Here is a 1,021,205-nt window from a genome sequence, read left to right as displayed (position 1 = left end):
TTGAGCTCCCTGACGGCGGATATTCTGTGCCTAGCCATCTCCTACCCTCATGCCAATCCAACGCCTGACACGCGATACACGTTTATTCAACTGAACTGCTATGTCCCCTCCAATAGACCTGCTTCTCGTTCCCCTAGATATAATTGTTCTTTCCTCTGGAGGTGCTCCCACAGCTCTTTGTAATGTTTCCGTCATAGGACTTGTCACATTCAGGTGTGATTACTTGTTTGTGTAACACTCACATGGATAGAATGTGGCTTAGTCTCCTTTATATCACACAGAGACACCCCCCCCCCTTTCCCTGCACTATGCCTGATAGGTAGCACTCTATAGATTCCTGTAAATGAATAAAAACAGTGTTTCAAATCCCCATTCTAGTTATACTCAGGATGGCCTGTGGCCTAGAAGTCCGGAGGAAAATTAGATTTGGTTATGGAATTCATCAATAGTTACTTCTAGTTCTTTCCTAGAACATGAGGTCCTTGGCTTCCCTCTCCTCTTAGGTCACAGTGCTGCTCCCTCACCACATGCTTGAGACAGTGATCAGTGGAGGCCCATCCCACCATCCCTGGGGCCTCTCTGACCCTCCCACCCCCACCCAGGGAACTTTTACGTGGCAGGCCCACAACACCCAGCAGTATTTTAAGTTTCTCTCAGTGAATAGAATGTGTCTAAAAAAACCATGGGTAGTGTGGGGGACTTGGACCAGATCATTGGTCACCCCATGTCCCTGGGGCCAGGACACTGGTAACTCCCCTAAGGTTGGCACATCAACTCTGAGAGGTGTTGAAACTGGGTGTGGAGCAACACGCAGCCTCCCTCAGATCTGCTCTGGCCTCTCCTTCAACCCCACTGCACAAGCCCAGCCCCTGCTTGCCACCCCCAGCCCACACCTCAGCCTTCTGGAGGCCACCGCCCACCTTGAGAATCTGATGAACGATCTGGATCCTCACTTCATAAATGTTCACCGTATGCTGTCTACGGGTGTCCGAGGGTCCCTAGTTTAAGAGCCTCTGATCGAATAGAAAGAGTATTCAGTTTGGAGTTATAAAGATTTAAATTCAAGGCTGGACGCTACCTCTTAGCCGTATTTTAAAAATGGTTAAAGAAGACAATTTAAGTGATATTGATGAGGGAGCAGAAAGGAAACTGAGGGCAAAGCACAATCTGACACCCCACAACAACCTCCCCCCTCCACACACACACTCCAGATGGGATCCGTGTGGCATTCCTCAGGCACTCCTGACTGCCCTAAAATTAAGGGAAGGAAAAAAACAAATGGTTAACTAAGAGTGATCACAGTCCTGCAAGACCTGAGTCTCTATCAGTTTACAAACGTCTTAGTGATTTACAAGAAAAAAGCATTCTTATGGGTCTCTGGAAGTTAGGTTATTGATAGACCCATAGATTCAATTTCCTGGAGCCCCAACATCACCCTCCGTGGGAAACAAAGGTAGAAACAAATGTAAATAAAATGGAGTTTCCTTACAACTTGCAGCCCATTGACAAGTACTTGAGACCAGCAGCGAAGAACCTTCCTCCAGGAAACTCCCAACTGTCTGAATGTTAATGCTTTGCTAGAGGAAAAAAAAAAAAAAACAACCCTAGCTGGACAATAGCAAGGCCTCCAGGATCCTGAGAGTCTTCTTTAGCGTATCAAAGTCCTTTTGGACACCTCCCTTTTTCCTTACCTCCCCCAACTCCCAAGTGTATCATCAGCCACACAAGCCCAGTGCAGCAACTCTTTCCGCCCAAGGGTCCTGTCCCCTCACTTTAATAAAATCACCTTTTTGCACCAAAGATGTCTCAAGAATTCTTTCTTGGCCCTCGGCTCCAGACCTCACCTACATTCCCAAACTACCTCAATATGAACAAATTACTTGTCCCATTCAACAACTGTAAAGTAGGGAGGAAGGTGGGAAGCATTTATAAGATAAATAATACAGAACAGGGAAGACAAAAACAGAAAATATCTGATTGGCTGGGGCTACACAGTTAACCTTGATTGGAGTGAGAAGGAGCAAAGAAATATGTATATGTGTAGAGCCCGAGTTGGCTTGGCATTTGGGGATTGGCCGACTCAATATACTGCGTTTCTGGTCAAGTGGAGCATTTATAGGGACACAAAAGTTATCTGAATTTTGGTTTACTGATGGTACACCCAGGGCAGGAGCAGATCCATCTTGGGCTTAGAAATTTGTTTTAATGCTAGCCTTATTTCCCACATCTGAAACTACGGGTTGTAAGGGGCCTGCCACCTAATAGGTCCTTGGTTCTAGGTTCCCCAGCCCAACATTTCAGGTATGCTGTAACCATTTTTAAGTGAATGGTGCTATCAGTTTGGCACGTGTAAGCAGCGAAGGATTGATGTTTTATTCGAAGTTCAGCTCTGCATACCTTCACTTAAAAACATTTGCTGGGCATTTACTAGATGCTATCCAGGAGGCTGGTGCTGGAGCACGCGGGTATGTGTGTGTCCACGTGTGTATGCACCTGCTCATGAAAGATGTTCAGAGTTGACTAATAATATGGGACCGCAGCTCACAGTATGATGACCTCGTGCCTCTCAATCCCTAGAATAGACTCTCTCTCAAAAATTTTAGCCCAAAATATTTTACCTAATTCACTCACTAAAAAGACCTGGTATGGGTGCCTCCAGCATTTTGGCCATGTGATCAAAGTCGGACCCTTGTTTGGTGCCCACCTCTGTCTGTGAGTACCTTCTCTTCCTTGACTCTTAAATTCAAAGCCAAGAGTCTCCATCAGGAATATTCTTACATAGTCAGAACTGAGGGAGATGTCTTTGGCCTAAATACACAGAATACGTGGTTTTTCGAAATTAGTTCAATGTGGTAGATATCAATGTTATCACTGACTGAATAAAATTGATTATAATATTCACTCTGCCCAGCTAAAGGCTATTAAAATGTGTTTTGCAGAGGACTGGTTTTGCATCACTGTAAAAAATCCATCTACTTTTTCTTTTTTAGAGCTGACAAGCTATTTTTCAATTTAAAATGCAGGCAGCTCACATACATACGGGCTTCTGGTCATTTGGACTCACTATTAAAAACATTTAGATGCCTCTACTCTCATGGGGTCTTCTTCAAGTCAGTCGATTTGCCAAAATTTACAAAGCTCCCACTTTGCCAAGCACTTGGCTTTTTGGTAACCTGGAGAGGTTACCGAAGACTTAAATAATTGTAATTTTCTGAAATGTCTTTCTGCTGGGTGTTGTTCCTACTGAGGTACCCCATGCTATTTAGTTTCTATAACTTTCATGTTAGATGAAAAAAAAATAGCATAATCTAGTCTAAATGTTGGGTTAATAGGTCTGCTTTAATTGGTCTCCTTTTCAAGTTTATTGAAAAATCATCTCTACCATCCACTCACATTTACTGAGCAGGCCCCATCTGGGGCTAGGAACTGTTGTGGGTATTAAGACATGACTTCTGTTTGCAAAGGTTTTTAAGTTAAATTGGGAAACTGGGATATAATAAGGAATATATTTGGTCTTTGTCCTTGATTCCTGGCATGGAGTCCCTAAAACCCTTGGAATTTCCCGAGTGATAAGTGTCTTTTATTACTCAAAGTGAGTCCCTTTAGCTTGAGTTTATGCTAATGAGGCGATTTAGAGTGGTCTCAGGATAGGGTTGATCTTCCAGCCTCATTCATTGACTTCAGGAAGGGGCAAGGGTCTGGAAATTACATTCTATAAAACCTCTGAAAAGAAGAAATTTGATGAGCTTCTGGGTTAGTGGATGCATTCACCTGCCGGGAGGGAGGGAGGGTGGTATAGCCTCACTCCACAGAGATGGACACTCCTGCACTCAGGACCGTCCTGGACCTTGCCCTATGTACCTCTTCATCTGGTGGTTTACTTTTATCCTTCATAATTTCCTTTAGAGTAAACCAATAAATGTAAGTGTTTCCCTGAGTTTTATCAGTTGTTGTAGCCAATTATGGAACCTGAGAAGTTGGTCAAGTTGTAGCCAAATCGGACATAAGTGTGGGGCCTCACTACTTGCAATTGACATCTGAAGCTGGAGGGCAGTCTTTTGGGACTGAGCCCTGAACCTATAGAGGTTTGTGCTGACTCTAGGTTAGGCACGGAATTGATTTGTTGACGTCAGCAGAAAATTGGCTGTTGGTGTTAGAAAACATCCCAGGAACACAGGATATATTTATTTAAAGATAAATAAGAATACCAAATAGCTCATGAGAAATGTGAATGAGTGGTGCCTCAGTCAGCTTATGCGAGGTTTTGCTACAGTAACATGAACTCTAAAATGTCAGTGGCTGATATACTTGTGTTTATTATTCTTTCTCATGACAGCTGAACTAGAGATCAACTGTGGATGCCACAGATCTTCATCTTTCTAGGACCCAGGTTGGAGGGAACAGCTTCTCTCTAAGCAGATGCCACTCGTGGCAGAGAAGAATGTGCAAGGGAAGGGCCGCGAGATCACTCTCAAAGCTCTACTTGGACGAGGAGGGGGGGCATATGTCACTTCTGCTCACGTTTTATTGGCCTTGCAGGTTATGAGGGTGATGTATAATCCTTCCACAGGCTTCGAATAACAGGGCCCAAGAAACCCATCTATCATAAATAGTGTAGGGAAAGAGCACTCCAGGAACGAAGAGGGGGTACGCTCTCTGGAAGAGTAGCTATGGCGGGCCCTTCAGTTGGAGCCACTGAAGGGGCCTTGAAGGATGGTTAGGATTTAGATAGATGGAGTGGTGCTGAGCCCTTAGATGCGGTGGCCAAGTGCCCAAGACATATTCAGATGACAAGAAATAGACCATTCAGAAAGAATAGGGTTGGAGGAGGCAGGTTGTTTAGGAGAAAGGTTGAACTACTTGAATCACTATATATAGATATATGATAGCAACTGCTATTTATTGAACTTTGCACTAGGAGTTTCGATAAACATACTCTTCTTTAATTCTACCATGAGATTTCTCCCCATTTTAGAGAAACCGTGAGTTCGAGAGGTCGAGCTCCTGGCCCGAAACCACAAAGCTGGTGAGCACAGAAGTCAGGATTCAAACCGAGACAGTCTGTTGCAGAAACACACAGTCTTCACTCCACCACTGCACGGAGCGCCTGCCCTATGCCCTATGCCAAACCAGTTGGTTTCTTAGCTGTAAACAATAGAAGCCCATTATGACTGATGTGGATAGATCTGGAACACTGGAAAGAACGCACAGGACATTCAGGACATTCACCTGGTATCTAAGCCAAGAAGCAGGAAGAAGCCTAGCCATCTCTTAGCAAGAACAGTCTTGTTAGAAGGCCACCACCACAGCTGAGGTACCTGCCAACCCTCCCTTTGTGTCTGTTATCTTCACTCAAGAGTCCAAATTCTAGGATGAGCTTCTGGCTACCAGCCTCTGGCCCTAGGCCTGTGCCCTGGCTGCCAGGGGTAGAGAGAGAAAGAGGGAGGATCTCTCTGCTTTGTCATCGGGAGTTGCCAACAAGGTAGCTTGACCCCACACCCCCAAATAGGAGGAGGGTTGAACACTGCAGAGTAGAAAATGACAAATGTCCACCACATTCTGTAACCCCGTGGGGGGGGGGGGACAATTTGGTTACATATACCATATATATCATATGCATATATATGCAAACATATGCATATATAACCTATGCAATGATAGAGGCAGGTGCTAGGATTGGAATTAATGTACAGGAGGGGAATTAATTATTTCTCAAGGGCTTGGGGTGTTGGGATTACAGTAGGCCTCAGGATGGGGTAGCCCCTCAAAGTTTTGAAGGATAAATGCATAAGAATCATCAAGCTGACCATAACAAGTCCAGGCTCCCATGAGCATGTAGGGAGGTACAGATGTGTGAAACAGAACCGACCGTGAAGTACCGGGAGTAGAACAAGGACTTGAGGCCGCCATGACAGTTGCTCTCAGCCAGCCCAGCTGGTTGCCCTGGGTGATGGAGAGGTACTCAACAGTTTCAAACAGAAGGGGCTCACATTTGCATTTTAGAAAGCTCACTCCGATCCCTGGTGGAGGGTGGACAGCAGGAATGGGTATGGGTTGGGGTTAAGCCTGGTAGGCCATGGGAGATTAGGTTTCTATTTCTGGCTCTTACACCAATTAACTGTGTGATTTGGCCTCCAACTTAGGCTTTGCGTGTTTAGGCCTCATTATTCTCATCTTTAAAATGCTTTGGACGGACAAGATAATTTTTTTAAAGATTTATTTATTTATTGGGGCACCTGGGTGGCTCAGTCATTAAGCATCTGCCTTCGGCTCAGGTCATGATCTCAGGGTCCTGGGATCGAGCCCCACATCGGGCTCCCTGCTCCGCGGGAAACCTGCTTCTCCCTCTCCCACTGCCCCTGCTTGTGTTCCCTCGCTCCCTATGTCTCTGTCTGTTAAATAAATAAATAAAATCTTTTTTAAAAATTTATTTATTTATTTTAAATGGGGGGCAGAGGGAGAGGGAGAGAGAGAGAATCTCAAGCAGACTCCCTGCTGAGTGCAGAGCCTGAGGCAGTGTTCGATCTCACGACCCTGACTGAGATATGACCTGAGCAGAAATCAAGAGTCCCACGCCTAAATGACTGAGCCACCCAGGCGCCCTGGATGGATAAGATAATCTGAACGTGGTCCATTCTCCCTTTAGAAGTGCAGGTTTAGTCATCCCAAAGGAAGATTGGAGTACAAGTATAAAAGGCCTTCAATTCCAGGGTAAGGTATTTGAACTACTTATTTACTTATTCAACAAATATTTATTGAGTTTTCTATGTCAAGCACTGTTCTAGGGACATAGCAGAGGACAAGAAAATTCTCCAGTACTGTGTGAGCTTTTTGGAATAAGAGCTTACATTCTAACAGGGTGGGAGGTCAACAATAAAGAGACATGTCTAATAATATAAGGTGGCAATATGTGCTATCAAGAAAAATAAAGCAATAGAAAAATAGAAGTTGGGGGGTTTGAGAGTGACAGGAGAGAGGCACTCCTTACATGCTGTGGCAGGGAAGGCTTCTCAAGGAAGCAAAAAAGATTTTGAGAAGATATATAAATGAAGGAGGGATCAAATGCCATGAAGACAGGTGGGAAGAATTTTCCCAGCAGAGTGAGTGAATAAATGGCAACTGCATTTGCAGCGACGTGAATGGAACTAGAGAGTATTATGCTAAGCGAAATAAGTCAGAGAAAGACAAATACCATGTGATTTCACTCACATGTGGAATTTAAGAAACAAAACAGATGGACATAGAGGAAGGGAAGGAAAAATAAAATAAGATAAAAAGAGAGGGAGGCAAACCATAAGAGACTCTAAGCTCTAGGTAATAAACTGAGGGTTGTTGGAGGGGAAGTGGGTAGGGGGATGGGGTAACTGAGCCACCCAGAGAAGGCACGTGACGTAATGAGCACTGGGTGTCACTTGCAACTGATGAATTGCTAAATTCTATCTCTGAAACTAAAAAGAATACAAAATAAAAAAATAAATGGCAACTGCAAAGGTGTCAGGGAGTTATGTTTAAGGGAGAGCAGGAAGGTCAATGAGGCAGAGCAGAGTTAAGGAAAGTTTCAGGTAAAGGGAAGACCGAAGGCAAAGGCTCTGAGTCATGTCTCAGGAAGGACAGGGCTATCAATTCGGAAGAACAGAGCAAGCCAGAAAAAGGGTTTCAGTAGATGACTTCAGAGAAGTGGCTATGGGCCAACCTTCCTCCATGACTTGTTTTTATTCCATTATTTCAGTGTGGTAGGCATGGGGCTAAGCTCTAGGAACACACCCATCAACTGGCCATACCTTCAAGGATCTTAAAATGCTTCTAATGCACTCACAGGTTGTCAAACACATTTTTAGTCATCGACCGTATTTTCCAGCACTTCATATCTTGCCAACTCAGTCAAACTCTTCTCATCTATCAGGTCTTCCTTAACATGTTTGCTTTGCCCAGCTTTGCCCTTATTATCAACCCACATATCTAAAGCTTTTTTGTCTTTAAGATAAGCTCAAATACCAGTTTCTTCAGGAAATGTCTTATAACCTAGGTTGGAAGAAATCACACTATCCATCGATTTATCCATCCATCCATCCATCCATCCATCCATGTGTCCATCCATAATCCTATTCTTTGATTCTTTTTCTTTCTAACAGGAAGCAGATCTGTGCTGGGCATTGTTGAAGCAGCAGTAAACAAAACACAATCCTGCTTTCAATTAAGTCAGAACATAATGGCAAAGTTTGACAAGAAAATCAACCATTGAAACACAGGAAACATTACAATTGATTGTTTTTTAATCAGGCACTTCCTGTTTGCCGAATGCCAATATTAAACACAATGAATAATAATAAAAAGTGAAATATCAAATCCCAACTTTAAGCATATCTCCTGTTTTACAAATAGAATTTGTAAATAATTTTTCAACGTAGAGAAAAGATATTAAATATATGTTGATTAAAGGCTTCATATAAAGTTCAAATAATAGAAATTCAATTGGATAATTTACTACGATGACAAAAATAAATACAGTTGACCCTTGAACAATGTAGGAGGCTAGGGGTACTGACCCTCCCACACACAGTTGAAAATCTGCGTAAAACATCTGACTCCCAAAAAACTCAACTACTAATAGCCTACTGTTGACCAGAAGCCTCACCGATAACATAAACAGTCAATTAAACCATATTTTGTATGTTATATATATTATATGTATAATATAATATATAATATATATATAATAAACCAAGCCAGAGAAAAGAAAATGTTAAGAAAATCATAAAGAAGAGAAAATACATTTACAGAACTGTACTGTATTTATCAATACTGTAACTTTACATCATGTTTACAAAATGAATCATCTGTCAGTACCTACCTCAATATTGTCTTATATGATACAAAAACACTGTAGATGTTAATACATATTAATAACACTAGACATCAACAAATGAAAATATAATGTAAAAAATTCATATTTATTTACAGGTATAATGATTCATGCATTGATAATGAAGAAGCAGCTAGATGATTGTTTTATGGTAGCCTAGTATATCCTGTATGATTACTTCACAGGAGCCTAGCCCACACGTTAATGAATGAATTGCTATAAAATTTTTATGGCACACAGCATTATAGTTATATTCATAACACAGTTACACAGTACTGAAAACACTGTTGCATTGTTTAAAATCACTTACCCATGATTGGCCAATATGTAATTTCTCCAATTATGAGAGAGAGGCGTACTGTACGGTGATGTAATTCTTTGAAAGCAAAGTTATAAAACAGTAAGAAAACTAAGACATTATTAATGTTATATTAAATACTACTCATGCTGTGCCTACATAAGGATAGGCCATCCATTTCCACACAAGTCTTGCTCACGGTATTCTATGCAGTGAATACCTATCCCACAGCAAGGATGATGACACAGGAACATCTCATACAGTTCTTGTCCTACTGATGTTAGATTTTCACAGACGTCACATATACATTCTTAATGGAATGGCGTGATAATGATATACTATTCATTAAGTGGAAGAGAGTCATCACAAAGGTCTCCATTCTCATCATCTTCACATCGAGTAGGCTGAGGAGAGGGACGAGGAAGCATTGGTCTTGCTGTCTCAGGGCGGACAGAGGAGGAAGGGGTAGAAGAGGTAGAAAGGGAAATCAAGAGAGGCAGGCACACTGGGTGTAAATTTATAGAAATATATTGTAATTTCTGCCTGACTTTTTTGCTTTTTCATTTCTCTAAAAGTGTTTCTATCGGGCTCCCTGCTCAGCAGGGAGTCTGCTTCTCCCTCTGACCCTCCCCCCTCTCATGCTCTCTGTATCTCATTCTCTCTCTCAAATAAATAAATAAAATTAAAAAAAAATAAAATAAAATAAAAGTGTTTCTATATGGTACCAATCTTTTTTCCACTGTTTCAGTTTCAGTGTCCGTATCATAGAAGGGTCCATGTCATTAAAAAAAAAAAAAGTCAAAAGCAGTCTTGAATGATCAGATTGTTTTCTGCCTGATTGTCCAATGACCATTTTTCGGGCACTGCCCTCCTGCATCTTCTCCCTCATGGTCTGGCATTGGTTTGGAAGAATTCATCTCCATCAGGTCATCTCCTAATTCCTCTGATGTGGCATCTATTCATTCTTGAATTTCTCTAAGACCCATATCTTGAAACCCTTCATTCCCTTACCTTTTCCTTCCATATCCATAATCTCTTTCCTGATTTCCTTGATTGGCTCTGTTGTAACTTGTGTGAAGCCACGCATAGCATCTGAGCAGGTTTCTCCAGCAGGAATTCATTGCAAAGGGCTTTGGCCTTCATGGCTTTTTCTATAACAACGTCTCCAATGATGTAATTCTTCCAGACTTTCATGATTTCTCTCTACTGGGGTTCTTTTATATAGCTTTGGCAATCCTTTCTATAGAGTAACGTGTGTAATGAGCCTTAAAAGTCCTTATGACCCCCAATCTAGAAGCTGAATTAGAGATGTTGTGCTTGGTGAAGTGTCTGCCTTCGGCTCAGGTCGTGATCCCAGGGTCCTAGGATGGAGTCCCGCATGGGACTCCCTGCTCAGCGGGAAGCCTGTTTCTACCTCTCCCACTCCCCCTGCTTGTGCTCTCTCTCTCTCTGTCTCTCTGACAAATACATAAATAAAATCTTTTAAAAAATTTAAAAAACCCATTCGGGAAGATCTTTGTCCTCAATGATTTTCTTAATGTGTCTGGGAACTTATCTGTTGCCTCTTGGTTAGCAGAAGCTGCTTCTCCTGTTATCTTGAGATGATTTAAGCCAAACCTCTTTCTAAAATCAAACCATCCTTTTCTGGCATTAAATTCTTCAGCTTTAGATCACTTGCCTTCCTTTTGCTTCAAGTTGTCATGTCAGGACTCACTTTGTCTTGAATCTTGTTAGAGGCTCTAGGTATGCCTTTCTTACAGCAATCCTGCACCCCGATAAAAGCTGCGTTCTCGGTGCCTGGGTGTTGCAGTCTGTTAAGAGTCTGACTCTTGATTTCGGCTCAGGTCATGATCTCAGGGGCATGGGATCAAGCCCCAGCGTGGAGCCTGCTTGAGATTCTCCCTCTCCCTCTGCCCCTCCCCCGCCCAACTTGCACATGCACACATGTTCAATATGAGATAAAGGATATTTAGCAAGGCGTGCAAGGTTTTCATGCCTGTTGGCATAGTGTGGCGATGGCGTCATGAATTTTCTTTTTTTTTTACAATGGTCCTTATGCTGGATTCATTTACTTGAAACCACAGGCAGTCACAAACTATAGATCACAATCTCCCGTACATATCAAGCAATTCAACTTTTTTCTTGTAAGGTCAGGACTTTTCTCTGCTTCTTGGGAGCACTTCCAGCATCACTAGTGGCCCTTCCTATGGATTCCATGGCATTCTATAGAATTTAAAGTAACTAAACTAAAGTAAAATAACATTCCATGTTATTTAAAGTATTGCACTAAACATGATGAAAAACACGCAAGACCTGTGAGTGATCACTTTTTACTGCGATGCACAGTTTACTGGAGAGATGAGTGGCCAACATGGAGATAATTAGCATTACAGGGCATTTTCAGAGGATACGTGCAAGAACAGCAAGAGGTGGCTACGGAATTATTAGTGTGGTGCAATATGTACTACAGTTAGTTTAATGCAGTTATGATTTAATACTGCCTCTCTATGTTTGTTTACATTTCTCACGACTGCAAATCGTGGCATGTAGAGTCTGTGTTTGTGCGTGTTTTGATCAATTGTGACTTTTTATAATAGATTTGTGTATATTCTATGGTAGCAAGTGATAAAATAGGCTAGTCTCTACATATATTTAATTCATTCATGACATAGCTTTTCCTGAATTTCTTCTATTCGTCTAGGCTATGTGGTTCGTCTATGAGTTTTTTCAAATTGCCACAACTCTCCAAATATCTTTCCAATATTTCATTGAAAAAATCCGTGCACAGGGGGGAGGGGGGATTGGTTAGCCTGGTGATGGGTATTAAGGAGGGCACGTACTGCATGGAGCACTGGGTGTTATATGAAAACAATGGATCATGGATTACCACATCAAAAACTAATGATGTATTGTATGGTGACTAACATAACATAATAAAATTTTAAAAAAATATTGCGAAACATTCTACCAACTAGACACTGTGGGAGAACCCCACTTAAGGTATTTATATTTATGTTTAACTGTGGGGATAAGACCCACACATATGAAAAAGTAGCTGCATTAAAAAAATAAGACGGTGAAGGATAGCAACCAAATTAGTAGTTTACAGAAAATAAGTGATATAAATTCAGAACAAGCATTGAGGAGGGAGGCTTTGAATTGGTCTTTCGCGATGAGCAAAATTCATAGTATGAATACGAGTGAAGGTGGAACCCCCATTTGGGGAAATAATGACAGCAAAGGCCTGTTTGAGATGGGAAAGTATTAAAAATCACAGGAAAGAGTGTGGAGCTCATTCAGACTTAGGGAGTTAGCGCTGGTCTGTGTTGTTCATCATCATCCCCAGCATATGGCCTGACATAAACGTATGTTGCATGCATGAATTTTAAAAAAATGAATGAATGAGCCATAGGAGCTACACAAATTCCTATTTAGGAAAATGACTTAAAGATAATGGTGCTTCTAGAAGATTCGCCTGCCACAGCAGAGTAGGAGAGAGTGAAGAGAGGGCCACCCTGGGAAGTGTAGCGTTACATGGAAGAGCCAAAAATCACACCAGAAAGAGCCCAAGATGACACCAGGGATCAGAGGGATGGCGGTGTGTTTGTAAGGGAGGAGGGTGTTTGAGGAGAGTCGTCCTAGGAGAAGGTGAAATTCGGGCGGGGGGGGGCGGCGAGCATGAGGATATAGAGCCCCCGGTCCAATTCCAGAGAAGAGCATTGAAGGTTCCTGCTCTCCTGTATGGAAATGGGCAGGCAGAATCCCATGGGAAATATTCCAGCTCAGCGTGCCCTCTTCCTTCAAGCTAATTTCCCCTGTAATTCTGTAGCAATACGAACTCTTTAAATAACGAAATCAGCAAAGCGTGCCGGTGATTTATTTCCATATGTGTTTGATATCTCCTTCATCTTATCTGATCCAGCAGACGAAAGCTATTATTTTATGTTTTGTGTTTGTTAAGTGGGGGGCAAGGGGTGCTTGCTTGCTTCTTGCTCTGCTGCTGTACCCAACCCCCAGGAAAGGCTGGGGTGATACAGCTAATAAAGGATGGGGTTAAAGCCTCTGCCGGCCTGTCTCTGGATCCCCCATCCATGGAGAGTTTTATAAATAGAGCAGAGTTTTGTCTGGACAAGCTTGAGACCTGTCCGAAGGCTGGTGTATATTTAGATGACTGCCCACTTGTATCCATCCTGCAGTTTTTGTGCTCTATTGAAACATATTTGTTAAATACAAATAAAAGTCATCTTACTGTAGAGTTCATTACGCATCCATTTCTTTGTCTCTGTCAGCAGGATAATAATGGTTCACAGAATTTCTGAGCGCCATGGCAGCACTACGTGGACCAACTGGGAACAGCCGTGCCAGTGACGGATGATGGTGGCTTCTACCAATGTGGCAGCAGGGATGGTGGAGAAATCTGGTATATCTGGAATATATTTTGCAGTAGAACCAATAAATCTTATTTCTTGGTTGGATGGGGTTGGGTGGTGGTATTGACAGGAGAAACAGAGGACTCCAGAATGACTAGGTTTTTTTGCCCTGAAAGACTGGTAGATCAGGGTGCCATTGGACTGAGAACCAGGAACCAGCTTGGGAAGAATGTAAAGAATTCTGCTCTGCAGATGTTAAGTTTGAGATGTCTGTTACCCACCTCAGTGAAGTTTCTGAGCAGGCAATCAGATATACACTCAGGGGAGTTCAGGGCTGGAGGTTCAAATTTGGGAGATGGATTTTTGCAAATCTCCTGCCTCTTCCTCAGATGTTAGAGGGGGGCTAGAGGGGGTAGAAATGCTTCTTGCTTCAGAGAAATGAATAACTGATGTCCATTTGCTCATTCATATTGTCATTCATTCCTCAAATTATTTATTCAGTTCTTTTCAGTGCTAGATACTGTGTTAAATTCTATGAGTACAATGGTGATTCAATGAGCACAGACAGACGCAATCCCCACCCTCATCGAGTCTGACATCTAGAACAGCACTGTGATATAATCTGAGCTTCCCGACGTAAGTTTAAATTTTCTAACAGCCACATTAAAAAAGTAAAAAGAAATAGATGAAATCATTTTAAGAATATACATTAAACTCAGTATGTCCCAAATAATGTCATTTTGACCCGTAATCAATATTAAAATGATTAATAAGATATCTTCCATTCTTTTTTTTTAAATTTGGTTTTCAAAATCCATTGTGCGTTTTATACATAGAGCACGTCCCAGTTCAGATGAACCCTGCACTTGAAGGACTCAGTAGCCACACACAGCCCAGATCTAGAGGGTGTTGTACAACTTTGCTCTTTGATGTCTAAACCCCTCCCTTCTTTCTTTTTTTTTTTTTAAAGATTTTATTTATTTATTCATGAGAGACAGAGAGAGAGAGAGAAGCAGAGGGAGAAGCAGGCTCCCAAGGAGCAGGGAGCCCGATGCAGGACTCGATCCCAGGACACCGGGATCATGACCTGAGCCGAAGGCAGGCGCTTAACCATCTGAGCCACCCAGGCACCCTAAACCCCTCCCTTCTGCCCGCTGGTCATCTCGGGACACTGGGGACCATTTGGAGCTCTAGGATGCTGTCAAATAGTGCGGCCGAAACTCTGAGGATCACAGTCCCAGAGCCTGCTCCCCGAAGGGCCGGCAATGGCAGCCTGATGGAACAGGTGCCATCGAGACACAGCCCAGTATCCAGCTATCCCCAGCCACACCCGGAGTAATTGTTGACCCACTGGAGGATAATTGCTGTGTGTTTTTAAAATGACACCATCACCACCAGGGTAAATACGTGTAATAGTAGGGTTAAAAAAAAAAAAGTTGATCTTCAGTAAATCAAGCTGTCTAAATCCCAGGGTCTCCCCCAGACAGCCCCCCTTGTCTTATTTCCTGGCCATGTGGTAGTGACTCCATTAGTCAGGCTGGGATGATCTGGGGCCCCTGAGAAGCAGTAGCCGAGGATTTGCTTCGGGAGCTGGAGAAGAGTGGGATTCCCGTCAGACTGTCCTGCAAGTGTGACCTTGAGTGAAGGAGGGGAAGGAAGGTGGAGTGGACACTTCCTCGGTTTTGGTGCAATCAAGAAAGTTGGGCAAGGCCCAAGGGCGTCCTGAGACAAAGTCACCAGTCAGACCAGTCCCACGGCTCCTAGGAAAGGGGCCCGTTCCCAGCACCTGCCACGTCAGTCATCAGTGGGGCACAGCCTGTGGGAAGCGTGGCCTCAGCAAGGCAGAGACGATTGCAGAGCAGAGTGCAGGGGCAGGTACCCTGGGCCAGTTGCAGCCCCGAGTAGTTGGAGGTCTGCATCCTCAGGGGCCCCCTGCAGGCCCACATCCAGGCTCTCTCTCAAACAAGCTGTGCGGGCCCAGCTTGGCTCGTACACAGAGCAAGTCCATGTGACATGGTGGAATGTGCCCGAAGAATTGGCATCGAGGTTCTGGGCAGTTGAGCCCAGAGTCCCTGATTGTCACTGGCCCTGTGACCTTAGATGAGTCACCTAACCTCTCGGAGCCTCGGTCTCTTGATTTTAAAGTAACACCTATCTCACAGTGTGGTGAGGAATGAAATGAGCACACATGGCATAGAGTGCTTTGTATGATGTTGATACGAATGCACATGTTGTAACAAAATCAACAAAGCGCAGTTATTAAAGACCGATGACAGAAAGTCTGGAATTTTGCCGTCAGAAAAGTCTGTGGCAATGATGGGGATTTGCCCATCTTTGTGGTCACATTTGTACAACACTGTGTCCTCTTCCAGGATTCAGATTCTAGAGGGTCTCATCACTTACTAGATGTCAATTTCTAGATTATGCTCTAGGCAGATATTTATTAAAAAATTTAAAAAGGCGCAGGGATTGAGGGGGGACAAAGAGTATTTGCAGAAAGATCTAACATTTTATAGAGGAGGGCTATTCTGCTGCTCCCAAATAATTCACGGTTGATGATAATTCATGGTAAGTCAGTGGTATCGGCTCACTGCTTCCCTGCTTTCCTTTTCTGCCTTCGAGGATCAGCAGCATTTTCCTGCTGATGCAAAGCTGTTTTAGTTAAAGGATGTCCCTCGGTTTATATTCTTGGCAAATACTGAGGTTTGAAAGGCAGGACAGACACCTCTTAGACGCTGCAGGGCATAAGATGACAGGCTAAGCAGTGGCTCTGAGACCTCATCCAGAGACTCAGATTCCAGATCACTCATTTTGTGAAGGATTCTAGAAGATGGAGTGTGGAAAGCTAGAAGAACAAAGCTGGAAAGACTCCATGGATTTATTTCTAAATAGTTGAAGGATTTAGAATGGTGTAGATTTCATTCTGGAAGAAAAGAGGGGGGTGGGGGGGGGCTTGAAGTAGCTAACCTGATGTTACACTCTAGGGTTCTAATGTTGGCTCTGGGGTTGTGGGTAAGTGAAATGAGATGTTGGACTGGTAGGAACCGGGTAGCCAAGGGTGGAGGCTGAACTGTCCCAAGTGATTCAGCCCAGTAATAATGTACTCAACTATGAAGAAACAGGTCACTCCACCCAAGGACACCCCCAGAGAGAAGACTCCCCAACCAGGCTGCTTGTCTCCCTGCTGATCTCAGTGAAGTGCTTTCATTCATTTTGCCACCACCCAGAGATTAAAGGCGGTGATTTCTCCTTCAAAGCCAGCCTTAAAGTTATGGCTTTCCCAACTTCTCCTTCCTTCTGGCCATGCTACTTCTTCTACTTTATGGCAGTCCTGCATCCATGGCCAGTTCAAAGGGCACATGACTACAGCAAGAGGGAATAAACTAGACCTGGACAGAGGGGGTCTGACTAAGCCAGAGCTTCTGAAAGTAAGGTCCACCGACCCCCTGCATCAGAGGCACCCGGAGAGCTCATTAAGGAGGCTTCATCACACTGGGTGTTGTATGTAAGTGACGAATCACTAAATTCTACTCCTGAAACCAATATTACACTACATGCTAACTAACTAGAATTTAAATAAAAATTTGGAGGAAAAAAAAAAAGAAAGCTTCCTAGGAGTTGCAAATAAGAAGCAAAATGAAAGAAAATGTCAATCAATCAACCAGCATCAAAGTCATTAGCTAACAATGGTAAAAATAAAAATAATATTACTATTGTTATCATTAAAAAAAGAGAAAAATTGCAAATCATGTATCTGATAAGGGGCTAATATTCAAAATACATGAAGAAATCACACAACTCGTTAGCAAAACAACAAGCAATTGATTAAAAACTGGGCAGAGGATCTGAATAGACATTTTTCCAAAGAAGACATACAGATGGCCAACAGGCACATGAAAAGATGCTCCATCGCTAATCATCAGCAAAATGCAAATCTGACTCTTAAATACAGAGAACAAATTGATGGTTGCCAGATGGAATGGGGGTGGGAGAATGGGTAAGATAGGTAAAGGAGATTAAGTACCAACTTCCAGTTATAAAATAAATAAGTCACAGAGATGACAAGTACAACATGGGGAATATAGTCAATAATACTCTAATAACACTGTATAGTAACAGATGGCAACTATACTTACCGTGGTGAGCACTGAATAATTTATAGAATTGTTGAATCGATATGTTGTGCACCTGAAACTAATATAACATTTTATGTTAATTATACTTCAATAAAAAAAAAAACACAATGAGGAAAAAAAGAAAGGAAGAAGAAGGAGGCTTCATCAGTCCCACCCAGACCTACTTATTCAGAATGCCTGGGTATGGAATGCAGATCTGTGTTGTTTCCACACATACACTAATTTGGACCCACACATACACTAATTTTCCCCCAAGTGATTCTTTGCACACACAAGTGTGAGTACCAATTAGATGATGTCTAAGCTCTCAGATCAAAAGATCCTGTGGCTTCATGACCCTGGTTTGAGAAAATTTATCTTGTTTTTCAGTTATTTACAGTTTTAAAGTTTTAAGCTCCTTTTTCCCTTGGGTATTTTCTCTGTGCCTTCTCTTTTATTAGTCAAAGATCTATTTTTTAAGTCTCAGCAAATTATTTTTAAAAAACATACATAGCACATTATATGCAAGATGCTATGTTTTGCATGGGGGATGGGATACTTGCAAAAATATATGAGGTGCCTGCCCTGAAGGTGCATATAGGCCAGAGAAGGAGCTAAGATCTTGTGGAACCAACTTCGTTGCACGGCTGAGGTCAATCCCCAGGCTGATAATTCAGGAGGCCCTCCCTTCTGATTTGTCAGTCCTTGGCCATGCCAACTGATAAATATTCTGAATATCCATCCTGGCAATAAGCACTATATAAATAGTAGAAATGAAGTTCTTCAAGATTTGAGAGGAGGAATATATTATGACCAGCTGGGGCAATGAGGAAGCTCCATAGAGAAAGAGGCAATTGAGGGAGACCCTTCTTCTTAACTGCCCCTACCTTCCTGTATAGTGGGTGGAGCACAGACATTGAGTCACGATTCTGACATTTACTACTTCTCTGATTTTGAGTTCTCTTATTTGTAAAATACCCGTCTCAAAATCCCAGATTGCTGTGAGGATTAGATATAATGAATAGACAAGGTGTGGCATGGTGCAAGGCACATAACAGGTGCATAATAAATAGGACCCACTGTGACGAGTGGTGTCATTTCTGCCTCTGTGCCTTTGTTCATGATCTTACCCACATATAAAATGCTTGTCCTTCCTATTGGTCTAACCTAACAGTTCTTAAAGGCCAAATCCCACCTTTATGAAACTCTGCTCTACTCCAGCAAGCACTGATCTCTCCCCTCTACAATTGTGAATACACTTTTTGTATACACGAGATGACCAGTATTATACACTATCTTATTCTCTAATGGTTTCCTGTAAATAAGACTCACATGTGACTTGTGCACTTGCTTGTATTTCTTCTGTTCTCATCTTCTTTCTGTTCCCATCTCAAAGTTCCTGGCAAAGTGTATGAAGTGATTTGTTAATTGATTGATTGAGAAATTTAAACATGAGGAGAAGCATGAGAGAAAAGAGAGCAAATTGGGCATTATCTTGCTTGATTTGATTTAGCAATCAATGATCTGTGTTTAGTTTATCCTATAAGATAAGGCCTGGACCGGGAGAGGTGGTTCAGAAAAAACAGTTGATAACAACTATGGTCCAGAGAAAGAGCAACAGTAGGTCTCTATATTACTGAGCTCTTACTTTGAAGAAATGACTTGAGATACATTTTCAGGGAATGGTAGTGAAAGAGACACAGATAAGAATGAGGATGAGTAGCCTGGAAGTAGTGAAAGGGGGATCCAAGACATTCATTTTTTTTTAATAACAGAAAAAAACAGGAAATACATTTCAACAGGAAACCCGGAAGTTATATTACAGAAGTAAGATAGTGACTGACCTCAAGAGTAAGAGGAGAAGCCTTAAATGAGCTCAGGGACTCAGTAAATTGGGTCATGGGAAGCCAGAAGCTTTGCCTAACTAGCTACTAATGAAGGAAATTATATAACCATATTATTTTGAAAGAAACCAGATTATGTTTATTGAGTGATCTGAAAGAAATGAAGGGGCTAGATATGGAGGCTTTGTGTTGGTTTCTGAGGCTGAGGCCCACCACAGAGCCATTTTGCCGTATTCGCGAAATTGCCAAAATGGGCAACGACCTTGACAAGCTTATGAGGTTTGACAGGAAGGACTGGCCACCATGGCTGAGCAGCAAAGATAAGTTGAAAGGAGAGAATGTGTTCATGACTTTGAACTCCCTTCTAATTCTGCTGTGGAGATGTAACTTGCATTCCTTAGAGTGAAGACAGAGTAAGTACCAGGAGTATCGTAAGTCACTCGTAAAGCACCGTCTTTGACTGTGCCACGTGGCAAAGCTGTTTACTCCCAAGACTGCAGTGCGTAAGTTCTTCAGCGTGAAGGAGAAGAGGAATGTGTCAGCCGGGTCTGCTAACTATCAAACCGTCCCAGAACTCCAGTGATTCGCCTCACATCCAATCACGTGGAAGGCATGTGGTCTTTCCCATGATCATTCAGGGACATGGCTTCTTTCATGCAGTTCCACTGTCAACATAGGATTTCAAGATTGTCCTGGTATCATCCAGTCAGCAGATGGGGGAGTGGGGCAGAACTTCCTCAGCCCCTCATGGCCAGTATCACTTCCACTATATTCCATTTATGAGCACTGGTTATACCACCTCATGCAGATGCTACGGTGATTGGGAAATTAATTCTACTGTGTTCTTAGGAGGATGAAAGAGGCTGGGTGAGTCAATCTCTTAGAGAAAAAATATAGTATTGGGTTGGGTAAAAAATAAATCCAGGTAATGATTCATATTTTTCTGCCCATCAGCATACCTATAAATGTGGGATGATTTAACTTTCTATTTCAAACAGATATTTTGAGCTATGAAAACCCAAAAAGCAGAGGGATCCCATATGCTTTTTGGTAAAAGCATCTGAGTAAATGAAGATTGCAAGAATTTATTTGTTGAATGCATGTGTTATTAAATCAGTGAATCTTCTATCGTGATACGGTGGAAGCTAATTTTGCCCCACCAAGAAACAAAGAAAACGTAAAACTCTAAGAAGCAGAAATGAGAACAGAGCTATGAAAATGAATCAGTTAGCCAACAATTAGAGCGTGTATCAAGAGACAAAAAGTATACAGCATTGAAATGTTTGAAATCTAGTGACTTTAATGTTCCATAATTGCATCGGGAGGGCATTTCATTTTAAAGGTTATTTTTCTTGTTTTAGGTCTCCAAAACACTTTTGGACTGAAGGAAATTATTATGATTTGCATGCAAGTATCTTAATGTACAAAGCTCAGGGAATTTTACAGAGGTGTCAAAGGTAGATTTGAAGGTAAAAACACCTGACCAGTATGATACAGCTTATAAAGATGGGAAAGGTCATTCTGAAGCAATAGCATGAGGGATAGGAGTTGGAAATAGACTAGAGCTGTTTATCTGCATTGATAATTTTCAGACTCTCCTGGAAGACACATAGATCTACTTAAAGAGTTAGTCCAAGAACCATGCTTTCTCCCCACAGAGTTCTCAGGTAACAGAAAAGATGTCTCAGCTCTAAACTCAGCATTTTATAGCAGAAAGAGGTCATCTAATTTAATGCCCATTTTAACTAGAAGGCAGTTTCCTCAGAGCGGGAAAATGATTTGTCCAACGTCACAGATGGAGTGGATAGTCTAATTCCATTCCAAAAGGACATAGGAGCAAACCCACGGTTGTGTTCAAATTGAGGCTATTTGGATGCAAAATATCATAGGTCCTTTGGCAAAATGGGTGATGGGGAATAAGAAAGAAGGAGGACCCTTGTTTTTGAAGCAGTGGGTAAAGAAAGTCTATAATCGGGTGGGTGAGGCCTGGAGCTGGGGGGGATGCAAGCAACCTTCAAGTGCTCAGAACTGCTCTCTGGAATCTGACTGTTTATAGCAGGAAATGACACTATGGGTCAGTTCGAGCCCCGGAGATGGGGCCACGCTGGGTGCCAAGGCCATTCAGAATAAGGCTGGCCTCCCCGTGGCCTAGAGACTAGAGAGGGCCATAGATCAGGCATGAGGAGGGAGTACCCAGCTGGAGATGAGTGCAGGGAAAGAGAGGGCTGGGGACTATGGGAAGTGCTTCTGGAAGCCGCCACGTCAGATAGACAGCAAGGTCCCTCGGAAGTCACCTGAGCCCAGATATTGTGGCCAGGCCACAGGACTGGGTCTGGGCTGGTGGCTTATTCTCAAGCTGCACTAGGTACGTGAGGAGGGTGGAGAACCTTATGTGTTGGGTCTGTGGCATTCGGGGCTGGCTCTGGGGCTGGGGGTATGAGAGGATTAGGAAGCTGGGAGGGGATTAGGAAGCAAGGGCCCCAGAAGCAGGGAAGATTAAATAGAAACGAAGAACAGACCCAGAGCTCTGTGTGTCCCAAAGGTCCTAGATTGGTCCTCTAAAGACCTTAGAATCGCAACTCAGTGCTATCACTTAGTAGTTTGCTTGACCTGGGCAAATTTTCTGTCCTCTCTAGGTTGTGGCTTCTTCCTTTTAAAGGGAGAAATAACATAGCTGGTAAGTAGGGACACTGAATCTCAGCAAGTTGGTGATGGCCCAAAATTCAGTCTGTTTCAGTGGCCCAGCGGCTAGAGCATCAAAGGGGCTGAGGCTCGGGGAAGTGCTCTCAGAGCTGGAAGGTGCTGGGCTGGTGGAGTGCTACCCTTCCCAGTCACCTCTCCTCTGGGGCAAAAACCTTCTCCCGGATTTTCCCTCACAGGTCCATTATTCATCTTCTCCTCAACTGATCAAGTCTGGGGTTGGACAAAGGCCGTGAAGAAAGAACCGCCTACCTAAATACTGTTATAGCCTATACCCATTTAGGGAACCTCACTACCAATGACCGTGTATTAAATCCTCCCATTGCCAGGTTCCATGTGAGATACATGTATCACCACCCTTAACAGCCCTGTCACATAGTTTCTGCTATTAGCCCCGACTGATGAATGATGTCACTGAGGTGCACACGGAAGTCGCCAAAGTGGTGGAATCACACCCAGAATTTGAACTCAGGCAGCCTATGCTTTTGAGCCACCAAACCACACAGTCTTTCTCTCTTAGATTAAAGCTGCTAGATCCTGAACAAGTAGCAACAGAGCATAGAGAAGGAATTTTCCATGGGAGGGACTGATAGCTGGAGATTTGGGGGAGAGGGAGAGGAAAAGAATTGAACTGGAGAGGAAAAATATCCGTGTGTGTGGGGGAAACAGAGAGTAAAATTTGTCTGGGGAATAAGATGAAAACGAAGCCTTCAAAGCTAGGTTTATTCATGCGCCGTCATATACCGATAAATTAAACCTTCATTGAATAGTTGGAAGGAAATGTGGTATCAGCCTTCAGGAGACTCACAGGCTAAAACCAAATGTTTGCACACCTCTGAAGTCTAGTTTGGTGACAAAAGAGATTTCTGACGGAGTATGGAAATCACTGCCTAAAATAGATCCTTGGGCCAAAGGTCACAGGAGAATTACAGGAGGGCTTCAGCAAAGATGCGGGGGGAGGGGGGGCGGGGGGAACCTGTCTCTCTCTCTCTCTCTCTCTCTCTCTCTCACTCAGAGGATCCCTCCTGTCTCTGCGCAGAGCAAGTGTGGAGGGGGGGTTTCTGTGTCATGATGAAGAAACTCAAACTCCATTCATCCAAGTCAGGCTCCCTCCCCTAATTTTGGCCAAGATCAGACAAGAATGAACAAAAACTTAGGGTCAGTGACTTGGGGCCGGAGAGGACATGTACAAATGAGGCCACTGGGGACCTTTTTTACATTGCAAAGCCCTGAAATTATTCTCAGTTTTGCTCTGTTGTAAGAGGAGCCAAAAATTAGCAACCGTTTCTTGGTGGAGAGGTGCAAAGCCTGGAAGTCTACTAACCTCTGCCCGATATTTTCAGATCAGCTCTGTGAGTCTCTAGAAGATGCATAATGTCCTATTGGAAGTAGGCAGAGGGACAAGACAATTATTCAAAAGTTATTGCAGACCTGTTTTTAAAGGAAGAAAATCCAGATACCAGAAAAGTGGAGCTCTTAGTCTTTTGAACACTGATGTAAACTATGATGGTGATGGACAAGAGTGAGCAGGATTAACAGGGTAACTGCGGTCCATGTGCTTCTAGAAGCCAGAAAGCCCAACACATAACAAGGAGAAGAGCAGGATGGTTGACTGAGCAGGAATGACAGGTCTCATTCCTTAAGTTTTGCACCCCACCCCATGTCCTTGCCCAGCATCACCAGACCTGCTCCTCTCTATGAGCGGATGAGTTTACACCAAGGGAGAAAACCCCATATTGAGCTAGTATTGTTTTTCATAATTGCTTCCCTTCTTCCACTTACATTTTTTCCCAAATATAAAAATAGCATACTTGGGGCGCCTGGGTGGCTCAGTCAGTTAAGTGTCTGCCTTCGGCTCAGGTCATGATCTCAGGGTCCTGAGATCAAGCCCCACGTCAGGCTCCTTGCTCAGTAGGGAGTCTGCTTCTCCCTCTGCCCCTCCCTCTGTTTGTGCTCTCTCTCTCTCTCAAATAAATAAATAAACTCTTTTTAAAAAATAACATACTCATTGAAAAGGATTCAGAAAATAGAGAAAGGGTCAAAACAGAAAATTCCTTGTAATCTCAATATCTGTTATCCTTTGCACTAAGAGTAAGGGGTCATTTGTCTTGTTTACCAAGTTCTATCCCCCAGATCCTAGAAGAGTAAGCGGCACACAGTAGGTGTCCATTATAACACCTTTTTTTGGTATGAATCAATCCATATTGATCCATTAAAACGAATCAATCAGTATACAGAGATTACATCTTAATATCTAATTAGATATTATCCAATATTTCAAAGCACACTTTTTTGGGTAAACTTGTACATATAATTTTTTTCTGTGCATTCTTATTGTGGTAAAATACACATAACATAAAATTTATGATTTTAACCATTTTCAAGTATACATTTCAGTGACAGGAAGTACTTTCGCAATTTGTACAACCATCACTGCTGTCCATTTCCAGAATTTTTTCATCATCCCAAACTGAAACTCTGTCCCAATTAAACACTAACTCCCCATTCCTTCCTCCCCCAGTGCCTGATAACCTCTTTTTGCTTTCTGCCTCTCTACATTTACACATTCTAGGTACCTCTTATAAATGGGATCTTACAGTATTTGTCCCTTTGCTTCTGACTTATTTCATTTAGCATAATATTTTCAATGTTCGTCCACACTGGAGCATGTTAAGGCTGAGTACTATTCCATTGTATGTATATTCTGCATTTTGTTTATCCATTCATCTATTGATGAACATTTAGGTTTTTCCAGTATTTACCATTTTGCAACTCCTTTTTTGCACTTTATAATTTCTACTCATGAGCATTCTCTATTTGTGTTATATATTTCTTGTTATATATATGCTATATATTATATATATTCAATATATTATATATACTCACAAACATTATAATTATATCACAAATTTGGTTATTATTGTCATATATAATTATCCATTTTATTATTTTATTTTGGGGGAGCACATTCTATCTGATTGAGTGACAATTTCCTTATGAGTGCACAAGAGATGACCTAGTCATTCTCCTATGTTTGAACATTTAGGTTACCTCCGACTTTTGCCATGGTAAGTAAGGCTGCCGCATCCTTGGACATAAAGCTCTGTCCGACTGTGTGATGGATAGTACTGTTTCCCAGTAATAGATTTCTGGAAGGTGCATTACTGTAACAATTATGTTATCTAAACTTCTCTTGATGTTTTCTTTCCAATTTGTTTCTCGTATGGTTTTCCAGAAAGGCGCATGGGTCTTCCACTTGTGCATGAGAAAGTTAATCGTATTCTCTCCACACTGAGTGTTATCATACGACATGTCTTTGCTGATTTGATTGACGAAAATGGTATCTTGTTGGCTGAAGTTGCATTTGGTGGGTTACTGGACCTCACTCGGACAATCTCTAATATGTCCATGTCGCTCACAGCAGCTCTCATGACATGGGCAGTGAAGAAGTCTGTAGCAATGGGGGTGGGGGCGGGCAGGGTGAAAGGAGAGGGAACAGGTGGAGGGTGGGGAGTGGGGACTAGTTAGCTGTAAGTATGACGATGTGGAGCTCTGATAAGTTAGACTCTACCTGCCTTTATAAGGTACTGAGTACTTAACTAAGCTCAGCCCTCTGCTACAACCTCGGTCATTACAAGCTGAGTCTCCTCAGTTTCTCAGGCTACGAGGCCGGCTGCAGTTTAACTGCGGTCCCAAATGATTTCTACACAGTTCCTTTGGCTTACCACCAATAGGTGTTATTATTTGCTTTTTGCAGATGAGAAAATCCAGCCTTTAATAGCTTAAGGAAGTTTTCAAGGAAACACAAGTGTTAAGTAGCCAATCTGGGATTTGAGCTACCTGACTATAAATCTATGCTTTTCCCCCTACATTCACTTTTTTTAAAAGATTTTTTATTTATTTGAGAGAGAGTGAAAGAGAGAGAAAGAGTACGAGCAGGGTGAGGGGCAGAGGCAGAAGCAGACTCCCCGCTAAGCAGGAAGCCGGGTGCAGGGCTCCATTCTGGGACTCCGGGATCATGACCTGAGCTAAAACTCAACTGACTGAGCCACCCAGGTGCCCCACCCCCGACATCCACTTTTAAAAAGCTTCACAAACTTGACAAGTGCTGTTAATTTATAGCAGGTACATAGAAAAGAATATTTATTTTTCATTTTACTTAGATGTACCTTTTTTATAGCATTTTTATATAGATCAGTGAGATTCCCAAGTGAATTGGTGTTAGAATTTTCTATTTTTAATCTTTGGATTTTAAAAGCACAGTAGAATGCAGCAAACACACCAGAATCTAATCCTGGCTCTTCTGCTTGCTGTTTGTGTTCGACTTCGATAGATCACTTAATCACTCCAAGCCTCAGCTGTAATGACATCCAATTCACGGAGTTGTCGTGACGATTCAATGTGACTATATATGTAACTGAATCTAGCAATGTAGGGGGCGTGCATTTGGTGGCCAATGAAAAATTTTAAAGGTCATGGTGAGATGGCAGTTGGCAAAAGGGAACAAATTGGGGACAATTCAGGGGCAAAGGAACCAATGTATTTATCGCTAGTCTATATCTCTAAGGGAAAGGAAGATACATTTTCTTTAACTTTTTATTGAAGTATAACACAAATACAGAAAAGTGAGCAAATCGTCGTATGGCTCAGTGAATTACCCCAAGGAATCACACTCATGTGATCACCTCCAGGACAAGAAATGGAACATTACCAGCAATGCAGAGCCCTCTTGGTTTCCTCTCCCAATCATTTTCCCTTCAGGCCTCCCCAGTGGTAACCAGCCACTTGCCTGTGGATGTTTAAACCAATGGACAGAGACCCCTATCTCAGACCATATATAAAACATAAAGCATCTAAAAAAGTATGGATGACTCTCACAAGCGCAATTTTCCGGGGGGCAGGGGAAGCCGTCCAGGGGAGAATATCATTTACATTAAGTTGAGTAACAAATTCTTAACGTAGCTATATTTGTCAATCTTTTCCCTTACAGTAATACTTTCTGTCTTGTCTAAGACTTCCTGTCAAACGATGATAAAGAAGAAGAGAATATATAATAGGAAAAAAAAGAGCCTCTTCAATAAATGGTGTCGGAAAAACTGGACAACTACATGCAAAAGATTGAAATTGGACCCCCATCTTACACTATCTACAAAAATAAATTTAAAATGGATGAAAGATTTGAATGTAAGACCTGAAACTATAAAACTCCTTAAAGAAAACATAGGCAGTAAGCTCTTTGACATCTGTCTTGGTGATGATTTTTTTTTAATTTCCAAAATAAAAAATTAACAAGTGGGACTACATCAAACTAAAAAGCCTCTGGACACCAAAGGAAACCATCAACAAAATGAAAAGGCAACCTACTGAGTGGGAGAAGATATTTGCAAATCATATCTGATAAGGGGTTAACATCCCAAATATATAAAGAACTCTTAAAACTCAATTCATTCCATTGAAGTAGCAAAACAATCTGATTAAAAAATGGACAGAAGAACTGAATAGACATTTTTCCAAAGAAGACATCCAGATGGCCAACAGATACATGAAAAGATGTTCAACATCCCTAATTATCAGGGAAATGTCAGTCAAAACCACAATGAGATATCACCTCACACCTGTTAGAATGGCTATCATCAAAAAGGCAAGAAATAACAGGCATTAGCAAACATGTGGAGGAAAGGGAAAGACCTAGTGCACTGGTGGTGGGAACGTTAATTGGTGCAGCCACTATGGACCCAGTATGGAGATTCCTCAAAAAGTCAAGAATAGAACATATGACCCAGGAATTCCACTTCTGGGTATTTATCCAAAGAAAACAAAAACACTAACTCCAAAAGATATCTGCGCCCCCATGTTCACTGCAGCATTATTTACAATAGCCAAGATGTGGAGACAACTTAAGTGCTTATTGATAGATGAATAAAGAAGAAAGATGGGGTAGATATATATGGAATGGAATATTACTCAGCCATAAATAAGAATGAGATCTTGCCATTTGCAACATCATGGATGGACCTTGAAGGCATTATGCTAAATGAAAGAAGTCAGATAAAGACAAATACCATATAATTTCACTTATATGTGGAATCTAAAACAAACAAACAAATCAAAACAAAACAAAGACGAACAAACAAAAATGCCAAGCTCATAAGTACAGAGAACAGATGGTGGTTGCCGGAAGAGAGGGGGAGTCGGGTGGGCAAAATGGATGGAGGGGGTCAAAAAGTACAAACTTCCAGTTATAAAATAAGTAAGTCATGGGATGTAATGTACAGCATAGTGACTATAATTAATAACATATTGCATAATTGAAAGTTGTTAAGAGAGTAAATCTTAGAAGTTCTCATCACAGGAAAAAAATGTAACTATGTATTGTGACTGATGGTAACTAGACATTGTAGTGATCTCTTTGTAGTGTATATACAAATATGAAATCATTATTTTTTTTAAATAGGAAAAGCATTTATTCGAACATTTTACTGTTGTCCTAAGAATTTCAAAAGTGGTTCATGCTTGTTGGAAAACAATTAGAATCATAAAGATGCATATAAAGTAGAAAGTGAAATTCCTTTTTCCTTCATCTCGTAATCCCTAGAGATGAACATTGTGAGTTTGGAGTTTTTTATCCTCCAAGAATTCTTGTAATCCTATATTATAGACTTCATTTTAATAATAGGAATCCATTATAATATAGTATTTTACAACTTAATTTTGTACTTAATAATATATTATGGCTATTTTTTTCCATGCTGATCTACCTAACAATGTATTTTATTTTTTCTTTTTTTAAATCATTACATTGCACACTTGAAATGTTAATTATGCCTCAATAATAAAACAATCAAAAATAAATAAAAATAAAAAACTTAATTTTTGCTTGTCGTTAGGCTAGATGGATACAATTGATTTTTGTATATTGGTATCCAATAACTTGGCTAACTAAACTCACTAATTAAATTTGATAATTTATCTGTAGATTTTTTGGGGTAGTCTATGTACATCACCAAATTGTGAATAGGAGCTGTTTTTATCCTTGTTTTCATATTCTTATACTTGCTTTCTTTATCTTGCTTATCAAATTGGCTAGGACATTTTTGTCTCACTCTCAATTCCAGAGGGAATGCTTTTAACATTTAATCATGCTTGTGTAAGATTTATAGGTGCATTTTATTAGATTCAGGCAATTGTATTTATATTTGCTAGAAGTTCTAATCATGAATATATATTGAGTTTTGTCAAGTTCTTTTTCAGCATTTATTTAGAAGGTAATATGATGTTTTCCCCTTCATTCTGTTAATGTGACAAATTTCATTTTTTTTCAAACATTAAACCATTCTCTCTTTCTTTGTTCCAAGCATGATGGATTTATTTTTTTTTTTAAGATTTTATTTATTTATTTGGGAGAGAGAGGGAGAGGGAACACAAGCTGGGGCAGGGGCAGAGGGAGAAGCAGACTCCCCACTGAGCAAGGAGCCCCATGTGAGGCTCAATCCCAGGATCCTGAGATCATGACCTGAGCCGAAGGCAGACCGACTGAGCCACCCAGGCGCCCCCATGGTGGATTTATTTCATTTTACTCTGCTGTAAAACCAAGGATTCCATTACAGCACAGAGACCATTATATTTCTAAAAGTCTTGAGAAAGTGGTGTGGCACATGCAAGACATGAAATACAGACTGGAGGATTGGGTCATTTCCCTTACAAGACGACACTACACCGTCACTGAGGCACGCATGTAAACTAACAGTGCAGCACCAGGCTGAAATGTACCACAAACATGACAACTTCCAGGCATGCCTTCAAGCACCGACCTTAGGATGGACTTCCAGTCTGTAGACTTCAGTGTGGGGAAGATTACCATTCTTTGGAAGAATAGAAAGTTCACACTTCTGAAATTGCACAGGAGAATTTTAAGGCCAAAACACAGCAGGTTCATGTCTCTTCATCTCCAGGGACAAAACTGATGCTTTACTCAAAACCACATTAAGCTTCTTCGTTCGAATCCCACCCCAACCTTGTGACCTCCTGCACTGATGTTCTTTTTAATCAGTTAAAGCTGATGGGGTTGGTTTGACGCCTGGTTGAAAGGTTGGAGTATAACCCAGTGCAATCAGGCTGGGATTATTTGTTTTAGCAGATAAAGGAGTTCTACAAGCCAGTGTGTAGTTAGCAGCAACGTCAAAACAGGTGTTAGTGCTAGCTATGTAAGCAAGGCTCATTGGTGGTCCAATCTTCTCATTTTAAGCCCCTGGTAGATAGAACCTCCCAGTTCAGGGCCATCATCTACTTGAGGGTGCAGCTGGAGGTCTGTAGCCTTGTAACCCAGGGCAAAATTATTCTGTGACTGTTTAGATTTGGCCCTGTCAAAACTCATCTGAGAGCCAGCAAGCCAACCTTCAAAGGCTAACACAACCCAATCATAAATGGTTGGTTCAGAAAAATCTATATCAACGTTACTGTTGAGACAGAAACAATCTTACTTATAGGGGACTTCAATTTCCCACTCTTCTTTCCTGTGTTCAGTACAGATATGGTATCAAGAGTCAGTTTCAACCCTTCAACCAACTTACTCTCCAAAGACATTTCTGCCCCAAGGGTGTTGTCTCCTTCATTTCTGGTTGAAAATAAGTCCCTCGTTACAGATCTTATATTTGGTCTCTAGGTTGTCTGACGCTTTCCCTGTATCTGTGGAAGCATGACTGGAAGTAGAAAATTCCACTCAGCTGCAAGATTGGGTTCTCAGATGTACTGACTATACTAACACAAATCCTCTGTTGAAGACATCCTTCACAACCATTTCTAGCTCACAGTAAGTCAGCGTGTCACATGTATCTCCAGCCAGAGGACCTCTCTCCATTCTGCCAGGGCAACCCAAGTGGTAAACCATTCTTGCCTTCCTGGAATAGTCCACTTTGGTCACAGTGTATTCACCAGACATTGCTGGATTTGTTTTGCTAATAGTTCACTTAATTTTTTTTTACATTTATGTAAAACATGTTATACTGGCCTATTATTTTCCTTTTTTATAATGTTCTCATCAGCTTTTGGTATCAAGGTAACACTGGCCTCAGAAGACAAAATGGAAAGTGTCTCACTTTTTCTATTCTCTGGAAAAGTTTATGTACAATTGGCATTATTTCTTTCTCAACTATTTGGTAAAACTCGCCAGTGAAGTCATCTGGATTTGGGGGGTTTTTTATGGAAAGTTTAAAATTATTCATTCCATTTCTTTCATTGTTACAAGCCTGTAGAGATTTTCTTGTGTCCATTTAGATAAACCGTGCTTTTCTAGAAAATTGTCCATTGGTAAAAAAAAAAAAAAAAAAAAAAAAAAATTCTAGTTATTTACATAACATTGGCTTTAATATCCTTACGATATTTCAAATATTTGTAGGATCTATAACAGTGTCCCCACTTCCATTCTTTTTTATAAAGATTTTATTTATTCATTTGACAGAAAGAGAGAGAGCATGAGAGCACAAGCAGGGGGAGCGGGAGAGAGAGAAGCAGGCTCTCCACTGAGCAGGCAGGGACCCTGACGATGGGCTCCATCCCAGGACCCTGGGATCATGACCTGAGCCAAAGGTAGATGCTTAACTGACTGAGCCACCCAGGTGCCCCATCTGCATTCCCATTCTTAACATGGGTTATTTTTACCTTTTTTCCCTTGATCTCACTAGGGAATTAGGACTTTATTAGTCTTTTCAAAGAACCAACTTCTAGTTTTGGTGAGCCTCTCTATTCTGTATCTTATATTCCATTCAGTTCTCCTCTTGTCTTTATGATTTCCTCCCTTCCACTTTGAGTTTGATATTTTTCCAACTTTTTGAGGTAGATGCTTAGATCACTGCCTTTTCAGCTTTTCTTCTTTTCTATTGTATGTGTTGTAAGTGTATAAATTTTCCTCTAAGTATGGCTTTAGCTGCAACCAACATGCTTTGCAATATTTTCATTATCATTCCAGTAAAATATTTTCTAGTTTCCATTGTTATTTCTTCATTGATTTATGGGTTATTTAAAGGATAATTCTTTCTTTTCTTTTTTTTCCTTTTAGTTAGAGAGAGAGCAAGCACGGAGGCTAGGGGCAGAGGGAGAGGGAGAGAGAGAATCTTATGCAGGCTCCACGCCCAGCGCAGAGCCCAATGTGATGCTCAAATTCATGACCCTGAGATCATGACCTGAACTGAAATCAAGAGTTGGTCACTTAACTGTCTAAGCCACTGAAGTGCCCCTTAAAGGATAATTCTTAATTTCCATACCTGGAGGGATCTTCAAATGATCTTTTTATAATTTATTTCTAATGTGATTCCACTACTGCCAGACAACAAACTGTATGATTTCAAACCTTTGTTTTTCATTGAGATTTGACTTAAATCTAGCATGTGGTAGTTTTTATAAATATTCCAAGTGTAATTTTAAAAAATGTAATCTACAGGGTTAGGTGAAATATTCTTTATATATCAATTAGGTCAGATTTGTTAATTGTGAAGTTCAAATCTATATTTTTTTGCCTCCTTAATGACAAAGGCATGTGAAAATTTTACACTATGATTGTAGATTTATCTATTTCCTCCTGTAGTTACGTTGATTTTTGCCCTACACATTTTGAGGCTATTTTATTAAATGCATACAGTTTTAGAATCATTACATATTTCTGGTAAATTAAATATTTATTATAAAATAGTCTATCAATAATTTTTTTCCTTGAAGTCCACTTTGTCTGATATTAGTATAATAACCCTCGCTTTTTTTGGTTGATGTTTACATGGTACATCTCTTTTTTATTCCCTTACTTTCAATATTTCCTTGTCCTTACCTTTGCAATGTGTTTCTTGTAAGCAGCATATAGTTGTTTTCTTAACCCAGATCTACCATCTTACCATTTGCTTTCAGTTGTCCCACCTATTCTATATTTCTTTTCTTACTTTTAAATTGATTGTTTCTGTTATTTCATTTTCCCATTTATTTTGGTATTAATACATTATTTTACTATTCTTTTAGTAGTTACCCTAGATATTATTACATACACCCTTTTTGAAAAAATTAACATCAAATACAAATACTTCTATCTCTTCCTGGACAATGCTAGGACCTTGTAGCACCTTAACTGTATATACCTTCTTACCCAAATTAGATGCTATTTTTTCCATATGTTTGTCAATTTAATTAACTTTATTAAGATGGAGTTGAAACTCCATAAAATGTTCCTGTTTTAGGCATATAGTTTGATGAGTTCTGACAAATGTATGCACCCATGAAACCAACATGATATAGAACATTTACTTTGCCCTGAAAAGTCATCTCATGCTCAGGTATTTATTGACCTGATTTTTGTTATTATAGGCTTGTTTTTGTAGTCTTTTGTGTTTGACTTCTTTAAGATCATCATGTTTTGAGATTCATTTATGCTTTTACAGATATCACTAGTTTACTGTTATGTATAGCTGAATGATATTCTACTGTGTTAATAGTCCACAATTTCTTTATACAGTTGCAATTTGATGGATATCGGAATTGCTAGGTCACATATAGTGTATGTTTAGTTTTTTTTCAGAAACTACTGAATTGTTTTCCAAAGTGGTTTTGCCATGTATTTAGATTTTTATATATTTCAACCCCATTAAATTTTATTACCATGATTGCAATCATCAATATTTATTTATATTTCTTTTTCTGTGCATCTTTTATTTTTCTCTTCATGCTTTTTTGCATCTCTGAACTGCTATCTGGAATCATTTTCTTTCTGACTAAAGAACACCTTTCAATCTTTTCATTAGTGTAGGTCTGTTGATGATGAATTCTCTCTATTTTTGTTTGTCTGAATGTCACTTAACATTTTTGAGGATATTTTGGCTTTTATCGTTTCTATTGGAAAAGAAACTGTCAGTCTTATTGTTACTATTTTGAAGGTAATTTTCTTCTTTCATTTGCTACTTTTAAGACCTTTTTTACCCTTCATTTACAGCATTTGTACTGTGGTGGGCTCAGGTGTAAACGTTTTTATAGTTACCATCTTGGTTCTATTGTGCTTCTTGAATCTGTAGTTTGATATCATCCATCCATTTTAGAAAATTCTCATTTGTTATCTTAGCAAATAGCAATACCGTCCAATTCTCTTCTTTCTTCTCCTTCTGGACAGCAATTATGCATATCATAAAAATTTTCTCTGTATCTTTTATGTTTCTTAGTCCTTTTCTGCATTTATTATTCTTTTGTTTCTCTGTGCTTTTATTTTGGATATTTATTACTGATCTTTCAGTTCCTTAGTTCTCTCTCCAGCTGTTAAACCCATTATGTTTTTTTCTGTTCTAGAAGTTTCATTTTTTTTTTAAGATTTTATTTATTTGAGAGAGAGAGAATGAGAGAGAGCGAGTACATGAGAGGGGGGAGGGTCAGAGGGAGAAGCAGACTCCCTGCCGAGCAGGGAGCCCGATGCGGGACTCGATCCAGGGACTCCAGGATCATGACCTGAGCCGAAGGCAGTCGCTTAACCAACTGAGCCACCCAGGCGCCCTAGAAGTTTCATTTTTAAAATAATTTCCATTTCTCTACAAAAATTCTCAATTATGTCTTTTATCTCTGTAAATATATTAGGTACAGTTATTTTGAGGTCTCTGATTATCCAGATAGCCGTAAGTCTATTTTTGTTGTGTTTCCCACTTTGGTTATCTATCACAGTAACTTGTCTCTTCATAGTCTTGAATATTTTAAAACAAATATTGGATATTGTATATGAAAAATTGTAGAGAAAAATTGAAGTTTGGGATGATAGTCTCTTTCAGTAGAGAGGATTTATGTTTTTCTTCTTGTTAATAGCTAAGGTTTCAAGCTATCCCAGATAACCTGAGTTCAGTCAAGGATTGGGATTATTTGAAGCTTCTTTAGTCCCTTTGAGATTAGGTTATTTATAGTTCACAGTTAGTCCCCAGGTGCAGCTGTGTAGCTTATCCAAAGCTTAGAGGGGTATTTGGATCCTCCTCTTTGGTAGCTTCTGAACTCCAGGTTTTTCTCCTTAACTTCTTGAATTTGTCACCCTCTGTTGAACTCCTAAGCCTCTCATCCACCTCTTCTGGAAGCTCCAGAGATCCAAATGCAATGCCCATCTCCCTGGGTTTCCTTCTTTTCTAAGATCTTGGCTCCCTGATTCTTCACTGACTTCTTAATTTCCTGATGCCTTCAAACACTTTTAAAAAAATAATTTTTCAGCTCTTCTAGTTCTTAGCAAAAAGAGTAATCTGAATTACTTAGATTACCCACAATCAGAAGGGGAACTCCCAGAACAAAAATCTTTAGGTATAAATGAAAAGAATCAGAGTGAAGAAAAAGGCAGGCTACAAAATATTAGAAATCATATGCATATGAACATACCTATGAAGAACATAAACAGTACAAGTGAAACATAGCTGTAGCTTCTCAGTAGTCTTCAATACCTCTGTTATCTTCTACATACTATCTTCTATATATTCTATCTCCTGTATATATTCTACCTTATGACTAATCACCTCCCTACTTTGGTACATTTGCCTGGGAAATGTAATGAAATTTGTTATATAAACCCCAATTTTCAATTATTAGTGAAAATATAGAAGAAACTGAGAGGGGGGAAAAATTAATGATATGTATTACAGTTACTTAGGTAATAAAATAAGATTATAAGATGCAAATGGTCAATCACTTATTAGGGACAAAACAATTGCCATTCAAAACATGAATTGATAAGAAGATGTGAGAATAGTAAAGATTTAAAATATAAAAATTAGGATAACTCTATGGTTGCTGTTAAGGGTAGGGAATAAAAGCCAAACTAAGAGCAAAGTAGTATTAATAAAACAAAAGCACAGTAGCATTTGAAAAAAAAAAAAAGAAATCAATCTTCAAAGAAGCTTTATCACCAACAAAAATAATAGAAAATGAAGTGGTGGTAAAATAAAAATTAAGGAAATAAAATTTCTTAAACAGAAAACTTTCAATATCAATTCTTGTTGAAAAATCAGTTTTCCATAGTTAATCTATTATTTTCTGCCTCAATAGTTACAATGCATATCATATATTTCAAGAATTTTTGTTGCTTTAGGACTCTATCATCAGTTTTTTAGGATTAGCACTTTGAATATAGTCTTTATTGAGCAGATGGAAATGTCAAATGTGTATGGGAATCAGAAGAATCTACACAGACCCAGTTGATCCTGAACAATGCTTTTGAATAAATTCCTGGTATAATTTGTGTTTTCCTTGTATTGGCTTCTTTTCCTTAAAAATCTGCTTACGAAAGGATTCCAGTGAAGTGGTTAAGCAATGACTTTAAAGGAAAGTACAACTTCCAGAGTTGCAGCAATTTAGCGCCACTGTTCCAAGTCAAAAGATGCACTTGTAAATGCGGGAGAGGAAAGGAATCAGAATTACTGAGGATGAAGGATGAGAAGCAGTCCAGCAAATATTTTAACTTAAAGTCATTCTTGGTTATGAGGACAAGAAAGTGTACTGAATGAGGTTGAAAGCCAAAGTAGCCAACTAAAGCCAGGACCTAAGAGCTTCGTGATCAGTTTACTTGAGAATGAAAGAGAACACCAAGTACAGCACAGCAGGTTCTCAAGCCTGGTACATTCTAGAAATCAACATGGAGCATATAAAGCTAGATAGACACAAGAATGTTCAGCTCTTTTAGTCTTGCTTTTATAACTGAAGAACAACTTGATAATATGGAGAGTATATTAGAGAACATATATAGTAATGCAGAATACAAATTTGGTGTTCGAAAGCTGAAAACTAGGTCCGGAAAGACTTCACACAAGCCATCAAAATATGAGGTCAGAATATGAGTGAAAATGCAAAGATTGTACTCTCAAAATAGGATATAATTCTCTTAACCTGAACTTCTGACTCGATGTTTCCTCTATGAGTTTCTTTTCACTTATTGTTATGAAGAGGTTTGATGAAACCATCCACTGTAGTGCCCCACAAATTCTCCTCTTGTTTTTGAGTTATCCTAAGTTGTCTTCAGTTGTTTCAAAGAATGGTATGAAATCCACAAACAAATGAACTAAGAGTTTTTTGGGGTTTTTTTAAAGATTTTATTTACTTGAGAGAGAGAACACAAGCAAGGGGAGCTACAGAGGGAGAGGAGGAGGCAGGCTCCCCACTGATCAGGGAGCCAGTGGGCTTCATCCCAGGACCCTGGCATCATGACCTGAGCCCAAGGCAGATGCCCAACTGACTGAGCCACCCAGATGCCCCAAATGAATTAATTGCTTTACTTTGCTTTAACTACAAACTAAATATATACCAGAAGGGATTTAAGGAGATCATGTGGAGTGTCATAAAACAAAATAACCCAAAGTACATCCTTTCTAAAAAGTGTGGTAATCACTGCATTATCTAGAGTGTATCTGAAAACACTATATAGTTACCATACAAGTGTCTTAAAATGATCTGAAGCTACAACATATTAAAAAAAAAACAAAACACTAATGAACTGAGCGAAAAAGGCTTGCTTCAGGGATACAGAATCAAAACAATTGATGGATTTATGCTTTTTTCTTTTCATCACGTTGAGTCATGTGCTACTTGTAAAACTATTGCCTCTCGGGTTCTGACTTACCTCCTACACTCCGCTTTGTAACGCGGGGGCTGGGACTCTACCCACCATTTTCTTGTGCCAGCTGGCTCCCCCGTGGAGTGCCAGTGAGGAACACTGGAGGAAGACTAGGAGGCAGGAGGAAGGAAAGGGACCTACTCCTTTTGGTAGCTCCCTGTTCTGGTCAGCGTCAGAAGCCCCGCTTTGTCCCCCCTGAAGCTGCACTTTGTTCCAGAGGGAGCGGTTTGCAGTCCTCCTAACCTTTGGAGCCCCTTCCTCATTGTCCCCTCAGAGAAGCCACCACTAGTTGCTGGCCTCTTGTCCTCAGAACTGGAGGTTTCTGCTCTGTGGGCCTTTTCTTTAAGCTCCTAAATTTTCAACATGCCAACAGCTTCCCTTTGTTGGAACCCTAGGGGGGCCCGCTGCTTCCTGTAGTTGCTAATTCAGTCTATAAAATGCGACACCTTAGTGTTCCATTTTTGCCTTGTTGGTTACTTTGATGGGCAGAATAACAGTCTCCCCCAAAGACATCCACAACCTAACCCCAAAACCTGTGAATATGTTACCTCACACGGCCAAAGGAATTTAGCAGTAAAAGATCTTGAGATGGAAAGGTTACCCGGGATTATCTGCATGGGCCAGTGTCGTCACAAGGGTCCTCACGAGAGAGAGGTAGAGGCTCTGAGTCAGAAAAGTGGGTGTGACAAAGGAAGTGGAGGTTGCAGTGATGGGAGGGCCACTGAGACAAGAAATGCAGGTGGCCTCTGGAAGCAGGAATAGGCAAGTAAGCATAGATTCGCTGGAGCCTCCAAAAGGAACACAATTCTGCTGACACCTTGATTTTAGCCCAGTGAAAATGATTTTGGGCTTCTGACTTCCAGAATTGTAAAGTAACAAATCTGTGTTGTCTCAAGCCACTCCATAGGAGGTAATTTGTTAATAGCGGTAATAGAAACCTACTGTAGTTACCTGGTTAATAACACTTCACATTAAATTCTGTCTGTTAGACCAACTGCTGTGGTGCGTATGTCCTGACCTCACCCTGACTGATTCAAGTAGAACTGCAGATCTAGTCCTGTATTATTAACAGCTTAAGTACCGCTCGGTTATTTTATTTGATTATTTATTTTATTAGAATCATCAGGTCTCAATTATCCTCCCCAAGGTTCCCATGTGCTTGTGATGACATACTGAGCATTGAATGTTTTAAAAATAGTCTTCCTATTTGTAAAATTTTGTCCTTCCTATCGAGGCCAACTTCACATTATAGAATAGAACGTGAAAACATATGAACTACATTAGAAATGAAAACAAAAGACACTTGCCAGTTTGTCAGGTTGTTGTGAACATCAGGAAAAACCAGCACAAGATCCATGGCACTCATTAACGTGGAAAGCAGAGAACACCTGGAGGCTGAGAGCAGGGGTCTGATTAATGAGGAAATGAGTGAACGTTACTTACCTGGACATGAAGGTACAATCCAGGAACTAGAAGTCCCGTAGACTGGGAGACGGTGTCAAGTGCAAATTCTAGGAATGTAGCAAAGGTATGAAGTCATAGCTGCACATAGTGCTTCGGGTGGTTGAACTGGATCCAACGTTCAGGAAATGCCCAGGGGACTAGAAGCAAGGCTGCCATCATGGTTGGTAGTAGACAAATCGAGTTCATAGTCCAGGGGTGTCTACAAAGGCAGTAACGAGCAAGTAGATCCACAAAAGGGTCTCTTTTTTTCTTTTAAAGATTTTATTTATTTATTTATTTATTTGTTTATTTATTTATTTGAAAGAGAGAGCATGAGCAGAGGGGAGGAGCAGAGGGAGAGGGAGAAGCAGACTCCCCATCAAGGAGGGAGCCCGATGATGTGGGGCTCGATCCCGGGACCCCGGGATCATGGGATCACGACCAGAGCCGAAGGCAGACGCTTAACTGACTAAGCCACCCAGGTGTCCCCACAAAAGGGTCTTTGATCTCTATTTCTCAAAGCAGATACATGGATATGTGTAGTTTTGACTCTGATTTCTGTAACATCTACCCCTCCGTGTGAAAATACGCAAGGACTCCAAGTCGATTTAGAGTTAAGTACATATACGTAAAATATATTTAATATATGATCTATGTAATATATTCATATTTCTACAAATTTATGTTTTATATATTTTTTACTTAACATTATGTTTATATTTATATATATAAAGAGATTTATTTTAAGGAATCAGAGCATGTAATTATGGAGGCTGGGAAGTCCAAAATCTGCAGGATGGGGTCGCAGTCTTGAGACACAGGAAGAGATGATGCTGCAATTCAAGTCCAGAGATCATCGGCTGGCAGAACTCCTTGCTCTGGGGAGATCAGTCGTTAATTCTATTAAGACCTTCAACTGATTATATGAGGTCCACCCACCTTATGGAAGTCAATCTGTTTTACTCAAAGTGCACTGATTCAGATGTAAATCTCATCCAGAAACACCCTCATAGAAACATCCAGATAGGGACGCCTGGGTAGCTCAGTTGGTTAAGCGTCTGCCTTTGGCTCAGGTCATGATCCCAGGGCCCTGGGCCTGAGCGTGCTTCTCCCTCTGCTGGCCGCTCCCCCTGCTTGTGCTCTCTCTCTGACAAATAAATAATAAATTAAAGAAAGGAAAAGAAACATCCAAATTAATGTTTGACCAAATATCTGGAAATCATGGCCCAGCCAAGTTAACACATAAAATTAATCATGACAACCCTCTTGCCTAGCTAATGTGGTAGAGGAAGATACTGTATTTTAAGAGTAGAGGATATTAACATAGCCCTGCTGTAAGTTTTTATTCTCTCCAATATCCTGAAGATAATAGAACAATTTGAGAACTAAGTTATGTAGTGCACTCTTCAAATGCTGGGTCCAGGTTAAACAAACCAAATTTATTTTGTTCCAAGGTTTTTAAAAAAGTACAATTATAGTAAAACATCACATATTTAAAAAGAAGTAATCTGAGAAACTTTTTCTTATATAATGTAATTACAAAAAGAGAAATAATCTTCTCCCTTTAAGGGAGGGTTAAGAAGCAAAAGTTTCTATAACACACATGCTTCTTCTTTTTTTTTTTTTTTTTGTCTAAAGGAAAAGCAATTGTATAAAACGTAAGACTACCAATTATAAGAGCAAGACACACTGAAGAAGTGGGAAGTGACACTTCATAGCTAAAAGAAACAATAACCCTGAGACTTCTGATTGCTTTCTACTTCTTCAACAATCGTGTGGGGGTCACTTAATGATTGAGTAAAGTAGTGCTATACATCCCAACAGCCCCTGAAGGTATTATAGTCCCAGAGCACACAATGATAATCAAGAAAAATAACTGAGTTATTAAATGGGCTTATATTCAGTACAACACTGAATCTGTAAGAAAGAATAGATATTGAATCGAGATAGAAAACTGAGGGCATGTTTCTACCCAAAACGTCCAGAAAAAAAAGACCTTAAAACATTTTTAAAAAATGAATTAAAAAGAGAGATTAAAAAATAGGAAGCACAACCAGAAAGCTTCAAACTTCGAGAAAATTCATGAATGATAAAAAGCAGATGGGATCCTATTAATGGAGGAAACTCTAATCCAAAACGCATGTAGGAGAGGGTAGCTATGGTGTCAAGGAGAACTTCTGGCAGAACTTCGAGCTCAGGGTCAAGGGAAGAAGGAGCAGAAGTAACTGAGTCAATAAGCAACTTGGCAACTTGAACAGCTGAGGAAAGTGGCTTCCTCCTCCTTCCCCTTCTCGTGCAGAGCAAGGGCATCAGCAGAGGTCAGCCCCGGTGACAGCAGGGCTGGTCGGGTGGAGCATAGTGGAGGACCCCGGGCCACTGCCCCCAAAGAGATCTGAGAAGTGCCTTAGATATCCAAGGGGGGTTTTCAAATCGGCAGGTGCGAATTTGCTTCTGGAACTCAGGGGAAAGGTAGGGACTGGAGAGACCAGCTTAGAGTCATCCTACACCTACAGATCTGACCTCCATGATGACCTCTGAGTGTGATTTCATCAAAGGAACCAGTAGGTTTCCTTGTACTGTAACAATACTCACATCCTCTTGGAATTCCAGTGTCTATTTAGATCTCAATGGAGTAGAGTACCTGACTGTTAGCCCTAGTTGATGGGAGCACCCATCGCTGCAAAGAAGAGGAAACAGACAAGAAATACATGCACAAGAAAAAAAAATGTATTGTGAAATACTTCCATGCCAATAAATATAGCTCTACCTTATAATTTTTTTATGACTTCAGAGATTTCCATTTTATAAATTTGTAACTCAGTTAACCCCATCTACATTCTTGGACATTGAATTTTTTCCTATCATAAACGTTGTACCCAGTTTCGAACTGCAGTTTGGTTATTTCTTGAGATAAATTCTTAGAAGGGAGTTTGGTAGATTACACAATATGCTTTTAATGGATTTTTGACATGTATTGCCAAAGTGCTCTTCAGAAATGTTGTACCAACATATACTCCTACTATCAGTGACCCCTTTTCCTACACCATTGCTAACTTAGGCATTATCATTCTTTGAAATCTTTGTCAATTATTTGGGTGAAAAAGGTAACTTATTGTGGTTAAAATTTACATTTCTTTGCTTACTTTTTTTTACATTTTTATTCAAGGCCAATTTATCAAGCTGTTAAAGATGCAACAAGAAAAATGCAACCTAGTGCTGCTTCTTTTTCCCAGAGTGACTTGTATGGTGGCAGATTTTATCCAACAGGCTTTCACAAGTATCTTTGGACCCAGACGTCTGAGCAGTCACACAGCAAGACACGGGGTCAGCTGAGAACTCTGAGCCTGTGTCCCAACCCTTTGCTTCTTGCACTGAAACAATGGTCTTTCACAAGACAGCAGAATAGTGTCTTAAGGCTGAGGAAATATATACCTCTTTTAAACAGAGTTCGCCTAATGATGAAAGACCTTTGTTGCCAGGGGAGGGTTGAAGGGGAAAAAAGAAAAAAAAAAAACTGCAGAAACCAGCTTCACAACTTCATGAAAAGCAGTTCCAACAGCAACAAGCCCTTTGCTTTCTGGGCCAAAGATCAATCAAGAGCCTACTCTTCACCCATCCCCTCTAACAATTTAGTAGGAAACTTCGTAACTCTAAGATGATTAAAAGGTTTCTTGTGCAGTGTCTGCAGTTTGGGTTGGTAGTTTAGTCCCGCTGCCTCCGTTACTGATGTCAAGTGGTGAGAGCTTTGGCTTCCCCACCGTTAGGGACCCAGGCTTGCTTACGTCAGTTGCAAAATGGGTTGAAGGCTTTTGAGGTTTTAGAGGATTACAAACGATACCCTGCCATGGCTACAAAATCATAAAGTGACATTTTATCACACAGTCCATGAAGTGCTTGGGTTTTCTCTATAAAAACAGAAATAAAAATAAGCATTGCATATGGTCACCTTTTCTTTAAAAAGGGAGAAAAAGACCTACCTCCAATTCAAGCAGGTATTGATTATTGCAGAGGAGTGAAGGCTTTTTGGAATGAATTGCTTGTATGGGGCAAGGGAATGCAGGCAAAATGCTGATGAAATTGAGAAACATACCTACTGAAGTGTGGAAAAAGTCTGGCGATGTTCAAACAATAAGGAGGCACTGCACTTATAACAAAAATGCGCTTCAGCCACCAGTGTTCAATGGTGTCCCCATCTGATGTCTTCTCTTCCCCAGCACTGGCCTCAGTGAATGCCCTCCCTTCTGGCCCTCCAACAACCCAGCAGGGACAGCCCCTTGGGACACTGGACAAAACCTGCGTCTTAGAGCCAGGAGGGACCTCAGAATGTGCCTAGTACAAATTCCTTGGAGCTTAATAGCCAGCCCAGAGGAGATACACTGGACATCTAACTGGGCCGTCCTCCTTCTGAGATGCTCTCCCTCCACCCACACCAGGCACCTCTCAAGCCCCTCTCCGATCAGCTGCTCCTCTATGGGAGTGGTAAGCATTCTCCATACGTGCTAAAATGATTTTGCAGATGAAATACAGAATGTCTTGGATTTCCAAGGATGGGGAGACCTTTGTAGGGACATAGATGAAACCAAGTTGGCTATGAGTTGGTCATTGTTCAAGCTGATCATGGACACATGGAGGTCATTATACTATTCTCTCTACTTTCACCTATGTTTGAAAACTTTCATAATAAAATACTTTTTAAAAATCATGAGATAGTAAAAAAACAAAAGAAAGAAAAAAGAAATCCTCTCTAAAACTCAGGGTGTGAGGAGCTAGGAGTAACTTATAGAGCATTGATCTGGTGTCCTACACATGGCTTTTGGTCAATAACTACAGACAACAGTGATAATGATCAGAACGATGACATGTGAAAAGATGGGTACAGAGAAACTCAGTAGATATGAAGGGAGTTCAGGACTCTACCTTCTAACAAGTGCTTCAGCTGATTCAAAGTAGGTAGCCCAAGGACCACAGTTGGAGAGACCCCTCACTCATGAGTTATGGAACATGGTCTGATTTCTAGCTTCCAGTTGGGCTAATTTCCTTTATTCTAGCAAGGCCACTCTAACAGTAGGATGTGAGCAATTAACTCAATTTATCTCAATAGCCCGAAGAGATCTAAAAAGTGTGATGATAGGTATTTCCTAAATACCACATACCTCATTACTCTCACCCCAACATATTTATTGACAGAAGAGCCTTCTGGAGCTCTTAAAAATCTTTGTGTATCAAACTAAAGAAGCACCACTGGGTGCTAACAACCATTTTACCAGGAGATTTAGTAGAAAAACTATTAATTATTGAAAAAAATTGGAAAATACTAAAAGTTCTTAGTATTCTTGAAGGTATTTGATTTAAAGAATTTTTAAAACTTATCATTTATTAGAAGAAAATAATATGCTAGCATTTCTTTGGCAGTTCTAGGGAGCCAGGTCATGTTCTGGAGAAGAGATAAATCAACAGTATTCCCCTCTAGAACACAATTGCTAATTTTGGATCAAGTTGTGTAATTTGTGAGTTATTTAAGAGCAGGGTTATAGGAAAACAGGATCTCTCATACCTTGTTTTAGGATTGCAGAATGCCACAACCCCAGTGGAGGGAAATTTAGCATATCTATCAAAATTACAGATGCATGTGCCATTTAACTCAGTAATCCTCTAGACACAACTTCACACATTTAAATGATACAGCCTTGCTGCATTTATTATAATAGCAAACAACTGGAATAACCCAATTGCCCATCAGTAGCAGAGTGGTTAAATAAGTCATAGTCGTCCAAACAATGGATGCTATGCAGCTGCTAAATAAGTAAGTAAGAAAGAGAGAGAGAGGGGAAAGGAGGGAGGGAGGGAAGGAAGGAAGGAAGGAAGGAAGGAAGGAAGGTAGGAAGGAAGAAGGAAGTGGACCACCTCTATGTCCTGTTACAGGGAAGTCTCCAAATCGTTAAGGAGAAAAACAAGATGCTGAAAAGAACATAAAAAAGAGGGGGAAATAGGAATATATATTCTTATTTACTTGATTCTGCATAAAGAAAAGTTTGAAGGAAGTAGTGAAAGTAGTTATTATAGATAGGGTAACCATATTATTTTTTGTCTAAGGAAATAAGGAAGAGGGAAAGGGATCACCATTTTGAAATGGAAAGGGATCACCATTAATATTTACACCAAGACAGTAGGTACAACTTGGGACTGTCCTAGACAAACCAGTCTGTAGGCTTACCCTACACCACCCTACCTACCTAGTGGGGAGGGGGAGAATGGGCATGGGGAACAGAGTAACTGGGGACAGGTGGGAGTAAGACTTCACAAAGTACCCCTTGTAACTTTGATTTAACTTTGGAATCATGCCTAAATATTATCTATTGGAAACAATGAGAAATAAGATTAAGAAAATATTTGTGAATACCACAATAATGTAAAGTTGACTACTGGATGTTAATGGTCTTTATGGTGGATAAGCATTTAATGATATATCAACTCCCTATTGGTGGTGTTTGAAGACAAGACCGGGGTATGCATGAATACAACTATGTTCTCACAGGTGAATTTCCCAATTAAGAGCAGAGGATAGCCAACCTTATTTATTCAGCCATCCATTCAGGCATCCATTCAGCTTTCCATCAATTTTAATTAAGCACCTTCTATGTGCTGGGCTAAGTGCTGAGGCAGGATAAATTCTGACCTCTTCATGGAGCTCTGGGTCTAGAGGAGGCTACAGATAGCACACAGGAAAAAAAGAACAGCATAACAAAGCACTGTGGCCAGCAAAATAGCAAAGCTGTGGGCTCATGAGCTTCCCTGAGGATATCCCTGACCAGCTGAATAAGTAAGTGAAAGAATGAATGAATGAAGGCAATAACATAAGATGACTTCTATCTCTTCCAAATCTGCAAATTGTTTGTTGCATGACACATAGAGCTATTAATATCTTGGAAGAACAAAAATGAGCAAACTCAAATTGTTCTCTTTGGTTGCCAAGAGGGTTTGGTAATATAGAATAGTCCAGAGTTCTGAGTTCTAGTCCTCACACTGGCTCGCTGTGAGACTTTAGAGACAGTAATAAGACTGTCTAAACGTTAGAAAATATAAAATAATGGTGTCTGGCAAATTGCTGCCCATGGGTCCATAATTCTCTGTCTGACTTGCAGATTTGTATCTCTATATTTCTTTCTACTTCAATAGCAGGCATGTCATTTTCTCCTCTCAGGACCTTTGCACATGCTGTTCCCTCTGTTTGGAATGGCCTTGCTCTTAGTCTTCACGTGACCAGCTCTCCTCATCTGTTAGAGCTCATTTTCCCCTTTTCAAAGGGGCTTTCCCTACTCTCTCTCTCTCTCTCCGTTCAATGCTCTTGTTATTTTCTGTTTCCTTCACAGTTCTTACCATACTTTCCAGGTATTTTATCTGAACCTGTAAGTTTTGTAAAGCAGGAATGGTGTCTGTCTTGTATCCCTAGAGTCTAGCCCCTGAGAAGTGGTACGTTCTCATAGGATATGTTGAATGAATTGGTTAAAAAGTCCTTTCATTCTGTCATATTCTAATTTCTTGAGTTGAGTGGGAGGTGGCATAGATCGTTTCTATAAGATGGCCATTTCCAGCTTAAACACAGCTGTGACTTGTCCAGACTTACCTGGCTTCCCTGCCACACACACTGTGGGGGTGGGGGCCTGCATTTGTGCTGTCGAAACACTTAAGTGATTGCAGGCTGTGGTGTAGGTTTTGGAGGTTGTTCATCCTGTTTCCACATCTGGATATTTCTGAGACAGCTCCCACAGGACACCAACTTTTTTGTCTGGATATAATTTTTACAAAACTGATCATTATTTATAGCCGTTTACACAACTGACATGCAATTCTGCTGGGACAAAAGTAGCATGGTTGACAAGAAGCCTGCCAATTATGTATTATTTTGGGCCCCTCGGCACAAATCTGTTCTCTAAGACAGACCAAAAATCATCTTCCTCTGGGCCTCTTCCTTTCTGTGATATTTTTTTTCCTCCATTTCTGCTTTTACATTGCACTTAAGAGGCTAAGGCTAGCTTAATTTAGTAGTTACCACTGAGGGCCTGTCACCCGACTCAACCCCTGACTCATCTCTCCATTCATTTTATCAATGACATCAGCCCAGGCTAGAAATAAATGCTGAGGAAAAGCCAGCTAAGGGGAACATACAAAGTTTTTCATTGGGCTCTGAGAATGAATAGTTATTTTGAAAACATTTTCACGGTCACCAATGAATCACATGTTCTCCCCTCTTGCCTTCCACGGATGTCTAGATCTCTGAGAACGCCACAGAACAATGGAAAATGAGTGGTAAAAGGGCTTGCGTTCTAGAATCTAGACTGAGTGTGGAGGTAGAGCCAATCTTCTTTCCTACTGTGTTGGGTGTAGTTGGTGAGAGAAAGGGAAGGGTCAAGAATGGCTCCAAGATTGGGGAGCCTGAGAAAATGGAAGGATGGACTTCCTGTCAACTACAAGGTAACAAGTTCAGTTCAGTCTGCTTATTAGACACCCAAGCGGAGGTGCCAGAGTGCTTGCTTGTAGGACGGGCCTGTAGGGACAGAACACACTTCTTAGGGGCCCACAGTCTGGTGTCTTCTCAGTATGGCACGGCTACTAATGGTAGCCCCGCTCCTTTCCCCAAATGAACCATAGTGTTCACCTCCCCTCCTCCCACTTACTCCTGCCTCTAAGAGTTCTTTGGTATTTTTCCTCTTTCCCGGAGAGTCATCTCAACTCACTTCTTCCTATCTAAATTCAAACCACCCTTCAATACAAACATTTACGGGCGCCTGGGTGGCTCAGTTGGTTAAGCGACTGCCTTCGGCTCGGGTCATGATCCTGGAGTCCCTGGATCGAGTCCCACATCGGGCTCCCTGCTCGGCAGGGAGTCTGCTTCTCCCTCTGACCCTCCCCCCTCTCATGTGCTGTCTCTCTCATTCTCTCTCTCTCAAATAAATAAATAAAATCTTTAAAAAAAAAAAAAATACAAACATTTACTCTGAGCCAGACAGTACATAGGATGAAGTTGGATGGGGTCCCTGCGCCTTGTGGGAGCCTTTCCCTTTGTCCGCACTACCTTCTCTGATCTCAACCACAGACTGAGGCCCTACTGCCTGGAGCCCTCCTTCTGACCCCCGGTCACACACAGCCCTGATTGTCATTTAACAATGTGGGGTGACTATCCTGCTCCCTAATGAAGATGGAAGCTGTCTGCATTGAGTCCTTGGTGCACATTCAGCGACTCCTTGTGGGATTGTATTCACAACTCTCGTTCATTTGTTTGGTCACTCTCTGGATGCACCTCCGGACCCAGCCCAAGCTCCCCCGACCTAGGGGTCTCCCAGATTGGTAAAGGAACAAGGAGGAGAGGAAGGTGAGGAGGGAAGGGAGGGTCTAAGTTGTCAGTATTGGACTCTTGGCTTTCATCTAATGGGCTTTGATTCTTCTGCTCTAGCACATAGCCCTACCCCCCTGAGCCAAGTTCATTAGCACTTCTCTGAGGAGGAGGCTGCGTGGTGTCATATAAACAGCATGGGCTTTGCTGTCATGATGACCTGGGCTTGAATTCTGCTCTGCTACCTGCTAGCGGGCAATATTAGCCAAGCCACTTAGCTTCTACCATCCTCCTCTTACTCACTTCTGTAATACATACCCTTCCTTCAAGGTTTTTGTGAGAATAAATATATATGTAAAGCAGATAGCACAGTGCCAGATAGATAGAACTGCCCAGAAAATAAACCCCATCTTTGAAGGGCCCACCAGGACCTTCTCTGATTCCTGTGCTGGACCATCCCAGTGCTGGTACGGTCAGTTCCTTGCCTGCTGGCTGTGGCCAATTCCAGAGGGCCATGTCCTGACAATACTCCGAAGTGAGTCCAGCTTGAGCAACCTGCTGCACAAGGATGGACAGTTGCTGTGTCCCTGGGACAACTCAAGATAAGAGAGAGTCCATATGGGGGAATCACAAAGGAGTTATGGGGATTCCATGTGAACCTCATTCCCTTCTCTTGGATCTCAACAACTTCCCTCACTCCTAGTTTGATATGACTTGATCCCAATAATTTTAGGTGCAGAGAGAGTGAGAGGAATTTTAGCCTTTCTCTAGTGCTCTGGGAGAGCAAGTGTGATTGGACATAGGTGAAGTGATCCTGGAACAGCAAAATTAGTCACAAGGCCCAGTGTACACAGGCCAAATCAAGTGGAGTACTCTCTCCTCAACTCAGTCAGGACTGTCTGAAGAGCTGAGAAAGAAGGAGGGGATTGTGGACTTAAATTATAGGGGAACAATTCTCTGCAGCTTCCTTCAATGCACTTGCAAAGGCATGATTCCATTTAATCCTTATCCCTTTCTGGGGTTTTGGCCCCAGGTCATAGATGAGGACATTGCTTGGAGGAATTACAAGGACAGAGTCATGTTCAGAACCCAGGTCTTCTGATCCCAAAACCGGTTTTCTTCCCTGTCCTCTATCCTGCCTCAGGTATGGGTCTCAATTCCCCTCTTCATGCACAATGAGCATACATGACAATCATCTGATTAAATCCCCACGTTTTCTGCCCTGCTGGACTTTTTAAAAGGAGGACATGCTACATTTTTAAAGTGCCCGTTTTCCTATGATTTGTGCATAACTTGAAGCTTGGTCGTGGAATAATCTATGTGAGGGCGATGACCTTCCTTTGCTTGAGCTATCCAATATGCTATCACCACATCCGGGTAAATACGACTGCTTTTCCCAAACTAGTAGGAGCAAGTCTGAAGCTCATCTCTTTACCCTTTCTTTCATTTGTGGTTTTTAGGTACAAGGGTGAAAAGTCTCCAGCTCTGCAGAATTGCTAACAGATAAATATTTAATAGAGAAGAGCACTGGGCTCAAAGTCAGGGCAACATTCTGCCTGGTCAGCAGCCCTCACCTTTGTCCCTGTAACCATCCTCTTTAAACATCCCAAATCTGCAGGCTCAACTTCAGTCTGGCCTCTGGGGCCAGTCCTATCCACAGCCCAGTGGGTTTAGCCCCACACTGATACCCTTTTCTGGCCCCTGCCTTGTATGCTCTTGCTTTACTCCCCAAAATGAACCCCATCTTTCACCTGATCTTTGGGTTCCTGCCCTATTTCTTAAACTTGAATATCCATGTTTGTCTCTTGTCAACCACTTCAGTCCCTGTGGGACTGAGTTTCTGAGTTTCTAGTGCCAGAAGCCCTCCCAGAGACAGAACACCTATTCCTGAAAATGGCCCAGTACCTGGGATCTGCTCCCTGCCACCAGGGCACCGAACACCACCTGCCTGCAAGATCTCCCAACATCACATGCTCCCAGCTTGTCCTTGGGTTCCAGCAGCTGTTGTTTATATCGTCTCTTTCTGTAGCCACAAACTTCAGAGACCTCATTGTTTACAGACTGTACCTGCTCTTAGCAAAGCTCTCTCAGTGTGTTCTCCAGGTCTCTGTCCCATTCTGGTAGGTATGCTTAGTCCCAGGTTCTGATCTTTGTAGTCTGTCCCATTTGAGAAGTAACAAGGTCATGCAAGCCACATCCTAAGACAGAGGAGTGCAGAGAAATGGTTCTAGTCTGGCCCTTTTACTAATTAGCTCGGTGGCCCCAGGCAAGTCAGATGACCTCCCTGCGCCTCCTCTCTTAACCTCAGAATGGTGAGTAGTAAAGGTGCTAAATGTGTGTGTATGGTGGGGAGAGGGGTGTCTAGAACTTTACTAGATCATCTGCAATTTGGGGATTTTGTGACCTCCACATTTACACAATTAATTTATATGATGAATAAAACGGAAGGCCATTGTGCTCAATACACAAACACACACTGTGATGGTTAACTTTATATGTCAACTTGACTAGGCTTAGGAATGCCCAGATGGCAGGCTTCTGGGTATGTCTCCAAGTGTGACTCCAGAGGACATTAGCATTTGACTAGGTAGATTGAGTAAAGAAGATTGCCCTCAGTAATGGGCATCAATCCAATCTGTTGAGGGCTCTCACAGAACAAAAAGGTGGAGGAAGGGCAAATAGGCTCTGTCTCTCTCATTGAGCTGGGACACCCATCTTCTGCCCTCAGACACTGGTACTCCTGGTTCTTGGGCCTTTGGACTCAGACCAAGATTTACACAAATGGCCCCTAATTCTCAGGCCAACTTTTCAGTTTCCATAACCACATAGGTCAATTCCTATAAGAAACTTCTCTGCCTCTGTCTCTCTCTGAGAGTGGTCTATATACTGTTGCAATTCTGGTGTGTCTAGAACAAAACAGGGAAGCTTGGTTGTCATTGACTGCCAGCCAGGATAATCTCAAGAGAGCTTGAGGCCCGAGAGAGAAGGGATGCAGCTATGTGGAGTGGGTGCTCATGACTCTCTGCCCCGGACCAGATCTTGCCTGAGACTCATTTTCAACATGGCACTCCAGACAGCCTGAATCAATTGACCACAAGTTAAAACTTACTGCTCTCCTTCCCTGGAACAAATCCCACTGTGTATAACCATTGCCCCCAGTATATTAACTTATGAAGTTCCATGCACAGGAGAGACATTGTGGAAGAGGGGGCTGGCATGGAAGGACTAGGTACTGCCTGGTGGTGGCCTGGGCAGAGAACAAGGGGTGCTTTGCCTTTCGTCCACCTCCTTCCCCAGGGCAGGACAAGTCTCCTACCCAATTCTACCTTATGCACATTTCAGGGCAAGGAGCGGCGATTCCTCATAAATGCATCTAAATTACCAATTCTGGACGTTCTTTTGAATTGATTTCACTCCTTATACCTGGATAATTTTATAGATTTTATAGACCAGAAGGAGACCTAGTTTCCTATCTGTAAAAACTAATAAAGTATGTCTGTTTATCAATATGTATTTCAATTTCTTTAACCACCTATCATATTTGTCATTTGTTCTCTGAATCCCAAGTGCTGAACTCATTTTTTCAAAATAAACAACAACAAAATCCTGCCCGTGCGTACCAGGGAGCTTGTGGAGGGCTGGATGGGTATAGGTGTTGGCAAGGTCGGGGAGGCTTCCTGCCTGCGTGCTCCCATTAAGTCCTTGAGTCTGTTTTGCCTTCGATGGTATGCACTACAAAGAAAAGGTTCCCATCGTTCAGAACAATCCTGTAAGGTAGTTCAGACAAGTGTTACTCTTATTTTGCAAATGAGGAAATTAGGCACCAGAGAGGTTAAAGGCCTGTCCAGGATCTCATGATTGGTTAGGATGAGAAACAGAGTGCTATCCCCTGACTTTTTCTGCCATTCTCGCTGGGCCCCGTAGCTATGACAGTTCTGCTATGATGTGGCTTGTGAGCCTTCTCTCCTTACCATCTCCACAGAGACGCATTTCCATGCACTGAACACTTCAACGCACACAAGGGAAACTTCCTGATCACCAGCCAACCCCAAATGAAACTGCTTTCTTAACTAAGTAATTCCCCAAGGAAACAGATACAGGGCCACAGTCACAGATAATGCAGGAGGGACATAGGGACAGTGTTGGAGGAGGTCACAGAGAAGATGTGACCACTGGTTGACCCATAAGCTGAACTCAAGCAACCAGAGGCTTCTCACCCCCTCCCCTGGCATGTTCTGCTTGCCTTCCCCATGCTAGCAATTTCCCCAAGAACATAGCCTTGATGTGCTGTTGAGACCATCTGGATGATAATTTTGACTGAACCCACTTAAGGCCTCTCTATAAACTTGTAAGATCTGCTAGCCAGGTATGGAGATCTACTGTTCCTGTGGCTGCCCAAGATGGTCCTTGTAAAGAAGTTCCCTTGCTTATTAAAACTGCCACCTACCAATCTGGAGTGTTTTGCTTCTTTCTTTGGTCTTTCCTTACCCTGTGAACTAACAGAGAGGTTCCCATCCTCCCTGTAGCTAGAACAGGCCTATATACAGAGGGACGAATCTAACCCAGCACTTCAGAGTTGAGGGAAATATTGCAAGTCCATTCAGATGCCCCCAGGTTCCCGGTTCCACAATCAATCTGGAAGATTTCTTATGTGCCACTCCTTGCTGAGTGACATGAGCAAATCTGTGAATCTTTCTACACCTCTGGGTGGGGGCCCCAGTCTGTAAAATGGAGAAAATAAGATAACTCACCTCCCAGGGTCATCATGAGGGTGAGTTGAGATCATTGTTTTGTAAACACTGAACTTCTAAAACAATGTCGCCATTGTGATTGTTATTATGTGGTTGGAGTGTGGAATATAGAAATAACAGATGGTCTTTGCTTCCTCTTCAAGAGATTGCCATCAAGGGGGAGCCTCCACTGTATTCACAAGTCAACTGCCTTCCTGACGAACTACATCATGCAAGACTCACCTAATTCAAGTATAATTTTTTTATAGTCAGAATCACAAAATGGGCCAGGAGATTGTGTTCTCGGAGCGTACAAATCCGTTACGAATAGTGGCATTTTTGTTTTAATGATGCTTTTTAAAAAAGTCCTAGCAACATCCCTTTTGTTTTGCTGTCTTTCCCCGAAATGAACATCACTGAAGTTCACGGCCACTGCCAGGTCTTCTTTATCTACTGCATCTGACCTCATTTCAACAGCACATTTGCAGCACGGCTACCTCATAGAAGTTTAGATGGTACAATCATAGGATAGAAAAGATGTCAAACTATTTAAACAATGCATGTTAAAGTAACTGCACTATCGTCACCAAAATCACCCACAACAGCCTCTGCCCCAGAGTCCCACCATGGCTCACCACGACGGTGACCAAGGCTCAGCGGGGGGGGGGGGGGGGAGGGGGGCATTTCTATTTACCACTAATGTAAGCGGCCACCAGACAAAGGATCAAAAGTGGTTTAAATTTCACTAAGTTGGTTCTCTGGCTCTGTTATGCCATTCTGGACAAATCATACACATTTGGAGGAATTTGCACTATTTTAAGTGTTGCCTGTTCAGTGATATCTTATGACTCTTTTACAGAGATTATTTAAAATTTACATAATTCCAGTATACACGAAATGGGGGTGCATGGTTCCAATGAGGACAACTTAGAGCAAATAACATCCAAGTGGCTTTTAAGCCCTGAGAATAAAGGTGGGAAGGATTGATGGGGAGGGGAGCTACTGGCTAATTGAGGAATACTTTTTGAAGAATGAACGTTTTGAATACACTGAATAAAAATACATTTTGAATATGCTTGAACAGAAAATAATTTGGAATGTGTTGAATAGAAGACATAGTCTAATGACTATAATATGCCAATTCCTTGTACCACTGGAAATAGCTCAATTTCAGAATCAATAGTTCTGATGGCTGCACTTTTGAAGGAACCTAGGATCCTTTCTATTTTGCAAATCCTTTGGGTTTCACTCAGCAGCAGGGTAAACACCCAGGGGCAGGGAAAGAAGCCACCCCCCAAAGGGTAGGGCCGCCTGAAATTCCTGGGGTGGGGAGTGGGGGCAGAATTCAAACTCACTTTGTCAAACAGAGCATGGGTCACCTAATATTTCTCAATAACTAAAATAACCACTAATATCTGCTTGAAAGAAGCTTAAGTGGGAGTTCTATCTTTGGTTGCCAAAGGATACATTAAATCCTTTTGGGTGTTTGTTTGAATAATAGAATAGATAGTTTAGGTTGCTTAGGGAAACACAAGGCATATTTTTATTTTGAATGGGCAATTAGATATCCTTACTTTAAAATAGCAACAAAATTCCTTCTTTGCTTGAATGAGCACATCAATCAGTTAATCAACAAATATTTATTAAGTTCCTGCAATTGGAACTTTGACTTCCTTGTTTAATTACACTTGACGAATTCTCTCATCTCCTGTCAAAGAAAATATTTCCTCTACCCAATCGTCTTAAAACATGTTTATTTTTCCATTTCATCTTTGGGCTAGCTAAAGGTGTTTTGTGGTGGTTGTCATGCATTTTTGCTTTTTTCCCCCCATAGAGATGGATTATTCAATCCTACGTCTCTTTCCAGTTCCAAATTCTACCACCTGAGGTCAAGAAAGGAAAACTATGTTTCCATGTTATAGAAGACAGACCAACTGGTTAAGGCCACCTACCTACCTCGTGCTGTAGTTCCCAGATCTGGCTGTGCATAAAGATCACATGGGGGACATCTAGATATGTATGTAATCCAAAGATAGTCAATGAGCCTTAATCCATAGAATTTCACTTGGAAACTACTGACTTCATTTTAAGGCAAGGAAATGGAAGGCACACGCTTTGCCACAGAGATGAGCCAACACCCCCCAGCCTCCTCCCAGCTCACATGCCTGCTTCAGATCCGCTTAAGCCCCCATTACATTCAGTAACCTCCAGGATTAAAGAGATGAGTATCTCTTAATGAAATCCTACATGCATTTTTGGACATATCAATTTTATTTCTTTCCCTTACATCTCCACTCTCTAGGAATATGTGGGGTCTCGAGCTCCTTAAGGGCAAGAACCTTTATTAAAAGTGACTGGATAACACATAATTGTATACTGGGTGTTTTTGAAAACCGACCACAAAGACTCCATTTCATCCCTTTAGATCAAATCAATCATTTAGCATTTACTGAAGGCTCACTAAGTGCATGGCTCTATGCTAGGCTCTCTGGGGATAGAGGATTAAAAAAAAAAAAGGTATTCCAAAGGAACTTGCAGAGTGCTGTCTTAGGGCACTCAAACGTACAGAAAGAAAATTAACCCAATTTGTGCAATTAGTTCTCCTCTAGGGTTTGTTAGGGTGGGTTAACTGCTGTAATATAAACTTCTAGTACATGGGCAGCTTTCCTTCAGCAGGTGATTCAAACACATGGTATGAGCTATCTGTTGCTAGTGCTTTAAAATGGTTAGAATCATAAAGCAAGACTGCCTCATGGTCTTCTCACTGAATCACTTATAAGGTGAGTCTTCTGCTTGGGATTCTCTTCAAGCATTTGGGAACTCCAGGCTGAGTGTCGCACCCAACCTTCACAACTGGGCAAGACCTCACCACAGGTGTCCTGGGCATGAATTTTCTCTTTGGTCTTCTCATCCTCTATTTTTATTTTCCCTTTTCTCTGACTTCTCTCCTTCCTTCTTTTTTTTTTTTTTAAATCTTACTAATGTATAAATTTTGGAAATGCAAAATTTATAAATTTTAATAAGTGGAACCAAATCCAAAAACTGTAAATGCTGTTATGTCACTTCAAAGCCTTTTCTAATGAAGTACAAATGCAAAAGTAAACACGTGAAAATAAAATGTACTGCCATTAGACAAGAAAAAGAAATAAAAGGCATCCAAATTGACAAGGAAGAAGTAAAACTTTCACTATTTATCGATGACATGATACCCTATATAGAAAACCCTAATGACACCACTGAAAACCTACTAGAATTGATAAATGAATTCAATAAGGTCACAGGATACAAAATCAATGTACAGAAATCCACTGCATTCCTATACACTAATAATGAAGCAGCAGAAAGTGAAATTAAGAAAACAATCCCCAAGGCGCCTGGGTGGCTCAGCTGGTTAAGCATCTGACTTAATTCTGGCTCAGGTCATAATCTCAAGGTCATGGGATCGAGCCCTATGTCAGGCTCTGTGCTCAGCGAGGAGTCTGCTTGATATTCTCCCTCTCCCTCTGCCCCCCCCCCGCTCATGCACGTGTGCATTCTCTCTCTCTAAAATAAATCTTTTTTTTTAGGATTTTATTTATTTGTCAGAGAGAGAGAGAGCAAGCGAGAGCACACAAGCAGAGGGAACAGCAGGGGGAGAGGGAGAAGCAGGCTCCCTGCTGAGCAAGGAGCCTGATGCGGGACTCGATCCCACTACCCTGGGATCATGACCTGAGCTGAAGGCAGACGCTTAACCGGCTGAGCCACCCAGGCACCCTAAATAGACAAATCTTTTAAAAAAATAAAACAATCCCATTTACAACTGCACCAAAAAGAATAAAATATCAAGGAATAAACTTAACCAAAAAAGACATACTCTGAAAACTATAAAACATTGATGAAAGAAGCTGAAGATGGCACAAAGAAATGGAAAGATTTTCTATGCTCATTGATTGGGAGAAAAATTATCATTAAATGTCCATACTACCCAAAGCAATCTACAGATTTAATGCAATCCCTATCAAAATACCAATAGAAGTTTTCACAGAACTATAACAAATAATACTAAAATTCATGTGGAACCCCAAAAGACCCCGAATAGCCAAAGCAATCTTGAAAAAGAATAAAACTGAAGGTATTACATTCCCAGATTTCAAGATACACTACTGTAGTAATCAAAACAGTAATCAAAAATAGACTCATAGATCAATAGAACAGAATAGAAAACCCAGAAATAAAGCCACGATTATATGGTCAATTAATCTTCAACAAAAGAGGAAAGAATATCCAATGGGAAAAAGACAGTCTCTTCAACAAATGGTGTTGGGAAACCTGGACAACTACATGCAAAAGAATGAAATTGGACCACTTTCTTACATCATACACAAAAATAAACTCAAAATGGATTAAAGACCTAAATGTGAGACCTGAAATAATAAAAATCCTAGAAGAGAGCACAGGGAGTAACTTCTTTGACATCAGCCATAACAACTTTTTTCTAGATAGATAGGTCTCCTGAGGCAAGGGAAACAAAAATAAACTACTGGAACCACATCAGAATTAAAAGCTTCTGTACAGCAAAGGAAACAATCAACAAAACAAAAGGCAACTTACTGAGTGGGAGAAGATATTTACAAATGACATATCCAATTAGGGTTAGTGTCCAAAATATATAAAGAACTTATACAACTTAACACTCCCCCCCCAAAAAAATCCAATTAAAAAATGGGCAGAAGACAAGAACAGACATTTCTCCAAAGGAGACATGCAGATGGCCAACAGATACATGAAAGATGCTCAACATTACTCGTCGTCAGGGAAATGCAAATCAAAACCACAATGAGGTATTAGCTCACACCTGTCAGAATGGCTAAAATGAAAAACATAAAACAACAGGTGTTGGTGAGGATGTAGAGGAAAAAAGAAATCTCTCACAGTGTTGGTGGGAGTGCAAACTGGTGCAACCACTATGGAAGACAGTAGGGAGTTTCCTCAAAAATTTAAAAAATAGAATTACCATATGATCCAGTAATTCCATTACTGGGTATTTACAAAAGAATATAAAAACACTAATTCAAAAAGATATATGCAGCCCTATGTTTATTGCTGCATTATTTACAATAGCCAAATTATGGAAGCAACACAAGGGGTCTAACAATAAATGAATGGATCAAGAAGGTGTGGCGTGGTGTGTGTGTGTGTGTGTGTGTGTGTGTGTGTGTGTGTGTGAGTTCGTTCAATGGAATATTACTCAGCCATAAAAAAGAATGAAATCTTGCCATTTGCAACATGGATGGAGCTAGAAGGTATAATGTTAAGTGAAATAAATAAGAGAAAGACAAATACCATATGATTTCTCTCTTATACAGAATTTAAGAAATCAGACAAACAAAGAAGAGACCAACAAAAAAACCAGACCCTTAATTCTAGAGAACAAACTGATATCTACCAGAGGGGAGGGGAGTGGGGGCGATGGGTGAAGTGGGTGAAGGGGATTGAGTACACCTATCATGATGAGCCCTGGATCATGTACAGAATTGATAAATCACTGTATTGTACACTTGAAACTAATATAACACTGTATGTTGACTATACTGGAATTAAAATTTTTTTAAAAAGAAGAAAGTATACTGCTATTGAATCCAAGAGAAGAACACAGCAACTTTGCCAGCCTCTTTGTTATGTGATTTTTTTTCTTATTCCAAAAGTATCAGTAGCTCAACACAGAACGTTAGGTTCTCTTCCTAGACTGTGTGGTGACTGCCTCCTCCCCATCTCTACAGCCCACAGAACCAGAGGGAACAGAGGTCTTAAAAGGGCTCCCCTTTGTGGTCACACAGTGGGATCCAGTCTTACCAACGGGAATCGCTTTTAACACAAAGAAACAATAGCAACAATAAAAATCTTCCTTTTTGTGGGAGGGGGAGGTACAGAGGTGGGATAATTGAGAAAGAAGAGGCACAAGAAAGCTCTTTTTAGCTCTTCCGTGGTCCCCACGATCCTGACATGAGCTACTCCTTAAGGCCAAGTGTAAGAATGTGACACTGGATACTTTTCTCTGGCCAGATGGTTCATGCTGGACAGATCACATGAGAATACAGAATACATATGTACTATGTACATGTACATATTATATAGATACACATATGTACATTAAGCTTTCACACACACATAGAAGGTGCTTTTTTCTGATTCTGCAGTATATGCTTACTGTAAACTTAAAAATTCATGAAAAATTTAGAAAAGAAGAAAAAAAAATCATTCCTCACCTCCATTGCCCAGAGGCAAACTCCATATTTATACATCCCTTTCATGTATATGTGTATATGTGTGAGACATATCTCACATCATTGGGGTTATGTTGTATATGCTGTTTTATAGTCTGTTTTGGGATTCAATGTTATATGATGAGATTTCTGTCTATCCCACTGAAAAATCTTTAAGGACATTATCAATAAAAGCTGATATGAGTGGACCATGATTTTCCCAATCACTTCCTATTATTGAACATTTCACCTGTTTCCAGTTTCAGGTATAACACAAGGGACAGTCATGTTTCTTCTGTGTCACTTGCTAAGTTTCTGCAGCATACCTAAAAGAAAGCATGTGCCTGGATACCCTGCTCTGATCCCTGTGGGGAACAGCTAGGGATGGATCCACTTTCAAATACTGCAAATCAGTGGCTGTGTGTTTGGTTTGAACCTGGTTTTAAAGAATGTTGTATCTCACTGCCTCTAGATAGGGATATGCTGTCTAGTTGGAGCAGGAGACTCCCTCCTCCCACACGCCTTATGTCTAGGAAGAGCATAGATCCTGAGTTACCTGAATGGTCCCAGTTTACGCCAGTTATCCCTGTGCAATTGGTAATAGCACCCTTTTTCACCCTTAAAGGTGTTTGCGTTTGGAAAATGATTCGGTCACCATTCGAGATCCTTCCTGCTTTGCTCATCTAACCTCCTGCCCTGGAGGCATGAGAGGTGACTGTGTGCTCCTGTCCACGTGGGGCAGTGGTTTCCAGGACCTGCAGAGATGAGGAGGAGGAGCAGGGCCTTCTGGGTTTCCCTAAAACTGCACCCCAAGGACATTATGCCCATGGGGTACATAAGACTTTCCATTCTCCAGACATCATATAGCATTTGATAGAAGAATTTCTATTAAAGTTGATGGAATCTGATGCTGGATCTTATATATATGGCATGGAGTTAGTCTGTTTTTTGTTATATTAACTCAAGAGTATAAATACATATCTATTTTATTTGTGGTTTCCTACACAACATGACACTCACAATGTCTATTAGATTAACGTGATGGATTCACTGTCTTTAATTAAGATTGACATCGAAAAATCTGAATAAAATTTGCAACAGCCCTGATGCCAAAAATGTTCCTGCTAGACAGAGCTAGAAGAAGGGACAGTTGAACCGGATCGCTGACAGTGGCTGCATTTTGAATGCAAGCCCTAAAATAGAATATTTTATTATTTTTTTATCTGAATAATCAACATGGCATTCGTTTTTTTAAAAATAGAAATAGTTCTATTTTTATCGGACAGTAAAGTAAATATCACCAGTAACTCCATCCTCCAAAGTAAGCACTGGAAGCATTTTGGTTCATATCTTTCCAGCCTATAAACTATAAACGCAGTTACCAAACAGATGTGAGATGGACACCCCTCCCCCACCACGTCTTCCCTGGGGGGCTGCATTCTCTTACTTAGAGAAGTAGTTGGAAATCTGACCACAGTTTCCCTCCTGCAAATGTCCCTGCTGGAGGTTCCCCTGCCATCATGGGCCACCACCTCTGCCCATGTTGCTGTGTGGGAGTCAGCTGTGGTCCCCTCCTGCCGGAGTCTGGGAGGAGGTGCTAGGACAAGGCTCCTTCCCCCCGCCCCCGTGCCCCCTGACTTTTTCCACCTCCACCAGAGTAGCATGACAGACTGCAAGGTGCAGGGAATTGTAATAAGGAATTACAATGACTTGCCTACCAATGTTCACAGCAGCATTATTCACAATAGCCAAAAGATGGAAATAGCCCAAGTGTCCGACAACAGGTGAATGGAGAAACAGAATGTGGTCTATCCCTACAGTGGAATATTATTGAACCTTAAAAAGGAAGGACGTTCTATCACATGCTACACCATGGATGTGCCTCGAAGACATTATGCTAAGTTAAAGAAGCCAGACACAAGAGGACAAATACCATATGATTCCATTTCTATGAGGTACTTGAAATCGGCAAATTCGTAGAGACAGGCAGTAGCATAGAGGTCCCCAGAGGGTGGGGGAAGGGGAAGTGGGGAGTTATTGTTTAGTGGGTGCAGAGTTTCTGCTTGGGATGGTGAAATAGTTCTGGAAATGGATGGCAGTGATGGAGGCACAACATTGTGAATGTACTTAATGCGACTAAATTCCACACTTAAAGTGGAGTAAAAGCGTACATTTTAGGTTATATATATTCCATATAAAAAAATCTAAAAAAAAAAGAAATTACAGTGTAAGACAGTGAGTGCTAAGGTTCTACTTAAAGACAGTCTTCCTCGTGGCCCTTCATGACCTAGTCTACCATGTCCTGGTGCCCGGGGACACGTCCTACCCCTCCAAGCCGGGCCCATGTCTCCCATCACTATTTATCCTCAGAGAAGCTGTCCGAAGGATATTGTTTCTTTCAGTGACTAAACTTTGAGCCAGATGATTTTGATAAAAACATCCTTCTGCTCTCTGCCCTTTATCCATACAAACAAACAAAAACAGAAGATAGTAACAGCAATAAGGCCTATGACAGGTCGAACCCCCACTCACCTACAAGGAGGAAGGTCTCCATCAACCCCTGGCCATTTCTATCCCTCAAATCACTGCCACCTGAACGCTACCTTCACAGGCTTAGCCTGACACAATTTGTCCTTTATGTTTGCCTCATTGGGTCATCCTGCCATTTCTTTGGGGAAATGAAGTGATGTTTCTCTCCTTACGTGCATTTGAACAAACAGCCCAAGGGGGAGAAATAGAATATTCTTAAACGGGGGAAATGGTACTTCCTCTCTCAAGCACCTCCAACACCGACTGCCTTCTGTGGTCAACCTGTAAGAATTTCCCATAAGTAGGAAGACACACAGGCACAGTGGTGTGGACAGACACCTTCAAATATGTCACACATGCTCTGCTCCCCTGTGGACTTATGCATTAAGTGTCACAAAGCATGACTTGTCCCCACATGGGTAAGGAAAAGGTTGAACACAAGCAACCAACAGTGCCCATCGTTGGCAAGAGGGAAGAGCAAAGAGGGCCTGATTTCTTCCCAGAATTTCATTGCTTGTCAACCAAGCTGTGGCTTCCTTGGTGTTTGTGGCTGGCACGAGACTGTGCCCATGGCAGGCCTAGCTAAATGATACAGTTTCTAGGAACTTCAGAGTACAGTACTGTGTTGATTTCTCAGCTCCCCGGGCCAATGCCAACACGAGGCCTCTCCTGTCTGGCTTCTGAAACTAGACTGACAGCCGGGGCCAGGAGGCTGGCCAGAGGGGTCACAGGAATAAGCCGTGAATGCAGGTGACATAAGCCCATGCACGTGGAGCCCATTTGGCAAGTATATCAGGGTCCCATTCCATTCTACCATTAAAGACCCCTGCCTTTGATGTGGGCTTAGAAGAGAGCATGATTTTCATCCATGTTGCAGCATCATATCTTTCATAATGACTGGGTTCCCAGATGCTCATGTCTCAGTGAAGTGGCCCTAATGTCTTAAAAATGTTTTCTTCCTCATTCTAGAGAAGATGTGGCTATAGGTACAAGAAATGTATCAAATGGGAGAAGTACCAGGGATATCCCCAAGAACTGAACAGCGGCATCTCATAGACTGTGTCAATAGAACTGGCTATAGAACTTATTCATTCATTGTTTTGTTTGTTTAAATTGTGATTGTGCATGTGCACGTGTGGATGTGGGTGTGTGTAAGGCACAGCATGCAAGGATGACTTCTCTCTGGCATGAGTATCTCAGTTTACCAGGCTTCTCGGGGCCACAAGGCTTTAAGTAGATGGATAGGTGGCCACTGGATTAAGGGGCTGCTTGAGGCATGTTTGTCATGTGAGCTGGAGAGAGGAACGGTTTGCTGAGTTCTCTTCAAGCACGGTCTTGGGTCATGGGTATATTAGGAGTGCACCTAGAATGGCAGAAGGAGAAGTTGTAGGGGCGCCTGGGTGGCTCAGTCGTTAACCCTCTGCCTTCGGCTCAGGTCATGATCTTAAGGTCCTGGGATCGAGCCCCGCATTGGGCTCCCTACTTGGCGGGAAGCCTGCTTCTCCCTCTCCCACTCCCCCTGCTTGTGTTCCCTCTCTCGCTGTCTCTCTACCTCTGTCAAATAAATAAATAAAATCCTTAATATATATATATATTAAAAAAAAAAGGAGAAGTTGTAGAAAGAGAGACAGAGCACCAGTGCCATGCGGAATGGAAAGCCGAGAGAAGAGAGTAGGTTTAAGAAGACTTTTGAAGGGATTTAGTGATTTGTGGGGCCATGTATGTCCAGAAACTTCCATGGAAAGTCCATGTGTATGACACTGTAACAGGACAGAAACAAGGGGATACAGACCATCTCCAATGTGGGGAGACAGGATAGACTCTACTCAAGAAGCAGCATTCAGATTTTATCTCAAAGGATGGGTGGGAATTTTCTAGAAAGAAAGAGATGGGTGGGGAAGTAGGTCTCAAAAGCAAGCCCAGGACAGATGCTGGTGATTCATTTTTCACTGGTCTGAGGGGAAATGAGAAAAGTAAGGGCAAGGTAGTATATCTTTCAAAAAGCTAGATTTAGTCCATTTAAAGGAACTTTGGTTTGAGATGATGTCCTTTCTACTTTGGGAGTGCTGCCATTTTTCTTTCTCTTATGAAATCAAGGTGCTAATAGCTGGTATTATTATAAGTTACAGTCTCTCTTACTTGGCCCAACACAAACAACATACACATTTCCCACACTTAAAAAAAATGTACTGACCTTTGAAATCCCATGGCCTGAGGACTGTAGGCAGCGCATTGAGGCTGAGGGAGCAGAGGATATGAAGACCCTCCTGCCCGGACAGGCCAGGGTGTACGCGGAGAACAGGGAGGAACCCCGTGTGTGGTAAGGATGGGGACAGAGCAGTGGTTTAGGGTTAGATGGGGAAGGGTCTTTCATAAGGAGCTCAGAATTTATCCTTGAGGAAACAGGAACCAGCAGGGGTTTATAAGTTGAGGAGAGAGCTGATTATATTTGTTTTTTTTGGGGGGGGGAGTTAACTTGGTGTCCAGTAGAGCAGATAAACTGGAGAAGAGATGAGACAAAAAGACCAGTGAGTAATGTTCTATGGATAGGATGGGAGATTATGAGCAGTAGCAGTAGAAATGAGCAAGTAGGAACAGAGCAAGACCCCAGAGACTATTCTAAGACAGCATTAGACTCAAAGACATTCAGTGGAAGGCTGTAAAGAATGCTTTAGGGCACTATCAACTAACAGAAACAACCAGTGAATTCCAGCATATCTGAGGATGTCTCAAAGCCGAATTGTAAAACCTGCAAACAGCTTATCAATCCTTTAGGCTCAAAAATCCCCATTCCCGAATTAACCTGAACAGAGAAGCACACTGGGATTACCACAAGTCCATTCCCCCTAAGGAATGGGTCTACTGGCCAGGACTTTAATCTGGTATTTTTGAGAATAAAAGATGACAGATTCAAAAGACTTTGAGGGGCAGGCGATTTAAGGGAGCAGAATAGATTTGCAGATGTGATGATAAACTGCAACGGATACTTGGCCTGTGCGAGAGGGCAACAATAGGGCATGGTGGGGACTGAGGCAGAGGGGAGTTTATGTGCCTTATCTCAGGGGTCGGCTGCCACTCTGCACCAGCCTATTGTTGCAATGAGAACAAAGAAGAACTTCTAATTTTTTTGGACAAAGCTGGAAAGCTGGATTTTTATTGTCAGCTAATTCAAATTTTAAAAACAACCACAAGGCTCTGAGAGTCCAAATCCATTTGTTTGCGAGCTGAATGGGTTCCACTGACCTCCCATCTGAGACTTTGGATCAGGGCTTAGATAACTATTGAGCCCGTCTATGTCCATAGCCAGATCTCATACAAGAAAAATATGAAGCCGTTGAGTGATACAGGTAAGATGTGAATCACCTGTGGAGGTTTCCAGAGGAGATAACACTGTATTCTGGAAACTTGTATCCTCCAAGCAATGCTACTGTTCTTACCACATTTGTTTTTCCCAACTGCTTTATGTGAAGAAGAACACTACCCTCGTTTGACTGATAAGACAAGTGAGGCAGGGTGAGGCCTGTCGTTTCCCTACAAATCCTTGTCTACTGTCACTATGCGGTCTACACAACCACCCCTGATGGGCTCCCCTGCTTTATGGGGATAACCAGGCTTATGCCCCACCCCCACACCCAGGAACAGAAAGTCTCCACAGCTGATGGTCTCTGAAAGTGGCTCAGACATTGGTGCAGGCAAGCTTGGTGGGGGAGAGGGTCCATACTTGACCGTTGCCCCAACAGAGGTAGGAACCGCTGAGAATCATCCAGGTGTGCACAGAGCAACCTCTTTGGTCTGCATAATCCCACAGGGGCTGCACTGGAGGATTTACTTTCCTCAGTCCTCTTAACCAGCAGAACGCCAAACAGGATTCCTTTTTCTTCATTGCTACCTTCCTACGAATTTGGGAAGGGCTGGATTTAGGACTGCTGGATTGTCTCTTGGTTCCTAAATCTGGGGTGGTTTATTTTGAAAGGCATTTCATTGGGGTCTATTTCAAAGTTCACATTCACTTCTGCAGACTGACATGAAAACATATGAGATACTTGGAAAATTTGCATGCGCTTAAGCAATGATTTTTAAATGTACGCTTGAATAAACTTGAATAGAATCTGAAAAATGAATGAGAAATCAAGGGGAGGAAATACAGTAGCTTAGAACAGGAATGCCAGAGCCAGGATGCTTGGGTTTAAGCCCTGGCTCTGCCATTTTCTAGTAGGATGAGTGTGGAAATGTCCCTCCACAAGCTTCTTAATAATAGTATCTACCTCATCATGTCAGTGGGAGAGCGCAATGAATGATGAACTGTTACCTGGGACACAGACTCTGAACGGAGTTGGGGGGGCTGGTCAGCATGTAGGACTTCTACTGGGGTTGCACTCACAATCAGGAAGACAAAGAAGCATGTTTAGACAGAGGGAGAAATTGGATTATAAGTGAGTCTCCTCAAAGGTCTCAGCCAACCCATGGGGAGCTCCGAAGCTGGTAGAACCTTTCAGAGTTATCCAGAGCTGGGGTAGAGGGACTAGATCTTTATACTATGCGATGGATCGGTTGCTGGATATGGGCTGCCCCTGGGAAGGCAGTATGCCTCAGGCAAAGTGGCTTTCTTCAGCCAAGAGCAACTCCCTGAGAGGGGCTGACGACGGCAGCTCTCTGCAGGCAAATACCCAGCAGTGGGCGGAGTTAAGTCCTTCACTCTGGGATGGAGAACCAGACAAGACATCGGAGCATCTACCACGATCCACCCATTGAGGCTAATTTTACATAGGCATGGAACACATAATAGAAGTGATCGATGTGATCATTTCAAGTATTGAGGTCACTTCCTTACTTTCAAACACAAACAAAAATAAATACATAATCAGAGAATACAGAATCACAGAAGCTGGGAAGCGTTTTAGGGTTTATCTCCTCCCACTGTGTTATTTACAAATAAAGCAAATTGAAGAATAGAGAGGTTTAATGACTGCCCTGGGTCATGGCATGAGTCTAGATTAAATTCACGTCACTGAACTTTAAGTTCAGTGCACCTGCCACCATATCACAATATGGCGCATTGTAACAGCCATGGCAAATAGATTTCATCTTTCATGCCAACTCTAATGAACTGGTAGTGGCTGCCGATATGAATATGTTGGGAAGGAGGCTCAAACTAGAGCCCCAGAAAGAATCATCTTACTGGAGACCTAGTCTGGGTTCTATAGCGTCCTTGACCTAGAGACGAACACGAAAATAACAAGCAAATTAAAAATGAGATTTATAGGGCGCCTGGGTGGCTCAGATGGTTAAGCGTCTGCCTTCGGCTCAGGTCATGATCTCAGGGTCCTGGGATCGAGTCCCGCATCGAGTTCCCTGCTCAATGCAGAGCCTGCTTCTCCCTCTCCCTCCGCCACTCCCTCTGCTTGTGCTCTTCTGTCTATCTCTCTGTCAAATAAATAAATAAAATCTTTAAAAAAAATGAGATTTATAGAGAAAAGTAGACTATTATCCTAGAAGAGAAAATGCCACACTTGGTTTATTTATAGCTTTAAGGTCTCTAGGTGGATTTATTTCCCCAGAAGATGCTGCCTTGAGTTATTTTTCCTTTTTCCTCATTTGCAAAGGAAGGGTGTTGGGCCACTAAATTCTGGAGGCTCCTTTCAGATATCCCTCAAGGGCTTCCAGAAATCTCTGTTGATGTTGGGTTGTCTCTTAGGACCACTGAGAAGGCTGAAGGCATTTCCAGCTCACCTCTCGTGACTGCATGAAGGTGAGCTAGAGTACACATCCTCATTCCTCAGAGTGGTAAGAGACTAGGGCTCGAGAGTCAAAGCTTATGGGAATTCAACTTAAAAAATATATATTTTTTTTTATCGTGGTACAATATGCGTACCATGCAAGTTAGCATTTTAACCATTTTCAAGTGTACAATTCAGTGGCAAGAAGCACATTCATAATGTTGCTCAACCTTCACTACCATGTGTCCAGAAGAGTTTCATCAGCCCACGCTGGAACTCTGTACCCATTAAACATTGACCTCCCCTGCCCTCCTCCCCCCAGTCCCTGGTAACCTCTGTTCTACTTTCTGTCTCCACACATTTGCCTATTCTAGGTACCTTATTTAGGTGGAGTCATGCAGTATTTGTACTTCAGTGCCTGGCTTATATCCCTTAGGATGATGTTTTCAAGATCCACACATGTTACCACCTGTATAAGTCATTCGTTCCTTTTTTGAGCCAAATGCCATCCCATTGTATGTATATATCACGCTTCGTTTATTTTGTTTGACGTAAATAATGCCGCCATGGGAGTAATACATTTTGTACCCAGTTCTTGCCTAAAACCTTAGAATCATGACATTGTTGGAGATCACCTTTTGTTCATGGTAGAGATGAAGAAACAACAGCCCAGAAAGACCAACCCCTCACCCATGGCAGCCTTAAGAGGAGGCACAAATACCATGAGGTGGAAAACCTGAGTTTCCTCCTTGGCAAAATCATGGTAAAATGAATACACCACTTTCTACAGTCTTTGTTCAGTTTATTTGTGGCAGATGAGGGGAGTACGATTTTAAAATAATATGCCTTACTCTAATAGCTATCCAGTACTTGTTAAACCAAGTGGTCCACTTATCTATTGTTCTATAATAAATTCTCCTAAGTTTAGCAGCACACTATTTTGTTATGTTCACAAATTCTTTGGGTTTGGAATTTAGACAGAGTGGGGATGGTCTGTGTCTGCTCCACGAAGACTTGTGCCTCAGGTGGAGAGATTCACATAGCTGGGAGCAGGCTGAACAGTAGGCCGCTAGAGTCATCCAGAGATGCCTTTATTCATATGCCTGATGCCTGGGCTGGATTGCCTTAAAGGCTGCCTCAGCTTAGACTGTTGATGAAGTACATCTATACCTGACCTCTCATGGGTCTTGAGCCTCCTCACCGCATGGTGGGACCAGGGCAATCATACTTCTTACATGGTGGCTCAAGGCTCTAAAAAGGAGTATTCCAGTCAACAAGGCAGAAACAGCATGCCTTTTTATGACCTAGCCTTGGCAAGCCCATGTCACTTTCACTATACTCTGCTGGTCAAAGAAGTACAAGCCTGCTCACTTTCACGGAAGGGGCACAAACCCCACCTTTCATGGGGAAAGGGTCAAAGAATGTGTGGCTTTGATTTAAAACCATTGCACCCGATGAATAGTGCCCCCTTCCAAGTGGACACCGAGCAAATGCTGTCTCCCTCAAAGCAGTCCCATTGGGATACCATGTGACTATCTCAAGGCTGCCATCCCTGCTTATGGCTTTCTGGGATGCCTTTTTGGAAACCCATCTAGATTCTACTGAATATACCTTTGACTTACTGGTGGTGGTGAATCTTTAAAGGTAAATTCGATCTGGGGGAAATCCTGGGATGGAGGTGAATGGATAACGGAACATTTATCAAACATTTGAGTGGACTACCAGTATGTGCAGTGTTTAGCAGCACACCATTTTGTTATGCTCACAAATTCTTTGGGTCTGGAGTTTAGACAGAGTGGGGACGGTCTGTCTCTGCAGCATGAAGACTTGTGCCTCAGCTGGAGACATTCACGTCTCCAGGGAGAGAGACACATCTATATCGAGTTTAATTTTTAGTTAAAAACAAACGAACGAACTTGGGGTGTGACCAAAAAGCCCTAATCAGATTGGCTGGCTTTTATGTCTAGCTATTTACCTGTGAAGGTCCAAAAGGAACACATGAAGCACCATTTCTATTTGGGGCAATAGTCCCCCCCACACTCTCCACATTGTCAAGGGAAATCCATTACATGGAATAAGTAAACCCAGTTTCGTACATCTTTAGACATTGAGCACAGAGCACAAACAGAAGCAAGGCCTATGTGCAAAGCAGACTGGTTAAACAATCTCAGTCCATTTATTTTGAGTCAGGTGAATCTATAACATGGTCTGAAAGATCTCAAGCAAATTATTTTCTTCATTAAAAAGAAAAAGCCCTATGTAATAAGATAAATAAAACCAGCCTCTTTGAATCCACCTGGGAATACAAATACCTCCTTAAGTCAAAAGAATCCTATCTGTTCCATGACTATAGAATAAAAAATTAAATTAAAAAAAATTTTAATTGGGGCACCTAGGTGGCTCAGTCAGTTAAGTGTCCTACTCTTGATATCAGCTCAGGTATCAATCTCAGGGTTGTGAGTTCAAGCCCCATATTGGGCTCCATGCTGGGCATGGAGCCTACTTTAAAAAAATTTTTTTTAATTTTTAAATTAAGTTTACTTATTATGCAATGTTCTTATGTACATTTTTCCTGTAAGGAAAGGCAAGGTGAAGCAAATAGATCGTTTGACCTGAGTCCAAGTGTTGGCTCCCAGAAGGATCAGTTGTGTGTATTTTGGCAAATTACATAACTCTTCAGAGATCTAAATCCTCTTATTCCTATATAACAGCTTTAATTGTGGTTATATGAGGCTGTAATTTTAAGGATTCCAGACATTGCTTCACCGCTAACAAATTTCAGAATCTCAGGTCAGCCATTTAACCTTTTGGTACTTTAGTTTCTCAACCTGTAAAAAGGAGAAATAACACCTACACTACCCATATTCTACAAGGATGTTAGTAAATATAATTAAGTAGGAGACCAAGAAGCAGACATGCTCTGAAGCTCAGGGGAGCCTTAATGCTACCAGCCTAGCATACAACACGAGACCACTTGCTCTCCTACAGTCCCAGAGGCTCAGGTCACCACTACCCCTCCCCCTTTTCCTCAGCACCTCTCCCCTATCCTCACTCCCAGCTGCCCGCCTTGCCTCCTATGTCACTGAGAATGTTGAGGTGATCAGAAAATAACGTCCACCACCAGAGCTATCCCCCGTAGCATCTGGACCCATGTGCTGTTACTGTCCATGCTCTATCTCCAACCAGCTTCTAGCTTCATTGATTTTCCCCCCACTGTTCGTCCATTTTCTATTTTGATTTCTGCTCTAATTTGAAATATTTCTTCTTTCTATTTAGTTTGGGTTTATTTGCTCTTCTTTGTCTAGCTTCATAAGGTAGAAGCTTACTTCATTTTCAGACCTTTCTTCTTTTCTAATATAAGCATTAAATTATACATTTCCTTCTAAATACTACTTTATCTGCATCTCACAAATTTAAATACCTAGTGCTTTTATTATCATTCAGCTCAAAATAGTTTTAAAATTTCCTTGTGCTTCTTTTTTGTTTTTTTTTTTTTGGCCCTTAGGTTATTTAGAAATGAGTTGCTTGATTTCCAAATATTTAGGGATGCCCCATATATCTTTTCATTACCAATTTCTAATTTAAATCCGGAGATTTGGTCAGAGAATATATTCTGTATGATTTCAATCCTTTTAAATTTATTGAGACTTGTTTTATGGCCCAGAATATGGTCTACATAGTAAATATTCCATGTTCACTTGAAAATAATATATTTTCTGCTGTTACTGGGAATATTAGTCTATAAATGCCAATTAAGACAAATTGGTTGATAGCACTTTTCAAATCTATGTCCTGATTTCATGTCTAATCGTAAGTAATAAGGTTATCAAGAAAGGAGTGTTGAAGTCTTTGACTGTAACTGAGCATGTGTTTATCTTTTCAGTTCCATCAGGTTTTGCTTCATGTGTTTTGAAACTCTGTTATTAGATACCTATGCATTTAGGATTATGTAGTGTCTTCTTGATAATCTGGCTTATTTGTCATTAGGAGATAATTCTCTTATTCTTGGCAATATTCTTTATCCTGGAGATGTCTGTCCTAAGATCATCAAGAGAGGAGTGTTGACATTCCTGGCCCTGAGTAAGGATTTGTTTCTTTATCTTTTCAACTCCATCAGTGTCTACTTCATGTATTTTGCAACTCTGATATTAGATGTCTTTGCATTTAGGATTGTGTATTGTTTTCTTTCTAAACTGATTTATTTATCCTTAGGACATATTTCCCTTATTCTTGGCAATATTCTTTACCCTGAAACCTACTTTGTAGGATGCTTATATAACCACTTTAACTTTTCTATGATTAGCATTTTCTTACCATGTCCTTTTGTACCCTTTTACTTTTCACTTGTTTATATCTGTATATTTAAAATGCATTTCTTATAGATAGCAGATAGCTGGATCTTGCTCTTCTATCTGACTGGAGTGCTCAGGCCATTTACATTTAATATAATTATCAGTATGATTGAGTTGGAATCTATCATCTTAATATTTGTTTTCTATTTGTTCCATCTGATCTTTGTTTGTTTTCCTTCTTCCAGATTAATTTAGTGTATTTTTTACTATTTTATCTTCTTTATTGACAATTACTTATACCTTCTTGGGTTTTTTTAAGTGTTTGTTCTAGGGTTTACAATAGTATTATACCACTTCATGTATAATGAAAGAAATTTCTAGGGGCACCTGGGTGGCTCAGTTGGTTAAACATCCGACTTTTGATCTCAGCTCAGATTTTGATATCATGGCCGTGAGTTAGGCCCTGAGTTGGGCTCTGTGCTGGGTGTGGAGCCTACTTAAAAATAAAATAAAATAAATATAAAAATAAATGTACAATAATGTATTTCCATTTTCCCTTTCCCTTCCTTTGTCAAACATTTTATTTCTACATATGTCATAAAGCTGTCATAAAGTAATACGTTATTATTTTTGTTTTAAACAATTATCTTTTAATAACAACTTTAAAACTGGAAGAAAATCTTTTATAATTTCTTACATGTTTACCATTTCTAGCACTCTTTTCCCTTCTATAGCACCAAATTTCTACCTGTTATCCCTTTCCTTTAGCCCAAAGGACATCTTTGAATATTTATTGCAGTATAAGTGTTCTGTTAACAAATCCTGTCAGCTTTTCCTTGTCTGTATGTGTTTTAATTTTGCCTTGTCTTTGAATGATATTTTCTCTGGATATAGAATTCAAGGTTGACAAGTTTTTTTCTTCTTCTTCTCTCAGCACCTAAAGATGTCATTCCATTGTCCTCTGACTTAGGTTGTTCCTGATAAGAAATCTGTTGAGTTCTTATGTCTGTTCTTCTGCATGCAACATGTTTTCTTCTCTGGCTACTTTTATACTTTTCTCTTTATCAGATATTTTCAATATTTAATTATGATGTGCCTTGGCCTGATTTTCTTTTTATTTATCCTGCTTGGGGTTAGTGGAGCTCTTTAAGTCTGTGGGTTTATAGTTTGTATTAAATTCAGAAATATTTCAGCCACTATTTCTTCAAATATTTTTGCACACCTATTTTTTCTGGGACTACTGTTACAAATATGTTAGACTGCTTGATATAGTCACACAGTCACTGAGGCTCTGTTCATTTCTTTTTTTCCAAATTAATTAATTAATTAATTAATCTATCTATCTGTGCTCCTGTTTGGATAGTTTCTATTGCTATGTCTTCAAATTAATCTTTCCTTTTATATAGTCTAATTTGCTACGAAGCCCATTCAGTGAACTTTTCATTCAAAATATTGTATATTTTTACCGCTAGAAGCTATAGTTATTTCTTTTTAAAAATATATCTATTTCTCTCACCATATTCATATTTTTCTTTAATTCTTGATCTTTTATAGTAGCTATTTTAATGTTCTTGTCTGCTAATTCCATCATTTCTGCCATTTCTCAGTTGTGATTATATCAATTTATTTTTCCCATGGTTATGGTCACAATATTCTACTTCTTCACCCGTCTAGTAATTTTTGATTGGGTTTTGTTTGTGTTGAGAGTATAGATTTTGTTGTCTTTTAAAAAAATAGTGTGGGAGTTTATTTTGGCAGTCAGTTAAGTTACTTGTTTGATCCTTTTATGTAATGCATTTAAGATCTGCTAGAACAAGTTTAGAGTAGCTTCCATTTAGGCCAGTTAGTGACTGAGGCTTGATAGTTGACCCTTACTATTAAGGTATGACCCTTCTGAGGCCTCTGTTGAATGCTCTGAGTTTTCAGAGAGGGCTTTCCACTCTAACTGGTCAGGATTCAAACATCTCTCAGTCCTGTATGAACTCTGAGAATTTTTCTATTCATTGTTCCCTCATAGTTATTCTTTGTCCAGTATTGTGGAGGTCCACACTGGGCATCCCCGGTTCAGTATTCAGCCAAAGATTCACCAGAATCCCTATGCAGATTTATAAAGCCCTTTATCTTCATGGTGTTCTCTCTCTGGTACTCCATCCTGCAAATTGTTCTAGATGCCTTGACCTCTTCAAACTCTGATCTCTATCTCCTCAACTGAGCAAGACTGCCCTACCTTGCTTGAGTTCTTCCCCCTTATCCTGCACACCAGAAAGTGCCACCAGGCAGACAGTCTAGGTAATTGTAGGGTTCACTCATTTACTTCCCTTTCTCAAATGTTACATTCTTTCCTAGTGTTCTAGCTCTTTAAGGAAATTCTAGTACCAATTACTCCTTCATGCCAGAAACTGAAGTCTTCTATGTAACTATCTAAAGCTAAAACCTCCTTTTGTGTACCAGATCCCATCTTTTTCACCTACTGGAGGATGTCTTTTTGGCAGTTCTTCCTTGATAATGTGTCTCCCACATTATCAAATTTTTATTCTCCACTGGATCATTCACCTACTGGAGAATGTCTTTTTAGTTCTTCCCTGCCTCACCCACGTTCTCAAATTTTTGTTCTCTATTGGATCATTCCCACCACACAAACATGCAGTAACTTTCTGCATATAAATAACAACAAAAATAAACAAACAAAAACGTTCTTTTAACCCAGCTTCCCCTGCCAACTATCACCCCATTAACCTGCTCCCCTTCATAGCAAAACTCCCTGGACCTGCACTCTCTTGGTTTCTTTTTCCCACCTCACTCATCACTCCCTTTTTAATATCCTTTGCAGGTTTCTCCTTCTCTCCCCAACTTCTTAACACTAGAGTATCCAAGAATCTTGGCTCTCCTTTTTTCTCTACCTACTCTCACTTTCTTGGTGATCTCATGTAATCCCATGGTTTTAAATACCATGTATTTATCCCATGCTGACAACATGCGCATTTATATCTCCAGTTCAGACCTCTCTCTTAAATGCCAAGCATGAATATACCCACTTGGATGTCTAAAAGAAGTTTCAAAGTTAACATATTTAACACTGCTTCTGCCTTCAGTACTCCCCATGTCAGTTGGTAGGCTGAAAACATTCCCAATTCCTTTATCTCACACATACCACCCAGCCATTAGGAAATTATGTTGGTTCTACCTTCAAAATATACCCAGAATCTAAACACTTCTCACTGTCTTCCTTGTTACCCCTCTAGTTCATGCTAACACCATCTCTGTCCTGGATCACTGTTAAACTCTCCTAATTGGGGTCCCTGCATCTATCCTTTAGTCCACTACCAATCCAGTTTATATTTATTTTCAATGTAAGTTAGATCATGTCACTTCTCTGTTCACAATTCACCAATGGCTCCCCATCTCATGCAGAAGAAAAGCTGAAGTCCTTAAATAGTAGCTTATAAGACCCTATGTGATCAGTTCCCATTATCTCCCTGACTTCGTCCCCTCCCATTGATATCCTCCTCACAGACTTCTCTCCACTCACACTAGTCTTACTGTCCCTAGAACATGCCCCTCCTTGCTACAGGGTAAGATGAGGCAGGGACCGTTGTGTGCTTTGTTCTCTGTAGTATCCCAAACATACAACAAAGCCTGGCACAATAGTAGATTCTGCAATAAATATTTGTTGAATGAATGATCACAGAATTACCAGGCATGCCCTGAAAAGAATGAAAGAAGGTAAACTTTCTCATCTCTTTGAATCCAAAAGAGGGGTGGGCAACATATGCCCTGCTGGCCAAAATCAAACCTACTACTTGTTTTTGTAAATAAAGGTTCATTTTAACCATGGCTAAACACATTTTTTTGCATGTTATCTGTGGCTACTTTTACACACGTATTATACCAGAAGAGTTGAGTAGTGGCCTCAGAAAATGTATGGTCCACAAATCCTAAAATATTTACCATCTTGTTCTTTATGGGAAAATTTTGTTGATCCCCCATCTAGAATTCAGAAAGGAAGAACTCAGCTAGTCCCTGTTGCTCCAAGAAACTCCAGCCACCAAACCCAAAGAAATGAAACACACTCAGATTTGGGCAGGTGAGCCTGTCCCTCAGTACCATGCAAAGATGCGACCACCTCACTCTGGGGGAAGAGTTAGCCTAGAAACTCTCTCATCCCATGCACAGGGGGTATTCTGTCCATGGAGGCAGCAAAAAGTAGCCGTATCTGCCCACACACATCACCAATGGGAAGATGAAGGAAGTTAGCTCTATTTTTTACATCTACATCAATTAATCTCTCAAGGGTTGAAAAATTTCCCCTAACTGCCTGTTCTTAATCATGTTACCATGGAAGGGTCGTTTATATCATATTCTGTGACCAAATGACGCATTCCAGTTCCTTAAAATAGAGTCAGCTCTCATCTATCTTGTAGAAAGGGCTTCTTAGAAACCTGACTGGTGCTGTGGGTGAGCTGGGGGGTTCAGCGGGTGCTTCTGCAGGATGCTAAAAACCTGTGCTTGAAAGAAGTGAGGGGTGGGCTGTGGGACCTCCTCCAAAATGAGCCTGTAGTGGGCAAGCAGGCCCTGGCTGGAGGGCTTCCCTAGGAAGTTGTCATGGCGCGCAGGATGACTCGGGGTTGGGACTTGCTTTGGACCTGTCGCAAATCCCAGCCTCCCTAGGGATTCCTTGGAATTGGAAGGACTCTGTATAATAGAGCCAACTGAGAGCCCTGCAGTCTAGATTTATACATCTGGTACTGGCTGGAATCAGACCAACTTCTTGAGTACTTGGTGACCCCGAACCCATGAAATGGGGAACTCTGCTGTCTTTGCTCTAGTCGCTGGGGGAAAATATTCCTACTTCTCCAGTTCTCAGGCAGAACTCTCCCTCTGGTTACATTCCCCATGGGCTCCTCCCTCAAGGAGAAAGAAAGAAAATTCTCTAAGGTGATGAAGTGAAGGCTACAAAGCATTATCAGTCAAATGGTCCCCAAAAGATGGTACCCAACCATCACTTTGTAAAACAAAACAAACCCACTAGACTTCAGTGCAAGGCAAGGACCTTAATTTGGAGATGAATTCCACCTGATAGCCACTGAAAATGCCAGAATAAAGACTGATCTGAGGAACATTCAAAAGTGTTTGCATACCAGAGAAGAAAGACAAACCTTGAATAATAGTTAACCACAGCAACTGATTTCCAAGTTCAGGTCTCTCTGGATGTCTATGGAATCCTTATTTTTTTGGAGAACTTTGGTGTATAACCTTACCCAAATCCAGACAGCTGGGTTGTAGAAACCCCTAAACTTTTCGTCTGACTCCATGTTTCCAGGAATGATTAAAGTAAAAGGACATTCAAGGAGGAAAACGAGGCAGAGGGCTATGGTAGATCTCTGGTCCCGGGGACCCCATGTGCTGCCCTGGGGCTGACGTCTCGCCAGGGTACAAATCAAGATGGGGCTTCTAGAGGTGAGTATTGCTATTGTTATCAATAGCAGTACTTACCAAAGACTGTTCATCTGCTAACGGGAATGTTGAGAACAAGAGAAGTTTCAGCAGAACACTGGACTTAGACTAGACCTCTGCTAGGTAGATGTCTCTTTTCCTTAGTTTGGATGAAAGGAGAGGAGTAGGGGAAACAGCTCAATGGATGACCTTGTGTTATCTGAAAGTCAAGAAGAGAATAATCCTGGGGGTGCGCTGATCTAACCGCTTTTCAGTCTCCTCCGTGAGATAGTAAGAATTCACAACCATCTACTAACTGATACACGGGAAAATTACCTGTTGCAAGCTTGGACTTAGCGTGTTAGGTAATAGAGTTAACAACCTTTACAGCATAGGTCACTGAACACTTCCAGGGAGGAAGGAGAAGACACCACAAGGGAATGCTCTCGGGGACACAAAGATGTTCTATTTTTAAAGAAGGTGGTGAAGTGCCAGTTACCTTGACCTCAGGATTCAGATTTAATGAGGTTCCAGAAGCTTACTCAAGGTCACCCAGTTAGTACCAGCTAGAACTGTTTCCAGAATAAGACTTCCAAATTCCCAGTCTGGTGCTTTTTCCAGTAAACCTTGTCGATTCCTTTTCTTTACAAATGGATTCTTCTGGGAACTCCTCAAAACATTAAGCATTCCCAGTGCTCTTGAAATGCCGGTAACACAGTTGTGTTCACATAGTGCTTCTGGAATATACATTTTGCATGAAGTGAAAAGAAAACTTACTTTTCTATTTAAGGTAATTCATGGGGACTAGATTAACTTTTTTTTATTCAGCACAGAAACTAGCTGATGACCGTGGGTATTCATCACTTCAAACAGCAGGTAACGGTCTCCATAATTTCCACACACAACAACTTCTCAAGGGCATCATGCTGAGTGAAAAAAATTAATCTCAAAAGGTCACGTACTTTATGATTCACTTTCTAGAATATTCTCAAAATGACACAATTATTGAGACAGGGAACAGATTGGTGGTTGCCATGGGTAAGGATGGGGGCAGGGAGCAGGAATAGGGATGACCACAAAGGAGAAGCACTAGGGGGATCTTTGTGGGGGGTGGGATAGTTCTAGATATTGGCTGGGGTGGTGGTTACGGGAGTCTGTGCATGTGATAAAATGGCCAACATGGTAACAATGTCAGTTTCTTGCTCCTGACCTTGTACAATAATTATGTAAGATGTAACTATAGGAGGAAACTGGTTGGAGGGTCCAAAGGACTACTTGGTCCCCTATCTTTGCAACTTCCTGTGACTGTAATTATTTCAAAATGCAAAGTCTATTCACACACACATATTTACACACACACATGCGTGCACACACATATATGATCCACACAGTAACATGGATGAATCTCAAATACATTATGCTAAGTGAAGGGAGGTAGGCACACAAGGCTGCATTCTGGATGATTTCATTTGTGTGACATTCCGGAAAAGACAAAACTTAGGGATGGAGAACAGACTGGTGGTTTCCCGTGATTATATATGAGGTCTCCACGACCCCAAGATCACTGCCCGGGCCAAAATCAAGAGTCAGACGCTCAACCAACTAAGCCACCCAGGCCCCCAATCTCACCTCTATTCCAAAAACTACTGTGATTACTTTTGCATAAATTACACATTTGGTTTTCACAATTGAAACGCCAATTGCGACACTATTCAAAGGGGGAAAACATTCCCTGAGATCGTGTGATTAAGTACAGGATTAATTTTACATTTAATCTCTTCAGTCTTTTAGATTAGGGCAGTACAAATGAGAAGCTGTGATGGCATTTGGTTTAGTGACCGTCCAGCTCAAAATGCAGCTGGGCGGTTACCAAAGCTGGAGTGATCGTACCATAAAATAAAAGTCCGAACAGATTATGGGAAAGCTAACATGAAACCAAAATAGGGTTTTGGCAAAAACAGAAAGAAAGAAAAAAAAAATCCGGGGAATCAATTCATTCCCTGTTTTCTTGAAAATGTCCTCAATCAGCTCTCACAGCAACTCAGGTGCATGCTCCCTATCTAGCCCTTAGTTCTTGGACTCAGTTGGAGTTTTAGAATGTGATATGTTTGCTCCCCATCCTACCCTACCCCACCCCCGAGAGCCTCTTTTAGCAGGTTTATTTATTAACTCTTAGCTTCTGTTGAATGCTTTCTCACCTGGGTATATCAACAATAGGATAAGACCAGCATTTATGCAACCATAAGCTGCAATCAGTGGGAGCAGGTGAAGAACAGGTCAACCACTTTGAATTTCAAGTCACCGCTCTCTTGCTAAATATTTTCTTTCTATTCTATTTCTTTCTATCTATTTTTGGCTTGGTTCCACATCAGAAAGTTTAAACTCTGAAGTTGTAAACATACAGCTGTTAAGAAAAATCAGCTCATCTTTTCACATCCATTTAATTGTTCAATCGGCTTTTCGTAGTCCTCAAAATCTCTTTCTCAGCATCCCTGCATATAAACATTAAACACCGAAATTCCAGGTGCCCGCTGGTGTTTAATCATCCATAAAGATGGAATCTCGGATCCGGCGTGTGCCTTCTCTGACCTCTGGGCTGGGGGGAGGCAGGGGGGTGCTTCCCCTCTGTCTGGGTCTATCACAGCACTAGTGCTAAGATTCACGTCCTTCCCACTTGAAGATGGAACTTTCTGGCTCTGAGCTTAAAGTGTCTCAAACGGTGTTGGCGGGAATCATGCTATAAAATATTTACCACTTGGTTTTATTTACGAGTTCAGAGAGGCATACCGCGTGGGCCTTTGGTGTTCCTTTGTATTTTTTACCTTAATTTTTATTAAAGTACTACAGCATGAATTTTAAGGAGCCAAAGAGTGCTACAATGTCTGTTATGATAAATAGTCCTGTCACCGCCCCCTCCCCACCTCTTCTCCAGAAGAACCACTTTTAAGCTTCTGAACCGATGCTTTTTGTATTGACCTCTCCACCTCTAAATGAAATACTTGTGCTGCTTTTGAAGGGTAGCAGGATATGCGACCGCAAGATAGGACTGCAGGAGTCTGGGACACACCACTCCAAATATGCTGCTTTGGTGTATTGACTATTTTGAGCTGTAGGCAAATGCAGGGAGAGGCTTTCTCTGAACTCCCCTCATCTGCCTAACGACATATCTTCCAAAAGAAACTCAAATTGTCATAAATTTCCTCCTGGGATGATGCTTGTCACAGGAGAGGAGCCCAGAAGTCAACCCCACAGCCAGACACACTTTGTCACAAATGATCAATACCTCCCACCTCTTCTTCCAAGGGCCCATGGATCTTTCCTAAAAATCCTTTCCTCTCCCCTAAGAGGCCTACATTCCTCTCCCCTTTCCCTATGAAGATGGCATTTAAGTTGGAATTCTTTTTTTTTTTAAGATTTTATTTATTTATTTATTTATTTGAGAGACAGAGCACAAGGCGGGGGCGGCGGGGGGGCCGAAGGAGAGGGAGAAGCGGACTCCCCGCTGAGCAGGGAGCCCGATGCGGGGCTCGATCCCAGGACCCTGAGATCATGACCTGAGCCGAAGGCAGACGCTTAACCAACTGAGCCACCCAGGTGCTCCTTAAGTTGGAATTCTTAAGCCACTGTGGGAGTTATTCATTTGTCTTCGGGTGTCTGCCATGTATCCATGACATATGCATGTGAATCAACTTTTCTTCTTCTCTCACTAATCCTTTATTCCAGTGGCCTCAGCTAAGAACTCAGAAGAGAAGAAGGAAACCTTTCCTCCTCTACAGTTTCCTTGATTTTTCACTTGTAGGCGTTAGCTACTGACTTACCACTTTGCAAGTTAGGGATTTGGCTCTCCTCCCTTTACCCCATGAAACACACACAACCTTTCCATCCTCTTATCCTTCCAAGACAGTTACATCATCAATTTTTGTTAGAGCTTTTCAGTAACTATAATTCATTATCATTACGACCATGTAAATGCTACTCTACTAAGCCACATAGTAAACTACAATGACTGACTATCCTGAATACCTTTTTATTTCCCTGGAGAGTAAGTCGAGTAGTAGTAGCACTTATCACGAATTCAAACACAAACTCTGATTCAATTATGTAAACATCCTCTCAAGACGTTTAGAGCAGCCCATGTTTTATCAATCTGACCTTGAAAAAATGCTTCCAGCTTCTCTGCCATGTTCCAGTCCGGATGTTTGTTCTCAACAACTGGGGTAGAAGTGTCATCCTGGGGTTGCCTTTCACCATTTTCCTGAGGATTCCCTTCACTTCTCTTGTGTGGGATCTCCTGTTTCCTGAATCTTGGGTCTTCTTTCTTGGTTTACTCCCTTGTTTGGTGAAGCATACCCTTTAGTAGTTTCCTGATAAAGGCACATGGGAAATACAATTTTTGAAACACTGCCTTTCTAAAATGTCTTTAGTCCATCCTCATATGTAATGGCTGTTCTGTGATTCTAACACAGGAGTGGTTTTTCCTCCAAGTGTCCAAGGTAGTGTTTCTCACTTCCCAGCCTCTGGTATTACTGATGACATTCTAATTTGATCCTTTGTGGGTTTTTTTCGCACTCCATTTTTTCTGTTCATGCTTTCCAAAATTCCTATTATTTAGATATTAAACCATGTGGATTCATCCTCTAGCTTTTTACTTTTTCTCTTTTACATCATTTGCTCTACTATCGGGGAGAGTTCTTCAATTTTATCCTCCAATTTATTAAATTTTTCAAAATTTCCGTTTTGTTTCTGAAGGCCTAAAGCTGCTTTTTCTTCAAAAGTTCTGTTTATCATTCTGTCACTATTTCAAGGTTGAAATATCTCTTCTTGTTTCACTGAAGATACTACTGATAGGCTTTTTTCTTTTCAATGTCTCTGTATTTCTCATGTTGCTTTTCTATGGTTGATTTGTCCTGGTCTGGATCTTTCACATTAGGGTTTCCTCACGTGTAAATCTTGATCCTATGCTCATAAGAATGAGTATGTACCTGGGGCTTTTCAACAGTGAACTTCACTCGAGGGTCAACTAGCTGAGCTGTTTCGTTGGGGAAGTCATAATCAGTATATGTAAGACTTTTTTCTCCAGAGGACTCTTCCAGTCTCTTACCTGAAAGACAATGGCCTGGCAGCCAGTCTTCTGGGAGCCAAGGAGATGGGGAGGACTGGGGTCTCAGAAGCCAATAAGACTGTAGTTACTCCGTCTCCCACCTCCATCCCTGCCTACTGTCTTCCAACCCAGAGACCTTCTGTTTTCCTCTGCAGACAATAATCATCTAATTCTGTGAGTGTGGAGGAGGCCAAGTGTCTGACTGCACAAATTGGAGAAGGTGGTCAGGGGATCAAATTGCTCCTTAAAAAGCTTTTGCCAAATCCTCCTTCTTTAGACCCCTCCCTTGACTCCCATTTCCAGAGGGGCTCAGTGTTACCAAGTCGTAGCCTTTGTAGGGAATCTGTGTGTCAATCCACTTTCCTCACTGCTGATTCAGGATTTAGCTTCCTTATATCTGCTGAAATCAGCACTCGTTTAGTTGCTTTCCAGATTCCAAAAGTTTGCTGTGATTTTCTCCTCTCCCACTCTCTCCTTGCCAGTAAAAATCTCTTCTGTTGTGGTTTCAGAGAGATGTCAGGAGAAAGGGATGTGAGAAGCAGTTCCACCTCCTACCTTTATGTGGAAGCCACCACATGACTAATGTTAGTTGCTTAAGAAAACAAAACAAAACACAGAAACAACCAGAATAATACAGAGCCCTGATGTAGGAAAAAATGTTTTGTTGATGTTGGAATATAAACTGAATCCTATTAAAACTTTAAAAGCTGTAAAGATAAACCTTCTGACCTTGAACCAATGAAACTTTCTTTGCACTTAGGGAGTAAACCAAGGAATTAAAATAAATGTATAAGGCATCTTGGTATGTAGTTTATTCCCCTTATGGTGTTTGTTAGGCCGTTCCCAAATGTTGAGGCTCTTCCTTATAGTTAATTCTCCCTGATGTTATCCTTCTCCTTCACTCCCTGGCCGCTCCCTGAAAACCACATCTGTGTGTCGCTCTCAATATCTTGGGCTGGGCTACATAGAATGTTCAAGGATACCTTCCCTTAACCTTAGTCCAGAACCAGCCCTTAATTGCCACTCCTTAGTTCCCTTTTCTCTGGGCCCAGTTACATTCTAGAATCAAGGATCTTCCAAACATAAGGAATATCAAGTCTTACAAGTATGATGGAATTAGCTGAGGCCTCCTTCACCACCCACCCACACAACCTGGATGGCTCAGGCATTTGCAGGGAAATTAATCCTAGGAAGGAGACAAGTGCTCCTTTGGCCCCATGATGTCAGGGGTTTTATTTTTGCAAGAAGTAGAGTCAAATTTACATTCATAGGAAGAACACGAATACTTCATTTAAGACTAGAGTGTTGATATTTGGAGGAAAATTCTTGCATATGTTGGTAAATTGTGCTTTCCATTAGGTAAATTAAGAAGGAAACCAGCCTCAGCTATTGTAGGTAGAAAGAAGACAAATTAGAGCCAAATTTTCTGCTATTTTCTCCACTTACGGGACAGGGGCACTCATATGCTTTCATTGCCAGCAGAAGCCTGCACAGAGGAAAATTCTCACTAAGATCTAGCCAAAGCCTGCCATAGCAGAGTGTGCAAGTCACAAGGTGACAGTGAGGAGCATGCCCCTTTACTTTGTGCAGAGGAGTGGACCTTTCCAGGGAAGGAGGGGTATAGAGGCTGGTTTGAGTAAGGCCTAAAGAAGACAACATGGAGGAGAAAGAGAGAGTTTAGGGGAGAAAAGGTTAAAGAAAGAAGGAATATCGACAAGGATACCCCCTTCCAACAGGGAATCCTGAGAGTAGAATGAGGCAATGAATTAACTTGCACCTCCCATCTCCCTCAAGTGAAATAATGACTTACATCATCAAGGTGCAGTATGGGTTCGATCACAGCATGTGAGTCCCCATGAAGAGGACATATGCACATGCATATACCTATGAAACCATCACCCAAATCAAGATAATAAATATATCCATCACCTTCAAGAGCCAGTTTTTGGCTATTCCAAGTAAGGCTACTGGGAACACTGGAGCACAAGTCCATACAAGACTATGGGTAGACATATGTTTTTATTTCTCTTGGATACATACCTAGAGGTAGAGGTAGAATGACTGGATTGGATGGTAGGTATATGTTTAACTTTTTAAGAAACTGCTAGACTATTTAACGAAGTGGCTGTAACATTTTATATTCCCACCAGCAGCGTAGGAGAGTCCCCACTGCTCCACATCATTGCCAACACCTAGTGTGATCAGTCTTTTTAATTTCAGCCATTATAACATGTGAAGTGGTATCTCATTGTGATTTTAATTGGCATTCCTATTGGTGAATATTGACAGTGAGCATCTTTTCATCATGGGTCTATTTACCACCCATATATCTTCTTGAAGTATCCTTTTAGCTCTTCTGCCCTTTTTTTTTCCCTTCACTGGGTTGTTTCTTTTCTTATTATTGAGTTTTGAGGGTTTGAGAAATATATTTGGGATATAATTGCTCTATTAGGTAAATGATTTGCAAATATTTTTCCCAGTGTGTAGCTGACCTATTCATTCTTTTACCAGTGTCTTTTGAAGACCAGAACTTTTAAATTTTGATGAATTTTAATTTATCAATTAGTTTTTTTATGGATTTTGCTTTTCCTACAATATCTCAAAAATCTTTACCTAGCGCAAAGTCACAAAAATTTTATCTCATATTTACTTCTAGAAATTTTATAGTTTTAGGTTTTACATTTACAGCTATCATCCATGTTGAGTTAATTTTTGTATATGGTATGAGGTAAGGGGCCAAGTTTATTCTTTCACATAAAGATATCCAGTTGTCTGAGCACCATTTGTTGAACAAAATTATCTTTTTGCCACTAAATTGCCTTTGAACCTCTGTCAAAAAGTCAGTTTTTGTGTGGGTCTGTTTCTTGTCTTTCTGCTCTATTCCACTGATCTTTCATCTCTCTCTACATCAATATTATAATTAATATAGCTTTATAATAAGTCTTGAAATCAGGTAGTGTTAGTACTTCAACTTTTGTTCTTTTTCAAAGTTATTCTTGCTATACTAGCCCTTTGCATTTCCATATGAATTTTAGAACCCATTTTTTATTCTGCACCAAAAAGTCTGCTATGATTTTATTAGAATTATGTTGAATCAACAGATCAATTTAGAGAACTGACATCCTAAATGGGTCTTTGGATCCATGAACATAGTATATCATTTTATTTATTTAGGTCTTCTCTAATTTTACTCAGCATTGTTTTTGTAGTTTTCCGTATACAGGTCTGGTCTTTCACATGTTTTTTTTTTTTTTCAGATTTATTCCTAATATTTCATATTTTTGATGCTATTGCTAACATATTTTTATTTAAATTTCCAATTGTTCATTGCTGGTATATAGAATACAAATGACTTTTGTATATTGATCCCATATCCTGCAAAACTCATCTTTTAATTCCAGTAGCTTTTTGTGGATTCCATCAGATTTTCTACATGAATGATCATGTTGTCTGAGAATAAATGTACCTTTATTTCTTCCATTCCAATCTGGCTGCTTTTTATTTCTTTTTCTTGCCTTATTGCACAAATTAGGAACCTCAACTGCAATGATAATAGAATAGAAATGGTGAGAACTGACTTCCTTGACTTGTTCATGATCCTCAAGAGGAAATCATTCAGTCTTCTGACATTATGATGTTAGTTGTAGTTTTTTCATAGATTCCATTTATCAGGTTAAGGAAGTTCCCTTCTGTTTCTAGTGTGCTGAGAGTTTTTATCAGGAAAGGATGATGGATCTTGTCAAATCTTTTTTTCTATATCTATTGAAATGATCGTGTGATTTTTCTTTTGTAGTTTATTAACATGATGAATTATATTCATTAATTTTCAAACATTAAACTAATCTTGAATTCCTGGGATAAACTCCACTTGGTCATAATGTATTATGTTTTATATATATATTGTTGGATTTGACTGCCTTGTGATTTTCATGTATCATCTTTGGCTGAGTTTGGTATAAGGGCAATGCTAGACTCAAGGAAAGAGTTGAGAAGTTTTCCACCTTTCCAATTTTCTGGAAGAGTTTCGATAGAATTGAAGTAGTTTCTTCCATAAATGTGTCATAAAATTAATCAATGAAGCCATCTTGCTTGGACTTTACTTTGTGGGTAGATTTTTTTTTTTTAAAGATTTTATTTATTTATTTGAGACAGCAAGAGAGAACACGCATGAGTAGGGAGGAGGGGCAGAGGGAGAGGAAGAAACTGACTCCCTGTTGAGCAGGGAGCCCAATGAGGAACTCGATCCCAGGACCCTGAGATCATGACCTGAGCCAAAGGCAGACGCTTAACCAACTGAGCCACACCGGTGCCCCTCTTTGTGGGAAGATTTTAATTACAAGTGCAATTGTTTAGTAACTATCAGGCTATCCAGGTTATTGATCTCTTATGAGTGAGCTTTTGTGGTCTGTGTCTTTCCAAGAATTTGTCCATTTCAACTAAGTTGTTGAATTTACTAACATTAAGTTATATACAATATTCTCTTATTATCCTTTTAATGTAGGGCTTCTCACTAGGAAAGTAGTGCTATTTCGGAGTGGATAAGCCTGTTGAGGGGGCATGTTCTGTGCATTGTGGGATGTTTAGCAACATCCCTGGTCTCTACCCACTGCATGCCAGGAGCATCGCCCCAGCTCCCCAGCTGTGATAATCAAAACTGTCTCCAGACATTGCTGAATATCCTCGGGGTGGGGGGTTGAATAACCCCCAGTAGAGAACCATTGTTTCAATATCTGTAGAATCTGTAATGCTGGATTCTCAATCTTGATATTGGTGATTTGTGTTGTCTCTCTTTTTGACCCCAATCTGTCTAGAGATTCTTAAATTTTATTGATCTTCTCAAAGGAAGGAGGAAGGGAGGGAGGGAGGCTATTTCAGTTGCTGACTTGGCAGAGTCCTTGCTTCGATTCAATTTCACCCCAGCTGGCATCAGTTTTTCACGTTATGCACAGCCTCCAAGAGGATTACCCCAAATATCACTCAAAAGGTACATAACAGAGAAATGAGCCCCAGATGTATTTGAGAAATGGTTTGTATGTGGCCTGTCAGCAGCTCTACAATGATCTACATTGGCCTGGAAGCACTCTTCAGACTATTTAAAGGCAATTTGTGAGTTACAGCTTGTTTTGCTACTGTGGGTGTTGCTGGTCTCAATTATTTCCTTCATGTCTTCCCACCCATCTGTCCTTCCCATCACAGAAACAAAGATGAGCCCGTGGGTGGAAAGGGGAGAGGCCACAGATCTCCTGAGGAGCTCAGTAGAACAGCCTCCTTTGCACCTGGCCCTGGTTCTGACACAAGAAAGTTCCCCCTTGATCTCCGCCCCCAATCCTGAGCCTTCTAACTCCCCCTCCACACTTCTTTTTCTTCCACCGTGGCTTTCCCACAGTCCCCACAGGGTAGGACCCAGACTCAATTACCATATCACAACCATACTCAGTGGTGCATGATTTTAGGCTCTCCCCAAACACTAACTTTCCTACTGTGTCTCTTACCCCCAGTTCACAATGAACTCATACTCTTGGGTAAGCATCTTCTGGAAAGGACCTGATGAACACGTTTGTACTTGAGTGACAGCATTTTAATGTGTTACCCTTCCTAGGGGTGTTTGCAGTTAATGGAGATCACTGAAATTGGTGCTCTTTTCATCTTTTCGTGATGTTAGAACAGAAATGGAAGATCTCTGCTATGAGAAGCAGTTTTCACACACTTGGTGGACTTCTGGATTAGATTGTGATTCCCAAATCAAATTGTACTACAGAGCAGAAAATTATTTTCTCTATTCAGAGACCCAAGAGTGAGGAAATGGGCAGTGGAAAGAGAGAATTTGAGGGGGAATCCTTGCCTTGAAATGGGGGTAGAAAAGGAGAGGGAGTGAAGTTGTATGAGGCCAAAACTCTAAGATGCCCTCAAAGTACTGCGCTTTGTGCTCCTACATCCTTAAATCAAAGAAATACAATCTTAATAGCAAAAACAAGCATTTGTGACAGTCTGGTGGAAAAATACTTTGTACGCAGCCCCACACCCCCAAGGGCCCTCATGTTAAGACCTGGTGAGGAACTGCCCAGTCCACCCACGTGTGAGTCTGTCCTTGGGCAGAGCCTCAGATTGGACAGGTTCATGGACCACAGGTCCCCTTTAGGGGACAAAGGCTCACAGCCAGGATGTTTAGGACTGTGAGGCAAGCTACCCATCTTAGGATGGGGCATGTACCAAAATTCCCAGAGCTCCAGTGAGGCAAGGAATTCAGGACTCCATGGGTTAGATTTTCAACCTCCCTAATCGTCTGTCCCTTAAATGAGAAGTGTGAGGATATATCATCATGAATATAAAGTGCTCAGCAAGCTAGCACGTCGTAAGTGTTGACTGCTAATATTTTTTTTACTAATTCAGCACCATTTGGGATTGAAATTTCAGGCTCAGGTGGTTTGCTTGATCTTTGTTCACCTGCCATGTGTATTCTTCAAGAGCAAGCATTTTATTGGGTTAATTTGTCACCTTTCCATTTGAAATACAGAATTGCTCCAAATCGTCTGGCACACAGCCAGGCTCTCCAGGGCCCATCTCAGCACGTGGTTGCCTCTGGCTTAAGTACGAAATCAACTGTGGCTGGAAGGGCATGTTTATGTCATGCTCCATATGTAACATTGGCCATGACAGCTTATGGAGCAAGTTTAGGCCCCATCCCTGGGAAGGGCGACAGGAAGAAGCCAAGGATATGGCAGGCACTGTGATGCACTAGATGGAACTGAAAAATCCACAAGACAGAAAGATGTCATTCGTAACCCGGAAGCGTCTACAGTCTAGCTGGACAAACAGTATACTAACAAGCCAACCAGAAAATTCTTTCCTTCCTTTCCACCTCCAAAAAAAACATTTATTCACTATCAATTTCTACTGAGTGTTAACTTCTGTGCTATATTCTAGGATGCAGATATGATCAAGACATAATTCCAATCCCTGCTTTTAACGAATTTACATTCCAGTAGAGGGGGCAGAAAAAGCACTGTGACACGTAGTGCCAAATGTTATTGTGGTTGGGGCGAAGAAGAGGACCCACATGGGGTGAGAGGATTCGAGTGTCTGAGGCACAGGAGAAGCTGGGGATGAGAGAAGCAGTATTTGGCCAGTGCAGGGGCAAGCACAGGCGGGGGAGATTATCCCAGAACTGGAGAACAGCAATAACAGAATCAAATCTTTAACACAAATGTGTGGTGTGTCCTTTCAAGTTGTCTAGGAAGAGGTGACGAAAAACAAAATTCAGGAGGGCTGGAGTGGCTAAGGAGAGAGAATTTGAGCTGGCCTCAAAACACAGAGGGGAGGTGTTTTTGGAGGAGAGGATCAAGGTAAGACTAAAATGCTATATCAGGAGTTGTCCACCACACCATGTATAGTAACAAGAACCAAGGCCACCCACGAGGATGGTTGTAATAAAAAAAATATACGGGCACCTGGGTGGCTCAGTCGGTTAAGCATCTGACTCTTGCTTTTGACTCAGGTCACGATCTCAGGGTCGTGAGACAGAACTCTGCGTCTCCACACTCAACGGGGAGTCTGCTGGGGATTCCTCTCCCTCCCCCTTTCCCTCTACCCCTCCCCCCAACTCACGTGTGTGCACACTCTCTCTCTCAAATAAATAAATAAATCTTAAAAAAAAAACAAAAGATGTACAATAACAAGTGTTGGAGAGGAGCTGGAGAAATTGGAACCCTCACACGTCAGTGGAAGGAATGTAAAATGGCTCCACTACCTTGAAAAACAGTTTGGTGATTCATCAAGAAGTTAAACATAGAGTCACTGTATGACCAAGCACATCCACTTCTACATATATGCCCAAGAACACTGAAACACAGGTCCATATAATGTGTACATAAGTACACAGAAGCATCATTCATAATTACCCAAAACTAAAAATGACCCAAATGTCCATGGATAAACAAAATGTAGTATATCCAAACTATGGGATATTATTTGGCCATAGAAAGGAATGAAGTGTTGATTCATGCTATCACATGGGTGGACCTTAAAAACACACTGAGTGAAAGCAACCAGACAGAAAGGGCCAAGTATTGCACGACCCCCTCATGTGAGTTGTCTAGAACAGACAAATGCACAGAGACAGAAAGTAGATTAGTGGTTGCTGGGAGGGGGGACTGGTGGAGGAGGGAATGGGGAGTGACTGGCGGTGTGGAGTTTCATTTTGGGGTAAAGGAAGTGTTTTGGAATTGGACACTGGGGATGGTTGCAGAACTTTGTGAATATACAGGCCTGGTCCTTCCCAGCAGAGCTTGAGCCATACTGAGCTAGACCATGGGGTCGCCCCCCTGGTTCACTACAGTATCCCCAATGCCCACTGTTGAGGTTTGGGGGGATCAGTAGATGACCCCTGCTCCTACCTGAGTTTAGAAGCAATTAAGAGAGACAAACACACTTCCCAGGCCTCTAGTAATCAAAATCGTGTTTCTCCCAGCGCACGTTGACTCTGCAGAACATGGTTCATATTGATAAGTAAGTTGCCTTCATAGTAGGGAATCCTAGAGTCTGATTCATCCACTTGGTCGAGAGCAGTCCTGGACAGATGCAGAGCTGCCCGAAGAGGCTGCACCCACCCCTGTCAGTGTGTGCTTCCCTGGGGAGGGGAGGCTGATCTGCTGGAGAGGCCAGGAATGGTACCTTGATAGAGTGCCCTCCACATGGGGTTTGTGCAGCATGGGGAATCTCTGCTCCCCAACACCTGGCACATAAGAGGTTCCCCACCAATGTTTGTTCAAGCAAATGAAACAAGTTAGCAAACGTTTGTTAGTTTTGAGCAGCCCCCAAATTTTTTATTTTTCACTTTTTAATTTTTTTGGCTACTGCCCCTTCCGCAACTGGTGGGGCCGTTAAACACACCCCCTTCTCCCACCACAGTCAGAGTCCCAGGGATGACTGTGGTCCCTCAGAGACAGGACGTCTCCTGGCTTCTGAGGTCACAGACGCCAGAGAGCAGGTGAGGCTGGAGCTCCATTGGCTGCCACTGCTGTCCTGGAGGAAGCCCCGGGAGCCCCAAGCAGGGGACGGAAGTTGAGAGGCCTCACACACCGTGCCCCTGGAACAGGAGCTTCCTTGGTTTGGTTTGGGCTAGATTTAGGTTTCAGTCACTTTCAACTACAAAGAGTCCCGACGAACAGGGAGAAACCATCATGATCTTTATTTTATAGCTGCAGAAAGGGAGGCTTCCCGCCTTGAATGAGCCGCATAGTGTCCGCACCTCCTCCTCCTCCTCCATAAAAGGGAGATGCTCCTAAGACCCAGGGTTCCCTAGAGAATCAGGCTGTTTGGGGCATTCAGTAGAATCATCTCCTGGGACCTGATACAGACAAAATGTTCAGTTAGAGCTCGTTATTGATACTATTGTCCAGTGCTTAAGAAACTTCCCCCTTCCCCACCCCGTGCCCGGCATACTGCAACTCAGTGGCAATGTCAGGATTTGAACCCAGACTGTTTGGCAGGATATGGCAGGAGAAGAGGAAGCATAGAAAACAGGACTGGAAAGGTCAGGTAGGATCAAAACTTGAGGGCCTTGGTTGCTGTACCAGGAGGTTGAGATTTTACTCTGCACATAATCAGAAACTTGGAAGTAAATCTGGAAGATTCTTCTGGCAGAGGCATGGAGAGGCTAGAGGTGAGACTGGGAGAAGGTGCCCTGGTAGAAGGTCTTGTGACAGTTGGGTGACACAGAAGCAAAAGTGTGACCTAAGGGAGAGGCAATGGGAAGGAAGACAGGGATGAAGATTCAGGACATGATCGCCAGGAGGATGTAAGACCTCGTGGCTGTGGACTGGGGACCATTCAGTCCCACACAGTTGAAATCACTGTGCTGCAAACAAATCTTCAGCTCACAGTTTGGACACCATTCTGTAATTTCCAGAAAGGCAGGGGCTCTAGGGCAGGTGATCTGTTTCTGATAAGACAGCGTCCCACCTTTGGGGAAAGAATGTGGAGCTGACCAACAAGGCCCCTCCTGATACCAGATCCTCAGCTGCCCCTGAGCTTGCAGACTCTAGAACAAAAGCAAGATTCCAACCCCCAGGTATCTGGGGGAGCTTTGGCCACTGAAACCCATAGCAACACGAGAGCACTGTGTGTCTAAGGAATACCACCTGCTAGGTTTGCTGCAGATTGCGTTTGTGATAGGAAGTTGGGATGCTCGGGCCTTCGCAGCCCCCAGCCAGAGGTGCCTGAGCAAAGGCATTCAATATTCCAGGTACTTTCTTAGCTTCACGACTGAACCCCCAGCAGTCTGCCTTCAGCTTCTAAAGGACCAAGAATTGCTTTCGGGAAACAGGCTGCCCAAATGTGTCAGTGAGGTGTTCAGTGGGAGATGAGGAGGGGCAAGGGGAGAAGGAGAAAACACCCAAAGATTCTGCCTGTTCACAGCTGTAGGAGAGAACATGACACCGCTCCCAGGAACGAGGCGCGGGTTTGGAAGCTCGCTTACTGGGTGACAATAGGCCCCTGGAGGGGGAACCTGATCCAGAGGCCCGGGTGGTCCGAGCTGGGGAGCTGGGCCCTCTTGGCATCAAGGGATCACTGAAGGTGGGTCTCCCCCAAGAGACAAGACCTGGGAGATTTCCTCAGAGGAATGCTGACGGCATGACATTGTCCCCAAGTAGCTCAATCCAGATGAAGACCTAGCACATCTCACACACGTGAAAAGATAAAGCAGACAGATTGACAAACACTGGGGCTCTGTGGCAGACACCTGCGTTCGTTCACAGCGCTACCATAGCAAACACCACACCCTGGGGGGCTTAACAACAGAAGTTGATCTGGAGCTTGGAAGTCCGAGAGCAAGGTGTCGGCTTGGTCGGTTTAACTAACATGTATTTTCTGGTACCAAGAAGAAGCCCTATCCTCTGTACCCTCACCCTTTTATCCAAATGAAAGGGAGTCCCTTGGAATAACTGGTACATAACTGGAGAAGAATATCCTAGAGTCTCAATCTTTTTAACCATATATTTTTTTCTTACATAGTTACATACATTTAAGATGCACCCACTGGAAACATCCATTTCTTTCCTTACACAAAATCTAAATATGATACAGCTTACTTACCTAAGCTATTTTTTATTTATCTTTCTTCTTTAGAAACTAGATATGACATCACCGAGAGGCAGGGAGGTTGCCGTGGCAGGAACAGGTGTTTGTATTTGCAAGAGCTGAGCGGAAGTCCCACTCCATTGAGTGACGCGGACACCATGGGATACAAGTGCAGGGCGAGAGTGGTCGTATTTGCACTAGAAGGATCTGCTGCTTGTTCCAAACCCTCTCTGTTCCAGGCTGCATTCCAGTTTCTGCATGGTACTTCTTGCTATTACTGTATTCCTCTTTTTGTTTGTTTACATGTTTATGGCTGCCTCCCCCTCTAGGTATAAACTCTAGGAGAGCAAAGCCCTTCTTGATCCTCCAGCTCCTTGAACATATAGTAGGTGCTCAGTAAATGTGTGTTGAATGAATGAATGAAGGTCTAAACCAACGCTCCCTTTGGTGTGGGTGCTAGCCCAGGTGCATCATAGCTCTTTTTTTTTAAAAAAGATTTTATTTATTTATTTGAGAGAGAGAGAATGAGAGAGAGCACATGAGAGGGGGGAGGGTCAGAGGGAGAAGCAGACTCCCCGCCGAGCCGGGAGCCCGATGCGGGACTCGATACAGGGACTCCAGGATCATGACCTGAGCTGAAGGCAGTCACTTAACCAACTGAGCCACCCAGGCGCCCTAGCCCAGGTGCATCATGATCACTTAAGATGTTTGTTGAAAGTGCAGGCTCTTGGCTTCGTCCGAACCCCCTAATCAGAATCTCTGGGTGGGGGGGAGTCCCAGGACATAGCATCACTCATTCTGGCCTGACTTGCTTCCAGAGAACTCCAACAGAGTGTGGGGTGTAGCTGGGTGCCCTCAGCAAACTCACCCTCTAATTGGCAAAGCAAGTAGCCAATGAGTCCAGAAAATGTATCACTATGAGCTCCGTGGCCGGGTGCCCATTCCAGGTGTAGAGGAAGTTTACCAAGGGTGGGCTCAGCCTGGGCTCATGGGGTTAAAGAAGCTTTCTGGGGAGACACGGTTCTGAGACAGTACGCAAAAGATGCGTTCATCTGTGAGATGCAAACAGGCCCATTTGCAGCCAGCAGGCTTTACGAAGATTGTGAGGTTGTTTATGAGGTTGGCAAAGTTGTACAAACCCAGAGAGGTTTGGTACCTACCGCTGATGAGAAGCACAACCTTGGAGGAAAAGCAGGGGCATGAGCTCTCATCTTGCTTGAGTCGCAGACTAATTTCAGAGCCCGGGCAGGTCATGTCTTCTCTCCGAGCTTTAATTTCTTCACTCAGAAAAGAGGGAGAATAATTTATGTCAACCTCTCCCGTAGGCCTAGGGTAAGGAGAAAAGGGAGCTAATAGCTGGGATAATAGTTGGGATAATAAGGAATAATGGGAAAAGTTGGTCATTGCTATTACCTCTATGATTTGGCAGCATACAGTTAGTAATCCCTCTGCATCCCATCACCAAGAAGCATCTCGAAGCTATGAATTCTCTGTGGGCACTTTATCTTGAAACACATCAGGTTTTATAGATACTAAAACCCAGTTTCCACAGTTTTATTTTCCACTATAAGCTTGCGTATTCCCTACATGCTTAAATCCCTGTATCTCCTTCCAAGTGGCTCCTGACTCACGATCGGGGTCACTCAGGCTTCCAGAATCGGGCCCCTAGAATGTGTGTTCTGACTTAAGCCACATAAAAATGGAACATATGGGGAGGGGGGTGGGAGGAGGGGTTAGCCTGGTGATGGGTATTGAGGAGGGCACGTTCTGCATGGAGCACTGGGTGTTACGCACAAACAATGAATCATGGAACACTACATCTAAAACTAATGATGTAATGTATGGGGATTAACATAACAATAAAAAAATTAAAAAAAAAAGAAATGAACTTCCAAGGGAACAGAGAAAGGGCAATTCTAATGTATAATTTACCTCACATAAAAAAAAAAATTGAACATATGACACACTTTATTTTTTTTTAAGACTTTATTTATTTTTCTTGAGAGAGAGATGGATAGAGCACAAGCTAGGGGAGCAGAAGGAGGGAGAGAAGCAGACTCTACACTGAGCAGGGAGCTGACTGGGGGCTCGATCCCAGGACCCTGGGATCATGACCTGAGCCGAAAGCTTAACCCACTAAGCCACCCAGGCGCCCCCATACAACACACTTTAAAATCAAACTTTCTCATATTTGGAGCCCCAGATCGCATCTGAATGGCGTTTTATAATTAGCCCAGGGCTCTGCGTTTCCTCCAGCACAAGGGCAGGGGGTGATGGAGAACCTGACACGGCCTGTCTTCCTTGGGCATCAGCTTTAGTGAATGTTAAGTCTCGTCATCACAGTACGTCAAACATGCTTCACTGGGTGTCTCTGATCACACAAGCTTGTGTGTAAAAAGAAAATTATAATTACCCCTAACGCCAAGATGTGGATGTCATGAGTTCACACCAGGCTGCGCTGGAATTTCCAAGAATTCCCAAGAGCGCTGCCTCACACTATTCCAGGACAGATCACCTTGCTCTTGCTGCCCTCTTTATCCTCTGAGGGGCTGCCATGATGCAGCCTTTGATCTCCACAGTCTCGTGAGATACCTGCCCATTGAGCCCCACTGTCTTTGGCCACCAATGCTACCCGCTGTCAGCCTCACGGGAGGGACAGTCAGCCTCCCCTCGTTCTCCGCAGCTCAAAGATGGTGCGCTGCCTCTCAACAGAGTGTCACTAGGGACTGGGGACAACTGAGGCACCACCCAGAGGGTGACAGTGCTGCACACCCAGAAGGGCACCCCACCCGGGCTCAGTCACCCTCGCGGTCACCCACACGGCCGTCAGTGGGCTTCCTGGGGGCACAGGGCGCCACATGGGCACCCACCGCCCAGCCGTGAGACTACCCAGGTGGCCCTGCACCACATAAGCGCCAAAAAGAAAAGTCCTACTTCTCCTAGTTTCTGTCCCCCCTCTTTCCGACTCTGGGATTAAACTCTTTTCAGGAAAGTGAACACCCATTTACTGAGAGGAACACATGCACTCCCACCCACAGGGCTGGTCACCACCAGTCGGCACCGGTCAGGGGAGTCACTGATGATGCATTCCACGGAGCCCAGCCTACTCAGACTCGGGTGCCAGCAAGAAATCAGTCCAGGAGGACAAATACTGTGTAATTCCCCTCATACGAGGTACCCAGAGTAGTCAGGTTCATTAGACGGGGAGTGGAACGGGGTTGCCCCAAGCAGAGGCGGCGGGCGACGCGGGGATGAAGAGGTAAGATTTAATGGGGACCAAGCGTCAGTTGCAGAGGTTGACAAAGGTTTGGAGATGGATGGTGGTGACGGCTGCACAGCAGTGTGAATGCATTTCACGCCATGCTTCAAAGGTTACGATGATACATTTTCTGTTAGGCATATTTTACCATAAAAGAAAAGAAAAGAAACAATCAGCCCAGGTCACACTGTGCCTGGGCTGGGCGGCTCTTGTCACCAGCTCGCTCCTGCGTGAGGCGACGCGGGACCAGGCCCTCCGGCAGCGTCCGGCACTCCTGAGAGCATGTTTGCCCCAAAAGGCACCGAACATTTCCTGAGAGCAATATATTTTTCTGCTCAGGCTAAATCCACATTGAGAAGGGGAAAAAAAAAAAAAAATTCTTCTAACTCTGCAGGGGTGCAGTGTGCTGGTACAAACAAGTGCCCTCAGGGGGTCAGGATCAAGCACGTGCTCCCCCTCTGACCTAAAGCCCCTTCCTGGACTATTTGCTCAAAACAAGAAGTCTCCCCGGGGCCTTGGGAGCGTCCACCTCCCCCATGCAGGAAAGTGCTGGGAACTTCTCAGTGGTAAAGGGGGAACCATCAGGCTCTACGAGCAGCGGGTTGCGCGTGGATAAAGCGTGGGCACCTTCAGGTCTGTGCGGATGTGGGAGATCAAACCTGAGTCCAAAGAACATCTCGTCTTTGCTCCAGCTACACCCAGTCCCCTTCCCAGTTACTTGCTGTCTCGCTCTCGGCCTTCAGCAGCATTCCGGTGGAAAGGATTGGGTGACCTGATCCAATGTCAACTATTGCCGACATCCCATGTTGGGAAAGGCTGGGGTTGTGTCCCTTCTGGTTGGAGGCCCCTCCCAGAAACTGGGAAATGCTCACTGTTGGACAGATCACTCTTCTCCACTCATGCACACTTCAAACACAGTGACTGGAAAGGGAGTTTGAGCAAGAGAAAGAAACAGAACCCACCTTATGTGCATCAGTGAGATCTCAGAAGGAGAAACCCCCACTATGATTTATAAACCCCAGGCAAACCCTACACACACCCTTCTTGGGCCTGGGAATGCTAGCACCCCCACCCCCACCCCAGCAAGCCTCAGTGTGGCCTCTGGGCTTCAACACACTCCCCGAAGAAAAAGAATTCCAAGAAGTCACTATGAATTGTCCTAAGGTGGTCATCAACAGCATCTGAGCATTTGTTAGGATGGGATTTTCTTTTTTTTTTTTTTAAGATTTTATTTATTTGAGAGAGAGAGAGAGAGTGTGAGAGCACAAGCAGAGGGGAGGGGCAGAGGGAGAGGGAGGAGCAGACTCCCGGCTGAGCAGGGAACCCCATGAGGGACTCCATCCCAGGATCCCCGGATCATGACCTGAGCAGAAGGCAGACGCTTAACCAACTGAGCCACCCAGGCGCCCTAGGATGGGATTTTCCAAAGCAGGAAAAAAAATCAAACCTGTACCCAAGTCATTAGATTTTGCTTACCACTATTAAACATATTTTCTGCTGCCCCAACTTTCTGAGAAGTTAATCTGAACGGAAATGATTCTTTTTGTTATGCTTTTTGGCCGCCCCACATCTAAACATCTTCATTTCAGGAATCCCGCCCACCTTATTGAGACAAAGCTTGCCTTATGCTCTAAAGGAAGAAAATGCCAGAGGCTCACCTTCCCAGACTCCCTTGCAGCTCAGGCAGTGACGCAGGCTCTGTCCATCAGGGTCCCAGCCCAAGCTTTCCACTGGAAGCAACCAATGTGAGGAAGCAGGGGCAGGGCAGTATCCATTTCGGTGCTGGGTGGTGGCAGCCACACGCTCTCTAGAAACACCTCGAGCCAGCACTGTTGGTAGTCTCTGGTCCCTGTAGGGACATGAGCGGTTCTGGGCAATGATTTTGGCAGTTGTTTCTGGCCACACGGTTCCCAAGCCTAACTGTCCAGTCCTTCTGGCAATTCTGTCAACTACCCAATATCCTTTCTCCTGTAGCCTCTTTCTTTTCAAGTAAACCAGAGTTGGTTTCTGTTGCTCAAAAATAAATTCCCAAATGAAGTCTTCTACTTGCATTATACCTAGCACCATGTACAAGAGAATTTGTATTTAGATTAAACCCTGACTTTGCAAAAAAATATCAAACATAGTAGGGTGCTTTAAAGTAATTTCCAACTCTCTAAAAACATCAGCAGTAAGTTCTTACTTCCTGAAGCACAGTCTTCGTGGAAGAGGCAGAGGAATGGACATTGTAAAGAATTTGCTGTATACCAAGTATTTCCCAGTGGGCTGAAGAATCAACGTACCCAGCTAAAGGATAGCTAAAATTCAGAGAGTGTCAGACTTGAGGAAGAGTCCAGAGCAGGGCACACAGGACCCAGAGGACAGGCTCGAGAAGGAAGGGGCCCCTGTTACTCCCCCTGTCTCCCTTATCCATCCCTCCCTCACTGTTCCTCATGCAGGCAGGCCCGGGCTGGGTCCAAGAGGGTCCTTGGGTTCGTGAAGGATGGAAATCAGATGCGAGCCAGCAGAGGTGACTGAAGATGTATATATATATAGAGAGAGATGGATGGAGCGTCCAGGAGACTCAGAAAGGAATGGAGCATGAGGCTCTTCTTTGCTTGAGATCTGGGGTTTTTATTGGAGATTGTGGTCTGGTGCACGTGTCCTCTTAGGCATCCAGGAACTGGGCTGAACAAGGACAGGGCCCAGGGGTCCTTCATAAGACACTTGTTCCCTGCACTCAGGGGTCTTGGCGTCAAGGTGTGTAGAGTCAGTGGTCTTGGAGAATGTTATGACAACCCCGCCCGGTCACTCCTTAGTTGTTACCTACTGTGCTGGAACACCCCAAAGACACCATGATCGCTTTGTCCCTTACAAGGGGGACATATGCCATTTGCATTACAAGGCACGTGTAGAGTGGGGTGGGGGTGCAGGCCCTAGCAAGGATAGATGCCTGAAAAGGAGCTAAGGAAAAAAAAACAAAAAACAAACCCCTTTTTAATGCAGTGCCCTCAGGTTCCCTGGGTCATTCCCAGGACTATATTAACCATCCGTGGAAGGAGAGAGGTGGGGCAGACAGCAGGTACGCTGGACTTGGATTCAAAAGGCTCTCCCTGCACAGGGCTGTTCCCCAGCTGTGAGCTGGCACCTGAGATTGGGCCATGCTTATGGTCCCTTGGACCCTCAGTTTCCCCACTGGTAAAACAGGCGAGAGGTGTGAATTATATCAGTTCGTTCTGAAATCCTAACGCAACAACTGGTACTGGACTGGGAAAAAGTTTTTGTTTTTCACGGGTCACCGTAGAAATGAGCAAACACCCCCCAAAAATGTAACGAGTTTTTCATAAAGCGAATTTATTTCTGTTAACACACTAAGTTATATTTTGTTGTAATTCACTTTAGATGTAATGTCATGGGGGTGATAGTGAATAACAGGTGCTTTAATTACTTTATCTGAGGGAATAACAAGTTGGCAAATTCTATATCGGTCTTCTATATCCTTTTGTGAAATTTTTATCAGTCTGTGAAATCCCCAAATCTGGAAACTGTTAGACGAACTAAACTCTAGTTTCCCTGGGTCTGCTCTACACTTCTTTGTGTCTATAGACTTGACCCGTTGGAAGTACCTGGAGAGTCTGTAAATAGTTGAGAGTCAGATTTTGATTTAACATTCAAAATTGTGCTTAATGCTTAAGCAGTAATATATTCTCATAGCATTGGTTGAATTTGATTGACATCCCGGTTCTACTCCCTACGGTCTCTTATAAATGGATTACAGCCAACACTGTGTACCTCCCTTTCGCCGCTGGGGAGAGTTAACTCTGATTTACCTAAGCCACACACGTTCTTTCAGAAAACCTTGAACAAAGGACATTACCCTCGTCTTTTACCTAGATAGCAGTCAGCATTTGCACTATTACTAAGTCTTGCGAGCATCCCAGGCTTGCCACACTGTCCCAGCTGGGCTCATAGTCCGCATGTGTCACCTGACTTCATTTCAGAGGTAGTTGGGGGGTGACTTCAACCGGCAGGACTCTAAGCAGATGAATTCATGCTTGGAGAACAGTAGGTTATTTCAAAGTCTCCATTTGTGAGTTGCTTATCGTGTTTATTTCCATTTACCATGTAAGGGCCTACTGGGGCTGGAAAAAGGACAGGAATCTTAATCTATGCTAATATTTAAATATCACTATACTGGAACACCCGGGTGGCTCAGTCGTTAAGCGTCTGCCTTCGGCTCAGGTCATGATCCCAGGGTCTTGGGATCGAGCCCCACGTCGGGCTCCTTGCTCGGCGGGAAGCCTGTTTCTCTCTCTCGCACTCCCCCTGCTTATGTTCCTACTCTCGCTATCTCTCTCTCTGTCAAATAAATAAATAAAATCTTTAAATAAATAAATAAATAATTATCACTATACTGAATATGAAGCTTTACTTATTTTTTTTAAAAGCTCCATTAATTAGTTTCTTGTTTTTGCCTGAGTATCCCAGTTTCCACTCAACGTATATGATCCAAACTCTTCCTGAGTTCTACTCTAAACTAGGTTTTTATAAAACTGTCCCTTTTATTCAGAGGACTTATCTCAATCTGTGATGGGATGTAATTACATATATTTATTTGCGTGATTATTTGAATAATAGCTGTCACTCCCTCCGGGTGCAAAATGCTAAGAGATCCAGGATCGGGTTTATCATTGTACGCCCAGCACCATATGCCCAGCACTCAGCAGGCTCCCGATACCAATGTTTACTGGTTGAATATGCAAGATGAAATCTCAGGGCACTTGTCTCTGCTTAAGGACAAGTTGTCAAAAAATACTGGCTCTTTCTCAACAACCACCTTCTGTTGCTCTGTGCCTTCAAGTCTAAAGGCTTGACATTCATACTAAGACCAAATCAAGGTGCTGATTCGAACCATTTGGAACTTGCCTATTGGGTAAAATCAACCGACAACCCTTTCTAGCTTTTTCTGAAATCCCTTTCCCGGATTGTTAACCTGTTAAAATAGTTCTACATCTGGCCTAATCTGCCCCAGGGCAGAGCGGGTCTTGGAAACAGGGTAAAAGTTATCCCAGGGCAGTGAGGAGGCAGATGCTAAACCAAGTCCTGGCACCAGTTCAGTCCGAGCAGGTGCCAGGCATGTGCAAGCTGAAGGAGATGATTTCTAGAGCCAAGAACCTTGGCCTCCAGGTCATGAGCACCTCAGGGCAGGCCATGACTCAGGCTGGGACTTAGCTTTCTTTCCAAGTTCTGATGCAAGGGGCACATTCCCGAACCCAAGGCAGAGAAGCTGCTGGGGGAGCACCTTGCCAAGGACCCTCTCCTTAGCTACCCATCTTCCTCCCCCATGTCCATGCCTCAGGACAGTATGGAGCCAGACCCACCCTTCTAGGCTTGAAACCCTTGAAGGAGCCTGGGGTCACCTTGGTGATGTGACATCGCTTATGGGACTTGGGAACATTCTCCTTGTCCCTGTGAACATCTTCCAAGCCCAGCACCTCCCAACCTGTCTTCCCCCGCCCCGCCCCACTAGTAATGGGGTTCAGCCCACAGGCTAAACCGTCGGGTAGTTTGATTCCCTTTGTCCTTGACGGTTGTGAGGGAGAGTGGAACTGACACTGGGTTCTCCCCCTGCCTCTCTCCCCACTTCTCGATGCTCTATCCTTTCCCCTATTTGTCACACAGAAAACTCAGATGCTTGGGACTTCCTCAGCGCCCCCCAGTCTGTAGTGGACCTGCCAGGGTTCCACCCCACGTTCCCCTTGGGCATCTGTCTTCCGACCAGTCCCCCGCAGGGCTCTGGATCTTTGTCCCAGATGCTGAGATTCCCTCCGGTCCAGGGCAAGCACCACCTGCCCCTCCCCTGTGCCCGCGGTGTCAGCGACCAAGCCCCTGCCCAGCCCCTCCTCTGCGTGCTCCTCTTAGGCATCCTCTCCCTGCCCCATGGACACGGGCGAGGCCTCTGGCACCTAGTGACCCCCCATCCCTAGCACATCCTGGAGGGGCTCAGCTTCTAGCCTCTCTATTCTTGAATCCGTTAGATTAAAAATTGCCAGGTTTTTTGGGTGTCTGAGTGGCTCAGTCGGTTGAGTGTCTGCCTTTGGCTCAGGTCATGATCCCAGGCCCCTGGGATCAAGTCCCGCATCGGGCTCCCTGCTCCGAGGGGAGCCTGCTTCTGCCTCTGCCTCTCTCTTTCTCTCTCTGTCTCTTATGAATAAACAAATTAAAATCTTTAAAAATATTAAGAAAAAAACCTGTTAGGTTTTTACATTAAAAACCATGGACAGCACCTACGGGGTCTTTCAGGGGCTTGTTAGAACTGCAGCCCGCCCCCCCCAATAAAGCACTATTCGGAGGTAGCCCTGGGGACTGTGCCTTCCGGCTGACATCCAGATGCCTGACCACATTCTGAATTCACGGTGCTAATCTGTCCAGGATGGCATGGTGACAGCGCACACTTTGGAGCCACACATGCCTCGGGTTCAGATCCCAGGTTGCTCACTTACTGGTTTTGCGACCTTTAACAAGTGATTTAACTTCTTGGTGCCTCAGTTTCCTCCCCCGTAAAATGGAGCTGGTGTGACGATTAAAACTCACAACGCATGCGAAGCATCGAAACCAGCCTAAGTACTACTAAAGGTTAAGATGTCCCCTCCCAATACACCAGCCACACACGGAATTTCATTCCAAAATACTCCTTTCACCAAGTCATTTTCTTTACTCAAAAATACCCAATGCTTACTTCCAAAGAGTAGAGTTTGGAGACCAGGGGAAAAAGGAACGATGGAGAAACCTGACAAACAGTACCTTGGCCAGGTGGTCAAGGATGCCGTCAACAGTGATAAGTCCTGTTGACCGTCTGTAGCCCCTGGTAGGGTGAGGTGAGCCGGGCACTTTACCCTGTGGTCTTCCTCCAAAAACCCACAACCCCAGTGCAACCTTGAGAAAAACAAGTTAAGGGATGGTCTACGGAACAGCTGACCACAATTCCTCAAAATTGTCCGCGTCATCAAACTGAAGGAAAGTGTGAGAAACTGTCCCAACTGAAGAGACTGGACAACTAGAGGTAATATATACTGGTGGACTCCTGGCATAGAAAAAGGATACCAAGTAACAATTAAGGAAACCGGAAGACAGTAGGGACTGCACTTAACAACATATCGATATTGGTTCACTAATTGTAACAAGTCTACCATACTAATGAAAGGTATTAATAAGAAGGAAAACTGAATGCCCAGTATATGGGAACTCTGTACTATCTTTGCAGTTTGGGATGGGTACAAATTTGTATGCATATTCTGGAGGAAATCCTGCAAGAGAAAAAGGACATCAGGGGAAATCTGAGTAAAGAATGGACTTCAGTTCATAATAATGTATCAATATTGGCTCACTAGTTGTGACAAACATGCCCTAGTAATAGAAGATCTTAACATCAGGGGAAACTGGGTGAGGGGTATGTGGGAACTCTTTGTATTATCTTTACAACCCTTTGGTAAATCTCAAACTATTCTAAAATAAAAAGGTTATTTAAGTTAAAAAGAAGAGTCCCAACAATTCCCACCATCTACACCACCCACTCATTCCTGTGACACCCAACCCACCTCCTTGCATCTCAGTGGGAACGCTCCACTCTACCTGGTGGGTCTTCCAGACCTCACCACCCCAGCCCCAGCAAGCATTCTGCTCTAAACCCCACATGCTCAGCTCTGCCTCCCTCCCACCTCCCTTCAAAACTCAAGATCCTGCCAGGCTGTTGGGGTGGAGGGACACTTCTTCCACAGTTTTCCTGCCATGACCCCTCAGACATCCTGACAGTGCCCTCCTCTGAATTCTTATACTAGTTCCCTTTCTCTCCTTTTGGATTTGCATTTTGTCAGTCAGTGTCATCGAATCCATCTCTCCCCCAGCAAAGCGTAAGCCACTCGAGGGCATTTCTCTGTGTCTCCACAACACTTACCGTGGTCCTCCCACTCTCCAGATCTCTTTCCTCTACCTAAGAGAGGCTTCGCAACTGGTTTTGAAATTGTGGTAAAATCTACACAGCATGAAATTTAGCATTTTAGCCATTTTTAAGTACATGGTTCTGTGGCATTAAGCACATTTGCGTCGTGCAACCATCAGCACCATCCATCTCTGGAAGGTGTTCATCTTCTCAAACTGAAACCCCATTCCATTCAACATGAGCTCCCCAGCTCCCTCCAACAACCACCATTCTGCTTTCTGTCTCTATGAATTTGACTGCTCTAAAGACCTCATATAAGTGCAATCATACAATCTTTGTCTTTTGTGACTAGCTTATTTTACTTAGCATGTCTTTGAGATTCATTCACGGTGTAGCACGTGTCAGAATTTCTTTCCTTTTTCAGGCTAAATAGGATTGTGTTGTATGTATAGACCACCCAAAGAAAACCTGTTTTTTAAACTTCCTAGAAGGATGACAGCTATCACAGGAAGACTCTAAGGAGGTCATGGGTGGAAATGTGCCAGACCGAATTCTTGGGTTCATCAACTTCTCCCTGCTCAAGACCACTTGGGTCAGAGTAACTGTGATGGACCGAATGTTTGTGTTCTAACCTAACCCCCAAGGTGATGGTATCAGCAGGCAGGGCCTCCGGGAGGTGATTAGGTCATGAGGGTGGGGTCCTTATGAATGAGGTTAGTGCCCTTTTAAAAGGGACACCAAGGAACTGTCTTGCCCTCCCTGCCATGTGGTGATACGATGAGAAACGGGTCATTTGCACCCTACAAGAGGGCCCTTCCCAGAACCTGACCATGCTGGCACCCTGGTCTCAGACTTCCCACCTTCAGAACTGTGCACTACAAATTCCTATTGTATAGAAGCTCCACGGTCTGTGAAGTTTTGTTACAGCAGCTCAAACAAAGCAAGACGTAGCCAAAATCAGCCTCTAGCCCACGCTCCTACCTCAGTCAGCATTGAGCAAGTGGGTGCCTTTATGTTGAATTTGCTAATATCCATTTACAGACATGAATAACACCAGTGTGGGGCGCCTGGGTGACTCCGTTGGTTAAGCGTCTGTCTGACTCTTGATCTCAACTTGGGTCTTGATCTCAGGGTCACGAGTTCAAGTCCTATACCGCGCTCCCTGCTGGGCATGGAGCCCACTTAAAAAATAAATAAATAAAATTGATAACACCAGCATCACAAATTAGATCACATTCCCATCAGGCCTTACATGGATTCATACATAAAGGTAACCACTGTGTCCACATCTTGTCCATCCTCTTCATGTAATTATAAACTTGCTCTTGGCCCCAAACAATTGCATCATCTGTTCTTCCCACTGGCCCCAAACCATAACAATTTCCAAGCTAACTGACTGAAATGCAACCATCAGTTTGCACCAATCCCTCCCTCTGAATACCTCATTTACTGGTAACAGTGATGCTGCTGTCATGTGTTAATAGAAGCTAACTTTTGATCATATTGCTCAGGAAAAATCCTGAAATCTCAGTGACTTCATAGATTAAGGCTGGTTTCTTGCCCCTGTCGGGCAGGTAGCTGTCCTGCGTGGTGGTGTGCCTCCACAGAGTAACTCAGAGCCACCTTCCTTCTTGCGATTTCACCACACCAGATGCCTTTCCTCCAGAGTGGGGGGGACAGAGAAAGCAGAAAAGCCACCCCTGTCTGAACAGGCTCAGACTGGAAATGACTTTTCACGTCTGTTGATAGTCACGTGACACCACCTAGATGCAAGGGGCAAATTCTCCCTTCCTGAGTGTCCAGAGAGAGGAGAAAATCACACAGTATGGTCTCTGCCACAGTATTGCCACGTATACCTCGAGCTCAGTGACCCTCCCTGAGAGCAGAAAGGTCTTTGGCTAATTCTCTGCAGAGTCTACAAGAGAGATTTGCCCAGAAAATTCGGTTGTCAGGCTTCATGGTAATAATAGCCATCATTTACTGCACGCTGACTGAAAATCAGATGTCAAGCCAAATGTTTTATGTGCATCATTTCATTTAATCCTCTTCACCACTTTATCAACAAATATAATTATTCTTTTTTTAAGATTTTTTTTATTTGAGAGAGAGAGAGAGAGCACGAGCAGGGGGAGGGGCAGAGGCAGAGGGAGAAGCAGACTCCCCGCTGAGCAGGGAACCAGATGCGGCACTCCTTGCCAGGACTCCAGGATCATGACCTGAGCTGAGGGCAAATGCTTAACCCACTGAGCCACCCAGGCATCCCTAATTATTCTTATTTTACAGATGAGAAAATACATCTGGTTCCCTGTACTGGTTAGGCTAGAGTTGCCATAACAAAGCACCACAGACTGGGCGGGGTGGGGGTGGGGGGGCGCTTAAACCACTGAAATTTATTTCTCATAGATCTGGAGGCTGGAAGTCTGAAATCAAGGTGTCAGCAGGATTCATTTCTTCTGAGGCTTGTCTCCTTAGCTTGGAGATGGTTGCCTTCTTCCTGTGCCTTCACCTGTTCTTTCCTCTGTGTGTGTACATATTTGTGTCCTGATTTCTTAGTATAAGGACACCAGTCACATTGGCATAGGGCTCATCCTAAATACCTTGTTTTAACTTAGTTCCCTCTTATCTCTAATGACATTTACATTTGAGGTACTAGAAATTAAGACTTCAACATATAAATTTTGGGGAGAACACAGTTCAGCCCATAACATCTCCCAACTTTTCTTTTGTGAATTTATCCTATAAAAGTAGTTAAGAATGTGTGCAAAGATTTCACCATTAGCTATTTATTGTTTAGAACCTTGCTTCTAATAACAAAAATATCTTTTAGGAATGAGTTCAGCAGCAATGGACAGAAAACCCAACTTCAAGTGATTTAACACTACCCAGGAGCTTGGGTGTAGGTGATTATTGGTATTGGGTCATTGGCTCTCTGAAAATTTCTTGCTGTTCTCTCATGCCCATCCCCTCATGGTCACATAATAGCTGCTGCAGCTCCAGACATCATGTCTTTGTTTAGGTAGGAAGAAGGAGACAAAAAGAAGTATTGCATTTTCTGCCTCTTTTTATGAGGAAAGAAAAACTTTTCCAGAAATCTCCACAGAAAACTTTCTGTAATGTCTTGGATTGGAACTGGGTCCCTAACCCAGCTCCAGCTGAACAACTGGGAAGTAGAGAACTTTAGGGTGAGTTTTAGGATGTATAAAGCTCTGGCGTACCAGGTGGGAGAGAAGGAAAATCTGTACAGAGGTCACTGAGGCTCTATTTTTAAAGATTAACATTACTAGAACATTCTGGGTGGATCAGGACTGCTCCAATTCACCCGAGAAGAAGTCAGGACTGGTGATGTGGGCTCCGCAAGTGGATCCAATCATTCAATGGTGAAGGGCGGACACTCACCTAGGGTGTGACTCAGGCAGCCCTCCCTTCCAGACTTAGCACACTTCTTTGGAGGCAAGGCTAAATTTATGAGTATAAGCTTAAAAAAAAAAAAAAAAGTAGTAGCCTTGGAAGTTCGGTTGTGGGCATCACTGTTACTTGTTTGGGAATCTGTTTGTTTGAATCTCTAAGATTCAAACCATTTTTCTACAAAGACACTCCAGCCAGTAAGAGAACAAGGCCAGTGGATCACCCAGGTGATCAGTTACACTCTCCAACAACCTCTCCATCGTATGTTTGGAATAAGAAACAAGGCTTCTGGGTCCTCAGGATTTTTAGGTAATTGAAGAGAAAGGTCGTCCAACTGCTGTGTGCAAGGACTCAGACAATTAACGGGAAAGATAGAAAGTGAGCCCACAAGTAGGTTGTAAACATGCCAAGTAACTTTTACTTTCTAAAACTTCTGCAATGAACATGTTTTAGCTTTGTAATAGGAAGCAAAACATAATATTTTTTAGGAATAAAGGTAATTATTATTGACAAAAAGAGAACAAGCCCAAATTTTCAATTATTGCCAGTTATACTTCTCATAGTAGCAAAAAAATTATAAACCATCCACATGCCCAACCTTTAGGGTATTGTTGTACATCCATTTGAGAGACTTTAGAGCCATGAAAATAATAAACATGTGGACTGTGTCAACACGTGGCAAGTGTGTATGAATAGAAAGAATAAAGACACACACATTCATTGATTGCTACCATGGAAAATCACGTTTAGACAATGATAAGAAGGAAAAATAAGAGAGTTAGGCAAACAGTTGGCATTTTCAAGCCTCTGCCGTGTGGCCGCATTTTCCCTCAGGTTCAAATCTTCAGGGCTGTCTTAGGCTGTCTTGCGCCAAAAAACATAAGAAGTAATTTCCTTTAAAAAAAAAAAAAAAAGAAGTAAGTTCCTCCTCCAATCTTCCTCCCCAGCTCTGCCCTTCCTAGAATCTCAGGACTCTGGGTCAGTCGTGGGTTAGTCTGTCTCCCTCGCCTTCCCACAGACGAGCACAGTGGACCCATTCTCCATAAACTTGCTCTCCGCTCCTTGGTAGTTAGCCAACGTGGATGAATTAATCTCCACTTTTATAATCAGTGGGGACATACCAGCGTCTGTTATCTTTTTTGGGAAATATTTTACTTTCTTATAAAATATTATTTTCTACTCCTCCTGTCCTCCAATTTGAAAAGTAACAGGTGCCAATTATAAAGAACTTCTAAATTTTGCAAATTACGTTGCCAAGCAATCTGTTATGTTGTGGGGGCCCACCGCGTTCACAGTCGTTCCTGGGGGATCCTTCCCCACCTTGTGCATGCCGCGCGCGTGCCTTGCGGCCCTGCCATTTAGCCAAGGCTGGCTGGACCAGGGTGGACACCTGCCACGAGGTTCAGACAAACCGTGAGCTGGCCATCATCTCTGCGGTGGGTTCTTGAGAAAGTCTGACTCCAGTGCTATTGTAGCTCACTGAGCCAACAAACAGATCTTCTCTCGTGGGGAACTTAAATGTGAGCCACGCAGCCTAAGGACATACAGTACAAAGGAAAGAAACAAAAGCTGGAAGATGCAGGAATCAGGCACACACAGAGGAGAACGAAGGGGAGTAGACGGAGCTCGGCTGGTGGTAGGAGAAGGGGGAAGGGACCACGTTTGTATTGTACCTGGAGATCAACAGTACCTGGCACACGGAAGCTACCCTATGGGAGTGAGAAGACAGCACACTCAAGTATTTTGCAGAAGTGGGGTGAGCAGGGACTGTTGTTGCCTTTATATCTCTCCCCCCTACACACACAGATTGGGTGACCACAGAACCAATCCACTCCCCTTCAGCTAAAGGGTCAGAAGGGGCTCCTGGGTGGCTCAGTCGGTTAAGCGTCTGCCTTCGGCTCAGGTCATGATCCCAGGGTCCTGGGATTGAGCCCAGCATCAGGCTCCCTGCTCCGCGGGGGAGTCTGCTTCTCCCTCTCCCTCTGCGGCTCCCCCTGCTTGTGTTCTCTCTCTCTCTCTGATAAATAAATCAAACCTTTAACAAAAATAGTGTCAGGAAAATCCTGGTCCACCAACTTCCATTCCTCCATCCCTAAAGCCAGAACACAGCACCCCCCAGCATCGTCCAGTTGTCGTGGGAACTGTTCTGTACATGAGTGTCCCCTCCACCAGCCACGCTGAGCTGAGTTCTTGAAATGCGGCTGGTGCAAATGAGGGACTGAATTTCAAATTTTTCTTTAAATGTTCAGTCTAAAGTCTTAAGTTAAAACTTAAAACAGCCACACAAGGCTAGCGGCGAGCCTACTGGACAGCACAGCTCTAGAACAAATCTGGTGCCCGAGGACAGGAGACGCAGAAGGGTCAGTAGCTGGGCGTCCCACGTCCGGGCAGGCCAGCTGTGGGGAGCACCCCAGTGCTGCAGCCCAGGCTCCGCCCCCCAGCATCAGGACACAGCCCCTCTGTCGGCCTTCCTGCTGCAGCACCTGCTCAAGGTCCCCTCCTGGTCCCCCGCCCTTGCCCCCACCCACCCATCTTGCTCCCTTCAGCCCTCTGGAGACCCATCCTGTCCTTGGCCCCCTTCACAGGCTGGACACCAGTGCTCCAGACACCACATTGCACTCACCTGGCATCGGCCTTCCCCTCCCTCCCTCCGAACCTTTCATCCCAAGCCTCAACGCTTATCTTTGAGAACTGACCTCACCCGTTGGGACCCCTCCTAAATGCCACATATGCCAGGTGTGTTGGAAAAGGCTGAGTGGACAGGGAGGAAGCGTTCGGAGAAAGAGCAACTACCGATTCAACCTTCCCCATTCCAACTGAAGCCAGCTCGGCTGGTTGCTAGGAGGAAGCAAAGGGAAATACGACAGAGGTTCCTGGATGGTCTGGTTTCAAAGGTACGCCTGACTCCTCTCCAGCTGGAAGTCCCCACAAGCACCTCCCCGGCCCACTCCCAGCCTGCCTCCACACCACGGGGCCTCCGTTCCGCAGCCCCGGGGTGACACAACCACAGCCCTAGGGAGACGTTGGCAGAGGTCCCCTTTCTGGCCCATCCAAAGTCAACACCTACCTTCCGAGCTTCGGTTTCCCAGTAGAGGATGTGGGTCTTCCCCGAAAACTGGGACACATGTGGCATTCACTGGGATGTGGATATGAGTGGAGACTGTTTGCTCACACTGCCTCCAGTCTCCCACCCTGTCTCTCCAGACGTGGCATTCCTGGTGAGCTGAGCGCTGGCAAGGATTCGGACAGGAGGCCTCTTGGTCCTTTGCGTCAAGGACATTTACGGCCTCTGAAGGGCAGGAAAGGAGATGACACATTTGTTGTCCAGGAGCAGTCTCCCAAAATGACGAGATCTTGGCAATGATCATAGGGTTAACATAGGTCATTGCTACTATGGCTAATGATGACAAAAAGCTGTTAGGGGAAGCCATATATTTGCAGTACGTATTTGGAACACAAGTGGTCAGGAGATACACGGCAACGTCATCGGGGGGTGCGGGGGGCACTCTTGTCCGTGTTCATTGCCCCGCCGACCAGCGCGCAGCTCCCGCCCTCAGGACACCCCTGAGAAAACCACTGTGCCTCTCCTGTTGTGTCCAGAAGACTGAAGAATAATGGGGGTGGGGAGGGCAGTAGTCTGGAAATTCTGGTGCTCCATTAAAAGGGGTTTCTAAATTACAGCCACAAAAGTATTGTGTGAGTCTATCATCTACCACCACCTTGTCCCTTGGCAACTCAGCATTTAGTGCCAGACCTTTGAAGCTAAAATGATTAGCTGAAATGTGGTTAAATATATAGGTGATACTTGTTTACATACTCTCCTGAGTCCCACTGCTGTCTGAAGACGTTTAATAATCAAACCATATTTCTTTTGCCTGTAAAACGTGGCATCTTCTATTTGGGTACATAATATGTCATAAAACCCGACTGGAGAACAGAAGGCTCTGACTGAGTTCACAGCCCGGTTATAGGACCCATAGTGGTCATCAGACACAGGCTGTGACCAGGAAAACTGAGGCCTGGAAGGATTCTTAGAAAAGGTTACCAATCTTCCACAAGCTGGAAGGCAAGAGGTGATGGTTTTGTCAAGGTTCCCTGGGTGTTGTTCGGCCTTCCTCTGATGAGTCAGGTCTGTGACTTCCCGGGGGTGCCGCGGGGACACCCGAAGGGCATCAGTCCTGGGCTGCGAAGACATGGGCGATTGTGCGGACCCCCCGTGGACGGACTCTAGAAACCCTTTGCATCGATCGGTCTCTGTCCCGTGCAGAGGGAGCCTATTTTGTGCACAGTATTTGGTTCCTCGAGCTGAAAACTTGGGATTTTAGCTGAAATGTTAGAGATGAGTCAAATGGCATGTCATCAGCCCCACGAAGCAAACGGTTAACAATGAACGTGTGAGCGTTCATCGTACTTTGTCATGCTCTGCACAGAGGTGTTCAGATCTGGTGAGCAGTTCACACTTGAAATAGCTCACGTGTCTTTTAAAAGGTCTGAGAGATTTAACTGATTGGGCGCATCACGAGAGCTTCAACTGGGCTCCAGTGCCCAACAATCTCCGCATCTCTCGCGGAGCCCCGCTGAGCTCCGTCTCTCTGCCTCCCCAGGGCCCCGGACACCCCGCCTGGGTCGTCCACGTGCCTCTCCAGCTCACAGCCTCCCCCCGGGCCTCTTCTCTCCCCCAGAAGCCTCTGCGCCATCCCGTGAGCTGGGAAACTCAGAGTCAACCCTCTTTGCTCTCCTTCATCCCCAGCCAACTGATCCCCAAGCCCCATGGGTGCTGGGTCAGAAATATCAGTCAGGTGTTACCCCTGACCATTTCAGGCTTCCTCCTACTCACCCAGGTTCCTGCAACAATCTACCCACCAACCTCCTGCCTCCAGGCTCCACCTCTTCCGCCCTCCACTCTGCCCCAGAGTCCTCCTTGACACCTGTTTAAAGGTTTTCAAAAGACGGAATTCAAGCTCTCCAGAGGAGGAGAGGACATCTTTGAGCATCTGGCCCCCAGGCTAACTTGGCTCCCCTTCTACCAGCCCTCACGCTCTCGATGCGCCAGCCCAGCTGAGCTGTGCTTCAGGCCCCGGCCACGTGCACACTTCACCCCTAGCACTTACCCACTGCCCACCTGCTCAATTCACTCACCCCTTGAGGCCCTCCTATAAAGCTCTCCCGACGCCCCCTAACAGCCACACCTCTCAGAGCCCTTATATAATGTTTCGTGTACGTGTGTGTGTGTGTGTATCTCCCGCCAGACTCTGAGCTCCTGGGGGATGGGCAGGGAGCTCATGCCCAGGGCACACCATCGAGCATAGTGTGGAAGTCACACATGTGGCCTGGCCCAATAAATCTGTTCTGTCCATGCGGATTTGACCAGTCACATTACGGTTGAGACAGGGGAGGAGAAGAGAGCCCCTGAATACAAGATGCCACTTAACTAAGCTTTTGTACCAGGAGTGAGACTCCGTGCCAGACACTTCCTATATCATCTCACTGGATCCTCACTACAAGCCTATGAAGATAGGAGTCCTGTCACATCTTACAGGAAACCAGATCCTACAGCGTCCTGAGCCTCAGAGAAGCCAAGTCTCGTGCCCAAAGTCCAAAGCCTGGACTCTCAGCTACTGCACTGGCAAAGCAAGTGTTCTAGAATGCATCCTCTTATATCCAACGGTGGTGGTGCGGACTCGGCTCAAGGCTAAGTGTCCTTGGGGAACTTGTCATAGTTTAGAGGTATCGGGGGGGTGGGGTGGGGGGGAGAAACATGCTGGCTGGGCAGGAACACTCAGGGAGCGGTCTTCACTTGAAATGGCATTCTGATTGGTTGAATGCAGTTTCTTCCCATCTAGGGTCTCATCTATTGATTACCAGGTGCCTTGTACATGCCCACAAAGTCTACTTACGAAGCAGAGACATCTAGGACCCTGGTGATCCAGCCAACTGACCAATTCTTAAGTTTGGGTTGACAGTGGGGGTGTGCCCTGGGCTGTGGCTGCCAGAAACTTCCCTAGAGACTTGGCATTAAGTGATAAAAATGGCTTTGGATGGTTTAGGTAGGACCCGTCCCAAAATACATACCATTCTGTTACTCTGCATCATCTGCAAAGGGCCCTCCCTTGATCTGGCCCAACGACGGACCCAAGTGTGGGGTTTGGGCAGCTTCTAGCTGGGTAGGCGCCAACTCGCCCTCTCTCCAGAGACCCCTCCTGCAGTTTAATCATGCTCCGGATCTATTCTGGGCCACGCTCATTTCCCATGGTGGAAATTAGGTTTTGACAGTGTTCCTTTCACATGTAATCTGTTCATTCTAATTACAGCCAGTCTCTTCAGCTCAGTGAGGACTCTTCCTGAATTAAATGGATGGTTCTGCCAGAACACAAGGCCCCTTCAGAAGCCTGTCCCTCACCCTCTTTTTGCACCTCCTCCTGAGGCAGGAAATCATGGGATTTGTAGCTGATCCTTGCCTTTTACCCACTGTCACTCCACAGAGGATGTGTAGGGAAGCCCCATTCTGGCTGCTGTTTGCTAGCCAGGGGGACACCTTGTGGTGAAAGGGATGAAATACAACAACAAGGGGTTCAGAATATTCTTTTTTTTTTTTTTTAAACAGCTTTATTGAAGTATGATGGATATACAACCACTTTATATGTTAAGGTATACATATACATTGTGAAACGATCACCGAATCAAGCTAATTAATATGTCCACTATCTCCACATAGCTACCTTTTCTTTTTGGGTTTCTGTGTGTGTGTGTGTGTTTGTGTGTGTGTGTGTGATGAGAAGACTTAATCCAAGATCTGCACTCTTAGCAAATCTCAAGTATACAAAAGAGTATTGTTAATGATAGTCACCTTGCTGTACATTAGATCCCCAGAACTATTTCATCCAGTGAAAGGAAAAATTTGTACCCTTGAGGTTAAGGATATTCTTTTGAGTCTCTCATTTGTCTTCATTTATTTTTCAAAGTTTGTAAATCATATCATTGAAGGTAGAATGCTGTATATTGGAACCTCGCTACATTTTTTTAACCTGGCATTTCTAGGGGGATTGGCCTCACTCCCCCTTTCAACTGCATTGGGGCCACGAGTGTATATCTAAAAACAAAACTCTTACTTTCAAAGTTCTTTATCATCATCCCTAAAAGTAATTTCAAGCATCTCTTAATTGGAGGAGCAGGGTTAGCATTTGGCAAAATAGAGGCAAGAAGAGGTAGGGGAAAGGGCCTCAGCCAGCAGGTGTGGGACAAGATTCTGGTCCCTGCTCTGCCCCATGGACCACGTCCATCAGGCAAGTCACTGACCTCTGAGCCTCAGTCTCCTGAGCTGACCAATGAAGATGATGAACTACAGGATCTTGAAGCTGTAAAACTGTATAAATATATGAGATGCAATGGACTATCATTTAGACCTCTTGGGGGCTTGAGAGGCTAAAGATGGAAAAAAATTAGAATCTGTGTGGGTAACCTTTCTGGTATGTGCACACTAGTTATGTGGGGCACAGGGAAATTGGCCCAAAGGTCCTCCCGTCCCATTTTGCAAGCTCATTTATGAATTATTCATGTCTTACACACAGCATGAAAAGGGGGAAGGTAATTGCTGGTTTGACCTCTGAGAGGAGATAAGCCTGGGGAAGGAATGTTGTTTGCCAGAGAGTATAGAACATGGGCTTTTCAGACGAAAAGGGCCTTTACAGATGATCCAGTCTGCACCCATCCACTTCCAGACAAAGGAAACAGCACGTATATTGATTTCAGAGATGGTATCCAGATCACACAGCTCACTTGTTGTAGAATCAGAACATCGCACCGCGAACAAACAAACTCGAGGTATGCATGACCCAGCCCATCCAGTGGTAGAGAGCCTGGTTTCCACATCAGTGTTCACAAAAGTCATAGACGACAGCACAAAACTGTGATGAATGTTAGAAGTCATTGCTCTGTGCTCGCCCCAGTCACAAGCAGACCCCAGATGTCCTTGAGAGAGGAGAGAGAGCTGGTCCCCAGGAAAAGGAAAGGACAACTCTGGGGAGGCTATTGATTTCTCAGGTACAGAGCCTGACCAGCGACGAAGACCCCATCTTCCTGAATCTTGGGTCAAGTAACAAAACGTTCCATTTAAAAATTTTCTAATGGGGGACGCCTGGGTGGCTCAGTTGGTTAAGCGTCTGCCTTCGGCTCAGGTCATGATGCCAGGGTCCTGGGATCGAGTCCCGCATCGGGCTCCCTGCTCAGCGGGGAGCCTGCTTCTCCCTCTGCCTCTGTCTCTCTCTCTCTCTCTGTCTCTCATGAATAAATACATAAAATCTTGGGGAAAAAAATTTTCTAATGGTGTTACTGAACACAAAGAATTACAATACCACTAAATTTTCTCCCCAAGTGTTGGCCTACTGAAGACAATTTTACCAGCTTCATATCTTTCTACTGTCCTGCTCCCTGAGCCCCCTCCAACCTCACTGCTGGTCCCCTTGCCGATCCCCGAACCTGGCGGTCCCCTTCCAGCCTCAGCACCTGCGCACGGGCAGCTCCTCAGCGCGGCATGCTTATCTGCTGGGATCCACCCGACTCTCTCCCCCGCCTCCTTCAAGTCTGCTCAAATGTCATCTTTGCAGGAGGCCTTCCCTGACCACCCTGTAATCTAGGGGACCATCCCACTCCTGGCCCCCTCACTTGCTCGCTTTTTCAGTAGAGCTCACCACCTCCAACCCCCATACTGTCCCTGTCTCCCCTCTAGTATGCAAGCTGCGTGAGGGCAAGGACTTTGATCTGTTGTGTTCTCTGTGGGGTCCTGGGGCCCGAGCACAGTGTCTGGCCCATAGGAAGGGCTGCGTAAATACTTTCTGAGTGTGTTCAAGCTTTGACTTGCTCCCCGTTTTTTGTCTCTGCTTTCCTCTGCTTCCAAACTGTCACCTCTCTCCCAGACCTGCTCAAGCCCCACTCCCAACCAGAAGTGGTTCGCCTGCCAAGCTGACAGGATCATCTCCAGCTGTCTGCTTTTCAACTGAGGAAGCTGAAAAGTTAAGTGAATTGTCCAAAGTCAAAGAGCCAGGACTTGAACTTGGATCTTTTGTTGACTCCCCTCCCAGACTCTTCCCCATAGCCCCAAGTTTCTCCGGGGGACAGCTCCCATCCTCACCTGGATCTGGATTTCTCTGCTCGTATGGAGCACGGCTCCCTCCAACTCATTTGAGCAATACTGCATTCTGATTCTGCCACTAGTTAGACATGTGGCTTTGGCCAAGTTACTTGACTTCTCTCTGTCTTGGACTTCCCATTCCTTAAGGGAAATATTTGCCTTACAGGATGTTCCAAAAGATTAACCAAGATGGGAAAGCACAGACCCTCCCCTAGTGTGAGCCTAGTGCCTGGTTGTTTCCTTCCCTTTTGCTGGCTTCTGAGGAAAAAGTAATAAAAAAAAAATTACATTTCTCAAAGTGTCCTTGTCTTCATCTCCACGGCTAAACTCCTAGCAGACACTAAAGAAATACTTAAGGAGTAAAAGCAAATTTAAAGCGGAGGTGAGGGGCGCCAGGGTGGCTCAGTCGGCTAAGCATCTGCCTTCAGCTCAGGTCATGAATCCTGGGGACCTGGGATTGAGGCGTCCTGGGATTGAGCCCCGAGGCTTCGGCATCAGCATCCCGCTCCCTGCTCAGCATGGAGCCTGCTTCTCCCTCTGCCCCTCCCCTCCACTCAAGCTAGCTAGAGATCCTGCTATTTCCACTCAAAGAAAGAAACCGGCATGGATTGTAACCATTGAGGCAGACTCTCCAGAGACAAAGAATGAAAAATGCATGAGTGTGTATGTTGTAGGAGTGATGGTGACAGCACTGAGAGATGTAGATGTACTCTTGCCCAAAGTGGATGAATAGTACCGCCCCGCCCCCGACCCCAGCCTTCTCCTGCCCTCACATGTTCTTGGGAATAGTTCATCACCAGCCGAGTCTGCGTCCGCCGTGGGCCGCACACCTGGATTCACGGTGAGAGGCTAGACGATGGCCTACAGAGATACCCCTGTTGCAATTCCCAGAACTTGTCAATGTCACTTCCTACAGCAAAGGGGACTTTGTAGGTGTTTAGGTGAAGGGTTTTGAGGTGGGGAGATTATCCTGGACTGGGGGGGGCCCTACATGCAATCACAAGGATCCTTCCAAGAGGAAGACGGAGGGAAATTTGGCTCCAGAGGGGAGAAGGCTCTGTGCTAACGGAAGGTACAGGAAGAAGCCTCAAGTCATGGAGGACACGTGGCCACTAGAAGCTGGAAAAGCCAAGGAAACAGATTCTCCCTGGAGCATCCAGAAGGAACCAGGCCTGTCCGCATCTCACGTAGGCCGGGGAAACCGATTCTGGACTTCCGATCTCTAGAACTTGTGTTCTTTGAAGCCACTACATTTACGGTGATTTATTCCAGCAGCACTAAAAAATCAACACATCCACTTCGATGAGGACATCCCGGTTCGCTGTGGGAAGGCTGTGCCGCCCAGATTGAGGTGAGCTCTGAGGACGGCCCGCCGGGTGGTGTGACAGGTCAGGTGTGTGGCTCAGTCACCCCACACGGCTGGCAGCCACCCAGAGCTCTCCTCCGAGCATCGCCCCCTGACACAGTTTCGTGGCGAAGGCACTGAGCTTCCCTGTTCGGAGATAAGGACATCCTGGCCCCCTGCGGAGTCGGTAATTTGTCCCTCTTGCAAGAAGTAGCCTGTGATGGATCTGTGACACCGCACCTTCCCTGTGCCACCTTCAGTGATGGTTTTCCTTGGCAGAATCACAGTTTAGCCACCGGGCAAAATTCAAGTCTAGCAAGTTAGGTCTGCCTGGAACGAGCTACACTTGCTTATGAAGTGTTTCAACATTTCCAGCCTGTATTTGCTCCCACATGCTCTGGAACGCTTTTTGACATCCTGATCGCTCCCTCACGGCCGGCACAGGGGCTTCATCAGGGAGCAGCCCCCAGATCAAACCTGAGGCCTGGGAAGTTATCTCAGCTGGAACCATCGAAGCATGACGCGAGTCAGAACAAATTTCTTACCGGTCAAGGCCGCTGAAGCCTTAGCCGCTAGTTTGTTCACTGAAGAGTGGGTCTGGGGCAACATTTCACTAAGTGGCAGAAGTCCGCTCCGCCATACCATTGCTGTAGGCTGCTTGGCTTCACTGTGACTTCCCGAAGCGGGTGCTGGAGGGGACGGCACGGTGGCTGAGGGGACCCTCTGTGAGGCCACCCCGCTACCAAACCGACCGAGCCGCAGCTTGACTGCTCCCAGCACCACACAAGCCCCCAGCGCTATAAACGGGTTCGAACGACATGTGAAAAGTCACCCAGACCCCCCAGCTTTAGTCCCCTCACCAGAAGGGAGACATGACAAAGGGTAAAGAATGTGGGATGGGACGCTGCCGCCATCGCCCGCGGGACACCATTTCAGCCTGTTTTTTGCTCCTCTTTCAGGATGGACACATGCACAAGACCCGACAGGCTGTGCAGGGATAAGGGACCCACCTGCCACAGGACCCCGGCGCTGGGCCCGGGTGCCTGAGGGTGTTGAGTTGTACAACTGACACCTCTTAACTCAGCAGCTCGAGACTTGGTTTCCAAAGCCCTGGAATGCTCTTCCCGTCAAAACAGATCGCCTCCAGGGACCAAGCTTCCTTCCATCTCCTGGCTCCACATCCTCCACACTGGGCCCCAAGGTTGCCTTGGGGCTTGTCTCCATTGGAGCCGGTCAAAGAGGGACATGGAAGGAGTAGCAGGGGAAGTTTTGTGGGCCAGGCCTCTCAAGTGACCCACAGTCCTTTGGCCAGAACCCAGCCTATACACCCACCTGCAAGGGAGGCTGGCCAGTTAACACCTAGCATTCCCTACCACCCCCCATCAAAAGACTTAATAGGACAGGATGACATTGCCTTCAAAAAAACCCCACCTGAATTAGGTTTTGGTTTCTAGTTGAGTTTTAGTTTCTCCCTAGCCATGGCCCACTCAAAGTTCAATACATTCCAGGGATTTCTGGATATAGATATGCTCTGGGGAACGAGAATCCCCTATTTATCTCAAATTACAAATGTTCACGCTTTCTCAAGTGTCCAGGATTTTATAAATGACAAGTTGGATTTTCTCTCTTGCAATCACACATTTTCAGTTTAATCCACCACCTTTTGATATCCCCGGATTCACAGATTTGTTAAAATAGGTCATCAAATGAGTAGCTGGGTATTTTGTGCAAAAGAAAAAGACTTTCAGAATCTAAAATGTGAAACACGCAAGAAATTGACATTCAGCCAGCAGGCTACAAAGTGGCTGCTGTGGAACATCTACTTTTTAAATTACAGCAAAAGTTCTTAATTATCACCAGAACTATAAAACAGACTTAAAAGCTGGTAAAACTCTCAAAAGCACCACAATTCATTCGTGACTTTTCAAACCGCTGTATTTTTTTGTATTTTTATAAATGCTTAAATTTTTAAAAATGCTAACGTTTTGGTTTCTAACGGAGCAATAAGGATATATAGATTTGGTCGTGGTTTGCAGAAAGCTTCCACGTGAATGGGTAAAACGTTTCAGAGTGGTGATGACCAAAGGTATTACTACAAAAGACGGTCTGTCTGATGAATGCCTCAAATTTAATATATCCACACCATTAAGTACAAAAGTGTGAATGAAGAAGTAAAATGGTAAGATAATTTTTTTTAGAAGTTGAAATATGGGTAGAATAAAAAATAAGCCAAGAAGCAACAGGAAAAATTATATAATATACCAAAATTCGGCTATTACTGGCTAGAAATTAACAGTGAACTTTATAGAGTATTTAAGAAATTTGAAGAACGGTCTTAAAACTGCTTGAGAAAAGTTAGTCAAACCAAAATCTAACAGAAAAGTTTCCATATAAAACCCTGAAATCAGGGGTTCCTAGTGGTAAAATATGCTTTACCAGATCCTAAATATATTTATTCATAAGAGGGCTATAATGATCTATGATTGTTAGCTTTCTGGAAATTGAATCTTACTTCAATACTGTTAGGCTGAAAACCAGTTAACTAAATCTTTCCAGGAAACTGTTTGCTATTAAATAACAACTCTTTGCTATTAAAGTAATTCCCATTCAATACGAATGACAAATTTAGTAAATCAGCAAATGTGGTAAATTCAATGAATTCATCATTAGGCAAGTTTTATTTCCACAGAATCAAATTTTGGCAAATCAATTTTCAATGCATTTACCTAAAATCAACCAACATCTGCTCCATCCCTTCACAAATGAAAGGCACCTGATTATGGGGCAGGGGGGTGGGGGAGACCAGTCATATTTTGTATGAATTACCGTTGTCCCCGTTTCAGCCTTGAGCTCTGCTGCTTAGTTTACAAATGCCTCCTTTAAAGGAGGGGATGGTGGCTGAACCTACCAAAATGCAAACGGGACACTGATGCCAATGAGGCCAAAAATGAGCCCATGTGTCACCCTTATTAGAAGCAGCATGTAGCCTCAGACATTTCCTGCCTTCATTAGCTCCCAGGACTGCTGTAATGAATTACCATAACCTGGGTAAGACAACAGAAATGTATTCTTTCATAGTTCTGGAGGCTAGAAGTCCAAAGTCAAGATGTCAGAAGGGCTGGGCTCTATAATCTGTCCTATGACTTTCTCTTGGCTTCTAGTCCTGCCGGCAGTCCTTGGCATGACTTGGCTTGAGGTTGCATAACTCCAATCTCTGCCTGTGTTACATGGTGTCCTCTCTGTGTCCTTACATCATCTTTTTTATATAATATATATATATATATATATTTTAGATTTATTTATATCAGAGAGAGAGAGAGCGGGGGGAGCGACAGAGAGAGAATCCTCAAGCAGACTCCCCACTGAGCAGGGAGCCTGAGGAGGGGCTCAATCTCACAACCCTGAGATCATGACCTGAGCTGAAACCAAGGGTCAGATGCTTAATCAACTGAGCCACCCAGATGCCCCATCATCTTATAAGACAATAGTCATTGGATTAAGGGCCCTCATCTTAACTGATTATATCTGCAATGACCATATTTCCAAATAACGTTAGGACTTAGGGTTTAGGACTTGAACAAATCTTTTTGGAGGACACAATTCAACCCCTAACACCACCTTTGCCCTCGCTTCCCAAACACTGATGGTCAATGACCACTATTTTAAGCAATCACTCTCATGCCCTTTGTCATTTCTCTTTTTTTAATTTGTTTGAACAATAATTTTAAATGATAAGTCATACATACCAGCACACTTGACTGATACAAAAACAGCTTTGGCTGAATTAAACTTTGTAAAATCTCTTGCCAAAACCCTGGCTAAAATAGAACATACAATTTTCTCCTTTTCTCATCTTATTTTTTCTGCAATAGCTTCACTTGACCTAGCAACTTGCAGTTCATATTTTCTAGAACAATTCCAATTTAGTGTCATTTTATCCTTTTTCGGTAAAATTAGTATCGAGATCACTTAAATGCACTGTAACTGTCATGTTTCTTAAGGCTTTTTGAGCAAATAAATTCACAAGTAAAAAAATCTACGTCAAGAGTCCCAATTTGAAGATCAGAAAATTTGTCACTAACTGATGTTGATTTAAGAGTCTGGTAGTGACTGGGTGGCTCAGTCAGTTAAGCATCCGACTCTTGGTTTTGGCTTAGGTTGTGATCTCAGGGTCGTGAGATCAAGGTCTACGTCAGGCTCTGAGCTCAGCATGGAGTCTGCTTGGGATTCTTCCCCCTTCCCTTTGCTCCTCCTTCCCCCACTCACACGCTCTCTCTCTTAAATAAATAAATAAATAAATTCTTCCAAAAAAATAAGATTCTGGTGAAACCTGGGGCAGGAGGGTATGTAGGAGGACACTGACTTCTAGAGAAAAGTCCAGGATGTGAGAGTGAAAGCCAGGATGGGCCCATGGAACATCTAACTTCTTTCCCTGTGGGTGCCATACCACTGACAGGAAGGACACCATGATTTTATAATTTAGTTCTTAGTGGAAAATGTCCCTTCTCCTATTCTTCCTGGTAATTAAGAATCTGAGGAAGGAACTTGAAACCAAGACTAGAACAGGAAATAGCACAAGAGTTAACACTGGCTAACAAAAGGCCTATCAGCTGAGAAGAAGCCAGCAAGAGGGGCAAAGCCAGGCCAGAAATTGTGCACAATCCTGGTGGCAGGTTCATCTTCTGACCCACCACAAGAGCTAGGGCCTGGCCAGAGGGTTTCAGAGTCTATTTTCACAGGACAAGCTAGGATACAGAATGAAGAAAAATTCAAGATACGCCACGAGAGAAGAGAAGCTTTCTCTCAACAGAAAGAATGGAGGAAAGAAACCTAAGTGACAAAGAAAGAAAAAGGGAGAAAAACAGATCTGTGACATGAGACAGCCATTCTGGGTCCCTGTATTTGTAATAGAAAAAGAAGGAACAGCTACCAAGGAATTTAGGGGTCAAGATAATCCAAGCAAATATCTACTGAGCACTAGCGAGGTACCAGGAAATGTGTTGGAAACTCAGGATATGAATAGGAGCAGATGTAGTATCTGGAGTTTGTCAGACTTACAAACAAGTGATGATACTATAAGATAATTACTATATTGGAGGTATGATGAAAGGGAAGTGAGAGAGGTATGTCACATATCGCCTTGGTGTCTCTCAGGAGGCATGTCTGAGCAGTTTTTATGGAAGAAAAAGCATTTGCTAGAGGGACAGAGAAGGGAGGGGTGTTCTCAGTAGAGAGCATGACAACCAGGGCAGTGTTACTGGAGCACAGACTGCAAGATTGAGAGCAGCTCAGCAGGGCCTCTGTGAAGGCCTTGGGCACTACGGGAGGGATTTTAGGCTTTGTCCTAGAGCCAGTTGGGAGCCATCGGTAAATTCCGGTGAGGAAAGCAACATCACCTGATTTGTGGAACAGAAAGATCTTTCTGGGAAAACTTCCAAATTCATCCTCCAAGGGCAGCATTACTCTCATACCAAAACCAGACAAAGACACCAAACACACACACAAAAAAAACCACAAAAAAACCTGCAGGCCAATATCACTGATGAACATAGATGCAAAAATCCTCAACAAATTATTAACAAACCAAATTCAGCAATACATTAAAAGGATCATTCACTACGTACCTGGGGGGCTGTCAGTTAGGTGTCCGACTCTTGATTTCAGTTCAGGTCATGATCTCAGGGGTGTGAGATCAACCTCCATGTCAGGCTCCACACTGGGCATGGAGCCTGCTTAAGATTCTCTCTCCCTGCTCCTCTGCCCTTCATCCCTACCCACACACTTGCTCTCTCTCACTGTCCCGCTCTCTAAAAAAACAAGATCATTCACCATGATCAGGTGGGACTTATTCTAGGGATTCAAGGATGGTTCAATATTTGCAAATCAGTCAATATGATACATCACATTAGCAAGTAAAAAATCATATGATCATCTCAATAGATGCAGAAAAAGCATTTGATGAAATACAACATCAATTCATGATAAACTCTCAACAAAGTGGGTTTAGAGGGAACATACCTCAACATAACAAAAAGGCCATATATGAAAAACCCACAGCTAACATCATACTCAATGGTGAAAAACTGAAAGCTTTTCCTCTAAAATCAGGAACAAGACAAAGATGTCCACTCTGACCACTTTTGCTCAACATAGCATTAGAAGTCTTAGCCAGAGCAATCAGACAAGAAAAAGAAATAAAAGCCATCCAAATTGGCAAGGAAAAAGTAAAACTGTCTTTATTTGCAGATGACATGATATTATACATCTCTACCAAAAAACTATTAGAACTGATAAATGAATTCAGTAAAGTTGCAGGATACAAAATTAATACCCGGAAATTGGTAACACTTCTATATACCAATAATGAAGTAGCATAAAGACAAATTAGGAAAATAATCCCATTTACAATTGCACCAAAAAGAATAAAATACCTAGGAATAAGTTTAGAGAAAGAGGTGAAAGACCTAGGCTCTGAAAGTTATAAAACACTGATGAAGGAAATTCAAGATGATACAAACAAATAGAAAGATATACCATGCTCATGGATTGGAAGAATTCATATTGTTAAAATATCCAAACTACCCAAAGCAATCTATAGATTCAATGCAGTTCCTATCAAAATATCAATAGCATTTTTCACAGAACTAGAAAGAATAATACTAAAATTTGTATAGAACCACAAAAGACCTCAAATAGCCAAATCTGTATGGTGACAGACAGTGACTACATTCATCATGGTGAGCACTGAGTTATGTATAGAGTTGTCAATTCACTGTGATGTTCTTGAGAGAGAAGAACAAAGCTAGAAGTATCACAGTCCCAAATTTCAAGACATACTACAACACTGTATAATCAAAACAATATAGAACTGACACAAAAATAGATATAGCTCAAGGGATCAGGATAGAAAGCCCAGAAATAAACCTATGCATATATAGTCAATTAATCTATGAAAAAGGAGGCAAGAATATAAAATGGGGAAAATACAGTCTGTTCAATAAATGGTGCTGGGAAAACTGGATAGCTACATGCAAAAGAATGACCACTTTCTCACACCATCCACAAAAATAAACTCAAAATGGATTAAAGACCTAAATGTGAAACCTGAAACCATAAATTCCTAAAAGGAAACATAGGCAGTAATCTCTTGGACATTGGCCTTAGCAACATACTTATGGATAGGGTCTCCTTATACAAGGGAAACAAAAGCAAAAATAAACTGTTGGGACTACACCAAAATAAAAAGCTTCTGCACAGCAAAAGAAATTATCAACAAAACTAAAAGGCAGCTTACTGAATGGGAGAAAATATTTACAAATAATATATCTGATAAGAGGTTAATGTCCAAAATATGTAAAGAACTCATACAACCCAACACCAAAGAAACACAACAATCCAATTTAAAAAAGTGCAGAGGACCCAAATAGACATTTTTGCAAAGAAAACATACCGATGGCCAACAGATACATGAAAAGATACTCAACATTACTAATCATCAGGGAAGTGCAGATCAAAACCACAGTGAGCTATCACTTTACTTTAGTCAGAATGGCTAGTATCAGAAAGAGAAGAAACAGGGACGCCTGGGTGGTTCAGTCGGCTAAGCGTCTGCCCTCAGCTCAGGTCATGATCCCAGGGTCCTGGGATCGAGTCCCACATCGGGCTCCTTGCTCAGTGGGGAGTCTGCTTCTCCCTCTGCCTGCCACTCCCCCTGCTTGTGTGCTCTCTCTCTCTTTCTCTGATAAATAAATAAATAAAATCTTAAAAAAAAAAAAAGAAGAAACAAGTGTTGGTGAGGATGGAGAGAGAAATCTTGCAAATGCAAGATTTCATTTTTTTATGACTGATATTCCATTGTGTGTGTATGTGTGTGTGTGTATATATATATATATATATATATCCCACCAACCTCATGCACTGTTGGTGGGATATATATATATATATATATACACACACACACACACATACACACACAATGGAATATCAGTCATAAAAAAATGAAATCTTGCATTTGCAACAACCTGGATGAACCTGAAGGGTATTATGCTAAGTGAAATAAGACACTTATTGGAATCGAAAAAACAAACAAAAATAAACAGACTCTTAAATACAGAGAACAAACTGGTGGTTGCCAGAGGGGAAGCGGGTAAGAGGATGGGTGAAATAGGTGATGGAGATTAAGAGGTACAAACTTCCAGTTATAAAATAAAATCATGGAGATGAGAAGTACAGCATAGGGAATATAGTCATTAATACTATAATAACACAGTATGGCGACAGACAGTGACTATGCTTATCGTGGTGAGCACCGAGTTACGTACAGAATTGCCAGATCACTATGTTGTACACCTGAAACTAGTATGCCATTGTATGTCAATTATACTTCAAGAATAATTTTTTTAAAAGATCTTTCTAGACCATTTTTGGAGGTTGGCATAGAGGGAGAGAGAATGGAAGCAGAAATGCTTAAAATAAGGCTATTTCATCTGAACAAGGTTTTGGCAGTGGGATGGGGGGGTGGGGGGCGGGGGGGTGGTGAGGGCTGGTTAAAGGGCAGAGGTGAATAGATTTAAGAAAAATCATGAACAGTGCTTGGGAAGTGGGGAAAGGAAGCCCTGCAACAATGCTCCGAACTGTTTGGGCAGCTATGTGTGGTGACAGTTCCCTGACACAAGAAACAGAGGACAGGAATACTGGAATGCATTCATGCATGTTGAGGATGGGTCCAGTCCTGAAATGCCGAGTGTAACTGATCTGCCCAAGCGCCATCTAGGTAGAGAGACACATCGGGGTACAGGAGAAAAGTCTCTAGAGAAAAGAGAGAGAGATTTTAGCTTAATGAACCTGTGGGTACAGTTGAAAACATGGTTGTGAGTGAAATCACTCAAGCTGAGTAAGAAGGGTAAGGAAAAGCCTACATAGCAGGGGAGAGAATCCAGGGAACATTCATATTTAAAGGACTGGCAGAGGTAAAAAGAAAAATCCACAGAGGAGATTGAGGAGAGTTCAGAAATCACAGGAAGACCAGGAGAGCAGTGTCACAAAAACCAAGTGAGGAAGGAGCTTTGGGAAGGAGGGTGTCACCTGAACCAAATGCCAAAAGAAGTCAAATGCCCATCGGATTTGAGCACAAAGACACATAGGACAGTTTGACTGGGGCAGTGAATAAGGAAGCTGAATTTTGGGGGATGGGGGCTGGTTGCAAGTGAAAAGGAAGAAGAGACAGTGAGTGGAGCCCATTCTTATTAGATGCTTGGCTAAGAATTGGAGAGAAAGAGAGCTAGAAAGGAAAACAGAGGCAGGAGAGTTTTTATTGTTGCTGTTTGTTTCAGGACATGGACATTTTGAGTAGGTTTATATGCTAAGGGGAAGGAGCTAGGAAATGGAGATGGATGACACGGAAAAAGAAGGGGTGGCCCATGGAGCAAGTTCCTAGAGGCAGGAAGTGGCTGGGATCCAGAAAACAGGGGCCAGGCGAGAGGCAAGGGAGGAGAAGCTAGCCCCTGAGAGGAGGAGGGGCTCCTTCTTGCAGGGGTGGGGAGGGGTAAGAAGGAATGTAACCCAGGAGGGGTGTGGGTAGAGAGGAGGGACAGAGAGTTCACCTTAGCAGTAACTACTTTCTTTGTGAAGTAAGACACCAAGACATCTTCACCCAATCTTGTCTGATCTCGGAAGCTAAGCAGGGTCAGGCCTGGTTAGTACTTGGATGGGAGACCAAGATATCTCCAGAGAAGAGGGTTGAGCAAGTCTGGAATTACGACCCAGGAGACTAGGACATGGGTGTGAGCACAGCTAAGCAGTCCTCAGGGTACATTCGGGGCTGGACGTCCTCAAAATGGGGGGTAGGGGAGGACACCCATTCATGCTGCTTTGTGAGTATCCACATTATTCAGGAGCCCAGCTTAACAGAAGAGAGATGTAAAGCTGAATTGACCCCATGCTTGTCAGTCTGCCAAAGGCAAGGGGCCAGGTGCTGGGAGAGCCAGTAAGAGAGGACTTGAATGATGTAGCATGGGAAACAAGTGGGGATAAGCAGGGGCTTGTCATGCCTGGAGAATGTAGGGGAGAACGGTGAAGAGAATGGGATGGGTAGCAGGGCTTTTCTTCACAACATTTGCCGCAGTTAACAATGAAGTCCTTATTTGCTTGTTGTTCTCTTGCAGCTGGTACGGGTTCTAAGCGAGGAGGGACCATGTCTCTTTGGCCTGCCCTCCACCGCATCTCAGAGCCTTGCAGAGTCCCTAGAGCATAGCAGGTGCTGATTAAATCTTTGTGGAATGTGGAAGGAGAGAGCTGGAAGGTCTAGGAGAGACTGGATGAGGGTCAGAGAGGCACTTGGACTCTCTCGCGGGTGGAATATTCCCCAGGGATAACGGGACCCAAGGTGGAGCAGCTTTGGCTGCGGCTGAAGCAGAGTGGAGAGAGAGAACCGTGGAGGTAAAGAGGTGAACACACACACACACTGAGCCTGGGTCACAGTTATGGTGGTCTGGAAGTGGAACTGTGGAGCTAAGAGAAGGTGGTCCCCTCGTGGCCCCGTGATATGGGAGTCGTGGGACAGAAGAGAATGAGCAACTCAATAGGAGGTGGTCTCTTCGGACAAGAGCAAAAGTGTGACATGCAGTGGAAAAGGGCAGCATGGAAAATGGTGGTGGGAAAGTCAACAGGGCCACAGTGACCTACCGGGAGGCACAGAGCAGAAGGGAGAAGGGAGAATGAAGGGGTGGAGGTGATGGGAGATGAAGGGGATGACAAGCCAAAATTAACTCGGCTCACATTGCTGACCAGAACTCTATCCAGAAGGGAGCTGAGTGTTGAGATTGACGGGGGAGGCTTGAACAGCTGCTTGCATCTGGCTCTCGTACTGGCTAAAACCAGGAGCAATCAATGGGAGTGGCCACCCAGGCCAATGGGATCACCATGAAGAGAAAGATTCTGTTCGTGGGCACATCTCAATTTTAGGCAGAAATTAACTGAAAATCAGTTAGGACACAACTGTTTCATCTTTTCAAAATTCCTCTGCAAATACTTTTCTTTCCATACAAGTGTTCTGCATCAGATCCACCTTTGCTATCAGCACATAAATAATCAAGGTTATGGTCTAACCGGTCCAATCACTGCAAACATCTGGGTAAAAAGGCGGGCATCGTAGCATTATTTTTATTAAGCCTGTGACCCAATTGGTTGTAAGCATTTTATTCTCATGATTATTCCTTGATTCTCATTGCAGATAATTTTTATTTTTTCTAGATTGATTCTAAGGATTTGTTGTTGTTGTTTTTTTTACCAAAGAACCAGCTTTTGGATTTGGCACCACCTTTTCCTGAATGAATTTCTGCTTTTTAACTGTGTTTCATTTCTTACTTCTGCTTTTCTTTGGCTTCTTTTCTTGTTCTCTACTGTTCAATTTTTTGAGTTGAATATTTAATTCACTTCTTTCTCTTTTTTTGATTGATTTAGGTTCCCAGAAATTTTACAATTTTGATTTCTATATCTTCTTTATGCCAAGAACGTTTAATAAAGTACTTTTTAAATTCTTTTGTGGAAAATTCCAAACATACACAGAAGTAGAGAGAATAGTATAATGAATTCTTATGTACCCGTCACCCAGCTTCAACAATGGTCAATATTTGACCAATCTTGGCTCGTCCTAACCCCAACCCCAGACATCTTATCAATTCCTCTTTAAATATTTCAATATGTAAATAGAGAGATTTTTAATCTCCCAGTGGAAGAGACATTTTGTTTCTGGCTTTATCATTAACGTCTGATTTTATTGCATGATGATCACTGAATATTTTCTGTATTGTTTATAATCTTGGAATATCTGTAATTCACAAACATCACACAGGCACTTAGGAAGAAGGGATATTCAGGGCGCCTGGGTGGCTCAGTTGGTTAAGCGACTGCCTTCGGCTCAGGAAGAAGGGATATTCTCTATTTCCAAGATAAGAGTTCAATCTCCAGGATAAAGAAGATGTGATATATATATATATATATATATATATATATATACACATATATATATATATATATACACACAATGGAATATTATGCAGCCATCAAAAAATGAAATCTTGCCATTTGCAACGACGTGGATGGAACTAGAGGGTATTATGCTAAGCGAAATAAGTCAATCAGAGAAAGACAAGTATCATGTGATCTCACTGATATGAGGAATTTGAGAAACAAGACAGAGGATCATAGGGGAAGGGAGGGAAAAATGAAACAAGACGAAATCAGAGAGGGAGACAAATCATAAGAGACTATTAATCTCAGGAAACAAACTGAGAGTTGCTGGAGTGGTGGGGGTGGGAGGGATGGGGTGGCTGGGTGATGGACACTGGGGAAGGTATGTGCTATAGTGAGCGCTGTGAATTGTGTAAGACTGATGAATCACAGACCTGTACCCCTGAAACAAATAATACATTATATGTTAATAAAAATTTAAATTAAATTAAATTAAAATTAAAATTAAAAAAAAGAGTTCAATCTCCATCAATCAGCTCTGCCTAACTCTATGTCATGGACTAGAAGTACTAAACGTAGACTTCTCTTGATATCGCTTGTAATTCCTACTTTACAAACAGAGCTGCTAGAGTATTCAGTTTACAAATCCCCCTTGTTATTTTATCTTCTTATAATTGCACCTATTAGTATGAGAAAGTGCCTTTTGGGAAGGGGGAGGGCCTGAATTCCATTCCATCTGATACTAAGACTGAGCTCTCTACTTTCTTTCTATTTGTATTTGCTTATTATACCGTAGCCTGTCCTTGGTTTTCAGTTTTGATCACACGGTTCTTCCAAACACCTTAGACCTTATCATATTAGACCTAAGCAGTCCCATCAGTCAAGGTTTTTAATTGCAAGCAACAGACTCCACTAGAGTGTTTAAACAGAAAATAAATTTGTCGGGCGCCTGGGTTTCTCAGTCGTTAAGCGTCTGCCTTCGGCTCAGGTCATGATCTCAGGGTCCTGGGATTGAGCCCCACGTCGGGCTCCCTGCTCAGTGGGGAGTCTGCTTCTCCCTCTCCCACTCCCCCTGCCTGTACTCTCTCTCTCTCAAATAAAAAAATGAAGTCTTAAAAAAAAAAAAAATCTATAACCAGATATCCTCCTGATACCACGTTGGATGTAGTTGGTTTTTTTAAAAAATATTTTATTTATTTATTCGACAGATAGAGACACAGTGAGAGAGGGAACACAAGCAGGTGCGAGGGTGCCTAATGCTCTGAGGACAAGCTGCAGGTGCTTTAACACCGGACTGTAGGCTGCCTGAAATAACGCAGCAGGAGAACACTGGTATCTTAGAGCAAGATAGGACACATTGAGGAGTTGGAATACTTTTCTTAAAGCCAATGGGAGGCAACTGAAGGCTTTTCTGCATTTTAGAGAGATCGCCCTAGCAACAGTATACATAGAATGGACTGGAGGAGCTTGCTGGTGGCAAGCAAAAAGTCCAGAGGCTATCGCCAAAACCCGAGAGGAACCCATGGGGCAGTAATGATGGTGTCTGCGGGGGTCCTGAGAGGGACAGCCGGGACAGGCATCCAGATGGAACCAACAGAACTTAGCGGCTGTGGGAGCAAAGCTAGAGTCACAGATGACCCCCCCTTTTCTGTGTTCCTTGAGCGACGGAATTCTAAAGCGAGGCTATGAGAAGAGGTGCAAATTTAGGGAAAGAGGGTAGCGTGTTGTTTTGAGTATCCCAAGTTTGGGACAGCCGAGGAGTGATGGAACAAGAATCTGGAAGCCGGGAGATGCCTGATGAGCAGGACTTCTCAACCCTGGGCACACACCACCAACACCTGGAAAGCTTTGAAAAATACTGATGCCTGGGCCCTGGGCCCAGAGCTTCTGATGTAACAGCCCTGGGGCGCGATAAAGCAGCGCAGGTGATTCCGATGGGCAGCCAGGGTTGAGACCTTCTGGCACAGAGAGGAGGGTGCAGGGCCTGCAGGGTGGCCCTCCCCTCGCTACCCCTTATGAGCCAGGTGACCATGGGCAGGTCATTAGTCTTTCCCCTCCTGAGTTTCCTCCTCCAGAAAATGAAGATTGTCACACTTCCAAGAACTGAAACTATTAAATCAAATAATACGTGTAAAGTGCCTAACCCCGTTCCCGGGACATGCGACAGCCCAGACAGGGATTCACTGCAGGCCCGAGTCTGGGGAAGGGCAGAGCTCTCGGCCAGTGCTCCTGAAGAGATTGGGGCTTTCTGTGTGCTGGGAAGGGAGAGGAGGAATCTCCCCAGCCTGTGACGGACGGACAGGAGGACACCCGCTGTGTGCTCACAATCTGGTGGCTCACGCCACAGTCTTTGGGACTTACCGCAAGACACGGGAGGCAGCCGAAGGCCTCCCCACTCGAAGCAGGGCACCAGCGGCCAGGACCCCATTAGGGTACCACCCTGGAAGTGCGACACATCCACGCCCTCGCGTGGGCGCTGGGCAAATCTGCAGGAAGCACCGCCGTGTGCCAGGCAGGTGTTCAAGTTCATTCTGTAACCAACGTGACGGAGTCCCTACTGTGTGCCAGAGGCCACGCTAAGTTCTGGGGAAATCATAAACCCGAAAGAGATGGTCTGGAGCCCTGCAGCCAACAGGCCCTTCTCGACACCTGTCTCGTCTGTCCCCGCTCCGGCATGCCCACAGCCCCTGCCATCGACACCCCGTCATTTCTCTCCTGGGTTTCGGCAGGAGCCCCTCACTCTTTGGCCCATCACCGGCAGCAAGCTCCTCCAGTTCACTCGACACTCAGATTACAGGTTATTTATCAAATAATCACTCAACAACTGTTCAATAACTGTGCGATTACGTGTCACAACACGAGTACACGAGGCCGGGACGATATATTGGGGGCTTCCCTGAGGACGTGCCCACCAAACTGAGAGAGGCGGGCCGAGGAGACCTCTCCGGCTTGCCCACCCTCCCCGGGGCTCCTCCGTGCCCTGCTTCACAGCCTCCCTCAGCCTCGACTGCCCGGCCGCCTGGGCCCGACCTGCGCCACTCGACCCCCGCCAACCCCAACCCACGTCCTCCTCGGGGTCTCTCCTGCCCGCAGCCTGCCCCCCAGCCCCCACTGTCCACCATCGCGGGGCTATCATCGGACCTCTGATTCCTCACTGCGAGGGACACTGCAGGGGGCCGAGCCTCCAGGTCTGTTTCCCACTGTACCCAGCAGCTAACACGATTCTGAGAGTACGGGTCAGGGTTCAGAGAAACAGAACCAATAGGATGTGTGTGTGTGTGTGTGTGTGTGTGTGTGTGTGTGTGTGTGTACAGGGAGGAGGAGAGACAGAGAAAGGTTTGTAAGGCTTTGGCACGTGCAATCATGGAGGCTGACAAGTCCCAGCCCGGCGAGGAGTGGAGAGCCGGAACCAGAGCCCCGGTCTCGTGGCAGGAGGGCTCTGCCAGGAGCCGTGCCCAAACACTGCAGGGAGGGCTGGCTGGGAAGTCATAAAAGGCCCCTTGCAGGAGAACTTACTGCCCTGCAAGCTGCACTTCAGAGAAACCATGTCCCACTCCAGCAGGCAGAAGAAACCCCACTGATGCTGGAAGGCAAAGCATTCAGAAGGCTTCCAAGCCGCTGGTGTCAGGATCCAGGTACTTGCTCCTCCTCCGGGCAGCGTGGGACCTACCGCAGCCGTGCTGTCACCTCTCGGTCATGTTTCCGACGGGAGCGGTGCGGTGCTAAGCTCCACTTTGCAAGACTTAATCTTGACCTTCCACCTCTTGAGCAAAGAGAAGCAAGTTCACCAAGCTGCCTTTCTTCCTTTTGCCCTCCCTGCTTTCAATATTTATTTGAATACTTTCTCCATGCCAGACCTTAAGGACACAAAGACGACTAAGCCAGGGTCCCAAGCTCAGAGAACTCACATTTCAGCCTGGGGCATGGCGGGGCTGTGACAGCGCGCCCCGTGCTGGGCGTACCTGCCCCCTTGCTTACACTTCACATGTGACCGGTCTCCCTGGGCAGCCCTTTGTACGTGCAGACTGCTGTTCACTAATATCCTGTCCACCCCTTCCAATTTATACAGGAAAATACCGTAGCCAGAGATGAGGCACCCTGGCAAGACGTGGCTGGTATCCAAACAGCAAGTCCAAGGCAGACAGACAAGCCCACGTGGGTCAACACATCTGAGAAGTTGTTGCATCGTTCCAACCACTAGAGGGCACCAGCCAACCCCTGATCGGTCCAAACCTGCCCAGCCCCAGGTCACTGTGCTCCCAGATCCGTAATACTAATTAATACTGTTTATCTTTTCTCAAAACGAGTCTTGCAAATCAAGCAAGCTTTAAACTGACCACACAGACTTTACTCTTGAGCCAATAAGAGGGTAAGGGGCGAGGGAATCAGCTGGCCTAAAACAAAGAAGAAAGGCCACAGATGAGGAATGGATCAGAACCAATGACAAGGCATTTTTTATTTATTTATTTTTAAAGATTTTATTTATTTATTTGAGAGAGAGAGAGAGAATGAGAGAGAGAGAGAGCATGAGGAAGGGAGGGTCAGAGGGAGAAGCAGACTCCCCGCCGAGCAGGGAGCCCGATGTGGGACTCGATCCCGGGACTCCAGGATTATGACCTGAGCCGAAGGCAGTCGCTTAACCAACTGAGCCACCCAGGCACCCGACAAGGCATTTTTTAAAAACCTATGCTCATTATCCCACCCAGCTGCCAACAGGTAACCACAACATAACCTCACGTTATTGACAAGCCATTGTATAACAATGGTATCCAAATAAATGCCAGGTTAGGGACCACTGCCTCAGAATCAAAGATACAGATCCAAGGACCACACCATGGGAAATTTTTTTTTTTTTTTAAGCAGGCTCACACCCACCACGGAGCCCAACACGGGGCTTGAACTCACGACCCTGAGATTAAGACTTGAGCTGAGATCAAGAGTCACCCAGGCGCCCCAGATATTCCTCTTAAGAAGCCTGGAATGGGACCCCCCGATGTGTATTGTCCAAAAGCCTCTGTATAAAAGAGCTTAGGAGCTATTGTTATATAACTGGAGTATCGGAAACGTGGACATCAAGAGTGAGAGAGAAAACTGAATTCAAACATCTGAGGATTGTGGGTAACTTGCACCTTTGGGGGCTGTAGGAGGGAGAATAAATCTACAGGGTCACTGGGCATATTGAGAACTGCCTTCCTGCTTTGGGAAGTAGCAGCTACATTTGGTTGTTGGAAGGTGGGTGTGAGTTATTAGCTGAGAAGTCTTCTTCCGTGACTTCTGATCTCAAAGGGATCAAGGCTACAAGCTGGAAAGGGGACTGGTGTTGGAGTTAGGTCGGCCTCATTTGTAGTCAGCTCTACCATTTAATGGTTTTATGCCCTTGGGTCAAGTGTCCTTGAATTGCCCACACCTCTCGTAATATAAACATGATACTCACCTCATTGTGGGGATTAAATGAGCAAAGATCTGTAAAGCACTTAGTGCAAGGGAGGGGAGGGATCCTGGCTCTGTGCTGACCACTGTTATTACTAGCCCAGGAGAAAGAGCGGGACACCACCCACCACCGCCCTCTGCAGGGCGCCAGTGGCCTAGGCTCCGTGTAGGTCTGTGCAGCACACATACACCTCATCGCCCCGGCGGGTAGTTTACGGGGAGGACGGTCTTTTCCGGCATGTGGTCTGAATTCATCACCTAATAGCCTCACAACGCTCCTTTTCTGAGTATCTCCTTCTGGAACCATCTGCACCCTGGCTCCTAGGAATCCTAGCAGCTTTGAGAGCTCTTCTCCTTCCCCTCCGATGACCCCCTTCCTTGTTGGCGGCCTTCTCCCTCTCTCTTTGCCCGTGGGCATCCCCCAGGATTCTGTCCTTGGCCCCCTCCCCTTCTCTTTGAAGCTCTTCTTAAGTGACTTCATCCACTGTCATGGTCGTGGATCCCTGTACACGGACAATGACCTTTTTATCTCGGACCTGCAGTTTCATATCTTACCCGTCTTCCGGGCACCCAGTTACGGGTGTTCATGAGCTTTAGCATTTTCAGGCCCCAAATTAAATCAGTCATCTCCTACACCTCCTGCGCCATATCCATGCCCCCCTTACATTTTCCTCTTATTGCTAATCTCAGTGGGGTCACCGTGTAGTCAATTCCCCAAACCGGAAATCCAACAATGATCTTCCCCATTCTTCTCCTGCCACGCTGAATCCTTCCCCAGGTCCTGCTGATTTTCTCTCTCCATGATGTTCAGCCATCTCTAACTCTCATGCAGGACCTCGGCATCTTTACCTCAACCTGTGACAGAAGTTAAACTGCTTTGTGCCAAGCCTGCCCCCCATCCATGACTCATTCCCTCCCTCCATCCTCCTCGCAATTCCTGGTCTAGTAAGACTACATTGTGGTTTCCCCAAAACCAGAAAGCCATTCCGTGCCCTTGTGCCTCTCTGTGCCACCCCCTTTACTACTGAGAGCACTCCTCCCACCTGGCTTTGCTCGGCTACCTCTTACTCACTGTGGTGGGTTGAATGGTGGCTTCTCAAAAGTTATGTCCATCCAGACTTGTGGTTGTTCCATTATTTGGCAAAAGGGTCTTTGCACATGTAATTAAGTTAAGGATCTCGAGATGAGATCATCCTGGATTATCCAGGTGGGCTCTAAGTCCAATGACAAATATGACAAATGTCCTTATAATGTCACGCGGACAGCCATGTGAAGACAGAGGCAGAGACCGGAATTATGCTGCCCCAAACAACGGACTGCCTGTGCCACACAGAGCCGGAAAAGCCAAGGAACCAAATCTCCCCCAGAGTCTTCAGAGGGCCCACGGCCCCGCTGACACCTCCATTCTGGATTCCAGCTTCCAAAACAAGAAAATTCATTTCCATTGTTTGAAGTTACCACGTTTGTGGCAGCCCTAGGAAATGATACACTCAGTCACCGTTGAGAACTCAGTTCACTCATCATCTCCTCCAGGAAGTCCTCCCTGAGCTCCTCTCACCACCTGCCTCCTGCTAGCTTGTGTCAGATTCCCTTCCCGGGTCTGCCTCGCTCAGTAAACTCCTGAGAGGCAGCGACGGGGTTCTGATCCCCATTGTCACATGAGGTGTCAGCACTGTTCCAGGAAGATAGCAGGTGCTCCCTACCAGGATTAACCCATGAGGAGGGCAGCCCCTGCACACCTCCCAGGGGCCAGGCGTTGTGGCAGGAACTTCACAAATGTGACCTCACTGAGTCATCTCGATAAGCCTAGGAAGGGGGTTATCAGCTCTGCTTCATGGATGCAGAAACTGAGGTGCAGCGGCTTGCCCGGGACCTTCGCACAAGCAGAGTTAGGATTCACATCCAGATCTCCTTGAATCACAGGTCCTGGTGAGCGTGAGCACGGCATTGTCAAAAGACCTGTGGCCAATTAGAAGCAGGATGCTGGAGAAGGGTGGGGAAAAGAAAGACTGAGTCTTAGTTAGCTAGGTTTGAGACAGAGCCATTGCACGTGTGTGTGTGTGTGCGCGGTAACAAAGGCATGGGTTATAAACTAACTCACCATGCAGCATAAATATATCAGAGCATCTTTAATCCTGAGGCCTGGGAGCAAGGAGTCTTGTGATAGAAAAGGGATAAGAAAGGATGAAGAGGGAGAAGGGAAAAGGGAAGGAAGACAGGAAGGAGGAGGGGTAGCTCTGCTAAGTTTGGAAACAGAGCATGCTTTTCTTTTCTCCACCACCCCACTCCCTCTGGCCCACCCCTTGGCCCCTTCTAGCCGCCTGGCTCTCAGGGCCTCAGTGCAGATGCTGTCTGAGCTCCCGCTACGGTACTTCACCAGGGATGGGAGGCTAAATAACGGCCCCCCAAAGACATCCATGTCCTAATTCCTGGAGCCGGTGAATGTTACAAATGTACCCCCCTAAAAAAGGATTTTGCATATTTGATTAAGCTAAGAATCCTAAGGTAGGGAGACTGACCAGGTGGGTCTGAAATACAGCCACAAGTATCCTTGGGAGAGAGGGGCAGGTGGGGAAGAGAAGGTGGTCTGACCCTGGAGGCACAGATTGGGGTAATACAAACACAAGCCCAGGAGTGTTGGAGCCATGAAGCTGGAAAGGCTTCTGGTCCTAGAAGCAGATCCCGCTTTAGGCCCTCCAGAGGGAGCGTGGCCCTGCTGACACTGATTTACGCCCCTGTGCTACTGATTTCAGACTTTTGGTCTCCAGGCTGCGAGAGAATAAATTTCTCTTGTTTTTTAAGTTTATGGTAATTTGTTTATGGTGATTTGTTACAGGAGCCACGGGAAGGGAATACACCAGGTCTTCCAAAATTATACTCAATTTCAATCAAAACTTATTTTCTTGACAGCATCCTTTAATTTGGTGTTACGGAGGGCCAAAATCAAGTTGTACCAATTCACGCTAAGGAGAGTCCCTAATGCTCTAAGAGGTGATGAAATTTTTAAAGGAGGGGATTTAAAATTCCTCAAATTCTTTTTTTCCTCATTAAACTTTTGTTTTAATGAGTCTCAAAATTCTGTGACAGATTTTTGGTCAAATCATTTCCATTAAAAAGGACTGATTTTTGGGGGCGCCTGGGTGGCTCAGTTGGTTAAGCAACTGCCTTTGGCTCAGGTCATGGTCCTGGAGTCCCTGGATCGAGTCCCGCATCGGGCCCCCTGCTCGGCAGGGAGTCTGCTTCTCCCTCTGACCCTCCCCCTCTCATGCTCTCTTTCTCACGTAAATAAATAAAATCCTAAAAAAAAAAAAAAAGAGGACTGATTTTTAAAAACTAATAACTTAAAACTGCCACACACACAGAAACACAAATGGTCCATAAAACATTCTCCTTTCCTTCTGAAGGTTTTACAATGCATTGTTATCACTAACCAGTCTTTTACTATTCAACTTAAATGGCCAATGACTTTGGAGGGGCGTCTAGGTGGCTCAGTCGTTGAGCGTCTGCCTTGGGCTCAGGTCATGATCCCAGAGTCCTGGGATCAAGCCCCGCATCAGGTTCGCTGCTCGGCGGGAAGCCTGCTTCTCCCTCTCCCACTCCCCCCTGCTTGTGTTCACTCTCTTGCTGTGTCTCTGTCAAATAAATAAAATCTTAAAAAAAAAAATGGCCAATTGACACAAACAGTTCTGAGACCGTTCTTCCACCACTCATTAAGAGTGGGTGGCAGGTATTGGGGCTAATAGTCACTTAGCCTTCTGAGCTTTCTGGGCAGACTTGGTGACCTTGTCTGCTCCAGCTGACTTCTTGTCCACTGCTTTGAGGGCACCCACAGCAACCGTCTGTCTCATGTCATGAACAGCAATCCGGCCCAGAGGAGGAGAGTCAGAGAAGCTCTCAACACACACAGGCTTGCCAGGAACCACATCAATGATGGCAGCATCACCAGGTTTCAAGAACTTGGGACCATCTTGCAGCTTTTCTCCAGAACGATGATCTATCTTCTCCTTCGGCTCAGCAAACTTGCAAGCAATGTGAGCTGCGTGACCATCCAGCCAAGGTGCATATCCAGCACTGATCTGGCCTGGATGGTTCAGGATAATCACCTGAGCTGGAAGCCAGCTGCTTCCATGGGTGGGTCATTTTTGCTGTCACCAGCCACACTGCCACGACGAACATCTTTGACAGATACATTCTTGACATTGAAGCCCATGCTGTCCCCAGGAAGAGCCTCCCTCAAAGTTTCATGGTACATTTCCACAGACTTTACTTCAGTTGTAACATTGACTGGAGCAAAGGTGACCACCATGCCGGGTTTAAGAACACCAGTCTTCACTTGGTCCACAGGGACAGCACCAACACCACCCATTTTGTAGACGTCCTGGAGTTGGTGGCAGAGATGCAATCCAGAGCTTCGGGCAGTGTGGTTCCAATGGCAACCCCATCTTTATGGGTGACTTTCCATCCCTCGAACCAAGACATGTTAGCATTTGGCTCCAGCATGTTGTCACCATTCCAATCAGAAATTGGCACAAATGCTAACTGTGTCAGGGTTGTAGCCAATTTTCTTAATGTAGGTGCTGACTTCCTTAACGATTTCCTCATGTCTCTTCTGGCTGTAGGATAACTCAGTGGAATCCCTTTTGTGAACACCAACAATTAGTTGTTTCACACCCAGTGTGGAAGCCAGAAGGGCTTGCTCACAGGTCTGCCCATTCTTGGAGCTCCCTGCTTCAAATTCACCAACACCAGCAGCAACAATCAGGACAGCACAGTCAGCCTGAGATGTGCCTGTAGTCATGTTTTTGATAAAGTCTCTGTGTCCTGGGGCATCAATGATGGTCACATAGTACTTGCTGGTCTCGAATGTCCACAGGGAGATATCAGTGGTGATACCACATTCACATTCGGCTTTTAGTTTATCCGAGACCCAGGCATACTCGAAGGAGCCCTTGCCCATCTCAGCAGCCTCCTTCTCAAATTTTTCGATAGTTCTTTTGCTGATCCCACCACATTGGTAGATCAGATGACCAACAGAGGTAGACTTGCCCGAATCTACGTGTCCAGTGACGACAATGTTGATGTGATTATTTTCCTTTCCCATTTTGGTTTAGGTTGAGCTGTGGTTTTCATGACACCTGTGTTCTGGCTGCAAACCCACTGCGAAAAAGCTAAAATTCCTCAAATTCATGTCTCATTGGTAAGATTAATGTAAAGAAATAGAGTGGACTGAAACTGTAATCAGTGGAGTACAAACTGGGGGATGGGGGGCAACAAACAGGCAAATTACGAATGAGGGTCTGCCCTTAAGGGCTATTCCTTAGTAGGGTGCTTCTTTTGACACGTGAGAACTTACAGATTCTTCAAACACCCTACATTTGTTCTCAGTGGCTACGATGTCATCCCGTCCAATGCTTGGCATACAGTGAATGCTGGATCTGGTGGTGAATGAGTGAAGGGGACAGGGAGGAAGGGGAGGAGCCAGGCTGTCACCTGCAGGCAAGGATGGGATCAGGTGACCCACCCTCAGACCTTGGGGTTACAGCCCATACAATGGAACTGCTATTAACATTCCTATAATGTACATTTCTCCCCAACCTGAATCTTTTCCCCAAGTTCTCGGTCATGTATTGTAATTTACAATAATTTCTTATTTTCAGTAGCATATACCTCTAGTTTTCTGGGCACATTTACCCCGTAGAGCACATGAAATCTTCATGCTATAGAAAGAGCCAATGCTATGAGCCAAAACTCTTCAGGGATAACTTCTGGATGGCCACTCAAGTTAACCAAGAGTGAAAAGCTATAATTATCAACCTAAAAGAAAGCTAGTTGCCTAGAATAATCAAAGTCCATAAGGGACACCATTCACGGCATCTGCAACATACTTTCCTAAGCAACGTTAACATCAAAATATGGACAGCAACAGCCTCATCTCTCCTGCAATCTCCCTAAAATTACTATTTCTCAGTAGTTATATTTATATTCCCCCTAGTTCTTGGACTTCTTTTTAAAGTCCAAAAATAAATGGTAAAATAGGACAACATGGGGTCCTGTGAGAGACTGCCTATTGAATTAGCTCGAGCATGGATGCCAAAATAATCCTCAGGGCTCCAATCCCAGTTTTTGCTTCATTCAACAAAACAATGTTGAAAAACTACATTTGAGAGCATCTATTACTTTCAAGTACTACATAGACAAGTAGGAAATAAATCATTGCGTATAGGAGACAGTACTTAAGGGAAGTACTGCAAATGCATTATAGAATATTTGGACAAGCAGAGCTACAAAGCCCTCTTTGTTCGTGGGAAGCCTTTCAATCTATGCAATTAATTCGTACCACCTAGGATAGCCTGGAAGTCTCCTCTACCTTTGCTCTCCTGCTGCCGCCCACCCGGGGTGGCCGTTCCTACCTGGGATTTGCCCATCAAATGGTGGCCTCCAACTTCAGCTAGAGCAGTGCTTCTGGAACTCTGAAGGACACTGGAGTCCACAGAGGATCTTGTTCAAATGCAGATTCAGATTCAGTTAGGTCAGGGGCGGAGCCTGAGGTTCTGCATTCCTAATGAGCTCCCAGGTGGTGAGGACAGGGCCAGTCTGAGAAGTCCATTGGAATAGCAAGGGATTAGAGCACTTTGTTTTTTCCTTAAAACAAAACAAACCAACTTCTGAAGGTGTCAGATTCTAGCAGCAGGCGTGACGTGTCAAGATTTCCATAAGGGTAGAGAAGCTGAAAAGCATTTGGATAAAGGGTGGTGCTAAGTAGCAAGTGTGGTTTCAGAGGGGCCCCGTTCAGCAAAGACTGTCAGGTACTGTCCTGGTCACATACTTCCTGTTGATCCCATCATTGAGTTGAGAATACTACTGGTGATCAGAGGGGGGTGGTGAGGAATCGGGATGCTGAGTAAGTAAGCTAAAGTCCAGAGAATTGGCCAGCCCAAGAGGATACCCAATGCACGTCTGCTAGAATAGGCATCGGGAGTGACCGTTGTGTTGAGGCTACTGGACTGGGGCCATCAATAGAATATTTTCTCCTTTCTTAGAGTACCAGCCCATGGGCCATGTCCTTTTCTGCTGGGTATTCCCAGCTTCTGGCTCCTATCAGGGCTCACAACATGCTGTCATCATAGGACTTGTGAGAAGTAGGAGCACGTAAAGGAGGCTCAAGGATGCAGCTGATGCCTCGGACAACAGTCACGCCAGCCAAAGGTAGCAGGATGTCCCCGACCAGACTCTCCTGCACAGTAACAGAGAGGACGCTGGAGCAGTCAGCCTGGAGGTCAGCAAATCCACCGACAGGGGAACACTTTGAGGAAGCAGCCTACCGCGCACCACCGACAGTATCGGGTCTCCTGCTTGCCCCTCAGACTCTCCCGCAGTACAAGGGTGTGCTGGACGGGACAGTCTTTAGGCTTCTCTCACAGGAACGATCCCGCCGTCCCACATTCCGTGATGCCACTCGCTTCAGAAAGAGCCTAGGAATGCGACTCCCTTCAGCCCTTGTCTTGCTGGTACCTCACATTTCCTCACTTGATTAAATCCCCAGTCCCATTAATGAAACTAGAAAAACCTGCTCCGTGTATTCGAGGTGAGCGTTGGAGGGAGAGATTTGAAATCACCCAGAATATTTTGTCTTAGAGCAATTTGGCTGAAATTACCAAATACTCACTCTATTTTCCTTGTTCTATTCATTTCCTCTTCCCCTTCCCAAATCCATAAATCCTCAGTTTCTAGAATTGGGGAGAAACCCAAAAGAATCCATCTTTTCAGTGTTTGGAAGCTACAGGTCATCTCTATAAAGAAAAAAAAAAGCAATATTCACAACCATAACATACATAGTCGGCTTGTGGTTGCGGTATTCTCCAACAAAGGTCTTCAGATACTAGGAGTCTAAGTGCGGACTAATATTTAATTAGCATTGCCTAATTTCTAAGTAGTCTTCCTAGTTTTGCTTTGAGGCTAGTGTTTGAATCATTTGAAATGACTCTGATATCAAGAAGCTTCTGCATTCAGAGCCTTTTTCAGTCTCCCACACACAGAGAGGACCCCACTGGCCAGCAAGCCCCAGGTGAAGTCACCTGCAAGAGGGGGCATCTACGCCCCGATCATTTGTTCCAGTTTGGGTCAATTTAACAAACCTCAGGAGAAAGTACTGTGGCCTTTTCAGGAGAGGGAAGCTTTCTTAGAGATGAAAAAAAAAAAAAAAAAACATGAAATGGATGAAAATATCACACAAGGGCGCAGACCCCACAAAACACTACCACATGAGAGCCACTGCAGAAGAGATTTCTGGGCAAAATGAAGCTATGAATTGAGTACTTCAGTCTTATTTTAGGTGCCTTGCTTATATTTACTTAGTTCATTTCAGTGGCCACCTTGTGACCTAGTAAGTACACTCATTGTTTCCATTTTACAGAAGAGGACACTGAGGCCCGGCCCAAAGTCTGGCCTGGCTGGTGAGGGGCGGGGGGAGCTAGGATGTGAACGCCTGTTGGGCTCCAGCACCCACAGTTCATGACTCTGCTTGGTTCTGGGTGGGAACTAGGTCAAGATCAGGGAACGCTTTATCACCATCCTGCCGAGGAGGATTCGAGGGAAGATGGCCATGAGGGTCCTGGTGGCCCACTTTTTGGCAGTGTGATTGGAGCCTTCCGGCTGGGACTGAATACAGTCCTTGCCTCGCTGGAACCGGGTGGGGCGGTCCCCCTCTCCCAGAAAGGGCTGCAGCCACTGGAGGACATGGTGAGCAAGCCTGGGAGTTCATGGTGAGGAAGCAAGTGCCTGCCCCCCACCTCCACCCTCCACCCACCTACCTACTATGAACCCCGGCCAAGCCACACGTGGGTACTTACAGCCCTGGGCAGGCCCCGGAGCCCAGCTCGGGGAGCAAACACGAACAATTCAACAGTTTGCACGGAATGAAATTTGGCCGGCGCAAGGTGCCTGCAGCTGGTGGTTAACACCGGCAGTAAGAGGATCAACGCCTAGTCCAGGGCTTAAAAGGGGAGAGTGGGGTGGGGTGAGAAGCGTGCGCACTCCCTTTTACCCATTCACGTTAGTTAATTTGGATGATAAGGGTTCGTGTTTAATCCCTTTGTGTGCGAGTGAATATACTGAAATGGACAACCCCTGAGAGGGCACCCGCGGCTGGCAGAGCGACCTGCGGGAGGGTGCAGGTCGTGTCCAATCTGGCGTGATGTAGAAAAGAAACGTCCTGACCAGACCGAAAGCAAGACGGAGAGGGACAGCCTAGGGGTGCGTGGTGCCCACCGAGCCGCACACCTCCCAGGCCACGGCGGGTGGGCCGCTCTCTTCCCCAAGGCCCAGCACCCCAGGCCCGCCTCTGCGCCCTAGGAGCCCCCTAGGTCCCACCAGCGAGCGGGTCTCCTCCTTAGCCACCTCTGCCGAGGACAAACGACACCCAAAGGGAGAGTCCGGGCCCTGCCACGGCCCAGTACAGTAGAGAGAATTTAGGCGAGGTGGGGGGGGGCAGAAAAGGAGGGAAAGATATCTAAGGAGAGGTCTCGGTTGTTCTCAGATGGAACAGATCAGAAAAAGGTGAGAGCTCAGTGGCTCTAGAGCAGGTTGTAAAACAAAAACCATTTTTATAGTTTCCATCTGCAAGAAAGCTCACACCCTAGCTATACCCCGCACGCCCGGAGCCCCCGGAGTGCGGGACCGAGGCAGCAAACGGGAGCGAGCCCTGCGGGTGGGGGAGGAGGCCCCCCGGCCGCTAGCCAGGCTGCCCGCAGGGGCGCAGGAGGCGGCGAGAGTTCCCAGCCGCCGCCGCCCCCCTCCTTCCCCTCGGGCCCGTCCAGCAAATTTCTTCCCTGGTTTCTGTTCGTGCCTTCCCTCCCTCCTCCTCCCCCGATATATTCGCTCTCTAAAACCATAAAAAAGAGATCAACTTCCCTAACTTCACGGAGCCCTTTTCAGTGACAAATATTGACGCCCAAAGTGTCTGCGCTCTCCCGCCCCCAAACGTTAAGAAAAGGCGCCCGCGAAAGGGGGACATAAAAAGTTAACAATGCTGTGAAAATATGTTTGCAGAAAATAGACAATCGTTGGATTAAACGTATTCAAGTATGAAATAATGCCTTTTTGTGTCAAAACTTGGGCGATGGGCGGGTACAAAAGTTCCCTGTGGCAGCTACTTGCTCCCTTTGTGAGCCGTGCGCTTTGGCGTCTCCACTTGGGCGCATTACTCAGAGCACTCTAAGCGCGATTGTTTCTCCCTTTCTAATGACATTTACCGGATCAAAACATGCTGTTAATTCGATCAGAAGGCTTCACCCTCCCTGACAAAGCCACAATAATTTCTCCTGAAGTTTGTTAAATTGACCAAAATTAGGCAAATGAATAGGGGTCTGTAGGCGCCCCCTCTCGCAGGTGACGTCGTATAATGCTCGCCTGGGCCAGCTGCATTCCCCCTTTTCTTCTCGGCCCACTCTTCTCCGTGTTGCCCCCCAATCCTCCCAACTCCCCCCCCCCCCCCCCCCCGCTCACTCTCTCTCTCTCTCTCTCTCTCTCTCTCACACACACACACACACACACACACACACACACACATGCCTGCCTGGCTCTCCTCCCCCACCCTCTGGCATTATTAAAATTTAGCCCAATGAAACTATTCATACTTTTCAATGGACATTTTCCTATAGGATAATAGGCTACAAATTGAGCCTCTTCCCCCCGCGAAGAGAGAGCCCGAGGGGGGAGAAAAGAAAGCAAGCGACGTGGTCAGGAGTAGGGGGGAGCGTCGCGTGCCAAAGACCGGAGGGAGGGGCGAGGCGAGGCGGGAGCCTCGTGTGCCAGCCGCAGCCCCACACCTGCCGGGATGTCCGGACAAATAAAGCGGTGTAAACAAAAAGGGGGGAGATGGACGTGTCACCAAGTCGTGTGAGAAAAGCCTGGGAACAAACGGGGCGCCTCCGTCTCCAAGAGCTCTCCCTTGAACCCGGCGGAACAGCCTATTAAAGGCTTACTTAATTACTTTAATGACTCTGGACAGGCTTTAAAACGCACTCGGCGCTGGGACTGCGGGCTTGCTGGGATTTGTAAACAGGCAGTCGTGTGAGACTCAGCGGTGGGACTAAAGGAGGCGACACTGTTTTGTGAGGGTCCTCGCCCCCCGGTGCCCGCGGCCGCTGCGCCCCGGCGCTCTGCGCCTGCTGCGGGCGCTCCCTCGCCCGCCACCCCAAGTTTACCGCCTCCTTTTCCCGCCGGGGCTGTTGCCATGCAAATGTTAGTCCCCCGCCGATCACGTGTCCTTTGAAGGGCCACGTGGATTAACAAAGCTGATCTGCCCCCAGCTCGCCCCCCTCGGCTGCTAATTTTTTTTTTCTTAACTTCTTTAAAACTGATCTTGAATGCATACATCCCCCAAACGCAGCTCCCCTAATCCTATGGAATAATTCAACTCGTGAATGCACTTGGAGCCCTAGATGACCGCTTTATAAGGCAGTCCCTGGGAGTTGGGAGGCTGCAGTCTACCTGGGACACTCGAGGAGGCACACGAGGCGGAAAGTGGACGGGTGACTCGCGCCACCTCCTCTCCCGAGGGCGCGTACTGACCAGGATGTCAGACAAGCTCAAGGAACGCAGAGTGAGTCGGCTGAGCCCAGACAGCCCTTGCGCCCTGATGGTGGGGGCGTCCGAACTCCCCGAGCCGCCACCTGGCTGGACCGACGGCAGGGACGCGGCACACGGGACTCTCGTGCGGAGGAATCTTGAGTGGTCCGGCGGGGGGGAATGAGGTTAGAGAGGGGAGACTCCTTAGCTCGGGAGGAGCCCACGCCCGAGACTGGTGGCCACCTCCCCAGTGCCCCGGCGCTCAGCTTGACGGCGTGGCCGGAGCGGGTAGGGCTGCTGGAAGAGGAGCGCACCAGCCTGGGCGTGAGAGGGCAGAGCTCATTTGACTCTTGTGTGGAGGGGCAGGGACCCCTTCCGGGGGAAGTCCCTGGGCAGCGTTGGGGGTTTGGGAAGACGGTTGACACGCAGCTACAGCCATGGCTTTGACGACTCCCTGGGCAACACTATCCTAAACGTACAAACCTCTGTTCGCAGAGAACCCCCGTTTCCCACAAAGTGATAGAAAAGCGGAGGAGGGACCGGATTAACCGCTGCTTGAACGAGCTGGGCAAGACCGTGCCCATGGCCCTGGCGAAGCAGGTAACGTCAGAGGCCGAGCTTACAGAGCCAGGCGCTGGGGCTCCTCCGCTGCCACTCTCGGCAGGGATGCAGGGAGTCTGGAGACGGAGAGGGCCTTTCCCGTGGGCTCTTCTCCCTGGGGGCCCGAGCGCCGAGCGAGCCCCAGGCGGCCCTCTGCGCAGATCCACTGCAGCGCCCTGCTCGCTGCTCCAGATAAATCCGTGCACCCAGCCTGCCGGGGTTGGCTTGCGCCCGTTGGGTCGCTGCGAGGAGCCCTTCCTCCTTTTGCAGAGTTCCGGGAAGCTGGAGAAGGCGGAGATCCTCGAGATGACCGTTCAGTACCTGAGAGCCCTGCACTCCGCTGATTTTCCCCGGGGAAGGGAAAAAGGTGGGCTTGGGTTGGGCAAAGGGGAACTGGGCAGGGAGCATTCGCCTCATAGAGACTTGGGGGTGGGAGTAGGAGTGAAGGCCTTCACGAGAGGTCTCCACTCTGGATGCGGCCGAAGCGGGGGGAGGCGAGGTTCTACGTAAGCAAGGGGGACGGGGGACAGGTTTCTGGGGATGCTGGTTCCGTCGCCTCCTCTCAGGTGGGGAAGGGTGGGGTCTGGCTCTTAAGGAAAAGGGGGTCGTTTGCTTGCGCTTTCCGGTCTCCAGAATGGGGTAGGAGAGGACAGGCCTCGAATGGGAACTCTGGCCAGAAACATGATGGGAGGGAGGTGCCCGATACCCGCCTCGGGCTCCCGATGGGCAAGGGGATTGCTCATGGCTTTTGCTCCTTTCTGCGGGTTTACTCGCCCCTCCAGCAGAACTGCTAGCGGAGTTTGCCAACTACTTCCACTACGGCTACCACGAGTGCATGAAGAACCTGGTGCATTACCTCACCACCGTGGAGCGGATGGAGACCAAGGACACCAAGTACGCGCGCATCCTCGCCTTCTTGCAGTCCAAGGCCCGCTTGGGCGCCGAGCCCGCCTTCCAGACGCTAGGTTCGCTCCCGGAGCCGGATTTCTCCTATCAGCTACACCCAGCGGGGCCCGAGCTCGCGGGCCACAGCCCCGGGGAGGCCTCCGTTTTCCCGCAGGGCGCTGCCCCCGCGCCCTTCCCCTGGCCGCACGGCCCGGCCCGCAGCCCGGCGCTGCCCTACCTGCCCAGCGCGCCCGTGCCGCTCCCGAGCCCCGCGCAACCGCACAGCCCCTTCCTGGCGCCCGTGCAGGGGCTGGACCGGCACTACCTCAACCTGATCGGCCACGCCCACCCCAACGCCCTCAACCTGCACCCCTCCCAGCACCCCCCGGTGCTCTGACGCTGCCTCGCCCGCCAGATTTCTCCGAGCGTCGGGCGCTGCTTAGGAGAAATACTGTATATTGTACAGGTGTAAATATTGTGCCAACAAAAAACTGGGTGGGGGGAAGGCCAAGAGCGAATTAGTCTCCTGAAGGATCTCCCCCCTGGCAATAAACGATTTCTGATAAAGACCCAAGAGATGGATTTCTTTGTTACCTCCCGCTCCTCCACAACCACGTTTGGAGGTGCCGAGGGCGCCAGTCTGACAGGGCCAAGGTGATGATCTTCAGTACTTGGGGGCGGGGGGCGCCGCAGGGGCTGAGGAGGAGGGAGGAAAGCCTAAATGGAGCCTCGCTTCGGGGCCGGAAGTCGTGGCTCCCTCGGGGCTCCAGACCCTCACCCGACAGGTGCGCACCTTGGGCATTTGCCTCGGAGCAGGGCGCGCGCGAAGAACTGGGCCCTTGACTCTCAGAAAATGCAAATCGAGGACCCGCCCCGAACTGGCTTTAGCGGACTCTTACCAGCTCCGAGCCGGGCGCCCTCCCTACTGCGACACGAGGCCGGGAATCGCGCGCGCACCACGCGCCGGCTGGCCTGGACAGCGGCGCAACTCAGGCCGGCGAGATGCAGGACTAAGTTTACAGCTTTAACACGTCTCTGGGAAGAAAAAAAAATAGAGAGAGGAAGTAACTTCTGAGTTACGGCTCAAAAACAACGTACGAGGAAGTTTGTTACTTTTGGATGACGACTACTCAGCGCCGCCGGAGGGTTCAGGGAAGCTGGCCTGGCCTTTTTGCGCACAGATCCCCTCAGCTTCAGGGACGCTAGGCAACCGGGTGAGCACCGGCAACGACCAGGTCGAGAGACGCGCTCCCCAGGGGGCTGTGCCCTCTGCAGATCCCCACCATCCGCCACTGGCGCGGGGTCCAGACGCGGGGCCCAGACGCGGGGCAGTCTGTCCAGGTTCTCAGGCCGCTGAGAAAAAGCCTCCCTTTCCCGCTTTCCCGGGAGAGAGAGGCTGGATTTTAACCTTCTGCTCAACCCAGAACGTCGTGAGGAAAGTTTTCAGGGCCCAGGGGAGACTTGGCCAGCGATCTTTAGGAGATTAGGGTTTTCAATTCCAACTGGATCTGCACCCCACCCACAACACAGCGATACGCTTAAAATGGCAAACAAAAATCATGTTTTTCTAAAGTCCCAAATAGCAAAATGAGCCTGCTATTGTTTTATGTAAACCGGTAAAATGAACAAGGTATCCAAACGGCTCATGTTGTTTGTGGCGATTTAAATTGTTTTCCTTCATTGCTTTTTTTCCTTTGTTCCTATATTTCCTTTTTTGTTCCCTAGCTCTGATACCCTTTAAATAAATAATTTGAAATTATGTAGCAGGTTTTCCTGTTTCCAGAGGCCATTCAACCAAACTACAATTATTTGTCTTCTCCCAGATTAGCTGGAGGACAATAAATTAACTTATTCCATTTCTGTGGACAGGGTTTAAGGGAGCTCTGACCTAGACTATTTACTGAGGTCATGGAATAGGATGACCTGCAATTTGTAAACCATCAAACTCGATTTAATCAGAGACAGGCGGAAAAAAAAAAAAAAAAGAAAAAGGAAAGAAAAGATAAGGAAAAAAAAAAACAAAAAATAAACCCTCTTCATTACATTGCCCATAAAGTGAAATTTAAATGTGGAAGGAGGGGGCAGGAGAAATCTATAAACTTTAGAAAAGGTCTTGCAAGTAAGGAGTTCTTGCCCAACATATACTCCATGTCACTACAATACTTATCTATAAAATGTGAGATGCAAATACCTCCTCCCCTTATGAACTGATATAGCTGGAGCCTGAAAGCAAATGTCAGGCCAGGAGGCCTTCCGGATCACAAATATACATTGCACAGTATGGAATGGAAGTGAATTATGCAGAAATGGGAGAATGCATGGTGCCTATTATTGGAACACATGTCTTACACCCATTTTCATCAGCGCTGGATACAGAATATGAAGAAGGCCTTTCAGGCTTTTTTTTCTCTGAGCATTAAGCCAATCTGAATTCCCTTTGGCAGTGAAGCATTAAAGATACAGTGTTACCCTGGAAATATAAATTATTAATATATTCAGCATTTTTGTCACTTCTCAACTGTTAACCAAATTAGACAAAACTTTCTTTTACTAAGTAGATTTTCTCTTTGGGATTAGCTTTGGGAATGCACAGGGCCACCACAGTAAAAACTGTGGTCATTTACATATAATTTTGCAAACTTCCACTGGTCCATGACAGTCTTTGTACCTCAAATGTTGGTATTCTTGATTTTTTTTTTTCTTTCTCATTTAACTGTGGAGGATAAAACCCTGCTTTGGGTTTACAATGACTTTAGGATAAAAGTCTCCCTCCCCTTTCTCTTCCTCCCTCTTCTGTGTGTGTGTGTGTGTGTGTGTGTGTGTGTGTGTGTGTGTGTGTGTTGTGTCTTTTTCAGAAACCTTCATTCCAAAGTTCCAATTCTCCAGGCTTGGCCAAAAGTCAAACTTGGAATAGTCTGACTTTGCAAAAGATTAAAAATGTCACTACAAAATGGAATTGATTCGGATCAGATTGTGACTTTAAAGTGTTCTTTCCTGCACTTTCTCTGACAACACATTCCTCCCAGCCTTGCTGTCCCAAACCCCCACCTCCTCCCCGCCTCTGTCTGAGTCTCTTAGGCCCAATCCCTCCACTCTTTCTTTTAAGTAAGTTGTATAGTAATGGTTTCCAAGAGAGGCTCAACCAAACCCAGAAATAACAAAAAACAAAACGCAGTGGGTTTGGCTGGAGGTGACCCATTGTGACGCCCCTGAAAGGGGCAACCCCTTGTTTCTTGGGCTTCATCCTTGAGTGGGCAAGAATAAAAATAATCATCCCCATGAAATCAAAGGTTTTCTCCAGAGGCTTGAGGGACAAAGCTGATGGCTGGTGCTTTGGGTCGGTCCCTGTGGCTCTGTAGGGCTAGAAGTAGGCGGTTCCGGGCTCTCCGGCTGCCCCTGCCGAAAGGGTGGTAATACAGAGCTCACTGGTGCTTCCAAGCGTTATTGAACAAACACAGCCCATGTATCAGTGGGGGCCCTCCAGTCTGGGCTGCTACATACCAGGCAAGGAAGCTGGAGGAGCAGCTATGTAAGGGCTTCATGGACCCCACAAAAGTATGGCATTCCTAGGAACCTGGTAATGGGTATCTGCATACAGTAACACACCAAGAAAAAGAAGGCAACATTTAGTAGGTGCTCAATAAACATTTGTGGAATGACTAAATGAACTGCCCAACAGTGCTGAGCCTCTTGGAATTCTGCATCTCCCCTAGACTTCTTGTTTCTGGCCCTCAGATCCCTCCTCACTTCAGCAGAGACCAAAACGTACCGGTAATACCCAACTTTGCCTAGAAATTCTACCTTGTGGTCTGGCAGCGGGAGACAGTGCTTGGCCTGCTGGGTGAAGGCAGTTAACTCTTGCTGAGGGCCCAGCTAAATGCAGACCCCAAGTCCAAGATTTGAATTCTGAACTCACCTGATGGAGGTTCTGCTCCTTTCACATGAGAAAGATCCAAGACTGGGCTGAGCCAGATTCTACCTTCTCTTCTGCACCATTAGTTGTTCAGAGTGGGGCTTCTGGAGCCAAACTACCTGGATTTGCATTCCAGCTCTGCTGCGTACTAGCTGTGTGCCTCTGGACAAGTTGCTAAGCCTCTCTGTGTCTGTTTCATCATCTGTAAAACAGGGATATTAAAAGTGCCTGTACCTCATGGGGGTTGCTAGGAGGATTAAGCGAATTGGTACACTCAAAGCACTCTAGACAGTGTCTGGCCCATAGTGAATGTTCAATAGATGTTAGCTATTATAATAATAATTATCTAGTACTCCCTCCTTTCTCCTAAAGAGTCAGACCCTTGCGGCCACCTCAAAGAAAAAAGTAAAATGTCAAGGCAATCATTAAAAAAAATCTGAACCTTCCCCGCCCCCCAAAACAAATCTTAAACCCCAAGGCTTGTTCTGGAACAAGGCAATATTCTCCATTTAGGGCAAGTGGGGCTAAGGAGCTCTAATTCCAGCACATGGTCAATCTGGGGGCTGTGAGCCCTTCTCCCAGTTGTGACTGATAATCCGAGCCCCCCTGATAACCCTGGCGTACCATCTCTCGCACTCTCCCCTTACGGCCTTACGTTATCCTGCAACAGCTCTTACACCTACATTCCCACATTCTCTCTCCAATTACACATCAATGCCTGTTAACATACAAATCTTGGCTGTTGCAAATTCTCTTTCGGAACATGGGGTACACGAATAAACAAATTCAATATTCCTTAAGTACACTTTTTATGGCAGCTTTATGTTCTTGTCAGCATCTCCCTCCACCCCTGCGCTTTTCCTATGCAAGCCTTTCACCTGTCTTCACCTGTCCGCCCCACCGCTGGCTCCAGACTCAAGCCTTGAGGCAGGTAAAGGCTGTGCCCTGGAGAGACCCTGTCCCAAGTGCTCACTCCCGTGCTCGCTTGGTCTTCAGTCCTCATTCTCCTCACCTGTCGGATTGCTTGGCTCCTGCTATCTGCTTCTCCATGTGTCAGGGGCCTGGCATAAGAGTGTATCTGTGTGTGTTCCCCGTGTGGAGGGGGGATCCCTGGAGTAATCCTTCTGACACTCCTGATATCCCTTCCTGGTCTGCAGCTATCAAGGGCGGTGCTCAGGAGGTGGGCCCAGGCACCCAGCTGGCCACAGAAGCCCTTTCTCTCTCTGGCTGCCAACCTGCCCACAGGAAGCGAGCAAGCATCCCTACTAGGCTGGTTGGCAGATTTCCAGTCTTCCTATACTTCTTCGGGGTAAGTTTAAGGTCAAGTGTTGCAAGCCCCCCTCTCTCCACCCACAGAAGGCGCATCCTCTGATCAGTAGCAAAAGAGACATTTTTATCTCCACCTGACACCTACATCTACATCTCAGATGATTTGGAGCACAGAGAGGAGAAAAAAAAAAAAAAGACTAACTAATCAGATAGCCTGAAACCCGAGAACCTGGGGGCCTCCGTGTGTGTAGCTAGGAAGGTAGACACACATATTGGGTGGGCAAACTGCAGCCAGAGGAAAGAGCCACCCACTGAAGACAATGGCTAGGTTAGAACTTGAGGGACCCAGCTATTTCTGGTTGGCTTGGAAGATAAGCAGCAATCATGATGAAGGTCTGCAAATCTGTCCCATGATCATCTTGGACAAACCCTCTGTTCAGTGGGAAGAGCTGAAGCAAAGCAGCAAAGAGGCAGTAGGCGGTGTGATGCCGAGTGGGGGCCTGGGGGAGAGCTGTATTCTATCCCACCGAAGCCACAGAAAAAGGGGGGATGGGAGATGGAGCAGGAATGCTGGGCTGAGCTATAGAGCAAAAAGGACCCCAACAGAGCTGGGACCCTGAGCACTTTTTAATCTGTCTATTCCTGACTGGCCTCATTTATAATGTGTAGCTTAGAAGCAAGAGTCAATAAAAATCCATTAGTTAAAACTTTATAAATATGATGAAACTTTTTAAATACAATATTTCTAGGAGACCTTTTGCAAGGTTTGACAAAATGAAAGTCCATCCCCTCTATCCCTGTTTTGTTATAGGTCGGTCCATCGGTAGAGGTCTTTTTTTTTAAGATTTTATTTTTTTATTTGAGAGAGTGAGTGAGCGAGCGAGCGAGAGCATGAGCAGGGGAAGAAGCAGAAGGAGAGGGAGAAGCAAACTCCCCGCTGAGTGAGGAGCTTGATGTAGGGCTCAATCCAGGGACCCCAGGATCACAACCTGAGCCGAAGGTGGACGCTTAACAGACTGAGCCACCCAGGCGCCCCTAGAGGTCTTCCACAATAAAAGAGTTTCATTTCTATGCACTAAACACCAGGACTTCATTTTCTACATAAACATGATTCCTATTTTATATCTATGTCAGAATATAAACCTGTGACCTAGCCCTGTTGCTCTTTTGAAATACAACCTAAAGTGTACTTAGCAGAGAAAAACAAGTGCTAGAAGGTAGCCATGGGGAGAATGCGCACAAGCCTCCGGACTATAAGGTACAACGCCGCTCTGAGCTTCTGGGATGTAGTCTATCCCACTCAGGTGGCAAAGCCATGACTGCAACCCCCTACATCCTCAGCAAACCTGGGGGAAGTCGGGGGAGCCAATTCCGGACACTTAGAGAAGTTGTTCTGGAAAAAGTCAAATTGCAGGGAGGGTCATTTGCAAATTGTATATTCTGGCCATAAGCCACAAACAATAAATTTGTGAAAGCGTGAAGAGTCCCTGGTCTCACAAACCCTTCCTCCTCTAACATCCAGTAAAGCGGCAGAGATGAATACAATGGAACCTCATCTGAATTATATTACAACTCAGTCAAAAGGACCCGAGCACCATGGGTATTGTCAAATTAGAGCTGAATTATACCTGTTCTGACCCCGAGCCCCTGGCTGATGATGGCCCAAACATATGTGCTGAGGGGAGGCTCCGGGCTGGGGGTTGGGGGGAGGCATTTCATGGCTGCATCAGTAATTTCAAAGGGACAACGTTGTTTCAGAGTGAAACATTTCTTAGAATGCAATTAAAAACTGAAAGAGAAATTTTAGAAATTCTAAAACTACTGAAAGTAGGATTGTGTTACCTGCTTTCTTGGTATGAAAAGAACATTTATCAGTGAGACAACATTTTCAAATCTGTTCAATTATGAATTAGAGAGAGAGACACCAGCAAAGCTGAATATGCTTTGGAGGATGATGGATTTTAGGAAACAAGTGAGTCCCAAGAAGCATCGAATGACTTCCTATGAGGACAGTCCTGTGGGTAATAACAAAGGGATGCGGAGAATGAGAATATATGATGAATGTATGTTGCACCTGATGGTGGTTTGGGAGCATGAGGTGTTTGCTGTGGTTTGCAAGCTTCTTCCAAAAAGGAGTTTGTGGTGTGTTTTTACATCTAATGTCTGGTCATACTTTGCCAGGACACGATGAACCTCATCCTCATTAAGGAGGAAGCTGCAGAGCCGAAGTACTGACCTGAATTCTGGGAGGGAAACTATCAACATCCAGCTTCTTAAAAAGCCCTCTGTAGGGTCTTCTAGTCACCCTGCAGCTACAGGAGAGAAAATCATTGGACAAATAAACTCTTTCTCCCCAAATATATAAATATATCAAAACATAAATGTTTCCTCCCTTCTCTTCACCCCTTCTTTCTCTACCCACCCCTTCTTGTCCCCATCACCAACTTTTTGTCTTATTGGGTAGGACCACATATCCTGAGGGTTTCTTTGGAGTTCCTTAATGTAGGCAGAGATATCCTACGCTACAGAAGGGAAAGTGCTTCCGTTTTCTTTTCAGATCTCCTTACCTCCAGGGAGACTCACCATCTGCCTCCCCCTGATCCACCACTGTCCCTTGGTCTGTCCCTCTCCCTTCTCCTGAACTCCACATTCAAACAGTCATCATGTCTGGTTGATTTTACCTCCCACGTCTTGAATCTGCTCACTTCTGTCTCCTCTGCCACAGCCAGAGCCCAGCCCAACAACGTCCCCCTCCAGCTTCCCGCCCCTTGTCCCAGCTTCCCTGGTGGCTTCCTCGAATTCATTGTCAACATGGCCGCCAGAGTGATTTCTTTCTAACATACAGATCCCAAACTCCCCTGTTCAGCCTTATTCGATGCCTTCCCAGGGCTCTTAGGATAAAGTCCAAGTTCCCTGTTCAGGTCTTCCTACTGCGGCCCCCACATACTTCTCGGGCCTCTCTGCTTGATACTAACCCAGACTCAACATCAGGCACGCTGACTTCCTCCATTGCTCAGGAGTACAGAGGTCTCTCTCATGCCAGGCTCTCGCAAATGCCACATTTCAGAGGCAAAGAAAAGTTCAGAGTACCTTATTCCCTAGGCGACTGGTCAGCCTGCTCAGAACTACCTACTCTTCTCTAATGGGATGTTGATCTTGACTCACCTCAGGTGAAGGGGGATGCTTACTTGCAGCAACACTGTGCCCACTCACTCCTACAAATCTATCTCTGAAATGGCTTCAGAAACATTGACAAAATCATATGAAAATGATGCTCTGGTCTATATGTTTTTTCTGGACTTTTAAAATAAGTCAAACAGCATCATTATTTGAGGCATTAAATATACTCACTTAGAGGCATGGTGATTAAGAACATTGGCTCTGGAGCTGAACTGCTTGGGTTGGAGTCCTGGCTCCACCATGTCCTAGCTGTATGACCTTGAACAAATTATTTAACAGCTCTGAGCCTCAGTTCCCTAGTTAAATGGACTGATAGTACCTACCCCATAGGGAGGATGGGAGAATAGTTACCACAGCAGTGCCTGGCCAATGGTCTACCCAGGAACCTAGCTATCATGGCTGAAGTCTGCATGGGATTGTTATGTAGACTAAAACAATTTCCTTTGAGATTGATGACCTATTAATAATATTGAATTTTGGGGGAAAAAGTTTATCCTTTCAATTCGCTGTCTCTTTCTTCTTGAACCAGTCTTAATGTTCATGTTTTCCTCTCTGCATCAGAAGACATCAAGAATGGAAGAAAGGAAGAGATCTCTTGTTAGGACTTGCCAGGTGCCAGGCACAGGGGCAGCTCCAGAAGTTCTAGAGAGAGTTCAGAGAAGCTTGGAGTAGGGCTAGGGGATGTGTCTTAAAACTGCGACCACACTACCACACCGTTCAGGGTGGCCTTAGCTGAGCTGATGACGATTGAGAGCTCAGTCCCCCAAAGGCACTCCTTGCTGTCTTCTCTGACCTGGCACAGCGCTGGGCGCTTTCCCAAGCTGTTGCGCTGTTGCCCCATTTCATCTCCACAGTCACCCTCAAGTTTCAGATGAGAGCTAACTCAGAGACTCGTCCTGAGTCACCCAAAGTCTCTTTGTGGCAGAGCTGGGATTTGAACTACAGTATGTTTGCCTCCCAGCCCCGCTCCTTTTCCTCCCTGCAGTGGCTGCCACCATCAGGAACATTTTCCCACTTTCTTACAAGAGTAGGGTTTGGATCTAAGCTTGGGAATACTCTTCTTGTGTAAAGTTGTGGTCCTCCAGGACTTCAGAATTGGGCAGTTGGCTGTCCCAATGTACAGTCTCTAAAATGCAGGTTTCAAAAAATAATATAACATTAAAAGACTAATTACAAAAGCAATCGATGCTCATTGCAGAAGGCTGTAAACACATTCGAAAGTATAAGGAAAATACAAAAACACCTATAATCCTACCATCCAGTTATAAGCACTAACATTTTTTATAGGTTTCCTTAAAACCTTACTGTGCACACACTAATTTTAAAATAAGTTTTAAATAACAAATACATTTATATGAAATAAAATGTTAAAAGTACAAAAGGGCAAACAGTGAAAAGTCAGTGTCCCTCCCCCCTTTGCCCTCAGCCATCCTGTGCTTCTCCTGGGAAGAGATCACTATTACCAGTTTTTATGTATCCTTTAAAAGATAGTCCATGCATACACACAAACTGAGTCATTTTACAATTCTCTTTATTTTATAAAATGGTACGTTTAAAAATTTATTTATTTTATGAGAGAGATAGAGAGCAGGGGAGGGTCAGAGGGAGAGAAAGAGACAGAATCCTCAAGTAGACTCCCACTGAACACAGAGCCCGACATGGGGCTCAATCCCATGACCCTGGGATCATGACCTGAGATGAAATCAAGAGCTGGATGCTTAACCGACTGAGCCACCCAGGTGCCCCAAAATGGTACATTCTTTTATGAGTAAATACAAACAGTACTTCGTTCTTTAGACCCGACTCACCTTCCATCTCCTTTAGTGTCACGTCTCCTTCCCAGCATTTCACACTCATATTCATTCAGGAGGTTGCACAAGCCAGTCAAAATCACCTTAAAATCTGCCTTCCTGGTAAATCCAGTGTGAGAGGGACCAAATTCTTGAAACTTCTTCCTGAGATCATCCGGTAACTATCGCACCTAAGAGACAGGAACCAGAAACCCATCACATGGAGCATCTCTTCAGCAGGGCGCCACACAGACCAGGGTGTGTGATGTTCTATCACAGCTCTCTGAACAACGTCCTTCTCATAAATTAAGTCTTTCTGAATAGGAAGGGTCACTGGGTCTAAACAACTTGCCTGTTCTACCTGTTACAATTCTGGCTTCCAAACTTCTTGGAGCTTCCTGAACTAGTCAAGCCCTCTCCTGCCTTTGCAAACGCTCTTGGCCCTTTCGTCTAGAAAGTTGTTCCACCACCATCCCAACCTCCTCAGCTCCCTTCTTTACCTTGGGTACTCCAGCCTCCCCTTCGAGAGGGCACCACCAGCTCTTCTGGAGAGCTTTCTCTGATGTCCCACCTCCCACTGTCATTAGGCACTTCTGTGTGTTACTCATTCCACTGCCAAAGCCCCCTCTGTGCCGGTTAAGTGCCCACGCCAGGGACTGAGGAAATGGGGAGTAAGGCAAGTGATGGCCTGAGGGCAGTTATATAGCCTAATGGGGAAGAAATTAGGTAAGCCAACTATTCAAGTGTGATAAATGCTAAAAAGGAACATTCAGGGTTGCTGGGGTGGTGGTGGGGGGCAGTGTCCAGAGCAAAAGCTCCCAACCCAAATGGAAAAGAGAAAGGGACATACCAGCTGATGCCTGAAGGAAGTATAAGAAGTGAGTTGGGGAAGTAAAGGAAGAGGGTTTCAGGTAGAAAGAACATCTTGTGTGAAAGCTCAGAAGCGTGAAAGAGGAACTTCTAAGGAGTTCACGGTTGCCCATATGGCTAGTGAATTGTCTTAAGATTTTACCGGATATGCCTTTTAAAAAGATCACTCTACAACCTAGTGGTTGCCAGAAAGGAGAGGGGTGGGGGAAGGGCAAAATGGGTGGAGGGGGAAGGGAGGTACAGGCTTCCGGTTATGGAATGAATATCGAATGAGCGGCACCGCATAGAGAATGTATGGTGACGGATGGGAGCTACACTTCTGGTGAGCATAGGGCATAACGCACAGAGTTGAATCACCATGCCGTACACCTGAAACTAATCCAACGTTGGGTGTCAACTACACTTCAATAAAAAGAATTTTTTAAATAAGTAAAAAGATCACTCTGATTTCTGTGTGGACTGAGTCTCTCGTGCAAAAATGGAGATGGAGGGACCAGTGTTTGTAGCATTGACACAGGATTTCTCTCTACAGAGTTGAAGCCCAATATCAGTTTATTCAAGTTTATAATTCTGCATAAATTTTGATGATTGATTGTTTCTGAACCTTTTAAAAGGGCACTAGATTAAATAATAAATAAATAAAAGGGCAAAAGATTACATTCCTCTCTTTAGCACCAGAATCTAGCAGAGGTTAGCACAGAGTAAGGGCTCAAGAAAGGTCTATAAAGGACAGATGGCAGTCCCTCCTCAGAGTAACTGAAGCTTGAAGATTAGGCTCATTTCTTGATTAAACTGAAAAGAGCAAGAATGCAACACAACATGGAGTCTCCTACTATTCCTATTAAAATATACTATCAAATTAAAACAATATTGTCTTTATTAAGCTAACCCCAATTTCCAAACTAGACAACAAGTGACAAGCAATACCTACAGTCGTGGAAGCAACCCAAAGGTCGAACCACAAGCAAGCCACCAAAATAGATCCTTATGAAGGCGACACAGAAACGAGTAACAGTGGTTTCGGGAACGTGAATTACCTGCGCACAAGAATAAAACTCCAAGGGAAACATGGCCGAATCGCACTGTGGTGATGGTGAGAGCATCATGAATGTTGGGGAAGAGACAAAAGATAATAAAATGCCTAATAAGAACTAAACACCTTTTAATCTTTTTTATTGCAAAATTAAATAAAGATGCAGAAAACCACATAAAACAATGATTGGTTGAATGGTGTATTTTAAGGTGGATACACTTAACCACCACGCAGGTCAAAAAACAGAACTCTGCCATCTCCATGTCACCCAGTTCCAAGCCCTCGCTCCCCAACGACGTACCCGCTGTTCTGACTTTTGCAGCAATCACTTGCTTGGATGTTTCAAGATTTTATTTATTTGAGAAAGAGACAGAGCGAGAAAGAGCATGAGCAGGGAGGAGAGGGAGAGGCAGGCTCCGTGCTGAGCAGGGAGTCCAACTGGGGGCTCCATCCCAGGACCCTGAGATCATGACCTGAGTCGAAGGCAGATGCTTAACCGACTGAGCCACCCAGGCGCCCCTACTTGGATGTTTAAAAATAGCTTTATCGGGGTGCCTGGGTGGCTCAGTCGCTGGGCGTCTGCCTTCGGCTCGGGACGTGATCCCAGGGTCCTGGGATCGAGCCCCGCATCGGGCTCCTTGCTCAGTGGGAAGCCTGCTTCTCCCCCTCCCACTCCCCCTGCTTGTGTTCCCTCTCTCACTGTGTCTCTCTCTGTCAAATAAATAAATCTTTAAAAAAAAAAAAATAGCTTTATCACCCAAATGTGCATCCCTGGACAATAATACAGTTTAGTTCCTATCCTGCTCATCTGAAAATCTTTGATATGCCTTTTAAATCTCTTTTAATCTATAGAACCTCCCCTCCACCCCGTTCAATTGCTTACAATTTCTCTGTTGGAAAGCGCAAACCATTTGTCCTGCAGGGTGTCTCTGAGGCTGGATTTTGCTGGTGATCAACTCGGGGGCAACTCCCCACGTTCCTCTTTCATTTCCTGCTGCTGGATCCAGAGGCTGGAACAGACTCAGGGTTGAGTCCTTTGCCAAAACGAAGCACTTCATTTTTGCTACACTGGAACGAGCCATTAGTAAGCCTCGCATTTCCCCTGGGGCTCCTTCGGTGTTGCTCCCGCTCGGGCCTGCTCTGCCCTCTGCCGCATCCTGCTCTCGGCTGGCTCTCGGCCATGGAGGTGCCCGCCCTGTCCGTGCACACCCCCCTTTGGGCCCTGAGAGTTCGCTGGCCTGATCACTCTTCTGACACGGAGGAAAGCACAGTCCCTCACTGCTTTAGGTAGACGCTGGCCTGGCCTACCGAGTTTATTCACTGACACCACACCTACGAAGCTCCATGGAATGGACACCTTCTCTCCTCTTCCACTCGAATACACTGGCCTCCTCCCTGCTTGCTTCCCAGATACTACTTACAGTCATATTGAAGGGGAAAAAAAAAAAAGGGCTTTAAAGCTTCAGACTGTTCTAGTGACCTCACTGAAAATTCTGCAATGTAGCTTTACGTCACCTTTTATCTTCTGAATGCACTTTTGGCCCAGCAGCGTTTAAAAGAGCACAGGCAGTTACCCATCACTGTCCTCATCATTTCCTAGCATCCAGTTAGTCAGAAATTAGGTTTGATCTTGGTAATGGATGGCTCAGAACGGGCATGCTAATAACCAAAATGTATGGAGCGCTGTTCTCTGAAGAATTAAAAGTACCTTAGCAGTTCATTTTTCCTGAGGAAGAATAAATAGATCCTATTTTTCCAATCAGGCTGAGTCACGCGCCACTGAAGCGTCCCATGGCAAGGACAGGCCGCTTAACCAGGGAGTCGTCCTCGGCACCCCCCCGACCTGTGCGTACAGTCCTTCACCTCATCTTACCCCTCCGCGCGCACAGGTCCTCCCGAGCTGGCAGAGCCCCAGCCACACGCTGCACAGCCTCCCGGGACTCGCAGGCCACGCTTCCGGCTCCTCAAAATCTGCTCTCCACGCAGCGCTCGGAGCGGCCTGTTTACGTGGAGTTTGGATCCTATTTTCCTCTCCTCCCCCACTAATGACTTCAGTAACATCTCGCCGCTGCAGTTCCCGCGGCCTGCCCCACGCCCCAGCCCATCACCGCTGTTCTCCCCACGGGTCTCCCTGTGCCGCCCACCTGCCCGCTCTTCCCTGCCCCTCCGCATGGGGCCTTCGCACCTTCTCCCTCTCTCCCCCTCTCCCTTTCCCTGCCGGTGTCAGCAAGCCTTCCTGGACCATCTACTAAACCTAACTGCCCCTCACTTAGCCACTAAAAATCCAGTAGGAGAAACCTGTTGCTTTTTTCCCTTCAAATTACTTATCATGATTCTTTTAAATTGTGGTCAATAGACCTAACAGAAAATTTGCCAATTTAACCATTTCTACGTGTACAGTTCCGTGGCATTCGGTACATTCACACGGCTGGGCAGCTATCACCAACCGTCCGTCCGCAGAACCTTTTCGGCTTCCCTTACTGAAACTCTGTATCCCTCAAACCACCACTCCCCCATTCCTCCCTCCCCTACTGCCTGGCAACCACCGTTCTCCTGTCTCTGAATTTGGCTGCTATTCGTATCTCACCTAAGTGGAATCAGTCAACATTTGTCCTTTGGGGTCTGCCTTAGTTCACTTGACCAATAATGTCTTCAAGGTTCACCTGTGTTCTCACATGTGTCAGAATCGCCTTCCTCTTTAAGGCTGAATACTATTCCCGTCTAGGTACGGACCACATTCTGTGTGTCCATTCATCTGTCCATGGACCCTTGGGTTGCTCCCACCTGTTGGCGACTGTGAATAATGCTGCTGTGGACGTGGGGGTACAAATATCTCTTCGAGCCCCGCTTTCAGTTCTTCCGGGTATATACCCAGGAGGGGAATTGCTGGATCATAGGGTAATTCTATTTTTAATTTTATAAGGAACCACATACTGTCTTCCACAGTGACTGCACCACCGGCAGTGCGCAGAGTTGCCAATTTCTCCACATCCTTAGCAACATTTGTTATTTTCTGGTTTGTTTTTATACTTGCCATCCTAAAGGGGGTGAAGTGGCATTTCATTGTGGTTTTGATGTGCATTTCTCTAATGATAAATGTCCAGCGTCTTTTCATATGTTTATTGTCCATTTGCATATCTTTGGAAAAAATGTCTATTCAAGTTCTTTGCGTATTTTTTTTAAAGATTTTATTTATTTATTTGACACAGAGAAAGAGATAGCGAGAGCAGGGACACAAGCAGGGGGAGTGGGAGAGGGAGAAGCAGGCTTCCTGCGGAGCAGGGAGCCCGATGTGGGACTCGGTCCCAGGACGCTGGGATCATGACCTGAGCCGAAGGCAGACGCTTAACGACTGAGCCACCCAGGCGCCCCAAGTTCTTTGCCTATTTTTAAATTGGGTTGGTTTTTTGCTGTTGAGTTGTAGGAGTTATGTATGTATTCTGGATATTAACCTTTTATCAGATATATCATTTGCAAGTATATTCTCCCATTCTTGGGTTGTCTTTTCATTCTGTTGATAGTGTCCCTTCAGGCACAAAAGTTTTAAATTTTGATAAAGCCCAAATTACCTATTTTTTCATCTTGTTGCTTTGCTTTGGGTGTCATATCCAACAGATCACTCATAATTTTTAATTGTGTTTTATCTGAATTTTTATTTCATGAATGCCTACCCCAATAGACTATGCATTATACAAAGGCAGAAACCTGTTTCGCTCACCATCCTATCGATGACTAGCAGGTGTTCCAATATATATATTTGTAGTCTGATGAATGCATATCTTCTGATGTTTTTAATTTGTGATATAGCATGGTACCCTATTAGCTTGCACATTTATAAGAAAAATATTGATTGACAAATGCGATTTGTGTGCTATTTAATTATCTTTAGCTTGAAAAGTCACACTAGGTGCATACATTTAAATCAAACCACAAGTTTCAAGAAGTGTTGGGGAAAAAATTAAACACAACAGAAATCATATCAGTGGCTTATTTTAAAAACATTTTCCCCCAAACCTTTATAGATCAAATAGGAAATGACTAAAAACACATCTCCCGGGTGCAGCCCATCCATTTCAGACATGAGGTGACCTAATTATGTATTTCTTCATTCTTCGTTGGCAGTTTTTCAAAAGTGGTGTAGACCTGTCTCCTAGCTTCAGAGACAGCCCGGATAAAATGTTAAAAGAGCCTCCCTTTCCTTTCTGATTTGGTAAGTTTTCAGGAGAAAGTTAAAAAGCATTTTCTGCCTCTTGGATCAAGCAAACCCAGAAAGGGCTCTCCAATTCTTTCACTTACTTGCCTCCGGGATTTAAAACTGAATGGGGCTTGTATTGTCAGCTGCGAAACAGCAGGGGGAGCTCATGAGGTTTTTAAGTCAGCTATTACCAGTCACTGCCCCCTCCAAAAAACCATCATCACAGTAAGTATAAACTGAACAGTACCAAGGTCAAACCCAAAGGAGAAAAGGAAGCAACAAAAATAAAAGTCTCCTAATGAGAGGTGAAAATGGCCAAAATCAATTTCATAATAAAAGACTGATACAAACCAACACTTAATCCAGGCCCACAAATCCAACTATCCTTACTTAACCATAATAAGCCAATGTACCCCGAGTGCCCAAGACTCCATCACTGCCCCAAACCCTTAATCATCTTTCTCATGTGTCAAAATTAAGTGACTAGGCAGCTGGCTTAAAAACGATTATGCTTAAATTGTCTAAATATGTTTTTTAAATATTCAGTGAATTTCTCTTTGGGGAGCAGCTTCTATTGTGTAAAAAAAAAAGAAAAAGAAAAAGAAAAAGTGGGTTGTAAACAACAGAATTGTGAAAGACTATATGAAATACAGCCCGTATTCACTGTAAAGAGTGAGGGGAACCAGAAGCTACATAGTGAGCTTTAGAGTTGGGATTAGAGTCACTCCCTGTGAGGACAGGAGTGGTGTTGACAGATATGAACAGTGGAGCATTTGTTATTTGGGGAGAAATCCTAACAAGTGACACTGGTACTCGCTGCCATGCTGTCCTTTGAACCTCAGCCTGGGAGACCAGAATCCGTTGGTTAGTCATGAGCAGCTTTCATCCTGAGGCCTAACAGCAAATGGAGCTGGGAAGCCTGGACAAGAGTAGACAGAGGCTCAGGCCACTCACAGGCCTCACCAGGACTAGGTGGGGATGTGATGTCTACTTTTGCTCGTACTCTATCAACAAGTATGTCTGCATCACAGCTGAGTATCTTGGAACACATCTTAAGTAGCTGTCACCTCTTCTCGGGAGGCTAATTTTGGCATTGGGAAAATGGACAGATCTTGGTGAGTGACCAGAATGTCTTACAAACTCCATGAAGTTCAGTCTTGTCTTGGTTTGTGATCAGCGTTTCCCAAAGAGTACAGATCTCTCCTCGTGTTACTTCAGGATGAATATCAAACCTTTAAATAAAATACTGTGAGTTGTAATTGTACTGGGACAATGAGAGATCTAATTTTGAAATCAACTAGGATAAATGTATGTGTAGAAATACAGCCCAGCTCAGTTTTAGGCTACTGAGGGTTTACAGAAAAGCAAGCTGCTTATAATAAAGTTGATGCTTTCAATAAACTCCATCAAATGAAAGCATGCACGAATCATGCATAATTATGAATTACGACAATTTAATTTTCTTAAAAAGATCATTAACCATTCTCCAAAACTAGGTTAGAATTTATTCTTGGGTGAAAATATACATTCAGAAAGGAAATGAAACCACAGGGAAAAAGGTAAGTGCAACAGTGTGACCTTAAAAAAGAGCCTCTTTAAACAATATGATAAAGCTTCTTACCTCTTTAAAATAATGTATGTGTTTTCCTGCACTAGGCACCCGAGGTTTGCTTCATCTAAATCTTCAAATCCTTCTTCTATGATAGTGTTTGGAAACCCAGTTTTTAATTATCTTAAATAACTTTTGGAAGAAAAAAGAAAAGAATAAAGGAAGCTTTGTTTTCTAAATACTAATTTAATTCAACTGCCACAAGAGGAAACTCAGAACTAAAGAACTAAATTCCAATTTTTATTTAGGTTACATAAAACATTAAAATTCACCAGAAACTTCCAATTATAGTTATCTTGAGGAATCACAGAGAAACACCACAAAAAGTCCCTTGGTGACAGAAATTCACTTCACAGCAGCATATACAAGATCAATAAAACAAGTAGTAAACTCATAAGAAGGAAAAGCAGTCCTTGAATTTACAAGTTTAATAAGCCGCACACTTACCAGGTAGACGGCTGTCTCCTGCCATACAGCTCAGTGACTGGCAATATATCTGATCAAGACGGCCTCTGGCAGGCTTTTCTCGTATGCTAAGTACTGACTATTCCAACCACCTGTTGAATAACAAACCCAATGGTTATCCCAGTTATTGTTTCCCTCATTTCTGACCACCCTACACATAGATGAGAAGGCTATCAGAGTGATTCCTCCACTGGTCAGGCAGGACAGGTCCATGGACATGCGTACCACTCCCTTGTCACTAGGGAAATGAGATCCAGAAGAGGACCTCTACGTTCAGATGAGAATGGAGGTGAAGCTGGCCTCTAGAAGGAGCTTAGGATCTTTCCCACTCATCCCCCGCTTTGTTCCACAGTAGGGATGGGTCAATCAGGACATTGCCTTTCACTCCTCCTCACAAGGCCAAGGACATTTTATTGTTTGCTTTAAGAGTGAATGAGATATCCATCAAAGAGTGAATGAGATATTCCTTCTGTTGAGTTCCTTCTGTAAGTTTTGTCTGAATGGGTGTTCACTGACTACGATAAATGTTGAGGTGTTGGGATCTGACTAAGGAATGCTATGAGAAATAAGAATATCCTAACCCTGCTTCAGACCACCCATTTTCAAGGGATTCTGAGGGAGCAGTAGACAAAGATGATGAGACACGGCAAATAAACACTTCTAACAAGCAAAAAATTCTACCCTCACCACTAAACAGAGCTTGATTGAGCAAGACTGAACTTGAAGAATTTCCTATCCCCAGGTTTGATCAGTATAAACAGCAGAACCAAAGTAGGTTGTAAAAACAGTCCAACCTGCTTTCATTGGGGCTCATACCCAAGTGCCACATCTGTATTCTGGAGTACGAAACCAGAACACATGGGGCCATTTCCAAAGAAGCAGAGTAAAGAGGGAATGACACTGAAGAAGTATAAAAGAGGCTGGACTGGAGGTGCCTGGGTGGCTGAGTCTGTCAAGCATCTGCCTTCGGCTCAGGTCATGATCCCAGGGTCCTGAGATCGAGTCCTGCATTGAGCCCCGCATCAGGCTCTCCACTCAGCGGGGAGTCTGCTTCTCCCCCTGTGCATGTGCTCTCTCTCTCCACCTTATTCCATAAATTAGAAATGTGCATCACTTTCCAAATAAGAAAGAACTCCAGCTGCTGTTATGGCTTAGTGTGTGATGTGTTTGTAGCAGTTCTGCCGTTCCGGAGGCATCTGTCCACTGCAGTCTTCTTTCTGGGAATGAGAACTCTCCTGGTTTTATCGTAAATTGCTCTTCACAAAGCTCAGAAACATCCACTGGAGATTTCTCATCGAAATGACTGGATATCCCTCCCCTGAAAAGAAAAGATACAACCCTTTCTCCTTAGTAATATACAATGCTGATTGCCCCAATGTTCCCAGCATTAACTGTGGGAAAACAATAAACATTGAACACCAACTCATGATGCAATCATTTTGAAGGTATATTTTCTCTTCGCTGTTAACATCCCCAGATATGGATCTTTTAGAGGATGAAATTTTTTAAAAACAGTTTCAGAGACGACACAGACTGATATAAATTCATGACTTCAGTGCCCGCTGCTTTGAAGGTTTATCTGAGCTGGAAAACTGTCACCACACAAAATGTCACTGTGGTCAGTGTTCATCTTCCTGTGCGTTACGCACACCAGTGTGCTCTTCCAGAGCTTTCTGAGCTCAGGGGTTTCACTGAAAAGGTATCCTGACTTCATCTGGAGCCAAGATTATTTACCTTTTTAGGATTCAGATGATGGAACTGAATTCTTGAAGGGCTCTAACAGTTCAGCCTAGGTAATCTGCCCTTCTGGAAGATTGAGAAATGTACCCAAATATATCAAAATCCATTCTTAAAACTGTACCACATAAAAGGAAATATATAAGGAGATTATAAAACTTGTGCAGATTTCCACATGAGCTGTGGAGGCTACATTTTCAAATTTTCATACAGTGGTACAATTTTCATTAATATCTTCCTTAAGTACTCAAGAGACTCACTGTCACTAAAAAGTAACAACTGTAAGACCCCACATAACACAGCAAGGTTTATTCCATGGTCCAGAAGAAAGGAGAAGAAAAATTACAAAGAAGGGTGCCTGGCTGGTTCAGTCGGTAGAGTATGTGACTCCTGATCTTAGGGTTGTGAGTTCGAGCCCCACGCTGGGTATAGAGACTACTTAATATAAAATCTTTAAAAAAAAATTACAACGAAAATCTTGAAAATCCCCAGGTCTTGACACTTAAAAATCATGGAAAGCTTTTTCAGAAATGTTGAAGGATACTGAACAATTAAAGAGTCTGAATTTTTCAATAAATCAAAATTTGGTCATCATTAATTAAAGGCTATTATTTGCCCCCTCGGGAGGGGAGAGAATGACTGGTGAGTGGGCAGTGGTGACCCCAGGTGAGGCCCAGGGGGCCTCAGTTACAGGCAGTTAGGGCCCAGCCCAGACGTGGGGCTCAGAGACTTGTGAATTAGACAGGACTCCTGCCTCTGGGCCCACAGCCTAAACGGAATGTGCAGCCTGAATATGAGGAACTGGCTGCAACCTTCTGGCCATTGAAAAAGAAAAGAAAGGGCACCTGGGTGGCTCAGTCATTAAGCGTCTGCCTTTCGCTCAGGTCATGATCCCAGGGTCCTGGGATTGAGCCCCACATCGGGCTCCCTGCTAGGCGGGAAGCCTGCTTCTCCCTCTCTTGCTCCCCCTGCTTGTGTTCCTGCTCTTGTTATGTCTCTCTCTGTAAAATAAATAAATAAAATATTTTAAAAAAAGAAAAAGAAAAGAGAAAAAGCAGCGCCCCCAATCCCCACCTCCCCGGTGAAGGCCAGCATGTTTCCCTAAAGACCCTGTAACAAACAGCCTGGGCATCGGAGTGGGTGGGCGCCGAGGCCTGGTGCTCTCTCTGACGGGGCGCCTAGCGGGGCTAAGGAGCCTGGGAGACCAGACATACACACACCCAAGTGCATGGGTAGAGAAGCCACGAAAACACGGTACCCCCTAACGAGCGGCTTTTGCACGTGGGTGAAGGAAGCTAGTGACAGAAATCTTCCAGGCTTTTGTGTGGGGAAAGGGCAGGCGCTGTCCATCCTTTTTTGGGGGGTGCTACAAAGAAGGACTTTCGGAGTCTTCACGAGAGATGTGGATTTTAAGGGCAACCTTGGGTCATACAGAACTAATCAAGCGAAAACAATAAGAAAATGAGCCTGACGGTCAGCAAGTATCTGAGGACTTTATCAAAAAGAATTAGAAATGGACAGATTCACTGGGAGCTGCAAAGGATCAAATCTGCAAGGTGGCATTGTGTGGTCTGGATTAAATTATGTATTCATTGTTAATTTATTTATTTATGTATGTGCAAATGATCTTGCTGCTGCAGGTGCTAAGGGGCCTCTGAAAAGGCTGGGTTTTTCGATCTAGGCCTAGAATATTGGTCCATTTAACTCATTCTTTCCTTAAGGCGATCAGCACTGACTTTTATCTAAGGAGACAGAGGAGGAAAAACCATATGTGTGCAGGGAATGATGCAGGACTTGAGCAGCCCTGAGGACCCAAGAATTTCAGCTCCATTCAAGATTCTGGGGAAGGCTCCATGCAGTTTAATGTCCGAGAAATTAGCAAATGAATGCTTATGTCAATATGCGAAAAATCCCTGTTAGTTTAAACAGATAAAAAGCCTGTGGGGAAACCCCAGAAAATGCAGGCTCTTTTTCTTTCCCTTTTAGTTAATTTAATTTTTAAAAGAGGGCACAGCACTTCTGGAGTTCTATGGAAACCCACAGAAGTCACAAAAAATAAAAAAGGTCTAGTGGATGCTTGATCTTGTACATGCTTGAAATAGTCTCAGTGTGCCTACTGGAAGAAACAAGCAGATTCTATCAGCCATTCTTTGTACCGTGTTCATTATTCAGTAATGTCCTGCCCAAACTGAAAAGCAGAGAATCCATCTTTACCTCTTACACATGCCTCCAGAACGAAAACAAGTAATTACTCTGTAGGTATAGCGACAGTTTATAGGGGAACCGGAGGGTGTAATCAATAGGGACATTACTTTCTCTAAGTTTAGGCGAATAATGATGAACAAAAATGGTCACCCTGTGTTCCTGCTGGCCCAGCACAGTGGGGACACTGTGTGGACATGACCTTTGGAGGAAGAGCATACAGGAGCTCAGCGTGGGGGACTCAGACAAGAAGCCGGACCTACTGAAGCCAGCGACCTTATGCCAGTGAGTCCTCCTTAGGGAGAAAAGCCCGCTTACTTTGTGAAAGAGATACATGACAGCCAAAGATCCCTGAGGGAGAATCCTTGTACTAGGTCAGCAAGGGATGCTAACCAAATGATCTGACTCGGGAAACACTGCCTTTCAGAATATATAGCTGTCTCTCAAGGTGAATTAGAAACCTCTCTTGAGCTATAAAGAGGAGGCGGGGGGGGGGGGGGGGGGCGGAGAGGGGGGAGGGGGATTGGAAGAAAAGCAGAAAAAAAAAGAAAAGAAAAACCAAAGGAAATCTCTTTATTTATTTTTTTTAAAAGATTTATTCGAGAGAGAGCTAGCAAGCATAGGAGCACAAGGGTGGGGGGGAGAGGCAGAGGGAGAAGCAGACTCCCCACTGAGCAGGGAGCCCTATACGGGCTCCATCCCAAGGGTCCTGGGATCATGACCTGAGCCGAAGGCAGACACTTAACCAACTGAGCCACCCAGGCGCCCCGGAAATACCTTTAAATACAGATTTTGTTTTACATATTCAGTTGTTCTTGGTCCCTAAAATATAACAGGTTAGTACCCAACAAACTATTAAGTTCTAAAGGAGAAAAGGAACATTACAGAGGACTTTTCCACATTGCAAGTTAATTTATTCTCCACTATTTTGCAAGTTACAGGTATTTTAATGCTAAATGCCAAACTGCCTCAAGAATAAAAACTTCAAAATAATTTCTCCCCTCATAAGCTTCTTAGACTTACCGGACAATAAAGCAATAGTCAGCCTAAAACCAATAACAGTTATAATTCAAAGCCTCACAAAACTATGAATTCCTTAGATATATTTTCAACTTCCGAATATCATAATTCATTTTTTTTTTAAGATTGTATTTATTTGACAGAAAGAGAGAGAGCACAAGTAGGCAGAGTGGCAGGCAGAGGGAGAGGGAGAAGCAGACTCACCGCTGAGCAGGGAGCCCGATGCGGGGCTCGATCCCAGGACCCCAGCCAAAGGCAGACGCTTAACTGACTGAGCCACCCAGGTGGCCCCCATAATTCATTTTCATATGTTAAAGTTCTAATTGGTTTGTGGCACATCACAATTTAATATATGCCTGTTCTGAACAGGAATTTTAAAAGCTTTATTTCTAGGTAGGTTTTCATTTGTCATATGGATAGTAAGGTATCCGAAGTAATGAAGCAGCACATTACAATTTTTCCCCATAATGAATAGATGAGCCTTCTTTCCCATTTCCCAAATTAAGGAGGATTTTTATTTTATTTTATTTTTTGGATTTTTATTTTAATAACAATAAAAGAGTAAAAGTGAAGATCCATTCCAAGGTAGTTTATAAAAACAACTAACTACAAAAAAAAGCAGTTTCTCATTCCTAGAAGAAGACAGAACATGTCATTTAAAAAAAAAAAAAAACAGGCACCTGGGTGGCTCAGTAGGTTAAGCGACCAACTCTTGATTTCAGCTCAGGTCAGGATCTCAGGGTCGTGAGATTGAGCCCCACTTTGGGCTCCACGCTGGGCATGGAGCCTGCTTAAGATTCTCTCTCTCTTTCTCTCTCTGCCCCTCCACTCCCCCACTTGCACTCTCTCTCAAAAGAAAAACCATTTAAAAACTGTAAAAAAAACAACCCTGACATTCATGTATTAATTTATGCTCTGTAAGTGATTTACAATTGAGTAATAACTTTTGAAGAGTTAAGAGTTGCAATCTTTCAATAATGAAATGTTTTGTGGAGGGGAGAAGAGAAGAATCTCCATCTTTTTTTTTTTACTTTCTTTTTATCTGTGAAGTTTGATTTTTTAGAAACTATCAGGGCAGAAATTATCATGTATCACCAAAATAGACTCATTTTAAAAACGAGCACCGTTAAGATTGCTCAGGGAGTAGACTGTGCTCAGAAAAGAGTTAGCTGAAAAAAAAAATCATAAAATTTTTAAGTCCCAATTTTTCCAATTAATTCTCTTCAGCAATATCCAGTTCGCCAAACGTTGTTTGTAAGCTTGAAATGTCAAAATAATCATTCAGAAATAAACACAGATTGAGTACTGAACTTACTACAATATTTTGCTTTTTCATTGAAGTACCTGGAGATCTTTTTGTTGGTAACTGCTCATGCAGAACATGAGCAGATGCTCTGGGTTGGTGAGGGCATCACAGGATGCTGCTCCCTAGGATGATTTGGAATTGGCCAAGAAATTCAAAAATTGTCCTTTTTAAACCCTGAAGTCATACAGAGCAATTAAAGCAAAAAAAAGAAAAAAAAATCAATATTTAATATTTTACTGTGCTCACTCTTTTCAAGTCATACATAGATATTCTCTCTTTTTATTTTATTTTTTTTTTTTTAAAGATTTTATTTATTCATTCGACAGAGAGACACAGAGAGAGAGGGAACACAAGCGGGGAAGCGGGAGAGGGAGAAGCAGGCTTCCCACAGAGCAGGGAGCCCAATGCAGGGCTCGATCCCAGGACCCTGGGATCATGACCTGAGCCGAAGGCAGACGCTTAACCGACTGAGCCACTCAGGTGCCCCATCATTCTCTCTTTTTATAACAGCAATAAGCAACAGCAACATGTGCTGGTTAGATGCTGTAGAATGTTCTAGGCATTGTGCTAAGCAATTACCATAGATGATTTCATTTCAGACTCAAAATAACCCATGAGGTAGGTATTATTATTTCCATTTTTCCCCTATTTTCCATTATTTCCATTCATCAACAAGGTTAAGTAACTTGTCCCAGGTCAGACAATAGTAAATGGCAGAGCTGGACTGGAACTTGCGCCAGTCTGATTTCAGAGCCTGAGCTTTTAGATACAATGTTTCTGCCTCTTTTAAGCATCTTTTGCTTTTTTGGTTGTTTGTTTTTTTTTTTTCTTTACATGACTAAAAGTTATCACTGATTTTCATTAAAAATTTTGCCTTGTATTTATCATTAAACAGGCCATAACAGTGTGCTTTCTTCAGTGTCATTTAATTTGTCCCTGAAAACAGACAGCACTCTGGGAGGGCACTGGTGGCTGTTTGCTGCCCTTTCTCCGGGGCCTCTGGCTCTTCTCTGATGTCAGTGATGCTGCTCACCAGCCCTCCTGCTCCCTGTCTCCTGGCTGCCCTCATGAGAACCACCATTCTCTTCTCTATGCATTTTTTGCTCTATCTCCTCTCTAGTCATCTAGTACTTAATAGTGCCTGATAATAACAACACACATTTATATGTAGCACTTCTATGTGTGAGGCACTGATCTAAACATTTTACATATACTAAGAGTTATATCCTCATAACAACACTACTAGGCAAGCATAATCATTAATCCCCATTTATAGATACGGAACAGAGTCACAGGTCAAGTAACTTAACAAAGATCACACTAGGAAATGGTACAGTTCATGATCTAGCCAATTCAACGATATTGTGTGATAGCACCTTGAATTATTTACTTACATCTTTATTGTCTGCCTCCTACTTCTACTATGAAACAGGAGAAGAATTTCTGTTTTACCCATCAATGGATCTAGAGCACTTAGAACAGTGCCCAGCATTCAGTAGGTGCTCAATAAATATGTTGGCTGACTGAACAGCCACCTTTCAGCTTTCAAGGGCATTTCCCTGACCCTATAGATATTGCCAGATAACACAAGCACCTCTTTAATTTCATATGACATACAGGTCATTCATAGAATATCAGGTGCAATCTTTGGGTCTTTTGTTCTTTTCAATTTTTTTTTTTTGGGGGGGAAGCAGAATTGGGCTATCTGCTATGAAAATCAAGGGCATCATAGCCTCAAAGCTTGCAGGTCTCTGAGATGGAAGAAAGAGACCACAGAGACACTTCTCTGTCTTGCTCCGTGCCCTAGGAAGTTGCCCTCTCCCTACAAGCTGCTTTACTTCACTCCTTGTGCTGACTGGGTTTGTCCAGAGAGAGACAGCTCAGGGGATGGAAGGCGGGAGGAAGTTCTCTCCCTGCTGCTTCTCCGCCTTGGTGCCAGGGACCTGCCAGTGGCTCTATGCTGTCAGCTGGCTGTCAGCTCCTACTGGGTGGTCCCCCTTGGAGCGGTTGACGACTCCTCTTCCCCAGCTCCCCGGGGCACCCTCCGACAGCACTTCCCTTGGCTACTTCCAGCCCGATGGGAAGGCCTTCCCACTGTGCTGGTTCTCGGGTGCCTCAACATCCTTTGCGGACTCCCTCAATTTTGCACACACCTCTGAAAATGGTTCCTTCATGAAATACTCTTCGAAATGCCAGCTGAAAGCTCCTCCTTCTTCCAGCTGGGATGCTAATACAGAGACCCCTGGCCCAAGGTCCCATCTACTGCAACATTCCCCTCCACAAAATCCCTAGCTTCTATTTGCCCATTTCCAGCATTCGAAGGAGTCTCCTTCATTTTTAGACTGCCCTATTTATTAAAAATGTTATTCCTTTTCCAGAGGCAGGAAAGATCTGCTTCCCCTGAAATCCTATTTCTATCTTCTGGAACACACAGAATAAGCCTTCTCCTTCCTCCCCCTACAGCCCTGTAATAAACACAGCTGGCGTGCCCTCCCCCAAATCTTCTCTTCCCCAGGCTAAAGGCATTCAATTTATTTTCCATCTTTATCTCTCCATGCCCCATCTAAGCACCTGAAAACAAGGGAGTGAAGAAATAGGAGAATAAATTCATAATAATTGATAGGTGTGAGTGCTAAGATCAGAGAACCAGGAAGGAAGCAGAATCTGTCTACTTCTGACCTTACCCCTGGGGCTGATGTGTCAACTTCTTGTCATACATTTTTTATTATTACCACTTAAACTTATATATCACTTCACCCATTCCCTTTTTCTGCAGTTTTTATATTGGTAAAACATTCATAATATGAAATTTAACATTTTAACCATTTTTAAGTATATGGTTCAGTGTCATTATGGCTATTGTGCAACCACGTGGCTATTGTGCAACCATCACCACAATCCATTTCCAGAACTTTTACATCACCCAAATCTGTACCCATTAAACATTAACTCCCCATCCCTTTCTCCCCCTGTCCTTAGTAACCTCTATTCTATTTTCTATCTCTATGATTCACCTATTCTAGGTAACTCATGTAAGCAGAATCACACACAATTTGTCCTTTTGTGTGTAGTTTATTTCACGGAGCATAACGTCTTTTGGATTCGTCCATGCTGTAGTACGTGCCAGAACTTCATTCCCTTGCCAGGCTGAATGAGATTCCACTGTAGGGACAGACCACATTCTGTGTATCCATTCATCTGTTGATGGACACCTGGGCTGTGTCCACCTTCTGGCTTTTGTGAATAATGCTGCTGTGAACACTGGTGTATATACATCTGTTTGAGTGCCTGCTTCCAATTCCTGGGATATATACCTAGGAGTAGAACCGCTGGATCACATGGTGATTCCACGTTTAACTTTTTGAGGAACCTCCGAACTTTTTTAAAGTGGCTATGCCTGTTTACATTCCCATCAGCAATGCACCATTGCCCCATCCTTGCCAACACTTGTCATTTTCTGGTTTTTTTATAACAGCCATCCTAGTGGCTTTTTTAACCAAGCGTCATTGATATAATTGATATACAATAAATAGTACATATTTAAAGCGTATATCTAAGTTTTGACATATGTATACACTTGTGAAACCATCACCATGCTCAAGATTATTGCCATATCTGTTATTTCAAAAGTTTCCTCAGGCCTCTTTATAATCCCTCCCTTCTACTCCTCCCCCTTCCCAGGAAACTTCATCCATTTTTTTAACCCTACATATTTTGGTTCCCCTATCCTGCTTATTCCCTTCCATCTGTGAAGCTGATCTCTTGGATCAGAAAATGAAAGCAAAATTGCTTAGCAGAGGGGCACCCGAGTGGCTCAGTCGGGTTGAGCATCTGCCTTCGGCTCGGGTCAGATCGTGCCCCACATCGGGGGGGGGGGTCCCTGCTCAGCAGGGAGTCTGCTTCTCCCTCTGTCTACCCCTCCCCCCGTTCATGCTCTCTCTCTCCCTCTCTCAAAATAAATAAAATCTTTTTTAAAAATTGCTTAACAGATATATTCAATAGCTTTTACACATACCAAGTCCACCCCTCCCAGAAAGCCAGAACAAAAACAAGTGTCAAGAACAGAATTTCTTGGGACTTGCAGTCTCTGCTTATACGTCCCTCTTTCCCAAACAGATACAGAGAAATCAGATTTAAATTAGAGTTGCCTTTGACGTAAGAATTATTACTCCAATTTTATAGACAAAAGAACGGAGGCTTGCTCAAAGTCCCATGACTCAACACCAAAAGCATAAACCATAGAAGAAAAACTACTAAGTTGGACTACATCAAAATTTAGAACTTCTGCACTTTAAAAGATACCATTAAAAAAATAAAAACACAAGTCACAGGCTAGGACAAATTATGTACAAATCATATATCTGATAGAAGGCTTGCATCAGAATATATAGAAAGCACTGGGGGCAGAGGGCAAAAAAAAAAAAAAGAATATATAGAGAGCATTTACAATGACTAATATATAGAGTGCTTGAAAACTGACCAAATTTTTTAAATGGGCAGAAGATTTCCAAAGAAGATATACTTATGTCTAAGAAGCACATGAAAAGAATGGCCAAAATCATTAGTCACTAAGGAAATGCAAATTAAAACCACAAGGAGATACCACTAGACACCCAGCAGGACAGTTATAATTAAAAAGGCAGGCAATAACAAGTGCTTCTGAGGGAATGGAGAAACTGAAACCCTCATGTTAGTGGGAATATAAAATAGTACAACCACTTTGGAATATAGTTTGTCAGTTTCTTAAAAAGTTACACATAAACTTATAAGACAATCCAGCCATCCCACTCCTAGGAATCTATCAGAGAAAACACGTGTCCACACAAAGATACGTACGTATGTACACAGAGGTTCATGGCACGAATATTCATAAAGTCAAAAACTAGAAACATTCTAAATGTCCATCAACAATGAATGGGTAAACAAAATGTGGTATATCCATACAATGGAATACTCTCTGGCAACTGGAAGGAACGAATTCCCGACACATGCTACAACATGGATAAACCTTGATGACATTATGCTAACTGAGAGAAGCTAGACACAAAATACATATTGCATGATTCCATTTCTAAAAGATGTCTAGAAAAAAACAAATGTATAGAGACAGAAAGCAGATGGAAATGTTCTAAAACTGGCTAATGGTGATGGTTCCACAACACTATAAATTTACATGGATCATTGAGTTGTATACTTACAGTGGGTAAATCTTATGGGATGTAAATTATACCCCAATATACCGGTTTTTAAAAATCACACAAATGGTAAATGGTAGTACAAAATATCAAGGGAAGTTATCTTGAAGGATTTATGATTAAGGAATCTATGCAAAGAAAGGGGCAGGAAATAGAATATTAAGTTTCCTCAGCCTCCCTAAAAATTCACAAAAGCTTATTTAGGGGGTATAGTAAGCAACCATACTGTAAATGATTCTTTCATAAGAAACCATTAATTATTTTTACAGCCTTTTACTGTGTTTTGGATGTCTCGCAGTTTTTCTTCAGTCTGTCATATTCCCCAAGAATCTGTTAAATTCTATATGGGGTGAATAAGTTTTTGTGATTTTGTTTTAAACTTTGTTTCAGTTGAATTCCTGTAACTGAAAGCATTCTAGTAAAGAGCAAATAGTTACTGTGAATGTACTCCTCTGGCCCAAAAACAATCCCTGAGCTTCTCTGAGGACATCTAAAACTGCTTTATACTAAGCTAATTGTGCCAACCATGTATCCACAGTTATTATTTCTGTAAAACAGTGGCCATTACTTATGAGCAGTTAAGGCTTCATGGATATAGACAGAATATTCCACCAAAATTATCTGTGGCAGAAACTTAGTTATCTGCCATAACACCCAGCTGCCCTCCCTTCCCCCCTCTCCCTTCCTAGCTGGGCACATTGCTACTCAAAATAAAAGACTACATTTCCCAGCCACCCTTGCAGCTGGATTTATCCATATGCCTAAATTCTGGGCCACATGTTATAAGCAGAAGTATTGTGTGAGATTTCTGGAAATGGTGCTTAAAGTGAACAGACTCAGCTGAAAGAAACCCCCTTTTGGCCTTCTGCCTTGTCCCCTTCTTCAGGCCTGCCACTGGAGCCTGAAGGGCAGAACTTCAACAGTCATTAGGATGAGGAGGTGACCTTTAAAGGATGAACAACAAGCTTTAGGATGGTAGGGCAGCCTGGGTCCCTGATAATACCCTGAAGCTAACAGATAATATCCGTTCTGGGCTGTCTGCCTCCATTCTTCTTTTAGGGGATGGGAAAATACCTCTATTTTGTTTAACAGACAGGAGCCCCATTTCTTTTACTCACACAGAACCTCCTCCTAACTGACACACTGTCTAACAGAAAAAGAATCCACTGGGATTATTTCTGTAAGGAATGAGAGAGAGGAGAGCAAGAAGTCAAGTCCGAATGCTGCCAGCAGTGTGTTCGGGAGGCCTCAGCAGAGGGCATACAGTGATACTCAGTAGCCATGGTTACAACGACCACAGCTGCTATACTGGAAGTCATCTCAATAATAGGATTTATAGAACGATAATGATGGCTGCCCGGTGAGGCAGCAAATGGTAAACACTCACACATATCACATTTTCATTTCCTAAATCTGGTTTATCTTTTCCAAAGATTGGAGAATTATCATAAGGTGAAAGCAAAGTCCACCACCAGGAGTCCCTAAAATGCTGATCTAATCAGAACATTCCCTCAAAACACAGAAGTCTCCAACTATTTGCAGTTTCTTAAAATTCTTTTTTTTCTTTAAGATTTTATTTATTTATTTGAGAGAGAGAACAAGCAGGGGTGGAAGGGTAGAGGGGGAGAGAGAGAGAGAGAGAGAAGCAGACTCCCTGCTGAGCAGGGAACCTGACGTGGGACTCGATCCCAGGACCCTGGGATCATGACCTGAGCTGAAGGCAGACGCTTAACCAACCGAGCCACCCAGGCGCCCCTCTTAAAATTCTTAAGAATACAGTACTTGTTGACCGGATAGAAGGTGAATATATTATCTAGTGGTCTTCTATGTGCATTTATTAGGCACATAAATCACGTACATTCAGACTTAGCGTGGCCAGGTGTGGAGTCCCACTGTACTTGGCACTCTCAAGCGTTCTTTAATGAACATAATATGGTGGCTATCTTTGTGCTTTGTGCAGATAAATGTTTAATGAGTATTTCAGATGAGACCAAATTTCATGATTTTTATACCCACAACAGTGGTGAGATAATGTGCATGCCCACGTCCTCAGTGAAGAACTGTTAAGAGATAGAGGTTTTAATGACGGTGGAATAAATGTACGTTGGTAGTTCCAGCCCTGGTACAGATGTACGTGTTACTAATTTAGGCTTAGAAATATTAAATGACTAAGAAAAGTACTTAGACACACATAAAAATTAATTTCTGAAATTAATCTTTCTTCCAGAGGCCTCAGGAAGTCATCTTTTTGAGTCTCAGATTCCTTCCCTGTACCAGAAATAAGATGGACAGTATGACCTCTAAGCTTCTTTTAAGGGCTAGCTTCCTACGAACATGAATTTTCTCCTGGAAGTAGCACAAAACAAAAACATAAAGAAGTAAATGAGTAAATTGCATTGTTTTCTAATTTGCTGACAGGAAAATTTTCTGGGAATAAACCAACCCACATCCCAATGTAGTTAAGTGTAAATGATTTGGATACTGTGACAAATGAACTTTCTTTTAACATTTCAAGTTACTAGTTATTTTAGACTATTAAAGTTACACAGTAGTATGTTAAAACTAAAAATACATGGTACTATCAAAATCAAAAGGGACTTGGCATGTAACTACTTGTCCTTTCCTAATACTTTTATTTTTTAAATATTTTTTAAAGATTTTATTTATTTGAGAGAGAGAGAATGAGCAGGGGATGAGGGGAAGAGAGAGAGGGAGAAGCAGGCTCCCCACTGAGTAGGGAGCCTGACGTGGGGCTCGATCCCAGGACCCCGGGATCATGACCTGAGCTGAAGGCAGATGCTTAACCGACTGAGCCACCCAGGCGCCCCTTTCCTAATACTTTTAATAGGTATACTTGACATACATACCCTTAGATACCTGCTCTGGCTGAGAGAAACACATTCCAAGCTTATCCAGTGGGGTGCATTTGCATGTGGGAAAGAAAGCACTCACAAAATCCTTCTGTTTTGGGGTTGTTTAGATATCTTCTCTAGAGTTTAAAATTCAGGATGTGATCAGTCTGGTCAGCACACCAAACCTGCCCAAGCTGAAGCAACCTTCAGGGGTCTGGAAATTAGAAAATGTGGCTGAGGGGCGCCTGGGTGGCTCAGTCGTTGGGTGTCTGCCTTCGGCTCAGGTCATGATCCCAGGGTCCTGGGATCGAGCCCCGCATCAGGCTCCCTGCTTCTCCCTCTCCCACTCCCCCTGTTTGTGTTCTCTCTCTCACTGTGTCTCTCTCTGTCAAATAAATAAAATCTTTAAAAAAAAAAAAAAAGAAAATGTGGCTGACAAGTCAAAGGAGAGCTCTATTTACTTTGATGTTTGGAGAACCTAAAGTCCTCTCACAAAACATATTGTGTGGCACCTGAGCACTTTGGCTCAGGTCATGATCTCGGTGTTCTGGGATCAAGTCCCGTGTCAAGGAGTCTGCTTGTCCCTCTACCCCTCCCCCTGCTCGTGCTCTAATAAACAAATAAAACCTTTAAAAAAAAAAAAAAGGACATATTTTAAGTTGTGGGAATTTTAAATCTCTCTGAAGTCCCTTCAGTTCATCAGTAAGAGCTAACCGGGCAGACGTTAACAAAAGTTGCATAGTTAGAAGCGACTCCCACCAAACAGCCTGCGACTGCTCCCCCTTTAATTAATCATTCCATATTAATCTGTACACTAAGATATTCTTATTGCTAAAATCATACAGACCAATTCTGGAGTCGGTAAATTATGGGAAAAGAGAACAGATCAGTGGTAGCCTTGGGCTCAGGGAGGGGAGCGAAAATAAAGCGTGCAGGCAATGTGGTGGGTCTTAATTGTGATGGTGGCATCCATTTATCAGAATCCACTGAACTGTGTACCTAAAAGGGGTGAATTTTATTGTATGTAAATGACACCTCAAGTTACCAGAGTTAAAAAATAAAAATAAAATCACACATTGAAAGACACAAACCTAATAATCATAATTAATCCAATTCTCTGGGAATTCTAAATACACACACACATACATACATAAACCCTGGCAAGAGTCAGTACCTTGACTGCTCACATAAATATTAGACCAGAAGGACCTTAGCAGGCACCATATAACATTTGGAAAAGGTGTGGCCATGAATTATCACTTAGAAAATAAAACAATAGTTTATCATCAACTATATGGAAAATATTCAGTAGTAGGTAGGTAATATAAGGAATTAGACCAGAACACTCCATCATAATTACCCGGAACTCTGATGTGGAATCCGAGCACATAGTCACTAAATCTCCAGCACTTATTTTTCCCTGTTCTTCTGTCACAAACGAGTGACAGGATGCATTCATGACATGCATTTATTTATTTAGGCACTTTATTTTTTTAAGCACTTTGATGACTGCCTCAATAACATTTTCTTAATTTTATTGTGATCATTCATTCCAATAATTTTTTTTCTGTGTATAGTAATATATCAAAACTTTCCAGTTGCATCAGACAGATTTTTACCAGGCTTTTCCACGTCAGAACTGCTAAAGGGATGAAGATGAACTACTCACTGACTGGTTAAATTCATTAATGAGTGTCAATGTTCAGGCGATGTAACATGTTCTGGAAGAAACATCCCTAGATTGTGGCATCGTTCCTTACACTGAAAAGGAAAACTGTATTGCTAAAATGAAAGCACATGACCAATTTTCTAAAATGCTTTTCCTAGATAATTTCATTGAACAAATGTGATTAAATCTGAGAAAATGAAGGAGAAAGTGGGACTAGTAGCTAATCTCAATCAATAAAGCTATTCTCTAAACTGAGAGTTCTGTTTAAACATAAAGATTAAATACATGAGTTTACTTCCACTGTTTCCTAAAACCCTTCTAAAATGACAGTAAAGGAATAAAAATGCTATAAACTCACAAGGACAAAGCACAACAGTAAAGACAACATGATATAAGAGATGTCAACAAAATTTTGATGCCAAAAAGCACACGGATGAATGGTAACTGCAAAGCAGAGCTGAAGCCTCAGTCCATGAAGAGGGGCATGCAGACAAGAAGGAAATGGATTCCTAGCACACAGCCGGAGACAGGCTCAGAATCTGGAGGCATGAGGGACCTACGAAGGCGAGGATAAGGAGAGGCCCCGGAAAAAGAAAAAAGGTAGAAAGTTTGACTAAAGAGCCATTAGACCCCATGCAACAAGGCAACAACTCCTCCCTCTCCCCGCCAACAGAAGAGAAAATTGATCTTTAGAGAAACTGACCCAGCAAGGTTCTAGTTCAGAGACTTCAGGGAAATGAAGCCCAGGGTCAAGTGTCACACTGAACCCAAGAAGTGGAAGTCTACACATTCAATAGTTTAACCCCTGAATACTTTATCCCATTTGGCCCCCAGAATACTGGTTGCCAGGGTCTTATTCCCAAGGCAGAAGATGAGAATATTCTCTATCAAGGAAGTGACACAAGAGAAAAGACATCGAAATGGACATTTGGAAGTCACTAAATGAAATGACTGGAAAACTTCAACAATCACTATCTTTCCACCAACACCCAGTGAGCATTCTATTGACTTGAATATAAATGAACATAGAAAGATCACTAAAGGGGTGCCTGGGTGGCTCAGTTGGTTAGGTGTCTTTTGATCTCAGCTCAGGTCTTGATCTCAGGGTTGCGAGTTCAAGCCCCATGCTGGGCTCCACGCTGGGTGTGGAGCCTACTTAAAAAACAAAAACAAAAACAAAAAAAGATCACTAAACATTTAGGAAAGTCTCTAACATGAAAGACAGAGATAATAAAAAATAAAATAAAATAAATTGAAATAAAATAAAATGGCAAAAAAAGGAAAAGAAGGAAGACCATAGAGACAACGTAGGCAGCAGAAAATCTAAAACCACCTCCTATAATTAATATCCTCCGAGGATAAGAGAATTCATTCGTCATTCATTTAACAAAGATTTATTGAGCATCTGGTGTATGTAAGTATTGTTCTCATTTCTGAGGATGTTGAGGTTTAAAAAAGACACAAAAGGGGCACCTGGGTGGCTCAGTTGGTTAAGCGTCTGCCTTCGCCTCAGGTCATGGTCCCAGGGTCCTGGGATCGAGCCCCGCATCGGGCTCCCTGCTCGGTGGGAAGCCTGCTTCTCCCTCTCCCACTCCCCCTGCTTGTGTTCCCTCTCTCTCTGTGTCTCTCTCTGTCAAATAAATAAATAAAATCTTTAGAAAATAAAATAAAATAAACACAAAAATTCCTGCCTTCGTGTAGCTTATATTCTGGTGTATCATGTATTTATGAAACTAGACAGAATGCTCTATGAGGAATAATCACCTAATTCTTGTTAAAAAGAGCTCGAATAAATTCAGAACTACTATAACCATCTCCATTCCTACTGCTCCAGTTCAGCCCCCTGGATTTTTACAACAGCTTGTAAGAGGTCTCCTTGCATCAGATCTTACCACCACTGCCCCAATCCATCTTTTTCATAGCTGCTAGAATGATTTTTATTCAACCAATGCATCTTGATCAGGTTACTCCTCTTCCTACAATCCTTTAATGGTACTTAATTACCTTTGGGAGAAAATCCAAGCTACTCAGTGAGTCATTAAGGCTCTCCATGACCTGCTTCCTCCTTAGCTCTTCAGCAGCACCACCTATACGCCACCCGTATTCCAGCCATACGGAATTACTGCGTATAATTCTGTAAATCTATAATGCTTCCTCTTATGCCTCCAGACCAATGGTTTCAAAAACTTATTTCAACCAACAGTAAGCAATGCATTTTACACTGTAACCCAGTGCAGTGTCCCCCCACCCACCCCACTCCCCCGGCCCCATCAAACACACACACACACACACACACACACACACAAATGGGAGGGGGGTTCATGAAAGAGTGCTTATCCATACTGTGTGAGGTGTACTCTGATATTTTCTGTTTTTTTTGTTTTGTTTTTTTATCCTGGTCATGACACATTAAATTGTTTTCATGACCCGCTAATGGGTCCAATTCAAACGTCTGAAAAACATTGCTTTAGGTCTTTGCATATTTTAATGTCTCTGCTTGGAACACCATCACCTTTTCTTCTTCTGGCTAATTCTCTTGTGTCTTCAAGACCCAGTTTAAAGTGCTCACCCCTCTCCTCGCTGCCTGGATTAGGTATCCCTCTGTGTTTCTGTGGCCCTTCATGTACATCTGCCACTCCCTATTGCCATGGTCTCTTCATTGGTTTGTTTCCCCTACTTGACTGTGAGCTTCTAGAAGGCAGTAATAGAGTTGCTCATATGTGACCCCCTACTGCCTGGGAAACAGTGCCCAGCACAGAGAAGACCCTCAATGAATACTGGCGTACGAATTCATCCGGAAATTCCATTCTTGAGTCGGGTAAATGGAAATGTCTAAAATCACAGAGCTCCCAATCCTTATTTTTTTCCTATTTGAATGAAGCAAGCTATCTTCAGGGATCTCTCACACATTTCTATAACAGAGCCACCTAGAAGCTTCTAGCTTTAGGCAAGAGCATTTCTCTTCTCATTATGGTTTAGAACAGCAATTTTTAAACTTTCATTCCAAGAGCCCCTCTACACTCTTAAAATCAGTGAGGGTCCGAAAGAGTTTAAATCTGAGATTATATATATATTTAATATTTTAATATTAATTTAAAATATAAAATACAAAAATATTTTAGTATTTAATAAATATTTTAAATATATATTTATATTTATCACACACATCATGTAAGCCTCTGGCAACTCCACTCTACACTTGTCAGAATGAGAGTGAAAACCGCAAAGAACATCTTAGGATTATTAGGAAAACAGTTTGACCTCCCCACCCCACCCCACCCCACCCCACCCCAGTCTCTGAAAGGGTCTCAAGGACTCCCACAGGTCCTCAGACCACAGTTTGAGAACCACTAACACAGAGTACCTAAGCCATAGATATTGTTGCTTAAGGGGAAGGGGGGTCAATAAATAACACCTCTCCTTGTAGCACCTGAGCCTCGAACTAACTGAGAGATGAGAGTGTCATATGGATCAGTTTTATTATTGACAGAACCCTTGGATAATGGCAACGATGATCTTTCTAGCACTGTACCCCAAACTTACCACCTAATCATAGTGCTATAACTGCAGCTTCCCCCTGGAAGAGGAGATTCCCATAAAACTCCTGGCACGGAACAGTCCAATATGCACGCACCCCGTGGACAGTGGCTCTTCCCACACCAAATCTGAAAAGTCATTCTTCTACTTCTGGGGAGTAGAAAATAAGGAGGGCAGAGAAAAGCTGAGAATGTTGTCAGTGGAGCTCCCTCCGCACGGAAAGAAACATCAGGAACGAGGAGGAAGTATTACCCCGTAATGCTGAGCATCAGCTCTGTGGTAGCGCACCAAAATGTCCTATCTTAACAATATGCCAAGTTTACAAAATTCCCCTATTACCACCAAAATTCTGCCTAATCGGCTAACCTCTTTATAACATTTAATGAGTGAACCACTGACATGTGATTTACAGTCACAGAAGTGGGTACCACATTTTCATACACTAACATTTGCCTATGTTAATTTCTCTGCTTGGAACACCATTCACTCTTTCTTCTCTTGGCTAATTCTTAACCTTCTACAAATCCTTTCCTAACATCTTAAATCATTTTTAAAAAATTACTTTTATTATTATTTTAAATCCATGTTAGGAATAATGTGCCTTTTATTTATTTTTTTTAAAGATTTTATTTATTTATTTATTTGAGAGAGAGAGAGAGAAACAGCATGAGAGGGGATAGGGTCAGAGGGAGAAGCAGGCTCCCCGCCGAGCCGGGAGCCCGATGTGGGACTTGATCCCAGGACTCCAGGATCATGACCTGAGCCGAAGGCAGTTGCTTAACCAACTGAGCCACCCAGGCGCCCAATAATGTGCCTTTTAAAAAGAACTCTAAGTTTCGGAATGTCTACTTGAATTCCTGCTGTTCAACAAAGACAAATTCCAGAATGGGGGTGGACGTGGTGGTCCGTGCCTTTTTGCAACTACCAATTCTTCTACTAGAACTGGGGAGCACCGTGAACAAAGATCAGAACTGGATTGTTTTCCATAGTTAGAAAGTACTATGGAAAGTACTCCCAGGCTTCCTGTTCCTCAAACACTGCATACGAGATTAAGCAGCATTATACATAAACAATATCCCCTGAGAATATGTGTTAATAACATAGAGATCTAAATTCAAGTCTCTGATGAGCGCAGCCAAACCTTTCCTGACAAATATGAATGATTTTGTTGAATGGATACTCTTGGCCTAAGGAAGTACCTGAACTGTTCCTTTATTTTTCCATCTGTCCAAGAGGTAAAAGTTCCTACACTTAACTGTGTTTCAGGCAGGAAGGCTTATATAATTTCCATTCCAATAAATGACTCTTAAAGAGGAGAGCTGTTGATAACATTAGAATTATAGCACAGTTTGGATGTCAACACCAGAGAAAAAGGGACAGATGGGGAAAGAGGGTTGTATTGTTAAGCAAGGTATAAAAAAGTAAATTTTGCCATGTACTTTAGAGAAAAGAATTCTTTTGGAAATGAGAATTAAGGACATTTTGATTTAAAGGCAATAGTCTGAATATTTTTATAGATTCCTCTGAAAAACTTAGGATAATTAAATGAATTTTTATGTTTTTATAAAAATAATGTTACAGTGTTTTTTAAATGAAGCAATGAGATAAAAATGTAAGACTAAAACCTTCAGAATAATGGTTTCTGAGTAAATCAAGGCAGAACTTCATTTAATTTGCAATAAAAGTGTGATTATTAAAGTATAAAACAAGAACCGTAACTGTAGGCTTCATTTTACTTTTTACATTTTCCTCTGCCAAATAAATAAGGGTATGTTTTCTCCTTGTCCTTTACTGAGGGGGTGATCTTTATGAAATGAAATGAAATGAAATGTGCCCTGAAGGCTGTATCCACTCTTCCTTGTCTTCTACCACCTGCACTTTCCCCAAATGGGATTCACTCGATTATTTTCTTCTGCCCAATCCTTAATATCTCGGTGCATTTACTGAGGTTTCAAGCTTCTGCTTTTGGATTTCTCTCAGTGCTCAGTTCCACTGGATGCAGACGTTTCTTAGCAGCAATAATATTAATGAAGTTAAACTCCATTGTTTATTGACTGTGTATATAATTTCCTACTCAAATACAAATTTCAAAGTTAAGTGTCTTCACCAGATAAACTGCAACCCTGGACAGTTGAGAGACACAAGCATGCCTCATGTTGCCAAAGAACATAAGAAAGACCTGACAGACTACAGCCTGAGCATTAGACAGACACATAGAATCAATGTGCTTTTTCTCATGCAAAGAAAAAAATTAGATGCAAACTTTACATTTAAAACTGCATTGTTCCCCTTTAATCTGGCCACCATCCGAGTGGTGATCTGGATGTTAGAGAAGAGATGAATGGGAGACACTGGCAGGGATTGAAGCTTGGGGATGAATGTGGAAATGTAGAATGGATGTTTCTTTTTTCAGGCTTTGAGTTGACTGTTGTTTCTGTCTGTTTTTTAGAACTGATCCGAGAGGACAGGGAAGTCAGTGTGGGCGGCTCTAAGGAGCCTCCCTCTCTACAGCTGCGGCTCAGAGGATTACGGCGCTTCATCCACAAGGCAACATAGCACAAGTAGGCTTTGAACAAAAGTCATGGATACTATTAATGATATGGTAATCCTTAATCGAGCTACCTCCCAGTAGTGATTATACTGACATGGGAAGAATATCTAAGTCGTGGAGGCAGCCCACAACAACACTGTGTCATTGTTCACCCCAGGCTTGACCAGGACTAACTTCTACCAGCATCTCTAACGTCACCTTTCCCTCTGGAGCCTCCCCCCAACCCCTGGCCCTAGCTCCCACTCCCACCCCATCATGGTAAAAAAGTGGCAAAGAAAACCCTGATCCTAAATCTTTTTTTTGATTTGTTTTTGCAAGTTCCCACACACATTTAGTGTCGTCTCAAAATTCATGCTGTCAACTGTCTCTAGGAACCATTTCCATCTGAGAACAAGACCACACAAAGGTTAGCTCGGTAGGTCTCAGGGAAGATGTTTTAATTGTCTGACAATAGATTCTTCTACCGTTTGACTTGCAAATACTGTCCTCTTGCTCTCAGATAACACAGTCAGAACTAGAGAATTTGTCGACAAATTTCCAGAATCTCCTTAATTATGATACTAAGATACCAGTGGTTTCCCCATTTGACTCGACTCAAATACTCTCCTGACTCACTCTCCAGCAGAGAAAATCTTATGACTCACTATACTGTGGGATTCCCCTAAGGGTCGAACCTAATTCACTCATAGATAATTCCCCTTAGTATAAGGAAAGTGACTTTTATGAAGAAGAAATATAATTTTTGTGTAATTTAAGTGTGGGATAAACATGTCTACGTTAACACTTCAAATGACTTGAGGTGAAAGAACTAATGATGGTAAAGAAATTATACTCTAACCATGATCCTGACCTAATTGTGTCTTTTCCATGGATCATTAATATTTTAAAGTAACGCGATTTCTCTGCCTTCCAAAACAAATCTCAACAAAACCAATAGCCACTATAATTTTATGGACACTCTCCCATATGCACAAGACGACATAGATAATCTTTCTAAACCATATAAGCCATGCTCAGCGCACAATGAAGTTGTGATACTGAAAAAAATTGAATTGTTCTAACAATATTTCTGAAGAAGATCACTGTTCTAAATCACTTTTTCTTTAGTCTTTGCAAAAAAAAAAATTCTTTTGGAAATCACACATAATTTTAGTAGAATTGCCATCCTTAATATATATGAGATATATACATTCAGCCAATATATGGCTATAAAGGACAAACAACAAATTGTATACATACAGTATTTTTAAAGGATATTTTCTATTCAATATAAAGGTTCATATTGAACACTATGCCAATTTATGAAAAATTTAGAACCATGAAATTAATGTGAGTGCTGACTTCTTCCATGTTAAAATTAATAATCAACTGGTTATTTTTGGAGCTGGATTGGGGGGAAGATTGTAAGGGCACCACCATCTCTTCTTTTGACTTTGTACACGCTTCTATAGCCTTTTTCTAACTTAAAAAAATAATAATAAGTGGTCCCAAAACATGGATTTCTTACAATGTCTGAACCTCTTATTTTCTTTAAGTAGCTATATTTTGTGAACTTACTCACATGAAGGTGCCTTCATAATCTCTGCAAACTGCAGACTCAAGGCTCCAAAATTCTGGTGTACGTCAAAATTGGCTACACACATTCATACATCACATCAAAGAAAAGCACAGAGGTTTTAACCTCTTCTTGTTTACCTACTTCCCTCTTCCACCCCTGAGGGGAATCACAGCTAAACACTGCCACATCTAAAAATTAAGTATAATTTTCATTACCTGGGAAGTATAATGAGAAAAATATTGACCTTAAAGCCAAGAATGCCAGATATGCATCTTAACCTCTCTGAGTCCGTTTTTAAATCTGTAAAAGGGAGAGAACACCACCTGCCCTTGCCAGCTCATAGACCTACACTAAAGGAAATGGTCATTGTTAAAATACATCCGTACAGCCGGAAATGACAGCGAACCTCCACACCACACAAATATTTTGTGTATCTGGAGTTCAAAGTTAGCACATCAATTTGCTAAAAGACAATAAGTAAATACTTCAGACTCACATTGAATCTAGATTAGCTATTTATTTATATTATTCCTGCTTTGCTGGATAATTATCTAGTCTTGCGTAAACATCGGGTAAAATGACCCGATGTTTAATTACTTTTGCTCAATTTGTTAATGAAATTATATTTGTGAGGAAAGTTTAGGTTTTCTATCACATTTACAAATAGAGAAACTAAGCACAGTCTTTAAGAACTGACTTACCTGTGGTCAGCCAATGACTCAAATAATTCCTTCTTTCCATTGTGCTGCCTACTCGAATTAGAAAGATTTGCTGTCTAATTCAGCACTGTCCAAGAGGAATACCACAGAAGTAATTGCAAAGTATGTGCAGAAAGAGTAATTTAAAATTTTCTAGTACCTTTAAAAGATTTAATAAAAAGGTAAAATTAATTTTAATATTTTATGTACCCTGATACATGCCAAATATTATTTCAACATGTAATCAAATATAAAAATCATTAATGAGATTCTTTAACTTTTTTCTTAAATACTAAGTCTTATAAATCTGGTGTTTCACACTTACATAACTTTGATTCAAGCCTACATAATAGTAAGAATAGCCAGACAACATGACCTCCTTGGAATCTCTGATTCTTCTATTTCATGTGCTTCAGCAGCCACATGACACCCGACTGATTAGCACAGATAGAACTGCTCTTACTTTCTGTGCAGAGGAGGGTAGTATTAGATATATGGGCTCTGGGATCAGCCAGTGTGGGTTTGTGCCCTGGGCTGTGGTTCCACCACTAACTGAGTGACAGTGGGCAACTCACTTTCTGTGCCGTACGTTTCTTACACGTCAAACCTTTAATAGAGTTGGTGTAAGAATGAAATGAGCTAACATTTAGTGCGTGACAAGTACTAGGCACTAAGTGTTAACTATTGTTATTGCCGTTGTCAGACGACACACAGGAACAAACTCTTATTTGTATCCTCCCCCCAGTGAAACTTAGAAGAAACCGAACACATTAAATCCATGACAGGGTTTGTTATGTGTTGAACTGCATCCCCCCATAAGATATACTGAAGTCCTTATCCTCCCATAGCTCAGAATAGGACCTTATTTGGAAATAGGGTAGTTGGAGACATAAATAGCTAAAACGAGGTCATACTGGCTTTTTATATGTTGGTCCTTAATCCATTAGGACTTGTATCCTTACAAGAGGAAGAAAATCTGGAAACAGAGACATACAGGGAGAACAACAGGTGACCAGAGAGCCAAGACTGGGGTGATGCAGCTGTAAGACAAGGAAAGTCAAGGACTGCCAGTCACCCTCAGAAGCTACGAAGAAGCAAGGCAGGATTCTACCCAGAGTCTCCGAGAAAGCGTGTCCCTACTGATACCACGATGCTGAACTTCCAGCTTTCAGAACTATGAGAGAACAAATTTTTGTTGTTTTAAGTCACCCAGTTTGAGGTACTTTGTTATGGCAGCCCCGGGAAACTAATATAGGTTCTTCACCCCAAAGGAAGCGCTCTGTCTTACAAACAGCCAAGGGTTGGAGGACTGACAACCTGGCAATCACAAAGTCTCCCAGAGTCAATGGAGGCTTTTATAAAGTCTGGACGGTCCCATCTCTCAAGGGCTCTTAGGTTGGTCCTTAACTCCACACATATACTTCGGAAGGAGAATCCTGCCCTTGGAGATGGTATCCCGGTAGGACAGCTGCCTGTGAAATGACTGAGCTAAGTCACAAGCCTAGAGAGACAACTCCGCTGGTTCTCTAGCAATGGAACCAAGCAAGAAATACCATCATCCTGTCCGACACAGATGAGGTGGACAGTTAGCAATGAATCAGTGAATTTAAGCAGAATTTGGAACACCAGTCTTTACCATGAAATGAAATAATGCATGTAAAGCTCTTAGCATGATGTGGGTCCATTTCCAACACTGTTAGATGGAACTACCCTTGCTTTGTATAATTCAGAGCTGCAATTCAGAGTGGTGGAAAGCCTGTGGACTTTCAAATCAGACGGACCTGGGTTCCACTGGCAGGGCTCACTCACAGGCTTACGTAATCTGGGCAAGTCACTTATTCTCCACATCTGTTTTCTCACAAGTGAAATGGAAATAATAAAGAGATAAGGCATGTCAGATATCAGATACACAGAGGTATTTGTTAATATTAACAATGAAGTGACAGGGGCGCCTGGGTGGCTCAGTCGTTAAGCGTCTGCCTTCAGCTCAGGTCATGATCCCAGAGTCCTGGGATCGAGCCCCGCATCGGGCTCCCTGCTCGGCGGGAAGCCTGCTTCTCCCTCTCCCACTCCCCCTGCTTGTGTTCCCTCCCTCACTGTGTCTCTCTCTGTCAAATAAATAAATAAAAAATCTTATAATGAAGTGACAGTCTATTATCTGGTATCCTGAATCAAGAATATGAAGAATTACAAGAGCTGTCTCCTGTCATTACATATCCACCTACAATGGAAGGGAGTAGGCCAGGCTCACGTCAACTCTCTCTTTTCGCCACCTCACCCCGTCCCTCTGGCTTTGCCGAGTCAGCCTAAGTGCCCTTACACTGCCGCCTTCTGGGTGTTCAGGAAACCCCCCCGCCGCACCCTGTTTGTGTCTCTATTTCTCTACAGGCTCCCCTGTTTTTAAAAACTCTCCCTTCCTTCACTTGGTTCTCTCAAACAGCTGATCTTAACTTTATAAGGTAAAGAATACTTAGCAAGATTAACTTTTCTAACTAAGGTAGTATTCCCAAATCATTTTCTGTGGAACACCAGCCTCTAAGGTGCCCCAAGAAAGAAGGTCAAGTAAGTTTGAGAAGTGCTATAGAAATCCCGCTCCCGCCGATGCCCACTTTTGGATAAGGCCCACCAGCATCTCCTCAGCACTCCTGCTTTTACACGGAGGGCTTTCTCGTGCACGCGCCTCAGCCACAGGACATTCTGACCGGGGGCTCGCTCCACCGGCCTCTGTGCACAGCCAGGGTGTTTGCGCTGCCAAGGGTAGCCCTCGACCCATGGCAGGTGGGAGCTGATGGGTACATCTCCTCCAGCTTCCTTGTCCTCAACTGGCACAGCCCTGAGATGGGTTCTGAGCAGTTTTCCAGAGGTCCTTGGTGGGAGAGCGCCCCAGATGCCCAGACCAATGACTCGCTCATTAATGCCTCCTATCTGTGTTGGCTTTCTCCCCTTCTGGGTCTCATGTCCCTGATACCTCACAGGTACTTCATGGGACCATCTTTGAAAGAAACTACTTGTTTTAGGATCTGTTTTTCTTTCCTTGAAATTTATGGCACACACTAGCAATATTAAAGGCCATGTGAAATCCTTCGGGAAAGGGATTCATTTAACTTTATTTAATCAGAAACTTGATTTAATGAGTTTCCCAAACTTATTTGGCCATGGGAACCTTTTCTCTTTTTTAAATTTTATTTATTTATTTGAGAGAGTGAGTGAGTGAGAGAGAGCACAAGCCAGGGGGGAGAGGCAGAGGGAGAGGGAGAAGCAGACTCTGTGCTGAGCAGGGAGCCCGATGCGGGGCTCCATCCCAGGACCCCAGGATCATGAGCTGAGCCGGAGGCAGCCGCTTAACTGACTGAGCCACCCAGGTGCCCCTGGCCATGGGAACTTTTTTAAAGATAAGAGTTTTGATCCTATGAAACTAGTGTTTCTCTTTGAAAAGTACTTTGGGAAATGCTGAATGAAGCATTAATGACCCACAAACTAAAGCATTATCCCTCTCAGAGATATCATTGTCTTAATAGCTTCTGCAAATCAGTACTTTCTGACTCAAAGAACTGGGTCCCTTTGAATGAGGAGTTCAGGCTCTACAGTAAATGTGATGGAAAATAATTTGGGAAGGGTGTGTCTTGTCAAGTCTTTTAAATCAAATCAGGCTGGTAAGTGTCTGTCTACTCTGCTGTCAAGAACTAACAGGAACTTATGGATGAGTTTCTTGGCTCGAGAGTATAGTCCTGAGACTGGAGGACAGTGCAGGAGGTGTATGGGATGAAGAGAGTTATTTCCTAAAACTGCTCTGGAGAAAATAACTCTCTTTAGGAAGAAGGAGCCCATTTTTCAGTGGTCTCAGCCCAAAACATCAGATGCCTAGGACTGCAATATCCCTTAAGATATTTCAGGAATAAAATGGTCAATATTGATCAGAATTTGAAATACTTAAGCCTTGAACTACTCTGTAAACTCCATAAAAAGGGGTTCCATGATAGAGAAATACAGACTGGGAATATTCTGGAAAGCAGTCTTGCTCTGATTTTAATACAACCATTGGCAACAGCCATGTACTCACTCTACTGTCCAGGCTGGACCCCACTGGAAGGAAGTGATAAGAAGCCTTGTGAATGGACAGTACTTGGGAGGTGAGTGAGGGGATAAAAGGTCAGTGGGTGCGGGAGCGTGTTTAGCACAAGTTGGGATAGTTCATCTCCAGGGCCTGACTTCTGCCACTTATAGCCGTTCTCTTCCTGACTCTGCAACACGATTTACACTATCTCTTTTGTCATTGCAGTCACATTACCCCCTCTCGTGGCTATTTTCCAGATGTTGAGATATTAAACATTTTAAAATGAACTGCCATGGATCAATGTTAAAACATGCCACATTTTTTGGTCAACACTGCTATTTTGAAAATCTCTCTCACTTATAAAACATTAATAAATGAGCTACAAATCAGTAAAGAGAAATTTCAAATAATCCTAATTCTTCTAGGGGTGCATTCTCTGTATTAAAAACAACAAGAACAGAATACTGCACAGTGAGAAAATGTGGAAAAGGAGTACCGAGAATCCAACATGGCCATGAATTGGAGGTATCTGACATTTCCATCTTCATCAAGGGGGATTCTGTCAAGTAGCAACTCAAACTCCTCACCAGTAATCTCCACACCAAACCTGAAACAAATAGCAGTTAGCATCAGTCACCCCCCAAGTTCACATCTGGGTCACCCGTACCCACAATACCCGAAGCATATGGCTGCCATTACCGCTTTGTTACTGCTGCAGTCCTCAAGATCAAGAGCACCACGTGAATATCAGAGGTTAATCAGGGTATTGATCGCTTCAGCTTTCTCAAAGAAAGGGATTCTACCACAGAATCCCTGCATTGGTGGTGCACAGAAATAGAAATACCGGCATGTTGAATTGTGTGTGATTGTCCTCTATAAAAAGTTATTCATTACACTAAAACACTGGTATTGCTTAAACAAGTTAACTCTGAAAGGCCTTTCAATTGGACTGCTTAGCATGAAAGAAAAGGTAGAGAAAAAAGTGCCTTTCGAAAACCAGCTTCCTAATGCTCTGGCAAAGCATTTCATAATGGCTTTAAAGACATTTTGCATACAAATATTTAAAAAGTGGCAGTGTTTATTCATCAGCAAGAAAGTGTTTTCATCTCTCAAGAACAATCAAAACATAATCCTTGAGTTACTGGCATAAATAAGAATGACTTAAGCAATAATAATGAACAAGGCATTCATTCATCATTTTGCAAAGCTGGTAAGACCCAGCTGACTTTTGGAAAAGAGGGGGGATAGATTTTCTTTTGGCAATGCAATGAAAGAATAACATGAGAAAGGGTTTTTTCACCCCCATTTTCATTAATACTTCCTTGATAATTATAAAATAAAACATTAACACCACCAAGAATAACACAACAAACAAAAATGGCTTTTCAGAGGCTATAAAGAATTAAGTTATCACATATGTGTTTCATAAGTACTTGAATGTGAATAGTGAGGCTTTGCAGTTGGATGTCCTTTTTTCACTTGCATAAAATTAGGGGAAAAAAAGGATAGAATCAATTATTTAATGAGACACATAACACTTTTCCTCTTATTCCCTGTTATTCTCTTTTCTTTTACATTTCCTAGCAATGAAGTTACCGGTACTAATGAATAAATCTTTGGCATTTTCCTGAGAAGTTAAAACTAATTCTCAGGTTTTATTTGCACTTAAATTCTTAAACTCAGTACTTAAAAAAGAAAATAAACAGGTTTTTCCCAGGCATACAGGAAAAAATACCAGACCGAAAGCCAAGTGAACCGAATCCAGTTTGTATCTACCACTATACAGCAAAGTAATCATGGCAAAATCATTTGATCGTCAGATTTCAGTTTTCTCAATTCTCAAGTGGTCTCTAAGTTCTCTGTATCTTAGTAGTTATAGAATTATGAGAGAATGAAAATAAAAGTGCCTTGAAAAACAGGAGAATATCATAAAAATATTGTGTATTGTGAAAAAAATACTGTGTACTGTGTATTATTGTTATTATTGATATAGAGTACAGCTTCAATAATATTCAAAAAGGGGCTCCTGGGTGGCGCAGCCGGTTAAGCATCCGACCAAGCATCTTGGTTTCGGCTCAGGTTGTGAGATCCAGTCCCACATGGGGCTCTGCTCTCAGCAGGGAGTCTGCCTGAGGTTCTCTCTCCCTTTCCCTCTGCGCCTCCTGCTCGTGTTCTCTCTCTCTCCAAGTAAATAAATCTTTAAAAAAATCTTCAAAAAAATACTAGAATTTATTGCTTAAACCTAACACTGGCACAAGTAGCCCTTTCTCTCCAGAGGCCTTCTTCTTGAGGGGAATATGACATCGTGGAGAAAGCATGGGCTTCAGATTAACTGGACCAACATTTGAACCCCGGCTCTGCCATTTAGCTATATGTGGCCTTAGGCAATTTACTTTATTCCCAGAGCCTCAGTTTCTGTGTCCATAAAAAGAAAGGCTACTCAGAAAACTTAAAAAGTTAATACCTATAATATGCAGATACTCTCTTTAATGGGAAATGTATTTGTGGGGGGGGAATGTATTTTCTTAACAGTTAAACCACCTTCCTTTTATTGATGGGTAAAATGAGGCTTTCTCTAACCACTTTACTTCACTCCCACCTCAGTGACCTAGTTACTATATCATGCTATTTTTATTATCATTTTCCTTATCATTGGAAATTACTCTTACTGCTTTACTGACTCCTAGGTGTTGTCTGTCCTGTGTCCGCACTTCTCAAGTCAGCTACATGAAAATAGTTACCTTGCCTGTCATGCTCACCGCTGTATCCCTAGAACTTACAGCAATGACCAGAAAGTGCTCAACATGTCATAAATGAATGAGTAACTCATGTCTCTTATGAGGTGATATGTATTCATAGAAAGAGGAACTTTTAAAAGCTACCATTCCATTATCCATTCTAATAAAAGGTAGCTGGATGACCCAAACAGTGAAAAATTAAAGTCAGACATGTTTGCTTTGGAAAACATTTTACACTTCGAATTAAGCGTGGATATCCTATATTCACAAATTTAACCAGACTTCTAATAAAATAATAAAGCTACATTTATTCATCCTTCTGGCTATTCAACAAATATTTAGAGACCACCTACTATGTGTCAGGCAGTATGTTAAATGCTTGGAATACAGTGATAAGATACACCTTCCAGTACAACAAGGAAGACAATAAACGAGAAATTGCAATAAAATGGGAAGAATATTATGACAGAAGACATACAGGATTTTAAGGAAGCTTTTAACTACATGACCTAACTCAGACTAAAAGTGAGGAAAGGCATCTTAAGAAAAGGATGAGCTGTGAGTTTCCTAGGTAGAGAAGAAAAGAGAAAGAGCATTATAGGTAGAGAACAGGCACATTCTGGAAATGAAAGGATCTCAATCTTACTACAGCACAGAGTTCAAGTGACAGAGGGGAGAGAGACCAGGTTTGACAGAAAGATGAATGCCAAGTTGTACAGGCATTACGGTAGACCCCTCTAATCTGCCGGAGACACATTCCACGATCCCCAGTGGACAGGCGAAATGGCAGATAGTACTGAACCCTATATACACTGTTTTTTCCCATACATACATACCTACGATAAAGTTTAACTTATAAATAAGACACAGTAAGAGATTAACAATAATAAAATAGAACGATTATAATAATATGCTGTAATAAAAGTTATGTGTATGTGGTCTCGCTCTCAGAATATCTTATCGTACTGTACTCACCCTTCTTTCTACTTCTCATGATGCTGTGAGCTGGTAAGAAGCCTACGTGCTGAGATGACCTGAGGTGAGCGATGTAAGCACTGTGACAAGGTGTTAGGCTCCTACAAACCAGACAATAGGGCAGAAGGAGGATTACCTGATTCTGGACCGTGGTTGACACCTGGTAATTGAAACCAGGGAAAGTGAAGCCACAGATAAGGGGAGACTACTGTATACGCAGCCACTTTTAACAAGTATGGGCTGTATTTGAAAGGTGAGAAGGCCACTTGTGATGGCCTTTCTGATGTGTCAACGTGGCTAGGCTAAGAGTCCCCAGTTACTCAATTAAACACTAATCTAAGTGTTGCTATGAAGGTATTTTGAAAATATGACTAAAGTTCATAATCAATTGACTTTAAGTAAAGGAGATTATCCTAGATAATCTGGCTGGGCTTGACTTAATCAGTTGAAAGACCTTAAAAGCAGAACCAGGTATTCCCTGAAGAAGAAATTCTGCCTATATACTGCAACTTCAGCCCATGCCTGAGAATTCCAGCCTGCCCTTCCTGAGAGCCCGCCCTATGGCAGTTACACTCACCTCAACCAGTGTAAACCAATTCCTTGCAACAAATCTCTTGGTATATATCTACTGGTGCTGTTTCTCTGGTTAAACCCTAACTAAAATACTATTAAAGGATTTAAAGCATACAGTGACAACCAAATTTGTGTTTTTAAAAGCACTGAGTTGAGAGGGATTTGAGGGAGAGCAATACTTAGACACTTCAGAAAGAGGCTGTTGAAATAATTCACGTTAGAGAGCATGGTAGCTTGATTAAGACAGTAAAAGTATGAATGAGAGACACAATGGGCCGGGGGTACTTTGGAAGTAAAAGATACAAGACTTGATTTTTCAGTTGGATGTAGAAAGTGAAGGAGAAGTCAAGGATAATTCCTAGGTTTCTGGCTTGGATGACTGGGTAGTGGGGGGTGTCATTAACTGAGATGAAGGAACACTGGAAGAGAAAAGGTTGTGAGGGTGCAAGTAAAGATTCTGAGTTCAGTTTTAAACATGTTGAATTTGGGCTGTAAGATATCCAAGAGGAGGCGTCCAATGAGCAGTCAGAGATATGGGTCTGAAGCTCAGGAGAGCCACTGGCTGTAGATACAAATGTGGGGGTCACTGCTATATAAAGGGGATCTGAGACTACAGGATTAGATGAGATTATAAAGGAAAATACATCCAATGAGTTGAGAAGAGGACACAGGACAAAGACCTACTTGAGGGATGAACAGAGGAAGAGGTGCTGGCCAGAGAACCTAAGAAGTCGCGAAAGAAAAAAAAATGGCAGAAAGGAAGCCAAGAGAAATGGTAACAGGAGCCAAGAAAATGGAGGGCTGTGAAAAGGAGTCAGGGGTCAGTCATTTCAAAGCAGTCAAGAGGTCAAGCACACTATGAATTTCTATTGAATTTAGAAATAAGAAGCCAGGATGCCTGGGTGGCTCAGTCGGTTGGGCGTCTGCCTTTGGCTCAGATCATGAGCCCACGGTCCTGGGATCGAGTTCCACATTGGGCTCCCTGCTCAGGGGGGAGCCTGCTTCTCCCTCTGCCTGCCACTCCCCCTGCTTGTGCTCTCACTCTCTCTCTCTGACAAATAAATAAAATCTTTTTAAAAAAACAGAAATAAGCCAATGACCCTCATGAGAGTTCTGGTAGAGTGATGGGGTCCACAACCATATTGTAGTGGGTTGAGGAGTGGAACTGGAGGAGCTTCCTTTCAAGAAGCTTAGATAGGAAGGGAAAAGGAAAAAGAAGGCAAACAGGAAGGAAAGGTGGAGTCAAGGAAGCTACTTGTTTTTTTAAAGATGCATAATATCTTTATTATTTTTTTTATTATTTTTTTTATTTTATTTTAGCTATATGTGGCCTTAGGCAATTTACTTTATTATATTTATATAATTTACTTTAGTCCCAGAGCCTCAGTTTCTGTGTCCATAAAAAGAAAGGCTACTCAGAAAACTTAAAAAGTTAATACCTATAATATGCAGATACTCTCTTTAATGGGAAATGTATTTGTGGGGGGGGGGGAATGTATTTTCTTAACAGTTAAACCACCTTCCTTTTATTGATGGGTAAAATGAGGCTTTCTCTAACCACTTTACTTCACTCCCACCTCAGTGACCTAGTTACTATATCATGCTATTTTTATTATCATTTTCCTTATCATTATATTACAAATATATAAATTTTTTTTTACATTTTTTACATTTTTACATTTTTTACATTACAAATATATAAATATTATATTTATATAATTATATGGCTACTTTATTATATTTTATTATATATATTATAGAGATATCTTTAATATCTCTATTTAAAGATGAATAATATGAGCCCTGTTAAATACTGACGGGGGCAGTATTAAGGCAGAGGTTGATAACAGAAAAAGAGAGGGAATTACTAATCGATCCTATGAAAGAAGGATCAAGGGGCACCTGGGTGGCACAGTCAGCTGGGCATCCGACTCTTGGTTCTGGCTCGGGTCATGATCTCAGGGCCGTGAGATCGAGCCCTGCATTGGGCTCTACACTCAGCACGGAGTCTGTTTCAGATTCTCCCTCTCTCTCCCTCTGCCCCTCCCACTCGTGCTCTCTCTCTCTAAAATAAATAAATCTTAAAAAAAAAAAAAAAGAGCATACTTAGATGGGAGAAAGAATACCTTCCACTGAAACGGGGAAATAAGGAAACAATGGGTTTATAGGATTTGAAATATCAGGAACTCCCCTTTTCTAATTTTACTATGAAGATGAAAGCCTATTTTACTGAGAGTGGGGAAGAGGAGGAAGGTAAGTGAGAGGGCATGTGTTTTGAAGAAACTGAAACAGGTGTGAAATATGCAGAGTGGAGACGGGGATACAGAGTTGACTGAGAGAACACATTAGGGAGTGAAAGAAAAAGTTGAGAGCCCAGTTGAGGTTGGTGACAATGAATTTATAGTGATATAAATCTATTCAGTAGTCTGATTTTTCTCAGTAACCTGGTACAGGTGAAGACAAGATGGACAGTTGGACTTATCCATGTTTGGGAATCTGCCACACAGATGTGAATAAAAGAAACAAAGCAAGATAGTTTATGATATTGACAAGAAAATGTCTAACGTGGGAGAATAGATTCTAAGCTGTGCTCTAGCTCAGAGAAGGGGGATGGTCAATGGACTAGAACAGATAGAAGATGCTAGTCAGAAATAGGCTAACAATATGTGTAAAATAGGGTAAAAGTAGGTGTAGTTATTTTTGGATAGTGACACACACTTTTGGGAGTCAGGTAGACATAAGAATAAAAACTAATATTTACTGAGAATTTAATATGTTCTTAGCACTGTGCTGAGCATTTTACATGCATTGTCCCCATATATTCCCTACAACTATCAATTAAGTATTATCATCACCAACACTGTCCTGAGAGTATCAGTGAGATCTCTGAGGTACCTAAAGAGGGTGGGAGAGAAATGGTCTGGAAATGACACTGAAGAGTGAGGACAATGAGCTCTTCTTCTTTTTTTTTTTTGAGATTTTATTTATTTGAGAGAGAGAGAAAGCACAAGCGGGGGGAGGGGCAGAGGGAGAAGCTGACTTCCCACTGGGCAGGGAGCCTGACATGACGTGACATGGGGCTCGATCCCAGGACCCTGGGGTCATGACCTAAGCTGAGGGCAGAGGCTTAACCGACTGAGCCACCCAGGCGTCCCAGACAATGAGCTCCTGAAAGGGCTTCTGGGGAAGCAATGTCCTTAATGGAGAGCCAGATTTGGTTAAACTAGATTGTAACATTTTGAAGACGTCAAGAACATAGTAAATTCCTCCTGCATTGGAACTTCTGCCAGGCACAGTGGGAGGATGTCAGAAGGAGAGGAGTGAAAGTATGAAAGAGGGAAGAAGCCCAGATAAACATTAGGATAGGAGAACACTGAGAGGGTACATAGGTTAGACAGTTGAGGGGTTTACATCATGGGTAGTATAACAAGGAAAATGGGTGTGAGGCCATATGGATTCGGACTCTATTAGAAACCTTTAAACATAACCATCAAGCCCCTATTTTTTTTTCTTTAAGATTTTAATTTTAAGTAAGCATTACACCAAACGTGGGGCTTGAACTCACAACCCTGAGATCAAGAGTCACATGCTCTACTGACTGAGCAGGCCAGACACCCTTACAATCCCTATTTTCATTTCATCACTCATTCTGTCCCTACAGGCAATGGGTAAGTAGCTTAAATTCTCAGACTGTAGTAGGAGCCAATATTTATTGACCACTTACTCCATGTCAGATGTTACATGTATTAATTTCTTCAATCCTAATATTATCATCTCCATTGTACAGTGAAACCTTAAATCGCTAGTATCTGATAGAGCTTCAACTTGAACCCTGCTAACTGCCTCTGGAGCCTTAAAGCTGGCCATTTGGCTATTCTTACTATTTGAATAGGGCTGTCATTTCTCTCCCTATAATTGTCTTTCCTACATTGTACACTTTCTCTAGCAGAAGAAGGTCCCCCCACAATCCTTCCAGAAAAACTTAAATGTTAATGTATGATATGATTATGATGTCAATACATCCATAGTTAACCTTTAACACTATACTCTGTACGTGGATCTTGAAATAAGGAGAGTTCATCTTGGACTTTATGTAAGAGAACTTACATTCTTAAGTACCCAAAAGACCTCCTTTACTTAGAAGGTAGTCTTGGGACACCTGGGTGGCTCAGTCAGTTAAGTATCCGACTCTTGGTTTCAGCTCAGGTCATGATCTCAGGGTTGTGGGACTGAGCCCCGCATCTGGCTCTGCGCTCAGCATGGAGTCTGCTGGAGACTACCTCCCTCTCCCTCTTTCTCTCTCTCCCTCTCTGTTCCCCCCCTGCTCCCACATGTGTACCCACGAACTCTAAAATATATAAATAAAATATTTTTTAAAAAGAAGGTAGTGTTGGGCGCCTGGGTGGCTCAGTCTGGTGGGCGTCTGCCTTCAGCTCAGGTCATGATCTTGGGGTCCTGGGATTGAGTCCCACATCAGGTTCCTTGCTCAGCAGGGAGTCTGCTTCTCCCTCTGCTCCTCCCCCCAGCTTGTGCTTTCTCTCTCTTGCTCTGTTCTCTCTCTCAAATAAAATAATTAATTTAAAAAAGAGAGAAAGTAGTCTTAAGGCATATAGCCCAAAGATAGTATTTTAGTACCAATCTACTGTGTTTAAAAAAATCTTCTGTCACACAATAGCTTTATTCTGTCCTCAGGGTGGAAACCAGTCTCTGGTATTTCTCCCTGAGGACAAAAAACAAGTTATTATCAGGCTTATTACTTTCAATTCCATAACAGACAATATCTCAGGAATTTTTTTAGCTCCATACATTTTTCTGTATATAATAAACAAGGAAAGTGGCTTTCACACATATAAAGTAAGCAGAAATCCCATTATAGAAATTCCCCTTTTCTGTTACTTAATGGTTTTAAAATATCAAAGCACAGTATTTGTATATAGAGTGCAAGAAGTAATAAAAAATAAAAACACAGCAAAGAAACAAGCCATAGTCGGATTCTATTTTAATATCGGTTTAGCAATCAGATTTTGCTTTTAATGGGTGATATTTAAAAAAAAAACCTAAAAGACTTAAATAAAAAAGATGTGGTATAAGACCTCACATTAAATGAAGGTCTTTTATTTACTCCAACATGTAACAACAATGAGAAGGCTTAAGGTTGAAGTGTTTATATATCGATTATTTTTGAGCTCTTCACTAAGGACTTCATAAATGGTATTCTTCAGAAGCAAAAAAAAAAAAAAAAAACCACAATGTATATTAGCTAAATACATTTCATAATAGAAATAATACTATGTCTGCTATTATAAATTTGGGTTTGTTTCATTGTATTTTAGCGTTGATTCTTCAGCCAAATCCCTGGAGATAGGACCATATATTTTCCTGATCAATCTATGTTTAACTTGATACTTCCATTATTTTAGTGTGTTATTAAATCATATTTAACATTCAAAAAGTATTTAAAGATGATCTCTTTCCTCTAAAGAAGTACTTGGGGCTTGTTTTAGGACTTTAATTTCTTATATTAAGCTTTTTTCCAACTAGACCACTTTATTTTTAAAATATAGACAAGGATATACAGTGCAGGAAAAACACTATTTTCCACCACCTCTGTTCCCTTCATTATTGTAGAAATCTTTACTACTATGCTCTCTCAGAAAACATCTGGGTACTATTACAAAATAAATTCTCAGGCTCTGAAAAAAGTATCTTCCACCTTTATTTCAAAATGGAGAAATAACTTAAGCTAATGTTTTAGGACTATGCTTTTCTAACATTGTTAGATGTTAAAAGAAAAGCACAGTATCAAAAAACACTGATCAAATCCAGGGTGATGGAAAACCCACTAGCCCAGATCACATATGCCAGATTTCTTCGCATATGACAAACCTGCTACCTGTCCTGAGTAATATATCTTGTCTTTTCTCTCTCCTGTGGGCCAAAGTCAGGCAGAAATTACCCTTGGAACAAGCCGTAGTTCCCAAAGTCAATCAACCTCATGCTAGGCAATCTAGGGAGAACATCTGCTCAGCATCAAACCTGTTTGATCAAATTGGCCCAGGTGGAACCAAGCCTGAGAAGAGAATTGCTAGTGTAACCTGGTATGATGAACCACGAAGTAGTCCAGGGTCCCTCCCAGAGGACCTCCCAGCTGCCTCTAGGACTACATCACCTTGAGATAAATATATATATATTTATATTATTTATATTTATATATAGAGGTAAGGATATAGAAGCACACACATGCATACACATATATGTGTATGTGTATATACATATAGGGCATCTTTTTTGTTATTTTTTAATTAGTTACCCTTAAAAAGAGAAGGATATTTGATATTATAGGGTAGTCCTTTTCTTATGTTAACCAAAAGGAACACAAGCAAAGGGCTTTGAATAACGGCTTTTTTTTTTTTTTTTTTTAAGACTCTCTTAGCATGGGTAATAAAGTGGGAAGTCCTGGGTTTGAGCCCTCACTTCTGCCACTTACTAGATATAAGACTTTGGCAAGTCTCTTAATTTCTCACAGATTGTTTCTTCATCTATAAAACCAAACAGATAATCACACTTAACCTACAAAACTACAGGATTATTTCTAGGATCGAGTTGCTTAATTACCATATAAACTACTACATATAAATTCTAAGGCAGCCTCTTGATGTCAGACCCTAGTAATACTAACAACACTATTGGGTAAAGTTTGCATCCACTGGAAAAAAAGTGGGTGGCTAGCTTCCTCCCACTCCCTTCGCATTCTTTGCTCCTCCAGACATGGGAAACTCAGTTTTTGTAGAATATGATTTAATTTCAGTTAGTGGGAAACAAAGAAATTAGATAATGAATAACAGCCCAGACAGGATACAGCTGAAGATTTGTGCAAAAGAATGAGGAGGACAGGTTCGATGCTGAGCAGATGTTATCCCTAGATTGCCTAGCATGAGGTTGATTGACTTCGGAAACTACGGCTTGTTCCCAGGTGGGTAAGCCGTAGGGCCACTGGTTTTTCGAGATTTGGAAGGACCCATGAGATCCCTTCGGAGGAGGGTAGGGGGATTTTCCAAGCATTAAGGTGGAGATCTTACCTTGAAAAATTCTTGTTACTGCACACAAGCCCCCTCCCTATCTCGGGGTAAGAGACACCGGCGGGTGCCTGAGCTGCCCGGGGATTGTGAACCGCACAGGCCTCTGGGAGAGCCCGCTGCGGATGTGGCAGCGGAGCATGCCGGGATGGGGAGGGGCATGCCGGGATGGGGAGGGGCATGCCGGGATGGGGAGGGGCATGCCGGGATGGGGAGGGGCATGCCGGGATGGGGAGGGGCATGCCGGGAAGTCAGCACAGAAGGAGGGAACGTGGGGCCCTGGGGCCTTCAGAGGAGAGAGATGGCCCCAGATACATGTGTTCAGTTATCTCAGAAGTGAAATTGCCCTGGTAGTGTCCATTTTAGAGCTGTTCTTGTAAGACAAGACAGCTTGGATTGTTTACAACCAGCATCTCTTCTCTAGTCAAAGATGTGTTTCCCCCATTGGGTTGCCCAAAGTACCTCAGCTTGGTCCAGATGGTCTGAAGGGGACGGTTTCCTGGGGCCTCTTCCCACGTTCCCCAGTGTTAACGATCCCCACCTGTACTGACTTCCTCATCCTGGCCTTTAAGTCGTCTCTGTCTGGGCTCTAACTTTTTACAGCACTGCAGGGAGAAAGGCCTCTGAAGATTTTCTTCCACCTGATGCAAATAATACAGGCCCTCAAAAAGTTTCCAAAATCATATTTCAAATCCCAGTGTTAACGGTTTTTTCACCTTAGAGAAATTCATTTGATGCCTGCGTTAATTTGGGACGGAGCCCCAGCCCTAGGTGAGTGGATTACCGATGAAGTCCTATTAAATAGAACTCTCACCTGCCCGCAACACACAAATCGCAATATAGCTTCTGTGTCATTTTGAACACAGCAAAGAATTTACGCTTTTTCTTCCGTCTCTCTCTCTCATACTCTTTTTGGTATGACGGGCTGAGATTTGACGATGCCCTAGATAGATTGTTGGTCTGATTTCACACTGGAGGTTTTCCCAAATGATAAGTGGCAGAATATCTCAACTCCCAGGTGAAATTATCATCGTTACTCTGTTTTTCATATGTAACCTAATCTAGCCAGTTCAAAATTTAGGGCAGTTAGGTCCATCTGTGCAAACTATTACTTCCAAACTATCAGCTTCCAAATCCTGCTATTTTCTAAAAGTCTGATTTTAAATATTCTGTTAAGCGTACTTTAGTATATTTGAAATTTTCTCCTTCTCCCCTTCCTGTTAGTGCTTTGTGATTCTCTTGTGGGAAGGACCATCTGTAAATCAAAAGCAATTAGAGTTGCCTTATGAGATTTACAAAATAGAAGAGCTGAAGGGAATAATTCTAGTTAATCAAAAGAAAATATTTAGTTGTTGAAAAAATATTAATTTTTAAATTAATAATAGGTACATAATGCTATTATGGATCATGTTTAATATTCTATTTTAGAACAAATACACTATAATACAGAACACATTTATGACCATAATCATCACCTGTTAAGTCTGTCGCTTGTGTCATTTTAAACTAACGTTTTTAAATGAAATTAAAACTTTTACTTTGGGATCACAGCTTCATAAAGTCAGAGGTATAGGTAGACGTACAGATTTAGGTACAGACATAGACTTAGTTCTGTATGAAGTAGGTTTCAATGCAAATAAATTTTTCTTTTTTCAACTTTTTGTGTATTGTTTCTTCTTGACAATATAACTTATTTCTATACTTGTTATTGACTTTTTCCCCTTAAAACACAATGGACATTATATGAGTTTTACAGAAATGTTTTGAATAGCATAAAAATATGTAATATAAAACATAACCCCCTTCCACAATAACTGCCCCCTCCATCCCCCCAAAATAACTACCTTTGGCTGCTTGATGCTTCATCCTTTCGATTTTTTTCATACGCACGTATACTAACATATATTATTATTTTACAATAAAAGTATATTTGAACAATTATTCTGTCATTTTGTTTTTTCACAAGTTGACCTTAGATATGCTGTGCTAATATTTGTGTACTTAATTCTTTTTAAAAAGCGATATGGTATTCCACCGTGTGGATGTCCCATCATTTATATCACCAACCCCTTACCAATGTATATATTGGTTTGTCTAATTTCTCCTTACAGGTTTGCTTCTTGAACTGTTTTTTTCTTTTTTTTACTTTTCATTGCCTCTCTACCACTCCCACCACCAGCAATTTGGTGTTCTCTAGTGACCCAGGGCCACTTTACTCTTTTTTCATTTAGCCTGTTTTCCGAAATGTTTTTCTGACTTTTAAGTCTTGTCTTTTCCTTTTGAATGTTCTCTTTTCATTCTCTTATTTTTTTCACATTAAGGACAAAGGTCTTCTTACACAAAATCTCTCCTCTCTGGTACAAGTGTGAGCTCCTCACACTCTTTCCAACCCCCCCGCGGTGAAGAGAAAGAGGCAGTGAGTGTTACGTTTCCGATAAGATACAAGAGACAGACTGCTACTGGCAGGGAGTCTTGTCAAGATCTCCCTCATTCGGAGCACTCCATTCCCACGTGAACAACAATGAATGGAGATTTCACCCGCCCACCCCACATTGTTCACGTTGTCCTTTGCCCTTTCTGTCAAATCTTGGCACCCAGGAGACAGCAGAACATGTTCTGAATTCAACCCTGGGGAGCCACCGATCAATATCACTTGACTCTTCTTACCCATTAGTTGTTCTCTTTCTATGCCTGACGTGGAGTGATGCCTACGCTATTCTTTGTCATGGCCCCTTCTCAGTTGGCCCAGCTAACCCCTATAGGGTGGGATGGCTCTCTCCATCCCCTAGGCAGAGTGCCACAGGCGGGGAGCAGAGCATGGACAAAGTGCGAGGCCGAGTCTCAGGACATAGGTTCTCTGACTGCTTCAGCTGCAGGCTCAGAGGCCGTGGAGAAAGTTAGTATAGCTTACCTCTTTGCGATCTTAATTACCAAATACCAAGAATATTAACTGTCCACTTGACTCATGGAATACTATAAAAATGAAATTTTATAAAATGCTTTGAAAGTCAGATTCTGCACTAAAAAAAAAAGAGGACCTGTCTGCATCTTCACAAAAAAAAAAAAAGAAAAAGAATGTCAGATTCCAAAGAAACAGAGTTTACTGTTTTACATGTCTCTTCTCCCTTTTTTGGTGCGTATATTTCAATGACTTCCCTTTTCTTCCTTTTTCTGGTTTTGTCTGCCATACCTACCTACCCCTTCCCAGGAGTTAGTTCTTATTTATGGAGCACATACAATATATATTTGTCTTCAGTGAGACCTTCTTTCAGCAGAGTTGGTTTTTTTTGTTGCTGTTGTTTTGTTTTGTTTTGTTTTGAGGGGGTGGGGTGGGTTCAGAGAGGAAGAAAGACATGACTATTGTCATTTTTTTAATCCTAATTTTTTTTTATGTCACTCAAATTTCTTTTGTACCTGAAACATTCTCTGGAATGTTTTTATGATTATTAAGGCCTTCATTCTAAGTGGCAACATTCAAATAAGCAGAAAAACTTTAAAGGGAGACTAAATTCCTGTCTGATTTTAAGTGCTTAGAAAGTTAGGGTGATTTCTTCCAAGCCATAGATAAATTGGTCAGGAAAACCAAATCAAATCCCTAAACCAACTCAGTGTTTGACTCTGACCAATGTCTTAATCTATCTGTATTTGAATCTTCCAGTTTTAATATCAGTGGGACTTTGATGCCAAATGCCAATTATCTTCTAATAATTAGATAGCAGATTATGGGTTGATTAAAACAAATCTAAGCATGACACTGAACTCCTCAGGAGAAAGGTGTTTTAGAGATTTTTCGGTTTAAAACTAAGAAATATTTTAGGAGCTTAAATTGGACAAAATTTCAGAAAATTGCAAATCTCATCTCCTGTCATAGTTTATGGCAAAAGAAAAGCCTAAGAAATTCTATTTTAAATGGCCGTGAAAATATTTTTTTCAATTATAAAAACAGCCTTCACCTATGTATAAAAGTTCTTTTTCTCTTTGTTGAAAATGGCCCATATCTAAGCACATCTTACTATCCCTTCCTCTCCAATTTAGTTCTTCCTTCCCAAATGCATTTTAATACCGTACCAATGAATTCCAAAACTAAATTATTGTTTTGGCCCTTGGTCCTTGAAGAAGGGAAAGAAATGCAAATTTCTCTTTTTATTAATAAGTGCATAACTTCTAGTAGATTATATACAATCTCATAACTCATGTCAGCCTGAATATTCAGCATCATTTTGATTTTCAAATACAACACTTAACTGTAATAAAAGAAAGCCTGAAGACTCAGAATTCAGTAGAATTATACAACAGTGGGCAAAAAAACCCTGATTGAAGTGATTATAATGTAATGATCTCACTGAGTATTTCCTCTTTGCTGTACAAAGGACAGAGATTCAGGCCATCAAGTGGAAGGAAAGACCTCAGAATGTGTGACTAGTAATGGGAGACTGCCAATGTCCCAAGCTTACAGCCTAAGTTAACTAAAGGCACTTCACACCCGCCAAGTTGGAAAATAAGTGTGTTAAAGATTTCAGAAGGGAGTTGAGTGTAAACAGTATTAATCACCGGGATAAAGTTTCAAATAACTACATGGCTTTAATGAGGAGATCTGACATAAGTAGTACCAACAAAAGTATTGATTACATGTAAAATTATAGATCAAGCCTTCACATAATTGAGGTTTGAGGAAGTCATTCTAAAATTTTTTTAACAAAAGGAGGATCTTATAAAATGCTGGCAGAAGCATGGGGTAAGCCAAATGGCCTGCTAACTGGTTAGATTATCCAACTTGTATTTATGTTGGTCCATTTCAGCTTGGTTACCCTGGACCCTCTATAAAGTTACCCAGTTTGTATAGGGGATTAGGAACCAAAAGCATGAACAACCAGTGCCAAAAGAAGTCCCAGACCTAATCTCTTTCCCCCATGCCCTTCCCCCAGCCCCTGCTCTCTCCACAACCTGCCAAAATCTATATTGAATATATCTAAAATCAGATGAGTCCAGAACATGGACAGAGAATTACTGAAGAGCATGAGTTTTGGAGTTAGACAAACCTAGCTTAGAAGCCCAGCTCAGCCACTTACTAGCTATGGGATCTTGGTCAAGATATTTAATTTCTCTGAACCTCACTTTCTTCATCTAAATACTTGAATAATGAATATCTGAATAATGAATGAAAATATCTACTTCACAGCGTCACCGTGAGGATTAAATATTTTTAGCCCAGGGTCTGAATATAGCACCCAGAAGAAAGTACCAGTAATATTACTGTTAAGTTTCCTGAATAGTCTCTCTGTCTGCTATGTCAAGAAAAAACAAAATAGAAGGTACAATTAATACCTAATTCTCAGAAAATTACCACCCTTCCCACCAAAGAAGGACTTTGTTGATGATGACATATGAGATACTGCATAATATTACTATTAAAACCACCTTACTTCATTTTAGAAAAAGGCTTTGTGAGTGGAGACTGCCCCAAAATTCATTGGTTGCCAGTTGGATAACATTTGTAGAATTTGGAGATGGCAGCAAAATAGCCATAAACTGTTGGAGTTCACAGCGCAGTTTAAAATGTGTTCTTCTCAGATTCATGAAAATTAAAACTTCTACTTTTCGAAAGGTATCTTAAGAAATGAAAAAGCAAACCACAAACATACATGTTTGCAAAAGGACTTATATTAAAAATACGTAAAGAAGTCTTATACCTCAATAAGGACAATCCAAATAAAAATGGGCAAAAGATTTGATCAAATTCACAAAAGAAGACATACAAATGGCCAATAAACTTGTGAGAAGATATTCAACTTCCTAAATCATCAGGAAAATGCAAATTAAAAACACAGTGAGTAACAACTCTACACAACAATTAAAATGGCTAAAATTAGAAAGACTGACAATAACAACTGTTGGAGAGGCCGTGAAGCAATTGGATTCTCATCCACTGCTGGTAGGAATACAAAATATTACAACCATTCTGGAAAACAGCTTGGCAGTTTCTTATAAAGTCTCATCCAACCCAACAATTCCTCTCCTAGGTATTTACCCAAAAGATAGGAAAAAAATGTCTACAAAGAGGCCTATATACACAAAGACCAGCAGCTTTGTCCACATAGCCCCAAACTGAAGACAACCCAAGTGTTCGTCAGCAGGTGAATGGGTAGACAAATTATGACATATGCATAGAGTGAAATACTACTCAGCACCAACAAACTACTGACACGATATGGGTAAATCTCAAAAACATGCTGAGTGAAAGAAGACAGACACCAAATAAAACATACTGTATGTTTCCATATATATGTATGAAATGCTAAAAACAGGAAATCAGCTGGGGGAATAGAGGGAATTGACTGCAAGGGAACATGAGGGAACTTTCTAGAGAGACGGAAATGCCCTGTATCTCGACTGTGGTGGTAGTTATACTGATGTACACATTTGTCAAAATTCATTGAGCTATAGGGGCGCCTGGGTGGCTCAGTCGTTAAGCGTCTGCCTTCGGCTCAGGTCATGATCCCAGCGTCCTGGGATCGGGTCCCACATTGGGCTCCCTGCTCAGCGGGAAGCCTGCTTCTCCCTTGCCCATTCCCCCTGCTTGTGTTCCTGCTCTCGCTATCTCTGTCTCTGTCAAATAAATAAATAAAATCTTTAAAAAAAAAAAAAGAAAAAAGTTAAAAAAAAAATTCATTGAGCTATATACTTCAAATGGGTGCATTTTATTGTATATATGTGTATCTGTGTAGTAAAGAATTTAACTTCACCAAAAAAGGGGTCTGGCCTTTTCTTTCAGCTTCTGGGAGGTAACCTCTAAGCCCTTGGAATATCATGTATGATAGGAGTGTTTTGTTTACATGGGGGCCTTGGATTATGTTCATACTCTAACAGTGTGATATAGGGTTGGAGCTGGCCACATCAGATAGCATTTAGGGTGGCAGCTGATCACACCAGAGAGACCAACGTTTTGAAGTAGGGTGGGGGCTTTGGGTCACACAGTATCACCTTAACCAAAGGGGCTGGAGCCTAGAGAATGAAATTAGCACACAGGCAACCACTCATGCCGACAAAATGGAACCTCAATGAAACTCTGAACCTGAAGGTGCAGGTGAAGGTGAACTTCCCTAGTTGTCAATATTCCATGTATTAGACACAGATATGAGGAAAATAACACATCCAAGACTCCGTGGGGAGAGGACAATGGAAGTTACCCATTTAGTTCTTTTCCTGGATTCTGCTCTGTGCTGTTCTTCCCTTGGCTGACTGTAATCTGTATCCTTTCCCATAATAGAGCATAACTATGAGTATAACAGCATTCAGTATGTTCTGTGAGTCTGCTAGCAAATTATCAAACCTGCAATTGGTGTCAGAAGCGAGGGTGGGCTTATGGAGAACAGTTTTCCCATTAACTTCACAGTTTCCTAAACTCCTTGGGACTTAGCTCTAAACTTTAGCAATATCACATCTCAATAAATACAATTTTTTAACGTATGTATGTACCTATGTTTATGTGTATATAAACATACATCCCCAATGAAGCACTGCTTTAAATGCTAGGAAAGAAAGAATCTCTTAAAAATTTTGAAAGTGCCTTAATATTTTGTGCTCCAAATTTTAAAGGCATAGCTAGATCTTTATAAACTTAGAAAAAATATGGAAGAATGAACCTCAACTCACAGAAGTTATCTGGGCAAAGTGGGAAGAGATAAGCAAACAGGGGTTGTTATTTATTTTTCTCTATACATATTATTCAAGTGGTACAATTAAGGGTCATTTTTGTCTCTTACTATTTTTCGAGATTTTTCAAATTAATGAAAAAATAAATGTATATTGGGCAAATTTATAAACACATAGTAATACATATAAGAAATTCAGAAATATGAAAATTTGACACTTAGAACCTATGGTCACTGGAAATACAAAACATCTAATTTCATTTATACACAGACTCTTGTTGCAGAGAAGAAGAATAATGTGGTCAAAGTGTTTAAGCATAAAACATTTTATATTAGTGTAAAATTCTGTAGAGGAAATAAAACGGAAAATAAGATGTCACAGAGAAAAAGGAGTGATTAAAGTATCCAATGTAGAAGATGAGCTGGTTTTGGAATTTTTAAAAATAGCTGATGGTTGCTATCAAATCCCTATGGTATTCTGCATTCAATTAGATTCACTTAAATGAGTGAGATAATAATTTTATTTTACAATTTCACTATTTATAGTATGCCAGAAGTTACATCTCTTCAGTTACTTAAACTTTTGTTGAATAATTTTATACAAAAACCTAAAAGTTTGTGGCTCGTGTGTATTGTTTCAGAATTATTTTAGGGGTACATGAGTAAAAGGTTTGAAGGCCACTCACATTCGCTGTAAACTACATTTGGCAATCGGTGGAAAAATCTAAAATTCGGTCTAAGCCAAGGACACTCTGCCACCTGGTGGCTTAGAAATTTTCACGGTCACTAAACAGAAATAAAAACCTCTTCTCAAATCAGGTGTGGTGATAAACTAATTCATGATATATAGAATCAGGGATGTGAATTATTTGATTACAAGGCTTATGGATACAGAGGAAGAAATAAAATGGTTAATTCTGAATATTATCATGCAAATCCAGGAAATTATCATTGGTAGTTTTTTACTGGGTAGGAAAAAATCTAAAATTTCTCACCTAAGTCAACTAATTTCAGAAACTCTTAAAATGCTAGTCATGTAGTTTTTTTTTCTGAATTTAAAAGCAACTTTTACTTGTCATTTTATTGTGGAAAAAAAGAAAAAAAATTTTTGATGGACTATACGCACTGTGTAAAAGTGAAATCACCAAAGATTCCATCATGCATAGTACTTTATTGAAAAAGCTCGTATGTAAATCCTTATTACCTGCTTTCAATGACTGTCTGAAATTCCTGTGGACTAATGATGTTTTCTTTTAATTTGTCAATCTTTCTGTCAAAAAATAAGCAAAAAATAAGAAAATGTGCACCTTGTCATAGTAAAGCCAGGAGCTATATTTCTAACTTTCTGAAAATCATTCAGCAACTCCTCAAACTTATAACGTAATAAAACTTAAAGACAGTCCCATTTCTAGGATGTGTGATTTGAAATTATATGTGTCTTCTTCTACCACATTCTCTAGATAACTTGGAAAAGACAGAAGAGAAAATATATTTTCAGGATGCAGTTTCACAATCTTCAGAGTTATTGATAACAAATCATACTGCTGCTGATTTCGGAACTCTCAGTCCCTTTCATAGAGGTGCCAATCGAAGTGTATTTCTCTCATATCCCTGTCCAAAAACATTTTCAGTGTAATAGGTGCCGTAAATAATGGCTGGCTTTGTAATTCCCTTAAGAGGAGAAAGTAACCAATTGAGAAACAAAGATAAAAACAAAAGGGGAATATCCACCTTGATTAAAATCTTACTTGAAAGTGGTCAAGAGTAAGAGAAAATCAAATTGAAACAAATTTGCCAATTTGACTTCAATTCCAATTAAAGTGGAGCTGATTCTTCTCTAGTCACAAATCTATAAAAAAAAAATGTAACATAAAAATTATCATAATGTCTTAGGTTGAAAAGAGGATATGGTGTCAGGAATCCAGTGTCAGTCAGCTTTTTTCTCTGTTACCCTAATTTAAAACTTTGCCTTTCCCTTTCTTTTCTTTTTCTTTCTTTCTTTCTTTTTCTTTCTTTCTTTCTTTCCTTCTTTCTTTCTTTCCTTCCTTCTTTCTTTTCTTTCTTTCTTTCTTTCTTTCTTTCTTTCTTTCTTTTCTTTCTTTCTTTCTTTCTTTTTCTTCTCTTTTTCTTTCTTTCTTTCTTCTTTCTCTTTCTTTCTTTCTTCTTTCTCTTTCTTTCTCTCTCTCTCTCTTTCTTTCTTTTCCTTCCTTCCTTCCTTCCCTCCTTTGTGTGGTTCCTTGTTTTACTTTGATTAATTTTCCCACTGTTTGGATTTCTTAATGAAAACAAGAATTCTCTTCTAGAAGTTGGAGGGGTTATTTTGTTTGATTGGTTGGTTTTGTTTTTGGCTTGCATTATGGATGATCCTTAAAAGAAAAGGTCCAATTTATTTACATATATTATGTTAATAAAATGACATTAATGTACGTGTATATGGGGGGTGGGGGGTATAACAACCTGCATCCAAAGCAGGGCTAATGTTGCTATTAGCCACTTTATATTAACATCAGCTATAAGACAGTCTACCCAAGGAAAGTGTCGTGTCTTTTTTGGTTTGCTATTCTTACTAAGCCTGCTGCCACACCTTGAATTTAGTAGGTACTCAAAAAACAAATCTACCTAATAAAATGAATGAATAAGATTATGCCCAAACTAGCTGAAGAAGCAATTATATTTCATTTTGGTTGCTCTTGGTTAATGTTCACATTATCCAACAAAATTTTAGATAGAGCTTCTTCTGAGCTGTCTTGCCTTCTAGCTATCTATTTTGCTTATCATTTGGTTTAGTCAACTGAAAATGATAGTTTATAGTAAAAACATACAAAGTAATTTAAATATAATAATTTTTAATGGTTAATTCAGAGTCCACAAACTAGTAGCCTATGGGTGACGTCTGGCCTGCAGATGTGTTTAATATTAACTTTTTTTTAATGAACAGATGCAGGTACTTTTAAAAATTTTTTTTAAAGACTTTATTTATTTCTTTTCAGAGAGAGAGAGAGAGCACATCAACAGGGGGATCAGCAGGCAGAGGGAGAAGCAGACTCCCCACTGAGCAAGGGGCCTGAGGCAGGACTCGATCCCAGGACCCTGGGATCATGACCTGAGCCAAAGGCAGATGCTTAATGGACTGAGCCACCCAGGCGTCCCTAATGAACTCTTTTCTTAAGTATAATAGGCAAGTTTTGGATGGCAGCAAAATTGGACTGATATCTTCAGTTAGTCACAAATTGGGTATGGCTTTGACCAAGAACTTAATTTTACAGATAAAGGGACTGAAATAGAATGATGACAAGTGAGGAGAGAATCCTAAAGGGCTCTTCCCCTCAACAAAAAGCAAAACCAAACCCTCCTCAAAACCTTCCATTAATAATAAGAAAATTTCATATAAAATCTGGCTTCCTGGCTCTTCTGTAGAAGTCAGAAGATGTGTCAATATCCGTATATCCTTAGTAACAACAATTGGCTATGGGTGCGTGGCCCCTGCTCTCTCGAGAAGAAGCATATCGGCCACAATCCCCACTATTCTTTCCCTAAAACGGAGGCCAGTTTTCAGGGGCCACTTACCATCCACGTAGTAGCAGAGAAATATTTCCCTGCTGCCATTTTTCTATCAAAAGTGATTAAAAGGACCACAGAGTTCAAGGAAAAAAAATGGGTGAAAGATTATTTCTTTGAGAAAATTAAGAATATCCCGGCCTGTTTAATCTTTGAACCATAGCCTCTTCATTTACAGGACTTGCCTGGCGCATGTGGGCATTTGAATTTGTGACCCCCTGAGATAGCTCATAAACGGAGCTCTGTCAACGTGCCAAGCCCATAATTCTAGATGAATGTGTAAATATGAACATAAACAAGATTTATTTCAAGGCATAGCTCAGCTCGAAATGCAGGTCACATTACACAAATACAATTGCAAAAACAATTAAGCAGGTTTTGAAGGGTAGTGACGACGACTGCCCTACCCCACAGTGAAACATAAAATTACAGTAATTAAAAGTGTCATACTGCACGTGACTAGCCGCCTCAGCAACTCCAGAAATAGAGTGCAGTACCTGTGGAGTTTAGACTATGATACAGTTGGCATTGTTGAGTGAAAAAAACAAAGTGCAGGGGCGCCTGGGTGCTCAGTTGGTTAAGCAGCTGACTCTTGGTTTTGGCTCAGGTCGTGATCTTGGGGTCCTGGGATCGAGCCCCATGTGGCACTCCGTGCTCAGCAGGGAGTCTGCAGGAGATTCTCTCTCTCCTCTCCCTCAGCCCTTCCCCCTGCTTGCACTCTCTCCCCCCGCCAAATAAATAATCTTAAAAAAAAAAAAAAGCAAAATGCAATAAAATGTATTAGCACTGACCATTTGTGTATGTGTTGCTATATACAGGGGATAATATTTTAAAATTATGGGTGGACTTTTCTCTTTTATGTTTCTGAGTACAAGCCTTGAGCACTTAAGGCATCTATCCGCCAAAGGAGAAAGACTGGAGTGTGTTTCATGTGGTAGATGCTATTGCTTACTCAGTCAATAACCCTTAATTCCTCCTTCTTCCACATAAAACAGATATTCCCACAAAAGATGCTGGGGAAACGCCTGACACCTTCCTTCCTGGTCTTCCTTCCTGACCCATGTGACATGGGTATGGATAACATGAAAACCAGAGAAATCTGTTGGGATGGCTCCTGAAGAGATTTCTCACCCTGATAAAAAGGACAGAGACGTGAGATGTCTCTCCACCCCAAAAGCTCCCCTTCAGGGTCAGCCTTTGAACTTTGAACTTTGATGCCCAGAGCAGCCGTGACCCTGAGGTCATGAGACGGAAGATGACGAGTCTTCCTGCACATGGCGGAGCACAAGGGTCTGGGGCCCTGGGACCATTGTAGCTTCTACATTACAGAAAGAACGTCTGAAGGAGGTCTGAGGTAATATCTGGTAACTAATATATAAGAGCAGTGTTACACAGAAAAGAATATTCAAAGTCCTGTCTGCCCCTTGAGTATATCAGCATCCAAGCCCAGAGAACCCACGCTCACTGGGTTCCCTCACTGAGTAAAGAAGATGGCAGCTCTGTCGGTGACAGCTGTGTTGTGTTTGTCTTTCGATATGTGACATCTGGTGGGGGAGCAGGTAACCGAGGACAGAGGAAAAAGTGGACCCCCTCCACAACTGCTCTGTCTGGGTTCTGGGAGGGTGCACCCAATAGGGGCAGGATCGACTGTGCATCATGGTCAGGTGGAAGGTTTACCCCAAGGTTTAGCTTTCGTAAGCTACATGTGCTGGGGCTCACGTGTTGACAGGCCCCAGAAGTAACTAAGAACCCCGGCGAGGAAGTTCACCAGAGGCCGTTGCAAACTGGCTCTGTGGAGAAAGGAAAAAAGACCTGGCATGCAAAACCACAAGGACTTAACTTTACTCTTAAGTCAGGGGGGAATGACAGATTGTACCCAGGAGAGTGACATCATGACATTTGCAGTTTAGAAGGGTCATCCCTGGGGGCGCCTGGGTGGCTCAGTCCGTTAAGTGTTTGCTTTCGGCTCAGGTCATGATCCCAGGGTCCTGGGATCGAGCCCCGCATTGGGCTCCCCGTTCAGCGGGAAGCCTGCTTCTCCCTCTCCCACTCCCCCTGCTTGTGTTCCCTCTCTCACTGTCTCTCTCTGTCAAATACATAAATAAAATCTTAAAAAAAAAAAAAAAAGAAGAAGAAGAAGAAGAAGAAGGGTCATCCCTGCAGCAGCGTGTGTGGGTCGGGAAGGGGTGGGCAGCCTGGAGGAGGTAGACCAGCTCGGAGGACCCGCTGCAGTCTGGGCGAAGGGAAACAGCCCCCCATCCCAGGCAGAGAGGGTGGAGAAGATGGGAGAGACAGTCAGGAAGTAGCCTCCTCTACACTCTTTAAGTGTGAGACGAGAAAGAATGGGAGTCTTGGATGCTTTTTTTTTTTTTTAGGATGGATAGCATTTCTTTTTATTCTTGGTTCCATATTTAAAAAATAACATTGTCTGCGTTTTGAATTAAGTGGAAGGGTTCAGAAAGGTCACTTTTTCTGCCTTATAATCGCAAAAACAAACCAACTTTTAGTCTGCAAGTTTTAGATACAATAATAGCCCTGATATCACCATGACATAACTGAAAACAATTCTGCCAGATTACAGATAGAGAGGAAAGGAAAAACTAGGACTATCAGAAAGCAGCAATATTAGAAATAACAGGTAACTTTGGGAAGTTATCAGCTACGAGTTTTAAAACCACAGAACTTCGGATATAAGGAAGGCGTGCATGCGTGGCGGACAGACAAAGTGAAGAAAAGCCGCTAGCAATGCAGAGTGGCAAGTCGACCCATTCCCTGAGTGAACTAAAAGGTCTAACAGCCATATATTTTAATGAAGTTACTCAAGATTCCCCCTTTCTTAAAGCAGTCCAGGAATCAGATGGGGGAAGATGGGCTAACATCATCTTTATCAAATATCTGCAAAGGTTACAAAGATAGCCAGGAAAGCCTCTGTGTGGTGAATGGAAGAGATAGCACAGAAACGAGTATTTGATTCTCCTAATATTTGGATCTTGAATTAGGTTAGATCTTGACCTGCTTCTAGCCAGTTGATCTCTGTGCAATACGTTTTTGATTCTTCTATAACGTTCTTCGTGCATTCCTCTAGATTTCACATATACTTGATTTCTTTAAAGATCACTGCTTTTCCTCTGGAATAAGCCAATGTGGATAAGGGAGACAAAAAGGGAATTAATAAATGTTAAGATAGCATGGTTTTAAGGTTTTGATACATAACTTGAAGAAATTTTCACAGAGCACACTGCTCTAAAGTTACGGTTAGAGTGAAACATTCCATTTGGATAATGCAGAGGATGACATTCTTCCAGGGAAAAATGAGAACATTAAGCTTCCCTCTACTAGGCATCTTCCTTCAGGCACTGAGACTGCAGCCATCCAATAAACGGGGATGGGAAGAAAGAAGAGACTTCAAAAGTCACAGATACACTTTGATAGCTAATTTTTGGCAAGTCTGGCAATGAGAGCTTTCCATTCTCCTCTTTTCTTTGTGATGTATGTAGGAGTGAGTAGCTGCAATAGTGATTCTGGCTGTTGCCTAAAGAAGTTCTGACACAAGGCCTCAGTGTTACAAATCACATACATCCGACAGTCATAGCTGTTTTGTTGAGCAGGGGCTTTCTCTTCCACAAAGGCCAGTTTGTCTCCTTTTCTGCCTAAGAAAGCTTCCAGTTTCTCCGCTACCTGCTTTGCACGGACTGAGTTGCTTCTGCTATGGGAATCATAGTGAAATCAACAAACTCCAATGGGTTCCCCCAGCTGCCTCGTTGGAATTATCACTGATGGCTAAAAATACAACTCTCTTGTTGGGGAGGTCTAGGGGTTCAAGGAACATGGCAATCTCTGCTCGGTTGCTAGTGCACTTGATGAACTGACTACCTTCGGGGCTGATGAAGCAGACATGGTCAGAACAGTCATGAAACTGACTGTTGGCAAAGTACTCAAAGGCAAATCCAATGATATGGTCATTGAGCCAGCTTGGAGGATCCAACAGTGAGACATCTGATTGCCGCAGTAGACTGTCCATATAACTCAAGACTACGGGGTCCATCTTGTACTGACCAGGGTTGATTAGAAAATCCAGAAGCTGCCTCGGGCCTCACCACCCTAACCAGCCTTCAGGCACCTCTGTATTGGCCGGAAAGCGAGAGCTACAGTCCTCAGACGCTTTTTAGTTATCTGATCTGGACAGAGGCTGAGAGACAGGAGACCTGGGAGGTGGGGCAGGCGTTGAACATGGTAAGTCTGAGGTGGAGCTTATACACGGATGCATCTGACGCTCGAGCAAAAGAGGTATGAGCTGGACATGTAGGTATGAGAGTCATCACCACGGAAGTGATGTGTAAGCTATGCATGTGTATGAAAGTGACTCTAAGAACATATAAATGAGAATAGCATCTGGGCAGCGTTGCACCTAAGGAATGAGAAGCTGGAACCCACCAAGGAACTCATAAAGGAACAGCCAGAGAGAAGAGTGGAAAACCAAAAGAATGTGACGTCATATAATAAAGCCAAGCATAAATACAGATTTAGGAAGCAGTGGGTGTTCAGTAGGTCTAAATGTTCCAGAGAAGTCATATAAACCAAGGACTGGAGAACATGCATTTTTTTTGGCAACGTGGAGGTCCCAAGAGGCCTCAGCAAGAGTAACTTCAAAGGGAAGGAGAGCCAAAGCCGGGGACTGCGGTGTGCACGAGAGAGTGGGAAAAGCAAAGTACACTTCAGAAAGGGTTTGCCAGGAAAGCAGAAGGTAGAAAGATGCCAGAAAAGAATACAAGTTTGCAGGAGAGGTTTTTGCGATGTTTACCCAGAACTCCGGCACATAAGCAAACACAACATGGTGCAATCACAGAAGTAAATTATGTTGAAATTGACTTCTGACTTAAAATTGAGAGGCTGAAAGTCAATGCCGGTCAAGGCCCTCACTCCTTTGAGGTCATCAATCAGAAATATTGGACGACTCATTCGTCTTCCGGGGACCCTTACGAAAAGAGCCTCCGTCATTCATCTCCAGACCTCTTGCTCATCCACTGAAACTTGGTTGGTTGATTTTTCACCGAAGGTGCCTGAGTGGGTTTCCTACTCTCCGTGTTGTAAGTGAGAAGTCCATGTCAGCTTATATCTCTGGAGAGAGGACAGTCCAGCAAACAGGCACCTGATGTGTACTTGATGTGGTATGAAATCCATCTGATGACAGCAAGACTGAGAAACACAGGACTTCTGATCATCTATGTTTCAGGAAGCAACACACAGAAAATCTCTGCCCAGTGGAAAAGAACATTTTAGGTGATCCTGAACCTAAGTCTGTTGTGGGATTGTGGAAGGTGACAGGGACGAAGCAGCACCAAGCCCTGTCTATGGCTGGCATTACTTTAAGTACCTAAATCTATAGTTCTAGTCACAAGACAACATCTAGCAAATGTTACAGTATGCATTTCCTTAAATTAATTTACATAAACATATTCTACATTACTATGCCTATTCTGCATTATAGCTATAGCTTGGGGTAATTTTTTTGTTCAAAGAATAGTATTATTTGGTCTCCCGGAACACTACAGAACAAGGTATCATAATGATATAATTTTTTCCTACATTTCAAAGAAATGCAATTATTTACTTACACATATATTCACTAAGTTTCACATCAGGAGTATAAACTTATGAAGTCATAAAGTAGTACAAAGTGCTAAGCATTCTATCATTTAATAAAAATTCCTAAAGTTATTTTCACAGTGTTTTAGAGTACTCTAAGGGCGAATCAACAGTGAAACATTTGGGAGTCTCTTTCCCCTCAAATCCTAACATAAAATGTGGTGTTTATGTTAGAAAGACTGCCAAAACGGACTGCAACCCCACACTTAGACATAAATGAACTTCTATCTTCCAGTCATAAACAAAACGGAAAGCACCGAGCAAATGATCCCTCCCAAAGCAGGTTTTAGTCATTCTTTCCCATAAAGCAACACACATACATTATATATCACAGGGCCCAGTCTCAGCTGGGGTTTGGAATTTCCTTTCTTGGTTCTATCTATTGGAGGGAAGAAAAATAACCCCTTCAGTGTTGGAACACACCGTCAAGCTATTCTAAATCACTGTGGGCTAGAAATCTCCCGGGTTTTCTCCTCATGATTCAAAAACCAGTGCAGATATTAAGACAAGGCTGAAAATCATGTTGACAAGTAAATTAGGAAAAAAGAAAATGTTAATAAAGAGCAAGCTGAGTGAGAGTCTCTGTGTCCAGGAGGTTGTGATGTCCTCCTTGGCCTGGAGGTCAGAGGCGGGCATCCCAAAATCTAGTGTGCTACTCACTAGCTGTTTGACTCTGGGTCGCTCTCTGAGCTTCAGTCTCTCACATATAAAATGAAGGGATTTGACCACAGGATTGCTAAGAACCCTTCCCCTTAACTTGGAAAGTCACTGACTCTTTCTTTTTTTTTCCATCAGGAAATACATGTCTTAAACGTGTCTCTACATAACAAGGCACAGAGCAGACTCAAAAATACATGTGAACTAATGAACTAGTTTGGCCACTGAGAACAAGAAGATCTTTAGCAATTATTTGAGAAATTGTAGTTTATGAGATCTCCTTTGAGTAGGAAGAGAGAATGCTACACAGTAGCAAGCAGCTGGACTAAAAATATTTCTGGTTCCTGTCCCGTGACTCCAGCCCTGTTACATTTGCATGGCTCAAAAATCAAAATCTTTCAGAAACCTGAAGAATCCTTTTATTCTTCATGTCTACAGGATCCCCATGCCCAGAATGCAAAATCTGAACCACCTGGGGAATGCATTTTACAGAAAAAAAATTGCAGAAGTACAATTCCTAACAGAGAACTTCAGTGTACCTTCTGAACAAAGAAATAACCTATGCAGGTGATTTTCATTTCAGATAGGAAATGGAATAATAGAAAATAAAGTTATATTTAAACAGCTAACGTTGAGCAGAAAATAAAAGCATAGAACGTGCTGTAGACTGTGTAAAGAACTAAATACCTTTATTACTTATTTTTATCTTTGTGGAGCTCAATTTCGTCATTATTAAACCTTTAACCTTGGACAAGTTAATTTTCTATTTTTGGCTTTCTCATCTAGAACTAAGTGAAGTTTGAGGTGGGGGAAATTGGTCCGCATAAATTCTAGAGTCACCTCAAGCTCCTATGATTCTAAATGATACTACTTTTCTAGTTACAGAGGTCACAGAGTTCATATCACAAATTTGTTTTAACATGGGTGAACCTCGAGGACATTATACTAAGCACAAGCCTGTCACCAAAGGACAAATAACTGTATGATTCCTCTCATATGAAGCATCTAAAATCATAGAAACAAAAAGTAGAAAAGTGATTACCAAGGCTGGTGGAAAAAGGGAGGAGAATCAGTGCTTAGTGGATACAGAGTTTCAGTTTTGCAAGATGAGAATGTTCTAGAGATCAGTTGCACAGCAATGCACATATACTTAATATTACTGAATTGTACACTTAAAACTGGTTAAGATGGCAAATGTAATGTTATGGATTTTGTTTTTTACCACAATAAAATATAATTTTGTCTTAGTTTGACAAGAAAGAGGAAATTTAAAGCCACCCCAAATTCAACGAAAATTTCTCTCAACCAGCTTGTCTACCAGATATGTTTACTATTTATTTTTCAACAGTTAGTGAGTGCCCACCCTGTGGTGCTGTCTGCTGGAGACAAAATAATGGACATGACAGAGACCCAGCTCTCCCGGGGAAGGGAAGTAGCAATTACATCAAAGGGAAGTAAGTTCTACGAGAAGGGGACATACAGAGAGTAATGGAAGCGTAGAGAAGGAGCAAGCAAGCCAGGGTAGGGATGAGGAAAAGCTTCCCAGCTGAGATGTAAAGGATGAGAAGATATCAAGGGAAAAAAGAAGGCAACAACCTTCTAGTCAGCGGGCACAGATGTCGAAGTCTCATCAATGTCAAGAACTGTGCTGGAGACGGGGGGGGGGGGGGGGGGGGGGGGGGGGGGAAGAGAGGTCCCAGAGAGGAGGTGCGGAAGGCACCAGGGGCGGGGTTACCAAGGGCTCTGGACCCCGTGTTCATGAGCCCGGACATTTCCTAAAGGTTCCACTCGTTGGAGAGTGTCAAGTGTGGAACGGACAAGATTAGATTTGAATTTTGAAAGACCTCTCTGGCTCTGATGCAGAGAATGGGTTGTAGGGGTTATGCCCGGTGGACGGAGCCCATTAGGGGGCTGTTGAGCAAGCATGGTGACAAAGCTCATGCTGCATTTGTAGTTTGGGACTCAAGTTTTCTCACCTAATATCCCATAATTAGCATTTGCCCATTTCAATAAAAAAATCTGTGGTAATCCTTTCTGATGGTGGCATGGAAATTCCATGATTGGTCTAACTACTCTTCTATATTTGAATGCTGTTTCCAAGCTTTTGTTATTCTTTTTTTTTTTTTTAATATTTTATTTATTTATTTGAGAGAGACAGAGATAGTGAGAGAGAGCTCAAGCAGGAAGGAGGGGGAGAAGCAGGCTTCCCGCGGAGCAGGGAGCCCGATGCGGGGCTCGATCCCAGGACCCCGGGATCATGACCTGAGCCGAAGGCAGAGGCTTAACCATCTGAGCCACCCAGGCGCCCCCAAGCTTTTGTTATTCTAAAACAAGTGGGATGATTATTTTGGTACAAGATCCTTATCTACATTTTTAAAATATTTTCATCAAGGGGTGCCTGGGTGGCTCAGTCAGTTGAGCATCTGGCTCTCGATTTTGGCTCAGGTCATGATCTCAGGGTCCTGGGATCGAGCCCCGCATCAGGCTCCCTGCTCATCGGGGAGCCTGCTTCTCTCTCTCCCTCTGCCCCACCCCTTACTTGTGTGCATGTGTGTAAGCATGCACGCACGTGTGCTCTCTCTCTCTCAAATAAATAAATAGATCTTTAAAAAAATATCTTCATTAATGTTAAGATGATACTAATCTCTTGCAGCAGATGGCAGAAAAGATGTAAAAGAAATGACTATAATCCAGGCATGCAAGGCAATGTTACAAAAAGGGTGTGTATGTGTGTGTGTGTGTGTCTGTGTGTTTGTGTGTGCGTGCACATGTGTGTGCGCGTGGGCATATACACAGTTTTACTTTATCTTAAAAAGACCATTCTGGATTCCAGATCTTCCAGAGAAGGTATAATCTAACATTCCCTGTGTTGCACAAGACAGGGGAGGCTGTGGGTTTGAGCTCCACAGTACATTGCTCTATCCGGGCAAAAGGTCAAGTGCTGCAGAAGGCCAAAGCTAAAAATAAAGTGTGGCACTGGGAACATTAAGGAGTTGTTTGGAACATTAAGGGGGAAGTGAGTCACACTAAATTAGCACTTCGGTATCCTCCCAAGACACTGTGTAACCTACTCAGCCAGGGAAGGTAGACTGATTCTTACATGAAAGTAATTTTATTTTCTTTTTCTTTATTTTTTGAAAGTCGTGTTAATAATAATTCTAATAATTTTATTAACAACCTCAGAGTGGTTTCGTTCCTGTAGCACTTTTGTTCCCAAAGGCCAAGTTCTCATGGACCATCTACGGATCAAGCTGCCCCATGTCCATTACCACAGGTCTCCAGAGAGGCAGAGCACAACAAAGGTGAGGAATCTGAGTCTCCCTGCAAGTTGATCAATGGCTAGTGGATTAGAATAGCATAGCAATGTGGAGGGTCTGTACGGCATGGATGTGGAGAGGATTTTGTGCACGGACCCTTCATCACTGCAATCCTGGAAATTTCTCAGGAGATTCAAATAATTACTGCTGATTGGACTGCTTATAAGATTGCATCTCTTCAGGAAATCATCAAAAGATTCCTCCTCCAGGGGCGCTTGCATGGCTCAGTTGGTTAAGCGTCTGCCTTTGTCTCAGGTCCTGATCTCAGGGTCCTGGGATTGAGCCCACATCCGGCTCCCTGCTCAGTGGGGAGCCTGCTTCTCCCTCTCCCACTCCATCATTGTGCTCGTTCTCTCTCTCTCTCAAATAAATAAATAATCTAAAAAAATAATAAAAATAAAATTTTATAAAATTATATCATTCATAAAATGATAAAAGAATATATAAAAACAAATGCTTCACACTTAGATCAAGTATCTTTTCTAATTAGATAACTTAATCTATAGGTTCATTCTCAGTCTTCATTTAACTCAGCTTATTCATCCCTTTGAACTAAAAACCAAAGCGAATTAGGTTGATTTAGTATTTTGCTTACACTGTGTCCCCACCTTGCCTAGATACACTGGAATTTCTAAGAATCCAGGAAATGCTCTGCAGAGACTCATAGCAAAAGAAGCAGAAAAGCAGAAAGTTTTGATAAACTGCAAACTGGATAATTGAGTCAGGGAATCATTTACATGAGTGACAACTATGGTAGCTGATGAATCTTGAAATTAATAAAAACAACTTTAAAAATAAGAGCCCTAACCAAGCAAAGCCCATAGAACCTACCGGCCTTTGTCTTCAAGTTGGTTTTAAAAAATGCAATTCAAATGTTAAGTATTTACTAAACGCCAACTAGCGTTTCCCAGTGGGGATTACACAGATTAGTAAAACAAAGGCCCTAACTTCAAGAACTAGTGTCCAGTAGGGAAAATAGACATGCCGATACAGGTCAAATGAGACAATATCATTTACAAACATTCAATTGATGTTTTTTTAAAGATTTTATTTATTTATTTGACAGAGAGAGAGACAGCGAGAGAGGGAACACAAGCAGGGGGAGTGGGAGAGGGAGAAGCAGGCCTCCCGCTGACCTAATGAACAAATCGGTGCATGCGTTTAATTAGTATGTGCACGCAAACTCAGAATGCCCAAGAGCTAATATTGGAATTTATAGGGTTAATTGTTTTACAGGAGGCGTTTGTCTTGGACATGCATGGTTTTATAGGTTATATTCTCCTTTCACATTAATAACCCAAATAATACAATTCAAGGGATCAAGTCAGTGGGAATCTATTCATAGATATCTGTAGTGGAATATAAGTCACATTTTAGCCAATCTATTGTTCTTTTTATTAAAAACAGGTTCCTGGATCTCACACCATGGAAAAACACAGAAGATGAAAGAACAATACTCTGGCCAGAATTTAAGGAAATTCTTAACAAATTAGGTTTTCATGTGAAGGAAATGGGGTTTGAAAACTTTGGCAATGGTAACTTTCATCTCAAGTAAATTTCACTTACCACAGAACAAATACTGATCCATACCTCTTGGAACTGCAAAGAAAAGGTGTGATATTATTATCCATGAAAACACATCTCTGTATCTTGAATTTGCTGGGCTTTGAATTTCAAGCCAGATGGGTAGTGATAGGGAGGGTCTAGGGGTAGGGGGCTTCCCACCCTCTGCTCTCATCCCTTGTTCCCTTCTCATTTTGGACTCCAGTGCCCAGCATGGGACCTGGCATATGATGGACACTCATTTATTAATGCTCGTTTCTTAAAAAAAATTATTTTTAAAAATTTTATATTTTAATCCTTTTTTTTTTTCAGTAAATGTGTGTTGAACAGAAGAGTCCTAGCCCTACTTTGTAATTTTCCCTCAGCTTTTGCCTCTGTCAGCCATGCCCCAGCCCCTGTGTTAGACTCGGCTTTGAATTATGGTCAGCTATGGAATAGGTCCAACTTGGCCATCATGAAGGCCATTTGTTGGGGGCCTATTAATTGCTGCACAGTGTACTAGGCTCTTTATCCAAAATAACATTTACTTTCTCTTTTTTTCTTCTTTAGAGAGAGGAAGAGGAGAGGAGGGGCCGTGGGAGAGGGAGAGAGAGAACTCAAGCAGACTCCACGCTGAGTGCAGAGCCCCATGTGGGGCTTGATCCCATGACCCTGAGATCATGACCTGAGCCGAAACCAAGAGTCGGACGCCTAACCAGCTGAGCCACCCAGGTGTCCCTCATTTACTTCTTAACAACCCTGTGAGGGAGGTATCACGTTCTCCATTTTATAAGAATCTGAGACTCAGAGAGAAAATTAGAAGAACTTACAAACTGCAGAGTTAGGATATAGATTTGGAGCGTACTCGGTGCTGAACTCCAGAGCCTGTGCTATTGAGCCGTCATATTTGTGCTGCTTCACTGTGTTCTTCATGTCCGATCTTCACCTCAAATTGCAAATGATGCATATCTATTGGATATCAGGAAGGGCAGAAGGAACCGGTTAATAAGCCAAAGGTCCATGGTCATTCTCTGAGGGCAAAGCATCGGCCATTAGATGATGCATTTCTCCATAATTACGTATGTAGGAGTATACGTGGTGTGCATAGAGTGATAATATTTTTTTTTAACTCAAAATCAGGACACGTGGGCTGGTATAGAATTTTTAGAGAACTGTTCATTTTAAAAATGAAAAGAATGGACATATCTATTATGTATGTGTATATGTACACACACATATATATAAATAAATATATTTTTTATATAAATAAAAAAATTTGCCATTGCCAGATGTCTGGTAGAAGTTGAGAAAATTTTTGAAGCTGAGCCTAGGCTTAACAAAAAGAACACTGTGATTAATAGTGTTGTTTGGTTTAGACCCACGGGGGAAATGGGTGGCCCAAGTCTCTCACATTTGCCATCTTGAGATAACGTACTTACAGTTTCATAAAACTTATATATGAAATTGCATGAATCACTTCTACTAATGCAGGTATGATGAGAACGGAACAGGTGTTCTCAAACGATATGTGACTCTTAAAAACTTGGGGATTGAGGATCACAATGGGTCATCAAAAACCACAAAAGTTTCAGGTAAGAACTCCACAGATGAAGAAAGCCACCTATGTTTATACTTTGACATTGTAAAGTATGTGCATATAACAATAGTCACCTTTCTTCCTAGAACAAAACCAGAGCGTCCAGGGTGAATACTGGAAAGAGAATCTTCTGGTTGAGTCAGAGTCAGCTAGACTAGAAAATCCCCCCTCTGTTCCCCTGAGATGCACTTTTGCCCTGGAACCTCATTAATTCTTGCTGCCACCACCACACCAGCAGAAGGACTGCTCCCGCAGTGGTGGCCTCATGGTCCTCCTATGATTGTGGCACCACCAAGACCAAAGAGGCTGTCCAGGGAGACCTCCCCAAAGGCCAGTGGATTAAAACTGGAAATTAAAAGAGATGCCATTATTTGCGTATGCCTTAGCAGATAGGGCTTCTCCCAGGAGGGCACAGGCCCCATTCGTCTCCACATGGAGTGTTGGGAAAATGGAGAAGCCTCTCCTGCCACTGTTCTGACTTCTAGCCTGCCTCCGATGAGGGCGAAGATTAGCTTCATCTACACTGTTTGGAGGTGTCTTCGCTGACAGCTAAACCAACTGAGAGCACCTGCGTTTCCTGACGTGCCACAAACCAGGATTCTTCCACGATGACATGCGTTTTCCCTTCTGGATTGATACGGGGAGTGGCCTTGCCAGGGTAATCACATCTCAACCTAGTAATGCAACAGCCACCAAATACACATGACAGCAGGTAAGGGTTCGTTGTGACCAGGGGATCATTTACAAATTGCAGGTAGCCTAGAAACTAGGAAAGATACCAGTAGCTTTGGTTTATATATAAAATAATTCTCAGGACGTAGGTAAAATAAGAAGGAATAGCAACATTCTCTGACTCAAGAAGTAATCTTCTAATTTTTACTTATACCTTGCATTGAATTTAAATGGAATCTTTGAATGATTTTTCATTGATCTTTCTTGGGTTGAAGAAAGGGTGACCACCTATCCCAGTTTTTTGTCCAAGACTGAGGAGTTCCTAGGACTCAGGGCTTCCTGTGCTAAAAGCAACGGTTCTGGGTAAGCCAGGATGGTTTTCACCCTAGTTACAGACCCGAATGAGAACCTAATTTAACTGTGAACTCTCTTTCCAGGAAGATCCACACGCACTTGATATTTTGCATACAATTTCATGAATTGAAACTTGAAATACATTTGTGAGTCCCAGATGTTCATGGACCCTGGGTTAAAAAATTCTGACCCAAATGAATACATTTTGGATTTTTATGTAAGCTTATTTAAATCTTTATTTCCTGAAGTAAAATGATACTTTATGCCAAGAGTCAAGCCTAATTACCTTTTGGAGATTTTATGTAATTGAAAACATTTACTCTTGAAGTATAGTTGACATACAATGGTAAATTAGTTTCAAGTGTACAACGTAGTGATTGAACAATTCTATACCTTATTGCTCACCATGATAAGTGTAGTTACCATCAGTCACCATACAACATTATTACAATGTTATTGACTATATTCCTTATGCTGTACTTTTTATCTTAATGACTTATTTATTTCATGACTGGAAGTTCGTACCTCTTAATTCCTTTCACCTATTTTGCCCATCCCCCCCACTCCCTTCCTTTCTGGCAACCACCAGTTCATTCTCTGTATTTAAGAGTCTGTTTGTTTATTCTCCTGTTTTGTTTTTTAGATTCCACATATAAGTGAAATCATATGATATTTGTCTTTCTCTGTCTCTGTCTTAGTTTAATACTTTCTAGGTCGATCCATGTTGTTGCAAATGGCAAGATTTCATTCTTTTTTATGGCTGAGTAATATTCCATTGTGTATATATGCATATATGCAATACACACACACACACACACACACACACACTACCTCTTCTTTATCCATTCATCTATGAATGGACACTTGGGTTGCTTCCTTATCTTGGCCATTGTACATAATGCTGCAATAAACATAGGGGTGCATATATCTTTTTTAATCAGTGTTTTCAATTTCCTTGGGTAAAAACCCAGTAGTGGAATTACTGGATCGTATAATATCTCTATTTTTAATTTTTTGAGGACCTTCATACTGTTTCCACAGTGGTTGCACCAATTTCATTTCCACCAGTAGCACACAAGGTTTCCCTTTTCTCCACATTCTTGCCAACACTTGTTACTTTTTGTCTTATTGATACTAGCCATTCTGACTGGGGTGTGATTATATCTTATTGTGGTTTTGATTTGCGTTTTCCTAATGATTAGTGATGTTGACCGTCTTCTCATGTGTCTGTTGGCCGTCTGTATGTCTTCATCGGAAAAATGTCTATTCTGGTCCTCTGCCCATTTTTAATAAAATTATTATTTTTTTGGTGTTGTAAAGTTCTTTATATATTTTTAATATTAACCCCTTATTGGATATATCCAATATTTGCAAATTATCTTCTCCCATTCACTAGGTTGCCTTTTCATTTTGTTCAGGGTTTCCTTCACTGTGCTAAAGCTTTTTATTTTGGTGTAGTCCCAATAGTTTATTTTTGCCTTTGTTTCCCTTGCCTGAGGAGACAAATCCATAAATAAGTTGCTTAGGCCAATGCACAAGAGTTTCATGGTTTCAGGTCTCACAGTTAGGTCTTTACTCCATTTAGTGTTTATTTTTGTATATGGTGAGAAAAGGTTTTTTTGCATGTAGCTGTCCAGTTTTCCCAGCACCATTTATTGAAAAGATTGTCTTTTTCATGTTGTATATTCTTGCCTTCTTTGCCATAGATTAATTGACCACATATACATGGGTTCATTTCTGGGCTCTCTATTCTGTTCTCTTGACCTATGTGTCTATTTTTGTGCCAATACCATACTGTTTTGCTTACAATAGCTTTATAGCATATCTTGAAATCTGGAATTGTGGTATCTCCATCTTTGTTTTCTTTCTCAAGGTTTCTTGGCTATCTGGGGTCTTTTGTGGTTCCATATACATTTTAGGATTGTTTGTTCTAGTTCCATGAAAAATACTACTGATATTTTGATAGGGATTGCATTGAATCTGTAGATTGATTTGGGTAGTATGGACATTTTAACAATATGAATTTTTGCAATCCACAAGCATGGTATATCTTTCTATTTGTTCGTGTCATCATCATTTCTTTCATCAGTGTTTTATAGTTTTCAAGGTACAGGTCTTTTGTCTCCTTGTTTAAACTCATTCCCAAGTATTTCATTCTTTTTGGTGCAATTATAAATGGGATTATTTTGTTAATTTCTCTTTCTGCTACTTTGTTGTTAGTGTATAGAATTGCATTTCTGTACATTAATTTTGTATCTTACAACTGTAATCAAGATTTACTTTGGTGTTTTTCCTTTTCAGTAATATCTGGAAGCCGTGTCAGAAAAATATAAAGAATAGAGGAAGAACAAGAAGATTTACTTGATGCAGAGAAGTAGCTGAAAGGCAGGTTCAGAGGGGGATTCAGTAACATGAGAGAATTTGAAAAATATGATCCAGAAAAAATAGGCAAGGTAAGTGTATTTTAAGAATCATACCAGGCCCAAGGCACCTGGGTAGCTCAGTTGGTTAAGCATCTGACTCTTGATTTTGGCTCAGGTTGTGATCTCACTCAGGGTGGTGGGATTAAGCTCCACGTTGAGCTCAGTGCAGAGTCTGCTTGGGATTCTCTCCCTCTCCCTCTGCCCCTCGCCACCCCTTGCATGCACCTACTCTCTCTCTCAAAAAAAGAATCATACTAGGCCCTCATTTAATTATTTTACACTTAAAGATTTTTCAAAATAAAAAATAATACATATTCATTATATAAAAATTAGGATCTACAGAAAAATATACCCAAGAAAATGTAAATCACTGAATAATCACTTGGAGATCATCACTATGATCATGTTGATATATTTCTATCTAGTCTTTTAAAAATTAAATAAAAAATTGGGGTCATCCTCAATTATTTTTATTTTGTGTACATAACTGTAATTATATTGTGAATGTTCCAACAAATCATTAGAACTTTAACATGAATTTTGATGTCTGCTTAAGATTTTATCAAAAAATATACCATAATTTAACCACTCCCAAAAGGAAAAATTTCATTTTTTCGACTTTACCCTCAACATTCTCCACTCCATACTTCACTTCCTGTCACCAAACACATATGGGTTTTTCCCACACCAAGCAATTCTCCAGTTCTCTGTAGGCACCACCAACTGGGTGTCCTACCATTTAATTCAATTTTCCTGCCTGGAGTTAACATCGGGGTCTCACAGGTTAAGGCGTCAGTCCCACAAGACTCACCCCCCAACTCCAGACGCCAACCACAGGTTATCACCTCTTCTTTCTGATCAACCAACTATAACTCATAGGTTTTCATGACCCCTCCTTGGGTTCAGTAATTTGCTAGAATGGCTCACAGACCTCGGGAAAACAGTTTACTTACCAGATTGCTGGTTTATTATAAAAGGATACAACGTAGGAACAGGCAGATGGAAGAAATGCATAAGACAAGGAATGGGGAGAAAGGATGCAGAGCTTCCATGCTTTGTCTGGGCATGCCACCCTCCCAGCACCTCCACATGTCTACCCACTCAGAGGCTCTCCAAAACCCATACTTTAGGAATTTTTATGGAGGCTTCATCATATGGGCATGATAGATTAACTCAATCTCCAGGCCCTAGCCCAAGATGGGAAGGGGGGCTGAACATTCCAAGCTTCTAACCATGGCTTGGCCTCTCTGGTGACCAGCCCCCCATCCTGAAGCTGTCCAGGAGCCCACCAAGAGTTACCTCATTAGAAGAGGAGACACTGTATCACCCAGAAAACTTTAAGGGATTTTGGAGCTCTATGTCAGGAACTGGAGTCAAAGACCCAATATTAGGACAGAAGATTCTCCTAGAACCTTTATCACTTAGGAAATTCTAAAGTTTTAGGAGCTCTGGCCAGGAGCCAGGGTTAAAGACTAAAATATATATTTCTTATTATATCACAATATCACAATTCCCCAATCAGTGTTGGGCATGTAAGTTGTTACCAGTTATTCCCTATGATATTTGTTACATTTAATACTTTAAGGAACATATCTCAATTTTTGTGCACTTACTTTCCTAGGGCAAAAAAATTTTTTTAAATATCTTCAAGGATATTGCTTTCAAGAAATTTATACCAATTCACATTCTTACTAACACTGTATATGTACACAGCATTAGTTTTCACTCTGACCTACATTGGGTGTATTAGTTATCTATTGCGGGCTAACAAAGTGGCCCTTAAAATTTGTCAGCTGAAAACAATAAGCATTTATTTTCTCACAGTTTCTGTTGATCAGGGATCCGAGCTGGGTGTTCCTGGCTCAGGGGCTCTTATGAGATTGCAGTTCAGCTCTTGGCCAGGACTGATGAATCAAGGCTCAACTTGGGGAGGATCCACTTCCAAGTTCACTCACTGGCTGGTGGCCAGACACATTTGTTCCTTGTCACGTGGGCCACTTTATAGGGCAGTTCACAACACAGCAAGCAGCCGGCTTCCCTCAGAGCAAGTAAGCAAGAGAAAGAAAGTGCCCAAGAAGGAAGCCTCAGTCTTTTTATAACCTCATTTTCTTTAAAAGTTTAGGCTCCATGCCCAACATGGAGCTCAGTGCAGGGCTTGAACTCACAACCCCGAAATCAAGACATGATATGAGATCAAGAGTCAGATGCTTAACCGACTGAGCCACCCATGTGCCCCTATAACTACATTTTGAAAGTAATGTCCCATCATGTTGCCATATTCTGTTTGTTAGAGCAAGTTACTAGGTCCAGGCCACACTCAAGGGGAGGGCGTCATTCAAGGGCATACACACCAAGATCTAGAGACTGCCCTATCACAGTATATTGCCTTTCATAGTATTTTCATTTTAAGATAAAGCTTGGCCAAAAATAACCACTCAATTTTATTTTGCTGTGTTTACATTTATATTACTTGTATAGTTAAACATGTGTTTATTTACTAAGTTAATATTTTATCCAGTAAGCTAATATGTATTGAGCATTTACTATGAGCCAGACACCGAGCTAAGCATTTTCTCATGTAGTCTTCCCAACAATTCAGTAAGGCAGGTACTATTATTAACCTCATTTTACAGATGAGGAAACTGAGGCACAGAGAGATTGAAGTTATCAAAGGTTATATAACTGGTAAGCAAGGGGGCTCCACAGACCATGCTCCTAACCACAATCTTATCTTATACGCCTCTCATGCCCATGTTATGTATTTGTACTTTAAGCATATATATATATCCCTAAACAATATATAAGACACTGTTTTAAAATTACACACAACTGATGTTATGCCTACAAATATTTTTGCAATATTCTTTTTTTCACTGAACACCAGCTTGGAGATTTCTCCATGTTGATATATGCACACACGTAAATTCAGGCATTTTAACTACTCTGTAGTATTCCGTTGCATGAATGAAATAAACCAGTTTCTTTTCCTACTAAAAAGGGTTATTTGGTTTCACCTTCTTCACAGTTAAAGGTCACGCTACACCAAACAGCCTTCTATATGTTTTCTTGGGCACATTTGCGAGACTTTCTCTAGCGTAGACACCGCAGATGAAAGTGTTGGCTCCCAGGGCTCACGCCTCTCCACAGTTGTGGCAGTCTCTTTGCCAGCAATGTAGAACAATTTCCACTGTGCCTTTATCTTTGCTGTGTGAGCTTGCGAGGGCTGCCTTTACTGAGTAACAGACGGGGCGGCCTAAACAACAGAAATTTATTTTCTCATAGTTCTGAAGATAAGAAGTTCAAGATCAAAGTGTTGGTAGGTTGGTTTCGTCTGAGGTCTCTCTCCCCGGCTGATAGATGGCTGTTTCCTCCCTGTGTCCTCACGTGGTCTTCCCTCTGTGTCTGTGTCCTGATCGCCTCTTCTCATAAGGACACCAGTCCTACTGGATTAGGGCCCACCCATATGACCTCTTTTTACCTTCATTACCTTTTTAAAGGTCCTGTTTTCAAATACGGTCCCATTCTGAGGTCCTGGGGGTTAGGACATCAATATATGAATTTTGGGGGGACACAATTCGGCCTCTGATACTTACCAACACTTGGGTTTATCAGTCTGGATGGTTTTATTATTTTTTTTTTTTTTTTTTTAAGATTTTATTTATTTGACAGAGAGAGACACAGCGAGAGAGAGAACACAAGCAGGGGGAGTGGGAGAGGGAGAAGCAGGCTCCCCGCTGAGCAGGGAGCCCAATGTGGGGCTTGATCCCAGGACCCTGGGATCATGACCTGAGCCGAAGGCAGACGCTTAACGACTGAGCCACCCAGGCACCCCCAGTCTGGATGGTTTTAAAAATCAATTGAGGGGCGCCTGGGTGGCTCAGTCGTTAAGCGTCTGCCTTCGGCTCAGGTCATGATCCCGAGGTCCTGGGATCGAGCCCCGCATCGGGCTCCCTGCCCCGCGGGAAGCCTGCTTCTCCCTCTCCCACTCCCCCTGCTTGTGTTCCCTCTCTCGCTGTCTCTCTCTCTGTCAAATAAATAAATAAAATCTTAAAAAAAAAAAAAAGATGCTGTCTTGAATTTTACAAGTTTATTCAAGGGGATGTGGAACAGAATTAGTAATCTAAATTAAAAGGAAGACAGCAGACTTTGAAACAAGGGTTACCAGTCATAAAGCAAGTCTTCATAAATATACGTTGTGTGTATATGTGTGTGTGCGAGGGAGGAAAAGAAGACAGAGAGAGAGAAAGAGAGAGAGGACCGATTGTAATCCTGCTTGCCTATACGGCAGGGTTGGGTTTTGTGTTGTACTGTGGTAGAAGTCAGATTGTAGAAGACAGAAGGAAAGACTGACAGCAGGGAAACATTCTTAATTCCTCTGATGCCTGACCTGCCGGCTGAACCACCCCCCAACTCCACAGCCCTCAGCCCTCAGTCCGCCCTTCCTGTGCTCCTACTTCGTGTGGACTGAGTGACTTACGCTAGTCGAAAGGCCCCGTGCCAGGTGACATACCTGTGCAGGGGTTGTTAATGCTGCTTGGGACTGATATATCTTCTCAGAAATTTAGACAACACCATGAGAAGCCCATCTCTATGAGAATTCAAGGATCCACAGGAACAAAAACAAGATACAGTGATAAGAAAAGAAGAAAGGTTGGCCCTATTGGTCATTGATGGTACTAGGGGTTGTTTCTATCCTAGAAATGGTATGACCTTCAACCTTGGTCATCTTTCCTCCCTCTTCTCCTTCCGGATCCTGTTTAATTAATTCACAAATTCAATAAAAAGTTATTGAGAACTGAACACTTAACCAAACACTGGGATCCAAAGGTCATGAAGACATGGTCTCTGCTACCACAAATGCTGGTCTAGTTGGGGACAGCCAAGTATATCATGATTAGTGCAGAGTACAGAAGCTAGAAGGACCCTAATACAGCCACTTGAAGCAGAATGAAGGCTGAGACACAGGATGAAGAATGTGTATCAGGGAAGGTTACCTAGAAAGGACAAGGCTTGGGGTGAATTTTGAAGGATGAGCAACCACTGAGTGGGCAAAAAGTGTGTGTGTGTGTGTGTGTGTGTGTGTGTGTGAATGAGAGTGAGCAGGGGGTGAGGCATTGGACAGAAGCCATATAAGGAAACAGCTGAAGAAGAAGGTGAGAGAAAGCTAGATGTGTGCGGAGTATTGCAGGTGGATCATAGGGCTGGGGTGACAGATGCGCAGAGGTGCGGAGGCGTGGAGAGAGACTGGAAAGAGAGGAGGCCAGAGAGGTGGGTGGGGTCAGGTTGCAAGAGACCTCAAGTAGCAGCGGCAGGAACAGGAACAGGTAAGGAACTGCTTTCTACCCCGAAAGCTGTAGAGTACCATGGGAGGACAGTAAGCAGAGGAGGAGAAAAATCAGATGGATGTTATGGAATGATTGCTTTGGCCGCAATGAAGTCACTGGCCTAGCAAAGGGCCAGACCAGAGGCAGGGTAAAGAGTTGAGAGTTACTGATGGAACCCAGGTGACAGCCTGACGAGTGGTAGTGTAGAAAGGAGGGGATGGGCGTAAGCAGGGCTAAGTAAACATATTTAAGAATTTCTCTCCACCCTCCTTCATGGAGCCCAGCTACCTCCAGCGCAGTCAAGGAACCCTGGCCCTTTTAGAGTCTGAGAAATACACTCTGCAAACAGAGTGGGGCAATGTACCCTAAATTCTTGAGTGTGACTTCAACTCCTGTTTTTGTTGGTTTGTTTTTTTAATTTTTTTTTAAATGATCAACATTAAATCCTCTCCAGGTTTCCACTCCAGCCCCTCTACTCACCTCAGGAGGCTAGTCATCTTTCCTGGCCTAAGAGCCAGGAGGACCTAGTCTGAGTCTTTAATGCTGAGTACTTCCTGGGACACTACAGAGATAGGCCCCAGCCCTTTATGCTATATATGATTTTGGAAGTGATTTCTCCTAGCCAGGCCCAGACACCATAGGTAATCCTTATGGAAAAATGGTAACATTTAAAAAATAAAAACCAATTTAATTAAAAGAAAAAAGTAATTAATATCATTACGCTGCCCAAAGACAATCGCTCCTAACATTTTGCTGTTCGACATTCGTGTTCTTTTTCTGTGTGTATTATTAACATAGATGAGATTATTATTATATAGTTTTATACAGACAGATAGATCCTAATACCTTGTTCTTTTCACCTCACCTTATTATATGAACATTACTCATGTTATTACAAACTTTTGGGGAAGGGTTATTTTACTGGCTGTGTGATATTCCATCGTGTGTGTGATGTTTACTTAGCCATTTCCCTAATGGTGGTTATTAGATTCATTCCAAGTTCTATTATAAATAACTCTCTAATGAAGATTTTTATGCAACCAGCTTTGCTCTGCATTTTCAATGATTTTCTTGAAGTAACTTTCCATTAGAATAACTGAGTCAAAGAAAATAAATATTTAACCTTCTTAATACAATTACCTCCATCAAGTCTACAAATGGGTACTCTCTCCATCAATGGATAAAAGTGTGAAGATATGAGTTTGAAGCCAATTCTACTTCTTTTTTTTTTAAGATTTTATTTATTTATTTGACAGAGAGAGAGAGAGAGAGAGAGAGAGAGAGAGAGCCCAAGCAGGGGGAGGAACAGAGGGAGAGGGAGAAGCAGGCTCCCCACTGAGCAAGGAGCCTGATGTGGGGCTTGATCCCAGGACCCTGAGATCATGACCTGAGCCAAAGGCAGATGCTTAACTGACTGAGCCACCCAGGTGCCCTGAAGCTAATTCCATTGCTTATTGACTGAATTATTTGGGGCAAGTTGTTTAACCTCTCTGAGTCTAAGCTTCATTATCTGTAAAATGGAGATGCCTACCTCACAGAATCATGAAATTTAAAAGATGTAGCATGTAATTGGGCACAAGGTCTGGTGCACAGTAAGCGTTCAACCTAAATATTGGTTCCTTCTTCCCTTCTGCTGTTCCTTTTTCCATTGTTGGGTAAAAATGAAATGACCTTCAGGTTTGTTCCATTTCCTATTAGTCAGGCATTTAGATCATGGTTGCAACATCTTAACCACAAGGCATGTGAAGTAGATAACTGCACAATAAGGGCACACTGTTTGTATTTGGCTTATAGAACCTTCTCGATAATAGGGGCACACTGTTTGTATTTGGCTTATAGAACCTTCTTGATACTACGTAATTGAATTGCTAATAAATACTTGGTACATTTGTTACTGTTACTGCATTTCTGAACAGAGCTAGTGTTTTATATATTTTTCTATTTTATCCTTATGCAAATTATTTACCAGCTCTGGTCTCAGCTTCCCCACCAGAAAAAATAAGGATAATACCTGTCCTTTTTGTGGAATGAGCATTTCTTGCTAACTATGGAGCTTTTTACTCACAGACCAACGACCCACACACTGAACGAGATACAGATAGGATTAGCCACACAAGTCAGAGAGACACAAAAGGAAGAGGAAAGAAGAAACTAACCTTTATCCAAAGTTTGTATTTTATGAATATTAATCACACACACAAACACACACACACACACACACACAATCATGAGAGGTGCTTCACAGGTACTCAGATTTAACAGACAGGGAAACTGAAATCCAGCAAGGTTAAGCAACTTTCTCAAGTTGCCAAGACACAACACTAAACCGTATCCCGAAATGCAGAAGGGCACGTTTCTGTTAATGTTGGCTTAGTCATTATTAACACTATCGTGGAGTTGAACAATTCATTGTTTTACTAACTTGCACGTTATTGCTTAGAGAGAAAAGCACAAGGTAAATTCATCTGGGAAATTTATTTTCTTAGTTCCGCTCAAAGGACCCCTTTAAAGGAAGCCGCATTGATAACTACAGTACATCAGTGACACTAGGGGAAACTGATGTGTGTGTGGTGAGGGGAAGGAAGAGTGAAAGCGATTTCACGATCCCTTAGTTTCATTTGTTTTCACATTATAAAATATATAAATTGGAAGACAGTTCAGAAAGGAGAGGCACAGAAGGAAAAGGCTTCTTCTATTCCTGAGAGCTCCTTTCACAGAAATATTCTTAGGACCAGTCAGAGTGATACCCCCATGCTACCCCCAAAAGGAATAAAGATGCAGGCAAAAAATTGGCCAAGAGTGTAAACTAAAAAACAAATATTTCTATCAGGTAAAACTACATGAAATTGCAGTTTTGTAGGCCTAAATCAGTCAAATACCATCATTTTCATGTTTCCACCTATATATGTGACATTGTTCCCTAAGTCTAGAGAGAGTTGTTTCTGGGAACTGACTTCAAAAGTGCCGCTTGGTAGTTAGGGTTTTGGTGAGCTATTGCCTTTAAGTTCTATTCATCACTTTTAAAATGGAACTCGGAAATATTTTGACAGATATTTCAAACCACGTAAAAGAAAAATAACTTAATTACAACTGAATCTGTTTTCCAAGTCCCGTGCTTCTTTCATTTCTTCACCTGAAAAATCACACATAGAATAGGTAGAGTAGCTTTGCATATAATTTGGTGGCTAAATGCATAATACTGTATAGGAATATCTACATTACTCCAGCTATGGGAGGGGGTATTAAATAAGGGACTAGAAGCTCTGCTGCCCACTAGTTGTGTGCAAAGCTTGAGCAAAGCCACTCACCTTTCTGGACTTCAGTTTACATCTATATAAAATAAAGATAATAACTTGCCTCGTGGAGTAATTTGTGAGTATGACATGAAACGTTATAAAGAGGGAGACCTTTATAATTATGAAGTTGTTATAAACTTACAAGAGCTGGTTATTGTATGTTAATAAAGAGCAATGCTGTGGATCACTGAGCATTATATCTCTGGTTTGAAAGAAGCTTTGATTGTTTTCAGTTACCTCTTGCAGGGTAAGGAGAGAGCCATCTACAAAGACAGGCTTCGCTTGATCCCAACGCAACACCAAAGACAACGTGTCTGTGCTCTTGTTGACCAGTGAATGTGTTCAGTGTAGACAGACCCATCTGTCGGGGCCCTATAAGATTACTCTGTGGGCTTAACGGATGTAAATAGGCTTCACAAGGGGATCAGATCGACTGGGCAATTACGAAGTGCCCATTTTATGATTCCAGTTGTGTGGAGAGACGGTTGAAGACCACCTGGCTTCCTAGATTTTACCTATTTGCATATTCAGTGCATTCAGACAACGTCACCTCAGCAAGTAGTCAGCGAGCATTCTTAGAAGATCTGCTTGTGCCCGGCGCCAAGACAAAGACCTGGCCACTGCCCTCTAGGGCCTCCCACCTGAGCCTGGGGGCCAGATAGGTGACTTATAACCAGGCTGTGGTAGCCAGCAGAGAAGACTAAAAAAGCTGTAGGGAAAGGGAGGAGGGAGAGAGCAATTCTAGCAGAAACCATTTATCAGGAAGCTTTGTTGAGAAGGAGGAATTAAGTCAAAGTGGGTGGCTAGGAAGGGAAGGAATTCAAGTAGATGGATTGTTTGATACAAGAAACCAGGAGGCTAGGTGGCCGGTCACCTGCCAGCTAAAGGGGGAATATGACTGGAGATTGGGGGGTGGTGGTGCTGAGAGGGCTTTGAAGGCCAGCGAGGAACTGAGGCATTAGGACTTTATTCTGTAGGAAGCAGGGAGACATCCTAAAGGCCTCCAAGCAGGCACGTAAAGCAAACCAAGATGGAGGTCAGGTCTCTCATTTGAGGGTAGGGGGGGGGATTAAGGAATCTTTCGCTTCCCAGTGACGCAGGAGCCCTGAAAGGCAGACATCCCTCAGAGGAGACAACTTGACCTGAACCGTAAGTTCCTTGAAGGCAGGGTCAGGGTCTTAGTCACGTTTGTTTCCTTGCTGTCAAGCACAATGCCTGGTGATTAAAAAAGAAAGAGACAGGAAGGAGGGAGGGAGAGGAAGAACATTTGCTGAATGAATCAAATTCAGGCAGAGGTATGAATGCACTGGGGTGCAGGCTGAGCCCGGGCCCCACAGGGCGAGTGTCTCAGGGTCCAGCCCCAGCTTGGAGAGGTCGGGCAAGAGCCTCCCACCAACCTGGAGAAAGTTGCTCTCAAAATAGAGGTCGTAGCGCCTACCTCAGTTCCGCAGGAAGAACTAACCGTGACCACGGACGTGAAGGGCTTAGTCCAGGGAGCCGCACAAAGCGGTCACTGAATGAAGTTTGGGGGAGATCAGTGTCCTGCAGGGTGGTAGGCACAGTGAAGGAAGCTCTGGGGCCGCTGAAGGCCCGGAGGACGCTGGGCTTAGCGAGGAGGGGAGGCTCGTGTTCCCGCGTCGCACGCGAGCAGGACAAGCCCCCCCCCCGCCCCGGAGCCGGAGCGGACCCCCCGCCGCCCGCGCGCCCACTCACCTGCGGGCCGGCTCCCGCGGGCTCCGCTTGGGCCGGGCCCGAGCCCTGCGGGGCTCCCCCGCGGCACCGTCTCCCCCGACGGCCGCGAAGCGGGGCCGGAGCCCGGGTGTCCGCCGCCCCGCGACCGCGCCGCGCGCTCGCAGGCGCTCCGGCCGCCGCTGGGGGTCGGGGGGTCGCCCTGCTTTCGGGGTTTCTGCGGCGGCGGTTTGGGGAGCCGCGGGTTGAGAAGGGGGCACCAAGAATGCAGAGGGCTCCGATGAGCGCCCGCTCCCTTCCGGCCTCCCCTCCACGGCCGCCGCCGCCCCGAGATCACGCCCCTCGTCGCGCAGCCTCGGCGGCCGTCCCCGGAGTCCCCGGTTTCTGTCCCGGAGGAGGCGCGAGGCGCAGGGCCGGCTGGAGGTTGGCACCGGCCGCGGCCCCAGCGCGCAGCACGCCTTCCGCACGGCGCTTCTCCGGAAGCCGAGGGAAGAGCCTAGAGCGCGGAACCGACCCCAGCCGCACCCCGGGGGGTGTCTGCCGCCCCCGGGCCCGAGCTGCCCCCCGGAGGCGCCCGGGGGCGGAGTGCGGGCGCCTGCCTGGCCCTCCCGGCGCAGGGATCTGGTCGCGCCGCGAGGTCGGTGGCCCGGGTGGGGGCACGGGTGTTGGGGTCCTCTGAACCCCAGGCATGGGCCGGGCACGAGAAGGTAACTGCAAGAAAGGGGTTAATCTGAAAATAGCTCCATTCTTTGTTCTTTCTATATTAAGCAAATCATCCCGCTCACCTCTGGATAAATCAGAAAACAGCCAAGATTTACCGAGTTAGGCAGCAGGTCCTACTTCAGAAACCCTTTCTACCGCCTCCCTAGCTCTCTGTTTTCTCAAAACAACTACTACTAGCTGTGTACCTCTCTACACAGCTTCTCCGGGAAGGTTAGAATAATTAAACAGATCTTCTCCTTACCAGGACGTTCTATTAGCATTCCATGTTCTTTGCATTTCCACGTCAATTTTAGAATCAGTTTGTCAACTTCTACCCCCAAAAGAGCTTGCAGGGATTTTGATCAGGGTTGCATTGGATCTGTTTTGTCAAATTTATTCCTAAATATTTCATATTTTTTATGCTATTGTAAATGTTATTTTTAAAAATATTTTATTTATTTAATTTAGAGAGAGAGCGCGCGCGAGCGAGCGAGCAGGGGGAAGGGCAAAGGGAGAGGGAAAGAATCCCAAATAGGCTCCCCGCTGAGCAGGGAGCCCGACCTGGGGCTGGATCTCAGGACCAGGACATCCTGACCTGAGCGGAATCAAGAGGCGGTGGCTTAACCACTGAGCCACCCAGGTGCCCTGTAAAAGTTACTTCTTAATTGAATTTCCAAGTGTTTAATGCTAGTATATAGAAATACAGTTGATTTTTGTACATTGATCTCTTATTCTACTAAACCTTGATACTGGATTTCTAGCTCCCAGAACTGTGAGAAAATAAAGTTTTGCTGTGTTGAAGCACCCAATTTGTGGAAATTTGTTACAGCAGCCCTAGGAAATGAATACAAAGATACTGCAATCCTCAACTGTAATTGTGGATTTGTCTATTTCTCCTTGTAATTACATCAATTTTTGTTTCATGTATCTTAAAGCTCTGTTTTTAGATGAATAAACATATAGGATTGTTGTGTCCTCTTGAGAAACCAACACCTTTCTCCTTATGAAATGACCTTCTTCACCCCTGATGACATTCTTTCTGTTACAGCTTTTTCTACCTTTTTACTTTTAGCCTATTTGTGTCTTATGTTTAAAGTGCATTTCTTGTGGCAGGCAGGTACTTGGGTCTTGCTTTCTTTTCCCATATGACAGTCACTGCTTTGACTTTATTATTTTTGTTTACTATTTTGAGGCTTCATTTGTATGTCTTTTTAAAAGTAGGGAGATTTTTCCCCCCTTAGTTTCATGTACTATTGACAAGTTTTTAGTAAAAATCAGAGACCTGGAATGGCTATATATGATCTCCCTCTAGTGGCCACATTGAATAATGTTATGAAATTCAAACCGTTGTTCCAGAGCACAACCTCTCCCTGGCAAGCTATGCCTATTAAACAGTTGTGTCAACCTCTTATTAATATGACTTTAGTGTTTCCCACAGCAGTGAATAAACCCCTCATGGTCCCAAGAGATGCCCAGTGTTTAAATAGTCCAAGAAGGGAAACTCGGCAATCTTGAAACCTGACAGTATAGTAGCCACCCAAAATAATTAACCGTTATGGTGTTATTAATACCTTAGTAAGTAATTCAGAAAATATATAATGGTTGACATAGGATAGTCATGGAAAATAAGGAATGAAAATGATGACTTTCAAAAACATTCAGAAGACAAATAGAAAGCCTAAAATAAAGTGACAGAAATAAACATTTTAAATATGTGTAGTCATTCCTTTGCAGCTTCCTTTGAATCTATAATTATTTCAACAAAATTTAACATATCAGTGGTCATGATAAATGGACATGGATCCAAACTCTCTAGCCAAAAGAATCAACATTTTTCTTAAAAAAGGAAAAAAATAAAATATGGACGTTTACAGAGAACGTACATAAAACATACAGAATGGAGAAAAGTAAAGGGCTAGAAAAAGATTAACTAAGAGAATACAGACCAAATGACACCAGGTATTGCTTTGTTCCTTTAGGGGGAAAAGACTTTAAGGTGAAAGCATTAGTGCAGATAAAGAGGATCACAACTTAAGGATTAAAAGTTAAATTTACTAGGAAGGAATAACAATTCAAATCTTGTATTCCTTTAAAATTAAAACCCTAAAATATGTAAAGGAAAATTTGACAGAGCTACAAGGAGCGATTGATAAGCCAACCATTAACGTGGCGATGATTTTATATGGCAGACAATCGTTACAATCATATTTCTGCTAGTATAATTACTACTACTTTATATGATGAAATTCTGTATACCTATATTTCATACTGCTCCACAAAAACTATGGAAAAAGTTGAGAACTGTTGCACTAGAAATTGAAGCACATTATTTCCTATTGATTGAACAACTATTATGTTTAAGGTATCATGGTATCTTCTATATGCTAAAAGAGTAAGCTGTTGTACTTATTTCGTTTAGCCATTTAAAAATGTGTTAGCTGGGGGGGTCTGGGTGGCTCAGTCGGTTAAGCGTTTGACTCTTGATTTTGGCTCGGGTCATGATCTCAGGGAGATGGAGCTCTGTGCTGATGATGGAACCTCCTTAGGATTCTCTGTTTCCCTTTGGTCTGCCTCTCCCCAGTGCCCCCCACCCTCCCCGCCCACGTTCTCTTTTTTCTCTCTCTCTCTCTTAAAAAAAAAAAAAAAATGCATAAGCTGGAGTTTCATAGAGCATTGTAGGGAAAACTATAGCTTTCTCTAACTATAGTTATAGCCCTGAAGTTCCTCCCTCCCCCATCTCTCTCTCTCTCTGTCAATTAAGTCTGTGTCTCCTTCTTAAATAAATAAATGTGCTTGATGGAACAAGCAACAGTAAAGAATTTCGAAAATTATGATATGTCTTTGGTATATTTTCTTTTAAAACTAAGAAAATACTATAGCAAGTACAAATATTGGCTCAGAAACTCAATTGTGCAAGGCAACCTAATTTCTATTAAGAGACTCCATTCTGTCACGTGGTGAAAACAATTTGGGTCCCTTTTTCTCTTCCCCTTTGGCAATGATTTACATATAAATCCCAGGGATTTCTATAGTACTAAAGACGGGAAGGGAGGGGCACATGGTCTGGATCTTCACCTATCCATGCGGGCATCAGCTGCCAGGTCCTTATCCCCTTCTGGGCTTCGGTCACCACTCGATCAAGGTCATTCTTGACATGTGCCTCATTTCCAACCATGACACTCTCCAGGTCTGGCTTGTTTTCAGCTAACTTGGTTGTCCTTGGATACAAAATGCTGTTCTGCTTCTCCCAGGCCACACTGTGGCGGGAGAAACTAATGGGGGCTCTCAAAGGTCCTTTGAACCAGCAGGCTACCCTTCAGGTACTGGAATGTGTTCTCCTGCTCCCTTATTATCCTCGAGGAGCTCTGTAAGGCTGTCTCTGATCTGTGTACTAACACATCACCCAGTCATTTATCTCCTGGCTTCTTGCTGCCTCTCTGAGCTGGAGGAGAGTACCGCACCCCTATTTCTCAAGGACCCACACTGACATCTCACTCCTTGCTTTCTCCCTAATATGCTTCCTTTCTCCCCAGGTTTGGGGAAACTTGATGTAATCTTTGGAAGGATGGGGTGGGCAGGAAAATTTGCTTTTCTTCAGGTATTCTACCAAATCTACTTTTTATACTTGAAATCCTTCTCTTCTTTTGGAAATTCTAATTCTAATGCTAAGAATAGTTTTCATTTTCTCTGCTTTCTGAATGTTTTTCTTTTCCCCTGAGGCCATGACACAGAATGTCTATCTATCTGTATGAGAAAAGGGTCATGGGATACAAACAAGCATATAGGAAAAAAACCCTCATGCGTTAAAATAGCAAAATATTGTTATTCAACAGTACAGAGGAGCAAAAACGGTCTCACTGATAACATTTATTAAACATTGATTTTAATGGTAACAGGGATTATCCTGTTGATGAAGTGAAAGCAGAGGTGCCCCTGAATCATAAAAAAGGTGGTGTGGTGTTTTAGTATGCAGGACAGAGACAGACTTACAGAATTCATTGAAATGCTTTTAAAAATGATGGGTGGGGGGGTGCCTGGGTGGCTCAGTCAGTTGAGCGTCTGCCTTCGGCTCAGGTCATGATCCAGGGGTCCTGGGATTGAGCCCCGCGTCGGGCTCCTTGCCCAGTGGGGAGTCTGCTTCTCCCTCTGTCTACCGCTCTGCCTACTTGTGCTCTCTTTCTCTGTCAAATAAATAAATAAAATCTTAAAAAAAAAAAAATGATGGGCAGGGGGCACCTGGCTGGCTCAGTTGGAAGAGCAGGAGACTCTTGATCTTGGGTCGTGAGTTCAAGCCCCACGTTGGGTGTAGAGGTTACTTAAATAAAACTTTAAAAAAATTATTGGTAAGTTGTATGAAACACTAAACACTGGGGAAGCCAGTTCAAAAGGTACTTAAAAATCAATCACGTCAACTCCAAGTAAGTAATGGCTTTATTCACAGAGAATGCAAGTCAGAAACCAGAAGTGTCAATGTGGAAGGTAGATAGTTATAGTCGGAGGCATTATTAAAATTAAGCTTAATTGTGCAATAAAATACTGAATATGCTTGTTGGAGTCTTGGATAAAGTAAGGAGGAGATGCTAAGATTATGAATGGCAGAGAAGTTATGGAACTCTCTTTAGCAAGGGGGTCTACCTGTGTTAGTTGGGGATGGAGAGTGCCCCAGCTCCCCTGCCTCCAGCAACCACTGAGTTACTTTCTCCAGGGATCAGGGCCTTCCAGAAGAAGTCCCTCTCTCTGAACACCTTTTTATTTTTTATGATTCAGGGACTCCTCTGCCACCAGAAATCACATCCTTTAAATAATACTGACTAAAATCTTTCTAACCAAACTTTTTGTTTCATAAGCATGCATAAAATGTTAATAAGACAAACTTTGACTGAAGTACCCCATTGACAGTCATTCAGCCGGGAGTACAACCAAAGCCCCAGATGGACCCTGTCGCCACTGCACGGGAATCGCCATGTAGACATCAGAAGTATGTGTGTTCCTGCCACGTCAGCACCTCTCTCTAGGACAACAATCTTACCTTTCTGATTTTCCTATCACCAGGACCCTCCAAAGTTTTCAGTGTCTAAAGTGAGGATGCAATAATGCTTGTTGAAAGATTTTGAAAAAGAAAAAAGTGAATGATTGAATAAATAAATTCGGTGTTAGTGGTTCAGATAATCTCTATGTTGATGTGGAAAAGTAGGAGGAAAATGCATACCCAAGGGAGCTGACCACTAAAGGTAAGAAGGTTCTAGAATGAACAATGGGTTAAAAAAAAAGACACATTTTGTAGTTTCATTCATAGTTTTGCTTGGCATTAGTTACAATAGGAACCGGTAGTTGAAGCATGTTGAAGGAATCCTCATAACTTCTGAAGGTATGTGGTGTGCATGTTCACTTTAATGGCACCTGATTATAAAGAACTTGTCAATTAAGATATTGTTCTTATTAGCTAAGCTACCCTGAGCAAGAATTGCAGAGAAATATTGCATTGTTTTGTTTTGCCTTTTTGAAAGCAATGCATCAATGTGAATGTGTCTATTAAATACTTTTGAATGAAATTCAGAAATTCATGTGTGGTCTTACATGATCAAAAAAAATAAATTTTCAGAATTCATTCCTCTCTGCTTAATGCTGAAATTTACCATGTGAACAAATAGTAAGGTATGTTCTAATTACTAACAGTTTTAGATCTATACCTACACACATTGTCAGCACTATCAACAAATCCTTAAATGTTTTTTCTTTATTTCTTGTGCCTTTTACTCTTTAGCAGATCCCATTCTCTATTCCCAGTTTGGTAAAATATTTAAGACTCTTTAAAAGTTTCTACTAAAAATAAAAAAGACTAGCTCAATACCCTACTCTCATTTCTATACAGCCCTGTCCCCCCCACCCCGCCCCACTACCCAGCCTCTAGGACACCATGCCACATTTGAAAGCAGAGTTTTCTCTCTGATATCCCAGATGCCTTGTCCATTCTCATGCTGGCAGAAAACCACTGAGTGCTGGGATCGGTGGGTAGACACATATTCTGCTGAGCACCATTCTCTCCCCTGCCTGTGTAAGTGATACCTGGATCTTGTGATCACAGGCAGCTCATGCTCCTGAGGGCATCTGAGGTGTCTCTTTTCTGAGAAAGTCCATGAAGGGAGAGGACAGTGTATAGATTTTCGTGGAAAACCTCTTGTCAAGGATTCCAGCTACAGCTTGCCCTACATGACAGGATAATTGGACAGAAGCCAAGAAGAAATATGATATCTTCCATTTAGAAAATATAATAAATTGTGATTAGTAAAGTCAAGTGCAACAAAGATGATAATACTTCCTGAATTAATATGTTAATATTTAATTTAATTTTAATATCTGTTAAAAATCTTCTAGTGATATTTAACTAATTGAACAACTTGATAAAAAAACAATTCCAGACATAGAAGCCGAGAAACCTTTTTTTTTTTAAGTGGTTATAGAATCACATATAAGTTGCTCTTTTTTAAAGATCAATGATCAAATAAATGAGTCATGGTATGGTGATTTCACTAATTAAAGCTATTATAAGAACATAATATATGACAAACTAGAATTAGTAATCCAAGGGAAATAATGGAGAAAAGAAAATATCTACTTAAGAACTAGAGCTGGGGCAGGGGGACATCTGGGTGGCTCAGTCGGTTAAGCATCCAATTCTTGGTTTCGGCTCAGGTCATGAACTTGGGGTCATGAGATTGAGTCCTGCGTTGGACTCTGCTCAGCACCGAGCCTGTTTCAGGTTCTCTCTCTTCCCACTCTGCTCCTCCCCCCACTTGCTCCTGTGTGTGCATGCTCTCTCTCTCTCTCAAATAAATAAATAAAATCTTAAAAAAAAAAAAAAAAGAATTAGTGTTGGGATACCTGAGAATGATATGGTATGAAATTAGACCAAAGAAGTAGGAGGGGCGCCTGGGTGGCTCAGTCGGTTAAGCTTCTGCCTTCTGCTCAGGTCATGATTTGGGGGTCCTGGGATTGAGCCCTGTGTGGGGCTCCCTGCTCAGCAGGGAGTCTGCTTCTCCCTCTCCCTCTGCTCCTCACCCTGCTTGTGCTCTCTCTCAAATAAATAAATAAAATCTTAAAAAAAGAAGTAGAAGGAAATAGGCTAGTAGGGCAAATAGACTACTATATCTACAAAAGAGATACATTTACATCAGAATATGAAGTATATCATCATATGGATCTGTTCATATTTAAATAAATAACAATGTTAGAACAACGTAAGAAAAAATATCAAAAGAAAAACAACAGAATGCAAAGTGCCTAACATACTGCTCTAAATATATAAAGAATTTTAAATATAAATACTCTGCTTTCACGCCATAGGCAGTCAAGGAAGATTAAAAATGTATACCAAAGCAAAACCCTGACAAACTAAAGCAAATCACATGGGATATGTGCAGTTTCATAGCAATTAAAGAGGTGCAAATTAGAACTCATAAAATGGCACAAATAACTAAAAGATGCTTTTTTTAAAGGCAGTGTTGGAGGAGGATCTGTAACCATTTGACATTTTGCTGGTGGGCTGCATTATTTCTGAAGAGCAACCTCTCAGTGTGTAGCAAGAGCTAAAAATCTTTTAAAACATTTAATCTACCCATTCCATTTTACATAAGAGAAAAGAGAAGGAAAAATCATAAAGGGAAAAATGAAATTTGTGCAAAGTACATAGCAGCATTATTTTTCATAGTAAAAACAAGAAACATCTCTAATGCTCAAAGTGAAATGGTTTAGGCAACTGCTTAATATTAAGAGAATGGAATATAGTGCACTATTATGTGGATTAGGTTGATCCATAAAAATCTATACATGAGGCTGTAAGAAATAAAGCTAAGTGACAAATATGTCCACTGCTAAACTGTAAGCTTCTTGGGAGACTGAACCATCTCTTACTCATACTGAATCCGCAGGGTCAAACTTTGTTCCTGGTACAGGATAAATGCTCCAGCGCATGTTGAATGAATGCTTGAATGGCTTTTCTATTAATGCTGAATTCTTGACCTTCTGCCCGCTCTGACCTTGGTAAGCTTGCATTTGCTAGCTTTCACACGGCTCGCCTAGATTTCTGGACTCTAGCCTGCCCAGCCTCAGATCAATGCATACCCTCTGTGGTCCTGGCACTTAACTGGTGACCTCTGCCCTACTGAGGGCTCCATACCCGGGGAGTCAGACAGCTGCAGTTCAGTTAACAGCTAACGTGAAGTCTGCATTCATCCGCAAGCTTGTGGGGGAAAAAATGCATAAACTTTGTCAAATGTACAAAACTGGGAAGAAACTTGAGTGAGTGTCCCCACTCCTCCGTGCCTAGCATAAAGGCAAATACAGACAGGGATTCGACCTTTTCTTACTTGACGTCCCAGTCACCCAGGTACTCCGACGGGAAGGCTAACAGCACTGGCCTCAAGAAGCCTCCAGCTGCCCCAGAACATTCTGCCCAGAGTATGTCCCGAGATTCTGTTGACAGCGGAGTAGCACACGAAGCCCTTGCGGGATTTACAGAAGTGTCCAGTCCCGCCTGCACTCGGGCTTTCCCCTTTCCTGCGGGCGCTGGATGCCAGGCCCATAAGTATTTCATGGTAGAATGAATGATTGAAGGATTGAATGGCGGGAAGAGGGGATTCGGCAGGTTGCCAGATGATGAGGTCATCACAGCATCGAGTGACGTTAGCATTTATCTTGGACGATCTTATTAATTTGCGGAGCACACAGCTCTGAATTCAGAGGCCCAAATCCAAGCAGTGAGCGTGGTGAGGGACACCGTTACGGGAAGAGGAAAAGAACCCAGCCTGAACTCCCTTGGCCAGCAGCGGGTCCCGTGCAGGCCCCAGGTTAAAGAAAGCCCCGCTTGAGGCATCGGTCCCGTGTCTGTCCCCGGCTCGGCCCCAGCCTAAGCCTTCTTGTGCTATAAATACAGCGGCCCACATGCTGCAGAGACACGGTGTTCCCTCTGCTCGCCGGGACAGATAACATGAATTTGCCCTTTAAACGTCCCAAGCTGAAGGCTCAGCCCCCGGCCCACCCCTGCCTCCCGGAAGCGCCTTCGCCCCGGTTGCCCTCTGCCGAGGAGGGGCACGGCGAGGGGGTGTCCAGGCACCTGCCCAGCCAATGCGCAGTGCGCGCGCGGCCCCGGGGTGCCTCCTCCTCTCGCGAGAGACTGCGCGGGGGATATAAGGAGGGCTGCGGGGCGAGGCGAGCGGCCCCTTCGCGTCGCGCAGGGACGGAGAGCGGGTGGCCGTGCCTGGCCGGGCGGAGGCGAGAGCGCGAGCGCGAGCGCGGCTCCCGGAGGCTGTGTGCGCCCGGCTGTCACCATGAGTGATCACGCGTTGAGCTTCCTGAAGGATTTCCTGGCCGGCGGCGTCGCCGCTGCCGTGTCCAAGACCGCGGTCGCCCCCATCGAGAGGGTCAAACTGCTGCTGCAGGTGGGGACGGCGCGGGCGCGGGCGCAGCGAGCCGGGTGCGGGCCGGGCAGGGCGCGCGGGACGCGGGCGAGCTGCAGCGGCGAGGGGGAGCGGGGCGGGCCAGCCGCAGCCAATCTGTGCTAGGCCACAGGCCCCGGCGCCCGGCCTACGCGAAGGGGAAGGTGCCCTCTGCGTAGACAGGTCCAGCGTCAGTAGCAGATTCCTGGTGTCGGGTGGCGCCCAGCGTTCGGGTGTCTATATATGGAAACCCACCCGGGGTAGGTTACAGCCAGCCAGATCCTGCTCCTGGGACAGCACTGACCCTCCACTTAGGCCTCCTAGGTCGGCCTCACCTTTAGATTTTCAGTGTCCCTTGCACCCTTTTTCCTGCATCCACCTTCTACAATACAAACCTCAGAATAATTATTACTCAAAAACTCGCGTACTGTGTCCCATGCACCATGCTGTAGGCTGACATATATTTCGTTTATCTTTGTATAACCTCTGTTAGATAGATACTATTCCCCCTATTTTACAGCTGAAGAAAGAGGTTTTGAGAGATTAAGAAACAGTTTTCAGAGGAGACTCATATTGTCTTACTTACCCCGTCCCCAAATCTTTTCCTCTGCAGTCTGGTCTCTGGTTTATCAGTCTTCTCATCCTCATTCTCATCCTGTCTATCGTGTTTGTCTCTACTTGCCCAAAAGGCAAGGGCCCCTCAATGAGAAACTCAGCCTCCTCAATTTGGGAGTCAAAATTATCATAAAGAAAAAACCCAACTGCTCACTCACAGCAACAAACCCCTCAATAATCAATTACTTGGATAATCTGCTTGAAAATTTTCAGGCTGTAATACCTAGTGGAATTATTCTACTTCTGTGAGAGCATCTACTCCTCAGAGATCCTGGTCTCCAGGGAGATTCAGTGAGACTGAGGAATCATTATCTCCTGCCTGTCCATCATGTTTGTTATATCAGAGCAGGTACCCTTTAGGGCAGGGATCTTTAATCATTTCAATCTCCCGATAAGCCCCTAGTGTAGTTCTGGCAGTGCATAAATGACTCTACAATGGAATCTTTTCGGTTTATTTGGGGAAGAACCTTTTCTCTCAAGTGCCCTGATAATTGAGGCAAAGTGGATTTTTTTGGCTTGTTATCCAAGTAGCCAACGTACTTACTTAGATTTAGTTAATATCTGCTTGACTTCCCCATATATTTTTTTAAGAAAGAAAATCAAAGAGTTGTACACGTTCATTTGCTCCTGTCCACTTTCCTTCTCCCTCTGCTCTGGCCATCCTTCCCCAATTCCTCCCCTCCCTCTCCTGCCCCCACAGGTCCAGCATGCCAGCCAACAGATCAGTGCCGAGAAGCAGTACAAAGGGATCATTGATTGTGTGGTGAGAATCCCCAAGGAGCAGGGCTTTCTCTCCTTCTGGAGGGGTAACCTGGCCAACGTGATCCGTTACTTCCCCACCCAAGCTCTCAACTTCGCTTTCAAGGACAAGTACAAGCAGATCTTCCTGGGGGGTGTGGACCGGCATAAGCAATTCTGGCGCTACTTTGCCGGTAACCTGGCTTCCGGTGGGGCAGCTGGGGCCACCTCCCTCTGCTTTGTCTACCCGCTGGACTTTGCTAGGACCAGGTTGGCTGCCGATGTGGGCAAGGGTGCTGCCCAGCGCGAGTTCAGTGGTCTGGGTGACTGTCTCACCAAGATCTTCAAGTCCGATGGCCTGAGGGGTCTCTACCAGGGTTTCAACGTCTCTGTCCAGGGCATCATTATCTACAGAGCGGCCTACTTTGGAGTCTATGATACTGCCAAGGGTGAGAGAGGGGCCTCAGGGGGTGCGAGTGGGGAGGAAGAAGGTCCCCAGGGGTCTGTAACTCATGAAGGACCGGATATTTATTAATCTTGGTTTTGTTCTAGTCCCTGGGCTAAACGATGCTTCTGAATGAGGAGGTGGTATGGTGCGGATGAATAGCTAAAGGACTCTCCTTTCCCCTTCTGAAATAAACTCTGGCCTTGAATTATTCAGAGAGGAAGAAGGGGAGCCTGCTTCCCCCTTGCCACAGCTCTGTCAGTGACCAAGTTGAACTTGCCCTGTACACTGGGCACAACTCTGGCTTCCCTGGATCCAGAGGGCAGTCCCCGGCTTTGGTTGGCTGCCTGGTTGTGAGGCACCCGTAATGGGCAGGTTCTTCCAGAAGGGTAGGGCATGGAGTTGGAGGTATGGTAGCCTCTTCTCCATCCCATCCCGACTTGCTTTTGGCTGAGCTGCTGAGAGAAATCACTTCACAGCCATTTGGCTTCTTGCCTCTGCTCACAGGGATGTTGCCTGACCCCAAGAATGTGCACATTATTGTGAGCTGGATGATTGCCCAGAGTGTGACAGCGGTCGCAGGGCTGGTGTCCTACCCCTTTGACACTGTCCGCCGTAGGATGATGATGCAGTCTGGCCGGAAAGGGGGTAAGCCTGACACCTACTGGTCTAACTCTTATTTCTCTGCCCAAGGGGCAGTTCAGTGCTCTTTCCAGTCTTCACTATTCTGGTTGTTAAAATTACGTGGTAAGAACTTAGGAAAGAAGCTTTATAGTCAGTCCCCCTTAACACTGTCAACTGTTCCTTTAGAGAAAAGAATGTGTTCCTATCAAAGAAATAAGAACATCAAAAATGAGATATTTAGAGGTGAACTTAACTAAGTATCTAATATTATAGAGGCTGTAGGCCCTTTTCCCTTAGAGCCTGGGTACAGAAATACAGGAAACTAATTAATTAGCTAGTTTATTTAAAAATAATTCTTGCTTTTGTTATCTAGCTGTTACAAGTTTTAGTGGGAGAGGGTGCTTTTGCTGGGTGACATGGCCTGAAGCCGTTTTGGCTTCCAGAGGTTGAAACATGAAACTGCCAATTTTAGCGTCGAAAAGTCAAATATTAGTTCCATTTGCTTCAACCGAACAGTTGTATCTCTTTTAACTGTGCCACCTTGGGCAATATAATCTGAGACTCTGCCCATAAAATTTTCTTTTCTCATCCCTAAAAAGGGGGACCACCCAGCTTAATACTTCCACTCCACCCCAGCCCCTCCCATTTTACAGTTTGACCATGTTTGAGTAGCTAGTTAATTGCCCTAGTTCTTTACCTGATTTTGGGTGGAAGGAGTAGGATTGACAAGAAATGCTGCCTGACGGTTACGCAAGGAAGGGGGTGTCTGGCTGGACACCGCATAGAGTTGGGGCTTAGAGCTCAAGTGACTGACTTTTCTAACACTGTGTGTAGATGTCTTTCAAAGGAAAAGCCTCTTTCCTCCAGAATTACAGAGCCCTTACCAACATTTGTTTCCACAGCGGATATTATGTACAGTGGGACGGTGGACTGCTGGAGGAAGATTGCAAAAGATGAAGGAGCCAAGGCTTTCTTCAAAGGTGCCTGGTCCAATGTGTTGAGAGGCATGGGCGGAGCTTTTGTATTGGTGTTGTATGATGAGATCAAAAAATACGTCTAATATAGTTAAAACTCAAGGTCATTGGTTCCAGATCCATTGTGTGGTTTAATAGACTTTTCCTATGGGAAGTAAAAGAAAGATCTGGGATAAAACCAGACTGAAAGGAATACCTCAGAAAAAAAAGCCTCACTGAGTGTTCATTAAACCACAAATGTATTTTGTATTTATTTTACATTTAAATTCCGTCAGATAGAAAATAACTTATCATACTTGTACAATTAACTGAAGAACTGATAATGAAGATAACCAAATGTGAAATCTCAATAAAGACCACTTAATGCCCCATGTTTTTTTGACTTCTTATTAACTGCTACGTGGATTTAAACATAAGACCATAAATGCATGTTCTCTAGCATGACTCACTTATGTAACTCAGTGGCCCGGCTTCTGAATGTCAGATGTTCTACTATGTATCATATGAGTACCTACAATGCTTAAAAGTTCTGGTTTTCAAACTTTGGCAGCTTTTACCCACTTTCTTTTTATCTTACCTCATGCTGTGGTGCTGGGGGCTCCAAGGTGGTGGCATGGATCCTGGCTTTCATAATCCCACCTGATTTTATGCACTTTCATGCAATCTTCAGGAACTCTGAGATTACACTAAACAGTTTCAGGAATTCTGTGAGATTAGGAAATGTTCTGTTTTAGGGCCTGTAGAGAAGAGAACTGTGATACCCAGAATTTTATGACAGGTGGGCAGTATTCATTGACAATCAGCTAGCAGGCTAGTATTTAGTACCTGTTAGGCTCTGTGGAAGATACAAAAAGACAGGAACCCACTCTGGAAGAAACTTCCATGGGGTTAGGAGAGAGGAATGAAATGGCCGTCATTATATAATGCAATGTCTAATATAATCTTGGCTGAGTAGGACTAGAAGGGGGAACATGAAATGTGGGGAGTGGCAGGAGGTGGACCTGAAAGAAAATAGCAGAGTTAGATACTCGAGTATAGAAAGTATCTGCCAGCACTTCTTTACGGTAACAATTTATCAAGATCTAGAGGCAAAGTCAGTTTTGGATTTGATTCTCAAAAACTAGTGAGCAAGAGAAAAAAATTACAGTTTCTAGTTGGAAATTACTTCTGGTCCAGAAGACCACAAACAGTTCATAGAGCATGAGCCTGTTAGTGATTTGCTGGAAACCAGTTCCTATACCCTAGGCAAAGCTTGAAAGGCAGGCCCATGTGTTTTATGTTTTCCCTGATGGATGGTTTGAGGGGTGCAGTGACTCTGGACCTCCTGTTCTTCACCCTCCTTCCCAAGCTCTTCCACCTACTCACTCCTACCTCCCCAGAAAAAAATCAGCTGCTTTGTTTTACCACAATATCCAAGGTTACATCTGTCCTACTGTAGTGCATGTCTATGCCGATGGAACAGGCGAAGGCACGAAAAAGTTTCTCAATCCTGTCTCAAGGCCAGGTCATAAACCTTCTGGGTACATTATATCCTCATGGTGCTTTTCATCCCGTGGATGGGATGAATGGTCCAAATTCTGTTGCTGATGAAGAGGAAAGAAAAGCAGGGCAGGCTAGTAGGGCAGATACTTTTGTGGAGCTTATCTTAAAGTAAGGCCAGCAGCTCTTTCAGTATTTTGAAACCTAAGAGTTAGGTGAGGGAGGAGCTATGAAAAGCAACTGGGAACGGAAAGCAATGAATGAAACAGTAGGTTCTCTCAGCCCAACCAAGAACCAAAATTGTTTTCTAGTCTTTTAACTGGGTCCTCCCTGGCATGGAACAGGAAACGGAGAACAGGAAACGGAGAGGAGAAGTTACATTTATTACAAAGTACACATTTATCTGCCTTGTGCGTGTGATCCGGAGGTCAGCCTCCCCGCTCTGCTGGGGTTACCTGGATTGTACTTGGGGAGTGCAAATTTGCCTAAAGACTCCTAGAACGAAGCCTCTGTCAGGATGCTGTCGTCTGGCCAGGGACATCCTACCTTTACAAATCCCCTCACAGGACCATCACTCTGCCAAGCTGTCACACTTGGAAGTTCTGGGAAGATGCAAAGGGTTTAAACTAACAACTCAGACTTGAGCCTTCTGCCCTCAGATTAGTCCCCTTTCCTACAAAGCTCTCTCCCTAAATGCAGCCCTGCTTTTACCACGCACCCCCCCCCAAGAAAGTCCTTTTCATTTTTTATGTATTTTCTCCCTTCAAGCCTTACCTAGAGGCATCTTTTTAGCTACCTTATTTTATATTTTGAATCTATGAGGAAAACCATGAAGGATAAGAGGTTTGCCCATAATGGTAACTGAACATTACAACTTGCCTCAACTGTTTAAATCTCAACTATTTCCTTTCTATTTTACTTTGTGTAAAATACATACAGCATAGCTTGTGTGGAGACAAAACTGACAAACATCTACAACGTGCAAGGCTGTGAGGGAATGGAAACTCTCTGCAAGGGCAGTGGTTCTTACTTTTTTTTTTTTTTTAATTTTATTATGTTATGTTAGTCACCATACAATACATCATTAGTTTTTGATATGGTGATCCACGATCCATTGTTTTCATATAACACCCAGTGCTCCATGCAGTACGTGCCCTCCTTAATACCCATCACCAGGCTAACCAATTCCCCCCCCCCCCAAAAACCCTGTTTGTTTCTCAGAATCCATAGTCTCTCATGGTTCATCTCTCCCTCCAATTCCCCCCCCCCTTTTTCCCTTCCTTCTCCTAATGTCCTCCATGTTATTCCTTATGTTCCACAAATAAGTGAAACCATATGATAATTCACTTTCTCTGCTTGACTTATTTCACTTAGCATAATCTCCGCCAGTCCCATCCGTGTTGACGTAAAAGTTGGGTATTCATCTTTTCTGATGGCTGAGTAATATTCCATTGTATATATGGACCACATCTTCTTTATCTATTCATCTGTTGAAGGGCATCTCGGCTCTTTCCACAGTTTGGCTATTGCGGACATTGCTGCTATGAACAGTGGGGGGCATATGGCCCTTCTTTTCACTACATCTGTGTCTTTGGGGTAAATACCCAGCAGTGCAATTGCTGGGTCATAGGGTAGCTCTATTTTTAAATTTTTGAGGAACCTCCACACTGTTTTCCAAAGTGGCTGTACCAACTTGCATTCCCACCAACAGTGTAAGAGGGTTCCCCTTTCTCCACAACCTCTCCAACATTTGTTGTTTCTTTCCCTGTCCATTTTTGTCATTCTAACTGGTGTAAGGTGGTATCTCAGTGTGGTTTTGATTTGGATTTCCCTGATGGCTAATGATGATGAACATTTTTTCATGTGTCTGTTAGCCATTTGTATGTCTTCTTCAGAGAAGTGTCTTTTTGTATCTTCTGTCCACTTTTTGACTTGATTATTTTTTTTTTGGGTGTTTAGTTTGAGAAGTTCTTTATAGATTTTGGATACCAGCCCTTTATCTGTAGTGTCATTTGCAAATATCTTCTCCCATTCTGTGGGTTGCCTCTTTGTTTTGACTGTTTCCTTTGCTATGCAGAAGCTTTTTATCTTGATGAAGTCCCAAAAGTTCATTTTTGCTTTTGTTTCACTAGCTTTTGGAGATGTATCTTGAAAGAAGTTGCTGTGGCCGATGTCAAAGAGGTTACTGCCTATGTTCTCCTCTAGGATTTTGATGGATTCCTGTCTCACATTGAGGTCTTTCATCCACTTTGAGTTTATCTTTGTGAATGGTGTTAGAGAATGGTCGAGTTTCATTCTTCTGCATGTGGCTGACCAATTTTCCCAGCACCATTTATTGAAGAGACTGTCTTTTTTCCATTGCATGTTTTTTCCTGCTTTGTCAAAGATTATTTGACCATAGAGTTGAGGGTCCATATCTGGGTTCTCTATTCTATTCCATTGGTCTATATGTCTGTTTTTGTGCCAGGACCATGCTGTCTTGGTGACCACAGCTTTGTAATATAGCTTGAAATCAGGCAACGTGATGCCCCCAGCTTTGTTTTTCTTTTTCAACATTTTCTTGGTGATTCGGGGTCTTTTCTGATTCCATACAAATTTTAGGATTGTTTGTTCCAGCACTTTGAAAAATGTCATTGGAATTTTGATCGGGATGGCATTGAAGGTATAGATTGCTCTGGGTAGCATAGACATTTTAACAATGTTTATTCTTCCGATCCATGAGCATGGAATATTTTTCCATCTTTTTGTGTCTTCTTCAATTTCTTTCATGAGTGTTTTGTAGTTCCTAGAGTATAGATCCTTTACCTCTTTGGTTAGGTTTATTCCGAGGTATCTTATGGTTTTTGGTGCTATTGTAAATGGAATCGATTCTCTAATTTCTCTTTCTACAGTTGCATTGTTAGTGTATAAGGAAGCAAACTGATTTCTGTGCATTGATTTTGTATCCTGCCACATTACTGAATTGCTGTATGAGTTCTAGTAATTTGGGGGTGGAGTCTTTTGGGTTTTCCACATAAAGTATCATGTCGTCTGCGAAAAGAGAGTTTGACTTCTTCTTTGCCAATTTGAATACCTTTTCTTTCTGTTGTCTGATTGCTGTTGCTAGGACTTCTAGTACTATGTTGAACAATAGTGGCGAGAGTGGGCATCCTTGACGGGTTCCTGATCTTAAGGGAAAGGCTCTCAGCTTTTCCCCATTGAGGATGATATTCGCTGTGGGTTTTTCATAGATGGATTTTATGAACTTGAGGAATGTTCCCTCTATCCCTATACTCTGGAGAGTTTTAATCAGGAAAGGATGTTGTATTTTGTCAAATGCTTTTTCTGCATCAATTGAGAGGACCATATGGTTCTTCTCCCTCCTCTTATTAATGTGTTCTATCACATTGATTGATTTGCGAATGTTGAACCACCTTGCATCCCGGGGATAAATCCCACTTGGTCATGGTGGATGATCCTTTTAATGTATTGTTGGATCCTATTAGCTAGGATTTTGTTGAGGATTTTGGAATCCATATTCATCAGGGATATCGGTCTGAAATTCTCCTTTTTGATGGGGTCTTTGCCTGGTTTGGGGATTAAGGTAATGCTGGCCTCATAGAATGAGTTTGGAAGTTTTCCTTCTGTTTCTATTTTTTGAAACAGCTTCAGTAGAATAGGTATTATTTCTTCTTTGAATGTTTGGTAGAATTCCCCAGGGAATCCGTCAGGCCCTGGACTCTTGTTTTGGGGGAGGTTTTTGATCACTGCTTCAATCTCGTTACTGGTTATTGGCCTATTCAGGTTGTCAATTTCTTCCTGTTTCAGTCTTGGCAGCTTATAGGTTTCCAGGAAGGCCTCCATTTCATCCAGATTGCTCAGTTTATTGGCATATAGTTGTTGATAATAATTTCTAATAATTGTTTCTATTTCCTTGGTGTTAGTCGTGATCTCTCACCTTTCATTCATAATTTTATTAATTTGGGTCCTTTCTCTTTTCTTTTGGATAAGTCTGGCCAGTGGTTTATCAATCTTATTAATTCTTTCAAAGAACCAACTTCTAGTTTCATTGATCTGATCTACTGTGTTTCTGGTTTCTAATTCATTGATTTCTGCTCTAATTTTAATTATTTCTCTTCTAGTGTGTGGCTTAGGCGTCGTTTGTTGCTTTTTCTCTAGTTCTTTAAGGTGTAGAGTTAGTTGGTGAACTTGGGATTTTTCTATTTTTTTGAGTGAGGCTTGGATGGCTATGTATTTCCCCCTTAGGACCGCCTTTGCAGTATCTCATAGGTTTTGGACCGATGTGTTTTCATTCTCATTGATTTCCATGAATTGTTTAAGTTCTTCTTTGATTTCTTGGTTGACCCAAACATTCTTGAGCAGAGTGGTCTTTAGCTTCCACGTGTTTGAATTTCTGCCAAATTTTTTCTTGTGATTGAGTTCCAGTTTTAGAGCACTGTGGTCTGAGAATATGCAAGGAATAATCTCAATCTTTTGGTATCGGTTGAGACCTGATTTGTGACCCAGTATATGGTCTATTCTGGAGAAAGTTCCATGTGCGCTTGAGAAGAATGAGTATTCTGTTGTTTTAGGGTGGAATGTTCTGTCAATATCTATGAGGTCCATCTGGTCCAATGTATCATTCAAAGCTCTTGTTTCCTTGTTGATTTTTTGCTTAGATGATCTGTCCATTGCTGAGAGTGGAGTATTGAGGTCTCCTACAATTAACGTACTGTTATCAATATGACTCTTTATTTTGGTTAACAGTTGGCTATGTAGATGGCTGCTCCCATGTTGGGGGCATAGATATTTACAATTGTTAGATCTTCTTGTTGGATAGACCCTTTAAGAATGATATAGTGTCCTTCTGTGTCTCTTATTACAGACTTCAGTTTAAAATCTAATTTGTCTGATATAAGAATTGCTACCCCAGCTTTCTTTTGAGGTCCGCTGGCATGGAAAATGGATCTCCATCCCTTCACTTTCACTCTGGATGTACCTTTAGGTTCAAAATGAGTCTCTTGTAGACAGCATATGGATGGGTCCTGTCTTTTTATCCAATCTGCAACCCTGTGCCGTTTTATGGGAGCGTTTAGGCCATTCACATTGAGAGTGATTATTGAAAGATATGAATTGTCATCATGTTGCCTGTGAAGACATTGTTTTTATAGATTGTCCCTGTAAATTTCTGTTGTATATCACTCTTGGGGTCTTTCTCCTTTTATAGAACTCCCCTTAATATTTCTTGCAGGGCCGGCTTAGCGGTCACATATTCTTTCAGTTTCTGCCGGTCGTGGAAGCTCTGCATCTCTCCATCCATTCTAAATGAAAGCCTTGCCAGATAAAATATTCTTGGCTGCATGTTCTTCTCATTTAGTACCCTGAATATGTCTTGCCAGGCCTTCCTGGCTTGCCAGGTCTCTGTGGATAGTTCTGACGTTATTCTGATGTTCCTCCCTCTGTATGTAAGGAATCTCTTCCCCCTAACTGCCCTTAAGATGGTTTCCTTGGGGGCGCCTGGGTGGCTTAGTCGTTAAGCGTCTGCCTTCGGCTCGGGTCATGATCCCAGGGTCCTGGGATCGAGTCCCGCATCGGGCTCCCTGCTCTGCGGAAGCCTGCTTCTCCCTCTCCCACTCCCCCTGCTTGTGTTCCTGCTCTCGCTATGTCTCTCTCTGTCAAAAAAATAAATAAAATCTTTAAAAAAAAAAAAAAAAAAAAAAAAGATGGTTTCCTTGGTTCTAAGATTTGCAAGTTTTACTACTACATGCCAGGGTGTTGGCCTGTTTTCCTTGATCTTAGGAGGGGCCCTCTCTGCCTCTAGGACTCGAATGTTTGTTTCATTCCCCAGATTAGGGAAGTTCTCAGCTATGATTTGCTCAAATACATCTTCTAGTCCTCTCTCTCTCTCTCTCCACTCCCTCCGGGATTCCAATTATTCTGACATTGGAACGCTTCATGGTGTCACTTATTTCTCTGATTCTATTTTCATGGATTCTGGTTGTTTTTCTCTGGCCTCTTTTCCCTTTTTATCTATTATATTGTCTTCCAGGTTGCTTATTCGCTCTTCTGCCTCAGTTACCCTAGCTGTTAGATTATTTAGATTGGATTGGATCTCATTGATAGCATTTTTAAGTTCTGCCAATTCACCTTTTATTTCTGCCCTTAGAGACTCTATGTTGCCATTAATTGATTTCTCCATTCTAGCCATTGTCTTCACAATTGCTAGCCTGAATTCCATCTCCGACATCTTGGTTATATCTGCATCCATTTGTAAATCTGCAGCATAAGTCATAATCTCTGAGTCTTTTCTATTTTGGGGACGACTCCTGCTAGTCATTCTTTTGATGGGTGTTTGAGGGAATGTACAGAGTCCAAATTATTGACCAGAACCCAAGCAAGATGCACCTGTTTTCTTGGGACCTTAGGGTTGCTGGCCTCTTGTTTTCCCAGCCTGTCTTCTGCGGGAGGGGCCTGCTGCGCTGTTACTCAGGCAACCCTGTTCGGGCAGAGTTGCCCTGCGCCCCTGTGGCGGGGGATGGGCTCAGTGGGAATCAGTTTTTGGGGCTTTTGTTCTCTGGCGGCTTTCCCTGGCGACTTTCCGCGTCTCTTCCCCGAGTCAGAGCAGAAGAGACCATCTTACAACCCTCTGCCTCAGAGCAGAGAGATTGCAGTCTGTTCTTCAGTGAGCTTTCCAGGCCACACTGTCTCCGTTTCTGTCTGTGCTGCTATAAACCGCAGCGGCCTGGGTTGTGCGCCCCTCTGCAGCGCTCCCCGTCCTGCCTCCAGGTCGGAGCACGTCTCTGCCCTTTGTGCTTCTAAAACCACCAGCCGCTCCCAGTTTGCGCCTGCGCGACCCCACCGCTCCGGGTTTCCGTCCCGGGGGCTGCCTTAAAGTCCCTTCCCCACCACTGCCGGTCTGCGAGTCTGTGCCCATCCGCAGCGCGCGAGGCTGTCACTCACCGGGGGTGTAGGATCCCCACGGCCAGACACCCTCCCACTGCCGTTTTTCCTCCGATATCTGCCCGCGGAATCACGGCTCCCCGCTTCGTACCTCAAAACCAACCACCTGCGATATTCTGTTTGTAGATATCCAGATCTTCTTAAATCTCAGGCTAGTTTCGTGGGTGCTCAGAGTGGTCTGGTAGATATCCAGCTCAATTCCGGGGACCAGTTGAAATAGGGTCCCCTACTCCTCCGCCATCTTTCCCCCTGGTTCTTACTTTTTTCACTGTCATGTGCCTGGAACCCAGAACAGTGCCTGGGACACAGACAGTGTTTAGTGTTTAGGCAGTGATGTGCCTTATGGAGAAAATGTGTGTCAGATAAGCTTTCTTCAAGCATGAGACGTATACAACAACCTATAAAGAGCTGTTGAAGGGGGGCACCTGGGTGGTTTGTGGGTAGAGCATGTGACTCAACCCGTGTTGGGCATGGAACGTAATTAAAAAAAAAGCTAGTGGACAAGCAGGGAAGTGACATAATCAAATTTCCATTTTAGCACTTTGTGAAGAATGGGCTGGGGGCAAGGAGACAGCAGTGGAAACAAAGCAGGAGCAGTGGGACCACCTGAGGACTAGGGACTGGAGTGGGGTTAAAAGGGGGAGGAGACCAGGCTTACCCTCAGGCTTCTGTCACTGGTGTGGAAGGACAAAAGGACCACGTTCCTCACCATCCCCTACCCTGTTAAGGACACACTGGGGAAGAGAAAACTGGGCTGCTCCATTTGACAGCTGCCCAACACCTTCAGGCTCAAGATGAGCACAACTCATTTGGCAGTTTCACTGTAAGATCTAAGAATTCTCTTAAAAAACCAAGTGTGTTTGTGGTTTATAAAGCATTTCCATATTGGCAGACTAGGTAATGCAAACACTGCTCCCTCTGAAAACAACTAGAAAAGGGGTTCAAAGTATTTACAATAAAAATCTGCTTGAAGGCACTGGGGAGCTAATAAGGCACGTGAAATTATGGGGCCAAGGCCACGATTTGGAGGAAGACAACCCTGAGAAATGAGCCTAGTATCTGAGGGTCAGTTTTCTCCAGGGGGGATCTTCAGTATGTGGAAAACAGAGCCGCAGGGATGAGGAACTAGAAACAGTTTGAAAACCTCTTGGGGAAAAAATGACAAAACCCAGAATCCAGGGCCTTCCGAGGAAGGGGAGCCCTGGTAAACATCCATGTGTTACCCCGAAGGGCAACACTGTAATAATGAGAGTATGGGAAATATAGCCCCTGTGCTCACTGATGCCCACTCCATCTTGTTTTAACACAATTTGAGACTTCAAGCACCCTTGCTGCCTGCCAGGAGCAAAAGTAAATCCTGTCTGAAAGAAAACACCATCCAGAGCAGGGGTCAACAAACTCTTTCTCGGAAGGACAAGACAGTAAATATTTCCGGCTTTGTTGGCCAGATGGTTTTTGACACAACACAGCTTTGCCATATTGCAAAAGCAGCCTTGGACAAGAAAAATGAAGGAGGCATGGCTGTGTTCCAGAAAACTTATGTATGAACACTGAAATGTGAATTTCACATAATATTCACATGTCACAAATATTTCTTCTGATTTTAAAAAACCATTTAAAAAGGTAAAAGCCACAAAACAGACACTAGGCTGCTGGCTCATGGGTTGTAAAGTTGCTGACCCCTGATCTAGAGTTTCAAGTTTTTTTCTACAATTTTTCGTATAAACCCAAAACAGAACCATAACTTTATTATTTTTTTTTTAAAGTAGTTTTTTTTTTTTTTTAAGATTTTATTTATTTTTCAACAGAGAGAGACAGCGAGAGTGGGAACACAAGCAGGGGGAGTGGGAGAGGGAGAAGCAGGCTTCCCGCTGAGCAGGGAGCCCGATGTGGGACTCGATCCCAGGACTCTGGGATCATGACCTGAGCAGAAGGCAGACGCTTAACGACTGAGCCACCCAGGCGCCCCCAGAACCATAACTTTAAAACATCCTATTAAAAATATATTCTAGGGGCGCCTGGCTGGCTCTGTCGGTTAAGCATCCAACTCTTGATTTCAGCTCAGGTCATGATCTCAGGGTTATGTGATTGAGCCCCATGTTGGGCTCCACGCTGAGTGTGGTGGAGCCTTAAGATTTCCCCTCTCTCCTTCTCCCCCTCCCATGCTCGCAGGCATGATCACTCTTAAAAAAAAAAAAAATATATATATATGTATATGTAGATATATATATATATATATATGTATATGTAGATATATATATATATTCTAAAAGAGCCCATGGGTTAAAAAGTAGAAATCACAGGGGCACCTGGGTGGCTCAGTTGGTTAAACGACTGCCTTCAGCTCAGGTCATGATCCCAGGGTCCTGGGATCGAGCCCCACATCGGGCTCCCTGCTCAGCGGGAAGCCTGCTTTTCCCTCTCCCACTCCCCCTGCTTGTGTTCCCTCTCTCACTGTCTCTCTCTGTCAAATAAATAAATGAAATCTTAAAAATTAAAAAAAAACTAAAAAAAAAAAGTAGAAATCACAGTGGAAACTTGAAAATATTTTGAACTTAATGAAAAGAAAAATACCATGTTATCAAAACTGTGGGAAACAGCTAAAGCTATGCTCAGAAGAAACTGACAACCTTCAATGCATCTACTGGAAAAGGAGAAAGGCTGGGGGTCTGGGTGACTCAGGAGAGCATGCAACTCTTGATCTTGGGGTCGTGAGTTTGAGCCCCAGATTGGATGTAGAGTTTACTTAAAAAAAAAAAAAAAAAAAAAAGGCTGAAAATCAGTGAACTACACATCCATTTCAAGGAATTAGAAAAATAACAGCAAATTAAGCCCAAAGAATAAAGCTAGAAGCCGATAATTAAGGTAACGGTATCATTCATGAAAAGGAGACAACATGCCACATGAACTACATAACTAAATGTGAAAGGCGAAACTTCTGGAAAACAATATAGCAGAATATCTTCATGTGCTTGGGTAAATGAAAATTTCATAAAATCCAACATTTAAAAAAAGTACTAACTATAAAAATATAAAAGACTGATAAAGTGGACTAAAGTAAAATTTAAGCATTTCTGTCCATAGACATCATTTATAGTGAGAAAGCAAGCCAGACTGGGAGAAAATATTTGTAACACAACTCACACTGGGACTGTATTGTATCCAGAACATGCAACTGCTCCTACAAGTCAACAAGAAATGGACACTTCCACAAAAGATACCCCAATGGCCAATAAACACGACAAGGTGTTCAATCTCCTATTAGAGCAGTGTGACTAAATCACATGATAATACCGCACACACACCCACCCAAATGGTTAAATGGAAACGACTGACACTAAATGTTGGTGAGGACATGGTCAACAGGAACTAGTTAGTACACTTGTGCTGGGAGAGTAAACTGGTACACTCACGCTGGAAAACTCCATGTGGCCTCTATAACCTAGCAACTCCACTCCTAAGTACATGCCAACCAAATGCAGGCACATGTAATCAAGACACATCTACAGAAAATCTTTATATTAGCATTACTTGTGATAACCGAAAACCTGGCAACCACCTCAAAGGTCTGTCAACCACAGAATGGATAAATAAATCCTGGTATGGTCATATGCTAGACTATACAGAAATGAGAACAAATGAATTACAGCGGCATGCAACACCATGAAAGAATGTCAGAAACATAATAAATATGCTCTGCAAAAGCAGGCAGACACAAAAGAATCTAGTTCTATTCGTATGACAAAAACAGGCAAAACCACACAAGCATGTTAGAAGTCTAGATAGTAGTTACTTTTGGCAAAGAGCGTCATGACCAGTAGGAAGCGCCGCCCCCCCCCCCCCCCCCCCCGGGGGATCTTGTGAGTCCTAGCAATATTCTAACTCTGGATCTGGTTAGTGGTGATGCACGTGTTTGCTTTTTAACAATATACAATATATGTAACAGCAACAATTTATGTTTTGTGCCTCTTTCTGTAATATTTACATAAACAGTTAACAAAATCTTTGGAATGCCATTCTCATGTCCCTCTCACATTCCCCAAAATATAATTTCAAATTGTATCTTCTCAAGTTAATGGTAGAATTAGGTTTTTCTAGTTAGTATACATAACTACATGCAAAGATGATATATTTACTTAGTACCAGGTTTTTTCTTCATGAAATAAAACATTCTCAGAATAAAATAAACAAAGCATACTGCAAACTTGGGAGATCAGCTATAATTTCCAAATACATGAAATAAATGTGTGATTGTTGGTAAAGACTATCATTGTAACATAAATACTGTAAGAATTTGGAACCATAGTTTTTAATAGTTTTTTGGTGATTAAATTTTTTTTTACCATCTTACAACAGTGGATGTGAAATTAGGTCCCTAGGAAAAAACCCCATGTCTCATTATAGTAAATTAATGACATGTTACCTCTTAAGTTTTACTTTGTAAAACAGTAAACCCTTAAAAACATCATCTTAGAATATTTAAATAGTGCAACTTACCTGAACTTAACGAAGTATACTTTGAAACAGAGGCATAGAACTTTAAGACTGCATCATGGTGGCTCCAGAAATCTCTCAGTGGCTTAAAAAAACAGTCACCAGAACTTTAAAATCAAAACTTTCTACTATGATGTAATCTTATTTGCTGTAAGCAATCTTGAACTCTGCAGTTGGGAGCTCAAATACACTACTGCTGGAACTGCTCAGTGATTTACTCCAATGGCATCGCTGTTATTAAACCCTCATAAAAAAAGGTCCTAAACTGACTTATGAGGGTTTAATAACAACGATGCCATTGGAATAAATCACTGAGCAGTTCCTAAACTGATGTTTTAAAAGCAAGTTTTAAAAAGGGTATTTTTTGGGGCGCCTGGGTGGCTCAGTCGTTGGGCGTCTGCCTTAGGCTCAGGTCATGATCCCAGGGTCCTGGGACTGAGCCCCGCATCGGGCTCCCTGCTCTGCGGGAAGCCTGCTTCTCCCTCTCCCAACTCTCCCTGCTTGTGTTCCTGCTCTCGCTATCTCTCTGTCAAATAAATAAAATCTTTTCTAAAAAAAAAAATAAATAAAATTCCATGAGGCTTTAAGAGTGTCCAATGCAGCATTATAGCAATTTTACAGAACTAATAAATTAGATGATGTGGTTTGAAGAGATAATGACCAACAATGTAATTATAAGCAAACTCTTTCCCACATAAATGTCATACTTTCAAAGATATAAATAGCTAATACCCTCTCCTCCTTCCAACTTCATTCTAATTCTTAGGCTTGTAAAAGCACGTAAAAGTTATTATTCTAATTTTTAAAATGGGAACAAGAAAATGCAGTTGACACTTCTTAATTTATGGGAAAAAAAAGAAAATGCATTTGAGAGATGGGTACAGGATCAAAACTCAGTTATCTTTAATCCTTTCATTTCTTTCTTCACTATGTCAAGCTAATTCTTCAGGCCTAAAACATGTAACAGACTGGGAAATTAAAAAAAGATGTTGATTTTTAAGTTTATTACTAATTTATTCATGGAAATAAAGTAGCCATTACCATTAAGAACCTTTTTTAGGATGGTATACAATCACGTATAGGTTAAGATTTTGGCATTTAAGATATTAAACATTTTATGAATTTAATTAAAATAAATTCAACTTGTGTCTCCAACTTTCTGTTGGTCATAATACTTTTCATAGTGTGCAGCATTTGAATCTGAAGATGAGAAGCACACAAGCATCACAATGACCTCTTTTTAAAGTTGTCTAGAGATCCATTTTGGACACTGGGTTAATGGTTTGAAAACAACTGCATTACACTACATTTATAAGCAAACCAGAAAAATTTTATTTGGAGAATGCAGCTTTTTAATGGAGACTGAAAAAAAGTAGGGAAAGTGTGAGATAACAGCTATCCCTTAGGAAATAATCTTAATAGTTCAAAATCTTTCATAAAATCTTATTAAAATTTAGGAGGCAACATTAGTTTAACATTTGACAGATATGAGAATAATTCTCAGTAAGAATCTTGCCTAATAATATTAGATCTTGGATTAGTATAATTTCTAGTTGCAGATGTAAATCTTCAAAGAATGTATGTATTAGGTCCAAGTGAACCAAATATATAATAGTGCTAGATGATCCTTTACCTTTTTATAAGTTCTTGAAAATGAAAATAGTATACTTATGCTTCCTTCGTAAAAGTGTCCCTAAACCATAACAACTTCAAAGTGCCTTGACTTTTACCAGAGAATAGCATATTCAACTCCTAACCTTCTATTTTTACTTATCATATAGGAATAATAATGACAACGGAATTATAAATTCTGCCTTGAAAAGATGAATATTGTTGCTCTTCCCAACGTTTACTTCAAGTTGAATCCCTGATATCAGCAATACTTAACCTCCCTTGTCAAAGCAGTAAAAACTAAAGGCATTAAATTAGTATCTAAAATCAAAGTATAGCTTTATCTATAAAATTATGTGTTGTATCCGGACACAGGACAGCAAAGGCCATATAAAATATATTCAGAGACTAATGTCATTATGAATGTAAAAGGTTTTAAAGGTTTCACATATACATATATTTTTCCCTAACAACTTAAAACTCAATTTTTAAAAACTGGCTTACAATATCAGGCAGGTGTCCAAATGCTGAGTTTTAAATTCAGCATTATCTTAACTCTTTGTAAAGATAAGTTGTTATACAAACATTAAAAGTGCAATAAGCTAAAAACACAACAAAACAAAACACACTTGGTTTAGTACAACTACAATTAATAAATAAAGCAGAGCACTAAACAATCTAACAACCCAGTCACCAGAACACAGCATCAAATAACAATGAACGAACATTACAGCATAAAGAAAGCAGCCAAAAATCTCAGTCAGGTTGTGGTCATGTGAATTTTTTTTAACACCATTGTTCCCACACTTCACAGGCCCTATCCTAGACAAAAATCCATCAATACCAACTTAACACCAAGAAATTCTGAACTGATAGTTTAGCAAAATGCAGTCTGGCTTACTGCCCAAGGTGGTAAGAAAAGTAAGTTCAGGAAAACATGCTACAAAGCTTGCGCTAACTTGGAAAAATAAACAACAAATATTATTGTGGCTACAGATCAAGAATTTGTTTTAAAAAAAGAAAGATTTGGCATTTAAAATGGAAACTTTCCAGTACATTCCAAAGGTATACTGAAAAGGCCAGTAATGAAACAATGATGACCAAGACAGCAGAAGCACCCACAGTTGAGATACACTTTGTTCTATGAAATGAGAGCCCACAGATTGATAGAAAAATATTCTAATTTCAAAAGTCAACTATACGACACCCTATTTGCCATTACTAATTCCATTAAGATTACTAGGATTTCAAAAGTGGCATTGTAAAAAATGGTACTTCCAGGATTCAACCCAAAAGCCCAAACCAAACAATACAAGAATATTAGATGACATTTAAAGTAACCTCAACAAATGTGCGATATTTCTCCTTTACCATTTATATTTTAGTTTTCTTTCTCAGCTCTTAAAAACTGTAGTTGGAATTTCTAAAGCTTCAATACCATGCATTTCTTATCTTCTCTCTTAATACAGCAAACACTAAACATAACACAACTTGTCAACAGTATCACTTAAAACACTGTTCAGACACAAATGAGGATCTGCTTCTTGGCTCCTCAAACTGGTGGTGCTATTTTGCTCAACAACTATTTGCTTATGGTCATATCTGGTCCTTGGACAACGTATTCACAATGTAGTGGACTGCAGCTCTAAAGTCTACCTCATTTTTCAGAATCATCAGTGGTATTTTACCTCAATGTGTAAGAATATGGAAGAGGGCCTTCCAAGTTGAACTTCCTAATACTCACAGTTTGAAATGGTCTGGAATGGCTGATCACATTTTTAAGATCTAACTCAGCACACTTATACAGAGGTAGTAGATGCCTTTGGTGAATCACAAGGACTGCCCTAGCACAAGCTTCCCTCAATCTGCTCACCAAATCTAAATCAGCTCCCCCAATGAAAACAAGTTCAAGTTCTGTTTCATAATAAGAAAGTGTACAATCAAGTCTTACAATCAAATTATGAGTTATACCATCTAAATTCTGGAGCAAAGAGAAAAAGTCAAATTTAGGAGCTATGCTCATGGTTTAAAGCTTTTAAAAAACCACATAAGAACAATATCGTTAACATCTTGGGTCCAATGTGCTATAGCGGTATTATCACAACTGTTTCATCAGTATAAGAGCTGAATCAATTTCTATGTTGATTAAATATACATGCATACTACCATTTCTCTATCAAATACATATACATCTCATAGAAACACATCCTCATAGGAAACACTGATTTTACACTGTCTTTTTGAGAACAATTTTGCATTGAATTACAATAAAATTACAACTCACTGTTGTATATCTTAAATTAGAGATGTTTACACAGAGAATTGTAGTAATGTACAAGAGCACTTCAATAAGAACTGGATGAACAATGCTTAAAGCAAAAAGTTTTTATAACCAAGCTGTACGAACATTAGGGGGCTTAGGTCTTAGCAACAGGCCACTTGACGTGTCAAAAACTGGTCGCTCACTCTTACAACTGAGACCACTGGTAGCACTGGATGTTCTAGAAGCTCCTCCTGAAAATATATGAAGAAAAAAAATAATTTTATTTAAACTAAATAGATACAGCATCACCTGATAAACTTCCTCTCCTAATTTAAAGTCCAGAATAATTTTTTCTTCCCTATCTCACATGCATTTTTGTTAGTCTAATATAATTCTCAAACAGGAATGCACTTCAGAATTCCCTGTGGAAACTAAACATGTATTAATAAACATGCCCAGACTCTACACTAGGGGATTCTGATTCAATAGATTTGGGATGGGAACTAAGGTTTTGAAAAGCTGCTCAAATGATTCAAGTGAAAAAAACAAAAAAAAACTTTGTGTAACCATTTATGAATTTATTCAACAAATAATTTACCACATTCAAGGCACAATGCTAAGTACGAACTACTGGAACAAGAACTGATCCTAGTCACTAATTATACCAAGGAAGTGATGCTTGAAGAATGAAATGAATGAATGGAATTACTAGTCATGTGAGTGTTTAAGACTCACATGAGCACTGGGGAGTTGGGACATTTTATGTGGGTCCAACGTTCTTCTAATATTGGCTTCTCTTTTTTATAGTTTAGAACGCATCCGTGAAATAACAGCACAGACTTCTGTACATGAGAATGTCCGGCCTTTCTGTGTGTCACATACCCTAGGGCACTACGTGGTCACTGCATGCTACATTCTCTGGGATATACCACGAGCTGGGTGTGTGCTGATCACAGATCAACCATCAGGAGGGATTATATCTGATGACTCTACAGACTAAATCCTGTTTTAGATATCCAGTGAGGAAGACAAAGTACATATAAGGGCTGGAAGATATTAACAATAATTCTTAACTGGTTAGGGGGAATGTTTCAGCAGCTTTTAAACAGCGTTACCTACTCATTTCTTCCTTTAATAAATGTAATGAAATTAAGTCTTTCCATTATCGAAAACACTACTGATATTTTCAACTGTTTTTATAGGTTTCTTTCCTATGCTGCCATTACATGCTGTGAGTGAAGCCTGAAATTAAGTGAACTAACAAAAGACAAAACATTCAAGTGAAAAATAACAGTGCACTCCAGAAGTCAGCTATTTTAAACTCTATCCAATAACACGTTATATTTTTTAAAAAGGATGAAATACACAAACATAAATACAAAATAATTCTGAATATGCTTACTTAATGGGCTATACTGGCCAAGAGTTGATCTCACTCGTCTTGAGGACGGTGATGAGCTGAGATAACCCATATTGCGATGATAGTCCATCAGCTGGTCAGAGCGTTTCATACCAACTGTTGGTTTCACAGCTTCAAGCCTTTTCAATAAAGCCTTCATTTAAAGACAATCAGTTTGAAAGTCAATGTTAGGTAAGTATCAATAAGCAGTAAGTTATAGTAATAACTTAGCAAAACAACAGCAGTAAGTTTTTAAAAAGGCAAATACTTTTAAAAAAATTTTAATTCCAGTATAGTTAACACAGTGTTATATTAGTTTCAGGTGTACAATACAGTGATTCACCAATTTTATACATTATTCATGTGCTCATCATGATAAATGTACTCTTAATCCCCATCCCCTATTTCATCCATCCCCCCAGCCCCCACTCTGGTAACCATCAGTTTGCTCTCTATAGTTAAGGGTCTGCTTTTTTGCTTGTCTCTTTTTGTCCTTTGTTTTGTTTCTTAAATTCCACATATCAGTGAAATCATATGGTATTTGTCTTTCTCTGACTTATTTCGTTTAGCATTATACTCTCTAGATCCATCCATGTTGCAAATGGCAAGGTTTCATTCTTTTTAATGGCTGAATAATATTCCATTGTATATATACCACATCTTTTTTGTCCATTTATCTCTCAGTGGACACTTGGACTGCTTCCATAGTCTGGCTATTGTAAATAATGCTGTGATAAACATAGGGGTACAGATATTCCTTCAAATTAGTGTTAAATAGGAAAATACTTGATAGATCCTTATATTACAGATTTTAACTCACTTTTGAGATACTATATGAAAAAAATATACTTTCAGAAAAATCTAAGGGTCCACCTATCCTGTAAAACCACTATGATTTTAAAACCTGATCACAGGCACGTCTCTCTTTTACGTCAGCTTACAGTCTTAGGAAAGGTGCTATAAGCTGAAATTCCTAAACCACAGAACGGACATAATGGGAGTAATATAATGCTAAAAGCCCAGTGTGTTCAACCCTAGAAATCACCATAAACCTATCTAAACTACTATAAATTCGTATATGATTACAGAGCCCTGGCTTTCAACCTGTTTACTTTCCATTTGGGCCCCAACATAGGACACTGAGGAGAGGCCAAGTGCCCAGGGCTCTCAGGTCCCCCATTCCCACTATCGGCCCCTCCATGCTTTCCATGTTACCTGTTTTACATACTTTATATACTAAAGATTCCGCATCAAATTTAGTTTGGAAGAAAAAGCTTTTACTGGTAAGAAGTTTGAAAATCAACTACTCTTGAATGTAAAACTTTTTTTTTTTTTAAGATTTTATTTATTTATTTGATGGAGAAAGACACAGCGAGAGAGGGAACACAGGAGGAGGAGTGGGAGAGGGAGAAGCAGGCTCCCCGCTGAGCAGGGAGCCTGATGTGGGACTCGATCCCAGGACCCTGAGATGATGACCTGAGCCGAAGGCAGACACTTAATGACCGAGCCACCCAGGCGCCCTAGAATGTAAAACTTTTAAAAGGATATATAAACCAACCAGCCAAGGCAACATAACATCCAGTAACATGGTATTTTAATATGATTCAGTAACAGAATCTAATGAGTAACATTCCGAATTTATTTTCTTTCCTCACATATGAAGGTGGAAAGTTTCTTTTGCTTGATTTTGACAGGCACTGTTGAGAAAGGAATATTTAAGCAGACCAAATGGATCAAGGAACTGATCTATGGTTGTTTTATTATCTCTTTATTGAGTTAAACTCTCTCTGTAGAAAGGTGATCTTCATTTGAAAAGAGAATGTTGTTCAGCACTCGGATTCTCGTTAAAAAAAACAGCCTCGTGAGTTCAGTCACAGGACAAGTTTTCTCGCACAATCTGTTTTTTCCTTCTGCCTCAACTGAGGTTTTTTTTGTGGCAAAATATACATAAAATTTACCATTTTAACCATTTAAAAACATACAGTTCAGTGGCATTTAGTATATTCATGTCATAATGGCCACCAATCATCTCCAAAACTTTTTCTCAACTTTATGTTTGCTCTTACAGTCTCACCCCCGCCCTTCTATTCGATTCGGTGTTCTGAGTAATTCCAGAGAAGTGTGAGATGGTGCTTGAACAAGTCAAAATATTCCAGAGGACAGCTGTTTAGAGAAAGGAGAAGGAAGGTCTTAACAGAAATGAACTGAGCCTGGAGACAAATGGCAGAGGTACAGAGCACAGGAAGCAGTAAACCGACCAACAGAGAGCTCAGCCTGCCAGCTTTTTTTTTTTTTGCATGAAATGGCCTTTCTCAGTTTTTAGTCTTCCAAGGCTAGAACAGACGTTAACTCCCTCAGGAAGCCAGACCCAACGAGCGTTAGTGGTTTTCTTTGCTGAGCTGAGAGTTATGATCTAAACACGGTTCCAGGGGCGCCTGGGTGGCTCAGACGGTTAAGTGCGACCCAGGGTCCTGGGATCGAGCCCCACATTGGGCTCCCTGCTGAGCAGGGAGCCTGCTTCTCCCTCTCCCCTGCTTGTGTGCCCTCTAATAAATAAATATAATCTCAAAAAAAAAATAAACACGGTTCCATCTGTAAAGTCCGTGGTCTTGCTACATCACAGCATGTTGTCTTTCTCTCGTTGCACACAGAGAAGCTGTATAATTTAGGGGCAAAACCTCCTAAGGTTATACCTTTTCTACCTACAGTTTGTAATTGCTCTGAGCTCTGTAAGACACTGGAAGGAATATTAAGAAAAAGATATAAAATACTGCCCCGTAAAGTACTTTATAGTTTGGGAAGAGAACACTACCGCGAGACCTTTACAACTAGCTACGAAACCTACCTCCTATGCACCACACTGTCAGTGCGTTCTCCTGGGCAGAGCCACACTGGCTGTGCTGATATCCTATTAACTACTCCCTGAGCTGTGGACAGTAGGATGGAGAGGACGGAAAACTTGGTATGTGCAGTTAACTACTGATTTTGATTTTTTGCTGGTAGAAGCCTCATTATTTTTTAGATAATTTCCTAAATTTACTTGGCTAGATGTATGTTTTAAGAAAACTGTAATGCGCATTCATCAGATGTAAAACATATAAAGTCATTAAGATCAAAATCAGTTTTGAAATAAGTTGACAATAAGGCAAAGAATAAACCCATTCTGTTGGCCTGATATGTCACTTTCCAAGTTTATATGCAGAAACTTCGGGAAATAAGAGAGATATCAATGCTATCCAAACCACATGGAACATATCATATATGAGTTTGTATGTCTCATAAGAATATAACGAGCTAAGCAAAACCTAAGGGATATCAAATAGAAATAGCTCTTGCTTATAGAGACTATCAAAATATGGAGTATTGATTACAGTGTAAACCGTAAAATCAAAAGTAGATACATTTTAATCTAGTCAACAGTTTAGAACTTCTGGGTACAACTTAACAATGACAGTTTAAAATATTTTAACATTTGTATTAGTGACCAGAAATATAAGTTCCCTAGTCAGAAAAGACCTGGATTCAAATCCTGGCTCTGCCACTGATTACAGACAACATGACTGGATATGGATATTAACAATGAAATAACTTCCAAGAGTCAGTTGTAAGCAGTGAGATAATGCATATAGAATGTTCACAGCAATACCTGGCATACAGTACAGTTATTAAATATTAATGCTATTATTAACACTGTTTTGTATATTTTCTAGTTGTTTGACATATAATAGTATTATCTTCCTAGCTAAGTTATAAATTATATGACAAGACAATATTTTATATATATTTTTATAGTCCTTCCGATGTCTTACATAGCTCATAGCAGACATTAAACAAATTTATGTTTCATCAACTGAGAAATGGCAAGAATGGTTACTTAACCAATTTGTGGTTTATAAAATCTTAGAACTGCTACTCTAATCAGATTCTAACAATGAGTCCCAAAATAGTTTGTCCAAAGATTTCTTTTCTATTTAGGAAGTATAATTCTTTTTGGAAAGAAAACTAACCCAGCCTGAATCCTGTCCTCTTTGGATATAGAAAGTTAAAAACAAATGATTATGTTAATGATTTCTGCAGCAGAGGAGAGATGCTTTATTTTTCTGAAGTGATAAAGCAAAGACCCTAAAGGACATTAGAAGGCTGGGTAACAAGCCTTCTATAGTCAGGGAAAACCAGGACTGTTCTTATTTTTCTACAACTGAAGTCAAACTTAGTTATCATTTGCTTTTTTCTTCTATGAAAGGAGACACAGACAATAACCAGAGAAGAAGGAAACCCAGACTGATCTCAGAGCAAAGGTACTGAGATTAATCAACACTCACTTGAATCCTTACACTAGGGATGAGATTTACTATAAATCTTCATTTCTGTGACAACGTATCACTCTCCCCTTAATTCACTTTTTTTTTTTTTAAGATTTTATTTGAGACAGCGAGCTCCTGCGAGCATGCACATGAGCATGGGAACATAGGGGAGGGGCAGAGGGAGAGGGAGAGGGAGAAGCAGACTCCCCGCTGAGCAGGGAGCCCTACCTGGGGCTCCATCCCAGGACTCCAGGATCATGATCTGAGCCGAAGGCAGACACTTAACCAACTGAGCCACCCAGGCACCCCCTTAATTCATTTTCTGTTTAAGAGGTCTAAAATTCCTCTTCTGGACTAGCAAAGAACAGAAGACGGAAGGAGGACTTTATTTTTCATTTAATGTTTTTAAGAATGGTCTGAATTTTCTGAATTTATATATGCATTACTTTTACTTTAAAAATATTTTGGGGGCTCCATTTGAACTCTAGGCTCTAATCCTTACACATTCCTTCAGGAACCTTACTTCTTTCCCTGATCTTGCTTCAATTACTCCTCACCCCCTTCTTTCACAGCTCAGGAAATTGATATACATTTGAGATAATGAAATAATCTCATTTCTTTTGGACAGTAAAGAAATATAAACTAAGTACCCTCACTCACATGACCCCCTCGCCTTCTGCTAAGATTATTCTGGGTGCTCTTTCATGAAAATAGGATTCATATTATATTCAAATGAAGATAAGGAGGTATGCTTTAACAAGAATATGTCAAAATTCATGAATTAAAAAATGAGTCCCCTTTTTGGAAATTAACAAGTTCTTACTGAGTCTTTATGTAGCAAGCACGCCCTCTACTGGATAAGATTACTTTTTCTTTTTTATTCCTTTTATTTATTTCCCTTGTGAATGAGAAGGAAAGCCAATTATTTGCCTCTTGAAACATATAATGAAGACTGTGAACTTCACCAGAAAGATTAATAGTATGCTTTGAACTCTAAAGCACAGCACACTCAGTTTTATACAATATCTTTGCCCCCCCCCTTTTTTTTTAAGATTTTATTTATTTGAGAGAGAGAGAGAGAACACATGAGAGGGGGGAGAGTCAGAGGGAGAAGCAGACTCCCCACCGAGCGGGGAACCTGATGTGGGACTCGATCCCAGTACTCCAGGATCATGACCTGAGCCGAAGGCAGTCGCTTAACCAACTGAGCCACCCAGGCGCCCCTGCCCTCCTTTTCTACCTACTCAACACAGAATGATTTGTTTTGAATGGTCAGTCTAAATAGCCTCTGGATGGCTAACAAGCTCAAGAGAACTGGAACAGAACTGCTTTAGCCATTGTGCCTGTCAGCCATCTGCATTGGTCTCTATCACTAGAGATGGGGTAAATGAAGGAACACAAATCATAAAAATGTAAAGGAATGGACCCTGCTTGTGCAGCACATTTGACACATAACTACGAAAGTGCTTGTGTGTGTATAAATGTGTATGCATGCATGTGTGTTTGATTATGAACAGGCTAGCAAACAATAAAAAGTTTATCAGCTCATACAGAGGAACTATTAGAGCTAATGCGGACCTAAATAAGGATTTGGTAGGTAGCTGATTATAAAATAAATAAAATCAAGAGTTTATAAAAGCCAGTGGTTAGAAAATGTAATAAAATCTCATGCACAATAGCACAGAAATATATAGTTTTGAAGAAAACCACACAACTTTACTAAGGTAGAATATTAAGAAGGGTTGAATTAAAAAAAAAAAGAAGGCTTGAATAAATGCAAAGACATACTATGGGATGGTAGTATTTTGGTGCCAAACACTCCAATTAAAATATAAATTTAACACAATTCCAATGGAAATTTCTAACAGATTTTTAAAAAAGAAAAATTAATCAGTCATTATGAAGAACTGTAGGAACAGCTAAGAAAAGTTTTATTTTGGTTTAGAGACTGAAGAGTTAAACATAAATGTGAAGATGAGTTCTCCTTGTAATAACAAATGATATTTTATAATAAAATCTTTATTTTGCTGTTCAGCTTTAAGTTACTTTTTTTCACTTCTGCATGAATTAGTTTTTCATTTAGAGCTGCAATGTCCGAGGTCACTAGCCACATGTGGCTACACAGCATTGAAATACAGCCAGTCCAAATTGAGATGAGCTCTAAATGTAAAGTCTACAGCAGAGTTCAAAGATTTGGTACCCAAAAAAGAAGTAAAGTATCTCATCATTAATTTTTTTCACTGGTTCCACATTATAACATTTTGAATTTATTCAGTACATAAAATAGTTTACCAGAATTTCACCTATTTCTTTTGACCTTCTTAATGTGACTACTCGAAAATTTTAAATTACACATGTGGCTCACATTATATTTCTACTGTTCTCAAATACACCAAATAAGATCTATCAAATGGGACAAAAATATTGCTCACATATACAAACTACTAAGTATGCGAAGTAAAAAGAACAAAACAGTGGTAATTCTCCAGTTTATGAAAACAGCTGAAATGTACAACTGATTTAAGGGATGATGGAATCCGTAAACAGAAGCTAACAGGTTTCATCCTAGTCATACACAGAGTAGCCATTATATAGTAATGGTTTCAACTGTTCAAAAGTAAACCCAGGTTCCTCAAAAAGATAAAACACAGAATTACCATATGATCCGGCTATTCCACTCTTAAGATATACACTCAAAGGAACTGAAAGCAAGCACTTGAACAGATACTTATATGTCAGTGTTTGCTTCAAAATTATTCACAAATAGCCAAAAGGTGGAAATCACCCAAGTGTCCATCAACAGATGAATGGGATATTCAAAATGTGGTGCATACATATAACGGAGTATTATTCAGCCAGAAAAAGGAAAGCAGCTCTGATATAGGCTACAACATGAATGAACCTTGAAAACACTATGCTATGTGAAATAAGCCTGACATAAAACAATTAATATTGTATTATTCCATTTATACGAAATCTAGAATAGGCAACTTCATAGACACAGAAAGCAGATTAGAGGTTACTTGAGGGGAAGGGGGAAGAGAGAGTTATGAAGAGATACAGGGTTTCTATATGGGTGATGAAAAAAGTTTGGGAAATACTGATGGTGCCACTGAAATGACCACTTAAATCAGTTAAAATAGCAAATTTTACATTATATATGTTTTACTATAACAACAAAATTAATAACCCATTGAATTCTATGCCTTAAATGGTTATGGTATGTGTACTATCTCAAAAAGCTGTTAAAAAAAAATAACCCCCAAACTGGTAACCCACATACACTCCTGCTACCTGTCTGACCTCGAGCAAGTGCCTACAACCCGTGCTGCCTCCTTCTCTTCCATCTCAACACTATGTCATTAGGCTGCTATGAGGATTAAATGACCTAAAATTTGTAAACTAGTATGCACTATGTAATTGCTTGTTAAATAAAACAGGCTCCAGAGTCATGTGGGAGAGTAAAAACAGACAAAAAAGGTAAACCCAAATGTTCATGACATCATTTCAAATTTTCAAAACTCATGAATGAATCGTGGAAAACTGCTACAGTCACGTGCAGAAAGCTACCCTGTAGCTCATTACCCACCGACCCCGTTTCAGCTTACTTTGCTGTTCCCTACTCGTTGCCACATGCAGGGCAAGCCAGACTTCACTGTTTTCTGTAAATACCTCTCCCAGCTCCCCAACTCTTGAAATCAGTGATGGCAATAAAATTTTTTTTTTTTTTTTTTTTTTTTTAAAGATTTTATTTATTTATTTGACAGAGAGAGACACAGTGAGAGAGGGAACACAAGCAAGGGAGGTGAGAGAGGGAGAAGCAGGCCTCCCGCGGAGCAGGGAGCCCGATGCGGGGCTCGATCCCAGGACCCCGGGATCACGACCCGAGCCGAAGGCAGACGCTCAACGACTGAGCCACCCAGGTGCCCCGGCAATAAAAATTTTTTACAAGAGTTGGTACAAGTTTGGGTAAGCATATGGTTAAATAGGACTGTTTTTTACTTTTTTACTTTGCATACTGGTGATGAAATATAATGAGGATGAATTCTGAAAACTGTTTCAGTCATTTTAAAAATAGCTTTATTATTTTAGCTCCGAATGTACGTGCTCATTAGGGTCTAATTTTAGTTTAAGACAATACCTGTGTTTAAAATCTTGGCTCAGCCCTTTACTCAGGAGCTCTGTGTCCCTGGGCTAGTTACCTTGTCCCCTTTGGTCTCAGTTATTCTATCAGTAAAATGGGGATGAGAACAATACTCACCAGAAAGAATTATTGCAGGATTCAATAAGCTAGTTATTTGGAGACACTTAGAACAATGAGTTTAGTTTAGAGCTCAGTAAACATCAGCAATTATGATGAATGCAATTTTATGAAGAAAATGATACGCTACGAAGAGTAGTTTTTAATGTGAAGATTTTCAACAGTCCCCATATATATTCCTTAGAACACCGAAGTGTTAACTTTGTGATTTTTAATAATCAGTGTCTTTCATACATTCAAGTAGCAGCCCAACAAGGATACAATCCAGTGAAACAGATTTGGCTAGTGACTGAATACTTCACAGAAGACACATGTATCTGACCCATGGAATACCATTTCCCATACTACTATCTGACTTAACATACCTAGCCAAACAAGAGAGCTTTCAGTATTTTCATCTAATATTCCCTTAAAAGATAGTCTGATGAAAAAAAAAAAAGGCACATATTGTACCTTCCAGCTCATTATGTATTTCATACAATACATATCTATACTTACTTTTACATAATTAAGTTCGAAAATGTGGCTGTATCTGGTTTCCTATAAGCTGGCCTTACAAATCATTACAATTCATTTTCTTTGATGACTAAAAAATTTTAGTTACTTACCAAATTTTCTCTTTCAATCCTTTGTTGTTCCCTCTGTCTGTTGAGGGCACTATGATATAACTTAGGGGGATGAACAATCGATCTTCTAGGAATCGTACTTTTGTTTCCTGATTTTTCAGCCTGTCTTGACAGTTCTTTCAAAAGCCTCTGATTTTCCCTATCAATCTGTCTCACTTCCTCTCTTGTGAAAGAGTAGTTTTTCCTTGGTGCTACCGAAGGCTGATCAAAGTGATGTTTTTGTGGTCCTTTTTTATCTAACTGCAGAAATGCTAAAGAAGTGAACAAGAAAAGGAAAAATGACTAAACAAAGAGCACGGCAACATGGTGGTGCATACTGATGCTTAACTCTTAAAAACAGAAACTATATTAATTCATGATAAGGCATGTATGAAATAGTGTTAATGACATCCAGACTACAATTATGTAGAAAGAAATTCAGAGGCAGCTTAGAATTTTACTTTCTATTGGATTCTTTGGGAATAAAAGCTATACACTGAACTGTGAAAATATTTTAATAAGAAATGTAAATGGTATGAGTTCTAAGACAGGTATAATTTATGGAAAATGCCCTTGTCATGTCCATTTTATGTTTCCGTAAGGCAACTTCATAGTTGGAGAGGTTAGAAACCTCTGGTTGAGTGCATCAACACACAATACTTCAACTTAGACAGTTTTTGTTAATTGGAGGGCATACTTAAAATATAAAATGTTCTCAGCAATGACTGATGGAAACAAGGGTTAAAAACTGGCAAAAACAAATCCAGAATATTCTAAAACTTTCAACTTAATCTGAAAATACTTTATGGTCTTAATATTAACATTAAAACAAATATTTCTACAGTAAAAGTCAAACATTTTATTCCTAAGTAAACATAAGCCAAAATGAATACATCATATAAAAATTTAAAAAAATAGTTTGCATACTACTTTTATCAAATGAAATTTTATTAACATGCTTAATTTTTAAATTTCCATAACAATTTTCAGTAAGTCACAATTACTAAACGTTTGTTAAAAGTTTTTAAAAATATAAAGCTTGCTGAATGCTTCAGCTTAACTCTGTACTAAAAATGAGTATATTATATCAGATTAACTGGAACATTTGTTTACACTATTTTTTTAAAGTAACTATTATTTGTTTTTACTTGAGTACCTTTAATTCTTTTACTTGCTCAGCATTTTACACTGTTAAAAGCAGAGGGCTATAAGGGGAAGAGACATTTTTAACCCGAATTTTAAAATGTGACTGGTGCAGAAAAGTCAGATCATTTGAACAAGGTCAAAAGAACTGGAAGTCTACCTCCCTATGTTTAAACCAAAGACTATCAAAGATTACAGAAACTTAAAAAAAAAAAAAAAGATAAAAACAGTGGCTTTCTGATAGGAAAAATTAGAGAATTAATGGTTGATAATTTGTTGAAAATCATACCAAGTTAATGGCAAAACCTGAAGAACACATTTAGAAAGATACAGGTACGCTGTACATAATTCAATTATCTTGCTTTCGAGAAATGCACATTTTGTAGACTTTAATAAGGTTTCTAGATTAATTTAGCTGCATATGAAAGCCTTTAAAATTGAATTTTAAAGAGAATTAAAAGCTATTTTCCTAATGGCATTTAAAAAAAGTTTTTAGGGGCACCTGGGTGGCTCAGTGGGTTAAGAGTCTGCCTTCAGCTCAGGTCATGATCTCAGGGTCCTGGGATCGAGCCCCATGCTCTGCGGGGAGCCTGCTTCTCCCTCTCCTCCCCACTTGTTCTCTCTTTTGCTATCTCTGTCACTGTCTCTCTAATAAATAAAATCTAAAAAATAAATAAAAAACAGAGTTTTTAGAAGTAAAATAAGGCAATAGCAAAAATATAAATAAAGGAAGTTCAATCTAATTCATTAAAAAAAAAAACACTCTAACTTTCCATGATGGAAAAAGTATATATGGAATACTACTTATATTTAGTAGTATATACTGATATCAGATATCACTATTACATTTTTCTAAAGTGGTTATATGCTTTTAGTATGAGGCAACCTCAAATACTTGGTCCATTATTTTTTCAATTAAGATCTAAAAGAATTTTTTAACTTGAATAAACTTTCAAGAATACAAACATATTTATATAAATACGTACATATATATTTAAACTCACATATTTAAGAAACATTGTTTTTTCCTAATTTTCTTTAATGAAACAATTTTGTCCAACTCTTTATAGTATTTCAATATCATGCCCATCATCACTAGATCCACTTACTGAGTCAGTCATCTAACACAAATCACTCACTAGAAGCATCAGCTTTACTTTCACCTAGGCTGACACACAGCATTTAAAAAATTTACGTTATGCTATCATTGGAAATTTTATTCCAAGCTATATTAAGTCCTTATTCATATATTAGTTCTTAAAAAAAAAAATCCATCCTGTAGGCATATTCATGCTCCCTATAAAAAACAACAACAAACCAATGGTATAAGTTATTTTTTAAAGGTTTAAAGAAAAAATCCAACACTTGTAGTTAAGAGGTCACAATTCAAGGAATAATCAAATTTACTAAATTTCTTTGTCTTCTTTATGAACAACTTGTCAGATGAGAAATTCTGGGACATTCTTCCTGTCCCCTTCCTTTGAATCTGGGCAGGCTTGTGACTGTGCGGACCAAAATGATACAGCCCAAAGTGTGACTTTCAAGGCTAGGCAAAGGAGGAGACGCAGTCCCCCACTACCCTCCCACCTTGTTTGCTGGAATACTTGTGCTTGGGGTCCTGAGTCACCCTCTTTGTCTGACTAGCCTGAGGCTGCCATGTTGTGAGGAAATCAAACCACATAAAGGGCCATGTGTAGGCATTATGATCCTAGTTTTCTGAGTCATCCTAGGTTGCTGCTTTACACATCTAAGTTTTGTGTTTTGTTATCAGAGCAATAGTAACTAATACAAAATCTGGTACCAGGCATTAGGGTACTACTGTAACAAAAACCTAATACATGGTACTAGCTTTGAGACTGGTGGCAGTAGGGAGCTGGAAGGGTCTGGAGGAGATGGTCAATGTAGAGGATGAAGTGGCAGAATTTTAGCAAAACTGTTGGCTGTGGTGACAAGGAAAATGGGGAAAATACCCGCCACTGGTGGATTTGGCTAAGTAGATTCCCATGAAGGATGCTGAAAGGATCAATGGTTTATTTTATCCAAAATAATGAAAGAGAGAGAGAAGCTAAAAAAAAAAAAAAAAAAAAAAAAGGGAACTGATCAATTTTTAGTCAAAATATAGAGAGAATACAAAAGAACTAGGACTTAGGTGGCTCAAAAATTTATCTACTACTCCTTCCTAATCTCTCCTGGCAGAAGACTGTCCAAATACTCAAAGAGCTATGACTGAGGAACCATGAGTGAGGAGGTTTAGCTGCACTTGGACCAGATTTAGACTCTGGAAGGGCGAGGTGGGGCATGGTGGGGGAGTGGGATCCTTGGAAAGGGGGAATGTGTTTGTGCATCTGAAGGAAATGTAAATCAATGTGTGGCCACAGGCTGAAGAGGTTTTGAAACCTGTCCATAAACTTGACAGTCCTCCCATTAGGATGGAGGGTGTGTGTGTCCCTCCCTCTTAAATCTGGTAAGTAGTTTATAACTGTTCTTAATAGAAAATGGGAGAAATGATGCTATGTGACTGGCATGGTCACATTCTGAGGCTAGGTCATAAAAGGTGATGAGGTTTTTGCCTTGTTTCCTTGAATACTGTACTTGGAGCCCTGAGTCACAATGTTAAGAAATCCAGCTGTATTGAGGCTGCCATATGTGAAGAAGCCAGGACACATGGAGAGCCGCATGTGGGCCCTCTGCTCAGCAGTTCTGGTCTTTTAAGTCTCGCAATCCCAGACACCTGACATGTCAATAAACCAGCACTCAGAGGACTCCAGTCCCTACTGTCAAGTCACCCCCGCTTCTGAGTCTCTCCACACCCCAAGTGTTGGAGTGATTTGTTCTGTAGTAATAGTAACTGGCATTTTATCACTTAAAAAAAAATACTGTGTAACAGACAAAATACCTGTGGACCATGCTCAGCCCATACACAGGCAGTTAATTTTGGTGTGTATGATATAATTATCAGTCTTCCACAGTGACTATGGCTTTGCCCATTTCATGATCTAGTTCTGTTTTGCTTTTTATCACACATTTCAAATCAATGGCTGGTCAATCATTTTGGTAGATTTGGTCAGCTTATTAATGTAAAACACTTCTTTGTCCCTTTCGTGCTTTTCCCATCTTGAATTCTATTTTGTAAACTATTAGGATCGATACTTCCATTTTTTCCTCTTTATTTTCATTCCCCTAGTATAGGAGTGTAATAGTATAATTTAAAATGTCTTTATAGATTGGATTTAAATTCTTAAAGATGCTCTGATGGTATCTTCTGGTAAGTTAAAACCATCTACTTACACTGTTTGATCTCTTTCTACAATCTTCCTTTTTTAAAATGCTTTTTTGTGGGATGCCTGGGTGGCTCAGTTGTTAAGCGTCTGCCTTCAGCTCAGGTCATGATCCCAGGGTCCTGGGATCGAGCCCCGCATCGGGCTCCCTGCTCCGCAGGAAGCCTGCTTCTCCCTCTCCCACTCCCCCTGTTCCCTCTCTCGCTGTTGTCTCTGTCAAATAAATAAATAAAATCTTAGAAAAAACAGAAATAAAATGCTTTTTAATTTTTTCCCATTTTTACCCCTTTAGGAAGACTATGCTAATTTTTTTTCCTCTAATACACTGCAAATGATATATTCCAATTCTGTCCTCCTAGAAGTTCTTAAATTTCTTGGTCTCAGGACCCTCCAAAGAATGTTTATGTGAGTCACGTTTATCAATATTTACCATGTTAGAAATAAAAAAAAAAACTTTAAAGATATTAATTCATCTGAAAATAATAAACCAGTATTAGGTTAACATCATTCTTTTATAAAAAACAAAAAGAAGTTAGTGAGGAGAGTGGCAGAGTTTAACAATTTTGCAAATATTTTAATGCCTGGCTTAACAGAAGACAGCTAGATGCTCGTATCTGCTTCTGCATTCACTACAGCGTGCTGTCATTGTAGTATAGCCCCTGGAAAATGCACTATGCACATGTGACAGGAGAACGTAAAAGGCAAATCATGCCTTAGTTTTATTAGTGAAAATAGTGTCGTCGTTGCAGCTCTTCTCTAAAATCACTGAGCTCTGTTTCAAGTTTATGTTCTTCATCTGTGAGTCTGGTGCCTCCCTGTTGATTTTAGCTTTTCTCAAAAGTTGATTAACACTTGGTAGTGAGTTGAGGATATCTGACATTTCCTACTCCCCTATCTGAATCCTGTCTGCTGCAGTCTGCCAGTAAAGGGTGAAGACGTGCCACCAGGTGGGATGGGGTAGGAGCCAATCCCAGGACAGACAGCTTCTTCCTTACGGAGTAAAACAAGGTCCATACCTTCCCCCTTGAGTAAGGCACTTTGCTACATTCCATCCTGTGTTGGTGTCAGTTTAGCAGTAAGTTTAACCACTTTCTTTACTCATCAATGTTTCCTCAATCCCATTTCTTTCTCTTATATTAGTTTTTCTTCTCAGAGTACTTCTCTAATGATGTATCTAATTATTTCATACAGAATCTAGGTAGTAAAATTTAGCGTGGTGCATTTCTAAAATTTACTGTCTATTTTGCCCTCAAGTTTCTTCCTAAACTGACCTAATTTTACCTATACAAAGAATGAAAGATATCTTCAAATCTAGTCATGTCAATTTATTCACTATTCTCCAAATATCAGACTCATGCCATAACCCAATGTATGAACTTCTGTTTACTCCACTACTCCATTTTTATAACATCCTCTCTGCCTGCCTATTCAATGCTTTATAGCTCAAGGCCAAAGAACCAATTACAACCACACCTTTTCAACATTTATATAGCAAAAGCAGGCTTGGGGTGGGAGTAGGAAGTCCCCCAAATCAGCCATGTTATTGAGCTCTTTAAAAGAGGCTGAAATATTTAGAAATTCTACTAAATTTTCAAGATCTACTTTAAAGTCAGATATCAGATAAATAAAGTCAAATATCTAATAATGCTGGCCTACACTAATCTTCCCTTCTAACAGTTCTCACAGAAACCCATAGCCCAGAATTTAGAATAAACCTTAGCAACCGGTATCAACTGCCTCATTCTACAAATGAAGAAATTGGGGCACAGAATAGTTATTGCTTGTCTATGGTCACATGGATAACACTCAGAAGCCAAAAGTCTTCTGATTCCACTTCTAGAATTTTCTTCACCTCACTATGTAAGTAACCAAGTTCAATACTGTTTGCTATTCTCTGGCCTATAATAGGAATACTTGATTTTACATTCTTTGATTAACCTTTGTTTCACAGGCTTAATATTTTATAGTTCAAATTTACAAACTTGTTAAGACGTTATTTTTTTTTTTTTTAAGATTTTATTTATTTATTTGACAGAGAGAGACACAGCAAGAGAGGGAACACAAGCAGGGGGAGTGGGAGAGGGAGAAGGCCTCCTGCCAAGCAGGGAGCCTGATGCGGGGCTTGATCCCAGGACCCTGGGACCATGACCTGAGCCCAAGGCAGATGCTTAACGACTGAGCCACCCAGGTGCCCCAGTTAAGATGTTATTTTAAACTGTTAGCTGTACAGGCATCCCCCACTATCTGGGCCCAATACTTTAATAACTAAATTTTTTCTTCAAAACAATAAAACTATTTCAATGTATCTTTTCAGTTAAACTAGTGACAATGTTTAAAACTGAGAGGGTGCTGTGTTCCCACCTCAGCTGTTCTCTGATAGGATCACATCTTCTGCTCATAATTTGTGAGATGGGCTATGCATTATCACTCTTGTCTTCTTCACATTAAGTGGAAAAGGTTGTGAGGAAATTAGCTGAGCCAAAGAGGCCTAGAACAGCCCATAGAAAAGAAGTTGAAAGTGATAAAGCGTCTTGAAAAATGAGTGCAGAAAAGGAATAGCTTGGCCATGCATACATCTCCCTCTCACCAGGTCCAACAATTTAGTTTTATGAGGAAAACAAAGAAAACTTATGAAAATATTCTTGGATGTGAAAAACAGTGGGTCATTCGAGCATGAATAACAATTTTGAAAAACTAAAGTAATACAAAGAAATGCTTTATGCAATAGACTGATAGCTATAATTAGTGTTTAAAATCTTTTACTGTTATAAAGAAACCTTTGTGGATTATTAAGGACTCCAGTAACAGATGTACCAAGTGGCAAAATACCACCTTTGTTCCTGTGCCTTTAAAAGCTCTGAGCAGTACTTAAATCAGGTCACTCAGATCAGGGCTCCCTACCATGCAGCAGTATGAATAAATTTTCCTTCTACATTTAGCTCAGTTTCTGTGTTGAACAATGTTTCAGTGCTTCATTTACACTTGGAGAAACTGTTCAGGGATTTTGGGTGGGAAAAATACTTAGGCTTTCCATATCCAACAAAGTTTCAAAAATGAATTAGGGATAGTGAGGGATACTTGATGCTTAAACCAGACTCACCCAGTGCCCCTGTATGCAATGCATCTTAAAGTTTGAGAAACTCTGGCCTAGTGGATAAAGTTGGTTGCCCAATTAACATACACTTCTACTTTCCTCCTTCTTAATTCTTAACAAATCTCCCCACCCCACCCCCTTTTAAAGACCCCTACCTATATCCCTTTCCCTGAAGCCCTGTCCCTAAGGGGAAGCTGACCACCCTTCTCCTGATTCCCACTCCTAATTTCAGGGTGAGTCTGGCCCATAATAATCCTATTCCTCTTGCCAATGACTGTCTTACAAATAGGAGTATAACCCAATTCTGGGCAATGAGACATAAGCGAGTCAGTTGAAAGTGCTTCTTTAAAGCTTCCTCCATTCTGAGAGAGCCAGAGGAAGAGATAGTTCCTGTTCTCTGGACATTCTCATGTCTGGATATAAATACTAAAAATTGCTGCAGACATCTCCCACTAGCCTAAGAAGGAAGCAAACACCACAGCTGGGGAACACGTGGTAGAACCTGGGTCTCTGAGGACATTTTTGAGCCACTGAATTGGTCAACTCTCAAGCCTAGTCTATCTATGGAATTCTTGTTAGGTGAGAAACATTGTTTCATTAGGAATTTCTGTTTCCTGCATCCAAAATGATCCTGATACAAAGAGATGATCATTGATAGTCCTGAACAAAAAGCTCAGATATCACAAATTATTTTCCATTAGATGGCTTTTTAAAATCTGACAACTCCAAAAGAGTGAAGCGTTTTCTTCCTAAAAGAAGCTTTTTATTGGATGTGTCCCCTCTCTCTCACCCTCTCATTCCTAGGATAGAGTGGTCCTTATAATCTGTGGAATCAAGGGGTGCCTGAGTAGCTCAGTTGGTTAAGCGGCTGCCTGCAGCTGAGGTCATGATCCCAGGGTTCTGGGATTGAGCCCCACGTCAGGCTTCCCTGCTCAGTGGGGAGCCTGCTTCTCCCTCTCCCTCTGACCCTCCCCCCCCTTGTGCTTTCTCTCTCTCAAATAAATAAATAAAATCTTTAAAAAAGAATAATAATTTGTGGAATCAAAAAGTACTTATAAAAATAAGAATTAGAACAGTGGGCCCTTAAAATGCAAATTATAATTTAGTCAAATAGTATTAAAAAAACACAATAAAACCTGTAAGTCATATTATACATTTTTCACTAATTTTCTGTAACATTATTTTTTTTCAATATCCATTTGTACTTTTTTCAACCTAATTGTAAAGAAAAAAAATTTTTTTACGATTTTAATTTATTTGAGAGAGAGGGAGAGCACACATGTGGGGGTGGGGGGTAGAAATAGAGAAAAGGACAAGCAGACTCCACACTGAGGGCTCAATCTCACAACCTTGAGATGGTGACCTGAGCCGAAATCAAGAGTCTGATGCTTAATCAACTGAGCCACCGAGGCGCCCCTAAAGACAGTTCTGAGATACTTTATATGACAAATGTTAGGCTGCTACTTTTAAACACATATAAATCACATTAGAAATTAAGAACAACGCAGCACTAGAAATAACACAGAAGAAAAAAAGCAAATATATTAGATGCACATTATTAATACAAAGCATTAGTGACCAGTCTACATTATCTCATCAGATAAATTTTTATGGTTTAATTTCAAACACCTTCCAATTTTTGTATTACAAATATTATTTTTAAAAACAATTCTGTTGGGGTGCCTGGCTGGCTCAGTTGGTAGATGATGTGACTTGATCTCAGAGTTGTGAGTTCAAGTTCCACACTGGGTGTAGAGATTACTTAAAAAATAAAATCTTTAATAAATAAATAAATAAATAAAACAATTCTGTTAACTCTGAGGAAAACAATTGACAGTATTTTTTGGTGATGATACAATCTGAGTGTTTTAGTAAAAATTAGAATTTTTGGTAAACTTGAGTTTGAAAGCTTCTCAAAAGCCTTCTGATGAGATTGGTAGTGATATTAACAACTATAATTTCTATATAGTGTATTATGAAATATGTCATTTGTAAGCTCAATGAACCAATATTTTCCAAATAACCTACACATCCTGTTACAAAACCATGAAAGGGGAAAAGACACATTCAAAATTAAGATCAATGTTATATAATAATACACTACGAATTAATTAGTCTCAAATTTCACATTGTAACTAACATTTAAGAAACCAGTACCTGTGGAATCTTGGTATCAAAGAGTATCTAAAATTAACTGAAAAGGGCATTAAAATACTCCTCCATTTTCTAAAGATCTGTGTGAGGCCAGTTTTTCTTCATGTACTTCAACCAAAATACCAACAGCTGTATACAGAAGACGCTATGAGATTCCAGCTATCTTCTATTGCCAGGCATTAGAGATTTGCTAATCTCATTTTTTTGGTAAGATAGTTATGTTTTATAAAACCTACTTATTACCATTACTGGTTTATTACCATTATTCTCAGATGAATTAGTATTGCTTAGATTTCTAATATAATTTCTAATATGATAAATATTTATAAATACAACCCACATAAACAAAAGGCTCTCTGGGGTCCTCAATAATTTTTAAGAGTGTAAATGTTTCTGGTCCAAGGGCCAAAAAGTTTGAAAATCGTTGTGCTAGAGCACTGGGGTTGGTGCTGGAAATCTGGAAGAGTTGAAGATAAACGAAGTCCTCAACGTGATCACTCATCAACCTCATGAATCATACAACTGATCTTACAGATTAGAAAGTAGCTCTAAAATTTTTTTAAAAAGTGAGAATTTTTACAGTGGATGGCTTGACAAAGAATTAGAGATTTTCCCTAAAAAAGAATATTAATCAAATATATTAGCAATTATAATTTTGATGGTGGCACAGATGTATTCTGTGTCTTTCAGATGCCAATCTAAGAAGAGGTAATTGTTAAAAAATCAAATGTCAGTGAAACATACAAAATACACTTCCTAACCATCGTAGCTGTGCAACAACAGAAGTTTCCTTGGTTCCTTCACTGACAAATACTGCCTATTTTGTGCCAACAGCTGCTAGATTTGGAGATTCTAGCAATGACTAAGACCCTGCCCTTATGTGGCTTACCCTCCAGTGAGAGAAATAAGCAAGCAAACTACACTAATTCCAGGGTCTGATAAGTATCCTGATAGAAGGAAACCAGGCTTTTGTGACAGCCAAGGGGAGGGATGTGAAGCTACTAAAGATAGAACATCCAGAAAAAAGTATCTCTGAGGAGGAAGATATATAAACCAAGACTTGAGAAACAGACAGAAGGTGTCTATGCAAAGAAAAAGGGCAACAGTAAGTGGAAATGCCCCATAAATACAAAGAATCTGAGAATAGTAAGAAAGCACTGTGACTGAAGCAAGGTAATGAAAGATACTTTTTTTTTTTTTAAAGGAGATGCAAGCAATAACCACACTATGTAGAGTAATGCTTTTCATCAACTTTAACAGCCTATTAGACTAACTGCATCAAAATTTCTGTGGAGCCTACACATCAGTATTTGTTTTGTGTTTAATAATTTAATAGTCTTCCAGGTGATACTAGTATACTGCCTGGGATGAGAATCACTGACATTGACTGTTAGGCTACAATAAGGAATTTGGATTTTATTCTTCTTTTTTTTTTAAAGATTTTATTTATTTGATAGAGCGAGCACAAGCAGGGGGAACAGTAGAGGGAGAGGAGAAGCAGGTTCCCCGCCAAGCAGGGAGCCCGATGCAGAGCTCGATCCCAGGACCCTGGGATCAGGACCTGAGCCGAAGGCAGACACTTAACCATCTGAGCCACCCAGGCGCCCCATGGATTTTATTCTTAACATAAGAGTGAGCCCACTGAAGAATTAAGAAGGAAACTAGTAAGACTAGTTTTATTTTTAAAAGATCACTCTGGTTGTTAGGGGAAGAAGCAAAGGGGCAAGAACAAAAAAACTCAATTCTGAAAGTTTTAAGAGATTGAGTGGAGGGAGTGGAGGCTTAACAACTAGATGGTGATGGCCAAATTCCAAAAGCCTGATTTTTCAACACACTAAACAGTCAATAGGTACAATCAGAGCAGAGAGAAAAGAAAACCTATAAAAAAGGGGGCAAGCGTAAACTCCCTCCAAAATAGTTTACCCTTCTGACTGTGAGAATCATTTGACTACATAAGGGATTTGTTTATATTCTTCTTACATTACCGCCATATATAAATTATGTACCTAAAGATTTGTTCTTTCAACAGCATTTCAAACAAGGACAAAGAATACTATTTACAATTTAAAAATGTTATCTTCGGGGCGCCTGGGTGGCTCAGTCGGTTAAGCGGCTGCCTTCGGCTCAGGTCATGATCCCAGGGTACTGGGATCGAGCCCCACATCGGGCTCCCTGCTTGGCGGAGAGCCTGCTTCTCCCTCTCCCTCTGTCTGCTGCTCTGCCTACTTGTGCTCTCTCTCTCTGTTAAATAAATAAAAATCTTAAAAAAAAAAAAAAAAATGTTATCTTCAAATGACCTAAAATCTAACCTGCAAACCTATTACAGTTACATTTACTAGTGTAAAGATAAAGTTTCAAGTTGTTTTTACTTCACGTGGAAAAAATTGTTTCTTTCACACTAAATAATAATAAATTGATATGTTCAAAAAATAATAATAAATTGATATGGAAATACAGCAATAAAAATGTTTACTAATTAAAAAATATTTATAGCTTACAAAAACATATACCATGCTCATGGATTAGAAGATTAATATTCTTAAAATGTCATACTACCCAAAACAATCTACAGATTCAGTGCAATCCCCATCAAAATACCAATGGCATTTTTCACAGAGCTAGAACAAAGCATCCTAAAATTTGTATGGACCACAAAAGACCCCAAATAGCCAAACCAATATTAAGAAAGGATTAAAAAAACATGGTATTACACTTCTTGATTTCAAACTATACTACAAAGCTATAGTAATCAAAACAGTATGGACTGGCACAAAAACAGACACACAGATCATTGGAATAGAACAGAGAGCCCAGAAATAAGCACACACGTATCCAGTCAATCTAGGACAAAGAAGACAAGATTATACAATGAGGAAAAGACAGTCTCTTCAATAAATGTGTTAGAAAAACCGGAGAGCTATATGCAAAAGAATGAAACTGGACCATCTCAAAATGGATTAAAGATTTGAATGTAAGACCTGAAACCATAAACTCCTAGAAGAAAACATAGGCAGTAAGTTCTCTGACATCAGTCTTTGCAATCTTTTTTTGGACTAGTCTCCTCAGATAAGAGCAATAAAAGCTAAAATAAATATGATTACATCAAACTAAGAAGCTTTTGCACAGTGAAGAAAACTGCCAACAAAATGAAAAGGCAATCTACTGAATGGGAAAAGATATTTGAATCATACATCTGATAAGGGGTTAATACCCAAATATATAAAGAACTTACACTCTCAAAAACTATCAAAAATAACCTGATTAAAAAATGGGCAGAGGACCTGAGCAGACCATAATGAAATATTGCCTCATACCTGTCAGAATGGCTAAAATAAAAAAGACAAGAAATAACAAGTGTTGGTGAGGATGTGGAGAAAAAGAATCCCTCATGCACTGTTGGTGGGGATGAAAACTGGTGTAGAAAACAGTAAGGGAGGTTCCTAAAAAAAAAATTAAAGATAGAAATAGCATATGATCCAGTAATTCCACTACTGGGTATTTATCCAAAGAAATAAAAAAACACTAATTTGTGGGACACCTGGGTGGCTCAGTTGGTTAAGCATCCAACTTTTGATCTCAGCTCAGGTCTTGATCTCAGGGTTGTGAGTTCAAGCCCCACACTGGGCTCCATGCTGGGCGTGGAACCTACTTAAAAAACAAAACAAAACAAAAACACAACAAAACACTAATTTGAAAAGATATATGCACCCGTTTACTGATTATTATTTACAGTAGCCAAAATAAGGAAGCAACCCAAGTGTCCATACATAGATGAATGGATAAAGAAAACATGGTATATATGTACGATGAACTATTACTCAGCCATAAAAAAGAATGAGATCTTTTCACTTGCAACAACATGGATGGACCTAGAGGGTATAACACTGAGAAATAAGTCAGAGAAAGACAAACACCATATAATTTCACTCATATGTGGACTTTTAGAAACAAAACAAAGAAAAAAGACAAAAAAAATACTCTTAAATACAGAGAACAAACTGGTGGTTGCCAGAGGAGATTGGGTAGGTGGATGGGTGAAATAAAGAAAGGGGAGTAACAGTACACTTGTCATGATGAGCACTGAGTACTGTATAGAACTGCTGAATCATTACATTGTATACCTGAAACTAATAACACTGTATATTAATTACACTTTAATTAAAAAAAAAGGGGGGGGGCGCCTGGGTGGCTCAGTCATTGTCTGCCTTCGGCTCAGGTCATGATCCCAGTGTCCTGGGATCGAGCCCCGCATCGGGCTCCTTGCTCCACGGGAGGCCTGCTTCTCCCTCTCCCACTCCCCCTGCTTGTGTTCCTGCTCTCGCTATCTGTCAAATAAATAAAATAATAAAAAAAAAAGGGGGGGGCAGAGACCTGAGTAGACATTTTTCCAAAGATGACAGGATGACATACAGATGGCCAACAGGTACATAAAAAGATGCTCAACGTAACTAATCCTCAGGGAAATGCAAATCAAAACCACAATGAGGTACTACCTCACACCTGTCAGAAAGGCTAAAATCAACAACACAAAAACAACAGGAGTTGGTGAGGATGTAGAGAAAAGGGAAACCTCTTATACTGTTGGGAATGTAAATGGTGCAGCCACTACAGAAAACAGAATGGAAGTTCCTCAAAAAATTAAAACCAGAAATGCCATATGATCCAGCAATCTACTTTTGGATATTTATCAAAAGAAAATGAAAACACCAATTTGAAGAGATATACACACCCCTATGTTCACTGCAGCATTATTTACCACAACCAAGATACAGAAGCAACCTAAGTATCTATCGACAGATGAATGGATAAAGATGTGGTATATATACACAATGGAATATTACTCAGCCATAAGAAAGAGATCTTGCCATTTGTGGCAACATGGACGGGGAGAGTATGATGCTAAGTGAAATAAGATGAACACAAATAGACCATATTTGTCTTTCACTTGTATGTGGAATCTAAAAACCAAAACAAAAGAACAAAACTAAACAGACTCACAGATATAGGAAACAAACTGCTGCTTACCAGAGGACAGGAAGGGTTGGGGGTGGGGAGGGACAAAATAGGTGAAGGGGATTAAGAGGTACAAACTTCCATTTATAAAATAAATTAAGTCACAGGGATGTAATGTGCAGCACAAGGACTAAAGTCAGTAATATTGTAATAATTTTGTATGGTGACAGATGGTAACTAGACTTATGATGGGTATCATTTAATAATGTATAAAAGTATTGAATCACTGTGATATATATATACCTGAAACCAACAAAATACTCTGTGTCAATTATACCTCAAAAAATTTGTATCTTAAAGGAACTGAAACTTGAATTATGCTATTTCATCAACTTGGTAATTATTTTCAAGTAATCCTCTTTAACCTTTAACTTAAAGTCTGAATAGTTCCCTACAGTTTATTCTGAAAATTTCATTTGCCAGCATTTTTGCCACTTTCTCTGATATGAAGACAACAGGTCAGGTTATTTTAACTTTAGTACTGTTGCCTTTCTTAAAGAAGAAAGTGAAATATATCTTATACACATCTCTCAAAAGTGAAAAACATCTGGTTCCACTTCTCTCATTTCTGTTATCTATCTGGTCCCTCTAGACTTTATGACTTTGAAAGACACTAAAACAGAATTAGGGCAGTAGTTTCTAGTCCTAGTTAATTAGCTTTTCAATATTATAACTAATGATATTCCAGATATTTTTATGGTAAAATAGGATATTAGGTAAAGTTACTACATCAATTATCCCAAACAATAAAATATATCTAATAGAAAAATCAATGCAAATTCATAGCATTTGATATTTAAGCTCAATATACCATGAAGTTTAATATCTAAGTCCAATATATACAGCTTTTAAAAAGAGAAGAAAATTACCTTTCAACAGATGATTGAGGTCCATTGTGTCATGTAAGGCTTTTTGTTTATATCTGTGGTCTGAACTGGAATCTAACACTGAAGATTTTGATGTGAGATCAGGCCCATGTTTTTCTTGCCCTTTTTTGGTTGATTTCATCGATTTTGCATTATTTTTTAAATCCTCAACATTTCCATATACTTCTTGACTCACGTTTTCTTGCCTTTTAACTTTTACTTTTTGATCATTTGACGCTCCCAGTTCAAAAGATTGAACAGGGCTGATGTCTGGAGTTGACAGAGGAGTGACATCTGTCACAGTATCTTCAGATTCCTCACGGTAGTCATTGACTGTTGGTTTAGTACTTGAAGGCTGTATTCCTGTTGATTTCATTCCTGGTTTATATTTCTGTTTTGGTGACAAGTGGGTTACACCACATAGACGTTTCTTTAATGATGGTGATGAATCAGAAATACAAATATCAGACCCTGCATCTGAACAATCTGTGCCTGAACTTGAAGATGAGGAGGACAAAGAGGAAGAGGAGGAGGAGGAATTACTTTTGGAATACTTTTTACTTATGTTTTTTTTAAAGTTATTAGATGGTTTAGCTGACTTGGACCTGACATGTTGCTTTTTCCCATCATCACTGCTTTCCTCTCCATCTGTATAATAATGATCTTCACCTTCTTTTATAATTTTGGGACTTCTACTTGGAGTGGGCAAGTGTATTTTATGCCCTGCTGTAGCATCCCACAATTTTTTTGATCTTGAAGTGGTCAATGATAAAGAATTTCTGGTTTGCATATTATCATTTTCTACAGGGTGGTGTTCTGGAGTAATTTTCTCCTTTATTGCATTTTCCTTCCTTTGTATTCCAAATTTCAAGTTTACATTTTCTGTATCTTTATCTATTCTCTCTTTAGGGTCATCATTTTGCTTGCCAAAAACTGAGTTACTTTCACATTTCTCTGCTTCTTCAAAGTCACTGTCAAAGAAGGAATGGTCCACTTCACCTTCTGATATATCTATAAACCGATCCATGATGGTAAAAATATATCTGAAAAAGAGGCCAGTGTTACCATCAAACTAAAGAATAATTTCCCAATACTTTTCACTTTTTATAGTAATTGCATATCCCAAACTGAGAAGTTTGATTATAGAGAAACATGACAAAAAAATACCAAAAAAAATAGTAACTCAGTGAAGCGATAATCAGGCTACATGGGTAATAATAAATTGTACCAGTGATTTGAAACATAAGTAAGTCTAATAGTTCAGTTCACAAGAGTACTCAAGGCAAGCATATCACAAACATATACCTAGGTGAATATCCATACACCTAGGTGAACCCTAAGGAAAATCTACCTTCTATAAGTACAATTAGAGTTTAGAATAAGAAGGGATGGTGTTACAACCTCCCCACATCAGCTAAGCCATCTTGAATTTAGAATTTGACCTCTAATACTATTCTCCACTAAAAAACACACAAAAAAACAAAAACCAACAATCAAAAAACCTTAACGACTTGGAAGGCAGCTGATTCTATTTTTGGAGGGAAAGAAAAAGAAGGGCCTAGAATATCTTACTGTTATCAGAAGGCACAGTATTCAAATATGCCTGATATCGTGGTAATACAACAACGGCTCTAGTTTAAAGGGACTTCCACTGTCCACACTGGACAATTTAGTACTGGAAAACAAAACACACAAAATATATTAAAAATGAAAAAGTACTTCTGTAGAAAGCTATTAGTCCACAAAGATATTCAAAAGGGCAAATAATATGAGGTACGTTAAAGAAAGGTATGTATAAATTTCTAATAATATATAGCCAACAATCCAATTATGCACTCAGTATATTCAAATTATGATTAATTCTACCACAATAAAAAATTATGTAATCTGTATTCTAAATCAGCCATAATACTCTGGAGCCTTTAATTGCTTAAGTGATCCCGCAACCTATAAAACAAGTACAAACATGATTTAAAAGTCAACCAAATTCATACTATTAGTAATAGGTTAATAACACAGATTCGAGGTATGTGTGGTAATACATTTTATCATCATTGGGTAACTTTTTCTGCCTTTAAGGTTTTGAAGAATTTAAGAGATTCTGACATATTAAACAAAAAATTTAACTATTTGCAATCAACTTTTAAATGCTTAAGGAAATCTAATTGAATTAGTAAGTTACAACTTATTAGATTTACTAAAAATGTCTAAGTGCTTAGCTAGACTTCCTTTATTAGATGTGTAAGTATCCCTTGTCAGGGGGGTTCAAGGTACTTAAGAAAATAAAATACACCAAAATTGTAATTGTGCTGTTCATAAACGGTATAGAATGTTCAGGGAAAATTAAGCTAAGTGAAGATAATCAAAGTACAAATGAGTTTTAAAATTCTAACACATTATTAGATTTAAATTGAGATAAGATATGTAAGCAGATCTTAAAAGTTTAAGAAAAATCAGATAACTTATACCTAAATAATAAATACAAGAAATATTATTTCCCATAGCACAGATCAATGCCCTCCTAAGTTTTAAAACTCAAATCAACAGAAGGATGCCTCCTCCACAGATCCTCAAAGATATTTAATAAGGTTTCAGATGTCATATTTATCCACATTGAAATTAAAGTTTACTTTCTTAATTTATAAAAATTGAAACTTATCTCCTTGGCATTTGGCAATTAATTTTCAGAGCCATAAGAAAGTCATAAGCCTTTGAATCAGTACCTTCATTTCTGAAATTCATTCTAAGAATGTAATACTAAAAAAGAAAGAATGGTGTGCATTATAGTATTACCTGTAATACTGAAAAAGACTTGAACAGAAGAATATTATGACTCCATCAAAAGAATTATTTATATCAGGGGTCAGCAGGCTACTGTGCATGAGCCAGATCTGACCTGCCATTTGTTCTTGTAAATAAAGTTTTACTGGAACACAGCCACAGGTTTAGATACTGTCTCTGACAGCTATCACTATAACTGCAGAGTTGAGCAGCTGTGACACAGACCATATAGCCCACAAAGCCTAAAATATTTACCAACTGACCCTTTACTGAAAGTTGTGGACCCCTGATTTAGGTGATATATCAGCATGAAAAATGCACAATACAAAACTGTTATCCACACTGGAATAATAATACAATTTACACATTTAAACAAAAACTAGGGGGGGAAAGGGCAAAATTAAGTTGACCTATTAGAAGAAAACCAACAATCCCACTGCATTTTTAATATTTCCATTACTGTTTTTAGAATAGTGTCCCTGCAATAAATTAAGCAAATGACTGGGAGTCTGCACAATGATAAAGAATGAACGGAGTCAGACACACTCAGGCTCAAACTTGGTTCTGCCACTTCCCAATTGTGTTTCTGGGCACATGTACAAGGATGTTCATCATAGCACTACTGTTTGTAATAGCAATGAGTTAGGAAAAAACTCAATGTCTAATAAGAGGAAAATGGATAAGCAAAATGTTGTATAAGATATACTATATGTCCGTCAAAAAGGATGAGCTGAGATATACAAAATGTTTACTAAAAGAAAATTAAATGAACAATTACATAAAACTTAAAACACACATGATACTGAATTCCTCATGGGCACAAAATTACATAGCATGGACTGGAAGGACATCATTCAACAGCTAAGAGTATGAGGCTGTAAGGGGAGAGAAAGGATGAAGGTGAAGAAGCCCACAGGGGGTAAAAAATAAAGAACCTAGAAGAGGCCTGTGATCATTGGTCTTCACATCACAAACAAAGAATAGGACTGAGGGGTACCTGGCTGGCTCAGCAAGTTGAGCGTGTGACTCTTGATCTCAGGGTTGTGAGCTGGAGCCCCATGTTGGGCGTAGTGCCTACTTAATTAAAAAAAAAAAAAGATTATGACTGATCATTGTCAATCTAATTCTGTTCACCTGACTTCAAAAAGGAAACCAACAGATCAAAGCAGCCACTGAATGGTGGATAGCTCTTATAAACATTATTTTGTCATTAAATTCCCAATAAAGTTACCCTCTTTTGTAAGGTAATTAACTCTTTAATCCAAATGTCAAGGGATGGAATAAAAAAGGGTTGCAGATATTTTTTCTCTCTCACTTTGTTACGTGGTTAAGAATACCTTTGTGATTAAAGAAATTTAGGGGGGGCGGGGCACCTAGGTGGCTCAGCCTGGTTAAGGGTTTCTCAATTTCGGCTCAAGTCATGATCTCAGGGTCGTGAGATCCATGATCTCAGGGTCATGAGATAGAGTATGGAGCCTGCTTAAGATTCTCCTCTGTCCTGCTCCCTCTTGCCCCTCCCTCCACCTCTGCTTGCCTGTGTGCTCTCTCAAAAAAAAATTTTTTTTGAAGTTTCTTCAAATTTTAAAAACAAATGGTTTCATGGCAGTGCCCAGAGCATAAATTTCCCTAGTCAGTTTAAAAAACAACTCTTTCAAAAACAAATCATCCAAATCATTCTAACTACCATGCCTCAGAAAAACCTGTTTACATTTTTCAGGAAATACACAAAATTACTAACATAATTAAGTCTCATTTGTATTAGTGCTACTATTCTAGTACAACTAACAGCTAAAATATATCAAAGTTTAAGAGGTTTTTATCATTCCCATTTACCAATGAGAAAAATGAAGCAGCGCAAGAACTTGCCCAGAGTCACATAGCTTGGTAAGTGGCACAGCCAGGATTCTAAGGCAGGCATAGTTTAAGGGTGTTATTAATCACTGTTTATTCTGCTTCAAAGTAAGGTCCTTAAGTAATATCTGTTTGTTTTTAACCTTTAGAATACATTGCTGTGATATCTATGATTTATCTGATAGTGAACTGTCAGCAAGATAACAAGATCTTCTCACCACTGGGACTTTTAAAGGAAAATGGGACCTATTTAGCAATATGGATTTAGGAACAGAAAACGATGGTCTGTACAGTTAAAATTAGATACACATGCCAGTGATGGCCACACATTTTGCTGGGATTTATTTGCTATGTAGCAGTTTTCCACTAACAAAGTAAATGGGAACAAACCTCACTGGAACCATAAATTAAATAAACCAGTAGTAGCCTTGAGTAAATTAAAAAGCGTTAATCTAGGTAACAAGAATTCAGAACTTTAAATTAACTTATGATCCTCTCTATCCCAATCTGAGCTTGTGACCAAACCACCTTTCCAAAGACAGTAGTGAGTTCCAAAGGTATTTCTGACAAGGAGAGTGACAATTCTGGAAGTCACTAAACTTGAAATGTTTCCAGCATGCCTCCTCTTTATGTGTTTGGCATATCAAGTCAAATTTTGTGATCCCTGATAACCCTGAGTGAGACCTATTTAAAGTCCCCTATAAAGGTGCATGGCAAAATAATGCAAGTTAGAGCTAATACCCTTCCCCTACCCTCAGAGTTCCCCAACAGTCCTGAAAGGAAAAAATTTTACCCCCTTACATTAGGAATGAAGAGACTAAGGCCTAGCAATTTAAATGCCTTTAACAATTTAAATTAGTTTGTATCAAGTATGCCTTTTACGACTTGAAGCTTTATCGAATTTGTGAATTAAAAAAAAATGAGATGGACAGTTGAAAATAAGGATTCAAAGGTTCTGGATAAATGGAAAAGAAGCTAACATTCATATAGATTTTATTATGTGCCAAGCACTGTTTTAAGCACTCTTTCACTGATCACTTACCATGGATTATTTTCACTGACCATTTAATACTGGTAACAACTCTGAGGCTAGAGACAAGGAAACTGAAGCACAGAGGTTAACTGACATGTTCAAAGACCACATGGCTAGAAGGCAGCAGAGTCAGGATCTGAATCCAGACAGTCAGCAGTCTTACTGATTCTGCTATACTGAAACAAGCAGAGGAAAATTAATAAGCCAAAAACCTAATGGGGAGGTATATTTGAAATAGCCAAATAATAACACAATAATAGCACAGACACAGAATGAGGGAAGGTGAGGAGGGAAGGTGCACTGTGGGCCCCAGCTTAAAAGAAGGTTTACTGAAAAAAGACTTGGGAGCTTACCAAGTGGCAAAAGCATGACTTAGAAATCAAAAGATTAAAATGCTCTTAAGTCATACCGGGAGAGCAATATGCAGTCTTAAGGTAACTTGCATTATATACTGCTTGGTCAAACTACTTCTTGAATGAAGCATCTAGCTCTCAGTGCTATGGTGAAGAGTCCAGAATCTAAGTCATGATCAATGGTTCATAGAACAAGGGATTCATAGCTAGTAAAAGTAATGGCTGAGAGAAAGGGTATGCTCAGATATTTAAAGGACTGTGATATGAAAAAAAAATTTTAGAGCTGTTATTTGTAGTTCCAGAGGTAGAACTTGCATCAATAGATGTAATATATAACAAACCTGTTCTTAAATCAACCTAAGAATTGTTCAAAATGGAATGGGCTACTTTCTAAGATTATGAGCCACGAAGTCACTAGATAACGTTGGAGCAACAACTGTCCACTTGTTGGGATGCCACAGAGGGAATTCATGCATTAGGAGGATATCATTTTCCCAACCATAACATTTTATGAACTAGGTCTAAATCCCAACATCTATTTGTAATCCAAATGATTAGGTAGTTCTCTGAAATCCGTTTTTCATAGCTAACCGTTTGTGCCTTATCTCCTTACCAAACAGGGAACTCCTGGATCTTGCTCATCTTTACATCCCCAGTGCCTAACGTAGGATCTGACAAATATTAGACATTCAAAGAATGTTTATCTGATGAAGGAGTTTGTGGAGTTAGGAGACTTATGATTGAACTCTAGTTCTGCTCTTTGCTATGTAAGCAGAAAAATCACTGCTTTTCCCTGAGCTAGCTCCTTGACAGTTTCCCACAATCGTCCCCCACCCCCCCCCGCCCCCCTACCACACACACCAGAATTAACCATCCCCTTCTCTGTATTTACATGGTTGATGTAGTCCTCAACAGGTAAGGACCCACCTTACTAAGTCGTCACAGTTCATGAGAGGTGGCACATAACACCTGGGAGACTTTTCAGGCATAACATCCAACACATAGGGTTATTATAAGGATTTAAGCTCTCTGGTGATTTAACTGAATTTATGGGAAAATTATCCAACGATCCCATCCACTAAGCAATCCTTCCGATAACACTTATTTCAAAGTTAGTGAGATTCAATTTACATTGGAAAATAAAAATGTGGACTTAAGACTGTGAAGATTCTCTTTACAACATATTGGGAAAGGGTAAAACTTAAATAATTCCTTTAATAACTCTTTGGGGCTCAATGAAAACCGGTATTTGTCAAAGCTGCCTGGGCGTCACTTGGACACTCACCACCATTTGTATCGCTCCTGCAGGGCCAGCAACAGAAATACTAATGCTTTTTAAGATACATCAGGAAAACACAAATAAGAATCTGGCATTTTTTAAACTGTCATTTCGTTACTGTGACCTCACATTATTTCTGTAATTAGGTGTATAATACGGTCCAAACAAGGTTGGGTCCACGAAAATCTCGGCCCAGAGTAAACACCCGTTTTCCAGGGACTTGAGTCAAGGGCCCGTTCACCACCCCCTCCTGACCATCCCCTTTCCCCGCCCCGCACAGGAGGCAGAAGATAATTGAGAGCCCCTGAGGCTCCGGAGTTCAGAGTCGAGTCCTCAGAGGTGGGCGGCGCCGACCCGAACCCGGTTCCCAGTAACCACCACTTCCCGACTCAGGGCCGACGCCCCCGGGCCATCCCCGAACGCATCCTGGAGGTAGGCCCGCCGGTTCCCATAGGGGCCGGCTGGGGCTGCGGGCGGCCCCACGGACCCGCCGGCCGCGGGCTCGGACGCCTTTGTTGTGGTTACACACGCCACTCGAGGGGCTGGCTGGGCCGCAGGGCCGACGGAGCAAAGGGTTGGGGGTCCCGGCCCGCCCGCCTTCCTAACCTCCCGCGCTGGCTTCCTCATACCGACCCTGAGTTCTCGCCGCTGCCTGGGCTCCAGAGAGAGGAAACGGATCCCGAACGGAGGCGAGGGTGGCGGGCGCGTCGCGGGCGCGGAAGAAGGGGTTGCTCGCGCCCGCTTACTTGGGTGCCGTGGCCGTCGCAGCCGTCTCGCACGCCGCCAGCGGCGTTCCAGGGTCGCGCGCACGCACCACCGCGCGCACGCAACCCCCGCACGCGGCTCCCAGCGGCACGGCTCTTGCTTCCGGAGGCGGGGAGAACGGAAAGGGAAAGGAGCGGGTGCAGAGGGAGCGGCGCGAGTACCGCGGGAACTGGATGGAGGCAGAGCGTGCGGCTCGGCGCCTCCTCGTGGCTCCTCGCGGAGGGCGTCATAGAGCGCGGTGGGCCCGCCGAAGGCCTAGAGAGGCTCGAGCGCCGCGCCCCCTTGCGGGAGGCGGGGAGGGGGAAGCCGGGCCCGCGACTCCCGAGTGGGAAGGGACACGTGAAGAAATGAAGCTTGGAGGCCGTTAGTTGCCCAGTGCACCGTTAAGGTCTTATTGCTACTGTCCTCGCTATTAATGGCAATGCGGGTGGACCTAGTTGTTACGGTGGCTGATTGGGAAAGTGGCTTCAATTATCTTGTAAGTCTTTACCAAAACAACAGCAGTAATAAATGGGGGCAGCTGTGACTTTGTCATTCTTTTTATCAGCAAAGCTCAGATCAAAGAACCAGTTGGTTCTATGATCCAAGAGCTGGTAACACATTAGAAAGTCCTCTGACTACTGGTGAATGAAGTGGGTGGTTAAAACAAGAAAAAAAATCTGTGGAATATGCTGAATGCCATAATTTTTCGGATTTGAACTCAACAGGCACACAGTAGGTGGGGTAGAATAATGGTGCCCCAAATATGTACACTTCCTAATCCCTGGAACGTGTGAATAGGCCATTTAACATGGCAAAAGGGACTCGGTGCTATGTGGTTAAGGATCTTGAGATGGGAAAATCAACCTAGATTATCCAGGTGAGTTTGATATAATCATATAGATTCTTAAAAATGAGAGTCAAGGGGCGCCTGGGTGGCTCAGTCGTTAAGCGTCTGCCTTCCGCTTGGGTCATGATCCCAGGGTCCTGGGATCCAGCCCCGCATCGGGCTCCCTCCTCAGCGGGAAGCCTGCTTCTCCCTTTCCCACTTCCCCTGCTTGCGTTCCCTCTCTCGCTGTGTCTCTCTGTCAAATAAAATCTTTAAAAAAATGAGAGTCAAGAAGTTTGGAGCCATTAATAGGAGTGGTGGTCGTAGAAGCAAGAGGTTGTAGCGTAGAGCACCGTGACTGTAAACAATACTGTACTGCATATTGGAAAGTTAATACAGTAGATCTTAGAAGTTCTCATCACAGACAGAAAAAGTTCTCAGGGGTGCCTAGGTGACTCAGTCAGTTAAACCCCCAACTCTTGATTTCATCTCAGGTCATGATCTCAGGGTGGTGAGATGGAGCCCCGTGTGAGGCTCTAGGCACTGAGGCTGGAGCCTGCTTAAGATTCTCTTTCCTTCTCCCTCTGCCCCTCCGCTCACTCTCACTCTCTCTCTAAAAAAAAAAAAAAAGAAAATTCTCATCACAAGAGAAGAAATATGTAACTGTGAGGTGATGGATGTTAACTGGACTTATTGTGGTATTCATCTCATAATATATACATATATTATGTTGTACACCTTAGACTTATATGTTGTTATATGTAAGTTATATTAATAAAACTGTAAAAATTTTTTTAATTTAAAAATAGCAGCAAGAGGTCAGAGTGATGTAAGGGGGCCTTGACTCAAGGAAAGCAGGCATCTCTGGAAGCTGACAAAGGGAAGGAAAGGTATTCTCCCCGAAGCCTCCTGGAAGAATGCAGCCCTGTCAATACCATGATTTTAGACTTCTGACCTCCAGAACAGAAAGAATAAGTTTGTGTTGTTTTAAAGACTAAGTTTGTAGTAATTTATTACAGCAGCAATAGAAACCTAATGCAATGGGTACTCAATACAGTTTTCACATGAAAGTGCAAAGAAAGCTAGGAACTATGGGTTACCCATATCCTAGGGAGTGTCACTAAGGAATTGACTCTATTTTTGTGCTTTACAATGTATCTTGTACTTTTGGGTTGTAATTGCCAACAAGTACACAGGATCATTTTGTTGTTTTTGTAGGCTAAAAGGCAGGATTTCACTTAATTCTGCTTGATGAAACTATGCTGGTACCATTTCCCAGGGACGAGTGTCTACTCTGTGGTCAAAAGTTTGTTATACAGAGGGTTTGAAGAAACATTTCTCCAAAGAAGTTACACAAATGGCCAATAAGCACATGAAAAGATGCTCAACATGACTAATCATTAGGGAAATGCAAACAAATCATGAGATACCACTTCACACACATTAGGATAGCTATTATAAAAATAAGAGAGAAAATAAAAAGGATTGACAAAAACGTGGAGAAATTGGAAACCTTGTGTATTGCTCATGGGAATGTGAAATGGTGTGACTGCTGTGGAAAAACTATGGCAGTTCCTCAATAGATTGAACACAGAACTACCGTATGAGCCAGCGATTTCACTTCGGGTATATACCCGAAAGAATTGAAAGCAGAGTCTCAAACAGATATTTGTACACCCATGTTCGTAGTAGCATTATTCACCAAAGCCAAAAGATGGAAACAACCCAAATGTCTATCAACAGATGGATAAACAAAATGTGGTATATTCATACAGGAATATTATTCAGCCATAAACAGGGATGAAGTTATGATACATGCTACAACATGGATGAATCTTGAAAACATTATGCTAAGTGAAATAAGCCAGGCACAAAAGAACAAATATGACCCCACCTGTATGAAGTACCTAAAATAGGCAAGTCACAGTAACAGAAACTAGAAGTGGGGTGCCTAACTAGCTCAGCTGATGGAGTGTGCAATTCTTGATCTTGGGGTTGCGGTTTTGAGCCCCATGTTGGGTGTGGAGATTGTTTAAAAATAAAATCTTTGAAAAAAAAGAATAGAGGTTACCTGGGGCTTGGGGGGTGGAGAGGGGAGGGGGAGTTCTTGTTTAATACGTGCAGAGTTTCAGTACAGGATGACGAAAGTGATCTAGAGATGGATACTGGTGATCGATGTACAACATTGTGAATACCTAGTACCACTGAACTGTACACTTAAAAATGGTTAAAATATTAAATTTTGTGTATGTTTTATCATGATAAAAAATAACAAAAAAATATTATATCTTAAACTTTAATTTTGGCTCTTTCTGGACTATAAATTTATAAAATTTTGCCTTTTCCCTGGTTTTCTTTTCCTGCAAAGAGCACATCCTCATTAGTCCATATTGAATGAATGAATCAATGAACATATGAAATAGATTGTAAATAAGCTTTCTTTTTTTTTAAAGATTTTTATTTATTTGACAGAGACACAGTGAGAGAGGGAACACAAGCAGGGGGAGTGGGAGAGGGAGAAGCAGGCTTCCCGCGGGGCAGGGAGCCCGATGCGGGGCTTGATTCCAGGACCCCGGGATCATGACCTGAGCTGAAGGCAGACACTTAACGACTGAGCCACCCAGGCGCCCCTATAAATAAGCTTCTTCAGGACAGAGATTTTAATTTCTTTGTGCCGCTTCATAATTCTGGTCAGAAACGGTCATCAACTTATAAGTGAAAAAAGGATCTTCTCCAGATTCATTGAATCTGGACTCTTTTATCAGAAAAGATGAAAATAATATCCCCTGACCCCTTTTCAAAAGTTGTTTTCACTTATTAAAAACCTCTTGAAACAGAATATAGGCTTGACTATTTCTGTAGAGAGCTATTAAAAGACCTTTTTGCATAATAGCTGGAGGTTTTTTCATCTATGCTAAACTTTATGTTATGAGTAAGTGGATTTTTTTAAAAAAACTTAGGAATTAAGTTTTGAAGGATGAAGTCTTTCCAGGGTTGAAGTTTATAACCCAAATTGAAACTAAATGTAGTTAAGTTTCATATATTTTAAGTATCTAAATGGGGTACTTCAAAATATCTAAATGCTGTAAAAGGAAATTGAGAAAGCAAAATGACTTAGATTCACATTTGAATTTCCTGAACTTCCACAAAGCAGAATTAGTAGCTCTCTTCTTGCCATCATAGAACTTTATAATACCTTAGTAATATATATTACATTGCTTTATGCTTCCCCCCACCCCAATTAGAATGTGAGCTCTTCAAGGACAGAGACCATATTTTTTTAAAGATTTATTTATTTTAGAGAGATGGGGCAGAGGGAGAGGGAGAGAGAGAATCTCAAGCAGACCTCACTGAGCAGGGAGCCTGATGTGGGGCTCGATCCCACAACCCTGAGATCATGACCTGAGCTGAAATCACGAGTGGGACACTTAACCAACTGAGCCACCCAGGCGTCCCCAGAGACTGTGTTTTATACTGTTTCTAACAAAGCACCTAGCTAATATTTTTGGACTAAATGAAAGAATGAATAAAAGTCACGTACTACCTTCTAGAAGTTTACAGTCTATTTAAAAGCCGGATGAATGCTGTTATTATTGTATTGGTTTTGTAAGGACATTATTTGTATAATATAGAAAGCAGTTTGTTTTGCCCTTTGACATTACTTTTAACTATTTGAAAGATGGCATCATGGAGGAGAATCTTGTAATTTAGGTTTACCACTTACTAGCTGTGTGATTTTTGAACAAGTCATTTAACTTCGCTGAACCTCAGTTTCCTAATCTGGAAAATGAGATTATAAAATTTACCTTATGTCCTTTATAGAGTTATAGTGAGGAACATATGTTTTAAAAAGGATTTCCAAAAGTTGAAGTTTCCATTAAGGGGCACCTGGGTGGCTCAGTCAGTTAGGTGTCTGCCTTTGGTGTCATGATCCCGGGGTCCTGGCATCTAGCCCAGCATCTGGCTCCCTGCTCAGCGGGACATCTGCCTGTGCTCTCCTGCTCTCTCAAATAAATAAAATCTTAAAAAAAAAAGTTTCCATTAAAATATGAGATTATTTTTACTACTTTTTTGGGTCTACTCAATTATTCTAGATATAGTATCATGGAAGAATATCAGATTTATTCATTCAAAAGTATTAAGGGCCTACTCTGTGCAACCCCTATTCATACTCTAATATTAATTTTTACTTTCTGTAGGTATGTTCTCTTTCCTAGAGCAAATAAATGACAAATGAAAGACACGGGCTTCTTTTCGGCAGTATATAAAAGCTTTATATAATATTAAATATATAGTGTTAATCTGAAAATATTCAAAATCCTTTCCTAATTTATGCAAGTACATTTAATCAATATTGTGTCCTGCCTACTTTATATTTTACTCTGCTCATAATATATATCATGAAAAAGCATAAAGATCAGTTCAAAAAGTTTTTTTTTTGGCCCACATGCATTTTGGAGAAATTAGATAATAAGTAAACACAATTTATATTCTTTCTTTATCATCTGCTGCCCAATAATACTGGATATCAAATCTAAGTGAGTGTAGAATTTTTTTCACTTTGTTTTATAACTTGAAAATATTAGAGTAAAATAAAGCTAAATGATATAGCTATAACCCCAAACTCTTCACTGAGAAACATAGTTGTATACTATCTCCCTTCCCCCTATCCTTCCCTAGGTCCTTTTGTTCATTTTATAGGTAAATGGGATTAGATTATGAAGAACTATCAATTCCAGGAACAAGAAATGTGAACTTTAACATATTTACAGTGATAAGTCACTGGATACCACTGATTTTGGTGTGCAGCCAGATGATCCACAAGAAACTGATTAGTGTATTCTGTCAAAGCAAATTGTGGTAGGTTGTTAAAGTAATGCAACCAATGAATTTTACTCCCCATATTTAAGCCCATGTGTAGACCTCTCCCTGTTTAATTACTGGTTGGGCCATATGATTTACTTTGGCCAATGGGACATTAGCAAATGTAAGGTAAGCAAAAGCTTAAAAAAACCTTGCACATGGCATCCCTGAGACTGTCATGTGAAGAAGGCCAAGCTGACCTTTTGGAGGGTAAGTACACAGGGAGCAGAGTACAAGCCATCTCAACAGAGACTCCATAGATCTAACAGCCCCAGCCTATGCATCCAGGAGACCATAGTTTCATTAGTGACCCCAGGCAAGAAGAGCAGAATTGCCCAACTGACCCCAGTCCAAATTGCTGACCCACAAAAGCATAAGCAAATGAAATAGTTGTTATTTGGTGGTAGCTTGTTATGCAACAATAGATAATTGACACACCATATTTCCAGTGTGTCTTCTTTTGGATAATAACCTCTTGGATAATACTTAGTTTTTGTTTTTTTTAAAGATTTTATTTATTTGAGAGAGAGAATGAGATAGAGAGAGAGCATGAGAGGGGGAGGGTCAGAGGGAGAAGCAGACTCCCTGCTGAGCAGGGAGTCAGATGCGGGACTCGATCCTGGGACTCCAGGATCATGACCTGAGCTGAAGGCAGTCGCTTAACCAACTGAGCCACCCAGGCGCCCTGGATAATACTTACTTTTAAAAGAATAAATAACTAGCTGGAATTTAAATAAAAACGAAACAAACAAAAATATTTGGCAGATGAAAAAATCAAATTGCACGGCTCATTGTATGTAAATTATTATTAAAAAAATAATTACAAAAAAGAGAATTAAAAATAATAAAAAAATCCACCAAATATCTTACTTCCTATGAATGTTGTATTTTTTTCCTTCGTTGAAATAATGACACAGATGATTCCTTATAGAAAAACAGTATAGTCATAGTAATTTAAAAATATATTTTAATGCTTACTTTTCTTCACTATGCTCCCTGGGAAGCAGGATATAACTCATTTGATTGGAAAACAATAGTGCTGTTGAACTGTTGAAATTCTTCAGGATTGCTACAAGAAGAGAGTTCTGAGACTTTGCTTTTGTTTCCCTGTATCACTCATCCATTTACTTCTTCCCTTTCTTCTTTCTATGCCCGATTGGCCCTATCACCCATCCTTTTAAATCATTAATCTCTTCAGAATTCCTTCATTTCCTTTCCAATTCTTTCATCTATCAAAGATACAGCTGCTGCTTTATTGGTCTTAGTAGTAATTTCTAGTATTTAGCATATTAGCATCTTTTCAGTAAACATCTGTATATTAACGATGGGATCATGATAGGAGAATAGGAAAATAATGTACTCTAAAAATTATCTGGACCTCTTTCGCTTGTGTAGGTAATAACATTTGTATTGAATCTTTGGTAACGAAAATATAGGGACTTGGAGCCAAAGTGATTACGGCAGCTGTGTACACACTTTGGCACCAGGCCGACTTTTTGGGCCTTTCGATAACTAGCATTTGCAGGCTTCATTACTCTTCCACGTTCCTCGGATTCTTTCCCTGAAGGAAATAAAAGAAGGTTGTTGGGGGAAACTGTATTAAAAGTGAGGATCAGGAATGGTTGCCGATTTTATCTAAATAGCAGGTGAAAACAAAGCAGAAATCTGGGGAACCGTAAGCATGGGAGATTACTTGTCAGGGAAGAGCGGAGAGCGAGGATTAAGGGATCACCTGAGCCGGAGAATTACAAATGCTTCTGACACCTGCAGCAAAATTTTCCATCCACGGATGGTACCCTGGGGGGAGGGGAGGAGCAGCGCAGGACCGAGCAGTTATCCCGGCGATTGGTCGCGCCCCCTCCCCTTGAGGGGCAGCGACGGTCGGACCCCGCCCCCGCGCCGCGGGTGGGCTGTGGGGGCCGGGCGCGGCCGGGCACCTCCCACCTGTCACTCAAGAGGCCGCGGCGGCTCTCCGCCCCTCCCCCCCTCCCCGCCTGACAAGCACCTCGGGGCCGCCCCCACCCCCGCTCCGCCGCGGGCTTCGCCAGCTTAAGTCACAACGAGGTCCGGCTACCTGGGCGCGCCCGGCCGGACGGCTGCGGGGCGGGCGCCGGGTGGCGGCGCTGAGGGCTCGCTGAGAGGAGCTCGGCGGCGTCTGTTGGAGCCGTTCCCTCGGTGGGCCGCCGGCGAGGGCATGAGCGCCGACTGCCTGTGCCTCAGGAGCGGCGGCGGCGGGAGCGGCGAGGGGAGGAGGCGCCGCGCAGAGGCCACCGTCCAGGGCAGCGCCGGGGGACAGCAGGGCAGGAGATGTGCCTGTCCTTAGCGGCACAAGAAGCAGCATGCACCCCGATGCCACCGACAGCAGCGGCGCCGGCCTCAACCTCGCGCCGGCCGCAGCCACCGGCGGCCGCCGTGTCCCGAGCGCCCCGGGCGAGCTGCGGCCGGACCCCCGGGAAGACGCGGCGGCACCGGGGGCTCCTGGCGGCGGGAGCTGGCGAGTGCCGGTGGCCGTGGCCGCACTCGCCGCCGTGTGCCTCTCCTGCCTGGGGCCCGGTTGCTGGCAGGCGGCCGGAGGCGCGGGGCCGTGCACCGTCCTGCTCGGGCTCAGCCTCTACCTGGGCTGCGCCGCGGCCGCCTTCCTCCTGGGGACCCTGTTCTCCCTCGTCTGCCGGAGCCGGCGAGCCCCGCCGCCCGACTTCGCCGCCGCCTGGAGACGGCTGGCCGCGGCCGCCCGCCGCGCGCCGGGGGTAAGTACGGGTCTCTCCACTGCCTCGCGCGCCGGGGCCTCGGCCCGGCCCTCCCCCGCTTCCGGTGCCAGCCGCCCGCTCTCGGAGCCCCGGGTGGCGGCGGCGGGGCCCGTCCTCTCCGCCCCGGTTGCCCGGGAGGAACGGGGCTGGGGTTGGTCGGCCCGGCCGGCAGCTGCGAGCGATCCCCCAGCTCCCGCGGGAGGCGGGCTCCGGGCTCCTCCGGGCTTGCGAGATGCTCGCCGAGATGCACGTTGTTAGGCTGTGTAGTTGCTCCACAGCCATCCCCAGGCACAACCTTGAGAGCTGAATAATCATTCCGAATCTTGGATGTTGCTCTGCAGTTGGCGACGGAGCACTCACCGTACGCACGCGCTGCCCCCTGTATCGGTCACTGTATTTCTAACCGTTCTCTGGGGGAGGTAACTTGATGACCTTTTACCGATGCGGAAACTTGTTCAGAGAGGCTCACTTGGCTTGGAGGTGCCTCTCACCCAGCGCTGTGTACACTTCACCGCACCATCCTGCCGTCCACTACGTAGATCAGTAGCGCAGCCCCAGCTAGTTTCTGTGATTCAGAAAGGGGATTCAGAAATCGCTTCAGTTTGCAACAAAAGGAAAAGTATCCCCAGTGAGGTGTGAGACAGCAGGGCGGTGGTTAGGGAAGATAGGAATGAGCTCTTCTCTTCTTAGTGCCAAACCGCTGCTTGATCAACCTTCCAGCTTCCTCTGGTAACCCTCTAAGTGAAACTTGATTCTGTTGTAGCTTGTTAGCTTGTTGTGTTTGGGTACATTATGCTGAGGCTGAGATTTGTTTCTGCCAATGATTTATTTAATGGGCTTACTAAGAGAATTATAACTAATATTTCATAAGCCAATAGGATACAGGATAATACCTCTCAATAAGCCCGTGAAGAAATAACTATACTCCATAAACCAGTGGTAGATGAATACACTATTGTTCTAGGCGATGGGGAAATAAAGTCCAGATTGACTGACTGACTGATTGATTTGGAATTGGTTCTTGGTAGGGTCGGTGCTTTCAACCAAAAGCTGGGTATTAGCTGCTGGGACACAGAGCTGGTGGACAGTGGCATTTGTGTTGGCAGGCAAGGCGAGCTGCTCTGAGGTGTAGTGCTTTAGGGACAGTTACACAGTTTGCACCACTGCCTGTGAGAAATAGGCTCACCAAGGCAGAAACAGATGTCCCTTCCCCTCCTGAGACTGCTGCTGCCTGGTTTAACACCCCTGCTGACCAAGAGTTGCCTGACCACCGCAAGAGCAAGTGTCTCAAGATCTGCACAGAGCTGTTCAGATCAGCAGAGAGTAGCCTTGCCCAGACTGAGCATCTGGGTAGAGTCCACACAAATTACTGGTATTTAAAGTTTAAGTGTCCATTACGTCATACTTATTCTTCCATATGTTTAGATGGCTAAGCATTCAAGAGCACAGTACTCCTGCAGATCTCATCTTGACACGGTTTCTCAAATTCACCCTCCGATCAAACAACTTCACTTAATTTAAAAATGTGGATTTGAAATCATAACCAATACACAATATAATTTGGCACTCACTGCTTGACTGAATGATATTGTCATTAAACTGAAATTGCCCAACCACTTTAGGGTAAGGGAAATGGCAGTGGTTCAACTTCATAAAAATATTTGTTAGAAGGACCATTGCCCCCTTGGGTTTTGTATTTGCTTATAATATGATCTGCTTACTGTTTTGTAAATATCATCACTCTCTTCATCAAAATTACCCTGTCCTGAATCGGTCACTTCTGAGTGCAGCCCTCAGATAATGGCTGGAGGGTTGTACGTAAGGGAGTCAGGCATCCTCACTCTGTAAATTGATTAAGAGTTCAGTATATTGGGGCGCCTGGGTGGCTCAGATGGTTAAGCGTCTGCCTTCTGTTCAGGTCATGATCCCAGGGTTCTGGGATTGAGTCCCACATCGGGCTTCCTGTTCAGCGGGGAGCCTGCTTCTCCCTCTCCCTCTGCCTGCTGCCTCCCCTGCTTGTACACTCTCTCTCTGTCAAAAATAAATAAAATCTTAAAAAAAAAAAAAAAAGTTCAGTATATTAAGGAACAGGAGCTTCTGTTTTCCTCGGTAGTCTCAAAAATTAGTAATGTTAATTTCTTTTAAAAGCCTTCATGTAACAGTCCTTTTTTCTCCTATCTAGCAAGAGTTGGTGGGCAGGTGTATTTTTCCTCTTGATTTTTCTCTACAATGATAGAAAATAAGGATCCCAATTTTACTAGCTGGTTTATTGATTTATAAATGATGTCCCCATTCTTTAGAGTATTGTAAGAAATTACAATTCAGTCAATACGTATTTATCGAGTGTTTTATATGAGCCAGGGATTATTCTGGAAGCTGGGATTGAATCAGTGAGACACATAAGAACCCTACTCTCTGGAGATTATATTCTTATGGGAGATCAGGCCATAAACAAATGAGATATTTGTAGATAATGATAAATGCTTATGAGACAAAGAATAGGAGTTAAATGATTAAGAGTTCCTAGTAAGTGAGAGCAGGAAGTTTAGATGATGAAGTCAGGGTCAAAACCCGGGGTATTGCATTTTGCCTCTGAAGCCGTAGAAGCCTTATGTTGTGGGTTACCAACATTTTCCCAACCCCCCCAGCTCATTTATACCTCTGGGTAGATAAAACTTGGATTAGCATCCAGAAAGATGGTTTAGTAGAGGAATTCGAGAAAATAGTACTTTTTTTTTTTTTAAAGATTTTATTTATTTATTTGACAGAGAGAGACACAGTGAGAGAGAGAGCACAAGCAGGGGGAGTGGGAGAGGGAGAAGCAGGCTTCCCGGTGGAGCAGGGAGCCCATGCGGGGCTCGATCCCAGGACCCTGGGATCATGACCTGAGCTGAAGGCAGACGCTTAACGACTGAGCCACCCAGGCGCCCCGAGAAAATAGTACTTTAAAGGTGACAGAAAATGAAGCAGTATATGTAATCCTTAATGTATACAACCGGAAGATTTCAGTTAATAGAAGAAGTGAAGTATAATTTTAAGGAAAGTAGATTATTGGTCGTTCTTTGGAACTTGGATTCTTATAGTAGTCTTAAATGAGAAAATAAGGACATTAGGAAAATGTAGTTTCTAAGCTCTATATTGTAATTGAAATGCGTATTTTTCACATAAAATTTTATTTTTTTGACAGGACTGGTGTTATTTACTCAAGCCTTTAGTTGTGCTGTATTGTTTATTTACCCCTTCCTCTAGTTGTGCTATATTTCTAATTTGTATTTAGGTATTTTTTTTAATGTTCTGTTCTTTATGAATGGAAGCATAAGCATGTGGTGTAGTATAAAACATGTCAGTTCTGTGGGGGTAGGCGCTGGACCACACAGGTCATCTAACATATGTGGAGGGGGAGGCTGTTTAGTAGTGAACCAAATGGTGCCTCTTAAGATACAGTGACTGCTTCACTACAGAAATTTTGATTCAGCATGAAGAAAAGAATCCTCATTTGTTCTTACACATTTTGGATTCTTCTAGTATCAGCCAGACAGGTCAGAGGCTGGGATTTATCCTTCTAGCTGTCCATTCTTCCTTCCTCTTTTTTTTCTTCTTGGTCTCCTCCTATAGAGAAAAAAAATGCATACACCGTTAAAAGTAAACAACCTCAAAGAAGCCCAAACTAAAAGTGACAAGGGGTTTTTGTGTCTAGGAGTGTTGAAAATGCTTCTGCATGCTTCACAGTGTACTTATTGGCTGTAAACTCCATGTGGTTAGCACCCATGATTGACACCTTTTGTTATATCTTGCACTTAGAAAGAACTCAAGCAGTGTTTGCAGATGATGATAAAGAAGATTGTTCTCTCATGCTTTCCCCCTCCCATTAATCCAGTATTAGTATTTATTGGGAATCTCTCATATGTGCATGAATTTTGATTTTTTGGGGGGGCAGGAATTACTATTGATTAAAATAGTAAAAATAATTTTCAACTCAAGTAGAAATAATATGTAGCGGTATATACAGGTCCTAAGGAAGCTTTTTTGTAAGGTCAGGAAAGTCTTACAGGTGATATCTGGGCCCCAGTTTAGAAAAACCTGGACTTTGTTACAGGCCAGTGGACTGGAGCTATGATGCCCTGAGGCTGCCCTGCTCCTGGGGTGAGAGTTGTCTTATGCCAGGCCAGTTAACTTGTCTGGCCCAAGAGCCTCAGCTTCACTGGCCACAGTTACTTGACCCTAGCACATCATCTAACCAAGGCAACAGAAAGAGAAAAATGGCAAAAGTGAATCAGTAGTTTAGAAAACATATTTTCTTTACTGGACCTGCCATACAAAGCGCATCTTCATATAATGGAAAAAAGGAAAATGATTTTTACAATTATTCTCATAGTCTATGGATTTTCTCTTTCACATTGTTACTTACTAGATGTTTCTTGATTTATGGTCCATAAATTCAAAAATAAGCAATGAATTCATGATGATCAGAAGGCTGATAAAAGAAAGTCCACAAAAGTGAAGTGCTTAGTAGCATATGAGAAACCAAAGTCCACTGCTATATGAAGAAAACATTAATGAGAGACTTTCCAAAGTTCAAGCAGATAGAAGAGTTCACGTGGTTGATCAAATCTAATTAATAGGAATTTACCGAATATCTGCTACATATCTGCTATTATGATCTTATTAGATCACTTTCTGCCTAGTTAGTTGCTGAGTGCCTGTGCCCGGCACATAGTAGGCTCTCAATAGATCAATTTTGCCTGAATAAATGGATTATTGTTTGAGACAAGACAATCCTACTGCCATTTTTAATCAAAATTTTAATTCCAGCATCCTAGAGAAGGGTCAGAGCCTTGCAATATGTGTTACCAAGAGCTTGGGAAATTGCTCTCTGGAAATGCAGAGCAATGTTTTTAGTGTTGGGGAGGATTCAAAGATGAACAAGAATCTCCCTGTCCCTGCCCTCTCAGGCTGAGTAGATGGGACTGATAGAGAAGACTGGATGGGAGAGGCCAGATGTTTATAGAGACAGTAAAATATTCACACAGCAATCCATGGTGCCAGTTGACTTGGGTAGGACTTCTAGAATTCCTAAATGAGTTCTTTTATGAATACAAAAGTTCTTTGAGTAAAACAAACTTAATTTAGTTACTTGAGGGGAAAAAGGAAAAAGAAACCGGGATTAGGGAGATTATATACAACCTCTTTGTGACTTTCCTTTATTATGCTAATGTGATAAACTAACCCTCAATAATTTGATAATGGATAATGGCATAATAAACTTACTGTCTTCAGAATGTTTGCATTTTAACCGGGGATTTAAGTCATCGTGGCTAGTGGGAAAAATGTTTTTGAGGAAGATGGCTTTTTGACAACCCCTTAAATCACAGGATCCTTCCTAGCTCTCTTTGTGGTCTAAAGGTTGTTTTCCTTTAAATTCACAGTATTAATAATTTTTAAATTTAATTTTTTTATGTAGATTATAAGTTCACATGTTTTTTTTTAAAGGCATATACAAGGGTATACAGTGAAATTTTCTCTTCCCTATAGACAGTTACTATTGATAGTTGTTTATTCTTCCAGATATATATTATGCATATATAAGCAAATATAAATATGTATTCAAAGGGAGAAGTTTTTGATATTTATAATTTCTTGATACAAAAACAATGATTACACATAAAGGACAGTTATTTTTTATATCTTCATTATGAAGGCACTATTCCTTAAGCTTAGGAAACACAAGAAGTTATATATGAATGATAAGTTCAAAGTAGGAAGATACAATACATGATTATACCTGGAACGTAAAAAAATGCTTATCAAAAACAGGACATGTATGCTAAGAAATACAGAAAGTGGGATTTGAATTTAGCAGAACTCTCTAAAGGAAGCAATATTTATTTTCATAATTTATACAAAAAATAAACCAAGCAAACTGCTGACAATACATGTACCATTTAGGATTTGAGTTGCCACTGAGTATATGAGATGAATCCCAAGAACTAGGATTGGAAAGGTAGTTTGGGTCACTTGTGGAAGTCTTCAGTCAAGAGAACAGAACTGGATTTTAGTCTGTAGGCTTGGCAGCTACTGACTCAGGAGGAGAAATACTATGTTAAGTGCAGTGATAAAAAGTGAGAGTTAATGAAGCTGTGTGAATGGAGACAAGAGAATTTGTGAGTGAGATTTTTCTTTGATGTAAAATACCATTATCATTACAGTTGGGTTTAATTATCTTCTCCAGAGTGTTCCAACATTCTCTTTAAAACAATAAATTCAGCCCCAAAACAAAGGGTCCTCCTGTTCACAAAATGAAGACGACAGTTTCCAAGCTTGAATGTTCGTTCTATTTGGAGCCCAAATTTTGATCACTTCCGGGAGGTTTATTTCTCTCTTGAATCTCAAGCTGTTTTTGTTTTTGTTTTTTTTTTGATGTCACCTTCGTAATTGAATGTTGCCTTCTTGAAAATATCTTAGGTTTCATTTCTCAACCTTATTTTGAGGTAGGGAGTACCCCCAGATTCCTGAAAATATGTTCTTGTAGTCAGAATGGTGCACACAATTGTACTAAAATGGTGATTCAGCAGGTTTTGGTGCTGAAGGCTCAGGCTTTAAGTATTAAAATGATGGCATACAAACTTGTGGTTTTAAAAAAAATTGCACCTTTGCTGTCGAAAGAAAAATATTGCAAACTTGGAATTTATTTTTTTACCCTTCACTATTAGGTCCCTTTCCAAACTAGGGTTGGGTGGATGGGTGGGAATGATAGGAATGATACGCAGCTCTTCTCAAGGACTCTCCTGGATACCCTGAGCCCAGGGTCAGGGCCTGTGTCCATTACTCATTTCTACATCCAGTGTTAGTCCTGGGGAGTATGCTTATATAGTTTCTCCAAACACAGTGGAGGTTTCCAGAAAGTCCAGTGGGTTTGGGTTGTATTTTGATGGGCTTCCCAGCTCTGGTCCTGCTTTGGGAGAATATACTTAGGAGTGTGAGATATGCCTGCTCTGCCCCTGGGGCTGGTGCTGGTCAGTTACTAAGGCACTGACCAGTCTGGTACATTTGTCAGCCAGCCTGGGGTTTCCATGTCTGAATAGCCAGGAGCTGGATGTGAAGAAAAATGTATATGGGAACTCCAGATAAAATGTCTCTGAGGCTGAGGAGGAAAAAGAACGAATTGTACATTTTTAGGATAAAAAACATGAACTTGTTTAGGCCACTAAGGTCTATTTAATAAGCTTTCAGTTTTAGTGTAGAATACTACTCTTGGAAAATTAAGGAAGTTTTTACAAATACTTATTTGTAAAGTAACCTGCATTTCTGTAGTTCTCAACCACCTGAATGGATGAGTGACATTACTACTCATGGTAGTAACTAAAATTGTATAGGCGTTTGCTCCTGTCTACTCGGGCAGAACCTTGGTCTGCAGTGCCTTTAACCGCCCCTCCCAGTGTTTCTGAGAGTCCATAGGCAGTGTCTTCTGTAATTGTGAATAAGCTTATTTATGGTCTTCCATTCCTGGTGCCTACAAAGCATTTGAGCGTGGCTTTTCTGCCATCGCTGCTGGCAGTCTGTGAAAAAGCCCATCTCTTGTTGGGCTACTCGTGTCTCAACCCCCTGAAGCTGGATATCCAGGTATACTTTGTTTTTGTTTTGTAGTTTATAGTAGCTGAGAGTGTAGCCCTGTTTCGGATATGCTTTAAAAAATTTTTTTTCACCCTTATTAAAGAAGCTGAGGAGCTGATGCTCCTGTTTGCATTTCTTGTGAAGAGAACCCCTTTCCTTTTGTCCACATGGCCAGGAGCAGCCCTTGGAGTCAAGCTAGAGCTTTCTCTGTCTCCAACCTTGAACCCATACATACAAGCCACCTCCCAAAAGGCCTCTTTACCCTCTGTAAATCAGCTTTTACAAATATCCACCTGAGGGCTCCATGCAGGCTTTGCCAGTTTGTTAGATATGAAATTAATATTTTAACTATTCCAGAAATTTCACTGTGGTTTTTTCTGAGGTAATTAATCTCTTTTTCCTTCTGATTTTTTTCCATTTCCCTAAACCTTTCTGAGATTACGATCTCTAGATAAACTCAGGAAGTTGCTTTGTTTTCCAGATTTGAATTATGGTTGTTCTTGGTGTTTCTTTTTTATTATCTTAGGCAGTCTCACCCTTGAGCCCCCTGTAATAACCATCTCTACACTCAGGATTAGAGATTTATTCTTCTGTTTGGGCCTCAGTCTCATTTATTCAACTGCTTGACTTGGCATTAACAGCGGTGCCTGAAACTCAGCTAGTCCAAGTGTCCCCATCCCTCTTCTATTGTCTTTTATGTCCATGACTAGCACCTCCTAACGTCAGGTCCCACAGCCAGAAGCCTTTGAGTTCCCTGGACATCTTCTCCTCACTCTCCTTATGCTGTCCATCATCAAGTCCTGCTTCTTATTTCTTGAGTATCTTGCACCCATCTACTTCTTTCCATCTCTCCTGCTTCGTCACAACTGCCATCATGTCCCACCTAGATGACCGCAGTAGCCTCTCAACTGGTCTCTCTGTCTCCTTGTTGGCATTTTAAAAATACAAACCTAATCAACCCATCTTCAGCAACATGTTTGATTAAAATCCACCAGTAGCTTCCTGTTCTTCCCAGCTCTTTAGCCTCATCTGTCTTCACTACCTTCATCCTCACGTTCCATCCTCAGTCCTCAAAGGGTCATGCTCCCTCCTTCACTGGCGACTTTGTATATAGCTTCCCCTGCTTGGAGCAGCCCATTGCCCCCTTACCTAGTTAACTTCTTTCCCCCAGACCTCAGCCATTGCTTCTGCAGAGATGGTCTCCCTATCTGCTGTGTGTATTCTCATGGCGCCACATACCTTTTCTTTATTCTGTATCTATCACAACTGTAATTTAGACTCCCTTGGATGATTCCTTGTCTTTCTTGATCTCCACGAAGGCAGAAACTCCCCTGTATCTTTAACTTTAGCATGATTTGGTAGGTAAGTGATAAATCTTTCTTGACTGAATAACTGGGAATCAACAGAGCATTGGCAATAAGATAATGGTTTTGGAACTTGTCGTCTGAATTTGAATCATGGCTCTGCCCAAATAACTGTGACTATGGGCAACCTGCTTAAGATTTCTAGACCTCAGTTTTCCTGTCTGAAAAATGGAGATAATAAGTAATTTCAAGGGTTGTTGGGAACAATGTTACAGTATTTGAAAATACAAATTCTAGCATTCGTGAAAGTGCTTTGAATATAGAAGGTGTTAAATGGTAGATTTTATAGTATCACTTTTGAAAAGAGCTTTTTATTTTAAAATAAAAAATGCAGATTCAGAAAATCACACAAAATAAATGTATAGTTGGATGAATGATCATAAAGAGAATACCCTTGTAATTTTCAAAAACCCCAGAAGCCCCTCTGTATCTCCACTGCATGTCAGCCCCTTCTCTTACACCTAAGTAACTGTCTTGACTTTATAATAATCACTTCCTTGCATGCCATTATAGTTTTATCACTCAAATGTGCATCAGCGAACATTGTAGTTTTTTCTTGCCCATTTAAAAAAAATATATTAGTTTCCCCTCTATCCTTTTCTTTCCTTTACAGTTTATCTGTGAAGAACCTGGAGCATCTGTCCTGTGGAGTATCCTGTAGTTTGGGTTTTGCTGATTGTGTGTGAATGATGCAGTTCAGCATGTTCCCCTCCTTTGTGTGTCCTGCATATTAGCAGCTGGATCCAGAGGCTTGATCAAACTTGTGTTCAATCCCTTTGGCAGACTATAAGTGGTGGTGTGACCTTTCATCAGGAGGCACATAACATCGTCTTTCTTTTTGTTACATGAGTAGCTGTTGATGCTTGATACCTAGATCCACTAACTTATTGGGGGTGACAAAATGGTAATGTTTTAATTCTGTCGTGGGGTCTGTCTGCAATACAAGCTACTGGAACCTGTTCTGTTTCCGGGCAAGGAGTGATTTCCTGGGGTGGACATCTGAGTCCGAGTGAAGGGTGGTGGTCACGTGGCCCAGATTTACACAGTCCGCCAGCTCTTCTCCAAAGCCCTGGTGACCCATTATGAGAAATACGTGGATGGGGGGGAAAAAAAGGGAAAGAAATATGTGGATGAGACTTCCAAGAAGGAGATCATTTTCATTTTCATTTCATCCTTTCATTTTCGTTTATTGGTTTGAATACTTTTTAAAAAGAGACATGTTTCTCTCATCTGTTTGGTTCCACAGTAGTACAGTTCACACAGAAAAGCAGGGTAAATGCGAGCTTCCCCCCCCATTATTTCTAAAATAATGAGTTGATTCCCCATCATCCTCTGAAGGTGATCAATTATTTTGTGTTTTGAAAAAAAATTATGAACTTATGGATTTGAACACAATAGATGGGTTTCAATCAGTTGTAATTATCTTTTTGGAAGCTTATATAATCCCATCTTCGGCTAGTGGGAGCCTTTTGAAGTTGGCTCCTGAGACCTTTCAGTATGACCCTACCTTTTGATATGACCCTGATTGGTTTTTGAGAGTTTTCTTGCTATCTGGTGTAACAGAATATTTCAGGTTCATCTTGAGCATTTTCTGCTCTCACACCTGGAATTAGACATTTCTTCAAAAAGAGCCATGATTTCTTTTAGTGGTAAATGGAATTTCAAGAACCCATTCTGCCTCAGCTCTGAGCAGCACAGCCAGACCCGGATCTAGCTGTTGGGACTTCATTTGCTTTATTTGTTTGTAGGGTGACCAATGGACCTGATTTGCTTAGAACTGTCTTGGTTTTAGCACCAAAAGTTCTGTGGCCAAAGGGGAAAAAATAAAACCAAAAAACTCATTCTAGGTGTTAGGGAGGCTCATTGCTGTTGGTTAGGTCATTGTTTCTTGGCTTTCTCTATGGAGAAATCTGGAAAAATATGTGTGAGATTGGTCTTTTGCAGAGAATTCACTCAGTTTGTTAGATTTATATACTCTGTATGTCTTCTTAAAGGCAAGTAACACTTATTTTGAACAGTGCTCTGTAATCATCTTTGCCACTTGCTTATCATAGCCTACACTGACATTGTTCACGGGTTCAGGGAAAGAGTTTCTGTGGTCTCCATTGAATTCATTGCACTCCAATCCATGGTTGTGAATATAGCGGACAGATATGTGCACTACAGGAATCCCAATGTGAATGTTAGAGAGTGAATGCCTTGGTAATTGTTGTAGCTAAACTTAACATTAATTGCACTTACTGTATGCAGGTGGATGTATGTATTACCTAATTTAGTTTTTATACCTACCATGTGAGGTAGGACTTTTAATTCATTTTACAGATGGAAAAGCTGAGGTTTAGAGCAGCTGAATAAAGTACGCATGCCATGTAGCAAGTGGAGGAACTAAGAATTAAACCCAGGTATCTCTTACTCTGGAGTCTATACACTTAACCACTATATTACCCTTTTAATTATTAAAGACTAGTGTCACCTAATTCAGGTTTAAAAAAACTTGAAATTCTTTGCGATGGTTCTAGTATCTGTTTAGGAATTAGTGTCACTTTAGAGGTCTCAGGATGAATAGAACGATGTCCCAACTGCCCCTTCTGTGCTCATGACGATCATTGCTAATCAAGTAATCAAGCTATTTTTTTGTTTGTTTGTTTTTCTGCTGGTTCTGGATGAGGTCTCAGAATCCCTTTCAACATAGTATTCCAGGCAACCACTAAATATTTACTCGAGTAGGCACATAATGTGAAACCCCTCTGCCATTCTGAGTGAGAACCTCCTGGAAGGGCAGTGATTCTTCTGGATTCCCGTAGCACATTCCTGTGTCTGTATTACTGTCATCACTTTACTATATCTTAATAGTCATACAGTCTTCTCATCTGCTCTGGTAAAAGCCACTTTTCTAAACTATGATCCATAAATACTTAATTCTGAGAGATGCTTTTAGGTACACTGCAAAAACGAGGCAGGATGAGAGGCTTGTTTGGTCACATAATTTGAAAAACTAAGTTCTTGAAGCTTTATTTATTAAAAAAGATTTTATTTACTTATTTGAGACAGAGTGATAGAATGTGAGAGAGAGAGCGCGAGCGCGAACGCACAAGCTGGGGGGGTTGGTGGAGGCAGAGGGAGAGGGAGAAGCGGACTCCCCCCCGAGCAGGGAGTCTGACACAGGGCTCAATCTCAGGACCCTGAGATCATGACCTGAGCTGAAAGCAAATGCTTAAGCAACTGAGCCACCCAGGCACCCCATTCTTGAGGCTTTATAATGTGCATTATTGTGTTAACATTCTGAGAAATCCTGTCGTAAAGGAATCTGTTAAACTGTACTTAATCCTTGTTTTCTACATGTGACCGATCCCTATATCCCACTTTTTTTTTTTTTTAAACAATTAAGAACATGTATTAAGAAATATAAAATCTGGAGGTAGGACAGGCCCAGTCCCCTTGTGGGGACTGTCAAACCTCCAGCACCATTTCTTTGTATTTTTCTGCCCTCCCCTGAGGGGGATGAACTCTCAGACTCCTGGCCGGATGACTGTAGCAAGCTCAGGTGCCAAGCCACACAGGAGGATATTCAGAGGAAGAAAGGCCCTTTTTAGAGCAAGGAAAAAGTTATTAGAAATGCCTCTGGCAATGTTCCCTTCACATCTTACTGTCTGGGTTTGGGCAGGTTTCCATTCCCAACGAATTGTTGGCAAGGGGGATGGGACTTCTGTGAGTGACCCAAGTGGATCCTTTAGGAAACAAAGAAGTAATAGAGTTAAGACAATGAGCATTTCACTTCACCTCACAGGTCTTCGTGACTAGGGCCAGCCTGTCTTTTTAGCCTGTCTTCCACGCTTCCACTCGTTCTTAAAGCTACCTTCTGTTCCTGAATTTACCTTCGTGTGGTGGATGTGTGAGTGCCCGCATGCCCCTGGGGAGGCCACTGCCCCCATTTCTACATGGTCACTTCTGCTTGTTGTTAAAGGTCCATTTCAGTTGCCCTTCCATTCAGTCAGGTTTACCTGCCCTTTGGTCCTGCCCAGTAAACATTTATTGCAGTGAGGAGAGGGAAAAGTCTAGGTTAATTCCAGGGTCTGGCAGGGGTGGATGAATGGCTTCAGGTGCCATTTGTGCAGCTTTGGAATGGTGGAGGGTAATGGGCTTTTGCCATGTAGATTTTGAGAGGCCCGTGGATATGTTCAGCCTGCAGTTGGTATGCAGGTCCGCAGTTTTAGGGAGAGGCCAAGATGAAGCAAGTAGATTTGTTGGCAGTCAGGATACAGGTGGTAGCTAAAACTACAAGGTGGGTGAGGATAGCCTGTAATGGTTGAAATCAGGGAACCAGAGGGTGGGCGGAGGAGAAGCCGCTCACTGAGGTGTGAGAGGAAACATTCCACGGCAGTGAGCAGGAGAGAAAAGCCCAGAAAAGCAGGGAATTAATGGCAAGTAGCGTCAGGTGTAGCAGAGAGGTCCAGAAGGAGGACCAAGAGGTGTCCACTGGCTTTGACAACTGGGAGGTCTTCGGAGACTTGTGCCATGGCGTTTGGGGAGGCAAAGGCGGATGTGGGAGCAGAAATGATATTCTTGTGGGTAAAGAGTGAGCAGGAGGTAAGGAGAGACAGTATTTGGACAGTGCTCTCTAGAAGCTTGGCTGAGGAGGAAAGAAGAGAAGGCAACGTTTATAGGATAGTGTGTGTGTGTTTGGGGAACTTTTTGTTGAGTGGAGAGATGTAAACACATTTCTGGGTTAAAGGGGAATCTTGAAAAGTAGAGAGGAAGGGCCTGAAAGTCTCCGAGCTAGAGGATGATTGATAGGGCCAGTGTCCAGGCAGACGGGACCAGAGCACCGGGGGAGGGTTTAGGCTTGAGACTAGTGGGAAGGAGGAACAAAGGGGAGAGTATAGAGAGAACCTCATAGGAGGTTGACAGGGAATTCAGATGTTTCAAGCTGACCCCTACTTTCTTGGTAAGTAGGAAGTAAAATTAATGGCTGATGGTTAAGAGGATGACAAATGTAAAGGATAATCTTAAGAGAGGTGGTAAAAAGGTTTGGGGAGAAAAAAATCAACCTATTGGAGAAAATAACAGCAAAAACATTTGTTGAGCCCTTTGCTGTTGTACCCGGGCCATATACCAAGTACATTCTCATTCAGTCCTCACAGTGACCCCATGAGATAGTTACTGTTATCCCCATTTTATGGGTCAGGAAACCATTTTAAAGAGGTTAAGTGACTTGCCAAAGGTCAGGTTTTGAACCAGGGATCCAGGCTTTTTCTGACACTGGAGCCAGCCTCTCAATTTTTATGCTCTACTGCCACACAGGGGAGAGGAAGCCTAGCAAAAATAAGCCGGCATATTGTTTTAGAGTTAAGGGCAAGATGTGGGTTGGAGGCCAGGAGAATGTGGTGACACCCACTGGCACGGTTGTGATATTTCTGTAGGAGGACCACTCAGTTCCTGCAGTGGAGCCAAGAAGGAGCCAGGCTGTGGAACAGGCCAGGGTGCAGGAATCCTTGATGAGAGTTGCTCAGGTGTCAGCTAAGCCAAGGAAGGAACAGAGGCCAGGAGGGAGCGTAAAGAAAGGGGGAGGGTCAAAGAGATTGTCAGTCTCCTGATGGTCATGCCACAACCTTGGGTGTGGCCACAAGAAAGGGGGAGTGGTGAGGAGGGTCCTGGAGCTGAGGAGCCAAGACACTGTGTTATGGATGTGATGTGCCCGGATGGTCCACATTGTTCATCTTCCTATTTCTCTTGTGACTGAAGGAGTTGCCTTCAGAAGCTCTCTGGTAAAATGTTGTCTGAGGAGAAAGCTTGCATTATACATTATGAAATCAGAGACAATGGGAGAGGCTAAAGGTGGGGAGAATGGGGTTGTTGTCTCTTGACTGTTTTGCCCAAGCCCAGTTCTGGCAATACCAGTGTCCTTCATGGCATTTGCTTGGAATTATACTTGGGCGATTTTGCCAAATAAATGCAATAGAAGTTAGGTAATAGAGTTGTTGTTTTTCTTTAGAAGAGTATGTTTTAGCCAAGTTAAATTTCCAAGAATGGTTTCATTCATCAGTGTAGACTGTTCTAGGAATACAAATAATTTTTGATTCAAGAACTGCATTTAAAACTACCTCTTATTACCTTAACTGATTTTTCTTATCTCTTAAAGTGATTAATGGTTTGATAATATTGTGGAATAGAAATTCTTTGGAGAAGGAATTCTTTGAGAATACAAATGAAATATTGTAATTATCATTTCAGTTAACTGAGCAAAGTCAAAGTTAGGAGTAAATCTTCTGTGATTCTGCTTCCAATTAATGTAAAATGATTGCTATACTCTTAAAAAATCTTCTGAATAGTAAAACACTAATTAGTTTTTTTCAGGGGTCATAACTTTTGTTATCACGATCATTTAGCATTTCTTAAAGTGTAGTCTAAGGGTCCATAAGTAATTTAGGAATTTTTGTTAGAAATGCTGTACTTATTTCAAAGACACATCTTACGCTTCCTGAATTAGGATCTTGGGGGATGTGACCTAGAAATCTGCATTTGAGCAAATTCCCCAAGTGATTCTTGAAAACTGAGTTGGTGTGTTTTCAAGCAATGGATAGCCACTTCTGGGTGTCAGCAGGGGGAAAGGAAACTCAGAGCCACATGTGGTATTCGTATTTGTTTATATACCTATGCACCAGCATGGCCCCCTTCTCAAAGATGGAATGGCTACGAAGGCCTATCTTTAATGCTATGTTTCTTTTCAGAAGAAGTTTTAGTCTTTGAATTTCAACGTTTATTTTAGATAGGAATGGAAGAAATAATTTGTATGATCTAGATCTAGGCTGAGACAGTTTAACTTTTTACTCATCTGTTAGAAGGGATTAAAAAGTCAGCCTCTGAGTAGTTTTCAATTTTGTATAGCCAGTATTTTTTATGGCAATAATTCATCTCCTACATTTCAGTATCTTGTATATATTTGTTACCTGGGCCACTCTACATGGAGCTCAGCTTTTTGCTTTAAGGGAACTGTGGAAATAGAGATCCTACTGAATCAAATTACTAATGTGATATTTTTCTAACTAGGTATGTACTAAATATTTAATCATCGGTTTTTATTTAAAAGCTAGCCAGCAAATTAATAATGGTATCGTGGTATTTCAGGGCAGTAATGGAATATTAAAAAAAATTGCTTTCATTACTAAAGATCTCTGAAAAAAGCAATTCTACATGACTCATGTATTTGTTGAGTTACATGAAGCAGAGGTAATCACTCTGACTCCTTTATCATTTGTAGTGAGTGGTTTCAGTGAGAGCTTTGATGAGATGAGAGTCATTCTTGTAATATACTTCAATATGTGTGAACTTCAAAATTCTTATGAAATGATTTCCTGGGTTGACTGTATATTGAGTAACTTTTCTTCCATGACGTGGGCTGGAGAGCAAAATGTAGAGAAGATACCAGACTAGAAAGAATATTAGAATTCCTCAGCATAGCCTCCCTCTTTAAAACAGTTTCCTGATCCATAAAATGGGAATAACAGTAACTATCTGATGGGGTCACTGTGAGGACTGAATGAGAATGTACTTGGTATAGGGCCTGGGTATAACAGTTAAGGGCTCAACGAATGTTTTTGCTGTTTTATTCTCCAGTAGTTGTTCCCCCCCGCCAAACGTTTTGCCACCTCTCTTATTTGATTGTGGGCTTCCATCAAGAATAGATTAAGGCCCATGAGCCCAGAGAATGTAATTTCTTTACCTTTGTCTCTGTAGTACCCACCTAAGTGGCAGCAGACACACAGGATTCTCAGTAAATGTTAGATGATTGAATGAGTGGATGGAAATGTGATTCATATCATGGAAGCCTGTGATTTCCCGCATGAACTCAAAATTACAATGGAAGCCAGTGATAAAATGGTTACAGAATTTTTATTACACAAACCTTTTCAGGAATGCCCAAAGCTAATGTCAGTTTTCAATTACCCTTCCTAAGCCCGTTTGCTTTTTCTCATTCTCCTCCTTCCAGCCCTAGTATCTGTTCTACACTTGCCAATTTAGGCAAACTGTGGCTGCCTGTGTACTTTATAGTGCATGTTAGAATTTCAGTTTTCAAATCTATGTCTGATTTGAAATATACTTAAATTTCTCTTGAAATCAAGTAAAGTGTGTTTTCTAAGGATCTTCAGATTTAAGTCCTTAACATTAGAAATGAAACACATTTTTCTTCCCATTAGTCTAATTCTTCCAACTGAGTGGAAAAACAATCCTAAATGTATTAACCTACCTCAAAATCTACCTCTGTTGATCAATTAATAGAGAAATATTCATTTTTCTCCTGGAAAGTGGATTATTAACCAAGAAATCTGCTTGGGACAGTAAGATCTGAAAGCATGAAAGGTTGTAATACTAATCACATGTAATAGAACTCATAATTATTTTGGGGGGAAGGAAATTAACATAGTAAAAAAAAAATTAGACCATGACTCTTGTAACAATAATAAGAACCTATATTTGTAAACTCTTTTATAATTTTAAAGCACTTTCACATGCATTATCCTTCTTGAAATGCAGAATAATCCTTTAATAGAGCAGAAATTATTTAAATTGAATGGAATCTCAGACAGGTGGATATGTTCACTAGAACTCAGCAAGAAGATGGCAAAGAACCAACTACAGCCTACATTTTCTGGGTATTAATTTAGTGCTCTTGCCACTGTAATGTAATGTCCTATGCTTTTGCCATAGTAATAACAAGGGGATTGTGCCCCAGCATAAAGTACATTTGAATTTCATATTTGTTCAGAGAAAAGATCTGATTTCATTCTCCTTTATAGGATCTAGTCTCAGATCCATCCCAACTGAAGATCTTTCATTATAGAAATATAAACAGAACCCCGATTCCTACATTTGGTGCCTGCAGGCAGGGTTGGCCTTTAGCCTGACACAGTAATACTCTGACAAATGGTGTAATAAGCTACAGAAGCTACTGATAATCTAATCTACCATTCATCTCTTGCCAAGTTTGTTTTAGTTAAAATCATCATGGGGATTTATGTTTCTAGAGGTCATGTTGGCTTTACTACCTAGGTATTCCTCAGGCTAGAGAAGGCCCTGGCTTGCTCCTGCCTCTGTATCTCTTCCTCATTTCCCTGTCTGGAAGTGCCCTGCAGCATTGGGCTTTCAAGGTACACAGTTTAGGGTTGGCTGAAGAGGCTGGAAAGGGATTTTTCCAGTTCACCTCTGCATAGTTTGTGCTTCAGAGCATCCCCCAAACCCTCCCACCGTGCGCTGTTGTTCCTTCAGTTTGTTCTTAGCTGATAAGACTCCCTGAAGCACAAAATTCTTGAGGTATATAGTCCTTTGAAGGAAGTCAGAGTCTAAATCCAACTGTATATTTAATAGACACTTAGTATTTTTTTAGAATGTTTTTTGGTGGTACTACACTTAGATCAATAGCATAGAAATGAAAATATTTTTTCATTTAAAATAGGAAAAAAATGATGGAGACAAGTTAATGTACAAAGTAAATAAGAGAATAGTCACATTGTGGTATAAGTCATTCAAAACAATATATTACAAATTTTTTATTTCATAAAAGATGCTCATAATATAATATTGAGTATGAAAAGCCAGTTCCAGAGCTGTGTGAATACTATGATCCTAATTTCTATGAAAAAGTATGAAAATGAAAAAAGTACCAATAATAATTTGTAATTATTATTGTGTTACCAGGCACCCTTGTGCTTCATGTGTATCCACTCATTCAATGCTCTCATCAACCCAAAGAGGCAGGTACTATTATTATCTTTATTTTATTTTTTTAAAGATTTTTATTTATTTTTTTGACAGAGAGAGAGCAACAGAGAGAGAGGGAACACAAGCAGGGGGAGTGGGAGAGGGAGAAGCAGGCTTCCTGCTGAGCAGGGAGCCCGATGTGGGGCTCGATCCCAGGACCCTGGGATCATGACCTGAGCCGAAGGCAGATGCTTAACCGACTGAGCCACCCAGGCGCCCCTATTATCTTTATTTTAGAGATGAAGAAATTGAGGTACAGAAAAATAAGTTGCCCAAAGTTACATAGTAAGTGTTGGAGTCACCCACTAAGAGGAAATACACCACAATGTCAATAATGATTATCTCTGGATTAATGGTGTTATAGGTCAATTTAATTCTTTACATCTATAATGTAGAATGTGTCTCTGCTCTTTATGTTATTAGAAATAGCATTTTAAAAAGAAATTAAAGCATGTTTAGGATCTTAGAAAAACAATATGAGAACATTTGTAAGTTTGAATTTCAAAGAACCTTTTTTTTCTTGTGTCTGAAATAGAAATTATACTTGGTTAAGAAGGGGGAAAAAAGACACAAATACTGCTACTTTCCATCAGTACGATCTCCCTTAATGATAACCTCTCAGTGTATGTGTTTGATAATTTTCTTTTATCAATAAAGAAAATGAGACCTTTTTGAGTTCATGATTAAACATTATAAAGCACAATCCAGGAAGCTGGCTTCTGATCAGATCAGACCAGGTTTTGTTTGAATACTCAAATACTTCACCAGTAATAGAAAGTGTAAAGGCACATACACTGTAGAACATCTCCAGGAAATGTACACTTTCCTCCTTTTAAAGTATAGCCTCAAAGGCAAAAATATTTCAAGAACAATATGTTTTATTATGTTGTATCTTATTTTCCGGTTACTTGACTTTTCAGCCCTTCTTACTTTCATTTCTGCCATTCCTTTCCCTTCAGAAAACCAACCAACAAGCCATCCAACCAACCCACTGATTAGCTGTTGAAAGTTGGTAACATTCTCAGTTTTATTAGTGATAATAGCTCTACTTTGCTATTAGGTGCCAGGCACTCTGCTAAGTGTAGAGTGGCACCTACACTAAGTGTAGAGTACCTGGCACCGTTTGTCCCCAACGGTGTAAGCCCACAGTGTTTAGAATAAGATAGAATTACTCAGAGATAACATCTGAGCTTTTTGATTTATGTTTTTTGTTGAAAAGAGTTGGAACATCTAGCTGTGCGGTGGTGGCAACCCCCTTAACTTGTTTATATTCCTTACCAGGCTCCTGTTGTCTTTTTTCATTTTTGGACCCCTGATATTAGTTATTTAATCCTCTGAGATATTCTAAGCCCGTTGAAGCTAGAGAGGGAAGTGGCTGGGTCAAGGTTCTACCATGAGTAACAATGCGCTGTTGGACGGACTGGAGGGTCCGTGTTCTCTCTACTCTGCCCTGCTGCCCTCACAGCTCTGTAACGTGGCTACTCAGCTTCGGTGTTAGGCATGACTGTTATTGCTCATGTCACAGTCTTTTGTCAGTGTCTTAGTCAAATGAGATGGATTTTCAAGTTTTTTATCCTTTTTTTTTTTTTTTTTTTTTAAGATTTTATTTATTTGACAGAGACACAGCGAGAGAGGGAACACAAGCAGGGTGAGTGGGAGAGGGAGAAGCAGGCTTCCCGTGGAGCAGGGAGCCCGATGCGGGGCTCGATCCCAGGACCCTGCGATCATGATTTGAGCCAAAGGCAGACGCTTAAGGAATGAGCCACCCAGGCGCCCCTTTATCCTATCTTCTTGAGATAGCCTTTCAAGTTTCTTAGTCCCTTATCTTCTGAGGGAGGCTCTGTCTGATTCTTGCATTTCTTTGGTTTTGGAGAAATTATTTTTTGAGGCTGAGGCAGAAAATGATTGGCTTGAAAGGAGCTATGATTTTGAAAATAACATAGTTTGAGAATGAGAATATTAGTCATGGGATCCCAGGAGTAGTTGTCAGATGCTGAGAATACTTGGAAAGACTCAGCCATGTGACAGGTCCATGTGGTTAATGGTGATGATCAGGAGTTTGTGTTTGTTTTCCTAAGATAAATCACTATTTCAGTACCTTATAAGAAATTATACCCATTACTCTTTCAACTCTGTGCAACTGTTTTTCTTTTTAAAATAGACTAAAATACATTAAAAAAATTTTTTTTTTCACCGTATAAACATATACTGAAGGAGAACAAGGAGAGCGGCACTTGTTTATTTGAGTAGCCCAGGTAATGGGCATGAAAGCATTTCCAAGTCATGGGCTGGTGGGCCTGGCCCTGTTTGTGCTCCCTCAGGAAGCAACACAGTAAGTAAGCAATGTCATGCTTGTAAACAGTGGACAACGAGGTACTTGTCTTGGCTGGATTCCAGGTGGTTGCTGATTGTTTGGTTGCTAATGATGGCAGAGTGCCCCGGTCTCTCCACGCGGATTCTCTCTGGGTGTTGCTTCCTCCTGTGAGGGTGTCTGTAGCTCTGACACAAAGACAGGGTGTATTTTGGCTGTAGACTAAAAGCTCATCTTCAGAAGTGAACAGAAAGCTGAGATGTACTCAATAAAGGGTTTATTGATATGGTATCTGCTCCTTGATGTTGGAGGATTTAGTTACATATATTAGAAAAAAGCTTTCTGGTTTTGCCCTGTCTTTGGAAAACATTTTTAAAATGAGCAGTTATATGTTGGGACCTCATCTTCCCTCCAGAGAACTCACCGAGTGATTAAAAATGAACTTAGGTTTGTTTTAAGCTAGATTTAAATCTTAAAATGAAGACAGAGTTCATTTATTTCAATTACATAAAAAACAAGGTGTATTTTTTACATGACAGGGGTGCTGGTTAACCAAAAGCTCTTATGAGTTAATACTGTGGTATGGATACTAAAAACTTTAATGAGAGCTGAGGGGGTCAGACTACATTCAAAGTCCTAATTTCTGGATTTGAAATCTTACTGAAGGTTTATTTCTAGCACTTTGCTGCAGTGGGGAAAGTACAGACATTTTGATTTCCTGTTTCCCAGTCCTGGCATTTTAGGAAAGTGGCTGTCAGGAAGAGGTAGGCTTTCCTTGGGGAGTGAGGCCTGTGACAGCGCAGATAGGGCAAGTTAACATTTGCCTTCAAGAATAAGTCTTTTGGGGAAGTCTCTGCCAGGCGGAGTTTGTTTTTTCAAACCTATAAATAGAAGACAAATGAAGATAATTTTGGCTCAACTGTCTTCTGAGCTACAGGAATTTATTCAAATTTTGCATTTGTTGCAGCTAGCTAGCTTTCTCCCCTTCTCCTCCCTTCTTCCCTTTCTCTTTTCTTTTTCCACCTTGGGATAAGGATTAGTAAATTGCATATTTGTGATCTAAAAGAAATAGGGTATGTGTGATAGTGACTAACTTATACGTGTGTAGTAATTTAGAGATGAGGAGATTCTGGCTCCATAAATAACTGGTTTCCCAGTTATTTTGAGCCATGATTTTTTTTTTTTTTTTTAAATCTTCCTGTTCCTCTTACTCAGAGATTCTCCATCAGGCTGTGGGGATGAGATAGGGATGAAGAACTTTTTTCTTTCCAGCAAGGGCCAGTAACCCCTGGGGGATGGGGTGTAGGGAAATCCAGAACCCCAGATTGGAAAAACAGATTGAAAAATTAATAGAGATTTTACTTAAAGAGCCAAAATAGAGAACATTATTCTCATACTCCTTTTAGATTAAAGAGAGTAAAGGACTTACTCAGCTATAGTCAGTAGTGACAAACATGTTTGTAATACTACATATTATATCTAAGTATGAAGCAGAGGGAGGAGGGTATGTGGACAGATGGCAAGAAGTAGTAAAGCCATAATTAGGGACAAAAAAAGAGTAAAGGTAAGAATGAAAAAATTTAAGTTTTGGAGGGGCGCCTGGGTGGCTCAGTCGTTGGGCGTCTGCCTTCAGCTCAGGTCATGATCTCAGGGTCCTGGAATCGAGCCCCACATCTGGCTCCCTGCTCAGCGGGAAGCCTGCTTCTCCCTCTGCTATTCCCCCTGCTTGTGTTCCCTCTCTCGCTGTGTCTTTCTATCAAATAAATAAATAAAATCTTAAAAAAAAAAAAAAAAGGAATTTGTAAAGATAGACACATAAGCAAAGAATATGCCTAAATATGTGTGCTGCCTGTCAGTCACATTCATACTTGCTTCTCTCCCGGCCCTTAAAGACAGCTTCTATTTTAAGAACCCAGATTCAGGAATGTCTGAAATAAGTGTTGTTTGGCTTTGGTTTTATCATCCAACTAGTGTTGTGTACTAAAACTACCATACCTACATTTGGGAAGCCAAAGGCTTGAGAAATTGTGATTATTTATTAGAATAGTGCTCTAAATGTGTTAGCTCAAAAAAACTGTCCCCAAAAATGTGCAAGTTTTTAAATATCTGTCTGATATTTTAAGAATTGCTGGAACTTTAAAATTCCTTTCGTTTCCTCAATTTTTTTCACAAAATAAATAAATTTAAAAATTAAAATAAAATATACTTTTAATTTTATAGCAAGCTACTGAGAGACTAAAATATAGTTTTAAGTGGTTGAGAGTGTATTTCTTTCATGCAATAACGGCTTCTGTCTACAAGATGATGATTATTTAAGGTTTGTTTTTTTTTTAAATTCCTTGGGAGAGTGTTGAATGTTATGTTAATTTGTAGCACAAAAGGATTCTTTTCTTTCATGACTGGAACACATACATCTTTCTTTCTTTCTTTCTTTCTTTCTTTCTTTCTTTCTTTCTTTCTTTCTTTCTTTGAGAGAGACAGAAACAGAGTGGGTGCATGGGGGAGGGGCAGAGGAAGAGGGAGAAAAGCAGATTCCTCACTGAGCAAAGAGCCTGCCTGATGCATGGGCTCCATCTCTTGACAGGGAGATCAGGACCTGAGCCAAAACCAAGAGTCAGATGCTCAACTGACTGATCCACCCAGGCCCCCCTCATGAGTGCAACACATACATCTTAAGGCTTTTAAAAGTAGTTCAACTAAGGAATCTGAAAACTGTGGCTTTTTGTTTTTAATAACAAAAATGGATGACACTCTTGGCATTTGACCCGTGGATAGTGTGAAACTAAGCTAAGGACTAGAAAGTCTCCACTTTCAGGTTGGGTGGCTCAGGGCCATGGGGTTGATTGCAGTTGTGTTGGGCGGGCCGGCTTTAAGAACAAAGTGGTTTCCTCATACTTACTTGTTGGTTGAGCGTGGTAGTGATATTAGCCATTTGGATCTCCTTGGTGATGTGGTAATGCTAGTCAAGCACTTGTAATATTTCCCATGCACAGTGAAGTATTCTACATTTTATTAATATTACTTTAGTTTCTTTTTATCCTCCAGAACCAGTAAGTGGGCCCAATCACATTATACATGTTTTTGATCACTTTAGTATGTGACCAACTAAAAATATTTCCTCTTTAGTGAAGTCTTACTAGCCAGATAGTAGGATTTTAATTCTTTACATTGTTTCTCCCTGTTTTGTTTTTTTTGCCAAGTAGTGTCTTTGTACAATTAAAAATTTTAAAACTTATTGTTACATAGACATATATGGAGTAAGAAATTAAAATCTTATGCCTCTGCCTAGAGGAAACTACTTTTAAAAGTTTGGCATATATGCTCCCAAACATTTCCCATCGTGGAAAACTTTCCATGAAGGTATATGCAGCCCTAGTCCTTTTTTTTTTTTCTTTTTTTAGAAAAGCTTCACAAATTTGCATGTCATTCTTGCACAGAGGCCATGCTAATCTTCTCTGTATCATTCCAGCTAATTCATTGTTTTTAATGGCTGCATTATATTTTAAAATATGGGTGTACCATAATTGAACTCTATTGATATTTGTTTTTTTTTCTAATTTTTTGCCCTTAAAGTCAGTAGAGCAGTGAAATTCTTTGCATGTATACTTTTTTGCATATGTGCAAGTATTTCCATTGGTTGGATTCCTAGGAGTAGAATTGCTAAATGAAATTGTAGCTCATAGAAATGGACATTTCCCCCAGTGATGTATGAAAATGAGCAATTCTATGTATCTTTGCCAATATTAGTATGCATCTTTCCCCCTGCTTTGGCAGTTTAATGATACCTCATTGGTCAAATTTGTATTTCTCTAACTAAAACGGAGGTTGCATATTTTTTTCATATATTTATTGGTATTTGTTTAACCTATATGATAGGATCTTTTAGTTTCTTTTCTTGGTTTTTAGTTATTTTTCTGAGGAGCTCTGTATATGTTAAATAATAGTCCTTTGTTATATATATGTTGCAGATATTATCTCCTGCTCTGTCATTTATATTTCTTAGTATCTTTTGCCAAACAGGAGTTTTCTATTTTATATAGTCATATTTGTCAGTTTTTTTTCTTTAAAACTTTTGAATTTTGTGTCTTATTTTAGAGAGGCCTTCTCCATCCCAAGATTATACACAGCTTCTCCCTTATTTCCTTTGAACACTTTTTTAGTTTAAAAAAATAATATGCTCTTTATCAATTTGGAATTATTTATGTATAAAGTATGAGGCAAGACTCTAACCTTTTCTTATGCATGAATATCAAGTTATCCCAACACCACTTATTCAACAGTCAGATTTTCTTATGTTCTTAATTCTCATATGTAGATACATTTGTTTTTGTACTACTACTGTTCTGTTGATTTGTTTATTCTTACTCTGGCATCATGTTGTTTTGATATATGTAGGGAAAATCCTTCTTTTTCAAAAATTTCTTAACTAACGTCAAGCATTTATTTACTTTTCCAGAAGAACTTTGTAATCTATTAAGCAATATCTTAAAGCTTATTTAAATGGTATTTCATACTTTGGTTTTATTTTTTACATATAATTTATTCATTCAGTAATCTGTGCCTTTTTTTTCTTCCTTTTTTTTTTTCTTTACATTTCAGAGTCCTGTGTATGGAAACTCACATGAGTCAGTTCAGTCTAGAAGGGTAGTAATTTCTCATAATATGGACAAAGCTCTGAAAGAAGGTAAGGATTAAATGAGAGCATGCGATTACTATGTAAAGCAATTCATTATGTTCTAAAGGGAAAATTGTAATCTCTAACAAATTTATCTATCCTTCTTGTCTGTGTGTAGCATTAGGAATTTTTATGATGAATGAATAAATACATCCATATTTTAGTTGAATGGATGGGATTTAAATATTTATTAAGTAGGATTTCCAGGTCACATGAAGCTAACTGGCCACGTGGAGCTAATTCCACCATATGAAACAAGGATCTGTTTTCTGTTACCTAAAATAGGTATTAGGAAATATTTTTTCTTTTAGATATAACCTAGAGAAGGTGTGTTGGGGATGGGTGCACTTAGGCTCACTCATCAACAAATCAGTTAAACAAATTAAGGGGTGTAGTGGTCAGCCTTCTTAAAGAATGAAGGATATGTCAGCAGAACTGGTATTGAGCAAGGTTGAAGGTAGGTTGCCGAGGGCATGGTGTTGTTACATGTAGAGGTGGAAATCAGGTGTAATTAGAAATATTAAAGTTGAAAAGATATATTTTGATGATCAAATTAAAGTTCAAACAATATTTTTAAAATCAAATTTCTAAAAACACAATTTCAGTTACAAGTGCGGAAAGTCTGAGTTTTTCAAGTGAATATGGGGTGTTAGATATGAAGTGGAGAGAACTGAATAAGTGATAAGTACATAGCAAGTATATTTACTTTCATAGTTCACAGAAATCACTGTATTAAAATTTGAAGATGAGGGGCACCTGGGTGGCTCAGTCGTTAAGCGTCTACCTTCGGCTCAGGTCATGGTCCCAGGGTCCTGGGATCAAGCCCCGCATCGGGCTCCCTGCTCCATGGGGAGCCTGCTTCTCCCTCTCCTGCTCCCCCTGCTTGTGTTCCCTTTCTCGCTGTGTCTCTCTCTGTCAAATAAATAAAATATTAAAAAAAAAAATTTGAAGATGAGTACTATGTAAGTACAGAGACAGTCTGAAATTGTGTGGATTCGTAGAATTTTAGAACTTTGGGGACTAATTAAACTTCTAAAATATTTGTATTAGTAAAGTATGATGACTTTGATAAAAGCCAAATTTAAAATCCAATAATTTTTATTCATAATCTCAAAATCGTGGTTTAAAAATAATTGCTTTTATTGAGGTAAAATTTACATACTTTGAAATGCACAAATCTTAAGTGTACATACAATTCAGTAATTTTCATAAATGTGTATAACCACGTAACCAGCAACCCTGTGAAACTGAGGAACATTTCTATCATTACAGGAAGCTTGCCACCTGTACCCCTCTAATCAAACCCACCTTCCCTTGTTCTAATTTCTATCATTATAGATTAGTTTTGCCTGTTCGTTTTGTTTTTTAAAGATTTTATTTATTTATTTGACAGAGAGACTCAGTGAGAGAGGGAACACAAGCAAGGGGAGTGGGAGAGGGAGGCTCCCCACTGAGCAGGGAGCCCGATGCGGGGCTGGATCCCAGGACCCTGGGACCATGACCTGAGCCGAAGGCAGACGCCCAGTGACTGAGCCACCCAGGCGCCCCTAATTTTGCCTGTTCTTAAACCTTATAGAAATGGAATCATACAGGATGTAGTCTTTTATGCCTGGCTTCTTTTCTCAGCATGTTTTTAAGATTTATCAGTTGTCTGTATCAGTTCATTCTTTGTTATTACTACTGAGTAATATTCCATTATACTAATATGAGTGTGTCACAATATATTTATCCTTTCTTTTTTGGACATTTGGGTTGTTTCTAATTTTTTGAAACACACTGGATAAAGTTGCTATAAATAAGTATTTTTGTGGACATATGTTTTCATGATGTTTATTCTTACTCTGGCATCATGTTGTTTTGATATCTGGTATTTGTTGGACAAATTCCAAGGAGTAGAATTGACAGGCCTAGGGTAAGGTGTGTGTTTAACTTTATGAGAAATTGCCAGATAATATTGTAAAGTGATGATGTCTTTATTTAGACTCTCACCGTGTATGACCGTTCCAATTGTTTTACATTATCACCAACATTTACTGTTGCCATTCGTTCTATTTTAACTATTCTGATAAATGTAAAACAGAATCTTACTGGGACCTTAAATTGCATATCCGTGGCAACTAATGATGCTGAACATCCTTTCATGTGATTATTGACCATTTCCATATCTTCATTTGTGATGTGTCTGGTCAAGTCTTTCTTTTTAAAATTTATTTAACTTATAATTTATTTGTAGGAATGTTTTTAAAGATTCTGGATTCACATCCTTTGTTAGATATAGTTACAGTGAATACTTTCTCCCAGTTTTTAGATTGCCTTTTATTTTTTTAATGTTGTCTTTGAGCAGAAGTTTTTAATTTTGATGATGTCTAATTTACTAATTCTTTTTTCTTTCTGTTCTCTAGATAGGATAATTTTTATGCATCTGTCTTCAAGTTCATGGACTGTTTTTCTGTCATTTTTAATCTACAGTTAAGTGTATCCAGTAAATTTTTTTATTTCAAATATTGTACTTCTCCTGTCTAGAATTTCTTTTTTTTGTTTTTTAAAGATTTTATTTATTTATTTGTCAGAGAGAGAGAGTGCACACACAAGCAGGGGGAGCAGCAGGTAGAGGGAGAAGCAGGCTCCCTGGATCCTGGACCCTGGGATCATGACCTGAGCTGAAGGCAGATGCTTAACCAACTGAGCCACCCAGGCGTCCCCTGTCTAGAATTTCTATTTGGTTCTCTGCTGAGATTTCCCCATCTGTCACTTATTATGACCATCTTTATCTTGAATTCCTTGAACACACACATATATATATATAGTTGCTTTAAAGTCTATGCGAAGTCCAAAATTGAGGCTATCTTGGAGTTGGTTTCTATCCATGGTTTTTCTCTTATGTATGTGTTACTTTTTTTTTTTTTTTGGTTTCTTCTCAGGTCTTCTTATTTTTTATTGTATCCTGAACAATGTGGATGCTACTTTCTAGACATTCTAGTTTCTGTTATCTTCCTCTGAAGAGTGTTGGTTTTTGGTCTAGTATGCAGCTTAATTTTTTGACTGTTCACCTTGAGGATACTTGGTTTTACCCATATTTTTAGGGCAGGTCTGCCTGGATTTTGTCTAAGGTAAATCCCTCAGCCCTAGGACACAGGCTTAAGTCATCTAGTTCATGTCCCTTACACAGTTTCAGTGGAAAGTCCATAGTCACACCTCTAACCAACCGGGTAGGACTCTAGCTCCAGACGCGGTCAGAGTACCTGCTCAGCTCTTCCAATTTTCCACCTGTTGCTGTGAGCTGGTCTCCTTGCAGTCTTTCCTCCATGCATGTGTAGGGCAGAGTCAGCAATGGGTTTGAGAGCATGTGATCCAGATTTTGTGGCTCCGTCTTCTTTGTATTTCCTGCCCTTATTTCCGTCTGCTTTGGCAGTTCCTAACTCTGTTTTCTGATACCTTATATTAAAAAAAAATACAGATGTTCAGTCTAAGTTTGAACTTCCTTGTGCCGCTAGGACCGCCAAGTGCTTCGGGGAAAGTTACATAAATGTGGTTCATACCAGTACTAGTCCCTTCTATCAAGGGTAGGTTTTCCCTTCAGTTTCTCTGACTTTGCTCTCCAGTGCCTTTATGTATTTATTTAATTTTTAAAATTTAAAATATTTTCTTTAGTTATTTGACAGAGAGAGGGACAGACAGAGAGCACAAGCAAGGGGAGCAGCAGAGGGAGAGGCAGGCTTCCTGCCGAGCAGGGAGCCCGATGTGGGGCTCGATCCCAGGACCCTGGGACCATGACCTGAGCCGAAGGCAGACGCTTAATGACTGAGCCACCCAGGCACCCCTCTCTCCAGTGCCTTTAAATAGTTCTTTAATATTTTTTTTCTGGAGTTCCTAATGGTTTTCTGTAGGAAGGTTAGTCTGATATAAGCTATTCCACCATCCCTGGAATTGGAATTCTTCTCTTTTTCTTTTAATTGTTGTAGAATACACATAGTGTAAAATTTACCATCTTACCCATTTTTAAGTGTACTGTTTAGTAGTGTTAAGTACATTTTTGTTGCTGTGTAAAGTCTTTAGAACTCTTTTCGTCTTGCAAGACTGAAACTCTGAACCTATTAAGCCACAATACCCATTCCTCTCTTCCCCCAGATCCTGGTAATCACCATCTACTTTCTATCTCCATGAACTCGACTCTAGGTACTACATATAAATGAGGTCATGTAGTATTTGTCCTTTTGTGTTTGGCATATTTACTTAATATAGTGTTCTCAAGGTTAATCCATGTTTGTAGGATATGTCAGAATTTCCTTCCTTTTTAAGGTTGAATAATATTCCATTTTATGTATATAACCACATCTAAAAAAATATTTCTTTATTTTTTTAAGTAAGCTCTCCACCCAGTGTGGGGCTTCAATTTATAACCCCTTGATCAAGAGTCGCATGCTGTACTAACTGAGCCAGCCAGGCGCCCCTTATAACCACATTTTCTTTATCCATTCATCCATTGTTGGATATCTGGGTTGCTTCCATCTTTTGGTTATAGTGAATATGCTGCTATGAACATGGATATCTCTTTAATTTTTTAAGACTGTGAAGTTGCTCTGTAATTGAGATAGCATGTTTACTTAACCATGGACCAATTTGTTTCAGAAGTGTTTATGAAAAAAAAAAAAAAGATAAGGGTTGAGGTCTGGTTGACAAAAACCCAAACAGAACAAAACCAAAAAAAACCCAAACCACATCATCCTCAGTCTAATTTCTGTGCAATGATTTATTTTGAAAGAACAGTATTATCCAAAGCCTTTGGGTAAGAGCTTTAGTTAATTACACTTTGGTATAATAATTTTTTTCTTTTCCACTGTATTCTTAATGTTTACAATTTCCTCTTGTTTTAAGCAAAATGATTTTCAGTGAAGTTGAATATTATATCATCTACCAAAAGAAGAACTAAAGGCTGCTGTAAAGTTGGTTATGAGAGTAAAATGTATGCATCAGGCAGTCATTAAAAACAATAAACTAAAACCAAAATTGTCTTCTAAAAAATTTTAGACATTTAATTTAATGAAGAATTGGAATCTAGAAATACATGTTGAGAAAGTTAAGAGGTTTCATAAGTATTTAGAAAACCTGTAGTGATTATAATATGCATCTCTGGAGTATGTTAATTTGCATTTCTAAGCCCTGGCACCAGTATATTTAATTGAAATTCTGAATGTCATTAGCTAGCTATAGTAGACTTATATTGGTAAAATTGAGGGTCTCTTGGTATGTTTGCAAAATTTAATAGCAGGTACACTTGTTAAGGCTGCAGTAACTTGAGTTCAGTTGATATGAAGTGCTTATGGAGTATTTAAAAATTATTTAAAGTTAGTTTGAAGTAGATAACATAATTATTCCATCTTACCTTTATATATTTGTTTTACTCCCTTTAGAATACATATATTTTTTTAAGATTTTATTTAATTTTTGACAAAGAGAGACAGCAAGAGAGGGAACACAAGCAGGGGGAGTGGGAGAGGGAAAAGCAGGCTTCCCGCTGAGCTTCCCAATGTGGGGCTCCATCCCAGGACCCGGGATCATGACCTGAGCCGAAGGCAGATGCTTAACGACTGAGCCACCCAGGCGCCCCTAGAATACGTATTTTAAAAACAGATTTATTCAAAGAGTTGAGTAAAATACAAGGTATATGTGTGTATATGCATGTATAAATGTTCATGGGTGGGTTTTTTGTTGTTGTTACTAAAAGTATGCTTGTGTTGTAGCTCAATATAAATTAGGACTTGGTCTTAAATCTCTATAGATTGAATTACAAAGAAGAGAGAAGTAATATTTAAAAGTGCAGCTCAAAATAATACAGTTTGGCTTTCTGTGAAGCAATGAGAATTATTAAAGCTATGAGGTGTGCCTGGCTGGCTCAGTCAGTGGAGCATGTGACTCTTGGTTTCAGGGTTGTGAGTTTGAGCCCCATGTTGTATGTAGAAATTACTTAAAAATAAAATCTTCAAAAAAAATTACTAAAGCTAAAAATGCTGGAAGTTGAACAGCATACCCAGGGAAGATGATTGAAGTATATATTTGCTGTGCTTTGTTAGCCAATTTTAAGTGTAAAAACTGTATTTTAGGGATTCAGATATGGTATGAATGAACCATATGTTTGAGAAGTCAGAATAGCCACCTTTCTATACCAGATGCTCTCAAAAGTTTCTCCTAAAGTTACATTTCCAGGAAGACTGTCAGGAGATACTTTTGAAAATCTTTATGAGTATTAAATCTCAGATCTATAGCATAATTTTTACTAGGCTACCCTGAATTACCTCACTAATGTGGACCAGATAATATAGTTCAGTAATGAGTACCTGCTATTTGCTCAGGAGAACTTTCAATTTAAATTCTTGAATTGAAAATACAGTTCTTTGTAATGTTATCTTTTTCGAAGCATTGAGGATACTGACCTCTGCACTTTGACTTGTAAGATGTTGTCCAAGTGTCTTATAAATACCATTACTTCCATTACTTTTTGGAGTATCCTTCACAAATGTAATATTAATGTACATTTCCAGATGAACATATTTCTGTTAGTTTTGATTGGCTCTTAATACTTTTCTGAATTTCAGGGGTAAATGTGCCTATAAAATAAAGTGTCCAGGTTATACAAAAGGCCATAACGTGAACGATCATGATAACAGAAGATATTACAAGGTCGTTGTCCAAGTATAACAGAACTTTCAGTTTCTTTGGAACCTGTCTTAGATAAGGTGAACCTGATGTGGTGATCTCTTTTACTAGGCTCTCTGTGGCCATTTCCAGACGATGGTAGACTGTAAGAATTAGATGCTGACACAGAGGGAGCAGAACCTACACTTGAAAGACCATGACTCTCCCACCTTCCACTCCCACCCCTAACCTCCTTTAGGCTCAACTCTTCTAGTTCATGACTCTACCCAGTGGTGTGAAATATGTATACATTTTTTGTTGACTGAATGAACACCTCAATCAGTGACATAAACTAATAACCCTAAATTTTCCCAGAAGTTGGCTTTCCTTCCACACATAGACAGTAATTACTAATTGCATTTTAAAAACTTTGCAAACTGCAGAGTGCTATCTATATGAACGATGGAATTATTATTGTCCTTATTACCATTAGGCCAGTTCCTGGTTGAATGAGCTCTCTTTCTTTGTTCAAAGGGACTCAGGTCATGGATGTTTATGACCCTTGGGGCCTTACCTCTTGGGCAGGGAAGACTGTATCTTGAATTGCTCTGGGGAAAAGGCAGAGGTAGAAGAATGGCTCTCATGGAGCTCTTTCTCTTATACTATTTCCTTAGTTTGAGTCATTCTTTGTTCTGAAAATTTATAGGTAGAGGTTACCTAATATCACGTTATCTAGACTAACATGGTAGCCTTTTAACTGGTCTCCTCACTTCAAGTTTTTCCCTACTTTGTTACCCTAAATCCTCTTTTTTACATTAATCCTACTCAGAGTTCCAAACATGTTATTCCATTCTCTATAATCTGCAGTGATTCCTTTTTACCTGCTTATTTCATTGAGAGTAGTCTAGAAAATAGATTTGATAATAGCACTTGAATTTTTGTTGGCTGCTGTTATGTGTTTAGAAGAAAAACTCTTTGCTTGGCAATGAGCATAAGTGTTCTTCCATTTCTCATTGGGGTTTGTTATATTATTTCTGCTTATCTCTTAGAGACCATAAAATAATTTTATCATGAATTTCTGTGTCTCTTCAAATTGATCCGTTGGATATATTTTAAAATATTTTGTTCATATGTGCACTTGTATCTAAATGAGTATATGTATATACTTGTATATAAATGAGTATATTTAGCTACATAATATATACGTAGAATCATGGCTCTGTTTTATACTTTTCTTTTCTTCTTCTTCTTCTTTTTTTTTTTATTGCCCCACATGGAGCTCAAACTCATGACCTGAGATCAAGAGTCACATGCTTTATGGACTGAGCCAGCCAATTGCCCTTGTTTCACACTTTTTATATTTGCTATATTTTTATAATACTTAGGTTAAAGGTGTACTGATAAGCTATTGATAGAGATTTGTTAGTTCCAGGTATATCTTCTATTACTGAGTTGTGTTTTTTTTTTTTTTGAAGATTTTATTTATTTGACACAGAGAGAGAGAGAGAGCGAGCACACACACAAGTAGGCAGAGCGGCAGGCAGAGGGAGAGGGAGAAGCAGGATCCCCACTGAGCAGGGAGCGGGATGCGGGGCTCGATCCCAGGACCCTGAGATCATGACCTGAGTGGAAGGCAGACGCTTAACTGACTGAGTCATCCAGGTGCCCCTGAGTTGAGATCTTTACCCATATTCATTTTTACCAATTCCTAACAAAAATGTAGTATTGGAGGAGTATTTTAGAGCTGTATTAATTAACATATGCAGTGTGTGGTTAACACGTGTAATGGGAAATTATGTAGATGAATATGCCCTTCACATAAATCCTTTAGTGTGCTAAGAAGATCTTATTTTATTTTTTATTTTTTATTTTTTTAAAGATTTATTTATTTATTTGAAAGAGAGAGAGCATGAGAGGGGGAGAGTCAGAGGGAGAAGCAGACTCCCCGCTGAGCAGGGAGCCCAATGCGGGACTCGATCCCAGGACTCCAGGATCATGACCTGAGCTGAAGACAGTCGCTTAACCAACTGAGCCACCCAGGCGCCCGAAGATCTTATTTTAAAGATATTAAGTCTCTTATAATTGCTTTTAATTTCCTTCTATAATTTGAAACTAAATTTTAATGAAAGGAAAAATGCTTCTATTTCCCAAATGTTTCGGGTTATAGGTTTATTTGCTACTAGTTAAAAATTCTGTGGTATGACAACTTTGTTTAATAAAAGAGTAAGGGAATTCTTAATCTCAGGAAACAAACTGAGGGTTGCTGGAGTGGGGGGTGGGGTGGGAGGGATGGGGTGACTGGGTGATGGACACTGGGGAGGGTATGTGTTCTGGTAAGCGCTGTGAACTGTGCAAGACTGTTGAATCTCAGATCTGTACCTCTGAAACAAATAATGCAATATATGTTAAGAAAGAAAAAAAGAAGAAGAATGTAGCAGGAGGGGAAGAATGAAGGGGGGGAAATCGGAGGGGGAGAAGAACCATGAGAGACGATGGACTCTGAAAAACAAACTGAGGGTTCTAGAGGGGAGGGGTTGGGAGGATGGGTTAGCCTGGTGATGGGTATTGAGGAGGGCACGTTCTGCATGGAGCACTGGGTGTTATGCACAAACAATGAATCATGGAACACTATATCTAAAACTAATGATGTAATGTATGGGGATTAACATAACAATTAAAAAATTAAAAAAAAAAAAAAAAAGAGTAAGGGAGAAAGAATTGCAAATGAACAAATTAGCAGTGCTTTGTAGTCAGGGTGGCTCTTACCAGAAGAAGGATATAAAAGCTTTGCAGACAAGAGTCTGTGGAGATTACATAATTCAGCTCCCCATCTCAGGAAGTAATTTTTTCTAGGTCATCCTTGTCCATTGGATATCCAGCTCGTTTAAAAGTTTCTTATGATAGAATATTCACCATTTACTGTGAATCTTGAATAGCTTTAATGATTTTATTCATTATGTTGAATGGAAAAACAATTTCTTATGACTTCCACCCATTGGTCCTATTAGTGCCTTCTAGGACAATTTTTAGCATATTTTTTTCATATAAATGTTTTAAAGAAGCTGGATATCCAATGGAAAGGGCCGCTATTCAGATTTCTCATGTCTTTTACTCATGTGACTTATTCCACCTTCATGCAGGACTACAGTGTGCTGAGTAGGAAGAGTGTTTGACTGGCAGATAGGACACTTGGCTTTACCACTTATTTGACTTTGAGCAAGTTATTTCACTTCTTGGAGCCTCAATTTCTTGAGAGGATGTAACACAATTACTGTGTAGGAACTATGGTCTACTTTTTGTCAATAAGTGAGATTATGGGATTAGCCTACTCCTGTTTTTACTCTAATTTCTTAAATATCCAGGTCAGAAACCATTTCTGCTTTCTCCTAAATGGAATAGTCCAATTAGGAATGAGATGTGGCTACCTTTTGTAAAATCTAGAAAACATAACCATTTGTTCAAATTAATATTTGGAAGTGATCGGAAAATAGCCAAAAGGTTTAGGAAATGATTTATTTGTTGGTTTTGCTTTTGTTTTGCCTTTACTTTTGTGTCCAGCCTATATCTATTCTACTGGAAGCCGTACATACCAGAATTAAATGCTTATTTAATGAAAAATGAAAGATTGAGGTAGTATCTCTTTTTTTTTTTTTTTTTTCTTTTAAATGCCTGCCCCTTAGTCTTTGGCAAGTAATCGTTCTCAGCTATAAAGCTTAAGCTATCTTATGTGTCTTATTCCACTACTGAGGCCAGTGGAATCACTTTGAGGATTTAGCTAAACCTTTGTACATATGTGTCTGTGAACAAAATTCTTGATGATTTATGTATGTTTTTGACCTATGGGATTTAAGATGCCATTTTGTGAATTATTATAAAGCTGCAATGCAGAAATTCTGGAAATGTGGAAAAGCATCGGATAATACTTTCATAGTTGATATTCTGAGAAAAAAAAAGCCATCACAGAATATTAAAACAAGAACGGTGCTTTCCTTGACTTGTGGGCTTTTGCACATATATGGAATCCTTACATAAGATGAACTCTGAGCTGGAGGTTCCATTTGCTATTCAGTTTTCTAAGAACTGAGACCTCCCTCCTGCCACCTTCCCATCTCCCCCCCTACCTAAGCCCATCTAAAATTGGTGTATAGCAATCAAGATGAATAAAACAAGCACCCAATCCTGGCCTGCAGAATTATTTGTGAATTATGGGTCAGACATTTGTGGGCCAGGTGTGCAGTAAATCAGGATCCCAAGTTACTTTTTGTTCCACAGGATTCTTGGGAACAAAGCAAAGCAAGAGGATAGACTATTTATCTGAGACAAAGTATGGTCATATCAAAATTAAGCCAAATCAAGTGGTATTTGAAGAAGGAAGAGAAAACCTTGAGAAATAAGCAGTGATTAAAAAATAGTACAGGTATCCTTATGCTGAAACATGGATATGGGGCTGTGTTCTTCCTCCCTTGGGAAAATCACGACTTTAGTCCAGTAACATTTTTATTTTTCAGTCTTCATCTTCTATGTGGACTTGAGCTGCCTTGAGCAACAGAGAACTACTGTGTACAAGTGGCGATTGAGTTATGTGGCTAGTCCAAATTAAGATGTGCTGAAAGTATAAAATATATACCAGATGGTGAAGACTTAGCATGGGAAAAGAATCTCATTAATTGGGGTGCCCAGGTGGCTCAGATAGTTAAGCATCTGCCTTCACTCTGGTCATGATCCTAGGGTCCTGGGATCAAGCCCCGCGTCGGGCTCCCTGCTCAGCGGGAAGCCTGCTTCTCCCTCTCCCACTTCCCCCTGCTTGTGTTTCCTCTCTTGCTGTGTCTCTGTCAAATAAATAAATAAAATCTTAAAAAAAAACTTCATTAATTGATAGTCTTGATTATATATTGAAATCATAATATTTTGGATATATTAGTTGAAACATATTATTAAAATTTAACCTGTTTCTTTTTTCCTTTTTTAGTGTGGCTACTAGACACTTAAAATTATGTATGTGACTCTCCTATTTCTGTTGGACAGCACTGCTCTAGAGCTAAGGGTTTTTATTTCCAAGGCATAAAATTGATCCAGAATTAAGAAAAGAGATACTAGAAATTTTCCAAAGAAGGTTGTCAGCCACAGATGCTGAGCCTGGTGTGATTTCTGACTTAGGGGATTCTTCCTGCGTTAGTTGGGGTCTCATTAAGAGACAGAAACCACATAATATTTGAACAAGAAAGTTTAATATAAAGAATGATTAACTTGCCAAGGGACTTGGCTACTGAGGAATAAAAAGAACTCCATAGAATATAGGAAGAGCAGATAAGGGGAGCAATCACTACTTCTGGGGCCAAGGCAGAGCACTTCAAGCAGGGATACGTTTGGGAGTGGGTTCCTTCTTCACCCCCAAGTTGAGATCCAGGTCTCACTGGAGAGGGCACAGGTGTGGCCCAGGTAATGGTGGAGAAGTTTGGGGGAGATACCACAGGCTACGGGAAGCCACCCCAGGGTACTAGCAGACTTCTCTGGGGAGCTGCCCTCTGAATGCCATTAGAATCTGCGGGGGGTGAGGCCATCTGATGCCCTGCCTGCTGCTGCCCGCCGCACACTGCAGGAGCAATCAGAGAAGAGCACACAGGAACCAGGACGAGAAGAAGCCCCTTCCTCCTCCACAGTCCCCCCAGCATCCTCTCCTGACAAACTCTAACATGGTATGGGTTGGCAAAGAAATGTTTACATGGTCTATCTCCAGTATCATAAAGCAGGGCAAGAAAGGGTGAATTTGGAAGCAAGAGGCAATAAATTGATGACTGGCAGACTCGATAAGTGTGTTGCCACTGTGTAAGATGCTCTGTTTTTTTATAAATTTAGATAGTTTGGCCCCAGGATAGAATATTTAGAAATTGGGCTGTCCACAAAAATTCAGGACATATGGTCACCACACCTCCAGAATTTTAGTTAGATGAGAATCTTTTTATTTTCAAATATTCTAGGAAAGATTATGTCTTCTCTTGTGTTATCTACTCTCTTTATATTTTAAACAGTGAATATTAAATAGTAGGTCCTCAGCGTCTAGTAGAAATGCGGTCTTGGTATATGCTTCTTTCATCTAAGATTTACTCATTGCTTTGTTTATTCCTGGTAGTGTTTGACTACAGTTATAGAGATTTCGTTCTGTCCTGGTATGGAAATCTCAGCAGAGATGAGGGACAGCTTTACCATCTGCTCTTGGAAGACTTTTGGGAAATTGCCAGACAGCTGCGTCACAGACTGAGCCACGTGGATGTGGTTAAAGTCATCTGCAATGATGTTGTAAGAACTTTACTCACTCATTTCTGTGACCTGAAAGCTGCGAATGCCAGGTAACTGTTCAAACATGAACAACCTCCCCCACTTTTTTTCCACATTAAAATATTTTTCTTATACAGAAAGGGGTCAAAGTCAAGATAAAACTCTAGAATTTTCTGCCTCTTGCTGGCTCTTGGCTTGAAATATAGATATATTGAGGGAGAACATTTATAGTGTAGTGGTAGAGTAGATTTTTTTTATAACTCTCTAATAGAAAACCCCTTTATGGACTTCTTTAATTTTGTGAAAAACTTAAACAATGAAATGAATTTTACCGAGCCAGCACTGTCGTGAGCTTGTTTATAGAATCATGAGTACCTAGAAGTAGAAAATTTAAATACAGTGTCTTATACTGTGAAGTGTCCATGAGTTTACAATGTTTAGTAAGGTTTAGAATTTCTTTTTGTTGAGAGCTCTGTTGCATCACCGTATCCTGAAAATTGACTTTTAAAAAGAACTCAATATTGGGGTTTGTGGGCTGTAATTAGAAATGTTTCAATATGAAAATTGTGAATATTTAGGCTTGTTAGCGCTTTGTACTGTTCCACTGACAAGATCTGTGCCTATGAGGTGACTCTGCCTTTGGAAGGAAGACTTCAAGGCCATTTCTGAGCTTGTAACAAATCCTTACGTTTAGAGGTTTGCTGGTAGGCTCTTAATTGTATGTCCTACTCCTGAGTGAGTGTGAGAATGCTGAATTACAGCACTTCTAACTTGCGTATAAAGGTCATCTTACTGAAAGAAAGGAGTAGTCTTCTGCCTGTTTGGATGTGGACTCAGTAGGAGGGGTGCTCCTTACAGTTAACGTGGCCTATTCTCACTGCTACTCTTCTACCTCTACTTTCAGGGGAGAGAGTGGGTATCTGAAAAATACAAATGAGGATGGATAAGCATTGGCATCCTTGTTGGGCAGGTGGTGACTCCTATTCTCTTCTGAGAGGCCCTGCCTAGTGAGTTTGTCAGCGGGCAGTCCCTGTTTTGCCCTGTGCTGTTGCTCAGTGGGGCCTACTTGCTGAATGTCCTTGCGCAGCAGCAGCTCCCTGTTCTTGGCTGTATTGCCTCTTTCCATCAGTCGTTCTCCCTCCCAAAGTCTGTGTCGCACAGGCTTATGAGATCAAAATGTACAGAGCCATCGTGTGCCTAATATTTTCCAGTTTGCTGCCCCTAATGTTTTGCATTTTTTAAAAACGGTGACCCATAGTAAGAAAGACATTTTATATCGTGACCCAGTTTCATAAAACAATACTCTTATTACCTGTGATAACTGATATTTTTGTGTTAACATCTTTTTAAAAATGGTATTTGAGATGAACTAAATTTTATTTTATTCCTTCTGGGTCACAACCCACGATTTGAAAAAAATTACTGTAGAGCAATTGTTCTCAGATTTTTCTGTATTCTCAGAATACAGAGGGTCTCAGGATCCCTCTGTATTCTTTAAAGTTGTTGAAAACCTAAAAGCACTTTTTTTCTTTAAGGTTTTGTTTTTAAGTAATCTCTACACCCAACGTAGGGCTCAAACTCACAATCCCGAGATCAAGAGTTGCATGTTCTTCTGACTGACCCAGCCAGGCTCCCCCTAAAGCACTCTTGTTTATGTGGGTTCTATCTTGTGGGGTGCTAGAACCAGCTTGTACTGGTTTGCGTTTGCAAGAGCTGACTGCACATCCCTTCCTTACTTTGAGATCAGGAATATCACCTTGCTAGCTTGTCATTGGCCATGGTGGGAGTATTTACACTGTGCAGTGGGCGAATGCTACAAATGAGCTGTTTTTCCCCTTGGGGAGCCAGTTGTTAAATGTATACCACCTCACCTCTTGTTATACTATCGATATTTACCATGTCAGCTGTTAAAACCAAGACATTTTTAAAGTGCACGAACACAGTCCACTTCCCATTAGCCAGTAGAGTGATGGTGTAGGCACACATTAGGGGGCCTCTGGACGCTCCACTCTGCTGGTGAGAACAGGAGTGGAAAAGACAAGTGACATTTTGTCTTACACATAGGGGTCCCCACGCCACCCTTTGAAAACTGTTGTTGGTAGAGAAAGCAACTTCCAGGAAGGGAGTGTGTGAACTGACAAGGAAAGGGAGAGAATGAGGACTCTAGGGTTATACCCCTGATGTCTCAAGACCTTCAGCTGCTCTTTTCAAGTGTTTAGCAACCCCTAGGAGCTCCTCCTGGTTTGCTGTAATATCTGTTGTATAAAGGGCTCCTTGCTTCTGCCTGCCAGGTACTGTCCAAGACTTGTCTGAACTCAGTGGAAGCTCATTTTAAAGTATTTAAATTATGGTTCAATGAAGGACAGTATTTTAAATCTATGTTTTATTCCAGTGAGAAGACTGATGGATTTAGGTTTGGGAGAAGAGCAAGTGGTTAGAGAAATTTAGTATTTTCATGATGATCTAATTTGAACATGAGCATATATTTTTCATGGAGACATTTACCAGCTTCTGAAATTACTGCTTTTGTGACTAATATAAAGATATTATGGGTAAAGCATCACAATAATAGAAACAGATAATTGATTCCATTTTAGAAACGCCTTCCCTCTGGGCTTCTAGTTTTCTTATACCAACGGTAGATTTATTTTGCTGATATCTGGGCTATGCCTAGAAGCTCTAGTTGATGATTCTTATTAAAGAAAAAAAAATCTACCACTGTCCTCTGGGATTATAGATATTTGAAAAAGTGCCAGTTGGTTACTAGTGTTTTGCATATAGATGATTATGCCCTAGAAGTGAACCCTAACTAATATCTGTGAATGCATTATCTTCTACAAATCACACAATGAGACTGGCAGACAGTGTGTCTAGGTTTGATGGCTGTGTCTGCACTTGCCTGCCCCAGGTAAATAGTGCCCTCGTCCTAGAAATCTCCATCGGTGTGCGGATATCTATCAGCTGCAAAATGACTTTGGCAGCCTGGGAAGCACCCAACTGAATTGGCCACTGTCAGACAAGAGAATAATAAATTGCATTAATAAAAGCAACACATACACTGGTTGACCGTTAGGCGATGGTGTGGAAGGCAGCTTTCCGGTCAGCTTGTGTTTATTTCCAGGCTGATGTTCTGTTGCTGCTTTAAACCCAGTCCAGATCACATTTAAGTCTTGCCTCTGCTTCTTCTTCCTTTGTCCCATCTGTCTTGTTCCAGCATGTTTCAGGAAAATCTAAAACTGATTCTTTTTATGCTGTTTGATCAGTAGCATCTTTAATTTCATAGTCTCCTTCTTACAATCTCTATGTGTTTGATTGTACTAGTCAAGTACAGGCATGCTGTTTAAGGGGAAAAAATAATGTTCTTTATTCATATTTTCTGTCTTTATCTCTGAATTTTTCCCCCCTTTCATCTTTGCGGTCTTTGATTATGGAGTAGCGTAGAGTCTGGACTTGAGAGTCAGGCTGAACAGGAGAGTTATTTCTACCATTTATTACCTCCGACTTTGGACTATTCGCTAACCACTCAGATCCTCAATGTTCTCATCTATGAAATGCTGCTGATGTTACCTGCTTCTCGGTGTAGGTGGGAAGATTAAGTCTTGTCGTACATGTGAAATTCACAAGAGGTGAATGTCCTTTTGCTCACTAGGAATGAGAACCCAGATGCAAGTAGTAGGACTTGGAGTAAACAAATGATCCATCCACACTGGCAGGAGGAGGATCTGCCTGCACACAAGTGCATGGACACCCCCTGACCCAGAAGCAGCCACGCGCCTCGGGATCTTTTCTCGGGTTCTGAAGCAGTACTTGATGTCCATGAACTAGAAGCCATCATAGGAATATCCTGCTTGGAGTGAGCAGAGGGATTCCAGGGAAGCACTGGCCTCTCCCTTTTCCTTAGATGGAGTGCGTCTGACCAGATATCTGGCCTTTTATGCTCACTCAGAAAGTTTTTCCCTAACTCAGTTCTAGGAGGGAGATGAACTTGTAGAAGTCTGATGGCCAGGCTCCTTTTGTCTGCCTTCCATTGGAACAGAGAAAGGATTGTGAATACTTTGAGAGGTATTTTGTTATTATAGAAAGACGCTTCTGTCGTTAGTTTTTTGGGGCCAGCTTTCCCCAATAATTGTTAACCGACTACCTATTTTAAAGTAAAGTTTCATCCTTAAAAGTGCTTGATGAGACAAGTATCATCTAGATCTTACTATACTAAAAGATCATCTCTAACTGGCAGCATAGCTAGAATTTCAAATAATTGAAGATGCCATTTTAAATTTACTTATTTTTTATTTTTGTTTTTTTTTTTTTAAGTAAACTCTACCCCTAATGGCCTGAACTCATGCCCCCCAAATCAAGAGTCTCATGTTCTACCAACTGAGCCAGCCAGGTACCCCTGAAGATGCCATTTTTAAAGAGTTAACATATATCACTATATATGTAAAGGGTTAGTCTTAAAATCTGTTTCTTTTGTTGGCTTTTCATATTAGTGTTGAATTTTTCTTGCTTGGCGTAGAAGACAAAGAGGAAATCTTTCTGTTTTAGAGTACCTACTCTGGAAACTAGTCTTCATTCTCCAGTGCAAAAAGAAATTGCCTTCGACACTCCGGAGGTGCGAGTCGTAAAAGGCACTAATATGCATTTGTTTCAATACTATGTAGCACCTGGTATGATTCCTTCTGCTCTGCGTAGTGTCACCCCTTGCCCAGGATTGGGTGCATTATATTTAGTTAATATAAGAAGTCCATAAACGTTGTCTCTTATCTGGAAGGTATTAGAAAAATGAACTTCCCAGTCTTTCTTGAACTACTCCTATCAAGGTACTGTGGGAAAAGGAGGTATAGAAAGTTCTACTTTCTACTCCTCTTCACTCAGATCCTCCAAATTAATGGTCCTGGGATGAGGATAGGGTCAGTGCTGATAGGGAAGCCTGTGACCACAGTTGGCAAGACTCTTTAGAAAATACTTGGGAACCTCACAGAAGGCAGTTTGCCACCAGTTTCTGTAGCATCAAGGACGTCACGGACCTGCTCCTCGTAGAAAACCCGTAGCATTTTTATCCCATGATTACTTAGTCAGGAAAGCTGTCTAGTGACTCTGGTTATGTTTTCTTAAGTTTTTTTTGAAAAATGAAGCTGTAGATCACATTTAAGAAGACATCTAAGGGACTTAAAAATAATCCAGTTAAAGAAACACTCATACTTTTCTGGATTGTTGCTGTGATTTGGGAGTTATGTGTAATTGTTGATGCTACTTAAGGTTTGAAATCCTGAAAGAGCATGCATTAGCATTTTTCTAAATTAGTCTGTGATTGAGAAAATTATTAGCTATTGACATTTTTGAGGAGTGGACACAATTATTACAACATGTATTGTCCATTTGAGATATTTTATACTTGATACATAACCAAATTGTTTCCAGAAATTTCTTTCCTTCCTCTTCCCTCTCTTCATTAATTTCTTTTAGACATGAAGAACAACCAAGGCCTTTTGTGTTACATACATGCTTGAGGAACTCATATGATGAAGTGAGATTCCTACAAACGTGTTCTCGGGTTCTGGTGTTTTGTCTCCTTCCCTCAAAGGATGTCCAGTCTCTCAGCTTACGTATAATGCTTGCAGAAATACTCACAACAAAAGGTAGACTTTTATAAATAATTCTTATTACTAATGTGATAACAAATATGCAAACAAATGATATGCAAACAAATGTTCTACATACTAATGTGGATAACACTTTATATATACCTATGCGGACCTTGTATATCATGGGACATGTGGGAGCTAAGATATTTTCAGATTTTCAAATGTGAAGTGTCACTTAAAGACAGCATTATTTGGCCATCCATGATAAACAAGTTTGTTATGTAACATGTTGCCAAATGCATAATCCATTCTGTTGTTTATTTTGACAAAGGATAATTAGTCCTTATGTTCTTCACAGGGAAGCATCCCTTTAGGGTAGCTTTTGAATTATCCAGGTCAATAATATATTCATCAATGAAAGAATACCTGTACTCAAACTCTAGTGTGCATTTACTTAAAATACTTTTAAGATAGAAGATTCATTGATAATGCCTATATGTAATTTTGTGAACTTGGAATAAACAAAAAAGGAGCTGTACCACAGTATAATGTAATTACTAAAGGACGTATAATGAGGGAGATGCTTGGCCAGAATACGAAAAATGGAAGAAAACAAGACCTAAGAGAAATTTCTCTTACCTCAAAATCTCAAATAACATTGCATTTGATATGCATTGATTGATTGTCTCATTTATTGTCTGTGGTCATTAGTGGATACCAAACATAGAGAAAAGGGAATTTTTAAATTTATTTTTATTTTTTATTTTTGGCTTCACAACCCTGAGATCAACAGCTCAGCTGAGCTCAAGAGTTGGTTGCCTAACCAACTGAGCCACCCAGGCACCCCAGAAAAGGCAACTTTTTTTTTTTTAAGATTATTTATTTATTTTAGAGAAAGAGAGTATGTGTGAGCATGCATGTGTGCAAGTGGTGGGGAGGAGGGGCAGAAGGTGAGGGAGAGAATCCTCAAGCAGACTCGACGCCGGGCTTAATCCCAGGACCCTGAGATTATGACCTGAGCCAAAATCAAGACTCTGATACTTAACCAACTGAGCCCCCCAGGCACCCCGAAAAGGGGACCTTTTAACCTAAAGTTAGTAGGATGAGTTTGTAGTCGTGTTATTGACTTTTTGACAACTTCTTCCTTGAGGTCTGCATTCACCAGTTGGGAGAACGTTCACTTTCATCTTTTGGCAGACAAAACCTATTGAGCCTTATAAAAAAATAAATAAAAGGAAAATAATCAGTGTACTTAATTTTGATGTCTTTGTTAGGAACCTGGGTTGCAAATGACTTTCTTTCATTATTCCTTTAAACTTAACTCGTTTGTTAAATCAACCACTTGATTGTGGCCGTAGTTGGTAGCATACCCAGAGGGAGCTGTATGTACACGCACACGCATTTTTGAATATTTGAGTTGTTTGTATTTTCCCCATTTGGGTAGTTTAAAAACGTTTCCCAAATGTGGTTTCAGTTCTGTAAAAGAAAAACAATTCCTTTAAAGGACAATACCTTTCTCAGTGGTGCTTTCTTCTTCTTCCCACAGTCTTGAAGCCAGTAGTGGATTTACTTAGTAATCCAGATTACATTAACCAGATGCTACTTGCCCAGTTGGAGCGCAGAGAACAGATGAATGAACATCACAAGAGAGCCTACACCTATGCTCCTTCTTATGAAGAGTTCATCAAGCTTATTAATAGCAACTCTGATGTTGAGTTCTTGAAGCAACTAAGGTATTTGATCTTTAATTATAGCATGACAGTAGCTACTAATTATCATCCTCTGCCTAGTGAGGTACCAAAAAAATGTGGTTGTCAGGGAGGCAGAAATAAAGGAAGTCCATAAATCTTACTACTCAGTGACAACTAAATTTATCCAGCTTCTCCTTTCGCAGAGGAATTAGTGTTGTTTTTTTTTTTTTTCCCAAGGTATCCTGTTTTTCAAGTAATTAGGTTATAATAGATTGAAAGCTGTTTAGTTGTAGGAGTAACTACTTAGCTGCTCAGATATTTACTTAGAAAACCATGGGAAGGAGATGGTGTGTTTTTAAAATTACATAATAGAACATTGCATTGATCTTCATTTTTCTGAGAAAATGCAGGTCCAGGTTTGGGAATCATGGGTTCTTGACTAATTATTTTGAGAAAACACATTTGAAATATACCCTAGGAGTCTCTTTGATAGTGGAGTGGAATCTTCCTTATCGTACTTGAGATATCTTAGGGTTAAGTGTGTCTGTTTTTGTATATTTATTTTTTATTTTCATAGTATATGCATAAACAGTATGATTATATAGCAATATATAGTTTGTGGATTTTCTAGGCTTCTGTTTCTGTGGTTCCTCTTCAGTTTTAATGTCCCCAAACAATAATACATGGGGAAGAAAGGCAACTCCGTATGTCCGTTTTGCTTCTGGTAAGTAATTTTGATAAATTACAGATGGAAAATAAAATATTGACTGAAAGGGTCTTTAAACTCGTTGAGGATTTTAGATTTGTCATATTTGCCTCTGAACTAGGGTCACCATTAAGGTGAGTTGTGCTGCTTAGTTTTCTAATCTGAATAACACAGTATTGTAAGAGGTAGACATTATAGAGGGACCATGTTCTTGTAAACCATGTCCTGTATTGATCTAGGTCCTGCAAATGTATAATGATGGCTTCACTTGTATGACTGTGGTTACAGATAATTTAATTCTTAGGGGATGTAATCTCCGGAGATTTATTTATGCTTCTCTTTCCATGCATAATCTTGAATAAGCTATATGGTACGCATTTATTAGAGATTTATAATCATCTGTGTCTGAACCTAGAAATTCCTTTTTGATCATTGTGACCCTTGAGCTGTAGAGAACCCGAGTCAGTATCCCAGATTTGTTATCTGGGGTGTATAGGTTATACCCACTCAAAGGTTATCCTTATCAGGACTTCCTTTGAAATTTAAAAGGAGTTTAAAGTGTCATTCTATAGAGAGTGAAAGAGCTCACAAGGACAGGACACCCTTGTTGCCTCCTCTTCCCCTTAAAACTGCCAACACACGCACCCCAAGTGCTGGTTCTGGAGGTGCTGTTCAAACCGTGCTCTAGTCTCGCTCTGTGTGCCTCTGCTGTAACTGTGGTTCTGGAGGTTCTGCATGTGGTGTGACCTTGCTAACGTGATGACCACCTCTGTGGAATTACGGTTTTCTCTGAAGACATTGCTTGTGAACAGATGGCACCTCATGGAGATAAACTGAGGAGGCGTTGCATTCCTAAGTACTTTTTCCCTGTTAAGCAGTCTTTCACAATACAGTCAGAAGTGGGTCACTTGGTAACTTCAAGGAAGTCTAAGATAACAATCTAGGATCAATAGTGGCAGATAGTTAACTGAATCCGTATTCATTCTGCTTCCAGACTTATGAATGAGCGTTCTGTTTTGTGTATCAAACAAAAGATCCTAGCACTGCACACATGTTGACAAAGATAGTGGTGTAACGAAAAGGTACCAAAAGACTTTTTTGAAATCAGAAGTCATTATTTTGAGTGATCAAACATTGGTACTCTAACACAGTTCTGTAGTATGAGATGAATGAATCTTGATTAGAATTAATGGCTTATCTTTTTCAAAACGTACTGGTCAGAGGCTCAGGACTATCTGAAATGCTATAGATATGTTAATATTGGCAGTTCGTCATCTGATAGGTAAAGAAGGAACTCAGTAAGAATTGACCTTTAGAAAACAAAAGCCCCGGGATAATTGGATAACCTGCTTTTGTCACAGTAGGGGCATTTTGGATTGCTTTCACCTGAGTGGCCAAAGAGGACACTAGGTATCCTGATTTGACGCTTTTCACTTTAAACATGATGAAATAAAAATGGTATGAGCGCTTAAATCTTTCTGTAAGATCACTTCCTCTTGATGTCATAAATAGGGCAACACTGAAGTCTAACACACTGGGTGTCCTGAGAGGCAGGCCCTCTGTTGAGCACAGAGGGGCGTAAGGGGCAGTAGAAATGCTGAACTAAAGAGATATGGCTTACACCCCATTAAATTCACCACTTTAAAGTATATGATTCAGTGGTTTTTAGTGTATTCAGACTGTGCCACCATTACCTCTAATTCCAGAATATTTTCGTCATTTTAAAAAGAAGCCCTGTGCCCATTAGCAGTCACTCCCCATTCCTTCTCCACCCCAGCCCTTGGCAACCACTAATCTACTTTCTGTCTCTGTGGATTTGCCTGTTACGGACGTTTCATGTAAATGGAATCGTGCAACATGTGGCCTTTTGTGTCTGGCTTCTTCAGCAAAATATTTTCAAGGTCATCCATGTTGTGGAATGTATCAGTACTTCATTTCTTTTTTTGGCTGAATAATATTCCATTGTATTAATACACCACATTTTGTTTATTCTTTTGTCAGTCGATGGATAATTTGAGTTGTTTGCATTTTAAAGAATGCCTTTTGAGTTATCATTGAGCATCTTCAGTAGTATTATCAGAAAATTCCTAATCTCTTCCTAACCAAACATCTCATATATATTCCTATTCCATATATTCCTGTTCTCTTTTGTGTCCTCCACATTACTGTTGGGTTTTCTTTCCAACAAAGTTCATAGAGTCCATGGGGAGGACACTTGGAGAGGTACTTTGGTGATTAGATTTTCAAACTCTTAAAGTGCCCACTCTATTAGATAGAAAACAATACATTTTCAGATTTAATTAAGTTGATGTAATGACTGAGCACAACTGAAATGACCTATCTTTCTGACCTCTGTCCCTTTATAAACTTTCAATTTTGTAATCTTGGCAAGTATGTTGATGACTTCCTTTGGAAGGGCTGCAAATTTCTCTTGTAACAAGAAGTCGTATACGTTAGTCAGCATAAGCTATGGGATCATGGTAATCTTGAAGAATATATAGTCCCCGCAACAGCTTGGCAAAGAAGCTTGGGAGAAAATACTGTGAAGGGCATTTTTTCTATGAGACCATTCCTTGGCCTTTGCTGTAGATAAAATTTCAGGCAGTTCTGTTTGATATTGTACTGGTATATCTTGTATCCAGGGGGCAGTGTCCCTATTCATTGTATCTTAGGGTAATCTGAGGGCTAACCTTATTCTGTGCTTCTTGCACAGATTGAACTAGAAAGGCTACCAGGAACAACTCTGCAGTGGTAGAGGTTGATCTTTTTGCTCAAAAAAAGTGATGCTGCATAAATTATCTCGTTACTGGGCTACTTATTGTTTATCTGATAGAAAAATTGCTCCGTATTCAAGGGTCAGGCCTACATACTGTTACTGACAGGCAAAATTGCTTTTTATCAGACTCTTGTCTAAAGCCGGCACTGACGAAGCTTATCAGCTGCCTCGCACTAATGGAGTGGCTTTCTTCCATCGTAGTCTGAACTATTTCGTTTTTCTTGTACAATGAGAGTACGGCACTGTCGGACTTTATTAGCATTTTAGGTCACTATCTCCAAATTGCCCTCAGTAAGATTTTAAGATAGGCCACCTAAGCAAGGAATGTGTCTTATTTAGACTTAAGCAGTTGATGAAACCATCCACTTTTATTTCATACATATTTGGGAGATAGATGCATATTTTCTAAAGGAAATAAAGTCATTAAACTCTGCTGGGTTGGAATGCATTAAAAACAAACAACCAAACCAAAAAAACCTTGAAGGTCATATTTGTAGTTCTGTGACAGTTTGTTTTTTTTCGGAGTCAGCATGAGCTGCTTTGACAGTACGATTATGGAGCTAGAAGTGCTCCCTTCGCGTACACTAAACCAGTGGTTTTTGACCTTGGCTATATATTAGAATCACCCAGGCTTTAAAAAAATTACAGCTGGATATCTCACTGTCCTTTGCAGTTACTTCCTTTTTCTTCTTTTCTGGCATCCAAGATGTGGAAGTGAGGATGTGGTGGCTGGACTGGTATAACATTTTGAATTTTCCAGCGTCTTCTAGTGGAAGCAGTGATCCACTCTGCTAACGAGACAGGAGCCAGAAATCTGAATGTCCTGTTGATGCAAGATATTAAAGGACAACTGAACAGATTCCCACCACCCGTCTGGGTGGTGGGGTGGCGACCACCGTCAAGGAAGGCAAACCAGAGGTCAGAGCAAAGACACATCCGTTATCGAGACTCGACGATTACAGCTGTACTAGAGAAAGCGCTGTGTGTTCCTTTATTTTGAAGAGAAAGAGGGAATGGGAGTAAACATTAAACAAAGGGGAAATGAAAGGTTCTGCCCTTATAGAACCTCCTAGGAGGGAGCAGGCGGATCATGGCCCAGGAATACCCCGTTGCCTGTGTTGTGTGTGTAATTCCTCGGCGTGTTTGCACAAAGTGCTCTATGGAAGCAATTTGCTCCTCCATGAGAAGTACACTTGCCTAGGCTTCACCCCCAGGGATTTTTATATAATTGGCCTGCAGTGGAACCCGGTCATCAGTGGTTTTTAAACGCCCTCCAGGTGATTATAACGTGCAACTAGAATTGAGAATCTCTTTTAAATGGAATATTCTTCCACCTGCTACCAATCTCAAGTCTCGGCTAGATGTCCTATAGTTGTTATATTCTAATTCTTTGAAAACTATTTATCACTGTTTGTGAGAGATAGTAACTATTGAGAAGAATATTGATTAATCCAGACACCTCATTCTTCTACCATGTTTATTGTAATGAATAAAGGGCGTTTTATCACTGGTGATCCTGAGAGATGTATTTAACCCGAGGTTTCTCAGCCTTGGCGAAAATGCCATTTTGGCCCAGACAATTCTTGGTTGTGGGGGTGGTTCTACTTATTGTAGAATATTAGCATCACTAGCCTCACCCATCGGATGCCAGTACCACCTCCGGAGTTGTGATAACCAAAAACATGCCCCAGACATTGCCAGATGTCCTCTGGAGGACAAAATTGCCCCTGATTAAAAAGTATTACTTGAATCCCATGAAAAGATTGGAGATACTTATACTAGGATTAGATTTAGATGAGGAGGCTAGAAAACCCACAGAATAATGATTACTTACCAAAGTCCAGAGGGTTTTTTCTTTCTTCTATAAAAGAAGTCGGGAACAGGCAGTCTAAGACTGGTAGGAGGGCTCTACCCTCCTCAGGGACCCAGGCTCTGTCCAGCTCACTGCTCTGCCATCCTAGGAATATTCCCGAGTCCTCGTGGTTCAGGGTGTAGTCTAGAATGCCATTCATCATATCCTAATTCCAGGAAGCAGAATGAAGGCAAGAAAAGATGGTGGCAAAGGTCACACATTGGCTGTCTTTTAAAGAACTACCTGGAAGCTACTACATGACATTTCTGCTTATATTTTTTCCGTCAGATATAATTATTCTGGGAAGCCTTAGGTTCAGTTAAAAGTGGAGGATTCTATTACTAAGGAAAAAAGAAACATAGATACAGAATGGGCACGTTGCCATTTTTGCTACAGTGCTCCTGTCGTATAGTTAGAGCAAGGCGGGATAGCCCTACTCCCCGCACAGACATTGGACAAGTACTACTTTCCAGGACTAGACATTTGCCAAAGTTAAAGAGATGCCAAGCAAATGCCCAAGAAGGGGAAACTTCTTTGTTTTTAAGCTACCATTTGTTGAATATCCAATATGCATTAGGTACAGTGAAATTCTTACCATCTGATTGTTGTAACAACTATGTGAATTAAGTATTACTATTCTCATTACGTAGTTGGGGAAGGTAAAGTGACTTGCCCTGGATCACTTAGCTAATAAGGAACTGCTGGGATTTGAACTCAGGTCTGTCTGACTTGAAATCCTATCTGTAAAGGCGGGTAACCGGCTAGCCAGGTGGGCAGAAAAGAGCAGCGCACACGGCCCCTCCTTTGTGGGACTTCCTGCAAGTGGGGCGGCCAGTCTCTACTGTCCAGGAGCCTTTGCAGGCACTAATCCTTGCGTAGGGAACAGTGCTGCCAGAAGTGCCATCCTTTGTTAGGGAGACAGGGAAAGGCTGCCAGAGAGACAAGAAAATCAGGGCAACCTGTCACTGCCGTAACTTCATTTGCTGCCAGTCCAGTCTTTATTAGATTTTTTCAGTTCTGGATTTGTTTATTTCTGACCCCTTACTTAAAGAGCAACATGGAGAATCTAAAAATAGTAGAGAGGAAATGCTAATAATGAATAAAAGGTTTAAAATTAAAATATTAAGTATTATTTCGCTTGGAGAAATGAAGGAAACCTTTTATCGAGTGTGTACTGAGATGAATGTGTTTTCTGTTTTACTGCGATAAAGCAAGAGGGAATGGCCATAATGGATAGGTTAATTTAAGAGGTCATAAGGAGCAGTGGAATGGGTTACTGAGGGAGTTTGCTAAATGGTTTTTCTTCAGATGTTAAGGGGATGGATTTCATCTCTGAATTAGTTCAGGGGCATTTGCACATGAAGATTAGTACACTAAAAATATTAAAATTCCTAAAATTGCATGCTTCTGTGTAGGAGAATTTAAATTATTTGAATGTTTGGTGCTTTGAACAGTGATTCTGAAGATAGATTTTGAGTCATGAGCAGTAAAATTGGATTACGTTATAGAGGAACATGGAAAAAGAAATCGAGCATACCTTCAGACAAACTGCTCCACCATGTCAGAAATCAGTAAGCACATATAAACTGCGAAGGAAAGGTTAACGTGGGTGGGCAAGGAGATGAGAAATCATGAAGTATAAAACAAAGAGAAGCCTGGCAAATTTTTATGAAAAGAATAAATGAATATAAATTTAGTTTTTAAAAAAACCACATTAAAATGCAAGGCTGCTTATGGAAAACGTTCAAAAAGATCTTTCAGTTTTATAAAAAGTAAAAGTACATTGACTTCAGAATTTAATTCCTTCTGTTGGTGTCTGAGAAATAGCAGAGGGCACAGAGGTAGTAGTTAAACATATGGGAGAAAACAAAATATCTTCATTTAGGAGGAAAGATAAGTATTGATGGCCATGGAAAATTTGATCTAAGAAGGGGATATTTGGGATAAAGAAGTTTATGATCTCTCTGAAATTAAAGAATTCATGATGCGCTTATAATTGGAGCAACACTGGCACGGTGGGTAAGGTGTATCTGCTTTATGAATGACCATGAGGACCATGAGTCCATTTACGTAAAGCACTCCGCCCAGGATCTGCATATTCCGCATTGTTAGTTACTGCTATCGTTTCGATCTCAGACCAAGGATTGCAAGTAGATCTAATTTCATGTGGACACTGATCACTTACTTGTGGCCCACTAGAGTGCAACATTTTATTTGGGGGTTTGAGGAGGCCCAGTAAATAACAGTGCTCCTCTCTCCAGCCTGAGGTCTGAACCACCTGAGGGCTAAGGAATAAGCCAAATGAAGGCCAAAAACCTTGCTCTTATTACTGATAGGTGATGGAGAATGTAGTTTATATATGCAAGCAATGACTCTCTAAAATGGAATCTCAGAATCAGACATTCTTTCCCACCTGGCTTTGTCCCTGATTCTCCCTCCCTCCCCATCTTTCTGGCAGGTGCGGAGTCCACGTGCTGGCTGTCCTTGGAGGCAGAGAACACATGCTCTGAAGAGGAGGAGAACAGAAGGGCTGTGCTTCACATGCCCAGTTCCTCCTCCTCTGTGGTCAGTTTAAAGACCTCTTCCTTCTCTAGAGCATAGAGGAGAAGATGAGAGAGAGCTGGAGAGAGGCTGGGGATGAAGCCCCTTATACTTAGAACAAAACATCAAGAGGAGGTGGTGGGGTGGATGGGTAGTGCTCTTTTTTTGGAAAAAACAAAAGTGGTGGTGCTGGGTCTCTACTCAATAGAGAAGAATTTTATGATTCACCAGGTTCACTGAAGGAATGGTAGTAAAGAGTATAGAAGTGGTGTGCTGGTAATTTTTAAAAACTGGCTATTTTGGGGAGGGGTAAGAAGCCCTGACTTGTCGCATTTGCTGGTTTCTGTGGTGTTAATACTAAGCTGCCAGGATGACCTCACTGAATGGGAAGTTGGGAAGAGATTTGTCGCAGCACACCCTCCTATACATAGTGTCTCCACCATGCTGACACAGTAGACGTGAGTAACCGTGAACATAGGTACTAGCACAATCCAGTTATTAGGAAATGATGAGTTGTAAGTACTTTCACCTTTTAAAAAGTACAGTTTAATCGCAAGTTTGTATCATTTTAATAATGGTAGATTTTAATTCCTGAAAAGTTAACAGCCGCCTCTCATGAGCCGACACAAGCCTTGTGAGCTGGCTCCAGCACATTGCTGAGTAGTGGCCACACACGCTGTGTCTTTTGATGACCCTGCACTACACAGAAATGCAGTTCTCCTAGAGGTAGATGAGGGTTAATAACAAAAAGTCACCCTATAGCGACCAGTCTTGCTATCTAAAGTAGACTCTACCCACAGACATGGGCTCGAGTCAGATAGGCTTGGATTTTGCAGACCTGGCTTGCACTTGGCTTCCTTTCCTTTAGGCAGTGTGGCCTTGGCAAGTCATGTATGCTCCAAGCCTCAGTTTTAACTGTGAAATGGAGAAAATAGTTCCTATTTCATACGACTGTTGTGATAATTAAATGAGATAATGCATCAGCACAGTTCTGAGGACAGACCTGCTAGGATCCCAATAAAGAGCTAAAAATATAACCGTGAGCAGGAGAAGGCAACAGAATTCTCAGATCCTGACTTGAATAGGGTTAATGGATGAGATGAGGCAACACAATCTCTTATGTCAGAAAAACTTCAAAGTGTAGGAGAAAGTCATTAGGACATTTTCAGTACAGAACATAAAACTAGGCAACAAAAGATGATATTCAGTAAGCATCCTGAATGAAAATGCCTCAGGCAAGAATTGAGAATGGACTGTAACATCAGTGGTGCTATACATTGGTCTATAAATAAACACTTTATGGTGATATTAATAGCTGATATAAAGATATGAGAAACACTAGTAGAAACGAGGTACAGGTAGCAGAGAGAAAAGTTTTGGCCTCCTTGAGGTTAACTGAAGGACACCAGCTAGCCAGTGGTGACATAACTTAGCTTGCTTTTGTAACATGTAATTTCCATAGACTTCTGGGAACTAGAAAATGAATATATGGTAACATGTTATTTTAGGAAAATTTAAAGATCTAAACCAGATGAAGAAAATAGAAGCCATATTGCAAACACATGACAATACTTGGTATTTTCCAGGTTATTTTCTGTACACATAGCATGAATTGTGCATGTGTGTTTACATAAGTTCGGGATACCGCAGGCTGCTCTGGTCCAGAACTTCCTAACTGGTGTGACTCAAATGTGACGTATAGGTGTGTGGGGATAAAGGTTTCCTCAGCCCTCCAGGTGGCTGGGTAGGACCTGGGATGGCGGTTCTGTTCAAATATTATCATTTGCCACGTGTGCCACGAATGGAAAAAGCTTAGGAAGCATGCCTTAGTCTTTCTGTGGAATCGGCTGCCTTCTACACACTAGAAAAATGGAAAACTGGTTTAAAAGCCCCATTAGAGGAAAGAGACTCTGACTACTCTGAGTCCTGACTGAAAATACTTCCCCAGGTGGTGCTACAACCTAATGGCACTTCCTGCTTAATACCATTAAACACACCCCGTGGGAAGGTAGCTCTGAACCTTGTTGTTCTCCTCAGACATAAAAACTAACATGAGAGACTTTCCTTGGTTCATAATATCGGCGAAGATTAAAAATCTGACACCCAGGGTTGGCAAGGATGTAGGAAAACAGACGACCTCATGTCCCCCTGGGAGGAGTATGAATTATTGCCTTTCTGCATCACAGTTTTATAATATGGAAAGCAGGTCACAAAATGTGTATTCTTTCTGATACAGTTATTATTCATAAGCACTTATTTTAAGGAAATAATCATGAACGTGTGAAAAGATTTTTCCAAGAAAGTTTCTTGCAATTTTATTTAAAATAGAGAAAAGCTTGAAATAATGGAATGCCTAACCATTAGGGCTTAGTGAAAAAAAGGTGTCGACACACCTGTACAATGGAGCGCCACTTAACAGTGGTGCTGCATCAGGGTATTTAATAATATTGGAAGATGGTATACATTGAAAAGGCTCTAAGGCCTTTTATAGCATAAATCCAGTCTTAGAAAACAAAAAAATTTGTTTGAAGAGAAGTCTGTAAATACTTACCAAGTGTTAAGTGGGATTGACTTTGAATGTCATGCTTTGTATATTTTCCCATTTTCTTCAATGAATATATGTTACTTTAGAGAAAGTAAAAATGGGTTCAGCCTGAGGAAGTAAAATCTGCCCAGCCATTTATCAGGTTGGAATAACAGAAACTAAAACCAGCTACAAAGTTAACAGGAAATGATATTTTTTTTTTCCAAGAATGCATAGCAGCTGTAAAATGTCATGATGATAACCTTCTTTGAATGACCACTGCTTTCTTATTCACTGAGAAACTTTGCTGTCTAAAATCTTAGATTTTGCCATTTGAAATTATTTCGGTAAGAGTGACACATCCTATTCTTGCCTGGAGGGTTTCAGTCACTTTGACACACAGAGAAGCACCCTCATTTACATAAGTCAGAAGTAGAGCTACAGATACGGGGTTTTCTGGACTAACCATTCCATGTTTATTATAACTTTGTAGTTGCCAGGAAAGTGAGACCCTGGATCTATGTGAAATGATGATTTACACAGCTCTGCTTGGAACCTGTCAACATGCTGCTTCATTTAAAATTTCATCTACACTCCATACTTCCCCAGAATCCCATCGAAGCTATCTTTTCCTTGGTTTGGGGAGACACCCCATGTTTCTTCATGCTTATTGAAATGAGTCAATAAACCTTATTTTGTTGGACTTCAGTGACCTTGGTGGCCTTAAATTGATTAGGCTGAGATACTTTTATAATCAGGAGAAAAGTAAGGCTACTTAAAAATTTTTTATATATATTTTAACAAACACGCACACACATCATCTCCTTAAATACTGCATATCTAAAGGGCCAACCAACAGCGGTGTTAAGGGACAAAAATAATAGTTAATATTTATTAAACTCTCACTGTGGGTTGGGCACTATTCCAAATATTTTAAAGGTGTTATCTCATTTAATATTCATAAATACTGTTACTTTTGAAATAATTTTCAAAATAATATTTTGAAATAATATTCAAAAATATGGTTAGTCTTTTTACAAATGAGGACTCTTGAGTTTTAGAAAGCTTAAATAATTTTTTCAGGGTGACACAGTCAGTGTTGGAAGCAGGATTTGAACACACAGAGCTCACATGCTTGACTACTCTGCTACACTTAGCTGGGAAACAGTTTAGCGTAGCCAGCTGAGATCACCACATCTTTATTTCTTTTCAAATGTTGTAACTGAAGTCCCTCTAAATGAAAACACTGTTCCTAGCCTGGCACAAAGTAGCCTGTAGCAACTTTGAAAACATTATTTTTAACTTTTAAATTTTTTAAAAACCTGTTTATGTATATGGTATTCTAATCTATGTTATTGCTAATTTTATTTTATTTTATTTATTTTTTAGAGAGAGAGTGTGTGTGTAGGGGTGTGTGTGTGTGTGTGTGTGTGCGCGTGCGCATGCACGCGTTCACGCGGTAAGGAGGGGCAGAGGGAGAGGGAGAAGGAAAATCTTAAGCAGACTCTGCGCTGAGCATAGAGCTGGACATGGTGCTCAATCTCATGACCCTGAGATCAGGACCTGAGCGAAAATCAAGAGTTGGGATGCCTAACCGACTGAGCCACCCAGGCACCCCTGTAATTGCTAATTTTAGCATAAAACCTATTTTAAACCATTTACCATATTGTACACCTGAGGGTTTATTCGGCTTTTGACTCTCCTAAGACATTCCAGCATGTGCACATCCAAGACAGCTCTAAAATAGTAATTAAAAAAAAAAAAATTGTGTAAGATGTGCGTAGAGAATTGAGGAGACTAATATTTGGGTGTGCGTGTGTGTGTGTGTGTGTGTGTATAAATAACTTAGAAGTCAATTCTGATAGAATTCCAAAGTTCTGAACAATTGACAGTAAAAGGCAATAAATGTATATATTTCTAAGGTGATTATTTTGAAGACTAATTTTGTAGCATTTCGGGTGAGTTTGAGATGATGGGAAGACTTCAAAAATACAAACCTGCCCTGAGTCTTTATTAATGTAGCTGAGTGTTCAAAACTAAAGAGAGGTGAGGCGATAACTCGGGTAAGAGATGGCTGTCTTCATGTGACCTTTTTCTTGACCCTGGAATAAAAGATACTGGAGGTAAGATCTCACCATAGCCGGAAAAGAACCAAATTCTTGTTAGTGGCTTCCTCTTAATATTGGAGTTTACATTATCATTTTGGAAAAACACATACTAGTGCACTTCTGATCAAGAGGGTGTTCGCAAATATCAGTCCTCCAGATTCTTGAACCAAACTCAGCACCAGCAAGGCCCCGCACTCCTCTGGATGAAGAAAGCCGAGTGAGTGCTGACTATTCCTAAGAGCTGGGTAGATAGTCCTCCCGGAGGACTAGGAACCCTGTGCCAGCAAGGATAGCCGCCAGCATTTGGATGTACAGTTGACCGTTGAAGAACGTAGGGTTGGGATTCTAATCCCTCGTGCAGTCAGAAGTCCACGTATAAATTTTAACTCCCCTAACACTTAACTACTAATAGCCTACTGTTGATTGGCAGCCTTATCAATAGTATATACAATCAACATGTTTTATATGTGATATGTATTATGTACTTTATTCTTATAATAAGCTGAAGAAAAGAAAATGTTAAGAATATCATAAGGAAAAGAAAATACATTTATAGCACTGTACTGTATCAAAAAAAATCTGCATATATAAGTGGACCCACATAATTCAAACCCATGTTGTTCAATGGTCAACTGTATGTTGTGAGCTTTTGTTGAGAATGAAAGTCACTCATTTCCCACGTCGTCTTTTGGTATCAAGCGAAGGTGAATTTTACAAATTCAATAATCATCTTCAAATACCTATTATGTGCAAGGCACTGTGAGGAGGGTTTGGTGTACATAAAGATGAATTAGTTGTGGGTCCTTGGATTTATTCCCCTGCTGTCGGGGTGTTAGTAGTCCAGCATAGGAGACCCATGTGGGTATAAATTGCTAAATAGGAAGCAAGATATTAAGATCAGAAGTGGAGTGCAACTTGCTAAAGAAATGGATAGGAGCAAATACTCTGTCCTGTAGGAGAGAGGAATCTGAGAACCCTGAGAGAAGAATGCTATGAACTGATATTTAGGAACAAATAGGATTTCAGCAGATAAGGGGGAGAGGTTGTGTGCAAGAGGGAGAAGAAATAGAGCAAAGGCTGGGGGCCAGGAAAGAGCTGAGTGTGTGTTGGGGTATTGCATGCGGTCTGGTTTGGCAGGAAAACGGTATCCAAGAGGGACCTAGAAGGCAGTGAGGCTGCAGAGATGATCTGGTGTTGGCCATGCTTGTATCCTTGGGAGGGCCTGACACAAGATAAACATGAACCCATATTGAATTTTAGGGCAGCAGGAAAGTGGTCAAGAGCATGAACTTTAGAATCAGCAGCCCCAGGTTATCATTTTGGCTCTAGTACTTAAAAGCAGTGAGACCTTGTATAGATTTCTTAATCCACCTGAACAACTTCTTCCTCTGTAATGTGGGGATAATTACAATAGCTATTGTGAGGATTAAATGAGAGAAAGTATCTAGACAAGTACCTGGTACTGAATGAGAGGCATCTGTGTAAATGTTAGCTGGTATTTCATGGTAATTTTATGGATTCATTTAAGAAGTTTAACTCCTCGCTCAAACAGCATGTGTTTCTTCAGTACCATTGATGACTCATTTGTTCCAGAGCATGAATCACCAAGAATATCAGAAGAACAGATTGTTCAGAATATTACTTGTACCTGTTTAGTTTTACAGATGTTATTGTATATTAATGTAGCTTCTTGTCTTAGTTTGGGCTGCTATAACAAAAATACCACAGGCTGGTGGCTTAAACAACAGACATTTATTTCTCACACTTCCGGAGGCTGCGAAGTCCAAGATCAAGGGGTTGGATACTGGGTGTCTGGTGAGGGCCACTTCCTGGTTTATAGGGGGCCTCCTTCTCACTGTAACCTCACAAAATGGAAAGAGCTCTCTGGGGTCTTTTTTTTTTTTTTTTTTTTAAGATTTTATTTATTTATTTAAGAGAGAGAGAGAGAGAGAGAGAGCGTGCGCGCACAAGCCAGGGAGAGAGGCAGAGGCAGAAGCAGACTGACTCCCTGCTGAGCAGGGAGCCCAATGCAGGGCTCGATCCCAGGACCCTGGAATCCTGACCTGAGCCGAAGGCAGACGCTTATCTGACTGAGCCACCCAGGCGCCCCTCTAGGGTCTGTTTTATAAAGGCACTTATCTCATTTGTGAGGGCACCACCTATTAGGGGTTAATCACCTTCGAAGATCCCAGCTCCAAATACCATCACATTGGGGACTAGGCTTCAGTGTATGAATTTTGGGGGAACAAAACATTCAGTCCATAATATTCATTAATATTTACTGAGTGCCTGTCATGTGTTTAGTGCCAAGCTAGGTTCTGTAGGAGAATACAAGACACAATCCCTGTCTTCGAGAGGCTCATGATTTAGTTGGGGAGAAAAAGGTAGCATATCTTTCTTATAGACAAAACCACAATTTTATCTTAGGCTAAGGTGTGTTATTTCTTAGAGAAGTGTTAGGCCCTGAAAGGACTGGGCATACCATTTCTTAGGTGCACAGCACTGTTTGTGGAAGTTTGACTCTTTAAAACAGCAATATAAAATAGTAGATAAATAGGTACTATTTTTTTTTAGATTTTATTTATTTATTTTTGTGAGAGAGAGAGCCCTGTGTTTTATTTGATTAGTACAAAATACAGTCTAAACGTTATCTCTGAAAACAGCATTTTCTAAATATTCGATCTTTTCTTTTTCTCTCTTTTTAAATATCAGGTATCAAATTGTAGTAGAAATAATCCAAGCAACTACAATTAGCAGCTTTCCCCAGCTGAAGAGGCACAAGGGTAAGAACCAATTTGTTTTCTTCAGTTATACATTCTAAGGGTTCTCGGTCTACCCCGGTCTTCTCTTTTGTCAGAATGTTGGCAAGTATGAGCATTCTTCTGGCTTATATTTAAATATTTTCAATTTATTAAAATAATAGTATAACAGCAGCATTAGAGAAAGTAAATATAACTTCATGCTAACAAAACCCCCTATTTGTATTTCTGTGTTTCTTTAAACTTTATTCATCTGTAGTCATAATTTTTCAAAGGCTGAAATCATTGAGTATAGAGTGCTTCTGTTCTTAAAGTAAGCATGATTTTACAGTTTTTCTCATTAAAATTTAATCTTAATATTCATTAATATTTCTAACTTGAAACATAATCTTGATAGTTATTTAAATGACTCCAGTGAGTTGATGTTTCATAATTTCCTCAACCTTTTCCTTTAGTTAAGATTTGTATCGTGAATAGCTTCTTTCCTCTTTCTACATTAAAAAAAAAAAAAAGTTCTATTTTTTTCCCATTTGTTTCTCTTCAAGTGAGATTTTTACCCAGGCATGGTAGGAGTAATTAAGGTGTAAAGCTGGCTCTCAGCTCCCTTATAGTTGGCCTGGGGCCAGCATACCCCCGTCACGCATGAAGTTGAAGGTCATGTCACTGTTTAGAGTGCAGGTCTTGAGTTGTGGCTGAGAGGCAAGCAACCCTACCTTGTAGACCGGCCTTTCCGTGAAAACCTCCAGGCCCGCTCAAGTCCCATCAGGGAGCAGAGTGTTAAAAGAAGGAAGAGTTGGGCCAGGGCCCTAAAATGTGCTCCCAGGTTTCTAAGTGGCTCAGAGGCAACAGGAAGCTTGGCCTGGGGACTATTCCTTGTGTCTGAGTCACTGACCGAGATAGGAGCTGGGTAAAAAGGAGATGAAGATACAGACTAGGAAGAGGCACTAATTCTTAATCTCCGCCCAGGAGGGAAGATTGTACAAATTTGTTCATTTAAAAAATGTTTACTCAACATCAGCGAGGCGATGATGATACAGTAGCAGACAAAACAAAATCTCTGCATTCATCAAGCCCCAAATTGAGACTGGGAGGCAATCAGACAATGAGCAAATCAAGTAAACAGTATTTTAGATGGTGATATGTACCCTGGAGAAAAACAAAGCTGTGAGGTGGGTTGTATAGAAGGGAATGCTGGCCCAGCTGGAGGGGGAGGAAGATTTGCATTCAGATAGGGTCATCCGGGAAGACCTCACCTATAGGGTGACCTGGGAGCAAAGACCTGGGGGCCTGAGGGTGTCTGTGGAAGGACAGGTGAAAAACTCTGAGGCAGAAGCACGCGGGGCTTGCCTGAGTTGCCTAGGTGGCTGAACAAGGGTGCAGTCCCATTCCAAAGGGCCTTCCTGGTACTGCTGGGACGTTGGCTTTTAGTCGGCATGAGGAAGGAAGTCTCTGGAGGCTTTTGAGCAAGGGATGTGTGGTCTGATTGATTCCTGCAGGATTGTGGGCTCTGTTCCTCTCCTTTTTTTCTACTGTTCCTGCAGAGAAGATCCTACATCTGCAAAGACCCTATTTCCAAATAAGGTCACATTCACAGGTACCAAGGTTTATTCGCTTCATTTCGGACAGATATTTTTAAGAGGATGCGAGAGAAGGAATTCTAGTTGTCACCATTATCTTTCCTCATTGTTCCTCCTTGATACTTGAGTTTAGTCAGAGATACCTTTCCTTATTTTGTGGTGTTGTATTTGTTTACTAGGGCTGCCATAACAAAGTAGCACAGACCGAGTGCTTAGACAACAGAACTTTATTTTCTCACAGTTCTGGAGCCTGGAAGTCCGAGATCAAGGTGTCCAAGGGGTCGGCAGGGTTGGTCCCTCCTGAGGACTGTGACAGAAGGGTCTGTTTCAGCATCTCTTCTTGGCTTGTAGTTGGCTTTCTCCCTCTGTCTTCACATTGTCTTCCCTCTGCCCAGGTCTTTGTCTAAATTTCCTGTTCTAGGTGCCTCGTTAGCGCAGTAGGTAGCGCGTCAGTCTCATAAATTTCCCGTTCTTGCAACACTAGTCTTATTGGATGAGGGTCCACACTAATGGCCCCATTTTCGCTTAATCACCACTGTAAAGACCCTGTCTCCAAATACGGTCATTCTGAGGCCCTGGAGGTTAGGACTTAATGAATTTGAGGGTGGGAGGGGGGCACAGATAAGCTGTTATTAAACATTGTCAGTGATACTTTCATGCTTCTATTTGCTATTTGAGATGCTCTCAGCTTTCTCGGGTATCCTGGCCTCCCTCTACCAAGCATTGGGGAAAAGGCAGACAAGCTGAGCTCACTTGGGGCCTTGGAGCTATGTTGCCTTGGGACAGAAAGTAGAGGAGACCGGTTTACTTCTCTGAGGTCACTGGTTAACAGTGATTATCATCATGTCCACAGAGTGTAATACTCAAATGGATTTTAGTCTTCTTGCTTTTTGCAAAGATAAATTGTCAAGATTAGTCTTTTATTACGTACTTAGTATTTAACATGAACATTTAACACGAGAATGTAAGCACATTGTAGGTATATAAGGACAAACTGCTAAGAATGTATTCTTAATTTGATGTATTCTGGTTGAATTTTGATTATAACTTAAGTATTCAGTTTATTATATGTATTAGTTTCCTAGAGCTGCCATAGCAAAGTACCACAAACTGGGTGGCTTAAATAAGAAAAATGCATTCTTTCGCAGTTCTGGGGGCTAGAAGTCCCAAGCCAAGGTGTCAGCAGGGCCATGCTCTCTCTGAATGCTCTAGGGAAGAATCTCTTCCACACCGTTTTCTTAGCTCTTGGTATTGTCAGCAGTCCTTTGGCTTGAACACATGTCACTCCAGTCCCTGTCTCTATCATTACATGGCATTCTCCTTGTGTCAGTGTCTGTTTTTTCTTATAAAGATACCAGTCATATTGGATTAAGGCCCACCTTAATTAAAACGAGCTCATCTAAATTTAGTACATCTGCAAAGACCCTATTTCCAAATAAGGTCACATTCACAGGTACCAAGGTTTAGAACTTCAACATATCTTTTTGGGGGACACAGTTCAACCCACAGCATTATAACTGATACGTTCAAGATAGCATTGGAGTGACTTTTTTTCTGAAAATGCTAGAAACATTTATTTTCAGTAAGCTCTCTGACCACATTAAGATGCGCTGCATTACTCTTCTTTTGGGTTAATTCTGGTACCAGCCGTAAGCTTTTCTAAATTAGTCTCTTGGGGCACCTGGGTGGCTCAGTCGGTTGGGTAGCTGACTCTTGATTTCAGCTTAGGTCATGATCTCAGGGTCCTGAGATTGAGCCCCGTGTCAGGTTCCACGGTGAGCAGGGAGTCTGCTTGAGATTTTCTCTCTCCCTCTGCCCCGCCCTTTCTTTCTGTCTCTCTAAGGTAAATAAATAAATCTTTGAAACAATAAAAATAAATTAGTCTCTTTTAAGTCTGTAATAGGGTTCAAAGTAAGAAATAAAATCTCAGCAAAAAGTAGGATAGCTGAAACCATTAGGTGATTTCAGCCACAGTGTGTCTTCGTGTCCAGAACAAAGACAGTTTCCATGGAATCCGCACTCTGGCAAAATGTGTGGGTCTGTATAAGAATGAAGGGAAGCATAGCAGGGGGAGGAGGGAGGTAAAGTGGATTTCATTAAAAGTTAAAAACTTGTGTGTGTCACAAGAAAGTAAAAAAGACAATCTACAGAATGGGAGAATATATTTGCAAATCATATATCTGATTGTATCCAGAATATATAAGGAACTCCTACAACTCAATAATCAAAAGACAGTGTAATTGAAAAATGGGCCAAGGATTTGCATAGCCATTTCCCTAAAGAACCTATACAAATGGCTAATAAGCACATGAAAATATGCCCTACATCATTCCATACTAGGGAAAAGCAAATTAAAGCTAATATGGGATACCCGTTACACTCACTAGACTGTAAAAAAAAAATTGGTAAGGATGTGGAGAAATTGGAACTTGTATATGTTGCTGGAGGAGATGGAAAATAGTCTGGCAGTTCTCCAAAATGTTAAACATAGAATTACCATGAGATCTAGAGTTTCCACTCCTAAGTACATACCTAAGAGAAATGAAAACATACATCCACAAAAAAAACCTGTGCTTGAATGTTTGTAGTAGCATTATTCATAATAGCCAGAGAGTAGGAACAACCCAAATGGCCATGAACAAAAGGGTATATCCGTACAATGGAATATCATTCAGCAATAAAAAGGAATTGATTCATAAAATACATAAATAACTATTAATACATGCTACAGCATGGATGAACCTTGAAAACATTATGATAAGTGAAAGAAACCAGTTATAAAGGCCACATATTGTGTGATTCCCTTTATATGAAATGCCCAGAATAGGCAGATCTGTACTGACAGAAAGTAGATTATTGGTTACCTGGGGCCATCAGCAGAGAGTGAGATGAGTTGGCAGGGGAAGTGAGTACAAGTTTGAGTATGAGGGCTAGTGGGTACAAGTTTTCTTTTGGGGGGAATGCAAATGTTCCTCTACATTCAGATTATGGTGATGGTTGCACAACACTGAATATACTAAAAACCATTGAATTGTATGTGGCAAATGGATGAATTTATAGTATGTGAATTTTATCTCAGTAAAGCTGTTTAAAAAAAGGAATGAGAAGGTAGAGACTAAAAATTCAGCTCGTGGCAAAACTAATTTAAGTGTGTGGCTGCCACATTGGACGCTAAGGAAATAATCAGGAATTTCTAGGAGTTTTTAGCATTTATTAAGTTCTACTAAATGAAGTAGCATGTTCAAGTGTCTAGGCTGGTCTCTGGCAGGTAAAATGCGTAGTAAAGTTGAACTGGAATAATAAGTAAAGTCTTATTTTATAAGCGCTTTCTGATCAAATGTATTTGTTTTTAAGTTTATTCTAAATTCTAATTGGATCATTCTGGTTTATCTGGTTTGGCTTTGAGCCAGAGATTCTCTTTCTCAGAGTCTAGGACTCTGCTTCTTGTGTATGCAAAACTAGCTTGAAACAACCTTACAGGCTTAGAGTTTGGGAGAAGTGATCTCCATTTGCAGGGGACTTCGTGTGGGCCCAGAGGACAGAATGTGTGCTAGAGAACTTAGTGGGGAGAACCAGCTTTGGTGTTGCTTCATTCACAAAGCAGACTCTCACACTTAATGTAGCCACACGTAGCATTTAATAGTGGGGAGGTAAGTGTGACCAAAACAAAGATTTTTATAATTACCTTCCCAGGTTAGTCTGTGTATCACCAGAATGTTTTGATAGAATATTCACATTATATTTTTATTGACTAATTCCATTTAAAAAGGGTGTTCAATACTTTTATAAGTTATTTGAGTTATTAGATTTTCTAAATCTTATAAAAATTAATTTTTGATAAATAATTAAAAATTTTCTCCCTAATTGTATTCAGGTTATGGTTAATGGCATGGTTAATAATTCAAGTCTATTTATGTTCATATTTTTATAATAAAGAGAACATTTCAGTGTAGTGCCACTGGACATTATAGCCCTAACAAGGTTAGAGAAACCGTATAATGCACAATCACATATAAATGGAAATAGAAAATTTAAAGTTGATTATTTATGAAATCTTTTTTTTTAAAGATTTTATTTATTTTGAGAGAGAGAGTGCAAGAGCGGGTAGGGGCAGAGGGAGAGAGAATTTCAAGCAAACTCCACCCTGAGCATGGAGCCTGAACTGGGGCTCAATCCTACGACCCCACGACCTGTAGATCATAACCCAAGCTGAAACCAGGAGCCAGATGCTCAACCAACTGAGCCATCCAGGAGCCCCTATTTATGAAATCTTTTAAAAGTATTTTTGGAGTCTTCTGACTAGGAGGGTGATGCAATGTCTGGGAATGAGGTATTCCAGTCTGGGAATTTTAAATAATTTTAAATAATTAGGTTGTTATAAGTGCACATACTTTTTTATAGAAGAGGAAGATCAAATTTAGCATTCCCCATTGTCCTTACTTTTTCTTTTAATTGAATATTCAGTAACATCTTCTAGGAAGTAGTTATTGTTTGTGAGATTTGGAGTTTTAATGTGTGGCTGGCAAATAAAAGGTTACTTTAAAAACCGGTTCTAGATAGCTACTGTATCATACCTTAAACTGATCTTTTCAAACAAATTTGTGTGTTTATTTTCCTCCCTGTTAAAGTCATTAAGGAAAGTTAAATTTTTAGCATTAAAGGCTCCCCAAAGCATAATTGTTGAGTTATTTTTAGTGATCTTTGAATTTTAGGGATAGTGTGCTTCAGTGAAAGAATCAGGGAAAAAAACCTCAGGCAAAGAATCAGGCAAAGAATCAGGGAAAAACCTCATTCTGTTAATCTCTTGCCACAAGCCCGGCTGGCCTGCATTGGTTTCCTTAAACCTGGAAAATCAGGCTGTGCTCATTTATATCTCTGAGTGACCATGTAGCAATGCAACCAGGTTGTGTGTGCGATTGTAAGCACTTTCATTTCCAGTACTGTTTCTCCTTATTTCCATGTTATTTCTGTGAGTGGGAAACTGAAGTTTTAAAAAAGAATGAACAGATGGAGGATCCTAAGAATATTTTAGGATTCAACCTAGAGATGGGAACTTTATTTATGAATGTAGTGATATATATGTACTATAAATATAGTTTTGTTTTTACATATAAAGATGTTTCTGGCAAGTCTTTTTCTTTTTTTTTTTTTAAGATTTATTTATTTATTTTAGAGAGAGAGAGGGAACATGAGCAGGAGGGACATAGGAAGAGGGAGAGACAATCTCAAGCAGACTCTACGCTGAGGGCGGAGCCCAGTGTGGGGCTCCATCTCTCGACCCTGAGATCATGACTTGAGCTGAAATCAAGAGTTGGACGCCCAACTGACTGTACCCACCAGGCGCCCTCTCCTTTTTTAAAGATTTATTTACTTATTTGGGAGAGAGAGAGAGAGAGAGCATGTTTGTGAGAGAGAGCGCGCGTGCGTGCAAGCGGGGTGGGGGGGAAGGGCAGAGGGAGAGAGAATCCTGAAGTAGGCCCCCCCCCCCCCCCCCCGCCGTTGAACGCAGAGCCTGGTGCGGAGCTCCATCAGGACCCTGAGCTGAAATCAAGAGTTGGCTGCTTGACCCAGGCACCGCAAGTCTTTTTCAGTCAAAATCACTGACAACTAAGAAATGTTATGCAATTGTGAAAATACCTTGAACATTTAAGGAAAAAGTGTCGTATAACAGGTTGGGAGAAATTACTTGACTGCACGCTCTCTGAGACCTTAAGGAACCAGCCAGCTAACTCAGGATGACAGAGGAGGGCCTGGGGACTATTTTACTTTGTATATTCATGAAGGGTCAAAATAAGGGTTTTTTGAGGCTTCAACAAACTCCAGCAAATTCACATAAAACTCTGCATGTGTTTTAGATTCACTAATCACTTTTTTTTTTAAAGATTTAATTTATTTATTTGACAGAGAGATAGAGAGAAAGCATAAGTAGGCAGAGAGGCAGGCAGAGGGAGAGGGAGAAGCAGACTCCCCACTGAGCAGGGAGCCTGACGTGGGGCTCGATCCCAGGACCCGGGGATCATGACCTGAGCCGAAGACAGATGCTTAACCGACTGAGCCACCCAGGCGCCCCTCACTAATCACTTTAGATTAGTACATCATAAATGAGGAACAAATTACTCTTCTTAACAAAGTAGGAATTTTAATTTGATTTTTAGTGGCTTTTGGGGGGGAGATTTTCATCTTTTCAAGAAATAAGGTATCAAATGATTTTTGACATCTTCAGTGGTTTAATTGCTGACATGATTCTAGGGAAAATAAGTCCTAGAAAAAAAATCATATTATCAAACTCATCTCCATGTATTACGGGTAAGAAAATTTTATTAGGTATAATTAGGGGAAAAGGTCTTAGAGAAAACTTATAAACACTAAACAATTTGCAACAATTAGTCTCAGAAGATTTAGTTTGTTCACAAAATTTTCTTGCCTCTGACCTTATTTTATCATTCATCCTGGCCAAATGTACTGACTAAGGCCTGAGTTTTCCCCACTAATAACCTTAACTGCTTATTGGTCATGGAATTTAGGAAGTTTAGCCAAGTCCAGCTAGATAATTTCAGTGAACTTTTTCCAGTCTTCATCCTCTTTGACCGTTCGGTACACTTGACATTGTTGACTGTCCTGGCTAGGACTCTGTCTCGTTCTTGTTTGTTCTTCTGCTTGCTTGTTCTCTGTTCAGCCTTTAAATGTTGGAGTTTCTTAGTATTTGTTTCTAACTCTCTCATTATTTTATACCTGCGTGGCCCAATATAAGAGCTGTTAATTATTTATGGCTATTTAAATTTAAATTAATTAAAAGTAAATACAAATTTAAAACTCAGTTTTTTTTATCATAGCAGCCACATTTCAGTTGTTCAGTAACCATATGTGGCCACCATATTGGATAGCACAGAAAGAATATTTCCATCACCATGGAAGCTCTGTTGGGCAGCACTGCCTCTGCCCTTTCTTTGGCTAGTTTTCTCTTTCACTTACCTATATGCTGGTAAGTCTCCAAATTTCTCTCTACAGAACTTCTATGCTCTACTTTTCTACTTACTACTGCTTACTCAGTGTTTTTATTTGGATATCATAAAGGGACCTCCAAATGAAAATGTTCAAATTAAAGTACCACATAACTGGTCACTCTTGTTTCAGTGAATGGGATCACCATCCGTCCATATGTCACAAACTAGGAGTCATCTCTGTTCATTCCTTCTTCATCATGTACTATGTCTATTCCATTATTGTCACACAGATTGACCTCCTAAATATATCTCAACTCTGTTCTCTTTCTCTACACAACCATCTTCCACGACCGGTCTCTCTTGAACTATGGTAATAACTTCTTAATTGGTCTCCTCCTATCTACTCCTACCCCTGTTTAATATATTTTTTCATATAAAGTCACAATGATTAGAAAAAAAAAACATGCAGATGCCGTCACGTTACCTCCATGCTTAAAACCCTTCATTGTCTTCCCATTGTTCTTAGACACGCAGCCCACAAGGTCCTGCTTGCTCTGGCCCGCGTTTCTGTCTTCAGCCTCATCTCTTGCCGTTCCACTCCCTCTCGTTGTACTCCAGCCACACCAGTGTTTCTTTTTCCTCAACTCACCCTGATTCATCCTGCTTCATATTCCCTGCCCATGTTCTTGATTCTTCTTAGAATGCTACCCTCCTCCCAATCTCACTCTGTCTAGGTAATTCCTACTTACCTTTATATTTTATCTCAGATGTCTCTTCTCTGATCACAACCCCACTTCCCCTGATTCTGGGTAGGTAAGAAAACTCTTGAGTTTTTAGGACCCCTCATATCAGTAGAGAATAATGTACTCTGGAGGAAGTCTTAATCACCAGAAGTAGGTCTTTAGTCATTCCATTTTTTTGAATGCCATTATGTGTTAGGCACCGCTGTGCAATGAGAAAAACTGTCTCTGACCTTAAGGAGATCATAGTCTAACAGGGAGACAGGGAGATACACATACAAAATGATAATACAATTTGATAATGTGGTGAGAGTTACATGTTCAGGATTTAGTAGTGGAATGGATGTGCGGGGCAGTCAGCTCTACCTGGAACAGAGGTCAAGAAAGACTTTTTGTTGAGAGTAGCAGCACTGAGTTGGAAAGATTGAATGGCCCTCATTTCCTTCTGGGCTTATCAGGTGGATATGGATAGATGGTACCACATGTCCACAGACAAAGAAGACAGTTGTGGAATGGCCTCCTGTGTATAAGTTATGTCAGGTGAGACACTGTGCTGGTGCTTGGCATGTAATGGAGAAATAAGGCTTAATAGGAAGACAGGAGCTGAAACTAAAGAGACTTGTAAGCTATCCTAAGAAGTTTGGACTTAATCCTGTAGAGCAGTGGTTTTCAAACTATCGTGTGCGTCAGGATCACCTGGAGGGCTTGTTACAATGCAGATTCCCAGGCCCTACCCCAAAGGTTCTGATCCTGGAGATCTGGAGTGGGCCCTAAGAGTTCACAGTACTGACAGTTCCCCAGTAATGCTGATGCTACTCATCCAGGAACCACACAGAGCCCCTGCTGTAGATAATGAAGAGCCATTAATGTATTACTGTTTGTATTTTAGTAGCCAACTCTTTAGCCTTTTATTTACAATTAGAACAGCCAGACTAGTTGAGTAATAGTCTGTTGAAATAAGCTGACTGCTGTGGTCTGAATGTTTGTGTCTCCCAAAATTCTTACGTTGAAATCCTAACACCCAAACATGATGGTAGTAGGCGGTGAGGTCTTTGGGAGGTACTTATGTCATGAGCGTGGAGCCCTCATGGATGGGACTAGTGCTTTTATCAAAGAGGCTCCAGAGAGATCCCTAGGTGCTTCTACCATGTGGCAAAAAGGTGGCCAACTGCATCCTGGAAGAGGGCTATCACCAGAACCTGCCCATGCTGGCACCCTAATCTTGGATTTCCAGTCTCCAGGACTGAGAAACAAATTTCTGTTGTTTATAGCCACCCAGTCTGTGGTTGTAGGTGCCTGAACGAACTAAGACATGGGCTAAGTATAGGAATTCTAAGTAGTACCAGGACATAAGCTAAATTGTCCCTGCAGCTTGGTGGGAATAAGTCCAGGATTACAGCTCCCTTTTTAAAGCCTTCTTTTCTGTTCTTCTGTACTGAATCCTGAAATGTTATGAAGAATAGTTAAGGTGATTCAAGAGTAACATTTATTCAGCTGACTACGACAAAGGACATGATGTTGATTTGAGTCTGCTAGAAACTGCAAAGTATTAATAGTATACCCTGGGGAGTACTATGCTCATAGTATAGATGGGCTTTGGTCAAGTTGTGCATCTTCTTTAGAGTTTAAGTAAACAGTTTTAGAACTGCATATATCAAGTAGAACTATAGAAGACCTTCAGAAAATACTGTGTGTGTATATGGACACAGATAGTTGCTGATAAGGACCATAATGATTTCCATTAGAAGTTACTTTAATAAAGATAATATGTACCTTCTTTGTCTGATCTTGCATTTAAAGATGCCCCTGCCTGAAAGAAGGGAGCTAATCTGTCGACTCTAGTGGACTTCTCAGCATCCTTCATTGCGCTTTGATATGATCTGATTTTCTAGCATTGCAGCAATCTGATACAAACAGTTCCTAATTTATGAATGACCTAAACTTAGAAGACACCTCAGCCCATGGCTACAGGGGCCCTTGCCAGGGTTTCTCCCTGCCCAGCCCTCCTGCTGTGGGTGCTGCAGCCTCTGGCACCTGCTGTCCCTTCTCCAGCATCCCACCTGGCTCCCTGGTCCCTGTCCGTCCTCTGCCGGGAGGGTCTAAGGGCTCAGGGCACTTCCACTACTCTCTCTATAGTCCTATAACATTATAGCCAGTCCTCCTCCCACGTCTGTACCCCAAGAAAACTTTAATCATCATATATTCTAACACCTGCATTTATACAAATGAAGTTCAGGTCTAGAGATGGTAAATAATATACCTGGTGTAACTAGAACTAGTTACACACAGATCTTGAACTTGAACTTGAACCCAGGTCTCCTGATTTTTAGTCCTGGTCTCTTCCCACTACACTGCTTATTCACATGGGTAGATGTTATGAAAGTCTTGTTCAAAACTTACAAATTATTGGGCTGGGTCTGTGTTCTAAGTGTATATCTCATACCTGTTCAACTCATGGTTCCTGTTTGGGAGCAGGACTCTCCTAGCTATTGTGTGGATTTAGTTGATACGACATTATTACTTTAAAAATGTATTGCAGGCATGTTGGAGGGCTTTAAACCAAAGGAAGTGCAGGGAGTTTGAGTACTTGAGACATTTAAAGGAAGGAAGAAAAGGTGTACTGTAAGCATACCTGACCAGACTGGGCCAGGTCAGACTACCAGCTCTCTGTACTCTTCTCCATTATAACATGAGGGCTTCCGCCATCAGCTCCCGCCGTGTGTCTGCTTATTCCTCAAGTATGCGTTCTGCTAAAGTGGAGTGACACTTTATACTGAAACTCAGGTGTTTGATGTGGTAAGAAAATCCCAGGTGTTCTTTTTGAAAAGAAACATACCGGCCTTAAGTTGAAAAGTAAGATAAATGTATATGTATTTTAGTTCCTGGGCAACTTCTGAGGTGATTTTCAGATAATTTTGAAGAAATTTGTGATGATTAGTAACTACTGAGAATTGCTGTTAGTTTCATGTTAAAAAGTGGAGCACCATTTTTCATTTTGAAACTTGACTAGTCCCTAGGTAAATACATACCCGTTCCTTGACTCCTTCTCTCAAGAGGGTTTATTAAAACTTCTATTTACATGAACAAGAAAGATTCAAAGGATTGTTTATTTGTCACTATGGACACGAGTTGAGGAATGGAGGCCCAATATTTTCCGGTGAGGAACTCCTTTAATTCCTTACCTCGAGGGCCTGGGCGGGGGGTGGAGGGAGTGGGGAGGTGGGGGAGCGGGCAAGAACAGGCCTGTGCATCCTGGGGAGGAAAGCCACATGTTGGGGAGTCAGGGGAAGGGGGCAAGTGTGCAGCCTTGTCTCCTTAACTGTCACAGAGTTTGTACTTCTCGGTGGGGTGGGAGTGCAGGGCACAGTTTGGCCCCCCAGGGTGCTTGGGGCATTTGACAGTGTCCAGAGACCTTTTTGGGTGTCCCATCTGGGGGAAGGTATGCTGCTGGCATCTAGTGGTAGAGGCCAGGAATGCTGCTCAGCCTCCCGCAATGCACAGGACGGCCCCCACGAGAAAAATTTGTCCAGCCCAAAACGTCAGTAGTGCTGCTGATGAGAACCCCTGCTCTGTTACCCATCGACTCCCCCAGTCAGCCTGCCGAGAGTGCTGCTGTCAGGAGATGTCTTGGGATTTGGTAGCGTGCTATGAGAAAAGAAAAAATACTCTGCTCGTGACATTTTCTAGGACCTGAAAAAGAAAGTAGTGCCATGTTAATCCACTATACTCGTGCTGTTTCTGGAGTCCTTAGTTTACACTGTAAGTGACTTCACTCTCCTTTGCTTCATTAGAAGTCGTACCTAACAGTTCTCCCTGGTGTTTGTACTTTACTGATAGACACTTCACTTGCTTGAAGAAGAACTGTATTGTGGGCAGAAAGTTTAAAGCAAAAAGCAGTGCCAGATGTTGTCCATAGGTCTCCTGCAAGGTCTTCATAGCCAAGAGCATTCACCCAATGTCTAATCTGAATTTCTTTTTTCAGCAGAGGAACCCAATGCACCCATTTCCTTTTGTTGTGGCCTCGGTAGAATCTGGACTATTCAGAAGGAAGAACAGTAAATATTTATAATTCATTGCTTTAGAATATTCTATCACTTGTGTGTTCATCTTGGCCCCAGTTTCAAGAGCCACTGCCATTCAGTGTTTCACCTGCCACTGTTTATCTTCTTGGCTTCTTTTTAAAGCTAGGTCAAACAGTTATGTGATTCACCGGCTTGTAACAATGCACAGTGTTCCCTAACGCTCCACAGAGAGCCAGCCATGTGAATCTGGCTTGAGCTGGGCCACAGTGTGTTGTCACATGCCCACTGGCCTATACTTTTCGTGGCATGAATACTTCCTGACTGAATGGGTTTTCAGGTCACAGAGCATATTCATCTGCATCGCTGGATTTACAAGGATTTTGGCACGACACACACACGGGCTGCATGAGTTCCATGTTACTCATTTAGCACTGAACGTGGTATTAGTTTTCTGAGGCAAAAATAAACAGAATTGCCTAAGCAACAAGCTGCTGTCAAATTCGTTAGCAACAAGCTTTGTGATCAGACAATGGCATTGTATTCACGTGAGCAGGCGACATTCAAGTAGAACACGAGAATATTCTTCTCAGCCCTGCAGCTGGGTTTTAGATGAAGGTTTATTCTCTTTCTTCCTTCCTTTTGGAATTTGCTTCTAGTTTTTGTGCTTTTAGAAAGGTTTTTATGCTTTCTTAAGAGAAGAATTTGGTTGTTGATAAATGTGTGTCCATTTCTTCCTGTATATGTCTCTTTACTAGCCTATTTTAACCCCAAATTAAAACTGTGGCCTAGATTTATTTTATAAAAGGCAATTATTTTGTTCCCAAACTTTAGAGTATTTTAAATATGCGTAAAATAGGGATGCCTGGGTGGCTCAGTCGTTAAGCGTCTGCCTTCAGCTCAGGTCATGGTCCCAGGGTCCTGGGATCAAGCCCCACATCGGGCTCCTTGGGAGAGCCTGCTTCTCTGCCTGCCGCTCCCCCTGCTTGTGCTCTGTCAAATAAATAAATAAAATCTTTAGAAAAAATGTGTAAAATTTAGATTTTAAAGATGTATGTTTTAAAAATGAAAATATTTTTTCTGAAAAATTAGCTGTTCCAAACATGTGTTTGTTTTGGTACACACAGAAAGCATCCTAGTTTGTGCTAGACTGATTTGGAAGCAGACTTACATTTACCTTTATCTCCCACTAAGGGGACTCTGAATTACTATTTTTTCCTCTTGAGATTATCCTCATTATTATTATTAACATTGAGTTAATGAGCTCCTTGGTCTGGGCCTATCAGCCAAGCATAGGACAAGTTGAGAAACTATTATTAAAGTCAAATGAAAGCATCTCCTCAGTGCACATACAGAAAAGTCATCCTATAATATCTGACAGACCCTCTGGAACAAAGCCATCTGTTGACCTGAAGTCTACCTATTACCCTTGTGCTACGTACAGAAAAGAGCTGCTTCTGAAAGATCAGATGTTTTGTGGTACTCACCGAAGTTGTCTCAGTAGTTTGTTCAGCTTGCCTAGGTACTGTTTTAGGCATCTGCACAAACTGACTAAGTGGGTCGAGAGAGGTAATGACCATCCTAGGGACTGGAGGTCTCCGGCAGAGTTCTATAAAACATTACAAAGTGTTCTATAAAACAGTTGGAGGGGCACCAAGAAGCAGAACCCAGACTCCCTTATTTAATATGGGTAGTTCCGATCTAAGCCGAGCACATTAGAACTCACCTTCAGAAGGTGTGATCTACCTGCCTAGGTATATTTATATTTTTCTAGTGGTCACCTAGGCCCTGAACATTGCCTGAAACAATCTTATTGTTTCTGAAGTGAGCCTGCTCTTCTGCATTCCATAGAGGATTTCCCACTTCCCCACTTTCTGCAGGCCTCTGAACAATTGCCCTTTTTACTTATCTCCCTGTAAGCAGATAACCTTACTCACTACTTCAAAGAAACGGAGACCATATGAGGGGAACCGCCCCAGCTTCCAACCACCAGTCTTCAAACTTGCTTTGTATGTATCCCCTCTCTTCTGCCTTCTGTGTTACTGTGGTGGAGGAGGTGGCCTTTTCCAAAGCTGGTCCATTTACCTGTCTTCTGGATGCCTCTCCCCATCTGTCACTTCTCTTTCTATCTTAACTGATTCCTTCTCATCAGCATTAAAACCAGCTCATCTCTCTCCCATTAAAAAAAAAAAAAAAAAAAAAGCCTTCCCTCAATCCCAATCCTGCCTCCATGTTGTGTATGCAAAGCCTGTCCATTCTCCACAAGGAAATGACTAAATATTTAGTCATTTTTAGAAATTAATATTGTGTAAGTTTTTTGTTTTTACTTGAAATTGTATAATGCTAACATAAGGAAACATACCATTATAAATGTTTTTGAATTAAATCTTAAAAAAAAAAAATTCTTGCTAAGACCATATAACTCCTAAGTGGCATGGCAGAATTCAAATTTAAGTCTGATTCCAGACGCTACTGAAAACTCTCCACTGTATTGACATGGATGTCGCTAGTGATTGGCAATGGCAGATTTGGTGGGGAGAAGGGATAGAAGCCATGCTGTTGCCGCAGAGTGAAGAATGGGAGGTGAGGATACTGTTTCTCTCCTTCAGAGCCCAAGTTCAGAGAAGCACAATACCTGAAACATAATAAACAGTTAGCGAAATGTCAGCTCTCTGGTTGTTACCGCTCAGGAATACTTGACACAGCTCATTCATCCATTTCAGCAAATATTTAATGAGTTTCCGCTGTGTTGCCGGGCACTGTTATAGGTGCTGGAGATACAAGAGTGTATAAATAAGCAAAATGCCGACCTTGATGAGGACCTACTTACAGGATAAATAAGTCGAATATAAGTGTGGTTATAGGTGGAGAAAGTAAAGCAGAGAGGGAGAAAGGCAGTGTTGTAGGCTGGGGGTTGCAGTTAGAAATAGGGTACCTAGGGAGGGCTCCCTGAGACCTGAACTGAGGATCTGAGGGAGGTGAGGAAGTGAGCCCTGCAGATCCAGGGGTGGATGAAAGGGCCCCAGTGAGGGAGGGCATGAAAAAGCCCTGAGCAGGGAACCACCCAGTGTGTTCAGGAAGCTCGTCACCAAGGACCACGTATTATATGAAATGTCCAGAATAGGCAAATCCATAGAGAAAGCCCCATAAAAATGCCCAGGGCTGAGAGGGTTGGGTGACTGCTAATGGATACCTGGCTTCTTCCGAGGGTGATGAAAATCTTCTAAATAAGTGATTGTGGTGACGGCTGCACAGTCTGTAAATATACTAAAAGAAGTTAAATTGTACACTTTAAATAAGGAGAATCGTATAGTCTGTGAAGTGTATCTCAGTACAGCTGTTATTTAAAAAAGGCAAGAGGGGCGCCTGGGTGGCTCAGTTGGTTAAGCATCTGCCTTCGGCTCAGGTCATGATCCCAGGGTCCTGGGATCGAGCCCTGCGTCGGGCTCCCTGCTCGTCGGGAAGCCTGCTTCTCCCTCTCCCACTCCCCCTGCTTGTGTTCCTGCTCTCGCTGTGTCTCTCTCTGTCAAATAAATACATAAAATCTTAAAAAAAAAAAAAAAAAGCAAGAGCCCATAAGGAAACCGGTATGGTTACTGTGGGGAGTCGGGAGAGGATGAGGCTGGAGTGTGTAGGGCCTCTGTCCCCCTGAAAGAGCCTTGCCTTTCGCTGCGGGAGAAATGGGGGCATGGGGGAGGGTTCTGAGCAGGGGAATGATGTGATCGGGTTGATAGGTTAAACAGGTTAGCCTTGGCTGCCGTGCTGACAAAGACTGAAGGGGAGACGAAGGGGACAGCATGGGACCAGCTGGGAGGCTGTGCAGTAGCACACACAAGATACCGTTTTTCCCGTGTTGCTGAAATTCCTTCTTTGGCTTCTCTGTAAACCACACACTCACATTCTCCTTCTGTCTCTCCTTCACCATCTCCTTTGCTAGCTCTGCTTCTTCTTTCTCACTATTAAATGTAGGGTTTACTTAGATTCTGTACTGGGACCATTTTATCTCCTCCTGGGTTGTCTCACCTACTCCTGTGACTTGAGTTACCATCGACTGCTGAATACTTCTCAACTCCACACCTTGTATCTCTGCTCAGGTAGCCAAATGCCCTCAAACTCAGTTTGCCTGTTCTTTCGCTGTGTAACAAAACCACCCCAAAATGCAGTGTCTTAAACAATAGTCCTTTCTTTTGTACACAAATTGGCAGTTTGAGCAGGTTTGGCAGGGATGACTCTTCTCTCCTTGACCGTGGCTGGATGCCTCACCTTCAAGATGGTGTATGTGCAAGGTGCCAAGTTGGTGCTGGATGTGAGCCGAGGTCCAGCCAGGGCTGTGGTCTGGGGGACCTCTCCATGTAGATCTCTCCAACGACTGCTTAGGCCTCCTCAAAGCACAGAGGCCTCCTGGCTGGTGGACGATTTACCAGGTGGCTGGCTCAGGGCTCCAAGTGCGTGGCCTTTTACGATCTAGCTTTAGAAGTCATGGGTTCGCTTCCTCTGTAATCACAAACCCACCTGTGTTTGGGAAAACGGAACACATACCCTCCTTCTCAGAGGGAGATTGTCACAGTAACATTGACAAAAAGAGCAGGTGAGCTGAGAGATCTTGTGAGCACCTTTGGCAGATATCATCTGTCACATTGTCCACAGTTGAATTTAAGATCTTTCATAAACCTGTTTTTTCTGTAATGTTCCCTGGTTCATAATTGGCCCCACCACCTCCATGGCTGCTCATGGCAGAAACTTGGGAGCATCTTCGATACCTCTGTTTTCTTTACATTCCTCAGCCACCTACCCTCTCCCCTGTCTGGTCAATCACAGGGTCCTGTTAGTTCTCTTTATAAATCATTCTCAGATCCTTCCAGTCCCTTCTCCTGCTCTTGCTGTGACCCTGGTTTAGGCATCTGCCTCCTAGGTTACTGCAGTGGTCTTCAACTGGTTTCTCTTCTTGCAGTCTTTTGCCTTCCAATTATTTTTTTTTTTTATCATTCCTGTATAATCTTTAAAAATACAAACCCATTTATGACATACTCCTGCTTAAAACTCATTAGAAGCTACCCAGTGCTGTTGAGCTAAAGACCGAAGTTGTTCCTATGGACTAAACGGCTTTGTGTCTCTTGGCTCCTGCCTCCTCCACATTTACTTTGGATCACTATCTCCCCCTTGCATCTGCTGCACTGGTTCTTCCAGGTCCTCCCAGGCTCTCTCCTTCCTGCCTCACGGCTTTCACTTTCACACTTGCTGCTCTCTCTGGGCGCCACATTCCACTCCTTCTTCATTTCATTTGAGTGTAATTTGCTCAGGGAAACCTGGATCAGAAGCACTGGTCAAGCAGCTCAAGGATACCTGCGCATTTTCTTTGTAGCCCATATATGCTCATAATTGCTGCTGCTGTCTTTGGATTTCTGCCTCGCTAGGCTTTAAGTCCCATGAGATTTAGCAGTTGGTCTCGAGTCCCAAATGCCTACTATCCAGTGCCTGACACACAGTGAGCACTCACTGCATGCTTAGGAATGACTCTGCATACGTGATGCATACATATACTTAAATACGCATATACACATGCACATCGATCGTGAGTTTATGTGTACAGATGAGGTTTTTTAAAAAAATGTTTTATACCCGAGTAGGATTTTTCAGTGGTGTATTTAGAAATTAATGGTACTTCTATTTGAGGGTATATATATGTGTATGTGTGTGTGTTTAGCATGAATTCTCTTCTTTAGTACCCACTGTTCAAAATGTACCATGTCAGACACCAGTCTCGTTCAGAGTTGTTAACGTTCCCCTTTTTGTACCTTGTCCTCTGACTGGGTCCTGTCCATCCATCCCATTCAAGGTAAAGAAACTGCTGCAATGAAAGCTGATCTCCTAAGGGCCAGGAATATGAAAAGGTACATTAACCAACTGACTGTGGCAAAGAAGCAGTGTGAGAAGAGAATCCGAATCCTGGGAGGCCCTGCCTATGACCAGCAAGACGAGGGGGCCTTGGATGAGGGAGAAGGGCCTCAAAGCCAGAAGGTAGAACTTTGTGGTTTCTTGTTTTGACCATTTCATGTTAGTTATAAACACTCATGTAATCTCCCATCCAATCTTTTAACTTTTTGGTATTTAAGAGAAGACATATGTTCCAGAACAGAGACTCACATGTTTGCTCACAAAGAGCTGTATTACTTGTATTCTGTGAATGGTAATAGGTAAGATAGGTAGGCACGGAGTATATGTGTGTGTGTGTATGTGCCCATGTGTTTTTTCCTAATCCACAAACCCTGAGGCACACACTTACACTTACAATGGCCCAATCAAGTTACCCACTACCAGTTGGATAGAACTAACCACCTATGGAATAGAAGGTATCTTGTAAGTTATTTTACTTAGCTCTCATCACAATTCAGTGAAATTTGAATTTCTCGATATTTCCATTTTACAGGTGAAGAAACAAAGTTGGTTTAAGTAAATTACCTAAGCCCAGGTGGGAAGAGGCAGAACTAGATAAAAACCCAGATCTAGTTGCTTCACAATCTGAGTGCTTTCTCATTGAGCCATAATATGTCAGCAACTGTTTTTACAACAAAACTTTGGACTGTCTGATACGGGGTCCTCAAATCATGGAGCTTAGGAAAGTGTCCTAGCCCTACCTCAGTACCAGTGCTTACTCTCAAGGACCCAAGCTTGTCTTCCAAGACCCAGGGAATGCTAGGATTGAAGGAAACAGCAGCGGTACCCCCTGAGGAGCTTTTTTGTACCACTTGGGAACAGGACTTCAAGGCAGTCTCCAAACTTCTCTTTTTTAAGATGGCACTTAGCCACGAAGAGGCTACCATTAGTATAATTTGACTTTGGCTACAGCCTCTAACCTCACTTGTTTGGATTTTTAGTCTCTTGATCTTTTCTCATTCAGTTCTTGGTTTGACTTCAGATGCCTATCTGTGACTTTTCCCTTCCTCCTCATTCCAGAGATGAACTTTGACCTTTTTTCTTATTTGTGGCCCAGTCTCCATTAGAGCCTCTTCAGGATAGTTTATGCTTGACCTTGGACCAACTCTAACACAAGCCAGAGTTGTTCTTCTGCAACATCTTGGACAAGTGGCATGAATGCAGCCCCAAGTAGCTCTTGTTTTATAGAAGGGTCTCTCCTTACCACTGGAGATCTGTTTATTTTGCTCTTAGCAAATACACCTTTCTGCAATTTTGGCTTTGTCGTCCAAAGTGAAAAATTTTACCTTTTGGTGAATGTTGGAGAGAGAGTGGATTTGGCAGGTCGAATATTGTCCTTCTTCCCCTTTCTCCTCAGCCTCTGGACTCTTAAATAGATTTCCAGCCACATTTGTCACAGAAAAAGTTCTCCTCTTGTGTCCCATGTATTCATTCATTCATTCATTCAACAGACATTTATTGAGGGTCTACAATCTCTCAGTTACAGTGCAAGATACTAGAATACAAAAGGAATAAGATGGAGTCCCTGCTCTTAAAGAGTCCTATGTGATTATAAAATAGAAAGGTAAGTGATCCAATAGAGATGAGAGATATATACCTAGAAGACGCATCTGATGGCTTGCTACCTAGTCAAAAGATGATGTGGTTTTAGATCTTATGGTAGAAGAAAACCTTGAGAAACATAAAAGAAGATCATTTCAGAACTGAATGTGAATTCAGTACATGTTATCTGGCAGTATTTACTAGAAGTAGACTTAATCTGGTTTTAGCTCCATTTTGACTTCTTTCTTCACGTATTTAGGAAAGGAGTAACCTATTGCTGTTGGAACAGTGTAACCTTAGTAAAATTATTTCCGTTAGGCTTCAGGCTGAAAGCCTCAGATAATATTACAGAATTCTAATGTTTATGATGGTTTGCTAGTCGAAAGATAAGATTTTGGTTAGTTTGGGGCCATAAATGGGTAGAGGAGTTTTGCTATAACCTAATCATATTTGATCCAGAAAAATCACCACCCAACTTTATTTCAGAACCTACTCTTCAAAATTAGGTGAATCCCCCAATTCAAAGAAAGAGATTAAGTAAATAAAAAGAAGGAATATATGCTCTCTATAAGAAACTAAATATTAAGGAACAGATTGGTTGTAAGTGAAAGGAGGGGAAAAGGCATGCTTATGTAAACACGAAGCATAAGAAATCTAAAGTAGTTAATATTAACATTGGATGAAATAGACACCAGAACAAGGAATATAACCAGGGATGAAGAACATTTCATTATGATGAAGGGGTAAATTCATCAAGAAGGCATGATAATCCTAAATATGTATGCAATCAATGAGATCTTTAAAATACATGAAGTGGGGCACCTGGGTGGCTCAGTCGGTTAAGCGTCTGACTCTTGATTTCAGCTCAAGTCATGATCTCAGGGTCGTGAGAGTGAGCCCTGAGTTGGGTTCCATGCTGGGTGTGGAGCCTGCTTAAGATTCTCTTCTCCCCTCTGTCCCCCCTCCCCACTCACTGTGCTCTCTCTCTCTCAAAAAAAAAAAACAAAAAAAAAACATGAAGCAAAAACTGACAGAACTGAAAGGAGAAAAAAAGATCCACAATTATAATTGGAAATGTTAACACCTCTCTCTCAGTAATTGATAGAAGAAATAAACAAAAAATCGGGATACAGAAGACGTGAACAACAGTAATAACCAATGGGAACGAATGGACATTTCTAGAACATTCCACCTAGTACCAACAGAATACACGTTCTTCTCAAGTGTACATTGAACATTCACCAAGAAAGACTATATTGCTGGGCAATAAGACAAATCCCAACACATTTAAAAGGTTTAAAATTATACAGATTATGTTCTCTGACCAAATGGAATTGGAACTCAACAATAGATCTGGAAAATTCTCAAATATTTTTAAATTAAACAGTATATCTAAATAAGGCTTGAGTCAAGAAATTATAAGGGAAATTAGAAACTAGTTTGAAGGGAATGAAAATGAATGTACAACATCTTAATATTTGTGGGATACAGCAAAGACTACTTAGAAGGAAACAATTTTTTTTTAAAGATTTTTTATTTGAGAGAGAGAGAGACAGAGCAAGCATGAGTGGGGGGAGAGGGGAAGGGCAGAGGGAGAGGGAGAAACAGGCTGACCACTGAGTGAGGAGCCTGATGCCGGGGCTCGATCCCAGGAGCCCGGGATCCTGATCTGAGCTGAAGGCAGACGTTTGACTGAACCACCCAGGCGTCTCAGAAGGAACCACTCTTTAATGCTTATGTTAAAAAAGAAGTAAGGTTTAAAATCAGTGATCTTCCTCCTTAAGAACCTACAAATGAAAACTAAAATAACTAGAAGGGAGGAAATAGTATAAGAACAGAAATCAATGAAATAGAGAACAGAAAAACCGTAGAGAAAAATCAGTGAAAGCAAAAGGTAGTTCTTTGAAAAGATCTATTATACAGTCTAGTTAGACTGACAAAAGGAAGAGAGAAGGCACAAATTACCATTATTAGGAATGAGAGAGGGGGCATCACTATAGATCCTCCATGCATTAGAAGGAGAACAAAGGAGTATTATGAATAATATGAAGTCAGTAAATTTCACAATTTAAATAAAACAGACAAATTCCTTTGGGAATACAAATTACCAAAACTGACTCAAAAAGAAATAGAAAATCTGAGTAGCCTTAGATGTATTAAATAAAATGAATTTATAATTTAAAACCATCCCACAAAGAGAACTTCAGGCTCAGATTATTTCACTGGTGAAATCTGTTAAACATTCAAGACATAGATAAGATCAATATTTTTTTTATGTTAATCACCATACATTACATCATTAGTTTTTGATGTAGTGTTCCATGATTCATTGTTTGCATATAACACCCAGTGCTCCATTGAATACGTGCCCTCTTTAATGCCTTCACCAAGCTAACCCATCCCCCCACCCCCCTCCCCTCTAGAACCCTCAGTTTGTTTCTCAGGGTCCATAGTCTCTCATGGTTCGTCTCCCCCTCCAATTTCCCCCCCTTCATTTTCCCCCTTAACCACAGTTTTAATTCTAGTTAGTTAACATATAGTGTTATATTAGTTTCAGGTGCACAATATAGTGATTCAATGATTCCACACATCACCCAGTGCTCATCAACTATTTAACCCATTCCTGCATCTCCCTTCCCTCTGGTAGCCATCAGTTTTCTGTTTCTTGGTTTCTCTCTCTCTCTTTTTTTCCTTCCCATTGCTCACTTGTTTTCCACATAGGAATAAAATCATATGATATTTGTCTTTCTCTGACTGACATTTCATTTAGCATAATACTCTCTAGTACTATCCACGTCCTTGCAAATGGCAAGATTTCACTTTTTTTTATGGCTGAATAATATTCCATTATACACTCAAGCATGTGTGTGTGCATGCATGCGACAGACACACACACACACACACACACACACACACTACTTCTTTACCCATTCATCAATCAGTGGCTACTTGGGCTGCTTCCATATGTTGGCTATTGTAAATAATGCTGCCATAAACATCGGGGTGCATGTATCCCTTTGAATTAGTGTTCTTGTATTCTTTGGGTAAATACCCAGTAGTGCAATTATTGGATTCTAAGGTAATTCTATTTTTAACTTTTTGAGCAACCTCCAAACTGTTTTCCACAGTTAGCTCTCCTACCAGCAGTGCACTAGGCTTCCTTTTTCTCCACATCCTCACGAACACCTGTTGTTTCTTGTGTTTTTGTTTTTAGCCAATTTGACAGGTGTGAGGTGATGTAGTAGTTTTGATTTGCATTTCCCTGATGATAAGTGATAAGCATCTTTTCATGTGTCTGTTGGCCATCTGGATGTCTTCTTTGGAGAAATGTCTCTTCATGCCTTCTGTCCATTTTTTAATTAGATTATTTGTTTTTTGGGTGTTGGGTGTTTTTTGGGTGAATATTGAACCACCCTTGCAACCCAGGAAGAAATCCCATTTGATCATGGTGGATGATTTTTTTTTAATGTATTGTTGAATTCATTTAGCTAGAATTTTGTTGAGCATTTTTCCATCTGTGTTCATCAGGGATATTGGCCTACGGCTCTCCTTTTTAGTGGTGTCTTTATCTGATTTTGGTGTCAGAATAATGCTGTCCTCATAGAATGAATTTGGAAGTTTTCCTTCCTTTTCTATTTTTTTGGAATAGTTTGAGAAGAATAGGTATTAACTCTTCTTTAAATGTTTGGTAGAATTCACCTGTGAAACCATCAGGCCCTGGACTTTTGTTTTTTGGGAGTTTTTGATTACTGATTCAATCTCTTTGGTGGTGTTCAAATTTTCTAATTCTTCCTGTTTCAGTTTTGGTAGTTTATATGTTTCTAGGAATTTATCCATTTGTCCAATTTGTTGGCACATATTTTTTCATAATATTCCTTGTAATTATTTGTATTTCTGTGGCATTGGTTGTTATTTCTCCTCTCTCATTTGTGATTTTGAGTCCTTTCTCTTTTTTTCTTGTTAAATCTAGCTAGAGGTTTGTCAATTTTGTTAATTTTTTTTCAAAGAACCAGGTCCTGGTTTTATTAATCTATTCCATTGGTTTTGTTTGTTATTTGGTTTTTATTTTGTTTTTGTTTTAGATTCTGTATCATTTATTTCTGCTCTAGTCTTATTTCCTTCTTCTGGGTTTAGGTTTCATTTGTTGTTCTTTTTCTAGGTTCTTTAGGTGTAAGTTTACGTTGTTTATTTGAGATTTTTCTTGCTTTTTGAGGTAGGCCTGTATTGCTATATATTTCCTCTTAGAACTGCTTTTGCTGCATCCCAACGTTTTGAGCTGTTGTGTTTTATTTTCATTTATTTCTATATATTTTTCTTATTTCTTCTTTGACTTCCTGGTTGACTCATCCATTGTTTAGTAGCATGTTATTTAACCTCCATGTAATTTTGGTCTTTACAGATTTTTTCTTTGGTTGATTTCTAGTTTTAGCAGTAGTGTTTAGCATAGCATTGTAGTCAGAAAAGATGCATGATATAACTTCGATCTTTTTTTGAATTTATTGAGACTTGTTTTGAGGCCTAATATCTGATCTGTCCTGGAGAATGTTTTATGTGCTCCTGAAAAGAATGTGTATTCTGCTGGTTTAGGATGAAATGTTCTGAATATATCTGTTAAATCCACCTGGTCCAATGTGTCATCAAAGCCATTGTTTCCCTGTTGATTTTATGATTGGATGACATGTCCATTGATATAAGGAGGGAGTTAAAGTCCCCTACTATTACTGTATTATCATCAATTAGTCCTTTATGTTTGTTATTAACTGTTTTATATATTTGGGTGCTTCCATTTGGGTGCATTAAATATTTACAATTGTTGTATCTTCTTGTTGGGTTGTCTCCTTTATCATTTATTATATAGTGTCCTTCTTTGTCTCTTGTTACAGTCTTTGTTTTAAAGTCTAGTTTGTCTGATATAAGTATTGCTACTCCAGATTTCTTTTGACATCTGTTTTCATGATAGATACTTCTCTGTCCCCTCACTTTCAATCTGCACGTGTCATTTTTTTTTTTTTTTTTTTAAGTAGGCTCCATGCGCAGTGTTGATCCCGTTGTGGGGCTTGAACTCATGACCCTGAGATCAAGGCCTGAGCTGAAATCAAGAGTTGGATGTTCAACTGGCTGAGCCACCCAGGTGCCCCTCATTCTGCAGGTGTCTTTAGGTCTAAAATGAGTCTCATGTAGGCAGCATATGGATGGGTCTTGTTTTTTTATCCATTCTGTCACAGTATGTCTTTTGATTGGAGTGTGTAGTCCATTTACATTCAAAGTAATTATTGATAGATACATATTTGTTGTCATTTTATTTCTTTTGTGGTTGTTTCTGAAGATTTTCTCTGGTCTTTTCTTGTCTTTCTCTCTTTCATGGTTTCTGATTTTCCTTAGTGATATATTTGGATTTCTTTCCTTTATTCTTTGCATATTTATTAGTGGTTTTTGATATATGGTTACCATTAGGTTTGTATATAACCTCTTCTGCATATAGTAGTCTCTATTAAATTCATGGTCATTTAAGTTGTACCCATTCTTTATTTCTCTCCTCCTCATGTTCTTTATCATGTTTTACATCCTTTTGTGAGTTCCTTGACTGATTTTATACTGAAATACTCATTTTTACTGCTTTGGTGTTTCCTATCTATCTACTGTCATTTTTGGTCTCTCCTTTCTATTCAAAGTTTGCCTTTTAATATTTCTTGCAGAGCTGGCTTAGTGGTCATGAACTCCTTTAGTTTTTGTTTGTCTGGGAAACTCATCTCTCCTATTCTGAATGATAGCCTTGCTGGATAGAATATTCTTGGCTGCAGATTTTTCCTGTTCAGCACTTTGAATATATCATGCCATGCCTTTCTGGCTTAGAAAGTTTCTGCTGAAAAATTCCGATAGCCTCATGGGGTTATTGGTCTTCTTTTGTCTTACTGCTTTTAAACTTTGTTCTTTATCATGTGTTTTGCCAATTTAATTACAATATGTCTTGGTGTGGATCTGCTTTTGTTGATTTTGTTGGAGGTTCTCTGTGCCTCCTCGATCTGGATATCTGTTTTCTTCCCCACATTCAGGAAGTTTTCAGGTATTATTTCTTCACATAAATTTTCTGCCCCTTTTTCTCTTTCTTCTTCTGGGACTCCTGTAATACAAATGTTACTACATTTGATGGAGTCACTGAGTTCCCTATTCTCTTTTTGCATATTCTTTTTTCTCTCTTTTGTTCACCTTGATTACTTTCCATTACTCTGTCTTCTAGGTCATTAATTTGTTCCTGTGCTTCTTCCAGCCTGCTGTTCATTCTTTCAAGCATGTTTCTCATTTTGTTTTTTGAGCCCTTTATCTCTGCTTATTATTCCTTATCTCTGTGTAAGACATATAAGACACTCAAGTCTTCCATCTTTTCTCAAGTCCAGTGAGTATCCTTATGATCATTGCTTTAAATACTCCATAAGACATGTTACTGATACCTGTTTCACTTAGCTCTCTGGCTGTGACCTTGTCCTGTTCTTTCATTTGGGATAAATTTCTTTTTTTTTTTTTTTTAAAGATTTTATTTATTTATTTGAGACACAGAGAGAGAGAGAGAGTGCATGTGAGTGAGTGCCAGGGGAGGGGCAGAAGGAGAGAGCAGACTCCCTGCTGAGCAGGGAGCCTGACGTGGTGCTTGATCCCAGGACCCTGAGATCATGACCTGAGCTGAAGGTAGATGCTTAACGGACTGAGCCACCCAGGCGCCCTCTTTGGGATAAATTTCTGTCTTCTCATTTTGTCTACATCTCTGCCTGTTTCTCTCTTTTAGGAAAGTCAGCTATATCTCCTGCTCTGAGGGTAATGGCCTTCTGAAGAAGAGGTCCTATAGTGCCCTGCCATGTAGTCTCCCTTGTTCCCCAAGACCTGGTGCTTCTGGGAGTGTCTCCAGTATATGGTGTGTGTGTTCTGCTGTTTTGTCCTGGCTGCTTTATCCTTCAGGCCAGTTATCTGGAGAGGCTCTCTTTGCCTGTTGTGGGCAGTGTTTGGTCCCTGCCCTGAATGTGGTACCTTTTAACCAGGTGTGCTCAGTCTGCTTGTGAAGTGAGACCTGTCACCACTGCCAACAGAACTACAAAACTGCTGAGTTGGGGCACATGGTGTGAGCAGGGGTTTGGGCTGGTCTTCTGGGGGAGGGGCCCTGCCATGCTGGGACTGAGGCAAGCATGACTGGGAGGAGCAGTTCCACTGCAGCACAGGGTTGAGGGGTGCTTGGTATAAGCAGGTTAGGTAATGAGTGTGGGAATAGTGCTGGTTCCTGCAGGTGGCCCTGCACTTATGCTGAGGGGTGGGGGAGGGAGATGCATATATATGGCCAGCTCCTTTGTTCCCAGAGTGGTCTCTCCATGAACACTGCCTCTCTGGGATACACTCCGAAATGAGTGAATAACCTCCCCACTATGTGCCCTGGGTGCTCTTCAGATCTCTGTTTCCATTCTGTATGTCTGCAGGTTGTTTGCTGGCCTTCTCTCTGAGAGCAGCATAGCCCCCTCCAGGCTCTGTCTCAGCCCAGTCCACTGACCTTTAGAATTACCGGCTTCAAGCCCCACTGGTTGCCAGAAGTCACGAAATTTGGCCCCTCTTACTTTCTAAGCCAATTACTGTGGGGATTTGTTTTCCCCCGCTCTCCCCTGTCATTCATCCTTATCTGTGACCCTGGCTTCTTCCTCATCGCAGCACGGGGATCCATTTCTCTCCCAAGCCGCATGTCCACACTTCCTACCTTCAGTGTGACTTATTCTCTACCTTTAGTTATGAAGTTTGTTCTGCCAGCCTTCAGGTCAGTTTCTGGGGCATTTAGGATGATTTGAAAGTTATCTAGTTTTGTATGTGGGACAAGGTGAGCCTGTGATCCTCCTACTCCACCACCCCCATCTTCCAACCCACTGTCTAAGATCAGTTTTCATATCAATTTATATTTGATCCAAGACCCGTCCAGAATGAACACCATCGAGTGTAGCTCAGGCAGGACTCTGCACTTGAATATGAAGACTCTCTGACTTTCTATTTCTGCTGGAGTTCTTGGAGAGCATCTTTCCTAAATTTGTCTTTCCTTCTTGAATTCCATATTATTTGTAGTTTGCTACAAACACAAATCAGGTAATTTCTTAAGGAGAGGAACTGTTTAATTATGGTTAAGAAGCTGTGCTAGAGTCAGAAAGCCTGGCTCTCAATCCTATATCTACTGAGATTGACTTTGGACAAGTTCGCTTCTTTGTACTCCATTTGTAAAATCAGGATAATTGTATGTACCCTTTGGGTGGCGACCATTAAATAATGCACATAATGGGATACGTACACCACATGGTATATGAGCACTCACTAAATATTATTACTGGCATTGATTATTATGGGAGTGTGTTTAGTGATGATATAGATGTAAGAAAAATCCAATTGTAATCTCTCCTTTTAGGATAAAAACATCATTCCCAAGATCCTAATTCTACATATTCTCATTAGTATGCTGGAGATAGTCTCATGAGTAAATTGTGGATGTTTTGTAACTAGAGAATCCTGGTCCTATGTCACTCTTGGTAACATGTTGGGTACATTAGGAACATGTTTATTCCTCTAAGGCCCTGAGGTACTTCTGAGTGCTTTTCCTGGAGAAAAATTAACTAGCTGGGTAAGAGGTAGTAACCCACACAAAACACAGAACTTAAGTTCACAAAATATGCATGATGAAACCAGATCAAGTTGGACTGGGAGAGACTGAAAAATCGTAAATAAAAATTCCTGAAGAGGAATAGATAATGATCTGCCTTCCTGCCTGAAATGCTTCATGGCCTTTAGTACATGTAACGTCTACCAGGACAGTATTTCGTCTCCTACCTAGAGACCATTGACTGTGGTAGCATCCCTCCCAGAATTACCAGGGATCTTAAGACAGAAAGAAAAGGGCTGAACTAACAAATAAATTAAGAGCACAATGTTTGCTGTATGGAAGCCCTTAGTGAATGTTAATTATATCATCTATAGTTTAAAAAAAAGATTTTGGTAGTGGTGTCAAGTTTGACCTACCCACCCTTCTCTTTGTAAGTCTACACAAAAATCTCAGAATTACTGAAATTAGTTAATCTCAAATGAATTGAGATTGAGTTAATCTCAAATGAATGCATTTGACTATGAAGTATACGATCTACTCATCCTGTTCACCCCGATCCACACTGTTAGTGTAGGTGTTACACAGTGAGATGCTCTTCTCTCCTTCAAGAGGAGAGAAAAAAACCAAATGGAGCAGAGAATTTGGTTAATCCACCAGCCAAGGTAAGAGATATATCAGATGTTTAATTATTCTTGAGATATATTTGCTATCATTTATTTATATATATTTGTACTTTCAGAACTGAGCATAGACTATTCATAAGATACAATAAAAATCTAAAAATGGCTAATATTTTAGAAGATGTTTTGAACTTGGTTTTGCAAATATATGAATTTGTATCTAACTTGGAATTCATTTTGATCCAAGGAAAATTTATACTGGGAAGACTTCCTTAGATTTCGTTGAATGCTCTTTCTGCTCGGCTTCTCCCTATACTAAAAATCAGTAGCTCTCTGAGTGATGTGTTATCCCTAGCCAAAGTTGATATGGGTTCCTAGAAACCTCTGTGGACCATGTACAGTTAGAGTTTGTACTTCAAAATGCTTTACTGGTGAGGTTTACATAAAGATACATGCTGTGATCTTCCAAAGTTAGTAAACTAACTAAATACTAACTGAAATATTTATGGACTCTAATTGTTAGTGATCTGTAGCAGAGGATGGCTGTCTCTTTTAATTAGTCACCAGAAGTTGTTAGAAAAATGCCTGAGCCTTTCTGTTCACAAAACCTCTTGAGGGCTCACTGTTGGCAGAAGAGTTGAATCTGTATTGATCATATGCACTTGATTGTAGAAAGATCTTACTGGTAACATTTCCAAAAAAATTCCAATTGCCACAATTTAAATTTTAAGAATCTTAAAACATAAGTGTTTCTTTTATTGCATTTGAGTTATACTTACATGTCTTTTTTTTTTTTTTTTTTTAAACCTAACTAAGAGCTAAGGATATGGGGCTTCAGTTCCTTCTAAATTAATTTGAGGCATTTCTCGTAACGAATTGAGCTATGAATAATTATAAAGGTGATCTGCTTTCTCCTGTTGTGGCAGCCTATGCTCACGATTGTGCACGCTGTGTCTCCAGATCTGGTTTTTCTTTTTCTGTAAGCATGCAAAATGGTAAACAAAGGAGTAATTTTGGTACATGCATAATAGTGTAATATTATGAACCAATTAAAATGATGCTTACAAAAGATTTTTTAAATAAATCTGAACAAGGCTGACAGATTAGCTAATAGTACTGTGTTGATGTTTATTTCCTTATTTTGATCATTATACGTTGTTTATGTAAGAAAATATTCTTGTTTTTAGGAATGTGGGCTTTATCCAATGGTAAAAGGCTGATCTTGTCTGCAGCTTACTGTTTTTTTTTTTTTAGTATGGTGGTTGTGGTGGTGTGCACCCGTGTGTGTGTGTGTGTGTGTGTGTGTGTGTGTGTGTGTGTGTGTGTAGCAGGGAGAGAATGTGATTTTAAAGTTTAGGTGGTAAAATTTGGGGAATTGGGGTAATAAGTAAAGTTATTTGTAAAAAAAAAAAAATGATACTGTAAACAAAAGAACAAGATATAAAATCATTTTCCTCAGCTGTATAAAAATAGGATGGAAGGCAAAAATGCCAAACTATTAGATTCTAGCCTCCTGGGTTTTTTTAGACATTTCTCTTCAATTTTTCTATTATGAGCATCTGTTACTTTTAGCAGTATATCCCACAGGCAAGGATTTTTGTCTGTTTCATTTCCTAGAAATGTGCCTGATCCAGAGTAAATGTCAAATAGATCTTTTGCTGAATGTGTGGGTGATTAATTCGAAAATTGGTATTTATTGAATATGTACATTTTCAATCTTTAATAAACTTTTTCCATTTAAAATTTAGGAAGTAGAGAGAAATACCATATTACACTGACTATGACCTTAAAAAATGAGGTCCCCCCCCGAATTAGAGACTAATCCATTGGAAGTTAAAGTAAACTGATAATAAAAATTCTTTTTCTTAAATTTCCTTGATAGATTCTTCAGTTTGAAGATATCTTGGCTAGTACTTTCTACCGAGAGCACTTTCGAGTATACATGGAGAGGATGGACAAGAGAGCTCTGATTAGTTTTTGGGAGTCTGTGGAGTATTTAAAGAGTGCTAACAAGGTAGTACCTGCAGCATGAAAGGAGTATGAATCACCAGCTGGTGAAAGCGTGCGTGTTAGACACTGTCTGTGTTTCTCAGTGAAGCTGTAAGATAAGTATACATTGAAAGACTATTTAAAACCAAATATAATAATGGAATTATGTTCTAGCCGCTAACAGTAAATGAAATTAGATTTTATTTACAAAAAAGATGCTTTTGAATGTGTAGTCAGGGAAGAAGTGACTTATAAATGTACCAAAATATTGAATTTATTTTCAGGCAGTTATTTTTTTAACACGTTATAAAAAGACATATATATATATTCACATCGCTGTTATAATGAATTGATCTTGTCATCTGCACCTCCATCTCATAACCTTGTTATTTTAATATCATCGTGCATATTTTACACAACTGTTCTCCTTTTATTTCATTTAAAATGTGATTGAATTAATGGGGCTTAGGTGGTCCAGTTGGTTTAGTGGCCGACTCTTGGTTTCGGCTCAGGTCATGATCTCAGGGTCCTGGGATCGAGCCCCACGCTGGGCTCTGCGCTCAGTGGGGAGTCTGCTTGTGGATTCTCTCTCTCTCTCAAATAAATAAGTAAGTAAATAAATAAATAAATCTTTTTTTTTTTTAAGATTTTTATTTATTTATTTGAGAGAGACAGAGAGAGAATGAGAGAGAGAGAGCATGAGCGGGGGTAGGGTCAGAGGGAGAAGCAGACTCCCTGCTGAGCAGGGAGCCCGATGCGGGACTCGATCCCGGGACTCCAGGATCATGACCTGAGCTGAAGGCAGTCGCTTAACCAACTGAGCCACCCAGGTGCCCAGGAAATCTTTTAAAAAATAAATAAAATATGATTGGATTAAGAAACACAAAACATTTTAGGTTATAGATGCCTCTTACAATGAAAACTCCAACAATAAGCATTGTGTTTTGCACTTGGCAAGGTCTCAGTACATTTAAGGATTAAAGACTGTGAAATATGTATGTTTATATGTTATATGTATAACATATACATATATTTTGAGAGGCTTATTAAAATAAGCACAAAGGTACATTAAATTACTATTTGCACTTTATATGAGTGTTGGCAGAACTGAATACCAACTTAAAATACATCATAAATCACAAACTACCTTGTTTTTTGTAAAAGATTTTTATTTATTTATTTGAGAGAGAGAGGGAGAGAGAGAGAACATGAGCGGGGAGAGGGGCAGAGGCAGAGGGAGAAGCAGACTCCCTGCTGAGCAGGGACCCTGATGTGGGGCTCCATTTTGGGACTCCAGGTTTATGACCTGAGCTGAAGGCAGTTGCTTAACGGACTGAGCCACCCAGGTGCCCCACAAATTACATTGGTTAAGGAATTAAATTCACTCTCATAGTATTTTTAAATCTTCTTAGAAATGCTTTTCATTGTTAATTTGTAAGCCACAAATTACCTCATTTTACCAAATACTGTTTTTGCCTACTTCATTATATATTTTATTTACTAGACTTGATTCCAAATGACTTTTGGCTGCGCTCAAAGGAATATTGCAAACAGCAATCTAAAGAACTTTTCTAAACTACTGAAAACAATTTGAAAGATTTCAGTGGAATAGGAGCATATAGCTTTGTCAAATGCAACAGTATTTGACCTGGCAGCACTGATTTGGATGTAAAAGTTCTGGGATGTTTGTTGAATTCACAATCTTCATTTGTTAAGTTGTTTGTCTTCATTTTTTAAAAAAAGATTTTATTTTTTTTTAGAGAGAGAGTGTGAGCAGGGGGAGGAGCAGAGGGGGAGGGAGAGAGAGAGGGAGATAATCTCCAGCAGACTCTGCACTGAGTGGCAGAGCCCTAAGACCCAGAGATCATGATCTGAGCTGAAACCAAGAGTTGACGCTCAGCCACCCAGGCGCCCCTGTCTTCATTTTTCACTTCTGTTGAAGACTTTGTGTAACATTCCTGGAGTTAATGAGATGTGTCTAGAGGAAATATAAATATTATGTTAACCAGAAGAGATACTGAATTTGCGAAGCAGGCTGACTGTGACCTAAGTGTAACGTTTAAGACTAAGCCGTCTAATATAAGCTTGATTATAATGCAATAAATCATCATTCTGAAAGAACATTTTTCTTGTTTTCTTAAATTATACAATACTGACTTTTTTTTTTTTTGGAGTGAGAAATGGCACTTCCAATTATTTATATTAGATTTTAAAAAGCCAAATTGAATTTAGCTGATATTTGAGCTGTGGAATTCAGATTTACGAGGAGGAGTCCATTGCAAGAAGAGAACTGTTGTCATTTTTCTCCTTCCAGCATTTCAAAGAAATTACATTTGTTAACTATTCAACTGAAGTGTTCATTTTAAGGAGCCAGTTGTCTTTTGAGGGTCTGACTCTTACCCCTTGGTTCTGAATGTGCACACGGAAGCCAGAGAGCCACCTGGTACCAGTGTACGTTCCACGCCTTCCTTCCAGCTTTGAAATGTAGAGAATTCTGAAGATCATCCTTTTTGTCAGGGATGAAATTTCTTACCTTTCTTGTTCTTCATCCTTCTGTTTTTCAGAATGAAATCCCTCAATTAGTTGGTGAAATTTACCAGAATTTCTTTGTGGAAAGCAAAGAAATATCTGTGGAAAAATCACTTTACAAAGAAATCCAGCAGTGTCTTGTAGGAAATAAAGGTATTGAAGTGTTCTGCAAAATCCAGGGAGATGTTTATGAGACCCTAAAGGATAGGTATTACCCTTCATTCATTGTCAGTGACCTATATGAGAAACTGATGGTAAAAGAGGACGAGAAACATGCCTCACAGTTGATTTCCAGCAAGGATGAACTGGTGAGTCACCTTTCACTTTCTCCTCCCTTCTCAGTGGTTAAGCTTCACATATGATCGGATGGGCTCATATGTATAAGCCGAATTTGGTGCGCCCCTTCACCTTTTAATGTACAGGACTGTACGTGGAGCTTACACACGCCTCCCCTTGTTCTTGTGAACAGCTGACTACCACCACCTGCTGTTGAGTCAGAGACCTCACTGCCCCCTCCCTACCTGAGACACACCCCGAAAACGCGAAGGCAGAAAGCCTGTGGGGTGGGACATTTGTGGCTTAGGCCAGGTAAGAGAATCCATAGAACTTAGTGCGGCCTGAGAATAGTCGAAGGATGGGGAAATGAGGAGAGAAAGAGAATGTGGGAGGAGTTACAGGAAATATTTTGGAGTTTAAAAAATCAGATGTAAGTAAGATGTTCCAAAGAAAACCTTGCTCACCCACACCTGAAGTCTAATTTTCTTAAGTGTACTGTCATTTAATGGGAGAACCCCAGTTGCCACCTGTCATTTACTATTAATGATTTACGTGAGTTTGAAGATTTATGAAGATGCAAAGAAAAACAAAATGTTTTAAGTCACCCTACATGGAAAGATGATAATTTATCTTGGGTTTTTTTCTGCCCAGTGATATCTCAAGCCTTGAGGAATCAAGTGCTTGCTCTTGATGGTATTTGAAATCAGTATCTGAACTGTTTTTAAATTCATTCCTTCAGAGTTTTTAAAAGATTTGTTACTTAGTTCTTTGTATTTTCAGTGTATAACACCACCGAACTGGTCCAAAAATCATTACTCATTGCATCTTATTTTTTAAGATAGGTCAGTTTTTTTAATTTTAATTATTTATTTATTTATCTATTTATTTATCTATTTATTTACTTAGTTATTGGTCAGTTTGTTTTAACTGTGTTATCTCTCCCTCAAAAGTTAAAATGGTTTATTTGCAAATGCCTTAAAAGAGGTTATTCAAATTGATTAAAAATGTCAATACCCAACAGATAAATTGAATAAGGTCTTGAACTGACAGTTGATATGAAAGGTAAACAAACATGAAAAATTGTCCAACTTCACCTGGGACTCAAGAATAATATGTATCACTGAGCTTTTGAAAGCTCCTACTCTTTTGTAACAATAATCCTACTTCTAGAAATTTATCTTAAGACAGTAAGTAGAGAAGTTTATGTATCATGGAGTTTGTTTTAGTACATTTGGGATAGCAAACCAGCAGAATCAACCCAGAGCACGAGCAGCAGTAGGAATATGTCTTAGTGTACTATCAATTGCTAGGATACTATACAGCCATAAAAATTATAATTTTGAAGTCTGTAATTAATACCCTCAAAATAAGCAGCATTGTAAATTATATGGAAAAGACAGAATACATGTCTATGTATACAAGGTGTAGAATTATGTCATGATATGTACACTCATGGACAAGGATTTGAAAGACCCGACAAAAATAAAAACAGCTTGTTTTTCTAGGATTATTAATACTTCATTTTTGTTTGAAAAAATGACTGTTACAATTACTAAAAATTAGAAGAAAAAATTCTGGAAGAACATTAAGGAGTATAAACAAAGCAGAAGACTGTTCTCAGCCATTCTTTCCAGTGCCCCGCACAAATCTGTTTTATACGCTGTCTGTTGGTAATCTATCCAGATTTTTGAAAGTTACACAGTTCTTTATGAATCTTAAGTCACTTTGAAATGCTAACCATTTTACTTGTAAAATGATCTACCTGTTGATTTGTAAAATACATCTTCAAGAGAAGGACTGAACAAAGGGTATACCAAAAATACTTTCACTAATAGGAATTTGGGAATTTTGTTTTAAAGGGACTCGCATGAGTTTTCTGTAATATTCTTTGGAGCCCGAAAGGAAGCCAAATGTATCTCAGTGTCTTTGTCCAATATTAGGCACAGATCATTCGGGTTGAGCTGGGTGCAGAACTCAGTTGCCTTCCCTTGTTCCAAGCAGATTCCCTTGGGTGTACCATTTGGAAGATAATGGTATGGAATCCACCCCACGACCTCATCTCCACCCTCCACCCGCTTTTTCCGGCTATTAAATGTTTCTTTTTTCACTGCAATCCCGAACACCAGTTACTTTGGTTCCAAATAACTTTGACTTGTTACTTTGCTGAGGCAAAGCAGCCTACTCCTGGGTTGTTACCACAGTCTTTCCTTAGTGGAATCTAGTCCTTGGGCACAGTGTAATGATAGAGAACCTATGCACTCGGTAATAATGGCTGACCAGTCCAGCATCAGAAGGTAGTGTGGTTCTCCCATCCAAGTACTAACCAGGCCTGACCCAATACCTGCCACCCCAGTCTTAGTCAGTGGTGGAAGAACGGTCTCAGAACTGTTTGTGTCAATTGGCCATTTAAGTTTAATAGTAAAAGATTGGTTAATGGTAATGCATCGTAAAACCTTCAGAAGGAAAGGAGAATGTTTTGTGGACCATTTGTTTTGTGTGTGTGTGTGTGTGTGTGTGTGTGGCAGTTTTAAGTTACTAGTTTTTAAAATCAGTACTTTTTAATGGAAACAACTTGACCAAAAATCTGTCACAGAATTTTGAGACCCATTAAAACAAAAGTTTAATGAGAAAAAAAAAGGAAGAAGATAGTGTGGCTCATGTGACTTTCTCCCCCAGGGCCCGGGAGTCGAGGCTGGTGAGGAAGCTGTAGATGAAGGCACCAGCCGGATTAATGAACAAGCCAGCTTTGCTGTAAACAAACTACGAGAACTAAATGAGAAACTTGAATATAAAAGGCAAGCTCTAAGTTCTATTCAAAATGCACCAAAACCTGACAAGAAGGTAACTCTTTTGCTTTCAAGGTTGTCTTTGAAAGTTTCCATTTTTCCAATTTGATAAATAGTTTTCAGTTTATGTTGCAAAGCATCACAGTTCCCTTAAAAAGAATTTTAACAGTAAGTTCCATTGTTACATTTTTGCTTCTAGTATAGAATGAGAAAAGCACTTGTTTTTAGCCTTGGGTGGTCTGGGATCCCCCCCCCTCCCTCCCCCCCCCCCCCCCCCCCCCCCCCGCCCCGTCATCAGCGGGAGTAGCTCTGTTCTCTCACCTCGCTTGCCTACAGGACCTTTGCAGAACAGAACAAAGCATTTCCTTGTGTCAGACTCCTTTCTGGAAGTAAATTAACTCCACGAGGACAATCTTTTCAATTTCATTTTTCTTTCAAATGCTGTGAGTCACAGTTTAGAGAACCTCAGAGAATTACGCAAGAAGTAGATTGTTTTGCTAAAAGCCAACAGAATTGGAAAGTTTAAAAAGGTGAACAGCATCTCCCTAACTGGCATTTTGCGAACCCCAGCAGTGGTGTGGCTTTTTGCTTTGTGGTTATGCCTCTTCAGAGTCCAACAGGGAGGCATTTCTAGTATAGCCTTGGCCGATGCTCTTCGGTCTGCCAAATTGATCTCCTCTGGCAATTTCTGAGTGCATGTTCAGCAACATAAGTGATGAGTAAATGCACGAGGCTGTGCCGGTCCCTGTGGGGAATCAGTGATATACAGAGCCTGACATGTGCCCTTTGGGAGCAAACATGGTGACGGTGGGACCAAAACATACCCACGTGAACATGAAGCAGAGAGTCTCAGCCCTGACTGATGATAAAGTGCAGGACAGGGTTTAGGCTGGGAGTGCTTCCTGTAGGCTTTTTGAGCACGGAAAGAGTCCTTGTAGCCTTCATGTTCAGGAGACTTTCGGAGCAGAACTTCTGCCCTCAAACCACAGAGTTACATATCCTTATAGGATTTCTCATGAAAGAGATCCATAGCCTTTTTTTTTTTTTTAAATAAAATTACTTATTTTTTAAAAATTGTTGCAAAATATACATAAAATTTATTACTACTTCAACCATTTTAGGTTGTCAGGTCAGTGTCTGTGTATTCACACTGTTATGCAACCATCACTACCATCCATCTGCAGGACTCATTTCGTATGGCAAAACTGAAACCCTGTACCCATTAAATAATACTTACCATTCCCCGCTCCCCATCCCCTGGCAACCACCATTCTACTTTCTATCTCTTACAGATTTAGCTACTCTGAAATACGTCGTGAGTGGAGTCATACAGTATTCATCCTTTTGTGACTGGCTTATTTCACTTAGTAAAATGTCTTCAAGGTTCATTCATATTATACTGTGTGTCAGAACTTCCTTCCTTTTTAAGGCTGAGTGATTTTCCATTGTGTATATATATAGCATTTTGTTCATCCATTCACCCATCAGTGGACATTTGGTTTGCTTCCACCTTTTGAGTATTGTGAATAATGCTGCCATGGACATGGGTGTACAAATATCTTTTCAAGATCTTGCTTTCACCTCTTTTGAGCATGTACCCAGATGTGGAATTGCTGTTTTTAATTTTTGGAGGAACCTCCATACTATTTTCCATAATGGTGGCACCATTTTATACCTTCTCACCAACAGTGCATGTAGTTTCCAATTTCTGTAGATCCTCACCAATAATTGTTTTTCAATTTTTTGATAGTAACCATCCTAATGGGTGTGAGGTGGTTTGAATTTGCATCTCACTAATGATTAGTTATGTTGAGTATCTTTTCATGTACTCTTTGGCCATTTATATATTTTTTTTGAGAAATGTCTATTCAAGTCCTTTGCCCATTTTTGAACTAGACTGTTTGATTTTTGTTTTTAAGTTTTAAGAATTCTCTATATATTTTGGATGTTAATATCCTATCAGATATGTGATTTGCAGATATTTTCTCCAATTCTGTGGGTTGCCTTTTTACTGTGCCAATAGTATTCTTTGCACAAAAGTTTAAAATTTTTACGAAGTCTAGTTTTCCCATATTTTCTTTTGCTGCCTGAGCCTTTGGTGTCATAGCCAACAAGTCATTGCTAGTCCAGTGTTATGAAGCTTTTACCGTATGTTTTCTTCTAAGAATTTATAGTTTTAGCTCTTATGTTTAGGTCTTTTATCCATTTTGAGTTAATTGTTATATAGGATGTTAGGTAAGGGTCCAACTTCATTATTTAGCATGCGGGTATCCAGTTTTCTCAGCACTATTTGTTGAGGAAATTGTTCTTTTCCCATTGAGTGGTGTTGACACCCCAGTCAAAATTCTTTGACCATATATACAAACGTCTATTTCTTGGCTGTCTATCTAGTGCATTGGTCTACATGTCTGTCTTTATGTCAGTACCATACATTTTGATTAGTATAGCTTTGTGGTAAGTATTGAAATCAGGAAGTGTGAATCCTCCAACTTTGTTCTTTTTCAAGATTACTTTGGCTATTCAGTCTCCCTTGAGATTCCATATGAATTTTACAATGGATTTTTCTATTTTTGCAAAATACATTGGAATTTTTATAGGTATTGTGTTCAATCTGTAGATCGCTTTGGGTAGCACTGACATCTTAGCAATGTTTAGTCTTCTAATCCATGAACATTGGAGATCATTCCATATATTTATGTCTTCTTTAATTTCTTTCATCAGTGTTTTGTAGTTTTCTTTGTAGAAGTCTTTCACTACCTTATTTAATTCCTAAGTATTTTTTTAGTTTTTATGCTATTGTAAATGGAATTTACATTTCCTTTTTGGATTGTCCATTGTTAGTGTAAAGAAATGCAGCTGATTTTTGCCTGTTGATTTTATATCCTACTATTTTGCTGAATTGTGCAGCATTTCAAGTGGTTTTATAACTCTCATGATGTTTTCCCTTTGGCAGATTGTTTTCAAGTTGAAGGAGGAGATAATTCTAATCGAGAAAGAACGCACGGACCTACAGCTGCACATGGCAAGAACAGATTGGTGGTGTGAGAACCTCGGAATGTGGAAAGCCTCCATCACCAGTGGAGAGGTAGGTCTGACTGCTTTTCCTCCCAGTTTATTTTAAGAGTATGACTTTATACGAGAAGACTTTGTCCTAGAGAACTATGTTTGAGGGTAGAAAACCTATGTTTGTTCTTGTAGACTGCATTTGTCCTTCCTTCTCCACTGTTTTCACTCTGTCTCACCCATGACTGCGAGCTGTAGGAGGGCTGCCCGGTATAGAACTGATCTCACTCCACTTCAGGTTGTCCTTATTCACTGGAATTGTAAGCAACTTTCAGATAAGGACAGTTAATGTCTCCGAATTGCCATTTTATTTTTCCATTGAGGATTGAAATAAAATGGAAGGCACTATTTGAAATTTGGTGGTGAGAAATTAAAAATTTAAGTGTTTCTGATTGCTTCATTCTGCTGACTTCACTTACTTAAATCTCAGTTGCTCTAAGATCTTTAATAATGAATATTTTTTCCTTTGAATTAGAAAATATTTTGCTGTTCTTTGAGGGATATGGGTAACAGTTTCCAGAATATGCTGTATCCCTTTTGTCTTTGAAAATAATTTCTTTTCAAAGAGAGATGCATATGGGCATTTACATTGTTAATGTGGACAACTTCTTCATTCCCACCTGCCCTACTATCAGTCCTGTGGAAATCTGGAGATAAAGGTCAGGTCCACACAGATAACGAGATCATGAGTAACATTAGTGTTAATGTTCACACTCTTACTGTGGTGTGGGGCGGGCTTGAAAGTCACAATCTTAAGTTCACCTCTAGATTACATAGCAGACAAAGCGTGTTCTCCAAGAGCTACTGTGAAAGCACACACATTACATGAGTGCTTAACCAAGTGCTTCACCAGGTCTGTGGTACTTGGTAGCACTCCCATTAAGGTGAGTTGTAGGAGTTTGCTGTGGCACCTTGGTCACGGAAAAGATAAGTGGACATGGACACTGAGGAGTCCCCTGACCACCAGAGTTCACAAGGCAGTCCCACGGGGAACGTGTGGAAGGTGTGTCTGCTTCATGCCAATTCTCCTCAGTTCTGATCTGGGCTGACTCCCTTACTAGACGTGTGATCCTACGACAACCCGGGGACCCTGTGCGTACCCTCACCTCCTGCATCCTCACAGTGGGATAATGGTCCTACCTCACGGGCCCCATGCGTGCTCTGGGAGTCTTGTGTCTCTTTCCTTTGCCTTTCTTATTGACTCTTTGTCTCTAATTCGATTTGTGATACTAACTCAAGCTTAAATTCAGTGTGTTTTCTTTTTGTTTTTTCTCTTAATCTATTTATGTTAAGTATAATAATGGCCTGTTCTGAATTGTGATATTGTATGTATATGTGTCTGTGTTAAGGAATTGTCTAAGTCGGGAGGTAGAGGAAATTATGTGTTTCAATGTAAAATTTCATAAAAATTGAAATCATGGTTTGTTGAATCCAGAAATTAAACCGGGGAAGTCTTTATCCTTTCCTGAGACAGGTTTTGGCATATCTTACACTTGTTTGCTTGCTGTTCATTTGTTTTTTCAAAGAAACACACTTAAGATGTTAAGTTTGCTATATTAGTTTTCTTTTGATGTGTAACAAATTACCACAAATTTCATGGCTTAAAACAACACCCATTTATTAGCTCACAATTCTGTAGGTTGAAAGTCCAACCCTGCGTGACTCTCTCATTCTCTACTCATTGTGTCATAAGGCTGAAATCAACATACTGGCCAGACTGAGTTCTTGTCTGGAGACTGGGGAAGAAGTCCTCTTCCAGGCTCATTCAGGTTGTTGGCAGAACTCAGTTCCATGTGGTTGTGGACCTGTCTCTGCTCTCTTGCCGTCAGTGGAAGCACCGCCACCCCCCCCACACACACACCCCCCTCTCCTTCATGCTAGCACCGCGTGTCCAATCTTTCTTGCACTTCCAGGCTTTCCCACGTCCTCTCCTGCCACCAGCCCAAGGAATCTCTCTGCTCTTAAAGGGCTTGTGTGATTAGGTTAGGCACACCCAGGTAATCCCCCTGTGTTAAGGTCAGCGGTTAAACGTAACATAACCTAATTGCAGGAATAGATTCCATGGTATTCACAGTCCCAGGGATGACCCAGGGCATGTACACTAGGGAGTGGGAGATCTTGGGGGATATTTAAAAATCGTGCCTACCATATCTGCTCACCACCCTTTTTGTTGTGTTTGTTTTTCCCAAGGTTACAGAAGAGAATGGTGAGCAGATGCCCTGTTACTTTGTCATGGTAAGCTTACAAGAAGTTGGAGGAGTTGAAACTAAGAACTGGACCGTCCCCAGAAGGCTCAGTGAGTTCCAGAATTTACACCGGAAACTTAGTGAGGTATGAATACTCATGAACACAAGGTGTAGAATTACTAAGCAAGAAGATATGTAAGAGCTCATTTCAATTTTTTACATATAAGGAAACTAATTAACCTTTCTCCTTTGCTGTGGATACTGGCAAAGTGGCATTTTCAGCATGACATGTGGAAATTAACCCATAGACAAACCATTTAGTGTAAATCCTTCAGGATGAAGCATTGTCTGATCTCCACTGAGCCTCATAGAACCCCAGAGCTGAAAGAGGGCTAAGGATCATCTAGGGCCACTGGTGTTTGAAGCTACCAGTTGTGACCTTTTAGTGGGAAGCGAAATCAATGAATGATTGCAGCAACAGGAAGACCATAGAACATACTGGATTTCGGCCCAAAGAGTAAGGGTCATAAAGTGTCGTGGTTGAGAACACAGGCTTGGGAGCCCAGACTGCTTGAGTTTGGATCCTAGCTGTACTGTTTAGTAGCCATATGACCTGGGACTTGTCACTGTGTCTCTTTGTCTCTCTTCTTTATCAGTAAAATACAAATACTGATAGCGCCAATGTCTCCTATCTCAGAGTTGTTGTGAGAATTAAGGGGATAAATGCATACACAGCATTGAGAAGAAGGTGTGGCACATAATAAACGTTATCATGTTGGTGGTGGTAGCAGTAGCAATGAGCACTGTTTCCTAGAACCCTTAGTTTTACAGGTGCGTTCTATTTTATATGTGGATATGCACATATGCGTGTGTGGGTTGCAACACAGCGTGTATTTCCTACTGTAGGTTTTAGTTAGAAATGTCAGAAAGCTTCTAATCTAGGTCAGTTCTTTTATTTTAAGAGGAGAGGAGCTGACCCCAGAGAGTTTGATCGATTTATCACAGGGCATGTTCCTAGTGGCCCAACCTGGACTGGAGTCCGGGCCACCTTATTTTCCATTCCTTATTCTTCCATCTTTCTCAGGAACTGCGTCCTCTCTAGCTCTCCTCCTCCTAGAGATGACAGCCCTCCTCCCTGGCAACTGGGACTGTCTTTGGTCACTTCTCCTCTTGTTTCTGTTTATTGTCGTCTGGCTCAGAATGAATTGATGCTGGTAAAATCCTGCGGTCACCTATCAGACTGCTCTTCTGCCAGTGAAATGTGTCTGTTTCCTTTAACATTTTCTCCTAAGGGAATTTTTTTTAAATCCCTTTAATCACCAGCTTATGAATTCTATACCTTCTTCAAGTGATTTTAAAAGGATGGTGGGGGCGCCTGGGTGGCTCAGTCGGTTAAGCGTCTGCCTTCGGCTCAGGTCATGATCCCAGCGTCCTGGGATCGAGCCCCACATTGGGCTCCCTGCTCAGCAGGGAGCCGGCTTCTCCCTCTGCCTCTCCCTCTACCTGCCGCTCTGCCTACTTGTGCTCTCTATCTCTCTGACAAATAAATAAATGAAATCTTTAAAAGGATGGTGGCCAAAACCAAGTGTCTTACTCCAATACTTCTCAAAGGGACTGTGGTCACCCTGGCAGTGTGGAAAGCAAAATCTCTCTCTAAATAGAAGATTACATTTTCCCCAAAATGTGTGAGTAAAATAGACACTACGGAAAAGTGTGTCGTTTGCCCTGTGACAAACGATTGTGAAGCAGAAGTTTAGTATCCATCCAGTTGCTGATAAAAACAGAAGGAAGGAGAAAAAGGAATTTAGAGGAGATTCTGAAATAAAATGTATGTGGAAAATGTTCTTTGAAAATAAAAAAAACAAGTAGACTGAAGCCTTAGAGGAAGTAAACCTTATAAAATTCCATGTCTGTCTCATTTCCCTTATCTGTAGCTGATCCTTGGTGTTCTTTTCTTACCCTTAGAATTTACTGTCCTGTGACTTTTCGTTTTGTGTGTAAACCCTTCCTGTTGACAGCTGGGACAGGAGGCACCTTTCAGGTCCCTGGTGAATTTTAATCTTCCCTTCTGACTCTCACTGCCTGTTTCATTTCTTGAAAATTATACCCTGAATTTGAGCCCTGATTTATATGTCTCCTTGGGCACATGCCATTGTACCCCTGGTTCTTCAGTGGGCTGTGTGGGAAGGGCTAGTTTTTCCTTTCCCAGCACCCGAAGCACCTGCATGCCCTTGTTACAAGCGACTTAGCCCATGCCATCTCATGCTGTGGACGGGCCAGCAGGCACTCCTGTGACCCTCCTGCTGGTGACACCAGCAGTTAGAGCGGTCGCAGGCAAAGGCTGTGCTCGCTGACTTTTCAATGCCGGTTGGTTTTATTAAGCGTATTCATGTGACCCCAGTGCCTTCAAGGGCCAGTGTTTGGAAGTGGGGCCAGAGTCCGGAGCATTTGGAACCCACTGCCCTCCTAGGGTCTGAGGGGCAGACTGGCAGAGTCCTGTGGGAATTGTCATAAAGAACACAGACTTTGTGGTCAGATGGATCTGGGTTTTAATCCTGATCTTTAATTGTCTCATATGTGAAATAGGAATAATAACAATTGCCAACTCTTTGAGCTGTTATTTCATGTGCCGAGCTTCTAGCACAGTGTCTGGCAGAACGTAGGACTCAATCCACAAAGGATCTGTTATTATTTATTAATATATTATTATTAACGTACTTCCATTGTGCAGTTTGCCACTGAAGGGCAGTAATAAAGCGACAAGCTAAGTTACTCCTTCTTTCCATTGTTTTATCAACTGGGATAACTTTTTCACAGAGATGTTATAAACAAAGCACATTCTAATAGGAAGATTTTCTTCCTGTGAGCCAGGTATCCACACCTAGAGCCTTGTGCTTTGTGCGTGTTGTGCGAACCCACCTGATCAGCCTGGCCTCTGCATTGCCCAGCTCTCAGGCATTCAGGGGCCTAGGGATGAGCTTTAGCTTTTTTCATCAAATGTCCCGTTCCTCTCGATTCCATGAGCCTGATTAGAACAGGCAGGTTTTCAAGGTCTTAAACCTCAGAGGAACAAGTACAGGAGGAAGATACTTGGTTTGTTCTAATTATAATTCTAAACTTTTTTTTTTAACATGAAAATGTGATTCGAAATGCTAACATTTAATGTTTTCCTCCACAGTGTTTCCCTTCTTTAAAAAAAGTCCAATTGCCTTCTCTTAGCAAGCTGCCTTTCAAATCTATAGATCACAAGTTCATGGAAAAGTCAAAGAATCAATTAAATAAGTTTTTACAGGTAAGCAATTGAAAACTTTTTGGATACGAGAGGAAAAATTAGTTATTTGGGGTTAAACTGTCATCATACTAAGAGCTTGCTTGTTTGCTTCCTGGTGTTAAAGGTCATGCCAGGTCCTCAAAATGTCTTTGGTTTGTTGGTTTCTTTGTTTATAATTAAAGTATGCTATACACACAAAAAATAAAATATAACAAATACAAAATATGTACAATACAGAGACCATGTGTGCAGCTTTGTCCTTTTCCACACACTGAGCCCGCCCTGTAAATAGCACCCAGGCCAGTACGCTCCGGCTTCTTTCCCGTCACAGCCCCTGGCCCAGGTGGTCACGATCCTGACGGACGACTCGCCACACAGATACAGTTGTTTCTGAACTTCCTATAAATGGAATCATGCGGTATGGACTCCTTTGTGTCTGACCTCTTTCACTCAACAACTGTGTCCAGGGGATCCACCCACAGTGCTGTTCTAGTTGCAGATCATTTGTTTTCACTACCACGTAGGTTTTTCATTGTGAGAATACACTACAGTCTATTCATCCCATTGTTGACGAGCATTTGGGCCATTTCCAGTGGAGGCTATCATGAAGGCTTCTATAAACTTGTAGTACTTGACTTGTGGTGAATCTGTGTTGCGTCTGGGTTTCTTCGTTTGTCCAAGTGGTTGTGGCAGTTTTTACAGTCACCACAGTGTGTCGGGTTCTGATGCCCCCCCCCCCCACACCTCCTCTTCTCTGCCTGTTTCTCTTTAGTCCTGGTGGGTGTGTGCTGCGGTCTCCCCGTGGTTTCAGTTTGCATTTCCCTGACGGCGAAAGAAATGGAGCACTTCATTACTGGCCACTGGGATAGCTTCTCTGGTGAAGTGTCTGGTCAAGTTGAGTCTGCTCTTCTGTCGTGTTGCCCATCTTTTCCACACCGCTTTGTGGGAGTTCTGCATGGGATTTGGATGTGAGTCTCTTGTCAGACCATTTATGTTGCAGATATCTTCTCCCTTTCTGTGGAGGGCCTTTTCACTCTCTTAATGATTTCTTTTCATGAACAGAAGTTCTCAATTTTAATTTAGTCCAGTATATCAATTTTGTCTTTTATGGTTATGTCTCTGTGCCTGTTAAGAAATCTTTGCCTCCCCCAAGGTCCTAAAGCTACTCTCCTAATTTCCTCTAAATGCTTTATTGTTTGTCTTCAGTCCATTTTTAGAGAATAAGGCCAAACATATACTATCCTTGATAGCAACCACTATTTATTTTTCCTTAGCTGGGCCCTCTGTATTCAGAGGATAGTTAAGTTACCCAAACCACGTACGCTTGTAGTTTTTGGAGGCATGGAATTTTGCCTCGTGAAACACTTTTTGCCTATGTAGTGGTAGCTAGAAGGCCTGGGATTTTAAACGATGGATGTTGCCAAATTCTTAGTGAAGGCTTTATTAAAACATAGTTGTTCACTCAGAAGTATGGGTCATTGTTAAAACAGATTTAAGTCAGAGTTGTTTTGAAAGTGTTAGTCTCTTTTTTCCACCTATTCCTATCTCCCCCCTCATATACATATGTTTGTATGTGTATATGTATCCTCAAGTTTTTCTAAGATGCAAATTATTTTACTTCCTGAGGGAAACTTTTATGTTATAATATAATAATACATAAATATGTGTGTGTATGTAATATATAGTGTAATATGAGGTAAATTTCCCTTAGGAAATAAAACAATTTACACCTTGAAAAACTCTGAATTTAATTATGGCAGAACTGGATTAGAGAATCGTCAGTGTTTAAATGCCCTTACAAAAGAATTTGAAACTGAAATACTACCATTTTGTTGCTGATTCAAAATGTCTAGGAAATAATTAAACCCACTCCAACACAGTGCCTGCTTAAATCATCCGGGTGAACTAAAGATCTCATTTGTGAAACAGATGTGTATTGCTCAAAATCCAGGATTTTTAAACTTCAGGTGTGTAGCTTTGGAACCCTCCAGCCGACTCTCTTGTTTCCTTCCAGTCCTCTGCTACTGGGGGGTGGGGGGCAGGTCTCCGTTTATTTGGCCTTTCCTGTTGCCACAGATAACACTCTGGGCCTGTGCTTTTGGGGGCGCAGAGAGGCCGCACATGTGCCTTTATTGGATTGTTGGTCATGGAAGTGGGTTAGTGAATTCTGCTGTTGTGCCAAGAGAAAGCGCACTCTGAGACCCTGCCGATAGGTCACGTGGACATAGCCGAGAGCAAGAATAATCTGCAGCTAAGCCAGATGAAACAGTGTGTCTAGTGACCTTTTGTCTTTTTAGTCAAGAGGATTTTAAGTCAGGACGTAACGGTTTGGATTGTTTTTCGTTTCCTCAAGGACTGTTTGATGAAGCCGTAACCATCGAATGTAGTTAGATGGGTTATGCAGCAGACCGTTGTTTGAAAGTATTATCCCACCAGCCGCAAACAGGAAGAAGGTGCAGAATGCTTAGTCTTGTATTGGGTCCACAGGACCTTCCAGAAAAAGGGATTCCACTGAGTGTATGTTTACTTGAACGTTTATTTATGACAAATAGTTCCCTAGTGAAGCATACTAATTGTACAGATATTTAATAATCTAGCTACTCATTCCTAGCCATACTGTTGCTTATGTCTTTCTTCATTCGTGCTTACCACCTTCCCCATTCCTGCTCCCATACTTACACCACCTACCCCAGCCATTCCCCTCCAGTGGCGCTCTGTCCTGCTTCTGGGTATGCATGTGCTGTGTACTCTTCTTGGAATGCCTTACCCCTTTCTCCATCACCCACTGAATAGTCGTCTGAGATCTTTACTAGAATAGAATAACATGCCGTAAGTGTTTGGAGGGAAGGAGTTGGGAATGGGATGCCATCCCCAGAGAGCTTAAAAATGATAAAAACCCCAATTATATCTTGCCCCACAGACAGCTGTGAGAATTTCTAACTTATTGTATGTACTTAATTTGATTATTTTCCTTCATAATAGAATATAATTTAGGCCAAAGTCTTATCACCCTTAATGATCACTTTATTTATGTTGATTGTAATAAGTTTGAGACTTATCATTTGTTATCATTTCCTACTATTTTATAAAATAATGCTGGAGTATAGATTAGCTAAAGGAAATCAAGTTGGGAGGATATCTCCTGCCTTCTAATCCATCTGTACGTATGCCTGAACATTTGATTCTCTGCAGAAGGAATGAAGGCCTATTTGTTGGGCTCCGGGGCTGGGGAAGGCAGTAGTGACATCAGCTCCCCACCCCCTTCATCTCCTTCCCTCCACCTGAGGCAGGACTTGCCCATTTTCAGTCCAGTCTTCTGCAGGACAGAGGAAGCTAACAACCCCCGGAATGTTGGTTGTCCCCTTGGAGCCCCTGTCCCCAGTGTGCCAGTCCTGGGTGTTCTCACAGGAGCTTGTTCTAGGGACGGTCATAGAGTTCATTGGGTTTCTGCCTTCGCCTGAACGGATGTAATGTGACTGTCATGGGCCAAGTCCTCTGAGACTAGATCTTAACCTCTTCTGCCACCGCAGGCTCTGACATGAGGAGCACTGTGTGCTCCCAGTGTCCCTCTCCCCCAGGGGATTACATCATCAATGGGGCACTGTTTCCCACTGGTCTCGTTATTCCTAAAGCCTGTATCTTTTTTTGTTTGTTTGTTTCAAGGCTTTATTTAAATTCCAGTAGGTAACATACAGTGTTATATTAGTTTCTGGTGGACAGCGTAGTGATCCAATGCTTCCATACAACACCCGGTGCTCATCACGACAGGTGCCCTCCTCAATCCCCATCACCTCTATCACCCACCCCCCAGCCCCTCCCCTCTGGTCACCATCAGTTCTCTAGACTTAAGAGTCAGTTTTTTGGTTTGCCTCTCTCTCCTTTTTCTCCCTTTGCTCGTTTGTTTTGTTTCTTAAGTTCCACATATGAGTGAAATCCTATTAAACCCTGTATCTTTTAATGCTAGACGTATAGACATTCTTGTGGTCATGTTGTTAATCTTACTGTCCTACCGTAGCACTTGCTTGGACATAAACTTAATTTATGTTCTTCTTTCCTATCTCCGGAGGCCAGATAAGTACCTAAAGAACTTGAGGACATTTCCAGTTCAAGGGCTCATAAAAACAGTTCTGTAGTTATGTAAGCAAGCTTGGAAGGTGGGAGCACGGGGAGAAAACTCCTGCCTGGTGTAGACAGTGCCGTGTGACAGCTCAAAGTGCCTTTTTTCAGCTGATGTACAAAGTCTGAACACAGCCATAAAAGGGTGGTTGAGTGGTCTCCTTGTGCAGTGTGCAAATGTGTAAGTTCCAGCACCGCTGGATGGAGGTGAAGTTGACATTCCAAGGCAGTGGTCCCTGGGTCTGTGGGCCGTGTGCAAAGCCGGGGGTTTTGTTGCGCTGAGCAGCTGTCCACACAGCTTCTTCCACAAGCAGGATGACTAGGGTGCTCCACTCAACCTGCAGGGGGTTGCTTGCGATTAAAATCATTGGAATTCATCTAGTGTGTTCTGTTTCAGGGGGAGAGGAGAATGGTTTTGGGTTCAGAATTATGAAAATAAATCCCCAACACAGTCCTTTGCGCCTTGCTTGCCCCTATTTGTGGTGGTTTCCGGCAGCACAGACTTATTCCTCCATAACAGTAATGCACCCTCTTTCCTCCCCAGAATCTGCTGTCAGATGAAAGACTGTGTCAGAGTGAAGCACTTTATGCCTTTTTGAGCCCTTCTCCTGACTACCTCAAGGTTATTGATGTGCAGGGGAAAAAATCCACTTTTTCATTATCCTCATTTTTGGAAAGACTTCCTCGAGACTTCTTCTCCCATCAAGAGGTGAGCTGTTGAAAGGTCGTGCCATTTTTGCAACAGATTTAGGGGAATGTCTTTTTGAAGGTTTCTTGAAGTTCCAGGTATTTGTTGAAAGCATGCTACTAGTGGGGGGGGGGGGAGCGAATACATCCATTTTCAGCTACTATCGCTGTCATATTTTTGGGACACCTGCTTGTGCTCCCCTACAAGCCACTTGCAAGAGTTAAGATACAGAAAAGAGTAATAACAAGGTCGGTAAGTGAAATGTGGGTGGAAAGTTATATGGGAGCCCTGGTAAAAGTGGTGGACAGGCAGTGCCCCGAGATGGGGAGTCATCATTAGGGGGAGCTGGAGCTCACTTTGAAGGTCGGGATGGGAGGGACAGTCAGTAGGTCATTGGACTGGAGAGGAGAGCTTTCAGGAGTGGGCTAATGGAAGGTTAGGCAAAGAGGGGAAGTGGGGGACGAGGTCATGCCAGGCTGAGGAGCTCAGCATTAATTCTCAGGGAGTAGAAGGTCATGGGATATTCTGAAGCAAGACGAATCTAGGAGCGACATTTATGGGTAAAGAAGCAAATAGAGATTGCAAACATTGTGATTTCATATTCTGGACCTCAGGCCTTCCTGTAGAGTGAGAAGGCCCTTCTTTGGCTCTTCAGCAAATTGCACAAGACTATCTCTGAAAATGGGCGTCTCCTTATGGAGATGTTCACTGCCTCCTTGACATTCATTGTTAAAGGCCCCTGGCTCTTCAGCAGGATCGGTTGAAGGAGTTTGGACAGAAGGAGCTGATAATGAAAAGGGGCATGCTACTTCACTGCATCCTGAGCTGGGAGAAATCTGTGCACAGCACAGAGCACGTCCATGCCAGTGCTCGGGGCTCTGTGTAAGCCTGCTTCCCCCACAAGGGTCTCTCCCACCTCTGCCCTGCAGGTCCGTATTTGTAATGTCTGGCCATATTCAGTTAGCTTGCCTCCATGACCTCTCATTTATCCCTGAACCTCTGGGAGTTTACATTATGGCTCGGTCACTCTATGAGATTGTTCTCTGAAGGTGAGTGCTGGTGGCCAGACCCAGTGGCTTCCTGTCCGTGTTCAACTCTGTCCACCTCTTTTGCAGCATCTGATGTTGCTGTGAGGTTTTGGGAACTCCTGCCTCTGTGACTTCTCAGCCCTTTCCTCTGCTCATCCAGTCCCCCACAGTGCTGTCATTACCCTATGCTTGGGCTTCGGCCTTAGCTGTTGCCTGTCTGCCCACATAGAAGGAGCCTGCTCGGCTATCCTTCTGCTGCCTCTGTTTGGGCCTCTGACAGCGCTTCACCCTGCTTGTGGAAACAGCCATGCACCTGTTTGTCAGCCTCCCCAGATTGCTATGGGCTGCTGAAAGTCTGGATCCACGTCACACCTGTTTGCACTAGCCTGGTGCCTGGCATAGAATGAGTTTTGAACTGAAACTTGCTGATACGCTGATGAGGAAGTGAGAGGAGCTGAAGTACAGAATCAAAGCTTAAGTCAGAGCTTTAACATAATGACGTTATTTTGAAATATACGTTTTAAAAAAACTGCATTTTATTTTATTTATTTTATTTGTTTTTATTTATTTGAGAGAGAGAGAGTGAGAGAGCACGAGCAGGATGAGGGGCAGAGGGAGAAGCAGACACCCTCCTCAGGGAGCCAGACGCGGGGCTCGATCCCACAACTCCAGGATCATGACCTGAGCCGAAGGCAGACACTTAACCGACTGAGCCACCCAGGGGTCCCAAAAAACAGTGAATCTAAAATCATTTAAGTTAAAAAAACCTTACTTGGGGCACCTGGGTGGCTCAGTAGGCTAAGCTTCTGACTCCTGATTTCAGCTCAGGTCGTGATCTCAGGGTTGTGAGATCGAGCCCTGTGTTGGGCTCCAAGCTCAGCGGGGAGTCATCTTGGGGATTCTCTCTCTCCCTCGCCCTCTCTCTGTCTGTCCCGCCCCCCATGCACTTATGTGCTCACACTGGCTTTCTCTCTCAAATAAATCTTCAAAAAAAAAAGTTAAAAAGCCTTACCTTTAAAATTCAAAATGGCTAGAAAACTATTCTGTTATCTACTAATTTACTCCTTATTAGTACAGTGATAGAGGTTTTTCACAATTATTTTAAACCTTGAATAAGGCTTTAACATCAAGCTTTTAATACAAGCCTTTCTCAAGAAACAAGAAAGGTCTCAAGTACACAACCTAACCCTACACCTAAAGGAGCTGGAGAAAGAACAGCAAATAAAGCCTAAACCCAGCAGGAGAAGAGAAATAATAAAGATCAGAGCAGAAATCAATGAAATAGAAACCAAAAGAACAGTAGAACAGATCAACGAAACTAGGAGCTGGTTCTTTGAAAGAATTAACAAGATTGATAAGCCCCTGGCCAGACTTATCAAAAAGAAAAGAGAAATGACCCAAATCAACAAAATCATGAATGAAAGAGGAGAAATCACAACCAACACCAAAGAAATACAAACAATTATAAGAACATATTATGAGCAACTCTATGCCAGCAAATTAGATAACCTGGAAGTAATGGATGCATTCCTAGAGATGTATCAACTACCAAAACTGAACCAGGAAGAAATAGAAAACCTGAACAGACCTATAACCACTAAGGAAATAGAAGCAGTCATCAAAAATCTCCCAAAACACAAAAGCCCAGGGCCAGATGGCTTCCCAGGGGAATTCTACCAAACATTTCAAGAAGAATTAATACCTATCCTTCTGAAACTGTTCCAAAAAATAGAAATGGAAGGAAAACTTCCAAACTCATTTTATGAGGCCAGCATTACCTTGATCCCAAAACCAGACAAAGACCCCATCAAAAAGGAGAACTACAGACCAATATCCCTGATGAACATGGATGCAAAAATTCTCACCAAAATACTAGCCAATAGGATCCAACAGTACATTAAAAGGATCATTCACCACGACCAAGTCGGATTTATCCCTGGGCTGCAAGGTTAGTTCAACATCCGCAAATCAATCAACGTGATACAATACATTAACAAAAGAAAGAACAAGAACCATATGATCCTCTCAATAGATGCAGAAAAAGCATTTGACAAAGTACAGCATCCTTTCTTGATCAAAACTCTTCAGAGTATAGGCATAGAGGGTACATACCTCAATATCATAAAAGCCATCTATGAAAAACCTACAGCGAATATCATTCTCAATGGGGAAAAACTGAGAGCTTTCCCCCTAAGGTCAGGAATGCAGCAGGGATGTCCACTATCACCACTGCTATTCAACAAAGTATTGGAAGTCCTAGCCACAGCAATCAGACAACAAAAAGAAATCAAAGGCATCCAAATCAGCAAAGAAGAAGTCAAACTCTCACTCTTTGCAGATGATATGATACTTTATGTGGAAAATCCCAAAGACTCCACCCCAAAACTGCTAGAACTCATACAGGAATTCAGTAAAGTGGCAGGATATAAAATCAATGCACAGAAGTCAGTGGCATTCCTATACACCAACAACAAGTCAGAAGAAAGAGAAATGAAGGAGTCGATCCCATTTACAATTGCACCCAAAACCATAAGATACCTAGGAATAAATCTAACCAAAGAGGCAAAGGATCTGTACTCAGAAAACTATAAAATACTCATGAAAGAAATTGAGGAAGACACAAAGAAATGGAAAAACGTTCCATGCTCATGGATTGGAAGAACAAATATTGTGAAGATGTCAATCCTACCTAGAGCAATCTACACATTCAATGCAATCCCCATCAAAATACCATCCACTTTCTTCAAAGAAATGGAACAAATAATCCTAAAATTTGTATGGAACCAGAAAAGACCCCGCATAGCCAGAGGAATGTTGAAAAAGAAAAGCAAAGCTGGCGGCATCACAATTCCGGACTTCCAGCTCTACTACAAAGCTGTCATCATCAAGACAGTATGGTACTGGCACAAAAACAGACACATCGATCAATGGAACAGAATAGAGAGCCCAGAAATGGACCCTCAACTATATGGTCAACTAATCTTTGACAAAGCAGGAAAGAATGTCCAATGGAAAAAAGACAGTCTCTTCAACAAATGGTGTTGGGAAAATTGGACAGCCACATGCAGAAGAATAAAACTGGACCATTTCCTTACACCACACACAAAAATAGACTCCAAATGGTTGAAAGACCTCAATGTGAGACAGGAGTCCATCAAAATCCTAAAGGAGAACGCAGGCAGCAACCTCTTCGACCTCAGCCGCAGTAACTTCTTCCTAGAAACATCGCCAAAGGCAAGGGAAGCAAGGGCAAAAATGAACTATTGGGACTTCATCAAGATAAAAAGCTTTTGCAAAGCAAAGGAAACAGTCAACAAAACCAAAAGACAACTGACAGAATGGGAGAAGATATTGCAAATGACATATCAGATAAAGGGCTAGTATCCAAAATCTATAAAGAACTCATCAAACTCAACACCAAAAGAACAAAGAATCCAATCAAGAAATGGGCAGAAGACATGAACAGACATTTTTCCAAAGAAGACATCCAAATGGCCAACAGACACATGAAAAAGTGTTCAATATCGCTCGGCATCAGGGAAATCCAAATCAAAACCTCAATGAGATACCACCTCACACCAGTCAGAATGGCTAAAATTAACAAGTCAGGAAATGACAGATGTTGGCGGGGATGCGGAGAAAGGGGAACCCTCCTACACTGTTGGTGGGAATGCAGGCTGGTGCAGCCACTCTGGAAAACAGTATGGAGGTTCCTCAAAAAGTTGAAAATAGAGCTACCATATGATCCAGCAATTGCACTCCTGGGTATTTACCCCAAAGATACAAAAGTAGGGACCCGAAAGGGTACGTGCACCCCGATGTTTATAGCAGCAATGTCCACAATAGCCAAACTGTGGAAAGAGCCAAGATGTCCATCAACAGATGAATGGATAAAGAAGATGTGGTATATATATACAATGGAATATTATGCAGCCATCAAAAGGAATGAGATCTTGCCATTTGCAACGACGTGGATGGAACTGGAGGGTATTATGCTGAGCGAAATAAGTCAAACAGAGAAAGACATGTATCATATGACCTCACTGATATGAGGAATTCTTAATCTCAGGAAACAAACTGAGGGTTGCTGGAGTGGGGGGGGTGGGGTGGGAGGGATGGGGTGACTGGGTGATGGACACTGGGGAGGGTATGTGTTCTGGTAAGCGCTGTGAATTGTGCAAGACTGTTGAATCTCAGATCTGTACCTCTGAAACAAATAATGCAATATATGTTAAGAAAGAAAAAAAGAAGAAGAAGAATGTAGCAGGAGGGGAAGAATGAAGGGGGGGAAATCGGAGGGGGAGAAGAACCATGAGAGACGATGGACTCTGAAAAACAAACTGAGGGTTCTAGAGGGGAGGGGGGTGGGAGGATGGGTTAGCCTGGTGATGGGTATTGAGGAGGGCACGTTCTGCATGGAGCACTGGGTGTTATGCACAAACAATGAATCATGGAACACTATATCTAAAACTAATGATGTAATGTATGGGGATTAACATAACAATAAAAAAATTAAAAAAAAAAAATCAAGCTTTTCCCTGAGGTTAGACACACATTTTGCCCTCTGTTGAGAATGCATAGTTCTCTGCATGCAGGAAAGTTGAAAGAGTATTTAAGGTTGAAATGTGAGCACATAGTTTGGAATTTACACTTGAAAGAAAAGAATAACTCTACCAACTTTCTTGGATAAGTGATCTGCTTCCTTTGACCTTTCTGTACCCCCAGGAGGAGATAGAAGAGGACAGTGACCTGTCAGATTATGGTGATGATGTGGATGGGAGGAAAGACGCCTTGGCTGAACCGTGTTTCATGTTGATTGGGGAGATCTTTGAACTTCGAGGAAGTAAGCTTCTTTGTTATTATTTAATGGTAATTGCTGTTAAGTGTTTACACACACACACACATACACTCATAATATCCCTTTATTCCTGAGTCAGATGTGTATTTATGTCCATTCACTCAACAGCAAATACTTTTAAAAGCCAACCAGACACCATGGTAGAATCTGAGGCCACGACCTTAAGACAGATAATCATCTCTGGGTCCTGAGTTACCCTATACCATGTTCCTCTGAAAACAGATAGAATGCTTTGAATTTCTTTTATGTGATTTAGCATAGCCTCATTGCTTTATCACCAAAAGGTATACAAAAAACAATTTTGCGTAGCCATGTTGTTCAGGGTGAGGTTTTGGTGCTGTGAGGGTGTACTGTGGTCAGCCCAGGCATGCCTCGACCTTGCCTTTCAGCTACGCCGTTGTTCCCATAGACGAGTGGTTATCACTGGAAGGGCACGGGAATTTTGTCCCTCAGGGGACATTTGGTGATATCTGGAAACATTTTTGGTTGTTACAACTTGGGGGATGGTGCGACTGGCATCTTGTGCGTAGAGGCCAGGCATGCTGCTAAACTTCCTACAATGCACAGGTCAGCCTCCTACAACAGAGAGTTGTCCTGTCCAAAAGAGTTAGCGCCAAGGTTGAGAAATACTACCCTAGTAGTACTTGCGGAAGATGTACTTAGATGAAACAAGAGCACAAACAGGATTAAAATACTCTTGTTAAGACCCACACAGGTGCTTCTCTCCCAAAGTGGTCCTTGGGTAAAAGGTCAAACGGTAATGCTTGGCCAAGTCTTGAGTCCTAAATAGGACCCTCTGCCCACACACACCTGGCAGAGCCTCAGGACTAGCTAGAGCTAGGACAGGTGCCTCAAGGCACACCTCACCACCTAGAAGAGGAGGCGCAGAAGGGGGTCAGGGTTGGCAAAAGCACAGTAATGCCACCAACCAGTACTGTAAATGTTGCCCTGTGACTGACTGTCCGGTGCCCTGTCTGCTCAGATTAGCATCTCTTCCCTTGGGATGAAGAAGGTGGGCTAGGACTAGTTTTAAGTGCCAGAATTAATTATTTTGGTCATCAGTAAGCCACAGCTAAAACAATCAGCAAACACTTTGGGAGCCTTTGTTTTAGATATCACTCTGTAGGAGAAACAAAAGTATATCAGATGTAGATTCTTCCTTCAGTGAATTTACAACACAGGGGTTCCAAAAATGTAATTCACATTAAGCAGTAGACCCAATTCTAAACTACAGGCAGAGATTTATACATAAGGGTGTTCATTTTAGCATGATTTCAGTAACGAAAAGTTGGAACTAAGCTGAACTTTAGAAATGAGGGATAGTTAAATTAAGAAATAACCATGAGAGAATATCATCCAAATGCTAGAGAGGCTTTCAGATGAAAAAGCTGTCCCTGTTCCATATTTTAGACTAAGATATATACTGATGTTTGCCTTGGTTCAATGTAGGCAGAAACAACTAATTCTTCACCCAAAGTCTGACTCTTCCTCAGTGAAATCTGGCCCATTAAATCATGAATCCTCCCTGTTTCCCATAGAGTTGATAAGAATGAGGAAGCAGCATTTTAGCCTTTTGGCAGTGTGCTCTTCATGATACAGAGATTGAAAGACAAAGTCTTGTCTTTGCAGCGTGGATTTCCTCCATCATGTGCCTGCTCAGAAGCATATTTGGTTTTGCCAGTGACATTTCAGAGGGGAATAAATAGAACGTCATTTATAATGAGATGTGACATAGTTGCCGTCAGCAAAAATCCTAGTGTTGCTGCAGCTGCTTCTGTCTCTGAACAAATGAGTCTTTGGAATAAATACTAGGGCTGTTTCCTGTGTGGTTTGGGGACTGGGGACCGGGAGAGGCTAGGAAGAAAGTAGTAAAGGCATATATCAGTGATGAGAGAGAATTTGCCCCAAAGACACTTTTTGGTTCCTGCTCTAGTTCAGTGTACAAAAGGGCATCAGTAAGACAGCCTTTAAAAAATTAACTTTCACTTGTCTGTCAGGCATTCTTCTTACAGCTGCCTATGTCGTCAGACCCTGTGCATGTGAGCTGCCTCGCTCCTGCCCTAGAAAGCCAGAGTGAAGTTATCAACACTGGCAGGCATGCTCCTCCCAGCCTAAATGCCCGCCTAAAATGAACACGTCTGGATGCTATCAGCATGCTCTGAATTCCATAAAAAATTAAAGGCACTTTTGAAGCATGGTTCTGATTCCAAGACTTGACTCTTACTTGAAAGATTAACCACACTACTTTAACTGGACACTTAGGTCCATCTAAAAAGTTAGAAATGACTTTAGAATGTTTTCAAGTCTGGTGCCAAGTCGGTGTTAATTGTTGATTTTGTTTGGGTGGTTTCCTTTGTACAGAAGGGTTTGTGAATTTAGTCCTTTTAGGTTTTCCTACTGGACAGGAGCCCTGAACTCAGCCAAGCCTGAATTTCTCATTTGCTTATGTGTGAGTAGCTAAACATTTCAATGAATGGATGTGAATTTATATAGGTGGAAAATTTGGTTTAGATTCCAATTTGCAGACCTAAAATATCCTCATAGCATTTCTTTGCCATGTTTTGGTTTATGTTCATATTCTGGACCTGTAAAGAAGATATCTCTCCATGTTAATAATAACAGATCTGTAGAACCTTTCACAACACTCACATAAAATATCGACAAGATCCTTAAAGCAGAAAAGCACATGTTACTCTTGTCTTCGAACAGATGAGGAGACTGAGGCTCAGAGAAGGTGGTTTGTGCCAGGCTGCTCTGCAAGGTGGCCCAAGAGAGCGCTGAACCCACCTCTCACTCAGGGTCCTGGCTCTTCGCAGCTCACTTTTCTCCCAAAAGCATAAAATATATAAAAATATGCAGTGATCTGCAACCTACTATCCAAATGGGAACTTAGACCCACTCATTCATTTTAATATTTCAAAATATTTGTCAATATTGGACCACAGATGTTTCTCATTCAGAGCAGTGTGTGAGAAAATTGGGTTCCACAAGCCAGACAGAAATCTAAAATAGGCATTGCATTGTCTGCTAACAGAAAACAGACATGTAAGTAGCCTGGGGATATGTGAAATAAAGTATTATTTCCACTTGCTAGCTCAGCTGTTGTTCAGGCATTGAAAAGCTATAAAAACTCTTAGGTTTTATCTCCTCAGTTGCTATGTAGAAAACGAAAGCTTAGGAGAAATTTTGGGGGCAGAAGTTTGCGAACCTAGACCCAGATTCTGCAGATATCATAGTCTTGACTTGGTGTCAGGACTTGGATTGAGTCAAATGGTAAGATTAATGCTTTTTGCAGCTGTGAAAATGTCATAATTGTGATATACTGTGCTAATTCTTTTCCTCTGATTTCTATTTCAGTGTTTAAATGGGTGAGAAGAACATTAATTGCTCTCGTTCAGGTCACTTTTGGAAGAACCATCAACAAGTGAGTTGCATGACATTAGTTTTTGAATTTTTGCCTTACTCTTTGCCTTAGTAGTCAAGTTACTATACTCGTGGTAGAGTAGCCGGTGATCTCTCTAGCTGAAGGTTTTGTATTTTCTCATGTTGTTTCTGCTATGATTCTAAGATTGGATAGGGAGACAGGTTTCTGAAATAATTTCTCCCCTAGAATGCATGGTGAACTAGATGATCAAAGCTTGAGCTAGCTTCAGCATTCTGGCTGAAAGGGTCAGGAAATGCTGTTCTGTAGGGGCACCTGGCTGCCTCAGTTGGTGGAGCATGAGACTCTTGTGGTTGTGAGTTTGAGCCCCATGTTGAGTGTGTAGAGATTACTTAAAAACATAAAATTAAAAAAACAAAAGGAAAAACCAAAAAGTTCTGTAAAGTTCTCTTGATCACGATGACCAGTTTGAGTATCTTGGGCACAGAGTTTTTATGTTGTATGATGGGCATCAGTTTTAGGCTTAGACTCTAACCCAGCATGAAAGTAGGATGAGCATCACGTGACAGGTATTTATTTGGAGGGAAATGCAAACCATATGTTTTTTTTTCCAAGTTGGGGTAACATTAAAATGGTAATTGCTCTAATTAGTTAACATCTTAATATCCATCCATTGAGATATATGTGTGTTTCATATAACAGTATTGTAAGCCATATATATATTTGAAGCTATAGTCCATTATCCATATACATAAGAGTTTAACTCTCTATCCAGTACTCTTCAAGAGATAAGCATTATGACTTCCTGCACAATAAAAACATGAGTCATTTATGCTAAAAGATAAGGGGGAAGAAATCACTTTTTTGTACAGCAAAATATTTTTTAAGATGAAATTATCAGATTTTCCCAAGTGAAAGATTAGTTGTTAAAACCATCATAATAACCTTGTATGTATGTTTATCATATAGATCATAAATTTTTAAGGGAAACATAGTGAAGAACAGGTTATCTTCTTACTCGTTCACAAATAGAATATACTGTCCTTGTGGTCATAAGCAAAAGTTTACTTCAATTTCTAAGATCTTATTAGTGGCTTCTTTAGTTGACTTAGTATCCTAGGCTTGTGTCTTAATCAGAAGTATGGCCTGTATAACTTACCATTTCAGTCTAACGCAAACCTCTTAACTGTTACATGTAGACAGGCCTTAGATAAAGAAAATTCCACAGTGGCCCTATATTTCTCAGTACTCCAGACTTGCTAATTTATTTTCCTTTTTGGTTTCAGCAAATCATGCATACTTTCCTTGCTCCTGTCTACGATAGGGGCTCTTACTTATAAAATGAGCAGCTGTGGTTTGTGAGCAGTGAATCCATTTGGCAGTTACTTTCATGGGACTTGGAGGAGAGGCATCACGGAGAGGGTTTTCAGGCTGTTCATTTCAATGGGCTTTTTATGAGGTAGAGAAATGATGGAGCACCTGGCCCTTTGCTATTTTTGCCTTTAGCAGAGATGACACATCATAAAATTAAGCAGCAGTACAATATGTGCCTCTTGCCTTGTACCAACTATAATTTCACATGCCAGAATTGATTCAAAAGCTTCCTATGGTTTTGGCTAATTGAGAGTCAGACTTAAATTGGTAGAAAATACTTAGATGATGGCCTTTTGTAAGAGTCACTTACCTAATTTTAAATTGCAAATTGAATACTTAATTTCTTACTTAATTTCTTGATGTAGTGCCAGTGAGTAACTCAAAGCAAGAGTACAGAAAAAAACCAGGTGTCTACATTTTTTTTTTAAGATTTTATTTATTTGACAGAGAGAGAGACAGCCAGAGAGGGAACACAAGCAGGGGCAGAGGGAGAGGGAGAAGCAGGCTCCCCGCAGAGCAGGGAGCCCGATGTGGGGCTCGATCCCAGGACCCTGGGATCACGACCTGAGCCAAAGGCAGACGCTTAACTGAGCCACCCACTGAATTGCCCAGTTCTAAGCAGTATAGGGAAGTATCTTAGGAGACATGCAGGTACAAACAGAATTAACATAGTTTTGATTCACGGTGGAGCTTAGACATCGATAGTAACTGATTCCTGTGCAAAGTACTAGGGCTTCAAATCTCTATTTCAGATACTGTTTCTGAAAACCTTACATTGTCTCTTTAAATGATTGGGAAGTCAGATTTTTGAAGGGCTTTTTGATTTATTATTATTATTCATGAATTGAGTTTGAAATTTCAAATCTTTCTGGCACTGTCAAGATGACTCTTTCCCCCTTACCCTGCCCCCCCCCCCAACCTCACCCCTGCTCTTGGGCTTTATGAGCTGTGTTGTCTCTTGGCAGCAGAAATCCTGGAATGGGTTAGCATCTTACTAATGACTAATGAGATGGGGTTATGGGAAGAGCTGGATAACCAGATAAAAGCCGTTTATTTGTAACTGTGCAAGTCAAGTGTCTGCCCAACTTTCATTCCCAGAGAAACGTGGAATACTCTAGATAGCAATGTATCTTTTCAAAGGCCTTCACTTTAAGGTGAAAGGTAGTATCTTGGGGCACGTGGGTGGCTCAGTCGGTTAAGCCTTTGCCTTCTCTTGGGTCATGATCTTAGGGTCCTGGGATCCAGCCCTGCATGAGGCTTCCTGCTCAGTGGGGAGTCTGCTTCTCTCTCTGCCTCTGCACCGCACCCCTCCCCCCCGCTTGTGCTCTCTCTTGCTCTCTCAAATAAATAAATAAAATCTTTAAAAAAGAGGAGAAAGATAGTATCTTTTGTCCCCTTGCCTAGTGAGTGTGTGAAAAGCTTACTCTGGGTCAGAGCACTCTGCCCAGCATGATCTGCCATAGCAACACCAAGAGACAGCTAGTGAAAGAGCCAGGTTCTTCCCCCAAGACTTCAGGAGCTCAGGGAAGCTTCCCAGACCACTTTTAACAGTCTTAAAATGCACTTATGTTTTCAGTTTGTACCACTTCATGGAGAAGTTAGTGTACTAAGTACCGTGCCCAGTTAGAGTAGCTGCAAGCTTCAAACCAGTCGGTCTGCTCTAGGTTCTTGTCCTTGCATATTGCAGGGTACTACATGGCAGGCAGACAATTGGAGAGGTTGGTACCAAGGGAAATGTGAGCTCACGGAATGAATGGCCATCCCGTACCGCCAGAATGAAGACTATCTTTCAGACCCAGAGTTTAAAAATCCAATTCCTAGTTTATTCATCAAACATTTAGATCAGGCTGTATCTTCACCTACTCATTGATAAATGCCTTTTGAGCATAGAGTATACAACTTTTAAAACCCTCATCCAAGAAATATTTTTCTCTTAAAAGACAAATCCGGGACACAGTGAACTGGATTTTCAGTGAGCAAATGTTGGTTTACTACATCAATGTTTTCCGGGATGCTTTTTGGCCAAATGGGAGATTGGCGCCAGCGACCACAGTCCGAAGCCAAGAACAAAGTCAGGCAGCAAAACAGAGGGCCCAGCAGAAGCTGCTGGAAAACATTCCAGGTGAGGCCTGGCTTCCGATCCTGAAAAGTAGAGATGAAGAGCAAATGTCAACCCTGTTAAGGCGTTTTTCACTTATAACTCTCAGGAGACTTTATTTACAACAAGAAAAATGATCACACTTTTTTTCTTTTAAAACATGTCCTTTGCTAAGAAATTATTACTGAGATTCTTAAGAACAGTAGTGGTTATAAAATGCTTTAACTAGAAAAATGTTTTAGGGCAGATAATAAATTTTGTACTTTAAAAATCCTGCTGAAGTATACTATTTAGAGAGGTTAATTTTTAATTGGGTAGCAATGTATTAAAACTGTAGTTTGTATAAATGCCTTCTGTTGAAAAATTCTAAATAAACTTATTTTCTCTTTAAATGTTTGAAAGAACTAATCGTTCATGTTCCTCATGCCCCAGTGCCCTTTATCTGTTGCGTACACATCATGTACTGTCTCCTTCACTGGATGTGCATGGATTGTGCACTTTATCAGTAACAGCATAGAATGTAAACTTAATCTTCCAGATATGCTTCAGAGCCTTGTTGGACAGCAAAACGCCCGTCATGGTATAATAAAAATATTCAATGCACTGCAAGAAACAAGAGCCAATAAGCATCTTTTATATGTGAGTAATTTAAAGCCAACCAGAGGATCAGCTATTAATTCAGTTTTACGTTTCTGTTTACGTATGGGGGTTGATTTAAACCTTTGCATAGTTAATCATTCTTGTTACTTGTAACTCTGAACCCATTTATTTACTCTGCTTCATCTTTGTCTGTCGGTTTTTCAGTTCGGTAAAAGAAAAAGAGAAAGAGTGCTTCCAGCGTGTGCAACTTTCTCATTCTCTCATGTGAGAGATGCATGTGACATTTTTGCATGACTGCTTAATTTTCTTATTTCAGGAAAGCAGACTGTTTCCCGGCCATCTGTCTGATTATAATTAGCAATATTAACTATTGATGATGTGATAATGGCAAAGAGACCATGAAATGAATCAATCTGATATTAAATGGAGTTTATATAATATTAGTTCCATTCATTCGAGAATAGCTTGTTCTTGGAGAATCATCTCAGACCTAAAATGAGACTTTTCTCTTAGACATAAATATTTTGAGTAAATCCTTAGAGGAAAAAAAAAAAAAAAAAACCACACATTTTCCTACTTTTTTTCTTCTTTCTTGGTTCAGGTGCTGATGGAACTGCTGCTAATTGAGTTGTGTCCTGAGCTGAGAAGTCATTTAGATCAACTGAAAGCTGGTCAAGTTTGAGACTGCACAAATAAACCACCAGAGAAATGTCTGTGTAACAATAGACATGAAATATTTCCCTCTTTTCCACAGAGGGCTTGATTGAGAACCATATTGATTTCTATGTTAGTTACCTCCCTCTAGTTTTGTGTGACGTGAGCAGAATTGGTTGGAGGGGGGTACTTAATGCTGTCACAGGCAACAGAAAAACACACTTCTGTTATTAGTGTTTTATTTTAATAATAATATAAATAAAGTTCAACATACTGATTGAAATACAAATGTTAATATGTGATAAGAACCTAGGAAATATTTTAAATATTTATGAAAACAGTTTTGTTTTAAAATGAAGAACTATGACTATTGTACAGTTACTTTCCTCACTGAGGACTCTGAACATTCCTGTATTATTTCATGTGTATTGAAGAACATTGTTGTGCAATGCTTTGTGGAAAGTTATCGTGAAAATTTTATTGTCTTTATTTTTACCAAAGATTTCCCATAGTTTGAAGCATTTGAAGCAATAAAATATAAAAAAATGAATCACTGAGGTGCTTACATCTCAAAAACGGGGTTGAAACACTTTGGGCAGTTCAAATATTTATCAAATACCATTTTTTTTTTGGTAAAAAGCACTATGTACATAAATACTTCTGCAAGGAAGTACAAAGCTGGCTGCCTTTCTCCAGACACAGAATGAATATGTGAAAAATACGATTTTTAGTGTGAATGAGAAGAGCCAAATTCGTGCTTGAAATGATGTGTTGGGAGAGTGGGATAGGAGCTGAACTTTGAAGGATGGGCAGCAATGAGATAGGGAAACACAGGTGGGAAGTTACTTCAGGGACACGAGGGACTTGATTTATCATCAAGTCTTGTGGACTCCTCGGGGTGTTGGGTGAGATCCAGGCTACAAGTGTCGTTTTGTTATTAATAGTGGGGCCATGAACAAGTCAATCAGTTTTCACCATCTATTATGCAGTGATAATAAAACACTTTCCCTTCTGTAACTGCCGCCCCCCAGGAACATTGAAAGCAAAACTAATAGGCAAAAATTCAGTCTGAAAGCCATGAAAGAACAATATTGTATCTGTACTAAAGTGGTATTGATTATGGCATTGCTAGATCTACCTGCCAAGTCCTTGATGTGGTATGTAAGTTCTGAAAGGTAAACGACTGAAAATTAGTAAACCAAATTTTATCTTTGGGATTCTTTTAGTCACAGCTCTTTGATCCTTTTTTCAAACCAGGATGATATTTGACACTTCAGGAAAATAAAATAACAACAAAGTTGGCTGTTTATATGAATAAGAATCATCCTTCAAAGGGATGTCGAAAAGACACATTCAGATAAGAGAAGAAACGTGAGATCACCGAACCCTGGGAACTCATCCTAACACAGTTACTGGTAATGTCTACCTTACGCGCAATTAAACCATAGCTGTTAAAAGTTTATATTGCACATGAGAAAAATAACTATTTTGAGCCCTCAGTCTTTCTTTAAGATAAATTTTAACTTTTTCATGAGATAACAGCCACAAGTACCAGCTTTATGGTAACTACAGTAAACTGGAATTTTAAATTTTATGTTGGATTCACTGAAGACAGTTAAGCGTAGTGTATCAGCACATATGACACCTGTCAAATTCCTACATCTGGGATTTCTCAGACCTATGTTTTAATGGCAGTTACAAACGTGGGCTTGACTTTGGGATGAAGAAAGACATCTATTTAGTGTGCAGTTAAAGCCAACAAGCACCGCCTTATTATGTTCCTATTTTAGGATTCCTAAAAGCTTACGGGACTGGATTCAATGTGGAGAAAAGAATACTGGCTGGCAATTTAGATCGTCAAATGGTTGAAGGAATATTATATATGGATGGTATTAAGAGAACAAGAGTGAAGCAAGCGGGTTTATATTGTAGAAGGAGATTTAAGCTAGGTATTATGAAATCTTAGTCATGGACTTGATATATTGAACCATTTAAGTGGGGGAGAATAGAGAGTCTTGAGGAGAGGTTTTAAAAGAAAAGGATTAGTTTTCAGGGATGGTTTAAGTTTATATGTCTTAAGAGATTTAAGGGAGAAGTATGTCATCCTTTGAGGGTATCACACAGATCTAAGTCTACGGAAATTGCTTTCCTTTATAATAGAGACAAAATGAAGTTCAAGTAATATAGAAAAACCAGAGCACAAAACAAGAACAAGTAATTTTCTGCCATACAAAAACTTCTTTAGTGACTGGTACACGCGTATTAATTATACTAAGATGAGATCTTGTTTAGATCCTCTTTTGGAAAGGATGATTGTGATTTATAAAATAAAGCCACATCAGCTTAGATATGTCCACAGAGAAGGTGTTGTGAAGGTATCTTTAAGACATTGTTTCCAGTGTATCTGTTTGACAGAAGTACACTGCTATACTATCTTGTCCATCTGGATCCTATGATTTATATTATCAACTTTTATCTTCATAGGTCTCATTAATATAAGGAGCCGCTCGCTAATTAAATTTTTAGCATATTCAGTTATGGTTCTTATATTGATAGATGATTTAATTGAGATTTTTTTCATATTTTATCTTGCTTTGAAATGCATCTAAGGTTTTTTAAATCTAGAAAATGAGCCTAATCATAAAGAAACATCTTGCTTAACTGATTATCTTATCAGGAATATAGCAGTGATTTTACTCATTAAGATCTCTAAGGGGAGATGTGGAGAGGCAAGATTCTAAGCAAATTCTTAAACCTACTTTTTTTGAAGTTTATAATAAGTTAACCAATTACCTATAAGAATCTCTCTTAAGAATACAAGATGTCCCAAAAGACTTAGTGCAGTCTTAGTTTTTAATTTCTTCAGAAGTATAAATGCTACATGAATTTATTTAAAAACATTATTTGAAAGTTTATTTAAATTTTTTTATTTATTACTTTTGTGAACAAGTGAACACAACAAATAAAGGAACCACAAAATGAAAGAAAAAATTAATAATCTATCCAAAATTCACAAAACTAAGGGTGAAAGGAATTTAAGGAATTAAACTTGCAAGTGGTGTTTTTTATGTTTGTAGCATTTATATTTCTGAAGGAATTACAGCTAAGACTGCACTGAGTCTTTTAGACACTCTATTTAAAGAAAAGAAAAAGGTATTTGCTTTGTGGAATGGTTTTCCGTATTTGAGGTGATCTAGGCCAGTTTGTAAGCTAAGAGCTGGATCTTTAAGGGCTCTTTTTGGAATCTGATCCTATAGCTAGGTTTCAAGTTGCAAAATTAGAGATTTAAGAACGAAGGTAACATGTCATCAGTAAAATACCCAGGATAATGTAACTTGGGATTCAGAAGATAACAAAACGTAGCTCCTATAAAAATACACACATTCTGAGGTGTTAGGGTTGATGATCTTTGTTGAAATGCATTATGGTCTAAATTCTTTGACGAATAAGTAAACAGTGAAGTTCATCTGCCAATGCAGCATTCAGACGACAAGCCTGAAAGTCAAAGATAAAGAGTCCGTTATTTAGATACATTTTGAATTGTTAGGTCTTACTAAAACTTTAAAAAAAGGCTTTGGTTTGTTTTCAAGAACTACAATGAATTTCAAGGGAATGTCTTAGTTATGACACATTTCTATTTTGATTTCTTTGATAAAGGAAGTTCAAATTAGCCTATGCAAAAAAGATCACACTGAAAATAACCATGTTACTGTCACATGAAAGAGAAAACTTTATCAGTGCCAAAGGATAAAGGGAATTTACACACTGATGATAGTGTTCTGGGTTATGAATTATTAAAATAAATAACATGGAAAACACTGGCATTTGGTCTCAAACTTGCTATTATCTTATTATATGAATAGCAGCAACTATGACAATTTTATTTTAAAATAACATTTTATTATGATAAAGTAAATAGCAAGAAGTAATAGTGAATATAACTGCATAGAATGTCAAGAACTTGGCGGAGACATTGGAGGTTATCTCATCCACACCTGACTCCATGTAGTACTTGTCCCTTCAAGACCCATGACAGTTGGTCACTAGATAGTTGCTTGGTTGCTAAGTTGCCATCTTATAGGAAAAACTGTTGTTTTTGTTTATTTCCCGAGCAGTTGTATTAGAAGATTTTTCTTTATACTAAGCTAAAATTTCCCTCTGTGTACTTTAGAATCAATGAAGGGGTCCTAGGAGAATATATGAAGCTGGTTTCGTGGAGACCCTGAGAGGCAAAGTAGTTGGCAGTCGCCTCATATACAGGATTCCAGATCCTCCACTGGCGTGCTACTTTTGAATTCTCTACATTTTTAAAAGCATCCTCTGTAAAATACAATGGCCAAAATTGAGTAATGAGGATATTATCTCCTACAATGTGGAAAATAGTTTTAAGATTACAGTCTGTTTGTTTGGCTGTTTTATTTGGGATGAATATATACCACATTTCAGAATATTTTTGACCCAGAATTTTCTCTGCTTATATTTATTTAGAAAGGCCATGATGGATAGCACAGAATCTGAAATTGACTTGGATTGGAAATTGGTATAATATAGAGCATTTAGATTTTTTAAAAAGTTAAAGACAGCTGTTTTTCTTACTGGTAGAATGGTGTAGTGGTAAATCTCTCAAACATCAGTTGTATTTGTATACTGTGTTCCCATATTTATGTGTTGATATGGGCTTAATGCTCTGGAAATTTTAATTTTAAACAATTTAGGGTTTCCAAAGTTGCCCGCACATTGGAGTCCCCTGGAAAGCTCATGATTTGATTGTTCCGAAATAAGACCTGGGCTTGGGAATTTTTAAAAGATCCCCAGGTGATTTTATTTTATTTTATTATTTTATTTTTTTTTTAATTTTTAAAAGATTTTACTTTTTTTGAGAGAGAGAGCAAGAAAGAGCACCAGCAGGGGGTGGGGGGAAGAGGGAGAAGGAGGAGCAGACTCCCTGCTGAGCAGGGAACCGGGGTGATCCCAGGACCCAGGATCATGATCTGAGGCAAAGGCAGATGCTTAACCCACTGAGCCACCAAGGCGCCCCTCCCCAGGTGATTTTAATGTAGACAAGTTTGGGAACCACTTGGGTACTATGGTCAGATTCAGGCAAAGGACTTAGAAAACTGTACCTTCCCTTGTTCCCCTGCTCCAGCTAAACAGCTTGTGTACCCACGAATTGCTTTATAAATTTTAAGAAGACATAATTGTAGTTTGGATTTCATGGTGTCATGGACCTAAGGCATGCACAGTTTTTATTGTATTTATTTTTTTAAAACTTTACTTGCAGTTACTATTCATAATGATTCCCCCTTTCCCCACTTTTTAAGTTGCGTGATTTTAGAAGTGAAATTCATTTGGAATCTAAAGCACATGAATTGAAACATGAAAAGTCTTACTTCAGCTGATTACACCAAACTCATGAATGAATATTCCTCCTAAGTGTGGTAGATGTCATACATAATATTTTTAGAAAAACTATATTTCATTAAGGTACTAGAATGAGAATAGATTCAACACTTCTGGGTGGAAGAAGACATGGACATTCTGGCTTTAAGGTCTTGGTGCTGGGCCTTAGGCTGTAGAGTAGCAGAGTGAGAGGGAATAATTTGCATCAAAATGGGACTTTTATCATCTCAGTTTAATTATGCTAATAAGAATCTGGCAGAATAGGGGCGCCTGGGTGGCTCACTCGGTTAAGCGTCTGCCTTCGGCTCATCATGATCCCAGGGTTCTGGGATTGAGTCCCTCGTCGGGCTCCCTGCTCAGTGGAGAGCCTGCTTCTCCCTCTCCCTCTGTGCTCTGCCTACTTGTGCTCTCTCTCTCTCTGTCAAATAAATAAATAAAATCTTAAAATAAAAAGAATCTGGCAGAATTGTCTGCAAACAATCCATGTGTCTGACAACCTCTCCTAGACAGGTTATCTGCACAATAGTTAAGTAGGGAAAAAAAAATACTAATCTATAAAGATGTTCAAGTCTTAACTAAAAGCTCAGAAATTTCTATTTGGGTCCATTTATATAGATTTGCAGACTTACTTACTTTAGAATAGTAGTGTTTAGCTGTTGCTTCATCCTTTGTGATACCCAAGCCAAGCTGAAGGCATCGGGCATGGTAGAAAGATGCCATGGCCATGCCCCTGATGATGAATTCCGGGAGACAGTCCGTGACCTGGGCTATCAGGGGGATGTCATGAACCTCATCGTAGTCAGCAATCCTGTTGTGATGTTTAATTGTTGAAATTAAAAAGGACATTGTTTTGGTTTACATATTTACAAATGACATGTTCAGAGATTGTCCTTGTGCCCAAAGGGATTTCCTTATTTCTCCCCGTTTGAGGACTAAGTTGTTTGTTATATGGTGAAGGGTAAATATAACAGTTAAAAACCAGGAGAAGACGAACTACCAGAGTGGTTACGTCACAGCTTCTCTGTGGTAATACTTGTCAGGCTTAATAACCACTAGAAAACAAAAAGGTTTCTTTTTTTTCTTGTCATATTAATATTTTAAGCTTAATATCACTTTGCAGATTTAAACAATGGGGAGAAAAGCATTTTCTATTTCTTTGGATCATTTATTCAAACATTGACCTGAAATTTGCACTTAAGTCACATAGGATCAGAAAACACATTAAATAACTAACACATCCATCTTTGTTAAAAAATGGGCGATACAAAGAAGTCCTCCTTTATCACCCCCACACAAGTATGGAGAGCTGTATGAGAATGAGATCTACCCGTAATATTATGGGGAACAGGAATGTGCATAATAATGGGAAGTCTGAAAGATCTTAAGAACTGTTTAAAGTCTTGGTGTTCACCAGATGGCTACTTGGAGATTTGGGTCTTTGGGGAATCACACTTTTAAGTGGCCATGACATTGGGGGACGGAGGGTGGAACCAGGCTCTTCCATCCTACATTGTAGACGGCTGCGCCACCCTGGGCTAGCGAAGAAGAGGGGGGCCAGGAGGCGGCTCCGTCATGCATTATTGGGAGGGAAACACACTAGCATGGCCTTAGAGCCTCTCAAGAGGACATCCACATTTGTTTTTCCTGGTATGTTGCTTTTGTAAGTTATGAGCAAATAAATGTAGGAAAGTACATGGGCTCAGAGAAGAGAAATCTCCATATATTTTATAAGATGTTAATGTTCATGTCTTTTAACCATTATGCTCATTTTACAATCTTTATCAAGCTGTCTTGCAATTGTGCAGTTATAGAACATGTGGCTGAAGAGTCTAGGAAGAAATTAAAACATTTAATAAGCATTTCTGATATGCTAAACTATGTTAAGTACTTTATTTTTTTTTAAAGATTTTATTTATTTATTTGGCAGAGAGAGAGACACAGCGAGAGAGGGAACACAAGCAGGGGGAGTGGGAGAGGGAGAAGCAGGCTTCCCTCCGAGCAGGGAGCCCGATGTGGAGCTCGATCCCAGGACCCTGGGATCATGACCTGAGCCGAAGGCAGATGCTTAATGACTGAGCCACCCAGGCGCCCCGTTAAGTACTTTATATACACTATTTTTATAATGCTATGGAAGCATGTTGTTCTTTATGAAAAAGGAAATCGATGCCCCAAAAAGTTATACTTGATTAAGATCACTCAGCTGGCATATAGAGCAAATAGAAATCCTGAACTGATGGCATAGAATTACACTATTCAATATGGTAGCCACTAGCTACAAATGGCTACTTAAATTAATTAAAATCCAATGAAACATAACAGTTGGAGCCTCAGTGGCACGAGCCTCATTCCCAGTGCTCAGTAGCCATCCTTTTCAGTATTGCAGCAAGTTCTATCGAACAGACCTGACATAGAACATCTAGTAGGAGGTGTTGTAAATACTTCCATCCGGCTTATTTACCTTTTGGAAAATGTAACACACTTAGTAAAAAATTTCATCTTATAGTAATACTCCACGAGATTCCCTTGAGCATAGACATTTCCACGTTCTGCTGCTTCCCGTAAGCACTGCAAGGCGGCTTCAGTATCCTGGCGGATGCCTTGTCCATAAAAATACATTAGTCCAAGTGCACCCTGGGACTCCAGATTTCCATTGCCACATGCTTCCGAGTGCCAATAAAATGCCTAAGAAAAAACACAATTTCATCTTATTTATTATTCACCAGGCAGAATTATAAGGGAATACTGGAAAGAAAAAAAATCTCTCATTACAAGATAGTACTATTAATTAATTAATCTCTAGGAAATAGTTCTAGCACCTTGAGTGTATTTCAGGTTAGCACCAATTTCACATACCTAGAAGAGAGTGCTAAGGTGAGCCCACCTGTTTTCTACCTACAATGTAGGTTAGGTCACAGTCTAGACAGTTCAGCTGTCTCAGGATCCAAGATTTTTACATTTTTCCAGAGGAAGGATCGGGAGGGTGGGAAGTAGGAAGTAAGTGTCTGCTAGGCTTTGAGACACACCAGCAATGAGGCATACCCGGGAGAGGAGAGCTGCTGATGCTGAGGGACAGTCAGCTCCAGGGGGATCTCAGAGATGGCGCCAATCGAGATCAGAGGCCACCAGGTTAAAAACTGCATGTGGTCACAAGCACATTTGCTCAATATGCAACTACAATGAACTTGAATTAGTTCAAAAAATTATTTCCAAGTGGCTGCTCAGTTATCCAAAGAGGGTCTTGGTTGCTATGTGTTTCTTGTAAGTTTAATGCCTCCTACAAGTAGGACTTCGCTCTACATTTCCTTCTCCCTATAGGATTTCTTGGAAAATGCCTCAGTCATTGATGATTAAAGAGATTATATTTCTGTAAAAATCCTAAATGGATTTAATTTGTTACTATGTTTGTGTGTGTGTGTGTTGTGTGTGTATTTTACTTATTAGGCATCGTTACGTTCTCAGAACAAATTAATTTTAATTTATTCACATGTAAAAGGATTTGGGCTTTATTTCAGGACTCTCAGTTTTCATGGTATAATAATATTTTGTATGTGTGGCTTTTTATAGCATTCAAAATGCTCTCAACATCTGTGGACTCCTTTGGTAGAGGTAGAGACGAATAAAGCTTTTAGGAGCTTTGAGATCCTAAAATGTGAACTTCCTTTACATTTTAAAGAATTATAAGAGATCTTTAAAACTAAATACTCATTCTTCACCACCCTCCATTCAAAAAAGAAATAGTGAAATATTAATCTACATGTGGTGCTAACATTAAAAACAGATCAGTGTTACCTTTTCTAAGTCTTTAGGCTCTTTTGTTGAATAATACAATCCTAGGATACTTTGAGCCTTCACACTAGCTTTTGGATTTCCATTGTCTGCAGCAAAAAGCCACAGTCTAAAAAAGAAAGGCAAGGCAAGTTATTCTTTGTGTCAGCATTTGATTTAAAAAAAATCTTGTTCTCAGGTAACACTACCTTTCAGCTTCCTCATCTGATCGTTTGACGCCTTTCCCTTCATAATAAGCTCTTCCAAGGTTGTAGGCAGCTGCAAATTTTAAGTGTCTTGCTTTGGGACATGGAGAATCAACAATTTTCTTCATGTATTCCACTCCTTTTTCCTTCCACAAAGGAAAAGAACAAACAAAAAACCCTAGTTTTTAGTTTTACCCAAACTAAATTCTTTCTCCCAATAATATTTTAAAGTGTTCACCCTCTGACATGATGTTTGATGTCAGGACTTTGTGCCCAGACAGGATGGTTGTGCTTTAGTCTGCAGAGCTGGAAAGGAAGGGGGTGAGGGGGATACATCTCCTGAGGAGGCATTCCCAGAGCTCCAGGATATAAGGCGTTTCCCTCATTTTATAGCTTCCAGAGTTGCATTATGTTTCAATATGGTTTCTTTTCTTCTCTCCTCCCTCTGACCTTATAGCCCTTATTCTGCATGGGCATAGTTTTTAGAACTTATCAAAATATTTGAATAGCTGTAACTTCTTCCACATTTATAATTAGAGTACATTTGTGAGCTGCAAACACTGTTTTCTCTCTTCGAGCACACCAAGTATGCTCAGTGATAATTTACACCCAATATGCTAATCTTCATAGGACATCTGCATAGTCACAAAGAGCACACAGAAGACATTGCCCCCTCCAAAAAATCCATCAGACACAAACTTTCAGACATCACTCCAAAGAAGAAAACGTTTGACCATCAAACATTTTCTATATACTACTTTCTAGCTTTTATCCTTCACTGCTCTCTCCCAAGTTCTGTTGCTGGCCGAACACCACAATAATAGAAGATAAAGGTGTTTGCCTTCTACTGAGTCCCAATTTATAAGGATTTATTTTTGTGAATGTGTGACATGGGTATCTGCCTTTTTTCCCCAAACCTAATAGTAAGAGGGAGCTTACTGGTAGTCAAGTGATGTGATTGTGTAAATCCTTCCACAGATAGCAATGTCTAAATCTGGAGCAAACATTAAAAAATAACCAACTTTTTAAAGTAGGTTCCCAAAAAAACCCCAACTTTTTAAAGACACTGGAAGTTTACCAGACCACACACAAGTTGGAGGAGAGATTCCTCTTAAAAACTGCAAATGGAAGGGATCCATGAAGTTCAGTGAACCCCAGGCTGGATAAACAAAGTAGCTTTCAGGCATATATCATAGTCAAACTGCTGAAAGCCAAAGAAATCTTGCAAGCAGCCAGAGAAAAATGACACATCATATACAGAGAACAACTATATAATTAGTGCATCTTTTCTGACTACAAAAGAATGAAACTAGAAATAAATCACAAGAAAAAAAGGGGGGAACACATGGAGGTTAAACAACATGATACTGAAAAACCATGGGTCAACAAAGCAAAGAAGAAATCAACAAAAGATGTGGAGACAAATGAAAATGAAAACACAACATTCCCAAATATTGGGATGCAGCAAAGGCAGTTCTAAGAGGAAAATATGTAACAATGCAGGCCTACCTCAAGAAACAAGAAAAAGCTCAAATAAACGATCTAACCTTACACCTAAAGGAACTAGAAAAAGAAGAACAAAGCCCAAGGTATGTAGAAGGAAGGAAATAATTAAGATCAGAGCAGAAATAAATGATGGACTGAGAAAAATGTCAATGAAACCAAGAGCTAGCTCTTTGAAAAGATAAACATATGGCAACAAATTGAACAACCTTGAAGAAATGGATTAATTCCTAGAAACATACAATCTTCTGAAACTGAATCAAGAAGAAATAAAAAATCTGAACAGATGGATTACTAGTAATGAAATTTAATCAGTAATCAACACTAACAAAAAAGTCCAGGAACAGATGGCTTTACAGGTAAATTCTACCGAACATTTAAAGAAGAGTTAACACCTATTCTCCTCAAACTATTCCAAAAAATAGAAGAGGAAGGAAAGGTTCCATATACATCTATGAAGCTAGCATTAACCTGATACCAAAACCAGACAAAGACACCACAAAAAAAGAAAACTGCAGGCCAATATTCCTGATGAACATAGATGCAAAAATCCTCAACAAAATATTAGCAAACGGAATCCACCAATACATCAAATCAAGTGGGATTTATTCCAGGGATGGTTCAATATTCACAAATCAATGTAATACACCACATCAACAAAACAAGGGATACAAATCATATGATCATCTCAATAGATGCAGAAAAAGCATCTGATAAAATTCAAAATCCATTCATGATAAAAACTCTCAACAAAGTAGGTTTAGAGGAAGCATACCTCACCACAATAAAGGCCGTATATGAAAAACCCACAGCTAACATCTTACTCGCTGGTGAAAAACTGAGAACTTTTCCCCTAAGATCGGGAACAAGACAAGGATGTCCACTGTCACCACTTTTATTCAACATAATACTGGAAGTCCTAGCCACAGCAATCAGACAAGAAAAAGAAATATTCATTTCGTAAATAAGTTAAACTGTCACTATTTACAGATGACATGATACTATATGTAGAAAATCCTAAAGACTCCACAGAAAACTACTGGAAGTAATAAATGAAGTCAGTAAAGTTGCAGGATATAAAATTAATACTCAGAAATTAGTAGTATGTCTATACACTAACAACAAAACAGCAGAGAAATTAAGAAACTCCATTTACATGGGGTGCCTGGGTGGCTCAGTAGGTTAAGGTCATGATCCCAGGGTCTCTGCTCAGCGAGGAGTCTGCTCCTCCCTCTCCCTCTGCCCCTTATGCTTATGATGTCTCTTATGTGCTCTTTCTCTCTTTCAAATAAATAAATCTTAAAAAAAAAAACAAACCCAAAAGACTAGTTCAGTTAGTATACTGAAGTGTGCAGAGATGGCTGAGGAAGTCGGGTCCAGGCTACCGAAGGAGGTTTCCTAACGTTGCTCATGTTGTTACCTCCATTGGAATGCCATTCCTGACCTTATATGCTATTCTTGTCTCCTGAGTCAGCCCATGTCAGCTGTTCTGTGAAAACTCCCCCGCGCCCCCCTCCCCATTTGTGCCCAGTACGCGTGTCTGTCTCAGTCCAGTACTCACAACAGCACTCATAGTTGTTCTCAGACTATGCGTTCCTTCTCATACTTACCTTTGCTTCCCCAGCATCTCAGACTGTTCCTGCCTCCTAAATGTTTGTGGAACAAAAGAGTGAGTGAATAATACAATGAATCCAACTAAACCAGAGCTGCATAAGTCACAGGAGTAAGCACGTACCTTGGGGATGGTAAGGGTAGGTGCTCATAGTGCAAAAAATAGAGACATATTTTTTTCGCTGCTTTTGTGTCCTTTAGGGCAATTCCAATGATGACAGTGACCCCAGTGAATGGTACCAGTGCACAAAGAAACTCCGCTGCCTTAAGTAGTAGGATCTGTGTGTGTTTTGAGCATCGGATTTGTAGGTGAACTAGATGTGGACTCAAAGGGACCAGGAGATGCTTACTAAACATCAAGGGAGAGATAGGCAGTTGGCAGTATGGATCTCAGCATGAGGTTCTGGGGTGAAGACAATTTGGAAGTCTTTTAAAAGTATAGGTAATGTTAGCCATGGGGCTGGATGAGCTGAGAGAGTAAAGCGGGGCAGCAGGGGCCTAGGTTCTGACACACTTCAACATGTAGAAGAGAAGCACCTAGCAAAGGACAGAGGGGCAGCTATGAAGAGGTGAACAGGGAAAATTATATTCCAAACATACAAGATTGGTGCGCCTGGGTGGCTCAGCCAGTTAAGCGTCTGCCTTGGGCTCAGGTCATGATCCCAGGGTCCTAGGAACAAGCGCCGCATTGGGCTCCCTGCTCCACGGGAAGCCTGCTTCTCCCTCTGCCTGCCACTCCCCCAGCTTGTGCTCTGTCTCTCTCTCTGTCAAATAAATAAAATCTTAAACAACAACAACAACAACAACAAAAACCCCAAACAATAGAAGCTGATGGAAAGAGGCTTATAAAGCATGGGAGAGAATCTTAGACACCGAGAGGAAGATGTTTCAAGAAGGGTATGGTCAACTGTGTTCAATTCACGGTAAGGGCAATGTAGTCCTGCATTCTACATGTTATTATGCTTTTAACAGGCTAAGCTATAAATAGGTTAAAATAAAATATCTTGTATTTAATGGAAATATTCATTTTTTCATCATTTATTTCATATGCTATGATTATAAAAGAGTACAAATTAAGAATTTCAGGAATTAAAGTGTAGTCCCCATTGTTAACTTAATACAACATAAAGTCAGGAAGGAAGACACTGGATGCTAGTGCCCTCTGTTACTTTACATGTTGTTCAATCTCGTTGACAACCTGTGAGTTAGGTGAATGGGTTTTATTTTGTATGCTGCCTCCAGTGGATTGAATTGGTAATGTCACCTTAAAGCTGTATATTGATTAAAATTCTGCTATGTCTGGATACAGCTAGAAAGGGGGCCGTGATCAATTATCCAGGATGGCCATGGCCAGGGGTGCAGGGAAATGGCAGATGTATCTCTAACTTAGGCTTATTTATCCTCATTTTACAAATGAGGAAACTAGAGCCCAGAAATAATTTCCCCAAGATCATACTGCTTGTAAGCAGTGAAGTGAAGATTTGAAAGCCTACGACTTTTCACAAATTGTTAATAGACCATTATGGAAAGAGCAGCTTTGCTAGTGAACACAGAGAAACGAACTTCTGAACATCTTTGAAAAATTTAAAAGTAAATTCCCAATTCTTATTTGATAGTGTGTGAAATTTCCTTGTAAGATGAGACCAAAAAAAATAAATAAATAAAAAATAAAGCCCCTAAAGAATAGAAAAAATTGTAATACTGATCTCCAAACCTCATAGCTTAGTTTATTCTTTCTTTTATCTTCAAACATGCACAGATAAATGAGGCCTAGAAATATTAATTATTATATTATTATATAAATATTAATTATGCAGGTATTAAAATGATAGTATAGATTATATTTATTGACAAGGAGAAGGACATTCAAAATACATTGTTAGGTGAAAAAGGATATTAAAAAACATTATAGTATGGTCCTACATTGAAAAAATGTATACATACACATATATACATACACACACATATATATATATACAGATATATATATAATTTGCATGGAGCAGTACATGGAAGAATATACTTTAAAATAATAACCAGGTTTATATTTGATAGCAGAATTTGGTGATCCTATTTTTGCTTATTTTCTAACTTTTTTCCATGTTCATGTAGCTTTGGAATAATTTTTTTTTTATTATGTTAGTCACCGTATATTACATCATCAGTTTTTGCTGTAGTGTTCCATGATTCATTGTTTGCATATAACACCCAGTGCTCCATTCAGTAGTGCCCCCTTTAATACCCATCACCAGGCTAACCCATCCCCCCCTCCCCTCTTTGGAATAATTTTTAAAAATAAAGGAAAACATTTTAAAACAAAAGTGTTATTGACAGTCAATGGTAGCAAGGAGGTGGCAAAAAGAAATTTTGTTTTTCACATAAATGTAAAAATGACTACTGCTATCCTTTAAACGCTAAAAGGACAGATACTATTAAAATATAAGTATAGAAATATATTATTAAAATATAAATAATTTTAAGTCTATCAAATAATCCATTAACAATGAGATCTTAAACACTGTGAACAAAACAGTAACTTACAGCGTCTGTAGGTGTCCCCAGCCCATCATAATACATTACTCCTAGCTGGTAAGTTGCTTGATGGTCTTTTTCCTTGATTTCTTCAAACTGTTCTAATGCTTCTTCATACCATCCCTAAAAGCTCCCAGGAAATATTGAATTATTTTTATTATTACCTCAAAGTAATCCCAAATACTTAATTCCCACCTAAATCTAGCTAGGAGCACCAAATATAACAAAAGACAACAAATTTATGGAATTTGCAAGTATGGCATTGACAACAGTCAACATACTATAAAATCAATAAAATAGACCTGAATATGGCAACTGAAGGAAGTGACCAGGAAAAATATGGGCGAGACTCTCTTTTGCTTTCACTCGTACTTTTGGATATTGCCAAACTTCTCCTAAAATGATAGCCCAGCCTTCTGCTCAATCCATCCTGCTATATCCCCCAGCCACTCCTGGAGTTTGAGAAACTTCAGAGTTGGGGCCAGAGCATCAGAGAAAATGTGGACATCAGGACATCCACTATTATTAAATATCCACTATTATGATGGCTCATGTCCTCCAGGGTTGCAGTTCTCCAGCTAGGGAGAAGACATGGAAAAACAAATGTGATTCTCTAAAATTATCTTTCTCCCCTACTTCCTATAGAAACCTACATATTTTAAGGCTCCTTAGCAGTTCTATGATCTGATGCTAAGGTGTGAAGGACTAAAGGGGCTTATATCTTAATCCACCAGGGAAAATGCCTTGCACTGAAGACTGAATCCTTTGTGATCGTGGAAAGAAAGTCTGTTATTGAGCTGGAAGGTTATTACTTAGGAAGAGCAGACCAGAGAAAAACAACTTCTGGAAGACACAAAAGCACCTGAATTCCTTTTTTCATAAACTATAATGAATCAACAAATTGATAAAACTAATAAAAACTGCACCAAAATACTAAGAAATATTAATTTTAAAGAACACATAATAATGAGTTAATGACCTAGCTGTTAAGACTCATTCTCCTTTCTGGCTAATGTTTGGCTAGATGTGAGAGAGCTGGAAAAGTTAGAATACGCTGTAGGAAGGAAGAGAAAGGAGGTCCTGTTAGTTTTCATGATTTTCAATACAATCTACATGCTGGAAAATCTCAAATACATACTTTCAACCCAGACTTCTCTTTAGAGATCTAGACTCTTAATGGCTAAGTTTCTACTTTGAAACCTGTCTACTTGGATGACTAATGGACATCCGAAACACAATGTGTATAAAACCTGAACTCTTGATTGTCCTCTCAAAATTCACCCTCCCCACTCCTCTATTTTTCAGCCCATGATGCTCTTATTTGTGTCTCCAAAATAAATCCAGGACCAGCTTCCACTGCTGCCACTCTGATCAATACCAGCAAGCATCCTCTCTTGCCTAAAGTAGTATGATTTCTCCCCTAAACTGGTCTTGGTTCCATGCTTGCCTTCTAATCTGTTCATCACGGACTCAAAACCCTTGAATATCTTCTTACTACAATTTAAACAAAGCTCATCTAAAGCCATTCTCTGCCTTGCTTATTATCACATTAGTCTCAATTCCTAGAGCTCACAGAGCTCCCCCTCATCTCTGAAACATTGCATTTTCTCCCCTCTGCCTGGAATGCACTTGCACCGGGCTGTGTGCCCTGCTCGTTGCCTTTTCTTCAAATTAGTTTCAACCACAGGTCTTTCCACCCTCTCCCTAAGTTATTCTCTATCATGGTACCCAGTTAATGGCTCTCATAGTACTCCTCCTTATTTGTAATGATGTATTCATTTATTTCCTTTCCCCTAGCAGACTGTAAGTTTCATGAAATGGGAACCATGGGCGCCTGGGTGGCTCAGTTGGTTAAGCGACTGCCTTCGGCTCAGGTCATGATCCTGGAGTCCCGGGATCAAGTCCCACATCGGGCTCCCTGCTCGGCGGGGAGTCTGCTTCTCCCTCTGACCCTCCTTCCTCTCATGCTCTCTGTCTCTCATTCTCTCTCTCGCAAATAAATAAAATCTTAAAAAAAAAAAAAAAAAAAAAAAGAAATGGGAACCATTCTGGTCCCCTTGTCACGATAGAGTCTGAGCTTAGCATGATAATAGTAAACACCTATAAAACACTTATTAGGTGCCAGGCCCTGTTAGTAATATTTCTACAATGAATACCTCCTCACAGTAGCTCTAGGAAACACACATTATCACCCCCCTTTTACAGATGAAGAAACTGAAACTCTAAGAGTTGAAGTCTTTGTGTCCAAGGCTACACAGTTAACAAGTAGTAAGAATCATACCTGACCCGATGCCCAAAGCTGAGAGATCATTCTCTTCACCTATGCTAGCCTCATGGTGACAGGTGCATGATGAGTCCTCAACAAATATTTGTTGCCAGAAGAAATGATGGCACCATCAGATTTAAGAGTAAGTGGGATATAGGTTAATAGCTGCCCAAATAGTCAGTGAGTGGTGAAGGGATTGGGGACAGTTGGTCCATTTTCACATCTCCCCGTGGGGGTCAATGAAGGACTGCTGCTATATATATTCTATGCTTTGCACAGTTTCTCCTACATCTGCCCCTCAGGATGCCTCAGCATAATGTGGAGAAAGAGGGAAGTTCCCTCCTACCTCTAGAGAGGAACATATAAAGCCTCTAAGTACTAGGTAAGAATCAGGGTCTTTAGTTGTTATTCATATGAAAAAATTTTTATAAATGATATTATTTGGGGCAAAAATATAAAAATTATATATATATATAAGTGTATATTATATTTTTAATTTCTAGTATGAGAATGGATTATATACCAGAATGACTCCTATAAATGACTCATTAGAACGACTTTTATGGAGGAAGGTCAAATATCTCCTTAATCTTGTACTTAAAGCCACAACCAAAGCCTAGGGAATTTACCAGAATTCCCTCTGCATAACAATGTAAGAAACTCTATGGGAAATTTTGCTATGAGGATCCAACAACAGCATTATATGATATGAAAAACAGGAAAAATGAAATAAGATAAAAACAGAGAGGGAGGCAAACCGAGACTCTTAACTCTAGGGAACAAATTGAGGGTTACTGGAGGGGAAGGGGGTAATTGAGTGATGGGCATTAAGGAGGGCACTTGATGTAATGAGTATTGGGTGTTCTATGCAACTGATGAATCACTAAATTGTACCCCTGAAACTAATAATACACTATATGTTAATTAAACTGAATTTAAATAAATTTTTTAAAAAGAAAACAAGCAGGAAATGATACCTCTTCAAAATATAGTTGGCCTCGGAGGAAATATGCCATAGCATCCCCTCTTCTTATTCTTTCCTTCAAGAGCTGCAATGCCTTATCCACCAAATTCGCATGGCTGTAACGATCTGGTTTTTAAAAGGTAAAGAATTCCATCTTTATTCATACGATACGAATTTCCTCTCTTGAAGTCATGAATTATATAGAACTCATCTGGCTCTGTTTATACTAGTTTCCTTCCTAGTTCTCATTCATAAAACTGGCCTTCTTAGCTCAAGGGAAAAACATGATCACTGCACCTAACACCGTGCCTTGTATAATCATAAAATATGTGTTGATTGGTTCCCAAACCAACCCTGTTTACTACGAGGCAGGAGCTCTAGCAATGCAGTCTGTGTGTAGTTCTTTACGCAAAGCTACCCTGTGGATTAGTGAAATTCTTAATTTGAGCTTTAATTAGAACTACTCCAACCAAATGAGCTAGTAACCATTCCCAATTTAGTATTAGTAAGTCTATAGAAACAAAAGGGTAGCTTTAAATGCCACTTTGAAGTAAAGTATGGCATTGTTTTCTTTAATAGAAATGACATCTGGCTTCTCTTTTCCAGAAGGGTGTCCTAAAGTCCTAAGAGTAAAACCAGGATTGGAATCTAATTATGAGACTTCTCCACTGATGATTTGCTACCAGACGAGCAGCAATTTCTCAGATTCTTACAGGAAAGCTAAAAAGGACTGTAAAGTTAACCACTTCCTCGACAGCAGTTCAGACTCCTATTTCTTGTCTTTTTTTCTCTGGTGTACAGAATTGACTTTTAGTGAGGATATTATCAGAATTTGTACCAGTCTTTTCCTTCCTCCATTGGAACAATTTTGGGTTCTTAGCACCATACTGGAATAGAGAGGCATAAAAGGGGTTCTTGGGCAACTTCTCACTGGTCAACTTCATCCTGTTTCCACAATGTGTATTCTGTAAACATGAATAAAAAACAAGATAGTAGAAATGTCTTCCTCCAGAAAAAATGCAAAAAGACTCCATTATCCCTTGGCACTCGTTATAAAAAGCAACCTCCCCGCATTTGCCTAGGGATAGGGCAGCAAACTACCAGCTCCGGGATGTGCACATTCTTTCTGAGGAAACAGGGCCATCCGTAGCTACGAGAGGCACAGCATCCTCCGTGTCTGCTTCCACAGCATGGGATGAATGATGAGAGCCATTTGCAAGTCCTCTCTGGCTGTGAGTTCACATCTGCAGTGGCTTATGTCACCTACCATACCTGCCACTAGCAGGAATTGGGGACCCTGCCCATAGAGTTCTTGTGCACTGGTACTTTGCCTTGTAACTGAAGCTCATGACACTCATTCATTTCAAATTAAAACATCTGTCTCTTTTACCTGGGAATACACTTTATTTTAGTTGTGTTGTTCAGTTTTATCTTCCCGTCTGTATTGTTTTGCCATGTTATAAGATGGATCACAGTTGAATGGAAAATCAAAGCCTTCATATAAAATGTAGAGGCCACCTCATTTGGGATGAAGGAGTCCAGGGTGGCCCAGGCTGAGGGTAGTGAGACAGCAAACTCAGTTGTTGCTATGCTTGTTTGTTTACTCCTTGGCATTCTACTGTTACAGCTGACTTTAACCAATCAGGAACAAGCTTCCAGTAAAGGTTCCTGATTGGTGGTGAAGAGAAGAACTCAGGAGTTCTTCAGTGTGATTGGAAAGCTGCATTTATACTATTATGTGAAACTATTTTGGACAATAAATTGCTTCATTAAGAAGAATGAAGTGCAGACAAGGGAAATAATTCAGTATATCAGGGAGAGAAAAAAGAAAAACAAACCACTGCAGTATCTTTGTCATTTTGGAAGAACCATTTAATCTTCTAAAAAGTCAACTTCCTCATCTCTAGTTTGGACTATAAGTAGTTTGAACTAGAGGATTTCCAAATGTCTGTTGCTAGATATATAAAATTTTTTGATTTTATGATTCCCAAAACCTTTTGTTTGTATTAGTGAATGTAAAATTTAGTTTCCAATGAGCTTTGGGGTGAAGCAATAATAGGGAAAGTATTTAGAAGCAAACCAATTCAAATAGGATGATATGGATAGCATTATCAATTTACTGAGAAACTGGTTATAGAAGTTTTTATTATACTGAAGACATCAACCTGTGTGCTATTTTATCCAAAAAGGCTAAGAAAAAACTTGGCATATTCAAGAAGGTCACTGGAAATGAAGCAAGTCAAGAAACACTACCCTACCTTCTTTGAATTCATGTTGCTCTCTGTGGTTACAATACTGCACATAGTTTTTGTTGTTGAAGTTTAAAAGAAGCGTTGGAGAGGGCCTAGAAAACATAAGCAAAGGTTGATTGAGCTCTTACTTAAATGCCAGGTTTGTTCTAGGTGCTTCACAGGCAGTAACTCCTACAAAACTATGAGATAGGAGCTATTATGAGGCCCTTTTAACCTATGAGGACACTGAGGAGGTTAAGTAACTTGCCCAAGGTCACAGGGCTAGGAAGTGGGACAATTGGGACACCCCAGCACCATTGCACCTCATCATTATTCTATACTGTTCTCCAAAAACTGAGACTAATATGATTTTTCTAAATGGCAGGACTCCTGTAAGAGAATACACCCAAATCTAGTACTTTTTAATTTTAGAAAACGAGATATGAGAAGATTTTAAAAAGGAAAGTTTGAGTTTATTTCTGTCAAATCTTGGGATTAGATATAAAATCATCATTTCAAACTTGACAACTGTTTGCATCACATGCTGTGAATTTTAAAAATTCTTTAATAAAAATTGTAGACATTAAGTAATGATACAGAATCTGAAGGAAATCCATAATTTTAAAGGGAAGTGTCGGTGTAGTGGATGTTGATGGTGCCCTTCCCTGATCCTCTTTACTAGCCCCATCTCCAGCTGCTGTGAGTGTTAATTGAAAATGACTCACATCTGTTCCTTCTTTCTTTGTCCCCTGCCAAACATGAGTCCCCTCAGTCCTGGACACTTTGCTCCCTCCTTCTTAGAGACTGGTCACTGGCGTGAGCACTTGCAAGGACAGTTCCTATTGAGAGACACAATTTGCCATGAGTCTTGAGCATTCTGGCACATTCTTGCTGGGTATGTCAAGAACACAGGCCATGACTGCTTTTTACATGGGCCATTTCTCAGGGTTGTGTTTGCAGTGAGTATCCTTGAGGGATAGGGTAATATCTCCCCGCAGATAAAGAACAGGCTTGTTTTTTTTAAAAAGTACTAAATCCTGCCCCCTCCTCCAATGCTTAGTTCTGTTCTCTTACAATGCAGCCTACTGAGTATACGGGCATCCACCACGGGTCCTTATTATGACCTCCTGGGAATTAGGGGTTGAGAGAACCAGTTTCAGGATCACGCTGACACACTGGCTATTGCTTTTGCTAAGAGTGAGAAAGTCATTTATCTCTGACCCAGGAGTCTTGTGTGTTCTGCCAACATCTATGAAACAGGCTAGCTTCTTAGTTGTAAGTAGGGTAAAACCTCAGGCCCTGCACAATTCTTGGTACCCCTTTGCCTCAAGGTGAGATGAACTCAGCAATGTGATATGTTCTCTGTGAGATCAGAATGAAGCTAGTTGCCATCTGAGCCCACATTCCTACTTAGCATTCCCTCCTTGCCAGATTGTGCTTCTTTCACTTCCCTTCTCCTGAGAGTACCACCACCCCCACCCCCAGTGCATCACTTGAATAAAAATCCCTGGCTCAGACTATGCTTCTAGGGAACCTGACCTAGTGCAATAGAGATGTATGGAGGAAGAGGTACTTTATTCCTATTTTTCTAAAGTTGTCATAATAAAGGATAACTTTCCTTCCAATAAAATGTTAGACACAGTATACTGGGGAGAGTATGTACAGTATAGGATATGAATTTTTTGATAAAATACTACATCATTGGTAAGAGGACTAAAATTAGCCTAATGATGAATAGCCTTATTGAAAATGCTGGATGACGGGAAGGATAGAATGATCTGAGAGTAGGGGAAGTCTATAGAGACAGAGATGGAAGTTACAGCTGCTTCTCTAACAGCAGAGTCGCGCAGATAGAATTGCAGGACGAGATGAAGCTAAATGGGCATTTCTTTAAGATTCAGGCAGGCTGGGACTCCTCTATGGTTATGCCATAGCAGGGATTCGAATCAGAATGAAAATAAATATAAATGATAAACTTGAAAAACCAGGGGAAAGAGACAAGTGTTTAGAACAGACTAGATTGTAGTACTACAAGTGAGAAATCATTACGTAAGGCTTAATTATAATGCCGAAAGACTTCTATTAAATTTTTAAAAACTGAAAAATTAAAAACTAAAAAACTGAATAGATACAAAATAACTTTTAGATATATGTGTAAAGAATGGAGAAAAACAATATGATTAACATCCATTGCCTGCCATTTAATGTTTAAAAGGTACATTACCTTTAAGTCTCCTGTAGGTTCCTCATTTAGTCTTCCTCCTCCCCCCTCCCTTTCAGCTGCCCTACCCAAACACTCCCTATTCTCCCCATAAGCTCCTTTTTCATGTTTCTTAGCTATTCATGTTTTCTCTTAAGTATCTGCCTTTGTGACATTTGTCTTGTTGAGTTGTAGTCCTTCATATGTCAGGCGTGTCTCTTTTAAATAGGCTTCATTTAGATTTGTTGATTCTTTTTTATACCCAGGCTGATAATCTTTGATTATTACTGGTACATTTAGTTGTTTTACATTTATTTTAATCACTATTGAATTGGAATTATTTTGTACTTTCAGTCCATTTGCTTTATTCATGCTACTTTTTCTCTTTTATTGCCTGCTGTTGGATTTATTGAATTGACTAGGTATTTATTTTGCTTTGGGAATGTTGAACTTCCTGAGTCGTGGGTTGGTGTCTTGCTGCTGTAACAAATTACCATGAACTTTGTGGCTTAAAACAACAAAAATTTAGTCTTTCATAGTTCTGGAGGCTAGAAGTCCAAAATCAAGGTGTTGTCAGAGCCAAGGTCCCTCTGGTTCTAGGGAGGAAACCATCCCAGATTTCTTTCCTAGCTTCTGGTGGTTGCGGGCAATCTTTGGGGATCCTAGGCTTGTAGGCTGTGTCACTCCAATCTCGGTCTCTGTCTTCACATGGCCTTCTTTATGTGTATCCTCTATCCCTGTGTGTCCTCTGCTTATAAGGACACCAGCCCCTGGATTTGGGGCCCACCCTAATCCAGTATGACCTCAACTTCACCTGATTTTTTGTAAAGATCTTATTTTCAAATAAGGTTACATTCATAGGAATCAGGTTTTAGGACTTTGAACATATCTTTTTGGAGAACACAGTTCAGCCCACTACATTTTCAAATATGGCTTCTGCCCCATTCTATCCCTCTTCTCTTTCGGGCATTCCAATTAGACCTTCCTCCTGTGTCTCTTATTCTGTTTTTCACATTTCCCATCTGTTTATCTCTTTTTGCCACATTCTAAGTAATCTCTTCAGCACTCTCTCCCATTTTATTAATCCTTTCTTTAGCCATGTCTGGTCTGCTGTTAATATCTAGAATTTTAATATTAAATATTTAAAAACTTTTTATTGAAGTGAATATAAATACAGAAATGTATACGTAAGTTTACAGCTTGATGAATTTTCACTCAGAACAAGAAAGAGAAAATTACCAGCACCCCAGAAGCCTCCCTAGTACTCCCTTCTAGTTACTACATAAACCTACATGTAAATACAATATTGCATAAGTGATTTTTGCATGCCTTTGTATACCATATGAATGGAATCAGGCACTCTGTATTATTTTGTGTCTGGCTTCTCTTGTTCAACATTGTTTGAGGATTCATCCGTTTTGTTGTGTTGGTTGTAGCTTTCTACTTCTTGTTGCTGTATAGTATTACATTGTGTGAATATACCATAATCTATCTCTTGTAATTGATGGACATTTGGGTAGTTTCTGTCTTGGACTTTTGAGAACAGTTCTGCTATGAACATTCTTGTACCTGTTTTTTCCCTAAACATTTATATGCATTTCTCTGGGGTATAAACATAGGCGTAGTAATTCCTATGTCGATGGGTATGCACGTTCAGCTTTAGTAGATACTGCCAAAAAGTTTCCAAGTGCTTGTGTACAAATTACTTTTTAAAATTAAGTGCTTGTTTTGAATCTCTGGTAGTTTAGGTAATTTATGGTAAGATTGCTTGGTTCATTTGAGTTTTCAATTGAAATCACCCATTCAGTTAGGCCAATTTATCAGAAGTCCTGGTAGAAAGTTTTTAGTGGTCTTGACTCCGACAAGTATGAGACAGCCTTCAGTTCGGGACTTGTTCACCTTGTATAGCTGAAACTTTGTACCTCTGCCATTATCCCCACTCCAGCCCCTGGTAACTGCCATTCTACTTTCCGCTTCTGTGAGTTTGACTCTTTTAGATCCCTTATGTAAGTGGGATCATGTTATGTTTGTCCTTCTGCATCTGGCTTATTCCACTTAGCATAATGTCCTCCACGTTCATCCATGTTGCACAATTGGCAGGATTTCCTCCTTTTCAAAGACTGAATGATATTCCACTATATGTAAGTACCACATTTTCTTTATTCATCTGTCAATGGACATTTAGTTTGCTTCAATGTCTTGGCTTTTGTGAGTAATGCTGCAGTGAACATGGAAGTGAAAATCTTATTTTGAGATTCTAATTTCAATTCAAAATATTCAGAAGTAGGTTAGCTGGATTATATGGTAGTTCTACTTTTAATTTTCTGAGGAACCTCCATACTGTTTTCCATAGTGGCTGCACCAGCTTACATTCTCACCAACAGTGCACCACAGTTCCCTTTTTTCCACATCCTCACCAACACTTGTTGTCTTTTGTTTTTATGATAAAGACTGTTCTAATGGATATGAGGTTTTCTCATTGTGGTTTTGATTTGTCTTTCCCTGATGATGAGTGATGTTGAATACCTTTTGGCCATATGTATATCTTTTTGAGAAATGTCTATTCAGGTCCTTTGCCCATTTGTATTTATTTATTTTTTTACATTTTAATTCCAGTATAGCTAACATGCAGTGTTATATTAGTTTCAGGTGTAATACAATGATTCAACAATTCTGTACATTCCTCTGTGCTCATCATGATAAGTTGTACTCTTAATTCTCCTTTGCCCATTTTTAAATAGGGTTATTTTTTTTTTTTTTTTGCTATTGAGTTATACAAATTGAAGTCCACTTTTTTTTTGTTTTTTTTTTCTTTTCTTGTTTGTGGTTTAGGTGTATTAGCTAAGATAAGAAAACCATTGCCTACGCCAAGGTCACAAAGATTTACCCCTTTGTCTTCTTCTAAAAGTTTTATTGTTTCAGCTATAGGTTTTTGCTCCATTTTGAGTTATTTTGGTATACAATGTGAGGAAGGGGTTCAAATTAAGTCTTTTGCATGTGGATATCCATTTGTCCCAGTACCATTTGTTTAAAAGACTATTATTCCCCCAGCTTCTGTTTATACTTTTAACTAAGTAGTTCTGTTTTGAAGTATGTGTATTAAATCTTTTACAGGCAACTTGGCCTTTAAATTTTGTGTTCTGAACAATCTAGTTATTTTGAAAGGTAGAAACTTATTTAGAGATAGAGTTAGAAATGAATTTCTACTTTAAGTGGAAAATCAAATGTATTAAATTAAGAGCGGAAACTTCTATTGGTATATGGAAAGTAGTTTCCATTTACAACTTCTTTTTTTTTTTTTTTTTAAGATTTTATTTATTTATTTGAGAGAGAGAGAGAATGAGAGACAGAGAGCATGAGAGGGAGGAGGGTCAGAGGGAGAAGCAGACTCCCTGCCGAGCAGGGAGCCCGATGCGGGACTCGATCCCGGGATTCCAGGATCATGACCTGAGCCGAAGGCAGTTGCTTAACCAACTGAGCCACCCAGGCGCCCTCCATTTACAACTTCTATTTGTATATTGTCAGTAACAGGTAAAATAGGTAACTATTAAATTTGCAAATATTTTAACAATACAACTAAAATATTAAAAATTATTTTAATTTTGTTTAGGTGAAGGTGGCCTTTATATACTGAAATAGAGGGTATCTGCCATTATGTACATACCTCATCAAGCAAAAAGTGGTTTCATTTCATTTAGGAACTTGGCTTCAGAAATGGTAAAGAACATGGGGGCTATATTTTCCTCATCCTCTTTGTATGATAGAAAATTAGAGAGCATGTTAAGTGGTTAATATCGATAAGTGGGAAAGATTTACTATCCAATATGGTCAGTAAGGTATCAGAAGATCTGGTGTGAGGAGCTTAGGAGAGGAACCAGGCTATTGGGGTTGCAGAGAATAAATGTGAGCCTCAGCCATGCTGGAGGTGTCCCCCATCTCTGATAATGCACAGCCTGGACTCCAACAAGCTGAAGGATACAATTAGAGAAAGAGGGACAAAGTCAGAGAAGGTCTTGTGAAATTGTTCCTGGGCTCACGATGGGGAGGAAAAGAATGAAGTCTTAGATGAAAAACTGCCACAATGGAGGGTGGCTAAGCTCTGCAGTCCTTGGTGAAATTGAGAGTGGAGGCCAAATGCTGGAGGCGCACAGAGCCTTCTGGCAGAAGAACCTCTCTTGCCTGGAGACAGGTGCTACCTGAACATACAAAACAATATCCTCTCGTCAGCTCCCATGTAAATGCAAAGTAGAAAGATCCTAGAATCACACATAGGGCCACTTCAACACCTCACAGATATTATTTAAAAAAATACTCCAACTGGGTCCAAAAAGCCCCTTTGGATTTGGGCAAAATCAGATTCCCTCCTTGGTGAATCTCGGGATCTCTTGCAGCAGGTAGCCCTTAAGAAAGTGCCTTTGCTTCCCTCTGTGTTGATCATATACTCAACACGGTATGTACATCTGGGTTGGCCTGCTATTTTATTCATGTAAAAATCTGGATATTTGCAACTCCTAAATAGCAATTCTCACCAAAGTATCCCTCCCTCTTTAAAAAAAAAAAAAAAAATTAGGTAAAAATGTACATCTTTGGGAATGTGATAAAATTGTCTAAAAATGGTTTGTAAATTTTTTATGGAATAGCAAAAGGTAATTTAAATGTAAAACTGCTGTGAAAATGAGTTTAAGAATGTTAGTGTCTTTTATGGGTTATTCTTGTGTTCCTGGGCAGAAAAGAGTGAGCACAGCTGGCCTGAGGCTGCCATCTTTAGCAGGACATGCTGACAAAGTTGGTCCTCGGTTGGCATTTGGGAACTTGACACTTGAGTTGTCCCCCAAATGACAAGATGAGTCTGCAGTGTTTACGTTTATATAAACAACATGATGATGTATGGCGGATTTGTTTCCTTCTGGAATTCTGTGATTTTAGTAGTTGGTAGGCAGAGGATGCCTACATGCCAGCCTCCAATATAAACGTTGGGTCCTGAGTCTGTAATTGGCTTCTTTAGGCAGAAACATTGCATACATGATCCTGCGGGGCACACTTATTTAAAGTTCTTTTAAAATCGAGGTACAACACTGAAGTTCCTATCATAATAAACAATGTTACTGGTACCCATGAAAATAGAGTTAAATAAGTGTCCTGGGCAAAAATGCAAAGGCCTGGGTTTATTGTTATTGTTCATTGCTGTTGTCTAGTAGTCATTAAAAGAATAATAGTGTTCATATATTAACTGGAAGCATAACCTGTACACATATATGGAAACTTAGGAAAGAATATTATGGGTATTACGGAGATCTCAAAAGACAATATTGAATCAGGCAGTGGACTTCTGTTTTTTTTAAATTTTTTTTCCCCCTTCCAGTTAGGTCTATTTGTTTATTTAAAACAAAAGTGCTTTTTTTTTTTCATGCCCTGAAATGAGGAAAAAAAAAAGTGTGGGAAAAGACAGGATGTCTTTTACTACCAGATAAGCACTGGGTGGAAGAGCCTGGTAGCTTTTTAATTTTTCTCCAATTTACCATGTTTTCTGTGAGCAAATAAACCACTCTAGGAAAGATTGATTTGTTAAAAATCTTCGTAATTACGTGGGATTCACATGCCTCACTTGTCTTGTTTCTGCTGTGTAGAAACCTTTTTTGGCCAGTTAGGGCTACCAGGGTCTTTCCTGAGGGGATTCACTCAACATCCAAAGGTAAATGAAGGCACTTGTTATGATGAGCACTGGGTGTTATATGTAAGTGATGAATCACTAAATTCTACTCCTGAAACCAATACTAAATTACATGTTAGCTAAATGGAATTTAAATAAAAATTTGAAAAAAATATAATGCATTCTATTCAGCTACTCTCTTTATATTCCTTAAATGAAAGAAATAGGTTGCCCAATAAATGCTTTTACTGCATTTATTGTGGTTGGTCAGTTAAACAAGAATCGATACAGAAATTAAAAAAGAGTATATGATCATACCATATACATTTTAACTTATAACATGTAAATATATGCTACTTTCCAATCTTTTCATCTAGGGTCAGAAGCTATTTCCTTAATAGAGGGTGACTGTGAGAGTTTAGAGTTGTCTTTCTTTCACAAACCATAGGCATATGAATTCCACTTTATGTTTCTTTCAAATGGAGTATGAGTTTAAAAAATGCCCATCAAACAGTCTGAATGTAGAGCTATTTCTCATCTTTTATGGTTGATTTATCCTCACCTACTTGGGAAACACTTTTCTTAGAGACTTGATTTTGAAAGCATTGAGTTTAGTTTTCTTAAAAATTATAGCTCTCACTGTTCCTATTTCAGCAGTTATGTAATATTTAATTCATCAGACATTAATCTTTATAGATGTGGAAAAAAATTCAAAGTGATGTGAGCCCAAATAACTGAGCATTCTAGAAACAGCCTGGTGAGATCTCCCAGTGATCAATGCAATGGGCAGTGTGTTTTGCAGAGGAACTGAAGTATATTGGTCAATCAGAACAAAAAAACTAAGTAGTGATTGGTTTTGAAAACTTTGTGAAATTTTTTTGTTCTTTTGATTAAAACTAGCTTTATTCATAAGGTTTTAGGTATCTTCTGTCATTATTGTATTTGGGAAGAGGGTTACTTAAAGGTGAAACTAAATATTTGAATAAACAAAAACTGTAATAGCCATGGTCTTCAGAAAGAAAAAGAATATATAATGGTTTAATTTTAAGTTGCCTCAAGTCCTCTTTTTTAAAATAAACTTTATATTTTAGAAAAATTTGAGATTTACAGAAAACTGCAAAGATAGTACACATAATTGCCCCTATTTCCTCTGTTGTTTTCTTTTTTCATTTGTTTTTGCCAAATACTCCTTAACATTTTTTTATTTGAATATAGTTGATGTTACATTAGTTTCAGGTGTACAACTTATTGATTCAACTTCACTATATGTTTCATTGAATGAAAGAGTTGTTTTTCTATGGATTATAATAATAGTCTCTAAGGACTTTCTTTTGCTAATTTTAAGAAGTTAATCTTAGGGGCACCTCGGTGGCTCAGTCGGTTAAGCGTCTGCCTTCAGCTCAGGTCATGATCCCAGGTCCTGGGTCCTGCTCTCTGCTCAGCGGGGAGCCTGTTTCTCCCTCCGTCTGCCTGCCGCTCTGCCTGCTTGTGCTGTCAAATAAATGAATAAAATCTTAAAAAAAAAAAAGTCAATCTTAGTAACTTCAAATCTACCAACGATGACCAAAATTCTTTAAAATTTAGTTATAAGAATGTGGTCTCTGGAGTCAAACGGTCTGAGTTCAGCTCCACCCCTTAATAATGATAGGACCTTAGGTTAAGTTATTGAACCTCCCTAAGCCTCAATTTCCTTTCCTGTAAAATGGGATAGATAACAATACCTATCTGTATTAATCTTGGGGCATAGGAAGTGCTCAATGTCCATTTATTTTAATAAATTGGAATAGACATTAGTGGCCATTTAACATAATTTCTTATTTGTAAATCTTTATTTTACATCACTGCTGTGTATCATATTCTGTAACTAGACTGAATTGCACATAGTTCTCTTAACACTGGAAGATATTTTATACTCCTTAGAAATACTCTTCCCTTCATGGACTACTGGCAGATTCCTCCTACTCACCCTTCCTCAGTCTACATATCTTCATTCATTTGGTCACTTAGTCATCATCGAACATTTTTAAAAAACATTCACTCTAAATGGCATCCTCTTTCTGGAAACACATCTATCAGCAAATTAAACATAAATAGAATTAACACTGCTTAGAAGAGTGCCTGTTGAATATGCATCTTAGATCATTTTCCTCTTTAGAAAACTGATCCCACATGGTACATGTTCAGTAATAACTCCAGCTGCTTGCTGGTAAGATAGTATTTCTTCCCCAAATGTATTTCTTCTGTGTATTTTTGTGCTCCACCAGCTTTGTTCATTTTTAGAAAGCTTTTAGGCCCATTACTAACAGTAAACCAGATACTTAGCTGAGACATATTTTTTCTGAAACATTGTCAGCAATGGACAAGTAGGAAGTGATTAAAAGGAGAAAAGCTTTAACAACTATTCACAAAATTCCCTATCCTTGTGAAACTCACATATGTAATAAGAAGTTAACACTAATTACTAGACTTAACACTTGCTGAATAGAATCTTGTTTTAAATAAAAAGAATGTTAACATGGAGGCAGACTCATCACACCAATATCACATTGCACATGTTAACTGCAATTTCTGTTTAGAACTCTAAGAACTTCTCTGATAGTACCTTGTATCATTTAAGAATTCCTGAAAATGAATTCTTAAATTCATTTTCATCTGTGTGAACCTGAAGCTTAATTATATTCTTTAAAAAACAGTGCTCACCTAACTGATAAACACAAGAAAAGGGAAATTGTCAGTGATCATGTGTTCTCACAGATCTGACATTCTTCAAATATCATAAAAAAGGTATTTTGAATAGTTTCAATATAAATACAGAACACAAGCATGATTCTATGTTTGAACATAAATATATATATACACACACACACACATTTATGTTCAGGTATACATATGAATAAGAATGTGGAAAACTACCCCTTGGGTCAGTGCATGATAAATTTATTATTGTAAAATTATTTTATGGCTCTTACTACAAAATAAACAAGATCCTGCAACCAAAATTAGAACTAAAAGGCCACTCATTGAGCTTGTCCTCCAAAAGCATAGTAATTTCCTCATCAGTCCTGCTCTCAAAGGTATGAAGAGGAAGAAGGAAATCACTGAGGATGTCAAGGAAAATGAATATACGGCTCCAGCTTTAGTTTCTGGGAAGATTGATCTGGAAAAAAGCGTTCAGGAAAAGACAGTCAGGAGATGACAGATGTGTGGATGGCTACAGTGTGAAGTCAGGAAGTCTGTTTCTCAAGTCGCACCGAAAGGAACGACTCAAGCAGGACAGTATGCAGACCCCCCCCCCCCCCCGCCACGTCCCCCTCCCGCGCTTTCCCCTCGGAGCGGCCACGAGGGAGCGGCGGCTCCGCCCGGGAAGAGCCCCTTAGGTCACAGACGTTCTCGGTCTGGGTCCGACTTTCCTTGAACCCCCCCCTCCCGCCCCCCAGTGAGTGTTCGGGGGGACACAGTGTCCTCGTCCTTTATGCAAGCTCAAGGTTAACAGCCTGGGCTCTCAGCCTCTCCCCAGGCGACGAGCCCAGCGGCGCTTTACCCAGTCGCCGGGAGGGGACACAGTACAATGGTTGGCTGGATTTTACCGGATTTCCCAATACGGGCGTGGTGTCACCGAAAGGGCCCGGTGTGAGAAATCGTTTAGTTCGGGGGGCGGGGGGTGGTCAGCGCAGTCCCTGCGGTAAAACCTTAGTTCACGTTAGCCGCCCCGCCGCCCCCGTTTTCCTCCCTAAAAGTCCAGGGCGTCGGTGACAGAGGCGAGCGGGGGGCGGTTTTGAACGTGACGCCAAAGGAACTCTCATCCTTCCTCCGGAGCTGGAGGGCGCAGGACGCGCGGCGCCAGCACCACGCACAGCGGCTTCCAGAGGTGGTGCTGCCAGAGTTCTCTCGTTTCCTGGTTACGTGCGTGCTAGCAGAGACGAAAACCTTCGCCCGCGACTCCCGCTTCTCCATAGGGACCAAAGGGCCGGGCACGCTAGTGTGGGACGTGCCAAACTCAGCGCGCCTCATGGCTGCCGCTAGAGCACACCCACCCTCACCCCGCCCAGCGCCCTCGGCGGCGCACGCGCACTGCGGCTCCGCCGGGGCTCCTTAGGGCCCCGCCCCGAGGTGGGCGGGCCTGGCGCCTCCCGGCTGGCCAATCGGCTGGCGAACCCGCGCTTTCGTCCCCAGCCAGCCTCGCAGGGGCACGTGCCGGTGTTTGTGTACGTGCTGCTCCCGCAGGGCGGGGAAAGGGCCGGCGGCCCGCGGGGCGAGGCTGCTGGGGCGCGGCCAGGGCTGGGGCGCGGCGGCGGGGGGCCGGCCCCCTGGCCCGGGCAATCTAAATCCTCCCGCACTCCGGCGGGCTGTGCACTCTTACCTGCCGGTCCGCAGCGCCTGCCCCGCCGCTCTGCACTCCCAAGGCCTCCCGTCCTCTGCTGTAGGCGGAAAATGCTGTTGCTTGATTGCAACCCGGAGGTGAGACGCGGGCCCCTTTCGTCCTGCAGGCTTACTTCTCCGGGTGTCGGTCTGCTCGGGAGCACTAGCGAGGGGGCTGACCACTGAGCGCTGCCGAGGCAGGCCTCTTCAGAGTTAGATTTGGGGCGTGGGGGAAGATTCTCGACCGCGGGAGGGCGCGGGACTGGGTACCGGCAAGAGGGGTGCTGGAGCTGCTGTTCTCCCGCAGGTGGATAGTCTGAAGCATCTGCTGGAGGCCGGCGCCTCGGTCAACGCACCGCCGGATCCCTGCGAGCAGTCGCCTGTCCACTTGGCCGCAGGGGGCGGCCTTGCTTGCTTGCTTCTGTGGCAGCTGCAAACGGGCGCTGACCTCAACCAGCAGGTAACTAGGTTACTGATTGTCGCTGTGTACAACCCTCCCCTCCACCCGGATCCACACAAACGTTTCGCAGACGCCCAAATACTGTCTCCCTTGCTGTAAACATGGCTCTCGCAGAGATGTCTGATCGAAATATAAAGGGAGACACTTAAGAAATGTAAAACCTTCTAGTAGCCACATTAATAAGATGAAACATGAAATTTTATGATTTAACTCAATTTACCTCAATATTTCAGTATGTAATCAATATAAAGCATTACTTATATTTTCCATTTTCTTTTCAGACATCTCAGTCTGGTGTGTATTTTACATTTCCAGCCACATTTTAAGTGCTCTTTAGCCATCTGTATGGCTCCTGGCTAGGATATTGCTCAGCATACGTAGGTCTACAGTTTATTTCAAAAGCAACAGTTGCTACGTTACCAAATTAAAAGTCTCAGTACAGTAATTACCTAAATAACAGTTGTGAGGCAAACTCACAACTATTACAGTTTTCTATAGAACTTTCTTGGGGTAGTCTGCCTCGCCCACTGAACATTAAAGTAGGGTGAGTTTAAATTGTAAATCGTTTTACCTTTGTAATACTCTGCTTTTTATTCACCTGAATGTTAATGTAGGTGGTTGTGGCTGCATGTGTTTTTATTGAAAACTTTGTATTTAATAGAACACCAAGTGAACTTTATTGGAAAAAACCCTTGAATTAAAAAATTCAGTACAGTGTGGTTCTAACTGGCTTTCTTAAACAGTAATTAGACTTCCCCTACCAACTTCCATGGAAACTGTTTCGGGGAGAGACTAAAACGTGCTGTCTTCCCTTTAAGGATGTTTTTGGAGAGGCTCCACTACACAAGGCAGCAAGAGTGGGAAGTCTGGAGTGCCTTAGCCTGCTCGTAGCCAGGGATGCCCAAATTGAGTAAGTATAAAATCAGTGGCTTCAAATTTCATATTTTCTTGGATTAAGCTAATCAAACTCCTGAAGCTGAATTACATGTGCTTTTACAAATGCTTGCCTACCTAATTGACAATTTAGAGTTGTCATTTAAATGTTAATTTAGGCTGTTAATGATACCTAATACTATTAAATTTAAGTAAAAAAATGGATCCTTAGCAATCAGAGGTGCAGTTCTGTTCATCTCCTGTGGCAATATTACATCTTAGCTTTGGTTTGGGATAATCCCTTCTATAAAAATTCTCATTGACTTCCTTTGAGTATTACTTATTATATCGAGCACAGAACACTCATTCATTCAAAAAATGGAATGTCCACTCTGTGCTGAACTCTGCGTCAGCCACTTAGGATGCAATAGCAGGGAATATTGGAATTTCTCTGATTCCTTTACTACTTCTGTTCTGAAACCAACATTTGTATGAGCCCAAATTTGGTTCCTTTGTAGAAGGATATATTTAAAAAAAAAAAAAAGGCTAAACAAGTACCAATTTTTATGTAACTCAGTTTTTGTTTTAAATTCAGTTTATGTAATAAGAATGGACAAACAGCTGAAGATCTTGCTTGGGCCTGTGGATTTCTAGAATGTGCCAAGTTTCTTACAACAATTAAATGTATGCAGACAATAAAATCAAGTGACCGATCCGATAGAGATCATTGTGTTCCAGTGCCCAGACAGAAACGAAGTTTTGGAAGTGTAGAAAATACAACTGGAAAAAGGAAGTGTTGGTAAGTAATTCAGTACTGTTTTCTTCGTCCCTCAGGGATTGCTTATTCAGCACAGTTAATTGTTTCATTTAAACATCGGCAGTCTTATTTCTAGTGTATCTTTTTATTTTTGTGAACACATTTTAATACTGGTTATAGTAACTACTGCTAGATTTTAGAGGCCAGAAATCATCCTGCACAATGGAAGGATGGGGAGGAAACCTTTTTTAAAAAGTTCTTAATGTCACTTACGTTTTTTAACCACAGATTCACGCTGGTCCTGAAAAGGTTTGAAGAAAGCCTTCACTCCGTGCAGATCTACTGCCCAGCCAGAAGCTATGGCTTTTGGCTCACCAGGTGTATCTCAGCTCCTTCTAGGAAGGAGGAAAACTTTCTTCTAAGTGAAGATAACATTTAAGAATACATGTTTTTACATGCCTGTAATATTTTGGTTGTGCCTGCTTTTTGTCTTTTAAGTTATTAAAGAATACTAAAGAATAAACTGTTTTCTTTGTGTAGTTATCTGCAGCCTTTGAAAAAAACTAGTTTAAACCATCAGACTACACCCAGGATTTAAAGCGAAGTTAAACTTAGTCTTTATTAACAAATTTATAATACAACTTTACTACAGCCTTTGAGTCTAAGATACTTTAAAAAATATTTGGTCGCTGAGGAAGACATAAATTATAGTAAGCATCTTTGTTCCAAAAGTCTGGGCCCTTCCATCCACACCAGCCCTAGATTTGGGAGAAGGGAAAGGAAAACCTTTTACTAGATGATAGGATTACACGATCAAAACTGTTAACATTTTACATTCCCATTCTGTCAGCTGGATCCCGGAATAAGACTACCTATATAACTCAAAAGATTTGAACTCCTATAAAGCAAAGGAAAGTAACATACTTGAGTCCATTTCAGATAGAGTTAAAAAAATTTTAATTTTACAGTATTTAATCATAGATAAAAAAGAAAAAGCTTCCTTATGGTAACTGTTACTCCAAATATCACATTTTTTTAAATATCTTTTTTTAAAAAAGATTTTATTTATTTATTTGACACAGAGAGCGAGAGAGCACAAGCAGGGGGAGCAGTAGAGGGAGAGGGAGAAGCAGGCTTCCTGCCAAGCAGGGAGCCCGATGCGGGGCTCGATCCCAGGACCCTGAGATCATGACCTGAGCCGAAGGCAGACACTTAACCATCTGAGCCACCCAGGCGCCTCCCAAATACCACATTTTTACTGAGTCTAAGTTTTATAATTCTGGCAGTCAACGGCAGGTAGGTCATAGTTGAATTGGCAATCTGTTTTTCTTAGCAGTCCTTTAAAGGCTGTCTTAGGGACCACGCTGTGCGTCTTAGCTACGAGGAAATGTGGCAGGGAGAAATCTGTGCTGGCCTCTTAAATTGCCCTTCACTGTCCTCAGGCTATAATCCTTCCACTTTCCATTCTTTTCCATCGTTTTCCCCAGCAGAGAAAATTACTTTCAAACAAAGTCTCACTGTGAATACAAATTCACAAAATCTCTTCTAGAGCCATTGATTTATTTTCTTAAAGACCCCGCTAATGACTAGTCCGAGTTATCTGAAATGAAATGCTTTGCTTGCAAAATACTTGTTAGGAGGCCAGCTAGAACTCTTAGAATAAATACCACTGGGTGAGTGACAAGTAGTGTGGTCTTATCCCTTAGCCTAACTTGGAAGCTGCTGTGTATTCTGGCAGTGACCTAGAGCTAAAGTTCATGGTTTCTACAGAAGATAGTGTGTAGCTCTCTTTTTTAGTGTGGAGGTTGGAGGGCTGAGTAGAGACACTCTTTAATTTTTGCATTTTTCTTTCTGATTGCAAAAATAAGATCTATGTTATCAAAGTTCAAATGAAAGTAAAAAGTCCTCCATCACTCCTATCTGCCCCCAGGTAACCGCAAAATTTGTGGGGTTTTTTTTTGTCTTTGAGACCTGTTTCTATATGTAAATAAGCTTCTTTTTTATTATCTTTTTAAGCAAAACTTTTTCTAATAAATTTAATGTCCTAAAATCTGTTTTCTTAGTGATGAATAAAGGCTTATACTCTCTGTTTTAATCTTTTAATAACCAGACTCAAATTATTTTATAAAGAGAAGTGGGTAGAGAGGGTGCCCAAACCAGAAACTGATGGGAGTAGACAGGGTGCTCTTTTTCTCTGAGGTGACTAGTCTGGGAACTTCAAACAGGAAAGTTCCACAAGAGGGTCAAGAGAGGTCAAGCAGAGGCAGAACTGTCCCTACAGCCCTTGCTAGACTGAATGTTTGTGTCCTTCCAAAATTCATGTTGAAAGGTAGTCTCTAAGGTGATGGTATGTGGAGGCGGGGCCTTTGGGACGTGACTAGGTTACGAGAGTGGAGCCCTCATGAATGGGATTAGTGCCTTCATTAAGGAGGCCCCTTCCACTCTGTGTAGATACAGTGAAAAAGTCTGCTGTCTGTGAACTCGTAAGTGGGGCTCACCAGACCAAACCTGCTGGTGCCTTGGATTTCCCTGCTCCCAGAAGTGTGAGGAATACATTTCTATTGTTTATAAGCCACGCAGGCTATGGTGTTCTGTTACAGCAGCCCAGGCTCTGAGACACTGCTCTAGATTCTCGAGTCAGTGAGAGTCAATACTACTGACGGCCAGGCCTTGGCTTCGTGGTTCCTTATACGTGCGAAAAGGGCAGAGGGTTTTCTACAACTGAAAACTCTACAGAAATCTAACTAGCAAAGAAGGACAGTACAATCCTCAGAGAAAGTAATCAGGGACAACGCCTTATTCTATCCAACTGCTTCAGAAAACCCTATCTAGACAATTCCATCTACTGCAAAGTTCCTCAAACCAGCCAGAAAGAAGTAATCATACCTCTCATTAAAATAATGAAGGCTCCTCATTGCCTCTAAGTTAAAATCTAAGTGCTCTGCTTCTCGGCCTGGCTCACAGTTTTAGCCCTTGCCTATCCCTCCAGCCACACCTCCTCGCCGGCTCTAATCATGTCAAACTGCCAAAACTGGGCATGTTCTGGGAACATGGCCTGCTGTCCTTTCACGGTCTCTAAGGGATCCCTCTACTGATCAGCCTTGTAAACTCTACCTTCGATAACCGTATTTTTTCTGGGGAATACTTTTCGGATCTCTTTTGTCTTCTACACTAGACTAAGAGCTTCTTTTTTTTTGTCTTTTTAAATATTTTATTTATTTGACAGAGACACAGCGAGAGAGGGAACACAAGCAGGGGGAGTGGGAGAGGGAGAAGCAGACCTCCCGCTGAGCGGGGAGCCCAATGTGGGGCCCAATCCCAGGACCCTGATATCATGACCTGAGCCGAAGGCAGACGCTTAACGACTGAGCCACCCAGGTGCCCCTAGACTAAGAGCTTCTTAAAGACCTTTTTTAATACCCCTATTGCTTTGGACAGCGGACGGCACGTCTTAGTACTTAATGATGAGTGAGGGACCACTTGGCTACAGAAAGAGAGTAAATATTGCTCCCACTTCCATGTGCCAGCAGAAAACATTTCACAGATTTCCAAGTCCAAATGCCTTGAAAGATAAAAGCAGGACACATTTATCTCCTGTATTTATAGTCTTATCGCTGGCGAAATAGTTTACTAAACTGGGCTATAAAAGAATTCAGCCACACACACACCAAAGCTCTTTATGTACTAAACCCCTCATCCTTAGGGCTTTGGTAACTTCATGCAGTTACATTCTGTTCAACTTCTGAAAGTGTCTCACGAATGAATTTCAATGCTAAACCACCCAAATCCCTAGGAATTGTGTTTTTTTAAAAAAAAAAATGACCCAATTATACTACAACTTCAAAATTCAGAGAAGGCTTTTTATTGGTATTAGTGATGTTGACTTAAGTGGCAACACGAGAAAAATGAAGGGTAGTGGGTAATAGTAGGATATATTCATTGGTTTGTGGCTGAAAAGGTTGTATGCATTCTTTGTAATTTTAATATATTTGGCAAAAAATATAGAAGTTAAAATTCAAGTTATGTCTTACTATACTTGCCTTCTAAAGTTTTAGTATGAGTTTTCACATGTGAGAATTAGCTGCCTATGCATTAAGTTAAATTTATACCTCCTTTAACTGGTATTGTAAGTATCTACGAATACTCTTAAATTTGTCTCAAATTCAAATCCTTTCTAGAATGAGAATAAATTATATATAAATAAATTAGACGTAGTCAAGCCTCCATAATGTCCAACATACTACTTATTTTTGGTTAATAATACAATTATAAAGGTTATTTAATCCACTCTATTTTAATACATTTGTTTATGCAAAGCTGTAACATCTCCAAAAGAATATATTTATAAGCTTTTGGTTCCATTATTAAGTTCAATAACTAAGAAAGTCTTCATAAATCTAACCTGAATTTTGTTCTTTGCAATTCACTTTAGTTCCCTCTGGGACCTGGACAGTGTCTCTATCCAGACAGATCGTCCTCACAGCCCTAGAATACCTCCTGATAGTGTATATCACAGCCCTTGGTTTATAGTCTTTCTGTTAACGGCCAGTTTGTTCTCCTTTGCTTCTGGGTTCTTTGCCTTGCATCTACATTTGTGTTAAAAAGATACTTACCTTTTCCAAAATAACTTGTAGATCTTCAGCGCCTGTATAATGTGGATCTAAAATCAGAAATTTTATCTGCCCTGTAATCTCATTCCATGCCACTCCTAGTATTGTGTGGGCCAGAACTCCTCCCCCTACAGCAAGAGAAATATGAAATATGAGAGGGCATGTATGAGTCGCAACTTCTTATTCAATTTCTTTTTTTTTTTAAAGATTTTATTTATTTATTTGACAGAGAGAGACACAGCGAGAGCAGGAACACAAGCAGGGGGAGTGGGAGAGGGAGAAGCAGGCTCCCTGCCGAGCAGGGAGCCCGATGCGGGGCTCGATCCCAGGACCCTGGGATCATGACCTGAGCCAAAGGCAGACGCTTAACGACTGAGCCACCCAGGCGCCCCTCAATTTCAATTTAAAAAGATTATGTGGCCTATTGATTGATATAACACAGTATTAAAGGTGACTAGCCTATATTACAAAAGACCACAATGTCAAGTACACTCTGAGAAGATAAAATTGTATCTTTTAAAATTGGAAAAGATACAATCATATCTGTACTCACATCAGGTTTCTATTCCACTGCCATATCCATGGGATTACCCACACTGGATTTAGAAAGGGCTACGGAGGGTCACAGTCACCGCTGTGAGGCCTCGCTCAGCACACACGCAATGTTGCCTCTGCTCTGAGCGCCTCCCGTGGGACAGCCCCTCTACCCGTTCCGGTCCTCCTGATACTCTGCTTAATCTGTCTACCTGCGTATCTTACATACCAGTCTTAGTCTGCCTCTGGCATCTCAGATCAAGTCTTGTTCTTCACAGAAGCATCAACATTTAAATCAACTCATCTGATCCCCTTTACAAATAAAGCCCAGAGAGGTGAAGCAATTTGTATAATGCCACACAGCCAGCCAAGTTAGAGACAGCACCAGGACTTAGTAGGCTCAACTGAGTGACCATGGCCTATTTTCTATACTGTTCTCCACTCTTCAAATATTTCAACAGTTATCACTTCTCTTCTTAGCCTTTACTTCTGGTTATTACAATCTTTCTTATAACTTTCCTCCCACCTTAAAAATTGAAAAATAAATATCCAGAGGTCAGTATGTACGGTATGAAAGCTAATTTTAAAATGTTTAAAAATGACTGATTTTATGTGACATTATTTATATTAACAACAAATTTTATAAATTCTCTTTACCCAAAGAGCCAAAGATGTCCAAAACACCTTACCGATCATGACTGGAGTTCCTTCAGTCTGGAAATGATTAGCCAGCTCCCGTCCTTGAGAGGCCATTTCACAGCCTTGGCTAGAAAGAAATCATTTTCCATCAGATGAACCATTTCTCACACTAAGGTCAAATAAGGAGTTTGGGAGCCAGTGTTTTCTACCGTTTTGTTTTCTTTTTTAGTTATTGAAAAAAACAGGAAATAAATTTAAATAACATTAAGTGGTAGGGAACTGACCTGAGAGCAATTTAAAGCACCATAACCTCTCGATGTATTTAAGGCCACTAAATGTGTTAGGAAAGAAGCAAGAAGACCTTGCTTCTTTGCTTCTGGAACTGCATAAAGAAGGATTTTTAACGGATGAGTGAAAGTGGGCACCTTGATGGCCATGGGGCTCTTATGGGTGGATTTAATTTCAGAAGAATGAGTTTTAAGTCCTGGGTTCTTGTCTTCTCGCCACCAGACTCGGTCTGTACCTCCTCATCTTTAGACTGGGACCAATCCCCCTGCCCTGTCCACGTGACAGGAGACTCGGGACCAAAACAGATGATATCTGTGAAGCCAAAGTGAAAACTGCAAAATGTTTTCAAGTACAACGTATTATTTTAGGGAATATTTCAATGTCCTATATAATTTGTACTTTTGAGAAGAGAGAAAGATGGCCAGATGAAGGGAGATTATTTTTTAGATTGGAGGTGCCAGGTGGTGGCTAATCCTTAGCTCTTGCTTAGTAAGGAACGTATGAAGTTTTAATGTGCCAAAACGTTCACTTTTGAATCACCATATGCTTCACTACTTAATCTATCATTTATTTGTCAGCTCTGGTTTCCACAGACAATCCAAACTGCAATTGTGAAAACATACGTTCTTGGACATAAGCACATGGGACAAAAAAGGATAACGTTACTGTATCTATTGAGGTTATTATAACAGAAAAAGTATTTAAAACATAAGCTCACTAATAAGGAATAAGCTAGTTATTGTCATAGAAATCAATCTTAGTTATTATTTGCTCATATTTTATTTTTATTTTTTTAAAGATTTATTTACTTTAGAGAGAGTGAGCGAGAGAGAGAATTTCAAGCAGACTCCATGCTGGGCGCAGAGCATGACACAGTGCTCGACCCCGACACAGTGCTCGATCCCAGGACCCTGCAATCACGACCTGAATATTTGCTCATATTTTCATGCTAGACTTATGGCTAAACCGTACTGGGAAAAAAATGAATATATTATTGGGACACATTATTAGTTTATTGGCATCTTAAGAAGAAAAAGGGCAGGAGGTACACATAAAGGGCAGTCATAGATCAACATTTGATTTTTTCCTTTTAAGACTTTTTAAAGACTTGAGGATAAACAAAAAGTTGATTTTCTGTAACTCCAGTCAAAGTTGACATATTTCCAAGTGTTCCTCTTCTTGGCTAAATTAGGTCTACACCATGCAAGTATATATTGCAAAGTTTACTCATCAACTCAAAGCCTTCTAAAAAATAACCCAAAAATTCAGGGTTTAAAAAATGAGATTTGTAAAGCAATGAGGCAATGTGGAGGAGAGAAAGTAAAAACAGTGAGGAGGAAGAGAAAGGAGAGAATATATAATTTTCCTCTTTTTTAATAAAATGACAAACTTGCTTCGAAATGATATCACTAATTTCTTAAAGTGTCCTCACCTGACAAACAGTATTTTTGAAGTTACACCGATCAGTTGGCTCAGTACCAGCTGCACCTCAATAGATCCAATCCATTGCCGTGATCCAACAAACGCTGCTGGTTTGTCCCCGGCATCAACTAGAGCCTTTGTGTAATTAAAAACACAAAAAAATCCATACACAAGACAGCTATTAAAAACTACTTTTAGGACCTTTTCCCTGATTATGAGTTATGTTTTTTTTTTTCCCTTCAAAACAGAAATAAGTCTGTACCACGAGGTAATAATCATTAGTAGTAGTATATTAAGGCTAATGAAATGTACAATTGATTAGAATTTTAAATGGCATGTTCTGTACCTGCTGAATTTCCCTGTGTGTTGGAATGGATCTCTCCGTGTAGCCTTGGTGTTTGAACCAAGAGCAGATTGTCTGCAGAGATCGGTAAGCACAGCCCCAGCCATTGTCATCCATCCGGTCCTGCATATAGTGATGATAACCATAGATGCCCTGGACCACGTAAATCTATATAAAGAGAATACAGTAACATACTAACTTAAGATAGATGCACATATTCTATACATACATCCAAGCAAGCTTACTGTTCTCAGAGCTGGACTGTTACTTCAGTTCCTTACAAAAATGCCTTCAGAGAACTACAGCCGAACATGATACTTCCTTGGCTTTTTATTAAATGTCCAGAGTTGTTACCACAGGCTCTAAGGCCGGGCGAGTCCTGCCCTCTGGCCTCCTCTCCAGTGTCATCTTGTACCACTTTCCCCTGTTGCTGGCTCTGCTTTAGGTTCAGATATGCCCGGGGCAATCTCATGTCAGAGCCTTAGGGTTTGCTCTGCCTGGAACACTTTTCCCAAATAATTTGCAGCTCTGCACCCTTACTTCACGTGGGTCTCTGCTCAAATGTCAGAGGCCTTCCACGATCGTCCAACCTAAAAATGGCATGCTTTACTCCCTCACCACCCACCTCCTGCCGTGGCTGTCACTCTATCCTGCTTTATTTTTTTTATTTTTCAAAGCACTACTTGACACCTTACTTACTACTTTTTAAATCTCTGCTTAACCACACTAATATGTGAGTTTGATAAGGGCAAGTATTGTGTCTTCTTTCTTTCTGGGCCCAAGCTTCTACAGTGGGTCTGGCGAACGGTTAATAGTCAATGAATGTTTACTGAATAAATGATGAAGGAAGGAATAAAGGCATGAACAAACAAAGGGGCCATTTAATGGGACATATGAAGAATATTTCTCCAATTTTGTAAACCTGCCATTGATTACAGCCCAGGTATGCTATTTAAATATCCTTAAGTAAAGGCCAAGATCATATAACTTCTTTCTTGTAGTATAATGTTAAGAATACTCATGTGTTTTTTTTCTCCACAAACTGGTGTAAGGTAATATTTTTTTAAAAATTAGGTAAGAAGAAGTATGGACAAATGTAGAATCCTCACCCAACAATTAGACAATATATTTTCTTCTCAACACACACAGAAAATTTTTAGCTAGAACATTGTGGTAGGTGGAGAAATGGTCCCCAAATGGTATCTATCTCCTAATCCCTGGAGCCTGTAAAGGCTACCTTATATGGTCAGAAAGCAAAAAAAAAAAAACGGGGGGGAGGAATCTCTGCAGATGTGATTAAATTAAAGATCTTAACATATGGGAAATTTTCCTGGACTATCCAAGGTGGGCCTGAAATGCAACCACAAGCATCCTTGTGAGAGAGCGGAGAGGGAAATCTGACACAGGGGGAGAAGAGGAGGCAACGTGACCAGAGAGGCTGATGGGAGCGATGCAGCCAAGCAGTGCTGGCAGCCACCACAGCTGGAAGAGGCACGGGATGGATTCTCCCCAAGCCCTTGCAGGGAGCATGGCCACACTGACGCCTGATTTCAGCCTCATTATAGGGATTTCGGACTGGTGGCCTCCACAACTGAGAGAATACATCTGTGTAGTTTTAAGCTACCAAATCTGTGGTTTCTATAGCATCCACAGTAAATGAATAGGTCTCAATAAATTTCAGAATCTGTACCACATAAAAATTGTTTCTGACCGGCAGGCAAAAGAGTCAGAAATCAGTAAAAATACATACACACATACCTACATAAATAAATTCTAATATATTTGGATGTTAAAAAACACTTTGAAATAATACACAGATTAAATAAGAATCGTAATAGAAGTGTGAAGATACCTAGAACTGAATAAAACTAAAATACTTCAAATTAAAATCTGTGAAAACAGTGCTTTGCTTGAAATTTAAAACCTTAAAGTAGAGAATAAAAAAGATTAACAATATGCAAAATGCCCAACTTAAGAAGTGAGAAGAAAAACAACGAATCAAAGAAAGTAAAGGAAGAAGAAAGAGCAAAAAATTGATTAAATAGAATATAGAAGTTACAATAAAGGGGGTCAATAAAGCCAAAACTTAAAAAAAAAAAAAGGCATAAAAATGATATAAAGAATGAAAAAAAAAATCACTACAACTACAGAAGAGACTAAGACCTAGGTAAATAGAACTTAGAAAAATGAAAAAAGTCCTATAACCATTAATAAAATTAAATCTTATTAAGAATGTTCTCACAAAGAAAATGTTAAGCACAGCATTATTTTATAGGTAAATTTAACCAAATGATCAAAAAAAGATCATGCCGATCCTACAGTACCTCCTCTAGAAAATTAAAAAAATAAAAAAGGGAATGCTCCCCAACTCTTTCAATGAGCCAGGATATTATTGACACAAAAATGAAATAAGAACAATGTGAGGAAAGAAATTCAGAAGCCAATCTTATTCATGAACACATACGCAAAAATCTTAAAATGTTAGCAAATGAAATCCAGCAAAGAATAAAAAGTAATAATGAATCATGCTCATTAATTAGTGTGATTTCTCAGGTTCAGAATGAAAATAAATGGGGATCAGCCTTTAAATAAATTAGGGAATGGAATTTCCATAGGAAAACTGTGGTACATACTATTTCTGACCTTTTTAGACTACTCTGAATACTGCTATTTTAAGCAACGATTATTATAAGAAACAGGTGGTAAATTTTGTTTTAGAGACGACATACATTCTGAATCAATCCTTAAAACTCCCACTGGATACACACAAAAAATCACCACTGACACGGATCATCAGTTGACTCCGTAAATAATTATTAAACTCACCATACCAGTCTCTATGTTAGGTGGATTGAGATAAGTATGCGGATTTCTAATGTAACCATCCTTGTATGGTTCACCTGGAAAGTGATAAGCATTAGACCTTCTGAAATACGGTCTGTCATGAGGCAGGTTGAAGAGGTCATGTAATTCCTAAATGAAATCAGAATCAATAGAAGAGAAAAAAGTTAAGTAACTCAGACTCCTCACTCATCAGTAAACAAATTCAAACTAAAGACAGAAAACAAAATTAACTATATATTGGCTATAAAAGTTATCAAACACACTTTTAATATAATTCACTAAGGTCGAAGAGAGTGAGACTTAAACTACAACCAAATGAGAGTTATGTATGTTTTTCCATGGATATGGGTCGAAACTAGAAGGGAACACAGAAAAAATGAAAATGCAGTTGAGCCTTGAACAATGTGGGGATTAGAGACACTGAGCCCTCACACTGTCGAAAACCCACATGTAGATTTGACTCCTCAAAAACTGAATAGCCTACTGTTGACTGGAAGGCTTCCGAGAACATACACACGTTAATGACTTATACATATTTTGTATATGTACTATATACTGTATTCTTACAATATAGTAAGCTACAGAAAAGAAAATGTTATTAAGAAAATCGTAAGAAAGGGAAAATACATTTACAGTGCTATACTGTATTTACTGAAAATAATCTGTGTACGAGTGGACTCTTGCAGTTCAAACCTGTGTTATTCAAGGGTCAACTGTAATTTGTCAGAGTGAGAGAAGTCACATAATTTCAAATTAATTATTTATCATAACAGTCTGTTAAAATACATCCAGGCTAAAGACTGGTTTTGAAACAGCCTTGTAAAATGAGTAAATTATAATTAACAATGACAGATTTACATGACAGCATTCTGAAAAGTCACGCTTAAAGTACTTAACAAATACAAGGGGTGGTGAGTAAATTCTGGAGGAGACATTGGTGGTAGGAACCAACCAATGTGGCATCAAAATTAAAATACACATACATGTTTAAAATGCAAAATTCTCCCAACTGTATAAAAACGTGACCCTTCCTCTGTAAAGTCTGACATTGTCGTTTCGTGTCTCCTAAGTACTCTCGCAGCCGGAACGGGATCATCTGGCACCTCTGCAGGTCAGGCCCACCAGCACTCACAGACGGAGCAGAGCGTTACAGGACTCGCCCTCCTCCCAGGGATGGGTGCGGAAGATGCTCCCCTGGTATAATTTGGTGGGTGCCAGGCAAGACCACATATCAAAAATATGCACTCCAAAACCAGTCATTTCATTAATAAATCTCAGTTCTTTGAATGCTGATCATGCTTTCTTCAAAATGCCTCTAATAAAACCCAAATAACCCTGGGAGGTGGGGGGTAAAGTATTACCATAAATCCTAATTAGAATTAGCATAAATCCTAACTCTCCCTCCCTAACTGTAATCTTGTCTCTTTCACAAATCTGAAAGTAACGGAAGGGAAAAGGAATTTATTTATAAACACTCAGCAGCAGCTCAAGGCATGTAAGCATCTTTTCATTTCTGTATTTCATTATGGAAAAATTTCACATAACATATGAACCACAATGAGTGTCTGAAATCAAAATGTTACATATGGTTTAGCATATATTTTCATTAACATACTTTTTAAAAAGTTATATGTCAATAGAAATTAAATAACACGTAAAAATAGTAGTCTGATTCTACTTTCATATTAAATCATAAAATAAGTTCCATTTATTAGAAATGTTTAAGTAAATATAAAATGAATGATGGTCATAGTTTTTCTAAGAATAAGTGTATTAGCTTTACTTTTCTTTCTTTCCCTTTTTTTTTTTTTTTTTTAAGATTTTATCATTTGACAGAGAGAGAAAGCACAAGCAGGGGGAGTGGCAGAGGGAGAGGAAGAAGCTGCCTCCCCACTGAGCAGGGAGCCCGACCCCAGGACTGGGATCATGACCCAAGCAGAAGGCAGATGCTTAACCGACTGAGCCACCCAGGCACTCCTTGGTATTACCTTTCTATAGGCCTGCAGCTGACCATCTGGAATTCCTGATGGATATGAAATTGTTACAAGATTTTTTTCCCCTGGCAATAAAAAGTGCAATGGTTCAGGGACCACAATAGATGTTCCTTTCATATATTTCAAAATGCACTTCTCCGTATCAGTTAGCTGATTATGAATTGCATCAACTAGAAGTTTACGAACTCTGTGGAGGGAAATATTCAAGTGCATTAACAAAAGTTATAGTGGCTATGATAAATGAGAATGGAGAGTTAATATATCCTAAATACAGTAAAAAACCCGATTGGACCAGGATTATTAAATGAAGTGTAAATTTATGCAAAATTAAGTAGACGGTGTATTTCCAATGTGTCGGTAAAGGGAAAACCTCTTAGGTTTTTGCATAGTACCCTGCTTCCTCTAAATAAACATTTAATTACTAGATGACTCAGCTTAATAACAAACAAGGAATAAATCATGGTAAAAATAACAACAATCCTGGATATGTCTATATGATATTTAAAAACGGGCTCTGATTACTCTGGGGAGGAGTGCTTATTTAAATGTGTCAGTAGTAGTACAAAATACTTACTTTCCCCATGTTTCTTCTGGAGCAACAGATAGAACTACATCAACGGGTAAAGTCATACTAACGTAGTGGTGTCCTCCGCTTTCTCTTTCAATGATGGGGGTTATGGCTCCCAGAGAGGTTGACATTTCCAGCATAAGATCTATATTTACTATTTGATGCTATAAACATAAACTGCAATAGTCAACTTATAGCACATTGAACATTAAATATAAAGGGCAAGTAAAATGACTTTTTAAGGGCCATATATAAAGCTGTATTACAGTAAGTAGTTTAAAAGCACAAATCTTATCTTAAAAAAAAATCTCCTCTGCTTCAAAATAATCTGAGGAGAGGTGGAGAGGGAGTGGGGATGAAGATGAAATCAGACTGACCATTTGTTGATAAACATTTTTTTTTTTAAACATTTGTGTGTGTGTGTGTTGATAAACATTTAGCTGGTGTAGGGTTCATCAGGATTCACATATTATTCTACTTTTGTATAGACTTAAAGTGAAAAAAAAATCAAATGAACAAGATACAATAACCACACACCAAAGGAACTTTTAAACATACATTAGAACTATAAACCCCTGGCCTAAAGACATAGGGAGCTATAAACAAATACTGAACTCCGTTAGTAGGTTTGATTTTGACAGTGGTATGGAATAACAACTCTGAAAATACTTTCTATTTTGAGCAAATTTGGTAAAAGATTGAGAATACTGGAAGCCAGGTTTTTCACTGGCAAAGAGTTACGAATGCAGTGAGGTAGAAATAGAATTGGAAATATAAATATGATTTACATAGATAAATAGGAATGTATTGTGTGTGTGTGTCTGTGTGTGTGTATATGTATGTATACATGTATGGTATGTATGTATACATGTGCATGCTCCTTAGAGAAATGGCTGACTCCTGAGCTGGAACAGGGACAGTACATGACGTGCCTAGAACACCTTGTGGAAGAAGTAGGAAGTACTCGAAAATACAGTGTCCAAAGGACACTGGAGCCAGCCTGAAGAAGCTTTCATTGGCCAAATCTTGGAAATGTGAGCATCCAAATAACTAATGAGAGTAACAGATTGTAACTCACTGCATAAAACAGGAACCTATGCTTCCATGCATATAATAAATAAATAGGGAAAAGCAAAGCTCTTCCTTATGGTATAATGTCATCTAAGAACTGTAGAAGGAAATGACAGAAAAATCACCACTTTGTAACCATCAGGTTAATGTTGGATTCAGACAAAAATTATCAGTTCATACTGGAAGTGGGTAAAACTTTGGTGAGGAACAGGATAGCCTCTCACCATGAGATACCTACTACTTAAAGGGAAAAAATAGTGCCCTCACCCGGAGAAGAAAACCAGCAGACACCATGTGAAGTAAGTGATCAGAGTTAACGTCACCAATGCCAGAGGCCGACTGATAGCATATGCCTCTTTAACATGATGTGCTAAGGACGACATGACATGACTTCGGCCATATTCCTATCAACAGTGCGTCACCTGAATCTAGTCATGAGGAAGCCTACAACAAACCCCAACTGAGGAACGTTCTACAAAATAACCGACCCGTACTCCTCAAAATGTCAAGCTCCAACTACTCGTAATTCTCAAATCATCTGATCCACAGCCCACAGGTTCTTTAAATCTAACAGCTACCAATTGTAAATTTAACAGCTCATGTGGACATCTCACTGGTGTCTCAAACAATGTGACCAAAACTGACCTCCTGTCTTCCCCATCACCCATCTTTACCCAAGCAAGAAAATGGTCATCCCATAACCAATTCATTTCCAAGGATCATCCATTTTATCCCCTAAATATCTCTTGGATCCCTTCCCTCCTCTGTTACCATAGCTGCTGGCTTAGTTCTGCTTCTTCTGAAGTGGCCCCCACCTAGCTCTCCAACCTCATGTCCACCCTATTTTCCCATAACAGCCTAGGAAAACACGGTAGTGTATTAACTTCGTACAACTTCCTCCCCTGGAGTAGCTCCAATTTTCATCTCCAGTATTTGCCAAGTCTGTGGCATATGGCAGGTCCTCAATAACACTGGTTCAAAAAGCACCAGAACTAAGAACAAGGTGAAGAAAAGTAAATCATTTATTGTTTACTATCTCACAGCATAATGTGTCTCTGTCATGTTTCAGAATGGTTCCTTTTTATTTTTAAGTAATTTGCAAACATACTTGAGCTGTGTATTTTTGTGGGAGTACAGAAAGCATCCCAAAAAAGGTATGTATTAAGATATGTGTTAATATGGAACAAAAGCTTAGACATGTAAAACAGAGCTACAACCTCGGACAAGTCATTTATTCTTTCTGGACCTCAATAATCTGATCTGTAAAAACTAAGAGAGTTGCATTAAATAATCTCTAAGATCTCACTCCAGTCCAAATCCAAGGATTATAAATTTTTAACACTAAGAGGACAGGTGATTTGCTTACCATGTCTGATAACTTTTTGTCTTTCTTTCTCATAAATTTTCGTTTGGTATCTTCTTCCTGTTCAAAGCTAGATGTTTAATACACAAAGATGTTTATAATATGAGACGACATTTTGAAAACATTTCTAGCAATTTTCAAACATACTCACTGAATAAAGCGCATTATGTTCTTACAAGCAGAACTATCACTCAGTTCTCCTGGAATGGTGTTTATGTCACTGTTAGGCCATATGTACACTGAACTGTGGCAAATTCTGAACACAAGTGCATTTGAAGAAAGCTTGGTTGACAGGTCACTCAGCACATGTTTTAGTGCTTTCTTGATAAATATTTCTAAATTAAAAGCAAATAAATAGAAGTTAATGAGAAAAATCTTAAACTTTTCAACATGAATGATTCCAAACACACAAAAGTAGAACACAGTAAAATTGACTCCCAGATAACTATTCTGCAGATTCAATAATATTAAAAAAAAATTTTGCCTTTCTTTTTAAAAAATTGAGATAAAATTCACAGACCATAAAATTCATCCTTTTAATGTATACAATTCAGTTGCTTTTAGCATATTGACAAGGTTTTACAATCATCACTATCTAATTCCAAAACACCGTCATCACCCCAGAAGAAACCTATACTTATCAGCACTCATTCCCCATTCCTCCTAACACTGACCCATGGCAACCACTAATCTACTTTTTGTCCCTATAGATTTGCCTATTCTTAACACATCCTATAAATGGAATTGCACATTATGTGTCCTTTCATGTCTACCTTTCACCCTGTATAGTATTTCCAAGATTCATTCATATTGTAGCATTAATCAGTACTTCATTTCTTTTTATGGCTGAATAATATTCCCCTGAATGGATACAACACACTTTGTTTATCCATTCACAAGCTGATACATATATGGATTGTCTCTTTGCTTTCTGGTTATCATGAATAATGCTATGAACATTTGTGTGCAAGTTATTGTGTGCATATATGTTTTTAACTCTCTTGGTGAGGTGATCACTTAAAAGTAAAATTGCTAGGTCACAGGGTAACTCTATGTTTAACCTTTTGAGGGACTGCCAAACTGTTTTCTAAGGGAGCTGCACTATTTTATATTCCACCAGCAACGTATGAGGACACAAATTACTTTCAAAATACCATATAACTTGTAGCAATAAAACTGTTGAATGAAATTCAAATTTCTTTGTAGTTCTTTTTCTCTTTGGACTCTATCCCACTAAGAATACAGTACAACCAAAGTACTGTATTCTAAAGTCAAAGTTTTTTCTGTGTAATGTGTCATTAACCTGACACTTGTCTGACTTCATTTTCAGGGATTTCTTTTTAATTTACAATAATTTTTGGAATATGTAAAACATTTTCATGGTTCAAGAAGATATATTTAAAGAAGACAATATATACTTATTTTAGCTTTATATTCTTAAATCCTAAACCCATTTAACCTGGTGGTTAAAGTATTTATTTAACTATCACACTGATATCTTGATAAATAAATACCTTGGGGTTGTGCTGGAAAAAAGATTACTTATAACAAGTCAGATTTTAAGACATCTTGATGTGTTTCAGAAGGCCAAATTTAAAGATTTTCAGCTACACTACAAAAGACAAACATAATTCCTGGATTACCTTCTGTTTATCCCTAAAGGACCAAGAGGTAAACTAATCTGAAAAAACTGTGATGTCTTTAAAGTTAAGCACCTCCTTCCTCTATATTTTCTCATTAATGATTCCCTTCACTCAATGTTTGAAAGAGTTTGATATTGTAGGAGTAATATAATCAAGTCAGAAGACAAACTCAAGTATGTTAATTACTTGGTAAAAAGTATTGCAGCCCTTGTTTACATTTGAAATTACATTATTATATCTACTAATGGATTAATTATACTTTGCAGTAAGTTCATAGTAAAGTATATCTTCAATTTATATGGAGTTGTGAAATATAAGGCTTTAACCACACAAGTTAACATATTAGAGAACTACACTTTACTAATAAGATAGGCCTGGAAATGAGTTTGATTTAGTCTTTGTAAGATGGTTCTCATCTGGATGGCACATTAGAAACACCCAGAAAGCTTACTGATGCCTGGGTCTCTGTCCCAGAGACTTACTTTCATTCATTTGGGAGTGGGGATTCGAATGGACCAAGATTGAGAGCAATTTTTTTTAGCATAAAGGGATGAGTCAGAAAGAACATTCTGCGTTCTCTCCTTCCTATTTCCACAGGGCCAGCTAGTGACCTTTACAAGGAACTTGGCACTTTTCGTTCCTTATCTTTCTGAACTTGTCTGTGGTTTCTGACACCACTGATCATACTTTTCATGAGTGATTTTATTTATTATCACGGTGTTAATGATCATCCTTCAGAGATATTCTTTCTCTCTAGTCCTGACCACCCACCCTCCCCTAAATTTCAGATTCAAATCACCCGATGCCTGCTGGGAATCTGCACTTGATATACTCTGGTATCTTAAATGAAACACCTTTCAAACACAACTCATCTTCCTCTTCTGATATTCTTTACTTCTGTTTGTGGCCTTAGCCCAAGTCAGAGATAGGAAGACATCCTAGAATTTGCTTGACACAAACTCTGCTGATATTTCTCCCATAGAATTCTTATACCATTCCAAAACAACATAACTTTCAAGAGGGTGGGCTCTGGAGACTCAGGGTTATGTATAGGTGCAAGTCTGCAATCTACATGCCTTGTTTACATCGTGCTCATTGTGGATATTTGTATTTATTGTGACAATTTTCTGCCAGTGGGCAGTGAAGTTTTTTTAAGAAAGGGGATATCTTTTTCTAATTTGCACAGAGAAGCCTCACAGGCTAGCAGTAGTGCTGGAACACAGTGCCTGTTTAAATCCAATTTACAGAACTCACTAACCACATGATTTGAGTTTATCCTCACTCAGTTTCATTTGCAAAATGAAGAGGATCCCAGTATATTTCACCATCAATTTTATAATAAAAAAGGAGAGTTTTTTCGGTCAGACCTACCATTAGCAGTAGCTAGCTGAAAAGCTAGGTCAAGGCCTCCTCTTATTCTGAAGAGTATATCCATAGTCTCTGAAATCACCTAAGACAGAGAACCGAAATTCCATTGTAAAACAAAACAAATTCATTCTCATACAAGTGAGACTCAATTCTACTTCTGGAAATTTGTTCTAATGAAATAAAGTTCAGTAAAAATTTAACTTTAATAAAAAAAAATTGGAAACTACCTAAATAGTTATTAATAAGAAGTCAGTTAAAGAACAATACTACCAGACAAATATTAGGCAATCATTTGAACAATTTGCACTATGAAGAGTTCTACAGTTGCCATTTGGACAAAAAATATTTAATGACAATGAAAAATACTGAAGAAGACAAAAGTTAAAAAGGCAAGAGCACTTTAACTCTGTATGATTTTGCACAATGTAACTAATCGCTCAGTACTTTTGCACTCTTCTGTAAAATTGGAAAAATCTACTATTTCATAGGGTTGTTGGGATGATTCCACAAAAGATCTTAAGTGAAAGGACTACAACCTCCCTAGGCTTCTGAACTGAGATCCTCTCTGAAGAAATAATATTTAAGCTGAGATGTGAAGGGTAAGTAGGTATGAGTATTAACAATTGCAAAGGAAAGAGGGGGGTGGAGGTGGGAGAACCCATTCCAGGCAGGGGCACAGATTGGTGAAGATCTGCTTGAAAGAACACTTAAGAGACCACCACAGATGTTGAGATCTGATGGCGACAAAGACAGGGAAGGTACGAGTAGAGTAAATGACAATTGACAGCCATGTAGAAATAGAATGCATAGGATCTAATTACTGATCAGATGTTCAGGAGTTGAGAAGTGGACGATGTCAAGGATGATTTCCAGGTTTTTGGCATGCACAACAGGGTGGATTTACTGAAATGTGGATCATTGGACGAAGAGCGGGTGTGGGATGAGGGGAGGTAGAAATAAGGAGTCAGTTTTGAACTTGCTGAGTTTGAAATACGGATCAATTATCCAAGTGAAGGTAGATATAGATCTAGAGCTCGGAATACAATTGCCAAATCTGGAGATACAAATTTGGGAGGAGGCACAGGGTGTAAAGAAAAGCATCCTTGAAGAACACTACATCTAGGATAGGGCTTGGAGGACCCCGCTGAGCAATCAGGAGGGAAACCGGGGGAGTGCGACATCACCGGAGCTAAGGGAATAGAGTATTTGAAGGAAGTCACTCATATCTTTCCCAGGTCCAATACTTCAAATCTTCAAAGACGCCAAATAATCCCTCGTTCACAAAATGCATTCACAAGGAGGAGGCGCGGGGAGCGCAGGTCCCACCGCGGCTGAACTGGGATAGTCTAGGCTGTGCGGGGCAGTTTCCCTCCGGCTCTACCAGGGAGAGACCGAGAGAAAGGCGGCCCAAACCACCGAGTTCGCAGCTGCCACTGTGGGCCCCGGTAATGCCAGCTCCTTTCAAGGGCTTGGACCCGCGGCGGCTACGAAAGTCCGAGGGGAAACGCAGGGGTCGATTGCCAGCGGAGGTACTCACCAGGTCTGCTACGTGGCTATGACAGGGGCGCTGACGTCCGCGCAAGGGCTCAGCACGCTGGCCCGGAAGTGGCGTTTCCAGGGGCGGAGCCTGGGAAGGCTGACTACAACTCCCAACATGCCCCGCAGCAACGTTATGGGGCGTACCTTCCCACAGCTCCTCGCGGATGGATAATGGGGCGGGTAGCAGAAGTCTTCTCAGTAAATTCTATTGGTTGAATCCTTCGCATTCTACCCACACTCTTAAGTCTTTATGTATGTTCCTCGATGCGGCTTCGAACTCTCCACATATCCTTCCGTAGCGTACTTTGAAACGAGTTCTCCCGTATCCGAGGCAACGCGTCACAATAAACACCTGCGGCCACAGTCAATCTCGGCAGTGCGCGGAGCGTACGGAGGCGCTTCGCAGCGAGGCCTCGTGCGGGAAGCGCTTGCGCGAGGTGGCTCGCAGCACCTGTCGCTCCTGCCGCTGAGTTAACCCGGACCCGACCTCAGACGACCTGGTCCCGGCTGTCGGACCGGGTGTCCTTCTGAGAGGTGACTTGGTCCTCGGGGCCGCAGGGTGCTGGCCTTTAGATACCTACCTACTCCCTACCTGCTCCGAGCCTGTTTCCTTAATGGGAAATCTTTTTCCTGCCCCCTCAGCCAGACGTTTTCCGCCCCTCCTTCAGCGCCCCCTCCCTTCGGCGCTTTAAGCGTGAGGGACCTTACCAAATTCACTTGTGCTACACTGAATTACGTACTCGCCCGCTTAGACTGGAAGCTCCCTGGGGCCAGGAGCCATGCCCTTTGCAATGTTTGCCTAGCTTCTGTCAGCGAGCCTCACCCGGGGTGGGGGGGGGGGTTGCAAAGTGTTAAATGAATGAACGATTCTGTAAATGTTGCTCAAGAAGAGTTAAATAGTGGACAATTTCAAGGCGGGAGCTTCTTTCCTTTCCTCCTCCGCTCCGTGGCTCGCTTTGTTGTGTGCCAGGCGCTGCGCAGGCCCTGGAGACGCGGTGGTAAGGGAGAGTCAGACTCACCCCGGTTCCTGCTTCCGTGGAGCCAACGGCTGAGTGGGGAAGACGGCTGTTAATTCAAGGATTCCCGCACCTTGTATGTGAACTGATAACCCATTAGATAAACCATGGCGAGGGCTTGGAAGAAGTAGTACAAGCTATGAGGTAATTAAAGAAGTGATCAATGAGCTACACGATCCGAAGCATCAGTGTTAACTGGGGGGGCTAAAGGAGTCAGCACGGTGAAGTACTTGCATGAAGTGAAACAGCGGGTGCCATGGTCCTGTGGCTGGAGCGAGTCTCATCGGAGAACTGAAAGAAGACAGATGGAGCCCAGGGGCCAGGGCGTGGGGTTCCCATGGTGACAAATGTGGGTGATAGCGGACCTTGTGAGCCATTTAAAGGGTTTGAGCCCCTGTAGCAGCACAGGAAGCCCTTGTGGTCGGGCAGTGGGATGGAGCTTTGAAACACCCCACAAATGAAAGTAGCACATCCCAACTGACGGACGTTTGCTTTTAAAACAGACCTGATCAGAGGAAGAGGTGGAATGGGGGGAAATGGAAGCGTATCTTCTTACGCTTTAGTTTAACGGAGTCTTCACTTGCGTCTTTGATATTACCTGTTAGCAGTGTGGTGCTCAGAGGAGCCACAGTTCCAAAGAGGCAAGTGTGTGTAGTGTCACCGAAATTCAAGGCAAAAGTTTCTTACCTTGGATTATAAATTGGGAAGCATAAGCCAGTGTTTGTTTTATTCAGTAATGTATGCCCAGTGCCTAGATCTAGTTGGTACTTAAAAAATATTATTGGGGCGCCTGGGTGGCTCAGTCCGTTAAGTGACCCACTCTTGATCTCAGCTCAGGTCTCGATCCCAGGGTGGTGCGTTCAAGGCCCCCCCAACCCCCTTGGGGCTCCACGCTGGGTGTGGAGCCTATTTAAAAAAATATATATTTCGGCTCCATAGCTCAGTGGTTAGAGCACTGGTCTTGTAAAAAAATATATATTTCATATATGTATTTAAATATTTAAATATATATATAATGATGAAATCGAAGCAAATATTCCTTAGCTCTTTGATCTTCCTTTCCAGAACATGTCTAATTAAAAAAAATTAAATAAATACTTGAATGTTTAATGTGATATTTCAAAAGAAAATTCACAATTGCAGTTTAGCCTTTAACAAGTACTCTTAATTCTTTGTGCATTATCGTTTGTTGTTCTTAATTTTTATCTTGCCTAGACAATTGTCCTTTCCCATCCATCCCCTTTGTGAACTAATTTTGCCAGTGACACATTTCTTGTTTTCATTTAAACTTGAGAAAACTCAAGAACATAGGATAACACATAATAACTACATGTGTTGTGCATTCTGAAAAACTGTTAATTTCCAACATGAGAGACAAAGCAGTATGTTTAAATCATTTGATCTAAACTGAAAGTGCCCCCTGCCTTATGTAATTATGATTTTTAAATCTACTTTGAACTTCGCAAAAGAAAGGTGCTGTTTACACAGTATTTATACTATACAGTAACAATTTTATCATTTACAACAGATGAATGGCAATGAGACAGATGCTGTCATACACATGTCTTTGGAATTTGTGGATACTTCACCCAGAGAATCCAGGGGAGGATTCATGGTGATAATTTTGAATGCTGTTATTCCCCTTCAGCCCCACAAAGTAGATTATTTCCCCACATAGTGTGGGACCATTGTTTTATAGTGAATGCTAATTCTCAGACTGAAAGTCATTTGGACTGAAATTTAATAATTGCCTTTTTCCTAAAATTTTTTTTTCCTGTATTTTTCAATGTAAAGCAGGATTTTGCTATAAAAGAAATAGCCATAAAGAACCCTTTGAAGTTGTCGATATAGAGAATACCACCACAAGAAGCAACCATGCCTGTGGAAGGAGGGAAAACTGATATGGAGAGGATTGGCCTCTTCAGTGAGATGGAATATGTTACTGTTGGTGATAAATATGTGTCATCATTTAATCGTAAGTATATCTGGTTTTCTTTACAGCTTAATAGTGGATATTTTCTATATCATATTTTGGATTTAATATTTAGGTTAAGTGGTATATTTTTTTTTTTTAAAGATTTTATTTATTTATTTGACAGAGAGAGACATAGCGAGAGCAGGAACACAAGCGGGGGGAGTGGGAGAGGGAGAAGCAGGCTTCCCGCAGAGCAGGGAGCCGGATGTGGGACTCGATCCCAAGACCCTGGGATCATGACCTGAGCCGAAGGCAGACGCTTAACGACTGAGCCACCCAGGTGCCCAAGGTTAAGTGGTATATTTTAATGCTCTATATTTTAGAGCATTAAGTTTAAAGTTGAATAAACTTATGAAATTTCGATAGAGTTAAGAGACAATTTTATAAGAGCTGGAAGTTCCTTTCACTGGGATACCCTTCCTTTGTGTATTCTCTGTCATAGGTAATTTTACTTCTTTCCAAAGGTGCATGGCAGTTTTCCCTCAGAATATTTTGTTTTTAGCTTATGGTTTCTCAGATGGGACACTCTGTTATGCAAGCAGCATTTACATTTGCATCCCAAAAGGCCATCCATGATTACTTTCCTGAAAAGTGAAATGCTAAGTGAACAGCTGAGGGACTTTTAGAAGAGTCATAAATAATAAAGAGCTAACGTAAATAAACATTTTAAATGTCTCAGTTAAATTTTTGGCTATTCAATGACTCCTTTGTTACAAAAAGAATACACTGACATGAAACATCTCCAAGATATATTGTTAAATAAAAAAAATCAAGGTGCAGAATTGTTTATTATATATTATGCTAAGCATCAAAGATGGAAAAGGATGTATATGAAAATATTCATTGGGACATGTTTAAACGCTCTCTGGAAAACAAAATATCATGATTTCCTGTGGGAGAGGAACTGGATGTACGAGTGTGGGAGGAAAATTTATTGTAAAAACATGTTATTGAATTTGGAACCATGTGAATATATTACCTTTTCAAAAATTTAAGTTAAAAAAATCAGTGATACAAATTCATATTTAAATAACTGGTTGATTTAAGGATTGTTTGTACTTCAAAAAAATTTTCACATTGCTGAAGGACTTCCCAAATTGAGCTCTCCTAGATCTAAATTATAAAAGAAGCTCTAAATACTTATAAAAACAGCCTTCTAAAAAAATTACTGAGCTACTAGTATTTCATTGTATAAATATATCACGTTTATTTATCTGTTCTCCTGTTGATGGAGATTTGAGTAGTTACTTGTTTTTGAATATTACGAATGAAACTGCTGTGAAAATTCTTGTTCACATCTTTTAGTGAGTATAGACACTCATGTGTGTTGAGTATATATCCAAGAGGGGAATTGCCTCAGTTTGAGTATGGAACTCCCTTCCCTTCAACCTCAACACACACACCCACACACACGTACTTGCTGATAATCTCACACAGTGTTTTCTAGTATATAGATGGGGAAGCATTGGATTAAATGCTTTTCATGGTCTCTTCCAGCTCTAAAATTCAGAGTCTATAACCAGGACCTAATTATTAAAATGATTCAGTAGAAACCTCTTAGGTCTTATAGTCAATATAATCTGCAACACAGAGCTTTCAGTGAACATTTTGAGACAGCATTTTAGAGCTCAAAACTCACTGGCCCCAATCCCACAGTTTGAAACTTTTCTCAGTTATTTTTCATGTTCTTTAATTATTAGCTCAAAGTTATGATATTCCTAATTTATTTTTAAAGGACCCTTTAATGAGGCTGCAAGCAAAAATAAACAGATGCTACCTGGGGGATCCAAAGAAATGTCAAATCTCCAGGCAGGTTATTTTGATCCCCATTTTGTAAGGATATTTGAAGGTGAAGGCTATGTAAATCTGAATCAAGTGAGGAGACGGCATATGATGGAAGAAGCAAAAAAAAATCTAGGCAAAGCCTTCCTCCCTAGTAGTGGAGATAAAAAGCCGTAAGTGTATGGGGGAAAAGTCATAAATACATCTGCCCATTTCTCTCCTCTAGCCCAAATTGAGTCTTTCTCTGGAGGACTTAAGTATGATTCATTTTTTAAAATATGATTTTTAGGATGAACTTCTCTTAGGTGGAGACAGTTATATTGGGTGATATAAGTTGACAGGTAGTTTTGATTAAGTAGATCCTCGTCTCATTAACTTTTGATTATGTCATTGCTATTTATGTAATAAAAGCTAATTAAATAATGCAAATACATTTGTTTGAAAACCTTGAAAAAACTGCCTTGGGTCATCTGTGCCCTTTACTCTTTTTTCTGCTTTGTAAAAACTTTTAAAAAGTATACATAAAAATTATTAAATTAGGAGAAGCCTTTTTTGATAAAGAAGATAATTTATCAAGACATGTTATTTAAAAATCATTGTGAAGATACATGCTTGGAGTTTAACAATATTTTAGTTGTGACAGTTGTCAATGTGAAGGTTCATTTTTTTTTCTTACCTTTAAACCACTAAACAAAGAAAATCATATAGTCTGTTACATTATATTATATAGCTGAACTTTATGATATGACGTTAATGCACACTCTGTAATGTTGACTCTGTAGAATTTGTGATGGATGAGGATTGGTTGAAGGCCAATTTTGTGCTTAATTGTGGTGGGTTTTTTTTGAGGTTAGTAAAACTGCAATCTTCTGAATTAATGGAAACTATTATCACTGCCTAGAGATTATGAAATTTTGTTTATGTGGTACATTTAAAATAAGCATAAAAAATTAAAAACATTATCTCATCTGAAAATTTGTGACTTTGGAAAATGGGGGAAATTAGATTAAGAACTAAAAAAATTGGTTGCTTTTTTCTTACTAAAGTTAGGCAAGTCAATTCCATCGCATGTATTTTGTTCCTTTTTCAGTCATTTTTTATAAATTGTGATCAAATATGTATAACAGAAAATTTACTGTATTATTTTGCCTCCTTTTTTAAAAACTGTATTTAAGATGTGGTTTAGGAAGCTACTATGGAACATTAGGCGGTCCCATGCCATTCTTCAGTGCACAGTTAAGACCCAGAGAAAAATATGAGGCACCTGGAAAGAATTTATACACAAACCCAGGAAAGAAAGGAACTGGATATGGGTAAGATATTTTTCATACTTTCATATCACTTATTTTAAACTTAAAAAAATAAAATTTAAAATTTCTGAATCCTAAAATCACCATTACTTAATTTCCTTCCTTAGCTATGCAAATATTACCATAGGTAAACAGTTTTCACACTCTGCTGATTTCTACGATGCACCCAAACTAAATTATAAGGTAAAATAATCTATTTTAACTTTCTTCAATCTTTCTTTTAGTTGACCTAGAGAATTCGTTTGTGATCTGATTATGGATTGTTTTATTTTATCAGTATTTGTATTACTAGGGCAATGGTAGACTGATGTTTATGAATTGTGATAATTTTACCTTTTTGATATTAGATTTCCATATCTTGCTGTAGATCTTCTCAGCTCTTCCCAGGCTAAGCTTTTATCTCCTGCTATAGTTTACCACATGTACCTTATATCTCTCTCAAATAGCTATGAGGCTTCTGTTAACTTGGCCTGATCAGCTATGTCCTGTTTTGAGTAGAAGAGTCATGTCCTAAGCCTTAGCTATATTCCCACCACACCCTAATATCTGTGGCTAAGACAGTAGTGGTAGTATCCTTGGCCTAATCAAGCCGTTATGATCAACAAATGGAATGCAGGAGTGATAGGGAGAAAAGAGAAGGTGGAAGGTACAGAATGGATGAATACCTACAGAAAAGAGAGAGTGATAGGATGAGAGGAAAGTACTCTATTAAATGACAGATATAAAAGCTAAATGTACTGGTATATCCCTCTACACTCATTTTATATAATATTTGACTTTGAATGAAACATAGTCACTTATATAGACAAAGCCTACATGGGAATGAGTAGAGGAAACCTTATAAATTTTGGAGCAGTATCAACATAATTTAACAATTTCAATATAACTTAAAGGAAACTGGCATTAATGAAAAGTCAAGTTTGGACATTAAGCAATAGAACTTAAATGGCAAGCATTTTATTAGTTTTAGGCATGCAGTCTTCAACAATTTTGCCATGGTGACTTTAAGCAGCAGTGGGGCCACGAGATAGAAGGATAGGAGCCATTTTTGCAAAGGGGTGTGTCCAAACTCAGGAAAAGTTTTCTATTAAATTGGGCAGAAACATTGGTCATTTAATAAGCATCTTTGTTTCTATGTATGGATTATTATAAAATTATGTATAAGCCACTTTTCATCTGTAGGAATAGTAGTAATAACACATAATATATAAATACACACAAGACAGTTTTATCAGTGACTCAGTAATTAGTCTTTTTTTTAAAAAAGATTTTATTTATGTATTTGAGAGAGAAAGAGAGACGGCATGAGCAGGGGGTTGGGGAGAGGGATAAGCAGACTCCCCACTGAGCAGGGAGCCTGACAGGCCCCTGGGATCATGACCTGAGCCGAAGGCAGACACCTCACCAACTGAGCCCTCCAGGCACCCCAGTGATTAGTCTTTTATCCTAAACTTTATGTGCATGAAATACTTTTCTCTCCTAATAGTAAAGTTCTGTTTTTATTTTCAAAACTTATTATTTATAAGTCAGAAATTTTATATATATTTTTAGAATTTTAAAGAGATTACTCTGTTGCATTCTTGCTTGTTTCTTACAAGAAATCTGCTGCCATGCTGATTTTTGTTCTTTTATATGTACTTACTGTCCTTTTTTCTCTAGCTACTTTTAAGATTTTCTATGTTCCTCATTTGAGCAATTTGATTATGATGTGCCTTGGTGGTGTTTTCATCTTGCTTCTTGTTCTTGGGGTTTATTGAGCTTCTGGGATCTGTGGGTTTATAGTTTTCATCAAAGTTGGAATATTTTCAGCTATTATTTCTTCAGTTAATTTTTCTGTTCTTCTGTCTTTCTCCTCTCCTTCAGGGACTCCTATTACATATGCATTAGATCTCTTGAAATTGTCCCACAGTTTATCAGTGCTCTGTTTGCTTTTTTTTTAATTCTCTTTTTTCCTTCTCTGTATTTCATTTTGAATTGTTTCTTTTTCTGTGTCCTTAAGGTCACTAATCTGTTCTTCTGCAAGGTCCAATATGCTATTAAATCCATCCTTTGTATTTCTAATCTCACACATTGTGCCTTTGCTCTCCAGGAGTTCTACTTGAGTGTTGTTTTTTTTTTTTTAATATCTTACATGTCTCTATGTAGTTTTATGAGCATATAAAATACAGTTTAATTATTGTTTCTATTTCCTTCTCTGCTAATTCTGACATCTATGTTAGTTCTTGGTTGATTTTGAATTACTGATTTTTCTTCTTGGTAGAGGTCATATTTTCCTACTTTGTATTATTAGTGATTTTTGATTGGATGTCAGGCACTGTGACTTTTACTTTGTTGAGTGCTGTATGTTTTTTTGTATTATAAAAATTCTTGCGCTTTGTTGTGGGATGCAGTGAAATGACTTGGAAACAGTTTGATTTTTTTTCAGGTCTCACTTTTAAGATTTGTTAAGTGGGACAGGAGCAATGCTCAATCTAGAGCTCATTATCCCTGCTACTGGGGTCACCCCTTTCTGTGTGCTCTACCCAGTGCCCTGGGAGTCATGTTTTCCAATATAGCTGATGGAATCAGAACTCTTGCCAGCCCTGTGGTAAGAGCCAGACCCTGTTACTTCTAGTCTTTTTAGGCCGTTCTTTTTTTGGCTTTGAGTAGCTTCCTCACATATATACGCCGATTCATACTCAACTGAATACTCTAGGGCAGGGGTTGGCAAAACAAACACAATATTCTAGTAAAAGGTGACCATACTCTAGCAAAAGGTAATCTTTAAAGCATTGCTTTATGGTAACCTGTATCAGCATCACCTGGGGTGACTGATAAAACGACAGATTTTGGGGCCATCTAGCAAACCAAGAGGATTAGAAATCTCTGAGAGAAGAGCTTGTAATATGTATTTTAAATAAATTATCAGGGGATTCCTATGAAAACTAAAATTTGAGACACACTGCCCCAAAGGATAAATGGAATGGTTAAATTATCCTTACCACTGTGGTGTGGAAGAGGAGATCTCTTTTGTATCATAGAAACAAAATAACAACTGAATGTTTTAGAGAAGTGAACCTAGCGGTATATATTTTAAAAATCTACATGCTTCTGTTAAAATATAAAAGAAAATTTAACTGTTACTTCTAATTTGAATAATTTATGTTATGTAATTTCAAACTCTGATTTACAGAAAGAGAATGAAGAACACCATCGTTTAGTTAAAGGAACACCTTTCAAGTTAAACCTTTACCCAAGGGAATATTTTGATATCAATCCTTATTCGTTTGAGAAGTCTTTACCACCAATTAAAAAAACAGAGAAGAAAGAATTACTTGCACACCCCTTTAAGCCCTCTTCTCCGGGTAAAAAGGTAAGTTAAAAATTTTAGAATTAAAAATTATTACACATTATAAAGAATTGTTTTTTTTTCTGTCACATCATTTTATTAGCCATGTAAATAATAAACCTCTGTTTGTTATTCACAGTAAGAATTGTGAAATTTATTTTAACAAAATTATGAAAAGTCAACAAAGCCTGGCTAGTGTAGGGAATAATGGAGCTCTTGAAATGAAATAATTACTAATCACTTTAAGTGTATTTGAGTTTACAATGGATTTTCTCAGTGCCTCTCTAGATCTTAGGCATAGTTATTCATAGAACCATGAAAAGCCAGACCATCTTTTAGTTTTTGAAATGTGATTAAAATGAACGCTCTCCTACTCTGCTGAGGTTTACAAGTGTGAATAAAAATAAAAATGCTTCTTATTGTTTATAAACCTTAGTTTATACTTTGAGTCTTTTGTGCATCGCCTATTCATTTTCCCTGAAGATTTTCTATTAGGATATTTGTCTTTTTCATGTTGATTTGTAAGATCTTTTAATATATTAATGATATTCTTTTGTCATTTGTGTTGAAAATAATTTTTTTAGTCTGTTGAATCTTTGACTTCAGTTATGGTATTTTGTGCTATTCAGAAATTTAATAAATTTGTAGTCAAATTTATCAGTTCTTTATGCTGAGTTTTATGTCATTCTCAGAATGACTTTCCTTACCACCAATATTATAAAAATATACATTCTTGATTTCTTCTATTAGTTTTACCCTTTTGCATTTAAATCTTCATTTGAAATGTATTTTGACATGAGCAAGGTAAGGATTCAGGTTTTATCTTTCTCAAAATCCAGGTTTTTTTCTCTCAGAGATTTTATTTATTTATTTGAGAGAGAGGGGAGAGAGAGAGAGAGAGAGTGTGCTCAAGCGCATGTGCACAAGCTGAGGGAGGGGCAGAGGGACAGGGATGAGCTCAGCTTGATCCCAGGACCTTGGGATCACGACCTGAGCTGAAGGCAGACGCTTAACCGACTGAGCCACCCAGGCGCCCCTCAAAATCCAGTTTTTAAGGTAGGATGAAACTTTGAGGGAAGATGTGCTCTATATCTTGATTACAGTCATGGTTTCAAGGGCATATACAGCTCTCAAAAGTCATAGAATTGTAAACTTTAAGTGGGTGCAGTTTATTGTATGTGAATTAGACTTCAAGAAAATTGGTTTTTTAAAAAGCCAATTGTTCCAAATATCACTGATAGAATTATTTTTAATACCACTGCTTTGAAATTGCACCCTTGTCAAATCAAAACTCCCATTTTTTCCCTTCAATTTCCATTTTATTTGATGTTTATTTCTACCTATACCAAGTTACTTTTAATTACTATTACATTTTAATTTGGGATGGTCTAATTTCTTGTTACTCTTTAAAAAAATTACATTGGCTAATTGCCCATATTAATTCTGTAGAACTTTGAAGTTATTTTCTAAAGCTCTGGGGAGAAAGATGTTTGGTATTTTGCTCAAAAGTTAAATCTTCAGATTTTTGGATGTATTAGCCTATTTATGATTTGAATCTTCTGATCTAGAAATAAACTACTTATAAAAACCTTTAGTTACCTTGTAGGATTCTATATTTTACTTCACACAGGTTTATATATCTTGTATTTTATTTCTCTTTATTTTAAGGCTCTGGTCAACAGTTTTTTTCCCATCATATATTCCCTTATATAATTTATCTTTATAAAAACATTTGATAATTGGCCATTTCATTAAGTTTTCTTATGTTCTAATGGGTATTATCTTGATTCTCTTTAGATTTTCAAATATATGATTACATTCTCTGCAAATAATTTTGCTCCCTCCTTTCCAGTATTTATAGCTCTTAAGTCATGTTCTTGTCCAGTAGCTTAGGTTAGCAACAGTGGCCATCTTTTGCCTTAATCTCGAATTTACTGAATTACTTGAATTTACTCTAGTGTAAATATTTATTCATATTTATAGATGCCAAAAATAGGGATAAATCAGGAATGTATGTAGAATTATATTGAATGTTTTGGTGTAATCTACTTAGACTATATATTTTTTTCTCTCTTTGACTTGTTATAAGGTGAATAATAATAATAGATTTCTTGGGATGAATCCCACTTGGCCATGTTGTATTAATCTTTAAGTGTACTAGTTTACCTTATTTGTTAATTTTTTAAGTATTTTTTGCATCAATAATTTTAAGTGTAACTGGTCTGTATTTTTTTTTATATGCTTTGTTTTATTTTGTTATAAGTAGATGTTAGCATAGATTCAAAAGAATCTATGTGTCCTCAATCTGGAAAACTTGAAATATTACAATTATGTCTTTTAATTTTCATTTATATTTGGCTTAGATATGTAAGATAAAGAATGCCTACTTAAATGGCTTATTATGATTCTATAGAGTTTTCTTGGTAACTATATATAATATAAAGATTAAAATTGTGGCAAATCAGCTTAAAAAGTCAAAGCAATTATTCGTTTTGTGTACAGGTCAAAAAATAACTTTGATTGACTTTTCTTAATAGACTATAAGAACAGTATAAAGTAGATCACGTTTTCTTCTCACCTTCTGTTTCTATGTGCTATTCCTTATTTTTAAAAATTTTTATTTTTAGTATCTTTTTCATCATTGACTGATATTTAATAAACTCTTGTTATGTCAGCCTCCCAATTGGACAGATCTTACCTTTGGCCTCTTCTCTGAGCATCCTCTGGTTTTGAGCCTCAGCTCTTTTAAGGACTGTATCAAAATATATTTGACCTAAGTCTTATTCCCTCAGTAATAGGCTCACCCCTTAACTAGATGATAGCTTGATCTGGTAAACTCTTACTAAAATATTAATACTTGACAAGAGTTTGGAATATTACTTCCTTATAAACATTTGCATTTTAATAGAGAACTTTTGGAAATTACAGTGTCTTGCCTCGTAAAATTGGCGGCAGGGAGACTGCTGGTGTTTGAACAGTACAGGTGTACTTAGTTTTATTGGGCTTTGCTTTATTGTGCTTAACAGATACTGTGTTTTTTTACAAATTGAAGGTTTGTGGCAATCCTGTTTTGAGCAAGTCTATTGGCGCCATTTTTCCAACAGTATTTGCTCACTTTGTGTTTCTGTGTCACATTTTAATACTTCTTGCAATATTTCAAACTTCTTTATTATTATTATTATATTTGTTATGGTGATCTGTGATCAGTGTGATCTTAGCTGTTACTATTTTAATTGTTTGAGGGGTGACATGAACACCACCCATGTAAGACGGCAAACTTAATTGATCAATGTCGTGTGTTCTGACTGCTCCATGTACTGGCCATTGTCCTTTGGGCCTCCCTCTTTCCTGAGAAACAGCAGTATTGAGATTAGGCCAATTAATAACCCTACAATAGCCTCTAAGTGTTCATGTGAAAGGAGGAGTTGCATGTGTCACTTTATTATTATTATTATTATTATTTTTTAGAGAGGGAGAAAGAGACAGAGGTGGGGAGAGGAGAGACAGAGGGAGAGGGAGAGAGAGAGAGAATCTCAAGCACACTCCCTGCTGAGTGTAGAGCCCTACAGGGGCTCGATCTCATGACGCTGAGATCATGACCTGAGCCAAAATCAAGAGTCAGAAGCTTAATGGACCGAGCCACCCAGGTGCCCCACATGTCTCAATTTAAATCAAATGCTAGAAATGATTAAGCTCAGCGAGAAAGGCATGTCAAAAGCAGAGATAGGCTGAAAGCTAGGCATCTTGCGCCAAACAGTTACTCAAGTTGTGAATGCAAAGGAAAAGTTCTTGAAGGAAATTAAAAGTGCTACTCCAGTGAACACATAAATGATAAGAAAGCAAAATAGGCTTCTTGCTGATGGAGAGAGTTTTAGTGGCTAGAAGATCAAGCCTGCCACAACATTTCCTTATGGCCAAGCAAGGCCCTAAGTCTCTTCTATGAAGGCTGAGAGAAGTAAAGAAGCTGAAGAAAAGTTTGGAGCTAGCTGAAGTTGGTCCATGAGGTTTAAGGAAGGAAGCCATCTCCATAACATAAAAGTGTAAGGTAAAGCAACAAGTGCTGATATTGAAGCTGCAGCAAGTTACAGCTAAGAAGACTTAGCTAAGAGAATTCATAACGGTGGCTACACTAAACAACAGATTTTTAATGTACATGAAACAGCCCTTTATTGGAAGAAGATACCATCTAGGACTTTAATAGCTAGAGAGGAGAGATCACTGCCTGGCTTCAAAGCTACAAAGAACAGGCTGGCTCTCTTGTTGGGGGCTAATGCAGCTGGTGACTTTCAGTTGAAGCCAGTGCTCATTTACCATAACCTAAATTGTAAGGCCCTTAAGAATTATGATAAATCTACTCTGTCTGTGTTCTATAAAGGGAACAACAAAGCTTGGATGACAGCACATCTATTTGTGACATGGTTTACTGAATATTTTAAACCCACTGTTGAGACCTACTGCTCAGAAAAAAAAAAAAAAAAAAGATTCCTTTCAAAATATTGCTGTTTATTGACAATGCATCTGGTCACCCAAGAGCTCAGATGGCAATGTAAAATGAGATTAATGTTGTTTTCATGCCTGTTAACACATCTGCTCAGCAGCCCGTGGACCATGGAATAATTTCAACTTTCAAGTCTTATTATTTAAGAAATGCATATCAAGGGCGCCTGGGTGGCTCAGTTGGTTAAGTGACTGCCTTCGGCTCAGGTCATGATCCTGGAGTCCCTGGATCGAGTCCCGCATCGGGCTCCCTGCTCGGCAGGGAGTCTGCTTCTCCCTCTGACCCTCCCCCCTCTCATGTGCTTGCTCTCTCTCATTCTCTCTCTCTCAAATAAATAAATAAAAAATCTTTAAAAAAAAAAAAAAAAGAAAGAAATGCATATCATAAGGCTATAGCTGCCAGAGATGGTGACTCCTCTGATGGATCTGGGCAAAGCCACTTCAAACCCTTCTGGAAAGGGTTCACTGTTCTAGATGCTCTTAAGAATATCTGTGATTCATGGGAAGAGGTCAGAATATCAGCATTAACAGTTTGGAAGTTGATTCCAACCCTCATGGATGACTTTGAGGGGTTCACACTTCAGTAGAGGAAGTAACTGCAGATGTGGTGGAAACAGCAAGAAAACTGGAATTAGGAGCCTGAAGATGGGACTGAACTGCTACAATCTCATGATAAAAGTTTAATGGATGAGGAGTTGCTTCTTATGTCGGAGCAAAGAAAGTGGTTTCTTGAGATGGAATCTACTCCTGATAAAGATGCTGTGAAGATTGTTGAAATGACAATAAAGGATTTAGAATATTACATAAACTTAGTTCATAAAGCAGCAGCAGAGTTTGAGAGGATCAACTCCAATTTGAAAGAAGTTCTACTGTGGGTAAAACATTGTCAAACAGCATTGCAGGCTACAGGGAAATCATTCATGAGAGGAAGAGTCAATCAATATGGCAAACTTCATTGTCTCATTTTAAGAAATCGCCACAGCCACACTAACTTCCAGCAGTCACCACCCGGTCAGTAAGCATCCATTAACATCAAGGCAAGAACTTCCCATCAGCAAAAAGAATATTCACTGAAAGCTCAAATGATGTTTAGTATTTTTTTTTTTTTAGCAGTAAAGCATTTTTAAATTAAGGTATGTACATTGTTTTCTTAGACACGATACTACTACACAGTTAATAGACTACAGCATAGTGTAAATATAACTTTTATATGTACTGGGAAATCAAAAAAATCATTTAACTTGCTTTTTTGTGATATTCACTTTATTGCAATTGTCTTGAACCGAACCCAAAGTATCTCTGAGGTATGTCTGTGTAGACAACTTTCTTTAAATGTAAAACCACCTCTATAGACAATACACAAATATGTGTGAACTTCTTCACAGTCTAATTTTATTAGAAGCATTTTACAAAACTACATCAAATTGTCTTTTATTTGTAGGCTGGTGGAATGAAGGCAGGAACATTTGACCCTTACCCTTCACATTCTGCTGACCCTTATGTGGTTAAATTGGCAAACCAGATTTCCAGCAAAGGTGCTAAGATTTTCCACCCACCGAGTGGACCAAAGAGCAGACCAATTGAAAGTATAATGACCTTGAATGTCAAAAGGTAGTAATATCTTACCTTAGCCTGTAAACTAAGAAAAATTGTTTTTGACTTTTTGATCCCTTCAAAATAGTATCTCCTATTTGTACATACTTTAAACAATGACAAATCTGGGTGTCTTTGAAAATCCCAGCTCCTTTTATACAGAAGTTCTTCCTTGTGGAAGTTCTTTCCCATGTTCTGAAATTTCTAATTGAAAAAGCTTAATTTATCTGTACAAACTATTCTGTTCATAATTTTTAAAGCAAATCTGTAGTATCTTATGAGTTGTTTGAGACTGTTTAGATATTTATAGTTCGGTTAGCAGTACAGATTAACATTGTTTGTTTCTCAAAGGGTGTTTTTGATCTTTGTTAAATTATTATCTTTATGTGGGCTCCAGGCTCTCAGTAATTATGAAGAATTCTGATGACACTTAAGACTTCTCTCCTTAAGTTTTAAATAATCTTTTATGAAATCTTCTAGGAAATATTTTGGTTAGTTAAAAAAGCTATTAACATCAGTTTATAATACTTTGAAGAAAAGTATATTGCTAAAGTATTTTAAAAGTTCAATTTTGCCCACGGTTTGAGTACTCTCAAAACTGAAAAGAAGTTCTCAGGAGTTCAGAATGTAAATTAGAAAAGGATAATCCATCATTCCTTTTTTGTGTGTGTGCAAGATCATGAATAAGTGGAAGAATTCATTTGATTACATTTCTATCTATTCATTGAAAAAGTTTTAATACCAATTAAGCTAATTTACGTATTTCTAACTTCAGTGTAATCATACACTAGATTAGGTAAAGGAGACCAAATTCACATTCTTTTCTTTTATTAAAACATCTCAGTACATCTGTATCACTTGTGAACAGTGATTATAATACCAATCTTACTGTCCTGTCCCCAAAATAAGACTGCTCATCATTATTTATGTAATTTAACTGTTGTCTAAAGGCATAATATTCTAACGGGGCTAGTTGGTGGAAATGGGAATATATGGAGTCTTCTTTTCATGTCCTTTGATCTTCCTCCTTTGGCAAGCTCCTTATCTATCAGTACTCTGCCCAGCTCTGTCTATGTAATATAGAACAGAGAGTAAAATTAGAATTTTCTTCACCACACTCACCCTCAAATAGATGGGATTTTTGGGGGGGTGGGGGTGGGGGGGAGGAGGTAGTTTCAGCTTTTCTGAGTGTTCTTTTCTATCCAGAGAACAGAACTGAGAAAGTTCTATGATATGTATGTTTGTAGCAGAGAAAAGAATAACTGATTGCTCTTTTGGATAATCAGAAGTTTATCTTCTGTTTAGTAATTTTGAGTTTATTGATACTTTTTATATTATCACAGATATTATCCTAAAGCAAGTTATAGCTTCTTTTACTCCAATTTTATTTATTTATTTAAAGCTTATTTATTTTAGAGAGAGAGCATGCAAATAGGGGCAAGGGCAGAGGGAGAGAGAGAATCCCAAGCAGACTGCACCAAGGATAGAGCCCTGATGCAGGGCTCCATCCCACAACCCCAAGATCATATGACCAGCCAAAATTAAGTCAGATGCTCAACTGACTGAGCCACCCAAGGACCCCTTACCCTGATTTTAAAATTAATAAACCTCTGGGTGGTATTTAAAATTGGTCCTCCCAAACCAATTTTTCCTTCTTAAATTATATTTTAAGTGATGCTTTTTAATCTGGTGAAAGAATTTGGTTTTTGATGATTAGTTTTTTTATTGCAAAACTTTTTTACAAGAATGTACAGATATATTACCTGCACCTAAAAAATTAAATGTGCATTTATTTTCCAATTTTAGGGCACTAAATACGAAGAACTACAAGACTGCTTCAGTACAGTCCTATTAGCATTCGGAAGACAAATAACTTTCTAGGTTGTGACTACCAGTAATTCATTATGGAGTGCTAATTATTTGCATAAAACATAAGATGTGGAACATATCTCAAACATTTAAAAGATATTTAAGTCTGCAAATCTAATATTCTTCCTTGTTTTAGTACTATTACTTAATGAATAAATAGTATTTGTTAATAATTTAGTATATGGTTGTTGATCTTTGTTTAGATCTGTGTTCTGGGGAGAAAATAATATTTAGACATTTCATAAAATCCTGAAGTGCTGTCTGTCATTTGAAAGCTTACTCCTAATGTTGAAGAATTGCAAGCTCAGAGAGCCAGAGTGAAGGCTGGGGCTAGAGGGGTAGAAACAGCACATTAAGTTCTTACCTTGTGTTTCTTCTTAGAGGTATTTGAAAATTGGATTGATAGCTTATCCAAGTGTCATAGCCCATTAAAGCATTCTTAATATTCAAAGAGAAATATGGATCCACTCATATTGCATAGATTCATGTATGCACATTACAGAGTGAGGCAAATGTCTCCATTTATGTGGTCTCATGCCTTCTACTTATGGCCTGTGTAAAGCCTCATATTAGCCGATGGCAGCCACAGGATGAGTTGGAGGAAGGGAGAATGGGGAATGCCTTTTTAGCTGAGTATCTTACAAAAATACAAAGTTACAAGATGGATGGAATTTGTCTTTGCTGTCCTCCTATGCACATTTGTAGCTGTCCAAAGCTGCCTGTCCTGGAGCATCCCCCTCTAGGTCTTACTCTCTTGTTCCCAGATTATCTCTTTTTCATTTGCCCTACCACTTTAAAACGTATCTGTTCTTAAAAGATATGATTTAAATACATTACTGTAATTCACAGCGAGGTCTTTATCAAACAGTCCTTATTCAGTTGGGGGTGGTGGTGGTAGGATTTAAAAAAGGAAATTTATAATATCTATTAATGTAATATATTGGGGAAGTTATTTTTGATCCATGGTGACTTCCTTAGTACTTGTCCCTTTGCCATTCAAGGCTTCTCAGAGCTGGAAATCAGAATGTATAGAGACTGCAGTACTCTTCTTTCCAACTTGCTTCTTTTTTTTTTTCCGGGGGGGATACTATGTCAATTCTTATGTATCTGGATTTTAAAAGGATTAAAGATGGTACACAGAATTTTTACTATTGTAAAATATAGTAATATATATATAATATATAATATATATATTTTTATATCTCATACTATTTACTTTTTTCTAAAAGAATATTTAAAATCTTTATTTCCTATGCAAAGGACAGTGTAGAATGAACATCTTAAAGATATTATCAAGGATATAATGTGATCCAAAGGGAATACATTTGTCTTTAGGAATAATTTTACCAGGTGCACATAACTGAATAAAAGTCATATATATTGATAAGTGTTACTAAATAAGCCTTATAAATTATGCATTCTTTTGAGATGAGGTTTATATTTTCAGATTTTATTAAGATTTAAATAATTGCTCATTTACACTTACGCCTTCATTGGCTGTAATTAATTTTTATTGATGTGCCTCCAATAACAACACACACTTCATATAATATTCATAGATGGGAATGCTCATCTGATGCCTTACTGGGGGGCATAAGAAGCAGTATGACAGTTGGCAGAACGTATTTAGAGTTTACATAAGTGCATAGTGTCCATTTACAGAAAAGCAAATGCAGGAACCAGTAACAGGAATACTGAAGCCTGTGGAAAAACTAAGATATTTGAGATGATAGTAAAGGAGCACACACACTTGATTTAAGGAGCATAAACTATTTATGATATCCATTGATTATTTACTCTTTCTTTTCTTTTTAAGATTTTACTTATTTATTTAGAGAGAGCATGTGCGTGAGTAGGAGGAGGGGAAGGGCAACGGGGGAGGGGAGGGCAAAGGGAGAGGGAGGGAGAGAATCTCAAGCAGACACTGCACTGAGCATGGAGCCCCACTCGGGGCTCCATCTCACAACCCTGAGATCATGACCTGAGCTGAAATCAAGAGTCGGACACTTAACCGACTGAGCCACCACCCAAGTGCCCCAGCCTTTTGTTATTTAAATTGTCTTGGTCATAGAAAAATATGAAAAGAGTTTCAATTTATTTTATGAGGCTAGCATAACTGGACAAGGATAGCTATAAAGGAAAATAATATTTCTAACTCATTAAAAAAACCTCAAAATCAAGTATCAGCCGATAAATCCACATTTTAAACGATCATAAAATTAGATTGATTATTCTATGACTACTACAATAGCTTGACATTAGTGGATCTATTATAATTAGCTTAAGTAATATATTAAAATGGAAAAAATACACGTCCCCCCAATAGATGCTGGAAAGCCATTTGATAAAATTAAATACCCTTTCCACTTAAAACCTCTTAGGACATGAGGATTAGGAAGAACCTTTCTTAATTTTTATAAAGGATATATCAGAATCATAACAAACATTAAGCTAGAGCCATCAACGACTCTAACACTGTGCTTTAGAAAATACAGTTAATGCAGTAAGATAAGAAAAAACCCTGAGGGGAATAAAGGTTACAAAAAGAAATACAACATTGTTCCTTGCAGGTGATATAGTTACCTACCTACAATGTAAAAAGAAACTATTGAACAATATTAGAAATAATAAAATAGTCCAATTAACAGGATGTATATATAGTTTTCTGCAAAAAAAGATAGTTTTTAAAAAATATGTCAGGAAGTGTGAAACTATTCTACGTACAATAGAAAAAAGCTAAGGAGAGATGAACCATGAGAGACTATGGACCTGAGAAACAAACTGGGTTCTAGAGGGGAGGGGGGAGGGGGGATTGGTTAGCCTGGTGATGGGTATTAAGGAGGGCACGTACTGCATGGAGCACTGGGTGTTATACGAAAACAATGGATCGTGGATCACTACATCAAAAACTAATGATGTATTGTATGGTGACTAACATAATATAATAAAATTAAAAACTACAAAAAAAAAAAAAGAAAAAAGCTAAGGAAACTTAGGGTTAAAATGAAAATTTAAAGAATGGGTGGCTCAGTCGTTAAGCGTCTGCCTTCGGCTCAGGTCATGATCCCGGGGTCCTGGGATCGAGCCCCACATCGGGCTCCCTGCTTGGCGGGAAGCCTGCTTCTCCCTCTCCCACTCCCTCTGCTTGTGTTCCTGCCCTTGCTATCTCTCTCTCTCTGTCAAATAAATAAATAAAATCTTTAGAAAAAAAAAGAAGTTAATTCTTCCTCATTTGTAAAAAAAAAAAAAAAAAAAAATTTAAAGAATGGCCTGAACAATATGCCATGTTCTAGGGAGACTCAATATTGTAAATATGCTATTTCTCTTTACTACATCAATAGATTTAATGCAATTCAATAAAAATCTCTACAGAATTAAAAATAATAAAACCTGACTAGCTACTTCTAAATTTTATTTTGAAGAGGATATTTGTCCCAACCAAAAATATACTATGAGGCTGTTTATAACATAATTACAACACTAATATATTAGGGGATTCCACTTAAAACTGGCAGGCAGAACACATTTATTTGCTGGCTTTCTTTCTCTGACACTAAAAATATAATACTAAAATAATGAGCCCAGAAAAATGAATAAGGAGATCATCAGAGAGTAAGAAGTTTCAAAAAAATACAATAGACCAAAAATAAATAATAAAAAATAAATAAAAAGTAAGAATAGAGCTAGAAATATTTAAAGTGTGTTGAGTAAAGACTTTTTCAGTCTATTTCTTTTTTCTCCTACCTCCTTCCTATTCTCAGTACTTTCCCAGTTTGGGCAGCCCAGAATTTTACCCCCAGATATTTTTTAGGGCTCCAAGAGTAAGGTTCTTATTCTGGCATTATTCTCATAATAATACTTACCCTGGTTATTTTTTTTATTTTTTATTTCTGGAGGGCTCCATAGCCTAACGTGTGGCTCTCTGCTTATACACCTTAAAGTGAGGAATGGCTAGTCAATAGCACTGTACACACATACCCATAGTCATAGGCAGCTTTTCTAGAGATGGGGGAAATTCAGTGAGAAAACATTCCTACAGTTACCAGCTACCTAGAAAGACTGCTGCTATGTTCTGTCCATTCATAGGACTTTCTAAATTTCCCAAACTTGACTGTCCCAAATTGGCTTCTGGCCGAGATAGAGTAAGAGGGGCTGGACTTACTCTCCTTCCTTAAACAATTGAAAACTGTACAAAACATACACAACCCCTCTTCTTAGACATTGGACACAGTGCAGGACTGTCATCAATGAGAAAGAGGAAACAACTGAGGTGAGTCCTGCAATTCCTTTTTATTTGGAGGCACTTTCTGGACTATAGAGGATAGAGGGGAATCTCCAAGTATGGTAGCCTTGCTCATATGAGACAGAAATTGGAACTCAGAGAGTCTAAAGTGTCTGGAATTTGTGGGGTAGAGTTCTAGAGAGGAAAGAGCTACATAGGAAAAGAGTTCAGAATTGTGCACTGGAGTCCCCTTAATTCTGCTGACTGCTAAGGCACCCATAGGGTTAAATTCCATGAAGGAAGGCAAAGGACAACTGGGGACCTGTCAGTTAACTGGTTCCCACAGCTTACATAGGGCCGGGAGTCATTTGAGGATAGGAAGTTCCCACCAGCCCATGGAGGGTCTTTGTCAGTCTCTTAGGGCATTCAGTGGAGATCCCAGAGGATCTAGACTACACTAGAGGTTACGCTACACCCACCCTAACAAAAATTTTAAAACAAGCCTCAAAAGGATCATATTGAAACAGAAGTAACTAATCTTAACAGAACTACCCCATTTTCTGTAGAGGAAAACAAAACAAAATCTAGACAATTAACAATATGAAATTTACAGTGTTCGCCTTCCAATAAAAAGCTACTAGACATACCAAGAAGCAGGAAAACGTGACCCATAACCAGAAAAAATCAGGCATTAGAAACAAGTCCACAAATAGCAGAGATGGAATTAGCAGCAAGGACATTAGAATAGCTAGTATAACTATGTTAATGTATTTAAAGGAAAATATGAGTGCAATGAGGAGAGAAATTGAAGGCATAAACAAGACCAAGTGGAAAATCTAGAGATGAAAAAATATCTGAAATGAAAATTTTCAGTAAATGGGAATAATAGCAAATTAGACATTGCAAAAGAAAAAAAAAAAAAAAAAAACTAGTGAACTTGACGATATAAAAATAGAAAATATCCGGGGCGCCTGGATGGCTCTGTCATTAGGCATCTGCCTTCGGCTCGGGTCATGATCCCAGGGTCCTGGGATCGAGCCCCGCGTCGGGCTCCCTGCTCTGTGGGAAGCCTGCTTCTCCCTCTCCCACTCCCCCTGTTTGTGTTCCTGCTCTCGCTATCTCTCTCTCTCTGTGAAATAAATAAATAAATAAAATCTTTAAAAAAAGAAAATATCCAAAGTGAAACACACAGAGAAAAAAGACAAAAAAGAAAATGAAAGGAATGTCAGTGAGCTCTAGAACAGTATCAAGTATCATATGTGTTACCAAGTCTTAGAAAGCAGCAGAGAGAAAAAGATTTGAAGAAATAGTGGCTGAAAATTTCCAAATATGAAAAAAGTTAAAAACCCCAATCTAAGACGCCCAAGGAATAATAAGCAGGATAAGCATAAAGAAAATGCACACCAAGACACATCATAATAAAATTATAGGAAAGCAGTGATAAAGAGAAAAATCTTAACATCTGCCAGAGAAAAAAAGACTATGATAATTCTTATCAGAAATGATGCAAGTCAAAAAAAAAAAAAAAAAAAAAAGAAATGATGCAAGTCAGGAAAAGAATGACATCTTCAAAGAGTTCAAGGAAACTCAATTCAGAATTCTATTTTCACTGAAACATATTTTTCAAAAAATTAAGGTGAAATAAAGACTGAGAAAGAGAAGAGGTGGGACCTGCATTACAAGAAATGTTAAGGAAAGTTTTTAGGTAGAATAAAAACGATCAGATGGAAACGTGGGTTTAAAGGATGCTAGAGGGGCATCTGGCTGGCTCACTTGGTAGAGCATGTGATGTGACTCCTGATCTCAGGGTTGTGAGTTCAAGCCCCATGTTGGGCGTGGAGCCTACTTAAAAAAATAAATAAAATTTTAAAAATGAAAAAAAAAAAGGATGCTAGAAATGGTAAATAGAAAAAACTTTTTTTCCCCTCCTGGTTTAATTTCTTTAAAAAGTTAGAGATAACTTATTATTTATAGTAAAACTATTAAAAATTTGTTGGGTTTATAACATATATAAAAGTAAAGTCTAAATAACAGTAGCACAAAGAATGGGAGGAGGGAAATAGAGATATGTTATTATAAAAGTCTTCCATTGTATATGAATTGCTATAATATCATTTGAAGAAAATCAGTAGTAAACTAAAAATATATAACTCTAGAGCAGCCTTTAAAAAGTAAACAGAGATTTCTGATAAGACAAATTGGAGAGAAAAGGTAATCCTAAATAATTAATCCAAAAGAAGGCAGGAAAAGATAAAAGGAACAAAATAGATGGGACAAATAGAAATCAAATACATAGAAATCAATTACATTAAACATTGATAATTACATTAAATGTAAATAGCTAAACACTGCAACTTAAAGGCATAGATTGTCCAGACTTGGTAAAAAGAAAGACCCATTTACATGCTTTCTAAAATAAACCCACTTTAAATGTAAACACATAGATAGGTTAAAAGTAAAAGGGTGTAGTTTTTTAGTTTAGTTGTTTATATTGGCGATGGTTTCAACACAAATATTCTATTTTGTAACTGTTAAGTCTCACAGTTCTTTAATCTTAGTTCTGTATTTAAATTGATACAATGCTCACCTTCCTTTACTCCTTTTTTCAATACCTGAATTCATTCTTTTTTTTGCCATTTATATAATTTTATAATAAAGGAAAATATGAGACCATAGTTTTTCACATTTGTAAGCATCAATACTTTTTTAAAAATAATTTTTATTTGAATGTAGTTGACACACAATGAACATTAATTTCAGGTTTACAACATAGTGATTTGACAAATTTAAACATTACGTTATGCTCACCACAGGTGTAGCTATCATCTGTCACCCACACAATGCTGTTACAATATCATTGACTATATTTCTTATGGTGTGCCTTTTATTCCTGTAACTTATTCATTCCATAACTGGAATTCTCCATTTTCCACTCCTTCACCCATTTTTGCCTACCCCCCTGCTCTTTCTCAAGATTACTTTGGCTATTCAGGGTCTTGTGTGATTCCATGCAAATTTGAGTAATTTTTGTTCTAGTTTTGTGAAAAATGGTGTTGGTATTTTGATAGGTATTGCATTCAATCTGTAGGTTGCTTTAGGTAATACGGACATTTTAGCAATATTAATTCTTTTAACCCAAGAGCATTGGTTTGTGTCATCTTCAATTTATTTCATCAATGTTTTATAGTTCTCAGTGTGTAGGTCTTTTACCTCTTTTGTTAGGTAAATAATATCCTAGATATTTTATTCTTTTTGGTGCAATTGTAAATGGAATTATTTTCTTAATTTCTCTTTATGCTACTTCATTATTAGTGTATAGAAATGCTGCCAATTTCTGGGTATTAATTTTGTATCCTGCAAATTTACTGAGTTCCTTTATTACTTATAGCATTTTTTTTTTTTTTTTGGTGAAATCTTTAGGGTGTTCTATGTGTAGTATCGTCATCTGTAAATAGTGATGGTTTAACTTCTTTGCAAATATGGATGCTTCTTATTTCTTGTCTGATTGCTGTGGCTAGGACTTCCAATACTATGTTGAGTAAAAGTGGCAAGAGTGGACATCCTTGTCTTGTTCTTGATCTTAGAAGAAAAGCTCTCAGTTTTTCTCCATTGAGTAAGATGTTAGCTGTGGATTTTTTAAAAAAATGGCCTTTTTTATATTTAGGTATATTTCCTCTAAACCCAGTTTGTTGAGAGGTTGTTTTTTTTTTTTTATCATGAAATGATATTGAATTTTATCAAATGTTTTTTTCTGCATCTATTGAGATGATCATATGATTTTTATCCTTCGTTTTGTTGATGTGGTGTATCACATTGATTTGCGAATATTGAACCATTCTTGCATCCTCAAAATGAATCCCACTTGGTTGGGTGAATGATCCTTTTAATGTATTGTTGAATGTGGTTTGTGATTTTGTTAAGGATTTTTTTTTTTTTAATATTTCATTTATTTGAGAGAGAGAGTGAGTGAGCATGAGTGGGGGAGGGGCAGAGGAAGAGGGAGAAGCAGACTCCCTGCTGAGCAGGGAGCCCGATGTGGAACTCAGTCCCAGGACCATAGGATCATGACCTGGGCTGAAGGCAGATGCTTAACTGACTGAGCCACCCAGGTGCCCCTTTGTTGAGGATCTTTGTACCCATGTTTTCTTTTTTGGGTGTCTTTGTCTGCTTTTGGTATCAGGGTAATGTTGGCCTCATAGAATGTATTTGGAAGCTTTCCTTCCTCCTCTATTTTTTGGAATAGTTTGAAGGAAATAGGTTTTAACTCTTCTTTAAATGTTTGGTAGAATTTACCTGTGCATCATTCCAGTCCTGGATTTTATTTTTTGGTAGTTGATTACTGATTAACTTTTGTTAATAGTAATTGGCCTGTTTGGATATTTATTTCTTCCTGATTCAGTTTTAGAACACTATGTGTTTCTAGGAATTTATCCATTTTCTAGGTTGTCCAGTTTGTTGACATATAATTTTTCATGGCATTCTTTTATAATCCTTTGTATTTCTGTGATGTCAGTTATTACTTCTGTCTTGTTTCTGATTTTATTTATTTGGGTCCTTTCTCTTTTTTTCCTTGATGAGTCTGGCTAAGAGTTTATGAATTTTGGTTATTTTTTCAAAGAACCATCTCTTGGGTTTCATTGATATGTGTGTGTGTGTATTTGTCTGTCATTTATTTCTGCTCTGATCTTTATTATTTCCTTCCTTCTATTCACCTTGGGTTTTGTTTCTCTTTTTCTAGTTCCTTTAGGTGTAAGGTTAGATTGAGCCTTTTCTTTTTTTTTTTTTTTCTTGTTTCTTGAGGTAGGCCTGTATTGCTATATATTTTTAGAACTCATTTTGCTGGGTCCCAAAGATTTTGAACCATCGTGTTTTCATTTTCATTTGTTTCCATGTACTTTTTTATTTATTCTTTGATTGCTTCATTGACCCACTGGTTGTTCAGTATCGTGTTGTTTAGCCTTCACATCTTTGTGTTTTTTCTTGTGATTTAGTTCTAGTTTCATACCTTTGTGGTCAGAAAAGATGCATGGTATGAATCCAATCTTCTTAAATTTATTGAGGCTTGTTTGGTGGCCTAACATGTGATCTCTTCTGGAGAATGTTCCATGTGCATTTGAAAAGAATGTGTATTCTGTTGTTTTTGGGTGGAATGTTCTGTGTATGTTGTGTCTGCTTGGTCTAATGTGTCATTACAAGACAGTTGCTTATGGATTTTCTGTCTGGATGATCTATCCACTGATGTAAGTGGGGTGTTAAAATCCCTTACTGTTATTGCATTACTGTCAATTTTTCTCTTTGTTAATATTTGCTTTAAGTGTTCCTGTGTTGGATGTGTAGATATTTACAATTGTTATATCCTCTTGTTGGTTTGATCCCTTTATCATTATGTAAGTAATACCCTTCTTTGTCTCTTGTTACAGTCTTTGTTTTAAAGTCTATTCTGTGTGATATAAATATTGCTACTCTGGCTCCCCCCCTCCCCAACATCCATTTGCATGGTAACTGTTTTTCCATCCCTTCACTTTCAGTTTGTATGTGTCTTTAGGTCCAGCAGGGCAGCGGAAGCTGAAGTAGACACAACCCAAAGTGTCCCAAGATTCTTTGTGTTGATGGCACCCTGACAGGAGAGCTGAAGCTGATGTGGGTATAAGCTGGGGTGCCCTGGGCTGCTCTGAGTAAGGTGTGCCCAAAGCTGGAGGGGAGCTGAAGCCTAGGTGGTTATGTTAGGCCAGCAGGTCCCTGAGCTCACTGCACGAGGATGCCCTGGCAGCACAGCTGAACTGAAGTGGAGGCATGTGGTGGTGATGGGGGGGGCGGTGGTTGGGTCTCTGTATACAGAGGACACCTTGGCAGGATAGTGAAGCTGAAGTAGATATAAATGGGTGTTCCAGGACTATCTGTAAAGAGATAGCTAGAGTTGAGATGGGGTACAGGCCAGGAGATCCTGGGATGCTCTGCATAGGGGGTGCCTTCGCAGGACAGCTAAAGCTGAACTGGGTGCAAGCCAGGGTGCACCAATGTTCTCAGTGTGGAGGGTCCTCCGGCCAGGCAACTGGAACTGCGTCTGGTACAGGCAGGTGTGTTCTGGGGTGCTTTGCATAGGGGGTGCCCTGTGGGGTGGCTGAAACCAATGCAAGCACTGGCCGGGGTTTCTAGGATGCTCTGTGCAGGGGGCACCCTGTCAGACAGCTGGGTCTGAGGCAGACATCAACTGCAAGGTTCTGGAGTGCTTTGCACCTGGGGTGCCCTGATAAGCTGTTTGAAGCCAGAGTGGTGTGGGCCTCTTGTGTTCTAGGGTGCTTTGCACCTGTGTCACCTTGGTGTCAAGGGTGGAGCTGTAGTGAATGCTAACCAGGTGTGTCCTGGTGTGCACTGTCCTTTGGCTGCCTTGGTGGGATGGCTGGTGCTTATGTGGGCTACGGGTCTAGGGCTCACTGAGGCGGCAGGTCAGCTAGGGTGCCTGGACCATGCACTGGTCCATGCTTTCAAGGGGGAAGCGTAAACTATATCCACCAGACCCTCCCACCCAGAGAGTGTTCCAGCAGCTCCCCTAGTCATCTGGTGGAGTTCTAGTGCTGGCTCTTTTATATGCTAGATGCAATTTTAAACTTTATCTTTTTAAAGAAAAAAAAGGGAAAAAGAGGGAAAAAGAAAAAAAAAGAAATAGAATAGAAATAAAAGGCAAAAACAAATATAAAAAAGCGTTTTTGTTTTTGTTTTTTAAATTTAATTTTTCCCCCCATGCCCAGGTGCAACTGGGGCTAGTGTGGGCTTGCAGTTCCAGGGTTTGCTGAGGTGTTGAGCCAGTCCCTCTGATCCAGGGAGTGTTCCTGCAGTTCCTTTCCCCTTTTACTTTATTTTTATTTTTATTTTAAAGATTTATTTTAGAGAGAGACAGAGAGCAAGTGCAAGTGTGGGGGGGAAGGGCACAGGGAGAGAGAGAGAGAGGGAGAATCTCAAGAAGACTCCCCACTGAGCACGGACTCCACATGGGGCTCCAGTCCAGGACCCTGAGATCATGACCTGAGCTGAAATCAAGAGCTGGCTGCTCAACTGACGGAGCCACCCAGGCACCCCTCTTTTTCCCTTTTAAGCCATAGCTTTTTTTCTGTGTCCCAGCACAACTGGGGCTGGTGTGTGCTTGTGGTCCCAGAGCTTACTGAGGTGGCCAGTCAGTTACGGCAACCAGACTCTGCTCTCATCTGTGCTTTTAAGGTGGAGAGGGAATGTAAACCTGTCATTCTTCAGTCCCTATGACTTGGAAAGCATTCCCCCCACCTCCTCCATGAGTTGGCAGAGTTCTAGAACTGTCTCTTTTATATGCTAGTTGCTCTTTTACACTGCCAGGTTTTTGTTGTTGTTGTTTGTTTTGTTTTGTTTTGTTTTTTTCTTCCTGTGCCCAAGGACAGAGGAATCAGTTCTTGGCCCCTCAGCATCATCCCTTCCACTGCAGTTTACAACATCAGGGGTGCGATTTCCCTTTGTTACCATGTCTCTGTCTCTCTTGCTGTTCCCTACTGCCGTTCTCTTTTGTTGTGCAGAAGCTGTTCAGTTGACCCTCAGTTTTTCTCCAGGAGGAACTGTTCTATAAATAGGTTTAATTTGGTGTGTTCCATGAAGGCTGTGAGTTCAGGGTCTTCCTACATCACCATATTGGACTGGAACCACCCTCATTATGTTTGATTTTCAGGATTTTGTCATCAATTTTTCATGGTATATATTTATGATCTGACTATGAAAAATTTCTACTACTGACTCACCATTATAAATATAAAAGTAAAATGAAGCAAAAATACTATGCAAACACAAGTCTAAAGACAACTGGAGGGCCTATATTAGTATCAATCAAAGACATTAGAATAAGGAGAATCACCAGGGATAAATGGGCTCATTTTGTAATAATAAAGGGATTAATTCACTAACAGGACATGAAAGTGTACACATAAAAGAACTTTAAAACATATGAAACAAAAACTGATAGAATGGACAAACCTATTTCTCTATTCTTCTATAGTAATTATTGGAACAAGTAGAAGATCAGTAAGGATATAGATTTTATCAGCACTGTCAACAGCCTTTCCTTAGTTGACATTTTTAGAACACTCCACCCAACAACAGCGGAATATACATTCTTTTCAAGTTAGTGTGAAACATCGACCAACACAGACCATATTCTGGGCAGTAAAATAAGTTCAGTAAGTGTAAAAAGATAAATTGTACTGTTCTTTGATCACAATAGAATTAAATTAGAAATCAGTAACAGAAAACACCTGAAAATCTCCAGAGTTGGAAATTTAGCAACTCACTTCTAAATATTCCATTATGTCAAAGAATAAGTCATAGGGGAAAGAGAAAATATTGTGAACTGAATGAAATTGAAAACATATTAAAGTTTGTATGATACAGCGAATGCAGTGGTTGGAGGATAAGTTGTAGCTTTAAATGTATATTATAGAGAAAAATAAATTTTCCAAGCCAATAACCTGATCTTCCACCTTAAGAAACTAGGGAAAGAGCAAATTAAGACCAAAATAAACAGAACAGAAATCAATGGATTAAAAATAGCAAAGTTAATAGAGGAAGTATTAATAAAAAACTGATTTTTGAAAAAAGCAATAAAATCAACTGAACTCTAGAAAAACTGTTCAAGAAAAAAGGAGTATCCCTAAATTACCAATGTCAGAAATTAAAAATGGGACATTACTATATGTCCTCTGGACATTAAAAAGATAATACAGTCTTTTGACCAACTTTATGCCAATGTGTCTGAGAACATATACGTAATGTACAAATTCTTCAGAACATACACATAGTCAAAATTGACTCAAGAAGAGATAGAAAATTTCAATAGTTCTATATCCATGAATGAAATTGATTTTGCAATGTAAAACCTTCCTGTTTAGAAAACTCCAGGCTCTCTGGTCAATTCTATTATGTACTTAAGGAATAAATAATATCAATAACCAATCCTACACTAATACTTCCAGAAAATGGAGGAGGAGGGAACCTTTCCCAACACATTTTATAAAGCCAGATTTTCCTGATACCAAAACCAGGCAAAGACATTAAAGAAAATAACATAGAGACTAATATTTTTCTGAACATAGAAGGAGAAATCTTTAACAAAATATTATTGAATTGAATCCAGGAGTATGTATTAAAAGGGTAATATATAACCTAGTGAAGTTTATCCCAGGAATGCAAGGTTGGTGTAATGTTTTAAAATTAATAAATGTAATTACCATATTTACAGATTAAAGGGAGAAAAAAAACCCCACATGATCACTTTGGTAAATGCAGGAAAAGCATTTGACAAAATTCAACCAGTTTATTTGTATAGCAATCAGTCTTGGAAGCTAAAGACAGTGTCTCCTCTGGAGCAAGGACAAGTATGGTAACTGTCCTATATAATAAGGGTAATGATTCCATCAAGAGCAAAGGGGAGGCATAGGCATGCTTACTGCACTCATAAAAGATTTGGGTTCCCTAAGTTCAGAGTTCTCTCTGGTAATGCAACATGCTGTGTGACCCTTTTCATGCTGCATATAGGAATTAGGGCTTGGAGAATCAATGCAAAAGTGCTGGTGTTCTGGCTACTGCTATTGCTGTGAGCAACAAACTGTTCTTTATCCCTGACCCAGGACTCTCATGTCTTCCACTAGAATCCATGAAACTGTCAGACCAACATTAGCTTATAAGTTCAGTGAAATCTCAAGGCTGTTCACAGTTCTTGACAATATAAAAATATATACCTAATTGCAGTTTCTAATTAAAAAATTACTCTAATTACAAGGTAATTATAATCCTATGTAAAAGTGAATTTAAAATAATTTTGTGGAGGGGGCACCTGGGTGGCTCAGTCAGTTAAGCATCCAACTCTTGATTTCAGCTCAGGTCATGATCTCAGGGTCCTGAGATCAGGCCCCACATTGGGCTCTGCTCTTGGTGGGGAGTCTGCTTGAGATTCTCTCTCTCCCTCTATCCCTCCTCGCACCGCCCCCCCCAGCACTCTCTCTTTCTCTAATTATTAATTAAAAAAATAATTTGTGGAGAAAAAAGTACTGGACAGAGGATTTTGAAACATTGATTTTAGAAATTTATTTACATATCTTGGATGGAAGCAATTGATACAGTTGACTTGGAATTCCTGGAAAAAAAAGAATTTTTTAATGTGGGAGTGCCAAGTATACTTCAAAAACAGAAACAAAAACCCCGCTCCCTGCCAAAGTTGCTGTGTGCATATACAATGTATAGAAGTAATATAAATAAAATAACAACATGAGTTTCATCAAAAGAGCAAAATTCCTTTTTTTTTTTTTTTTAAAGTAGGCTCCATGCCCAGTGTGGAGCCCAATGTAGGGCTTGAACTCATGACCCTGAGATCAAGACCTGAGCTGAGATCAAGAAACAGACACTTAACCAACTGAGCCACTCAGGCGCCCCAAAAGAGCAAAGGTCCTAAATAATTCCAATAGATAATAAATTGGATACAAATCTTACAAGAATAAATTGTATTCATCTTAAAAGTTTCCTTCTTATTACTGTACTCTGGCTAGTGCCCAATAGGTGAAAAAAATCTTAAACACATCTCTACTAATCCACTGCAATATTACATACCTTTCAAATCAGGAGCCAAAGGCCTACTCCTAGGACCAGAAGTGTCTTCATAAGTATCACAGTTGTCAAAATGGAATTTCTCTCTTCTTGAAATATAACCCTTTTTTGATAGGTCACTCTGTGGACTACAGACTTTTTCACTTAGATTTAAATAATCTCTTTGAAGATTCCGCATCTCAAATTCTAAGGTATCCCTTTCGTTTTCTATACTTCTTACATAGTTTTCTAAAAGTATTTTATCTTCTGCAAGTCTACTGATGCTGTTTTCAAATTTTATATTTTCTTTACTATGTTTTTTTAGTTCTTCTTTTAGAATCTGATTATCTGTTTTAATTTCCATTACCATTTTTGATAACATTTCACATTCAGTGCCCATTTCTGACAAACTATTCTTATAAATACTTGCTTCTGATTTTGCATTTTTTATTTCTTTCAGAAAATTCTCCTCTGCAGTGGATTGGTATGTTTGAATATTCTCAATTTCTCTTTCCATCATTTGTCTAGCAGCAATGGATTCTTGTAATGTTGTTTCAAGATTAAGTTTTTCACTTTTAACTGTTTCTATTATTTGAAGAAGTGTCTCTTGTTCAGTTTTTGCCAACCTTTCTTTCTCTTTTAGCTGCATTATCTCTAGTTGGTGTTCCTTCAGTTCATTTTCAACTGAGCTTCTTTCCTTTAGAAGCTGGTATGTTTTTTTCTCTAGCATTTCCTTTTCATCTCGTATCAATAGAATATTTGTTTTCATTGATTCCATTTCTATACTCATTCGATTATTTTCATTATTGACTATGGCCATATCATTTTGAGTTTTGTGTTCCTTACTTTTTAGTTGATCTAATGTTTCTATCATTTGTTGCTTCTCCGAAGAAAGTTGACTATTTTTTTCCTCTAGAGTTTTATTTTGTCCTACAAGAACATTATATTTACTAATTATTTTTTTCAATTCTTTAAGACATTCTTTACCATCTTCTTCTGTTTTAATTAACTTGGACTGAATAGCATTCTTTTCTTCAACCAAATTCTTAAGTTGCTTTTCATATGTTTCAATTTTCTGTATCAGAGACTGTGTAGTAAACACAAGAGGTTTTATTTTGGTCTTAAGGGTTAGATTTTTATTCTCCAGTTCTGTTACTTTTTTCTGTATCTGCATAGATTCTTTTAGGTAATTCTGTAAGTACTGAATTTTTGCAACACACTGCTCAGTAACAGAATTGACTTTGGATGTTTTCTCATTTTCAAACATTATTGGTCCTTGTTTTAATATTAGTGGTTGTGTTTCTTTGTCTTTCATTTCATATTTTGTTGGGTCAAAGAATGACAGTGTATGTCTTGGAACTCTGGAATGGAATTTTAAATCTGTAATATTCTTGCCAGTGATAGGAATTTCCTTACTGTTTTTCTCATTTCTCTTTCCCCTGTGCATTTCACTCTTGGATAACCTTTTACATTTCCTGCAAAAATTCACATGGAATTTTGACACTGTTTCCCTGAATGGTAGTAATTTGTTTACTAATGCTTCTAATTCTGCAATTCTCTTTGATTTTATATCTTCATTTAAGTTACTTTCTATATTTTCTTCCTTAATAAAGTTAATTTTTTCCTTGTGACTGGGGGACAGGTCATATTTACCATTTCTTGGAACATTTGTGTCAGTTTTTAAAGTTTGAAGTTCATTTGTAAGTGCCAGTTCTCTATCATGTGACTTTTGTAGTTCTTCCTTCATTTGTTTGATAGAACGGCAGATATCATCTAAATTTTCACAGAATCCATGCTTGAGGAAAGGCTCGGTAATTTTGGATTTATCCAGAATTACTGTATCAGCTTGAGGCATCATATTTTGAGGTGCATGAGGTAGAAAACTATAAGGGTTATTATAATTCTTCAACATGTCAGAATTTTCTGAAGGGTTCATAATTATGTTTGAAGCTGAATTATCTGTTGAAGTTCTCTGAGTTAATAGGTCCTTGAAATGTATCTGGGATGGAATATCTACACCTTGACAGAGACTGTTAACAATATCACTGCTGAAGTTTTCTTCTGTTGAATGAATAGTGTTGGACTCCTCAAAATGATGAATTTTCTCCATAGAAAGGATTTCTTTTTGATTCTCTATAGGCTAGTGACAATAAAAAGCACACTATAAATGTACTATATCATTTGCCACATGACAAGCAAATCAAGAAAATATTTTGTGGAGGGTTTATTTTTATAACCCAGATGAACATTTTATCCATTTCTACAGGCAAAGAGGCCTAATGAATATGACTCATTTTCTCCAGAAAAATCTAACAACAGTTATTTTGAGATCTGTAACTCTGGTCTTCACAATTTGCTTAGAAATTATACTTATTTCCTCAGAGGGTGACATACATGGGTCAACCCTTCAATATCAGAAATAGAAATTTAGAATCCCTTAGGAGACCACTGTAGATAGATGGGGAAGATAGAAGCAATAGGTCAAATGCAATAGGAAGTTTAAGGGAAATGAATATTTCCACTTCCGGGCTGTTTGTCAACCTTAGCTTGCATTCCTATTTCAGATGATTCTAGGGCTGTGACTATTCTAGAAATGCGAGTTCTAATCAGTGTAGACAGAGTGACTCTGGTTCCAGCCTGTTTCTAGAGAATTCACCTCAGGTCTTGGTCAATCCTAAAAGTAGAAAAATTCCTAAGTGGATAGACAGGCTAAAAAAAAACTGCCTTATATTTCAATGTACTTGGGAATCTTTTAGGTATTCCTCTGACAGTCCATTTGACCCATGAAGAAGGTTAAGAATATAAAGGTGAAGATAAAATGGTTGTGGTAACATTTTTGAAGTGACTAAATATAGAAATAGTTTTGTACAGAATAACATACCAAAGCTTTTTCGATGCATGTGCCAAATACTAGATTTTTTTCTGAGCTATATTGTGGGTTTTCTACTTCAATAATACTTTTGTTCAAGATTTCACTGATTTCAGACTGTACCTTTAAAAGATAAATTGATAATGTTAGAATTTTATTTCAGATTTATAAACTTATGAATGTATAGGAATCACAGATACTATAATTCAAAGATACCTTTAAATTTCCTGGACATAAAAATTCTTTTCCATCATGTAGAATATAAAATACATGTATTTAATTTATAATAATCTCTATCATTAAAGGAATTTTTAAAGAAAATTATGTCTTTATTATATGATTGTAAAATCAGGAAAACTTACTTTAGTAAAGCAATAAAATTTTATGAACTATATTCAAGTAATTTTGGATGTTTGATTTTTATATTGTTGAATAAAGCAGAGACTTTTGATCTCTGTCATCAGAACTGAATCTATTCGATCACCCTCAGGAGGAGTTTGTCTTCTCTTGCCACTTCCCTGCACCTGCTTTTAGTATAAGAATATTAGGATGAAGTTTATATTGGGCTTTAGTGAGTATGTGTTGTGTTATGTACCACCAATATCCCTACCCTATCCTTCTGTTAATACTATCTCTTATTTGTTCTGGATAAAGTCCATGTGCCTTTGGTGATCCCACTTCCAGCTGCACGTGACTGAGAGCTAACCAGTCAGAACACTGCCTTCCTTTCAACAGTGATTTGTTCAAGGATTGCATATGAACCAATCTCAGGCAGTCAGAATCAGTCCAAGCACTTCAGTATAAACTCTTAAGGAAGAAAAGAGCATGGTCTCTTCGCTGATTGAAATCTGGAAGGATAAAAGCCTAGCGCTTCTAGCAGCCCTTTGGCGACCACATGGAGTCTGAGAATCCAGTATAGTGGAAAGCAAAACCAAAATAAGGAGTGAGATGGGTTCCTGATGACCGAAGTCCTGATCATATGGATTAAGCCATCGCCAGGTGAACTTGTCCCTAGGGTTTTCAGTTACCTGCACTAATAAGATACACTTTTTCCCTAGGTGGATTTGAGTTAGATTTCATCTCACTTATAATGAGAGTTCCCATTTGTAAACTATATATAGGTAGCACTTTAAACATACATTTAAAAAAAAATCAGTGAGTACTATTTCTTTTTGGCTCATATCCAAATTCAACGATAATAGAATGTAGTTTCCCCCAAACAAATTTTGAGCCTGGAATATTCTTATTTTATTACATTCTACATGAACTAATCAGTTGGCTAGTGATCATTAGCTTAGAAATGTGGGATGATATCTTAAGTTTGGATATTTCCCATGTAGAGATTAAAAGAAACATACCATGCTAACATTCTGCAAAGTCTGTATTCGGAGAGCCTGAAATGATTCCAGTTGGTGCTGAAGGGCCTATAATAAAATTAAGCATGGTATGAAATTGAACCATTTTGAACTTGCTATTATTTCTTTTTATATATATCCCCCAAAGTTGCCTATTACCAGAAATGATCACATGAGGGTCAAATGACTTACATTCTTAGTCATTCTTGCTAATTCTCCAATGTATTTTCATGAAGATTTTTGTGGAAAATCCACGTGAATTTTGGAAGTATTTATTCTGAAAGAGATCAGCCTTTACACAGCTTTGGAGAAAAAAAAATGAAATGAAAATGAACTTACTTTCAGTGCTGATTGTGGTTGGATTTGATGTTCTGATTCTGATATGCAGCCATATTCTAAAAAGCAAAATTGAAAAACCATATGATCTAATTCTTAAGTTTTATTTTTAAACAACTGTAATAGAAAGTAGTCTCCTAACTTTCTTGGATAGTGAGACAGAGATAATGAGAATTTTGATGTTCACATTAGGAAGAACCCAATGCTAGTCACATAATAAGATCAAGAAATAATTTTCCTTTTTTTTAAAAAAGATTTTATTTATTTATTTGAGAGACAGAGAGAGAATGAGAGAGTGAGAAAGCATGAGAGGGGAGAGGGTCAGAGGGAGAAGCAGGCTCCCCGCTGAGCCGAGAGCCCGATGTAGGACTCGATCCCAGGACTCTGGGTTCACGACCTGAGCCGAAGGCAGTCGCTTAACCAACTGAGCCACCCAGGCGCCCAAGAAATAATTTTCACGTGGCTTAAATAATTTTCACTTGAGATTGTAATAGTGGTTTTACTTTTATAATAAACCATTAACTTGTAATGTCAAACTTGGAACTCTCAAAAACTCAATTATCTTTGTTTCTGCAATATAAACTGCATTTAAAAAAACAAACAACTAATAATCCTGTTGTGGGATACCTTTGACAAAGTACTGTGTAGGTCTCAGTGTCTATGAAATGGCCATGTGCTGTTTTTCCTCATCATGGAAAACAAATTGGACTTACAGAGCATAATTTTTGTAATGCTCTTAAGCAAAATACTATAAAAACCCATGTGTTCCTTCCTAGAAAATAGATTAAAGATATGTAACAGGGGAGAGACTATAAACTGTTTGCAAATTTCCTGACTTATATCCCTCTTTGTCCAAATAGGTTTTTTGCTTGCTTTGTAAATTTTTATTAAATAATTTAAAAAACACTCAGCGTCTCAAATGAAATGAGAGTTATGATGGAATGTTCCCCTAGGCTGACAATTTCTGCCCTAAGAGAAGTTTTTAAAAGAGGTCAGCACATCCCTCATTTGGAATGACAGTCTGCCAGATGTTATAGGAGCTGGTTGCAAAGTATAGGCACCCCCCCCTCCAGCCCCCATTTGCCATCTGGCCCTTCCACACTGAGAGAGCAACTTTGGTTCAGAGCTTGGAGCTATTTGGTCAACTGAAGAATCCCACCTTCATCGGAGGGCAGGGAGGGACAGTGAGTCTGTTTGGGTATTGCTCAGCTTTGCATCTTACTAGGAATAAAACAATAGTCTGAATTGTTCATCTCAGAGAGATTAAAAGACAAAACAAAACTCAAGTGAGATCTGGACGAATGCAACAAGGCATCCCAAAGTTTTTCAGACTCTAAGACAACTTCTAAATGAACTCAAATTGTAAATCAAAACCAATATATTACCTAGAACCCCACCACCCAGAATTAACCATTATGAATTTTAGGTACTCTCCTTTCAGTCAGCTCTCTATGCATATATGCAGAAAAAAAGAAATTATTTTAGAACAGTGGGATAATATTATACATGTTACTTTTGATAAGTAGCATTAAATTTGTGTTTCTTTTAATAGAATAAAGAAAACTGCAATTAGTTGAAATTATCACTATTGTTCAGATTTTTTTCACTACGTGAAAGATTATTTCCTATAAGACCCCTTTAAGCTAATGAAAATATATCATGAGGACTAAGAGATTGGAATTTTTATGTTTTTTAATAACGTGTACTTCCACTGTATTCAGTGTTGATTTAGTCCTTGCCAAGAAGGGGAGTAAATGATGAGAAAATTAGCATTATACTTGCTCTCACATTTACTTCCCACTTTTCATGATATTTGCTTATTACATTATTTTTACACTGTGATGTTTTATGATGCTTTACATTTTAAACACAAAGATAGAACATTATTATTATAAATATTTTCAGCTGTCAACTTTATTTTTAATGGATTTACTGTTCAGAATTCCATCTCCTTTCTGCATCTACAGCACCAGCTTCCCGTTTCCACACAGGTTTCTTTTGTCTCATTAGGAGGACTTGCAAATTGAAGGCTAAGTACAGTATTTCTTTTGCTAAAACTGAGTACGAAGTATGGGTCAAAAGAAATTTAAAGACTTGGTAAAGGGATATAGCAAATACAAGATTTTAAAGAAAGAACATGAGATTTACACACTGCTTCTACATATATTTCCCTCCCTCCATCTCTTCCTTCTTTTTTGACCATCGTATGATTGCAGTTACCATGATGCTTCTTTTCATATGGCTCAGTGCAACCTGAGCAACTCTGCTCAGAATTTGTTTTCTTTGACATACTGTAGATGTTTTCTCTTGACATGCTTCTTGGAGTACATTGGTCTGTCCCTCTGAAATATGGTTTCAGGGCCAGGGTGTTTTACTATCCATTTTCTATAGCCTAAAAATTAGGTGAGGGGGTCTGGGGGAAGAGACATCATTTGGAGCTGTGTGAAGCCTCCATTGGAGGATGTGATCGCTGCCATTTTGTTGTTGTTCCCTGAGACTGGTTAGAAATCTAGAGGAGATATATCTTATTACCCTAGGGAGATATTCTCTTGATTGGGATCATTCTCTTAGTTCAGTATGGAGTCCTGGAACTAGGACTGCCACGTAAGATTGTAAAGGTTGTTCACTACACAAGGGCTCCTGGCCAAAAGATAAATGTGGGCTGAGATGTGTCCCATGCTCCACTACACTCAGCTAACCGGTACCCTATGTGGGTTTGCATATACCTAGAGTCTGATATACCTTTCTCTAATCCATGCAAAGGCACCCATGAGCCAATGGCAGCCCTACTCAGAACTTCTTTCCTCAGAGCAAAGTAAGCCCCTGTTGATCAGTGTCCAGGTTTACTTATCTATTCTCCTAGCTGCTCCTCTCTACCCACCTAAAGCCCAATCAGCAGAAAGGAAGACACAAGTATTTCCTCTTTTTGTATTCACATTTTGTATTAACAGTGGGAGGGGCATTAATGAGTATTTTCAGGATTTTGACTTGTTTTATTGCTTCTGAAAGTCAGAAGCCAGTCAGTAGTTTGCCTTGCCAGAATCTTCTGTCTTTACTTTTGGCCTCTATTTTCCAATTTTATGTCCTTCAGGTGCTGCTGGTGAAGTTTTTGCTGGTTTTCTAATTTTTTTTTCTTTTGTTTATTTCATTTGGTACTGGAGGAGGGAGGTCTGAGGTCTTCCTTGGCTCTAAAATCTCTATCTGAAAGTCTAGAATAATTTTTAAAAGTTAATGATTTAGGGTTTTTTTGTTTATTTCACATTTAGTGATTCATTCCTTCAACAACATCATTCATTCAAATATTGAGTGTCTAGTATGTGGTATGCCAAATTATAGGTACTAGAGACACAGCAATAAATAAGACAACTTGTAAACCTCTTGCGGTACCTACGTTCTGGAGAATGAGCAGAAAATAAAAAGCACACAAAGAAATAAACAAGATACTTTCAAATAGTGATAAATAACACAAAGAGGATAGGCTAATGTGACAGGGAGGATGGGGACAGGACTGGAGAAAGTGGTTGGCAGAGGCCTATCTGGCCTGGTCTGTGGCCTGAATGTGGTGAGTTTTAGCTAGGTGTGCTCTGGACTGCGCATCTGACCTCCACTGGAACTGAGCCCTGCAAAACTCTCTGGTCAGGAAACATGGTGTGGGCAGCGGTTTATGCTGGTCTTCTGGGGGAGGGACCTGCCATGCTGGAACTGAGGCAAGCATGTTTGAGAAAGGCAGTTCCACTTGCTTCAGCCAAGAGTACCATATGATAAGAAAAGGCCAGCCATGTGAACATCTGTAGGAAGAGATTTGGAGCAGAGGACATGACAGAGTCCTGAAGCATAACATGCTTATCTGTGTTTGCAGAACAGAAGGAAAGTCAATATGGCTGTGGCTTAATGAGCAGATGGAAGCCCATTATGATTAGAGGTCAGAGGGGGAGACAGGGCTAGATTATGTAGGACCTTGTGGGCCACCTGAGTGGTTTGGCTTTTATTTTAAGTGAAATGGGAAGCTTTAGAGGGTTTCAAACATGAGAATGATTTGATCTGAAAAGAAACATTTATGGTCACTCTACTGCATGATAATGGGTTATAAGGTGGCAATGGCAGGGCTACTATGGTAATCCAAGTGAGAGACAAAGGTATCTTGGACTAGAATGGCAGAAGGGAAGATGGAGAAATATAGGTGGATTTAGAATAGGTTTTGAAGATAAAGCATTGTTAGGTGGTTAAATGTGGCCAGAAGAGATGAAGGAAGGATGACTCCTGTCTTTTTTTTTTTTTTTTTGGTGACAGCAGATGGATGATGAAATCTGATGTTATTTACTAAAATGGAAAAGAATGGAGTAGGAAGATGTTTTAGGGAAAACTTTTAGATATGTTAAAGTTAAGTTTCCTGTTAGTTGTCAAAGTGGACATCAAAAGGCAGTGGGATATTCCCGTCTCTGGTTCAGGGGAATGGATATGAACACTATATTGGAAAATACAGATGTCACTGCTAGCCTAGACAAGGGCAGTTTCTGTGCAGTGACAGGCACAAAAACCCAAATGAAGTGGCTAGAGAGAATGGAATTTGAAGATTTGTGGGCATTGAGTATAGGCAACTCTTTTGAGTTTTACTGTGGAAAGAAATAGGGTGCCTAGTGGAATAGGGTGCATGTTAGAAGAGATGTAAAGGTCAGGAAGAATTTTTTAACCATGAGAGATTCTAACATGCCTACTTCCTGCTGGAATCATGTAGTAGGAAAGGAGAAGAGTAATTCTGGAGAATGAGGGAGGTTAATTGCAGAAGCTGAGTATCTGAGAATTCCAGGAGAGCTAGGATAAAGAGGAAATGAGCTTTGATTGAGCAGGGACAATTCTTCCATTGAAACTGGGGACAGCAGGAACAGGAGCAGGAAGATGGTGGTGGAGTAGGAGGACCCTAGGCTCACTTTGTCCCATGAATACAACTAGATAACTATCAAATCATCCTAATGCCCCAGGAATCAACCTGAAGACTGACAGAAAAAAACTCCACAACTAAAGCAAGAAAACAGGCCATATCGAAGAAAATAGGAAGTGTGGAAATGTGGTTTAGGGGAGAGACAGATCATAGCTGCTGTGCAGCGGAAGGAGTCATGGTTGCAGAGAAGGGAGGGAGAGAGAGAGGAGCACACAGGGGAATGCACAAGGAGAACATTTCCCCAAGGCCATTGGCTTAGAAAATGAGAGGGGCTGAATTCATTGAGTTTTTGCAATCAGTGGGGCTTAAATGCTGGGGTTTTAAACATCAGCAGCCTTGGCTGGGATAGAGCCCAGACAGCCCTGTGCTGCTCCTAGAGAGAAGGCAGGCAAACAACAAGGGGGCAGAGAGTGTGGAAACAGCCATCTGAAGAGCACCGGGGGCACACAGTGAGGAGATTATCTGCTCTTCTCAGAGCATGTCCCTGAGAGGCAGCATTCACAGAAACAACTCTGAGGGAACAAAGGAGCTGGCCAGTGCCATTCCCTCCCCCGCCCCTCGGCATAAACACAGAGCCACCTGTGGGAAGCAGTGCAGCACAGACACTGGCTGCCTAACTTGCTTACACCAAGCCCTACCGCCCTGTGCTGCAGTGGAACTGCCCTTCTCAAACATGCTTGTCTCAGTCCCAGCATGGCAGGTCCCTCCCCCAGAAGACCAGTGCAAGCCCCTGCCCACACCATGTCTCCTGACCAGAAAGTTTTGTAGGGCCTCAGTTCCAGTGGAGGTGGTGACAGGTCTCATTTCACAAGCAGTCCAGAACACATCTAGCTCAAACTCACCACATTCAGGCCAGGGACCAAACACTGCCCACAGCATGCAGGGAAAGACTCTGCAGATGACTGGCCTGAAGGATAGAGCAGCCAGAACACAACAGCAGAGTGCATGCAGCACACACCAGAGGCACTCTCTGAAGTGCCAGGCCTTGGGAACTACATGACCTCTTCTTCATGAGGCTATTACTTTCAGGAGCAGAAGACATAACTGGTTTTTCTAATACAGAAAGAAAGCAGATACGTAGATAAAATGTGAAGACACAGGAATTTATCCCAAATGAAAGAACAAGATAAGGCCAAAGCCAGTGGTCTAAGCAAAACAGATACAAGTAACATGCCTGATGGAGAATTTAAAGCAATGATCATAAGGATACTCACTGGGCTTGAGAGCAGAATAGAAGACATCAGTGAGACCCTTACCACAGAGATGAGTCTCACTGATGATCAGAAATGAAGAGTGCAACAAATGAAAATAGAACACCCTTGATGCAATGAACAGCAGGCTGGAAGAAGCAGAGGAATGAATTAATGACCCAGAACAGAGTAATGAAAAGTAATCAAGTTGAACAAAAGAGAAAAAAAATTGTGCAAAATGAGAATAGATTTAAGGAACTCAGTGACTCCACCAAAGATAATAATATTCATATTATAGGAGTCTCAGAAGAAGAGAGAGAGAGAAAAGGGGGCAGAAAATTTATTTGAAATAATAGCTGAAAATTTGCCTAGTCTGGGGAAGGAAACAACATCCAGATCCAGGAGGCAGAGAGAACTCCCATCAAAATCAACAAAAGCAGGCCAACACAAAGACATATTGTAATTAAATTTGCAACATATAGTGATAAAGAAAAAATCTTAAAAGCAGCAAGACAAAAGTAGTCCTTAACACCTATTTTTCTCAAACTGTTCCAAAAAATAGAAAAGGAAGGAAAATTCCAAATTCATTCTATGAGGCCAGCATTACTCTGATACCAAAACCAGATAAAGACACCACTGAAAAGAGAACTAGAGGCCAATATCCCTGATGAACATACATACAAAAATTCTCAAATATTAGCAAACCAAATCCATCAATACATTAAACAAATCATTCACCAAGATCAAGTGGAATTTCTTCTTGGATTGCAAAGGCGGTTCAATATTCTCAAATCAGTCAACATGGTACATCACGTTCATAAAAAAAGGATAAGAACCATATGGTCATTTCAACTGATGCAGAGAAAGCATCTGACAAAGTACATCATACATTCACGGTAAAAACCATCAACAAAATAGGTTTAGAGGGAACATACCTCAACATAATAAAGTCCATATATGAAAAACCCACAGCTAATATCAACCTAAATGGGGAAAAACTGAGAGCTTTTCCTCTATGGTCAGGAACAAGACAAGGATGTCCACCGAACCACTTTTATTCAACATAGTATTGGAAGTCCTAGCCACAGCAATCAGACAACAAAAAGAAATAAAAGGCATCCAGATGGGCAAGGAAGAAATGAAACTTTCACTATTTGCAGATGACATGATACTCTATATAGAAAACCTGAACAAATACACCAAAAAACTGCTAGAACTGATAAACCAATTCAGTAAAGCTGAAGAATACAAAATCAATGCACAGAAATCTGTTGCATTTCTATACATCAATAATGAAGCAGCAGAAGAGAAATTCAGGAATCAATCCCATTTACAACTGTACCCCAAACAATGAGACACCTAGGAATAAATTGAACCAAAGTGGTGAAAGACCTGTACTCGAAAAACAATAAACACCGATGAAAGAAACTGAAGGTGACACAAGGGAATGGAAAGACATTCCGTGCTCATGGATTGGAAGAACAAATATAGTTATATGTCTATACTACCCAAAGCAATCTCCACATTTAATGCAATCCCTATCAAAATACCAACAGCATTTTTCACAGAGCTAGGACAAGCAATCCTAAAATTTGTATGGAACCACAAAGGACCCTGAATAGCCAAAGCAATCTTGAAAAAGAAAAGCAAAGCTGGAGGCATCACAATTCCAGACTTCAAGTTATATTACAAAGCTGTAGTGATCAAGACAGTATGGTACTGGCACAAAAATAGACACATAGATCAATGGAACAGAATAGCAAACTGAGAAATAAACCCACAATTATATGGTCAATTAATCTTCAACAAACCAGGAAAGAATATCCAACGGGAAAAGGACAGTCTCTTCAACAAATGGTGTTGGGAAAACTGGACAGCTACATGCAAATGAATGAAACTGGGCCACTTTCTTATACTATAACAAAAATAAATTCAAAATGGATTAAAGGCCTAAATGTGAGATCTGAAACCATAAAAATCCTAGAAGAGAACATAGGCAGTAACTTTTTTGACATTGGCCATAGCAAATTCTTTTTAGGTATCTCTCCTGAGTCCAGGGAAACAAAAGCAAAATAAACTATTAGGACTACATCAAAATAAAAAGCTTGTACAGCAAAGGAAACCATCAACAAAACTAAAAGGCAACCTACAGAATGGGAGAAGATATTTGCAAATGACATATCTGAAAAGGACTAGTATCCAAAATATAAATTTTATAAAGCTTATAAAACTCAACACCCCAAAAATAATCTAATTTAAAAATGGTCAGTTAACATTAATAGACATTTTTCCAAAGAAGACATACTGATGGCCAACAGACACATGAAAAGATGCTCAACATCACTTATCATCAGGGAAATGCAAGTCAAAACTACAATGAGACGTCACCTCATACCTGTCAGAATGGCTACAATCAACAGCACGAGAAACACCAGGCGTTGGTGAGAATGTGGAGAAAGGGGAATCTTCTTGCAGTTATTGGGAATGCAAACTGGTGCAGCCTCTGTGGAAAACGGTATGGAAGTTCCTCAAAAGTTTAAAAATAGAACTACCCCACAATCCAGGAATTGCACTACTAGGTATTTACCTAAAGAATAAAAAAATACTAATTCAAAGGAATACATGCACTCTGATGTTTATAGTAGCATTATCTACAGTAGCCGAATTATGGAAATAGCCCAGGTGGTTCATCTATTGATAAATGGATAAAGAAGAAGTGGTACACATATACAATGGAATACTACTCAGCTATAAAAAAGAATGAAATCTTGCCATTTGCAATAATATGGCTGGAGCTAGAGAGTATTATGCTAAGTGAAATAAGTCAGTCAGAGAAAGACAAATACCATATGATTTCACTCATATGTGGAATTTAAGAAACAAAACAAAGGAGCAAAGGGGAAAAAAAGAGGCAAACCAAGAAACAGATTCTCTAGAGAACAAACTGATTGATAGTGACCAGAGGGGCCGGGGGTGGGGGATGGGTGAAATAGGTGATGGGGATTAAAGAATGCACTTGTGTGACCAGCACCAGGTGTTGTATGGAAGTGTTGAATCACTATATTGTACACCTGAAATGAATATAACACTGTATGGTAACTAAACGGAATTTAAATAAAAACTTGACAAACAAGAAATGGGGGACAGCAGATAATACGGGTACACAAGCAGGTAGGTCAGCAAATTTTAAGTATGAGGGTCAGGGAGTTTGGGTCTGATTGCTTCTTTTTTTTTTCATATAGTGTGAGATTATATTAATGAGTTTAGAGGTAGTGGTGAAGGGTTTTGGAGATTGAGGAAACAATAAGAGTGAAATAGTTATCCTGGAGAAGTTTTGAAAAAGCACTTGCTGGGGCAATAAAGTGTTCCAAGGAGCACTGAGATCCATGTTATGACTCAGAAGTGAATGGCTTTCTCCTGCAATGTTCAGAGGATTCAGTGAAGATATAGAATAGGCAGAGAGTTGGATTTATCGGTTTTTAATGGCTATTAAAATAACTTTTTGTTTTTTTATGAGTTTTGGAGACATTGGCTACTACTTATTCCCAAAGGAAAGTTAATCTTAAAATTCAGCAATACTTAATCAACCACATAGAATTATGTGATTCTAGAATTGGAAGGGAAATTACCAAATAGGCACAGGAAGGGGAACACCGTCAAAGGTCATCATTTATTAAGTCTTTGCTAAACATGCAATATTGAGAGGTGTGTGGACGAAGTGGAAGATAGGGTCCCAGCCCTGAAGAAGCTGATACTCTACTGGGAATGCAAGAAATAGTATTCATATTATGTTCAATTAAATTCTCTAGCTGTCTCATATTTAAATGTGAGGAGTGAAAAACAAGATAGTTATCAGTGGGATGGCTTTTGAAGTAATTAAAGATACGGGGAATTTATTCTGAAACCTGCAGAGGATTATGCCATTAGTCAACATACAGGCACACCTTGTTTTATTGTGCTTCGCAAATATTGTGATTTCTTTACAAATTGAAGGTCTGTGGCAACCCTGTGTTGAGCAAGTCTGTTGGTTCCATTTTCCCAACAGCATCTGCTTACTTTGTGTCTCTGTGTCACATTTTGGTAATTCTCACAGGATTTCAAAATTTTTCGCTATTATATTTGTTATGGTGATCTGTAATCAGTGACTATAACTTGCTGAAAGCTTAGATGATGGTTAACATTTTTTAGCAAAAAAGTGTTTTTTAATTAGGGTATGTACATTTTTAAAAAGTAGACATAATGCTATTGCATGCTTAGCAGACTACAGTAATATAAACATAAATTTTATATGCACCGGGAAACCAAAAAATTCATCTGACTCACTTTATTGTGACATTCTCTGTATTGCAATGGTCTGGAACCAAACCCACAACATCTCTGAGATATGCCTGTATTAAGTGCATACCTGTAGCTAAGAGACGAAGGAGAACAAATGAGTTTTTAAAATGCAACATAGTAATGATTCCATATAGGATGTTAGAAGATACTCTGTAGGGCGCCTGGGTGGTTCAGTTGGTTAAGAGACTGCCTTCTGCTCAGGTCATGATGCTGGAGTCCGGGGATCAAGTCCCGCATCGGGCTCCCCGCTCAGCGGGGAGTCTGCTTCTCCCTCTGACCCTCCCCGCTCTCGTGCTCTCTCTCTCTCTCTCAAATAAATAAATAAAATCTTAAAAAAAAAAAAAAAAGAAGATACTCTGTAGTCAAAGCTTTGTCATTCTCAGGGTCAAATGTTTTGCTATGACAACACAAATTCATTCCTAGAAGGAACTGTTTTACAAAGCCTAATGAGGTGTGATGCTGTCTGCATGGGGCTTTGTCGTGGAAGCCATAGGGTCAGGCTGTCTGTGCTTGAATCCTGGCTTTGCCATACACTTGCTATGAGGGATAACACAAGTAGTTATCTAGTTTGTGGGTAAAGCCCTTTGCAGAATGCATGGCACAAACTAAATGCTCAAGAAATATTTATTCTAATCACTACTGCAGAGACAAGGGTATTATCAATATGATGACGAGTCAATAAATTTCAAATTTCCAGTTGCAATGGAGGGGAGGGATGGCTGCTCGAAACTCTTTAATGTTTCCCATTTTGTGCAGAATAACCCCCCAGATCCTTAGATGGAACTACAGTGCCCCCTTCCCCAATTTCCGTTCTGATCTTACCCTTCCCCTTACTCATTCTGGTCCAGTCACACCAACTGTTCCTCAAACGTGCCAGGCATTCTCCTACCTCAGGGCCTGCACTGTTGCTGTTCTCTCTGCCCGAATGCTCTTTCCCTAGAAATCTGCATTGATTACTCCTTTACCTCCTTCAGGTCTTTGCTCAGATGTGATCTGCCCCGTAAGGTCTCCTACCACCCTATTTAAAATCAAATTGCACACTCCCTATCCACCTCTGACACTCTGTATACTCCCCCACTCCCTCTGTGCCTTACTTTTCTCCATGGGATGTATTACACACAATCTCCTTTGTTCCTTCCAGTAGAAGGTAAGCTTCATGTGAGCAGGTATTTTGCATATTTTGTTCTCTGTTGGATCCCCAGCACCTAGGACAGTACTTGCTCAAAAATATTTGTTAGATGAATGAATGGATGGATGAATGAATGAAGACTTGGGTAGAACAGGGGTGCTAAAAACAGCACACTGGATATCTCGAAGTCTCAAAGTATCCTTCACATCTCCATTCCAATCAATCAAGGGTTACATAGGCTAACCACTTACTCTTTTAAAATTAAAGAGGGGCGCCTGGGTGGCTCAGGCGTTAAGCGTCTGCCTTTGGCTCAGGTCGTGATCCCAGGGTCCTGGGATCAAGCCCCGCATTGGGCTCCCTGCTCAGCGGGAAGCCTGCTTCTCCCTCTCCCACTCCCCCTGCTTGTGTTCCCTCTCTCGCTGTGTCTCTCTCTGTCAAATAAATAAATAAAATCTTAAAAAAAAAATAAAATTAAAGAGACCTCAGAAATACTATAGGGTTTCTTGTAGCTCAGCATTATTTATGCAAATGGGGTTACTATTCTGTCGGTTAGTACTCAGGGAATGGATCACATGGTGGCAATGAAGTGTAGATAGGAGAACGGAAAAAGGGGAGGGAACAAAGTCATACCTCCTAATTTTGCCATCCAAGGCAGCACCCCAGCTCAAATAGATAGACTGTGGCTCTTAAATAAGTGTATGTAACCTCATTTTCTGTCATGCTGGCATCTCTCCCCAGAGCCCTAAATCTTAGTCATGTTAGAGAACACGTGATTTGCCAAATTAAAGTACCTCAATTTCTTCTCACCTTAAATGCTTTCTTTGAGGTCAATATTGAGCTGACACAACCTCTAAACTCTCTGTGAAGACTCTTACTCCCTGTTCAGGTTTCCTGTTGCACAAGGATGCCTGCATATCCCCATGGATGGTGGGGCACGGAAGACTGGGGCATTGGCCAGTCAGGCACTGTCCTGCTGGCCTCCTTGGAGATGCTGCTTATCCTGATGGTCCCGGGGCATCCAGTTGTCTTTGGTCTACTGAGGTGTGGTTGCTTTAGCTCTTCCTTCAGGGCCCTTGACATGGCATGTGTGAAGGTCCTGGATTTAGAGAGGTGCAGAAATCCTGTCCTGATCTCAGGTCACTTCTCTCAGTGCCTCCGTGTCTGGATTCCCCATATGTCACGTGTGGGTTTTGGGCAACTAGGGCTCCTAACTTGGTGCATCACTCTAGATACCGCCTTCTACCCAGAGTGCTCTGTTCCTTCCCTGGAATGTCACACTGACCACCAGCCTCTTCCAAGAGGTGGGTAACCTCCTTGGGCTTCTCTCAAGGAAGTGAGTCCAACTTCAGTATTCTCAGTATGATACCCCTAACTGGGTATTTATACACATCTTGTTCATGATTTATGTGGAGCTTGGAATTGTAGCACTTCGGTTATTTCAAATATCCTCCCTATACAATATTCTATAGTCCACAAATACTGTAAAAAGTAATTTCTTTTGGAAAAATTTATATCTTTTTAACATCTGCCCCCAAATATTCTTATTTGATATTCAAGAAGCAGTAGAGTATAGCATGGTGGTTAAGGCCTGGACTCTGGAGCCACCCTGCTGAATACTGGCTTTTTCATTTGCCACCTATGTGACCTTGGGGAGTTAATCACTCTGTGCCTCAGTTTCCTCATAAAATGTGGATGATGGTAGTACCTACTTCATAGGGTTGTGGTGAGGATTAAGTGAATTGATACACTTAAGTGCTTGGAACAACACCTGGCACAAAGTAAGTGTGCTGTGTTAGCTGTTTTTAGTACCATAATAATAGTTACCCAAAGTACATATGTACTGGAAGTGCACCTGTCGGGCCAGTGGATTTAGGCAGGGGACCCCTTGTCTATAGTAAGAGGGAGAAACACCACTGACGTGGAGATTTTACCTGTTTCACTCCCACCACTTTCCTTTACCCCGTCAGAGGAATTCAGGATCTTGGACGCTGAAAGGAGAACGCAGTCAACTTCGTCCTCTTCCTCGTGATGCTTCTCTGTAACAGAACCATATGGCGGGCTTTTAGCTTGGTTGGGAGAAGGAGGCGAAGCGTGCGATTCGGGCCGCGGGCGCCCGAAGCGGCCACGGGAGGGCGCGCTGGGACCACGCAGCGCGGCGGGACCCGGTGCCCCGGAGGCTGGAAGCGAAGGCAGGGCGTGGGGACGGAGGCGGTGTTTCTCTCCCGGGGGAGAGCAGGGGTGTGGGGCTAGTCGGAAGATCGGCACTCCAGAAGGGACCGGCCTTGGGGGTGAAAGGGTCGGGGCGCCGGGGCCGGGGTTGGGGGGCACGGCGCCCTCTCCTAGCCGTCCGCCCCCCAGGGCTCCCCCTCAAGAGACAACTCCCCAGGCCGGCTCTCTCACCCGGGCTCATTCCTGCTGCTCAAGGTCTCCTCCCAACTGCCTTCCCCCACACATTCCGCCCAGTAGCTTCGCGCAGGGGCAGCTCGTTGCCTGGTAACCGGGTGGCCGGCCGCCTGGAGCGGCTGCGGTGCACGCGCCTGGGTCGGGGTGGCGGGAGGCGGGGGTGCGCGCTGAGGTCCTGGGTCCTGGGGCCGCGACGCTCGTCCCGCCAGCGCCGCGCCTGCGACAGCTGCGGTTTGCTGTGCCCTCCCAAACCAGGGGCTCGGCTCCCTGGGGCATTTTTCTCCTGCCGTCTTCGCTCACCGGAACTTGATCTTGATCCTAGTTGGACACTTAAGACAGCACCTGTTGGACCAGAGCTGTGCGGACAAAGGGCAGCGCTTGGAGACAGGCATACACTTAGGAACTTTCTCCGTTTTTTAAATTTCATTGTTTGTTGATTTTGCTTCATTCCTCGTTTTTCAACCTATCCGCCGGAGAAGTTTTAGTGTTTGGGGATTTGAACGATCCAAAATCAATAGTGTGAAAGGACTTTTGCTTGCTGTGGTTAAAAGAAGACCCCCATTTCCAATAATGATCTTATCATAATAATGAAATGTATGAAAATGTACACATTAAAGCTGTCACAGACTCACTGATCTCCATATGTCAAAGCATACTAATTTCCTGTGCACCTGGGCAAACCACTTGCAAAAGATGGATGTTGTGTTGGAATCTGGAACTCGTTCAACGAAGGACTGCTTGGCGTGGCTGCAAGCAATACTTAGTGCAGAACAGAAAATGGCGCTTTTTAAGTAAAAGTTTTAATGAATATATATTACTTTTTTTTTGCAATAGCAACCATTACAGAGAGAATATAAAATAATTGAAATTTCAAATTGTAAGTCACAATAAGGAATTTAAAGTCATGATACAATAATTTATTTTATAATAATTATATGTTTTGCTTTCACGGAAATGAAACCCATTATGATAGTCTCAATGTTTACTTGCTATCCTTTCTTGTTTCCTATAGAGATGGTCTCTAGAAGATTTGATAGTCTTTCTTGTGGCATTGTAGACAATTTCAATAAATTGTGTTTTTGAGAATTTATGTTCTCCATTGATGTCCTATAGTGACAAAGCTAACTCCCCACCCCCAAGAGCTACAAGTTTTTAGCAGTGTCTGTTAAATTACTACTCCAAATAATTTACAGTATATTGAAGTGAGGGTATAGATAAAATACCACTTTAATACGTTAATTTCTATACTAATGAAATTTCCATAACAAATACTATATTTTATGTAACATATTAATATCTAATAATATGTTAATATAATGTAATGTTCTCTAATAACTTTAATTTGTCTATGTAATATATGTAGATTATGATGGCAAGTGAATATTGGTTATTATACAGAAATTTCTTGGGGATTTAAATGGGAGGATTTTGCCACACCATTTAGTATAGAATATAAAAAGCAGATGGTAAGTTACAATGTCAAACTCAAATTTAGCCAGTGCCCTAATCTCAGTAGAGACATACTTAGATACTTCCCGGCAGAAGGATTGTCAGAACTGTCAGAAAGGCAGTTCTTTATTTAGAAGGACAGTTTATTTGAGAAGTTAGTTCAACAAGGCCTTTGGATTTCAAACATTTTTCTTTTGTAAACTAAGTCATGTCTATATTCTCAGAAGAAAAAATAAATTGTCAGAAAACTTCATGTAATTAACACAAAAAAGCCCATCTTTGGAGCCTACAAAGTTATAAAAATTAATACATTAAGAAAAATGTTTTAAATGAGAAAGATGTCTATGATTTGAGTGGCATCCCCTAAGAAGAGGCCCCTTGTGTAGGTTCTCCCACCAACAGTTACACACGGAGACCCTCTTCTCTGATGAGAGAGAATCTGAAAGTTGTAATAAGAGAACATGTCCCTAAAAAATCAGGGTGTTTGGTGGACATATTTCTTTGGGGGCATTCACGACATTTGTGAATGTATGTTGAGGAAATCTTATCTGAATACTCAGGATCACTTAAAACCATTGTCACCTATCACAACCTGTACTTGAAACTCCATTCTGAATTTAGCAGTGATTCAACGACTTGTTCTGTTTGAGCCTGGGTTTACTTACCTGTACAACAGGGCACCAGCAAGACTGTTCTGAGGATCACTGGGATCCTGTGTCACAGTAGGCAGAGTAGCCACATAGGGGGCCGACCGTGAACGGCAGCTCTAGACCTCAGAGTCTAAGGTGAGATTGCATGAACAGTGTTGATATCTTTCCCTTATTTTTATTTATTTATTTTTTTAAAAGATTTTATTTATTTATTTGACAGAGAGAGAGATAGCGAGAGCAGGAACACAAGCAGGGTGAGTGGGAGAGGGAGAAGCAGGCTTCCTGCCGAGCAGGAAGCCCGATGTGGGACTCGATCCCAGGACCCTGGGATCATGACCTGAGCCGAAGGCAGACGCTTAACGACTGAGCCACCCAGGCGCCCGATATCTTTCCCTTATTTAAAAAGATTTGATACTTCAATTGAAAAAGATTCAATGATTCTAGCTCAAATATCAGAAAAAGTTTATATTTTAAAAAGCAGGGAAACTGTGTTGTCTAATTTGTATTGTATATCAACTTGGTTGATGAATTTGCCGAACTTCTAAAAATTTCACAAGCTTCTAAGTAAATGCACATTTAGATGACCTGTAAAATGTAAAGTCCTCATTATGTTTTATTATTAAATTATTTTTTGATAAATTTAATAATAATGGAAAGTGCAAAGAATGATGTAACTAACCATTTGCTTCCATCTACCAGAATTAACAGTTATAACTCTATCAACATATTTGGCTTATATTTATTTGGAAAAATTAAAACATTACATAGAAGTGAACTCCCTACCACCTCCTATCCTGTTCCTCCTTCCCCATGTCCTCCCATAAGAAACCACTATAATGAATTTAGGGTATAGCCTCACAGTCCATTCTCATATTTTTATAGTAATTACATGTGTATTCATGAGTAATATAGATGGTTGCTCTCGTTTATTTTAAAATTTTTCATAAATGGTATCATAATTTTGTTTTATTCTGCAGCTTGCTCTTTTTACTCAAAATTACATGTTTTTTAAGGTCTCTCTGTATTAAAAAATAGGTCTTTAATTGAGTTGTAAAAATGGGCTTGAAATATCTTTCAGTTCTTTGTTTTTGACTTTTTGGTTTCCTTTTCATTTACTTATTATTTTAATTTTTAAAAAGATATTTATTTTTGAGAGAAATGAGAGAGAGAGAGAGAGAGAGAATGAGTGGTGGGGGGCAGAGAGAGAGGGAGAAGCAGGCTCCCTTGAGCTCGATCCCAGGGGCTCGATCCCAGGACCCCAGGATCATGACCGGAGCCAAAGGCAGATGCATAACTGACTGAACCACCCAGGCGCCCCGGTCCCTTTTTTTTTTTTAATTTTTGAAATCATCACCAACTTATAGTGAAGTTGGAGCTACATGTTTCATTTTTTCTTGAACCATTAAGAGGGAGTTGCTGACATGGGGTCTCATCAGTCCTGAATGCTTTGATATGTATCTTATAAGGGCGTTTTTCTTTCTTTCTTTCTTTCTTTTTCTTTCTTTCTTCCTTTCTCTTTCTTTCTTTCTTTCTTTCTGTCTATCTTTCTTTCTTTCTTCCTTCCTTCCTTCCTTCCTTCCTTCCTTCCTTCCTTCCTTCCTTCCTTCCTTCCTTCCTTCCTTTCTTTCTTTCTTTCTTTCTTTCTTTCTTTCTTTCTTTCTTTCAAGATTTTATTTATTTGACAGAGATAGAGACAGTGAGAGAGAGAGCACAAGAAGCGGGGGAGTGGGAGAGGGAGAAGCAGGCTTCCCACTGAGCAGAAGCCTGACGCGGGGCTCCATCCCAGGACCCTGGGATCATGACCTGAGCCGAAGGCAGACACTTAACAATGGAGCCACCCAGGCGCCCCAGGACATTTTTCATTATGAGCACAATACAGCCATCAAAATCCAGAAATTAGCACTGATACATTACTACTATCTAATCTTCAGACCCCACTCAAGTTTCACTGATTCTCCCAATATTGTCCTTTAGACAAAAGTGTCCAGTTCAAACTCTCGCACTACATGTAGTTGTCATGACGTGTATCTTTAATCAGAGTCTCATGGACTCAGAGTTTCCTATTTTATTCAGTGGGTTACAATGGATTATATTCTGTGGCTAACATGATCAATATTGTTGCTTAAATTTTCCTAGAGGGTCAGTGAGAGTTTCTTTAGCTGGCTTCTGTGTACTTTTGACATGTCTCCTTTATTCCTGGAGCATTTCTTCATTTTTTTGCCTGGACAACCAGATATTCCAGTCTCATCCCATACTTTCCCTGCCCTAGCCTTGAAATCAGCCTTTCTCCAAGGAGCCTTGGTTTGTTTTAGAAGAGAATGGTATTTAGAAACCAGGATGTGAGTGTTAGGTTTGAGTGTTGCTATCTCGGTGTAGCTGCTCCCAGACCATCTTAGTGGATAGAGCTGGAGAATGTCTAGATATGCATATATACATACATATAGACATCTATATCCATATATACATGCAAACACATGGACATTCACATCCATATTTTGTTCTCTATTTCTACATATTGAGAACTATGAGTTCATGATACCTCCAATTCCTGTCCAACATCACAGTGCTCTTTCTAGTTTTCTCTCTTTCCATATTTGTAATTTCCCTTACCAACAGCGAGAAAGTTGACTCCCATTATCTTTTATATATTTATTTATATGAGCAAATATCCATTCTCTCAATGCCAGTCTCTCACCAAGTCCCCATGTGGATGCCCTTGTCATCAACTTAGGTTCCAATACCCTCCACTGCCTCTTCCCTCCTACTTTGCCATTGACTCTGAACCCTGTATTGGGTCTGTTCTCCACTTAGATTCCCTCTTCACCTTTCTTGGGCTCTGTCACCTGATGCTGGGCCTCCTGTCTGTGTAGAAGACTTCCACATTCCCATGAGCTTTGACACTGTGCACCAGCCAGTCCCACGCAGAGCCACCCTCCTTACCTGGCTCAGGCTCTGACTGCTTACTGTGCTAGTGCTTGCCCCCACATGGGTGCTCCCCTGTCCCTCTTTGGGAATGGACACCCTGTGTCTGCTTTTGCAAGGCTGTGACATGATTCATCCATTTTTTTTTTTCCCTAAAAGCTGGATTGTTTTACCTTTCATATTTAGATTTGCTAATTCATCTGGAATTGATCTTTTTACAGAGTGTGAGGTAGGTGTCAATATCCATTTTAAAAATTGTGGCTATCTGATTGACCCACCATTTATTGTAAATAACATAATTCCCCACAAAACTATATACTTTAATATATTTTAAAATGTATTTTTCTTATATGTGCTCTCATCCTACCATCTTGACCCTAAAGTTCTTCATTGCCAAGTTGCTAAAGTCAAGTAAGATGATTATCTCCTTACCCAGAACATAGACTAGAATTAGATAAAAGGGATAGTATAATGAAATTTCCTTTAGACTTCCAAAATGGGGAAAACCTCATCCTCCTGAGTGAGACCAGGATGACCTGATCCTGTAAGATTCTTGTGGGCTCTTTGGCTACTGTTGAGCACTCAGTGTCTTCTACAACATTCAGATTTTCAATACATAGAAATGAAGGGTCATTGATATATGGAAAAATCTGGCAAATTATACATTATGCTTGCTGGAGCCTACCCCTCCCTGTTCCTGCTCCTGCGACGCTGAATGGCTCATTATCCCATTTAAAAGGGGTAAACAAAGTTTATAATCCGAGCACTTACTCTGAGGGATGTTAAATTTCCTCCCTCCCTAATATATTTATCTCCCCAACAATTAAGCTTTTGGTGAAATATTCTTACTTATACTTAATGGTATTGAGAATTGTGGAACTTTATGGAGAAAATTATTTTCCAGATCGGTATAGGGGAAAACTGAAACATGGAAAGGTTTAAGAACTTTTTAAAAACTCTGTAACTGTAAAAATTTCATATAAATTTTATAAAAGTATAGAGGGAGTATAAATATAATTCAAGCTAGAGCTAAAAGTTCCTATTTCCTGCTATGGTATCATAGTTCACCCGTACGTTCTCTATAATCTATATAAATAGATCAGTGGGGTGAGATGGTTTCTATTTCATTTCGCCTTCTATCAAATAGACAGTGAAGCATCTTCTGTCAGGAGATATGCTTTCTCTGGTCACACGTGTCAGTCGATTCAACAACTTCCCTGAAAATGTCTGATTTTTTTTTTTGATTGTGAAATTCATTACTAAAGGACAGAATTAGAATCTGTGCTGGCAATGAAAAAAATCTGTGAGTCACAGTATTTCAAAATCTTCTAAAGGCATCTCCTCCTAGAGAATCTACTTTCACCTGTTGACTAACAGCTGCAGATTCAAGAATCTGGAACAAATTCAAGAGCACTGCACAAACACAAGCTAGCCAAATCTTTTCTTAGCAATCTATTACCAGACTAAAATACTTCTTGGTTTTTTTAGCCTCAGAAGATCTTTTTTTTTTTTTTTTTAAGCCTGAGATCACAAGGCTATCAGTCATAGCTGAGATCTACAGTAGGGTGAAAAAGTGATCAAACTTCTCCTAGGATATAACAAATTTGGGTAATTTTCCTAAGGCAAGGGCTATGGTCAGAGAGGGGGACCTATGTGCTGGTGACTTCGGAAGTCTACCATGCGCAGCGGGCCTTTGACAGCTCAAAGGCTTGCTCCAAATGCAAACACCTCCACTCTGCCTTCTCTAAGTTTCTTTTAGCGTTGCTTTTAACCTGATTTCATCTGTATAGAATGAAGCCCACAACTCACTAAGGATGGCTACTAGCTTTGGCTCTTAGGAAGTTGATGGCAATTTTAAGAGGACTTATTAATAGTGGTAAGGTGGGGATACTGAGAAAGTAGGGTTGGTTTAACTCTGGGAAGTTTGGTGTGCTAAAGGGATAGATGTAGGTCACTACATCTCAAGGTAGCTTGAGAAGGAATAGTTGTTAGGGAAAGAGATATTTTTAGCATGGTGTATAGTACTTGAGCACGCTTGCAGGCTGGGAACAGTGACAGAGAGAGACAGAATGGGAAAAATAAGTTGGGAAGAGTGAGGAATAAAGTAATGGGCATAATTTGGACCAAGAAGAAGACAGAGGACCAACAGCGTCTTTGAACATGTGAAAGTTTGGCCATTTTGTAGGGATGATATAGAGCTTTCTTCCCTCTGACAGAGGCCAGCAGTAGGGAATGAATGCTCTTTCTCTGGAACAAGGCACTTGGGGCAGATTAGCACTCTGTTTGTGAAGCTTGCTTCAGAGGTAGTGGTCTCTGTATCCTCTGTTAGTTTGGAGAGTCTAATTGAGCTCACTCAACTCTGTGAATGTACTAAGAACCACTGAATATACTAAGAAATTTCAAAGGGATGAATTATGTGCTATGTAAATTATATCTCAATAAAGCTATTATTTTTTAAAAGGACACTATTAAGGGACCCCTGGGTGGCTCAGTCAGTTAAGTGTTTGCCTTCAGCTCAGATCATGATCCCAGGGTCCTGGGATCGGGTCCCACATCAGGCTCCCTGCTCAGCGGGGAGCCTGCTTCTCCCTCTGCCTGCCGCTCCCCCTGCTTGTGCTCTCTCTCTCTCGCTCTGACAAATAAATAAAATCTTAAAGAAAAAGAACACTATTAATATAAATATGTATTTGTCACTAATCTGTTAAATAGATTCTTAAGATTAGAAATGGTTAGGACCAAAAGAAACAACATGGGTAGGTAGGCTCAGTGGGTTAAGTGTCTGACACTTGGTTTCCGCTCAGGTCGTGATCTCAGGGTCATGATCTCAGGGTTGTGAGATCGAGCGCTGTGTAGGGCTTGTGCTGGGTGAGGAGCCTGCTTAAGATTCTTCTCCGTCCCTCTCCCTCTGCCCCTCCCCCTCCCTCTCTTAAAAAAAACCCATCATGGGTAGAAATGTTTCTACTTATTTAGATGATTCACAAATTCCTTTTCTGGAAAATGCTTGATCAATGCTAAAATAATAGCAATAGCCAGCACTTACATGGCTCTTGCTATGTACCAAACACTGTTGCAAGTGCTTTACATGTATGAACTCATTCAATCTTCCCAGCGGCCCTGTGAGGTAGGCATTCTTTTTCTTCCCATTTTATAGATGAGGAGACTGAAACACCAAGAGGTTAGGCTAAGTTTCTCCTATAGTAAATGTCTCCTATAGATTGAATTTGAACCTGGGTAGTCTGGTTTTAGAATCCATGCTCTTGATGACCTGTCTCTGCTGCTTTACATTATTTCTGCACAAGAGATTTAATAGCTTTTAGTTTAGGATAATCTTAAAGCTTTCATGGGACAACAAAGCCCTTAGTAAGCTTTGTACAAATTATCTCCTAGATTCCATTTCAATATAACTGACTCCAGGTATTAGAACTCGGTGGTTACAAAAATGAGCTCTGGACACTGGCAAAGCTGAACTGAAACTAGCTTTACTATCTCCTAGATGTTAGCTATAGAGAAATCATGAAATCTCTCCAGAACTCAGTTTTATCAACCATAAAATTAGGATGATGATCCCTACTTTACAGCGTTGTTGTAGGATCAAATTAAGATAATTCATATAAAATATCTGACACATTTCCTACTAAGTAATGTGTAAACCCCTAAAAACAGTTTTTTATATTTTTTTAAGTGTTTATTTTTTATTTAAATTTTTTTAAAGATTTTATTTATTTGAGAGAGAGAGAGAGAGCATGAGCAGGGGGAGAGGCAGAGGGAGAAGCAGGCTCCCCACTGAGCAGGAGCCCCATGCAGGGCTCCATCCGAGGACCCTGAGCCAAAGGCTTAACCAACTGAGTCACCCAGGCGCCCCACCTAAAAACTATTATTATCTATGCTTTTCAGTATTTAATCCCAAGTTCAAAATGGTGTTTCTATGACTTCTAATTATTCTTTGGTGTCAAAGATCAAGAGCCAATTAAATGAGCACAATTGTATCAAGCCAAAAGATTCAAGAACTAGATACCTATTCTTGATAGTCCCAGGAGAGTTGACATTTCACACTGAGAAGGATCAGATTCATGAAGTTCACTGGAACTTCTCTTCATTTGAGGAGGATAATTTTAAAAGCTTGAGTTCATGCAACCTGACTTCACCAAAGACTCACTGACAATATTCTGTTATACCCAATGGTAAGTTCAAAGCAGTTTTTACATACTCTAAAGATTTAGAAGACTAACAACGGAATTAAAGTTGACCCCAAGTAAAAATTCTGGTTGCTCAAGCAAAGGCAAAGAATGATAACAACAACTAAAACTGTAGGTTATAATCTTGTAGCTATAAAGAGGACTAAGGTCCCTTTACTGACTCTATGTATTTTATTTGAGTGTGTAGATTTTTAATTGAGTGTTTACAAAATTCATGACATAATACCAGTCACATTTATACATTATTTCTAATCCTTATGACTTTGCCAAATAAACATTTTACAGATGAGGAAAAGTATCAGAAAGCTTAATTTTTGTACAAGGCTACATAATTAGAAAAAAATCCCATTTAAACTCATTAATATTCCCTAGGTAATAAGTAATATATTTCGGAAATCTTTAAACCTATGAATTCTTTTTTTTTTTAAGATTTTATTTATTTATTTGACAGAGAGAGACACAGCGAGAGAGGGAACACAAGCAGGGGGAGTAGGAGAGGGAGAAGCAGGCTTCCCGCTGAGCAGGGAGTCCGATGCGGGGCTCGATCCCAGGACCCTGGGATCATGACCTGAGCCACCCAGGCGCCCCTAAACCTGTGAATTCTAAACACTATTATATTTCTTTCTCTCTGTAGTTTTGTTTATTTATATCAGTATTAACTTTAAGTCCACGTTTGTTCTCTTTATAATAAAAATCATCTCTTCCATAAGTGTTAGGAAATGTAGTGTGGAATAATAAAAATATTAAGTAATGAATTTATTAAGTAGTAAGTAAGGAGGTTGTTATGGAAAGAGCTCTGAATAAGGATCTGGATTCTAACTGTAGCTCTGCCCCTGGGCTTTAACTCCTTAATCTTCAGAACAAGGGGGTAGACTGGATGATCTCTGAGACTTCTACCAGCCCAAACAGTCCAGACCTGCACTTGACATTGTCTTTATCACTATTAACTGGCTGGCCATTCCGTTCAGTGAGGGCATGCTACCAATGTGGCTAGGTTCTTAGTTCAGTTTAGAAGTTTCATTCTGTTCCAATGGCCATGGACACCACCTCTGACTCATGTCACAGCTCATAGCTGAAGTCAAGCAAGGAATATGGGTTTCTTGTTGCAAATCCATTTGTTCCGTTGGAAGTACACGTTAATAGTATCTTCACATAGCAAAGGAAACATACTGTTTTTATATTGTGACCAAGTGGCCCTCAGCAGGGCAGCTCCGTTAGTGTCCAAAAACCAGAAAGCAGTTTAGCATCAGGAAGAAGGGGGTCACATACTTTGAGGAATGAAAAGCTTTGTAACATGAAGTACTGTTCTGGAAGGGTCATGGTTGGGAGCTTTGGGAGCTCAGATAGCAGCAGCTGGAGCCCAGATGCATGAACAGGCAGGCTGAGCAACCAGTTCACCTATGGGCATGATTGAGCCTAAAGCAGGCTCTTCATCCATGCGACATTGGTTGCATAACCTCGGTGCTTTTGTGAACCAGAGATATGTGCACACCTTGGCACATATACATGTGATGGCTAATCCACATACCTGTGCTTTTCAAACCCCATACTTCAGACAAGGAGACAATGGGAATTTGGCCTCATGAGAGGTCGTTCTCAAACTCACAACATAGTTTTGCTTTTGGTGCAGAAATAATAACTTGCATATACTCCTTCACCAGGTGAAAAATTGAATAAATAAATGAGTGGAATAATTTTCATCCCCAAATATTTGGCATTTCATATAATCTAAATTTAGAATCCATTTATGCTTGATACTTATGATAGGGGTAGCAATTAGGATTTAAGAGCAGATATTGTATTAGATTTGAATAGTGGACAATGGAATTGTGCTTTGGGTTTTCATAAATTAAAACATGCTGACACGCCTTATTCCTAGAGAAAGGAAAACATGTTGTTGGACATTCTGTGCATATTTAGACAAAGTTTTCAGGTAATTAAAAAGGTAATGTTGATACCTGATTCTTCTGAAATGAATGTTTGATAATATTACTAGAAAATTTAAAAGGAAATAATTATAAGCCACCACTTCTTATAGGTGCTTTGTTTTAAAATTAAGCCCATGAAACATTCTAATTAGCTTAAAAATGTCCATTTGTAAATGTACACAAAGTATTCAAAAGTCCATATTGTTATGCCTCATATTTAACATCTCTTACTTGGTAGGTTTTCAAATAAATATTTATTGAGTGCTTTCCAAAATGAATAGACTTGAGAGGATTGTCTTGAAATGGTCATTTAGAGGAGGTAAATGGTTTATTTACTTGAATTATCCAAACATCTCATTCTTTTTTTGAATCGCCTTTTTTACGCTCATGATTCAGATGGCACAGCATAAATAGTAAAAGAACATCAGGTTCTGATGACATGATAATAAAGAGTAATGCTTATAGTAGCAGTTTTCTAGGATGGAAATAAAATCTGTTCAAAGGTCAACTTGACAAACTTTTGTAACTCAAGTTGTTAATAGAAGAGACCGAGAGTTGCATTCTGTTTATCTTGGGATGTTCCCATGTTGGACAAACTGGAGATTATCCTATGGAGAGATGGGTAAACTGTGTGTCACATTAACCATTATGTTTTACTCTGCTTACATAGGTGCAAGCACATGTGATAACTAGGACTGTTTTTTTTATTCAATCATTCATCCTATTGGTAGAGAGCGTAGCAACTCTATCCTGTGTTTACTCTGAAAAAAACCTGTAATTTAGTTAATCGTGAGTCCAAAGTTCATAGAAGCCCAGTTCTTAATCTTAATGGATAGTTTCATTGATCATTGTTAGCTTTAATAAGCTTGTAAATATAAACACAGTGACTAGTCTGTTTACTAAGAAAATATGTTATTCTGTGAGCTAAATCAAAACTGGTTGGCATTCTTTTTCATGGCATCAATTCCTATGTAGAATCTGGTGTGAACTTACTAAGAGACAAAATACTATTATGAGGGACAGAATGTTCTCTCATTTTTTTAAAGTTTTAATTCCTTTTCATTTTAACAGTGCTATTTTTATTTTGTACTTTATATATTTAAAAATAATTTTCATATTGCATTCATTTCTTTTTTTATTTAGGTTTTTATTTTAATTTCAGTTAGTTAACGTATAGTGTTATATTAGTTTCAAGTGTACAATATAGTGATTCAACACTTCCATACATCGCCTGGTGCTCATCACAGCAAATGCACTCCTTAATTCCCATCATCTATTTAATCCATCCCACCCCCTCCCCTCAGATTGTTCTCTATAATTAGGAGTCTATTTCTTAGTTTCTCTCTTTCTATTTTTTCCCTTTGCTTGTTTTGTTTCTTAAGTTCCACATATGTGTGAAATCATATGGTATTTGTCTTTCTCTGACTGACTTATTTTGCCTAGCATTATACTCTCTAGTTCATCTATGTCATTGCAAATGGCAAGATTTCATTCTTTTTTATGGCTGAATAGTATTCCATTATCTCTCTCTCTCTCTCTCTCTCTCACACACACACACACATCTTCTTTATGCATTCATCAGTCTATGGACATTTGGGTTCTTTCCATAATTTGGGTATTGTTGATAACTCTGCTATAAACCTTGGAGGGCATGTATCCCTTCAAATCAGTATTTTTGTATCCTTTGGATAAATACCTATTTATACAAAGTGTAATTGCTGGGTTGTAGGGTAGTTCTATTTTTAACTTTTTTTTAAAATTAACATTGGCATCAGGGAAATACAAATCTATTTTTAACTTTTTGAGGAACCTCCATACTGTTTTCCAGAGTGGCTGCACCAGCTTGCATTCCCACCAACAGTGTAAGTGGGTTCCCCTTTCTCTGCATCCTCGCCAACATCTGTTTATTTTAGCCATTCTGACTGGTGTGAGGTGATATCTCATTGTAGTTTTGATTTGTATTTCCTTGATGATGAGTGATGTTGAGCATCTTTTCATGTGTCTGTTGGCCATCTGGATGTCTTCTTTGGAAAAATGTCTGTTCATGTCTTCTGCCCATTTCTTAACTGGATTATTTGTTTTTTTGGGTGTTGAGTTTTATAAATTCTTTATGTATTTTGGATACTAATCCTTTATCAGATATGTCATTTGTAAATATCCTCTACCATTCTGTAGGTTGCCATTTATTTATGTTGATCGTTTCCTTCACTGTGCAGAAGCTTTTTATTTTGATGTAGTCCCAATAATTTATTTTTGCTTTTGTTTCCCTTGCCTCAGGAGACATATCTAGTAAGAAGTTGCTATGGCTAATGTCAAAGAAGTTACTGCTTTGTTCTCCTCTAGGATTTTGATGGTTTCAGATTTCACATTTAGGTCTTTCATCCATTTTGAGTTTATTATTGTATATGGTGTAAGAAAGTGGTCCAGTTTCATTCTTTTGCATGTTGCTGTCAAGTTTTCCCAACACCATTTGTTGAAGAGACTGTCTTTTTTCCCATGGGATATTCTTTCCTGCTTGGTCAAAGATTAATTGACCGCATAATTGTGGGTTTATTTCTGAGTTTTCTATTCTGTTCTATTGATCTATGTGCCAGTATCACACTGTTTTATTACAACTTTGTAATAAAACTTGAAGACTGGAATTGTGATGCCTCCAGCTTTGCTTTTCTTTTTCAAGATTGCTTTGGCTATTTGGGGTCCTTTGTGGTTCCATACAAATTTTAGGTTTGCCTGTTCTAGCTCTGTGAAAAATGCTGTTGGTATTTTAATAAGGATTGCATTAAATGTGTAGATTGCTTTGAGTAGTATAGACATTTTAACAATATTTGTTTTTCTCATCCATGAGCATGGAATGTTTTTCCATTTCTTTGTGTCATCTTCAGTTTCTTTCATCAGTATTTTATAGGTTTCAGAGAACAGGTCTTTTATCTCTTTGGTTAGGTTTATTCCTAGGTATCTTATTATTTTTGGTACAATTGTAAATGGGATTGATTCCTGAATTTCTCTTTCTGTTGCTTCATTATTGGTGTATAGAAATGCAACAGGTTGGGGCACCTGGGTGGCTCAGTCATTAAGCGTCTGCCTTCGGCTCAGGTCATCATCCCAGGGTCCTGGGATGGAGCCCCGCATCCGGCTCCTTGCTCAGTGGGAAGCCTACTTCTCCCTCTCCCACTCCCTCCTGCTTGTGTTCCCTCTCTCGCTGTCTCTCTCTGTCAAATAAATAAATAAAATCTTAAAAAAAAAAATACAACAGGTTTATGTGTGTTGATTTTGTATCCTTTGACTTCACTGCGTTCATTTATCAGTTTTGGTAGTTTTTTGGTGGAGTCTTTAGGGTTTTCTATATATATATTATTGCATTCATTTCTATTTATTAATTCTCTACATGTTAAAATTTCTAGATTTAATTGTTGAAAGAATAATTTTTATTAACTATAATAAACATGCAACTTCAGGGCATGCTTCACAAGCCTTGGTCACGTGGTCTGAATTACCAGATTTAAGCCATATCTCTCTCAAATTTCAGATTAGAACTATACTATTTTTTAAAAAAACTACACTACCTTATTTTTAAAAGATTTTATTTATTTATTTGAGAGAGAGAGAGAGCATGCATGAGTGGGGGCGGGGGGGGAGGGAGGGATAGAGGCAGAAGCAGACTCCCCAGTGAGCAGGGGGCCTGATGTGGGGCTCGATCCCAGGACCCCCAGATCATGATCTGAGCTAAAGGCAGATCCTTAATTGACTGAGCCACCCAGGCGTCCCTACACTACCATTTTTTTTAACTCATTATTAAACATGTGAACTTAAGCCGTTCATTATTATTCTACCATATACTAATATACGATGTACATTAATATACAATATAATGTACACTTTTATCATGAATCTTTCATTCTTAATTTAACCTCTTTTTAGTACAGTACACATATCTTCAGCTGTGCTTCCTGACTCCAGTTGAGATGTTGCTTAACCTTCTATCAATAATACCTAGCAGACTACCACTGGGAAGGGCCATGAGGGGTAAGAGAGGAAACAGCTCTGGGGATTAAATACTTCTCAAACAGATTCTACTTGCTGCTCCTGATAGGCATTCCACCTTTATCTTCTAGTCCAGAAATACCAGTGCTGTTAATTTCCACACCTTTGCAAGATTCTGGAGGGTGTATTGGGTTGGTTTTCAGTTTTCTCCACTGCTGCTTTGGATTTCAGCTTTCTTGAGTTTTCTAAGTCAGTTACCATTTATTTTCTCCCTAGCTTCCAAGCTTTTAAGTTTATGTCCTTCCCAGAACAAAATATTTTAAAATAACATCTGAACAAAAAATATAGTCTATTTGGATACATTCATTTCTTTGATCTCTAAGTTTCTTATTTATTTTATTTTAATGCCTCTGTTAATGAATTTGTTTTGCTGCAAGGGGCTCCAGTTGCAATTGCAAATGCCTAAGGGTCCAGGTATGTGTTGTGGTTCCTCTCCCTGGATCCAAACCTTAGACAGGTCAGGGTCAGAAATAATTAGTTAAGTTTGGGGGAATTCCAGAGCAATACAACGTGTGCCCTATTTTCCATTTGGGACAATAGGAGATTACCTGCTCCAGACCCACAGGGTAGGGTATAGATGTAGAGGGTAGGATAATAGGGTAGAGATGAACTTGTGACCAGGGGGTGAGACAAAGGGCCCAAGACAGTCCCTACCTCCCCCTCTCCACATCCTGCCAGTTTCCCATGGTTTTATGTGGAGGGGACATTTTCAGAAGTTTCCCATATATCCCCAGTGAGAGCATGGGAAGTAGGTAAGACACGCAAGTTAGGGGCATTGCTATGTGACCACCAAAGTGAGAGGCAAGGTGACAAGACAGAGCCAGGGGCTAGATGGAGTTCACTGAGATACAAGGATCCACGCCTCCAGGGAAGAGCTGAGACTTCTGGAGATGATGCTGGAGGTGGGTTTGTTGCCTGCTCCCAACCATGTGGAGAGAACAGACCACAAATGAAACCATGGATTTTAGCAGTGGATGCAGTAGGATCCCAGGAGACTAGCAGCCCCCTCCCTTCCTCAGGAGGGCCCTGAAACTGTCTCCTCTTGGAGATGACATCTTGGGAAGGAGGCGGCAGCAGTGGTGAAATTTTGAGCATAAAGAAACAGCCTTGAGGGAGGTCTGAGCCTTGAAGTCACTGACTATTTCGTCTGAAAGAAACATTTATAAAATGAAAGAGACCATTTCAAAGCACAAGAAACTGTTTTTATGGGAAAGGGACTGAATTACCTTTAGCAAATTTAAATGTCCCTCCTATCAGCAGAAATTGTGGGCTTATAAGAAACAGTATAGGAAACTGAAGAAGCCACATTTTTCTTAAAATACCCGAGTTGTTAGTGTACATTTCAAGATATGATTGGACCCTCTTGTTGGAATGTTGATTTTATTTGAATTCATTGAATGCCACTTCATTAGGTATTTTAAAAATATTTTATGTATTTATTATGTATGTTGCATCTGGTGGTATAATTGTTTCAATACGAAACTAGAGAAATCTAGGGAATTTCTTTCTGACATGCACTATAATAGTTAAAACAGGTAACAGACAATTGCAGGTTGTGTTAGAATACAAGATCGTCATTTGGTATTTACTACAATTGCAAAATCAGCTTGTTAAGGAAAGATAATTAGACTCCCCCGAATCTCTTGATGTCACAATATAAATATAAATTGTGGGGTATGACATATAAAAAAATTACTGCCTTCAATGTCCTTAAGTTATTACTAGCCCGAGAGAGAAAAAACACATAGCTAAGTGTATGTTTCCGAGTACATTTATAGCAGGCATTTGTCTCCCGCTTCCTGTTCTTCAGTAACAGTAAGAAAAACGTCTAAAAGCCTTGGTTTTAGATTTGGAGCCAACCGTTTGCTATACTTCTGCCCAAAGCCGCCGATGTCTTCGTGTGTAAGTGCGCGTGAGTGTGTGCGTGCTCGGGTCTGTGTAAGGCTTACTTAAGCTTTGGGATAGAGAGTAACTGTGTCGTAGCCCTGGGGGGGCCTCGTGCGAGCCCTTGCGTGGGTTTCGCAGTACAGCTCCCCCTCCACGAAGAAGTAGCCCTTCTGCTTAAGGTTGAGGTTACAGTCGGCGCACACGAAGCACTCCGGATGCCGGTGCTTGTCCCGCGCCTTCACAACGGCGCCGCTGGTGAGGAAAAGACAAGACGGGGTGACAAACACAAGGCCGAAAACCTGATGCAAAGGGAAGCAGCGCGGCAGATAGGCGGGTGCTGTCTGTTTCACGCGCAGGAAACAGCCTCCAGCCAGCCCTTCCAGCGGGAAGGCCGCACAGCCGTGAGGCTGATGTCATCCCCAGGGGGATCCGAGACAACCGTAATGACACGTCGCGGGGTTGTCTCGGGTGTTGACGTGCGACTCTTCTCCCCATTTTCAAACAAGTCGCTTCTATAAAAGTTATAGGATCTTCCCTCATGATCTACGCCGATAGAGGAACACATGATACAGATGCGGCAAATACCTCTGCAAAGGATTCTGATTTTGACCGAGCTTGCCTACACATCGAGAAGTCCCTCTGATGGCTTTCTGTCTTGGCGCTGCGGGCTCTACTCTATGGAGCACGGAGGAAACAGGGCAAAGGGCAGAGACGGAACTTCCACGGGTGGGTAGGCTCACCTCGGCCGTCAGAACGGTTTACTCCAACTCGGGGGCAGTAATTGCTGTTGGTACCATCATAAACTATTGTGTTTTATGAGATCCTCTTTGCTCCTGAGCTGCCGGCCCTGCTTCTTTCCTTCCTTCCTTCCTTTCTCTCTCTCTTTCTTTCTTTCTTTCTCTTCCTTCCTTCCTTTCTCTCTTCCTGTCTTTCTTTCTCTTTCTTTCTTCCTTTCTCTCTTCCTTCCTTCCTTTCTTTCTTTTTCTTTCTTCTTTCTTTCTTTCTTTCTTTCTTTCTTCCTTTCTTTCTTTCTTTTCCTCTCTCTCCCTCCCTCCCTCCCTTGCTCCCTCCCTCTCTCTTTCTCTTTTCCTTCCTTCCTTCCTTCCTTCCTTTCTCTTTCTTTCTTTCTTTCTTTCTTTCTTTCTTTCTTTCTTCCTTTCTTTCTTTTCCTCTCTCTCCCTCCCTCCCTCCCTTGCTCCCTCCCTCTCTTTCTCTTTTCCTTCCTTCCTTCCTTCCTTCCTTTCTTTCTTTCTCTTTCTTTCTTTCTTTCTTTCTTTCTTTCTTTCTTCCTTTCTTTCTTTCTTTTCCTCTCTCCCCTCCCTCCCTCCCTTGCTCCCTCCCTCTCTCTTTCTCTTTCCCTTCCTTCCTTTCTTCCTTCCTTCCTTCCTTCCTTCCTTTCTCTCTTTCTTTCTTTTTCTTTCTTTCTTTGTCACATTCCCCTCCTTGCTCTAACCAGGCTTCTCTCCCGCTATCCTCCTGGGATGAATCCTGGATCATTGGACAGATGGTGCCGCAGTGTGTGAGCTAATATAGAGGCACAGAGTAAAGGGCTGGGAGAAGGGGCCATGTGGGGCATTTGCAGTGGGGAGATTGAAGTGATCTGGTTCACTTGGAGGTTTGAATTAGCAAGTGTGGCTATGCAAACACAAGGGCCCTTGACATGGAAGCTGACTGTATTTTTAAAAGTTATACTTCAATATATGTGCAACCTAAGAAACCGAGTAAAGATAATGTATTTTCATGAACAACCTGATGACCCTCATATTTGGTTTCTTCAGTTTATACAAAAGAGGAAGTATTTAAAGACTACACATTAACCAAGGGAGGGCTTTTTGAAGTGAAGCTATGCTTCTCGGAAGCAATTTTTAAAATATGCTTTGAGGACAGTTTTTTTTTTTTTTTTAATGGGAATATATCTGAAATTATAAGTCCAGATTGTTGCTGACTCACATTATATGCCAATTTTAGGGCATGTTGAAGGAGTTCTGGTCAAAATGTGCTAAATGTTGTGGACATAGTTCAAGTCACTGACTAGAAACCGAGAGCGGATACCGAGATTTAGAGTGAATGCCTGGGTTAAAACTGGAACTTACACGATGCCGCTCCCACATTTGTCACAGATTGGCATCTTCTGAACGCTGCCAGCACTGCCGTGGGCTTTGGTAACTGGAGCTCTCACACTCCGAGTTCCAGCAGGACGGTCATCTGAAAAACAAAGTGTTTCCATTTATGGCAAGTGGACAGCTGGCTACAGTTTGTACTTCACTTCTATTTTAAGGTGTTCACTTTAACCTAAGGAATTCCTAATTTGTGCCAGAACTAGTATCTCAAAAGGAGGAGGACAGCTTCAAGCATCACTTGTTCTGAAGTAGGGCCTTTCCAAAAAGGATTTGTTAAAGGTTGTCGTCGTTGTTGGAGGGAGCTGTTATAAAATGCCGAAAAGGATCAGAGAACATTTGGCATTTTTTTTCTTTTTCTTATTGTGGTAAAATATACAGAACATACAATGGATCATAATGACCACTTTTCAACGTGTGATTCAGTAGCAATAAGTACATTGACAAGGTTGTGCAACCATCACCAACAGTTCTTTCCAGAACTCTTTCATCGTCCCAAACAAAAACTCTGTACCCATTAAGCAGTAACTTCCCATCCCCCCTTCCTCCCAGATCCCGGTAACCTCTACTCTCTGTCTTTACGACTTGCCTATTCCAGGTACCTCATAGGGGTGGATGCGTGCAAGATTTATCTTTCTTGTCTGGCCTATTTCCCCCAGCATGTTTTCAGGGTTCATCCATATTGCAGCATGTATCAGAATTTGATTCATTTTTGAGGCTGATTAATGTTCTGTTGGATGGGTAGACCATATTTTGTGTATCCCTTGATCAGTTGATAGGCATATGTGTTGTTTTCACTTTCTGGCTGTTGTGGATAAAGCTGCTATGAATACCGGTGTATGAGTATTTCTTTGAGTTCCTGCTTTCAATTCTTTGGATATATAGCCAGGAGTGCAATTGTTGGATAATACAGTAATTTCTGTGTTTAACTTTTTGAGGAAATACCATACTGGTTTTCACAGTGGCTGCACCATTTTGCATTCCCATCAGCCATGGACAAGTGTTCCAGTTTTTCCACATGCTCACCAACACTTGTAAGTTCCTTTCTTTTTTTTTAAATAGCCAACTTAGTAGGGCATTTTGCATTTCTGTGCAACTTTTTTTTTTTGAAGTTTTTATTTATTTATTTATCTGACAGAGAGAGACACAGCGAGAGAGGGAATACAAACGGGGGAGAGGGAGAGGGAGAGGGAGAAGCAGGCTTCCCACTGAGCAGGGAGCCCGATGCGGGGCTCGATCCCAGGACTCTGGGATCATGACCTGAGCCAAAGGCAGACGCTTAACGGCTGAGCCACCCAGGCGCCCCATTTTTGTGCAACTTTTAAAAGACTGTGTATATCTTTTTGGGGTAGAAAAACATTGATAAGATTATGAGCCCTGAGGACAGCAGTAGTGGGCTAGAGATTCAGCCTTGCTTCTTACTGGCTGTGTCTCTGTACAAATCCACTCTCTCTGTGTGTCAGTTTCTCGTTTGTTAAAAGGGAAAAATAATAGTTCCTGTCTCACAGGTTATTGGGAGGATTAAGGGATCAAGTATGCAAGATACTTAGCACAAGGTTTGGAACATAGTAAGGGTTCATTTCAGTGTTATTTTAAAATTTTGATGATGATGACACCGTGGAGCAGGGGGAGGCTGAGAAATTTTGCAATATCCATTTAAAATTCTAACTAATGATTTTTGAGCCAAACTAGCCCCTTGACTACTATGGATGGAATTTGTCTTTGGTGTCCTTTTATCACCGGGTTGGTGGCTACCTGGATACATTCTGGAAGCTCCTTTTCTAAACCAAGTGCCATCCAAATCTTTCTGAGGAAAGATTCATTGATCACTGAACTAAATCAATTTTTAGTCTTTCATTCCCAGTATGTTTGCTATCCTCTCCTCCATCAATACTGTTCCAGCAGGTATTCATGGCTGCTCACCAGGGCCATCATTCACTAATTCCTGGAGCACTCTGAAGGAGCCCGACTGGCGAGGCTGAGTAGGCTCATTCCGATTGTCATGGAGCATCCGGTACACATCTGACTGGGGGGGCACCAAGGCTGTGGGTTCACTGAAACACAGGATGGCATGTGAAGCAGTGTCAGGAGCGTTGTGAGGCATGGAATGTGCAAGAAGCCACAAGACATGGATAAGCAATAATCACTATATTTGCAGTAACTCCTGAGCAAAGATTCAGGATTTTCAAGTTAATCTCTATACAGTTAAAAATATGGTATGAATTCACATGGGTCACTTTCATGATGTCATTCATTAACCTGGGAGTCACATCAGCACTTCTCCATCTGGCAGAATACTTTAGAGGGTAAGTACAATGTGACTGTTAGGGAATAGTGATAAAAAAAATAACACTCATGTCTGATGGATATATAATTATAATGTGAACAAAATTAACTTTTCTCAGAAAAGAGACAATATACAGATGGTAGGAAGTGCAAGAGTGAGCCCAGTTTGATTATTCTCAGTCATAAAATTGTCAGTAAAGTTCAGATTCATTTCTGATATTAAGCTGAAAGGTATGGCTCAATTTTGTTTTTAGGGTTAATTTGTTAACTCCTGAAAACAACAAAGTTATCGTTTGGCTTATAAATGGAAGAAATTCAGCTTGTATGTGAAAATACATAATGTAGAAACTTTCATAGATCTGTCAGTTATATTGATTACATTGTTTTTTAATAAGCACATTATAATTCACTTACAACAATGATAGCAGCTTTATTTTAATATTCTACAAATATAATTCATGATGAACAATAAGAAAATGCCTCAATAATACTACATGTCAGGCACTAAATGCTTTATTATTTAATGGCATTTAATTGCATTATCTAGAAAAGGTAGTTGCTATCTGCACATATTTTTACTACCTATATCATATCTTAAAATCATCATCTTATATATCTGAAATTCTTCGCAAAAAGGCTTTGAGATACATTACAGCTTTATTATCTCATTGTATTCATCCCTAGAGCTATTTTGGGATATAGTTACATAGTACTCTAAAACATTATAAAATTTTGATTTATAAAAAGTGGTTATATAATACTGAAAGAAGTAATAAGTTTTTATCTTGTAAGTCTTTATTTGAAAAAACTTGATGGCAAAAGCACTTTGAGGAAATATTCATAATAAAGAAGAAATTAGCCAAAATAGGGACCGATGGAAATTAAATATTTACATTAATAGCTTGAGCTTATAAAACTTTATTCATGGTAAAAAATCTAAATGGAAAAATGATTACCTCTCCACAAGCTACCACTAAAAGAGACAAGAGGTGTCATCTCTTAAAATTCCTCTGAACCTCCCATTCCTTTCCCAATTTTTGACCCCCAAAGAAGAAGCATAGAGTATACTAGATTGTAAGTTACTTTTGAGAAGTACTGTACCAGACATTTGTAAAGAACACTGTGGCTTTCTAAAGGAGATAGACATTTGTTCCTTCCCTGATTTCATTGTTCTGTGCTCTGTTGCGTAAAGTTCTACTTAGTTAATTCTTGAACTCACTTTTATCTTTAGGTCTAGATATTTGCAATACACCCCTAGTATTTTTTTCTTTAAAGCTTTCCACATAGCTTTCTTTGAATTACGACAATGTTAAAAGACACCCGTAAGGTTGACATCGCCCACGTGTTTAGTTAATATGCCCATGGTTCAAAAAGACTCGCATTACCTCATTGAGGGTGCTTCCCCTAGAGCTGTTGAAACCTGACCCTGAAGTGTTTCCATAATATTGTCATCTGAGTACAACTGCATAGGTGTATTAAACTGAGCATGTACAATCTTCACACCGGGAAGTTCCATTTCCAAAGGAACGTTAGGGGCCATCTTAGCAGCAACTTTCAAGTCACCTGGGCAAATAGTACTAAGAGTACTGACAGAAGAAGGGGTGCTACGTCCGCTGCCACCATCAATGCCGGACGGAGTACTGCATCCACTGTTTTAATGACCGTGTGACACAGAGGTGACACAGGAATCAGAAAACCCAGACAGAACACAGAGAACAAGGACAGAGAGGTTAAAAGGAATTGAAGACAGAGAGTAAGATGTGCATTAAATCAAATTCAAATGAAACGGTTACTTCTGGCTAGGGTGTGTTTTACAAAGGGAAGACATTTCAAAATTCCTGATTGAAAAAAGTGCAAGAAAATTAAAAACTACAGGTGATATTGCATTTTTTGGCTCTGTTCTGCTAGGGCAACATGTTGAGGGTTACACACAGAGTTGTATGTGAGGTAGAAAAGATGCAGCTATCTTTACTTTTTAAAAATAGGCCGAATGATTTTAAACTGGCCCACATCACAAACAAGTGGTGCAGGGAAATGACATTGGCTGGATGTCCTTTTACATTTGTGAGCTGCAGTATGTAAAATCAAAATATTCCTGAATGATCCTTCACAATTAGTAAGGGACTACGCAGCACGAAGGTCCAATCAGATACTTAGGCTAAACATTTCATGAGAAGTATGTTTCCGAAATGCACTTAGGCTTTCACTGAATAGTAACTGGGAACTTGAAGGTTCTGTGATAAAGATTATGTTTTAAAGCTATTTTGTAAATGTCTTACAGTTAAGATTTTAACTTTTTCTACTTTTATTCTTTAATTTTGTGAAGAATACACGTTAATAAACTGTTCAGTGATTTAAGACAGGCTCTAGAAACAGCCAATAAATGCTTGTCACCTTGAAATTAATTGATTAGAGGGCAAATAAGGTGGTCTTAGACTCTTTGGATACTACGTAGGGCTAAGCTATATTTCTTTCATACATAGCTATTTCATGTAACAATTTTGGAGGCACACATGTATTTCCATGCATATTTCTCATTTCCTTTTAAAGATCAATTGAGGAGACTTGTTATTAAAATATGAGAAAGGCCAGTCATGCAATTTCGAGAACAGCTAGGAAGATTTCATATTCTCTATGAATCTGGATAAGAGGCTAGTTAACAGCTCACGCACCAATGACTAAAGTCATTTTTCTACATGCATTTTAAGTGCAGCGTGAGAAATGCATTTTACAAGAAAATGGAATATACTGAGATTTTTTTAAAGCACAGTCATTTAAGACTAAGCCAAAAGAAATGTTAGTATTTGTAAACTTCTATCATGCTTGCAGGTTAGTGTTGCTATAAACTCCAGACAGAGAACAATTTATGTGATGTGTTTATCTCAAAGCCCATTTTCTCTTAGGGCTTAAGTATGACTCTTGCATTTACTCTCTGGGGCTACTAATGCTAACCTTAGCCCCATATAGACAGCAAAAACCAAAAGGATATTGGACATTGACTTTGTTGACTTCATCAATGTTGTAGCCTGCTTAGTCTGGACAACCCATGTCACAAAATGGATTTTTAAATTTTTTTTGTCTTGCGTTATCCATTGCAATCACCTGCATGACCTAAATGAGGCAAGTACATATGGGTGTGCTCCTTCACTTCCTGGCTGTTGAGAGCCTATTTAAAACCCAATCTCTAAATTGGTTAATCACATACAAAATGCCCAGTGGCTTATTTACCATTTTTGTAAGCTCCACACTGTGCTAGCTCCCGAAGTCGACCTCAGTTGGTAAAAAATAAAAGTAAATTTTCAGTTATAGTGCAGTTTACTCAGGATTATATTGATTTAAGTTAAGTGCAATGAAGCATATTAAATTGTAATTTTGGGATTTGAAACACTGAGTTAAATCTTGGGAGAGTTGGGCTTAAAATAGTGAACCTTGTCAGCAAGCATTTATAGCTACTTTGACCCTACTGGGTGCCAGGCATAGAGCTAGACATAGAGTAGATAGATAAACTATGAGCAGTCAGAACTTACAGATAGACCTTATCTTGTAGTTGTAATTAGTAATCTTGTATATAGCATGTTTGTGTATATAATTTTATTTAAGCAAGGATTGTGTCTTCTATTGCCTTGCTTCTTTCTCATTCTATTTAGGGGCCCATAGTTATTGAAGAGATAGGAAGTAAACCCTAAGCAAACACGAATGACCTTTTATAAATTTCTGGGGCAGTTTTACAAGATCTCTTGAACTGATGATTTAAATAAATAGTTTTCATGGACTCCGGTCCCTGTGGGTAGTATCATGGGTCACCATGACCTACCTATTCCTGTGACTGAAAATGTAGGTACTAATGAGATTTCTTTGACTTTGACTTAATGACTTGGCAAGACCACTTGTAAGCTTGGTGATACACTCAACTACTTCTTGTCTCTGTAGATCATCAGACAGAGAACTGATTTCTCTGGCCTGTATACAGGCTTTTTGGGAGGAACTTCTTGACGTGACCTGTCCAAAAACCACTCACAAGATTCTATTTTATCATTTGGATCTATAAAATAAAATTTTTAAATTTACATATTTGCATATGAAAATACTGACTTTCTAATATGATTCAATTATGAAATACTTAAAAGAACCATAACTATCAGTAAGGCCCTAGGGAGATTAACATATTAGCAATCTAGCATCTCCCACTTACTTCTGATTAAAAAATTGTTCATTGATGTGTAGTTGTAGCTTGGTGGATAGCCACCTCAAATTCCACCATGACAAAAGAATCATTTGGTAAGAACAAGGAATTCAGAAGCTAGAGCAAATAGTGAGAGGACACAGGAAGAAAGGAAAGGTAGTAGAGGCATTTTTACAATTCTTTAAGATTAAATGCTGGTGCCTGTCTTTCATCCCTGTTCCTCCTCTCTCCTCTCCCAAATTCAGCTATATTGAAAGGCACCTTACAATGACAAAAGTATGAGGGGCTTGTCACAATTACCATTTTTGAATTAAAATGCAAATATAAAAAAAGGCCATTAGCTACCTAAATCTCTCTGACTTTCCCTGAATTTTTATAAAATTAAATGTGTTACTGGTCTTTAGCAAAGGCAAGATCTGTGTCACCCTAATGCCCTCCTGAAGTCCTATAGTTCAGATTAGTGAACTTATAGTTAAACCAACGTCAAAAGAATGCAAGTGTATTAATTTTACGATGCTTCTTTAGAAAGTTGTATATATATTTATTCAATAGTAACATAGCATTTTTACTCTTAATCTAGTGTTATGGTATCAGGGTGGGGCTGGGAAGCTATTGAATGTGGAGAAATCGGGAGACGATTCAGAGGAAAATGGAATGGGAACCAGAGAATGAAAAAGAGAAGTAAAAAAGGCTTGTGCAGAATTGCATGTATGAGAGAGGGGTGATAGTTTTGTTTCTTCTTGCCATCAGAAAATATTATCAGGTACTCTTAGGATTTTGTTCCTTTATCTAATGAACATTTATGGAGCATTTGGTCTGTCCCAGCCTTGTTTCTAGGTGCTGGGAAGATGGAAGGTGCTCTATTCTAGTGGGGGGAGATGTACTTGGTAGTCACTGCCTTTTTAGCATCGTCTCCTGATTTTCCACTCTATTGCTTCTGTCTGAGTCTGATATCACAAAATTGTCCAGCTTATTTTGAGATAATCCTCTGGCCCTGACTCCAGTTTATGGAAAGGTCTGCATAAGGAGATCATATATCAATTGATGACTGACCACCCAGAGCACGTATCATAAACTTGGATACCCCCAAGGGCTAGCAGGGTTACACATGTATGAAAATGGGCCAGGTATCAGGAATGATGGGCATTTTGACAGGATGGAGAGAAGATGTTCCATCTTAAGGCATTTACTAAGTTCATTTTTTTTTTAACAACAGGAGGATTATGTAAAACACTGTCAATTAATCAGATGGGCCACTAGTTTGGGACACTGGATATAGATCATTAGTCAATAATCCTAACCACCAACTTCCTTCCTCGGGGCTGACTAATGTGGCTGAGGTCAGAGGAATGGGTTTGCGGTTTCCTAAAGTCACTCTTTCCCAAAGTGCTAACACAGGGCATTAATTTCCCCCCCTTAGGTTGAAGTACAATTTCTAGAGAAGATATTTATTTGAAAAGGATCATCTGAAGATGATCTGTTTCTCTGATTGACAGCCATGAAGAGCTTGCTCATTCTTATTGCTGTGTGCACACAGTTCTCCATGAGGGGTAACCAACATATCTCCCTCTCTCCCAACTCTTTCCTTATACTTATATTCCCCTGTGTGGAAAAGTTCCTTTTCAAGTGGCCTCTCTTTCTTTGTAAGGATCCATAAGAATGCAGAGTTATTTTTATGTAAGAGCTAGAACGAGTGGGATTACCCAGCGGGCTGAAGTTGCAGTGAGAAGCAGGTGTTGAGGTGGCCTCTTCAGAGAATGTCCAACATAGAAAGCTGCACCAGGACTCCCACTGGGCCCCACCTGCTTCCTTACTCCTGACTTGGGGCTGGTTGCCAGGTTTATTTCTGCTGGCTGGGCCTTCCTGACCTGGGAATGGGGTACACCTGCCTGCCTCAAAGGTCACTGTGTCCTGGATGGGCTCCTCAGAACAGCAGGGGTATTAGTTATAAATATACGTGGTGATTGCCTAACTTTTCACAGCTCTATAATCTTGTCAGTATTTATTCTCAGAAATGGAGGTTAGTGGCCTCCTCTGCTCTGTGAAGTGAGTTTGTTTCTTTTGCTTTTGAAATAAGCTTCAGGATGAACAGAGTCACTCCAAACACCTATGCGTTACTCTTCTTAGTGATTAGTAAGGATTTATTAAAGAAACATGCACTCCAGACATCAAAATCTCAGAGCTTATGACCTGCTTCGGCCTGGGATTATGAAAGGTTTGGGCCGAATATTGTGCTTGTGTTCAAAGTAGTTCACATCCTGTAAAAACAAAGGGTTAAAAAGTTCCTCAGTGGAAGATAGTTTTTTTTTTTTTAAGATAAAAGTAAATGAATGATAATTGTACAGAGAGGATTATTTACCACCAAATAGTGACATGACTAAGAAGGGTGACAATGGAACCAGAGTGATTTCTTCGTTTTAAGCATCTGTTCACTAGAAATGTTCAGGAACTGGCAGATTGGACTCCAGAACATCAGAACCATGTTCTAGATGCTTGTCTTTAAGCTAAAAATCTGATCGTGCCTTCAGGAAAGTAAAAATAAAACAGCAAGAGCTGAACTTTTGAAAGGAAAAGAACCCGTACTATCACTGTTAAGAGCATGGTGGCCGGAAACCCAGTCAGATACTTACTTTTGAGGCGAACTAGGAATGAGACCTCGCAGCTGTCCGTGAAGTGCATCTTGTATATTGCTAGTTGAATAGAGCCCAATTGGTGAGTTATAGGAAGCGCTCACTACCTGTCTTTTGTCATCAATGTTTGCTGCTGCAACAAAAGGCTGGGCCCTTCTGTTGTGCGCGGTACCAATAGGTTTGAACTCCTGTACAATGGCAGACAAAATACACAGAGCCACAGAATGCACAAGAAAGCCGTTAATGAGCAAACCAACAGCATCGCTATTGTTAATCAAGGCTTCTTTACCCCATTGCAAGATTCATGGCAAGGTTAAAGGAGGAGGTGAATATAAAACTTTCTATGTTTTCTGTGAACTTTACATGTGCTGTACTCAGCCACAAAATGGTGCAAAGGAATTGATCTTATTTAAATATTATAAAATAATTCGAACATTATACCTTTCGTCTGGCCCTACTGACTTTTTACATCTATAGCTTTTAAGAAATTCTCATATGACTCCTTTGAAGACAGAAATTCCGTGTCAGAAATGAGATTTGGGGCTTAGAATAATTATTATACTTCACATTTCCTCAAGTAGAACTTACGTTTGCTTTCTCTTCTATTAATAGAGAGCTTTTATCTTAATAAAAGTTACTCCATTTTAGGAAATGGAGGAGGGAAACAATCAGAAAGAGAGGGAGCATTTGTGAATGACTATACTGAATCACTTTAACTAATCCAAGTAAAATTTTCTTTTTTCTTAATACCTACCACAAAAAACAAAATTTTTTTTTCAAAATTTAAATTTCAGTTAGCCAACATATAGTACATCATTAGTAAAAAACAAAATTCTTAATTTGCATTAAGGTCTAACCTTAAATTTAGAACAAATAATAAGAATTAAAAGATGATTTTTCCCTATGAGAGCAGGTTTTCCAATTTTTATATAGATTTATAATTTTGTAAAGTCATTAAATATGTTTTTCTTCTAAGCAACAGAAGAAAACCAAAAGGGAAGGCTAAAATACACACAAGCTGATTCTCTTTCCAAATCTTTTCATTTGGCAGGATCAGTAAGATAAATCTTTCCAATATTTTCACTCACACACTCACATCGACTTCATTTACTTTTGTGAATGTGCCACCAGTTTTTCACACAGATTTCAACTAAGTACAAACATTTATGATTCTTTGAAGTGTTACTGAAAAGAGGCTGTTTTTATTAAAAAATAAAAAGGTCTTGTGATATTCTTACTCATGTCATTTTTTTCCCTCCTTGTCATTACAAATGAATAAGTTGTGGGATGGTGCTTTTTTGTTAGAAAAAGAGACTGTCTTCCTTTCTTAGGGGGTGGAATCAGTTTTGCACAGAGATTCGTGCTTGAGAACACCAACAACTTCCTGGAGGGACCCATGCCACAGAATGCTTCGTTTTGGTTCTGAGCAGGCAGTCATCACAGATAGTCCCTGTTCCTCCATCCAGGTCTGTTGGCAGTTATAAAAGGAAGTGAGGTGCAGCTTCAAATACTAGTGGAGTCTTTGACTCCAGCTGCCCCAAATCTCATGGAACGTGAAAATCAGTGAGGTGGTAGAGAGCAGCTTTTCTCTCATCAACCTCAGACAGCATAGTATAACAGCCTCTTGAACTTGAAAAGGTCTGAGTTGAATACAATAGCCTGTGATCCTAGAGTATTGTTGGCTTGACTAATATCTTACTGATTCATTATTTTTACCTCCAGAAGAGTGGCTCACTGCCTACGAGTTGGTTGGGTGACAAGATAGCTGCCGTTATTAGGTGGCAGAATGACCGAAACAACCAAATTTGGCTTTAGAAAAACGCTGAATCCCACAACCTGTGAAAACGTGTGTAGTCAAACATTGATGTAGTGGTACCATCTGATTGTTTTGGCTGATTTAATAATGAATTTTGATTGGGTTTTTATGATTAACCATTCTGATTAGCCATTATTATGGTATGAAAAATTGAAATGGAAATAATTGTAAGTAATGACAGTGGCCATGATTCAAGCCTTTGTTACTCTTTTTGGTATGAAAGAAGACAGAAGGCTAATTGTCTCATTTAGTTTTGGTGTATTTTAAATTTCTTAGGCTAATTAAATGAATCAGGCAGAACTGAAGGACTCAAGCTTTGTGGAATTAAAAAAATGTTTTTCTTTTAATTTAAGTATACCTTAAAGATCTTGGTAAATAGAATTAAAATTATAAAAATTAGTTAATGCCATATGATGGTTTTACGGGGAAAATGTCTCTGCCCTTATTACTTCTTAGTCTTAAAATGATAAATAAACATGGATGGTGACTGTCCTATAAATGAGGCAACTTCTCTGGAAATATTTATGCACTGGTAATCTCTAGTAGTGCTTCCAAAAAACAGCATATGAGTTAATGAGCTCCAAGCTTTTTCTTTGCTGTTTTCATTTTGGGTTATATATTGCAGAAGTTGCAAATGGTAATTTGTTAAAAAAAAACACCTTCTTTTTTCTGCACATAATCATAAAAGGATCATAAAAGGAAGTGTTTCTAAGATAGCCTTCAAACATTTGTATTTAGGCTTTGCAAAGCATTAGTTTAAGGGCTGCTAGAGTCATTCCAAAAAAAAGCATAATGAAGTGTATACATCAAAGGTAAACATTTAAGTATGGCACGGAGAGGCAACATTCTATCCAAATCTTACATCATTGTTGATGGTCAAACTGAATCAAGAGACAAAACCGATGAGAAGTTTGCTATTCCACTTTAATTCCTTTTTACTTTTTCAGGAAAATCATTAGTATCAGAAAATACCAGTAAAAAAAAAATTATATACCAGTCAATGTAGTCCAGCTCTTGTGTTTATTTTTCCCAGACAATAGCATCCAAATGATTCTCATCTTTTAGGAATTCAATAAGTAATCACTACACCTAATTAATGCATTTTCAATAGTATTTTTTAAATGTTAGGAGCTTATATTAAGGAATAATATTTTGAATTCATAAAATGCTCAAGCTGCCAGAGTCAAAGCTAGGTAACTGGATAGAGATTCGCTGATATCAGGAGAATGCAGGTCTTGACAACCATCTCCCAAGCCCTTAGAATAACCTCAGCAATGACAGCATTCACAGACACATCCACCTTTCAACTTCTTACTGGAAGAAGTTGTCCAGAGATAGAGATTCAGTCCAAGAACTGAGGTAATTACCAGCTCCAACAGAAACAACATGTTCGATAATGTGCGTATATGTATTTATTTATTTATTTATAAAAAACAGTGGTGGGGAAATAAGGTAAACAAACTATATCAAGTGATCATATACTTGACCAAGCCACACTGAGTAACTGACAGTATTTTATCATGTTTGGAATTTATGAACAATCACCACCCTTACCTCTTGCTCACCCCTCAAATGAAAAATAAAGTCGCCCTTATAACTTTTTCCCCCAACAATCTGTTTCAAGTGTTTCCCATATATAATAGGGGGAGAGTTTGGGGAAATGCTGGGAAATGGGGTTTAAGAAACCTTGTTTTCTGTAATCCACCTTCCAGTTATCAACAAATTGTAGGATAAAGGTATATTTTGAAAATATAAACAACTGGGGCGCCTGGGTGGCTCAGTTGGTTAAGCGACTGCCTTCGGCCCAGCTCATGATCCTGGAGTCCCAGGATCGAGTCCCGCATCGGGCTCCCTGCTCGACAGGGAGTCTGCTTCTCCCTCTGACCCTCCTCCCTCTCATGCTCTCTGTCTCTCATTCTCTCTCTCTCAAATAAATAAATAAAATATTTATAAAAAAAAAAAAAAGAAAATATAAATAACTTTAACCCATATCTCACTTGATTTTGTGTGTTGTTCCTATACATCTTTATTATTAAATCTTCTATGGCAAGGATGCAGTCCTTTTATGGAAATAGACACAGCTATCTTCTCTTTTAGGAAAGAATGATTTTGTTTCTTTTTTTTTTTTTTTTTAAGATTTTTTATTTATTTATTTGAGAGAGAGAGAATGAGAGAGAGCAAGCACATGAGAGGGGGAGGGTCAGAGGGAGAAGCAGACTCCCTGCCGAGCAGGGAGCCCGATGCGGGACTCGATCCAGGGACTCCAGGATCATGACCTGAGCCGAAGGCAGTCGCTTAACCAACTGAGCCACCCAGGCGCCCAGAATGATTTTGTTTCTGAAAAGCATCTTTCCTGTATGGGATAGCTACATTATAATTTTAAGTTAACTATCATTAAACAAAGAGGAGGGTAATGTTTTATTTGAGAATGCCAGATTTGGAGAAGGACACAGAGCTCTAAAAACACCTTTAGTCTAGAGCAATAATGCTTTGTATAGGAAAATGCATATGTCTGCTCATAGGCCATATTCAGGATTGTATAGAAGGCATTTATTCAATGGCTGGGAACAACTTTTTATATATAAATATGTAACTTTTTATAAATAAATAAGTAACATTTATTCAATGGCTAGGAATAACTTCTAAGGTTCTATTTAAGCCTAAGATTCAAGTCTAAACTGATAAAAACAAAATGTAAGTATTTAATAAAAACATGGACAAATGAAAAAAAAAACTGGGTATTAAAATTTCATGTCAGTTATTGCTATAACTGTCTAAGAAAAAGTCCCCAAAGCCTAAATCTATGCATAGGGAAAAAACTGGAAAGAAATACACTAACATTTTTGTTTTGTGGCTGGGTTTAAATGGTAGGATATAATGAGTTTTTTCCCCAGTGGATATATATTATTTTTAAAATGGACGAGTATTATATTCCAATAGCAAAGATCACAAAACCTGCAGTTAAAGTTTCACTTGGGTTGAGAAACAAGAACTCAAATATTGTATTGCTCAATGGCCTTTTCTCTTCATCTACAGTAGCATCTGAAAGCATGATATATTAATGGCATGTGTTTCTCAGATGGACACATCTTTGTTGCCCAGAAAGTTGCTTCATTTGCAGAGTTCCCATTTTCGGGGTGGGGATGGGGGAAGACCTCTCTTTGCAAGACCTCTTTTTGCATGGCTTGTGTTAACAAAAAGATAAAATAAGAAGACAAACATAACCTCAGTTTAGCTTTTCTCCACTCTCATGCTACAGGTTAAATTCACTGCTTGTATTTTTTTTTAATCACTGCATTTTGTTAAGTTTATGCTTTGGCGCTTCGGATAGCAAGGGTCATGCTGGAGTTTAGCTATGTTTGTAGGGAATGTCCGTTCTGAAGTGCCAAGTTATGTGAACTGATCATGCAGAAATCTGGCCTGAGGATCCGAAGGACAGGAATCCTTTGGCCCATTAGGGGAAGAATTGAAATGGTTCTTATCTCTGAGACCTTCAAACACGGGCCTCTTGGAGGAGGTGCCAGTAAGAATTAGTCATGACTCAAACTAAAGGAATGTTCAAAGGCTCCATCTGACTGGCTTCTGGAGCCTTTAACCCAATCTTCACCTTTTTTTTTTTTTTTCAAACCTATCTCATTCTCTATCTTTTCCCCATTTGTACTATCATACATGTCCATATTGCCTAACCCCAAAATGTAGGACATGTGGGCTAATACATGATTGACGAGAGGCCAGAGCACTTAAAATTGGGCTATTTTTAAAAATCCAGTTCTTGGGATAATCATGGTCATACGTTAGTACTTGTAGATTGATAAAAGGGGCTTCTTCGAGAACGAAACTCAAACAGTTGGCGCTTAGACTCCAGTTCTGGAGAGATGTTAGCAAAACACAAGCTCCCATCTTGGCCTAAGCTCAGCCCGTGCTTAATACATACTTGCTGAGTCACCCACATGCCAGACACTGCAACATGGTCAGGGATCACTGGGGATCTGGTACTTTGGTCAGATCTGTCTCATTGACCCCATATCTTAGCATCTCATATTGGTGAAATTGGATTTTAAAAATTAGGAGAAATTTTGAATGAATGAATGAATGAATGAATAATTTGCAAAGGGTGCAGTACAATTTTGGATGTGTACTATATACGGCAAGGAAATTCAGAATTTTATCCATTTTGTCCTGGTGAGAATAAGAGATTGGGTGGTTAATTAATGCATATGTATGAGCCTTTTTTTTTTTTTTTTAAAGATTTTATTTGTTTATTTGAGAGAGAATGAGATAGAGAGAGTGCATGGGGAGGGGAGGGTCAGAAGGAGAAGCAGACTCCCTGCTGAGCAGGGAGCCCGATGCGGGACTCGATCCTGGGACTCCAGGATCATGACCTGAGCCGAAGGCAGTCGCTTAACCAACTGAGCCACCCAGGTGCCCCAATGCATATGTATGAGCCTTAAACTTTCACTTCTTCCTGTTGTTTTTTAAAACACCACATGATCTCTTTTTCTCATGTGTTGCCTCTAAGTGATGAGTCAATGAAGGTGGGAGGAAGCTGGTGGGCTTGGGCATTACTGCAAAGGACAATCTGCAAGTGATAGCTCTGCCTGGAGAGCTTTGCTTTTTCTCCTTCCAGTTTTTTCTTCTATCAAAGATAATGTTGATTGGAGGTGTTATTATTCACCAATCCACCTCGATGCCAGGGGGTAGGCCACCACCAGCATTCAGACCCCTTTCACCACATTTATTATCTGGCTTGTCTATTTCATCTTTCACTCACTCTTCCTGAAGAGCTGAGCTCTGACCTGACCTAAATCCCATTCAACCTGCACTCTTACCACGCAGCAGCAGGGGCTGGTGGCAGCCGAGCACCATTCTGAGAACTGGGTCCCAAGGGTGGTCCTGGGCAGTGTTAGAAAATGCAGTTTATCCGTAGAACCTCCAATTCCTTTCACTCATCAGCTATTTATTGAGCGCTTGCTATGCGCCATGCTGGGAGACTCCCAAGTAAAGAGAACAGACACAGCAGCTCCCACCTTCATGGATATTCCGTACCCTGCTCACTCGCTTTGGGGCCTGTTTTCTCCTCCTTTGCTCTTAGTGATTTTTAGGTGCAGGCCCCTCCTTTCTTCCAGTCAAAACTCTAGGGCAAGGATCTAATAAACTCATGCCCTCTAAAGGTTAAGCCACTCAGGATGTTTCTTCTCCTAGGGGGATGTTATCTGAACTGAAAGTAAAGTTTTAATCCAAAGCAATTTGTAAGGACCCCTGTAGTAGTAATGTGGAAAGCGTTCCTGGTGTCCAGGAAGTCCCGTCACATGGGCAGCCTCCCATTTCACTGTCAGGAAAGGCCAGCCTGGTGGGAGGGGGTAGGTACCATACCAGTATTACCAAGAGCTCCCACAAAATTGAGTACCTCTAGGAGCAATTCGATGTGCCAGGTTCTTTTTCTATAGTATTGTATTTAAATCTTTGAGAAGCCCTATGAGATACAGGTTCGTGTTACTCTAAGTGTATTTTATCAAGGAGAAAGTGGAGGTAAATTTATGGAGAAAGTGGAAAACTGGAAGCACAAATTCAGGAGTTGGTGATCCTGGATAAAGGAAATGCTGCTGGAGCATAAGTTACAAATATGTTCTCAATGCATTTTCAATAGATATATAGGAAAACTACAGTTTGGGAATATTTAATCCACTTAGCATGAATACTTGTTTAAAAAGGGATACCCAATTTATATATCTGTCTCTCTAAACTTGGGACACTTCTGGCTAAGGAGAGGTTCTAAAATCCTTGTCTTAATTACATTTTCCCACACAGCACAACTGAGGGTTGGTTTCATTTCAGGGTTTTTTTTTTTTTTTTTTTTTTTTGGAGTTTTTGAAAGTAGACATCATCAGATAAGCATCAGATTATTAGATTAATTTAGCTCATTAGAACTGCCTCAAGGGAAAAATCCTCTATCTTCTGTAATTCTACTGCATGGGTAGAGTATCACCATGATTACATAATGCAAAACCCTTTTTGCAGAGTAAACTTAATTATAGAACGCCAGAACTGAGAATTAAAAAGGGATGTAAAATAAGATCTGGATGAAGACCTCAAAGAATTAAAGTTCACAATAATTATTAGATTAGAGACACCTGTTTCAAATGGTAGACACTAATTTCGTTTTGCTTTGTTTTAACATGTTAAACTTCCTGGATTATGTCATGGTCATTTGGCAGAAGTCCATCATAAAGAATGAAAAAATAAGTAGACTGTACGTAGATAGAGCCAAATTTTTGTCCTGAGAACATATTTGTCTTTTAACAAGGCACTTGCCTGGGGATACTTCTTTTTTCTCTTGATATAAAAAGACATGGATAATATAAATTAATCTCACAGGGTGAAGATAGACAATTACTCCATCAGGTGGCTTATTCTGATTTTTTATATTTGTCATTTCTTCCTCTTGGAAGCATCCGCATCATTTAAAAGAAAAGATAATGTGAATATCATTTATTCTAAAATTCATACCTGTGGTTCTGCTTCTAAGTTGATTTTGAAAGGGTGAGCCTTCCCATCTTCAGATACCTGTGGAGACCATAAGCGAGCTTCTGCCCTGTGAATAAAAGAAATTTTGTAAACTCTAAATTCTAATGGTACTTCTGGTTTTAGCATAATTTAATCTACTATAACGTGTATGAAAATACTGTCGAACCTTGATAATTTAAGCAAAAACAATACTCCGTGCTCATTATTCTGTATTCTCCCATCTAATTTGTTTTTTGGGTACTTTTGGGGAAACTCGAATGGATAAAAATAGCATGGAGGACAACTATAGACTGAAGTTTGTGTCCCCCCCGCCCACCAAGTTCCTATGTTGCAACCTTACCCGCCAATATGATGGTTTTTGGAGGTGAGGTCTTTGGGAAGTAATTAGGATTAGTTTAGGTCATGAGGTTAGAGCTGCCATGATAGGATTAATGTCTTTATTTAAAGAGGAAGAGACATGCGATCTCAGTCTGTGTGTCCACGCACCAAGAAAGGCCATGTGAGGAAATAATCAGGAACCTGACCATGCTGCATCCTGATCTCAGACTTCCGGCCTCCAGAACTGTGAGAAATAAACTTTCGTTTAAGCCACCCAGTCTATGTATTTTTGTTATAGGAGCCCCAACTGACTAAGGCAAAGACATTGTACAGTTTCTGGGGAGAGTAGGTCTGTAGTACCTGCAGGAAACAGTACAGGAAAGGAAGATTCTGGAGACATGACCACAGGGCAAACTCCCTAGGTTTCCTCTACTTTCCTCCCATCCTACCCAGGCCACCACAGGAGACTGAGTGGTGTGCCAGGGGGATTTGCTGTTGGCATCAAGGAAATGAGCCTTATCTAATCTCATGTCCTTCTCATGTATCTGTTTGGGACCATGTGCTCCTAAGGGACTGTGTGCTTGGCAGGAGCATTAGTTATGCATAAATAGGGAAAGAGTCAATTTCACCCCTGAAATGGCAGATTGGCTGATTGATTGGGCCTTCTGAACCACAGCAGGGAAAGTTGGGAATATACTAGCAACAGGATAAACACACACTAACAACCACTATAACAAAACATTATTTTCACAATTCAGCTTCAGACCAGGCCTATGATGGCAAAAGATCAGGTTCAATTTCCTTTTTTTTTTTTTTTTTTTGGTTAGAAATGTCTCATTTCTAACATTCTCACTGCATGTGCATGCTTACACCTTGTCAGATTCTTCTGGGCTGAATTCTGTACAAAACAGCCAAAGGCATACAGGCTCTTAGCAACCAGTTTTCAATATGCTCACATTTTGGCAAGTCAAGAGATTCTTTTAGGAGAATCTTTAAATTCCATTCCATTCTCTACCACATTTAGAACAGCAGTACCAGTCGTCGTGCTGTGCAGTGTTTCTGTAGACAGTACCTTTAGTGGTTCTATTTTCATAGTCAATTAAGAGGAAAAAGAATTCTTTTAGCCTCTTTCCTTATTCTGACATTCCAGAGAATTCTTTTCAGAAATAGTTTGTTAACAACTACTAGATTGACTGACATCAGTGAAGAACAGACCAAAGTGGCTGCTATACTAAAAAAAAAAAAAGTCTGTCAAAATTCTAGGTCTTGTGAAACTCTTTCTTATTGGGAGGATGAAATCATTTATAGTTCTGGGTCGGGTTCTCCTGCAAAACAGATCACATTTTAACACCATTAATTAAAGAGCACCTGTCAATTTTGAGACACAGCTGGTGTGTTGCTGCTTTAATCCTGTCCTGTGCCTCAGCATGAGTCATGGACTCTGTACCAAAGCCATCAATAGCCAGGATGACATCTCCAGGACATAGGTTAGCAGCTGCCGCCTTGCTTCCTGGAGTAACCTGGAAGAAATCATGGCATCATTTAAAAAACCAACATTCTGCAATATCTTGAGTTTTTTGCCTGACATTTATAATTCAGCTTGGTAATATTTTAAATGTTTCGCTGGGCAGGGAATTTTATTTTATTATTATTATTATTTAAAGATTTTATTTATTTATTTGACACAGAGAGACACAGCGAGAGAGGGAGCACAAGCAGGGGGAGTGGAGGAGGGAGAAGCAGGCTTCTGCTGAGCAGGGAGCCCGATGCGGGGAGCCTGATGCAGGGAGCCTAATGCAGGACCCTGGGATCATGACCGGAGCCAAAGGCAGACGCTTAACGACTGAGCCACCCAGGCGCCCCAAGGGCAGGGAATTTTAAATCTAACTTAAAATAATTCTTAAATGATCAATTGTGTTAGCTCTATGTTTCCACCATGCTAAATAATTTTGTCTCTCACTAACCACATTTCATCTATCATGACATCTCTTATTCTCTTCTAAAACATCTTCCTTAACGCTCTGTTTTCTTTGTTTTAAACAAAGTAATTAATTCTTTAGGGTTTTTTTTTTTTTTTTATCCGTAACTCCCTATTTGGGAGTACAACCTCACCACATTTAGGGAGCTTTTATATTTGAATTGAAACTACTGTAGCATTGCTGTAAGTAATGATCTTTAAAATTCACATGAAGGGGCATCTAGGATGTAGAAAACTGGAAAGAGAATCACTCCTGCAGTAATAAGAAGAAGCCATATAATACAAAATTATAACTTTTCATGAGCTATTCAGAGAGCTAAAGCTGCAGGGCAACCAACTAAGCCTGGAATCTAAGGAAAGACAGGTGCCTCCAAGGAAAGTCAAGATGTAAGCAACTTGTACCACTTGCATCAGAGCACAGAGGAAGATGGAGGCAGCATTTGGGTCATAGAGTTCAGCTAAAATGATGAACAAATCACTAAAGTTAACATTTAGAGTCTAGAACCCCTGGAGACTGCAGATACAAGAGAAGTTTGTATTTATACACAGTGTCTTCTCCATGAATGAAAAACAGATTGAACAAATAAAAAGCAACTAACAAGATGCTAGGTTTTAATTAAAAGAAATTACATTAAATGTAAATGGTCTAACACATCATATTCTGTGTTTTAACAGAGATTGTCAAAAGTAGGTAAAAAAAGATCCAATTTTATGCCACATGGATCCAATTTTATACCCACATGGATTTCTCTTCTTTTCTTTTCTTTTCTTTTTTTTTCTTTCTTTTTGGCAGGGTGTGTGTGGAGGTGGATGAAAGGAATACTTAAGGATATGGGAAACATGGTTATTAAATGTTTAAAATATAGCAAATTTGAAATTATTAATTACTATGTTGGGTATTCAGTTTTTGATTGCTATACATACTCCTAATTTTTTTGGGTAAATCCCAATTATTTACAACTGCCTAATAGTCCTTACCTGGTCTTACCCTACCTACTTCTCTACTATTCTTGCTCCCCTCCACCCACTGTGCTATATTCCAATTTCCTTTCAGTTCCTCAAATATACCAAGCATGTACCCTTGTCAGGGTTTTACATGCACTGTTATTTTTGCCTGAAATATTTCCCCCACTCTTCACCCGGTTGCTCCTCTTCATCCTTTAGGTCTAGGCTTAAATGTCACATTCTCAAAGAGACTTCCCCAAACATCTGAAGTAACTTCTCCAGACCTTCCCCTCATCATTCTCCACCATTACATTTTGTTCATTTCCTTCCTGAAGACAAGTTGTACTTTAATGTTTGTTTATTTACTTGTCTTTGCAACTAGACTGGAAGTTCTTGAGGATATGTATAGTATTATGTATATTTCTAATGTGTCACAGTTTGTATTCCAGTATTTGGAATAAATGGATAATTGAAAATGAATGAAAGCGTTATTTAAAGCAGAGCTCATGAAACAAAAAGAGCTACTTCCTATATACCCAAAGATTATAGCTATTAATGTCAACCTATCATTGTTGCATTTGCAAGTTCCTACTGTTTAGAGCAGAAGAATGCATGGGACTTGACTTAAACCTCAAACTGCTCCAGGAATAAACTAGATAGTTCCTAATATTTTACTTGAGGGTCATTCATTCATTTTTTTCTCTATTTGCTTAATTAATCTAGCTATCGATTCTATTTAACTTTATGGCTCTAAGGGATAGCCAAGATTCATCTAAATGAATAAAATTGCGAAGGTAATAAATTCTCACATGTCTGAGATCTTCAGTCTAATCACCAAAATGTATATTGTACTCACTTCATTTCTGTGATCATCTCACTGTAGTGATTATGATTATTTTCTAATAGGAACAGTTGACAGAAGCTTGGTGAAGACAATGGGGATTATTGGGCACCTGGGTGGCTCAGTTGGTTAAGCAACTGCCTTCGGCTCAGGTCATGATCCTGGAGTCCCGGGATCAAGTCCCACATCAGTCTCCCTGCTCGGCGGAGAGTCTGCTTCTCCCTCTGACCCTCCCCCCTCTCATACTCTCTCTCTCTCTTTTTCTCTCTCTCTCAAATAAATAAATAAAATCTTAAAAAAAAAAAGACAATGGGGATTATTATATCCCAGCCTTTGGGAGGCATTTCATAGCTGTTTTCCATTTGGAAATTCTCCCAAGCCCAGAACTGTTAGAATAAAAGTTTCCATCCCCACTGTGACTTGCAGGGATAGAAATAATCTTAAACTTTTAATCTCCTCTAGCTACAGTTTGTCAAAATCAGTACTATCTATTTTTGAACTTTGGAGACCAGAAGTCTTTTCTTTGAGTTAAAAAATGAGAAAGAATGGCTCAATATGTTTGCTTTTAAAACCTCACCTAGGTTTTCTAATATACTTAAATAGATTTGTTATATAATGCTCAATCTTGATTTAGAAAAACCTAACATCATTTTTTAGCTCTGGTTGGGATAAGTGGAAGGTAGGGTTGTGTGTGTGTCTGTCTATATCAATTTTAAACTGAGACATCTGGTGTGTGTTGAACTTTGATACTGAACTTCAATACTGAGTTTCATTAAGAGTATTAATACATAAATATTAACACTGTCTTATATTTACTCCAAATATCATATTTGCAAAGCTCTTCCTAATAATTTTGACCATTGCAACAACTTTAAGGCAAGCTGGATGATGAAGACTGTTTTTTCAGAAGAGGGTAAATGTCCAAGTAACCTGTGGCTTCCTACTAAGATGGGAACAGCTGTTTGGCTATGTCAGCAATGGTTTCAGAAGCCAAATAAGAAAGATAGTTGGGGAGGTCTTGGTGGCTAAGTCGGTTAAGTGTCTGCCTTGGGCTCGGGTGTGGTCCTGGGGTCCTAGGATCGAGCCCCAAGTCGGGCTCCCTGCTTGGCGGGGAGTCTGCTTCTCCCTCTGCCCCTCCTTGTGCTCTCTTTCTCTGTCTCAAATAAATAAATAAAATCTTAAGTAAAAAAAGAAAGGTGGTTGATGGTGATGCCAGAACTCACTTCTGATTTTGCTTTCAACCTAGTGATTAATGTCCTTGGATCTCTAAGGAGGGAGTTGATAAGAAAAAAAAAAAAAAAAGGATGGAGAGAGAAGAGAACATATGGTCCCCTCATTTCTTCTAGTTCTTAAGTTCAGCTAGGCTAGTAATGAGAAAATGACCACTAAATTGGTCTGGTTTTAGTAAGTTAAACTATCTGTTTAGACATAAAGATATATTTCTCAGCATTACATTATATTATTACTTTATTATGTTATCACTTTATGTTATTGCTCATAGTTTATTATTAACATTTTCCCCCAAATCAGGAGAAGAGAGAGCTACAATGAGGCAAAGAGTTTCTCAATAGAGTATTTATTATTAGGCTCATTGGAGTCTCAAATATCAAAAGCATTAGAGAAAACATTGAAAATAGTACTGCCATATCATTTAGACATGTTTTCAACTTCTCTAATTAGAAAAATCACATGGGGGCCCTTGCTGGACATAAAGACTCCCATTCTACTCCAGATGCCTGGAATCACAAATCATAAGCTCTAGGAGAGGACCTGGGGAATTTGTGTTTTAACAAGCACCTTGGATGATCTCTATTATTCACATCAACCTATTATTTGGGTCTGTTTGGAAAAAAATAATTTAAATCACAGATAAAGCATCTATAATATTCTACTTACTGGGGGAGACATGAGGGAAGCACAAGATATGGCCCTGGTGAGACTTTTTTTTTAAAGATTGATTGATTTGAGGGGGGAGCGCAAAAGGGAGAGGGAGAGACAGAATCTCAAGCAGACTCCCTGCTGAGTGAGGAGCCCGATGTGGGGCTCCATCTCATGACCCTGAGATCATGACCTGAGCTGAAATCAAGAGTCGGATGCTTGACTGACTGAGCCACCCAGGCCCCCCTGGTGAGACTTTTATGTTAAGAATAAAAATGAAATAGTTATGGACAAGTATACACTGAAGGGCTATGCTCTGGGGCATGGATCGAAATAGTGAGAAAGCCCATTGTTCAGTTGTTCTCTGTTGCCTACAAATAAACTCCAATGCTCCACCTGGCATCTAAAGCCCTCTAGTGCCTGGCTGTCATCTGCATTGCTAGGGCCATACCTCATGTCGGTTACCTCAGATCCTCTGCAAGTAGCACCCGGGCATTGATAGTTTCCTATGTTATCTGGGTGAATCTAATGCGCAGCCAGGGTTGAGAACCATTTGTGGTATTGTTATTATTATTGGCATTGTATTCCTGAGAATTATTATCTCACAGAATTCTCAAGACACTCTTTTAAGATGAGAAAACGGATGCTCTCAGAGTCTAAGAAACTTGCTTCGGGTCACACATCCAGTAAAAATCTGCATTTCCTCATAGGGCTGGCTCTGTAGCTCAAGCTCTTCCACTATCCTACAATGCCACTACTGCAGGTAATCTCTGCCCTGACTCCTCCTATCTCTTTGGCCATACTTTTCTCATGGAGTCCTGGACAGGTTATGTCATGGTAGTTTATGTACATGTATGTGCCTTCTCTTCTCATATTTGAGTGTCTCAGGGAGTAGAAACCTATTAAGTTATAATTGTATCCCCCACAGTGCCTTCCACATTCAGGGTGTTCTGCACTTAATAGATATTTGTGGGATATAGGACTGTTATGAACATATGAACCAGCATTTCCATGCAGACATCTTTGGTAGAATAAAATTAAATAGGTTTTCCCATCAACCTTCCTACTGCACTTGAATCCTGGTGAAGGATTGCTTTCAACTGTAAACACTTCTTTCTGAAAGCTCGAATTTCAAATATAGTTTATATTAAAGTCATATACTTCTCTATGTTCAAGCCTGCAAAACTTAAGAATACAGTAACATTTTCTATATTGGTACCCATATAGTGTTCTCAGTTATAGTGACCTTGGCCCTGAGTGTGCTCTGAATAGGAAAGAAGGAGGAAGAGGGGGAGAAGAGGCATTGAGCAGGAAAGGACATGTCAGCATCAGATGTATATAATAATCTTACATCATATACACAAAAGAAACTTGTACTTTATTCCAAATTGGACCATTTGTGAAAACAAACCATCTGTAACTTGGCTCTGATGGTAGATCCACCTTCTGGGTGGTCCAAACACTTAAAAAAGAAAGAGACTCCTTAGAATCTTCTTGGCAGAAAAAGAAAAGCTGCTCACTTAGAGATGTGAACCTCAGATTTATTCTGTGAAATGTGGAGGCCAGTTATATATGGTGTTTGCGGTAACAACCCTTCCACATCCACAACTCAAATTTATATTGCACAAAGTATCACACACCTATTGCCTAGAAACCGTTTTCCTACAAAATGTGTGTATCACACCCCATTGCTGAATTTTTTTGAGAATGTCTGGTGTTTGGTTTACCTTACTTCTGGTGTCTTTTTTTTTTTTTTTTAAAGATTTTATTTATTTATTTGACACACAGAGAGAGAGAGGAATCACAAGTAGGCAGAGTGGCAGGGAGCGGCAGAGGGAGAAGCAGGCTCCCCGCTGAGCAAGGAGCCCGACACGGGACTCGATCCCAGGACCCTGGGATCGTGACCTGAGCCGAAGGCAGACGCTTAACGACTGAGCCACCCAGGCGCCCCTTCTGGTGTCTTTTATGATACAGATTCACCCGGCTGATTAATTGGATCGTAAATTATTTCTACGGTGGGGACACTTTGTCCTAATTTTGTGAATTGTAATTTCAATTGCTGGAGAAAGTTACATTTGTAAACCCCTCCCCCAACTCTGGTGGAGTAGAGGTCCACTGTCTAGGAGCATTTGCATTTGCAAAGTGTGAGGCAGGGAGGGAAGGTGATAGTTTGCAAGAAGACAAAAATTGATTTGACTTAAGGAATGTATCTCAGGAATTTTTGTGATATTAAGTTCAGGCATTAGTTTCTCAATTCTTTGCATACGTAAGATCTTATCTAAAACAGATCAATGAACAATAAAGCAATTCTCTTTTTTTGTTGTGGAATATCTTTGAGGATATAATCTGCACCTATTATGATAATAATAGTTATATAAAAAGTGAAAATTTAATCAGTTATTCATATTGTCTATATTTCTGTAACACAGATGATGCTCAGCACTGAGTAGCCCCTAAATTTAAAATTCCTGCCTTAAGGGAGCATGGAATTTGTGGGATACAGATGTACTCAAATAACATCTGTGATACAAAACATGATGTAAGGAGAGGCTGTAGGGCAAAAGCTATGGTAATCAAACGGATGAAATGTTTATTATGAGAAGAAGCCTAGGGGAGTGGTATTTGATTGAGTTTCCTAGCAGAGGACAGTGGGTTGGGTGGGGAGGAGAAATCTGGAGAAAAATGATAGCGGGTGTAGACAGGTAGAGAAATCGTAAGTTGTCTGGGGTGGTGACACAACCGCTTATCTACAAAGTGAGAGGAAGAAAGGGAGAGAAAAGGAAGAGAAAGGGAGGAAATGAAGTTGGAAACATGAATTGGGAAGAGGGTGAAGGCTGTGAATGTGCTCAGAGACCGCACATTTTATTCTCTCTAAACTGGTGTTGGCATTGAAGGATTTTTAAGAATGGGGAGGATAGAAGCCACCTAGCATTTCCCAAAGACGGCTGGTAAGAAATATGCAGAGTGAATTGGAGAGGGGAGACAAGGAGCTAGGTGTGAAGCTATAGAAGCTTGAATAGGGACAGTGGTAAGAAAAAAAGGAAGTGGGAGATCCTAAAGATAGAGAATCAATAGGACCAGATGATGATGAAGTGGTTGGCACAAAACACCTATTTGGAAAGATCTGTACAATAAACAGGTTTTTTTTGTTTTGTTTTGTTTTTGTTTTTTTTGTTTTACACATGTAGACTTCAGAATGCAGGTTTTGGAGGAAGGTAGAACGAGTGTCAAGTTCTGTCCCACCTTTTGTGACCATCAGCAAGTTAGTGAAATTCTTGAAGCCTCATTCTCTCATCTGCAAAAAGAGATATTACTACTGCTACTCTTTTAGAATTATTGTGAGGCTTAAGTGAGTTAGTGCATATAAAGGGCTAAGAGACATTCATGGCAAGCAAAGGAGTACAATAATATACATACAATCTTACTCACTACCTTTCAGTATAATACAACAATTATAAAAGTAATAGAATTTTACTATTTAATTACAACACTGATAATTAGTTTTGTAAAAGATCTTTTAGTCTTTTTACAAGTGATTTTTTACTGTTCTTATAATTTCAGTGGAAACATTCTCAGTTAGGTGTTCACTAAGACAAAAAGTTCAAGGGAATAGGCTTTCATATATTCAGCATGAACCTGTTATGTGCGTGGTTTGGAGGACACTTGGAATACAAAATAGTTGAATTTTACCTGCTATTCTTGAGTTAAATTAATTGAAGAGAAAAGGCATACATCACTTATCTTCATGCATTATTATTGAACTATGTCAAAATGAGGGATATAAATTAGTAACGAATTAGAAATTCAAATAAGAACTGGCTTCCCAAATAATAATTGTCATATCAAATACATTTGCCAATAATTCCTGTAGTCCAACTGCAATATGTAAGTACTGCTTTAAAATAAACATTGTTTATAATGTCAACAACTCAACATTTCAAACATAAGATTAATCATATTGACATGTTACATAGTAATAGCAAGGTATTTCTTTTATAAATCACTTAAAAGGTTTTGGTGACCAAATTATTTTTTTAGGATTTACTATAAATATGATTTATCCTTTGTTAGGATTCAAAAGCTTATTTTCCTTTAGTCTAAACAAAAGAAAACTATACTTCAGAAACTTTTAAAAATATTTCTTAGTAGAGATAATGGAAACTGGGTTGGTAATCCATAAAAGGCATTCATTGCTTGGCCCAGATCACTGAACCATTTTCTCCTTAATTTACTTAGGAACATTTTGGGAGTATGTTAGGTTTTCATGTCTCATACAAAAACACATGTCAGATGTGTTTATATGTTTTTGAAAAATGTAAAACAAAGCATGACGTGTTCCATGGTATGTGCATGTACAGTACATGTTTTGAGATATTTTAAAAAGACATTGGTTCCCAAATCTCATAGATATGTAAGTAGAACAGAATTTAAAATGTATTGCCTTGTTCAAAAATCTATATGAGTAAATCAAATTATAAAGCATACATTTATAAAATACAATATAAGCAGTGAGGAAAAAAAGAAAACGTAAGGAAAGTATAATATTCTGAAAGTTTATGCTTTTAGATTATGTTTAATATGCCTTTTATTGATAACTGAAATAACAATAATTTTCTATTAAGACAAACACTTGTGTTAGAAAAAAAATCAACTAGACCAACTAGAAATTTACTGACAGGACAGAAATCCCAAAATTTCCTTTTTCTTCTTTTCTTTTTTTCTAATTAGACAATACTCTAGGGAATATTAAGTAAGGAAAACTTGGCTCTTATAGTAAAGTACTGTTTTTCAGAGTTATTAGGCTGACTGGTGACTTTCCATCAGGTAAACTAAACTATGACGCGTTTTCTTTGTAGTTTGAGTTATAGGTGATGATTCCTAAGCCAAATTCCCAGCTTTGGAAAATATTTTTTTCAAAATGCCTGGAAACCTAGGAAAACACATTAGTAATATTTTCCCCGTCTGGGCTGATATGAGCGTTTCCAACTTGGCCGACCCAGGTTGTGCCCTGGGATCAGCACTGTGCTGAAATTTTCATCCATAGGAGAAAAGCGCTCAGGTGCGCGTCTAGCTCCGAGGAACAACCACCAATGTCAGTCATTCCTCCCTTCTTCCTGGGACCTCATTTCTTTTGTTCCTGAAAGGAAACGGGGGGGCGGGTGGAAGGCAGAAGGCCCCCCAGCCCTCGCAGCCTAGCCCCCTCTGAGCCCAGGGGAATCACGCTGTCAGTTCAACTCTCCTAGAAAGTTGCTGGGGACAGAGAGGATGCAGACAGAGACCACTGGAGCTGACTTCATAAACTCTCTAAGTTGCTCCGCATCCTCCCAGCTTCAGTTTGCCAAGTTGCTGCCGCCCCTCCAACTGTGAGCCCGACGCGGAGGACCCACCCAGCGCATCCGGGGCTCACTGGCCACTCTCCAATCCGGGGAGACCCGCCGCACGCCAGCCCCTCACCTGCAGCCAAAGAACGGAAAACACCTACCCTGGTGATGACCAAAGGCTGGTTGAAGTCTATGCCCCCCGACAGTCTGAAGCCCCAGGGCGCAGGGCCCGGGAGGACCACGTTCTGGGGCATGGTGCTCTTGGCGCGGCCTCGAGCCGGAGCGCCTTGGCTCCCAGGGACTGGGGCGCAGTGAGGGGCGGCCCTGCCCACGGCAAGTGTCCCCGAACCGGACAGCCACTCCACTCCCCAGAAAGTGCCCTGGCCCGGATTGCGGCCGGGGAGATTTATCCCCGCTCCCGAGTGACGTCACTGGCCTACCCTCCTCCCCACCCCCTCCCACCAAGGAGAGCTCCAACTTTGGAAGAAAGAGACGCGCCAGACCCGCGGGAGTTTACAGACCAACACCGGCTGGGTGCAGCCTCCCAGACCTTTCGGCGGGCGCTGGAGGAGGCTTCGGGTTACAACCCCTAGCAGTCTCTTAAAGTAACACCTGTCCTCCTGTTTGTCTTCTACTCGGAGCTCAGCAGCGCGCTCCATTCAAAGTTAAAAGCAGTGAAACCACAGCTTCTATGTTTCCAGTTAAAACAAAAGCAGTCAGTTATTTAGCAATTTTGAGTGCGCTGATATTTACTTATTAGCTGTGTGACCTTAGTGAAGTTACCTAACGTCCTTAAGTCTCAGTTTCTGCATCTGTAAAACAGGAGTACTCGTTGTACTTCTCTCGTAGGCTTATACCTTGAGAATTCAACGAGCTCCTTCTGCGCGGTGCCTGGCACAGCATCAGTAATTATCAAGCGTTTCTGCAACTAAGTACCTACAGTCACGTATAGTTATGGGTATATATAATATACATTAATACATATAGGAATATATTCAAAATTTATTTTTTAAAAACAAAACAATGTAAAAGTGAAAATGTCATGCTCGATCCAAGGAACCATCTAAAAGTACACATGAGAAGATGATTCATCATTATACTCAAAATATAGTTTAATTTTGGGCACCTGGGTGGCTCAGTCGTTAAGCGTCTGCCTTCGGCTCAGGTCATGATCCCAGAGTCCTGGGATCGAGCCCCGCATCGGGCTCCCTGCTCAGTGGGAAGCCTGCTTCTCCCTCTCCCACTCGCCCTGCTTGTGTTCACTCTCTCGCTGTGTCTCTGTCAAATAAATAAATAAATCTTTAAAAAGTATATCTATAGTTTAATTTTGATTGGAGCAATTGTCACCTCCCTCAAAGTCAGTCTCTAAAGTTAGTTTTTGACACATGGGAGGTGAGTGTAACAGAAACCTAGGAGGTGAGAGTGTCTTGTGTGGGCCTTCAGACAGAGGGAGGGTGCTGAGTGGAGCAAGGTGGTCTAAGAGGACCCCCAGACCAGATGAAAGCACGAGGAGGAAACGCAGGGCAGGCGTTCACTGAGTATCTCTGGGGTCCAGGTGGTGTGGTGATCGCTGTGCGGGTGTCACCTTACCTCATCCTCGTGACAAGTCCGTTAGAATGCTATTCTTATTCCTATTTTTTCCCCCTCAGGTGAGGAAATAATTTCTTAGAAGTTGAGTAGTTTGTGTAAGATCACAAACCCACGTTTGCCTGACATCCCTGTCTGCCTGGTGTAGGTATAAAGGTCAGAAAAGTCTTTTTGTCAGAAAGAAAAAAACCAGACAAGATATTTGGCATGGTGTAATTGCGATAATCAATCTTTTATACCTCACCTCACATCATTAGCTGGCTTATATAACCAGTTGATGATATGCTTTTTGTTTTCTGCCTTTTTACATGTCATTTTGGTGCCATTTAGATATAAGCAACATTTGTACAACATTAATATAATAGCTGATGAGTTCTTCGGGCTTTGCAGAGAGAATGGAGATCAGGGACATGAAATGGGCAGTTTTTCTGTATCCTACTGTTCCCTGAGGTCAGCAGGAAAGTGTTCAGAGGTGATTGTCAGAGTAGGAGTGGGAATAGCTGTGAGGGAGAATTCTAAGGAAGAAGCAGTGGCCCGACCCTGATCACTCTCAGATGTTTCTGCCTCTGGTTTGGGTACTATTCTAAGAAGTGCTTTCTGGATGACCCTTCCATGTATTTTCTTTTTATATTTCCCTTTTTTAAGAATTAGGATAGTAGAGATAAAAACAGAAGGACCACCTGAAAAAAAAGGGATTACGATAAACAATTTATGATTCTGTTAAATATGACTTTCATGATTATTGTTTTAAACCAGGTTTAGAAAGTTCTTGAACATTTTCTTTTTAGAGGAGGGTCGATAAAAATTGTTCATTCTACTCTTATATAACTGGGAAACTCTTGGTAAAAAAAAATCATCTTCTTAGTTTAATTCTCAAACCTACAATTTTAACCTTGAGCTCTCATCAATTTTCTGATCTTGTTTTTCTAACCACCTACTGGTACATATACAATCCAACCTGTTCAAACCCAACCCCATCATTTTCTTTAGTCACCTCAAGCTGATTTCCTGGTCCCTTTCAATGCCTTTCAATTTTCTCATTTCTGTTCATTTTTCTACTACTGTTCCAGGTTTGTAGAATAGATGCTGTAAATTTTTCCTCTTCTTTATTTTCTATATGCCAAATGTCACTATGTATTGTGGTTTATTCATTTGTTCGTTCATTCAACAAGCATTCACTGGGCATCTCTGACATGTCAGGCACTTGGAATGCAATGATGAATAAGGCCCACTTTCTGTCCTCTAGGAGTCAGTGATAAAACAAGGGAGGTGGAGATGTAAAACATGACCGCATTATGGGATAAGTGCTGGGACAACGTTCTATACACTGATGAAGAATGAAGTAATCAACTCTTTTTAGGGAAGGTACCAAGCAGTGTTTCCAGAAGAAGGGATATTAGAGCTGGATTTTGACGGGTAAATAAGAATTTTCCAGGTGACTGGGAATTGAAAGGGGCAAAGGAAGGAGGACGCTCAAGGTAGAAAAGACTGTATAGGATGTGCGGTGGCAGGGAGGAAAGAAACAGATGGCAAATTAAGAAATGGCAGGTAACTTGGTATGGATAGATCTTATCATTCTGGGTAGGGACAGGAGAAAAGGGTCATAGTAGTCAGGGACCATATCAGAGGGATGTCATCTGTTACACTGACATTTTGATTTTATCTTATTGAGATCCTTTGAAGAGTTTTAAGCAACATGTATAATAATCAGATTTGCATTTTATAAACATCATTTTGGACATTGGGAGGATGAATCACAGTTGCAAGAGATAAGAAGCAGGGAGTCCAGTTAAAACTTACGGAGGAAGATGTCAATTTGGGCAGTGGGGATGGAGACGAATGGGCAGACATGGGAATCATTAAGAAGGTTAATTGATGCAATCTGAGGACAGATCTCACATGGGGAATTAGTGAGGTTAGGTCATTTGGGTGGCTCTCAGACTTCTTCATTTGGGTATTATGTGAATGTTTGAGTTATTAACAAGGAGGAAATATATAAGAAGTATAGCAAGATATTTTTATTTTAATGAGGGTTTGGCAGATTGAAGCAGTTTTGGTAATGCTGGATTTGAAATACCTGTGGAATATCTGCTATATAGTATACTGATCATAAAACTAAAATTTGGAACCAGACTGCCTGAATGATATCCTTGCTGCATGATCTTGGGCAGATTATCTATCATCTTTATTAAAACGATGATTACCATAGTACTTGCCCCCTGGAGTTATTATGAGGTTTATATGAGTTAACAAGTACAAAATGCTTAGAATTTGCAGTTATTAGGTCTTTACAAGGTTATGTGTTGACTGGTTGATGAAAATGTTGTGACCAGAAGGTCATAGGAACCTAACCCTGTATTTCCCCTAGGAGCAATGGTTCAGTATTTGCTAATTTGGTGTTTGCGGCAGCTTTATAGAACATAACTAATGTGAATAATGAGAACTGACTATAATGTCATAGAAGTATGATGTGTATCATGTCACAGATGTAACCATGTGTGGTAGCCCTTCTCTGATGATAATTAAGGACACCCACAGCCTCCCCTGCTCACCTAAATTCCCAACCTCCCCATTTGGAGCCCAGGGTGAAGAGATTCATGCATTTATCCTTTTATCTCTTTAATTTGTTTGTCCTGATTGTTGGGAGTTTAGGCATACGCCAGTCTCTAACACTTGTTTTTGTTTTATTTAATTATGTTTAAACTTAAAAAAACCCCAGTTCATCTGTTCTCCCTTACCTCCCTACTCCCTGCCTCTGGCAATCACTAATTTGAGCTTGGTTTACTTTCCTTTTTGTTTCACTTTGTTTTGTTTTTTAATTCCAAATATAAGAGGGATCATATGGTATTTGTCTTTCTGTGTCTGACTTACTTCACTTAGCATAATGCTCTTAAGGTCCATCCATGTTGTCACAAATGGTAAGATTTCATTATTTTTTATGGCTGAATAATATTCCATATATGTATATATGCACACATGCATATCAAAATTTCTTTTTTCATTCATCCATTGATGGACACTTAGGTTGCTTCTGTAGTTGGTGACTGTAAATAATGCTGCACTGAACATGGGGGAGCAGATATTTTTTCAAATTAGTGTTTTTGTTTTGTTCAGATAAATACCCAGAAGTGGAATTTCTAAATCATAAGGTAGTTTTATTTTCAACTTTTTGAGGCACCTCCATACTGAGTAGTTGTCCCAATTTACATTCCACCAACAGTACACAAAACTTTCCTTTCTCCACATTCTCACCAATACTTGTTATTTCTTGCCTTTTTATACTACCCATTCTGAATGGTGTGAGGTTGATATTTCACGGTGGATTTGATTTGCATTTCCCTGATGATTATTGATACTGAGCATCTTTTCATGGAACTGTTGTCTGTCTGTATGTCTTCTTTGAAAAAATGTCTTTTCAGATTTTCTGCCCACTTTTAATTGGATTACTTGTGGGTTTTGTTTGTTTGTTTTTGCTATTGAGTTGTCTGAATTCCTTATATATTTTGGATATTAGCTTCTAATCAGATAAATAATTTGCAGTTATTTTCTCCCATTCAGTGAGTTGCCTTTTCATTTTGTGGATGGTTTCCGTCACTGTGCAGAAGCTTTTTGGTTTGATGAAATCCCACTTGTTTATTTTTACTCTTGTTGCTTTGGCTTTTGGTGTCAGATTAAAAATCATTGCCAAAATCTAGGTCAAGGGGCTTACTGCCTATATTTTCTTCTAGGAGTTTTATGGTTTTAGGTCTTATGTTCAAGTCTTTAATCCATTTTGAGTTAATTTTTGTATATGGTGTAAGGTAGTGGTCCAGTTTTGTTCTTTTATGTGTCACTGTCTGGTTTTCTCAGCGCTGTTTATTGAAGAGAATGTCCTTTCCTCATTGTATATTCTTGGCTCCTATATCATAAATTAATTGGCCATATATATGTGGGTTTATTTCTGGACTCTCTATTTTGCTCCAAGGATCTGTGTCTGTTTTTATGCCAAAACCATATTGTTTTAATTATTACAGCTTTGTAATATAGTTTGAAATCAAGGAATGTGATGCCTCCTGCTTTGTTCTCCTTTCTTAAGACTGATTTGGCTGTTCAGGATCTTCTGTGGTTCCATACAAATTTAAAGATTGTTCTATTTCTGTGAAAAATACCATTGAAATTGTGATAGGGATTTCATTGAATCCTTAGATAGTTTTGGGTAGTATGAACATTTTAACAGTATTAATTCTTCTAATCCATGAGCATGGAATATCTTTCCAGTTATTTGTGTCTTCTTCCATTTCTGTCATTATTGTCTTGTGGTTTTCAATATACAGTTCTCTTACTTCCTTGGTTAAATTTATTCCCAGGTATTTTTAATGCAATTGTAAATGGGATTATTTTCTTACTTTCTCTTTCTGATAGTTCCTTATTAGCATAAAGAAATACAGATTTCTGTGTATTGATTTTGTATCCTATAACTTTACTGAATTTGCTTATTAGTTCTAACAGTTTTCTGATGGGGTCTTTAGGGTTTTCTATATGTAATATCATGTCATCTGCAAATAATGAGAGCTTTACTTTTTTGTTTGCTATTATTAGTAGTGATAATAGTACAGTAAGCAATTTGATATATAAATATAGAGCAGTTGGATATAAAAATCTAGAGATCTGGGCTTGAGATGAGTATTTTGGAGTGATAGCAGAATCTATTGCTGTGAGTGTCAGACATTTTTTTGACATTCTTCATTTTGAGAGGTGGAGTTTGTATCCCAACCCCTTGGAATTGTGCAGACGTGTGACTCTTATATTTCTAATAAAATATGGTGGAAGCAACATTGAGTGCCCTCTGATGTGAGGTCAGGAAAGGTGATGTAATTGCTGTCTTTCTACTGATTTTAACACTTGGGACAGAAGTCTTTAGCTGCCATGTGAAGGCTCTGAGGTGCCATGCTGTGAGAAAGGCCAAGCTACAAGTCACATGTTGGTACTATTATTGGTAGCCCCAGACAAGACACCAGATATGTGAGTAAAGATTCCTTCTTCCAAAATGGATTCCTAGAAACACACAATCTTCCAAAACTGAACCAGGAAGAAATAGAACATCTGAACAGACTAATTACTAGTAATGAAATTGAATCAGTAATCAAAAACTACAAAAAAAAAAAAAAAAAAAATCCAGGACCAGATGTACTCACAAAGCTAATACCTATTTTCCTCAAACTATTCCAAAAAACAGAAGAGGAAGGAAGGCTTCCAAATACATTCTACAAGGCCAGCATTACCCTGATACCAAAACCAGACTAAGACACCACAAAAAAAAGAAAACTATAGGCCAGTATCCTCGATGAACATAGATGCAAAAATCCGCAACAAAATATTAGCAAATAAATTAAAAGGATCATTCATCACCATCAAGTGGGATTTATTCTGGGGATGCAAGGATGGTTCAATATTCACAAATCAATCAACATGATACACCACATAAAACAAGGGCTAAAAATCCTTTAATCATCTCAATAGATTCAGAAAAAACATTTGACAAAATTCAACATCCATTCATGATAAAAAAAAACCTCTCAACAAAGTGGTCTTAGAGGGAACATACCTCAATGTAATAAAGGCCATCTATGAAACACCTAACAGGGAAAAACTGAGAGCTTTTCTCTTAAGGTCAGGAACAAGACAAGGGGAAAAACTGAGAACTTTTCTCCTAAGGTCAGGAACAAGACAAGGATGTCCACTCTCACCACTCTATTCAACATAGTACTGGAAGTCCTAGCCACAGCAATCAGACAAACAAAAGAAATAAGAGACCTCTATAATGGTAAAGAAGAAGTTAAACTGTCACTATTGGCAGATGACCATGATACTATACATAGAAAACTTAGACTTCATCAAAAACCTGTTGGAGCTAATAGGTGAATTCAGTAAATTTGCAGGATACAAAATTAATACCCAGAAATTGGTAGTATTTCTATACACTAATTTACAAAGTAGCAGAAAAAGAAATTAAGAAAACAATTCCATTTAAAGTACACCAAAAGTACAGGTGAAAAGACCTGTACTCTGAAAACCATAAAACAATGATGGAAGAAATTGAAGATGACACAAACAAATGTAAAGATATTCCATGCTCAGGGATGGAAGAATTCATATTGTTAAAATATCCATAGTACCCAAAACAACCTATGGATTTAATACAGTCCTTATCAAAACACCAACAGCATTTTCCACAGAACTAACAAATAATACTAAAATTTGTATGGAATCACAGAAGACCCTGAATAACCATGTCAATCTTGAGAAAGAAAAACAAGACTGGAGGTATTGCAATTCAAGATTTCAAGATATAATACAAAGCTGTCGTAATCAAAACAGTATGGTACTGACACAAAACGGAACTTGGTCAATGGAACAGAGTAGAGAGCCCAGAAATAAACCCACACTTAAATCGTCAGTTGATCTATGACAAAGGAGACAAGAATATACAATGAGAGAAAGACAGTCTTTTCAATAAATGGGGCTGGGAAAACTGGACAGCTACTTGCAGAAGAATGAAATTGGATCACTTTCTAACACCATACACAAAAACAAACTAAAAATGGAATAAAGACCTAAATATGATGAGATCTGAAACCATAAAAATCCTAGAAGAGAACACAGACAGTCATTTCTCTGACATTGGCCATAGCAACATTTTTGTAGATATGTCTCCTAAGGCAAAGGAAGAAAAAGCCAAAATAAGCTATTGGGACTACATCAAGCCAAAAAGCTTCTGCACAGCAAATGAAACCATCAACAAAACAAAAAGGTAACCTACTGAATGGGAGAAGATATTTGCAAATGATATATCTGATAAGGGGTTAATAACCCAAATATATAAATAACACATACAACTCAGCACCAAAAAAACAAAAACAAAAACAAAAACACAAACACAAACCCACAAATAATTTGATTAAAAAAAAAGAGCAGAAGACCTGAATGGACATTTTTCCAAAGTAGACATACAGATGGCCAACCGACACATGAAAGGATGGCTCAACATCACTAATCATCAGGGAAGTTCAAATCAAAATCAAAATGAGATATCACCTTACACTTGTCAGAATGGCTAAAATCAAAAAGACAAGAAATAAAGTGCTGGTGAGGATGTAGAGAAAAAGGAACCCTCGTGTCCTGTTGGTGGGAATGTAAACTGGCACAATAATTTCACTACTAGGTATTTACCCAAAGAAAACAAAAACACTGATTTGAAGAGATATATGCACCCCTATGTTTATTGTAGCATTATTTAAATAGCCACATTATGGAAGTCATCTAAGTGTCCACTGATAGACAAATGGATAAGAAAAAAATGGTGTGTGTGTGTGTGTGTATATATACACACATACACCACACAGGCACATGTGCACAATGGAGTATTATACAACCTTAAAAAGGATGAGATCATGCCATTTGTGACAACATGGATGGACCTAGAAGATATCATGCTAAGTGAAATAAGTCAGACTGTGTAAGACAAACACTGTATGATTTTGCTATGTGGAATCTAAAAAAAAACCAAATGAATAGATGAACAAATAAAAAGTAGAATCAGACCTGTACATATAGAAAATAAACTGATGACTGCCAGAAGGGAGGGAGGGCAGGAGGGAGGGAGGGAGGAAGGACAAAATAGTGAAGGGAAGTGGTAAATACAGGCTTCCAGTTATGGAATGAGTAAGCCGTGGGAATAAAAGGCATGGCATAGGGAATATAGTCAATGATTTTGTAAATGATGAATCAGGACAGATGGTAGCTACACTTGTAGAGAGTTTACCATAATGTATAGAGAAGTTGAAACACCATGTTGTAACCCGAAACTAATGTAACATTGTGTGTCAACTATACTCAAATTAAAAGGAGATTTTTAAAAGTTTCCTCCTTCTAGTCCCCAGCCTTTATGTCACCCCAGCCTCCAAGTCCTCCCAGCTCAGGCTGTAGACATTGTGGAGCACAGAGGAGTCATCCTCACTTGTATAGTTTCCAAACTGTTGACCACAGATTCTGTGATAAATGTAATACAATGGTTGTTTTCAATCTCTAAACTTAAGGATAATTTGTTACACAGCAATAGTAACTGATACAGGATGAAATCACCCAAGGAAATTAGGTGTGTGAAGCAACACGAAGATGATTAATGATTAAACTTAGAGAAACAGCAGAAACAGTAACAGTTCAAGGGCAGGAGTAGAAGAAGATGGTTTTCCTCTTATAAAATGTTTAAAGAAACCATTTAAAGGTGACATGGAAGACAAATGAGAAGAATTCAAGGAGAGACAGCAAATATCACAGGTAGGTGGAGGGTAGAGGGTAGAGCTATGGTGAGTGCTATTAGATCTGGTAATTGTGATTTTCTGGGTCTCAGAGGAGGGTCAGAAATGGTGACACAGAAGCAGACTGCATGGTTTGAAGAATAATGGGAGGAGGGTGTGAGTACAGACTACCTTTTCAAGGAATTGGTAAATGAAAGGTGTCAGTGGAAGGAATGCAGGCCAAGAGAAAGAACTTTGTTATTATTTTTTTAAATAGGAAGCTTACTGATGTTTGCTGAAGTCAGAGGGAAGAAGATTTGGAAGAACTGAGGGAGAGGGATGCGGGTGAAGCACCACTGGGGGATTGACACAAGAGGTGGAGGTCTAAGTCTTGAAGAGGACAGACCCCTTTTCTTCTTAGAGTAGATGGCGTTCCCATAAATTAAGGTGTATGAGCAGTCCAACTGATTATCTAGTTGTCTTCATTTTAATGCTGCCTGACTGTTTCAGGCACTCAGTGCCTTCACCTCTTAATGGTGGTAAGTGTTCTGAGATTATCTCCTTGCCAAAAATCTCTCCCATTCTCTCTACCTCAGAGACTACTGCCAGATTGAAATACTGTCACTCTCTTGGTTAGGAACCTGTAACAGCACTTTCTTATCCCTAGGATAGAGGCCAACTCTGCTGATGAAGGGCTTGGAGGGCCTTTTATCCTGTGACGTGTGTGTGGTTGTATTCAGATTTGGTTTCCTCATCACACAGCAGTCACTGCAGAGCCCGGCCAAGTGGACCCTGACTCCCCTTCCCATCTTGGTTCCTACATTTCGATGTTTTTCTGTTCTTTTTCTTCCTTGCTTCTTTCCTCTCTTCCTTCCCTACCTCTCTTCCTTTCTGCCTGTCTTTAAGGGAAGAGTGTGTCTTTGTTAAGTCTGAGATCACCTTAGCCAGTGGTTCTGCATTTTGATGAGCCTTAAAAGAGCCTAGGTGCTTAACAGAAATGCAAATTCTGGGCTCCACTCACAAGATATTTGAATTCAGTTTCTGGGGTCAAACCCATTGTGGGTGGTCTATGGACCACACATTTAGAAAAAGTAATTAAATGCTATATCTTTATATGTGCTGTTCTTCCTTTCTGAAATGTTCTCTTTTCTCTATCACATCCCATTCCCTTTTCACATTTTCTGGAAAGACATGATTGACCACCTGCATCTACATCAAAGTTTGTTTTTATTTAATACTTCTTTCTAGTCCATATATCGCAGTTTTAAACTTAGCTATTCTCCGATTTAACTGAGCACCTGGCAGTGCAGTGTGCGGGGGTTACACAAAGCAACAGGGCATGGATCTGAACTTTGAGAGGCACATAATCTCACACGGGTGACGTTCTCATGGAGCTATTTTTGCATTGCCGACTAGACAATAGGCTCCTCTAGGACACGGGCTATATTTATTTAGAATCTACCACCACTGCCATCCAGTGCTGGGCACTGAGGAAGTGGTCAGTTATTATTGGAAGGTAGAAACAGGTTTTGGTCTTGAGATCTATTGGTTGGGGAAGCTAGCTCTTCCTTATAAATTCTTTCCTCTAAGTAGTCCTATCAGAAGCACCTTCCTTGACAATTGCCATTATGTCCATTGTTTACAGTTTCATCTCCCTCAGCTTTACCTTGCTGTTGCTGTATTTGCATGTACTTGCTGGTTTGGCTGTGCAAAGCTATGCATCCAAGGGCCTGGGCAGCCAGCCAGTGCTCCCAAGCCCTTCCACACATTGTGTCTGACTTCCTCTTTGGTAGGAATCCGTGTGGTTTTCATGCTTTGGAGGATTTGGGCCCTTGTGAAATCTCTTCTGGGGAATTAGCCACACTGAATTCCATGCTTTGTGTCCGCCTTCAGTGCTGGCAGGAGCCTATATTGTTTCATTCCCACGTCGTCACACTCCTTGGGATGAGGTGATGGTTCAGCTCAAGTTCATTTGGTATTCCCCTCTGAAATGTCACTGAGATTTCCCACTTCTTGCACTGAATTAACTAATAACAATCAAGGGAATCATTAGTATGCTGGAAACATGAACCCAGGCAGTGTGGGCTGAGCATCCAATAAAGGCCTCTTCTGGGCACCCGCCTCTGTTACTGCCGGTGGCCGCCATTTTAGTGCTAGCGCTTTTGCAAACTGCAGAATCATTTAGACAGATGGAGACAGAGAGAGGAGAGAGAGAGAGTGTGTGTTGGTCAGAGTAGGGAAGAGCTTAACATGTTTCCCTTCGAAGCAGCTTAACGTTAGCATTTTCATCCTTACTGGATTGTCTTCTGGGTGGACTTCAAGCTGAATGAGGGCATGTTGCTTCCTGCCACTGGCCGGTTGAGTAAGATGCTTCTTTCTTCATGCACTAGTCACCTGTTTTTGATTCTGGGAAAGTAAACTTGATCAGAAGAGCTACCATGATGGGTCAGGCGCTGTGCTGAACATTTAACATGCTAATTATTTCTAATTCTTAAAACAACCCTGCAAAATAGATATTATTATCCTAGGCTCTCAGCTCTGTGAGAGGATAAGGAACCTGCCTGAGATCTTACATCCAGTAAGTGGCAGAGCTGGCTTCAACCCTAGACCGGCCTCTTTCTGCCTCTTCCTGAATCTTCTGCTCTTCCATGTTGCCTTTTAAGGCACATTTGCTAAGGTTTATTGACCCCAGAGTGCTTCTGACAACCTCTGCAGACTGTCTGAGGTCACTTAAAGGCCAGCAGCTCTGTTCACACTGAAGTTTCGTTTTCTGTGGGGACTTAGGTAGCGTCACAAAACACTGTGGAAATGGACTTCCCAGAAAGCTGAAGTCAGTCTCACTCACTGCAGCCTGTTAATGCTGCTTTCTGGATCCTAGAAATTCCTACTTAAATGTGTCTCAGGAAATCAAAGGCCTCATTTTCAGTTGAATAGTATTTTACTTGATAGGGTTAACTGCCCTCAGTTTCTCTGTAGATGTACCTTCATGTTTTTAATGACACTAGAGAGCAATCAGAAGAGCCAGGATGCATATTTACAATAAAAACACATCTGAACCTATTCTTGAGTAACAGAGAACATGTGTTTTGGGGCTTTTCTATTTGGAGTCAGTTTATCATCCTTATAAAAACATTTCAGATGAGAATGGAGTCAGTGGAAACCCTGGGGACTGTACAGGGAGCTCTAGATTGAGATGGCTGAATGCCTGGCCTGGGTTTAGTCACTCAGGAGGTTTGAAGTGAAGCATTAATGCTAGAATGTAATCTATCACAGACGCCTTGGCCATCTCCTTGAGCATTTCCACCTGTTTCACCACTGGGAGTCATGGCTCGTCTCCTAACAAATAAAATGTGTGTGTTCTGTACTCAACATGTCAATTGAGAGAACTGGGTCCCATATATAGTCATCTTAATGGTGTCTGGTTTTCTCTTTTTAAAAAATTCTTTAACTTAAGGTGAAAAATGGGGATAAATAACTAATGAATAATTTATATAGTGCATATTTAAATTATGTGGAAAATATTATCCCGACTCTAAAATAATAGGCTCAGCCTCCTTTATGGGGGAGACACATTGTGGAGTGGAGGCGAATTAGTACTTCTGTCCTATTTTCCCAAGTTTTTTGGTGACACCGTAAAGGAAATGAACATTGTAGATTCTAAGTCCTGGCCCAGGTGATAATGGTTGGGGGGAAAGTCTTCCGTCTACAGGAAAGCCATCTGTAAGGAAAATACACTTGCTGTTCCCCTAGAATAATGAAATCACTAAGTTTAGACATAGACTTGGATGTTCATGGTACAAATTAAAATCAAACTCAGTGAAGTTTCTGGGCCTAGGTGTTCTGTTAAAATTGTTCATCCTCCCTGCCATACCACAATATTCTGGATTTTCTCTGACATGGATCACTGGATGTTCCTTCTTAGTTCTTTCAAAAAGCCCCTTTTATAACTACCTCTTAAATGTCAGTGAGGCTCATGCAATGTTTTGGAATCTCATTAAGTGTTTTCATTAAAACCCATAGCTTTTTCTGCTTAAAAATGAAAGCCTACCTCCCTCAATCAAATTTATATCTGATTACTACTATTTTTCTTTTACTGGACGTGAGATCCAGATATTGAAGTGTCTGTTCAACTCTTTCTCTCAGAGAAACTCAAACTCAACTTGTCCAAAATTCAAATCTTTTGCTCCTTTTCCTTCCTCTGTCCTCTTCTGATGAAGAGCAGCATCATCACCAGGGGAGTTATTCGAGGCTCAAATCTGAACGTTGTCTTCCACTCCTGCCCTCAACTACCACCAGTAATATATGACTGTTTACCAGTCCCATGGATTGCTTCAGTACATTACTAGTTCTTGTATCAAAACCCTTGTCTCTAGGTCTGTTCCTTTAGTTCAGGCACCTCACATTCTTCCTGGACTGACTAGCAAACTCTCCTCACTTCTTTCCTTGTCCTTGGTTTCATGACCTCCAATTCACTCTGCAGACTGCTGCTGAAGTGATCTTTTCTAAAATAGAAGAGTAATCATGTCCCTTATTTAGCTGTTTAAAATTCTTCAGGGACTCCCCAGTAGCTTCCAGGATAAATATCAGACTCCTTAGCTTAGCCCACAGGGCCTAGCTGCTCTGCCTCAAACCAGATCTCTGGCCTCAAATTCCGCACTCTGACCAGACACCCTTTCTCCAGCCACGTAACACTTCTTGACTAACAGAACTCACCAAACTGCTTACTGTTGATACGTCTTTGACAGTGATGCTTCTTTGGCCTAGAATTCATCTATTCATTCATGTATTAAGTAATTTATTCAACAAATATTTGTTAAGTATTTATTCTGTACCAGAAACCATGACACTTACTGGGGACACAGCAGTGAACATGAACATGACAGACAAAGATCCTACTCTAATGAAACTCACATTCTACTGGGAGAAGACAGTATAAAGCAGACAATGAATTGCAGATAGTTTTGGAGGTTATGAAGGCAATGAACCAACGTAATGAGATAGCAAGTACTGAAAGGTATATATGAATATGTGGGACTTCTTTAGATGGGGTTCTCTGGGAAGGTTCTCCTGAGGAGGTCTATTTGAAAACAGATCTCTGCTGGGCAGGAACAGCCATCAGGTCTTGGGACAGCATAGGTAAAGGCCTTGAGTTGAGAATGCCCTTGGCATTTTTAAAGGATAGTAAGAAGCCCAAGGTGGCTATAGTTCAGAGATTGAGGCAGAGAGTGGTAAGAGATGAGGGTGAAGAGGCAGGCAGACACAAAATAGTGTTGGACCTTGTAGGCCGTAATGGAGAGTCTAATTTTTATTTTAAACAGAGGAGTGATATGATCAGGTTCATGTTTTTATTTTATTTATTTTTTTATTATGTTATGTTAATACCATACATTACATCATTAGTTTTTGATGTAGTGTATGGATATACCATATTTTGTTTATTCATTCATTTGTTGGTGGACATCTGGGTTGTTTCTATCTTTTGGCTATTTAAATAGAGCTGCTATGAATATTCATGTACAAGTTTTTGCTTGAACACGTTTTCAATTATTTGGGGTATACTTAGGAGTGAAATTGCTGGATCATATGGTAACTCTGCAAAGTAACTTATTGAGAAACCGTCAAACTGTTTTCCACAGTGGCTGCACCATTTTATGTTATTTCTAAAATAACAAGTGTTGGCTGGATGTAGAAAAATTGGAAACTTCAATTACTGCTGGTGGGAACATAAAATGGCCTTTCCTCAAGTGGCCTTTCCTCAGTTGCCTGGGAGAGTGAATGGGCTTTCTGATGTATTCACTTATAAGGACACTAATTCTATCCGATCAGGGTCCCAACTTTATGACCTCATTTAACCTTAATTACTTCCTTACCTCAAATATGGTCACATTAGGGGTTAGCACTTCAGCATATAAATATGGGGCGTGGCGGCGGGGCGGAGGAGGGGGACCACAATTCAGTCCATAGCATTGCGTGTGGGGCTTGGATTTTAGTGAAAGTAGGGAGACTAGTTAAGAAGCTAGTACAGTAATCCAAGTGAGAGATGATGGTTTGATCTTAGGGTGATGGTAGAAAGGAATACGTAGTCTGTACCCTTCTTATTTTCATGTGGAGAGATTCTCTATTATTCTCATCTTCCTACCCCACTCCTTACTCTTCCTTTTCCCTTACTGGTATTTGAAAGCCATTGATCCGCATTTCTTAATTAGGTGGAGTTATTCTATTAACAAACTCCAAGGATTGGGGATTCTGTGCCTTTTCTTCCCTCTGCTGTCATGCCCAGTGTGAGATGGTATTCCTATTCTGTAGACCCCAAATTCCCTCTGGAACACTGTCAGTGCCTAGATTGGGGTGGGGTGGGGTATGGGGCAGAGAGTATTAGCAAGTTCACTTGACTACAAACCAAATCTGTTTCTCCAATGAACTTCATCATAATGAGGGTGATATTTTTGTTTCCATCTTCATGGCTCATTTAGCCTACTCCACATAGCCTTCGAATCTGAGTATTACTTTCTCCGGGAAGTAGTGCCTGACCATCCCCACTCTCCAGAATAGGTTATATGCCTCTCTTCTGTTTTTCTATAGGACCATGTGCATTCCCCTAGTTTAGCACATACCAACCATACCGCAATCACTTATCGAGTGTCCTTTCTGGGAGAGACAATGCCACTGCATTCCAAATACACATTGTATTTCATACTATTGCAATGCAGGGCTTCTAAAGACATTAAGCTTCTTAAAGGCGAGGCCCATCTTAATCACTTTCCATTTCCCATGTCTGATATGAGATCTGACCCATAGTAGGTGCTAATAAATGTTTGTTGAATACACAGCTTCAGCAGAAAAGTTAATGTTCCTACTTCACCTTTCTTTATAAGAGAGCCAGAGAATGTAAGAGAGTCTCCAAATCTTCCTTGCTATCAAAAGTTGACTTACTATCAAATAGTTGACATTATTAAAAAAAAAGATGAGTGTTGGAGAAAATGTGGAGAAACTGGAACCATTGTGCACTATTGGTGAGAAGGTAAGATGGTGCAGCCTCTATGGAAAGTAGTATGGTAATTCCTCCAAAAATTAAAAATAGAACTACTATATGATCCAACGATCTGCCTTCTGAATATATGCCTAAAACAATTGAAATCAGGATCTCAAAGAGGTGCATGCACTTCCATGTTCACTGCAGTGTTATTTGCAATAGCCAAGTTATGGAAACAATCAAAATGTCCATTGACAGCTGAATGGATAAAGGAAGTGTGGTATGTACATGCAACAAAACACTATTCAGCCTTTAAAAAGATGGAAATCCTGCCATATTGACAACTTGGATGAACCTGGAGGACATTATGCTAAGTGAAATAAACCAGTCATAGAAGGACAAATACTGCATAATTCCATTTATATGAGGTATTGAAAATAATCAAACTCATAGAAGTTGAGTAGAATGGTCATTGCCAGGGGCTGTGGGGAGGAAGAAATGAGGTACTGTTCTTTAATGGATATAAAATTTTCGTTTTGCAAGATGAATAAGTTCTAGGGATCTGCTATTCAACATTTAATTTAACAATGGTGTAGGCTTAAGGATTTGTTAAGAGGAGGGATCTCATATTCAGTGTTCTTACCACAATAAAAAAAAAGTTAGCTTAAATCATGGACGAGATTGGATCCATAATTCACATATAACTATTCAAATTACAGAATATGTCCAGTGAGACAACTAGAGTTCTTCCATGTTTTGATACTCAGTTGGAATTTGTAGTCTTCTCTGAGGGTTTTCTGAATTCCTACAGTCATGGAGTGATATCTCCTTGGCGCTGATTGCCTAAAAATCATCTGGGGACAGGAAGCTGGTGTGTGTTTTCATTCTTGGGATAGTGAAAGGTAGCAATGTTCTTGGGGTCATCTCTCTTCTCAGAAAATTGGAAAAGGTAGATATAAATTATACATTTTCTTTAGATGCAAAAATGAATGCCTGTCAAGAGGTTATGGACTTTGGGAAGTTTTCTACCAATGTTATGGGTTTTTGCTGCTGTGTACATATATTCTCATCTAGTTTCCCTGTAACTAGGGACCTATATCCTTTTGGTGTTTGGCTGGTCTCAGTGCTGTGGTCTGAGGGCATGAAATGGGTTGAAATCTGCTCGTTAATATGACAGTTGAATACTTTGGTTTGCATTTTTAAAATTTCCATTCTCCAGGTAGAAAATTGACCTGCTACAGATTACTAATTTCCTGAAAATTAAACTGTAAAATGATTTAAAACCTATTTTGAGATGTCTCAGATATCTTGAAAAATGCTAGTTATGTATTTCTTAAGATAGTGTGCTGCCTAAAAATATAAGTAAAATAGTTTGAATGTTATGCTTGTTGGCAATTAAAACATAAATAATAAATTGTACATTTATTGGGCAGCATGGTATTTAAAAGAAGCCAAGATTAAAAAGAAAAATTTGTATCTATGTTATTCATGTGCCCTGTGTGAATCTATTTAGTGGAGATATGCTTTGTCCTAGGCAAATTCTATGTTGTCTCTTTCTCTCATGGGTTAAATTTAGACCCCTGCCCAACTTACAGTGTACTTTGAATAACACAGGACCTCATTGGAAGCAAGATATCTTTTTAGCTAAATATTTTTTGAAGGTGAATGAGATGGTGATTGACTCAAGAGGTTGGTTGGAGGCCTAGCAGGAATTCCTAGAATTGCAGCCATGTCCAATTTCATTTTACAAAGCAGTTTAAAATAGAAGACACAGAATTAGTCTGTCTAGGAGCTTTAATATTGCCTGGTCATCCAGCTGTGATGTGGAGGCCAGAGCAGTGGCTACCAGGACATTTAGAGTCCTCGGTGGTATGTCTTCTTATGAGTCTTTCGCTGAGGTCCTCAAATTAGAAAAGCTGTCTTTATTACAGAAGTGTTTAGACAGTCTTAAGATATTTACGTTGTTATACCCAGTTAGGAAATTCAAGTTTAATTGATTACTGCAGTTTTAAATGAATTATCAGGAACAGGGGAACTTCTTTTACTGATGTTAGATTTCTTTACCATCTTCTATTATGGTTTTTTTTTTTAGAAAGAATCTTTTTTTTTTTTTAAAGATTTTATTTATTTGAGAGAGAGAGAATGAGAGACAGAGAGCATGAGAGGCAGGAGGGTCAGAGGGAGAAGCAGACTCCCTGCCGAGCAGGGAGCCCGATGCGGGACTCGATCCTGGGACTCCAGGATCATGACCTGAGCCGAAGGCAGTCACTTAACCAACTGAGCCACCCAGGCGCCCATATTATGGTTTTTTTTTTAATTTCTTTTTTTTTATTATGTTATGTTAATCACCATACATTACATCATTAGTTTTTGATGTAGTGTTCCATGATTCATTGTTTGCGTATAACACCCAGTGCTCCGTGTAGAACGTGCCCTCTTTAATACCCATCACCAGGCTAACCCATCCTCCCACCCTCCTCCCCTCTAGAACCCTCAGTTTGTTTTTCAGAGTCCATCGTCTCTCATGGTTTATATTATTGTTTTAATGGGTTGTCTCTCAGGATTAGGACACAGGTTTTAATTTACTTAAAGAAGATCGTGGGCTTATTTCTAGGGACACAAACAAAGAAAACGAAGAAAAACAAAGCAACCAAGTCGTTCAAATAGAGCGGATAGCCTATGCTTTTTGCATTCAAATTTTGAATTTCTAGGTTTCTTTACCACTTGGCATGAATAAAGATAAGACCAGTTCTCATTGTGTTTGAAGTAAATACTCTCAATGAAAGAAAGCCCATATTTGCAGCAGGCATGCTTTGGGATTCAAGATTATCTGGGCATGAGTGAAGGACCTGTGAGCCCACCAGGTACTCACTGGCTATTTAAATCAGAAGTAACCCCCACTTTTTAAAAAGATTTTATTTATTTGACAATGAAAGAGACAGCCAGAGAGGAAACACAAGCAGGGGGAGCGGGAGAAGGAGAAGCAAGTTTCCCGCAGAGCAGGGAGCCCAACGCGGGGCTCCATCCCAGGACCCTGGGATCATGACCTGAGCTGAAGCCAGATGCTTAATGACTGAGCCACCCAGATGCCCCAGAAGTAACCCCTTCTGAAGAAATTGATCCTAAGGGAAGAGTCCACAGACTGCTTTAAAAAGGGAGGAGTATATCCAGTAGTTATCATTCCAGATTGGCCATATAAATGTATTTCTAAGCCCTAAAGCAAGGAGTGATTTCATGGAAATATCTATGCGATTGAAGCACACATACTGTTAGTTACCTGAGTGCCAGCAACTGGTATTTTAAGAGGGCCACTTCCTTAGCCAGGAGCACCCTCAACACTGGGCATGGCTAGCTGCTGGGCCTTGTAGACATTAGCAGCAATATCATTGTCTCTGGGAAGGAACACATTGGTGTAGTCCCATTGCCCACGCCCTTGGGAACTGTTCTCAGGACCAGTGACTTCAATGGGCGTAGGCAGAAGTGATGGCAGCTTTTCTGAGTGCTGGTGATTTTGACTTCATCATGTTTCATTGGCATACACTGCCACTTCCGGTGTAAACAGTTGTTGGAGCTGGACCGTGCAAGAAGGCACGGTGGAGTACATGTGAGATACTCCTGGGAGGCAGGGGAGAATTGGGGAATTCAGGGGAAGTTGGAGGGCCTATAGAATTGTTGGGGCAGAGCCAGTATTGTAGTCTTCAGCCTTTAATTCTGACCTTCTTTTTATCCCAGGTTAGAATGACCTGGGAATGAGATTTCATTAGTCTGGGCCAGATATTCAGCTTAAATTTTGATGTGCTGAAATGTTAGGTGTTGAGAGGAAACCAATGAATAACCAAGAAAGGAGAATTATAAAGCACTCCTTTCTTTTCTGTTTTCTTTCCATCTTTCTTCTATTCATGTTAAGATTTTTTTTTTAAATTCCCTTAATTTCAAGATTTCCAGCTTAATTTTGCATTAAGAGAAGCTTTTGTAAAAGTAACCATTCCGTTTACATTCTTCCCACAAATGTAAAAAGAATGTAAACGAGGATGAGTTTTATTGATGCCCAACAGGCCAGAGCCAACTGGAGAGATCCTTTAAAAATCCCTGATGGCTGGTAACTCTGGAAATTGAGCATCATTATTTTCCATCCTGTCATTTACTCCTCAGTAGCTCAGCTCCATGTTGATCATTAGAATCAAACGTCATTTCTGAGTTTGGCAAACAGCTGCCCTGTTTGGTTTAGGGCTAAAGCCTGTTCTGGCAAAGATGGATCTACTCATTCCAGATGAGAAAGTTTGGATGGGAGCAGTGTGGCCATCTGCCAGAGCTACAGGGATCAGAAAGAAGGCTGTAGTACGTGTACCTCGTGACCTGGACCCAGGAGGGCAGATGAAACCCATAGACTCAGAGCCTGTGTGGTAGAGGATCAAACTTAGAGCTCTCAAGCCAGCAAAATCCAATTATGGAACAATTGCACAGCCTTGAATCTAAGTATGTCCCATCATATCCCTGAAAATCCTTACACATGGTAAAGGTCAGTTATGTCTCAGTTCTCTTACCAGAGGATATATTAGCCTGGTCCCTCATAAAATTGCCTGTGCATATGTCATAGAAATAGTAATTTAGTATCACTACTAGAAATATTCTGGGTAATATTATATTGGATTAACCCTTAAGTAACCATTATGAATCTACCAGCTTCTCGCTTATTTAATAAACTTCTGTCTGTAGCATTGAGTAATGGCAGATAAAAATGAAACAAGCAATGACATTCCCTGACCTTGAGAAGACAAGATGTGCTTGTATAAAGTAACCTCTGGGGAATACATAGGTAGAATGAGGGTTAGCAATTTCAAAAGTTAAAGACAATTCTGAAAAAAAAAAATTGCAGGGATTAGAAATAGTCAGGGCAAGATACCTGAATGTTCTGCACATCACAAAAGAAATGTTTGATCTTAGTTGGCAGAGAAGAGAGGATTTAGCTTTGTGGTCTGGTAAACATTAGCAAAACTATGTAGGTAGAAAAAAGCATCTTGTATGGATTGCAGGTAAAGGAAGAGGCAGTGAGGAGCTTGGATAATGATTGTAGTAGTAGGGGAAAGACTGAGTAAAGATAAGATTGGCCTTAAGTGTTCTTGTTAAGGTTGTTGGAGGAAACATTAGATAGGTTGGATGGATCCATCTGATGGAGGCTTTTAAACATCTGGCAAGGGCCTTTGGGTTATCATTCCCTCATTCGCTTATTCATTCATTTATCAAATGTTTATGTGTTTGGCACTGGACTAGACATTGGGGATGAATAAGACTGAAGCCTGAAGGAATTCACATTAGGGAAAAGAGGCACATGAACAGCCATACAACATAATGGTTCTAAAGAGGTCTGTAGAAAGTAGCCTGGTAATGAAGCAGAAGGATTAATTTTGCCTAGAATGGAGGCAAGGCTAAAACACCTTGGTAAAATGTATGTTCTTAAGCAGATGGAACTGATGGAAAAAATCTGAAGCAGATAAAGCTGATGGAGCAGGCTGTAAAAAGCTATTGTGGAACAATCCAGACACAATCAGAAGAGCATCAGGGCAGTGACAAAAACTGCCATGGGCACCAAGGAACAAGGAGGGAAGCAGAAGCACTTCAAAGGTGCAATGAAGCTTGGGTGTGCAATAGACCTAGGTTTGGGCTGCTGGAAAACAGGCAGTGATGCCGAGCTGCTTGGTGCTTACCACGAGAACTGCTTGCTGACATTGGAATTGTGTAAGTAGCACCACACTATGTGGGAAGACGGCTGGACTCCCACCCAAGTTCCCTTTCATGGGGCAGCATTCTTGGTCACTTTCTTTGCTGGTCCGGTAATACCTCAGGCATTTTTTTGTGCCTCTGAATCTATGACTAGTTCCCTCCCATGTTCTTCCACCCCCCCAAGTGCCCTTATTCTCCCGGCGAAATCTTATTCATCCTTCACATGTCACTTCTCTTGTACCCTGAGGAATTACTCCTGTAGGGAAATACCTCCACTTTGTATATAACTCAACTTTGGCACTTATCTTATCATATTTCATCGTTTACATGCAGATTTCCTCTATAAATGGCTCATTCCTTAAGGACAGGGATTGTGTCTTATTTATAGCCAAAGCAGGATTGAGCCTAGTCTTGGCTTTGAATCCCTGCTTTACCACTTACTAGCTCTGTGAACTTTAGAAACATGGTTAATCTCTCTTTACCCATGTTCTTCATTTATAAAATAGTGCAAATAATATCTACCTAATAAGGTTACTAGTTAAAAACTAAGATAATATATGTAAAGCATCTGTTAGAGTGATTTGTTTATAAAGACTCAATAAACATTCATCTTTTTCTTCTTCCATTCTCATCATTCATATTCACAATGCTTAGCATAGTGCCTGGTATACAGTAGGAACTCAATAACTGTGGTTGAATATCCAGACTTTAAAATTTACTGAGTGCATATCACATTCCAGACACTGTTCTAAGCACTGTGGGTGTATATGAGCTCATTTAGTACTCTCCATAACACCACAAAAACATCATTAATATCCTCATTTTACTTATGAGGAGACCAGGACACAATAAGGTAAATACTAACTCAGGGAAGCCTTGAGTATATGGAACCACGAAGTCCATGCTCTTGTCTTAACCTTTTTTACACAGGTTGATTCTATGTAGTTTACATATAATGTGGAACCTTCTGGCGATTTTCTGCTGGTGATGATCTGGCCCATTCAGAGAGCTCCAAAAAGCAAGATTGCCATATGTCTTGAATAAATACATTCCTAGTATACTCTTGCAGGGACTTCTGAATGCTTTTAAATTCTTCAGAAATTAGTTCCCGTAAGAAAAAAGAGCCAGTTCTTTTTTTCGTGGAAACTCCTCCACCAGTATGGTCATCCATTCAAATTAGTCTGTGATGTAATTAAGTACCTTGGTGAATATCTACTGCCACCACCCCCACAAGTACCATTTTGTGAGCTTCTATCTGGCAGCCCTAGGAGTAAGTTATAGCTTACTGCTATAGCTCCATTTGGCAGCTGAAAACTGAAGCTCATAGAGGTAACTAATCTGCCCAAGGTCATAGAGCCAGCATGTTTGCACTCACGCCTTCCTGATTCAGGTTTTACTTGGGGAAATAAGAGCAACGTAATTAGAGAAGCTGGTGATGGCTTCAGAGGGGTTTGTCCTTGGTTTGTCTCAAGAGGAAAGAATCGAATGTGTATTATCAGTGCTCTCCAGGGTAGAGTTTTCATTATCTGTGTGGCATTCAGGAGAACCTCCTGCTATTTCAAGCTAGCAGCAGTGCAGAAGAGGAGAAAAAAGCAAAAGACACAATGTAGGATGTCTCGGGTTTGAGGCTGGCTTCCCCACTCAAGTCACCTAACTCCTCTATTTATTACAAAACTAATAATGGCACTCACCTCAAAGCGTTGTTGTGAGGATTAGTTGGCATTATGATGGTACTTCACTAAGTTAAGTTGCTTATAAGGACATCTATTTGTCTGCCCAGCTTCTCTGAGACAGAGAGGCATTCAATTATTGGTGGAAACATAAATAGAAACAACATATAGACATGAAGCAGAGGGTTCCTGAAGAAACCGTGAGGGAGCCATGAGTAAGGAGCCAAAGAGCAGAGAAGAGATGTGGGCTGTTTATTACCAGAATGGTGGGAATTGTCACCTTTTTATCCCTGAGGAGCAAGAAGGTAACCCAGTGTATTACTTTTCTATTGCTGAATAGCAATGACCACAGACTTAGTGGCTTAAGACAAACAAACTTATTATTTCACAATTTCTGTGGGTCAGAAGTCCAGGCATGGCTTAGCTTGGTCCTCTGTTCAAGGCCAACAGGGGGGATCTCATTCCACTTTTCTACTGTGGTGTCTTCTCTAACAATGTAATCAAGGAGCAACTATCCCGCCATACTCCCAGTCTCTCCCCATTCAAGGTGAGGGGTTATACAAGGAGTGTACTGTGGTGTTAATCTTGGGAACCATCTTAGAATTCTGCCTGCCACACCCAGGCCCATGGTGGCACCTGAATCTTCCAGTTCTTGAGCTTGATTCTAGCTTCCCAGACTCTTTGCACAATTCCTAGCTCCCTCATTGCTAAATGCTGTAATTCCTTGAACGAATCAAAAAACTCTGTTTAATACACATAAAGAGGGAAACATGAGAAAAAACTATCTTTTCTGATCTGAGAAATGAACATTTCTAGTGAAAAAGAAAAAAACTGTGCTTCAGACATTTTCTTCTAGTTATTCCTGATAAGTATATTAACGCTGAATTTTGATTTGAGCAAAAGCGTGATTACATGGCCTAAAAACTATAGTTACTCTAAAGTCAGACTTTTTTCTTTAAGAAAAGTAGAAAGCTTCAAAATCAATTCATTTTCTGACTAGTATTAGAAGGAAGAATATTTTTCTATAATAAATTTCACTTTAACATTAGTTAATGAGAGGACAATAGTTTTCTCTTTTTCCTCATTCACCATGTAATTTTTCAGTTTGTGGGGAAGCCAGAAGATGCATTTCTTTGTAGAAAATGAAGCATTATATACATATTTCCTCAAAAGAGGCCCACACAGACAATACTAATTACAAGTGATGAAATGGCATGACCTTATGACATCTAATTTTGGTTGTGTTTTAGTGTATTGATTGATGGAATCCAATTTCCTTTTACTTTATTTAAGCCCATCTTACGGTTCAAAAAGCTTAAAACTGAGCAAACATGATAAATAAGACTAATGTGTACAAAGTACACATTCCTTTCCAAACTGGAAAGTACATACATTCCTTTTTTCCCCTAGCTGGCCAGCTAAGCACAGACTGTATTTGTGATTAAGTCAAGAATAAAGTCATAAACTCCAAGTATGCAATATTAAAAATTAATTGATATATGTGACTTTTCACTTAGACAAGATTCTTTGGGAAGTCAGTATTGATGCTAAGCATAGAAATGACTGTGGCTCTGTTCCTTGGTTTGGGTCTCCTTGGGACCCTTCTTCCCTGTTGCCATTAATGTGCTGCAGGAAGGAGTCAACTAGATGGAAATGCCAGCAGCCTTCTGGCATTTGGGAGAATGTGGAGCAGGACAGGCTCCAAGTCTTCCAGTGTTATTGATGTTGCAATGGGTCTGGGTCTCTTTCCCTCAGACACTGACTCTCAACACAATAGGACAAATCTTCCCAATTTGCTCTTTTGTGGTCTCTTCCTTTCAGCCTGAAGGCAGTCCAGATACAGGTGATGAGAGCACACCTTCTGCTGTTTTCCTCCTAGTGGGACAGTGGTACTTAGGTGACACATTTGCACAACAGGTAGGCCCATAGAGTTTTGGGGAAGATGGAGCCCCAGAGCCAGGTGTGAGCACTTCTGACCCTATAAGGCTGGCTCTGCACCTTCAGGCCTCCCTGGTCACCAGCATCTCTGCCTCCCTGTGGGTCGCTGAGGGCATCAAATGGACTTTCTACTCCTGGTGGTCCCTCATGCTCATGTTCAGCCAAGAACATCCCATAACAAAACTCCTGGGTCCCAAACCTATAGCTCTTGGTGACACATCTCTTTCTATTACCATATAAAGCCATTTGCCTTTTAGCATGTACACTGTGATGGAGTGACCAGACAGTTGTCTACCCAAACTCCTCCCCTGGCTTTCTATTTTTCACGCTAAGCAGTATTCTATCATATGATTATTCTGCAGTTTGTTTATCCATACCTGTTGATGAATATTTGGGTTGTTACAGTTTTTGGTTATTATGAATCAACCTGCTGTGAACATTTCTGTATAACTGTGTGAACTTCTGTTTTCTTTCCTTTTGGGTGAATACCTAGGTTTAGACTGACTGGATCCTATGGAAGGTGTATATTTAACTTTTTAAGAGATTGTCAAACGGTTTTTCCTAGTGGTTGTACCATTTTGCATTTCTACCAGCAGTGTATGAAAGTTCCAGTTGCTCTACGTCCTTGCCAACACTTGGCATTGTCAGTATATATGCATTTTCTTAAAGTGTAACTTCATGTGAATCAGTAGTTGCAAATGTGTACAATTATGTGTATTACAAATTATCTGGAGAATTTTTGTTTTTTAGTGACCGGAAAAGTTTTGGGACCTCTCTCTTACTTTTATTTTCTTATGTTATATTAAATTGGATACTTAGGAAAGAAAATCATATTCTTCAAGTCACCAGGGGCCCTTTAACCCACTGTAGCTGAGGTTAACAACAGGCACCACTTTTAGTATTCTGACAGGAAGAATTTTTTATTTCTTAACTCTCTAAATTACAACTGGGAGGAATGGAGAAGGAAAAAAAGTGATTAAAAACTGTATGTGGGAGAGGGGGAAGTAGGTTGGAATATGGTGATTTCCACAGTAGTTCCAATTATATGTGGTCATATTGATGTCCTCAAACCATAGCTCTACCTCTAGATTTCAAAGGCTGGGTAGCCAAATTGGGCCTCACCATAGCTATTAACCTCTAGTATGCTTTCTCCTCAGTTTTCCACTTTCTACTGTTTCTCGAGCCATGTTAACAGGGCCTCCTAAGACCAAAGGTCATAAGAAGTTGGCAGCAGCCTTGACTCATTCTCCAGTTTGCTCTGTAGGCCACTTCTGCCTTACTATTCAGTTAGCAGCCCATAGAGCAGCTGGAGTGGGGTAAAGGGGTAGAAGTCCTAAGTGGGTAGGAGGACATGGGTGGGGTGGTCACTGAAGTACCATCTGGCCCTAGTGAGTACTTTAGGGGGTCTTCAGTTCTTGAGAGCTCCCTCAGACATGGTGATGGTGTATAAGAATGTGTGGTGCTCCAAGATGTCCATCAACAGATGAATGGATAAAGAAGATGTGGTGTGTATATATATATATATATATATATATATATATATATATACCAATACGATTTATATATGGAATATTATGCAGCCATCAAAAAACCCTGAAATCTTGCCATTTGCAACAACGTGGATGGAACTAGAGGGTATTATGCTGAGCGAAATAAGTCAATCAGAGAGTGACATGTATCATATGATCTCACTGATATGAGGAATTCTTAATCTCAGGAAACAAACTGAGGGTTGCTGGAGTGGTGGGGGGTGGGAGGGATGGGGTGGCTGGGTGATAGACATTGGGGAGGGTATGTGTTATGGTGAGTGCTGTGAATTGTGTAAGACTGATGAATCACAGACCTGTACCTCTGAAACAAATAATACGTTACATGTTTAAAAAAAAAAAAAAGAAGATATTAGGAAGGGAAAAATGAAGGGCAGGGAATCAGAGGGGGAGATGAACCATGAGAGACTATGGACTCTGAGAAACAAACTGAGGGTTCTGGAAGGGAGGGAGGTGGGGCGATGGGTTAGCCCAGTGGTGGGTATTAAGGAGGGCACGTATTGAATGGAGCACTGGGTGTTATACGCAAACAATGAATCATGGAACACTACATCAAAAAAATAAAGAAAGAATGTGTGAGCTTCAATGTAAGGTGAATGGGTAAAAGTGGAGAGAGAAAGGAGAAAAGAGGATGAGGAGAGGAAGAGAAAACAGAAGGGAAACATTTGTGACCAAGGAAAAAAAGCTTTTCATTTTAATTTGTTATTTGTATATTTAAGAGCTTTTTAAAAATATAAAAACAGTATGCAATAAAGTTTCCCATTTTTACATGAAACATACCCACTGTAACCTCTGCCTAATCCTGCAGTGGCATTTGGTAGGGGAACATCAGTACCATAGGAGGGAGGCGTCGTGCCTGGTTGTGTCACTGCATTCTTACCTAAATCACAGCCTGTGCAGGATGGAGAATGGGGGAAGGGATGGGTGAGTCCTGGCATGAGATCAGAAGCCTGGCTCTGGGTCTAACCAAACTCAACTCCTCGGCCTCAGTTTCCTCATCTGTCATGCAGCAGTTAACACCCTTATTAAAGGGTTATTGTGAAGATCAAAATGAGATGATGTGAAAACTGGCACTCAGTGAATACTGAGTTGTGATACTTTCACGTTTTCCAAGTTTTTCTAAAAGATTTTATTTTTTTATTTTAGAGAGAGAGAGAGCATGTGTGAGCGGGGTGGGGGGAGAGGGGCAGAAGGAGAGAGAAGCTCAAGCAGACTCTGCACCCCATGGGGCTCCATGCCAAGACCCTGAGGTCATACCAGAGCCCAAACCAAGAGTCGGATGCTTAGCCGACAGAGCCACCCAGATGTTCCTCATGTTTTCCAGTTTTGAAGCAATATTTGTGAGAGCTCAGTTCTGAACAATCTCTTGTCATATGTCTTCAATGGCATAATGGGAATATAGAATTGAGAAAAGGTTCTTCTGGTTGTCTTTTACTTTTACTGTTTTGATTTTTAGTGATGCTGATACTTGCAGACAAGCAGCACTTGAAAGATCATGGCTTACAAAAGTTTAATTCTTTCCACTTAATTACTGAAGCTTAGCATATTTTAGTTATCCTTGGTATAGATTTCATACTATCCGGCCTCACAGAATTGGACCAAATCTGTCCTTCCCTCTTGAGGATTCCCCACAGTTTTTCTCCATTAAACCCTGTAATGAGGTTCGTTACCAAGACGTCTGCTGTTTCCATGCCTACAAGTCCTGTTTTCCAAACTAGCTGTTCTCAGGCTGGCAAGAGTGAACTGATTTAACTCCAGAAACATTTTTAACTTCCTGAAAGCTTAAATGGCTAGGGGTGCTCCCACAGATCCTCTGCAGTATTCTCTTTTAAGGTCAGGGTTCATGCTTTCTTTAACAATACGATTTTGTGTAGTTGTCCAGACCGTAACAGCCATCAGAGACTGTTCTGTGGCTCTCATCCAAAAAGTCTGTCTTCCCACTGCCCCTCCTTTCCAGAATCTCTCAAACGCTTTGATCTCCAGCTGCTTTTTTGATGATGTTGGTTCCCAGAACTTTTACCTGTTCTGGATGAACGTAGAATCCTTGAGCTGCCTTGGTGATGGCTTCACATGGCGTCTGACGCTGAAGACTAAAAATAGCAAGATGAAGCTCAAAGCATTCTCTAAGGAAATAAAATCGAGCCATGTAACTGGATTATTCTTGGTTATCTTGCAGATATCGGTGTGACCAGACGTCGGCAAATGGTGGTGAGATCATTTCTAGTCGCCTTTTAATCTGCTGGAAGCTGGCTTCTGAAAGTTTCTCAATAGTTCTTCCCCCCCCCCCCCCGCCCCAAACCAAGGCAGCCAGCAGTTTGGAAACTTTCCATGTTGGTTTGTCATTTTGACTTTCACGAGTAACTTTGGAAGGTTCCTATTCCTTTCTTTCTTCATTTCAGCTTGGTTTTTTGGAGGGGGGGAGGGGAAGGCAGGGTTCTACTTGTTCACAGTGGTTGCTAAGAAAGAATCTTCTCTGTTTATAGGCCCCTAACAAATAGTGACAGCTGAGAGACAAATATGGTGTGTTTGCAGGAGGAGGATGGAAGGAGGCCAGCAATTAGCAGCCTCCGAGCACAAACGCTCACGATGAGGGCTTTGAAAGGGTTGGCTGGCATCATGCTTCCACAGATTGCTTGAAATAATTTAAAAAGGTGTTTGCCTCATGCTTTCAATGACAAATTCATTTCCAGAAATCAGCATTGTATAACTTGAAAGGATTGTAAAATGACATAGTCTTTTCTTTCTCAATGAAGCTTTTGCTTAACAGGAGCCAAATCTCAGCAGGATTTGTATCCATTTTCAGAACAGGATTCTTTCACCTTTGGGTCAGAGGATGGAGTGTCACAAACCGGCAAAGGGAAGCCAGGAGTGCCTGGATTCGTGTTCATCTTTCTTGACTCTTTGGGGGGATTTACTCCATTCTGGTGGTGGTGCCCTAGAGCAGGATGATGTTGGTTGGGCTGGAGCTTAGAAAAGCATTATGCAAAGAGAAAACAAACTCATCTTTCTGCCTAACACTAATATATAAGTGGGTATTTGAGTCCTTCATTTCATAATTCCAGTATAAAAGAAACAGTTGCCTAGGATGAGATAGAGGGCTGTGACATGATGCTTCTTGACAAGGGGGTTTAGTGGAAGTAGGATGGGCATTTAGTCTTTACTCAGGGATCATGTTGAGAGGTTAGAGTTAGCAATGGCTGATGCCAGGGACAATGGTGGGGCACTTTCCTAATGTTCTCTACGCTGGATCAACACATGTCGCCCTCTGCACAGCCCCAGCAGGTAGGTACTATTATAAACTCAACTTACAAGGAAAGAGGGCATGAATAACTTGTCCAAAATATGCAGTAAGTGGTGGAACTCCCGTCTGAATCCAGAAAGCTCGGTTCAGAACTAATGCTCCCAGCCGCTGCACCGTGCTGTCTCTTATCGGGATGGCAGTGGTTCTCAAAGTCTCGACTTCATTCCCCATCTCTCAACAGCTGACCAACAGCTCTCCTGGCTCTGGGGAGACTGCCCTGAAAAAGCTTTCTCACTGACTTAGTAGGGAGAATGCCTGGCTTGCCTCCCTCTCTTTTCCCTCCACTTCCCCTAAGGGAGCATTATATGTGTAGAATCCGGAAATGACTTTGAAAGAAACACGTGGAACTTTGATGTGAAAAGAATGGCAAAGGTTTAAGGTTAACTTTTTTTTCTCTTCAGTACACAGTACAAAATCTGAACTTTTCAGTTGAGTACCACTACTCCACATTTTCTGTTTTAACTCAGAAGTGCTTGGATTTATTTAATCTGGGGTCCAAACTGTGTCAGAAATGATCCTTAAGTACATGGCGTCAGGGGATCAAACCATCATCAGTGGAGAAAAATTTAAGATCCTGTTGGAGAGATTTCAATCCCATTGAAGAGCTGAGATACGTATATGTCAACAGAAAACCGAGGAAGTAAGGCTTGGCCTTGCTTTCAGGGTGAAATTCAGACTGACAGCCCACATGGCCCCTAGTCACCTATCCATCCTTCTACAGGTGATTCTGCAAATGTGATTGTCTCTGCCTTTAATACCTTCTGCAGAAGGTTGTAAGCACTGGTTCTGACTGAACCAAGTTTCCTGGAGTCAGGCCACAGCTCCACCATCTACTAGAAACTTTTAAATTTTCCCTTCTACTAACTCGGGTGATCATACAATACCCACTTATTTAAAAACAAACTCGAGGGATGCCTGGGTGGCTCAGTTGGTCAAGCCACCGACTCGATTTTGGCATAGGTCATGATCTCAGGGTTGTGAGATTGAGCCCTGAGTCAGACTCCGTGCAGAGTGAGGAGTCTGCTTAAGATTCTCCCTCTCTCCTTCCTCCCCCCTTCCTGCACATGCCCTTGCATGTGTGCGTATGTGCTCTCTCTCTCTCAAAAAAGCAAATAAAAAATAAAAATAAAAACAAACTTGAGGAAAAAAAATGAAAAATGAAACAAATTTGAAGAGCAAAATGCTCAAAACAACTAAATTTCTATAAACAGGAGCCTACTTAAAAGTGGGGGTGGGGGATGGAGACTTTGCTTTCTTTTTATATTCACTTGTGGTAAAATTTACATATTAGTATTTTAAAAAAGAAATCTAGCTAATTAGAAATAAGAAAGCTTCAATGACTTTTAATGTTTTCTAATTAATGAATGAATACTGATTAACACTGATTAATTAATATTTACCAATTGATTGATTAATAATATTGTTTATGTGGCAGGGCTCCGAGGGAGGCCTTGAGAAGCTCCTCACCTGGACAGTGAGGGAGAGGTGGGATTTATCACATATGAGAGATGACATGTGTACAGTGGGTTATAATGTAGCTCACAAATGCTCCCGTGACATCAAAATTCACTTGTTACGAGAGCATAGAGCAAGCAGTTGGGGGTGGGGAAAGGTCGGTGTACTAAGGAAAGGTTTACAGAGGAGATATTTTGGCTGAATTTTGAAGGATTTATTCACCCATTCAAAAAGTATTGTTGAATGTTCACTATATGCTAGATTCTATGACAGGTGCTCGGTGTACAGTAGGGAAAAAAAGGCCCAGGTTCACCCTCAGAGTGGACACAGAGGTGCTGAGAGGACTGTGAGCTGGCAGAAGCCTGGAGTTGGCAAGAGGAGGCTGTCGTGGGCAGTGGTCTGGATTGGCAAGAGGCGGTGTAGGGCTCTGGTGTCAGCAGCGAGAGAAGCCGTCATCTGCCAAAAGTCCTGTTGGGACCAGTTGTCCTGAGAGGGGCACTGATCCAGAGCCCAGGGATTGTCAGGCCACCACCCTGCAGAGGCCAGCTCAGGAGGGCAGCCCACCCTCCCACCATTGCTACGAGGACTCATAAAGTTTCCCCTGTGCCCAGATCAACTTGGGAAGGAGGAAGGAAGGGGAGAAAGAAATCTGTTAGTTTACAAGCTTCCTGAGTCTTTACGAAAATTAAATTGTCTTAAATTAGAAACATCTGAGATATTATTGGTTGCTAAATTAGAGCTAAAGTAAATTTTTACTGCCACCCAATGGGGTTGGAATTCATAGGGGCGGTTTGGTTGGTTATACAGTATATGATTCAATTGGTATGAAATATCTAAAATAGGCATATGCAGAGAGACAGAAAGTGGATTAGAGGTTGCCGGGGGCTGAGGGGAATGGAGAGTGGGAAGTGACTGCTAAGGGGTGTGACGTTTCTTTCTGGAGTGACAAAAATGTTCTGGAATTAGATAGTGGTGATGGTTGTACAACTTTGTGAATATACTAAAAGCCACTCAATTGTACACTTTAAAGGGACATGGTATGTGAATTATATCCCAACAAAAAATACATGGAAGAGATTAGGTTGGATAAAGAAAATAAGGAAGCTGTGAGTTTTCTTCACACATCTGAGCAGTGGTATGAGTAAAGTCCCCTCCATATGAGAACTGTTAATCAAACACTGATTTTCCAAACATCCTAATCTGGTACCATGTTGTATAATAGTTTATATAGAGTTGTGTATTGTTTTGCCAAAATAATAAACTTCATAAAAAACTCAACTGGGGTCAGAATGCAACTCAACTACCACTTGAAGCAAAAAGTACTTCTTAGATAACAATGCAATAATAAAGCGATCCACAACATATATGAACTCAATGTGAGATGACATGTGGAAGTTCAGACACTTTTGGTTAAGTGGTATGCTTTTTTATTTTGTTCACCCTTTGAAGATAAGGTAGACATATGTTCTAAATCAGAATACTTGTTGAAAACATATGCATCGTACTTCTTACTGCCATTAAATATACTTATTCAGTACAAATTTTTGGATTTTTAAAATTTTCCTTCTTTACTTTTTGGTCTACTTATATTGCTACAACAGAAAACACATATGCGGAAAATAAATTGCTGTCATTCTATTTTAAGAGCAAGACTGAAAATGGGCCGTTTCTTGTAATGTTTTTATCATTCCTCTGGTTGGCTTGGCTTGAAGCCTCATAGTCATTATGGATCCCAACCATCTCCTTCAATCCCTACTTGAAGTTTTTTGATAAAGGGAAGTAGGAAGCCTTTCTCTTTACTGGCCAAGTTTTGCTTACTGTATTTTTGTAATCCTTCTCTCATGTATATCCCTGGATCAGGATGGCTGTTGGCTTCTCGGCTTCCATCTTGATTCTCTTAAAACGCCCAGAGTCATCTTCCTAAAGCTTCATGCTGCCCGGGTCCCTTCCCCCCACACTCTCTCACCAAGGCTCCTTTGATTGAGCCATCATTTCCTTCCATACCTTGGTTTATCTTCTTCACTAAGCTATATCATTTCCAAAATTTCTTTCTCTTCAAATTCTATTTTGTCTGTGTGAAGGAGGAAGTTTACATGTTTAAGTGCCTTTTTAAAGAAGGATCGTTCTTTTTTTGAAGCTCCCTAATCATTTTTCCTGCAGTGTGAGAGTTATCCCTGTTAGCTGCCCGAAATCCTTTCTGAAAAAAGACAGAAGAGAAATGAACTATGGACTTTGGTGTCTTGATTATTTATCTTGCTCTCCCAAAAGTTTAATGCCCATGGCAGGAAGAGAACATAACTAGTTCTCTTTGAGGCAACTCGAGTGTATAAAGAAACAGTAAATATTACAAATAAAAATATACAGGACATTTTCATTTTTATCTCCCAAACCTTCTCTGTATTTTGCATTGGTTTTTCTGAATTCCCTTCCTTATGTTTTAGCTTCCAAGTATCTGTTTAAGCCTTTTTCTCCCTCTCCTGGTGTCTCCCTGTTTTATCTAGGTGTAATTTATGCCAGCTCTTTTTTTCAAATAACTTTATAATGGAGATAAAGTTCTAAAATATTTTCTTTTTTGCTTTGTTGAGTCAACAACCTTTGCTTCTTCTGCCCTCAGCATTTATTTAAATATAAATTTTCATAGACGTGCCGGGACAAAGACTAGGGTAATATTCAATATTAATATTATGTGATTCAAAACCAGAATGATGTAGGGGCGCCTGGGTGGCTCAGTCGTTAAGCATCTGCCTTCAGCTCAGGTCATGATCCAGAGTCCTGGGATCGAGCCCTACATCGGGCTTCCTGCTCGGCGGGAAGTGTGCTTCTCCCTCTCCCACTCCTCTTGCTTGTGCCCCCTCTCTCGCTGTCTCTCTCTGTCAAATAAATAAATAAAATTTAAAAAAAAAAAACAGAATGATGTAAACTGTTCCCTTGCAAACTATTTCTTGAGAAAGGCTTCCTACTTCCCTTTATCAAAATAATAACAGAGCATAGAGGGCACCATTCAGAGTGTTTTTCATAATGCAGAGAAGAGACCTGTGTATACTTAGCTGGTGTAGGGGTAGGACAACATGGGGTATCGTGGAAGTAAAAGAAAAGCCAGGCCATATTCTGTCATGGGAAATGATGGAAAGATGGAGAAGGAGAGAAAGAATGAAGAGAGTGGGGTGTCTCTTGATTTCCTCTCTGGAGGCCTCTGCTTTAAGGTGAATTAACTTGAAGAGCAATGTGGACCTCAGCTACATCAGAATAAGCTGGACAAGGCAGTACGGTCAGGCAGAAAGGAGGCTCTGCGATTTAGCTTTTCCAGACTGCCCTCGTTCTTTATCTCATGGGGATGTAGAATTGAGAAATGAAGAATCTATAATGGTGCACACGATGGCAAGGTGAGGTGACCCCACTGCAGAGGCTGGGTGTGTTTGCTTGCTGGGCCAGACGCTGGAGGAAGGACATGGCAGATGTTCAGGAGTCCGCAGTCTGCAGGGGCTAACATGAGGCTGAGTCAGCCAGGAAGTGATCATTCCTGACCAAACCAAGGGAGATCAGATCACCAGTTACACCATCCTCAGATTTCAGCCCCAAAGGCCAGGAGACACCCAGGGGATAAGGGACACAGCCCTGGAGACCAGAAGAGGTAGAGGACGTTGTGCTATATCCACCAGATCTTTCCCACCACCATGAGGATGTTAAGTTCTCCTTCTTCCCGTTCACTTGGGGACTATCTTGGGAAGGAAGCATATGTGAGGAGGCAGTTCTGAAAGACCAAGTATTTTTATCCTGATGAGTGATTCATTCCTAATATGAGGCTTAAATCCTTGGAATGGATTACATTGAAACAGGATTACACATTTGGTTAATTATATATACATTATATAATTATATATATTATATATTTGGTTAATTATGTATGTACATAATACATAAGTGTATTGTAAGTAAATATTACATAAATTATCTATAATATGTATTTCTGTTAGCCAGAAGATGGGGATTTGGAAGCTAAGAAATGACATATTTTAGGCTTATTTAACTTGTATGTAATTAAATATTTGACCTCACTATAATTTTCTCATATATCAGAAGAAATACATCTTAATTATAAAGAGTTTGAAAAACAAAGGTATCCATAATCACTAAGATATGGTCATAGTCAACATTTTTGTGAATATTTTTCTAGTCTCATTTCAATATCTATGTATTGGTGTATTAGGTTGAACCCTATGAAGTGATTGTTATTTGACTATATTTGACTTAAAAAATTGACAATTTCATAGGGCCAGCTTAATACATTTGTTCTAGGTACACACACACACACACACACACACACACACACACATACAACCTTCTATTTTCTTGGTACATATACATATATGTAAAAATATATATTCTCACAAAAACAGGATCAAAATGTTTTGTAACATTTTTTTTCACTTAACAATGTATTGTGAACATGTTTATACATCATTAAATATTGTTCCATGAAGTCTTTTAAAATGATTACATTATATTTCATAGTAAGAAGTACCACAGTTTATTTAACAATTCTTATTGTTAGGTATTTAAGTTTTTAAAAATTAATTGATGTCAAGAAATAACATGACAATGCATACTTGTAGCTAAATATTTGAACACATTCATAATTATTTATGGTAAATATATACATGGGATATATAGAAATAATATATAAAGATATATTAGAAATATATAGAGTAAATATATAGAAATGACATTGCTGGCAATAGATTTATAGTATTTTAAAGTTTTTGTTGTGAATTGTCAAATTGTCATCCAAAATGTTATCGATATGCATTCCCATAAACATGATATGGAGATAAACTTCTGCATAGTTGCCAATTTTCTAGATGAAAAATGATCATTTATTTTATCTTATTTATTTATTTATTTTACCTATTTTATTTTTTATTTCTAGGGTTGTTTAATTATTCATAAGCTTAGTACTTTCATGTTTGTTTTGTCTTTATCTGTTAAAAAACCAGTCTCTTCATGCCCTTTGATTTGTGCTGTACTCTTCACTGAACCTACATGGGTAGAGACTGAGCTCACAGTCTGACCTCTAGTCCCCAATTCCCACTCCCACTCCATGGCAGGATTGCTAGCCTCAGAACCAGTGTTTATGAATTTCCACTTCTTTGAGATCCATATCCAGTTGCCACTGAGTCTTCTGGTCTTTTTCCTAAAATATTTTCTGTAAACATTTCCTGGGCAGTACAGAAATGAAAGGATCTTGATGATTCAGTTGATTTTCTCTGTGTCGCCAATGATGATGTTGACATTTTTGCCATTCCAGTAACTTCTTCATATCACAGATCATATGAGGACAGAATTCAGAGCTCCATAATGCCTGGCTCCAGTCTTCTGGTCTGGTTGCTTATCTTATCACCCCTCAGTCCTACCAGGGTTTCTGCTGCCTCTACCATAGACTAGATCTCTGTGTTGGAACCATCAAAAGAACCAATGGCTGGTAGCCCTTTATCTAATTTTTCTGCTTCGTTCCCTCTCCATTTCTAGTTTTTAACTCCATTTTTATGTCACTTCCTTCTTTAGAACTGATTAACTTATGATGAAAAATTACAACACGTGTTTTATACAATACAATATTTTCTTTGAAAATCTTATTGGCTTCAAATGTATTTTTAGGGTTGCCTGGGTGGCTCAGTTGGGTAAGCATCTGACTCTTGATTTTGGCTCAGGTCATGATCTCAGGGTCATGAGATGGAGCCCTGAGTTGGGCTCAGCACTCAGCGGGGAGTCTGCTTGGGATTCTCTCTCCATCTGCCCCTTCCCCTGCTCTCTCTTTCTCTCTCTCAAATAAATAAATCTTTTTAAAAATGTATTTTTAAGTGCTGTATTCTGATTGTCCTCTTCAAACACCCCACCTCTACAACTCGGCAGTGTAGCCAAGAGGAGTATCTAACAGTAAATCCAAATGTTTGATGCTAATTAGAATCAGCCAAAATGGTAACTTCAAAAGGAGAAATGGAACTAGCCTTTATTTAGTGCCAACAATGTGTTAGATTCTGCTTTTATATTTTAACTCATTTACTTCTCAGATAAATGCTATGTGATTTTTAAAAATTGTACCCATTTTACAAGCTAAATGAAGTTGTCACCAGGTCAGGGCCACTTCCTTAGAAACCCAAGTGAGTCTGCATTTGAAAAATATGCTTTTCTGTTTTATAGGATTGGTGTTAGCAAAGCAAGTCATTCACTCTTTTATACTTATTCTTCTTGTAAACTGAATTCCAGAATGATCTTCAAATAACATGTCATTATCAGCACCCATACACAGTCAAGAAGGAAGCTTAGACACGTTTGGATTGGAAGTTTACATCGTGCCTTTGTTGTTTTAAATCTTTTCTTACAGGGAAAACTGTCTCCTGAGGTAGGAAGATTATTCATGACACCATTTAGGAAATAGGTCATCTCATCTGTGCATCATCAGTGTTGAGAAGTATGTTGTGGTTTTCAATGCAGCTGTCTAGCAATTTATCTTTGATCCTGAAAGAAATACCATGCCCATTAATCCATGGGCAGATGTCTGCTGAGCTTGTTTTCAGATCATCTGACAGCTGACCAAAGGCATAACTGTGTGTGTTGAGGGATATTGCATGGGTGGGAGGTCTAGATAGCACTAGCTTAGAGTTCATGAGCATTTTAAGATTCCTCCAGTAGGAGACAGAAGAAGGAAAAGAGAGGGAGGGAGAGGTAGAGATATTATTTTAGAAGTCTTGTTGTAAATACTTTGAACAAATAATATCAGTGCTTTTCCTAGGGAGTAGATCAAAGATAAACTTGCTATTTCCAACTCATTTCTGCCTGCCAGTAGCTGTGTTTCTTTGCTGAAGGCTTGGTGGGGGGAAAATGCCAATAATTCTATGGAGAAGCCTATGCTATCAACAGCTCTGTAAGTAAGCAAATCTTATGTTTCTGGGCTGATCCATGGGGACATACACAGGTTGTGAATAGCTTGATGTCTGTGTGTGTATTTTCTTCTGTTTTGAATCAAACATACTTTATTGACATTGAGTCACCAAGAGGAGTGCAGTGGAATTATCTGAAAGAGTCATGACTTGCTGTGTCAACAGCTTTGAGTGTCACCCTCCAGGGTGCTTAGTTGAGATGTTGGTGGCATTCAGTCAGGAATCTTCAAGCTGGAATGCCTTGAGTGCCAACTTTGTGTGGAATTTTGGTCTTGAAATCCTATTCCTTGTATCAAAGCTCATCTGCAGGAAAAAACCAGTGGCATTGGCTCAAATATAGTCTAATGTCTTTGAGCAATGACAATAAAAATGTGCTACTGGGTGGTATTACATTATGGACCCAATAACATCAGTATTTATGCCAATGTAATTTTGAGACCAATTTTACTTGATATGACTAAGTCATTAGAAAACGCACACTGATTCCAAAGGAATTTTTCTGGGGTAAGTATTATCTACAAATTCTTGAGCTTATAACTCATCATGGCCTTAATACTTGTACCCTAAGGAAGAACACTGATGTTTTGTGATTATCCAGTTAACAACTTCTGATATTAATAGCTGTCAGTTTCTATCTTTTCGTATTTTAATGCTGTCCATAAAAAGATATACATATATATCTCTTGTATAAATATATATGTATATGTATTTACACATTTGTAAATGTTTACATATTTGTATATATTTTATATACTCAGTGGCAAATAGGAGTTGATGAAATGTTTCATGCCATCCTCCATTCCTTGTGGAAGGGAAATTAGCAGACTGCTGACACTTCCCTTGAAGGCTCTTCTGAGTATGTATTTGAGATGACTTCTTAAAGCATCATATCAAGAATATCTGGTGATACAAAATAGGTCAAATAGCTTGGTCTTGTGGAATAACTGCCTGTCAAAGACCTCAAAAGAGACTGAGGGCTTGAGGTATCATCTGAAACAATCCAGGCACCCATTTATTTATTTTGTTTTGTTTTTTTCCCTCACCAGCTCACCCTTTCCAAGTTGTCCAATTATCATTAGAAATGTGTACCCCGTGGAGGGGGTAGCCATCATGGCAGCACCCTTGCAAAACCTGGGGATCCAGAGTTCTGAAAGGCTAACAAAGAGAATAATCCAGAAATCCCTGGAGCTTGTGGAGACATAAAAGGCTTTGGGTAGCTTCTCAATAGACCCTATGCAGACAGCTTTAACCACCACGATGAGTTCAGCAAGTTTGTTGAAATGAGATGGTGCTTCAATACCTGGTTTTACATTCTCAAGATTCAGCAAAATGCTGTTCAATGACCTATGATTCCATAAAGTATGTTATTACTGAACCTTCCAAACTCCCTGGAGGTACTCAAGTTCTGATTGATGTGCAGACATGTAAAAGACAATGGAGAAAGTTCAGATCAGAGTCAGGGACCCCTTTCCCTGTGAAGGATACTGCCACTGACTCAGATAGAGCCCTATGCTGTAGGGTGAGTTGATGGTGGGTTTTCTTGTCAATGCAAGTTGATGTGTAATTACCAATGAGTAAGAAGATCTTGCTAAAGTTTTACCCCCTGGGGACCTGGTATTCTTTTGCTGCATTACTGGATATACCACTGGCTATTTTTTTAAGCTGGCTCTGTGTGTGTGTTTGTGCACATGCACGCTCGCCAGGGGAAGGGGGTCTCTTCTCTTGGTGAAGGCATAGGCCAGAACTACTCAATAGTTATCTTTGTTATATCTTGTTTCAAATTCCAAATTGAGGACAGGGTTAGGAGGAGGGGGAATTGCAGTCGTCACCTCTGGAGCGAGGTACGTGTTCTGCATTTATCGCCCACTGAGAAGTGAGGAGCACAGAAGGAGAGGCCCTGAGAGAAGGCCTGGATTATTTTTGTAACGCTGCCATAATAGGGTACCACAGACCGGGTGACTTAAACAACAGAAATTTATTTTCTCACACTTCTGGGGGCTACAGGTCCAAGATCAAAGTGTCAATAAGTTTAGAATCTTCAGGAAGTCTCTCTCCTTGGCTTGTAGGTAGCTGTTTTCTCCCCGGGTCTTTACATGGTCTACTTTCTGTGCACATTTGTGTCTAAATCTCTCCTTAATATAAGGACACCAGTCATATTGGATTAGGGACCACCCACATGACCTCATTTTACCTTAATTACCTCTTTAAAAAGGCCCTACCTCCAGATACAGTCATGTTCTGATGTCCTGGTGGTTAGGGCTTCAATGTATGAATTTGGTGGGACATAATTCAGCCATACCAAAGACTGAGCTCCTGGTCTTGTATTTAAACAGTCACTATTACTGTAGATGCTAACTAGAGATGAGACTATTCCCACTGGTGTGAATGATTAGAGGGGCACAAGTGGATGCCCCAAGTTAAGCCTCAGGAGATGGCATTGTCCAGGTTCCCACTCAGAGCCCAGGCTAGCCTTGTCATGAGCTCCCTATGATCTGCACATCTTCTGGAAGGAGGTGGAGTCTCTCTTCTCCAACCAGGAGCCCTATGAACTGCTTATTAATAGCTGAACTCATGTCACCTCTTGACAAACCTACAGTCTTCTATGAGAGCCCCTGTAGGTGAGGGTGTCCTCTGCTCTAGATGGGCTTGAGCAGCAGACACAGATGCTTTCACCAATTATGTTTATCTATCAGCACTTGTTTGATTTGCACCTCATCAAATCTCACCTATTATCTTACTCCATACATACTTTCATATGTATTTTGTTCTTACCTGCAAAATTTGGGAGGAGGGACTGCTTTCTGCCAAAAGATCTGCTATTGCCAAATGTAGGGAGAATATAGAGACCATTAGGTCTCTGGCTCTTGGCTCTTTAATTCTGGATTTAAAAAAATGTTTAACAAAATGAGTGGTAGTATGATTCTCCTAAGCAGTATGGGTCCCCCCAGGCAGCGGTTCTGGACCCGAGCACATAGACAACTTGGGCTGGAAAACTCTTTGTTGTGAGGACATCCTGTATGTTGGGGAAGTTTGGCAGCATCGCTGGCCCCTACGCATTGGATGCCAGGACCCTGCACCCCGAGTTGTGGCAAGTGCAAATGTCTCCATACATTGCCTAATGTCCCCTGGGAGAAAAACCAAATTATCCTGGGTGAGAAGCACGGTGCTAGCACATTATAAAAATGCTTTAGATCTAACTTATCTATAATATATCTACTTTCAAAATAAATTTTTATCTGTTCTGTTAAATTTTGATTCAAAACCCGTGTACTTTGCTAACCCCCAGGATGGTTTGGATGTTGTATCCCATGGCTCTGCAGTTCACGTATATCTCAGTTTAATATCTCTCTTCCTTTAGCCCCTCCTTAGCTATAAAAATGCCTAATGCATGTGATGGCTTATGGTAGGGAGATAATAAATATTATTTTCTTTTCCCTCTTCATCTTTTCTTTCCTTCCCATAGTAATTCTTCAGATTACAACAGATTTTCTAGCTTAGTGGTAATTCTGTAATTCTTGCCTCTTGGCTTTGAAATAATTACATGTTCATAAATCCTGGGGATTGACTTTGACTTTTCCTCACTCTTTTTATAAACCTTGGTAATGTCAAATTAACTTAAAAACCTGATTTATTCTTTTTTTTTTTTTTTCAGAGTCCTGCTCAATATTAAGTGCAGGTTATAAAATAGTATGTTCAATATGATCCCACTTTTGCCTACATGCTGTGTACTACACGTACACTAATATGCACGTGCAGAAAACACCCTGGAGGGGTATATTCCAAAGTGTAATCTTTTTTTTTAATTTTTAAGAAGATCTTTATTTATTTATTTGAGAGAGAGAGAGAGAAAGCATGAGCAGGGGGAGGGGCAGAGAGAGAAGCAGACTCCCGGCTGAGCAGGGAGCCTGACATGGGGCTCGATCCCAGGACCCTGAGATCATGACCTGAGCCGAAGGCAGGAGCTTAACAGACTGAGCCACCCCAGGCATCCCCCAAAGTGTGATCTTTAACTTAAATGGGCCTGTTAGTAATTCTTTCTTCTTTTTGCTCATTTATATTTTCTAATTTTTTCTATAATAAGTGTCTGTTGTCTATGTAATTTAAAAAGGAAATAGAGACTATGGACTCTGAGAAACAAACTGAGGGTTCTAGAGGGGAGGGGGGTGGGGCGATGGGTTAGCCTGGTGATGGGTATTAAAGAGGGCACGCATTGAATGGAGCACTGGGTGTTATACGCAAACAATGAATCATGGAACACTACATCAAAAACTAATGATGTGATGTATGGTGATTAACATAATGTAATAAAATAAAATAAAAAAATAAAAAAATAAAAAGAAGTCATTCTCAAGCTTCCTGTAAAATCAGTGCAAGATTTGACACTTGTCTACTGGTGGTGTTAATGGTAGCAGGAGTTTTGTTTGAAGTGGCACTTATTTTTAGAAGATGCTGGGACTACTACTGAGTCACCCATCGTATTTTAGGGAAAAGGATGAAACAAGAAACCCCAAAAGAACAGGTGAAGATTTGCTAGGCAGATTTCTGTCTTGTACTGAAAGTTTTTTGGGTCAAGATATATGTATGTGCATGAGCTCAGATGGAATTTTCCTGAGCCGAGTGGCTGAATTTAGCAGTGAGCTAAGGCTTAGCAAGTCATCCAGTGGAGAATGGCTAGTGTATCCTGGGACTTAGGATATTGAAAAGACATCCAGTAAGCACACTGCGTTCCTAGAGCATGCTGGGCTTGTCTGTCTCCAAGCGGCTCAACAATACCAAGCACTTCCCAAAGCACCACCCACCGCGGAGCAGGCTTCCAAGCAGTCTCCTCTAGGGCCATAATGAATCACAATGAATCACAATGCATGGACAGGCTTATGCTCAATTAAAGCATGTCAATAATCAAAGTTACATCCTCGCTGGTTACTGTGTGCTTTTAGAAACCAGAGTTAGCTTTCCTCAGGGAAACACCGAGCACATACATCTCCCTTGTCATCTTGTGCACCACGAGGTGCTGTTATGAGTGGCTGGCTGCTCATGATGGCAGAGTTTGTGAGAATGGTGGGGAGGAAGGAGGTCAGTGGATGCAGCTGTTTAACTCTGGGTGCACAGTTTGATCAACAGTGTGTTTAGCACCATGCTTGGATGATTTAGGAGAAAGAGCACAGGCTTGGGAGATAGATAAACCAGATTCTGAATTTAATTTCCATTGCATATTTTCTATCAGCTTCTTGGAGCCTCAGCTTCCTCACCTATAAAATGGGCACAAAGCAGATGTCTTCTTAGATTTGTTTGAGGATAAGTGGAACGCGTGTAAATTACCGCTTGGTAATATAGCAGATGCTCAATATTCCTTTCCCTCTAGTCAGTTTTCAGGTTTGTTGCTGGCAATTGGCATAGACCAGGGGTTCACAGCCTTTTTCTGTAGAGAGACAGATAGTAAATATTTTAGGTTTTGTGGGCCAGGAGGCAAAATTGAAGATACAATGTACATACTTACATAACAAAGAAAAAAACCAAATTTCTACCAATTAATTGATGAAGTTCAAAATATAACAATATCAGGGTAAAGTTTTTATAATATAGATCTACCAGTGAAAAGAAAAGGATTCTTTTTCTGGGGAGACAACATTTCACTTAATTGGGGTTCAAAATTAGTATTCCCTGTCACCAAATTATATATATGCGTCTGTACAAACAATGGGAGTAACCGTGGTTATTCCTAATTTGCAAGCCATAAAAAAACAGGTAGCAAGCTGAATTTGGTCCACAGGCCTTAGGTTACTAATCCCTGGTGTAGACCATTTATTTATTTATTTATTTATTTATTATTTTTTTTTTAAAGATTTTATTTATTTATTTGAGACAGAGAGAATGAGAGAGAGAGCACATGAGAAGGGGGAGGGTCAGAGGGAGAAGCAGACTCCCTGCCGAGCAGGGAGCCCGATGCGGGACTCGATCCCGGGACTCCAGGATCATGACCTGAGCCGAAGGCAGTCGCTTAACCAACTGAGCCACCCAGGCGCCCCTAGACCATTTATTAATAATGCCAATCTCTGCTTGTGCTCTGACCCAGTCATTCATGATGAAGAAATAATTTGAAACCATAACCGATACATAAGCAACCGTTAGAAAGCTACAATCTGGAAAGGAGGATGAAATGATTAAATCTTTAAATAAACAAGCTTTTGGAAGCTGACAGAGTACTTAGTCTTTTTGATTAAATGCTTCTTTAAAGAATATCTCCTTTTGTGGCTGAAATCTGGAAAACAGTAGGAAGAAATGATCAGGCCACACAAACTGACCACCTACACAGAGAGATCAAGCAGAGAAAGCTCATGGAAACAGTTACTCAAACGGGTTCTTTTTGCTTTCCATCAAATAAGAAATGGACATGCCTGCTTTTTAGCGAGAGTGTAGCTAAAGGAAGGATTAAAATTTGGCCCATCAAATACCATTGGGTCCCTTGCTGCCACTCTTCCACTGACCTGGTACAGTTAATGCTCAGATGTGAGTCCATAGCAGATAGAGGCAGATAAGCAGACAGTGCTTTATAAGACCTGTCTGTATGGGGTTCGCAACAATGAGTCCTGCTCCACCTACGCAGGCGGAGGGGGGAGGAGGCGGGCTTCAGTAACATAAACGAGATGCCTGAAGTAATTTGTGGTGTATGTTGATGCGTGTGCATTGACATAAAATCAAGCAAAATACGTTACTAAGGATTAAACGATTCTAAAGCAAAAAATAATTCAATATTCCATCCAGAATGCTGACATCCACAATGAGAAAGCATGGCAGGACAGTCACACCGTGGCTGCCGCTGCTCCAGACCTCGCGGCAGTGTCTGGTATGGCTGTGACTGAAGTCTGGGCAAACCACAAAGGTGTTGAGGGGTTCCTGAGCTCAGGAAATCTTCTGAGGCATCTCAGTAGATTTTCCAGAGAGGCACAAACGGTTAATTCTCCAGTAGGAAGAAGAAATCTAGATTTTGATGCATGTGTTTTTAAAATCCCAGATATGTATTTTTAGAATGCTGATCATTTTGCAAGAGATTCACTGGAGGAGAGCAATGGGGAGTAACCTGAGTACACAAACAAGCATCCCAATCTTATCCGATTCTGATTTACCTAGTTAAATGACCCACAAATGTTCTGATGAAAACACGTACAAAAGAATATTCTGGGGCATATTCTTCACACAAAGGGAACACATTTTAGTGAAAAGCTAATATACAGTGGAAATTATCCACTGAAATAGAAGGGATCAAGGTGGGCATCAGGGTGAAGCAACATGGCAAAACACATCAGAACTGAATTGCCAACAGAGAAATATGTTTCTGAATATGTGAGACATAGATTTGGGAGAGGGGCAAAACACATAGAGCCACAAGGGTCCAAGGTCTATTAGAAAGGATCCAAGTAGGATAAATAAGATGTGGTGTGTGTGTATATATATATACACAAATTATATATATTTACATATATATAAATTATATATATTTATAGAAATATATAATGGAATTATATATAATGGAATGGAATATATTTATATAAATACATATAATAGAATATATATAAAAATATATAATTGACTATTACTCAGCCATCAAAAAGAATGAAATCTTGCCATTTGCAATGACATGGATAGAACTAGAGGGTATTAAGCTAAGTGAAAAAAGTCAGCCAGAGAAAGACAAAAACCATATGATTTCACTCATATGTGGAATTTAAGAAACAAAACAGATGAACATAGGGGACGGGAAGGAAAAATAAAATAAGACGAAAACAGAGAGGGAGGCAAACCATAAGAGCCTCTTAATCTCAGGAAACAAACTGAGGGTTGCTGGAGGGGAGGGGGGTGGGGGGATGGGGTAACTGGGTGATGGGCATTGAGGAAGGCACGTGATGGAATGAGCACTGGGTGTTGTATGCCACGGATGAATCACTAAATTCTACCCCTGAAACTAATAATATACTATATGTTAACTACATTGAATTTAAATAAAAAAATTTTAAAAAAGGAAAAAGAAAGAAGAAAGGATCCAAGTAGGAAAGCTAGCTATTTACTATTTGTGTGAGAGAAAAGCACATAATTTAAAATTCACTGAAAGCCTGTGGGTATTACCAGAGACTGCCATGCCGGTGGTGATAAAGCTTTTTAGGGCAAGAAGTTTTAAAATTTAAGGTGATTGAATTGAGAAAGTGCTTACAACTTCTTGTAATTAACTTCTTCTTGGAAAAATAGCTGTTTTTGAGGCATAAATACTTTTAAATGTGTTGTTTTAGCTGAGTAGTAATTTCCAGCCAGAGAGTATTTAGCAAATGAGCTTTAGTGGCAGGTTTAAAGAATATTTCTTCTGGGAGCTGATGCATATACATCTTTTCTCCATTTGTGTCTCAAGAGAACATAGAACAAATGCAATTTCTCTTGGTTTATCAAAGAAATTGGGGTAAACTACACAATTTTCTTAAGGATAAATGTCAAAAAGAAAAAACTGAAGTATACTTCCAAGCAAAATTTATTAGGTGTCTATTCAAGAAAAACACAATGACCTTCGCTTGTAAGAATTCAAAGTCAATTACCTGAAAGCCAGGTACGAATATTTTTTTCTTTTAAAATCAGATACAGAGAGTAGAAACAGTAATTTTTCTTAAATATGACAGGCAACAGATATTGAAATCTTTTCTCATAAATGGCATCAAAGATAATTATTCATTTATCAGCAAAGCTGCATGCAGTTGACTTAATTTCAAACCGAAAGCCTTTAAGATATAAAGCTGGTTGTGAACTTGACAGTTACCAAGGTAGGCTACTCAAAGATGTTTCTTTACCTTCTTACTAATGAAACTCCTCTGTAATCAGTACACTTCAGTTTGGCTGCTAAGATCTTTTAAGTCCATAAACTTTTGCATAAATGCTATCTTATAGAATTGCACAATCAAGGCGTGCTTGTGATCTGTGGGATATGTAAAGGATAATCTGTTGGAAAGTGTTTTAGCTTAGTTTAAAGTGAAAGATAAAGACCAAATTAAGAAATTCCCATTGTCTCGACAACTAAATAATCTGTACAAAAAAAAGAGCAAACATATGTACAAAATTCTAGAGTCTACATACATTGTGAAAAGATCAATCACTGTCCACAGAAGAAAGCCATAAAAAGTTTTATCTATAAGGTGCTCAAGATCCAAATATGAATAGTTCTTATGCAAAGTCATAAGAAATACAAAGCTAGTTCTCAAAGTATGTGTAATTCAGGCACTGCTAGCCACATTAAATCTTTCAGGTCCCAAAGCCATTTTGTAAATTTCTACTTCAGGGCAGAAAATATAACCTGAATGATTTAACATTGCTTCTAAAAAGTGCCTCATGGATTCCAAGGAAATATTTTACACACACCAGGAAAATCAGGCTCAACATATTCCTGTCCTCAAATGTTGCCAGGATTCTGAGTTCCATAGAAGAAAAATAACTATTGTAGTAAAAATAATTGTATTGATCATAATCCTTGCTAAAACCAGCCTTAATACTTGTGATGCTTCTGAAGTACTCTATTTCTATAAAATCACGTGTGGGATTCCTTTACATTTCCATAAAATGTACAACATACCATATGGATTGTCTGTTCTTGCACAATCTCAAATGTATGTGTGTGCACACAGTGAAAGCTTACTTATGAATATTGCTTACAGATACTTTCAAGTGTCTACGTTAGAATAATTCTTTGCACCTCTCACTAACACTGCTTTTATTAAAATTTTACCAGATAAATAAAACACTAAGAGCTCATTGTTCATGATGCTGATTATTACATTTTAATATAAAATAGCAATGCAACTTTACAACACAATAGGTTTTTGTTTTTTGTTTTTTGTTTTTTTGTAGTCTAGCTAAACCTCTTATACTCTCATGATTATTACCAAAGGCTCTTATTCACTTACGGTTTGCACTTCTAAAAAGTACAGAAAAAAAAACTGCAGGAAAAGACTCCTATTTGAAAACTCACATTCAATCAACAAAATCACACTCATCCGAATTAACTTTCCTACGCTTGCTTTAGATTTTGTAATCACTGTGCGTATTACAATATATAAGTGCAGGCAAACAATAGCTGAAGTACAGTTTTCATGTCGTGTAAACCAGGACACTAGGCAAACTCGTGAAAGGAAAATATACTGCCAAGCTAAGAATGTGAAAATGCAAACCACAGCATTTAGGAATAAACAATCTCTGGTTGCCTGAGGGGAGAACGTCGTTGAAAGTGGACTTGAGAGATTCTTCAGATATTTCCTTTTTTTTTTTTTTTTTGCCTCAAATACTTAACCCTTTCTAACTATAATGCTTTTCTTTCTGATCTCGCATAGCGACTTTTCAAAGTTTAGAGCAGAAATCAGGAATATGCACGTTCACACGGAAGCAAGTCTCCAGCCTCCCCCGGGCTCGGCAGCGGCGGTCCCTTTGCTGGTGGTTTGGAGGCAGGTAGAGATGGTGAGGGGTGGGTGACTTCCACAGGAGACTGGAAGGCAGGACAGCGGGAGGCCTGAGGGGCTCTTTCGGGCAAGGTTATGCAGATGTGGTGCTGAAATGCGGCATAAAAAGGAGGGAGAGTGATTCACAGCCTCTTGACATAGTTTCCGGGAAAAGTACCAAAGAATTTGGTTCTTCTTGAGGTTCCTGAAAATAGAAGCAATCAATGAAATGAGCAACGATGAAATATCAGTTTATGTATGTGGGCTTGAAAACTCTTCAGTTTCGAGAACCTTCACGAAGAAAGCAAGCCTTGTGGGCTTTGGAAAAGAAAGAAAGCTCACATTAAGACCCTAGGAAGACTAAGGGAGCAGTTTTCTCTGTACTGCCTGGTGCCTTCATTGCTTCTCAAGCTGAAAAGCTGCCCTCCCAGACACAACCAGGCTAAACAGAAAAGCTCAGCCTCTCAGCCCGAAGGGAAAGACCATCCTGCTGAGGAGGTGGGTTTTTAACGTAATGATATTAGGCGGGACGATGTTCCATCGCCAAGGCTGCTAGACAAGAGTGAGGACCAGAAAGCTCTCGGGAAGTGACGTTCTCAAGTGCAATCTGAATCAAGTCAAGGCTGAGCAGTGGAGCTCAACAGCAGGGCTCGGTGAGCAAGGGGTCTGTCACCCCTCTTCAACAGGGGGTTACGTGTCCCATTGTATGATCTTGTCTACAAATGTTTTCTCAGAAGAGCTCTAGTCTTCCTTTTTTTTTTTTTTAAAGCTTTATTTATTTTGAGAGAGAGAGAGAGAGAGAAAGAGAGTGCATAAGTGGGGGGAGGGGCAGAGGAAGAGGGAGGGAGAGAATCCTCAAGCAGACTCCTGCTGAGCAGGGAGCCTGAGGTGGGTCTCAATGTCATGACCCTGAGATCATGACCTGAGCCAAAATCAAGTCAGCTGCTCAACCAACTGAGCCACCCGGCACCTCCTATTGTTCTTTTAAGAAAGTAAGAATGGGGTTGTCTTTTAAGTGGTAAGAATGGAACTTCTCCCTACTTTTACCAAAAATTAAAATGAAGATGAATCATTGAACTTTAGGGTATTTAACATCAGACCTAGTATAAGTAGATGAATTGCTGACTTCATTTTGTTTTCTCCAATTAGATCCTCACTGCTGACACCTAACATTGCCCACTGAACAGAGTGTTAATATTTCTCATCTAGGAAACACTGTTGTTATGGTTCTTAGATCTCAGTCTTTCCTGGTTGGTGCTATTCAAAGAAATTTTCTTCTCTCCATTGAATTGGAAATAAAACCAGCAGAAAATCACATATACCTGAAGCAGTAAAGAGTAAACCATATTAAAAATGCAATGCAGGGGTGCCTGGGTGAGTCCGTCAGTTAAGCGTCTGACTCTTGATCTCAGCTCAGGTCTTGATCTCAGGGCTGTGAGTTCAAGCCTCGGGTTGGGCTCCATGCTGGGAGTGGAGCCTACTTAAATAAAATGCAATGCAATGTTGCTTTGGGATTACATGGTGCATATGTAATATGTGGAAGATCAGGGGCATCATGAAATCAAAGAAAGCTTGACTATCACAAATGAGCAAATGCAAGCAAATTATAAAATGGCCAAAGGCATCTGAAAGGAAGTGTTCACATACCCACAAACCATCCATCGTCACACTTTTCCATCACATCAATGACATCACTTTCTCTGAGCTCCAGCTCATCTTCATTCCTAGGAGTATAGTTATACAGAGCCTGAAACCTTAAACAGGACAAATGGATGTGTTTAAAGACAAATCTTTACACCTTTGTGAAACTACAGAAGATTGTACGTAGTCATTTTACTTTGAACATTTCTATCCTTATTAACATGTAAAATTAGATAGTGTAAGTCTTTGGTAAGCATGTAACATAAATAGAAATATTTGGACTTTCATGGGGCTTAGACCCACTCTGATAGCATTTCAAAACTACAAGGAGGAATATTTGTTGTAATATCCACAAGTTGGATTAAAACATTTTGACATTTATAAATCAGACCTGTATTCCAATTGTCTAGTGATAGATATCATGAGGACATTAAATAATAGTACAGATTATAAAAGAAGTAATGTGTGCATTATTCAGCAATTAACAATGAGAAGGGATTACTGAAATAATTTTGTATCAGAAAGAATTACTGATAGAATGCTATCACTTTCCTTTCTCTGCCTGAATTCATGGAGAGCCTTTATTTTGGTGACATTGCCTGAATTCATGGAGAGCCTTTATTTTGGTGACATTGATCAGTAAAATCGAATTTGTGGTAATAAAAGAGTATTTATTTTAATGCATATTAATGTGGACTGGCATTTTGGAAAGTGAAAACACAAATTCTAGCATCTGCACAGCTCAGGAAGCATTTGATATGCAGAGAACATGAAAACTTCATATTACTACCAAAATATTACCAGTATCATGAGGGGGATTTAAAAAAATCAGTGAATTTGTTTTTGCTGGGTCTTCTAACAGTTATGTAATTCTGCCAATATATGATAATAAGAACCACATTTCAGGGCACTCTGGATTTTTTAAAGTCAAGTTTAGAAAGCAGATAATGTTGAATACTGCTGGGACAAGAATGATTTATTTCTAATTACTTCCTTCAGTCAGAAAATCACATTTTGGTGGAACAAAGCTTTCCTATCATTTGAACTCTAACATGTCATAAATCAGGGACATGGCTCCATTGGCTTCCCTCTCTGTCCATGAAAGTTTTCAGATTGGGGGACCCAGATAAAGCTGACTTCTGGCAGGCGTTGGGCGCGGTGGTAGTTGTCTGGGAGAGAGCTGGTAAGGTGTGGTGCTTAACATCTCCTGGAATACATTATCTACCCCGGCGGCACCAAACCCTGAGATCACACCTGAGAGATTTCTTTCCCTGTTAATATTTTGTCCTCCCAGAAAATCTTTTCTGCCCCTTGTACTCTGTTGAAATTGGGCATCTAATGTCTTCTGTTGAGAAAGGATTCTGATTGTGGAGAAGGACAGAGAAAGGTAGCCAGATTCCCAGAGCAGTGGTTAAAAAAAAAAAAAAAAAAAGACAGGGAAGGGTTGAATACCAACACTGCTTAATTTGGGTGTTTGCATGGGGCCAGCCCTGATTGGAGTAGACAGATTATTTTGTTGTTTGCTTTAAGGATTTGATTTTGAGGCTGCTTAGGTGAAGGGATGGTATCTTTTGTATATTCATATGGGGAAAGTTGATTTCAACCTGGTCCCTTTTCTGATGTCACAGTCATTCCTGGGCTAATTCAGTGGATATACATTGAAGCTCTCACTTGGGGAAACACCCTGATTCTCTGATTGAGCTTTACAGACTTTGGCCTTCTTTCCCCCAGGCGCTTGTCCAACCTCATATGGAGAAAGGCCTATTTAAGCCACCAAACCCCAGCTGCTTGAGGAATCTCAAGGTCCCAAGAGCTAAAAAAAACCCCACCAAAATTGGCACAAACTCCTACTTCACTTTGGTATGACAAAAACCAGTGTGCTTGTCAAAATTTACTTACCATTCAGGTTTAATTATGCCACAAAAAAAAAAAAAAAAAAGAAAGAAAAAAAGAAAAAAAAAAGAAAGAAAAAATTGGGAGTTTCATGGAAACACAAACAAACCTTCCGGAAATCCCCCCCGCCTCTGTTGGCTTTCAAAATCAGTGTTGCACGACAGGAAATGCAGCCGAATTACAATTAAAATGCTATTTTGAAAGATGTATTGGTGAGATGAATGATGGTGGTGGGATCAGGATGCTTCAAAAAGAAATTTGTCTTTTAAATAAGCAATGCTCAGCCAAGCTTGAAGCTCTCTCTATAAACTTGCAACTTTTCCTATGACATGGTTTATCACCATTCTGAATTGCAGCAACATTATAACATGATGTTCCTATTTGCACTCCAATCTAGTTTTTAGATGAAAGAGATTTAGTGACACCCCACAATCCCACTCATTGGGCTTGTAATCGGATAGAAATTTAGTACAGAATGTTTTCCAATGTCCATAGCAGGGCCTTGAAAATGTGCCTTTTCCCACCTGTGAGCTCTGTGGTTGCATAAATACCCAAATGACCCCACGTAGAAGTATTAACTTTATAGGACATAAAACGGTATAACATAATGTACCTATCAATTCATAAACTCCTTAACAGCTGCTTAAATACAATGTGTTGGTAATGCAATAGACCTGAACAGGCCTGGAATTTATTTTTTTTGGTGATGTGTTCCTATCATCTGTATGAATAAGGAAACAAAGCAAAACTTTAGAATTACAAGTCTTATTTGATTTTTCCCCCCCCAATTAAGTGAAGCTTTAAGTGATTCTTACTTCCAACCTGTTCTTTTCATAAGCTTTTCCCTAAGGAGCAAAGCTTTCTGGCTGTACTCGGTGAGAGGTTAGAGATAGTTTCTGAAGAGCATGCTGTTAGCTCAGTGCCAGGTCTCTGAGGAGTGACGAGGGGGTCAGTGGTGAGGAAGGCACCAGGCCCCACAGAAGGCCCTGCTGACTTGTTTCACCCCAGGTGAGCAGAATGTGGGCAGCAGGCTCCAGAGGGAGGCTCTGCTGGTGGTCAGGTTGGCCTGACAAGGTTTTTAGTTCCCTCCCTGCTCCTTCCCAGGGGTCTAGCTCCTGACTTACAGACTAGGCAGTGGGCAGTAGGAAGTAGATAGCCTCTGAACATCTGTCATGGGCAAAACGGAGCAGGAAAAACACACACACACACAAAGAGAATCTTAAAGACAATGTGTGACACCTTCAATTTAAATTGACTCATAGGTCAGAAAGGAGAGGGAATTTGAAAGTGTGGAAAAGCATTTAACTGAATGACAGTGAATGTCTTTAATACACTGCCATTTCCAAAGACCTTTGTAAGAATGTAACTCTGGAATTATGTTACTAACTTAACACTTCTGGTCTACTTTGACATTCTTCTGGTCTTCAAATAATGTGTACAATGTTAGGACATTTCTGTGTCTTTCAAGCTGTGGTTACTAGAATTTGCATGGTGAGTAGAGCAGAGAGGGAGGCAGATTCATAAATCTTGGGCATCACTGGGGCATTGGAAAGTTTTTCTGGTGTGTAAATCAGTCTTCTATACAAAGTCACGGGTTTCTTTTTAAAATGAACTTCTGCTCTCTGTTATGAAGGATGGAGACCATTGTAATTTCTCTTCATGGAAGAGCCTCATGTTAGTTACTTTGTTCTCTCTCACTTGCAAAGTTGTAACGGGCCTCTGTTTTGGTACATCAATTGTCTATTTTTGGGTCAAAGTTAGTCTGGAACTTAGAAGATAAGAAGAATACTTACGGTTCCCCCCCACCTTGAATGTTTTCATGAGTAAACACAGGACGCTGTGGCTGAAATGAAATGATTTTCAATGTAATCAGTGTTTAAACTGGTACTAAGTAAAAGATAATTTGGTAATGGCATGGTCTTTTCTTGACATTTAATATTTCCTGTTGTAAAAAACCAAAAAAAAAAAAAAACCCAAATAAAGGGGTTCTGCAGGATTAATATTCAAATATTTTGAAGGATGCTTTACATTAAATCAAAATAACCAAGGGTCAAATGTTTTGAATATATTTACAGTCTAATCTGCTCAAGCATTAAGGAAAAGTCAGGGTTTAGTCCCATTGATTTTTCAAAGGCCAGGAATATGGCAAGAACATAGACACCAAACCACTAGAATGAGAAGTCTGGACACCTTCATACAACCTTACTCTTCAGCGTTTTCTCAAACAAGCAGAAAATAGGCCACATTTAGTCTAACAGCAAAGTATCCACATTCATTCTACTTTTCCTTCACAGACAACATTTTCACATACAGTACAGATGAAAATATAGATAGGCAGACATCCCATGCTACATTGCAATTAACACTCTCTGTTCTCAGTGTGGAGAAAACACATGCATTTTTAAAAAGAGAAAACAGAGAACTTTAAATAGAATGTAACAAACAATATCCAGGTAACATGTAACATTTTACCTTAGAAGAGAAATATTGGTAGAAATTCCCAGTGCACTGAACTCTCAAAAGAGTTTCCTTTCTTTTTAAACTAAGCATCAAGACCAGTATCTGTAATAGATACTTATAATATTGGAAATGACAAACCTTAGCATCCCATATATCCACATAAATATTGCAACGATTGAAAGTTAACATGTTTGTTGAATATGTAAACTCAACATTGTTTATACTGACTACCTAAATGTTACTATTTTAGGAAAAGAAATACATTACAATTCATTCACAACACATTTCAAAAGCATCCTCTTCTTCTTGATGACTACTGAATCAGCTGGTAGGTCCATGTCCTGAGAAATTAGGGCCAATTGCTGGGTCCCAGAGTTATGAATGGATTACTGACAGGCTGGGAATTATCCTCTACAAATTGTCCATAGAAATCCCCCTGGCCCAAGAATGGAAGGCAGCTATGCTCACCACTATACCACCAACGCCTGGCCCAAGAATGGATGCAGAAATTTGGGGTTCCTTTCAGTCTGAGTCTATAATCTGCTCTCCTTCCTAAATTCTTTATCTGCTCCCTTCCATCCAAGCTGTCTATCTAGCATAAGACTAAGTACTTACTTTACTAAAACTTGAAGCATTCCATCTATTATTGGGAAGTTTACTCACACTATTCTTAGAAATTTCACTCAACAGTCTGCATGGAATATATAAAGTTAAGACTAAAGAGTGGATAAAAATTATTGGACACAAGCATGACTTAAGAGCACAATACTTCTTTAAGTCAATATAAAGTTACTAACAATGTATCTATTATTAAAATGATAAGATATACTATTTTAAGAATTATGAAGACTAAACCATTTTTCTAGCCATGTTAAGGCCATTTAATTCAATGTAAACATATTGAATAATTCTATAACTATTATATATAAGTAATAAATAGATGAATAAAAATAAATATATGTAAAATAAATACAAGTTATCCATAAGCCTGTGCCCTATTAGATTTCTTCAAATTCTCGTCTAATCATGTATACATAACTTTTATGCAGGAATAAGATATATGTATATCAACTACTATTAATATTTTATAATAATTTTCCAGTCTTCTCTTCTCAGTCTTCATTTTCATTTTAAATCACTGCAGAATAATATTCCCTCACATGTGTGTAGATATATTTTTTAGTTTTCTTAACCATTCCTCCCTTTTGCTTTTGAAGTGAAGGTTGGTCTAGCCTCTTTTCACTATCACGAGCAACAATGTTATAAGCATTTTTATACAAAGAGTTATTTCCTTGCTTTGGACCATTCTTTAGGACACATTTCCAGGAGTTAAAATTTCTGGCCAAAGATTATACGTTCAAGCCACGTGATATTGAAAATGCTCATATTAGTCACTCAAAAAATATAAAAATGTAATTTAAAAAAATGGAAAATGCTGTATTTTGAAGCACATACCAGGACAGCTGCTTCTGTCTCGCAGAAGCATCATTGCACCATTTACAGCACAGTTATCAATAAGAAAATACGATCTGATTACCTGTTCTTATCTTCAGAGAAAAATGCTTTGTAAAACACATTTCATTGTGCTCTTTCTGCGTGTTTAAATCATTCTAATATTTTTAAGTTGAGTAAAAGTTTGACTTTTCATCATGGCGTCCAAGGCTTGGTCCAACTGGTGGGTCTAATTTCCTTGCTCTCTTATGTTAAAATGTGAATATGACTTTTAAAAATCAAAGATTGTTCCTTGATACAAAACAACCTACTCTGAAAGTCCATATAGTACCTTTTCATCGTCATCATTACAATTCTACCACTTTAATTCCTTTCATTTGACTCACGCCGTAAGTAATTTAAGTGAATTCACCCCTTTGACAATTCTGAACATTGGCCTGTTGCCAGAAGTATGCGGCTCCATTAATACCACAGGTGTCTACGTCTCAAGGAGTCGTGTTCCTGGGTGTGCCAGTCAGCAATGTCCTTGCTTTTATCAGTCGTTCCCAATATCTTTCCTTTTCCTTTACAGCCTTTAGGAGAACCCCACCCCCCACCCTCCTCTCTGACTTACCAGGTCCCTATACTGTCCACATGCTCAGGCCAAGGTTTACCCCAGCCTTTATTGACACTATTATTATGGTGACTTCTAGAACTTTTCTAAAGTTACCTTAACAGGAATCATATCCATGTGAATCTGGATAATTAGGAACCAGTTTTGAGGAAAGATGACTAGTTACAGTATTTGAATTAATTTATTTTAAATGTATTTGGTCAATAGATGAAAAGTAGCATTTGTAGCTATTCATGAGGGCACATTGTGTCTTTCTGGTGTTGTCATTGACAATGTAACTTTGGATATGCACCTCAGCTTCATTATCTCTAAAATTAAGGAACTGGACAAGACGGTGATTAGAATCTTGTCCCCTTCAGAGAATCCATGGGGGAACCCACATGTCCACAGGTATAATTCTTCCGTTATGTATAGGTGCCGTCATCAACCATACCCCTCACTTGTCAGAGAAATTAGACCCACCAGTTGTACCAAGCCTTGGACGCCATGATGAAAAGTCAAACTTTTACTCAACTTAAAAATATTAGAATGATTTAAACACGCAGAAAGAGCACAATGAAATGTGTTTTACAAAGCATTTTTCTCTGAAGATAAGAACAGGTAATCAGATCGTATTTTCTTATTCTTCCCAGTCATGTAAAAGCAATCCTAGTAACCATTCAGCTTCATTTTTCAGATCAGGAAACCCAAACTCAAAGATCATTTCTTAGTATCACAAATAAGTAAAAAGAAGAAACAATTATAATTTTGACTGGCACTCTTTCTTGCATTACTCAGATGGAATAGATGGCTTAAGTTGGTTAAAATCAGCACCTTCATTTTGTCCTTTAGGCAAGGGTTTATGTTCTATATGGATAGTCAAGGAAATTATCTCAGGAGACTATCTTTTGCCTTCCCCCACTCTGGTGTTAGAACTCCAAGGGCAGAAACCTTGAGGAAAAGATCTGGGCTGTATCTGCACTCTATTGCCCCCGAGTGGTTAGGACTGGCAGCAACATGCTCATATACCTCGGGACCGCTCTGCAAAGTTCCTTCAGCCTGCATTCATTTTGGAAGGGTTATTTTACAAGACCACGGAGTGTTGTGGAATAGATATCCATCTGTTTTTCTGACTATGTACTTTCCTTCCCACATTTTAAGTTTTTGAGAAAGGATCACTTTTTAGCCACCAGTGTTTTGGGTCTGTGCTTACTTCTATTTTAACTCTGCTCATGACTCGTAACTTCTTAGCAGTTTTGTGATCAATATAGCATATACGTTTGTGACATTCAGAGAGTCTTACGTGTGTCTGAAGAGTACAATAAAAATTAGAAAACCCAGTGAAGCACCATGTTGTTTTCATAGAATCCTATTTAACTTTTTTCCCTTGGTAATGTAGCAATCTTTTTTTTTTTTTTTTCCCCCTCTCTCTTTTAGTGTAGTTATTTTCTAAGGTTATCAAAAGTGGATACAAATGAGACAAGTTTCAACACATGCTAATATTCAAAACCAGAACCAACCCACTGCTCATAAGGGAACTGGTCTGAAATATCCTAGAATCTCTGATTGTAGTAAAACATATACTTCCCTAGCTCAGATGGGGAGATGCGGTCTGTCCAGAACCCATCTATCTATCTGTATTTCTGCAGGGGCATCTCTGGAGGATTAGCTATATTTAATATTCAGTAATTCTTAAGTAAGAATTGACTGTCACTTTAAATACTAATGTGGAAGAATATTTGAAAGAGTTATAAGCACTTCTAGAGTTCTTCAATTTTTTTTTCCAGAAAGTGTTAGCTGTAGTATTTGCCCACCAGAATTCGATAAAATTCTCCTAATAACAATCCCATGTTTATGTTTATAGTCTTATTTTTCCTTCTTAAATTATGATACACAACTTTGCATGAATCTAAAGAATATAGAATATCTATGTTCCACACAAACACATATAACTTATAAGTACATAATGTAAAAATCTGGCAAAGAAAAAACCTTGAGATAACCTAAAACATAGCATCTCATTGACCATGGGAAATCTATGGCTGGGCCATATTAATTGTGGAAAAATCTTCCTTTTTGCTTTGGCTGTGGAAGGCCCTTCTGTGAGTGAGCCCAAGAATCTCTTCAAATCAACATTCCTCTTTCTCTATGGCAACCCAAATCTCTGCCTCAGAAACAAAGTGAGGTCTCATTATGCAAGCAAAAAGCACAAAAATGGCATAAACACAGAGATATCTACATTTTTTGAAAGTGGAAAAGGAAATTCTCTTTGCAGCCAATTGGTCCCTTAACAATTTGCAAACCATAGTCATGTAATAGACCAGGTAAGGTTAAACCAGGGTTTATCAAATTAGAAATGGTGAAAAGACTGACTTTTGCAGAGACAGAAATCCCCAAACGCCTTGGCTGCCTTCCTCAGAACTGATAGTACCATTTAGAACCCATTCATATGAAAATGCTTTTGATATTACAAAACTAAGGAGTTATAGGGAAAAGTAATTTCGCCTTTAAATTCAATCAGAGATGTCAAAAGCCTGGGAGTACCTATAGTCCAGAGTACTGAAATATCCTTGAATCTCTGGTTTAGGCTTAAAAAGGACTGTGGAGCGAATGTAACACACATCACCAGAGCAACAAGATATTTTGCAACAAGGATCGTGGATTTAAGAAAAAAAGTCGAAGTAAACTGAATGCCACAGAAGCAAACATTACTGGAAGCGTGTGAGTCCAGTATATGATTAGCAACAGCTTTATTCTTTGCACTAAAAACGGTGACTGGAAGGAAAGCAGGGATTTACAGAGAACATGGAAGCATGAGACGGATGGAGAAGACAACATACACTACACCCTTATTTGTCCCATGAGAATCTCATTCTGTCTTTTTGGCGTTTGGAAAGCTTACACATACAGACATAAAAGGGAAACACGTTGCCCAAAGACAGGAGATGATTTTCGAGTTGATCTGATTTCACAGCTCATCATCAGTGGTCCCTGCATCTCAGGGGTACTTCTAGCCCCAGTTTAGGGGCAAAACATAGCAATGACAACTAAGGAAGAACCAGCCTACTGAGGACAGGTGGCCAGGGTGCCTGGCACAAGGCGGGGTGTTCTGACCCTACCCTGTAGGAACTGCTGAGCCCTCTGACAGGCGAGCCGCAGGATCTCCTAGACATCACTGGGCTACGCGGAGGCTTACCCAAGACAAATATCTCGCTTTTTAAGTCAGCCTGGAAAAGCCATAAGAAGTTAGTTAGTTCTTGTCTTCATTCTATGGCCTTCAGGAGGAGCTTTCCTGTTTTGTTTTTTCATGCACACGCAGCATGCCAAACTCTTGAATAGTAGCAGAGCGGGGAGGGTTTACCAGTTAGCCTGAAGACAGCTCTTTTGGCTGCCCGCAGTTTTCACACCACAGGCAACAAGTGCTGCTTTCAGACGGAACTCAACAGGCAGAGCAGAGAGAGACTTACGGAGAGAAGTTGCATCAAGAAGATGTTTGAGTGCAATGTCGATTGCTAAGAACACATACAAGAACTTGTGTGTCTTTAATAGAATGTTTAACAACAGCGTTCAAGACAGCCTCAGATTTGACCTCTTTTCTTTGTGCTTATTTGAATAGATGCAAGGTAAGATAGAAATTTCTCTTAAACCCATCGAGTTTCATAAAAAGTCTCAATCATTGGTCAGGGGCACACTTACTAAAAAACACATAAGGAGAAACCATGGCTTTTCTGGAAAAAAATGGTAAAATATCATTAAAATACTATTATAATAGTTAGGAATATTGTCCTAACTCCACATTGTGACTATTTTGGCCTACTTTCAAAATAAGATTTTTAATATGACAGTGAATCAACTAACCTTTCTCGTGTGAGGATGCTTTATTTTCTTTCCACAGGAGTGGACAAGATCTACTACTTGTCCAAAGCGCTAGACAAGTATTTGATTTGCTTATGGGAACTTCAGCAGGACTTTTTAAAAAAAGCGTGTGGTTTTCTTAACTCTTACTGAGGAACATTTTTATAATAATTAGTAATGATTGACCTCAAATCTGCAGTCTTTAGGTATGAAATACATTAAGTATTTTTCTTAAAAGGTATGGCAGAGAATGCTTGATGTTCTCCAGTTCTCTTCTTTGTCCGTCCTCTGTAGTAGAATCCTGATAGGCACATGGACATTCTGAATAAAGTCTATTTCTCAACCTTCCTTGTATCGAGATGTGCTCATGTGGTAAGTTCTGACAGATGGGATATATGCAGTAGGAAGGGACTGCTGGAGCTGGTGCAGCCACTTTGGACCACACAGTGGAAGCTTCTTGTTGAGGAAGATGATGTGCTAAAATAAAATGGAATCTCCTGGGTTTCCGGATGACTTGGAGCCACATACCAGCCCTAGATGCCCTACATTTATGCATAAGAGAAATATACTCGTACGTTGTTTAAGCTAAAATTATTTTGAGTTTTCTGTCGTGGTAGCTGCCCCAATCTTGACTAATATAGGGGTTCTATGAACATCAAGGCTCATGGAGAAAAAACATTTAGCTGTTGGAATGATGTGGATAAACAGCTGGAAAGATCATTTGGACATATTAGGAAGAATCAGTGCTTGATTCCATGTTGGAAACTGTGCTCAAGGGGATTACTTTTGATGGGATGGTTTTAGAGTGAGGAGATTTCCTTAGGAGCCCACAATAACTGAGTTTCTTGGAAGAAACCCAAAGAAGAATCTTTCTATCTCTTCATAAAGAGCTTACATTGCAATTTGAGTCCACATGCCATAAATCTCTTAGCTGGAAGGGGAAGTTCAGCTTATAGAAGAATAGAGAATTGTGATAATTTTTAGTATGAAAAACCATTATTTAAAAAAAAAGATGCTCAAAAGACTAGAGAAAATACCGGATTCTGATTTATATATCACTCATAATTTATATGTACATTTCAGTTCTGTCATCTATAAAGTGTTGGTGAATTTTACTTTTAGGAAAGATTTTGGATTGTATGTGAAAGATTTACGTTGTCTCAGAAAATACTTTAAAAGAATAAAATTGCATTAAATTAGCATGTGTTAAGTAAAACAATGGTTGATGGGGTTGATAAAAGTATTGTAATGATTTCATGCATACTATACTATACCTACTAAAACATTATTAAAATTTGATTTTGTCTTTGCTTTTAGTGCAGGGTTACTTTCTTTGTAATGAGCATAACTCGTAACATTCTTGAAATGGAAGAAATAGGCAGCCTTCTTAGAGGACTCAAGCCCGCACAGTTTATCAGTGTCAGATGTGGGGTTAAATTATAATAATGGCCTAAACTTTGCTGCTGATTCAATTTGCATCTATATTTATAAGCACAGATAACTTCAACTTATATTCTTCCTATGAACAGAAAAGGTTTTCAGAAAGCTCAGTGGGGCATTTAAAATGCTCATTTGCTCTCGAGTAAGATAAAATAGAGAAAAAACTCTTCATTTTTCTGGAGTTAGTTATTTGATGTAGTTATGAAAGTATTCTTTGAAAACATCGTTACTGTGAATACCTCCATTCTCTCATACCATTCTGCAAACAACTGAAACCTAATGTGTGTATGAGATTGAGCTTGGTTCTTGCAGGAGAATAAACCTGTGTAAATCCTGGTTTTGTCCTTCATACTACAATGGCGAGATCTTCATCTCTCTAAATTAGAGAAGTTCATGGGGCACCTGTGTGGCTCAGTCGTTTAAGCGCCTGCCTTCATTCAGCTCAGGTCATGATCTCAGCGTCCTGGGATCGAGCCCCACATTGGGCTCCCTGCTCCGCAGAGAGCCTGCTTCTCCCTCTCTCACTCCTCCTGCTTGTGTTCCCTCTCTCGCTGTGTCTCTGTCAAATAAATAAATAAAATCTTAAAAAAATAAATTAGAGAAGTCCAATTCTAAAGTTGCTTTGCCATGTGTTGACTAAGCTTAAGTGCTAAAGAACAAGTAAGGGAAAGGCAAGGAATAAATACTTTGGCCTTAAAAAGAAAACCAGAGAAAGAGTGGGGGAAAGGCAAATGCTTAGTCTTAGATATTATCTAAAGTGTTATTATTATTATTATTTTTAAAATTTCCTAATTATTTCATGCCGGCCAAAATGAAACCTCGAAGATCAAAGAGCATCTAGTCTTTACAGTATTCCATTTTAAAAAAAATTCCTCTCATAGGTAAAATGAATTCACGTTACTGGACTATTTGGGTGGATGGAGTCAGTGATGGGAGTTTGCAATACTGTGCAGATGACATTTCTTGGGAGTTGGGGGTTGGTACTTCTTAGCACAGAAACTGGATTCTACCAAAACCTTTGTGTTTTCACTTAACTGCAGAGGCTCCCATTTCAAGTTCCAAAGACTGAATGTGAGGATGGGTTATTATTTGAAGTCTATCACCTTTTGTCTAAAGGAAGAGATTTCAGGATCATTCTGATTGCAGAAGCAGAACTTTGCTGTGATGGATTCATTTTATGCCGCGCTTGTCATTAAATCCCTTTCCAGAGCCAGCCATTAATTTCGTTGGAAGTCTTTTTACATGGTATCCTTACGGAGAGTTAAAAACCAGCAGGGCTGCCAGCCCGCAAGACTCAGAGTTGAGTGCTTTGTGAACTGTTAACAGAAGAAAGCGTCATTCCCGCAATTCTCATTAATTTACTTCAGTTTTGTGGAAGAAGGAGGCTCAAGACAGCGCCAAAGATCATCCTGCCCTCAGGCTCTGCTGACCCCGCTGATGGGCAGGACACATGGGAGGCAATGAGCCCACTGAGGATGACAGGCACAAAGTTGATGTCTTTGAATGGGATGGTTCTCCAAAAAAAATACATTTTAGTTTGCTTTACTCCTCAGTCTGGACATAGCTGCTGTGTAAGTGTGTCTTATAAAGGTTTGGACAGGGGCCATGCCAATGATGTTAAAAGTTAGCAACCAATATTTCCATGGCTTTTTAGAACTTGTAAGATGGCACAAATCTAAATACATCTAATTAACAAAATTCATTTAAAGACATGCAATAAATCACACTCAAGATGCAGTTACCTTTAATTTTGGTGAATTTATCTCCTGTTGGTAAGGGTATTTAGGGAGGAGGGGAGGTGAGTAGGGCTGGGGATTCTGAGAAAATGTTGAGGCCAGGTCAGAGACAGAGGCCAAGGGAGAATGAAAAGGGAGGGAGGGAAGGAGACAGCTGGGAAAAGGTGTAGACGTTCGATCTCCCGGAGAAAGTGAAGGCGGCTTAAAGATTGAGGAAAGACAAGATGTGGTTACGGCTTGTGCCAGAACGAGGTTACCTGGTCTTCAGAGAATATCCCCCAACCTCGAATAATGTTAATGTTACCAAATGCCCTGGCAAGTGACATTTGACAAATTCTTGCTTGAAAAGCACTAACTTTTTCTTTTGAATTTGACTCAGAATGATCCCACCCACTGGGATCATTTTTCTGAGGTGGGTGGCTGGAGACAGGAACCTCCAGATTCTACAACTTTATATTTACAGGATGGCTCCTTCTAAACATGAGGGAAAAACAATGAAAAGCGATGACTCTTTGTAACCTGCTGGTAAAATAGATCACGATTTCTAGAGAGTTTGTTGCAAAGCTAGGGGAGTGGGGAGTGATGACGTGTGCCTGTGGGGGGTGTGCCTGTGGGTACGTGGTGGGAACTGCTGTGAAACCCCCCACACCACCTGGCCCAGGAGCTGCTGGCAACAGGCTCCTGGGAACCAAGCCACATATCTAATCGAGCCTTACAATTGACTGGAGGGAAAATGAATTATTTAAAATGAAGCGGGGGAAATCGGAGGGGGAGACGAACCATGAGAGACGATGGACTCTGAGAAACAAACTGAGGGTTCTAGAGGGGAGGGGGGGAGGGGGAGGGGTTAGCCCGGTGATGGGTATTAAAGAGGGCACGTATTGAATGGAGCACTGGGTGTTATGCACAAACAATGAATCATGGAACACTACATCAAAAACTAATGATGTAATGTATGGTGATTAACATAACAGAATAAAATTAAATTAAATTAAACAAATAAATAAATAGCTGACTTAGAAACATGTTTGACTTTTTGTAATGAATGATCTCTTGTATTCAATAGTGTGTTTATTTTACGCAAGTACAGGCGTGGCTGGGTTCTTTGTTCAGGTGACCTTTTCTCTCCTGGTTGAGGAACTGAGCCAAGCCTCAGGGTTTTGTGGGTGTCCAGGGGTCTCGTGGGCACTGATCATTATTTAAGCCCAAGACCACCCCATAGTATAGGCCACGTGCCTCTGTATGTGTTACTGGTAAGGTCGTCATAGAAAACTAGGGGATTTTGAAATTAAGATGTTTAAATAGAGGATCCATGGGGGGCAGTGACTTGCATAGTAACATGATATAAAACATTCTTTTTTGTTTCATAATTTCAGTATTTGTCAGTAATCACATTTTCTTTTTAGTTTACAGGTGGCATATTTGAGAGATCAAGGTTTGTTTTTGTTTTAAGAAAAAAATTTACAGGCTAAAGATTTAGGGTATTTTCCCTCTTTACTAATTAAAATCATTGCCCAAGATTCTTTGTTTGTAAGATGAAAATGCATTAGTAGTCTTAAGTAGCCACCACCTAGAAGAAATAACTCTCTTCAGAGAGTTAAAAGAGCATGGAGTACTTTTTTGTTTTCCCTCTCTCTCTCTCACTCCTTTTTTTGCAAACTGAATTGGACTCATCTCTTTGTATCAATTTCCTCATCTCTAAAGTGGGGCTAATAATATAACCCATCTCATTGGGTTATGAAAAGTACAGATGAAGGGTTCTTAGAATAGTGTTTGGTGGTAAGAGCTCAACTATGTGGCTATCATTATTAATAACAAAAAATCAGGAAGATTATACACTACAGACTGTTCTAATATGAATTTATAGTCATAAATAAATAATGGAATTACACCATATATTTACATTGTCTTACTGGAATTTGGTGTGTGTATATCCATTCCTCCACCCCCAACTTACGTAGTGCTTATGTTTCTTAAGAGGAAGCCTTCTAGGGCAATGCTCAAATTGATGTTTATTAATGTGATTAACTGTACTATCTAAATATAGTAAGACCGGTTAGTTCTTCAGTAATTAGGCAAGATTAAAATACCTCATTACTGGCCTTCGCTGCATTGCTGTCTTCCTTAGGGGTCCTAGGGTCTGTGGGGGTGGCTATGGGATATTTTAAGCACACAGGTTTCCTCTCCTCTTCCTCCTCTTCGATGTGCAGGCTTGCTGTCACCTCTGGGCCATCATGGGCACACGACAGAGCATCTGGTTCTTGAGATTCTGGCCCTCTTCGGATGCCTGACGTAAACCCCTCACACATATCCTCATCTTCCTCTCCAATGACAGGGAGACTTTTGGGCAAGGGACCCATATTAGTGTGTGCGGAGGCCACAAACTGATCACCTAGGACTTCAGGTCCTTTCTTGGGGCCTCCAAAGCCCTTTCCCATTTTTGTCAACTCTGCAAACTTGTTCTGAGTTGTCTTTCTGGGATCCTGCACTGGTGTTGCCTCAGAAGGCTGGACCGCGGCTGAGGTCACCCCTGAGCGGGGGACAGGTAGCAGAGAGGAAGCGGACTTGGCAGGTACAGAAGCTGGAGGCAATGAGAGGGGTACTGAGGGCTCCTCCTTAATTTCAAGGATGATTTCCTCTAGGATATTTGGTTTGGCTGGGTCAGCTGCTAAGGTTAAAGCACCAAGCTTCTCTAATTCATCCAAGAAGTTGTCCAGAAAAGGAGGTGGCGTTGGGGTCAAAGGATTTGCCGGTGGACACGTGGCTGTCAGGGACAGCCACCCCTGGGCTGTTTTATCTGAGCCAGGTGAAGCTTTGTGCATGGGAGGAGGGGCTGGTTCACTGGAAGCCAACTTAGAAATGAGCAGGGATTATGGAGTTAAAAAATAAACCGAGAAAATAATAATAATACATCAAAACACAGAGACAGAGAAATGCAGGAAAGGTATGGTCATACATATAAAAATATTTTATGCTATGGTCTCGACTTGAAGATATTTTGCTGACTTTAAATAAAATCATTAGCATGTTAACTAGAAGGTTATCTGAACACTGAAACTCTCCTAGTATTTGGAAGGGGTCTTAGATGTCAGGATAAGATAAAGCTATCAGAGAGATTACAAGGTCACACAGTGAAACCTTAAGTGATTTTATTAATAGATTAGCTCTTTTAAACTAGCCTTCAGATACTGACTTAGGATGCAGGCCTCTGAAATAATGTTACTGTAAAATGAAAGGTTTCAATAATGAAACCTTTCTTATTCCTTGAATTTGTTTAGTGTTCTTTCTTCCTGTAATGGTACCAAATCTTTTGAACTTCCATAATTTTCTCACTTATGTTTGCAAATCTTTTGAACTTCCATAATTTTCTCACTTATGTTTGCAAATCTTTTGAACTTCCATAATTTTCTCACTTATGTTTGCCAAATCTTTTGAACTTCCATAATTTTCTCACTTATGTTTCTCACTTATGTCTGAACTTCCATAATTTTCTCACTCACATCTATTTTGCAATGTATAACATTAACACATTTCCAAATGAATAAATTCTGAAAAATATTTTTCAAGAACAGAAACTCAGGATCAGAACACAACTTAACTTACGTTAACTTCTACTTCAAAGTTTAAAAAGTCCAAAGTAAATGTTTAATAGAAAGGGAACATATGATTTTAATGGGAGTAAACTTCTGCTAGGACTCCCATTCCTTTATGTAAACCTGTGGAGTATAATTTATGAAACTTAATCTCCTGAAGCAAAAATACTGTGTATCTTAATATTATCACTATATCTTGGATATATTGAACAAAACAGAATTTTAGTGGAAATTCCTTAAAAGTAGTTTTAGAAGTGCTGCCTAGGAATATTCTAAGACATTTATCTATTGTTGCCAAACTAGAAAGAATGCTACATGCTAGATATATGAAGGCCTTGAGAGTCTGGTGGATGGCATTTTATTTTCATTCTCTCCAGGTAGATGGTTTGGGTTTGGAAAGAAAAAAATCTTCAAGGAAGATTTTTGGAGATGCATTTTCTAGTTGGTTGTTTAGGATGAGACTTCACTCACGCACTCGGCACTCTTGGTCCTAGGGTCACTTAACTTTTGACTTCTGTGTCCTATAATAGGAATGGGGCATTAATAGAATTTATTTAGCTATTCTTTTTAAAAAAGGAAATATGATGTCCTGTCATCATGGGGTGGGATAAATGAGGCAAAGAGTTACAAAGCTCATGGGAGCATTCTAGTGGAAGATTTAGGACAAAAGGCTGCCGAGCACCTGATACAGAGTAATACTATACATGTGGTCTGTTACTCGATAGATAGCCTCTCCTAGCTGGCCTGTCTATGTTCAATTTTTAATAAGACAGAAATTACCTAAGTCTCCTTTGATAGGCTAGAGAAGTTCTCTTATTGGCCAGTGTTCTAGTTTATGCTCTTTGTTATATAACACCGTAAGAGACTTTTCACTTTCATTTTCTGTCATGGTCAGGAATATTATGTGGATGAGGAAGAAAGACCTTTAAGTCCTACTACGGTCATGATTACCACTATCTACTATCACTGTTAATACCTGCTCCGATTATCACCGTGGTCGACAATATGCATGTCAACAGGTTCAAAGTGCTTACTTTTACAAGGGACTTACTTCAGCTAACGGTGAGATTAAGTATCTGAGTTACCTATATAACATAAATATACCTATAATACAAAAATCATATAATTACCTTTTCTCCCTAAAGCATTAGAGTTGGACTCGACTACACTAAAAACAGAAATAATATCAACTAACATTTGAATCTCCCTTAAAATATAGTATGTTGTGACTTGAGTGTCAAAGAGTGATTCATGAGTCAATGAGTTCCTTCCTCTCTTTGCAAATATCAATTAGAAACTAGGATATATAACACTACAGTTCTTTTTTCTGAAAACGGTCCAGTTCAACACTACTGAGAAGTTTCCTTCATTAAGCCAGTGATATCATAGAATAGATTACCAGATGGGATGAAACCATTAAGTGTTTTTTTTTTTTTTTCAAATTATAGACATGAGCTTTTCAACATATTTTCTTCCCAGCAGTGAGAATAAAACACTAATTAGTTATTAGTGAAATTTCTCTATTTATAAAATGTAAAATCTGGTGTTCTAAGAAAAAACTTAGGAAACTGAAAATACATTTAAATCATATTCACAATCAAGATTAAAATGCTGTGATCTATAATATTGCATTGCCAGAATTAATTAGGACATTATGGAAGAATTTCTTACATGTTAAATAAGGCTTTGTAGATACATGCTTATTCTTTCTTATAAAATTTTACTTGGAGGTATGGTCCTTTTGAAATTTAGCTGGTCGCTCTTTTGAGATGACTGAATGGTAATTAAAACAAATATATAGGTGAAGAATTCTGATCTTTTCTTTTATATCAGTAGGAACTATTGAAGGAAGGATGTTGATCTCTAAAACTAAGCTCTGGTAGTGAAATAAACACACTAAAGAAGCTTCTGGAAAACTTTATAATCAATCAGACAAAATCGGATGGTACCAAACTGCTCTATTATCAAATGATAAAGGATTGAGAGCAATTACCCTGCAACTGAAACCTAGTCTTCAAAGAGAAGTAGAATAAATTAAAAAAATACTTCTCTTGAGAGAGTAGACTCTTTGATCATTTACATATGTAAACTCCTTCTAGGCTCATTTTCAAGGAGTAGTTTGGGTCACCGGGGATGCCTTCTTACGCTGGGACATGAAATGACTTCGCACTTTGATAACGTCTGATAATGATGTCATTCTGCCAACTCTAAATGGTTTATTTTTCTATGTCCCAGCCTTGATTTCAATCAAAATGTTTAATGAATTATGCAAAACAAAATGTCTAAAATGTTGGGAAGTAGAATAATTCCTTGGTAATTTAAAGTTTTACACTTGAAAGTTAATGAGAAGGAGAAAGAAATCCCTAAATACCATCCATGAAAAGAACACAACATATTATAATCCAATAGAAAATTAAGGAGAACTTCACACTGTGAGTAAAGAAAGTAGAATAGCCTCTCCTAATTAACCAGTTCAGGAAGCAAAGTCCCTTTTAGACTACATGTTGAGAAAGGTAACGACCTTTAGCTAACAGCTCAAGTCAGACAGTAGATCTGGCACAAAATCATCCTAAACCTAATAAAATAAACTTGAGGACTCCTCATAACCAATGACATTTTCATTCAAACTAATAAACCAACTAACCTACGCACCTTAATTAAAATTCTTTAATCTCTCTCTTTCTATATTAAAAAACCCCAAGACTTTTATAGAATCTTGTCAACTTAATTACCATGTGCTGATGAAATAGACCATTTTGGGATCTGTCTATCCACATATACTTATATATACTACTTATACCTATATATAATCCATGTAAAAGATGCATCTATAAAAATAAAATCAAGCTTTAGAAAAAAATCAAGCTTCAGAAAAATTTTCAAAAAGCAGATAAATGTGTATATATATACAGGTATATGTCATATGGGATTTTAAGATACTAATGTTTTCTCCTTCAGTATTTTAATTTGAGAATAAAATTATCAAAATCAAGCATCAAACCTTTGTGCTCGCATCCCTCAGAAAAAGAAATTATATTGACTTGACATGGCACGCACACTTAGAAACATAACATACACATTTATGCTTTGCAATAGATATGATGTTCTAGCCTAATGCCTAACGTCACATATTGATGATCTTACTTCAGGCTCCCAAATATTATACCAATATGCTGGAATGTCTTCTTACCTTATTGGAACTTAAGCTGTGGATTCTATCACTAGAATAGCTGTGGGGGATTGGAGGGTCAGGGTAATCCTCAGCACCTTTGGTTGTATTCTTCTTCACAACTTCCACGTAGGAAACAGGGAAGATGCCTTGTCTGCTGGTTCCTGGAATTTTACCTTCATACCAGTTTTGATCAACTCTTTTCAGAAGAATAACTCTATCTCCCTGTGAGGAATATTAGGAAAATGCGTTATAGTGCTCGCTTCGGCAGCACATACACTAAAAATAGGAAAATGCGTTATAAATAGAGACGTAATAACAACAACAACAAAAAGTGTAATTGTCAATGTTGGCTAATAAACAATAGTTTTCCATTTGGGAAAAGTTTGATACCTCCAGTTGTTGTTGTTGTTTGTTTTTGTCAGGAAAACACAAAGTCTCTGAGCTCACACCCGAATTACAGATTATCCACATATATGCAATTTCATCAATCATGACATTAGAATCTCCCCTAGGGATGCCTGGCTAATGGGAACGGGCTTTCACATGTTCGCACTGGTACCGTGTGAAATGACTTGCATCAGTTACTTTAAAAAGCAGAACGGTTTAACAGGGAAAAGCTCACTGACAGTAGCGTTATCCTATCACTGATGGATTCAAGGGAATGACCTTCTGTAGGAAGAGCTTCAGAAAAGGGCAACTTGGCGCGCTGTGCTAGTGTGTCTGAAACGGGTTGCCGAAATCAGCCTCCGGAAGGGATGAAGTTGAACGGCACACTGCGTTTCTTCTCCATCTACATGCGGCCAAGTAGCAGCAGAGAGTAAGGCTGGCAGGACGGGGCAGAGATAGTCCCCTCCATAATCCCCAGCTGTGGCCAGGGCTCTCCTCCACCTGCTCTGCATCCCGATGCTGTAGCAACACTGTCCATTCTAACTGGTTGGCAGCCACACCACAGTGGTCATTAAACATATTTACAGAACCCCTGGCTTTAGCAATAATAGGACTTTCTACGGTCACCATTCCCGCTACCGGCAGCGATCAGGCCAATGCCACAAAACCCAGCTTAAATTTCAACTTGAGACCACGTGTGGCCCTGAAATAAATAGGGCAAAATGTGGTTTAAATGGCAGCATCCGCATCCAGCAGGTGGTACGGAAGTCTGGGCTGCTGATGGGGCCCCGGAGGGGGACAGAGTCAAAGCTTCAGGGCAGTAGGGAGGCCTCCTGCAGGGGGCACTCGAGGTGCCAGTCTTCCTAGAGCCTGTCCCACACCGCCTCCGTGCAGAACATACTGAAGAAAAGGAAATCTCCCTACTCTTAAAATCTGTACTGATTTTCTCGGTAACACACTACTGTTTCTAGGCTGTTGCTGGAGCTATAAATCGCATCGGCAGAAGCTTCTCTTTTACTAGGAAACGGTAGCTGGTTTGGTTCATGGAAAGCTGTGTTGCAGCTTGGAGGGTGGACAAGAATCGGTTGATGATGCAGAACCAGGGCAAAGAAGGGAGAACGAGATGAGGTTCTGCCAGGATAAGAACAGTGGGACTTCCCTTCCTTGCTCCCGGCTGAGGACTTGCCCGGTATGGGTTCGAGAACCCCCCAGCGTGTGACTCTCTAGCCCGTGCTCTGTGCAGATCTGTGGTTGCCTCAAACAAATGAACATGATGGCTTAGCACAGAATGACAATTGTTCATTTGCTCTTTCTTCACTGTGTAAAGTTGCAAGTCAAAAGGAGCTCTTTCTGATATACTGGAATTGGATAGGTTGCTAGTGAAATTTGGGTCGGTCATGAGGCCCAGAGGGGGCTGATCAAGGGAACAGCACTGCACAAAGGACTCCTCAAAAAGGCTCTGGAGTGAGAAGTACCTGCATTACGTGAGGACTATTCGTTGATTCCAAGATAAAATTAAATGTTGGAACATTATTATTTTTTTAAATTTGAATAATAAGGCAGCAGGACAACAAAATTTTGAGGTGCATGAAAGTGCTTTTCCTTTTGATGTTTCCATATATAGATAGCTGCAGGAGATCCAGCTCGAGGCGCCCCTAGGAGAGGATCTGGAGCCTGCCATGCTAAGCCTGGGAGGGAATGTCTCTCAGAAGCTTTGTGTCCTGTAGGGGACCGCATCGGGAAGGACACGGGAGCGGTGCGTAACAGCGCCTCAGGGCGGCCCTGATAGAGTCCTTTGTAGCACATGGGGAAAACACAAAAATTGTCTAAGAAAAAGGTAACCTATTTTACTTTTGAAAATATCTAGCCTTTCAAAATGCACTGTTGAAGAAAACAGCCAGGGTACCTTTCTCAGCGAAAGCTCCACATTTGTGTCAGCATTGAAATTATATTTGGCTATAGCTTCTCCGATTTCTCCAGGCTGGGCTGGGGGAGGTGGTCTTGCCGGCTGTGCTTTTTCAGGAGGTATGAGTTTCTATGAGGGAAAAGAGTTATTTATTCTTGATCTGTGGTGACTTGGGAAGCAACAACCATGGAAGAGGGAAAGGAAAGGACTTACCTCGACGTATGAGATTGGAAAAATGCCCACTCTCCCGTGGTGCTCTCCCTCATACCAATTTTGATCTATTTTCCTGAGGATGTAGACAGTATCTCCTTTCTTAAATGACAGCTCCCTGGAAGAGACATGTTTCAGTGGGTCTTTCCCTGATGTAGAGCAATTACTCTTAAGATCAACACTCTCACTTGATTTGCATTTGGCTGAGAAATATACTGTCCATATTAAATAATCTTTTTCGAGCCCAGTTACATAAGGATTTTCCTTGCAAACTCTTAGAATTCACTGATCACCTTATAACGTCAGAAGTGATTTCCAAAAAGACCAAGTATAAACATCACATTTGATATAAATCACGGGCAGATGCATATGAAATTTAAAGGCAGGGGCGTGCGATTGCTGTGTAATCATGAGTTTACAGTGGAGGAGTGATGAAGCTTGGCATAATGGCAGATGAGTTCTGCACTGATTTTGTTTATCCTGAAGCTGCTTAGCTAGTTGGCCAGATACTTGACTTCTCCTTCTGTCTCCTTTTGATGTGCTAACGCTTACAATAAGGAAAATAAATATTTAGCTTTAGCACAGAAGAGCTATCACCAGAAAAATTGTTATTTATGGGTCCTTGAAGCTGGTTGTCAGGAATTTAAGTGGAATGTCTTGATAAGGAATGTATTTTGTGTAAAGAAAAAGATCTTTTATTCTTCAGTGAAGCAGAGATAAACATGTTTTAGGTGTAAAGACATGCACAAATTGTTTGTTGCCTTCTTTACACCTTTTAAAAAAAAGATTTATTTATTTATTTGAGAGAGAGTGAGCGTGCACATGAGTAGGGGGAGAGGGGCAGAGAAGCAGACTCCCCACTCAGCACAGAGCCTGGATGTGGGGCTCAATCCCAGGGCCCTGGGATTATCAACTGACTGAGCCACCCAGGTACCCCTAGACCTTTCTTCTTTTTTTAAAGATTTTATTTATTTGAGAGAGAGAGAACACAAGCAGGGGGAGAGGCAGTGGGAGAGGGAGAAGCAAGCTCTCTGCCGAGCAGGGAGCCCGATGCGGGACTCGATCCCAGGACCCTGGGACCATGACCTGAGCCGAAGGCAGATGCTTAACTGACTGAGCCACCCAGGCACCCCTTGTTTTTAAAAAATAAAAATACTTTTGAGACACTAACTATGCTTTTCCATCTGGGCTATTTCAAAGGAGAAGCTTATTTACCTGCTTCTCTCCTAAGCAGGTAAATGTGGGTATGTAATTTCAAGTTCTAAAGACATTCCTTATTTTGGCTAATTCATGCCTACCTGCTCATCCTCCCTGCGTCTGTTTCTCATGGCTTTGTTATCCAGGGAATTGTATTTGTTTGTTGTTTTGCCTCCATAATTATGTTTTGTTGGAGGACACTCATTTCCTATCTTTTCCCAAGAGCCCCACTTTCCTAGATATCTGCCTTCCCACTCTTGAATCTTCTGCATCGTTTCATTCAGAATCTGGATTTGGGTCGTTTATTTGTGCCGAATAGATAATGAAGAGACAGGTGGATATCAGATGTAGAATATTTCTCATTGATTAAAAGAATTAATTGGAAAAAAAGCTGTTGCATATTAAAAGAATGATCGAGCAATTAGAAGTGCTAAAATAAAATAGTCACATTGAAAGTGCATTAAATTTCCAGTAACCCAAAAGACAAAGGAGACTCACAGAGCCTTACATTCAAATACAGTACACTTCCCTCTTGAAGTGCCTGATGTAGAAAACAAAAAGCAAAATATTTAATGTTTACAGTCCAACAGCTTTATTAGCACCAGGTGTGTTTGATTTCTGGAAAGGAGACTAGGAAGCTTAGCTTTTTGTTTTTAAATGTCAATTAGAGAAAACTTTTTCTTTTCAATATGAAAAGAAATCTTTTCTATTTTTAAAGGCTTGTATTTAAAATTTTGAGGGCTTCTAGATAAAGGACAGAGATCTCGCTTATCAGTTTTCAAAATTGTGTCCCTCTCATCTCAGATCTAGATTTTTTGAGCCCCATTATGGTAAAGCTTGTTTCCTCCCTCCCCTAAACCTTTTGAATAGTGGCCATTGATAACCTTTGGAAATGACATTTTATCTCTTTTTCCTTTTTAACAATTGAGACATCACATTTGGGTGAGTTACTGAGCTGTATTTTTGTAAATTAAACTTTTTGCAGTAGGTAAAGAAAAATAGCTTTTAAAACAGAATGACTACATCAAAAACCAATGATGTAATGTATGGTGATTAACATAACATAATAAAATAAAATTAAAAAAACAGATATTTATTTAAAACAGATACATCTATCTGTCTCTTGATAAGATGTTAGGCACGAAAAGCACTCACATCTAGCTATGAATTAAGAGCCCTTCTAGGACATTCAGTGCTTCTGGGTGTGTGAGCCTTTTAAAGCTTTGTGAGTCATCCATAACCTCGACTTTTGTGTCAAATAGGGTAACTACACCGGGGGCTGCTCTTTACATTTCCTGAGAACGGAACGAGAGGAATATGATTAAGCTGCAATCAGACCAGTTTACTTATGGTATGTGGGAAACATTTTTTTTTTTTTTTTTTACAAAAAATAGGGGATAGCTTCCATGGGTGATTATTGGATTGACTTCTCTGAAGGTTTATGCAATTAGATTTTGTGGGTCTAGGAAGATTTTCGTGAAAGGTGGGGGTGGTGCTGACAACTGTTCAGAAAGGCTTTGCCATTTACAAGCCTTGAACCTTTGCTAACTCAGAGCTTTTGCAATGAGGACATGGCCTTGGAGGATGGCATAAGGCTCGGCACTTGGAGCAAACAAAACTCAGCAACACAATTAACACCCCAAACACTTTCCTTAGCACTGCACATCATCTTTCTCCCAAAGCTTGTTTTTTACTAAGCTTTCTTAAAAAGCTGTGGGCCCTGGGTGGATACCTTTCCTGTGTTATATGCCCTGTCATTCCCCAGGGTTTCATACATTTAAAAAAGCTTTTGATTGCTTGTCACAAGGAAGAAATGACATTTACATGTTCTATATCATTATTTTGTAAAATCGGCATGCATCATACAAATCGTCACACCATATCCAAAGAGCAGTAATAGGGACTAGAGTATAGTAGAAACAAAGCAGATGTTATTTATCTCATCCAAAAAAAAAAAAAACAGATGGGTAAGCTTTTCTTCAGGATTTTTTTAAACACTAGATTTAAGCCATCTTAATTTCTAAGTAGCATTTTCCTATTTAGTTCATTCACCATCTCAGCAGTATTACCAAATTCTGAGTGATTTTATTTTTGTATGTCTTATGGCAGAGACAGTTTCTAGAACTATTAATTGATTAATATAATATTAGTTAATATACATTTTTATGAACAAAATTTTTTGTTATTATATATGTTCAGTCTAAACAACACGGGATAATTTAATGCCAATATACAATGATTTCAATATCTTGAATTCTAATGGAGTTCAAAGTTTCTTAAATCAGGTCTATACACATGGGCCACGACAGATCTGGAAGACTCCCTCCTATTTAAGCCTCTTTATGTGCTTAGTACTAGCCTTTCTTAACCACATGCCCACCTGATGAACAAGTTCCTAAGTACAAAAGGTAAAAAAAAAAAAAAAAAAAAAAAATACTGCAACATAGGAATATGAAAACACCAACATCAAAGACCATAGGAGAGAATTTTGCTCAGAATCTCAAAGTTAAAGTGTTAAGACATGGAGATTTGACTATGGGAATCTTTGTACACAGTTCTACTCTTCTACCCCACAAACTACCCTGAATTTAGTTGGATAGATAAATGTCGTTAAATTCTCTCAGTTAGTGTTAATTACTCCCCAGCACTTTACTTTTATTTCATTCTTGACATGAAAATTCTGGAAACAAAGGTTCTTAATATCACTTTGTTTTCCTATCCCTTTGAACTCATGGTGCTCTAATATGTTTAATGTCATTTAAAACTCAGTGTTTCTCAACTAAACTTCAAATGAAAATAAAATTAACCCTATCGCAGTTAATTGTGAAGGAAACACTAATTACAGCCGATTACTGAATTGGGACTTAGACCTTATTTATAATACACCTCACTGCAATATTTACCTCTTAAATATTACTGAAGTGTTTAAAGCCACCCTAAGACGTATAATGAACACTTATCTTACTTACTTAGATGTCTGAGCCTTAAAATCATAAACAGCTTTTGCAGGCAATTTCTGAAAGGGAAGGTAAACAATTAGCACTAACTTACAATTTGGATTTTTTTTTTTCAAGAAAGCAATTTCACGTGAATTAAAGGGAAATGAAAGCACAAAGAATGATGAAACATATAACTTAAATCCTCTATGCAATTTATAAATCAACCAATTAGTCCTTCATTTAGGTATTTAAGTGATAACAGGATGTAGTAGATGACTTTTTCATCATAACCACTGGATATCATATTTCGTCTCAGAAACTAAGGAAGATGAATGCTGGAATAGGCTTCTGCCGAGGGTTCTGTCCCAGGTATAAATCTGGCTTTTCCTGGGATAACTGCAGAAGGTTAGTTGCTCTAGGTTCTATGTATTGACATAACTCCTTCGGAATCATAATAAAAAGACTGGGAAAAGTCATGAAGGAAACCATCATCCCTTTTACTAAATAATTATCAACATAGTAGCAAAGAAATATTAGCCCAGTTATCACTGGGAGGCTAGTCAGTGGCCCAAAGCATAGGTTTGGTCATCTTGCATTCCTTGGAGGGCTCAGGAACTCTTTAGCACATAGCAAACCCGTCTTTTCGTCATGATAAGATGTGACACACACTCTCCTTCAATCACCTGCACCCCACAGCTAGCCACCCCAGCTCTTCCTTCTCCACTTCCCAGTAATCCCCTCACCCCACTCTCTTTCCTCGTGATTCTGTGAACTTTAGGCAACCTGGAACATTCCTGACGTCTTTGCAGGTCCCACAGGTGCGAGACTATAGGAGACACCTGTAGTGATTCTCCTGAAATGGCTACCAGTCCGAGACTAGCTTTCAGCTGCCGTCAAACAGCTCCAAGGTAGCATGCACCAGAGCTCCAGCCCTGAGCCGGAGCCGTGGACAAAGAGCTAGTTGGTAGGCGGTTCCTAGGAGCAGTGATTTTTCAGAGATGTTCTCCAATAAAAGCAGGCCAGCAAAAATCATTTATGTTGAATTTGTATGGATTTGCTACACAGATGACCCAGGGCTCTCCCCTACATCAGTGGGGAAATTTGCACAGGGAAATCTCCTTCCTCTGTGGGGCAACCCAGCTCAAGAGTTTGGCAGAACACCCTTGTTAATTCATGGGTATCAGGTCGAGACTCAGAGAGGCCTCGCTGCTGAAACTGGGCTGCAGCTGGGGGAGATGTGCAGCTAGGGTCGGAGGGCATCCTGCTTGGAGTCCTTTGCTCAGGCTCCAGGGAAATTTTCTAGTTTCTCTCTTGTCATTTTTATGTTCTTAATCTGGGTTCTTTACTGGTTTGGGACATCACTTTGGCTGACAAGTGCTTTGCCAAATACGCTGCAGAAAAAAGACTCAAGTAGCGCTAAACACACTACCTCTTTTTCCGGAGTTCCTCTTCTTTCCCGCGGTGCACTTCTCCCCAGGTCACTCATGGCGGAAGCGTAACTTCTAGGGGACTCGTGGTCTGCGGGAGAGGACGGGGTCGGAGTGAGTATCCACTTAGTTAAAAGCTGACCCTTTTAGCCATTTTCCCTGGTGGTAACTATTTTCTCCTTCAGATTTAGAGAGACACCACAATGGAAGACATGGGTATAAAACTCAAAGGTCATTACAAAGTTGCGAGAGAAGACACAAAGCCAGCGCATTTCAAAAGGGAAAAATATCTCGAGGTGGCAGAAGTGTTCTAGTCACAAATATAATTGTTACATTGTTGGTGTAGTTATGCTGCAGCATCCGGTGTAGACCATTCATAGTCGCGGGCATTTCTCATCTCAAAGATTTAATACTTTCTAATTCCTTTTGCCTCCAATTTATAATTACACTATAGGGCCTACAGAAGATGGACAATTTGAAAATAGCAACAGTTTACAAAACTAAAACATTTTGTGGAACAATTTGAGAATGCAGTAATGAAAAAGAGAAAAAAAAAAGAAAGTATGGTGATGGCAGAACATGGGTGCGTCCATCCCCCAACCCCTTCTTGCTGCTCCCTCTACATTAGTGAGTCTTAAGACGTCATTTGAAGGCTTAAAAGGCCTCTTATCTTTTGCCTTCCCTTTTGCTCAGCTACCTTATCAGAAAGTATATATTTATTCCAAGAAACAAAGGGATTAAAAATTCTCTAAACAGAAAGTATCATATTATTTGCCAAACTGCTTATGAAACATTGAATTGTTTCTGTTCACCTTAAAACAAAGTATGAATAATTATATCACAAAATTGTGATTACAAGTATCTCTTAATGGTCTCATACTTTACACATTTATACATGGAAATGTAACTAGAGGCTACAAATATCCCAGTAATCTCTGTTATAGAATTCTACCAGTGTAACTGGGTCAAAATTAGTAGATTCTTTCTCTTAGCCTTTAATAAAGCTAGTTATACTGGTTAACAAGAAGCATTAAAAAGAAAATAAATACAGCTATAAAGGAATTTAAAATGCCAATTCATAAAAAGAAAACATTGTTTAAAGATTTTGACTGCTTTGACTATAAGGAAGAATTGTCTACTTAACAGCAGGTGGGATCTCAGTTATGGGACAACATATAAGGATAAATATCTATCAGTTGTGAATTCCAAAGTCTTTAGGTTTAGTAAGGTAGCATGGCCACAGGTATTTCAGGTAAAACTTAATCAGTTATTTTTAAGAATGAGAGAGGATTATGTGCCATATATTTTCCATTTTAAATACATATACTTTTATGATCATAGGGCTCTCATACTGGTCATTAACTTGTAAATTACTTCTGCTAATCCTTGGAATATAACCTATTTTTCAATTGGGCTAAACAAAGTTGGAAAGTAAATATTTTATTTTATTTAAATGCATTTCAAAGCCCTCTCAAATCATGTTTCAATAATGTACTCTGTGCATAAAATTTAGAGGGGATTATTGATTTACTTAATTGAAAAACTGGAATTGTCCAATATTGAAAAACTGGAAAAGGTAGCTAATTAATCAAAAACTTAAACTATGACATGTCTCAATCAGTAAAAATTTCCAATTGTAGGCATTGATTTAAAAAATTCTAATTTGTTATTTTTGAAGCGTGCTGTGTAGTATAAATGGAAGCAAAGATAAATACTAATAAGCAAATGTGTGCAATGGCAGCTAACAGCTGGGCCACATATATTACATTAATATGAAATTTGAATTGTCTTTTTTTTTTTGCCTATTGAAATTATATCCTATACTACAAATTCTGAATTATTAGGAGCTTGAATCTCTTTTTTCCTACCTACTTCCTAAATGACTTGGGTCAAATCTCTTGTCTTCCCTGGGTCTCAACTGTAAAACAGTGCTTATAATAACACCTATCACCTAGGTTCAGGCCAGTGTTAATTAGATAATGTGTGTAAAGCACTTTGCATAGAAGTCCCGTGCATAGAAGACTTTGATAATCCAAATTTCAGCATGGGATGTTCTTTCCGGCTTCTTAGAATTTACATAGTAAACAGATGTACTTTAAGAATTAACAAAAAGAATTGTATAAAGATTGTATGAAAATGTCAAAACACCCAAAAAAAAACCTCAAAAAAGTCCCCTGCATTTGAACTGTTATTTGTCCTCGTGTTGCCACTTCAAAGTGGTAGTCCATCTATGAAAATGGGCTTGGGAGTCACTTTTAACCTACATGGTCTAATTAACATGTCGATAGAGGATTCTTTCAGCGGAAATAGAAAATAAATAAAGATATGGAAAGGCAGAGAAAATGAAATACACTGAGTGATGGAGACGAGACTTCTGTGTATATAGCTTAAAGATACATTCACAAAAATTTTATTCCACTGTGTCCTTTCAATGAAGAAAGTCGTTAAACAAATCCTATTCTTTTTTCATTGTCCATCAACTACTCATTACATACTTCAGTTTTGCTTCCTGAGTGTTTTGATGTAGTGTCTTTATATTGCATGTAAGCAAATTATTTATTGAGTGAATATAGCTTTATGAAGTTAATATATAATCAAGGAAAAAGCTATTTGTTAAGTTACTGGTTTTGATTCACTTTACAACAAAAAAAAGAGTTGTCAGTTTCTTAAGGATACTGATACTCAATCATGGTCTCTGTCTTGGAATCCTTTTAAAGTGGTAAAATAGGTTTAATTTGTTGTTTTGATGTAAGTGGTTTCAGCCCTAACATTAAGCTACAAGATGGATTTCCCTTTTGATTTTGAATGAGTAAATTTTTGTGAATTAGTGGTCACTTTAAGCCACACATCCAGCCCGAATATCACATGGGCAAATGAGACTATTCAGTAAGACATGTTTGCACAACAAGCATTTGCTTCAAAACACAGAATGATGCCGAGTGGTCTCACGGCTTAGGAATGATGAGATGTAGGAATGGAAGGTGAAAGTGCTGGATGGTGGGTGTCTGAACCACAAGGAAAAAGAAAGAGAAGTTCATCCACCTTGGAGACTCCGTGCACTCTCGTGGTCTTGGTGGTGGTAATTGTTGTTGGTGGTGTCCAAGTCTTGGAAAGAGGCACTGTGAGGCATTCTCCCACAATCGTTCTGGTACAATGGGCAATGAATAGCACCATCTTGAGGCAGTGGGTGCAAAGGCTGGTGCATGGGACTCCTTCTGAGAGCTTTAAGGGATGAGTTCCTTTCGGGAATATCTGGCAGAAGTTCACTGATAAGACGGTGCAGGATACTGTTGTCTGGCAAACTTCCCCTTCTCTTTTCAGCTTTAATTTGGTCACAAATGTCTTTCAGGGCAGAGTCCAGAGCCTCAAATACAGACGCTTTACATTTTGCCTTTTCAGTCTGTTTTTTGGGAGTCGAATTTTTTTTCCTCCGGAAAGGCACGGGACTGACCAGAAATGCAAGTTTAGAAAGGCCAGGGTCCATTTCTTGTCTTCTGGGCTCTTCAGCATTTTCATGTTTAGCTCTTTCGTGTTTTAGCATTGTGGTAAATCGAGTGTAGGAGGCCGGGCATCTGCCTTTGCAGGAGCTGATGAGGTGCCGGTGATGATGGTGGTGGTGGTGGTGGTGATGGTGGCTGGATCCATAAAAACTTTCAGAGGATGTGAAAGAAAAGTGATCAAAGTCACTCTCACTGCAAAAGGATGATCCTTCTACGTGAATGTAATCGCTGTGGTCAGACACAACTCCGTCTTGGTCACTATCGGAAAACTCCATATGCGTTCTCGGTTGCTCATCACTGGTGACTTCAATATGAATTGGCACCAGGGTTTTAGGCTTGTAGCTTCGTTGTACATGAGAAGGGTGTCTACTCTGATTTTCTTCCTCCAGCAAAGACTCAATGGAAAATCGCCTCTTGGGACATAAACCATTTTGTTGAGGTTCTAGGGCTATGGGAGATAACATTTCATCTCCTAAATTGGGCATGGATTTTGACTTTTGAATCAACTTTTCAAATTCAGAAATGCGGGTGGGGACCATGTCCCTGGGCACCTCCTCCGTGGAGGACTGGCTCCATCCATGGAGCAGGCCCTTGTGTTGCTGCTCCTTCTCATACTGCATTATTCTCGACTTGACAGAGCAAATCACCTCTGAATTCATCAAGTCCTTGCGGTTAATGCGGTGCATTTTCTTGTACAGTTTTAGGAAGCCTGGAGCGTCATGGGCTGACCTGTGCCGGAGTCTTGACCTGCCATTACTGCGGCCCTCCTGGATGTAGGGGGAAGCCCACGTTATAGGGCAGCTCTCCTTGGAATCCTCTTCACATAACAGAGAACCCATACTCTCTGACTTGGTTTTGGGGTCGGGAAAGCTATCGCAGTCGTCATTTAGGAGATCGTCACAACTACGGGATTTGATTTTGGGGGAAACCGTTTCCTCGGTGCTGCTCCAGACCTCTGCATTTTGTCGGGCCATTTGCCAGCCATTCTTGAAAGTAATGGCCCTCTGTGAGTCACGAGGGACATCCAAATGCTGTCTGTAAGCGTTACAGTAATCTAACTCATTGGAGGGGTTGCCGTTGAACCCTGAGTAACCGTAAAGGGACGGACATATATCATCCCCACCTTTTAATCCAGGGCAGCGTGGTGGAAGAGAGACATTTGGAGAAGTTAAAAGGTTCACAAAGAGGAGAGCATGTCACTTAGCATCAGACAGCACAGCAAAGAGAATGCAGTTAGTATGGTTTGGTCTAGACACCGACTGTTACACACGTAGCTTCAACTCCAGAGAAAAAAGCCTGATTCTAAAGCAAGGTAATACTTTTTCAATGAAGGTAGCTTTGCAGATATTAGAGTTAACAAAACCATGTATAAAAAAAAATTAATGTCGCTAATCTACCTATTTTGATTGTGTTTACACATCTTTTGGCAAACCTGGTGTGCCGGAAGCACAATAGCATCTCGAAAGCTGATCAATAGCACGACCTGATAGTCATTTAAGGGTTGAACAATTAAGGCCAAAAGTGATATCGATTTAATTAACTATGGGTCAGGATTTGAGTCTCATTTGATTTATAATGACAGAGAGGTAAAGAGTAATTTATAAACTTGCATTGAAATACCACTCCCATAACTGTAGCAAATAATTTTTCATGGGCATTAGATACAAAAAGCAGTAAGACAAAGTATTTTCCAAAATTGCAAAACCAAGATGTCGTGCACTATTGTTGCCAATATTTTTCCAAGAAAAAAATTAAGTGGAGCCTCTTTAGATAAATGAATTTACCTCTTTAATTGCTCCACTTCCAACCTTTTATGAGGCAGGTTCTTATAAGGATAATTGGATATAATATAAAACTCCCATCAGAGGTAAATGCATCTTGCTTTTTTCCAGGGAGGTTGTTTTTTTAAAAAATAACTTGCAATTTGATAATAGCTAAAACTGACCTCAATTTGGAATGTGTTTGGAAAGACTCTTTATTTTTGCTCTGCTGAGTTCACTAATAAATAAAAGGCCAAAGTACATCTAATGGGAAATTTCCTTCTTAGAAGGGAACCCCATGAAGGAAAATACCCGTATTGACAGTTGCTGTCTTACAATCTTACCCACCTTTTTCAAAAGTAGATAAGCATATTAAGTAGATATGTAATATTTGGGAAAGGAAGTTGACTTAACACTCCCTGGGATAAAAACAATTATCTAAATTAATCAGAAACCTTTTAAATTTGGGTGCTATCCAAGTGTAATGAATCAATGGTATTTCATGACTTATTATCTTAAGGCATTCATTTGCATAAATCAGTAGAATCTGATCAAAGCATCTCTGTGAATTTGATGAAAGGTGTCATAAAAGGGGCTCACTCCTTAAACCAGCTACTGCTTAACTTTAATCACCACATGGCAACACTTTTAGTGCTTACATTTGATATGTGTAGCTGAATCTGTGCTATATTATGGAAACTTCTGTTAGAGCTCAGGTTCTTCACACCTTTCAAATTCCTTTGGTGTTTTGTTTCAGCCCCAGGAGACTGGGGGAGATTGTGGGGACCCAAATGTGGTATGGCCTCAGGTACATGCAGATGCCGGGTCAAGCCTCAGTCTCCGTCTTGGGAATGTTCTGGTTAGCACAGCAATAATGCACTGAGCAGTCTTTCAGAGACCTGAAGGAGAGACTTGCCCTCTCTGAGCATAGCTCATCGAATTTCCGGAGAGGAGACAGGCCATATGGAAAAATAGCTTGGTGATATCTAAATTTTCTAAGTATGGCTTGAAACCAGTTAGTTCTTACTAGTGGAATGTTCTGAATCAAACATCGTGTACCATGCAGAACACAGATATTCTACTGTCTATATGAATGTTCACCAAAATATAGAACAGATGACTAAAGAAATAACTTCAGTAGGTCAGACACATTTTTATCTAGAACTAAATAATTAAAAAAAAAAAACCCAAATCAAAGTGTTTTAGGCAATAATGTTCTTTGTTGCTACTTCTAATTCTTATTCTATAAATGTGATTAACTTTGCTAGGTGTAGTAACATTAGAACATTTTTGACAATATGCAAATATTCATAAATGTAATCTTTTAATAGCCTGACAGTAAGTTAGATACTTTGAATTTGTTCAAGAAAAACCCACAAATGATATATTTGGAGGAAAAAAGCATGAATATGCTAAATGATAGAGTCCATCGAGCCACTCAAATGGCTCACCAACCCGACCTAGTGTGTGTAAAAAAGATAAATTATAGTTCTGAAACTATATTGTATTCAAGACACTGTATTTAAATGCTAGCTCTCTCTGGATGGTTATCCTGGACCAGCTCTCACATGGTACCCTAGTTTAAAATTAAGCTCATAAATTGCTTGCATGTCAATCTATTATCGCTCACCTTTTGCTCTTGAGGGGGAAGAAGGAGAAGAACTGATGAAAGATTTTGTCAGGGTGCCACTTGATCCTGGGAGGTCCGCTCGCCCTGGGCTAGTCCTGCTCGCACTTGGATCCAAGCCCCTGGGCTGCCCCACCGCAGGCTCGCTCTTCCTCCTTTTCCTAAAGTCACTGGCCATGCTCGCAGAACTAAAAGAAGGGATCAGCGTCCGTTAGGCTGGTGTTGGAGGAGGTTCACCCGTGACTCAGAATGACTGATGGAAGGTGCTGGGGACAGCACGACCACTCTTCCCTCCCTTCCCCCAAACTGCAGTGTTAAGAATTCATTCCTTGCTAATAAACACTATTTCTTTATAATCATCTCTTTAAAAAATTCATAGACTGTAATTTTTTTTTTTAGAGAAGTTTTAGGTTTACAGAAAAATTGATTGGAAAGTACAGAGAGTTCTCCTATGCTCCCTTTCCTTACGCACACAGTTTCCCCTACTGTGACATCTTGTTACTGTGATACATTTGTGACAGTTGATGAACATCTTGATTCATTATTATTAAATGTAATTAAAGTCCATAGTTTTTATTAAGGTTGTTTTCTGCTGAATATCCTGATTTTAAGATTTCTCTGTGCCTTTTGGTGTCATGATAGCTCATTTCTTTTTATTGCTGAGTACTGTTCCATCATGTGGATGCACCAGTTTGTTTCTCAGTTCCCCTATTGAAGGACATTCTGGTCGCTTCAAGTTTTGGCAGTTATGAATAAAGCTGCTATAAACATCCATGTGCCGTTTTCTTATGTGTGTGGATATAAGTTTATAATAATGTTCTAAAGTAAAAATTCTTTTAGTGTAATATGTTGTGACTGACAATTCAGTGTTGTGATTTGTGTCACGTATCTTTTCTCTCTAAAGAAGAGTTCCAGCAACATGACTCTATCCAGAGAAGGCAAGCCACAGGGGAGGAAAAGACTCCAAAAAGGAAGACAGCTGGTGAGACAAATTTCTCTTATCTCAAGGTTTCCCTATGGCTTTTCCTACTACTCTTAGTCTGAAAACCCTTATACTGGAATTCCAACAGTTTCCTATTTATTTTATTTTATTTTTTTAAAAAAAGATTTTATTTATTTATTTGAGAGAGAATGATCGAGAGAGAAAGCACAAACGGGGGAAGGGGCAGAGGGAAAGGGAGAAGAAGACTCCCCGCGGAGCAGGGAGCCCGATGCAGGGCTCGATCCCAGGACCCCGGGATCATGACCTGAGCTGAAGGCAGACTCTTAACCGACTGAGCCACCCAGGTGCCCCTAATGTTTTCCTATTTAAATAATGAATGACTAATAATCTGGCCAGCAAGCAAAATATTAAAGGGAACTTTCACCCAGTTGTATGAAGTGGTGTCGGCAGTCTGTCATGGCAGGAAGTTTTTATCACGGTCTGGTTCTGAATACAGTATCATTTAAGCCAAACACCAGGGAATGGGAGATATACAGCACCCAGCATGCCACCTGTCAAATCATTACATAAAATTACATCAACAATGGCAGTCAGAGCACCGGCAGGTCCCGTGAGCCAGCAATACGCTGTTTGCTTTGCTGACATTATTGTCTGGTGTAGCCCGCACAGCAAACCTGTGAGGGACGCTCAGTTATCCCTATTTCATAAATGAGTGAACGGAACACACACTTTGCAAGTATAGAGATGGGGCCAGACCTCAGAATTTGTCTGCGTTCTTCTAGAGAGGATGCCCGTCTTCTTCTAGACCTGTTTCTGCTCTCCCTATCCTGTCATGTGAGGGTCTGTATGTCTTTCCGGCAGTCTTCAGGTCAGATTAGAACTCTAAAGTTCAAACATTTTAGGAGCATATATAGATGTAAAAGATATAAAAGGAGGACTTGGAGGAGCTTTTTTCTTAGTGACACTGATGTCATTGGATGGCACGCATGAACCCAATTTACAAAGGACCCGATTTACAAAGTTTTTGACTTACATTGATAGAAATCTATAGAAGGGCAAATTAATGTTATATCATTATTTGTTGTTGATGGTACAATGTGGCTGAGAGTTTGTGTTATTCACTATAGCTATTGAACTGTGTCTGAATTTCTGCAACGCTATAAGGTAAGTGTGATATTTAAAGCCCAGGAACTGAACTTACCTTGGCAGACGCCTAGAACAGTTAGGACTAGTGGTTCCAGGTTATTCTGGTTCGATTCTAGTTTATCTCTGCTCCTTGCCAACTGTGTGAACTTGGTAAGTTATGCGGCCTAAGTTTAGTTTGTTCAGAGATAAAATGGGGAAGATAGTACTTAACTCATTGTGGTGTCTTAAGGATCGACTATGTCTGGGTCTGAATACAGTATCATGTACTTAGAATGTCTGGTATATAGTAAGCCCCCATTTATTGGTAGTAACAATGTTTCTGATTTGTGTGGTGAGCATATAATGAATAAATAGGTATTGAACATAATTTAGAAATTTTCTAGTAATTTATACATTTTTTTCAAATATACTATTATAAATATCAGCTAATAATATTGAAAATTAGATTTTATAATTCTCATTTAAAGAAAAGAAAGCTGGGTTTAGAGGAGACAGGGAAGGGAAGAATTTTTTGGTAAAGGAATCCAGAATTATTTCACTTAATTTTTATGAGTTTTTGAATATGGTCATATGAAATGATACAAAAACAAAATAAAACAACTTCATAAAGTATGGTGCTCCAAATAATAGTGAGTGATAACATAATCCTTGTTATTATTTCACTGAGTAGTATTCCTATTGAAAAAGAAACCACTGGTCTAGAATATTCTGGTTGTATGATGTAATGACGTTCTTACCTAGTGGGTCTTTCCAGGCTTCTGTCTATAGAGGATTGATACAAGGAGGCCTGTTAAGATAGAAAAATAGTTCCATGAAAATTTTTACCAGGGCAAAATTTCATTTGTCCGTGGACATTAAATTAGGTATCCTAAAAAGAATATTATAAAAACTGAGATGAAAAATACCATTTATTTTGATCACAAAATGTCTTTCAAAGAGAAAACATGTAACCTGATTTCTACTTTTTTCCTATCTACCTTCTCTTTTGGTATACCACACTGTATTTCTCTGTCTAACTCAAATTATCCACAGTCCAAACACTATCTGGGGGAGAAAAGAAAAGTCGTTAACCACTTCTTCATGTAGGAAATAGACTGTAAACAGAAATTTTCTGCATAAAGTAATGGTTTGATGTTTAAAAAAATACTTGTAATCATCATTCAGCCTTTATACAACATAAACCTTCTTTATAATTTTTTTGTTATGTTGCCAGGTGTTCTCTTTAAAATATAACATTTAAGCAGAACTTGAGACATCTTTCCTCTGTCAACACAGACATGGCATTTAATAATACCACAGAATTTGTTTTGAAATTAAACTGAACTGCCTGGTACTTAAATCAGGTGCAGACTGGCATCTTTCAAAATAGTTAAGTTCAGGGTTGGTATAAAATAAATGATTAATGAACCAAAATGTAACTTTTTTTTAAAAAAGTGGATTTTTAACATTTTCATGAGAAAATAAACTCTCAGTTGTCCATGGTTGTAGGAATAAAGAAATATAGAAAATACAAATTGATACATAATTCCAAATGTCTATTGTACACACCATTTTCATACTCCTTCATTCTGAGCAGTACAATTAAACAGATATTAGGCAAAAATATTAGATATGACTTTTTCACTGCCTACGACCATCTTCTGGAATAAATGCTGAAATATTTAAGGCAAGAGAGGATCTGTATTGAGCTCTTGAGTATTTGAAATGACACTGCAAGATAAGCAAAAGTAGTTGCGGTGTGATGTCTAGAATGTACAGGGAAATGTATATACAAGTATATATGTATAATAATATATATACATAGTCTTGGTTTGGGGCATATTTGATGATGAGTTAGTTATCACAAACTGATGAGGAACTGAAATTCTAGTTTAAAAATGTCCTTCCATATGAAAGTTTAAAAATATCAGCCAAAAAAAAGGGCAGGATTTGACAGATTTTATCTTAAGTTCCTATCACATAGAAATATTTTACCAGAGTATTAAAAACCTACTTAGTTTTTATTTTCTACTTTGTTTTCTACTTATAAATAAGCACCAATTAACCAGTTAAAATATTAGTATTATTTATGTAGATTCTTTATGTAGATTAGTCTGAGAAGCCCTCTTATGCATAACTCTAAAATTGGTTCTGTTAATTAATATTTTCATTTAATTCCATCTTACTGAGTGAGAATGGAATCTTGCCCAGAAGCAAACAAAAGCACCTTTCTGCTACAGAATATCCTCCCTCCTTTTAGACAGAAAAAGCATATTCTAATATTTGTAATTCCTAGAAAATATTTAGATTCCTAGGTTCTCAACAAATATGAAATTAGAAGAAAAAATTTGGTCCACTAATCTGACAAATTTACATGATTACTTAGCTTGCTGAACTCTGAATCAGACACTGGAAAGGTAAAAAAAAATAAATACTAAATAAGAAGGAAAGCAAACCAGTAAACAAATAAAACCAGATAATTATATTCTGATGTAGAAATATCAATTCTCTATGTTTTCAGAAAAGCATCACCAAATAGCCTCAGAGCGTTGCTGTGTGTGTGGATCACAGCATTAATGGGACACCCAACCACAAACCATAGCTGATTATCAAAAAGTGTCAATTGAGGAACATCCTAAGAGTAATCACCCTAAAGTGATTAGAAATTTCAAATTGCAAGCTTGGAATGAGCCTAAACAAAATTGTAATGTGAGATAAAACATAGCATAAGAAGTGAAGGCTCTCCACTGATAAATTAATTGTGTTTTAGATTTAGGCAAAGGAACTACAATGATTCCTCCTTGTGCTGGTTTCCACAATCCAAAATAAACTGAAACCAATTTTGTGATTTTATATATTGTCAAAGGAAAAAGTTCAATATTAAATTATAAGGAAACAGTAAAAGGTCTAGATAGATGACTAAGAGAGAAACTTTATGATAATCACATGAATGAAACTCATTCTGAAATGGAAATTGTCTCTAGAAAAGAGGTAACCTATTTTACCTATTATGATCTACTCAGTTTATGTATTACCATATTTTAACATACCTAAATGAAGTTCATTTTAATAAAGTATGGACACTGAATCACTCTTTCTGCTAAGTGATCATATGATTAAACTTTGCTTAAAAGTCTTTAATTGTTCTTCATTAATGCCAGTTTCTCAGTTTTATGGATTAGAAAGTATGTTATTCATGGCATATGCTAGGCATTTGATAAATGGTAGCTAAGGTAATGTGTAATCAATTACAAATTTTACCAGAAATGTTTTACATAAGGGTACTGAAGATAGAATCCAGTCCCTTATCAGAATATTTTTTTACACTCTGAAACACCATTATGTGAAATTAATATGCTACAGAATCATACAATATTCCTTCTCAATTCCAAATAGATAATGGCAAATTAGTTTAACCACCAGCAAAGTGCTTTTTTATGTTACTTTTTTTTTTTTTGCCGATACCATCACATGTAGAATGCAAAGAGTTAAGTTTCTACTATCTTTAGCCCAAGAGTTATTGTGTAATGTTAATTATAGGAACTTATTTCACAAAAATAGTTAACAAGGAATAGTATTAAGTAAATAACTTGTTTCTAAAAGATTTGAATTCCAAATACATCTCTTGAACGTGCTAAGAAGTGTGGTATAAAGGGAATGGCATGGAAGTGAAGGCTTCTAGATCTGCTTAATTTTTAACTTGCCACCATCTGACCTTGTAATTTTGGACATAGTTTTAAAAAATCGTTGGGCTCTACTTTTCTTGACTTAAAAATTAGTGATCTTTAAATTTTCTCTCAGTTCTCAAAGAACCACCTTCAAAACATCCTAGAACTATCTGACCAAAAAATCAGAAATATATCTGACCAAACTGAATTCCAAAGTAAATTCTTGGGCCCTTCGTATGTTGAAATGATACCCTTTCTTCAGATGTGAAGGTAACATAACATAGAGAATAGAATTGCTTGTTGTATTTGTCTTTAGGTCCTATGCCTGTCTACAAAACATAATCCTGTAGAAATGACTGCATTCATTAATCTAGAATGTTCTTGATTACTCTATTTTGCTTTTTATTGAATATGTAAATATTTTGATTACTTCTCTGGTGTGAACATGCACTCTGATGCGTAATTCAGAATTGCAAAGGGAAGCTTCGGGGAGTTGGAGATTTCCTGTTGAGACTCTTCCACAGTCGTCACCCCCGTGTGTCAGGGGGACTTTCTGAGGCATCGGTGGCTCACTGGTTTTATTTTCTAGTTGCACATATTTAACCCAGTTAAGACTTTTTGATGAGGATAAGTTATTTATTAAGTGTTTTTGTATATACTTAGGACCACAGAGAAACTACCGTGTAAAACCAGTTTATGTACTCTGCTCCCATTCTAGCTGCTTCTAAGAATTACCACAGGCGAGGCTGATGTTTAGCAAAACTGTCACTTTTGCTTATGTCAACCAGTAAGTCTTAAATCTGCTTTCCAGAATAATTTCATTTTTTTTCTTTGCAGAAACCAGGATAAAAAGCTTTGACTCTGGATTGTTTCTTCCTCTTTCATGCTCTCTTTGCCTAAATCAAATAAAATTTGACATTGCCCGGCATACATTTTTTTACCTAGCAGATTGTCATGAGCCTTCTAAAACAGAGACAGCAAATGCATTTCATCTCATATGCCAGTTATAATCTATTACACTGGCTGCCTGGATTACAGCATTGAGAAGGATTAGGAATGCCTGTCAAGGATGTGGAACTGGGGAATTGTGACCTGTGTGCCCGTTGTTTGTCAGCTCTATTCTTGATTTTATCTGATGCTCAAATCCACAAATTGTATTTAGGAAAATGAAAGACTTACGTAAATTTTAAGAATATGTGGGCCATAAACATGTAATTAAGAACCTGTCATTCTGCACCTCCAAGCATGATGATAAAATGGCTCTGCATGGTATTTGACAGAGTCTAATCAAAACAGACGGTTGATACATGCACTGAGAGTGCTACTTTTGATTTTGTAATTGTCACACTCCTGGATACCAGGACTGTGTTGAATAGTTCAGTGGAAAGTTATGGCCGGAATGATTCTTCACCTACATTTTAGAAAGAGCCAACAACAACTTTGGAATAATTAATGTCTAAGCAATGATGCTGGATACAACACAGTGATGCAAAGAGAGATTTTCCAAAATAGCTTAGACTCTATGGTGAATTGTTAAAACACGGATCGTTCAGAATCACAGTAACAGCTCCTAAGAGAGGAATCTGAAAAAGAGAATAATTTGTTTTTACCTCATTGGAAACACCAGAAGAATGATCTTGAACATAGTCCAGAGCCTTTTTAGGAGGCTGGGTGTAGATGCACCACATAAGCAGAAGTGTAGAGATGGAATGGAGGAGAGTCAATGGCAGCAAGGAATGGACATGTGGAAAAGGTGACAACAGTTAGAAATTGAGTGCTGATAGCATCAGACACACAAAAAGAGTGCATGAATGGAGCCAAATGGGGGTGGCCTAGGAGGAAGAGTGCAATGTTCATAAATATTCTCAAGCACTGGGCAAAATTACTAGTGATGGGATTAGTATATTTATAAACTCATTTCATCAGAATCAAAATGAGCACTCATAGTCTCTCGCCACAAAGGAATGCAAGGTATATTAAAGAAACATTAAAGGAATAGTGGATAGCATGCAGGTGAGTTTCCATGTGGGGCTGAAAATGATTATAAAAAATGCTGGTAATTTAGGCTCAGAACAGAAATTGGTTTAGTCCCTACAAACCATGTAATCACTAATAACAATACATATAAAATAAAGCTAGAGGATTTTTTTTTCTAAAATAAAATGCATTTATGTGAATAGTTGGATACAAATTAGGAAAAAAAATGAGAGAAAAACACTTTTCCTATTAGGGATATAAATTCTAGGAAAAATTCTTTGGTTTATATTTATTTACAGTCACTTTTGATCCAGCTCAATAAGATAAGGAATCTAACCAAGTGTCCTTGGCATTTCAATGGACGACAGGGACAACTATAACCACCCAATATCTAATATATGGTCAGTTTATGAGTATATAAATCAGTATCTGATATGGTAAAAGAAAGATTATACTCTCTGATCTTTAGTAAAGCTCTGTCCAGTGGAATTGTTCTGTTCTTTAAGAATTTAAAATTCAGAAATATCAGTAAGAGTATAAAAAGTATGTAATTGACACATATCAAATGTATAGCTATCAGTAGATAGAGTTCCCCAGTGAAACTTCTAGTAAAGGAAATTGTTATTTAGGGCTTGAGTTGACTCTTTATCCCGAACAGACTAGGCAATTCTCGTGAGGCCCACCGTTGGTGGGGGTTTGGGGACAAGATGTTTCACTAGCATAAAACTAGAAATCTAGGTCCACAGGATTTCTTTATTTTTCTCTTTCCTTATATCCCTAAGAGTAAATGAGGTATTTTATTGTGGGAGTATACTGACAGCATACTATTGTGGGAATTGCCCAGAGATTTTTGGTGTGTTCAATAGGCCTGGGTTTAGCTTCTGACTCTACCACTTACTATCCTCTTACTATCCACTTACTTAACCTCTCTGGTCTCGGGTTTCTTCTTATTGGAGGGGCCTCCAGAGAACTCACTGAGATGATGAGTTCAGAACCCAGCACTCGCCAGTGCTTGGTAGTTCTTCAGCAAATGGGAGCTACAATAACAGTAATTATTATTATAAATGTCACGATACTTCTTCTGATTGAACTAGACCAAAATGGACTGTAAACAACTATAAATCTTCTATAAACCTCTAACAATTGCCTGAATATTCTAGGACAGAAACTATCTCAGCATTTTGCATTTAGATATAATCATCCTAATGCATGATGCATGGTAGAGAAAAAGTACATAGGAAGTGTCTGAGCAGGTTTAACCATTTGGTACAGAAGTGGATGTGGGCTCAGCCGTCCCCAATTTGTCTAAATAGCATACATTTGGCTTTTGTTCTGTAAATGACACCTATCTCTTCTGATAATGGTATGTTTCATCAATCAAACAACATTCCCCTAATTTTCTTATATTAATAGTCTAGCCTCACTTACCGGGCGTCCAAACTCCAGTTCTGAAAAGAATTTATACCAGGGCTCATTTTCTAAATCTATGTCATCTGGATTTATGCGATCAGTCTGGAGCAGATGTGAAGGAAAAGGGAAGGAAAAGGCACACTGAGCTGAGTGAGGGAAATGCCGTGTGGTATGAAAAACACGCACGCGCATTCGCACGCAAACATGCACCAACTCTCATCCAACAAATCTCAGCAGGACAGAACAAAGGATGTAAAGTAAAATGTGTAAAATTAGGATATGAAGATGAGTTTCGATGGCATCACCTAGGCCCCTAGTCACTTCCTCTGTTCCACCTCTGTCTTCTCTTTTGAGTTTGCTCCTTAGCTTTGATGCAGAAACTATGAAAAACTCTGTGACGGCCAGAAGGAGCATGGATAGCACACCAGAAATAGGCTAACGTTAGCCGATTAAAGTTAAAATAGACTCAACTTAGTCACCAAGTAGCTCATCTGGGTGAGTCACTCCACCGCCCCTGCCCTCATTGATCCCAGCATGTAAGGCTGCTCTGCAGACAGTTGGCTTGGGTGCAGATATATGGAGAGCCTGGCGGAGAGGGGGAGGGAAAAGGTGGGAAGAGAGGTGGGGGGGGAGGAGTGAGAGGTGCTGGGAGGCTGTTAGGGGTCGACTGGCGTAAAGAACCTGGGGTCTAGTTGAGAAAGAAAGGGGCAGCAAGGTGGGGGTGGTGGTGAGTAGCTAGGCTCTGATTGTCCCCTTAGCTGCTGGAGAGCAAGGGCTACCCCTGAGTTCTCCCGAAGGGCATTAGCAAAGGTAATGAAGGAAGGAGCTCACCCAGGTGGGGGAAAGAGCCGGGGTGCACGGGCTTGGTATGGGGAGGCCAGTCCTGGGCGGAGGGGAGGGGCTACCAGTTACTTCTCCGTATGGTGAAACAGAAAGAGGCTTCCGGCCAGGTTCCCTTGGAACAGGTGTCGGAGTTGTTGGGAGAGGGGGCTGTAAGAAAGAGGGGTGAAGGAAACACTGATTCATTAGATGGAGGTTCTTGATGGATCGAAGAGGACACCAGTTATCAGGAGGAAACGTTTCAGAAAAGTAAGGTGTCCCTGGGGAGACCCAGATAACTTAGGAATGGTCTGGACCCCTGAAAAGATGTGAAGACGAGGAGCCTCCCAGAAAGTGAGGAATGATCACATTTTATGAGCTACCACCCAAGAATCACCTTCTACCTGTCTACCTTCAGCTGGAGGAATGGATTTGGAGGGGGTTGGGTTTTCACACTACTGTAGCTGGCTAAGGGTGGGGAGAGGGTGAGTAAGAGAATCCCACTCTGGTTTGGTTGACAGTGTAATTCAGAGAAAAAGCCAATTTTTGTAGTTGACTTGCTCCCCTCCGGTGGTTTCTGAATATTGTATTTAAGATAGGAAAACTAGGGGTGTTAATATAAACAGCTTGAGAAAATACATACAATTGCTTTAGTAATGGAAAAACCAGACATGGAGCATTTACTTCATCCAACAATATCCTGAATGCTTTTACATAATTACATGCCTGATCAGACTGATTCAGGCCATTGACTTAATATTAAATGAAGATGCTTCACGTACTACATATGGGTTATTACTTCTTTGACAATTATTTCATGACACTAATTAAACATGGTGCAGTTGGACTAATATTTTAAGTCAGGAAAAAAAAAAAAAAAAACACCCCAGTTCCCTAAAAGCCATTCACCCTGGCCAGGAGAGGACATATTCTTTGTAATATTGAGTGTTCTGAGATAGTAGTCCATATTCAAACAAAAGTCACTATTTTGACATTAGCTTGTCCAGGTGTTTTATTGCTTTTTTGAATTCCCAATCATCTTGTTAATAGTATAGAGTCTGTGTGCAATAATCAATTATATCCAGAGTATTTTTAGAGATGAGCATTTTATTTCAATATTTTCTAATAGGAGATTGTAATGGTGTAGCTACAAACAGTGACAGGAAAACTTGAGGCATCATAACAAAATAGTGAAAGGGCCTAAGTTATCCAAAATATGTGGTGATCATAATGATAAAGACCGTGTAGTAACTCTGGGGGATGTTTATGGTGGAATGGTGAGTGATACAAGCTGAATATGATCATGTGTTTGTACAATATTTACAATGATATCACAAAGCCTGTGTGTGGATGAGCACAGGAGGAAAACACACACATATACAAAAACAAAACAAAACAAAACAAAAAACAACCCGCAATGGCGTTCTGGTATTGAGATTGTTCTTTTCCTTCTTTTAAAATATTATTTTCCTTTACTATTATAATGTTGTGGAGAACATCCTGTAATTACTATGGCAAATGTTGAAAAAAACTTGATTCAATTTACAATTGATTCAATAGTACAAAAGTACTAATTGAGATTTTGATCTTAACCAAAATGCTGTTTTTCTCCAGTTATCATTTAGATATTGGCTGCAGGATATGAATATTTTATGGAATAGTTCTACTGGAGCTGATTTTTAGGGTAATTGACATTAGAGAGAATTTTCTTTTCTTTCTTAATTTTTTTTTTTTTTAAGATTTTTATTTATTTATTTGAGAGAGAGAAAGAGAGCACGAGCCTGGGGGAAGGGCAGAGGAAGCAGACTCCCTGCCGACGTGGGACTCGATCCCAGGACCCTGAGATTATGACCTGAGTCAAAGGCAGCCACTTAACCGACTGAGCCATGCAGGTTCCCTGACATTAGAGAGAATTTTCTAGTAGTTTTTGTTCTGTGTAGAGAGGCCTGTACTTCTTCCACAAGAAAACAAATCTTTGGTTCTTTCAAATCTCATTGTTTTTAATATTATAAACTTAATAATATTACCAATTCTTGATTTTATAATTCTGCTTTCACATATAGTACTTTGTTTTGCTAAAGGGAGATAGAAATTTCTCTTAGAGAAAACAGATTTGTTTAAAAAATATTTTAAACAGCAGAGGGCAGCAAATTTACTAAACAAATAAGTGTATTTACCAGTGGTTACAACTTCACTTTGACTTCCACTTTAAGAAATTATGTAACAAACAGATATACGAAATCCTGATTTATAGAAATATATTTCTGTGATAGAATGTGGAGTGCTCGCTTCGGCAGCACATATACTAAAATTAGAATGTGGAAAAGGAAGAATATCTACCATCCTGCACCATAGCTCAGAATGACTGTTTTTCATGACTTATGATTTTATAGATTAAAAATTTAATTTATAGTCTCAGTGGGCAGCTATCTAGAATCCATGCCAATAGAAATTAGCAGAGAGAATGCCCCAAACAATGATCATTGGTAATTATCTATAACTTTCGAACTTAATGAAAGGCATACATTTGAGTATAGCCTTTATGGTAAAGAAATGCAAGCGGCAGAGCTAGAATTTTCTTTTCACTGTGGTTGACCTATTGAATTGCTTTAGTTATGCAACAATGGTATGTATTATGTAGCAATTTAGATCCACTGCTAAGGGACACAGAAGCCTCACAAAAGTCAGTGATAACATATACACATGGTCAGCCAACAGACAATATATACACTGATAATCTCACTAAATCAACACTGTCCGTGGGTAACTTGAAAGTTCCTTTGAGTTGTTTGACACCAATATGAGCACTCGGAATCTCACTTAGGAAGAAGCATGATTATATGTTACTCTAATTGCTCATAAAAACAACAAAAAAGCAGATACACTGTTGCACATTTTTCTAATCTTTTTTTGTTCTCTTCTCATTTTGAAAAACCCGGCAAATCTGTGCTGAAAACAAATGTGTATCAGTGCAAGAGGAAGTGTTTAAGAAAATCTAAAACTATAAATCAGACAGGATTCTTATTTAAAGGCAACCAAGGGTGAACCATTTTTAAAGTTCTTATGTTTTCTACAATTTCAAAGCATTTAGTTGCTTTTGAGGTTACAGAAATTCTACTATTCTCAATATTCTCATTGCAGGTATATAATTTTTATATGTTTTTCCAAACAAAAAGAAGTGCCAATATAACTTAATACTTTAAAATTTATGCTCATTAGATTTTAAAGCTTTAATGGTATTCACCACTATGTTTTATATTTATTGTGGTTCCACGATAAATGATATACAAATTGTCAGCTGGGTTCAAACCACCAGATGAAACTCCCCAAATTTTTATACGTTAAGCTTTGACGATCTTCACTGATAAGGAAGTGTAAGTTAACTGCGGGTTTAAATTGCATTTCAACTCTGCACCATGCTTTCGAAGATTATTTCTTTCTGCTTTATTCATTATGTGCTGGCTTAGTTATTGTAGAGAAAGGTAATGTCTTCATATTGTTTTCATTTTATCATGTGTAGATGGATCCTGAATAAGTGCTTAATTTAATTTACTTTAATGTAATTTAATTTTGGCTCACCTATAAATATATCCAATCCAGATGGGATGTAAAGTTTTTATTAATATAATCTCAGCAGAGAGTTTGTACTCATGGACTACATTGTGGTTCAAGTCCGTTAAAGATAAATTCCTGGTAATTGCAAAGTACTTTTGTAGATCAAATGTTAGGCCCCTTTGATCAGTGTTTTCAAATTTATAGTCAAATGAACATCTACATGCTTCAAAAAATTGCGTTGACCTTTACTTTCCTGCTAAAACCATAAACAGTTATTCCATTGATTCCTAAGGAAGAAAGGGATCCCTTTGGCCAGAGTCTGGGGGAGGACTTTTATTCAAGCAGTACGGCCTCCTCTGCCCACCGTATACTCCAGGGAATCAGGGAATTAGTGAACCACAGTTATAAAAGCCATGTGTCACATCTATTGTGTGTGCTGTGATGGAGACCCACTGTGCCTTTTGTCGCTAGGAGAGTATAGACTTCACAGATGAGCCACAGAACAGGGATTCAGCCTCACCAATTTTACCCACTAACTGCAAGGGTAAAACCTATATTCAGTCATTCACTTATTCATTCAATGACATTCACTGAAGAGCTACCATGTGCCAGGCATTGTGCTGGGTGCTGGGGATACAATGGGTGGGCTCGACATGGTCCCTGCCTTCAAGATGCTTAACATCCAGTGAGGGACACAGACAAGGAAACAGGCCATTAGAATTCAGTGTGTGAGGAGGAAATGCCTCATGCTAAAGGCACACAGCAGGGGAGGTTTACCCCCGCCCCCCGGGGGTGGAGGCGTCAGCCATGATGTCCTGGGGGAAAAGAGACAAGGCCACAGGTGAAATGCGATGGAGAGAGAGCTTTCCTGGCAGCGGAAGGGCCTGTGACAAGTCCAGGAAGGCGGGCATTGAAGGCTGTCTGCACAACTTGAGTATGGTGAGTTGGCAGGAAGGGCAGGAAGAGACGTGAGGCTGGCGAGGTCAGTGGGGGCCAGATCCCAAGGTTTTTTGGAAATTACATGAAGAAATTTGGGTTTTGCTCTAAGGATACTTGAGGAGCATTAGGGACACTAATTAGGTGGCTGTCCCTGTCATGCAGGCAATGGAAACACTGTGGGCCAGAAGAGAGGAACGGCAGGGGTAGGACTTCGAGATCTTTGGGAGAGAGGGGAGTCCAGGGTGACACCTGGGAAGACTGGGCAGATGATGGTGTCATCTAGGAATTCAAAAGAGCAACAGAAAATTACCGAGAGGTTGTGTATTATTTGCAAAAACTAAATAGGAAAAGAGCAAAGGAATGCTCACAAACCATCTGGGAGTAAAAAGACAGGAGAGTGCATTCCATTGAAATCCTTCAGTTTTGTTCACTTGCTGTTACATTACTTGCATTTAGCCAATCTGCTCTCCATCCTCTCCATCTTGTGGGTTGAAGATGCTCCTGAATCGTATGTAAATTACAGCAGTAGATAACCAGTCTCTGCGGTATCACTGCACACTTAGCCTTTTGTCTTTTCTCTGATTTAGGGAGGCAATGAGAATGAATTCAGGATTGATGACAAGGGAAAAAATAGCCTGGTCCTAGAATAAAAAAGGCTGGCCAAAATGATACAGATGACTAGCCCAAATACGTTTGCACAACGTTGTCCCCCTGCAAAATTGTTTAGGAGGGATAAAAATGTTGGTTCTTTCTACTTCTCCATAAGATATCCATTCTCATTTCCTTCCAAGTTTCTTGGTTTCTTCCACTTTTTCCCTGTGGCTGCTGAGCCCTATCCATGCCTAAATCTCCAGCTATGCAAATGCTCCCAGAACTTTCTATTCTTCTTAGAATACAAGCCCAGCTTTGCATACTCATCAAAAGAAAGACTCAAAGTTCCTCAGGGTAGAGACTGTGCCTTGTTCACTACTGTGTCCCAGCACCTAAAACAATGTCTGGCACATGGTTGGTGCTCAATAAATGTTGTTGAATGAGTAAATAACAGAAATATCCTGGTGAGGAAGCTCCTAAAATCAATCCTGTTTCCTGAGACCACAGCTACTGAAGTGTTCAGTACAATCACAACATACTTATAAATTGTTAGAAAGATCATCAATGATCATTTTGTTATTTACGTTTAAATCTAAGGCTCATTATTTTGCAGTAATTAGTTTGCTACTTTCAGTTTTATGCAATGGTAACATCGTGGTTCACTCAATTCTCAGACTAGAAATTTCAAAGTATCATGACATTCAATCGTATAAGCTAGTGAACGGGTTCTAAGTTTGCACTAAGCCTGCAAACCAATGGTGTTCTTTTTTTTTTTTTTCTTTCAGTTTTTCTGGTGAATTCTGTTACTCTAAAAGATAGGAGTTATTTGAAGAAAGGCAAAGAAGGCTTACATAAATATTATGTAGGAATTATGTGATTATAAGGTTTTTGAACATGTTTCTTAAGAACATAACCATAAATACAGGGTTTCAAAAACTAAATCAAGGGCACTCATGTTGGGTGTGGTAAGGCAAAGTTTTCCAATCAAAGTTCAGGGCTGGCCTTGCATTATATATAATAATATGCTTTCTTGGATACTCTTAAAGGAGTGAACAAAGAAAAGTCTTTTTCCTGTTCACTGACAGCACCCAAAATTCTTTTAAAACAACGGAAGAGTGTAAATTATAAATGGATCTCTAGAAGCAGGTTTTGATAGAGATGCAAAGGAATTACAGTTTCAAAGAGATCCCAAGGGCACTGATCTAGGAGGGAAAGCAGAGGACTCAGAAAGGAGGACTGGGAAAATAAAAACCGAGAGGGCCAAGGAATAACCTATTTGTTAAATTGCACTTAGAAGAGGCAAGTTTATGTATCTTTTTGTTTGTGTATATGAAATAACTAGAAAAAAATTCTGCCAAGTTAAATATAATCTTGATCCATTAGATTGACAATCAGGAAGCTTGAGGCTTGGTAACCTGAGAGAGATTTAACAAGAATCAATTAAAACAACTTGTTTTTTTAAAGAAAGGCATTTGGGAAATTTCCCCTTAATCCAAAGAAATATTAAGCAAACGATATAGGAAGGGATGGGGACTGTGTGGGCCCATTTGTATCAGAGAGACTAATGAATGATTTTTCTCATTAGCAATGTAGACTAGTAATTAAGTATTGCATTTATGAATTTTTAAACAGTTAAGCTCAGGGCCATGATTAAGCACAGCTATAGTTAAATGCAAATGGGTCCCCTATTTGGTTGGTAGGGACAATATATTAGAGAGCGTATCTTCAATTCTCAGACAAGATGCACGAATCACGATACAAAATCAACTTGATTTCTAAACACTGCCAAATCCACAAATTACCTTTGTGACAAACATTGCTAAATGATACAAACTTCAGGTCTGCTTGGGAACCCAGAAGCCTAGAGAACTGGCATTCTGTTTAGTGACAAGTGCTTACTGGTCTTTCATGCTGGAGAATGGATGACTTCCCAGGTTCATATTCAAAAATACTCCTTGGCTCAGAACGAAATTTTCTTGTGTCCACTTTTCTATCTGGAGGATCCCAGTCATGCCTAGAAATAAACAACAATTATATAAAAATAATTCTATATGCTTCAAGCAGTACTAGAAAACCACTTGCTATCTGTTTACAAAGTTAATCTTAGTATAGATTTTTAAAAAGTATCTCAGGATAAAAAGTTAATCTGCAAAAAACACCACATTCATATGTTGTTTTACATAAATGATTTAAAGAAAGCCATTCTTCTACTTCATATTATATTTTCCTCTAATTTTTTTTTCCATACATGATCCTGAAGGCTCAATAACTCACACAAGGGGCATATGGATATACATGCAGCCAGTGCTCTGCTTGGGAAACCCTTGGGATGGTATACAAATTACAGCTGTGTATATTTGTGTTTAGAGTAAATGGCGGTTATGGTCCATTGAGTTATGTGAGTTTAGCTTACCACTCTGTGACCTGGCATCCTTGATCCAAAGTGACAAGGAGGAATGCGCACGCCATGCTTGATCTTATTTATCCTGCAAGTGGCGTCACAGTTTGGGGAAAGTACAAAAGTGTCACTTGGGCTGCCATCCACAGAAGCAAGCTGTGTGGCAGGGAAGAGCCTCCTTTGATATTACCCTTGAAAACCCAGAGTCAGACAGCCATCCTCTTGCATAAGAGACCTTGGAAGCGGCTCTTTTTCCTGAACTAATATCCTTCAAAAGGAGGTCAACGAAGGACTTTGAAAGTAAAGCTTTTCTAGGTAGCCAGAGGGCGAAAGAAGGCTTCCTTTGAGACAATGTATATGGAAGCCATCTAGAAATTTTTAAGACATTATCATATTTCTTAATGATTTATTTCTACTAAACATAGGACAAATAATACATTTAAATTTGAGTTAATTTTGGTTTTTTTAATAGCAGAGATGCCATTTTGTGTCTAGACAATTATTTCTCAAATTTAAGGCATCACACTTACAAACATATAGTTTATCATGAGGAGATTAAAGCGAGGATCTCTTCACACGTGATATGTGTCTATTTCGTGGTATCTTGTATCCTCTATGATCATCAGTTACTCTTAATGGTACAGTGGGGTAAATATAATATTTATGGGATGGATATGATAGGTGGGTGCTTAATAATTAGCATTAATGCTGAATAATTCTTATATTGTTATTAATTGCTAGGATCACATGAGCTATCGCTTTAGTCAGAGCTGAGTTTGAATCCTGGCTTGGACATATGAGCTGTATGAGCTGAGCTATTTACTTTCATTCTCTAAACCACAGTTTCTTCTCTCTAAAATGGGTTTAGAATAGAACATATCTCATTGGGTCATTCTCAGAATTAAATGACATAATAGAGGGAAAGTACTTAGCATAGTGCTCGCCTCATAGTGAGCTCTCAATAAAGGTTACCTATAAGTAGGATTATAAGTCATAATCCTAATAAAAATTGTGCAGTAAAAGTGTGTTTATAAATTTTTATTTTCATGTGAATAGTTTCTATAAAAATTTCAGTGGGGAAATGAAAATTAGTATCATCTTGAGAAGCCCGTAGAAATGAGTCACAAATAGACACTAACTAATGCCTTATTTATTATTTGTGAATAACCTTGCCTGCTTTCAAAAAGAGACTGTTGTGTACCAGAGGGGAAATTGTAAATCATTAATGGACCTAACATTTCAAATCTGAGGAAAATGAAAATTAACTGCAGAGTCTCTGACATGCAATGTCAAAGGAAGTATGTGTCAGTTATTTCTATTTATTTGTCTTCTTACATGCATTTATTGATCAAAAAGACTGTGCTCCTGTTACCTCAAGCTTCGCTGATTATGATACTATGAATCAAGATTGTGCTTGCCACAATGGCAATAGAGGTCAACATGGCGCACGCGTTGACTCAAGTTCTACGTGTCCTATCTCGGTAACGTAAGCACTGAGTCTTCTACTAAATGTCAGATGGTCTTACTTTTATCCTAAACTAAATATAGGCCACTTTGGGGCAAAGTGCCTTACTTTTCGGTTGAAGATCGATCTCTTGGCCGAAGTGGTGGGACTGGAGGAGGAACATGTGGTGGAGGGACAGGGGAGGAGGCGTCCTTAAAGACTTCGGTGCCATTGTCGGAGTGGCTTTTGGAGAGGGGTCTGTAGGTCTGGGTCTTTGCAGCAGGATGTGACTGAGTGCTGTAGGGTGAGTTGTGCAGGCCTATCGTGAAACACAACACAACAGAACACACAGAAGCAGATAACATTTTAAAAGCACATCAAATTATTTATACCCCACAAAATATCCGGTAATTTTCCCAACATGTTTATCAGTAAGCATATTCATGACGCATGCATTGGGCAGTGTTTCTGAATCGATTGATGAATATTATTAACTTATTCAGCATGATTACTATACTGATTTGTTATTGATACATTCTGTCCACAATGACTGATTACAGTAAATCTTCAACAATCATTTTGAAATTAGTAATAATTCAGACTGGCATTAGGAATAAATTTAGAGGTACTCGGCAACTATTCTCCTGGATGATATAAATTAATAACATAGTTTTCAGAGGAAGGTTAAAAATAGTTCACAGAACCGTTTCCAAATATCTTCTATTACTTTAAAAGCTCTGATTTACATGTGATAACTGACATGTTAATTGCGATCAAACAAAATATTGAGCAAGTTGTATATGTGCTGCGTATAAGCCTTAAGCAAGGCTTAAGGACACAAAAATCCTCTCTAAGCTTGTAGTGTATCTGGGGAAATGAGACATGGATAGAATTGTGATCAAAAATAATTGGTAACATGATAAAGGCCAAATGAGGAAAATGCATATTAAGAATTAAAGATTTTAGAAGATGGTAGATTGGTCAGAGGGGATATTATGGAACTCATGGCACTGGGGTGAGCCCTGGAGGATTGGTTTGGGTGGGTGGGTGAGGGAAGTGGGCAGCAGAGATGGCTTAGGAAAAACAAAAACAAAAACAAAAAGAGGCAGGAAGGACTGGACATAGCCCAGCGGCACGCAGGGTTTGTAGAGAGGGGAGAGGGTGGTTGCAGTTGTCTACCAAAGAAACAGCGAAACTATCACGAAAGGGCTCTGCAAGGTTATATGTAACTACTGTTCAATTTACTAATTACTAATGGATACAGAATTTCAGTAAAAATCATTATAAAAATTCTGAATCTCCTGCCACCTCAGTCTTTTGAGTTAGGTCAATTTTCATTCATCTGCTTCTCCTGAGGGTCCATACAAATTGCAGTGACCAATGAAAAGACAATGTCCAGGGGCGCCTGGGTGGCTCAGTTGATTGAGCATCTGACTCTTGATTTCGGCTGAGGTCATGACCTCAGGGTCCTGGGATGGGGCCCCGCCTCGGGCTCCGAGCTCAGCAGGGGAGTCTGCTTCTCCCTCTCCCTCTCCCTTTGCCCTTCCCCCTGCTGGCGCTCTCCCTCCCTCCCTCTCTAAAATAAATAAATAAATCTTAAAAAAGAAAAAGAAAAAGACAATGTCTGCACTTACTATTTTGCCTGGATTCTACAATCAGACTTCAAACTTACAGCTTGTTAAAAACAAAACAGGCCCCAAATGGAGTCACTCATGTATGCTGAGCCCCATGTCACCGAATGGAGACTTAATTACAGTTTTGGCTCTGCTAGAAAACCAGACAATCAGGAATCACCTGACCAGCACTAGTGAGCTCACCTGCCATCCCCCAAAGGAAAAGTAACCTTGTAATCACCTACCGACTTTTTTTTTTTTTTTTGGCCTAGTATAGCTTCCTTGTTTGGCTCCTGTCTATAAAAGTCTTTCAGAGCTCCTTTCTATCTGCTAGATTGGATGCTGCCGGATTCGTGAATCGTTGAATAAAGCCAAAAATATCTTTAAAATTTACTTGGCTGAATTTTGTTTTGTTAACAAGCTAAACCCAGGAGGTGAGTCTGTGGCTAGGAATAAAAGTTGAGGGAAACATTTTCCTGGGCTTCCCGGTATCACCGGGAAGAGGGAGGACCGACACCTCAGAGGTCTTGCTGCTTGGCTAACCTTGTTCTGCCCGGTTTTTCTTCATTTGTCTTTGGAGACTAGTTAGCAGAATCCCTAACAGGTAAGGGGCCCGAGTGCCGGCCTTCGGGCATCAAGGAGGGGAGAATGTTGTGCAGTTCTAGGCCAGGCTGGCAAGGGGACCCCTACGGGAGGTGAGGTTGCAGCTGGTGGGGAGGTGAGCAGCCTGAGCCTCCGAGCCCACTCTAAAGAAAGGAAAACCAGACTTTGTACAACAGTCTCCAGCCTGGGGCTGAGCGGGGACAGGAGGTCCTCTATAGGATCCCCTAATGTGACATTTAGGAGAAAGGGAAACATTTTGTAGGGGCCCTTCAGCCTGCAACCACGTCACACGATACCAACACACTCAAATGCAAGGAGAAACGCCCAGAATTGTGGTTGTGCCATGAGGACTGTTGGCAACTCTGAGTCAGGAAAGTGGCCCGGCAGAGTGGGATTTTTAAAAAATCCTTCAATGAATGGTTGCATTTTGGGAGCACAAGCATGGACAAAGTCACAGAATACTTTGCTGGACTTGTTTTTTGTGAAGTGTATCTGAAAGATCTTACGCAATTGTGATCACTCTCACTGCTGCTGATAAAAGGAGATCTTTATCTGACTTTGTACCCTAGTTACAGTGTGTTCTTTCACACTGTCCTTCAGACTTGGGTTAAACATTCCTGAAGCCCAGAATAAAATGACAGTGAGAATGAATGAGAGAAAACAGTATTAGTTCTCATTTCCATGAGAAAAGATCGATCCTTTGGTCATGCATGCTTTGAGAAAAGGGAAAGAGCATCCTCTTGATTGTATAAACTGAAAACATGCGGCTCAAACAGGGATAAAAAAGTGAGAGTGAAGTGCTTCCAAGCATTGCCGAGCATACAGTATTCATCGCGAGCAAGGAAACCCGTCCTACCTGCATTATATGTATAAGGAGTATTATACATGTCTGTGTCATCATCTAGAAAACGAAACATAAATATTATGGTAATACAGATTTGGTCACCATATCATAACAAGATAGTAGAATTTCAGAGAAACAAACAAACAAATTTGGTAGAAAACCAATGTATTGGGTGCCTGGGTGGTTCAGTCGGTTAAGCGTCTGCCTTTGGCTCAGGTCATGATCCCAGGGTCCTGGGATCGAGCCCCGTTTGGGCTCCTCGCTCAGCAGGGAGTCTGCTTCTCCCTCTGTCCCTCCACCCCACTCCTGCTCTCTCTGGCTGGCTCTCTCCCTTCCTCTCTCTCAAATAAATAAATAAATAAATCTTAAAAAAAAAAAAGAAAACCAATGTATTTTTCCTAGTTCATAATATCATTTTTAAAATTTTTCTAATATTGTTTTGTTGCTGGGCTTCTGCAGTTTGTCCTCGCTTGTCTGTAACCTATTTGCTCGGTGGCCCTCTCCCCAGCATACAAGGCCAATGCCTTTTCCTCGCTTCTTCAGGCAACCTTCTCTTCAGAATCATGCATTTCCTCGGGGAAGTGCTTTAAAGATCTCGTGTCAACCTCGTGAGACCTACCTCTGCTCACTCTCTCGACAAGCAGCTGACATGTGTGGACAGAGGAACAATGAGTCTGTCTAAGCACACACCACGCCACACCGCTCCAGATCATGGACAGGGAAGGAGGGAGGGAGCAGAGGACCTGGCAGCCCTCCAAGGGTCAGCTAACAAGAGGCTTCTTGGCAGCTCAGGAGTGAGGCAGGAGCACAGGTGTCTGTGATTGGAGGGTGATAGAAGGCGAGCAAAAGAGAAAGAGCGAGGGCTGTGGTGTTGCTAGGCCCTTAACAGTTTGTGTGAACCAGAACTATACAGGAGTCTACATATACATCCTTCCGCCAGGAGGATCTGATCAGAAAACAGAGTAGCATACATACCCGGCTTGTGCACCATGTGAATTTGCTTAAACATTGTCTTGTACCAGTCCTTTGGTCTGTCAACTGTCTATAAAAGAGAATGTCCAGGAGTTAAAAAAAGTGATTCCAAATCAACAGTGTTCCTTAACGTTCTTCCTTCTATATTGTATCTTTTCTCATAGCAGATTTCTGTTCTGGGATTAAAAACAAAATCTAGTTCATGATGACAGTAACTTCTCCAGTTATGTCTGCAGTTTGTAAATATGTCACCCCTTGTTTGAGTTGAGGCTGAACTGGCACATTATATGCTATGGTTTTAATTTTTGCAAATCATACTGTGCCCAGCACTGGATAGTTGATATTTGCACAAACATATTTATATCAAATGCACGTAATAAAAGTTGTGGTGTGGTCATGGTTTGCTTAACTCCTTTTGGTGATAATTATCATTATCCTTAAAAACATTTTAGTGAGTGTTCTGTTCAAAACATTATTTTTAGAATTAACTAGGGGATAATTTTGACTTTCAAACTGTATTCTGATCAGCTTAAACTTAGAGAAAAATATGACATAGTCCTGCAGCAAATCTAAAAAAGGTGTAAATATTGTTTTGAAGTTGTTTAAACATGATAATAAAATATAGGCAACATTTGCCTGGCTAAATTGTAAATTCCTTGAGAGTAGAAGCTCCTGACACACCCGGGGTTTGGGCATGATAGAAACAGTGGACTGTAGTGGAAAGAAGAAATTAGTGTCAGCTCAACCTAGATTCAAATCTTGCTTCCTTTAATTATTGTTTCCTACTTCCTAGCAATATGAATTTGGGCCAGTTAGGTAAGCTTTTAGGCCTCAGGTTTGTCCTTTCTAAGATGAGATTATATCTACATCAGAGGGTTGTTATGGAAATGGAACGAAGCCGCATATACAATAAGACCTAGAACAATGCCTAGAATATAAGCTATGCTCAAGGAACATTACATATTTAAGGATAAAATAGTGAATGAATCCAGGTTATTGGATGGAACGCTACCTGATTATACACCTGTGAAAGTAGACCTATACCTGTATAATAATAATGATTTTGCTTGGCAAGATCTTTATCTCAACATTTCCAGAAATACTCCAGCAAGAAACTCAATCATTCTGTGTACAGTAATAAATAAACTGGATTTTCCGAGACAGTTTTCTTGATGTAAAATATTCTGTTAGGACTGCCATAAAAATATTCTTGTACTTTTTTAGACTGAGCTTTGGTATGGATCTTATATCCTATTTTTTTCCCTCAGAAATGTGGTAATTGCATTTTCATCTGGAAATTGAGGGGTTTGTGCCATATCTAAATTTATTTTTGTCTCTAAGGATATATGGTTCTGATAATCGCTATAAATATAGATTAACATTAAGAGCTACTTGACTTTGTTATGAATCACCTCTTCATTCATTCGAGGCTCTTTCTACAATGGAAAAGCTGAGGAGATTGTTGATTGACCTTATATTCAAATGGCAGGAGCTGGTGGGAGGGGGGCAGTGATGAAGCAGGCGTCTAGTTTTATTCCTTGCTGGTTTAAACATAGTAGCGAACATGTATCTTTCAGGGACATGTTCATAAAAGATCAATTTCTATTTGGTTAAGCTTTATTTCCTTCAGGTATTCAGCAACAGAAAATAAGACAACTTTGCGCACACACGTTTCCCAGCCATCCTGGACACAACCAATAGCAACAAGGAAATCGAATAAGTAAGTTATATCACTGTATATGGCAATGTATCTTGACAGGATTTTTTTTCTTCACTTGCTGGAGGGCATGGATCAGGCAGGAGCTCAGTTCTGCCATCTGCTAGCTTTATATGGTGAGCGCAGAGATGCCAGGAAGTGCCCAACTGGTTGGCAAAGAGGAATATGAAACTGGTATAAGGCAATACTAAAACTCTCTGTCCCTTTCTAAAAGAAGCACTCTAAGCATTTAAAGTTTCTTTTATAAATGGCATCATGGACGTGTTATGGCTAATACTGAGATGAAGTAAATAGAAGTCTACTCAAATTTACGGATGTTTACTTTCGTATGTGTCCTTCAAGGTTATTTTGTGTGCACAGTTAAGTACTAGCAATTCACTATTCAGTTGTTTCCTATAATCTTGACAGAATACACCTGCATTTTACATTGCTACAGTTTACAAAGCATCAGAACTCTACATTGATGTATCATGCAGAGACTTCCAAAAAGGGAAAGGACACATATTTTCTACACAAGAGTATACAGGGATTCTATTCTATTTTTGCCCCTCTCTAGCTTTGAAAAGGCTCAAACAGTGTTATATTTGAACTAGAAGAAAAGATTCTTGTATTTCACTTAACTAGCTGGCTTTAATTAGACAACCTCCTGGGACCTGAACCCTAGCGATTTTTGTTGCCGTTAAGAATGGCAGTAAAAGGCTAACACAGACTCCCAGGTCACATGAGAGAGAGCAGACGGGGGAGCCTTCGTTCAAATAACTCAAAGGTACATTTGTTGACTTTTGGCTTTCTAGAGTTTCTAGTTTACTTTACAAAATTTTGTTTCCTTGGTATAGGCTGGTTGTCTAAAATGAGACCATAACATGATACACTGAGACAGGACTATTTTGGTGGATACACTGAGCAGAATTCCATGTGAAGCAATTTGAGTCTGATAATCATTACTTTCTACACGGATGAGAAAGAAAAACAACCTTGGAGATTCTTGGCCTGCTGTGGCTCAGAGATGGCCTGACTCAACATTTATAAACACAGCTATACTTGGGGATGTGCTCAGCAAGGCTAAAAAATAGGGACCGTGAATAAGAGTCTTCACAGACCTGCACCTTCTTTGTAAAGTTTTAAAAGTCTAAATAAGAGCACAGCTGTACATAAAAATTATGGTTCCTTATAAGGAACTTCTGGGCTGCTTATATTTTCTTTTCTATTTTATGGAAGGAAAGCTAGCATTGAATGTTTAGTACATGTGTTTGCTTATGCATATCTAAACATGCTTTTGATTTGCAAGTAGAAAGACAATATAGAATTTTAATACTCCTTGATTTTCACTAACCATCTATGACGTCTGTTTCTTTTTTCCTTTTGAAAACTAACAAGCAAGTCCTTGCTATGTAAGAAAATTATGACTTATGGATAAAAAAAATGGTCCAGCTTTTTGTGTTCTTTCTTATATATCATTTATCTATGTTAAAGACACACTCAGAGATCTCAGATACAATCCTTTCAGACAGAAACCTATAACAACATAGAACCAGGGATCTCTTAATGTGTGTATCTTCTGTGACTTGAGGGTCAAGGAAACAAAACCAGGGACACCATTCCTGTCTGACACCGCATCCCTACATTATTTGGAAAAAAGATTTCAAATTTAACCATTCTGAGTCCAAAATCTTAAAAGGCAAACAAATGACAAGACGCCATCACCAGAAACATGTAGTTGTCATAGGACCGTCAGTCACAATCTCTGAACTTTTTCTGTTACTTAAATATGACAATCATCAGTTCCAACATAGATCTGTGCGACTTTGTAATTAGCCACCTTCAGTGTTCCCAGAATCTAGCGAGTCTACAACCCCAGCAACTGCTCTACCGATTGACTTTCTGGCTTTCGGTTCTAATACAGATGCTTGGAATAATCAATTTTTAACTCTTCTCTCAGAACGCTTCATCCCCACATGAGAGATGCAATCTTACCACTGCTTTTTTTCCTGATCCCTTTTCCATTCTTTTCCTCTATCCGCTATTGTCTTTGGCCCCCCAGGGTTTGCATTCCAGGGAAGCAGCTCTTGGCAACACCTCCCCCCCTCCACCCCAGGTATGTGGGTGTTGCAGGCACTTGTGTTCTGCCTGCGCCCCCTTCTTGCATAGCCCCCCAATTCACCTGCAGAGGCGCGGCTGCTCTCATCCTGGCTCCCAGAGTCTTCCTTCTGCCGGCTAGCCCCAACCTTCTCTGCAAGGAGACTGGTCAGCGAGCCGCTGCCTGCCCAGGCTCTCTCAATAGCTGCCTCTGCTGAGCTTTGCCAGAAGGGGCTGCCCTGACACACTGAGCAATGCTTTGGCAGAGTTTAAAGACTTAAAAAAAAAAAAAATCCAAACACTTTCATTTATCATCCCTGAGGGCTTACAGCGGGCACAGCTGAAGAGGGACACTAAAATGTGTATTTTTCTTCAGTTTTTCCTTTCCATGACATTAACTCCCTTCACTCTAATCATCTCACCTCCCAATGCCCAATTCACAGCTCCCAATCTCCTGATGTGAACACACAGCCGTTTCAAGAAACAAATCGCTGGTTTATTTGCAATGCACGTGGGAATTTAATGCAGCCAAAGAATTCACATTTCCTCCTTCCTTCTCTTTTCTCTCTGTTGCCCTAACACTCCTGGGAAAAAGGTAAAACAAAAAACATTCTTTTTTTTTTTTTTTGGTTTCCCATGATCACAGTTTTCATGATTTTCAATTAAAAATGCAAAAACAGATTGTGTGATCAGCTTCGATCGACAAATTCTTTTTCTCTTTCTCTGCCACACACAGCATAATATTTCCTGAGAACTCAGATGGCACAGAGGGCCATCCTCATTATATAAGAGCATCGGAATGCACAAAGCCATCGACAATCCATCCTTTGTAGAGTCTGTGCCCGGCCCTGCAACAACGCACACCCTGGCATTTCTTACCGTTCTAATTGCTGTGGGGATTCCGGATTCATCCACGGGCCCGATCCCCGGGTAGTGTGGGGCTTTGATGACCGTCACTCTCTTCTCTTCCTCTGAGGATCTGTACAGTGGTATGGAGCTGCCCATGGTGCTGTCCAGCGACTGCGCGTGCTGCGGATATGTCTCTGCGGAATCTGCGGAGACCGTGTGGGGAGATACAATGTATCGGATGCACAAGGAATCATGAATTGAAGGCGCCTCTTGTATATTGACGCCAACTCTAACATAGAATCCATTGCCATCACTATCTCTTTTAACCCGTTTACCTTACATTCGAGCCGTCTATTGTTAATATGCAGGTAGGTACCCAACACAACAATAACAACAAGGTGCTTTTCTGAAGAAGGGTGAAGGAAAGAATAGCATTTGCTGAAAGACGGTGTGACCATGTAACAGCCGCTGTGTTAAGAAAGTACATGTATTACCTCGTCTTATCCTTCTAGTGTGTTAGCTCCGTTCTATAGATGAAGAGGCAGAAACTGAGACGTTAATATTATTTTTGTGAAACTCTGACTACTATTTGTTAAAAATGCTGAAATGTCCTCTGAGAATAAAAGATATGACTGTCAAGTGTACAGCGGCAATTTTGTAAAAATAAAAACAAAAATCACATTAAGAAATCTTCACCTCTGAACATATATTTAGATGTGAAAGCTTCCGGATTAAATAAATGATTTTAAATTATTGGTATTGATGTTTATTTAAGTAGTTATGATGGCCATAATATCTTTGCCTTAACTTTAAAATACCAAAACCCATTTCTTGCCCCTTGAGTATAAAAACTGCCCTACGCATATACATTAGATGCGATTTCTCATGTTCCTATCTTCATGCCATGTTTACTAACTTTTAGTATACTTTCCTAAGAAACAGAGAGGACTTTATGTACTATATATTCCATTTACTCTTAGTTCACAGATATCTATGAAGATCAACATTATTACCATTCATTTTGTACAATTGATAATACGACTTCCTGCTTTTTTACAATAAATTTCAAAATTTTAGTGAGCAAGAATGATTCTTGACATAGGTTGTCTGATCTGGTACTCAAAAAGGTCTCTTTTTATGTGGCTATGGAAAAGTTCTAATGTTTCAGCATTAATGGATTATCTCTCTCTCTCTCTTTCTCTCTCTCTCTCTCTTTCTCAAAAGATATGACTGTGTTTTTGTAACAAATTTATATAAAACTTCATAAGTAAGATTTTAAAAAGATTTAACTCATCATTATAGAGATAAGTACAGTGAGGATCCCTATAAGCTAAAATCTTATAACATTTATAACTGCTATCATTATTATTATGGCTATGTTCAATTGAGTTTGCAACAGAAAAGCATTTTCGATCCATTTCTGATGAAGAATGGCCTCATCTGTCATTGTATGTAAAAGCAGTATCTTTTCCATGCAACTCCAGATGAAGACACAATGTGGTATTTGACTCTGATTTCCCACTTAATCCCCAAAAGGAATTGAGTTGGGAACTGTGATGGTGGTATTTCTACTAAACAGCAAATATTTTTTGAGCACCTCCTATGTGCAAAATCCCAGCTCAAGCAAACAGTATTAACTCTGTCTTCACATACGGTTCACAAGATTCAGTGAATTTATAGCTTACATAATACAAGTTTAGCCTTTTATTTTATTTGTCTTTTATAGGTCCACTTACTCTCATTTTTGTAGTCTTTTGGCTTCAACGCAATATAAAGTTTCTCTAAGGCAGGATAGATTTGTATATTCTCCTCAGGACCTATCTCAGCACTTGGCCGATTGGAATCTGTTCGACTGTGTTTATAGAGGGAATTTCTTTCCATGTAGTACGGTTTGTATGTGAATCTACCCATTGATATGTTCTAATATGAAAGCCTGTCTGCATTCAAGTATTTATATATTTTGTTTCTTGGGGTGGAAGGGACAAAGTTGTGTTTATTAAGACAGGTAATGAGCACAGAGAGTCAGACTCCGATAATAATTATTTGGGAAAACATTACGACCTAGAATAACTTGTAGTTTTACTATAGATGTGTGATAATGCATAGCTCTGTAAAAAAAAATCTAGGTATAATGGACTCCCGTCATAATCCTGCACTATGGACTGATTGTTTAAGAGCAACATCTTGGCACAAAGGCATTCTACTTTCTTATGCTCTAAAAGGACATCATTGTAAGAGTCCCAGATGATCCCCAGGAGCAGCATCAGAGAAGGCACAAGTATATTTAGACTTTTCTTTAATGAGTCTCAGGGCTTCTTGTAAGTGTTAGAGAGGTTCAGTTGACTACAGAAGCTGAGATCCGCAATGTACACGCTGAATGTTCCTGGGTAAGCTGATGGCACCACGTCTTTCAACAAACAGTGTTGGGGACGATGCTGCTTGCTGTTAATGAGGAAATGGGAGTGAAAGCCCTGTGTTCTACGTTCTTTCTGTTGCTTGTTGGTGGTGGCCAGAGCATCGGTCCTCTCCTGATTTTCTGAGAGGTGTGTAGCTGGCTCACTTTCCACCACCTTCCTCCCTGCTGTCTGGAAGCCTTCCAGTCGCTCAACATCATGGAAACTTTCTCAGCTTGAATTCGGATGATGGTTTGATTTGGTTTGATTTTTAGTGTTTGCGGTGTTTTTTTTTTAAACATTTTTAAAAACTAAGAAATACCTTATTTTCTAAACAGTCCTATTATATTTTGCCACATAAAAATGTTTGTCATTATATGGTACAAGTTCTTATCCAGGAGGTTTCAAAGAGGTCACAAGCCCCATGAAATATATGCTTACAATTTTTTATGAATGTTCAAATATTCATTTTTTTTTTCCTGGAGGAGAAATCCCTTTCATCAAATTCTTAAATTTTCAAAGGATTAAGAACTCTCTATAAAAATCAGGGATCATTCTTTAAAGGAACTGCTATCCCTGACTGATGATGGTCTTCTGGTCTCAGTTTGAAGAGTAGTTTCCCACTTTGTGAGGCAGTAGTTTACTGTTTACTGTTTGGTGAGGCAGCCTGTCCCCTTGTTAGACTGTTTTAAGTGGTTTTTTTTTTTTTTTAAGATTTTATTTATTTATTTGACAGAGAGAGAGAGACAGTGAGAGAGGGAACATGAGCAGGGGGAGTGGGACAGGGAGAAGCAGACTTCCCACGGAGCAGGAGCCCGATGTGGGACTCAATCCCAGGACCCTGGGATCATGACCTGAGCCGAAGGCAGACGCTTAACGACTGAGCCACCCGGGCATTCCGACTGTTTTAACTGTTAAACAATTCTTTACATATACCAAGACCATTTTCTACAATGAAAACTTTTCCACAAAAAGGCTGTGTTGAACATGGAGGTATTTGCCATCCGTGGAAATGTGCTACGTGAATGTTCTGGTCGTGTGAACTCTCCTACCCAACTGGCCACTTTTTTCTTTCTCCCCCAAACACTTAATAGCCTCAGAGGTAGATGCAGCCATCATCATTTTGGGTTCGCTGGATGCCTATTTTCTCCCGTGTTGAATCCTCAGCTCTTAGTTCCTCCCCTAGGATAGGGTCATTAAATAGTGGAGTATTGAATGTTTCTTCCTCCCTTTTTGAAAAATTACTCTGGCATCTTCCCATGTGGTTTGTACTTGCTATATTGAAATTGTCATGGAAATCACGACTATCAAATGACTCACCAAGTGAGCGGCCATGCTGCATGATAATGCTTGAATTGAGCGAGCCTGGGAGAGAGTAAGCTGAAGGGGAAAACGGCCTTTGATAGTAACTCATTGGACTCACAGCACCTCCAGAGTTTCCATTCACTGTTATCTGGCTCTGAGAAAAGAGCAAAGACATCCTGTTACAGCACATAGTCCTCTGTAAACATCATTCCTTTACATGACAATAGGAGACTTCACTCACATTGACAGTCATCAGCTGTCAAATGTTTATTTACTTTGAAAACTGATGTCTAGACGGACCGGGTACATTTTTTCAGTGTCCTCTCTATCTTCCTTCATTTCTGAAATCACTGTCTTATATGTCAGAGGGCACAGGAGGTAATTAGGAAGAATAGAAGCAGCTGACATGGCACTCTGCCAAGAGAGATGCCAAAAGCATCCGTGGGAGTCAGTATAAAATAAACGTGGAGGGTGAATTTGCTTTTATAGTCATGACGAGTGGTCAGAAAATTGTCACACTGCTCTGCGTGAGGGATTTGAAAGGAATCTTCTTGGATAGGAAGAAGGGCACTGGTTCTCAGATTTAGGGCTATCTTCTAGTGAATGGATGTTTCTAGGCGAGGTGATAACATAAGGAACACAACTGTTTGGATTTATATATCATGAAGCAGTCTATTCTGGAAGAATCAAGCTTTTCTGATAAACCACTGGCTTCTCCCTATTCCAATCTCATTTAGCGCTTTACGGGTCTCTTTTTGGTTTCTTAATAATTTATTGTTTTGATTGCTTTATATCTGAGTATTCTATATCCCCAGTGATATCTCAAGATACTTCTTGGAGAGTCATATATCTGCTTCTATGCGTTCAACCTGGGCTAATAACATAGTAGATATTCAATAGATATATATTGTAATTGAAATGGATCAACTGAGTTCACAAGAGGTTGAGCTCACCACTGTTAAGGATGCCTCTCTATCCACAACACAGCACCCAGCATGGTAGAGATTACATAATGCATGGGAATGAGACAAAACATTAGTGAAAGCATTTAGTTAAAATACCTTACAGCTGAATACACACAAACACACATATGCACATAGAAAAAGAACCATCATTTGTGAACTTTTCCTCCTTATTTTAAAACAGATTAAACTTCTAAAATACAGGCCTGAAATGTAGGTAGTCAATTAATTGCATATTTCCATGATTTTTCACTTTAAAGCAGGTGTTTTGAAATGACCAAGAGTTAATCTAATTTCACTGTCTTGTAGCCATATCACATCTGTCCTATAGTCAATCAACATTCCATTATAATAATGGTGCTTGCTGATTACGTACTTCTCTAAGCTGTTCCAGAAACCACTCTCCTGACAGAAGCCACCATATCCTATAGGTCTGCTCCCCGAAGAGCACTGGACATTCAAACGGTGTGAGGTGCTGACCTACCCCAAATGCTTCAGAGCCTGTCTGTAACTTTGACGGATTATTTGAGAGTATTTTTCCCACCTTGCCCAAATCAGTTTGGTTGTTCTGTGTAAATATAATTCCAATCCTATTGTTATAAGGTGTTACAGTGAGTGTTTAAAAGCAGGAGAATTCTTGTTAAAAACCATCATGTTACTTGGTTACTAAACTTAGGAAAATTGCTTTGAATCCTATTTTGATGGTTTCAGTAACATTGATTATGGGTAAAAAAATAAATACTGCAGATAGACTTAGGCTTTCATCCTGTTAAACCAACTAGGAGTTTACTAATGAAATAATACCCTTAGAATTTCAAGAAAATAATTTATTGTTAGAGTGAAATAATTATCAGGAAAATCATCTCTTGGAGAACCTAGGCGCAATTTCAGTTGTAACTTGAAACTAAGTTCAGTTACAGCTAGCTCTGGTTCTGCCCACAGGACTATACGCATGCCTCTCAGGCTCCTGAGGAGTCTTGAAAACAGCAAATTGAATCGATTGGTGCATAAATTGATATATCATCCTGTGAAAACACAGGAGAACATGAGGAGAGGCCCAGGCCTGCTGAGCTCCTGGCTGTGGTGATAGGGGGTGGGGTGTCCCTTGCAAAGTGAGTTTTTTTTCTGTAGCCCAGTCACTAACTGGAACATTTCACAGCAAAGTTTTATATCCAGGCTTTGAATGAATATGAAATCCCATGTAAAGTATTGTTAAGTATTTAAGAAAGATACTAAAAAGTTTTTAGTATCTTTTGTCTTCTATAATTGCAACTTGAAAAACATATGGCTTATAATATTTCTCCCTGCATGAAATTTTCAGGTTTATGACCTTGACACAACATAAAATCTATGTACCATAACTAAAATTTTGTTTATAGCAGTGCTTATTTCGAACTGCATTATGAAATCAATTTTAGAAAAGAATTCCTTTTTTTTTTGCCTAGAGTTATGTAACTTTCAAATTGAAGCCATTATCTATACATTATATGTGATTGAAAATCTGTACTTTAAAATTTCAAAGCATTTTAGTCATTTGTGAATCATTTATTAGGGACAGCTTGTCATAAAGACATATTTAAAGGATGTCCTATGTATAGGAAGTATTTCTATATTGCTCTAAGTGGAAAATACATTATTGATATATAAAACCATAAACGAATTCACAAATTTCTATGCCGGAATGGCTCAGGAAAAATAATTCCAAAAAATCAGAGGTCTAAATTTCTGCATTGTAGACTAAGAGTATCTACATCATTCATCCCTGTAAGACAGGTAGGTTCAAAAGATGTAGCTGTTAGTGAGAGAGAAGCAAGAATAAGCATCATGCAGGCAGCAATTGTGTATGTGAGAAACAAGGATACATGAGCTATTCACACAGAACACGTTCGTATGAATCTCAGAGGTAAACTGTTATCTACCAGGATTTAATACTGGGTTAAAATTTGTGAAAAATTTTATACTTTCCCTATAATCTAATCATAATAATATTTTATATATATACTTATCTAAATTTCTGAGACAATTTCTTTTTTTAAAGATTAAAAATATTATCAAGGCAAACCACTATACAACTCATTAACTAGAGCAACACAGTATAAATATAAATGACTCTAAAATGAGTGAGGAGAATATAGTTGATTTTTTCATCTCAAAGTAGGTTTATGAGGATGACTGTAAAGGATTTTCTGGAAGGACAGACTGTATGGAGTTGGTTTAGATATAATTTACACTTATGTGAATAAAAATGCTTGGCAGCAAAATGAGATGGCAGACAAGAAATCAATCAGTCCTTGTGTTTGTCCCATGGAGATCTGTTTAAAAAGTGATGGAGGTGAAAGAAGGAAGAATAATTTGATGCATGACAGCAGGGGTGGTTATGGGGGTGCCATCTGTCATGGCAGACCTCTGACCCCCGGTTGGGGAAGGTTCCAGAATGGTCAGGGGTGTCACGAGTCAGCCATCTGAGCTCATCTGGGGTGACAGGGGAAGACTCCCTGAGAGAGCCTGAGGTATGACTGTGGGTCAGGAGGTCAGGAGCAAGGAGAAGGGGTTTATAAAAGCAGTGTGAGAGGGTCGGCGGTGGGGGGGGGTTGTTTGTGCAGGTGTGAAGGCCCCAAATCAGCAGGTGGTGGCGTCAGTGACCTTGGCTGGAGCCACTGTTGGGTAAAGTGGTTCAGTTAAAAAGCACCACAGAAGGAAGGCATGAAGGAGAAGCTCCTGGTGTGGTTTGTGTGTCTGTGAAGCATTTACCTCCAGCACACTGGCAGCTAAGTTCTGGTTTCCAGGCTGAGTTTGAGGGAAGAGTCAAAGAGATATACATTATCCAGTTAGTAAAAACATCTCTTTTTGCAATGTGTCAGAGACGGCTTTATTCAGCTTTATCATCAGCTGTATTTGCAAGACCTTTAAGGAATACATTCAAAGGATTAGGTGTCAGCACACAGTACAGAACAAGCATGGAAATATGAAGAAAATGAATCCGGTAAGTGTTTTTGGAAATAAGACCAGTTTTCACACGGCACTGCGTTGTAATGTTGAGTGGGAGCTTTGAGAGTGTTGGCATAATGGAATTTTTCCCTCAGAAGTTTTGTGTTTGGTACCTGTGACAGCAAAATAATACCAGGTTGTCTATTGGTTGGAGAATTCGTTTCCTTTCAGTAGAAAAATCTTATAGCAGATTTATCCTTACTGACTCCCCCACCCTGGAAATTGTCCCCCGAATATAAAACAGGTTGCCTCATTTTTTTCTGACTTACAGATATAAAGAATGATGAACCAAAAGTGATTAAGTGGAAAGGGAATTTTGTTTCCTTTCCACTCAGTGAATCTCTTTTTTGATTTCACTATAAGATACTAAGAGAATTGAACTTTAAAATAACCGAGCAGTGCAAATAGAGCTACCTGTGTGCCAAAATGAAGTGGACACAAAAATCAGCCCCTGATGATGGTTAGAAGGTACCCCAGTTGGTTAGAGCTGCTGTTGGTTTTAAGTCTAGGTAAAGGAGAAAGAAACTGGAGAAACAAAAGGTTCAATACCTCCAAGGCTATATAACCCAAGAGGCTAAACATGGTGGAGGGGTTGTCCGTGAAAGGAAGAGAGTGGATGGCCCATTACAGGTTTTGTAACTATCCCTTCGTACCATTGTGATGTCTATCCACACAGTCAACTATGATTATAAGCATCACCCTGATCATGAGTAAAGGAAACTCTGAAGCAAAAATTTTTTTCTCAACTCCTCCCTACCCCCATCAGAAGAGTTTTTTTTTTTTTTTTTTTTGAGTGTTTGATGTAGTGCCAGTTGTAAGACCGATAGCCAGAACTATTCTAGGGCATTAATACAAGGATGGGGAATGAATTAAAGAAAACTGTATATACTTAGAAATCTTGCCTCGTAAAGGTTTAAATGGTACTATTTGGTGTTCTTGGCCAGCCAACATTTTAATAACAGTTGATGTCATAGAGGCTATTGATCTCATAAAAAGTCATAATTAATTCTTTTTCTCAGACTTTTAATTGAATACTTAAAATCAAATATATCTCTTTCTCTTAGTCATAGCTACCTTAAAAAAATCTCATGAAAACTATTGATTCTTCTCTTAGGAAAAATACACAAATTCATGTATACATAAAATTCTGCATAAACTTAAGGGGTTCGTGGATACTGGAAAGCACATTCTTAATCTAAGGAGTTAAGAAACCCTGGGTAAAAAGACAGATTTCCTTATCCTATTTTTATTTAATAAGATTGTTGTTGTTGTTTAAACACACTTATTAAAAGTGATACTCTTTTACTGTATACAGTTTTAAAATCTCTAGAATTAACTGACAGAAATCTTCAAGTTAGCCAGAACTTAAAATGTTCTAGTAGGAAGGTATCCACGTTATTAGTAAATTTTTATAATAAAGTAAAACTGTATTATTATGAAGTAAGACTATAATATTATGAAACTACAATAATTATAATTGAAAATGTTAGAATCTTGCTAGAGGTCCAAATGCAATTCAGTATAAAGCTATCTTGGGTGAGGATAGTGTCCATGGAATTTCTTATAATAATGCAGTTTCACTAAAGAGTTTTCCATATAACATGAGTCTCTTTAGTTTTGCTTATGTAAAGTGGAAATTTTGTTAAGTAATATAAATCATGCCAAAGGATTTGAGTTATATGCTCAAAGAAGTTTTTTCCCTTCAAAATTAAAAGGAAAATCTAATGACTGTAACCCTCAGTGGATTGGCTTCTCTGTATGCATCCTTTTGGAGTTGCTACATGTCAAACACTAAAGCCTATTCTCTAAAACCACCATTGTCATGGGTAATATGATCAATCTGGTTTATAGCATCGTGTGTAGGAATGGTTTTTACCCATTCATTGGTTCTTCCAAAAGAGTGCAGAACTATTTCACTTTTTGAACTTCTCTCACTATCTCCTGATATGTTCACAATTTTGAGTCTTAATATATGTGTGTGTAACAGATGAAATAACACTTGGTGAGTCATACCACACTTAAACTGCTATAGATGAAACTAAAAAAATCAACTCTATAGGCTACCTACACAAAATCTCCTCGTTAATGAAATTCTCTCTCAGACATAGCAGGAGAGGAAACTACATTACACATGTTTCTCTGAGGAAAATGTGATGAGTAAGAGCAAGAGCCTGAAAAGGGGAGAGGAAATATGTTACTAATCTGGATTATTTAGAGTAGGGAAAATTAACTTAAAACAAGAGTAGTTTTTTTTTCCCTACGGAATTTGGTGGCAGACAGATGACTGCAGAAAATCATCTTAGTTGTTTTGTGTCTTCATCTTTCAAGGCATGTAAGGTTAAGGTGTTTGACTATAGGCCAAGGCTCACCAACTTTTGTTGGTATACGTTCCTTTTTACTTTCTCCAATTGTTAATCTGTTAGGGAGGGAGGAGCTTGAAACATCAGTTTGTTGCTGCCTGGTTTCTACAAAAGAAAGGGACAGCACTTAAACCCCAAGACACTTAATATTCTAAGAGAGAGCATTTGGTTATTCAGAATAGCATTGAACATCTTGGTCCAAATGAATTCAACCCAGAATGCTAAGGGGAAGCTGTTGTTGAAAGAGATCACTAACTCTAGGTTGGGTTCCTTGAGGAATTAAGGAGCAAGGAGATGCAGGAAGGATGAGTGTCAACAGTGGAAAGGTGTATTGGTGGTGTGTAGGCCTAGCCAACTCAAATTCCTACCCTGGGCTAGGAATGTACCCAGAATGTGCAGATCGGGCCAGGCATTAGATAAGAAGGAATGGTGGGGCCATGGTGGCATGGGGAAGGCATGTTCCTCCTTAAAGCCACCAAATTAAAAATAAAATGAACTCAGTAGCAAGCAAACAAAATATATCTATAATTGCAAGTCCTCTGTGGTACTCAGATGGAGAATATGATTTTGAATCATGGGAAGGTGTCATATTTTAAGAACGGTGCCAGAAGATGGGGTTCAAGAGTCAAGTTATATCAGAAAACAGAGGCAATGGAAGCTACTGGTTGACCTGTGGATCTGGAGTCAGACAGACTGGGGCAGGTCCTGTCACCTCCCTGGGCCTCAGCTTCCTCATGTGTAAAATGTGGACATTAATAAAACCCATCTCCTAAAGCTCGTAAAAATTAGGTGTGGAAATGTAAGTACTTAGTCCAGTGTCTGGTGTGTTGTCATAGCTCTCAATAAATGAGTCATTTTTTTAAAAAAACTGAAATGCTTGGAAGGCACAGGAATGCTTTGCACAAAGCAAAGAGCAGGGTAGAGAGAACAAAAATATGAAACTGTCATATAGAAAAGGGAGAGAACTTCACCTCTTTTGCTCTGGGGGAAGAATATGCAGAAGTTAGGGCAGATTATGACTCAATATTATAAATACTTTCTCATAATTAGACCCGACAATGGCTTGAGCTTTGCAGAGCTGCCTCTTAAAGTAACGGAGCTCTCCATGCCTAAGTGTATTCAAGAAGTCACGCACATTCATTGGTTTGGAGGTGTTGTGGAGGAGATCCTTGGTGATTTCTAAATTCATATCAGGCTCCAAAATATGCTCTACTGTTCAATCCCTCAAATATTCACATGACATACATTAGTCAGATGAAGCAATTGCCCGAGACCTGATCAACTAATAGCATAACAGACCAACGAAGAAGAAGTTGTGGGACATTGGTTGGCCGACCTGACGGCATACCTGAGTGATCTGGGCTGGTATTGATGGGATTGGTCTAGAAAGCTCACTCTATATTCTACACCTTTCCTATCATTCCACACTGTTGACATTTGTTCATGATTCTGCTTTCTGTAACTTATCCATCTCGATCCCATGGAGCAAAAGAGATGACTTTTCTTCTTCTTCTTCTTCTACATGACAATGAGACAAATTCTCCTCTGAGTCCTCGACATATGTGCTGCAGCAGCTGTGAAAGTAAGGCTTTGGCAAATGATTGATTATGTTATTTCATAATAGAAGGGTCGAGTTTATCTTCCTGAAGCAAAGGGCACAGCGTTCACAAATGCCAGGGAAAATGTTCAGGGTGTCGCTTTTGCTGTCTTTTCAAAGCTTCTGGCTTCAACCTTCACTTATCTGACATTGAAGAACAATGTGACGTTTTTAGCAACAGGATATCTGTTCCCACAGTAACAGAAGGGGAACACACCTCATTTTGTGTTCTCGCTATTCATAACTTTGTAAGAAGAAAACTGAAACATATAAAGTTTATAAAGCAGTATGTTATCAAATACAGAGAGAATCAAAATGCCTAAAAGTAGGTTGCTGTTTTCTTCTTAAACCCATGGTCAGACTTTAATAAAAACAACAACAAAAAAAAGTAAATGAAACTGGTAGGACGCTGAAGTTTCCTTTTCAGTTCTCAGTGCAGAGAGTTTTTGTTTATAATAGAGCCTATATCGGGCTGATTACAGCTCTCAGCGTTTAATGAGAGGTCTTGCCAAGAATGTGGAATGTAAGTGTTTAAAATGAAAAGGTCACCATTATGAAAGGCCATTACATGGAAAATCAAACTTAAAAATGACATATATCAGAATAGGCAAGATGTGGAAACAACTTGGATCGGTAGGTGAATGGATAAAGAAAATGTGAATGGATAAAGAAAATGTGGTTAAAATGCCCCAGCATACTTCAGCTCTAAATGTGGTTTCTAAATAACAGTGGAATGTTATTCAGTCTTAAGAAAGAAATCTTGTCACGTGGATGATCCTTGAGGACATTATGCTCGGTGAAATAGCCAGTCACAGAAGGACAATTATTGCATGATCCAAATTACATGAGGTATCTAAAATAGTCAAACTCAGAGAAGCAGAGAGTAGAATGCTGGTTCCCAGGGGCAGGGGTGGGGGTGGGAAGATGGGTTGCTGTTGAACAGGTATAAAATTTCAGTTATGCCAGATGAATAAGTCCTGGAGATCTGCCCTAGAACATTGTGGCTGTAGTTAACGATACCGTATTGTACATTTTAAAATTTGTTAAAAGGGTAGATCTCATGTTAAATATTCTTACTACCAAAAAAAAAAAGTCAAAACTACAACAATGTTAAGCCACCTTTTGAAAAAGTGCTATAAAAGACAATACACTGTCATCTTGGAACAAACTGCAGGTCAGATGAAATAAACTTTAATCCACTCATAAAAAACGTATTGTTGAAAAGAATATATTTCCTTTTCCCAATCAGATACAGAGTTTGGAAAAGGGATACTAATTTATTTTTTATTTTTTTAAAGATTTATTTATTTGAGAGAGAGAGAGAGAGAGTGTGAGCAGGGGTGGGGGTGGGGGCAGAGGTAGAGGGAGAGAGAATCTCAAGGAGAATCCACACTGGGCGCTGAGTTGATCCGGGGCTCAGTATAAGGAACCTGAGATCATGACCTGAGCTGAAACCAAGAATAGGACGCTTAACCAACTGAGCCATCCAGGTGCCCCAAAAAAGGATATTATTAAAGAAAAGACAACAATGACTACATATTGAGGGATTATTATGTAGCAGGCACTATGCTGAATTCCTTATATACGGTATCTTACTCAAACCTCACTCCAGTGCTATGACATGAATGCCATTAGTATTCCCATTTTACAGATGAAGGACTGAGACTCAAGGATGTGGAATAAGTGGATGAAAGGGCTTACAATAATCACACCTTGAAAGGCTGACTTTGCAATTGCTCTTCTCCTAGTCTCTCTTAAGCCCAATCTGAGAAAGTCTCTGTCCCCACTACTAAGTCAAGGGTAAGTTAGCAGGGCTCATGGTACACTTGTCCTATCAGCAGTATTTGTGCAGTTAACCGTCCCTTCTCCATACACTTTCCTAGCTGGGCTTTTAGGATACCACATGGTCCTGGATTTCCTCCTTCCTTAGCGTACGCTCCTTTTAGTCTCCTTTGCTGGTTCCTCCTCTTACTATGGTGATGCTCTTGGGCTCAGTTCTCAGGCTTCCTGTTTGCTTTGTACTCACGCCTTGGTGATCTCATTCTGTCTCTTGCCTACAAAAACCATCTATAGGCTGATGGCTTATATCTCCATCCTAGATCCTTCATCTGAATGTCAGACTCCTATATCGGACTTCATACTTGACCTCTCTATGTGGATATCTAATAGACACTTCAAACTAACCATGTCCCAAATGGAACCTCCGATCTTTCTTCAAACCTGCTCTACCCTCAGTTATCCAGTCTCTGTAGACAAAGGATGGCAAATTCCGTCCTTCTCAGTTGCAAAGACTCAACAACTTGAAGTCAATCTCAACTCTTCTCTTTCTCTCATGTCCCACATATAGCCAGTCTGTTAGGAAGTTCTCTTTTCTCCATTTTCAAAATACATCCAGAATCCGATTTCTCACCACCTTCATTGCTTCCACCCTGCTTCGAGCCACCATCATTTGTCACTTAAATGGTTGCAAGAGCCACCTGACTGGCTTGCCTACTCTCCTTCTTGCCCTACTATAGTTTGTTCTCAACTGAGTTGCCGGAGTGATTCAGTTAGATGATGAGTCAAAGAACAATGTGGCAGCTCAGAATCTCCCAATGACTCCCATTTTTATTGAGAATAAGAGTTGAAATCCTGCAATGGCTTGCAGGGATTGCTGTCATCTGGCCTCTGTGGCCTCTGACTTCACCTCTGCTTACTCCACACCTCATTTTCTCCCTCTTCTTCCACTGGCTTGCTTGCTGGTCCTCGAGCAGCCCCAGCATACTTCAGCTCTAAAGCCTTGACACTAGATGCTCTCTCTTGCAGGAATGGGCTTCCCCCTTCAAAGCTATTCTGTCTTCTCAATGAGGATTCTTTGACTATCCTAAGTAACATGAACTCTGCTCCCCAGATCCCTGCTTAACATTGCTTAGTTATTTTCATAATCTCCTTCTGTTGTAGGTAATCTACTTATGCAAGTTTTTATTAATACTTGCCCCTCCCTGGCAAGATTCTAATTATCAATGGTTTCGAATACAGCTCTGTGACTAGAACAGACTTGACTCATAGTAGATGCCCAATAAATAACTGTTGAATGAAAAAAATATCTTAATTTGTGGATCATGCTGATTCTCTGGAGATTATGTAATGAAATCAACTATCTCCGGTCAGCATGGATAGCGACAAAACTTCTAAAAAGGAAGTTATCAAACTTAAGTTTTCAAGCATAATAAAACCATTTAGAAGAACCAAACTATGCTAGGTGAGTAACCTGAGTTGTTAACGTGGTAGTGTTTGCTCTGACTTCTCCTACCCCTGCTTCCTGGAAGCAGGTGTCCTGGGACACAACTAAGTTTGCTCTCTGACACTGGCAGAACCCTGTCTGTAGTGTCTTGATTGTCCTCCCCACCTCATGGAATTGTGGAAGTTATTAATAAATGTAAATAAGTTGTAACAGTGCCTGAATATAATAAACTCTTAGTATTTGTTAGTTGCTATTATAATTATTGTTGTCATATTTCATAGGGGCTCTCAAAAGATACTACCTTAATTCAAAGAAATTTCTCTAGTGAATTAATTTTGCATATCACAATTAGCTGATGAAGGAGATATTTTAGTAGAGGTATGAAATCACCCATTTATCTTTTTAATTATCTAAGCTTAAGCTTTCTGCTTTATAGGTGGGGGAAGCGATGGAGTTGAACTGAAATATGTTTATCCTTAAAGCTTATGCTCTTAAAACTATGCCATTTTGCAAAAACCAAGAAGAGGAACACATTTCTCTTCTAAATGATGAATAAAGGTCAGCAGAACTACACCATGAGTGAATTTTACATATAGGGAAATAAAAAATTACTTCCTAACTGTCTGGGTATTAAGGATTGATGAAATACTTTCTGCAATAAATTTTAAGAGGTAGAAATTGATCAAGGTTCAGCAAAAATGAATATTGAGCTACAAAGGAATAAATGCTGGTTGAATTAAGATACATGTTTCCTGCCAAAGTGAATTATAACTGTTAATTATTTTAAGAGAATTTGTACGTGTAAATAAAGTAAATCTAGGTACTCAGAGGTCTGGCATAAAAATATTACTGTAAAACTTAAAAGTACTTTGAATGCTGAAGTGGTTTGCAGAGTCTTAAGTGATAACCAATTCATCAATGACTTCTAATAAATACTTAGAAGGAAAAAATTTAAAACATGATTTCTGGATAAAAGATCTGTGTGTGTGTGTATATATATGTATACACACATTGATATATATTACTATTTTTTAAATTAAAACATACCTAGAAATTTATTGATTAATTTAGTAGGGTTCTAAATAGGAAGATGAGGAAGATGGTTTCTTTCTCCTTTCCCTTCCTGCTTGGAACTACAAAGCATTAGGTTATATAAGAAGGCCAAACCAAAAGAGTTAGGGTCTCTACTGAACACCTGTAAGAAGAGATTGGAAAGTGTAATGTACCACCCGGCAGTCTGAGGACTGAGAGGCCGCAGCAACTGCAGATTTTTGTCTCTCTTGCTGAAGAGGTATCTTTGTAGTCTCTGGAGAAAGCTCAGGTAGCTGTTTGTGGCTTTCAGGATCATGTCCTGAAACGGGGTTTATCTGAATGGAGAGAGATGCTGTGTGTATCTCAGGCACTGGGTTAGGGGGTGGTGAGCAAGGCCTTTTGAGAAATGATGGGACTTCCACAGATTGGGAAAACTGTGGAGTATTAAAGTGAACACGACTTCCTAGATCCTGGTTATGGATTAGTTTCAATGTAGAAATTCTTCGAGTCTGAGAATCTTGCATGTAGTCCTCTTGTAGAAATGGGGTGCTGATATCAGCATTTGGTAGGGGACCAGTGCTGGCAGCTGGTGGTAGCGGGTTAGTGATTTTTTGTGTATATGACACAGTTGTGTTAGATTCTTCTGAATACACAATTGTCTGGTTGGAGTCATCATTAGAATACATAGTTCCCTCAAGAGGTTTTTTGTTAGTAAAGTACTTTGTACAGGAAGGAGTGTGTGTGTTAGTTACTAATTGGTCTAAAATGTCACCCTTTGTGGGATTGGTTATCAAAGAGCTACACAAGCTCTCTTTTCTGGGTGGTGGAAAGGGTGCCTGGATTGCCAAAAACATCCGAAGAGAGAAATAATGTTGAAGGAAAAACAGAGAGAAAGTCAAAGTTAGTCATTATAGAAACCATTACCCTTAAAGAAAGTAAAGCAATGTCATACCTTCTTATTATGCTACACGTTTTGTTGGCTAGATGAAATGATCGTTTTTATTCCATTTAGAATGCATTTTAATTTATTATCAATAGTTGCTCTCAGGGAGAAAAGAGTTTTTATAGAGAATACATTATGAAGTTTGTCTCCATCTATATTCTTGAAAATTATGTTAAAATGAACATGTGTTCTCTTGGCATGTTTTTAGACCTTGAGGTACATGCATGTTTTTAGACCTTGAGGTATAGGTACTGTATATTTAGTCACATTGTTTTGATAACACTTTTCACGTTTGGGGCACAATTTGACTAATATCTCCAACACAGAGTTCTTTTAGTTAATATAATAAGCAGTTGCATAACTCATGTTTATTGAATAAATAACATATTGCTGACCTCATAACTTCAAAATCCAAAGCATCAGCTAACAGCTTTTTAAGAATTAAAAAATAATTGTAATCATTATGTTAGAAAGTGATCTACCTTTATGAACTGAATTAAAAATAAAAACCCACAAAGCCTGTTTTGAACTTAAAATGTGTCTTCTATGTCGTAAATACAAGGTTGGCAAGGAATACAAATACAAAAGCAAAACATATTAAAGATAAAACATGTATCTAAATATGCACCTGTTACTAGAGAAGAGGCTCTAAAGCGGTAGTCTGATAACCATGCTTTAACATAACACAGTAGACAAGAGTGTGCAGGATTACCTGAGTTGGTGATTTTTTTTCTTGTAAGTTTGGGCGAACGCTTCTAAAACCTTTTGCTGCAAGAGAGGAATATGTAGCATCTCCATTCAGTGTCTCTTGATTTCGATCATTGTAAGATCTCCAAGCTTTTATTAAGGGAAAACAAATTGGATACAAAAATATCTACATTCACTTTTAACATTTTTTTGGTAAAATTTATTTTTATTTCTAAAATTGAAGATTTCTTTTTAGAAATTAAATTTAGTTTAATAGACATAACTGTATATGCAATTGAAGTTTACTACGAGGTCAACAATGTGACTACGGATATGTTAAGAAAAACTCACAACAAATGTAATGATTATTCAGAATAGCTTTTCTGTACCTGAGTCTGGTGACTGAGAATCACGCCCTAAAAGAAAAAGAAATGTTGAAATTAATACTAGCAAACAAGCAATGAACAATCCAGTAAAGATCATTTGGCAAAAAAGCCACATCCACTTTTTTTTTTTTTTTTTGCAAACATTATCTCATTTCTAAAACTCTAAGTAAGTCAAATCTACTAAATGGGAGGTTTGTGCATTTATTTTTATTTCAATGAGATTTTCATTCATTAAACATAATATGTAATTAACACGTATAACAAACACTGATTTTTTTCCTTCAATAATATTGCAACCATGTAATTCTATCTTATTATTGCTCAAGCTGCATATATGAATCTTAAAATATCAAATTAAAGGATCAAAAGGTATCTGGTTTGTAAGCAGTGACTGTTTCTTCAAGCATTAAATCAACATCGGATACTTAGCTGTTAGTGCTCTGGTGTTACTAAGCATACTAAACTCCTGTGTTAGATAGTGATCGATTTTTTGTAGTTTGCACTTAATTTTTATACTTTAAGAAAGTGTACTTGTTTCTACCATATTATGTGATATTTTCAAATCATTCTCTACTCTAGACTTTGAGTTTCCTCCTTATTGCCATTTTAAAGTCATTTTGTATTCAAATATGAAAGAGATGTTACAATATATTCCACTGTCTTGCAGTAAGCTGTGGAAAATGAGTTTCAGTATTAAGAAATTGCTTTTATAATGCAGTTGGAAAGTGGCTCAATGACGTATTTACTGTTGGTTTTATTCAAATTATACATTCAAGAATCTCCTGTAACTTATGCACACTTGAGGCAATTGGTTTGTATTGCTTGGTTCTTTTATACCACATGGTCAACTTCACATAGAATCATAAAGCCTGAACTTTAGAAAGGACCTTGGGGGTCATCCAGCCTGATCTTCTATCTAATCCTAGACTCCCCCGACAGCGTCCCTGAGACCATTCTTAAACTGCTGTATTTCAATGCCTAATAGAACATGAATGTTACATGTAAAAGGGACTCTTCATTTTCTTTCTAATGTTTATGGGATATTTTGAAATCTAAACACATGAATTTGGAGTGATAAAAATGAGTTGAGAAATGAGAGTTTGACTTTTAGATAAAATATTTGATATTCTTTCCAAATCAAAGGAAGAAAAAGAAATGTGAATTAGCACAGAGTACATTACCATGTCTCCAGCTCAGGTGAGTTAGAGAACACTAACAAATCTTCATCCTTTATGATAATAGCTAATATAGTGTGGAATTTATCTCTAACGAATTCAAAATCAGAGTAATAAAATAGGTACCGCAAGTAAAAATAGCCTTCAAGAGTTCTATGTGGAATGCTTACTAGACTCTATTTCTAGGATTTAATGGAAGCAGAAGTGATTGAAATTCTCTATCACTTAAATAATAATGAGGACTCTATAAAGAAAATAAACAGGGTAGCAATACAGAGCAATCATTAGAATTCTGCTTTGGGGCCCTCAGGGAGAGAGATGTCATGACCACCCGCATGTCACATACTGTTTGTGGACAAGGAACACGTTTTGGGACTTGAGGGAATGGCAGTGAAAAGGGAAGCAGCATGAATAATTATTATTTATATTATAATTATTTGCTTAAGAATAGGGATTTTATTTCACTCTTAGTTGGATAAAACTGAGCTCATAAAGAAGGGTGTGTGGTTATATGCGGGGATGGAGGTGGCGTAGACATGGTGGAGAGGAGGAAGGTGTATTGACTGAGCAGATTTGAAGGACACTTGAAACAAACTCCCTTTAACTGATAGTTTATTCTTCTTACTGGTGACCACACTGGAGATTATGGAAACCCACAGTGGGATAAACATTAAGTGTGAGACTCAGAGGACAGTCACTTTGGGCTCCACCAGCGGCTTCTCTCTCCCCCTGTACTGGGCCCAAGGATTTCCCAATGAAACTGTACCTCTGCTACAGGAAATATGGGATATTAATGATGGTAAGCTTTTTAAAACTATACTCAAATTAAAAAAAATAATAAGGATGAACTCTACTGAGCCCTGCTTAACATGGTAGACACAAGTGTGTAGAATTATGAGCAAGGAGAAGGGAGAAAAACGGCCATGGATTAAAACTTCAGGATGAACCCATATTTTAATGAGTCTTAAGTTAATGATTAAAATCTACTGTTAAGTGGGTGGTCTCTTAAGGATACTCAAGTGTACAACGTTTGTTTCTTTAACATAAAACCAGTTATAGATATTTAATACATCCAGTCCTGATTTGCTATTTTATTATAATCCTTCAGAGGCACTGAAAGATAAATACTATCTCACATGACTACTATTAACCACAGATTGCTTTTATTTAATTTCTGCGAAGAAAGCTTAGGAAGGGAAGACAAGTGTGATTTGGAGCAGGTAACAGAAAACATCCTGGAACCATGGCAAGTAAAGAGAATATCAGTTAAAAAAAAAAAAAAAAGTCTAGCATGCAAATGATTTGGCAGAGTCATGGCAAAAATGGTTTTGTCCAGTAGTTTGTTCACTTCTGAAAATTCTAAGGATCAGAGCCTTTAATTCCTGGCATTCTTTAGTTGATGGTCATTGCTTCTCTGAAAATTTAAGAATGAATAAATGGGACAAATTTATCATTCCCTGGCTATTTTGCATGTGAATATAAATAGGGTCTGTGAGAATTAAGAACTATCAGCACTCTGCACTGGTACAATGAACATCCCCCTTCCAGGCAAAAGGTGGTGGACACCTGTCACAGAAGTTGGCAAGGCATTCCTGGCTCAGTTTGGAGATTGGGCTGGATGCCCTCAAAGGTCCTTTCCGATTTTATGATTCCAACATCACAGTTTTTATGTAGCTGTGTTTGTGGTAACTGTTACATCATAATCTTTACTCTGAGGTTTTATTTAAATTCCTCTTAACTGGTATGCTATATTAGACATTATAAACTATACTTTTCTTGAAAATTATGATGATTTTAATTCTTATAGCTCCTTTCTTTAGAGAGCTCAAATGCTTTCCAAGAATTAATTAAACATAGTAATTCAAGTCAACTAATTGCATGCCTACTGTATTTCTAAGTACTGTGATAAGATTTTTTATTTCTTTTTTTAATTTACTCTTATTTAATTATGACAAATCCTTCTGAGTCTAGGAAATGATTAAGTTCTCAGAGAGGTAGGAAAATGACAAATGAATTCTTTTCTTTTTTTTTTAAAGAAAGGAAACTTGAGGTATAAACAGATGAGATTTCCCAAGGGTATGTATAAAACACATGGGTGGTGTTGGCCGGACCCAGTCACCAGAGCACACCAGTGTTATCTTATACTGCCAAGTGTTTTGGTAAAATGAAATGGTCAACATAGTCATTGCTGTGGTTTTAGCTTGGGTTGAAAACATCACGATGTGCTATGAATTGTTCACTGGACTTTACCTCTAAAGGGTTGACAAAGACACACTGATTTAAGGGACTAATAATTGATGACTAGCAGTTCATACTGACTTTGTGACCTGAGGGAGGACGGAGGGAAGCTGCGAATCCTTTGTGGAGGTGGTCTTTTACTTATAGGCTGTTTTATTTTAATAATCTAATGTAGTAAATATTTACTAATCCCCCTTTGATTCACAAAAAGACACTGTGTCAAATAAGTTCTTGTGAAGGCTATCGTATAATGAAAGAGGCATAAAGAGGCTGATTTCTTTCTTCAAAATGTAATTAAAACTTTCTTGAAAAGGGGATATATCTTATGTGTCTAATTAATACAAAAGAGATCCATTTTTCATGTAACAAAAAACAAAGTTCAGGGGACTTCATTCTCTAGAAATCTTAGACCAAGTGATATAAAAGTTTAAATGGTCCAGAGCCATTACATACTTTTACTACTGAAGATTATTTCATTTTCCTAAAGTATTAAATCTTTTGTTATTTTGATTCTGAAGCATTAAAATTTTTCCACTAAGCTGAGTGATATGCAATTGGTATTCTAGTTTTGACTCTCCAGAATGGCAATCTCTATTTCAATCTACTGTTATTTCTTTCGTGGTTACTTTTGTAAATCATAACAATTTGGCATTGCTGAAATAGTGCCACGTTCCCTAGACGGGCCACTCAGATGGTCCACATCTGAATAGCTTGGGACGGAATTTTACTTGGTTGAAATGTCAATGATATTTGTGGTTCGGCATTCCAATTACCTGCTGGCCTTAGAATTCTATTTATTTAATCTGTTTGTTTGTTTATTTTCTTTTTCCCTTCATTACCATTTCCCTCAGGTATCCGCATTTGAGTTTTTCTAACATGTTTCCATGTGCGTACACACACGAACAAACATGTACAAATACGTATATAGAGATTTTTCTTAACCAAAATGATATTATGCTATATACATTGCAGTGCAGTTTGTGTTTTTTTAAAAACGCACCATATAATGAAACTTGTACATCAAAATCCATTTAAACTTGTACATCAAAATCCATTTGTGAACTGGACGTGGTGGTGGGTAAGGGTGGGAATTCTACACCTAAAATCGTGTTTTTTTTTTCTTCAACATGGCTGGCTAGTTTAGGATCAAAGTGGCTTTAACCAAGGACATCTTCAGTATTAATTAACTACTAAATTTATGTATGTAAAAGACACTGCTAGGCACAGTGTGAATTAAAATTATTTAAACACTCTCCATCTCTCTCCAACTTCTCCTAAACCCACAAATATTATAAATAAAAAACAAGGAACCCTCCACTAACCAACCCACAATCAAACCAACTAACCAACCAGCCAACCAACCAACTAGTCATGAGAGGGTATGGGCCTATTTCAGGGCCTCCAGCCACTGGGGTTGCAGGGTTCACTTTGATCCTTCACAGCAGAAACCCCTCTCGGTGCGGACTGAACCCACAGGCATAGGTCATAAAGAGACGCACCTCAGTGGATGCCGAAATAGCACACTCCCAATTACTTTCTACAGATACATACATATAGAATCTGTGGGTATGTGCTAATCTTAACTGGACCAAGATGTTTAAAAACTTTACATTAGAAGGGTCTTTGCTGATTGGATTAAAGGAAGCTTTAAGGTCTTTTTCAAAACTAATATTTTATCACATTGCTTGTGACCTTTGGCAAAGAAGTGAATTAATAACAATTCACTTTCCTGCAAATCCCTTTTCCTGCCCCCATGTGTACCCACCCCCCCAACAGTTTTTAGGTTAAAGAAGAACAACTAAAGCCCCTGTTAGTTATCGTAACTAAGTATTATATTAATTTAGTTCATGAGAAAAAAAACTTGAATAGTTAATTAACACTTGCAGTTGTTCCTCAGCACATTTTTGTGTTCCTCAGCACATTTTTGGCAGGTGACTGTTGTTTTTAATTAGTTTTTTTGAAAATTTTTTTTTTTAAATAAGATATCAGTTTCCTTTGGCTTTTTATTTTTAGAACAAAAAAAGCCAGAAGGGATAGGAGCTATTCTTGAGACAAGAAAACTAAGAACTTGTAGGGCATTCGAAAGGTATTTACAGCTACTTTCATCATCCAAACAAGATAACTCTGGAAAGAGAGAAAGGTCAGATTAAGTCATTCGATTGTGACATTCTGTGAGTTGGTGATATTATATATACCTGCAGCCAATAGGTTTGGAGAACTTTGAACCCTCTTCACAGATGTTAATGTAACAGACATGGTGGCACGTTTGCGAGCACACCCACCGCTATCTGAAAGCAAAAAAATGACACAGCAGAAGCCACAGCAAAGGAGAAAAGCACATGCAGTCTCATGCATTCTAAGTGGAATGTGCCAGACATCCATGAGGAGGATGAACAGTCAGGGTTAGTAACCATGGAATACATCTGAAAATTTCACACCCGCCCCAAGCCAGAATAAAAAGAACCTGGGGTCTGTCTTAGAAATAGATGCCAATGCTTTAGTAAAAACACAGATTTTATACTTAAGATTTTATGGGTTTTCTTTAATGAAAACACAAATATAGAACTCAACTTTGTTTATACCACTTAAATTCAATTCATATTAAATTTATAAGCAGTGTGAGTAGCTTTTAAGGTTAGGGACAACCTGTCTTGACTCAATATTGAGAGCTATGGTATGACCTATTTTGTATCCATCATTTAGGTGTTGCTGTATTTTAACTATTTATGATTCCTAAAGGTAGCTGGACTCAATTCTTGAAGTAAAAGTTGTTAACTGATACAGGCATGGTATATTTGATGTATAGGGTTCATAAAGAAACATGTATTATTACAGAAATTCTCTGTCTTCTCGTAGTTATTATTGTTATGGAAATAATTGGCTTATTTGGAATCAAAGGCAATATTGATATATACAGTATTGAAATGACCAGCGTTTAAAAAATTATATTGTTTTTATGCTATTGAACAATATGTATATGAGGATCTATACGCTTTTACTTTAAGCAAATCGCAATGTGAGATAAAGTAAGTGAAAAGGCATCAGCTATTTTAATGTGATATGAGAATTTAGACTTCTAAAATTAGAAGGTTCATGTGCTATTTACGAACAGATTCCAATTTCATTCCCACATTCCTTTGTATATGGAATGTGCAATAAATAGTTTTGCTCATTCCCCTGGAAGGAAAACAACTGAAATTGAATTCTTTTTGAAAGTCAGAACAAGAAAAACAAATAAAAAAACCACCAATATGATAACATAATCATTATATATTGCCACATTGGTATTCTCATTTTTCCCCTTTTTCTTTATTTTTTTAAGTATCCACTTTGTTTATTGGAAGTGAGGGAATTTAAGAGTGCTTGGAGCTACAATTTGAATTAATTCCTGGTCAAATCACAAGCAGTAAGCTCAGTAGAACTTAAAATTGGTAGAATGATTCTCATATCAAGATATAATTTCTTAAACATATGTTTAAAATAACAATTTCCTAATGCAGACAATAATTAATACAGAAAAATGATTGGAAGTAACAGATGTGAATTCAAATAAATCAAGATCAAACATAGAAAGACACAAATGGTAGAAGCATACAATACTAAAGATATCTTTAAGAGAGGCAGAATAGGATTTTAGCAAACTGCAAAAAAAAAAAAATAGCTACAAGAGGGGGAGTGTTTCAGATAAAATCGAGGTGATCTCAGTGAATACGTGGTCTATAGCCGCTATCGAAGGTCTAAAAGGACTGTGTGGTGAAGGGTGTTGAAAGTGGGAACTGACTTCTAAGAAATTTTATTTTCTAGTTCTTTGAACTCTGAACATCTGAAAACCAGCAGGAATGGGAAAGAAAAATTTCACAATGAGGAGTTTCAGAGTCACCGGTTAAACATGTGATTCCAAAATGGTGTGCCGAGGCACCCATCAGGAGGTTCCCAAGGGCTTGGGAGGATATTTAATGTCCTTGAGGAGAACACAGTGATACCTATCAGACCCTGCATGAACTACTAGCCTGAGCCACTTCCCATTTTCAGCGTAATAGATTGAGCTGTCTTCCTTTACGTGATAACGCATCTTTGAAAAGCTGAGTTTTGGTGATCACTATGGCAAAGAAAATAATTTTGGACCAGTCGAAGAGAGCGGCGAGGTACGCTCAAATTCCATGATCTGAGAAGTTTTGGTGTGTCCAACAGGCACACATATCCTGTTAGTAAGTAACTATGGTTATAAAGAATAAGATAAAATGATTGGTTTTTTTAATTAAAGTATATTATTTTTTTCAAATTGCTTCTCCGTTGGTAGAACATAAGTACTTATTAAGTTGTCCACACCTACTACTTAATGAATAGAACTGTTAGGTATTTCTTTTGGCTTGATACTAAGATATCTTGGCACCGTAAAACAAGAAAGGGTAGGAACCTCTGTGTTAAACAATTTCTAAGCAGTTCTAAGACCTACACAAAATGAATGGAGAGTCAGTCTTTATTAACAGTTTAGTACAGAGCTCCCCTCGAAAAGTTGAGACGTTTGTGAAATTGTTAGAAGAGAAAAATCTATTCTATTCTGTTTCTACTTACTTATGTGTTGATCCTGTCTGTTATTCCTTGAAGGTATTTTTTTAAGATCTCAAAATGAGGATACTGTCCTGCACACGCAAGATCATCCTAGAGAATCCTGACGCTGTTCTCATCTTCACACTCATTCATGGCCTGCAAAGTGGCGCACTTTTGCATCCAGCTGTAGGCCTCCTAGGAGCTGTTTCCAACTGCTGGGAAACACTCATGGGTAAATCACACACTATGCATTATTTGATGCCTTTCTCTCCTTCCTTTCTTTTTTTTTTAATTTTATTTTATTATGTTATGTTAATCGCCATACATTACATCATTAGTTTTTGCTGTAGTGTTCCATGATTCATTGTGTGTGCATAACACCTAGTGCTCCATGCAGAACGTGCCCTCTTTAATACCCATCACCAGGCTCACCCATCACCCTACCCCTCTCCCCTCTAGAACCCTCAGTTTGTTTCTCAGAGTCCATAGTCTCTCATGGTTCATCTCCCCCTCTAACTACCCCCCCTTCATTTTTCCCTTCCTACTATCTTCTTCTTTTTTAACATATAATGTGTTATTTGTTTCAGAGGTACAGGTCTGTGATTCATAAGTCTTACACAATTCACAGTGCTCCCCTCCTTTCTTTCTTTAATAGCTAAGATTTTCCTTAGAAAATAATGGTCCACAGGTTCTAAGAGTGGAAATATAGCACGTTTTGCATATTTCTATAGATTGTTTAGATACATTTGTATGAAAAATGAATCCCATTTCTTTGGCTCTTTTATAATGTATTCAACTAAAAATGAAAAAGCTAACTTAAAATAATATTTTTTTCAAAAGCTTTAGTGACTGACACATCGACATTGAAATACTAATATATCTTTTTAATGATTGATAGGTAGATAATAAAGACCAGTTTTATATACGGAAATTTAGGAACGAATCTCTACTTCATTTTGTAGATATAGCAACAGTGCTTTCTTCAATTTCCTACAGCAATGTTTATATATATATATATTTTAAGGTGGTTTGTTTTTATAGCAACATTATAGTATTACTTCGGAATTTTAAACAAAAGTTTCCAGTCACTTCTAATCAACTTGGTATGCATATGTTTGAATATTATATTTTATATGTATATACGTGTATAAAGTCACCCAGATAAGCAAAATAACTATGCAAATTAGCATTCCATATAGAGCTGAGCTCACTCCTTTTAAATGAGAGATACTTTCGAGAGTTACATTCATGCTGATGGAGCAGTAACTTGGCTCAAGTACCCCAAAGACCTAAGCGAATGTACAAATTTCTCTTTGCCTACTTTGCTTTTAGGACTTGCATTCTATGACAAGGAAGATTAATTATTGAATGCATTGTAATGAATATGGCATATTTAGTATAATCACATATTATCCCTCTGTCATTCACAGCATTATAATATAAAGGCAAATCAGCACTCCACAAAATGAAGGATACTGGGAAGTTAGCTTCAAGATAAATCTGTGGGAAGATGCCTGAGAACAATCAGTGAATATTAACTTCCTCCTGTGGACATTCTGCTGGAGTGATGTTCACACCATGACTTCTGTTCAGCTGTGTTCTCTCTATTCTTTTCGCTTTCTTCAATCCCTTTGCCTAATAGTATTTCTGCTTTCATTTCCCGCGTCTACCTGCCACATTTCCAATTGTCCAAATGCCTTTACTTGGTCCATTTCTAGGGTTATCATTTCTCTTGATTTCTAAGCTTTCCTTATATATTTTACTATGTCCAATATCCTCGTCTTGCCTGTTGCTCTCCACATTTATTTATTTATTTATTTTAAAGATTTTATTTATTTATTTGACACAGAGAGAGAGAGAGAGCACAAGCAGAGGGAGAGGCAGGCTCCCCGCTGAGGAAGGAGCCCGATGTGGGGCTCGAGCCCAGGATCCTGAGATCATAACGTGAGCCGAAGGCAGACGCTTAACCGACTGAGCCACCCAGACGCCCCTGCTCTCCACATTTCTAACTGCATTTTCGGGGGCCAGCTGACCCACGGTTCTCTGAGGTCTCTGCTAAGGGGCAGCCACAGAATCATGGACAAAGACAAGTGACCATGTCTCCACACTTGATCTAGGGATTAGATATATTGGTTCTCACCAATGATTGTTAGTCCTCCCTTGGGGCATTTTGCTAACAACAAGAGACAGCAAAAAGGCAAGCAGCTTGATGTGAGAAAATATCTGGGACTACCCTTTCTACTTTGCCATGGAGTAACTGCCTAAAACAACTTTCCAGACATCACCTGTGGATAGGAAAGAGTATTTTTAGAACACAGGTTACAGAATTTCTGTGAGAGAGTTGTTTTACAGAATTACTTGGTAGAGAATATAACAGTTACGGGGGGGAAAGCTGAAAATATAAGTTAAAAGATTTCTACTGTGGAAAAAAATTCATATGTACCTAGCATGTGTCACAAACACTGTACAATTAATCTGTATGTGATACAGAGTTCAGAGACCTCAATGTTGTTAAAGCTAGTTGGAGATACTGTTCTCATTCTAAAAACATAATGCTTACCCCTTTATGTGTATCGTGTCTAGATTAATTAAGCTGATCTCCTGTGAAGTTTGGCACTCTGCTAACACTGTTAACATAACATGTTTATAGAAAGGGAACTTTTAAATATTTTCTGCTAGAGCTATTTGCCTATGAATTTATCCTATTTTAAGTGAGAAATTTCAAATGTATGCATTAAATGACATGCTACCTTTTCCTAGAGCTTATAGGAGTTAATTTCAAGATACAGTTATAGAAAAGGGAGTAAGAGTAGATAGCAAAACAGAAAATTCTACATTTGACAGCCATAGGATTGGAGCACAAAAAAAAAAAAAAAAAAAAAAAGAAATCAGGTAATGAATTTAGACTAATCAGATCAGCAGAGGACTAAACTTAATGATTTGGGGCCAAGATGATTTTTAAAGACCAAACTAAAGAGTTTAAAACTAACAGAGACAGCATACCTGTATTCATTTTGACCTTGGAGGGTTTGCTATTAAAGTCTTCAGTTTTCCTGTAGAAAAAAAATGATGCATTAATTTGTTCACTGCGTGTGGAACTAAATATCAGGAAAGAGTGTTTTTGTTTTGTTTTTGGTGTACTTGTGCATTAATATCACATTATCATTGTCTTATTTTAAATCAGGGTTTAATAAGGAGGGCAGAATTTATAATTGTATTCAAGTTAAACTTCAGTCATTATTGGTTCTTGATCATAAACATAAACTTAGGTTTTTGTTTAATGGTGACCATTCACGGATGAAAATCGAGAGGAATTTTGTGAAAAATTAAATTTCTTTTACATTTATACTAACAGCTTTTCTTTTCTAAGCCTGAAGGGGTCACCTGGTTGGTAAGTATCCTCTTTTGGAAGGTACCCTGGTACTTTGAAGTCATTACCTTATATTATTCAATTTATTACATCATTTAATTTATTTTATTTGAGATCATGACCTTACAGTATTCAATATATTACTAGGTCAATGTATTGAACATATATTTTGAACAAACAGTCAAGGAAGAGGAGATTCACCTATTTTTTTCTTAAGACGCAGGAAATAAATAGTTACTACAAAACTGATTTCTGTTTCAGCATTAGATACTGTGTTTTTTCCCAATGAAGTGTTTGATGTATAACAATTGAGATTAATTCATTAGAAATGGTTGGTGGAATGTTGCTTGCTGTAGGAAAAAATTTAAGATATTGTGTATTATTTTCTGATATGTGAGATGACTTAGTTCTTTCCCTGGACTTAGATGACTTAGTTCTTAGCCCATTTTTAGAGTTTCTTACTTATCCACACACTGAGACCAAAGGGGAAGGACATGCTGTCATAGGAAGAAGCAATTCTTTTATGATTGAGAGCTCTGAAAGAAATGTTTAACCCCAGCCATTCTGCCTTTGCTCTTGATTAGGACCCGTGGTTAGATGAACATGAACTTCACTAGTCCCACACTTTCCGTTTCCGTGTACATTAGCACTCTAACATCTGATAATTTAAAATATTTATACATTATGACTAAGTGGGGATAAGGTTGAAATGAAAAAAATTTGTCATGATCTGCCAAGAAGGACTTTTTTTTTTTTTTTTAAGATTTTATTTATTTATTTGACAGAGAAGGAGAGAGAGAGCACACAAGCAGAGGCAGAAGGAGAGGGAGAAGCAGACTCCCTACCGAGCAGGGAGCCCGATGCGGGACTCGATCCCAGGACCCTGGGATCATGACCTGAGCCGAAGGCAGACACTTAACGGCTGAGCCACCCAGGCGCCCCAAGAAGGACTTTTGATAAATATATTTCTCTTCAGTCTCTAGAAAAAGCACCAAATGAGCTCCCTGACTTTCTTATCTTTGCCAGGGTTCTTGCCCTCTCTTCCTTTCTGACCATTTCTCCTGTCCTCATGTTGTTGGCTTTGTTCATTATCCATCGTTTCCTTTCAATATGACCATCGAAGTTCACCTCTTATAGAAAGCCTGGTCTTGCTCATCACTACTGTGACATTATAATGATAAAATGTGAACACCCGCGGGGCACCTGGGTGGCTCAGTCGTTAAGCATCTGCCTTCAGCTCAGGTCATGATCCCGGGTTCCTGGGATCGAGTCCCGAGTCAGGCTCCCCGTCAGTGGGAAGCCTGCTTCTCCCTCTCCCACTCCCCCTGCTTGTGAGCCCCACATCGTGCTCCCTGCTCAGTGGGGAGTCTGCTTCTCCCTCTCCCACTCCCCCTGCTTGTGTTCCTGCTTTCGCTGTCTCTCTGTCAAAAAATAAAATAAAATCTTAAAAAAAAAAATGTGAACACCCGCTAAGTACAACGATACCTATCTTCTCTCCCAGGGTCTGTGAGAAATGGCAAAATATAATAGCATGGGAAAAAAAAAAAACCTCTTAAATGACAGGAGACATAATTATGAACCAAAAGGAAAAGGATTTATTTTTAATGACTAGATTAAATTCCTAATACCTTGGTATTCAATCAATACTAAAGCAGCGAAGATAGAGAATGGATAAAATCACAGTAATGATAGTCACTCCAATTTATTTTTTAGAGCTATAAGCTGAAAACAATACAGATGATAGCCTTGTTATGTAGTGTTTTTGTGTCACCTGATTCTGTTGAGTGTCACATTCTTGCCTGAAGCTGCCATCTCTAATACTGAGTTACTAAATGTTATGGTGAATTTTACAGTAAAATTTCACAGGCCAATTGACTTTCCTTTTTTTTTTTTCTTTTTAAAGATTTTATTTACTTGTCAGGGAGAGAGAGAGCACAAGCAGGGGGAGCGACAGGGAGAGGGAGAAGCAGGCTCCCCGCTGAGCAAGGAGCCTGATGCGGGACTCGATCCCAGGATCCTAGAATCATGAGCCAAAGGCAGAAGCTTAACCAACTGAGCCACCCAGGCATCCCAAAGGCCAATTGACTTTCAAGACTGAACGAGGGAAACTTTATTAGGATGAATTTTATCTCTGATTTTTCAGTGCATACAAGTAAGAAGCACAGGCTTCCCCCCTCCCCCGAATACACAGAAAAATGTGGCAGCTTGTAGAGGAACTCTACTTGGTAGGCTTCACATGGCCCGTATTGAAGATGCCAGTGAAGTCAGGGAAGAAGGCCGTGGTCAGTCCAGGAGCCTTGAGAAAGCTCCATCAAACATATTTATTTTAATCTCTCGGTAGCAAAACTCTTAATATGTTAACCTTAAATGGGTAAAGTAAATGGAAAAGAAAAACCTCAGGGGATGTCCGTGACCAAGTCTGAGGCAACTGCTAAAACAAGAAGGAATAAACAGTCTCCAGAAAATGAGGACTGGAAGAACATTTCCCAAATTCTACGTTAGCACTCCTTTTCAGAACACGGTTTGTTTAAAACTGTCCTAAGTTTTAAAGCTGAATGACAAAGATCGTGTTTGCCTTGGAACAATATGGATTGTTAAAGAAAACATCAAACAGAAGGAAGGTCAACAACGCTCGGAATACAGAACCTGCCAATACAAAATCGTAATGTTTTCATGTAGAGAACTAATCGTCAGCATTTGTTGTTTGAATTCAAATGCTGATATTTACAAAACATCTGCCACTCAAAAAGAAAAATAAAATTAACAGGAACAAAGAAAGGTGCCACAGATCCTTGAGATTTTCATTTTTAAAGTGATGTATCCTGTTACTAATAAATGTAATTTGTGAGGTTTTTAAGCTTCTCATTGTTTTAGATGTCATAATGTGAAATGACTAACTTCCTAATCAGGCAAGACATTTTCCAAGTTGTTAAAAGAAGAGCCAGGGTGATTGAGCTTTCAAGAAGAACCTGAAATAAAAGGCTTCTTGAATGACTAATAAAAATGCATGATTCTATTTCCATTATTTGTACTAAAGCCGTTAATAAATTCACAACTGAGAACTCTCTTTAGACAGTTTAAACTAAAACAAATCTAATTTCTTTTGTTCTGTTCTGGAAAAGTGTCTTAGATTGTACTTACAGAACAAGCATAGATTAGTCAGGAAAGCATCAAATTCCTAGAGTGTTTGCATGCTACTAGAAGAGAGAGTATTTCAAGTATTCTCCTAAATTGGATGGAACAAGGGCCAAGACAATGAAAACCAATGATAAAATACAGACTACTTTGAACCTCAGCAAATAATCCACAGAGCAAAGAACTCTCTGTGCATTAGTGTCAAAATGAGTTTCCACAGGTGGTGTGGAGCTGTATTTACTTAAGTTCAGTTCTTGCCAAGTCTTATATAAAAAGCAACTTTATATATATACTAATTTGTATATAGCGATCTATTTGTTTTTGTATAAGTCAGAACAGCTTTCATTTCCAATATGCATATGGCAATAGATTGGGTTTGCTGTTCATGCGTGGGTAACAATGTGACTTTGTGTCTGTAGCCTTTTAATTCAGCTTGCATTTCTTTTGATTATCTGACATCCATTTTTTTCTTATGGATCAGAACAGTCTTTATCCCCAACAGGCATATGACAATAGACTGGGTAATTTACTTTTGAATGAGGGTCCTAAGAAGATGTTTGATTGTTCATGCATAGGCACTAACATGATTTTGTGCTCATAATCTTATAATTCTGCTTGAGTTCTTTTGTTTATCAGGCATCCCATTTGAAGAGAAGCAGAGGCAAAATCCTTTCCTCAAGTTTGGCCAAGAATTCTGTGTAAATCATTTTATTTTTGTAGACTCAAATTCAAGCACCAAGACCATCTATAAAACTATAGGACGACGTTTTAGCTCGGCTAATGAGAGAAGTTGCCCAAAAGATTTTCCATAGAAAAATTTTAATCCAATAATTGCTGGGGTTATTTTGAAATTGATCTATTCATAGCTCATATATTATTTAGAAGAAAGGAAACACAGTCTAAGTGGTAGGAAAACATTGAAGGGTGTTAGATTTTTTAGAGACACAGTTTAGACACAAGAATAAAAATGATGCATGTTGAGGCTATGCACCAGATTTTAACCTGAATTTACTTTGGAATGGATCATGTGTACCATTCTTTCTGGATAAACTACTGAGTGGCCAATGTGTGCCTCTCTCTCTGTCTCTCTCTCTCCCTGACAGTGGTAGGATTAGAAGTATTCTTGGGTGCCAAATTGTTTTACTTTTCAGTTACAATCAAATGACTTATTTTTAGGTTGATTACATTTATCTTTTCTGTCAACAGGCTGTTTTAAAATTTTCACAGGAAATACCCCAAGTAGATGATTTTGTCCTTTATAGTCCCTGAATTTAGGAACGTAAGAATTCACCCCAACCACTTTTCTGAATGGTTTCTCTGAATCGATGACAACTGGTAGATGACACTGACTCAGAAACTCCTCAGACGCCTCTGAGTGGGTGGTCCATGTCCTCATAGTTAATAGTGAGGGCATGATTGTCCATGCTCAGCATTCACGTAAAAACTCAAAATTCCTCCCAACATTCCTGAACTAACGGTGCCTGGGTCTTTATTATTCAGGAGCCAAATTACCCACAGCATTTATACATGATTGCTGGCATCAGAATACATTCAATATCATTTCTAGGAATAAAGACAGATCATCACCATGAATAGTGAAGAACAAAGAACTTGAGGCCATTATTTTTATAAGAATATATAATTTTTTTTTTACCAAATTTAACCAAAACATTCTTTTATACCAATTTTCCTGATACCCGAAAAAACTTCCTGAGGAACAATAGCATGTTTAACATGGAAATTAACAATTTTCCTTTTGAGAATTTACAAAGCAAGCTGGTCAAAATACTTAACAGATTTTTCTTAAACACCATACTGGTTAGGGCGCCTGGATGGTTCAGTGGCTTGAGCGTCTACCTTCTGCTCAGGTCATGATCTTAGGGTCTTGGGATCCAGCCTCACATTGGGCTCCCTGCTCAGCAGGGAGTCTGCTTCTCCCTCCCCCCCTGCTCTTCCGCTTGTCTTCTCTCTCTCTCTCATTCTCCTCTCCCTCTCAAATAAATACATGAAATCTTAAAAAAAAAAAAAAAAAAAAAAGACCATATTGGTTAGAAGAAGTCAATCACCTGGTAAATAATTTTCTTTCTGAAGCTATTCCAAAGCCTCAAAGTCTGTCACTTACTCTCTTACCTAATTATAAATAACTTCTTTTCACATTAAATGGTCATGTGATTGAATATTATTCTAATATCCTACTTTCATGGTATCTTTAACTTTTATATTGAGAATGATTATAGGATACATCTAAATACTTATAGATGCATCATTTTTTTTTTTTTTTATCTAAAACAAAGTCATTTGTTCAAAAGTACTAGAAAAATTCCACTGGCTTCTATTGTGCAAAATAAAAGCCAAATGGGTTCCTAATGAAAAAAAAAAAAGCAGATTCCTGATGGGGATCTGATGAGTCAGGCACATTATCAAAGAAACAGGTGAAGAATTAATAGAATATAGGAACACATGTTACAGGTGAACTGAGTAGTGTTGGAAGGAAAGGTCACGGAGTAAGGCAGGCCTGGATTCAAAATGCAATTCTGCCTATTCCCAGTCATCTAAAGGATTTATACCAATGTCATTATCATCTCCTTCAACAGTAGCAATGGCAGCAAGATCAAACCTATTCCCTTCCCCCCTGCAGCAAATCACCCCCAGTCAAATTAGCATCATTCTTATATTCACCCATATTTCAAATAGTTTGAGGCATACCTTTTGTCTTTGATTGAGTCTTAAGAAAATATTTTAGACTTCCCTGAAAATACCTAGGACATTATTTTATTGCTTTAAATTGAAGTGAGCATCTATGGTTTATTAGATTGATTTGTGCGGATTTTCCCATCTCCTAATTATCCCATCCCCAATTTAGCAACATATGGGAATTGAAAAGGAATTCTTTCTAGGCAACTTTTCTTTCTTCCTTAAACAGAGCCTTCTTTTAACTGAGATTTTCTTTTTCCCACCTTGTAGTCAACAAGAGGAGATAGACCTAAGAAATAGTTGAATCAAACACTTGTCTCCTAGCCCAGCTAAGTTGCTAGTGAACCTAAGGGAAAGTAACACTTAAAGGGTGTGACAATTAGCTTCTTATAAATCCGTTGCTATTACCTTTGACAGCTTAGAGCCCAAAGGTGACAGTCGGAAGAAAGAGATGTCTATAAAATGTCACACAAAGAATTGTGTGACAAATTGCTGTGATAACATCCCAATGATAGCCATTTCTAATTAGTTTCCTAAGTGAAAGTATCTCCCCTTCATTCCACCATCGTACAGAGTACCATAAATTTATATTTTGAGCAACAAATCTTTGATCTTTTAAAAGAATCATTTACTTTTCTAATTTGGAAGAAGTAAAGCTGCCTCAGTTTGTGCATAACGTGATACTATATATAGAAAACCCTAAAAATTCCACCAAATGTTAGAATTAATAAACAAATTCAGTAAAATTTCAGGTTTCAAAATCAATATGCAGAAATCAGTGTATTTCCATACACTAATAATGAAACATCAGAAAGAGAAATTAAGAAAACAATCCCATTTATAATTGCATCAAAAAGAAAAAAATATCTAGAGGGGTGCCTGGCTAGCTGTCAGTTGACCATCCAACTCTTGATTTCAGCTCAGGTCATGATCTCAGGGTTGTGAGACTGAGACCCGAGATGGGCTCCACGCTTAGCGTGGAGTCTGCTTGAGATTCTGTCTCTCCTTCTGCCCCCACCCCTGCTCATGTGCACATGCGCACATATGTTCTTTCTCTCTCTCTAAAATAAATAAATAAATAAATAAATAAATAAATAAATAAATAAATAAAATCTTTGGGGCGTCTGGGTGGCGCAGTCAGTTAAGTGTCCATCTCTTGGTTTCAGCTCTGGTCGTGATCTCACGGTCATGAGATCGAGCCTCTCTCTCCCTTTCCCTGGCCCTCCCTCTCATGCTCTCTTTCTAAAATAAATAAATAAATTTTTAAAAAAAAGAAAGGAAAGAAAAATACCTAGGAATAAATTTAACCAAGGAGGTGAAAAATCTGTACACTGAAAACTATCAGACATTGATTGATTAAAGAAATGGAAGAAGACCCCCAAAAGTGAAAGATATACCATGCTTATGGATTGGAAGAATTAATATTGTTAAAATGTTCATACTACCTAAGACAATCTACAGATTCAATGCAATCCTTATCAAAATTCCAATTACATGTTTCACAGAAATGGAACAAAAATCCCAAAATTTGTATGGAATCACAAAAGATTCCAAACAGCTAAAACCATCTTGAGAAAGAACAAAGCTGGAGGCATCACATGTCCTGATTTCAAACTATATTACAAAGCTATAATAATCAAAATAGTATGGTATTGGCATAAAAGCAGACACACAGATCAATGAAAAAGAATAGAGAAGCTAGAAATAAACCCATTCATATGTGGTCAATTAATTTGACAAGGGAGCCAAGAAAATAAATGGGGAAAGGATAATTTCTTCAACAAATGGTTTGGGAAAACTGGACAGCTGTGTGCAAAAGAATGAAACTGGACCCTTATCTCGCACCATACACGAAAATCAATTCAAAATTGATTAAAGACTTGAACATAAGACCTGAAATCATAAAAACCCTAGACAAAAATAGGGGATAAGCTTCTTGACATTGGTCTTGATGATGATTTTTTGGATTTGACAATAAAAACAAGGCAACAAAAGCAAAAATAAACAAGTGAAAGTACATCAAACTAATAACTTCTGCACAACAAAGGAAACCAAGTAATGGAAAAGGCAGCCTACAGAATGAGGGAAAATATGTGCAAATCATATGTACAAATCATATACCTGATAAGGGATTAATATCTGAAATATGTAAAGAACTCACACAACTCAATTGCAAAACAAAGACCCCCAAACCAAAAAAGCAACAAAGAAACTTTGATTAAAAATTGGGCAGAGGAACTGAATAGACATTTTTCTGAAGAAGACAGACAAATGGCCAACAGGTACATGAAGAGGTTCTCGATATCACTAATCATCAGGAAAACGCAAATCAAAACCTAGACATATCATCTCATGCTTATTGCAATGGCTATCATCAACAAGACAAGAGATAAAAAGGGCCAGTGAGAATGTGGAGAGAAGGGTGCCCTCAGGCACTGTTGGTGAGAATGAATTGGTGCAACCACTATGGAAAACAGTATGGAGGTTCCTCAAAAAATTAAAAATAGGCCTATCATAAGATCCAGCAATCCCTCTCCGGGTATACATCCAAAGGAAATGAAAATAGGATATTGGAGAGGTATCTGCACTCCCATATTTATTGCAACATTATTCACAATAGCCAAGATATGGAAACAGTCTAAGTGTCCATCAACTGATGAATGGATAAAGAAGATGTGGGATATGTATACATATCTATATCATATATATAACATATATATAATGGAATATTACTTAGCCATGAGAAAAAAAAATCTTGCTATCTGAGACAACATGGATGGACCTTGAGGGCATTATGCTAAGTGGAATAAGTCAGACAGGGAACGACAAATATTGCATGGTATAACTTATATATGTGGAATCTATAAAAGAAAAAAAAAAGTCAAATTCATAGTAACAGAAAGTATAAAAATAGTTTCCAGGGGCTGGAAGATGGGGAGGATAAAGTGAGGTTGGTAAAAGTATACAAACATTCAGTTATAAGATGGATACAATCTGAGGATATTATGTAAAACATGGTGAGTATAATTGATAACACTGTATTGTATACTTGAAATTTGCTAAGAGAGTGGAATTAAATGTTCTCACCAAAAAAAAAAAAAAAGTGTGTGTGTGTGTGTGTGTGTGTGTGTACGTATGTGAGGTGGTAGATATGTTAACTAGATGATGGCAATCCTTTCACAATGTTTAAATATATCAAATTACCACGATGTACACTTTAAGTATCTTATAATTTTATATGTCAATTATACCTCCAATAAAGTTGAAATGAAAAAAAGCTAACAAACACTTATGTGCCAGTTAAAAGAAATAAAAGAATAGAAGAACTGTTATAAAATGTTTGAGCTTTGCCAAATAAATTTTCCCTTACTTTTAATTTTCAAATCTTTCATTTTATTTTTTTAGATTTTATTTATTTATTTGAGAGAGAGAGAGCATGAGCAGGGGGAAAGGGGCAGAGGGAGAGGGAGAAGCAGATTCCCCCCTGAGCAGGGAGCCTAACGACTCCATCTCATGACCCTGAGGTCATGACCTGAACCAATACCAAGAGTCAGACTCTTAACCAACTGAGCCACCCAGATGCCCCACGTACTTAGAATTTAAATGGATGCAAACCTTAAATGCTGTGGCAGGAGAAGATAAGTATCATTTTATGTGTGTTTTATTTTTTAAATCCCTCAGAAAAGGATCTTAGATCACTCTAGTCATTTTTGAGATTAGGCATTTTGGGTTGGGAGAAATGACTGCTCCAAGATCAAATTCATTCAAAAATACCCAAAAGTGGTTTCACTCTCCTGACTGTAAGCAAAGAACAGGCATCTCCCTTTAAGACGTCTTAAAATATCATTTAAGATCAAGATAATTCCGCTCAACACATTACAATTAATTACAAGACATTACATAAAGCATAGTGCTTAAGTTCTGAATCATATGTGGCAGGGTTTAAAGGAAAGAATGAAATATCAGGAAAAGGGGTGGGAGAAGGCTAAACCTATTGACAGAGGACCATATACTACTACTACTTCTTCTTCCCTCCCCCTCCTCTTTCTTCTTCTCCTCCTCCTCCTCCTCCTCCTCCTCCTCCTCCTCCTCCTTCTTCTTCTTCGGGAGACAGAGAGAGAACACCTGCATGCAAGCAAGGGGTGGGGTGGGGGGGAGGCAGGCAGAAGGAGCGGAAGAGAATCCTAAGCAGCCCAACACCCCCCTGGATCTCACAACCCTGATATCATGACCTGAGCTGAAATCAAGAGTCTGATGCTTAACTGGGTGAGCCACCCAGGCGCCCCTATACTTATTCTTCTAATACTAATATGAAAATAATGGCTATTTATGACAAGGACTCCTTTTGCCCAGCTACTGCAGTAGTCCAAATGGAAAGCTTTATTTAGCTAAAGCCCAGACCAATCGCTATAGATGGTGACATTTTTAGAAAACCTCAGAATTTTAAGTTAATAAGTATGTTTATTCTAACGTATTTCCATGGCAATGTTATTTTATGAAATGACTATAGCTAAATAATCCTGCTTATTGTTAAGAAAGTCACGTTTATCTTCTGACACATGTGCTTCCCGAACACCTGAAATAATGCTTCTATAACTTAGTGATGTCAAAGTATCCCTTGACAGTATTATTGACAGCCCTATTGCAGTATTATTACAAACCTGTGTTTGTATGTGTCTCAGATATCGAAGAGTGAAACTCAGCTTGTTCTGTGAACTTTGAAAAAAAAATGTGGGGGGGTGGTAGAAATTTGCTTCAATTTCCTCTTTAAAAACCCATGGAAGAAAATAATGGGCCAATTGGGGAAAATACTGTCTTTGAGGAAATTCTGAATTTATTAAAATTCAAAACTTCTGGTATTTTTGTTGAACAGTGGAGAGTTTATGACCCCATTCATTTGGATCTAATGAAAATGGGTAATAAAGATAGATATCTTCTATTGTTAAAATTATTTACTTCTGATAGAAGAAATGAATTATTATTATTATTATCATCATCATCATTTTCATACTGCTATTTCTTTGGAGTGTAAGAATGGTTTGCGAGGTCTTGGCAAGAAATTTGGCAAAATTCTTCATGACATTTCTGTGCACTAAATGTAAAAGTAGTAGGTGGACTCATAGGTGAGTGAAAAATCATTTTCAGGAGTGTCTTTCACTGGCTATGTGACTTCCACATTTTTATTTTGGGAAAAAATTGTGACATGCTTATCAATTCTATAGAAGGCATACATATGAGAGAGAAATATATAGTAAGTAAAAAGACAGATTACCTTGATAGCTGAATTAAACTTTAACAGAGATAAATAAGAAGGCCTGCAATTTGGCTAAACCAAATCATTTTATCTGAAATAAGTCCAGGGGCTTTATTAGACTGTGAACTAAGAGTGACCTAGTTGTTTTAAAAATATAATTAAGCCAATATATATGAATAGTGGTTACCGTATAAATCAAGAAAGATTGTGATCCCACGTTCATGGCTATGTTAGGACCTTGTTGCCTTGATTTCAAAATGCCCTCTTTTTGTGTTTTTCCATGAACTAGCCTGTCATGGAGGTGAGTGGCTAAGCAGACTTTCGAGGCTGTCACTGACCACTGAAGAGAGGCTGGGCAAGGCCGCTGAAGGATTTGGTAGAAATACTGTAGTGAGCTGCCAGGCGAGTGCCAGCAGCAGTAAGAAAAATTAGTAACATATACATGGTTTTTATTGTTATTGTGGTTTTTCTTTCATTTCAGGGAAATCATCTCAGTGGCTTTCAGGGTGAAGGCTGTCAAGTAATCCACATTTATGCTTTGCATTGACAGGAAGACAGATGGATAACAGTTCCAACTAGAAGTTTCTTTCTTTTTTTTTTTTTAAGATTTTAGTTATTTGGTTGAGGAGGTGGGGAAAGAGAGCACCAGTAGGGGGAACGGCAGAGGGAGAGGGAGAAGCAGACTCCTCACTGAGCAGGGAGCCTGATGATGTGGGTCTCAATCCCAGGACCCCGGGATCATGACCTGAGCTGAAGGCAGATGCTTAACTGACTGAGCCACCCAGGCGCCCCCCAACTAGAAGCTTCAATATTCCCTTAAGATGCACCTGAATTTAAGAAACAGGATACCCAAATTGCTGGGTTTTTAACAATCTGCTTTACAACTCTCATCAGAAAGAATGTAAGTGAGTCCATCCTAGAACTAAAAGGTTTAAGATTTCTGAATTATACAGCAAAACAGGGATTGGTATCTATTGCCTTTTTGTTCAGCAAAATACCTACCCGAATGACCTCACTTCTCATTCTTACCCAACTCACATGTTCCCAGCATTCTTCATTTTTGATACCTAATATAGTCCTTTGTACCCTGCCACTATTTAAAGCTAAAACTTTCACTCAATCTACCTAAAATAGGCAAAGAAAACAACATACAAATTTATACTTAAATTATACATTGGAGAACATTGAAGTTTATTTGAACAAAGATTTTGTAATTTCACAACATCCTTACTTATTTGACATGGTGGCTAAATCTAGAAATGGTTGGAACGTTCTTTATGATGATTTTTGGGCATATTTCAACCTATGTAGTTAAATCTTATTCGACCTCTTTAGTCTTTTTTCCCCGTTTATCTATGGAAACAAGTATTCCACTTTTTTTTTTTTTCATCTATCCTGGACTTCCACTCTGAAAAGCAGAGCAGATTTCATCCTGACTTCCCAAATGCATGAGGATATAAACTCTTTCAGGGCTGGCTGGTTCCTCCTCCAGGATAAGCAGTGGGAATTTCACAACCCAGGCTGGGCTCTTTGTTCACCTGGACTCACTGTTCTCCTTCAGGTTCACAGGTGGAAATGGCTGCGTGGACATCCCCATGACAAAAATCTGATACTCGTTGACTTCACTATCAATTCTTCTTTTTTCACGGGGGAGCAAAAGCATTTCCTCATGTCTGTTGCAGCATTTGGTAATGGAAATCTGGAAACCGAGTGGTGACCATGTGACTTAGGATGATTCCAGCAAATACACGTTAGGAAAGTGATCCCTTTTCTATAGCACATTGAAAATTTCTAACGTGAACTCACTATTGTTGGGATGTTGGCTGTCTGCCCTTCCTATGTCAGAGTTAAGGATAAGAAAATGTAGGTCATCATATTGCAATACATAAATGTATCAAATCCACATATCGTACACCTTAAACTTATACAATGTGATATGTCAGTTATAGCTCAATTAAAAAAAAAGAAAACGTAGCTCCTATTGGGAGGGAGCAAAAGATAATGGATTGGCTCCAAGTTAGGAACTTTCCTTCTTGTGGGAGTGGCAACTTCAGAAATACACATGTAAATTCATCAATAGCTGGTAAGCGGCAGAGTCAGTATTCAACACCCCAGATTTTAGGGAACTTTCAGGTACTTGCTCTTAACATTCCATTATATTCTTCATTGTACTAAAGTGGGTGTCAATATTAAGTCTTAAGTGTGAATGTGTGCTTGCTAAAACCATTGCATTTCTTTGGGCCTGAGCCTTTTCGTTTATAAAATGAAAGACCTGTTTTAAAATTCAAAAGCACATAAGGCCCTTTTATGGTCTGAAATTTTCCTAAATTGGGCGCCTGGGTGGCTCAGTTGGTTAAGCGTCTGCCTTCGGCTCAGGTCATGATCCCAGGGTGCTGGGATCGAGTCCCGCATCGGGCTCCCTGCTCTGTGGGGAGCCTGCTTCTCCCTCTCCTCCCCACTTGTGCTCTCTATCTCACTATCTCTGTCTCTCTCTCTCTCAAATAAATAAAATCTAAAAAAAAAAAAAATTTTTTTTTTTGAAATTTTCCTAAATCTAAGAAGGGTATATCTGGTTGACAAATATTTATTAAGCTTTCATGTGCAAACCAATATGCTTATTAACATGATTGTATATGATATCAAGCAGAATCTAACTGGAAGTCAGTATTTTAATGATTCATTTATATATTAAAATTCGGAAGAATGAGACTTTTAAAGATCCATATTTCTGAGAGCATCAGAATGAGATGGACATGTATTAACACAAGTCTGAGCCATTATCCAAATCTGTCTTCCTCTTAGCTGCCTAGGTTACACAACTCCAGAAATGAAATCTATAGAATTCTCTCTATATTAACTCAAAAGCTCTTCATCTGAGACGATCCATTTTAGGAGTTCATCTTACCTAAAATCACATTCATTTTATAAATCTATACCAAAACAATTTGCATAAAGGTAAACATCAATCAATAAAAATTATCATCACTGTTTTAAAGTCTTATTTCACCACAGGTGGTGTGGTGGTGGTAGGGACTTTGGGGGTGACAAGGATTATTGTTTTTTTGTTTTGTTTTGTTTTGTTTTCTATTAGAGTTTGCCTTAGAGAAGGCCTTCAAAGCAGGTAAGTCATGAATGCGTGTTCACATTCCAAATGTTATATTCTTTTGCATGTCTCATATTTCAAAGAGTAAACTCTATTGACCTCTGAGGACACAAAAGGCTGAGAGATCTTAGGCACACTGTGTTCCAAACCAATATTTCCATTGCATTTTCTTTCTGGCTGAATCAGTCATGTCATCACTTGCTAAATTGCCATAGCATGGGAAAGACTGTGACATTTCGAGGTATTTTTCACGTGGATGATTGCTGCTCCATACTTTGCTTTACTGTTGCGAAAGTTTGGTATCAGGCTCACAAACAAATTGCCGAAGTCTTATGACCCACAGAAGAAAGTTCCCCTTCTCAGAAGCTTTGGAATAAGAATGTTGACCTGATATAAACTATGATTTAATATGCTTGGCTATTTGTAAGGCCACTGTGTGATAAATGTATCATTCATTTGAAGTGATTGAGAAAGACAATCTGAATTGAGGAAAGAGTGAATTATGGAATGGTTGTAAAGAAGTAATTTATTTTCCTTTCAAAATATAGATTAACTCTAGGTCTGAGAAATAATGTCCAAACTGGTCCTATAAGGTCCTATTTTAATGAACACATAAGAATGATTTGTACATACCGTGTCAATTTACATGTGTAAATGTTTCAGAAAGGGTTTATGTAGCTTAAGTATTTATGCTAGCATTTTAAGAACCTAGCATTTAATATCATCAAAGGTAAATGACAGCCTAGACCCTCATTCAATTATCCCAGTTTCTAAATCGTACATTTAAGGTGTAATTTTAATCTCCTTAATATTTATTTCCCATTTCATGCTGGGTTCATGATATTCCTCCCTTCCCAAACCTCAGCCCATTTTCCACCATTCCCTAACCCAGAGAATGGCACCACCTATTCATTAGTCAATTCATTAATCCATTAATCAAAAAATTTGAGAGCCAGTCACTGTATAAGTAGAACTTGGTGTTTACCCCTGCCATTTCTTTCTCTCGTAACTCTCTGTGTTTTGAGAAGTAAAACAAGAGACACTCAGCTCTTGAAAGGACAATATACATCCATCTCAGCCCCACAGTTCATTTGGCCAAGGGATTTGGGTGTTAGATGATAAGTATTTTTAGTTTTTGGGGTTTTACATGGGACAAGTACGGTTTAGGCATGGTTTAACACCCAGAGATGGGTATAGAGGAGATGGGAGCACATGACCAGCCCATAGTGATACAGGGACTGATCTTACTGCCTCATGTCCCCATGACAGCAGTGGACACTAAATGGATGATCTTCCAGTGGTATATGGTAGGGACAGCTTGGCAGATAAAAGTGGGAGAAAAAGCAATGCGTGTGTGTGCGTGCGTGCACACACACACACACACTCTGTGTGTCACAGGTTTTATTTGAAATGTGAAGTGTACTGAAGAAATTATTTGGGATCCCTGAGTATCAATAGTAGTAATGAACATGCTATGCTTGCCTCACTGATTTAACCAATAATAAATCCCTGATTTCTATCATACAGTTTAAACAAAAGCACCTTGCACTATCTGAAATCTAAACACTAACATGACCTGTCATTTTATTTTTCTAAGAGAAGAAGACTAATAACAATATTTATTTTAGAAAAATCCTCCATACATACGTGGTTTATATCTACCTTACTACTCCTTACCCCAACAAAAATGGGATCAACACAAAGCCAACAAACAATCCCACGGCTCTGTTATCTTTTAATTATTTGTAATATAACTTAGTGGAATTGCTTATAACAATGGACAGTGATTGTTGTTACTTTGGGGGATACACAACTGGATTGTGACGAAGTCTTATCATAGGTCCATGTGTCTCTCCTTCCCTCGCCTCCTCCCTCACCCCCAAACACCTACACACCTGCCATCTAAAGCAAAAGATAGACTTTTTGATAAGAGTCTGCATCTAACCAGATGGCCTGGGTCATTATTTCATGTTTCACTTCCTCACACCTGAAGTAGCCATCGTTCTGAAGTCCATGTGGGTCATTCTCTTGCTCTCCTCTTTATGTGGTTTCATTGAATGTATGTATCTTCTGCAAGTATATTTATTTTAGCTGCTTTTATCTTTATAACAATGTCCTCATGCAGGATATAATTATACTGCTAAGATTCATCCATATTGTTGCTTGTTTCTATGGTGTGCTCATTTTGCCTCCTGTATAATATTCTACTGTGTGAATATACCAGTTTATCTATCTACTTTCTTGCTCGTGGGCATTTGGGTTGCTTCTAGGTTTTTGCTAATTTGAATAGTGCTGCCATGAATATTTATGTACATGTGTCTTGTTGCTTGGTTTGTTAATTTACTGCTTGCCAGAGAACTTCAGTGGTAATAATAGCTTTTAAGTGCTTTCCGTGTGCCAGGAACTATTCTGAGAGTATTTACCTATATATGAATTCACTTGAGGCGCACAACAACCAAATGAGGAAAATACTATTGTTATTTTATGGATTAAAAAAAAAAATGAAAACTCAGAGACGTTAAGAAACTAGCACAAGTTCACACAGCTCTCAGACAGCAGAGTCAAGTTTGGGAATCCAGCAGCTTGGCTTCAGAATTTATGTTCCTAAACACTGCACTATCAAGTCCTTCCTGGATCTAAGAACCGAAAGGATTACAACAGTTTATAAATGTCTATCTTAGGGATTGACCAAAATTTCAGTCTAGGACTGTCGTAATTTGAATTGATCAATGTGTCATTTAACCTGCAATGAGCAATACCGAAAATGCTCATGCATATCATAACTACCCCCAAAACATATTGCATATAAACTTCCTTATATATTTTTTATCACAGGCATAAGGTTATTTGCGAATCTGTTTCAAAGAGAGGACCACTGTTTTGTTTTGTTTTGTTTTTAAAGTAATCTCTACACCCAACATGGGGCTTGAAATCATGACCCCAAGATTGAATTGCACACTCTACTGACTGAGCCAGCCAGGGGCCCCTAAGACCACTGTTTCTGATACGCAGATTTTCCGCTAAGACAGTGGAGGCAATCGTCTGAGGCACTTCCCACAGACATGTCTGAGCACGTCATTCCAGATCACAACCGCAGCGTACTCCAGGCCCATCCTCATTCCCCCTTAGGGAGCCCAAGTTGTTTCTATGCCTGTTCCTAGAGGCACGGTTTGTGCCCCAGGTGGCTCTCAAATGATTTGATCATGAGCTTAAAGCAAATGTGACTTGGATTCTCGATTTCCAGAGGAAGAGATGCTCTTAGGTGAAGAGCAAAAATGCTCATCAGTCAGTAAACAGCACCCTCAGAAATGTATGGGAGCTGTGGCAAACATCAAGCGTGTCATTCCTGGAGTTTCTATGTTACTACGTAATAACCCATAATAAACGCATTCGGTCAAGAAACTGTGGTCATAGATACATGTGAAATATAAAGACGGGAAGCACAGACGTCATTTGTTGATTTTGCAAGCACCAAAGCCATCCTCAGGGCCACCCTTTGTGGCTCCATGATTTTCTTGTTCATCCTGATTCTGAAGGTTTGGTCTCAAGAGGAAGAATGAGCCATCAGTTGGATGAGTCATATTTTCATTAGAGTCACAGGAGTGTTCGAAAATGAAATCATTTTCTTCAGCTGAACGAACCTTATAAAAAGTAAATTACTTCATATACAATTGGCAAAAGACTAATTAGCTATTTTGAGTTCTTCCTGGAATTATCTTACCCATTCTTTCCACCCTCCCTGACGCCTGCGTCCCGCTCTCTCCTTGCCTGCTGCTTTTTCCTGGTCATGTTAATAAAAAAGGAAAAGAGGAGTAAACATGTGGTTTTGACAACCTAAAAAAAAAAAAAAAAAAAAAAGAGGAAGAGGCCCCAAATCTTTTAAACATGAGCATTTTTCAAAGATACAAATACTTTCAAGACAGTTTAATATTACCTTTATCATTGCTTTTATATACGATCTTTTAAAATCTGAATTAGAACATTATTTCTGAATTTCCCCTCTTTAGCTCTATCTGTATCTATTTATTTCTATGTGTGTGTGAATGTATATATCTCTGTCCCTTTTCTCTTTTTTCTCCAGACAGATTTTCCAATATATCTCAACACTTAAAAATCAGAGCTGATTACGTATAAACTTGAATACCTCTTCTATCATTTGTCAAAAATTTCAATTCCGTTCTTGTGAACCAAGAGTTCTTCAACCTTTCTTTTCTTCTTTTTAAATAAAAGGACACTTCAGTTGATAATGAAGGAGGCTACATTTTGCTAAAACTAAACGGGAGGTTTCAAAGAAAGCCTAATCTTGGGTATTAGGGTAGGGATAATTATTAGTGACTTTTTCCTCCAATGTTCTAGGTGTTTGTGATACATTTTTGTTACCTTTTAAATAAAATGAAAACAAGCATATAAGTAAATTATAGCATACTCACACACCTGCATTTAAAAGAAGATAGCCCCGTGTGTGGCGGAAAAATCGACCTACTGTTCCCTAAGGTAAAGCATCTACAGCTTGGGTTACCTTATCGGAAGTTGCTTTTTCAAGTTTACCTCCAGCTCTTCATCGCCCCCCCCCCCCCCGGCCCAATCACCCACATCTCTGCCTGCATTTCTGTAACCACCAGTGCTGTTCCTTAGACTTTGAATTGTAAACTCTGGCAGCATTTGGAAGGGTCTGTGATTTATCTAACTTGTTATATGCATCACCTTTCTAGCTACATTTTAAGTACCTCAAGGGGAGAGACAAAGTCACTTAAAGTTTTTGGCCTCAGTGTCCTCATCTGTAAAATGAGTGGGACTAGACCTCTAACTTTTTATTAACTCTTGCATGCTATGATTCTTGTTCCCAGGACTAAAAGTCACGATTATTCTTTTAGCTTTGCTTTCACAAAACTTTCGCTAGCCCAGAGATCCTAAAACCTAAACTAGAAGATATAGAGCAATCCCTCAATCTTGTGGAGGACTTATTATTCCTCCTCCTAAGATATTAGTGGCCAAAAGGTATTAAGTGTTCAAACTCATTATTTACGTCATTTTTTTTTGTTCAATAAGCATGAGGGAATTTTTCTCTTCCCGATTGAATATGTCTGAAGCCTTACATTTTATTCTAGATGTGTATGTACCCTAAACTTTTAAGATGGATCGAATGTGCTTTCCCTGTATTTGCCACTTAAGTTCTTTCCCGCACTATGGCATGATGCCTATATTTGTATTATGGTTGTTGGTTTCCAACACTGAATTGTTTTTTGTTTTTGTCTTTGTGCTCTGTGTGAGATATACAGCTGCTTTACTTAGCCCCCTGTCTTACCAGTTAAGGAACTGTGGCTGCTATTGGCAGAAGTGAGCATTGGCCAGTCTGCTGCGAGGCCAGGGGATGGGCTGCCCCTGCCTGGGGGCGTAGAGAGGTGAACAGTGACAGGCCTTGAGAGACACAAAACTGAGTCATAGCTCTATTAGCAAATTGCACATAAATATGTCCAAAACATAATAAGGATCCTACAAATTAGATATTTGGAATTATTTTAAAACCGATTTAATGCCTTCTACAATTAAGATAGAATTGCGTAACCGATCTAGACAACTTTTTAGTATAGATATTTAGTTTCTTAAGTTTAACTGGAGAGATTTGTAGAAATGTATAGGTCTCATCAATGTTTCCATTCACGTGGACTCTTACTGTACAGCATCATCCAAGTGAGTTCTAAGGGTCAAAGAACTACAAAAATTGCAGAGCAGGGGAAGCATGTCTCCCATGTCCTGTCACCCTTTCCATCATCTTTTTGCTTTGTTTTTGTTTCAGCACAATTGGATCTATACTCCTCCCAAGCAAAATTCCCAAACTTATGTGGGGTTTAGGCAACCATACTTGAGGCAGTCACAGAGTAAAATATGAATGTGTTTGAAAGAGGGGCTATGTAACCTAAATCAGAACTATTTGAAGATTCCTAAATTTATGTCTCAAATCCTGACCTGTCCTCCAAGCGCCAGACTTGGAATGTGAACTGCCCATCCACAGTGTCCACTTGGATGTCCACCAGGCACATCAACCTGACCTCCCATTCAGCCCCACCTACCCTCTCCTCCTGTAGCATTTCACGTCTCTGCAAACAGCATCACCATTTCTGTTGCCCAGACCAAAAACAGTGACATGATATGGCTCCTATTTCTCTTATATTTATGAGCAAATCCTACCATCTCTGCCTTCAAAATATATCTAGAATCCAAATCCTTCTCATCGTCTTCTCCACTACCACCTGATACCTGTATCTAAGTCTGAACTATTCTGGTAGCCTTATGATTGTTCTCCTTTCTTCCACTTAGATCACTTACTTTCTACTATTATCTAAGTACTTAGAATGAAGTCTCCAAAATCAGAGAGCGATCACTCATTTTCCTGTTCAAAGCCCTTCCATGGCTTCCCATCTCTCATCTGTACTATGGCCTGCAGGGTCCTCCATGTCCTGGGCTCTCATCATATCCCTGGTTTCATGGCTACCACTCTCACTCCATGCTCCCTTAACTCCAGGCTTGCTGACCATCTCACTGCTCCTGGGACACGCCAAGCCCACAATGATCCCAGAATCTTCGCCACTGCCTGGAACCTTTCCTCTATGAATCCCCAGCTCTCTCCTCTAGTTCTTCAGGTCTGTGCTCAAATGCCACCTTATCAGAGAGACCTGTCCTAAGCACCCCATATAAAATGCTCTCCTCCGTATTTCCTTTACCCTTTAAAAGCTTTTTTCTTCAGAGCACTTCTCATCATCTCTCATCTTACATGTTTGTTTATTATCTCTTTCCCACCATAAGAATGTAAGCTCAGAAGACCAGGACCATTATGGGGAGAATGTGATTCACAGTCAGGAAATTCAGTCATGGGGTGGAGTCTACGGAGTTTCCACCTGCGTGATGGCATCCTGTGGCTCACACAGGGTAGTTAGGGGAAGGGATGAGTATGACACATTAGTGAGGTCAATATATATATATTTTTTTCCTTAGGAAATGCAAAGAGGTAGTCAACTTTACCAACTTTACCACTTAGGCAGCTTTATTAGCTTTAGCCATTAGGCAGCTATGGGAAATATGGCTGTGGTGGACAAGGGTACAAGAGAAAATCAAAAAGTAGAACAAGTCAGTGCTTTATAATTTGATCAATAGAAACTAGAATCATATAGTTCTTTGATAACTATTTGATAGTTATAGAACTATAACTGTTGGAGAACTAGTTATTTGCTAATCATTCCACTGCCATTATATTTCAGCATTGCATAAATTGATATTGCCATATGTTCATCCTGAACACCATTATTTGTCTTTGCTGTATTGTCATGGGAAACTAGACAAACATCGTGATCAAACTTTGAACTCTGATCATGGGCATTAATCCCAACAATGTTGACATAATTCAGTGAAATTTGGGATCACCACCACTCCTTAGGATCTTAATTTTCAATTTCATAAATGTGATAGAAGACTACTGTCTATTCTAGGTATAATGAAAAAATTACTTGGTGGTAACAATTTTCCTTACTTAGTTGTATATAGGGCTGATTTCCAAACTTACATTTAATTTCCTCTAGTTTTGTTAAGATTATAAATGTAGTGATCCGAAGGGGTATGTGTACCCCAATGTTCATAGCAGCAATGTCCACAATAGCCAAACTATGGAGAGAGCCAAGATGTCCATCAACAGATGAATGGATAAAGACGATGTGGTATATATACAATGGAATATTATGCAACCATAAAAAACCCCCCCAAATCTTGCCATTTGCAACGACGTGGATGGAGCTAGAGGGTATTATGCTGAGCGAAATAAGTCAATCAGAGAAAGATTCATATGTATCATATGATCTCACTGATATGAAGAATTCTTAATCTCAGGAAACAAACTGAGGGTTGCTGGAGTGGTGGGGGTGGGAGGGATGGGGTGGCTGGGTGATAGACATTGGGGAGGGTATGTGTTATAGTGAGCGCTGTGAATTGTGTAAGACTGTTGAATCACAAACCTGTACCTCTGAAACAAATAATACATTATACGTTAAAAAAAAAAAGAAGATAGTAGGAAGGGAAAAATGAAGGGGAGGAAATCGGAGGGGGAGATGAACTGTGAGAGTCTATGGACTATGAGAAACAAACTGAGGGTTCTAGAGGGGAGGGGGGTGGGAGGATGGGTTAGCCTGGTGATGGGTATTGAGGAGGGCACGTTCTGCATGGAGCACTGGGTGTTATGCACAAACAATGAATCATGGAACACTAAATCTAAAACGAATGATGTAATGTATGGGGATTAACATAACAATAAAAAAATTAAAAAAAAAAAAAAAAAAAAAAAAGGATATCCCAAATAATTGAAGGAGCCAGGAGGCTGGAGAATAGGATATTTCTGAGCAATGTCTTACAGTGAACCTCGAAGCATACCACCGGTCCCCCAGCTAGCCCTCTGACTCTATTCTTGGTCTATACTTTTATTTCACAAATACACTGAGCTGGCATTGTGTAGAATAATGGCAGATTGCACAAACTTAATGTTTATCTGTCTTTATTTAAATTTGCTGTCAGCTCTTTTCTACCTCATCAGTACCCAGAACTTGGAACCTAAAATTTGCACAGAAATACGTTTTACAACAGCAGTAAGTACCATTGCGCTCCCCACCCCCCCCCGCCCCATTATCTGTGTTTTGCTTTCTGCCATTTCAGTTACAGGGTCAATCACATTCTGAAGGCAGATGCTCCTCCTGGTGACGTAATGTCAGAAGGTCAGTAGTCACCTAATGTTATGTCACATACCTGCGTCATTCGCCTCTCTTCCCGTCGTCCGGTTAGCATTTTATTATCTCACCTCAGCGCGAGAAGGAGTGTGAGTACAGTACAATAAGTTATTTTGAGAGAGAGAGAGAGACCACGTTCACATAACTTTTATTACAATATATTGTTAGAATTGTTCTATTTTACTATTGTTGTTAATTTCTTTCTGTGCCTCACTTAGAAATTAAACTTTATCGTAGATATGCACATATGGGAAAAAACAGAATATATGAGGTTTGTACTATCCGCGGTTTCAGGCATCCATTGGAGGTCTGGGAATGTATCCCCTGAGGATAAGGGGTGGGGGGAAATGACTGTAATACCATCTTGCTATCTCTGTATCTCAAATCATTTTAAACTTTTACTTTTGTCCTTTTTCAGAACACATGACTCCATAAAGAGATAAGGAATTGTGGTTTTGGACCACAAATTAAAGCCTTGTAAATCATCCTTTAAAAAAAATAATCTACTTTACAATGGCATTTTTTCATCATGGGTTTTAGGAAATATCAAAATTTTCTGTATATATACGTGAATTTTTTGCAAATAAAAAACTTATTTTGCTTAACCATTAGCTTTATACTGCTTTTGGAAAGCATGCCTACATAATTTATATAAACTGATAGAGCAATATTAAAAGGGGGTGTCATTAATATTTATGCTGACTTCACAGGCATAAAATAGGATTATTCTAGGCAATAGGTAAAAAGCAGATGATTTAACAAGATTTATTCTGTTTTAATATTAATTGTCTCTAGCATCACCTAGCTTTTCTTTCCAAGAAATACTTCTGCATTCCAAGAAAGAGATAACAAAGTTGCGAAAAGGCGTATAACAAGGTCAAAGGGACAGATGTAAAACAAAATAACATAACTTTTCAGGTTAAAGAAGGAAAGGTTTAAATTAAACCCAAAATAATGAAGGCTTAAAAGGGGGCTGACTTTAAAATCATACAAAGCATTGGTAACATCAACTACTTTTTTTCTAAGCCCTAACTTACCAGGATTAAAAGACACTCCATTGAACTTCAAAAAAATTTTTTTCATAAAAGTAGTTTAAAAACTATTTTATGGGGGCACCTGGGTGGCTCAGTGGGTGAAGTGTCTGCCTTCAGCTCAGGTCAGATCTCGAGGTCCTGAGATTAAACCCCATGTCGGGCTCCCTGCTGAGCAGGGAGTCTCGTTCTCCCTCTGCACCCCCCTTCCCCGATCCCGCTCGTGTTTTCTCTCACGTGCCCTCTCGATCTCAAATAAATAAATAAAATCTTAAAAAAAAAAACTAATGAGTAGAAAATTTCTGGGGCTCCACAATTTAAAATGCAAAAGACTGAAAATGTAGAATCAAAATCTTCTGGAAGGATGCATGAGTGACAGCTTCATTCATGTTTCCCTCTCTTGGCTACGAATGGATGAAGGACCAAGATCCTTAAGTGATAAATGAAAATTACTTAAGTGCTTAATAGATATATAACAAATACTAACTGCTCAGTAAATGTTTCTGGGATATGTAACAGAATATTTTTTTTAAAGACTACTAATCATGTTCACTGTCCAGTGTCCTCTAATGCAAGTACTGAAGAACACTGAGCAAACCCAAAGTCTATTACATTTTTTCAGTCTGCTCAAAGTGAGGATACTTGTCTTTTCTTTCTTTCTTTCTTTTTTTTTTTTTTGAGGCTACTTTTCCATATGCCAATCACAAGCAAGAGACCTTAAAGAAAGCAGTCTTCTTCCTCTTCCTAATAAACAGAAACAGAAAAACTTTCTCTATCATCGGATTTCATAGAAAATGTATTTCAGAACTAATGTTTATGATCCAAATTATGAGCTCTTTTCAAGAACTGTAGCATCACCTTCTGCCTTGTTTCCTGACAGAGATGGGATTACTACATGATCATGTCTACTGCAGGGGCGGGCTAGTGTGGTGATCAAGAGCGTAGACTCTGTGGCCAAGCCAACTGGGTTAAAAGCCCGTTTTACCATATCCACATGGATAACTTCAGGCAACTTACTTATCCTCTCTCTGAACCTTAAAGTTTCTTCCTCTATAAATAGGGATAACAATGGTGCCAACCTCCTAGAGTTTTTGAAGGCTCCAATGATTAATATGCATAAAGCACTTAGAAGTAGCTCTGGCACATAATGCTAAAAATGTTACTACTCCTGCTATTAAAAAGTCAATGTTTCTTTGGTGTTGACACTTGTGACTAGTGGCTGGATCACTTCAGATAATGGGTCCCTTTCTTGCCTCGGTTATTTGTTCAGATGAATTCTCTACTCAGGTCTTCTCTTTTTATAAACTAATTATATCCGAAGTGTACTAAATCTTGGTTTGAAGACAAGAAATAAATCCTCCTGGAGTCACATTTGTTTCTTTAATGCACAGATGGCTGAGTAAAATCTGTGTTGATTGCACCTTTATTTTGTACATTAAGGCTCCAAGAACAGCGGCTTCCTGACACTGACTAGGAGCTGGCTTTGACTGATTGGTCTCACCAGCACAGCAGACTGTGGGGGCAGAAAAAAGCCCACTGGGAGAAGATATCAGGGAAGGTAAGGATGCCATGATGCAGTCCAACCCTAGGCGACAGATGTCCCTTTGTAAGAGAGAGTTGAAGAGCAGGCTTGAGCAAAGGGAAACTGCAGAGCAGCAGAATGATCTTGATTACTAGTGACATTTAATTGCAATTAGATTTTTTAGCAATAACAAAAAAGATTTTTAAAACTCTTCAGTTCCTTTCACATCAAACTGCCCATGCTCGGAATATTTTCGTGTTCGTTCTTCCTGCAACACCATCAAAAACAGGTTCACTGTATTCGCAGGATACTAAAAAGAGTTAATGGCCAGTGCAGGCCTTCTTCTGGCTTCAGAGTTCAAAGTTATCTGCACTCAGACTCAGCCACACAAATTATTCCCTGAGAGTAATCTTCGGTGAGTTGCTAGGAGATGACCGGTTTATGTTTGCCTTTGATTATAGGGCATAACCACCCCACTGTAAAATGCCAAAAGTTGTTTTTTTTTTTTTTTTAAAGGCAGTGATTGCATAAGAATAATTTTTTCCAGCTACCTGCAGGGAAGCATTGAAACCCAGATTGTTTTGCATGAAGGGAGATTAAGGGAGCTGTAAAGATCTATGTAGTAGAAGTACAAGAATTGTTCTCTGAGCAAGACCCGTATTTCTCCAATTGTAGTCGGCGTGTGACCAATGTTTAATGCATATTTGTTTAATCAAACTGAATCATAATTGTTTAGTAATTTCTTAAAAAATAGTATTATGCATAGGTATGGTGGATGGCTTATGCTTTAAAAGTGCTTACACATATTTGTAGGAGCCTGGTATGGGTCAAGAGAGATAACAGGCCAGAAACTGAGGAGTATAATTAACTCAGCCCTCTGGAGAGAGGTAAAATAAAAAAAGAAAAGATTGTAACTCGTCTGGCCCCAACAACATGGCTCATTTCATTATGCCATAGTAATTCCTGGACATACGGTTATGTGATATGTACTTCTTTTTCTATGATAGCCAATATAGTGATTAGAAGTACTAACTACTGCTTACTAGCTGTGTGAAGTGGGTTGAATTACTTACATTCCCTGTGCCTCAGTTTCCATAACTATAAAATGGGAAAAATAATAGTACATGCTTGATAGGATCAATGTGAGGAATTAATCTACATAATTATAATGAAATAATATATGTAATACACTTAGAAAAGTACCTGCTACAAAAAATTGATTAAGGCATATAAGTTATGATATTCACTATGATTATTAGCATTATTTTATTGCATCCTGAACACAGCTCAACACCCCCCAAGAGCTTGAGGATCAGGTATATGAAACTTGAAAAAGTTGGGAAGCCACAAGTTCAGACAAATAGAGTTGATGAACAAAGGCAGGAATTTCAAGGAAGCAAAGAGAAAGCTGAGGTTTTCTTAAATCTCCTGTCTTGTTGGTTGTGGATTACCACCCTATTCTTAATAATTTGGTGTATATGTGCTTCAGACTACCTAAGGTGGGCCACGTATTTAGCAGCTCCTGTGCACAAGGACATCTATGTTTATGGCACTTAAAAGTCATGTTTACCTGGGTGTCGAGCAAGAGAAAGTGCACTTCTCTGGGATTTGGAAGTTCCAGGTTCTGGTCGCTAACTGGGTGGGAGTCCTCAGGAATCTTTCTGCCTTCGTGGAATTCCATTTCCTCATTTGCAAATGAGGTAGTTGGACATTGTTTGTTTGATCTCCACATTTTTGTGATTTTATGATCTATCTTTACAAGAGCAGTTGTGTGCAATATTTTCCTTTGCAGGTTAGCTCTAGGCAAATCTGTCGTGTGGAAACCCAGAGTTATAGATCAGAAATAGTTGGATGATCTATTTTTGCTCTACAAACGAGTAACGCGCTCCATAAATGGATTATCAGATCCCATTAAGTAGCAGCCCAATGTCTCTAAAACAGAACCTGGTTTTCAATAAAACAGCTTCTCTGTTACCTATTGTATAAAGTAAAGTACGTAATGGAGTTGTTTAAATGGTGCATTTAAAAAACTACTCTGGCAAATCACTTTCTTAGAGAGAAGTTACCCAGAAAAATAAAAAAAAGGAAAATTCAGTCTTTCTGGTTTGGAGAGGCAGCAGGTGCGAGTCTCAGCTCTGATACTAAATCTAGAAGGTTCCTAGGAGAATGATGTAAACAGACTTGCCAGTATTATTTTTATAGAGACTCCCAAACCAGCATGAACTGTACACTGTAATCAATTATTAAATGTGATTCAGGCTAGGGCAGTTTATGCTAACACAATTCAGATACGTTTTTCTGTCCAGCATTCGGTTATCAGTTATGTGATATATAGAGTAACAGTTATAAGGATCAAGTTCTGCAACTCCATCCTGCAACCTACTTTTTTATTGTAAATAAACCAGAAAGGGGGGGGGGCAAGGCAAAGGGAGAAAGTGCCATGTTTCAAGCCATTTGTCTTGATATTTTAGTGACAAGCTTAATCTAATTAATTATATCTGGCTCTGACTAGCTTAGCATGAGGTGTTAGCTTTCAGCTGCAAATGAGTAGCACTTGACAAGGTGAGAAATCCTCCTTTGATTGTGAAATCATCCAAGATGCATTTCTAATCTGTTTTGAAAATGAAAGCCCTAGTAATACGTGATATAAAAAAAACAAAACAAAACCCCAAACCCTCTTTTCTTATCCATAACAACTGAGTTCTGCTTATAGCCTGGTTACTGCCCGTGGCAGAGATAGTTGTCCTCTCCTACCCAATCTTTCCTTCTTATAATAGAAGCTTTAGCTGGGCAACATGGCAGTAGCCAAAGACTACATTTCTGTTTCCCTAGCTTTGTGACCAAATTTTGGTTGATGAGTGTGAGAGGAAATGATGTGTGTACTCTCTGAGGAACTGTAGCCTTAAAGGGAAAGGACATTCCTTCTGCTTTCCCTCTTCCTCCGCTCTGTGGCCTGGAAAGCAGACCTGGTGTTAGGATCTGGAACAGCCATCTTGACCATAAAAGGGAAGCCATGTGTTGTTGAATGTGGAGGAAGGAGCCCAGGTCTCTGATAATTATGGAGCTCCTCGTCTTACATCACCAATTTGCACTTTTCCAGGAGTGGGCAATATATATCTCTCTTGTTTAAGCCTCTATTGTTTTTGGATCTCTGTGATAGTACTGAGCTTGTATCCCAGGGAATGGACTGTGACATTTGGAATCCAGCACATTATAAAAATAATATTATATATTAGCATATATTATATATATAATATAATTTATATTTATGCAGAGTTACAAGGAGAAAGTCTGCAATTTTTTAGTAAATTTTATTTTCCTTCTAACTGTCACATGTTGAAATGTTGACATGTTACTTGTAGTAAATGTATTCTTGGTGGCACTCTAACCCCTGTGCCGTTTTTGAAGATCTTATTTCCTCCCTCTGTGTCTCCTTCTGTTCTTCCCTCCCTCCCTCCCTTTCTTTTTTCCTTCCTTGAATGCCTCATCATCTCCACTGGACTATAAATTCCTTGACAAGGACAAGACATAACTTCCATGTTCCATGGTTTTCTATCCCAAAGACTAAATGCAGTGTTTTACACATTTAAACAGTCCTTACCGAGCCTTTGTTAGAGAAATACTCAAAAGACATGCACAGAGCTGTATTAATTTTTAATTTTACCATGCATTTAATTGAATTCCCAAAATGAACAATTTGAAAACAGTTGCCTAATTTAAATATAAAATTTAATTTCTAAGTTTCCAGACAGAACTTATTAATGATAACAATACATTTAAAGAGAAATTTCAGTGGAATTTTAAATGATTCAGAACCTCAAGAAACAGCCCGGAGGCCCAACAAATAGTAACATGATCTATTTAATAAGATGGAATTTGTAAATCTGTAAAGCCTTTAAATACAAAGGACGTAAAGCCCAATATTTATCCCCTTATTGATCAGTAAAAATCAGCTGACTGTTAAGAGAGCCCAAAACCATAACAGACAAAATATTCATGGAATGTATTATAGGAAACGAGATTATTTATTCTGAGGCTTAGAAAATAAATTGCAAAAAATGCCTTAAATTCCTCATTTTTCCTGAGTTGATATTATAACAGTAGATTCTGATTATTCACATTTAGCGTAAACTTCTTTACGAGTGAGAGGATCACTACAGCCAGTCGATGAATCAAGCTGTATTTTACCTCATATATAATGCATTGTGCATATAATGCATTTTGCCTTTACAATGCAGAAATAGGGACGTTAGGGTTCATAGACATCTAAAAAATTTGCGGAAGCCTACCTCGGCCAAAAAAGGCAAAAGCTTCCCCATATCTAAGAGAGTGGGCCTGGGTCCCAGGTGTTCCTTGCTCATCCACTTTATGTGAAAACTGTCCTGGGTGCCACAAGACATTTTGTTTATTATCCTTTGATTTTGAGACCTAGAAAATGCATTTACTTGAATTGTTGAAAGATATTTACAGTATCATCTCAAAGAATGAATTACTATTTTTTCACAGTGGAGATATTGAGAAATCTGTCCCTTGGGCTGAGGCGTTGTGGGATGAGGAAGGTGGAATCAGGCTTTAAAGGGCTTTAAAGGCTTAGATGCTGAATTTAAATGGTATCACCAAAAAAAGGGGGGGATGGGTAAACATGTGAGGTGATGGATGTGTTAAAAAACTCCATGGGGGAACCCTTTCACAGTGTAGACATCAAATCGTCATATTATGTGCTTTAAATATCTTGTATTTGTCAGTTATACCTCAGTAAAGCTGGAAAAAAAATGCTTAAGACTTTAGCCAAGGCTCCAACATCTACTTATCCATGTGACTGTAGGCATGTCACTTTGTCTACCAGGATTTGGGACTTCGTTTTCTCCCCTCTGAAATGGGAATGACACTAAAGGTCCTGGTTTGTTTACCTCATGGGATCAGTCAGGCTAAATAGGAGACAATCTAGGACAGAATACACCGTGAACAAAAGATGAATTGCAATAAAAACTAACTTCCTAATTCTCCTGCTCTTTAAGTGTGAAAGCAACTTTTGATCTGTCATCTATTTATAGACAAGATTACTTCAGTGATGGAATTTTTGCCTGACTTTCTGGAAGAATACAGAACAGGTAGCAGTGAGGTCTTTGGAAGCCTGTGTAAGCAAACTCTGGAGCAGCCGGTGAAAGACAAAACTCTGTTTTCTCACATTTGACTGCAATTTTGCTCCAGATGCAAAACGCAAATGAGGTCGGGAGGCAAACACTATGGAGAAAGAACTTTTTTTGGTGTAACCAGAGGATGAACCCTAGACCGCAGTTTCAAAGGATCCAAATATTTTATTGTAAAGTAGAATAAGAAAATACCAGATCTGTCTGCAAGAGCAAAATGGCTTTTGTTTAAAAATGCAGTGGAGAAGAGGGAAAACAAGACCCCTTTTAGGAGACTGAATCCATCACTTGAGGAAGGGCCCTGCTCCAGACAACTGAGGTCTTCCTCTTGGAAATTACAGACTTTGGTTCCTTATAATTAGGTCCTGTGTTGCTCAACTTTCAAATAATTTAGAGGAAACTATTATGTGAGATTATAATTTTCCTCCAAAACAACCTTTTCAATGTGTAGCAAAATGTTGTAAGGAAGGAAAATGAGAAGTTCTTTAGATTTTAGCCAAAACAATAATTTAAACCCCAAGTCATTATAAAAATGGACACCATTGATACCTGTTAAAGGGTCATGAGTTCAGTAAGAGATGTTAGAACTAATCACACTTCAGAATAACCCACAAAAAAAATAAATGTCAGTGGGGGGAGGGCAGACAGGGTGATGAAACAGGTTGATGAAATGTACAAGCTTTGTCTACTTATCTGGAGAATGATGTCAGGGATGTATGTTACTTTCTGGTTTTGGTTTTTCTAAAAAAAAAAAAAGAAAAGAAAAACATCCGTGGAACTCTGACAAGACAGGAGAGTTCCTAATTCTTAGGATCTCAAAATGATTCTTCAATCTTAATCAGCTATGAGCAATTGCATTTATTATTATTATTATTATTATTATTATTATTTATTATTATTATCACCCACATGGGCATATAATTACAAAGTGGCATTATTTGTAAAACTGTTTCTGCAATTTAGTCTAATGGAATTTAACTCGAAGCAGCTATGTCACCTTTCTGGGTATTTTTGAGGTGTGAAAATCCTGATTATCACTTCAGGCTTTACAGAACGGTCATCTACCGTGAATCTTTTCTGGCATCTGATTCATAGAACATAGTCAGGGCTGGATCAGTAGTTATTCTGGGTCAGAATTTTGAAAAAATTTTGTAAGAGTAGCACTTGAAGAAACAGTAAGGGTCCTTTTCCTTCATCCCTATGTTGGCCCTAAAAACTATCTCTTTTTTTCCTTTACCTAACCTGAAGCCTTGATAATACTATTGATATTCAGTGTCCATCAACTAGAAGTACCTGAGCTTTTATTAGCAGTCCTTTAATGTTACCTAAAACTCTACCCAAAATGGGTACCCAAAGTGCAGGAAAATAACGAGTTTTCTAAGATTTAGTATAATTTAATTTGCCTAATAGCTGAAGTGGGCCAGAGCTGAATTCACATCATCACAGGGGGAAGAAGGAAAACATCTGAGAAATTGATCAATCCCAGAGCCACTTAAAGGCATATTGTATGTTGGGCACAATTTTGGTCCTAAAGGCGAGCACCTGAAATAACACAGATGCCTTTTTCTGTAGCATAGCAGCAACTTCACTGAAAGCAGAAAAAGACTCTTTTGATCCATCTCCTCTAAGAACTTTGAAAACAGTCTTATGTTTTTGGAGAATAAGTACCAACTTAGTTTGAATTATGGATCACATGGAATGGGGTATGTTTTAATGAGCTTAAACCGAAGCAACATATGTTAACAGAGTGATTTATTTCTATGAGGATCATGAGAAAATAACTGTGAGGTTTTAAGGGAATCTAGGAGAAAAAAAGAAAAGACCCAACACGCCAGTACAAAGTATGCTCGATACCCATAAAAAGCAGAGACACTGATCTGCTTCAGGCACTATTCTGAGCCTTATTCTATTCATTTCCTTAGAATAATTTCCAGTATTTGTTAAGGCGTAGAGAATTGGGGGCTCCACGGGGGCAATGTGTCTTTTGCAATTATATAGTGCTTCTTTTTTAAGCATGTGTCTTTCTGGTTCAGTTATCTCTGTAGGGTCTTTGAGGAACTGGTGGCGTTCACAGCCACAGAGCAGGACGCTGACTTAGCTTCAGTGAATGTCAAGGTCCTGGGTTCATAAGGAAAGAGGAGAGAGCAGCTGTCGTATATTCATCTATACTCCAGCAATGCTGCAGCGACATATTTATAACCCCTTTACTTACTTCACACTTCTCTTGTTATGCCTTGGATACAAAGTGCAGGTGCCTAAGAAGTGACAGTTTTCATGGTTTTTAGCATGCTTGTTAACACCTGAGACTCCGAGTAACTTTGCTCCTCTATTCTACATGCCAATTCCTTTCCAACTGGACAACAGGAAGCAGTTCTGAGGGTGTAAGTTAGCTTTTCATTGTTTCAGCTTCCAAGTAGAATTAACAATCCAAGAAGCCTAGTATTAAAAAGATCTTGGGTTCTTTAACTTACATATAGCTGCTTTGGCTTTCTTTGAGGATGCTTGGGTATTTTGGGAAAAAAAAAAAGGCAGCATAAATTTAGATCTTAAGCAGTGCTGGGACAACTTTTGTGTGTTTTTATTGAATACTTGGGATATTTTCATGCACAGAAATACACAAAAAAAAATGAGCAGCTAGTTAATGGTTTTCATAGCTACCAGAAGGAGCTAGTTATCCTTCAACAACAATTATTTTCTGGAGTGCTGTGATACTTGCAGAATTGATCTCTGTGATAGAGTCCTGATGTGCTATCTAATGATCAGATGTATAGTTGATCTTTAAGAGCTCAAGTAGGTGAACCTCACTGAACTTTCCTACCTCTCTTCACCACCATTCCATTTGTACTATTGTCAGAGGGCTCTTCCTAAAACCTACCCTGATTACCTCACTCCCTTCTTTCAAAACTTACGGGGGCTCTTCATCACTGGAGAAGCCAACTTCTTTTTTATTTTTTTAAGATTCTATTTATTTATCTTGAGAAAGAGAGCACGAGTGCAAGCAGGGGGAGAGGCAGAGGCACAGAGAGAGAGAAAATCCCAAGCAAATTCCACACTGATGTGGGGCTGGATCCCACGACCCTGAGATTATGACCTGAGCCGAAATCAAGAGTTGGACACTTAACCGACTGAGCCAGCCAGGTACCCCCGGAGAGGCCAACTTCTGATGGTCTAGAATGACCTCAAGGCCATCCCCTGATCTGACCCTATTTTCCTTTTTCGGTCTCATTTTTTTCACCACATCCCTCCCTTCAGCCATGTCTCTCTGCTCTTGCTGAATCCACCATGATATCCATGCTGTTTTCCCAATCTGGATATAGAATTTCCTTAACCTGTTATTTCCCCAAATTCCACCCATTCTTCAAGGCTTCTCAACCCCTGAATTAATTACTCTTTCTTTATGTGTTTTTAAAAATGCTTTTAGTCTGTTTGAACCCCGTAACCTACAATTTATTTTCCCCAGTCAAAAATAGCATCTGAAATCATGCATGTATTTCTCATGGCCTGAAACACAGAGAGAGACTCACAAGCCAGCTTGTTCATATGTCCAGTGTACTGACTGTATTCCCAAAACATTTTCTTTGACTGATACTGGAATACTTTTCCTTCATGTCCGTCTGTTTCTCTCAATATAATATCTGGGAGATTAAGGCTAATTTCTCTAATGTTTCTCATTGTATCCAGTTCAGCACCTCGTACATCTTATGTGCTCAATGTGTTTTTTTAAAAATGAATCATATATAGGATGGTGTTGCCAGTTTATATTTTAATGGAGAGCTTTTTTCTTAAAAAAGCAATTACAGTAAATCTCTGACTGGTTCCATAAAAAGATTTAGAATTCTATTTTCAAGCATTTCTCCTATTAATATTTACAATGAACTTCAGCCTTCTGTGGGTCAACAGTTACAAACTATTAGAGCCTGCTATAATCCAATAGTTACAAAAGGGTGGGAAATACCCCACAAAATGCACCACGCTGCAGAGATTCTAGTTTGGAATTATTACCACTGATGCTGGATATTCTAGCTAATCATATTCTGTATTCAGAGGAGAAGTTGCCTATGACACAGCTTCTAAAAGTTGGTTTCTGGCACCTATCACGTAGAACTCTATTCCAAAGGATCAAACAAAATACAGCATCCTATATAGTTCTAGCAGCACTACCCTGAGGAAGTTGCTTAATCTCTCCAAGTCTCAATTTCTTCACCAAGGGAAACTGTGTATTACAATTCTGTGGGAATCCCAAGAGGTAATTAATCAAAATTCTAACTTTGTGCTTGGCTATAGCATTGATCACTAAATATTAGGTCTTGTTGATTTTATTATGAGTTTTGCTATTGTTCATATAGTATGTGTAGCCATTGCTATTAATTTCTGGCTCGTCATTTCTGTCAGTTTCATTTTATCAAATAAGTTATCGTAATAATCCTTCCATTGGTTTTTCTGTCTCTTGTTCTCCCCCCAATCTCTCCTTCTCTCTCTCGATCGCATGGTGCAATTGTTGCAAGTCAATCTTTTGAAAAGGAACAGTGACTTCACATTATCTATTAATAAATTCCAAGTCAAGCCCAGCACAATATGTTCCCAACCTAATTTTCAGGACATTATACTCTATTTCCCTTCTTATATTCTGTTCTTTAGTAAAACTGGACTTTTTGCATCTCCTCTTTATGTGCATTTTATGTTTTAGCCTTCATTTGACTTTTATGAGCACATTTTAACTGGGGGCTGGCCATGTGTCAGACATTGTTTTGGGTCTTGGGGTGCCAAGATAATAAAACAAGTCCCTGCTTTCCAAGTGTGCATGACTGGTATGGCATGGCAGATATGATTTTGAGTCACATTTTTTTGTGATAGGTTTCTTCCATTGGGATTACTCCTAATTACTCTTAAAATCACACCCATTTCTTAGAGGCTCATCTCAAAGTAGCCCCCTATATAAACAACATAAATTGCTCATACTCTCATTTAAATGTATTTCTTCATCTGAGCCACTTCATCTTGTCTTACTTTGTTATTTGTGTTTATGGTTTTTTGTTTTTTTTTTTTGAGGATAGGGACCATACTTATTTACTTTTGTATTCTTCATTGTGACTTAAAAATAGTAGGCTTTCAGGAAATCCTTGCTGAATTTTCAAGGCAGCATATTAGTAGAATTTAACTTTAAATAGAAAAATACCCAAAATTTTCATCCTCATTTTTATTTTTTATTCTTTTTATAATTTTTTAAAGATTTTATTTATTTATTTGCCAGAGAGGGAGAGAGAGTGAGCAAGTGAGCACAAGCAGGGAAATTGGCAGGCAGAGGGAGAAGCAGACTCCCTGCTGAGCAGGGAGCCTGATGTGGGACTCAATCCCAGGACCCTGCGATCATGACCTGAGCCGAAGGCAGACACTTAACTGACTGAGCCATCCAGGCATCCCTTCATCCTCATTTTTTAAAAAAAATATTTTATTTATTTATTTGACAGAGAGAAAGAGAGACCACAAGCAGGGGGAGCAGCAGAGGGAGAGGGAGAAGCAGACTCCTGCTGAGCAGGGAGCCTGATGCGGGGCTCCAACCCAGGACCCTGGGATCATGACCTGAGACAAAGGTAGACAATTAAGAGCCACCCAGGCACCCCTCATGGTCATTTTTTTTTAAAGAACTATCCTCAAAGATACTTAATCTAACAAAGGTTACTTGATAGGAACTACTTAAGCTGAATTGATAGTTTTGGAAACTACATTTAAGGAGATATGCATACACTAACACACCAGACTTAGCTTGAGTGAATAAGGAGATTGGGTGCTTATTTTCTTATGTTCTTTTCTGTACTCTTTGTCCTACAAGTATATATGGTTGATATATTAGAAAATTATGGAAACAGATGCAAGAAAAATAGAAAGACATAAATATACAGATAAAGATAAATATAGTATGGGAGCCTGGACATTGACCAGGGATTTCAGAAATAGAAGTATTAGAAATGTGTTTGAGAGGAGGGTCTGTTTTTAGCACATTTGGACACCCATCTTTAAATATGAGACACATTTCTGGAAAGAACACAGGGTCCTGTGAGTGAAGTATTGGGTTGCCTTGTTTTATATTTGCTTGAGGCTACCACAGAGAATCAACAAATGTGTGAAGGGAAAGCAAAGCCAAATGAGTTTGGTTTTAGAGACATTCAGTAGGCTTCTAACAGGTTTAGACCCCCGAACAGATGCTTTCACAAAGGCAGCAGCATCTGGAAGTACGCACACATGTTCCTCTCTTCATACTCCTTGGCATTGTCTCCATGGTTACTAAATGAGTCACTCCCTCCAATCAACACTGATGTGATAGAAATAGCTTCATCAAAACAGATTCTCTTCTCCTCTGGAAAGTGGACAGATTGTTAAAGAATGTCCACAGTTTGCATGAATGATCCTACTACTTCTGTGGTCACAACTGCAGCTAATTTAAATAGGTACTAGAGTCAACATATTGTATTAGTGACTTACTCTCAACGTAATAGTATGCACATACAAGAAGTTAGGAAGATTTTAGTAAATTCAGTAGTTGACTCTTTATCATACTCTAGTGTAGGATGCTATTGATAAGTCCATCTTACTTATTTCAATACTTTTGATTTTCTTTTGAAATTAGCAAAAACTTAATAATTTTGTTACCAGATTACCAAATTAAGCTTTTTTTTTTTTTTTAATCAGATCATACCTATATGAAAAAAAGAAATGCCTGAGGGGGGTCTCTTCAATAAGCTTCTTTTAAGGGGAGACTGGGTGGCTCCGTCGTTAAGTGTCTGCCTTCGGCTCGGGTCATGATCCCGGGGTCCTGGGATCGAGCCCCGCATGGGGCTCCCTGTTCCGCGGGAAGCCTGCTTCTCCCTCTCCCACTCCCCCTGCTTGTGTTCCTTCTCTCGCTGTGTCTCTCTCTGTCAAATAAATAAATAAATAATCTAAAAAAAATAAGCTTCTTTTAAAATGTGTTTATTAGGACACAAGCCTTATTTATCAAGGTTCTTAAACCATTATGCATTAATAAAAATTTGATTTCCAAATGATGTCCTGTGATTAGGCTTATTTTATTTTGATAAAGCCAGGTTTTCTACACATTTTAAGATAAAGCAAGAAGAAGAGCTTGTTCAGGAGAAATAATTAAACCCAAATAAAACCACCTCAGTCACTGTTTTGAATTACTAGTTAATGTTTGTCCCTGACTCTGCTCCAGGCAGGTTTCATGCTTTCTTTGATGAGTAACTCTTGTGGGAACATGATGGGCTTTTAAGGTTAAACCCATCCTGGTGGTATAATCCTTGACTAGGGGTCTGATATTAAAAAAAAAAAAAAAATGCTTAAAGTAAACATGGTCAATTTCTTCTAAATAATTTGAATTTTAATAAACCTATGAGGAATAACTTTTGAGAACATTATTAAAATGTTAAAAAAAAAAAGATTTTTATTCCAGAAACAGAGAGAGTGCTTGCTTTCTGAGTCTGTGTGTCTATCCAACCAGCCCAAGAATAGGATTCGGTTATGATCCTCTCCGTCTTGTGGAGATTGGAGAGCTAACAGAATGCCAGTGACTGTTTCCCCCAAGAAGGCTCCTTGGTGGTGTGGTGGGAAGAATGTGGCCATGAATCCATGCTTTCAAGGCTCTGGTTCTACCATCTGTCACCTACCATTTGTCAGGCAAATGTTTTCACCTGGCTGTAGGGTTGATAAGGACCCTTGGATTGCAAAAAAACCCAAACAAACAAACAAACAAACAAAAACCCAACCCCCCAAACAAAAAACAACCCTGTATTTGTGGTTGGGGATCACTTGAAAATATTTTGCTAAGGTTCTGTCTTTGCCATTCTATCTAACTTTGATTATCGTGATGGATCTTGTGTTCTAGGTAAATACTGGTGAAAATTTCTTTCACTGCCGCCACCTTACAAGCATTCCTGTCTTCTCTGTTGAGGTTGATAAGACTATATTTGGTGAACTAGCAAAACCACAGGGCCTTATTTCTAAATCTGGTTAATCAGACGCCTCCTGCATTCACTAGCCATCACAAAATGATGCACAATAGCACTAATTATTTTATTTCCTAATTCTAAAGTTAATTATGGTGATTTTCAAATCAGGAAGAAAATAAATTAAGATGCAATGTTGTTTCCCCGTCTCCTGGGAGATCTCACAGGTTTGTCATTAAATCACACTAGTAGTGTTGGGTTTCAGTGCTTTGAAGACAGGCAGACAACGGAAATCCCAGCTGTGCGTCCCATTTGCTCCATGAGGGGGCAGAGATGATGATCCGTTCCTACCAGTAACTCCAGCGCCCAAAATGTGCTGGTCACACTTTAGGAGCCAAATACATGAGGGAGTAATGAAAGGACGAAAGAAGTCAGCCCCCTCCAAACTTTCCTTCCTCAACTGTAGAATAGAATGATACGTAGTTACCACTGGTTGTAAGAGAATTAAATAATACACATAAAGTTAAATAATACACCTAAGAATTCTATGACTGGTAGTTGTTTATCTTCATATAGGAAGGCTGTATCTCCAATTCATAGAGACTGCTTCTTTATATTTCACTCTCCTTTATTTTCTTATGTGGTAAGGTGTAAGTTCTACTGGTATTAAACAAGTAAAACTCTTGTTCAGGGTAAAGCTGCTAGAAAGTTTTAAGTCTATATACTTGAAAAACAAAGGGAATCTAGATTTTTCATTGACTTTCTACCCATCCCTCTCTGCGTCAGCTGAACAAGTCTTCATTCCTTTTTTTTTTTTAAAGATGTATCCATTCATTTCAGAGGGAGAGAGAGAGAGAGAACAGAGAGGGGCAAAGGGAGAGGAAGAGAGAACAGAGGGGGCAGAGGGAGAGGAAGAGAGAGAATCTCCAGCAGACTCCCTGTTGAGCAGGGAGCCTGGAGCCCGACACGGAGCTTGATCTCACAACCTTGAGATCATGACCTGGGCCGAAATTAAGAGCTTAACCGACTGAGCCACCCATGCACCCCAACAAATCTTCAGTTTTTTAGAGGACTCCTCTCTAAGGGTCTATAGACAGGCTTTTTTTCTGTATTTCCATTTTCTGAATAAGTAAAGAGCAGAACAAATGGAAACTGCCTTCCCTGTCTGCCTCATCTTTATGTTAAACTGATTTGGGAATAACACCCCTCCCACCCAGCCACTTGACACAGCAGTTCTGAAGGTTCTGAATCATGACTACTCAGGGTCAGTTAATTCTAGAAAATCATCCAATCTAACTTTTTACCCACATCCCTAGTTTCCAGCCTGTGACCTACAAAGAATAATGCAGATCTTCAGTTTTCTGGGAAGGCACTTTATTGTTTTTTCTCTTTCTCTTTTCAGTCTAATGACTCACATTCAGATGGTTCTGCCCAATTTTAGAATTATCACGATCTATTTTGCAGGAAAAAAAACCATAACATTTTATATACAGTATAATTTACGTAATTTTTTTTTCAAGGAAGAGAAAAATATAGCACTCAATGCAGAAGAATTTCTGCTCCTTTAACATTAAGAGGTATAAACGTTTAGTATTTTATCATTGGGGGTCTGTAGTAATTTACTTATTTATCGTGTAATTCCCTTTGCAGCTAATGAATTTACATTTTCAAAGAATACTTAATGATATGGAAAAATATTCTCAAAACAATGACATAAAAAATGTACAAGATGCAAATCAACACAGTGTAATTCCAATTTTGTTTTTTAAAAAGTCACTATGAATTTTTTTCTTGAAAAACAGGAAAGAAATATCCCCAGATGTTTATTTTATCATCTCGAGGGTGGGTTAAATTTTTGTAAAACCATCCTTTTCTCTTTTGTGAAACCTGCCTTCTCCCATTCACAGGGACCCTGTCTGGACCACTGAGAGGCTCGACTAAGTCATGTTTCAGCACTTAGGCATCTTCAAAAATAAAGGCAACATATGCATCCAATGAGTTATAATAGAACACTGATGACACAGCATTTCTGATAAGAAGTCCTTGAGCAAGTTTCTTTTTGGTTCCTAAGAGAAATGACGCTCAGAGATTCTTCATGGGAACTGCCACAGGCCTTGGGGAGGAGGCCCAGGCTGCAAGGCACTTTGCACTGGGCTGTCTCAGAGCTAGAATATGGGGATAGCTCAGCTTGGGACCCTGCCCCAGAACTCATGACTGGAGGAGATCCAGTCCAAAGGGGGAGCTGGGCACCCAGGCCCTTGGCCTCCCTGCTGGAATAGATAAACAAGTGTCAGCCACCGTGAAACCTGGGAAGGGCTTTATCCTGACCTAGCTGCCGGTCAGTGTTCTACCCAAATTCCACTGTGAATGATAAAATGGTATATTGATAGGATTTTTAAAAATTGATGTTATCTGCTTTTGAGTATCTTTCCTATGGAAACCACTAAATAGTTTTTTTTTTTTCCCTAATCCAGAAGAAAAGACTCATGCCACTCACTATTTTACATCTTTTTCTCATCGTCAAGTATCCATACTCTTTTAATGGCTTAAAAAAACCCCAAAACAGTCCCAGTGATTAATTTAAATCCTCCCTTCATCTGTTATCCATACAGCTTGCTTCAGTACACAGTCTCATCAGGACAGATTCGAGTACAGAAGCTCCAGGGCTGCCCACCTAATATGGGAGGAGCTGAACTTAGAATAGAAAAGTTCTCCAAATGGCAAAGAGCTCAGATACTTAATGCAAATGAGGAATTCCAATTGGCTTTGAATGTAGCATCATGCAAAATAACCACCTCACAAATCACTTTCTCTTGTATAGACTTATCAAAATATTTATAAAATGGCTTTGCACCATCATACCTAACTAAGCCCGTTGGTATTTATTTTTTTCAGTAGATTCTCTTGTTCTTACACAGCCTGATGCAGTGACCACACACTGACTTTTAGAAAGTGGGCTCTCCCTCTCATTCTGCCTCTTGTCTCTGTCTGTTTCTAGATATTCAATCAAATTGGCATGCAAATGGAGGACTAAAAGTATCATTCAGATTATTATTATCGATTGAGAATAATACATTCTACTATCTGATATCTGTGCCCTGATATCTGATCCCCTTTCTTGAAAAGTATGCACATTCAAAACCTGATTTAGAATTGAGGAAGTCAAAACTTTCCTTTTAAAAGTAACGCAGCAGTGGAATTTGGAAAGCATGGTGGAGACTGGTGAATCTTACCAACTTTTTTACGTGGGAATACGTAACTCCAAGGCATTCTGTAGCTCTCCAGGATCACAACAATCAAGGGACACATCAAGCTTTAGAAAAATTCATCCTCTTGAAAGACAATCTCAGTATTTGTGGGTGGATAGGAAGGGCCTCAAAGTGTGACAGAAAGGATGTCAGAAAAAAGTCATCTATTATAAGGCTGATCATTGTAACTAGGAAAAAGTAAGTTGTGGGTTTAAAGTTCATGTAGATATTTTCCAGGGAGTAGTTCTGCTTTAGCAGTTCAGGATTTCTCAGGGAGACCAAAGTGCCTGAGTGATAGTGAGGGGTGATTAGTCCTCTGTACTCTGGCCTCACTCAGAAATAGCCTGGACCATTCGGGCCAGTCCTGCCAGTGAGACATTAGACCGTGGACCTTCTTGACCCCTGCAGAGTGGGTCAGTTTCATGGATGTGGGAGGGGGTGAGTGCAGTGTCAGGGGACCGATGGTTGTGCTTGGAGCATGTGATATGATACATTCTTTGGAGCTGCTTCCTGCTCGAGCATGACCCAGTGTCCAGTAGTGGTCATTGTGGCATGAATTGTGCCCCAGAAAGATATTCTGAAGTCCTAATCCTCCATACCTGTGAAAATGACCTTATCTAGAAAATAAGGTTTTTGCAGATGTCATCAAGTTAAGATTAGGTCATACTGGATTCGGGTGGACCCTCCATCCAATGGCTGGTGTCCTTATAAAGAGAGAAAGACACATACGAAGAAGAAAGAATACCACTTGACAATGGCAGCAGGGGTGGGAATGATCTGGCATAAGCCAAGGAATGCAAGGATTTCTGGCATCCACCAGAAGCTAGGAAAAGGCAAGGAGGGGGTTCTTCCCTAGGGTCTTTAGCCAGGGCATGGCCCTGCCGACATCTTGATTTCAGACTTCTAGCCTCTGGAACGGTGAGACAATGTTTTTCTTTTGTTATAACCCCCCCAACTTGTTGCACTTTGTTATGGCAGCCCTAGAGAACAAATACAGTGACTAAAATATATACTCTCAGCTTCTCCACTTTTGCAGTCCAAAGATGGAAGCAATTTGTCCTGAAAGGGTAAGAGAACAAAGTAAATTTGTTTTTTGGGGGGATAGATTTGGGTAGATTCCTCCACGATGAGTTAGATAAGTAACATACAGTAAAGTAGGTAATATTTGGCCAGGATGATTTCAGAAGAAGAGCCAAGGAGCTTGGGGAGTCATTGGCAGAAGCCATCCAACTAGCCCGGAGCAACAAGCAGCAACATCCAGCAGTGGGACCTTGCTGTCCTATTTACCACAGGAGTGGAGTGGGGTGGACAGCCAGGGAAAATTCCACGCAGGAGGCGTGGAGTGGCCTGGGGTGGGTACATGGTGATAAGTGCATTCCCTGTGCCCCTGTGAAGTGTTAACAAGCAAGAGGCATCTCCTATAACAAGTAGGGACTCTCTGGGATGTCTGTAACTGAGAAGCAGCCCAAGGAAGGAGTTTTAGGACAAAGGTGGGGCTTAGTTTCCTCACAGTGTTCCTAAGACCCCCAAACATTCCATTGTGAAATAAGGCAGAGTAAAGAATTCCAAAATAATCACTCTGCAAGAGTGTTGTCTTGATAACCCTTTCACCTTCCTTGCTTCACTTCCTCTGATTTCCCCACGGGCTTCTCCTAAGTCAATCAGTTTAAAGCAAGGGTATTCATGTAGAATCTCAGGACAGAAATTCTATTGCGAACTCAACAGGCATGAGTGTGAGGAGAGATCTGGGTATACTCATGTTCTTTGGTGTCCATCATTTTATTTCATTTACTTCACTAAGAAATCTTTTTGTTGAAATGCATGCAGAGACCCTCTTGGCCTCGTCAGCCCCAAGCCTAGGCAGCCACGATTCCCCATGAGCACAGCGTACCTTCTGAAGAAATGCACCCAGATCAGAATGGTATATGAGTCTGTCCTATTCTGGCTCTAGAAGAGAAACATTACAATAAATAGGTGGGTGGGATCAGCCTCATAATCGCAAAGCAACCAAAATAGCAGTGATATCAAACTTAGGAAAACTTAACTTTATCATTATATATACTTTTTTCTTCACAAGATTTGATACCTACTTCTCAGGAAAAAAAAAAAAAAACTGTGAAAAGGAAATTGTGCAAATAGTTGCCATTATTTTTAGTTTGTTACATATCACAATTAGTCACCAAAATTAAATGGAAAAGGGTAAAACAGGACAGTTTTACCCAGGATTGGTCTTGGAGGAGGGGAGAAGAGGGCAGTGTGATTTTGGCAGCCCTGATTTGTTTTGCTGATTAACTTCTACTTCCCTTTTTTTTAATTTAAAACAAACTTTCCCTAGCAAAGCTTCATTCCCACTGAGCAGCATGTTAATAGAATAGAAACGTGCTGTATTGCAAAGACCATAGTGTTAATGTATGTTATCCTGCTACCCCCATCTTTTCTTTGCTTCTCCAGTCCTTTCCAGATCTGCGTGGAGCAGGACAGGAGAGCAGGGAGACATATAGGGTAAGGGGGAGGCAAACCCATTTCCTGCGGGATAAAGTCAGCTCTCCCAGAGTGTTCCCACCCTGTCCCCCACTTAGTGCTCTGCTATTTTCCTTCCACCCAAATAAAAATTCATTATATAAGGAGACTCCTTTATGTCCCCCTCTTCAAAGAATCTTTCCTTGATCTGTACCCCAACTCAATCCTTTCTTTCTCTGAAATTCAAATTCCTGTTGCCCAGACTCTTCACTATTGAACATCACGTCTCAGGGACTTCTTTCTGCAGCCTGAAGGGGTGCAGTAGCTTATGAGACCATTTAAGGCTCTAAAATACGCTAACAGAAGTTGAATACATTCTTGTCTCTCAGATAAATTATAAGATATCTTAAGCGAGTCATTTGTTCATTTGTATTTCCTAAACAGAGAGTAGACGCTATGGGCAGGAATTTCAGACCAGGTAGGAACTGAGGGTCAAGGGATGTGGGGAGCTACTTGAGAGCTAGTGGGAACTTGTCAGGGTTCCTCATATCCCTAAGAGGTAGTTGTCTAATCAACCAATTTCAAGGGATAGTCCTGATTTCATGCTAAGAAGGAATACATGTTTCTGCAAATAAATCAATCCTCTAATAGCAATAAATAATCCATTTTGACATCCTAGGAGATTTGCTTCAAATGAATCATAGTAAGCTATTTTTTCCCTTCTGGGAAGAATACTATTTGCAGATATCTGCAAATTGGGAAAGAGAGTTTGTTTCCTAAATGGAACTATTCTGACAAGAAGGAAGAAAAGGTGAACTGTACACACACACACACACACACACACACACACACACCTCTCTCCGCCTCCTGCCCCACCCCAAATTCCCTCCAAGTCTTCATTCTCTTTAAATTACCTGCTTATAAATAATATCTGATAAAAATCTCACTAAAAATGCATCTGCTTTTATATTAAACTTTAGTTAAATCTCCATTCCTGTACTGTATCATTAAAGTATTTGAGTGTGTATGTATACTTTTGTCCCTTTCATCTATAATGCATCAAAATAAATGGTTTATCTACAGATAACTAAAATTCTGTGTGTGTGCCTCAGTGAAGTTCAGCTTATTTAACAATTGCAATTAGTAAATATCCTGGAAAATGTTTAGAATTTAATTTTTAATATGATCCTAATGTTGCTGAGTTCCCAGTAACACAATTATAGTATTTATTGCAGCCAACATTTACCATGCTTGACCGTGTGTCAAGCTCTTTTCCATGAGCTCTGGTAATTTTCCCAGTAACACACAAAGTGGGGCTACGGACAGGTGCCAAATTACCGAGGTATAAGTGGTGGGACCCAGTCTCTTATCCAGGCAGCCTGGCCCCAGAATCAGTGCTCAGAGATAGTCTGAATTAAAAGTGATCCATTGTGACTGTCCTAACATTCCCCACCCCCCCAAAAAAGAAAATTGACCTCCCAGTAGGACAAATAAACTCATATAAATTCATGTACAGAGATGTAAGTTTCCTCACTTGATATAAAAATGTATTCCTTTTTTTTTTAAGATTTTTAAAAAATAAAAGCGATCCATTGTAATAGTCCCAAATAATTTGCCTTATCATGGTTTCTTGAATGCTTAAATACGAAGTCAGTGAAAAAGCAATCTCAATAAATTTTGTCATATCATCCTAAAAAAATCACCAACCTTCATGCAGGTGTTAGGGTTAGCAAGTACGAGCTTGTACTAAACTAGAAAACAAAACAAAAGTATGCTTTGTATCTAAGGCAACTCATAGGATCAAAAGAAATAGCAAATGGCTATTCTCATTTAAAAGTGAAAGGCCTCAGAATGTGCCACCCCAAAATATGACTGTAGGAGTTTTGGACATGCCACCCCAAATACACTGTATATTGGTTATCTGGGGCTGTAGGCACTTGGAAAAGCAAATGCAGGGAGAGGCTTTCTCTGAACTCCCCTCATCTGCCTCAAGGCAGATCCTCCAAAAGGAACTCAGTTGTCATAAATCCCCTCCTGGGAGTGTCATCAACCAGGGAGGACTAACTCTTGTCACATGAGAGGATACTAGAAGTTGACACCACACACAGACAAATTTGTCACACGCTATTACACCTTTCATCTCTTCTTCCAAGGGCCCATTCATCTTTCCTAAAAATCATTTACTCTTCCCTTTCACTATGAAGATAGAATTTAAGCCTGAATTCTAAGCCACCTCAAAGATTTACTCATTTTTCTCTGGCTATTTCCCATGTATACATGATGTATGCATGGTAATAAATAAAACAGAAAAAATTCTGTTTTTCTCTTGTTAATCTCTCTTTTATACATGGGTCTCGACCCAGGGTAGAGGAAAAAATAATCCCCCCCCCCCAAAGTCTTCCCTGGTCTGTGAGTGCCCTGGGAGTATTAAGATAAAAGGAGTCTGCTCATGAAGAAACTGGTACACCGGAGATTACTGAGCAGATCTTAGGACTCAGGAAAAAGTTGGAGGGGAGCATGTACTTTAAAGAGAGGTTGAAGCTGATGACATTCAATGTTTGTGAACTTTGACAGTCTGAAAGTGAGGCTGCAGACGAAATACCTTTGACAAATGGAGCCAGTGCTTGATTAGTCACAGTTACAAGGTAAATATGTACTCTGGGTGACACTTAGTTCCCTTCCATTCTGCAGAGTTGTCTTCTTCAGCCCAGAGCCACTCTTACACAACCCATGAAACCCAAGGGTACCTCAAGACTACACTCCGGATTCATTCATCCATGTTTGCCACCTACTTGCCCCACAGCCACAGCAGAGTGATAAAGAAAAAGGCTCATTCACACGATAGCTCACTCTCGGCAATGACTTGGAATCAGAACTGATAGTCCACATAGAGGTAAACTGAAAGATTCCCCAACAAGGAAGCCTAATCTATTTGACCTAACTATACCATGCTTAGTGGCATAATTTCTCCCCTTGTTTCCATCACTAGCAATTCTACTCTAAGTCAGCATGTTGAGTAAGGCATAATAAGAATGTCAAAGTTCTGGGTTGTTCTTAGCAACATCTATTAATCTGAGCTTCTGTCCTTCTTTACTAAAGAATAGTAACCAAGGTAAGAATTGGCAACATTCATTGGCATTGAGATTGCCCACAGTTTCTCCCTTTTAATTGATTATTTAAGTGCTTTAAAAGTACTGCTTCTTTCACTGTTTTTCAGGGCAAGACAGAAGGAGAGGTTGATTTTCCAATGATTGCTGTGACTTGGCATTTGTACTTAGAATTTCCACTGCTTTCAAGTTTCAGGTTTGGGGCTTAAAGGGGTTTGGTACAAAGACCAGCAGCTGTCCAACCCCAACTGCCTGCTCATGCCTGCTCCTGGACCGGAGGAGAGAGGGAGGTCGGGGAGGACAACAGGGATTATCAGGAGCCTGGGTCTCCTCTTTCCTCAAGCAGTGTCAAGAATTTGCTCCTTTAGAATGTTTCCCTAGAATGGCTGTACTTTTTAGAGAGACCTGTGTTGACAATGCAGGTACAAAAGAAATGAGATTTTTTTTGTTTTTTAAAGTTGGGGATGGAAAGAGGAGGGGAATTCTATCCTTAAAACAAAACAAAACAAAAACTTAAAACATTGTCTTTTCCAGAGGTAGATGGTCTTTAAGACCCCTGGCAGTTTAGAGATCCTATTTCTGAAGCATGGGTGGGAAGCTTAGGTGTATATGGTATCATCCCAGCATGGTAGAAGGTAGGGTGCCTTTATGATGATTTGCATTTTACATAGAAGGGACGGCAGGTGGAAGGAATTAAAGGACTTTCCCATATATAATACAAAATCTCCACAAAATCAGGTTCTGTCTACAGTCTAAAGACCTAGACCTCCTGTTGAGCTCTGGGGTGAAATGGGGGAAAAATTTAATAATACAGTGAAGTTTCCTCTCAGTAAGCAAACATTTTCACTCCCACTCACTTCGTTTACTCCAACCAGGAGGCAAAAAAGAACACCGTGGCTTACTAGTTTAGAAGATCTAGTTTGCTAGTTGCTTAACAATCTCAGTGAAACTGCTTTACAAAATATAACACACTGCGGGGCAAAAAACATTGAGAGAAAGAAGTTAGAGAATTAAGAAGGAATAGCAATAGAACATTTTTGTGATTTCCCTGTCTTCTCCAACGTCTGCCTACATTTCTGATTTAATCAAGGCCGCTTGTTTATGTGCAGCTTTGAGCAGACACATATACTTTGCTGACCCTAAAAGAACACATTATCCACATTTGAAGCAATTTTCGTGTAAATGATTGTGCTGTTAACCTCCAAGGGTCATTCAAATATTTTCTGAGAAATTGGCTGCTTTAAATTCTTTCTCAGAACGTCATGTGTTTCATTTTTGTGCAGAGGAGATGACAGGCTGGGCATTCCAACAGGAGTTTAGTTAATTTAACTAGTCCCTGTCAGGGGAAGTGAAGTGATGGGACTCATAAGGCCAGTCCCAGCCCAGAGGTTCTCTTTCTTCCCTAATAGAAAAGGCAAAACATGCAGTGTGGTTTTGCAACTGGGCAAGTTTAGAAATATTTTTAAGCTTTCTGCTTTGCCAAGTGTTTCATAAAAAACTCTCTTCTTTCTATTTCATGCCAAAAAATGTTACACCATAAATATGTTTTCCCATATCTGGCTACATGTCCGGGATTTCTTCTTTTCTAAGAATAAATAATTGTTCTGGGTTATAAAAATGCCACTTGCTCTATCAGATTAAATATATCTTTATATAGAAAAGGCATTTGAAACATTCCACAGTAGGTCTAAGGAAGCAACCTTACTTAATATGATTTTGTTAAATTAATTTTGATTAAATATTTGGTCTTTGAATTCTTTATGTGACTTTTTTTTTTTTTAAAGATTTTATTTATTTGACAGAGAGACACAGCGAGAGAGGGAATACAAGCAGGGGGAGTGGGAGAGGGAGAAGCAGGCTTCCCGCGGAGCAGGGAGCCCGATGTGGGACTTGATCCCAGGACCCCGGGATCATGACCTGGGCCGAAGGCAGACGCTTAACGATTGAGCCACCCAGGCGCCCTCTTTATGTGACTCTTAATGGAAAGTTCAGGCTTGTTTTATAACACTTTCAATTCTACTTTTTTTTTTTCTCACTGCCCTCTTACCATTCCATTTTGCTAGAAAGCATTAAACAAGAATTAATTTCTGTCTTTGACCAAAATAATACCTTGGAAACAATACCAGTGCTAGGGAACTCTCTGGGTTCTATTCTCTATCTGCATATTTAGCTGGGGTTAGAAGGGTTCAGCCGTCAATGTTTCAAGAACTCTAGCTTTAAAAAAGTGTGAACTTGCAAATTAGCTGTCAAGTTTAATAGAAAGTGAATAATGCCACCCAGAGCGGACTTGTCTCCATTTCTGGAGTCCTATTGATTTTGCTGTTAGCTAAAGCACAAACACATAGGAACGCTGAAAAGTAGCAATTCATATGGGTTGGTTTGGTATTTTCTTTTTTACCAGCTAAAAATGGTTATTACATTCACAGTCAGAAAACTGAATAAATCATCTGAAAGTGGAGAAAATAGGACAAAAACAACAACATGCCTGAAAAATCAATAGTTGTACACCTAACATGTGATCAATATTTATAGAGAAATAAATTGTACAGCATTAGCTCTCAAAACCCACTAATGACCTGGTGAAATACACTACAGATTTAAAGCTTCACATTGGACAATTTTGATACATGGTCATCTGTTACTGATATTTAATGAATCAGTAAATCTACTGTAAGTAAAAAGTATTCTAAGTTGATATACAATGTTATTGCTAGTTAGCTGGTTAATTTTTTAAAATCTCTGTGTTTGTTAGTGTGTGAAGGTGTGTGCGTGTGTATTTGGGATGGGGAAGGGGGCTATGGTTCTTTATAGATGGTTTCCTCTAAACTTTCTGGTTTATAAATCCTGGCCATTTTTCTTAAAATCTAAAAACCACAAGCACGTACAGATGAGGACATGCAAACATTTCAGAAAGAACACAGGAAAATATGATTCTGAAAAGTTGCAAAGTTGCTTGAGAGTAAACCAAGATTCTCTTCAAAGATTAATGCTATACTGAGAAACTGAAGGATGGAAGAAATAGTTTTGCTCATCTTTAACCCACTGTCACCCTGTCACAAATGGTACCAAATAAAATTTCCATCCTTATCCCATCTTCTCATCATATGGCCCTTTCCTCCTCATTCATGGGGCATTAGTTATTTACGTTTTGAAAATGTCAAGCATCTCAAAGCACTTACATTTTGTTGAACCAGGTCTCCCATGGTAAACGATAAAACCCAGCGCAGTGAGCCTGCTTCCTAGGAACGGCAAATCAGCATCGTGATGCACCCACGCCAGAAATAATACCCTCCATTCGCTGCAATTGGTTTAGTATCAGTGCTATAAAAAATAGATGACGGAAAACCGAAGCCTTTGACAGAAATACAAGTCTGCTGTTGTGTGGCTTCTACGGAACTGGAGCAGAGCGAAACAGTCTTAGTTATGCATTGAACTCAGGCTTCAGCTATGCTGGCCGTGAGACTCGGGTGCGCCGTGAACCCACGCCGTCAGGGCCCTCGGCGCTCTAAGCGCTGGCGACGCCTCGTTCTATTTACTGAAATGGCACAGCGCTAAACCTAGGCGCTCCTGTTCGAAGTCAGTTGGCACATAAGCTTCAGCCTATGGAATATGACGGTGGAGTGGGCAGGCCGAGTTATTTATGGTGCTTGGGTTATCCTCTTGGCTTTTGCAAAAAGGCAATTTCCAACACAAAAATGGTCTGTGGCTTCAGCATCAGGAGAGCTGGAAGTCAGTGACATCAGGGCTTGAAGGTCACGCAGTCCTTGCTGCAGTATAGAGAGGTACTCTAAGGCCAAAATGCAAAATAAGCACCTTAGATCAGCTCTCAATGCATGAACTATTTTTTTTTTTTTTTTTGGCATAGAATTGGAGCAAAAGATTGTGTAGAGAAAGTCTAACTAAAAATTGCAAACTTAGGACCTGTGGTCTGTGCCTTGCTTGAATACGACAGCGTCTGTGAATATAAGAATGCTGACTATGACTCACATGAGGACATTAAAGAGACTATCATTTGGAAATTTTAACATTATGCAAGAGAGAACAACAGGCGTCAAGAAGGAAAAAGGCAGAGAGAGTAATAGAGAGAAATGCATGGAAAATACCTTTTGCCTCTCCAGTCCTATCACTGCATTAGAACCAGATGGTAAGCCTGAGATTTACCTTCCTCCTTACCTTTCATTATGCACCCTTTCTTTTGTGGCCCTGATTGGACACTGCACTAAAATCTACCCAAAGTAAACTCAAAATGTACTTTTGTTTTTGTTATCCGCTCTATTTCTGGTCCATTAGGTTGGACTAACTCAGCCCCAAATCATACACTGGCCAGCTTCAATGAGCAAATGTGAATGCTTGGTCTTAGCGGTGACTATGAAGATGTTTATCACCTCCCACCACACCTGGGCCTCGACTCCATCCTGGTTGTTGTTGGCTTGTCTTCTCTCCAATGCTTCAGGACTTCCATGCAGCTCTAATCTCTCCAAGCTTGGAGGCCCTTCCCAATCCCCCCACTTGCCTTTCTCTGGAATTGGTATCTCAATTCCCTTTCATTATTTCTGATTTAACTTGCCCTACTGGCTTCTTTTCTGTGCTCATTCTTGGTGGAGATTATAGTCTCTGGTTCTCAGGGGCCAGCCCGTGCTCCAAGAATTTGGGTGCAGAGTTCAAAAAACCCCTGAGAATCTTATCTTTCAAACCTGTCAGTTGGCACCTCAGGGTTCTTCAGTTCCTAAAGCAAGCAGTGAATAAAAACAAAACAAAACCCACTGACCTTTGTAAAGGGAGTACCTCTACACATTGGGAGCCCTATCTGTGGGGAAGACTACTCAGCTCTGCATCTTGTTCTTACCATTGATTGGCCATTTAACCTTGCATACTGCAAAAGGGGAATAATAGTAGTATCTATTTTATAGGTTGCTCTTTCACTCACTCATCCGTTTGTTCATTCCTTCAGCAAATATTTATTGAGAGACTCCTACCTCCCAGACAACAGGAATCCAGAAGAGTCCAGAACAGTCAAAGTCCATGCCCTCATGGAGTTTATATTCCACTGCCGTTTACTTTGAGGTTGAATAAGATAATCCACCTAAACTGTTCACCACAGTGCCACTGACATCGTAAATACTCAAGAATTGTAAGCCATTATTATGGTAACAATAAACTTTTAGCAGAAGTTGAAAAGTTGAAAAAAATAAAGATACACCTGTTATAGTAAAAAAAAAAGGAAAGATAATATCGGGAAGTCAGGAAAGAGGAATACTTGCTAAAATCATTCATGACTCTGGCATCAAGTAGATTCTCAGCGTTTCCTAATCATTGACCTGTCCTATTTGAGGTAGCAGTACAAAGTGGGAACATGTATACATGAAGCGTCTACTTGTGTGCACTGCCCAACACCACTCCACAGCTGCACAGCCCTCAGCACATGTCAGCGCCCTCCTTACCTCTAAGAGGCACAGTGAGCATGGCCACCAGTGGGTCTGAGCCCTCTGGGCATGGGCAGTACCAGCTCCAGTTTCCTGAGAAAGGATCTCATTTACACCCATCTCTGAAAGCACCCTAGATCTGGACCACAGATCCCAAGATCGGACTGGTGGGTAAGATTGAGGTTTTGCACTGTTACTCTTTATTAGATACACTATCTTTTTTTTTTTAAGTTACCATATTTTTACAATAATTTCCATTTATTATATATTTTTTGTAGCATCCTAGTGTGAGGCAAGCTAGTCTGACAAGGTGCTGCTTAAAGGAGATCTATAGTTGATGAGTTATTTGACCTCACTAAATTTCAGCACAGCATGCATGAAAACCTCAAGTATTTTGAGCTTGCAGTCTCTTGCATACACACTAATCCCTGATATTGCTGTTGATTTTACAAAGACTGTTCAACCCGCTCCCTGACTGCTCTGTAGGATGGTGAAGAAGAGGACCAATAATCCCTCAGCCAAGCAATGTCAAACCAGGTTATGAGTCTTATAATTATTTATATCACATTGTCTTTTACTCCTGAGGATGAAGACAGAGAGCTAAAAAGTGTGGTATGCAATGATTTATTGTCTCCTTTCAGTATATACACCGAGGCATTTAGAGCTCTGTTTCTTGGTCCCATAGTCTACTCTACTACTTCGAATCCCCTGTCTTACTCCCACACACGCTATGTTAGATGAATGGTTGGACAAGGCAAACTTAAGTTTCCTCGTATTTCTCTTTCTCCTTCGGATTCTTCTTCTCTCTGTCTTCTTCCTTTCTATCTTCTTTTTCTTCACCCCCCTCCACTTTTTTTATTATTCTGTCTTCCACTTTTGTTTCCTAAAAGTTAACCTGGCCGGATGCTACTACAATAATACAGTTCCACTATTTATGGGAGTGCTGATGGTATCAGAACAGTAGACCCCACTGTCTAAATTATTGCATTCCTGTCTGATTTGGAAACACACTCAGTCCATGCAGCCCTTTCCAGGGTCTTCAAGAATACCTGGTGGGTATTAGATCCAGTTTTCTGTATTACTCAATTAGTGTGTTACTCTAATCTCTAGTGTACTGTATTATATTTAGTAGAATACTTTTTTAAAAAGATTTATTTATTTATTTTGAGAGAGAGGGCACGCATGAGCAGGGGGAGGGGCAGAGGAAGAGGGAGAGAGAGAATCTCCAGCAGACTTTGCACTGAGCGCGGAGCCTAATGCAGGGCTCGATCTCACGACCCTGAGATCATGACCTGAGGCAAACTCAAGAGTTGGGTGCTTAACCAACTGAGCTACCCACATGCCCCAGTAGAATGCTATCTTAATACTTGGGGAGAATTTAAATTTAAATAATTACATAAGTAAAAAAAACAAAGTAGCAAATTGGCATTTCCCTTTTTGGTTCACTTTAGCTGGTATATTTCATTTTTAAGCATATACTCCCCCCCTGAACCCCCTCTTCAAACCCAACACACAACTTGGGCTGTCTGGTGAGGTCCTGTGATAAAAGCCTGTTTCATTGTTCTCTATGGTCACTATCTCTTGGCCACGACTCCTCCTGCCATTTTGGCTCTCCCTGAAAAGTGGGTTAGGCCCCGCTGTCCTAATTATGTCGTCCTTGTCATATCTTTGTTCTTCCCTCATCAGCAAGACCTCAACTATGTCTTTCTACATTATAAACCATGGAAAAGACAACTAAGGGAGAAATCATAGAAGGAATAACAAAATGACAGAAACACAAGGGTAGAAAGAGCAAGCGGCTTTTCATCAGGGGCGCCCTTAGGTAAGACTTACAGGAGAGAATGTTTTCTCTACACTTAAGTGGCCTGAAATGTTATAGAAAGATGATTCCCTAGTGACCTAATTCAAACCCATTTAGTTGTTCCTGAAAAGTCCTCCACGGACATTACCCTAGGGCATGTCTTCAGGGTTGTTTTTCAGAAGCGTGATAGATTTCTGGGGATCCATGGGTTCTCTTTTATCTGATTAGTTGCTTAGGTGGGAATGCAGATTGTGGACAGGCTACAGTGAGCTAAATTCATCCTGGGTTGATGTACGGTTAGGAAAGCCCAGGAAAACATTCCCGTGTGGAGTTACGCCCTGTAAGGAAGCACCACCTTTTGAGGAGTTTTTCTTCCCCCATCAACCAGACTGTCCTCTGAACTAGTGCAGCCTCGTAGGCTTTAAGCTAGAAACAAGAGATGCATCTTTTTTGTGATGCAGAAATTTGAATTTAGTTGCAAATGTTTGAATGTGAGCTCAAACAAGCTTCCAGTAATCTGACTGGAAAGGACTAGAGGGTACTAGTTCATGGGGTATGTTTAGGGGTGCCTGACTTCTCTTGGTTAGAGCCCCACAGAAGAGAAAACACTGTCCTCTTTCAAGGACAGCTGGAAGTTCAAATTCCAGGATTGGGCCATCGCCGGTCCCTTCCCGGTTCCCACGGTGGCCCCAGACAGGTGCGTCAGACCCACAGGTGATCAGGGCAATGGCTTTTCCTTTCTGTCTCTCAGCATGCACTGCCCTGTGCCTGCGGGGGGGGGAAGGATGTGGCGTTTGCTGCCTCCTGGACCAGGGTCCTTCTACTTCTCCCCAGATTGGTCACTGTGGTAAGAGCTGGTAACAAAGCTCGCTTTTATCTGAAGCACATCTTTTGAGTTTTGGGGTAGTCCACTGAGGCAGACCAGGCTGTTCTCTGTGACCCTGTGGAACTTGGAAATTTGCATTTAACCATACAACACCCTGACCTATGACCTTGGCCTCATCAGCGAGGACCGGGCTCTCAGGAAGCAAACCGTGGCTCAGGGCCCCAGTGTGTGGGAAGCAAGCTTACGGGAATCACTGGCTCCATTTTCAGGAGCCTCATGCATCCGCATATGCTACCTGAGCACACTTAGTCTTTTGGGTGAAGTTCTTTTTAATCATGTTGGCTTTGAATTATGCTGTTTGTTCTTGAAAATATTCTCAGTTTCGCATCCATCCATCTTGCCCTTCCGTATGTACACCTGCTTCTGGGATTTGAAGTGAGGTGCGATGTGGACCAGAGTGCCTTTGCAGATTGCACAACCTCCCTGCACAGTGCAGCAAAAGCACCCTCTATATAACCAATCCCAGCTCTCAAGGCAGGGCCCCATGGGCAAGTTTCAGGAGGGAAAAACTGATGGTGAGAGATGATTTATTATGGATTTTGTATCTGTAGTTTTTTTTTTTTTAGAGATTTTATTTATTTATTTGACAGAGAAATAGAGAGAGAGCACAAGTAGGCAGAGCGGTAGGCAGAGGGAGAGGGAGAAGCAGGCTCTCTGCCGAGCAAGGAGCCCAATGTGGGGCTCGATCCCAGGACCCCGGGATCATGACCTGAGCTGAAGGCAGCCGCTCAACCGACTGAGCCACCCAGGCGCCCCGTATCTGTAGTTTTGACAGTGACATTTGGGCGTAGAATTGATTTGTTAACTACCTCAAAGTAATTTTCCAGTCTAATTAGATTTTGTCAGTGAGTTAATTCATCTTTTTTTTTTTTTTAAGAATCCAAATAATCCACTGAAAAATCATGGCCGAACCTGACTTATTATTAGAGCTGGTTTACATTTTACCTGTGGCAGCTCTAAGATTTCCCTGGGCTGTTTCTGGAGCCTAATTTATTGATGAGTTCCTGTGCCCTCCTGCAAGAAGAAGCATCTTTCCACCTGAAGAAATGAGGGGCTCCACCTACATTATTCTTGGAAGAGAGCCTGAGCAACAATGTGAGGGAACCCCAAACTAAGATGGTGTTTTTTTTTCAGAGGGTGGCAGACAGTGGCCAAAAGTGTGTTTAGAAATATGGCTCTGCTTGCTGTAGGTATGGCTTCTTTTTTGTTTTGTTTGTTTGTTTGGTTTTAATGTACATTTAGGGAACTTTGATCAAGACCCTTTTAATAAAAACCGGTCTTGATAAAGCCACAGAATACCATCGCCACCAGTAGGAATCAGTGATGCATTGCCATTACTCAAACTCTGGATGTGGTGCCAAGGGAGGACACTGAACAACCCCGTCTTCCTGGGACACAGAAGGGGCTCCCGGGCATCTGAGCAGGGAACCACGGGGACACTCGGTGGCAGCTGCTATTGCCAAAGCCATTGAGTCCTGGGACTGCTGGGAGCCACAGTCAGGGGCAAAAAAGGTATTATGTTGCCAAGAGCAAACAGCTTCCAGGAATTGCCCCCCTCTGAGCTACCTCTGGGAACAGTAGACACTCTCAGAGAAGATTTAATTGCTTTGAGCTTTTTGCCTTCTTGATCTCCCACTGAGAGTCAGCCTTGAGGGAGCAGGAGGTAAAGTCCTCCGGTTGCATTGAGCAATAACAAGAAAGAAAGAAAAAAGGACATTTTTCTCCTGAAAGCTGGAGGAGATCGGCTATCAGAGCTAATTATACACAATTACTTAATCTCATGGACCTCTGATTCCTGGTCATTCTGGATCAAAATTACAGAGACACTTGTATTAAGTTGTAGAAACTTCGGGTATGTCTTCTGCCCATTTCTTGATTGGATTATTTGTTCTTTGGGTGTTGAGTTTGATAAATTCTTTATAGATTTTGGATACTAGCCCTTTATCTGAACTAGAGGGTATTATGCTAAGCGAAATAAGTCAATTAGAGAAAGACAAGTATCATATGATCTCACTGATATGAGGAATTTGAGAAACAAGACCGAGGATCGTAGGGGAAGGGAGGGAAAAATCAAACAAGACAAAACTGGAGAGGGAGACAAACCATAAGAGACTCTTAATCTCAGGAAACAAACTGAGGGTTGCTGGAGTGGAGGGGGTTGGGAGGGATGGGGCGGCTGGGAGATGGACACTGGGGAGGATATGTGCTATGGTGAGTGCTGTGAATTATGTAAGACTGATGAATCACAGACCTGTACCCCTGAAACAAATAATACATTATATGTCAATTAAAAAAAAAGAAAAAGAAAAGAAACTTCGGATATAAGGATTTTCAGGCCAGTGGAATTTTATGAAGGGAAGAAACTCTAAAGTTAGTCCCATGTATGCAGTAACAATGAGGAAGTAATTTTGGAGCTGTGGCAGAGGCAAAAGCAGAATGGGCCAGAGTAGACTAGATTGCCTAGAGTTTCCGGATCTAATGGGAGACTTTCAGTTGCCCAAGTAGACAAACAAATACAGAAACGGAGACCAAAGCCTTTAACGCAATGGAAAAAAAAAAAAAGAAAAGAAAAGAAAGAGAAACTGCATGCTTACCATGCCTACCAAGTGTATACCCATTAAGCTCCTTATAAACAAAAAATTAGAAGCTATTCTTTGGAGATTATTGCTCACCTGCTGCCCCAACTGAGTGCTGTGGCTTCATTTTCCATCTACAAACACTGGTTAGGCTGGTTGCTAGGTATAGTCATTGGGGAAATAGTAAACTGCTTATATGTGACCACTTAGATGGATACATGCAAATACCTCCCTCTGATCCCATCAACATATTGTGGAAAGACTCTGTGTTGTAGTGGACTGATCCTGGATGCTGAGAGTCACACAAACCCAGGTTAGATTCCCTGCTCTGCCACTCACTAGACTAATGTGACTTTGAGCAAGTTCTTTAACCCTTCTGAAGCTATTCCCCATTTTAAACGTAAAAGATGATATAAAGCATCATTTTAAGTGTCAACTATGTATTACCAAATATAAAATTCTGCTTAATTCAATCACTATTGAATTGTGGGTTTAAATTTGCTCGTAATTCCAGCAATGCTTTCTCTTCCCCACTGGAAAATATCAAGAACTTAGAGCACACATGCATTCAGAATCTGTACCCCTCAAATCATATATTTAAAAAGAATCTCACAATTCAATAACATTGTATCACCTATCATAAGAGTTAAGATAACCAGCATGTTCTGTTCTAGTCATACAGCACAATGGAAAGCTCTAGGAGTCAATCAATGGCTGCTGTGGAGTCCCCAAATTTGGTTTTCACCAGAGTTTATTGATAAAGTCAGTACACTTTTTGCATATGTAAAATAACTGAACTAATTCCAGAGTAACAAACAAGCACCACTTTCAACCACATTTCCTACTGTGTTGCTCATTTGAGAATTAAATGCTCCTTCTTGGTGTAGTGAGTAGTGCTAAAGAGTGATAGGGAAATTGAATGAGAAAATGTGGCTCTTTGTTTTTTGGCTTTCATTTGGATTTTGAAACTTGGGGACAAAATATAAGCTACTTAGGAGCATGTATTCTTTCCTACTTAGGAGCACTTATTCTTTTCTCTCTTTCTTCTTTTGATACACTTACTTTCTCTTCTTCTTGACCTATGTGGGTGTTGAAATTCAAATCACATGAACAAATAACAATAAAAAATTCCCATTATATGTATCGCATTTCAAGGGATGCAAAAAATTCACAACACAGTTTCTGTCTCAAAAAATTTATAGCCTTGTTTGGGGGAGATAAAACATACCCCATGAAAAGTTCATGATAGAAGATTTAAACAAAGATGCAAACAAATCACAGATGAATTGTTATATAACATGGACACTTAATTACTAATGAATGCTATTAGCTCTAAGTACTATATGCATTTGGAAAAGAGAGAAATCCATGAGCTTTTCAATTAAGATTGAGGTGGAGGGCAGGGGAAAAATGAACTCTATGAAAAGAATGTCGGTGGCACAGTCTGAATGTAGGAAGTAGTGCTGAGACTCAGGGAAGGGGAAGACCAAGGACAACCTGAAATGAGGCAAGCCCAGGAAAAAGTGAGATGAACAGAAAGCCAGTGATCATCTTTGACATTCTGCTAAATTGGGTGGCAAAGGAGCAAGGAATAGGTATCCTTAGGCAAAGTCAATCTCTGCTCAAGATTAAGGAAGATAGATTGAGGGCTGTGAGGGGCAGGAGAGGCAGCTGCCCAGGTGTCCTCAGAAGGTGAGGTGTTCTGAATGGTGTAGATACGTAGTGACCACAACAGAGAGAGTGTGTGTGTGTCCACACGTACACATGCGTGTAAGCGGATGGGAGGTCTAAGAGCAGAGAAAATATAGAACGACAGGAAACCAAGGAAAGATGCCTGACATTCCCCAGGAGAAGCTTAGGCACAGAAGCAATTGGAACAAGTCCAAGATGCTTTGGAGAAGGGTTTTTTCTAGAGTCAGTACCTATTTGTTAAACATGAATTTAAGCAACAAATATTGTAATGGTTAGAATTTAATATATCCATCTACTGCAAGACTTTTAAAAGAATATATTCAGCTCCATCACCCCTTTTTAATAAACGGAAAACAACTTCCATCAAAATCATGCCAATAGAAAGCAATGATATGCTGAGCACACTTTCTTTTCAGAAAGAAATCAGATATAATGAGTGGAAAATTGCCTTAAAGAAAAGATGGAAGGAAGTGACAACTTAATTAAACCCAGGTACTGGTCCCATTTTATATTTGTCTTTCCAAACTGCAATGAATTCTGACCTATTTAGCCATGACAAAATATATATTCTGAATAATCTGTATCCCTTTTGAGGTAATTAATGGATATTTATCAGACATGAAAACATTGCATGTCTCTTATTCATAATATTTGATCTTTAAGTTGGCATTAATATGCTACATTTAAAATACCAGGAGAAACCTCAACCACATACATAAAGCAGCTACTGAGATGAAAGGCATTCCCCAAGGGGCTACTGATCTCAGGACCAGTTAACACAGCCATGAGTATTTTATGGGTTGCTACAGCACATTAGCCACAAACAATTTCCATCCTAGGAAGTACACTTACTGCAGCTACTGGTGCATAATAAATATTTGATCCTAATTAGACCTAATGGATGAATCTTAATTCTGTATCCACTATGCTTTTGTAGGACATTGACCTATAAATTAAAAAAAAAAAAAAGTTCTGGGGGCGTGAGTATAGAACTAAAGCCATTTTAACACCACTAACATTTTTCATTTCTCTAAATTATTTGATGATAAAGAATTTTCTGGAAGTCTTTTAAGAGACAGGTTATAGTATAAACACACACAGACAAATCATCAGGAGAATTATAAAATGCATACGGATTCAATATGATGTACTTTGTAATAAGAAAATCTTAAATTTCATTTGTTTATTTTAATTCATTAAGGAGTTCAAGGTAAAACGTAATTTCTAAAAACTTAATCTGACAAATTTTATTTGGCGTACTGATTTGGAACTTGACAGATTCAAGTCTGTTTTTAAAGATTATTTATAAAAATACTCTTCTCAGATAAAGTAAAAAGGATAACCATTTCATTTGGCAGAATTAAAAAAAAAGTTAACGTCTTGTGCATTCTTTACTTTTTTCCCAGAGAGAGAGAGAGAGAGAGAGAGCATGGAGGGGAGGGAACAAGAGAGAATCTAAACCAGGCTCCGCACCCAGTGCAGAGCCCAATATGGGGCTCGATCTCACAACCCTGAGATCATGACCTGAGCCACAATCAAGAGTTGGGCACTTAAGCAACTGAGCCAGCCAGGTGTCCCTTCTTTACTTTCAACAGTATAAACTGTATCCTCTTAGGAGGCAGAAGTATTTAGTCAGCATTGTCCATAAGACAGATATGTAACATAAATACTTTCAAATGAAGTAAAAAAAGTTAAATTCTATCATGATTTCCTATTGTTTTAAAATCATGGCGCCATTGGATTTGCGTTTCTGAAATTATTCACCTATCTTTTAAAAAATTTACCCTTGAGAAATGTATCCTCATATATAATTACACAACCTATTAAGATACACTGACATATTACGCATTAGAATCACGTAGCTCTGTAGTTTTACCAACTGTGTAAAGTTGGCCAATGTCTATAACAACCTTCAAATTCTAATGGGTGCAACACAAGGAAATTGTATACCAGTGTAGGTCAATGGAGCGCGGGGGTGAGAACTGGGGTGGGGGGAAGGCTTCTGTTCCAAGCAGTAATTTGGGAACAGGCCTAGTCAGTCATCATGGTTAGACCACGCCCTTGGTCTTCCAAGCGATCGTGTTCCTTTCCCTTTGTGATCGACAGTTTTGCTTCCCATAGCAATCACGTCTAGTTTGTGGGAAAGATTGATTAGTATCACCTGTATATTTGTCTTAACAGGGAAAAGTCACTGCCACCTGGAATGAGACTACAGAGTCCACTATCCTTAGACTGTATCTGAATTATGCTCCTTTAAAGCATTTGAAGGGAAAGTCACAAGAAAATAATAGGCACCAGAAATATCACAGATGTGAGGACTCTGACATGTAAGACAGGTTCTTAGTTATAAAACACACAACTTGAAATTTGGTATAAACATCAGATCCTGAATTATGCTAGCCACATTTTTACTGGCAGACGATTAGCAAAGGAGACAGAACAACAAAAACAGTCACAGAGCTTGGAAATAGTAACAAGTTAAAAAACCCAGATTTGACTATCAAGCAGGGGCTAGAGCATCCATTAACTCAGATCACAGGAGCTAAAGGTCTCATTTTGCCCTTCTTACCATTCAATAAACATCATGGTAGAACACACCATCAATATCATTTTGGACTAAAAACAATCATATTCATTCTTTCAAGACCTTTCCTTCTAATTATATATAAAGAAGGCAATGGCTTCTCATTTCTCATATCTCATTTGAAGTAAAAATCTTTTGTTTGTTCATATCACTTATTCTGATCTCCTACTCAGTCACACTGATTAAAAGAACAAATTTAACTCTGAATTTTAGAAAACAGATCTGAAGTAAATATCAGTGTATCTGATAATACACTGATAAAATGTAAAACAAAAAACAACAGAAAAATTAAAGTCCCAGATTTTTTACAAATGTTATGTTTTAAAGCAACCATAAAATCAAGGCAGCTTAATGTAAAACAAATGAAGACATCCAGGAATTTTAATCATGCGCATATGATTTAGACCAGTGGTTGGTAGAAGTAAAATCAGCTGGACTCCTTACTTACAGCTTCTTGAAGAGAGGATGTTGCAAGAATATCAAATAGAAGATATGCAACAGAAGCTCTTCTCAGTCCAGCTCATGATTGTTAATTTGTTTATGCTATCAAAAATCATGACTCACATTTGAACATGTATCTCTGTAAGATTTAAAGATGACTGTAAATCAAATTAAAAATTTCCCCTCAGCCCAGTACAATTATATAGTATAGTATAATTTTTCTGTTTACTTTAGATGGATTTTTAATCATGTTTTCCAAAAACCTAGGCAGTTGATTTCCGATAAAGAGAATATTCCCTGAAGTTTACTCTTTTGTTCTAGGATCCTGGTTCTAGGTAGCTTATTCTCCAAAAAAAGCCCATATCAATCAGTCTTCAAAATTAAAAAATACGTATTTGAAGCATCCCAAGATCAAGGTTTACTCATTGTTGAGTACGGCCTGAACTCTGCATAGCTTTAACTATACATGGTCAGCTTACAAACATTTATTTGCTACATGCACTTATAGGTAATATAGGTTAACACCCAGGGCTGGATCCTGAAGAGGGTTTTCATTTCTCTAGTTTTGGGATGGTTTCCTCATTGAACTACATGGAAAAACCAGGAAGCTTATTATTCAGGGGGCCTGATTTTCTACTAGAAAACTTTAAGATATTGTCAAGTTTAGTTCACTTCTCTGGACTTCAGTGGCTTCTATTATGACATAAGATATTGAGTGTGTGCTAAGCCCCTTCAGGAAACATGACTTTATAAAAAGAAGCATCTGATTATGTTGCCATTTCATGATTAGCTTCAGAAATGAGACGGGAAATTCATGTATATGACGAAGGCAGGGCAGGACAAAATGCCCTTACTGTCCTTCAAATTTTGATTTCTGGGTAGGAAAACACACACCTATACCTCATATCAAATTTTGGTCTTTAATTGTACCTTACAGTACTTAGAGATTTTTGTTAATGTTTCTTTTTCTTCATTAACGTCATATTCAAGAGACTTCAGAAATTAATGCCTTTATAAAATAATGTCAAAGTCTGATAATAGCATTTATCTTTAATGTCACTTGCTTTATACCAACACCACAATTCTATTTTAACAGTTATTCTCAGTCCTAGGAATTTGATCCAGTGTATTAACTCCTTCAAGGTAATATAATCAAGACATAAAGCCACAGCAGTCTAGCGGAGGGAAATCCATTTGGCATAGAATTGCTCCGTATTGTATAATATATCACAGAGGCAAGTTAGTCCAGCTATTTCAAGTCCTTAAAACATCTGCCTTCCCTCCAGTTAGATCTGTACAACTGGATGGTAAAGATCAGGCTTAGGTGTTTAAAAATGATGCCATAATGGTAGCTCTTTTATTTTACTTTTATTATGGGAGTTATCTTTAAGCGATAGCTTATACAAATTGGGTTGGCCCACTGATGTGACTGAAAGTAGTAAATGGAAACTGCTATAGATTATTAACATAGAGATTGGTGACCAGAATAGAGATTTCTATATTTGACATATCTTGGGTTGTGTAGAGACTATTGTTCATAGTGTTACTGAGATCAAAGCATGCAACTGTTCACACAATGAATAAGAACAGTGGTGCAGAAACTCTCAGGCCCTAAATAATAATTCACAAATTGCCAATAAATCAGAATAATTTTGCTTGTGTTACACTTCAGTGTTTTCTTTAGTAAATACATTTATCAATACCCATTTTATATAGTTCAATGAAATAATCCATATATAAATCCTTTTTTTTTTTATAATGTCACCATGGTCCATGTACATACTCAGCAGTCAGAATCATCTGCTGGAAGCACTCAGAGTCATAGTGTTAGGTTTATAGACTTGAATATAAATATTTCATTAAACTCTAGTGCTTATGGATTCAAGTGGTCTAGGGGCTTTGGAATATATGACCACTGGTTATATGAGGTATAAATAATGTGTAAGTTTAAATCGACAAAAAGAAACACTTCAGTTTTTCATGGAAAGGACTTTCAGAATTATACCACTCTACTGCAAGCAACCCGTGAATGATCCTTTTATAAAGTGCCTCTCTGAGCTCATCTCCATTAATCTCCCCCCTCTGCTGGTTTCCTCGCTATGCTTCAAACAAGGGTGCAGTAGCTGCCTTAGGCATTTGCAGGGACAGTTCCTTCTGCCTAGAACACACGTCCCCCAGAGAGCCGTATGCATATGGCTGCCTGCACAGTCCTCAGCACGTTCTCCAGATCCTCTTTACTTTGCTCTATGTTAAAAGCATTTTTACTATCTTACCTGCTATATAATTTCTTATCCTCTTTATCTTCTATTATTTGTTTCTTCCCAGGGGAATCTTAGTTTTTTGGGAGCAGCAATTTTTACCAGTGTTTTACCAGTCAGGGTTCACTGATAAGTCCCAACCACCCAGAACAGTGCTTTTCTCTTCAAGGTATTCAGACAGTATCTGCCAAGTGAATGACCATGCTAGCTCTACGGTGATGGAGAGGTCGGTGTTGTTCTAAGTTTAGGAATGAAGCATGTCCTGTGGTACGCCAAAATCCTGAGCGAGAGATAAGTTTCTTGCTTTCAGATTTGAAGAGTGACAACTATTTCTGCTTCATATAAGGAAGGCACCTTTCAACTAACAATCTCAAAGAGTTGATTGCTTTTTTTTCTCAGTAATTATCACCATACCACACATCATTAGGTTCTGTTGTACTCTTTTCATAGATGAGGATAAGGAGCTCCATTTGATCTATCTAGAAACAGATTAAGATTTGTGTGTGTGTGTGTGTGTGTGTGTGTGTGCATGCATTGGATGGGGGAAGAGGGATATCTTTTTCTAAGGGTTGAGCCCTTAGACGTCACGACTATGACGAGATATATATTTAATGACAGTGGGTAGAGAGAACATAGTTACAACAATTCACAAAATCTCGTAACAGTGCAGGATTAAAGTAGAGAAGACCTAAGAAACTTCTGAAATAGATGAATTGTTAAAGAATATGGAAAATGGAATAATTTGATAAGATTTAGCTGTACTTTGGATGAATGCCATAAGGAGTTTTCCAATGATAAATATCGAAAGATAGATGGTGTTACTTCAGATAGTACATCAATAAAATAAATTTGTAAGATTCCATAGTTATGATTCCATTAATTGCTTACCCTTTGTTACTATTATTTCAAAGTTGATCACATCTTGCAAAATCCTATATTTGTAATCAGTTTTCTAAGTTAATTTTAGCAATCAACTAAAGTTAAATATTCAACTTCTATAAAATATGCTACGCCACAGCACTTTGATATTCCTATGTGGCAAATTTCTATTTTCCACTGCAAGATGGCTCATTGAAATGGTGTATACTCAAGGACATCACAGTTTAGGGGACTCCAACAGCCATTTTGATTTACACTTTATTTGACATATTTCCATTCTGTATTCATGCCCAGATTTCCCAGGTCTTGGGTTCACCTCTTATTTCAGGAACAATGGTTTAATTGTTTAATTATTGTTTAATATTTATTGAATTAAAGGTGACTCATCTTTTATGACTCTTTTTTACTACATTTTGTTACTGTCCATGGTTTAGCCAAACATGAGGAAGGAATAATCTGAAAAATTAATAAAACATATCTATACAGACATCCACTTTGCCATTTCAACAGCATTTTCTAGAGCAATACAGATCCCCAGAAGAGAAATACCGTTAAGAGTACTCAGCTGCCTTTTAAAAATATGAGTTCCTGAGCATATCCAGAAAAATTAAAATGTGTAATGCATTAAAAACCACATTTCCCACATTGCATGCAGATATTTTTGTTTAGAAAAGCACTGACATCCTTAAAACAGTTTGTTGCCGATTTCAAAAATATGATTAAGTATGAGGAGCAGAAGAAAAAATTGTAATCAATCCTACTGTGAATAATTTGTTACCATACTATTAAACCAGAAAATATTTTATTTCAAATGATTGCTATTTCAGTCACATAATAAAGATGAACAGATGTAACACCAACCACAAGATTTAATCCCACCCCACCCCCCACACACACTTGTGTTCATCTATGGAAGAAATATATCCTTTACGTTGAAATTATGTATTTCTTTGAAATGTAGTTAAAAGTGAGAAAGAAAACGTTTAAAGTTTTCTTTCTCACTTTTAACTCATATGCCTCAAAGCAAACACCTGAACACATGTGAAAGTACTCGAATTCATAGCTGCAATCAGTAAGGTCTTTATTCATTTAGAAATTTTGTTTCAATATTCCTCTGTTAGACTTTTTCTTGGATGTTTATCTTGAAAATCCTTACTCAAAGCTGAAATAAGTTTTTCTCCAAAGTCACATTCATCTTTCATAGGTCATTTCAGAAATCATACTCCTTCAATATTTAAATAGGAGCAAATACAACATTATCTCTATAATCCATGGAGAATTTATATACAGTAGAACAGCAAGCTATCATTCTCATGATGTTTTCTCCAAAAGACAAAGGCCATCACACAAATAGACTTGTATTTAGAGAGTAGATGTTCATGGTGGTCCTGATATATCTGTTTTTGGAGGGGTCATGCCCATAATCTCTTTATACTTTATTCTCAGCTGCTCACAAAATAGGAATAATGCAACAGCTCTTCTGATTCCTACCCCAAGTAATTCATCTTCCCAATTATTTCACTAAGTTCCAAATCTAGAAGTCTTTTTGTCATTGATTCTTGGTTCTCAAAATTGTAGACTCTGCTCCCAGCCTCCTGCATTTTTCTTTCATAGTTCTCTTTACAATTTCAATCATGTGGCTGTGGTAATTACCTTCCAACAACTGTCTCCCACTGCGCTGTGGACAGAGTACCAAGTAGACGCTCAACAAATGGTTATTGATTAAATGCCATAAAGACAAATGATGTCATAAATATTAGATGATCCAGAAGATTGACATTTCAGATTTTATCCTTTATATCATGCTATTCAAATGAAGTTACTTTAATTATCATAATAATTCAATGAATAGGACCTTTCCCTGCATATGATTCCATCTCTTGTTTTTGTATTTTTACTGAACATTTTAGCTTCATACATTTAACACTTGGCTGTATTTAAAAAGAATGATCTAACAAATGCATCAGAAAGGAAGGAAATTAGGAGTTTAGTAGTAAAACCAAATAGTGTTTTAAGTGACCACAGATGATGAATTTTAATATGTAATCAATTTCATATTTATTGAATGAAATATTGTCATACCATCTTTTTATATTGCTTCAGGCACTTATTTATTTTACTATTTAGTTTTGAAGATACACACATTTTGTTTGATTTAAATCTCTATTTAAAATAATTTATTTCTTTAAGACTTCATTTACTACCACATGAATCATATGGAGTTTTTGGTTTAAAACTTTGCGTTGTGATTATATTCCAATTTTTTTAACAAGACGTTTATTATTTAGCATTTGCCTACAACCATCATATCAGTACATAATAGGTGACAACAAAACAGGTGATTTGTGAACACTGTCATTACTCTGTTGGAAGGAGAATCTTGAGGACAAGGGTTTTATGAGATAAGTAATAGGACTGACATTGGATCTCTGTTCCATGTTGGCACAGTAAGCCACACCCTTTTCTTACTAATGAGTTTGGAAAAGTTAGTTGCCGGCTCTGTGTTTTATCTGGGAAAACGCAGGACTATTGATACCTAAACACCATGCACAGAATTTACTTCCATTGGTTGACATGGCCATCTTTCTTGGTGCTTAAAGCCTGAAGATAAAGCAAAGGCGATGTATTTACTATATGATAGGGGAGTTTGGTAGATGGGAAATCCACATGCAAAGTTTGTTTATTTTGGCAAAATAACTCTAGCTTCAAGGGAGATGTGTGTGTAGGTAGAATCAATGAATAGTGACTTAAATTGGTATGAAGAAAAATGTGAATGCTTGCTTAAGATTCCAAGCCTGAGTAACTGGGTGACACAGTTATTAAAATATAGCCCTGGGGAAGAAGAGCATGTTGGGAGCTGGAAGATGATGAGTTTTAGAAGTACTGAGTTTGAGGGGCCCTGCAGATGTTCATAGGAAATGTTTACCAGTGACTTGGAAATGTGAGTCTGGAACTCGTGAGAGAGATCAGGGGTAGAGATATAGATTTGGGGATTATTATGAAGGAGGAAACAGGTGAAATCAGGGGGAGATTGGACAAGAGGGACAGAACCCAAGGGAATATCTTTCAAGCCAGGCAAAGAAAGAGACATGTGTAAGCAGAATTGGGGCGTCATCAGAGAGATTGAAGAAAAATACTCCAGTGTCACAGCACACAAAGAAAGGATGGATTCTCATGAAGGTCAGAGAAGCAGCACTGTCTAATGGTAGTAATCTGAAAGTCCTTTTCTCATCTTTGTTCCCATACATTACTCTGTATTAGTAATGTAATAATAGGTTTCTTAGCTTTAGTAACAATGACATGAGGGAATTCAAAGTTACTCTTTGTGTTATTAGAACGTCACTATTTTTCTCAATGTGTTTATTGTTAATCATTTAAATATTTTATATACTTTAATGGAATTTACCTAGAAACAAAATATCTTTTCTTTGAATTTTATGACTTAAAATAATGAACTTTTTTGGCTTGTACTGAATTTTCAGACTGCATGTAAAATTACTTGTAAAAACCAAAAAAAAAAAAAAATCCAGAAAAAATTATTCAGTATTATCTATCATTTGTCAAAACTCTTAAAAAGATAGTGATGTCTGCCAACTTTTCCATTTTAGCATGTTGGAATGACTCTATATAAAACAAAGAGAAAAAAATCAGAATAAAAATTCCCAAAATTAAATACTGATTCTTACCAAATGGTAATGAAAAATCATTAGATTTTTATTCCCCTCTGATGTCCAAGAAGTGTTAAGTGTAAAAATTAAGGAAGAGTTGTATGTATGTAAATTTTTAAAGTAAGTTAAATTTCAAGAAATATATTAAGTTACAGAGTAAAATCTTCATATTAAATATAGGCAGTACTCGCTTTGCACAGTATCACGTTCACTGGGAACTGATGCATATCTAATTGTATCTTTGGTCCTCGAGCAACTGAGAGGATTGCCTAAATATTATAAAGTCACTTCTCATACATTTATCGCATAGAGCATCTTAAAACAGTAATCCTTTCTTCTCAATCTATTATACCAAAGCCAATGTTAAAAAGGTAAGATAAGGGGGCACCTGGGTGGCTCAGTTGGTTAAGCATCTGCCTTCAGCTCAGGTCATGGTCCCAGAGTCCTGGGATGGAGCCCCAGGATCGAGTCCCGTGTCGGACTCCCTGCTCAGCACGGAGTCTGCTTCTCCCTCTCCCTCCTTCTGCTCCTCCCCCTACTTGTGCTCTCTCTTGCTTGCTCACTCTCTCAAATAAATAAATAAAATCTTTTTAAAAAAATTAAAGAAATTTAAAAAAAGGTAAGATAAAATATACCTATTCACTACTAGCTCCAAACCCCATTACAAATTCTTGTAAAGCATGACAAATTAGTTAATAGTTTAAAGAGTAAATATCATGTTTAGTAGGTTCTAAGAATTGTATATAACTAGGTCTTGTGGAATAATACACTATGAAAAATGATCTTGAATGTAGGTTTACAACAGATACTTGTCTGCTAAAGAACTAAATTCATTTTCTTTTCTAATTCACCATTGATAGAAGTTTTGGGCTCTATGCAAAAAATGTAGAAATATAGGCCAAACATGATACCATCTGTTGTATTGTTTTACCTTTGTAAATTTTCAGAAAATCTGGGCTGCTTTAAGTAAAAAATTAATATTGTCTCTCAATATTAGCAGCTGAGAAATATATTTAAAAATCTATTCTGTTTATAGACTATATCTTAAACTTAAGGCACGTGAGATAGAGGGAAAAGACTTTTTGATGAAGGTCTTTATTCAAGCAAAGGATATGGAGAATAATATAACAAACATCCATGTACCCACCATTCATCTTAAAACAGAAGACATTTGAATTCAGATGAAGCCTGGTGTACATCTCTCTGATTGAAACATCCTCCCTGCCTCTGGTATCTGAATTTCACATTTTTCAGTCCATATATTTCTGTGCACTTTTATGATACAGGTTTTTGACTGATGCTTTTTTTTTTTTTTTTTTTAAAGGTTAAAGCAATTCCTCCCTATGTCTGGTTGTGAATTTTTATCTTGAAAGTGCTATCGAATTTTCCTGCATTGAGGTTGGTCCATAGTCAGAGTATAAGGTGATTCACATACGCTAGGAAAAGTAGTCTCTCAGAAATAAGTGACTGAGACACTGTAAAAAGATCTTTATGACAATATCTCGTTCAATGAATATGAAATTGCCTAAGGAACGAGAGGTAGTTATCTGTGGTCACTGAAAACAGTATTCGGTTTTACTAGTAAACTCCCAATTTCCTTCCTTTCTGATTTATATGTAGACCATTCTTCTTAAATTAATAAGCACAGTCAAGTGTTAAATTTACCAAGCTATGATGTTCACTGAAAAATACAAAATGGTCTTCTGCCAAGTGTTCTTACACATATGCTCTTATTTAGTCATTCAGAATATTGATTAGAGCGAGGATATGTGTGCATATAGAAAATTCTGATGTGGAAACAAATGACTTTTAACTCTCAATGCTTTTTGTTTAATTTCATTATCTAAAATAGATAAAGCTTGTAAGGAAGATAAAAATCTCACTGCAATCACGTTTTCTCACCTTAGCATAAAAATTATCACTTTGTTTCTAGACAAGTTTTAACAAGTTTTTATACAAGCTGTGGTTAGTAAGTGATGGTTCTCTCCATGTGAGACAAAGCCTGAGTGCCAACTCTAAGTTAATTTTGGAACATGAAATACGTTCATTAATTTCTAAAGTGAAGTTGCTCAAACACAAGCTAACATAAAATGTATTTTGTATTGAAGACCAGTAGTCATCTTAAAAATTATTTTTTTAATAAAAGACAGCTTTTCATTATTCTTTCCATAAAAAATCATCTAATTCCTACTGAATTTACTTTTTTACTCAGTTTTTTATTTTTCTACTTATTTTTGAGAAGTTTATCATAAGCCCCAGTCTTCTGTGTTATCAATATCAAGTTTAGGAACTTGTTTATGTCTAGCTTTGGTTTTATTCTGCCTTGAATGAAAATAATTATATTTGATACAAAAAGAAGATTTCAATGATTTAACTTCATGTTAGAACTAGTAATGGTAAACTATTGATTTTTATAGTAAACAATTTATACACAATTGTCAACATTGTTATAAAAAACTAACATGTTATATGTAAATAATGTATATTTCAAATTTTAAAATAATTCATAGTTTACTTAAAATTTTATATTAGTTAAATAAACAGAAATATAAAACAATTTATACTCTAAGTTATAAAATGAGTTTTATAGTGAACAATTTGATTTCTTATTTAAACTCAGTCACTAAGAGGTGATACTCTGGAAGCTATTTACTTCTCCCAAAAGTTAACATTTTATTGTCCTGTATAGTTAAGGACAATGACCACTTCCTACTTGAGAATGAGGCCTGGATCTCTTAGTGTGACATTTAACACCCTTCTTGAATTAGCACAAAACTTCTTCATATATCTCCAACACTCCCCTGCCGAATCTTTCAGCGTAGGCTCACTGTTCTGGTCTGTTCACAGATTGCACATGAAGGTCAGTCTGATGCCAGGCCATACCTTCTACCCCGTGGTTCTGCTGCTACCACAGCGTGGGGTTTCTAATCTAACTGCACATTTAGGTAGCCATATTGGGTTTTGGATAATTTTCCATTCTGAACCACGGTCTTTAGTCTCAGTATAATAATAATTTTTTTAAAGAGTGAATACTTTGATAGTAAAACAATAGAGGTAGACTAGAAAATATTTTTGATCTTAGATCAAAAGTACATTTTTAAAAGATTTTTATTTATTTATTTATTTCAGTGAGAGAGAGAGAGAGAGAGAGAGAAAGAGAGAGAACAAGCAAGGGGAGAGGCAGAGGAAGAGGGAGAAGCAGACTCCCCCTGAGCAGGGAGCCTGATGCAGGGCTCCCTCCCAGGGCCCCAGGATCATGACCTGAGTCAAAGGCAGATGCTTAACTGACTGGACCACTCAGGCCGCCCCTCAAAAGTACATTTCTTAACTGTATTTGGCTGTATGTTCATTAAATTCACTTAAAATGTACCCATATGTAACTTTTTCAACATTCTTGGGTTGTTTTTAATAGTAAGAATTTGCTCTAAAAGTTGAATGCTGCATAGTTTAAAAATATTTACATGGTCACTTCAAACAAACACAGAACTTCTGAATACTATTTGGAGTTAAATTCAAAACCAACCAAATTTCTTAGGTTTGCAAAATTGAGCAAGAGAAGTACCACTGAGCTGAATGCATGTCAACAGCAATGGCTCCACCAGAATTAAACCAATTCAAAGTTGTACTTGGACCAGGATATGCAACAAGTCAAAGTACCCAAAATACAATGCTTTAAAAACACATGCTGTACATGTGTTTTTCCATTAAACTAAACTCAGTTTCTTTTTTCAGGCCCAAATTTAGATTTAGAACAAGAGACTAATAATTCTATTCTATCCTTTCTAATACTGAATCGACCTTTTATAAGAGAGTACATTATTTTTCTTAAACTGTGTCAAGTTTCTAAACCTTATTTTTTTTTGCTACCTGTGTCTTGTTTCTATCAGCCTAGTCATAACCTATGGTTCATTATACCATTGGAACATTCATGTCTTTCTCTGTAATCTTCATCCTTCTTTTGCTTATGTTTTTTTTTTTTTCCCCGTGAAGCATAGAAAGTCAAAACTTGTTAGAATTCAGAAATATCTCTTTCATTGCTTGGACGAATCATTTTCTTTTCCTTTTTTTAGAGAGAGAGAGCTCACAGGAGCGGGGGGTGGGGCGAGGGGCAGAGGGAGAGAGAGAGAGAGAATCTCAAGTGGGTTCCACATCCAGCATAGAGCCTGATGCTGGGCTTGATCTCACGACCCTGAGATCATGACCTGAGCCAAAATCAACAGCCGGATGCTTAACCGACTGAGCCACCCAGGCACCCCATGGACTAATCATTTTCTTATTATTCTTTGGCCATTATTTCTAACCTATTTTTTATGTTTGTATTTTATAACTGGGTAGAATGGCACACTTTGAAAAATCTTGACATGAAAGCCAATCTACCATTTGCTATTTACTGGGACATAAAGTGGATGATATAGCAACTTATCTGGGTGTCAGCGTCCTCATGTGTATGTTGGGGAACATAATGCCTGCATGACCAACCCCCTACTAATAGTAATACCACTGTAGATTAAAATAGACAATCAAGGAAATCAAAGTAAGTATTGAATATGAAATACATATGCATTTGGTGAAACAATAAACATACAACCTATTATCTCTGATAATACTGAATATTAAATAAAATTACAGGTGCAACCATTTTGTAGGTAGACTTTCAGTTTCTAGGGCAAAGTCTAGTTGAAGACAGCGGTAGGGAACTATCCTGATGGCTCATGCTCTGTAGCAGCTAGTCTCCTTTTCTTATATCTACTTTGCCCCCTTATCAGTTATATCTGCTTAATAGGGTCTGTGCTGTGCTTCATCTCCCTAATCATCCTGAACACTGGACAGCAGTCGTACTAACATATGGACCTAACTGTGAAAATTTCCTTCTCAACAAATGAACGCCAACCCAATATACCTTTCCAGGGGTCTCCTGTCAGGCCTGTTTTTGCGATACCAAATTTCTGGATATACTCTGTCTACTGAGTTTTCTCTCCTCTGAGTCTTTATTCACAATCACCTTCTTCCATCTGAATGCCCTCTTATGTGAACCGAAGACTCGATTTAAATACAGCTCTTCTCTCTGTGAAAACCTCTCTGATTTTCTAGTATTATTGAAGCCTGATTCTCAGTCCTAACTCTGTGCTCCCATGGCACTGTGGACCTCTGCATTGCCCATCTTTTTAAATTTTATTTTATTTATTTATTTGAGAGAGAGCGAGCGTGATAGCAAGAGAGAGCTCAATCGGGGGGGGGGGCAGGGAGAAGCAGGCTCCCCGCTGAGCAGGAAGCCGGACATGGGGCTCAATCCCAGGACCCTGGGATCATGACCTGAGCCAAAGGCAGATGCTCAACCAACTGAGCCACCCAGGCGCCCCTGCACTGCGCATCTTCTGATGCATGTTGACTGTCTGTGTTGTCTGAGTCTTCTATGAGATTATGAAGCTGCACGTGGCACGGTTCCTCGAACACAGAGTTCCATGTTCGTTTAATAATCTTGATCATATTTTAAATAATGTAAGATGTTCTTACATCTATTTAAGGAAGGAACAACCAATTTCTACCTTTAAATAGTGCATTTAAGACTTGAAGACCACATTTAAGATTTCAATCTCCCATCAAAACTAACAATAAAGAACAAATTTGATCATATTGGATTAAATTTGTTTCAGAATCACAGAAAGGTGAGTATGCAAGGGCAGCATGTGTCCTGTTAGTCTGAAAAATCAAGAAAGGCTATCCTTACATACATATCAAGTTATTACCAGTTACCGACTGAAAAAATCCATAAACAAAAAAAATTTTCTTCAAGTGAAAAAGCAAGTGGCTGGTAAGGTCACATTCAAAAGTTAAAACAGATGCTCCGGCCTTGGTTTCTAATATCGTTCTTTATTAAAGGAACTAGGGCTCCTTGAAGAAATGGCTGATTCTAGGACTGGGACAGGAAATATATACAATGAGGCTGAAGCATCTTGTAGTACCAGGGAAAAAATCCTCACAATGATGGGACTATGTCTGCGTTCGGCTCAGGTGATGATCTTAGGTCCTGGGATTGAACCCTGTCTCGGGGTCCTCGCTTAGCTGGGAGCTTGCTTCTCCCTCTCCTTCTGCAGCTTCCCCTGCTTATACTCTCTCTCTCTCAAATAAATAAATAAAATCTTAGAAAAAAAAAAAAGGCCATAACAGCCTCGCGAAAGAACTGCTGGGGCCATACTTACTTTACTTAAGTAGTATTGGATTATAATGCAAAGTATAAAATACATATCCCTGTGTTCATATTGATACCAATGATTGAATTTAAATAAGCTGGGGAGAATAGACAATCTGCCATGCAGAATTCAATAATTCAAATAATTTATGTAGATACTCCATCAGGAAGAGGAGTGTGACTCCCTACTCGTTAAGTGTGAGCTGCACGAAGTTACTGCCTCTGGGAGACTACAGTAAGGAAAGGAGGAGAAAGAGTAACGTTACAGTGGAGAAACCTGACAGACACTCCATCAGCCAGGTGATCAAGGCCATTAAGAGTGATAGCTCATGTTGATAGTATGTGCCCTTGACATGACGTGATGAGAATGGCACCTTACCTTTGTGGTCTTCCTCCCCAAAACACATCCCTATTTAATCATTAGAAAAACATCGGACACATTCCAATAGAAAGATGTTCTACAATATACCTGACCAGTGCTCCTGAAAACTATCAAGGTCATCTAAAACAAGGGAAGGGTAATAAACTATCACAGCCAAGAGGAATCTAAGAAAACATGATGACTAAATGTAATACAGCATTCTGGATAGGATCCTGAAACAGAAGAAGGACATGAGGTATAAACTAAGGAAGTAAGAATAAAGGATGGACTTTAGTTAATAATGTATCAATATTGTCCACTAATTGTAACAAAGTTACCATATTAATGTCACATGTTAATAATAGGAGAATCTTGGTGTGGGGTATATGGGAACTCTAGTCCCATCTTCACAATTTTTCTGTAAAGTTAAAATTGTAAAATAAAAAGTTTGGTTAAAAAAATGGATATTTTGCTTTGACCTGAAAGGCTTCCTTCATATCTACTTTATTTTTATCCTACTATGAATTATTCAACAGTTACTAAACACAGGTCTACCTGTGGCACCCATGCAAATAAACTCAGGGGGCCATGGGCTAGCCTTGTAATGGGTATGAATCTCACAGCCCCCAGAGCTAACTCCGTTGGACTTTTTCCTCCTCCAACGACTCAAGAATGGCAAAATTTGCAGGGAAAACCTTTGTTTCTCCTGGAAAAAGAGAAGGGGAAATAATAGAGAAGAACCATGAGAAAAGAAAAAAAAGAATAGTTGAACCAAGAGACTCAGAAAGGCCTTCTGCCCAAGTACAGAGGAAAGGGGAGTCTCCTCCTCCCATATCCATCCTGACACTAGCCAGTGGCCCAAGTGGGCTTCCTAATGGGTACAGGAGTGATTTAGAGGGTCACTGGGGTCTCCTACTCCATGATTCCCCAGGATAAAGCCCAGGATGATAGTGATATTAAGGAGACCTGACTATCCCCTAACAGCAGTCTCTGCATTTAAACCTACAAGAAATGCCCCCATATTTTTGACAGTCCATCTTGGATAAGTAAGAGGCCTTAAGATCATCATGGTGTTTCGGTATTATAATTATTAAAGCATTATTTAAAGTACTACTTCTATTTCACAACCAATTATAGTATCCAAATAACAAGTAAAAACTTAGGTAGAGAATGATGACCTTCCTGGAAATGACTGTGTTATCTGCTTCAGGTCAATAACCTTCTTCAGCCTATCTGGGCGGGGACCCTATTGTGTCATCATCTATTATTGATATCTATCACTGACACTAATTTTTTTTTTAAGAAAACTAATGTAATACTATAAATATGGGTTATAATAATATATTCTTAAAGAATGGGTAAGTGCTATATGGACTCCATTTTTCTGACAGTAAAGCACAAGAGAAGATTTTTAAATGACTGATTTTTGTGTTCTTAAATAACTAGTGAAGTCATTGTGTTTTTTTTTTAAGATTTTATTTGTTTGACAGAAGAGAGCGCAAGCAGGGGGAACTGCAGGCAGAGGGAGAGGGAGAAGAGAAGCAGGCTTGATCCCAGGACCCTGGGATCATGACCTGAGTCAAAGGCAGATGCTTAACCGACTGAGCCACCCAGGTGGCTCTTGAAAGGTCTTTTCATGATTTAAAGAAACATTTGCATATGCATAAATTTGATGTTTATTTTCAGCCTGGTATTTTTACCCTTTCCCTTATTCTATTTTATTATGGACGATAGTTTTCAAAATATCAAACTCTTTGTACCATGATGTGTTTAGGGAGAACCCCCCTGGTAGGATGGTCCTGAATTGTTTTCTCTCATTTTCTCTACACCTTCATTTGTGCTTCTTTCTCTCCTCCGCTCTGATGTATTAGTTTTGGGATAACAAAATCAGATATGAGGGTGCCTGGGTGGCTCAGTTTGTTGGGCGACTGCCTTCGGCTCGGGTCATGATCCTGGAGTCCCTGGATCGAGTCCCGCATCGGGCTCCCTACTCTGCGGGGAGTCTGCTTCTCCCTCTGACCCTCCTCCCTCTCATGTGCTCTCTCTCATTCTCTCTCTCAAATAAATAAATAAAATCTTTAAAAAACAAAACAAAACAAAAAACCAAAATCAGATATGATACATTATGAATGGTGAAGTCAGTGTTAATCTGCAGCTTCTACATACAAGACCCCCAAGTTTCTGTTATTGTCAGCTTTTTAAATGCCTTATTCAGTGTGGGATCAATTACAGTCATTTTGTGCATCACCTGTTAAAAATGCAAACTGTATCTTTAATAAAATGCTCTTTGGTATTAAGAATAAGATTATGAAATTTTCAAAATGAAATTTGATGGCAATTTAATTTTATAATGAATAACCGTAAACCTCACTAAATTTAGTCAAACTAAATCTTTAGTGAGGTCACAAATTTATTTTTATGAAAATCCTTCAAATGAGTTCAGAAATCCTCCAGCTGATAGAAAGATGTCAAATCTTAGTTCTCTGGGTGGATTAGCATCTGTAATGGTCATAGTAGCATGAAGTTCTTTCTGAGACTGGCTCATGCAATTTCATCCACAACTATGTAGGTCTCCTAATTGGTCATATTTTTATTAGGGATTGTTTACCATTTCTGGAATCCTAATGATCAGAATGTAATCCTTGGTGTCTTTAATGAGAAAAATAATATGCCTCCTTCTCCCAAATTCAGTGTTCGACCAATACATATTTATATGACCAACAAAAGAAAGGAATGTTTTCAGATCCTGGGCTTGATTATTTTTTTGTTTCAGGTGTGACAGATTTACTGAACAAAGCTCGCTCACAAATCCCCTCTTCCTCTCTACTCCCCATTTTCCCCACTCAGTGGGCACATGCACACACACACACACACAGACACAGCCCTTCACAACCCTGCACCATCTGACTGTTAATACACACATCAGCTCTAGGTCACCCAGCTTTTCTGAAGGAAATTGTCTCTGCCGAGTACTCTTTTATTCTCAGTATACGTTACATTACAAGTAATAGTACTGAACTTTTCAATGCTTACAATGTTCCCTGGGAGTGTATCAGTTGAGCAGGCAAAAAAAAAAAAAAATCTGGAAGTTTATTATTTTCCCACCAATATATTTGACACCATCTTTGGAGAGGGGAACAAAAGGCATACTGTCAAACGGATAGACCTGGACAAAATGTTACTGTTTGTTCCTCACGAGCACAGAGGTATATTTGAGCAAAGAAAGGCATTCCATGACTCTCCTGGGACTTCCTTCCTTCAGCTGAATTATACCAACATGTTCACACCACGGTGGTTCAGACTGTGTTGGAATTTAAAATGCAGACTTACATTTGCCGATGTTTAAATACTACATCTATAAAAATTCATATTAGGATTAAACCTGCCTTAAAATATCATAGAACAAATGAGAATTTATTGGGAAAAAAAGTGTGTACACATGAAATTGCAGTAGAAGATATGAAAATAAGGGATGTCCTTGTTTGACAGATTCACTACTTATACAATAAAGCCTCAAAGTCGCCAGAAGTCACCAGGTTTTGGATTATGTTTCAAATCCAGACTCACTGACATTCATGAAACTTCTGGTAAAATGTGGGCCAAGTTTCGAGCAAGGCTGAGTAGAATACTTCTTTCATGTGGAACCTGTGTGAAACTCGGTCTTTGGCGGGTCTCACCTTGAGCTTCACATTCAAACAATCCCAAATTTCAGAGCAAAAGTAAGGGGTGAAGGGAAACAAACAAACCCCACAACAATGACAAAACAGGAAAAGATGACTTGCCGGAGAATGGAGTGGCTATCATCTTCCAAACCCATTTCATCTTGGTGCCGCTGGATCTTCCAACTAAACTTGTATTGCCTTTGGCAATACAATTGCATTCAGCTATGCCAAATCAAGGCTTCCTACTTTTTTTTTTAAAGATTTTATTTATTTATTTGACAGAGAGAGAGAGACAGCGAGAGAGGGAACACAAGCAGGGGGAGTGGGAGAGGGAGAAGCAGGCTCCCAGATGAGCAGGGAGCCCGATGCGGGGCTCGATCCCAGGACCCTGAGACCATGACCTGAGCTGAAGGCAGACGCTTAACGACTGAGCCACCCAGGCACCCCGAGGCTTCCTACTTTTAAGGGGGAGAAAATTCTAGACCTCCAAAGGCTCCAGGAAGCAGTGAAGCACCTGGTCAGAATAACCAGAGGATTTAAAATGTTGACTGTACACAGAAATGTGATTATTAATATACACCTTCCAATGCAGATTTGAAAGGGAAGAGGTAGCAATTAAACGTCCAACTTTTGGAAATAAAAAAAGTAGGATGACTGAACATCTCTAGGTTTTCTGACTACATTCAAATCCTAGAGATTATGTTACATCTTTGCCTCATGGGAAGCCACCTCTCCCCTAGCATTCGCCCAGCCCCGCCCCTCTGGAAACTCTGTCCTGCGGCCACTTGGTTCCTTCCTTCTTCGCAAGGTGCAGGGTGCAGTCTGGGCCGGCTGTAAGGAGCCGCAGTCCTTGGCCAGGACTGAAAAGGTCTCCTGACAGGATTAGGCTCATTCTACTCCTAACCTGCAACCCAACTAGCAGGGGCAGTGCGCCAACCTCTGTCTCTAGCAGAGGACTTGGAAAATAACAAACCAGTGTAATCAACACACGAGTTTTCTTCAAAGTAAAGGGAACATTTAAAACAATGTTTGAATGGCAAGAAAGGGCTCCACTTCGCCTATTTTAGGAAATACACTTGTTTATAAAAATTTCTTATCCCTCATTCAGCCGAAGTTTCACCAGCATAACAGACTTTTGGCAGCAAAAGGTTTTTTGCTTTTTTTTTTTTTGTCTCCCCCCCAACCCAGTTTTCCTTTTTAAAAATTTTCTTTCCTTTCTTTCCTTTTAATTTTTCTTCTTTTAATTTTTTTTTTTTAAAGTTATCCAGACAATCACAGTGTGTTTAAAATGCATGTTTTCTTTTGACATGTGGTCTGAGATACCAATAAACTTCTTTGGAGACAAGAATCTTTAAATTCCAAGGATTTCAGTGTCCCTGTGAAAAAAGCAGCATTAGGGCCTGAGGCACACTGTACTTCTGAGGCAAGAGGGTAGTCAAGGGAGAGGTTGATAGACTCGGGTTGTATGCACCAGCCTTTGCTGTGTTCACAGATCTGCAGCAGAGAGCTGTCGTAAAGTCTATGTGGTGAGAGACCCTGCCATAAAAAAGTCTTTTTCTTTGAGTTGGGGGTTAACCTAAGACATCATCAGCGGGGAAAAACCAAAGCCCAATAGATTATTTAAAGGAAATGGTATAAAAGCATTAAGCAAACAACAACAAAAAAAAGATTTTTACTGAACATAGTAAGTACCCACAATCAAAGTAAATGCTGTGTTTGAAGTTAAAGTCCACAGATCAAAGTACTTTGCAAAAGTGAGCATAAGGAGGGGGAGAGGAGAGAGACAGAAACCTCACCAAAATATTGTACTGTCAACGTTATGGAAACCTGCTAGCAAAAGACCTGCGGCTAGGTAAGGCATTTTCAAAACAGAGTCACCTGAATTGTCCTAGGAACATACCAAAAAAAAAAAAAAATGAAACAAATAAAAAAAAAACTGTTCGAATTCCACACTAGCAATCAATAAACCAGGGACGAAAGAACAAAATAAAGTAGAGCTGTCTCATTGTCCTTAAAGACCAAGTACTAACATTTTCTTTGCTCAGGTGGTTGTAACTTTTTCCTTTTTTTTTCTTTCTTTTGGTGCCTTGAGAAAGTTAAAAATAAGTAAAACAGTCTAAACAACAAAATTATGATGCCTGGAAGCCCCCCTCACTGTTGGCACTCAGGTTAATTAGAGTTCCGATGTGGCTCAGTCACAGGGAGTGTGTATCGTGGGTCAACATGACAGAGAGCTTGGAGCAAAGTTTAAAAGTACAGCCACAAAAATGCACAGATGCCACTTCTGTATTCCAGAACACCGTATTTACCTGGAAATCGTTTGCAGCCCCCGCTTAGCTTCACTATAAATGAGTTATTTAAAAGACATTAGTCATAAACATATCATAAACCATTTAAATAATTCCAGAATAAAAATCTTACCTACAGGCAGCTGGCGTTCAACAGTTGCTCTAAACAGAGGAAGTAGGAGTCAGTGGCCTTTTACATGTAGAGATTGTTTATTTAGCCCTTTTTAAAAGGTCTTGAACTCCAGAGGTTTAAGATTAAATCCAATCCAAGTGTCTGAAGGAAAAAAAAAAAAAGGCAAGAGAGAAGGCAAATAAGAGAGGGAAAGAATCCCAGCTGCTGGGTGGTGCTACTGTTCTGAGAGCATTTGAGCTATTTTCAGCATTCACAGCAGCCGGAGTTGTCTGTAAAGGGATGAAAAAGCCATGTCTGAGTCGCCACCTCCCTCCCCCTTGCCCCACGTGGTGGGGGGGGGAGGGCGCATGCACCAGGAAACCCACAACAACTTGGTTCACCGGTACAACTACTCATTTAAATTTTGGGGAAAACTGCCACCGCTCTTGAAAAACGACAACAAAAAATCTTGACTGCAATCTTAAAGAAACACGGTGCCTTGCCGTAATCCTCAAGTTTTCAGAATGACTTACCTGAGTTGTTGAAAATAAGATGTCCTATTTATGCTTTATTGAGAGGGAAGATGTTTCTTCTGACATTTACTCACCTGGATGGGTCTTAAAAAAATATTTTAGATCTCTCTGAGGAATATCTGTTCTCACCCTATCCTTCTTAAGACTGAAGACAAATGGTTTATTTCTAGCACGCACCTAAATTTCCAGTTTCATCAACTATGCTATTTTTGAAAGCTACTGGGTTAAGCTGTTGACATTTCTTATCTGTTGGCAGAGACTGGGGACCATTCAGTGACATGATGCAGACAGACACAGATCCCCTGCTTCTGCCTCCAAAGAAGTAATTCAGATTGGGTCACCAACAATGGCCAGCAGACTTTGAGCTTTCACTTTGTTTCTAGAATTATAAAGTAAGATCTGGACGTTCTGTGCATTCATTCATTTATTCATTCATTCAGCAACTTAAGTGGCAAGTACATCTGAGCCTCCTCTACTCAACACATTCTGATGATACAAGAGTGGGCAAAATAAACAGTGTCCTTGCCTCAGAAGGTTTACAGCACCAAGAGGCAGCAAGAATAAAGAATAAAGAGAATTTGTCATAATCTTTGATAGCTTGTTTTTCACAGGAGGAGACTCTTCAAGTCGTAGCAACTGGAGATCGGGATTTCTTTCTACTATGACTGAAGGAAGACACGATGGGTGGTCATCAGACCAACTTCTGGCTTCTGTGGGTTTTACTCTGCCTTTTACAACACCCCTTAGAAGGAAATTTGTTACTTCCTACCCGAGGAAACATATTAAGTATTAAAAGCCTTTAATCCATGTAGATGAAATCCCTGAACTCTTTCATCTCCCTACTCCCGAAACATAGAGAACGCTTAGGCAGTAAGAAAGTACTGCTGGGAGCTAAGAGGAGGTGGAAGAAAATTCTCTGATCCTTAGTCCAGTGTGAAAGCCACCTGGATGTATTTTATAATGAATGTTACGAAGGTTGGTTACTAGAAGCTCAGATCAGATCCAATTGTTTCTTTGCAATTAAAGAAAGACACTGAAACTGACTATAGAAAATACTGAGGATTATGTATGATCTGTAAAGAAAAATGGTTACATGACTGCTATTTCAAGTGTGATAAAATAGTGAAATCCTTCAGGTAGCCTACACTTAGATTAAAGCCAAATTAAATTAAAATTTAGTTACTTAAATCTTAAATTTAAATTAAAAAAAGAAGTATAACTTAAGTTTGAACTATCTAATCAAAATTTTAAAATAAGATTAACCTTATTTTAAAAATGGATAGCAGAGTTTTAAAAGATCTCTATTGAATTGTGGATTTTTCTGTTCATTTATTTTAAATGGTCACATTTTACTGTGTCTTAAATACCTGCCCATTTAAAAAGAGGATACTTACTTTACTTGGTCAAAATGATAGATGGTAATTCTGGCAAATTCTAGCCTCAGATAGAAATTCTTTTTAATAGTTTTTACTTTTTCCTCCTTATAGTAGTTTATAATGAAAAGAAAAATACATGTAAAAATCGGCCGTCCTCGAGAAACTATCGAAGTTAATAAAACGAAGACTACTAAGTCAACCATTACCTTTAAATTCCAAACTGCCTGCTTTCTGCACCAACACTAAGAGAAGCTCACTGCCTCACACTTAACTATTATTAGAGTCATTTTATGTCATGGTCTGCACTTGAATGGACAGGTTCTGACCCTGCTAGCTGCTTCCATTCAGCACCAGCCCTGTCTCGCCACATGACTCATCAAGGTCCCGCCATTCCCCAGCGACCCCAACTGTCCAAACAGCCTCCCAGGTGGCACCTTTCAACAGACTGGATGTCACAGAAGAGTGCAAGTTGGACTTCAGGCATATTTTTAAAAATGAGAGGATAGCACATTTGGACTTTTCTACTCACAGAACTACTATGACTTTTATAAGTGACTGATGTCTTAGCAACTATACCAGTAGTACTAATGTTAATGATTTTATTTATATTTCTTCTTTCATTTTTGTTTTTACAAATAAAATGATTTAAAGTAATTGGGTAATGCTTATATTGGTGTGGGCTTCCTGTATTGGGGAAACACCAAATGGGACTTTGGCATAAGCCCTCCCCTGTATAAGGTGGGGCTAAAGCAATACCAATCCATAGGCTTGCAGGAGGGCTTATATAATAATGTACATAAAATGCTTAACCAAGTAATGCTTGAGCATAGCAAGTACTCAATAATAATTAATGCTATTATCACTGTTGTAAGTCTACTTGGCTGTCCAATATGGTGGATACATGGGCTATTGAACACTTAACATGCGGCTAGTCAGAACTGAGATGTCAAAAAAAAAACCCAACAATGTAAACTATCATATTAATTTTTATATTGATTATATATTGAAATGATAATATTTCAGACATACTAGATTAAATAAGCTGTTTTGTTAAAATTAATTTTACCTGTTTAATTTTATTTTTTAAAATGTGACAACTAGAAATTTTTAAATTAAATGTGCGGCTTGCATTATATTTCTGTTGTGCGCTGCCATCTTGCTTGAGGGCGAGGAAGAGAGAGAGAGAGAGAGCTAACATGGGCGGGGGTTTGGGGCAGAGGCAGAGGGAGAAGCAGACTCTCCGCTGAGCAGGAAGCCCCATGCAGGACTCGATCCCAGGACCCTGGGACCATGACCTGAGCCAAAGGCAGACACCTAACTGACTGAGCCACCCAGGCGCCCCAGTCCGCAAGTGATTCTTAACCATACTTGGAGAACCACTGGTCTTGAGCCTTGCTATTTAAAGAGTGGTCCACGGACCAACATCAAAGTCATTACTCAGGATCTTGTAGGAAATGTGAAATTTCAGGCCTCACCCATCCCTATTGAACCAACAAGTATATTTTAACAACATCCCCAGGTTATATGTATGCACATTGAAATTTGAGAGAAACTAATATAGAGTGGTGACTCTCATTCCTGGGTACATATGAGGCTTATCTGGAAAATTTTTAAAAATACCAGTACACTGGACCCACCTCTAGAGAGTTTGCTTTCACTAATCTGGTTGAAATCTAATGTATCTAAAAAGCTCCCCCACCCAGGTGATTCTAATGTAAGAGCAAGCACTGAGAGCTTGGTGGGCAGTGGGGCCCTCAGAGCAGATGCAGAATTGCCAGGACCCAGAAACCAGACAAGCTCTGGAGGGGCGGTGAGGGGCAGATGTTTGGTACTGTCAGGTGCTAGGAGAACAAGACTTGAACAGAAGGGAGCTGGTGGAGACCACACAAGGATGGAGTGGGTGAGTGTAGCAGCCAGCAGGCAGACACTGGCAGGAGTGTCCCTGCCTTCTGCAAGTCTGACCCAAATCCCCAGCTGCCCCAGGTTTGGACTTGCAGGGAAGACTGGATAAAGCCGAGCAGACACAGCCTTGGTCTCCGAGGAACTAGAACACTAGGCCAAGTGTTGGCTGAGCAGAGATGCAGGCTCAAAAAATAGGATGAGGACCAACTTAGAAAAAATGTGGTGTAAGTCATGAGTGGGACTAGCAGCCGTGTTAACAGAGTTTCATAAACTCTCTATAAGGACAGGATTGGTTGGTTTCAGAGGCTCCATCTGGAATAACCTTTCAGAGATGAGGAGGGAAAAAAATGGACAGAAGTGTGGAAAGTCAGTTGAGTTGTACATTTCTTTCTCTCCTCCCGTTGTGTGCAATACAAGTTGAGACTGTTCTCAGCTAAGCAGTGGTCAAACTAAGAACAATCTATGCTAAGACATAGTTGACACAGACCAAACTGTCCTGGAGGATGTATCTCAAGAGAGGATCTTGGTAAGTCATGGAACTCTCTAATGTTAGAACCATGAGGCAGATTGGTGTTCTGGAGCAGAGAGATCTCCAGCACACCTCCGTTCCACCTTTAAAGAAGTGAGCACCTTATTTGGAATGATCTCCCCAGTTTGCCAAACCATTGCTCGCTTTTTCAGGTGGTACCAGAGCATTGTGTGCTCCAGAGATCTTCAGAAAAATAAAATCCTCACCGTAAAGGAGAATGTGGGCCCACATTGGTAATCTTTAAAACTCCTAATTCTGTATGGAGAGACCATTTGTAGCGTCCCTTCTCAATTTATTATTTGGTTGTTTTCAGAAGACCTTAAAAATGTGTATATGTAATAATGCTTAAGAATAGAGTCTGGAGTCTGTGTGTCTGGGTTTGAATCCTGGTCCTACCACTTTTCTGTGACCCTGGGCCTGTTACTTCACCTCCCTGTGCCTCAGTTTCCTCCTCTGTCACAGGACCTCACTGGGTTGCTGTGAGGATTAAAAGAGTTGTCTGAAAAGAAGGTAGAAAAGTCTGGCACACTGTAAACGCTATTGTTGGTTTAACAGCTAAAATATAGTAAAATAATTGCAGGTTTCCAAATATGGTCAAGTTTTAAATTTTTTGATATCACAATGATTTCCAGGGATTTTATGTGAGTGATTTCTTGAATACATGTATTTTGAAAGCTTCTTTGAGAGTTGTTTAAATTTTTTTTTTCCCAAGAGAACTCAGAATTCTCAATTGATTCCTCGTCACTTCCTATTATTTGCAAGGATCTCAGTAGGAAGGAAGTGAATGTAGTTTTCCCATGAATATTGTTTTCTAGGTTACATTTTTTCCCCTGAAGTCCTTTGAAAAGTAAGTTGCACTATAAATGTCTGAAGGCTTCTGTGGCGCATGTCAGTTGAGCAGCATTGTCTAATACTCCAGGAGAACAATGTATCATTCTCTTAGTCAAATATTTTAGTGCTTAGGGAGAGGCAGCAAGGCGGCCTGAAACACTAGCATGAGTTTCAAAGATGTATTGAAAAGGCAGGCAGAGTCTCATACCACAGAGACTAGAGAAATCAGATAATGCTGATTGCAGGAAGGGATGGACCCCCAAGGCAGGCATGCTGGATGCAAAATTAGGGCTAGATTAAGCGTAATAACATCTTTTACGCTTGTCTGCTCCAACCACACGAAACAAAGTAAAGCACATGCAATAAAAATGATGATGCTTCACAGCATCATGCACTTAGTGTCAACCAGGCCATTTACACAAACCTCCATATGTTGAAAGCTGAACAAGGAATAAAGCACCGAGGGGGAAACTCAAGTTCAGGAGCTTGAGTGATTTCAGACCAGGCATGCAAACGCTCTACGCTCCTGCTCTGAAACATAGGCAGAGGGACTGGGCGATAAACCCCTCCTTAATTCTAACATCTATGCTTTTGTTTGGGTGTTTATAAATTACATTTGGCAATCCCCATCATAATCTGCATCTGCAGGTGTAATTGTTTGGAAGTTGTCAAGTAGTTTGTCCAATTATTTCTACCACCTGGTTACTGAAGTGGAGTGAATGTTTTTCAGGGGATGATTTGCCATCACGTGTGCCATTATGCAATCTGGGGCTGGACTTTACCAAATAAGGTGATAATCTTAAGGAATGGCTAAAGAACTATTATCAAATGCAAGAGTTTATACAGAAATAACTTCTGAAAACCTGTTAAAACTCAGTTTTCTAGTTAAAACTTTATTGGTTTTATATGTGCTGTCTGAGTCCCACATATATTTAAAAAGTACCTCTGCTGTTTATATAACCATGACTTAGCTTCTCTTGATATTTATATTCTATTGAAATTGAAGCATATGCAACAGTTGCTAAATATGGTATAGAAATCTTTAAGATAAGCCTTCTTAAGGTGGCCTATTTAAAGCTCTGCATCATCTTCTTACATCAACACCCACATCTCTCTACCTACCTTCTAGCTCCTTTCTTCTAGCTTCTCTGGTCTTTCAGTTCCTAGGATAGGGCACATTTAGGCCGTTTGCGTGCACCGCTCTCTCTCTCTGGAACATCCCTGCTCAGCTGTTGATGCTGTGCACCCTTCAGCTAAAGTGCCCCCTTCCTCAGGAAGGCTTCCCTGATCCACCCAAGGTCATGTGTTTTTAACTCTTGAACAATCATATTCTGCATTTCTTTGAGTATCAAACTTGGTTGCATTTATTTCTGTGAGCAATCAGTGTATTTCTCCTCCATTAACCTGTAAGCTCCTGTTTTCCCTTCACATTGTATTTCCCACCACGTTGTATTTCCCACGCATATATTGTATTTGCGTCTGGCACAGAGTAAGTGCTTCATGCATATTTGTTGAATAAATGATTCAGTAGGCTCTGCAGAAGGCACTCGGCAACACATGATGACATCTTTGTTCCATATTTAAAAGCTGTGGAATCCTCTCTTCTACCATGGGCAGAAGGATGCTTGTTATAGATAAGAATGTCTGAAGATGTACTTCTGTACATATTCTTCACAAATTTGTAAAACACTTCAAAATCATTAAGGCACAGTATGAAAAATATCTTTTGAGGCATTTGAAAAATGAATTGACCCAATAGTCCATGGCACATTTCCATCATTACTGTGACCATAAAAGTTAATTTTACAAGGATAGTCACACACATAAATAATACACAAAATGTTAGAAAAGTGTCCTTAAAACTCAGAGATGATGGGTAAGCAAAGAACAATAAGGAACAGTTGACTAGCCTTCAAAGGTCAGAAGGAACTGTAGATTCATTATATCAAGCACATAAGAGAAACTTCTTCCCAAATGAATGAAAGTTGGAAATGGGAAACTTAAGAGATTGGACATGTTAATAGTTTTTTTTGTGTTGTCCGTCCTCAGAGCCAGACCTTCCTACCTCTTTGTGTGTTCTGGGTGGCTTACAGATGTTGCTATAATAATGACCCCTCCAGTTGTCAGGTGAAGCCCGGGGCTGCTGAGGCTCCCGGACCAATCACCTCTGGCTGTTAGCAACCTCACTTGTTTCCCTCAGTGTGCCTGCAAATATCCTTACCTTTATGTATACCAGATAGTGAGCTTTGGGAGGGAATGCTTTAACCAGCAAAGTCAACCTACTAAAAACAGCAACAATAGTCTTATTCACAAGAGGAAACACAAGAAATTAGATGCTATGGGAGGGGTATGTTCGAAATGTCAAGAAATGAGTAATGATATCTCAATTTTACAGAAAAAGATGGGGAGGCTGTGGGAATCCGTCTAGACTCTGGGGACTGAGCTGGAGCTGGACTGGTCTCAGTGGAAGGTACAAGGGAACCCGGCTGCCTGTAGCAGTGCATGTTTTGTGTTCAGACAGAGGTTGGGGAGGGACCTCTGAATCGAAGCAAATACTCACCTTTTGCCTTCTAGCAAGTACCCTTCCTTTTACAGCAAGTATTTCTTTAACAGTCATTTTCAACTGAAGTTTCTCTCTGATACATTTTATTTTACAATCAAGTCACTCTTTCCATACTTATGACTCTTTAAAATAAATAAATTACATAGCACAGTGGTGGCAGACACTGCTTTCTCCTTACTGAGAATCTATTTTTGCTTTCATCTTTACTACAGAATCCTGATAATATGCTTATTTCAAAACTTAGTTTCCCAGATTTTCTTGCAGTCTGTTCTGGCCAATAAACTAAAGGCAAGACACTTCACGTACACGGTAAGATCAGGGAGCCTCCAGGGAGGAAGGCTTCTTTGCCCTTTGCCTCTTAACCAAACACTGCTCCTCTTAGCTGACAGAAATGCCGATTCTGTCCTGGGAGGCACATGCTGAGCGTGGGGTGACAGAGTTGCACCCACCCTGGGCTGCTTCTTGTTTGTGGTAAACCAACCTCTCCACTGGTTAAATGGTTTTCTTGAGAAAATCTCTTACTTGAAGCTGAAAACATACCTGACACAATCATCTAAGAACTACTTCATGATATCAGGCAGGCAGAAAGATAGTAATAGATTATATAGTTTCAGAAGTTTTGAAAGAACTTCTGGCATCAACCATTAAGCCCTTACAACAGGGTGGTATTCAGTTTTCAAGCCTGTTATCACTTCCAAATGGAGTGAAAATTGCCATGATGGAGCCTGTGTGTTTAAAGCCCCTAAGAGCTGCATCATTTGAATATTTTTGGTTCTAAATATAGTGGTAACATAGTTGACCCTTTTTTTCCCCCTAAAACTAACATTGAATGATCAGTGAAATCAAGAGAAATAAGAACATAGTAATAATCTACAGGAAATACAAAACAGGAACCCATTGTTTATCCTGTTCTTAGTGTCCCTGGCCACAGCATTGTTCAGAAAACTTTGAACTTCTATGTAGTTGACCCAGCCTTTAAAATCTAAATTGAATAATAGAATTTGTCCTTGTTACAGAAAAAGTAACTGTTGAAAAGATATTCAAGGCTGGTAATATATTGAGTTTGAATATTAAAATACCTTTTAGGATTTCTACTTGTAATTTTTTTAAAATGGTGAATGTTAACAGTCATAGTTGAGGGGAAGATATGTTGGATTAGGAAGTCAATAATTTTCCAGTTTTAAGTAAAGCTAAAGATATACATACAATGTGGAAATTATTTTAAGCATTCTTGTCTCATGACTTCTGATTAAGTACCATAAATTGAAGAAAGGACTATAAATCATAATACATTCCATTTTATAACAGGCAGTCATGTACAAATATTTTGCCCTTCTATCAATATTTGCCAAGGATATAATAATTGACAATAAGGTTCTGGAGGCGTCTGCCAACGATCAATCTGACTGTACTCCTTCCAACAGTGTCGCTACTTGAATTTCCTCCTGCTCAGTTCTCTTATTAATGAAATAAGAATTATAGCAGTATTTGACTCAGATGATTGTTATGAGGAAGAATGAGTTAATATATGCAAAGCTTTTAAAACAATGCCTGAAATGGGGTGCCTGACTGGCTCAGTCCGTAGAGCATGAGACTCTTGATCTTGGGGTCATGAGTTTGAGCCCCATGTTGGTGTAGAGATTACTAAAAAAAAAAAAAAAAAAAAAAAAAGAACTTTAAAACAATGCCTGATACACAATAGGTACTCGTAAGCATTGGTTTTGCTGTTATCATCATTATCTCAATGATGTACAACACATAAAGTTAAATCATGGGCTTTGAGGATAAATAGTCATTAGTTAGTTTTCTGGTTCTGCCCCTTACCAGATTTGGGCATGATCTCTGGATCTCAGTTCCCTCATTTGAAAAGTGGGGATATCATTAATTACCCTAGAGCATTATTAAGAGGAGTGGAAACCACTACTGACACACAGCAATCATTAATAATTTTTAAAAATCAGATAGAAAAAGATCTTGGCAAATATATTAATTAATCTTCACAAATACATTTGTTCATGGGGAAAACGAAACAGATCAGACACACCTAGATACTGAACTTAATTTCCTTATAGCATTTCAGACAGCTCATGTTCAGACTTTTATGGGTATTTTTTCCTCAATTTTAATTTTAAGTAAGTATTCATGGAATTGTCAAACAACTGGATTAAGAAAATTCCCATCTCTGCCTAATGACTTTATGGCTTTACCCTCTTTAAAGTAACAACATCGTCATCATCTTATCTGGTGAGTAGAAGAAGGCTGAAGAGGAAAGATATTGGCATTAAAAGAAATAACTTGGAAGAAGCAGAGAATTGACTTTGTAAGGCCCTTGTAAGAGACTATCATACCCTTAGCAGATGGGAGAGGCAGAATTATAATCTTATTCATCTTTGTTACAAACAAACACATCCACTGACTATAATTATAATGAATGATAATTGAAGTATAAGTATCCCTCTATTATAGCAATTATTACATTGTTAAAAAAAAAAGAATCAAGGCTTTGGAATCACACAGAGCTGACCCCAAGGCTTAGTTTCCCAAGTGGCAAGGACTGTCGCTTTGGGCAAATTAATCTGTCTGAACCTTGATTTTCTTGTCTATAAAATGCAGACAATACCAACTACCTCTTTAGGAGCCTTTTGAGAAGATGGAATGAGACTGTGTGTGAAAATCAGTTACTTAGGTAAGAGCCTGTTGCAGAATAGGGTTTAATACATTGTTGTTTCTTACTGGACTGTAGGCTCCTTAAGGACAGGACTCCCTTTAAAAACATAAGCACGGCCAGTTCCTAGAACAGTGTCTGGTCACTAGAATATACTGTGTGTGTGTGTGCGTGTGTGTGTGTATCAGATGAACCAAGACAGGAATACCCTGAATGGAAAACTAAAACGACCACAAACATGCATAGAAGACTTCATTTGTTTAAGTGAAAATAGCTGAGGGAGACAGGGATTGGCAAACGGAACTGATGTTCTGGGGAACAGATTTAAGTAAAGAGTGAGTAAAGGACAACATTTTCCTCACACAACATATTTAGCAGGGAAAGACAAGCTGTAGGGGACAGAGAAGGTTCTCCCTGGTGATCGTTATGGTACCTGAAGGGATTATAAATAGCATCTTTAAATGGGGCTATTTCTATATGTTTCCTGTATTTTCTTCCTTTGTAGAAAGATGGTAATGACTTTAGGTCCACGATTTTTGTTAACTTTGTCTGATTTCTTCTTTAATTCACAGGAGTTTTTATATAAAACTCAGATCTTCTAATTTCTCTCTGAACCCCTCCTGCCCCCCCCCATTCTCTCCTCCCTACACCAGGTGTCTCCACCTTGGGGGCTCGTAGGTTTTATATCTCAATCCAGTGACGCTAATCCTAGGTTGACAGGCTTTATGTAGTGGTCCTACCCTAGATCTTGGCCTACAATATTTCTCAGATAGGACATATTTTGGAGATTTTCAGCACCAATTTTGGCATCCCATATTTCTTACCTTTCATTTAACCTTCAATCATAGCTGGAAGAAACGTGACACAACCTATCTAATCGTCCCCTTTACATTTTGACTTTTGGGGCGCACAGGATCACTTTATGGGAAAGCCATTTCTAGGACCAGGGTCTGAGAGGCATTGTCGTGGTGGGGGTGAAAGGGCATTGACAGTGTATTCTAGATCTGAGATGGGGGAGAATGTCCCCTGGGTCCTGTCGGTCGGCTGTAGCTTTGATAGAGATGTGCTCTTCATGCCCTTCACACCTCTGATGTACTAAATTGGAGGGTAATGCTACCCATAATAATAGACTCATTTAAGTATCAAGGGATAGCTTCAATGGCAACAAAAGGAGGTTTTCAAAGAGATAAGAAAATAGGAAGAGTAGAAATTCTCAATAATTTTAGTGAGAAGGAATTCAGTGGGGGGAAGAAATGAACAGACTATACCTGAAAGAGAAAAGTAAAATTTGGAGCTTTGAAGCTTAATATTAAATACATTTTAATTGAGGCACTGGCCAGATTGTTGAGTAGAACAAAGTGATCCTAAGATCAATCAATGATCAGAGGAGAATAACACTGTTTATGATAGGTAGAAAAATGGCTTAAGATGAGATAATTCTGTGAGAAATTTTTTTTTATTAATGCAGGACTCGCTCCATAAAACGCTCCTAAAAAGTAGAAACCTGCAGCGGAGTTTATTTTATAGCATTATATTAGAATGGACTTATTGGACGAGTTTTACAATTACACGCTGTAATGAATCCTACCTACAAAAAAAGACAAAGAGGACTAAATTCAGGTCGTCCTTAAATTCCCATATACAATAGAGGGTAAGGGAAGAAGGCATTGGAAAGGTCTTAGCAAATGATGCCCATCGCTTGCGGCCAAACCTGAGCTATAAATTGCAGTGGCTATACCATTCTGTAATCCGAACTCTGTTTCTCATGTAGCTGATTAAGATCTATCCCCTTGGCCTCTTTTTAAAAGACTTGGCGCACACTCGAACACCGCTTTGAGACTCCAAACTGGACTTCTGCACCACATTCTATTTTGGGTCACCACAAAGGTGCTGGAAATTTCAGGTAGTAACAAACACCACAGGCTACCAACTAAAGAACCTGAGCTGGTGAATACATGATTCCAGGGTTTCAGAGCCCACCCAGGCTGTGGGCTCCAATTATTCTTTGAGGTGTTAGACTTACAGATCTAGACCAGGTTAGGTCGTCTTTGTTGTGATGATGTTCTTCTTCCAGTTAACAGAATATTGTTCTGTTCCCCCTGTCCCGTCAGCCCTCAAAAATCAGGTGAAAGTCCATTTTTAAAGCTTACTTTTGTGCTGCTTTGAAATGGAATCGCTGCCCATGGGAAATGGTATTGCCTTCCTTCTATTCCTGACCATCTCCATCGAGAACTCGTTCTTATTTACTGTAGCTCATCTGATCCGGATTTGAATTAAATACAAAGGTACTCAGAGCCTTCATGTTTCATGCAGAAATTATTCAAAATAAAGTCAAAATAATTTTATTTGTCAAGATATAATTTATCAAATCAGTTGTAAGTTACATTTATAATTATAACTTATATATTATAATTATATTAACTATATGTTACATAAGTCATAGTTATAATATAAATAAACTTAGGTAATACATTAGATATAATTTATCAAATAAAGACATAATTTTATTCTACAAATTCATCTTTATTTTTGTTTTTAAAAGGATAAATTTGCATGGGTACTTCAGAATACATTAGTCTCTTAAAGTGGAATCATTCAAGAGAGATATATTTACATCACCTTAATTTTGATGCAATATTTCATTAAACTCCTTTTTAAGTATTAAAGAATTCTTGAAAATGTACAAGGTGAGGAACAGGTATGTAATTTTGCTGCTATTCTTGCTTCTCAATCATCTTCTCAGTGTCTTAGGGCATTTGGAAGTTCCAAAGTTTTTATTTGGAAATTCAATAGTTTTGAACTTGAAATTTCTTCATACACATAGAAATACATATAAACTCATGTGCTGTTTCCATATCAAAGTGACCAGTTCCTTATGGGCTGTGTTCACATTTCTGTTTCAACAAGAAACGATTTATCTACTATGATTAAAAGGTTTATCAACAGTCCTTGCTAATTTCTGAGCTGATGAAACATGGCTCTAGTTTCACAGACTCGGAGGAGGGAGGAGATCTAGGGTCTGATTTCTCATGACTTATCTCCACTCCCTGCTTCAGTGGTTATGTTAACTCTGTTCTGAGAGGAACTGGCATTGGGGTAAGATGTAAAACACAGAAACAATGAAGTAAGTAAATAGTTTTGTAGCACATACTGATTAGTGTCCACACTCAAACACGATGCCACATTTAAACTAAGACATTCCAGATTCTCACTTACATGATAATCACGGTGGCTCTACAAGTGAAATCAATGTATCTTTATCATTTCAGCTGTTGAGTATGCTCTAATGGCTTCCCCCAAAAGGATAAGTAAGGACTATTAACTTCAGGAATTATTACAAGATACCTGAGTAGCTGAGTGATTCTAAAATTGGAATTGTTTCCATCTCAAAAGACCCAAGAAATCTATGGACTCATATTTTACTCCATTTATTTGCACATCCACTCACACTTTTAGATGGCCAATTCAAGTAAAAGAAACTAAGATTTTAATATCAAGAACGTTAACTTCCTCATTCTTAAAATAGTCCCATGGGCTGGGAGAAAGTCTCTCTCATTTCACAGACTGTAAATACACTAAAGTGTATTTATTACCTAACAATTGACTTTATTAGTTTAGGGCACAACTCAAGATTCCCTGCTCATATTTTCCTGAAATGAGCTACGTTAGTGACTCAACATTGACTCATACCACTGAAATTGTCCCCTTCCACATCACATAAATGGAAAGAAGCTGATTTGGGTACTTGGTTATAAATATTCCCTAATGTCTATTCTCTGAAAAATTTGAACATTGAATTGAAAACCATGAGTATGGGAGAAGAGTAATTAAAAATATCAATGTGCTTTTAAGGTATGCTGCAATATGCTGCTTGTAGTGATGCTGATTAAAATGGCATTTTTCATAAACAACTTTGAAGGTTTTTCTGTGTACTAATTCTGAAATGTATTCTAATTTTCAATACAACTTAAAAACTACACCTGTTTAAATTAGAACGAGTATACTTTATCAGTGGCATGCATAAATTTACCACCTACATAAGAATAAAATATGGGAAATACATTTATGAATATTGTAAATCCCTAAGAAAAAAATTTTCCACATCACATATGATTATATGTTTTGTTTATAAGGCTCATATATTCATGAATTGGGCAATTCATCATATACAAAGTATAAACAGACCTTAAACGTATAAGCTTCATGAGGGCAAGAACTTTTGTCTCCTTCTTAGAGTACAGTGCCTAGTTCATAAGGAAACCTTACCTCATGCTGATGAGAAGGAATGATGGATGAACAAAGTTAGGAAAGGCAGGTCAGGAAATGGATATTGAACAGTAAATGCTTTGAGGATGATCTTTTGAATTGTTCTCTTTTTTTTCTCTATTTTTCTTATTTTAAATGGATGATCTCTTTCATCTAGTGTGTTGAACTTACTGTGAAATGGAATTTATCAAAAAAGTTATTGCTCACACTTGCTATGTCCCATACTAGGTAATCTCTTAAAATGCAAAAAAAAAAAAAAAAAAAAAAGGTTGTTTTACCCAAAAAGTACACACTGTCAGAGTGGCCACTTTTCTTCTTTAGATCAGAGTGCCCTTAACAAAGGGAAATTGTTCAACATGTACATAGCCACAAGACTCTTAATTCTTCTTGAACTCCAGCTGAACTGTATTTGGTTCCAAAGTAGAGCTAATCATTCTTAATCCGGAGGTAAAACCACTGCTGCCAGTAAACAGGCCCACTGACCTAGAGTACAGAAAACCAAGATGGCTGCCATCAGTCTCCTAGTGGTACATCTTCCAAGTCACCTCCTAAATTAAAGTGGAGGCAAAAGGAATTGACAAAAATATTTGTTTCCAGAGATTTTTGTTTGTTGGTTTTTTTAGTTTTTAATTTCTATTGCTTAGCATCATAACATCATTATTAAATATCTAAGCATGATAGGTGCCATGCAAACTTCCTTTGTTCCTCATCTGTATGTGCCTCCTTATTTCAAAATTTTCATCACTTTAAGTAGATTTAGAAAATACGGACAATCAAAAATAAAGAAGGAAAAGCCATCCACAACCTTAGCACAAAGAAATAATGATTATCGACCTTCTAGATTTTTTTTTTCTCTCTGCCTTTTTATTGTTGTGCTATTTCTGGCCTTTCTGAATAAAGAAACTTGGTGCATTCTTGTAAATGAATGTTTTCCTAAAGCCCAAAACAAAAACATAAAGAGGACGATAAAATGGAAGTTATAACATTTTCTTTTGGCTAAATCTGTATTTCCCACAAATAGGCAGTCTAGAAAAATAGAGTGCAGGGTTTGGAATCTGGCTAACCCAAGTTTGAATCCTACCTCATACGTGACCCTGTGCAAATTGTTTAACTTCTTAGAGCCTGTTTCCTCTTCCGTAAAATGAGAATAATACCCTCATCAGAATGTTTCTGTGAATAGTCAATGAGAGGTATTTAAAGAATTTGGCAAGCTGTCTGCCACAGTATGCATTCAATGAATGCTAGCTATTATTATTATTATTTATAAGAATACTTACTGTTATTTTACATTCCTAACAGACCTTATAGATCAGACATGAAGATTAATTTTAGATCAGTCCAAGAAAAACATAATTAAGCAGGTAAATCTATTGGAAAAAGACCATATAATGCATTCTCAAGCAAGTACTTTAGAATTATAGGATTAATTAAAATTCTTCTCTGTTAGCATAGTTACTAGGCAGGATGGTTATTCTTTGAAATTAAGATGTTTAAAAATAGTGATCTCCCTCATTCTATCCTAACATTATCTTTGCAGTTACTACTTTGCATAATTTATGACCAAAAGGTTAGTTTGCCTTGGTGTGATACAATACAGTCAAGACCAGAAGATACGTAAGTGTGTTGTTATTCTCTTAGAAGTTTCTTTCAGTTTTAAGGTAAACGTCAAGTTTACTTTACGTCAAGAGCTACTCTTATCATTGAAAGTCTGGTGGGTTTTATATTAACGGGTTTTAAATTTAATTATCTATTGTGGAAGTTGATTTTTATTTATTTTGTGTAGGGTTTTTTTTGTTGTTTGTTTTGCTCTGGGCCCAGTCAAGCTCTATTATGTCAAGATCTCTGGAAGATCTCCATTTCTCTTTCATCCCAGGAAATGTTTTTAGTAATAGCGTGATTATTTACTGAGAGCCTTTTATGTGCTAGGCACTGACATGGGTACTTCGCATGAACTATTTTATATGATAGAATGAGTCGTCCTGCGATCTAGGCATAACGTCCTCATTTTTCAGGTACCAAACCTGTGGCTGAAGGGTGTTAAGTCACACGCCAGGGGTCACACCTCCATGATGGCCAGGTCCACACCTAGACCTTATACTCTACAGTTCCCCACAGGCTCCTGCCCTGCCTGCTCTCTCCTCTCCTGCAAAATCAGGGGGCCTTTCATGCAGGATCAGAGGAACCTTGTCTTTGATAAGACACATAGACAGGGAGAATCAATTATGGGATATCAAATATGAACAAGTCTTTCTTCCACACTTTCTTTTTCAAAAGAAAAAAGGACTGTCATTTACTGACTCTTAAAGCTAAGCAACCAAGAGTAGATAACATCAAATTGTTTACTAAATAAAGAAATTGCAAATTATAATTTGAATTTTTGTGATAATCACATAAGGCAATGAAAGGCTGTGGAGATAGGGCAGAGAAAGGAGCATGGAGAGACAGATGGGGGAGGAGGAAGGAGGAGACTAGACTGGAGCAAGGAGTGCAGGGAGGCACACTGACATTTGTGTGTCTAGCACCATTTTGGGGCTTGGTGCTATTTAGCACAGCAGATAATGTGCTGCAAGGAGTCTGAAATTTGTCATTAGATTGACATTTATTTATTTTTAATTTAATTTAATTTTGTTACGTTAGTCACCATACAATATGTCATTAGTTTTTGATGTAGGGATCCATGATTCATTGTTTTCGTATAACACCCAGTGCTCCATGCAGTACGTGCACTCCTTAATACCCATCACTGGGCTAACCCATCCCCCTACCCCCCTCCCCTCTAAAACCCTGTTTGTTTCTCAGAGTCCATAGTCTCTCATGGTTCATCTCCCCTTCCGATTTACCCCCCTTCATTTTTCCCTTCCTTCTCCTAATGTCCTCCATGCTATTCCTTATGTTCCACAAATAAGTGAAACCATATGATAATTGACTTTCTCTGCTTGACTTATTTCACTTAGTATAATCTCCTCCAGTCCCATCCATGTTGATGTAAAAGTTGGGTATTCATCCTTTCTGATGGCTGAGTAATATTCCATTATATATATGGACCACATCTTCTTTATTCATTCATCTGTTGAAGGGCATCTCAGTTCTTTCCACAGTTTGACTATTGCGGACATTGCTGCTCTGAACATTGGGGTGCATATGGCCCTTCTTTTCACTACATCTGTGTCTTTGGGGTAAATACCCAGTAGTGCAATTGCTGGGTCATAGGGTAGCTCTATTTTTAATTTTTTGAGGAACCTCCACACTGTTTTCCAAAGTGGCTGTACCAACTTGCATTCCCACCAACAGTGTAAGAGGGTTCCCCTTTCTCCATAACCTCTCCAACATTCGTTGTTTCTTGTGTCAATTTTTGCCATTCTAACTGGTGTAAGGTGGTATCTCAATGTGGTTTTGATTTGAATTTCCCCGATGGCTAATGATGATGAACATTTTTTCATGTGTCTGTTAGCCATTTGTATGTCTTCTTTTGAGAAGCGTCTCTTCATGTCTTCTGCCCATTTTTGACTTGATTATTTATTTTTTGGGTGTTGAGTTTGAGAAGTTCTTTATAGATCTTGGATATAAGCCCTTTGTCTGTAGTGTCATTTGCAAATATCTTCTCCCATTCTGTGGGTTGCCTCTTTGTTTTGTTGACTGTTTCCTTTGCTGTGCAGAAGCTTTTTATCTTGATGAAATCCCCAAAGTTCATTTTTGCTTTTGTTTCACTAGCCTTTGGAGATGTATCTTGAAAGAAGTTGCTGTGGCCGATGTCAAAGAGGTTACTGCCTATGTTCTCCTCTAGGGTTTTGATGGATTCCTGTCTCACATTGAGGTCTTTCATCCATTTTGAGTTTATCTTTGTGTATGGTGTTAGGGAATGGTCGAGTTTCATTCTTCTGTATATAACTGTCCAATTTTCCCAGCACCATTTATTGAAGAAACTGTCTTTTTTCCATTGCATATTTTTTCCTGCTTTGTTGAAGATTATTTGACCATAGAGTTGAGGGTCCATATCTGGGCTCTCTATTCTGTTCCATTGGTCTACATGTCTGTTTTTGTGCCAGTCCCTGCGGTCACCCTAAAACAACAGAATACTCATTCTTCTCGAATGCACATGGAACTTTCTCCAGAATGGACCACATCCTGGGTCACAAATCAGGTCTCAACCGATACAAAAAGATTGAGATTATTCCCTGCATATTCTCAGACAATAATGCTTTAAAACTGGAACTCAATCACAAGAAAAAATTTGGAAGAAATCCAAAACTTGGAAGCTAAAGACCACTCTGTTCAATAATGTTTAGGTCAACCAAGAAATCAAAGAAGTACTTAAACAAATCATGGCAACCAATGAGAACTAAAACACATTGGTCCAAAACCTATGGGATACTGCAAAGGTGGTCCTAAGGGGGAAATACATAGCCATCCAAGCTTCACTCAAAAAAATAGAAAAATCCCGAATTCACCAACTAACTTTATACCTTAAAGAACTAGAGAAAAAGCAACAAACGATGCCTAAGCCATGCATTAGAAGAGAAATAATTAAGATTAGAGCAGAGATCAATGAATTAGAAACCAGAAACACAGTAGATTAGATCAACGAAACTAGAAGCTGGTTCTTTGAAAGAATTAATAAGATCAATAAACCACTGGCCAGACTTATCCAAAAGAAAAAAGAAAGGACCCAAATTAATAAAATTATGAATGAAAGGGGAGAGATCACGACTAACACCAAGGAAATAGAAACAATTATTAGAAATTATTATCAACAACAGTATGCCAATAAATTAAGCAATCTGGAAGAAATGGATGCCTTCCCGGAAACTTATAAACTGCCAAGATTGAAACAGGAAGAAATAGATTGACATTTAAAGATAGAGGGAGTTCTATTCACAGAAATTTATCAATAAAAAAATTCCAATAATACATCTTCAAGCACTGGCCTGGAACTAGAGCTGCAAATGCACAGCCTACCCCCAAACTCTAGGTATTCTGCTTGTCTGAGGGAATTCCAGGTTATGTTCCCCTGGTCTACTGCCCCTCTCATTCTCTGAGGAGGAGGCTCCACCTTTAGACTTCCATGTCAGATGCTCTCTTATCATGGGAAGGGGTAAGGAAATAGGGTTTTCTAGAAGGCAGAATGATATTGAGGAGCTGCCAGATATCTACTAGGTTAGGCGCTTGGTGGGCCCCCTCAACATGAGACAAGAATTGGGGTGATGATGTTCTGGCATGATTGAGGTCCCATCTGTGTGGGGGTACGTGGGAAGGGTAAAGCAGGTCTCATGCATCTCAAGCACCCCAGCCTGGAAAGAAGTTGCCTTTCCTCAAGCCATGAAGAGTGGCTGCCAGGAGTGATACCGCATAGTATCATCTCTTTACTCATCTTATTAAATATATTGCATTTGAGGGGTGCCTGGGTGGCTCATTCGGTTAAGCATCTGCTTCGCCTCGGGTCCTAATCCCAATGTCCTGGGATCAAGCCCCACATCGGGCTCCATGCTTAGCAGGGAGCCTGCTTCTCCCTCTCCCTCTACCTGCCTGTCTGCCTCTTGTGATCTCTCTCTCTCTCATTCTCTGTCAAATAAATAAATAAAATCTTTAAAAAAATATATTGCATTTGATTTACAAAAGGCAAGAGCGTTCATGTATGATGCATAAAAATGCAAGTTGTGTGCAGCGTTGGCTTCACAGGCTGTTACCTGAGCATTTGCACCTGACCCTGCACTTAGAAGGGCCAGGTGTTGGCTTTAATACTCTGTGGTCATCATCTTGAAATTATTAATAATTTTTTAATAAGGGGGCATCACATTTTAATCTTGCACTAGGCTCTGCGTATTATATAGCAGTTTCTGGTTGTGCAAAAGTTCAACAGAAATAATCAAAGTCTCCCCAAATTACTGAGACGCTAATCTCATATCTCACATCCTTAAAAGATAGAAGATCAAGGTCTGAGGCAATTGTGGCATTTCCTCCCTCTGTCCTGCCCCGCTGTATAAGCTCTCCTTACTCTTCCCCTGCCCCCCTGTATAAGCTCTCTTACTCCCCCCCCCAATAAGGTCTCTTTCATTTACAGCTTCAGAAAAGATTTTTATTCTGGTCACCCACAAATAGACATCTTTTGCATAGGCTCTGAAGGTCAAGCGCTGTCCTGTCTAATATGACAGTAACCAGCCACCAGCGGCTACCGAGCACTTGAAATGTGGCTAGTTCAAATTGATGTGTTGTTAAGTGTAAAATACACACTTTAAACACACACACACACGACTGTAAAATAAGTTATTGCTTTTTCTTAATATTGATTACTTATTCAAATCTTTTCGATATATTGGGTTACATAGACTATATTATAAAATTGATGTCATCTGTTTCTTTTTACCCTTTTTTTGTCTTGTTTTGTTTTATTATGTTAATCACCATACATTACATCATTAGTTTTTGATGTAGTGTTCCATGATTCATTATTTGCGTATAACACCCAGTGCTCCATTCAGTATGTGCCCTCTATAATACCCATCACCAGGCTAACCCATCCCCCCACCCCCCTCCCCTCTAGAACCTTCAGTTTGTTTCTCAGAGTCCATAGTCTCTCATGGTTTATCTCCCCCTCCGATTTCCCCCCTTCTGTGGCTATTAGAAAATTTAAATTTATATGTGGCTTCAGTTTGCAGCTTAAAATGTATTTCTATTGGTCTAAATCTCCTTTTTTAAAAAAAACATGTTTTGAACTATTCCATCTAGATGTCCCACTTGCATCTCCATCTCAAAAAGTGTCAAGCCAGTGTCACTGTCTTTTCCCCTAAATATTCTTTTTCCATCTGACTTTCCCAAGACAGTAAACTGGTAATCAAATTCTACCTCCGCCCTCACCCCCAAAATTCTTTCTCCATTTCTCTTGATTCCAGCACTTTCTCTCCAGACCTACTGTTCTGTCCTAGCTGAGGCTTTTAGCTTTTCTTCCTGTAATTTGCACTATCCCTCTATGTGACGTCCCTGCATCACCCTTTCTTTCTTTTTTTTTTTTTTTTAAAGATTTTATTTATTTATTTGACAGAGAGAGACACAGAGACAGAATGGGAACACAAGCAGGGGGACTGGGAGAGGGAGAAGCAGGCTTCCCGTGGAGCAGGGAGCCCGATGTGGGGCTCGATCCCAGGACCCTGGGATCATGACCTGAGCCGAAGGCAGACGCTTAACCGACTGAGCCACCCAGGCGCCCCATGCATCACCCTTTCTCACTCTCCTACTTTTATACTGATGGATGTTTATAATAGAAATCTTACTAATTCACTTTCTTGCTTGAAGTCTTTCAGCGCCTTCTCATCTAACTTAGTGTGACACACTTACATTGTGATCTGACTTGGGTCTGCTTGTCCAGTGTTACTTTCCATCTCTCCATGTCAGGCACAATGCATTCCGATCATACCAAGGGCTCTTAGTCCTTGGAACACATCCTTCTTGCCTCTGTGCTTTAGCACATACTGTTCCTTCTTCATGGTGGGTTCAGCACATTCCAAGGCGAATGTCCATATATTCTTTAGCCCCTAAACATTTCCTCAGTGATGCCTCAAGAGCTTCTCCACAGACAAAGTAGATCCTGGGCGTGTCACACATCTCTGTTAATGCAATACCACCCTGAATTAAGATCACCTATTTTTAAGACTGTTTAGCAATCACTGTTTGAAATGCATTCCAGACACTTAGAAGAGTGACTGATACATAGTAATCTTGGCTGAATAAATCCCTCACTCTTTTCTCCCTTTTCATGCCTGTTTTTCTCTTGCCTAAAGTATTGACACTCTCTATAACCATTTCTCACTCTTTTTATTTAATTTGATATACTGTTAACAGTTACATCTTTTTTGCACACAAACATGAGCATTACTTTTCCCCACTTAAAGAAACTCCAGTGGTGGTTTTATTTTTCCCCCAAGAATTAATCCAAACTACTTAGCATGGGGCTGATCCTGATACTGGTGATAAAAATACCTTTCCTTCTGTGCCAAGTGCTATGCCAATCCTTTACAATAATCTCATTTACTCCTAATGATCATCCTCAGAGGTGAGTGCTATTATCTCCACTCTGTGGGTTGTGAAACAGAGGTCTAGAGAGGTGGAGGGACTTGTTCCCACATACTCAATTAGCAATCACAGAGCTGGACATGAAATCCAAGGCCGTGTGACAGCCAAGCCCATCTACTCACCCCACACCACACCAGACCCTGTTCTCACTCTTGTTCCCACATCCCAGACCCAACAAACCACCCCCAATGGTCTTTCATGTCTGGTTCATTTGTACATGGTGTTCTCTTGATCCACAACCTCCCTGTTAGCCTTGCACACTTCTGAAACCATCTGGGCAGATCATTCACACCTATTATGAGTGTTCATGCCCCTCTTGTTTTACTTGTGATGCTGCATGATTATTAGCTTTCCTTCCCTCATCCCTGAAGAGTGAGCCATCCTCAGGAGCATTGACTCCGACTAGTGAGCACTGAACCGGGATAGCCTGGACAATCATTGGTGCACAGCACTGGCCTTTCTATTTCACTCATTTCTAGAAGAATGATAATAACACTTGCAGACACTCCTTGAGCACTTCCTGCATGGCAGGCCCTGCTCAGTATGCATGCACCATCCACGGAACATGCACGATCCACTTAATCTTCCCAAAACTTTCTGAGATCATTTCTTTCTTTCTTTCTTTTTTTTTTTTAAGATTTTATTTATTTATTTGAGAGAGAATGAGAGAGAGCACATGAGAGGGGGGAGGGTCAGAGGGAGAAGCAGACTCCCTGCCGAGCAGGGAGCCCGATGCGGGACTCGATCCCGGGACTCCAGGATCATGACCTGAGCCGAAGGCAGTCGCTTAACCAACTGAGCCACCCAGGCGCCCCTGAGATCATTTCTTTCTAATTCTTATTTATATTTCCCAGGACAGTTCAATTGGTAGTACTTGTAACTTTAATAGAAAAAATAACTTTTGCTCAATACCAAACTCCATAAAATAACTAAAATTTACCTAATATGCTGGTGGTTGTTAATTTGCATTATTTCTTCCCAACAACTGCATTTAGACCAGTAAGATTTCATGCCTTTTTTAAGACAAAGAAATAAAAAAAAAATATTACTTGCTTTTAAAATTCATGTGTGACCATAAATGGAAAAAAAAAAAAAAAAGCAAAACTGCTGGAGGCAGTTTAAGTATTTTGACCTAAGTATACTAAGCGACCATGTTCAATGGCTTGAAAAAACAACAACAACAACAAAAACCTACTTTTTGAAATATGGATCTTTTTCTACAGAGTGGCTAAAAAGACATCATTATAATCTTTTATTAAAAATATTGTAATCAGAAACAGCTTTAATAGAGGTAATACATAATATTAATGGAGGTAATAAAATAATATTGATAGAGGTAATATATTCTCAAGCTATATACAGTCATCTGTCCATTCCTATCTTGAATTAGGCAACATCTGAGGTCCCAGTTTGTTCCAGATTTTGCCTCACTTCTTCCTGATAGCTAGGAAGGTCTTTCCAGCTACCTAGTTAAGGCACCTTCATCTAGATGTTTGCAACAAATATGTCCAATCCTACATATGCAAATATCTTCTCCCCCAAATAAAAAACAAAGCAAAAAAGCACTTCTCCATTCCCATTTTGGTTAATGGCCTCATCACCTACCCAGTTATCTGATTCCCCTCCAATTCCACATCTTTTCATACCCTAAATTGATCAACTGATGGATGAGCATTATAGAGTGGGTCTGAGACCCAGGAGGCTGAGACTTCACACCTGATGGAGGAAAGGATCTCCCGGAAGAGTGGCTTTGCTCATGTCCCTTCAAAACACATGTATGCATGGCTTCTGAAGATCTGAGAGGATTCAGAGCTGGTAACTGGACCACAGAAATTAGGAGAATCTTACTATATACTTCTAACCCATGAACAAATAAAGCCAATGGTAGTGGTTGACATTGATGGGACCCTTCTCTATATTAGATGCTTTGCTATATACTATATAAGTATCTTTAATGCTTGGTACTCTGCTTATGCTCATTTTAGATGAGGAAACCACATTGCAGGGAGGTTTTTTTTACCTTGGCCTACTTCACTGTAAGCAGATCGCGGAACCAGGCATCCCACCTAGCAATGTATAAGTCTGAAATCTATGCTTGGAAACACCAGCCCCCAGCCTGTGACACACTACTTCCTATTAAAAAGACTGGATCAGAAAAATCTCACCTACATCAGACATTCAAAGTCATAGTAATTTATATTAATAATTTTTTTAAAAATGTGTCTTTAGACATTTAGTGCTGGAACATAAAGGAGGGGAGCATGTGAGACAGTGCTCTGTAGGATATGCCCTCACTCCTGACTCTGGTCTCTTGATGCACAAACTCCCCATTAGCCTTGCACACTTCTGAAACCATCTGGGTGGATCACTCACACCCAGTATGAGTGTTCGTGTCCGTCTTGGTACTTGTGATGCTGCATGATTATTAACTTCCCTTCCCTCATCCCTGAAGAGTGAGCCATCCTCAGGATGGTTTGACTCTGGGTCCTTTGGCTTTTATTCCATGTTTTGTGCCTCTCTGTTGATTCTCCACTGTGGATGGGACCAGGTTCCTACTCCACCTCACTTGTATCCCTGGACCTTACCTATACCTCAGGATGACAAGGTCTCCCACTGGGAATTTCCTCAACCTTCTTCTAGCTCTCAGGAAGTGGCCCCATTTACTCATTCCCTCTACTGCTCCAGAGGTCCCAGTCTCCCCCACGCCGTTTGAGCCTGGCCTCTTCCTGTCCTTGAGTCTTACCTCCCTTTGCTAACTAACCCCTCTGGGGTCTTGCTCCTGGAGTAGACACTTCCTCTTGAATCTTCCCCCTGTCTTGCCAGAGCTTTCCCCATAGCTATCAACAGGCTTGGCTCTTTTGCCAACACAAACAAATTTCCTCATTTCTCATCCTTCCTCCTCTTTTCTTTCTACCCCATCAGCAGGAATCTTCTTCATTTATTTCCTAGTTGTATCAGTTGCTTCCACATTCTTAAAAATACTTCTTAATCTTTTGAGAGGCCTTTATTCCTGCACTGGAATGAAACACTTTAAAAACTTAAAGTCAGTATCTGACATAAAAGATGAAATCCAGTGGGCCTTTTACTGAGCCTCAGTTTATTCTTTTCTCATGTAAAATGGTGATGATCCTATATACCTCAGAGGGTGGTTATGCAGACCACACAGTGGACCAAGCAGTGAGGGGATGCTCAATGTTAGTTGAGTAAAACAATTCTTGATGCCTAGAGTTTGTTTTTCTAAGTTACTGTTGAAATCCCACCTCGTTCAAGTCCTAATTCAAATATCATTTTCTCTAAATCATCTTCCCTGATTCTCTAAGAAACCTCCCTTCCCCAAGCTAGTTATTACCGTCTTCTAGAATATCATCTCTTGAGACAGTTAGGGAGTTTCTCCATATTCATTGTATAAAAGCAGCTTTTGTGTGTCTTTTTGAAGGAATAAATAAATGCATGGATTATATCCCCCTTACAGCACTTTGTCACCTTCTGTCTTCAGTTATAGTAAATTAATGTTCCTGTCTCTTTCACTAGGACCATAAGCTCTTTTAATGGCTTTCAGGCTTATCTTTTTTTCTTATCTTTTTATCTGCCCTAAATACATAGTGGGTTCTTGTTGGGTGTGCAATAAATGAATACAAGAATGATATGAAAACTCCAAAGCCATTTAAAAATGTACAATTCAACTTTGACATCGTATTATACTTAGGTCTGTTCTCTCATTAAGGCATACCCAGAACTTTGGATCTTTCTCATTCTCTGCTTTTCCTATCATAGCTCCCTTTTCAATATCATACAAAACTGGAAAGGATATCACGAGCTAACTTATATTAACATACAAACAATTCAACAATCTTTAAAAGTCGGGAAAGAGGAGAGTTAGAGAACTTGTCAGTGTATGGTCAAGCCTATCTACAGGAAAGGGTGACTCCAGATGTTCTAGTCCTCTCGGCAGTTATGAACTTGCGGCTCTGATGTATTTATTGGGCAAATATAATTTGATGATAATTTTAGAATCGTTTGTCACCTGGCATTATTCTTGCCAGATGAAATTCTGACTTTATTTCCCAAAATAATGCACTGACCAATTAATAATTTGACCCTTTGGGGAGTAATAGTCTTTGATATCAATCAACAAGGGACCATTCGGTTTTACTGGCAAGATAAAATACTCTCACTCTCTGAGATGCATTAGATAGGATGCCTAGAGATTTCTCAAAAATGCTTTGCTGTTGGTTGGAAATCAGAAGACACAGATTTTAAACCAATACTTTTCCTAATTTCTACTGAAATCAAAAGCTCTTTTGGCTGCATGACTCCATCTGATAACAAATACTTGGAAGACCAGGGTCCTTTTAGGTCCTAGTTCATAAGCTCCAGTTCTCTCCTCTTTTCAGGTTTTAATCTGGACCATGCACCTCTTCTCACGGGCAAGGCTGGAAGGAAAATGCAATAAAATGACCGAGGAGTCTGGGAACAAGGCAGTTCATGAATGGAACATTCCCCAGGAGACTTAATTTCCCCAGGAAACTTAATTTTATGATCCTAATCTTTTAGTTCCTGACAGTTGCATAGTGAAATATCAGTGCCAAGAAGAGTGAACCAGAGTTTTGAGGGCATGTTTTCCCAGTTCATTTCGAAGGAAGCAAAAGCATAGGCTTCAAAATGATTATGGTGCATTAATGCACCATGTAATAATATATAGATCAAATTAAATTATTTTACCAGAGAATTGCCGATATGAGGCACATGTCCCACTGTAGGGACATTTGGGACTTTGTGTCAAAGGAAGGTGATTTTCAAACCAAAGTAGATTATTTAGGGCTTTGATTGTCATTTGCTTTTATTTATGTAATGAGGGTGATAGAACTCCTCTCTGCTGCCAATAAATCTGGAAATTAATTTACTTTGTGCACTTCAGGAGGAAGTTTTTTTTTTAATTTGAGAAAAAAGTCATTATTATATAAATCAATCAGTTATGTTAGTCTTATAAAATTAAATCTCTGGTAGAAAGGAAGTCAGTGATATAATCAGCTTTCAGACCACATATCATATAAAAAGTCATGTTTCTAAATAAAGTCAGTTAAAAAGAATTCAGGATATATTACCAGTCATCTGAATCATTGACCTAAAAAAGCCCTCTTCCCAAAACAGGTATGTTTTTTAAAAAAGAATAATAGTTTTCCTGGTAAAGGAGGTATCTATGCTTTCCCACATTTTTATTGTTTTCTCGATTGTCAGAAATAACCAACATCTAATGAAGTTGTTCAGGAGATTAAATCAGGGAAGAAGTCTATAGTGGTTGAAACGAGCCAGATCATTTTAGATTGTGTTTCGTCTGTTGAGGAGTCTGATGACTTAAAAAGGATTGCTCTGACGTTTAACTTAATGTTTTACATGAAAAGCATTCCAACCAAAACCACCAACCAACCAAACTATACAACAATAAAACAAACAAGCAAACAAACACTAAGGATGTGTGGACTGAATTAATTTTCTCGTGATGAAGGTTACATGGAATCATTATACGGTATATGGCACTTTGAGTCCATCTCTTTTCTTTGGCGTAAATGTTATTTGTTGACATTTGATACAACCACGTACTTGGGCTAGTCAGCCATTACTCATTTACTTTTGGTCATACACGTGACAAGATGATGGTGGTAAAAACAGAAATAAAACTCTATTGCTCTCTCATGGAGTTTACTTCTGTATGGAAATATTAGACACATACAAAAACTTGATTAAAATGAGATAAAAAATATAATGTGCAAACTGGGATGAGAGCATCTGAGAAGGAACAACTAAATGTGTTGTTGATGAAATCTCTATTTGAGAAATAATTTAAGATCATTTGAATACTTCTAGACAATTCCAATTCAAATGACCTTAAAAGTTTTGTGATTTCCCAGATTCTTCATCATAAGTTAACATATAAAGCTCTTGGGATAGTGGCTAGCACAGACTAAACTCTATATAATAATTTTGTATTATCAACATCTTTTGGATTGAAGAAATTGAATTATTTTTTTCTGTAGTTTACTGAAATCTAGTTATTCGGGTTTTTATTGTGTTCTTAGGTTTAATCAGAAGCAGACATTTTGATTGACCTTGTAAGGTCTTCCAGCTCTTATGGTTTTTAACTTGCAAATATCTCCCAGACTGATACCTTTTTCTATCTTAAATTCTCTGATTCTAAAGCCTTAAAATAAAGATTTCAAATTTGTAATTCTAGGTTTGAACTTTTCTCTCTTAGACCTTTTTAAGAAGGAAAAATTTAACTCTCTACTTGATCATATTGCTTGATGAATCTGACTATAACCAGAGGCTTTAAGAAAGTTAAGAGTAGAAATCAATTTTTCTGGGTCTGAATTATTCACCAAATGAGCTTTATCTAGGTTTCCAGTTCCACTCTTGTTTTACATAATTATTAAATAAAGGGCTTTTTTTTAGGTCATTAATTCAGATGACAGGTAATATATCCTGAATTCTTGGAAACTGAGTTTATTTAGAAACATGAATTTTTATATGACACGTGGTCTGAAAGCTGATTATATCACTGACGTGTTTTATATAAATTATTAAATATACCTCCTTTACCAGGAAGCCATATTTTAATTTTTAAAATAATGATAGTACTTTCTAAAATTTTTATGTTTTTTCTCCTTTGTTTTATGATTTCAAAAAAATCATTATTGTAAATCATTATTTTATCTCTAAATCCAAGCAGTATTTTCTAATCAGTGTGTTAGCATTAGTACAACACAGGGGGAAGAACAGGTCACTAGGAGGTTTTTATCATTCAACCAGTACTGATTAAAGATTTGATATTTTGACCTGTTTGCTGCATGCCTGCAATGTTCCAGCTGTTATTCCAAAGCAAGCTGAGTTTTCCCTGTAACTTTCACTCTGCCCGAGCAACCTGTGCCTTTTCCTCTTGCCAGTTCTTGCCACTCCCCTCCCTCATGGACTTCCATGACCTAAACTGGCTCAAGCCAGTGCTCAAGGGACATCAAACAACACAAGTTGATTCACACTGTGCCAGAACAACTAAGTGGCTATAAAGTTTGTTTGTTTTTTTTTATCGTCACTACTAATAATGCTATGCTGTATACATTTTCAAATGTAGATATTAAGGGGCAAATTCTTTTAGAAATTATTTATCCCCACAGGATATAGTACAAAATATTTACTGCAATCATATATCTGACAGATTAAGTATCCTTATTTCAGAGAGGGCTCAAACTGCCGACCAGACGCACAACTAGCTCAGGACAGACGAAATTGTTATCTAATCTTTTTTCCTGCGTCAACTTTAGCACAGAGAATTGAAATAATTAGATGTGAAGGTATCTTGATAATCTACAAAATAGCTTACTTTTTTTTTTTAAAGATTTTATTTATTTATTTGACAGAGAGAGACACAGTGAGAGAGGGAACACAAGCAGGGGGAGTGGGAGAGGGAGAAGCAGGCTTCCCGTGGAGCAGGGAGCCCGATGTGGGGCTCGATCCCAGGACCCGGAGATCATGATTCGAGCCGAAGGCAGTCGCTTAACCTACTGAGCCACCCAGGCGCCCCCAAATAGCTTACTTTTAAGCAACCAAGTGTTGCTTTCTTAAATTTTTTTGATTAGTAATGTTAAGTGTAGGAAGACCTTATAAAGCATTATGATCTAATATTAATTCAGTCCAAAGAGGCAGTAGCTGACTTTTCACCAGGATGACTCCCCACAAAATCAAACCTAAAGGTTTATGTCTCAACTCTTTCAGAAATGATGTAAAGAGATTTCGAAAATCACCATATAATTTTTTGCAGTGATAGTTTAGAATTTAATAGACCTATCCATAATTAAATCATTAATTTGAGGAACTTTTTAGAAAGTGTCTAATATAATCAAATATTATAATACTTTATTACAAAATGCAAAAAGTACACACTCATTTTGTTTGAATATCAAATATAGTTATAAATAATTTAGGCCTTCAATATATAACTTACTTAAAATATAAAATACTAAAAATGATGCAGAAGTACTATGGAATCGTGTTCCCTGAAATCTAATTGCTATATACAATTTAAAGTAACTGATTAAAAATTAGCCTTTAAGATAAATAGAACCAATGTCATATCATGCTATTATTTAATTAGCATGCTATACATTAAACTCAGCTTAAAGACAGCCAAAGTAAGACTTAAAAGGACAGCATGATAATTAAGAGTTGCCATTTATCTTATTTTTATCATAAAATTCAGTGCTGGAATACAATGTGAAAAAGTCTAGAAACCTGAATGTGTGATTTCCTAAATATTTTGATTTCTAATTCCAAACATTTGGATATTTTAAACTTCCTAGTCTTTGTTAATTTATGTACAAAAATTCGTATAATATTAATTACAACTTTCACTGTCAACATGGTTATCTCGGAGACAGAGGATTTTATATTATTTCTCCTAGTAAAATTCCTAATCCATTCTTATTTTTGATTGCATCATTGTGGCAACTTTTCCATAAAAAGGCTATAAACATTTAGCCTAATTAAAAAAATAATTACCTTGCCATCTAGTATAGAATAAGTGTGGGAAGTCTCTATAACCAAAAGTATGTCTATATCAAGGGAGATACTCACAGAATATTCTCTCCCTCACCCAGGAACCCACGTTCTAGGGAGGCATAATGTAACGAGTGATTACCAGTAACCTTTTAGGCTTGTTTAAGGAAAATTAAAAGAAATTCTGCGATCATAGATTTTACATCAATTATTTGATCTCTTTCCAGTTCATGAGCTCTACTTTCTTCTAGCTTCAGTATGAAAAACAATTCCATACATATAATCAGCAATTATCAGCAATTCAACATTAATTTTAAATGGTCTGATTTTAGAATAAATTTCTTTCTTTTTTTTTTTTTTTATGATTTAATTTATTTATTTGACAGAGAGAGACACAGCCAGAGCTGAGAGTGAGAATACAAGCAGGGGGAGCAGGGGAAGGAGAAGCAGGCTTCCCACCGAGCAAGGAGCCTGATGTGGGCCTCGATCCCAGGACCCTGGGACCATGACCTGAGCTGAAAGCAGACGCTTAATGACTGAGCCACCCAGGCACCCCAGAATAAATTTCTAATAGGAGTACTTACTATGCTTATTTTCCCCTGCAAATTTCATAATACCTGTAAATAGAAAAGCTGCGTCTTCTAACTACTAAAGTTTTCAAGCCTCTTTTTGTTCAAAATTTACATGTTGTAACATTTTTCCTCAAAAAATTCTGATACAGGACATTTATAGCTTTTATCAAATTGTGATCCTGAAGCCATTATTTTCAGTATCAGAGAAATTAGAGCCTCATTGCTGTTTTTAAATATCTTGAGTTTCTCTGATAAAAGGTAGTATAATATATAATAGGATTTCGGCTTCAAGATCAAGTCTGTATTTACAGTAACTAATAAGAAAATAGTGAAGTTTGAGGTTACCAGGATAATGCCTGAATGCCAAGTCCTAGACACTGGACAAAGTACATTCAAGGGTCAATAAAACTCTGGGGCCTGTGAGCAGAGACAGATGCAATATGGTGCGGTGGACAGAATATAGACATAAGATTCAGATGTAGCCGAAAGAGAAAGTAAGGATGTGTCTGGGGAAACATCCTAGCTACATTCTGAAGGATGCATGACAGGTGGCTGCCACCTCGGGGAGATTTAAAGAAAAAGTCTGTGCAGAGGCTTTGCAAAACTTTGGTATAATGCATTTGGGAAATTACAAAGTATATGATAGTGCTAGCAAGTGAGCTGGGAAGCGGCAGAAAAAAAGGATACATAAATAGACAAAAGCTAAGGGGCAATCTTGAAAGATAAGAATTATATCTCTGTATGTGGTTCTCAAAGGTGTTGAATTAATCACTGTAGATGTGCTGCGCACCAGTGGACTTAGAATGCTAATCTTTCATAGCATATCACCTTTAAAAGGTTATTCATGTAGGAAAAAAAATAACACAGGTGTAAAGTTTGTGTGACACTCCTCCGATGGGCCAAGGTTCCCCAGGCAGGTGCACCTTAGCTATCCTGCACCTTGTTCTTCTACAAGCTGTCCTAAGAGAAACTAACACGAAATTGTTTTCTTGCTGCAGGTCTTTTCGCTGTGCTAATTCTAATTTTTTTTTTTTTTTCAGTGCAAAGCTCTGAAGGGAATTAAATTGGACAGAGACTCCGCCTTATATTCTGTTGGAACAGAATCACTTCCTTGCCTGATATTTTTATTTATAGAATTTAACTTAAAACTAAGTCTGTTCATTTAGCTTTCCTTTGAAAGTTAAGCATAAGTGAAGTGCAATGCTATCACTTCACCATTTCGCCCCATACAAGTCTCACATGCATAAATAGGCATTATTCCTATTTGTTCTCATCATTAAACGTTTGGACATGAATCCCTAGATTGAGTTTGCTCAGTCTGTGTCTTTATGTCTTGAGTACTGGGGTGACATTTAGAACATAGGTTCTGAAAAATATTATCCCTGTACTTTATAATTCTCTTATCTGAGGGCTGTTGACATTGCTGTATCTGTGAAATAGGTAATGTATGCTCATATGTAGCAATAAAAATTTTATCATTATACTTAATTAAAAGGTGACTCCCATTTCATCCACATTTTGGGAAAAAAGGTAGCAAATAAAAATATATTTCTTAGAAGTAGATCTCAGACACTATTTTACATTTCATGGTAGATTCAATCCTCAATAGAGGTTTTTATTCAAAGTTTTCAACAAAATGTTTTTCATTAAATATTTTCAATAGCATTGTAAATGATCTGATGTCTTGGTAGATCAACAATAGAGTCGACTTAGGTAAAGCTGGAATGTTGCTAAAACGAAATTTAATCATCATTTGGTCGTTTCCTTATCAAGGATTTCAATTTGACTGACCAATTCCAATTCACAGTAATAGCTTTGTTCCTAAGAGACTCTAAATCAAAGAAATACTCACTAAGGGGCAGTTCCTACTGCAATCCAAAGTGTGTGCTATTATCTTGTAGCAGGTGACAGCAAACATCTGCTGTGAACGTTAGTGTACATTTGTAGGAGGTGCGTGCTGTTTTTGGTTTCACTCTATCTCTGAAACCTATCTGCATGTGAGAAAACCCGGGCAATAAAAGAAGTTTTACCGGCACATACTATAGCTGAGCTTGAACTCAATGCAGAGATTTCACTTCCTTTCTTTCCTTGGATTCCAAGCCGGGGGAGCACAATGGGGGTGTTGTGCTCTGGGCTAGCGTGGTATGCATGATACTAGGAAAGGACATGTGAACAGCTTCCAGTATCTACACCGTTTGCTTTACAACTACCCTGAACTAAATCAAACGGCACAGCAAGACTCTAAGTTCAGAACAAGCAAGTGCAAAATCCACTGGCAATTATGACGTACAGAATTCCTGAATTTAAATGTATACATTTGTGTGTTAAGAGTTAAATAAATCATCGATGAGGCTTCAGAAATGCTCCACAATTTTCAAGCTGCTGATTTTCCATGCAATTGTCTTAATATATGTCAAAGTACAGTTGATAAAAGGACCCATTGTTTACAAGGGAGAAAGATTGTTGGTTATGGAAGACTGTCCAGAACGACAAGCTGTCATGGTTTGTTAAAACACTAAATATCTTAAACTCCAAGGCATATTCATAATGGTTTTTTGTCACACAATTTCTAGGACACAAATCACTGAAACAACCCTATGTTTCTGACACTATTTTGCGGAAATGTATGCATGTGTGTGTGCATGCATCTTTGGTAAATCCAGATAACACAACGAATATAAATCTTTTAGGTTAAGTTTTGCTCCAAATTATTGTTATGCCGTGCTTTCAAAAAGGGCAAAAAAGCTTACCTCTGTCAGTCAAGTGGGTACGCCGGGACCTCCTTCTCAGCCTCGGCCTCAGCGTGCAGGCAGATGCTCTCTGAGCCAACAATCTGTTAACAGGAAGCAGGTACAGCCGAGAGCGTCCACCTGCGTTACGGTCCGGTGCCCATCCGAGCACACACCTGCTTCTCCAGACCTGCGGCTCAGAGGGAGCAGCCCGGCGCCGGACCGGACCGCTGTCTGCAGATGGTAACACCCTCCTTTTGGGTCACTCGTCTGCAGGCTGAGCGGCTAGAGAGCTGCTGCGCTCACATTGCAGGGAAGGCTTGCCTTCCCAAGACAAAACCCTTTTCTGCTGCCTGATAGCAGATATGCCGCGTTATCACTCTGCATTCCACTTTCTCAAATCAGCTAATCACAACAGCCGTCAACAGCTTGTCCAAATGGCAGCTCGCCGGCGTGCGTGCGTGGCTCTAATAACCGCATGCTAACATGCCCCTTGCTTCTCTTTTCTCTGAATGGGTTTTTAGAAAAATGCTTCTTCCAGGGTGAAGCTCAGCAGAATTTGCCCCACTGTTTTCCATAAGTAAAATGGCTGGTCCTCTCAGCACTGCTGCAGACAGCTCATTGGGTTCCACTGGCTTTTCGTAGTCATAGCAACAACCAACAGACAGACTTAGACAGCAAGCATGGCTGATCATGTGCGGCTCACCGACACAGCTTGTGAATTTCTTTTCATCAAACTCATCATTTTTTGAGGAGGGTAGCTTCTGTTAGCTTTCTGAATACTTCACCAATAGCACAAGTGCTTTGAGTTTTCAACTTTCGTGAGGAACTTTTGTTACAGGAGCCAGGGCTACGTGTGAAATTGAGCAAGGGAAGTAGATGGATTCGGGTCTATCCAGGTTAATAACATGCAAGTCACCCTAGAGACACTAATTGGAACCACTGTCAAAACAGATTCTACTTTCCCGTCATCGAATGGGCATGAGGGAGATTGGCAGATGTAGGCAGTTATACTTTGTGTGTTTAAATGATAAGCTTATAGCCACTTAACTGAAACAAAGCCCTATGACTCATTACATATGGCCCAAATAACCAAGTCAGATAAGGATATTTTATAAGATGTAACCTATGGATTTCATGTATCTAGTTACTTTAATGTATTTTTATGTATTATAGAATTTAAGATAAAATTTTTAAAATTCCGATTGTTTCCTATTGCAGAAAATGATTAACTTAATTATAGTTTATTTGTAATTTAAAAATACTTTGAGGGGCGCCTGGGTGGTGCAATCAGTTAAGCATCGGACTCTTGGTTTTGGCTCCGGTCGTGATCTCAGTGTCTTGTAATCGAGCCCCGCATCGGGCTCCCCCTTCAGCATGGAGTCTGCTTGAGATTCTCTCTCCCTCTCTCTCTGCCCCTCTTGCTCATGTTCTCTCTCTAAAATAAATAATCTTAAAAAAAATAAAAATACTTTAAAAATCCAAACCAAATTAAAAACCCTTTGCTTTAAACATTACCTCCAAACAGGAATAGTTTTACTTTCTCTGTTAGATGGATCACACCTCACTCCTCCTTGAAATGTCACCTGCTTAGAGAATTTCCCATGGTTAACGCCCTTAACCATTTATACATTCTGCAAAATGCCCACCCTTTTCTTTAATTCTGTCACCAGTCACAATCTATTTGATATATTTCCAAGACACCATCCCATTCATTTTTGTTTCTAACAACCTATTTGAAATAGCTGTGTAACCACTTTGGACTTGTAAATGTAGATGCTTCATTTGCTAGTAGTCATTGACTTAGTATTTTGTAAGGATTTCATTTCCTTACCACGTTAGCACTCTTGCCTTCAGTAGCAATTTGCCAACTTTAGTATATTGAGAATCCTGTGGATACAGACTTGGTGATCCCATTTCCCTTCCCTCTCCAACCAGATTCACATTTGGTAGGATTGAGCCAGCTCAGGGTTTAGCATATCTACTAAAGTAAAGTGGATGGGCTTTTCTGCCTGGTGCAGTCCTTGTCCCTCCATACTGTTTTAAGCCTGCTCGCGTGTCCTCATTTAAATTACCTTCCCTTAAGTTATTTTGAGTTTGTGGCACCTGAATTTGCCGCTACCTTCAACTTCAGCCTCATAATCTGTTCTTTACTCCCCACATTTCAGCAATCTTGAATTACATCCTATTTCTTGCTTCCCTGTCTAGCAGATATTCCTGCTACATAAAAACTTCTCAGCCCCATTTCAGCCTCCTAGCACCTTTTACCTCCATCCCAATCTGCCTTCTACTTTATCTTTCACCGCTTTGTTCCAATACACCACCTCACCAATGGCACTCCCATGAAGGGTAGGCAGTAGCCTCCTCTGTGCTTCCCCCGTACCTGGGATCTACCTCTGCTACTACCAGACTTGTTACACCTGTTGACTTAGTAGCCATGTCCTTTCATGTCTGACCCCTATACTGCTCTGTCAAATCCCCAGCGGGCAACTTGGTCCACCCGTGTCTTGTCTTCCATGTTTTAATTTTAATTTTAAGATGTTGTATTTTTAACTTTTTTTAAGATTTTATTTATATATTTGACACAGAGAGAGAGCACAAGCAGGGGGAGCTGCAGTCAGAGGGAGAGGGAGAAGCAGGCTCCCCGCTGAGCAGGGAGCCCAATTCGGGCTCCATTGCAGGACCCTGGATCATGACCTGAGCCGAAGGCAGATGTTTAACTGACAGAGCCACACAGGCGCCCCTAATTTTAAGATATTTTAGTATCTTAAAATATTTTGAAGGAGGACCTAAAGTGCTGTTTGAACAGGTGCTGAATGACGGCATAGTGTGAAGTCTGTGTTTTAATTCACCTTTTCAATATCATACATTTGTCAACATTATAACTTCAGAAGAATTTAAGTGGTTTTGATTAAATGTTGGCATGTTAAAAAAGTTATCAAGAACCATCTTAGTTCGTTTTGTATTTTAGGATGGGTTTTCTTTGCATTGTCTGAAAATGTCTTTATTCTACCCTTATACCTGATTGAGGATTTGGCTAGGTACAAGAATCTTTTTAGTCATTTTTCCTTTGGGATTTTGAAGGCCTTCTTTTTAAGAATCTTGTATGTTCTTGCCCCACTACGCCCCCAACTGTCACTCCCTCAAAAAGAGAACGAGAAAATACCCAAGCTGCACAGGGTAAGAGACTGGCAGAAACTGAGGCTAAACTCTTTGCTTTTATGGTATCCCTGATGGCATCTCTAGTAACTGTTATACGTTACTCTCTGCAGGGGGTTCTGTTATTTCTGTGCTCTTTGGCTTCTTCACCTACCCCAAGCCCTACCCCTCATAACTCTGGCCACCATGGCCCATCAGTGCTGCTCTCACCCTTTGGCTCTGCTCTACCTCATGTCTCTGACTTCCATTGTCCCTCCTAACTTGTTCATTTTTTTAAAAAAAAGTTGCTAAATACAGATTTTCAAGAAACAAATAGGATTTTTCCATTTCCTCTTTCTGAGCCAAATGGGATACGTCATAAATTGCCAGCAGATTTATACCTAGAATTCCCAACGTCAGGTGCTCATCTTTGGTCCAGTCAGCAATGGTAGGGACACTTGGCATTACATTGTTTTCAAATTTTTGCCAATGCAATAGGTACAAAGTAATAGCTCATTGTTGTCTTAATTTGCATTTCTCCAATTACTGATAGAATTAAACATCTCTTCATGTTTGATGGTCTTTTGGGTTATCTCCTCTATACATTTCCTGTTCATAGCTCTTAGCCTGTTTTCTCTATTAAGGTTGTTGTCTTAGTGTGGAATTTTTAACAAAATGGTCATTTTTTTTTTTTTACATATTTAAGCATTACAATTAAATTTGTTACATAATTAGAACTTAATAAGATCTCCATTGACATGTAAAGGAAAACCAGTAATTCACACTGCTAATTGTTTTGGTTTTTATTCCTCAGAAGTGGGTGAAAATCTCCATGCAGAATGTTCTTCTTTTTTTTTTTAATATGAAAATATTACTACTACCATAATATAAAGAATGATTTTCTAAAATAAAACCTAAGGTCGTACAAATGTCATCACAGAAAGTGTTGGCAGTAGAAGTGTCTTGCAAAATTAATATTGCTCTCATGCTTAAAGTAACAAATAGCATGAATGAAAATGGAGGCCGAGGAGCTGGTACAGAGGGAAGGGGTGGAAGGAGACGAGCGGAGTGTGGCGTGGGACCCTGGGCCGGGTGCTGGGCCAGGAAGAAGTGCTACCAAGTGTATCATTGAGACAACGGGTAAATGTGAATGTGGTCTGTATGTTAGGTCGTAGTGGTGCTTGCATTTGAGATTTTCATAACTTGATAATTATATTGTGATGTTAAAGTTCTTAGGCAACTTGGTCAAGTGCCACATAGCTCAGCAGAAAGAATAATAATGCGTGATAGTGTATTTGTAGTGTGTGTGTGTGTGCATGGTGTAATTTAGCTCTTACAATGATAGATATATACGTATGGATCTAGCTACTGAGGGCTAGCACAAATATGGCAAAACACCAACACCTGGCGAATCTTGGGTGAAGGGTATTTCCGGTTTATTTTACTCTTCCTTCCAAGTTTGCAGTTTTTGTTGTCAAGATAAAAAGCTTTAAAAAAGGAAATAAAATGAGAATAAAATACAGTGTTCAGAACAAAAACAGATTTAAGGGAAGATTATTTGATGAGGACTTAACTATTTATCAGAATTAAAATTAAAGTTGCTAAGTTAGGGATATGAATTAAGGTGATTATTATTGTTACTATTTTTTTAAAGATTTACGTATTTATTTGCGAGAGAGAAAGTGAGAGAGCGGGGGGAGGAGCAGAGTGGGGAAGGAGAGAATCTTAAGCAAACTCCCCACTGAGCAAGGAGCACGACCTCATGACCTCGAGATCATGACCAGAGCCGAAACCAAAAGTCAGAGGCTTAACTGACTGAGCCACTCAGGCGCCCCTATTATTGTTACTATTATTCACATTACTGAGAGACTGGGTAGAAAGTATTAGAAACATTTTTCATTTTCTTGAAAGACATCTGTTATGTCCCTGCATTTACTGTATCCTAATATTGAGCTACTCATCGCCTTGGTGCCCATGTTGAAATCCGTCCTACTCTGATTCCTTCACCGCTGTAAAAATGCGGCGAGATGATCGTTGATCAAAGCAGCATGTTCTGCAATCCCACCTGTCCCTGCGGCCTCCACAGCTGGGTGACAGTCTACCAAGGGATCCAGTCCCTGGTATAACAAAGAAGCTCTTTGTACAACTTAGGGAGTAGAATTGGAGCATGGTTTGTTTAATAGGACAGCGCAGACTGTTAACGAGGCTTGGACTGAGTTTCTAATTCCTAACAGCAAATAAAATACAATATGCTAAAGGTTGTTCCTAAGCCTTGCATATTTAGTTATGTTAACAATGAAATGAACAGGGTGCTGTGACATGGGGCCAAGAGGGGAAGGGTGACAACCACCTTGGACGGGTTTAGACAGAGGATTGGAGTATCTCAGCCAAGCAAACTGGATTTATTTTTTAAAATTCCATCCTCTAAGAAATGTATGGTGGGAAACAGACAGACCCATAGGCCATTAATCGGATGCCTTAATATCCTCTGAGAGAGTCTGACCTTGATAAGAATCCAGAATGACCTTGATAAATCAGAGGTACCTGAAACCAAAACAAACCCAGCAGAGGGAAGGCTTTCTGGAAATCTACTTACTGAATAATTAAAAATGAGAAAATGATTACAGAAGAACAAAACCTCACCAAAGGGCAAATGATATCAATATAAATGTTGGCAATATAAAACTGTTCTTAAAAATCTGAATATAAAGTAAAATCTATGAGCACAAAATTAACACTGTGTGCATGACAGAAGAAACGCTCATTAGCGGTTACCAGAACCCATTTAAAGTTCTATATCCCTCCCCTAGATGAGGAAGAACAAGGAAAATGCAGCAGCAGTATAGGAGGAAGATCTGGCCAGGCCTAAACCCAGAAAACTTGGTCTTGACTGGCTTATAATAACAACACTGTTTTAAATATTTCAGGTTTATCAAGCTCTGGGCTTGTGAATGCCTTCCATCACAGTAGCTCACAAGAACCACTTTATCTTGAAATGGGCATTAATACGTGTCACTACCAGGTGGGGAAGAAATTGTAGTGTTAACCAATAACAAAAGACAAAACCAAAAACCTAGCTGACAATTAACCATCCACACCCCATGCAGCCCACCCCCAGCCCCGGTAAACCCAAACACAAGTATGTCTTGCTTGGCCCTGCGAACGAAAAGCATAGATGGCTTTTATTAAGCCCACAGCGTGAGAGATTCTGTGAGCAATATTGAAAAGCCTGCACTTGCTTCCAAGGAATTTGATTGTTTATACTTCATAATGATAAGCTTCAAAAGTGACCTGGAAAGAGGAGGCTGCTTGCTTTCACCCCGCTAGGAGGGGCCATGCTTTGTTCTCCAAGAGGCACTCCGACCAAATTAACAGAGTGTATCTCTAGTGACCTTTTCCACTTACCATTGTTTCCTGTGGAAACAGTGGCTCCCGAGTCCCCCTGTGCTGGGAGCTACAAGGCCCGGCCGTGCCACCGAACCTCCGGGCTCTGCCGTCACTGCCTTATTGAATCAGTAACGAAACACATCAGCCTTGGCAAACAAAACCTGGCAAGAGGCATTCTAAAACAAATGCTGCTAGTTTCACCTGAGTCACTGGAACAGACCAGGAGGCCCAAGGTGAAACCTGGCAGCTCCTGTGAACTCTGAAATGGCAAACACCAAAGCCCTCATTTGCCCAAGGCGCAAATCCCAGAGAAATGAAAATTCAAGGGGTCACCCCCCCTTTTAGAAGCACTTCTGACAGAATTGGACAGTGAGATTTATTCATCAAAATGAACAAACAATATAATGAGGTCTGAGTAATAGACGATTTGATACCTGTTGGAGAATCCCATTGTCAGATACCAAACGAGAAAAATGGTTGAAAAACATCCCCCCACCCCCTACGCTGGAAACAAAAATGCACTAGATGTCCTAGATACCCGATTAAAGGCCCACCAGTGACAGCATATACAACTTGGAGAAATAAACTCTGTGACCTTGTGAAATATTGGACAGGGGCTCCATTTTATCCCGTTAGGATGATAATCAAGAATGGCAATTACTTTATCAAGTCTATCCAAATCAGAGTCCATTTCCTTTGTTTTCAAAAGTAAGACTCACGGGTCCTAACTGCTGGCTAGTTACCTTGAACTGATAACGAGGGAGAATATTCTTCTTTTGGACATTTTCTACGTCAAAGGAAGAAGATGAATTTTGTAAACAGTCCTTGTGGGTTCAAGTTAGTACAAAAATCATGTCACAAGTAACTTTACCACAGGTGTGAGGATGGATAAAGAAAGAGCTGATACCTAAACTATGTCTTGAAGGATAAGGAGGAGGACTTAATGAAGGAAAGACATAACAAAGTCTGTAAACCAAGGGAATAACATGAGCCAAGTCTAAGATACGTGAGTGGGCTTGGTGGATTCTCTTTCATAAATTGGATGAAATAAATGTATCCCCTGATTTTCTAACAGGATTTTTAGTGGATCAAATAAGGTAATATATGAAAAAGTTTTAAACTCAACAATTATAAATAAACTCAAGTTATTATTCAATTTTTGGTAACAAGAGAAATAGTTTTATCACGGTGTCTATTAGGATTAGGATTGACTGTATATACAATAAACCCAAATCACAGTGCTTAAGAAGTGAGAGACAAGGAGTTCAGGGCCAGTAGAAAATTGACCCCATGGTCATCAGGATACCAGCTCCTTCTCTCTGCTCTGCCATCTTTTGAAAATGGCTCCTATCCTCTAGTCATCCTCATGGTCCAAAATGGCTACTTGTACTCCAGCCATCACATCCATGTTCCAGGCAAGAAAAAAGGAAAGGAGGGCAAAGGGGCAAATTTTCTACTTGAGTTGGCCTTTTTTTTTTTTTTTTATTCAAGATATAGTTGACATATAACATTATGAGTTGGCCTCTTGGAAAGAACTTTTCCATAACTCCGGCATTTCTGCTGACATCTCTTTGCCCATTCCTCACTCCAAGTGAGGCTCAAAAATGCCATCTTTCAGCTGGGCACATTGTTGTCCCAGATAAATCAGTGTTCTGTTATTGAGGAAGAAATGGAGAACAATCATGGGTAAGCAGTAAGTAGCCGCGGCCAGATAGCAGCCAGGGGTCATCAGTCATGAGGCATGCCAGAGAGGCCCTTTTAGGCAAGATTCACCTTTTTCTTCAAACCTACAACTGGGCTTTGAAAGTGACACTGCTCACAGACAGGGCTCTCGGGCAGCCCAGTTACAGATAGACCATACACATTGTGCAGTTACATTTTCCTTGTACACTTATATATTTAAACTCTGTCTGTCCTGTGGGATTATGAACTTCAGGAGAGCAGGGATCATTTGTCTTGTCTTCACCCTATATCCATTGCTTAGCCCAGCACCTGGCATGTAGAGACAGATATGATGAATGAACAGATGAATGAATGAGCAGGCTGGGGAAGGCACAGTGAATTGTATCTTCCTCCAAGACCATCCCTCAATCCAATCCAACAAGCATTCCTTTATCCTGTACTACATGCCACGAACCTCGTCCGGTGTTAGATTACTAAATTACAGCTCCCGTTCTGGGTGGGAGAAAATACAAGTGAATAAGTAGTTATGTTACAATGTGATTTGCTTTGCAATACAATTATATCCAGGCAGTCATGGGAGAAGAGAAATGGCTAGTCTCTGAGCTTCATGAAGGGGCTGTACCTAAGCTGTGTCAAAAGGGTAACGAGGAGCTTGCTGGTCTGGGAAATCAGGGACAGGATTTCCAGGGCAACACAGAGACTGGAAAGCAAATTCGCAGTTTGGGGAAACCAAGGAGATTTGAGTGTAGCTGAAGTGCAGGTTGGGGGGGCAGTCATGAGAGGAGAGGAGATTGAAAATGTAGACGTGTGACAGTCTATGAATTATCTTGTGCACGTTAAGGACTTTGGAGTTCATCTTTCAAGGAAATGGGAAACCACCATAGGGTGTTAAAAAGAACAAAGATGTGATTATATTTGTATTTTAGGAAGATAGCTGTGGAACACATTTACCTAGGCAATATATTTTAATGGAAATATATTTTCATAGGGCTTTATGTTTTGATTTCTTTTATTGTTCACTTTTATTACACATTTTTTGAGCTCCTTCTTTCTGTAAGATATTATATTAGGTGCCAGAAGAAGTACCAACAGAATGCAGGACCCATAAATCCTAAGATATACCAATATTTACATTCCACTAAAAAGAAGAAAAAAACTTGCCAATGACATTGTAACAGTGTTCTAAGTTAGAATTGTTGTTATTTGTTAGAAGAGCTCTTTTAAATGTAATTATTTAAATTCACCACCTATCACTCTGTGCATACAAAAAAAACAAAAACAAAAACAAAAACAAAGAAAAAGAAGTGAAAGTAGTTAAGATATCCCTAAAATTTTTCATATTCAGGGTTCAGCTTTTCTGCATGGCATTTAGATCAGGGTCATTGGTATTATGTTCCCCCCTTTCCTGACACACACATACACACACACACACACACACCCCATCATCATCTACCTGGTAATTTTCAAAGTTTCACAGTTTGGCATGTGTCAGAATCAGTTAGAAAAATAGTGAAAATAGAGGTGCAGGCCACGCTCCATTTCAACAAGCCTGGGCTTCTGATATTCTATGTTGCTATTCTAAGACATTCTGAGATGCCCAAAGTTTAAGAAGCACTGCTCTGTGGCATCAGGAGAGTTACTGATTCAGGAGCACTTCTTCAAGCAAATGTACCGCTTATGTTTTCAGCATTTTCTTGCATTTGGTGAGTTTCGATGTAATACAGGACAAGGGGTGTCACAGCTACTACCTGGCTGAGCGATGTATTGTTTCCTGGGACATTAGATTGCAGACAGTGTGCATCTCAGAATCCTTGAACTATGCTATTTTCAAAAGGATGGGAGTTTTACAAAGTATGCAAGGAGTACATCAAAGATAATGATTACTTGATTTTTATAATAAGGAACTGATAAATTATGGTACCTCCATGTGAAAGATGTTCTGTGCTTAAAAATAATTATGTAGAATGATATTTTTAAAAGTGTGTTCTATGAGTGGCCATTCAAAAAGGGCACCACAAGCAAAATAAATAAATAAATAAATAAATAAATAAAGTGAGAAATCTTGCAAACCATGTCCCTTTCTTAGTTTCACAGTGCATTTGAGCATTGAAAGCTCTGAGAAGGCAAGGAGTTTTTAACCTAGAACGTTCCTATTTATGGCATAAAAGATGGTTCATGTTTACTTATTTATCTATTTATCTATCTATCTAGATATCTCTTTATTCATTTTAGTAATCTCTACACCCAACATGGGGCTCAAACTCATAACCCCGAGATCAAGAGTTGCATGTTCTTCTGACTAAGCCAGCCAGGCCTCCCTCATGTTATATTTAAATAAACAGCAACAACAATGAAAAAGTGGGGGCCTATTTTATGAGACTTTTTCAATTCACATGAGACTAGAAGAAAAGTGTTAGTCATAAATTACAGTAAGAGGAAAGCAGAACAAAATGAATATAGGCATGACGTACAGTTTTTCTTTGGTGGTTTTCAAGGTCATATATTTATGGAATAGAGATTTTTAAACAAATGAGTCAGACTGTTTTGTCTGTGGTTTGATATAAAGGCCAAGTAGAGAATTCAGTAAATTGTATCTCAAAAGTTATTCAGCTATTGAAGAGAAATAACCTTACATGAACTGTGTTCAGCCTATATCATACATGAAGAAAGGAGTACTTGTTACTATTTAGGGGACCTTGGGTAATTGCTTTAACTTCACAAGCTTCATTTTTTACATCAAAATGGTTACGGGTTTTGTATTTGTTTCCTAGGGCTGCTATAACAGACCACCATAGACTGGTTGGTTTTACACACAGAAATTTACTGTCTCTGAGTTGTGGAGGCTAGAAGTCCAAAAGCAAGGGTTAATAGAGCCATGCTCTCTAAAAGCTCTAGAGAAAGATCCTTCCTTCGTCTACCTAGCCTCTGGTGGTTGCCAGAAACCCCTGGTATCCCTTGGCTTGTGGCAATATAATTCCCCCCAGTCTCTGCTTCAATCTTCACATAATCATCTTCCCTCTGTGTCCAAATTTCTCTTCTCTTATAAGGACACTAGTCGCTGGAGTAGGGCCCACACTAATCCATTATGACCTCAACTTAGTTACATCTGCAAAAGCCCTATTTTTAAATAAGGTCATGTTCTCAGGTTTGGGAGCTTAGGACCTCAATGTATCCTTTTGGAGACAAAATTCAACCCATTATGATGTCATAGCTATCATTTTTTTTTTTTTTTTGAGGAAAAAGTTGTCAGTCCTTATTCAAAGTTGGGTCTGCAGAGAACTAAAGTATGCCTAATTCTACTGAACAGAATTGATAAATGAGTGAATTCCCAGGAAATTGGTGGAAAATATCAAACAAAATGTTTATTTGGATGCTTTTTCTCGAAAAATCCTATCAGAACTCTTCCAAATTGATTGCTTTTTCCAGAAGAATCACCAAAGCAACCTTCTCCAAACCCATACTTTCACTTCAAAGTTCATCCCTCACCCCTCCACCCCCCATCTGGGCAGTAGGTGGTCTATGCTGGGGAAGGCAGCTTCCTGAGATTGATCTGTGGGCTTCTGGGTTCTCTTTAGCCATCCGTTTTTGAGAGGAAACATGTATGATTTTGTAGTGTCTCCAAATGCAGGCATTGCTTCTTAATTCAGACTCTCAAAGATATTACACTATCCTCTGCTTATAAATCAAGTGGGTTTAGCAGCTTCAGGCCACCAGTGACCTAATGCTGTTATTACAGCTTAATATTGCAGAAAATTATTAAGCACATGGAAAACAATTTTTTATTTGTTCATTTTGTTCTGTTTTTTTCTTTTTAGTGTATTGGAAATCATTTCTAATTTCAAAGCACAGTGCAATAATAGTCAATGTAGTTTATTTAGCAGATTACCATGTGCCAGGACCACGCTACATATTTTATAAATATTAAATCTGTTCCTCAGAGTAGACCTGCCAAGTCAGAATTATTTTAATTTGACAGATGAGAAATTAGACTTTGAAAAATCATGACTTTCAAGGTCAGAGAATCACATAATTTTTCTATTATACTAAGTTTCTTATTTAAGCACTGTTTTAATTAGTTGCCTGTAGATGTCGAGACTCCTGTTAGTTCTGTTTGAATCAAGTTACTGAAAGTCAACTTAAAAAGCAATGGTGACATTCCCAACATTTTTTTGCCATTTGTCTTGGATAAATCAGTTTGATCATTCTCATTATAGTTTCTGCATCTTAGAATAAAGGTATTCTATTTTTTATTGCTTTGAAGTATTGCACATAGGACTGTGGAAAGAGAGAAGGCATTATCAGAATTTAGATGCTAGGTAATTTTGCTAGCCACAGTTATCACTTAAGACTAAAACTGCGGAATTGCTCCTGAAATGAATGAAACCATTGCTGTTTTCAGCTGTTCTTTATACTGGGTCTAAGTCCACTGTGAAGAAAGAAGAATAATGGTTTTGATTTTCTCTCAGTTGGAGTGACCTAGCTCACTTAAGATTTCCTCTCTGTGCTACAGAATATCTTCACCTAAAACTCCTGCAAAGTGAAATAGCCCAGGTCACCATAGGGAGCCTTTCCGCAGTTAATTAAACAACCTAGCCTGAAAGCGTTTAAAGTCCATGGCTTAACAAACCAAACAAGAACTTGATTCAAGCAAAATCGAAGTAGGGGAGCAAGATTTTAGTCAGCAATATTTTAACCAGTGACACCTTATCAAAGGTGGACTCAAATTCTTTTAAATTCATTGCCGTATCACTGCATTTATATAATAACAAACATTTCTTAGAGCTCCCATGCTCTCCAGAACCAGGGTGGTTTTCTCTAAAGTTTTTCTTTGTATCTACAACTTGGTGGCAATATTTTTTATTCAAGAGTAGCCCGTCATGTATACTCACTGGGCTGAGGTATGTACATTTATCGGCCATTAATACCTGTTATTCAAGTTACACTGGTCTATGATAAACATAAATCCAGGGTCACAGTACCCTGTGTCAGCTTGTCATGGAAATCTTTCTTGAGTTTTCTTCTGAATATTTTCCTTTTCTTTGCCCTGTGCATGATTCGTGTATGTCATCATATTTTCTAAACAAAAGAAGTTGGTCATGTCAGCTGGTGAGTATTAGCAAATTCTTTGAAAAAATAATTCAGTATATTTGAAATTATGATTCTCTTGTAAAATCAGGGCTATTAATATATACTATTTCCCCATTTTCCCCCTATGTTGCAGGGTTAGTGGGGACAAAAAGGAAAGATAAAGGACCAATGAAATCACACAATTTACCTCACAAATATATTTCTGAGTTCTTTGAAGTGCCAGGGACTATAATCCGGTGAAATAACATTAAAATGAGAACCAGTAGACAGAATTACTATAAAATTTATCCCTAATTATATGATCATGAACAAATCACCAACTGCATTTCTCAGCTCCTTTATTTGAAGATTGGGAACGTCTTAAGCCCCTGCCCACTAACAGGTTATTACAAGGATCAAATGAACCTTTTAATTTGCTAGTATAAAGGGCAGTGAGATGGAATTCAGCTTGCTTTCCTTCTCCACTGCTGCCACTGGGCCCCCTGCCCCATCGTCTTTGTCGTCATGATCTTCATTACCATCATCATTATTGCTATGTGGTCTTAGGTTGGTTCCCTAGAAACAGGAGATTTACTAGAAGAGGTTTATTGGTGAGCACCTTTCCTTAAAATACCTGTAAAGGAGTGTGAGAGGGAAACTTGGAGAGAAGGTGAACACTGGTGAAGTTTCAGGAGAGGCCACAGGGAGCTATGGTGCTGCGATAATCCTTTCAAGTTGTCCCAAGTGAAGACAAGGGGGTTGAGCCTTTGTACCCCTGTTTCCACTCATTGCATGCTGGCTACCTACATGGAGGGTGCATAACTTTGGGTGAAGCCATTCTTGGAGAGAGACTCAGTTGTCAGCCTTCATCAGTACATGCTCTTGGGGTCTGGGTAAATGAGTGTGCCTTGGTCCGGAAGAGAAGATATGAGGGATTGCAACATCCACTAAAATCACCACCAGCACCACCATCCTCATCTGGGGCTTGAAATGGCCTTCAAGAAGTCCTTGAGGACACAGTCATTTCATTTCTCTTCTCTAACACAACAAAGAAAGAGAAGATAGAGCTGCCCTGATAGGAAGCATCAAATTATAGCTGAACCTCAAGAGCATCTTAGGAAGGCAAGGAACTATTCTCCATCCACAGTCATGGCAAAATCACATCCTACATGGCCCAAGAAACAGACACATAGTGTAGTACATCAATTCCAAATCAAATATCTCTTGTCTCCACATTGATCACTCTTCAATTTCCATTTCTTTCATTGAATGATAGATTCTCAGGGTGAGAGAGGACTTTGCAGATCAGTTGATATAAGTGCTGCCTTGTGGTTGAGTTCTCCCTAGTGACCCTGACAAACACTACGCAGCCTTTACTAGATGGATCATCTCCAGCAATGGAGGCTCACTACATTCCCAAGCAGCCTATTCTGTTGTCAGGGACTTCTCCTTGTGTGAGTGGGGTTTGCTTTCTCCATTGGTGCCATTGTTGTGCTATGGGATAACAGAATAGATTTACTCTATCTTCCATATGTGCCATGCACATTTTCTTCTTGAACGAAGTGTACTTAATTCCCAAAACTTGTTCTTAATTTGTAATAGTTTTTTTTTTTATAATTTATTTGTCAGAGAGAGAGAGAGAGCACAAGCAGGGGTTGCTGCAGGTAGAGGGAGAAGCAGGCTCCCCACCGAGCAAGGAGCCCCATGTGGGTCTCGATCCCAGGGTCCTGGGATCATGACCTGAGCGGAAGGCAGATGCTTAACTGACTGAGCCACCCAGGCGCCCTCTCAATTTGTAATAGTTTAAAAGCTTATACCTGGCCTCTATCCTTTGAATATCTTTTTTTCCTCTTAAACTGTGAAGATTGCTCCAAGTTTTCTCTAACTCATGCAAAGAAGGATGGGACAATCCTCACTCTTGCTACTGGGCCTCTATTCATGTGGCCTAATATTAAAATACTAGACTCTAAGCTGTATGTGTGAACGGTGAGATGTGGTTGCTAAATAAGGCTCTGTTTTAAAGCCATTTGTTTCTTAGTCTTGTCCTAATGCAGCTGGCCTTTTTTTGAATGCTAGTGTAGGACTTTGCATAGATCTGAGCAAAACTGAATTTTGTCTTTCATTCCAACTATTGAGATCTTGGTGGATTCATTTTGTTTGGAGGTTGTTTGTTTTTTTCCAGTCTTATTAGGGTAATTATATACACAAACATGCACATATACATACACACAGATAAATAAAAATATTGGACAAAATAACATGGAAAATTTAGGGAAAGAGAGAAAAAATGAGAGAGAAAAGGTAATTGCTATTCCATCCTCATTCTCCCCACTACACACACAGACACACAAACCAAGAGATGACTTTGAAAGATTAGATGATGCAGATTGAACATCCTACTTACCAAAAGATAGAGGACTAAGTTTTCTTTAAGCTTTGCATCCAATTTCTGTCACATAGTCATTATTTATAAAATGTTAACACCTACTCTGTACTTATGCACTGGAATAAAACATCCATGAAAAAATCATTTCATACAGAATGTCTTAAGATATTTTTTCATTAATTATTAATCCCAACCATCTGCTTTATACAGTCGATCCATACTTCCTAATTTCTCCACCAATTTCTTGAGGGGTACCAAAAATGTATTGCTAAGTAGATCAAAATAAATAATTTGATTTTCAGATTTAAATCTTCGGTTGAAATGACTACACTGAGTTGGGCTGAGAAGAGGAGGAGAAGTATAACTAATGCATTCTTTATCTTTTAATTCAATGATTTCTGCCATAATTTCTCCAAGGGTTCTAATCCTCATGTACGACATAACTTTAAGAAGCACAATGGTAACTGCATATCATTTGATTGTACATTTACACTGACAGTTTTTCAAATCAAGTTGTATTCTTTTTACTTCTTTCTTTTCATATTTTTTCCATTTCCCTGGTTACTATTATTAACCCAGAGGTAGAAAATTGAAAGGTGCTAAGAGCAATAGTGAGAAAATTTACATTCTGGTTGGCCATTTAGATGCCTGCAGACCATAGTTTGGAGAATGAGCCACTAAGCTATTGGAAATTTCCCAGTTAATGAATTTGCAGGATAACCATATAGAGTCAGGAGATCCAGAACACCTATGAGGGGCTATAAGGTGATAAAACACTTTTTTTTTAAATAGCTCTTTGAATCACCCAATATCTGATTTTAATTCCGCAAACAGAAAACAGTTATGGGAGGAAGCAGCTGAGCAAACATCACCATAAACACTGAAGAAATAGGAGCATGTATTTAATGTGTTGGAAAGGGCCTCCTTTTGATTTCTGAAGTACAATCTGGTCCAACTCAAGAAAGGGAGTGGCTTCTGCAGTAAAAGCAAAGAAGCTGACATCCAAAAGATAAAGAAAAACTTCTCAAGATGGAGCCTTGCTGGTACTAATGCTTTTTTTTTAAGACATAACCTGGATATCTTAGATTACCACTGTTTGTCAAAGTAGCTTGGTTAATAATTTACCTTTCTCACCATTTGGATCAGATTCTTTTCTTATCAAACTGCTGTGTCTGAACCCAAAACAAACAACCTCCCTAGAGCAGTAAGTGATCATGTCAAAGCTGGGTTTGTGTGATTGTGGTGGAACATATTTCTGTTCTTTCTCTTACAATCTCTCTTGTTTCCAGTAACAGTTCTGCTAATGAGGGTCAGGGCTAATTTGGGCTGCTCTGTTGGTACTTATGGTTTGCTGTGACTTGATTCTTTCTGATCTTTTAAACTTGCCCTTTAGGCCTCTCCCTTATTTTTCAATCTATCCTAATTCCTTCAGTCAATAGGGAATTTCAGATTTCACTAAAGAAAGAAGCCTGTTTCTCTACCCAAGGTTTTTCTGTTGTTTGGATTTTAGATCATTACTCTAAAATGGACCTATCAAGGGGTGCCTGGGTGGCTCAGTCGTTAAGCGTCTGCCTTCGGCTCAGGTCATGATCCCAGGGTCTAGGGATCGAGCCCCGTGTCGGGCTCCCTGCTCAGCGGGAAGCCTGCTTCTCCCTCTCCCACTCCCCCCTGCTTGTGTTCCCTCTCTTGCTGTGTCTCTCTCTGTCAAATAAATAAATAAAATCTTTAAAAAAAAAAAAATAAAATAAAATGGACCTATCAAGGAAGAATAAAAGGGGGGAAATCAGAGGGGGAGATGAACCATGAGAGACTATGGACTCTGAGAAACAAACTGAGGGTTCTAGAGGGGAGGGGGTGGGGGGATGGGTGAGCCTGGTGATGGGTGTTAAGGAAGGCACGTATTGCATGGAGCACCGGGTGTTATACGCAAACAATGAATCATGGAACACTACATCAAAAACTAATGATGTAATGTATGGTGATTAACATAACAGAATAAAAAAAACTTATCTATATAATAAAATTTTTATTTTAATATACTTAAAAAATAAAATAAAAATTAAATGGACCTACTGTGATCACCTAGAATTGGAATGATTTAATGATTAAAAATGATTAGACAGCATAGCTGATATTTTGGGCTTTCTTCTTCTTTTCTCCAAGACTCCTTCCAGGCGCAGATTGCTCTGGCCAAATGTGGCAGAAGAAGAGCTGGTAGGTGGGGTGGTTGCAAGCAGATGCTCTGTTTCTGCAGCAAATTTCACTCTCAATTTCATTTCAAATGAAACCGCTATTCTTATCCTTGATTTCGGATCTATTTTTCTCCCTTTTTAAAGTACATCACTCTTAATCATTTATCCTTACTTTAAAGCTCTTATGCAGTTGTATCTTTTATTATGATGCCTGAAATCATTTTTGGAAACAAGGAGGATAAAAAATAAAAAAGGAATAAAAAAGGAGTGGAGCCCAAAGGTCAAGATCATAAACCGAGTTAGCAGCCTTTCATTTATTTATTCATCCAGTTATTCCATAAAGACTTACTAAGTATTTATTATGTCACAGGTATTAGGATAGGTGTTGGTCATTGAATAGTAACCAAGACAGAGCCCTCAGATAGCTTACAGTCTAAACTAGAATGTAGGTCTCTTGACTCCCAAAGGTCTGCTTTTCCCACTACACTCTGCCATGTCATTGGTGCTTTAAAAAAATGCAATCCCTGGGGCGCCTCGGTGGCTCAGTCAGTTAAGTGTCTGACTCTTGGTCTCAGCTCGGGTTGTGATCTCAGGGTCATGAGATAAAGGCCCATATCTGGCTCTGCACTCAGCGCGGAGTCTGCTTAAGACTCTGTCTCCCTCTGCCCCTCCCCCCTGCTCTCTCTCTCAAATAAATAAAATAAATCTTTAAAAATAAATGCAATCCCTGTTTATCTACGTAGGGCCGACCAGAAGCAAAATTATGAAGTTAGAAAGACCTCAATTTACTCATCTTTAAATTGGAACTAATGATAGCATCTAACAGAGCTACAGATTAAGTGAAAAATTCCTACAAACGGCTTAGCATGGTGTCTGGCACATACGTTTCAATAAATGTTAAATATTATTATCACTATTATTGGTGTTCTCTGGTTATAAATATAGTCAGTCTTACAATCATTGTAACTCATTTTCAAAATCTAAGTTGGAAATCCCTGCTGAACAAAATGAAATTCTTTACCATTAATCGTTAGTCAGAATTCAAGTGTAATGCTGAGGTTTAATATTTTCTGAAACTTGTCTTTCATTCTCTGAAAAAACTTTTTTTCTTCTTATAATAGCAGAGTTTATCAGGTTTGATATTTATAAGAACTTGCCCATCTAGCTGTTACACGGTATTAAAGATACTACTGGACACGCTGGAACATTTTTCAGAATTACCTCTTTTCTCATCTATGGTCTTAAAATGGCGAATTCCAAAGAACAAAGGATAAGTTATCCAGGGGAAATGAAGTCATAGTTTTATTTTTATCACCCCTGTCTGAGTAGAACTACTGCTTGCACATCATGTCCAAGTAATGCGAACATGTCTGGTTGGAACAGCCACAATAGTAGAAGTGATAAGTAACTGATCAGCTTATCCACAACATTCTTTTCATGGGGAGGTCACCGTCCCCTTTGTTCCTGAAAGTCCAACAAGCTTAAACATTCCAGAAACTGGCCATTCAAATTAATTAAATGACATCATGTACACGGCTCCTGGGATTATTATCTTTTAATACTGTGGTTTCTGTGCTTTTCAGTTTGCCTAATTAAATTCTATCAAATGTAAGAAGTTAAGAAATTAGCATTACTAAGCCATATAATTAACATATGCCTTAAACACACTTTTTTTGAGTAATAGATTACTACTCCATATGAAATACAAAAGGATTATCAATGTTTAAAACTTTTTGACTATGGAATACCATCTTAATGTTTCTCCATATGTAAAATGGGAATTATAACATCGGAGGCTTTTGTAAGGATCTACACAGAGCATTGAATTCAATTACTTTTTAATTTTAGTATTTAATTTTCAATTAATATTTAATGCTAATTCTCAACTAATCTTTATTGCAATTAATAAAAAAAAGCTAAAATGTAATAAAATTCAACACTATAATTATATGGAAATAATTGTTCTTAAATTTTGATTCAGAAGGCCCCTGATGTTTTTGCATCACATAAATAATGTCTGATTTCCTCACTGGACTGAAAACTCCAGGAACAAGTAGCACAATTCCTAGAACATAACACATGCTCAACAGATAGTTCTAGAATTAATCAAGGGACAATATCAATATAAATTACAACATTGGAAATGCCAATTAATAGATATTCAGATGATAATGAAATCACTAATGTGTTTTTACAATATCCGTTCCATAAATAAACACAATGTATAAAATAAATACACATCTGAGACACCAATGAGATAAACACATGTATTTTACAGTGTACTTTTAGCATCTGTACGTTACTACCATGCATTTAGGAACAAAATATGCCCCCTTGCTCTTGAAAAGTTTAGATTCATGAAGTGAAGAAAAAATATACACATATAATTCCTCAAATCAGGTACAATGGGCTCAGTGCTAAATGTATATATTTCTCTACCAGATATATGGTACTGGGAACTTCTCTTATTTTCCCAAAATCATGAAGATAAATGTTTCTACCTAAAATAATTCTAAGTTTGGGCCTTATACTTTTTTTTTTTTTTTTATGTTATGTTAGTCACCATACAATACATCATTAGTTTTTGATGTGTGTTCCACGATCCATTGTTTTCGTATAACACCCAGTGCTCCATGCAGTACGTGCCCTCCTTAATACCCATCACCGGGCAACCCATCCTCACCCCCCCTCTAGAACCCTCAGTTTGTTTCTCAGAGTCCATAGTCTCTCATGGTTCATCTCTCCCCCTGGCCTTATACATTTTAACACCAAAATGACTTAATTATGGATATTATGGAATATCAGTCTATATTTGATTTGATCTGCACACACTAAAAATAATAATTTTTTGCTAGAAACTAAACTATTATTTTTCAAGACATATTCTCAAAGATGTTTGTAAGTTATAAAGTAACCTAACATTAAAAGTTATAAAATATATCAAAAAGTGTCTCTAAAAATAATTTTCAATAATTTTATGAAAAAAGGAGGGATGGAATAAAGCATGTAGGTGACTATAAAAGGATGTTGCTTGGTTAAGGAAAATAAAACAATATCACAATTCCCCATGGAGCTCAGTTATATTGACTTGCTTAGTAGAAAAAGGAAGGAATTCATATCATCTTACATTCAGGTGGATCATTCCCATTTCCCCCTGAGGAATCTAGACTACGGGAGAAAAAGAGTTTATCGACAGAACATTAGACTATGCTTACATAAATAAAAATTCAAATGAAAATTTATATGAACATTGCTCAAAAAATGTGAGGATGGAGGGAATTTAAGTTATGTTGTGTTTTTGCCAGTTTTGAAAATAATTTTTTTTTTTTTGTAGCAGCAGCTGTATTCAGCTAATGCATATTAAGTAATAGAAAAACGCTTCTGTCAGTTTTCCTCTACGCAGAAACCAGTATAATGGCATGGGAATCAACTTCCAATTTTTTGAAAACTTCCTTTGAAGGTGGGAGATTTGATTTCACAAGATGAGGAATTTCTGAAGAGATTCAACTCAGCTTTGAAGAATTTCCATAAACCATCTATGATAGACTCAAAGGAAAATATGAAGCCTTTTGACATATCCATAATTGAGATCTCTCATTATGACAGTTAAAATTAATTCTGGGGGGACGCCTGGGTGGCTCAGTCAGTTAAGTGCCCTTGACTCAGGTCATGATCTCAGGGTCTCCTTCTCCCTCTGCCCCTCCCCCCGTTTGTGCATGCACGCTCTCTCTCTCAAATAAATGAAAGCTTTAAAAAAAAGTTTAATTCTGGGGATTCTAGGCAAGAATAAATAATAGCTAGGTCTCCAGCATGTCACTGATAAAAAGCTTGAGGCTAAGAGCTACAAATACCTACCTGGAACTCTGATCATGAACTGGTCTCATTTGTTAAAGAGCATAATCATTGAGCACTTTACTAAAGTAGTCGGGAAGTTAATGTGTCACAGTCCATAGTGGTTCAATGAAACTAACCCAGCGATTTCTCCATTTTATAGTTCTCAACATCTCCTTCTACACCTGCTTTATTTTCTGCTTTGAAGCACAGCTAAATTGCCAGGGTCCTGATCAGGGCAGGTAAAAGCTGACAGAAGACGCCAGGTGGTATACAGAAAAAAAAAAAAAATTAGGGATTGTGAGGATAAATATATTATAAAATTGTCTCATGAATTTATTAAAACAATTTAAATAATTATAATAATAAACTATAATTATTAAGTGCTTACTCTGTGCCCGTCACTAAGTGTTTATAGAAGTCACTCATTTAATCTTTACAATGAACCTATGAGGTGGGCATAAAATTTACCCCCATTCTACAGACCAGGTCCATGAGTCTCAGAGAGTTACATAACTTGCCAAAGTCACACAACTAGGAGCCTTGATTCAAACCCGAGGAATATTCACTATAATGACATTATATGACACTATAATGCCTTTGGTACAAAGAATCAAGCTCCTTTTCTTCCAAGTTATTCATAGAACAAATCTTATTTTGAATTTTAATACCTAAAAGGACCAAGCTAAATAAGAAAGTATATGATTTGCTGGAGTTTTCAAAAGATGCATTTTTGCCTAAAACTGGCTCTGTGATCTAAGGATGGCCACTTAAGATCTCTTGACTCCCATGTACTCAGTTTACAAAAATGGCTAAACTCTTGCTACTTCTAAAATTATATGGTGTTTATGTTCACGCAACCCTTGGAATCACAACTATTTACTGCCTTTTACTATTGGATATTTAGTCATGAGTCTATCTTACCCACAAATTTTTTAAAAAAAGAGATCTTACATTATTCATATCATATCTCTTGCCATAGGGTCTCACATTTTTCATGGTAGTGTAGAAATCAATATTGAACTGTTTTTTGATATGTAGGTATATTTAAACTAATAAAGGTATATTAGAACCTAATATAGTTGTATTAGAACTAATATAAAATATATGCAAAAACCAAAATTAATGTGAATCTAAGTATTGTGATATCCAGAAATTGTTGAATTTACATGGATTTTTGAATTTTACATAAAACAGAGTTCATCAACTATTTGTGTCTAGTGAAATGCAGGTCTAAACACAGATGAAGGCCAAAGCATTTCCTAGAAGTTGCAACACCATTTACTTCTGGGTCGAGGATTGCAGGTGAGCCAGGGACTCCCAACCTGAAAAATGTTTTTGAAATTGTTGACTTTCAGGCTCTAGTGTTCTCTGCATTTTAGAAACAGGGAAGCTATTGGTTTCAAAGCTCTTGTAATAAATACTTTTCCCCCCCCTTAAGCATTTCAAAAACCTTAGAAGAAAAGCCAAGTGTGGGAAAAGTTCTCATACAATCCTTAATCAAATGCAACTAGGTTGAAAGAAGATATATGCTCATTACTTTGTTCAGATGGCTTTCATTCTAATTAAGTTGAGGTGGTATTCTTCTTTAGACTTATGACCATAACCCCAATATAATTGTTAACATTCCTGCAGTCAGATCGTTCTTTACAAATAACTCTTTGAGACATGTTGAGATATTTCTTTTGAAAAGCCTATAAATCTCTGGGTAGTTAATCATCATAAAAGTATTAAAATATAAAATTGCAAATATGAAAAGGATCTAAAGACAAATATCACCTAAATTACAACTACACAGACTATCCCCAAAAGGCATAGTTTCTTTAATAAAGAAAAAAAAAAGCACAGCTTTGAGAAAAGGAAGGATTCTGGATTCTTTTGTGGCGCTGTGTGGGGAAGTCACTTAACCTCTTCTATTTGAAGATTTTTTGTGTGGAGATGGTCTCTAACAACTCTTCCATTTAGCCAAGTGTAGGAATCTTTATTTATCCTCACTGAAATTCTACAACTTCCTTTATAATGTTTCCCATTTGATGCGAATTCCAGTCGATGGCATTTTTCTAAGGATTGTTACTTAAAGTTAAAAAACCTTGGATGTAACTAGCACCTCCTCACATCTTCCCAACCTGTGGCATGCTGGACCACGTAGAGGGCCCATATCATATGCACCGCTGGTCTGGCTGGCCCCACCCACCCTGTCAGTCGTCACCCAGGTCAGCCCAATGCAACTCAGGAGCACTCTGTTTTCCCCAGAGGCTACCCAGGGGGTCATATAGGAGAACCTGGGAATGTGAGGGAATTAACACAGACCAAGAGAGAAAAGAGAGGGAGGAGCCAGCAGAGCTGAGATGTAGTAATTCCTCCATATTACCTAAAAACCACACATATTTCCTTGAGAAACTCTGGCTAGTTCAGTAATGTATCAACTTGTATTTGCTTTTCTTCTTTTCTTGCTCTCTGCCAGTTTCCCTCACTCTCAGATCTGTGGATTGCACGTTCCCTTTTTCCCCCCATAAAGTATTAGCTTAGCACATAAGTTCTGCTGAGCTGTGTTCTAGGGACACTGGTTAAGACCTAGAAATTGTAACCATACATATTTTACTGTCCTCACCTTGACATAGAACCTCCTGTATTTTAGTAGTTCACCGTGAGGATTTGAGAATCACCAGGAAGTATCTCACACTCATGTCTCACAAACATGTCTGCTCAGCTACCACATGGCATCTGATGGTGTTGATGTATATTTGTCCTTCTAGCTAGGACCATTATCTTCCATGGGGCATCAACTGGGCACTGAATCTTCAAGGTCCAAATATTACATGGTGTTATTTTCCAAGGGAGGAGTGAACATTCCTCTTCCTTATATTGTATAGTCTATCTTTAGAGAGATCCTGTAAGAATGGGACTCATGCTTCATTGTGAAAAAAGGAACTTTCCAGAAGAGAACTGAATCAGAAGACAAATTCAAATGGCAAATGCCCAGGATAACTCAGATACAGCCCTCTGATTTAATCTTTATCACTGGCTCCGGGCAGAGAAAGAGGGCATATACAAGATGAATAAGGTTCTAAGAATTTCCAAATGAGTCTCTAGACAAGGACTGTAGCAGGTCTGGAAAAATCAGACTATTTTACTCAAGATGCATGCTCTTAATGCAGTTCTGGGACTCTGACACTGGTCCCAGGAGTTGGGCAGGAGGGCTGCAAGGGATCTTTTTGGTGATATTTACAATATCCATGTATCCTGCAGTCACCATTCCAAAGAAAAAGCTATAGTACACTGTTTGTTCTCTAGGGAAGATGCATGGGGGTGAGCCTGGGAGGAGGAGCGGGACATCTTCTCATGCACTGCAGTCCTTCTTGTGCTTGTAATTTGTTTATAGTGCTGTCAGGAATTGTTTTTTTGATGGGATTGTCTTCTGAATCTTGTTCAGTAAAGGGCACAATTATATAGCTCTAAAATGCAAATTAAAAGCAATAGCCCCATAAAATAAAGGCAGGTTGTACAAATTAAAATGTTGTGTGCTTTGGATCTGGGGAGGTAAAACAAGAAATCCTAATTACTACCTAGCAGCATTAGATATTTGTCTTGATCAAAGAAGGACACTCAGAGGTGCAGAGTCATAAAGGCACAGAGCACTGGCACAAGAAGAGAATTAAGAGGGTATCAGTGAGTGGAGGGGAGGAAGAAAGCATCATGTACTGCATTTACTACATAGGAGATAAACTGGTACTCATCATGAGTCATTTCCCATGGAAGGAATGGAAAAGGTGGTGAAGAGCAGCTGGGAGCAGCAAAGCTCCCAGCAGGGTTTCACACCAGCGCTTGTCTCTAACTGTGAACACAGCTGCAGGCAGCCTGGGAGCACAGGTGTAGATCACTAGTTGTGAAGATCAGTAGGGAGGTTCTATGCTGTTTAGCCTATTGGTAGAGTCCAGGTGTTTTCAGGACAAACAGGGCCTGTTCATTTTAAACATACTGTCTAGGTAAACAGATAAAAGTAAAATCTTCCTGTAGTACAGACATGCTCTGAGAATAGCAGACAACTTCACATGAATGGGTCAAAGAGAATGCCAAAGTATTAAGTACCTACTTATTGTAGACCAAAAATATCTCTCATTCATGCTAGATTGAATCTGGCTGGATTTTGGTGTGGTTCTTTTGCAAGCATCTCTTTTGTGTGGCCAGCTGCTTGATTCAAAAGAAGAACAACGCGAGTATCTGCACATCTGATCCCTGGCCCCTGCTATTAATTTCCTATGAGCATGTCTGTAAGCTATCTGAGTGGTACAAAAACCCTTTTAATTCCATGCCAATCTTCTTTTTCCATCAAATCCAACCAGGCAGGAGGAAAGAAAATGTGTTACTCTTAGAACAGAAATCAGAAGTGGTGTCTGAGAACTATGAAGTACTCACCCCATTTTAGGTACACCTTCATTTTGTTTCTCTGAAATTCTCACTTTGCATGTACAGAGTCTAAAAATAATAAAGGGATCATACACATGTAGTACTTATGTGTGCCTCTATTTATTCATTCAACCATTCATCAAAGTTTGTTGTGTGCTCTGTCTTGTCAGGCACTTGATACCAAGACAAGGTGGCAGAATCTGTTTTCTGAAGATGATAATTCTCTTTCTGGGGAGACAGATCCATAAACTCTTATCATATGAATAGAAGCACTAAGGAGATGCCCCTACCTCAGATTGGGTGTGGGTGTTAGTAGAGGGGCCAGGGGGAAAGAGGGGAGACAGGGTGAAGCAAGGCTTCAAAGGGCAGATGACACCTGAGCTATGTCTTAGGGAATTAAGTAGAAATTAGGTGGAGGAGGGCAGGAAGCATACCAAGCAAAATGGATGAGATGAAGAAAGGCAGAGCAGTGAGGACATGTGTGGTGTGCACAGTGTTATGGAAGAGTAAAGGATGTCAAATGGCTGGGCCTTTCTTCTCCTGCTATGGAACTTGAATTTACCTTGTAGGTGATGTAAAGCACTAAAGGCCCTTGAATTGAATGAGGAATAACACAGTCAGAGTTATACTTTAGATAGATTATTTTAAGAAAACAAGGCTTTGAAGAAAGGGACACTAGCTAGGTTGTTGCAAAAGATAATAAGAGCCTAAATGGAGGCAAAGGTGGAAGGGATTAGTGGGGGCAAGACATTTAAGGTATGTGAGGGAAATGTAGTAGTAAAATCTAGAGCACTTGCTCATTCATGTATTGGAGGTGGGTGAGTTCATGGGCTGGATGTTTGTTAACATTTCAATGCCATTCTTTTCTTTTATACTCATCCACTATATTGAAGATTTCAGAGCCCTGGGACCTACATTTTTTTTCGCTCTCTGGCCAGCAGATTCTCATGTTAGGTTCCTCCCACAAGAGGTCACCAAGAAAGATTTAGAAAACAGAAAAGAAGGAAAACCTATTATTATTCCAGCAATGGTGAGTAGGAGCATGGGTTTTAGCAGGTGGCAGAATGTGGTTTTGCTAGTAGCTTCAGGGGAATCTCTTGAGGATCACCACTTTTGGTGCTAGCGACTGCTGGGATTTTTGGTGGAGGTTCCTCAAAATGTCTGTATTTTCTTTCCCTGAAGACTAGCAGCAGCTTCTCCGACCTTTGCTTCTTTAGTGCTTCTACTTGATTCCAGAATTTCCTAATTCTCTGTATTAAATCCTTTCCTGCTTAAAATATCTGCTTTACGGAACAAACTCTGATGAAATCAGATGATACCCAGGTTTCTGGCTTATGTAACCAGGTAGATGGTGAATTAGAAAATTTATCTATTCATTCACTCAGGATTCATTATTTATTGAGTATCTATATATCCAGGCATTGCTATAGGTACTAAAGATACAGTTACTACTATCGAAATGATCATTGCTTCTGCCCTCCTGGAGCTTAATTTCTAGAGGGAGAAATAAAAGAGTACAAGAAACCAATAATTAAACAATGTAATTTCAGATGGCAGGAACTGGTAGGAAGGAAATAAAAGAGGACCAAATGAAAGACAATGTGTAGGCGGTGGAGTGGCTAACTTAGACCGAATAGAGGAAAACTTTACTAAGGAGGCCACATTTTTTTTTTTAAAGATTTTATTTATTTATTTGACAGAGAGAGACACAGCGAGAGAGAGAACACAAGCAGGGGGAGTGGAGGAGGGAGAAGCAGGCTTCCCGTGGAGCAGGGAGCCCGATGTGGGGCTCGATTCCAGGACCCTGGGACCATGACCTGAGCCGAAGGCAGACGCTTAACGACTGAGCCACCCAGGCGCCCAGGAGGCCACATTTGAGGCTGCATGACATAAATGGCCAAAAAGCACTAGTCATGCAAAAATTTATTTCTTATCTAAGGTAACAACAAACTTGGTTGGCTCAAGGAGGAGAATGGAGGCCCATGTGACTAGAGCATAGTGGACGAGAAGGGAAATGTTAGGAAATGAAGCCTGAGAGTTATTAGGACTCAGATCAGTCCTATAAGTAGGGACTTATAAACCATTACAATAAGGGACTTGTAAGCCATTGTGAAGAGTTTGGAATAAGACATTAGAAAGTTTAAGCAAACAAACAACACAATCAGATTTATGTTTAAAAAATATCATTATAGAAACCAACTACTTATCAAGGCAAATGTAGAGGATAGGAATGATGGGATAAATATTAAAAATATTAAATCTAACATGCCTCTGGGACATGTAACTGGCATACAACTGGATGGGAAGTCTGTTAGGAAAGGTCTGGTATCGAATATGGAATTAAGAATTATCTGTGCATAGGTAACACTGGATACTCCAAGAGTCCATAAGGTAACACAGGGAGTATGTGTGAAAAGCACAGTGCATCTGGTTAAGGCAGTCTCTGTGGAACCTATAAGGGTAACTGCAGGAAGAAGCCCCTACAAAAGAAATAAATGAAGAAGAGCCAAAGGGAATGTGGAGGGATGGAATTATAGAAGTCAAGAGAATTTCAGTAAGGGAAAGTAAAAGAACAATTAAAGAATGAGATTGGGAACAAGGAAAAGATGTCCACTCTTGCTACTATTGTTTATTATTGTATTGGCCATCCTAACTTGCCTAAGTAAGGCAAACAAAAGAAATAGCTGTCACACAGATAGTAGAAGAAGAGATAAAACCATCTCTATTCACACAGATGAGACTGGCTATGTGGAAAGTCTCAAAGAATGTGCAAGAAAGCTACCAGAACTCATAAATGAATTTGTAAAGATTTTAGGATATACAGTAAATATACAAAAGTCAATCATAATTCTATATGTTAACAATAAACAATTGGAAACTAAAATTAATAAATAATAACATTCACAGTGGCACCAAAACCATAAAATACTTAGGAATAAATCTAAGAAGATACATGTAAGATTTGTATGCTGATAACTATAAGTTATTAATGAACGAAACTAAAGAAGACCTAGATGAATAGAGACATATGTTGTGTTCATGGATGAGAAAATTCAATTGTGTTAAGATATCAGTTTTCCCCAAATAGATCATTAGATTCAATGTAATCAATCCCAATCAAATTCCATTTCAATCAAAATCTCATCTCAACAAGGTATTTTAGATATTGATAAACTTATTCTAAATTTATATGGAAAATCAAAGTAAGTAGAATAGCCTACACAATTTGGGAAAAGAAGAACAGAGTTGGAGGAGTCATACTGTCTGATTTCAACACTTACTATGAAGCTGTAGTGTTCAAGAATGGACACTCCAAGAGTATATGACATAACACATTACTAAAGGAAAGACACATAGATTAGTGGAAGAGACTAAAGGCCAAGAATATCCTATGTCATCAACAATTCTCTTCAACCAAGGCAATTCAATGGAAAAATTATAGTCTTTTATTTTTATTTTTAAAAAAATTTTATTTATTTATTTGACAGAGAGAAAGAGAGAGTACAAGCAGGGGGAGTAGCAGGGAGAGGGAGAATCAGACTCCCACTGAGCAGAGAGCCTGACATGGGGCTCGTGGGGCTCGATCTCAGGACCCTAGGGTCATGAGCCAAGCTGAAGGCAGATGCCTAACCAACTGAGCTATCCAGGGGCACCAAAAAAGATAGTCTTTTAAACAAATGGCCAGGGACCATATGTGTAAAAATAAACCTTGACAAATATCTTGAACCATATTAGCCTGAAATGGGTCATGGAAACAAATGTAAAACTTAAAACTATAAAGCTGAAAAGAAAAAACCCCCAAGAACCCTATTAAAAAATGGGCAAAAGACATGAAAAGACATATATCTAATGAAGATATACAAATGGTCAACAAGCATATGAAGAGATACTCAAAATCTTTAGTTATGAGGGAAATGCAAAATAAAACCACAATGAGATAACACCTCATACCTATTAGGATTTTAATAATAATAATAATAATATAAATAACAAATATTGGCAAGGATGTGGAGAAATCAGAATATTGTACATTACTGGTGGGATATAAAATGGTGAAGCCATGAAAGAACTGTTTGGTGATTCCTCAATAAATTAAACATAGCATTGCTATGTGACTCAGCAATTCCACTTCTGTGTATATACTCAAAAGAACTGAAAACAGATGTTCAAACAAAACTTGTACACAAATGCTCATGGTAACATTATTTACAGTAGTCCAAGGTGGAAACAAGCCAAATATCCATCAAGTAATGAATGAATAAACAAAATATGGTATATCTGTACATCAAAGTATTCGTTATAAAAGGGAATGAATTACTGGTACATGAATGAATCTTGAAAACTAGTGCTAAATGAAAGAGGCAAAACACAAAAAGCCACACATTATGTGAAAATTAAAAGGAAGCTACAGACTGGGAGAAAATATTTGCAAAATATATATCCAATAATAGATTCATATCCAGAATATATAAAAAGTTTTCAGAGCTCAATAGTAAAACAACTCATTTAAAAAAAAAATAGACAAAAAGCTTTGAACAGCTACTTCACCAAAGAAGAGAGATACAGATGGCAAATAAGAACATGACAAAATGCTTCATATTATTAGTTATTAGGGAAATGCAAACTAAAATCACAATGAGATACTATGACACATATATTAAAATGGCTAAAATAGAAAAAACTGACAATAGCAAATGCTGACAAGGATATAGAGTAACAGTAACTCCCATTCATTTCTAGTAGGAAAGCAAAAAGGCACAGCCCCTTTGGAAAACAGTTTGGCCATTTCTGATACAGTGAAACATAAACTTCATGCAACCCAGTAATCCCACTCCCTGGTATTTATCCAAGAGAAATGAAAATATGTGTCCACAGAAAAACCTGTACATAAATGTTTATAGGTACTCTCTTCAGAATCACTAAAAGCTGAAAACACCACAAATACCCATTAGCTGGAGAATGGTACATTCATACAATAGAATGCTACTCAGCGATAAAAAGGAAAAAATATCCGTGTATCCAAGAACAAGGACAAATATGAAATGGATTTTGCTAGTGAAAGCAGACAGACACAAAAGGCTGCAGATTGCATGTTTCCATTAATAGGACATTCTGGAAAGGCAAAACTATAGGGACCAAATGCAGATCAAGGGTTGCCAGGGGCTGGAGTTGGGGGAGGACATGATTATAAAGGGACACAAGGAATCTTTCTGGAAGGATGGAAATTTCCTATATCTTGATGTGGTGGGAATTACATGATTTCATGCATTTTTCAACATTCATATAACCATACACCTAAAAGGGGTGAATTTTACTGTATTATAAATTATACTTTTATAAATCTGGTTTTAAAAAATGATGGAGAATACCAATTGGTTAAAGCAAATGAAAGGGCATTGGCAGTCCTATTGAGAGCAATTTCACTGGTAAATCCTGAAGCAAGATTGAGATAATAGCATACATTTATTCAATGAGGTAGAAAGCAAGGCATTCTGCAGAGAATGAGATGCGGGCCTCTGCTGAGTGCTACATTAATCAAGTTAAACTGCCATGCATCTTTTCCTCCAGGCTTGTAATTCAAAACCAGGGAAGTTTGAGGGGGGGGCAGCGGGCTGGGACAGAAGGAGGGTGCAATGATTTAGTATCCCCAGCGGCATTTGCGTCTGAAAAATCTTATTTATGATATTTAATTTGGAGAAAGAAGCTTATTTGTCAAGTAAAAACTAGGGAGAGGAAAGCTTGACAAAACCTTTTTGTTTAATGAGGATCCCCAAAAGAAGAGAATGACTCACTGTGAGAGTCTTCAGTTAGCAGGAATGGCGATGGAGATGAGGTATTTTATGACAATCGGGAACGCAGGCTAAACCAATTAGAGAAGTTATGTCCCATGAACTTACACTCATCTTGTATTCAATAATAGATGCAGCATTGATATTATTTTCATGTCTCCTACCACCTTGTATTTGAGCCTTAACTAACCAGAAACAATTTGTTCTAAGATAAGAAAAAAAAAATCTAATTTTGTTTCTGCCTACTTAGTAAATGGTGAGGTAAGTCACTTTCTTTGGGGTTGGAAGAAACGATCTGATTTGGCTTCCCTTTGCAAACACTTCCAGTATCTTTTGGATTGATGCACCAAATTCTCACTCTGCCCAGTGTGGAGGTGACTGCTGAGTGCCGAAATGCTGGTGCCATAAAATCCAGCTGGCCACGTGAGTCATGGGGAGCAATTATAGCTCAGAATCCATCCTTGCAGGATCTGGGGTCCCCCGTGTGTGCAGCATCCAGACACATCTCCTCCCTCTTCCCAACTGCAGCAAGTCCAAGCCAGACTTCACAGGATGAGTAAGCGACACATGGCATGTGTGAAATTCCCCTCCACCCTGTTACCCTTCCCAGAGCTGCCGTAGTGACGATTATAGTAACCTTGACTCCGTCAGGAATGTGACAACTTAAACCCCACAGATTACTTAGCAACGTGTTATTCCAGAGCAATAAGTTGTGCCCTAGGGCCCTGTAATGATGACTATACTGTGGGAGCTCACATCTAAGGATACTTGTCCATCAGGCAGGAATTGGCTTAATAGACAATGACTAAAATGTCTAGAACAAGCGATGTCTCTTACACAATGGAAAGGATTTTTCTACCACCAGTTTTGATGGTTGGTCTCATCAATGAATAGTTGACTGTTTCATGTTAGAGCTAGCTGGCATTTTGGTATTCCACAAGCTTCTCGCATTCATCCTGGAATGCAGGGTTGGCCTGGCCTCCACCCTGGGATCTGAACTATCCAGAAATTTAAGAATCCCAATTTGTCCTCAAGTCATGGCTTGAGTTTAGGGCAGTCCATAGAATTTGATGAACTGTAGAGACCCTTGGGAATTATGCTTTAAGCTCTGGCTTCAGATACCCCCGGATTATATGGGAACAGTGGAATGGAGACCGAGGAAAGGATATAGCTATGACAATTTTTTTCATAAAGGCTCTAGGATTCAGATCAAATTTAATGGTTCCTATGGTGATTCAGGTCTTCAAGGACATTCTAAGGAAGTTGTCTGTCATATGGGTGACAGTCAACCTGCCTTTAACCACAGATCCCCTAAGGTCATGGAATAAGAAAGGAAATGGAGGTCATTTCATAGTAGGGGCAGGCTGTTTTTTAACCCTATGACATCCCATTGTGACACACTGTCTTAACTTTTGCTTTGGCAGTTTTTTTTTTTTCATGTCAATAACTTCGTGACTCTATGATTTTGAAATCAGGAAATCAATCTGAATGCAAAGGGAAATTCAAATAGATACAAACTTATGACAAATAAACTTTATAAAAATTAACAAAATTGTCATAGAAATGAAGATTCTCATGGTTCAGAATCAAACCAAAGTTTTAATTGTCCTTTATATAAGGATATTATAACTATATTTTTTGAAGATTTATTTATTTTAGAGAGAGAGAGAGTGCACGCATACACACAAGTGGGGGGTGGGGCAGAGGGAAAGAATCTTCAAGCAGACTCCCCGCTGAGCATGGATCCCCAATAAGGGGTTTGATCTCACCAACCATGAGATCATGACCTGAGCCGAAACCAAGAGTCAAACATTTAACTGGCTGAGCCACCCAGGCGCCCCAAGGACATTATAAACATACATATAAGGACATTTCCTGACAAAGTGTTTTAAGTTTTTTCTCTCACTATTAAGTCCACTTGGCACAGTTACATGTTTCTATCCTACAGATAACATATCCTGAATATTTCCAAGTTGCTTGAGATCATTGGATGCCCCCAGAAGAACTGGAGTGGAATATCTACTGTGACACTTTAACCATTGTGGCTTAGTTGTATCAAAGGAGCAAATAATAGTGACACACTTGTGTCGTAGTGACTTGACTACTGACTAGTCTGGAAAAGCTTCGTTTTCACTCTTTTGGCTAATGCCCTTTAGTCATGAGAGTGCTATCTGAACTATCTCCTTGGTCAAATGACCACTGTTCCATCTGTCAGATTGATAGAGCAGCTCTTTCCCAAGAGGGGTCTGATAAGGTCCTTGCATCTTGGCACACACTTGTTGATTCAGTTGCCATTCTAGAGAGCAGGCACTCTATGAGGGGCCACTGGAGTTTCACCAAGGCCACTGTGAATTCTGGCTTGAAATTTCGCAAGACAGCCCATTGTATTTTGAAGTAGCATTTTCCTTGGTGGAAAAGTCTTTCTTTATTATTTCTGTTCAGTGGACAAGTAAAGAATTCATGAATGCAAAGTGACATTCTGAATTGACTGCTCAGACGGGTTGTGTTGAATTGTCATTTACCACTCTCCCCCTCTCGCCTTTTTTTTTTTTTTTTTTTTAGATTCTGGTAGCATTCCAATGAAAAATAAGTCAACTCCAATGCAAGGATAAATCTTCATTCATACACTCTGAAATCCTTTTCCTAACTAACCCTCTCCTGTCTGCAATTATTCTGTTGGACTCAATCTTTGATGCTTCACCCCTCATTGGAGAGGAAGACAGTAGCCCAGCATGCCATGCTCCCATGGGGCAGGACTGGGTCTTTGCCTATAAAGATGGGAAATTTGCAGCCCATTATTTCAATTCCAGTGAACGTGTCGGAACTATAAAAGGCCTTATTCCATCTGGTCCTCTTCACAGGAGACTGAAAGAAGACAGGCAGGAATGTTGATGGCCAAAACCACTTAATTTCTATTGAGACTAAAAAAGAAGTAAAGAGCAGATCTAGATTGCCAGAAAACAGAAAACAAGCATATGGCTGTTAAAATTACGTGAACAACTAGAGTAGAGAAGACAATCTGCTTTCAATGGCATGAGGGTGTCTACATTGCTTTTTGATCCACAACCACACTGGCAACTACTAAAACTGTATAATCCTTCAAGTCTTCAGGATTGTGGGGATACTAATTTAGACTTGGTCTTTGGTTTGTTACGAAATGAAACTTGTTCACAGTATAAGTGCAGAGCAGAAAAGAATATGATTAGAGATGCCTAGGAGACCTTTCTCTTCATCCTGCCTTTCAGGCATGAGTCACCATTTCCTCTTAAAATATGGAGAAATACTAAATGTGGCTTTCATGTGGGTTGTACACTTGGTAATGACTGAGCTGGGAAAACCACACAACTCCCTAACCATCCACATGTCATGGATTCTCACAGCAATCCTGAGAGATGCCGAGATATTACAGGAAGTTTAACATTCTGCTCCATTGGCATATCCCATATGTTGAGTCTAACATCTTTATGGAAAAAAAAAAGTTGCTAGAGGGAAAGAGGACAGTTTCTTCATGGTTGTCAGAAAAACTCATGCAAATGACAGCATGCAGCTCTTTGATATCCTGGCCTCATGGGTTTTAGGAAACGTTTTCTCCAAATGATAGCTCTGTTCTTGTACATCAGAAAAAGGACTTCATGCCTTTGGTTTATGGGTGATTAACCTCCCTCCTCCTTTGAGAAATAGTAGTTGCTCTCCTAACCACCTGTGCTAAAACCACTGATCTCTGTGTATCATACATTTTGCAAGATACCAGTTTTATTGAGTGGGTTTGGGATACATTTACAGCACTTGTCAAAAACTGTTCAGAGCTGAAAAGATGTGCAGCTTTTCTTCCATATTTTGCCCCTAACGTGGCTATTGTTAAATTCCTGTAAAGGCTGTATATTCCCAGAAATGAAGAAATATACCTGAAACTACCACAAAGATCATGATTTGGTATTTATAATCATTTTTTTTACAAACTGATTTTTTTTTAATGTTCTCACATTCCTTTTAAGACACATAGCAATATGATTACAAAGGAAAGATAGATTAATTAGTAGTCATTTTTTCTGAGAAGGCCTCATCATTCCCATGAGAAATAAGTAAGGAGTTATAAATATATGATAGCTTACAAGTTGTCCTTATGGGATCTTCATGATCCATGTTTACTCTCATTTTCTCTTTTAAAATGACATCCCATGGAAGAATGTAGAGAAAATCTTTGAGTGTGTAACAGAGACCCTCACATAATGTAGAGCCTGTTCATATCAGGAAATAATTGTTTGCTAAGTGAATAAACCCTTTTAGTGTACTATAAATCAAAGCTTTTGGTATAGTGGCAAAACCCATATACTCGATGCTGCTATAGGCAACAAATCCCCATAAACATCCTCTGCGCACTTTTTAGAACTATAAATTCTGCTCCCATTCCTTATGTTCTGATATGCCGTCTTATAAAGGCATGGTTTCTAAGTTACCATTCACTATGTCCTGTCACTCAGGCAGGTTGGAACAAAAATAGGTTAAGAACTAGTGCTTTAGGCTTATTGCCATATGTCCATAGACCTCATTATCACTTTTTGGTTCCAAACTGATGTTTGCAGGGCTGGGTACTATTCTGTATTAACTGAGGACTGTAGCCATCTTTCATCTTTGGTCCCTTTCAAAGGGACCAAAATTGCCAAATTCAAATCCAGCCAAAAAATGGAAGTATATCTCTAACAAGTACAACTATATTTGTGGGGACAATAGGGGCAAACATGTTAATCTGGGTCTACTCTAGAAAACTCAGGTCAGCTGGTTGTTTTTGTAGGACGTACCCTGGTTTTGATATTTCTGTAAGTTTTACGAGATTTTCTGGAATGTCAGGAAGAGTCTTGGAAAGAGAAATGGATTTCCACATCTGAGTTGCATTTCAGATTGAGTTTTTGGCTATCGGAGTCTAACCTCTATGGTACATTACTCTGCTCACAGCTTTTTCGGGTATTCCATTCTGACTGCTTCTCAAATCCATCCAAAACCCTTAATGTAGAGACAAGTGGACCCAAATTCTGGGTGTCTGGGAAGAGCTGGAAGCAGTCTCACACTAGCGCATAATGTACTGGTGGTTTTCCTTTTTTATTTGCATTAATATAAAAACAGTGCTTTAGATTATTTACCACCAAGCAAATCACCACTCCAGGAAGCTGTGATCTGTATGATCTCTTGGTTCTGTACATGCTCCCTACCCCTTATCCCTGCCACGGGTCCTTAGGGATCATGAAGATCACCATACGCTAAAGATAAGTGATAGGAGTAGGTTGGTGGAAACAAACTGCCAAATATGCACACTGAATGAGCGGTGTGTACACATAAGCTGTAGCTCCTTCCTGTAAGTGTATATGTGGTGGCCCTGGGCCTCGCTTCCCACCTGAGTTTCATGCTGAACTTGAAGAGCACAGGGAGGGAAATGATACTTCATAGATGCTTGGAGTTTTATCAGCCATCACAACCGTCCAGGGAAGCTGGTGTTATAAGGCTAATTTTTTTTTTTTTAAGAGAAAGAGAGAGACGTGTGCAGGTGGGGGGAGGGGCATAGAGGGACCAGGGGAGAGAGAGAGAATCTTAAACAGGCTCCACACTCACTGCGGAGCCTGACATGGGCCTTGATCTCACCACCCTGAGATCATGACCTGAGCCTAAATCGAGAGTCCAATGCTTCACTGACTGAGCCACCCAGGTGCCCCTACAATACTAATTTTATGGATGAAGAAATTGAAGTGAAAAGAAATAAAATCACGTTTCCAAAGTCTTATAGGATGAAATACATATCCTCTTCCCAAATATATAATGTAGGACCAGAAAATGTTACCCTGATACTCTTTGAGGCATGATCTTGGCTTCTTTTAATTCACATATAGGATTCCTACCACACCCCAAATGTGTGCAGTGGGAGGTGCATGGGAGAGCTGCCCAAATGGTGACACACTAAGGCAGATGTATAATCTTTCTTTCTTGTGGTTGTAAAAGGAAAAGATAAGAGGGATATGTTAATGAGATACATCTCCTGTCCACTTTGGGGGATAAATATGCAAACAATTTTCTTATGTGAGATATAAAACAAGTGTCAGAATTTCTTTCTCTATTATTATATTTGTAAAAGTTCTCAAAGACTCTTTTACGCATATGCGTATAGTATAATCATGCCATTAGACAAGGAGTAGAAACTGGAGAATGTACCAGAAAATTTCTTTTTGATGGGGCTGACACCTAGGAACCCTGAACAACGTCTTAGAAGGAAATGGAAGGAAAATCATTTTTGTATTTTCTAAGGTGAAGGCAAGACTATGGAGTCTGGTTTGTGTCTAGGATTTTTTCTCATGCTCTCACTGACCTTATTATTAATTGAGTTATAATTGACATGTGTCTAGGACTTTTGGTAAGCCTTTCAGTAGGCACCAAATAGGTGAAAAAAAGAAATAGAGATAAATTATTGAGCCGTTATTCTTAGGTTTTTATCGGAGTCAACCATCTGTACTAGTGATGTCCATTTTTACATAAGAGTTAAAAAAAATAGTCTCTGAAATAAGATACTAAATATATTATCCTTCACAATCTTTAAATAGGTAATTATACCAAAGAGTGTGACAAGTGCTTTTTTCAAATATGAACAATTAGATGTCAGGAAGTTAGGAGGGGAAGAGGTAAGGAAAGCTGCTCACAGAGAGTAGAAACCTGAGCTGAGTTTTGAAGGTGAAGGTGTGAGGATATTCTAGGTAGAGACAAATTTATAGGGAATATGAAAAATAATAATGGCAATAATTTTTTGTTTTGGAGTTTAGCTGTAAAATTTTAATTTGCAATTTCTTTAATTCTATAAGGTCACTGAAGTGGACATACTGAATTTTCTTCGCCTCATCCTTTTTGGGTGGGGTGCTGTTTGTGCCCCCACCCCTCGCATATTGTTACAATGGCAAAGCAGCTCATACCACTGTGAGCCTGAACCCCCGTCTACAACTGTTTTAGGAAATGGCAGCTCTCTCAAGCTAGGCATTGCTGTTGTCATTTACACTTGCCCTTGGTGCCATGAAACTCTCCCATAACGTTAGAATATTTCCTACTAGTTTCAAACTCTGTAGTCCTAGTGGATTTCTCATACTTAATATTAAAGTCTTTTCTGTGCACACATTTATATCAATACACCATAAAGACTATAATCTCTTTGTATCTTTGCAATACACATTTAAATGCTGACATAATAAAGACCAGAGTCTAACAGTTTGTCACCTCTGCAAAAATCATCAGAGATTATCCGTTTCACCAAGAATTAACCTCACAATAAAGTCCTACATTTTCTTCAGAATTTTAGAAGATAATGCTGTTTTCAGACCAACCAGTACAGCGTTCCCTCTCTGGGGGCCCTAATGCTTCTGGGGAGTTCATTCAGGGATGTGCATATGGTACTCTTCCTTCAGCTACTCAACCCAGGTGTGGGAGGCCCATAAAGCTTTTGCTTCAATACTTAATGTGGACATGCACATGCATCTATTTGGAGGGCCAGCTTTTTGTTTGTATCCATGTTTATGAAGTGTACCTCGGAAGAGCACAAAACAAACATAAGCACTCTACACGGAGAGCACTAGATTTTATTCAGCACTTGAAATCCCTGGAGGGAAATGTCATTTCATTAGGAGGCTTCTTGGCTGCTAATCAAGGGCTTTTCATTTCCTTAAGCACATTGATCTGGTAACAACTTTCCTCCTGAAAAGCAAACCATTTGGGAAAGCACTTTCTGGAAGCACACCCAGAGAGGTCTGCTTTTCTTTGGAAAACATAAACACTGAAAAATCATCAGGAATCAAAGCAGAACGGGAATGAGAGTCTGCCCTGGAAGTCTGAGGAGCTGTGGGTACTCACAGTAAACCCCGCCCCGCCCCCACACAGCTCTCACTGCCCCGAGAAGCGCTCCTTCACCCCCACAGTCTCACCTGCTGAAGCAGCACGGTTTGCTGCTCTAATTGACATCTGAGTTTCGAGTTCAGCATTAAGATGCCATTTTCGTTTAATCCCTTGAAGTAAACTATGGCTGGCTGTCAAAAGACGATAAGGCACTGCCTTGGTTGTGGGGTTTATGGAACGAATCACTGTTTTAATGAAAACTGTGCCTTTGAGATTTTCAGCATAGAGTCGGCACTCAACCAACCTAAATCAAATATAAATCTACACTGTAGATTACAATACTACACTTCCACTCAGATTTAGCTGTTTATTAAAAAGTATAAGATGCAAACAAATAAACACTAGGATACCTGTCAATGTATTTCTTAAATTCCTTTCTGTTACTCTTTTAGTCCAAAGTCCAATTTAAACCATGCCTCTTAACCAGAACGTTCCTAGTATAGAATGAGAAGCAGTGTTATTTATGAAGGAGAAAGATTGTGGGCTTCAGGACCAGGCAGGATTCTAATCCCATATCCACTTAGCTATGTGACCACCGAGTTTTAGCTTCCTCCTAGATAAAAATCCCAATAATACCATCTGACTATGATTCACAATTGTGGCCAGTAATAGATAGGATTATGAATTAATATGCCTAGGTGGCTGCCTGGCTTGTAGAAGACACATACTACAAGTTATTTCTCTCTTCCTCCCAAGCTTCCCTTTTAATCACTCCACTATCTTACCCACGGCCAAAACCCTTGTCATTTTGTAAATCTCAGGAATTTTACTAGTGTCAAAGCCCCTCTAGTCACTTTTTTTCCCCTAGCATCATAGATTAAAATACTTCTTTTTTTTTTACTGCCTATTTTTATATTTCCTAGTCTCCCCCCCCCCACACACAATTCTCCTTTATGTGGCAGAAATGAAAATGCTATGGTAAAATCAGGCACTTTGTATTTGTTGGCTATTGTAGATTGCCATTTGACACATTTCCTTTCCACCAGATCCATAAATTGCCTTTTTGCTGAGGTTACTGCAAACACTGCAACCAGTCTCTTAGGCAAGTTGGTGTTTCAAAGTATGCCATAAGGGAGAGACACAGAAAATATTTTAAAGAAGCCCACATAACCCACCATGTAATAACATCAAAATCTACTTTAAACAGAAATCTGAACACATTTTTTTAAAAGATTTATTTATTTTAGAGAGAGAGAAAAAGCAAGTGCATGTGTGAGTGGGAGTTGGGGAGGGGGCAGAGGGAAAGGGAGAGAGAGAGAATCCTCAAGCAGACTCCCCACTGAGCACAGAGCCTGACATGGGGCTTGAACCCAGGTCACCCGAGATCATGACCTGAGCGGAAACCAAGAGTCAGCCACTCAACCGACTGAGCCACCCAGGGGCCCCTGAACAAATATTTACCTAAAGAATTAGCTTCGTAAATTTTCTCTAAGAACCGGAGGAGATCCAAAAGGTATAATAAAAAACGTGACAACTTTCCATTTTCTTTCCTTGTGATGACTTTATCTGTTTCTTACAACAAAAACAAAAGAGGCCAAGAACATCAAGAGGACTCTAGATATTTAAATCAGTCTCTAATAATGCCTTGGAAGTACTAATTATTGACTAGCTCCTATAAAACCTTTAACATTTGTCATTATTGGGATTAGCTTTGGTGAACCCAAAAGAATAGTGAAAAACAATGACAGGAGAAAAATTGCAGGAAATTGCAAACCAAAGAATAATCACAACAACCACCTTGTTTGACTTTATTGTCTTCAGGAGGTTTCTATCAAGTCTTTAAAAAATACAGTATTAGACTTAATAGGACTTACTTCAGTCAAAGGACTGAAGAAATTAAAGTCATTCTGCAAATGGACTGTGGCTTTCTTAGGGCTCCTTAGGGTGGAAAATAAACACCTTCATGGTCGTTTCTGCCATGGGATAAGACTCAGATATTTCAGCAGAGCCCACCTCATTCTCTAATGGCTCTGCTCCATGCTTGCTTCTCTCTTCTCACTTCTTAATCCGCTCCCTTCATGTTCTACACTTCCCAGGAGCTGGAATATTCTTGACCTTGTTTTCTTGCTAGGAATGCCTGTTTCTCCTCTGCAGCACCACTCTGTTGCACCCCTGCAAAGCATTTCCTGAGCCTCTCCTCTCCCCACCCCACCCCTGCCACGCCACAAATCACGGAAAATCAGCCACCTCCTCTTGTTTGGGCACTGCTATTTCCTGCACATACCTGTATTCTAGACCCTTTAATATGTTTTACTCTGGCTGGTTTACATATCAGTCCTCTCTAGGAGACTGTAAGCTTCCTGAAGCCGGGGACCATTTTGGAGTCATCTTTGCATTCCTGGTGCCTGGTGCATAATAGGTGACCATTAAAAGATGGGGAATAAATGGAAAGCTGTAGCAGAGAGGAGAAGAACTTGAAGCAAGGAGTATGGATAATGAACAAAACCTAAGATGCTGGGGCCTAGTATTTCCAAGAACAGATGCTTGGAAATAATGAACAGGTAAAGAAACAAATACTATGAGTCATTTAGAGAGATGAATGGTAGGTAAAAATGATACTGAGTTCTTACAATTTTAACCATATGCTAAAGATTCTTCCATTATTTATTAACTTTTTTTTTTTCTATTTAACTTTGGAGGTTGCTTGAAGGTGGTCCATAAATAAAAGGGAATTCTGTAAGCACCTATATGTTCTGGGAAACTTTCTACTGTGAATGTCATATGAAATAGAATTACACACACAAAAAACAAGCAAATGAAGACTGAGAAGAGCAAGAGAAAGATCCATTTATTAATTCAGGGAACAGTTGTTGAATCTCTATAAATCACCAGCCCCATCATACTCACTGGATAAACAAGGCTGCCATAGCTCCTTATCTTGGGGAGCTTGCATTCCAGTGCAGGGGAAGAGAGAGAAGTAAACAAACAAGTATGCAAATCTATAGTCAATTTCAGATAGTGAGGAGTATCATGAAGATAATAAAGAGTGCCATGTGATAAGACCGTAACTGGAAGACTACTTCAGTACTTGGGTTTGGCTGGTTAGAAAAACCTTCTCTAAGGAGTTGACCTTTATGCTGAGACCTCTGTGACTAAAAAAGCCCTGAGGACATCTGGGAGGAAAATGTTCTGGGCAGATGGAATGTGTCTGGGTCCTTGAGATCAGAGAGCGGTTCAGAGTCCTTGAGAAACCAAGAGAAGGCTAGTGTGGCAGAGCACAGAGCTGGAGGAAAACAGTGATTCAGGTAATGAGGCTGGAGAAACAGAGAGAAGGCAGCTGATGCCGTGCCTTCGATGTCACGGAGAGGAATCTGGGATTGATTATGGCAGGATTTTAATTAAATAAGTGAAAAGAGATCTGATTTATATTTTATAAAGGACACTCTGCCTGCTGTGTAGATTCTTGATAATAGGGAAGCAATTGGAAGCAGGGCAATGATAGCAATAGTCCAGATGAGAGATGACAGTGGATGGATTGAGCAGGGTGGTGGTGGCAGAGGGGAGAAAATGAAATCACAGGGATTAATTAGGTAGAGAGTATAGAGAGGAACATAATTTTCAGATATACTATACAAATGGAATAGAAAACTGTGTGTGTGTGAGAAAGAGAGAGGCAGAGAGAAAGAGACAGAGACAGACAGAGACAGAGGGAGACAGACACACACAGAGACAGAGAGACAGGAAAAGGAGTCAGAAAGAGAGAGGGAGAGTAGCGCGGAGAGGATTTAAGTGCATCTACAGCACAATAGAAGTGCGTAGTGACTATAGATTCGGCCTGAAGAGGCCAGATTATGCAGAGCCTCCAGCCCTCTAGGCCATGGTACAGAGTTTAATTTATCTGAGAAGCAATGAAGAATGGCCGCTGAGAGGTTTTAGGCAGGAGAGTGACATGATAAATTTGACTTTGAGTAACACTGCTTTTCTGGGGCTACCGCGAAGAGACCTAGAAGGAGCCCAGATGTTGGGCTCACCATCACAGTGGGAGAGCTTTCTAAGGGGTCTTCTTCTATTCAACAGAAAGTTCATCGAGATCCCTCATGTGGCCCACCTCACTGCTGGCCTTGCTGCGGGACCGTTTGTGTGGAGCTCTTGCCTCGCTTACTGAGTTCTTTTGCACACTTAAGGTAGCAGCTGATGTGATTCATTTTTTAAAACACTGAGCAAGGCCCAGACAGTACTCACACAGAGTATGCAAGAAAACATATTTCCTGAATGAATGTTCCATGTTATGGGATTGCTTTGGCTCTGAGGTGAGGCTTGGGAGAAGAGACTCCGTCTCTTCTTCCTCTGTCCTCATTCCCTGGTCCCCCTTGTAGTGAGGGGGTGGCTTCCCTTCTTACATACACCTGCCACCTTCTGGATAAGTGATGAAGTCTGGACATAATTACAATCGGGAAGCTGGTAAAGTTCATCTTTGGTCCCCACCTACCCTTTTAGAACCCTGTGGACTCTTGCAGCTCACCCGGCTCAATGGTCTAGTGCCAACCTCTATAAACCCTCTCAGTGCCAGTGCCCTGCACACCAGGCCAGTGGTGAAATGGGACAAGGAGAGAGTGGTGCAAAGCTTTCAAATAGCTTAAATGATCTGTTATCCTAATGTGTTCAATGCCGATTAGACTAAACGCATAATCCCTCCACATGGTATTTGCATTTTTACGACAGGATAAGCATGGTATTAAAAAATTTACAAAGGACACCGGGCTAGGTTAAGACTTGTAGGATCTGCCTTCTTTCAGCAATTTGTACAGTCTGAATAACAATAAGCCTTTCTCATGTGCCTATGTGTGCCAGGCAATGTGCTGAATACTGAGGAGTTAAAAATAATACACAGTCCTATAAGGACATTTTAATTCATTGAGGAAGACAGATAAGTGAACAGACAATTACAATACTGTGCAGAGTCTTATCCTCATTTCAGTCTGGCATTTAATCACTGTTTGCAACCTACCATCCTAGCAGCTTTGACTACTCATAAACCAAAGACCCCATGTTAAATGTACTGCTTTCTCATCCATTGCGGATTAAGTGATTTCATAAATTAGTTCAGAAATACTAGTGCCGTTGCATAAAGTATTACAATTATTCCGTTTTCAGCTTTCTTATCTCACCAGGATCCTTAAATGCATTTATCATCCTTCTTCTTGCTTAGGATTGAAACTCTAATCAGTTTTAATGGTATTTTTGTGATTTCTAAGTAGAATAGAGTCCCACAGAAAATGTGATAGGGTACACACCCAGGTGGATGTGTCACCTGCAGAGAAGGATCAGCTTATCAGTGTTCACATTCTTGTTAACTTGTCAAATGTTATGATCATGAATTAAATGTGACCTCTTCATTATAGGATTTTTATTTTCTCCCCATTTTCGTCTTATTTAGAAAGGGATATTTTCAACAATACTGGGTTCTTTGTCTAATTTTTCAGCTGTGAAATAAAGCATAAAGAGAAGATAAATGTCTCTCTACCAGCACACAGATTATCATTTACAAAGACTTAAACAAACGCAAGCTCCACGTGTTTTCCATCCTATTTATTTTGCTCCACAAGATAAGGCGAGGCATGCAATAGCTAACTCTTACGTTATAGTTAATTTTAACTCCCATATCAATAAGCAGATGCCTTTTCAAGTTATAAAAAGTATGCCATTATTATCAACTGGAGAGAATGAGGTCATTGTTCTCATAATACTATAAAAAGCCAGAAGGGTGAAAACATGTTTCAAGGAAAAAAATCCTCATCCAACCAACAAAATACCTTTGAGGCAAAAAATATCACATTGAATTTTCCCCACAAGAAAGCATTAGATTCAAAGAAAGATATTAAAAGCCCAAATAGAAGTGGTATCTCAGCAATGGACTGTTTTATGTTATGTTTATTTCATGATGCTCTGTTTATGACTTATATGGTAAGACTTTTTCCATGTGGATTTGCAAACTCTTCCACAAAGCACAAAAATTGGGATAGAAATATCCCAATTGATATTTAGATTTTTATCACATTTGGAGATTTACAGTCATCACCTTATCACTAGATTTGTTTAATCAAATTAAGTTCTAAGAATTTGGAAAGAGGGGGCAGGCAAGGAATTATTTAACAATTTACCAAAAGAAAGTAACTTGATGGGGGCAAATAAAATATCCCGTCGAAAGTGGGTTGTATGTAGCAAGAATAGGAGGTAAAGATTAATAGAAGTTGGCAGGCAACAGGAGACGTTAAAGTGGTTGCTTTAGGATAAATCTTCACGTTGCCCTTGCCCAGCCCATATTTTTGCAACTTTCCTATCACCCCAGATGAATGCTTAGCTGAGACATTACCTTGGGCATCTTTCTGTTCTGTGTTTTCCTGTCTTTGATGTGGCTGCCAAAATGGAATAACTTAGAGTTCCCTTTAATACTAAAAGAGAGTAATTCACATAAGTTTAATCATCAACTCAAGTGACTGCAACATTAGAAACACGGTAACAATAGCATAGTGGCCAGTCCACAGCGACAAAGGGCAATAGCCCCACGTGACTTCACTCCTTCTCCTGTTTCTTCCCTGTGGTCTATCCTTCCACCCTGTGTCCCTGGCATTCCCACCCTTACCAACACCCATTAATTAGCTTAACTGTTGGACATAATCCTCTTTGTTGAAGTGTCATATATAAACCTCTGACCTAAAATCAGACTATTTCTGTCTTCAGACTATTTCTGACCCCAGTAAAAAAATAAAATTGTGAGGATATATATATATATATATATATATATGGGCTTTGAGGGGTGTTACGTTCTGAAGTGGGAACATTGAAAATTTTACAACACTATTTCCAGGAGCATCCTTACTAAAGGAATTATTCACCCACTAAGGATATTTTCAGCATTCTTCTACCTTAGCTTCTAGGTGTTTCCTTCCACTTCAAACCCTTCATGTTTGTCTCTAGTCCTCTCTACCATAACCCCTGGTTCTGGTCTCAAGTCAAGCCATAGCACCACTTTATTTATTTTTTTAATTTAATTTTATTATGTTATGTTAGTCACCATACAATACATCATTAGTCTTTTTCCTTCTCTTTTTTTTAAATTTTATTTTATTATGTTATGTTAATCACCATACATTACATCATTAGTTTTTGATGTAGTGTTCCATGATTCATTGTTTTTGTATAACACCCAGTGCTCCATGCAGTACGTGCCCTCCTTAATACCCATCACTGGGATAACCCATCCCCCCACCCCCTCCCCTCTAAAACCCTGTTTGTTTCTCAGAGTCCATAGTCTCTCATGGTTCATCTCTCCCTCCAATTCCCCCCCGCATTTTTCCCTTCCTTCTCCTAATGTCCTCCGTGCTATTCCTTATGTTCCACAAATAAGTGAAACCATATGATAATTGACTTTCTCTGCTTGACTTCTTTCACTTAGCATAATCTCCTCCAGTCCCATCCATGTTGATGCACAAGTTGGGTATTCATCCTTTCTGATGGCTGAGTAATATTCCATTGTATATATGGACCACATCTTCTTTATCCATTCATCTGTTGAAGGGCATCTCGGCTCTTTCCACAGTCTGGCTATTGTGGACATTGCTGCTATGAACATTGGGGTGCGTATGGCCCTTCTTTTCACTACATCTGTGTTTTGGGGGTAAATACCTAGGAGTGCAATTGCTGGGTCATAGCACCACTTTAAATTCTCCCAATTTTTATTAGATACCCCAATGCAAACATTCTATTTCTTTCCTGATAAACACCATCTTTTAGTTTATCTTACACACAGTGCTGAGATTTTTATTTTAGTGATGAAACAGGTTTGGCTCTGAAGGACAAACTGTCCACAAACCGGTTTCAGATGACACGATTTAACCAGGCTTTTTGCCACATGTCTTCTTGAACTCTCACCCAGGAACTTGCAGGTCATGATTTGTACAAGTTGCCAAGGGAAATTCCAGAAAGCCTCAAAAATGTAGTCATCTTTGATAGGGTTTTTATGTTTTTGAATCCCTATGTTGGTTTCTGTAGTTAAAATATTCCTGTCCACAGCCAGTCGGGATTGTAAAATAGTGATAAGTATTCCCAGCCGGTGGCTGGGAGAGGTTGGTGTTGGGTGAGTACCAGCCTTGAGATGGAATAAGCCAATGTTCCCAGCCTCGCAGCAAACAAACCAAGTGCAGTGTTTACCAGGAAGCCAAAAAGGAGTGCTTGTTCCAAATCAAATTTCATTTCTATTCAGTTAATCCAATTATTAATAACAACACTCAAAATAAAATATCGTATGCTGGAAATGATTTTCAGTTAAAGAGAATCACCCTTCTTGGTTCCAGTTATACTCTCATACACATCTACTGCCTTCAAAACACATTCAGTTCTATAAGGGCTGTGAACCTGATTCAAGGGCATGACTTTCTTCCTCCTACTCTTTGTCCCATCATCCATAGTGGAGGTAATAACAAATTCAGTCAGCTTGCTTTACATAAATTGAAGTTTGCTCTGTTTTAATGCATTTAGTTCAAGTCATTTTTATGTATTTATATATTATTGTTATTATTATTATTGAAGGTTTATTTATTTGAGAGAGAGAGAGAGAGGGAGCTGGGGATGGGGCAGAGGCAGAGGGAGAGAGAGAGAATCCTCAAGCAGACTCCCCACTGAGTGTGGAACCCAACCTGGGGCTCAATCCTAGGACCCTGACATCATGACCTGAGCAGAAATCAAGAGTCAGCCGCTCAATCAACTGAGCCACCCAGGCACCCCTAGTTCAAGTCATTTAAAAAAATTATTTGTAGGTGGGACAGAGTCAGTTTATCTTTTTTTTTTCATTTTCCCTTTTTCCTTCATCTCAAGTTTCTTAATTCTGATCTGTATACAAATTATATTTTAGGACAAATATATTTGTTTCCCATCTTGACAGTTGGCTAGAAACCTCAGTAAAAGACACAGGTTCCTGCTCTCTCGGGATTTATTTTATCACCAGTGCTGCTATAGTCTGCGTTGCCGGCTTTGATAAATGTACATTTCTTAATCTGGATTGTTTATTTCAGCTAGCTGTTTATTTCAGTTTCAGAATTTCAAAATTGCCAGAATGAAGGCAGGGGCTCTGAGGTCTGAGACAATAATACCAGCAGTGCTCTGAGGAGAAGAGGGATCATTCAAGTGTAATGCAGTAGATACTAAAATACTGACGCTTCTTTTAAAGATCAAAATAGTACTTTCTATCAGTGAAGGGTTAACTAATTTTTGTTAACTAATCCAGACTCTGAATGATGTCACAACAATCCCTATTCAACTGATAAGATACACAGGCACAAATAGAGCCCAGAAGGTGCCAGGGTCACAGGAAACTTTGCATCACGATTGTGAGATTGTGAGATTTCTGTTTGTAGATCTTTCCTTTCCCCTAGAAATGATGTTATAGGTGAGAATCTTGGAGAAGAAGTCAGGTGGAGAGGAACGATCACATTTCTCCTTTAAGTCAACTTCAATTTGAATTTGGCCGTTGGACAGTCGGGAACTGAAAACTTAGTCATTATCAGAGGTTCTTTTTCTTTTTTAAGATTTTATTTTATTTATCTGAGAGAGAGAATGGGAGACAGCATGAGAGGGGAAGGGTCAGAGGGAGAAGCAGACCCCCCGCTGAGCAGGGAGCCCGATGCGGGACTCGATCCCGGGACTCCAGAATCATGACCTGAGCCGAAGGCAGTTGCTTAACCAACTGAGCCACCCAGGCGCCCCCAGAGGTTCTTTTTCTTGAACCCCATCCCTGTCATGCACAGTTCTGGTATCTTCCTAGATTCAGAGGTATTGAGAAGAAACTCCAGTCATGAGTACAGATTCTATCCATTACCTAACCTCTCCGTATCATCTTCAGCTCTGGGGACTTTACTGCTTGTTGCCACACTTGGCTCTGAGGTCCCTGGTGAAGCTGGGCTGTCTGTGCCTTCAGGGCATCTTCTCTAGGTCCAACTCTGAGGTCCCACCCACTAACTCCACAGACTACTCATGGGACAATTCCACCCCCTCTACCTCATCTGTTAGGAAACCTCTCTCTTGGAGGCCTTCCAAAGCCAAATCCTTTCTCCCTTGCCTAATCTCAATTCATTTAAGCTGCTATGATAGACGGGAAATGCCTCTAACATTTACTAGGAAGTCAGAGGAACGGAGAAGAGTTGAGTAGCAGGGTAAGAATAGGACACTTCTACTTTCTATAGGTCTAAACCCTAAAATCTTTAGAAAAGGAGACTCATGTTGGGGAGAGAGGCATAAAGGGAGAAACAGAGAGAACACATCCACATTGTTATTTCAATAAATTACCTTACCACTATTTAAGATCTTAGCTAAGTGCTGTCTTTTTTTAACTGTTACCTGTTGTAATTTTTTTTTTTTATGTTGACCCCTTTCTATAAAGACTTCTTAGTGGATGAGAGAAAAGCTAAAGGTATGTGGCAAAATTCAGTGGCAGGGAAATGGTCTCCATAAGCAGAAGGATGTCACACTGTGTCAGATAACTACCAAACAGTATTGCTTCTTTTTTTTTTTTTTTAAGATTTTATTTATTTCTTTGACAGAGAGAGACACAGCGAGAGAGGGAACACAAGCAGGGGGGGTGGGAGAGGGAGAAGCAGGCTTCCCGCGGAGCAGGGAGCCCGATGCGGGGCTCGATCCCAGAACCCTGGGATCATGACCTGAGCCGAAGGCAGACGCTTAACGACTGAGCCACCCAGGCGCCCCCAAACAGTATTGCTTCTGAACCAATGCAGAAAATCCCTTGTTTTGGGCAGGGGTTGGGCAATTTGTGAGATATAACTCTGATGTTCATTCAAGATAGGTCATAATGTTTTGCAATAAGTACAAAGTGATAAAGACAAAATCCTCTGGGGTTGAATCTAGAGGAGAAACAACCCTGATTTTATGGAACATAAAATAAATATATAATCACAACAAAGTTGTGGATGCTCAGGCTATTGGAAAAGAATTTGCTTTTGGTTGTGAATGGGTGAAACAAAATAGAAAAACATACAGGGGGAGGATGAGGACCTCATCAAAGAGCCAGGGGCTATACCAGGCAAACAGTTTTCTATTCCAAACAGCAAACTCTAAGAACAGAGCTATATAGATAATGGATAGAAAATGTTTTTCTGATCTTTCTGATTTACTGAAGAACTACACTGGGACACTCTTTCAGTTGGAATATTCATTCAAGTGATAGGAGAAGCCCAAATAACTGCAGCTTAAACAAAATAAAGTTTTATTTTATTTTATTTTAATTTTATCAAGAAGAGTAAGTAGGCAAATCAAGGCTTCTAGGAAGGATCCACTGTATTATTCTATTTCAGGCTCTGCCTAGCTTTTTGCTTTGCCATCCTTAGTATATGGCCACATTTTTGGCTCAGACAGGATGGCTACTGCAGTCCCAGCTCTCACATTCATATTTCAGACAGAAAAAAGGGAGAAAGCAGGAAGGACAAGAAGGCACATGCTAACATTTCTTGAAGCCCCATGCTGTTGATTGCTGCTCGTTCTTCACTGACCCAAGCTGGCTACAATGGATGCTGGGAAATGTAGTTTTTACTTGTTGTCACTTAAATGCAGCCTGGGTTCTCTTAGCAGGAAAGGAGATTGGATATTGGGTAGGCGAGTTGGAATGACTGCCGTAGTCACTAGGCAGATCCATGAACTTGAAAACTGAGCCTCATTTCTGCTTTTGACTCTGCACATTTAGCAAATTTCCCACCTGCAAAATGAAAGAGATTCTTTTTCTAGTTCTGGGAGAATGGGTTTCTTTGAGGAATCATTTAAATGTGTCAGTTACTTTATTAACATTTTCTTCAAATAAAAGATAACCATAAAACATAAAACCCATTAATCTCTTTATGTTGATAAGCCTCTGGGGAATAAAAAGTTGAAAAATCTTCCTTAGAGAGTAAGACTTTCAATCAACTGTACTGTACATTAGATATGAAATAATTACAATCACTGGCCACTACAATAAGTTCCACAATTAAAACAGTACATTTTCAAACTAGTTGGGCCATTGTATGCTCTAAACTTCTGCCTTTCTCTGCCTTTTAAGTGAGGCAAATACAATTGTCATTATAGAGTGCGCTCATAGTTAGAGATCTAAGGCAAAGGGATATCAGGAAAAAGTTGGATTCCCTGCTTAGGGGAATTGCAAGCTCTGTGCAGGCTTGAGGAGATGAGAACTACCCGCAGTACAGTCTAGCCTTGCCTGCCCCAGCCTCTCATAGAAAACCCTTCGCTCACAGAGCCCTGCCTCTCTTCTTCTTATGACCCACCATAGGCTTCCCAACTCTTTATCCCAACAAAGGAGATTCATCCAAAATAATTGGAAGCCACAACCACTCTTTGAGTGTTATGTTTCAAACTGTTTGTCTCTGATCCCATGTGAACTTTGATCACAACAGCTGTGCCTCAATGAGACCAAACCGCCGGCAGCACCAGAAGACCCTGCCCGGCACGTTTCTGAGGTCAGCTTAGTGGGACAGATGCTGCACTGATAACTCGGGGAGAACCATGCAGGGTCCCTGCTTTGCTTTCTCAGGTGCCTTCTGCAATGAATTATTACCACCTCTCAGAAGGTTTTGGAGAATGACTGTTGCCAGGCAAATCCTGGGACCAGGACTTTTTTGGAAAGTTTTAAGAATCCACTTTGATGAGGTGATGTTAGTGGTTGGGAGGGGTACACTGTTGTCCCACTTATAGATGCAGTGTTAATCAAGGATTTGTTTTTCTTTTCTTTTTTTTTTTTTTAAAGATTTTATTTATTTGACAGAGAGAGACACAGTGAGAGAGGGAACACAAGCAGGGGGGGTGGGAGAGGGAGAAGCAGGCTTCCCGCGGAGCAGGGAGCCCGATGCGGGGCTCGATCCCAGGACCCCGGGATCATGACCTGAACTGAAGGCAGACGCTTAACGACTGAGCCACCCAGGCACCCCAAAGATTTGTTTTTCTAAATATTTCCATGAACATCAAGGAAAGAAACCTTATTCGTTCATTTAAACTTTCTGGGCGTCTGTTAAGAATCCATCACTGTGTTAGGGTTCGAGGAAGCAAAGTTAAGTGGCATTGGTCATTCTCTCCTTTTTTAACTTCTTTCCATATGCACAGTGGTGATTACTAAACCCTCTAGTACAGTCCCTCTAGGGACTCAAAAGAAATAATTTCCCAAATAGAAAGTTTATGTAACAAATAAAAGCTGTGATATATCACCTCATACCTGTTAGAACGGCTATCATCAAAAATACAAGAGATAACAAGTGTTGGGGAGGATGTGGAGAAAAGAGAAGCACAAGATGAATAAGTTCTTGAGATCTAATGTACAGCATGACGATTACAGTTAAAAATACTGTGTTATATAATTGAAAATTTCTAAGATAGTAGATCCTAAAGGTTCTAACCACAAAAAAGAAATGACATTTATGTGACATGATGGAGGTGTTAGTTAACATTATGGTGGTGATCATTTTGCAAATATAACTGTATCAAATCAACACGTTGTATAACTTAAGCTTACACAATGTTATATGTTGAGATATATATATATCTCAATAAAGCTGGGGAAAACAAAGAAAGTTAATGCAACTATCGGAAAGGTAGCAAAGAGCTTTTGATTGTATATTCATTCAAAACCATACACTGTATATTCATTCCCTTGTAACCATATAATCTTTTTTACTTGTATTTCCATATAATCTTTCTATGGGGTGCAGTGTCAGGCACTTTGCAAACCTAAGCATATTGAAAAGGTGACTTTTGTTCTCTTATACCTTTACAAAATGTAAGCTATGTGAAAATTTTTCAACATATTCCTACCCTTCTGACCATACTGAGCACTTATGGCTCGCAGAGCATCGAGCTCATGAAACAATCCTAGAATACTAGGATCCCATGATACAAATCAGAATAGCACAGATTTTGCAAATGAAAACGAAAAGAGAGCTTACCTAACTCTTCAAGGGCTATAAGGAATGTCTGGTTCCTCCAGAAACACAGCTTCCTCTTTTCTAATTTAAGATACCTAACAAAACAATCAAGCCCTGATCATGCTATGATTAGTGGAGACTAAAACTGATACTGAGAAGAAAAATATAGCATAACTGTGGACACTTGAAATGTTCAAATTCCGCAGGGAGTGGCTTCCTCCTGAAAGAGGTTCTGAATCCTCTTTCTTTCATTGCTCTTACTGCTATAAGGCACAGTGGTTATGACAGTGACTGCTGGGTAGGCAGGAGTTCCTGCAGTAAGGTTCCTTCTCTTCCCTCGTGAGGCTGGCCTGGAGCTGATGGCTGCAGTCACTGTGAAGGTTCTGGGGATGGCGACTATCTTTCCACCTGAGGCACTCTGGCTTAGAAATGCACCTCTCCTCAGATGCACAGCCCCGATACTGGGCCAGCTCTCTGGATCTGATTTTACATTTCTTTGTGCAGAATACCTTGATGAATGTCAGCTTTTTATGGCTGATAACAGAACCCGATTTATGTGTAGATGGGACTGATCTCTTTTGGGGTTGTCTTTGATCTCTCATGTTGTACTGCTCATCAGAGCAAGCCATATGGATTTTCTTTTGGGAAATGCTGAAATTAGCATGGGTTTACTTTCAAATCTTTTATCTAAAGTGTATAATAGGTTTTTAAAATATATCAAATGGTGTCTTGCTTCATTTGCGTATTCTGATGGTACTCTTTAATAGAACTTCTGATTTGATTCATGTTTGGGGATAAATACAAGGGAAAGAAGAGAAACCCAATGACTCCTTCTATAGGCAACTCTTATCAGGGAAGTGTAAGCTACAGTAAATACAGTTAATTTGGGAAACTGATGCTTCATTTATAGCATTGGAGATACATCTGGGCTCTGTCTGTCCTTAGAGGCATGACCCTGGGCAAATCACATAAACAGACTTGGCCTCCATTTTCCTTCATCTGTACAAGGTTGATAACTATCTGCTGCCTAAAGCTGCGAGAATGTCACAAGATATATATACAAACATTTGTGTGCTTAAGATGCGCTAAATATCAGTAAGTGACAAATGATGATGCCAATGCAGAACGATGAGGATGATGAATAAAAACACCCCACCAGCTTTCAAGGAAACTATTTTGTTTCTGTTCTAGATTATTTAGCTGCTTCATATGGGAAAAATGCCGCAAGATATTGCTCATCTTTTACTTAACTTTATCTAAGCAGTCAGAGCCTAAAATGAAGACTCTATTTGGATTAATTTCAGGAAGGGAAGTAGAGAAGAAGGTGGGAAGAGCAGCGAGAAAGGAGAAGGATGGGGAAGGGGAACGGGGAGAGGGGAAAGGAACTTCTCTGACTTTCTCCTGCACTTCTACCTTGTTCCACGGAAGTGGGTACCAAAAGCCTTACTCTCCTGCTGGGAAGTACTGGGAAGGGAGGGATTTCTTTCTACCTAACAGTTGCTTCTTTTCAGGAGCACTGAGGCTGATCTGACTGCTCACATTTTTATAGTCACTGCTTTATCTCCAGTTGCAGTAGTTACTGTGATAAGAATCACTGGTAGACTTGGTGGTAAATTGATGGTATGTAGGCTTGGCACAATGTTTAATTGGTCAGTGTATGCCCAGTATTGAGCATTGTATCCGGCATATGGAGGACCCAATAAATACTGGTTAAAAGAATGAATAGATAAATCAATGCTCTTACAAAATGAATTATATTTTTAAAAAAAGACAAAAAAAAGTGTTTTCCCCAAACAGTTCACCCAAAGAAGGACTTATAGAGTGGTTCAGCTCCTCCCCCATTATAGAAGTAATCAATTACTATGTTGCAATGACTTTATTTTTAAAGTGTTCTTCAATCTTCTCTGATAGACTGGATTCTAGAAGCATATATCTGTCTTTCACTTTATGTGACTTTATGTAAATGGACACAAAGAAATATATTCTTAACAATACCTGTTTCTATTTTTTCTTCCCCTGAGGGGCAGCTGTGACTAAACTGTCTTGCTTTCTGAATTTCCAACTGATTCCAATATAAATCCAGTCAAATAAGAAATTTTTTAATATGATAGTGCAAGCTACCTACATTTTTCAGTATAGTTATATTTCCAACTAAATTTGGAAATTGAAAAAGCTTGACCCAGGAAAGGAAGTTTAAGGTCATAATTCAGAAATCTAGAGAAATGAATATCTGATTATTCCTGCTGCTAGGTGCTGATCACAAGAATGGGCCAATCACAGTACAGTGATCATAATCTCTGCTTTTGTATAAAATAAATACTTTCGAGAAAGACTGGAGTTTAATGCACTTTTATGCTCACAATTTATCCCATATATTATCTAAAACTATGATTTTAGAATCATTTGTTCCCTAAAATAAGGTGTAAGAAATAGACTTCTTAAACCAAATTATGTAACTATTCTTTTGAGGAGAACTATTAATATACGAACATAAAAACATACTGTATTATATTATTCTTAATAATTAAACTAATACAAATTAAGCAGTTTTCCCCTTATTTTACTTAAATATAATATATAGAAACTTCTACCTTTTACATAGTTACTTTATATCAAACATTAATTTTAATATTAAAATAGCGTATTAGCTTCAGTAATGGAAGAGCATCCTATAACCCTTCATCCTGCAATTTCACTTCTTACACTTTATCCCAAAGGTGTAGTCTCAGACCTGTGCAGAGATTTGTCTACAATGATATCAATCTTATTGTTTACAATGATGAAAAAAATAAAGTGATCTGAAACAATAAGGGATTGATTGAACAAACTACAGTTCACTTATTGGAACACGATGCCACAGAAACAATGCTGTTGAGAAATATTTAAAAATGTGGAAAATGTGGCTACATTATTTTAAGTGTAAACACTCATAGGACAATTGCAACTTTGTGAGAATGTACATAGGTAAATATAAAAAGTTAAAAAGCTATACCCCAAACTATTAACTTTAGTTCCATGTAAGTAGTGGAATTATGAGAATCTGTCCATTAGAACATAAATTTCCTGAGGGCAGGAATTTGGATCACTTTTATCTACTGTTTTGTTCAGCACGTGGAATAGGACCTGGTACAGAGTAAGGGCCCAATAAATGCATTTTTGTACTTTCACATATTTATGATTTTTAATTTTTTTTACTTTCTTATAATTAAAAAAAATTTTTTTTATGGACCTGCATAAATTAAACAGCAACCTTAAGGCCAAGGCATTCTTTAATACCATCTTTCTAAACACATTCATCTCTATTGTTATTTTGAGAAAGTTTTTATAAAGGAGCTAATTATAAATAAATTCTGCTCTATCTCTCTCTAAGTATTTCAACAATTGTCTTCAGTTACTTTTTGACTTTAAACTTCCATTATTTGTCTTTAGCTATAATTGTGTGAATGACCTCGCAACTAAAATAGGGACAAGGCCATTAATTTGATTCCAAAGTTAAATAGCTATTATCGCTCTTTGCCCTACCTTGATTGTTTTTTTTTTTTGTATGTTACAGAATATAGTGTTTAGCATAATGCTTCACATGTGCAAATACTTATATTTTTTAAAGTGCTGGATCTTTTTATTTTTATTCCTGAACACCTGGTTGAATGGAATCAAGTTTCATAATGAAAGCATAGGGGCGATTCAGAGAAAATCAGGGGAGGCGGTCATGTAACCTCAAAGTTCTCCTACGAGGAAGTACACTGAACCACTTGTTTTATAATCTACCCAGCTCTGAGGTTAAAACTCTTCTAGTAAAAGCAGAACAAAATAAAACATAAACACAAAACCACCACCAACAAAATAAAAACCTCTTTGTAGCTTTTGGAAACATTTAAATTCTCCCGGTTAATCCATGTCACTTTGTAACTGAGTGAATCTTCAAGTTAAGGACATTAATTGAAGCACATAATTAATAGAGAATGGCTTTTCTTTTTTCTTTGTTTAGGTTTTAAAAATTATACACATGACACATGACTCTATTTTCTCCGTTAATATTTCCAACAATGCAGATATAGAGAAAATAAATATGAAAATTGCCCTCTGAGCCTCTGCCCTCAATGCGTCTTCCCTCTTCAGAGGCAGAGACCATGCACAGTCATGTTTGAATGGATCCTTCCAGGTTTTTTTAGTTACATGCTTATTATATCCACATATAAAGACATATTGATACACATCGATACACAACAGCAAAACTGTTGCTTTGTTTATCGTAAGTGACATCCTAGTATCTATATTATCTTTTGGCTTGCCTTTTTTCTTTTGATAATGTAACTTGCAAGACTTTTTTGTTTTACCTCAGTATACACAAATCTATCTTGTTGTTTAAAAAACTTGCATAGGATGTCATAATATGGAATTATTGTAACTTAATTAACTACCTCCCAACCCATTTGTGTTCTTTTCAGGTTTTCTCTGTGGTAAGCAAACAATTCTCTGTATTTTGTACTTTTCAGACAACTTTTGGCACGGGTGTGAAGTACTTAGGTAGGATAGAATCCTAGAAGAATTGCAGTACTTTTATTTTAAGGTTTAAATATTTCACACATTTAACCTTTGATCTTTGCTGGTAAAATGTCCTCACCCTCAAAAGAGGATTTACTAATTTATACTCCCATCAAGGCTGGAAGGAGTTAGATGTCCCTAGGTGCATATGTCTCTGGTACATTTTGTTTTATCACTGAGTACTTTTATTCTATATTTGAAACAAAAGCATTGTTTCTTTATTGAAAATTTTTAAAAATTTTCATTCCAGTGTAGTTAATATACAATGTTACATTAGTTTCAGGTGTACAATATAGTGATTCAGCAATACCATATATTACTCAGTACTCATTGTAAGTGTACTCTTAATCTCCTTCACCTATTTCACCCATCCCCCACCCACCTGCCCTCTGCTAACCATCTGTTTGTTCTCTATACTGAAAGAGACTGTTTTTTGATTTGCCTTTTTTTTCCTTTGCTCACTTGTTTTGTTTCTTAAATTCCACATATGAGTGAAATCATATGGTATCTGTCTTTCTCTAACTTTCTTGCTTAGCATTATACCCTCTAGCTTCATCCATGTTGTTGCAAATGGCAATATTTCATTCTTTTTTATGGCTGACTAATATTCCCTTGTATGTATATACACCACTTCTTCTTTAGCCATTCATCCAGCAATGCTTCCATAATTTGGCTATTGTAAATGAAAGGAAATCATTGGTTTTAATATGTCCAGAAGTGTTTCTAAAAGAGACAAGGGTTATCACTGGTCAGCTTTCAGATTCTAAATGAGCCTCTTTCCCTGCTTATCTTTCTTATGCACTAATAGACCAAACCATGGCAGAACCTGGAAGAATGAAGTAGAGGTCCAAGTACTATTATCTTATTTAAGTGTAAATGTTTATAACAAATATTATTGAAATGCAAATAGTAATGTATTGTTATGTTAACAGCAACAACAATTCAGTTAAAATCAAAATTCTGAGACAAATGATAAACCACATAGGATGCTGGAACAATAGACTTAAATTTGTACTGGACAAATGGGAGTGTTATCAAACTTCGTATCTCCCCAAACCAAACTTTCAGAATCAGAAAATATGCTAATGAAGTTAAAATAACAAGGTATCTTTTTAGTTGGTTAATTCTTTTTGGTCATGGTTGTAGCTTAGGATTTTTTTTTTTTAATTTTGAAATGCAATTTCAGTTGGCTGATGAGGCTGTAAGTCAAAGATCTGCTTCAATAAAAGAATAAAATTATCTGTAATAACCTCTGGATCATGAAGGATAGAAACATAATTACATTTCCTTTAAAAATGGCTTCCTGAGGGCACAAATAAACAACAGCCATAATAATGTCCTATATATAACTGTCCATAAGAGCCAGAGGATAAAACCTATTATTACAATTTGCAATCTGTTAAATGCATTAACTATAAAAGTTAAAGACTGATTAAAAAAAACACACACACACAACCTTTAAGGTTCCCCCCCCTTTTTTTTAAAAAGAGCCAAGATACTCAGAAAAAAAAGATTTGTTTAATGAGCTGCTTTTCTTCAGAAATTAGCACAGTTGCACAGCAATTCAAAGACATTTACAAACCGTAGGAAACTTTAATGTTCTCTAAATATTCAGTATAAACCACGAATCAACATCACACACATTTAACTTGATAATTTTGAAAATGCAATGATCTATCCTAAAATGAAAAAAAAATCCATAATCATATACTGAAAAAGCATAATTCAGCAGTCATGGCTCATTAAAAATACAAGGGACACAATCAAATCTGGCACCTCTTTACCAAAAACCAAAAATAAACATTGTCCAAAAAGGCATGACATTAAGATATTTTCTGTTAAAATCAAGAACTAGATAGGAACATTTTCTACTACTCTTATTACCCTTGAAGGTTTTAGTATAAATGATTAAGGTATAAAGTAATTGCATAAGCATCGAAAAAGAAAAGATCAAACTATCTCATGGTTGGTGATATTTTTTTATACCTAGAAAAACCAAGTGATTCTTGCTAAAAAGAAATTTCAGGGATTTGTGTATATATTTGATAAACATTTTTTAAAAATAAGTTTTCTCTACTTTAGCAATTAAGTAGAAATGGGAATGTAAAATCTTATTTAAAAACCTGAAAACAAAGCATTTGATCCACACCCACGCTCTTCCCACCCCACCCCATCCCTTTCTCCTCTTGGTAAATGACACCTCCATCTCCCCAGTTTCTTAGGACAAAAATTCAGGAGCCATACCTTGTCTCATCCCTACATCCCTACATCTCTCTACATCTCATCCCTACATGGACCTGTTTCACCTCATGTGGACACAGAAAGTCCCTGCCGGTGGCCAGAGCGATAGGTACACACCTCACCCTGACCCGGGAGATGAGCAGAGGGAGCCTGGCTTCTGTCCTGGAGCACCCAAACATGAGCTCCACCTTTTCCTCATTCCTACCACCAAATCCTCAGCAGGTTTTGTTGACTTGATCTCTAACTACTTGCTGATTGTAACTACCTTCTATGACCTCCAATGTCAAACCTTAAACCATTTTGGTTTCTCTCCAGGATCGTGGCAATCACTTCCCAGCTGGTGTCTTGCTGACTCTCTTGCCCTTCTGCAGTACATTGCCATCTAGCAGCCAGGGTAATCTTCCAGCTCAGATCTGATTCTGTGGCTCCCTGGTGAACATCCCCCAATTGCTTCTCACTTCAGCTAGAATAAAACCCAGCTTCTTCTCTGAGCCTGCATGGCTGGTCTCTGCTTCCCTCCTATCATCTCGCACGACTCTCCCCGCATGCCACATGCTACAGCAGCTCCGTCTTTCTGTCCCTCGACCCAGCTGAGCTCCTGTCTGTGTCAGGACTGTCCATAGCTGTAGTGGATAATTTAGCACTGATTCTGCCATCACTTTTTGTTTTCCTCATGAGGACTTACACAACTATCCAAACAGTCTCATTTACCAGATCTTCAGTAAAACACCTATTGGGAACACCTTCTCGGTCAAGGGAAGCACCGTGAGCCCCACCTGTCTTGGTCCCTGCTTTACCCGACGGCTAGAGCTCCTGTGACACGTAGTGGACTTTCAGTGTATTCCAGTCATGTGACTGAGAGAATGAACAAAAGGAAAATGGAAACGTTCCCAGTTTGCAGACTGGAGACTTGAGGCTTCTTGGCAAGGTATAAATTGCCTATGATTAAATAGCTGAGTTGGCTGGGTTCAGACTCAAAACCAGTTCAGTCTAACTGTAATTCTTGTGCATTTTCCCGTATGCATGCTACCTTCTCACTCTAACACACCGTCATCTATAGCTAGATTGTTCGGATCTTGTCCTTCTAGGCTAGAAAAAGTAGGCCAGTATATCTTGTTTTTTTAGTGAATGCGGCCCCACTTGATGCTAAGGTAGATAGCTTTTTTTTTAAATTTTTTTATTGTTATATTAATCCCCATACATTACATCATTAGTTTTAGATGTAGTGTTCCATGATTCCCTGTTTGTGCATAACACCCAGTGCTCCATGCAGAACGTGCCCTCCTCAATACCCATCACCAGGCTAACCCATCCTCCCACCCCCCTCCCCTCTAGAACCCTCAGTTTGTTTTTCAGAGTCCATCGTCTCTCATGGTTCGTCTATAAGGTAGATAGTTGTAAGTGTGGTTTGAATCTTCAAATCCAACGTATGTCATGCTGACTCCTGTTTTACTCTGCATGGTCTGGGAGCATGTGAGGCTTGATATGGTTTGTAAATGCCTTTGTACTATTCTATAATTGCTTTGATTTCTTGAGAAAAACAATGTTATTAAAACAAAATGAGGAGCATAATGCTCTGTCAAACTGATCTATCAGAACAAAGTAATGGATGGTGTCTTGGGGGAAAGAACATTGTTTTGTTATTGTGGCAGTCTTAAGAACCTATTTTTTAAAAAAGAAACTCTAAACACTGAAAACAATGAAACCTGCCACAAAACTAGCAGTACGGTATTCATAAACAACTAGGATAACTTTAGGTGTCTCATGGATCTTTTCTAACAAATACTGTGCTCGGGACCAGTTGGCCCTTTGCATTCGTGCCTGGCTCTCAAACCGCAGAAAACGAAATGGAATAAAATACCCAATTTTTAACTGATAGGCTCGGGGCAAATAGACCTTGGTCAGATAAGGTCTGGTAAGGGGTAACAGGTGTGGGGATAATTTCCCTCATTCTGTGATAGCAAATAAAAGATCTGGAAAATACTATTGACGGTAAGCATAGGCATTACGAAAATGGGATGGTTGCTGTACAGGGATAGCTCTGAGAAGGAGGAGGAAGAGCATGAGAGGATGAGGAGAAATGAGAGGGGAGGAAGGAGAGGGAAAGAAAGGAAGGAATTCAGTAAGCACAGGGCTGAGTTTAAAAACATAAAGTTTAAATGACGTTACACCACAACACCCTCTTTCAAATTCTTAGCACTATAGAAGCACTTTGTAATGTAACTTCAGTAAAACGAAGTTTTAGATGGTCAAATCACAAAACTATGACATAAAAAGGGGGACCTTCCAGATAAGGAAATCAAGGAACAAAATAATGGGCCTTTATGGAACGATACATGGGAGACAGCAATAAACAGATCATGATGGTGAAAACGCAGGAAAAGAGATTAAAGCCATGGACGGAAGGTAATAGGTTTGGTGACAAGACAACAAGGATCCAAATAAATAGCTTTTCAGAAAAAAAGAAACTCCCATAGCACCCAACATTTCTTTAAAAAAATTGTACCAAGGAAAATTCTCTAAAATGAGGGTCAGAGACTGTGTTCCAGGAGAGATGCATACAGAACAATGATCCCAAAATACATTCTCTTAAAATTACTTAACATTAAGCATGAAAAAAGAATTTTCAGACATCCAGGCAGGAAAAAAAGGAAGTCACCTACCAGTGGTGAACATTGAAGCTAGTCATAGACCTCTTCAGAATTCAGGGAATATAGAACACATTAATTCTTCTTGAAAAAAAACCCCAACAACTTTTGACTATGATTATCTGGCCAGATATATTACTAATCACAGCAAAAAGGTCAGGAATAGAAAAGCAATGGGGAGGATGGGTGTAAGGATAAATTTTTTCTTTTTTTTCCTTAAAACTTATTTATTTATTTAGACAGTGGAGGGGAGGGGCAAAGGGAGAGAGAAACCCAAGCACTCTGTGCTGAGCACAGAACCTGACATGGGGCTCAATCTCGCAACCCTGCGATCAGACCTGAGCTGAAACCAAGAGTTGGCTGCACCACCCAGGTGCCCCTGAATTTTTTTTCTTAATATCATCTTAAAGCTAAATTATTGTGGGAATTTTGTTTACAGAATTTAAGGTGTTATAGTCTTGGCAAAATAATCATAACAATATACCCAAAAAATCAGCAAGTAGGAAAGGAAAGAGGAAGTATAAAATTATTAATTCCTTAATCTCTCACATGATTGAGTTCACCAATAATAATTATTGACGCACAATACGTTCCTAACATCTAGTCTTTTATGAAGCCAGTGTATTCCTGGAATGCTCATATAATAGAAGATGCTCATATAATAGAGAATCTCTTTAGATAGCTCTCTTATTTTATTGACATAATGCTTTCTCAGTCCTTGGGAGAAATTATTTCATATTTTATATATATATAAATACAGGCTAATATCTGCAATATATAATAAATATATATTTATATATCGAATACATTATTTTAAATATAATAATAAACAATAAATATATAATAAATATATACTTATATACAATAATTTTAGTAATAAAGTTTTGTCATGCTTCTGATTTCCCTACAGAAAAAGTCAGCTGTAGCACTGAATAAATTGATATATCTAATCTACCATCTGTTCTCAATGTGTGCATCAGCTTTTCCACACCTGTCCTGGAATTATCTTGGGAATGATACCAATAGGAGGGAAAGAATCAAAATGTTCAAGTAATGTTGCTAGAAAAGAAGGAGGTGTTATTTAGCAAAACTGAACTTACAGAAAATCAGATCTAGTTCAAAGGCTTATTCTTTACAGCTATTAAGGCATAAGCCAGAAGTAAGTAGTTCTTGTCTGCAGCCTTCTGATGGGATGTCAGGGATGGGTAAAATGCTATTGGGTTACCTATGTAACTGAGAGGGAGGTAGAGTCCACTCTCGTTTATTCACATTCCTGCCTGCAAAATAAGACACAGCCCATCCCCCTACACCCTCCCCCCCCCACACACACACCTAGAGCACCTGTTGCCTTGGCTCACACTGCTGAATAAAGCATTTCACAGAGGGCCAGGCCCAGAGTGAAGACCTAGCTCAGAGTACAGTAGTGTTCAAGGCCCCCACTATTGCTCAGGGGCCGAGTCTTACCCCAAATCACTTCCGTGCTCATAGACCCCATTCAGCTTGTGGGATCCATTGTCAATTACAGTTCAAAAAGTTAGAATTTCATAGTTTACTTTTCAAGATCTCCTTAGGCTTAGCATCTACATGGCCATATATAAATGCAAATAAAAAAGAACGAAGCAGTTATTTTTATGACTTTTCATCATGCTCTTCAAAATGTTTAGGAAAGAATAAAATATATAATAATGTAGAAATGAACTTGAACACTTGGCTCTTTGTTTAAACTTTCTCTAGAATATCCTTGGCATCTCTATAGAGCAAAAAGCAGTGTGATGAATGCCAAATCGTGCTTCACACACGCCCACTCCATTTCCCATTACACTCTTCGGGGCTATCTTTTTAGAGAAAAAGAATTTGTCTTATTTATACAAGTTTTCATAAGGTAAATGATGCTTGATTTTAAAATGTTCATTTTAACATATAGGTAGCAAAAGGCAACTTTCCCAACTTGTTTCTCCTATGTAAACGTTCTGAGGAAATCCGTGGCATTAAATGTTCCTTCTTTTATAAGCTCTTGTGCTCCTTGGTCAACCAGGTGACAAGCTGGTAAATACAAATATTTATAAGCAAATACAGTGCATTACAAGCAAACACAGCATGTCCATGGGCCAAGATCGACAATTATAAACTAAGAAATATTAGGCTGATTAATGACTTGTTCCTTGACTACTACAACCAGAGAGTTTTAAATCCCCTGCTAGAAACTGTTTTGGAAAAGAAATGTGAGGTGAGCATCAAAAAGGCTAAGGTATTTCAGGCTGTATTAAGAGACCTTGACTCGTGGGCGCCTGGGTGGCTCAGTTAAGTGTCTGCCTTCAGCTCAGGTCATGATTTAAGGGTCCTGGGATCGAGCCTGGCATCAGGCTCCCTGCTCAGCTGGGGGTCTGCCTCTCCCTCTCCCTCTGCCCCTCCACCGCCACTCCTCGTGCATATGCTCTGTCTCTCAAATAAATAAATAAATCTTTAAAAAGAGAGAGAGACCTTGACTACTACTAATATGGCATGTCTGGTTCTGCTCTCCCATCCACTGCTCAGGCCAAATCAGAGATATGGGATGCAGTGTGGGGAAGCACATGGAGAAAGGGATTTGGAACATCTGTAACCAAAGGGAGATGGCATGAGGAGAGGACATGGGCTGATGAGGTGTAAAGGGTGAGGGAGGAGATCTGGGTCCTTGAGCCAGCAGCCGACTCAGCGCTGCCCGAGGAACGTTATCCCTGCCTTCAAATATTCCACAAGCTCTGCTTCCAAGAGGGTTACATATTGTGTGGTGTGCTTCCTATCGTCTAGCTTACACCAAATGGTTGGAAACTACAGAGAAACGGATTTCAACTCCGAGAGGAAGAGCCTTCCAGCTGGTCTGAAGATAGAACCGGCTGCTTGACAGGGGAACTTGGCGGGCTTTGCGGGCACCCTTGAGTGGCATTAGCTGAGCCGGACAGTCGTCCAGTGGGCAGCAGAGAAGCAGGGGATGGAGTTCATGTAATAAAGCGTGGTTGTTGAGTGAGAATGTAGATGTACTCACTTCCATATGGACTCACAGTTGAAGGGATGTAGGAAAAAAATACATTTCCTTCTGCCAGGAGAACGCTGTATGGGCTGGGTCGAAGAGAAGGTGCCCTGTGTACTGAGGAAGTCTTTGAGCAAGCAAAATTCCAGTGTTTGGAGAAACATGCTTTTCCTCTTTTACACACTACTGAGACTGGTATAAAGATCTGCTTGTTTGAAAGGTTGAAAAACTACTGCTTCATTAAGAACCGCAATCTGGCTTCAGGAAGGGGAGATCACAGTTTAAAGTCTATCCCAGACCATGGTCTTTGTTATTTGAGAGTCTGACGCTGTAAACTTATACCAAGCAGCATGCGGGTTTACGGACTAGGGACTTTGTGGTTTGTTAAAAATATTTTTGCAAGTGATTTGAAATGTGTTATTTTTTTATATTTTAGCAAAATGGGCTACTCTAACTTAAGTAAAACAAGGTAGTATTCTCACATGGAGAACCATAACTTTTTTTGCAAAGCTTGAGGAGTGGTGTTATCCTCTAGAGGAGAATGTTCTTCAATTATTTTTATTATTGTTATTAGCATCATCTCATATTTTCCGGAGGGTTACTAAGAAGATATGGTTGCTGAACTTCTTAATAACTAATAATCCAATTACATGTCTGTAATTCTGTTCCTCAAAAACTTGATCCGTAATTTGTTGGGGTAAAAATAGTTGCCCTTTTGTTTTCTGTTTTACTAAGTTATCATGACTGAATTTTACAGTATGTATACACATGCTCATTGAACTTACACATTTTCGTTACAATTCTGACAAGCGCAAACTGTAGGAAACCTGCCATTCTAGGTTTCTGTCTTCTGGCGTCTAACATATTGCTCGTCCTAATTTATTTATTCTGAATTCTCACTGCATTTGCTGTATGCCATAAAGGGTTTGCACTGGGCAGGCGCCGGCTCCCAAAGATATATCCAAGTTGGCATTCCCAGAACCTGTGAGTGTTACCTTATTTGGGAAAAGGGTCTTTGCAGATGTGATTATCCAGGATTATTTGCGTGGGCCCTAAATGCAATCACATGTATTCTTACAAGAGCGAGGCCGAGGGAGATGTGACACAGACATACAGAGGAGAAGGTGACAGGAAGACAGAGGCAGAGACTGGAGCGAGGCAGACACAAGCTAAGGGGTGCTCACAGCAGAATAGATGCTCTATGAGAGCCCCTGGGAGGACCGTGGCCCTGCTGACACCTTGTTTTTGGACTTCCGGCCTCCCAAATTGAGAGAGAATCAATTTCTATCACTTTAAGTCACCCAGTTTGTGGTCATTTGTTATAGCACCCACAGTAAACTAATGGTGTTTTTCGCTTCTGGAGCCTGTTTTGCTGCCTTTCCTGACTCCCAAAAATTGCTCACACAGTGTTCTAGAATTCTGTTCCCTGCCTACCGAAATCCTGCCAATGCTTCAAGGCTTACCTTCACACAGTGTGGCCTGAGCAGAAGCCCCCTCCCCATCTCCAATCCAGCCATCCTGAGCGGGGGAAGGGGTCGGTCATCTCCACCACTTAACAATGCTGAGAAAGTCACTAAGCCCTGGAGTCTTGGCTTTCTCCTCTGAAAACCTTCTTGTGATTGTTTGTAGATTGCATGCGATAAATTTAAACGATTTAGTGTAGTCCAGATGAGGTGCTGGACCGACCCACCCGTCTTCTGAACAGTCCGCACATGGCTTAGATTTCTCGCACGACACATGTCTCAGCGTGCCGCACACTGTCGTTATGCCTCACGAGAAGCCTGTGGCTGAGTGAGCTTCTTCAGCTACCCTCTTCTTCACCCAGTGTCCTGGTCTTCCGTTTTCCCTTTTCTATTTGATCTTAGAGGAAGAAGTGGTTCTCTTTCGTTCCAACATTAAACTCGCCCACTAGGCTTTTAATCTTCATCAGCTCCACCTGCCCTGGGACCTTGCCAGTTTCCCCTTTTGGAAAACATTCGAAATCTATCCCTCTCTGTGTGTGCCTATCATGAAAAATATAATCATGTCCATCAATGTTAACATAGAGAAAATGCAACTGTTCCCTGCTCTCTGCCACCTGACTTCACTTCTTCCCCCAAAGATCACTTCCAATGTCTCATCGCTGACTCATTCTAAATCATGTCACATCTGCTTTTTCATGTTTCCCATCTGCTAGTCTTTTAAATTCACTAGAGACTTCATCGTTACAAAGTCCAGTTCCTGCTTTTGGGGCATCCTCTTGTTTAATCTGTTCCTAGCACTGACCTCTACTGCAGGCTACTTACTGGACATTGCCGCCAGTCTCTTAGATCCAACATGTTTACAACCAATGTCATTACCACGAACCCCAGCATATCTTTCAGTATCCCTCTCTCAGTCTCTAACCTGGGTGCTAAAGTTTCCTCTTTGATTTTCTCCCTTCCTCCCATTATACCCAATCTGTCACTCTAGCCCCCCTTCTTCCACCGCCATTTTATTTCCTCAACATCTCTATAATGTATTGATTATTACTGCCACTCTATCAAGCTTAATGAGGCTCTCATTATTTTCTTGTCACCTGGGCTATTCCAATGACCACCTAACACCTTCTACCTCCCGTCTTCCTTCATTTTACCCATCCTACACAATTCTGACAGATTAAATTTTTAACCATGTATTTATTTACATATCATTCCTTTGTACAAAAATCCTCTAATGGCTATCCATTTTCTATTGACTTAAGTATACTTAATGCAATTTACTTCAGCTCACATTGACAGGACTTTTGTGATACAAAAATCATTACCATGACTAACATTGATGGAGTTTTACTATGTTCCGTGCACTGTGAAACACTACACATATGTATGTTATCTCCTTTGATCTTCACAATAACCCCACATGGCAGGGGCCATTATAGTTTGTGCTTTATAAATGAGGATCCTGAGGCTTAGCTAAGGTTAAAACCAGGTTTCTTGATCTCTAGAGTCTCAGAGGAGAGTCGATGAGAAAGACTGTTTCTTAAGTCCTCCTCCACATACCCTCCCTTCCTGAGTCGCCCCAAAGCCTCACTCTTTCCTGCCTTCCTGTCTGGATCATGTTCCTCCTCAATTTTCTTGTGTCTGCCTATTCATCTTGTCCACATCCTTTGAGGCCTGCCTCAAGTGCTCGGTCTCTTATTTTCCCCTGATGGATGCAATCCCCGCCTCTTAAAGTCCTTCCCACTCCACCCTGCACATGTCCCCATGCCTCACTTGGACCCTCTCTAAACAGCACAGCGTGTATGTGTCTCATCCCACTGTTGGGTTGCTGCTCACTGAGTGTGAGCGTGCCTTCCTTCTCCTCTTGATATCTTCTTCAGTATTTAACACACTTGCCTGAACATATAGTGACTTGATATGTGTTGAATTTCAAAGCCTAGATTTTCTGCCTTGCTAGAAGAAAGGCTCTTTCAGGGTAGGAACAGAACTAAGCAATTTGTATATGTTTTATTGTATTGGGCACAGTGCATCATACTCAGTTGACACTCAAATATTGAATGAATAAATGAATGAATGAATAAATACAATGAAAGAAAAAAAAATCACATAAGCTCTCTGCGTTTGTTCAACTGTAAAATAAAGGGTTTAGAAGAGATCATCTCTAAGATTCCTACCAGATCTAAAATGTTATGAGTTTAACATTCTGCATATTCAAGTATTTCTCTTTAGCACCAGTACACAAAACATAAGTGAACTTTTATATCTCCCAAAATTTAATCTGAGAAACCATTATAACTATTTTTATATTTTATGTTAAATTTAAGGCCACATTAATTTCCTTACTCTTATTTATACTAGAAATCCTTAAGCATCAAAGTAAACTGGAACATTTCAATTGCTTTAAGAAATTAACCTGAGTATACAGAAGAATAAAATTTTAAAAAGAAAATATCCAGCTATGAAAGAACTTTGAAGTTGTTAATGTTTTAGAATTATGTCCTATATCCTAAAGGGGCAAAGATTAGACATAATCTAAAGTATCCACTTGGACAGCTCTACAACAGTTCCTTTTTGCAAACACCAAGAACTTTATGTTAGTTATTAGTCAGAGCAGTGTCAGAATCCCACACTATTTGTTTTATTAAGAAGGACTTCAGATAGCCACGTTCATAGGAGCATTCTACACAATAACCAAAAGGTGGAAGCATCCCAAATGTCCATGAGTAGGTAAACAAATGTGGTCATACAATAGAATATTCTTTAGCTTTAAAAAGGAAGGCAATCTGGACACATGCTACAACATGGATGAACTTTGAAGACATTATGTTGAGTGAAATAGGTCAGTCACAGAAGCATAAGTATTGTAAAATTCCACTTAAATGAGGTACTTAGAGTAGTCAAATTCATAGACAGCGGAATGATGGTTTCCAGGGTGTTGAGGGGAGGGAGGAATAAGGAGTTGGTATTTTATGGGTATAGAGTTTCCATTTTGGAAGATGAAAAAGATCTAAAGATGGAGGGTGGTGATGGTTGCTCAACAATGTGAATGTACTTAATGCCACAGAAGTGTATACCTAAAAATGGTTAAAATGGTAAATTTTATGTTATTTATAGTTTACCATGAAAAAAAGAACTCTGAGCAGATAAAAGGACAATTGTAGTATCAAAAAAAACAAAAACAAAAACAAAAACGAGGGCAATATAGAATACATTCTTCTCTGGTTCAAATACTCTGGCCAGGTATTGCCTAGATCTAATGAAGTGGCTGGTGTTGAATTTGCTAAGCTGCTAGTTGTGGAGGAGCAGGAATAAAGGGACAATCACACATGTATTAGGGGAAGGTACTGTGATTTCCATGTTGTGTTATAAGAGAGAAGAATGGAGAGATAGGCCGTGTTATACTTAGGCTTTCTTGTGCTTTCCTATACTATTATGGGCTGAATTGTGTCTCCCCCCAAACTCAAGTCCAAACCCCCGGTGTGATGGTATTTGGAGCTGGGGCCTTTGCAAGGTAAGTAGGGCTGGATTAGGTCATGAGAGTAGGACCTTCGTGATGGAGTTCACTAACAAGTGAATATAAGAGGAAGGAGAGTTCTCTGCTCCCCCTCCCCCCATCCCCAAGTGCACATACCAAGAAAGGCTGTGTGAGGGAAGAGCGAGAAGGTAGTCAGGAAGAGAGCTCTCCCCAGGAACCAAATTGGCCAGAACCTTGATCTTGGATTGTTAGCCTCCCGAATTGTGAGATATAAATTTCTGTTGTTTAGGCCACCCAGTCTATGATATTTTATTATGGCAGCCTGAGCAGACTAATACATATACTGAAGAGACGAGTGTTGGAATAGGGCTTGATATAGTGTCCTGACATCCGCACTCTTGAGTCTGGTTGGAGCAAGATAGACAGATTGAAATACACCGGGTGAGCACCCACTGTCACATTAAGTGTGAGGCCATAGGGACTGATTGCTGGTGCTAGAATGCACCCATGAAAAGGGCTTGAGTCAATAAAACTCCATCATTCTCCATGACACCGAGGGATCTGGGCCCCTCAGCACCTCATTCATAGGTATTAGGAAAGTCTGTGATGGGCAGAATCACAGAAATATGCATATTTTAAGAGTAAAATAGTGTGGGAACATATTAAAGGAAAAAAATATGAAAAAGAACAGAGCCAAAGGATCAAATGCAGAAGAAAATGTTGGCAAGAGGTGTTGGGGAAAAGTGGGAGTAAAACTTGTCAAATGCTTTGTGGCCCCCAGTGTATTCACATAACATTAAAATTAGATTTTGACTAATTTTCCAACATATTATTTGGCTTCAGAAGGAAGAAATATAAAAAGAGAGTCATTTCTACTGTTGGAAGTTTTCAAAAATAAAAATAGATTTGCAAATTGCAGTGTAAATTTCCAGTTGCACAGATGTATTCTCCAGCTTCCTTTAAGAATGGACTTAATGTAGAGCATTTCGGTCCATACCAATGAAATCATATGTTACACTGAAGACTTGACCAAGGGTATCACAAGCACACAGATGTCTTATCCACAAAGCTCCCGTTTCCCCCTTATATTGTTTGCCTGTCAGAATCAATACCTCTCTAGGGTCTGCTTTTGGGGCCCAGCCAATCAGTTCCATTGTGCTGACACAGCCCGGTTTATGCCAAATTGAGCTGCTGCCTCCATCCCCATTAAGGGAACAAAGCACACAATCATCCCAGACATTGCACCCCATTGCTATAGCCAACATTACTGTGACTTGAAATCACAGACTGTCAGAGAATGGAGGGGGCCTGGAGACAGCCTCAGCCCAGCCCAGCGTTTTCCTGGAGAGGAGACAGAAGGGGAGCAATCATGAAGGAGCCAGTGACAGAGCCTTCTGATTCCCAGGCTGCTTCTATTTCTACACTACCTAGGTGGGCAACAGCGTCAGTTTTTAAACCCCCCCTTCATCTAATCACATTGCTTTACACACATCCCTTAATTTTAGACTCGATAAAGTGTGACTTGCTTCCAAGAACCCAAGACAGGGGAAAGGGAAAGTTTAGATTCAGTCAATAGGCTCACGGAGGGCCAAAATTTACACCCTAAACCAAGCTTTGATGGGTGATGGCAAAAAATAATAATAATAACAATGTCACTGAAGCCAAGGCCACCAACTATTTCAAGGTCAAGGCACAGGAGACATTATTTTGGCAGCACAGCATCTTCTGAACTCAACGCCTGTGTTGGAGCGATTCTCTACTGTAGGAACACCTACTCTATTAAACCCTTCTGATAAAGAATCCAAAAAGTCCAGGCACGCATTTTCCCTGGCCCTGTAACCTAGTTCAGCTTCTGCTCCAGCCTCCAACTTTCAACAGGGAACAAAGAACCCGGAGAGGTGAAGTGTGTGGAGGGAAGTGCGGTAGTGGCCGGAGTATCCAATCTCCGGGCTGTAGTAGCCACGGGGACGGGGGGAGGATCTGCTGTTCTATGGTAATAGTACCATGTCAGTCAGGACCCCAGTAGTCTGGTTCCAGGGTCTTGCTGCTTTCTTGCTCAGTGTTCAGGTCACAGTGTCTGCAGCCTTAGCCAGCACTTTGACTCTGACGGGTCCACACAAGGCAGCTGAGAATGAAGCGCAGGGTTCTCCTCTGAGAAGTTGGCCTTAGCAACAAGAAACTTGAATAATGGTGACATCAGCACACTGTAGCATTGATAATTTTTTTCAGGGAAATAAAATGTAGGCAATTTGTAAGTGTTCTTTTCCTTTCAGGAAATATTATTCGTGAAAAAAAATTTGATTACAAATTTGTAGCACAAATCTTTACTTGTATGAAAATCAACCAGAGAAAATAGTCAGTAAAGACTGATTAAAAGAATATCCTAGACTGATGGGGTTTGAAATCCCAATCAATGGGTGCGGCCATAATAATTCATCTCTATAGAAGGATCAGATGATCAGTAGCCAGAAAATAGCTTTGGATTAGTTCAAATGATCTCATTTTATGCAGTTGGGTAAAATAAATACTTCCGTGGATTCCATGGTGATTTTATTATGGCATTTGTTATGGGAAGCAGGTGGAAAAGATAGATTCCAATGGGTTTAGGCATAAGGAAACGCACTTAATGAAAATGAGTAATTTTATGCATTGTTGGGTTCTGATTTCGATACAAACTCAGAGAAAAGATTTAGACATGTTTGCTGCTATTAGTTTATTTAGCAGATGTCAAGAATAAATAGGCTGCTGGATTAAAGAGAGTAGTAGTAGTTAATGATGATTGCATTAACACCCTCCCACAGAGCAAGGATTGTATCTTGACATAGCTTCCAGAGCAAGAACGGGCTGTACTGGGAGCTGACCTCAGTGGGGCTGGGAATGCAGATCAGGAAAAAGGAAATGCCAATGGTGTTGTGTTTTCATTTAATCATGGACGCGAACATCAAAAGTTGATTTTGAAGGCAAAGGGAAAGTTCTAACAATGTTGGAAGAGCAGAGCTTTCCACCGTCTCAAACAATTACGAGAATGAGGAGAACTCTAAAAACGGAAGCATACCAGAGAAATGGAAATATGTGAGAGATTATTTATACTGAGCTTAACTAGGGCCTTAATATGCTGATAAGGTAAAACTTCAAAAACTGGAATTTTCCTGAGCTAGCTTCATTTGGAAATACAAGTAAAATTTAACTTGGAGGACAGTATTTTATGATGGAAGTACTGAGGCTGAACACACTAGAATAATTTTCTTTAGACAGCTAATAACTGGGTTTTGACATATGGGAATTACTTGGAATTACTTTTGATTTCAATTTACTGCTCTTTTTCTAAACACAGAGCTACTGTGTGGTGTAATGAAATGATTGATAAGGGGTGTCCTGTGACCTCCGCTGGGTGTTCTTTGTACCCTTTTCTGCGGCACGTGTCTCCGCAGTGTGTGCTCACTAGCAAAGAGCCGTATCTTCTGCAAATGTTGCAGTCTGAGGGTTCTTATTTGAAGGATAGTTTCACTAGGAAGTAATGTCAGCATGTTGATGAGTTTCACCCAGTGTTTACAGGCTACTTCACTGATACCTGTCCTCCATTATAAACCCTGTTTACACATGGGGAAAAAGGTTACCACATGTCAGTTTGTGTATGTATTACTGAACCACTGGGAAAGCTGTAGTTCCCTGTATTAACCATAAATATGGAAGGTTGGAAAGGATATGCCCCATGACCTACTATCTGTAGCCATGAGTAAATAAGGTCACAGAATATCTATGGATGTGAGTTCAAGCTAAGATATGAGAAAATTTAAAAAGCTAATGAGTTTGGCAGTTCCAAAGCAGAGGTTAACGTTCTACATAAACATAGTGACTATAATGCTATGACTTTTTTTTTTTTAAGATTTTATTTATTTGTCGGAGAGAGAGATGGAGAGCACAAGCAAGGGGGAGTGGCAGGTAGAGGGAGAAGCAGGCTCCCCGCTGAGCAAGGAGCCTGATGTGGGACTCGATCCCAGGGCCCTGGGATCATGGGCTGAGCTGAAGGCAGACGCTTAACTGACTGAGCCACCCACACATCCCATAATACTATGACTTTTTGATATATAAATAAACTTTATGTCTTTAATGAATATTTTCTTATTAAATCCCATTCCTGCATGAAGATGGAACAAAGATGATAGGCAAGATTTCAATACTATTTCTACCTGTGTGATATCTGCAAAAGCTCATTCATATCTTAAGGCATTGAAGGTTTTAAGATTTATATTGTAAATAGGTAATTCCAGCAACTGAACAGTGGGAAGTGAAAAGGGAATAATATAAGAAGGAGACTAGAAGGAAAATATTTCAAAAGTCTGTGTCAAAGATAAGAGAGGCCTGAACTTAGTACTATGTCTATAAGGAAGGAGAAGAGGAAGTTTTTTGTTTGTTTGTTTGTTAGTTTGGTTTAGTTTTATTTTAATTCAGAAGTTAAATCTATCAAATTCAATGATTCACTGCATGATAGGGAAGTGGGAGAGAAAAATAAAAATATTAAGAATAATTTCTGGGCATTTCAGTCACAGTCTTGCTTAGGGTTAGTCAGTAAATGTGTGGCAAAATAAATACACAACAAAGTCTACAAAAACAAAAATTTAACTTGTGACAACATTGATCTACATTTAGTCCTCTTGTCTTTATCTCTGGGAAAAAAAATCAAAGATGCAGTAGGAATAAAATGAGGAGTGACATTAAAAAGGTGTCAGTTTAGCATGGGGTGATACCCAAAATCTTCAGGAAAAGCAAAGAGAATATTATTTAGATGCTGTGAGCTTCTCTATAAAGACCAAGTCATTGCATGATTAAAAAAGGTACATTGAGCATAAGTCTAAATAACAATTATGCTAGTATACGCCACACAACGTTGTGCTTGATGTGATCAAATGGTCAAGCCACTCTTGCCTAGGGGATGTTTAATAGAGCTACACAAAAAGTATCATACTTTGGTTCAATGAGGGATTCTTTTTAGCTCCCTTTTCAGGCAGGGAAATGCTTTTATAGCTAAAGGGAGCCTAACATCTTTCCCATCTTCATGGTGCACAGAGAGGATGCTAGTCTCTAGGGCAGCCTGCTCCGGAACACAGGAGAAGGCACCAATGTGGTTTCTGACACAGAGGACTCGCATTAGAAAAAGAGGGTGTGGTGTTGCACAACCAATCCCACAATTCATAAGCAAAGGCCCAGAGGAAAGAAGCAGCTCTTCTGGTGTATATAAGGTCATCTGGGACACACCAAAGATGATCCAAGCAGGATCAGGGCAGAAACTATTCCTTAGTCACGTGGGTAAGTGTTATCAATGGTTCTCAGGTAAGAATAATTGGTTGCTGCTTTCAGGACCCATGTCATCTTCTGCATCATTCACTGTATTTTAAGCATGCATAGTGATTGGGATATATTTTTCATTTCAGGATGTGGATTCAGTCATTCTTGACTGTCCTTTTTGTGAGGCACTGAGTTTAAAACCTATCTAGTAATCAACCAACCAACCAACCAACACTCCTGAGAATTCCCAGAGCTAAGAATGTCTAGTAGTCAAGAGTTTGACATTTAGAGTTGGAAAAAATGAGATAGAAAGAACTAACAAATTCTTTCCGAAATAAGTAGATCTGTGTGTGGATGAGCTAAATGTTATATTAGAGTCTACAGGTACTGCCCCCTAAAGGTTTGACACAGTATTTACAACCCAGGGATTCACTCAGTCATTCCATAAACATTCATCAAATGCTTCCTATGCTGGACAATATGGAAGACTTCTTAAAAAGGGATCAAGCTGAAAAATATGGGAACTTGTTAAGTGACTATCACAGTGTAAAGAAAACAGATGAGGTCATTCTAAGGGAGAAACAGAGGCATTAGAAGGGAGGGAACAGAAACAAGAGAAATTTAGACACAGTCAATAAATAGTTTATAAGTAAAAAAAAAAGCAGCGTAGTACATAGAAAAAATTAATTACTGTACACAGGAGTAAAAGATTAAATTGAATAGATCCTAACTTGTGACAAATAATAGACCAGCCCGTTACATAGTCAGATCCCAACAGATAACCACACAGACTCTACATCAACGGTGGGAATTTCTTTAGCCAAGTGCAAATCTCAGTTTTCTCACCAGAATTCAACCTGGACTTACGTGGAGGTCAAAGGAGTCAGCGCTGTGCATCTCACCAGAGAACCATTCTGGTCATAAAATGATTAAGAGTGCTAGGCTATAGAGATGAGATTACCTTCAAAGTGACAGAAGCCTCATTTTCCAATAATTCTGAAAGAATTTAGAGGCAAACTGAGAGCAGATGAAGACAGATCATTGGTAGGAATAAAATGTAGTATCATATGTGGGAATAAAATACATGGGAATAAAATGCAGTAAGGAGGTGATACATAATAGGTGTGTACTATATACTCAATACTTCTGAGCTGGAAGACAGAAATGTCCGGTAGTTTGCTGTCATACTCTGTATATATGTGTGAGTGTGTGTGTGTTGGTGAGAGAGAGAGAGAGAGAGAGAGGAGAAATATTGCAACCGTTCAGACCACAGATCTGATCCAGCAGGAACTAAAATTAACCCAGAGCCTGAGGATGGGCCAATGAAAGCAGTGCATTGACCAAGTGTCTAAGACACATTTTATGGACATTTGTCTTTTTCTGGGTCAAGTCTGACCTCATTTGGTGCAAATCCAACATTTGCAATCTCAATTGACTAAAATAAGATAGATAAATTAGGTTGCATTTCTTTTGTTTCTTAAAGAATTAATTCTGGAATCCCATTAGTCAGCCTGAAAGGATGATGCCATTTATAAAATTTAATTCATCTCTATCATTTCAGAATACATATATCGTGAAAAATCTGTTTCCCGACCTAGATTTTCCCCTTGCCTTCCCCAAAATTTTGAAGAGAAAAATTTACAATAAAATAAGTTATGACAGAAATGTTTTTAAAATGCCAAGGGGCTAGTTTGGGGTTAATACAAATTCATACTAATCACTCAAACCTTAATGTCTGCAGAGTTTTTAACAATTAGGGTTTCTAACAATGATTATAGATCTTTGGCTAGCATGCAAAGATATAAACTCATCTTTGCTAAATTATTCTTATTAAGGCAAATGTTGAAATGATTATTAGGGTTTCAAACAATGAGATATCAGCTCCTTGGAATGGAAAGATAAACGTATATTTACTGGACAATTCTTAAAGGCAAGCAATGAAACCAACAAGGTCACGAGGTTAAAGTTTAATTGCCCAGAATATTCACATAGCCAAATAATTGGAAACCTGAACGTTGTGGCTAAAAAAAAAGCTTTTACTGCATGCTTCCTGCTTATTGTAACTTTTAAATCCTCGGTTTTACAAAATGTGAAATAGCAGCGCCTTTGTAAAAGTTTATGTATCATAAGAAAGATCTATTGTAAAAAGGTAATTATGTAGATTATCAATCAATTATTGTATGAGAAGTTTGCCCTCTTCTTTTTAACTGGTATCAGGAAACAGTATTCTTTTTTTTTTATTAAGATTTATATTTATTTATTTATTTGACAGAGAGAGAGAGACAGCGAGAGAGGGAACACAAGCAGGGGGAGTGGGAGAGGGAGAAGCAGGCTTCCCGCTGAGCAGGGAGCCCAATGCGGGGCTCGATCCCAGGACCCTGGGATCGTGACCTGAGCCCAAGGCAGACACTCAACAACTGAGCCACCCAGGCGCCCCAGGAAACAGTATTCTTAAAGCATATTAGATGTGCTTCTATCCCTTTTTCAAAATGTGGCTAAAAATGTTTCTTGAGATATCACTGCTGAAGCAAACACCACTTTGAAAAAATACTACTTTTTCAAGGTTCAATTTCTGAGTCTCACTGGATATGTGAAGACAAAAAGGCAAATTGTTTTTAAATCCTTTACATATTTTCTATTCTTTTAGGGTGACCAAGAGTTAATTATAATATTAGAGGCTATAGGGTCTAAAATAGTTGTTAAGGAGAATATAAAAAGACCATTTTGGGAAGACTAAGATGGAAAAGGAAGGAATTCTAACTTGGTCCCAAGTAAGTGGCCTGTGGGCCAAGTGAACCGAGGTATTTGACATTTTATGCCAGAGCATTTTCAAATGAAAACATCCTTATTGTAGAATGAGGCAATTATTGCATGAATCTTTTGACTGGTTATCTTCTTGGGAAGACTCACTTCAATGATTAGTCTCTAGAGAGGGTAGTGGGAAAAGCTTAATGGGGAATTCTAAGCCCTGTGTAAGTGAGGGAGGGGTTAGAGATAGGATTGGTATGTTTTATATATACAGGTATATATATGGAGTCACTCATGTTCAATCTTGATTGCCTTCTGTTTCTTGCTAAAGCTGCTATAACATCTCTTAAGTTATCAATTCTCTATATGACTTCAATTCATTTCTGTTGAGAGCAAATGGTTTAGCTGCTTGAGCTTTGTGCAATATTCCCAAGTGAGATGTTAATTCTGTGACAAAGTAATTAAAAGCTCCTGCGCTCTGACATCATAATTGCTGAGCTGGAATCTGGCTTTGCCATTAACTAATTACATGCCTTTAGAGAAGTTACTGACCCTCTCTAAACCTCAGGCGCTTCATCTGCAAACTGAGGATAACAATGGCACTGTTTCTCTGGGGTGTTACAAGTATGAGATCCATGGAAGTTTCTCAGTGTGGTGACTGACTGGTCCATAATATGCATGCAATAAATATCAGTCACCTTTATTATTATTATTAAATAAGAACTAAAAGGAATGTAACATAGCTTTATTTTCTGTAGTGATCTTTTTGGGGGTATACTATAAGAAATGATTTGCTATCTCTGGAACCTGAATTAAAAATCCATAATCCTTAGAGAAAAAACGTGGGCTCTTTAAGGTTACTGTGACGTTCAGAAATGATAAATGTAAAGTGTGTCACATAGTGTCAGATCCTCAGTAAGTGGTAGGAGGTGATATTGTTCCTGTTATCATCATGATTTCATAAATTTATTTCTTGTCCATTTTGGCTAGATCCATGAATGATTGAGGCGAATAGGCAGAAGTCATCCATGCCTGTCTGGGATAATATTAATATTAATAATATTATGCAGGCTAAGTTTGTGGTTAGTATACACCCTTCTTTAAATTCCGTTTCCTAACCATGAAAGACTATGGACTCTGAGAAACAGACTGAGGGCTCTGGAGGGGAAGGGGAGGGTGGGGAGATGGGTTGGCCTGGTGATGGGTATTAAGGAGGGCACGTACTGAAAGGAGCACTGGGTGTTATACGCAGGCGATGAATCGTGGAACACTACATCAAAAACTAATGATGTAATGTATGATGATTAACATAACATAATAAAAAAAAATTCCGTTTCCTCTCAAAAGGAGGTACTGTTAGGTGCCGACGGGTCTAGACGTCTTCCCACTCCTTCTGCCAATATGTTTTTAGAAAAGCAATAGTTAAATAACTTAAATAATTGAGTTTATATCTTCTTTTCAGGCTAAGGTTTTACATGTTGACACATAATTCATTAAAATAATGATGGAATGGGCTGCATGAGCAGTGGTAACTGTCTTGTAAAGATCTTTCTTAGAGCCTCTCAAATGGCACTATAACCTTGAAACTTACCAAGTGGCTTTGATTATAAAGGAATCCTGTTCATGGAAATTATTCAATGGAAGGCATCAAAGTATTAAAATCAATAAGGCATGCAGAGAACTCTAGGATAATTACCATGGTGTACTGTCAAGATCACACTCAATTTAGAAAACTACTGGCCCATATAATTCGTCTTATTTGCCATCAAGAAATACTTCTAGAGCAAAAGTAACCCATTCTTCTGGAAGTTGGCTTCCTTGGCCACATTATAATGTATTTCTTAAAAGTCTAAAAACTGTCATGTAGGGGTGCCTGGGTGGCTCTGTCGGTTAAGCATCTGACTGTTGATTTCTGCTCAGGTCATGATCTCAGGGTCATGATCTCAGGGTGGTGAGATTGACCCTACGTTGAGCTCCATGCTCAGCAGGGAGTCTGCTTGAGATTCTCTCTCTCCCCCTCTCCCTTTCCCCTTACTCCCACCCCCCGTGCTCTCTCTATCTTCCTCAAATAAATAAAAAAATCTTTAAAAAACCATCATGCATTTATTTTAAACTACTTTGAGATTGGAATTTTATTTACCTGGGAACTGTGACCTCCTATTGTGACCCTAATTCTCTAAATTTAGTTAATGAGAATATAACCTTATATGAACATGACTTCTGAGGGAGAAAGACCTTCTCGAAATATCCACCACCCATACAATATAAAGGCAGCAGGACCGTGGTCGACACGAAAGAAGGAATGCCACTGGATTGGGAGACACTATTTTTGTGCTTTGGAAATGGGAGCAGGGAATGAGAAGAATGTGGGAATTCACTTAAGTATGTCCTATCTCACTCCAGTGGTACTGGACAGACTCCAGAGCTGGACAAAGGAAGAAGCTTCTTTGGTGACAATGCCTTTCCGGCCTTGGGACTTCGGAGACTGGGAGAAAGTAAAAAGTCTTCCCTTGTGTGATGCTCTGCCTGTCTGTAATACCTCAGAGGCAGGCAGGAAGAATGTCCCTCTGCCTTGTTGTTTCTCTAAAATTGCTGATGAAATAGATAACGTTACAGGCAACCCAAAGACAGAAGCAACTTATAAACATCAAATATTATGTGAGGCAACCTCAAATCTGATTTTGATATTATAGAGAAGACCTGGTGTACCCAGAAGAGGAGAAAGCACAAAAACGAGTAGTTTCCCGGGGATTGCGGCGAGGCTCAGGATTTCAGACAGAGAGGTGACTAAAGGAGAAGAGTAGCCAACCCCCAAGGGGCAAAGCGTAATGCTGCCTGTCAGTCCATCTAACAGTGGCTATACCACCCCAGTAAATCAGCTGTCCCCAACGTGGGGGCTGCAAAGTGCTGAGGAACCAAAGGGTAATTTCTACAGGGAGTCCATAAAACCATACCTCAATTACACATGTTTATAGATGATTTTATGTGTATGTATATATACATATATATGCACATATATATATGCACAATATGCATGTATGTATTATATATACATATACATGTGTATATAAAACAATATTTTAATCTATATAGAAGCTACCTAAATATACTATTGACTTTAGTATTTTTTCTCAATCAAGAGATACTAAAAGTTATACTATTTTTATTACAGAGGTCTGCAAAATATTTTGTCTCTGAAAAATGACTTTTTTGCAAATATGTTAACTCCAGAGCCAAAAAGTGTTCCAGTCCTCAAGCATAACAGTATTCCCTTTCTGAAGTATAATGATATACCAGTTAAAATAGCTAACATTTACATTTGGATTAGGTTTTAACTTGTTCTGTCTTTTTGTATGTGTGTGTGTGTGTACTAAGTAATGACCCCATATTAATTTCCAAGTCAAAGACCACATGCGCAAGACAAATAGTGTTGTTAGGGCCCTTCAAACAAAAATAAAAATGAGCGTTCTCTGCTGTCATAAGAATAAACACAAACTCTTCTGGGCCCAGCAGAGAGGGAATGACCCTCCACCTCTTTCCCATCTTCTGTTTGAACCCAAGGCGGCCGTCCAGGGTACTCTAGGGAAGGGCTTAATTTGGGGCAAGTTATATGTCCTCTCCACTCCCACTTGCACTCGGGTGAAAACAGTAAGTATCAGTAAATATCAGAAAAAAGTAAATATCAAAGTTATCCTAGAAAAAAAATACGGGGCGCCTGGGTGGATCAGTCGGTTAAGCGTCTGTCTTTGGCTCTGGTCATGATCCCAGGATCCTGGGATTGAGACCTGCATCTGGCTCCCTGCTCAGCGGGGGGCCTGCTTCTCCCTCTCCCTCTGCCCCTGCTTGTGTTCCCTCTCTCGCTGTGTCAAATAAATAAATAAATAAATAATCTTAAAAAAATAGGAGTGATTAAAAATGCTCAAATATCTCTAAGTAAGGAAGGTGTGTGGAGAGGAAAGTGGAAGTCTATCCTCGGCAATGATGATAACTGAGTTGTGGATTGTAGGCATTATCGGCAAGCAAATTCTATGGAGGAAGTCAGCACCCAAGGCAGATAGGAGAAATTCAGCTTGGTTTCTGGCCAGTGTTCACAGGCAGGGTATGTAAGCTACATAAGCTATATGAATGCTAGAAAGTATTGCTGTTCACTTTCGTAAGCATGGTTGGTTTTACACATCTCCAGATTTAATATGCCACTTCATCCACAAATGAAACAACTTTTGTTATTTATTTATCAATTGTTTATTTGAAAGAGCCCTTAACAGACATTGGGAAGTTAATTATTGATATTTGGGGGTTTTTTTTCTAAGATTTTATTTATTTATTTATTTATTTGAATGAGAGAGAGAGAGAGAATGCCCATGAGCTGGGGGGAAAAAGACAAGCAGTCTCTGTGCTGAGTGTGGACCCCATTGCAGGGCCTGATCCCACAACCCTGAGATCGTGACCTGAGCTGAAGCCAAGAGTCCAAAACACAACTGACTGAGCCACTCAGGCACCCCAATTATTGATATTTGTGATGATACCTGAGTCCAAACCAGAAAATTTAACATTATTTTTAGCAGGACTATAAATTTGGTATAAAATGAGTATATACTGAAGTTACTTGTAAATTTGTCACCCATAAAACATGGCTTAAGAAGATATCTAATGTAGCACTCTATAAAGAAATAACCATTGGGACATCTGGGTGGTTCAGTGGGTTAAGTGTTTGCCTTCTGCTCCAGTCATGATCCTCGGGTCCTGAGATCGAGCCGCATCGGGCTCCCTGCTCAGTGGGGAGTCTGCTTCTCCGTCTCTCTCTGTCCCTCCCTGCAACTTGTGCTCTCCCTTGTGCTCTCTCTCGTGCTTGCTCTCTAGTGCGCACTCGTGCTCTCTCTCAAATAAATAAATAAATAAAATCTTAAAAAAAGAAATACTATTAATGAAAAATGAATGCAATTTTCCCATTCTTCATACAATTCTATACGTATCTTGGACTATATGCATGAATCTGGTATATATGAATATGCTACTGTTATATCTATATCTATGTAAAAAGGCAAAGGTCTTTCTTCTAGTACATGATTTTGCTCATTGCACCCCAAATTCCCACTTGAGAGAAATAATATTTATGGGGAATTTTTGTTTATGTTATTGTTTTTCTAGTAATTTCATTTTTGCCTATTCTTATTTTTTGATAGTTGATATTTTATTTAAAATTATATATTATTGGGCGCCTGGGTGGCTCAGTTGGTTAAGCGACTGCCTTCGGCTCAGGTCATGATCCTCGAGTTCCAGGATCGAGTCCCGCATCGGGCTCCCTGCTCAGCAGGGAGTCTGCTTCTCCCTCTGACCCTCCCCCCTCATGTGCTCTCTCTCTCTCTCAAATAAATAAATAAAATCTTTAAAAAAATAAAATAAAATAAAATTATATATTATCTGTCCATAGTATGTGGTATTAAGCCACCTCAGTTCTTTAAAGTGGAAAAATGCAGGAGATAGAGATGAAGACATGCTATAGATATAGGAATAGACTGAAGCTAGACTCTCTCTTCCTCTTCCTCTCTGTATATCTTTAAATTGTACAATTTAGTTTAACTCATTTCAAATCTTTTCCTTATATAAAGATACCTTCAGTTTTCAAAGTCGCTAGGTCTATGCTCTCTCTTGGTGACACATAACCACATACATACAAATGCTTTCCTTTAAGGGGATTGAAACCATCTGAGAACTCTGTTCTCAACATAGCTAATTATAAAATTTAATTAAATATTTAGGGAAATTTGAGAGCTAACGGTGGAGAACTACCTTAGGAGGTCAGCAGGCTGAGAAATGTTTACTTCTTCACACGTTTCCATGCCCACTCTCCTGAAACAAATACATCCAAAAGGATACTGCTTTGCTTTTTGTTGTTGTTGTTGAGCTGCTAAACTGTAAACCTTAGAAAGGACTTGCTGGAAAATGAGTCTGTCTGCCGAGGAAAGCCAGAGAGGCCATCAAGGGGATGGTGTAGGAATCATTCTCAAGCTCTATTAATAGTCTTCCCTCAGGAGGCAAGTGTTTAGCCTTCTGAAATCCAGTGACCCCTTCATCAAATGGATTTTGGTAAATATTTCAAAAAACTCGGAGAAACTTTTAGTAAAGTGAGTTGAGCCCAGGAGAGTAAAAGAGAGGAGCCCTACTTTGGGCACAATGACAGAATCTCATTTCATCAAGACGAAAGATAGAAACGGTGGGCAACGAAACACTGAGGCGTGAGGCTCTGAAATATCCCTGAATAAATATACAAAATAAATAAATTTATGTATCAGTTCCCCCTCCTTTTCCTCTACTGTCCTCCTCCCTCTATGTAAGTAAATTTAAGTCAATACATTAAAAGTTCTTTCAAGCAATGCTTTATCATCTCATCACTATATAGCCAAAGGTTCTGAGGAACTGTTGAGGGCTTGTGGTGGGATGCTGTTTCACTGCCACTTGGCTTAATAAATACAGCTTATAAAAACTTTGATCATGGGGGGGGCCTGGGTGGCTCAGTCGGTTAAGCATCTGCCTTCGGCTCAGGTCATGATCTCAGGGCCCTGGGATCGAGCCCCGCATCTGGCTCCCTGCTTAATGGGGAGTCTGCTTCTCCCTCTCCCTCTGCCCCTCCACCCCACTCGTGTGCACTCTCTCTCTCTCTCAAATAAATAAATAAAATCTTAAAAAAAAAAAACTTTAATCATTAACTCCAAAAATAGAGAGGCATGCAATGAAATGTGAACTCCCAGCCATACTTTGCTCACTCAGTTTTTCTGCTGCATTTCTGTTTCTGTTAGTCAACGTTCATTGATTCAACACCATACCTGGCTGAGTATCTAACACTGTTCAAGATATAATGACAGAAAAAAAAAAAAGAGAGAGAGAGAGATATAATGACAGGAAATTTTAAGACACACCTGATCTATATTTCAGTCCAAATTCCCACTGGACCAATTTGGCTCTCTAACTGTGCTCTTCCCCACCACTGACCCTGTCTTCTGCAATATGAACAATACTACAGAACATAGCAGTGGAAGATGACTGGTGCCGTAACTCATGTGTTTATGAAGTACTGTGATACTAATTGAAGATAAGGGCCTGGCTACACCCTTCTTCATTTTCAATGTGTGATTTGGATCTCGTACTGAAAAGAAATGATGGAGAAGCTTAGTCAATCCTTAGAATACTGTTTTACAAAATTTCTCACTCCATCTGATGCTCTCCAGTCCCATTAATACTGCAAATTTTGGAGTCTTTTAAATTTCCCATTCCTCTACTCTCCTTCCCCCTTTATCCTTCCCTCCCTCTCCTTTCCCTTACATTCTAGAACACAGATAGAACTTTAAAATCATGGCTCCTGGTATGAAACTTTCATTGTATAACCTAAATCCTGTGTGTGTGTGTGTGTGTGTGTGTGTGTGTAAAGATATAGATAGATATCACAGTCAAAATTATACTATTAATGAAAAATAAAATACTCATTAACAATTCTTCGACTTCAGTAAATCATAATTTAACATTATCCAAATGCCCTTCCCTTTATTCAGATGCATGGTTTCACTTAGAAGGACTCATTTCTGGGGCACCTGGGTGGCTCAGTGGGTTAAGCATCTGCCTTCTGCTCAGGTTATGATCCTGGGGTCCTGGGATAGAGCCTGGCATGGGGCTCCCTGCTCAGCAGGGAGGCTGCTTCTCCCTCTCCCTCTGCCCCTCCCCTGGCTCATGCTCTCTCTCTTGCTCACTCTTTCAAATAAATAAATAAAATCTTAAAAAAAAAAAGACTTATTTCATACATACAAGGTAGTATTTGATTTTTTAAAAAATGTTCTGTGGAAAATACTAAAACTATTACACATTAAGTCATTTAATATTCAGAATTATTCCACAAAGAAGGCATTAAGAATTTCCACTTTATCTGTTCAAAAATAAAGACTCCAGAATCAGTTAAGTAGCTTGTCCAAGTTTATAGGTGCTAAATAGCAAAGGATTCAACTCAAGTTTATGGCCTTTCTACTAAGCTTCATTTTCTCTATGTCTCATAACATAAGCTTATCTCGTATCTCTGGTAAAAACTGCCCAAGAGACTCCACAGCTGTGATCATATTTTAAGAATAATTTAATTATGGGGTACCTGAGTGGCTCAGTCGGTTGGGTGTCCGACTCTTGATTTTGGCTCAGGGTCATGATCTCAGCGTAGTGAGATAGAGCCCTGTGTGGGGCTCTGTGTTGAGCATGGAGCCTGCTTGGGATCCCCTTCTCCCTCTGCCCCTGCCCCTGCTGATGCATGCACGTGCTCTCGCTCTCTCAGAGAATATTTTTAAAAAGAAATGTAATTATTTCACTTACATTTTTCATTTTATGTATGCACAAAATGCAAAAAACTACATATGATAAAATTTATGTTGAAATACCCTAAAAAGATCCTTCAGTATGTGTTATTGCTTAATTAGCAGTGCTGCTTTCTTTCCTTGGTGATGTGTTTTATACTAGATGGCATCTTAGAGGTGATAAAATATGGGTAATTTATTTAGAGTGCCTTTGATTATTGGACAATCCTGTTATTTGCAGATGTTTGCTATTAAAGATAAATAGTGCTTTAATAAACCTCCTTATATTTTTATAGTTTCTCTCTTTTGTACTGTATTCATGAGAAAATACACAGAGGGAGGATTATAGGATAAGAAGAAATGAGTATTTTTATAGTTCTTTTGTTAATAAAATCAAATTACACTGCTACCAGCACAGTATTCTAGTTTTCCAATGGAATCAACATGTTATTAACATTTCAAAATATTTTTAATGTAAAAGATTAGAGTATGTAATTGTTTTAATCAGCATTACTCTGATGACAACTAAAGTTTTGTATGTTTACCTACATGCTTATTTGCCAATCACATTTTCTCTTGTTAAAATAGTCTTGCTTCTCTTCCTTATTTATTGATCTTTCGATATGAAGAGTTGTACTGGCAATTTGTATGCTTCTGTATATATTTTTGATAGAAATCTTTTATCTGTTATATATCTATAAATATGATCTAGTCTATTTTACTTTCTATTTTTGTTTCTATTCCCATGTTTTGAAATTATAAAATTTTAGATAAACGTCTTTGTGATTTCTTCTATTTTTGCAAAGTTTGATAAATATGAAGTTTGGTTTTTAAGATTTATTAATTTGAAACTTGCTATAGGTATGAAATATAAATCTAAATGATTTGTTTTTCAAATAGCTAATTTTATATCTTATTTATTTATGCAATTTTTAAAAAGATTTTACTATTTATTTGACAGAGAGAGCATGAGATGGGGAAGGGGAGGGGCATAGGGAGAGGGAGAAGCAGGCTCCTGGATGAGCAGAGAGCCAGACGCTGGGCTGGATCCCAGGACCCTGGGATCATGACCTGAGCCGAAGGCAGACGCTTAACCGACTGAGCCACCCAGGCGCCCCTGTATCCTATTTATTAAATAGTCCTTTCATTAAGTTGTTTTTCTCTCCCTAATTGTTTTGAGATACTATATATACCATATATTCTTTTATATGTATTATAAATTATAAATTGACCCTTTTCATTTGTTACAAAATATGCCCTGCCTTTCTCCATAAAGGATTTTGTGCATTAAAAATATGACAAAAGAGCATGAAATTGAAATAGATTTAGGGAAAGGGAAACTATAATAAATAAGCAAAAAAACAAGCCAAGGGTGGGAATAAAATGAAGCCACGAATGAAGCTAGACTGTATATCAGAATCTTCTCACAGGTGCTGTGGGCAGGTGACAAACTGGGCTCAGCTTTGTAGTAGCCAGTGCAAAAAAGAGATCCTTATCAGTTACACAGTTTCCAGTGTCCTGGAGATGGAAACAGCATAGCTGTTTAGAAGTTATGCAGATAGTCCATGTGCTGAGCTCAGGGTGGGTATTTCTGCTCCGGGTCCACATAATGAAGGGATTCTAGGATGGACAATAGCCTGACAACTGATGTGACAGTGATTCCATGAGGCTCAGGATAAGCTTGTGGCTCCCAACAAAATTAAAAAGCAAATCCAGGGTGATGCTTTCAGGCAGTCTTATTTATCTTGTTCATTGTTGCACCCTCACTGCTTGGCACAATCTTGACACATAGTAAATGCTTAGTGAGTATTTCCTGAATGAATGAAAGAGTATAACGTAGAGCGGCACCACCCACAGAATTTACTTCCTATGAAATGCTTACGGTGTGGCTGTACCACATAGCTGGTTCTGTAAAGTCCCCTGTGTCTCAGCACTTCAGGGATCTGGGAATAAGTTTAACAGCTTTTAGTGGAAGCTGGGGGGGGGGGGGAGTGGGGGTGCATGGCAAATATGTACTAAAATCACATTGTTTAATTTATTGTTGCTCTATAATACATGTTTTTAAGTCTGTCGGGGCTAATCCTCTTTCATTTTCTACTCTCCAAATACTTTTCCCTATTATTTCATGTCACCCTTTAAGTTCGATCAGACTAAAATGGTCTGTTCTATTATTATCTCCACGTGTGGTATCCTTAAGTCTTGCTTTGCCAGGGCAGTCCAGTTTCCGCCCATTGTCCCAGCATAGTATTTCGTTCTCGAGAGTGTCCATATTTGGATGATAAATTATGTGGTCACCCTACTTATATATTTCTCAGTTCTACCCTTTTTATCCATTCCCGCTGCTATCACCATAGTCTGAACTTGTCCCGCACCAACTGGCCATACAGGCCCCCTACTTATTCCATCCATTCTCCTCCTGCTTTCATTCTTGCCCTGCCCCCACCCATTCTCTACCCTGCAGCCCTCATGGACGCCCCTTTTGTGCTTTAAATATTTAAAAGCATGGATCCCGAATAAATTAACTAGTAAATTCTCATACATTTTCCCCCAAAACATTTTATATTTATTTTGTCAGATTTCAAGAAAACTGTTCTTTGAGATTGTTGCTTAATTGGTTTGGATATTAGTATACTTGGTATACTGTTCTCAATCATTTGATGATTCTTATTGTATTTAATGAAGAATTGTTTCCCTTTCCCCCAAAACTTAACCTTTCCATTTTATGGAGGACTCAGAAGCCTATACAGTAAGTCTATAGTGAGAGCTATGTTGTTTGTGAACTTCACTGTAAGGATACATTAAGAATAAGAGCCTTGATTTTCAACCTTCAATCCTAGATCAAAGGATCGATCACTCCCTGTGGCAAATTGTTGGTGTGTTCCTTATATACTTTACCATAGAGCTAACATAGTGTAATACTTTTATTCTTAAAAGCCTTCCACCTAAACTCATATTTTCATTCTCACAGCATGTCTACTGGGCAGGTATTTTATCCTGAAAAAAACAGTTGAGAAAGATGAAGAGCATAGGTATTGGTCAAGCAATACAAGTGTAATAGAAGTGAGTGTAGAACATTTTGTCTCATTTCCAAGTCCCATTCACTTAATTTCTTTACGAGGCAGAACAAATTAATAAGGAAATAAAATTTGACATTATTAACAATATAAAGTTATCTTCTTAATTTTTGAAAAGACTTTTGTCATTCTTTTGAAGAGCTGGGTTTGTTTTTACTTGGAGATTAAGTGTATCAATGCTGGAAAATTGGTAGTCAGTAACATGGGTATGAAAATATTTTATATACTTTTCTCAATTGGGGTAAGGAAGAAGGTGATTTAAGTAGGACAAATTCTCTAGGTTATGCTAAAATAGAATGTTAAAATATAAGTGCCATTCATATGTCCTAATAGTCAGGAAGGACGTTATGTACTGTTATAGAATATAAGTATTCTGCAATGCAGTTTAGTTGATATACTCTATAGATAGTCAGAGACGGGTCCTCTCCATCCCGTTTCCACCTGGTCAAAATAGAAAAGAAGGGAGAGGACAAAATGAGAAGCCAAACCTAGATTGGAAAAACATCATTGCCCCTAGGATCCTGGTAGCTGTTCTTTTAAAGTCCTCCATTTCAGCATGCTGAGTATAAAGAAAAATAAACTTATATTTTTTGATGTGGAGAATATCAAGGAAAAATTTGATCCACTGTCTAAGCCCTTGCTTGCATGAACAACTTGAAATGTTAGAAAACAAACAGAAGCATTAAGTCCTAACCTTTCAGTATTGAATGTTACCAAATAAACAGCCAGTTACTGCTGACATTAACACCTATTATTGTGCTGCATTAGTTTTATGGACACAATAAACCCTCCCGGATGATGAACATTTTGTAATTCAGAGAATGACTCATGGAAAATATAGTTTTCATTTGTTAAAGTGCTGTAGGATTGAATTTAGAAATGTCTTGCTGTGCTGAAATTGATACCATTTGAACGGCAATCCAAAAGCTACAATAAACTTTAAAAATGTACAAGTATGCTTTGCTTCTTTCATACATTTGGGAAAACAGAAGCAAACAAATATAATAATGTTCCTGGGACCCACTGCACCATTATATACTGTTACATAAATTCACATTATATAAAACAGAGTCATGATTATCACATCTATTTATGGAATAAACATAAACCAAACTAAATCAGTTTTTAAAAGACGTGAAATGGCATTCAACAAAACATTATAATTGAGGTTCATTCTGTCTAAAACTTTTTTGAATGTTTCTGTACCTTGATTTAGATTGACCTGATAGGCCAACATTTGGATTTTTAATAAGGATATGCTAAAGCTATACCAAAGGATTCACCAGGTGATTCTTTTAAGACAAGTCTAAACCAATACAGTCAAGGTGGAATTCAATTTAAACTTGTCAGCTGTACTCTGCTTCTCTCTTATCTCAATTACTGTGTCAAAAACTTTAAGCAGTTACCTGCCACTAATATTTTTCTTATCTCTTCTTGGGGATTTAATTAGATCAGACTCTGACGAGCATGGCGACTGGGTCATTCCAGCAAGACAGCAGTTAGAGGAAATAATTTCTTCACAGCAAGATATGTCTTTCTTTTGGATCTTAAAACTTGAGTAGATTCTCATCATCCTGGATTTTAGGGTGTATGAATGACTTTTCAAAGATCCATTCATTGCAGTGATTTACTTTGAATATATTCCCAGAAAAATAAAATTTGTTGAGCTTTGAAGATTCAATTAAAAAAAAAAGTTCCTGTAGAGAACATAACTTAATCTTTATAATATCCCCCTGTGGGACATAGTTAACTCTAGGTCACACTGAATTTAATTGCAGTGGCTCCTCATAAAACTATACACCTTTCTTAAGGTCTTCAGCGCATGCACCTTTGGATACGTACAAATGTTACATACATAATTTTAAAAAGAGAGAGAGAGAGAAAATTCAGAGAACCAAAATAGATGTGCCTTAAAATATTCCCTCTCCAGTCTTAAATTCATGATTCTGTAACTGAGTTTGTTGTTTTTAATGCAGACAATAACAAGCTTGGTCTGGCTTTGCCAAAGTTGCAACACCAGTTAGAAAGAAGCAAACACACAAAACACAAAGATAAAAAACACTCTAGAGCATCCATTTTTCTCCAGGCAATTTAGAAATGAATATATTTTCTCTCCTTTTCACTTCTGGAAAAGAAAAGTAATCTTGTATAATTACTGATTGTTGTTTCAGTAAATCTCAGTTGAAAAATTTGTGACAGTCTCATTTCCCCATCCCAGTATAATTTCTGTGTACAGAATGTTTCATTATTTCACCCTTTCTTAAAAATGTGCTTTTATAACCTAGTCTACAGAGTTGCCATTCTACTACGTTACCTCAAAGAAGCCACTCAATAGCCTTGTTTCATAACAAGTTATATAGGCACAGAGGGGAATGCCATGCACCAGCTGGTTCTGAAGTTGCTAGTTTATAACTGTGCAAATATCAGAGATGTGGGATGAAAGGTACTATTATGTTATTACCATGAATGTACAATTACTGTAAATACTCTGGTAACCCAGGTCTGAAAGAATCTATTAAGTTAACATTATGCATTCTTTGGGTTTTGAGGTTTCTGAAAGTCATCCATCATTCAGTGCCAATGACATTTATAAATACCACGAAGCCTGATGATCAGGTAGCTTAGTTTCATTGCTCTGCCTCTCCCTTTCCCTCTTCCTGTCCCACCATCTTTATCTAACCTCCGTAACCAATCGAGGCTTGTTTATTATCATTTGAAAAACAGTATCGAAATGTTCTTACACAATCAATTTGTAATTAATAGGAAATGACTTGATGGGGCTGTCTGATCCCGCTGGTAGGAGAAAGCCTAGGTTATGTCTAATGGATGTTTTACATCTCTTCGGTGGTGATGTGTGGCAAAAGGATTGTAAATGCAGATGGTCTATGTAATGAATCACACACTCAAGACTGATGTGAAGGGCATTTGGGGAAAACAAGAGGCTTTCATCTGAAAGGATGTTCTGTGGGACAAGGTCACTGATATCACTCTTCAATTTTTCATATTATTTAAAAATATTTTTTGGCCTTTCTACTGCTTTCAACAACTTTTTAATGTAAGCAAATAAGCCAAGTGAACGATGGCTTTAAGAGAGAGATCTGAACAGCTCTCAATGGAGCATTTGGTTTTGAAGCAACTTTGGCTGTGCTCTGTTTCGTCTCACACGAGTCTTCTTCTAAGGGTGTTACCATAGACTCGTGTGTTTTATCTAACACCTTGCAAAGCATTTTCTTAAAATGTAAGTCTTGGGAGTCTTGGGAACATTTTGCCTATTGGCTAGAAGCCTAAATGATAATCAACTCAAAAGATCGTTATGATAGCATGAAAAAAATTATTGTGCATTGAAAAACACAAAGCCATCTATTAAGTCAGACAGAGTAGGACCAGGAGGGTAAAGATAGGCAGGTTGGATTGCAGTCACACACTGACATTTGACATCTAATACTTTCCTTTTCCACATTTCTCCCCTTTCCTTCCCTGTCTCTCTCCTTCTCTCTTGTCTCTTCTTTTCTTCTAGAAATATTTATTAAGACTTTCCTATGTGCTAGACTTGTACCAGTGAGAAAAAAATTAACAGTGCCTAAACCCACAAGCTTTAGGCCTAAGGGTGGAGAGACAAACGATCACTCTACTGAATGTATAATTGCCAAGCAAGATAAATGCTCTGGATGAAAGGGACAGCTCTATAATAAGAGAATTAAGCAGGAAACCGAACACTGATAATTTGGAGGGTTTGACATCTTGCAGTCAGGAAGGCTTGTATGTGGGAAATATTGGAGCTGGAATATGAGGGATTGGAGTTGACTACACCGAAGGAGGGTGGAGGAAGAAATAGCTTATGCAAAGGCTCAGTGGTTGAAGGTCTATATGAAGTCAGGTAGTAGCAGAGAGTAAAATGTTGGTCATTTGCAATGAGGTTGTATAAGGTATATGAAAAAGTGCTAATCATAAGGGAAATGCAGATCAAACCACAAGGAAGTATCACCTTATGCCTATTAGGATGGTGGTTATAAAAGAAAAAAAAAAGATAAGTATTGGTAAGTAGGTAGAAAAGCTGGAACACGTGTGCCTTATTGGTGGGAATGTAAAATGGTGCAGGCCTTTTGGAAAACAATACAGGGGATTCCTCACTAAATTAAAAATAGAACTGCCAGTGAGCCAGCAATCCCACTTGTGGGCATATATCCAAAATAATTGAAATCAAGATCTCAAGTAGATATCTGAACACCCCAGTCACTGAAGCACTCTTCAAGATAGCCAAGGTATGAAAACACCTAAATGTCCCTTGACGAATAAAAGGATAAAGAAAATGTGGTATATAAGTACAATGGAATACTATTCAGCCTTAAAAAAAAAAAGAAAAAGGAAATCCTATCATTTGCAATGACATGGATGATGGATGACTCCAGGGGACATTTTGCTAAGTGAAATAAGCCAGTCACAGAAGGACAATTATTTCATGATTCCAATTACATTGAATAAGGCATTTTTTGAAGAAATTAAATTTGTAATTGATTTCCCAAAGTTGACAAGCAATTAGATTCTGTTAGCAGATAATGCAACTTATTTCATAACCATTATGAATAATGAAGTGATTTTATCATCTTAACATTTAATGATTTTGGGTTAAATTCTGTTTATAAGTAATTTCTTTTATATTTATGTCCTGGGTATCTTCTGCTAGACCTTCCAGATACACTCTCCACACTTCTCCACCTATGCCAAAATGATCTTTGTAGACTATGTCAACAGTTGCACCTGGTCTCTGGCTTGACTTAGGTTGATTAATTAGGGGGTGGGAGAGCAATATAAGGTGGGTGTCGTTATTCCCCAAGCCCTTCCCTGAGAGGTCACCATAGCCTGGTGGTGTCCACCACAGTGCATAGCATACAGCCCTTTGCACAGCTTTCTCTGTCTTTACTCACTTCTTTCAGCCTAGAGTTGGAAACAGAGCCCTCATACATTACAATAGCTCTTGTATTTTCCCTATACTATGGCCACACCTTGAAAATAGTCTATTAAACTTTCATCGTGGTATGCTAATTTAATTGTACTATTTTCTGTTAATATCCTGATTAATACAGCTTATATTATTATGGTTTAAATGTTCATGAAGATTTATGAGGATTCTCTGTGTAAATTGGAATAAGTTCATAGACACAGTACCTTATACCCCAAATTCTACATAAAATCAAAGCAGAGGCTAGAAGAAAACCTTTGTAACTCCTTAGCTGATTCCAGCTGTCAGCAAAACATTTGCATAGGCCTCTTAAAACAAGGGACACTGGGGGGAATGATGAAAATTAGAATTCTTTCATGAACTTCTTTAGTGCAGGCAAGTCCCTTCTCTTAATGACCAACATAGTCAACCCATCTCCTAAAGCATGGGTTTATTATCATTTAGTTCAATCTCCAGCTTCCTTGGAGATTGGAAAATACCTCTCAGATACTTTATTACATAAGCATTCTGCCTAGCAATCTGTCTCAAGTTTTACTCTCTCTGCTGTCATAGGATGCCCTGCTGAAAGCAGATGGTATTTGTGGTTATGCACAACTCTGTTAGTTGAGATGGGCACAGACTCCACATCCAGACAAACTCTGGTTCAAATCTCATCTCAGCTAATTCTCAGATCTGTGATTATGAATAAACTCCTTAACCTTTTTGAGCCTTGGCTCTTGATCTGTGCAATGAGGTTAATATTATCTCTTCTTAAGCATTTGATAATAATTAAATGAGATAATATAACGTGCATAGACCAGTGTTTGTTTGTAGAGGCTTTTTTAAATCCATTCTAATTTCTGGTTTGGAAAACAGTCAAAAATGAGAGAAGTTAAACACATACCATACAAGAAAATTTGGCACACAGATGTTATTAAGCCACTTCACAGAGGCATGTTATTAGATTGAAATAGCTAGAAATAGTCGCTACCATGGGCTTGCTCCCCTCTTGATTAGTAGTCTTCTCTTTACCTTCTTTTTAATTTTTATTTCAGTGGCATCTTATTCTTTTCATTCATTCCATGTAGTGCCTCCCTGGGAAACCTAGCCTAGGGTGACACATATCTGATGCTCAATAATATATGGTGAATTACATAGGTGAGGTGTTGTTGACTTTGTTTTTCCCATGGTCCCAATGACATCTACTACTTATATTACAATGTTTCTAGGGGCACCTCAAATACTTTTTACATACTATAATTCACCAATCAACTTCATTTTAACTCAGAAAATAGGTAAATGATTCTTGACAGTAGAAACATATATTTCAGATTTTACTACAATGCAAAAAAAAAAAAAACCCACAAAAAAACAAAAAAGTAGACTGCTATTCTGAACTATCACACAAAGAAATGAACTAACTTCAGGATGCCCCCTTCCTCATTCATCTTCCTCAAGAATACTAACAATCTTAGTATTTCCATATAAGGACAATACAAACTATATGTCATTCACACTGGAAAAAAAAGTAATTCTAAGAGAAAACTTTAGGAAATCAGTTAAATATAGTGATAGGCAAATTAGATATTTATGTCAAACCGTTTTAAATATTAAGGTAGCCTAATCTTAGACTCATAGTTCTAAATTCAGGGTATTTGAATGGCCTTCCTAGTTTCTACAAAGGAGGACTTTTAAATTCAGTCTTTTAAAAGATCTTGAATGGCCAGATAAAAATCAGAACACAAACCAGTTCCCACCATGTCTGATGTGAGCTCCCATTTTGTGTGCTGAATGACTTAATGGAAGCCTGGGGCAGATCAATTTACTGTAGCACAAGGTGTCTCTGTCCTCGGGTTTGTGTACCTGCATTAGCAGCAAGTCCAGTCGTATATTACACACCTACTTTGGCTGTAACTGGAGACAACTGATGTACAATAGTGCTGAAAGAAGTGTCCTTTTTCAGCCAGGGAACTTGTAACAGATCCTGCTTCATCTACTGTGGCCACACAAAGTATCCCCGTTCCGTCCTTTCCTAAAAGTGCTCGAGAGACTGAAGGTGAAAAAGTAGAGCAGAATAGAATGTGTATGTCTGAGAGTCTGGCCACGCCACATTCCAAATGTGATGTCACCTAAATCCTGAATGTTTTTATTCATTTTTTTTTAAATTGGCAACTTGAATGAAATTTATTTTAAAAAAGTGTATTTATGAATTTTCACTGGTTTCTTTTCCTCAAGAACCTAGGATGTTTCAAAGACTCGATTCATCAAATCTTAGCATTTGGTAAAATTCATCTGGCTGATAAAAAGGAAAAGAGAGAACAAACAAGAAAGAATGTTACTATTTTCTCTCTTACTGATAAAATTATAACAGAAGTCACCTGCACAAATTCATGGACTATGAGAACCACAAAGATGGGTCCTCAAAATGCTTTTTCAGGGATCAATTCGATGAGACATCCTGTTGTGAGAGTTCAAATATTAAATATGAAAGAGAGCTGTGGGACTTTCATCTCTGATGGGAGGCAGGAGGCTAGGAAAATGTTGCCGCCCTCCTTGGCGACCACCAGCCTGACTTCTTGTCCACCAAGAGGGCCGAAGACCAGGGAAAGGGAAGGAGGCAAACCAGATAGCTCTTAGGGTTAAGTAGTATTTCTGTATGTTTTGTGGGCTTCAATTTTCCATGGTTCTCCTTCTCAAAGACATTAGACAGCTACTCTTTAATCTTTCCTGGGGCAGCTTTAATCTCTCCCCATTCAGGCATTTCTAAATTGGGGATAACAGCAATACCATGAAGATTAGCTGAGCATATTTGTGGGTACTTGACAATCACTGTAAGGTTATCTTTTTTTCTTTTTTTTTAGTGTTACTTCAAAATTGAATCTCATCTTTTATGGATCTGCTCAAATTAACTTCCTCCTAATCATGAGCTGTTTACGAAGAGAAGAAGAATGACTCCAGTGATGTGGAATAGTGACTTCGGGAAAGTATTTTATTAAATGATTGCCTACTATCCTGAAAGAATATATATGTCTCACAGCAAAATTTGGGAGAGAGGAAGAGAAAAAAGGAGTGGGATATATTTTAATTGGTCTAATAAGAAGTAGAGAGTATATCCATGAGAAGACAGAATTTATAAAGATCCTGAGCTCATAGGCTACTACAAAGGACTGACATTTACATATCCATGATATGGCCTATCAGCCTACCACGAAGTCGGTTGCTATTTTTAGTTAATTCTTTTATGCAGGATGTTTGCAAACCTGCGAGGATTTCGAGGATTTTGCAGGGATGCTTTGGGTCCTCAGCCCTTCAAGTAGTAACATTCTTTAGAGCCTTCACTCCCAGAGATTAGCTCACTGAGCCTGCTCTACTATTGAATCTACCTCTTACAGAAACATCACCGATTGATTTAAGGCACTTGGTTGCTTAAGACACTAGTTAACTTCGGGAAAATAGGAGTCGATCACTTCACAAAAAACATTCTTCATCTTATGAATAGGTTCAGTTACCCACATAGTCCCTTAATTCGTGAGTTCTTGATTCCGTTGGCTTTGCCACAGCTCCAATCAGGCACATGATGACTACATACTGTGAAGTTTACCTCGTTGAGGGGGTTATGAACTTAGGGTTAAAGATCATGTTAGTACTGCTGTGTGATTATTCTTTATTACAAATAGAATTTCTAAGACATCAATTTCATTTTTTTCAGGCAGGTTGTTGATAATAGTGGCTCTTACCAATCCCACTCACTGCTCCAGCCCCCGTCACCGTCCATTACTTAAAATGATCTATAGTATACTGATGGCTGGGGGACCGACCACACTGGATGGAGCTGCCAGGGGTCTTGGTTCTGCCTCTGCCGATGAGCAAGGCCCCCAGCCTCCCCTGACCCTTCTAGCTCTTACATCTTGAATTCATAGGAATGAAGGCGTGGAACTAAGTCCCAGAAATGAATCATATTGTGGTGATTTTCTTATTTTTTCTGGAACCTGTCACAACCTATTTTTTATTATGAGTGATATAACATTTCTGCTGCTTTCCTTCTTGTTCTATCATTCGTAATTAATGACAGCTATTGACCTTCTCTTTCCTCCATCAATAGAGTTGTTCATCATTTCTTCTTCATTTTTTTTTTCAGAAAAATATATAGACTTTCGGTATTTCTTAACATCTAGTAAATTGTTATATTTCTCAGAGTACTTTATGGATTAGAAAGTGAGTTCACATAGTTTTCCTTTAAAAATAGACACCCTCATATGAAATAGATATTATTCTCATTTATAGATCAGGAAATATCTATGAAGAAAACTGCTTAAAGTTTCAAGCTAGTAAATTGAGGGAACTGAAACTTAAAATTCCTATTATCTGACTCTTAAATCAAGGAGTTAGAACTTGAAGTTCGATGCCTTGGTTGAAGCTTTCTAACTAAGGACAAGAGGTGCTTGGGAAGGCTGCTCAGTCTCTTGGAGCTTCAGTTTTCCCCTATGTAAAATGGCAACCATCATGGCTAACTCTTAGTAAGGTTATGAGGATTAAAGGAATTGACCTTTTGATTGGGATGCTTAACAGAATCTCTAGCAGATGCTGAGTATATACTTAATAAAGTCAAGCATCCTTTCCTATATTCTTCCATATTCTTGGTTGGCTCTATTTTGGCCAACTTGGATCTCCTTGGCTCATGGAGTTAGTACAGTATGTCCTGCATCCTTTCCTGAGTAGCTTATTCTTACAGACCAGTGGTAATACTTTTTATGTAAGCCTTCTTATAAAACATTTATGAAACTTTGGTTGAGATCTGATTGGCAATGAATACTTATCTCCATGGTGATGATTACTGTAGAATGTAGGCTTAACAACACATCACATTTATAAATAAAAAAGGCACAAAAGGAGACAAAAACCTCTCCACTGCCTTTTCCTTTAGATATGGTATTAGGGTTCTAAACTTAGCTTCTTAAATTTAAAAAAAAAAAGAAATTTTATTTTAAAAAGCCAAGAAAGAAAAAAATGTCTCTTATTTTCTTAGATATTTTCCGAAGTCCTTAAAGCAGTTGATTCTCAGGACAAGAATTTCAAACAGAAGCTCAATCAAGAAATTGCCATGTATTAATTCATTCCTTTGTAATGTGTAGTATCTCACTAGGACGGAAACAGCATGAAAGAAGGGACCTGGTCAGTGTTGTTCTTTATCTCCAGAGCCTAGAACAAAACCACAAATCCAGTGGATCTCAATAAACATTTGTGAAATGAAGGAATGAATGAAATGAATATGTGAATGGGTTGAGCACTTTCTGTATTGAGGAGAGATGCACAGAGGTATCAAAGATGCTCTCCTGCCCTCACAGAGCTTGCAGTCCCCCTCAGGAGACATGGCTGATCAAGAAGAGAGGACCAGATACTACCAGTGAGTATAGGAGTGGTGTCCCTGAATGGCTAGGACAGGTATGTACCTTAGGAGTTCAGGGAAGCAAAGGTTCATTGTCGAGATGGAAAAATCACTGCTCCTACTCTAGTAATCAGTCTGACAAGGCTTTTAAATTGATACACATGGCATTAAACCAAAGGCTCATGTCCAAAAGATGCCACCACTTCAGTTTATATGAATGCTGAAACAAACACAAAAGGGAAAAGCAAAAAAACAAACCAAAACCTTGCCATGATATGAAAACATGGTTCTACCTGCATTTATGTTATTCTAATTGTCTTATTATTAGTTTAATTTTCTGGTACACTGTGTGATTTGCTGAGGTCCCCTTTGGACTTTCTGCAAAAGCAGTAATGTTGCTTTCTGAGAATTAACACATCTTCTAATGTCACTGGTCCTTAAATATGTACGTGTACAGGTGGGTTTGACATCAATAAACACAATGTCTCGAAGCTCTAGCCCCAGATATAGAGTAGGATATGCTGGGTGGGCAGAATTCAGATTAGTACAAGAAAGGGACACACTTTAAAAAATAGAACATTATTTCTAATTTTAAAGATGAAATAGTCAATGGATAATTGGAAAATAGAAATATACATTTTTAAATGCATAACACTACTCAGAGATTACCATCATAATAACTTTTGTTACATTCTTAAAATCATAACCACATATTCAAAATCAGCATAAAATATGTATATTTGTCAATGTATATTTGAAAAAAATACATTTTGCCAATATATTATGAAAAATTTTAAGTGTCAAACATTATTTACCCATTTTACACATATTTTTGAGTGACAATTGTCAGGCTCTGTACTATATCTCTAAGTTCAGGGTAGATAGTCAGGGGGAAAAGCAGATTTGATTCCATCCTCATAGGGTTAAGATCTAATGAATGAAGCATATCTTAAGCTCCACTGATACTTTATTTACCAAACGTACAAACAATATTGAGTCCAAATGCAGGGTTACATGGTACTATAAGAAAGAACAAATTGGGGACCTAATCCCCCCAGATATCACAAAGCACAGAAGCTTCCTCTGACAAAGCAGGATTTAAGCTGGGATGTCAAGGATAAGAAAGCAATTCCTTGGTGGACAGGAGGAGTGGCATATGGGAGGGAAGGATCCAGGCACACAGAACAACATACACAAAGATTTTGAAGGAGAACTGACAAGACGTGCTGGAATGCAGAGAGTAAGATGGAGAGAAGTGTGAAATGGGATTGGAGAGCCAGGCAGGGACTGCGTTACTCGGGAAAGTATGCCTCCTGTGGGATTTTGTGGAAGGCAAATGGAGGATTATGGATGGCTTTAAGCACAAGTGTAGGTGTGATCTGATTGACGTTTTAAAAATGATTATCCTGGCTGCAATGTCGAGAGGGTATTGGTAAGAGGCTACATCATAGTTTCCAGGGAAGAAGTCACAGTGTCTTGGACTAGGGTGGTAGTTGAGGGGTTAAAGAAAAGTGGGTGAATTCAGGATAGATCTCGGAGGTAGTGCCTTGGTGCCCATAAGATTTGCTGCTATACCAGGTGAGGGAGATGACCACTAAGGGAGGGACAATTTTTAGGTTTCTGGCATGATCATTTCAGGGGTGGTGGAAACATTTAGTCACTTGTAGTTTGGTTGGGAAGAATTTAGTTCTGGACATGTTGAGTTTGAAAGGTCTACATGACATTTGTTATAACCACATAGATTTCTAGTATGTGAGTCAATTTTTAAAAATGTGTCTGTTAATTTTAGAGCATAGTTTGCTTCTATTTTATATTAGTTTAGTTTAAATATCTGGTGGACCATCTTTATAGGTTATCTCTGTTTCTTTAGGAAATATGCTAGCTTAACTGGTACGTTTAAAAGTTTTTCAATGTATCACAAAGATTTTTCTTTATTTCTGAGAAACTCAGTAGTTAAGCATCTGCCTTCGGCTCAGGTCATGATCCCGGGTTCCTGGGATCAAGTCCCACATCGGGCTCCCTGCTCAGCGGAAAGCCTGCTTCTCCCTCTCCCTCTGCCTGCCGCTGCCCCGGCTTGTGCTCACTCTCTCACTATCTCTGTCTCTGTGTCAAATAAAAATAAATATAAATAAAATCTTTTAAAAAAAAAGAAAAGAGAAAAAGAAAAGCTTATAGAGTTTCTTTCCTTTCTCCTATTGAATCTGTCATGCTGTTTTAAAATCCTGTTAATTTATGTTCATATATATATATATATATATGGGGTTATTTTTTGTTTGTTTGTTTGTTTTTGTTTTTTTTTTTGTTTTTTAACCATTGATAAATACAGTTTATTTTTATTTAATCATGGATTTTATTTCCTTTTTAATGTTTTATCATTTTTTCATATTATCTATTGCATTTGTTTTAGAATTTATTGATGTTATTATTGTCATTATTACCTTACTTCTTTTTTTCTTTCTTTTTTTTTATTGTTATGTTACTCCCCATACATTACATCATTAGTTTTAGATGTAGTGTTCCATGATTCATTGTTTGTGCATAACACCCAGTGCTCCATGCAGAACGTGTCCTCCTCAATACCCATCACCAGGCTAACCCATCCTCCCACCCCCCTCCCCTCTAGAACCCTCAGTTTGTTTTTCAGAGTCCATCATCTCTCATGGTTCGTCTACCCCTCCGATTTCCCCCCCTTCATTCTTCCCCTCCTGCTATCTTCTTCTTCTTCTTTTTTTTTTCTTAACATATATTGCATTATTTGTTTCAGAGGTACAGATCTGAGATTCAACAGTCTTGCACAATTCACAGCGCTTACCAGAGCACATACCCTCCCCAGTTTATCACCCAGTCACCCCATCCCTCCCCCCCCACCCCCCACTCCAGCAACCCTCAGTTTGTTTCCTGAGATTAAGAATTCCTCATATCAGTGAGGTCATATGATACATGTCTTTCTCTGTTTGACTTATTTCGCTCAGCCTAATACCCTCCAATTCCATCCACGTCGTTGCAAATGGCAAGATCTCATTCCTTTTGATGGCTGCATAATATTCCATTGTATATATATACCAAATCTTCTTTATCCATTCATCTGTTGATGGACATCTTGGCTCTTTCCACAGTTTGGCTATTGTGGACATTGCTGCTATAAACATCGGGATGCACGTACCCTTTTGGATCCCTACTTTTGTATCTTTGGGGTAAATACCCAGTATTGCAATCATATGGTAGCTCTATTTTCAACTTTTTGAAGAACCTCCATACTGTTTTCCAGAGTGGCTGCAGCAGCTTGCATTCCCACCAACAGTGTAGGAGGGTTCCCCTTTCTCCGCATCCCCGCCAACATCTGTCATTTCCTGACTTGTTAATTTTAGCCATTCTGACTGGTGTGAGGTGGTATCTCATTGAGGTTTTGATTTGGATTTCCCTGATGCTGAGCGATGTTGAGCTCTTTTTCATGTGTCTGTTGGCCATTTGGATGTCTTCTTTGGAAAAATGTCTGTTCATGTCTTCTGCCCATTTCTTGATTGGATTCTTTGTTCTTTGGGTGTTGAATTTGATAAGTTCTTTATAGATTTTGGATACTAGCCCTTTATCTGATATGTCATTTGCAAATATCTTCTCCCATTCTGTCGGTTGTCTTTTGGTTTTGTTGACTGTTTCCTTTGCTTTGCAAAAGCTTTTTATCTTGATGAAGTCCCAATAGTTCATTTTTGCCCTTGCTTCCCTTGCCTTTGGCGATGTTTCTAGAAAGAAGTTGCTGTGGCTGAGGTCGAAGAGGTTGCTGCCTGTGTTCTCCTTTAGGATTTTGATGGACTCCTATCTCACATTGAGGTCTTTCAACCATTTGGAGTCTATTTTTGTGTGTGGTGTAAGGAAATGGTCCAATTTCATTCTTCTGCATGTGGCTGTCCAATTTTCCCAACACCATTTGTTGAAGAGACTGTCTTTTTTCCATTGGACATTCTTTCCTGCTTTGTCAAAGATTAGTTGACCATAGAGTTGAGGGTCCATTTCTGGGCTCTCTATTCAGTTCCATTGATCTATGTGTCGGTTTTTGTGCCAGTACCATACTGTCTTGATGATGACAGCTTTGTAATAGAGCTGGAAGTCCGGAATTGTGATGCCGCCAGCTTTGCTTTTCTTTTTCAACATTCCTCTGGCTATCGGGGTCTTTTCTGGTTCCATACAAATTTTAGGATTATTTGTTCCATTTCTTTGAAAAAAGTGGATGGTATTTTGATGGGGATTGCATTGAATGTGTAGATTGCTCTAGGTAGGATTGACATCTTCACAATATTTGTTCTTCCAATCCATGAGCATGGAACGTTTTTCCATTTCTTTGTGTCTTCCTCAATTTCTTTCATGAGTATTTTATAGTTTTCTGAGTACAGATCCTTTGCCTCTTTGGTTAGATTTATGCCTAGGTATCTTATGGTTTTGGGTGCAATTGTAAATGGGATCGACTCCTTAATTTCTCTTTCTTCTGACTTGTTGTTGGTGTATAGGAATGCCACTGACTTCTGTGCATTGATTTTATATCCTGCCACTTTACTGAATTCCTGTATGAGTTCTAGCAGTTTTGGGGTGGAGTCTTTGGGGTTTTCCACATAAAGTATCATATCATCTGCAAAGAGTGAGAGTTTGACTTCTTCTTTGCCAATTTGGATGCCTTTTATTTCTTTTTGTTGTCTGATTGCTGTGGCTAGGACTTCTAGTACTATGTTAAATAGCAGTGGTGATAGTGGACATCCCTGCCACGTTCCTGACCTTAGGGGGAAAGCTCTCAGTTTTTCCCCATTGAGAATGATATTCACTGTAGGTTTTTCATAGATGGCTTTTATGATATTGAGGTATGTACCCTCTATGCCTATACTCTGAAGAGTTTTGATCAAGAAAGGATGCTGTACTTTGTCAAATGCTTTTTCTGCATCTAGTGAGAGGATCATATGATTTTTGTTCTTTCTTTTGTTAATGTATTGTATCACGTTGATTGATTTGCGGATGTTGAACCAACCTTGCAGCCCAGGGATAAATCCCACTTGGTCGTGGTGAATAATCCTTTTAATGTACTGTTGGATCCTATTGGCTAGTATTTTGGTGAGAATTTTTGCATCCATGTTCATCAGGGATATTGGTCTGTAGTTCTCCTTTTTGATGGGGTCTTTGTCTGGTTTTGGGATCAAGGTAATGGTGGCCTCATAAAATGAGTTCGGAAGTTTTCCTTCCATTTCTATTTTTTAGAATAGTTTCAGAAGAATAGGTAGTAATTCTTCTTGAAATGTCTGGTAGAATTCCCCTGGGAAGCCATCTGGCCCTGGGCTTTTGTGTTTTGGGAGATTTTTGATGACTGCTTCAATTTCCTTAGTGGTTATAGGTCTGTTCAGGTTTTCTATTTCTTCCTGGTTCAGTTTTGGTAGTTGATACATCTCTAGGAATGCATCCATTTCTTCCAGGTTATCTAATTTGCTGGCATAGAGTTGCTCATAATATGTTCTTATAATTGTTTGTATTTCTTTGGTGTTGGTTGTGATCTCTCCTCTTTCATTCGTGATTTTGTTGATTTGGGTCATTTCTCTTTTCTTTTCGATAAGTCTGGCCAGGGATTTATCAATCTTGTTAATTCTTTCAAAGAACCAGCTCCTAGTTTTGTTGATCTGTTCTACTGTTCTTTTAGTTTCTATTTCATTGATTTCTGCTCTAATCTTTATTATTTCTCTTCTCCTGCTGGGTTTAGACTTTATTTGCTGTTCTTTCTCCAGCTCCTTTAGGTGTAGGGTTAGGTTGTGTACTTGAGACCTTTCTTGTTTCTTGAAAAAGGCTTATATTGCTATATACTTTCCTCTTAGGACTGCCTTTGCTGCATCCCAAAGATTTTGAATAGTTGTGTTTTCATTTTCATTGGTTTCCATGAATTTTTTTAATTCTTCTTTAATTTCTTGGTTGACCCATTCATTCTTTAGTAGGATGCTCTTTAGCCTCCATGTATTTGAGTTCTTTCCGACTTTCCTCTTGTGATTGAGTTCTAGTTTCAAAGCATTGTGGTCTGAAAATAGGCAGGGAATGATCCCCATCTTTTGGTACCAGTGGAGACGTGATTTATGACCTAGGATGTGATCGATTCTGGAGAATGTTTCATGGGCACTAGAGAAGAATGTGTATTCTGTTGCTTTGGGATGGAATGTTCTGAATATGTCTGTGAAGTCCATTTGGTCCAGTGTGTCATTTAAAGTCTTTATTTCCTTGTTGATCTTTTGCTTAGATGATCTGTCCATTTCAGTGAGGGGGGTGTTAAAGTCCCCCACTATTATTGTATTGTTGTTGATGTGTTTCTTTGCTTTTGTTATTAATTGCCTTATAGAATTGGCTGCTCCCATGTTAGGGGCATAGATATTTACAATTGTTAGATCTTCTTGTTGGATAGACCCTTTAAGTAGGATACAGTGTCCTTCCTCATCTCTTATTACAGTCTTTGGTTTAAAATCTAATTTGTCTGATATAAGGATTGCCACCCCAGCTTTCTTTTGGTGTCCATTAGCATGGTAAATGGTTTTCCACCCCCTCACTTTCAATCTGGGGGTGTCTTTGGGTCTAAAATGAGTCTCTTGCAGACAGCATATCGGTGGGTCTTGTTTTTTAATCCAATCTGATAGCCTGTGTCTTTTGATTGGGGCATTTAGCCCATTTACATTCAGGGTAACTATTGAAAGATAGGAATTTAGTGCCATTGTATTGCCTGTAAGGTGACTGTTACTGTATATTGTCTGTGTTCCTTTCTGGTCTATGTTGCTTTTAGGCTCTCTCTTTGCTTAGAGGACTATATGGGGTTATTTGTTTAGTTTTCTTAACTTATTTTAAAAACATTTTCAGCACTCAGTACTTAACTAAAGGCTCCTTATTAAGTAAGTAAAACATCCATCAAAATTCCATTAGCTCTTCGGGCTCCACACTCAGCTTGGCGAGTCTGCTTAAGACTCTCTCTCCTTCCTCTGCTCTCCTCCCCCACACTCTCTCTTTCTAAAATAAATAAATAAACCTTTTTAAAAATTCCATTAGGTCTTAATTTTAAAGCTACACATGTTTAGCTAGAAAATAAAAATCAAATTACCTACAATTACCTCTATCCATTGAATAAAGTTAAGATTATGTGTCATTTCTATTATTTTTTTCTTTAGATTGTTTTAATTCATTGAATAGCTAATCTTTTCCCCCAAATGTGCCTTGATTGATTTTAACCCAGCTCTTCTTTCCAAAGCCATTGTATGTACTGTTCTTATAGTCTGAACACTGAAGGGATACATAATTCCTATAATTTTTTTTAAAGATTTTATTTATTCATTTGACAGAGAGAGACACAGCGAGAGAGGGAACACAAGCAGGGGGAATGGGAGAAGGAGAAGCAGGCTTCCTGCGGAGCAGGGAGCCCGATGCGGGGCTCAATCCCAGGACCCTGTGACCATGACCTGAGCCAAAGGCAGACGCTTAACGACTGAGCCACCCAGGTGCCCCAATAATTCCTATAATTTTTATCACCAAATGATGCTGAAGTCTGATCCACTTTACTTGATATGTTGTCTTCTCAGTTTAATATAAATTTTGTATCTCCTTTCCTAGTTTCTGAAAAATATTCATATTTCTAGTTTATTCTTTTTTATTCTTTCCCTTCACCTTTATTAAAAAGAGTTGAGCTCTTTTGACATATGACATAGGAAGATACCCTTTGATTCATTTATTGAGGGTCAGAAGAAATGAAGAAAAAAATTCCTTCCTTTTCCAATCCCATGATCAAAGAGAAAAAACTATATAGATAAGTCAAGAACATTTTGGGAGAGCCAGACATATAAGGTCTGAGAAAGTTCACCATTTATCCCAGTGGCTCATGGATTCCATTTAAAAGAATGTTCTTTCCACCTGTCTTCAGGGATCAGTTTGGTGTTTACAGGTGTGGCATGCTAGGAAGTCGTGGGCAGGACAGTGAAGTCAGGGGTGCATATCCTTTGTGCGGGCGTTTAAACCCCCTTTAAGAAAAAACACCAAAGTGCTGACCAAACTGGAACCTGCTGCCATTCAGACCACTAGTTTGTAACTCTAAGGCTTATCATAATTATAGTGATTTTCTTTTAAACATAAACATTTAAATGAAATCTTTTCCTGCCTATAAAAAGGAAGAAATCATGCTTAAAACAGTGGTTTGGAAACTTCAGTTTACATATGAGTCCTACGGGGAGCTTGTTACAAAGGGGGGTTCCTGAGCCCCACCTTGCAAGATTTCTGATTCTACAGAGCTGAAGAGAATGCCTCTGAGGGAGGTGGCTCAGGCTTCCATAAGCACCCCCTGAATCACTGTGGCTCCATTTGATCCAATTCAATTCACATTCTAACCGCTAAGTCATTCTCTCACCAGCTTCCAAAGTCTCTCGTACTTGAGTTTGAAGTAGTGTCCAAACACCTCATCTTTTTTTTTTTTTTAATTAAGATTATAGCTGACACACAATGTTATGTTAGTTTTAGGTATACCACTTAGTGATTCGACAATTCTCTGTGCTATGCTCTGCTCACCACAAGTGTGGCTACCATCTGTCACCATACAATACTACTACAATACCATTGATTATATTCCCTATGCTGTTGCTTTCATCCCTGTGAATTACTGATTCCATTACTGGAAGCCTATGTCTCCCACTCCCCTCACCCATTTTTCCCATCCCCCTACACTCTGGCAACCATCAGTTTATTCTCTGTACTCATGGGTCTATTTTTGCTTGTTGTTTATTCATTTTACTTTTTAGATTCCACATATAAGTAAAATCGTATGGCATTTGTCTATCTCTATCTGACTTATTTCACTTAGCATAATACCCTCCAGACCTATCCATGTTGTCACAAACAGCAAGATCTCATTCTCTTTTATTTCTGTTGTATATATATACCACATCTTCTTTATCCATTCATCTATCAGTGGATGATACTTGGGTTGCTTCCATATCCAGACTATTATAAATAATGCTGCAATAAACATAAGGGTGCATGTATTTTTTTTTTTTTGGAAATAGTGCTTTTGGGTTTTTTAGTGGAATTATTAAATCATACAGTATTTTTATTTTTAATTTTTTGAGGAACGTCCATACTGTTTTCCACAGCGGCTGCACCAATTTACATTCCCTCCAACAGTGCACAAGGGTTCCTTTTTCTCCACATCTTCACCAACATTTGTTATTTCTTGTCTTTTTGAATCCTAGCCATTCTGAGAGGTCTGAGGTGATAGCTCACTCTAGTTTTGATTTGCATTTCCCTGATAATGAGTGATGCTGAGCATCTTTTCATGTCAAACACCTCATCTTTATGTTCTATCAAAGTCAATTTTTTTAAATAGCAAAGAGATTTTTAAAAAGCTTAACTTTTGGTGTTAAGGAAGCTGGCATTTGAGTTCCATATTATGCTGTTTAAAGGAGGATGAACTTGGGTATGTTATTTTACCTCTGGGCTTCATTTTTGCCATCTCTAAAATGGAGATAATAAGGGAGCTGTGTTCATGGTATGGTTGTGAAGAGTAAATGAGACAACTTACCTAAAGTACTTAACACTGTACCCGCCACAGAGAGTACAGAATCCATGCTTGTTGCTGTTATCATCGTTATTTTTCTGTAAGAATCAATGTATTATGCTGAAAATTTATGAAACTAGTTAAGTCTGCACTGATTTACTAGGATGTTTTACATATCCACCTCCCCATCCTCCAAACATGACAAAATAATGCAAAGTTGTCACTTTTATTATTTTATGCCAGCAAGGAGAAAGTGTATCTCTACTATAACACTAGGATATAGTTTTAGACTGGGAGATTTCAAATCTCTTGAGTTTCTCTGTTTTGATGAAATATATTTTCTTATCATTGTCATACATCATTCTAAGTATACAACTCATGAAATAGAATCTGTTCCCTTAATTGCTATCCCCTGGTTTTCAAACAATGTGAAAAATCACAGTTCCTACATTCTTCCTATAAAATAAAAAGAAGCAGAGTTCTATAATGGGCAAAGTAGCAATGATGTGTATAAGAAATTCTGTGAATTTCTGCCTCTCCCTTTATTAATTAAGGCATGGGTGCAACATATTTTTATAAAAGTCCAAGTGCCTGTGAAATGTTAAGAACCTCTAAATTCTCACAGCCTTAATATGTTCACCCAATTGAAACAGATGATTTCATTCATAGTGAAGTCAGAGACATACTGATTAAATGACTGTATCTAAACTGATAAGATGTATTCACTTTTATGTGAACACTTCTATACAAAATTACATAAATGAGGATCACATTAAAGAGTGTATTATGATGCTGTTTCATTCTTATTCAAAATAAAGGAGGAAGTAGGAGGAAGGGGGAAGGAGGGGTGAGTGGGTAAGTGGGAAAGGAGAAAAAAAAAATCTATCAATAAATGTTTGTTGAGCAACTACCATACCCTGCACTATTTCAGGAGCTAAGGAGAAAATTTTTATCCTGGTAGAGCTTATAGTCTGATGATGAGAAAAATACTTATACAAAAAATAAAGAAAAGAAAGAAAAAGAGACAGAGACAGAAAGAGAGAAGAAATTAACAACAATATGGAAATAAATGTCTCACCTCTAAGTTTGTAAGGCATTTAGGGTAAGTAAGTAAACGTGAGTGAAAAAAACTTCCTGTGTGAGCTTGCCCCAGTGTGCCTCTTAGAGAGGAAACATTCTGTATTAACAAACAAACACTCAGTAAACCAGTTGGAGAGCAAAGTCCCAGGACCACAAGGCAATGAGATTACTTAGAGGCACTGCACAACTCTGCTTCCGGGATCAAGAGGACTTTATCAGAGGGAGAGCAGAGAAGAAGGCAGTAGATAAAGGAGGAAAAGGGGATAGAGCCCCTAGAATCTGGAGGAATCGTGTAAAAAATATTAAAGGGTTTAGAAGAGAGAGCTAAGTCATCCTTTAATAACCCACACACAATTTTAACAAGGTCGGCTGCCCCTGCCAGCAAATAGGAAAGTTGTGATTCCCCGCTCCTCTTAATTCTACAAGGCAGGGATGATGAGGTGTACTTTGGCCAAGGACTGATGCTGCCATGAAAAAAAAATTCCCCGCACATTAAGTATAAGGTTGGCTAAAAATAGACCTATAAACCTGTACCAAAGCAACACCATTAAGGATCGAAGCCAACTGCATGGCCTTTTCTCTCTATTCAGAGCCAAATTTTTGTTAGAAAATGTGAAGAGAACAAAGAGTCACCTGAAAGTAATGTCACCGCATTGCAGGGCTGCATTCATTGGCAAGCGTCTGAGACGAGCATCTGTGTAAACTGCCTGGAGCGGCTGGGGCCATCCGTGCTGGATGATCCCCATCTATGACTTATCCCCTGAAGGGAACACACCTTTTTCTACCAGCTCATAAAAAGTTTCTTGAGACTTTTATCATCCATTTTAAATGCAGGTATTTAAAGATCACAAAGTGATCCTTAAATTAATCATCCTTCAATGAGGTTTTCAACTCTCTAGTCAACACGTTGGCACTCCTAAGAAAAACAGATTTTTTTCTTAAGCCTTCTGCTTTTAAATGCTTCTCCTCAAAATGTCTTCTTCTACTAATTAGGTGTTTTTAAAATCATTACAACATGGAGAAAAGATGTAGATCCCATGCACTCAATCCTATGATGAGTATTTTTAGCCTCTCAGAAATACAAAGTTGATTAGGCATTGCTGTGACTACTAATGGCCAGTTTCTCAAGGAAGGTCTGAATCACTGACACCAGCAGCGTCTTCAAAGGCACTACAGTGGTCATGGTTAATTATATTTTCATGTCTTGATAAAAACACTATCCACCCCATGATCTTATGTCTCCTTTAAAGTTACACTTCAACGGTGTTATTGTAGAATTATTATAACTGTGGTATTTAGCAGTAGCCACTAATGCGGTAGGGCAGTGATTGAATACTTTCTGTGGATCTACAGGGCTGCAATAACAAAACACCACAAATTGGGTGACTTAAACAACAGAAATGTATTATCTCACAGTTCTGGAAGCTCAAGGTGTTGGTGGGGTTAGTTGTGGTTGGTTCCTTCTGAGGGTTGTGTGGGAGAACCTGTTCCACGCCTCTTCTCAGGCTTCTAGTGGTTTGCTGGCCATCTTTGGCATTCATTGGCTTGTGGATGCATCTGCAATCAATCTCTGCTTGCGTCTTCATGTTGCATTTTCCATATGTGTGCATGTCTGTGTCCAAATTTCCCTTTTATAAGGGCACCAGTCACACTGGATCAGGTGCCCACCCTGCTCTGGTATGACCTCCTCTCAACTAATTAACTTGCCAATGACCTATTTCCAAATAAAGTCACATTCTGGAGTACTGGGGAGTGGAAACTTCAAAATATGAAGTTTGGAAGACACAGTTTAACTCATAGAGGTATTATGGTGAAAGTAGGCCACCTGAAATTAGAATCTTTCTTGAAAAGATTGTAAAGCTTAGGTGTTGACCTTGACCTCTGACTGGCTCTTAACTCTCTATCTAGCCTGCTGTACTGCATGCTTTCTGGAGATTCTAGTTTTGTTCTAAATCAAAAGTTCCATCTTCAAAGCATTTTTTTCCCATAGGAAAAAATAAAACCTTTAAGGAAGACACATCCTCAAACTTTTCCCAGTAGATTTCAGGAGAAGCCCCACCTCTCGAAGCAGTTTTGCTGCCTGTCTCTTAACCCTTGTGTTTTTTCCCTCCTTCCCTCTTTGGATGATATAGCAACTCAAAAACTATTTGAGTGAGGGTCTAAAGGGCAAAAGGACTCTCCTTCTTTCCCTCACTTATTCATTCCACAAATGGTTTTGAGTGCCACTCTTGATGGTATTGTAGGCCCCTAAGATAAAAGCATGAATAAGGCACTCTCCTTGATATCCAGGGACTGTACATTAGTGGCAAAGCCAAATAAAGACACCATTCTTGAATAAAGGCATCCAACTTGCTTTCATTTAGAACATTTTTACCCTTCTATAAAGCATTATGAGTTTTACATAATAATGAGAAAAATTTTAAGAGAGAAAACAAGGCAGTTGTTAACATTTGAGTCTGGCCAGGTACTCAAAAGTAGGTCCATTTTCCTGAAAATTATTCCATGGTCCTCAACATGCATCCCCAGACTCCTGTAAGTATGAGGTTCTTGACCATGACTCTTGCAGATTGTTACAGAGTCAAGCAGCTTTTGCATTGTTTGCATTTTAGATGCTTTGGTAGCACCTTCTATATATCAAATATATTGTATATTTCTATCTCAGATCAAATTGTTAAAGATATCAAAATAAACCAACAACCAAAGGCTCTTGTTCTTTCTCCAGTTCTTGAGAAAACACAAAGAAACACAGTTTATACCCACAAACCAATGGGCAAAGTGTCAATCGCCCAATGGACTGTGCAATGAAACTCAAGTCAAATTCAATAATTGAGAAGCTTCTCTGATCTTAAAGGCACAAGGTGTTTAATCCAATGTATGTATCTACTGTTTCCATGTGCCTCTGTCCCACCATATAGACCTGAGTCTTGACGGTCCATACAAAATTTCTCATTTATGATTTCATCCTTAAACACCGCTTGCCTGTAGTAAGAAACTCTAATAAAAGAGACTAATAAAAGAGAGACTATGTGTTTAAGAGATTCCTTGACTTTTGCATCAATTTTCTTTGCCCTCATATGCTTGTTGAAAAGTATACACAACAAAATAATAACAAACACATAAATAGATTTCACTATATAATGGGACCACTCCAAGTACTTTACCAATATTAAGATATTTAATAATCAGAACAAATGTCAACAAAAAATGACAGCATTTTTGCCACTGAGTAGCCATGGTCAGTACCCAAGAATGAGTTCTTGAGACATTCTAACTTTAACTAGGGTATTGTTAGGTTTAATTATCACCAATTTGAAACTATCCAGTTAACTAGTGAAGTGGGCTGATTTTGAGATGTGTGTATAGGTAGAAAATGTGTTTTACTTTCTATAGAGACCCCAACAACCAAATTGAAATGTAATGCAAAGCATTATGGGATAACATGGAAAAGACATAGGTTATCTCTGAGAATTAAGTGGGAGGGTCGTGCACAGGTAGTTTTCAATGAGGGGATATCTTCTATTCAAAACGTCTCAGATTCAGATGCACCTAAAAAGTAAGCATGAAGCTTTCACAGGAAGAGTAGCAAGGACTGAGGTTTATTCTGGCTCTGGTTGGCTCCACATTCAGCCATCCTCCGTGCCTTCAACATTTACAGAGGGCCTATTGAGAGTGGGCACTCTACCAGGCACCAGGATTATGAAGACTTTCCGAAGAGTTCAACATAGGCAATGGGGGAAATGTTATAAAATCACTGCTCAATGATGCAGGGGCAGTGAATGCATACCCTCCAGGTATGGGAACTCAGAAAGGGGAGGTTTAGTAGATGTTAGCGGTAGGCTTTCAAGACCGCATTAAAAGTTCACAAGTATAACATAGTCATAAATTAATTTTCAGTTAAATCTCTTCAAATCTGACCCAAATTGTAAGCCCGAGTTTTCCAAGCTGACTCCTTTCACCACTGTTAATAGTATGACAACCATAAACCCTTATTTCTGTGATAATCCTAATTTTGAATCTTCTGTCTCTTTGTCAGGCTACACGTCCCAGTTTTGGGGCCAGGAAATATGGTCACCATGGTTGATAGAGATGTAATTTACAGCAGGTTTCCCTGAATGTACAAGGGCCTTCTTTTCCTTCCCCACTCTCTATTTTCTGCTCTTGCTAACAGCACAACACAGTTATCGATTTCACTAAAGGTGGGAAGACCTCAGGAATGTCTAATCAGAATGCTTTAAAAAACAAATTCAAATTCTTAGAGACTGATAGAACTACATTCTAAAATATTCCAGCATGGTAATTTTTATTCCAAATTTAATTGAAATTCTGCTCACAGTTGTCTAAGAGTTATTATTTGCTAACATGGTATTTCATTGATTTTAGTGATGACACAGTTTACTGTCTGCTTGTTACTTTAATCCAATTTTCAGGAAAATTCACTAGTCTTAAAATAGTGGGAGAGTGAGTGCTTTAAGAGAATTAAATGCAAGTACTTCTTAAACCTCTGAGAAATGTATTCCCTGTCCACTGTAGTGCCTTTTCATGAAGGATTTCATGTTCCACAATGTACTGGCTGTCTATTCATGGGTGAGTTAATGTCTCTCAATTTCTCGTTACTTGGTCATACAATAGGGCTGATACAATTTATTAATTTATTGTATTATTAATACAATTTAGATATCGTAAGGATTAAGTGAAATGGCTGCTTCACCTATGCCTGAATCCAAGCCTTTTGCTCCTCAGTGACACCATAATGCCTTAATCTCATGGCCGATTGGCCCTTAGTGATTACCTTCAGAAGTTAGAACCCCGTATGTCCTGAGCAGAAGAGCAAACACACTACATCTTTGGTTGAAAGTACCTCCAAGTCTGTCCTCCTGCCCCAAAGTGTAAGAGGTACATGAGCAAAACTCTACATCTTTGGTTAAGTCCTCCTACAGGCCCCTGATTCAAGAGCTCATCAAGTGATCCCTAATTAAAACCATGAAACATAAACCACCCCTCTACTTAGTAAGAAAAGGAAGAGAGGGGCGCCTGGTGGCTCAGTCAGTTAAGCATGTCTTGATATTGGCTCAGGTCATGATCCCAGGGTCATGAGATCTAGCCCCGCATCAGGCTACATGCTCAGAGGGGAGTCTGCTTGAGTTTCTCACCCTCTGCCCCTCCCCCTTCTCACACATTCTGTCTCTCAAATACATAAATCTTAAAAAAAAATAAAGAAAAAGAAGGGAAGAAGGAATGGAGAGAACAGAGGTGATGAATGCAATACAGTGTGGGAGAGGGATGCTGCCCCAGGTGGCACTGGAATTCAGTCCCGGAGCTGGTGTTCTGTACATCTGTCCCTTTCTCTGCAATGTCAGTGGAGAATTCTTCACTTCTTCTTACTTAGAATATCTCTTTTCTCTGCACCTTCAAACGCTATCTTACTTTTCCAAATAGCATGTTCTGTATACACTCCTATTCAGATACTTTCAATGACTGCTCACTTGCTGGATCCTAGAGCAGTTAACATTTTATATTCAGATATGCTTTTTTAAAGATTTATTTCTTTATTTAAAGAGAGATGGAGAGCTGGGGGAGGGGCAGAGGAGAGAGAGAGAATCCTGAAGCAGACTCCCCGCTGAGCAGGGAGCCAGACGCTGGGCCAGATCCCAGGACCCTGAGATCATGACCTGAGCCGAAATCAAGAGCTGGCTGCTTAACGGACTAAGCCACCCAGGCACCCCTATTTAGATATTCTTTTGATAATCGGAAGGAACCTAGGATCCTTTCACACAGAAAATAGTACACACACACACACACACACACACACACACACACACACACACTCTTTTATTCTATCTCAGCTCTTAAAAGCCTGTCCATGAGCTCCATTTTAAACCACTTACTCAAGGAGATGAGCCTAAACTTCTTGTCCTGAGAGTCCAAAAGCTCTCTACAATCCTACCATTCATTTCCAACGAGTTGACCATTTTTGAAATCTACTGTATCTACTTTGATAATTATCTCATCATTTTAGACAATTTATTCTACTACTTCCACTCCAAGAATTTGTTATTTCTCTGAGAATTCCAGGGATTGGCGCTACTGAATTCTTATGACCCTTAGGCTCTGCTCTGCCATGTGCTCTTTTCCCATCCAGCCACATGGGTTCCATTACACATTCCATTTGAACATCACCCCCTGGATCCTTCCTTAATCCGCTTGCCGCTAATTCTCCCTCTGTGTACTTGTGCAACAACATACTAGTCTAGTTGCACCCAATCTCCAACTACTTTATGTCTGTTTCAAAGCACACAAACATGCTGACGGGTCTTACTTTAAATCTATGACTACAGATTTTGAAGAGTTATTTAATATTGCCTGGCAATTCCAACAGATGTCTGTATAAATATTCTTGTTCACTCTCCTAAAGGACTACTTGACACCTTTTTATTTTCTTTCCAACCCTTCAATCTTTGTTCTCTGGCCACATACTAGGAGCTGATGATCTTGCTTTACACTTTGTTGAGAAAATAGAAATATTCTGATGAGAATTATTTTGTTTTCTATGCCAAATATACCACTTACCCTAAATTTCTCTTCTCTCTCATTTTTTATGGAACTGTCCCTCCCTCTCTGTGTAGGACAACAATTCCTTTGTATACTAGAAGTTTTACCTCTTACGCTACTCAGTAGATTCTCTCATGCAATTATTTGTAATGTCTCTCAGAATCATCAATTTCTTTCTCTTCGCTGGAATAATTCCATCAATATTCGAAGACGCTGTAATGCTTCCCATTTTAACAAGAAGGTAGTGCTCTCCTTGGCCCGCATCACCCTCTAACGGCTTTTCCATCCCTCCATTCCCCTCCCCAGCAGAAGTGCTTACACTTCTGTCTCAACTTTCTTACCTCTCATCCCTTTATAACATGCTCCAGAGAACCTTTCATCCCCATCCTACCAATGGAATCATTCTTGTCATAGTCACCAGCTCTCCACCTTGTCAAACCCAAATGTGAATTCAAAGCCCTTTTCCTAATTGACCTTAGCAGCCTTTGACCCAGATGCCATTCCTCTTGAAGCATTTCTTTCCTTCTCTTGCAGGACACCACCCAAACATATATCTCCAGCGCCAGCCTCTCACTTCTCTAGATTGGTCTAGTCAACAGCCTAGTTACTGCTTAGAGGACTAGTGGGAGCTCAAACTTTACAAGGCCTCCTCAGAATTATGAATTTAGTAAATTCCTTTGTACAAACTTGCTCCTCTCCCATTTACCCTTGATTCCTCATACACTTAGCCCATCCTATAGGTACTTCTTCCAAAATATATCAGAATGTGATTATATTTCACCACTTCCACAGCCATGACCTCTAACTCCCCCTGTGCAAGCCCCTCAGCTCTCACTGGACCATGCATTCATTGCCTCACTGGTCTCCCTGCTTCTGTGTGTGCCCTTCTGCAGTTCAAGAGTAAACTTATGAAACAGAAATTAACTCACATCATTCCTCTGCTTCAAATCCTCTAATGTCTTCTCAGCACATAACAAATAAAACCAAATTTATTACCATGATCTTTCTTGACTGTTATGCCTTGATTAAACCTACCTCTCTGACATTATCTTCACCCCTGGCCAGCCAAGCTGGCCACACCAACTTGTTCCTGCCTCAGAGACTTTATCCTTGTGAAGTATGCTCCTGGCACATTCTCTCCTAGGTTTTTTTTTTTTTTTTGTTATTGTTGTTGTTTTTAATGGCTGCTTTTTTTGTTGTTTTTTTCATCATTCAGGGTTCTGTCCTTTTTTCCTTTCAAAGGGCTCTTCTATATTACCCTATCTCAAAATACTGAGCCTGTTTATTCTCTACCTCAGTGGTTCCCAACCAGGGACAATTTTGCCTCCCTGGCAACATTTAACAATGCCTAGAAAATTTTTGGTTGTCATTACTGGGAGGGATGCTATTGGCATCTAATGGGTAGAAACAAGGGATGCTGCTAAACATCCCATAATGCACAGGACAGCCCGCCCTCCCCCCCAACAAAGAATTATCTGGCCCCAAATGTTAATAATGCTGATGTTTAAAAACCATGCTATTGTTCTACTTTATTATCATCACAGCACTTACTAATATAATAATGGCTAACATTTATTTATTTCAGATTTGCCATGTGCCAGACATTGTTTCATAAACACAGTAAAAACTCTAAAGATTTTATGTGTATTTTTTTCATTAATCCCCACACCAACCCAGTGAGGTAGGTACCACTGTTACCTTCACTATATTGGTGAGGCCCTGAGGCACGGAAAGCTTAAATATCTTCCTTGAGGTCAAGTTGGCGAGGTGGGATTTGAATCTAGGCTATCTGGCTCCAAATCCTGCCCTTTTATTTTTTTTTTTTTTTTTTTTTAAAGATTTTATTTATTTATTTGAGAGAGAGAGAGAGAGAGAGCACATGAGAGGGGGGAGGGTCAGAGGGAGAAGCAGACTCCCCGCCGAGCAGGGAGCCCGATGTGGGACTCGATCCTGGGACTCCAGGATCATGACCCGAGCCGAAGGCAGTTGCCTAACCAACTGAGCCACCCAGGCACCCAAAATCCTGCCCTTTTAGCCATTATGTTATAGGGCTGTGAGATAGCATTTTTTGATTATATGATTATTATCTGTCTTCTCCCACCAGTATGTTATCTCCATAAGGACAGGTTCTTTGTCTTATTTATCCCTGGAGCCTCTATGTCTAGACAAATAGTAGGCCCTCAAAAATCTTGAACAAATGAAGAGTCCTGTGTGCCTTTCCAGCTTACTTTCCATGATTTTCTCAAACAAAGCCTACTTCCCAGGTAAATGACATCCTCTCTACCCTTGAAACATTCGTTTTCTGTCTTTCTCTCTGACTCAGCTCACATTCTCCCGGGTCTGGTCCATCCTCCTTTCACCTTTCCTCACACTTGCACAAATTGTACTCATTTCTCCAGCCTCACCTCAGATCTTAACACCCTCCAGGTCCATGGATCCATCTAGTTGTTCTGGTGGAAAGAATGTTAGGGATCATAAACTTCAAATTATTTCTTTTGCATATAAGAAAAATACAACTCAAAGAAATTAAGCAAGATACTGACAAAACGTCCTCTTTCTTCTCTTTGGAATTTTCATATAACTTTGAAATGCTGATAGGAGAGGGAATTTGTGGAAGCTTCTGGGACTGCAGGTCCCCACAGCTTAGCAAAACACCTTCTCTCTTTCTCAGGTAGAGTACTGCCTGAATTTAAGTTACTACATTTCCCCAGTTTCATTTTCTTGACTCCTAACCCTCAGGACAATGTGTTCTCATGTTCTTACCTAGAATAATTTCCATCTGTGCCCCTGCTTTGATTCCAAAAGCAATCAGAATTCTGGTTCTTGTTCTTAGGGAGTTTATAATAGATAGGGAAAGAGACAATGTGTGTCTTCATCTTAGATCTTCCTTCACAATTTGTAGTGGTTCATATTCTAAGGGAATTGCCGGAAGAAGAGGTCATGGCTCCCCAAAATGTTCTAATTATTTCTGGGAGTGTAACAGAAGAAATATAGTCAACACCTAGATGATGAACAGACAGTGGTATATTTAATAATTAGGCCAAGAGAAAAGAAATTCCAGTTAACTGGTATAATGTAGACAGTTTAATTCAACATATTTTTTAGGAGGCTTTTGACACTTCTTCTGATGGAATGGAATTGGATTAATGGTGTTTCTAGTGAAAATAATTCCTTTCATAAATCACTACTTGAACACATTCAGGAAAGATATACCCAGGAGAGAGCTCTTTGGGTTGTTTAGGGCCATTTCAGAGTGGACAAACTTAGTGGTTATTTGGGGAACAAGATATTCCACACAGTGAACCCAGATTACTACCCTTCAGAGTACCTAATGATTGTAAAGAGGGAAACCTTTCTTTGTAATGGGATGATCTGTCAGTCATCACCGTAGTCAAAAAAATCAAATGTAGCCTTGTTGAAGTTTGGCATCATGGAAGTAAACATGTGCCTCCAGATATAATGGCATATAAAGCATCATTTAAGACAAAATCTTGCCAAAAACAGTATCTATGCAAGCTGTAAGAACCAATTTTCAATTTATAGGAGATAAAGGGAATGAGAAACAAGGTAACATCATCACAGTGAAACAACCACATGAATTCTGATTGTGGGACATTTTACAAGACAACTGGCTTGTTTTTCCTCAAAAAGTCAATGTCACAGGGAAAAATAGTTGGGAGGAATATAATAGATTAATAGAGACTAGATGCAGGGCACCTGGGTGGCTCAATAGGTTGAGTGGCCGACTCTTGATTTTGGCTCAGGTCATAATCTCAGATTTCTGGGATCAAGCCCCATTGGCTCCATGCTCAGCAGGGAGTCTGCTTGACATTCTCTCTCCCTCTCCCTCTGCCCCCCACCCCGCTTGTGTGCTCTCTCAAATAAATAAATAAGGGGCGCCTGGGTGGCTCAGTCGTTAAGCGTCTGCCTTTGGCTCAGGTCATGATCCCAGGGTCCTGGGATCGAGCCCCGCATCGGGCTCCCTGTTCGGCGGGAAGCCTGCTTCTCCCTCTCCCACCCCCCTGCTGTGTTCCCTCTCTCGCTGTTGCTCTCTCTGTGTCAAATAAATAAAATCTTTAAAATAAATAAATAAATAAATCTTTAAAAAAAATTTTAAAAATAAAAAATAGAGACTATATGCATGAGCCTCAAATATAACCTGATTAAAGAACAAAAGAATGAAATAATTTAAAAAAGAACAATTAAAGAAGTTTGGAAATGAAATAGACATTAGACAATATTAGAAGACTATGAATTTTCTTAGCTGTGTTGTGGAATTAAGGCTATGTAGAATAATGTCCTATTCTTGGGATATCTAATACCCAGGAGTGAAATCATGATATCTACAGCTCAATTTCAAATGCTTCTTCAAAATGCACATGTATGGGGATGTAGCAATATGGCAAAATGTTGATGATTAAATGTAGGTAGTGCATATTTGATGTGTCATTCTTTCAACCTTTCTGTTTGAAATGTTGACTGTTTGAATATTGAATGTGAAGATGTTGAAACAAAGCTAATGATGGTGTTCTATGGAGTTCTTGGGTGGCTCTGTTGGTTGAGCGACCAACTCTTGATTTTGGCTTAGGTCATGATCTCAGGGTCCTAGGATCGAGTCCCAGGTCAGGCTCTGTGCTCAGCAGGGAGTCTGCTTTTCTCTCTCTCCCTTTGCCCCTTCCCCTCACCCACTCTCTTTCTCTCTAAATAAGTAAATAAATATTTTTTTTTAAAAAGCTAATGATGGTGTTCTAGAAAATCACCCACCAAAGCTATATACCACTTACATTTGTCATTCTACACTCTTTATTAGGAACCATTTTATGAAAATTCCTTATCCTGTAATATTACTCAAACAACCATCTACTCTCCTTTTCCAAACCTGCTGTAAATTCTAATAAGTGACTGGCATGAAATGTATTTGAGGGCCCCAAATGTGGATATTGGTACAAAAATAAAGCCATTGTGTAGATACTGGCTTGGGAGCATCAAGATCTGGGTTTCAACACTTATATTTCTGTGAATAGGTATATGATGTTGACCAAGTCATTTAAATGCCTACATAGACTGAGTCTCAATTTCATTTCATTTCAAGAGATCTGGATTGCATGATCTTCCATTTCTAACAAATGAGTCCAAGTTATGAATTTGTATAATATAGTAAAATACAATAAAGTCATAGCATAAATAAACACAATGAAATATGATAAAGACATAGCATGTCTAAAATTTGGATCCGCAATGCATAGTGCAGAAATCACATAGATCACATAGCCCTTTTGACTCATTTACACTTTTCACACTATAGAAAAACTGAAATGTGGCACAAAGTCATAAATATTTAACCAGCAAAGGCAGGCACACAAAAGAGTTCTGCAACACATGTGTGTGAAGCTTCATTGAAAGCTGTCACTAAACAGATCAAGTGACTTTATGTCTTGGGAAACGAAGACAAGTATAAAGAAGTGTGATTCTGTGAATTTCATGAAAGTTGTTGGAAGGCCAACAAATATGATGGTAAATCCAGCAATCATGAAACCATGTGTTTTCCCTTTAATCCTATGGCTCAGGTGAGTGTAAGATTAGTACCACCATCAACAGTGGTGTCAAACATCTGTTACAGATCACCCTCTTACTGAATTCCTCAAATGCAGCCACTAACAATCCATGGGGCAAAAGGCCCTGATTTCAAGGCTTTCAAAGATGCTTCACCTGTAAGATTGTCAGTGCTCTGGGGACCTTTGGAGCTTATGAATCATATTAAACAAAGTGGCCATATATGCCACTGTTCTCCACATTTTACTCAAAAGTCAAAAGTTGATTTGGAAAGGAGTCCTGAACATTAAATAGAATATTGATCTCCAGCAATTATTTAGGATAAATGCCACGACAGCACCGTGATTGCTTAGAGGCTTAATCTACCTATTTGATTCTGTCCAACTAGTGACTATTGCAGGGAGAAGTTGACCATTTTGCGAAGTTTCTGAACCCATCAGTTTTCTTCTAACAGAATAACGTTAGATAAATGTGGAAGCCACATCAAGTGTATAGCCAAGATTATCAACACCTAAAAGGTATACCATGTTAATTAGCAAATTTTCTTACACTATGTCTTCAAAATTTTGACTCAGGTTAGGTCAGAGGGACCTAATTTAATGGGCAATGTTTTACAGCAAGAATGAAAAATGATGAAAATTCAAATCCCAAGTTATTTCCTCATCATTGCACAATTTTGGCAAATCTTTAAAAGTTGATTTGATTTCATCTACAGATCCTCTTATAGTGTTTCATTTATGATATTTTTATAGAAATTTTTTTTTGTTTGTACTTTTCATTTTAGAGGATTCTTGCTTTTCTCATTCACTCATTCATTCATTCATTCAACAAACCCTTACTGAGAACCAGGCATACATAAATAAAACATGGCCCATATATTAAGAATATTAACTGGGTGCTGAGATTAGAGGAAAGACCTCTAATCCATGCTGGTTAAGTATGTGAGCAACGGAAAGAATGAGCAGAGGATTGCTATACCAGGTGACACTGCAAAATGGAGGCGTTGGGGAGAGGAGTAGGCAAGAGGCAGGATGGAGGTGTGGACAATGCTCCGGGTAGAAGTGGTGGGATCCAGAAAGGCTTGGGGTGGTGAAATAACAAGATATGTTTGGCAACCTATGAGTAGTTCAAAATGTATGGAATAGACAGAGGGGGTGCAGAGGTAATTAGAAGAAAATCTCACAGACTGAGAGATGATTAAGAAACACTTTGTAACCCATGAGGGAAGTTGGACTTTATCCTGAGACAAAGAGCTATCTCAAAAAGTTGAAGGAAGTTACTATCAGGAGTAAATTTGCATTTTAGAAAGAGAATGCTGGCTTGTAGGCAGAGGTTGAAGGGGGTGGGCCCAGAGATCTGCTACAGGGTGTGGCCATAATGTGAACAACAACAACAAAATCAAGTGTGAATTAAAGCAGTGGCTGAGAATGCAGAAAGAAGAGATGGGTTGAAAAGAGCAATAAACCCACAAATAATTTTGTAAGTTTAGCTATCTGAAAGAATCCGAAAACGCATGAGGCATAAAACCTGAGATGAGAGTTAGATATACATATGAATTGCAGAAAAATCAATGTATGGCGTTCTTGGAGCAGTTATGTTTCAAAATATTTTCCCTTGGTAGATAGTGTTCCAATCAAAATGTCAGCAAAGGGTATATAAACCAAACCAAACAAAATGAAAAGCAAAACAAACTTCCATCTCTTCGTTCATCTTATTCCCCCTTCTTGAAATAATGGATTCATTCTTTCAAAAATATATCAACAGGAGAAATTTAACACTTAATGTACATCTGAACCTAATTTTGTCAACAGGACATATTTTACAGCATACATCTCTAAAATGTGAAATGTATAGTGCCGAATAAGGTAATAAAACCTTCCCAAAAAGGCCGGTTAGCTGCTTTATTTTATCAAACAGATAAAATATATGTAATTCAATTACATGAAATGCAGAATTATGGCCTGTTGGATTGCTCTGACTCCAGAAATCATCTTCATCAATGACTGTCTGTGTTGCGGGATAAACTCAGACACCTCTCCCGGGGCAGTAACCCAACATGTGGGTCCCTGGGCTGTAACTTGGCACTGTCACTCCCCCAATTTCTACCCTGTTTTCCAAGTTACACATGCATGGTAAATATGGAGTCAAAGGCGCAAGGATTTTTGCCTCCAAAGCTCATGGTCCTGGCATTCATAGCTTTTCCCCTTTTAGTTTTCTTGAATTCCCTTGCCATCCCCTCATTACTCCCTCATCTAGAGGAATGCAATCCATGTATGTGGTTAGTCTTCAGTGTCCCCAGGAATGAGACTCTTAGGGGATATGCTCTGTAGGGAGAGAAATCCACAGTCCTCAATGAGTTCGACATGGAATGGAAGACTGTCTCCTCTACTATCTCAGTTCCCGTTGTTTTCAAAAAATCAAAATTTTTTTTATTTTCCTCTAGTTCCAAACTTTGGGGACGATGGCATGTTTTTTGTTCCAAAGTAATTCACCTTTTTGCTTACCTGAGCCATCTCCCTCAGTTTACTTGAGGAGCCAGAAGAGCAGAGTAATAAACGGTCTGAGCACTAGAGTTTGGCAAACTTGGCTTCAAAGCCAAGCTTTCTAATTAGATAAACCTGGCCCCCACTCTGTTGCCTTGTCTATAAAATGGGAATGACAAAATCTCTCTTCTCTTGGGTTTTTTAAAAGTAAGTTTAAATAAGTCATTTTACCTAATATGCTTAGCATATGCCCTAGCACTAAGGAAGTGCTGATCAGAACACATGACTATTAATTCCAGAAATGATTAGTTATTTTTCTATCTAGATCTCTCTGGCTAGTTTCTCTGGAAACTGAAATCCATACTTAATGCAGCCCTAGACTCTTTCTTCAGGAATTCTCTGATTTAGCCTCTCTGTTCTTACTTTTAATGTTTCTTATCAGACCAACTGTACTTAACCTGTACTTACCTCTTCAATCCCCATCATCCATTATGGTTTAAGTTTGTTTTGCTTTGCTTGTGTTTATTTGTTGACACAGTATCTTCTCTAAAATTCCTGGGCTTTATTATAGCTTTCTCCCTAAAATATTGGCCCATCTCAGCGAAGAGTTTCATATCTCCTCCTATACAGTAGTCCTCCCTTTTTCCACCCATCTATCTTGCTCTTTATTCATTCATTCACTCATTTGAGCTATGGTAATCATGTTTTCTTATACTCAAGTAGTTCAAAATGTAGTGGGGAAGACAAACCAAATATTGTGTTAAGTAGAATAATGAATTTCAGTATTAAATTAGATAACGTGTAAAATGCTTACTTAAAAGAGCACCTGGCAGATAGAAAGGATCATCAATATTAGATATCTTGTTATAAGGTATAAAGAATATCAGTGAGCAGAAGCATATGATTCTTGAGCTGTGGGTTTAATGATGAAGAGGAGATTTCTGAGAATGGGAGAAGGGAGAAAGGCTGCATTTCATGTCAAGGAAGCAACACCATGTATAAAGGCAAACATAGTGCAATGCAGACTAACACAGCATAGAGTTTGAGAACTCCAAGTACAGCTAGAGAATAAGGCTGGAGAAGGAGCCAGTGCATTGGTAGGGGCAGGAGGTAAGGCTGCTAAGGTAGACCTGTATGAGATAGCAGAACTCTCCTCTATGCTATCTATGCCAAGTATTGCATTTGGACTTAATCTGGAACAGAAAGAACTGTTTCTAAATGATTCCATGCCTATTCTGTGACAGATGGCATCATAGATACTTGACGTTCATTGTCCTATTTAAACTTCAAGTGAAATACAAGGTAGATAGACATCACTCTTATTTCGTTGATATGAAAATCAAAGTTCCAACTCTAAAAATGATACAGTCAGGATCTGAACAAAGGTCCACTTGATTGCAAAGTTCATACTCTATTATACCACATTTTGGAAGGGGTTGGATTAATTAGTGAGAAGTGGCACTCTGTCATGTCATAAGCAAAGGAATAATGTGAACAAATTTGTTTTTTAACATCATAACTTTGCAGGAGTGTGGAGAATAGACTGAAGAAAGAAAGCCCATGAGAAGCAGAAAAGCCCATTAAAATCTAACGTAGTAATCTGGTGAGAGGTGTAGGAGTCTAAGCAAAGATAATGGGAAATCCGAAGAAATTGGTGGATCTGAGAGCTATTTGGGAAATATAACTGGGGACATCAGCATTCTCAAAATGCTTACTGACATTGCGTCACATAAACTCAAGTTATGGAGGGTCTCCATCTTCTAACCATAAGAATTGAAGAGCAAGAAGAAAAGAGGAAGAGAACAAAGAGTTCTTGCTTCGAGTGGTAATGGGTGCTATCAGAAATATTTTGAAAATAAATATTTTAAAGTAACATCAGTCTATAGCTCAAAACTCAACCCATCTTTGATAATGAATTAGAAAAGCAATCCCCAGGCTGAAGAATAAAATGAAACTGGAGGCAGGTAAAGTATAAATTCTTAGAAGAACTATAATCAAGGGGAAAAGTTATGGCTTGCCATAGTTAGTAAAAGAAGAGATCAGGGTGGGTTATAGAAGCTCTATATTAATGCACAGGCTGAGAGTTTGGTGACAGTTTTTATAAGTTACCTTACAGAGATTCTTTATTCAACTCAAATATTTACCTAGCATGCCTGTGTGCCCAATAATGTGGCCCGCAGTAATGATTTTTAAAACGCATATTTGGAGCCTTAAGAAAGACCATGGTGCGGGCGCCTGGGTGGCTCAGTTGGTTGGGCGACTGCCTTCGGCTCAGGTCATGATCCTGGAGACCCGGGATCGAGTCCCGCATCGGGCTCCCTGCTCAGCAGGGAGTCTGCTTCTCCCTCTGACCCTCCCCCCTCTCATGTGCTCTCTCTCTCTCTCATTGTCTTTCTCAAATAAATAAATAAAATCTTTAAAAAAAAAAAAAAAAGACCATGGTGCGGGGGCGCCTGGGTGGTGGCTCAGTCAGTTAAATGTCTGCTTTGGGCTCAGGTCATGATCTCAGGATCCTGAGATCAAGCTCTGAGTTGGGCTCCCTGCTCAGCGGGGCGTCTGCTTCTCCCTTTACCTCTTCCTCTCCCTCTGCCTCTCCCATGCTCGTGCTCTCTCTCTCTCTCTCAAATAAATAAATAAAATCTTTAAAAAAAAGAAAAACCATGCTGGGAACACTACTTTTAATTTTTAATACACATTTTGACTTATCGGGCGTCTGTTTTTTATTAGCGTTGCTTATCTTTCCTTTAAAAACAGACTGAGTGTGCTTAAGAGAGATGGGTCAGAAATTGTACAGTGATATGCACCATGGTGGTTTTTCTTATGGTGTTGGGGGGAGGGAGCTCGAATGTCTCAGTAAACAAAATATGAATGAACTAGCGTCCCCAGATGGTTCAAGAGGAAGCTGAATGTCCACTGAAGGAACATACCAATGTTTCCCTGTGTCTGCCGGTAGGAACAATTCTAATGGTAGAGTTCAAAGAGGGATGGGAAGGATAGTATCTTAGACTGATTGATTACTCACATGTAGATCAAAAACCCAGACACCACCTTCCAATGATCCCTTAATGACATCATATGAAAACAAAACAAGACAGCGTTTTTGATAGCATTCCAGCAGAATAACTGCGTTGTTTTCCACAGCCTGCCTTAGATTTTATAATAACACGGCCTTGGTTGTGAGCGGGGAGGTACCATCACTTCACCACCTCGGGCATACTAAGGAAAACGCACACTTGGCTTCCTTTCTTTGTCCATGACACGGATTTCAGAAAGGCCTAAGAAAGGCTTACAGAACTGTGAGTGATGAATGAGGACTGCTCCTACAATGTCTGAAGAGTGGCTTTATGTATTCTCTGATGATTAGAGTGCAGCTGCTCACCCCGGCTCACTCCAGAGGTCCTTCATCTGACTCCAGCCACTTGCTCGCTGCCAGGTTCATGATGCTGCTCTGTAGACCCTGCCCTTTGTCCCCCTGAGGAGCACCCCCCACCTCCCAGTAGAGGGCACTACTTCTGGTGTCCCTCTGCAGCTGTTCTTGCCAGCCCCCCCTGACATTGCGAATTCTGGGCTTGTCTCCTACGCTAATGAGAGTGAGCTATTACTTTATCAGTGTGGACGTATCAGATTGGCTTGGGCATGAACACGGTTCCCTAGACTCAGCAGTACCCAGAGGGTGCCAGGATACATTGACCCGAGGCTGCTGAGAGATGTTGAACAAAAGTAAATTTTTCCTAATTTATAGATTTTATTGTGAGGTCAAATTGAGGTTATTAATTTGGCCACTTTATCCTTCATGTAATCAGGTAGCTTGGTAGTTCAATGTACATACATCGATGAGCTCCTTGGGAAATGAACTGTGTTAATAAGTTGAACAAATATTTACGTAATATTTTCTATGTGACAGGCCTTCTGCTAGGCAATGGTAAAATTTGAAGTCAGACTCTATCCTTTTCCTGGAAGAACTCCAATCTGGTGAAGGAAACAAACATCCCCAAAACCATGAGAAGAAGGCAGAATATTAGAAGTGGTAGAAGAGAAAAGTGAAAATAGCTTTTCATAGTGTTATTTTTTCCAGAGGTGTTTGCTTCTCAATGACATTAAATGTACCAGACACTGACCAGTGGGTGGAGATGGCCTCTCAAGTATCAGGACCGTCCCATTAACCACGCTGTCTGGGCTGCGTCCTAAATATTGAGTGTCAAGTAGCATAAAGCCTCCTCTAGATAGAGTCACTCATGAACAGGTGGGAGCATAGCCGCGAATGGGAGTAGTTTCAAGTTTGAGAAAATCATGGAGGTGCAGTTGAGTTGCGTTGAGTGGGGAGAGGTTGGAAGACGACGCAGACATGAAGAGCGTCCCTGCTCAGAGGCTATGTTGATGCTCTTTCTGTAGACTGAAGTTGAGCTTAGTTTTCAACAGTCATCCTTCACGTGATCTCCTCACATGCACCCTGGCAAAAGTTTTTATGCCATAAATATGAAAATTTTGCTCTGTCCCTTAGATTTCATTTCCTTTAACCTTTGTTTATTCACCTTCAAGTCAGTAAGTCAGTCCTTCCTCAGAACAAGGTGAAGTCACTACTTGAACAAACATCCTCACAGGTGACCAGGAAAAACAACATCTGTATGCATCATGTTTCCCACCAAGATTGCTGCCTAGGCTTTCCACTTTATTTTGGACCCACAGCCTAATTCTATGTTCCTAGTTGACCTGGTCTCTCTGTAGGCATTTATTAAGTGAACTCAGAATGATAGGATATGTTTCCCAGCCTCTAGAATCTCCAATTAGCTCTTCCTCTCTCAATAGCATCCTTTTTGCTGGAACTGGCTTCCCTCCCCCCACCTCCCCCACCCCCCCAACCCCCTTTTAAAATCTCTCTCCTACTCAGCATTCCTTTATCAGCATCTGCTCTCAGGGCCTGCCAGAAGACCAAGGTGTAATAATACCTTAAAGTAGCCTTGCCAAGGCTATTTGCATTTAAATAAGATTCAAAGCGTACACTGAAGGCGGTGCTCTCCAGAGGCAGAAGTGTAGACATTATTGAAGAGATGGAAGAGAATGGAGGGCATGGGGGGAGGGGCAGCGATGAACTAATGGGCCTTTTCTCCGGCTTCCAACTATGATCAACTCCCTCTTCTAAGTGGAAGGAGTAATCCTGTCTACACCCAGCCAGCCCCAGGGAGGTAGGAATCGACTTTGATATCATACCTTTTTAATTACATCCTTCTCATACTGACACAAACTACTTACAATTATGGGGACTCCTAACTCCCAAGCCAGCCAGGTAGGGCTAATCTCCCCGTGTTCTGCAGGGAGGAGGTGGTAGTGCAGGGATTTCAGCAGCTCTGCCTCGTGCCAAAATCCAGTCTCAGTTGGTTATTTTACCCCTGCCCTGCCTCAGAGGGAAAGGCCCCTTCTTTCGCTTCAATTCATTTCTTTTAACCAGTATCTTGCTCTCCCAAAATGCTTTATCAACTCTAACCTTATTTTCTAAGATTACATTTTGCCCGTTCTTTTTATAGAAATAAATTTTACATCATCTCAGGTGTAAGAATACTTCTTATGGTTCAATTACAAGATACTATCCTTCCGTCTTCTCTTTTGCAGAATAATATTAATTCCTATATTCCCGTTACCATTCATCAAAGTTGCAAATGAACTCCCTACGTCCAACCGATTAATTGGTTAGTTTTACAGTCTCCAAAACAATGTCTTTTAAACATAGCTAGAAAGCAATAATAATACATATATGAAAAAAAATCTTATTTTTATTTTGTAGTTGATTTTTAAATTGTAAAGCTAAGATTTTAATTTTTATATTGCTTTATTATAATGACTTACATTACATATAACTAAATAGTGACTTTTCACGTTTAAATAGTGATTTTCAAATATTAGCTATATGTATTTTATTTGCTTACATATTTTATAAATAAAATCATGCACCTTATAAATATTTAGAGAAACTGAAAATCACAAAGGGTATCAAAATATAAATTGATGACATTACAGAGGTAAATTGTATTTAGCTCTACAGTCCGTAATTAATAAATAAATGACCTGGCAATTTAGAAGCCATAATCAATGCTTTAAAATTTCCTCTTTTAAAAAATAATGATACAAAGACTCTACATTACTTGGAGACCTTTCAGAGATGTAATATGAAAAAGTTAGACTTGATCATTCGCTACGAAGATTAGAATTGTAATGGGCCATGCTTCTGAGAGAGAACTGGAAAATGAAGCAAGCACTCCTTGCAATCATTTCTGCTCCCTGGGACAACAGTTTATTTGACTTCATTCAGGCCACCATTGACAGCCCACTGATGTGTGATTTCAAATGTCCCGTGGAGGATAATGAACAACTTGCCAGCGAAACCTTTCCATATGACTAGCTATTTAATGTCTTAGACATACATTAAATCTTGCCTAATATACAAAACAAATAATAATGTTAGTCTAAATATATGGTACGTGATGGAAGCCCCTGTTTTATCTATTCCTTCTAACAGATAATTGATCCAGAGGAGAGACAAAAGAAGGGACTCACTCTAAAAAAATAAATGCTTCACAAAGCAATCTCATGCCTCACCTAATGCAATATGTTTCTCATGAGTCTTTGTTACTCTGTAACATATTAAATTATCCTTTCAATTACCTTGGCAACTAAAACAAGAGCTCCTAATATGCTGATGACTTCTGGACGATTACACCAGCTGTCAGTAATAAATGATAATTAAGGTATTTTAATCATTAAGCATGAGGAGAATATGCAAAGTGTTCATTTTTTATAAAACTTGTGTCTAAAGCATACAGGAATCTTCATACTGACAAAATTCTCTCTTTTTTTTTAACCTTAGATCGGCAATTGTGGCCCTCTTTTTCTCTGCGTCTGGTAGATTGCTAGATAAATTGCAGTAACCTTTAAGACATATAGCCCCCCCTACCTGCTGCCCGCCCCCAGTTCTTTCCCTGGGTCTCTTTAGTTATCTATGTAGCAGAATGTGATGATTTGAAGCTGCATTTTTAGCCAGCTTACCTTTGGAACAATAGCAACAATAACAAAGAGTCTGTCCTAATAAAGGGTCTGTGCACAGTCAGCTTAAGCAATGTAAAGTGTTCCTTTATTCTGCTTATTACCGGCTTCCCCAGAGGTTAACCATCTTAAAAGGCTTGCATTTAGACTGAGAACAGGAACAAAGCATTACTAGAAAGCAGAGAGATCTTTCTCCAGCACCAGCATCTCTGCTGTCCGAAATTCTTAAGAAATATAGCAACTCAATGAAAAAGAACCGATACCTTTGAATGAGAACATTCCAGCACAGGAATATCGTTGTCTTGTCAGCCGCTGTACAGAATGAGTTGCTTGGGCATGTATCCCACTCTTCTTAGCTACAGGGTCTGCTTGGTGGATGCTGCCAACATAGGGAGCATTTACGACATGTATGTGATGTTCATCTGCAATAAAAGGAGACTAACCAGCTCAGCGTGGTGCTGCTTGCCTGGAGGCATCAGATCTTTAGACCCTCGCCATCTGATTGGCTGCTTCCTTGTCTCACTGTACTCCCCTGCCTTAACCTTCGGCTGTGTTCAATATATTTTCCCTAGGGATAGAGTCAGAGAATTACCAGTTAGGGAATTAGTGGCAGGTTAAATTGAACTGGTTTTAAAAAGCAGTGATGTGATTTCGTATGAGCATGTCTAATGCTTAATTTTCCAAAGTCCTACGGAAGCTACCCAGGAGAAACCTAGTAAACTGGATATAATTTAACAATAGCAGTTTTACATGCCCTCTCTGAAAATACCTTGAGTTGAATGCACACATAACACAGGACTGGAGTGATCAGATGGCTTCTTGCCGCACAGTGCGCCTGGATCATCAACATTAAATCAAAACAGATGGGGATGACAGAATGTATTAAGAGGGTTATTAAAAATGCTGGGAGATGTGGCTGAATAAGGCTACTGAAGCCATCTCAAGAAAGTGTTATAAATCACTTATACAAAGTGTTCTTACAATATTTATGGTTGCTTTTATATGGCTATGATAATGAAAACATAAAGATCAATGACAGACAAATGATAAAGCCTTTGTTGACCTCCCTAGAAGAAAAGTAACAGAAAGAAACATCAAATCTTTTATTCTGTTAAGGCAAACTAAGAAAAGAATAAAAAAGTATATACCTTTATCATCTCCTATCCATATATTAGGTTGAATTTTATACTTTACTTTGGTTAAAGATCCAGTACAGGATATTAAAAAATACCCACTGGTATATTTTTAAAATGAGAAGCTTCAAATCAAGAGGAATTGACTACATACCTTTCTCTCCCCCATAAAAACTAAAATGACAATAAGGTTTTTATCTTAAGAACCATAAACCTACAAGGACAAAGAAACGGAAAAAAATTGCAACCACATTTAGAAAACTAGAAAGCAGATAGATAGGTGGTAAGTGAATAGGAAAAGCTGAATCCTAAACTAGCAACAGGGAAAGTCAAGAAGTGACACAATTTATAGCATGAGTAAGCTCTGGAACTGGGGACATAAGGGACTTTTGGAAGTAGAAGGAAGATGGGGCTCATAACAGCAAGTGGTCTGACTGCCCATCCTTCACCCTGGGAGAACATTTTCTTTGAAGAGACTAAAACAGAGTGTCTCTGGGCTGACCTGGTTGAGACTAAAGGCACAAAGATGAAAATATGGGAGTAAACAGAAAACAGGCCTTCTTGACTGCACTAAACTTTTAGGAGACAGGTAGCAAGGTGTATACTCTTCAGAAAGGACATGTGAAGAGTATTCTCTGGGGACTCTGGCCATACCAAAAGATAAGACTTAAAAACATTAAAATTGGCTACTCTCTAAGAAATGGCCTGGCCAGATCACTCAGCAGCAAGGGCCACGTTAATAAGCTCTACCACTGAGATTTTAGTGCCCACTCTTACATATGCGCGGATCAGATAAAGCTCTAAAATCCAAGCAGAAAACAGAACAAATAAAAAAGAAACAGGCAAATAACAGATAGACAAACTAATATGGAAAAAAGTAAACTGGAGGAAACAATGAGTGTACAGGGAAAGCAGTTTAAATACTATCATTAATTCCTTTGTTGAATTAAGCGATACATGGGCAGTTCTCATTTGTGTGGTTCTAATACCCATGAATATCAGTGACACAGTTTTGTTATAATACCAGTCTCCTGGTGATGCAGTTCAAATTTCAGTTACCACAATATATTAACTGTGGAAAATAGCATAGAATACAAGCTTTTCTGTTAGCATAGAATACAAGCTTTTCTGTTAGCTCTTCTGCCCACAGTCACTAATAATAGATACACATTATCCAATCATATCACTTCTTTCAAAGTCTATCAGTGATTGGTCACTGCATGTCTGTTAGCTCATGCACAGAGAGCAAAGTCTATAGTTATGTGGCCTCCTTGTCTCCCATTGATAAACCCATGCAGCATTTTCCAGAATGGATAGTGAAGAGGAAATTGCCCAACAAAGATGTAAGGCAGCAATAAAACGAAAGATGGTAAGACAGGAAGTAAAATTGCATATGAGAAAATGGTGATAGCAAAGCAAGGCAGGAAGGTGCTGCAGGAACCATATTGAGGAAGTCCATTGAATATAAAAAGTAAGGTAAAGTTGCTTCCACATCTTTTATTTTAAATTGCACTGGGAGCAGAAAGAGGCTTATGGTTGGATTGAAGACTGTAATTAAAGAAAATTAGTTTGGCTAGCATTCAGGTAAGTGTTGATGTTAGTTGCCATATTTTTTTTTAAAAAAAGGTAATTACAAGGGAATGGAAGAATAAACTTTTATTGCCAATAAATGCTAGTTTGATTGTTTCAAAAGTTGGTATGAATTGATTAATGCTATGCTATCTTGTGAAGTTGATAGAGCAGAAAAGGAGGCTGCCATAAAATTTGCATCTAGATTCCAAGGGTTGGTTAAAGCAACTGGAAATCATAATTAGCAAATATTTTATATGAATATAAGTGTTTGTTATGAAAAGGATGAAGATGTCTGAAAGGAAGTGATACCATCAAAATAATCACTTTAAATGGCTGTTGGAGATATTTCATGACACAAAAAGCACAAAAGATAAATGTATGGAAGCTGATCCAAACTTAGAAAGGAGTATGACAATTCACCAGGACATGGAAAAAATCTTCATTTCGTTTTGTAAGTTATACCATGAGAAGGCAGCAAACATTGTTTCCAGAAAGAGAACACTTCAATTTTCAATGTGTTTAATGCTTTAAATCACAGCATCTTAAGGAAGTATTAGTTTTTTTTTTCTTTTTAAGATTTTATTCATTCATTTGTCAGAGAGAGAGAACACAAGCAGGGGGAGCTGCAGGCGGAAGGAGAAGCAGGCTCCCTGTTGAGCAAGGAGCCCGATGTGGGACTCAGTCCCAGAACCCTGGGATCATGACCCGAGCAGAAGGCAGACACTTAACTGACTGAGCCACCCAGGCGTCCTAGGAAGTATTATTTTTACTGTTTTATTATTTCCCTATATATTTAAAACTTACAGTACGAGTTTTAGTATTTTGAAAAAGTTGTTAAAGTTCACAGAACAATTGTCATTCCCCCCATTGATCAATAAGATTGCTTTGCATGGTTTTTGCTTGTCTGGTCATTTTTATAACTCTTTATTACCATGCAAAGTAAAAACTGACTATATTGTATCTAAGAAACAAGCAAAGTAAAATCCAACTATATGGTATCTGAGAAACAAAACCAGGTAGCTATAAGAAAGAAATACATGGAACATAAAAAGCCCTTGGAAAACTCAATAGAAAGATTGGAAGATAAAGTTGAGTACATGAAAAGTGAGTAAAAAGGCAAAAAAAAAAAAAAAAAAAAAAAAAAAGGAAAATTATGTAAAAAAAAAAAAAAGGTAAGAAAATTAGAAGTATAGTCTAGGAATCCAGCATCTGAATAACAGGAAATCTAGCAAAAGAGATTGAAGAAAACACCAGGAAGAAAACCATCAAAAAAATAATTCAAGAAAAATTCCCATGAGTTTCCAGACTTGAAATATGCCGTTAAGTCACATGATTGGCTCATGATTGTAGAATTTTAGAAAATAGAGACAAAAAAGATTCTATAAACTTTTAGAAAGAAAACCATGAATTTCATGACAAAGATTGAGAACTAGGATGCTATTATTCTTCTCAATTGCAACACTAGAAGCTGAAAAACAATGGAAAATTGTCTTTAAAATTCAGGGGAAAAATAATTTCCAACTCCCAATTCCACATCTAGCCGAATTAGTTCTAAGAATTGAGCTAGAATAAGATATATTTTTTGGATATGCAAGGTATTTGAAATTTCCATCTCAAGAAATTTTTCTCAGGAGTTTATTGGAGATTGTACCCCACCAAAATAAGAGAATTAAAAAAAAAAAAACTACCACTGGGATCCAACACAATAAAAAGATAAAGGAGCCACCCATCCCCAATAGAATGCTATTGGAGTAAGGTTTCAAAATAAATACTATGCAGCCAAACTAGGGAGAAACCTATCCCAATTGGAGCAGGCTAGAAAGTTCCAGGAGAGATGTTTCAGGAAGACAAATTGATAAAATTTCTATTTGATGTTTTGAGAGAAGATTTATATAATTGGGGGAGTATTTTGGGTTGTATTCATTGTAAGTACATGAACAATTGAGTATTCCAAAAAAGACAATTTTATTTTCTAGGAAAAGTAACCATTTTATACTTCATGGTTCAGATTTGAGTATTGTTTACACTGCTATAGTAATAAAAACACTGAATATTGATACAAGCTAAAGTATGATATTTGATGGATAGCCAACTGCAAGTGCAGGGGTGTGGCAGGTGCAGGGTGTATGGATGAAAGAGCAGTAAGTCCTATCTTCCAAAGGGAAAAGTCAGTATATAATACCTAGAACTGAAACATCAAGTGGTAGAAATATAAACATGTTATTTAGAGATAAAAAAATAAATACAAGAATTCACTTAGAATTCTTAATGTGATTGTCTGGCAAACAAGAAATGGCAAGAATTGTCATTTTTGTAATCAGTGAATCTGACTCTACATACATGCATAACCTTAATGGAAATAAAAATTATGGCAGAATGTTGAAAAGAGGTAAATTTGTAACTGTATACTCACTGATAGTTTAAGTGGGAAAAAGTGCAAGATTTATAACAAGATGCAAAGAAGGAACGGTGTATAAAAAAGGAATTATTAATACTAGAGGTACCCATATTCAATGGATTAGTTCCTCATGCATCTTTCTGAAAGGTATTAATACTTACTAAAGGTATTAATACTTATGCATTTTATCACTTTGCATCTGTCAGGATGGCTAAAATCAATGGCACAAGAAACAACAAGTGCTGGGGAGAATGTGGAGAAAGGGGAACCCTCTTGCACTGTTGGTGGGAATGCAAACCGGTGCATCCACTCTGAAAAATGGTATGGAGGTTCCTCAAAAAGTTAAAAATAGAACTGCCCTATGATCCAACAATTGCCCTACTAGGTATTTACCCCAAGGATACAAAAATACAGATTCGAAGAGGTACATGCACCCCGATGTTTATAGCAGCATTATCAACAGTAGCCAAACTATGGAGAAAGCCCAAATGTCCATAGACTAAAGAATGGATAAAGAAGATGTGGTATATATACACAACGGAATATTACTCAGCCATCAAAAGGAATGAAATCTTGCCATTTGCAATGGTGTGGGTGGAACTAGAGTGTATTATGCTAAGACAAATAAGTCAGGCAGAGAAAGACAAATATCATATGATTTCACTCATATGTGGAATTTAAGAAACAATATAGATGAACATATGGGAAGGGGTAAAAAAGAGAGAGAGAGGGAAACAAACCATAAGAGACTCTTAACTATAGAGAACAAACTGAGGGATGATGGAGGGAGGTGGGTGGGGGATGGGCTAAATGGATGATGGGTATTAAGGAGGGTACTTGTGTGGAGCATGGGGGGTGTTATATATAAGTGATGAATCACTAAATTCTACTCCTAAAAACAGTATTACACTATATGTGAACTAACTAGAATTTAAATAAAAATTTGAAAAAATAGAATAAACAACCAAAATATATGGGCAGATAGGTGTTCAATCTCAGCAAGAAAAAATTAATTCAAATTGAAATAATAAATGTTTGGCTACTTATCAGATTGTAAAAAACAAACAAACAAAAAAATTAGAGGGTCTGGGGTAGGGAGGGAAACATTTTTTTCTATATATTTTCTATACTTTTAAAAATAAATGATAAAATTTTCAATAAAATTAAGTAATATTTAAGTGACAAAATGTCTAAGAGAAAAAAGTACACTTTTGCCATGTAAGTACTTGTACTTCTAGTAACTTAGTAATTTGGTCTTCCTACTGAATTTGTGTTCTAGTTTAAAAAAAACTAAGACTTTGATAGTAATGAAAATCAGAGTAATATGCCAAGCTAAATAAGCATGTATAATGTTACCTGTATGATGTCAGAAACACAATGTATTTCAGAAACATATGTAAATTGTCCATCAGATTTCCTTGCACATTGTGTGCAATAGTTGTAAGAAATTCCTTGAAAACTCTCCATAACAGAGCTTGTTGGTTGTTAGTCTGTGGAGATGGAACAAGGCAGATGCTAGTGAGCTGTCTATCAACTCTCACAATACTCTCCATAAAGTTTCTAAATTTATGTAATACTTTCTGGGAACAGAATTTTCATAGAAGGATGAAGAAGTTAGGCTTCTTGTCATTGTTATAGGAAGGATAGATGCAGGTCGTATGGATAGGGAATCTGGGAGGCAGAGAAAAGAAGTGACAGGGACTTCGAGAAATCACGTGGATTCTTTTTGATGGTCCTGGTGGTGGCATTGTAGTTGGGGTGAAGGGCCATTCACTTGACTCCTGCCTGGATCGTGCATAGTAGTGAAGGAGGTGGTATAATTTGGCATCCCAGAATTTTAATTCTAATGCTTGTTTTACCATTTACCAGCTCAGTAACCCTGGGTAAGTCATATAAACATTCAGAATCTCAACTGTCTTCAATTTGCCTACCACACTACCCACATTATAATAATCAAATGTCTGTAGATCCTTAAAAACTTTTGGTGCTAAACAAATCTAAGATAACCTTATAGCAGAGCTCTTTACACAATACAAAAACTATATATAATTCCTGCATTTCTCAAGCTGTAGTTCTCTCATGTATTTCTTTTTTAATCTCATATAGGTGCTATAATTCTTTCTATAATATCTGTTTTTGTAGGATACTTTGCTTAATATTGAAGATTATGGAAGGTAATAAAAGTCCCCAATATCTAAGCATTTTATTACTGAGTTCCAGCTTAATTCTCAAGATCATCCCTGGCTTCAGTGGCAAAAATTTTTAATCCTACTTGGAATCCTCCACTGAATATATTTGTTGGCATTTTCTTTCAGTCTTGTCAATTTCAGTCACTTCTTGTTTAGAAGTCCTTTAGAAAAAATAACACATCTTAAAATCAATGATGGAACATACATGTAGTGCTATTTAAAACTCTGACGTGATGGGGGGCACCTGGTGGCTCAGTAGGTTAAGTGTCCAACGCTTGATTTTCGCTCAGGTCATGATCTTGTCTCAGAGTGGTCAGATGGAGCCAGGGCGTGCAGCCTGCTTAAGATTCTCTCTCTTCCTGTCCCTCTGCCCCTCCTCCCACCACTCGAGCACACGCTCTCTTAAAGAAAATAAATAAATAACTCTGACATGATGAAAAAGTGAAATAAAATAAAATTCAAGAGGAATATACTAATATGTTAGCATATTTTTCTCCAAAATATTTATAACTACTTATAAATAAAATAAATCTCATTTATGAATATGAAAGAGCCTGTAAAATAAAATGTCCTACTGCTTTCCTGCTAGAAGCATGTTATGAAATTATAAAACAGGTGTAAATTTTACTTCTTAATGACTTTTAAACAAATAAAAGCAAAGGTAATCAAAAAATTTAAAGAACCTATTTGATGCCTATTGAGGAATTTGGAGAAGGTCAAGGATACTCATCCCAATTATAGAGATCAACAAGGATTTGACAGCCATAGTAAACACGTTTTTAAATCAGCATTTTTGGTTAGCAAATAAAATAAGCATTCTTTGGAATGCCTGGGTGGCTCAGTCGGTTGGGCATCTGCCTTCGGTTCAAGTCATGATCCCAGGGTCCTGGGATCAAGTGCCTCATCAGGCTCTTTGCTCAGCAGGGAGTCTGCTTCTCCTTCTACCTGCCACTACCCCTGCTTGTGCTCTCTCTCTCTCTGACAAATAAATAAATACAATCTTTAAATAAAATTAGCATTTCTTTAGCATGTATTTTTATCTTGAGGATATAATGTATAACACTAACTTGTTATAAAAGATAGTTTTTCACAGTGGATATTTTTATTCAATCATTTATCCATTCATTTACTTTTTCATCAAAGATTGAATACCTCCTTCATGTTGGTACCCAAATTGGTGTGGAACTGTGGATTTCAAGGTATAGGAAGGGAAGCTAGAAGGAATAAGTACAGAGGAAGAGACTGACCCATCCTATAGTATGATCCATCCTGTCTGTCCTATACCCTCCACTTTATATGATACACCCAGAGAGATACTATGTACCATGTACCCACAAATACCCTTTACATTTTCCTCTTCCTACGTCTATGTAATCCATAGAAGAAGATGCTTCTTGTAAATTTTTTCTAGCTTCAATTTCAGTTTCCATAAGTGATTCCAGATTTTTCCTTAAATCTTTGCTTTTTTGAAAGTAATTAAATAATAGAATAACTTCTTTTGCTGTGAATCAGCTAAAAAAAATGGCAGACTGCCTATTTAGCTAATTGAATCTGTCCCTTTCTAACAGACTTTCCTATAAAGTCAGGGAATCTCTAAAGCTTTGAAATATAAATGTTAACTGTCAGTTCCAGTTCTGAAAATGGGGATACAAAATACACTTTTGATAATTAACCAGTGGTATAAAAAGGCAGCCCCTTTCCTTCCTCGGCACTGTTTACAGTAGTTTAGTTCTTCTGAGTCTGTCACTGCTTTTGTCTGTTCACTTCAAAACCATATTCAGCTGCAGATCCCAAACACAATGCCATGGGCTGGTGTGTCTGCTTACTAGAGCTGAAATGCTTTGCTTCAGAACTGCCTTAACAGCTAACCTTATTGGTCTAGATTTACCACCTCAACTTACTTCATTCATTTATTTTCATGTAAACAGAGATTTTTGATTCACAGGAAAGGCATCCATTAGCCCAGTGTTCAGATAAAATTAATTATTATTCTGATAAATCCTTTCACTCACGTTAGCTCTGCTGGGCAATAGGCAGAGGAAATAAAATACTTATATCACTTTATGTAATTCTAGGGAGCACAGAGGTTTCTGCTTTAAAACATATCTTAAGGTGCCACTTGAATCCCTGATAAAAGTAAATCATCACTTAACCAAGCTTCTGTGGTCTCTGTCTCCTTCAGACACACTTAAATCATAGTTACCTGCTATTGATGTTGGCAAAGGAAGATGGGGGAAACAAAGACAGAAATTGAACTGAACGCATTTTATTCAAAGCATCTTCCTTATTCTTTCTGCTTTGGCTCAAGGTAAGAGGGTAGAGAGAATTTTAAGGAAGAGGAAGTTGAGTATTGAGAACCAGGGAGAGAAATACAGGAAATTCAGTAGTATATATATATATATATATATATATATATATATATATATATACTCTGGAAGAAAGCTGGTAAAGACCAAAACCCAATGAAAGTGTTACTGAAGGTTAGCACTACCATATTACCCGCAAGCATCCTCTTAAGGCTTTCCCTAGATGAACTCCATGATTTGAAGGTGTAGAATACCAAATGAGTTGTATGTATTAGATAAAAATTCATCTCCCTTTGTCTTTTTTAAAATTATTTTTTATTGAGATATAATCAACATACAATAGTTTATTAGTTTCAGGCAGGCAACATAATGATTTGATATTTGTATATATGGCAAAATGATCATCACCTTAAGACTAGTTAACATCCATCACCAAACATAGTACAACATTTGTTTTCTTGTGGTAAGAATTTTACAACTCCTTTTATCTTTAATAGATCAAATAGGACTATAATTAAATCAGCATGAGATAACTGCAGATAGCTTGGCTAGTTGATACATTTCCAGTCAAAAGCTAGAACTTTAAAATTTTGTATAAGCTTTTGCCTCTTCATCATGGGAAAATGACAATATCCATTATACTTTTAACATATTGAACATTCATGTAGATCCTTTCTTAATTTCTCAGATTAGAATCCCACAGCGTGAGTATATTATTTTTTAAAATCTTAAGAATTTCAATGACATTAGGTGGATATTCACATTGGTGGACATTGGGTGGACAGTGAACAGTGAAAATCTGCTTAAAGAGGATTTTTGTTCTCCTAAACTTTTGCATTTTCCAAGTGATCTATTTTTTCCTTTTTATTCCCTATGCTGTACCTTTCATCCTCATGACTTACTCATTCCATAACTGAAAGCCATTCCCCTTCACCCATTTTGCTCATCTTCCCCCCTCCTGCCCTCTAGGAACCACCAGTTTGTTCTCTGTATTTTTGCGTCTATTTCTGCTTTTTTGTTGTGGTGGTGGTGGTTGTTCATTTCTTTTGCTTTTCAGATTCTACACATAAGTGAAATCATATGGTACTTGTCTTTCTCTGTCTGACTTTTTTCACTTAGCATGATACCTTCTGGGTCCATCCATGTTGTTGCAAATGCCAAGATTTCTTTTTCTATGGCTAATATTCCATTGTATATATGCCACATCTTTATCCATTCAGCTGTCAATGGATATGGGTTGCTTCCATATCTTGACTATGGTAAATAATGCTGCAGTAAACATAAAGATGCACATATATTTTTGAATTAGAGTTTTCATTTTCATTGAGTCAATACCCAGTAGTAGAATTACTGGATCATATGGTATTCCTTTCTTTTCTTTTCTTTTTTTAATTTCAGTATAGTTATCTTACAGAGTTATATTAGTTTCAGTTGTACAATATGATTCAACAATTCTATAGATTACTCAGTCCTCATCCTGATAAGTGTACTCTTAATCCCCTTCACCTATTTCACCCATTCCTCTACCCATCTCCCCTCTGATAACCATCAGTTTGTTCTCTATAGTTAAAAGTCTGCTTTTTGGTTTGTCTCTTTTTTCTTTGTTCATTTGTTTTACTTCTTAAATTCCACATATGAGTGAAATCATATGGTATTTTTCTTTCTCTGTATGACTTACTTCACTTAGTATTATACTTTCTAGATCCATCCATGTTATTGGAAATATTTCATTCCTTTTTAATGGCTGAGTAATATTCCATTATATACATATAATGGAATTAGTGTTTGAATTAGTGTTTTCATATTCTTTGGGTAAATATCCAGTAGTGGAATCTGGAATTAGTGGATCATGTGGTAGTTCTATTTTTAATTTTTTGAGGAATATTAATACTGTTTTCCAAAGAGGCTGCACCAATTTATAATCCCACCAGCAGTGCACAAGTGTTCCTTTTTCTCCACATCCTCGCCAACACTTGTTGGTTCTTGTGTTTTTGATATGAGCCATTCTGACAGGTGTGAAGTGATATCTCGCTGTGGTTTGGATTTGCATTTCCCTGATGATTAGTGATGTTGAACATCTTTTCATGTGTTTGTTGGCCATCTGTATGTCTTCTTTGGAAAAATGTCTATTCAAGTCCTTTACCCATTTTAATCAGATTATTTGAGGGTTTTGGGTTGAGTTTAATAAGTTCATTATATATTTTATATATTTACCCCTTATCAAATGTATAATTTGCAAATATCTTCTTCCATTCAGTAGGTTGCCTTTTTGTTTTATTGATGGTTTCCTTCACTGTGCTTTTTATTTTGATTCAGTCCCAATAGTTTGTTTTTCTTTTGTTTCCCTTGTTTGAGGAGACATAGAAAAATGTTTGTAAGGCCAATGTCAGAGAGATTACTGCTTATGTTTTCTTCTAGGATTTTTATGGTTTTAGCTCTCACATTTAGGCCTTTAATCCATTTTGACTTTATTTTTGTGTAGGGTGTTCCAATATATTCTTTATTATTTTACTTTTAAAAATACCTTTTTGAGATATATTTTATATACAATAAAACACTCAGATCTCAAGTGTACAGTTTGACAAGTTTTGACAAACATATATAGCCATGTAACCAATCACCAAAATCAAGATATTGAACATTTCTATCACCCATAAAGCACTTTTATTCCTCTTTTCAGTAAACTCTCCTTACCCCAAGGCAATAATTGTTCTGATTTATATCATTAAGAATTAGTTTTACCAATTCTTAAACTCATATAGTTGGAATCATATATCATGCAATCTTGTGTGTGGTTTCTTTTATCCAACATAATGTTTTGGAGATTCATCCATGCTGTTGCATTATCAGTAATTCACACTTTCTTTATTGTTGAGTAGGATTCCATAGTAAGAAATATCAAAACTAATTATTTATTTTCCTGTTGATGTGCATTTGGGTTGGTTCCTGTTTATAAATAAAGCTGATGAAAACATTTTTTTAAAGATGTTATTTATTTATTTGACAGAGAGAGACACAGCAAAAGAGGGAACTGAAGCAGGGTGAGTAGGAGAGGGAGAAGCAGGCTTCCCGTGGAGCAGGGAGCCTGATGCAGGGCTCGATCCCAGGACCCTGGGATCATGACCTCAGCCGAAGGCAGATGCTTAACGACTGAGCCACCCAAGCGCCCTGAGAACATTCTTGATTAAGTTTTTCTATGACATGTTTTCATTTCTCTTAGATAAATATCTAGAAGTGGAATTATTAGGTCAGAGGGTAAGTATATATTTGAAGTTATTTTTAAAATCCCAGTTTTCTATAAGTTTTCAAAGTTGGTTGTACTATTTTGTTTCCCATCAGAGATGCATGAATTTCATTGCTCTATATTCTACCATAAATTGGAATTTTCAGTCTAATTAATTTACTTTTGGCCATTTAGCCAGAGTATATATAAATATTTTATTATAGTTTTAATTTGTATTTTCCTGGTGACTAATGATGTTAAGCTCCATTTCATGTGCTTATTGGCCATTCATATATCTTCTACTGTGAAGAATGTTCAAGCCTTTTGACCAGTTTTTTAAAATTATGCTTTCTTTCTTTTACTATATAGTTGTAGGTATTTGAATATAAGTCCTCTATCAGATGTATATAATGAGACTTTTTTCTCCCAGTCTACAGCTTGGATTTTTACTTTTTAACAGTGTCTTTTGATGATCAAAGTTTTACATTTTTATGAAACCCAATATACAGTTTTTTTTTTCTTTTATAGTTAGTGATTTTATGTGTCTGTCTATTCCAAGTCATGGAGTTTTCTTCTAGAAGATTGCTAGTTTTTGCTTCTATAATCAGGAATATTATTAATTTCAACTTATTTTTTGTAAATGCTGTGAAATAGTGGTTAATATTTTAGCCCATTTTTCTAGTTGTTCCAGCAACATTTATTCAAAAGACTTTCATATGCCCTTTGAATTGCATTGGGGCTGATATTGGAATTGATTGTAATCTAGATCCTTCTTTCTTGTCCTTAGAAGGTTTATTTATAGAAATGATAACACCACACAGTCTTAATTTTTTAAAAAATAAAATACTGGGGCATCTGGGTGGCTCAAACTGTCTGCCTTTGGCTCAGGTCATAATCCTGGAGTCCCGGGATTGAGCCCCATGTCAGGCTCCCCGCTCAGCGGGAAGTCTGCTTCTCCCTCTGACCCTCCCCTGTCTCGTGCTTTCTCTCACTCACTCTCTCTCAAATAAATAAATAAAATCTTTTAAAATAAATAAATAAATAAAATACTATTATTCTTTCAATGTTTTCTTCTTCTTAAAATTGTCTTGGCTGTATCAAGTCCTTTAAATTTCTATATAAATTTTAGGATCTGTGTGTCAAATTTTAGAAAAATCTGCAGGGGTTTTTGTTGTGATTTTTCCAAATCTGTAAAGTTGGGAATAACAAATGTTTTAATAATATTGAGTCTTCCAAACCATAAACATGGCATATCTCTCTATTTAGACATTCTTTAATTTCTCTCAGCAATATTTTGGCTTTCAGGGTAGAGGTCTTGCACATCTTTTATTAAATTTATTGCTATGTAACAGATGTTTTATAATTTTTCATAAATGGTATTTTATTTTCCAGTTTTATTGCTAGTGTATAGATTGACCCACTTATACTGTGACCTTGCTAAATTCACTTATTACTTCTGTGGTTTATGGAACCCATTGGATTTTCTATGTATCCAATCATGGATAGTCTTCAAATAGACAGTTTCACTCCTTTCTTATTTTTCAATCTTTATGCCTTTCTTTATTTCCTTCTTTTTTCCTTCTTTCTTTTTAAATTTCTTTTCTTTTTTCCTGTTGCACAGTTTAAGATCTCTAGCACATGCTGAATAGAATTTGTTAAAGTAAGAATCCTTAACTTGTTTATGATGTTAGGAGGTAAGGGTGGAATATTCAATATCTTAGTAAGTATGATATTAGATATAGGCTTTTCACAGGTATGCTTTTCCAATTTTAGAAAGTTCTATTCCTACATGCTGTGATGTTGTTTTTACTTTTAATCCTGATTAGGTGTTGAATTTTGTCAAATGTGTTTTCTGCATATTCTGATATGATCATATAATATCTTTTTTTATTCTATTAGGTGTGAATTGTATTCATTCCTTTTTAAGTATTAAATCAACCTTGCATTCCCATCATAATGTTGCTTAGCTATAATGTAATATCAGTTTTATATATTACTGAATTTCATTTTCTAACATTTTATTGAAGATTTTTACATCTATGCTCATGAGAAATATTGGTCTGTAATTTTTTTCTTGTAATGTCCTTCACATTTTGGTGTCATTATCATGCTGACTGGTCTCATAAAACTAATTTGTGTTTCCTCTTCTTTCGTTTCTAAAAGAGTTTACTGAACTTTCATATTTTTTCCTTAAATGTTTGATGGAATTTACTAGTGAAGTCATCTGGGCTTGAAATTTTCTTTTGATGACTTTTTTTATTTTTTGTTAACAAATACATGTGTATTCAAAATTTCCACTTTTTGTTGTATCAATTTCAGGAAATTATGTTTTAATTTTCATCTAATTGACTGTACTGATATAAAGATTTTCTAATATCCTTTGTTTTCATTTAATATCTGAAGAATTTATAGTGATATCTCTCCTTTCATTCTTTATATTGGCATTTTGCTTCTCAATTAGTCTTGCTAAAGGTATATCACTTTTGTTAATCCTTTTAAATAAACTTTTGATTTTATTAACTTTCTCTTTTGTTTTCCTATTTCATATAATTGATTTCTGATTTTATGTTATTATATTTTATTTCCTTTCTTTTACTTTTGTTGAGCTTAATTCTCCTTTCTTATCTAGCTTGTTTCATTTTGGTAGTTTCAATTACTGATTTCCCCCCCTCAAATGTCTGCTTTAAAACTATTTATTTCCCTCTCAGCACTGCTTTAGCTGTATCCCACGAATTGTGATATGTTGTATCTCATTATCATTCAGTTCAAAATATTTTTCTGATTTTTCTCATGAGTTTTTTCTTTGATCATGTGTTATTTAGAAGCATGTATTTTAATTTTCAAATATTTAAAGGTTTTTCTAATTATAATTTTACAGTGAGATTTCAATTTAATTCTTGTAAGGTCTAAAAACATCTCCCATGTGATTTTAGTTTTTTAAGACTTAATGAAACTTATTTTATGATCTGGCATAGTTCAATCTTGGTGAATGTTCCTCATGCATTTCAAATAATATTTGCAGTAGTTGAATGTAAAAGTCTATAAATATCAATTTGGTCAATTGGTCAATAGAAATGCTTAATTCTTGGGCACCTGGGTGACTCAGTCAGTTAAGTCTCTGATTCTTTTTTTTTTTTTTTAAAGATTTATTTATTTATGTGAGAGAGAGAGAGAGAGAGAGAGCATGAGAAGGGGGAGGGTCAGAGAGAGAAGCAGACTCCCTGCTGAGCAGGGAGCCTGATGTGGGACTCAATCCCAGGACCCTGGGATCATGACCTGAGCCAAAAGCAGATGCTTAACTGACTAAGCCACCCAGACCCCCCTAAGTCTCTGACTCTTGACCTCAGCTCAGGTCTTGATCTCAGGGTCCTGAGTTCAGGCCCTGCATTGGACTCTGCATTGGGTTCCATGCTGTGCATGGAACCTCTTTAAAAAAATGTTTAATTCTCTATATTACTGATATTTTGGTCTACACTTTCTACTTATTTTTGATCAATGGATATTAAAATTTCCCACTATTCCATTTCATTCTGTCAATTTTGGCTTACTATAGTTTGAAGGTCTACTCTTAGTTGCAAATTTTTATGTGATGAATTGACCCTTTTAAAATTATGAAATACTCCTCTGTGTCTTCTTTAATATCCCCATCACGAAGTCTACTTTGTCTGATAATATAGTCACACTATGTTTCTTGTGATTAGTGTTTGCGTGGTATTTTTTTCCATTTTTTAAAATTCTCAAACTATTTGTCTCTTTATAGTTAAAGTATCTAGCATTCATTTGGATCTTGCTCTTTTACCTGACATCTCTAACATTATTAGAGTGTTCGTTATCTTTTTATTTAATGCAATTATTGATATGGTTAGATTTAGTCTCCCATCTTAACGTTTGTTTTCTACTTCTCCCCTCTTCTTTGTTCCTTTGTTCCATCTTTTCTGCCTTCTTTTGGATTAATTGAATAATTATTAGTATAACATGTTATTGTCTCTATTGGCTCTTGAACTATTTTTATTTTCCTTTTTTTGTTTGTGCTCTAGGGATTGCAATATGTGTCCTACCTTATTACAGTCTACATAAAATTAATGTTGTGCTATTTCATGTGCAATATAAGAACTTTATAACAGTATAATTCCATTTACCACCTGTAGCACTTTGTGCTTGTTTTATCATACATTTTACTTCTGTCTTATAAACTCTGCAGTGCATTACTGTTGCTTTAAATAGTCACTTGACTTTTAAAGAAATTAAGAAAAAGTATTTTCCATTTACCCACATATTTACCATTTCTGGTGTTCTTCATTTTTTTTGCAGGTCCAAGTTTTCACCAAGACCATTTCCTTCAGCCTGCAATGGATCCTTTAATATGTTTTGTGGTGCAAAACTGCTGATAATGAGTTCTGTTTTTGTTTTTGTTTCTGGTTTTTTTTCTGAAAATATCTTCTCTTTCGCATTCATTTTTGAGGGAAAATTTCACTGGGCATAGAATTCTAGGTTGACACATTTTCTTTCAATACTTCAAAGATGTTATTTCATTGTTTTCTGGCTTCCATTTCTTTATTAAGGAGAACTCAGCCACAATTCTTATTATTGTTTCTCTGATTATACTATGTCTCTTTTATCTGGCTACTTTTAAGATTTGTCTCTTCGTCTTTGAATTTAACTATGACATGCCTGGGTGAGGTCTTTCTTTTTATCCTGCATGGGATTTACTGAGGTTCTTTGACCTTGGGTTTGTGTCTTTGATAGGGTTAATCCTTATATGAGACTGTTTTTGTCACTAGATCTTAGGCACTCTCTTCTCTTTTCTCTCTCTCTCCTTCCTTCATTTTGAATAAGTTCTTTTTTTTTATATTATGTTAATCACCATACATTACATCATTAGTTTTTGATGTAGTGTTCCATGATTCACTGTTTGCGTATAACACCCAGTGCTCCATGCAGTACATGCCATCTTTAATACCCATCACCAGGCTAACCCATCCCCCACCCCTCTCCCCTCTAGAACCCTCAGTTTGTATCTCAGAGTCCATAGTCTCTCATGGTTCATCTCCCCCTCCAATTTCCACCCCCTTAATTCTTCCCTTCCTGCTATCTTCTTCTTTTTTTTTTTACTATCTTCAAGTTCATTGATCCTTTCATCTGTGTGTCCATTCTGCTCTCAAGCCCTTCCAATGAATTTTTTCATTTCAAATATTTTTAATACAAGAGTTTTTATTTGGTTCTATTTTATAATTTCAATTTTCTGCTAAAATTCCTCATTAGTTCATCCATTTTGTCTATATTTTCCCAAAAATTCCTGTAACAAAATTATAATAGCTGTTTTAAAGTCCTTGTTTATAAATTCCAACATTGGGTAATTGAGACTTTATTTCTATTGCCTGCTTTTTCTTTTTGTTATGAATCAGTTTTTCTGTATTTATGCATACCTCATAAGTTTATGTTAGATTTTAAAAATCATGTACAATATAGTATAGGCACTTGAAGTTCTCTTTTCTTCCCATAAAGAGTATTCAGTTTCATTCTGGCAGACAGTTAAAACTTGGTGGATATCTTTGATTCTGTTGAGACTTGATTTTAGGTTTTGTTAGGGTAGGTCTGTTTCATATTTGTCCTTAAATTTAGGGCATGGTTTGTAGTCCTGAGACATGATCCTTCCTTCTAAAGCAAGACTCTTTTGGGGTCTTAGTGGTAAGTCCGAGATGTTTACAAATTTCCTTTTGTCTTAGCTGGACTTGAACCATAAACTCTGTATTCCCAGAAGTGGGAAGGTTTGAAAACTTCTGATCTATGTTTTTTCTGTGTTTCACAGGAACCAGGAAACTGGGAACTACATTTCCCAGAATCCTGTCAGTAAGGTTCTGGCTTAGATTTGGAAAGGCAATAAGGGAGCAGAAGGCATTTGTTTTTCCCTGGCTGCAGAGATAAATTGAGGTTTGGTGGTAGCCTCAGGGCATCCCTTTGTGAAGGCAGTGTGACTACTGGTGCTGGATTCCTGTAGTTCCTGACCAGGCTGGCAGGAACAACTTCCTAAGTCTCTGAATAACAGCAAACCTGAGAGTTAGCAAGAGCCTTCTTTGACTTGTACTTACAATGGCTTTGACCATGCCAAATGCACATTAAGTTGTTTTCCATTTGAAATAGCTAGAGTGGTTTCTGTGTTCTTGAACAAACTGGCCAATGCAAGTGCTATTGGTATCCTTTGTTTGCAGGAACATCCTGTGCATTGCACCACACTTACCATTCCTAAACACTTGGCAGTTAATATCAGTAGACACTCCCAGTCATTCTGGTAAACAAAGGAAGTCTCCTACATTTTTAGAAACCTCCTCTGGAAGTACAACTGTTTCTAATTAGGGCTCTCTGTAGGGCCCTCTAGTATTCTCAGTGCCTAAATTAGTGCCTTGCCCTTATTGAGTAAGTACTCAATATTCATTCAGTAAAAGAACAAATAACAATAAAATAAAAGTTACTTTTGAAAAGTATATCAATATTTGAAGCTTGTCCAAGTCACAGCTCACATTTGGAAAGCCCAGAATGGTTATCTATGTTTTGTTCCATCCTGGAGGATCTCTTCCCTTTTAGCCTTCTAAAGATTCTCCTGGCATTATAATTTTCTGAGTCAAGGGGAAAAGACTTGTGAACTCTCTATTCTCCCACAGATGACCTGGGAACTGCCTGGAACCATTACCTAGCCTAAGGATACAGGGCCCGTTTTTACCAGTATCTCTTTCTTGGGACTCAGCAATTGACAGGATTAAGTGATGTCATGGGGAGCAGGGTCCCCTGATCTCATATGTGTTGACCCATCCATAACACACGGTTTTGCAAAAGTATGCTTTGTTGTGCTATGATTTGTACCTTGTCAAAAGGGTCTATAAAATGTGTCACCTTGTCTATATGGGACATCAAAACATGATTCTCAGCTGTCTAACAAACATTTCTCTATTTGCTTTATATAAATTTAATCCTGGCTCTCAGCTTCCATTCCATTTTGTTGGTGAGGAATGGTAGTTCCAATTCTACTGGGGATACTTTTCATTGCTGCAGATTCTGGGAGGTTTTCATGATTATAAGGAAATGGAGATCAAGGTTACCATGATCACTACTGACTTCTCTTTGAATCCCTCTGATCTTTGTTTCCAGATCTCCAATAGGGCAGGTATTTTTGCTGAAGCTGGGGATCTTGAAGCCTAGAGTCTTGCCTCCTGAAAGCATCATCTGCTTGGAGGTCTGGTCTCTGCCTTCCTTTACAGGATGCTCTCATCAAGCAGTGTTCAGGTCTCCCACTTATGGGATGCACTATTTCTATCTCCTTGTAAATCCAGGAAAAGAGTTCTTTCCCACTGAGAGTTGTTTTTTTTCCCCCAGATAAAAAAAAGCATTTGTTTCAAAACAATTAATAAAAAAATATAGAACTCTATAAATTTAAAATAGGGGTGGTTACAAACTCAAATTCTTTGGGAGAGCCACATGGGTCAAATAAGTTAGAAAAATAGTGGAGTGGAGTGGAGTAATAGTGAGTGGAGTAATAATGGAGTTGTTTATATGAGACATTCTAAATATAACTAAAATATTAATTTAAATAGAGGAGAGTGAGCAGAAATGAGGATAAACACCAAAAAAGACACCCAGATATCAAAGCAGAAATTCATGGCCATGGTGCTAACTATTGAACACCTGCCAAATTCCATGATCTGTACCATTAAAAGCAGTGAAGCCTTCAAAAAGGTTTTAATTTAACAGACTTTTAATTTTTCTGTGTGAATCTATGTCCCTAAATAGGCTTTGAGAAATATAATTTACTAATTACACTTTTTGCTTATACCAACTATTTGTTGTTCTAATACACAGTTTTATTTTAAAGCCCTATAAGGGAAGAAACCATGATTGTGTTATTCATCATTATATCCCCAATTACTAATACATTGTTTAGCACTTGGTAGGAACTCAGTAAATGATTATGGAATAAATACACTAAAGAGTTGTTTCTCTAAATTTGGGCCTTTACAACTTTCCCCCTTCCAATCAATATTCTTCTTGAATTTTAGATAAAATAATCTCCTATTCTTAATCTTCCACTTTTTTTGTAGATAATATGGAATTTGTTTACTCTTAAAAGACTGGAAAAATGAAACATTTTTCTCTGGAAAGAAGGAAAATAAACTAAGAAACTGTAAAAAGTTGGAATTAAGAACCCCAGAACACATTTCAATAAGACATAATGTATTACTCACCTTCCCAATAAACTCAAAGGGGGTCTCAAAGTCAAATTCCTTAAAGGACTAGACAGCTAATGTGTGCAAATGTTTGAAAAAGGCAGATAGATGACTATAGAGAGTACTGTGGCCTATGATAAATACAAGGATAATATATTGAAATCTACTTCCCGAAGTATTATGGATTAGATATTCTGGAAAATACTCTAAAAAACCTTGAAAATACTAGAAAAAATATAATAAATATTTACACACATAGTTGAACATTTAAATGAAGGATCTGACTGTATTTCTAAGTGGTTCAACACAGGTTAATGCAATAAAGCCCTGGAATTATTTGCTGACACCAGGAAATTCGTGTTTTGAGTTCTAATGCAGGAGGGATAAGAGGCAAGGCTTTAGATCAACACATGGTAGGGAGTTGGAACTGGGATTTTTTCATAAATCTAAGTCTTTAAGATATTGGGTTTTTCTTCATAAAAAATGGATTAGGAAAAAATCTATTTGTTGTCAAAGGGAAAGACATTTGTCTTTATAAGCTTCAGAGCTGAGTGGGGAGCAAGAAGTAACCAAACAAAAAAAACTAATGTCACTTTAGGCATGCCCTCATAAGAATTTGTGGTTGCCCATGATCCTTGAAACCCCAAAATGAAAAAATTAAGAATAATGGCTTAGGATTGATAACGATCTCAGGCACATGTCAGAAGCAAGTTCTTTTTGGAATAACAGCCCTCAGCCAAGGCCTCCTAGAGATCACTAGGTTTAGGTTAGTCAGTTAGATTGGAAATGGCTCTCTTTCTCTTAGTTTGCTGGAGATCCCTAATCTATCAAATGACATCCTTGGTCTAAAATATCTTTAAGGTCCCTTCCAACTAGGGCTCTCTATCTGTTCGAAGTGGCTTGTGCCACAAATCTAGGATTATTACCGATAATAGCACGGTGATCTCAAGTCTTTGGAAAACACTAAGTGAATTTTCCTATGTCTCTTTGTTTTTTATGTTAACATGATAGAAACATGAAATAAAAAATTCAATGAATTCCAAACTAAATAATCAGCCCTATCTATATTATTAGAAATCTTATCCTATTAAGAAGATGATCAAAAGCAAAACCAAAGAATTAGCAACCAAATCATCATTACATTTTGCTTGAACCATTTTCTATCAGCAATCTGTTTCTCAACCCTGCAGAAAATGGAAACAAACACGTTTTGTTTTGAATTGAACAGAATGGAGCTCACACACAATCCTTGCCAAGCTGTTGCCATTCTTGTTAAAGCAATGGAAATCCTCAGTGGTGGAGTTTCTTTTGCTTCGGTTTCATTAGAGTTTTACAGGCAGCAAATATTTTCAAATGGGTAGAAATTTCAGTTAGCGCAGACTACTTTTAGTCCTATATAGCATGAAAATCCATATCTAATTGTCTGCAGCATTTCTGGCACTGTTAATAAGCAAACTGTGAGCAAGTCATTAAAGCTCCAAAAATGACTTTTCAAAGATGAATCTGGGCTGAAAGTAAATGAAAGGAACCATGGACATTTTTTTAAAAAGTGAAAAACACACAAAATTCAAATCATTTTTCGAAATTCAAGTTTAAAGGGGAAGAATCTGCACAGAGATAACAATTGTTGCCACCTATTCTAGAAAATACTCAAACATAATTCTTCACTAATTGCTTGCAACTGGACAGGTCAATCACTCCCTTGATTCATTTAAAAAAAAATACCACAAACTTTACAATTCATTCCTGCGGGTACACTAAGGCATGTTGCTTTGCCACTTACGTCATTCTCTGAGCTCTCATTAGGTGATAGAATGAGGTCAGGTCTAAAGCTTATTAGGGCCTTGGGAAGGGGAGTGAATGTTTAGGACACCAAGAGAAAGAACCATTTATTTCCAAACTAATACAATACAAGACTTGAAGAAGGTCGGTTAGATTGAATTGAGCTGAGTTAAATTGAATTGAACTCAATCTAGATTAATGAATCAACTGCAGGTCATACCATTAGTTTTTAAACTAAAATTATCTTTTTCTGAAAGAATCCTTGAAACCATCCTTTAACAAGAACTAAGAAACATCTATTTGTAATTTCTTTTTGGGAACAGTTAACATTTTGTACAATTTGATTTAAGAATGGTTTCCTCATTTTAGGTATTTGCTTATCCATTATTTTCTGTTGGAACCACAAATAAAATAATATTTCTTGCTGCACTTCTTGTTAGCATCTGATTCCACAACTAGACTCTCAAGATCTAGGAGGATGGAGACCATGCCTATTTTGTTCACCCCTCCAACCCAGAACAGAACTAGTTTAGTGCCTGGCATATAAAACTGCTTAATAACCATTTAACAATGGATTAATTAATGAATTAAAATAACTAGAAAAATAAGCTAGTCATAATTATGTAGTTATCATGCACCTGAAGGAAAAACTTAGACAAAGAAAAATGTTAGTTTTTATATTTATGCTTGATGAAGTTGCAGTCGACGTCACTTCTCTCAATACTAGCCCCTAGTTTTCAGTTTGTAGAAGTAGTTGATTTCTTTGAAGTGCACTATTCATTATTGACATTGGTATTTACAACAGGAACAAACTGGTCTGAGAATTTGCCAGTGTGTTAGGGCATCAAATATGTGTACTGGAACAAATAGAAAAGAACTGAGTCTATTTAGCCTTGACAATGGACAAAGTTTTTACCTTTTAAAGTAGATCTTATATATTCATTTTATAGGTGAAGAAACTGAAGCCCAGAGCGGTTAAGGAGCTTGTCCAAGGTGAATGGCAGGGCTGATGTGAAAGCAGGCACATCTCTTCCACATAATGGCCTGCAACTGTTCTGCTCTGCGGACACCCATTCTGTTACTGACTGTTGAGACTGGATATAACCCTGGACCTCACCCTGGACCTCAATAGAGTACAAACGAAAATAGGACTCCAAAACTCCTATTCTCTGCAATCTTCTCTTCTGCCTTTCACTACATTTTGAGTTAGGAAACCTGAATACAATCCAGGATCTCCTTTATTCAGTGTTCGATCCGTATTTCCCAAGCACCACCTTGAAATCCATTGTCCAGCCCTTTCTTCAGCATCAAAACAGTTGGGATCTATGAAGTCAGTTTGACCTCGCTCACTGTCTCCCCACAGCGCCCTACTGGGATTGAACCTCAGTTGCCCAGTGTGAGTGGTAACTGCTAGACAGCCCACCCTCTATTGGTTTCTGAGCCTTCCAAATCCAAATTTCCCCACCTTCCTGTGCTGCCTCCTGAGATTCACCATGTAAACTACTTGTCTGGTTCTGGTTAAGGAGAACCCAACTGAAACAGGGCATATCTTCATAAATTACCTCCTCTCTCCCAACAGGTTCAAGCTTCTCTCTCTACAATAGCCTTCAGCTTTCTGTGTCCCAGGGTGATACGACTGTCGGGAAGGAAGTATGTCAGAAACCTCTGATTGTGCCATATTAGAGCCTCAAAGGGTGCCTTACTTCACTGTTTCTGAACATTTTACTTAATTGCCGTCCCTTCCCATAGAAATGTATCTGCTCTGCAAGTCATGTGTTCCTTGTTCTTTCTTTTGTGATTCTGCTCTTTTTCAATCTTTCATCCCCTTGTTCTTGTGGCCCCAGCCCCTGCCTAGGGATCCCTAATTCGTTGCCATCCTAACTCAGGCACCAGCTCAGAGGTTGCTCGAGGAAGGCATGAAATTTTGTACCACAACAGGCCTCCACAGTTAAAAGTTGTTGTGGACAATTCGGACCCTAGACGTGGCAGGTAAAGGAGCACCAAACAACTGTCTGGGAGGCAAATCCTGGAGGCATCAAGAACCAGGCTGGACACAAGGTGGCCTCAAGTTTTAGGCACAATGGAAATCCAGAGGAGTGATTCTCCCAACTTCCCTTACAGCAACGAGAATTTCAAAGACAAGGCTGGTTTCTTGAGTAGTTAGTTCATTCGGCATTACTTATGAAACCTTCATGATCTTAAAAGGTAAAATAAGAACCAACATTAACCAGTACCAATTATAAAAAATGATGTAATCTTCAGATCAGCACGCTGCCAAAATAAAGAATACTGCCTCCCTCGGCTTCTCCTTCACAAAGAAATAATAAACATTGTGTAATGAGATTTTAGGTTACCAGGTGGATTTTACCAAGATGAACCAAAGAAACTTCCTTCTGAAGTGTATTTTTTTAAGTTATGAATGCCTTTTTCTTTACAAAGTTTAATATATGGTAGGATATGAAAATAACGTATTCTACCCAGTATTCATTACACTCATGGAATCTTGGAGTTCTAATATACTTTTCTGAAATATTGCTTTACTAAAAATTCAGTTGTAAGTGGAAGTATATGGAAAATTCCCAGAACTTAAGCATATGAATTTAAACTGGCATTAGGCCTACTGTGCTTTTATTTATTTATATAAAAACTCCAGTTATGAAAATATTGGCAAAATGATGTTAACATCTAATAGACAAGGCAAAATAAACATGTCTGTTAGGTTTTTTTTTTTTTTAAGCCCTTACATTCCTGAGAGATTTTGGTATGTTGGAAAATTAGTTACAAAATTAAGCAGCTATAAATAGGAAGATAAAGAGTTCTAGAGTCAGGAAGTGCTCTGTTCCATTTCCGGTTCCGTTCACAATGCGTGTGGCTTCACAGGCACTGGTGTGAACTTGTCAAGGAGCCCTGGACACAGGACACAGCATGAAGCCTGAGTGGTAGTTCCGTGAGGACTGACTGGTGGCAAGGGGGTCTAGAAGTCTAGCACAGTGTCTGACACCTAGTATGTGCTACCAGCACATTGCTTTACTGGGCAGACAAACAATCTGAATTTATGAATAGCTCTAATTGGTTATGGTCAAGACTTAGCTAAAATAACAAAGAATCCCCCTCCCCCCAAACAGTGATGTAAAAAACCCTTAGGTGTATCTCTCTTGTATAACAACACTTAGGTGAACAGTGCAGGCTAGCAAGGAACAAGGTTCCTTCCATCTTGTCTAGGGCATCCTCTGTTACAAGACCGGAGCTGGGTCAAAGCCATCCATGAGTACCAGCATGGGTAAAGGGAAAGGAGAGAGAAGCACATGCTCGATGTTTTAAGTCCCCCATCCAGAGTAGCAAATATCAATTCCACTCAAATCCCAAGAGTGGAACTTAGTCACAAGGCCACCACTATCTGCAACGGAGGCTCAGAAATATCACCTATAGAAGGACAGACATGAGCCAAGACATGGCATAGTTTTTAAAGAAAAATGTGGGAAAAAACTTGGTGCATAACTAGTTTGTCCCCCTCAAATCCTTCCACGCATCACCCAAGTATATGTGTGTGTACTTCACCTATTCGCAGGCACATCCATCTGCTCTCCAAGGGGTGTCCTTCGAGTCCCATCTGTACCAGACCCAGCTCAAGGTCTAGGTTCTCTAGGTAATGGACAATCTATTTGTTCTGGTCCAGAGGTAACTGCTCATTGTCCAATGACCCATAAGCTAAAAGGGCAGTTACCTATGCCCCCTCCACGTCTACACACCCACATGGTGGTGGGGCAGGAGTGGGATCCCCGCCATAAAGACTGCAGTTTGGAAAAGGGAGGAACAAAATGCAAATTCACTGATGCTCCTTAAAATCTACTCGTGGAGATTTTCTGCCCTGACAGTTAAATGCGTGCTTGACTAGCTCATCCTGCCACAGCTGATTCTGCTTCTCTCAGAGTAATTCTCTTGATCATCATCTTCCTTGGCCCCGGCTGTGCCATTTGGGAGAAGGTCTTCTTTGTTCATTGTTGCATGCTGCTTTCTGAAGTGAACATGGAGTATGTGCTTGCTAGGGTTCAAATAGTCATCGGCATTTGTAAGCCAGGTTTGAGATTTCAAAAATTTAGAAGGCTTCTTAATTTTTTTTTTTTTTACCCAACTGCAGACTTTATTTAGATTTATCAGTTCTTCCATGAATGTCCTTTTTCTATTCCAAGATGTCATCTAGAATCTTACACTGTGTTTAGTTTTTATGTCTTCTGAGGCTCCTCCAATTTATGAATATTTATAGATTCCCCATTGTATATTCTTGGAATGCAGAGTTTTTCCTGAAGTTTATTTATTTAAGTAATCTCTATACCCAGCGTGGGGCTCGAACTCACAATCCCGAGATCAAGAGTTGCATATTCCACCAACTAAGCCAGCCAGGTGCTTCATAGTAGGCTTCATAATAGTTGTATTTCTTCCAGTCAGTCCCGAGTTCCAGTCACCATTCACAAAACCGTTTTCTGCACCTAGGTCTTAGGCCAGCTTTATTTCCTGGCTTCTGAGATCCATTCTTCTCCGCACCTATTTTGAGGAGATCTGAAACAGTGAGTTATGTGTAAAGGTAACATTCTTAACCTGGTCTATTTTTTTTTTTTTTTTTTTGCTTTTACTTAATGGTAATTCTTTGAGAAGCAATAGTTATGAATCTACTGCTGTTTGAAGTATAGAAGCAGGAGGAGGTATTTCCAACCCCATCTGTTATATTTTGTCTCCGCTTTTAAACGTGCCAATTCTTGCCTATGCTTATTTCTTTCTTGTAATACCTTGCTAAACCTACAAGGACTAACCAAAACAAATTAACATTCTGGAACCACGGCTATAGTTTTGGTATGTACCCATGGTCTGCCTTTCAAGTTATCCCAAGGGACAATGTTATCAAGTATTTTACCAGCGTATAGTCAGGGTTGCTAGTCTTCTAACCTGATGTACACATACCCTCACCTCCCACACGACTGCTAATCATACATATTTCAGGTTCAGGTTAGCATGCAAGTTCCAGGTACTGATTTCTATACTGGTCATAGAGAAGTTAAGCTGCTGATAGAAAGAGGTAGCATGGTACATTGAATTAAAATAGGGTTACCATGTAATTTATTTGGGTAGTGAAAGAGAATCTTATCTATAACTATGCCAAGACAACAGGCATAAGACAAGACTCTCCTAAGCAAATTGAGACTATTTCACTCTACTTAAAGTTTAAATATTTAAAGATTAAAAGTCTGTCTTCCTCTCTTGTGACAGTACCGAGGTGAGTGGTCTGGACTGGGGGAGGGGCTCCTCCCCGTGTGGGCCTTCAGGGAACCAGATTTCTTCCATCTTCTTTCCCCTCCTTCCCACAGAGAATTTGCCTCCTTTGTTCAATGATACCTGGGTGTTTTAGGTTGGGAGAAAGAGAAGAAGTATGGAAGCATGCTTACTCAACGATTTAAGGCCAAGACCCAGAGTGGCAAATGGTCACTTCATCATCATTGTATTGATGAGAACTTAGTCACATGCTTACACCTGTACGGCAAGGGAGATTTGGAAATGTGGTATCTGAGCAGGCAGTTACGGGCACAGCAACAGCTCTGATGCCATGGAAAAATGGAAGAGAGATTTTGGCGGATTTTCAGCAGCCTCCACCAAAACAGTAATCTTTCTTATAAGGAATTATTAGGTCATTTGCAATTTAAGGGTAAAATTCCCAGTGTCTGCAGGCTTTCATAAGTTCTCTGAGATAGGATCTACTTATGTTTGTTAACTCTAATTCATTTACTAAATGTCCTGGTTTGGAGGCATCTTGGGCCTGAAGCCTTAACCAAACTTATTGACATATGTAGTCTCTCATCATTATTTTTCATGCTCATGCTTAGTTTTGTAATATTTTGATAGTGTACTACCTCCCTTTGATATCTATTGATCCCCCCTTTTTTGTGGGGGTTGATATTACTCTCAATCATGAAATACCAGAATCTTGATTATTACATTAGTTAAGAGATTCCTGGCTTTGCCTACCAAAGGAAAATCCTTTTTAAAATGTATCCTTCCCCTTTCCCTGCTATCTTAAACAGATTTTACATTTTCCCTTATAGTATTTAAGAGTTGAGGAACCATCGTAAGAGAGGATACCATCCAAGTGTCTTTTGTTATCTTTTCATTGCTTTCAAAAAATTCCAGATACTTATCTAGCAATAATAATCATTTAAGAGTTTTTATTCCATTTTAGTGGGGACCATGAACATTTCTTTTTGTGGGGGACTCTAATCCCTCCACACACCCATCGGGGCTAATGGCTGATCGGATTCTTCCCTTTCCCGGGAATGAGAGTTTTCCACCACTTTTCATTACTCACATAATTAACTTTGGGGCTTAGGGATTTACTAATTGGAGCCTTGACAATCACCTACTGTTAGAGAGACTTGTTTTGGCAAAACCACTTAAATGCAGTTTTCATGGGAGAAGGATGACTTAGCTTTCACCATATTCTGAGAGTGCTGGGTCCGAGTCCTTAGTACTTCTTAACCCTTCAACTTCAACAACCCCTCTTTCATTTCTACTATTAAGAAGAGTAGTGAAATCTCCCTGTGCGTAGAATAGTAAATGTAAAGTAATCAAGTCCTGAGAGATGATTTTTCTCAAGTCTTTTAGCTTTTCTGGGCACATTTGCCAGCCTTGGAGTCAGTTAACAATTCCAACAAGCCAGCGCAGTACTCAGACTAGGTCTGCGGCAGCTGCCTGAAAGACTCGTTGTACTATATGAAAGTTAGGAGCTTTTGAAGTAGAAAAAAACTGGGAGGTGGGGGCTGTCTGACTCACTGTCATGCTAGAGATAAAATCGCTTTGCATAAAAACTGCTTAAAGGCAAAAATGCCCATTTATTAATAGATTGTGCAAACGTGAATTTATGAAATTACTAAGTGTGAAATGAACAATTAATGAATGAAGGTTGAAAGGCTCATTTTTGTACGTAGGTTATAGTTACAGTAAAGGTGACATTGAAGGGTGCTCTTCTGATCCTGCTGTTTTATTGCCATGAAGTATCAGAAGTATGATGGTGCCTTTTTTTTTTTTTTCATTTTGGATTTCCCTAACACAGTATATAAAAATAAAGCCTTTCATGGGAATTAAAATGAAAGAGTCCTTTCAGAGTTCCAAAAATATTACCCAAACTCTGCCAAGATTAATATGGTCAAAGTTTCCATGAAAAGCATAACTTCATGGGAGTTATGCCTGTTCAGATGTGTACAAAAAATACCAACTTAGTATTCCTTTTTGATATGTACATCAACGAAAAATCAATTTGGTTTATTCTACTGTTCATATTGCATGTGTGGTATTTTTGTCATTAGAAGATTGAAGTGTTTTATTTTTTCTAGTTTAACATTAAACATACCAATAGTTTACATTTTATAAGTCTTTATCATTTATATGTTTATGTAATACTTTGACATGTCTGAGGCCAATTTGGCAGGTACGATTATGATT

General features: G+C 39.7%; 12 protein-coding genes, 4 long non-coding RNA genes, 2 other non-coding genes and 3 pseudogenes across 79 annotated transcripts; 8 read left to right on the top strand and 13 right to left on the bottom strand.

Annotated features, from left to right (window-relative positions):
* Window positions 1–30,162: 30,162 nt before the first annotated feature.
* LOC118521833 (non-selective voltage-gated ion channel VDAC3 pseudogene) lies at window positions 30,163–31,128 on the bottom strand (annotated as a pseudogene).
* Window positions 31,129–91,464: 60,336 nt separating this feature from the next.
* LOC118521823 (uncharacterized) lies at window positions 91,465–98,730 on the bottom strand. The gene is made up of 3 exons (XR_013446211.1): window positions 98,597–98,730; window positions 94,840–94,956; window positions 91,465–91,946 (listed from the first exon to the last, which is right to left on the bottom strand). It is a non-coding gene; the product is annotated as an uncharacterized LOC118521823 (long non-coding RNA).
* Window positions 98,731–139,876: 41,146 nt separating this feature from the next.
* Window positions 139,877–141,273, bottom strand: LOC118521831 (elongation factor 1-alpha 1 pseudogene; annotated as a pseudogene).
* A 6,435-nt stretch (window positions 141,274–147,708) lies between these two features.
* Window positions 147,709–149,657, top strand: HELT (helt bHLH transcription factor). Of its 2 annotated transcripts, none has more exons than XM_036070629.2 (4): window positions 147,709–147,735; window positions 148,197–148,301; window positions 148,572–148,668; window positions 149,087–149,657. In XM_036070629.2, the coding sequence occupies exons 1-4, from the start codon at window positions 147,709–147,711 to the stop codon at window positions 149,581–149,583; spliced, it is 726 nt and encodes a 241-aa protein (XP_035926522.1). In that variant the 3' UTR covers window positions 149,584–149,657. The 2 variants fall into 2 exon arrangements, with proteins under 2 accessions (XP_035926522.1, XP_035926521.1); XM_036070628.2 differs by having other exon boundaries at window positions 149,084–149,657.
* Window positions 149,658–169,603: 19,946 nt separating this feature from the next.
* Window positions 169,604–169,676, top strand: TRNAR-CCU (transfer RNA arginine (anticodon CCU)). Its single transcript has one exon. It is a non-coding gene; the product is annotated as a tRNA-Arg (tRNA).
* A 52,216-nt stretch (window positions 169,677–221,892) lies between these two features.
* Window positions 221,893–222,960, bottom strand: LOC118521822 (sentrin-specific protease 8-like; annotated as a pseudogene).
* A 6,528-nt stretch (window positions 222,961–229,488) lies between these two features.
* LOC144381297 (uncharacterized) lies at window positions 229,489–231,157 on the top strand. The gene is made up of 3 exons (XR_013446209.1): window positions 229,489–229,693; window positions 230,194–230,355; window positions 231,115–231,157. It is a non-coding gene; the product is annotated as an uncharacterized LOC144381297 (long non-coding RNA).
* On the bottom strand, window positions 229,648–245,169 carry LOC118521821 (uncharacterized). 2 transcript variants are annotated; one of them, XR_013446210.1, is made up of 3 exons: window positions 245,003–245,169; window positions 230,454–230,592; window positions 229,648–229,680 (listed from the first exon to the last, which is right to left on the bottom strand). It is a non-coding gene; the product is annotated as an uncharacterized LOC118521821 (long non-coding RNA). The 2 variants fall into 2 exon arrangements; XR_004910315.2 differs by lacking the exons at window positions 229,648–229,680; window positions 230,454–230,592 and adding an exon at window positions 244,237–244,504.
* Window positions 245,170–254,865: 9,696 nt separating this feature from the next.
* Window positions 254,866–258,881, top strand: SLC25A4 (solute carrier family 25 member 4). Its single transcript, XM_036070611.2, has 4 exons — window positions 254,866–255,117; window positions 256,430–256,916; window positions 257,420–257,560; window positions 258,439–258,881. The coding sequence occupies exons 1-4, from the start codon at window positions 255,007–255,009 to the stop codon at window positions 258,594–258,596; spliced, it is 897 nt and encodes a 298-aa protein (XP_035926504.1). The 5' UTR covers window positions 254,866–255,006; the 3' UTR covers window positions 258,597–258,881.
* A 13,530-nt stretch (window positions 258,882–272,411) lies between these two features.
* Window positions 272,412–309,600, bottom strand: CFAP97 (cilia and flagella associated protein 97). 11 transcript variants are annotated; one of them, XM_078069811.1, is made up of 8 exons: window positions 309,344–309,426; window positions 307,088–307,254; window positions 305,192–305,271; window positions 302,986–303,088; window positions 301,417–302,456; window positions 285,869–286,137; window positions 276,699–276,849; window positions 272,412–275,547 (listed from the first exon to the last, which is right to left on the bottom strand). In XM_078069811.1, the coding sequence occupies exons 5-8, from the start codon at window positions 302,438–302,440 to the stop codon at window positions 275,420–275,422; spliced, it is 1,572 nt and encodes a 523-aa protein (XP_077925937.1). In that variant the 5' UTR covers window positions 302,441–302,456; window positions 302,986–303,088; window positions 305,192–305,271; window positions 307,088–307,254; window positions 309,344–309,426; the 3' UTR covers window positions 272,412–275,419. The 11 variants fall into 11 exon arrangements, with proteins under 11 accessions (XP_077925937.1, XP_077925935.1, XP_077925938.1 ...); XM_078069809.1 differs by lacking the exon at window positions 307,088–307,254 and having other exon boundaries at window positions 305,192–305,268; window positions 309,344–309,476; XM_078069812.1 differs by lacking the exon at window positions 307,088–307,254 and having other exon boundaries at window positions 309,344–309,475.
* A 7,561-nt stretch (window positions 309,601–317,161) lies between these two features.
* SNX25 (sorting nexin 25) lies at window positions 317,162–444,496 on the top strand. 3 transcript variants are annotated; one of them, XM_078069805.1, is made up of 19 exons: window positions 317,170–317,893; window positions 343,535–343,619; window positions 356,374–356,590; window positions 361,983–362,155; window positions 363,648–363,834; window positions 379,012–379,082; window positions 398,175–398,356; window positions 410,931–411,062; window positions 413,602–413,874; window positions 416,519–416,683; window positions 419,582–419,713; window positions 421,882–422,022; window positions 425,056–425,169; window positions 429,809–429,973; window positions 435,706–435,823; window positions 439,196–439,262; window positions 442,535–442,716; window positions 443,231–443,331; window positions 443,894–444,496. In XM_078069805.1, the coding sequence occupies exons 1-19, from the start codon at window positions 317,486–317,488 to the stop codon at window positions 443,972–443,974; spliced, it is 2,994 nt and encodes a 997-aa protein (XP_077925931.1). In that variant the 5' UTR covers window positions 317,170–317,485; the 3' UTR covers window positions 443,975–444,496. The 3 variants fall into 3 exon arrangements, with proteins under 3 accessions (XP_077925933.1, XP_077925932.1, XP_077925931.1); XM_078069806.1 differs by lacking the exon at window positions 425,056–425,169 and having other exon boundaries at window positions 317,169–317,893; XM_078069807.1 differs by lacking the exons at window positions 416,519–416,683; window positions 419,582–419,713; window positions 421,882–422,022; ... (5 more) ...; window positions 443,231–443,331; window positions 443,894–444,496 and adding an exon at window positions 413,352–413,488 and having other exon boundaries at window positions 317,162–317,893; window positions 413,602–413,740.
* Window positions 342,328–342,425, bottom strand: LOC118521834 (U6 spliceosomal RNA). Its single transcript, XR_004910324.1, has one exon. It is a non-coding gene; the product is annotated as a U6 spliceosomal RNA (small nuclear RNA).
* LRP2BP (LRP2 binding protein) lies at window positions 442,598–476,743 on the bottom strand. Of its 3 annotated transcripts, none has more exons than XM_078069817.1 (11): window positions 476,635–476,743; window positions 464,452–464,537; window positions 463,032–463,158; window positions 462,207–462,319; window positions 458,973–459,086; window positions 453,321–453,463; window positions 453,136–453,241; window positions 451,805–452,028; window positions 449,980–450,154; window positions 447,329–447,441; window positions 442,598–442,736 (listed from the first exon to the last, which is right to left on the bottom strand). In XM_078069817.1, the coding sequence occupies exons 2-10, from the start codon at window positions 464,494–464,496 to the stop codon at window positions 447,376–447,378; spliced, it is 1,113 nt and encodes a 370-aa protein (XP_077925943.1). In that variant the 5' UTR covers window positions 464,497–464,537; window positions 476,635–476,743; the 3' UTR covers window positions 442,598–442,736; window positions 447,329–447,375. The 3 variants fall into 3 exon arrangements, with proteins under 3 accessions (XP_077925943.1, XP_077925944.1, XP_077925945.1); XM_078069818.1 differs by lacking the exon at window positions 476,635–476,743 and adding an exon at window positions 465,150–465,265; XM_078069819.1 differs by lacking the exon at window positions 458,973–459,086.
* Window positions 476,484–479,246, top strand: ANKRD37 (ankyrin repeat domain 37). Its single transcript, XM_036070607.2, has 5 exons — window positions 476,484–476,732; window positions 476,941–477,093; window positions 477,912–478,003; window positions 478,562–478,765; window positions 479,012–479,246. Coding segments are annotated over exons 1-5 (477 nt in total). The 5' UTR covers window positions 476,484–476,705; the 3' UTR covers window positions 479,013–479,246.
* A 531-nt stretch (window positions 479,247–479,777) lies between these two features.
* UFSP2 (UFM1 specific peptidase 2) lies at window positions 479,778–499,096 on the bottom strand. Its single transcript, XM_036070596.2, has 12 exons — window positions 498,948–499,096; window positions 497,414–497,492; window positions 494,551–494,734; window positions 494,403–494,469; window positions 491,972–492,129; window positions 491,392–491,584; window positions 489,386–489,532; window positions 486,563–486,727; window positions 486,227–486,351; window positions 484,557–484,633; window positions 483,337–483,461; window positions 479,778–482,285 (listed from the first exon to the last, which is right to left on the bottom strand). Exons 2-12 carry the CDS (start codon window positions 497,475–497,477, stop codon window positions 482,262–482,264), a joined length of 1,329 nt encoding a protein of 442 aa, XP_035926489.1. The 5' UTR covers window positions 497,478–497,492; window positions 498,948–499,096; the 3' UTR covers window positions 479,778–482,261.
* CFAP96 (cilia and flagella associated protein 96) lies at window positions 499,057–516,452 on the top strand. Its single transcript, XM_036070601.2, has 8 exons — window positions 499,057–499,483; window positions 501,760–501,940; window positions 503,676–503,895; window positions 504,898–505,035; window positions 505,140–505,215; window positions 508,205–508,384; window positions 514,299–514,468; window positions 516,257–516,452. Exons 2-8 carry the CDS (start codon window positions 501,841–501,843, stop codon window positions 516,303–516,305), a joined length of 933 nt encoding a protein of 310 aa, XP_035926494.2. The 5' UTR covers window positions 499,057–499,483; window positions 501,760–501,840; the 3' UTR covers window positions 516,306–516,452.
* A 14,698-nt stretch (window positions 516,453–531,150) lies between these two features.
* Window positions 531,151–550,082, bottom strand: CCDC110 (coiled-coil domain containing 110). Its single transcript, XM_036070587.2, has 6 exons — window positions 549,691–550,082; window positions 549,222–549,326; window positions 535,698–535,753; window positions 535,362–535,427; window positions 534,016–534,126; window positions 531,151–533,274 (listed from the first exon to the last, which is right to left on the bottom strand). The coding sequence occupies exons 1-6, from the start codon at window positions 549,698–549,700 to the stop codon at window positions 531,151–531,153; spliced, it is 2,472 nt and encodes an 823-aa protein (XP_035926480.2). The 5' UTR covers window positions 549,701–550,082.
* LOC144381424 (uncharacterized) lies at window positions 531,270–662,537 on the top strand. Its single transcript, XR_013446661.1, has 3 exons — window positions 531,270–531,346; window positions 531,595–531,618; window positions 661,847–662,537. It is a non-coding gene; the product is annotated as an uncharacterized LOC144381424 (long non-coding RNA).
* On the bottom strand, window positions 566,060–598,022 carry PDLIM3 (PDZ and LIM domain 3). 2 transcript variants are annotated; one of them, XM_036070597.2, is made up of 8 exons: window positions 597,766–598,022; window positions 588,010–588,161; window positions 586,306–586,390; window positions 577,543–577,610; window positions 572,555–572,818; window positions 570,807–570,937; window positions 568,860–568,971; window positions 566,060–567,018 (listed from the first exon to the last, which is right to left on the bottom strand). In XM_036070597.2, the coding sequence occupies exons 1-8, from the start codon at window positions 597,856–597,858 to the stop codon at window positions 566,829–566,831; spliced, it is 1,095 nt and encodes a 364-aa protein (XP_035926490.1). In that variant the 5' UTR covers window positions 597,859–598,022; the 3' UTR covers window positions 566,060–566,828. The 2 variants fall into 2 exon arrangements, with proteins under 2 accessions (XP_035926490.1, XP_035926491.1); XM_036070598.2 differs by lacking the exons at window positions 572,555–572,818; window positions 577,543–577,610 and adding an exon at window positions 577,983–578,170 and having other exon boundaries at window positions 597,766–598,014.
* SORBS2 (sorbin and SH3 domain containing 2) lies at window positions 645,508–991,467 on the bottom strand. 45 transcript variants are annotated; one of them, XM_078069765.1, is made up of 29 exons: window positions 991,165–991,467; window positions 823,262–823,402; window positions 740,647–740,696; window positions 735,288–735,380; window positions 729,683–729,709; window positions 729,319–729,443; window positions 719,215–719,250; window positions 715,517–715,655; window positions 711,834–712,006; window positions 707,165–707,231; window positions 706,202–706,246; window positions 703,259–703,448; window positions 701,187–701,301; window positions 694,215–694,373; window positions 693,402–693,485; window positions 691,607–691,663; window positions 687,087–687,136; window positions 684,264–684,448; window positions 680,416–681,996; window positions 677,376–677,464; window positions 675,977–676,023; window positions 671,814–671,928; window positions 671,601–671,729; window positions 669,326–669,529; window positions 662,549–662,743; window positions 658,631–658,738; window positions 652,801–652,850; window positions 649,121–649,227; window positions 645,508–647,678 (listed from the first exon to the last, which is right to left on the bottom strand). In XM_078069765.1, the coding sequence occupies exons 3-29, from the start codon at window positions 740,654–740,656 to the stop codon at window positions 647,617–647,619; spliced, it is 4,242 nt and encodes a 1,413-aa protein (XP_077925891.1). In that variant the 5' UTR covers window positions 740,657–740,696; window positions 823,262–823,402; window positions 991,165–991,467; the 3' UTR covers window positions 645,508–647,616. The 45 variants fall into 45 exon arrangements, with proteins under 45 accessions (XP_077925891.1, XP_077925889.1, XP_077925890.1 ...); XM_078069763.1 differs by lacking the exon at window positions 991,165–991,467 and adding an exon at window positions 857,839–858,467; XM_078069764.1 differs by lacking the exon at window positions 991,165–991,467 and adding an exon at window positions 857,839–858,467 and having other exon boundaries at window positions 823,266–823,402.
* Window positions 727,784–728,725, bottom strand: LOC144381423 (uncharacterized). The gene has a single exon (XM_078069820.1). It carries the CDS (start codon window positions 728,515–728,517, stop codon window positions 727,816–727,818), a length of 702 nt encoding a protein of 233 aa, XP_077925946.1. The 5' UTR covers window positions 728,518–728,725; the 3' UTR covers window positions 727,784–727,815.
* Window positions 991,468–1,021,205: the final 29,738 nt, after the last annotated feature.

The sequence above is a fragment of the Halichoerus grypus genome, chromosome 3, assembly GCF_964656455.1.
Source record: "Halichoerus grypus chromosome 3, mHalGry1.hap1.1, whole genome shotgun sequence".
Lineage (NCBI taxonomy): Eukaryota > Metazoa > Chordata > Mammalia > Carnivora > Phocidae > Halichoerus > Halichoerus grypus.
This window is presented reverse-complemented; position numbering and strand designations above follow the sequence as displayed.

What these genes read in the sequence shown, in the direction of transcription:
- HELT (XM_036070628.2), top strand. Translation starts at nt 147,709, where the DNA reads ATGTCAGACAAGCTCAAGGAACGCAGA. An exon ending in ACAAGCTCAAGGAACGCAGA is followed by an intron (nt 147,736 to 148,196) that starts GTGAGTCGGCTG and finishes CTCTGTTCGCAG; the next exon opens with AGAACCCCCGTTTCCCACAA. An exon ending in CCATGGCCCTGGCGAAGCAG is followed by an intron (nt 148,302 to 148,571) that starts GTAACGTCAGAG and finishes CTCCTTTTGCAG; the next exon opens with AGTTCCGGGAAGCTGGAGAA.
- SLC25A4 (XM_036070611.2), top strand. Translation starts at nt 255,007, where the DNA reads ATGAGTGATCACGCGTTGAGCTTCCTGAAGGATTTCCTGGCCGGCGGC. An exon ending in AGTCTATGATACTGCCAAGG is followed by an intron (nt 256,917 to 257,419) that starts GTGAGAGAGGGG and finishes CTCTGCTCACAG; the next exon opens with GGATGTTGCCTGACCCCAAG. An exon ending in GCAGTCTGGCCGGAAAGGGG is followed by an intron (nt 257,561 to 258,438) that starts GTAAGCCTGACA and finishes TTGTTTCCACAG; the next exon opens with CGGATATTATGTACAGTGGG.
- CFAP97 (XM_036070588.2), bottom strand. Translation starts at nt 302,440, where the DNA reads ATGGATCGGTTTATAGATATATCAGAAGGTGAAGTGGACCATTCCTTC. An exon ending in CCTCAATCATCTGTTGAAAG is followed by an intron (nt 286,138 to 301,416) that starts GTAATTTTCTTC and finishes TCACTTCTTTAG; the next exon opens with CATTTCTGCAGTTAGATAAA. An exon ending in TGGCCAGTATAGCCCATTAA is followed by an intron (nt 275,548 to 276,698) that starts GTAAGCATATTC and finishes ATATATTTTCAG; the next exon opens with GAGGAGCTTCTAGAACATCC.
- SNX25 (XM_078069805.1), top strand. Translation starts at nt 317,486, where the DNA reads ATGCACCCCGATGCCACCGACAGCAGCGGCGCCGGCCTCAACCTCGCG. An exon ending in CACCAAAACCTGACAAGAAG is followed by an intron (nt 416,684 to 419,581) that starts GTAACTCTTTTG and finishes TCCCTTTGGCAG; the next exon opens with ATTGTTTTCAAGTTGAAGGA. An exon ending in GCTGCTGGAAAACATTCCAG is followed by an intron (nt 442,717 to 443,230) that starts GTGAGGCCTGGC and finishes TTAATCTTCCAG; the next exon opens with ATATGCTTCAGAGCCTTGTT.
- LRP2BP (XM_078069817.1), bottom strand. Translation starts at nt 464,496, where the DNA reads ATGTGCAGTATTGTAACCACAGAGAGCAACATGAATTCAAAGAAG. An exon ending in AGCCTAAAGACTTAGAAAAG is followed by an intron (nt 452,029 to 453,135) that starts GTAACACTGATC and finishes GTTTTTTCTTAG; the next exon opens with GCATTTTATTGGCACTCGGA. An exon ending in TGTGTTACATTTTCCAAAAG is followed by an intron (nt 450,155 to 451,804) that starts GTAAATAAGCCG and finishes ACATCACAACAG; the next exon opens with GATTGCTGACTACGATGAGG.
- ANKRD37 (XM_036070607.2), top strand. Translation starts at nt 476,706, where the DNA reads ATGCTGTTGCTTGATTGCAACCCGGAG. An exon ending in GCGCTGACCTCAACCAGCAG is followed by an intron (nt 477,094 to 477,911) that starts GTAACTAGGTTA and finishes CTTCCCTTTAAG; the next exon opens with GATGTTTTTGGAGAGGCTCC. An exon ending in GCCAGGGATGCCCAAATTGA is followed by an intron (nt 478,004 to 478,561) that starts GTAAGTATAAAA and finishes TTTTAAATTCAG; the next exon opens with TTTATGTAATAAGAATGGAC.
- UFSP2 (XM_036070596.2), bottom strand. Translation starts at nt 497,477, where the DNA reads ATGGATATACTCTTCAGAATAAGAGGAGGCCTTGACCTAGCTTTTCAG. An exon ending in TCAGCTAGCTACTGCTAATG is followed by an intron (nt 494,735 to 497,413) that starts GTAGGTCTGACC and finishes CTTTTAATTTAG; the next exon opens with AAATATTTATCAAGAAAGCA. An exon ending in TCAAAAATACTGTTTGTCAG is followed by an intron (nt 484,634 to 486,226) that starts GTGAGGACACTT and finishes ATTTCTTTCTAG; the next exon opens with CCAAGGCTGTGAAATGGCCT.
- CFAP96 (XM_036070601.2), top strand. Translation starts at nt 501,841, where the DNA reads ATGCCTGTGGAAGGAGGGAAAACTGATATGGAGAGGATTGGCCTCTTC. An exon ending in AGTAGTGGAGATAAAAAGCC is followed by an intron (nt 503,896 to 504,897) that starts GTAAGTGTATGG and finishes ACTGTATTTAAG; the next exon opens with ATGTGGTTTAGGAAGCTACT. An exon ending in CCTCTTCTCCGGGTAAAAAG is followed by an intron (nt 508,385 to 514,298) that starts GTAAGTTAAAAA and finishes TTTTATTTGTAG; the next exon opens with GCTGGTGGAATGAAGGCAGG.
- CCDC110 (XM_036070587.2), bottom strand. An exon ending in AAGTGGTGGGAGTGAAACAG is followed by an intron (nt 535,754 to 549,221) that starts GTAAAATCTCCA and finishes TTTGCTTTTTAG; the next exon opens with AATATGGCTGCATATCAGAA. An exon ending in CTTTGCAGAATGTTAGCATG is followed by an intron (nt 534,127 to 535,361) that starts GTATGTTTCTTT and finishes TATCTTTTAAAG; the next exon opens with GTACAGTCTGAAATCAGTGA.
- PDLIM3 (XM_036070597.2), bottom strand. Translation starts at nt 597,858, where the DNA reads ATGCCCCAGAACGTGGTCCTCCCGGGCCCTGCGCCCTGGGGCTTCAGA. An exon ending in CTGTGTCTCAAAATTGACAG is followed by an intron (nt 586,391 to 588,009) that starts GTGCTCTTTAAT and finishes TTTTATTCACAG; the next exon opens with GGCAGAAGCTCGCTTATGGT. An exon ending in GGGGAAGCACCCTCAATGAG is followed by an intron (nt 570,938 to 572,554) that starts GTAATGCGAGTC and finishes CCTGTGTTTCAG; the next exon opens with TGAACCCACAGCCTTGGTGC.
- LOC144381423 (XM_078069820.1), bottom strand. Translation starts at nt 728,517, where the DNA reads ATGTTTTTGGCAATCCAGGCACCCTTTCCACCACCCAGAAAAGAGAGC.
- SORBS2 (XM_078069760.1), bottom strand. An exon ending in GAGTGCACGGAGTCTCCAAG is followed by an intron (nt 677,465 to 680,415) that starts GTGGATGAACTT and finishes CCTCTCCCGCAG; the next exon opens with ACCACGAGTCCCCTAGAAGT. An exon ending in TTTAAGGCTCAGACATCTAA is followed by an intron (nt 671,929 to 675,976) that starts GTAAGTAAGATA and finishes TGTCTCTTCCAG; the next exon opens with GGAGCTGTCATTTAAGAAAG.